This window comes from Peromyscus maniculatus, chromosome 9 (assembly GCF_049852395.1).
Source record: "Peromyscus maniculatus bairdii isolate BWxNUB_F1_BW_parent chromosome 9, HU_Pman_BW_mat_3.1, whole genome shotgun sequence".
Classification (NCBI taxonomy): Eukaryota; Metazoa; Chordata; class Mammalia; order Rodentia; family Cricetidae; genus Peromyscus; species Peromyscus maniculatus.
Window position 1 is genome coordinate 90,607,219 of NC_134860.1, and position 1,064,961 is coordinate 91,672,179.

Sequence of the window (1,064,961 nt, forward strand, 5' to 3'; positions counted from 1 at the left end):
TTCTACCTGTGGATCAAGATGTAGAATTTCTGCTACCTTTCCAGCACCATATCTGCCTATATGCCTCTGTGTGTGTCAAATATACAGCAAACAAAAAAGAAGCAAACAAACATTATTACCTTCATCCTATTCCATTTTTGTCTTAAAGGTTCTGTAGCTAATGTTCTCAAGACTATCTTCATGTCCTATGAATGTGAATTTTCTTTATAGTAAAATTTGTATTTCAAATGTGAGAGTGAATAAGAAAATGTAGAGAAAAAGCAGATTTAAAAATTCTCACTGACATGTTTAGTGACAGAAGGAATGATTCATTGACCAAATCATTAATCAGCATAGAAATGTCAACCATTTGTCAACACAGGAAGAAGTGTTTCTGAAGAAAAATACTCAACTCCAATAATATTTTTTTCGCTATGCTACAAACAAGGTCAGACATTAGAATGTGGAGATGTGGCTATGTACAGTAGATACCTGTGAGTTCAGAGGTGATAAAACTGTAAATAGAAATAAAAAAATAAATAAAAACACAGATGTAGCAATCTTTAATATAAACTATTTTTTTCCTTCTATGACTTTGCAACTCTTTGGAGGAATTCTAATGATGTGTTAAATCACAAGAAGTATATTAGACTTCTCTTAACAATGCTTATTGACTGAGAAGAAGTTATTTGGGTTTGAATATTGAATTTTCTGCCAACAATAGCTATTGATATGAATCACATAATGTGGTAGATAAGAAAAAATGTTAGAATTCAGTAGTCTTTATAATTGGCTGTAAATTAGGTATTGAAGCGCTATATTAGATGATCAAGAAAAAAAAAGGATCATAGCAATCTGAGTGTCCTGTGTTGGCACCTGGGGCCATGGCAACATCTGAGCTGGGCTGCTACCAAGAATCACATCTGTATCTGTGGTCCTACCACAGATGGGGTCAGTGTTGATGTCTGTGGCCCAGTGTTGCCGCCAGAGGTAACACAGATGCCCAGCAACTAAGCTGCAACCTGTGGCCATGTTGGTGTCCAAAGGCTGAGCCACCATTGGGGCCAAGCTGATCTGTGTTAGCTACATTCATGCTGTCATCTCGACCAGGCCTGGGGCAGGGGCCATGTCTGGGTCCAGGGCTCAACTTTAGCCAGGATTGGTTTTTTTTTTTTTTTTTCTGTGGCTCCTGATATCATTGAAGGCCATGCTAACGCCAGGGGTCTATCTGGTCAGCCACCTGAGATCATGCTGCTGTGCAAGGCCATGCTGCTGCCAGGGTCAAAATGATCTGGGTGGCTTGTGTTGCCACCAGGGCCATGTTGACACCCAGGCCCATGCCCCTGTGTCCATGGCCTATGCTACTACAGGGGTTTATAGGAAAAATGCTTGTTGAAATCCCAGGACTGTGCTGAGCTAGCCTGCTCTTCAGTGGCCCTGGGATTGCTGACCCTTCCCCTCACTGGACACTGTAGGAGCAGAGCTAGCTCTACCACTCATGGGAGAGCTAGGCCACATACTCAGGAAGGATGGCCCCATTCCTCACCATGGGAATGGGGGCACTGGCCTTGATGGCATGGGCCACACCTTGACTGAGGATGTTGGTTCCATCAGCCCATTTGAACTCCTCAGCTACCACTCAGACCCACATCCCGAGCCTTGGGTTGGTTCACCCTAACATCCACCGCATCTATAACCTGCTGGAGCATATGATGGGACTGGTCCTGCAGAATGACAGTGGTAGGATCTCCATGACTCAGGGCAACAGTGGGAGAGAGGTGTTTTTTGTTTGTTTCCTCTGTTTTGTTTATAATTAATTTTGGGGATCCTTTTCAGGGAGGGAAGCCATGGTGGTGTGGGGAGGATATGAAGAGATGGGGAGGTGAGCAGGACTGGGCTGCATGATGTGAAATTCCCAGAGAATCAATAAAGAATTAAGTTATTTTTTAAAAAAAGGAGAAAAATGATGGAACAGCTGCGGCTTTAAGAAAGCACACATTAATACAGTAAGCCATAGGAAATGAAACTAGCTTTCGATATGTAATAAGGTTCTAGTGAAAAGGGCATGAATGATACAGAAGTCCCCGAATTCTTCACTGCCTTCAGTTTGTTTTGCTTCTGATAGAGATGATTCCCTTAACTGCAGCATGGCAGGAAGCAAATGAAGCAGTAAGTGTTTAAAGATTCACTGATCATGGGAAGAAAGAAATCAGGAGAAAGAATTGATTTGCTGACATGTGCATTATCTCTAAGGGATATCCTCTTTGTCATCTTAGAAAAAGTGTGGACATCAGTGAATCATTTCAGAATCTGTTATAAATTCCTGTTAAAAATTAAATTCACAAATCCCATACCAAGCCATGTTACAGTGCATTAGGGATATTTGGGTGCTTTCCCTCTAAATTTCTGGGTGGCATTTAAATCTGCCATCAATGTTGTTGGGGAGATTGCTTAGTTGGTAAAGTTCTGGTCATACACTCCTACCAACCTGAGTTCCATCTCCCGTGACCACACGAAAAGCTTGGAATACTGTACCTTCCTCACTCTCTCAGTTCCCTAGGGTAGGCACTCCTTGCCGAAACACTGGCCATGCCTGCCAGAAGAGGTAGGTAGGCCACCAACTCACAGTACTTCTCCACTCTCTAGTTTGTAGCAAACCTAATCCTCAGTAATCCTCCCCCTTTGTTGCTGTGTCACAGCCCTCAACTCCAGTGGACAACCCCTACCTAAACTCAGGCCAAGCCTTCCAGAAAGTCAAGTAGGCTGCCTACCATAAGATCTCCTCTGCCGGGCGGTGGTGGCACACGCCTTTAATCTCAGGACTCGGGAGGCAGAGCCAGGTGGATCTCTGTGAGTTCGAGGCCAGCCTGGACTACCAAGTGAGTTCTAGGAAAGGCACAAAGCTACACAGAGAAACCCTGTCTCGAAAAGAAAAAGAAAAAAAAAAAAAGATCTCCTCTACTCTCATGGTGCCCCAACTCTGACACTGTTCCCCATACCCATCTTCTTCTCCTCTTTGTCACCATATCCTAGCCCAGGGCTAAGGTGCAGACACTCCAATGAACCAGAAGCCACACTGGCCACCAGAATGCCAGCCTGCAATTCAGAAAAAGACTCCCTCCTTGATAAGAGACCACACCAGACACTAGAAGTCCAGTTTCCATCTTTGATTGGGACCCCCTGTTAAACCACAGACATACAGGCCAGTAAACCAGAGAAGAAACAGAAAAGACACATTACTAAAAGTTAAGCCACACATTGACCCTCACACACTGATAGTTGGAGAATTAAATACCCCCTCTCTCCAAATTACAAGTTATGCAGACAAAAACTAAACAGAAAAATAATGGAGCTAACAGACATTTTAAACCAAATGGATCTAGCATATTTACTGAACATTTCAGCCAAATACAAAAGAATATACCTTCTTCTCTGCACATCATTTAACATTCTTCAAAACTGACAAAATACTGAGTCACAAGGCAAGTCCCAACAGATACAATAAAATTGAAATAACACCCTGTATGTTATCAGACCACCATGGATTAAATCTGAATTTTGACAGAAACAACAGAAGGAATAAAAACTAATGGAGACTAAACAACTCTCTACTGAATGACTACTGGGTTAAGACAGAATAAAGGAAAGAATCAAAGATTTCCTAAAATTCAATGGAAATGAGCATACAACATACCCACACTTATGGGATACAATAAAAGCAGTCCTAAGAGGAATGTTCATAGCACTACTTGCCTACATAAAATACTATGTGATCGCATACTAGTGACTTAACAACACACCTATAAGCTCTAGAACAAAAAGAACCAAACACACCCAAGAGGAATGGACAGCAGCAATAATCAAACTGAAATCAGAATTCAATAAAATAGAATCAAAGAGAAAAATACAAAGAATCAATGAAATGAGGAGTTGGATCTTTGAGAAATGAGCAACTCACACAAACCCCTATTCAAAGTAACTAAATGACAAAGAGAGAATATCCAGATTAACAAAACCAGAAATAAAAAGGGTACATAACAAGACACCTAGGAAATCCAAAGAATCTTTAGGTCATACTTTAAAACCTGAACTCCACAAAATGGAAAAGCTAAAATAAATGGATAATTTCCTTGATAGATACCACTACTAATGTTAAATTAGATCAGGTTAATACAATTTAAATAGACATATAACCCTAAGAAAATAGAAGCCATCATTAAAATTCCTAAGCAAACAAACAAACAAACAAAAAAGCACATGGCCAGACAACTTTAGTGCAGAATTCTAAAAACATTCAAAGTAGAATTAATGCCAATTACAGACCAATTTCCTTAATAAACATAGATGCAAAATAATAAAATAATTTCAAACCAAATCTAAGAAAACATCATGCAACATGGTCAAGTAGGCTTCATTCTAGATGCAAGAATGGTTCAAAATATGAAAATTAGTCAATGTAATCTACCATATAAATGAAGTGAAAGAAAAATACATGATTGTATCATTAGATGCCTAAAAAGCCTTTGATGAAATTCAACATACCTTTATGATTAAAGTCGTGGATAGACTAGTGATACAAGGGACATACCAAAACATATTAAAGTCTGTGGTGACATTTTATTTGTATGTTAATAAATAAAGCTTACCTAGACATCAGGGGGAAAAGGCCAGCCATTTTAAGTAAACAAGAAATTAGGCAGCACAGGCCCTTAATCCCTTAGCAGGCAGGATCTCTGTGTGTTCAAGGCCACACTAGGGAACAGAGCCAAGCATGTTGACACACTCCTTTAATCCCAGTACCAACCATAGAGGCCTGAAGGTCTATACAGAGAGACAGAAAGTAACAGAGCTATGTATGAAGAGGAAGTGAGGTAGCTGGGCTAAGATAGCCAATGAGAGGGCAGAACAGCAAGGCAATAAAAGGCATGGGTAGGCAGGAAGTAACTTGTATTTGAAAGCTGCAGAGTGGGTGAAGTAAGGTTGGCTGGTGGCTCTCCCTATTATCCTGATCTAAAGCTTTCACCCCTATACTTGGATCTGTGTTTTTTATTTAATAAGACCATTTGGAAATTCGTCTACAAAAGTCAATTTAGAGCAGCCTATAGCCAACATCAAATTGAATGAAATTAAACTCAAAGCAATTCCAATAAAATCAAGAACAAGACAAGACTGTCTACTCTCTCCATATATATTCAACAAAATACTTGAAGTTTTAGCTAAGGCAGTAAGACAATAGAAGCAGATCAAGGAGATTCAAATTGGAAAGTAAGAAGTAACAGTATCATTATTTGCAGGTGATATGATAGTATTGATAAGTGACCCTAAAAGTTCCAATAGTGAAATCCTACAGCTGGTAAACACCATCAGCAAAATGAATGGACACAAGATTAATTCAACAAAATACGTAGCCTCTTAAATGCAAATGACAAATGGACTGAGAAAGAAATCAGGGAAGTAACATCTTTCACAATAGCTTCATATAATATAAAATACCTCTGGTAACTCTACCCAAGCAAGTAAAACACTTATATGACAAAAATTTTAATTCTTTGAAGAAAGAAACAGAAAAAGTTATAAGGAGATAGCAAAAAACTTCCATGCTCAGAGATTGCTAGGATTAACATAGTAAAAAATTGGCCAACCTACCAAAGGCAATCCACAGATTGAATGCAATTTCCATCAAATTTTCAAAAAAAAAATAATTGCAGAACTTGGAAGTGAAATTCTCAACTTCATATAGAAAAATAAAAAACCCAGAATAGCTTGAACAATCTTGTACAATAAAAGAACTTCCTGAAGTTTCACCATCCCTTATTTCAAGCTATATTACAGAACTATAGTAATAAAAATCACGTGGTATTGGCATAAAAATGGACATATTCATCAGTGGAATTTAACTGAAGACCCAGACATGAATCCACATACCTACGGACACCTGGCTTTTAATAAAGCATCCAGAAATATGTACTGGTATAACTGAATGTTTGCATGTAGGAAAATACAAATAGATCTATATACATCACCCTGAGCAAAACTCAAGTCCAAGTGGATCAAAGACTTCAACATAAAACCAGACACACTGAAACTGACAGAAAACAAAAAAGTGTGGAATAGTCTTGAATGCATTTGCACAGGAAACAACATTTTAAACCGAATACCTTTAATGCAGCCTCTAAGATCAATGATTATTAAACCTGACCTCATGAAATTGAAAATCTATAATACAAAGGAGACCACCAATTGTACAAGGAGGCAACCTACTATATGGGAATTTTTTTTTTTTACCAACTATGCATCCAAAACAGGTCTAATATCCAAAATACACAAGAACTCAAGAAATTAGACATCAATAAACCAAAAATCCAATTAAAAATGGGGTACAGACCAAAACAGAATTCTCAATAAAGGAATCACAAATGGGTGAGAAACATTAAAGAAATGTTAAAAATTCTTAGCCACCAGGAAAATGCAAATCAAAACTTCTTTAAGAGTTCTTCTTACCCCTGTAAGAGTCTTTAGGATGAATAATACAAGTAACAGCTCATTCTGTCAAGGATGTGGAGCAGGGGGAACACTTCTTAATTGCTGAAGTCCAACCTTTTACAGCTAATATGGACATCAATATCTATTCTCATTTCTCAGAAAGTTGGGAATCTATATACCTCAAAACCCAGCTATACCACTCTGGGGTAAATACCCAAATGATGCTCCATCCTATCACAAGGACACTTACTTAACTACATTTACATCCTACCACAAGGACACTTGATTAACTATGTTCATAGCAGCCTTATTCCTAAATAGCCATAAACTGGAAACAACCTAGAGGTTCCTCAAATGAAGACTAGATAAAGAAAACATTGTACATTTACACAATGGAATATTACTCACCTGTAAGAAAACAATGATATCATAAAATTTGCAGACAAATTGATGCAACTAGAATAAAAGTCATCCTGAGCAAGGCAACCCAGACTCCGAACAACAAGCATGATATATACTAAATTTTAAGTGGATATTAGCTGTTAAGAAAAGAATAATCAGACTATCATTCATAGACCCTGAGAGCCTAAGTAGCAATGAGGGCACTTGGGGGACTCATGGATCTCCCTGGGAAGGGGAAATAGAATAAAATCTGAAGGTGGACTCAGGATAGTTGGAAACAGGGGTATCAGTTAGGCAAGGAAGGGACGTTAAGAGAGACCACAAGGAGAACTACGAGACAGTTGGTGATGTGGAAAACTAGTGCAGTGGAAACTTTCGAAACCTATGAGGGTGACCCTAGTGAGGATTTCTAGTATTGGAGGATAAGGAACCTGAATTGGCCCATCCTTTCAAACCATGCAAAGGCTGCCTGTGATTAGACCCAGACACCAACCACGCCACAAAACCTTTCACCCAAACATGTCTTGTCTCCACGATATGTTGGGGCAATGGTGGTTCACAGCTTGTAGGAGTGGGCAAACAATGACTCATCTAACTTAAGGCCCAATTCTTGAAAAGGAGCCCATGGCTCATATTGCCTGGGTGGCCAGGAACCAGAAACTGGCTGGCTCAGAGACCTAGGATAGAAATCAAACACAACTGATTAAGTAAATAAATAAGTAAGTAAATAAACAAGTAAATAAATAAATAAATGACTCCTAATGATACTCTGTCATACTCATATATTGGTGTCCAGCTCAATTACCATCAGAGAGGCCTCTAGATGCAAAGAATCATACCCAAACATTAGGTGGAGCTAAGAGGGAGAGGAAGGATTTAGTACCCAGGGCATGTGAAAGACACCACAAGAGCAAAGCTCATAGGTTCAACTAAGCAGAGTTCATAGGAGCTCACAGACTGAGTCAGCAATCATGGAACCTGCATGGGTCTTTGCTAGGTCTTCTACATAGGTACTATGGTTGTTCAGCTTAGAGTTTTTGGTGAGACTCCTAACAGAGGGAGTAAGGATGTCTCTGACTCTTTTGCCTGCTCCTAGGACTCCCTTTCTTCTACAGGGATACCTAGTCCAGCCTTGATATGGGGTTTGTGCTTAGTTGTTTTGAATCCTGTTTTGCTGTATTCCATTGATGTTACTGGGGGACTTACTCTTTTCTTAAGGGAATGGAGGAGCAGTGGGTCTGGAGGAATGCAGAGATGGTTGGAACTGAGATGAGTGGAAGGGAAGGAGGCTGGGGAGAAGCTAGGAGGAGTGGAGTGAAGGGAGGCTATAGTGGGATGCACTGTATAAGAGAAGAACACATACACAAAGATTGGAATACTGGTGCAATTTCTGTAAATCTAACACTTGAGAGGCAGAAATAAGCAAATCCCTATGGCCCATTGATCAACTGGACTAGCCTAAGTAACAATCCTCTGAGCCACCCTGCCTGAAAAAAATGTAGATGGCATCTGAGGAATGACAGTTGAGATTGACCTCTGACTTCCATGTGCATGAAAACACACTCACTCATTTATTAGTGCTCACAAGCACACACACACACACACACACACACACACACACACACACACACACATGCTAGAACTCAGGTATATAGGGCATTCTCAAATAATACCACTGAATCTTCAAGTTATACCAAGGAATATTTATGAAGGAACCAGTTCAGGCTAAAATAGTAAATTTACAACCAAACAACCCCCACAAATAATACATTTCTATCCCAGTGGTAATAATATAAAGCACTCAGTTTTCTTTATCCACTATAACAGTTAGTCTTCAAACCATTACTGACAGCTACATGTTGTCATTAAGATACTATCCCTGAGAAGACTGAAATATAGACATATAAAGGATCATGCTTTGGGTTATACAGCAAGCAAATGTTAGAGGCTGGACAAGAGAGATATGGTCCAGGTTTTATGTAATGACACCAATGTATTCAACTTTAACTTGTGTTGGCCTTATGAAAGTTTATATTTTAGATTTGTCTCCTGCCATGTTTCAACATCTGCTTTCACCAATCAAATGGAAAATGGAGTGCCTGGTATAAAGAATAAGAAGTCTTACTTTGCTTATGTTTACTCATTTTTCTCTGTGGTCTATCTGTAATTGATCTAGGTAGTGCCTGAAGAACAGTGACTTCAACACAATTGTATTACTTGTGTTGTAGCTTAAGGTTTAAAAAAAAAACAAGAAAGCAAAGCTTCTGTAGGAAGCATGCTGACTCATGTAAACTAGAATAGAAAAGCATTTCATGTTGTTCTTTCACCTTCTATACTTGGCATAAGTCACTAAAGCCAGTTGGTGATCACATTATTGGAGATGAACTCAATCTTTGGGAGTATGTGATAAGATAAACAATCCAATATTTCATTCTGAGGTGAGAAATGTATGGAAATTACCTTATATGGCTTTTAAATAAATGCTGAAGGATTGTGAGATTTTAAGCTCATCTAGTATGATACTTAGGGGCTCATGCAAACCACAAAGGCTTCCAAAGAGAGACCATGAGTTTATCTCAGAGACAAAGCAAAGGGAAGACAAAATAGACACCAGAGCATTGAGACAAGCTAGCCCTGAGAAATTAGAGAAAATAAGTCAACTACTTCTCAAATGAAAGCATTAGTATATTAGACTTCTACATAGATTTTGATCCACTTTGCATTTCTGATCTCTAGACCTGCAAACAGTGCATTTATGTTATTTAAGCCATTAACTTTAGGATAATATGCTACAGCAGCAATAAAATACTAATATAGGAAGGGTCAAGATTCGATGGGCAGGTTTTAATACAATCACCACCATCATTATTTGAGAAATGAGACTTAAATAAGTTCATTATAAACTGTATTATGTTGCTGCCATGTGCTAGCATTGATTACATGCTAATGATATAAACATGAATTAAACATAATTCTTTCCTAAATATACTCACAGATAGTATTCATAGAGGTACGTTGGGAAACTCTAAAGGGCAATATAAATGTAATATATTATGAATCACTCCTCAAGTTTTATATTCAACTCAAGCATTCCTTAGTTTACTAAATCATAAATCAGAATCAATATTTCAACAGATTGGAATTATGCATTCATTATGAGAAAATTGCAAACAAATACAGAAGATAAATTTAAAATTAAATGTCAATAAGATTTGCAATAGACTTTTACCATGTCTGCAAGTATGAAAACCTGTTAGAACAAGTATGCTGTGGTCAATCTCTATGCAAAACATGTGTTAATGAACCTCTAGTACACAGAAGCATGGTCTCCTGGGGTATAAGTCTAGGATGGTTCATTCTCTCACTGAAATCTTAACTGAGGCAGCTAACAAGATGTCCAACTGTGATTTGAACACATATCTACCAGAACTGAATAGAGATTGCTAATTTATTTTGTATAGGTCATTGAACTGATATTATTAGGTAACAATTTGTGGTCAATATTGATAGAATTATGAATTCAAATGAGCCCCAAACTCCCCAAAAATGTAACCTTTGCACTCTTACTAGATAAAGCAATATGAAATAAGCTACAACAAGGAGCTATTCAAATGGGTATCTATTTTTGTTATAGAATTTGGTCTTGGAACACCTTTGTACTGTAGGAAATTGCTAAAAAACAAAACCAAACCAAACCCTGAACAGTGACTAGAATATGTAAACAAGAACATTAAAATAAAGTTGAGATAAAGTAAACATTTTTTGAGAAGTACATTTATTCTAATTTTTGACAAAAGTTGATGTTTCAAATGATAACTGACTTAATGTTGAAATGTTAAGAAATGAATGTTCTCAAGAAAGCTTAAAGGAATGATATTCAGTGGCCCGCTTTGGGTACTAGGGGAGTCCTATTTCCACAGGCACAGCTGTTGGCAGCTGGCCAGCATCTCAGGCAGGCAGCTGGTAAGGGAGGCATGGGCTCTGCCAGCTGGAGCTAAAAAATTAAAATGAAAATTGAGGGGAAAAAAAAACCCTGAGGCACACACGCATAACAATCAGACCTTCTTGGTTTCTGGTGTTCTCCCTTATTTTTCAACCCTTCTGAAGCTTAACATGAAGACAGCTCCTCCTTCTCCATCCTGTCATTTGGGAATGCTCCTCTCTAGTTTTGATTTTCATTTTGGAGCTTTTCTGCTATCATTTACCCAAGATATATTTCTTGAATAATACTGTGAGCCTAGAATGTGCTGAGGGCTGGAAGCAGATGTGTGTGTGTGTGTGTGTGTGTGTGTGTGTGTATCTCATATATATGTATATATGCATGTGTATATTATATCTAATATATAACATTATTTATAAGTTATATGTAACTAAAAGTATGAAAAGTAATGCCAATGCATCTCAAAAGAAGCTGGCCTGACCATTTTGCTTACAAATCCTAGAAGAGAGCCAAATATAGATGGAGCGAGGCAAGAGTTGTGTAGAAAGAGACAATTATCAATTACTCCTCAGCTGGACAAGTAGGAACTTCTTCACAGAGAATGAACATGTGAGAAAGAATGTTGAAAAACATTGAAATTGAATTTCAAAGGTATCCATTTAGCACTAGAATACTGAGCTGGTTTAAAAAAACAGACCAAGAACATCATATGTGTATGACTTATGATCTATTTAGGCATGGCACTGTTATTTGGGTAGTTCCCCGCACTCAAAGGTAAATTCTCACTTCTAGGTCTGAGGAGTCTCACTAGAACATGTACCATTGCTAAATATCAGGATGAAGAGGAAAACATTTCCTTGCAGTGGGCAACACTGCAGATGTACACATTGTTTCCACTTACAGTCTTTCACCATCCCTGGGGTGTATGATAATTTAGTGAGTAACCTTGTCCAAAATTCCAAGCTAAAACTTAGAAGTTTTATTAAGAACAAAAAGCATTATTAACAACAACAACAAAAAAAAAAAACTAAAAAAAAAAAAAAAAAACTAGTCCTGCTTGGGTATAAGCACCAAATGACCACAAACATATATCTAGTGGGTAATAGAAATTTAGTTTTGCAACTCTCCCTATAAAGTTTTTCATTTCAAGATCTATATGTCCCAAGATACATTGAGAATCATTTAATGAGCCATATGTATTTTAAATAAGTTACAAATAAGACATTGTAAGAATAATTGCAGTGTTATATATTGTTTAGATGATAATAAAAACAGTATTTTTAATGAGATTGTATTTTCATTTAAAAGGAGAGAACTGAACACATATTATAGGAGTCAGTAATGTTATAGGTTGATCAGCAGATGCCTTGACTTACTCATGAATGTCACTGTGAAATAGACCAAATATTCATTGTCAGCAGTTTTTTCCTATCCCATCTGCTAGCTCCCGAATAATCACATGGAGATTTCTTATTAATTATGAAATCTTGACCAATAGATAAGGCTTGTTTTTGGCTAGCTCTTATAACTTAAATGAACCTATTTTCTGTTGACTTATGTCCTGGCCCAAGTCTGGTTTACCTCATCTATGTGCTCCCATCCTGCTTGTGCTGCATCTCATGGCTTCTCCTTGCGACTCCACTCTTTTTCACAGCATCCTATGTGCCTGGAAATCCTGCCTAGCTATTGGCTATTCACCCTTAGTTATTGGCTGTTCACCCTTTTATTAAACCAACCAGAGTGACATCTTTACAGTGTACAAAAAATTATTCCACAAAAAATCATAAAACCTTTATTCTGTAAAAATCAAAAACCTCATTTGTTTTTCTCCGAGACAGGGTTTCTCTGTGTAGCTTTGAGCCTTTCCTGGAACTCGCTTGGTAGCCCAGGTTGGCCTCGAACTCACAGAGTGCTGGGATTAAAGGCATGCATGCCACCACCGCCCGGCCATAAAACTATTTTTTTTCCACCCTGAATTTTATCCTATTTCTCAATTTAGCCATTCGATTGTGATCTACGTGAGCCTCAAGATAAGGCATTACTGTTCGCAAAGTCATGGTATATTCCATGTAGTCACATTTCATGTACAATGAAGATGACAGAGAACTACAAAGGTTATTTGATCAACTCAAACAGAAATAGAAAAGCTGTCTAAGAGCAGTTTATTGTGTGTATTTTCAAAAACTAAGAAACTAAGTTTGAGGTCAATTCAGATGTCTTTAGGGAAAATTATGTCACATATAGATATTTTGGAGAATAGAAAATTTTATTTTAAATGATTTTAAGGTTTTCTTCTGCTTTATACATTTGTACTAAATGTACATAGATGTTGAATAGTGCTATTGACTATTCAAACAAAAACTCAAAGAAAAAAGAAATTTTTGGAATTGATATTTTCTCTGGATATGTGATCAACTCTTTTATTTATCTTTTTTATTTTTTAATTCATTTTACATACCAACCACAGATCCCCCTCTCATCCCTCCTCCTGATTCCCCCTTCTCCCCCTGCCCTGTGACCCACCCCTCATCCCCTCCTCCAAAAGGGTAAGTTCTCCCATGGGGATACAGCTAAGCTTGTTACATTCAGTTGAGGCAGGATCAGGCCCCTCCTCGCTGTTTCAAGGGTGAGAAAAGTATCTGACCATAGGTAATGGGACCCAGAAGCCAGCTCATGCACAGGGATAGATCCTGATTACACTGCCAGGGTCCCCTCAAACAGATCCAGCTACACATCTCTGTTCCATATTCGGGTTCCACAGCTGTCAGTTTAATGTTTGTGAGTTCCTATGAGTTTGGTTCAGTTGTTACTATAGATTTCCCCATCATGATCTTGACCCACTTTATTCATATAGTCCCTCATCTCTCTCTTCTACAGGACTCCCAGAGCTTGGTCTGGTGCTTGCTTGTGATCAACTCTTTTGTGCAAGCATCTTTGTTAGAAACTAAGGCACTAAATGTGTCAATCATTAGTATTGCATTCCCATGAAGGAAAAGTCATCACAGACTAAGAGAGGTGTTAAGAAGCAGCCCAAACTAATGGAAGCTCTACATTTTTATAAAAATGGTGCTTATTCAAGACCAAGCTGAGTAATATTTTGAGACTCTAGGAAGTTTTATTTCTAAGCAGCATATGTGAACAGTAACTCATAGAATGTCCTTAAGATCAAGTCAGGGATATAACACATTTATGGTGCATTTATTGGTTGGTTGGTTGGTTGGTTGGTTGGTTGGTTAGTTTTTTTTAAATTTTGTTTTACAGTTGTTTTGTTTGCTTTTTATGTTTTTGTATCAAATGAAAAGTTCCTTCTAATAGCCCTTGTTCAAATTTCCAAGAATAGATATTTGATTTATGAAAATAATTTCCCATTCTCTGCTACAAGTTCCAGGTTCCCGCTATTAGTTAGATAATTAGATGTGTTCATAGAACACTGAATCTCAACATTTAAAGTAGTTAGGTATTGGAATCAAATATGACTAAGTCAAAGTTTTATATTACAAAAGAGGCTTACAGACTGTTTTAAGGTAGAAATGGCCAAAATGCATCCTGAAAGATATTATCATTTTTGTTCATATATATATATATATATTACACATATAATATATACAATATACATATATAATATATATATATATAATGAACACTTTGACATAAACCATCTCTTCATATATTTGCAGTGTATGACATAAGGAGAGTTACTATTGAGAACAATTATTTAACTGATGTAGGGTTCACATGGTTAAATCCAAATGAATGTCCAGAATATTAGAATAAATGTTCAAAGCAACCAGTATAATGATCTAATCCATACTGAGTGAGTTGTAGCCTTGGGTTCTAATATATCATCTGTTTGATACCTCTCTTCTGTATTGAGAGAAAAAAAAACATTTTAAGTGAGATGCTGTGATGTACTCTTGCTAGAAGCTTAGCCTTCTTACTGCAAATTCATAGCATTTGTACACTTTAACACTGTCTTCTGGTTCCTTCTTATTTTGACTTAAAACAGGGTCCAGGCCCAATCTGTAGCTCTCTAACTAGGAACTTTTCTTTATATATATATATATATATATATATATATATATATATATATATATATATATATATATATTATGGTTTCTAAACTGCAATAGAAGATTGCATCCACACTGAATTTTCTGTGAAATTGGCTTTTTACTGCCTTCATTCCTTCTGCTACACAGCATGTTCTTTGAAGGTAACACTGTTTCAGTCTATTCTTCATACTCTATGTCCTATACTTGACATTCAGCAAATATTTTTAATTGATTTTTATAAGGTAATGGAATGATACGGGTATGCACTCAAGGACTTAAAATCAGGACTTGGAATGTAGTGACAGAGATAAACCACCCTGGTTAGGTAGTTTTGTGAATTCTAACACTGCATAATCATATGGTCTTTGAAAGACAAGTTATCTTCCCTGTGTCTGTTCCCTCATATGGAGAATAGGCATGATAAGCGCTGTGAATTTAAAGGCATATAAATGGTTTATCATGATGCAGAACTCATTCACCAGCCCAAGAATTCTCTTGACTATTATCAATCTATAGATTTATCCTTTCTGTTTGTTCTTTTATAATTTTGACACATATGTGCTAAATGGAGGATGAGTTTAAAAATCAACAAATGTAGGAATATTTGTGGAATATTCTAAATTATTTAAAAATTATAATACTAACCTATAAAGTACAATAAAGTTATTCATGTTCATACACTTCTAAATGAATCCAAGGATGCATGAAAGTTCTATATCTTTAATAATATAGACCCACATGAAATGAAAGACTCATGCTTCTCACTACTGAAGATGCTTCAGAAAAAGTTATTAGCTTCCACCCTTGCTGTGTTTGTGGTTTTATATTTGTTTCCCACCATTCTGTAAGACAATGTTTTCCTTGGTCCACAATTAGTTATGCAATAGATTTCTCCAGGATATCCAGGAAACCTAGCACCACAGGTGATACGAGTCTTTCTGAGTGTTCTCAACCCCTACTTGCCTCATGTATGTGCTGTGATTCTACTACCTAATTTACTCTTAAGGTATTTCTAGTATAAGATACACTTGAACATAATATAAATCATATAAAAGTTGGGTGTCATTATTATGCATTTATTCCAAGCACATAAACAGAGTGCTTTTGCAGCTTTCCTGGGATTACGTTCCTATAAGTACTTCAGAAACAGGTTGTATTCCCATGATTCAAGCCTTAAATGCATAAACTTCAAATCAGTGGATTGAGTTGTGCCATGTATATACAAAATTTTGAAAACTGCAATGTGAAACTTGATATTACTACAAACTGGGAAGCGTTACTGGTGTTTATTGTGCTGAGACATGGAATAGGGATCTACTATAATATACAGGATGATCTGTCCAAAAAAAAGTTCCAAACATGATAAGAGATTTATAGACAAAAGAGGATACATTCAAGGTTTTGCAATATTTAGAATGTGATTATCACCTTAAAACAAAAGGCAGAATCCCAAAACTTAACTCCTGAAATAAATGGTGGGAGTTCCTTTCAAATTCTGAGATAAGCCTGCAATGAAACACTGGAGGTCATGAGAATGTTGGTGTCTGATGTGAGTCAGCCCTCTGCACATGCTAACTGACTCTTTAATCTTGATCACTACAGTTTCACAGATGCTGTGGAGAAGCAACACTGTCTTTATATTGCAAAGACGTATATTAGGTACTGGAAGAAATATCCTTGGTGTGTATTTATAGTTGGCTGGAGCCTGAAAGATTTATATTCCAGTCAGGGAAAGCAGTGGCAAATTTTCTAAAGTAAGTACATTAGAAAAGAGGACTTTACAGTCTTGGTCTCAGAAAAAAAGCTTAACTTAAAGTTGAGAATATAAGAGGAACCTTAGGTCATCTTAGGTCACAGGCAAGAAAAAGTTACAGTGTTTTGACTTTATGTGAAACTTTCCTCTTAATAGTATGTACTTTTGACCATTCTGTTACATGGCTTCATACACTCTTGTATGGTATTAATAAAATGAAGTTTTCAGAAATGTAGCATATTTTATAAATTTTTAAATATTTAAAAACTACCAAGATGTGTCCAATCATCTTTATATAAAGTCATGTCAGTTACAGGCACACTGATTTCAAATTACCACAACTAAAAGAAATTCTTATTTTTGCCTGCATTTGGTGGCTATACCATTTGGGACACTCTACATGTAGAAGCAATAATTTCATGTTCCTCATTTGAAACCTAGAAAATTTCAGTCTATATGGAAAGGTATTGATATGTCAGCATTTTTTACTTACCTATTGCTACATGCACTACAACTAAAATGCACTAGAATTTGTAGAATATTATAAAAGTCCATGGTTTCCAAATATATACATCTTACCAACAAGCTGCATAGCGATTTGATATATTTTCAAACTTGGCAGGAGATTTCTTGAGCTCATTAATGTGATTTCTTAAGATTTTTAGATTGTTCTATTAGCCAAAAGATTTCCTATCCCTTTTCATTATTTTTCTCAAATGGCTTGCCAAATTGTATCAAAATGACTTGGTCCCTAGACACATAAACCAGAGCTCTCAATGGTGGCAGCATAGTAGGTTTGTTCTAGACTAAATAGGTCAGAGCAAACCAAGCCATAACAAAGGAGGAAGGAAGTATGAATGTCAATGGTAGTGATTGTTAAACAGACTGTGGAAAATGGAGAAAAGATTAAGGCAAGTTTAGATGACCTCTGTGTGCACTTAAGACATAATGGCCCTTTGCTGCTCATAGCCAAGTTCTTCTTCACAGAGCACTAAGCCAGGCAGCAATTTAACAACATGGCTGGTTTCCTTTCTCAGGATGACAGTTCTTTTAAGATTGGTCTAGTAAAAAGACTGACTTCTAACAGCTAACATCTATGAGGTTTTGTAGTTTTTATTGCCTGGACATTAAAAGATAAATTCTAAAAGCGTCTGAAATGGAAAGTGATGATAAGAATTTATTTACCAATTCATAACTTAATTATAGATTCTAATAACAAAGATAATACATGATCCTTCATGCAATTTTCAAAGCAACCCAACCCAAGATTTCACATGTGATCCATTACTCCGTCAGCATTTAGGACTGGAATTTCTCATATGACTCCATCTCTAAATACTACATGTAGTTGTTGTCCTAAACTCTTATACCAATTCCACAATTGCTTCTATAAAACAATGGCTGCTTTCCAAGGGGGGGGGGAGTGAGAGTATCACACAGCAGAATGGCTACAGCTCATAGAGGACCATTACTGGGCTCACTGTTTGAAAATAAATAAATGAAAGAAACATCATTTTCTAATTAATGAAATGATAACAAAGTCAAACAATGTCATTTTCAAAACTTATTTTAAAAACTAATAAACAGAAAGTATAAGTATTGAGGGTTCTGACTTTTGTAAAGAATATGTGTTTCTTTGTGAGAAATGCAACATGTTTGCTAAATATTGGCTTAAATAATCTGTTTCCAAATTTACAGCTTAGTGTAAATTTTTATCCCCAAAGGCATAGGATTAATTAATATTAGGTAAACTGAAATTAATTTAATAGTTAATTCATTGTTTAATTTAAGCTTTAAAGTCAAAATCTAAGTAATTCTTTTAAAGTAATTTGATTTCTATATATTATTTAATTTAAAGCTGATGTATATTTTTCATGCAGTACTGAGGGAGGAAATTGCAGTGAGATGGACTTCTACCAGAAAGATGTACTAAAAGCTGCTATAGTTTAGGGGAGAAAAGGTGATTCTCCAGCTCTCAGTAAATAGATGATGAGAAAATAATAAAAATGCACCTGAAAAACTCCTTAGAAGAGAGAATCCTGTGTTACTGCTGTAGTCCTTGCCACATGAGCATGAGTCATCCTCTCCAGACTGCAACCCTTGGCTTCAAAGTCATCCTACCCAAGCTCTCAGCCTCTACTGTACTAGCAGCCAATAGGGTATTAACACACCATATTAGGAAACTTGTATTACTTTAACTACACATGGCAATGTCAGAACCTCCCTTATCTACAAATAAACAGCTTCAAAATCTTCCATTCTGGAGGAAACCTTTAGCTCATCAGCACAGGTTAGGAGTATGCAGTGTGCAGTGCTGTGGGATGTTCTGTATATCCTGTGGGATCCCGTTCTTGGGTTCCTCGTGGCATTACCCATCATGTCCGCATAAAGGATGATTAGGACCACAAGCCTGAGTGTAGGTGTCTGAGATGGTCTGCACTTGGCTGTGCTGGGGGATGGTCTGTATGTCAAGTTGCTCTGATTGGTCAATAAATAAAACCTGATTGGCTATGGCTAGGCAGGAAGTATAAGCAGGGCTAACAGAGAGGAGAAATAAAAGAACAGGAAGCCAGAGGGAGTCACTGCCTGCAGCAGCCGCCAGAACAAGAAGATGTAAAGTACCGGTAAGCCACGAGCCACGTGGCAAGGTATAGATTTGTAGAAATGGACTAATTTAAGCTATAAGAACAGTAAGTAAAAAGCCTGCCACGGCCATACAGTTTGTAAGCAATATAAGTCTCTATGTTTACTTGGTTGGGTCTGAGCGGCTGGCTGTGGGACTGACAGGAGACAAAGATTTGTCCTGACTGTGGGCAAGGCAGGAAAACTCTAACTACACCTCCCTTATCTACAAATAAATAAACAGCTTCAAAATCTTCCATTCTGCAGGAAACCTTCAGCTCATCAACACAGGTTAGGAGTACAGGTTGGAGAAAAATATGTTTGAAGTCCAAAATCAATTCATAAAAGTATGTTGATGTAGAATTGTGTTTTGAAAATCAGATAATTTCATATCCATATTTAAGTTTCAACTTGATCTGTAAAAAAAGGATGATTTTAATAGTAACCAGGACTATTTATGATTAAGAGAACACTGCAAATGAGGCATTCTTGTGAATGCCTGTAATACCAGCATTCAGGAGATTGAGGGAAGAGAAATATAAGGTAAAGATTACTCCAGGATACAGAGCAGGACTTTATCTAAAAATACTAAATCAGCAAACAAACAAAATAGTGAGCATTTTACTTGACTGAAAAAGTTCACAATATAGTAATGGGATACATTTCACCTTAAAAGTTTAATATATCTCACAAATATATTGCCTTCATAATATTGGCTTCAGGGCACATGAAATCATCCCAGTATGTTAGAACTCTCCATGCACTAGGCTTTCTTGAGCAGTTCTTATATACTAAAAAAAAAAAAAAAAAAAAAAAAAAAGAACACTCCTTAGTTTCAAAGATAAGTATGAGACCTATACATCATCAATTAGAACCAAAGGCAGTGATTGTTGTGGTGCTTTTCAACAATAGCATGAGCAATATTTTTGTCATGCTCTTCTGGAAACTGTGAGGAGGTTTTCCTGCTACTGTTCATGTTATCACAGCTGGAGACCCTCTACAAGAAGAGTGAATGAAGAATAAATCTTGTTTTGGAATGATAGAAGGGTGAGCATTTCTGATCCTCTGTGAGCCCTTAATTCTAGCTGTAAGAAGCCGACCTACTCCTTATCATATTAGATCCAATAGCCAACAAATCTCTTTACTTTTAAAATTTTAATTTAAATCTCTGTTAAATGAAACCATGAGTCACAGAACATATACATACTTTGCCATCTATGAACTCACCTGTTACTAAATGTTGTATGTTGTCTTAAAAATGTCCCAGCAAACTTCCTTCAATGCATCTTAATTTCTACTATTTTCACTTAGTTGGCCATGTCTATAATCTGTGAAAGAAGTGTTTTTCATGGCAGCCTGACATCCTGAATGACCAAGGGCAGCTGACATAGTCTAAAAGACTGAACTGTTACCTAATAAAAATGTAACTCTCTTGTTTATGAAGCTGTTGAAATTTAAGAGCAAGTTTATTAATTCATTTTATAATCTAAATTTGTCTGGTGGCTACATTATGTATCCAGTTCCCATGGAACATGAAAATTTACATAGAACACTAGTAATTTTAATGTTAAGTACCCACTTATTTAAAATGGATATTATATTTAAAATATCACTATTAAATCCCAGAGGTAGATGATTGGTTTGTTTAGAATGGCCTAAACACATAAAAGCAGAAATACCAGAGTAAAGAGGATAAAAATCATAGTAAGTTAATTTGTATTTCAGTATCATCTAAATCCCTCATAAATGCCTTCTTTTGAAATCAGTACTCAGAATTATGATAAGATAATAAATGAAATTGCTGCTTTTGTGAATCAGAAAAAAATTCAACAAACAAATTGTATAATAAACAATCAGAAGCAAAAGACTTCACATGTTAAATCAAGATCTTCCTATTTTCCCCCAATAATTTAAAATTTCACCCTTTTATCATTGGGTCAGCATTTATAAAAACCCACCCCAGAACTAAAATTATTAGTAAATGGTTGGAAACTGAGGTGAGCAGGCATTTAGAAATTGTTCAGTGGTCTGTAAAATGAATTTCTGATCTCAGTCCAGTCATAAAACCTATCATCACAATTGATGCAAGTCAATGCCTTTTCTATCAGTCTCATCAGGGAAGCTTTGGACTGCTTGAACACAGGCACAGAAATGTCTTCCAGAGAGCCAAAATCTGTAAGTCAAAATTAAGGATCACTCATGAGGGAGTTACTGCTTCTGCTTGGACCATTCTGCACCTAAGTGTAAGACTTTAAAGATGATTCTAGTTCCTTTAGGAAGATTTATATTCTCTCCAGAGGTAGAATTGAATAGATGTCATGAAAATACTATATTGTATAGGATAGAATTTGAAGGTAAGGATCTATCTCCTCTCTTGGAACAAGAAGGTGGAATATTGCCTAGGATCCTACTTGGTACCACATACATTATACCACAGAAATGATGCCAAGGATGCTTATTTCCAAACATACTGGCAGAGTTCAGATGAACTAAGAGGCTGAGAGTCCATATAGACTCAAATTGAATGCTTGTTTACCTTTCTTAAGTCACTTGACAATATGAAATTTATAAATTCTAGGTGTTTTCAGGGCTTTACATTAAGCCTTAAAATGTTTCCTTATCAATTAGAGTCCATCTCTTTATATATATATATATATATATATATGTATATATATATATATACACACACACACACACACACACACACACACACACACACACACACATATATATATATATTCCAACTACTTCTGGCCCATAGAAAGTTACACTGTTTATCCTTTAGGCTTTAGTTCAATAGAATTAGAGGGAACACTCAAAATATTTAAAATGGTATCTACTGACACCCAGTCGAAAATACTGTAGTTCATCCAGAATTAGTCCTTGCCCGATTCCTGAATCTCTAAGAAATTATGCTTCTTTGCCATCCTAAGGTCTCTTATCTTGTTATCCTCTTGTGGGTTCAGATTTAGATAAGGCTAAAATCTTTGGATGCTTATAATCTCTGCAATGGTGTGATCATAGATACTGGAAAGTGGCATTTTGGAACAAAGTTTATCTGCTTACTTCCCTAGGCTAGAAATAAGTTTTATATGAAGCCAGATCTGAAGAACTTAAAATGTCTTATATAAGGACCCAGTGTGTATTACTGTCATATGGCTGTGACCAAATACCCAACACAAATAACTTATGGGAAAAAAAGATTCATTTTGGTTCACTCTGAAGGGTATGATAGGGAATATGACAAAGAGTCCAGGGTAGGAGAGAAGGCCTGGACCAGGAACGGTCCCTACTCCTGACAGCAGGAACAGGCGGGAACTGGTCACATCACAAAGGTGGACAGGAAAAGGAGAACTGAGGTCACAAAGAAGGAAAAGTCGCTATCTTCAAAGCAACACTCTCCCAATCATAACCTGTGACATCGACATAGGCATCTCCCAAGTTCCACAGTCTTGCACAAAAGAGACATGAACCATGAATGGGAAAATAAGAACTCAAACACATGAGCTAATCTGACATTTCATTTTCAAACCTTCCTAGTTGTGAAATACATATAAATATAAAATTAATTTGAATAGAGATGCCTCCAAATTAAATAAATTCTCATTTGGATATTTTTTTCTTCATGAAACCTTTCTGAATTTCATGAATTATAGTGAGTAGGGGTCACGTGAAAAGAAACTTTGTAACATATAAGGGAAATGCAATCCACACCAAATGTTAGTGAGGATGAGAGCCTTTGATTTGGGCAGAATGAGATATTCTGCCCAATGAGAACAGTGATGACTTTCTACATCAGTACTCATGCATCAATCTGTAACTGAGGTTCCTATCTCTTTTCTTTGATTTCTGTTCCTGTCATGCTATGTAGACTGAGGTGGAGAAAAATCTGTGCAGGAGTTTTCCACTCTGAAAACAATCAGGTGCTCTTAGAATTACTAAACTATGCATGAAACATAGTCCTGTTAATTGGATTAAAATTGGATAAAATTTGTCCAGAAATCCAAGATCTAAAAGAACTCAATCTAAAAGAAGAACTGTGAAAGAACTTAGAGGTGATGGGGAAAGAGCCATTCTCTCAGGAGATGGCAACCAGACAAAGCGACTAAAAGAGAGTGCCCAAGGGGTGCCAGTAGCCAAGCTCTCTTTTAGTCTGAGAGTGCCTGTCAGTGGCTACTCTCTTCTCTAGTCTAAGAGTTGGCGAGGTTTGTTGGTGGCCACTCTAGTCTCTAGTTCAAGAGTGCCCATCAACAGTAATGCTTTTCTCTTGTCCAAAAATTCCCAAGGGCTATCAGTGGTCATGGTCTTCTCTAGTCTTCTTAGGGTCTTCTTGGGAAAATCAGCCTCAATGTACACCATGCATGTTATGTTAGCTAAGCAAAGAAGGCAGATTGTCTAGAGCCCCCTGCTCCTGGAAATGCTTGTAGTAGCTCCCCGTTCATAGTCTAACTTTGTCAGATAACAGATAAATTTGCTTGTCAGATTCCCTCAGCAGCAGCAGCATTCCATGAAGACAAGACTTATTTTTTTACTAGTATTTCTATCTTTCTCTATCTCAGGCACTCTTTCTAGGAAACTTGTAATATAGATAAGGAGGGCCAGTCTCTCTTGTTCAATATTACTGATTGGCAGCAATCTAATTATCATACAATCTATAAATAAGGCATCAGCATATTCTCAATTGAGGCAGCTACCATCAGAGTGCAATTTATTTCTCATGGTTAGAGAAACACAACCCTTCACTAAAGAAGGAAGTGACTGAGAGATGAATTATATCAATTGCATTGTTTTTAGTACACACTGAACTTGACTAGGGAAATGTGTTCTCAAAGCAGAACTCTTTGTAATAATCACTAATTTATTTGCATGGAATAATCATTATATTTATAATTTGAAAGACAAATTTCATCAGCATCTTAAACGGATGGTATTTCTGTGCTAAATAACATCAAAAGGGTGTTAGTAAATTAGGCTGCCTGTTAAGTTTGCCTAAAGTATCCACAACAGCTTTACTCATGTTCTTTGGCAGGAATAGTTGAAAGGCTATGCTCAGGGAGAATACTTTCTTACTCCAAGTATTCTCAGCTTCTCTCTATGCACTCCACACCAAAGTACATTGATTTTAGTCCTGCAGCTGAGATCTGAGCACAAATGTTTTATTAGTATAATGTAGGATAATAAAACTTTACCTATTGTTAGTCAACTCAAGTACTCATCGTCTCTGTTCAAGTTCAAGAAGCAAGGGCATATACATGGCATTTACTAATTTATCACCTTTTTTAAGGTCTTTGAGAGTTTTGTACATGTTTTGATACTCAACCTCCCATTTCCCCAAATATCCCCAGATCTACTTACCCTACCTCCACAATTAAAATACCATGACCAATTTGTGCAACCTAAATATTCTTGGATCTATCTTCAACTACAGACTGGTCAACTGAATTAGGGCTACAATCTTAGAGAAAGTTATATCTTTACCAAACAGTTAATAATGGACAATAACTGCTCACCTAGGGCCGAGACTTCAAGCCCAGCTCCTGTCTCCATGCTGGGAGCTGATGTGGTCTAGACTTGCATAGCTTTTGTGCATACTGTCAAAACCACTGTGAATTCACATGTGCAGCTGCTCTGATGGGTCCAGAAGACAGTGTTTGATTGTAATTATCAACCACCTCTGGATCTTACATTCTTGATGAACTATGGTCTGCAATGATCTCTGAGCCTTGGCAGGGGTTGGTGCAACTTACATGCCTCATCAGTTCCTTATTCTCTGCACCTTGTCCAGTTGTGTGTTTCTGTGTTAATAATCATCTGCTGTAAATAGAAGCTTCTCAGATGAGTGTTGAGATACGCACTTATTAATAGGTAAAGGATAAGTCATTGGGGTCAGTTTAATTCTGTATCCATTTAGTACAACCATAGTTCTTCCCTAGGACTTAGGACTTATCTTGCCATAGATGCTTGTACATTATTGGTGCCAGGGATGTGTTTCATCATGTGAAACAAGACTTAAATACAATCAGAAACTGGTTGTTTATTTTCATGAGATTCAGACCACTATTGCACCAGTGTACATGTCTTTCCAGACCTTTTGTTATTGTTGCTTGCAGGGATCACAGTATAGCATTATTGATGATTATTTTCTCCTCCAAACATATGAAGGCTGATGAATGTGAATGAAACTTCCAGGTCAGTACCAGCTTGATCTCTCCATGTTCTATGGCTCAAATATATGGTGTTTTCAGAAATAGAGTGCTACTGTCAAGTTCTAAGTGGTAAGAAACGGATTGGTGCATGTGGTTGTTAGGAATCCCACTATGTTAATGCTGACAGGGGGTTTAGTGGTGAATGATCCTTGAAATGTAAGACTTAGGTGATGTCCTCTTCTCATCCACATTAACCCACCAGTATCATTTAGCACTTTTTGCAAGAAAAAAAAAGTGAAATGGTTAAATGTCGGAAGAAGATAAAGAGAAAGCCTCACTCTTACATATTAGGGAACCCCAGAAAGCAATCAGAACACAATTTAGGATTGTGAAAACAGCTAGGTGAGTGAAGTACTTGCTGTGTAAGCACAATCCCCTAGATTCCAGTCAGCAACCCATCTGTAAAACCCAGGTATATCAGTAACCCTCTTACTTCTGTGCTGGGAGTGGAGAAATAGGTGGATAGTGTGGTTCACTGGTCAGGAAGTCTGGTTAAAAAGATGACGTCCCTGTTCAGAGAGAGATCCTATCTGAAAAATAAGATGGACAGCAATAATGGAAGAAATCAGCTGTTGACTTCTCACCCCCACATGCAGAAGCACACTAAGTACACATGCATGCAGGCACATACAGCACACACACACACACACACAGATACACACAGACATACACACACACACACACACACACACACACACACACAGATGTGCACGTGGACCCACCTGCACACATACAAATAATTTTTTTGAAAAATCACATTTAAGCAGTTTGGGAAAATTAACTTGCAACTTGACTATTTAGTATTTGATACATATGTTCTTTTAATAGCCTCCTACCTACATGTCATGTAGAAACTACTATTAAGTTGTTTAAATTCTATTCATCAACTATCTTATTTTTAAAAGGAGGGATTATTTTTTCAGCAGACAGATGAATAAACTGACACCAACAATGTAAGAGACTGCCAATAAAAACAAAGCATCATTCTGAGAAGATAACTGATAATTCAAAAAATTATACACTGTAAATTTATGTAATCTTTATGTGTCAATAAAAAGAAAATGTTGAATTGGTACAGGCGCTATACACAGATGGGTTCTTTTAGTGTTTTATGTTACCCTTATATAAACAAGGAGAGGAACACCAGCTACCTAATCATTGTGGCACATGTCTAGACACATATTATGTCATTGATGAAGAAATCTCACCTTAAAATCCACTTTAACTATTTTCATGGCATTTTAGGTCTGTGAAACATTTACATTCAAAAGTAAATTTCTAGGGAATGCTATCAATATTTATTAACAGCAAATCAGTAGAACATTTTGTTCAAGGGGTTTGAAGTGAACACAGATGGATTAATAATGCTTCATGAAGAGTGGCCAGTGCAGAGAAAATGTATATTCTGATTTGGAAGGAGTGAAAAATATGGAAGAGAAGAAGAATAAATGAGATTTGTTTAATTGCTTGACTCTTGTTCATATTTTTCATGCCATTTACATCAGTGATGTTTTTTTATCCTTACATCAGTGTCTTATAAAAATCAACAATGTGGTCCCTAATATAGTCAGATCCACTTACTATTCATGAGTATGGAGTTGGGTTCCTAGTGTTTGTAATTACTGTATGGCATTATGGCAACTCAAAAAGAGGTTGAAGGCTTTAGTGTGCAGACTCAAAGCCCTGTAGCTTTGTACTCATGTCTGTAATTAGAGAAGAACAGAAGACAAGGTCATAAGAAGACCTCATTCCTAAGTGGTTAGAGGTAAACCCAGAGTGTTAGTTCATATCACTGATGAAAAACAGAGATGGAAAAGGGGATAGTGAGTCCTCTGCTCCAGCACAGCTCTGTCTTCAGAACTGCTCCAACACAGCTATTATTAGGAGTCGTTAGCTGTACTCAGGGTCAATGGGCCCTCACTGACTGAACAAAGGTATCTACACCTCAGATAGGTTGTTCTAACTATGTTTAGTGCAATAGCCAAGGGCCAAGAGATAAAATGACTATACTCAAAGATGATAAATTCATTAGGATGGCTTTCTTGGTTGTGATAGAGTAAGAACCTTCTAATTAAGTTTTTTTTTATTGCAATAGGTTTATATTATTCTGTAACAATCTTAAATTCACTATTTTAACACCTTTCACCAGTCTGACATATATTTCCCTGGGCTAAAGTCACAATGTCATCAGACCTGGCCTCTGTTTTGGTGAGTGTTGGAAAACAGTACCTCTTTTCTGCTATTCTGCTTTCTGCAAGACATGCACACTCTTATTTTGAATGAATGTCCTATGTCCTCAAAGCCAGAGATCTTACTTTTTCTGGTTATCCTTCTCTGATCACATCTCCTTCTGGCTGAGAAAAATGTCTGTTTTGTGAGGGCCTGTGTGACTAGATTAGGCCCACTGGGAAAATTCAACCTAATTGTTCATGCCTAAGTTCTTAGTTTAATCACATCTACAAAACCTTCACATGTTCTCTGGAATTAGGGCCAAATGATTTTGTGAGCTATTATTATTTTCTCTACCACACCCATTTCACACTTTTCACCTCCCTTTTGAACTTAATAAGAAACACTTAGAGGTTTCCTTGAAATCTCTTCTTAATCAACTCAGAGGCCCTCATTCCTAATGAACAGTTGCATGCCTCAGCGAAACTGCCAGTTCAATTGTTATGGTGGGGATTCATTACAGCCCTGTGATGAACATCTCACACAGTATTTATCTACCCATCTAGAAGGGAGCGTATTAAACCACAGGCTTATGTTACCATTTGTCTTCAGCACGCATCTGAGTTTTATCACACCCCAAAGACATTTTAGAGCAAAAGGACACAATCAATGTTACATAAAAAGACTTCAAGAGTAAAAAAACTAGGACAATTTTGGCTAACTCATGCAAATAAGAGGCTTTTCCAAGCAAGCTGAGTAATATGGAGCCCTAGCATGAAATTCAAACTCCGGTTGCCGATATGATAGCTGCTATATGTGGAGAGATCTGACTGTTGTGTGGAGAAGGGACTGAGAAGAGAAATAGGAAAAAATGGGGGAAATTATACTATAGATGACTGGATAGAGCTGTGGAAATATTAACAAAAGATTAGATGAATATTATGAAGAGGAGATGGTTATTAGATGGTGAGGGCAAGAGTATAATACAGCATGCTTCTTAGGATAAAGATCTAAAGGAGTAGTGGGACAGTAGATCCATTATCTAATGATTGAGAATATGAGTTTTAGTGTCCTTCATGACAGAAAGAGGCTTGATAGGATTCATATTTCAGAACTGTTATCATCAGAATAAAATTTGATATCATGTGATTGGTTTTCATGGATTAAATATTGGATAGAGGATGGATAAGTGTTGGGTTGATTTCATTTACAGTGGCATAAAAGAGGAAGTTGAGCAATTACAGAAGATAAACAAAATGATCAATATGGAAAAAAATTCAAGAACACAAATTCATTCAAGAAGGGGAAAGATGTCCACAGACCTAGGACTTCTTGGAGTTTAAAAGCAAATTGAAAGCTGGTCACTGTGTTTGACCATTTAAGAACTTCAATTTAAAAGACACTTCTTCAGTGATATCATGAAAACCAAATCCCTCTTGGAGCCTTGATGAGGAAGAGGTAATAATAATAATAATAATAATAATAATAATAATAATAATAATGTTTCACACAAAACAACTCTTTAAGATATTTTCCTGAAAACATCCAAACAAAAACAAACAACCAGAGAAACAAACTAGCAAACTAAAACCCCTAAAACCTCTACATTTTTTGTTTCCATTTTTCGTTCAACATTTTTATATAATATTTAATCATTGTTTTTCCCCTTCCCTAGCTCTTCCCAGATCCTCACCACCTCCTTACCCATTTATGTGCTCCTTCTCCTTCTCCCTCTTTCTCTCCCTCCCTCCCTCCGTCTCTGTCTATCTCCTCTCTCTAGGAAATGACCAAAAACTTTACCCAACAAAAGTCAAAACAAGCAATTATAAAAAAAATAAAAAAAACACAAAAATTGCTGAATCAGAACAACACAAAACAAAAAGTCCACAAAATAACCAAGAAGTTAATTTTGTGTTGGCAAAATATTTCTGGATAGGGGCCTGCTCTGAAATGTGGTTGATATACCCAGTGACACTCCGTTGTAGAAAACCAACTGTTCTATCTGCCAGCAGCTATCAATATAAGTGCCTTTTCATTTAAGGGTGGTATACTAGGTCCATTTCCCTCTTCTAGGACTAGTCCCTGTCTGACTGGACCCTGTTCAGGTCTGATGCATACTGCCACATGTAAATTCACATGTGCCTCAGTCCTCTTGTGTCTGGAAGACATGGTTTCCTTTGAGTCATCTATTTCCTCTGGCTCTTAAAAATCTTTCCATCTTCTCTCTGCATAGATCCCTGAGTACTGGCTGGGAGGTGGTTACTGAAGGCATTCTATGTAGGATTGAGTGCTCCAAAATGTCATATGGTCTGTACATTTTTCCAGTTGTGGGTCTCCATATAATTACCATTTAGTATAAGAAGAAGCTTCTCTGATGAGAGTTGAGTGCTGTACTGCTATATAGGTATCTGCCACCAGAGGAATTTTATTGAGATATTCCCTTAGCAGAATATTACTAGTAGATTTTCTCATAGGCCCATGACTTATCTAGCCTCAGTTTCTTGGCCACTTTAGCATGTCATGTATGAGTTCTATCTCATGTAGTGTGCCTTAAATCCAATAAAAAGTTCCTTATTCTCATGATATTTCTGCCAGTGCATCTTGCAGGCAGATCCTTCTTTTAGGTAGCAATATTTGTAGCTGAATGATGTTGATGATTACCTTTCTTTTCTGGCATAATGCAAGGTGCCATCTATCAAGAAGAATGCTAGTCAATAAGGTTATAACTTCTAGCTGGCTGCCAGCTCAACTTTTGTTTCTTTGATCCTTTTGGGTATGCTGTTCTAGCAAACACTGTCTTTCATGCCAAGGTGAGATGACTTCTTTATTTTGAGATAAGAGTCAGACTTAACTTCCCTTTCTTTAAAGTTCTCATCTTTTACCTAATGGAGGGAAAGGAACGTGCTTGTATGAAATTATCAGGAGGATTAATTTGAGTAAAACTTGTAAGATTCCAGAAATAGTTCCACTAATATCATTAAAATCACCATTACTCACTCAGAATATCCTAAACACTTTTTGTCCTGTCTCAAGGTAAGGGAGGTTCCTTTTGAGGAACAAATGGCATATGCCATCTTACTTTACCTAAGTAAAATAAGAAGAAAACTTCTTAAACAGAGAAAGATATGTACCCTAATGCTGCTTTATTTTTACATTCCAATTATATTTCAGTTGTAAACTTTCATGCATCTCCATAATATTTACTGGAACAAAAATGATACTCAAATTTTAATTTTAACTTTGTATTTTATTAATTTGTCAAACGTTCTTTTACTGTCTAAACTAATATATAATTGCATTACTTTCTCTATCTCTTTTCCTCCCCCATCTCTTCTTATTTCCCCTCCCTCCTAGTCCTCCCATGTACCCCCTTTCTCAAATGCAGAGTCTCTTTTTATATGATTATTATTGTTAAACATATACACATATGGACAGATATATAAATACAATCATTGAGTCCATTTTTCTTGTTAGTGTGTGCTTCAGGGCTGAGAGCTTTCTGTTAAATAATCAGTAAGGGGACTTATTCCTGGGAGAAGATAATTCTCCCTCTCTTGGGAAGCATTCTTTAGTTGCTAACCGTTCTTCTAGTACAAAATTTCACCTTCTACAAACAACACATTGGCAGATTTTTTTTAAGAGTTTCCACTAGTAATGTAATAAATAGAATAACTAGCAACTATTGAGAGTTTATTTTGTGTTAAGAAGTGGTTCATTAGTTCACACACATTTTCTTGTTTATTTTGAACATTTTTCTCTGTAAATATGAATGAATAATACTATGCTCATGAATGAGGAGGGTTGTGTTACGTAATTTATTAGTTCTCCTGAGGCCATTGTGTTGATGTACTTCATGCCTTTTTTTCAATTACTCCGAAATAGTTTAGTTGAGGAATTCACACAACTCTACAATACACACAAGGCTCTTATTATGTACAATGATCTTTAATTACATGGCATGTCATTTTAGATATGGGCCATAATTCCTATCAATTAAGACAGAGAGACTCTGATGGATATGGGTCATCTTTCTCAGGATTCATTATTAAGGGGTATCTTCCTAAACAGTATCTAAATAGCAGTGGGAAAATAAAATTTGTTCACTTTTGAAGTGAACTCTGGGTTTTGTTTCTCTGTTTAACATTACACCCTTTGCAGATCTCTGGTGATGTTCATGGCTACAGTGGCCATCACATGTGTGTGTGTGTGTGTGTGTGTGTGTGTGTGTGTGTGTGTGTACATTTTAAACACATACATATATAAGCAGCTCAGTATCCAATACCAAATGGTCATCCCTGAAAATTTACCTACAAGTAATTTCTAGAGGTTTTACTAGGGCTCTTGAAAATGCAATGATTTTGTTACTTCATATTAATCATATACAATTTGCGTGTCATCTTCAAAAAACTTTTTTCTCATGTCTCAAAACCAACTTATAGTTATGTCATCATACCCCCCCCCCAAAAAAAAATACATCTTTTGCCTTCAGCAAAATTATTCAGTACATACAATAAACTGTATCACCCATTCAGTGCCCTTGTCACACATTGTCATTTTCCCAAGAAACATAGTTAAGATATTGGATGGCAATTATGTACCAAATGGTCTTATTTTGTATCTAAATTATGCCATTCACTTCATAAAAGTATTTAGGAGGTGTTGCATTATCTTAATTTTACAGATGAAGAAACTGAGCCACCCAGAAGCTAAAGAATGCTTTAACAGCTCTTAGGCAGATGAGCTTTTGGATAAGAATATCAATCTAATTCAGTGATCAGGAAATTAATATGTTGTTTCTTCATGTGGAAAATGATCAGATCATAAAATACACTGGAATTTTGAAATCTCTGAAATCTATGGGGAAGGAGGTACTTACTCAGATTTTGTTATTACTTCTCTAACAAGAGCTTTGCAGTTCAAATAAAATTCATTTGACAGCACATTTTAGCACTGAACATATTCTGTTAATATCAGTAGAATTCAAAATAATAGATCCTTTCATCACAGTCATTCTTTATATTTTGAAATGTCATTATCAAGCTCAGTATTTTTCTTCTACCTGTTTTTAATCTAAACTGATTTTGCACATTTTGAATGAAAACGCTTGAAGGTATGTACTGTAATTTGAAAACAGAATTAGTTATTTCCTTTTTATTTCCCTCTGAATATCTATATGTTTCTGAAAATGTTGAGTATTGAAATAAAGGATTATTAAAATAGATAAAGAAAAATCAAAGCAACATTAAAAGAAATAAAACAGGTGCATGAAAGGAATATAGTTACAATTATTATACAATAACTTCAGGTGTAAATTCTAAGCATTTCAACAGTCTTAGTTCTATTTCACTTTAGAGAGAAGAAGCATGTTAGTATTTTTAGGGAATAAAAACAATTTCAAAGAAAAAGAAATTCTAAATGGATTTACCATGTGGCATGAAATTATTTTATGAATATTAATTTTCAAAGTAAATATCCCTCATTTTATTATAAAGAGTATTATGAATAGAGGCTTGATGCTCAAAAGCCAAGCTATTATATATGTAGACTATAAAGAAGATACTAATTGAAAGAGAAAACTAAAATAAATTATTTTGTGATCTGTCTTGTCACATGGCTAAATTCGAATTATCAAATGACACTGGATATAACATGTCCATTGTATATATAATTTATCAAACTTTACTCTCTCTAACACAACAAAATTGAGAAAATTATATCCATTTTATGACAATTCAGAACATAGATAGTTATTTGTAGCTGGAGAGTTTCTCTCCAGCTTCCGTCAAGCCGAGCCAGTCCCAAAGCCCACTTATAAAATAAACATGCCCACTCATATTATTTAAACTGCTCGGCCATTAGCTCAGGCCTACCATTGTCTAGCTCTTACTCTTATACTAAGCCAATTTTTGTTAATCTATATGTTGACATGTGTTCCGTGGCTTTACATGTTGCCTCTACATGATGTTCCCTGGACAGCAGCTGGTGTCTCCCTACCCTACCTTCCTGTCCTTTCCTTTCTCCTCTCTGCTAGTCCTGCCTATACTTCCTGCCTGGCTACTGGCCATCAGTGTTTTATTTATCAAATAATCATCCACAGCAGTTATTAACTATCATGCATGTACTAAAGAATTAAATCTAAATAGGAATATTTCTCAAATTATGATCTTCTAAAAAGTTTTTCCAGGTTAAAAAATGACAATTGTTGAAATTCAGGAGATGTGTTCTTAAAATTTCCTTGATAGAAGAAGAGTAAAAGTGAAAACTAGATTCTGAACATATTTGCAAAACTTCAATAGAGTAGACTATGTGTTATTCTGGGACCTACCTATTATATTAAGTAAATAAGACTTGACTTGGATTCTGGAGTCAGAAATTTGTGAATGTTAACCATTCTAATAAATCTGTAAATCATAGACACATTTAGCCAATGATAAATACTCACAAGGTAGTTAGACATATATTAGATGATAGATAATCATTGCTCTTTAAGTATTTTTTTTTTTTTTGGTTTTTTTTTTGGTTTTTTTCGAGACAGGGTTTCTCTGTGTAGCTTTGCGCCTTCCCTGGAGCTCACTTGGTAGCCCAGGCTGGCCTCGAACTCACAGAGATCCGCCTGGCTCTGCCTCCCGAGTGCTGGGATTAAAGGCGTGCGCCACCAACGCCCGGCTGCTCTTTAAGTATTTTTAAATGATATGGTATTAAGACCTTTTGTCTCTGTGTTGCAGACAATGTTTTCATAGACTGAAAATTTCATCTTTGAGGGAAGCTCAAGAAAGCACAAAATATTCCAAGGAGAGGTAAAAACATTCTATTCTCGGGAGTTGATTAAGCTTGTGAAATAAACAGCTAAATAGCCTCCAGAAGTCCCTGAAAGGGACAAGATTCACTGTGGTCAGCTCTCCCAAGGCACATATAAGCAGTAAGAACTGGAGAAGATGGGAATGGGGGGGTGGGCTGGGGGGAGGGTGGGAGGAGGGAGGACAGGGGAATCTGTGGCTGATATGAAAAATTAAACTATAAAATAAAAAAATTAAATTAAATTGAAAAAAAGGGGGACACGCAGAGAAGCCGAGCTACTGCCTGAAAGTTGCAGAGATCAGCTGAACTGCTTGGAAAAGGATTAGACCAACTGAGGTAACCAGTAGATCAGAATAACTGGACTACCTGGAAAAGAAACTAAAACCTTTTGAGATGCTAACAGGTAGTACAGTGTGTTCCAGATGTCAGCTATGATAGGGTGGGCCTTTGATGATGCATCTTTCTTTTAAAAATTTCTGCTCTTGTAAGGAACCCCTCAGTGAAATTCCTGCAACAAACCCCAGTGTCCACGGAGTTGGACTTAGGTGATAGTCTCAGTTTGGTCTATCAGTTCCCTCTCGGGTCTGAGTTAACATTTGCTCATATTTCCCTTAAGAATACTATCTTAACATAATTGGTTCTGGAACAGAGATGAACTGAGCAAAAGATGAGTTAGGGAAGAGGGGTTGTGTGATCCTGCCTTTGGTTAGCAAGGAATGTAAATGAGGTGGAATAGCATTAATTCAACAAATCTATGGGGTGAATCCACATATTTCTATCTTTCCCTGTGTGGTAGTGTATCTTCTTTTATGGCAGGGGTTACATGCATCTAGCTATGAATAGTGAGATTGTAAGTAAGGGTGAACCATGAGAAAATGTATTGTTTCTGAGAGTGATCCCAGGGTGACAGTCTTCATTTATGTAGCATGGAATAACAGGCTTGTTTGATGAACGGGGTCTATTGCTTAAGTATGGAAATGTTATGAAGATAAGTGAGGGTCAAAAAATGTTACAGTATAACATATAAATCGGAGTGTCAGTGGCCTCCTGTGAATATTGCATGGTCAATGCTATGTCTAATAAGTTATAAACTAAGCAGCCTTCTAGGCTGCTTGGTGGGAACTCAATTATGAAAATTGGGATTACAATGAGAAAAGTGAGATATAGTTAGCATCTTCCGTGCTAGCCTTTGAGTTGTTGAGTATGTTAGATAAAAGAGAGGATTCAGTGGAATTACAAGCTTGTTATTTCTTATAGATGGGGATCAAAGATATAGAAAACATAGGTCTGTGCTAAAGACCCATTCCTGAGATTCAGAAATTTGGAACCCATAGAAAAAAAAAAAAAGAAAACAGAATAATAGACTATAACCCCCTGGTAAGACATTTAATAGAGAGGAAATGAGGATTGGTGCTTCACTATGTAGATGGGGACCTTAAGAATGATCTACTAAGCTGGGCATGGTGATGCACACCTTTAATTGTTGCCATTGGGAGGCAGAGTTAGGCAGATCTCTCAGAGTTTGAAGCAAGTCTAGTCTACATACTGAGTTCTATGACAGTCCGGGCCATGTAAAATCTCTGTCTTGAAAACCCTAGCAAATAAACAAAAACAATTATCTGGTAAAAGAATCTATAATAATTGGTACTCAGCATGTGAACTGCTTGGATTTAGTCTCTTAAACAAACAATAAAAAGTCTCCTGTGGAGCCTCCATGGGACTGGACTAGGCCCTCTGCATAACCGAGACAGTTGTATAGCTTGATCTGCTCAAGGGTCCCCCTGACACTAGGATCAGGATCCATCCCTGGTGCATGAGCAGGCTTTTTGGAGCCCACTACCAAAGGTGGGACACCTCGTATAGCCTTGAGGCAAGGGGAGGAGCTTGGACATGCCTCTACTGAATGTACCAGGCTCTGCTGACTTGTCCTTGGAGGCCTTTCCTTCTTGTAGGAGGGAATGGGGGGTGGGTTGAAGAGGGAGGCTGGAGGGGTGGGAGGAGAGAAGAGGGGGTCTGTGATTGGTATGTAAAATAAATTAAAACCCCTTAATTAAAAAAAATATAGCTTTAAAACATTTAAACTTTTAAATAAAAAAGATTCTCTCACAGTCTGGCATGTAAGGCTTTGGGACATGTGGCAGACAGGATTAATCAAAGTGCCACAGAATAAGAAAAGTTAAGAAATATAATGAATTACCCCAGATGAGACAAAAGTTCAATAACCTGAGTCAATGTGTTAAAATTAGTCCCCGACTACTGGTTTATATGATCCATTCAAGGAAATCATGTTATCACTCTCTGAAGTTCTCATGAATACCAAGGACCAAAAGACAACCGAGGTATTACTTAGAGAATTGTGTATTAGAGAGGGATTAGTTGATGCCTGGTTCTATAAGTCCATGTGTATCATATCTGGCATTCACAGTAGTGGTAAGGAAGAAGTTAATTTCACAGTAACCATAGGACTTTGTTGAGTCCAATGTCAGGATATAATCTTTATGTAGCAGGAGAATCTTTGGCAGACTTGAATGATTTAGTGTGACATTGTTTTAACTCAGTAAAAAACAAAAAAAGAAAAGTCAGACCGTGGGTTCCATCTGCCTTACCTGAAAACAAAGGCGGCAAGGTTCATGCCAAGCCAGAATCCCCAGTGAGAAAACTGATAAAAAGCCAAATGATGGTCCTATGAGTCTTTGTAAAGTATTAAAGACTGAACAACAATTGACCAAGGATAAAAGAAGTGGAATACAGGGAGATGAAATTAATTCCCTGTGCACAACTTTCTGTAAAGAAAGGAGGTCAACTGGGGTGGATCAACCTCAGCCAACTCTTTGATGGAATGGGCAAGGGTGTCTGAGCATGAGGGCCAAATGTGGTCATTGGAGACCCCATGTCAAGTTATAGACTTTCTCCTTCTCTACTAATGCTGAAAGCAACTTGATCTTTGGTGTATTCTGGAACTGAGTGTACCTCAATTCACAACAAACTCCAAAAGCATTACTGACAATGAACAACAGTAAATGGATATGTTGATAAAGCAGTACACTTAAAAAGGACTAAACTTTTCCTAAAGGTGGATTACTTTAAGAGTATAGGTTATAGATTTCTCTTTTACAAGAGAATTTTCTGGGGATAGATGTATTATTGGAGTCCAAAAGAATGGGAATTGTAAAGACAGTCCCATGTAGTTGAGCAAAGTGGGAACCTATAAAGTTTCCTGCTCTTAGTAGGGTGATCAACTTCTAACAACATATAATTCCTGGAGATACGATTAAATTAGCAAAACCATCAAGGATCTAAGATATTTGGTGGTTACTCATCTGCCCCAGAACTCTCTCAACAGACTAGTATAGCCTATAAAGATGCCTGTGGCTCATGGAGAATGTCATCAGATTATGGAGAGTTGAATATGTTAGTTCCATCATCCATGATGCTGTTATTCTTTAGACTAACCATTGATCTTAGCAATGGAATTTTCTATGCTGTATTAGAAGAGGTAAATGAATTTTAAAGTATCCCCTGGCATGTTGGCTTGAATAAGAATGGCCCTCATAGGCTCATATGTGTGAAACCTTAATCATCAGGGAATGGCATTATTTTGAGATAGATTAGAAGATGTGACCTTGTTGGATATAGTGTGTCAATGGAGTGGGCTTGGAGGTCTCAAAAGCCCACACCTGGCTTGTAGTCAAAAGTTTTCTCCAGTCACACCTGGCCCTCCAGTCCCGTGTTCCTCCAGTTCCTACCTGGCCCTGCAGTTCCTCAGCTGCTTATAAAGTAATCATTCAGAGACTTAATATTGTTTACAAGCTATGGCAGACTTCTTGATAGCTAGCTCTTGTATCTTAAATTAATCCATCTCTATTAATCTATGCTTTGCCACATGTTCTATGGCTTACCAGTCTGCTGGCATGGTGTTCCTTGGGCACCAGGCTGGCATCTCTCCAAATACTTCAGAGATCGGCAGAATATGGCAATTTAGGTGTTTTAATAACATAGATTTTCTTCCTTTTTTTATTACTCTGAGACATGTCTGATCCTGGGAGCACCAATCTACTTTAGAGAAGATGATGGATATTGAAAAATCTCCACATGAAATTTACTTTCATTGTGACAAAAGTTAGCCCCTGGACAAGAAAGTGCCCTCACATTGACTGCTGACAGTATGCTGTCAAAAAAGTACAAGCAGGACACAAAACAATGGACTGCCAATCCTTGCCAAGACAAAGTAGGAAAGCTCTTTAGAAATCCTGCTTCACAGTTGAGTCTGTCAGATATGCCAAGTCTGTAGGCTGAAGATGATGCCCCAAGGTTGCAGAGAAACCTTGGGTGACTGTCCAGGCAGCTAGCTGTTTCTGTCATTTCTCAAATTTTTTGGAAGTCACTTGTTTGCACTTCCTTCTTACTCAGTTAATATTATTTCCTTCTTGGATCTCTGAGGAGCTGAAGAATATATAGTTATAGTTTTCCTTGTTAACAAATACAGAAAAGAAACTCACTAAGAGGTATAAAGTATATAGTTGGAGAGATATCAAAAGATAGTTTTTGGTTGGTAATACAAGTTAGGATAGAAAGTGAATTAGGTACAACATTTTGGACTTACCGAAATAGCATAGACAATGGAATATTTTCTCTGACTACATCAAATGCAAATGTACTAGACCTTATTGGTGTATTTATTGCCTCCATATATTGTATATAGTTATTAGACTTTTTTTTTTTTTGGTTTTTTCGAGACAGGGTTTCTCTGTGTAGCTTTGCACCTTTCCTGGAGCTCACTTGGTAGCCCGGGCTGGCCTCGAACTCACAGAGATCCGCCTGGCTCTGCCTCCTAAGTGCTGGGATTAAAGACGTGCGTCACCAACACCCGGCTAGACTTATTGTATATAATTTTTCTTATGTTAGTTATAACTAAATATTTTTTATTTTAGGCAAAAAAGGGGAAATGTGATATATTGTGTCCTCCAATATATTATGCACCCTAGTAAAGCTTATTGGAGGATCAGAGGAAAAAGCCAGCCACTATATTAAGCATAGAAGTCAGGCAATGGTAGCATACACCTTTAATCCTAGCATTTGGGAGGTCTGTACAAACAGACAGGAAGTGACAGAGCTGGGCAGAAAGAGGAAGTGATGTAGCTGGGTAGAGAGAGGAAGTGAGTGGCAGGGACAAAAAGGAATATAGGTGTGGGTATACAGGAAATATGTCTCTTTTTGGAAGCTAAGGAGTTGGTGAGGTGAAGTTGGCTGTGGCTTGTCCTATTTCCTGATCTCTCAGATTTCACCCCAATATCTGGCTCCAGGATTTTATTAATAAGACCATTTAGCAATTTGTCTTACACCTGACCCCCCCCCTCTCCACTTCTCTCTCTTTCTCTGCTTGCAGATCAGGATGTAGTTTTCAGCTACCTCTCCAGTGCCACAATGCCCCCCACTGTGATGATGATGTGTTATACCTCTGAATCTGTAAGCAAGCAACAAGGTAAACTCTTCCTTTTATGAGCATTGCGTTGGTCATGGTGTCTGTTCATAGCAATGGAACAGTGACTAATACACCTTGACTGTTAAATCCACTGATTTGCATTCACTTGTAATGATCAACAGTAAACCTTCTGAGTACTCTCTAAGGTAACATTCAGAGTTCTAATGTGTGTCATGTGATGGTGGCCAAGGTCGTTGATTTATTATCCTACCTGCTCTCTATAAAAATATTTCATTACATGGATTACATAATGCTAAACTCTGAGTGTTTTGCAAAATTAGCAAAGCATCTAAATGACATAAAGATGCACTTAAGGGAAGGTGGATAGAAGATTAATACATGTAAGGTTAAAAAACAGGTATAAACTTTTGGATGTACTATGGCTCAGTAAGACTATTTGATACATCACACTTTAAGAAAAGTTCTACAAAACCCTGTGGCTGAAAATGTAAAAGAGCTTCAGATATTTGGGTGACCATGGGATTCTGCATGATTTTCATTTACTACCTCACCCCAGTTGCCCATCGTCTGTATAACTTCAAAAGGAAGAGTGACTAGTGGAGTTGGGACAGAAAGGATCAGAACGATTCTGAGCCAGCTAAGATCCTTGTCGGACAGGGTGAGCAATTGTATACCCTGCCACTAGTGCCTTTTGGAGTTAGAAATCACAAAAAAAGATAAAAAGGTAATAGTTGTGAGCTATGGCAAAAATTAGCCCAAACAAAAGTTCCAATAGAGTTTTAATCCATTAGTGGAAAGGGGCAGAAGCTCCATATCAGACACTAGAATTGTAACTGCGGGACATACGTAAAACATAGCAACTGGTAGACTCCATGACCAATTTCACCCCAATAAATTCAGAAACATCTTATCAAATAAAGAGTAAATTTCAGGCTTTCTGGAAACAACCTATTTCTGGTATGATAAAGAGTAAAACTCTACAACAAGGGGGTGATATTTACAATTATGTGTTTTGTTGTCTCCAAGCCCCATTTACAATACCACGAAGGCTGTGTTAGGGCCCGTGTTATTTCAAACCTTTGAGTATCCTCCAGTAATTGAATCAATATGTAAACTAGACAAGGTACTGAAAGGGTCATTACTCAGCCCTGGGGTTGCAAGGTGCAATGGCAGTATGAGTAGAAGCATCAAATAAGAGTGGGTAGCACTAGAATGCAAATGAACATAGATACCATGTGTCTGGATGAAGGATGAAAAGATAGCCAAGGGGCTGGATTAAGAGCAATATGGCCATAAGATTCATATTCAATACTGAGCCTTTAATAACACATACTAACTGTTGGGCTATGCTCAGATACACCACTTGATGGATGTCTCAGTAAGAGCAGTAGGTCTGACAGGTCCTGGATGTTCACTGTGGGAATAACAGATCTGGAAGAAAATATAGAACAGAATTTGACAAGAATGAGAACACCTGGTAGTTTTCCATGGGGCAGCCTATTAAGAAAATCAAGAAGGAGATCTCCTTACCAAAGTATGGAATAATTTTATCCTAGAAACTCTTGGAAACTCTCCAATGGCTAAATATTAAGTCTGGCCATAGGGGAGCCATCATAGGTTTGAAAATAATTAATGCCACTGGCATTTCCTTGTGAAATATTCTGATATTTTACATGCTGTCCAAAAATATAAGGCTGATTACAGTCTTGACAAATGGATTCTTTGATTGGACAGTTACATAAATTGACCTAATATGCAAAGTTGGCAGATGGACACCATAAAGGCTATGCCTGTCAGTAATGGATGCAAATATGTCCTCATCCATGAGGACACTGTCACAGGTCTCTCATAAACATCACACTCCAGTAAGCCACCATCATTTATCTGGCCCAACTTAGTATTATGTATACAAATAATTGAGAGTGACAAAGGTTGCCATTATACAAATGCTGATGTGTAGTACAGGGTGAAGACAACCAGATATAATAATAGTTCCATCTACTTTATAATCATGCTGTGAATATCTTAAAGGAAAATGATTATTAAAACAACAGATATAGTTAAATCCTAAAGGTAGCCTATGTGGATGGAAAACTAAGACTCTCAGAGGCCATAAGCTTGTTGAATGAAAATTCCATTGCCAGGGATCAGCTACAAATAGCTAAGAGCTGTTGACCAAGGAATCCCCTGAGGCCCCACAAATCATAAAGCTAACAGCTGTAGTTCATTGTTTGTGAAAACTAAAGGGTAATGTTCAATTCCTTAAGACCCCTTAACATTTTGTCTGCAATTTGTGGAGAAATCAAGCTGAAACTCCATTGGAAGCTCCCTCTCTGCTGGAAGGTTTTTATAGTTCCAGAAGTTGCTTGCAGATAGCTGGAGGATAAGTAGCACTAACTTTCCTGCTGTGCTGCATGCTACAGCACAGAAATACTAGACAAGATGTGTTTGCTTGTACAATAATGGAGTGACTATTCTTGTTACCATCAACAGTTTACTGACTGGATTTAAGTCATACTCTATGAGAAAGGGTTAATATCTGGCACTATAAGCCCATTATTTTCCATCTGCATCTTGAGCCAATTGAATTGAGCCAATGACATTCAAGCCATTCAAAGAATTTCTTGGCCCTGATTTAAATCTCTCTGAGAATGCCCTCCAAGACACAGCGAAGGTAGTGTTTTATGCATCTTATAGGGACTTCTCCATTTAATCATATTGGCAGCCAAGATTACCAACAAAATGTCATTAATGTAATGATTCCTTCCTTTTTCTAGGGGACTCTAACAGTATGTTCAATTGGACGATATGTTTATAGGTGTGCACCAAATGTTGCCAAGGCATTGAAGGATTTTAATATAAAAGCATTCCAAGATATAAAAATTGTGGTGCAAAGACACAAGATACAGGAAAGAAAAGTCATGGGGTGGACAACTACAAAGTGTTGTTTAGCTAACTATGAGTATAGGGAGAAATTCTTTACAGTTATAGGCAAATAGCGAGCATATCATTGAGTACAGAACATTGTAAGCATGAAGTGGTATCTAGCAACACTTCCTCAAATTCAGCTCCAGGGAATCATCTATTACCTTACTATCTTGAAGCTCAAATGCAAACAAAACTCTTCTGGAGAGGAGAGGAAGGTTTAAAATACTGTACATTTTTCAAAAGGGAGATATTCTTTATTTTATTGGTGTCTAACTTTCTGTACAAGTAGAGTTGAAGTACAAGAGAAAAAATGTATATCACTTCTCAAAATATTCACAGTTTTAAAATATTTAGGGAAAATATAATTTTAATTGTCTGAGAATAATATTATAACAGAAAAGCTCAAGGAGCCTAAAGGTGGCATCCAGGTATTTATTATTGTTATTTTTATTTCTCTATATGTTATCAATCTTTCTTATGTTATATCGGATAAACAAGGAAGCAAAGATATAAAATGGTGACATAAGTAGTTATTTTCTAGGTTTTAACCTTGAAGATTTTCTGACATGTGGCAAATTTTCTTTTCATAGGACCTGTATATGAGGTCCTTTTATGCTGGAAGATGTTCCTCTTGCACTTGAAATTTTGGATGTTTCTTTTGGTTCTGACTTAACTTCTCTGCCTTTAACATTATAGGTTCAGTGTAAACTTCATAAGACATCATAACTCTGTTGGCATAGAAGTGACTGTCTTTGGCAACAGTAATCACCAAGAATACAAGAACAAATAAATATCTTTAAGGAAGTGTCTCAAGATCCAAAGAATTAGTTTCAAGAACATCTCTGTTCCGTACCTATGAAGACCCTTAGGCATTTGGGGAGGAATTTAATGATAGCCAGGATTTCTGATGAGTTGAGACACAGATCATAAAGCCCTCTATTTATGATTATGAATATATCTTCTTTCCATTGCATATTTAAATAAAAATCACTTTAAATAGCTATGAAGTTGGAAGAGAGCTCACAGTTCTATTTCTTAGGAGTTTGCAATATGGAGTGTTATGATCGGCTGCCAATGAACATAGTTGTCACTGGATTGTGCTAGATTCTAACTGAGGCTCTCATGGGATTGCCTAATATATGGTATAATAAGAAAAGAAAGAATTTGGGTAGGACCTCAGAAGACATCATTTAAATAACTGAAAAGAGCAACAAAAGGAAAGAGCTGAAAATGGTGAAAGGTCAGGCAGAATAGCATAAGAAGACAAGATTAAGCATATACTTGCTTATATGTTTTCTTTAAATATTTTCTTATTGAATGAAAATTAATCCAGATATTTTAAAAAAATACAGGAATTCCTCAAATCATTAAAAACCAGATTGTTCAGTTCATCTGAACATTCATATGTAAAGCCAAAGTAAATTAAATCAATATGCTAAAGAGCACTATAATGCTATGGCACAAGGTGCCCATTAACTGATTAGTCAGTTAAAAATATTGTGCAATTCATGTGTCTAAGAGAACACCATTCAACGTGAAAACATGACAAGATCATGTCACTTGTGGCAACATGTTGGGTGGTAAAGCCAAACATTGAAAGATAAATATCACATCATCTCAGTCATATGTAGAAGCTAAAAGCTCTTTATTAAACCAATCAGAAGGCAATCTTAGGCAGAGAGAGTGAAAATAAATATTTTGCAACTTTTTTTATAAAGAAATAAAAAAAACTGTTGAAGAAATACATAGAGTTCCCAGAATTAAACACAAGGTAATGCATATGTATCAAAGTATCACAGTACATATCAATCATAATTTTTATGTTCAGTATGTTTAATAGTCATAATAGAAGAATTTTTCTCTAGATCACAAGTTCATGAATAGCGTCATATTGTATCTTCTTTGTCCCTAGTTCTTAGAACCAGTTTTACTGTGTAAAACTAAAGTCAATTTTTCACCAAAGATAGTGAAAATATTTAACTTCATTGTCTTAATTTACACAGGTTCCTTTCAAAGTTTTGGAAGACCCCAAAGCAATTTGTAATTTGTGTACAACTTCTTAAGCTTTTTAAGCACTGAATAAGTTATAGATTATTTCATTTTATTATTTTTCTTTGAAAACACACTCATATAACATTATCTCATCTGCCAAATGTGAGAATATATCACTATCTACTTTACAGTAGATATCTAGTTAAGTAATTGAGGAACTAATAAGTGACTAACATAAGGAGGACTTAAAAGAACACTTTTGAACTCCTCTTAAATTTGGAGAATGTGTGATTAGAGAAGAGGGGAAGAGGTTGCTCCATCATATGTTCTTTTTTGAGAATGTTAGAGGTGTATATAGAATTTGCTGTCCTTGATGGGAAGCCCCATGTAAAACTACCCACTCTGTTGTAAGAACCTATGTTTGAAATGCCTCAGCAAAATGATTCTAGTGTTCATTCAACTGGCTGTTTGTCCTCCAGCTTACTGCTTTTCTTAGCCTATGTAAAACATCTTGCTTGCACAAAACCTTCCCCCTACAGCTACCAGTGAGATACCAGAATGTGGGTTTTGCCTTTAAAAACCACTTATTCTGAACTCTCCATGTGGGTTCCTCATAGCGGATTATAGTCCTGGCTGGCAAGACTGAAGACTTTCAATATCCTGAACCCTGTGTCTGAGCAGTCATCTCTGGTGGGCTCCCCCAACACAAAAATCTAAAAACTGTATAACCCTAATACATGCCGCATGAATATTTATATTACATAATTGGTAAAACACACTGTAAATATATGTGACTAAGAAAGTTTGAGGCAGAATGATAAAAACAACAGCGAATATGTATTTTTTAAGTCCTCACCCTTCTCCAACTACACAAGAAGGTCTCTATTTTTAGATAAATGGAAACGAAAAAGTACTGAGTCTTCTTGTTAAGTGATGATAGGCAATGGGGCATACATATTTTATTTTCTCTAATAGCTATCAAGAACAGCCTTAGGCAACTGGGGTTTAATTCCAAACAGATTTTAGAAGAAAGTGGGTGGCCACTGGAGAAATAAAATACTGAAACCTCAGAATTTCAAAATATTTCTACAAAACAAAAAGAGGCAATGATAATTGAGTAAGCTAGTGAAATAATTAGGATGCCTTTGGAGAGGTTTTGGAACAAATTTGTAGGCATTCTATAGATGTTTGTTAATAATCAAATGAAGAAATTGAGATATGGCGTATTTGAAAATTCCCAGTGAACGTTGTCTTTTATTTTTAAATAAAAAGAAAGAATAAGACAAAGTTTGCTTAGTCCTGTTTGTAAGGTCATGTTATGAAAAGCAGCACTAAGCATATTAATGTGTTTCCCTCTACTCTAATTTACAATTCTCTCCCTTCTTTAATGAGATCTGCTCTACAGCCCATAAAATAATTGTTATGGTAAACTGACTTTTCAAAATTAGCTACACACCAGTTGGTCCAGAAACCTATTCCTCTAGACCATTCATGCACAAAATACCTTTGTGTGAAACCCTTTCCAAACATGTAATGACTGGAGCTTGTCCAGAAATTTTCCTGCAGAGACTCTGCATGGCTGTCAGTGGGAGCAGTCTTACAATTTCCTTTCCTCAGAATGCCTCCATGTTCGTGCAGGCATGCCCTGGGCACTAGCAGGTCAACACTGAAAACACATTCAACCCAGGCGGTTTCCAAAGAACTTGTTTTCTTTAACCTGCACAAATGCTACCTGACCTAATGTCTCCCTGTGCACCATGGTATTGGACAGAAGCTGTTCAAAGACCCTTAGTGGGACTAGAAGGGACTTGCCATGGAAGAATGCAGCCTGTTCTTATAGCCGTTGGCTCATTGTTTCAATCCTCTTTTCCCATGTGTAAGATAGCTCTTAGACTGTCCTTGTTATTGCACCAGTGATTGCTTTGGGAATAAGGCAGACTGCGACAGGGTTGGAAAGACTCACCCTTCCCTCAAAGGCTAGAAGCACATCAAAGCTTATGCCATAGAGCACCATTGTCTTCCTAAGAACCAGCTTCAAAGTCACATTGGAGGAAGGTTGAGAAGGTGCGTGTAGGCTCCTTTTCCTTACCAGAACCCCATCAAATGAAAGTGCTAACAGGGATGAGCACACTCCAAAAGATTTTCTGATTAACATAAACATTTTGAAGTGTTCCAATTTGTGTTCCTGGAAGCATGTTGTATATCTGAAAGAAAAATTAAGCTTGGCTTAGAACAATTAATATCTGCATTTTTGTAACACTAGAAAAACTCTATAGGAAAATAAACTGAAACAATCAAGGGAATTTTTACCATCACTTAGCATGTTCCATTATCTGCTGAATTGCATTCTATATTTCATTACTGTCTTATTTTTGTTCTTTTCTTGGGTGCCTTAAAGGCTGTTGTACAGAAGAGGATTATATGTTATTCTGTTAACAATAACAAATAAATCATCTCCAAATCTATTTTATGGTTGGAATTTAAAATGAGAAAATAAGTAACACTTCTTTTAATTTTACAAATGTTTAAAAACCTACATATAGGCTTTGTGTCAAGTGTTAGCATCTTAGCACTGAAAACTCTTGGATTACACACAAGAAATTCACATTCATGCAGCGATCATTTTAAATAAATTTTCTATATAGAAAGAATTACAGTGTTGGCAAATTAGTCACTACCTTGTTGTTCCTTTTGCAATAATCTGACATTAAACACTTAGGAATTTAGAGACTTTTTCAGGGATCAATGAAAATTTGTGTTAGAATGTAACAACTGAAGTCAAGATTAAATATTACATAAAATGTTAAAAAATGCCTGTCTAGGAGGGCAAAATCTGAAGTGTCTTGTAGATCAAGGAATCTGCCTACAAACATGTAGGCAAAATATAAATTCCTCTCCGAAACCTGAAAGAAATTACATTTTCTTTAAGATAAGACGTTTCTACATTGGAACACTAATATTTACAATAAATTTGCTTTAGAAAATTGTAATATCTTTTCTAGAAATTGAGTTTGTAGCCAACAGCCTAAGCGTGGGGTGCATGGTGGATGGTGGACAAGCCATTGGATTTGCAATGCAGTAGAATTTCAGAGTGAAAAGGACATGAAAGAGAATATGAGATGAAATATTACATCATTATTCAGAGATTTTTTTAACTGAAAAGAAACAAATGGGTAAACAATAAATATCAGAAGAAAACAGCCACTTTCAATCAGGTATTTTCCACTGGCTTCTGGCAGTGGCAGAGTAAAAAGAATAAGTACTGTCAACCAGTGTTGAACTCTGATGCCCACATGTAGAATAGAGTCAGGCACGAATATTAAAACTATGAAGGAAATGCAGTACTGTGGAGATGGAGATGGATGGGGGTCTACATAAACCTCAGGTACAAATGAATTAAATACACTATAATTTGTATTAACAACCTGAAATGGAGTGTGTGTGTGTGTGTGTGTGAACTGTGAGACAAGGCACAAAAGTGGAAGTGGATAGTTCATGTAGGTAACACACCAGTGTCAGCCTGCTTCTGGTGGTTATAACAAGTACACATATAGCATAAGTTCTGACAAACTTTCCTCTACCTAGGTTCTAGTTACCTTCAGATAATACATGAAGACTACACTCTGTACTTAGGAACAATGTGATATATATATATATATATATATATATATATATATATATATATATATATCTCACAAATATATATATATATATATATATTTGAAATGAGAAGGAAAGGTAAGAGATAATGAACAGTTTTGTTTTCTTTTTTTAAATTTTATAATTTGATTTAATTTTACATATCAGCCACGGATTCCCCTATCCTCCCTCCTCCCGCTCCCCCTGCCCTCCCCCCAGGCCACCCCCTAGCCTGTCCCCCAGTCCCATCTCCTCCAGGGCAAAGACTCCCCTGGGGATTCAGCTCAGCCTGGTAGATTCAGTCCAGACAGGTCCAGTCCCCTCTTCCCAGGCTGAGCAAAGTGTCCCTGCATAGGCCCCAGGTGGAGCTCCAGGAATCCAATCAGCAAGAAAGAGGAAGGGTTGTGGTTGTATGAGTGAGAATTGTTGAGACCAAGAAAAAAAAAAGCACAGAGACAAATAAACAAACTAGTGGAAACACATGAACTATGAACCAATAGAGGAGGAGCCCCTAACTCGATCAGGCCCTCTGGATAAATAAGACAGTTGAAAATGAACAGTTTAATCTTGATTCTTAATCTATGTCATAAGCAGGGCAAGCCTAGGTAAACTTTTAACATGAATATTTTCAGAAAAATTAAATATGGCTTAGTTTATAAAAAGATTATATATAACAAATGCAGTCTGAAACACATGAAAATCAGTGTTAATGATGAAATAATTCATAAAGCAGTGAATTACAGAATTTAAAAATGTACTTATTTTAGGAACATATGGAAAATATTTAAGAGGGAGAAATGTGGTAAATTCCATTCAAATCAGACCCATGAAAAAAGTTGTGATTTTTAATTATCCAAAAAACTAAATATTTTATAACAGATTATCTGAAAATACTACTTGTAAGTGTCTCATTTCTATAGTCTTTTTTCAGGTTTTATTTTCATTTCTTTTCTTTTTATTGACCATAGAGAATTTTGTCATACAATATATCCTGATTATAGTTTCCCCTCTCTACATTCCTCCCAATCCCCCTGACTGCCTCTTCGCTCCCTTTCTGACTCATTAGAAAAGAGAAGGTTTCTAAAGATAACTATAGTGAGTTTTTCTGTGTTCTACCTGCCAGCTCCCAAATAACCACATGGAGACTTTTTATTAATTATGAAAGGTTGGCCAATAGCTTAGGCTTATTTCTATTTAGCTCTTATAACTTAAATTAACCCATTTTTATTCATATGTATATAATCATGTGACTAATTGCATTTACCTTTCTTCTGCATGTGTTTGTCCTCTGTCACTCTGCATCTCCTTGTGTCTCCGATTCTTCTTCCCAGCATCCTCTGTGCCTGAAAATCCTGACTCGCTATTGGCCATTTGATGTTTTATTAAACCAATCAGAGTGACACTTCTTCACAGTGTACAAAAGATTATTCCACAACTTTTTTTTGTCTAAATAAAAAAGAAAGGTTAATTGTAAGACAGTAAAACTATATACAATAAGAGCAATTATTAGGTAAGAATTACATTTACAATGTCCAGTCTATTTGTATTTTGCAAACTCAGAGAAAATACTCTATTAACTACCCTCTCCTGATGAGTCCAGAGTTTCATACCTAATTTACCTTGTATCATAACTAAGGAAAAGTATAACTATAACTATCTAATTTTCAACTCCATAGAGGACCCCAGAAGGATGTAATATTACCTCAGTAAACAAAAATTGAAGTGTAAGTCACTTTCAACCCTACAGAAACAATAGAGACACCTGGCTATCTAGACAGTCACCCCAACTTCCTCTGCAAACTTTGGGGCATCCATCTTCTACCTAGAAGCCTAGAATATCTGCCAGACTATTCTGTTGAGCAGGAATTTTGAAAGAATATACCTCCTAGTCTTGGCAAAGTTCAGCAATCATGTTCCTAACTGTCCTGCAGAATGTCTGGCAGACTTTTCTATGAAGCAAGAATTTTGAAGGACTGTCTCACTTTGTGTTAGGAAAATTTATCAGTTGATTTCCTCTGTGTTCTGCTTATCAAGTTTGTACAGCATACTGTCATCAGTGAAGTCAAGAACAGCTTTTTGCCCAAATGATTAGTTTTGCCACTCTGAAAGCAAATTCCATATGGAGGTTTTTCAAAGCCTATCATCCTTTTATAAAATGGATTGATGCTGCCAGAAGCAGATGTGTCTCACTTTTATGAAAAGCTCTGTTATTAAAACAATAAAATACAATTTCGTGTAGGTCTCCAAAGTGGTTAAAGTCCAACTATCTAAAATATGTCTCTGATTGACCTTGAAAATATACTTAACATGACCATAACTTTGATTGTTATAGATGACTAAATGCTAGTCTGCATTTCTTTAGGATCCTAAGTAGTTTATAATAGTAACTTTCAAGGACTGGAAATTATATTACATTTCAATGAGCTGCATAAGTACAATACATTAAATAAGAGCAGAAATGTATGTATAGCATGTTTTAACATAAATAACCTAAACTTGTTTCAATATACAAAAATGCCATAAACAAGAGTAGAAATATATATATCATATAACAAAAATAACCTTAGATTTCTGTATATTGATACAATATACAGTAATTCATACCAATGTAAAATATTTGAGACAAGTAGTAGTTTTTTTTATTTTGAAAGTAGATACAGTAATTTATTCTTTTATCCTATCATTTCTATATTACCCTTTTTGTTTTCAAAATGTGATACCTGAATTTAATTTCATTTAGTATCCTTCCTGACCAAGACAATAACAACTTGTGGCCAATGCCCCAAAGCTATGACAAACATCCACCAAATTACCAGAAAACCACCCACTCCACTTCTTGGAAATGTGAATATCCTTTTCTTAAAATTGCTTCCTGTTTTCTGGAGGCAATGGCATCTTTAGGAGACCTTGATGTGGGATAACTCAGCCCTAGAAGGCCTGAGTGCCAGCTGGCCCAAACCGGTATTGAGAGCATGCACATAAGATACTTCCTGAGAGCCAACTTGGATTTGCCTAAGGGCCTTAGCAACAGCAGCTGAGCCATGATCTGAGATGACCTGGACCAATGAGAGGCAGCCACATCACACCAGTAGATATGTATTTATCAGATATTCCTCTGGAGAATGATAGAGGGTATTTAAGGCTTCCCTCTTTCTGAATAAATGGAGCTTGTTGTTTACAACCTGACTCCCAGGGTCTGTATCATTGACTCTGTGCCTATTCACCCTATCTCCCAAGGGAACCTCACAAAATCTACAACACTTGAGAAAATTAAATTAATAGTCAAGCCCTAGGGGAGGTAGCTGTTGTCCAGTCTTTATGTGATAAGATAATGTAAGACTTATCTCAAGTCCTGGTTGGAGTAGTCTATGAAGCTAGACCATCTCAGCTGGTAGCCTTGAAGATGTTCTGGATGTAGAACTCTGAGACAACTACAACAGAGGTACTCTGAGAGGCTGGATAACCTGGGGCTACCAATTCTCATTGGTGTCTCATTCCCTTGTACTAAAAACACATAAACTTTCAAAGGTAGTATATGTATCTGCATTAACACAAATATGGAGCATGCATTATACACAAGCCAGCCAAGGATTATATTTTGTTTTGGTTTGGGTAAGTAAATGTATGCCACCTGCCTTCCTGTCTTATAGTTTTTCTAGGTTTAATATTTCATATCTGTAGCCAGGATTTTCAGGGGGCCTTTAATCTTATATCTATCAACCTTCAATGAATCAACAACCTCTTGATTTCTGGAGAAACAAAAGCATAATCTCTTACCCAATGTAACATATTCTTGGAACTTCTGTTTTGAAGTCAAGATGCTTTTTAAATATAGGGGTTGGTTGAATTTAGTAGATGTTAGTATCCAATATCTCTCAGCAGGTATTGTTTGGTATTGTTTGCTCATCATCAATCAAAAAATTTAAAATCAGTACAACACCATACAGCTTCTAGACTTCTTGTGTATTTCCCATCTCTACATGGCTTAACATATATATATATATATATATATATATATATATATATATATATATATATGATATTTGAACCTGTTTAGGTTTTTTTTTTCCTATCTGGATCAGTCCTTACTGAACATCTGTTGTATTCTCTATCAACCACTGTGCAGCTCAGCATGATATATGGCTCTGACACATGGAGTTGGTGGCTGGCTACAGCACTCAAGCAGCAGCTGATAGCCACATCTATCTCTGTACACTGCCATGCCTACAGCAGAGATCATGGTCACCAGGAAGCCATGTTTGACTTAGTATTTGGAACATTTATTTTTAAAATTGCTACAGATAACAACCAAACATGACAAAATAAAATATAATAAGATAAAGCAAAAACTATTATATTGAAATTGGATATGGCAATCTGACTGGAGGAAAAGTGTCCCAAGAGTAGGCACAAGTGTCAAAGACTTACTAATGCATCTATTGTCATTTTTTTTCTTTTTGTTAACTTTGGCCATTTTGACTATGTAGCAGGAATCTTAAATGGTCTTATTAATAAGACCAAACCTGCAGCCAGATATTGTGGTGAATGCTGAAATATCAGAGAAGCAGAACAAGCCACAGCTACTTCACCTTGCAGTTCCTTAGCTGATCCTGTTTCCTCAGACTGGAAACCTCTGAGTCCTCATCCAGAAGGAATCTCAGCTGAACTGTAGCTCAAAAGCCTAAAAGCTTAACCAGCCAAATGCTTCTAGTTCCCGGTTTTCACGTCTTATATACCTTTCTGCTTTCTGACATCACTTCCTAGGATTAAAGGCTCACTTCCTGGGCTTAAAGGCATGAGTCACCATGCTTGGCTGTTTCCAGTGTGGTCTTAAACTCACAGAGGTCCAGATGGATCTCTGCCTCCCAAGTGACAGGATTAAAGGCATGTGTGCCACTATTTTCTGGCCTCTATGTCTATATAGTGGCTGCTCTGTCCTCTCACCCCAGATAAGATTACTAGGGTGCACAATATGTTGGGGAACATAATACCACCACATGACTGGATAAAATGAAACCTCAAATTACTATTAATTTTTACTTCTTTGTCAAAAATCAAGTGATTGTAGGAGTGGAGACTTATGTTTGGGTCTTCAATTCCATTTCTTTGGTCCACATGTCACTTTTTCATGTCAATACCATGATGTTGTTGCTATTATATTTCTATAGTACAACTTGAAATCTAGGATAGTAATGCTCCCAGCAGTTATTTTGTTATTGAGGATTGTTTTGGCTATCTTGGTGTGTGTGTGTGTGTGTGTGTGTGTGTGTGTGTGTGTGTGTTTCTATATGGAGCTGGAGCTGTCCTTTATTGTCCTTTCAATTTTTGTGAAGAATTGTATCAGAATTTTGATGGTAACTGCACATTGAGTCTATAGATTTTTTTTGATAGGATGAACATTTTTCACTCTGTTAACCCTCCCAATCCAAAAGCATGGAAATTTTTTACCTTCTGTTTCTTCTTTAACAGATTTCTTCCATGTCTTAAAGTTTTTATTATCCAAATCTTTCATTTGTGTAATTAGTTATTTCAAGCTTTTTTTAGTCTATTATGAAAAATTCTAGTTCCATATTTCTTTTGTAGCATGTTTGTCATTTGTATATGGGAAGACTAGTTTTGAGTGTTAATTTTATGTCCTGCTACATTGCTGAACGTGTTTATCAACTGTAGAAATTTCCCAGTGGAATGCCTAGGGTCTTATAGATAAACTATATATAGCATATGCAAATAAATGTACTTTGGCTCCTTTTCCTAATTGTATTCCCCTGATTTCAAGTGTGATGTGAAATAAGTATAGAGTGATTAGACATCTCACTTTGTTCCTGACTTTAGTGGAAATATTTGAGTTTCTCTCCACTGTCGAATGTTGTTGGCTTTGGGGTTGCTGTGAATGGTCTTTGTTGCATTGAGATATGTCACTCCTACTCTTTAGAGGACTTTTATCAGGAAAGCATGTTGGATTTTGTCAAAGGCCTTTTCCACATCTAATGGGATGATCTTATTTTGTTTTGTTGTTGTTGTGGTTGTGGTTTTTATTCTGTTTATGTTATAGATTATTTTATTGATGGGTGATTGTTGAACCATCCCTTTGTTTCAGGAATGCAGTCAATTTTATCATGGGAGATAAATCTTTTATTTATTTATTTATTTATTTATTTATTTATTTATTTATTTATTTATTTATTTATTTTACAACACCATTCAGTTCCACATAACAGCCACAGATTCCCCTGTTCTCCCCCTCTCGCCCCCTCCTCCTTCCCCCAGCCCACCCCCCATTCCCACCTCCTCCAGATCAAGGTCTCCCCCGAGGACCGGAATCAATCTGATAGACTCAGTCCAGGCAGGTCCAGTCCCCCCCTCCCAGACCGAGCCAAGCGTCCCTGCATAAGTCCCAGGATTCAAACAGCTGACTAATGCAACTAGCCCAGGACCCGGCATCACCGCACAGCTGCCTCCCAAACAGATCAAGCCAAATGACTGTCTCACCCATTAGAGGGCCTGATCCAGTTGGGGGCCCCTCAGCCTTTGGTTCATAGTTCATGTGCTTCCATTCATTTGGTTATTTGTCCCTGTGCTTGATCCAACCTTGGCTTCAACAATTCTCGCTCATATAAACCCTCCTCTTTCTCACTAATTAGACCCCCAGTGCTCCACCAGGGGCCCAGCCATGTATGTCTGCATCCAGATTCCTCAGTCCTTGGATGGGGTTTATGGCACAACTATCAGGGTGTTTGGCCATCCCATCACCAGAGTAGGTCAGTTCCTGCCGTCTCTCGACCATTGCCAGCAGTCTTTTGTGGGGGTATCTTTGTGGATCTCCGTGATAAATCTTTTTGATGTATTACTGAGTTATGTTCAAAAGCATTTTATTGAAAAATTGCGTATCTATGGTCACATGAGCTATTTCTTTGCTGTTAAATCTTTGTGTATTTTTGGTGTCAGTGTAATAGTGTCTGTATAAAAAGAATTTGGAAATATTCTCTCATTTTCTATTCTGGGGAAAAGTATTTGAATTAATTATTCTTTGACTACCTGATAGAATTCTGAGCTAAATCCATTTTCTTCTGGTCTTTTAAAATTGGAAATTGTTTAAACACTGCTTCTATTTCACAAGGGGTTGTGGGTCTGTTAAAATTGTTTATTTTATCTAGATTTAACTTTGGTAGGTCTTATATACCAAGAGTTTTGTACATCTCTTTTAGGTTTTCCAGTTTGTTGAAATGGATATTTTTATAGTATGCCCTTATGATTTACTGAATTTATTCAGTGTCTGTTGTATTATCCCCTTTTATCTCTAATTTTATTTATTTGGATGGATCATCTTTCTTTTGGACAACTTGGCTAAAGGTTTGTCGATCTCTTTGATGCTTTGGTATGCAAAAGATAAGAGTTGATACAGATATTCATAATGTTTCAAAGTACCAAGAATACCTGGCTCCATCATTGAGAGAACATTTATCACTCCCCTACAAGGTCCATGAAAGATTGTGGAAGAGGGAGTGGAAAGATTATAATAGCTGAGGATGGGAAGAGTGTCATGAATTGCTGTCTTCTGGATATGATTTAGCTGTTACAATTATTAACAGACACGTTTTGCCCAAGGCACAACCAGACTGACTCTACTGTGATGACTTAGAATCATATCTCCTTGAGTAATGTGACCACACAGACCAAAACAGGAGGCAAAAAGAAGAGACTGTCTTTCAACCTAGAAATCTGCATTTGTGAGAAACTAATGTATGTTCAAAACAGAAATCCATTAAAGTATAAAGAGAAAGTTAAAAATTAGAAAATGGTACTTTGAGAATGAAATGTAGAACATAAATTGTAGAACATGAACAAGAAAGAGAGCTTTCAAACATCACAATGAATACAAAGAGACTTTCAGTAGAAACTCAGTAAATAAGCAACCATGGCTTCCGATTGCCTTATTATGCACAAACATTTACAAATAGTGGTAGCAGAAAAGTTTATGAATAAGTGAAATTTCTCATAGATATTACTAGTATCTATGATAGTAATAAATGCCTGAAGAACTCTTTTCTCCATTCAAGTTCAGTCAATGAGGATGATGGCTTCACTCTACATAATAGTCAATTCTGGAGGAAAAAAAAAACATGCAGACATATAAGAGAAATGTAACCGTGGATATAGAAATAGTATTTTAAGCCACGGGGTGGTGGTGCATGCTTTCAATCCCAGCACTCGGGAGGCAGAGGCAGGTGGATCTCTGTGAGTTTGAGGTGAACCTGGGCTACATAGTGAGTTCCAGGAAAGGTGCAAAGCTATACAGGGAAACCCTGTCTCAAAAAAACAAAACAAACAAACCAAAAAACCAAAAAAAAAAGAAAGAGTATTTTGATATATTTTCTTGGGATAAAATAACTGAATAATGAGGGGACCTCAAGGTTGTCATAAGGTGATATAGTATAGAAGACAATAGGGGAGATTTAAACTAAATTGAAGCATATTTAAAAATTATTTGTTATTTTATATGCTTTCTAAACATATTTTCTTATTAAAAATTTAATCCTTTCAGAAGAAATTGATTACCTGTATCATGAATCTTACAAGGTCTTATTAATAAAATCAAACCTGAGGCCACTTATTGCGGTGAATGCTGGAAGATCAGAGAAGCAGAACAAGCCACAGCTACCTCACCTTGACAGTTCCTCAGCTGGTCCTGTTTCCTCAGACTGGAAGCCTCTGTGTCCTCATCCAGAAGGAATCTCAGCTGAACACCTGCTCAAAAGCCTGAAAGCTTAACCAGCCAAATGCTTCTAGTTTCTGGTCTTCACGCCTTATATATATCTTTCTGCTTTCTGACATCACTCCCTTGGATTAAAGGCTCACTTCTCTTCTCGGGATTAAAGGTGTGTGTCACCATGCCTGTCTGTTTCCAATGTAGCCTTGAATTCACAGAGATCCAGAGGGATTTCTGCCTCTGGAATGCTAGGATTAAAGGTGTGAGTGCCACAATTTTCTAGCCTTTATATCTAGTGGCTTTTCTGTCTTTGACCCCAGAGAAATTTATTAGGGTACACAATATTTTGGGGAACACAATACCACCACAGTTACCAAATCAGTTGTCCCAGTACCAAGTGTGGAATACCTCCTTTGAGGTTTTGGTCAGTAATATCCCAAAGACCCCCCAAATAATACAGGTTATTTCCATTGGTTATGTTGCCTACCAGAATTTTAAGATAAGACACTATTGCTGAAGACTTTATATACTTTGGTCATAGGTAACAGAGAAATCAAGTTGTTATAGACAAGGAAAGGACATTTCCTCCTATGCATTCTAGCTTTCACACTATCAGGTGCTAAGTGAGCTGCTGTAGGGAAGGATAATCTACAGTTTTACCCAGCTGGATCCGTGTGAGCTTCAATAAGAACTGTAGTGCCAAGATATACTAATGGGCACAATAATGGAGCCACTGTTATGAGGGTGACCAATTGTTTCTAATCAGATGAAGATCTATTCAATAGGAAAAAAAGTCATTTAGTATGGTACTATAAATCTGGCAAGGAACCCATGGTTGGAGAGTTCACAGGCCTTAGGAGTTGCATGAATAATGTTCTTAACAACTTATATACCATTAAACTGCACTATAAGTCCATATTTCTATGCCTATAGAATACTGCAACTCTTAGACATCAGATAAACTTTTTTTTGTGTGTGTAGTGGAAAATGGTTTGTTGAAACTTGCAGCTGGTGAAAATGTAGAGAAAAAATGTTATATGTTCAGGCATCAAACCCCACTATCACCAACACCACTATCACCACCATGGAAATTAGGCTCTACCATGGATAAAGTGGACAGAAATATTAGTGAGAGGTCAAGAAGAACAGAGCAAACCAATGTCTTCTAGATATGACAGGAACGTTGTATTTACAAACGCATAACAGCTAAAATTGCTTGCACAAGACCTACACAAGATCAATCCAGTCAACATTCTAGTGTGGAGAAGGGAATGGCTTATTGGCCCCCTTGTTGGACTGATGCCCTGAGGGAAGGAGAGTCAGTTTTCTTTAAGAGTGTGCATCCAAGTAGGTCAACCACACTCCAGTGGATTTCCACACACCGAAGTGTATATGTACAGTGCAAATTGAACTTGGTGGATTAATTAATTAACTTGGTGGAAAGGGAATCTGAGAAGAGTTAGGGGAAGTAGTGGGGTTTCAGTTGATCAAATGCATTGTATGAATTTCTGAAAGTTAATAAAATATATTAAAAATAATGTTATAAGTATAAATAAAAGTACAAGGTCTTTAAAACCCAACAAAGTTCAAGGTTTAAATAGATGCCTTGGAAATTGAAGAATCTGATTTGATCTGACATTCCTGAAAGTCCAAGGGGATGTCAAGTCTGAAAATGTACTGGGAATTTTTAAATGTTCTCTTTCAAAGAAGAAGAAGAAGAAGAAGAAGAAGAAGAAGAAGAAGAAGAAGAAGAAGAAGAAGAAGAAGAAGAAGAAGAAGAAGAAGTTACTTTCATGTAGTTGGAAGTTTTCCTTTGTCCTTTCTGGTCCCACAACCACTCAGATCCAATTAAACACACAGAGGCTTATGTTACTTACAAACTGTATGATCTATGGCAGGCTTCTTGCTAGCTAGCTCTTATATCTTAAGTTACTAATTTCTACTAATCTATGTTTTGCCACATGTTCTGTGGCTTTACTGGTCTGTTGGTATGTTGCTTCTCCTTCAGTGGCAGCTGGCATCTCTCCCTTCTTCCTGTCTCTCTGTTTGGATTTCCTGCCTGCCTCTAAGCTGCCTTGCCATAGGCCAAATGGCTTTATTTATCAACCAATCAGAGCAACACATATTCACAGCATCCAAAAAGAAATCACCCATCACTTTTACCCACTGATGCAGACAAGATACTTAAAAATTCAGATGTGAAATGGTGACTGTTGGCCAAAGTCACTGCTAAATGGAAATGCCAGGGAGATGGACATTTATCTGGACTGTCATATGGGTGAAAATTGATTTTACAATTTGGATGATAAGCCTCATTTCTATTCTATACTTAGTCCTTTACAAAAGTGCACCATTCCCATTTCTGTTTTGGCATGAAAACCTCCTACAATCTTCACAGTATTTGATCATAAAGGTGAACTGTGATGTAACCTCAGTTTTTCCTTACATTCCCAGACAGCAGGTAAAATATCACAAAATCCTAAGTGTTTCTAACAAAATAAAATATTTATCCACAATAAGGAACTAAAAAATTTTTCATTTTAACATTTCTTTTTGTTTTCACATGTTTTCAATAGAATCAAAGCTGTAGGAACAAACATAGACATGGAGATCAAACCATTTCTATATATTTAAGATTAAAGTATAAGAGTATAATTTTACATTTTGTTTAACTATATTTTTGTTCTTTTAACTAAACCAATGGGAAGCTTTCAAATATATAACTACAAGAGTATGAAACCAGGTGGTACACACCTTTAATACTAGCACTCAGGAGGCAGAGCCAGGCAGATCTCTGTGAGTTGGAGGCCAGCCTGGTCTACGGAGCGAGATCCAGGACAGGCTCCAAAACTACACAGAGAAACCCTGTCTCCAAAAACAAAACAAAAAAACAAACAAAATGATTATAAAACCAGATTATGAAATTTTGTTTTCAATGAAATGGTAGCAAATAATGTGTACTTACTATATAATTCAGAAAATGTTTCATTAGGTCTTGGTGTTGTTTCAGTCAAAATCATTGTAGATGGAGGATAAAGTCAGGAGTCATATGCAGTGAGATCAATTTTGCCTTACATTTTTCCTTCCTGCTTATGAGCCTCTAGAGGAAGGTAGCCTAGTGGTCATTCAAGGAGGGGGGGTTATTGTAAAGTTTTATGACTTGTGGTGAATTGGAGATCCAGAAGAGTATTTACAAAAAGAAAAAAGAAACTTTATTTTATTTCATGTGTAGGTTTGGATATGTATTTTTCATCACAGTGTTATAAGTGCTACTTATAGCATCCAGAGATCAAGACATTAATGATTCTATAAGTGCAAGCAGATAAACCATAATCATATTCCTTCCCCTTATTCTCATTCAGGTATCTTCTTAGGATATTTTTATTTATTCAAATGAGTTATGAGTACTGATCTTATCTTATTTTCCTATGTAAAACATTAAGAGAGAAGTATCAAAAGATGTATCAAAATTATCCCTCTAAGGATAATTTTGCATGAATAAACTAACATTCTTTCAACCTTAGTTTCTAAAACTTCAGTTTAAGAACAGTGTTGAAGCAGTTAAAAACCAATGAAAATGTTGCTATTTTAATAGTATTCATGCTTTGGTTTTCAGTTAATCATATTACTACACCTTAAAGGTCCTGACATATGAATACTTCATGATTACAAATTTAAAAGAGCTTTAAAAGTAGAACTTAAATGAGTCAGGCTTTTTTTCTTTATCTGCTTCAGGCAATGAAGAAGTTTGCTGTGTTTCAATGAGACATTTGAAATTTTTCTTATTTAAATTGTCCCAACTTCAAAGCACTCAAAATACAAATCCATCTTCTTTGGCAGTCTCAATGTCAAAAAGTTATCAAGGGAACAAAGCCCACCTTCAGCTTAATAAAATGATACTTTTTATAAAAGACATTTCCATTATCTTTAGCCTAACTCGACTATAAACAATCACCACAATACTGAATTCAAATTACTCTATTTATAAAAAATAGTCAAAAATACTGACTATTAAAAACTCCAAAGAAATAAGAAATCAGAAGACTCAACTCATAGTTAACAGTGGAGCTCTCAGAACTGTAAGAAAAAAAGCATCCACAAAAGCTTTGGGATAATAGCTAAGAAATTGACAATTCTATTTTTTTTCTTTTTTTAGAAAATGAAGCATCGTTCTACCCACTTACTCATTTTGAGGCTTGGGTTCTTCATTAGAAAAAGTAACTGAAAATTCTTTGAGAAAGAATGTTTATTTGCAGTCAGAAAAAAAGGAATCAATTCATTGAAAATGATTGGATTCGGTTTTGTTTGATTTAGATTAAATACATTTGGATAACATTTACCAGATGATTACATTTCCTTGAGCCAGAGTTATTCCTTGACTTCATAAACAGATGGCTCACCAGGCCAGCATGGGGAAATGGCTTAGCACATGGGGACTCTGTTGGTTTGGGCTATGCCCATACCCATCCCTGAACAAACTGGGATGGGATCCTCATCAGCACCAAGCTACACATATACTTGTGAAATACTAAAAAGAATTTACTCCCTCTTCACAATCTCTTATTTTAATTAAAATGTATCCCAGGACACATCCTGAAACAAAGAGATGGACTAATATGACTTTGACCACACGAAAATAAGGAAAAGTGTGTTGTCTAAGTGAAACACTAGGAAGAACACTCTACTTATTGTCTTGTCTCTCTGCATAACTGGGTGTGCCTCCGAATAAACTCAGATGAATTAGTGGGGGGGAGCATGCATAGAGAAACATATTATATAACTAATCCATTCATAAAAATGTAAAATCAATCAGACGATTCACCTAGTAACTAAGTTTTTGGGTTTTTTTTTTTTTTTTTTTTTTTTTTTTTTTTTTTTTTTTTTTTGTCTGAATAAACAAAACCACAAACAACTAGGGCTCTATCTACCCTCACTCATGTGACCTTGTCATGTTGACAGCAGTTTTAGTTCTGATCTTTGAATGCAGTTTCCCTGATAATTGGGAAGGATGTGTGAGTATTTGTTTCTATTCTTTGAATAAGATATCAGGAACCTGAAAATACTTGGCTCACATCATGACCAAAGGCAGGAGATGTCTAATGATGAAAAAAGAAAAAAATACCTAAAATTTACAACTTCCATTTTCTCTTCTGTTAATCATATGATAGTGTCGATTTCCTAAGGTTGCTGTAATGCTTCAACACAAATCTGATAAAAAGCATTTATTATAGTTCTTGGAGGATAGGAAGTGTTCAGGATTGATTGATACTGTTACTATTTCCTTATTTTGCCATCTCTGCATACTGTCTTATAAGAAAGGGTAAAATGATTAATGAGTAAATGCATTTGAGCATTGTAGGCTTAGGATAATGGTTAGGCAATTAGTAGATGCATGGGACCTCTTACTATATATAAGCACATTATCAACTTTTGTAATGATATACTACAACATAGTGCTAGTGATAATAATAACAGGTTCATAACCCTAAAAATCGATCTTGATAATGTGTTTTCTAAAATGTAGGAATTTAAAGACAAAATAAGACCCCTCCTAACAAACAAAACCTGAAATTTTTACTGCATTTGCTTTCTATTTTTTGTGAACTTTAAAGAACAAACACTGTAGTGGGTAGCCATTCCAGCTTGGATCTGGAAGTTCTAACCCCCACTGAGACTCTGGCAACTGTCACACCTACGAGGCGGGGCCAGGGGAGGCACCGGGAGACTGGAGAGCTGGATGGGCCAGTGCTCTCTCTGTGCACTCTCTCTGTGCCAGGTCGCTGAACGGTGGAGGTGGACGGAACAGAGCTCCAGAGAACACTGCTGGACTGCAATACACCTTCCCCAGACCCTGCGACCTACATATTACTTAATTTGTGAGTTACGCCATTAAATAAATATCTTTTTAAGTACGTGGAGTGGCCAAAATAATTTCTCCAATATCTGGCACCCCACGTTGGGTGCCATTTGTAGCTAGAGTTTTCCTGCCTTGCCCACAGTCAGGACAAATCTTTGTCACCCGCCAGTCCCATAGCCGCTCAGACCCGACCAAGTAAACACAGAGACTTATATTGCTTACAAACTGTATGGCTGTGGCAGGCTTCTTGCTAACTGTTCTTATATCTTAAATTAACCCATTTCTATAAATCTATACCTTGCCACGTGGCTGGTGGCTTACCGGCGTCTTTACATGCTGCTTGTCCTGGCGGTGGTTGCAGTGTCTCTCTCTCCTTCTTCCTGTTTCTCCAATTCTCCTCTCTCTTTGTCCCGCCTATACTTCCTGCCTGGTCACTGACCATCAGTGTTTTATTTATATAGAGTGATATCCACAGCAAAACATGATTATATAAACACTATAGACAAAAATCTTCCTTTTCCTTGCATGCAGTAGATAAAGAAAATCAAATTGTAGTATTTGACTATTTGTTATATTTAAAAGGAAGAAATAACTTGACCTTCCCATTCTTTATGTTCTCATCCCTCATCCCCTACTCTCTATTGACCTCCCCCCCCTTGACCCTAGTTTACTCAAGAGATCTTATCTATTTCTTCTTCCCAAAGCGATCCGTGTGTCCTTTTAGGGTCCTCCTTGTTAGCTAGTTTCTCTGAAACTGTGGGTTGTAGTCTGATTGTCCTTTGATTTACATTTAGTATCCACTTCTGAGTGAGTACATACCATGTTTGTCCTTCTGAGTCTATGTTACTTCACTCAGGATGATATTTTCTAGTTCCATCCATTTGCCTGTAAATTCAATGATGTTGTTTTTCACTATTGAGTAGTACTCCATTGTGTATACGTACCACATTTTCTTTATCCATTCTTTGGTTGAGGGACATCTAGGTTGTTTCCTTGTTCTGTCTATTATGAATAATGCTGCTATGAACATAGTTGAGCATGTGTCCTTGTGGTGTGATTGAGAATTCTTAGGGTATATACCTAAGAATATTATCATTGGGTCTTGAGGTAGATTGGTTCTCAATTTTCTTATAAATCACCATACTGATTTCCAAAGTGACTGTATAAGTTTGCACTCCCACCAACAGTGGAGGAGTGTTCCCCTTGCTCCACACCCTCTACAACATAAACTCCCATCAAGCTAGTCTATTCTAACTCATGAACTTTAGACCAAAATCTGTGGAGCCTGCATGGGACTGGACTAGGTCCTCTGCATGAGCAACATAGTTGTATAGCTTGGTCTGTTTAAGAGGCCCCTGGTATTAGGATCAGGATCCATCCCTGGTGCATGAGCTGGCTTTTGGATCCCAATACCTAGAGTGGGACACCTTGCATAGACTTGATGCAGAAGGAGGGGCTTGGACATGCCCCTACTGAATGTACCAGGCTCTGCTGACTCCCCATGGGAGGCCTTACCTTGTCAGAGGAGGGGATGGAGGTGGGTTGGGGAGGGAGGCAGGTGCACAGTGGGAGGAGGGATAAAAGGGGATCTGTACTAGGTATGTAAAATGAATAAAAAAAAACTTAATTAATTAAAAAAGAGTCAAAAAGGGGGGGAATATACTGGTCACAGTCTGTACCAAAATTTCAACCATATACCTCTATCTACTTGTTTATGTTATCTTATTTCATGTTTTTTTTTTTTCTTAATGTAACTACAGGTATCCTACAGAATACAGGCAACACAGTATGGCTTAGATACAATCATCATTTCAGAAAAAGGGGAAGAAAAGACTGTTTCTGAGTGAAAAGAGTAAAAGTCATCTGCCAGAAATTATACTGTATTTTTAATAGATTAAAATTTATGTTATGTTGTTTTCCTTCAAGTTTTTATCATTAATGGAAATAGAAAGCTGCTGGTAAACAGGGAAAGGCTTATGAAGCTCTCAAGTATTGTGCATGTCATATAAGGTAAAAGTTGCTCTTTCAAACAGTGAAAGAGATAAAAGAATAATAGCTATAATAAGCATCACAGGTGAGATAAAAAAGATTCACTTCTTCGGGGCTCAGTTTCATCCATTTTGTCCCTGATATATGATGTTGAATGTTCATAAGTACAACAAAAGGCATTCTGAATCATTATACTATTGTTTCTTTTAAAATAAATATTCTGGTGTAATTATATTAGCTATTTTTCATTCTTTGTCTAGGCTATTAGTTCTACTTTTCCATCTCTCATAGACCAGCAATTAAATTTTTAATTAATGGTCTCAAGCTGAAAGCAAACAATGGCTCTCACTCCGAGTTAAGTGATACTATTATACTATATATAGAATATCTACAGTTAATCTGAATCAGTTATTGTTAATGTGAATATAGGATTGATTTTAATATACTTGTTTTTGCACAAATGGATTAACTGCCTTGTATTTGCAATATTAGTTGAAATCTGTCACTCCTGGAAACAAAGTAAGAATTAATGACATATTTCTGATGTCTCAGCCTTCATTATATGTTAACTCATACCATGTCACTTTCCCAACCTCTCACTTGACTGCCAGTAAAATTGCTGAAGATTTTTCCAATACAAAAGTCAAGCACTGTAATAAATGTGCCCCATAGTCATTGCACTGATGTGACTCGTTTCTTTTCTAATGCAATTTCTTCTTTGAGTTGGAGAATCGCCTGTTTTAAGCCAGCCCATCAGCTTTGCTTGCCTGTCTCTAAGCTCGAGAAACTCATTGTTGAATCTGCATGTATTTGGTTCATTTGCTTCCAATGATTAAAGACCTATGCAGCCTGATGCTCAAGCCATATAAGATCGATCCTTCAGTTTTTTAACAAAGTTAAAAAAAAATACAAAAACATTGAGCTTGGTGACAGTTCAATTGGTTTGATGCATAAGATGGATGTGTTCAGAGCCCTTGTTTAATAGCGCTGGTCCTTTTGTGTCTCATCCTGAAAACAAGGCAGGAACACACGGCCACGACAATGTATCCAGTTTTATGTCAGAGACCAGGTGTATTAGTTGTTTTTTCTGTTGCTGTGCTAAAACACCCTGAGCACAATATCTTATAGAATACAAAGCCTCTTTTGCATTATGGTTCCAGAGGGTTAAGGTCCATAATGAGAGTGACCAGTGGGCATGCTGACAGGGCTCGCTGGCAGGGCCTGGAGTCAAGAGAAGGAAACGGAGAGTTCACATAGTGAATGATAAGCAAGAAACAGAGAAAGCAAAGTGGATGCATACAAGGCTTTAAAAAAAATTTTTTTTCTTTTTGGCGAGTCAGGACAGTTTTTTTTTTTTTAATTAAGAAATTTTTTATTCATTTTACATACCAGTCACAGATCCCTCTCCTCCCTCCTCCCCCCTCCAGCCTTTTCTCCCATAACCTACCCAGGCTTTTTTAATGTACTATTTTTTAGCAAGACTGCACCACCTAAATCTCCCACCAAATGGAGACCAATATTTCAAATGCCCAAAACTATGGAAGATTTTTTTTCTTTTTCAAATCACTACACCAGTCTTACCTTCATTTAAACTAGTGAATTCTTTTCCCATTATGATAAGAAATACATCTACTAAGTGAGTAACTTTTAGATAAAGATTCATGAATATCTGAAAAAAATACTTTAAAAACACATTAAATGTTAAAAATCTACTTTTGAATCACCTTTATACATATTTAGGAAAAAAGAAAAATGCAAATTCTTTCTAATGAAAACAGCATCATAGCAATATAAACTTTTAGTAAAATTATTACAAACATCCAATATTAGGCACAGAATTTAAAACAAATCAATGTTACATATTATTGAGAGACTTGGTAAGTATCCCAATTTACCTTAATTAATATTTTACAGCATCATTGCTCAATTCTGCTCAGCAGCACGGAGTTCAAAATGTAATTACCCTATTCAGGTCTGCAACAAAAAGGTTTATCTGTACAATCAGTTGAACAAAAATATTATAAGAACATATTTCTGTAACAAAAACTGCTTTTGTAAGCTTAGCATTAACAAAATGATATTGAGCTTGTTTGAACTTGAGACAATAAGACTTAAACAGGAAAGGAAGTGCAAAGTTCACCTTTGAGTAATTGAATACATGAGACATATTATTCACAGGAAAAAATAGAGAGTTTTATGCACATTAGAAAAGTATCATTATGAACTCTTCTTGCCTGCACATTGAAGGAAAATAACATAAAAATTTTAAAGAAAAATGTAATTACATTTTTATTTCCCCAATTTTATTGACTTTTAATAAATATTTTCAAGTTATAAGTCATAGGATATTTTCTTTTTATGTGATATATTTCTAATAATTTAATGAATATAGTGAATATCTGAAATCTAAGATAACTGTTGTAATAGAGAATTGCTAATAAATGTGCATATTCCCTTTCATGATTAAGAACACATGATTAAGTACCCTTAACTTTGTGTTATTTAGTATTTTGTCTTAAATAAAGAATTCCCCTCCTATTTGCTCTACTTTACTTTTGGAGATTTTAAAGTCACGTAATGATTAGTAATTATAGATGACCTTTTCAATATTTTATGTGCAGCTACACATGGGATAAGACTATAACAAAACTATGGGCTTGTAGAAAGTTTAACATCAATGATCATTTAAATGATCGATATCATAGTTATAAAATATACTGTTAATTTTTCAAGGAAATTAAAAAATTGAATTCTATGAATTAAAGTCAATGATTATTTTTGTTGCAGTATTAAAGAAAGTTTTTAATACAAAATGTTTAAAGTCAACTTTTACAAAAATTACACTGAATCAATTAAAAAATGTTAGGGAATATGTTATTCACCTTAGTGTGATTAAAGTAAGTGATATTCTAATCATTATTCTTTGCTAACAAATTTTCAAACCCAATTTTTCTATAAAATTGTAGCTGTATCAAAGCATACTTCAAAGAACATATTTTTAGATTTTTCTAGATAACATCAGGACCAGTATTTAGAGTTTACTATCCCCTTCCATTTTTAACAATTATCCTTTACTCATTTATCTCTTTATCTAACTGTGGCTCTGCGATTTTCTCAATGACATCCTTTTCCATATATATATATATATATATATATATATATATATATATATATATAAAATTTGAAATATGTTTTATTTTATTATTGCTTTGCTTTGGAAATTCTTATTTTACACATACACAAAAATATTTAATCAGGCAGGCAGAAGGCAAGGGCTTCCTGTACTGCACAAGTGAAGTCTGAACTATCATAATTTTCATAATGACAATGGTGTAGACTTTGGACCCTTAAGAGATACTCCCTTCTGCGTAACTTCTTTCTGTACTATCAAGAAAAGCCAAGGTTTCTTTTGAATGCCATACCCAGTGTTCAAAGTTCCACTAGAGCCAATTTTTGCTATCATTTTACATTTATCTACATGTTGAGGTGATGAAATCTTAACAGGTAGACAGGATGGAGGTAGGAAAAAAAGTCTATGACAAGATGAAAGTGAGTCACAGGAAAGAACATTTTCCTCTTTGTCAATAAACATTTTAAATACAAAAGAGCCACTGATTTGCAATCAAGATCCTGTCTTAGTCTATGCTGAGTCAATAAGCTTTATATGGAAGCAGCAGATTATGGAAACATAAACGATAATAATGTGATCTAAATGGAAAGACTAAAAATGAGTCAGTATGGAAAAGTAGCTCTTGAATAATCTAATGTGAACTATACGTATATTACACCTCTATTTGAGAAATTTCCCAGTTTTGTAATCTTCAATATCTAAGTAAACACTTTTATTATAATTTATTTTAAAATGCATGGGTATTTGTGAATATAAATTAATTAAACACATAATATGTGTTATATATTCTGTAAAAATCAAGTATCATACATTTATTAACCTGAACAATTTATCTTTTTGTAATTTGAAAATAATATACTTAAAACCTCAAATCCTATTTTTTAATTCATTTTACATACCAAACACAGACCCCCTCTCATCCCTCCTCCCGCTCCCCACCCCACCACCTTTCCCCTCACCTCTTATCCCCTTCTCCAACAGGGTAAGATCTCCCATGGGGGGACAGCTAGGCCTAGTACATTCAGTTGAGGTAGGATCAAGCCCCTCTGCTTTATCAGGGGTGAGCAAAGTGTCTGACCAGAGGTAATGGGAGCCAAAGGCCAGCTCATGCACCAGGGGAGAGATCCTGATCACACTGTCAGGAGCCCCTTCAAACAGACCCAGCTACACAACTGTCTCCGGTATGGAGAGGATATAGTCTGGTCTCATGCAGTCAAAAGTTGGTGAGTTCCTTTGAGCTTGGTTCAGTTTTCTCTGTGGATTTCCCCATCATGATCTTGAACCCCCTTGCTCATATAATCCATCTTTCTTCTCTTTGACTGGACTCCAGGAGCTTGGCCAGGTGCATGGTTGTGGATCTCTGCATCTGCTTCCATCAGTTACTGGATGAAGGCTCTATGATGACAGGGTATCCACTCACCTGATTACCATGGTAGGGCAGTTCATACAACCTCACCACTATTGCTAGTAGTCTAATCTGGGGTCATCCTTGTGGATTCCTGGGAATTTCCCTAGCATCAGGTTTCTTCCTTAACTCATAATGTCTCCCTCAAATCTTATTTATTTTATTTTATTTTACAATACAATTCAGTTCTACATATCAGCCACAGATTCCATTGTTCTCCCCTCTCCTGCTCCCCTCTCCTTTCTCCCAGCCCACCCCCCATTCCACCTCCTCCAGGGCAAAGCCTCCCTGAGGACTGAGATCAACCTGGTAGACTTACTCCAGGCAGGTCCAGTCCCCGCCTCCAAGGCCGAGCCTAGCGACTGTGCATAAGCCCCAGGTTACAAACAGCCAACTCATGCAATGAGCACAGGACCAGATCCCACTGCCTGGATGCCTACCAAACAGATGAAGCCAATCAACTGTCTCACCCATTCAGAAGGCCTGATCCACTTGGGGGCCCCTCAGCCATTGGTTCATAGTTCATGTGTTTCCATTCATTAGGCTATTTGTCCCCGTGCTTTATCCAACCTTGGTTTCAACAATTCTTGCTCATATAAACCCTCCTCTTTCTCACTAATTAGACTCCCGGACCTCCACCCGGGGCCTAGCTGTGGATCTCTGCATCCAGATCCCTCAGTCGTTGGATGGAGTTTCCAGCACGACAATTAGAAAGCATCTTCAACAAATGGTACTGGCATAACTGGATATCAACATGTAGAAGGATGCAAATAGATCCATATCAGTCACTATGCACAAAACTTAAGTCCAAGTGGATCAAGAACCTCAACATAAATCCAGCTACTCTGAACCTGCTAGAAGAGAAAGTAGGAAGTAGTCTTGAACTCATTGGCATAGGAGATCACTTCCTAAATATAACACCAGTAGCACAGACACTGAGAGAAACAATCAATCAATGGGACCTCTTGAAACTGAGAAGCTTTTGTAGAGCAAAGGATACAGTCAACAAGGCAAGCGACAGCCTACAGAATGGGAAAAGGTCTTCACCAACCCCACATCTGACAGAGGACTGATATCCAGAATATATAAGGAACTCAAGAAATTAGACATCAAAACGACCAACAGTCCAATTGAGAAATGGGCTTTAGAACTAAACAGAGAATTCTCAACAGAGGAAACTCAAATGGCTGAAAGACATTTAAGGAATTGCTCAACATCCCTAATCATCAGGGAAATGCAAATCAAAACAACTCTGAGATACCACCTTATGCCTGTCAGAATGGCTAAGATCAAAAACACTGAAGACACCTTATGCTGGAGAGGATGTGGAGCTAGGGGAACTCTCCTCCACAGCTGGTGGGAATGCAAGCTTGTACAGCCACTTTGGAAATCAATATGGAGCTTTCTTAGAAAATTGGGAATCAATCTCCCCCAAGATCCAGCTATACCACTCTTGGGAATCTACCCAAGGAATGCTCAATCATATCACAAGAGCACTTGCTCATCTATGTTCATATCAGCATTGTTTGTAATAGCCAAAACCTGGAAACAACCTAGATGCCCTTCAACTGAAGAATGGATAAATAAAGTGTGGTACATATACACAATGGAATACTAATCAGCAGAGAAAAACAATGACATCATGAGGTTTGCAGGCAAATGGATGAATCTAGAAAAAATCATCTTGAGTGAGGTAACCCAGACTCAGAAAGACAAACATGGTATGTACTCACTCATAGGAGAATACTAGATGTGGAACAAGGATGACTGGACCGCTACTCACATCACCAGGGAGGCTACCTGGAAAACAGGACACCAAGAAAGACACGGGGATCACCCAATGACAAAGAAATGGATGAGATTTACATGAACAGCCTGGACATGAGTGGGGGTAATGAAGGGTGAGGGTGGAGGGAAAGAGAGCTTGAGAGAGTGGGAGATCCCAGCTGGATCAAGAACAGAGAGGGAGAATAAGGAATAGGAGACCATGGTAAATGAAGACCACCTGACAATAGGAAGAAGCAAAGTGCTAGAGAGGCCCACAGAAATCCTCAAATCCTATTTTTAAGAGAAAATTTGTCTTTAAGATGTGTCTTATTATTTTAAAGTTTCAACAAATATATCCATGTCATTGCTCCTGAATCTGTGGCTCAGGGAACATCGTGGGTGAGGTGCAGAAAGATTGCAAGAGTCTTAATACCTGGAGTAAATTGCTCTCCTAGAAAGGGCTGCATAACCATGCCCAGAATGATAGTAATATCATTGGACATGTTAATGGGGAACAGAGGAAATTTCATGGGGTCTCATCCCTAGACAAAGAAATAAAGGTAATTATTGATTGATGGCAGAAGAATAATTATCCTTTCCCTAAGATGAAACTTCATGTGGGTAGTCCAATAGAGAATGGTCAGCCTTGAAAGCATACACAGAAACAATGAAAATGGACTCAGAAGTTTATACTTGCATAGGTTTTTGTGCATATGAGCGCACTCATAATGTATGTAACCAATAAAATAGAGGCTATCAACTTGTGAGTAGGCAGCATGGGAGGGGTTTGAGTGAGGGTAGCTGAGGGGGGATGGAGGGAAGAGAAGGCAGGAGATGAAATATAATTCTATTTCCAAAATACAAATACAGAATCATTTCTTTTAAAAAGTTTCACAAGGAACATTTCTATAGTTCAACAAGCCAATCCTGGTTTTCTCTTGTCACAGCTTGACATGGAGCTCTTCCAGAATGTTCTTTAGTTCTTTACAACTTTCTGTTTGGCAGATACTTCTCCACTATTTACAAGGAAAATAGTTATTCTAAGGAGTGATTCCATATTGATTCCTTAAAGATACAATCAGTAGTTGTAAATGGAGTTTTTTTCTCTGTCCCATCCTGTCTTGCAGCTGCTTCCAAATAATCATTCAGAGGCTTATGTTAATTATAAATTCTTTGCCAATAGCTCAGGGTTATTACTAACTAGCTCTTACATTTATGTTAACCCATATTTCTTACCTATGCTTTGCCACATGGTTAGTGGCTTGTTTCCTCACTTTCTACATATCTTTGCTTCCAAAGGCTGGCTGACATCAGCCCTGACTCTGTCAAAACTTATTCTGTTGGCTATTGGTCCAAACAGCTTTATTTATCAACCAATGAGAGCAATACGTATTCACAGCGTACAGAAAGACCATCCTACAGCAAGTAGTAAATTATAATATTAATAAAACCTTGTTAGGCCGGGTGGTGGTGGTGCATGCCTTTAATCCCAGCACTCGGGAGGCAGAAGCAGGCGGATCTTTATGGGTTCGAGGCCAGCCTGGTCTACAGAGCAAGATCTAGGAAAGGCGCAAAGCTACACAGAGAAATCCTGTCTCGAAAAACCAAAAATAAAATAAAATAAAACAAAATAAAATAAAACCTTGTTAGCATTCAAGTCTTATATCTCTAATACTAGTAAATACAATGACAGAAAAGAAATCTTAATGTTACTGTATGCTCTTAAAAATGTGAAGGTCTCTTTATTTCCAGGACCATACATATTTGTATGTGAAGAGACAACTGGAATTAGGTGGCTTTGAGGGGCAATGTGAAAACCTAATATAGTGGAAACTTTCTGAATCCTATGAGTCTGGCCCTAGAAAGGACTCCTACTAGTGGAGGATATGGAGCTTGAACCACTCAGTACTGTAATCAGGAAATACATCCAGTGGTGAGACTGGGACATCAACCTTTCCTTCAACATGGCTGAGTCGTCCAGCCTTGATATGTGGGTTTGTGCCTCATCTTATTGCATCTTGTTTTGCCTGTTTAGTTGCTATCCCTGGGTGTGGTGATATTTTAATTGTGTTGAAATGTAATTTTATTTGTATGTTAATAAAGTTTGCCTGGAGAACAAAGGTCATTAGCAGCCAGGAATAAACTCCCTTAATCCTACCACATGGCAGGCAGTCTCTGTGACAGCCAAGTGTGGTGACCCTTGAGTCTTTAATCCCAGTACCAATCATAGAGACCAGAAGGTCTGTATAGACAGGCAGTGACGAAGAGGTCATGTGGCCTGGCTTAGAGCCAATGAGAAGGCAGAACAGGAAAGCAATAAAACACAAGACCCACAGGAAGGTCTCACTCTCAGGGGAAAGACAGCAGCAAGTGGTAAGCTAGAGGTGGTCTTTCCTCTTCACTAGTGCTCTGATCTCTTGGGCTTTTAACTCTGTATTTGGCTCTGTGTTTTGTATTTAATTTAACTGTTTAGAATTTCGTCTACACTTGGGAGTCCTGCTCTTTTCTGAAGGGCAACAGAGGAGCAACTCTTCTGGGTCAGAGAGGAGGTAGGGAATACTGGGGTGGAGGGAGGGGGGATTGTGGTCAGGATGTATTGTATGAAGGAAGAATAAATAAAAAGAAAATAAAAGTTTTAAACAGCAACAAGAACAAAAACCCCAAACAAACAAAGAAGAAAATCTGTATTCATTCCAAAAAGTAAATCCCTATTGTCTTCTGTGGAGGTAGCAGGAAGCTAACAAATCACAGAAGGCCACTGACCCCTGAGCCTCCTGGCTTCTAATAAGGATTGCTGGATTGTTTCACATCTACATAAATCAATTTCCTTATGACTCAGAAGAATAAATCCGGAGTATGTCTCAACTAGAAATCCGCTGTTAACCACAAAATATAGAATGTGTTCATAAATTCTGCATTTGCCATCTTTCCAACTTCATAAACTCCAGCTTCCACTTTAAGCATGAGAAACTCTTGGTAACTGTAAAATAGCAGTTTGTCCCCCTGCATAATCATTATGGTTTCTATGTATTGAAGCATTAAGTTAGTTCAAATTACTGTCTCTTATGGAATATGTTTTAGTATTTCAAATAAAATGCACCTTTTAAGAATGACTGATAACTCATAATTCTGTGTTTAATGTGTAAAACTTTAAACAACTGCATTTGAGTACACTTCTTTTTCACGTTCACAGCTCTACCTTTTTATTTTATGGTGGCATTTAGCAATTGCTGCATAATTCTTATGTAGTTCATATTCGAATTGTAAGTTGGAAATGTTTTTGGATGATTTATGCTATAATACAAAGTTGAAGAAGAAAAATAAGAAACACACAGAACTTAGAGTAGAAAGTTTTAAAAAATTAGTTTGAAACAAACTAGCTCAAATGTCTGCTTTATTAACTTGTTTGTTTTGTTTAAAAAATCCTTTTAATGAAATCACACTTACAAGAAACAACTTTGAATATTAGCATACTATTTGGCTTCTAGATCTTTAACTTCATGTCTAATTATATTCTGCATACCAATTTCTACAGATTTCTACTTGTGTTGTAGAGTGTTTTGCAACTTCAAGCTGGAAGACAATACCTAAAGATTATTCAGTCAATCCAGTATCTGATGTCTATACTTTTTTTAAAGAATCCACTTGAACAATTGAATTACATAAAAAATTAGCACTTGTTACTTCTACAAACCGTTTTGCATGTGTTTCACATCATACATTCATTAAATGCTTTCTGCATAATGTCTATACTTCATCAATTGCATTTATATTGCCAGTTACTAGTTACTTATGTTTTGGAAAGATAAAGATAAAAGAGAGAAAAGGAGAGAGGAAGAGGGAGAGAGACTGATTATTTTGAATCCTTTTTCTTTGTAGGAGCTCTAGGTATCAAACACAGTTTCTTGATTAGACAAAGCAGGAACCCCCCCACGTGGATTTACACTTCCAGATTAACAAAGGCTATTCCTTTCTCAAAATAGCTTCCCAGATATTGAAATAAACTGAAAACTTCAACTATTTTTAAAATACTTGATTATCAACCAAATGTGTACATCAGAGATCTATGAACATGAGAAAGCCAGCCAAGTCCTTATATAACCCACCTTCGAAAGATGGGGGCATCTTTGCTTTCAATTTTGTGGGCATTTCCAGCTTGACAGAGGGAGCAAAGTCTATATCACATACAAACAAAAGGTGCATGCTTGTATTTTTTTCTGCAGACAGAGAAAGCAAATGATAAGACAAAATATAAAGTAGTCTAAAAAGCACATATATTAGTGAAGAGAACAGAAAAGCCCCTGTAAATCAGTTTAGTAATACCTTTAGTACCTGTATAATGTTTTTAATATCTTCATAATGCCTAATAGTATCTCTAATAAAAACAGTCGGGCTATTATTTTAATACTCTTCCTAATTCCAGTTGTGTATTTACTGGAATTCAAACACTCCACCATGAATAGGACTCTACAATTAGATTACAATCATGGAATGATTATGCAAGCATTTATTGATTCCACAAATATTTATTGAGCTGCTACTATGTCAAAGCCTCAGTGAATTGAATCGTGAAGTGATACACATAATGCTTGTTTGCAAATAGTTTAGAGTCTCCTAAGGGATATTGGCTGGCAAAAAAACAATTGGGATAAAATATAAGTGTTATAAAAAGGGTCATAACATCTCATTACCCAGAGTAGTAAAAACGTCCTTGCTAATGGAAGTTATATCTTCTCTCTCTTTCTCCCTTTTTCTTTCTATATCTCTTGCCCTCCCTCCCTTCCTCCCTCCTTCTCTCCCTCTCTCTTTCTCCTCTACTCACTCTCCTTCTTTCTATTTCTTCCTCTATGAACTGTTTATTTCTGGAAATTTCCACTTAATAATTGATTGAAAATCATTTTCAGATATTATGTATTCTAATCATGGTTTCAACTCCCCTAATATCCCCCAAGATTCTTCTGACTTTGCCACCTATCCAGTGCTACATCTTCTTTCTCTGTCCTTGAAAAACTAACAGTTAAACAAAAATGCAAATAAAATAGAATTTTTTTAAAAAGTAGTAATATAGAGAAGGCTCAAGAAATACACAAACACCATAGGCAAAAATAAAACGTATAAAAAATAAAGTTAAAAACCATAATATACAAGCAAGAGAGCAGTAAGACAAAAATAAATGCTCACACAAAGCAATATAAGGCAAAAAGTCTTCAATAATACCATTGAGTTCATTTTGTCTTGGCCATCTGCTGTTGAGGAAGGGACCTACATTTACGTGTAGTTAATATCCCCAGTGAAACTTCATTAGAGAAAACTGATTTTTCCTTTGCAAGTAGATGTCAGTTGGAGCTAGCTTCTTCTTTAAGGATGGGAGTTCATGTCTACTTCCCCCTCTCTGTGCTGGAACTCCATTTAGCTTGGACAATTTCATGCCCTATGCCTCCTATCACACTTTCTGTGAGTTTATTTGTGCACCTGTGAGATTGATTGTGTGCCTAACCTGTGGTTTCTGGAAGACATGGTTTCCTTGCTGTTGTTATACACTCCTTCTGACTCTTACTGTCTCCTGCTTCCTCTGCCTCTTCCCTTAGCCCCGAAAGGATTGGTTTCATGAAGGCATCCCATTTAGGACTGACTGTGGAAGCCATATTTTATGCTTTCACCTGAACAACTAGAATGTGTGAGGTCTGAGAAAATTCAAAGAATGTATTAGCTAAGTAGAGAAAACACAAAAAGCCCAGGAAAGAAAACAACAGCAAATTGTTGCAAACCATAGAGAAGTTCATTTATCCTGAGTCATGAGAGACCTATGTTTTCATAGTATAATAGGAACTGGAAGAACAATCAGAAGACTGTGCATGCTAAAGTTTATAAGCTGTTTCAAAATACATTAGACTGAAAGAGTAATGAAGAATCACTGAATCCCTCATCACAGAGCAATGAGATCAGAATACACTTTAGACAAACCATCCCACCTGCGTGCATATAATACATTTTCAGGACTTCAAGCCAAAATGTTGAGAGAGTTGTGCTAGAACTTGTTACCTCACAATGGTATCTTGATGCAATGCAATGTAAGCAATGCTTAGCTTTCAGTGGGTTCCTTTTACCTCCTAGACTGTCATTGGTATTCATGTTTCATACCACATGCTCCACGTTATCACTTGTTCTTTAAAAAAAAAACCAAAAAACAGATCCTAGGTTGTTCTTGTCTCATCCTACTCAGTAAAACGTCTTATACAACAGCTCAATTGATGAAGCACAACTTGACCAGTATACAGTGGGGCCATGACAGTAATTTCATTTCACCTTTGAACTGAATCATCCTTGGAAAGCATATGAAAGCCTCTCCTTATATCAGGGAGCTGGGTGAATTTAGTTGGATGTGTTTCGATGATACTTAACTGGCTAAATTTACATGGACTTGGATGTGTAGGGGAAAAGACTGGACTACATTGTTAATGTTTGAATACTGAGACTGAGCCAAAGGCCTGAGCAGTGTATAGAATGAGAGATGGCCAAATCTTGGGGAAAACTAATATTCAAAACTTGGAAAAAGAGGCTGGTGAGCTGGCTCAGTTGGTTCAGTGGGTAAATGAGCTTGCAGTCAGAACAGACAACCTGGGTTAGATGCTCAGAACCTGAATGGAAGGTTAGAAACAATCAGAAGCTGTCTTCTGACAATCACACATGTACCATGACACATGCATAAATACAATCATAATACATACAAATAAATAAATTAAATCCAAAAATGTAATTGACAAATATAATTCACTAAAAAAAAAATCAGTCAGAAGGACTAATCTGAGAAAAACAGCAGGAGAATAACCAGCAGAGTTGTTTTTGTGTGTTTGTGGGGCTAGGTATGAGTCTATCTAGAACCTGACACAATTAGTCTTTTTATGAAACATGAATTTCAGAAATATAGTCTTAGAATGTGCTAAGATGCCAAATGCTGCTAAGTGGATGAGAATAGACAAGATGATTTTCAGAATTAAAGAAGGAAAATGTGTTCTTGCATAGTTTCACCTCTTCCAATAAGATTATAACACTGATGAAATGGATACCGCAGCTGATAAAATGAGTAGAAGAAAAGTTTATTACTTGTTTAAAGTTATAGAGAGTAGAATAATCTTAATTAGGCATGAAAGGAAGCATGGGGAAGGAAGAAGTCTTTATTTTAATCAGAAGGGAATAGAAATGTTTCAGTCAAATAACAGTCTGGCTTTTTAAGTGGTGATGATTGGCCCATAAATAGAGGAGATAGCCTGATGTGTCTTCCAATGGAAGTGAATAAGTAAGCTGCCTTTCTGATCCGTTTGTTTTTCCAAGGCTAACCTGTATAGATATTTGAATTCATCCAGGTTTAAATTCATGGTAATGATAGAATGCTTATAGAAAATCCTGGTAAAATTCAAAGATATGGATTAGAATGGAAGATTTCCAAAAGAAATGAACAGCAAACAAAGCAGTTCAACTGAGATTTCATCTGTATTGGTGAGAAGTTGGAGGACTCATCCATCAGATGGAAAGTCTGCCCGCCAACTGTAGGAAAAACCCTGATGAATGTTCCTAGTGTGGAATGATGTGCAAATTAGCACCTGTTAATTGTTTTGGAATCGTAAGAGATTTGGGATAAGCGATGATATGGGGATAAACAAACAATGTTCATTAGTTTAAGTTTCAGCTACTAACCACATCCGTAGTGGACTTTGGACATTCCAAGTGATACTAATAAAAATCCTATGAATTTGATATAATTATTTTCATTTTACTTTACAAAAAGGTGATTATGTGAATTATGTAAAATGCCAGAATTTTATATTGAATATAGACTTTCTCAACTTGATGAAATTCAGGATCATGATCCCCTTTATATTTTTCAAAATAGGATTTATAAGGTAAATCTCATTTTCTTCATTTCATTATGAATTTTAATAAATCTTGAAATTTTATTATAAGTATTATAATAAAAATGTATTTTTCTTATAAGGATTATAATAAAAAATTATAAAGAAATCCACTATCATTAACCATGAAAACATCAACCACAAGCTAAATGTTCAAGCATTTCATTTTGTACCATCTCACTTTAAATTAATTCACGAGCTCCTAGAATACATTACCAAAGCAGCCTCTTTTCCAGAGATATTTTGTCTGCATTGGATAGTTTAAATGCTGTTCCAGTGGAAGTAAATATTTGTGTTACATGATCTTCTTTGCTTAGAATTCCTGAAGTATATAACATACCAATCTGACAAAAATGTAATTATGTAAGTGGTTAAGAATGTGTAATATATACATGTAAATGTATAAAAATAACAAGTTTATTCTATATGTATGTATAAATTTTGGCAAGAATCCAAGCTAAGTATTTTAAATGAAATATTATAGGTATTTCTTCATCATAAATGTTGATAATTGATTTTTCTCACATTGATTAACGTGTGTATACAAACATATTTTTTTCTGAATTTGATATGAAATTATTTTAGCCCTCATAAAATGACAAATGATTGAAGGCCAAAATACAAGAATTAAAGTTTACTATTTTGAAGTGTCATAATGAAGTAATATTTAGTATTTATTAAAATAAATAATTGAATATTTACATGTAATATTTTATGCTATTTGTTATTATTCTGTACTACAAATATGTGCTATAGATTATAAGCTACAAAGTAATAACAATTTAAATACATGGAAAGCTTTTCATGGAACAAGATGAAGACTAGTGTTGAAATACATGATATGACCTTGGTCTTATGAATAATCTTTCAATTGTATAATCTCAGATTATTGTTTGTTAAAAAAATTTTCTTCATTTGAAAAGTAAGCCTAACTACAGATGTAAGATCACTAGTTTAGAAGTGATGGTACAGGAAGAGAAGGCATTTCTGTCTGAAGTTGCACATAGAGCTGTCTCTGTGATACCTGGGGAACCCTTTCTCTGCATGTGAGCATGTCACCTGCCTTGATATCAGTCAGAGCTGCGTTTCCACGATGAGAAGAAAATGGGCTTTTAACATTAATTATCAGACTGATTTTAGTTTCTTTTTAATGCCCCGTTTAGTGGCAATAAAAGTCTTATATGTGGCCCACTTTGTTTCTTGTCTGTCCTTTCTAAAGTTAGAAACTGAAGGTAAGTGTATAACAGGGAGACAGGTGCGGGACACACCAAGAACACTTAAGAGAAAGTCACATTTATATTTAGCATTGGGAACTTCAGCAACACTACCAAACATGAGGCTTAGGCTATATTTACTGTAACCTTATGTCATTGTATATTTTTTTCTGCCCTAAGGTTGTATAGTATAATTGTTTTACACATGAACATGCACATACATACATATATACATATGTGTATATATATATATATATATATATATATATATATATATATATATATATATATGAATGATTGGATCAACCTTTAAGTGCAACATCTATTGTGCACACCCATATTCAAGTGGAAATGGAATATTCATTTCAGAACTACTTAATAAATCATTTTCTGTTGTTTTAAACATGGTGATTTATCATTCAGTCCCAGAACGAAATATGCTTGAATTTTTCATAAGGAGGAGTTTTTGTTCAATATGAAAGCTCATTCCCTATAGTCAGCAAAGCAGTCTGATACTGTGACTGTTAACTGTAGGGTCCCTGTTACATTTGTTTAAATGCCCATATCTTAGTGTTCTTGTCTGTGAAGTGGTGATGCCAAAGCCACAATTCTATTTTTTATTAGAGCTTTGTGGTCTTTGAGAATTCCATACATTTTGTTTTGATCAAATCCACTCCCTCTCTGAACTCTTCCCAGATCAACCTTCCTGAAATCTGAATCTTCTTTTTCTTGTTTTTGAAACTTTAAGACCATTTTTGCTGCTCAAATATTCTCAGATGCCCAGTCTTCCACTGGAGAGTAGTTGACTTATTCACTTACCAGGGGCTAAACTCTTAGAAAACACAATCTCTCCCTTTCCCAGCTGCTAACAACTGTCAACAATGCCTCTTCTGAGGGTGGGATTTTATACACAACTCTCCTCCCCATGTTGGAATCTGGTTTATCGTGGGCTTGCACAGATTTTCTTAATGCTTTCACCAAAGTGAGCTCATATGTGCACCAAAAACACATATCTTTAAAAGTATAAGAGAAAATTGTGTAGATTAATATATTAAATACTTTGAACACCTTTGAGCATAGTCTAAAGGTTTATATATTTATTTATATTTATACATTTCTTAAATTTCTTAAAATATCTGTTACTGTTTCAAAGTATTTTTTTCCTTTTATAGAAAATAAATTTTTTTCTTACAAAATAAATCCTGATTATGGTTTTTCCTCCCTCTACTCCTCTTTATCCCTCTACAACTACCTCCCTTCCGGATCCATTCCTTTTCTGACTCATAGTAGAAAACAAATAGTCTTCTAAGATATAATAACAAAATAAAATTGTAATTTAATAAAATAGAATACAATAAAATAAGACAAAAACTAACACATCAGAATTATAGCAAAAAAACAAACAAAGGGGGAAAAAAAGCCCAAGATAATACACTACAACCATAGAGCCATTTTTCACACACACACACACACACACACACACACACACACACACACACACACACACACACACACAGGAATTTCATAAATGCACTAACCTAGAAGCCATAATACAGACACAAATGACCTGGTGAAGACCCAAGCAGGACCTATTTATGCTGTCTCAGTCTGTGAGTTCATTTGAGCTTTGATCATGTTTATTTAGTGGGCATTATTCACTTTGTGTCCTCCATCCTGTCTGGTATTCACACTCCATGAGCTGCTAAGAGGAAGGTATATTCATTTCTATCTGGGTGAAATGTTCTGTAAATATCTTTTAGGTCTATTTGGTTTATAATGTCAGTGAACACCAGTATTTCTTTGTTTAGTTTTTGTCTGGATGACCCGTCAATTGCTGAGACTATTCAAATATCCCACTATAGTGTGTGAGGGTCAGTATATGATCTAATCTATAGTAGCATTTCTTTAATGAACTTGGTGCCCTTATATTTGGTGCACAGATGATAAAAATTGCAATAGCCTCAAGGTAGACTTTTCCTTTGATAAGTATGTAATGTCCTTCCTTATCTCTTCTGATTAGCTTTGTTGTAGTCTGCTTTTTCAGATATTAAAATAACTATACCATGGTGGTTCTTATGTCCATTTGCTTGGACTATCTTTTTCCATTCTTTTACCCTAGGGGATGCTTTGATGCTAAACTGTGTTTCTTGAATTCAACAGAAGGGTAGGTCCTGTTTGTGCATCCATTCCATTATTTTTTGTCATTTAAATGTGGAATCAAGACCATTGATAATGAGCATTACCAGTGAGCAGTGTTTGTTGTTTCCATCATGTTGTTGTTGTGGTGTGTGTGTGTGTGTGTGTGTGTGTGTGTGTGTGTGTGTGTGTGTGTGTGTGTGTGTGTGTTTTCTGGCAAGGGATTATTTGTTCTTTGTGTTTTCTTGGATGTTGTTAAATTCTTTAGGTGGCTGTTTTACTTCCAAGTACATTCTATAAGGCAGAATTTGTGTTAGATATTACTTAACTTTGTTTTTCTTTTCATGTATTATCTTATTTTCCCTATATATTGTGAATGAAAGTTTCTCTGAGTATAGTAGTCTGGATTGACCTCTCTGGTCCCTTAGAGTCTATAGTACACCTGTCCAGGCCCTTCTGGCTTTTGGGGTCTCAGTTGAGAAGTCAGGTGTTATTCTAATAGATCAGCCTTTATATCTTACTTGATATTTTTTCCCTTGAAGCTTTTAATATTTTTTCTTTGTTTAGTACATTTAGTGTTTCTAATATTATGTGCTGAGGGGACTTTACTTTCTAGTCCTGTCTATTTGATGTACTGTGTGCTATTTGTACCTTGATAGGCATCTCCTTCTTCAGGTTAAAGAACTTTTCTTCTATGATTGTGTTGAAAATATTTTCTGTGACTTGACAGGGGTTTCTTTTTCTCCCTCTATTTCTATTATTCTTCGGTTTAGTCTTTTCATAGTGTCACAGATTTCCTGGATGTTTTGTGCCATTTCTTTTTCTTTAACATTTGTCTCCCTTTCTTCTATCTTGTCATGACTGCCTGAAACTCTCTCCATCTCATATATTGTTGTTGAGTCTCGTCTCTGAGGTTCCTCTTTGAGTTCCTAAAGTTTGCATCTGTGTATTTCCCTCAGTTTTTATTTTTATTTTTTAATTCTGTTTGGTTTTCAGGTCTTCAATAGTTTTGTCAATTTCTTCCCACTGTTCATGTTTTCATAAATTTCTTTAAGGTGTTTATTAATTTCCTCTTTATGGGCCTCTACCATATTCATAAAGGCTCTACTAAGGTCTGCTCCTTATGCTTTAGCAGTATTAGGATATTCAGGTCCTGATATGGTAGGACAGCTGGGCTCTAGTGCAGACACGTTGTCCTGGCTGTTATTGATTGGGGTTGTGGTTTTGTGCTGGTATCTTGGTATCTTGGCTTGGGAAGATCAATTTTAGGTGCTGATATCGTGTCTTATCTTTGTTGGATATGTGTTTTGCTCCCTAGATTCTGTTGCTTTCTTTGTTTCTCAGAAGTGTGTGGTGACTGTGTGTGTGATGACTGTATACTGCCTGATGGGAAAATATTAGATCCTAGTAAGTGTGGCTACTGGGGGTTCCAAGGACAATGTTTTTGTGGATATTGAGAGAAAACACTTAAGAATTGAGATGGGCTAGCAGGGAGGAGCTGTTGGCTCATAGGAGGGAGGAGAGCAAGGTGTTCCATCAGGATCTGATTAGTTCCCTGTAAGTGGTGGGTGAAAGTGAGGATATACCACAGCAGATAGTCTGCTACAGAGGCAGGGTTGAGACAGGGGGATTGGACTAGAAGAAATGGAGGAAAAGGTAAAGACTGCAATTAGTCTACCTGCTTTCCTAGCAGGAGTGGCCTCCTCCCAGGGAGTCCTTACTGGAGTTGGTGGCTACAACAAAGCAATGAGTTGGGGGAGAGAAGTTAGGAGGGGAAAATCTGTGTCATCTACTGAAAATGGCAGTAGAGAGAAAGGGCAGGAGAGAAAGGGAGGCCTCAGCATATGGATTTCTGCAGAGCAGAGGATGAAAGAGGGGGACTATACTTGGAGAATGGGGGAGATGTGAAGATCTGTAGTAAGCCTACCTGTTTCCCTGGCTTAAGTAGTCTGAGGGTTCTTAGGGAATCCCTGCTGGGGTTTGAGGGTCACATAAAGCAGTGAAGAGTAGAAAGAAATTCGGAGGGGGAGATCTATGTGATTCACTAAGGATGAGGGCAGAGAGGACAGGGAATCCGCAGCAGGTAGTCTGTTACAGAGTTGGGGATATGACTAAGGAATTAAACTTGGAGGAGAATAGGTAAAGATGGGCAGTTAGTTTCCCTGCTTTCTTGGTCAGAGTGGACGTTGGATTTCCAGAGAGTGATGCTACCTTCCTGATGTCAGTGACTTATATTTTTAAGAGTTGTTTTATATATTCCTTATGCTATAAATGTGGTTTAGTTTTAAAATGGCAGCTGCTTCAGCTTAGCTTTTTCTACAGGGGTGATGGCCATAAATCACTACTCCATGGTACAGGCAGAGGACTGGAAAGGTGATATATATAATGACAGTGTGTAAAGAAAACTCATATGAAGTTTTGTTGTGAAATTTTAAGGAATAATCACTTGTCTACAAAGTAGTAATCAAAGACCATACTATCATATGTGTGTAGAGTTCGAGGGTCAGTGTGTAAAAAATAAATAGGACCATTTGCTATGACCAAAAAAATCACATGATAAAAGTGAAAATAAATAATTTTATCAGTTTTTTAAAGTATCAAGTTTTTAGAAATACAAAAACTGAACATGTGAAAACTGCAGAAAATGTATAATTTTCTAGTGAGTAAAATGACACATTCAGATAATACAAAGTCTCTAACCTTTGGACATTGTGATAAGATACTGTTGTTTGTAAAGCTCATGCTTCAGTAACATTCATCCAGTTCCAGAAAAAGTAATTGCACACATAGACACACATGCACGCACCCCCTCCACACACACGAGTCTTATAGTGATAGAATATTTCATGTAAATTTATGTTTTTTTGTTGTGGGGCACACATTTCCCAATGGCAATGGTGAAGAACACTTGCAGATGAATAGAAGAGTAAAAATATGAATAGAAGAGCATTTCAGTTATTCATAAATGATGAAGTCTATTACAGTTTTCCTTTGACCTTAACTTAAAGAATATTATATTTATTGTTTTTAGGAATATGTTAAACCGAGGAAAATGGACTGTTGCCTGTGTACAGTCAAATTGTTCTTATTCCATATTCACAGGATACACCTACAGAATGACTTGGAAAAGACTGGTGTTTTTTTATTCACTTAATCATTGAGCATATAGTGTATATTGACTTGATGTCTGTCAGAATTAAGGTCTGAACATTCACCAATGAAAATAATTGATACTGGCTACCCTGTGAACTAAAAACAACAGAAAAAATAAAGAAACCTGAAAATAAACTGTTTAATGTTAAAGACTGGAAGTTAGTAGTATTGAGACAACAAAAAAAATTGCTATTTTTTGAATATTTACTAATATATACTTTTAGTGAACTGAATGTGAGTGACAAAGAATTATGACAGGCATATTTCTGTAGTATAAAATTATAGTTTAATATTGAGGAACTAATTATTAATGTTTGAAAAGTTAATTTTTGGTATTACTTATATATAATATATATTATATATACATATATGTATGTATACACACACACATATATATGTATGTAATCAGAAGTTATGTAAGGAGAAAAATATGTAGAGCATTTAATATGTGATCCCTGTGCCTTTAAGAATGTTGGGCAAACTTTAAAGTGGTCTCTCTGGGAACCACGGGAGGAGATTCTTTTAGGGAGAGAGGATGAACTCTACTGAAAACAAAGCAGGACAATGAAGCATTTTTATGCTTACAACCCCATTCTTCCTTTTCATATTTTAGTTTGCTTTCATACAAAGTAGCACACTCCATCCACATTAAAATTGAGATCACAAAGCATCCTTTTCATCCCTCACTGCCAAAACTCCTCACTAATAATAATTAGTCACTCTTGGCTTCTTGCCAGCAATTTAATAAATACTGAAACAGCTTCGGGCCTCAGCTGCATTCCCAGCTACAGCAAGGGAAAGATGGGATCTTGAATGAGATTTGCTGAATAGCATGAGTGCAGCAAAGCCACCCAGTTGGCTATTAATGAATGGCCACTCTGTATGCATATTTTATGTTTTCTGTGTAGACATGATTATGCATTAGGTCCCATTTAGTCTTATGAACTTTAGTCCTACATCTGACTCAGAAAACAGCTAAGATAGCATTGTAACCTTTGTTAATGAAACTCTTAAATGATTATTATTTTCCATGTTGTATAGGTGCACTCTCTTGGTTAATGTAAATAACTTTTATTTCTAGATAAATGATCATTCTTAACATTCAGTGTCTATATAGAATAGCAACATGGATGATCTTGAAAAAAAAAATAGTCATTGTTAATGTAACATTTTACTGAGTGAGTAAATTCTTCAGCTTGGTTTGTGATGTTTACTCAGATGGAATTGGGGGACATTTGGGGGCAGTGTGGTAACTTAGTGCACCGACAGCTTCCTGGAATCCATGTGGGTGACCTTAATCACAACTTCTAGTAATGGAGGATACAGAGTCTAAACTGGCTATCTTTTCTAGCCAGACAAGGCTTTTGGTAGTGAAACTAGATGACATTCAGATGAGCTGTTCCTCAAGGGGTTCCTATGGAGATCACCAAACAATCCAAGTTGATGCTAGGACAGAGGCTCACTCTCAGAAAACTGATAGCTCGGTCTTATTGCCAAGGACAATATCCACATAGTTCATTAAATATAGAAATATCAAGCTGGAGCCTCACCCTATATTCTAATCTCTTTGGAACAGAAAGGGGCTCTACAGGCTATAGAAAGAGAAGTCTGGATAGCAACCCAGCCACAAAACACTCCACTTCCAATCTATCTTTCCTGCAAGATGTGTTGGGGCAATGGTAGTGCATAACTTATGAGAGAGTTAAACCAATGTCTGGTTTAACTTGAGGTCCATGTCAGAAAAGGGAGTCCAACTGCCTGGAAGGCCAAGAACTGGATAACCCAGAGACATAGTATGAAACCAAACACAACTGTCAAAAATAAACAAATAAATAAGGCCGGTGGTGGTGGCGGTGGCGGTGCACGCCTTTAATTCCAGCACTCGGGAGGCAGAGGCAGGCGGATCTCTGTGAGTTCGAGGCCAGCCTGGGCTACCAAGTGAGTCCCAGGAAAGGAGCAAAGCTACACAGAGAAACCTTGTCTCGAAAAAAAAAAAAAAAAAAAAAAAACAAATAAATAAATAGAATTTTTGCTTTCTCATGATATTCTGCTGTACTCATAGATCAGTGCCTTGTCCAGTCATCATCAAAGAGGCTTCCTCCAGCAGCATATGGGAGCCCATGCAGAGACCCACAGACAGACATTATGCCAAGAGAGAGTCTAAATGGAAGTTTCCATTGGGGAGCCCCTTAGAAGATGGGGAGTAAAGACTACAGGAGTCAGAGAGGGACACCAGATCATGGTCCACTGAGTCAACTAAGCAGGGCTCGTGTGGGCTCTCAGAGACTAAAGCAGCAAGCACAGGGCCTACATGGGTCTGCACCAGGTCTTTTGCACATATGTTATGGCTATCAGCTTGATATTTTTGTGGGACCCCTAACAGTGGGAGTGGATGTGTCTCTGACTGTTTTGCCTGCTCTTGGGACTCTGTTCTTCCTAGTGGGTGCCTTGTCCAGCCTTAATATGAGGGCTTTTGCCTTCTCTTGTTATATCTTGTTTGGTTATTGTCTGTTGGAGGCCCCTCTTTCCTGAAGTGGAAAAGAGGGAGAGTGGATCCAGGGAATAGGGAAAGTGTGGGGCTAGATGAGAGAAGTGAAGGATGGGGAAACTGTGGCAAGGATGTATTCCATCACAGAAGAATTTTGTTTGACAGGGTTGCTATGTACAGCTTTGCACCTTTCCTGGAATTGACTCTGTAGCCCAGGCTGGCCTCGAACTCACAGAAATCCGTCTGCCTTTGCCTCCCAAGTGCTGGGACTAAAGATATGCGCTACGACTGCCCAGCAGAAGAAGAAAATATTTTTTAAAAAGTAAAAAGTTCACAGAGCATATAACTGAATGCCTACGTATGTGCTGGTCATATTACACATCTTTGAAGAGTCATTTCAGGACAAAACAACAGAATTTCTTTCTAAAGCCTCCAATTGGTTCAGGGACAGGGCATTTTCTTGCTTTGTATGAAAAGGAAAAAATCTTAATTGTGTTCTATTTTTACTTCTAAAGGCAAGGTAGATGATTTACCTGATTGTCAAAAAGAAAATAAATGGATAAAGAAATGGACTTTGCAGGTTGTAGTATTTTCTTTAAAAAGTTTCCTGTTATTTACATCCATTTACTCTTTTTTCTGGAAAAGGAAAGGAGAAATTATTATTGTGTACATCAAATTAGTGGATTAATCTGGTGTAAGCAGGGGCTGGGTTAGGATGGAACGTCCAACTGATTGTATATTGCAAAGTATTTATGCTGTCCCTGACTCCTGTTTCTTATCCACAGCACCTAAACCAGATCTGAGGAAAGAATCATTCCCTTTATCCAGCCTTCTACTCCAACTGGAGTCAAATATCATCAACTGTTATATGGTAAATATAAAAACATGACATATGTTTGAACGTGTCTCATTGAATACCTTGTGTAGATTCCTGTGCTTACTTTCCTAATGGGAATTAGAGGTAGATGAAGCTTTGTTTATTTTTCTTAGTTTAAGGTGGTAACTTCAGAATGTCCTCTCTTGGAGCAAGGCAGACTTTGTTTCATGCAATTACTACACACACACACACACACACACACACACACACACACACACACACACACACACAAATGAATCATAAAGACCTATCTGTGTAAGTAATGTGTCTGGCCCAATTTTTGACTTATTTCACAACTATGAATTATGGGTTAGGTGAACTAATTTCCTCTATGAATTTCCTTGGAAAATCATTTCATAGACCACCTGAAAAACTTTTTTAAATTTGAAATAATATTTTCACAACATAGGTGAACTGGCTGGTTTTGTGTGTCAACTTGACACAAGCTATGGTCATCAGAGTGGAAGGAGCCTCATTTGAGGAACTGCCTTTGTGCGATCCAGTTGTAAGTCACTTTCTCAATTAGGGATCAATGGGAAAAGGTCCAGCCCATGGTGGTTTGTGTCATTCCTGCACTGGTAGTACTGTTTTGTAAGAATGCAGGCCAGCAAACAGCTCTCCTGCATGGCCTCTGCATCAGCTCCTGCCTCCAGGTTCCAGTCTTGCTTGAGGTTCAGTTCTGAAGTACTCCAACACTGAACTATGATCTGAAAGGCCATCATTGGACTCTTTCCTCCCCAAGTTACTCTCAGTTATGGTGTATTGTCACTGCAATAGAAACACGAACACAATAGGCATAGCACCTCTACAAGTCCTCCTTGATTGATAAGTGAAACTTGAGTTTTATTAAAACATTAGAATATAGATAAATAAATAGTTTGGATGTTGAGCAAGAATCAACACAACACAATCAGTAATTCAGAACATTTATTGCAAGAGCTGAATAATTGTAAATAACGTAGAACTGGCAAAGCAGTAACAAGGATATTTGTTTAGATATTTATTTTGTCAAAGTCATCAAACACCCCTCACAAACCGACAAAAATGTACTTCAATAAGCAATGCACCCCTACCCATTATTTTCCATTATACTGTGGAAAAATGTGAACTGCTATTTACAAAGTAACTTTATTTTTGGTAAGAACAAATTAACTATCAGATTAGCAATTTTTTTAACTTTTTTCTTTTTTTAACTTTTAAATTGATGGTGAACCGTGTCATTAATATAACTTTCACTTCTTTCAATAAAGACATTTTGTTGCATGCTATTTATTTGTTTAAATCATCTGTCATGCCTTAACAAAAACCTCCTAAGAATGTTCAAATTTGGATTTGTTTGCACGTGCAACTGAGATCTTATTAACATTAACTGTCACTCCCTTGGTTTGACCTAAGTGACAAAATGCTGGTACCTGCCAGGCATTGACCAACTATGATAACAAACAGTTAAACAGCAATAATTAGAGATTTATCCCTTTATTTTCCCCAACTACCCTACCTGGAGAATGTTCTGTTACATCATGAAGGCACAACACATTAAATATTTTGTGGCTATGGTCTAATAACACTTGTGTTACAACAACAGTATTGTATATGAGGATCAACACAAACTCTGTCATTTTAACAAAGTTGGAGACACACATTTGCCAAATTGAAACTATTTTTGAGTAGTGATTTTTCTTCAATATATGCTAATTTTAATACATTAGTTTTGCAAGAGTAGCAAGTACAGAATATTATATCACATTCAATGGATAACACTTTCTCATCACTTTCTCACTTAATGGTACTAATTAAGTGATTTTTACTTTTTCCTACTTTGAAAATAAGGATATCAAAAGGAGATTCTGAATTTCCAAGCATTTGCAGAAGTATTGACTGCTGTTATTGTTGTTTGAAGTTTTCATTTTTCTCACATCTTTATATTTTTATAGAGTTCTAAATTCATAAGTTATCATATAAGAAGCAAAATTTCAGAATCTTTTTGAAACACAAATGTTTAAGATCCTTAGAACAATGTGTGCCAAGACAGACTACTAACGCAGAAACACGTCACTGAAAGAAACAACAAAAATAAGAAGAGGGAAATTGAAAAAGGAAAGAAGCAACCATCAACACAGAATTATGCTACAACATTTTTAGGTGAATGCTATAAGTACACAAAAAGTTGTTAATAATAGCTTGCTTCTATTTACAAATACTTTAACACTGATTGACTTACAAGTGTCCACTAAGGGTGTTAACAGCACAATAGGTTTAATGCTTATCTTTAAAGTTCTGTTTGAAGTATAATGTCAAGTATAGAGGTCCCAGCATAAATCAATGACAAAAAGAGCACAAATTTCTAACTGGATATGTTTTGTCAGTCACTCTAATCCATGGAACTTTCTTACTCTCCAAATGCATATTCTATTGTTCATAGCAGCAGTCCAGGGTCAAATAAAATGCAATAACAAAAATAAATTGCACAATGGAGAGATCTCTGGAGAGTTTAATCAATGCTAGTAAAGAACATCATCACATGGCTAGTAGAACTATTTTCTCTCAAGTTGCAAAGCATTGTATCCTCCATGGTGCTAACACAAAGTTATGAGTTCCCTAGTATAAGGGGCATAGTTGTAGAGATCTATTGAATACATAAAGCTCCAACACACAGTATTAGCATGTCTATTTAGACTAAAGGTATTAGGTCCCATACAACTTCATCTTAAAGTTGGTGCTCCTTAGGACTCTCAATCGCGCCACCTGCATGCTTGTAGGACTTCAGATTTGCCAGAGGAATGTCTGCCATGTGGCTGCCATTGTTGAAATGGCCTTCATTGGAGCCATACTGCTTACGGTCATTGAACTGGTTCCTGTTGGTATCTTCTTTCCAAGCTCTGGTCAGGGTGTGCCCATTCACAAGCTTGTCTTTCTTGACCCATTCTTTCTGGGGTGCAAAGGTTGACAGAGGAGACTTTGGGTGTTGGTATGGACCCAAGCCAGGAGGCATCCAGCAATTATCAGAGTGACCCAAAACCAGACACTCTTGAGTGCACATCTCTGTAGCTTCAGCTAATCCTCGGGGACCCAGAGGTCCATCTGTAGAGGACAAGAGACAGAGGAAGAAAGAAGAAATTAGTTAAAATTCTCCTTCAAAATATTTTCAGAGTAAAAATAGAGTGGTGATCTTATCCTTTCGTGAAATAAACCATTCAGAGGTATCAGTCTCCATATTTTTAAGATGAACATAAAGCAAATAAGCTCACTGTTACCAATAGAAAATTTGTCTTTTTTTCTTTCACCTTTTATCTGTATATCCCAAAGCAAAGAATGACAAGAAGACATATGTGGGTAAACAGATAAAACTTATCTTGACTATTCCTATGGCATATGAATCATTACAGATTTATATATTAAAATTTATGGGGATATGTTTAAACTTATGAGAAATTAAAAAAGAATTATGAATTAGAATACATAAATTATACAATGGACATCAACAAAAATCAATTATAGTACTTGAAAAACAGTGTCATTAAAACTAAATGCTATCATTGCATTGATATTGTTGCTTCTACATTATGCCTTGCTATGTTATTTCTATGAAGTCATATGAAAATAAATTTTAAACATTTTTTAATAAAATGAAATATTTGTTTCCATGGCCTTCTTGACTAAATATAAGAAAGCCACATCTAGTCATTTGTAATCACTTCAAAACACAAGTAAGGGGTTGGGGATTTATCTCAGTGGTAGAGCACTTGCCTAGCAAGAGCAAGGCCCTGGGTTCGGTCCTCAGCTCCAGGAAAAAAAAAAAACACAAGTAAACATAAAGCTACTTTAAGTGATGGTCATATTTGTCTTTTATTTCCTTATCTGTATTCTAGTTTTAAAATGCATTAAATTGAAAATAAGTATGGCAACATACTCATAACACACATGCTAATAAATAGGAGAGATAAACAAACATAGAACCAAGGCAAGTATTCAAACAAACACTTTGAAACTAAATTGATAATTAATTACATGAATCATAATATTCAAGGGGAAATTTTCATCATCGGATATCTACTTTTACTTTTTAATCAGAAAACAAAATAAAGCATAAACTTTAACCAGTAATTTAAGAGTAAATCCTTAGTTGTTGAAGATGTGGAGCTCATCCATTAATGAAAAACAATAGTCAAGTAGTTAAGGAACAAGGTGAGTTTTCTGTGCTTTTTTTTTAAAACTGGTATTTTTACATTTTATTAAATGGTGAAGAGATAAATGATCCTTTGAAATGTAGGAATCAATCTTTTTGAACGATGTTAAATGTATAGGCAAGAATGCTTAGGCAGGAAACATTTTAAAACTTAGCCAGTGACAACTCCTATAATCATAGCACATGAAAAATAGAAACAAGAAAATCAGGAACTAAAGCTTAGCCTGGGCTAGAGTAGACCCCGCTTCAAAAGCAAAAGCAAAAACTGAACAAGAGAAAGAAAACTGGGTGTCACCAAAAAGGAAAAAAAATACCAAACATATTTGCCTTATGCCCAGACAACAATTAAAATTAAAAGAGAATAATTGGAATTAAATATTTGCTTAATTTATTTCAGCAGTAACAATTTTGTAAATGCTCAGCATTGTGGACTACCTGTATCCCTTTCTGATTATTCCTTTGCATGTGATAAAATACTTGCTGAAGCGGTAACAGCTGATGGTGAGAACTAAGTCCATAGCACACAGGTCACATCACTGAACAAGTTGGTGGTGGTCGGTAGAAACTCATGGCCAATAACACTATTTCAAATAAACTCACATTCAGTCATATTCTATATTTAAAAACCTGCTCTTGAGAATAACCTTCAAATTTGTTCCCATATGACCTGTATTTTCATCTCCTCAAAAGCAAACAATTTTACTGTGTTCAAACATACATTCATTACTTTAAACTACTTCTCTCTGAAATCTCCAGTGATGACTAACTTCCCTGGATATTTAATTTAAATTTTTTTGTATGAGCCTTTTTTCCCCTCTATAACCCAGCCACACTTTCAAAGTTCAAACTAATTTCTCACTTTTAGGTCTGTGGTGGTGTACTTCGTGGCTCTACAGCCACAGAGCTAACACATTTTACTTAAACCAAAGCCTGCCTCTTGCAAAAGGATCATGAGCTTGCAGCTGCCTTTTGCCTGGCCTGTTTTCATTTAATTACTAGTTCCTTCAAGGGTCATTTCTCTTCCATATTCCCCAACCAAATATCCACGACCTCACTGATCCATCTGTAATAGGCACCTTGAAAGTTCCACACATCTTTGTTTTGGAAAGTAGCAAAATTTCAGAACACTCTCCTTTATTTTTTTCATTTATGTCATTTTTGCCTTGTTTGTGTGGTTGGGGGGTGGGGTGGGGCATATACAAGTTTTAATTTTTGTTTTGTCCCGACTTGCTGAAAAACCCACTGATGTAGATGTAGAGGAACATGGCAAATCAGTTTTCGGCTTCCTTAGCAGTGCTAAGCAATTAGCAGCAGTTCATAGTGATGATCTATGAACAATGCTAATTGTTAATTAAAATTTTATGAGGTTGAAAATGTTCTGAGAATTATTAAAGATATCCTCTGCTTAAAGGCAGACCTTAAGTAATTAGGATAGAAGATGCTGATTTCACCAACCTCACACCGAAAGCTCCTCAACAGCGAAGTCTTTTGCCCAGCAATACTTGGTGACGGCTAATAAATGATTTATTTAACTTCTGTTAAATATATTCACTCCTTTTAGAGATCAATGGAGCTAAACTAGCGAATCCCAATTTTGATGTGTTACATATCCTGAAGCCTGCACAGCAACCTTTACCCTTTACTTTTACAGTTTCCTTAATTGGATACATTTTTCTTTTCTTGAGTGTTGCAAGTTACCTCAGAAATGTCAATAGAATTAAGTTTTCATTGAACCCCTAAAAGGAAACCATACAAGTTTATTTTTAAATTTGCTTCACTCAATATACTGTGTCTATAATTATGTGCGAAACTTAAGTTTGACACATTGATTCACTTTAACAGAGTACAATGTTTTTTTCTCTTAGGATCAATGGTTATTATTCTATAAAAGTCTGCTGAACCCTAACCACACAAGGCACTGTGAAAGGCACCTGCAATAGAGCAGTTAACAAAGAAAATATCTGCACTATCATCACTGAGCTCCCGTCTACCTTGAATCTACCTTGAATTGTCTTTACAGCCTTGAACTTAGAGGGTAGAAAAGGGTGACATTGTGAAGGAAATGGGGGCCACTAGGCCAAATTTTTAATCTCATTATATAATTTCCCTAAGATCCTGAAAGTTCTTCAAGGTAACTGACAGATTAAGGCATTTTTAGAGCTAAAATTTCTATATATTATGCAATCCTTAGCTTTCAAAACAGGTGATTCTTTCCACTAAAGTAATATAATTTTTCTTCAAGAATTTTGTCAGGCATAATGCATTCATATAAAAGAACATGAAGAATCTGATAAAGACTATAAATAAAGCTGTAGAACTTTCATATATTCTTAAACAAGTTTCAAGTTAAGCATCTACCATTGGGATAGACACATAACGACACTTGGGTAGATCTCAGGCAGATTTTTGTTGTTGTTATTGTTGTTATTATTAGAGTTCCCTTAAAGAGGAAGCTAGACAGAGACACACAATGGGTTAACCTGGAAACTAGTGTACCAAGCAGGGAATGCTCTTGGAGTAATGTGTGTGTATAGTTAGATGACATTTACTGAGCATTAATGGTTCTTTCTGAATAGAATAATTGGAGTAATTTCTCAGGTATCAGCATATATACCTATAATCTATAACATATAATCTATAACATAAAGTGACCATTTATGGTAAGAATTTTAAAGAGAAGTAGAAAGATATTGGTTAAGCTACTCAAGAAGAGGAAACCCACATGCTTGGGGTTAAATAAGAAGAAGAAATGGAGGGAGACACGGAGGGTGAGAGGGAGGGAAGAAGGGAGAGGGGCCACAGGAGAAAGATGAAAATGGAAGGTTGGGGAAAGGATGAGCTGGAAAAGGGGACGGGAAGAAAAATGAGGGAGTAAAAAGAAACATTTATATTAGTTTGCTGTGTGATCTGCTTTATTTGGAAAGTAGGGTGAGCTTTATATTTCTAATTTTTTTTCTGGGGGATGATATAAGAAAAATTACTATTTGTTTTAGGTGTATAAATTGAGAGGAAAAGTGAAACCAAACAAAATCCACACAGAATTATATAGTAGAAATTAAAAATATTTTCTCATATGGAATTGTTGCGAATTGGTTGGAAGAAAAATGGTAATTTGAGAATAAGTGTTTATTACAAGGAATATCTCATGTTGCTTATGCCGATCATTGGCTTTGTTTATGCTTATTATCTAATTAAGGTGTCCCAACACATCTTTAAATGACAATGCTGCACTACAGTGTTAGAAGGCTGAAAGTCCCACTAACTAGGTGGTAATTCTTTTTTAAACTGCAGATTTATTTATTTTATTTTATACGCATGAGTGTTTGGTCTGCATGTTTATTTCTGCACCAAGTTCATGCCTGGTGCCTCCAAAGTTCAGAATGGGGTGTTCCATTGGCAGACCTGGAAGTATAGGGGCTGTGAATCACCATGTGTTTGCTGACAACGGAACCCAGGTTATCCGCTGAGCCATCTCTCCAACAATAGATTGTAATTCTTTATCTTTAACAGATGTTTTATTATATTATTGCTTGCCTGCTGGTTAATTGTTTTATATATATATATATATTTCAAATGTTTGTTACAATTTCCTTTACTCATTGTTTGGGTGGGTGAGTAGGTGTATTTCTCAGTCAGAGGACAGCTGCAGGAGTTACTGCTTCCCTTCCCCCATGTGGGTCCATAGGCTGACACTCAGGTTCTCATTCCTGGGGTTAAGCATCTTTACACACTGAGAAGTGTTACTGGACTCTTTTCTTTCAGACTCCATTTAAAAATAGTCATATCAATGTAATATATTTCATGCATGTCACAGTGCTAAATTCCTTGTAAATATCTTGGGATTTTATGTGTGTGTTATGTGTGTGTGTGTGTGTGTGTGTGTGTGTGTGTGTGTGTGTTTAGGTGGCTGTAAGGGCTGCACAACTGGGTAATTTTGTTTTATTATTATTATTATTATTTTAATTTTATTGTGATGACTTATGCAAAGTACGTGACACATCCTGAGAAGAATTCAAAACCGCCCCAAGTACTGGAATCTGGGGGCATCTCTGGAATTAGCTAGAAACCTAGAGCAATGGATACTCACAGGAGTTTATGAGCGTGACCCTAGCTGAGACTCCTGGCAGTGGGGTATACAGAGCTTTAACCAGCCATCTCCTGCAACCAGGTAAGACTTCCGGTGGAGGGATTGGGACACCAACCCAGCCACAAAACCTTCGACTTACAACTTGTCCTGCCTACAAGATGTGCTGGGGTAAAGATGGCACAGAAATTGTGGAAGTGACCAATTAACGACTGGCCCAATTGGGAACCCATGCCCTGAGAGAGAGCACACCCCTGATGGCCAAGACCTAGAGGCGGCATATCCCAGAGACCTAGGATAGAACCAAATAAGAGTGGTAACAAAAGCTAATGAAATGATTCCTAACAATAGTCTGCTATACTCATAGATTGGTACCTAGCCCAGCTGTCATCAGAGAGGCTTCACTCAGCAACTGATGGGAACAGATGCAGAGACCCACAGCCAAACTTTAGGGTCAGGAAATCCATAGAAGAGGAGGGGGAAGGCTAGTAGGAGCCAGGGGGTCAAGGACACCACAATAAAATCTATAGAACCAACTAACCTGGGCTCCTGGGGGCTCATAGAGACTCATCCAACAACCAGGGAGCCTGCATGGGACTGACGGAGGCCCTGTGCATATTTGTTACAGGTGTATGAAATGGTCTTTCTGTGAGATTCCTAACAGTCAGAGCCAGCCCCTGACTCTGATGTCTGCTTTGGGGACCTATCCCTCCTACCAGATTGCCTCATCCAGCCTTAATAGAAGAGGAGTCTAGTCTCACTACAACATGATATACCTTGGCTAGCTCATATCCACAGGAGGGAGGCCAGCCTGTACCTGAAGAGAAACAATGGAGAAGGGGATGGGCAGGGGGTAGAGCGGAGGTGGGGGAAAGGAACTGGGAAGAGGGGAGGGAGGAAAACTTTGGTTGGGATGCATAAACAAGAAAAATAAATAAACAACATCAACAGCAAAATCGTGATGACTTATTCAAGGTACATCACACATCCTGGTAAGGATTCAAAACTGCCACAAATACTTTTAATGGTTTAATCACTACAATAAGTTTTTGTTCCTTTCTCTTAAAATAACTGGAAACTGACCCTTGTGATTTTAAATGTTGAGATGTTTATTGATTTTTTTTCCTTTAAAAACCTGAAATTATTTACTCATTTTCATAATCTTCAATCTGAATTTACCCTCCCTAGGTTTTGGTTTATAAAAAGACAAGTGCAGATAAAATTCAGATTTTAGAAATACATTTAGAAAAAACAACAAACAAAAGTACACAAAACAGAGCACCTTGAAAGTGATCTTATTTAATATTTATATCAAATCTCAAAGTAGTTATGTCTCATACTCTGCACAAGTCACCTTCTCATTAAAAACCAAACAAAATATTTTCCAAGAATGAAAGCATTGATGACAATCTGAATGCCCCCTCCACTCCTGACTTCTGAAGGCTCACTATTTCCATTCCAATTGAACTCTCCTGTCTTTACAGCAATGGTGCTTGTGTGGTGCTTGATGTCCCGTTATTATACATGGAAGCAGGACCATCTTTTCATTCTCTTACTCACTGATGTGATCCACACACTGTGTCTGGCTTAGTGAAATCAGTCTCACATCTTGATTATCTGAATCCTGTTGGCTCTGAACTTGTATGACAACAAAGCAAAACTGATGAGGCCATTTACATTCCTGACTGATTTCATGTTGTTGACATTTGCCTATTGTTTGTTTCTTCTTTCTTTCTTTCTTTCTTTCTTTCTTTCTTTCTTTCTTTCTTTCTTTCTTTCTTTCTTTCTTTCTTTTTTTCTTTCTTTTTTGTGAATGAATTCGTCATGTAGTTGTTATCAGGTAAAATACATCTAAGCACACTGTTGGCTCTCTTCCTCCTATTGATTTGTCTTGTCCAGCCTTGCTATGAGGCCTTTTACTTTGTCTTATTGAATCTTTTTTTTAAATTTTTTTCCGTTCAGCTGTCATCACTTGGAGGCCTGTTCTGAAGAGAAAACAAAATGGGAGGAGATCTAGGGGAGAGAGGAGGTGGGTGGGGCTAAGAGGAATAAAGGGAGAGGAAACTGTGGTTGGGAAGTGTTATATGAGAGAAGAATCTATTTTCAATGAAAAAACAGATAAGTCATTCCATATTACTTTGGATTATTTTTGCCATCCATGAGTATATTGGCAACAGAAGTTGGACTCAGTAGGTTATGTAAAGGAATTGGGGGATAAGTAGAAGGTGGATCTGAGATGAGACAGGTTTGGGAGCAGCGAGGAATATTATCTTAAATGCTTTGCATGTAGGTATGAAATTCCCAAGGTTATAAACATACTATGTAAAACAACACATTATTTTTAACTTGTGGTTTTCTCAAGTTGCCTCAGTTTTTTTCTATTAGCGTGAGCAGATAAACCTTAGCATCATTAAGCATATCAAAATGATAGCTACATCCAATGATTTCGATTTGCTATAGTCATTTACCTAAGATTTAGGAAAAATAATGTTTTATTTATTTATTTATTTTACATAGACTTTCCTTGTTTTTTTCTTTTGCAGATAGAGTTTCATTCTGAAGTTGTGGCTGGTCTTGGACTCACTAAGTAGGCAAGGCTGGCCTCAAAATTCGAGGGATTCTCATCCCTCTACCTAGAAGTGCCACTATTAAAGGTATATACTAAGACAACAATCAAGGAGAACCACAGACTGATTTTAAATCCTGATCTGATCCTGCAGGCTCTTCCACTTTAGCATTTGTGTTCTGGTATGGGCCCCCAGGCTAGCCATAGACTGTGTATTCAATAATTTTGCTTTGGGTTCACTGTTATTAACCAGCGGTAGAAAATCTTAAATTTTTATTCTTGTTCTTTCTTTAATCATTCTTCCTATAATAAAATTTCAGGAAAATGAACATTCTTGGCCACTTATTTTAAGTTCATTTTAGTGTCTGTAGAAGACCAAAACAACAAAATTCAGTGTTTTTACTAGCTTACTTCTACCCTCGGGTTCTTTTTCTTTCCTTTAAGAATTTTCTTTTGTAATCCACACAGAAGAGCAAAATGATTTATCTTTTTATAGATTAATTTGAGTAGAATTTTTGTAGCTGAAAAAAATGTCAGAAATATATTTCCTTGATAGATTTGCTATAGCCACCACTATATATTCATTATTCTCTGTATTTTTGATTTACTGTGAAAAATCAGCATGGCTAATTTACTTACCATCTAAACATGGCAAAAATAAAATTTTCAAAAGGAGAGCAGCCATCAGAAACAGAAAGGACTGCTGACCACTGGGCAAACTGCCACTATACTTCTTACCTCACACTAATTTCCTTGATGCCAAAGCATTACTGATAAAGAATGATATTTGGGGACTAAACATTACTGAGTTACTACTCTGCTCTGGTGTGAAAGTGACCATCAAAGTCCAGGCTTTGATGTCACTGCAACTCAGATTTTATGTGAAATGGAATAACACCTCAGCCAGCTGAACAAGTTCAACCTGGAGGTGAACATACAAAATTTCAGTAGTAGTTTCCCACCATATTCAAGAATCCAATCAACTGCAGGGAAAGATTTTTGAAATTGTGTACTTTTGTGGCTAGAGAGATAGTTCAATTGGTTACATTTTGCTATATGAGTAAGTATGAGCATCCACGTTCAATCTCCAGCCCCCATGTAAAATAGCTGGTTGCAATATTCTATGCTTGCAATCCCAAGGGTGGGCAGGCAGATATACATGGATATTTGGGGATCTGAATGGCCAGCTAGCCTCCCCTCCAGGGCAAGCCATAAGACATAGCAACTCTATCTCAGAAATGGTGGACAGTATCTGTGCAACTTCACGCAAGTTTGTCCATCTTCCACAGCTGCATGTATGTGCACATAAACAAGCACAGACATATACCATTACATACACATACATATATACAAGAGTGTGTCTGTTCTAAATGCCTTCAGTCTCTTTAACATGTCATTCCACAAGCATGCCCAACCTGTGGTGCATGGGTCATACAGCTTAGAATGGCCTTCATGAATTCAGACCAACACATTTTTTTTTGTTTTTACTTTTTTTTCTTTCTTTTTTTATAACTTCATTGTGTGTTCTCAAGCATAAAGTTTGTGTAAAAGATGATATGGCACTCTCTCAAGGTTATAAGATATCACAAATGGAACAGTTGGGTTCTCAAATGCCTTACAAAGGTCCATGTCTTGCTGTGGGACGGTCTGTATGTCAAATTGCTCTGATTGGTCAATAAATAAAACACTGATTGGCCAGTGGCCAGGCAGGAAGTAGGTGGGACAAGGAGAGAGGAGAATTCTGGGAAGCAGAAGGCTGAGGCGAAGAGACACTGCAGCCGCCGCCATGACCAGCAGCATGTGAAGATGCCGGTAAGCCACCAGCCACGTGGCAAGGTATAGATTTATAGAAATGGATTAATTTAAGCTATAAGCACAGTTAGCAAGAAGCCTGCCATGGCCATACAGTTTGTAAGCAATATCAGTCTCTGTGTTTACTTGGTTGGGTCTGAGCGGCTGTGGGACTGGCGGGTGACAAAGATTTGTCCTAACTGTGGGCAAGGCAGGAAAACTCTAGCTACAAATGGCGCCCAACGTGTTGGCAAAAGTTTCTACCTAAAACCTGAGAAAAGATTCTAAAATGGAGCTAAAAACAGTTTCCTAATTGTCTCTCTCAAATGAGCGGCAGCCTGCCGGTTTGAGCTACTGGCGGGTTCCTAGCGTGTGAGCTCGGTCTGCAGTATGGCGGGAATGAGGCCTCTGCAAGTGGCACATTAAGCTGCGTGGTGGATTTAGCCTTTACTAGTACAAAACAAAAAGAGGTTTCTGGGCTACACGCTGCTTTGATAAAAGCATAGACCCAGGATGGCTCCCAAAGCTGGCGGAAAACGTACCACCGCCATATTGGGAAGCTGAAGTGGGAGGAGCCAGCAGCCACAGCACTGTTTCAGGCTTAAAAGGCTGCAGTTTAAAGCAATAGGCTCAAGGTAATATAAAAAAATAAGCCACATAAAGATGGCTATCACACAGAGACTCTGGATTATGCTGTCTTTGATATTCGTAACTGAAGAAAAACATTTGATTGCAAAAGCTGTTGAGTTATGCCAAAATGTGTATTTTAAAGGTACCTTGACTTCAAAATTTGGCTATAAGGATATGTTGCTTTGGAAAAGAGGCTCTGGTTTTGTTTCCACAGAAAGCCAGAGGCTATGGATTTGTTCCAGATTAAGATACATCAGGTTTGACCAGCCAAGACCACCTGAAAGATCTCTGATGACACCATGACCCAGATGATTCAACATCCAGAATCGTTTCAAGGCAACTGGCTCAGACAATACGGTCTCACGGACTACTCCATGATCCTAAAATTTTCTTTGTGTCCCCATAAGATACAGCGCCCCTCTCCAGCAGGAAGTAGTAAGAGAAGCTACGCCCAAATTCCCAAATATACCAAGCTGACTTTGGAGATGTGTAAAAGTTAAAACCTTCCTTTTAAAAAAAAGAAAGGGGAAGTGCTGTGGGACGGTCTGTATGTCAAATTGCTCTGATTGGTCAATAAATAAAACACTGATTGGCCAGTGGCCAGGCAGGAAGTAGGTGGGACAAGGAGAGAGGAGAATTCTGGGAAGCAGAAGGCTGAGGCGAAGAGACACTGCAGCCGCCGCCATGACCAGCAGCATGTGAAGATGCCGGTAAGCCACCAGCCACGTGGCAAGGTATAGATTTATAGAAATGGATTAATTTAAGCTTTAAGCACAGTTAGCAAGAAGCCTGCCATGGCCATACAGTTTGTAAGCAATATCAGTCTCTGTGTTTACTTGGTTGGGTCTGAGCGGCTGTGGGACTGGTGGGTGACAAAGATTTGTCCTAACTGTGGGCAAGGCAGGAAAACTCTAGCTACAATGTCTTCTAAAGGTCTGGTTACCAGCTTATAGTTATGGGCATAATCTTTGGAATAATGGTTTAGTGAAGGGATTTTAGGCCATTTTGCATGTAACTGTGCAAAGGACATAACTTCAGCTACTTCTTCTCTTCCTGGGTCTTTTTTGAATAAAGTGATGTGAATAGCCTTCTCTATCATATACTCTTGCCATTATATACTATGTAGCCATCAGCTCAGAGCAATGTGGCACACCAAAATATGAACTAACAGCTGTGTGAGTGAACTATTCTTCCTCCTGAGTTCTTTTTCTCAGATATATGTCAGACTGGCAAAAAAAAAAAATAACACATCAATGTACAGCTGGCTTCAAATATGTAGGAGGATGCGGACAGCACAACTGAAAGCCACTCAGTTGATACAGGGACTCGAGCAGGCCCAAATTTGGTAAAGGAATGCAGATTCCAGATACCAGCTGAAAAGTTTATTTTTTGAGAAAAAAAGTTCTCATTCATTCAGTCTTTGACTAATAACTTTTTCTGATTTAACTTATGTTAGGTTCAAATTATTGCAGCAGGAAGCATCTGCTGTCAGAACAAATTCTTAAATTTCAAGCCCCATGGTCATCAGAAACTCATCTGAGTTCTAGCAGAAGAATGAATTAGAATGGATTTGGAGAAAGCAATTTTAGATGCCATAGATCACAGTCTCTCACTTATAAACTAAGATGGAAAGGCTGGATACTAATGCATGAGCATTTCATATTTCTTACTCCTTGATGTTGCTATGTTTGCTTTTCATAGAACCTAATAATCAAACATTTCAGTTTTGTTCTCATTTTACATATCAAGAGCACAATATCGGTAAAAAATATCATGATTCTATTGTTCTGGTAGATGATTTTTATCATTTGGGTTACATTTATGTTTTAGAATGTGAAATTGTATTTCCAGTGAACACACTTATTTCTACATGAGAGAGGACACATAATAGTTTACATGTGCTTCATACATAAGTATTCCTCTTAGTCACAGATGAAAGTGAACATTTGCAGAAAACAATCCAAATACAATAACTCAGGCTCACTCCAAGAATCAGATTCTTTTCCAGAAAAGATACTGATAGGAGTTAAACCCTAGAGTTTAAACAGAATAGAGGACAGCTCCTTAGAACTCTTTTTCCTTTTTCTGTATTATAAGAATAGCCGTAGACCTTTTCTCAACCACCAAAATCAAGTTTTCAAAAGAAAATTGTCTCAGATAACTTTATGCATTTCCATTTATTTCCTATTACAATTTTATGTTGTAATCAATTTGATGACAACAGTTTAATGAAACAGACCTTCACTGGTTATATAAACTAAGTTACAAATTTTGATCAAATTTAATTTGAAACACCTTGTTTACATTACTGCAGATCACATTTACTTTAGTCTAGAGTTTACTATTTAGTTTAGTGGTATTTGATGACTTTCATTACAAAAATAATTCATATACTTATCACTGAATTACTCTCCATTTACTGTGAACTGAATTGGTTCACAGAAAATATAGGTACATCATACTGAGAGTGAAATATCATTTAAAGAAAAAATCTTAATTATGAGGCAATGAAGTCACTTTTAAGAGACTGCCCACACGATAGTACAACTTTCCTCTTATGGGAAATGAGAGGTGGTATAATCTGGAGCCAATTAAAAGTAACTGAGCCCAGAAACATCGATTAAGATTACTGCAACATGGTCAGTTTCACAAACTTTTACAGTTATAGAACAAAAGATCTGAATCTAAATATTTCATCTCTCCACATTTACTAAATTTCAAAGGTCCATCAGCCTTGTAGAATCTTTAAAGTGAGTGTAATTATTGTTGTTTTGATTTTTTGTTTGTTTATTTTCTCTTAGAAATCAGTTCACAAGATTGATTTCCAAGTACGATTAAACTTTAAAAGGTAGAAACAATTTACGCAGTTTTGCTTCCTTAAAATGTTGCAGTTGCTTCTTTGAATCCAAGCAGGTATTACACAGTGTTGGGTAGTTATTTTGCTTCTTCTCTTATGCCCTGCGTTCCAGGTCTATCAGTCAGAACAGAGAATGGTGAAGTTCGTATTCATGTTTATGCTCAGAGATCTGTGAAGTTTTTTTTTTAAAGTAAGGTATGTTTTCATTTGGTGCTAATGTCTGAGTTTTGGCATTCTGCTTCTCACAGTCTTAGATAATAAGTAGTCCCATAAGACTATAACCCTCAGACAAATTAGGGAACATACCTCATTAAATAATCAAAGATCCCTGAACCTGGGAAGATGGCTAGATTTGTAAAACACTGTTCTGCTTGAGGGCATGAGTTTGAATCTAAGAACTCATGTAAAAGCAGTGCACATAATGTAACCCTAAGTAATTCCAGCATTTATATGGGGACAAGGGAGAGAGAGAAAGACTGAGGAGTGCCCAGGAGCATTTATGCCAGCTAGGTTTGGCAGTGTGTGCAGCAAGAGAAATAATAGATCCTGTCTCAAACAAGGTAGATGGCACAGACCTACATCTGAATTTGTTCTCCCACCTCCACACACGTGTTAAGGTGTATATACTTACATACATTCACATACAGACAGGCCATACACCCACATAACCAAAGATCTCAAGATATGATGTAATTTATGAATGTTAAATGGTATCTAAAGATCATTATTTTAGAGGTCAAATGGGGGGGGGGAAGCAAGAAAGAAAATCAAACAAAAGTCTAGTGTGATCCATTCAATTTATCAGAGTACATGTATAATATGTTTATACTGGAATTATTTTACCACCACTTTTAATTGAAATGTCATTATCTCTCTGCTTCTCAAATGTTAATACACTTATGAATCACTTGAGGAAACCTTTAAAATGCAGATTATGAGACAGGAAGTGTGGAGTGTGTCCTGAATCTGCACATTTATGCAAATTACTCAGAAAAAAAAGTGCTATCTGATGTTCAGGAACCTCTTGTTGAGATGCAATGGCATATTTTTATTTCTCTTCAGTCTATCATTTCTCAACTAAAGTTAAGTTTTTCAGAGTTTATCAGGTCTCAGAGCTCACTGGAGAGCTTTTACACACATGCATTGCATCTTTCCACAGAGAAATGGTGACTCAGTAGTTTTGATGTGAAATGTAGGGTTTGTCAAATTCAGTGCTGACCCACTCTGTGTCTTTCAGTCCACTAACCTTGCTGCTTCAGTTTCTTTTACCACAGTTCAAGCTTCTCCAGAACACTATTGTATAAAATTGGCTCTGGCAAATTCTCATTATAATGTGGCCTTGCATTTTGATGATTCCACAGTTTGCATGCACAGTCCTTTGTGGTTTTTCTTAGACCAGGACCGCAGACCTGACTACCACTGGCCAATAGCAATAGATTTCAGATTATCATTTACAAATTTCAAAAGTAAATGTTTCCATATCCTGTGTTTAGTTATTATGCATGAAATTTATTTATTGTCCATTCCTTCATTTGTTTGTGTGTTCATTCAAACATTCTATAGCCCTGGAAGTCCTAAAAGTCTCAACACAACCCAGTTTGGCTATTATCTTGCAGCACTCAACTGGTATTACAGACATAATCCACCACACTCAGTTTTAATTCATCATTCCAAAATAAGCAATATTAATCACACAATTTATGTTTTAGAAAGATACGTAATTAGAGATGAAAATGCAGTCATCTTTGGCACCTGTTAGGCAGAAATCTAAACTTTGTCTCTGTATAATAATTTATATTCTGACTGTTCTGTGATACAATATGCAATCAATGATTATATCAAACATATGGCAAAGAGGTTTCAGAGTTGTAATAAATTTACTAATCCATTGAATTTTAGCTAATAAAAGTGGCTAAGGGGATCTGAAACATGGATGGATTTGAATACCAGATACCAATTGGCAAGTTTCCGAGTTCATTTTCTAAGACCTGAATGAATTCTTCATTCTTCAAGCTGTATGTTAGTCATCTCATCTTCATACCTTTGAGGAACATATACAACCACCAAACTGAATGGACTGGGAGCTCATGGTCCAGTGCTTCCAGAACAGAAGCTAGCCACACAGAATCTTTATTCTGGCCTGTGAGACTTCAATCCTGTCAATCCCGTGTGAACATCTGTGATAACAACAAATTAACAGTAGGATGCACTCTTATGCTTCTATACCTGCTAAACTGTGCAAAGTTGCTTGTGGGCAAATAGAAAGCATATAATCACTTAACTTTTACTCAACTCACACAGTCGGGTACCTGACAATTCTTTTATTCTACTCAATCCCTCATGAGTTCTACACCTCCAAACCACTATTGTCTCTTAATATTGCTTATGTATGTCTTCTAAGTTTTGTAAACTTAGGTCTGCAAATTCTAACCAGAGGCTATAGATATATTTTAGTTTCATTTTGGGTGATAACAAATTACCACAAATTTACTGTCTCAGGAAAACAAACTTTTACTCTCCTACAATCAGTAATTTGAAATCAATTTCTCCAGGATAAAACCACAAAGACCACAGGCAGGTTTCTTCAGGAAATCTCTTCCTGAATTTTCTCAGCATCTTCATGCTTTCTGTGATTTTGTGATGTGCCTCTTTCAACCTATTTTCAAAGCTCACTGTTCTATCTCTATCACTTTTATCCTTTATTTTGACTTCTGATTCTGTCTACTTTTATTGAATTTATCTAGAATATTTTTCACTAGGAGACATCTGATTATCCTCAAAGTCCCCTTGGCCAATGACAACTTATTAATTAATACATTCTGAGGAAAGATGAGAGCACTATTGAGAAGATGGACAATTTAGAATCATATCACTCACTTTATAACAGTATTTGGGCAGAATGTCTCTCTTTCACCATGCTTCCCATGACAGCATGGTGAAAGCCACAAGCCTTTTTTTTTTTTTTTTTTTTTTTTTGGCTGACGTGATCCATCTTGTCTCTATCAAATTTCTCAATTTATAATCTACTTCCCTAAATGTCTACCATGCTCTACCACATTGGCTTGGTTGTGGTGTCCTAAATACAGTGATGATACCGTACTCTCACGGCTTTGGCTTTTCCTTTGTTTATGGCTAGAATATTCTCAATGATTGTAGAGTAACTCACTTCCTCCTTCTATTAAGATGTCTCTGAAAAGGCACTTCCTCATTGAGTCATTTCTAGTACACAATTAAAAATAATATACTCCACTTAGATATTCTCTAGCTCCATACCCATCTTCATGGTATTCTCTCTTTTGTTTGTTTTTGGGTAGCACTCATCACCACCTCTCAGAATATATTTGCTAATGGTCTATCTTTCAAGCTAGAAAATAGATAGTTTTCCTTAAATGAAATATATTTAATATCTGTCATGATAATTTAGTGTATTATCCATAATTATTGGATAAATTTAAAGGGAGGGATGGAAATTTGTAGTGGGTTTCCATATTATCAAATTAACAAGAAGACACCTTTATAAAGAATTATGTGGCTATTTCCTTGAAGAAAATAGTTTATAGTACTATTTCTAACCCACATATAACAAAAATTGATAGTAAGTCCATAGTATAATGTTTCACAGAGATAATAGGGTATACTTAAGTAATGTAACTAGGACAAAAATAGACACATTTAAAAAATGTTGTATTACACCTAACTTTGGAACTGAAATACTTTAACTGCCCACAAATAAAACCTAATTATACTGTTTCCTCTGTCCCTGGTTTCTACTTAATCATGCCAGACAGTTCATTATTCTTTTAGCAACAGAGCTCTTTAAAGAGCCTCAAAAATCCAGAGTCACACAATATGCAATGAAATCATCCTTTAAAGCCTGAAGATACTACAGTAATTATTAGCAATTACTCTGAGGCCAAACTGTACAGAGACGTAGGTCAAGGCAGGACTTAGGGTTTCGTACAGGTGTGTTCAAGTCGAGGAACTCTTTAGAAAAAAAGTTGATTAGCAAAACAACTTTATACTCTATAAGTACATTACGTTACAAGAATAATAGACATAGTTAATTTTTGTAAACATCAAGGAAAATTGGAGTTTTAAAATAAGTTAATGCTTCCTGTAAGAGCACCTATAGAATACCACTGTGACCTTTATTACTTAAACTCAGCTGTACATAAAAATGTGAAAATAAAATATTATATTTTGAAAGAATGTCCTAAGGGAGCTGCTGAAAATGCCATTACTCTATTATTGAAAATGACCTACATAAAGGAGTATTATATAGAGAATATCCCTCAGGGAGATGCAGCAGATTACCTTCACATTCTAAACTGAATGTTTATTTCTTCGAAGACTTTGCAAATACAGAGAAATCAGTTCATTAACACACATCTCTGAAAGATAAATTCATTTATAAAGTGATATATACATTATAACTTGGTAAAATAAATAAAACATGGGAGAGACTTCTGCATTATCTTCTGATCTGCTTACTACCAATCATTGATTTTTTGATGGAAGAACAGATAAACCTCCTAGTAGGTTGATTATTAGTCTCAAATATTTAGTAAACATAATGTTGCAAGATTTCTCAGAGAAAAGTTACTGAACATTTATTTTATAATGCTTATAAAGCACCATTTTTCTGAGATGAGAAAGTTGTTGCAAATTTAGTGTGCTTTAAACTTTAATCAAAACTGGACATAAAGCAGAGATCAATGGGTTATGAGGAGACCCAATCAAGTGGATACAGCTACATCTCGGTTTTGGCATCTGTAGATCACAGAGGATCTCTGAACAGAGTATTGAACATCTGGAAGAGGCAGAATACCAGGAGTCTGTTGTAAAACTGTCTTTCCTAGAAATAGCAGCTTAAAGAAGACTGGAATAATAGCAGTATCATTTGCCACATTAACAGGTGCAATGACTATTATTGGTTGTCAACTTGACTACATCTGTAATTAATTAAAACCTAAATAGATGGTATGCCTGTGAGGGATTTCTCTTAATTCAATTATTTGAAATGGAAATTTCTACTGTTCATATGGATTTTTTTTTTTTTGAGGTTAGAAGACAATCTTTTAATCAGGTCACCTCTTCCAGTGGCAGCCTATATAAAGGACATGGAAGAAGGAATCTCTTTCCTTCCCTGCTCACTTTCACTATGGCTGGCAAGACCATTCCTTCACTGTCACTAGAGCCTGCTTCTTTGAGCATATACTGAGGACCAGCTGGGACATCTAGCCTCATGGACTGATTCTTGCACTTTCGATTGGCAGACAGCTATTGTTGGTCCAGCTGAACCATATCCTACATACACATACACACACACACACACACACACAAAAAAAAAAACATATATTCTAAGCCTTGTAATATTATACACAGAAACAATAAAAATGAACTCAGTTGGTTGGAGATTATATGTATCAAGTACAAAGGAAACTCCATTTCACCAAATTCCAAAAGGCCGTCTAAATATCCAGAAATGGGCTCACCCTGGACTATAGAAGGATTTTTAGCAGTTAAATAAATGCCAGCCTTCCTTATAAACTTGTGACACTGATTTCCTTTTACCATAATAATAATAATAATAATAATAATAATAATAATAAATAATAATAATAATAATTTCCCTCATTACTGGTAGATGGGACAAATGTCTGTCTGTGGTGTCTATTAGCATACCAAAGCACATGGTAGCCTCCAGGATAGTTCAGTATCACAATTACCTGTTACACATTTGAAAATCCATACTAGCATCTCAGCTCTTCTCCCCTCCTTCCCTTCCATAAACTTGGTTTAGATCATGGACATCCCTTCTTCCAGCTACATATTCTCCTTATAACCCTTCTTCTATTTTGGCATGACCTCAATCTCTTGGTCTTCCCTCCCCTCCCTAACCTCCTCTCTACTTCTCTGTTCATTCCCGCTTCTCTGATGGCCAGGTCTAGTCAGCTGTCCATAGTCTATTTTTTTCTCTTTCTGCCTCTGGCTTACCTCTCTCATATCTGTAATAAAATGATCCCCTTAAAAATATGAAGGAGTAGTCATGTCACCAATACACACACACACACACACACACACACACACACACACACACACACACACACACACACCATCATCAATAAAGCAATAAAGAAAAAGAAGTTATGAACTTGAAAATGGAATGATCATGGGAGGGATTGATTGTAGGGTACATAGGGAAGACTGAATGGAGGAAAGTGAAGGAAAATGTTATGTATTTCTACTTCTTCTAAAAACATATTAATTTTTTTTTTTTTTTTTGGTTTTTCGAGACAGGGTTTCTCTGTGTAGCTTTGCGCCTTTCCTGGAACTCACTTGGTAGCCCAGGCTGGCCTCGAACTCACAGAGATCCACCTAGCTCTGCCTCCCGAGTGCTGGGATTAAAGGCGTGCGCCACCACCACCCGGCTAAATTTTTAATGATCCCTCCAGATGACAAAATTTGCATGGGAACATTTGAGGTTAACATATCTTAGTATGTGTAAGAATATTGGAAGGGGACTGATAATAATTTCTATATTTAGGAATAAATTACTTAGTAAGCATTTTTTTATTCTGAGGCATTGCCTTGTTGCTTCTTTTTGGTTATTTCAATAACTTCTGAGAAGTTATAAATAATCACATTTGCTTCCTCTCTAAGTCTGTTCACTCTTTACACTAAATATGTTCTTAGTTTCCAGTATGTATTATTAAAATGACTCATCTCTTGGGCATAATTGCTGGTTGATTACTATGCTAATTTCACTAATGGTACAATTTTATTGACCAATATGTTATGTGTTACTCTTCGGGAGAATATCTGTACTTCAATGGGAGCCTTGTAGAGATGCTTGAACATAAATGCACAAATGCTTGAGGCAGATGGCAGATGAATGCGATTCTGAGCTACAAAAAAATGGAAGTAATTGTCAATTCTCCATGTAAAAATATGGCTCCCCAGTAGTCATACTTCATGCATCTTCCAGTCCCTCCAACCTCCCCTCCCCAGGAAAGATATGAAGAGCAAAAACACTAACTGATAAAAACTTAATAAAGGAAGGGTCAGAAACTGATAAAGGACAAAAGGTCCACAAACCCGAGGCCTGACAGATCAAGGTAGAGTGAGAAGATCTAAGAACCTCCAAAGAATTAAACAATCACTCAAAAACCAGAGAATAAAGAAGCAAGATAATTTACAATGTAAAGGGAACCTCTTAGCTGACCTAGGACAAGTCCTCCCTTATCTTCCTAGTCCCTCATAGTCACTATATTGAGCTCCAGGTTCTAAAGACAAATTAACATTGAAAGGCTAGAAATATTAGTAACTGTGATTTGATCAGTAAAACTGTCAATATGTATTATCTTATATTGATCCCATTAATGATGGCCCCACAAAGGCAAATGATGAATTAAAATCAAGGAAAAAATGTAGGAAATTTTTGTTTCTGTACAAATAATATTACATGAAATTTTTTAATTTTTGTCCCTCTCCAGTTTTTGCTCAGTGACCTGAACCAAGACTTTAGCCCTGGGAAGCATGGTTAGCACATGCTCTACAACTGATCAGAGCCAGCAAACCTCATTCATTTCCTTTAACATAATGTTCCATGTGAAATTCAGACTTTCAAATTCTAAGTGGTATATATATATATATATATATATATATATATATATATATATATATATATATATAACTTTAAAATCCTTTTGATGTTAGACACAAGTGATACCAAATGATATGTATAACTTAAAATCAGACAGGTAATATGTTGATAAAAGTGATAGGCAAACAAATTATTAGTTTAAGAAGCTAAAACAAAATCGATTTAAATTTTTAGAGCAGCCTTGTGATTTTATGTAAAGTATGTTAATAAAAGATGAAGCACTCGGGAGGCAGAGGCAGGTGGATCTTTGTGAGTTCAAGGCTAGCCTGGTCTACAGAGCTAGATTCAGGAAAGGTGCAAAGATACAGAGAGAAACCCTGTCTCAGAAAAACCAAAACCAAAACCAAAACCAAATAAAAAATGAATTCTTTGGGCATGGTGGTACACACATTTCATCCCAGCACTCCAGAGGCAGAGGCAGGCAGATCTATGAGTCTGAGGCTTGCCTGGTCTAAATATTGAGTTCTAAGAGAATAAGGCCTACATAAACAGACCCAGTCTGAAAACACCAATATGAAAAAAATATGGATAAAAGGCTCTATTATGCTTTAAAAATATTTTTTAAATTATAGGTATTATGTGCTTATATAGTCAACAACTGTTATTTGTTTTTTAGATAACGAGAGATTTTTTTCTATAAATGTTTGATCACATAACAAAATGGCATAAAAGCCTGTGATTCTATGTTGAGTTCTTTAATTATTCTCTGTGATTCAGTCTACCACAGGAGTAAAATCACAAAATCGCTTCTCCTGGCCAAATATTACCAATACTGTGTAGGGTACCAATTTGTTTCACTCTAATAGAAACAAACTGTAACATGAACCTTTATTTTTAATCTAGGTGGCTGTCAAAGTTTCTAAGATCTTTAAAATTTGACAGGAATTTTAAACTAAGCCTTTTAGGACAATTGGTTTGATTATAGCTCAAGATTAATGACTCAAAGTACTTTTTAACCTGGTTGAAATGTTCTAAAATGTTCACTCTGTCATCACAGAATATAAAGAGATAGCAGCATATATCACTATGTAGTAACTGATGTCAGTTAGAGATATAGCAGTATATCATTTGTGAAAATATATTTTTTTATGTTTGAAGGCTGATGTGTGAGTGTTTGTGTGTGCATGCACCCATCTCTAAATAAGCTACACACACACACACACACACACACACACACACACACACACACCTATCACATATATACATATGTATGTATATGCAAACACATATATCATAGACATACTATATATAAAGAGTAATTTTACTTTAGTTAATGTATCTGTAAGTCTTAGCTATATTTTCTAAGCATCATATGACTGAAATATGACAGATTTGGAAGTGGATGAAGTAGTATGATTGGATCACTGCATGTAACTTGAGTATACTCCCTTTAAGCATTGACACTAAGCCAAACTCTTTTCCCTTCAGAATTCAGTTTGCTAAACCCAAAGCCTGGCTTCTTGGTGATTGCTGCGGTTATGCAGTAAAATGTATTCTCCCCTATTGAATTGCTATACACAGTTTAGCAATGCATAAGACATATACCTGACATTGCTAGACAATCTCACCTGATTTGAAACCTGAATTAAACTATAAATGCATACTTGTGACTAGAATTTGACTAGGACATGTCAGTTAATATAGCAAAGTTCCCCTCAGACACTCTGACATTAGATTGCTTTTTGTGTTATAAATAATATTAATGATTTTTAAAATCAGCTTATTAGCAAGGGTAAGATAATTTTATCCAATTCCTTTTTAAAAAAAAATGGAAATGATGAAATCAAATGATGTTTTCATTATATTAAGGCCAGCATCCAGTGGATAAACTCAGATAAAGATCAGTGTGATATTGAACAATTTTGTGCTTATGTAAAACACATTTTTCGTCTGATATTCATCAGTGCTCTTTTAATAATTGATGAATGAAGCTGTGCTATCAATCTGAGTCATGTTGAGGTCATATTGTACTTCGATCATTTTCAAGAAATTGAAATTTGTTCTCATGTGTTTGATTCAAGTAGTCACTGTAGATGAAGAGGTTGTGATTTTTATATAAAACAGAACACTTGCTTAAAAACAACCAAGCAAAACTCATTGTTCTCTATAATAGATAATCTCCCAGATGATTAAGCCCTACTTGTGGTTTTTGAACTCCACAAACTTTTAAATGTTGCCCTTTCTGGGCAACTTAAAGTTTCCTCACCATAGCTCATCTGGAATAGATGTGTCTTGTTTCCTTTTGATTCTTTGGTTTTTCACTTGCACAGCTGCCCAGAGCTTGTTGAACTTAGCTTCATAACCAATGGCCTAGAAATATTCTAGGCCAGCATTGTAAAGATCTTACGAACTAACTTTTTCAAACTAAAATTATGAGTGAAAGTGAAAATACGTGAGTGAGAAAGGCACAGCTGTTATTGTCTGAAAGTGAGGGCAGCCTAAGGACACATTATTTTGCTGTTTCCCTAAAAGACACACTAGATTTATGCTTGTGGTTTTTTTATTGTTATTATTATTTTATTTCCTGCTACTAGCAAACATTCTGAGTTCTCAGTATCACAGTCCTTACAAGCTACAAGACATGAATGGAAATGAGCAAAGCCAACATATTTTTTTCCTGGTTATCTCAGTGACAGATGTAAAATCACCTATGATCATTTTGACTGAGCTGATCAGTACAAATTGTGGAAATGACCACAGCTTAGTTTGTCACATAGTTACTGCCTAAGTATGTAAGCACGTTCTTCAAATTCCAACATGGTGAAGTTGAAATTGAGTGACAGTACTAAAGGAAACATTAGGGACAGGATAGCAGGCTGGATTTGAGGTAAGCCAGCACTCTATCCTGGTTAAAGATTTACCACTTTGCACTGACTCTTCTTTTCTCAAGCCATCTGCTCTTTGCATCATTAGAGAACGAGGCACAGACCACATTTGTTTCCTGTGTTTACTTAGCTGCATACTTATTGGCGACTGCCTGATAGAATCCTCATTAATTCAAAAACCTGTATGTTCGGATATGAAAATTGGTTATTTGGAAATTATAGTCTAGGGGGAAAAACATGGCTTTTTCTGAAGTAGAATCAATTATTTCTAAGTGTAGGCATTGTAATTTCATTGATACGTGCCTATCTGTTTACTCCAAGATTTCCTAACCAAACCAGGAATATGAAAAAGCCCTATGTATTTTCTGTTTAGACTGATTACAAAAAGCTCTGTGTAAATATGCTCTCTGGCATTTACTTGTGATGATTCCAATCAAACTCAACAGGAAAAAAAATATTTTCTTTGAATTGTGTTACATTCCAACTTTCCAGTTTTAAAGGAAAAACACAGTTTTAACAGAACTATTAAGTAGGATCAGGAGAAGAAAAATGAGTCCATCTCCTAGTGTTAAGCTATTCAGTGTTTCCCTCTCTTAACAGGAATAGCAGTACAGATATTATTATAATACACAGAAGTACTCCGCAAGACATGTAAAGTCCATGGCCTCTGTACCCTCTGTCCTCTGTTGGGTTTGATGACTACTTCATGTGGGAGAACACGGAAATTGATCTTAATTAATTCAAATAAGAATATTCCCACCTTCCACACACAGTCCCAGCACAATTGGTTTTACTTCAAAAAGTGACTTCAGGAAAGGAACCATTTCAGCATTTTTGTTAAAACAAAAATTGTAGATGCACTTAAGCCAGACACTTTCATTTTCACTTGGTGAGCTGAATTGTTTGGAAATAATTCCAGAACAGTGGTTGATTTAAAAGCAACCAGGACCTGAAGTAGTCGGGTGGACCACCATTCCACCCAGAGTATCACAGCAGTGAGATAAAGAACTAAACATTATCACTGAAGAAGTCAGGAGTTGCTTGGTTTCCATCTAAGAAGATCAAGAGATGAACACATTTTGGCTTCTCATTTGTATTTGGAAGTACGGTTTTTAAAAATCAAGTTTTATGGGTAGCATGGAGGATTCTCCTACAATAAACTAGTCTTTAAAAACTGTTGTTCTTTTATTGATTTTGTTTTGCTTTGGAACTTACTATCTTAAACCCATGGTGACACCACATCTTGAGTAGGTTTTTCAAGTGAATGCTTATGGTAAGTCTCAGTTACAGTTGAATCTACCCTTCAAACTCATCCAACATGTCAAGATGCTTGCATTTTAAGAAGTGGGAGACAAGATACATACTCCAGAAGGTTCACTCCATTAGCCTTATAGGGAAGGATCAGCAAAATCACATGACTCCATGACTCCTTGCTTGCATCTGTGTGTGTGTGTGAGTGTGTGTGTGTGTGTGTGTGTGTGTGTGTGTGTTGTGTATGCATGTGTCTGTCTCTCTGTATGTGTGTGTGTGTGTTATATATGCATGTGTTTGTCTCTTTCTGTGTGTGTGTGTGTGTGTGTGTGTGTGTGTGCGCGCGCGTGCACGCGTGTGCGTGTGTGCCCACACGTGCGCCTGCGCACCCATGCAAGACAGAGGTCATTCTTGCATTATTTCTTAGGTGCTTTCTATTTTGCTTTGGTAGACAGGCTGTCTTACTGACAACCAGGCAAGGCTGGCTGTATAGAGAGACCTAAGCCTCTTCCTGTCTCTGCCTCTTCTGAGCTGGTAAAGAAAGCATGTGATTCTATGCCCAGATTTTTACATAGAATTGAACTCAGTTCCTCATGCTGTGCAATAAGTACTTTCCCCAGTAAACTGTTCTCAGCTCCCCACATTGGCTATTTGAAACGTCCCTCTCCTCCCCCACAATCTTGGTACAGTAAACAAAGTTGAGGTACAAGCACTAAAACACAGGTTCCTACCCATGCATAACATGACTCTTTGAAACACTGGGTACTCTGTGTATATTATTCTTAATTAGTTTTGTGCTACTGTCCTTTTAAATTTTCTAAAGAAGGAAGAACAGAGGAGTGAGCAAAGAGCCATAAAAAGGAAGGCAAACTCTTAAGACTCTCAAAATCCTATCAGGCTTGGTTGTGCTTTAGGATCTGAAAGGACAAAACCCTGGAGCTGAGGCTGCACAGGCCACTCCACAGGTCTGTCATGTTCTTCTCTCAGAAGAGGAAAATAGGTCAGCACACTGGCGATTATTGTGGATAAGACTAGATGTTTTAGAAGTAGCCAAGACAAGAGAACATCTCCTTTAACCCCATTCTTTTCACTAGAGATGGTGCGTTCAGATAGATAAAAGTATTTGACAAAGGTCACACACCTGTTTAGATCTAGAGCAAGGTTTAGATATCTTATTCAAAAACAGCTTCAGGCTGCTACATCACTGTATTTGACACATGAAATGAATTTTAGCTTAATAATGGAAGTTAAAATAAGCATTCCCAGAATAAAATACACCCCTAAGTAAGGGACAGAGGGAGACACTGATCTTTCTATGTAGCAAAAATGCTTGTGAAGGTAGATAAACAAGAATGTTAGGGAGACAAGGGAAAAGATTAATGAAATGCAAATTATCACAGAAATACAGTTTTCCTAAGCAAACAGAATAATTAAGCAACTTTATAAAAAAAAACACACAGTATATAAACTGGAATTACCCATACAATTTGTTAATATGAATCGGTAGGTAGATGAAAGGGCAAGCATGCCAAAGAGCAAAAACACAAAAATGTACCTCAAAACAGATGATGAGAGAGAAACAGAGACAGAGAGAGACAGAGACACAGAGAATGTGAAGTTGAATAGTTGGATGCATAAGAAGTTAGGGAGGAATTGGGAGGAGTTGAGGGAGATAAAAGAATATTATCAAAACATATTTCAAGAAACAAATTTTAAGAAACAAATTAAATTGGAAGAAAACTACTAAGAAGGAGAGAGAATATTAGAAATGTGTGTGTGTGTGTGTGTGTGTGTGTGTGTGTGTGTGTGTGTAGGTGAGTGTAGCAGTTTACAAATACTCAACTGGATTTTGAAGCTTTGACTATAAAATTACCTACTTAGGAAAACCCAGGAAGCCTCAACCCTACACAAAGAACTATAGGAAACTAAAAACTGCTGAGACTAGGAGAAACAGTCTCATCCAGACAAGAGCAAACCAATTGATTATCCAAAACCAAATCATCAGCCCTGAAAACATACATACAAGCAATATCATATAGACTGTACAGGTTACAATTAGGAATACCGATGTATATCTATCCATATAAACAAGTAACAACAATTAATTTTAAATAAAGAGACCATGAATTTGAAAAAGAGCAAGGAGGGATAGATGTGAAGACTGAGAGGGAGAAAGGATAGAGAGAAATGATTATAATTATATTATGCTGTCAGTAATAAAAGAAAAAAATCTGAAAACACATCTGAGGAGTGAACACTATAAAATTAAGAAAATAAAAACATCTGTGCAGTTATAAAAAAAACAAGGAAGAAGAATTGAATGCATAAACAGGCCCAGAAAATCTATGATCATCCATTCCCGTCTAGGATCTTGACAACAATAGCATCAATTTGGTTAATTGACAGACCACATTCTTCTGTAAATCTTAAGATTGTGATTTTTAATTATGTTATAAACAACTGTTCATAGAAGCATGACACAATGCTGAAACACTGGGTAACAGAACATATAGGTATATGCAATAAAGGTCTCTACATTAAAAAAAAAATGTGGGCAAGTCTAAAAGGCTCCCAGGACAAGCCTGAGAATCTGAATTCATGCCTGATAACCTGTGTAAAGATCTCAGCTCTGTAATATGAACTGCAGTACTGATATAGGCAGAGCGCTGGGTATATTCCTCTAACTCACGGCCATCAGTCTAGCCTACTTACATGACAAGTTCCAGGCTGAGAAACCATCTCAAAGATAAAAACAAAAACAAAACAATAACAGCAACCCACCAGAAATTGTGTAAGACTACAATAAATTCAAGATGACCAGCTACTGAGGAATGTTACCCTAGTTTTGTCCTTCGATCTTCCATGCATACACGTCTGCACCTGCACACACACGCGCTCGCGCACACACACACATAGAAATAAACAAATATTTGTCATTGCATTCCTACATTGGATAGCACTGTTTTTTTCCAAGAGAAAGCAGTTATTCTGCCTGTAGATGAAGAAGACAAGCCGTGAATTTCATATTTGTGACACACTTCTTCCCTTTCCATGAGGTGAGGTTCAAATACAGGAATGATACCTCTGGGACTTGTGATGAATTGTCTTTAGTAATGAGGTAGAGACATGTTCAGAAGCCACAAATATCTTAGTGATAAAGCTAGTATTTGGGTTAACTTAAATTCTATCTATCAGTCTATCATCACACTGTTAAGAGTGGACAAGATCAAATTTCTGATTTTATTTTTCTGTGTATGAGTAATACAGCTTTAAAAATCTTTATTTACGCCGGGCGGTGGTGGCACATGCCTTTAATCCCAGCACTCGGGAGGCAGAGGCAGGCGGATCTCTGTGAGTTCGAGGCTAGCCTGGGCTACCAAGTGAGTTCCAGGAAAGGCGCAAAGCTACACAGAGAAACCCTGTCTCGAAAAAAAAAAAAAAATCTTTATTTACATTATTCATTAGTTTACACAAAAATGTAATTATGAACAATCACCAGGCATCTGCATTTATACATAGTATGCATTTTTGCCCCTGTTGTTTATTAGGGTATCAGGGGTAGTCAACCCTATTCACAGTTACTAAATCTAATGTTTCAGGACATTACTGACAAATATGGGTAGTTAAAAAAATATGTGGAGAGAAAATGTCACAGAATTAGCTTAGCTTCATGATTCTGTGTCCACGGATTTTTACTAAAACAGAATGTGACATTATTAAACTGATGTTCGTTATAGTCACAATGAAGTAAAATCAGCCGATCTTCCCCACCTTCTATTCATAAAACTGACAAGATACCATGGCATACTTTTTCTTTGTAATACATCTCAAGGCCATTGATCCTCTTAACATTCTTTCAAACCTTTGTCCACTTTCTGGTAGTTTCACATCTTGAAAACTAATAGCCTTGTTTAATTGGCTAGCACATCCCATATTTTCAGCCACTCTACTCTAAATAGCATGATAATACAATTAAGTTCTTTCTGACTTTGATTAAGTCTTCATGTAGTTTCAATGGGAGCAAATGCAAACAAAACTACAACTACTGATTCTTTACATGCATATGTAATCGCACAAATATACTCTTCACGTATATTCCCTCATCTTCCAATTTTTTCAATTGTTAATCCTTCAGATTAACAGTATTACTTCCCTCATTAGGTTATAATGGCAGACATACATTCATTTGTATTTCACAGATGCAAAATGCTCTTAACTCATAATTGCCCTCCTACAAGTGACGTTAACGGCAAACATCTTGAAACTGTATTCAATTCTAAAACTTTACGGATTAAAAATCAATATATTAAATTTGTGTAAAAGTAAGCTTAAAATAATAAAATAAAGTGTCTCTTATCTACTCAGCCTAAGGACAGGGCCTTACATTCAGATCTGCCATTTCTTTCTCAGGCATTTGCAGAAACTTCAATAGGATTCCTTTTCTTTGTAATTCTTCCTTAATATAATTACCTTTCTAAGTCTTAGGACTGCTCTCTTTATATAAGTCTTATATATTGCCAACTCCTATGAGACCCTCTTTAAATAAAACTTGAAGTAATCACACCAACTCACAGCTCTGAGATGAAATGAGAATGTGATTGTTTTAGATGCTAAGGAGAATACTCCCTGACCCTGTGGCCAGACTGCTATGGATAAATTTTAGGTGTTAGGATGCTCTTGATATTTTTGTTAATGTAAATATCTTACAGCACACCTTGAAGGTATAGTACCACATTTTGTACTTGGTAGAAATGGGGCAACAGATTACCATTTCTTAAGTTGTCTCATTTTATTTGGCTTTGAATGAGCCCACTTCCCTAAAGACACATCATGGGACTTTGAAAAGGTGAGAGCACACAGTTTGTTCTGGTGTATATACTAAGCATCTCTCCCTCTTTTTTCCATATGTGCCAAATTATGTCACATTTCTCAAAGTAGGACTCGGAGTAACACAAAATTGTATATTATAAAAATATAAAATAGAGTCTTATAAGAGCATGGTTTTGACCACCCAGGTCAAGTACCTGTGCAGTAATAAGCAGTAGACATTGAGGTTTTGGATAACTCTTCTTAAATTCTTCCTCTCCATACTTTGAAATGTGATACCTAAATCATTATAAGTCTATTGGAAGCATCACAAAAAGTAGGTATGAGTGTGTGATTACTATAAAAATCAAATAAAATACATTAGCTAGCACATCCAGATTTTAATAGTTCATCTTTCTTAACCATGAAACCTAAAATAGTTTAATATTATTTATTTCAATGTCATTAATCTCACCAAAACCACTTGTATTTCTCAGAAATTGTAGAAACTGGTTTGTATCATCTGACATCTAATTAATAAGACTTTAGTTACTTATTAAAGATCAATGCTGAGAACATAAATAAAATATCATTGACCCTTCAAAGATCCCATTAGGCATTAAAAATAGATGTAGGGTACTTTATAATTAGTTGTTGAATAAAGTCCATCAGTCATTTTTTAATCTGCTTAGTTTTGTTCTCATCAAAGACAAATATTTCATCCCTCTAAAACAATTTTTCAGGCATTGAATAAAATGTTTTACCAAATTATTATAATTTATTACTTTATTCGCTGCTTTGTAAAATTATAAAAATTGATCAAGGCTATTTTTCATACATATACTCTGCGTTCTATGATCTAAATGGTGCATGCGTGTCATTTAAGCTCAAGCATACCTTGTTAATCAGAAGACAAATATTATGAATATAGGAAGTCACTTAGAGCTATGGCAATACCTTATATGTTAAATGAGCTAACAGTTACAGTAGCAAGCTAATATATCATTTTCTGACTATTTTATTTAACTTTTCATATAGAAGTTACAGTGACTTGACTCTATTGTGTTTCAGAGCTATGCTGACCTGTCCTCTTTTTCTGCTGAGTTCTCAATTGTCTCATGTGAGAGTTGATGCTTGTATGTCTTGAAGGCTCTGAAATGGTATAAATTAATTTGCTTTGATCCTCAAGCTTTAGAGAACATTTTCCTAGAGACTTTCTCTAAACATATGATTATAGACATTTAAACCCAAGATGACCTAAAAGAAGTATCATGTCTCTTTCTCTGAATTATAAAATGAGAATAAACATTGTGGCCTGTGAGATTTCAGTCAAGGATTTCAATATACCATGTTTCTTTTCAAACTGTATCTTTGAGTTTATTTATTGTTTATGTTATTGTAGAACATGTCACTTTCTAATGTCCTTCCTATATTATTTAGTATTAAGAGTAATATGTTTGGAAATAAGTGTATATTTTTGGGATTTTGGAGCTATCTCAGTGGGTAAAGTACTTGCTACACACTCCTGAGAATGGAGTTAGTATTGCTAGAACTTATATAAATGCTAGATGTCAGTAGTGTAGGCCCTTCTGTAATCTCAAAACTCAAGAAGTAGAGACAGCTATTCCCAGAAAGAGCCGGAAAGCTAGACTAGCCAAATGTTTGATGTCTGGATTCAGGTCAGATGTCTTGACTCTCTCTCTCTCTCTCTCTCTCTCTCTCTCTCTCTCTCTATATATATATATATATATATATATATATATATATATGTATATATATATATAGCATCAATCAAAGAAGACACCCAACATCTTCTTGACTCTGCATGAATACATGTGCATCTACACACATGGCTTCACTCACATGCAGGCATTCATACACACATGCATCCATACATATGCATGCAAAAAAGGGGAAGAAGTCTATATTTTAACTTTACATTATCTATTGGACTTTAGGATTTGCTAAGTTATAAGAGGAGAGAAGCCGGGCAGTGGTGGTGACCGCCTTTAATCCCAGCACTCGGGAGGCAGAGGTGGGCGGATCTTTGTGAGTTTGAAGCCAGCCTGGTCTACAGAGCAAGATCTAGGAAAGGGGCAAAGCTACACAGAGAAACTATGTGTCGAAAAACAAAACAAAACAAAACAAAAAACGAGAGAAAATAGTGAGTCACATCACAAGGCATTGTTAAATAACAACAGCAGGTTCTTCTACAAATGAAAAATGTTTAGTTTCTGTAAATTTGTATTTATAATTTTCAGTCAAAGATTTTAGTCACAGTTGTCTGTGTGATAAGTGACAGGCAAATCTAAATACTTAACAGTTATTATGTGTTCAGCTGTTCAGCGAAGATGCAGGAATACTGGATTGAACAGTTTAGAAATCAATTTCTATCTAACAATATAGTGCTGCTCAATCATTGAAAGCTCTGATTTAATTTGAATGAGTGACGCCACCTTCCTTCACCATCCCTTTTAATAGCATGTTACCTAAGGGAGTTACGTTGAGTGGCACTCAGACTCCTTATTTCTTGAGACAATGTCCCCTGTTGATGAAGTGCACTGTGACTCATTAACTCATTATACCCTCTAACATCTTTCCCTGTGCAAAGGATGTTATTCTATATTTATTATTGTCTCTGTATGAATGTATGTGTGTGTGTGAGTGTGCATGCTTGCATTTGTTGGTGTGTGTGTGTGTGTGTGTGTGTATGTGTGTGCATGTGTGTGTGGGGGTATGGGGGAGAGAGAGAGAGAGAGAGAGAGAGAGAGAGAGAGAGAGAGAGAGAGAGAGAGAGAGAGAGAGAGAGAGAGAGAGAACTCACAGGATTGTATTCTCTTCTTCACTACATAAGTACCTAGGTGTCAAAAATCAGTACCTAAGCTTGGCAGTGATTACCTATACCCATTGAGTTATCTCACTAGCCTTGGGCTTCTAATGCAATGTCTAGGGATCATTTTTTTTACCCTTGTCATTCAAAACAACTCTTGCTCTTCTTCAGCTCAAAATAGTGTCTGCTTGTGTGTGGAGGTTGTATAGGGATGCAAGTGTAAGAAAGCAGGCTGAATGGAGAATATCAAAGGAGAGATCTTACTGAAATCATTATCATTAAAGAAAATCCTGTGGGATTTTTTTTGTGTGTGTGTATGTGTGTGTGTGTTTATCTGTCTCTGTGTGTGTGTGTGTGTGTGTGTGTGTGTGTGTTTAGCCAAAATTTGTGGAAGCAAACCAGGTATTTCTTATTATGTGAAATTATATTTCTAAGAAGAAAAAACATGCATAACTTTACAAACATCTATAGTGAAAACATCTGGTAGCTGTTCTGAATATAAACATTTTATTAAACACTTAAACTGCATCTTTTCAGTGCTAATTAAATGAATTTAACCCAATTAGAGGATTAGAACACTTTGTAAGTGCTCAACAGGGCTGCATAAGAAATAATGCACTCCATCTCTCATTTCCCTCCCAAGATCCTTGCACAGGGAATGAACCATATACAAGTCTGCTCCCTGCCTATTTTGATAGCTTCTCTCTGCTGTGCTTTGTTATTTAAAATAGCCTCCAGTTCGAGAGCTTGGATCTGGATGTTTATCCAGGATGCTTGCTAATTCACCAAGTAATTGTTCACAGGGTCCCGTTTTCCAAAATGAAAACTAGCAAAACTTCAAGTGAGGAGATCTTCTGTTTCCTGCTGATCCAGTGGCATATTTAGAAGCACTTGTCTTTACAAATGTCTGCCTCAGCATGTCCTGCAGAAAGCAAGATTCAGTGCCCACCAGAAGCTGTTGCCCCTGCTGTGTATTCTCCCTGCTTCAGACGCTTACTCTTCCTGCTAATACCTACTCCCGCTTCAGCAATGTGATTCAGCTATGGCCCACGGAACAGATTTTGCACAAGATATTGGGTTAGTTTTCTGTCCCACTCCTCCACTCTGATAAAAGGAAAAAAATATGATTTTAAAAAATAAAATACAGCAAAAAATTGAGAACAAAACAGACAGCAACAACAAAAATACAAGACTTCATTCCTTAAAAGGAAATAAGAAGGGCAAAATAACTTCCAGGACAATAATACAAACTTTCATGATTCTTCTGGGACAGTAAAGAATAAATCCAAAAGGCATTCGAGGGTTATTGTTTTATTAAGGAAGAGAAACCTGCGTGTCACAAAAGAGTTCTGTTTGAAACAAATGTCTGCACAGTCTTGTGGGTTCAAGTACAATGGCCTATATTCATCACACTCTGGCTTAGTGTAAGATCATTCCGGAAAGGCTACTCTATTTTAAGCAAAGAGACTACTATTTAGAAAACAAAACAAAACAGTCAGGCACATAGCTAAAGGCTGTGAAGTTTCTGGGGAACAAATCATAACAATGGGATCCTTTAAGCCAGAGATTGTCTCACAAATTGACAACTCCTTTAAGATCGAACTGTAGGTGGAAGGATTCTGACTAAGTTAATCCATCTCCGGGAAATAAATGTGTTAAATTGTGCATATAGATAGAGGTGTGTGTGTGTGTGTGTGTGTGTGTGTGTGTGTGTGTGTGTGTGTGTGTGCGTGCGCGCGCGCACACATGAATCCATGCATTTAGGTATGAATATGAGGTGTGTGTATTTCCTGAAATGTTTTTAGTTATTATATGCAAAACTTGGTACAATGTGTAAAATACAGAGTAAACATAAACTTGCAATTTTCAGACAATCTGAGAGGATTTTCAAATCTGAAGCTCATTAGATTGTCATTGGAAATGTACAACATAGGCAAATGGATTAATGAAATGACAGAAGACATCCCGAAATGCTGCTTACTGGGTGATCACTTTGGCTATAAATGCCAAAGGAAAAGTAAATGCTTACAACAAATCCCTTAGGTGCTAGTATTTCTCACTAAATGTGGATAGGAATCTATCCTAACTCTGATGAAGGATCAGTGAAATTTTGCTGAAATAAAATTTAAAAGTGGGATGAATTGCTTTAACATGTTCTGTGGCTTATTGAAAATCTCCTTTAAGAGAGTGACTGTCCCCAATGATTTGGTGGAAACTTTATGGTTTAGAAAATCCTATTGATCCCCTAAACATTTCAAGAAGTCTGGGAGACAGAGGGGACAGTGGGGAACATGGCAGTGTCCCCATGGGTAATGTCTTTAGTTGAAATAAATGAAAAAATGACTCTGATTCTTTCCATAGGCGAATTTAGCAATAACAGATTACTTGACAAAATGTCAACACTACATGTAATACTACTCTGTTTTATGCTAGAGGTTGATTTTTCGTGGTTTATTGAAAAATGCAGGGGGTGGCCAGGTGGGAGGATTCTATATTGCCTCCTTAGCACTGCAGTAAAATAACCAAACACTTAAAAGTATTTGAAGATCCTGGTAAAAGCTGTAAAGCAAAGTAAGAGGGTGACTGTGGGAGAATAGGAGAGAATCAAAGTTGCCAGCAGGTGTTTTCTCAAAAGCAAAGAGAAGACTGCACTCCGTGGTTCTACTCAGAAGATTCAAAAGCTCTCCATGCTCCTTGGATCACCCAGGAAAGGAGTACCTTCCAACTTTCAGATGCATTTAGAAGTGCTAAGTAACTTACCATTGCGAAGTGCTGCTGCTGTACTCATTCAAGGGAGGCAGGGGCCAGAAATAAAAAGAAGCAAAGTGTATAAAAGGGAGAGAACACCGTGGGAAAAGGAGACCTTTAGATAATAGTCCCCCTAAGTGGCTTGTGCAGGATGGTCTTGATTTTGTTGAGAGAATTTTTCAAGGCTTTTCAATTAATTTTATCAGTGGAGTGCTGTCATAGTTCTTGAATTTGCTAGTACAGACCATACTTGTTTAGTGACTTATATTAATTCTCTCTTTGAATAAACATGTATTGCACAAACCACAGAGCTGGGTTCTTGTGAAACTATTTCAAGAGACTCAAGTCTCAAAAGTGAGGCATATAAGTCACTTGCCAGTGTGACAGAGTCTGTGGCAGGGTTTACTGGTATGTCATAAAGCAGGGAGGTTTGTTGTCTGAGGGGGGAATCACTACCAAGAGAAGGGGACCTTGAACCAAAGGTAAGGGGGCTAAGGGACATGGAACACAAAAGTCACATGCTCTCTAGCCAACCCTAATACAAACTTAAACTTACTCACATATGTCTGTCTGTCTGTCTGAGTGTGTGTGTGTGTGTATGTGTGTGTGTGTGTGTGTATAAAATGTGTGTGCTTATTAGCTTTCTCATTTACATACTAAGCCAGGATGTGTTTGTCACTGTTCACTGAGATGACAAGCTCATTTCAATGCAGCTCAAGTTTACTCCCAGCATTCATGGCATTATTTTGCTCTCTTACATTGATGGTGGCAGATGCTTGGTTTATATTTAACCTAAAGGTGGCATTTACAACTGCAAAGACTCTTAATTATGATGGAATTGAGAACATATAGGATTCCATAATAAGGAAGGCTGTCTGACTTACAAGTGCTTCTGTATAGAATACAAAATACAAGGTAAAATAAAGAAGAGACGAGAATAGGGAACAGTTATGTTTGGTTGGAAAAATGAATACATGTAGATTTTCAGGAAAAAGAACCATGTAATTGATTCAGCACAGTTTTCTGATTTTATGGTGCAGATTTTATTTTTAATGTATTCCTAAACCATAGGAGTCATTAACCATGGAAGACATTAACCATAGGAGACATTGATAGAGCTACAGTTACTGTTACTAGAAGAATAGCAAGCACTGAGCTAGAAGTGATGAACTAGTAAACCTGTCAAGTTCTGGCAAGTAGGGCTCCTATGTTTTTGTTAGCAAAGCCAGAAGAAGCTTGTCCCTTCACAAGGCTCTTTCTCCTCTTTCTTGAAGTCAACAGTGGTTCCCCCTTAGAATCAACTAGTTCTGATTGCCAGAAGACTTTCCACCACTCAGACACAGAACACATCAGTCAGAACTACAACTCCAGCTGGATTTAACCCCCTAGACTGCTCCCTAAGCCCACATTTTCCCAGCTAACCCCCAGCCCCATGGCTGGGCCCTCCTTACTACCCCAAAAGACTTCTGACAATCAGGCCCAGGGCACACCAGTCAGAAATGGCCAGTGACCCACCTAGGGAAGAACTGTACCCTCCCCTCTTCTGTCCACCACGACCCTTCCCCAGCCTAATGCCAGCTCATCCCTAGTCCTACGACCACAGGGACTCCACCCCCAATATCAGTGGACTTCTGCCAAAGAGGCACAGACCACACAAGCCAGAATGGTACTCCAGCAGATACATAGGCCCAGACGTAGTCCACACCAGCTGGAGGAACAGATGTCATAGGCCAACATACAGTTAACATCATTCAAAATAATAGCCCTAGCAGCTGTAAGGGAGGCCAGGCTGCTCCTAGGTACCCCAGAAGAAGACACAGGCTTTACTGGACTCCCGGACAAATCTAGAGACCCAAGAAGACTTCAGCTTTATGAGAAGCCAGACAGGAAAGGGGCCATAAGGGCCTCAAAACTCCAGCAGAGACACTTTAATGGACCTAAAGATTCATCAGTCACCAGAACCTTTGGCCACTTATGTCAGAAGACCAGAAAGAAAACAGAAACCAAACAATAAAACATCCATCTAATGAAGACAAACACAGGAATCAACATCTAGACCCATGATCATCCCAAATCCAGATGCCTAAATGCCAGTGTAAGTATACAATCAATAACAGACAGGACAATATGACTCCACCAGAACCCATCTATCCCACAACAGCAAGATGTGAACATCCAACACAGATGAAACATAAGAAAACAACCTTAAAAATAAATTTATGAAGATGATAGACATACTTAAAGAGGAAATTTAAAAGTTCCTTAAAGAAACGAAAGAAAACACAACCAAAAAGTTGGAGGAAATCAACAACTCTCTTAAAAAATTCCAAGCAAACTAAGAAAAAACAAACAGCTGATGGAAACAAATAAAAATACTGTTCAAGACCTGAAAAAGGAAATGGAAGCAATAAACACACACACACACACACACACACACACACACACACACACACACACACACACACAAAGTGAGGGAATTGTGGAAACAGAAATCCTGGTAAGTGAACAAGAACTACAGATGAAGTCATCTCCAGTAGAATACAAGAGATGGAAGAAAGAATCTCAGGCACTGAAGATACATCAGAGGAAATAGATTCATTGGTCAAAGAAAACATTAAATCTAAAAAATTCCTAACAAAGAACATCCAGGAAATCTGGGAAGCTGTGAAAAGACTAGACTTAAGAATAATAAAAATTGCCAGGTGGTGGTGGTGGTGGTGGTAGTAGTAGTGGTGCACGCCTTTAATCCCAGCACTCAGGAGGCAGAGCCAGGTGGATCTCTGTGAGTTTGAGGCCAGCCTGGTCTATAGAGCAAGATCCAGGACAGGCACCAAAACTACACAGAGAATCCCTGTCTCAAAAAAAAAAAAAAAAAAAAAAAGAATTGAAGAAGTGGCTGGATACAAGATTAACTCAAAAAGTCAGTAGCCCTCTTATATACAAATGATAAAATGATTGAGAAAGAAATCAAGGAAACAACACGCTTCACAATAGTCACAAACAATATAAAATATCTTGGGGAGCCCTATCCAAACAAGTGAAAGACCTGAAAGGAAAGAACTTCAATTCTTTGAAGAAAGAAATTGTAAAAGATATCAGAAGATGGAACGATCTCCCTTGTTCATGGATCGATGGGATTATCACAGTAAAAATGGAAATCTTACCAAACGCAATCTACAGATTCAACACAATCCTCATCAAAATTCTAACAAAATTCTATACAGACCTTGAAAGAACAGTACTCAACTTCATATGGAAAAACAAAAAACGCAGAATAGCTAAAACAATCCTGTGCAATAAAAGAACTGCCAGAGGTATCACTATCCCTGATCTCATGTTCTACTACGGAGCTATCATAATAAAAACCATATTGTATTAGCATAAAATTAGAGAGGTAGAAACTAATCAAAGACCCAGACATAGAGTCACATTCATATGGACTCTTGATTTTCAACAAAGAAGCCAAACTATACAAAGGAGAAAAGAAAGCATCTTCAACAAATGGTGCTGGCATAACTGGATGGCGGGATGGAAAAGAGTGCAAATAGGTCATTATCTATCACCCGACACAAAACTCGAGTCTAAGTAGATCAAAAAACTCATATAAACCCAGTTACACTGAACCTTATAGATGAGAAAGTGGGCAAAAGTCTTTGATACACTGGCACAGGAGACAAGTTCCTGAATAAAACAACAGCACAGACAGCAAGATTGACAATTAATAAATGGGATTTCATGAAACTGAAAGCTTGTGTAAGGCAAAGGACATTATCAATAGGTCCAAATAGCAGCCTACAGAATGGGAAAAGATCTTCACCAAGCCCGAATCTGACAGAGGGCTGATCTCTAAAATATTTGAAAAATCCAAAAAACTAGACATTAAAAAACCCAACTAATCCAGTTAAAAAATAGTGTACTCACCTAACCAGAAAGTTCTCAACAGAAGAATATCAAATTGCAGATAAACACTTAAAGAAATATCTATCATTCTTAGCCATCAGGGAACTGCAAATCAAAACAACTCTGAGATTTTATCTTACATCTGTCAGAATAACTAAGATCAAAAACACAAATGACAGCTTATGCTAAAGAGGATGTGGAGCAAGGGAAACACTCCTCTATTGCTGGTGGGAGTGCAAATTTGTAGAGCTCCTTTGGAAATGAATATGGCAGGTTCTCCAAAAATTGGGAATCAATGTACCTCAAGATGCAGCTATACCACTCAATTACACCACAAGGACACTTGCTCAACTATGTTCATAGCAGCTTTATCTGTAATAAAACTGGAAATAGCCTAGCTGCCCCTCAACAGGAGAATGGACAAAGAAAATATGGTAAATTTTCACAATGGAGGATTACTCAGCCGTTAAAACCGATGACATCAGGGAGTTTGGAGACAAATAGATGAAACTAGAGAAAAATCATCCTGAGTGAAAGAACCCAGACCCAGAAAGACAAACATGACATGTACTCACTCATAAGTGGATGGATTTTAACTGTAAAGGATAGCCACGCTACAATCTACAGACCCAGAGAGGCTAGGTAACAAGGAAGGCACAAGGGTGGACCAATGGATCTCCCTGAGACGGGGAGATAGAGAAGATATCTTCATTGAACTCAGGACAGATAGGCATGGAAACTTGAGGGATCACATTGGGGTATAGGTGAGGGGGGCAGTACTGAAAGAGATGACTAGAAAGGAGCAGGGGCTTTACAGAGTTGGGTAGAAGACTGATACAAGGGAAACTTGCAAGCATCTACAAACAATGCCCAAGCTAAGACTCCTGGGGGCAGTGGATGCTTAATGTGAAGTGGCCATCCCCTGTGATCAGAGGGAAGAGGGATTGTAGGAAACAAGGGGGTCTGGAACATCACAAGAAAACCCACAGAAACCTTTAGCCTGGCTCATGGGAACTCACAAAGTGTTAACCAATAAACAGGGAGCCTGTATGGGACCAACCTAGGCCCTATGCATATATATGCCACAGTTGAGTAGCTTGGTCTATGTGTGGGACTCCCAGCAATGGGAACAGGGGCTGTCTCCAGTGCTTTGACTGGCTCTTGGGAACCTATTCCTCACACTGGACTGACTTGTCCAGCCTGAATACAGGAGGAGGTGCTTCATCTTACAGCAGCTTGATATGTTGTGCTTTGCTGAAACCCATGGGAGGCCTGCCCCTTTCTTAGTGATTACAGAGTGGATTGAGATGGGTTGGAGGGAATAAGTGGGAAGGGAGTCAGAGGAGAAGAAGGAGGGCAGGATGTGGCTGTGGTTTAAAATAAATAATACATAAATAAATGATAAAAAAAAGATCAGCTAGTTCTGTGGAGAAGTAAAAATCCTTTAGAAAGAAAAGAAATATGTGGAATGCCAAGAAAACAAAGATCTTTGTTTCTGATCTCTCTCTCTCTCTCTCTCTCTCTCTCTCTCTCTCTCTCTCTCTCTCTCTCTCTCTCTCTCTCTCTCCTCTTTCTCTCGCCCCCCATCAAATTTAAAGGCATTTTTTTCTTGAACATTGAGGAGTAAACCCTATGCTAGGGAAGGACTCTATGGGGAACAGCCATTTAGAAAGATAGTGAGGGATATTTTCTGGATTAACATAATCATCAAGGCAAAATTTCCTCTTTGGAAGGGTGCTTGAATAATTAAGTAATAATGGGATAGTTTAAGTGTAGTTTGAAAAGTAAAGTAAAACTACAATCTACTTTCTTTTGGAATATTTTATGTGCTAACTTGGCTTTTCCATAGTAAGCAGGCAATTGGTCACACATCAACATAATGCTATTTCATTGGTATTCATTATGTATGATTGACATTCAAACCCATGAATTATAAGTAAAATAGATTTCTCCTATTACATGTCTGAGTTTATTTTGATCAATTGAAATCCACAAAAGGAATAAAAGGTGGCAGTCCTAAACAAGGCTAGGAATTCTATCTTCATAGTAAAGGGCCAAAAGTCCTTGCAGTCTGTTCTTCTTTGTGGCATTTATTCTTGGAAGCCTTCACAATTCTTTGATCCAATTCCCTGAAAGATGTATCTTTCTCCATAATTTCATGTATATCCTTCTCAATTTTTCCTCAAGTACCACGCATGAAGCTTCATAATCTATGTCTTCGCTATTAAAATATCCCAGATACAATTATACTATTCAATTATTTTTTCTTTATAACTTAATTTCCATGTTCACTCCATGATACAATTGTGACACAGAACACAAGCTTTTATTACTCTTATATGTTTCCCCTTTTGATTCATATTTTACAAAGAAAAGATGATGGCATAGCCATTCATACTGGAATGTGTAATTTTGAGGGTGATCTTAGTTTTCCAGAATCTGTCTGAACATCAATTTACTACTTCTCAGAAGATTTGTTTCTCATTCAGTTTTCACTACTGACTTATATACACCCCAAGAAGTATTGGAGAAATTATTTTGGCCACTCCACGTAGTTAAAAGGATATTTATTAAATGGCGTAACTCACAAATTAAGTATTGGGTAGGTCGCAGGGTCTGGGGAAGGTGTAATGCAGTCTAGCGGTGTTCTCCGGAGCTCTGCACAGTCAATCTGCACCGGTCAGCGTTCCGGCACCGAGAGAGCGCCCAGAGCGAGCGCTGGCCCATCCAGCTCTCCGGTCCCCAGGCGCCTCCCCTCGCCCCGCCTCGTAGGCGTGACAGTTGCCAGAGTCTCAATGGGGGTTGGAACTTCCAGAACCAAGCTGGGATGGCTACCCACTACATCTCCCCCTTTTTGTCTAAATAAGAAGGTTCTAAACTAATACAAGACTATATACAAAGGAATGGTTATCAAATATTGTCCAGAAATAATGAGAGATAATGACCTTGATAAGATGTAACTACAACCAATGCAAACAATATCAAGCAAGAAACACATACTAAAATCTAGAGAAGTATAGAGCATAGGTAAACAGCATGTTATAAAGATCATTCAAAGGTGTCCTATCCTAAAGAACCTGAACCTAATACTTAATATGTTCTATCTAAGATATTATATATACTAAGTTGTAACTATAACTGCTAGTTAGAATTCTGTTGACGTGAGACACAATTGCTCCTGGCTGCACCAATTTGATCCCGAGAGAATGTTGGGCTTCTAAGACATTTCCATTGGGAAGTTTGTCTTCTTGGCACAAAATGGCCTACTGGGCAAAGAACTGCCCTTGCCTTGATGGCTGACAGTACAAATGCAATGCTCTCCTTTCTGGACAAGCGGGACACAAGGAAAGCGACCACTGTACTCTGCCAAGACAGGGTAAGATGGTCTTTCAGAAATCCTGCTTCTGAAAATGGTCTGTCAGATACTCTAGGCCTGTAGCCAATTTGAATGCACCAACAATGCTGAGAAACATTAGGTGACTGTCCAGGCTGCCAGCTGTCTTGGTCTACTCTTGCAAGATTCCCGAAAGTTGCTTGCATCCATCTACCATTTCTCAGGGACCATTATGTTCCTTCTCAGGTCTTTGATGTGGTTGAAAACTAGATAGTTGTAATTTCCTCAGTTATGATAAAAGATAAGTTAGATATAAAACCTTAAACTCACAAATATAAGATAGATAGGACATCTTCTTTAATATTGTAACTATAATTCTTGCTCGGTAATTGTCTTGTTATATGTAATTTTACCATGTTAAAGTTAAAACCTTCCTTTTTAAAAAAAGAAGAAAAGGGGAAGTGCTGTGGATATTGCTCTATATATAAATAAAACACTGGTTGGCAAGTGGCCAGGCAGGAAGTAGGTGGGACAAGGAGAGAGGAGAATTCTGGGAAGCGGAAGGCTGAGGGGAGAGACACTGCAGCCACCGCCAGGAGAAGAGCTTGTGAAGACGCTGGGAAGCCACCAGCCACGTGGCAAGGTATAGATTTATAAAAATGGGTTAATTTAAGATAAAAGAACAGTTAGCTAGAAGCCTGCCACGGCCATACAGTTTATAAGTGATATAAGCGTCTGAGTGATTATTTTATATGTGGATTGTGGGACTGCGGGGCTTGGGGAACCTGGAGAGAAGCCCTCCGGCAACAAGAAGGACTTCTGATTTAAGAGGATAATAGAATCTTGGCCAAAGATTTATAAAAATATGTTGGTAGTGAGGACAAATTCATCCAGGTGGACTTCAAACCCCTATTTTGCTTAATTGATTTTCTGTTGTTTTTTTTTTTTTTTATTTGATCCCATCACAGTAGATTAAGTAAATAATCATGAACTGACTAAATGGAAAGGGTTACTATTTTCTTGTGGTTGCTAGCACACATTAGCTCTGCAAAGTATATTAAAGAGAGCACTGCTATACCATGAGCAAACTCATTTTAATTTATTTTCACATATAGAGTGTTAGGGCTTGAGGAATGACTCATTCTGTAAAGTGCCTATTGTATAATTATAAAGACATGCATTCAGATTTCTGGTACCCATGTGAAAGTTGACTTCCTTGGCTTAAACACCCTTGTAAAGCTGCAAATGTTTGCCACATTTTGTCATCCTAGCTCTGACTTTTTGTATATAACTGATCAATAAAACACTTGTACATTATCTAGGATAATCAGTTTGGTTGGATAAAACATGAATCACAATAATAATAAATAAGAATATAAAATGATGTATAAAAATGTGACCACGTTTGAGTATTTCAGATTAAATACTATTCCAAGTAAATGATGGGCATCTTTAAAATTTAATTCCTAATAAAATTTGAGCTGGATATTTTACCAAGAAAGAAGCAGAAAATCAAATAAACTAATTTTCAGAAAATATCCAAGCATATAAGTAGCTAGGTTATGATTCAAACCCAGGGATATCTGATGACAAAACTTTTTTACTTTACCATTACTCTTTAGCCACAGGTGTAGGTAGAAGAAATACTGTCTGACTGTGAAATGTGGTTTGACCCTATAGCCTTTCTTTCTATTAGCTTTTAAAAAATGACTCTTAACAATAAATAAGAACTTTACCCTTCATAAAGCAGGGAAAATAGTATAAATTGCAAAAAAAACCTTCTTGTATTTGAAAGCATCATTTAGGAAGAAGACAAATACTACAATTTTTGCAGCAAAAGAGTAATGCATAAAGATCTAAATTTCAGCAGAGCACATGCTGGAAAGTTCTACAAGAATAGACTCCCTAACAACATCCTCTGGATTGCAGCCTCTTCTACAGATAAGCAGTCATATGTGGTAATGAATACATCATAAAATGAACTCTTCCTAACAAACCAAGATGTCAGAGGCACCAGCGAAGGCTGCTATAGGTATCTGTTTACTTTCTTCTCTCAGGAATTAGAGTATACTTTGAAATCCCTTTAACTTGTAAAATTAAAGCACCATTTAAAAATGCATGCATGCAATAATTTGTGGTAGCTTCCAGGATCCTATAAAAAAGCTTCAAGTTGTAGAACATATGATGCTGTGGCACAGTGCTAAAGGAGGATACATGTTTGGACTACTGGAATTGGAGTGAGATTTGGTGGTGCTAAGAGCAAAACCTCAATGTAGACAGGGTATGATGTGTTAGTTACTGTTCTATTTCTTTGACAAGACTCATGAGCAAGGCAGCTTTTAAGGGTAAGTGTTTAATTTTGGCTTACAGTTTCAGCGGGTGAGAGTCCATAAAGGCAGAACAAAGGCATGGTGGCAGGAACAGCTGAGAGCTTATATTCATCCAAGATCTTGAGGAAGAGTGACACTGGCAATACTGTAGAATCCTCAGATCATATCCTCAGTGGCATTGCTCTTCCAGCAAGGTTCCACCACTTAACCCTTCCCACCTCCCCCAGCTGGAAACCAAAAATTCAAGCACATGAGCCACAGGGCCATTCTCATTCCATCCTCTACATTTATCTTGTTTCAATTACTTTACAGCAGTTCAGACTGAATGTGAGAAAGGATATAACACTCTGGAAATGTAACGCTCTCAATACACAATAAGTGTTAAATATTAAGTGTTAAAAAACACATATAAGTGTTTTTAATATGTGACTTTAAAATGGCAAATAACCTTCTAGGGTGCACAATCCCCAACAGATAGTTAAATGGTGTCTTAACTTTGCAGATAGAGAAACAACTAAGCTAGGTTATTTGAAGACAATTAAGCTAAAATTCAACTTAAAGCTTTATATGTTCTCTAAATTTTGAAGGATAAAAGCTGTACTAGTGACACATGATACTTTTTCTTCATTTTTCCTTTCATATCCCAATGGGGAACTGCCTTCGTTCCTGTTTCTATAACTGAGAAGAGATACCATGGCCATGGCAACTCTTATAAAGGTAAAATATTTAATTGGCTAGCTAACATTTTCAGAGGTTTAGTCCATTATCATCATGGTGTGACATTGTGGCATGCAGGCAGACATGGTACTGGAGAAGTAGCCAAGTGCCCTAGATCTTTATCTCATAGGCCTCAAGAATGAACTGAGTCACTGGGTGTGGCTGGACCATATATGAGGCCTCAAAGCCCACTTCCATAGTGAAACACTTCCTCCAACAAGGTCATACCTACTCCAAAAAAGCCACACCTACTTACAGTGTCACTCTCTATGAGGTTATGGGGGCTAATTACATTTAAATTATCACAGGAACTCAGTTAAAAATTCTATATTTTAATTGCTTTGTCAAACTAAGACCAGATTAGTGTCTCTTGTGTCATATAAGGATTATTTTCATCATAATTCCAAGTCCACAGATCTCTTCACAGATAAACATACAGTTTCATTTTAAAAAATATAAATTATAGCCGGGCTGTGGTGGCACATGCCTTTAATCCCAGCACTTGGGAGGCAGAGGCAGGCAGATCTTTGTGAGTTCGAGGCTAGCCTGGTCTACAGAACGAGATCCAGGAAAGGCACAAAGCTACACAGAGAAACCCCTTGAAAAACCAACATATATATACATATACATACATATATATATATATATATATATATATATGTGTGTGTGTGTGTGTGTGTATGTATATATGTATATATATATATATTATTTTAAACAATTGAAATGAATAAATAAATAATCTTTTTTTGGTTGGCCATGGCCTACCCTATTCTACTTAGGGAATTTTCCATTCCTGAAAGAAGAACTTAGAAATAGTGTGAATATGTAAAATACAAAATAATAAGTATAATGATTATGGTGATGAAACCATATTAAAATGTAAGCGCAGCAAAGCAATATTTGGAATATGTAAAATGAATAGAAAATCACTTCATTATAAACACAAAAAGTATTATGATTTAAAAATATTAAATATTTACATATCTTATATTTTTTCTAGTTTATTTTTCTGTCATTGTGCTCTGACAACACCTCTAGATAAAGGGTTTATTTAGCTTAAAATTCCAAGTTATAGCCAGTGAGGGACGTTCAAGGCAGGTCCATGAAGCTGGTCACATCCCACTCAACTTAGAAGCATAAAGAAACGAGTGCCGCCATCCTTGTTTGCCTGGGTGTTTTCTCTTAGCTGACCTCCTCCTCTCATACTGTTTCAGATTTCCTGATTAGAAAATTGTGCAGCCTACAATGGGCTCTGTCTTCCTACACCAATTAACAATAAAAAAAAAAAATCTCACGTAGGCAATAGGCATTCCCACAGGAAAAATCTAGATAATTACTCTTCCCTGGTGATTCTTGGTAGCATCAATTTGATGGTCAAGCCAGTGTAAGGCTCAAACACAATTATGACTTTGCATTCAATTTACATATTTTTAGAAATTTAATTTTCCTGAAATTTGACTCTAAAATTGTTTCCTGAAAGTTAATTTGGCATAATGCTTTGTTGTTGTTGTTGTTTTGTAGGGAAAAATTAATTATTTCATTGCCCATTCAGTATTGATATACCCCTAGATCTCAGCTCTTATCATGGGGATCCATGAGTAACTGAGATTTTTATGGACTATTTCAGGTGTATAGCATGACTTCAACCTTCATTATTGCCTTAGATTTTTTTTTTTTTTTTTTTTTTTTTTTTTTTTTTTTTTTTTTTTTTTTGGTTTTTCGAGACAGGGTTTCTCTGTGTAGCTTTGGAACTCACTTGGTAGTCCAGGCCAGCCTTGAACTCACAGAGATCTGCCTGCCTCTGCCTCCCGAGTGCTGGGATTAAAGGTGTGCGCCACCACCGCCCGGCATTTGCCTTAGATCTTTTAAAGGCTTAAAATATTCGATTGTAATCCTATGATTCCATATATTGAACTATTCCCATTGAGTGAAACTCATCCTGATTTGAATGTTAGAAAAACCCTCTCAACACACAGAAAGAAAAATAAATTTTAGCTTCAGAATAATTTCTAGTAATGGTTTTCAATTCTGAGTCCTTGCTATTAGAGAACTCTCAAATTACTTCAAATTTTACAAGGCATTTTTGAGATTAAAGTCATCAACAAACCTTATATTATATTATATATTTTATATATTATATTATATGCATATATAAAACAAAACAAATAAAAGACACTGTGGTCTCGATTTGAGAAAATTGATTCCAAAAGTAAATTTAATTAACTACATCTTTGGCATTATCTATTGAGAGAAATTCTGCCTTTCAAAGGTCAATGTTCTTATAAGAACATGACAAAAGAGTTGAAAAACATAAATAATGAAAGTGTAAGAATGGCTGAAATTAGTGATGAATTTTACCTTACACTGGGTTCAAAGGAGCCTAACACTGACAAACAATATGTTTTCCATGTGAACCTTCTATGATCTAGTGCATTAATTAGACAGCCAATACTTGATGTTTCCATTCTTTTTTCCCCCTGCTGGCTTATCTTTCTTTCTTATTTCCCTTAGGCAAGGGACAAAATTATTATACTTCTTATGTCACATGCATCTGTACACTAACATGCTATATAAAGACATTACTTGTTGTGATATCACTAATTTAAACAGTTTTGAAAAATGAATAGTTAAGATGAGTATTTGTAGACAAATTTCTAAATGGTCTTATTAAATAAAAAACACAGAGCCAAATATTGGGGTGAAAGCCTTAGAGATCAGGGAAACAGGAAAAGCCACCAGCCAACCTTACCTCACCAACTCTGCAGCTTCCAAATGCGAGCTAGTTCCTGTCTACCCATGCCTTTATTGCCTTGCTTTTCTGCCCTCTCATTGGCTCTTAGCCCATCTACCTCACTTCCTTGTCAGTTTCTGTCTGTACAGACCTCCAGGTCTCTATGGTTGTTACTGGAATTAAAGGCATGTGTCACCATGCTTGGCTCTGTTCCCTAGTATGACCTTGAACACACAGATACCCTGCCTGCTAAGTGATTGGATTAAGGTCGTGTGCTGCCTGACTTTGTTTACTGAAAATGGCTGGTCTTTTCCCCCTGATTTCCAGACAAGCTTTATTTATCAAAGCACAAATAAAATATCGCCACATTTCAGCACAAATAAAATGTCACAAGTATTTTAACTAATTTTATTGTAGTGAAGATTCAATGCCACAACACAAAAATCATATGTGAGAAAAAAAAATTCAGTGTATTCTGATGTATTTTAATATTTTGTTTTCTACCTATTTAGGTTAATTTGGAAACTCAACAGCACTCTCAAGGCGAAGAGTACTTTTTTCAAGCTATTATAAATGGCATCGAATGCTTTGTCTTCTCAGAATAATTCATTGTGAAAGGTATGTGTAGGGGTTTCTCTGTGTTAGAAATTCTATCTGCCCTGGAGCTAAGTTGCTTCTGTGGAAATGAGATCCTGACCACTGTACTGATGGATGCACACATAACTGACTTGTTCAATTCTAATTTAATTCTGGAAATCTATCTCCTTTATGACTTTAATTTTTCTGACATGAAAACATTCTATCTTTTTAGGCTTCCATTGTTTCTGTAGAACAGAAGTGTTCCTTGGTGGAGGGTGTGGGGAAGACTGTAAGATGCAGCAATAAAACATATCACAAAAACAATTTTCATATTGGCAGAAAAGCAACTCCAAATAACCGTAACTTGAAACACTGTCAGAATCTTGGCAGCTGATGATATATGATTATTAATGAGAACTTTTACTGCAAACATGAGTATTGTTTACTTTCAGGAGACTTGAGTTCTTCACACACACCGTAGTGTAGAAGTATAAAAGAGAAGCAGAAAAGTAGAAGCAGAAATGAGAAAAAACACAAGTTTCATTCCTAACAAAGACAGACTTACCAATTTTAAGATTGTGTAAGTGAGTTGAAACAGACTCAGGGAAATATTCATCACAATTTCTCATAGTAATAAGAAGAAGGGCACAAGGGCAACACTAAAGTGAACTTTCTAGATCTGCATTCCTTCACTGAACTCTTGTCTCCTAGATAATCACAGTTCTCTGGATCGTGGGCTATGTAACTCATTAGATTTTTTTTTTCTTTTTATAAAAGTTGTATTTCACTTGCTTTTCACATCACAGACATTCTGCTGCAGTTCATTAGTATAATTTATCTAAAGTGTAATGAGACACTCAGAATAAATTTGGTAAGCAAATCCACCATATTGCAGTTATAGTATTTTTGCTAAGTTGTATGCATTGCTTTATTCTACATTAAGAAACAAACAAAATAGAACCATTCATTTTGCTGTAATTTTAATCTTATTGAATGTACAATTATAGTTGAGTCAAATAGCAGGATGGCAAATAGAGGGTTCTATCCACATTTGGAGATGTTTCAAGAAGAATTTTACAGCAACATGGGCTTTCTCAAGTTAATTTCTTTGGTTTCCTTCATCCCTTCTATCATATAAAAGTGCTTTTCTTTATTCATTTTCATCAGCCGTTGGGTGTATAATTTTAATTCTCTTTGAAGTGAGTTCTCTCAATGCCTATTAAAACCTATTGTTCCCTAAGCTTAACCATGCATTGTCACCAGGGTCCTCCTTTACCACCCTATTCAGGGAATTGGAGGCAAGAGGAAAGGAAAGATATGCCTTCTCAAGGCAAAGCTTCTCCACTATCTTCTTCAAATAGAGACTTAGGAAATAAATTGTGCGATGATGTCATGCTATTTTCAAATCCTTGGAATTAATTTGTGCAGACATTAAATTAAATCTATGTTGTGAAGAGCAACTCATATTTTGCAAATCCAGAGGATCAATTATTTTTTCTTATCATCAGCTTGTCTGAGCAACTAGCAAATTTTCTTAGTTTTTAGAAATATAATTGGGGAACAGGAGAGATATGGTGGGTTGTTTGTTTGTTTGTTTGTTCATTTGTTTGTTTTCTTGAAGAGATTGTTTTCATGATGACATTTTTTTTTCTGTTTTGCAACTTGCTTTTATGGCCCTAAACAAATGAGATTAGAATAAATCTAAAAGATGTGAGACACTGACAGACCTTGTCTAGATTTTTAATAACAAATTAAACTTAGTTCTTTTTATGTTTACCTATTGTTTGCAGTGTGATAAATCAATTATAACAGCTAAGAATGTTCTTGAAGATATATTTCAAAATCCGCCAAATATATGCTATTTCACTGTTGGTGGCGATTCTCGAAATGAGTGTATTTCATTTTAATAAAAGTGTTCTTCCTAATGTACAGCCATATACTACCATTTAGCAGCATTTTGACCAAGCTGGACCCCACGCATCACTGGTACCATAAAATTATGCTAGCTATGTATGTTATAGACATCATAGTTTTCATTATATTTTATAATTCACATGTGATTCACATGATGAGTCTATAACAAACAAGGAACTCTCACAGGTATCTTTATAGATGAGCAGTTCATGGAAACACTTTCATGGAAATTCTTACATTAAAACTCTAGTCATGGTCACCTCTACATCCCTCATTATACAAATCATTTAGTTAACCTTTTCAAGACCATCTGAACAAGTAACTAGTTACTATGAATAATCATTGGCAAGCAGATAATGATTATTTTCACAAAATCTAAATTGCTGGATATTGTTTGATTACTAAATTTTCTGCTTGTAGTAATTATAAAGTCCATATACTGGAAAAGACTGCAGTTTAATTAATAATGACTTCATTCATTCAAAGAAAAGCAGGGCATCGTCTTTAAAAAGGAAATAAATTTTACTAAAAGATGTTAAATTCATAACTGACTGGAACGAAGCTTAATCTAAATCTTTGGAGTGGTGTTTCTTTTCATTCCAAGAGAATTTATTTAACACAGTTTTGTTCTGACTATAGTTTTCCTTGCATAAAAACAGATGTCAGTTCTACATTCCTATTATAATATTCAAGTATTTTGAAAAATCAGAAATTAGAGTGCATACTCAGGCAACCTAAGAGGCCATTGTAGATGAGATAGAGTATTTCACATGAAGGTAACTAAACTTCAGATCATGTTTTTCTTTTGTGAAGCACTATGTGGTACAGAATCTGGAGCAATGGCTTATTTTTCCTGGCAGATTTTTAAAAACTCTGAGCCTAGGTCTTACCTTAGATCCCCTAAACTTGATGTTGCATTTAACAAACTAGTAAGTGACTCCATTCACACTAGAGTTCAAGAACTACCAACCAAGCCAGGTGGTGGTGGTGCACACCTGTATTCTCAGCACTCAGGAGGCAGAGGCAGGTGCATCTCTGAGATTGAGGCCAGCATGGACCACAAAGTGAGATCCAGGCCAGCTAGCACTACAGAAAAATCCTGTCTCTAAATAAATAAATGAGTGAGTGAATGAATGAATGAATGAATGAATGAATAAATAAATAAATAAATAATAAATAAATAAATAAATAACTAGATAGATAGTAAATAAAACAATTATGGGTCTGGAGAAATAGCTCAGCACTTAAGTGCTCATATTACTATTTCAGAGGACCTGAGTTCAATTCTTATCATTCATGCCAGGTGGCTTCTTGTAAATCCAGCTCCAAGGAATCCAGCGGCTCTTATTAAAAGAAAAAAAGAAGAATGAGGAGAAGGAAGAAGAAGGGAAGGAAGAGATGGAAGGGAGGAAGAGAGGGAGGGAGGAGGGAGGTAAAGAGAAAGAAAGAAATGAAGGAAGGAAGGAAGAAAGAGAGAAAGCAAAAGAAAGGAAAGGAAAGATCTACCAGCCTAACTAAAGACCCCTGATTTTTTTAAATTGTCACTGCATAAGCAACACAGAGAAAAACAAACATCTTATGTATCTGCAGCTGTGGAATACAACATGTATACTTGCACTGAGCTGGCTTTCCTGAACTGCTCCTGTACAAAGAGGCACAGGATTATTGTACAATGATGGCCATAAATCTCCAGAATGAGGCCATAGTCAGGGCAGAACAGAGGCACAATGCAGGAGAGCTTGCAACTCCAGTGTGCTCAGGGGAGACATAAATATGCACACTGGAAGTGTATGTTTACATACACTTTGCTAGCTGCTGTATTGGCTGCAAGCTGTAACAGGACAAGTGCCTACCTCAGTTAGATTGAAGTTTCAATAAAGCTGCAAAATGGAAAAGAAAAAAGAAAGAATCTTTCCCCTTTTGTCCTGCACTGGGAAAGACTGCGCTTTAATTAGTAGTGACCTCATTCATTCAAAGAGAAGCAGGACATTGTTTTTATTTATTTATTTTATTTGTTTGCTTGTTTGTTTGTTTTGTTTTTTCGAGACAAGGTTTCTCTGAGTAGCTTTGCGCCTTTCCTGGAACTTACTCGGTAGTCCAGGCTGGCCTCGAACTCTGCCTGGCTCTGCCTCCCGAGGGCTGGGACTAAAGGCGTGCGCTACTACGCCATGCACAGGGCATTGTTTTTAGAAAGGAAATATATTTTATTAAAAGCTGTTAAATGCATAACTGACTGGAATGAAGCTTAATCTCAACGCAGAGATTCTTAAGGATCCACACTGTGTTGTGGCCTCTATCTGTGGGAAACACTCAAATGTCAGGTCTGAGTGAATTGCTTTGATCTTACCGTGGCCAGCTTTCTATAGATTCGAGAGCAAGGTGCTGATAGAAGAGAAGGGTTAATCCTTAGAAAATGTTGGAGCCAATAAAGATGATAAGGTCTGAGAGACAAGCAGAGCCAGTCTTTTATAATTTAATATACATATTTCCTTGCAATAATAACTAATTATAAAAGCAACCATGAATTTGAAGGAAAGCAGGGAGGGTGTGGTGGTTTGAAAGAAAAAGGTCCCCATGGGGAGTGGCATTAATAGGAGGTGTGACCTTGTCTCAGTATATGTGGCCTTGATGGAGGAAGTGTGTCACTATGAGGACACAGGTCTGCTATGTTCAAGCTACGTCCGGTGTGGCACACAGTTGCTTCTGCTGCCTGTGGATCAAGCTGCAGAACTCTCAGCTCCTTCTGCAGCACCATGTCTGCCTGCACACCCGTGTGCTGCCATGATGTAAGGGACTGAAGTTCTGAAATTGTAAGCCAGCCCCAGTTAAGTGTTTTCCTTTATAAGCATTGCCATGATCACGGTGTATCTTCACAGAAATAGAAACCTTAACTAACACAGAGAGGTATATTGGAGGTTGTGGAAAAAAGAAAGGGAAGGGAGAAATGTAATGAAATCATAATCTCAACAAAATACAGCTTTGAGCAGAGAATACCCTGTTTCTCTTTGTTCTGTATATGTATAAACATTGCTGATGCTTTTAGGTACGAGATGACCTTTGTTTACTGGCCAGCCTCTGCAGGGTACTACTTAGAAATTAAAGACATCCAAACTCAGAATGTTCCAGATCCTTTAGAAGCTTGAAAGAGTACTCTGAGGATTTTAAGCCTTGGCTATTTGAATAACACTACTTCAAAGATAGCGCAATATCATTTAAGTGCATGCTTCAACATTAAAAGAAACTGCACTTCTGATTCTGAATTTGCTTTGTTATTTGAAAATGTCACCCATGTACATAACACACTTTGTTCAAATCTATCTTCCCTTTAATCCCCCACCCCCACTTTTTCCTACCAGCTTTGTGTGCTACAGGGATGGCTGGCTTCCAGACTACTGTCCTCCATTGGAAAGCGAAGAGTGTGAGAGAGAATGGCACATAAGCCAGAAGTAACAGGTTAGAAGATTAAAAATGAGCATGGAAATAATTTTTTTTAGTTCAGGATTGCTCATCTCTCAAATATCATCTTTGTTTTAAGCCAGATAATGTCTAACATTGTCTACTAAAAAATAAATGATACGATATATTGGTAACCACATAAATTTTGTGCAAAGATTATTACTGGACAGAAAAAATTTGACTGAATCTAGGAGCAGCTCAAACGTGTACCTAAATATTAATACAACCAAGTGAGTGCCAATTTAATCAATGATGCCATAGTATACTCAAAGAAAGTCCATGCTTTCACAACACAATGAAACAAGCATGCAATTCATGTCACGAGCTAATCTATGAGTTTGGAATACAATTTTCAAAGTGAAAAATACATTAAAAGAGGCAAAATTTAATTTTAGAATGCTGCCCTTTAACACTAGGATGGCAATGTTTGTATGATGTCTTTATTTTTTGACATACTAAATATTTAGCTTGGTAAAAACCGTAAGCCTGCTGCTACTGTCATTAGAATTTCATAAGGGTCCCATCTGTAAATGCAGTGCAGCTTAAACCCAAACACGCATACACATCTCCTGAGAAGAAGATAGACACAGGCCTGCTGACACATGAATGGGATGCTTTGTCTAACTAACACAAAAAAATGTAAATGAATTACAGAGGACGAAAACTAAGGGATTCAAAGGCTTTCTTGATTGCCTTCTTTAAAATGCCAAGAACTTAAGCTGGCCTTTCTTATCTTCCACTACAAGTGTGTGACACTTTAGGAGGTCTTTCTTATTGTACTATAATTCAGGGATTGTTCCAGCTCTGTGCTCCATGCCTTTTTCCAAAGGGCAGCCGGCGATGTATAATTCGGGTAATGAACAGCTGCATAATTTAAGGGTCGAGCTAGTAGGGCACTGTTCCTTATTTGTGTTGCTTTAGCAGTTGCCAAGATGTTCCAGGCCTCTTTAGGAATACGATTTTTTGACTGCTTTATTTCTCTCAGATGATATATGCTGGAGTTTGGTTGTATTCCAGAAAGAGAATTTTATCAGCAGAAGTACCAGAGCAAGCTTTTCTCTCATTTTACTCCAAAGGGCAACAGCACTGAGCTATAATGAGGTAATTTTTTTTCCATCCATGCACACACTGTGTTCTATCAGGCAAGGTTGTTTAAACCAAGTCCCGTCCCTATCCAAAGCATGATGGACTCAATCACGGAGCTATCAAAGATATTTCCACAGTACAACCCTCTTATACAAGGCCAATCTCCTGAACATTCAAAAGGACCAGGCAAGGAGGCCCTTCAAGATGAAGACTGCATGCTGATTAATCAGTTACTTTATTTATCCTGTCTTGGCAAGTATTCCTTGTTTGTAAATAAAAGGTTTACCCTGGATTTCCTGTAAACTAAAGAGCATAAGGCTGGCTTGGACTGCATTCAGAGAGGAAGAAAGCTGCCTGCTGTCAAAGCAACAGAGATCGCAATGTCCACTGTCATAAATACCCCTTCATGTGTCTTGAAGCATAGACCGAGTCTGAGCTAATCTAAACACAATTGTCATTTCATCAGAATGAAGCGGAATAGGCAAACTTAAAAGGAAAAGTTCTTTCCTCTTTTTAACTGTAACACTGTTTGAGAGAAATTCCTCAAATGCAATAGAGTGTGCATTCTGCAAGACAAAACATGGAGGAAGGAAAAAAAAAACTACTGATTAGACAGGGCATCATTTTGCAAGAAATAAATGAGTGTGCTCTTCCACTTATCAGATACTAAGCAGCTAATGGGAAAAAGATGTGACAAACCACAAAGACTAGGAATTGTCTGCAAACTGGCAGGAACAGTGATTTGCTGATGACCCAAATTATTTTCAAGCAGTTTGGCACATCTCTATTTGTCACACTTACACAACCAAGCCAAATGCATTTAATTAATACGACACAATTTCCTTTCTTTGAAATAGGAACAAAACAGCAAGCATTTCTTGTTTGCTGGAAAAGACCCCAAAAAGCAAGAATTATAATCCCCTTGCCATCATTTGTCTTCTGTTATCTTCTATGATTAGCACCCAACCATGGCAAACATTCCTTCTTGATGAGAAATTCTGTGGCTGCAGAAACATCTCTGCTGCAGGTTTTGTGTGTACACAGGGAGACATTAGAAACACGGCTACAGAAATAAACTGGAATGTACAAGCAATTCACATTTTCAGGTTTTTTTTCCTCTTCATTCTGAAAGCAAAGTGAAGATAGTTGTCTTCATTCTGGGCTTGGGAGATGTTTCAATGAGTAAAGCTTTTTACTTGTAATCTTGAGGGCCTAAGTTCAAATGCACCCAATTCACATAAAGACAGTAGCACATGTCTGTAATCCTAGGGTTCCTATCTCAGGACATGAGAATCGGAGATAGGAGACTCCCTGAGAGCTAATAGCTCTGAAGAGCTTGACTGGCATACTCAACAGTTAACAAACAAGAAAGAGAACTGGAACTAACCAGGTTGCCTTCTGGTCTCCAGTTTTACCATGCCGTGAATGCACCAATATACACATATATCATGTAGTTGGAAGTTTCCCTGTATCCTAGCTGGCCAGTGGTCAGGACAAAACTCTCTCACTCATGTCCCTCAAGTAAAGACACAGAGGCTTATATTAATTATAACTGCTCAACCATTAGCTCAGGCTTATTACTGACTAGCACTTACACATAAATTAACCCATAATTCTTATCTATATTTAGCCACGTTGCTTGGTACCTTTTCTCAGTTTTGCTTTGACATCTTGCTTCCTCTGTGTCTGTCTAGTGACTCCTGACTCATCCTTCCTCTCCCCAGAATTCTCTTTGTCTGTTTGCCCCACCTATTCTTCCTGTCTGGCTACTGGTCAATCAATGTTTTATTTACCAACCAATCAGAGCAACACATATTCACAGCATACAGGACAATATCCCACAGCAACATCATACACAAACACATCCATAAGATTCACACAGACACCCTTAATTAGTCAATAATGAAGTTTCTCACTAGTGTATAAGTCTACAAATCATAGTAGTTTAATGAAATCATCAGTACTTCAGTGGCCCATCTATTGACAAAGTGAGGGTTTTCTGGAAAATACCCATGGAAATTCAGGAAAGAGAAGTGTCATTCTACAATCCTTCCCTTGATAAGGTAGACAGCAAAGTTTCGGTGTTCAGAAAGCACTGGTTGGAATCCCTTGTCTTTGATTCTAGTCTCAGTCCTATCCCCAGCTGGCTGTGACAGGGAATCCAGCTGGCATTTCACACCTCTGTAAAATGAATCCCCATGGATTCCAGTTGTTCCCCTAGGTGTAGAAAGGCACAGATCACAAAAGCTGCAATTTTTTTTTTATTAATTTTAGAGAAAGGGAATGCAGTCAACAAGCCTTTGTGAAAAAGGCAACAAGAGTGAAAACAAACATGTTAATCTCACCACAATAAACTCATTTTATTTTATCAAATTTAGAATTACAAGCATGTTTTAATTCTCTCAAACCCCGAGGGACTTTGCCACAAAAGTATACATTTTTATAACTAAACATGCACCTTGTATTACAATTATAAGTTATAGCCTGCTATATAATTTTTATACACTGGCATAAAATTTACCTAGCAAGGAAAATTTAAGAATGTCTCTGAAGAAAAATATATTAAATCTCACTTTCAATTGCATACCAAGTGCATGTTAATGTGTTCTTGTTTCTGAACATATGTAATGCGCAAACAGAATGCAAGAGTGAGCTGCATTTACTTCTTGAATTTTAATCATTTCATTGAGTTGCTCTGTTTAGGTTAAAAACATATCCATAGCAGCACAATTCCCTTATCATTTAGTGTACTTAAGATGGAGAAACGGTTCAGGCCTTCAGCTATTGAACAGACTACAAATTAGAAATCAAAACAAGTGTCAGAATAAGAAAGAAAGGAATCAATCACTCAGAATTGAACCACTCCCCAAAAACTTGCTTCTGAAATCACCTGGAAAGTAAATTCATTGTTTCTTTCTGCCTGTGCTCACTGAGAATATTCTTCAACAAAAGCTAAACATGTAGTATCTCAGCCCTTCCTACTTCCTCTGTACTAATCCTTCTCTGGCTCCATTTTCTTCCTGGCCAATCTTTCCCCTCTGGTCAGACGTTTCAGTGGCTTCTTGCTAGGCCACAGAGCTGATAGTAGGCTTTAAGCCATGCCCACCCTGCTAATTCTCCACTGTGCAAAACACTGTCCCTCTCCTCTTTCTTTTTCTCTCTTCTGAGCTGCCAGTTCTTTTCTAGCATCTCAGAAAGCATTGCTGACAGGTTCTTCTACTAGTCTGTGCTGTTCAACCTCAACTTGACCCAGGCCATTGTTTAACAATTCCTTTAATCATTGCTTATTGACTCTTGGGACACTTCAACCTGGTAGCTTACCTTAGGCCTCAGTCCAGGTCTAACCACTGTTTTGTTGGCAAATGCCACTTGATAGTTAACAGAAAATCTTGAAGGCCTGCCCCACGCCCTTGCAGAAACTCCTTTCTTATTCCTTCAGAAAAACACAATATCTACTCTTCTCTTTCTAATTGTTACCCTGTTTTCTTTTACTGTGAGTTTTCACATCCTGATATTTTTTTCTTGCTCACCATACTACTGTTGTTTGTTTGTCAGCAAAAATCTCCACAGAACTCAGAACTTTACAATAAATTCTGTCTCCTTCTGTAGACTCCCTCCAGTGTGGAAGTGTTCAATAGCTATCCCATGTTAGCACAAAAAAACTCAAGAAATAAACTTCAACAGCAAAAATAATGTTTGCCTTAATCTAGTGTTTTATCTTTATAGTGCTTACACACTGACAAATTCCCTTGCTTTTTGATACTAAACTCCACTGATTTAAACAAATGCATAATAGGCCCTACTTCCATGTCATCCTGTGAATCAACAACTTCCCATTGGATTAGAATATTTTCTCAAGGCCATGTTCTCTACCCTGTGAACAACTGCATTCCTTTCCTCTCATCTGTGTTCCCCCTTCTGTGGCTCTCACATTTCCTAACACACAGTCCCCTTTCTTCCTCTTCAGCAGAAGTTTCAGGCTGGGATTTAAGTTATCCACATACACACACGTCTCAGATATAAATGAAATCCGAAAAGTAGATGACAAATACATCTGCACTTAAGAACTATCTACAATATTAGCTCCTGGGATTACAAGTTCCTTTATTCCTCAGAATGCTCAAATGGCAGAATTGTGGAAAACATAAAGTCTTAGCAAGATAGGAACTGGATACCTATACAAGCAAGGTCAAATAGATGGGCAAAAATTTATCCTATAGCAGCCAGCAAGTAAAGCATGAGTCTTAGCCCACTTCCAGGTTTGAAAACCAACAAAAACTCAGCAATCATTGAGCCTCAAAACTCACCAATCCCTGTGTAGAGTAAAAAAGCCAAGGAAAGAATGTTTTGGCCTTGACTTGCCTCCAAGCAGGGCAAAAAAACAAAAAACAAATAAACAAACAAACAAACAAAAAACACCTATCTCTGAGCTTGCCCTCAAATTAAGCCACAAAAATCTCACCAATCCCATGCCAATTTGGAAAGCTCGACCACCACCCCACAAGAAACTCTATAAAGCCTACCTTCTGCTCAGTTCTCTGCTGCTTCTTGCCTTAGCAGAGGCAGCCACCTTCCTCTTGTGTCTCTCCCAATAAATCCCTTGTGTGAGGTTTGTTGTGCAGGTACCTTTCCTGCTCACAGCTGTAACACTTCCATCAGGGGAACCTCTTCCCTCAGATCTGCAATAATGTCCATCAGGAAAGATTTTTCCTTCACAGCTGCAACATCTCCACTGGGGAAGCTTTCCCTTCAGAACCTTCAAAAGGAAAGCCTTGACCCTCAGAGCTTCAGCAAGTACATAAACAAGTTTATGAAGACAAGCCTTGGTTGCTTTAGGGCAAGAATGATTTTAACATAAACCTACATTTTCTACTTTGTTCTCCTCTGTTTCATATTTCATCATCTTGTTGATGGCACATTACTGCTGCGGCATATTTGCTATGCTAAGCACAAATGGCTATGCACAATGCATGGGGCGGGGGAGAGGAGATTGCCTCCTACTTTAGCATCTGACAATAGTGCTTTGCTTTAGGAGATTCAGAAAATATACCATAGCTTTGGTAAATCATGGGGCAATTGGAGAGCTCTTTGCACAACAGGAGTTCCTACAGTCCTGGCATGTGCTAGCATCATCAAAATAGCTGATGAGAATACAATGGCTTCTGCAGCTATTGGGCATAGTGTTGCTGATGGTAATCTCCAATACCTGTATTACAACTTAGGGAATGGTATAAGGGCCATCCGTTATATAGATCAAAGAAGGAAGGGGAAGAGAGAGACTAGGGACAAGCTAGGGGAGAGGAGCTTCCGGAAGCTGAATATTTTATGTGGTTGCAAGGGGTTCAACAAGAGGATCTTTTCACCTAATTTAACTAACTTCATTGTATTTTATCTCCTGAAGTGTATATTCAGAAGAAATTTCTAATTAAAAAAAAATATTATATGTCCTGGTTCTTCCTACATGTTCACTTCACTTCATTTCCTGTCTAAATTAAAGGAAGAACCTCTGAAGTAGTCTATTCCAGTCATGTTTTCTAACCCACATTTCTAGCTGCATCAAAATGAATCTTCGGGTGCTTTTCAGATTATGTCATTCTTCTCTGCATACCTCTCTTCTCACTGGACTTTAATCGTGGCTCCTTTAAGAATGGTTACACTCTTCAGGAGAGTCAGCAAATTATCAAAGGAAAAACAAAATGTTTTTCTTCATGCCAAGCAGCATTGCTAACCTTGCCTCTTGTGCATTGTTACAAAGATAATGAGGCAGCTGTATATATCCAAGATGGTGGACTGTGTAACCCACAGGGCAGCCATTCTGATATTAATAGTGATGGAAATTAACAACGGTGTTGTCAGCACTGATGCTCTGTAAGGAACTTGATCAGAGCTGACCCTATGCTAATCTCTCTCATCTATGCGTCCACCACATCCTGTCTACAACCTCATCATTTAGGTGTCAGAGTTATTGTCTTTGACAACTTAAGTCAAAGTTGATATATATGCCCAGCAGGCTCCGTGTGTCTTGAGTAAATTCATTTAAAGAGATTTAGAAGATAATAGGCTTGCTATGGAAGCTATCCTGCAAAGGAACTTGGCTGCGCCTAGTTAGAGCTTTCATGGAAGAATTCTCCCACTGCAAACAATGCCAAACGTCACCAGCCATGAAGCTATTTTTGTATTTAGTGACTCATGATCCCTTTAATTCAGGTAATCAGTGAAGGAAGAAGCAGGAATAGTTCATTTATCTTTAAAGAAAAATATAGTGTTTTCTTTAATCTGGTGAATTTTTATGAAATAATGACAATGATAACAGAATTTCAGATCTCCAAACTCTTGGGAGTGACAATTCTGTTCTAGCACTGAGCTCAGGTGGTTCAGATGGCCTCGTTTAATTCCTATGTCAAAACCTTTAAATATTATTTCCTAGATATTTCACTTGAGAAATTGAATTTTGAAGCTATTAATGTATATGAATAATATTATAAAGGCCAAAACAGCTACCGCATAGCACTCTAAGCTACATCTTCTCAATATGAGTGCTCTACAGGTTACTACTCCTCAAAATCAAAATATAAGTTGAGTTTGCATCACACATTCCTATATTATATTGCATTTATATCTTTCCTCTTAAATTATACTTAGTTTTATACAATGTAACATTCTCCAGAAAATTCCTTCGCTTTAATACCAGATAAACAGCTAATCTTTGTTACTGTGTAAACCATCTTGATGTTTGTTTGGAATGCTTTTGACTTTTTATAAACTCTATATAACTGTATTTTCTGAATCTTATAGTCCTAACATATCAGCACAGCTAATGTGGCGCTTAAACCATGCATGCTCATGTCTCATATTCCTGGAAGCTGAGAGTTCTAAGACGAAGGTGAAGACAGGTAAGTTTCATCCTGACACTGTTCTAATACCTTACAGACAACCACTATCCATCTGCGTGCTCACAGAAATGTCTTTCTCTTCACAGGCAGAGACAGAGGGCAAGTGAGTTTCTGCTGTCTCTTCTTGGCTGGTGCCCCTCCTTTAGGACATGATTTAATTTTAATTCTTTCTTTAGAGTGAGTCTTTCCAATTATAACCACACAGAGAGTTAAGGCTTCACATACTATTTCTAAGGAGATATAAATATTTAGTTGAGAAAACAAGCTATTTAGTTACTGGTCCTCTATAATATATGGTACAAATAGTTGCAGAAAGTATTCAGGGGAGCTCACAATTCTAAAATAAGACATTCATTGTCACAAACATCTGGCAACTTCCAGATGGATCACAGCTCTGAGGAAAAATAAGTGAATAATTCTTCCATTCTGACCTATCTGTGAAATGATAACTATGACCTAATACAGCTTTGATCAATACAAGTGTACATACAGGCTGTAAAACCGCCTCTATAACCAGGAGTGTAATCCTCCATTTTACAGATTTGAAGAGCCAATCAATTAAATGCTGGATAAGGTCAAATATTATCGATCTAAGATTCAATGAAATACCTTCCTTTTACCTTCCCTTCTTTTGATTTTTTTTATGTGATCTAAGAATGGTTTTCTTAAAATATATATATTTATTTTTTCAGCAATGGCACTTACATACTGGTAGAAAGAGAGAGGTCCTTAAAAAACATAATGATTTGCTGGCACTGTAATCGATAGTGTTATAAAACCTTGGAGGCAGGAACAGTTGAAAATAAAAATATTAATGCCTGAACTTCAAGAGCATACTTAAAAAGCAGAGTTTAAGAGAGGTTCTTTGCTGCGGGGAGGTAGACAGTACATACATCAACTTTGACAACTTCCCACAGTGTATGGATGAGTGTTGAAAATAAAACAACATACGGTGCTATTGATGCGCTCTTTCTTTACCACTTTTTACTCAAGTCTGATTTTTAACATAATCTAAGGTTATTTCCTAAAATAAGGTATTTGTGTCCATAAAATTGATTGTTTATGTACATACATACTCATTCTTTTCCACTTTTTTGTTTTAATTGATACTTTCTTGTTACATCTAGTAAAATTTTCAATTTTTATTTGACAATCTAAATTAAATTATAATTTTCATACTTATTTAATGCAAAGGCATATTTTAATTTTTGCACAAACACAGTGCAATGTTTTCTGTGTGTGAACCTGGTATCAGTTTGAGGTTGTCTGAAATTTTGTCTCTGATATATACATGCTTTTTTTTTTAATGTGGAAGATAGAAGCTTTTGCCACTGTGCTTTTATCTGACTGTGTCCAGGAACTAGTAAATAGAGAATTGTAAATATTGCATGTTTGGAAAAATTCCACCTGGCACAATTCAATCTCTGGGTGGCTAAACAGTCTGGTAAGACAGAAAACTCTTTTGTCAGCACTTCTTGTTAATCTAGAAACAAACAAAAAATGCTTTCAGTACACTTGGGTGATATTTTAAGAACACAAAATATCATTTCTCTTTTCACTTATTCTCATTTACTTCATTCATAAACATGCACTTCACTGGTCTCAGAGGATTTTATTGTCTTTACTCTTATTTTAACTAATCTCTCTCCTCAAAATTCCTGTAAAAGATAAGTTTAAATATCAGTTTCTTTCCTATTTTTGTAAGATTTCTTTTCAGCACTATGAAAGACTTTTTGTCATGCTTAAGGAAACTGTTTTTAAAAGGCAAAGTGAAATCTAAAGGCATTGAGCTGAGGACGTGGCTTGGCACATAGAAAGCTGACTGGGCATGCGTTAGGACCTGAGGTCAAATCCCAGCACCAACATAAAAATACCTACTTGCAGTGGCATGAGCAAGGGAGACAGAGGCCTGCTGGCCATCCAGACTAGCTTCATTGACAAGCTCTAGGTTCACTGAGAGATCATGTCTCAAAAACTAACGGGGCTATCAAAATGGCTCAGTGTGGTGAGGCCTGAGAATCCCTCTTTCCAACAAGACCTGCAGCTCCCTAGGGCTCTCTCCACAAGATATACAACAGTGACAAGACTATGGGACAGGGTGAAGCATATTTTACCAGTCAGTCTAGCAGCATGTGTTCAGATAGGACTATTTTTTTTTTTTTTTTTTTTTTGGTTTTTCCGAGACAGGGTTTCTCTGTGTAGCTTTGCGCCTTTCCTGGAACTCACTTGGTAGCCCAGGCTGGCCTCGAACTCACAGAGATCCGCCTGCCTCTGCCTCCCGAGTGCTGGGATTAAAGGCGTGCGCCACCACCGCCCGGCCCAGATAGGACTATTTTTAAACTGCTCACTGGAGTAACACTTTAAGTTAAGCAGACCCTGTCTTCATGTCTAATCTCTATGGTTAACTGAAAAACAAGTGTGGTTGATTCCCTTACACACAACTCTATATTTGAAAATTCATCTATGTGGTAAAAATTTTCACCCAAATAATAATAACAATAACAATCATAATAGCAACTATTCTTACTTTGTACACATTAAGGGACAGGATCATTCACAAAAGAACAATGTATGTTGTTTACATCTGAAGTTAACATTTTCTGCATTTGTGAAACTGCTTTTTTACATTCTAAAAAGCACATTTCTCAGATTTTAAACAGTCTTTTTATTTATTTACTTATTTATTCATTAATTTGTCCATTTGTTTATTTGCATACCTGTGCTTTTTTGTTGGGACAGTTATTTTTATTTGGTTACTGTGGGTTGGGCTGGAATACTGTGGAATTTTCTCCCTTGAAAGAATGCTGTGGAGTGTGTTACAGAAAAGACAATGGTGTTAAGGCAGCTTTGTTCCGACTTGAGTTATAAGGCTTTTGGCCTCTGAGTTCAATGCTAATGAATCAACAGTATATATTAAATAAGGTGCCTTTAACCACCAAACACATAAAACAAGCTTATATATTGATTCTTTGATAAAAATATTGTGAGCAGAGGCTCAAAGGATCCTAACCTTGTATTTCCTGAAAGAGTAATGATTTAGCATTTGCTAAGTTGGTGTTCTTTGTGAGTTTATAGAATCTAACTACCGAAAGTAATGAGAATTGACTATATACCTCCTGTACTATTCCCATGAGAAAAATGTCAATAGATACATAGACTCCAAATCCATGTTGCCTCCAACTAAAAACAAGCCCATTGGTGTGTGAACCCAACCATACTCAAGTTAGGCATTTACAAATATTTTACGTAGTAAAAATTGTTTAGTAAATGAAAAAAGGGGGTAAATCAGCATATACTATAGATAAAGTGGACTTAATAGAATAAATGTTTTCTATGTATTAAAAATTAAAATATTTTATAAAACCAGAACAAAACTTAAGGTTTTTAGAGCTTTTCAGTGTATTGATTACTTGAAATTCTGATGTCTGACTACATTTAAAGTTAAAGCCTTAAAACCATATGAAACATTTAAAACTCAAATACCAATTAAGTCTTACAGTATCCCTGAAGCACCTGCATAGAATCCTTGTATTTTAAAGGTTAGTGTAAAAACTGTGCTTTTAAGAGCCCACATTTTTCAGCCTTTGATAAAGCCATCAGTTCCTACAGAATATTTCCTTTTCCAAATCCTGCATTTGATTTCCGGAGCTTATTGTCTTCATCATTATTCTATATCATTACCTAGACTCACATTACTTTTTCTATATTATATTGTTATATGGCTTTGACTTATTTATCCTACTAATTTACTACTTCCAGTCTGTTTTACTTTTATGAAATACACACACACACACACACACACACACACACACACACACACACACATGTCTGTGCACAACAGAAAGACAGAGACAGAGAGATAGAGAGACAGAAAGTCAGACAGAGAGAGATACAGAGACACACAGAGAGATCTACAATGTGAATATCATTTTTAAGGTAAGACAGGGACAGAACAGACTCAGAATCAATAGGACCGTACCAAAATGTGGACCATTTCCCAAAAGGACAATTTCCTAAAAACCACACTGTGGTTATTACTTTTCTAGTGTCCACTTCTTCTCCACTGAACAAATATATGCCAAGCATCTACTATATGACAGAAAGCTTTTTTGGGCAAGAACTATGTATCCTACAAAATTTCCCTGGCACTTATCTGGTGGCAGTATTATTATTATTATTATTATTATTATTTATCATTTATTTGAAGATGGACAGTTACATGTAATCCTTGAAGCTCTCTGGGCTAGTGCTGGTAGGGATGGAGTACAGAATGGTGATGCACTTGAAGTGTACCTTACTACCCCTTCCTCTCAGTGTACAGGAGAAAAAAATATTCAAAAGCATGTTTAGGAGACACGTTTGATATTACAGTCTTTTTGACCTCTCAGAAGAAAAAAGAATAACAATTTAAAAATGCAAGATATGACCAGCATTCTACACAAAGAATGACCAGAATTTCAAAGGGAATGAAAAGACTCATCATTTCATTAAAATGGTAGTTCACAATTGTCTTGGTGAATGACTAATACTGTGAAAGAGAAATAAAAGTATGGACAGTGTTTCTGTTAGGCAAGTGGAATTAGAAAAGTTAGAGGAATAATTGAGATAGTGGGTGAAAAAAGTTTCTGAACCAGAAAATTCCAACAGGATAAAATAGAGAAAATTTTTGGCAGACAAAAAGGAAAAGAAAATTCTCCTCTATCCTAGGTATAGACAGGAAGTTCATTGTCCATTGCAACAAATAACAGTAAAATGAATGATATAATGTATCAAATAATTATTTAGGTTGTTCTTTTTTAGCCGATGATAACACCAAGATCTCATATCTCTTCTAGCACCCTTACACCTTTTCTAGACAAAGGAAGAATTACACATTGCTGTATAGACATCTGACTATGTGTTAAATTTCATTCGCGACAAATTGCACATAGATTCAGCCTCACAGGATTAATCTTCTTGCATAGCTGCTTTAACTCTCTCCCATGAAGAATAACAATTATCACATGATGGATGTTCATTACATCACTGAGGATATGCTTTGATTAAGACCTATTTGTATATCTTCATAACAATATTGTACAACTGAAAACAGAAAACTTACACTTAGATATCTATAAACAACCTCAGTATAGGACACACAATCTATTTGGATACTACAGCTTGTATTTCATATGTATTCAATATCATATGTTCTGTATGACATTTCTCAATATTCTTTAATAAGTTTATTGATACAGAAAGCTCACAAGTTTTGAAATTTTAATTGCTGTAGTAAATGGAATAACCATGATGCTTCTGAATCTATCATAAAAAATGTTAATCAGTAATATACTCTGAGCAATACAACAAGAATTATAATTCTAATTAAAATTAAAATTTTATACAATGAAAGCAACACAATTAAATTGCTTACCAGGATTCAGTTTAGGTTTATGATCATAGAATAATACTTTCATGTAACTTTATCATTTCTCTAATCCAATAAGCAGTAAATTATTCATAATTTTAATTTAAACAAAACTAATTACAAGAAAATATCAGTTATAGTAAATGTTGAAAACATGATCACTTTTGTTTCAATATAGCACCTTGGAGAGAATGCAATTATTTTCTGCATTTTTATGTTCCTTTCTCTAGAAATAAACTACTTAAAATTGTTAGCCCTAGGTTACTTGCCAATATGTAGCTATCGTTACAGAGAAGTAACAACAACAAATAAACACCTCATGATTGAGGAATAGAAGCCAACTATTAACAGCTTTTGTGTGAGGAAGGGTCTTTTTCAAATTTAAAAGCTATTTTAAAACAGGTACGTTTCTGCACTATACTATTATAAAAACTAATTTTAAAAACAGCAATAAACACATATGAAAAACCGCTTTTTAAGAATATGCAACATGTTTGCTGCTTTAGACTGAATTTGCAATTACACACAAGTGCAATGCAGCTCTCTGGAAGCTTTGTTTTTGACATTGACATAATCTGCTATGTTCATGTAACCCTGGGCTTCTCCCAATGGCGGCCATTGTCCCTCCTGTTACAGGATGTGTTTTTTGGGTTGTCTATGCTGTCTTTCATATGAGATAAGTGACCTTTCACAAGATGATTTATAAATAGAAGTTCTTATGTTGATGAAACCCACATTCACCTTCATATTTCTTTTTGGGCCTCTCTTTTCCATATGCTCAATTATAATCAGGTTTAAGGAATTTTAAAGGAGTAAAATAAAGCATTGAAAGGAAGAGGGGCTCTTTTGAGTAGAATGATATATTTCATAGTTATGTTTTAAAATTGACTTGATTTCATTTGCTTAAGGTAATAATTTAATATCCACAAGTACAGAAAAATGGCTCCTTATTTTGTCCTTCTTTATTTCCTTGAAAGACATTTGAGACACACTGAACATCTTTTAGTTTGAAGGAATGTCAGTATTCCACCAGGGCTGTTGATATTCTTCATTAACTATAACATAGTTAAAATGTAGCACCTGCAATCAATCAAAGAACTGGAAGATTGCATTAACACTTATGACAGTCACGGAGTTTGGTGGGTGTTGGTTATTTTTTCCCTCCCTAGAATTCCAGGGTCATCACTCATAATAGTGAAAAGTATAGCATAAAGGGGAAAAAAATTCAGAATGTTCCTAAAAATAAAATAGAAAGCCCTCAGGAGCCCTTTCAGAACAACAATAAAAAGTATTGCTAGCTGTAAAATTTGTAAGCAGGTTCCATCCTGTCAGCACGGAAACAATGAAGATGAATTACGTTCCAGCAAAAACATTGAGCCCGTCTAGTCACAGTGGCAAATGGACTACAGGAGGACAAAGCCAAACTATGTCTCCTGTGTCATGAGTTGAAGCTGTCAGAACAGGATAAAATAAATTAAATAAAAACCAAAGAATATTTTAGAAACTATCTCTAAGTTGATCTATTCAGTTTCTTTATTTGAGCATTGTTCTTTCCTTCGCAGTTTTCTGATTATTTGAATCAATTCTGAGCCAATAATGACTAGCATGAAATTGCATGTGCTAAACCTGTTAGTATGTATTTATTTAAAATAGATGAATGTTGAGTTCAAACGATAGCAACTATTTATATATCTTCCTATATTCTCATGTAGGATGAACAAAACAAGCTTAATCTGCATTTGGCTAGCTCTATGGAAAGGTGTTTTTGTTTCAAGTGAAGACATTTGGTCTATGTGGGAGATGTTGGCAGCTGGTATGAATTGTTGGAGAGGACAGCTCACAATCCACTACCCAACAAAGCAAATCCATTCCATAGAATCTCCTTAGAACAAGAAATGAGAGACCTGTTTTGCATATGTCCTTCTTTGATGTCCTAGATATTAGTATGGCCACTGAAAACACATGCTGCTTGAATGAGAAATATATCGATAGGGATTATTTTGCAAGTGTTGATGTGCACCTTGATAGCAAGCTGTAAGTTTAACAACCAACTCTCATATCCTAAACCAAGGTCATTCTATGCAAAATGAAACTCACAGCAGCACAATGAGAAGGGTGTTTATTAAAACTTAAGTGTGATTCTCAGAGGATGTTTAGGAGTAAAATATGCCCATCCTTTGCTAAAACAGCTTGGCTTTTAAATTAAATTTTAAACTCAAAGGTTTTCTTACCTATGTGATTATGAATGTTAATTAAAAAATACATCAAAAAGTTTGAGCAATTATTTACAGTCTTGACAACATTTCAAAGTTGCTTTCCTTTTTATGCTTGTATTCAAATTTTCGACCTTTAAGAAATGACTATGGCTTGAATCAATTGTACATTAAAAAATTGAAGGTAATTCTGGGTTATCTGAAAAATCACTTAGAATTGGCATAATTCATTCCTGAGTCTCAATGATTGATTGCATTAAAACAGAGTAGAATTCAGGGTGAGTGGAAATAAATGTTGAATGAAGGTTCCCTTTAACCTTATCAATAGCTTTCTATTACATCAAATTTCTGAGTTGGAGGAGCACGTAACAGGAACTAAATCACCAGCAATTACCTCTCACTAAATATGGTGTTTGTGTGAGTACCCAATGATCTCTAAACCCATGCTTCTCCCAGCTGAGCTAATTTTTGATGGAGAACCATTGAAAACAACGGGTCACAGAGAGTAAATGAGGTGGGACCACCAATGGGTTTCCTCCAGTGCTCTCATGCACCCCAGTGTTGGATATCTGATGAGGTAATCTGCATAATAACATGACCCTTGTGTGTTTCAGTTAAGTCAATGGGGCATTGACTATATACAAAAGCATCTATTAAGAGGATTGGATCTACAGATTCACAATGACTATTCTCATCCGACAGGAATAGTAGTGTGCTAATCTCATAATTATACCTCTTTCATCCTTCACGGGGAAATTTTTATCTCTTGGCAGTAAAATAAGCATCATTCCAAGTGGAATTCTAATTGAATGAGTTTAAATGTAATTCTCTAATTATTTGTATATGCATGTTATATGGATTAAATATGTATAAATAATTATTAATTCAGTTATTGAATTTAATATAAATGTGTTCTGAACAATATGAATTCAGTGTACACATGGATATGGGAATATGCAAAGGTGATTTAATTAGGTAGTAATAAAAACATTGAACATCTATGTCTTTAGTTTCCTTTACCTCTCTCTCTCTTTCTCTCTCTCATTTAGTATTTCCATTATCAATATTCATAGGAACTTTCAAAACTGGATTATTAGAACAATTTTAGTCATGCATTTTAGGATACTTGTTATATTTTAGAAAAGAATTTTAAAAGCATCTAACACACAGTGCAAGTTATAAATATATTGGTTGACAAGTTCTACATTTTTTTTCTTTTGGTTTTTCAAGACAGGGTTTCTCTGTGTAGCTTTGCACCTTTCCTGGAACTTGCTTTGGAGACCAGGCTGGCCCCAAACTCACAGAGATCTGCCTGCCTCTGCCTCCCAAGTGTTGGAATTAAAGTTGTGTGCCACCACCACCCAGCATTTTTAAAGTAAAAGTTTAATCCTTTAAAAGACTCCAAGTATTCAATTATTTTTTAAAAATACATACTGTAGGAGCAATGTGTTGAAACAACATAGACATGTGCTCTTATAGCTTCTTTGTAGCTCAGTGTCTATGCAGATATCCATATCTAAAATTCCTTATATACTAGCTAAAGAGACAGCATTTCTTAAAGATTAAAGGTTTTTAAATTTGGAAGAAATTTGTGGAAAATAGTCATTGGCAAATATGTGTTCTTCTTGAAATCTTTATCCAGTTTGGAAGGCCCTGTGCATTGCATGGACATGTCTTTGGGACATTCTATCTATAAAAATCTATCACCCTATTAAAACTCCCCAGAGTTGAAGGCACATGCATGGTTCTCTCCTCTGGTTAACGTGTGCCTCTTCTCTTTATGACCCCTGTATCTGGGTTTGGTGCTATGCTTGCCTTCCAAGTTTTTGTCTGTGTTTGGGCAGGAGGAAGCTATGTGTGTTTATGAGTGTGTGTGTGTGTGTGTGTTTGTGTGTGCAAGCGCCTATGCGCGCAAGAGAGAGACACACAGAGAGACAGACAGAGACAGAGAGACACAAAGAGAGACAGACAGATATAGAATCTTGAAAGTTGGCCAACACTGAAGTTAGGCCTCATGAGTAACAAAAGACTCCCACATCATTTTCTAATCATCACCTTTTGTGGATAGCTATGACTCACATTATAAAAAGCATGTATGTCACCTAACATATATATATATATATATATATTCTCAGGGTTCCTTTTTGCTAGGAAAATCCTTTTAAAATTTTGTTTATCATTTTACTAGATGTAAAAACAACATTTTCAGTTTTGGATAAATTAAAAATGCAAATTTAATGGTTTTAATTCCAGCAATCTGGAGACAGTCACAAGCAGAACTTGACCTCTCTGAGTTCAAGCACAGCCTGGTCAATAAAGTGAGTTCCAGGTAACCAGATACACAGTGAGACACAGTCACAGCAACAACAAAAAGTAGGAAGTATATATCAAATATTTTTGTATTTCATAAGTAGGTCCCTTCAATAAGAAAGACAGGGGAGATATTGAAGATCAAGGTTGTCCACTAGAAAATTTTGCTTAATCATTTTCTTAGTAATTTTTAGAGAAATGTATGCTTTAAGTTTAAGGTTAATAAAAAGAGGGAGAACTGTAAAGTATAATAAGAAAATATGTAAACTAAAAGTTAACTATTATAAAAGAAAACTTTGGAAGATTTATCATAAATGGTACACAATAAAAATATGAGGAGATTTTAGAGAAAACGTTTTTCAAATCTTTTTGCTCAGTTTATAGATTCAGAAAAATCTCTACAGAAAATTCTAGAGCCAAATTATATAAAACCCAGATGGCAGAGATCAACTTGTATTGAATTTCATATGAGAAAATGTACTTAAATATGAATGACTATATTTGTACATGTGAACATATTCCTTTCATGCATAATGCATTCATTCTTCCATGTCAGTGTACATATCTCCATGCACACACATCGAGACTTGGCATAATGATGTTGGGCCTACTACTTTTGCAGTTTCTAAAGAAACAAAGTTTGCTTTCTCACTTTTTATATAACTTTTGTGATTATTTTACTTAAACACATATTCATACAATGGACAGAGTTTGATAAATTATCCTTGAATTGAATGTCTACAAATACTGAGACACATTTAGCCATGGGCCAGGAGAGGATGGGTGCCTTAACTCTAGAACTATAAATGACATCATGACCAATTTAAAGTCCCAGTAACTTGTTCATCATTCCAACTTTAGAAATGACTGCAACTGGTAAAGTTGTATTATTTCATTTATAAAGAAATGTAGTTAGAGACATATGAGCAAGAATCTGAAGCAGGCTCTTTTTGTCAAAGCATTATGTCAGTAAGTTCATTTCAAATCCTCTTGCAGAATTAATATAAGATATATGTGAAAATTTTTAGGAATATCTCCTTTCTACTCATTACAGTAAATTACTAAATTTTCTGATACCTAGAAATATATTACCAATGTGTATAGAAAATTGAATGAGTTAAAGAATCAACTGTCATTTCAGATTAGAGAAGAAAAAACTTTCTGTGTAAGAGGAAACCTTGGAGGGAAGAAATGCTTCCTTCTCTTTCCTTCAAAACAGTGAAATGAAGAATAATTTTCTTGAATTTTTCTTCAGAGTAGTTCGAAAGATTATACTGAAAACAAGAATGAACAGAACTGTACAGCAAGAGTCAGTGTGACTGGAGGATTAGATCAAATATAGGCTCTGTTATTAATGCTGTCAAAAGTAGAGAGACTCAGAAAGTGTTTCTCACAATCCCTTCTATTATCTTATTTCTGTGGCTCTGCATTCCAGATACGGTGATGCATTTTATGGGCCGGTTTTCATTAGGATTACTTTCTGTAGGCATCTCCCCTTCCATTATCATTAAAGGAAAGGAAAGCCAGTAAACTGAATTCATCTCCTTTGGTACATACAGAGTTGGGGCCGAGATAAAGCTTGGTTTTTAGCACTTTCCCATATGCTGTATTCTGGTTTTTCATAAGGCAAAAGTGAGGTCCCAATAGCCGGAAGACGGCAGAATGACAAGATTCTTCTTTGGAGAAATGTCATTTAATGGCTCTTGTAGTCCTACTGATGTGCCACCTCTGGAGAACATGGTTGTCTGACAGCTATTTCTGAGTCATGTTGGCGTATTTGAAACAGTTGGTACTCTCCCTTAGACACTTGTCAACTTGTACAGATGATGTTTTAACTGGCACATTGTCACCAACTACCTCACACTGGGAAAAGCTGAGTAGCTGTGAAAAAGAAGACTTTCAATTTCAGAGAATTGGAGGGTTAGTTCAGAAACATACCCTTTCACATTTACTTCATTGTTTTAAAATTTTTAAATGTGTGAACATTGTGTGAATTAACAATCAGTTGTTTTTTTTCCCTTGCTGTACCATAGTAGTCTAAAAAAAATAGACTTGTTAGGCAAAAAAGAACAGGCACAGTTTTTGCTCAGTATGAGGATAGTAAGCAGAGTTAATTGAAAATAGATTCCATTTACAATACTACCCACAATTTTTGTCTTTGCCACATTTCCTTTTGTCTTTTCATCCTCTGTGGCTTATGTTTTATTGATAAGTGATAAGGTTCTAATGAATGATATTGAATAAATTTATAATTTCATTAATTTTGGGACTAGTCAATATGATTAAACCTCTACCTCACATACAAAGACATATGTTGCTATGTTTGTAACTGAAACATCCCCCAAAGATTTATGTGCTAAAAATGTGATCTCACTGCAGTAATATTCATAGATAAGACATTGTGAGTGATTGGATCATGAGGGCTCTGATTTCATCAATCCATTGATAGGTTCATGGTTGTACAGGCTTCTTGGAGGTGATAAAAGTTTAAGACTTGAAGTTATAGGTGTCTTCTGGACAATGCTTGGGGAAACATATTGTGCATCTGATCCTTTGCTCTCAGTCTCCGCTTACTTGCTGCCCCAAGATTAGCTTGTGGCTTTTCTCTACCCTGCCTTCCCTACCATGATGCTCTGCCTCACTGAGGTCCAGAAATAATGAAGCAAAGTGATCATGGATGGAAACCAGGGACAAAATAGGTCTTTGTTCATTTGCATTGAGCTTTTGTTGCATTTTATCACACCACGGAAAATTAATGCAGGTATAAAGATGGCAGATTATCAGAAAAACTTCAACATGTATGTGAAATTCCAGACACTACAAAGGCTCTATCCATTCAATACGGAGTTATAGATTATGAACAATTATGTAGGTGCTGTGAATGGGTCCTCTGGAAGGACAGCAAATATTTTTAACATCTGAATCATCTCTCTGGTCCTAAATTTGTAGTCTTCTAGAAGAGCTTAGATGATTAATTTTAAACATATGCATGAACTTCTGTCTTAGGGCTTCTACTGCTATGAAAAGATGTCATGTTCATAGCAACTTTTTATAAAGGAAAATATTTAATTAGGGCTGGCTTATAATTTCAGAGGTTTAGTCCATTATCATCATAGCAGGAAACTTAGCAGCCTGAGGGTACTTGAGAAAGAGTTCAGACTTCTACACCTTGATCCACAGACAGAAGACTGTCTACCACATTGAGCATAACTTGAGCAGGTGAGACCTCAAAGCCCACCTCCACAGTGATAAACTTCATCCAACAAGGCCACATCTTCTTCCAACAAGGCCAGATCTACACCAACAAGGCCAATCCTCCTAATAGCACCACTCACTATGGGCCAAGAATTCAAACATATGATTCTGTGGGGGCCATACTTATTCAAATCACCATAATTATTAGGGACAATGTGATATTATGTGAGATTCATCATTTTAATTCCATGTTAAAATGCATCCATAATTAAACAAAAGGAGCCCAATAGCTGAAATACAATGTAATAATAACAGCATGGAAGTGTGAATTACCTAGAACTCATTCATAAGCATGGCCTGCACATATTGAAATATTATGCTATACTAGATAAATCTATATACATAAAATATATAAATAAAACTATAAAAATAAGTTTAAAGCAAATACACTTAGCTGTCCCGATTTCAGGCATTGCATAAGTCCAATTAAATGTTTTTTTTATATATATTGCCTAAGTCATGGTGTTTTACCATAGTAATATAAAAAAAAAAACAATACAACTCTTATTCATATGTGTTCCCCAACCAAACCAGCATTATACACATTAATCTTTAATTGAAAACATTTTATTTTATAGATATATCGATTCAGATTCTGTTCAAAATACTTAACAGACTGAATTATTAAATTTATACTATGTTGATGTTGAGAACAACATATTAATTTATACTGATAAATGAAAAAAACTTGTGTCTACATCAATCTAGAGTTGAGGGCATATGTGTAAAATAAGAAAATAAGGAAGAAGAATTTCAAATACATAACAACTCCTTTCTAACCAAAGAATAGCTGCAGTTTTAAATATCTTTTTTAAATGGTAGCTATAGTTTTCTCCCCAGGGAAGCCTATCCTAAAGCACATTCTTAACAGATTAGTTGCCTTATTACAACAACATTGAAAATTCAGAGTTCAAATTTGGCCATTTAAAGAGAAGTTTTAGTTCAGTGATGTATAATGGAATAAACTGCCTGCCACTTAAAAACTGAAAGGTATGGCAGAGCCCTCATGCATGAAGTAAGGTAACTGTAGACAAGCTGCAGAATTATGACTGACCATAAACCAGAATTTTCCTTGTCACCTTTGCAGTGTGTAATGGGAAGACATCACATAAGTATCCTGTGGAAAAAAAAATGTTAGTAAGATTTCCTTTAAAGGGGGACTCCATTTGTGCAAAACTTTTCTATGAATTTCCTACAATCTGTTTTAAAATTCTACATTTCTTGAAGTGTAACCAAGATACCCAGTAAATATATTTATGAAACACAACATTAACATTTAAAGTTGGACACGCAGAGGAATTTAAATGCAAAACAAAGGCAACATTACTAGTGAAAACAGTCTTCCTTAAGTGTCTTCAATGCTACCACACATGTTTTTAAAGAAAAACCATTTTCATTATTTTATATGTACTACATATTTGTATATATTTATATATTATATTTTCATATTATATATACATTCATATATATGTTCATTCTTTCATGGATATATTTGAAAACAATTTTCAATGTATACAGATGAAATTTTATAATACAATACGTATCCAAATTATTGAAGACTTTAACTGAAAGTTTCGGGATAGTCTTTCTTTTTCAAGAAGTGTTTGTCAATTTAATTTTGGTTCAAATGCTGACTCACCATGGTTTTTACCAAAGTAAGTACAATGTCTAATTTTTTTGTCACATTGGTGTGACATAAGTATTCTTGCGAAGTTTTTATAAAGTATGTCTGAAAGCAATGGCATGTTGTAAATTTAAAGTCAACACAACCTATAAAATAGACTTGGCTGACTAGCAAATAACATATAGATTAAATAACCAGAAATCTGCAAGATTGGAGTGTGTGTGTGTGTGTGTGTGTGTGTGTGTGTGTGTGTGTGTGTGTGTATTAAAACAAAACTAAGAAAGTTCAGAGATTTTTCTGTGACTTGGGTGTGTTTACAAGTTCACTTGGTAGTTTTAAAAATGGCTGCATCTGCAGAGCATAAATGTGTCTTAATTACAGGTTTTTTTAAGGGTGAACATCTGTACCCTTTCCTGCAACTATGTAGATACTTGGCTGATTATTTGAGAAGGCTGTGTGGTTAAATTTGTACACTGTACTTGCTAATTCACTTTACTTAGTATAAATCAGAAATATTTAAAGGTTTATCTGTATCACTTTGACATAGCATTTCATACTGACATAATTTTGTTTTCTGTAATTACTTTACAACATAAAATTAGAATCAGATTAGTTATTTCAAGCAAAGTTTTCCTTAAAAATTAAAGTTACACTTATTTTTTTCAATGGGTCCCATACATGCCTGCACACCTGTTACTTTCTCTGTTGTTCAAGTATAATGCTACTTAATGTTTGGAAGGTATTTTGGGTTTAACAAAGGAGCATTGTGTGGTAAAACTGGGCTGGAAGGGTTCCAACAAATAATACCTGTGGTTGCAAGTACTGAAATTCTTCACTGTCTGAGTTAGGTTTCTATTGCCGCAAGGGAACAGCGTGACCAAAAAGCACTTTGGGAAGAAAAGGCTTTCTTCAGCTTCCACTTCCACATTGCTGTTCATCACTGAAGGAAATCAGGATAGGAACTTGAACAGGGCAGGAATCTGGAGGCAGAAGCTAACGCAGAGGCCTCGGGGGTTGCCACTTAACCAGCTTGCTTCACATGTCTACCTTAGCCTGCTTTCTTATAGAGTCCAGGACCACCAGCCCAGAGATGAAACTACCCACCATGGGCTGAACTCTCCCCAGTTGATTACTAAATGAGAAAATGACTTACAGTCAGACCTTATGGAGGCATTTCATCAACTGAGGCTACTTCCTCTCTGATGACTCTAGCTCCTGTTAAGTTGATACACAGAACCAGCCAGTACATTGACAGAATGGTCTAAAGTTTTTTAATCTACTAGGTCTGATGTTTATTTGTTCAAATCTTAGAAATGAACACTCTCTAGAAAGCGAAGGACACACATTTTTTAGTTAGCTCAGTCACATGCTGGGCCAGATTTACTCCAGAAAAAGTACAAGTAAACAATACAAAAACAAACAAACAAACAAACAAAACAACAAAAAACTTGAAAAAAAATCAATTCGGGATGATTTGTTCAGTAACAGGTATCAAATATCTAGGTTACTTATGAAGATGGGGTGACTTTCAGTGGTGAGACACATGCCTAGCATCCATGAGTCACAGGGCTATCTCCATTACTAGAGGAATGCCTTTACCAACTTGACCACACCTTAAACAGTTTTAGGCCTAACCTTAGACCTTTGGCCTTCCAACTCTCAACACAGTGGCTTTTGAAAACTTGCAACTGGAAAATCTTTCCCTGGCTCTTTGAGATTTCAGTTTTCTACTAACAGTTGTGGTTTTCTAAAGGACTAAGAAGCCATCTGTTTGAAATACAAAACACATGAAAAACTTGGGCTGGTTGCAATGGAAGAGTCTTGGCCTAACCTCTGCTCATGACAATTAGCCAACACAGGTGTCTTAATTATATAGACCAACCTCCCACTGGAATTCTCCGGGCTTTTCCTTTAATTTAGACTCTTTAACTCAATGAGTATGCTCTTGACATTCTCCCATATTACAACATTTTTTTTTAAAACAAATCTCTTTCTTAATTTTTAGCAGGCATATATTATAATTCTAAGAAGTTTTACTATTTCTTGTCATTTAAGAATTCAATTCAAATATGCAACTACAAATTTAATCTTCCTCCCGGGTAAATCATGAAATCATATTTTGGTATACATCTTAAAAAGAGTGGTGAATATAGCTTAGTGGTATATTATTGGTCTTTCTTACCACAAAAGTTTCTATCTGTCTCAATTTCAGTATATTCATAGAACTGAAAATATTTTTATTATTGGACTCTTATTTCTGATTATAATAATATATCTCTTATATAGCTTGAAATTAAAAATAGTACAAATGTGAGAAAATTGTGCTCCGTGTTGGAGACAATCTTTCTTTAGTTGTATTTTTCAAAATTATTTTCAAATCATTGATTGTAGCAAATTTCACTCTTAGTGGAGTCAAGCAATGGGGGACAGTCCCATCCTCCCTTCAGTCACTTCCCAGTCACCTTGTGTTTACAACATGTTATTAAGATTGTATCCGATGCTTGGCTAGTGCTTCTTCTTATGTGAAGCATATAATTTAGCTAAATATTTGTGTAGCATTCCCTAGTCTTTGAATTATATATATATATATATATATATATATATATATATATATATGGGTTTTTGTTCAATTAATTAAAGTTATTAAAGTTTTGCTTTTCAATGGTGAATTAATATTCAGACATGTTTCATAAACCATTTAGCAAGCAGCACATCTTCTTAAAACTATTGACAACAAAACTCAACACATCTTCACTTTAATGGAGCCATAACTTGGACAATCAGCTTAAAATACCTTTCTAAATAACTAAAAACTCTGCTGATTACTTTTTAAGTTTGAAGATAATGATATTTTACAACAACCAACTGCTCACTTCCCAATAAACCACTAGCTCTGAATAAGAACAGTTCGCTGGACAGTGGTGGCGCATGCTTTAATCCCAGCACTTGGGAGGCAGAGCCAGGCAGATCTCTGTGAGTTTGAGGCCAGGCTGGGCTACCAAGTGAGTTCCATGAAAGGCACAAAGCTACACAGAGAAACCCTGTCTCGAAAAACCAAAAAAAGAGAACAGTTCTATGGTGATTACTAATCGTTATTCCTCAGAGAACTATTTCAGAAATCATCATCTCTCATTCTCTGACTAAGACCAAGTGTTGAAACAAATGTTGTGATTCGTTTGTATGACTCCTGTTGATAGACCCCAAAATGTAGTGTCTCAAGTGGGTGCCCCAAGAACCCAGACTCCAGTCAAGTTGATGCAATAGCACGAGGTATATTGAAGCTACTGTACAGGTGGACTACTCTTGTCCTGAGAGCAAGAGTTGCATCTTACTGCAGCCACATGGGTGCTTTTAAAGGAAAAATCCACAAAACCCACAAGATTTCAATTCCCATACAATTTTATTTCGATTGATTTATGTCTAGAGGCTAATTTCTCAATATCATGGTCTGATCACAGAGGGGGTACACTCACGTCTGCATGCACATTTTTCCCAAAACCTCAAGGGGGTTATCAGGGCAAGAGTGGAGGTTGCACAAAGGTCACAGTGGTCCTTCCTGGAACATTTGCAATTATCCCAGTTACAGCTGAGCACACCTCTTAACAGAGATCTCTTTACATTGTTACATTGTGGCAGGGGTGGTTGAATAATGGCTGAGTCAGGTTGCCCTTGGAAATAGTTTTCTTTTTAGTTCCTTATTTTCCTGGGGCTTGGGGAGGGGTGTAAGCCTGAAGGGTTAGAGTCTTTCACTGTGATGCTCAGAAAAATTGCAGGTCCATTGCCTAAAAGACATATAGATTTCAGGCTCAAATGTAAGTCCCATAATTAACACCTTTTCTACTTGATTTCATTCTGTTTCTCAAATACACATATATCACCATGTGTAAGAAATCATAAGGCACTCTCCCAACCACAATGCTCATGTTAGCTTACTTGCTGATTTATTTATTCCCTGCAAGCATACACATTGATTGCTAAGTGTGTGGATGGTACTCTGCAATAGACTAGAGAACGTGAAATGAGAAGAACACAGGCACATTCTGCCCTCAAGTAGCAGTTTGGAAGCTATTTCTTGTATAACATTTAGGTTACATAAATAACTATTGTGCAAGATAGAAAGCACAAAATGCCATAGAATAAAAAAATCTATAAAGTACCCTTAGAATTCTGGGGAGAGGTAGAGTAAAACTATTTCATCATAGACTGCTGCAGGATTTTCACAGGAGTCTGAAGGGGCCACAAAGGATTTGGGCTGAGAGACAAAGATAGTTATAAAAAATAAAGACATTCCACACAGTAAAACAACACAAAGAAAGAAGAAAGCAAATATGGTAGTGAAGGAAATATGCAACTAATTCAACCTGTACAGAAACTAGTTCCAGTACAGGGATATGGCAGAAGCAAAATAAAGTAGTTAAAATTATCACAGAACTTAATCCTCAAACTAAACAGTTTTGATTGTTTATAGTTTCTAATGAACAGGGATACATGTGCTATCAAGCAAAGAAAGACAACATCAGTTATTGTTTAAAATGTTATCTGACAAGAAACAAAATCAGAAAGCAAGGAGGAAGTATCCATGAGCAAGAAAAGCTCCTAAAGATGTAGCTCTGATAATATGGATACAGAGCATCTTGGTCTGTATATTGCAATCATGGGGACATGTTATAGAGAGAAAATTCACAAATGACTAACAACTAATGTAATAGTAAAAGCAAAGCAGAAAGAAGTTGCAATATTATTTTAAATTACTCTGGTATCTATGATGTCCTGTATAATCGATGGCTAATACACTGGTTCTAAGGCAAATAGTCAAAGTGAGGATGTAAATAAAATATAGGTTTCAATAAATCTGACACAGTGGCTTCAGTCTTCAGTCTTTCCACAAGATAGATAGATAGATAGATAGATAGATAGATAGATAGATAGACAGACAGACAGACAGATAGATAGATAAATCAGAATAGAAACTTCTGCAGACCTCATAGTTATGCACAGACATCCATAGCCGCATTGTGTGCAATAGACAAGGGTGAAGAATGCAAGGTCTAGGAAAGGTTAAACTGATAAAAAGTGGTGTTGCTATTACAAAGGAGTATTAACCTACCATAATTGTAAAGAAATTCTGTGTATTTTGTAATATTGTCATCTTGATGGAATCACTCTGGGTACGTCTGTGGAAGATTAGCATTATCAATTCTGCAGGTTATGCCATTCCCTGGAAGTAATCTTGGGCCATGTAACTGGAGAATATCGACAGAGATGCAGAGTTTATTATTCTTTGTTTCTTGGTTGTAGATAAGATGTGACTAGATGCTTCAATATCCAATGACCTTGTCTTCTCCACCCTAGAGAATTCGACTCATGAAAAGTGAGCCAAAAATAAACCTTTGTCTTTTAAGTTGCTTTTATCAGTTATCTTATGCTAGCAGCAGGTAAAAATACTGTGATAAACCAGATTGAATTTTGTGGACATTGTGTCAAACCAAGTAAGTCAGCTCAAGGAAAGCCAAATACTTGTTGCATTTCCTTATGTGAAATATTAAGAACACTCAAACCTAGTCACTGAAAGAAGAATGATGGAGCCATGTAGCTTTGGAGAGTTACAAAGGACAAATAAAAATTGTTGTGCAAGAAGTATAGAGTTTTATAAGGTGAAAGCATTTTAGACTTTGGCTTTGTAACAATGAATATATAATCAACATTTTGGAAGTATATACATCACATGATGGAAATGATGAATCTTATGCCCTATTTTATCACAAATATTTTTAAATAAATAAAAGGCGTGAATAATGAATGCAATACTAGTATTCACTTGATGTTAATATAAAAGTAACGGAAAATCATACTGTAGGTATGAGTAGGTTGTTGTATTTAAATTTGGTGAAATTAATTATTTTATCCTTCAGAATAAAGGCTTCCAAGAGTCCTTTCTGCATGAGTGTGAGTCCAATATACCAGGTTTCTCTTCCAGTTTTGACTTCTCATGCTTTCTATTTATAAGATCTTGAAAAATTCCTCTATGCCTCAATTTAAACCAACAGTTCATCTGTAAGGCTATTTGTCTCCTGGGATTGTTCAGAGTCCCACACTCATTTATTAAGGCTCTGTGTTCACCAAAGCTGGAAGTCAGCATCATCTGCTGACCTCCTTGGTGGGATCTGTGTAAACAATGACATCACCAAAAGCAAGTGGCGCCCATTAGAAACAACCATCACAGGGGCTCTTGTGGCTCTGCTGAAAAGAAACTCAGTAAAGGAGAATCCAAAGTCCCTGCTTCTTTACCAGCTCTGAATTGTAGATTAATAGGATGTAGTTTAAGCATTTGGATATTTGTTTCCTTCTTGATACATATTTTTTAGCAAGTGCTGTTTTTTATTTTATTTATTTATTTATTTATTTATTTATTTATTTATTTATTTATTTATTTATTTATTTATTTATTTATTTAGTGGATTCCTTTGTGGGTCTTATACAAGAAAAACCAACCAACCAAGCAACCAACAAACAAACAAACAACTCGCCAAGAATGAGTGTTTTCTGTGAATGCAACGGGATACAAAAGAATCTGGGGAGAATGAGCCTCAGGGAGGAGCTAAAATGGTGGAATAATACTCCTTTTGGAGATGTGATTAGGGAGTTCTTGTTCATTTTGGATTAGAGCTGCAGGAAGCTGGGGACACAGAGAGATGCATTTTCTCTCCCTGAGCTTTGCACTCTACACATGTTATTTTATTCAATTTTCACAACAGTTCAAGAAGATAGACTTTTATTCTCTTTTTTAGGTTGAGGGCTCTGTAAGTAATTTGTCCCAGACCATGGAAGTAGTAAATGGAGAGTGGCTGTCTAGCCAGCTCACTTTAGCTCCTGTATCTATGCATTTTCCATAATACCATTTGATCAAGCTTCCACCTTTCAAAATGCACCCAGGTGTGTTATCAGAACGATTGCACACCTAGGCAGCGTTTCATCTTCCAAATCTAAACTGTCTCTAACTGGAGGGTATATGTCTATAAAACATTCTATTCTGCTGCTGAGCATCACGTTGTATGTCTTTGATGAGGACAGACTGGTCGGAATAGTTTAAAGGCAAAAGAATACTCAGAGAGCCTCACAGGTAATCTTTTCATTGAGGAAAACTAGACTCAGAGAAATGAAGAATTGCATCTAAAAAAACTCAGGTAGTCAATATTCTTTTCATAAAACTAGACTGGCAACTGACTTGCTGCATACTACTTATGAGTTATTCAAAACAGAATGCTATCCATTTATGATTAACTATTAAAAACATTTTTGTTTTTAGCAAAAGGGAACAGGTCTTTCATTGCCTATGGTATATTTAGTTATTTAACTGAATGTTGTCAGCACTGTCTAGGTTAGAGAATTAGAGTAATTATTTTGTTGCTTTCATTTCATAGTGTGATACATGCTTACTGATAGGAGTTCTTAAACATGTCATCCAATTTCTTGAGAAAGACCCACACTATTAATTTAATCAGAAAATTCACATTTGTCCCCTAGTCCTCATCAATTCAGTACTGATGTGTATTAGTTACTTTACTCAAAAAAAAAAAAAAAAAAAAAACTAAAAATCCGAGAAGCAGCAACGTAAGGAAGGGATTATTCTGGTTTACAGTTAGGTGGGACTATATGCCAACATAGCAGAGAATATATGCTCAGTGGATCAGGAGACTGATTGTTCATATTACATCTCTACCCAGGAAGCAGTGAGTGCAAAGGAAGCGGCTCCTGGCTATTTAGCCCATTAAAAAACTCCAGATCCTAATGTTTCCCTAACCTTCCCTAACAGCACTACCAGTTCAAGACTAACTGTTCAAACAGGAGAGTCTAAGGGTGACATTCACAATCAAACTACAGCACCTTCTTTCCAATGAATTCGATGCTTCTCTCACTGCTTCCAACCAATCTCATGGTTGGCTTAGTAATATTTAAAGATAAGACAGGACTTTTTTTTGTTATTATAACAAAGAGAAAAATGTTGTTTATTTGCCCTCAATTTTGCAAGAAATATCAACCAATACTTTAATAAGTTTATAATAAGGAACACCAGGGTAAGTAGCCAGAACGTGGTTCTCTACTCTTTAGTGACTGGGACTAACAGATTTTTTAATGTTTATTTTTGCAATACTCTCTAACTCATAAAGCCAGTAGAGCCATGCTTGAAGACATGTACGAAATTACTGTCAGAGTTAAAGTACAAATACCAAATTGACACTCACTTATGACAATAGGATTTAATATTGCTTATGGATCAATAAACATGCTTTAGAATTCAAAATCATTGTATCAGAGCCAAAACTATATCCCTTTTAAGTTGTCAATCATTTCATGAGATAATTTAAGCTTCTATTTGGGTCAAAGTGCTGCATGAGTTACTTACTAATAAAATCATGTTTTAGTTCTCTGTGAATATGCTGCAGCTAATGACTAACAGATGTTCAATTGACAAACAAAAACAAACACAAATAAATACAGTTCATCCTCATAATTGACTTCTCATGAACTTAGACAATGCAAGTTTTCTAAGATTTAGAATCACTGAAACAAAAATGTGCAAAAACAGTATGTATTCCAAAACTGGATACCACCAAACATTGAAGGAATATAGGAAGGTTGAGTTAGAAAACCTTGTGTATGAGACAGTAACAACATAGAAAAATCATCTTTCATTTAATTAGTTCAGCAGGTAAAATGCTTGTCTCTTTGGTCACCTAAGTTCTAGCCTGAGGACATCTACCTTCTAGATGATGAAGCCCAGGAAACTATTCTCCATGTATCTCATGCTGGCTGTCAGCTCTGGCCAGTTCGCTGCCTATTTAATCTGAGTTATACTCCTCCTCAAACTAAAACTTAAAATTGCAAAATTTCTTCATCACTTTCCAACTAAGCTCATTTCTCACTTTAGCTATACAACATACATATTACTAACATTGGTATGCTAAATAGAGAGATACTTTTTTCATGGGAATTACATTAGTTTCTTTGGGAAAGCAAATTACCTGAATAAAGTCAAAGCTAAAAGTATTTCTTTTAATTATGTGTAAATAAAATGTGAGAAAAATTGAATGGAAACAGCATAAAACCATAATGAAAAATAAATAACTGTAACATTGGTCAACAAGAAAGAGGTACAATATTAAGGAGACAGCAACCAAAAAAATGGCCTTAGCATTACACAAAAATGATTGACAAATGACTATATATTTACTTGTTTTAAATTAAAATGCCTTTGATACTCCTTCTTTATGGAGCATTTAAATAATCAACCATCTGTTCAGGGTAATGGCATCCATTCTGAGGCCTTCTGTTTTACTTAATTATAAGCAGCAAAATAAAAGGAAATGGCTGTGTTGACAAACCCAACACTGGTTAAGCCAGCTTAACTAAGATAACCTACATGCAATAAAAGGGCTACAAAAAAGAGACTATGCTGTCCTCTCATCAAATTGTTTAGGAGATCATGAATGCCTGTTTCCTTTGCACATGGATGGAAGTAAGGCATTCTATCCTTTCACATTTACAACTGCCTCTAAGTATATGACATTGTGTAATAAGCACAATCTAGGTTAGTTGTTCCCTAGTGTCAATGGATCAGCAACAGCAAACCTCATTCTTGAAGTTCAACATGCTATCTTTTCCATGAGTTCCAGGAGACATTCTTTTTGATGGTCTAGTGAGCACAGTAGGAATAGATGTTTCACAATTTGAAAAACAAATAATCAAAATGGTTTTACTCTATAAAATATTTCAATATAAAAAATGTCAACTATGCTGAGATCACATGAAAAAGCAAAGCATATCCATAATTCAACATGGAAGTTCAGCAGCTGCTTGCGTCTCCAGTGATGCTTCCCAGAGACTTCTGGAGTCAACCACATGAAAGGATTTGGAAGGGATTAGCAAGGAAATCTTCTACTTTCTCAACAAGAAAAGGGAGCGATTGAGCGTTTATGGGAACAATCACATGCAGCAGCATGTGCTAAGAAATATTTGGAAAGCACACAGATAAAATTCCATCTGCTTCTGCTCTTCAGTTTTGACTCTGCAGTTCAGAGTGAATGGATGAGCTGTTTGTTATCAACCTTCTCTTACCTGTGAGTTCAACCTTCATTCACATTAAGTTTTTGCCTCCCTGTCATTCTTTTTCCTCCTCTCGAAGTTCTGACTCCATGTGTTTTTATGTGGGTTACTATCATGGATGCAATTGTTCAAACTCAATATTTTATAACTCAAATTTTGTCAAAACTGAATCTAAATGAAAAAGTCTGTTCATTAGTAGAACTGATGAAATTCTATTTGGAAAACATGTTTCAAAGCTATTTGAATTTTGGAGAGAAAAGATAATTCATTCAAACAGAAACTCTAGGTTACTTTTTCTATTCCTTTTCTTTAAAGGATTGATTACAGAAATAACTTTGCCAAAAAGCCCGAGGATGAAGAGAAGTGCAAACTGTGTGCTCAAATGAAAATAGATCTAATCACAAGAACTGTACCGGAATTGCTTTCATTCAACATTTCAAAGATGTAATAATATTTTACATCATCTTGCCCAAGCCCTGGATTTTGTGAGAAGTAATCCATCCTGAGTTCATTTTACAGCTGTTAGCTTCTTAACTGAAGATGGGTAAGTGCTTGTCTGTATCCAAAGACACGCTCTGTGTCGAAAAGCACTTTTGAGATAGGACAACGGATAATCTTTATGTATCTGTGTCTTTTTAACTATAAATGTTCACATTGACTCCATCAGAAAATTCCATTAAGCTATTGAATGTAGTTTGTCATAGTTAAATAAGAAATCTGGGAACAACACACAGCTCTGACTTAGACACTGCAATAAAGACCTACAGTTGCCCAATGAGTGAAATTTCTGCTACTAGAACTGAAACTTCTTGAGGTCTGGAAGTGCTATTTTATAACAAGATTGCTGGTTTTATATATTTATCACAGGCTATTATAGAGTACTATATAGAGGAACTAAAACTATTGTGTTAGATCTTGGCAGTTGCTGTAACTCTCTCTATTTTTACCAATTGAAAGTTAATACTGATGAATATTAGGCCTGGAAGTTTTGCCTCATCTATTACTAAGGGTCCATAAGGTTATGATTTTTAGAAATAGAGAAAAGAGTGTAGATTTCTCAGTTAAGTGAACCTATGAGTTGCTACTGAATTAAGAAGACAACAAGAGTTCACCAGGCAAGTCACCTTCAAGCTGTCAATATATGCCCCTTGTCTTTTAAGGGGAACCATGCAGAAACAGAGACTTAAAATTTTCCACTGCACAGGCAGTCCTTACATGATTGTTTAGCAAAGACTGTCTCAACAATCTGCAGAGCAGATGTGACTGCATCACGTAACACTAGCAGATGAAAAATAAAAGGGCAGAAGAGTCATATGCTAATAGAGAAACAGAGAAAGTGCTGCCTGAGCATCGATAATACACCTCTCTCTGGCCATCTGTCCCGCCATGTGTGCTATACGTCACAAGAGGATGTGAGAAGGAGCAGACAGCTGAGTGCAACTTATGAGGGTTTTACTGCAGAAAATACGATGGCTTCCAATAACAGTGTGACCCCAGAGAATAAGAGTGCTTATTAATATAACAAAAAGGTTATTGATGCAAGTTAGAAACTAAATACTTGAGGTGTTATGTACTCTAAGAAATTACTAATTACCGTTGATGATTCCTTGTGCACTATATTCTGATGTCCAATAGCAATAGGAAAGGACATTTAGGTAAACTTAGAGGAAATGACTGCATAGGACAACTTCTGTGTGTGGCACACGATATGGAAAAATGGATGCAATAAAGGTATGCAAAAGGCTTTGGATGATAACATAGAGCAAGGAAACAAAAAGTTATGAGATACAGAGTTTTGATAACTAGTATTCGCCATTCCCTTGGGTTTCATAAGAAAAGGAGGTGAGCAGCACCGTGGTTTATCATGGTCTGATTCCACTAATGTTTTTCCCATAAACTTGAAATGATGCAGAATGAAAATTCTGCTCCCGTGAGATATAAATTGATAGTTAAATGCTTGTGAGACGATAGAAGGATATCATCACTTCGTTGATTAATAAGGATGCAGGACAAGGTGGCAGGGTTAGGTGATAGAGGCCGCCAGGAAGTGATGACAGATCATGTTGATACTGAGGATTGTGGGGATGAGGGGGCCAGAGGAGTGACATCAAGCTTGCTCTAGAAGTAGAAACCAAAGAGGAGGATGGGCAGCAGCAAGGGGAGGAATGTGTTTTAAAGAAATAGAATGTAGCTAATGAAAGTTTAAATCATCATCTCTAAATTTTGTGTGTACAGGTAAATGTGAACAAGTCCAATGCAGAAAATCAGGTTTCCAAAGTGAATATCTTTAAAAGTAGAATATATATACACTTGCTATTTGGTGGGAAAGTATTCTGAATAACTAGCTGGGGAAAGTGGTCAGTGCATTGAAGCAGATAAGCATACAAAACCAGAAACCACTAGGAATCATAACACACGCCTCTGATCCTTGTACTCAAAGAGCAGCAGTTGGGGGTAACTAGAGGTTCTAGGGGAGGTAGATCTGCACAGTGAGAGTGAGACTGGCCAGAGCCACAGAGAGAAACCATTTATTTTATTTATTTTATTTTATTTTACAATTCCATTCAGTTCTACATATCAGCCACGGGTTCCCCTATTCTCCCCCTCCCACACCCTCCCCTTACCCCAGCCCACCCCCATTCCCACCTCCTCCAGGGCAAATCCTCCCCCCGAGGACTGCGATCAACCTGGTAGACTCAGTCCAGGCAGGTCTAGTCCCTTCCTCCAAAACTGAGCCAAGTGTCCCTACATAAACTCCAGGTTTCAAACAGCCAAGAGAGAAATCATTTTTGCAAAGACATAATGGACAAGAATGTTAAAATGATAGTAAACTAAAAATCATTTAAAGCAAAAAGCCAGTGAAACAAGCCATCAAATTTGCAACTTGAATTAGGGATTAATACATAACATATAAGAAAATACTCATGTGGTCTCTCAGGTTAAAAAAAAAAAACCTAACATTTTGATTAGAAACAGTTTGTTAATTGTCACTTAGATTTTATTCCTACTTCCCCATTCTCTGTCAAAATCTTCCACATATAATAATATAATAAGCTCATAGTTAAAAAGTCATTTAGAAAGATGTGAAATAACCCTTTTCTTATGTGACACAGAAATTTTAATATGATTCAAGCTTTAAAAGAAACATTCACATCAAATAGAGTAAGAGACATATCTATTGTACTCTAGCGGTTTGAACAAAGTTTGTGAAACTAATTACTCCTTCCACCGATACAAAAAGAGGAGGAGGAGGAGTTGAGGGGGAGAAAGAGGGATGTGCAAAATGAGGATGAAGTCTTATTTATTTGAAGAGTTTGAAATTGTATTTTAATAAGCAAAGGAGAATATTTTTCCTTTTAAACATCACATTTTCATAAACCAGATCTTTAAATTTTTGCTATACTGGAGATGGACCCGCATCTTATAGTTTATAGATAATTTGAAGTCATTATGAAGAAAACAGAGCTTTGGCACTGAAAAGTAGAAGAATACCTTTAGAGAGAAGTTTGGTGACATCTACATTTTTAGTTCATGACATTCTTAGCTGAGTTTCATACATGATAGCTCAAATAACAAGAGAACACCTGAGGCACAAAACCTATATATAATAAGTCCATGATATTTCCATATATGGCATAAAACTACTGAAGATGATGCTTTACATATTAGATTTTGTAAGATTGAGTTTTAGGACTGAAATTCAATAACATTTGCTTTTATGATCTAAAAGTTTCTTCTGAAAACAATAAAAGAAAAACAAAGACAGCATGATAAAAAGAGGTCCTAAATAATAAATGGCTGTGAGGTGGCCATCTTAGAACACATCAGCACAATATAAATCAACTAAGCCATTGAATACAAAAATCACAAAAAAGGAACAAATTTTAAGCTAGATGTGCTCATGTGGTTAACATTATGAAAATGCAGCTTCATTTTGTCATTTCTCCTTGGAAAGAAAAATCTTCCTGTGAGCATCTTATATATTAGTAGTTTTAAAACTCTCACACAGAATCTACTTTAGCACTGCCATAAATTAGGCAGGAGTTTTAAGTTGTCTTTAAATGGCTATAATTAAACTCTCACTTCGAACTTTGCCATCTATTCCAAGGGCAAACTCACTGTGACGAGGGGGATCTAAGAGCAGAATTATTCAAAGAAAGGAAAATGTGGGACTTGGCACAGATTCTTGCATAAAGGGTGCAGGCTAGGCATGGTGATAATTTCTGCTGAAAGAAAGTCTTTATACCAAGAACAAAAATAGAGAAAAATAGTACAACCTTTCTTTTCACAGCTAGAATTAAAAGTGAAATCTTCTCGAAATATCTATTAATTGTTAAACTTTTCATTTTCCAGATTCACAGTACAATGAATATACTTCTTCAAAATGACCCTAATTCAAATCCAATGTGTGCCAATAGGTCAAATTCTTTGAAACAAATCCAATTAGCAAGAATAGGCCACATAGCCCATGGGTAAAGAAAGAGAACATGTAAGATCTAGAAACAGGGATGATATTAATGTCAAAAGTAGCAGAGTTCCTGGATATGTAGGGAAGGAACTTATTGAGTTTAGGGAAGAAGGTCATAGCAGGTATCAAGGAATCACCTGTTTCATTCCAAGATGTTAAAAATAAAATTAAATTAAATGGATATGGAAACATATGACTTTCCTGTTGTACAAATTGTGATGATGTTCTAAAATTTTATTAGCTTACATTTTAAAAAAGGAAGCAAATTATTTTTTAAAGAAAACACTAAAAGTTTTCTGATAGCTATGGTTAAATACTGAGGATTTCTCATTTTTCTACCACTAAAGGTGAAATTTTAAATATGGTCTGAAGATTTTACCTGTACCTAATTTTTTATGTGAAAATTATGTTCTTTTTGGTGAGTGGAGAGATGGGTCAGAAGTTAAGATCACCTCATATCCAGGGTCTCATCTGCCATGTCCTGGCCACCACAGGTACATGCATGTGCATTTTTGTACACACACACACAAAAAAAAAAAAAAAAAAAAAAACCCTCATGGTTAAGTATAACATCAATTTTGCTAGAATTTAAATAGTTCAGGGAAGTTCATATTAAGAAGGGATTTCTCACAAATGCCTCTGATCATCAATACTGTCAGTAGAAAAAGAATTTATCTTCATTATCATGTGCATAGGAAGTTTTGAGGCTTCCTTTATTCATTAATAAAGTTAAAGATTTGGACCCCAAAGAAATTTTTTCCCAAGGAAATTTGAATCTTTGTTGCTCATTTATTTATTTGTGTGTGTGTGTGTGTGTGTGTGTGTGTGTGTGTGTGTGTGTGTGTGTGAAATGTTCAGGAAGGAAGCATCCTAACTCCTCGGGGGAAGTGCAATGTCATTTGCAAGGACAGCACACATCAAAGTTAACTTGCTAATTGGTTTTAGTTGTTTCTGAAGAACTTCAGATGCTGCAAAGTTACCTCTGCAGCAGTTACATTGGAAGCAGGTGTGGCAATTGACCTCCGAATACCAGCACTAATAACAAAACCAATGTCAAGTTACATTCGTTGTTGTTGTTGTTATTCTTTTGTGCTTGTTTTGTTTTCTTCTTCTCAATATTAGGACAGTAACATAGTCACCTTGTTTGAAACTGTGCTTTATTTATCAGCTAAAAGTAAGTCTTTTTAAACAATGACTGCTTTCCCAAATTCTCACATTTCTCCTATGCAACATACTGCTTTAAGGTCACACCAAGCAGTATAAAAGAATGCTAAAGAAAAAGTAATAGCACCTTGTAAGCCAATCTTCTAGAAAGACAAAACAATGATCTTCCAAAAGGTGTAACATTCATGGTGAAATATGATCATTGATTGTTTTTTATGTGACTAGGTGATTAAGTGAGTGTACTTAATTTTTAATGAAGCTTATTTTTAATTCCCTTCATATATTGGTTTGAAGAACAAATTTCTCTGTACATCATCTTAATAAAATTACTGAATTCAAGTACAAATATTTCTAGGTAAAACATAAATAATAATTTTGAAATATGGAATATATAGCAGCAAACATAAATAATCACACAATTAAAACATTTCCTGTTTGTGCATCACAACAATAGGCAATGTCAGTATTTGATTTTGCTTTCAGTATTTTTATGTGTATTATTTATATTTTCATCTTGGAAATATTGTTGATGATTGGGCACACTTAATTTTATAGGAGAATTGTATTAGAAATTGTATATAGTTTCTAGAGCATCGACCTATTTTTTAAAAAAAACCTGTATTGCCAACAAACATGTAAAGAATTAAATCTGTTGTTTTCAAGAGATAATCATTGTAAATTTAAATGTTGCTGGTAATAATGTGACTATTATTGTGTATTTGTTGGTGATAAAAATTTGTTATGGTGTGCTTATGTTATAGAATATGATTATATGATATATGTTTGTATCATAAAAATTATCTCTAAGCAAGTATATATCTGTGGTGGTATTTTAATTGTACTGAAATGTGATTTTAATTGTATGTTAATAAATAAAGTTGCCCAGGGGTCAGAGCTATTAGAGCCATAGACAGAGTGTTGCAGTGGTGGTGCATTGTCAGTTTTGATTTGTGCAGGTATACCCATGATGGCCATAACTTTTAGCAAATGAGTGATTACAGAATCAGCTTTTTCAGAACTCAAAGCAGTTGCCCATTGAAATCCTGAATAAGTATCAATGGTGTGGTGTACATATTTCACTTTTCAAAATTCTGCAAAGTGAAACATGTCCATCTGCCAGATTTCATTCCTCTGAGTACCCTTTGGGTTACATCCTGCTGGTAATGGCATTTGATTGTAGAAGGAAAAAGTAGGACATTTCTTTACTATTTCTTTGGCTTGTTGTCAAGGGTTAGGTAAAAGGCTAAGCAAAGGAGATTAGATTTAAGGTTCTTGTTTAAAAAAAGAAAGGAAGAAAGAAAAGAAAAAGACAATTACTAGTTTTAAATACTTTACATTGGATCGGATTGTTTTATATTGTATACAAATTTGAAACTGATATTGTTAGAAAATGCTATATGTATATTTCTAATTGTATTCATACCATCATTTAACAATGTAATGCAATTTTCTGATCCTTGAATGTTATTATTACCAACTATTAGGATATAAAGAAATGAAAGCTAGTAGTTAGACATTACAATAGAACTTGTAGTCATATTAAATATGTTTTAAAAATTGAGCAGAGATATTTTAGATAGGTAATCTTCAAACCCTTCAGAGATCTACAGAATATGGCATTTAAAATGTTTTAATAACTTAGAAAATTTTTCTTTTTTGTGACATGTCGGCTCCTGGCAGTACCAATCTACTTCAGATAAAATATGGGCAGTGAAGAAACTGCATATGGAGTCAACTTTCACTGTGGCAAAAGTTAGCCACTGGACAACAAAGTATCCTCAAATCAACAGGACAAAATGGACAGACAGAACACGAAACAAAGGACTACTGATTCTTGTCAAAACAAGTGTGGTTATGGCTTTATCAAAAGGCATCTTCTGAGACCAGGACAATATGGCCCCATCCCTGAAGTGGCTTTCGCATTCCGGAAAAGGTACAGTGCCCTTTTCTTCAAAGGCAGCTGAACAGGCAGTGGGCCGATGGCTTCTGTTGTGCAATGAAATAGCAGCTGAAAGCTCACACCTCTCGATAGTAGACTGGCATTTAATAGAGGGATGTGGAGAAGAAGGGGATGCTGAGATGAAGCCATATATACACAGCCAAGAAGAATGGACAGCTGAATTAAAAAACTGTCAACATTTTCCAGAATTTAAAATCCTGAATCATGACATGACACTAGTGGAATTCAGGTGTTTCTGGTACATGGACTGCTCTCACCCAATGTGAGGTTGAACTGTTGACCTTGTGTACATCCTACTTCACAAATGAGTCTGTCAGATACACTAAGCCTATAGGCTGAAGATGATGCCCCAACACTGTGGAAACCTCAGGTGACTGTCCAGGCAGCTGGCTGTTTCTGTCAACTCACAAATTTTTTGGAAGTTGCTTGCATGTACTTCCTGTTTTTATTTTTGTTAGCTAATATTATTTTCTTCTTGGGACTCTGAGGGAGTTGAAGATTAGTTAGTTATGGTTGAAGATTAGTTAGTTATAGTTGAAAATTAATTAGGATAGAAAGTACATTAGATACATCTTGGATTTACCAAAGTAGGATAGATAATGGAATTATTTTCTCTGATTTGTCAAATACCTGTTTAGGTATTTATTACTTGTATATATTGTATATCGTTATTGTTCTTTTGTACATAGTTTTTCTTTTGTTAGTTATAACCTTTTGCTTTTTTTTCTTTTTATTAAAATAGAAAAGGGGAAATGTGGTGGTATTATAATTGTACTGAAATGTGATTTTAATTGTATGTTAATAAATAAAGTGCCCAGGGGTCAGAGCTATTAGAGCCATAGACAGAGTGTGGCGGTGGTGGCGCACACCTTTAATCCCATAGATCTCTGTGTGTTCAGGGATACAGCCAGCATTGGAGACATATGCCTTTAAGACCTGGGGGGCTGTACATACAGACAGTGATGAGGCAGTCACGTGTTTGGGTTTACAACCAATGAGAAGGCAGAACAAAAGACTATGAAAAGACGGACAGACAGGAAATAGGTCTCTTTCGGGAAGCTAGGAGCTTGCAGGAGGAAGGGTAAGATATTAGCTCTTAGCTCTGACCTCTCTCTTGGCTTTCTCTTTTACATTGGTTCTGTGTTTCTTATTTAATAAGATGGTTGGTTACATCTACATCTATCATCCTTCCATACATTTACTTTTTTGTGTAGGCTTAGTATGATTACCTAAAACTTAATCATTTCAAAAATTGCTATTTGTGTAACTATACTTATGCTCTGCCTTAGTTTTTTTTTTTTTTGACTTAGCCATTTATACACATCTTCCCTTCCCTGCTCCATTTTCTTGCTCCCAGTAATCACCATTTTATTCTCAGTGTGATCCTCATTTTGTTCTTAAGCTACACATATGGTATAGAACATATATAATTATTCATTCCACTACTGGTTTATTGTATTAGTATATCAATCTTCATCTTTACTCATGATGATGGATCAAAAAGTAGCATTCCCTTGTTTCTGAAGACAAAATAATATTCCACTTCTATACTTAATTTAGCACCTTATTATAATTTTTAACAAAATCAAATGTTAATTGTGTACTTGTATAAATTCTGTCATTGTCTCTCATTTCTACTTTTATCCTCTTCAGCTCTCTGAAAAAATAATGCTTCAATACTAATAATTTATTTGTTACCTTCATATGAGAGAATTCATTTTCTTCATATTAGCACAGGAAAGAATGGAAAAATGCTCATGTCATTCAAATAAATATTGACTGATAAAATGGAAATAATTGAGCTAAGATATTTTCAACAGAATCTCAATGTTTTTCTACTCATCTCATGTTCTTGCTTACAACTTTATCCTGTCTTTTGTGGCAGCAGAATTAGGAGTGTGTGTGTGTGTGTGTGTGTGTGTGTGTGTGTGTGTGTGTTTCTAAGTGCATGGCTGTAGGAGTGTGTATACAGTGGCATGCTTATGCAAGTTAAAGGGCAACTTTAGGTTTGTGTCCTTTCTCTCCGTCAACCTTGTTTGAGATAGGACATCTCCTTTAGTTGCATACCATTGTGCACACAATTCTAGCTGTCCCATAAGTTTCTGAGGATTCATCTTTCTCTGCTTTTGTGAAAAAGCACTTTGATCATTTATACATGCTACTTTGCCAAGCAGTATATGAATCCTGGAGATCTGAATTCAGGTCCCAGGCATACACTGAAGGAAGTATATCCACTGAGCCATCATACTCAATCTCAGATTATGAATTTTTAATGGATTTTTATTATTAAGATTAAATAAAGTAGTCAACTTCCATGGCAATAAGAGTAAAATTGGTTTATGTACATTTAATGATAACAGTGGTTTCAAAGATTGCTGTTTGATAAGGCTCAGTGAAACTAAATCTAGTAGTAAAACTTTGTTGAAAACCATCAATCCTGGGAGGTTTACAAAATATTGAAACTCGTTGATAGACAGACACTAATGTGTTTAATGTAGCAAATAAAAGCTGTTACAAATTTATGTTATATTTTGTTCTGAAAACTGTCAGTTTAATGATCCCTAAGATTCTTCCTTTATACATATACAAATTAAATATATTGCAATGATCTTCTGTACTATACACCAGCCTGAAACAACACCCAGGTTCCACTAATTAAGGAGTAATACTATTCTTTAATTTTGATTTTTTTTTAATATTATAAATTAATATATTGGGAAAATGCCATTGAATCAAACTTAATGGAAGTCAGTGTAGAAAAATTTTCTTTGTTACCTAAGGTTGGTTTTTCTTTTATTTTTTTAAATTTATGTATTTTTTGAGGTTTTTTTTTATTCTTAATCACTATTCCACCCTACCACATACACAATCTTACTGATTTATATGACTAAGTTTTTTCTGATGAAATGATTAATCAAAGCGAATCAACTTTTAAATAATTCAAAATAAAAATAAATACTTACTGATAACTAAAACATAGTGACTCCTTTGTAGTCACATAGCATAGCCTGACTAATAGAAGCACATTATTGTAATTAATTATTAATCACACTAATCTATCATAGATCATTTACACCTTAATATATCTTTCAACATGAGTTAAAATAGATTTTCACAAAATTACTTCAGCAATGATTGGCAGAAATGAATGATGATTAAAATCTGAACTAATGATAAACTAGGATAGATTCTGATAACAGTATACATATGTTACAGTGTGTCATTAAAAATATTGTTGATGGTAATTTATAGATTAAAAACTCCAGTGTAGAGAAAAATATTTCTAAGTCTTATTATTGCCAAAAACCAGCTTTGTTACATGTTATTACAATTTATACCTTTCTTAAGTACACATAACAGTGTCAAGGTGGTAATAATTTCAATTATTCTTACATAACTTATACCACATAAAGCCATGGTATCAGTTGTCAGAAACCCAACATCAGCCATGGAAAAGTACTAGCTAGGCCAGAGAACAAGCCACAGGCCCTAAACCAGATGCCCCCAAAGATAGAGAATAGGTCAGGTAGGTCAGATAGGTCAGGTAGCAAAGCAACAGAACAATGGGCCCTGACCAGTGGCCTTATCACCTAGCAGTCTCACAACCTGCATGTCTCCCTTCACCTGCGTATGGCATGTTGTGCACCCCTTCCCTCCTTCCTGCCCCCTCTCATGCTATATAAGCCTTTTGAGGAGAATAAAATTTGCAACTTGATCAGAACCCTGTCTTGCTGTCTTCCTTCATGTCTCCCCATCCCTTTCATTCTCTCCCGCAGGTGGGTCGCCCCCTTTGACACCCTGCTGGCCGGGGCAATCAGACAATTATGTCTGAGATACAGTGAGGTCCACAATTAAAACTCAGTACTGCCATGAACACTTTTAGAATAACATGTTATTTTTGAGACGTGGTCTCCATTTGTATAGACTCTCATAAGAAAAAAAATGTATAAAACAAAACAAAACAAAAAAGCCAAGCAAAAAGCAAGCCATAAAGCATGATCTGACCCCCATAATTATCTTCTCTGTGTTGTATTAGCAATACATAATTTTCTTGTCTACTCAAAAAAATACAGTAGCAAGTGTCCATGTTTTTATTGATTTCTTCACATATTTCACTTGTACCCCATAATTACATCAAGTGTAAATATGCTGAAGAATTACAACAAAAGCTCATTCCTTCTTTCCCTGAAATCTATGAATATGTTTACTTTAAAAAAAGATACTAATTTTGCGATTTGGACCCAACGTTTCTTAAAGGCTATAGTCTCCGTCTTTTGTGTCTCCATGTTCAGAGACTACTATATGTCTGATATATAGCTAGATCAGTTAATTTGTTAATAAATAATTGATTGAACTAAATTTAAATAGATCTTTCTCCCCAGGCAGTATGCACAGTTTAAAAAACTCATGGAAAGATGGTAAGAGCCAGAGGATAAGAGAGTTTGCTCTGAGATCGAGTCTCCCAGGAATTTCAGAAGCCACACCCATAAAGTCTCCCTAACACAATTGCCTAAATGTGAACTAAATAAGGTGTTACCACTGGACATACCAAAGTCTTTGGGGAGAATCTCATGAGGCCTCGACCCTATACAAAAACCCTGACAAAAGCTGGGAGTGGGAGAGGTGTTCTTCCCCAGAGACCGGCAGACTGATTGGTTGGTCAGCTCTGAAAACATACATACATGTAACATTGTACAGACTAAACAGTATGTATACAAATATTCATGCAATGATAATTAGTGAAGAAAAGGCCATGGATGTGAGGAGAGTGAGAAGGGGGATATAGTAGAATTGGGAGGGAGAAAAGGGAAGAAAGAAATGCTGCATTTTTTATAGTCTCAAAAATATTCTTTGAAGACTTCTAGGACTAATTTGAATTCAGTTGAACAAACTTCTGTACATATCTCTAGAGAAGTGATTGTTGAAGCAGATTTTGACTGAGTGCACTAACAAATGATTACATTAATATGTAGTTGTCTCAAGTATTTCCTTGACTCTTCAACATAAGATATAGTTCCCTTCAATAATTGTGCTTGCCAGTAACTGATCTATTCTGGACTAGAAGGAAGGATATATCTATCATTTATATTTGTGGAACTTGAAATGTATGACTCTGCTTATACTAGTAAGAATTGTATTTTCTACTCATTAGAAATAAAATTGGTCTATAGTGAATATTGATTTTTTTTACTGCTGGTGAACTGTTTTATTTTTAATTATGTCTGTGTTGATTTCACAGTGACTCTAATGTATGTTTGAAGACTAACAGTGAAGGACTTTTGATATTACTTTTTTTTCTATTCCTCTTACCCAGCCATATCAGAATATTTTCAGGAATGTCTCACTGCAGGTTATATAACACCCTCCAGGTTTCCTACGTTGTGAGCCGTCACCTATGTTGGCGTGAGCTTTGGTGATGGTACTGTCTTTGAGTTGCTCCTATAAGTAACCTTTTGTCCATACTCCTGTTAGTATCCCCAATAAACTCATTGGTTCAACAACTGGACTTTAGTGGTACCCAGGCTTTGGTATGCCATTGGTTCCCTATTTGGACTAGGAAGATACATGTTCATGTCTTCCCAGGAATACTGTCACAAAAGTATACTTTACTTTATCAAATAAAGTAATTATTTTTCCAAAATAAAAGAAAATCCTTTCAGGTTTTAGATTCACATGATGCAATTTATTTTCACCAAACTGTAAAGTTTACTCAATTATGTTAGCTGAATATTTATATCTTATGTGACAGTATTATGTTTGCTGATGGCTTTGAGTAATTGCAATTTACACAAGCACCATAAATACTTGTTCCAAAACTCTGACAATCATTGTACATTTTCATAAACAGATTATTGTGAAAGCAATTTGAAAAAAAATGGCCAAATATGTAAAGATGTGCCGGGCGGTGGTGGCGCACGCCTTTAATCCCTCTGCCTCTCGGGAGGCAGAGGCAGGCAGGCAAATCTGTATGAGTTCAAGGCCAGCCTGGTCTCCAAAGCAAGTTCCAGGAAAGGTGCAAAGCTACACAGAGAAACCCTGTCTCGAAAAACAAACAAACAAACAAAAATATGTAAAGATGTGCCCTCTCAGATATTAGAGCTATGTTTCTATTCACATTACAATTCTAAGATATGAGATGGATAACAACTTAAGTTATCCATCCATTAAGTTAAATTTATTTTGCCTTAATGAGAATTCATTATTCCCTAAAATAATCAAGAGATTTTATATTATTAATTTTTATTACTCAATGTAGGTATGGGTGGTATGTGTGCACATGTGTATGTTTATTTTCACATGTGGGGTTAAATGTATGTACATGTGTATGAAAGTATGGAGTTGATGCTGGGAATCTTCCTCAATTCTCTCTGCTTTAGTGGGGTAAGAGCTCTCAATTAACTCAGTGGTAGTATCTACAAGTTTTCCTGGCTAACTGGCTACCTTGTTCTAGGGAAACTCATCTCTCCCTTCTGAGCACTGAGATTACAGGCAGAGCAAAACACATAGCAAACAGTCGACTCTGGTGATCCACATTCAGTCTCTCACACTTTCAGGACAAGTACTTTAAATATTAAGCCATTTTCCCAACCCCCAAATAAATTTGAATGAAAAGATTTGTTTACAAGCCATTTTATTTTTCGATGCATGTTGTATTTTAATTCATTTTTTGTATGTTATGTCCATGAGTGCTTCCCTTCATGTATATATGTGAGCCATAGAGTTCATGCCTGGAACCCATGGAAACCAAACTAGGAAGTTGGGTCCCCTGGAACCAAACAGGAGCTCTCTAGAAGAGCAGAAAGTTCAGCCATCACCTTCAAGTGTTCAGCCATCTCCAAGTCTATCTATGGCATATTTTTAAATCAAATTTTATAAATAGTCTGAAATTATGATTTTGGAAATCATCATCATCACCAAAATTCATGAATAAAATATGCTTTTATGAATAAAATAATTTACTAAAAATGTTCATCTTATCATGACATTTTTAATCTTTGTTACATCTCTAGTTACATTTTTGTTCTTTTAAAAGTTAGAAATCAAATTCAGAACCTTGAGCATGCTGGCCAAGTATTATGCTAACAAACAAGAAGCACAAATGGAAAGTCCTATCAATGGCCTACTTATCACCTTGCATTCCCCAGTGTTCAGTTTCATTCACTTTCTAAACTATTTCAAGATGTGAAAGATCCTTGAAGAAATGGTGCTTGTTTCCTTTCCTGGGTGCAGACGCTCATTGCTAAATGAAAAGGGATCTCTAAGAATTTATGTTCTTAGTCAAGCATCAGTATTAAAATTTGAAACTATACAAATTTTTGAAGCTACTCAATTTTCCAGAATCTTTAGAAATAGAAATGAATATATATTCATTTCAATGACAATTCCCTTGGAGATTAAAATAGAATCTTAAAAGGGACAAAACTGCTATTTATGTGTATTCTCATATGGCTTGACTTTAGTTAGTAAGGAGATTTCAGTTCCCTTGACTACTTCGATGGATCTACATGTAATATAAGATAAACAGCTATCCTGATCTTTTGCTTCTAGGAAGATAATCTTATGGTTTCATGCAGACTCGCAAAAGACATTCATTGATGGCTTTAGTTGAATGTTCTGATATTGTAAAAAGTGATATTTTTATCCTCTGAAAATGTATGTCTTAAAGCCATCATTAGAGTTTTATAGAGATATACTCATCCATTTAAACATAAATATTTCTTCATCAATGCTGTTTCTGGAAGAAATTGTGCCTCCTCTATACTTTTTTTCTTATTCTTACATTTTTCACAATCAGAGAAGTGAGCAAATTGAGTAAAGATGCAGAGATGGACATGAGGATACCTTCACACATCATGGCAAGCATGTATATTGCTTGCATAAACAAATAAGTAATTTTCCAATAGCCATTCACTCTTTAAAATTTAAATAGCTATTTTTTTAAATGCTGAGCCAAAAATGTATACTCAGATGATTGTTTTTGCCTCTCAAATGCTGTACATGAAGTACAAGCATGGCAGAAAAGGACTGATTAAGATTTACTCTGGATGATCAGTTTATGCTGTTGGTTATAGTCCTGTAAGTCCAGCCTCTTTCACTTTTGCTCATTACAATTTATCTCATAAATTCCAGGCTTGAGAAGATCCACAGACCAAGAATTTCTGAGGGATCACCTCCACCAAGATTGAGAATATCTAACCAATAATGTATTGTAGTATGAACAAGATTATCCCAACATCATTGTTTCAGAGACCACGACTACACTATACTCAAGCATGCGTAGAATGGAAATTGCACATGATAAGTGCACTCACATTTAAATCTGCCCCATTATTTGGACTGTAGATTCTTGGAGTTTTTCTTGGAGTTTCCCCATATTATTAAATATAGTAATATTCTTCCCTATTAGATTGCTATGCACAAAGATGGTGTCTCTCTGTCTGTAGTCTCTGGCCCAACCCAATACCTTACAATAATCCAGGACCAAAGGCAAAATCAGTAAGATTTCCTTTTTCTTTGTGCTGTCCCAATTGACAATGCTATGATTTAGTAACATACTCACTATAAGAAGTATGTAATATAACATCACTATCCTCCCTTTTTTTATCTTATTTCAGTCTAATGCTATGATATGAAACAAATCATCACTTCTGAATTGGCAAAAAAGAAAATAACAGCTACTAACAACCAACAATTTTATGAGAGAGCATCATGCTACAGTAAATGATCAGAACCTATTTAAAATTTTAAGTCCTGCAGATGCACTCTCGGCTGACAAGCTATGCAATTACAAATATATTCTTCATGTCAATGTCTTGAAAGTTCCTAATGAGAGTTGCATAATGTAACTAGCAGGCTCCAAATACTGTTAGCTACAAATGCACTGTCTGTTTTATCATTTTCTTCAGTGAACAGGTACATTTTTAAGGCACCCAAGTGTCAACAAGTGTATCTAATAGAGCCTTGAGCTTCAGTGATTTTGTAAAAGAGGAACTTGCCAACGAATTTAGGAGGCTCACATTATATATTCAGGTTAGATTCACAAATTCAATGTTGCATGACAAGAAGTCTATGCTCATTTCTTGGTATCATGAATTGCAATTTTTCCCCCAGTTCAGAGAACCAAACCTAAACCTTCATAAATGAATGAACAACCTGAAGGTAGCTTATACTGTAGAAGGCTTACAGGGAGAACTTATCATGTATTCAGTTTAAAGGGCTTAGCTTATGACTGTTATGAAAGTGATCCATGTCCAATATGCATTGATATAGAATCTACTTGCTCAAAATAAATCCTATACACTAGTTACAGTAAAACTGTGCTTCTCTCCTCTGCTCCCTCTGCTCCCAATACAAACTTGCACATGTGTGTGTGTGCAAATGCCCATGCACAAACAAACACACACCCATCCACACATACATATACAGGGAGAGAGAGAGAGAGAGAGAGAGAGAGAGAGAGAGAGAGAGAGAGAGAGAGAGAGAGAGGATAGTTACACATATATAAAAAATGGTCTTTAAAACACATATAAGTTACCTTCTTGGTTGTGTTAAAACACAACAATAGAAAGTTGTGGTGATATTTTAATTGTGCTGAAATGTGATTTTATTTGTATGTTAATAAATAAAGTTTGCCTGGAGATCAGAGGTCATTAGCGAGCCAGGAATAGAAGTTAGGTGGTGGTAGCCCATGCCCTTAATCTGATCACATGGCAGGCAGAGTCTCTGTGTGGTTAAGGACACAGCCAAGCTTGGTGACCCTTGAGTCTTTAATCCCAGTATCAAACATAGAGACCAGGCGGTCTGTATAGACAGGCAGTGACGAGGAAGTCATGTGGCTGGGCTTTGAGCCAATGAGAAGGCAGAGCAGGAAAACAGAAGACACAAAGAAAGAAAGTCTCTCTCTCAGGGGAAGGACTCAGCAAGTGTTAAAATAAGGTGATCTTGGCTCTTCGATAGTGCTCTGATCTCTTGGGCTTTTAACTCTGTATTTGACTCTGTGTTTCTTATTTAATAAGACCACTTAGAAATTCATCTAAAGAAAGTTAAGATAGAAAGGGCATATTTTGGTTCATAGTTTGTGGTACAGAACACCAGAGTGAAGAAGTCATGAAAACAGGAACTGGAGGAAGTGTACCCGCAGACATGAGGTAGAGAAATGGATACTAACTAATTCAGGCCAACTCTCGTTTTAATTCAGTCACTGATGCTAGTACATGGAATGGTGCCACTTTCATGAATCCAGGAGAATCTTCCCATCTCAGTTAATTTAGTTAATCCTTCTCACACACGTCCAGAAGTGAACATCATCTAGATAATCCCTCACAGACAAGGCCGTGGGCTTGACTCCTAGGTCACTTTCAATCCTGTCAAGCTGACTATCGATATTCACCTTTATGTATAGTAAATTCAACTACAGAAGACATTATATTTGCAGACACAACTGCATCCTTTTAAACACTTAATGCTTAAAGCCCCTGTTAAAAAGAGAAATAGAGATAAAATAGGGAGACAAAATATGTATTTGTGTCTGTTTAATGTGTATGTTATTTTGTGTATGCTGAGTACTATATGATAGAAATAAGAAATAAAATTTAAATTTGTCAAAAAAATAATTTAAATGCTGCATTTAGGAATTTGCTGGCATTTGTAGGACCTCGAGCTTGATCCCAACAATTACAAATAAATTACTGGAAAGAAACACAGTAGGTGTTCCTTGAAAAACTCTAATTGTAGTTAACAATTTACTGAAGTTATGTGTTAAGCCAGTAACAGCATTTTAGAAGATATTATTAAATAGTCACAAGAACTTTTTAATTAATGAGTGAAAAGCACTGTAATAAAAATTGTTAACTATCTTATATATTTCTTCTTGTATTTCTCAAAATTCTGGAAAATTTAAGCTTGGATGTGTACTATAATGTATCTTAAACACATTTTATTTAATGAACTAAAATTAACTATATTACTATGTGTTATTTTCTCCCTAGCACTGCTGTGGCAGGATCTTCCTGTATGCTGTGAATGTGTGTTGCTTTCATTAGTTGATACTAAAGCTGTTTGGCCAATGGCAAGACAGGATAAGGTTAGGTGGAAAAACTAAACAAAGAAGGGGCAGAATAAGGGTGAGGGCGAGAGATGAGAGCCAGCCTCAGAAGGAACAAGATGCCAGAAAACCAGTAAGCCAAGGACCACTTGGCAATGCATAGATTAGCAGAAATGGGTCAATTTAAATGTAAGAGCTAGATAGTAATAAACCTGAGCCATCGGCCAAGCATTTATAATTAATATAAACCTCTGTGTGGTAATTTGGGAAGTGGCTGCCAAGTATTTGGGAGTTGATGGCAGGATAGAAAACTACATTTACATAGCACTCATTCCTTTAGATGTCATTTTCAACCTCTTCCTCTTACAGGTCTTAATGATTCTTTACGTTTTAAGCAGCATTTCCATTAGAAAGTTTAACATCTGCACAGCAAAGCCTAAGGCAGAGTGGTTACTACTACAGTCAACGTCTTTTTCTGGGCAAACTACATTTAGAGCTTTGCATTGCACACTTTAATTTGTTATATAGATAAAATTATCCAGCATCACTTCATGTTAAACTGCATTAATATGTAGTGAAGATAATAACTTCATATTTTTGGAAGGCTTCACTATGACTGAACTAAAGCAGATTATGCAACAAGAAGCATAGTTTTAAAGGAGCAGGGGAAGGTAAACATACTGATATCACTTTTTTTTTTTTTTTGGTTTTTTCGAGACAGGGTTTCTCTGTGTAGCTTTGCGCCTTTCCTGGGACTAACTTGGTAGCCCAGGCTGGCCTCGAACTCACAGAGATCCGCCTGGCTCTGCCTCCCAAGTGCTGGGATTAAAGGCATGCGCCACCACCGCCCGGCTCTGATATCACTTTTTTAAAGGTAAGTGTTTAAATGTCACTTGAAGAAAAATAGGATTTTTATTTTTTAAATGCTACAATTATATCAGTACCTCCAATATCTTGCATTTTGTTCCAGGTAAGAATGAAACACTATCTCATACCTTTACCATTACAATATTCTGAAAATTTCACTTTAGTTGTTGTGTGGCTTCAAGTAGAACCATGGACCGGCTCTAAATGGACCTTTCCACCAGTTCTTAAATGGCGTCATTCTATCTGCTGATGTCAAAATCCTAGGTCTAAAACAGTACATCCTTTAAAAAATATGTTTGTACACTGACAATAGAAAGGACAGGAGACAGAGGACACATATTTCCAGAAGTGACTTATGAATTATTATTTAAATGAAAAGTATTTTCTTAGTTATTGATGGCAAGATGCTGATATATATCTTTGACGTATTTCTCATGCTAAGTAACTACTGATGTACTGATGATGGGAAATAGTCAGTAAATAGATGAGGATAGAGAAGATGAAGCAAGGAATGTATGGATCAAGTATGTAGAGACTACTACGAAATAAACTGCAGTGATAAGGTGTTTGATATTGTAACAGTCTGAAAAAGAAATTGAAGTCCATTAAGTTAAAGAAATAAAATGTTTTTTTTTCTTTATCATTTTTTAATTGGTATTAATACATGAGATGGCTCAGTAAGGTGGGCGCTGGCAGTGGATTCAGATAGAAAGTAACTATGATTTTGATGACAGATATGATTAGACTATGTAAATGACATAGACTTCTCAGATTGAGGAATGATTTTCCTGAATGATGGACTGTCAAGTTTCCTTTCAATAGTATTTGGATAAGATCCTAAGCAAGATATAAAGGTAGTTCTTTTATAATTAACCATAATAAATAGCATGGAAGTATACATTATGAGCATGTATCCACAGAATAAATCACAATGCTTATTTGAGGTAGTCTGGATATTTACACTCCTAGTTTTTCCAAGCTATACAAGTATAATTGTGGTGATATATTGTGTACCCTAATAAAATTCACCTGAAGATCAGAGAACAGAACAAGCCACTAGACTAAACATAGATGCCAGAAAGTGGTGGCACACACCTTTAATCCTGATACTTTGGAGTCACATGCCTTTAATCCCAGCACTTGGAATTTGGGGTTTCATGCCTTTGTTCCCAGTACTTGAGAGGCACACATACCTTTAATCCCAGCATTAAGAAGGAAGTAATATGGCTGGTCAGAGAAAGGTATGCAAGGTGTGAGGAGAAGACAGAAACTAGAAGCTATTTGGCTAATGATTTTACAGCTAAAGCCTTTTCAAGCTGAGGAGTCTTAGAGGTAAGAGGTGGCTGTGGCTTGTTCCTTTGTCTTTTTGATCTTTCAGTTTTTACCCCAATAGCTGGCTCCAGGTTTTTATTAAAAGACCATTTTAGCAATTTGTGTTACATACAATGGAGAATAACTAAACTTGAATATAATTTAAAGTAAATTGCACAACATTATTTCTGTTTCAGTGTATATCTTTTTCTGCTTTATGTACATTATGTTTCTTTCTCCTTTCTACTCAGCCCAAGGCCAAATGTCTAACACTGAATTACCCATAAAAATACCTACATATTGATCTAATGTTATAAGTGTAAGCTGTAATTAATAAGTGTAATGTAATTAATGTATCAATGTCCAACTTTGATAAATTGGCCAGAAAAATATTAGGAAATTAAAAGATGTTTATGCAATGAATTTAAAATGTAGAGTTATTTACAGTAGAAGACATCTCATACTTAATACATGCAAATGTTTGACAAGCAGAAAATGAAGAGACTGTTCTACAACCAATGAAAACAAATGGCTGCTAGCTACATCAGTAGTAAGATGACAACCACATGTAGGAATTTTGCTGATATGTTGATAAGTTTGCAGCTCCCAAAGTAGAAAGTCTCAGGGGACCATTTTCACAAAGCAATATTGGTCATGTACAGTTTTTTCTGTTTTATAGTTATGCATTGCAGAGAAGAGACATGATACTATTCTTAACTTACAATAACACCTCCAAACAACAACTAAACTTTCAATAAAACCTGAATGCATGATGAATCTCAAGGGATAGTAAAAGGTGAAGGATACTTCTTTAATCCTGTCATTCAGTACACAACTGAAGAATGTTCCTTAGGACAATTGATCTGTTTAAGAATGTCATGTTTCTTTAAAAAGTAGTCCACTGAATACAAAAATATTTAAATGAGACTTAAAATTAACATTGTGCTCATTTAATCCCTCCTCCCTATCTTTGACTGGGTTCCAGGAGTTCAACCCATTGCTAAGCTGTGAATCTCTGCATCTGCTTCCAGTATTTATTGGATGAAGGTTCTATGATGACAATTAGGGTAGTCATCTATTGGTGAAATTATTATGGCCACTCCACGTAGTTAAAAGGGAGGTTTATTTAGTGGCATAAGTTACAAATGAAGGGATAAGTAGGTTGCAGGGTCTGGGGAAGACATAGTTCAGTCTGGCAGTATTCTCTGGAGAACTCTGTTCCTTCTAACTCTAGTGTCCAGGGTCCAGGAACCAAGAGAAGGCCGCGCATCCGGATCTCGGGTCTTCAGGGCCCTCTCTTGTAGGCGTGTAGGCGTGACAGTTACTGAAGCCTCAATGGGGGTTGCAACTTCCAGATCCAAGCTGGAATGGCTACCCACTATAGTCATCAATGTGATTTCAGGAGAAGGCCAGTTCAGGAACCCCTCCACTATTTCTTGGTGTCTTATCTGTGATGGAGAAACCCACAGAGACTGCTGACCCAGGCTAATGGGAGTTTATGGACTCTGGACTGACAGTTGGGGAACCTGCATGGGACCATGGGACCGAGATGGGCCCTCTGAATGTGGATGACAGCTGTGTGGCTTGGGCAGTTTGTGGGGCTCTTGGCAGTGGGACCAGGATTTTCCCTAGTGCATGAACTTGCTTTTTGGAGCCTATTCCCTATGGAGGGATACACTTGCTCAGCCTTGGTGGAGGAAGGAGAGGTTTGGTCCTGCCTCAACTTGATGTACCAGAATTTGTTGACTACTCATGGGAGGCCTTACCATCTCTTAGGAGTGTAGGGAGGTGAGAGTTGGGGAGAGCAAGAAGAGGGGAGGGAGGGGAGGGAGTGGGAGGAGGGGAAAGAGGGGAAGGAGGGGAAAGAGGGAAAGGAGGGAAAGAAGGGGGAACTGTATTTGGTATATAAAATTTAAAAAAAAGCTTTTAAATAAGAAAAGGGAAATTAACATTGTGGGGACTTGAACATGACCTATTACCAATGTCACTCATTTTCATGGAGGATCACAATATTAGAAGGACATATAGGAGAGATGGAGAAAATCATGATGGTCACAAAATTCCCAATCCTGTTGTCCTTAATGACTGTTTATTAATTGTGAATTCTTAGAAGAAGAAAACTGTATCTATTCCCATTTTTACTCCTAAAGTACCTAACATTTCCAGGAGATACAGTAACTTATTTAAAATGAGGGATGGACTAAACTTGATAAATGCCTAATTCATCCTGGAATTCTGGACCTTATCTTTCAGAAGCTACCAAATGACATTTGCTATAGTTCTAACACTGTTAACATGGCAAATACACACCAGTACTGGCTTTTATATCCTAGCTGCTTAGTTATTTCAGTTCATCAATATAAATAAGTAAGTAGCATGCATAGATACAGAGAAATAAGTGTGCACACACAGACATATATGCACAAAGGCATACATATGTAGAAATAAATCAGGTAAGTGTGTCAGTAGTGGGATAGTGGAATTGCATGGAGGATTTCACTTTAATTCTTTATCTTGATACAAATTAAATTCATAAATTCAGATATACATGGGATTATTTCAATTAATAGATGATGTATTTAAAAGAAACTATAGTTTGGCCTATTATATTCACCTTTCAGCAGAGTAAAGAATTGTTGAATTTCAGTTTAGAAGTCAGAAAAAGGAAGTGGCAGAAAGCTCGTTCACTATAAAGAAAAATACAGGAAGTACAAATAAAAAATGAGATGAATATAAAAGAGAGAATCATGAGGATTGGGTTTGGCTTTCAATCTATAGCAAGCTTTTTCATTTTCACTTTAAATATAAAAGTCATTGGGGCTTTGGCCTTGTCTGATTGTGTATTATGTTTCCCTCTTCCACTCTCATCTCTTGGAGAGAGTAGATCTGGGGAAGACAGAGGTAAGGAGGCTGGAGGAGTTGAGGGAAAAAACTGTGGTCGGTAAGTGTTGTATGAGAGAAGAATTTATTTTCAATTAAAAAAAAAGAATAAAGTGAAAAAAAAGTAATTCAAAGTTGAGGCATATGTAAATCTGGACATTTTATTTCTATTATATTAATATAAAAATATTTGAGCCAGTAATTTCAATTTTGGCTTAATATATGACTGCACCTCTTATCTTGAATCATGAATATAATCTAATTTCAGGCTGGAGATCTACTCCAAAGAATTTCTAGTGGATATAGGATGTAGCCACCAATTATAATGTATTTAGTTTTATTTATTACTTTTACTTATTGTGTGTGTGTGTGTGTGTGTGTGTGTGTGTGCCTGTCTGTGTGTTTATATGCATATATAAAGTATATGTACACAAGTCATAGAGTGCATGTGGCGTCAGAAGACAACTTAAGGTAATAAGTTCTTTTATTTTCACCATGTGTGGATTCTGAACACAGAACTTCAAAGCCAGATCCACAATCTTCATGACAAGCAAATATGCACCCCCACCCACTCAACTATCTTGTTTCCCCTAATATTTTATTTTTAAATGTCTTTCCTAAATTTTGTTCCCTATACTTCCTTTTTGATCATAAACTGGTCAAACCATTTTTAAATGAGTTATAAACAATTTTTCCTTTTCTTTTAAGCAACTTACTGTCTTCTCCATATGAGAGACAGGTGCCAAAAAAAAAAAAACAGTTTCATATATAAGCGCATTATAACAATAATTATTAATGTGAAATAGCGAGAATATTTTGCTTGAAGAAAAATAAGGTATATTTAAATTATACACTTAATAAGGACCGTGAACTTTACTTTATATTGTCCTAAATATGTCTAGCTGAGAAAAAAATTTGAGTTTAAGCACTTTGTTTTATAGAAGTCCACTTGTGTTTCTGCAATGTTATGCCATTTGTCCAACGTTTTACAGTGCAGGACAGGCTGTGTTAGAATTGGGCAATATGAGGCCACTCAAAGAATGAGGAAACGTGATTCTTTAAGGAAAATCTGCCATGAAGAGCATAGATCTAAAGAAATTCCTTGGAGGGTTTCGGGTATGTCTCAATGTTGAGCAAGATCTTAGAATGCACGAAAGTTTAGTTTGAAAAACAAACAAACAAACAAAAAACACCTAAACTAAAAATGTATCTGTAAAATGGCTGCTATCTAGAAATGAAGAATATTATTTTCAGTTAATTTCACAAAATATCTTTGGTCATGTGTTTTGGAATATAAATGTGTTTGTTGAATATATTTAGCAATTTTGCTGTCAGAATGCTTATGACTAAATTTTCTAAATAATATGCTCTTGAGATTAGGTTTGCATCAGTGAGAAGACTAAAAGACCTTTGAGATTTGGAGAGATTTTAATTAATTTAGAAGCTGATTTGTCTGTTTAAAAATTCTATATCCCCATTAGAATTTTATTGCTCTTGTGTTTTTTTCTTATTTTGGGGTAAAATGCTAAATTTAAGGTTTCTCATTAAATGTGCAAAAAAGAAAACTTATTAAGATACAGTTTAAATGAATTTCAAACTTAGTATTTAAATTAACACATATAATTTTATACTCAAAAGTAATGTTGTAGGACTTACTTAGAAAATTTCCCAAAATAGCCGGGCGGTGGTGGCGCACGCCTTTAATCCCAGCACTAGGGAGGCAGAGCCAGGCGGATCTCTGTGAGTTCGAGGCCAGCCTGGTCTACCAAGTGAGTTCCAGGAAAGGCGCAAAGCTACACAGAGAAACCCTGTCTCGAAAAACCAAAAAAAAAAAAAAAAAAAGAAAATTTCCCAAAATATAAACAATCAAATTTAATAATCAAATATAAACAATATAAATTTTTATTTATAATGTCACATTGTGGCTAATACTTATTGAAATGATGAGGGTAATTTTAATCCCAACTGAAAGCTTAATTTTCATTCATTAAATTCAACAAAAACTAGATGAAAAGGTGAATACAAATGTTGATAAACAGTATGTATATAGCATGCATCTGATCAAAACAAATTTAATTGTATGCTTTGAGATTTGTTGATTATGCTGCCAACTGTAAGGAATAGAGAATCCTGCTATTCATTAAGCTGTATCTTTCACCTGGACTGTGCAGGGGGTGAAAGCTTTGTACTTGAGACTAGACATATCTATAATTGAATTCTGATATCATTACATTTAAATAGTGAAAAATGGATGAGTTATTGCTTTAGGAACCCACTTAATTATTTTCCCTTTATAAATATTGGAATAATGATAGTTATATTACAGGGGCATTATGGAGTATAAATTAGAATGCCTTTGAGTGTTTCTGGGAGAGATTCTGGTCTCCTGAGTGTTCTATTGGTTCTCTTTCCTGCTTAATCAGCCTCAGTCTTTTCTAGAGTCTTTCACTGATCAAAACTGGACATATCATCAAACTCACTAAAGGTGGAACTGTGAAATTCCCTCTGCCAGGAAAAAAACCTTTTAAAATGTGGATATTAAGCTGAGTGTCATCCTGCATTCATTCTTCTGTATCTTCCAGCAGTGTGATTTTGATGCACAAGTGGTTGAGACATGATGAACATCCTCCCCTCCCCTGTTTCTGATGGAGCTTAAAATAGGCAGCTGAGAAGAGATCTGGCATGTTACTGTTACTTGTTTGGAATTCAAATGGGACTTGGAGAGTAAATAGGAAAACACATTTGATTGCTCTCTTAAAGCAAGGGATGGATATAAGTCTACAGGACACTTGCCCATTTTCTTCTGAATCAGACTAATAAAACTATCTAAATTTAAAACAGTCAAAATAGAATTGCAGCTCTCCTTACACATTCTCTCTAGAAAATAACTTTTTTTTTGTTTAAAAATGGTAAAGTCAGGAAAGACTAAAAAATAAAAGTGAGTTGGATTTCTCTGTGAAATATCACTGATTTTGAGTTAAAACTACATAGATATTCACATACAAATTTTTAATTTTCTGATAGGTGTGGGGGGAGTGTGATTATTAAACTTAGAGCTACAGTTTAGCATCTCAAAAAAAAAATCTAACTGGTCAATTTAGCTTAAGGTCTCCAATGTAGTATTGATGGAGCAAAGTTGTCTATCTCCAGGGCAGTTTAAATGTGATGATAAATCCAAGAGATGGTACACTTGCCTTTGTTGGCTTTTCACCAATGAAACTGTCATTTCTCAAACTTACAAGTCCTACTCTCATTGGTCATATAGACAAAAGTTGTGTTAGAGGAAGTATACAGCATTTTAGTATCTGAAATGAACATTTTTGGTAGATATGCTACTTTCTTAAAGTACAGCTCTGGTACTAAATTCACAGATGAAAATTACACATATAAATGACTAGCATTCCTAAAATAATTAGCTTCTATGATCTAGAGATTAGAATGTACTTGTTATTCCATTAAATATAAATATTAATAGCAGGTAATATGTAAGTAATAAGTCACATCTTTAGAATATATCTAAAGAGGCTAAACCATGTGATTATCATTTATCCACATTTAGTTGGTGCTCTCTGATTTTGGCTTTCCCTCTCAAAATGAAAATATGCTATTCAGACAACACTATTTGTAGTATCTGCTATAGCAGGAGCAGTCCAGTCACTACTAAAGCATTCCCAGTCCAAGTAGAGGCAAACTCATGAATATCTCTTCGGTAATACTAGAAGTGGGACTTAGTAGCTAAAGAAGGATGCAGCCCCAGTCATGGCATTGACTCTCACAGGAATATCACTACAAGAAATGTGTTAGATTTTAATTACTCACTTTGACAAGGTTATATCGAAGGATGAGCATGATCCAGTGGGTCCCTGGACTCCTCCCTTACAGATAGGAATTCTTTTGGGCACAGAAGCTAAGAGTCTACCCAGTGTAACAAGATAACAGTGGAGAAGTAGAAAGGACAAGAAACAAGATAAAAAAAAAGAAACAAAACTGATATTTCTTCCTACATTGCTTTTACAAAGGTAGGAAATTCAAACTTATTAATGCATTTTGTCAAGTTGGCATCATCAAACTGCATAAATATCATGGAAAGAGTAAACAGCAATGGTTAAGAACTGCCTTTGACTCTTTCTTAGAAAATTGGGAATCAATCTCCCCCAAGATCCAGCTATACCACTCTTGGGCATATACCCAAGAAATGCTCAATCATACCACAAGAGCACTTACTCAGCTATGTTTATATCAGCATTGTTTGTAATAGCCAAAACCTGGAAACAACCTAGATGCCCTTCAACTGAAGAATGGATAAATTGTGGCACATATACACAATGGAATACTACTCAGCAGAGAAAAACAATGACATCATGAGGTTTTCAGGCAAACGGATGGATCTAGAAAAAATCATCCTGAGTGAGGTAACCTAGACTCAGAAAGACATATATGGTATGTACTCACTCATAGGAGGATACTAGATGTGGAACAAGGATGACTGGACTGCTACTCACATCACCAGTGAGGCTACCTGAAAAACAGGACCCCAAGAAAGACACAGGGATCACCCATTTACGGAGAAATGGATGAGATCTACATGAACAGCCTGGACAATGGTGGGAGCAATGAAGGGCGAGGGTCGAGGGAAAGAGAGTTTGGGGGAGCAGGAGATCCCACCTGGATCAAGAATAGAGAGGGAGAACAAGGAATAGGAGACCATGGTAAATGAAGACCACATGAGAAAAGGAAGAAACAAAGTGCTAAAGAGGCCCACAGAAATCCACAAAGATACCCCCATAAAAGACTGCTGTCAATGGCCAAGAGACAGCCGGGACTGACCTACTCTGGTGATGGGATGGCCAAACACCCTAATAGTTGTGCCATAAACCCCATCCAAGGAGTGAGGAATCTGGATGCAGACATCCACGGCTAGGCCCCGGGTGGAGCGCTGGGAGTCTAATTAGCGAGAATGAGGAGGGTTTATATGAGCGCGAATTGTTGAAACCAAGGTTGGATTTTATTTAATAAAATTAATAAAATAAAACAAACACACAACAACAACAAAAAGAACTGCCTTTGAGGTTTCCAGCAGCCTCATCCTTAATGGATGCCAGAGATGTTGGAAGTATTGAAGCAAAAGTTTCTCAGTTTTAGGTTTAAACTGTGGCAGGAAGCTGGAGATGCCAGAAAGTGTTTGTTATATATATATTTTTTTTCTATTTTCTTCTAATGGAGCACTCCTTTTTCGGAAACCACACTAAGGAAGTGACTGAAACCATGAGGCATCCAGACACTGCAATGGAAGCAGGTCAGACCAGTTCATCATCCCTTCCTTCCGCCATCCCAGGAAAATCTCTTTCATGTCAAGGAAGTTCAACAGTGCCCCATCCAGAGATCATTTCTACTGTTCAGAAGCTTTGCTTCCCTGCCCTTTCCCTATAATGAAAGATTTATTTCTAAATTTCCCTTCTATACACTGTAGAGTTCATTCTTGATTTGGGAAAATAAGACTTAGAAAGCCTCTAGGTTGATATGGTTGTAGAGGCTGTTGAATTTTAAGTATACTCTCCTATCAAGCAATGCTTAACAAATCCAAGAAAGGTAACATGGATCCCAAATACACACTGATATTACCATATAATTCATTGGTGTTTGACAAACAAGACATAAATCTTGATGGACATTCATTCAAAAGTGGGTATTGATGCCTTGTACTTGTCTTTTTAAATATAGAATTTGCATAATAAAATAATTCAACTCTGGTTTCTCTTCTGTGTGCTTATCTTGTTCATCTTTCACTCTGGCCTTTTGAATTTGGATTTAGTGAACATTCTTCCTTTCAGGGTGTCTATGTCTTCCCCAGTGCTTATGTTGGCATGATGGGATTCAAGTCTTTCTCAGTTTCTGGGCATCTACTGCGATTAGTTTCCTTCCCTAATATTAAGATACTTTTCTGAATTTGAAGTTGTTCAATATAGAAAGGCATCTGAACACAAGAAACTAATTATCCCATTTGTAATTTTTCTAACATAAAACCGTTTCCTCTCATTGTTTGTGTTAGTCATGTGATCTTTTGGACCTTTTTGACAGGTAGACTTATATAAAAGAAAGGTCATCTAATAATTTTCAGAGAAAGTTATAACTCCTGATTTAGAAGTAGAGATGTATGAATATTCTCTCCTTCTCAAGGGCACAATTTGCCTTTTACAAGAATTAACAAGCAATAATTAACATTGCCTGCAACCAAGTGGCATTGATAAAAACAAACAAAATGGAGAATGGATCATGAAATACTTTGGTCTTAACCACATCATTAAATGGTGTTAAACTGCCTGAATCTAGATATGGGCAGTTACTGCAAATCAAACAGGAAATGTCTTTATGATTTAGAGTTATCTTGTTCAGTCACTAGCATGTGTTTATTTAAGAGAAACACCAACTTGAAAACATTGTATGTTGTATTGTTATCAATACATATGATAATCACAATTATCATTATACAGTTTTACTGTTTATATGAAATAGATGTCAACATAATTTAGATCGAAGCTATATATCCGATTCTCCTAACTTAATATTTCAGAACTGTAATGATCAGAGTCTGATGGTTGATTGACCTAGGTTTGAGTTATTAGTCTTAATGTATATAGCAGAGATGTCAGTATTAATTTTATCGTAAATTCAAATTCTTATTAATGATGATATGCCACTTATATGTGATATTTGCTACAGTTGGAAACTTCTGTTTCTCAGTATTTCAAGTGAAAATAATGTTCATTCTCAACTGTGTAAAATATATTTTAATAACAGAAAATGAATTAAATGAAACATAACACTTCTTTTCACAAGGCTATAACAGTGGCAAAGACATTAACAAAATTCAATCTATATTGTATCTTAATATATATTAAGCCAAAGTCGACATATCAGAAATTTATTATTAAATTCATGCTCTACTTAATGTCTTTTAATGAAATATACATAGATTTCCTTTTCCTAAAATAATGTTTTTAAAGTGCCATGTGTCAAACATATGTTTTCTACATGTTTAACAAAAATATTAAAAGAAAAAAATGTTTGGAAAATACTGGCAACCTAAAAGAAAATGTAGGTATAACTGGCAAGATAAGGTACAACATTAACATTTCATGAGAATGAATGCTATGGCCACGACTTTAAGCAAATTATTTTATAACTGATATTGATCCTTACAAGAATGTAAGGCACACATCTCACTGTTGGTCAGAGTAATGAAGCATCTCCACATAAATACCCCTTGGAAACATCTACATAGGTAATAAACATGATGGGAACAAAGACACAGACTTTCTTAGTCTTACAGTCCCAGAGGATTGATCTTCCTTCCCCAGGCCTCCCTGTCCCCACTGGGAGAACTGGTGGAATATCATAAGAAGAAGAAACGCTTGGAAAAAAACTCATAGTCCAAGGCTGCTTGGATGTCCTTTTTATTTCCAGACAACTAGACAGACATAACAGGTTACAGAAATAAGACAGAACCAAATATACGAATATACTACCGAAATGCCTGAAACATGAACTCCTTTCTCAATTCAATTTGAAGCCAGCAATGCTGAGTGTTCCATTGCCATGAAACCTTGACTACTCTGTAATCTACAAGGAGAATGCTTGATGCAATCGAAGTCTCTCCTTAGTGTCAATTTTATCTCTTAGAAAGCAGACCATAAAAGGCGACTGCACTTTCTCTTAGAAAGTAATTCCAATAAATAAGGGAAATGAAAAAAATCAAGTATTTTATTTTAAGTGTCATGATAGGAGTTCAAAGAAGACAGCATACTCTCTCTATTTAATAATAAAGAAAGGCAATTGCAGTCAAGGAGAAAAATTGTATTAACTTAGACCTAGATTCCAAAGACTATTAATGCAAATTTGCTTCCAGAATTTCTGTGGTAGAAATAAGAATAGATGTAGGGAAATTTCTAAAATTATAAATATAATTCAATAAAAAGCTAATAACAGAGTAGAAGTCAATTCCTGCAAAGGCATTGAGAATCATAAGGGCATAGATCAGAGATCCAGAATTGTAAGTACAACTAAATAAAAAAAATGAATAATGAAAAAGAATGAAACCAGCCAGAAAGGAGAGGAAAAGAGGATAGAATAAGAAAGCAAATTCAGTTATAGGACAACTTAAAAGATTTAGCATGAACAGTTAATTAAAAAATGACCAAAAGTCAGAATGCAATAACCTCTATAGTTTGACTATGCAAATTTTTGCTGTTGTTTTGTTTTTGTTTGTTTGTTTGTTTTGGATAGGTAAAAGGAGAAAAATTGTTTAATCTTTTTATTTGTATTTCTAGTTTCAATAGTCTTTTTTTCCTTTCTTCTCTGAACTTTGTTTTCAAATACATTGTCAAAACGCTCATAAAATAGTAGACTATTAAGTTTTTAGTGTATTATCTATTCACTGTTTTGTGTTGTATCCACATAATTAAATTGTTACTGAAGATATTAACTAGAGTTGAAATACACTCGAAATATAATCTAATTCCACAAACTCCTAAAGATAAATAGATCCTATCTTAGTTGGAGTTTCTACTGCTCTGAAGAGACACTATGACCATGGCAACTCTTATGAAGGAAAGCATTTAATAGTGCCACTCCCTATGAAATTATGGGATCCAATTATATTTGAACTACCACAGATCCTAAAACTCAAAGAACTGTGAGGTGAGTCTAAACAGCAACTTTTGTCTGTTTCTGCCTGTTTTGTTTTCTGCTTCCATCATTTACCTCGATGTGTTCAGTTATCTTACTGAATTCTATGCATAAACTCTTTTCCTTTCTCTTTGCTATTTCGATATGAAATATTTCACAAAGCAGTCACTTTCCAGGAATGTTGAATACAATAAGAAAGTGCTACAAAGCCTGTTGTTTCTCATGAAAGTGAAATTTGCATTATGGCTTATAAATATGTCTTCTTTTGCAGTTGGTACTTGGCTATGATTGAACAAACCATTTGAAAGAGCACATTTCCTGCCAAACACCTAGGTTTCTAATGTGGGCATTGACCAGAGGATTTGAAACAGAATATAAAATGTTCTTGATCACAGATGCTCTGAACACAAAATAGATTACTTAAATGTTATAAGAGGAAGGTTCTAGTCATTCATTTCTCCTTGGTCTGAAGGAGGAGTGTAAGGTGTTATTATTCAGAGGTGACTGAGCTTGGACTGAAAGATGCATTAATAAAGAGGTGACTTTTCTTAGGCTTTAGGAGGAAAGTATCTATGTGTCCATATATAGGGAAAAATGTTTCTCCTTTTTTATGGTAAATACTTTCTAATATAATACTATCTAAGCTTTGACTCCTATAAATAGCTTGTTTATATATCTTATACTTTCTGGGATAGAAATGGTAACAACTCTAAGTCCAGAGACATAATTATGACCCAACTTGCTCCCCTGAAATGCCCCAATTTAGGGACTTCATGTGTAAGAGGACAGTTTTTGGAATGAAATGAGTTAGGGTGGAGATGATGATGTGGGAGGATTGTTTTAATAGTAAGCAGCTTAAATCTGTTCTGGCTATGTTTTCAGTCAGAGCATCATTTTTAGGAGGATGTTAGCTTCCTGACTGCTTTCAGAATGTAGGCTGTGCATAAGAGAAGGTATGACCCCTCAAAAAGGAAGAAAGGGGAGAAAGTTTTCTTCTAGCACTCCAAGCTTTGGATGGAGTGTAAGATTAACTCAGTGGAAATACATGGGATTGAGCAGTGAATGAACACGGGTCTTCTCTGTTCTGAAAAGGAACAGCTGTTAAACTTGTGAGTTTTAATCGGACTGTTGTGGGACATTTGTGTGAAAGTATAGTGCTTTGATTGGTGTAATAAAAAGCTGAACAGCCAATCGCTAGGCAGGAGGTATAGGTGGGACTTTCAGGCAGAGAGAGAATTGAAGCCATGAGAAGCAGCATGAGTAGTATGGAGTGATGAGGTAATGAGCCATGAGACAGAATGTAGATCAAGATAAATGGGTGGATTAAAGTTATAAGAGCTAGTGGGACAAGCCTATGCTAAGGCCAGGCTTTCATAATTAATAATGTCTCCATGTCACTATTTGGGAGCTGGATGGCTGGACAGAGAAAGACTCTCTACGTTAGACTTTTTCTTTTCCGATGTGAAAGGAACTTTGTGGCCCACTGGGAAATTTGAGGATGTTTGTCATAGAAGTGGTGTCTGTACAAAGTGCTCCTGTTACTGTGAGGTGTTAAGTCTCATCACCGAATAGTAGTAACTGTTATGCATTATATGGTTACTAGATTATTAATGATACTACACATTAACAAAACTGGGTCTTACATGTCATTTGCCCAGAAACTACACAACTCAGAGGCTTTACACATATATCTACTCTCCCTGGTTTAACAGTAGGGCACATTATTATCAGAATTTAGGTCTGTATAATTTCCAAGTTATATTTTAAATCACTGAACTACTGTGACCTTAAATCATGAAAAGAGAGGACAAAATTATTTTGTTCACTGCTGAATCTTCAATACCTGGAAAGTTGGAAATGCAAAATAAAACCAAATAACTAGAGCAACTACTGATGTGAAACTTTAGTGACAGGACGATGCTTAGCTATTATATACATGGTGAGAAGCTGACATTCTCCTATGATGTTTTCCACTAATATATCCATTTTTTTGTTACAAATATATAGAGAAGAGATTTCAAGCTACAGAAAAGTTCCTATTTTCAATGATTCAGCAAAACTTTATACAGTGGTTTAGAAAGGCAGACCCAAGAGGCAACTAAAGAAAGCAATGCCTTACCAAAATAGAGTTTATTTGCTCTTCTGGGAAGCAAGGTGCAGATCTCACTTATAGCCCCAAAGATGCACTTAGAAAGCATTAGAGGGTAAACCCTTTCCACTGGAGCAATGTCCTCTTTCTTAACGACTTCATCATTTCTCCTTCGAGGTGGGAGACTTTTCAAGTACTAGTAATAGAAACAATACAATATAAAAAAGACTGCAATAAATATGCTCAAGCCGAAATATATCTGAAAGAGAAGAATCTGACTCTAAAGGGACTTATATTACCCTCCATTCAATCTGGGATAGTTGTTGCATGCTAAAACATGTGCTCAATAAGAGACTCAGGTTTTGACTCACTAATAGACCATTGTTCTTATTATTCTAGGTTTATCCTGAAGCACTGTGGTTGAGAGGGACAATCTCACAGCCTGAACCTTGGTCAGCATGAATCTCATCCTGTCCATGGGGACAAGTTTGTTCCTAATGTTGTTGTAGCTGTGATTTCCATCTAGGTAAAACTCAGTATGGAACATCTGAATGAATGTCATCTAAACACGTCAGCACACCCACAGCATTCAAAGAGAGAAAATCTGCTTTCAATTCATGGTATTACAAGCTATAAGGAATGCAACTTAAAGTTACAGATCACTTGACATACTGAAGTTTAGTATGTTTATCATTTTTGGAGACCTGCACCCTGTTCTTTTGGCTGTCTCTTGGATCTCAGCCGTTTATACACAATATTATTTATATTTTTCCTGCTGATGAAACAGCAATCAACTCCCGAGGGCTCTCTTAACATTATACATACTTTCAAGTACTCTATCACATTTCAGTACTTACATCACTGTTGAAGAATTTACAGTTGGGTCCAATAGAGCACAGTGAATTAGGAGATTGAGACTGATTACTTAAATTTTCAACAAAGATCTAGTGACAGTAGTCCAAAATTAAAACAGATCCTTTACTAGCAGAAAGTAGTTTTGTAGGTTAGAGAGGCTAACTTCTAGGCTGTTGTGAGTTGAATTCAGAATCTATCACATTGAAAACTTTCTTGTCAGGGACTACAGAACTAAAATCTCTGGTAAATGTTGCATAGAAAAACTACTTATTCTTTGCATAATAAAGTTTACATTGAGTATACCTAAAGAAGTATACCAGGAGCTACTTCATTATTATACAATTTTCTGTAGTGAAAAAAATAAAATCAATTATGTATCATAGAATATAACCTGATCAAGTTTTCACTGTTTTTGACATTAGAATATTCCCCCCGAAATTCATTGGCTCAATACTGTCTCTTTTAATTGGTAGATGTTCCTTTAATTTGTAACTGGAACCACAAGTTCATTTTCAGTATATGCATCCTGAAAATTTAATAGCAAAATTAAAATTAAAATCGATTGAATTATGAAATACAGCCATCACAGCAATATATGAGTCCATATACATGCTCCTTGGTAATACCAGTGCCCAAAATCATCACCTTTCCTATTGCTGAATGATAGATTTGAGGCAGGAAACAGGACCATCTATGGCTCTCAGCAAATCAATATCTAATATGTCAGCACTCTCTTTTGCCTGACTAGAACCTTTCCTCCCCAGATTCCTAGAAGACACATATGGCTATTCTAACTTCTGAAAAGTTAAAGCTGGCAATCCTATTTAAAGGTTCCCAGTAGTCACCTAACAGCAGTGAAGAGGGGTAGCAAGCAAGAATAAGCTTTGCCTGTCTTTCTCCTCTCCTGAGCAGATGGTTGGCTAAAACTCACTTCACATGGGAAATCAGTTTTAGATTGTTAACGTCACTATATAGTAATGCACTATGACTGCCAAGGAGGTGAAAGAAGCTTTGGATTTATTTTGATATGTAATTGTGGTAATGCAAGTGGGAAAATAGAAGTAAAACTTTATATTCATCATTCTTCTTCCTAAAGATTTTTCCAACAGTACCTTAAACATGGCATACTGAGGAGTGCTCCAGTGATACATGTGAACCATGGCAGATACACAACATAGAATGTTCAAACATGACATAATGCTTTGCAATGGGACACACATGCAACTCATGGTTGATTACATGGAATCCCAATGCCAGTGCTTAACACTGCTGAGTGGTCCCTTAGATTATAGAGCAATATTTACCAATATAACTTCCTGGTGTTTTAATTATTTTGACCAGTTTTAGGGTCCATTTTAACCATCCAAAGTGGGTGGGAGATTATGTCCCAGAGATTGGAACATAAAAATTTGCTTAAACACTTTGTCTCATGTTGGTGATGTATGTAGTTTTGTAAAGTTGTGCAATGTTTGAGGCAGGACCTAGGTAGATAGAGTGGATCAAGGGAGATGGGGGAGAGGATATGGGTCATGAGGATTTTTCCCAGCCTACTTCAATCAACAGCTTTCTCTGCTTCTTGATCAAAGGAGAGATATCAAACTATTGATACCACTAGCAGTTTTCCCATAGTCATGCCATCCCACCCACAGCTGCCATCATACATTCTGTGCAACAAATACGAGTTGGAATAAGGATCTTTTCCTAAAATTTGTCCTTACCAGGTATTCTGCCACAGGAGGGACAAAAGTGACACAAGAATTCGCTTTATAAGAAATGTGTTTAGTTTCTGAAATGTTTATAACCTTCACCATATAGGTTAACCTTTGTTGATAGGTTTTACTTCATTGTTGTTCTAGAAGGTGACTTATCAATGTGGCAAACTACGAGTTATTCACCAAATGAAAGAGCTCATCCACATGAAACAGAAGAGCAGAAGAATCATCTTAGGAAATATTTCAAGTGATTACTTATTCCGTAAACCAGAAACTAGGTTGTGAACTCTAGCTTGGTTGGCAAAATGCTCGTCAATCAAGTGAAAGGAACTAAGTTTGATTCCTCGCATGGAAATACAGCAAGTAAAAAGCTGATTGTGAGGACCTGTGCGTATAATCTCAGTACTGTGCAGGCAGATACAGTTGCATCTTTGACGCTCCAAAGACCTCCAACTTCTCCCACTCAGCAACCTCCAGTTCAATGAGAGACCTTGTCTTTAAAATAAAGAGAGTGGGCTCCTAAGAAAGGACATCTGAGGTATTTATACTCTGGTCTTCATATTCTCAAGGACACATGTTCAGAGGCACATGCATACAATTGCACAACTACATGAGTATGCAAGTTTATGTACACATATACAACATACACATACACAACCATGTGCACAAAAAAAGAGTACTGTAATCTTAATTCAAAATCAACACAGGACTTATAAGAGTACACATATATCTGTGTATATTATCTTTTCATTAGTGAATATGCATATAGAGCTATCAAGCCTAGCTAACAGATATTAATAATTATAACCATAAAAGTTAAATTTGAAATTCAGAACTGTAGTATACTAAAAGAAGCTTCAGATTTTCCATTCCAGCCTAGAATCCAAAAAGATTCATATTTAGTTTCAGTTATTCCCCTAGCTATTATCCAATTTTTGTTCTTTTGTTAGCAGAGTAAATATAATATGGGTGAGTTGTAGTAGATTGGAGGCCAGTTACAGTAAGTTGCCCTAGATACCTGAAAGATTTTAGAGGAAAGTTGAAGTCATTCAGTACCTGAGTTAAATACACAAGAATAGGGTTGCAATTGGTTGTGCCTATGTACAGAAGGATATCTTTAGTAAGCTATGCAGAAATTTAGAGTAACAGTCTTGTTATTACTAACAAACATTGTGTTTTTTTATTGCAAGAACATTGTTTTGCTAGTTGACACCTACATATCTGACTGAAACTGTTATAAGGCCAAGGCTTTGCTTTTCTCTCTCTCTCTCTCTCTCTCTCTCTCTCTCTCTCTCTCTCTCTCTCTCTCTCTCTCTCTCTCTCTCTCTCTCTCTTTCTTTCTTTCTTTTCTGAAACCGGGTTTTCTCTGTGTAGCTTTGGAGACTGTTCTGGAACTGGCTCTGTAGACCAAGCTGGTCTTAAACTAACAGAGATCCACCTGCCTATGCCTCCTGAATGCTGGGATTAAATGCATGAGCCACCACTGCCTGGCTAAGACCAAGGATCTTACAAGAGAATTGCAGGTGTTTCTAATTCATCTTTTTTCTATATTTCACTATCATCCAACTATACTCATGATTTCTAGGATGTAGCATCTTTATTTCTATGTAAGTTCAAATTAAATAAATTTACTTATAAGATTAAATCTTTGCAATGTTAGTAGTTTTAGATAAACAAATCACATTTTTACCAATTTTCATATATCTATATGCCATAAATTTAACAAGTAAAATGTTTTCATGATTGATATATAGGCAAAACTTATTTTCTTTTCAAATACCTAAAATCTAAAAGAGAATAACAATATCTTAAACTCTTAAAGAAATATCATAAATTCTACCTTAAAAGCATTTTTTTTATACTATACAGCCAAAGGAAAACAATAGACCAGATATGTGTTTTATGTAGTCCTTTGTGTTCATATCTTTCCTAACATTTTAAATTTCACTCTGCAATTTGGAACAGATTTGATCAACTTGCTTTCATGTGTCAGTGTTTTTTAGCTGCAATGAAAATAAACACATGGGCTTGGTTTTCTACCAAATTGTGGAGATGCTGACTTCAGTAGAAACATTATTTACTATGGCACATGTCACATTGTAGAGACTTAGTGCACAGAGTCCAGTTATTCAAAGCTTGCATGGAACTTTTGTGTCTCTGCATCTCGCAAGCTGCCCTCAGGTTCTTACACAAATAGATACCTTTGGTATGTCCAGAGTAGAAGCTCTCTGGAATGATTTCCGTTCCCTTTAAAGTATATTTGTTATGAGAAAGGCTTTCAGGTAGCTTGGTTTACTTCATGATTGATATGAAGATAGATGTTTTAACTTTATAGAAACATAAACACATTTGCTTTGTGCAGTTGAGCTGACTATGATCTACACAAATACCTATTTAAAAACAATAATTAAGCAATTTTAAAGACTTTGAGATTTTTTTAGTGTGATACAAAATTCTGCTAAATATATAGAATATATTTTTTTCTGAGAGAAACCTTGCACATGTGAACAAATTGCTAAAATAATTTTTCTTCTATAAGTTGTCAGCTTTGTAAATATAATACTTCCATATATATACTATTATGTTTATTTTGCTCCCTTGAATAAACAGACTTAATTTCAATATAATGAAAATTTTATAAATAGATGAATAAAGTGAGATAGAAATTTGTTTTCATTTACAAAGACAGGTCAAAGCAACAAACTTCTAAGAGAATAAAGATTATGATACATTACAAGTACCAGCATCTTCCAGAGAAAGAAATGTTTACTTATTTCAGCCAATGGTAAAGTTTTGGGGGATAAAAAACTCTGAGACTCTAACAATATGTTTAAGAGAAACACATGAGGTTGCTTGGAGGCTTTGATAATTCCTAGGATTAAATATTTGAGTAGCTAAAATGGATAATTTGAAGTAATAAATTAAATAAAACAACTAGCATTCTGAATAAAGTTCATCTTAAATATTAATCCAAACTCAGTTGCCTTCCATTTATTTTTTTGCTTATCTTTTCCCACTTCTTTAATTCCTTTGCTATGCATTTTCATATTCAAATGGAAATAGTTGTGCTATTCACCAAAGGCCCAGGAGACTGATTGTAACAGAAACAGTGTCTGGCAACATGTTTTCTCCAAATCCATCTGTTCCTGATATAGTTCAGATTCATTGACCAACTACTGGACATTGCCTCACTTCCAGTTCCATCTATGTTATGATAAATGGCATCTTTTCATGGCAATCCTAACCACATAGCAATTCCCAATATTGACAAAACTCTATAATAACTGGTGAGAGAGCATCCAAGCAACACCCAGCAACTGCCACAGTGTTTGCAACAGGATGCTCTGTCTTTGCTGAACTGCTATGGTTCATTTCCAATCACTCTCCTCTGTCTACACTGGTAGCTGTATCCCTGTCCTCTCTCATTTTTATTTAGTGTAGTAGAGTGGACTACATATGTCAAAGGCATGTAACTAGCAGTTCTAGGGAAAGAAAGCAGAGCCATAAAAAGTAAGAGAAAATCTTCTGAAAAACAGAAGTGAAAAAACTATCCCTTCTATGGTCTACAATTAGGTATCTAAAAGTCAAAATAAAAAGAATACAAAAAATATTCTTGCCTTTGTGGCCAGCAAGAAGATAAATTGATCCCTATCAAAATACAAAATTCTTTCCATCTTTTAGGAAAATTAGAATTTATAGAATAGAGATATATAGTAAGCTTCATTTTCAGAATATTTTCTGATAGTTGTCATGAGTTTCCATTGGTTTCCTGTAGGACAAAACCACAAGCAGCAGTATCAACAGATATTACTCCAGAGAGAAGCATTGCCTGAAGGCTCTGTGTTACTGCTTTGATGCATTTCAAGATGTTTTAAAAGGCACTGTTGTGTGTATGTGTTGGGCGCAGATGTATTCATTTGCCTTGTCTGTGCACGGGAATAAGAATGACTTGGGTACATTGAAACCACCCTATCCTTCAATGCTAGGAGTGAAAGTGTAAAGGAGTCAATGTGTGAATATTCATATTTCCTGGATTTAGACAGCCAGTGATTATCACTGCCCATAGAAGAACACTATGGAACAAAGAAAAAAATAATTATCTTTAAAAAGTGAAGCAAACAAAGGAAAGCTCTTCTACACTTATAAATGCTGCTTTATATCTTGTCCAGTAACTCAAAAGCTTTCTACTTATTCCAAACACCTAAAAGGTATATGAGTGCCTAAAAATGACAAAAGTCGTTGCCATAGGAGATAACGTATTTTCAATCATCAAACATTTAAGCCCATAGATTTGATTCTTTATTAATTGGTCCAGTTAGATATGCAGGGCTGTTTATCAGAGCACGATCAGGAGTGAACACAGAGTATAGACATAAACATCAAGGATGTCCCACTCCAGAGACCTCCTCGATGGCAGAGGAAGCATGCCTTAGCAGAGTTGTAGAAAGTCATATTTGACATTTCCAGCAAATAAGCTGGCAGCTTGCTTTGGTTTTCTGTAGTCAGAGGCCACGGGCATGCCTTTGTTGAGCTATAAGAGCCAAAATGAAAACACCAAGAAACTATTGGGATACAAATTTTACATGGAATCCTGTGTGATGTAGAAACATACAGAAGCCTCAGTAATAGATTTGTGCCACAAAGGTATGATTCTCATATTAAAATATGGAGTAAGTATCAGATGTTTGCTGTATGATCATGAACAGGAAAAGAGGTTAACAATGATGGTGGTGTTGGCGTTGGTGATGTTTTTGGTTGTTATGATATAATGATGACGATAGTTATAATAAGAAAAAGATTCCATTCAATTAAAAAAAAACAAAATGGCATCCCCTCAAGCCTAGGAGTGGGCAAATCTCTTCATAATGAGTAAATCATATTCTTTATAATATCTAAGCCTGTCATGAAAAGAAATATAGCAAGAACATAAACATCAGAAAAATCTAACTGAACAACATCCTTTAACCTTGAGGTTCCTCATCTATATGAGTGAAGATGTATATAAAAACTTACCTTTAACTAAATGAGAATATGCCTAGCCAATGATAAACTCCTTGCTTTCAATGGATACCATCCTTTCAAAACCACTCTGGTTATTGTTACCATAGAACAATTCTGTGCTGTTTGACTAAAACAACAGAAATGATAAACAAAGAAGATAAAGGTCATTTGAAATTCAGATTTCCTGATTCATCCAATTCTCTAGTGTAGGTAATGGAGAATTTTTGATTCAATCATTCAGAATGTGTCTGAATACATCATAAATCTCTGAAGCACAGGGATCCCTTCATATAATCTTCAGAAAACTGCAAACAATATCTGAAAAAACTGAATACTTCTATTTAAGGGTAAATAAATAGCTACATGTAATCTTTATTGATGAACCTTGCAGCTCTTCCTAAAAAGCAGCATGTGAAAACTAATTTCCTAGTAATAGTAACATATTCATCACAAGTATAGTCAAAACACAACAAATTGAGCAGTGGAATTTGGTTCACATCAATGCTTTTACATAAGTTTAACAAAGATTTAAAAATAAAAAGTTGCATTATGCTTATAATTTTATAGAATTTGCTGTAATCAAAATATGGTTTATTATTCTACTATGTAATTGATTTGAATTCCACTTTCACATTAATATCTTTTGATCTCTTTCTGTGTAAAGATATTTAAGAAGGACATTATTAATAAAGACTATGGGGCTTTTGCAGCTTATTTTCATAGCCAATTTTTTTTATTTCCATCACCTTTTAAAATTTAATGAAACACTAGGTATATAACTTACATTGATTCAATTTCCTCCTAGCAGGATGCATATGTGAATCAGCTTCCCATTGCTTGATAAAAGCAAGCTTACAACCAAAACACAGCCAAAGAAGAGTAGGTTTTTATCTTCACTTTTCAATCACATGAGACACTCATGGCTATCTTTCCAAAGTGGTAAGCATGGTCTGAATCACTTTAAGCGTAACCGTATTTGTTTTTAAAATGGATATAAAAGCACTAAAACAAAACAAACAACAATCAACATCAACAGCAGCAAAAAGTCCACAGCTTTGTCTTTGCCTTATTCTATAAGAATCTTACTGTAATTTCCCCAACAGTATAAAGTACACTTTAGCAACAGAAGAGGCAACTAAATTGTAAAACGTTCAGACTGTAATTATCATAGTATTTGTAGCATATGCCTGGTTATCTCAGGGGTTCTGGCTGCCTACCAGACTCAAAGCCATAAAGAATGGACTTACACAATTATAGTGCCAAATGTCTTCCAGTTTTGGGGGTTCCTTCCCTCTGTTGTCTGTATGTCACAGGTCAAACTTTCAAAAAATTGGACTTTTCATGGAATCTTTCTCATTGGGATGACTTGTTTATATAGGACAAATGATTAATTTTGATTCCTATGAATGGTTTGTCAGAGAAATAAAACAAAATAAAACAACAAACACTTGCCCCAAATAAGTCTAGCATATGTGGAAATTCCTACAGACACATGGGTGACTCCTGACTGAACTTGTTAACAATTCTAATCCATATCAGACCACATAAAGACCAAAGACTTGAAACAGATAACCATAAAAATCCGATTGTTGAAATATTTTACAATAACATATTATAGCTGTGTCTGCCATATCTTATGACATAAATGGAGAACCTGACTGGGTATTGAAAACTCAAAAGAAAAAGAGGAGTAAAGAGTTTTCTAATTTATAGTCACAAGAGAAAGTGATGAGATAGCTCCAAAAATAGTTTAGTCTACTCAGTGTATAATTAGTGGCACTATTACTCTTCCATTGTATTGAGCTGATCTTGTAAGTGAGGAACTAAAGGCATACTGTAAAAGCCAGACAACTAGGACCAAGGAAAGGGGATGCAAAACACAAGATAAGTTTACCCTTCAGCTGTAATCACTTCCTTATAAGAAAGAAAATAGAAAATATACTTTATGATTGGAACCCTCAATAACAGAGAACCTCTATCAAGCATCATTTTCTTTGATACTCTTTTTAAACAAGCGGAAAAGTAAATTATGGAATGTTAGAATCCCGTAGACATGATATATATCATTCAGAGAAAATAAAAATAAATGAATAAACTCATAGAAAGTTAACTGGAAACACAAAATGGCTACTTAATCAAATTCAACAAATTTCAGTTGACTTTTATTTTTCAGGACATTTATGTCAACTTGCCACAAGCTACAGTCATCTAAAAGGAGGGAACTGCTAGTGAAAAAAATGTTTTTATAAGATCCAGATGTAGAAGATTTTCTTAAACAGTGTTGCTGTACTAGAATGGGGGTCCTAGATTCTATAAGAAATCAGCCTGAACCATGAAGAACAAGCCAGTAATTAACACCCATCCATGGCCTTTACATCTGCTCTGTCTTCAGGTTCCTGTCCTTATTCCATTCCTGTCTTGACTTCCTTCAGTGATTGACTATTATGTGGAAGTGTAAGCCAAATAAACCCTTTCCTCTCCAATGGAAATTTCATTTCATCATATCTACACAGATATGTGAGACTGTCTGATTTTACTGGTTGAATTTGAAAGAAGGAATATTATGTGCTGTAATTTTATTGCATAATAACACGGGAAAAACAAATGGGGAAGTACTATTAGCTACAGTGTTAACATAAAATAATTTAATACTTCCCTTTTTGTTTAGTCATATCATTTTATCACAGCAACAGTAACACTAATTAAGACAAACAATATAATATGTATTAAATTGTACAAATTCTCTCTTCTTTCTGAAAATATAAACGTGGAATACTCCACCTATAACATTTTTTTAGGGGGGAGCATGAACTTAGTGCCTCACTACCACAAATTATGCAGGCGAGTTTTCCACATTTGGGGAAATTGCAGGGGTCACCATACCTAGAGCACAATGGAGAAGGAACTGCCCTGGGGAAACCATGTTAGTGATCATGGTATTTCACCTTCCGGGTGAGTATCTAAAATAATTCTGAAGCACAACCTATTAGTAGAGCATTTCATCATATCTACACAGATATGTGAGACTGTCTGATTTTACTGGTTGAATTTGAAAGAAGGAATATTATGTGCTGTAATTTTATTGCATAATAACACAGGAAAAACAAATGGGGAAGTACTATTAGCTACAGTGTTAACATAAAATAATTTAATACTTCCCTTTAGAAATTAATAAAATGTTTCTACACAAGTAAAACACTAAAATGCAGTGAGAAATTTTCAAGACACCATTTTTAAAACTGTGTAAAAATAGAGTGATTTTGTTATAATAATTTAAGTCATGAACTGATGGGAAATAATTGCTTAATATAGCTGATAAACTCTTTTGATTACATAGTTAAATGCTAATTATGCAATTCTCCCATTACCTACACAGTTTCTCAACTGCATATTCATGATATAAGGAGCAGAAACATCTCTATTTGCTTGTCTTGTTGAAATGATGCATTTCTCCATTTCATTTTATTACTTGCATTTATCCTGCTTTATTTATTTAATTCCATCTCATTGCAGGGAACTAAAACTCACTGGTTCACTTAGATGTGTGCTTTTGCTTCACATGGGAAAGTTTGCTGGTCATAGCTGTAGATGATAACCAGGAACACCGAAATAATGACTGCACATGTCTATCCTCATTAACAGATGTTTTATACAGAAAAATAAATGTTTTATGGTTCTTGTCCTTTTTTTTTACACTTATTTGTAACACAAAGCTTAAAAGGTCTTATTAAATAAAAAACACAGAGCCCTAAGAGGTGAAAGCCTTACATCAGGGAAACGGGGAAAGCCAGCAGCCAACCCCACAAACTCTGCAGTTTCCAAATGCGCAACTTCCTGTCTACCCAGGTTTTATAGACCTTGCTTTTCTGCCTTCTCATTGGCTACCTTAATTCAGCTACCTCACGTCCTATTCCTACACAACTCTGTCACTGTCTGTCTGTCTGTCTGTAAAGACCTCCAGGTCTCTATGTTTGGTACCTGGATTAAAGGTGTGTGTCACCATGCTTGGCTCTGTTTCCTAGTGTAGCCTTGAAAACACAGAGAACCTGCCTGTTAAGGGATTAAGGTCATGTGCTGCGTGACTTATTTGTTTACTTAAAATGGCTGGTCTTTTCCCCCCTGATCATACTACTGAATAAACTGTTGAAATTTGGTTGAATAGGGTGTCTAGGGCTAATGGCTTTTGATAATTACAGGTATTATTACTTATTATTCATAAATTCCATTATTAAATTCATATCTTACTTAATTGGTCACTTAAATGAAAAAGATTGAAGAACTAAATCAAACCAAACAGGGAAATACATCTTAAACAATGAAAAACGTTATAATGGAAGATTGAAAAAGTTACATTTGTCATGACTAATAAAAGCCCTTACATATCGAAATGACTAAATATTTAGTGGATTAATGGCCACATATTCATGATATACAAACTATCTTACTTTAAAAATATGAATTTCAGAGATAAAAGAGACTATTCATTTCATTTTAATAAGGATATTATTTTAATAGTTCTAGCAATATCAACTTGATAAAAGAGAATACCTGTTTCCTCTTTGCATTTGGCAAAATTCTTTCATGTAGTAAAAATGATGGTGCTGATGGCTGCAATATCAATATAAAGCTAACTTTGTCTGTAGGTAAATACAGCATGTTAAGCATGACAAATATTTTGATGGAGAAGTAGCTTAATAGTTAAGAGCACTTGAAAGGATTCATGTGCAATTACCAATATCCACATGGTGTATCACCACTCTCTGTAATTTTTATTCATGGGGAGCTGATGCACTCATCTGACCACTGCAGGCCCCATGTATGGTATGGTTCACTTTCATGTGTGCAGGCAAACACACACACACACACACACACACACACACACACACACACACACACATACTCACACACACACACACACACACACACACACACACACACACACATACACACACGCACACAACGTGTTTTAAAACCTTAAGGACAAGAATGACAAAACCTAGGAAAGCTAGCTAGAGACTAATAAATTTGTTCACAGAAGAATACACAGGCAAAATAAATCAGTGCCATACACCAATGAATCAACAGCAATGTAAATACCAGAAGGGCAGACTTGGGCAAATGCCATCCAGGTGAGCAACAAAATCCTCTACCATTCTAAATGTTCCTTTCATTTTTCATTTCTCTTTTGTGTGTGTGTGGATATTCTTCTGTGCAAGCACGTGAATTTGACCCCTTCCTCAATGACTGCCCATCTTATTTTTTTTTAAGATAGTTTTCCTATGTGAACCTCGAGCTTGCTGGTTTAGGTAGGATGACTAATCAAAAAAGGCTGTAGGACTGTTCTGTTTCTATCTCTCCCCAGGGCAGATATAACAGCTATGTGCTACTGTGGGAACTTTCATTTAGGTATTAGATTTGAACTCAAAACCCCACTCTTGCATAGCAAGCCCTGTAAAGAGCTAAGCCATGTCCCCAGTTCTTGTGATTTTCTTTTTAAGAAGTTTTTAAATCCACATAGTTTAAAAACATGTGCAAAAGTACAATTGTGTTTTTTTTATGCTAACCATTTTTTTCCCAAAATAAATGCTAGAAAATAAAGCTTGAAAGTACAAAAAGCTGAGTTTGAAAAGTCTACACTGATGAGCTCCCTCAGAGGGATCAGAACCAGGTCTATAAATATCTTCAAGGTAACCCTGAGATTAAGGGAAGGGCATCATTTATAATGTCATAAGAAAGAAGGACACAGAACAATGCCTGCAGCTAAAGAAAAGGAAAAAAAATGGCTGGTTATTTTAAAAGTTCTTGATACTGAGGTCAACTAGTTTGAGTCAGTAGCAGCAACACAAGCTTTTATGATCAAGTGCAATTTTTTTCAAGGTATGTGGGTTTAGCAAATTAACAACTGGGCCATTCTTAGTACTGCAGAGCCCATTAAGAAAAATGCAAATGCTAGTGAGAACATGCCTCATTCATTCAGCATTTTTGATATAACCCAAAGTGTACAGGGCTATTGAAGTTACCAGGAAGACTGTCTTTTTTTTTTTTTTTTTTTTTTTTTTTGGTTTTTCGAGACAGGGTTTCTCTGTGTAGCTTTGCGCCTTTCCTGGAGCTCACTTGGTAGCCCAGGCTGGCCTCGAACTCACAGAGATCCGCCTGGCTCTGCCTCCCGAGTGCTGGGATTAAAGGCATGCGCCACCACCGCCCGGCCAGGAAGACTGTCTTAAATGTTAATGTCATCTGTGGATAGATTGACTGAGTCAAATATATATACTCCTTGATAATTTTACATATTATTTTTCAGGAAGTTATTTTTTTCTTTTCAGGTTTTCATCTTCAATTTAAATAATGCATCATTAATTGAAATAAAATTGTATCATTTTCCTCTTCCCTTTCCTCACTCAATTCCTCTCACTGACCCTCCTTCCAATCCCTACATTCTCCATTTCTTTAATTATCACTGCTTCATACATGTAAACTTGAGTAGGAGTAAGTAAACTAAATTTTAGTAAATAAACTAAATTTTAATTTATTTTATTTGATAAGCCAAATGGAAATGGTGTAAAATTGAGGGGAGGTAGTGATCCCATCTTTCTCACAGCTGCAGGTCTGGGCATGGGTAAGATGTAAGGGAAAACGGGGGATGCATTTCTTGAAGCATTTCTTAATCCTTTCGGAGAAGCAATATATGTGACGAAGTATAGTATATTCATTTTTTTTGTTGTTTGTTTTTCATTCAGCAAATATCTACTGAGTGCTCATCAGTTGCTGACACTGAGGGGATACGATACCACTGAGGTGACAGGGCCCCAAACTATCCACGGTAGCCAAAATGACCTTTCAATTAATTTTTTATCATTACCATATAGCAGAACTTTGGCGGGTTGCAAACTGAATTGAATTGAATGGAGGCATCCACATACTGTCTCCTGTCGTGCATAGTTGAAAAATACTGAGGACAGTTTAAAGTACACTAAGCTAGGTTGCTTAAAGCATCTTTAGGAATTAGTGACAACATATCTGTGGCTGGAGATCATTTACCTGAAGCACATACAACATGCTACTTTCAAAATAATAATTCACACCTTATTTTATATATATGTATGTATGTATGTATGTATATATATATATAGTTAGTTAGAGCCTTTCATTGCTATGAAAGTTATTAAATAAATAACATAAATTAAATAACATAATTTTCAATATGTAATATTTATTAACTTTTGAAAAGTTAGCATCTCTACTTGAAATGCTAATTTGGCAGAAACTTACTTTTAAAAGTTATTTCTTTTCATTTATAATGCAAATCATCATAGTTCCTTTCCCTTTCCTAACTCTAAGTATTCCTATATATCTCTCCTTGCTCTCTTTCAAATTATCTTTCTTCATTAATAGTTGTTACTCACATACAATTATGCATATGTATATACAGTTTTATAAATACATAAACATAACCTGCTACTTTGTATAATGTTGCTTGTGTGTATGTTTTTAGGTCTGAATATTTTGTATTGGACAAAAAATTGATGTGCTTTTCCCTGGGCAAAATTATTTCTCCCATCCTCAGCATTTCTTGGTCGTCTATAGTTTGTGGTGTATGGTTGAGACCTTAATGGGCTTTCCCTATCCGTGTTAGCATGCTTATTATTGTTGCCCTTATTCAGCTCACGTTTAGTCAGTAATGTTGAGATTATAAAATGTATATTCTGACACTCTTCGGAGACACAATTTCACAAACTCCCTGTTTTTCTGGCCCTTACAATCTTTCCACACAGTCTTCGACATTAATCCCTGAGCCTTGGTGGTTGGAGGTATATTGAAGATGTATCCTTTGGGACTGAGCTCCACAACTCTGTATTTTGATTGGTTCTGGTTTTCTGTTACCTGATGCAAAATGATGATTCCTTGATAAAGGGTAAGGACTACACTTGTTTGTTAGTATGAGGATAAATATTTAGAATGTAGAGATTGTGCTGGTTTAGCAAACTGTTGTAGGTTTTCCTCTCCGTGATCTCACTAGCCCCAGGTAGTAGGCAAGTTTTACAGCATCAGGTATACTTTCCCTCTTGTTGAATGGGTCTGAAGTCTAATTAGAGAGCAGTATGTTACTCCCAAGGTATGTGTGTCACTACAGCACCTTTAGGTTATTGTGTCATGCTGGTCATTGATGCTGTTCATAGACACTATAGCAGAGTTCTTACCATGTTTTGGAAGTTTGCATATGACCTTCTTGTAGAATAAAAGCTAGTCCTTAGGGAGAATGCTTTAAAGTCCATTTTGGAGGCTCAGGAGCTTTTGGAAACTGTGTCTGAAGTGTGTGGTGTTTTCAACAACATAGACTTACCTCCCTCCTCTGATGGCAAGGGGCTACCGAAGTCAAAAGTAATAGTCAAAGTGTCATGTTTTCAGATTCTCTTGGACAACCCTGACAAGCAGCTCAAAAGTGGACCTTGATGGAGACTGTTCTCTATTCTAGGATGCAGTAGTAAAGAAAGCTCAGAATTTAAGAAAAATTATTAAGGACAGTGTGAGGAAGCCTAATATTTCTCAGCTGTCTTTATCAACCTCAAGGAGCAAAAGAGGCCAGTTTGGATAAAGGAATTACAGAGTAGTTGGAGTAAGTGTGATAATATAAAAGTTTTGAGACTAGTTCATTTCTTATTTCAAAATTCTCTGGCTTAAAAACTCAATCCTTGGTTAACATTTTCCTGGAGATGTATTATGATGGTGATGACAAAATTAAGAAGCAAAATAAAGCAAACAACAAAATAAAGCAATTAAAAATATATAGGATAAGCAGGAAATGGTGAATACAATTTAGACTAAAAGGTTATCTTCTAAAGACCATCTCACTATTCTGTATGAGAGAGCCTGGCTCCAAAAATGATGCAATTACCTCTAGGACTGAGATTTGCACACCAGGAAAATATGGCTCAGTGCCCCAAGGAAGGTGATTAATCAACTGCAAGGAGGTACATTCCAAATTTCTAAATCCTATGTAATGTAAATCATAGAAATAATAATCTTGGGATCAGAAGAATGTTCAAACATCTTTTTTCTTATTAATTTGTGAAATGAAAGGATGTTTAAGCAGGTAATTGTCATTTGAAATGGTGAAGAAAACAACATATATTTTAATCAGTGTAATTATTAAATGTCAATTAGAATTTTCATCAGCTAAATTGTCAGACTAACTTGTAACAGCAAGTTTGTCAAATGTTAATTAAAAGAATAAATGTTAATGATTGGTTTAGTTTTGTGCCTTTGCATTTTTTAAATTTTATGTTTATAACTTCTAATTAATTTTTCTTATGCTTTCAGTATTTTTAGAATCCATGTAACCTTAATATACAAAAAGTAAGTTCAAAGTAGAGTATTTTAATTAAAATTTAATTGACAAGTAATGAAATTTTTATTGTTTAAGCTATTTATCTATTTTATAAGCTAATCTAGAAATTTTAGGACAGTACTTTCCTGTAAATTAAGCAAAGCTATGTGCTAGCGAAATGGACCTTTTTCAAACATTCAAGTGAACATTCACATTAAAGTGTGTTCCTTACGTGGTTTGTCTAAGTTAAAAAGCTTGGCTACATTTTATCGTAATCAGTTTCATATTAATTGATGTTAAGTATCTCACTCTGTGCCCTACAATGGCAAGGTATTCCGGATGCAGCTTAAGGATCAATGATGTTCAGGTTTGTCCCTGTTTTACTCACTTTGACTGTATTGTGTTGTTGGAATATATTCTCACATATAAGATTAAACTCAGTGCTAATCAAATAATATAATATTAAAGTCTGTGCTAATCAAATAAGCATTTTCACTTGTAAAAAGTTAATAAAGAGTGCTAATTAGACTTTCACAAGTGGGTCTTCATTTCAATAACATGAAATTGTCTTTTGTTTGGATAACCACACACGAAACTAATAGAGCAGTCACGTATATTAGGGCGAGGATGCAGTAATTAATTTTCCTAAATTACATATTAAAGGCAGAAATTATAAGAAAGTTTGATCAGAAGTTTTTTTTTTAATTTATACTGACCATGAAACACATTTCTTACATTATGAAATAATGGGCTAGATATTACAAATCTACCGAGACATTCAAGACATTACACAACAAATGTTGAAGATTCAAAATTTTTATTATGCTCTGTATAGAAGTCAATATGATCACAGGCCATGCTGACAATTTATCATTATCTTCACTGGGCTTTCACTAAACCTTCAATAACTATCTAAGGCTTCTGAATATCCATAACAATCTGGATTTTACACAGAAAATGTGTGGAATGTTTTAATTCAGTTATAACGTTTATAATCAATTTTATTTTAAATGAAAAAAATTAAAGTGTAGTAGCTCAAGAAATTTTTGTCCTTATCTTAAGCCACATTTCAATCTTTAGGAAGTAAATTTGAATGAATTGTATACTTCAGATTTGATCAAAAGGGATATAGATGTTTAGGGTTAAAATATTCATATGCTTATGATTTGCCTCAAAAATGAGATATTGAATTGCCTCTTTTTCATTAATGTTTCATTATCAGAATGCAGTGTTTAGCACATAATGGCTGATCAAGACATTCTGAGAAAATTGAAAAAAAAGCAATCCAAAAAATTGGAAAGATAAAAGTAGGAATTATCTTTTTTTCTGTGTGTGTGTGTGTGTGTGTGTGTGTAATAGAAGAGACAGACAGATAGAGAGAGAGAGAGAGAGAGAGAGAGAGAGAGAGAGAGAGAGAGAGAAAGAAGAAGAAGAAGAAGAAGAAGAAGAAGAAGAAGAAGAAGAAGAAGAAGAAGAAGAAGAAGAAGAAGTGTGTATGTATATCTTCATTTAATAGGTAAATGCATGGAGAGGTGTGTATGGGGAGATCAGGAAACTATCTTGGCTGCTGGTCCTCTCATCTCTTGAAACAATATTTCTGATTTTTTTTCACTGCACATGTCAGGATCTCTGGCTCATCTGTTTCAGTGATTCTCCTCTGTCTGTTTCCCATTTGTCAAAGTGCTAGTAGAAACTCACTCTGTGCGGATTACGGTCAGTTTGAACTTAGATCACCAAGCTTATACAGCAAATGCTTTCACATACTGAGATGTCTCAAGAAGCTCTCTCTCTCTCTCTCTCTCTCTCTCTCTCTCTCTCTATATATATATATATATATATATATATATATATATATATATATATATATATATCTTAAACAGAGAATATGTGTAGATTTTTAAATGAAATGCAAATATAGTGAAAATTATTTTCAAGCATTTTTAACTTTGTGATTTTTTAAAATACTACACTATAATGAATAAATTTATTTATTCACATAAAAAATTTGAGTTACTCTGATATTCTAACTAGGTATTGGTGAGTCATATTCAGAGCCTATGAACTGGAGAATTATGTATAAATAATAAAATAATATTGGAAAAGTGTCATCATGGAGTGTGAAGAAATGTTTGCCTTAGGAAAATATTTAATGGCTTAGAAATCAGTAAGCCTAAAGTGGAAGTGAGGTTTGACTCAAGGTAGAAGGCTAAATCAGTGTCCAGAAACTATAATCAAGGAAGCTCTTCCATGGAGATCACAATAACTTGGGACACTGTAGTGCAGTATAAAGTGAGGGGGAGGGGCCATAATAGAAACTCTGCAAGGGAAATTGCTGATATTACAGCACTGTATAATACTCAAGAATGAAACAGGGCTAAATATTAGAAACTCTGACAATTGTGTCTGTATCTAGTTTCTTTAAAGTAGAAATCCCTTTTGATAAAAGTAAAATAGGATGTATAATTCTTTGATGTCATGTCCATTGTGAGCATTAGTGCTTTATCTATGGCATGTAAATCAGTTATTAAATTGGAAACTACCAGGGTTTTATCAAAGCTGGTAATTTGGTATTAAAGTCTTATCATAATATTTGCATTGGTGGCATGCTAATTGCCTTATCAAATGAAAGTCACCAATATGCTAAAGCAGTGATATGCTTTATGAAGTATTAATAACTCAAAAAAGAAAGATGAATTCATCTTGTTCCCTCACAGGCTCACTTAAAAATTATATATAGCAAAGCCACTTTCACATTATATTCATTAAAATTCAATTCATTAAGACAAGAAGAAACAAGAGTTGCTATATATTGCAGGAGAATAGCGAAATGTAGGATTTAATGCTGAACTACAAAAGGGTTTTGACTTAATTATCCACAGATCCTCACAAAAAACCTAAGTAGCTAAGAAAAGGAACCTCTGTTAGGACCCCACAATCGAAGATGAACTGATGCTGGAAGATGGCACTAGGAAGCAGGGTCTTGGGGAAGAAGCAGTTTTCTTCAATGCTGTAATGGAACTCTGGATCTCAGTGATTCAATCTCATTTTTTACTTGGAAGGCTCGTGGGTTTTCAGGTTGAGGATGCAGTGTAGTTTTCCAAAGTGTTATTACCCAGTAATCATAAAACACAATTTGCTGTATTTTTTTTCTTCATAGTATTTTAAATTTACTATAAATATGGTCAATTCACTAACATGGTGTGAATGGATGTCCCAGGGAGTACACTCATGTTGAAATGTGATTTCCTTGTGGCAGTCAATATTGGACAAAGAATGTCTATAAGTTGATGGGTCCATAAGAGTGTTATTTTTGGCGGTAAAGCTGAAACCATGCGAAAAGGAAGATCCAGGAGTCTTTTGTCTCACCACCTTTCTAGTGGCAGCCAAACAAAGACACTGAAATATGATTCCTTCCAGGAACCAGAACCTTGATCTTAGCTTGGTAGTCTCCAAAAATGGGAGGAAGTAAATTCCTAAACATTGCAAGTTTCCTAATAATAGGCATTCTGCTATAATAGCTCAAATTAATCTGAGTCATCTTCATCTTTGTTTCCCGGAGAGTGTTATCTTTAGATGTGAAATGGTTCTGCTTTCTCATCTTTGTTTCTGGACTGCTCAGTATCTTGAATTATATTCTTGCATGCACTTAACGCTTAGTTTGTTTTATATTGAGTTGACTTGGAAAACTAGAGTGTGTCTTAACTTCAAGTAAGTTTTCATATAAATAATATAGGGCTAAAGTTCAACCTTTTAAGCTGAGAGTTAAATATAATAGTAAATTGAAATAGTATTTAATTGAAGATATTATTAGTAATAGAGCCTCATGAACATATTTCTTTTTAAGCTTTCCCTTTTTAAATATTTAAGTGTGTGTGTGTGTGTGTGTGTGTGTGTGTGTGTGTGTGTGTGTGTGTGTGCATTTGCAGAAGTGCATGCCTGTGGACTTTGCACTTGAGTACAATTCCTGCAAAGGCCAGAAGAGGCATAGATCTGGAGATATACGAGGTTGTAAGAGGACATACATGGGTGGGGGGAAAATGACTCAAGTGCCCTGCAAGAGCAGAATTCACTCTTAACCACTGAGTTGTTTCTTCAGTTCACTCACAAAGCATGTTTCATTCAACTGCATGATTAAACTTTATTACTGGTTTCTTCATAATCCACAGTAATTAAAAAACTATACATTGTGCCATAGCTGTCCATTGATATCCAAGTTAATGGTTCTATGCCTACTGTGTATACAAAAATCCAAGATGCTTAAGTATTTTATATAAAATGATATAATTATTACATATTACTCATCATCATTTTTCTACATGCTTTAGATCAGCACTAAGTCACTCAAGTACATGTGATGTAAATTAAATATAAATAACTATTGTATACATTGTTTACAGATTAGTAACATAAAAACACTGTTTATGCTTGGTGTTGTTACAATGTTTTTCAAATGTTTTGAGGTACAGTTGGTTGAATCACTGGAGACAGAACTTTCAAACAAGAACCTTAAGGTACACAAGACCAACTGTTCTCAATTTTCTTTTTATGCTAAGTCTGCAATCTGGGATGCAGGTGTCAGAGGTATGGATAACTCACAGCTTCAAGTTGTTGAGAACCAGAAGAGCAAACAAATGCAGATCTTAGAATGTCACTATGCACTTTGAAAAAACAGAGATTCATATTTAAAAAACAAACAAACCTCTCTAGTTAAGGTGTTAAACAGTATGAATTATGTCGGCCAATTTTGAAGTACAATGAAATGGCACTGATATTTAATGATATGGTTTTATTCGCTAACAAATTGTTTAAGAAAGTAAATTTTGAGTAATCTTACTACATTAAAAACCAACAAAAGAAACAAACAAATTAACAAAAACTGGCCAAATGTTGTGAGGCAAGCCATTAATCTGAGAACTCACTGAAGATTCAGAGGCAAGTGGAGTTTCATGAGTTTGAGTCTAGCCTAGGCTTCATAATAAATTCCAGACTAGCCAAGGCTATATAGTAAGACATTGTCTCAAAAACCAAAACCAATCAACTAGCAAACAAAAACTATACAAAATGATAGAAGTGCTAATTTGATTAAAATTAGTAATCATTTAAACATGAATATGTACATAAGTATAATGTGGCTCTTAACTATAAGTAGGCACACAAATGAATAAATAAAAATATCCTTGAAAAGCTCACTACTTGGCATATATTGTAACATTTGATATTTGGTGCCTCACAGTTCTCATTATTTTTAATTTTATTGACAGATGTTAGTTAGATATAAAATCATAGGGTTTGTACTATTGTTTCAACAACTTATTTATGATATTAAGTCTGAAGTATTTTAAAAATTATATATATATATATATATATATATATATGTTTTAGTGTATGCATTCTTTATTTCTCACTGCATGGCTTAGGTTTTCCAGAACTTACACAAGAGCTCTATTGTATTATGCAAACTTAAAACCTGTGAGAAGGAACACTACCATTCAGTTCAACAATTGCCTTTAGTTTCGTGGTTAATGTCAATCCATATATATTCTTAATTTCCTCAATGCACTTTTTTAGCATTTCTAATTTAATTTGAATTAAACATGCATCATGCAAGTGGGCCAACAGCTTACCACTTAGAGAAGGAGAAGCCTTTTAAGTGTGTAGCAAATCAGGGCAGGTTTTATGCAATAAACATTGCAAAAACATTGTCTGTCCATGAAGAGTTCTCTTGTCTGACTAAACCCCATACTTTTATGTACCCCAAACAGCCATTATATGAAGATATTGTACAGTTTAATAATTAAAGAATGTCTCAGAGACTCCTCCTTACACCTTTTTTTTTTCAAATTCTGGAAGTATGTAGATTGATGATGAAGTCATCGCCACTTTTATTTACAGGAGGAAATGTGTAGTCATCATGGGAAGAATTAGGTCACAGCTTAATTTATTATTAACATCTTGTGTTTGAGGCTTAGAAATGCTCTCTGGATGTTTGATTAACTTTAAGTGAATTTCTGTAACAAATAAGATCTTTAGATGCTACTTACGAATAATGAATTTGGGAACTATATTGAATTCATAATTTATTTATTTCTGTCACCTCTGCAGTTTGATTTACATAAAACAGGTATTAGTTGAATTCATGAATGAATTTATGAATTTATAAATCCACAGAAGAGGGAGGGAAGTCAATACGAAAATAACTTTGCAACCAAATGGAAAGAGTGGTGGCTCAGACCTACAGGGTTCTGTAAGCCAGCTGGTAAACCTGGCTGCTTTCCTTTACCCATTAATGACTCATTGACAAATATATCTAACAGGATATTAAGTTAACATTCTCCAATAAGGAAGGGTCCACATTTTTATTCTTGTAGCTTCTTTCTTGTGTTTATCCTTTCTGTATGCCTGCACTTTCATATAGAGCCTTCACAGATCTTATTTCCTCGATGTGGCTGTGTGAAAACAAACATATATATATATATATAAATATATATATATATATGTATATATATATACATATATATATATATATATTATGTGTGTGTGTGTGTGTGTGTGTGTGTGTGTGTGTGTGTTACACAGGCACAGGATCAGCCACAAGCATAATTAACTTTAAAATGACTCAACTTCTTTCAGCCATGATCATTCTGCCTTTATTGAATTTTAATGTCTTTTATTTTAATCAAACAATATCCCTTCATAGGATATACATTAAGAAATGAGTTTTCCTAAATGAAATTGTCTTTTTATAGCCATTCTACCATACACTCCATTTACATCTCTAGAACATTAAAGCCACACTTTGAGTGTTGCTTCACTAGCCAGTGAAGTGTGTAAGCTGGAAACAGTAGGAGCATGAACAGAGGAGAGACATTAAGCAGTTTGAATATTGACAGCATCTTAAAAATTACCTCCCAAAACTCTACACAAATTTTGCACTTGCAATGAGGCAATTAGAGACCAGCATTAAGACTGAATTTGTCTCAGTTTAAGACTTGTTGTCTTATAGGGAAGGAAAAAGGTTATTCGGAAACTGAGATAAACTACAAAAGTTAAACTTACACTCTTCCACTGTTGGTGAATAGTCACTTTGGAAATCAGTATGGTGACTTCTCAGAAAATTGAGAATCTGTCTACCTCAAGACCCAATGATACCACTTTTGGACCTATAATCAAGGGATGCTCAGTCATACCACAAGGATACTTCCTCAACTATATTCATAGAAGCATTATTTGAAATAACCAGAACCTGAAAACAACCTAAATGCCCCTCAATGGAAGAATGCATAAAGAAAATGTGGTCGTTACACACAATGTAGTATTACTCAGCTGTAAAAAAAAAAAAAATGACATAATGAAATTTGCAGGTAAATGTATCGAACTAGAAAATATTATCCTGAGTGAGGTATCCTACACTCAAAAGAAAAACAGAGTATGTACTCACTCATAAGTGGATGCTAGAGGTAAAGCAAAGGATAACCAGACTACAACACATAGCACCAGAGCAGCTAGGAAATAAGGAGGACCCCAAGAGGAATAGATGGATTGCCTTGGGAAGGGGAAGTAGATGAGATCTCCATGAGTAATCTGGGGAAGAGTGTGGGAAATAGAGGAAAGGGGATGGGGGGTGAGAACATGAGGGAACAGAATGGTTGAGATTGGGGAGGGATGGAGTGAGAGAGCAATGAAAGAGATATCTTGTGTTGTGGGATAATGCTTATGTAAACTGGTTTAATAAAATGCTGATTGGCCAGTAGCCAGGCAGGAAGTATAGGGGATAAGCAGACAAGGGGAATTCTGGAAAGAGGAAGGCTGAGTCAGAAGTCCCTAGTCCACCATCCAGGGAGCAGCATGTAATGGCACACAGGTAAAGCCGTGGAACATGTGGGGACATATAGATTAACAGAAATGGGCTGAGTTTGTATATAAGGGCTAGTCAGTAGTTAGCCTGAGCTAATGGCCAAGCAGTTATAACTAATATAAGCCTCTGTGTGTTTACTTGGGTCTAAGCATCTGCAGACCAGGCAGGACACAGGAAAACTTTCATTTACAATCTTAGTAGAGGGAGACATTTTGGAGTTAGGGAGAAAGCTGGTGCCTGGGAAATTCCCAGGAATCAACAAGAATGACTCCAAATAAGACTACTAGCAATAGTGGACAGGGTGCCTGAACTGGCTTACCCCAGTAATCAGATTGTTAAGTGTCTGCTCTCAAAAGATAAAGTTACAAAGCAAGGTGAGTTCCAAAGACATTATTCTGCCTAGAAAAAAAAAGATTAATCTTACATAAAATGTTTCATAATATATATGTGCACAGCTTTAATTTCAATGAGTTATTTTGAAATATGAAATGCAAAACTAAAACTTCAAAAGCTGGGAACAAATCTTTATCATTTTCCAGAGATGAGGAATCAATCCACAAGCCTTACTCATGCAAAGCAAGCACTTTGCATTGGACACACATTCCTTACAATAGCAACCTTGGGGGAAAAGCCATCATTAGGCTGTTATTTTATATTTATGTTTCATTACTACATATTTTTATTAAGTTCAATATGAATTTTTTTCTGAATGAATTAGGAATTGAAAAGACATGGTTGGTGGATAATGAAAATACTTCAGATATCTATAAAGTATAATAAAATTGGAGATGTTTTATGACTCCTCAGCACTACATTTATCCACTCCTTTATACTTTCTGGTTTGTTCCAATATAAATCTTAAAGCTAGTTTTTTATCTACGACAAGATTATACAGAATTGCCAGGTTATGTATGCAAATAGGAAATTGGAATGCCATTACTCCAGCAGAGTAATTTCTTTGGGTTCTGCATCTAAACTGAAGGAGTTTTCAGCAAATGTATAAGCTTGTATCTATACCACCAATTTACAAGGGATAGTTCTAATACCCTAAAGGAGTAAGGGAGGGTTCTAACTTCCATGAGAATATTTAACTGGCATACATAGAAAGGCAGTAACAAAACTCACTGAGGCATGCCACCTTTGTATTCTTCATAAAGGATGAATGAAAGTTGAGAGAGGAGGTTTTTTTTTTCAAGGATGCAGTAATAGACTGTACTACATTCAGTCATATTAGGTGCTTCCAATGTGTTTAACACAGGAGCACATTTATGTGAGAAGACGTAATGGTGGCATGGGAGATAGAGGAGAAATTCAAGGTGTGTGAAAGAAGAGTGGATTTTCTCAAAACAAATTATGTACAAATATGATTCTCAAACAATAAAAAATTGATATATAGTCATGAAAAAATAAAGTTTATAGGTAACTGCAAAAAAATATCTCAAGGACAATTGTTGTGCACACATGTTCTCTTAAGGAAGGATACAAAGATCAGTTATAAGTTCTCCCTTTTATATAAAACCACAGAGGTATTAGTCTATGTTTATTATTAGTCCAGGCTATTAAGTAGTTGGAAAATATATGCAAGAATGATTGTTCCTGTTAGTTTCTTGCATATGAACAAGCATTCTTTACATGAGGAAAAGTATATAATGAGCTTATAGTCACAGTTTAGAATCCCTGCACTAGGTTGACTATGGCAGAACTGCATGAGACACAAAGGAGTATATGTGAAGGTACACACACACACACACACATACAGAGAGAGAGAGAGAGAGAGAGAGAGAGAGAGAGAGAGAGAGAGAGAGACAGACAGACAGACAGACAGACAGACAGACAGACAGAAACAGTCCACAGACAGAGACAGAGGACAGAGACACAGGGAGAAAAAGAGAGAGAGTGAGACACAGAGAGACAGACAGACAGATACAGTCCACAGACAGAGAGACCTAAAGAGACAGACAGAGATAGACACAGGAGAGAGAGAGAGAGAGAGAGAGAGAGAGAGAGAGAGAGAGAGAGAGAGAGATGCCTAACTGGAATACATCATGAATACTAGTGAGCTTTTAGCCACATAGAGATACCTTGCCTCAAAAACAAACAAACAGCAAAAACATTAAAAGAAATAAGAGATTATACTGGAATAAATCTAAGATAATGAACAAATGTTCTCTACCAAGGGGGAAAAGCCAACTATTTCAATAATCAAAGTTTTGTGGTATGCGTTATGTGATATAAAATCTAATAAGTCTGAGTACTTGAACCTTCTCTGAAATTCTTTGCAATGAGCCTTTGAGATTACATTTTTAGGGGAGAACACTAAATGATTATAAATGAGCAACTCAGTTTTAAAACAATATAGACTCTCAAATCACATAGTAGCATTCATTTGCACCTCCTATTTTTTTCAGATTTTGTTGATATTTAATCAAAACAAAAACAAAAAGAAAGATAATTAAAAAACTGATGATCTTTATTAAGTAAGTATCCTGTGTAAACATAGTTCCTTATCCAGACATGTCTAGATGGGATTTCCATTTTCAGTTTACCCAGCTTGCAAACACTAACATATTTCATATGACAAGCTACAAGAGCCAATTCCAGACCTGCCTGTTTAAAACTTCCAAAACAAGAGCAGAAACAGGAGCTCACTATCCATGAGAAACCAAAGCAATCAGAAATATGTTAAGTATCCTGTAAAGTTAGAGGACCAAGATCTATTCACAAAATATTGGGTTGATTTTTATCATTTCTTTCTTTAAGTAAAGAGATCCAAGGCAATGCAATATCCTCCACAAACACATTGAAGTAAATTTTCATTCATTGGACCACCAAACTGAAAACAATTTTATTTTGCAATGAAAATATGATTTTTAATGGGAAAAAGGATGTGATTATTTTTAGAAATCTTCATATTGTTCAAAGTTTAGATAATTAAATGATGTCCAAAATTAAAATTGTATTGTTCTAAAGAGACTTGTTACTTTTTATGGTAAAACAATTTTATTTTCTGTATTCTCTGAATAACACACACAAAACAGGCAAATCAATGGTATTTTAAATTGTTTATGACTTATTAAAGTTAAATTATAATGTAATTAATATTGATGTTTTATGTTTTATGTTTAAAATCTTGAATCATGTATCAAAAGTGTGGAAGACAACTCTATAAGCTATGGTTGTTCATAATGACATTCATTTTAATATGTCTCTAGACATTAGAGTGCAGTGCAGTTTTAGAAGTCCTCCTTAGTACATGCAAGGACTTGGATTTATCTCCACTATAAGCAGGCATGTATACACACAAATGCATAAACACATGCATGCATGCATGCATGTACACACCTATGGACACACACAGGAATTTGTGTTTAGTTACCTGTAACCTGTAATACTTATTTTAGTGTCTTATTACATGATTTTGTAGTTTAAAATACTGGCATGGGTAAATATACAGATAAAAAGAATTTTGTATAATGCTGTTTATCTGCTACTTACAGACACCCTGTTCTTACTTACGTGATGGAGAAAATAGAAGATTTTATGTTATTGTATGATAGCTTAGATGCTACCAGAGATGTAATCTAGCAAGTTCCAAATTCCATACACATTCCAATTTTTCTTCTCCCAGTTTCTATTTGATGAGGCAATGACTCGGTTAAGTCTGCTCTAGAAATTATTTTCCTCTTCTAAAATTCACCTGTTTATCTCTAGTCCCTGGGCAGTGCAAGGCTGATCCTATAATCTGTTAATATCTGATTTACTGAAAGCCAGTTGTGTCCCACAGAGCCTAAGCCATTCTTGCTCTCCAGCACATTAAGAATTAATATTTACCCTTACTGGACCTTTCAGCTTCCACAAGAAACTTTAACAAAAGCTCTGCAAATCCCTACCCAACATATACTAGGAGGATTAATAATAATTCCTTTTGATCAGAATTACTTGGTTGGCCAGCAATGGTTTCCATGGTAATCAGGTGGTAGACAGGGCTGAGGCTGATTCCATCAGTTGTAAGACATCATTAGAATTATCCTACATGTCTAATTATAACCTACCAGGATTGACTTCTATGTAGTGTAGCTCAGAGGCACGGGAAATCAAGTTATGTATTTAAATGGTTACACAGCTTCACAAGGAAAGAACTTATTTTCCTTTCCCTAATAAGACTTTTTCTCTTGCTGAGAATGATATATGTTAGAAAGAAGATAAGTCCAAAATAGTTTTTATGAGAAATGATACTTAAAGTTGCATATCTCTAATGGAAATTTCAGTGAAAGTTTAATTGTGCTGATAGAAACAAAGTAATTCTTCATCTTGGAGAGCTTAATTTTGATGAGTGGTAATATTCAATGATCATATTTAGTTAGCTAATATTGGAAAATGATAGTTACAGCTATTTAAGCTGCATAGCAGGATGCTGAAAAGGATATGTAATAAACATGAGAAGAATGAGGAACAGTTTAACATAAAAAGAAAAATCATAGGTACAGTGTCTTCTTTTGCTCATTTGACTCTGGAAGTTTGATGTCATTCCATAGATTTACTAGAAAAAATAATGTCAAACCATATATGTGGAACACTAACCCTCACTTATACCAACAAAACATCACACATGAACACACACAATCATAATAATAATACATAGAAAAGCACTATAGTTAGAGTATGGAGAGTCGAAAGGACATCTCAAATGAGTCTCCACAGGAAGACACTAATATTTTTTTAAAAAGTGTCACAGCCAGGGTTTATAAGACCTTTAAAAAGGTCCACCCTATTTGTTCTGTAGACTGCACATTAATAGAAGGTAGGAGAATACAACTGTATAACAACTCTTTTCTGGAATATATAATATGTTTCCTTAAGATCATGAAAACATACATTCTTGCTAGACAAATGGTTATTTCCTTTGTATGGTAAATTCAGAATTCCTAAAATTGTTAAGGCCCTCAAACCCCAGAAGTTTGGTATACTTATCTATTTGTTTGTTTTGTAGAGAAATCTATGAACCACAAACATATACTTTTATAATATTTAATCTAACTTTTGAAAAAAATTTATAATGATATGTATGTCTAAACTTTTGAAAAAAATTTATAATGATATGTATGTCTAAACTAATAATGTTCTGTAAATAAAGTAGGTGAATATGCTTCAGAATGGCATGAAATATAACTAAATGTTAGACATTAAACATAAATGCTAATGTTATCTTAATTGTCTATGAATTTATGATCATGTAACACATTTTTTAAAATTGCTCTCATACGTGCATCTTTTTAATGAAATTCTTACTAGATTTTCATGAACCATATGAGCACTATACAACTCTTGAAAAGGCTATAATACAATTTTTTGAGGTGTGAGTTTCCTCTTATCACTTGGAAGTCATTTTTGTGCAACTTTTCAAGGCAACTCTACTGGGACCCATGGACTCAGAGTTCACAACTAGTAGCCCAGGAGACTTTCACGTAGTGAGATGCTTATAACCACACTGTGTTCATAATAAAGTGCTAATGCTTTAAGGAATATGAGTTGTAATAATTTATCACACATGATGCTAAGTCAGAGGAATCTATCCATACTAATGGCAACTTTTCCAACTCTATTTCTCAAAATAAATTAGACTCTTTGCTTTTTAATATTTCAGTATCCATGCTCTATCATATGGTAGTGTGCTACTTAAGACGGGGTGTTTTTAAAAAAAGCAAACAAATAAACAAAAGCAAAACCATGTTTGCTAATTAATGAATTTATTAAAATAAATGAAGGTTTGGGGCACTGGTGCCCCACAGTGTAATCTAAGTACTTGGGATGTTGAAGAATGAGGATTATGAAGAGTTCTAGGTAAGCTTAAGCTGTAAGCCATGATAAAACAAAACATATGCATTTAAGGTACAAAATTTATCAACAGAAATCATAAAAACAGTTATCCATTTACTATTATAGAATTGAACAAGTGAGAATTCAAGTGAAAATTGTCCCATAGTTTGTGAAAGCCAACTCATTCAACAAGTTGCTGAAGGATGCAGGAACAAGAGGCACAGTTAGATCCTGCTGCATCTTTTAAACAGAGATAATTACATTCGTCATAGTTGGAAGTATGGGCAAATATCACATAGTAACATTTTCTCAATGTTATTAAATATTCTATCAGATTGGGGACTTTTAAGCACAATCTCACTGTTTCTCATGTTATGAACCTCATCTAGACATTTATATCCTAATTGTTGTGTTATCACACTATAATTACTTTTTAATTGGGTAATATTTGCTTGAATAAATTCTTTTCTTTATTCTATTTATCCAATAAAAAACAACATGCTTGTGGCACACTTGGGTATAGTTTCTTTAGAACAGAGTTCTTCAGTTCAAAATATACACAAATTCAAGTGATTGAAAATTGTGTCTTTGAAATATGAAGTCCCATATATTGTAGTCTAATATTTTTGAATGTCTTGATGCTAGAAATTCACATATTTGGGGTAGAAGCCATTATCCTGCATATTGATTCATAAATATCACTGCCCTACAAATACATCCAAGGAAGCTATAAATGGACAGTGCATATATATGACTCTTCTATGTGTGTTCAATGAGATGAATGGAGTGAACTCCATGGTTTAGATCATAGGAATTAGTCACTGATTTGAGCCTTGTGTCAGTTTCTTTTACTCTACTGCAAGAAGATATTGTAACATTTTCCAGAAAAGATCTAAAAAATGATATCAAGGTTAATACTAGGATTAAAGACACTGAGCTATGAGGACAAGTTAAAATTATAGCCACAAGAAAAACATCTTTGAGTTGTATGCTCTGAGCTGTCTTGGTATTGGGTATTATTGATAATGCAACATCATATATAGAGGGACAAAGATACAGTTCTGGACTAATAAAGGCAAATTAATGTATGCGTAATGCAGCACACTAATAAAACTGAAATAATCAGAAATGCATACTGTAAGAAAATACATTGGCCTATATTATAAAGGATTAGACTCTTTTCTGCCCAGTACTTTTAAAATCATGAGACAAAATTAATAAAGATTTTTCAGGAAATTAGATTAAAAATGAAATTAGTTATACAGCAAATATTTTCCTCCGCTCCCCAGTCACAAAATAATTCTAGCTATATGACAGGGGGTCATGGGAACCTAGACATTTTTGGTATGTTTGATTTTCACTACACTTCAATGCTTTCTTAGCTTCAGTTAACATTTCTGTCCCCATTTGCGTGAGAATATCTTGCTAGGGAGAATTCCAATAAAGTTAAAGTCCTTTAGCTCCTCTGGCAGAGACGAGGGGAGTATCATTGACTCCTATTGTTAAGGTTTCAGTTATTGACCAGAGCTGAACGGAAAAGCAGCAACAAAAATTGCATGTTAAGGTATTTTTTATTAAACATACAGTTGCTCTGATGTCTTAGTTGTAATCAGAAGGGTTGTCGAATGATTAAAACAGGAAAATTAAGAGTCAAATTAAACATCATTTCATGATTAAATTTGCCATGCAGTTAAGTAAAATTATCTCATTGTATCTTCCTTTTATGTCTCATTATTTTATATTATGAGCTTGCTTCTTTTCTATTCCTATATATTTAGTTAAGAGGACAGATTCATTTGGAAGGCAAAGAATGAGCTGATTTTATCTCTCTATCTCTCTCTTTATCTTTCACGTTGTTTTGGTTTTTAGTGCAGGGAAACAAACCAGAGCCTAGCCTACACTAGACACATTTTCTACCAGATGTTCTACAATGGGCTAAAAAACTGCAAATGTATACAATCTGTCATGTACAATACACTGAAGGTATTCTAAAATGACAACATCACGTGAATTTTCAGTAAGCCGTTTCTTACAAATGAAATACAAACTTGAATAGAAAATTTATATGTGTATATGCACACACACACACAAACACACACACATAATCTGCTTTTATCTGGAAGTTTCAAAGTTGGTATTGTATTCAGAGTCAAACAGAAATCCCATAGTTCAATTTTTGTCAAAATAACATGCTATATATCAATATATAATTTGTGTAATTCCAAAATTATTCTATTGGCTAATCATATTACTTGTATAAAAGTGACATTTGTGTTTTTACAGCTGCATGTTATATTGAGATTTTTTTTCCAAATTTAACAAATAGTATTCTCTATATTATGAAATTACTATGTCAACATTTCCGGTAGCTCTAGAATGCAGTGGTGGGCAGTGAGATATTTCAGTGTGTAAAAGTCCCTGAAACAATGCATAATGACCTGAGCTTGCTCCATAGTTCCCACTAGGTGAGTGGAAAGAAGCAACTCCTTCAAAGTGTCCTCTGACCTCCATACATGTGCTGTGCCACCACACATACACACGCAACCATGCATGCATATGTACAGACATACCAGCAAACACACACACACACACACACACACACACACACACACACACACACACACACACATAAATTCTCATATATATATTGAAAACTGAAATTTTTATTTAATTGAGGGTATGCAATTAGAATTCTGATTCATTAAGGGACAATATTTTTCATGTAAGGAATTTGCTGTACAAAATTAATTTATGAAATTACTTCTGTAGAATGAAGTTGAGGAAGGATGAATCTAATTTACACAACATTCTACTCTTTGATATTTTACAGACTACCTCTAAAGGTTGTGCTTGACATAATTTACCTCATCTAGCTTTGGCAAAAATAATAAGTACGCTTTATAAGTTCCCATTTTGATTTGCAAAGGAGCTGCTATGGTGATATTCTGAAATGAAACTGAGCATGAGAAAGCTGTTTATTTCAATATCGATACCTCTTCTCAATATTGCATAATATATTCCAATAAAATAGACATTTTCAACCAAGAAACTTTAAAAATTATTTTTATAAAATGGTATCAGCAATTATTAGATGCACGAAGTGTGTTTTTTGGTTCGGCACACTAGGGTACCCAGAAATTTACTTACAAATGAGAGGTCTACAGTGTAGAGCTTTCCCCACAGACACAAAGCTAGCAAGTGAGTGGAGTTCTTGTTTCATCAAGACTGAAAACTATACATATTCACATGGATCTGTTTAGTTACTACCAGAAGAAAAGGAATAAAAAGGTCTAGATTGTAGTGTTGATTTTAGGAAATCATAAGAATTATGAATTTGAGATTATGTGAGATTCTGTGTTCATTAAACCCTTCAATTCTTCAATTACTAAAAGTGAATTTGCATACTATTAATGTTTAAACACAACAACTAAAGATATTTTTCAATACTTGTGAAAAAATGTATAAATATTTCAGTATTTTTTTTGAGCTTGAACAGCTGCCTAGCCTATCCCTATTTAAGGCCCCTATAAATACATATAAGTCATATTGATTTTTTATGCTTTTTTAACAGTTATCTGGAAATTGGGACCATGTCATTGCAATAAATAAGAGATAAATTTGTTAGTTAATACCTAAGATATAATTACTTGAGTAGATGACAGCAAGACTGATGTTGTTGTGAAAGCCGGAAAAACTGAGGGCTATAAAAGCTCTCTTGAGAAGGGATACAAAGCATAGCACTCTAACACAAATCTTAAAAGGTCTAATTAATAAAACCTAACCCAGACCCAGATATTGGAGTGAACACTGAAAGATCAGAGAGAAAAAAACAAGTCACATACATCCTCACCTTGCCAATTCCTTGGCTGATCTTGTTTCCTCAAATTGGAAGCCTCTGTGTCCTCATGTGAATGAATCTCAGCTGACTGCTGCTGAAACCCTAAAAGCTTAACCAGGCTCTAGTTCCTGTTTTGCATGCCTTATATACCTTTCTGCATCCTGACATCACTTCCTGGAATTAAAGGCATGTGTCACCATGTCTGGCTGCTCCCACTCTGGCCTCCAGAATGCTAAGATTAAAGGTGTGTGTACTACAATCTGGCCTCTCTATCTATCTAGCAGCTGTTCTGTTCTCTGACCCCATATAAGTTTATTAAGGTGCACAATATATTAGGGGACACAATATTGCCATATAGCACATCGAATATGTCTAGCCATGCAAACTACTTTTGCTAACTTTTCAATTTTGCTAATATCCTTGCATTTGACAAAATGCAAAATCCTTTGCATTTAAGCCTAGATAAAATTTCTAGATAAATATCTAGTTGTTCCTTTTCCATTTACACCAATGTTTAAAGCACACATAATCCCTGAATTTTTTCTTTTAAGTGTTTTAGAGTGTACTTATATTATCACATTCAGATCGCCACTATGTTGTCTTATATTCTCATATTTCTATGCATAATTTACTCAAATCAACTGGTTAGTACATTTCTTAATGCTTGGCTATGAAATTCATAGCACAATTCCTTATTTTGAGTTCTGAATGCATTTCCCAAAGTTTCCAAAGCCAATTGCATAATCAGTTAGTGGTCTCTGATAAAACTATGAGTAGATATATTTTTCCTATTTGGCCCTAATATATTGCATTACATTAACATGCACTGATTAAGATAAGACACTTTTATCATTATCATTACATCTCATCAGTCTTCTATATATAACTTTGTACAACAATCAAGTTAAAGTGAATGAAAGAAATATGTATTAGAACAAAAACAATCTACAAGAAGAAAAGAGAAGGGATGTATTTTGAGATATTGGTTTAGTATGCAGTTGTCTGGGCATGAGAATAAAAGCACAAGAAAACAAATGTACAATTCACAAATGGCATTATTCATATTTGCAAAAGTCAGCACAGCTGAAGAAACAATTATAATACCAAGACAACTTAGGCTAGATGCTTTACAGAAATTAACCTGACAAGGATCAACACCCAAAATATATAAGCAATTCAAGTAATATAAAAAAAACCCTACATAATCCAATTGAAAATGGGGAAATTATCTGAAACGACATTTAATGAGAGAATAAACATCTATTTCAAAAAATGTATGAAAAACTCTGAAGAATCTACCCATTTGGGAAATATAAATTAAAACTATGGTGGTATTTTATTTCAAACCAGCATTATCCTACTAAGGATGTAAAGAAAAGAAACTATCATCCTTCGTTGGTATTGATAGTGAATTACTACATTCCTTATGGAAAATGGTATAAATGAAATTTCTTGACCATTATCCAACTATTTTACTGTCATATATATATTTCAAAAATATGAAGTCAGTGGACCAAAGAGAGAGTTTTTTCTAAGTTCTCATCATTTCAGGGATAGGTTAGAAATTGCTTTATGTAAGACACAATATTATTTGAAGCAAAATGAATGAAACAGAAATAAATTGCATTAAGTGAAACATGCAAGGGCAGAATATAAGTGCTGTATGTTCTCTCTCTCATATAGGCAAGATAAAAATAAACCTGAATATCAAATAGTGGTTAATATAAGTTGGAAATAGGGAATAAGGAGCATAAATATAGGATGAATGTCATCAATACATGATGTACAAATATATTGAATTATCATTATGCATCCCCTTAACATGTACAATTAATAGTGATTAAACAATAATTTTAAATAGAAAGTAAATCCAATAGCATCCTATACTTCAATTTAAGGACTCTAAAATTCTGTCTTCAAAACTATACAACAGTGCATGCACACATATGCTCACACGTATATACCCACATGTACACATATGCACACATATAAAACTCTACTCATTGAAAGATAATCTCAAATTTAAATGTCAAAGTACAGATATCTTTCAATAAATGAGTTGAGCTAGACAGATATCCTTGCTACTATCGCTCAAACACACTTTAATCTGCATTAGTGGTCTATGTCGTATTACTCTCTAATATTTATTTTTTTGCAAGTGCTCTGCACTGTAATTTATCCCTAGGAAATCACCACCCTCTTCAAAGGCAGAGTCTCATTCTTCCTCTTTGTTCCACCCTATGCCTACTTTAATGATGAATTACTCTTAGCTCTGCTAGCAGAAACACTCTCAAAGTTAATTAAGTCAGCCTCCCTTCCTGGTAATTCTCCAATCACTGTGGACACCCATGGGGACATGTGTGGAAATGTCATTTTGGGAGCTCCTGGCAGCCCTGTTTCTGCAGAGGGGAAGGACCCTGCTGGGATCATCAAAGTCCTTCTGAGAACTTGAAATTAGGACCTCAGTGGAATCTACACTGGGCAAAGCTGGGATTTAGTTGTTGTTGTCTTTCATTAAATTTATTATCCTTGAATAATTACAAGTGAGATATTTATATCTCTATAATTAAATCTCATTAATAGTAATTTAGGAAAATATTTTTTATATAATAATAAACATCTTCCTTTAAATTTACCTTATCACCATATTCAGACGAAAAAACTTGTATGTCTACAAAAGGGAGAAGACATATTTGTCCTTGAAATAGCAATTAGATTTTTACTGCATATTCACTAAGATTTTTATATATGTTTGCAACATATGTATAGATGAAAATAAATCAAATGATGCATATTTCCTAATAAAGGTTTGTTTATTCAAATGAACATTTTATCTCAACCTAAAAAAAAAAAAAACTTTGCAGCAACTTTATGAGGAAATATAAAAGAACAGTAATTTTAGCTGCCAGAATGTTTACATTCAGGCAAATAAAATGCAAGGAGCTGCCAAAGGAAATAAAAGTCAGTCAATAACAACAACAAAACCCAACAGATTTAAATTTTCTACCAGGTTTCTAACTAGAGCCTGTAAAGTTGATGAACATTCTGCAATACAGGGACCATGCAAGTAATGGAATTAGTGACCAGGAAGTCGTGATAGGTTGTTTCCTATCTATTAAAAGCAAGATTGAAATTTGATCTCTGGAAGGATATGAGCTGTGCCAAGGGCAACATGGCTTCTGAGGGAGCCATCCTGTCCTTCCTGAACAATGGGAGTACATTTGAAGCACCCATGAGGGTCTCTTTATCCCTTCGACACTCATCCCTGAAGCACTGGAAGATATGTGAAGTTCACTCTAGCAACTGAGAGAAAATGAAGTATTGGGCAAGTAGTCACTGATAGTTTTCTTTCTTTGTGATACACACACTTTTCCCACTCAATATTATTAATATATCAGAAATGAAAGTTTCAGAACATAGATCACCCTTAAAAGCATATCAATTGATCTTGAACACACAATTTAGAAATTATCAGGTTTCTATGCCAACGTCATAAAATCCATATGAAAAACAATAGGAATAATTTCCTAATCAGGTAAGTATTTTGGAATGAGTTATTAAAATTGATTTTATTTCATTTAAAAATGTTTTGAAACTTTAATTTACATGGAGTAATCATAATTATTTTGCTGATATAATTGCAAATTAATTTCAGTTATGAAATTTTTTATTATATTTTGGTCTTTCTTTTTACTTTGATTCCACTTAATGTCAGCCTAACACTATCATTCTTGATTTGACATTTATCAATGCTCATCACATATATATATATATATATATATATATATATATATATATATATATATATATATATAATTTTTTCATGTCAATGCTGATGCTCTCTGCTTTATAATCAGATTATATATCATTAATATCAAAAGAGTTTACATATCATGAGTGTCAGGCAGATCACTCTAATTTCTGCAGATTCCATATAAAAGCTTTGTTCATAACTCTATCCAAAACATTACTGAGATTTCCAGAAGGATGAACCAGTCAGTGCTGAAATGGTGTTCTTTACCACTGTTTTCCCATGAGAATGCAGTCCTTAATGTTACTGGAATAAGGGACTAAAAGGAAATATCTCAGTAGATAAAGTGTCTGCCTTAGAAGCCTGAGGATTTCCTTTGATCATCATGATCCATGTGACACAAGCTAGGAACCTAATTGATGGGGAAGCAGAGACAGACATAGATCCCTTAGTCTTGCTGGCCAGCCAGCCTGAATAAATCAGCAAGCTAATGACAGACACTGTCTCAAAAACACACAAACAGAAACAACAGAAAGGTGAAAGTCACCTGAGATAAAGCATCTGAAGTTATTCTGTAGCACCCCACATGCACACACACAGATGCATACACCTGAACATAAACATGCACACACAAACACACACACACACACACACACACACACACACACAAATCATAGTAGACTAATGTGGGCTTAATCAATTACTTTTAACAATTAAATAATTCTAATTACAGTCATGCCCAGAATACATTGCTAAACACTCCTTTCTTCAGTCTTTGCATTCTCTAGGCTTTGACAAAATTCCACAGTGACTGAAATACTAACAAACCACAATTATGAGATGAAGTCAAAGCAATATGCCTCATGTGTTGGAGGTTACGATTACAGGCCCAACAGCACCAACAGATTCCACTTTGGGTTTTTGAAAACAATAACTTGCAATTCATTACCATCTGTTTATAATTGAAAATGTAGGTGAAGCTTCCAGAAGCTTGAATTTTTACGTGGAAAACAGAAAGCCACTTTTAAGTTGTTCCTGTGCTTGACCCAGAGGAGAAGACTCTAACCTTCTGAATCTCAGAAGCCTGTTTCTCCATGGGGCTCTGCTTCAGCATCGTTTATAGTGAGAGAGAGAGAGAGAGAGAGAGAGAGAGAGAGAGAGAGAGAGAGAGAGAGAGAGAGAGAGAGAGAGAGAGAGGAGAGAGAGAGAGAGACCTAACAGTTGCTGACACCCAGTGCAGAGCAGCCAAAAATGATGATTGTCAATATTTTCAACATCTGAAATCATTGATCTCTGTGTGGCAAACAATGAATAGGGAGCCATTTCTGCCTGGAAAGTGGAGAGTAATGATTGGTATACGATGACTTAAGCTTTCAAAACCAGCTATTTTTAAATGAGTATCATGAATTTGAATTGATATATTGAAACAATATTCATTGATGTGGATTTCCAGGGAGTTTAAAACTGTAAAATCTTAAAAGGATGATGATTAACAAGAGTGGTATATGAACAAACTTGTGCTTAGAAAGGTGAAGACTGCCGTGGAAACGCCAGCCCAGCTGCCCAATGCTTCAGTTGTGTTTGATAAATATATCCTCTCCACATCAGAGTACAGATTCAGATTCAGTAGAGTTAGCTTGGGCTGGCTTTGAATCCTTTAATGTTTATATGGATTATGTAAATCATACACATCCCAGGAAAAATTGGTGAGGAAGTGTGCAAGTGATTTCTTCTCATGCAGAATATCATTATCTAAACCACATTCAATTTCTAGTTATAGCTTGCTTATTTAAATATCATCTGTGTTCTAGTTAAAATTAATGAGGAGAGTCAAGAAAAATGACCCCCAAATTTTGTTGTATCACTTTCAAAAATAAGTGGTATCATTTTAATGTCTTCATGCCATACAATTTAAATTTTCTAGGCTTTCTGACTAGTAATGACATATAGATAGAGACATAAAACATAAACATCATGGCTTTAGTTTAAAATATATAATGGTAGTTAGGATGACAGGAAATTAATGGGACAATCAAGCAAAAGCATACTGACTGATAGTCTTCAATAGTAAGACAGATATAGAAAGAAAGACCAAAAGATAAAAAAGATGGAAGCGGTTTCATTATGGATAACAGAGATATTGAAATGTTGACCCAGACATTTTCTCATCTGAAGAACTATATCAGCTTCATGAAAGAATGGAATATATATAGAGAGAGAGCTTGGTGTAAGAATTTTCCACATTAGAATATCAGTAATTATGGAGATAAATGACAAACAGAAAGTTCCAAGTAAGGCGAAACTCAAATGTTAAAATTAGAAAGAACCTTTGTAAGCACCTTATAAAAAGTCTGGACTGGATGTTTTATTGCTGCTGCCTTATGATATGATAGATAAATTTAAACTTCTTTTATTTTTTAAAGGTACTAGGTCCAAAACTTAGAGTTGTATGTGACTTATTCCAAAGTCATGTAGGCAAATCAATGGGAGAAACAAGCATATCTGTTGAGCAACAGACACTGGACAAGCTGGAGTCTCAGAATCCTCTCAGTCAACAGCCGCAGAATTTCCCATATAACTCCAGCATGTAGATCCTTCCCCAGTGACACTCTGTCCTAATCATTACAGAATAGCAATACAGTGGACAATAGTGGAAGATTCTACCCACACTCTGGTTGTTTCTTGCCTTTTTTTTTCAGCAATATATTATTATTGACGTTTCTGGAAAGAAAACTCTCTGCAACAAGCATTGGCTAGAAACTTTTTATGCCTGTTTAAACTATCAGAGGTACAGAACAGGAAAGCTAGTTTTGGTCAGCAATTGAGATTGTCCATATACCACTTCCTGCTTTTCCTAAGTATCGCCTCTGGAGACTGTCTTTGAAATACTAAAATAAATTAACTGGGAGATAGTTCTTAAGCTATCACTAACACATTAAACCTTCTTAAAAGATTATGTCTGACTCATATATTTCTTTAGTGATTCATTCATGTGGAATTTGAAACTATAAATCACATTTGTTACATTTTAGAAAATTCCCTTTGCAGGGTTTCAGTTATATTAAAACTAAATAAATCATCTTTAGCTAAAAATAGTTTTAATCTTCAAGTTTCTCTGAGACGTTACACATTTCTACTCTTCACAGACCTCAACAAATTAAAATTATTGTTTTGGGCTGAATGCAGAAAATTGTTTAGTATTAGTATCGATCTTGGAAAAAAACAGCTTAAATAATTATTTTAGTTTAAATACATTTAAAATCCTTCTAGCCCATTAAGAATGGTATCCATATAACCACCTCTACAAATACTGCTAAATCCTTCCAAATTTATGATTTTACTTCATTTATAGATGATATTACAACAAGAAAATGATATACAGAAAATATGAGACCCACAATTGTCTGAGTTTATTATTTTAAGGGTATAATCCTTTAGGTTTTCTAAGGAAAAATTGATATAGTATCTTGAATACTAACAAATGGCTATAGCAGCAACACCCACAATTACATGAACAATATATGATTGTCATGTACATTTTAAACAATCACTATTAAAATGCTTTGTTTCTAAATAAATGAGTGCAATGGATCATCATGTGGACAACTTGCAATACAAGGAAATAGGTACTCATGGGAAAGTACACATGCCATGAGAGGCCTTACTTTACCATCTCTAATCTTATTTAGTCAACAATATGTCCCCATTGAGTGCCTGTTGCTGTGTTGAACTGGAGCCAGCTTATGCCAGTTTGCCAGGGCTGATTGCCAAATAGTCACATATTTTGCAACCAATTGTTAGTGCAACATCTGTCCCAGTGGGGATATTTACACCACGGAAATTGGCAGTGGTACAAAGCTTACCTCCCCTTGCCCCTTTGTTGTTTATGTAGAAACATCTGCCTGTGCACAGTGCTACAGGGGGTTAATGATAATAGCTAAGACCCAAACCCAGTTTCCCACATACTTATTTCAAATTATAGTGTTGGAAAAATAAATAAAGCCCCCAAACAGAAAGATGACTAAAGCTAATTTTGACAGCTTAAACCTTTGTGGTTTGAAGAATGAAATTTTCATTATCAGAAATAAAGAAATCAGGAAGGAAGATTCATTTGGGAGGTATAGATGAAACTTGAGTTGTTTGTCTAGGGATGAAATTAAGAAGAAACATCAGGGGAGATAAAAATTGGAATTTAAATCATCCATGATCACAGCTTTGTCTGTGATAGCAGATCTTTAAATTGCCTTTATATTACAGTCAACTGGTGGGACTGAAGATATGCCAGTGGATGAATCTTAGCCTGGGAGACTGGGACTTAATTGGTGGGGAATGTGGCCTGAGCTTTGGAATTTTTACAAGCACCCTAGTTGATTCTAATACATTGTCTGACTTGGGAAATGTAGCTGTACACTTTAAACATTTTAAAAGAGCTTAAGATCCCAAGTACTTGAAATAGAGAAAGAAATAGTTACATACTAAATATTTAGAGAACTGAAACTAATCAAGTTTTCAGTGTGCTAGAGATTTGACATTACTCATACCATGGGAGATAGTCACTTCCAATTGTACTGTCTACGGGATTTCAGTAAAGTAAGATTAGTTATTTTCACTTTACAAAGCAAATACCATTGGGGGATATGGAGCCTGAACTGCCTATCTTCTATGACAAGAAAGGCATCCTGAAGGGGAACTGGGACACCAACTGAGCCACAAAACCTTAGATCCCCTATTTGTTCTGCCTGCAAGATGTGCTGGGGTTATGATGTCTCAAAATATGCAGGAGTGATCAACAAATGACTGATACAACTTGAGACCCATGCCACTAGAGGGAGACTATCCTGAAACTACCTGGATGGCCTGAAACCAGAGCCTGGACACCCCAGAGACCTAGGATAGAAAAAAAAAACATGGCCAGAAAAATTCAATGAAATGCTTCTTTTTTTTTTTTTTTTTTTTTTTTTTGTTTTGTTTTGTTTTTGTTTTTTCGAGACAGGGTTTCTCTGTGTAGCTTTGCGCCTTTCCTGGAGCTCACTTGGTAGCCCAGGCTGGCCTAGAACTCACAGCGATCCGCCTGGCTCTGCCTCCCGAGTGCTGGGATTAAAGGCGTGCGCCACCACCGCCCGGCTATGAAATGCTTCTTAATGTTATTTTGTTATACTTATAGATCAGTACCTAGCCCAGTTGTCATAAAGGAGGCTTCATCTAGCAATTTATGGGAGTAGATCCAGAGACCCACAGCCAGGCACTAGGCTGAGCCAGGGGAACTCTGCAGAAGATGAGTAGGAAGAATTTTAGGGGTCAGAGAGGTCAAGGACATATTAGAGTGTGGACCACAGAATCAACTAAGTAGGGCTCATAAATGATCACAGAGACAAATGTGGCATTCATGGATCCTGTAAGTGTCTGAGCTAGGTCCTTTGTGTATATGTTATGGTTAGTTAGCTGGGTGTTCTTATGAGATTCTAGCAGTAGGAGTTGGAGTGGTTCTCTGACACTTTTGCCTGCTCTTGGGACCCTTATCTCCTACTGAGTTGCCTTGTCCGGTCTTGATACAAGGGTTTGTGCCAAGTCTTATTATAACTTGTTATGCCTTGTTCAGTTGATATCCCTAGGAGGCCAGCCCTTATTTGAAGGGAGACAGAGGAACAGTGGATTGGGGGGAGAGGGGAGGTGAGAGGTACTGGGAGGAGTGGAGGGAGGAGAAAATGTGAGTACAATGTAATGTATGGGAGAATAATATTTTTAAATGGCTGATATTGACAAAGACTCTAGATATTCACAAAATTGTTGAGAATAGTTTCAAAGCAAAGTCTGTTCTTTAAAAAGAGAGATAAAACTAATTGTTTTTGTAATAAACTAAGATGTGATGTCAATACTTAAACTGGTCTTCCAAATGACATACACACAAATAGCATATCAGCAATATTTATGATTCAGATCTGTTTTAATTGTGGTAGAATTAGTTTGATTACCTCTAAGTGATGATTCCTAAGACAGATAGCTACCTCCTTAAGCATATGCTCTCTTACTGAGAGAAAGTATTAACATTATAATGAATGGACTGGGCCACTTCTTTGCTTTCCACATAAAACAAACTAATTTCAAAATCCTGCATTTCTATCTCTTCTGAATTCTCAAACAGTTTCAGAGTTTTCTAGAAAACAGAATGGCTTAGTGCATTTTGATGGAACTAAACTCATGCTTTTGTCTTCAAGTGTGCACTGTTACATATATTTATGTTGTACACTAAACAGAAGACATAAGGAACAGGAGAGAGATGAGGGAAAAGGAGAGAGAATAGAATCACAGATTCTGAATACTGTGTGTGGTATGCTGCACAGGATTCCACATTTTTTTCAAGCATTCAAGTGAATCTGATATTCGTAATTCATCCACTTATGGACCACATTTGAGTAGCAAGACAATAAAAATTTGGAGGGTGAAAAGTATGTTGTGTGTATTATTTATTTGGTTCATTTCCAACATGGACTCTGGAAATAGAGTTCATTCGGTACAGCAAATCCACAAATCCACAAACCTCACTACAGAAGAGAAAACCTTCTTCATGCAGAAACCACCATGCTTTCAATGCATAGGTACAATTAGTCATTAGCAAGGAATGGTTGTTCAGGTTTAGGAGAAAAACAAGCCACAGATATGCATATGACTGGATATTATTGATTCACATAGAATTAACTGTTTAGGGAAAATATTTTAAAACATCCCATCAGTACTAAGAATTTAAATTGAACAGATGCCAAAAAATAGAATATTTCTGTTTTATACAGTGTACAACAGAGTATTCAAAATCACACTTTCTGATAAAATATTGAATATGTAAACATCAACATTTTCGAACTTCTTTTTACTAAGAGATTTTGCACAAACTAGGGATGTGTTTTAATTGGTTAAAGTCTGGGTGGACCATGGTATATAATGCAAATCAACCCATTAAAGACACAAGCATTGCTGTCTTCTGAAGCAAACTAAATGATAAAAAGTGCCCCTGCTGCAACCTCAAGTTGTGCTCAGTGGCATGCACCTTCCTCTCTCAACATAACTGGAATGTCTCTCCAAACCTGAAAACGGAAGGCTTCAGAAGCATTATGTAGCTAAAAACGGAGACTATTTTACCCATTAGTAATAAATGTACCTGCTGAGCAGAACTCCGCTGTACCTGAAAAGCTTGCACAATTCCCTTTTGCTTAGCTCTGCCTGCTACGAGAGAAGCAGTGTGCTAAAGAGAATTTTGTTAAAAGCAAAAGAGTTTATATAATTGACTTTACTGGAATTAGAAGACAGAGTACAGTGTTCTCAATCTGAAGCAGCCAAGTCTATGATGAAGGAAAATTGCACAATTTAATAGCCAGATATAGACACTGTGCAGTAATAGAAGTAATCAAAGGCTTGGACGTACTTCAAGGAAGAAACTGTTAGTTTCCCCTTTGCTCCAGAGAGAAGCCTGCAAGTGAGTGTTTCAGTAAAGTACTTGTCCAAGGCTTTCTCACCCTGGGTAGTACTCCTCAGAAAAGGACAATCTAGAAAGGAGCAAATATAAGTATGTTAACAGGGAGGTATCTTCTGAAATTTTGATTATGGTTTTCAACATTCTAACGTCTACCACTTTTGAAATAGGCCCAAAGGACTGCCTATTCTATGACAGCTAATTTTTTAATCCTGTCCTCATCTATCGCACACTTGACTTTCATAAGGCTGTTACTTTCTATTTCTAGATGTCCAAGTTTCAGCCATAGCATTTTACTCATCTGTACCATCTTTGGTGGGAGGGGTATGTGATGGGAGTGATTAAAACAAGAAGGAACAATCAACAAGACTTGACCAAACAAGCTTCTAAAAATCAGAAACGCTAGGATTGCAACTTCGGATGAGATAAAGAACAAAGTGTCGATAGCATTAGAATTTACCCGATGAAACACTTTTTATTTATTTTCACTAAATCCAAAGCCTTACATATAGAAATTTGTAAAGCTCACAAAACATACTGGAAATAATTTAAATCTTGTCATAAACTGATTTTAGGAGTATTCATAATGATTGAGATTAAGCACTTGAGTTTCAGATTAGACAAAATTGCCAGTTATACATAAAATTAATTTTAGTAAAATGAAAGTATATGTGACAGCTCAATTAGTATGATTTATAAACCTCAAAATAACCTTAGTATTAAGGTAGGCAGCATCCTGTCCAGTTTTATTCACATCAGGAATTTTTTCATACTTTTAACTCCCTAAAGCAGCTTTGAAACAAAGCACATAACACCAGGTTCTCCCACAAACTTTCTTCTGCCTATTGCTTACTTGCAAAATTATAACACTAAAAGTTTTAGTATTAAATATCAACTTACTTTAATTATATAAGCAACCCTTAGGAATGTTTATTTAAAAGAGAGTAAAGTATTAAGAAAAATGCTCCATATGGGCCAATAAAAATTTGAGTGAAATATATTACTGGTTTCAATTCACTTGAATCTCACACTAAAGGAAATAACAATATTTGACACATAACACCCTTAAAATTTGGTGGAAAAAGAAAGTTTGTCTATAAATCTAATGTTAATGTTCTCCAAATGTTCTTCCAGAAGCACCCAGTTACTAAAAGAAAAAGATCATCCCAAAAAATTATATAATCTAGTTTCATGAAATCCTGTTTGCTCAAAAAAGTAGTAGATGATTCTTTTCTACACACACAAACACACACACACACACACACACACACACAAACACACACGCATGCACACACAATTTTAATTGATTATTTGAATTAATTTTTTCTCTCCTCTTCCCTGAGGTCATACTTTCAATAACACATCTTGTTACAGTCTATTTAAAAATAGCAGCAATTAGCCCTTTACCAAAGAAGATTTATGTTTCTTTTTAAAGGGATCCTATCAATTAGTGAAAAATAAAAAAAAAAAATGTAAATTATTGAAACAAACCAAATCTCTAATCTGACTATAAATTTGACAACAAATATTAAATTTACCTAACTTTCTTTTAAATATGATTTTTAGTAGCTGCATGCACATCTTTTTCTAGTCTAAATGCTTCTAATTCGGATGAACCCATTTCAGTACGAGTCCATTTAACGATTCACTGACCCTCTCCTCTATGTTCACAAGGATAAGCTCGTTGCTCCATCTGTTAGTCAAGCCAATGTGCCATCATCCATTCTCACCTGATTTCCAATCACATGTCCCCATCTGCTGTTTGTGAAGTGTCCCTTTGCTTTGCTCTTCAGTCCTTTGCATATTTGTTTATTCAACTCCTCGTCTGCCCTGCACTGACTGTCTTTCCATTGCTCAAGTCCACCATGACTGAATCTGGACCACTGCTTTCTTCCCCAAATTAAAATCTGTCAACTTTGTAAACTTGTTCATTCTGTGTGTTCTGATCACCATTCTGTTTCACAAGGGAAAGTAGAGAACACTTCATGAATCTTTTGCTTGGTTTGTTGCTTTCACATATTCCTGATATCAATGAGCATATTAGCTACTTTAATAAAATCAATGCAAACATACTCGTTTTCTCACCACTTTCTCACTTTCAACAGATTTGACTAGTCCTGTATTTGACTAGTCCTAGGTCTTTCTTCAGTAACATAGTCTTTTCCCAAGAGGAACTCAGTATAAGACCTTTAAAATGTAAGGTATATGATTTTCATGTTGCAAAGACATCAAGTACTGAAACAATTAGCATTGGACAGATATTTGCATATGTCTAATGCTAATCCTTGACAATGGGATACATTATGCCTTAGTCAAAATGAAGAAACTCTTCTTGCACTATAATGATAATGGTTATTCTGTACATTGAATACCTCTCAAATGCCAAGCACATTACCAGTCACATACATGTTTCAACATTTATAAATGGGTAAAGCGCGGGCTGTAAGCTATTTCTATGTTCAATTGTCATGAATTTAAATGTAGGAAATTGAGCTGTGAGGACAGGCATGTGGTGCTAACATCTGACAGAATCTCATCTTGGTAAAAAAAAGAGATCAAAGGGCTGTGCATCACTATTCTACAGACACATTTCTGTCTTCTCTATGTACCTCCTGTAGACACTGAAACATCTGCAGCTATATGAGAGGTCTAATAAGATCTAGACACTATTTACCTGCCAAAATGAGATGAAAATATAAAACCTAATGAACATATGCATATGTATCATTATGGGAACATAATTTAAGGAGATAAGTCTTCTAATAGATTCTTTTATGTACTTGTACATGAGAGTCATTCTGTGTATGTGTGCTCAGAGTCTAAAAATTCCTTGGTTTGGGATAATCCTGTTGCCAGGCTAATAATGTCTTTCTCTTCCCCATTATTTATATGACTTCTTTATTTCTCTTTTTTTCCTTTTATTTTATTTTACAATACCATTCAGTTCTACATATCAGCCAGGGATTCCCTTGTTCTCTCCCCTCCTGCTCCCCTCCCCTTCATCCCAGCCCACTCCCCATTCCCACCTCCTCCAGGGCAAAACCTCCCCCGAGGACCGAGATCGACCTGGTAGACTCAGTCCAGGGAGGTCCAGTCCCCTCCTCCCAGATTGAGCCAAGTGTCCCTGCATAAGTCCCAGGTTTCAAACAGCCAACTCATGCAATGAGCACAGGACCTGGTACCACTGCCTATTTAAACTTATTTATGACCTTTTTCATATTTCTTTAGGTAATTTATGTGTCATTAGATCTCACAGTTTAATTTGTTTTAATGAGGGATATAACGTACCTGTTTGCAGAAAAAGTTAACATTTTGCTTTGACAAATCTCCATTATGCCACCTTATTCTACACCACAAATATGTAGAGTGTATCAATATTGATTTACAGGCAAAAATAATTGAATGAAGGAAGGAGGAAAGGAGGGATGGGTGTGTACTTAGATTATAACAAAATATTTAAAAATAGACTAACTTTCTTTTTTTACCGTTTCAGATATATGGCCACATGGATATTGATACTGCTCCTGCTCTGTCACTGAATATTTCACTATGCTTTCAATTTTAAATTATAAATATTCTGTTGATACAGTAGCATGCCCTGGTAATCACAGCACTTGTCTTGCCAGCTCACAAACTGCATTACAGTTCCTCGGGTTTCTCACATTCCAATGGTTTCTTTCTTTCCCTCTTTTCACCTTGTCTTTCTGTTGTCCTTCCATCCTGGACATTTTGTCTGTTCTGTCTGTATCTGATAAAGGAAGCCCCAGCATTTCCTGGATAAGGCCACTTTCATTGTCCTTCACAGGTACTGGCAGTGTGGCAATACTGTTAGTTACACTGTCTGCAGTCTCTCTAGACTTAACTCACATTCTTCAGTGGTCTCTGGTAAATCTCTGAAACACAATGCCAGCTCTCCCTCTCTCTTTCAGAGTATCTTTGTTGGTTTGTGTGTTTCAAAGGTATGCTTGTGCTTTTAATAATCAATTAAGTGGTAACCAATTGTCTTTCCTAGGAAAGTACAAACACTTCAGCAATTATAAGAATCTCATATGTTCATCTGTGGTTGGTTGAACTGAGTCACCTGTGAGTGTGAATTTATAGTCACAAAATAGAAAGAGGAAATGATGTGAATTTATAGTCATAAGTTAGAGAGAGGAAATAACCAGAAAATAGGATCCCTTTGCTACAGTATGATTTAATATTTGGAACTATATACACTTGTTTGAAGAATTTTAGAATGTACTCATTCCTAGTACTTTGTCTTAATTACATAGTACTATCTCTCTGAAATATGCATGAGATGAATAACTCAGTCCCTTAAGTGTATTAGCCCTGATCACTATGCTATTCTGGTCATCTTTAGGAGCTCATGCAGGTTTGAAAAGTGTAGTATTGCTTAAAGTGATGCGGACAAGAATCTGTGTCAATTTGCCTATAAAGGAAACCTTGCTTAAACAGGACCTCATTGAAATATACATAAACAATGATGTGGTACAAAAATATCTTGAAAATTGAAAGTTTTTAAATAACCAGAGAAAAGCAACAGGGATATATATGTAGCATAGTAAGTCACCATCCTCAAAAAAAAAAAAATCCTTTCAGTATCACATAGGAATTTGTATTAAATACTTTCAGTCACATGATTCCATGCTAATTTTACCTATTTTACTACTTGCAGAGTGAACTTGTGTAACTATTCCATCTCACTTACTCTACAATTTTAAAACTACAAACTATCGACAGTATATATCTGAATTAAGATAGCTAGAAAAGATTATTTTCTAAAAATTTTATGAATAAAGTCTCATAAAACTTAATAGGTGGCAGATAGTAAAAATTGAATAAAAGACATCCTTTATTATGATTGGTTGACTGTTAATATCTAATATGTAGAAGATAGTTCTGTTGAGAGCCTGGGGGAAATGATTTCTTATCTTGTAAACCAGAACCAGAGAAATCTTGCTTATAGCTTAAGAAAGATACAACTTGCACATAAAATCAATCTGTTTTCTAGTTCATATTTTTCAGCTACGGATTTTTAAAGGGCTGATCAGTTTATACATGCCTTTTTTCTCGGGGAGGGTATAGGCAGTTAGAAAGGTGATTGTTAAATCGTTACCTTGACAACAAAGAGAACCAATTGTGAAATAAGCAAAAAGAACAGTTTTAGCAGGTTCTCAACTCCTCCATATTTAGCTACAAACAATCAATTCCCTTTAAGTGACCTTAGAGCTACACTTTGAAAGATATTACAATAAAACTTTCTAAAGAATTGGCAAAAATTTAAGTTGGGTATATATTTAATTCGATCTGAATGCATTTTATTTTCACCAGCTTATGGGTTTGTATTTCTGTAATAGGATTGAGATAGTGACAGATGATATTTTTTTTTACTTAAATGCAATAACTAATATATAGCAAACTATTTCCTTGACACTATTCAAAGTATTTTACTAGCTATTAATACCTCCAGTCATAGCAACATTACTAAGAAATTTATATTAGTAACCCATTTTACTTTGGAGAATAATCAATGTAACAGAAATTAAATGAATTATTCATATTTGAAAAGCAACAAAGCAAAAGAGCTAGGATTTGAACCCCGCTGTTGGAACTACCAAGGTAGCCTCACAGGCCACTTACACTTCCAGGGAAATATGTGACTCTGAATGAAAATGTGCTGGAATAAGATTTGAGTTATATTGCAGATCCTCTTAGCTATATGTCTTCATGTGACATTTTTATTCAATTACAATAGAAATATAGTTCATTTATATCAGAAAATTAATCTATATCATAACAATTTAATTTTGTGATTGTCCTATATAAACAACTGTTTGTGAACTTTGAAGGCCTCTATATTAATTTTAAATTTTTTGACTGACACAAAATATTTGTAGATATTTATGAGACATGTTGTAATATTTTTATGTAGACATTGACAGTGATCAACTCAAGGCAATCGTCATATATATATATATATATATATATATATATATATATATATAGCCTTACATTGTATCATGATGTATGTTCAAATTCTTCTGTCCTAACTCTTTGTGATAATAGCTTCAAATTTTCACCTTGTATGCTTTACCTGGAGTAACTTGGAAGCCAAGAAACTAAAAAAGACATCATTTTAGGGGGCAGATACATTAAGGAGGAGATAATAAAATATAGATGAAATGAAAGTAGACATAGGGAATTCTGGGTACAGAAAAGTTTAAGCACAGAATGGGGAGTGGATGGGGAGATGGAGGAGAGGCAGGAAGCTTAACCAAAATGATGCAAATGGTGCATGCAAAGCTATATGTAAATCTATAATCTTCTAAACAAGGAAAGACATGATGAAATGTGAGAAAAATTATAATTTAGATGTTTAAATGGGAATGGGGATTAGGAAAAGAAATGCCTAAAGGAAGCCTTAGCCTTAGCCCGAAGGAGGGCTACATATAGAAGCCATATGGAAATCCACTAGTTGGCATGCTAAAACTCTCTCCCTCCTCCCTCCCTCCCTCCCTCTCTTCCTCTGCCCAGACACACGCGCGCACACACACACACACACACACACACACACACACACACACACACACACACACACACAGTTTGAACAGAAGCCTATACAGAAGATATGAGTTATTAAAAGGAAATCTCATTCACAGGATATCTAACTAAGAATTACTGGTTGGGGGGGGGGAACGTAAGTTTTCTGTTTGGATATGAGGATTTTATGACTGGTACTATAAATTTTGTAAAAGATTCTCAACTGGGAGATTATATGTTCTAACAAAACACCTACTTCTTTTGATATGCTAAATGATCAGTGCTGTCAGACTACATTCTAAATATTTATTTTTATACCCATAGGTTTGTCCTGCTCACAACTTTGGTTGAAGAAGCTTTACTTTGAGGTAGGTAGTGGTTAATACAAAGACTCATAACTGGACAAAATACCAAGTATCAGTAACTGTGAGTGCTGAGCTTTGAAAGGGTCAATGCCCATATCCAAGGCTCAAGAAACTTTAAGGAAGCACTGCTGTAAGACTGAGGAAACTGATGGATGGGAAGGAGAGTTGTGATAGACTGACTGCCAAAGGTCACATGGCTGTTGTACACAAAAACTATGACTATGGCTCCCTAGCCCCGCTGCTACTGCAGGAGCTTTTGGCAATTGGTCATCATTTGTAGGTAACTTATGTAGGTCCTCCAATGGACGGCTCCATACACATGAGTATATTGACAACACTATTTCACTATAGCGATTATTAAGAAGTTTAAAAAAATGAAAAGAGGAGGTGAAGTTGGGGGTGAGACCGTGTGTGGGGTAGAAGGGGGCGATAGAGAAAGGTAGTGGTAGCTGGGCATGAGCAGAACACGTTACAGTGTATGAACGTTTTAAAGGTTTGTGAATGAAGAAAAAATAATTAGTTAAACAAGAAGCATGTACATATTTTTCACACTTTCAACACTCCTGTTTGTCTAGTTGTAAAATCTGTGCAAACTTAAGAATCAACACAGGTGTAAAAACTCCCATGAGTGACAACTGTTGATTCAGTGCAGGGTTTTAACTCATCTCAGGTGTCATTAAATCGGGAATGTACTGACTCATTTCCCAAACAATGAAATATTAGCATATTATTTTCTTGTAACTGATGCCTTATTTATGGTTATTATAATTTCTCTATTTTTGTGTAAATATATGATAAAAACAATTAAACTTTCACCGTATGTTTAATATATTTGAAGTATTTTACTTTTTTATGTTCAAAAATAGAAACTTCAACAAAAAATTATATGTTTAGGTATAAATTGAGGACTCAGATTATTGTAATGTATCTATACTATCTTTATCCCTCACAAAGATGTTCTTTTTTAAAAAAGAAAAGATTTTTTTTTTTTGAGACAGGGTTTCTCTTTGTAGTTTTCGTGTTTCCTGGATCTCGCGCTTTGGACTAGGCTGGCCTTGAACTCACAGAGTTCTACCTGGCTCTACCTCCCAAGTGCTGGGATTCAAGTGGTGCACCACCACTGCCTGCCTAAAAAGATATTTTTAACCTGTTTTTTCCTTTCTTTAGACATACTGAGGACTGAACCTAAGGTTGCACACAAGCTAGGCATTCAAGATAGCACTTAACTGTATATACTTTCTAGTTGATATTTTGAAATAGTTTCACTTGCTTAGGCTGATATTGAACTCATCTCTAGCTCAGGACAATTTCAAAAGTCCCACTCTCATGCTTTAGTTCTCAAGTAGCTGAGATAATAGGCAGGTACAAACAAACCCTACTAAAAATACTTTTTAACTATTGATATAGTGATTTTTAGAAGGTAACTTTGATCATGATTTTAACAACAAAAAAACAAGCCAGGTATGCATTAAAATTTAAATGTAGAAAGTAAAAACCAGGCAATGAGCCCTCAAGAATTACCAACTGTCAATTTACTATCATTAGCATGTTTATGATTATGACTGATAAATTAATTATAATGAATTACATGCTCATTTCCTTTTCATTTATTATATATATTTCATTTAGTAACATACATTAGAATTATCATAGTGAATAGCACTAATAGAAGCTCAGTGAAAGTATACTTGCATATTGCTATCGAAATTCTATGAACAACTCCTGAATAATGCATTTATTAGGATTTATGATTCAATATAACTAGTAATTTACTACACACAATGTGATAAGTGACAAGAGATGAGCTTTCAAAATCATTCCGGATGTGTCATTAGCAATTCAATTCACATTCTTACCTACACAAAATATCTAAAACCATCTAACAGCTTTCTGAAAAGAGCCCCAGCTCAAGTTATTAATATTTTTATTTAAATGCACACCATGACTTTTCCTTCAGGACTAGTAAAGCTTATTTTATAATACTGTGAAAGGAAAAGCAAATTTTGATTCTGGCTCTATTCACAAAAGGAATATATCTGGCTTTGTTCCCATTATGGGCATGTAGGTCTCATATGATATACACATTTACCACAATCAAACAATCCCATTAACAGCTGTCTTGATAAATGGCATAATACCCTTAGTTTCTTAATCAGAATACACACATATCAATCATAAAAATGTATCAGCCATCAGAAAATTCAATGATCAAGATAAATTTCCAACTCATTAAATGTTTTTAAATATATCTATTTGAAGAATTGAGTGTGACAATAATTTCATTCAACCATGATTATAGAACTTGACATAAAACCTATGCCTTTTCAACTAAAAAAATGTAATGAACTCACATGTTTATATATTCAGGCTTAGCTATCTCCATGGGGAAACCACAATGTACAGCTGAAAGCTCAGTTCCACAAAATCACATGGTTTAGAAAGACAGATCCAGTGAGCAAAATGACTCTGATGTCTTTGACCTCATACAGATGGTGGAAGCTTTGAGGGAATATGATTATTGAAAGGGAAAGTGGAAAAAAAAACACAGAAAAAACATTCTTCTCTTCCACTTAATATTCTGATCCAAAGCAGTATTCAAGTATCTGAACTGCTGTTAATAATGTGAGTTATGATAGGTGTTCAATACATATTTGCTTGGTTAAAACATTGAACATTATTTGTAATCCTCATACTAACAGTCCTTTGCCAGTCATAAGAACAAAAAATGAAGCTGGGCTGCGGTGGTGCACAACATTAATCCCTGCACTTAGGAGACAGAGCCAGGCGGATCTCTGTGAGTCCCAGGTCAGCCTAGTCTACAGAGCAAGATCCAGGACAGGCACCAAAACTATACAGAGAAATCTTGTCTCGGAAAAAAAATGAGAAAAAACGAATGAGAAAAATTTGCATAATATACCCAAATATAAATACATCCATTGCAGTTATTGAATACTATTCTTATGTGGATATATGTTATACCTTTAAAACCCAAAATAATATATTATATGAATGCAATTTATTTCATCAAACTCATTTAGATTCTTGTAATTGAAAAGGAAATGTGGTTAATATATGTAGATAATTGTGAATCTTTCCAGTGTTTATCATCTAAATGTCATAAACATGTGAGACTAGGAGACACTGTAACCATTCTTTTAATTCAAGTTTTAAATTTTCTTAGGTTTTCGACCATAAATTTGTGTTATTAGTACTAGTGAATACTTACTTCAAACATAAGACATATATAGAAATCTTCCTGAAGTGTTTGTCATCTCAGGCAAGCAGGGAGACTCTATTTCTACAAGCCTTTATCACAATTAATGACATCTTAGGATACTATGTCACAACAATGACAAAAGGATACACCAAATCAGCATAGAAGACTCACAAAGATTCCTGAACTGATAGACATGGTGAGTGCAAAACAGTATCTTAGAAAAGGAATGTTTGAATATAGCATGATGCTTCATTTTACTGCACAAGTAGTCAGTGCCCAGAGCATAGAGAAACACATTTGTTGTTAGTTGTACAGACTGTCTGGATACAAGATTAGCAAATATCTGGCAGTTTTGCTAAAAGAGACCATATGTGTGACACACAGTTGCTGGCACATAGTAGAGGCACAAACTATGTTAATTATTTCCTTACACTCCTGCTGTCTCTGTGACTTGAAAATAACTTCTCAGAAAAATATATGTTTCCTTAAAAGGGATTTTTATCACAATAGTTTACTATATAATATTCAATTCATGAAAAAAAAGAAACCTTTACAACATGCATACTCACTTAAGGTGCTATATTCACATGTTGAAGAATGTATCCATTTCTGGGTCAATTATTTGGAAGTATAAATGTATATGCAACTTTACAATGCTCATGCATGAGCATATCCCTTTGGCCAGTTGTCTGTTCCCTCTGTTATATTCACCATATTTCCTTATCTTTAGTTTCATTTGGCTATACAAAGTAAAGGAAAGAGAATGCAGTAAAGACACATTTATCCTCAGTTCTACTTAGCGATGTGTCCTCAAAATGGCCTTAACAGGAGAGAATAAAGCTCAGATCATCTTAGACACTGCATAATCATATGCCTAGCCAGGAGGGTATGGGGCTTGCTTTTCACTAATAAGCTGTAAGCATTTGTTCAACTTGAGCATTGTGAATTTGCATTAGCAGCCATGTTTTCTTTCTTTCCTCTGAGTGTGAATGCCAGCTTCTGAGGTCACCTCCAGTTCTCTCCCCAGATTGAGCAAATGTCTTCTGTCTCTTCCATTTATCTTACATTGTTCCTCGAGGTAACTAGGATTTTCTACCATTTTAGGTTTAATTTCATTTCTTCCACTTTCTACTTTCCATCACCATCATTACACCTCCTTCTTGGCAAAGAACTGTATTCCAAGGTTTTAATTCTTTTTTTGAAATTAGAATATAGTTATATGATTTCTACTTCAATTTCCTCTTTCCAACCCTTTCCATGTACCCTGCTGTGTTTCTCGAGTTCAAAATCATGGACTTGGAATCCTCCTCCTCTGCCTCACCACATGGCCAGAGGCGAAGGGCTGGGGAGATAGTTCAGTCAGTAAAGTACTTGCCATGCAAGCACGATGGCCTGAGTTCGAGCCCCAGAACACACGTTTTAAAAGGCAGGTGTGATGACGTCCTTGTTATACCAACACTGGGAAGGCAGAGACAGGAGGATCCCTGGAGCTCACTGGCCAACCAGCATAGCTTATTTGGCAGGCTTCAGGCCAGTGAGAGACCTTGTCTCAAAAACCAACAAAACAAAATGTGGATAATGACTGAAGAACACCACCTAAGGTTGTCCTCTACCATATCCCCCTGCCACACAGGCACACACATACAAACACACAGGTATTCAGTGCCTGAGGAACAGCACCTAAGTCACCTAAGGCAGTACTCTTGCCTACACACACACACACACACACACACACACACACAAATGCCCAAATAAATAAATTTAAGATACTCAGTGTTTACAATGTTATTGAATGTATATGCTTTTTGCATGTGTATGCTTTCAGGGCTAAGCATTTGGCTTTTGCATTGATATGTCTGACTATTTCAATATTTTTTAAAATTTTTAAATGAACTCTATCATCTATCTATCTATCTATCTATCTATCTATCTATCTATCTATCTATCTATCTATCTATCTTCTTCTATCTAGTAATCCATACATCCATCTATTAACCCTTTGATAAGTAATTGGGATACCAGCTTTTTTTCCAACATGGATTCAGAAGTCAAATATCTTCTTAACATTGTTTTGTGATTACCGAGGATGTCTTCATGAGAATAATCCTCAAAACATTATGAAGAAAGGAAAACAATATTTACTTAGCAGATGTTGATTTAACCCTCAGCTTGTCATATTAATAGTCCTATAAAATATAACATCTTTTAGAGTATGGGCCTAAAGACATAACTAGCTAAATAAGTAGGTGTCATGTTATTAAGATAACTAGTTTTTGCTACCTTCTGTATGATTTATTATTCCATGGTAAACATCACATTGGAAGACAACAGTCATTTTACTTTAACAATTACCTGGTCCTGTTTCATTTATTTTAGCCTTCAGGTTGATGGTACAAAATGGATTTTAACATAAAAGGAGTTGTGAAGCAGGTTTTGTGTGTGTGTGTGTGTGTGTGTGTGTGTGTGTGTGTGTGTGTAGGCATATGTATGTGCATGGATACACATATGTGTCTGTGTGAATAAGAGTACAACTAGACCATGTATTTGATCTGGGAAGGTTTACTCAAGATCATGTATTCTGTCATCAGTACCCATAAAAGCTTGGGTGTTAAATACTCACAAAATATATGTCTCAGACAATTAATACAAGAAATGTCATCTATACAGCTGAGTAGTCATGACACCTAATTAAAAGGATTACAGTGAATATTGAATGAGATCATTTATATTTAAACACTCAATATCAAATATTCATTTTTTGAAATTTATTTTATTTAATTTTTATGTTTGGGTGTTTGCCTGCACTTATGTCTGTGTATGACAAGTGTTCAGTGTTCAGGTGGGTCCAAAAAAATGAAGAATCCACTGGAACTGTAGTTAAAGATGGTTGTAAGAAAAAATGGGTGATGGGAGTTGAACTCTGATCTCCTAGAAAGAAGAGCCAGTGCTCTTAACCCCTGAGCCATCTCTACAGTCTCATAGCAAATATTCATTAAACATAAAATCTCACTATCACTTTTGATGTTGTGCTGACTTATGCTTACATAAAGTCTGTGATTTGAGATGATATATGAGCCAACTGCAGTTATAACAGGAAATAAATGCAATCAATACCATAGATTGGAATTGTTTCATATGATTAACATTTGTGAAATGGCTTTACTTACATATTGTTTGGTATCTCATTGGAAAATCAGTGATAAATTAATAATAATCTATTTAAAGGATGTTAATGGAAAATAAAAATATTAATATATAAAACATCCATTGCCTGGGATGAAATGCTTTCAATGAAATATTATCTTCAGTAAAAATCATATGCAAGTCATATATCCATCTATATTCTACAGGTTTGATTATATTATATATATATATATATATATATATATATATATATATATATATGTCTGAAAAAAGTTCAATGGAATATATGATGATAAAAAAATCAACTTGCTTACTTATTCTCATAAATAGTAAAAAAAACTTAGCTTATCTTGCATAAATTCATAACTGATTCTATGATGACCTTGTATGATTATGAGACTTTATAGGAGGATATTATGAGTAACTATATATTATCATTTAAAACATCTGTGTTGTTAAATCCATTTCAACTGCACAGTTCAGTGTTCAATTATTCAAAGTTAATTGCAGATCTAATTACAAATGTTCTGTCTCTGAAAAGTAATTGACAATCATAATCTACCTCCTCCTACTCATTCTCTTAAATTAAGTAAAATCTAAACTCTCTTCTTCTGTATAAGGTTTGAAAGACATCCAACACAAAAGCCATTAGTAAAGACACTTCACAAAATATTGTATCAAAATCACAAGTCATTCTGAGGAACATGTACATATGAACAAGTAAAACAAAATAGAAATAGAAAGCTATTGTAATCAATAACCTATTTTGAGAGCTAGAAATTCTATGATTTGACTACTTTTATCTACTTGCAGATAAACAGTGAATTTATTAGATTGGAATGTACTTGGTCACACCTGTAAAGAAAGGTCTAACTATGTCCAAAACAACAATGACATTAATACTTCTCTTGGTTAGAGATTTATTTTTAAATGTAGAACATTCATTCAACAGTGTGCCAGATTATTTAGGAATTTTAAATCTCTCTCTCTCTCCCTTCCTTACTCCCTCCCTCTCCCTCCCTCCTCCTTCTCTCTCTCTCTCTCTCTCTCTCTCTCTTTCTTTCTTTCTTTCTTTTATTTCTTTCTCTTTTTGATAGTTGGCACTAAAATCTAAGAGTCCGTATACCAGTCTCCTTCTGTGGCTCTTCTAGTTCCAGATATAAAATTTGAAAACCTTCAGTGTCCATCATGTAGGGAAAGTATTGATACACATGGACCTCAGTGGTATTCCACTCACTTTTAACACTCAGAAGTGAGTTGCTCTAGCATAATTAGTTCTAGTAAAGTTTAAATAAAGTGAATGACAACATATATTCCAATATTAAAGATGGTCTCAGAATAAAACCATAATTTATCACATGGTGATTAACATGTTATATCCTACAGTCTAAGAATATAAAGAATGCAGGACTACTTTAAAAGAGTTATGGGCTAGAAACACCAGTGATATACAAAATACAGCACTTTGACAGTATCAGCGTAATTGATATGGCTATGATATGATTTATGTTTATGTTCTTTTACTTTTAATCAATATATTAGATTACTTGTGATACTTGGCATATATTGCATTAATTCAGAAATTTTAGACTAAATATCTTTCTGACTACTTAGCAAAGTTAATTTCAAAATAAAGCCAATACATATGTATATACAAATATTTGCAGTAACAATTGATGAAAAAAGAAGACATGACCTTCAAGGAGTACAGCAGGAGTTTATGGAAGAGATTGAAGGGTGGACAAGAAGGGAGAAATATTGTAATTAAAATACAATCTCAAAAACTAACAATAGCAAAAATAGCCAATAACATTGAGACCAAAAATAAAATGAAGCTAAAAGTCTATTAAAAAAAAAAGAATGATTCTGTGATCTAAGTGTGCTCTCTGTGCTTCTGACTTGTCTGGACTTCGATGCCCTGCTGAAATGCTATGGATATGTTGCTCTGATTGATTGATAAATAAATGCTGATTGGCCAGTAGCATTTTAATTAATATAAGCTTGTGAGTGATTATTTTATAAGTGAGCTGTGGAACTGCAGGGGTCAGAGCAGGACTGGAGAAAACTCCAGCTACAGTGCTCATTATCTACTACTTCTTGAATTCATGGATCTTAATTCTGGAATTTCTGGGTAGTCTAGAGGTTTTGTTTGTTTCTAGGAGTAATGTCATCAATATGATGGGTGATGGAAATTTATTATTCTTTTAAGTCATGTGATAAATCGAAGGAATCAACAATTTATTTAAACCCATTAAGTCATTTGAAATACACAGAAATATACAGTTGTGTCTAGATATCTACTTTGAAAATGTTCATTGGCTTCTCTTTTGGAGAAACTATACAGAGCAATGGCTTCTGGCCTTATATGAAATTTCATCTTACAAAAATAAATAGATACCAGCATAGGATGTGAATTTGTATATACTATAGTCAATGGAGGGACTATTCACGCCTTCAGTTTTATAAGCAGGAAAAAAATGGAATGGAAAATCCATAAAGTAAAATTTATTGCTCTTAAAGCCTCACAAACAAAATAAAAGTTTGAAATGTGTGTGTGGAGGGATTTTGTACTGTTTTGAGCAGCTTAGTAGGTTCAAAGTATGGATGTCAGAACAAAGATTCTTATACTGGTGTCTACTAATGTTCTTGTAGAGAAAGCAGTCATTTACTTATAAACACTCCCTTCATGTGAAAGTATTTGTTTTTGGTATATGTATTATCAGGGAAGAATTAAAAGTATCAGATACTATTTTATCTTCAGGATCTACCCTATTTTGGATGGAAAACTCAATTCATATTTTTCCACGGTTTTGTCATGTGGACGTTAAGCAGGATTTGTGATATAATTCAATTATTTCTTAGCTTTCTTGACACTGATATTGAAATACTCTAGTGTAGACATCAGTTAATAGTTATCTAGTGGCAGAAAAGTATTTTATTAGTGAAAAATAGTTATAGACAATGAGAGATTCTAGCTTCATGTCATCAAGGGTGAAGGATCTGCATTAAAATGTGGCTTTGGATACCAATTCTGTTCCTTGTGATTTTCACTTGAGTCCTCTGATTACGTTTCATTTTATTTGAACATTTCTTTTACATGTAGTAATTATATGAGGTAATTATTTGAACATTTCTTTTACATGTAGTTGGTAAAATCAAACAGAAAAAAAAATTCTCCAATGCTTTGTGGAATGAACTCCATAGTATTTGTTACGTGTTGACTAAAGGATTCCTAGATATGCACATGTAACCTTTACATATCTATTGTAACATTGTGTATAAAGTATGCCTTCAATTGTGTTATTTATGTGTTCACAAGATCAGTTTTGAAACACTGATATCTGTCACTTTAAAAAAAAATCCATTCTGCAGAAAAAGTGCAATGGAAAGGCCGATGATGGATTTGAAGCTGTTCAGTACTGACAGTTAAATAGTTTTCTTGAAAAGTTGAAGTATGGCTTTGGGAAAATTTGAAGCTACTTTTGTTTTCTGGTTGTACACCCTCCCTGCCTCCCAATTTTTACTCTTGTTGACTTTTAAACAGAATATGCTGCCATGAAAGTATGTCTAAAGCTAAATAACAATCCAGGGTACTAATTTTTAGCATAATTTTTATCATTTACTATTGTCTGTGAAATTTACCCCTAAAGGTTGACCAATTATTTCTCAAAATTTACAATTGTTCTTAGGCAATAATTACAATTTTTCAAATTATGAACTATAATGTTTATAAATTAGTGCGTTGGGCTGCTAAACGTAGATTATTATTTTTTTCCAAAAGGTTTTCCTGTGTCTCTACCATGTACATATATCAATCTGTGACGTGTGAATTCATATTTATCAATATTAAGATTTTGGAATTCACATATTGGAGGAAAATTTACTGGGATATTTAGTCAATGATTGTAGGCTGTCAAAATGTATGAATTAAGTACATAATCAGTACACCACAGTTACCACATATGTTGGCACATATGTACATACATGACATTCGATCAGTATTCAGAATTTTGCCTAGGTGTATATTCCTTTAAGCTTGTAAAATTCCAAAAAGAGGAATTCTACTTAAACACAGAGTTAAGTGTATAACTATTGAGTTGTATATATCTTTATCATTTTTTTCCTTATGGACATTTTGTCTTACATATTAATTTGGCCTAAGAAATGAAGTGCTGCACCATTATCAATTAATGTGATAATATGATTCCCTGTCATTTACCAAACCTGGTTTGTCAGTGTCCATTTCACAAAATGTGAGGGCATACGCAAAAGAAGTGATACGGCTTCTTTTGTGAATGACAAAAATAATTCTATTCCTGTGAATAGTGAGTTAGGATCTGAAGATAATCTCCACAAAAGGTTCAGTGAATTCCAGAAAACACCACTTACCTCTATCACTAACTTCAAGTCTTGCTTCTCTGAGTTCAACTGAGCAGTTATTCAGTTTGATTTATAGGAAAAGAAGGATCAGTGGACATTTTGTGACGAACAACGTGGTACACCAAGATCAGGGAGCCCCTTATGAAAAGCAAGGTGTCCCATCCAGGAAAGAAGCTGGCTGCATGTATTTGTGCTGCAGAGAGCTGGAGAGCTGACTCTGGGAGCATGAGAACAGAAGAGATGGCCCTGCCCCTCATGTAGGACAGCAATCCTGAGAGTGGTTCTGCACCTCACCTGGGCAAAACAACAGAGCTGGCGCTGCTGGGGTGAGTGCAGGTAAGGTTTCCCCGAGGCTGGGGGAGCAAGAGAACTGGCCCCACTCTGCTGTGGGCTACATTGAGCAAACTAGGCTGGGCCATGCTGGAGTTCTGGCCTGGGTGGTGCAAATGAGGGGAAGCTGACAGGCTGAACACCTCAGTTACCATCCACACCCAGAACCAGGACTACCAGGTAGCCCATCCAAACACTCCACTTATCTATCAACTTCTGGAGCAGGTGAAGGGGACTGACCTGAGGATCAAAAGCAAGAGGATCTCCGTGACAAGGCAACAAAAAAAGGATAAAAAAAAGAGGCCTCCCAGCAAGGACCCAGTATCAAGGATGTAGCAGAAGCCAGAGGCTTCGATCCAGACCAATGACTCACTGCAATTAACATCTGCAAGAAGAGATATATGGACTAAAGGGTATATATGCTCTGTGACTCACTGGGTCACACTACAGCTTCCATGCCAACGTTTGTTTGTTTGTTTTTGTTTTGTTTGTTATGTTGTAATTGTGTTTGTTTGTTTGTTTGGTTTTACTTTTTAAATTTGTTTTGCAGGGTTGGGGGGTGGGGGTGGATTTGCCAGGGCAGAGAGCAGAAGCCAGGGTATAGGGAGATGAGTAGGATCAGGATGCACGATGTGAAATCCACAGAGAATCAATAAAAAATTTTTAAAAATTCAGTCCATTAATTGATAAAGAGATACTATAACTGAGGATTAAATGAATTATCTAGGAAAGCAAATGCAAGATACTGTAAAGCATGCACAAAACATGATTTTAAAACAGTGGTAAATCAGGAGGAGTGATTTTGTGACACAGTTATAAATACCTAGCAGTCTATATGGAAAAAATAAATCCTCAAAAATTTTCTAGTAGTAGCCATAGGAAAGTAATCACATATCAGATAACTGTATAAAACTATTAAAATAAAATTAACACAATAAGAAAAGTAACTTACAGAAACACAATAGAGTGTAAACATAGCCATATAGTTATAAATGTATGTATATGCTTATATGGTAAAATGTAATGTGTGAGGTTTATGATAGTTCAATCTGTGAGCAGAATCAATTATTTAATAAAAGCTGTTAACATAAAAGTGTGAGTAATCCATTACTAAAGAAAATAAAATTGAGTCCTAGAATTGCATTCACAAAATTATATTTCAGATAGATTAAGCATTTAAAGAAAACAAAGCAGCAGCCAAAGTCAGTTCTATTAATCAATTACCACATGCAAGAATATCAGAATATATAAAGTATATTAAATATGAGATACATAGACTAAATTATGTGTGGACACAAACACAAGAATGTACATATTAGTTGCAGTCTAAATTCTTATTTTAAGTCATAAATTATTATTTATTAAGTGGTATCATATTTCAACATCTGGATTTTTTTAATTTTGAAGATTTAAATCTTTAATATCCTTTGGTTGAAAAATATCCTAGAACTAAATTTAAATCTTATAACTTGATTTTATTTATCTCCAATAGCCTTCATATTAAAGTACAACTGATGAATTATCCTCTATACCATAAAGCATTTTATTATTTCATTGTCAAATTGTTACCTGTCTACTCAGGAAGATAGCCCTTTTGAAAGATATCCCCAAAGGCTTGCAGCATATTTTTGTAAAGTTCATTTTATTTTTGATTACATGTATTTCGATGTGTTTGTGTGTCCTTATGGACCAGTGATTGCAGAAGTCTGCAGGGGACAGAAATTGTAAATACTCCTGGAACTATAGTTACAGGCAATTGTGAACCTCGCAACATGGTTGAGGGGAACTGAACTCAGTTCTTCTGCCACAGCTGTACATGTTATTAATTACTTACCCACACATATCTCTTGAAGCAGCATATTTAAATAATATGCAGTTGTGCATGCATGCATCTCTCTCTCTCTCTCTCTCTCTCTCTCTCTCTCTCTCTCTCTCTCTCTGTGTGTGTGTGTGTGTGTGTGTGTGTGTGTGTGTGTGTGTGTATTCATTCCAAATCATGCAGAAATTTCTGAGATCAGTTTCTTACATAATTTTGTTGGATCTGCTGACCAAATCACTCACGGTTCTTTATCAGTTACACACACTTTCAATAGGTTAAAATATGGCCAGTGTCTATACAAAAAGCCAGATTTAAAAAATTTCAAACTATTATAGAAATGACTTAAGATCCCTCTGTCTGAACACAAAGGCTCAACAATGACTAGAGGTATTCTTCCTTTTGCATCCTTCCACTGTACTTCTCAAGAGAAGGTGTGTTTCTGATGGAGAAGGCAAATTGAAATTAGAGTCTCATTATCTGCAAAAAGAACATCTATTAAGGCTCCTGAGATGGTTAGTCTTGTTATTTTATCAATGAACCCGAAAGGGCAGTTTTCCTCTTCCTCCTGTGAATGTTTTCTCTGTGGGTCAAGATGTTGAATGTTGTTTTGTTCAATGGCTTTATTTAGTAAAATTTTCAGTATTTGAACCTGTAGCTCTATTTGTCATCAAGTGAATATCAGACAGCTACCTAACCAAGGCATCAGGAATCTGAAATAATCTTTGAGATGTTGTACATGAGATTCAGCAGAATATTTTTTAATGTTTACACGTATACCACATATACTTCTGTGATGTATGGTTTAGTTATTAGTTCTGTTTGTTTAGTCAACTTTCGAGTGGATTTTAACACTAGGTAGTCATAAATAGTGTCTTAAATATATTTATCACTCTATAAATCTCAACTACAGCTTAACAAATAAATCGACATACATAAAGCTTAGAAAAACTTTACAAACACACACACACTTGAGTACATACACACACACTCATAGACTCATGCACAGATACACTCACATTTGCGTGTTCACAGAAAGAAACTTATGAATAAACCTAGAAAATCTGACTTAACTAAGCTTTTCTTTTGTAGGTAAAAGTGAAATCTGAATAAAATTATTTCTTTGGTCAGAACCTTCTTTGACATTTCTTTGCCCAGCACGTAGGTTCCTGCTTCAAACTGGCCTGTAGAGAACCACAGCTTGTCTTTAAGCTAGCCTACAAATTCTTTTAGTTAATTATCCTCAGTTAATAGGAAAAAGATATTCTCTCATTTTGTGGTATTAATTTTACACGTTTCTTCTTAGCTTCTTTTCAACATCTATTTAAACCTGAGACTAAACCTCATTAAATATTTACTGAGTTCTACAAAATAGACATTTTTTTTTTGCCTTTTGTTCCTGTTCTGTTTAAGGAAAACAAACTTAAATGAGACTCAAATATATGGATTGTCTTTGATGACTCCATACATTTTTCTCCTCGGACAGTTTGTAAGGGTCATTTGGCTGAAAACACTCTAGGAAAACTTAATGAGAATCTGGCCTTATGAAGAACTTAAATTAATCCTCCTTAGAAATAAACAGCTTTGGCAAAAGAAATGAATAACCTATGTGTGTGTGTGTGTGTGTGTGTGTGTGTGTGTGTGTGTGTGTGTGTGTATCATTGGTAGAGAGATGATAGATGTATAGAAAGATAGATAAATATATAGATAGATAGATAGATAGATAGATAGATAGATAGATAGATAGATAGATGATAGGCATAAAACTCAAGAGAAAGATAACATGTGTGCTTAGTTGGTGAATATTTCACAAGAAAGTAAATTTGATAGAAAACATACACAAAGAGTTGAAAATGGGGGGAATTCCTCATAGGTTTCAAGGTTCAGTGTTTGCAAACAGGTCTTTGATTGCTATATCCCAAATGAAGTACAGTACCGCAGGGAGTTTGGTTTGCCATTGAGAAGTTGCATTTGTTTTTAATTATTTTCTTTTATGGAAGGAGCGTAAATATATTCAATCTGATTTAAAAGCCAGTAATGCATACATACATACATACATACATACACACATATATAGACACAGACACACAAACACATATGTATAAAAGCTACACAACATTCAATTAAAAGATACCGTTTGTATTTTCTTTCCAAGCATAATATTTTCATTATTATTTTGGAATTTAATACAATGCACACCTGATCACACGATCACACTTGCTTCTCATTCCTCCAAGGTCCACCCTTCTACCTTTGTGCCCACACCCAAAAAAGAAAAGAGTGCCAAGTCAAATTTGTGTTGTCCCAAATATTTGAGATTTTCACTTAAGTGACATCATGTGAACACTATTTCTTTTGATGCATTATTAATTTCTTCTTTACTTCTATCAAAAGAATTTTGTGAAATGATTTTACCATTGTATTTCCAGTGCAGTTGTTGATCATTTCTCATTATCTCCCCTTTAAATATATTTATGCTTTCCCTACATATGTTCCCTTGGCCTATCAATTTCTGTGAATTAAAGTGATTTTACATACCAATAGAACATACCAGCAGATCTCAGCCTTTATTATACACACTTGAGTCATGATGAATTGGTAATGTATTCAACCCTTATGGGCATGGACTTTTGCTGGCTACAACTGAAGTTCTGTAATGTACATTTATGATTTAATATAGATTAATGAAATAAGATAGTATTATGAATAAAAGGCTATGAAGAATTATCTCCTTTCAAAATCATATTGTAGGGCAAAACATTTCATCCTCAGTCATCTAGTTTGATGTCACTTTTTCTTAATATTCAGTATTAGTTGTCTTCTTGTGGAATTATATACATTTATGCCCACAGTCTCTAAATATTTAATAAAGTCTCTAAAGAATCCATGTGTCTTCTATAACAGCATACATTTGTTTTGTTTTGTTTGTTGTTTTTCAAAATTAACAGTGGTGATGTACTGTTTACAATGTTCCTGAAGGTAGGAAGAAATGTTTTCATCATTATATAGTAAGCATCTTCAATAATTATCTATGTAGTATTTGTTTCGAAATAGAGAAAATAAAATAATGATGAATAGATGGGTAGATGTTTCACAAGTAGTGTTAGGAGGAAACATGACACTGAGCTAGTAACACAGCAAGCTGTCAAGAAAGATAGATGGCTTTGCTGGTCATGCTATAAATAACCAGCAAGTGCCACTCAGAGCTGGCGAAAGCCTCATTCTGAATGACAATCATTGATCGGTTGCAAGACTAAGATGCAACCTTTTCTGACACCACAGAGGAGAAAAGGTCATGCTTCACATTTAAGCTTTGAATAATAAGGTCATGATCAAATTAAATGAATTTCTCTGGTGAAAACATGAAATATACACAAATTAATACAACAAATTAGATAGATGGTTACAAAGGAAAGGTGAGCATGCCAAGCTAAGGGTGATCCTGGAACTCTGTTCTTTTCAATGTTTTATTAATGAAGTGAAAATTCTGTCTCATTGAAAATAGTATGAGAATTTGTTCTCACTAACTCCAGAATGACCCTAATGCAACCCGGACTAGAATACTAATTATATATATATATATATATATATATATATATATATATATATATGTGTGTGTATCAGTTTTCCCTACCTCAACTCCTCCCAGTTCCCACCCACACAGACACACCTCCCACTTTCCACCTTGTACTTATACTTTAGAGGACAAGGCCAGTTATATTTTATGTTAATGTGACAAATACATTACTTTTGATTTTATCTACTAGCCATACCACCCTGAATGTACCAGATCTCATCTCAATTTCATTTTTAAGACTTCTAAATTAATAGAATTGTATGTTAACTAATCAACAAATTTTAAAAATAATAATAATAATAAATGAAAACAAATTGAATGACATATTCTGTCTGCAAGAATACATGCTTACTTTCCCATGGATCTAATTCATTAAAGAACAAGGTCAGCAAAGCTAACTACCCAGTGAATTTTCTATGTAATGATTTACTTATTTTAAAGTCGGCAGAACTTGACAAACAAATAAACACCAAGCTTTAAGGGCATGAACTAATACATTAACTGGTAGTAACTTATAAGATACTCAGAGATTTCATAACAGCACAGCATGTTAGAAGTAGACAATATTTACATTGATAGCAAACTACTAAGCTTAACAAATAATGAATGCAGATGTAATGGAGATTGGTTTATTTTTTTGGAAATACATCATTAGGTGATTGAAATATCTGTCTGTAATTTACTATCAGTCACAAGAAATTAAAATATTTGTAATTTCACAGTAAGCATCTTAAAATCATGTCTCTGTGGCAATATGCCTGTTGACACATATTTGTGTATCTTTCTATCTATCATCAGTATATAATATGTTCATCTATCTATCTATCTATCTATCTATCTATCTATCTATCTATTATCTATTTACCATTTATCTACTGTCTGTCTATCTATCTACCTATCTATCTTCTGTGTACCTATATTTTTCCATTCTTACCCTTTTATGTCTATCAACAACTATAGCATTGGTCAGAAACTATAGGGTTTGTAGTTTTTAAGAGGCTCACATTAAAAATGCATAATAAGTAATGTTTTAATTTTTAAGGATGCCCAGAGAGGGGAACTGAGTTTTTTCTTCCAAATACCCATCATCAGAAAAATAATTAATGAGTAGAGCAGCATAAATTATTATACATCTAGAGAGACTTATAGTTAATAAAAAGTATGTATGTTCATGGTCTATATGCAGAGTATCCATGCCAGGGCAAATATGTGGAGCTCAAAAATCATATTTCTGGTGGAGTTTTACTCCTTCCATAATAACCTGGGTTTTATCAATTGAACTCAAGTTACCAGGCTTGCACAGTAAGTGCCTGACTCACTGAGTCCTCCCACTGGTCTTTAAAAGCAATATATTTCTCTATTGTATTATGCGAGGATTAAGAAACAGCACAGACCAAAGAGTTGAAATATTGTAAGAGTCAGATGAAGGGGGTGAGCTGTGGAATGCTACCTTGAAGAAAGGACATACTTCCTAAATTCTTGAACACTCAGTAGCTGTGAATACCTGCAAGGAGTGTGGTCATCAACATACTGTTATAGAGCAGGGGGAAGCAGGTGAGGTCACATCCATATTTGGGATTTAGAAGTAGGCCGTGGTTAGTTGTATATACTGGAATATTTTCTACAGAGGCATGGCTATTGGTAAGGTGTCCCCAGTCTATGCTCTTATACGTATTCCCTGAATCATGCTCTGGCAGGCAGCTCCAGGGAAAGTTACTGAGACACAAAACATGGTAGAAAAAAAATATCAAGACAGTGGAAGGATGACTGGCTGAGATGAGAGAAGAAATCAGTGGTACCATGAAGACAAGGGGGATCCAAGAGGGTGAAAGCTATAAAAATGTTATATAATGTGTATACATCACTATGTGAGGTTTCATAAGTACAGTTAATAAGAGTTTAACCAATCATTACATATACTTAATACATGTTGTCAAATGTCTTTTCACAAAAGTTTTATTTCATTTTAAATTGTGTATATATGTATCTGTGTGTGAGTACGTGTGTGTGAGTGCAAATAACTGCTTAGTCCAGAGGTGTCAGAATCAACTGGAGCAGAGAACAGTGTCTAACCCTGTCAAAACATGCTCAAGATAACGGTGAAATTTGAATACAAGGCTGAGGGAGGGTGTATATAAAGAAGGAGGAGACCAGAAATAAAGGAAGACTTAAAATATAGCAAAATGTATTTTTATAGGTATCAAATTTAGGTGATAATATTTTGAGTTATATCATTCTCTTTATACATTTGAACAACAACAATCATAATTACAAAGTAAGATAAAGTTACAAAGTGTGTTGGGGAAAAAGGATAGTTAGGTTTTTGCTGATAGTATGCTGATTTCCAAGTCTAGTTTGTGCCTAGGAAATGACATTTAAAAAATATCCCAGCTACATTGCAAGGCTTTGAGAATGACACTTGGAGAAATACTGTGCAGAAACTTGGCTGCTTGGATGTCAATACTCTATGACAAAGCACTGAGGCCTGCTAAATACCTTCCTCTATCACTGTGTTCAATAGTGTCTCTCCCTTCACACCAGATAGTAAGTGGGAGAGTAGAGTCTTGCTCAGTTGGTTATTGGAGTGATGTGCTTTGAGTACAAACATATTTCATCAATGCTCTCTGAAAACACCCCTGCCTCCTTGTTGATTAATGAGAAAACTTTCTCTTGAAATAGTTCATTTTGAAAAGGTAGAGCTGTTAAATTTGTGGTTGGGTGGAGAACATTCTGGTCACTCTTCCCCACGTAAGGTCTGTATTCTATTTTTCAGCACCAAGCCCTGTTTCACACACAATCCTATCTCTCAGTTGGTGCCACAACAGAAGTATTTTGGCTTGTAATTAAGGGAACAGACTGTAAAATAAAATTTATGAAGTCCAAACCTGCCTCTGACACATGTTGAATGTTCCTAGGGGAAGTAACTCTGTTGGGTGACTCAACTTCCTCTTCTATAAAACAAGGATGATGCTCAGCTTCTTGGTTCCACTGAAGAGTTTACATGGTTTAATTTTTAAATGGTTTAAAATTGCTCCTATCCCACAGAATGTTAAATGTACTTCTTCCTTTGGTTGGCAACACTCAAATACCAATTTGAAATGCGTTTTCATTTATTTCTCAAACTAAAGTTGTTGTTGAATTAGTTACTCATGCTGAACAAATACTCAAAAGATTAGTCTCCATTTACCACTCAAATGAGATCATGTTTGAAAATGTAGAAAGTATCACCTAGAACTAAGTTTGTGTCATTGAAATTATTTCAAATTTTGTAAACTCTCTATAAAATATTCTTATTTCCTTGTTAATATTCTCTTTTACTTTTCTAATTCTTCAGAGGCCCAAACACGTTTCTTTTAAATAATTATTATTTGAAATGATTTTTGTAATACTGTATTTATTTTCACTTTCTATTTCATGCATCAAGTCACCAGTATAAGTAATTACTTCAAGCATGGCATGCGTTTGTAAGCTTCTCAGTGCTATACATTTAAAAACAATAATGGTTGAATAAATAAATAGTCTCTCGATCAGTTGCCTAGTGTAAATATCTTTCTTGTGAGTGTTCAGGATTATGCACATTAGTTATGAAGCCAGAAGCTTGGAGCATAATGTCAATGATTCCTCAGTGAGCTACAATTACATCCTTGTACCAACAATTAACTATTTGTCCTGTATTTAATAGTGAACATGGCCTCATATCACAAGCAATTAAGTTCTTAATAGTACAATTAGTAGCAAGACCAAATGCAAGCCAAAAAAAGATGTTTTTAAATTCCCAAGGCTGTGTGAGATTATTTACGGAGAATTTTCTTGAAGTTGCTTATATCCAGTGGATTGCTGGCTGATAATACATGTCACTTTCATACTGTGCTATAATTCATGCATTACCTTTGATTTTTTCCTTCTCTTGACATATGACAACCACAAATTGGCCTTTATTTCCACAATTACAAGTTTACAATAGACTATTTTCTCTTTATTGTCAATAAATAAATTAGAACCAGGAAAAGTCTGAGAATAGTAATACACATAAATCATCCATATTCTACACAGTTTGCTTCACATTATAATGATCCCACTTAATTTCTTCATTGGACCTAATTTCCATAAAATGTCTCACTTGACCAAAATTCATACAGTCAAAAAATCAAAAATTTTGCTTAAATATTAACTATCATCTTCTTCATTCCCAAACTAATGTCAATTTGAACCATGTGTTAGCAATTAAATCACAAATGTCTCAATGTGATAGTGAAAACAATGAGGACAAAAGAAATTAGGAAACATGACTACTAGCCTTAGTGATGATAAGAGGCATAACAACCCAGGCCCTCTGACTTTTAAGCAGATGTTCCTTATATTGCAGCCACTTTATCCCATGAGTTTACAGTAACTAAGAAATGTACAGAATGGTAATGTCTACTCAAATTAATACTCTGATCACTATGACTATGTACCCCCCAGAACTATGTGTGCATGTGTGTGTCTACACATGTGTGCACTTGTATACATGTAATGTAGAGGTTGATGTCCAGTTTCCCCAATCTCTCTATAACTTACTTTTGAAATAGTGTCCCTAACTATACCTCAAGATCACCAATTCTGCTAGGTTGGTTGGACAGCAAGATCCAGGTACCCTACTGTCTCCCCTTTTCCTGCCTTAGTATAATAGATTATGTGACAATGTGCCTAAATTTTCATATAGGCACTGAATTCTGGTCTCTGATTGCATGAAGAACACTGTACCAACAAAGCCATATTCCCATCCCTACTCCCCACAAAAACTAGTGACATCTAGTGACTACTAGTGACTTACAATATAACAAAAGGATGCGGTTGCTTATAATCATATTTTTTTAATTTTCATGCAGTTCATGCTATAATTTACTTGAAGCCTCATCTCCACAGTATTAAATGGGTGATGCAACCATGATATATATGAAAAGATATAAGACTGAATGTTAGTGTTTCATTTCATTTAATGTAGACAAATACAACAGCCCAAACAGCAAAGTACTGGTTGTCATTTCACCTTGGAAAAAACTACCCCTTTCAGTTGAGCCCTGTGTTTGACTCTTAAGTTCCCAAAAGTTGCTTTCAATCAACAAATCAAAATATGAGAACAAAGCGATTTTTAGATTTAGGCATCAAGGATACCACTCTCAAATGTCACATGGCAAGAGTTCACTTAAAGAACAACAAACAGAATTATGTGTTGAAGGAACATTTTTCTTTTCATTGCTGTTTGCTTTTATTCTGAAGGATATGTCAGACTCAATGCCTAAAAGCAAATATAAAGGAGAAAGACAAAATAGAAGCTTATACATTTGAGAAGTCCAAAGAAATCTTATACCATTCAAATTTTGACAACTTCTTTTCCTTACTAACTTTTAAAATAGCATTACTACAAATAAAAGTTCAAAAGGGTAATTTTAGTTAAGAGCCAAGAAAAATCATGTCTAAATGATTTACTTTTACTTATTCTTTCCTTTGTTTACCCAATCCTTAAATCAGATCTCACTCTTTTAATTAAAAATAGCCTACATTTGAAACAATTAATATATATCTTAAATCACATGCATTATATATGTACTATAAATACATATTTATAAAGTTAATATATTTGAATTGTGTTTGACCAAGATTATTCTTATATAATATACACAACATTATATATATATGTGTGTGTATACATATACATATATATACAACACACACACACATATATATATACCATATATATACCATGTTGTTGAACAAATGCAATGCATATACATTTGTAAACTAATAAGGAATATTTATGTATGTGTATACATATAAATAATATTGTTGACAAATGCAATACACATACATTTGTAAACTAATTAGATTACAAAATGCAAAAAATCAATATGTCAAGGATGAAGAAAAGAGAGCATTATGTTTTTAGTTAACTACCTTGTGAACTAACTGTCCTTGAGCTAGGTAGAAATTCTGTTACTCAAATTGATGCTGATGATGCTGTTGGAAGCATTGCAGTTGAAGGTATATGCATACAAAATTTCAGAAGGCAGTTGTAAATTACATGGCCCTTGAGACTGGTTGGTAAATTGATTATAAATTCTCCTGAGATTTACTGGGTACTAGAGTAACATGGAATATGTTATTAAAGTGAATAATAGAGTGACAAATAAAGAACTGTGGATTTGGGCTGAAGGTATTGCTCTGCAGTTATAAGAACTGTTTGCTCATCCACAGGACCCATGTCTGAATTCTAGTATTCATGTAACAGCTCACAACCATCAGTAAATCTAGACCCAGGGAATAAGAATCCTTTTGGTAACCCTTAGGGCGCTAGACACACATGTGTTATCTAGACACACCTACAAGCAAAATACCTATCTGTAAAATATAAATAGATAATTATTTTAATAAAAGAACTCGACTCATAAACACTGATTCCTCTTCCAATTCTATTAGTGTGGGGAAGATTAATATATTACTAAATTTGTGATATAAAGATTAATTATATTATTAAAACTATTGTCATTTCTAATTTTAATTTCTGGAAATTCCTCAGTGATATATAACATGTGAGCTAGCAATGTCACTATAAGGTATCTATGCAAAGAAAACAAAATCAATATGTCAAAGGGATTTCCACACACTTTTTTATTGCATTAACAGTCATAGTAACCAAGGTATGGAACTAACATAGATATGTATGCTGGGATGAAGGTATTAAAAAAATACATTTTCTACTTACAATGTGGTACTGTTCAGTCACAAAGAAGAATCCAATCTTATCATTTGAAATAAAATTAAGTGAATTAAATGAGCACAGGACCTGGTACCACTGCCTAGATGCCTCCCAAAAACATCAAGCCAATCAATTGTTTCACCTATTCAGAGGGCCTGATCCAGCTGGGGGCCCCTCAGCCTCTGGGGCTTATGCAGTGACACTTGGCTCAGTCTGGGAGGAGGGGACCGGACATGCCTGGACTGAGTCTACCAGGTTGATCTCAGTCCTCGGGGGAGGCTTTGCCCTGGAGGAGGTGGGAATGGGGGGTGGGCTGGGGCGAAGGGGAGGGGGCAGGAGGGGGGAGAACAAGAGAATCCATGGCTGATATGTAGAACTGAATGGTATTGTAAAATAAAATAAAAGGGAAAAAAGTGAATTAAATGAACTTAAGGGTACTTCTTTATCTTTTTGTCAATAAGACACAAATAAGTGTTCTAAAATAGTATTTTTAATGGAATAATGCTTAACATATTATATTTGCAGTGTCACTTGCTTGTAAAAAGACCTTTAAAACACTGATTTATTGTTTGCTTTTTTTATTGTGGATTTTTAGTTAGCAAATATAGCCCAGGTTGGTATTTTTATCAGTATTGACAAAATCTAATATAACAAAATTTTGACATTATTAAGCATCCTATTATTAGTTTTTAAATTGTTATTCGCATACAATATATATTACAATACAATTCTAAGTGTTCTTGTTTCATGCCTTTTACTTTAACAATCGCTCTGACTGAAAGCAAGTCTAGAGAGGAAGACTTTATTACAGCTTTGAGGTTCCAGTCTCCCATGGAGAGAAAGTCAGACAGGAAATAGAACAGGACATTGGAGCCGAATCCGTGGAGAAATGCTGTTTGCTGGCACAATACCCAGCTCATGCTTAGCTCCCTTTCTTAAATAGCACAGTATTACCTGCCCAGTGGACAGTGTTGCTCATATAGAGATGAGATCTCCTATATCAATTAACAATCAACCCAAGTCCAAGGGGCCAATCTAATCAAGACAATTTGTCAAGCTGAGAGTGTTCTCAATTGAATTTAGGCTATGTCATTTGAAACACAAAGTGAGCTAAGACATTAGGAATCTAGATTTTCTTAAATATTTCTCATTCTTTCCCTGTGTGTCTATAACCTACCTTTCAGTTTTTATTATTATTCTAGTATCACCCCACTACAAGCAGGATACATTTTATAGGACTGGATACATTTTGCTGTTTCCATTGTTTGCCCACTCAGATTGTATTAGAAAATTTAAGAAATTTTTACCAAAGATCACATCTGGAATTGAGGAATTTAGGTTTCTAAGACCTTTTTCTAGATATTACTGTTTCTATCAACAGAATTAACTGAAATGTGGTAGTTTTTCTACAGAAGAATTGTGATGGCCGTTCATATTTAAAACACAGTAGATGAAGAAATTCCACAATATGGGAGCCACACTTAAACGGTGAAAGTGAAACAAACTATTTTTTTTAATTGATGGCCCACTTTAATGGCCATTCCACTGAGAATTGATGGGCATTTGGAAACAATATCCGTGCCATTTATTTGTCAATTTTCCTCTGCTTTCCTAAGAGGCATTTCCTCCATAACTCAGAGATTCATGAGTACTAATATTTAACACCATGTCTTCATCAACGATGAAGCCATCTTAAATTCTGTTTCATCATTCTGTGAATCATCATTAGACCTTTTGCTGACTCTCAAATGTCAAATATTCTCTTGTGTCATAAGGAATTCATTAAATGGCATTAGGGAAAAGTACAGAGTGATTTTGAGCTAATTTTTCCTCTCTATTACAAGCTTTATAGTTTGTCTCCTATCCCATGTTCTTGAAGCAGCAATGAACGATGTCATCCTTTTCTAAATGGTTCCATGATGATGGCAGGTGATAGACTTAAGCAAAATTTATATACTATTAGAACATCCTTTTTCTCAACAGTGATTCAGACATCACTAAAACAAATTACCCATCCACTTTAATAAACTAAAATAAATGAAAATATCAATCACACCTAAAAGGAATAGTATGTGTCCAAAAGAACTAAAACATACTGATCAAATAATAAATACATTGAATCCTCCTTCCATGGGAACATGTATTTCTGAATAACTATTTAAGCAGGATATTTTCCTTATTTATACTATGGCATCAAGTCACCTGGAAAGGATTGCTGTCCTACCAGGTAGTGGTACCTCTCCAGAAAAATTGAAGTAATCTGACAGTCAAAATGACATCGATTGGCAAAACTTTAAAAGAATCAGAGAAGCTTCTGTTGTTCTTCTGTCCTTGGGTTGATGTGGAGGCATCACCCAGTGATGTAATGCAAACCTGTGATTCTTTGCAATGTTACTCTTTTCTCTCCTGTTACTCATTATAGTAGCTGATAGTCACAAGTGACTCTGAGAGCATTGCAAGTAAGCAATTTGACTAAATTTTCTTAAATAAATATCTTAAAAAAGGGTAACAGAGTAAGGTACTTGTTAAATACAGACAGCATTTATTGTTTTAATACCACTTCATTTCACATTAATTTCCATTTTGAATTTGACATAATTTTTACAGTGGCATATGTTTTCTATAATAGTTACAGGATATTTTAAATTGTCAACTTGGTTCACATACTTTTATTCTATGTGGCTGTTCCATAAAATTGTATGCTTATAAAGATTAAGACCCTTCTTTTATGTTCAAAATATTTTAAGTAAAAGTATTTATGAGATTTTGTTAAACATAAATTGTATATAGCTTATTATTCTTATAACCAATAAACTATATAAACACATGTTGAGAAATTAATGTCGTCAAATAAATTTTCATAGTTACCAAATCATTAAAACAATTTTCTTCAACATTGTAAAGCAGGTGAGTAATACAAAATCATACACATATTCAGAAAAATCTAGAGAGCTAAATAAGGGTCCATGGACAACAAAATTTGTTGAAATATTATAAGGTAAAAATTCTTTTATGAAGGAATTTTTAATAATCAGCCATTTTTCACATATATGCAAATTATCTATGTAAGAAATTACATAGAATCTACTAATTTATTTTCACATAAATGTGTATACTATGCTGTCTTACATAATTTAAAATGTGATATAATATTCACTAAGTTTTTAGGATAAATTTCCTCACCTGAACAAGAAATATTGTGACTATTAATTTTTTAAGTCATAAACCAATCTGAGAATTTGAAGAGTCATTGGGAACAATTTTATCATTGTCCTAAGAGACTAGTTGATTTGATGTGTCTTTATTTTGTGCTACAATTTGCATTTTACCAAACATATTGATAAATCTCTCCTATGGTATTACTGAATGATATTTTGAATATTTAATCCTGATATAATCATTTAGGAATTTTTTCCCCATTTCTTAAGTTGTTTTCTTCACTTCTAATAACTTTTGATATGTTCAATAATCTTATTTCTTTATACCTATGATATAATGCATTAAATTTTATCATATTCTCCCTCCAAAGAATGGTATCTATCTCTCTGACTCTTGAGTTTAGTTTGCTTATTCAGGTGAAGTCATGATAATCAACAAGTCTAGCCAAATGCTCAGAATAAACTCAAGAGATTCTGAGATACCACGTTACACCTTACAGAATGGCTAAGATAAAAAACACTGAAGACAGCTTATGCTGGAGAGGATGTGGAGCAAGGGGAACTCTCCTCCACTGCTGGTGGGAATGCAAGCTTGTACAGCCACTTTGGAAACCAATATGGAACTTTCTTAGAAAATTGGGAATCAATCTCCCCCAAGACCCAGCTATACTACTCTTGGGCATATACCCAAGGAATGCTCAATCATACCACAAGAACACGTGCTCAGCTATGTTCATATCAGCATTGTTTGTGGGCTGGGGTAGAAAGGCGGGGGGTGGGGAAGGGGGAAGACAGGGGAATCAGTGGCTGATATGTAAAATTAAATTAAATTATAAAATAATAAAAAAAGTGATTCTATAGTCTGCCCAGAGAAAAAGAAAATTGCTGTGCAACAATCTTTTTGTACATTCTGAATATGTTACTAATTGATTAATAAAGATCTCACTGGCCAATAACTAGGTAGGGAAATGCTAGGCAGGACTTGCAGACAAAAAGATAGCACAGAGAAAAAGAAGGGTGTGTCATGGCATCAGGAACCAGATGCAGAGAGAAGCAAGATTAACATGCCATGCTGAAAAAATGTACCGCCACATGATAAAGTATAGATAAGAAATGTGGGTTAATTTAAAATGTCAGAGCTATTTACTAACAATCCTAAGCTGTCAGCCAATCATTTATAATTAATACGAAGTCTCTATGTGGTTATTTGGGAACAAGCTAGTAAGACAGAGCTGGCAGATGGTCCCAACAAAAACCCCACCTACAAATAGGGTTGACTGTCAGACAATGTATATCCACATAAAACCTGAAAAAGCTTAAGAAAAGATTCCAAACACCCAAAACAAAGCCAAACAAGGGTTCCTTGTCTCACAGTCTCATGACAGCCAAGGTACAGAGATAGTTTTCCTGACAGCTACCTGAGGGATAAAGCCAGCCACCAGTCACCCTGCACTAGTGCCAGACACTAAGATGAGCCACACAGGTGGCTGGCATAGCAGTTTAAGATTCATTTTATGTGATCAGAGGGCCATATTATGCTCAGTAAAGATAGATCCAGAAGTTTAAAAGTATATATATATATATTTGAGAAGGAAAGGAGAAAGAGTATATAAAGTCATAGAATTAAAAATAGTTTAAAAGCAATACAGTTCTTTAAAAAGGAGTACAGTAATATAAAAGAAAAAAGCCATGTAAGAATGGAAAATATACAGGGAGTCTGAATTCTGTATGTTATTTGTGTTGTCTTTAATTTTTTGATTACAGATGAATGAGCAATAGCTGCTAAAAGACATTGGATTATGGAGGCTGCTGGATTAAACCAACCTCTATATTTCTAAAATGCCATATCTTCAAAATGAAAGTCAAAAGATATGTTGCTTTGGGGAAGAGGTTTTGCCTTTGTTCCCACAGAAAAAAAAGGCTGTGGATTTTCTTTTCAAGGATGAAGATGATTGGGTTTGATTGAAGATAAAACCCTGAAAATCCTGGCTACAGGCATTAAAAATAAATAAACCTAGAAAAACTACTAAACATGTGATATATATTTTACCTGCTCAAACATAAAACAAAAAAAAAATCTTTTGCTAACATGTGTACAACACACAGTCTATACTTGTATTAAAGCACATATGTATGTTAACTTTCAAAATTATTTAATTTTAGAGCAAGGGAATGAGACCCCAATAAAAATGAATGGCCCTGGTGATACAGTATCTCAGAATGCCTCTGTTGCACCTTCCTCAGAGTTCTGTATCCAGAACAACTTCAAGGCTGTTGGTTGAGATTGTCCAGCCACACAGACTACTCAAGATCAGTCTTAATCATTATAATGATTTTCTCACATTTCCTCTAAAGATGCCAGCTACCCCAGACAACAGGAAGAAATCTAGAGAAAATACTGGCCACATCCTCCAAAGATGGGTTATGGATATTTGTCATCATTTGTGGGGGTGAAGCTATAAATTGTTATTGGTAATATTCAGGAAACGGGCTAACCTAAAGAGTTAAATTCAAAGATCTCTTTCTAAAGGAAAAAAAAGGCAGACATTACATAGATATGATAGGAAAAGGGGGTAGATTATTGAAACTAATATAATCCAAAAAATAATGATTAATCTCAAAATTCTTGACATTAGTATGGGTTTTGGATTATTGATACAAATTTAAAGTTGCTTTTGTTATACTGTATATATGTTTCTACTTTTTTTTTTTTTTTTTTTTGTAGGTTCCATTAGACTTTTTTTTTTTTTTGGTTTTTTTATTATTATTATTATTATTATTATTATTATTTTACATATTATTTTACAACACCATTCAGTTCAACATAATAGCCACAGAATCCCCTGTTCTCCCCCTCTCGCCCACCCCTCCCCCCAGCCCACCCCCCATTCCCACCTCCTCCAGATCAAGGTCTCCCCCGAGGACCGGGGTTGACCTGGTAGACTCAGTCCAGGCAGGTCCATTCCCCCCTCCCAGACCGAGCCAAGTGTCCCTGCATAAGTCCCAGGATTCAAACAGCCAACTCATGCAACGAGCTCAGGACCTGGCACCAATGCACAGCTGCCTCCCAAACAGATCAAGCCAACTGACTGTCTCACCCGTTCAGGTGGCCTGATCCAGTTGGGGGCCCCTCAGCCTTTGGTTCATAGATCCTGTGCTTCCATTCATTTGGTTATTTATCCCGGTGCTTTATCCAACCTTGGCTTCAACAATTCTCGCTCATATAAATCCTCTTCATACTCACTAATTAGACTCCCAGTGCTCCACCAGGGGCCCAGCCGTGGATGTCTGCCTTCAGATTCCTCAGTCCTTGGATGGGGTTTATGGCATCACTATTTGGGTGTCTGGCCATTCCATCATCAGAGTAGGTCAGTTCCTGCCGTCTCGCGACCATTGCCAGCAGTCTTTTGAGGGGGTATCTTTGTGGATCTCCGTGGGCCTCCCTAGCTCTCTGCTTCCTCCCCTTCTCACCTTCCCATGTGGTCTTCATTTACCATGGTCTCCTATTCCTTGTTCTCCCTCTCTTTTCTTGATCCAGCTAGGATCTCCCACTCTTTCCCTCGACTGTCGCCCTTCATTGTTCCCACTCATGACCAGGCTATTCATGTAGATCTTGTCCATTTCTCCGTGTCTTTTTTGGGGTCCCGTTTTCCAGGTTTTGATTTGGGTATTTTGCTTATACTGTTCTTTTAAAAATATAATATGTAATTAAGAAACATGTTAGTAGTTAGTCATCTATAATAATTAAACTTGCAGTTATATTAGGATATTAGGTACATTTTCAAAGTTCAACAGATATATTTAGCTATATATGTAATCTTCAAACACTTAAAAGACCTACAGAATATAGCATTTAAAATGTTTTAATAGCATAAGGCTTTTCTTGAGAGTGAGACACATCTGCTCCTGGGAGCACCTATTTTCTTCAAAAAAGATGATGGGCATTGAACACACTCCATATGGGTTTGCTTCCTTCATGGAAAAAGCTATACACTGGGCAAAGAAACTGTCCTCGCCTCAATTGCTGACAGTATACTTTCCAAACTAAAATAGTAGGATACAAAAGAAAGTGACTACCAAACTTTGTCAAGATGATGTAGGACAGTCCTTCAAAATTCCCTGATTTTCAGAGATGTCTGTCAGATATACTAGGTCTATACACAAAAGATGGATGTCCCAATGTTACATTGGAAGTTTGGATGAATGTCCAGGCATCCAGATGTCCCTGTTGTTAGGTAGTATTGTAACCTTCTGGGTCTATGATGGAGTTAAAGACTAAATAATTAGACTTTAAGTTTTCCTTAGTTACGATAAAAGCAAGTTAGCGTAAAACTTTAGACTCACAAGATAAGGTAGATAATAGAGTACTTTCTCTAAATTTGCCAAATACAAACAGACTAGATTTTATTGTATCTGTAATTCTTACTTGCAGTTTTTGTGGTATATAATCTTACTATGTTAAAATTAAAACCTTCCTTTTGAATTAGACAAAAAGAGTGAGATGTTGTTGAACAATTTCTTGTACACTGTGAGTATGGATTACTATCACTGGTTAATAGAGCTGATTGACCTTTAGCTGATCAGGAAAAGGTAAGTCGGGACTTGCAGAAAAAAAGAGAATACCCTGAAGAAGGACACCAGTTATTGGTGTCATGAGCCATACACCAGAAGAAGCAAGATAAACATACCATGCTGAAAAATGTATCACAACATGGTAGAGAATAGATAAGAAATATAGGTGTAGCAGGAATTTTAGAGAGTCATATTAATAAAATCAAACCTGAGGCCAGTTATTGTGGTCAATGCTGGTAGATCAGAGAGACAGAACAAGCCACAGCTACCTCACCTAGCTGGATCCTCAGCTGGTCTTGTCTCCTCAGACTGGAGGCTTCTGAGTCCTCATCGAGAATGGGTCCCAGCTGAATTGCTGCTCAAAAGCCTGAATGCTTAACCAGCCAAATGCTTCTAGTTTCTATTTCTCATGCCTTATATACCTTTCTGCTTTCTACCACCACTCCATGGGATTAAAGGCTTACTTTCTGGGATTAAAGGCATGATGAGTCACCATGCCTGTCTGTATCCTTGAACACATGGATTTCTGCCTCTGGAATGCTAAGATTAAAAGCGTGTGCTACCACTGCCTATCCTTTATGTTTAATATTCTGGCTTCTCTGTCTCTGACCCAAGAAAAGTTTATTAGCATGCACAATATTTGGGGGAATACAATACCACGTATAGATTAATTTAAGTTACAAGTACTAGGTAGTAACAAGCCTAAGCTACTAACTGAGCATTTATAATTAATAATACATTTCTGTGTGGTTATTTGGGAGCCAAGCTGGTGGGACAGAGCTGGCCAGCAGTCACTATGAAAAACTCCACAACAAAAATGGTTGAGGTCTTGAGCCTATAAGGTTCTAATTGCTTTATTATGTAGCAGTAACTTTACATTAGTGGCACCTTCCATACACAGAAGCTTTTTGAGGAAAGAATGTCAACATTTGTAATTTCACCTGCACTGTCATTAACTATTACATAGCAAATTGAGTATTCAACAAAAGTACTGGAAAGATATACCTGAAAAAAATAGAGGGTAGAATTTGTCTTCCAAAAAATATAACAGGAGATATGAACATCATATCTAAGTCAGGAGAATTCTGAGGCAAAACACTGCATGAATATCTACATGCTTTATATACTCTCAAATAATTTTCTTTCCAATGATGACTTTCAATAGCTGCCTAAATTGAAACACCTTATTAGAACAATCATGAGACCTTAAAACTCTCTTATGGTAAGCTTGCAGGATCTGAATTATAAATCCTGCAAGCTTACCATATTTTAGCATGCATAATTTCCATGCATTCTATGTTTTGAGATAGACACACAGTGGCTAACACTGTCCAAACTCTCTAGTGCACCTCCTTCACCTTTCTTAACCTGACAAAATTCTCCTCCCATTTTAAATCTTATTTCTATTTTTTCCTATCATGACAGACATTCCCTAAAGCAACAGTGTAATCTGTAATTTCATATAGCTCTTGGACATGTGTAGAGTCTCTTGCTTCACAGTGATCTTATAGTTAGCTTTTGTAACTTTTTACTATTCTCTTTCTATATGATGCGTTCCTTGAGGGTAGACACCATGCTTCATTGTGTTCCCTACCCTTAGCAGGTGGATACCCACTGAAAACCTTTGTAAAGTGAACAAATAATAGCTAGAGGTTATTTGCAAGGGTGTGGTGATTCCAATTTTGACATTGTCTTTGGTGAGTCTGTAAGTTTGTTTATATTGAACATTAAATGATGTTACAAAACAGTCCTAGAAAATCTTTAATGATCATACTCCCCTAACTCTGGAAAGCTGCAGGTTACTGTTATTTCTCACTCTTTTCTCCAACCATGTAAGATGGACATAACAACAGTTCATTTTCAGGTTCCTGCAAACAGTAAGGCCTGCCAGAAATGAGAAACTGCTTATAGATCATAAGGAAGATCAATTCATAAACATCATTAACAGCAAAGATTAGACCTTTATAGTCATTACACTGTAACTCAGTAAGTAAAATCAGTGTACAAGCCAGAGTCCAATTTGTGGTCACTGATCAGGTTATAGGCCAAGCTGTTCTAATGGACAGAGTCCATGTCTGCTTAAATTCTGACTCTAACCCGATGGCGCCACACAATGAAAAGGCTTAATAAATGCTTAATGATGATGAGATACCTTCTGTGGCATTTGAAGCTATTTGACTTTAAAATAAAAATACAAAATAGTTCTAGAACCTAACATTAAAACATGTTCGGGAAAACCATCTTTACTTTAATAAATAAGAGCCAAGAGGAAGAAATAGTTTTTTCAATATCTTTAAATGTCTATGCCTTGCTTTCTAATGCCATATTAAATGCACTGAAAACACTTTGTTGTGTATGAAAACCTGGAAGGCTGTAGCAAATGATGGACACGTCCTCATTCTTAGGCATTGCCTATAGCTAGAGACTTGCATAGTTTTATTGTTATGATGGTATTGATTGTTAAGTCAACAGAAAGCTATCACAAGGGATTGCAAATCTCTATACCAATACTCTGTTCTGTAACATTAAAATGTCATTACTGAATCACCAACTTTTTCCCCTGCTGTAATATTATTCTCTGTTGATTGCCTGCCTGAGCTGAAATTTGAAACTGTCACCCTCAGACTTGCAAAAGTGATTCAACTTCACTTATAAGAAAAGTAAAATTAAATATTCATTCACGGGCTGCATTTCAAGTTCAAACTGTCTGAAACTCCTTAAGGCAAAATGTATTTAAGTTGAAACACATTTTTTTCTCCATTTTTATGCAGCAAAAATTCAGAGTGAGTATCTTGGGTGGAAAAAATCACAAAGTAATATTTTATTTTGAACATTACATTGGGTGGGGTACTGGCTTCCTTGTGTTATCTCTGTTTGACCATTCCTAGATGCCTCCATTACTCTCTCATGTCAAGAAACAGGTTTACATATGTATGCAATGAATATTTATTGTTTTATTGTTCTGTGTGAACATCATGTTATAGCATTAATTAACTTGCAAAAGCACACAAATTCTCAAAAAAAATTATGATTGCGCTTACATCTGTTGTGGTGATAGAAATTGCCCTGCTGACAATGTGATGGATAAATGAGATAAATCTTCCCCTGCACTGCACATGCATGTGCTTGTGTACAAGTCATTGAACCTCTCTGCTTCTGCCTTTTCCCAAGATAATTCTAAGCATGAAAACAAGTATTGTATATAAAATTTTACCTGGAACAAGTGTTGTTTCAACTTGGTGCTTCCTATTATTTGTACTTCATAAAAGTAATTTTACTTAAAGATTATGATATGCTAGAAATTGGAAGCAGGCTGGTAGTTCCAAGGGCTATGTCATGGAAAGATGGTGAAATATTTTGTGTGTGTGTGTGTATTTTATTTAACACTTTTTCCCCTTTATTTAACATACCATCCACTCCTCCTGTTCCCTCCCCCCACCTCCCATCTAACCCCCCTCATCCACTCCTCCTCAGTCTCCATTCAGAAAGGGGCATGGTTTCCATGGGCTTGAAAAAAGCATGGCACATCCAGCTTAGGCAGGACTGCGTTCCTCCACCCACCCACCCCCGCCCATGCAGCAATGCTGAGCTTCATAATGAACATGAAATTCTTGTTCTAAATTCCAGTATTTGAGGGATAGAAAAAGGTGATGGCTGTACCACATTGCTAAAGGATTGTATGTCACTAAATTCTGCATGTCTAAACTATTAATTTTATATTATATAGGGATCACTTCGAGATATGTGACTTTGAATGGGAAATGGCTCGATGGAGAAAATCATTGGCTGTCAAGTCTGATGACAAGAGTTCAAGTACCAGGACCCTCATGGTAGAAGGAGAGAACTGACTCCCACAAGTTTTCCGTTGGCATGCACACACACACACACACACACACACACACATACACACACACACACACATACACTCATGTTCATATAATAAAAAAATACATAATCTAATGAAACTATTAATGTATGATAGTCATGTAACAGGTATCAATCTCTTCCTTCTGTGCTGCTGAATACCTTTCATGAGATATAAAAAAAAAAAAAAAAAGAAAAGAAAAATGGCCAAGCACTTGGAAATAGTAGAAGAGCAAAGCACACAGATCCTTATAATCAACTTTTCTCAACCACTGTGACTGTCTTTAGTTGAGGCTTTTCTGTATCCCAGGGAGCTTCACAAAAATGCCCAAAATAAATAAATTGACTCCAAACCATCCATCATGTTAGGCTAATGCGTGTCACTGTATTCATTACTGCTCTCTTAAGCAGTATGGTAAGACAGTAACAGATGTATCAACATTCAATTTACTTTATAAAAATACATTTCTCTTTGTAATACAGAGTCTGGAAGCTACTTTTCCCCTGAGAAACTGGTGAGGGAGTTAAGAGAATACCTCTGCTATCAAGATTGAAACAGTGTCTCATCACCTTCATTGGTAGCCTTAAAACTTCTTTCTCATCTTTCTGTGCAAACTCATGATCATGACGAAAATGTGTTGGAATGTGATGTGGATTCAATAGGATAGAGAATAGAATGTGTTTTAAATTATGTTTGTTATATAATAAATACTTTTAAATGTACCCAAGTAAATGATATTTATAACATAGTGGGTACAAAATATCCTGTACTTTGCAACAAACAATGCTGTGATTATTAAATATCTGCCATCCAGCCTTCAGTGTGACTAAAGTTTATGACATTTTCTTACATCTTTTCACTTAGAAGATTTATTTTGGGAAGCCCGAAATTATGAATTAATTATCTGCCTTTTGGGAAATGTGCACACATATTTATTTTACCCCTGCAATAACCTAGAAACCATCTCTGAAATGTAAACATTAAAGTAGATAGCACTCCTACCTACCATCAGCTCTCTTACAGGAGTGCTAGTTAGCAAAAATAGATGACCCAATTAAAGAAAATATTTGCAAATATTGGAATAACTGAATAGCAGTGAGTTCCAATGACACCATTGGCCTACCTCCTTCTGTCTACATGCTGCCATCCTTTCAATGGCTTATGGTAATCCCTAAAAAGCCTCTCACCTTTTGTTTCTTCAATAAATCCTCCACACTATTGCAATTATATCCAACCATCATCTTCACTGTCTCATTCTTGCCAGAGAAATCTCTTCTTTGGCTAAACACAGATTAATTTGAAATCATCTCTAAGATTTCATTTCACATGAAGATTTAGACAAGAAACTGAAATATACTAGTTAGGAATCATTTTTATAAGTACAGAACATGAGTAGATTGTGGATTAAAATTCAATTTTATAACTGTACATTTATGTTAGCAAGGAACAGTTAAATGCATTTCCAAACATGTGGACACATTTTGTCTGAATTTAAACATCCAAATTTTTTGATGTTCCTTCTATTCTTCATGAGAATAGTTTACCACACAGTTATTGAAAAGTGCCCTCAAGGCATCTGTGGAGTTTATACTGTGTGCAGCCAGAACTCAGTGCTAAATCATGAGCTACAAATAAGTGCTATCATTGTTGTATTTGAAAAAATTATTCAATCATGCTTAATTTGTTGAAAGTTTAGCATTTTAGACCATCTCATTTTTTAAAAAATCAACCTACCTAAAAGTGGTAATTTTTAATTTGACAACTGAGTTGACTTAAATTGCATATTTTGACCTGAAATATATTTTTATAGTGTTTTTGGTGTATTGAGTATTTTCTATGTATTTCATTTCTTGAAGCAATAAAATAGGCAAGGCTGGACCTCTTAGATGACCCTAACTTTTTTTACATGTTCCATTCCTAAAGTTGAGTCACTGTGAACAGCTGAGTAAAATTGAAAATCATGACATTTCTTGTGGCTATGTTTCCTTTGCTCATTTTGAATACTGTCCAATTCAAAAGGGCAGTAGAGGGGAGGGGGTGGGGGATGAGAACAGGATGGTTGAGCTGGGGGAGGGAAGAGTGAGAGAGGAATGAAAGAGATATCTTGATAGAGGGAGACATTACAGGTATAGGGAGAAACCTGGTGCTAGAGAAACTCCCAAGACTCCACAAGGATGACCCCAAATTAGACAACTGGAAAGGGTGCCTGAACTGGCCTACGCTGGTAATCAGATTGGTGAATACCCTGTCATCATAGAGCCTTCATCCAGTAACTGATGGAAGCAGATGAAGAGATCCAGAGCCAAGCACCAGGTTTAGCTCCAGGAGTTCAGTTGAAGAGAGGAAAGAGGGATTCTATGAGTAAGGGGTTTCAAGATCATGATGGGGAATCTAGAGACAACTAAACCAAGCTCATAGGAACTCAGGAACTTTAGACCAACAGCTGTGGAACCTGCATGGGATTAGACTAGGCCCTCTGTATACCAGAGATAGTTGTGTGCCAGGGGCCCCTGGCAGTGTGATCAGGATCTAACCCTGGTTCATGAGCTGGCTTTCTGATCCCATTAACTATGTTCTGACACCTTATTCACACCTAATGTAGAAGGGAGGGCCTTGGTCCTGCCTCAACTGAGTGTACCAGGCTTAGCTTCCCCCGCTCATGGGAGAACTTACCCTTTTGGAGCAGGAAATTAAGGATGGGTCAGCAGGAGGGGAATAGGCAAAGGGGGATAAGGAGGAGGGATGAGAGGGGGATCTGTGGTTGGTGTGTAAAATGAATAAAAAAAAGAAGAAAAAGAAAACTGCCCTGTTCATAAATATCCAGGATAAATGGGGTCATGAAGCTTGAAAGTATGGTGGAGTTTGATTTTCTCCACCACGTCAGCATTAATAGCCAGAAATAATCTAGTATTGCATTCCTCATGTTACAATTCTGAAGTACTTATGAAGCACAAAATAATATATTCCTTTGTACAGAAATAGGAATTTTTGCATCTGACTTTCATCATAGCTCTTGTTATTCTCCCCCCCTTTTTTCTGTAACATCATATTAATTACATTAAAGCTAAATTCTTATACACTAAATTTTCATTTCTGGACTTACCAGCCTGCCTGCCATAAGGCATGTTAATTAACCTCCTTGAGTATTAATTGCTTCATTTTTGAAATGTTGAAAAAGATCACACATGTTCTCTAATGGTGATGTGAGAAATCGTTTGTGAGGTAATTAACATGAAGAATTTACAGTGTTTAGCATGTCATAAGTTCTCAGATGATGATGATGATGATGATGATGGTGATGATGGTGATGATGGTGATGACATGGTAGAGGTTCTAGTAAGTCATCAGATCATCCTAACTATGAGCTTTTCTGAAAGAAAATGCATTGGTGTGGCTTTTGTGACGATAATAGATTTTAACTTTGAATAATTGTCATATGTGTTTGTTTTAACTTAATATATGCTTCTTTAAGTAAAGTGTGTATTGCTAATTTTATGTTCTTGTTTTGTTGTTGAAGGTCTTAGAGCATATGTAATATTTAGGTATTGATTTCCTTCTGCCTTCTTTCATAATGAACCATTACAGAAACATGCAAAACAAGTAATTAATTCAACCATTCAAAAAGGTGTATGGATATGTTAAAATAGAATATATACAGTAAGAATTCACAATTACATATATATTAATTAATAATGCATATGAATTATTATTTATAAATTTATAATCTGATCTATGATTTTAATGCATTTTATATAAATTTTCTCTTATTTGAGGAGTTAGAAGGAATGAAATAATAAAAATAAATAAACTTGTATTCTGATAAATACAGGAAAGTATTTTAAAGCAAGGCAGTGAAGAACTTGTGATCAGGAGATTACTATTGAAGGCTGTCCCCACAAACTTTGTAAGCTGTTTTAATTGACTTTTAAGACTGTTAGAGACTTACACCTATACAGTCATTAGACATTAGAACAAAAGAAAAAGTTTGGATACTTTAACAGTAATAGAGATGTATTATCATGTAGATTCTAAGCAAGACAGACTGTTTTCTAATTTATATAAGAGATAGATGCTCCTGTATGAACAATAGTGTCTTAATTACTGTTATAGTGTTGAAAGAGACACTATGCCCAGTACATTTCTTATAAAAGTAAGCATTTAACTTGTGCCTTGCTTACAGTTTCAGAGGTTTAGTTCATTCTCATCTTAGTGGAAAACATGGCAGCAGGGAGACATGAGGCTGGAAAGAAGCTGAGAGCTACATTTTGATCCACAGGCAGAGAGAGAAAGAGAAAACATGGAACTGGTCTGGCCCTTTGAAACCTCATAGCCCACCCCCAGTGCAGTATTTCCTCCCAAAAGGCCACACCTATCCCAGTAAGGCCTTACCCCCTAGTCCTTCCAATCCATCTTAAATAGTGCCATTCTCTGGTGATCAAGGATTCACATAATATGAGCCCATGGGGACATTCTTATTCCAACCACCAAAATGCAAAATAAATCCCTTTTTTAAAAATCCTACTATTATATACTTCAGTACCAAATGAAAACCCTTGCAGAAATTATGTCATATGATATATAATCTTCTCTAAAATTCATCATCTACTTTAAAGCATGTGAACAGCCTCCTGTTATATGGTGTCAAAGCTATTTTAATGTTTTTCTTTATTTTTCTTTCAAACAACCTGCTCCTAACTATTGTCAGGTTTTACATAATTTCCTCTGCCGGCAGTGTGTTATGCCCTTGTTCTCTACGGAAGACAAAAGTAGACGAAAACTACAGGCCCATCAATCAAAAACAACACAGTCAGCACCAAGTCCAATAATGAAAACCATGATTTCATAAATCATCTTCTACAGGTTAGGGTCATCTTTAAAGGGGGAAAAAATCTTATCAGGTGCAGCTGAATATTCTCATGGTCTTTCATTCCTCAGTCTTTAATGAAAACAATATAACAGCTGTCAGAATATAAACGTGTAACCTTTCTTAGCTTCAAAAAAATGCCCAGATTGTGCCCTGACGATGCCCTTGAAATACAATGAAGTCAGGATATTTTTTCTCACAAAGGTACACCCATGCCTCTCTTTTAACAGTTGGGCAATGAAATAACTCTTTTTCTCTTTTACTCTCTTTCAGATATGTATGTTTAATTCAGTCTAGTAGAGATTAAATTTAAAACTCAGATTCAGAAAGCTGCTCTCTGGCAGTAACTAGCACTAAATGCAAACAGAGCTTAGATGTGGCATTTTTTTGTTTTAGCTGAATCAACAGCTCTTCTGCTCTGTGACCCTGAATGCTACTACACATATTAGGAAGTAAAATGGGTGGTCTCAGAGCAAATGGAGTTCTACCTCTTTAAAAATACTGGCTTCACATTTGCAAAGCTGATTAAATTAGTCTGAGTAGAATAAAGTTTGATTAAAGTGTGCACTGTAGTTCATACTCAACTTTCCCAAACAGAATACACTAAGACTTTGCCCTTGGGCATATCTAAGAACTTGATATAATCCAATAAAATCTGTTATTTCTTAATTTGAATTAACTATGTATTTTGGAACAGTGTCCTTCTTCCAAATGCTAAGTCTTTTCCCAAGACTTAGTTTGTATAATACAAAATTAATTTAGGTATGGGAATGAGACATTGTATAATGCTGTGATTAAGCATGGTGTTGTTCCTGAAGAATAAGTCAAGAGAAATGACTGAACATTGATGAATAAAAAGATGGAATGAATTTAGAAAGAAAGATGACATGCAAAATGGATTTCTGAGTGTACATTGTGGTACCTTAGGCAACACTTCATTTATTAAAATAATTGAATTATTGCTTATAATCTTAAAATCCAATGCCAAAGGAATCTCTCCTTTGGTTTTACATCTGGGGCAGACATAAGGATGCCTTTGGCTTAGTGAAGCTTACATTATCTTATTTAGTACAAATTCTACATATTTCTATTCAGAAGAGGTTGCTGTTTACAAGCATTTTGAATTCTTAACAATTTTCTGCCTGTTACATAATGTAAAAGCAATGAATAGCTATACAACATCGTTCCACATTCAACTATATGTGATTATCTGGTCCACTGGTCTACTGTGGTGCATTTCTAAAATGAATTGAAGATAAACCCATAATAGTCTAGTTCACACAGGCCCATTTGTCTCAGCTTAAATTTAGGGCCCAAATATCTACTTCTTTCCATTCTCCTTTGTGCGTGGTGTTTTCATCATCGTAAAAGCATATTAGTTCCTTGATTACTCCTGGAATTCTGCAAATGCCGTGAGAGCAATACCAATCCCGTGCCTGGCTCTTCATTTGAAAATAAGAGCACAGTTCCTGAATTCCAAAAGGAACTGTTGAGAGTTCTTTCTCTGTCCTATGTTCTGTCTTGTTTGGGTGAATAAAGCCATATCCGTATGCAACTTAGCAACTCATATGAACCTTCTTTAGTATAGACAAATGTAAACATGATATTTGAATAAGATTGTAAGACAAATTGCTAAAGGGTCTTATTAATAAAAACTTGGAGCCAGATATTGGGGTGAAAGCTGAGAGTTCAGGGAATAGGACAAGCCACAGCCACCTTCTCCTCACCAATTTCTTAGCTTACAAAGAGAGCTATTTCCTGTATACCCATGCCTATATGTCTTTCTGTCCCTGCAATCTCACTTCCTCTCTCTCTGTACAGCTATATCACTTCCTCTTTCTGTCCAGCTCTGTCACTTCCTGTCTATTTATACAGACCTCCAGACTAGTGTTGGAAATAAAGGAGTGTGCCACCTTGTAGATTTCTGTGGACCTCTATATCATTTTTTGAACAAACTCAGAGTATATTATAATCAAATGAGGAACAAAAAATGTAATGTAGTAAAAATATAAAGAAGTAAATGTTTGGGAAGAATATATTGTGTAAAAGCATTCTACATCCATATATAGAGGTATAAACTTATTTTATTATTTACATTATTCATAATAAAATTAATTTAGAAATATTCTTCTAATGAAAATCATCTACAAGGAAGTTGAAGGGTTTTTTGTTGTTGTTGTTGTTGTTTAATTATTTTTGGGTTTTCGAGACAGGGTTTCTCTGTATAGCTTTGGTGCCTGTATTGGATCTTGCTCTGTAGGTCAGGATGGCCTTGAACTCACAGAGATCTGCCTGGCTCTGCCTCCCAAGTGCTGGGATTAAAGGTGTGTGCCATGGCTGCCTGGCGGAACTTGAAGTTTGATGAAATTTCATCAGGGTAAAAGAGACTATTGGTATCATATTACATAGGAATATATATTTCGTAGCATATAGGAAGCAATTCACATAGGGTAAAACTGAAGAGTGCATTGTGTCCTCTTTGTTTAAACATTAAAAATCAATCCTATTTTCAAAACCTGAGCAGCTTTCATTGAATGAGTTCAAGGAAGATGGACTTACTACATTTTTACATTTTATCTGCTCCTTGGCACTTGACCACTCTATATATGAGTCACTTATTTTACCAATTAAACAGGATAAAATTTATCTTTTCATCAAATTTTTCAATACTGCTATCTTAAGAAAACCTATTTTACTAAAATCATAATACATTTGAGTTAGGTATCATTTGATTTTCGGAGCCTGGGGAGCCAGCCTGGACCAGATCTAGCCACTACATTTTATTTATCATTGTTTGTATCTGCTTTTGCAGTCACCACAGAAATATATGGCCATAAAGATCCAGAAAATGAACCATACACATGTCTAAATATAGAATTTTCAACCTATTTATATGGATGATTATGGCATTAATTATAACAATTGGATATTTTTATGAGCCTTTAACTTAGAAAAGCCCATTTTGACTCGAAATAAGTGTTGAAGAGTAATACTAATTTTTAAAATTATATTTTGAGTTCAACATCAAAGTCCTTCTCACTGCTCAAGGGATGTATTTGACACTTGATACTAAGATTTGAAATCACTGCAAATCAGGAAATCTCATGATGATATTAAACACTCCTCTCAGAATGGATTTAGAAGTCGCTTATTCTTCCCCATGTATTGCAAATGACTGAGTTTAAATGGAATTTACATAATATATAAAACCATTTTTTCACTTTTTTTGTTTTTTTTTTTTTATTTGAAGACATGGATTCACGATATGTCACATCTGGCAAGAACTTAGTATATAGCTCAGGCTTTTTTAAAACTTTTGATCCTTCAATGTAATAGTGTTGAGATTACTAGTATGTGATACTCTTCCTGCAATTCACATTTTTATGTGCAGACATAAGCAAATATTAATAACTACAATATAAAAATTCATATGTCATGTCGGGCTTATATGCTCAACTAATTGTCAACATTGTCCCCTCAGCCTTTACTCTGTGAAGAAACATCTGTGTTTTTTATGGCATATGCATTTAGGGAAGTGATGATTTTGAGATACATTGTGAGTAGTTATGATAAATTTCTCGATGTATTAAACACCCAATTCTTTGAACATTTGTAGAGCTGTTGGTTAAAAGGATAAGGATAAAAATATTCTATGGTGGGCAAATATTTTAGAAGATATTCATAACTTTTACAACAAAAAAGACCAAAATACTAACCTGTTTATTATAAACAGGCCACACAGATTTATGGAATACTGTGATCCTTATAATGGTACAAAGACAATTAAGGAAACACAGTTGCTAAGTAAAACAGAATCAATAATGGAATCCTGCTTTATTATCCAGATTTAAACTACTCTCAGAGTTCAGGAGAAAAGATCAATTTAAGGTTATATTATGTCTGATGTTGGTCCCAGGCACAGGGCATGTATCATGTGCATGGTAATGCTGTTGATATATACAAATTCTTTAATATACATTGCTTACCTCTGTTCTTAGTACTTTGGTGTGCTATCATAAAAAGTAAAAAGTACGAAGCTACACAGAGAAACCCTGTCTCAAAAAACCAAAAAAACAAAACAAACAAAAAAACAAGTAAAAAGTATGCCAATGTATTTTCCTATCTATGTGCAAGGAATAAACCAGTTAGTGACTATATCATTCTGCAATGTGTAAAGCCCTAAGACTACTTACACTGTAATGTCCAGGATTACAAACAAGCAATAATTTGAGCCATTTATACAAAGGCATAGTTACCAATAATTTGCTGTTCTAAATGACCTGTAAGAATGGGTAAATCTTTGTGAAAATCAAACTGGCCATCAAGAGAGAAGGATCCAGAAGATGGCTATTAATAATTGCACAACCTAATTAGAAGAGTGTCCTTGGGTGAACCACTTAGAGCTCTGATTCTCAATTTCCATACTTGAAAAATGAATGAGTCAATCCATAGAATACCTAAGGCCTTTTAGAACCTACCTTTTTTTTAAGTCTGAGTCCTCCTAATGTGTGAATATCATATATCCTGACTTTTACAAGGCACCAGAGGAGAGAGAGAGCACAATCCAGTTCACTTCTTTGTTATAAACCCAAATGACTAAGGAGGCTTACAATCCACATTTACATGACCTACTGATATTGCCAATCATATAATTTCCTTTAAGTATTGTTTTCTGCTTGTGCATACTGAAGCAGTTTTAGGTTATCGAGAATTACTATGCTAAGGCATGATAACGGGATCTATCAACTCCGAGCCCTTCTTGATAATTGTACCACTGATATGGCAGTTGTGTCAAAATGATCTACATTTCTAAATTTCACTTCTATGGGATTATATTAAATAAAACTTTCTTTTTAAATTGTATTTATTTTTCTTTTATTTGTATGAGTATTTTGCCTGCATATATGTCTGTATATGACAAGTTTGCCTGATACCCATCGAGGCTAAAAGATGGCATTAGATATGCTGGAACTGGTGTTACAGGTGGTTGTGAGCCACCATGTCAGTGATGGGAATTAAATATTGGTTCTCTGAAAGAGCAGCCAGAGCTCTTGAACACTGAGCCACTTCTCTAACCCTCAATGAATCATCTTGGAAGGATATGCATTTTCTATTCTCCAATACATTGATGCCAAAATAGCCGTGAAAGCAGGTTTACGACAAAAAAGAAAAACGAAAGACAAGACAAAGCAGGGCAGCTGTTTGCACAGCTGAAGGGTCATGAACACATTGTGTGCTTCAAGGATCTTAGTATCTGCTATCTCAATGTGTTCTTTTGTACACTAGATAATATTGTTTAATTTTAGCATCTTTTACTTTAACTTCGTATATCAATATTAACCATATGGTAAAAATGTCATTGACAATAGACTTGCATAAACTTGCTTTCACTGCTCATACAGTCACCTTTTTACACTGACATTCACTGTGGACCTTGTAGTTGTGCTGAGTACCATAGGACCTTTCTTGTGCTAATAGACTCAGTCACTGGTCTCAACATGAATAAAATGGATGTTTTCATAGTAACATTTGGGAAACATGAGTGAGTAGGAATTCCAGACACTGTGCTTTACTGCATTTTTTTTCTGCAGTGGTTGACACATAAACATGTATGTTCAAGGGCACCTGACAATCTGTGATGCAAAGTGAGCTCATTGGAAATAAATACAAGTATTGCAGTGCTGTATAATTTCAGGTACATATTTGTTTAGCTGATCTTTCCCAACAGAAACACTTCAACCTTTGTGTGTGTGTGTGTGTGTGTGTGTGTGTGTGTGTGTGTGTGTGTGTGTGTGTGTGTAGGATGTATTCATAACTCTGAACTTTATTTACTGTCCAGGTTAATAGAGTCTAGAGCAAAAGCACTGTGAACCATAAGGGAACACTTCCTTCACAGTAATTGAACTATGATGGCTTGTACTTTGGTGCCCTATGTCTTAATTCATTACCAATTTTAACAGGGCATGATTCCATGACACCAGGAAACCCTGTCTTCCAGGGCAGAAGTGAATGAAACGTTTCATGATTGATGACACTATCTAAATACTGGCACAAGCTGGCGAGCTCTTGCAAAGGAGGCGTGTTTGACTGCTTTCTGCCCAACACAACAGCTCATTAAGCAATATTTCCCCATTAATGTTTAGTATTAAACAGTGAATGAAGGACTAAATATCATACGGAAAAACAAATTGAAAACAGCACAGTAGGGTTTGGGGTAAGCAGCCAACTGCCTCCCCTTCATTTGGAAGACAGCTTGCATACCTATTCCAAAGATTAATGAGCAATCAGTTCTAAATTAAACCAAGACCTGTATTTAAGTCTTTTTTCCCTCTGTTGAAAGCACTGCTCTGAGTTATACTAACTGAGATAAAATACAGTATTAGCCTTTCCATGTGTTGTGTAATGTGGTTAGAAACATGAAAGATTGTTTCTGAAACATTTCCTTCACATTTTTTTATCATTTATTTTCTTGCACAATTTGAAAGGAAATGGGCCATGATGAGGTCGGCAGTTTCTGCCACATGATGCAGAATCATGGTCTCTGTCAGTCACTCAAAAAACAGTCACCCCTTTGAAGAGGGAATAAGAAAACTACTTTTATGAACATCACAGATTCTATCAGAGGTGGCTAAAGCAGAATTTCAATTTTATAAAAACTGTCAAAAGAAGCACCTTTCTGTGAGGGCATGGATACTGTTATAGTAAGTGAAAATGTGGTCGAGACCATTGTTGTGCTGAGTCTTCAGGACACTGACAACACCACTGATCTGTACCACATTGAGAAACATTTTATATTTAGGCAGACATGGTTTTACACTCCACATGATCAAATCTTCACAATGTGAAGTTGTTCCTAGAGGAAGTTAGCTGTTGGTGGGAACTGGCTTAAGAAAAATAAGACAAAAGACATCAACTGTTTCAACCATAAAAATTATAATCCTATGAGGCAATCCATGTGTTACTCAGCAATATTTTCTCATCCCACTATAGACTTATGGGTGCTAGCGTGTAGATAAATTTAAATATCTATCTGTGTAACAGATAAAAAAAAAGTTGAAGCACATTATTGAGGTATCTTTAGTGTGCAAATTTAATCTTACTGTATTTGTGCAAATGCCTCCATATACAGATACATTTTCTCATGTTATTTTGGGCAAGAATAGCCACATTTTTTCTAGAATTAATTCCATACTTTTTATTAAACTTTGAGAGGAAAATATAGCATTATAAAGTTTTGTTTATCAAAGAGGAAATCTATTCCAATTGTTTAAGAAAAAATATATAATCTAAATATATTTTTAAAAGATTGAGTAGTGTTCCAATAAGAATCCCCCATTCCCGGCATGCAAATTTCCTGGACTTATGAAGTAATCTCATTGGGCTGGGAAGTTCTTGCATATATAATTAAATTAGGGATGTGGAGATGAAGTCCTTGTGCTTTATATGAGTAAATGCAAATCCAGTTACAAATTTATTTCAAAAGGATGCATACCATAGACATGTAAAGGGCACAAAGGCCTTGCACACAGAGATAAGAACTGGAGATGCCAGGAGGGTTAAACACAGCTTATTTCTTCAAGGGTATAGCTGCTCTTCCTGGAATGCTAGGAATGTTGTAGTTGTACTACCTGACGATCCTTTGTGCCTGATGAGACAGGCTATGCCATAACTCCCAGAATTTATGTTTTTACTGATCCAAGACCTTCCCCCTCAAATCTTGAGTGCTGATTTTAGACCACAAACACCATTCTTACAAATGATGTCACTTATGCTTTTCAACAGCCTGAGTGACTTCTATGTCACCTTAGGACCGAGCCAATGTTAACACCCACAGGCATTATGTTTACCTCAGTCAAGTTTCCTAGACCCTTAATCTTGGACACTATCACTGAGTCAACACTAACTCATTCTTGTGAAAGATCCAGATGTTCTTTGTAAGGAATCTCAATGTAAACATGCCTTAAATTGTTGTAAACTTGGGAATGAGTTAATTGATATCTGAATACTTTTTCCAAAAATTGTTCCATGCTTAATTATGGGTAAAATCAAAGGATCTAGACCAGACTCTAGAAGTACTGGCCTATCACCAGTTACAATAAAATTGGGGTGAGTCAAGTTTCCTTTTTGTCTCTTCGTGAGTCGTGTTTTCCCTGTCAGCTCTGAAGCCTACAGGGAAATCAGCACATGGGCACACAAAAGGAAGAGGAAAAAAAACTGTGATCATGGAGGCAGGCGCTAGAGTGACTGTTGCAAATTCGAGAGCATGTGCTGTCCCCAGACATTTCACACAAAAAGATAAAATTTCCCCTAAAAGCCCAGGAGGGATTGAAACACTGCGAGCATCTTGTTCTCAATTTCCAAGGTTTGGATACATAGTCATAGAGTTGCAAACTAGAGATCCTGGTACTTCAGAAGATGAGGAGGGGGAGTAAGTACAAGATCAGCTTTGAAATAGTAAATTATTATTAATAATAATAAATAATAATAATAATTATTATTATTATATTACTATTGTTGTTGTTGATTTTATACCAAGCTCATGGCTATTCCTATTTGATCACTGATAGACAGCATAGTGGAGAATGGTCATAGTCCCTGCTCTTGGCATGAGCATCCTGAAAGAGAAGGCAGTGTGATCATAGAGACTGTCTTCAAATTGACATTCCATCAAAGCAAAAGTGGACTCTAAGCAATTTGTTGGAAAAATTTCCTTATAATTTACCCCATTCTTTCATTTGCTTTTTCTGTACTATCACCTTTTTGTGAAAATGGTCCATCATTATTCCCCTTCTCCGGCCTCATCATCAGCATTGTAAGAATTTACAATCATTTGGCACTTACATTTTGCTACCATACTGTATAAAACATACTCATTTTGTACTCAGGGTAATCCTGCAAAATAGGCACTATTGTTCTGATTTGATACAGATGAGCAACTGAGAAACTTGCCCAAAGAGAGGAACATGATATGAGAAAACTGAACTGATGATAGAGTTGCAGAAAACGACAGTGACTCATTTGGTGTGGCAGCACTCTGGCACCCCTCAAAGAGGATGGTTGTTTCTCTGAACTCAGATGCAGATGATCTTATCATATACATACAAGCTATGTGATACGCTGAGTGATTCATCAGAATAATGCACACGCTGACTGCTGGATAGGGATGAGGGGCAGAGCCAGTCAGGAGGCCCAAAGATTGGTGAGAAAACAATAAGTAGCAGTGTTTCCAGAATATAATACTTGTTCCCCTATCATTTGGAAAATATTTGATACAGTGGAGGAATCTGTAAAATCAGTCTCTAAAACTCAGTTTCTTTGTAGAAACATAGATGAACATAATCGTACACAAAATATATTTTTCATTATTTTAATTACATATTTTATTTATGTATACGTGCATGTTCTTGTCGGTTTTTATGTGCACCATGTGTATTCTGATGCTTGAAGTTGTGATAAGAGGGCATAGGGAATCCTGGAACTGAAGTTTTAGGCACTTGGAGGCCACTGCATGGGTGATGGGAAAGCAAATTGCAGAGGCAAATACAATAAGCACTCTTACCGGTTGAACGATCTCTCCAGGCCCAGTGTACCATGTTTTTATAAGATAAAATACCTGAAGGATATTTAAGCTTAAAATAATGTACTTAACAGAATGTTTTGACAGTTTGGGATACATATCCTGATACAAGTCCAGTCTTCATTAACACTGACTTCAATGTTGCTCACAATCACGTGAATAATAAGGTCAGCATAACTCAATAGAGAGTCATAGTAAATGATGATTAATGTGTTTTGATATTCAGATCCCAAATGGAAAGTAGAAAGAAATGAGTAAATAAAAAGTAGGTATGTACTTTAATAATTTCATAATGTTTGATACTAAGGTGAACTCACAAACCACTTTATCATGATGTTCATAAGAATTGTTATTAAATAAAAAGCAAATAACTAAAATTAATCGACATGTTTGAAAGTATTCTGTGTGTGTAAATCTTTAATGTTTAGTGATCACATAAAATAGTTAGTTATTGTTGATAAGAATTCCAGGTGTACCAAACCTTTCAGACTGTTTTTCATTACATTCATGTAATGTCTGTCTTTACTCTGTCACAGGAGATGACACTTCCTTTTGAAAACAGTGCTTCAGAACATTTGTAGTTAATTCCAGAACAACAAGCAAGATCATTGCATTCAAAAAATTTGAGAAACAAAAGCCAAACTGTGCAAATGATATTCTCTAACAAGTTAAAACTCTACACCTATGGAAAAGTTAATAGGAGAGAGACATAAAGTATAGAATGGGAGATGTTTTGTAAATATTCATCTGAAAAATTAATATCCAGAATACACAAAGATTTCAAAATTTTCATATAAGCTAAATCTCTAACTTAAAATGGGTGAATCTTATGAGTAGATGTCACTTTTGAAACAGAACTGTAAATGAAGACAAATATGTGAAATTGCTTGATATCATTAGCCCTTGGGAAAATATTGTCTCACTCAAGTTAGAATTACAAACATTAAGAGAGGTTAAATAAATAAAAATAACTCGAATGATGTGCAATAAAAGGAATTCACACAGATTCATAGATTATGAGGGGTGGTGCGGGGTGTCCCTCTAAATTACCTATCTATGTATGGGGAAATCTCCAGGGTGAATGCAATCAGAACAAGAAAGAGATTGTATATGTATTTACAATAAAAGAAAGAGAAAGTAATATGTATTACTGCATTATTCATAGTGCTTAAGATTAAAATAAATCAACATGTCTGTGAAGGCCAAGAATAGATAAAGAAGTTATAATGTATTTGTGTATGCATGTGTGTGCTATACAAACAGTGGAACATTACTTTCCCTTCAGAAAAATAAAATTCTGTTTTTCAAAGCCAAGATGAACCCGAAGGACAGTGTACATCTGATTTCTTACCTGTAAACTTAAAGATATTAAAACAGTAATTACTGGAGTTTTGGAATACGTTATGAAAAGTGTGTCACTAAAGGGAGCTTTGATCTGGTGTCTTGTATACCGGTGTGGAAATAACACACAGAAACCCATTAATGGATAATGCCTTTAACACAAGTTCAGGAAAAGCAAAATAAGCCAAAAAATTTAAACGATATCTGAAAGAATGAACAAGAAAATGTGAGAAATTTCAAGATCTATTTCACTCTTCGGCTAACACAGAATATTAATAGTGGTATTATTTAGATCTGTAAAATGGTGTAGAGAAATTGCAGAGCTATTAAATAAAGAGCCCGAAGAGGGACAAAGAAAACCAAATGTGAGAGACACAACACCCCCAGTTAACTCGGTCCTCCTGTGGGAAATGAAAATCCCAAAGTGCTTAGACTGAGTGTCTAACAAAGAAAACAGAACCTAATATGTTTTACACTGATATATTTTAGGTAATAAAATCTAGAGACTTAAACTTTATAAAATAAATATATATATGTGGAATTTTAATCCAAAGCATGCAGACACCTCTAATTTCTTGAACATTCTATCTTTTCCTACTCTTCTAGTTCACTTTCCATCATTAGAATAATTTTTTATTTAAAAAATTATTCATGTTACCTATCAACCACATATCCCCCTCTAATCCTTACTCGTTCTCCCCCCTCCACCAAACTGCCCCCCTTCGTGTGCCTCACCTCTCATCCCCTCCTCCAAAAGGGTGAGTTCTCCCAAGGGAGGCCTTACCCTATAATGAGGAGGGGATGGTGGGTGGGTTGGGGACAAGTGCGGGGAGTGAGCAGGAGAAAAGGAGGGAGTGGGAGCATGGATTGGTATGTAAAAAGAAATAATTTTTTTAAATAAAAAAAATTATAAAAATGAAATATTCCTTTCTTGGTTCTCCCACTCCACCTCTCCCCCAGCTTGATCATCCCATTCCCTCATGTTCTTACCCCCCATCCCTTCCCCTCTAGTATCCCCTCCCATCCCCAGTTTACTCTTGGAAATCTCCTCTGTTTCCTCTTCCCAAGGTGATCCATATGTCCTTCTTAGGATCCTCCCGGTTTCCTAGTCAATCTCCAAGACAGACACTACATCAGAATAAAGGGCTGGGAAAAGTCTTTCCAGTCAAATGGACTTAAGAAGCAAGCTGGTGTAAATTCTTAGTAACCAGAACCTGGAAGCAACCGAAGAATGGAAAAAGAAAATATAGTATGTATACACAATGGAGTACTACTCCACAGTAAAAGAAAAAAAAATGACATCAAGGAATTTGCAGGCAAATGTATGGATCTAGAAAATAGGATGCTAAGTGAGGTAACCCAGACTCAAAAGGACAAACATTGTATGTACTCACTCATAAGTGAATACTAGATGTAAAGAAAGGGCTAATGAGACAATTTCTATTTGAAACCTCAAGAGTGTGTGTGTGTGTGTGTGTGTGTGTGTGTGTGTGTGTGTGTATGCATGTTTACACTAGCACATGTAATGAGAAAGTTGTCAGGATCTTGGACTACTGTTACTGTAAATTTGAGCATAGTTTTGCTACTTTCTCAGCACCCTTTCTCTTCAGCATTGACTAAACTGCCTGCTTTCTTTAAATAATCGGCTTTTCTCCTCCTTCCCAAAGGGTGCAGAGATTCTTGCAAATAGATATCATCAATAAGTTATTCCTGGATTTGTTGTAACTTTAAAGTTCCTTTGAATTCTTCTCTAATCAATTCAGGTTTTATGGGTTCAAAATAACACATTTTCCATATTCTCATGCGTCTTATGCCCTCCACCTGTGTTTCTCTCTCTCTCTCTCTCTCTCTCTCTCTCTCTCTCTCTCTCTCTCTCTCTCTCTCTCTCTCTCTCTAGTTTTCACCATATCCACTTCTTTAAACCTTGCTGGGTTTTATTTTATTTTACTTTGTGTGTGTGTGTGTGTGTGTGTGTGTGTGTGTGTGTGTGTGTGTGTGTGTTTCTGCTTTGTTTTCAAACAAAACAAAAGCAAATAGAGCAGGCCAGACACTTTTTCAGCCCACTCACTCATTTCTTACTAAGCCAGTTTCCCTTAAAACATCCAATGATTCTGTTTACCTCTCTTTTAAGATTCAAGCTGTTCCAATTTGGCTTCTGCACACAACACACAATTCTTCAAACCTCAGACATTTTATCTTTGTTCTCTAAAGACACTTCAAAACCAGCATGCCAAAAATAAAGATTGCTGTCTTCTCTTACAGTCGCCAGTGTTCACCTTCTGGTCTAAGCTAACGCTGTTATTCTTGACTTAGTCCTCATCCGCAACCCACACAAGATATTATTTAAGCACCAGCTCCAAGCAACACCTGAATCTTTCTGTCCACATACGTCTCAACTGTAGAGTTTTTCTCCTTACAGTGCTTTCTGTACCAGTTAATTGGACATTGTTCTGACATTTCCCCTGGAAGAGGTTGTCACCACAGTATTCCTTGTTGTTTTGTCAGGGTTGAGGAACAAGTTTTGAAGTGACTGTTGCTTAGGAATGTTATATGAAGTCAGTTCTCTATTTCTATCAAAAAGAAGGAGAAGTCTTCAATAACTAGAGTCTTTCTACTTTGAGCCCTTTAGAGGAGTAATATTATTTATTTTCATTATAAACTGTGCAAGCACAATGGAAGAACACCTGGGGTTTGAATTAAAAATGCTGTGTAAAGGCACTGTGACCCTGTGCTGCTATTAAAAGATGGAATAGAGTAATGTGCCTGCAAATACACACACACACACACACACACACACACACACACACACACACACACACACACCAAGTTATAATGATTTTACCAGAACAAAGATTCTTCAGAAGTAGAAAGCTTAAGGTTCAGAAATATTTTAAATTGAAATACCTAAAATCAGCACATATTTTAATTGTGTGCATTAGTTTACCTGTGAAAGGCTAAAATCTCTCTCTCTCTCTCTCTCTCTCTCTCTCTCTCTCTCTCTCTCTCTCACACACACACAAACAAATGGTAAAAATACTTAATTCACTATAATATAATCTTTCATTCAGTGGATACTTAGAGATTTAAATTAGTATCACATTTTTATTCTCAACAAAAGCATCTATTTGTATTCTAAACTTAAAAGAGAGGTCTTTTGAATAAAAAAATCTTTTATTTTAAGTGACTCTTAAAACATAAATCTTCAGCATTATATTTGCCACAAGAAAAAAAAAAAAACACCTGGGATGTCCATAGTGCATCAATGCATTCATACAGCTACCACTGTCATTTACTTCCCTATTTTATAAGCATGCACAGTTTACTCTATGTAAATACCATGTTAAAATGCAGATAGACAATATTTTGTTTAAAAAGATTAAACAAAGACACAAATGAAATGAAGGAAAAACTCAGTTCACAAATATTTTATTTTTGTATCATTTTTCTTTAAATTAAAAAAAGTGGCACTGCCATTTCTCTTTGAATTCAACATTTTGTGTATGTGGTATAAATTGTTCATACTACTCTTAAATTTAAGCAGTTATTTTCTTCTTCCTTGCATTTATTCATTCCATCCCTTTTATTTTATATACATCAAGGAATGCTAGTGGAACCCAATTTGAGCATATTCCTAATATCTGGCATAAAAGTTGTGAGTCTTATTGGCCTTTGAATTTTAAGATTAAGTAATAGGTATGATGGTGAGATTAATAAGTTCAATAGTTTACAAGGATCATTCAGGCTCTTCTATTTTTAATAATATTTAGAAACAGTGACCTAAACATATAAACAATTCAATGTGAATCAATTAATTCAAACAGAAACTAGTAAATGTGGGAAATAAAATTGTAAGGGGAAAAGGAGGTCATAGCAGAGGCAGGAAAGAAACAAGTTGGCCTGGAGGAAATAACTAAATATTTTTCATGCATGTATGAAGTTGTCGAGCAACAAAATTTATTAACACAAAATGAAGGATTTTGAGTGTTCTCATGACAATGAAAAGATATACCTTTGAAATAAGTGAGTAACTGAAATATGCTCAGTTGATGAACAAATAATGTAAAAACCGTATCAAACGTCCCATTGCCTTCCACAATGATGTGCATCCACTGTGTGCTAAAGAAAAGATTTTTCTAAGTGTGAAACACAAGGTTACGTTCTAAAGAAAAATTATTAGGTATGAAAACTTTACTTCTGTATAAAATAAACAATGTGTATCTGAATACATATTAAATGAATAAAATTAAAATGTCTGGTTTGGGTTATTAAATATGTGGTGATTCCTAAAGAGAGAAGAAACAAGACAAAAAAAGACAGAAGAAAATAAAGTCACATGAATAACACTGAGTATAATGTTATAAGAAAATGAGGGGAAGGGATGAATTTAATTTCACAACTATTTACAACATTTCTCAGATGACCAGCATTAGAAGTACAGAAACAACATGGTTGATGAAGTAAAACTGTAGTCCCCGTGAGCTAGCTAGATAATTTCTGAAAGACCTACTTCTGTGTTGTGCTATTGGGCAATGAAAACTCGCAGCAGGCCCCTTCACAGGGGAGGCTTCTATTACTGACTTGGCATTCCTCCTCAGCAGCTAAGGTCACTCAATTATCCTCTCCTCAGTTGCCAGTCCCACAGAAGAAACTTCTCTTTGAGGAAGCTCCCAATGATAGTGTAATTGTACAAACTGAGTCAAAGTGCTAGCATCTTGCTAATGTGCTTTCCCAGGCATCTGGAGTGTAATTTTCAGAAAAAAATATCAACTACTAGACTGCATATAAAATATGAGTACTTGGTCAAAAAGAAATATTGTTTTGGAGATGAAACAATGTTATTTCACAATTGTCTTTAAAACTGCAAAGAAACTATTCTCTTCATATAAAAACATTGGTGTAGATACCTATACTTTCTAGAAAATGATTATGTAGACCCTTTCAAAGAAAATGCACCCATTGTATGGTTTCGGTGAAGTTGTGTGGAGAAAACTCACATCTGGACTGATTCCTATTTTTTTTCAATCCCAGGCTGTATATACTGTAGGCATTAGTGCATAAAATACCAGTTACTTTACATCAGAGCAACCTACCTATAAAAAAGTCCACTTAGAAAGATATTACTTTATCAACACAATTGCTGACAATATTCTCTTACAGGGAGAAGTAGGGGTATTATGACAAAGATCTCATTTTTGAATACTCTACTGATATTCAATTTGTAAGAATACCAAAAACCATACTGACAAATAAAACTTACTTTTTCTTGAATTGTTCACTCTACTTTACCCAAGTTTGTAAGAAGAAATTAAAAAAAAAAATTATGCCCTCTAATTACTGTTATTTTTCAAAGCAATGTCAACTTCATTTGGAAATCCTCTGTTCTAGTTTGAGTGACACCCTTCGCACTCCTCTCTAGTAGTCTTAAGGGGATTGATTGCTTCCACAGTTAAACAGAAGATCTCCTTTAATCTCCTCTAACTGCTGTTGACCTATCTCTGCCATTTCTTCCTAGGCATATAATAAATCAAGTGCATTTTACATGAAAAATGAAGTAATTACCCAGTGAATCTGATGGCTAATTGCATACAAAGGCCTCTGGGAAATATAGGACAAATCAGTGTCAAATTTCAAAAGAGGGGAGAAGGTTGAAGTTAATAACACTCAGACGGTGACAGGTTGCAAAGGACTTGAATGCCCTCTTTCTTCGGTCTCAAACTGATTCCCCACTGAAGGGAATTGGAAAATCCTAGCCATATACCATATCTTTCTGTTAATAACAGTGTTGACAGACAAGAAAAGAAAACCCACTGCATGGAAGTTAACTATTTGGGAGGAAAACGTGAGAGTATTTTTATCACAATACTTATGAAGGTGTGTAAGCAAAGAGGTTGGGTCTCTATATCACTAAACTGATATTTGTGTCTAAAACTGTTGATACTGTTTCTTTATATTTAAGTCAATTTTATTCTTTTTTTGTTAAGAAATGAGATTAAAGTCTCATCATACTTTATTAACACTGTCATTAACTTTATAGTCTCCTGAAATTTTTTAAAAAGTGAGTTTCTTTCACACCTTAAAAATCAAGCAGGCATTCATCAAACATCACTTGGAAATCCTGTGATGCATTTATTTTCTTATTTTATTTTATTTTTTAAATTTCAATATTAAGAAATTTTCTATTTATTTTACATACCAACCACAGATCCCCCTCTGCTCCTTCCTTCCGCATCACCCAGCCTTCCCCTAGACAGGAGGGATTCTATGAGCAAGGGACATCGAGATCATGATGGAAAAACGTATAGAGATGGTCAACCATACTAGTGAAAACTCATGAACTGTGGACCAATAGCTGTGGAGCCCCCATGGGACTGGATAGGTGAAACAGTTGTTTATCTTGAAATGTTTAGGGGGGCCCCAGCCAGTGGGATCGGGATCCATTCCTGGTGCAGGAGTGGGCTTTTTGAAACCTCGAGCCTATGCTAGGACACCTTGCATAGCCTTGGTACAGGGGGAGGAGCTTGAATCTGCCTCAACAGAATGTACCACATTCTGCTGACTCCACATTGGGGAGACCTTGCCAATTTTTCTTAGACTACTAAATAAGACCATAATGGAACTGATAGCATGCTCCATATATTTCATTATTTGAAGTTGTTAATATAAAGATGTTAATTTTTTCTATTACTAAAACTACCTGATAGAGCAAACAGGTTCAGCATTTCCTTTCTCTTTTATAAAGAAAGTAGAATGTAAACTTGACAAAACAAAAGCAAAAACAAACTCACAATAAACAGCAAAGTTGCAGGACAAAGGTGTGAAAGTATAAGGTTCCTCACACAGATCAATACAACATAAAGACAAAAGAGTACTGAACACTGGAGTGTTTTAACACCACTCTCTGAAGAAAAGAACAGTTTAATTTACTTCCACTTTTTTTTAAAGTTTCATTTCCCGGAATTTAGTGATCCATCATTTTGATGATAAATAGCAGTTATTAATACCCACTTATTACATAGTACATGAGGAACATAAATACATCGCGCCTCTTCCTTCATATTAGCTGTTATAGCAAGATAATAGGAGCCATTCTTGGTAGGTTTATCAATCAACAACTCCCTAGTATATATTTTTAAAACCAAGCAGCACATTTTCATTTTTTTAAAGTGTACCTTACTTAATTTTTCTGTAACCTTGGTTTTGACAATCTTTATGTCTGAGATAGAATTATTAACATTGTCCGGACAGAAGAAGACATGATTGTGGCATGGATTCCCATTGGCCAGCTTTTTAAGATCTCTTAGTTATAGATCGCTTGTGTTTTATCTTCCAAACACTTCAAAATAGAGGAAAACTTCATAAGCTTATTGAGTAATACCTTATTTTCTCCTTAAGGCTAATCTTTGTGTAATATATACATATTACACAAAGATATTATATATATATATACACACATATATATATATATAATTATATCTGTGTGTCGAATAAATTACTTCCATAGTTGTAGCTCTACTTTTTAGATTCTATTTTCAAGCTCTCTGAAAGATACATACATGTGTGCATGTGTCTGTGATGTGTGTGAGCCTGTATCTGTGGGTATGCTTTATTCTATATTCAGTTGAAAATAACGGGTCTAGAGAGATGACAGAGTGTCTAAAAGCACACACTACTCTTTTATAGGTCCCAAGTTCAGTTCTCAGGATCACATCAGGAAGACAACAACTTGCAGCCCCTGTTCCTGAGGATCCTCTGGTCTCTGTGGCACCAACAATCACATGCACATACCTATATATAGATACACATACACAGACACACAAATAATAAATTAAATATAAATAAGTCCATAGTAGGAGAAAAAAAAAACTCTTGTCTTTTGATCATGTAAAAGGAATTGCTACTTAAGAAAACTTCCATGTATATCACAATTGCCCATTCCCATGCCCTTGCTGAGCCAGTGACACAGAAATACACAGCTGATGTCAATCACACAGCTTTTGGTCTCTTTTCACTAGTAGAAGTCAACTTGGAAGAGTAAGATGTTTTATACAGTAAATAGAATGCAATGCATGCATTACAAATACAGGACATTCCTTTGTGGGAAATACTACCTAAAAAGCCACCTAAAATATGTTACTCAGCTCTTCTTAAAATATTTTCCATTTTTACCTGAAACTCACTGATTTTTATACTGACATTCATGGTAGTTTCTCAGGCCAATCCATGGTTTTCTGTATTAGTAAAGGACTAGCTTTGTCTTGCTGTTTGTTTAAAATTCCTCTGCTGTGTTTCCTTACATGCTTATTTCTTCCTATACAAGAGTGACTTAAACAAAAGGATTTGTAAAATCATACCTTAAGTTGAAAAGTTGTTTAACAAATGTGGCCGGAAATAAGAAAGTTCTGTTTTATTTTCTTTTTTCATGTCTTTGAAATCCTTTTGTCTTTTGCTCTTTTGAACAGTGGCTCTGTCTGACTGAGACTGTGGTAACACCATTAGTTTAAAAAGAAAAGACACATGGGACACTTCACATAATAAGTAGCTCTGCTTTTTAATTTCTTGTCAGGCCATGCTGATACATCACTTTATTGCTATCAAGTACAAGAAAACAATAGTTTTTAATCCCTACTTAATCTCAGTGGATTGCCACGGTATGCTCATTAAAGGTTATATATGGAAAGCTGATTACAATCATTGTTCTCAATCTGGCAGTTGAGAAAACTATTACCCACACCAAGGCATAATGTTAAGATATGAGGCCATAACATTAGGAAAGTATCAGAAAGCAATCTTCTCATAGTGGTCGACATGCCATTCATTCACTTGGGATTCTTTACTATTACAGCCTTATAAAGTATTCTATAAGCTAAAGAATTAAAAGGAGCACACACGTCTTGATTACACTTATAAATAAAACACCACAGATGCTTTAAATTTGCTTTAAGTTGTGTTAGTGTTCCGGTCTCTAAGTACATGAGTGTCAGAAACATCCAAACCTGGTTACAGGTTTTAAAGAAACTATTTCTTTATTTACTTGCTCTAACTTTTATTCATTCTTGGTCTCTCTGTGTGGGTGAGTACACCAAGGTAAGTGTCAACAGATCACTTGAGAATATGGGTTCTGTCTATTCATCGTATGAGTTCTGGGGATTTAACCTAGGTCATCAAGCTTGGCAGCAAGCGTTATCTGCTGAGCCATCTTATGAGCCCAACTTTATTCACATTATGTCATATACTTGTCACTCATTTGTCTGCCAATTCTCTTCTAATATGTATTATGTGAGTTTATATTATATTTTGAAAATATTTAAACCAAATCTACTATCTCTAATAATTTCTAAGAATTCAGTCAGGTGGCTGGAGAGATGACTCAGCAGTTAAGAGCACTAGCTCTTCTTGCAGTGAACCTGGAGTCACATGGTGGTTCACTGCTGACTATAACCAAGGTTTCTATATATCTGAAGCCATCTTCTGGTTTCTATCAGTAACAGGTAAGCCCTTCTGAAAGATATATACAGGCAAAACACCCACAAATATGTAAAATTAAAATTATATTAATATTAAAAATTTAAGGAGATTTTTCAGTCGGTGCTGTGGGATGGTCTGTATGTCAAATTGTTCTGATTGGTCAATAAATAAAACATTGATTGGCCGGTGGCCAGGCAGGAAGTAGGTGGGACAAGGAGAGAGGAGAATTCTGGGAAGCAGAAGGCTGAGGCAGAGAGACACTGCCAGCCACCGCCATGACCAGCAGCATGTGAAGACGCCGGTAAGCCACCAGCCATGTGGCAAGGTATAGATTTATGAAAATGGATTAATTTAAGCTATAAGAACAGTTAGCAAGAAGCCTGCCGCGGCCATACAGTTTGTATGCAATATAAGTCTCTGTGTTTACTTGGTTGGGTCTGAGCGGCTGTGGGACTGGCGGGTGACAGAGATTTGTCCTGACTGTGGGCAAGGCAGGAAAACTCTAGCTACAAGTCGGTATATAATTTATCAAAGAAAAAATTTAAATTATTCACAAGAAGATCACTGTAGTTTAATACTTAAGTAATTTTGAATGAGCTGTACATAATATTTAAAATAATAGGATATAAAAAGTATTTTTGTGCCATGAACATGGAAAAGAATCAACTATTATAATTACAATAATGGCAATTTTTTCTTACATTTAAGGAAAATGTTAAATTAAATTCTCCATTTTTACTCTGTTCCAAAAAAATTATCAAAATCTTGATTAAAGAGAAGAGTCTAAGGATAATTTTAATAATTATTTTTTTCTATTAAAATCTTTTTATTTATGAAGGTAGTAGCTTCAGTTTGTTAAAAACAAATGAAGCAGTTACATATGCATATGCAAATATTCCAATGTTAGAACTCTTGTCTTTGTAATAATATCCAGTCTTTAAAGTTAAACAAAAAAAGGATAATGGATTAGGCAAAATTTTGAATTTAATTTGCTTTGTTCAAATTTAATAAACACATTTAAGATTTATTTGTCTTCAAGACTACTAAACAATATTCCAATTTTACCACTTTACACTCATTGATTACAACAAAATCTACTTTAAGCATTTATTCATGTCCTTGAATTTTCATGAAGTAAATGCTATTACTAATTCATTGCAAGCTGTACTTATTTGGACACAGTATTATGTTAAATTGCATATGCTTTTACTTTTAAGAAACATAAGCTTTGGAAGAGATATGTTTCTCCAAATACTTTATTAATTATGTAACCAAATATCATGTTTAATTAAAAAGCAATCAAAACTAAAATAACAGAAAAATCAAACACTATAATTAAATTCATTTTTTCCTGAAATCTAATTTTAATGTGATTGTTTGACTTTGGTAGTTCTTTGTAGACCAGATAATCATGGAGGATGAGAGTCTTGATGATGTTCTGTTTGAAAATAGAACAGAGAACAGCTTTGGAATGATCACCACACATAGTATATATCCTTTTACTTTAAGGCTACTGTTTACCTTATTGTTGCTTTTAGAAGTGCAATTTTCATCAATGCACATTGTGATCGACCGTAACTTTATTTCATCACTTTGATACAACTATGCGACTCAGAAGAAAATAGATGTTCTAAAGGATTAAAAGTCAGAGCCATTTTTGAGTAAAAATCTGAAGAATGGAAAGAAATTACTTTCTAAAGATGGATACTAGTGCTTGTTTTGGAGACACTGGCTGAGGCCCAGGCTGATATAACAATAGACCATGGCTTACACTGGTCATGAGCAACAGAATTGCTGTGCTTTCCTCCCAAAGCCTAGGTGTCTGATAAAAGGTTTAGCATGGTCCAGATTCACTAAGATCCCCCTTTTTAGACAGAGAATTGTGGATTTTTCTTCAGAGTCTTACATTAAAAAGAAAGCAACAAGGTTCTCTGTACACCTGTCAATGGGTATTGATCTCATTCATGAAGGTTCTTGAATCATAAGGTAATTACATTCAAATCCTCCAATTGCTACAACACATTGAGAATCAGTGTTTTAAGATATTATCTTGGAAGCCGGGCGGTGGTGGCGCACGCCTTTAATCCCAGCACTCGGGAGGCAGAGCCAGGTGGATCTTTGTGAGTTCGAGGCCAGCCTGGTCTACAGAGCAAGATCCAGGAAAGGCGCAAAGCTACACAGAGAAACCCTGTCTCGAAAAACCAAAAAAAAAAAAAAAAATATTATCTTGGAGGGAATATTTGCATTCCACAATAGATGTCATTTAAAACATACGCCATTTTCCTTCTGTTTCAGGCACTCATTCTAATATGGGCTTAGTGACAAATGTCCTTTTAAGCAACAGAGTTACCAACAATTCAGGTTTGCTGTCTAATATATAAGACATACATCAAGCCTAATATACATTTGGACCATTATGAATATAGGCAGCACTATCCATTATTAGAGATTCTAAAATTCATTACAAATTCAGAAATATCTCTTGCCAAATAAAACAAATGTTATAGATATCATTACCTACTAGGTATTTTGTTATAAAATCCTGGCTTAATTTTATTTCATTTTATTGTAAAATATTTTATTACATGGGCCCTAAAGTATTAAATGTGTAAACATGGAAATAATGAATCACTAAGAATTACGATCCAAATGTCTTTGACTATTTACTTATGAGGTGTATAAATGGAAAATCAGAGCACTGAGACACTAAGTTTCTGTGTCTTTACAATAAAGGTAACAAGCAATATTTAAATTATATTCTTCAGATAATTCTTGCTTTGAAAATGGAAAGTAAAGTAAACACTAAATTACATTAAATGCTTCATTCATAATATTTTATGTATTTACTGATACACCTGTTTTACCTCCATCAATTCAGCACTATATACTATTATACATTAACTGATATGCCCTCTTTTATGTAATATGAGACTTAAAAGCAACTGAATATCAACATTACCTTTTTAATTCAACATATTTTAATATGAACACAGGATTTCTTGTTCTTCTAGGTATATAACAAGTTCAAAAATTATCTGTGCTAACAGTACACTGGCTTGGTTTCCTATTAAACATTTTGACCTGAGAATAACAATAGTAGAAACAGTCTCATATAAACAACAGAAAATATTTTATTTATGAAGTATCAAGCTAGTATTAAATGTTAGAGTTTCATATCAAAATTTAATTGTTTTAGAGTATCACAAATGAAAAGATTCGCCTCATTATCCATAAAACATATTATAGTCACCAATAGATCCTAGACTAAATTTTGCCAAATCTTCTTCTCTCATATTTATTTAGTTAAAATATTCAGAAAACTCTGACACTGAGCAACATGCTCAACAGTAACCTTTCAGCCACATGGTATCATCCCTGGAAGCCTAGGCTATGACCCTAGAGTTGAAATAATTGTGTACCCTCAAAAACAGGATCCTGCTCACCCGAGAGCAGACTGTTGCAAGAAACAAACAAAATATTCACTGTTAAATTCTTTTGAAACAGTATTTAGTTTAAAATACTATTTAATTTATAACGAATATCACTGACAAAAAGAAATTAGTGGACAATTGGTACATTAAGAACCATTTTTATGGGCATACAACCAGACAAATTTCTTAAGATTAGAAATGAATTTTACAAGTAGAAATCTCTTGATTCTATTCACCATCTCATATGGTTTTAGGAAACAGACTAGTTATATTTGATAGATTACAGTTTACTGGGTAACTTTGATAAAGTCATGCCCCCAAAGTAGCAGGAAGATACTTGAAAGTCAAACATAGGTCTGCTGATGACCAAATCTGAGGTGATTCCTTTTGTACAATATAGTTCATTATGTAATTGAAACATGTAAGATAACCAGGAACTCATTTAAATATCTGGTATAATTTCACTTAACATAAAAATAAAATTGTGCCTGAATGTTAGGATTTTATTTCTTGTATTTCAGCCTTGGCTTTACAAAGCATAAGGTGAGTGTAATCTTAGCAGCTGTGGCTGGCCTTGAGCTACAAATTCTCCCACTTCTACCTCCTAAATGCTTTCATAAGCATGTGCCACCACACTATTCTGAAAATTTTTTATTTTGTCTATACTATCTTTTCAATGTGATTCATACAGTATTATAATATTCAATCCTTGTATGCCTTACAGCATCTTAAAAGTTAGTTGTTGAGGCTTTTGCAAATTACAACATTTCCATTTTTGTTAACTTTTCCATAATTTAAGAAAAAAATAAATAAGTAGGGGGAATTATAAAGACTGTTATTGAACTTAGGAAATGTTCCAAGTGAATAGATAAAACTCATGGAAAGAATAATATATTAAAACGACATCTGCTAAACAAATACTGGTTCACATTATTTGCTCATGCTTCTCTAGCATCATCTAATGTACCATGCCAAATTTTTATAAGTTAAAATTCAAATAACTGGGCACTTAAAGTCAAATATAAAGAAAACTGCTAATGGATGAAGGACAAAATGAAATTTGAACAATGGTATTAAAGCTCAGAGTTTCATATTGCTAAGATAATTTTAGAGGTGAAAACTCTTAGGAGAATACATCATAAAATTATTACAGTTGTAAGTACATCTGGACTGGTATATCTAGACTGTGACACTATTTTGTGGAACACAAGACCTCCCCTGTGTTTACAAACATGCATCCACATGTCTAAATGTATGACAACATGAAATCCACTATCCACATGGCACATGCCAATCACCACCAGTTCCTTCCTCTCCTTTCCTGATTATCCAGGGCTTATTACGCAGCCAATAATGTCTGTTATGCACAGTGAAACAAAGAATGCCTCATACTGTGGTATTATGGTACTTTTGGTAAATGAGAGGTCTGTATTGCAATAAACATTATATCTGTCTGGAGTACTCCCACGTATTTAAGGAGTGGTTATTTCATATAATAAGTAGGTAGTGGGTATATTATATAATAACTATATATTGTGATGAGAAATAAGTAATCAAGATAATGTTAATTCTGCATTACATAAAAAAATGGAGGAGATGACATTAATGCAGAAAACCTAAAAGAATGAGTGGAATTTGTATGCAAATGCCCGCAAGAAGAACATTCAAGTCAGAATTCAGTTGGTACCTGTGAAGAATTTTAAAAGCTGGTGACACATGAGCAGAGGAAATAACAGAGGTGTGGAAGAAGATGAGGTCAAAGAGAGACCTAGGGGCCAAATTAAGTAAAGTCTTACCGTCTTCAGAGAAGTCTTTATGTTTATTCTGTAAATATTAACATAGGAGTCATTCAAACAGTTTTTTAATTAAAATAAGTCCTTTATCCTGGGTACATTTGGTCATTATATAACCTAGCCACTGAATAGGAAGACTTCTAGCTTTGGATATCTCAGGGACCAAATTCAGGAAACATGTCTTGTGCAGGTTCATCTTACTTCATTCAGTAGAATAATGAGTAAGCACTTAAAGGCCTCCAGGTAACTCACTGTGAGCTGCTCCCGAACAAGGGCTGCCTTGCTCTTTGTCATGTCTCCAAATACTATTTGATAGGGATGTAAGAAAACCAAAAAAAAAAAATAGACTACACAAATACATGAACATCATTTTTTTCTTTACAGTTTTCATTATAGTTACCTGAGTTGTCTACTTCACAGACAAAAACACTCTTGAAAGTCTTTCATGCTAATGATGTTCATTCAATGAAAATATTTCACTTACGTTTTCACTAATTAGTGCTTTGTGCTGTTGATTTCTGCATATTATTCATAATGACAGATAGAAGGGTGATAGATTAACAATTAAAATATGTATATGGGAAGCAATTAGACCTGATGAAACTGCAAAAGGAATGTGTCATCTGGAGGTAATGATTTAATGCCTTCAATGCTTTTTTAAATACAAATATTCAAGAAATGTTACCAACAGCTGAAATGTTTGAGAAAACTTTTTTTTAAGTTTACCCAAACAGAGTGAATTATATTTTCTAAGCCTTCACTAGTCCCATCCCATTGTGTATTTAATAAGGTTCTCCATAGAAATGGAGATGATAGGCGATACACTATATGGAAGCTGGTAGGACCGAAGTCTGCAAAGTAGGCAATAGGTAGTCACTGTTTGAGGGTTTGCAATGCCCTCCACTCATTTGTTCTATACTGGATTAAGGATTAAATCAAGGCCTTCATTTCTTAATTCTCTACCCACTGGGGTAATCAAAGTCTTTTTAAATATATAGTTTTATTTGTATTTCTAAGTAAGAAATTTAACATTTTTTAAAATAGTCTTCTCTCATACATGACATCTTGACCACACATCTCCTCAATCCACTCTCCCATATCTCCTGTTCCCCAGATCTACTCCTCCTCCATTTCCCTTCTGAAAAAAGAGCAGGACTCCCAGGGATCTCAACCAAACACGGCATAACAAGATGCAGAAGACAAGGCACAAAACCTCATATCAAGGCTGGATAAGACAACCCAGTAGGAGGAAAAGGATTTCAAGCACAGACAAAATAGTCAGAGATACTCCCTCACACTCCCACTGTTGGGAGTACCACAAGAACACCAAGCTACATAACCATGACTTAGATGCAGAGGACCTATGTCAGTCCATGTTTGTTGCTTCAGTCCTGCTTAGTTGATACTGTGGACCATGTTCTAGTGGTGACCTGAACCCCTCTGGCTCCTACAATCCTTCCTCCTCTTCTGCAGTTTCGTGGCTCTGCCTAGTGTATGGCTGTGGGTCCCTGATTATGTTTCCATTAGTTGCTGGATGGCCCTTCTGATGACTACTGGGCTAAGCACCTATCTATAAGTATAGTAGAATATTATTAGGAATCATTTCATTGGCTTTTTTTTCCTGCCAGTCATTTTTTTTTTTTTTTTGGTTTTATCCTGGTTCTCTGGGCTATCATGTCTCTGATACATGTTCATCCAGGTAGTGTCTGGCATGAGATTAATTCACCTATCTTGGAATTGTGCAAGCTCCTAAGTTTCCAGTAAGACCATTAACTAATTCAAAATCTACTTGTTTTCATAGCAATTTCAACCCAAATAAGGGGCGGGGGTCACTTCACAGATATCTATAAATATTTGGTTAAATATCTTTAAATTGCAGCTTAATAAAATTGGCACACATTAACTGCAGAGCTTTGAAGAAAGCTGAATAGGTTTGAGTGAAATTACATACTTTTAAGGAGTATTAGAGATTCAACAACATCTGGGAAAATAAAATTATTTTCCAGTAATGCATGGTTTTTAGTGTAGTGTCTTATAAATCTAGAACTATTGCATAAAATAGAAAAATATTTCAAATAAACTGGTTTTACACATTAATATCTATCTGATAATACCTATCTGAATAGGATATCCATAATAATGATTAATATAATAATAAATATATTTATAATGTCCAGTGTACTTATTGTAAAGTTTTAAAATTAAAGACATTTTCTGTCTTCATCTAGATTCCTCTGAGTTGACATCACAAGCTAAAATTTCTTTTGATACTTTCTTTTAAGGGCATACTACAGTCTCCTAGAACTACTTACTTCATTAAATGAAATCCAGATCTACCTTTTGCTGTTAATGGACACCTTATGTTTCTGACACTGTAAATTTCAGCTTTTCTTCTTCTCAGGATTTTCTTCTCTCAATTTATCATCTGCCAATCTTGACTATGAATTCTTTATTTAACAAATAATTCCAGAATAATCTATATTTCTCCTTCTACAAAACACTGACTACAGTATGCCTTCCACTTGGACTTTTTTCCTAAGAAATTGGAGAAAAATATTTATCACTTCCTAAATATTTTCAACTATATCTGAGTGGTATTCATGGTTTCAGTAGTTTTCATATGCAGAAACTTGCCTTCTCTTTTCTGCTTTGATTAAAGATGGACCACCACAACCTGTCTATTTTGTTTATCTCATTACTTGTTCACACTCCCTAATCATTGACTTAACACCCTATACCACTAATAGAGCTAAGTTCAAATGGTACCTTCTCGAATACTCTTCCTAGGAGCCATAAAAACCAAACAGGGAAAGTTGTTTTGAGACATATAAGCCACAAAGTTGTCTTCCTATTTTTATAAAACACAGAGACCTAAGTTAACCTTGTAATATTTTTTATTTAAAGCTCAGATTTTCATAGATAGTTAGATAGATAGATAGATAGATAGATAGATAGATAGATAGATAGATAGATAGATGGAATTTAGGGACTGCAAACACTGTCAAATATGAAAATATATTTCTCGAAATTTTTATTTAAGAATATCATTTTTCTAAATTTGACCCATTGTGATATGAGTAAAGAACCTGACAGTAGTAAAGATAATAATGAATATAAATTACTCAATTAAATGAAATGAATTTGTAATAAGTAGTGCTGTGCGTAATTATATTGGATAGATTGTGAATGGTTTCAAGAAGATAAAGATAGATGATCAGAATCGATTTGGGATTTAGAATTATCAACTCTAATCATCCAAGGCTTTAACCCTGACTTTATGAGACCTTAAGTACTTTGAGTGTCACAGGGGGCCAGTCTTCCTTAGTGAACACTTCAGAAATGGCATACATACAGAAAACTCTACCAGAATATTTGTGCAGACATTGAACCATTCATTTTTAAAGCATCCTTTCTCAAAATGGCTCAGTTCTTCATTCAACTCCATAAGGCAATTATTTCTTTGCATTGCAACTTCATAGAATTTATAGGTCTATGTCTTTGTGTTTTCTATGCAAAGCTACAAAATAGTGTTAATTCTGAGCCTAATTCCAAGAGAGCTTTCCACAGTCTCTCTTACTGCTAGAACCAGGTAGATATAAAAACAAATTTCCATCAGTCAATGGGAGGAGAGAGATAAGTGGCCTAATAGTCATATTATCACAGTCAATAATGAAATAACAAGGGTTGTGGGTGGTGCCATCTGAGATCGTGATGGTCAACCATGAACTCAAACCATGAGTATGAAAGTAAACCATAGATTTTAGCTCTAATTTTGAAATTATATTTTTGTTTTGATTAAAAGAGTACCATGTAAGCACCATTAAATAATGTAATTTCTGTACCGACTAATTATTCCTTCAAAATACATTCCTCAGATATGCTTAAAATGGAATTCAAAGTTTAGAAACTTAATACCAGATTTCAGAATAGCCTTACACACAAAACAGTGCAATTGAAAGAGGCTATTTATATTCATGCAAGTATTCATGACAGAACTATTATAAAACCAATTGTATGTTCATATAAACACATAACATTGTACCGCTGGTTTTTAAACTTAGTAATTTTAGTAAGAAATTAAATTTGAAGTGAACTACGTATCAAACTGTCAGTTCTATTCAGGCAAATTAAGTGTAATTTGTGCTGCCTGAACAATATAATCAGAAAATTAGTTATTAAAGCATTCCTTACATGGCATGTAAAGTTTGAAGTTTTCCTAAAAGCTCTCAAGGATAATTTTATATTAGATGCCACCCAGGACACAATTAAAGTCTTACATATACATAGGCTGACAAGCATCAGAGAATGGCTTGAGAACTTGTACTCTTTTTTTTCTGTATGTAAGCAATTAATGCTAATTACCATGGGAGTAACTAATATAAAGAAGTAACGGTAGATTCCCTTTGGACAGAATCCAGTTGCATCATACCTGAGATATATAATAAATTATTAGTGGTAATGAAAATTCATTTTGTATGAGCAATAAGCTAAGGAATCATTGAAGGTCATTGACTTTGTGCTCAATAGCTTGGCTTATTGTTTTTATTTAATTAGGCTCAATGAATCTTTGTAGCTTTGCTGCAAAGTGAACAACAAAGACTTTAAAGTTTGTCTTTGAGAGAGTGGACTGTTTATTTGAGTTCTAGTGGAAGTAACTTTTTATATTCCACAGGCCAGGTCAGTGAATTCTCTTTGGAAAACTAATTGGATTTGGATAAGCGTATTCAGTGACATTCAGGAGAATTCAATTTCATTTGACTAATGCAATATTGAAACATACTCTTCTGAAACAATTTTCCTTCCCTTAAGACAGAATGGCAACGAGTTCACCCCATTGCATTTTCTACAGTAAAATCCTGAAAGAAATCTTGGAATAAAGAATTTCTTTATCCAGAGAATAAGTGTTCCAATTGCCTTGTGGATTTAAAACCAGACACTTTAGAGTTTTCTGTGGGAACATTATCACTCTTTTCTAAAGCGAAACACCAGCGTTCAAAATACCAGGAATATGTTCATTGTCTAGAGCTACTGTGAAATTACTGTACCAAGTACCTTAAAATGGCAGAAATTGATGTTTACAGTAGCAGCGGAGAAACGAACAAAATAGATGTAGCAGCATGGACACATTCCCACTGAAGTCTCCAGATAATTTCTCCTTGCCTCTTAACTTTGCAGGTACAGGGAGTTGCTCAGCTACTGCTAGAGTAACAATGATGCCCACTCCTGCCATTGTATGTCTAGACCCCTCTGTAGTCCTGAGTTTTCACATGATGTTCTCTCTTTCTCTCTCTCTCTCTCTCTCTCTCTCTCTCTCTCTCTCTCTCTCTCTCTCTCTCTCTCTCTCTCTCTCTCTCTCTCTCTCTCTCTCTTTCTCCAGGCCCCCTCTTGCATGCACACACATGTTACAGTGTATATTAGAATCTTAAAGAATAAGATTCTAAGCCGGGCGTTGGTGGCACACGCCTTTAATCCCAGCACTTGGGAGGCAGAGCCAGGCGGATCTCTGTGAGTTCGAGGCCAGCCTGGGCTACCAAGTGAGCTCCAGGAAAGGCGCAAAGCTACACAGAGAAACCCTGTCTCGAAAAAAACAAAAAAACAAAAAAAAAAAAAAGAATAAGATTCTAAAAGAAAGTGACTTAAGGACAAAGCATGAGAAATTTTAGAAATAATGAAAAAAATCATTAAAGAACGGTATGAGTGCGTTCTGTGGGTCAATATAGAAGAAGCTTTATGCATAATGTTTTCATGCCATGTTTTCAATATAAATTCCTGTGGCTGTAGTATCATTTCTTTATCACAGGTAATTCTGTTCTCAACTTCCATCAAAATTATTGGATCTAGAATCTATCACCAAGAAAATATTTTTAATTAACATAAATTGATTTTATAAAATCCTTGATCTCCTGCAATTTTGATGATGACTATGGAACTGAACAATTTTTACATATGCCACATTTTAACAGATTTCAATTATCTTAAGTAAATGTAGACTTGCTCAAACACACCTTTAAACCACATATGTAAGAAGTAATTCATGTTCATTAAGGCAAATCCAATGTCTCTGGTTAATGAATATTAGATAATGCATTTGAATGCATATTAGATTAAAAAAAAGATTTTAAAGCAAGTTTAAATAACACACTTGCTACCTTAATATGAGTACATTGGATTATAAGAGAAAACTTAAGCAGTGTTCTATTTATTAGGTTTATATGGTGCTTCCTATTGTTTAGGTGCATGACAGCATCTTAGACCGAGGACGAAAGGAAAATGGTCCATTGCCAAGAGGAGACTTTAAGTTTACTTTAACTAAGCATGTCAGAATGCTTTTGTGGTATTTATTAAGTTGTTACCACATTTCATTCTCTGGAATGAATGCAAGTACTGGAAAAAATTAGCTAGTATAATGAGTAAAAACCAGGGAAACTCAAACTTGTCAAAGCCTCAAATTTCTTATCGACCCTGGTTATTCCTGTCCTTCACACTCAGCCACACGAATTCCATGCTTGGAGGTGTGCTTATTTTAATGGGACAACTTTGTTTTTGCATAGGATAACATTTGCCTTTTATACTTTTACAAATTATATGTTTATAATCCTATAATTATTTTGAATTATATTCTAGTTACTTGTATTGCCATCTTCTTAGAAAATGAATTTCAATTGATAAGTTTTAAACAAACCATTTACTGGCTATTCCAGAAGGAACTAGGGAAGCACAAGCACACATACCACACACACACACACACACACACACACACACACACACACACACGCTACACACATGTACTTTTTTTTTTTTTTTTTTTTTTTTTTTTGGATTTTCGAGACAGGGTTTCTCTGCGTAGCTTTGCGCCTTTCCTGGAGCTCACTTGGTAGCCCAGGCTGGCCTCGAACTCACAGAGATCCTCCTGGCTCTGCCTCCCGAGTGCTGGGATTAAAGGCGTGCGCCACCACCGCCCGGCTAGGCTCACAACCAAAAATACACACATGTACTTTATCTGTGCTTCAGAGTTTGATGATACATTCATATATATGTAAAATAAAAGTGTCTCAGGAGTATTTACTCTTAACTTCAGGGTATTAAAAGCCAGAGTATGAAACAATTCAACACACAACAATACTATTTTCTACTTCATACTGATTTTTGTCTCACTTTCTTCAAATCAGAGTAAATTGAAGGCAATTTAGGGAGATTAAGGTTAATTAAATTCATGTTTTAATAGCTATTGTCCAAATAAACCACAAAGCACATCTTCTTATGGGCACAAAGGTGCCCAGTTTCTCCACCAAATCAGTATTGGCAAGAATGTCCCTGTGTCCTGTGCTTGTGATACATTTAGAGTATAATGGCCGCATTAAGGTTGATAAAATTTAAAAAAAGGAAAAACAAAAAACAAAAACACAATTTCAGCTATGGGCAGCCACTCTTCCAGTTATAAGTGTAGTTGAAGAAATTTTAGGCTCCCAGAGGTAGCATTATCATTTAAGTAATAAATAAATAAATAAATAAATAAATAAATAAATATAATAATAAATAAATGTATTAAAGCAAAACACTATGTTTCCCTCCAGCCTTTTCGAACATCATTAATGTTGTTTTTCCTTCTCCCTCATCTTTCCTCGTTTAAGCCTTCCTCCCTCAGTCCCAAGTTAAAATACTTCCCCGTGCTTCCATTTCCTGTTTCTTGACATGTGATTCCCATCCTTCCCTTCTCTTGAGATCCTTACTCCCCCCCCCATCCATGTTTTCTTTAACTCTCCTGTTTTTGTGGTTATGCTTGGTTATTTATTCATAGCTGTGCATCGGGAGCTAATATCTAAATCAGAGAGGAACTGGTATACTTGTCTTACCAAGTCTAGATTGCTTCAATCATTTAATATTTTCTAGACCTATAAATTTCCCTGCCAATTCCATGATTTCATTTTTCTTTAAAGTTGATTATAATTTCATTGTGTATATGTAGCATATTTTGAAAACTCATTCCTCAGTTGAATGGCATTCAGAGTGTTTCCATTTCCTAGCTATTGTTGTTAGAGTAGCAATTAACATGGCTGTGTAAGAATTTGTGGAGCAGACTGTTGAATCATTAGGATATTTGCTAACAAGTAGGAAGGATGACTGGTCATCTGGTCAGTGTACTTTTAGCTTCATGAAGAACCTCTGCACTGATTGCCATACTGGCTTCACCAGTGTGCAAAAACACCAACAATAAATGGGCGTTTGCTTTTCCCTTGGTTCTCACTAGCATTGTTACCAGGTGATTTCTTGATCTTCTTCATTCTAACTGGGGTAAGATTAAAAGTCACAGTAATTTACATTTCCCTAATTGATAATTAAGGATATCAACAACTTTTAAGCATATTTCTTACCATTTTTATTTCTTTTGCCTTGGATTCACTTTAGACCCACAGCCCAAATTAGGCCATTTGTTTTAGGAATCTTTGATTTTTTGAACTCTGAGTATAGAAGGCAGCAGCGTATTCTATAAGTCAAAATACTAGAAAAAAATGACATTTTTATTTTTGAAAAAAAGATTTATTCATAAGATTATTTTGCATGAATGCCTTCATGTTTGTATGCATATCATATGCATGCAGTGTCCACTTAGAAGAAGATATTGAATCCTTTGGATATGGAGTTGCAAATTGTTGTGAGCTTCCATGTAAGTGCTGGGTAATAAATTGGTGTCCTCTGCAAGAGCATCAAGTACTCTAAATCATTCACCCTTCTCTCATACCAACAAATATGTTTTCACTATGCTTTAAGTTTCTTTTGCTCTACAGATAAATGACAAATCTTTGTGAAGATATCACTGCCATGATTTGAATACTATGCAAATTATATGTCTAGATACAATTTTGAAGAAATTTCACTTTTGAGGGCAATTACAACACAACAGAAAGTTAAATAAATAGAAATAATATAGGCATTATTAATATAACATCCTTATTTATAATATAATATGATAGCTAGAAATTTTATTGACTCTACAAAATCTGAAAATGTTTCCATGAAGATATGTTCCATTTTGTGTCCCTAGTGATCCTTAAATTACAAACCTGGAAAGTAGCCCCCTCCTTATTCTTAACCTGGTTATTTAATCTCAAAGAAAGGGATTAATAGATAAATACGTTGGGTGGTGGTGGCACATGCCTTCAATCCCAGCACTCAGGAGTCAGAGCCAGGCAGATCTCTCTGAGTTCAAGGCCAGCCTGGTCTACAGAGCGAGATCCAGGACAGGCACCAAAACCACACCAAGAAATCCTGTCTGAACCCTCCCCCTCAAAAAATAGATAAATATCTCTATGAATACTGTTTTTCAACATTATATTTTTATTAATTATTTGTGAATTTTGTACAAAAGAAAACTATCCAAAACTCGTTTGTTCCATATTTAGAAATAAAGGAAACATATTTCTAACAAACCTAATACAATGGGTTAATTGATTTAGCTAGTAATTTGAGGAATACAAAACTTCAGAATTTGGTATCTATCAATCCAAACTCCAAATGCCTTTGTTGCTTTCTATTTGCAGTTGTTGGACAAACCACATGAACTTTAGGAGCAGATACTTGCTCATTTCTAACCACAGTATATACATCGAAGACATAAATAACAGAGGATGGGCTAAAAACTTCTGTCAGTGGAAAAAAATTAATAATTTTGTCTTCACTCAATTTTTTATTAAATGGCAAGAACTTGAATGGAAAAATGCACTGAGGAAAATATGCATTCAGAATCATTAATTGAAGGGCTCCACAATGTGCTCACTAGGAGAAATTTAAATTTTTTTGATTTATTGATATTTAAGTTTATATTCTTATCAGCATATTATTGGCTGAGTGTTTACATGTTTTGACTTTATAGTAATAGTTGAATATGTGAAACTTTAATAATTAAGTTCACATGGATGTATATTAAACAAAGGTCATTAAATGATTGACAAGGCAGATATATTTAAATATATTTGGTATTTGCATTTCTAAAGTTGTAGTGCAAGGTTACTACTCACAAGGCTTCAGAAAAACAAATCTAGTCTTGACTTCTGATTTCCCTACCAATATCTTCCTTTATTATTCCCTCAAATTATATAGTTTGGCTAAGATAGTGGCCACCAGGTATGTTTGTCCTGCCTTATATTAGATACAAGATAATGAGTTGTGTGAAGAAGTGTGTATGGGTTTGTTATTTATATTGTTTTGGCCTCTGATTTACCAGCTCTACTATTACTTTCTTGGTTTTTTGGCAACCTGTCTTGAGTTCTGTGTAAAAATCACAGTGGAGGAGTGAGTAAGGAGAACTTATGTCTCCCATAACATGCACCTGCATCCCAGCACCCAACATTACAAGAGAGAAAAACAAGCTTTGGTCTTGTTTATGTCTCCTGGTATTTTGTATTTTCCCTTTCAGTTAAATCTCCTCTAAATTCATGCAAAATAGTTGCAGGGAAGAGGGATGATACTTCCTAAATAGCGTGGCATTTTTATCAGATAATAGTTGTTCTTGACACTGCATATGTGATTACAAAGTTACCAATGATGTTCCATGTTTTACTACTATAACTTGTTAGATTAGCCCCCAACATTACTCTTAACTGAGGAAAAGCAAATAAATGTCATAATTTTCAGAAACGTGCGTAATTTACTTTCATGAGCTTTTTACTATGCTTTCAAGTTCAGGGACACTGCATTTAGTTTTGTTTCCTCAATTTCTCATTTTCTAGGGGAATCATAGCTTTACTACTAGCAAATACTTAATTTCTTTACCCTGACTTGATATATAACCTATGTAAATTGACCTTGGGCTTTAGCTTCCAAAGAACTGTGTCCAGTTTAAGCTGTCTACCACATAGGGAGGCTAAACTGCTTTTTATAAGGAGAGACATGAAGCATACTGTCTCTCCCTGTGGAAGATATGATTCTCTGCACTGGTTAATGGTGAGGAATGGACACATGAAATTGCATGTCTCCTACCTTCTTGGGTTTTCTCACTTCTTTTAGAAAAGAATACAAAGAAGGGCCAACATGATGTACCACTTGGAGGAAAGAAATGAAAATAAATAAAAGACATTAAGCCATACTCATAGTGACAGTTAATAAATATGTTTTCAATGTCTGTCTACTACATATCTAACTGAAAAGTATAAAATATTGCACACACAAAAACATGGATGTTTTTTAGTAGAGCTTGAAAATAACGTTTCATTTGTTCAACTGTGATCAACTATCAGTAGAAATTTATATACTGTAAACATTTCTACATTCAGCACAATTCTATACAAAAATGAAATCAAGTAACATATGGTAAAGTACAAGGTAGCAATTGAAGAGACCAAATCACTCAAACTTGTTCAACCAATATTTTTAAATGAGGAGCATTATGCATACACTGTGACAATTTTCCTGAAAATAGAAGTATGAATTTATAGGCTATCTATCATCAAATATAAATTTAAAGTCATATTTATGAGCCAAAATGATCACAGAGAATGTTAGTGCAGGCTGGATTACATATTAGCCTCTGATGAAATTTTTCCCTCTAACTCTCCATCATAAGTCTACTAGTACCTTGCTTACAGTTTGGTCTTACTGGTTTCTTTCTCCAATCGGGATTGAAGGAAACACTCATCTGATTCGTGGCTTTACACAGTCTATGGTTGTACTGTGAGATATAATGTTATTCCATACCAGCTCAAGCTTCTCAGATTGACTCAAATGTACTGATATTGATCACAGGTTCCAAAGTATTGCTTGCTTGTCTAGTTCTATGAAGAGTTTCTCAGTCACTTGTCCTCTGAGTCACTTTCCTGTGGTCTGGTCTATTCAGTCTTTACCTGTCAGAAGGCCGACCTCCTGTGGCCACTCTACAGCACCAGATTACATCTTCATTTGATCATTTGCAGTTTCACAGTGATTGTCATTGTGGCTGTGTCTAACAGGAATGAAAGTTTTTAAACTGTCATTCTCGGCAATACATCAGTTCTTAATAATCCCAATAACTCTGAGTTATTTGCCGGACCCAGTGCCAGTGTGTGATGTCTCACCCAGCTACCCTTGTATAGTTGAGGGAAGCAAACTTGCCTGCAATTTGGCCCAGTAAAAGTGGCAGAAAATCTACTACATATCGGGAATGGATATACTGAAATTGGTCAGATGTTGATTATGTCCCTTGGGGACAACTATTACTATGAAAATCGGTATAATGTGTTAGATTCATTTCATGTTTGGTACCCTTGGCAAAATAAAAATAATCAGAAGTTGACAAAAGTAGTGTAGATAACTTCACAGTGAAGGTAGGATAGTATATTTCAAAATACATTACTGGGATAATTTAAAAGAGCTTGAAAAATGGACCAATATAACAGATGGATATTCATTCTTAATCATTGTAATCACCAATAATGAGTTGTAACCTAGTAAGGAACTGAAATTTATTTTGTTTGTTGAAAAAAAGATTTACTGACTGATGAAACTGGTTATTGTTCTTTGAGAAAATTAAACATTTAAAAGAATTGAAAACATAAATGTAAAATTCTTATGCAGAACTATGATATAATCACATATGCTGTCAGAAGTAAATTATCAAATATAAAATGGTGAATTAGTTTCCTCAGCTCAAACTGGGCAATCTCCAATTAAAACATTTGTGGATGCAAAATACTAATCCTTTCATTGCAATGGTTTTCAGAAGGAGAAAATCTCATGTTCAGAGAGATGTGATTTGAGAGAATACCTTCACAGCTCTGTGCTAAAACTTCTGGAAATGTATGGAAGTATCAGGAGGCATCTCTTAGCAATTCCGGATTCCCTGGTACTTATAATTCTTTCATTTTCTTTACATTTTTCAACGTTCTATATGTTTTGAAATCTTTGGTATTTTGTAAGAAGCATATAAATCTGGAATGATTGAGCCATTTGATAAAGCATAAATAAATGAACAAATCCATAGATGCTATAATTATTCAGCTCCATTCACTTAGAATCTCTGTGGCTTTTGTCAGGTTCCTGAACCTTATCTTTTTTAAATGCTGAAATTGTCTTTAGTTCTAAATTGTTCCTTATATGAAAGCTCCCAAGATTCATAAGCTATCTCAAAGGGCATTTTGAACAAAGAAATGGCTAGAGCGGCACAGATTCAGGAGAATACAATATTGTTTATAACACTCTGTTCTATATTTTAAGACCTTAATAATCCTTCTAGAGAAGCTGAGCCAATTTCTAATCAATAGTAATTATTTTCTTCTAACAACCTAAAAAGTACCCTTTAACCCCTAAAAGTAAGTTTTTAAAAAGCCACACACTTATTTTCAGGACATGCTGTCTAGCTGCAGCTGGAATGCTGATGTTTCACTTGTTTTCTCCTTTGAGAATTTAAGTAGCTTTGCTTTCAGCAATCCCATACGAACCAAGGTCTCTTCTAAATGTGATTTTAAACAGGCCTATGTTGTTCCATTTTTTTTTTTCAAATGTGAAAGAGATATTTCTAACTTACTTCAAATTTTATTCAAAGTGAATATACAATTATGAGGTGCCTATCTAGATTAAAATTATAAATTATGTAACTTTTATTCAGAATTTAATTGATAGTTATACTGTGTGTACTATGTATTGAAATTTGAGATATGACATTGTGTTAGTTTGTGGAGATCTTTTAAGAAGGAAGATAGCATTGACTTTTGGAAATATATAGCATTAAGAATATCTAGAGCTAATGGAGGACTATGCTTTAGACCGGCAGTTTTCAACCTCTGGCTCCCAGAGGACTAATCTTTTATATTCTACATGTCATACATTTACATTATGGTTGATAACAGTAGCAAAATTACAGAGATGAAGTAGCAACAAAACAATTTTATGTTTGGGTTTTACCATCACATGAGGAAGGCTGAGAACCACTACTTTAGCCAAAAAAAAAAAAAAACAGGTTAATGAAGGCTTTAGAGATAAACATGAATATGGTCTCCCACATGAGATAATTCTATGTGCCCATTGAACAATAATAAATGTTTTTGACGTGATTTAATAATTTGACAAGCGATATGTCTAGAGTTGAAGAGAAAAGAGAAATTCCATATAGAGACAATCTTATTACCAAGTATTTTTGTTTGCTTTAATGGATTCTCTAATTATTGTAGCTACTCTGCACTTTATTAGAAATCTAAGCAGCAGTTTTATGTTACCTACTCCTTTCATCACCTGAATATTTTTCATAATCAGAAAAGCTTTCAAATCTCCTAACACTTTCTCTTTACCAATGTCATGTACCTTCTCCAAGTTACTCCTTTTAAATCTCAACTAAATCCTGAAATTTGTATGCATCTTACTCTTCTCAGTTTGTGCCTTTTTTTTGTATTTTAGTGATCAACTAATACTGAAATTTGTCACCATTAATATTCATGTGGGTAGTACTTTAATTGGTGGGTCATTTAAATTAGGATTAAATTTAAAAATTAAACCTATATTCACTTCTCTGTTTTTATATATTTCAAGAGTTAAATGATTTTTTTTTTCAGATTGTCTCCAAGATAGTCTGTGATTGTGATATGCGGATGCACTGAGAAGAGCTAGTCAATATTTATACATGACTGTGGTGTTTGGAAGAAAATTAGGAGGTGTGGCCTTGCTGGAGAAAGTGTGTTGCTGTCAGGGTGGGCTTTGCTCAAGCTTCCCTCAGCATGGCTTTCACTTGACTTCCTGTAGGACTCTCATCTCCAGCACCATGTGTCGCTGCACGCTGCCATGCTTCCCTTCATCATGACAATGGACTGAACCCCTGAAACTGTAACTTGACATCCTCAATGAAATGTTTTCCTTATAAGAGTTGCTATGGTCATAGTGTTTTTTTTTTTGTTTTGTTTTTTTGTTTTGTTTTGTTTTGTTTTTATAGCAAGAAAAACCTAACTAAGAAAATGACATATTACAAACATAAGTTTAACCAGATACACTTCCCAAATATGTCATAACACTTTGATAAATTACACATAATTTTGACAAAAGGTATACATGCCATTTGGTAATACTAAGAAAACTGGCTAAAATAAATGAAACAACTAGCAAATCAAGTAATATTCCATGCCTTGCTGACTCCCATAGGAAGCCTGCCCCTTTCTGAATGGAGACAGAGAAGGAGTGGATTGGGGATGGGAAGTGATAGGAGGTGAGAGAAAGGAATGGGAGGAGAGTAGGGAGGTAAGACTGTGGTTGATAAATAAATGAAAAACTTTATAACAAAAAGATATAAAAATTCTTTCTCTATAAACATCAGGAATATATAATCAGGAATATAGATAGTCATCAGTCAGAGATACATAGTTCAGGAGGAGATGGATTGGAGAAGGGAGGGCAAAAAGAGAGATTGGTTGATTCTGGGTTTGATTAATCTAGAAATTATATATTATATTCTACTAGTCAAAAGTAGTCAGTTACATGGCCTCCAGGCACTAAAGTTTGGAAATATAAGAAAGCAAATATAAAGTAAATAGAAATAAGCTCCATATTGAAAAAGTCAACAGCTTTTATAACTAGCATTGCAACATAAAGCCCAGTTGTACAAGTATAATATTTCTGTGACACTTGTTGGAATTCCACAATGTTGTGATGAAAATTTTAAACAAAAAGTGAAAATAAAATTCTAAATTTATATTTCACATAGTTTCATTTAAAAATAGTGTGGCAACTGTTCCATCTACAGTATGAGCGAGAAACATAAGGGGTTTTATCGTGGTCCCTTAAAAGAAAGTACAAGGAAAACAGCCATGTCAGGAATAAAGGTACTGAAGCACACACTTATACCTGTATTTTGTTTATTAGACTATTAAAGCAAAGGACTCCAGCGAACTTGAACTTCCTTGGGAATTTCATGCTGGGCAAATAAAAGACTGTTAGACAGGTGCCAGCTCGATAGGGATCTTGTCAAATGGAAAAGATTTATAACTTCACAAAGCCCAGTCAATGATGACGATGACGGGAAGTGTCATATCTTGGTCAGGAATCCTTATCTGTATAACTCTCCCAAACACTTTATGTCAGCATCCTAAAGATGGACTAGGGGATGAGTCCTTTTACATTACTCTTCCTCTTCTATATGTGGTCAAATTGAATAAGTCTTCTTGATTAGCTTTACATTATTGTTGGTTTAATTGTTATTGAGGACAGGTGGCCAAATAGGATGTGGTTGCACTGTGGAGCCAAGATCTTGAAGAACAACTTTAAAAACAAAAGAAGGCATTATTCCATTTATAACAAAAAGGGCAACCATGAGATTGGTAGAACAAAGCCCAAGGAGCTAAGCATGTGGCAAGTAGACCCAGATTGGCAGCTACATTTCTTTATTTAAAATCAATGCTTAAGAGCTTTTTCTCTTCACAAAGATAAAGGAGTTATCAGAGCTAATGGCTGATGTGAGTGCTTAGCACTGTTTTAACAGATTACAGGTCGATTTTAATTTTGCTTTACAAATTACAAAGAGCCCATCAATAAGATTATGGATGAGAGACCCCAAATACTGCTGAGGAAGTAGCCCATCCTTTCAAGTTCAAATGGATTAGTGACAAATATTCCAGAAGGGATATGTGTCAGAAAACATAGAAGTAATGTGTTTTTGTTTGTGCATATACATGCAAGAAACCTTCTGACATTATGATATTATAATAGTAACTCATCTCAACATATCATAATGGCTTATTTAGAAATTAAGAATTTATTTCGTTAATCGAAAGAAATCATATTGAACTTGAAAAAGTCAGATGCATTATTAAATTGTTAATATGTACCTGAAATATTTAAAATAATATTGTCTCACAAAGTTACAACTTAGAATTTTTAATTGAGGCTATTTTTGTCAGAAAATAGAAAACATTGACGAAATTCATCCACTCACAAATATTGAAATTATGTATTAGAATTTTTGTGTGGTTAAAACAATATGTTACCTTCTTTTAATTTTATAGGCTACACCATTGTTCTCCTCACTAATGGTAATTGAGTTTTCCTGTTTTAACAAGCATTTTTAAAAGGAACATCTAGGCAAGAAATAACCAGCCTATTTTAACCTAAGATGTGTTTATGCCAGAGTGATGTTAAAATTAAAATTAAGGCTAGAACTGTTTGAAGCAGAAGATATGCTAAGAAAGCAGTTTCCTCTAATAAAGGAAGATGGGGAATACACATATGCACTTTGACTAAATTACTTACAAGGGTCAGTGTCAGAAGCGTGATCAAAGAATGGAGAAAGTCACATGTGAGCAATAATAAGACAGATATAGCATCATTGTCCTGCATAGAAGTAAGTTTAATGAAAGAAAATTTGTTTTAGTGTGTAATTTTATGTGCCATTACACACATTTGAAATTTGCAAATCCTTGTGTGACCTGAAAAGGTTAGGAAAACCAATGGTTATGTCCTGTAGCTGTTTGTAAGTGGTTCAGGGTACAGTATGGCACTTGACTACAGTCTAGGCTTTTCTGAAGTCATTTCAGAAGGCCTCTGCTGAGACCCCATTCTCGGCAAAGCACACAGAAAGACATTTCACAAGGGGAGAATTCCAGAGCCGCTGAAGAAGAAAGGGCTCCCAAAGCCCTCTTTGCCACACACAGAAACTTGAAAAAACAAAACCCGCCATTCTCTCCGGCGTGAAACTTTCAGAAATTGCCCTAGTCCACAGTCAGATTCTCTGGAGCAGTTGCCGAGTCAGCGCCTCAAGCAGAGAGGGCAGGCACTAACAGCAGAAGAACTCAGTGATGCAAAGGATGGCCTGCGTTGGCAAATCGCAGGATTCCCCTCAGACCACTCAGGGTGCAGTCAGCCAGAAGTGAAAATTTGGTTCTCAAGACTCCTCGGGGCAAAGGTTCAATGGTTTCTTTCATAAGTACCCCCTTTGATTGTGTTTGGTCGTAATTAACAGATCTAAAATTCTCTACGCCAAATGGAAGACTTTATCAATGAAGTGAGACATAATTACCTGGCGCTATAGAGAGCTCTTCTTTCACTCTTCAATGCATAGCTGACAAGCACCGGGTTTTGAAGATTTGATCAGTGAGGTCAGCAAGAACCAATGAAGGCTGGATGTAAACTTGCCCCTGACTTTTTCTTATTCAATGAATTTGAAACCTGTGACTTCTTACAGAACAATAACATGTGATCTGATCCTATCCAAATATGAATTATGAGAAAATAATAAATACAGTCTCACTTTTCTATTGACTAATTTGTACCTTACCATTACCATTAAGGTTCACTTCTCTGCAGCTTGGTAACGGTGGTTAAAACGATAATCCTTGAAACAGGGGATTGGGAAAATTAGCCTTTTATATCTTGTTCCTTGGTACTCCATGCTTGATTTATGATCAGCATTTGATTATAGGTTAATCCTGCATCTCTTTTTTGATTGTTTGTTTGTTGTTGCTTTTTTGTTTTGTTTTGTTTTTTGAGACAGGGTTTTTCTGTGTAGTTTTGCTCCTTTCCTAGAACTCCCTCTGTAGTCCAGGCTGGCCTTGAACTCACAGAGATCCGCCTGCCTCAGCCTCCTGAGTGCTGGGACTAAAGGCATGTACCACCACTGCCAGGCTATCCTACATATCTCTTAAGGAAGAGTCTCTGTGCTTTACACTATTGAATTGATCCTCATTAAGGCTAAGTAACTCTTTGGAAACAATTGAAATGCATGGGTAAGGATTCACATGTGGATTAATATTAAGCAAGGAGATTCTTTTATCACCTCCCCATATTTCCCTTCCACTTGCTTTAACATTCAGAGCAAAACACCATCATATATTCACACTGGGGAGCATCAGAGATTTAAAAACTAGTGCACCAAGTTCATTTGGTGTAAATAAGACTGGTTTATTCAGCATCTTTTTGGGCTCCACTGGAACATATAAGAATTGGCAGATATTTCCTTTCTGTAAGATAATTTATCTTGGGCTTAATCACCTTGTATGGTAGTGTACTTCTCTATTTTAGACTCTGCACTCTCCATTGTTTTGTTTAATGTCATGTGTCAGGGGTATTAGGGTCCCATAGCTTCCTGTACTTTGAATGAGCAATAGTTTCAATGGCACACAAAGTGGGATACAGATACCTAGAGTCTCTGGAAGGAATAGCCTGGCCATAGAGGACCAAGAATTCTGTTCAGAATGAGGTTTTAGGGATTCCTTTCCCTGTCTTGTTAAAAGTAAACACTGTATTACTTCAACCTAGTATATACATTTTACCTTATAAAATATACGGTTTTCACTAAGCCCAGATTCACACAACATGGCCTCCAGCAAATGAGGAAACATTCAGGTTTATTTGCATACTAAGAAATCCCATGAACTCAAATGAACAACTAATAAAACTGGTTTTAGATTGGGTAGTTCCAAAGTGGGGTGAAATAACTAAAGGTAGGCATTTTCATTCCTGGCCCATAACTTAAAATACATTACTTACCAAAGGCCCCCTATATAACATTTGTTTTGTATAAATATTGGTAAGTAAACCACTTCACAATCTGCAGCTCATTCTGTCTGAGAATGATTCAGGAGAAGTGAGGAATTACCAAGGTTTACAAGGCACTAGTTAATCCTAAAAACAATTTATAAACTTTGGTCCTTATAGCCACCGTTAAGTGTTCTCCTCACCACTCATCTAGAAAAATTCTCTTCACAACAGACAAAAGCCACTACAGGAAATCATGACCTCTCAAAATGCAGAGTTATGGTGACCAATCCCAATGGATACATCTATAAAACACTCCGACACCTAAAGCTCAGTGAACCGAACAGAAGAGGAGGCAGAAATATTGTAAGAGCTAGAGGATCATGGAGTTTGAGTTGTATCCTAGTAACATCAGGAGTGATAGTTGTCAAGTCTCACTAACATGACCTCCCAGATGTGAGCTGAACAAGAAAGACACAAATGAACACGTTGAGCTGGACAGAGAAAAGCCCAAGAGGCCACAATCCTACACAAAGAACTACAGGCAACTGAATATAGCCGGCAGTGGAGAGGCGGTCCTCCCCAGAGGCGATTCTACCACTGTTTGCCCAGTACTAAATGATAAGCCCTGAAAACGCACATATAAGTAACATTATATGATTCAAACAGTTATATTTAGGGCAAATATATATATGAAAATACACATGCTCATGAAACAATAATTATCTTATAGTTTCATTTTCAGAAAACAAATTTGTTAAGAAAAATAATGGGGCCTAAGAGATGACTGAGTAGCTAAGAGTATTTGTTGATCAATAATGAGCACTAGAGTTCAGACCCTAGCTAACAAGGACCAAACCATCCTCCCTAAAAAGCCTGTAAGTACACCTTGAAGGACTATGTTATTTCTAGCCTGTGCTAACCTTAGAACACAAGCTCATAAATGTACATATAAAAGAAATATATTAATAAGTAAAATAAGTAAACCAAGTCATATATTCTTTTCTAATGAGTTTTTATACTGCTTATATTGAATCTGGATGTAAATTATGTTCTTTGAGCAATGTAACTTCACAAGTCTAGTAGGCCCAAGTCTCTGTGGAGCAGCTCCAACCTATGGCTTGGTTGCATACTCATGGAGCTTTGTTAAAGGTGTATTAAAAAGTTAAAGTTAAAACCTTCCTTTTGTTTAGACAGAAAAAGGAAAGTGATGGGGGAATGTCTTTCTGTATGCTGCAAATATGTGTTGTTCTGTTTGGTTGATAAATAAAGCTGTTTGGCCTATGGTAAGGCAGCTTAGAGGCAGCCAGGAAATTCAAAGAGAGATAGGAAGAATGGGGGTGGGAGGGAAGCTGCCAGGGAACTGCCCAAGGAGCAACATGTAACGGGACACAGGTAAAGCCAAAGAACATGTGGCGATACATACATTAATCGTTACGGGCTAATTTAAGATATTAGAGCTAGCTAGCAAAAGTCTTGAGCCATGTCCATGCAGTTTCAATTAATATAAGCCTCTGTGTGTTTACTTGGGGGACACGAGTGGGAGAGATTTATCCAGACTGCCAGCAGGCTGGAACACAGGAAATCTCACTACAGTATTTCCTTCTCTCTGATCATCCCTGCCTTAAAACCTCACCAAATTTACTTCCCTCTGCCTCCTGAAAAATCTTTCCTATGGCTCAGTTAAGACCCAACGTATCATGCATGAGTGGTAGTCCTTAAGTGAGAAGTTCTTTACTCATAGGACACAGTGCTAGGCTGTATGTCTCAAATGCTGCCTACTGTCAGAACACAGCCATTTTTAGCATCCTCATCTCTCAGGAAGCTCATGCTCTTCTGTGATGTCCACCCTCAGCAGTCTTGCTCCATTTCTTTATGAGCCAGGCCTACTCGGTCTTCATGATCATTAGGTAGTACTTTGTTATGTACTTCGTCAAAACAATTCTCCTATCCTTAAACACCTTTTATGTTTGGGCTTGCTTGTCACAGAGAACTACTTTGTCATTCAAAATAATCAGCCTACATTCCCTTCCACCATCCTTCCTTTGTGAAGTCACATTAACCAATTACATTTTTGTAAAGCATTTTTTCACAGGTGAGTTGTTGTTACTACTATTATTGATATTAATGTGAGTTTTTGATGTTGTTAGGTCTACCCTTTCTTCCATAGCATCTTATAAGAGTCACTGCCTATTATAACTCCCTGGTGACAGTTGATAAATGTCACATAGTCAATCCTGAAAGAGAACGTCTAAGCCATGAAAGAAAGGGCTTTGCTGCTCCCCATTAACCATGAGGATGTAATCTTAAAGGAACAACAATAGTAAGAATTTATTTCTATATGTTTATGAGAAATTTCAGTATCTTCTTCCTGGCAACATGACAAAATGTTTAATCTCTGTCTGATATGGCAGAAAGACTGGCAATAAAATTAATGGAAGAGCAACTACAGATGATGCAATTGACTAAGAATTTTTAACCTCAGAGTATTAACTACACATTTCTTTCTTTTCTAGTTATGTGAGGTTCCTAGCTTAAAATTCGTAAGATGTCTTAGAATATTGTTTTGTTGCTGAATTTCTAACACATTTCACTGTTAGGTGCATGATGCACAGTCAACAGGGAATTATCTCCCACAAGTGATTCTTGAACATCTTTCATCTATCTCAGAATCAAATAGAAAATTAAGCTCTTATAGGCACACCATGCTCATAATGAGAGTCTTTCTGTTTTCAAATCTTTAATAATACCCAGGAACTGTTTTGGCTCATAAAGAACTGGAAACATTACATCCATGTATGAAGATGCAACTCCTTTTTATCTGATGCAGAACCATGTGCAAATATTCTTCTTGTAGGGATAGATTTAATATAACATTATAAAATGTATAGACCCTCTTTTAACTATTTTAGTTAAACAAATGTGTATTATGAATACTGTGTATGCATGTGTGTGTGACAGGTACTGAAATGTTCCATAAATTGTTACCAGTGTTAAAATTCTACGTCTTGAAATTGTAGCTTACACCTCTCCTCAATTCTCATGTGCATTATTATTGACCTTGGATTGAGAACAAAACCGCCTGCAAATAAATCAACAGTGGCAATGCCTTGCGTGGAGAAGGAAACCTGATTTTGTGGCAAGCAGCATTCCTTTGTTTCCCTAAACAGAAATGCCCTCAGGGTTCACAGGGCGTGATGAAGACAGCTGTGGGAAAGGCCTAGAAATTCAGAGAAACGAACCCTACAATGCACTCTCAGCCTGGGTTCACAAAGCTGGAGTGCGTGGCAGCAGAGGAAAAGCAGCTGTGTGGGGAGCAGAGGGAGAAGCTGAGAGCCGTCCCCACATCGTGCTTCACAGTGTTATTTTTTTTTATGTACTTACTGATCTTGTCTGTAGGCAATGCCACAATTCTATATATTCACAGTTGATCACAGATTTTTGAGGGGCATGAAAACATTACTTCACAAAAGAACAAACATTTGTGAAAAGCCTATGGCAAGAATCCAGTTGTTTAATAAAGTTTACAGATGCTCACATGCAATCCTTTGTATTTTATCCAGCTCCTCATAAACAATAGTTTGTCAAATATAAACGAAAAGTGTCAATTTATTCAGTTTTTATAATTTGGTTCCATTTTTCCTTGTTAAAGAAAAATCTGCTCAGAGGACAAGAAATAAGACTTTAAAGAATTATAGAAAAAAGCCTTTAAAAATAAAAAATAATAATAATAATTTTTGTAATTAGGTACAGGGAAACTTGGACCTGAGAGAAGATCATGGTGGAAGATTTCCTTAAATAACTTTTAATAATAAGATTTTTTTGTTATTTTTCTTTTGATGATGATGTAGGTAACAGTGGAGGTATATATTTATGTTTGATGGCATGTGAAGGAAGGGAATTCACATGTGAGCATGCGTGGGGAAGCTGAGGTTCATGGCAACCATCTTCCTTCATTACTCTCCACCTTTATTGTTTTTGAGACCAGCTCTCTCAGTCAAACACTAAGTTCTGACCATTGTGACAAGTCTCTGGACAACTTTGGGTATTCCTGTGTCTGGCATCTAAAGCTAGAAATCTAGGAAAGCTACCATACTTCTTGACATTTACATGGGGTTGGGAATCCAAACTACAGCTGCCTTGCTTGTTTGATAAACACATAAACTGCTCAACATTCTCTCCAGCGAAAACGATGAGAAATTATAATATTCAAATGGAGATTTTATATGATTTTTTATCTTCAATTCAGATTATCCACCTCCCTAGAAAATATCTTTAAATATCTCTTACATTGAAAAACACTGGAGAGAGTAATGTGTGTTTTGCTGTGAGACGATATGTTTCTCTTCTGGCAAATAGTGGAAGAAACGCACTAAGAAGATGGACCTTAAGATTGTAACAGTTCTCAATTACTATAGGAGAACTCCAGATTCCTACAGGCTGACTATGATATTGCTATGATTTACCCTCACATCAGGAAGCAAGATGCCCTAGAATCCTTTGTTTAACAGCATTCTTATTCCCTTAAAGAAAAACTATCAGTAGGATATGAATGGGTGGCTTCAGTTCACATACAAAAAGAACTCAGATGATGATACCAAAATTGATGTATCTTTTACAAATAGTAACATTTCCTGTCAGAGCTAAAATCATTGATATGTCACAGTGATTTAACATGTTATTATTTATTCTGTAGGGCAACTGTATTTTAAATCTGGGAAAACTAATTACAACCCACTCTTAATGGTCAATTAGGCCATAATTTTAGCATCTGGTTATGCATTTTTCAGACAGCATTGTATCAAAATCATGCTCCCTTTTTGTACATTCATTTAAGAGTACAACCTGGGTAAAACCTTGGGTTTTCAGTGTTAATACATAATGTTGTGAAACATTACAGTTAGATAAGTATAATGCTGTTAGGAAACTTCAGACAGGCATAAGGGCATGTCAAATTAAAAATAAACCTTAGTAAAGACATGATCATACTCAAACTTGTGCTGTTATACTTATGCCAATAAAACTCAGAAAAGACATTGCATGATTTTCCTTAAAGCATTCATGTTGGATGCTGTGGAATATACCTTCTGTACATTGTGAATATGTGTTACTCTCATTAGTTAATAAAGAACTTACTGGTCTATATCTGGGCAGAAGAGATTGGACAGGAGAGCCAGACTAGGAGAATGCTTGGAAGAAGAAGGGTGGAGTCTGAGGAATCACCAGGAGACACAGAGGAAGCAGGACATGAACATGTCATACTAAGATAAGGTACTTGAGCCATGTGGTGGAACATAGATATAATATGGATTAATTTAAAATGTAAGAGTTAGCTAGTAATAAGCTTGAGCTTTTGGGCAAGCATTTATAATTAATATTAAGCCTCTTTGTGGCCATTTGTGAGCAGCTGCCAAAACAAAGGGAAACTTCGCCTACAGTTGGGTGTTACAAGCAGAAGAATTGGTCTATATTTCTGTTCCTTTCTCAAAAATCCATGTTAGACTCAGAAGAGCTTAACATATATGACAGAAGGAGATTGAACTTCAAAAAATGTGCCATAAATACAGTGCTTTACTTTAAAGAAAACTAGTTTATTTATTTATTTATTTAGTCATTTTTGTTTACCTATAGTCTAGTTTGATTGTGTTTCCCCTAACTCAGTCCCTCATGGATCCAAGAAAGAGAGGAAATAGTGACTTTACTAAGAGGCCACCCTTGTAATATCATGTATACCTATTCTGCCCTAACTGATTGAGCTGCTGAGTCTCCTACAGTGTTAGTGGGTTTGTTATCCAACGAATTTACCTGCCCCTCCTTTACTAGTTTATATGAATAGGTCCTCAATGTGACTATTCTTGAGGTATTTCTTACTAGGACGAAATACAGTTTCAATGAGTTTACGTGTTTGTGACTATAATTTTATATAACTCTTCTTTAACCAACAGAGAAAATATCAGAGCTGTTTTTAGAATACCTCCACCATATGAGGACACAGCAAGTCAGAGGGCATCCCTGTTTATGAAGAATAAACTGTATATGAAATGGGATGATGAAAATGCCATTAAATCTAAAGGGCAATATGCATAAAGAAGTAAAGATATACACTTCCTTATATATTATACTCGAAAGACAAATTTAGCCTATCTAGAAACTGACTTCCCAGTATCACAAAACTAAAATTTTATTTACCTTATACATCCTCTCTCATGACTATATACTACATGGAATTTGAATTTATCTGGAGACATAATTTTGTACATATTCAAAATCCCATTTATTTTTTAGCAAGAAAACATTAGAAATTCCACATATCCTGCTATGTGTGAGTAAATGAACAAAAGACTTTATAAATTGCTATTTCAAGGACTATCACACAGCACTGAAAAGGAGCGGACTGATGATACAGACAAATAATTGAGCAGTTCACTAATGAATTATTTGGAATGAAAAAATCCATTATGAAAGACTGCTATAGGATTTGACTGATGTAAAGTTTTTAAATGACAAAATCCAACACAGGGGAAATAGATTAATAGTAATGAAAGTTTCAGGATGGGGGGGGGAAGTGGAGAGGAGAGTTGACAGTAGTAGGCGTGTGTATTTATGCGTGGACTACAAGAGTCATAGGAAATGTTCACTGTCTTGACATCTTCATAGATGTGAGAATCTGTACAGGATATAAGATTATGTACAATCACATTCATAAAACACAAGAGTAACGATGTACCAATAACTCTTGGGAAATCTGTGTAACTGAATTATAGCTATCAATATGCCATTTAAAGACAATCTCAAGGGCTGAGCTGCTCAAAGTGAACTTTATTTTACTTTTCCTTAAACTTTCATTTTACTTGTCAGTTATGTTGATTTAAATTTTACTTAAAACACAGAGGAAATATATGGCAAGCAGAAACTAAGAACAAATACAAATAGAAAAAAAGTGAAGTACTGATAGCATGGTAGAATTAACCTTAGATGTGTGCATGATGCTATTTTCAAGCATAAAAAATAGAAAAGCATAAACACTGGCTCTAAGGAAAAAGGGCTTTGCTTTGTCAAAATGTATTGTAATTTGTTAATAAAGAACTGTTCAGTATAATTCAGTAGATTATCTTTATACAAACAACAAATTCCCAATGCTAAAACTAATTCTAATGTAATTCTGCTCAATCTATGCATTTACATAAATTGTTATTTGAAAAAAATGTTATAATAGTGTATGTTAATTTTCATTCTTCTGTAACAAAACACCTGACAGAAAATACCTTAAGGGGATAAGGATGCATTCTGAATCAATGTTTCCAGGTAGAGCACTTCATGGCAAGGACTATGAGGCAAATGGCCACATTTTGTCCATAGTTAGGAACTGTGGACAAGGTAAATTTTTATGTGCAATATGCTTTCTGCTTTTTATGCACTCTGGGACTTCAGCTGATAGACTGGTGTCACCAACATTCAGGTTGGTCTTCTGACACCAATTAATGTTTCTCTGGAAATAGCCTTACAGACACACCCTGAGGTGTGTTTCCTGGGTGATTGTAATCGAGTCAAGTTGATAATGAAGGTCATTCAACACATCCTCACTATTTGGAAGCCTCTTTATGACTAAGAAACAGATATAACTTAAAATCCCTCAGTCTTCCATCTAAAGCTCTGGCAAAATGGTTAGTGCAATGAAACTATGTTTAAAAGAGGAGTCAGCCCAGATTGAGTTACAGCTAAATATAAGAGCATTATCAAAGACATAGCAAGCTATATTTAGACTAAAATGAGATCTAAATAGCATTGATGTTCTTTTCTTTCTTTTTTTTACCATATCACCATAATAAATAATTGTCCTTCTCTGCCCTGTGCATCAGGAATTCGCCAGGCACCATCTTGTTAGCATTTAACAGTTCTGCTGCTCAAATATCACTGTTTTCATATAATTATCAATTTTAGTCAGTTTGCATTAAAAACCTTTGCAATTATAAATGAGAAAACCAATAATTAATGGGAAATAATTCTTCTGAGGTAATAAAACAGTCATAGGCATAAAAATAAAAGTAACAATTTCCTAGTTTCTCAACCCAACATTGTAATTCTGATTGTCTTGGTTGGGTACTAGACAAAAATGTGCCTGAATTAATGTAATACTTGATTACATAAACATTTATATTTTTCATTGTTCTGGAATAGTTTGATAATAAGATTAGTTGAAATTGTGTGTGTTTGGGCAGCTCATATATTAAATCTGGAAATAAATAAAGATTGAAGTTGATAATCAAAAAAACTTCATTTCAACTTCTGAATCTAGCGAGATAAGTTTGGGCAAAGAATTTGACTTCTGGGTGCAGGTCCAGAACCAGGGCCATGAGTTCCACCAAATCTATGAACTGTTGGAGCATGTGAAGGGGACAAAGGTACAGATCCAAAACAGCAGGATCTCCATGGATGCAGGACAACACCAGGATACCCAAGAGGACCTCCAGTGAGAGCCCAGTGTTGGTGGCATAGCAGAAACCAGAGGCATCAAGCCTCTGTTATATGGCTATACAATTTCTCTTGCTAACATTATTTAATGATTTTTGTCATTATAAGCAAAGCCAACCTTGAGTTTTATGTGCCCTATTCTCCTATATTCTAGCTGCTAACTACTACTGAAGAACAAGTGGCTAGGATGGCTCAACTTTGTATACGTGAAACACAGACCCAAGAGGAGATTCTCAATGATTCTTGACCAACAAACAAACAAACAAACAAACTTATTTTGTTTCCTCTATAGTCTATAATTTCCAACTAGTTTATTTTTAGATCTCAGTTTAGCTTCCTTTTCCCTATTATCTTACCCTTTTTTTAACTGAGTCAAACTTTCCCCTTCATACAAATGATCTAGTCCCCTAATGCCTAAAGAAAATAGAAGTCTTCAAGTAAAAACCACCCTAAGCTGATGATACACAGACTTTCAATACATCTTATTTTCTTATGCTTCTTTTAAATGGAGTGCCTGTACTTTAATTCCTATGGTTTACTTTTCCCAAACTCTTCAGACTTCTAGATACCTTCTTGTTAAGTAAATCTCATTTCTATTTTTGCATTCCCTGTCCCTTGCTTATCTTTCAAATAGATTAAATCATAGTTATCTTTAGAAATAAATTCTTAAAGCCAATGTGTAAAGAGGCATTACTCCCAGTTCTATCCTGTCATCTTAACTTATCTCCAAACTTCAGGGTGGCTCTGCCTGCCACCACTTCCTGGAAACTTCCCTAGCTACATCTTCTGCACAGTTTATTCTGCAAAGACTAATTTCATTAATAGAGTGAATCAAGAATGTCCCAGAAATAACAGGCATGCTTTTGTCTGCAAAATACTTAGACTTAGGTGTTTAGCATCAGTGTTCTGATACTTTAGAAAAAAGATAAATTATTTCGTATTTCTCACAATCATGTTTCACACCTTTATTGATCCTTACATTAGTAAATGATACTAAAATCCACATCCACACAATTTTTGAGACAGAAATCTCAATGTTGGTTTTAAAATATATCTCAGAGGTACAGTGTGTATGCTGTTATTACAGAGAAACTAGGTTCAGTTCCTATCACCCACATGGCTGCCCACAACTGTCTGTAACTCCAGTTTCAGAATATCTCACCCACTGTCCTAACCTCAGAGAATAACCACACACACACACACACACACACACACACACACACACAAATACATAATGTAAAATGAGGGATGATTTTTTAAAAAATTAAAAAAAAACCCTCATTGTCTTTTTTGGTCTCCCATATCTAGTATCATCACACCTTAAATTAAATTCATTAAAATAATCTGGTGAATAATTTTATGAATAATTTTGAAAAGTCAGAGAAGGCTTGAATGAATCTATAATATTTCTCTTGCCCCCTGCTCTTTCTTCGATATGTATGTTCTAAATATATTGCTTCTCTTAGCTGTAAACTCCACCTTACCTTAACTTCTCTCTGGGCTTGCTTTCAAGCTTTTTTTCCACAGTGTAAGAGAGACTTACACTCATCCATCAACCTCTATTCAACATTGGATCTTAGTTAAGATAACCTTTCTTCCCAAGCAGTGACTGATCTGCACTGGGCTGGTATTTACATTTGTTCTGTCATAGTAGCAATCACATATCTGACACTGATCGCAGTAAGAAAATGTTGTAAGACTGCACAATGCCGGGAGGTGGTGGCACACGCCTTTAATCCCAGCACTCGGGAGGAAGAGCCAGGCGGATCTCTGTGAGTTCAAGGCCAGCCTAGGCTACCAAGTGAGTCCTAGGAAAGGCGCAAAGCTACACAGAGAAACCCTGTCTCGAAAAACCAAAAAAAAGAAAAAGAAAAAAAAAAAGACTGCACAACATAGCCAATTTTTGTAGTTATCTGAGGTTTGGTCTTATTGATGTAAACTCAGCCTGGTCTTGATATTCTTATGTTAGCCAGTCTGGTCTCTAACTCTCAAACTCTTGATTCACCCCCCTTAATGATGAGATGGTGAGTGTTGATCAACACCTTTGGCTGATGTCATTAGTATCCATTTTCAAAAAAAATTAATTTTTATGAATTCAATTTGCTGAGGAAGCATTAGCTTTCAACAGGGAGGAGCCCTCCAGTAGACTATCTAATTCTGGATAGTCATCTCTAAATATAGGTACATACAAGTACCTATAATGGAATCCTAAATGGATTCAGAAATTTATATCTGTGTGTGTGTGTGTGTGTGTGTGTGTGTATGTATGTGACAAGAATAATTGAAGATTTACAATTACACAATTTTTAGTGTGAGTGCAAGTGACACTGAAGGAGTCAAAGTAGATTAAGGAGGTCTAAAAGGCCGGGCAGTGGTGATGCACACCTTTAATCTCATTTCTCGAAAGGCAGAGCCAAGCTGATCTCTATGAATTCAAGGCAAGCCTGGTTTACAGAGCAAGATCCAAGACAGGCACCAAAACTATAGAGAGAAACCCTGTCTTGAAAAAACAGAGAGAGACAGAGAGAGAGAGAGAGAGAGAGAGAGAGAGAGAGAGAGAGAGAGAGAGAGAGAGAGAGAGATAAAAATATTAGTGTATTAATGAAGTACTCATGTACTAAATTCTAAAAAAAAAACATTCAAAGTTTTCATCATAACAAAAAAAGTTACTGAAGGTTTCATGAGTTATAGAGTATGGCATGTAGGGACTGGGGACCTAGGTTAGTGAGTAAAGGGCTTGCTGTTCAAATTTCTATCACATCGAACAGGGAAAATGAATCAGAAATGGAGAGAAAAGTCTTTTTGTAGAGGTCAGAATGAGCTTAACTGTGTGCATACAACTGCAGTGCTGACTGCAATAATTGACTGACTGGCATTCCATTGTCGATATTGGTTTAGTTGTTTAGAAACAAGAGACTACATGGTTGAGAAACCGCTCCTCCTTGTTTTAAAAATACAAACAAGCACATAAATTAATAGTAAATTATGTATTCAGGTAAAAAGGTTTTTCAATCTTTTTATGAGATGTTTTTTAATTCTTTTTCCAATGTTATTTACTCCAAAACATCACTAGCAAACTAGATAGATGAAATATCAATAAATAAACAGATATAGATCGATAGATAGAGATATGTCAAATTATGTATAAATATATTAATATTATAAGTGTCAAAATTAAGTTAGAACATAACAAAGTAGTTGGGAAATTGTCTCACACACTGTAATCTACTCTTATATAAATTAAAACTATCCAAAAATCTTTGTTGTTATTGCAAAATATCAGAATCATTGTTACTGATTTTGTCAGAGCAACAGGGTTCTAACAAATGTATAGTTAATTAAGTGTAAAACATATTATTATTTACAGCATTTATCAATAATGCATCAATTCAAACAAAGCATAGAATATCCACATTGTGCAAAACTAGTCTGACCTGTCACTTTTATAGATATTTGTCATATCCCTAGTTTGTATCCCTGAAATATAGTACATAGGATGTATAGTTCTATCTATTTTCCTATTACTTTTGAGTCACCAAATAAATTGAAAGAGACGCTACCAGTCCCACTGATAGGGGATTGCTTTCATATTTCTTAAGTTTTGCAGTTCCACTTGACTTGAAGAGCATTAGCTGCTGGTTAAAAAAAGGGTTTTCAAAGTTACGGATTTTAGCACTTTGTTGACTGAGGATTCTGATGCTCAGCAAACTTGGCTGAAGCCTAGAAAGTGACAGATGCATGAAAAGCTGAAAAATAGGGCACATGACTGTAGGCTCAGCCGATAAACTTCTGCCAGAGACTGACTACTGCAAAGTGCTGACACCAAGAGAGATGGCAGAGTTCACAACTTATTATTACTAGAGTCTTCCTCTCACCACAAACAGTGATTAGATTGATAGCAAATTAGTGTTTGTCTCTGAGTTGGGTGCTCTATCGGTGTATCAAGGGAAAATCCAAAATTACCGAAGGTTTGATATAATAAATGCTTTTCTTCCCCTTACTTCACATGACGAAGATAATTGAGACAATTAATAAAACATATAATACTATCATCTACGTAAACTGGGACAATTACATTTTTGACAACTTGTTATAATGTTCTCTGGCATCAAAGCAAACAGCATGTCATCCTGCATTATCTGTCTCTGTCTAAGTTGGATAGTTGTGTACTAAGGGAAGTCATAACTATAGGGGGACTTCCACATTCAAGACTGACTTTCATCAGATTTTAATTAGAAAACTGTTTATGTTTAAAGAGCTACAATTTTCTCATCCTTAAAACTGGGATATAAACTACTTAATCCCCAGGGTTTTTGACAGGACAAAGTCCTTGTAGAAGCTAAGCAGTCATGTGTCTGGAAAGGCTGTGCTCCATGAGAGCAAACCAGCTCAGAAGCGAGTTTATGCTCATAGCTCCTGAAAGTTGTCTGAAATGCTTTAATCTGTCTTGAACATGTCTTATAAGACGATCTCCATAAATTAAGTAGAATAAATGTAAATTTGGTCTTTGAATGGTTACTGGCATTTTCTGCATTGTCTCTTGTTTGTAAACAACTAAACCAATATCGACAATGGAATGCAGGTCAGTCAATTATTGCAGTCAGCCCTGCAGTTGTGTGCACACAGTTGAGCTCATTCTGTCCTCTACAAAAAGACTTTTCTCTCCATTTCTCATTCATTTTCCCTGTTCGATGTGATATTTTAGTCTGTGTAAATTCAAATGTTTTTTTTTCTAAATTTATAAGCAAGGTACATTTTAATGCTGCTATTAATCATCACTTGATATGTTAAATGTTAGCCTTTGTTTCCCTAAGGACATCTAATTAGATGTCAGCCAGTAGGGGTTGGGACCTCTAAAACACATTCTCTCCCATTTTTAATAACCATTGAAATGACATATTTAATGGAAGCCCCTCCATTCTACAGGTACATGGCTTCTTAATTGCTTTGTCTGTAGTTTTGGCATGCATAATAAACAGGCAACTCTTTCTTCTGAAATTGATGTTCCTATTAGCTTCCTTCTGCAGTAGCTATTAACCACAACTAAAATGTAAATATATAAATCAAAATAAGTGTTCCATAATGGAGATCATAAAATCTACTACATAAAATGACTTCATATAAATATGCTGAACTATATCAGCAGCCAAATATTAAACTTTAAACTGAAAAATATTACAAAAGAGACAAGGCATGTCAAGTCACTACGAAACAAAATATTACACAATTATTTTTTCAAGGGCAAAGTCATGAATGGGGAAATGATGATTTTGAAAATATGTTACAGTGGAGGAAATGATATCTCTTATGTTGAAATTTTTCTGTGAATAATGAACGATATGTGGCATGATAGTTGGTGAGGATGGAGGTGAAATAAAACTATGAAAATCATTGCAACCGTAAAAATACTAAAAGTGGCAATATTTTTACACTTTCTTTGTACTAATTCCTTATACAAATTATTTGAAGTGACTTGAATATGTACATAAACTGGCATCATCTTCACAATTAGTAGATATTCAAATAATTGAGGGACAATAATAATAATAATAATAATAAAAAACCAACAAGCAAAGAAACTACAGAGGTAGATCTCATTTTAGGTCTGTCTACAGAGATAGATATTTTAGGTCTGTCTAACAAACTTGTGTATTTTAGTTTTATGTCAAAAAATGAAATGTTCAAAGAGCTTCTCACTGGACCACATTAACTGATTTTATACTAGTGATACTTTCAGAAGTTGAGGAAATAATTTCACAGTCAAAATACATATAAACCAAAACATGACTTCTAAGGATGTTCAGATAACTTTTTTTTAAAATGTGTATTTGATCTTTTAGGCTTCCAGAACAATAAGATTTCTGTCTCCCAAGTCTATAGATTCAAGCCCAATAAAATCTGTTGTGGTCAGTATTGAATTAAACATATCTTTTAATTAAAAGATAATAAATAGTTTCTTATAGTATCTCCATGTAAAATTGATCCTTTCCTTAATCAATTTTCCAATTTTATATCAATTTAACACCTTGTTCATAAATTATTTTTCTCATTGTTCTAAAACTTATTGTAATATATATTCCCTAGCTGTTAACTTTCTTACTAATTTGCTTGACTCCAAGGATAGTGTCTTTTTCATTGTGTTCTCTTTTGGATCATTATCTGGCACCTGGAAGATGTTCAATAAATCCTTGTGAAACAAGTATATGTCTGTTATTGCCGTGATGCATGTGTGGAAAAGGTCATTAAACCTTACAGAAAGTGCTAAATAGTATCAAATGCTAAAGCAGACAGTGGGGTGTGAGAGGTGGGAATTGTTTGCTAATGGATATGGATTTCTTTCCAAGATGATAAAAGTGTGCTAAACTGGAAATTGGTGATGATTACACAACTTCATGAACATATTACTGTCACAAACTGTGCAGGGTAAATGTGTCCTTCTAATGTTATACCTATCATAGCTCAATCTGTTCAAGTACAGTTATTAGCATTACTATTGTGTGGGCTTTAACAGTTTTTTTTTTCTCCCAGATACTTAAATTCATACTGACAATAAGTGAGAATGTTCAGAACAGAACATGTAAGTGAAAATGGCAAAGGACTATGAAAACTTTCTTCCCACTGTCAAGACTTCCGCCCACCTTTTGATCCATGCCTCTATCAGCTGCATATCTACACACTTTATAGCCACAGATGTTTCTACATCTATACAGCTCTATTTCAGTGTGTGAAAATGCATTCCTGAGTTACGAATAAATGAGTCACACTTAAAATTTGTGAACAAAATAACTATGAAACTGAAATATGGTGGTATTTTATTTGTACTGAAATGTGATTTTAATTGTATGTTAATAAATAAAATTGCACTGGGGTCAGAGCTATTAGAGCCATAGCAAGAGTGTGGTGGTGGTGGCACACGCCTTTAATCCCAGCACTTGGTAGAAGAGCTTGGTAGATTTCTGTGTTTTCAGGGATAAAGCCAGCATTGGAGACATATGCCTTTAAGACCTGGAGGACGGTACTTACAGGCAGTGACGAGGCAGTCATGTGTTTGGGTTTACAACCAATGAGAAGGCAGAACAGAAAGACTATTTAAAGACAGACAAACAGGAAGTAGCTCTCTTTCGGGGAAGCTAGGAGCACTGCAGGAGGTAAGATTTTAGCTCTGAGCTCTGACCTCTCAGCTTTCTCTTCTACATTGTTTCTGTGTTTCTCATTTTAATAAGACGGTTGGTTACATCTACACTGAAACCTTCGAATTCAAGGGAGCAAGGCTTTGTAAATATGCTATGTCTGGAATTGGTTAATAATTCAAGAACTAATTTTAAAATCCATATTATAGTTTTACCGCTTTATGATCACTGGAGGTCAATATAATTTCATAAATGAGCTTGAATAAACATTAAGGCACCATGCTGAATAAACCAGGCCAGACTTTGTGGTACAAAGGTTTGCTGTAACACTGGGTGGAGAATAATAAGGAAATTAGCATTAACCAAACCATCTGTTGTGAGTTGTCTATCTCAAAAAAAGATACATCACAAAAGAGGGCCCTCTGAAGTATGATACTCTTTATAGTTCCTTTTAACAACAGCATTTAGCACTATGCTACACAGGAACAAGCTTATACTGGAAGAGGTTTGCACACATGAGATGGGTAAAATGAAGTGCATTACTTCAAACTCAAAAAAAGAGAGAGAGAGAGAGAGAAGTAAGTTTTCATCAAGAAGCCAAAGCATCCTTTAATTGCTCTAAGATTTCCTACAAAGATTTCAATCTCTCTTCACAGAAATTGAATTACGGTCCATATACACCCGAGAAGTGAAGCATGCCAGGTGCTGCTATGAAAACCACCTCAATGTGCATCCCAATTTGTCCTCAGTCTCTGAGTTTTAAATGTCTACCATTGGAAGCTGTGCTTCAGAGATCTAGATAATGACATAAATCTTAGACTATCCACCAGTCTTGCAGCATAGATGCTGAAAAATGTACCTCACCCAGGCAGCCCAATCAATATTCAGATGGATCTGAATTGCAAAATGAGCTGATGCATTTTATTTCACATGTTCTTTCAGTCAATCTTGAACTTAAATCATCACCTGGAAAGCCAGCGTGAACCTTGCCCCTATGTAGTCATCCTTTGTGATGCCTTGCAAACAAAGACTATGCTTTATAGACTTGTCATAATAAGATAAAAAAGTGCGTATTGTTTAAAAGCTCAAAAATTCCATTCTTCCCCCCATTTTTCTAAGTCTTAAAAAATAATTTTTGGTTCGGTATTTGAAATTTACAATGTGATTTTAGGAGATAAATTGTGAAATGATTATCATAGTAAAGTAATTAAAATAATTATAAATTATACTTATTTAATAGGCATTAATAATAAAACACAATTTCAAAGTCCAACTTAAACAAAATAACTCATACTCACATAAGAACCAACAGATAAAAGGAAAGGGTAGAAAATCCAGAAATTAATTTATACATTTTCAACAACCTGTTAACTGGTTTTCAAAAAAAAACTCTGACAACATAGATGAGAAAATATATAGTCTCATTAGGAAGTGAAGTTGTACAGACCATAGAACAATGGCATGAAGAAAAAGCATTCTAATTCATTAGAAATAAAAACTTAAATGTATATTAGTGACCTAAATGTTCACCTCAAAATGTGACAGTGCTAGAGCCAAGCATGGAGACCACTTGAAGATATGAGGTATATATTGTTAAATAAGATTCCAGGAATGGCAGAAACAAAATTAAACAGAAAGAATCATTTCAAAAAACATTTACACAGCACAATAATTTAACAGAGTCAAGAGATTACTAACAATATGGGAAATATGTAAAGATTATTCATATCACAAGGAGTCCTTATCCAGACTATATGATAAAATCAAACAATTCAATACTCAGTTAAGTAAAATGGAAGCTAAATTTAAAATTTACAAAATGGTCTGAATCGACATTTCCTAAAGAAGATATATAAGAGGCCAACAAATAGTAGACCAGTTTAGCCTCGAAGTGAAGCACAATGAGGCCAACAGGTATATGGCAAAATGCTAAGATCATATAATCACCAGGTAAGAAAATGAATGTTAGTCAGGATACAGAGACGGAGGAAAGTATACACTGTTAGTGGTAGCATAAAGAAATGAGATTATGTAAAAGAGAGACCTCCACATCGTTGTTTATTGCTCCTCTCTTCACAATAATAGCCAATGTAACAAATCAACCATGATGTCATTTTAGTGATGAATTTTTTTAAAGTGATATTTGTGCACTATAGAATGTTACTCAAAACAATGAAAATGCTCTCCTATTTATTGCAACAAAGGTGAGACAGGAAGAAGTTCTGCTACCTAACGTAAGGCAGAAGCAGAAAGAAAAATACTAGATATTTTCACTAAGTATGGAAGATAAAAATAGAAGATCACAAAGCAACTGAGAAAGAAAACGTTGGAGACCACAGAAGGCCAGAAAGATTAGAGAGGAGAATAGTAAAAGGGTAGGTAGGGAATATCTCAGTAGAAGTGGTGAAGAAGAAAGTGCATTCAGATGTTTTTGTCACAGTAGCGTATTTTCTTTGAAACATTAAAAGATTGTAAATAAAAAGTTTATCTCTCTAAATTCCAACTTCATGTTCTTTATCTCCCTTACACACACACACACACACACACACACACACACACACACACACACACACATCCCTTTGATGTGTCTGAAAAAGGCTGCCAAATAAAACTCCCAGTATCAGAAATGTGTTACTTTGTTTTGAATCATTGGCCAAATGAGTCCCAAAGGCCTCCATACACTACATGCCCTTGTCAATGCTATTGATTTCCACGCAAAACTTGACAGTAAGACTTTTTGCTGAGGATATCACATATTTATGGCATAGAACATGGGCAAATCTAGCTGGCACACTTTTGAAGGCTTTATTCCTACTGGCTACCATCCCATTTTGCTAGAAGATGCTGTACTATGCATGCACCAGAGAAGAAAGGTAATCATCAGTCTCACCTAGATACAAACCCTGAGATCTATAACCAAGATCTGCTTGCCAGGTATGTCTTCTGGACCCATATGGTGTCAATGTCAGGGTCGAAATCTGTTACTGTTTGAATGACTTTAAGGCCCACTCCATGAGATCAAACACGAACCTAAAATGTTTAATTACCCCCAAGAACTGAGAGTAGATGTGTCATAGGCTCTAGAAACAAACCTACTTCTATACTATTCTATTGTTATCTGATGAATGAACATACTGATAAAATTACTTCTAATGAGATACTATTATGCACATAGTTGGGTGCATTACTCAGCCATTATCAGATAAGCTTCTTCTTGCAGTAGATGATAAAAAACACAGAAACAAACAACTGAACAATACTCAGAAAGTGAGAAACTTTGGAATGCTCTGCCCTAGAAATATCTATCACACACCTCTCCTCATGAACTATTGTGGAAGAGAAGGTGGTGGAAAATTTGTATGAGCAAAGAGAGTGAAAAGTTTTAAGTAGAGGTGTTTCGAAAAACAAACACTAACTGCCCTCCTTCTCTCCTCTGCAACATTTTAATTTTAAAAAATTAATTAAAGTATAATTATATAAGTATTCATTTTTTCCCTTTCCTCCTAAATCTGCCATGCACTGCTATGTTCTACTCTTTTACAAAGTCATGTCCCATGTCTCTATCTCTGCAATCCATATTTTGTTAAATATATATATATATATATATATATATATATATATATATACACACACACACATATATATATCATATATATATGATTTATATATACATACACATATGATTTCAGGGATGACCACTTAGTACAGGATATTTAAAAATCTAATCATGAAGATTTTAAAGGCCGCAGTAGATGTGAAAATATTTGAAGAGATAAAACTCTCAATTACCTCATACAGTGATTACACATTTTATGAATGTGCTTAATTTTAATACTGTCGCTTTTTAATAGAAAAAATATTAGCTTGAGAAAAAGATTTATCATTTCTTCATTTAAAAGCAAATGAGAAATACAAACGAAAACTCTCAGCTAACTAGATCATCAAACGATGGTCAAACAAAGTAGTGTTCTTTCATTTTACACAACTGAAATTCATTATATACAGTTTATGTAGACAGTGTACGTTAATGACACAACCTAGAGATGATTAATATTTTGGCACTCCCTGTACCAAAAATATGTATGTTTTGCTTTGTGTAAGACACCATAACCTACATAGAGAACAAGCCTTTAAAACAATTATCCATGATCTAATTATTTGTGATATTATTACATGCCTGAGAAGTACCTAGTTATGGAGTATGTTCTGTTTGACTTCATTCAGTTGTCTGATAGAAACTCAAGCTCTAATTTAAAGTTTATGCATTGGTTATCTATCCTATTACTCATAATATTTTATCACTAGTAACCTGGGGTCTATGAAAAGGAACTTCATAAAATTTTAACTTTGTAAATCTACATTGGAGTATATTGTCTCAGAGTAAAATACATTACAAGGAATGACATGAAATATCTGCTCAACATAGCCATTTTTAGGGGGAAACCTATTATAATTTCTTGATTTTCATAACATCCCACAGATCTAAGATTATGCCAAAGATAACTAGTACAAATAATCTACATGTATCCTTTTGCCTCCTAGTGACTTGAAGTTATCAAAATTCTTACCAAAGTAAAGAGCCACAAGCTGTTATACAATCTTTTACCAAGAAGCTCAAATTGCTTTCAGTTACTAAAGGTTCAAATGGTGCATTGTGCTGTCGTAATACATAATTCAAACCCCATTCGTCATGCTTGTTCAAATCATTTCTATGTTCAGGAGGAAACCATTGAATTTTTTTCAGAGTAATTTTCATCATTTCAGAAGCTGCCTCTAGTTATCAATTGAACTTTATACTATCTACATCACTCCAAGTATACAAAGACATGATAGCTGATTATGGAAGAAAAGAAACGTGATAATTAATCTACAGGGGTTCACAAATAATACAGAGTTGGTTTGATAAGTGGTAAAAGTTTTAGGACCTATCTTAAAATCTGTGTTTAAGTACCATTATAAATAAGTATTTGGTATTTCAATTAAGGACAAATTTCGCCTATTTAAAAGAATTGCTAAGGACCCCTACTTAAAGAAAAAAAATTTATAAGGGCATATGATTAAAAATCACTTGATCTTGGCAGTAGTATGATATAGGGGTAGAATCACTAATTTTAAAGACTGAGCTATGGGGTTGCTAGTTGAGAGTTCACCAACCACATTAAATTTATGAAACTGAGAAATCAACATTGTCATAAATTGGGAAAATGAAAATAAGATGTGTTAGGCAGGTTACTTCCATATTTTTTTACTTTATTAAATGTCTGTTTGCTATAACTTTTAGCACTAAATATCACTCTTCCTTTGAAGATACATAAGAGAAAAAAATGTACTGGTAAACAATACTTTTGATTATCAGTAAGAAAGGATATGCGTTAGTGTTACAACATCTGTACTTCTGTTACTATCCTGACTATGAATATCAAATAAATCAATTAAAATTAATTTAGCTACATATAGTGGTTTTCACATTGTATTTACATGTGCTAGACATTCTCACTATTATTTTCATTCTTCCCTCACTGAACTTTATGAATTCATCAAGGTTCCTTCTTGCCTTATCAATCTATTCCTTGATGTAAAATAAGGTACACAAAAGAGTATTTTATGTATTCACTTAAGAACTTATGAAATGATAGGCTTTGTGTTTCATGTCTTAAATAGAAGACTTGAGAGTCTACAGTAGGAGAATTCCTCTGAGCTTGAGGACAATCTGAGCTAAATAGTTCCACGAATGGAATATGGAATGAGAAATGTCTGAAAACCAAACAAATAAGTCACCTTAAGATGATATTTTGGAAATGAGATTCCTTTATAATGCCTCTTATTCATTACTGTATGTTATAAAATAGTTGCACTTCCTCAAAAGAGGTGTTAATATTGACACCAGGAAGAGGCCCTGATGGTGACCTTACATACACTGTCAGAGAGACTCAGAAGTGGTTTATAATGCCGGTGGCCTTTTTTTTCTTTTTTCTTTAAATGACTAACAATCACAGTGAACTCTTTGTGGTCTCAGAGGTGAACAAACGATCTTGGAACATGAATATGTGACCAACAAATTCAGTTTCGGTTTTGACCTAAGACAAGAGGACTAAAAGCGATCTTCTGATTCTTTTGTGGTCAACCTTTGCATTTCAAGCTGAGCCCATTAAGTGAGTGATTTATCTTAGGTCAGCTCGGCTAGGTTAACACACTGTACCTCTGTGATGGAAGCTTGCTCTGTTATAAATTACATCAAACACAGACCTCTTATTTAAAAACACTATTGATGAGTAAGAAGCAAAAGAAAGCATTTACAATTGTCAGCACATACATTAAGCACATGGTAGATCATGCCCTGATGCCTTTATTCAGCTATTGCAATAGAGACAGGAGGAAATAAACATCAATGAACTAAAAATAAAAAGGACTAGGTCAATGACAGACTAGAGGTTAGGAAGATCTATGACAACATGTTTAAACAATGTTAACTATTAGTGGGCCTTGATAATAATAAGTAATATATAAACATGCACACACATACACATGAAAACATACCTACAATAATATTATCCAGACTGAGCAGGTTATATTTAGGAATATATGTGTATACATATATATTTTGCATGCTAGAACAATTTGCTGATAAACAGACCATAAAATTGAAGGAGAGTGCAGGGAGTGATGAGAGGTTTTAGAGAGAGTAAAGATAAGGGGAAATATAATTACTTTATAATCTCAAAATTAAAATTAAAAACATCAGTTTATATTTCTAGATTAAATTATAGAGTGTTTTAACTGACTCAAATTTCTCATCCCTCAATGCCACTTGGAAAGAAGTAATCACTGTGGAACCAAATTCATATGAATGCATATCTATAAAGCAGATCTAAGTATACATCAGAGGAACTATGGTTCATCTCCTACAATGGGAAGATGTAGACTATATTTCTCATGATAGCTCAACCTTCTTGTAGTGGGAGTCTTGGGAGTCTGAGTTACAGAGTACGTCCTTGTTTACACATATTTTATAAATGTGCTCTTGCAGCACATTTGCATGTACTACCTTGGCTGTAGAAGTGATATTGACATTATTTTGTTCTTTATGAGATTAATAATGTGCTACCATTATATGACTGCTAAACATTGTTGCATTAGAAAGGCAGTTACAAGAAACCCATTTTATAATATGCGGACAGCTAGGGATTTAAGTGTATAAAACTTTAACATAGATAAAACTCCCTGGGTAATGTACTGAATAACTTTTAAAAATACTTTGAAAGAAAACCTCATCTTAAGGTATGAGTATGTGTTTTTGTCTTGAAAGTAAATAAAATTGGTCTTTATATATTGATCAATGGTAAGATGTCACATGATCATGAGGACCTGATCCCTAGAGCCCAATGGGCAAGTGAGGATGGAAATGTGAGGGATCAGTTTGATGGGTAGATGGACTGGGAGAATACTGAAATAGTTGACTAGAAATGGAGGGGGCACATTTGAGGGTCAGGTAGAAACTTGATGCAAGAGAAACTCCAAAGAATCTGTAAAAATGACTGCAGACAAAACTCCTAACAATAGTGGATAATTAGCCCCAATTAGCTATCTCCTATGACTAAGTAAGACTTCCAGTGCAGGGATTGGAACACCAACCCAGGCACAGAACCTTTTACCTACAGTCTATCCTACCAATGGAATGTGCTGGGGTAAGGGTGGCACAAAGATTGTGGGAGTGGACAACCAATAACTTGTCCAGCCTCAGTCCTATGCCACAAAAGTGAGCCCACCCTGAAATTGCCTGGAATGCCACGACCCAGAATCTGGATGGCCCAGAGACTTAGTATAGAATCCAATATGACTGGAGCAAAAAATGTCAACATAATGATGCCTAATGATATTCAGTTATACTTGTGCTTGGTGACACCACCAATTGTCATCAAAGAGCCTTCATTCAGTAACTGATGGAAAGAGATGCAGAGACCCACACTCAAACATTAGGCCAAACTTGGGGAATTCCCTCTGAAGAGAGAGAAGAAGAATGTGTGAGCCAGACAAGTCTAGGACATGACAAGAAAATCAACAGAAATTACTAACCTGGTCTCATAGAAGCTCACAGAGTCTGAACTAAAAACCAGGGAGCGTGCATGGGACTGATCTAGGCCTCTACATATATGTGACAGTGTATAGCTTTGTTTGCTTGGGGAACTCCTAACAATGGGAGAAGAGACTGTCCTTAATTCTTTGTCTGGCATTGGGGATTCTATTCCTCATACTGAGTTGTCTTGCTTAGTCTTAATACAAGGGTAGAAGCTTAGTCCTACTGCAACTTGATATGCCATACTGTAGCAGGAATCTTAAAAGTTCTTATTAATAAAATCAAGCCTGAGGCCAGTTATTGGGGTCCATGCTGGTAGATCAGAGAGACAGAACAAGCCACAGCTATCTCACCTCGCCGGATCCTCAGCTGGTCTTGTCTCCTCAGACTGGAGGCCTCTGAGTCCTCATCCGGAATGGGTCTCAGCTGAATTACTGCTCAAAAGCCTGAATGCTTAACCAGCCAAAATGCTTAACCAGCCAAAAGCCTCTAGTTTCTGGTCCTCACGCCTTATATATCTTTCTGTTTTCTACCACCACTCAATGGGATTAAAAGCTGGCTTTCAGGGATTAAAGGCGTGTGTCACCATGCTTGGCTATTTCCAATGTGGCCTTGAACTCACAGAGATCCAGAGGGATTTCTATCTCTGGAATGCTAGGATTAAAGGTGTGAGTGCCACCATTTTCTAGCCTTTGTATTTAGTGGCTGTCTGTTCTCTGACCCCAGATAAATTTATTAGAGTACACAATATTTTGGGAAACACAATACCACCACACCATACTTTATTGATACCCATAGGTGGCCTGCCACTTTCTGAACATAAACAGAGGAGGAATGGATTGTGATGGAGTAGGAGGTGGATGTAGGTATAGTGGGGGAAGAGATTAGGAGAAGAGGAAAGAGGGAAAACTGCATTCAGGACATAAAATAAATGAATAGATTTAATATTTAAAACCAAAAAAAAAGGCAACGGACAGAAAATTATGATGACAATCTTTTAGATACTGGCAAGGAATAATGTCTGTCCTGATAAACGATTTATGAAATGGGTATTATAGAAATAATTTGCATATATGTTCTGAACTCCTGTGCTGTATTAAGCTATTAAAATGTAGACTCAGAATGTATGAATAAATGTTCATCTTAAATCATAAAAAAATGTCAAATTGTTGAGTTCTTTTGTAATCATAGTGTTCAAGTTGGAGACATGAAGATTCTGGGGCATTACTTGCTACCCAGATGTGTCAAAATGCAGAGCTACATGTTCAGTAATAGAACTCATCTCAAAAAATAAGTAGAGAAGAGATTTAGGAAGACATTTGAAGTCCCTGAGAGCAACCATGGGTCTCTGTTTGTGAACAAAGGCTGTATGAATATGCCTTAACTCATATGTGTCCAGAGATCTGTACTCTACTCACAGACACACACAAATTAAAGACTTATCCTTAGCCTCACCCCACCCCTGTGTGTGTGTGTGTGTGTGTGTGTGTGTGTGTGTGTGTGTGTGTGTTGTGTGTACTGAGATATACATATTGTAGAGATGTGCATCCAATAGTTCTCTCATTCCACCATGAATGATCAAACTCAGGCCCTTAAGCTTGTTGGTAAGTGATTTCACCCATGAAGCCATCTATGTGGTCCCATCCAATAAATTTTATTTATGGACTTATAAAAGTCAACAGTTTGGGATAGTGAATATTATGACACACACTTATAATAATAGTAATTAGGAGAAGGATTAAGGAAAATAATGAATCATCCATCCTTGGCCTCAAAATAAGTTTGAGGCTAGTCTGTGCTACATAGTACCTTGTGTTTAAAAAGAAGGAAATTAAACATAAATTTTAAAAAAGTATGTTTCTAGTCAGACTAGTATAGTTTATTAAAACAAAATGTTGAAAGTAACATATAGTAGCAATCAAAAACAATTAGAATATAATCACAGGCACAAAGACACCACTACAGAGGAGCATCTTGTTAAAATAAAAAAAATGCTTACATATCACTATGCTGCCTAGCATCCTTTAATCATTTAAGCAACACCTTAGGAAAGATCTGAAGTCCATGCTGTGTGAGCACTGGAAATGGAAGTCCACCTAAGTGCCCAGGAAATTTTATGTCAGTGCTGTTGTAACTACATGCTTCCAGCTGGGAGAACATAAATGCCTTCTTTAGGAGCTCTGAATCCCTGTGTATTTCTCAGAATTGGCAGAAGGGTGATTTAGTGCCCTGTACGAAAGTGGCTGCCTGGAAAGACAGTGGTGTGTGTGTGTGTGTGTGTGTGTGTGTGTGTGTGTGTGTGTGTGTGTGCGCGTGCGCGCACGCGCACATGTGTGTGTTTCAGTCTTCTAATAATGTAAAAAATAAAGTTCCAAGTCAGTCCCTAACTTAACCTTTCTTCTGGGAGAGAAAGCTACAGCAAGATAAAGATTTTTTTTTTTTGGAAAGTAAAATAAAATACCTTTGATACTGTAACATCAGCATCCTGCCTAAAGCTAAAATTCAAACCTCCCCTTCTGCATTTGCAGCAAAATGGAGAAAGCTAAACAGCCAGAGTACAGAATTTCTTGAATTTTGACTCTTCTACCATCCCTTTATTTCTGCTTTCTTACACCCATTTTGGTATTTGATTTTCTGAAACATTGGCCTAAGAAGGGTAGTCTAACCACACCCTCTTCAATTTTCCTTTACGATAACTTTATAAAAAAAAATCATTTCTTGCTTGACAGAATTTCCCTATGGCATTGGACCACCTTCACATTGCCATCTATAATTTTTCTTCTGTTTGAAACAATCTCCCACATGCCACTCTTGTTAATGACTGAGGTACCCCCTGATGGTGCTTAACATTTAATAGTGCTGGAGCTTCGCATTTGCCCAAGCAACCTTTTCCATTTACCTTACCTCAAAGGCCTTCTAATTTTTCTTCAGAGACAGAAATCCTTTAAGCCCATTGTATCCTTAGGCTACAAATTTACTGAGATTTAGGTTTCCAATAAGAGCGTTGAGATGAATGCCACCATCTCATTTATGAATCAATTTTTGCCCATCGGCTTTTCACTGTTATTACTTTTATTTTATTTTGCACTCAAAGGAGAAAAAAATCATACATATATACATATACATGCTTTTATATGTATATGTGTGTATATTTGCATATATTGTCCACATTCACAACACATTCACTGCTTATATATATTAACCTGAGGAAATTTTGAATGAAAATTTTGGGCATGTAACAGGTACACGCTTCTTTCCCAAAGTCTGTCATACTTTGCACTCATTTCCCTGGGGAAAGACATCCAGAATAGAAGTTCTACAGGTTGCAATATGACTAACTAATTAAAGAAGCTTTCTTCCTAACCATAGTCCATAGACCTCAATAGAGCAGCTGGTATGATAGACTTTATGCAACTATGTACTTTAGGGTTCTAATGAAGGCAATACATTGAACTGTAGAAATGACAGAAAAATAATAGTTATGCCAAGCAAATTACAGCTGTGTGAAATTATTTTTGAAAAGATTTCAAAGAAAAAGATCAAATGTTGACTTGTAATTTCTGTGATCATTAATCCTTAAGATAGGTTGCCAATGTTTCTTTTTGTTTTCATGCTTATTAGATGTTCGCTTTTGCCTAAACCAGGAAATGAAGATTTAATGATAGGGTATCACTTTCCTGTTAAAAAAAAAGTTAAATGTGCTCTATGCTGTGCCATGAAGCAATTAGTGGAAGAGTTACATGTATACACCTTAAACAAAATGTCTATGTTCATCTAATATATATATATATATATATATATATATATATATATATATATATATATACAATTCCTTACACCATTGGTACAAATGATGTACTTGATGTAAAGCACATATACCTAATAGGTTCTGTCAATTATAATCCAATTTTAGGATGATATACAAGAGTACTTAAATGTTAAATTTCCAATAGATATATACTATAGTTATCTAGGACCATGTGATTTGACAGTTGTTCCCTGGATCAGGACAGCTCAATGATGCTTGGGGATCCTTGTAAAGATGAATGTCATAGTCATATAAAAGATGAAGTGGTTTCTGTGAGGCCAGATAACAGGCTTAATTGTGAGCTCTGTTTCTTTTCTTCTATTTATTTTAACAGTTGATTTTTTGTTTGTTTGTTTTTGAAATAAAAAAAAAAGTCGTTCATTCCCTGTGTATCATAAATGAATTTATTTTGGATTGTTTCACTTTTCCTATTTCTATTAATGTCTATTAATTTGGATTATTTAAACCTGCCAACCAATTCAAAGTGATTATGTTTGTATTCCATGGCATTTATTTAATTACTATATGATAAAGTTCATCATTTAAGTCTTGCTTGAGAAGGGTTTGAGTTTATAAATATTTCTGTCTCCAACTAAAATTCTAGAGGTCATAACCATTTTAAATTTTCTAAATTCACCTTAAGCCATAAATTGGCTGCCTATTCAATCAAGTGAAAACTGCATTCAATGTATAAAAGTATAATTTTACTTATAACAAATCACTCTGTTTAGCAGTTTATAGGGACCCTTGAAGAAAATTTAAATCTAATTTGCGTCTATTTTTTTTTTATTAATTTGGATGTTGAGTAAATTGACAGCCACAAGGATTCAGTGAAAACTTGTGCCACTGTTTGCTTGTGTCTGTTGTACAGTCAGTTGAATACAGTCGTTTTTCTTTTTTAATTAACATTTTTACTGTGACAATGTTATGCCTGTACACCGTCTGTTGTGATAATCATCCCCATTACCCTCTCTTACCCCCAATTCCACTCCTGCTGAGCTCCTCATCCTTCCCAGCTAGCACTCTTTTTTTAATTAAGGGTTTTTTTTAATTTATTTTACATACCAAACACAGATCCCCTTCTCATCCCTCCTCCTGCCCCTCCAGCCTTCTCCTTAACTCACCCCCATTCCCTCCTTCAAGAAGGTAAGGCCTCCCACTGGCAGTCAGTGGAGCCTGGAACATTCAGTAGAGAGGTACAAGCACTTCCCCCTGCCTCAAGGCTGTGCGAGGTGTCCCACCATATGCAGTGGGCTTCAAAAAGCCAACTCATGCGCCAGGGATGGATCCTGGTCCTATTGTCAGGGGCCCCTTAAGCAGATCAAGCTACACAACTGCCTTGCCAGCTAGCACTTTTCAGACCTTTGTGTCTTTTCAAATACTGTGCAGGCAACCTTAGCTGCTGTGTTCATAACTGCTTTGGCATGTCATATCTCAAAAAGAGTTTTCCATATCACTCCTCTCTACCTGTACATTCTTCCATCTTCCATCTCTTTCATGGTGTTTCCTTTTATTTTATTTTATTTTAGACATTGACTTTGCTAGCTCGCATCTATAAGAGCAAGTGTGCTTTAATTTTTTAAAGTGCATATCTTTACACTTAAGTCCATTTCTCAAGTGACAAAATAAGACACATAATTTAACATAAGCGATTTCTTTTCCTTTTTTTTTTTTTTTAAAGACAAGGTTTCTCTGTGTAGCTTTGCACCTTTCCTAAAACTCGCTTTGGAGACCAGGCTGGCCTTGAACTCACAGAGATCTACTTGCTTCTGCCTCTGAATGCTCGTATTAAAGGTGTGCACTACCACCGCCTGGCCAGGGATTTCTATAAGAAGGTTTGTTGTCATTGTTGCTATTTTATCATAGGATCTACTATGCCTGATTGGTTTAGAACTTGCTATCTCACACAGGTTGCCTTTCAACATAAGATTTTTTTTTCCTGATTTAAACTCCAGAGTTCTGGTGTAAGGGTGTACATTTAATGCAGGGTTGCAAATTAATTCCCAAATAGATTCTGTTAAACTGTCATATGAGAATACACAAACTCACATAAAGATTATGCAAATAATTATTTGTTAAAAGTAATAACTATTTCAGTTGTCCCTTATTATAGAATATTACAAGTTAGACGAAGTGTGATAACCAGTTAAAAGTTGTTTATATTCATTTCTGTTTAAAATTTTTTAGACTTGTTTATAATTTGTGAAGACTTATTGTTATAAAACTATGATCTATCAATCCATCTAATTTAACAGATGCATTTTTATTAGTTTATTTGTGTTTCTATGTGCATGGCATGAATACAAGTGTGCCACCATGACCAGAAAAAAATGTACTGGAGTCCCTGCAGCTAGAGTTACAAAGAGTTGTGAGCCACATGATGTTAGTATTAGGAACCAAACTTGGTTCCTCTAGAAGAGCATCATTCTGCCTACTTTTACAACAACTTGAAAAGACTAGAGCCATTTGGAAAAAGAGACTGTCTCTTGAGAAACTGCTTCCATAAGACTGGCTCATTGGCAAGTCTGTAGGGTATTTTGTTATTTAGTGATTGGTGTAGAAGTCTCCAGTCCACTGTGATTGCCACCACGAGGGAAATAGTCCTGGTGACTATATATATATATGTAATGAGCAAGAAATAATGAGCAGGCCAGGAAATAGCACTCCTTCATGGCTTCTGCTTCAGTTCCTGATTCAGACTTCTGCCATGAGTTCCTGCCCTGGCTTCCTTTGATGATGGACTGTGATGTAAAACTGTGAGATGAAATAAAGCTCTTCTTCCCCAAAATGCTTTGGGACATAGTGTTTAATTACAACAATAGAAATCCCAAGCATCAGTTTCTATTAACCCATTAGCCATATGTCTAGCTCTTCTTCTCTTTATGTAAGTGCAAATAATTTCAATCTTAAACTCACATTTTTCCAACAAAATTAAACAATTCTAAGTTCCTTTTCTACCAAGAAACCCAGTAAACTTCATATGGATCATTGTTTACCAGCAGTTTGTGAATATTTAGCACATCTATTTCTAATTTTTATAAATATTTAATCTAGATAGTAGTACAGAAAATTAAGCTGAGAAAAGCCAACATTTACCACAGATATTCACTTTTATAGAGATAGATAAGTAAATACATAGATAGGTAGGTAGGTAGACAGATAGATAGATAAGATAGATAGATGATAGATAGATAGATAGATAGATAGATAGATAGATAGATAGATAGATAGATAGATAGATAAAAAAGATAGACATGAGCAAAGTGACCTTTAGAATCCTATCAAGTAGTTTGATCTACTGAAATACAGAAAGAAACCAATTTAAACAGAAATAAATTAGAATGTAACAAATAATGGTCAGCTTTTATTTAATTTCAAGGGGAGAAGAATTGACTCAGACTGAATAACAATTGTTCTAGAACATATTTTAATTTGTAATTATTTAACAACAATGAATTTTATATAACCAAGGAAAAGTTCTACAGTAGTTATCAGATATAAAATATTGAAATTGGGAAAAATTCTGTTAATTTAATGCAGTGGAAAACAGAGGAGGCACTCCTTCAAAAGAATAAGACCATGAAATAATTGAGAGTACTGAAGAAATAATATCTATACAATGATAAATATTAAATACTTGCACTACAAATAAATGGGTATTCTCTTGAAAATTCTGTTAGAAAATTATCTTCTCAAAATCTGGCAATAAAAATGAGGAAAATGAAAACATCTGTTGCTTATGTGAGGGTCAACTATTATATGAACTGTACATCACTCAGAGAGACTTCCAGAGATAAAAAATCTGATGAAAGCCACTTGGTAGTAATTCCTATGAACATGAAGTACAAATGGGAACAATATGTCAAAAGTTTTATTTATACCATAGAGGTTATTGGATTGAACTCACAAGTATGGAGATGAAATGTCGAACAAATCATACAATATTTTATGTTTAATAAGGTTTGAAATATTACAACATAATTCTAGTTAAGTAGAATGCTGGGCATAAAACAAGATTAATCAAATGTGCTTATTTGTTACATGCTGGTATTTACATTTGGCACAGAGAAAGTTTGGGGAGGTAGAAAGGATATACAGTATTGTATTTACTGCTTTCTTATCTCAATATACAATAGTTAATTCATGGAACTAAACTTAACAGAAAGCATTGATGAAGGAATTTGAAATACATGGTTTCAAGATACTCAAAGCAAAAGAAATTACTTGAATTCACTTCATCTTAGTTTTATGGTTCTTGTTATTCCTGAAAATACGATGTATTAAAGAAATATTCAGAGCTGAGAATTTCAGATAACTATTTTTATTTTTTATTTTGTATTTATTTTGTCTCTTGCATTAAAAAGCAGATGAATTTCTATACCATTAGTTAAACAGAATGATGAAAAAAATTTGTGAGAAATGAAACATGGTGCTAATACCATGAATAAATAGATGATAACAATATTTATATATTCAAGGGCTTGTGCTATTTTATATAAAATTTCAGCATAGAAATTAGAATGAATACACTTGATAATTAGATTGCAGAGAAATAATGTGTGAATGAGCATAAAATCAACTTTTTGTGGGGGAGGGGACTGCTTCCAGGGACTCTGATACATGGTTTGTATGTGTTTCTGAGTTCCAACTTAGAAAAGAACAGCTTTCCAATTTTCTTCCTTTTATCTTTTTGTTTTGTATACTGGAAAAACCAATGCATGCTTTCTCTGTCGTTCTAGGTTTCCTAGTTCTCTGAAGCCCTCCTGCCCTCCATTTGTGTAGCTGTTTACTGACCTCCATTTCTAAATATGGAGCCTTTTTTAGACTGTACTTCAAATGCCACTGTCTTGTCTACTCTTTCCCACTTCCCTCCCACCTTCAGATGCCCAGATTTCTGCTTGCCTGTACCATGCTTTCTTCCCACCTCTGATAACAGGTGTTATTAGGTGTAAAGGTGTTAAGAAAGAGAACAGAGATAGGGTAAAGCAGAGATGGAGAGAGGGAGCAATGGAGACATATATTACAAAGCATTTTGGAGTAACTGATTTTCTCTAAAACAGCATACAACAGAGGCATTATATTGTCATCTATCTTTTCAATGGACCTTAGGGTTAAGGGGGGCGATAGAAACAAAAGCTCTTGGAAAGACAATATTTTAGGAATGAAGTAGACTGTGAATCTTTGAAATTTTATTACTTGTCTGAGAACCTTTAGTTGCAGAAATACATGTCAGGAGCTGGTGGTATTCCACAGTTCACACTTGCTATTCTTTTGGATCCAGTGCTGAGAGATATTACATATTTGCATAGAGACCTGTGATTGATACTCATCTACCTAAACTTTTTTCTTTTTGTCATTATAATGTATAAGTTTTATAGTTTTCTATTACATTTTCTCGAACATATGAGAATCATAGGCCTGGAAACATTAAAAACTGAAACATCAATTTATAAAACTAAGATTAGAATGAGAGAATCTACCATATATATTCACATATATATACATACATTTAACATATATATGTACACAGACAGACACACACACATATGTATATATATATATATATGTATATGTATATGTATATATATATTATACCCCTTTGAAATTAGATTCCTTCTAGATCCTGTAGGCTAAGCCTTAATAAAGACATTACATGAAATGGAGTGGTATTGCTTTATTATTCTTACTGAATCTAAAGTAACATAAAGCATTGAGAATGTCAGTTTTCTTGGAATAAATAAATTGGTAAAAACTTACCAAAGATAATTGTCTAATATCTCAAAATCATCTAGTACTTAATTAATAACATCCATGGCTAACATTTTCTGAAGTACAGAGAAGAAAATTTTTATGTTGTTTTTAGCTATGAATTTAACGTGAAAATCAAAAAAGAAATATTTTAAATTAACATAGATTTATAATCTGTTATACTTAGTAAATATCTTTCTTCCCAATGATATAAATTATTCTTTGGGATACTTATATCACTCTTGAGAAATTGAGGTGTTATTAATAACAATTAGTATTCACGTGTTAATTTATTTATATCAATTCAAGATTAATGAATAATTACGTTATCATATGTGAATAATTTATATAGTTCTCAATTATGCAATTTTTTCAAAGATGTTGTTCATTGGAACAGACAATAAAAAACTACAGTGGTAGCATTTTATGTAGAAACCGTATCAGAATTACATAAAAGGTGCTGAGAGGATGACTCAAAATTCATGGCCCTTATCTCAAAAATCTGGAAACACTGAGCCTCACCCTGGAACTCACAAGAATGTGGAAGAGAGAATTATTGCCACAGTGTTGTCCTCTGATCTCCACACATACATGAAGGGACAAAGCTTCTCCCTCCTCGACACACACCATGCACATTCTGAATGACAACAATTACAAAATAATTACAGAGACTATCTTTTAGCAAGACACTGTGATCTAGATGTTTGGAATTAAAGCAAGTATTTTCTGAATTCACAAATGTCAGAATATATAACCAAGTGTAACGAGTGAGAGAACAGTAAGGCAATGAACTAACGTTCTCAACAGAAGTACTTTCTAGATCATAACTGATAACTTTTAAGGAAAATCTCCTGAGGTATACATACCAAGAAGGCCAAAGGATCTAAATACAGTCCTCTGAAGAATTGTGTAGATGGAAAAGCTGTGTGGAAGTGATGTGTGAACATAACACAAATATTTTATTTTAAGTATAATTAGAATTTCTTTTGGGAAAATTAATCTGTACAAATTATATTTGATTAAGAGTGGAATTATAGAATCAGGACCCTGACACCCTCCTCTCTCTTCCACATATGAGTACACTATCATAGACACAAGTGCTTGCAAAAATATACAACACACACAAATAAATAAATAAATAATTAAACAAGTCCACCAAATAAAATTAGGTAGTTTTTTTTGTGTTCATGTATGCATTGATGTATATGTATCAATGAAATGCACATGTGCATACAGGCATATCCACCAACATATGTGAATTTGGAGTCTACGCACCATATATTTCTTTTGAAACACATTGCTAGATATGTGCTATTTGGCATTTTTTCTATATATAATTTCAGATGTAACATATTAATTTTCTGAATGAATCAAATATTTTAATGATGTGACAAAAATATTTCCATGAGGGGATTTTTGCCTCTAACAGAAAAAAAATATGTCAAATAACTGAATATAAGAGAAAAAGTTAAAATTTTCTTGGTAGAATACTCAAATATACTTCTTCATAATCCATTCCTTACCATGAAGAGGGAAATTTTTCTTCTGCTCTTTTTTTCCCTGAATATCTCTTGTAAATCACTGATATCAGAAGTATACATAGTTTTAATTTTTAATTTTGTTGCTAATCATGCCTATTCAGAAGTTGATAGGTAAATATATGCTAAGTCTAAAATGTAGACAATATGAAGAAACAAAATGCAAAGCTGAGAGAAAAATTGCTCAAATATGATGGCTTATATTCAAGCTTATGCTTAGTAAATTAATACATATTTATCCTTTTAAAAGTAAGTGAAGTGTTTGAGCCAGAAAGGTTAAAAATGGCTCAGGGAACAACCACATTAAGTAATGTTTTAGGGCCTTGATTTATGCAACAAGTTCAGCTTAATAATGAGCAAAACTGCTAATCAGTGCCCACAGATATTAGATAATAAATTCAACCAGGCCAAATGGGTATTTGCAACACAGCAACTCCTGACTTAATGATTTAATTAATCTAAACATGCAAAATTTTGTGCTTGCTTAAATTTGTTTAGCACATGGCACTTTAATGAAGATTAAACAACTAGGGGTCCATTCCTAAATTTAAAATTCGTGTTAGGGAAAAAGGGAAATTACCAGATCTTATATAAATGCTTCATAAGAACCTCATCTGGGCCATGGGAGAATGAGCTCATATATTTGGACTTGTATTTGTCTACCTTACATTGGTAACTGAAATAGCTTTGATTTGTGCATTCAATCTACAGAATTGCTCTAAAGGAGAGGCATTGCTAATCATAGTAGCATAGAAATAGGCAAAAGCTAGCTTCCCTCAAGCTCTCCATATTTTAATGACTACTTTGGATGAACAACACAAGGCAAATAATTTATTTTTCTCATTACATGTACCTCAAAACTTAGATTCTTTTAAAAAATCAATTTTCAACATTTACAAACATTTAATTTATAGGTAATTATAACACACTAAAAATATCCATATCTTGTTTTCAATTAGTTAACTTTTTAGTAGCTTTCCACGTATATGTTATATTGAAACACATAAACCATCCGAAAGAATGATCATATATAGCATCCCTCTGGAAGAAAGGATACATTATTTTCCTTTGTTATAGAAATAATGTATTTGTATTAAATAGAACTTTGCTAACTTAAGAAAGTAAAATACTTGAAATACAACTCCTGAGAATATTTAGCACCCTGAAGATTGAGGATATCACTTAGTGGTTAATTGTAGAGATGATTTTAGATATGAAAAGCTAATGATTGGGATATCAGTGATTTGTATTTATATTTAGGTTTCCTTCCTGAAACTAATTAAATGTATTGCATCAATTTACTGGAGTTGTTTCTCTCCTTCACCATGTAGAACTCAGATACCCAGTTCAGGTTGGCTACATTCATTAGATTGCTGATCCATTCTGAAGCTCTAATTAATGGTTTTTATGCTTTGCATTATCATTTTAATTTTGTGAAAACTCTAAAATTAGATGGTATCTACCAGTGAAGAGAATTTCTCAAAACAGAATAGCATATTTCAATTTTGTGTGTTTGGTTTTGCCTTTTATATACTTTTTTTCTGAAATGTAGTTAATGAATAATTTCTGATGGATCCCATGTGTAACAATAAACCTCTTGACCTAACAGATTATGTTTCAATGCTTAAAGTTACCTCAAATATATTATCCATCCACTTGAGACCCTATATTGTTGGCATTTCCTTTTCTGTCATACACAAGATTTCAGTAACCATAAAAACAAACACAAAGTGTTGTCTGAAGAGACTACTCAGTGTTTAAAAGTACCAGCTGCTGTTCTGCACCACCCAGGTTTGTTTCTTAGCACTGAAAAGGTGGCCCCTAATCATCTATAATCAGAGGCCCAAGGGATCCATTGCCCTCTTCTGGCCCCTGCAAGGAATGCATGCATATGTTACAGAGACATCCACCTGGGCAAAGCACCCATGCGCGTATAATAAAATTAACACAGAGGGGGGAGGCTGAAAGGAACAAGCATTCTCAAAATGAAACTAAACAGTTTCCGCATCCTACGTTGGCTGAATTTACTAGACTGGAAGAACAAGAGCAACCTATTAAAAACACCTTGCAAAGTTTCCAAAGTTATTTCACTTTCATAATCTTAGCATAAGTTTAAAACTCATGATCAGAGCCTGGAATTCAGAATACATGATGAGGCAATTAAGTGCACATAATTTTGTGCCTTTGGATCTACTGGATAATTGTTGAGCAGTAGATGTTATCTGGTATTTAATCATGCGTTCTAGAAAGAGGAAAATATATTTTATCCTACTGTTATTATTTCTAATGACTATTTTTCTTACTTCTTAAAAGAAGACAGAAAAATATAAACTAACATGGTTTTCAAACAAGTGTATAATTATATACTTTTTTAACATTTTGAGTAAATTTTAACTACTATATTTTAACTACTATGTGAGAATTTAGGTATTGAGACTATTAAATATTCCCAACAAATTGCGTTTTAACAATCTGCATGAGGTATTTTATAGTGCACAATAAAGATAAAGACTTTATATGAGATGAAGTTGTCTACCTGCAGAATAATGAAAGTAGTGACTGAGCATCTTCAGTGAGGGCCAGGTTCTGCATTTGTGTTCAGTATACAGGGTATGTGTACTGAATGGCTTTTTGGCAGCATTTGAATTTAATATAACCAGTTATTCCACTGTCAGTGGACAAGCATCCGAGTTACAGTTCCATACCTTTTATTCACTTTGTATTTTGTTAACTATGGTCAGGAATATTAGTTTAATCAGTCTCATAAAATTTTATATGTAACTTTCTGTGATTTCAAGACAATAATAATCTACAGAAACAAATTATAAAAGAAACAAAGCTGGCATTTGATAGATACTTTTCTAGTTTATTGTAAACATGACTTTTTTATTGTTTTTCACCTCTGTTTCGGTATTAAATTGAAATTTTAAACAAGTCCAGGGAATGCTACAGTTTGTATGGAGTTTATTATTCTACTGGTAAAAATCTCCTTAGTAGTCATAGCTGTCATGTTTTCTCCCCATTATTATCAGAGGTTTTGATTTCTGCTTATGAATTTAATCTTTTGTCATCCATATTTTACAAGGTAAAGGTGCCTTCTAATATCTAGCATCTCAAAGTGAACCCTCAAGCCGGCCAGCTCCTCACTTGCAGAATCCTTGCCTCTGTCCCTTCCTCCTGGGCTCCTTAACCTGTCTGTGTCTCTCTTTGCAGCTTAGCGGTTCTTCAAGAAGCTTCAGAGAGGAAGATTCTGTTTCAGGTTGAAATACATTCTTTTTAGTCGACCCAGACTGAGAATATGATATTCCATACTTCTCACATTATTTATATGATGGCAATTCTAAAAAAATGTGAGTGAAATGTGTATATTGTGGGATAAATCATTACTAGTGTATATATTTTTCTATTACCTCTCTATGATAATTGAACAAAGAATTTTTATTAAAACTAAATTAACTCTCCACTATGTATATATAAAAGTTAATATCTATCTTCTTCATTGAAAGTAAGATTGCATATTATTAATTGTACATTTATTTTCACATAACTTACTGTATAACTCCTATTTATTACAAAGTTTAAAAAGTGCTAAAGATCAGATGCATGACTCATAAGTTTGTCAGGGGTCACCAGAACTGTATAGGCAGTGCATTAATGTATCTTAAATGTCATTAGGGGTCATTTCATTTAATGGGATACTAATATAAACTTAAAATATAAAGAAAATAATGTAAGTGTTAAACAGTTTTCAATCGAAAGCTATCCACTATGAGTTTTTCAAATATTTTTCTACACTAATTTTTATAAAAATTGTCTATTGATGGGATCAACAACTGTATCACTTTCTGTGGTACATTTTCCCATAGATGTACCAGTTCCCTTTAAAGAAGGTCACAAAAGTTACAGCTATAGGACATGATGACATATTCAATGAATAGTGATGTCCAGTATCTAGGTCTGGAAAAGAGTTTAATATTTGAATCACAGAAGATTGTTAAAGAATACTTTGGCATTCTTCCATCTCTAAAATTTTCTATTTTAAATTAAGAACAAATGTGACCCATAAATTGCTATTCTGTGATAAATCATGGGATCTGTGAGAAAAATCCATACTAGTGTTAATGGCAAAATCCTAAGCTAATATTTGTGATCTCTTGGTGTACCAGAAGGCCTGCTCAATTGCATTTCTTATTGTACCATAATAGCATCAAATATAATCCATGAAGAATATGAGCTCTGAAAAGAAAGTCACAGACAACCAGAGAAAAAATAGCAAAGGAACAATGTATAAATTTACAAGTTTCTCTTAAAATTATTGAACGGCATGCTTACTAATAAGTCCTCCTCTATATTTAAAAGTTAGTGTCTACTTGGCCACTGCTTTTTATTCTACATAGCCTTCAGCTAAATAGTAAATGAAGTGTCCACCTGACACGCTATTCAGCAAAACTGGCACTCTAATTATTTATTTAAAGATTTTGTTCATCAGTTTTGTCAGATGAATAAACATGTTTAGCATACATTCCCTTAATAGAGTTGATGGTGCCAAAGCAATGCGTGTTACATGGCTTGGAAGATTGCTGACTTACTTCTGTAGTTCGTAGTTAGGTTGTGAAGATTTGTATCCACAGTATAGGGGACCTTTCTTTTCTGACTCAAAGCATCATTGGTTGAGCTTGCTTTTATAAATCACATTCTTTTTCTGCATAACAAGGGAATTCACTTGCTCAAAAGTATGCCAGTATGTGATGGATCTAACATGCAGCTTGAGGCAATGAAGTTGAAATCAAAAGGGCTTCTTTGGTCTCTTTACCTGCATGCGGATCTTGCATCTGTCAAGGGTCTTTCAGATGCAAGGTTGCAGAGGACCAAGTTTCTTACCTTGACTAAAGTTCTACATAATTTGAAAGGTGGACCATGAGAAGCAGTAAGAGCTCCTTACCACAGATACAGAGTTACCACAACACGTTTAAGTTTTGTGTAAGTTATAAAAAGCATGTGTACACTTCCTTCCATGGTACACGTAGACATCCTAATACAGCAGCAGTGCTGTTCTTGTATTCATTATTTTTTTCATTAATTAACATTTCAACTAGGTATGAGATTGTACAATAAAGAAAGATGTTCTGTTAAGTTACAGTTTCAGATGAACAGTAAATAATAATTTAGAACAAATATGTCTTAGGTCATTCATGGTCCATGTAAAAATTAAGCATTGTTTATCTGAGATTATATTTAACTGAGTAATTTGCTTTTCAATTTCTTAAAGGAATCATGGTTAGGAATTGACATTAGAGCTTAGGTGAAACATTCTGAATTATAATATCTTACTCTCTTCATTAAATAACATATAATCATTTAAAGGATCCAGATGTGGTGGTGTACCCCTGTAATCCCTGATTGGAAAACTGAAGCAGGAGGATTATTTTCAACAATGTTACAAATTATGTATTGCCCTCTGCTTTTCTTTTATTACAGGCATATTGGTGGTGAGAGTCCTTGACATTAAACTACTATAGGGACGTTCCAATGAAAACTGCTGGTAGCAAAGATAAATTTATGGTAACTCTCAAAGCCCTTGTTAATTTCTGTGCTACTCTAATTAATTATATCCCATATAAGCACTGTATAAAATATGTATCTATATTTATCTATTCTTGAACCAATTAATTAGTCTCCAAATTTCATTGATTGATTGGCTAACAGAAGTTAAGCCTGAGATCTAAGCGCATGCCCAATAGACTATTAACAGTTGTAGAACAGTAAATTTTTAATGTATGAACACCTAGATTGCAATAAAATCAGAGAGACAGCTTTGAGTCATAGAGTTGATCATTGACTATTTCACAACCGATCTCATTATTATCCTGTCAGCACTCATTTCATATACAATCATCTTTTCCACAGATAGATGAGAAAAGGCATAATAAAATTCTATGAATTACAAAATGCTTTTAAAAACAAACTGAAATTGATGTATTCATATTCAGTGCATTTTAAGTGAACATAAATAGTAGACATATTTTATTGGAATGTTAATATATTTCTGAAAGTTTGTTATTATCTATATTTTGTGACATAGATTTTTAATTCAATACAGTTATATATACACAAGAAAAAACAAAGTTTGAAAATAAAATATTTCTGTGTAACTAAAGGTTAAATATCTGTGATAACTGATTTTTTTTAAAGTTAATTATTTGGGTATTGTGTTAGCATTTAAATTCATTGTATCTTTCTCTAATCTGGTACTACTTATCTAGAGTAAATAAAGACTTCTATAGTTATCATGACTCATTTAAACATTTGACGTATTTATATGAATGTTTCTCAGATCAATGGAGAAAGAGACCAAGTTAATACCAAGAAAACAGCTTTGCTTTCCCAGTACAGAGAAGCAGGAGGATGGTTAACATTGTGTGCCAGACTCTGGGAATGAGAGGGCAAGTCACATCACTTACTCAAACCTCCAATTCCCCAAACTAATAGTGCTAGGAAAGAGGCAAAAGGAATGTACAGAGTTTGAACCTCACCCTAAAGGCTAATAGAAGATAGTTCTGTCAAACTTCTCAAAAGCAGGAGACACTCCAGGCAGCATTCAAGCCCAGAATCAAACCCAGGGACTCCTTAGGCTGCTGTTCATTTGACCTCTACTCCACTATAGGACACAAAAAGGAAATAATAGCTTCTATAACAGATGGGGAACAGATTTAAAAGGTTTTATACATCAAAATCAACATCTTGAATTATGGAAGGAAGAAAAATATACCTGTCAGTGCTAAACACAGAAAGAAACATTATACCATCTTGAACTATAACAATATTGTTTCGGATATCCCTCCGGCTCTCCTTTATTCTTTATGCATTTTCCTTCCGTGGCAACCCTATTTTGGGGTGTGTTAAGCAACTCAGAGTTATGTTACTTACTGTAGAGCATGAGTGTACCATGTGATCCCCACCTGAAAAACAGGAAGCACTATACTCCCATGTAATTCAAGAAAATGCAGGAGTTTAGCTGCTAAGCTTTCTGCCAAAGAAGCAGGGATTGAATGCTTTCAGGTAATTGGGAGAAAGTAAACAAGCAATTTAGAGATATTTGGAAAACGTGTTCCAAATTACCTTTGACATCAATAATATTTTGAATATAACATAAACTTATTATGAATACAGTATTTCTTCTTTTGCTAACTAAAATTGTTTGTAATATAAAGGGAATATTTTATGTTGTAGTTATTTCTGTGTAGTTTTATTTTACCCCTGGTGGTAATTATTATTACTCAAGTATCTATTACTGTAAAATAAGTAAATAACTTATGAATTGTGTTATGTGAAGATAAACATAAAAGACAACAGTGAGACATCTATTTGTGAAAATTGACCCTTCCCTTATACATTTTCATTTTAATAGCTACCTAATTGAAATTTTTAATGCTTTATTCAATTTCAGCTAAATTATCATTTAATCATGGATAGTTTGTAGGTTTCCAACCCTTATAGTTTGTTCTTTTTTAGAAGACATAAATAAGAATGTGTGAACAAGCTAAATTATTCTTAATTTCTAAATTTAGCAGACTGTTGATTTCTCTTTCATTCGAATATCCCACAAGTCTGTCCTCCATCATTTGTTTAAATTATCTCTGTCTATCAAGTCAATTCTGATTAGAATCACCATATTAGAAGAGCAGACACTGAACCCGTAAGGAGAGCTAGCAGTTATTTGCTTAACGGCAGTATTACTAACATCCAAGGCTTTCTGCATCAGCCAGACCTCACCTGCAGCCTCCTTATACTATTACTGATATGCCTCACACCATCTCTCTAGGATACACATATTATTCTTCACTTAGAGAGCCAGAGAGGCAAAGGGAGGAGTGGAAAACTTCACAGCACATCTGGAAATTGCAGCACCTCTGTCAACTTCAATTCACCTGTTTCTGAAGCATGTGTTCATAGGGTCTCATTGGGTAAAATTCATTCATACTCCATGCCCTTCCTGAAGAATAAATGAAGTAAAATAGCAAAAAGCTTTCTGATTGTGCTAGCAAGACATAAAATTGATAGAATATAGATCAAATTCTCTTCCTTTTTTTTTTATTATGCTACTTACTGCTATGTCAAGATTTTACTGCCTGTGGAGTATTGGTATTTCTGGCTCAAAATACCTGAACTTCTTACTTTAAATCATAATCTTTCAGCACACAATAGTTATGACTTAGGAGAGATTACTGAAGAGTTACTGTTGGATATTCTATAGCTAATGCCTAAGCAGCTTAAATCAGAACTCAACATCCTCTTTTGAATAAGGACCTACTTTGACTTAATTTAAAAATATATTTCCCATAAAATGAGGCCTTTGAGAAAGCATTCCAATGAAGTACCACTCCTGTGATAAAATAGCACCTTTGCTAACCTGTAACTTGTTGCTTTGTAGAATCTTAACATCTATTTTTGGTCCCTGGAACGATTTCACAATTGGGATACTGTGCTTAGCCAAAGATTGTATCTTATAATGCACAGAAGATAATGTACTGTCTTCCTTGACTGAAGCAATTTTCTTTTTCATTCATGGAAAAAATTAAGAGCTTTTTGAGGTTTCTTGAGGTTTCTTGTGGTATTCTTAGTGGAAAATGTTTTGCATTGTTTTGTTTTATTTTTACAATTGAATGGTCAGCCATGTTCATGTTAAACTAGAAAAAAATTAAAAACCAAATCAATAAAACCAATAGCTGCACTTCAGAAATCTCATGGTTTAATCTCATGTTACTTCCAATGAACACTTTATAAGAAATTGTTATTGGTGTATTTTAACCATGCTGTTAATTTGCTGATATCAAATGACAAATTCACACACAGTACAGCATATTTCATTCTGCAAAAATGTCTTTTAAGACAATTTAGTGTGATTTACAAAAAATTAAGAAGTTTAGGATAATTTGTAGGAAGAAATCATAAAATATCCAAATTCAAAGATAGTTTTGTCTATTATAGGTTGTCACTCATATTCCTGATATTTAATCCAAATATACTTCTAAATCTATTTGTAGATGCTTTGGTCAATTCTGCAGAAATACTAAATCATTTCTATGTTACATTTCCAAAACATGTTTAAACTAAAAATATGTAAGTCTTAGACAACTTGTGTTAAATTATACTTTTAAATCCAGTTTGTCTGAGGAAGATGCAATCAAAGACTCATAATTCTATTTCTATGGCCATTTGGCAAGAAATTGGAATGTAATGACCAGAACACCATGACATGCCCCTTCTTTTTCTCTTCTAAACTTTTGATAGATTGACACATGGTTCTTTGTGCATGATTAGATCTTATCAGTTTTAGATTTAATCTGGAAAGGAAAACATAGTATATAAATTCAATGAATTCATAAAAATTCTAAAACATAATGTATAAAAGACTTTTAAACAATTAAATTACGTTTTCAATACGAAAACACCAGAGTCACATTTCTGGGGTAGATCAAATAATTTAGTATGTTGAATATATCTACAAACTGGACTTCTAGAATGGAAAGGTAATTGTTTTCTCTACATACAAACAACTGTGTATAAATTGTGAATTTCCTAATTAAAATACAGATGCCCAATTAAATGAGAACTTCAGATAAACAATAGATAATTTTACTTATGTATATCTCATATATTATAAGGAACATCACAAATATTCCACTGGCAATCTAAATTGAAATTTAATTGATGGTCTTGTGTGTGTTATATTTTTTAATTGTAAGATTGATTAGAAATGCAAAGTGATGTAAATTGATAGGATATTCCACAGCAAGAACAGAACATGCTGACCTGAAGGTAGGTTGTAGACAGTTCTTAAAGTAGTTTCTTGGGATCTCTTGTGATGTAATTGTTCTCCTTCTCTTGAGAAATGCCTCCATTCATCTCAACTTACTGAAATGGTTCAAGGACCAATTTCCCTCAGCAGTTTTTCCTTCTCTGTTCAGTAAATTCATGGGTGGACATATATGGTTCCTGGGTCCTTGAGTCCTATGGTGCCTTATGATTTTTATCTGACAATATATTGTAATACGGACATCTGTGTTTACCAGTGACTCAGTATGTATCTACTACAGTCTACTAGCAGAAATTCATGTCAAAGTAGCAGAGAATGGGTGAAATGTTTCATAAAAGTAGTGCAGTTTCTTCCCATATTTATAGTTGTTTTAAAGCTTTGCATAATCTAATTCATTAATCCTTGTTATAAATGCATGCACATACAGATGAAATCAAATGTATTAGTTTTATTTTATAAAAATTTTAGTGATTCCTTTCCCTTTACTCTTGTGATATATGGTTATGTTATGGTTAAGAAATATTAAATTTACCTTCGTATTAGCTGCTTGGAACCATATCCTGTTTATTTTTTAATAGATACTGAATTATAACTATCTTTCCCTTTAAGCAGACTCAAGTTATTTTAAACAAAAAATATGAAGAACATTTTTCTTCCCTAGAATATTACACAAAATGATCTTGAATGCTCTTACTTTTTTAGACCTTTTATGGAAATGATACTCTACACAACCTAGCTACATAAGTTGAAATTACCCCATCTTTACACTAGGAGGCATATTCCCTCTTCAGATCTCTCCACGAGACTAATACCTGATACACTGACCTAAAAAGAATCTCAAATGCAAAATATTAATGACTTTTTCATTTAAAATTATGGATATTCAACCAAATTTATTCTGTTGTAATAAAATCAATTCCAAAATTAATAAATTTAAAATTTTGTAGAAAAGTTTTCATTCCTGTTAATCAGAAATATTTTAACTATATTAACTCATAGATTATATTATTGTGCCTCTTTTAAAAAGAAATATTAATCAAATAGAATATGCAGTGGAGAATTATTATTATGGTAAATTCTTTAAACTAATAAAGGTATAATAATTGTTTACTTTTTAGAATGCCAAATAAGTATTTTAATTTATATTTTTATTAGTCTTTAATAAACTATAATTCTTTTAGAACCTCCTCTCTGAAAAAGTGAAATAAGAAAGGATTTAAAGACAAAATTCAAAATTGTCTCAGAATTTTGTTTCATTGTAAATATTTAATATACATTACATTTCAAAATCACCTTTATAATTTCAACATAATTTTTGTCCAATAGTTAATTTTTACATTTTCATTTCCTAAACTGTTGTTATTTATTGAAATTGACTAAAAAAGGCAATACCTACAAGCTCACCCTAGATGAGGCCCATGAGTAGGATGTAGACTAGTCTGCTTCCACAGTCTCTTCTGAGTTGTAGTAGTATACCATTTAAGTAAACATATCTAACTTATCTTTTATCATAACTGAGGAAATTACAACTATCTAGTTTTCAACCACATCAAAGACCTGAGAAGGAACATAATGGTACCTGAAAAATGGTAGATGGATGCAAGCAACTTTCAGGAATCTTGCAAAAGTAGACTAAGACAGCTGGCAGCCTGGACAGTCACCTAATGTTTCTCAGAATTGTTGGTGCATTTAAATTGGCTACAGACCTAAAACCTTAAACTCACAAATATAAGATAGATAGGACATCTTCTTTAATATTGTAACTGTAATTCTTGCTTGATAATTGTTTTGTTATATGTAATTTTACTATGTTAAAGTTAAAACCTTCCTTTTTAAAAAAAGAAGAAAAGGGGAAGTGCTGTGGATATTGTTCTATATAAATAAAACACTGATGGCCAGTGACCAGGCAGGAAGTAGGTGGGACAAGGAGAGAGGAGAATTCTGGGAAGCGGAAGGCTGGGGGGGAGACACTGCAGCCACCGCCATGAGAAGCAGCATGTGAAGACTCTGGTAAGCCACCAGCCACGTGGCAAGGTATAGATTTATAAAAATGGGTTAATTTAAGATGAAAGAACAGTTAGCAAGAAGCCTGCCACGGCCATACAGTTTATAAGTGAAAAAAAAAAAAAAAAGTAAACATATCTTACTGTGTAATTAACAAGGAATTAACTTAAATATCTCAAAGATATCCAATAATTTATTGACAATACTTTTTTTGTTTGTTGCTTTTTTGGGTTTTGCTTTAGTTTTTTTTTCTTTTTTGAACTTTTAAAATTTTGTTTACTAATTTATTTACTTAGTATTTTTATGAGACAAAGTCTGACTGCATATTCTTGGCTGACATGGAACTCTCTAAGTATATGAGGTTGGCCTACAAATCACAGAGTTCTACCTGCAGCTGTCTCTCAAGTGTTGGAATTAAAACTGTACTTTTTTTTTACACCATTAGTTCTTCCTTTGTTGACTTTGTAATATGATTACATAATTTGTGCATTCTCTTTCCCTCCTAAAAACCATCCCATATGCCCCTCTTCTCTTTCAAAGTCATAACCTCTTTTTTATTGACTGTTGTTACATGAACTTAGATGATAGATAGATAGATAGATAGATAGATAGATAGATAGATAGATAGATAGATACAGACAGACAGACAGACAGACAGACAGATAGATAGATAGATAGATAGATAGATATTTCTGAATACACATCTCAGTCTTTCTAATGTTATTGGTTTGAGTATTTACAGGGCTGGCCACTTGGTATTGGATAAGCAATTACTGTGTTGTTCTCTGGGTTAGACAATTTCTTCCTCTTTCATCATTCTTCAGCTCTCAATCACTGCTCCGGCCCTGTGACGTGACCATCTGTCTGAATTAGTTCCCATCCCTCGAAATTGTTACAATAACTTTCACACAACTCAATCACATTTTACATTTTCAGTTTTTAATTAATAATTCAGAATCATATTATTTGTCCTCAGATACTTTTGTTCAATATCTCAAACTTTAAAAATTAAAGAAAAATGATAAATTATGTGTTTTCCTCTCACAGTCTATAATTTATATACTTTTGATAAGCCACAGAGCCTATTGTCTGGAAATACTTTTATTTCTTTCTTCTCCTTCATTTCACTTCAAGTAGACATTATTAGGGCATCCCCAACATTCAAATTCTGGTATCAATTCGTCTTTCAACACATTTTTTTTTTTGTGTGTGTGTGTGTGTGTGTGTGTGTGTGAATTCTCATTTTTATTTTATTTTTTTTTTATTTTTGGAAGATTACTAAAAGTGTAAAATACAAATATTCTTCCCATGTATTTTTACAGTATATTATTACAAATAAGAACTTGTCTTAATAAAACTATAATTAAAATATCACTTTAACAATTGCACAATGAATCTCAAATTCCACTCAAAATCCAGTAGAGGGGGCCTTCATGGGTAAAGAACTTGCTAGACCTGAAGCCAGATGATGCTGCACACATCTGTAAACCCAATACTCCTGTAAAACTCAGGGGCCGGGTAGCCTGGCCTAGGCACATCAAACAACACACAGGCTTTCCCTCACATAAAGTAAAAGATGAAAAAAACACCCCAGGTTGTCTTCTGACTTCCACATGCTGATAGTAACATCTGCATGCTCACACAGATAAGGGTCCCCAAGTTAAGGGCTCGCAAGTGCACAGCACATGTATACACACACACACACACACACACACACACACACACACATCAGTTAATTAACTTAAAAATCCAACACATTTCCAATTATAACTATTGTTTCTTTTATTTTTTACATTACTGAAAAAAGAAAATAAATTGCCGATCAGTGTAAGATGTTTTAGGGTCATAATTACTTCTATGAACTGTATTAAAATCAAACTTGTGTGTCTTGCTTTTCTTGGAAGAATTGCTTCATGACAATCAACAAAAATGTGAATTTATTTAAGAGCATTCTAAAATATATTTGAAATAATAAATTCATATTTTATTATCATACATGGAATAACTTCCAAGCATGCTACAAAATTATATTAGTAATAAACACAAATGCAAATTTACAAGTCTTGTGGAAACAATGTTTTTTTTTATTTGTATAAACATTTTATTTAAAGATTTACTTATGTACTCTGCTCTTCCCAAACATCTATACTGATGTACATTCAAAACCTGGAGCTGTCATATGTGGTATTGTATTCCCCCAAATATTGTGCATGCTAATAAACTTATCTGGGGTCAGAGACAGAGCAGCCACAATATTAAACATAAAGGATAGGCAGTGGTAGCACACACCTTTAATCCTAGCATTCCAGAGGCAGAAATCCATGTGTTCAAGGATACAGACAAGCATGGTGACTCATCATGCCTTTAATCCCAGAAAGCAAGCCTTTAATCCCAGGGAGTGGTGGTAGAAAGCAGAAAGGTATATAAGGCATGAGGATGAGAAACTAGAAGCATTTGGCTGGTTAAGCATTTTGGCTGGATAAGCTTTCAGGCTTTGGAGCAACACAGTTCAGCTGCGATTCATTCTGGATGAGCACTCAGAGGCTTGCAGCCTGAGGAAACAGGACCAGCTGGGGAATTGGCAAGGTGAGATAGCTGTGGCTTGTTCTGGTTCTCTGATCTTCCAGTTCACCCCAATAACTGGCCTCGGGTTTGATTTTATTAATAAGACATTCTAAGATCCCTGCTACAATCATAAGCATATGTAACTTTTCAAAACATCAACAGATCGCATTGCTTCTGTATGCTGCTGATGTGAAAGAATTAAAAGAGAATAAAAGAAAAAAGAGAAGGAAAATTAAGAAAAGAAGGAATTATGGTTAGAAGTAGGGAAAAGAAGGGAGGAATGAGAAAGAAATGGAGAGGAAGAGAGGGAGAAAAAAACAGCAGTGGGAATCCCTGATGCTAGATATTAAAAATAGTCAATTGAAGTGGTTGAGAAGAAAATTTGCCTGCTAGTATTAACTGTGGCATTGGTAGGAATATTATCAGAACATACAACCACTTCATGATTAGATTTATAAACCCTCTGCACAAGATGAAACCCAACTTCTACCTAAGCCAAAAATCTATAACCAGAAGAAAGATAGGCGCTAGGCATCAAGTTGATGCTATCTTTTGGCTAAATAATCCCAGTAATAAAAGTTCCCTAAGCTATTATCTTTGTATGCATGGATGAGTATATCTCTACACCACTATAAGACATTATTTTGGTAGATGATGATTAATACAGAAAACACAGCATGCAGAGAACAAAAGACTGAGAAAGCTCAACTGAAAGTGGAACATTTGTATTTCATCTCTTTTTCATCCAGTGCTCAGGGGTCTTGTGAATGAGAAGGATTGATTCTAAAAGCATAAGGTATTTAGATATGCACAATGAAACAGTTTGCAGGATACAGAAGGGTCACTGCACACAAAATCTCACATCATCAGTGACTACATACAGAAGACCTGGTAAAGATCAATTCACTCAAAGCATTAATGTGTGTGGGGTAAGGGCCCTTGAAGTCCAACCCGGAGCTGAGGGACTACTATTAACTGATAGTAGCTGGGAGATGGAGAATTTGTATTCTTCAAGGATTAGAGCTCCCAAGAGACCATTCAAACTTCAGGAGATGGTCCTACACCCACCATTGTACAAGTAGCACTAAATAGACTGAGTGGGGAAAAATAAAATAGAAGAGTACGTAAAGTTGAGAGGGAACAGTGGAGCAGGATGGGGAGAAATTAGAAGGAACAGAGTGTGTAGCAAATTTGATTAAAGGACACAATATATAACAATAAAAAGACAAAAAAAACAAAGAGGGAATGACTAATTGAAGGGAGGGAGAAAAGATTCTGTATGATGTCAGCTAGGCAAGACTCAAAGAATCTGGAAGTTTCCTTCATATTTGATTCCTTGGATGGCTCATGGAGGCACTAAATTCCTGAGTGGTGGGCCTTCCTGACATCTGGATATAGAATTCAAAGACAAACTCTTAAAAGTGCCTTTCCCTTCCATGAAATGTACCAATAGCAAAGCTCATGTAATCCCAGGATCATCAAGAAACAGCAGTATCACTTAAGGAACACCTGAATAAAATGAATCAATAGACCCCCCAACCAGACAGATTACATCAGTCTTCCAGTTCCTTTAGGCGTGGTTTGAAGACTTGTAACTGAGGAGAAAGAAGTGATGTTTCAGCCATACCAATGAAGCCAAGGTTATTTACACAATGAAGGATTATTTACTCAGTGTTTAAAAAAAAAAAAGTGACATCATGAAATTTGCAGCCAAATGGGTGCAGCAAGAAAAAGGAATGATCCTAAGTGTGGTAACCCAGACCCAGGAAGAAAAATATCATGTGTTTATTTACAAATGGGTATTAACTGTTAAGTAAGTGATAATCAAGCTGCAAAATACAGATCCAAAGAGGTTATGCAAAGAGGAGGGCTCTCGCGGGAACATAGGGACCTACGAAGGAAGTGGAATAAATTTTGTGGGAGGACGGGGCAGAGGTGAGTAGAGCAGGAGGTATCTGGTTATGGGGGAGGGATGGACCAATTGAGTGCAGGGAGAGACAACTGGAATTGAGGAGTTCTTGGCCGGTGATGTGAAAACCTAGAGCAGTGGAAACTTTCTGTAATCTATGAAGGTGTTGCTAGTGTGCATTCCTAGTAATGGAGGATATGGAGTCTGAACAGGCCATCTTTTGTAGCTGGGCATGACTTTCAATGGTGGGAGTGCATTGCATCTGGTTGAGTTGTTGGCCGAGGGGGTCGTTTGGAGATCACTAAGCAAGCTAGGCTGATTCTAGGGCAGAGGATCACTCTCTGAAAACTAACAGTGGGATCCTATTGCTGAAGAGAGCATCCACACAGCTCATTACACATAGAGACGCTGAACTGGTGCACATGTGGAGCCTTCACCCCTACATTCTAGACTCTTTGTCTTGGGAAGGTACTCAGCAGGCTATAGAAAGAGAAACCCGGATACCAACCCAGCCACAAAGGTCCTGACTTAGAATCTGTCCTGCCTGCAGGATGGTACTGCAGCAATGGTGCTCAGTACTAGTGGAAGTGGTCAACCCATTGGTTGGTGAGCACATCTTGTCTAACTTGAGGTCCATACCAGGAGAGGGAGAGGATGCTTTACAGTGTTTAAATGACTAGGAACCTTAGACTGGATTAACCCACAGAAGAAACACAACTGGCTATATATATGCAATGATTCCTACTGACCTTCTGCTATACTCATAGAACAGTGCCTATTCCAGTTGTCATCAGAGAGACATTTTCTGCAGCAGGTAGGAGTGGATACAGATCCCCACAGCCAGACATTATGAGGAAAGAGAGTCTAAATTGAAGGTCTTTGTTGAGGCACTCCCCTTGGAGCTCGATAAACCCCATAGAAGAGGGGGAGAAAAGATTGTAGGAGTTAGAGGGGATAGAAAACACCTGGACAATATGCCCCACAGAATCAACTAATTAGGGCTCATGTGGGCTCACAGAAACAAGTAGCAAGCATGAGGGCTGCAAGAGTCTCCACTAGGTTCTCTGTGTAAACTTAAAAGCCATTGGCTTGCAGTTTTTGTGGGACCTCTAACAATGGGAGTGGGAGTATCTCTGACTCCTTTGCCTGCTTCCAAATATTGGGTTGCCTTGCTCAGCCTAGATATGAAAGCTTTTGCCTTGTCTTATTGCATCTTGTTTTGTAGTGTTTAGTTGATGTTTCCTGGAGGTCTGCTTTTTTTCAGAAGGGAAACAGGGGAAGGGGGAGTTTTGGATAAAGGAAGATAGTTAGTTGGGAGAAGGGGAGAAAAGGGAAATTGGTCAAGATGTATTGTATTGCCAAAGACTCTATTTTCAATTTAAAAAAAGATTATAATTTTAAATACTCAAAGGAGGCTGAAGGGTTTATTTTGAGCACATATTTATTAGTGTCCTAGGATCCATACTTCATGCAATGAAGACTATCCTGCATATCTTTTAAATAGTCACTAATTTTCAAACTTTATTTTTTGCATTGTAAGTTGTGAATGCCAACTTTGTGATATTGGGACAAAATTCCTGAAATAATTAATTAACAAGGCAAAAAAGCAATTGTTAATTTTGATTAATAATTTCAGTGGTTTTAGCTGGTAGCCAGTTTCATTGATCTTGGACTGTGGTGTTTTGAGTGGGAATGACCCACACAAGCTCATATTTTTGAAAGCTCAGTCCCAATTTAATGGAACTGTCTGGAAAGGAGTAGGAAGGATTACCTCACTGGAATATGTGTGGCTATGCTGGAAGAGGTGTGGTCTCTTTCAGGATTTTTAGGGTTTCAAAATTCTGTGCCAGGCCCAGTCTTTCTTTCTCTTTCACTGCCTGCAACTTGTGGATTATATATGTGCTTTCATCTTCTACTCCAGAGCCATGTCTGCTTGACTTCCATCCATGTTACAAGCCATGATGTTTTGGGGACTAACCCCTGAAATTGTAAGCTAGCTCCCAATTAAATGTGCTCTTCCTAAAGTTACTTTGGCCATGGTGGTTAGTCACAGAAATAGAAAATAGCTAAGATTTGTGTAGTCTAGAGTGATGTTGAACTCAAAAGATAATTTTCGGTTGGTAATACTACTTAGGATAGAAAGTGAATTAGGTACAACACTTTGGATTCACCAAAAAAGGATTGATAATAGAGTATTTTTTCCGAATTTGCCAAATATTTATGGATAGGACATTGTTATTATAATTCTTGACTGTATACATTGTATAGTTATTGTATATAGTTTTTTATTATATTAGTTATAACCTTTTTGATTATTTTAGACAAAAAAGGGGAAATATGGTGATATATTCTGTACCCTAATAAAATTTGCATGAAGATCAGAGGACAGAACAAGCCACTAGATTAAACATAGAAGCCAGGCAGTGGTGGCACACACCTTTAATCTCAGTACTTAAGCTCTCACACCTTTCATTTCAGTATTTGGGAAGCACATATGCCATTAATCCCAGCCCTAGGAAGGAAGTGATGGTTGGGTAGAGAAATGTATATAAGGCATGAGGAGACAAGAACTGAAGCTTTTTCAGGCTGAGAAGTCCTATAAGTAAAAGGTGACTGTGGCTTGTTCCTTTGTCTCATTGATCTTTCAGCATTTACCCCAATATCTGTCACTGGGAATTTTTTCCTTCTTTTTTCTTTATGTTATTTTTTATTAAGAGATTTTCTATTTATTCTACTTGTCCACCACAGATTCCCCTGTCCTCCCTCCTCCCACCCCCAGTCCTCCCCCACAACCCACCCCCCAAGATTTTGTGTAACATAAGATACCCATCTGTGACATAGAGGCGTATCACACTGAAAGATATGTGATAGATGAGAGTTACTTACCACAAAGCTCCAGGAAAGCAAACCACAAAGAGGTCAGATCCAAGCTCTCAATAGTCTCTTCAAGCATATGCCTTTAGTCATCCCAAATTTTCTCCCTGAACTCAGCTTCTAATAGTCTACAGTCTCATTGTAATGCTAACAAGCCTTTGACACAATGGCTTTTGAGCTATGGTTTAAATCTTTATTATAGCACATATAAGTTCTTAGTCAAGAAATCAAGAATCAGACAGAATTTAGAATATAGTGGGTCAACAAATCAACAAATCAAAACTATACATTGAGAAGTAAAGAAGAATATTGGACATCCTTGCAATCCTTAAGTTGTCGATGTGTTTTTAGGAGTACTAAGAACATATATTAAAATCCAGTTTCCCCAAATAAACTACAGCCTATAGCTATTCATTACAATTTATTAGAAAATGCACAATGAAAATTATTACTATGTAAATATCATAGTTTTAAATGTCTTTAACATTAGAGAGCTTTCTAGGCATAAGTACTAATAGGTCATAATATTATGAAGCTCATGTTCAATACTTCACTTGTTAGAATATCATACCTTTTCAGAAAGTATAAAATTTCAGAAAGAAGATCCTACAGAAGACACTGAAAACCACTGAGATATAAGGGGAGTTGACAGACATTGACTAGTATGTCCATTTCTCTCTACCATACTTCACTAATTCCTCAAAGTTAATTACAAAACAGTGACTGGACAATGTAAGGAGAATGTAGCATGATAATATTCTACTTCAATTTAGATTTAGTTTGATCCTTTTAATATTTTCAGTGCATTGTAATGAGTTCTGCTCTAGGCACTAATAAGGAGTCTGTAGTTTTAGTCTTAGTAGGGGGTCGAATGAACCACTGACTCCCAGGGCTACTCACTGCTGACCTGAATTGTCTAATACCCTAGCAGTGATGAATCAATACTGATTCTACCATGAAACCCCGTTTCATCTTGTTTAAGGACATCTTACCGACCATCATTGTCCTGGGCAAAATCCCTATCTCAAAGAGAATGCTGAAGGTTTCTAACCCTTTGATTTCCTTTATTGCTGTCACTAGATTTTTTTTAAAAAAGTAATAAAAAATAAAACCTTCTGATGACCCCTTTAAGTAGGATTGAAGTGTTCATTTTCCCCAACTTCAGTACCTCTTCCATCCATTCATATTGGTCAGCTAGCCCAGTTCATTTGTATAGTACTAAGATGTCATTGTGTGAGTAGCATGACATACCTGTAGAAAGACCTAGCCAAGGGCAATTTAGCTATCTCCTGCTTTAAAATCTTGATAAAATGCACCCTTTCATTTTTTCACTCCCTCCTTTCTCTCTTATTGGAAACCTCACATATGGGTTCTATTATGGGTAGACTTAGGAGATATAGAAAAAGTGACAAAAATGACCAGCACAATAAAAATACAACCTATTCATTTCTTTGGCTAAGTCAATTCACCAACTATCAATAACATGCAAATTTCTTAATATCACTTTTCTTCTCTTAACTTACATACTTAGTGATGCCAGAAGAAATTACAGTAAGTATTCCAGACTCCCTTGACAAATATTTAGATGTAAATAAAAAGAAAATAAATTTACTAAAGATTATTCATATCAAAAACTCCCCTACAAAGCATCCCACTGTATAGTATAAAACATATTATGTGTGAAATTTATATTTAAGTCAACATTTAAAATTAAACTTAAGTTTGCTACAAATGAATTTGTAGTTATGTTTCATTGCATGGAGAAGGGAAAAGACAGGTAACATATATACTCATACATATATATCCCTGTATAGTGGTGATGAAATGTGTTCTATATTTTAGCTATATCTTTTCTGTACTAATTGACTTCTCAGTTCACTCTGACTGACCAAAGACACATAATTCTATGACAAAGAAAATATAAAATAACTATTATCCTGTTTAGTATTGAATGTGTCCTAAAAGCTGCCTTTCCCTTCTAGATGAATATTTTTATATTTCTAATTCAGTTAAGTAGAAAATTACCCACATGTTCATCACTTTCTAAAACCTAGTGATTAAACTCACTGCCCTCTGTCATCCTGGGTGTGATTCTAAATGATTCTATTATTATAGCTAAAAAGAATTTGATGAAAACTCTTAGGCATGTCTAAGTCCTTCACCTGGAATTTCATAAATTACTCCTGCTTTAAAGATATTTGTACAGAGTGCACTGGCTAAACTACCAAAAACTGCTACAGCTGTGTGTGCCAATACATTTAAGGTGTGTTTTTCTGTGTTGATTTTGACTTGGACTCAAAGACAAGAACATCCAAACACTTTCAGACAAGGTGATCAAAAATTACTGCAGAAAGTTTTAATTAGTACTAATTAAAGAAGAAATTGTAGATTACAAGAATTGTTTACAAGGAGTTATTATAAGCTCTATCAACCCTCCTCACCCCCACACAATTCCTGGAAAATGTGGCTCAATGGAACAACCTAGAATCATTAGATCATAGAATGAGGGTGCCAAGAAATCTCCAGAGAATAAATGATTAAGCTCTCTCAAACTTAATTTGATGAAGGCTTTTGAGTTTTTCAGCTCTAGATAATTTAATTTAAAAAAAATTCACTTACAAACCAAACATACAACTTGAAAATGATGGCATACATTTTACTTAGATTCAACAAGATTTCCTGGAGGGAAACCTCTGTAGAAAGATGTGTTATAACTGCACACAATTAACATTTGCTCGTGAAGAAAGAGCTTCAGCAGAGGCCTGCATAGGCAGTGGCATGGTTGAGGTGAGATAGAGGGAGAGAAGGAAGAACTTAACACAGATCTTCCTGCCTAGATAGAGAGGTGACTCAAAATTGTGGAAGTAAGTGAACATGAAAGCTGGGTTACCAGAAGGGAACTTGTTAAGAAAGCCTGTGTGAGCTTGTGACCTCCTCTAGATAGTGCTACATCACACAAATGCCAGAGGCACAGTAATGTCTATAACAGAAGGTGCTAAATAGCTGGAGATTTATGGAAAAGTCGCGTCAACACCATTTCCTTCTCTAGCTAACCAACGTGCAGCCGTTTCAAGAGCAGGCGAGATTTTCTGTCTTGAATGTGTGTACTGTTTGTTTGGTGGTTGTTGTTCCTTTTTCAGTTTGGATGTCCTCTTGTTATGATTACTCAGTCTTTCCTTTTATTTAAAAGAAGAATTGGAGAAACACACAAAGACTTCTCTAATATTCTTGCTCAGGAACCTGCATGAGCTCACCTGAGCATTCACATTATAATGAAAAAAAATTAAACAAAATAAAGATCATTTTCATTGCTCTGAAAGGTGCATTATATTTGATTTATTTTTTGTTACCTAGGCACTGAAGGTGTTTTGTTTGTTTATATATAAGGATTCCCAAGGTGAGGTGAAGTTCTTTGGATGATATGGGGTTTAGACCAGATACCTTTTATCAACATTCTCATACAAAACCCAATTATCCAAAACAATGCATAAATAAAAATTATGAAAGATCATCTCCTTTCTTCAGATGGATCTTAATCATATTCAATCCTTCTTTATTTGCATACTTTGTAAAGAGTTCTTTGGAAGATAGCATTCTGCAGGAATGAATGTTTTGATAATTTCTCATTAACAATATTCCAATAAACTCTAGTTCATCAATTTTAACTACTGATACTGTAATCTCTTTGACACTAGAGTATATTCCAACAGAAATTTTCTTTCAATTATATTTGCAAATTTTAAAATCTTTTTGATGACTCAAAACAAACAGAATATTATACCATTTAACGGTCAACATACCAAGCAAACTACACTTCATCTATTTCAATGCATCTACCCAAAAAACAGCAAGTACAACCAACTGTCCCTGGCTTGCAGAGCAGGGTGACAATTAAACAAGTTCCAGCACACTAACTACTCAACCAGAACAACCTCATGCAATGAAGACCGGAAGAGGACTCACCAGAGTTGGGGTCCGAGTTGCCGTCTGCTTCAGTCCTCTTGTCCGGAGAGGCCTGGTCGTAGAATTCGTCCTGTGGCTGAACCAGAGGAAGAGGGTGTGAGATCAGGGTTCCACTACCCACCGGCTCGTGGTCTCCCAGACCACTGTCACTGCAGCTTTCCTGGGAACCATCCGGGAGGTGAAAGGTAACACGGCGCTGAGACTACAAAGAAGATCACAGGACATGCAGTTAACACTAGCTTCTCCCCAGCAGAATGTTCATGCTTTGCAGAACGCAAATTCAAACAGCATAGCGAACGACACAGTATCAAATCAAAGTATGCAAGGCTAGGAACAAAGTAAAGAGCCATTCTTCATCACGTGCCTTTACTAGGTAATATCTAACTGGCAAATTACCAAAATGAATATCTATCTTTAACAATTTAAGGACATAAATCTACATAAAATGTTGGGGGAAATGTAAGAAAAACAAATGAGCAGAATTATGAGAAAAATTATAGAAAATTCCCAAGAAATATACAGATTCATTTGCTCTATGCCACTGAATAAATAACTCATTAATTCATCTTTTCAAGTCTCCTGATTAGACACTTTGCTTCTGGAAACTTTCAGGGAAGTGTCCAGTCAGTGCCATTCCTGCACCATTGCTATTTTACAGGGTGACACTTGAATTTGCCCTTAAAATTATTCAACATAATAATTCATTTAATAATGTAGAATAAAAATAAAATAGTTGACATTTTATTAAAGCTAGTCTATGAGCAATTAATTAAAATTGTTAATACAAAATTGATGTACATTGAAAGAAATGATGTTATTCAAAACTTGAAAAAGAGAGAGGGAGAAATTAATGTCTCATTTTTCTCACTGTCTCAGGATTTACTACTATCCTATTTTTAATCTATTTCTGTAGAAATGTATTTAGAAAAATGCTTCGGAATCTATTGCACTGTATCAACTCAAGAAATGAGCTAACATTCGCTTACAGTTACTTCAGTGAAAGTCAGTGTTTTTGTACAACGAAAGTATATATTCTAGCACAGACAAGAGTTCAATTTTAATGTTCATTGTGTTTTTGTCTGATGTAACCCATGAGTTATAAAATATGTGCAGCTTTGTGGGGGTGAAAATTTAAGCTGTAGGGAATTACATATGTTAGTAAATGAGTACTATTGTGCTAACGAAATTTCCATTCTTTCACAGCCAAAAGATTCTCCAATATTATACTACACATGACTACTTTTATTGAGATTAAATGACATTAATAACACATAAAAATAAACAAAATTTAAATATATAGTGTATAATATAACCATCCCCTAGCATCTAATATTTGTTTATTCAAGAGATAACTTATGGAATATATTGCAAGAAACAGGAATGCTGCTAGAAGCAAAATGCAGGAGGCAGGTGCATTGCAACTCTATAAAATGCTTTTATAGACTGACAATAGAACACAGCCAATTTTCTATGAGTCACTGGTTCAAATCCAGCTAAAAGTCATCTTGGAGAAGAGCTGATACCACTTTATTGCTGTTCAATGGCCTGTGTGAAATGAGTTGATAGTTCAGTACATTTTTAATGAACTGACACCAACATCCCATATACTATAATCATAAAAAGTACTAATTGTGTCTGATGTAGCACATTTCCCCTTTACACACTACTACTGGGTGAGCATCATTCTTCTTCCAAAGGTTCTGGTATATGCCTAGGTGAGTGCTTATAAAAGCAAGCCAGACACAGATAGAAACATCTGACATGCATCCTAAATTCTAAAACAAAGGTTATGCTACTGTATTTATTGTTGTGTTTCCTCTCACTTGAAATTTAACTGTCAAAGAAAGATTGCTCATTGGTTCATATTTCAATATGTTCTAAATTTACTATGATCTTTTCATGATGAAGTGAATACTAATGGCATCGAGCCCATAGACCATTAGACATGATTGTTCACAATAGTTCTTAAGGTGATTGCTGAAAAGGAAAGACCACTGGTGTCAACTCTGATTGACTCTCTCTTACTTATTTGTAAACTGAATAAAAGGGGAACAAAGCACAAGACAAACTAAGGGAACAAATCCCTCTTTTATCTGGTAACCTCCAAATGTTCCCTGCACATTAGGGAGTCTGTATTTCATAGATGATAAAGTTATATATGTGACATTTGAAAGAAAATCATTGTTGCTTTAATTATACCATTTTCCCCCAATGAAATATTCCTCAAAATACATTTCCAACACTTATCTCTTATTTTAATAGTTCCCACAATATGGATATTTGTATATTTATTGATTGAGCATCTATTAAATGTTGGAAATATAATTACACAGAATAACAAATAAACTTGATAGACTCGACATTTTACACATTATACTTATATTTGTTGCATGAATCCTCATTGGTCTAATAATAAATGGAGCCAGATATAGGGGTAAAAGTTGATAGATCAAAGGAAACAAGACACAGCCACTTCTCACCTCGCCAGCTCCTCAGCAAAAAGGGAAAGATGTTGTCACCACAAACCCTCAGACTGATTGACCTTGAGCTCTCAGCTGCAAAAGCTGAGTTCCTGTTTCCTCCTGCCTTATATGCCTTACTCTGCCCAGCCATATCATTTCCTGTCTCAACTTTCCTAGTGCTGGGATTAATGGCCTGTGTGCTTTCTAATTGCTGGGAGTAAAGGCATGAGATCCCAAGTCCTGGAATTAAAGGTGTGTGCCCGGCCTCTATGTTTAATCTAGTAGCTGGCTCTGTCCTCTGACCTTCAAGCTAATTTTATGTGTTAGAGTACAAACAAAATGTCACCACAGATATTTTAATTTTTTTTTATTTTTGACATAATTATCATATTTTAAACTTCAGAAATAATAAGAAAAATACAAATTTATTTTTCTATTTTCAGTGAAATATTGTCAATTAGAATGATAAAATAATTAATATTTCTTAACTAATTCAAGCCAAAAGTGTTTAAAACTTATAGGTAGAATTATGCAATGCTTTTCAATCTATGGAGGGGTAGGATATAGATGCACATCCACTAAGAATTGGTAAGTAGATACAATGGGTTGAAGAAAAATGACCAAACATATCCATTGTTAATCTGCTGCCAGGATTATCATTGTAACAATGAACTATCAAGACAGATGCAAGGAGAGGATCTGAATACATTTCAGTACAAGGAAAAGCAGAATAATGGAGTGTTGTGAAAAGAAGCTGAATTTGTTTTTAAAGATGCAGCAGTAAGTGTTGACCTTGCTGAAGTAGAACAGGTGACCATAGATTCCCTAACTCTGAGTTAGACCTTATGTTCTGGCTCAGTTAGAAAGACTTTATCTCTGGTGAGAAAACATGAGAAAATATTGCCTGTCCAATAGGAGCATTTTAAGGTCAGAATTAATCAAACAAAAAAACTTTCCTGATATATAATACAAGTTGTATATACACACCTTTAATCCCAGCACTTGAGATCTCAAGTCTTTGTTTGGGAAGGACACATGGCTTTAATTCGAGGAAGTGATGGTAAGAGGCATATAAGGCATAAGAATCAGTAACTAGAGGCTTTTGAGCTGTTCAACTAAGACCCTTTTGGTTGAGAACTCACAGGCTTTCAGTCTGAGGAAACAGGATCAGCTGAGGAATTGTCCTGTCTCTCTGGTCTTTCAGAGTTTACCCCAATATCTGGTTCTGGGTTTTTGTTTTTGTTTTAATTAATAATACCACTTAGAAATTCATGTTACAACATTTGTTTCCATACATAAATTTAAATCTATTGTGAATCAATGGGGACAATGATAAATATGGGACAGAAGAGTAACACAGAGTGTTAAAGTAGGCTAGTGTTGTTACAAGTCTCAAAAAATTCTTTACCTGTCATTGAATCACTTTTGAAGCTAGGAGTTAGGGAGATGGTAAGAATATCCAAGAACTGTCAACAATTTCAGAACTGGCTAGTTTTTTGAGGAATGTAGACACTTGATATATTATGAAATTCTAATAAAAATTTACTGAGTTCATTAATGGGAACTTGACTTGATTCAGGCAATGTAAATGGGAGAGACCATTGGGGCATTCCTTAGTCCAGTAGTGCACTTCCCCATGGATCACTGCATCGTGCTGGCCACTGGGAGACACAGCAATGAGAAGGGTGGCCACACCACCCTGATGTCACCATTGCTTTTCTTCCTTCAACATTCAGATGTTTCAGTATTTGATAAAATGGAAAATACATAGTTTGTATTTGATGAAAATGTGTAACGACTTCAGCAATCAAAGATAATTGTCGATAATTCAGTAAATTAAAAATAACATGCTGATAACAAAATCTACCTAGCTTGAAGAGAGAGAAAATAAGGATGCATATGATTGCTGGTCACCTAAAGTCATACTGATAGAGAAAATGAGGTAGTTACTTACATTGTATGTGCTGTTCTTTTAATCAATTTGCTAGATGGACTGTTTCATTTAGAGATAAAACTGTCACCTTTGATTTCTAACTTACTCTACAATTAGCTGTTTTATTTTATACTTTTAAGATGCTTGTGAGATGCACTTGCTAACTTAAAGGTCATCTATTTAATATGTAAATGCATTACTGTAAAATGAGTTACTGAAAGGAAGGATGTGTATTTAATGGACTTTGTAACATATTTTGGATACCTTTTAATATTTTTGCTGATAGAAGCCCTAACATAAATAGCCTATAGCCACATTTTTACTATACTTTAAATTTTATTTCCATTTGATTTTATTCTAATGAGAGAAAATTAGATAATATTTCTCCTCAAAAATATTTTATATATTTGAGAAACCCAAAAAAATTACATTCCTTGAATTCCTTGGGTGTATAGGCTTGGTGCTTGAATTTAAATATTTGAAACAAATACAAAACAAAAAAATATTTCTTTTACATAGTTTTCCCATGTAGAATGCTATAGAAAAAGTTTTAAACTGACTTCACCTCTGGATTGGGGAACATGCTCCCTCAGGATCAAGGCAAAGAAAAAGGATTAAACATGTCTCATTGTGGGTTATGCTGTTTCTTACATTCTTTGGTTCTTGCTATCTGAAATGCCCTTAACCTATTTCTCACAGTTAAATGCTGCCCAGTAGGAATATAGTATTTTATCAGAGCATTCAAAATATAAAACGACTACATTAAACCAGAGCAGCTGTTCCTGAATCTACAAGCAGAATTTTTGCATCTATAAATTATATGTACAGAAATGTGGAAAAACAGCTCAGCAAGAGTCCTTTCCAATTTCATTTTCTAGTATAAACAAACCCATGTGACAAAGTACGCTACCCTCATCATATTTACAAAATCAGCATACAAGATAATTACACCAATTTAATTAGAAATTATACTAAATTAGGACTGTTATTAAAGTAAACGTATATAAGTCACTAGCAGAAGTGTGGAGTTAGGGACTGGGGAGAGATTCTTTTCTGGGTAATCATAGATTTCTAAAATACATATGTCTAACTTGTTAATACTGAAAACAGAATTGGAGTCTGATTGCTGGCTAGTATTTAAGAACTTCTTAATGGATCAAACCTTCCAGTTAAGATGTCCCCAATGATGTCACAGTATCCTTACTATTACAAGGGTAAACCACAGGTTTCTGGCTGGGTTTCAGGCCTGCTTCAGAGAAGAAGGCCTCGTACTGTAGAAGCCCATAGCTATTTGCTAACTAAATGAATCTGAGGTCAAAGTACCTTCTTAGTATTTTGTTTATACCTACACATGAGTGCTGCCCTATACCTTGGTTCTTGGTCAGAGAAGCTTCTTTTTGCACTATACAGTGGTTATTGCAGAGTCACATTAATCACAACTGTTCAAGGTGCTGAAAATAAGTGACGGTTGAGTGTTCACTGACAAATGGGATAATTATATCTTACACCTGTCAGAATGGCTAAGATCAAAAACACTCATGACAGCTAATGTTGGAGATGATGTGGAGTAAGGAGAACACTTCTCCTCTGCTAGTGGGAATGCAAAAGTGTACAGTCACTTTGGAAATGAATATGAAGGTTTCTCAGAAAAAAAGGGGGAATCAATCTCCCTCAGGACCAAGCAACACCAATATTGGGCATATACCCAAAGGATGCTCAATCATCCCACAAGGATACTTGTTCAGCTATATTGGTAGCAGCATTATTCATAATAACCAGAAACTGGAAACAACCTATTATAGAAAGAAACAGAGAGATAGAAGATACAATCCTTGTTCAAAATCCCCAAGAAATGCCATTAGCTCACATTAATGTTGTCCAGTAGATGTCACAAATGATTATTTACATAATAAATGTGGAATCCAGTAAAATGTGTTATCCAGTTGAAAAATCTTTTTCTCACATTTTTAAATTCAATTTTATTAAGTCTTTCATATTTTTGTAATAGAAACAGCTTCAAGGCTCTTTTAGAATCACTGAAGATGTAGAGAAGTTTCTTTGTACTATATCTACCTACTGTGATGTTTATTGGTCACTGTCAGACTCTGAGTGACCAGGAACCCAAAGCTATTGCCCATGTTCTCTTTGGGAAAAAAAAATGAAAATTACAATGGGAAAGTATTGCCGCAGCATACTTGACTAGCTTAGCCTACGGCTAAGGAAAATACTGATTTAGTTGAATAAGTAATGATTTAGGGTAGTATCAAAGAGAAGAATCAATGACCTTAATCCTGCTCATTAAACTAGTGTGCACGACGGTATTAATTCTCATAGAAATAAAAGATAGTCAGGCACAATGCAGAAAATGTAAGTAAGATCCAAATATAAAAAACATACACAGATAGAATCATGAGAGTAACACTATCTAGTAAATATTGAATTGCCTTTTCCAGGCACTCCTAGGGGGTTCTACTAAAAGTTCCTAGAATTGAGCAGGGAAAAAAAAATGAAGCAGATATTGGAGTGCTTTCATTGTACATGAAGACCATAGCAAAAAAAATTCATTTGATCTTTTAATCATTAGAATGTCATGTTATTAAAAAAATGATGAATGAACAGTGGTAGATTAATGATGATAGGATAGATAAATTTAGGTAAGTAATTAGATGGTAGGTAGTCTGGGAGAGAGATAGAGAGAGAATTATAGACAGATAATGAAAAAACACTACACGCTACATGCTAGCATTAATAAGAGACTACTATACACTTCATATAATCTTTATAATAATACTATGCAAAAATAATATCTCTGGAAAGACAAGCATTTCTGAATTTTTGAAATTTTTGATGATATCAATGACAATATTACTTAAATCTTAACAATTTTATGAACAAGTAATTTTCATGTCATATTTATCTATTTTAATTTAAGTCAAGAATATAACATTTTCTCAAAATACACATGGTGCATACATTTGTGATTCTAAATAAATATATGATACACTACAAAAGTTACATTCAAGCACCAATAAAGAAAGACATACTACATGCCTTACAGTGTATAGGACCATATTTTCTCATTCTTAGAGTGTAAAAGTTTAAAAATGTGTCTGACTTAATTAATAAGATAATTATTTTATTATTGGTGAAATAAAGTCTAAAACCCACTATTGAGTAGGTGAACATTTAAATTAATATAGGTGCATTCTGATGCTACAGGTCACATTAACATTGTTTTTGAGCAGAAACATTTAGGGTTACATGAGACAGAGTTGGCTCTATCTCCACTTGCATGCAGTCTTTTTTTTCCCTTTACTTTCTACTTTTACTTAAGACAGTCTTCAATAGGGTAGTCAAAGCAAAAGAAAATAACAGTCAATATTTAGGGAATAGTATTTCATAGAGCTTAGACTATATCTTATTCAATCAATACTCCAAAACTGTGAAAGTCTTTACTTAAAGAAATTTAAGAGAACACTGATTTTATATCATCATTCTAAGTTTTGAGCACTTAATATCAGTTTAATCATAATCTCCCCCACCAAAAAGAAAAGTTCAAAAGTTTCTGAATTTTTTGAAATTATGATGTTATGAGAATGTGTATAATATTATTTGCATCATCTTCAGGGTTTCATATTTTTCTCTTAACCAATTTATTATATTTTGTCATTTAAGTTTTGATGTGGGTGTTGTGTTGTGTGTGTTATTTTTATGAGTTAGTGTAGTTGTGTGAACATAGGTATTTGCATATATGTGTGCATGCATGGGAGACCCAAGGCAGATCTCATTTTTTCCTCCATCAGCATCACTTTCCATATATTTTTTTGCAAAGTCTTTCACTGGAGTTGAAGATCATTGTTGTTGAAATGGTGCCTGACATATAATTTTCAGGATTCCTCAACTTCACATACCATTTCTGGAGTTACACAGAACCACCACATGCATGTCACTGGCTTTTGATTTGGTTTCTGGGACTCTGAACTGATATCCATGTGCTTGTTCAGTAGGCACCTAGTTTAATTTTCTGAAATAGTTAAAATAGATGTTGCTGTTTTTGTTGTTTTGACCATTAGTAATTTATAGAGCATAGGTTAAATAATAATATTGGGCATTAAAATTATATTTGGGATCATTATAAAAGTGATGTCCCCAAATACTTTAAAAACAGACAGCATTAAGTGTAGTTATGGACAAAGGAGAATTTGAAGGGTAGTCCTCTTCTAAATTCATAGCTTTTCATACTTAAATCAACCTCAATTTTTTTCTCAGTTTATGTAGAGGAATGTTCTTTTTGGATCATAAATTTTGGAGTAATACTGAAGGTTGAATAGGATGAGATGAATGTTTACAGACTTAACAAGAGGATTAGAATTATAGAAATTTGAGAAAACCTCTACAAGAAATTCTCAGCATATATATTGAACAATAACTTTCAGATATAGAAACATTATATAAAAATTTCTGAAAGTGTTATTAAATACTAGAAAGTGCAATATAAAACATAGATGTCTTATAAGCTGGAGGAAATATGTTTTAAGCTGTGTGTGTTCTGTAAAATATATCCTATCACCAACTCTGCTAGAATCAGAGTCCTTATAATGATCATAAGAAAACAGGGACACTGTGCTAGTTGAAATAAACATGAGTTGCCGGGCGGTGGTGGCGCACGCCTTTAATCCCAGCACTCGGGAGGCAGAGGCAGGCGGATCTCTGTGAGTTCGAGGCCAGCCTGGGCTACCAAGTGAGATCCAGGAAAGGCGCAAAGCTACACAAGAGAAACCCTGTCTGGGAAAACCAAAAAAAAAAAAAAAAAAAAAAAGAAATAAACATGAGTAAGATTTTATATCTCTTTCCTCTTGGGTTCAATAGCCTTTGTTCTGAACAGTCTGAGTAGCTGCACTTTATTTCAAATAATAATAAAAAAAATCTCACACTTATTGCACACAGTCCCAGTGACTTTGAGCCTGATATTCGAAACAGAAATCACTCCTACATCTCAGTGATAATCACTTCTTGCCCTGTGGCTTTTTAATCTTCCCTTTGAAAGCATTACTGAGTCGCCAATCTCAGTTATTTGTGGGCTGGGGATAATTTGTTTCCCTGAATATAAATACAGGATTCAAACATGTGTTGAGATCTTCTGCATGTAAAACTGTCCTTAAATTGTAGTTGAGCCTGTAAAATAATGAGCAATACTCATAAAAATGAATGGAGTTCCTATTTTCTACAACTATCCTCCTAACCAAGTAACTGTAGCTCTCAGTCCTCATCAAAGAAGACTCATTGCACGGTGTATGAACACCATTCCATAAAGGACAACTGGGCACAGTGCAGAGATCAAGAGATACTGGGAAGCCTGGCTCCAGCAGATGTAGCTACAGTACTACTTATGCACTTAAGGATCAGGGACCCTCATGAAAGAGGGGACTGAACGAGTAGGCTGCCTAAACAAGACCCAAACAAGGGCCATGTCAATAAACATACAAAGGGGAAAAGGGGAAAACACCACATGTATACTTCCACTATATAACAGCAACAAAAAAGGCAGCTAACAACTAGTTAAAGGGAGAATGAATATATATCTCTCAGGGGTAACTCTGCAACTTGGTTGTGACATGCAAAGTGGTAAGCCCTGAAACTGTATAATGTACATAGAGTAAAACTGTACATACAATAAAAATAGAATCTGCAGGTGGTAGTTATATATTTTGTGTAATATATATATTATATATATTGTGTAATATATCATATATATATATATATATATATATATATATATATATATATATATATATATATATATATATGATAATGATTATGAAAAGAGGCCACCAATGTGAAAGTGGACATGGGAGGGCTTGAGAAAAAAAAGCAAAGGAAGAATTTATATAATTTTATTTTAATTAAAATATTTTAAAAATGTAGTTGTTAAAAGAGAATGCTCATAAAGATTGGACTAAAAAGTGGACATGACAACACAGAATGTAAAGATACAAACACTTCACCAACGCTTTTGAAGACAATAATGTACAAATGTATTTGTGTCTGAGATCCGACAACTATGTGCAGAAATGCAGTCTGTATTATTCTAGGGTTGATTGTAAACTATATTCAGGACCAGTATTGTAAGGAAGTGTTTCAACAACAAAGTAGAACTTACATGATACTATAATTTAGCCTATGCATCAGAATTTATGAAAAAATAAGGCTGTCATTTAAAATTAACATCTTCAGAATTTTATATTTGGGGGTCTTCATATATGTATTGTCAAAAGTGATATATAAGTTCTATTACATCATCATTTTCAGACAAATTATTGTAGTCAACAATTGTAAATATATGTTACTTAAATAATAGGAGAAACATAATAAGATGTGTTCACTGGAGCAATAAAAGCAGTATTGCTATGTTGATAAACAAGTACTTTCCAATCTGGACTGGGGAAAATACTCATACTTGGTACTACAATCCTATAGCTATTATATATATACACTGTTTTAAAAAACATAGCTTGTGAAGCCACATAGATCCTGATAGGAAAATCCACCCTTTTTTTTTTTTTTTTTAACTAAATGATCATGAGGATGTCCATGGTATTTCCTGTTCCTTTTAAGTAATTTTACTTACTCCCATACATTAGTACTATTGACAGCTCTGGACATAGAGAACTTTATTTTTCAATGGGCCATGTTAACTACAACTTATAATTACTCAGAGTGCTTAGAACAATTGACCATTGAATTGTCATCTGCAATGGAACAAGCAAATTACTCTAGCAGTACTCAGGAAACATCACATAACAAAAGACAATAAATAAATAAATAAATAAATAAATAAATAAATAAATAAATAAATAAATAGCCAGAGAATGGGTAGCATACTTAGGAGATCCCACTCCACCCTGAGAATTTCTAGGAGGTTAAATTAGTGAGGAGGTTGAGGGATTTTCTCTCATAGTATAGAATTAATAAGCTACCCGTGTTCCTTTAATAACCTCTCTCCCATGGTTACTTATATTCTGTAAGCAGCAGTAAGTAAACATATTGGATAATATTGCTGTGTGTGTGTGTGTGTGTGTGTGTGTGTGTGTGTGTGTGTGTGTCTGTGTGTGTGTGTGTCTGTGTGTGTGTCTGTGTGTGTGTCTGTGTGTGTCTGTGTGTCTGTGTGTCTGCGTGCTGGCTAGATTTATGTCAACTTGACACAAATTATAATCAACTGAGAGGAGGAAGCCTCTCACAAGATCAGGTGGTGGGCCAGCTTGTAGAGCCTTTTCTTAATTTGGGATTTATGGTGGAGGCCCCAGCTGATTGTGGGTGGTGCCAAAACTGGGCCGGTGTCCTGGGTTCTATAGGAAAGGGGAATGACCAAGACATGTGGAGCAAGCCAGTAAGAAGCATCTGTCACAGCCTCATCAGCTCCTGCCTACAGGTTCCTACCTTGGTTTTCTTCAGTGATAAACTACATATGGAATTGTAAGCCTAATAAACCCTTCCTCCCCTGCTTGATTTTCTGTCTTGGTATTTTGTCACAGCATTTGAAACCTTAAGAAAAAATATATACATATTCAATATTGAATTATTTTAGTTTAAGCTTTTATATTTACAAAACTGCAACAATATTGGTTCATGGGCTTCTGAATTAGTTATTCTGTCCAGGAAACTAACATATGAGGAAATTTTCCAGAGTATATACATATTTTCTGTAATCAAAGTCTTTTCTATAATAAAGTAAATTGAAAAAAATACCAAGGAAGGGAATTATACAGATTTGTACTAAAAAGGAAGGGTACTTCAATCCAGTTTCAAATAATTTAGAATATGATAGTCCTGTTATGAGTTTGTTCAATCTAATTTCTATTGAACATAATTTATGTGTCTGTTTATATATTGATAATAAACTAATTCAGTGTTATTTTGTGTATATGTATCTGATTATTCTGTTTTAAATCAAGCAAGACTCTACACATAACCATTTGTATTTCCAAAAAAACCTATTCCTTCATTCACAAATATGTTGTAATATTTCATCATGTTTTCTTCTTATTTTCATAATTAAAATGTTATAAATCCTAAAAGTCCTCCTTAAGGAAACATTTTGCCTTCTGTTTAGGTTTAAATCAATCGTTTTACAGACATATTTCAATGAGTTAGCTGCATGAAGATGGAATGCCGTGCTCTACATAACAGAAAATAATTCTGATCTAGTCCATGTCCTAATCTGACAGATGGAAGAAGATAGATGATGGCACTTTTGAAATTAAATAATTACCTTTCCTGGAATAGATCATAGAGTTTAATGTCTGTAGAAAGCATCTTATCTCAGCCTTCATAGACTGATAAAGCGCACAGAGAATACAGCACAGACATCTTGTTTTATCTCTAACTTTCATAGATATGGAAATCTATGAGAGTTGCATCAGACCTGCCTTTTAGTCGATAATCAAACAAACAAACATGTCAGTGAATCAGTAATAGTTCCTAAGAGACTGTGATAGAAAAATAGTACTTTTAGTGCAAGGATATGATCTTTTTTTTTTTTTTTTTTTTTTGGTTTTTCGAGACAGGGTTTCTCTGTGTAGCTTTGCACCTTTCCTAGAACTCACTTGGTAGCCCAGGCTGGCCTCGAACTCACAGAGATCCACCTGGCTCTGCCTCCCAAGTGCTGGGATTAAAGGCATGTGCCACCACTACCCGGCTAAGGATATGATCTTATAACCCCATTCCTGCCTACATCTATACATACAATTCCTCCTAAAGTTTGCAGACAGTAGGTACTTTTGATGAGAAAAGGATATTTACAATGGAATATTTAAATGTATTTTAATAATATGTACTTATTAATCAATTTCTATATAAAATTCTAATTTAATATGTATTTTAATTGCATTATTAAGTTCCCCATTATATCCAGGAGATTTACATATTGGGAAAATAGATAGAAGAAAATGACTTAACTTTCATTCTTCTGTAAATAGATACTTCTGAAATTATAGTATCTAAATATCTGTAAATCTGAATTAGGACTGATTATGATATAAAGTATGTGTCACACAATAATATGAGTATATAGTGAGAATCTGTTGTTAGGCAATTTCAGCCTTATTCAAACATATAACATGTTCTTTATAAATCAAGGTTGTGGAACCTATAACACTCATAAATTCTGTGGTACAGCCTCCTGCTCTCATGTTACAAACTTAAACAGCACGTTTCTCTACTGAATACTGTAGGCATCTGTAGCACAATGGTAAGTATTAGTACATCTAAACATAAAAAACATATTAAAATTATATGGATAAAACACCATGGTTATAGGACACTTTCTATGAATAGAGATTGGAGTTGGCTTTGAATGAGTCAGAACTAAGTGAATAGGACAGCATAGGTATGACTGTATACAGCTATCAACTGTACAAACACTGAATTTTTAACTACATCAAGTCTATGAATACCTCTTTCTTTAATAATAAATGTGCCTAAGCCCTATTCATGATGAGGGTCAATAATATCACTATCTTCTACCTCTACATCTGATCACCTTGCAAGTTGTTTAGGGACAGCAGCATCCATGAAGCTAACATCCATTGAGGCAAAAAAGCCATCTTCTGAGATCCCAGCTGTAGGACCTGTCTAAGCCTTTCCATTCATAGACACAGATAACAGACCTCAAAGGATTGCCCAGGACTCTAACCCCATGCACTCAATAACATTTTATAGCCTGGCGGTGGTGGCACACGCCTCTAATCCCAGCACTCGGGAGGCAGAGCCAGGTGGATCTCTGTGAGTTTGAGGCCAGCCTGGGCTACCAAGTGAGTTCCAGGAAAGGCACAAAACTACATAGAGAAACCCTGTCTCAATAAATAAATAAATACATACATAAATAAATAAATAAATAAACAAACAATCAAATAAATAAATAACATCTTATAGAGGACACTACTTTTAAGTTTGCAAGAATATCTACTTAAATTGTTTCTTTCCTTTTATATTGATATTTTAAAGAGTCCTAATGCCCATTAATATCACTCTTAAGGAACAGTGAAACATCTTTCAAACTTGGGGATCGTTGTCTGCAAACTTTTATGGAGCTTCTAAACAAGCAAAAAGTTTGCTTTCACATCCCCTTGTAAATCCTCTATGATATATAGGTATTCTTCATTGTCTATTGCCTGCTCCAATCACCTTTACACTTGTTTTTGTGGCAGGAAATTTGGAGTTTCATTATACTCATGGAGCTAAGTGATGACCGAAACTTCATCTTGTGGTGTACATATTTCTTACATGGCCAAGAATAGAAGCTTGACAATAAATAAGTCAAAAGATTTCTAGAGCGCTTTATTTAGTTACTCAACAAAAGCATAAACCTTCTTTCTTTCAGGGACTCTGTTTAATACTGGAGACCTTGTTTGTCACATTTAACAGTCATTCCACTCATAGAGCTTTATTCTGGGAAGTTAAATGGAATGGAACAAGCAATTACACATGTAGTTGGAGCTATGAAGGAGAAACTCAAGGTATAGTAGAAGTTAACATTTAATATAGAAATATCCAAGCTGTACAGGAAAATCTTTAAATAAAAAACATGGACAACAGTGTATGACCCCTGTAGTCATCCATTGAGGTGTTACAATTACTAGTGCCAATGGCTTATAATTCTTTGCAAAAATACATTAATAACTTAATATCAGAATTAGAAATGCTTTTGATGCACTCCTTCATAGAACATAACCTCTTTAACTCCAATAAAGGTAGAATTCAAGATTGTGTATGTTAATGAGAAACAAGTCCAACCCTCTGAACATCTCTTTATTTTTTACTGTATCAACTCAAACAAATAGAAATAAAAAATATATAGTCATCATTACCTTTAATGATTAATAATTCTGGATGCTTAACAATGGTATTCGGATACACTCACTGCTGTTTCATCTGGGACCGTGGTGCTCATCCTTTCTAATGAAGCAACCCTTTATTACAATTCCTCATGTTGTAGTGACTACAACAATAAAATTATCCCCTTGCTACTTCATAACTGCAATCTTACTACTTTTCTGTATCATAATGTAAATATCTGATATGCAGGATATCTTGTATGTGACCCTTGTGAATGTATTGTTCAACTCCAAAGGGTTTGCAACCCACAGAACTGCTGGTCTTAGGAAAGAAGACAATTTGAGTTTATTGTATCTGAGTTATTACCAAATCATATATGAAGAAAAATGTGACCAATTTTTAGCTGGGAATAAAAATTTAATTACTCAAAGACAGAATTGATTATAACCCCTACTGTGTGATGATACTCAAAATATGGGTTATAAATAAAAACGTACTTGCATATTCACAACAAATCACATGAAAATAACAAAATGAGATTATTGACTATTTTATTTTTTTAAATCACAGAAAGCAACTATTGTATGTCAAGTAAAACTGCTTAAAATGGCTTTGATTTAACATATAAGAAAATAAATGAAGCAGATATTGTTGATTTTAGAATTTTAAGTTCACATTTAAAAAAAATAATTGGACTCTGCCTACATACTAATCATCTCAAATGTTTTAATTACTTTCATTGTAAAGGCCATCCAGAATGTTCCATTCCTTTCTACAATGTGTCTTCTCTGAGGGCTATTAGGGATCTGCAACTCATGACAGTTTTATAGACAAAGAAAATTCAGAATTTTAGTCCGAAATCCAACAGTTATACAGTTACAGAATATGGGTTTTATTTCTTGATCATGGATGAAATAAAGTAGGCTAAAAATATGCAGAGTCTGAACCAGAAAAGTTCCTTTATTCTCCTATGGAAAAAGTCTTTTATTTATTATTTAAATATTATTGAGTTTTTTGAGGCTTTCACACAGTGTGCTTTTATCATCAGTCCCTTATTTAACTCCTCCTTATCTGCCTTCCTTCTTTATCCAACCACTATGTATAATTTAATTTAATTTTATTTATTTCTCAACATCCATCAAGTCTGGTTGGCTTCCTATACATTCTTGCATGTGTGGTCTTCTACTGGAGCATGGTTTATCTACCAGGGTGTGTGTGTGTGTGTGTGTGTGTGTGTGTGTAAAATGACTCGTCCTCTTCCAGCAGCTATCAGTTGTTATCTGCTCCTCAGGTAGGGATGGAACATCTTGTCCTCCTCTCTCCATGTTGGGATACAATTTTTCTATTTAAGGATCATTTTGAGCAATGAGATGTTTTTAAAATGTTTTGTGTCATGCCTGCTTCTTAATGTATTTTTTCTTTATGGAATATTAATTTCTTAAAATATTTAGCTAAAGAGATTATAAAATTTAGTGTATAGAAGAAGTTTAAGACACAAAACATATATTATGAACATATATTTATGACAAGCCTTAGAGAAAATAGAATTCAGGAATAATATAAAAATTCTAAAATTCATTATTATAATGGTTATCACTTACATAATCCTTTTACATAGATGCACAATTTGCTGCAATAATAATTTATAGCTATATTTTGACAGAGCAGGGATGATGGCTTCTGTTAGTATCAAAAAAACATTCTCAAATGTATTTACTTCTAATTGCATTTAATTTCATATTACAATGATTAATCAAAATGAATGTCTTCATTTTCTGCTGCTTTAACTGCAAGAAATGATCTCTTCTGTTTTTATCCTATTATAAGGATCGTTACAAAAATGGGAAACAATTAACACCGGGTTTAATGCCTGAGTGCTATAGAGCTGAAGTAATTGCACTCAAGGTCTGCTAACTTTTTAATCAGGCATTTGGTTGCAAGCTGCTCGCAATTGATTCTGAGAGAACTAACACTGTCTGAGGAAGGAAGCAGGTGTGCCAAAAAAGCAAGCATGTTGGCAAAACAAATGAAAATTTTTTAAAGGGCAAAGAAAAGAGGAAAACAGTAAAATCGACGTGAAACGCTTATCAGCAGACTATTTCCTTGGCTGGGCCTGTTATTGAACAAAGGCAACTGTGCACAAAAGTACAATGGTGGCAGCCCCACTGACCCTACTCCTTTCACATAACACTACGAAGGCTTCCCAGTGAGGAGCCTGTCCATCCCAATGTTAGTGAATTGAGTTAATTAACGGAGAAGTCTTCAGATTTCCATATTCAGTAGAGTTAAAAGACAATCAGAGGAGTCTGAAATTACATTCTAATTAGAAATGCTCCCTGTTCCTTGCATTTGGGCTGCTCTTTGAAAAACAAATTTGGTTAGGTACTTTGTTCTCTCTTAAAGAAAAATATGAACTCTATGGATTTCCTCTGAAAGCTAATGAATTTACTTCCCCTTTAATAACTGTCCTAATGTCATCCTTCTAGAACAGAAGTCACTCTTAGGCATGCTTTGTTTTAATTGTTTTTCACATGTGTAAAGCTGTATGTACTGTTTAAGAACATTGGTGGGGGAATTTTAATACCACCCCTGTTTTCTCTTTAGTTAGATCTTCTAAAAATTAATAATTTGAGAAAAATTTTTTGCATTCATAGCATATTAGGGCAAAAAGTAGAGTAATAGTTACAAAACTGCAAGTCTAATTTTTTAATGATCATAGGTACACTGCTGAATCTCTTGGATCAGAAAGAGCCCAGTAATGACAGATTTGACCATTTGCTGAGAGATTTCCAAAATAGTTGCTGCTGCTTTCTCAGACCCCAACTCAGAGAAACAAGAACATTTCAATATTTAAAGAAAAGTACAAAGCAGAACTAGATTTGCCAGCTGCAGAGCAAGTCAGAGCAAGAACAAGAATAAGAGTGCATCAGCTCCGAGCTTCCTCAAGCAAAGCCCTGTGTGCAATTGAATTATACTGTTTGCCTGGACTACCAAGGCAATCCATATTAGAATTCATTAAGATGCCTCAGGGTTCAGAAGAAGGTAGATAGAGATCAATAAATCTAAAAATGGTACAGACAAGTTACTGAAGCTTCTATGCTACTTCAGTTCCAAACAAGTTCTGGAAGTCTGAGTTCCCCTGTGTGCATCACTTCAGCCTTCAATGAACTCTCAGTTAGTTTCTCCTTGTGTAAACAGTCTCCCTGTGCCACCACAGCATCTGGTGTTTCCTAGTGAAGGGCTAATACAAATGAAAGGAAGGCACCTTGGCATCTGGCCACCTGCACGCAAAGTCGCTCAGTCTTAAGGGATTTTCTCAGTGTTGGGATCTCCAGCATTTCAGGAAAGGATGCCAAATGGAGAACAAAGAGACTGGCAGGCACATGGGAACCCTTTGTGACCCAAATTACATCACAGGGAGGATTGTGCCAGAATAACATCTATGCTATTTCTGACCCCAAATGTGACTTTATGCGCAAGTGTAGTACAGCAGTTAAGTAAAATTTGAAATCCAGTACTTCAACACTCTTTTGTAATCCAGTACATCTATAAGGTATATGTACAAATGAAGGTAGTTTGTGTGAGTCACATTGCAAGAACCCTTGAAAATGTGTGTTGCAAAAGCTGGTCATGTTGGTGGAGGAAGGAAAGGCATACTATTCGTAGAGACTTTTTTTGAGCACTGAGAATCATTTCCTGCATGAAATACTTGTATATTGTAGTGTTTATAAACCTGATAATCACTCTTCCAACTACTATACATTTTGGCTACCTTTCCGTTGACTTGACACAAGATAAAGTTGTTTGTGGAAGATGGAACATCCATTGAGAAAATCCTCCTACCAAATTGGCCTGTGGGCAATTCTATATTGTGTTTTATTAATTATTGATTGGTTTGGGAGGGCCCAGATTGTGGTTCGTGGTCCTAGATGGTATAAGAAAGCAGCCTAAGTAAGTCTTGATAAGCAAGCCAATGAATAGCACTCCTCCACGGCTTCCTCATGAATCCTGCATCAAGGATTCTGTGTTGAACTCCAACACAAATTTCTCTGAATGATGGACTGTAAACTATAACCCAAATTGCTTTTCATCATGATGTTTTACTGAAGTAATAAAATCCCAAACAAAGACATTCTGCAAAAAAAGAAATCTATCAAAGAATCATCTTACATTGTGATAGATTTCACTACTTTCCTTTCAATAGTTTGAGTTTGTTCTTGTTACAAGTAGCCACCATATTTGAATTAGAAAAACAGCACACATTCTGTAAATTGTTTGAATGATATTGATAGCATATAATACAATTAGAAACATTTTTTTTGTTTTATCACTTAAAATAATGAGTAACACAAAAAAACACTATTGCTTTGAGATATATGTAATGTCTATGCATTTCTTATATTTATTCCAATTTCCATGGTTGAAATAAAAATCCATTTAGAAAGTTTATGATGTACACTTAGTATTTAAAGATTACTTGTGCATTGGTAACAGACCGTAGCTTAGACTACTCAGTAAAAGCTATCTTAAGGTGATGTTTAGTCATTATCATTTATTGGTTAATTTAATTTTATTTTCTTGCTCTTCCTCGATGCATACATGAATGTATATATGTAGAGTAATCATTCTTATTTTTCTATACCATTAATATGAATTATTTTCATACTTAAAATGCCTAAATTATTATGTATCAAGAAATTGATCTAAATAACTGTTTATTCTTAGTATTTTCTTGAAAATGTATACATGTATTCGTTACATGGGATATGTCATATAATCAGCTTAGCCAGAAAGCATTATATTGTAATTTGTTTGCATACTTTTAAATGTTTTTTTTAGTAATGATGCTATTTACTTTAAAATTTGTGACATTATTGTTCTGTCAAAATACTAGTATGCTGATATCCCAGCAGAGATAAAAGTTTGCACTAACATCTTAAAGAATTTATTTGTTTCTGTCTATTTCATTAGAAATATTATCTTTAATGTTATATTCATAAAAGTCCACCTTAATTTGGACTAACAAAGGAGGCAATACACTTAGACTTCATGAACCAACCAGGAACCATTATTCACTGTTATGTATTAGTAATTTTCTGGATCTTATTCACTGTTTGTTTTCATAAGCATGCACACTTTGCATGTACAAACAGCAAAATCCAAATTATCAATAGTTGAAAATGTATAAAAAGTGTAAAGCATAAAACAGTAGATAATGAATAGTCAGTGCCATGATAATTTGCATCCTTTTCTACTAGTTTGTTAAGCATCATCTTGACAGGCTCATGTTTGTTTTACTGTTAACTGTATTCCTAGCATTAGAACAGTGTTCAGTATCTATTGATTAAGTCATAGAATGTAAGCCCCAATGGCTTATAATGTGCATACACTGACCAGCTAACACGAGGTACAACACCATCAGACTGTCAGAGTCAATGATTAGTCTCTGCATTTGGCACTTTGGGATGATCATAGCTCCAAGTCAGACTGAGTCATAGAGTAATTACTTAGAGAATCGTCTTTTAACGCCAATCACAGGCAGTTGAACTCAAGGTCTCCCAGATTGTTCAGCATATACTTCTGTGTTTGTCAGGAAAGGAAAAAGTTGGATAACAGTTGGGCTGTCTGGCAGCAGGTCTTAATTTCCCTCTTTAGTTTTAAAGTACATACATACTACTACATTCTCCTAAAAGACTTTTTTGTTTGTCTGTTTCCCAAAAAGTTTGTTTCATTATCTGTTTAGCATTTACTTCGGTTGTTGTTTCTGCCTACCCTGCCTGTGCTTCCTTAGCTCCTCTTTGTCCTTATTTTCTGTTTTCAGCTTAATTCCAACCATTCAAAGACATAAGTGTAATGTGTTCACAAAGGTGGGTGAGCTGATGTGGAATGTATATGTGAGTGTCTACATTTTTACGTAGAAATAGTAAATAGGCAAGTCCCTAAACAGACTGGACTGTTGTGACCCAGTTCATAATGACACAATTCAACATGTCACAATGTCACATGATGGTGCATCCTAAATATACTATGTGTTGATATTGTGTCTCCCAATATATTATACATCTAAATAAACTCATCTGGGGTCAGAGAACAGAACAGCCACTGGATAGACATAGAGGCCAGAAAATGGTGGCACGCACGCATGCACACACAGACACACACACACACACACACACACACACACACACACACACACACACACCTTTAATCCTAGTTCTTGGAGGCAGAGAGCCATCCAGACCTCTGTGAGTTCAAAGCCACACTGGAAGCAGCCAGGCATGGTGACACATGCCTTTAATCCCAGGAAGTGATGGCAGAAAGATATATAAGGTGTGAGAACCAGGAACTAGAGCCTGGTTAAGCTTTTAGCTTTTGTTGTAGCAGTTCAGCTGAGATCCATTCTGATGAGGACTCAGAGGCTTCCAGTCTGAAGAAACAGGATCAGCTGAGGAATTGGCAATGTGAGGTGGCTGTGGCCTGTTCTGTTTCTCTGATTTTTCAGTGTTCACCCCAATATCTGGCTCCAGTTTTGTTTTTTATTAATAAGACCTTTTAAGATTCGTGCTACAACACTGTCTGAAAACAATGATTTAACTGCCTCTGACACTTTTCCAGGTGAATTCCAGCACCATCCCTGTCACTTCTATTTGTGAGTAGGAAAAGTTGTAACTCACGACCATAAGGCAGCATTGTTGTAAAATATTACTTTGACTATGTAAAGATGTGTTACACTTGTTTATGTTGTGAAATATTACCTTAACTATGTAAAAGTGTGCTGCATTTGCTTCACCATGGCTGCCTAAGTCACCTGATTGGTCTAATAAAAACCTGAATGGCCAATAGCTAGGCAGTAGAGGGATAGGCAGGGTGGGTGGGCAGAGAGAACCAGTAGGAAGTGAAATCTACACTCAAGAAAGAATGAGTGAGAAAGAGAGGGAGATGATTAGGGTCAGCCACACAGAGAGCTGCCAGCCAGATAAAGCGGAAGTAGAAGAGTAGAACGAAGGGAAGAAAGGTCAAAAGCCCCGAGACAAAATGCAGATGGAGAGAAACAGGTTAATATAAGGTATAAGAGCTATTGGGACAAGCCTAACCAAGAACAGGCATTTATAAGTTATAAGTCTCTGTGTCATGATTTGGGGGCTGGTGGTCCAAGAAAGCCTGCTGCAGAGCAGACAATTAAATGAATATCCACTCATTGGAACTTAGGCATATAAGAAGACTGAGAAAAGAGAACACTTAGAGAGCAATGGGTTTTCCATGGGAAAGAGAGGATATTTATTATATATGAATGCTTACCATATACTGTTCTATACATGCAGAGCAAGAGCTGTTTTGCCTACTTATTTACATGAGCTGAGACCCTTATATTCTGATACTTCCTCTTCTGAGGTTCCTTCTGAGTCATCGTTTACATAAGATGATCTAAGAACATGGACTAAGATGGATGTTAAGATATGTATAATGGACTTACCTATTTGATTATACTGACTAATCTATTCATACATTAAATTCAAATATCCAATGCATTCATGTGTAAAACCTCTTCGAAAGAAAAAAGTTTTTTTCTAATAGCTGAGCTGTCTTGACTGTGAACACACACACATACACACACACACACACACACACTACAAATGTGTTAAAACTTGAACTTCAACTGAGCTATGATGATAATTGAGGACTAAGAAGGAGTTTGGAGCACGTGGGCTCCACCATCAGGAATAAATTAATGATAAGGAATTACTGGAGCTAAAACTCATATGCTCTTTTGAAATTTACTATCCTTTTTCATTGCACCATGGGATGGTACAGCAAGAAATCACTTGTCATAAGCCTTTTGATCTTTCATTTCCCAGCCTCCAGATATGTTAAGATATAAATCTCTCTCTCTCTCCCTCTCTTTCTCTCTGTAAGAAAGTTATCCTGCCTTGGTTGTTCTGTTACATGAGGACAGGACAAACTGCAATATTTTCCTTTCATTTCCTTGTTGAATTGAAGTTGCTCTTACAACGTTTTCAGAGCAAACATTTCAGTGATGTTTCCTAAATACACCTAGCTATTCATTATTTGCAATGTGTTATTAGCAATGTATTATAGGTAACTAAAGAAATGCAGAAGTGAAATTAATTCTTTAAAATACTGGCAAGGATACAAGTATCAGTAAATCAAAATTTAACTACAAGAAACTTACAACAAAAATAAATTCCACGAATCATGCTTTTTAAGCATATGATCTGATTTTAGCTAGAATCATAATTATCCCACTATTTTCTCTGCCTTTCAATGACGAAGTATTTACAGATGAAGAATCTTATTTCTTACAGAAATAATTCACTCTAAGTGAACATTTTTCTTGTCCTCTTGGAAACTGTGGAATTGAGATAACTCTGGAGCTTGACACTTTGATTTGAGTGCCTGTGCCAGGAGGATGAGTGTCCTTCACTTTGATCTGAGATCCGGGAACTAACTTTAAGTGACACTTCTCATTACCCCTCACCAGCTCTTCCCTAAAGCTTCCTGCACTTGCTCAAGCTGTGAACACAACCTTTTCTGGCGGCACCAACATTGTTTGCTGAGTAATATTTTGTTTTGAATGTGCAGCTTCAGGATCATTTGCTAATTAAAATTGCTCACCACTGAGAGCTCCCCTGAGGTTTGCCCTTGTTTATTTGGGTTAGACCATGAAAGCATGGTTGAGCCAAGCCATAGACCATAATTTGCTGCCAACTGAAATGGAAACATTAGAAATAGAGTGATAAAACTTGCTCACAGTTTTCTTCACATGCAGATACAGTTAGGTTCAACATAATCCGAATAAACACATGCATTGATGCATAAATGGACACTGAGAGACAAAGCTTGCCTGCAGAGTGGGACTCTATGATACACTTCAAAGCATTGTATGGTGAAAAGTGTATATCATCTTTTAGGAAAATGCATTTTTTATTGTTTTATGCATTGAATTACATAATTCTGAAGTTCCAATACTTTTGGCCATAATTAACATGTGCTGTCTTTGGAATGTAATAACCCAAGTCAATCTTAAAATAATTCAGTCTCATTGTCTTTCATGAAATAAGTGTGGTAATCTATTCAGGTTTACATTCCTGCATTTATTTAATGAGACATGGTAAAACGTGTCTGTGTGTGTGTGTGTGTGTGTGTGTGTGTGTGTGTGTGTGTGTGTGTGTATGCTAGAGAATAGGAATAGGAACTTTTAATAACTGATTGCTTCAATGTAGCTGATAATTCTGAGAGAAAACTTTAGGTATATAGAGGATAAGAATCAAATAACAAACAAACTAATAAACAAACAAAAACAAACTAGTGAAATACTTGATCCAACAGCAATATAGAAAATGAGATAAAAATATCAAACTACCAAACACTCCCCTGTGCATCTTTATCGTCTGGTATACTGACTGCATAGTGGGTACATATCCACCAGAGGGAAGATTTACACCTGGCAGACTGAGGAGGTATTCAAAGAAAGAAGAGAGAAACAAGGAAAAGACCAATATGCTGAGGAAGAGTTTGATATGTGGACTGGTCTCCTCTTTGTATTAAAGCTACTCTGTGTAAAATAGAAGAATGCAAGGAAGTCAGGTATAGATGATTTACTTGTAAAATATTTGGGCATGTTATATGTAAAATAACAGTGAGAAAAAGGATTAGTAGTGCATTCAATTTTGAATTGAAGCAGTTCCATCTTGTCTGCAGTTGAAATCTAGAGTACAGGTATTTTACTTATAGGTTAAGATGAAAAAGCATCCCAAGTTGGACATGTAGTGATACATGGAAAAAAAATCAACATAACATTTTGTCATTGTTTTTATAACAATGAAAACTAGTTTTCTGATAGGAGGATATTAGCCTAAAGATTTCACAAAAGCTAAACAAACATACAAGAAAAACGTCTTATCTCTCGGTAGATTATAGTACCAAATCCCATTTTCTTGTTATATTTTGTAATTTCTAAAATATTTCAGTTATGTCTCTGAGAAGTTGGTATCTCAGGAAATTAAAAAGGTGTAGTTGAAAAGGTATATATTTATCCAAAAGAATAAATAAATATAAGAAACTTCTTCAGATATTGCTCTGCAGCTCTGAAGACAGCAGGATTCTTTCCAAATGTCAGAGGAAAAAATATCTGGTCAGAACCTGACAGCATAAAAAAAATGCCACTGAATTAACATTGCCTTAGAAGGCCTTTGGGAAATAGAGAATATATTATCATTTTGGTAGTGAGTAACAACAAAACACTTTAGGAATGAGCATAGAAATTTCTACAAACATGGAAGCATCTTTGCTAACATAAGAAAGTGAACTGTGTTTTTAAATGATGCTAATTCCATTTTTTTTAAAAGAATTGGTCCGTGACTATTTAATTTATCTGTAAGTAATCTGACACGAAGGATCTATAACCTGTAGACCATATTCAAAGAGAATTTCCAGTACTGGAAACTGGTAACTTGTCTCTTTATATATAAAGTTCACTCTAATTTATGTCCTATTGGAAATTAGAGATGTGTACATGCCTTAAGATTTCGGAGACTCTGTTTAGACAGGATCTGATCTAAGAGGAGGCATATGTTAAATCTTCTTACTTGAGCCAGACTCTCATCTAACTCTGCACCCCACAGTGCTCACTCGAGTGACGAGTCATCTTTGAAGGCAATTGGAGCTTCTTGGTTGGCTGAGCACCATGGAGCTTGGAGCAAGATAAAAAAAGAAGCACAGACTTTCAACTATAATTCTGCTAGCGGGACACACTGAAGCCATCCAGGCTGACAACTGTAGGATGGGGTTCACTGGCCCGTTAACCACACAAAAATGCATAGCATACCTGTAGAGTCATAAGCCAACCATAATTTCCATTAACAAACAAGTAAAAGTGGTTACAAATAATGCTGAATATTTATTTTATTAAAATTTCCTTCTAAAAATCAACTTGCATAAATCATTGTGTTGTTTAGAATTCATCATTATATTTGTGTTGGGATATGGGCAAATAAGGCATTGATGTTATTTGTTTTGCATTTGTGCAGAATAAAAATATCATAGATCAAGACAGTATTAGTAGTAGCTTATTTTAACCTTGGGGGAAGGTTCAGTATATGTAGTTGTCCCACACTCAACAACTTTCAGATCCAACCAACAGCTCATGATGTTGTCAAAAAAAAAACAAACAAACAAAACAAAATCATATACTCTATATGCTATGACTAAGTATTAGCAAGAATTGTAAATCTGTTCAAGGTACTATGATTCATCATCAAGTTTGGGAACATTGTACTTGATGATAGTCTGTGGTCAAAAACCCTCTATGGAATTCAAGAGACAGTTCCTTTTAGCTACAATGTTTAACCAGGAAAAATAACATGCTTACAGAGGTAGGCTTCACTTAACATTTTAGCTTTAGAATTGTCCACTTCACTCTGTGCATTCTTTTCTAACCCCCATTTCTCCTACATTATCTCTTTACTACTTTTATCAGTCAATTTTATCCTTTTAAAAGTTTCTCCTATACTTTTAACATGTACTATTAGGCTTTTTCCTATACCTTCAAAATATAACCCTTTATAAATGATAGGTAATCTGTCTTGTTCATGCCTACATAATGTAGTTGTTTGTGCTTTCATAATATAGCCTATTCACACAATCTTTGTATCTCTCAATGTCTAACTCCTCCAAACAGTAAATGCACTTTTTATTTTTTACTTTTCTTTTTAAATGAATCAGCTGGTAAAAATGGAAAGCTAATCATTTTCTGGATGACTTTTGATAGTTTGCCAATTCCACACCTTTCTCCTTTGTTTCTCACCTTGTTAGTTACACTTAAAAATCTCAGTTTTCTACCTAAAGTCTGCTGGTTCATCAAGGGCCATGTCAATGACAAAGGGCCTCCTATGAGAAAGGGCTTCCTAGGAATACCTACTGTGCATCAGTTTTGTCACACCTCGACTCTGACCCTCTGTGTCTGTAGTCCTTATGGTGGAAAATGCAGCTAAACTACAGTAAATAATATCTGTCTAGGCACGGAGAACCCAACACTGTCCTATACAAAAGATTTCCCATTATATATGTTGGATGTGATTTTCATTTGAATCCTATTTATTTGTGTCATTCATAGTAGAATAAATCAATGAAAAAATGGAACTCTGATGAACTTATGTGTGTCTTTGTGAGATACTAGATGAGTGTCTCCTTCAGACATGTTTCTGAGACTTAAACTTCAGATACCAAAGGGTGAAACTAAGGAGGTTAGAGGCCTGCAGTCAGTGGCAAATACTGATACGTGAAGCCAAAACTAGAAACTGAGCGCCCGGCTGTGTGTGTTCAGAAACTGCAAGCAGACGCCAGGCTGAGTCAAAACCCAGGACTGGTAGTCATGGCAACAAGGCCACATCCAGAAGTCAGAGCCAGAAATCTGAGCAGGTCAAATGTGGAACAGGCTGTTGGTCAGAGTAGAGAGGTGACAGCCAGAGAACCAGACTAAGAAGAAACCAGGGAACGCTCAATGGTGCCCAGACTGCAAAGAAGTTCCTGTGCCCAGGCCAGATGGAATTCTGCTGGATGTCTGGTCACGACTCCAGCTGGCTAGCAGTCCCATTCTCTCCTCATGTGCAGATTCCTCCAACTGCCTTCTGATGTTCTATGGTTTCCTATCTTTTGGATGCTCTCAATGCAGCCTCATAAAGCTATTTTGCCAGAAGCTCTGTAAGGTGACCCCATTTATAGGAAATGGCAGAGACAAGTTAAAAGAGGGTTTTTCTTCTTAAACTACCTAGGAGGATACACAATATCTTTCACTGCCTCAATAAAATAATTCAAGAGCATTGACCATCCAACCTGGCTGCTTCCAGAATAAGCTATCAGAAGATTCATCTTGTGTTTATCATGTGTTAGACATCAGAGAAAACACAGATATCATTATCAGTAAAAATAGTGATCACTGTTTATGTTAGACTATCTTGTGAGATGAATTTGTTATATTATACTACTTTATTCCTAGTAATGCCTGATTTATCTGTACTGTTTGTATAACTGAGCAAAACATATCTGAAGAAGCAAAATAGGTTATCAGCACTATTTTCACAAAAACTTTATTAGGTAGGTATTTATTGCTACATAGATCTTCTTTAATAAAGAATGAAACAGATGCTTGTGATCATTGTGAGCCAAATTCAAGAGGAACAAAAACAGAAAGAATAAACCATTATGTAAGCATTTGATGCAAAATAATCACACTTTTTGAGCACATGTCTATAAATTTAGCATGTTACATGAGAGAATTCAATTCTGTATCCAGTTAGTCTATACACTTTCCAGGAAAAAAAAATCCGAGTGATCTCTACCAACACTATGCTCTACAGGTAATGTGATAGTTGAAGCTTCCTCTTGGAAGCAGTTTGAAAGGCTTGCCCAGATAAAACATGGGAAGGAACTCAGGACACTTAACATTTTTCCATCTATGAAACTTCTCTCTGATTCCCAGAGTTTACATGGGGGAAGGGTAGACACTCATCAAATGTGCAGTAATCTGAGAAGCTGTCCTAAGCACATTGATTACAAAGTTTCCCATTATCTTTTCTCATAATTTAAAAAATTAGAATTTTTTTCTCTGAACTTTGAAAAATCTCCTCATTTCCCCTGGCAATGTTGCTAGCAGCCTTACTCTTTGGAAATGGTGTGTCTAACCTCTTTGGGACTTCCTAACTGTAGTTTCAATGACTAGCAAGAAAAGATAGGGTCCCTCTCATGTCAGCTACAATTTTTTTCTAGTTTTTGATCACTGTTTGGTTCTGGAGCAGAAAGAATAAAGATTTGAGTGGAATAGTCTGCACAAGAGAGCATTTTAAACCATATGTCTTCGAGTCATAATAAGTGCAAAAGATGTGCTGCTCGCTAAGTATTGAGTTCTTCCTCTCAAGTGTGTTATTAACACTAACCAATCATGTAAGAATGTGAGGCTGAGCTGTGATCCTTTAGAATGAGACAGAGGATCCCCATGCATTAAGAATAAAATTCCAATGGAACACCCACTAGATGTGTTTGCCTGCTTGATTTGCATGGCTACAAACACTTCTGCCAAAGTAATACATTAAGCTACCTGAAGAAAATTGTGTGTGTGTGTGTGTGGGTGTGTGTGTGTGTGTGTGTGTAGCACATTTTATCTACATCTATCATTTGTAAAATTTTAAATCAGTGTGTATATGAATATAATATATATAGTATTAATTTCTGAGTTATAAACACACACACACACACACACACACACACACACACACACACGATGTAGCTGTAAGACTATCCAAATCCACTGTTGCTGATTTAACTAAAAAGGAAAAGAATTACCTAAGCAAAGACAGGTAGAGAATAAAATTTAAAAACAGACCCCCCAAAACTGTGGTGTAATGGATCTAACTGTAGACAAACATGCCTCTGCCTTATTTACTAGCTGGCTTGATCACTGTAAAAGGTGGAAAAGAAGGCCTAGAAAGAATTTTCCATTAGATATAAGCAATGATATTTGCAGGGGCCTTGTCCACTTCAGCAGAGCTCTTCCCAAAGTATGCAGTACTCACAAATGTGGTGCTGTAGAATTTGAGTGTTCTTTTATTTTTAGAAACCTCGATGTTACATGAAATGCTCCAAAATGAAATTGTAAATATACTGGCATAATGTTTTGCAACAAAGATATATACAATGAGCTTAAATTTTGTTTTGTTTTCATCTGGATGCCTTTTGTGAATCTAGTGAAATCCTTTGTGAAGGAGCAAAGAGTACATACATAATTAAGCTACACAGACATCCTGAGAGACTGTAGACTTCAGTAGAGCTCATGGGTCACAGACCCTCAACTTCTAAGTTAAAGTATGTTATTATTTAATAGATTTTACACGTTTTCTCTCAATTATAAAGTCATAGAGTTTGTATAAACATACACGTGATTATGTTTGATATTGTTCTTTTTGTCATAGAGACCACCATTACCTTTGCCCAACTTTGTAATTTAACTGTGACAAATAGAATAGATATCCAGCACTATGCATGTGAAAGGATTATATATTATCAAATCTCCTGAATATAACAGAGAATAATCTGTATTCAGCCTTGTAAGTAAATGAATCATAAGAAGCAACTGCCTATGCAGTATTAACTAAGTATTTGGAATAAAATGCAAATATGGTTGTGAAGCATAGTTTTAAATAAATGTAGTGTAAGCTTGTTCTAAAGATTTATAAACAAGAGTAACACAAAGAGTTACATATTTCTTTGTACATCTAATTTTACAGTGCAATAAGCACAATGAATAAATTCTAGTGAATGATTTGAACAGATATGAGCTTCAGGAGTTTGGGAATTAAATAGCACACTTTTCTGTGTCTCGGTGAGATTCTATAGCTTTAATTACTAACAGCCTTATTGAATAAAATAAACTTGGGGATATTTCTTTTTTGCCTCTCCTTTTGTGGGAATTTGAATGAGTTACAAATACATAACCAAAACATCAGCAAATGTCTTGTAATAAATGGTTATAATTCATTTGTATGACTCTTATATGTTTTTGTTGCCTTTTAAATAAATTGATAGGCAATAACATAGTTTTGTTTTGTTTTGTTTTGTTTTGTTTTTCAAGATGGAACTTTGTTATGTAGGCTAGCTATCATAGAACTCATTCTATAGACCAGGCCAACCTTGAACTCTCAGTGATCTGCCTGCCTCTGTCTCCCAAGTACTGGGATTAAAGTCATGTGCCACCAATACCTGGAGGCTATAATATTTCAACTTCTTTTTCTTGCTCACCACACTTATCCTTAAAGGGCTCAAGTGTCACAAGATCCTACCTCAATTATCAGTCAATAAAATGTTGCTCACTAAAGGCCAGGGAACTCTGCAATACTGTTAACAATACTATTAATGCTGCTCATTTTGTATTCCTAAGTGAATCGCTCTATTTACTAACTCACTTTAATGCACCAAGGTTTCCAGTTTTCTTGGTTAAGGAATTAATTTCTAATAAGATGAAATTTCTGGATGAAATATAATGATAGTAATAATGTAGAATGGTTGGAGGAACCAGCCAGGGACTACTTCTGCTGACAAACCAAACTTTTGAGGTAGATTTAGTAGATTTAATGAAAATACTTCCTTCTCTAGGGAACCTCTTTTTTTCTCCTGTCTTCTCTCCTCTCCTCACCACTACTTACCAGTAGTTGACTAGTTGACTTCAGTTGGCCTGGACTAGCTTGTTAAGGATCCCAGGGCCCATGCTTTGACTTTAGAAGCTCTGACAACAGTGATTCTACATCTATCAGAGAAATGCAATACTTTCTTCATCCTTAGACATTAAAGTTATATTGTGATCTTTGTTTCTTATGTTTAATCCATGGAGATAAATTTTAAATGGTAAATCAGTTAAAATTTAAAAAGCAATCATTGTGTAGATATTCATTTCTTTTTATCCACATCTATTTGGTCTTTAAAAATATATGTGGCAGTGAGCTTTCAACCACTGAAAACAAGAATGAAAACTCAAGTTGTTTTCTCTGAAAGGAACTAGTATCACAGCCATTGTGTTTTATGTCTGAATTTTCTGTCTTAAATTGCATGTCCTTGGAGCAGAGTGTGGCCTTCTATCATCTATCTTTTTTTTCTTTTCTTTATAACACAGGCAACTATCCTGTCAGTGTTCTACAAAACAATAAATAATGAAGAGAATTGAAGATGTTTGAATGGTGCAGGTTGACAAAAATGGAGTCAATGTTCTCAGAATTACTACAGCAGTGTTTTCTAACATGCAGCCTGAGCATCCCGCCACCATCTCAGAATGCCATGTAGTGATGGAGGATGAGGGGATATAAACAATGACAAGAGCAACAGCATGGGGCGGGTGTATGAAATGCTCAATACTAATTGGAGCTATATAAACTAACACACTTGTATGGGATGGAAGAAAGCAAAGACTGATCTTAACCGTGAGTCATCCACATGTTTTCATCATTAGCCATGCTCATAAATTATCTGCTTTGGCTCAATATTGAGAAAGAGCTAACTTACCAGGTTATGTTTTGTTTGTTTTATCTTCAAATGATGAAACTAAACACAGGGTGAGTTCATGAGCTTTTTCATGTAGCAATAATGTGAGGTTATCAGCTTATGATGAGGAATACCTGTTTTGTTTTGTTTTGTTTTGTTTCTTTTTTTGGCTTACATTTTAAGACGTTTCATCCATGCTCAGTTGGCTTATTGCTTTGGTCACAGGGATGAGGTAGCACTTTGCAGGGTGTAACATGAATTGCTAAATGGTCTCATATTAAAAAAAAATAGAGGCAGATATTTTGGTGAAAGCTGAAAGATTGGAGAAACAGAACAAGCCACAGCCAACCTCACCTCACCAACTCCTCAGCCGATCCTGTTTCCATGAATCCTCAGACTGAAAGCCTCTAAGTCCTCACCGCCGTGAATCTCAGTTGAACTGCTGCTTAATTCCTGTCTCCTCATGCCTAATATACTGTTCTCCACCCAGCCATGTCACGTCCGGAGATTAAAGGTGTGTGTACTTCCCAGTACTGGGATTAAAGATGTGTACCACCACTGCCTGATTCTGTTTCCAGTGTGACCTAGAACTCACAGAGATCTAGACAGATCTCTGCCTTCCAATAGGATTAAGGGTGTGTGTCACCACTGTCTGGCCTCTATGTCTAATCTAGTGGCTCGCTCTGTCCTCTGATCCCTAGATAAGTTTATCAGTGCACACAATATATTGGGGTACACAATATATCACCACATCAGGGAGTATGAGATGGAGCATAGCAGATTATGTCATATTGCATAATAGAATAAAGTGGGTGGATTAGAGATAGTCTGCTTTTCAATATCCCATCAACAAAGTGTACTCTCTGACCAAATTTCCCTATGCTAGATAGTTCCTGTGGATGATTCAACCATCTCCATATAATCTCATAGGTTATAAACCAAACTTCAAAATCTTCAAAGTCTTTGGCGAACACATATCTAGACCAGAGTGTAGAAAAATACAATATTTTAAAGTTTATTTTATTTTATATTTTCTACTTGGCTTCTATTATAAATGGACATCACTATCTTAGTTATTACCTGGGAACAACAATATTGGGCACTGTCTTTGAAAATACATACCTATGGTTGTATTTTCAGTAAGAGCATTTATTGCTCAATGTAATTTCTGAGTTTAGCTCCCCAATATTACTGCAAAAGCTTATGTGATCTTCTATGACTGTAGCCTCAATATTGTAGGAGTGAGGAAAGAAAGCATTTGGCATTCCAGTAGGATTGCTGCCGATGTCTCTAGCCACCTTAGTAGAAAACAGTTAGCTCTAGTTTCAGTGAGAGACTGTCCCGAGAGCATAAGCAGGTAAATGATAGAGCAGGACATGTGACATCATACAACCTCCTCTACCTCCATACACATGCAGCTTGACATGCACATGGACACAAACCTGAATATACTATACACGATCACTACCTACAGACATATCCACATATCTGAAATTACCTACACTTTTTCTAAACATCATGACATAAATTACATATCCTATAACAGATGGTAGGAACTAAATTAAGGGAGAGTCAAGGAGGACAGAATTTGGAGAAAACTTCTTGAAGTTGAAGCATAATTTACCTAATATCTTACCAGATCACAGATAATAAATTCTAAATGAGGTCATAAGGTAGGCTCTTCACTTATAAGATAGTGCAGATAAAAAGTGGGAAATTTGGATTTATGGACAGACATCCATGGAGAAATACAGAGAGGGGAAATGATTTGAACCCACAGGGATAATACCACCTATAAGCAAACAATGCCCTGGGCTATCAGCAGCTGGGAAAGAAAGATGAAACTTACTGTTCTACATAGCTTTGAGAAAGAGGCAAGCCTGCAGACACTTTCATTTCTGATGCCTCTATGGGGAAGCATGGAAACATCAAATTCTGCTGCTTAAGATGCTCATAGTTCATGCATTGTTAGAGCAAATAAAGGAAGCCAGCACATTCTTGATTACCAACTTGAATCACTAAAGTCGATACTTAGGTCAAGTATCTCAATATTGCCAATAATTAATAGCATTCAGTATTTAGTATTTAATTATTTAATTATCCAACAACTACAAAATAGCATCTAAATTGTTGTCTGGATATTATTTAACTATAAAATTTAAGGAATAATTCTATTACATCAATGTAATTTAAGACATAACAGGCCGAAAATTTTGAGATGCTATGTTCATTTTTATATGTAAGTGTATAAAATTAAACATGTAAATAAAAAGTTTATTTATGATTATCAGATAAATTATAACAAGATAGATTTCATCACCCTCTATCCTGATGTATAATATAAGGAATATCCATGATATAACATTTTCAAAATTTATATAGCAATTTTTAGGTTAGTTATAAATCTTAAATTGTATCTATAATATATGAATTCTCTAAAATAAAGTAGTCCAATAACTTATCCAGTGTCACTGTATTCTGATTCAGCTTTAAAAATACATTCTGTTGAACTACTGTCCTAACTCAAAATAACTAATTACCAACAACGCTGACAGAATATGAGTGCAGAAGTAATTTCCACTGTACACGTTGAGAAAGAAAATGACTGTATCAAGAAACCAGTCGTAAAATTTCAAAGTATAAGAAATGAACACAGAAACTATGACATTAACTCTGCTATTTAATATAATTCAACAGCTAAGAAAAAGCCTTTAAGTGAAATATATATATATATATATATATATATATATATATATGAAAATTGAATGTAAGAACTTGTCATTAAATATTGGTGTATCAAAGGAATATAATTATCTTCAAGGATTAGGACAGAGAGATCAGTATTTACCTTATCTACTTCACCACAAATGTTGGTATTTGAGTTCAATTTAATTAGCCAGTAGAACAAATATTTGTCTCTAATATAATTCAGTTTTATTTCATTAGTATTCATTTGATTTCTCTAAGATACTCTAAACATTACATTAAAAACTCAAACAAATATCCTATTATGAAGACATAAAAACCTAGATTGATTTTAGATATAAAATATAAATTTATGCTTTCAAAGGAGTAAGCCTAAGTAACATTAAACATTATCAAACTTTCTGACAACTTCTCAAAGTATATTTAGTTTTCAATCAGACTTGATAATCCTAAATTTAACTCTTTCTTGGTTTAAATATATCATTAATATTCCATTCTTCTTTTGCAGGCTTGTGTAGCATTATCCTAGAAAACTACATAGGGATCAATGAGAATAAAAAAAGTCAAACTATTTCTTAAGCAATTTTATCAGTAAAAACAGGAAAATATTTTAAGAAAGCAAATGGTGCTTTTGCTTTTTGTAGATTGTGTCTTTCCACAAACTAAAGAGTGAAATTCAATAACCACAGATGATAATGAACTGTGGTTTTTTATTAAAAAAATTTTTCATTCATTTTACATATCAATCAAAGATACCCCTCTTCCCTCCTCCTGCCCCCCCAAGCCTCCCCTCTCAACCCACCACTCCCACAAGAATGCAAGGCCTCCCATGGGGAGGCACATCCAGTAGAGGCAAGTCCAAGCCCTTCCCCCCAGCCTCAAGGCTGAAACGGGTGTCCCATCATAGGTAGTGGGCTCCACAAAGCGGGCTCATGCACCAGAGATGGATTCTGACCCTACCACCAGGGAGCTTCCCAAGCAGATTAAGCTACATAACTGTCTCACCATGCAAAGTGCCCAGTCTAGTCCCATGCAGGCTCCACAGCCACTGATCCAACTTTCATGAGTTCCCACTAGTTTGGTTTGGTCATCCCTGCATGTTTTCCCATCATGATCCTGATGCACTTGCTCATAGAATCCCTCTTCTCTCTCTTTGACTGGACCCCTGGAGCTCTGACTAGTGATTGGGTATGGATCTGTGCATCTGCTTCCATCAGTCACTGGAGAAAAGCTCTGTAGTGACAGTTAGGTTATTCACCGATTTCTCTAGCCCCATGATGTCTCTATCATGGTATCTCTCTCATTGCTTTCCCACTCCATCCTTGTTCCAGCTTGACCATTCTACTCTCTCATGTTCTCATCCCCCATCCCCTACCCTCCATTGCCCACCCCTCATCCCCAGTTTACTCATGGAGATCTCATCTGTTTCCCCTTCCCAGTGTGATCCATGCATCCCTCTTTGGGTCTTCCCTGTTAGTTTCTTTGGAGTTGTGGGTTGTTGCCTGATTACCCTTTGTTTTATATCTAGTATCCACTTATGAGTGGGTACATACCATGTTTGTCCTTCTGAATCTGGGTTACCTCACTGAGGATGATATTTTCTAGTTCCATCCATTTGCCTGAAAATTTCATGATGTCATTTTTTCTCTACTGTGTTGTACTCCATTGTGTATATATGCCACATTTTTTTTTTATCCATTCTTCAGTTGAGGGACATCTAGGTAATTTCCAGGTTCTGGCTATTTATGAATAATGTTGCTATGAACATAGTTGAGCATGTGTCCTTGTGGTATGATTGAGTATTCCTTGGGTATATGCCCAAGAATAGTATAGCTGGGTTTTGAGGTAGATTGATGCCCATTTTTCTGAGAAACTGGCATACTGATTTGAGCTGTGTTTTTTAGATTAGGGATTATGTCTTTATTCCTGGTTTGATTTTTGTTCATGAAACTGATTGTTCTGAAACTGTACAAATCACTACCATGTGACTTTGAATACTATTTTAAATATAAATAATAAATGTAAATCTATCTCTCAGACTGGCAAATTAAAAGACTTTGCAAAGAATTGTACTGAGAAATCTTTTGTGATTTTTTTTGTTGTTGTTTTTTCAAGACAGAGTTTCTCTGTGTAGCTTTGCGCCTTTTCTGGAACTTACTTTGGAAACCAGGCTGGCCTCAAACTCACAGAGATCCGCCTGCCTCTGCCTCCCAAGTGCTGGGATTAAAGCTGTGTGCCACCACCGCCCAGCTATCTTTTGTGATTTATGTATTCCTTTAATTCTATTTTTTCTTTTATGTGTATGGGTGTTTTATCTGGAAGTATGTCTGAGTATCACATACTTGTATCACAGACACTGTTCAACTCTTGCAAAGTAGAGTGGTAAACAGGCTCAATTTCGATGTTGGTCTCTATTCATGACCAAGGTAGTCCTATGATGAAACTTTCATTCCTCAATTAAGATAGCTAACACGTTGTAGGAAACAGCAACTTAACTGAAATTTGCCTTGGGTACCTTTCCACTAACATAGTGATTATGACATCTACTATGTCTAGTGAGTGGGGAGAATTAAATTATCTAGCCCAGAGTTTAGAAGTGACTTAATAGACAAAGTACCTTAATTTCTCATCTTTCTTCCAAATCGTAAGACCTGGACATTTCTTTATAGCTTTAGCAACAAAATATTCACATTCTTCTGCAAAGTACCTTATGTATACTTTCATAATTTTGAACATAAATACTTAATTTCTTGTATTTATTTTTCATAATATGTTCCCCAAGTAAAACATTGGTCTTAATCTTGGCACTATATTAAGAAATTTAAACATAGCAGAGTCATCCCAATTATTTCCTGCCACTCTCCACACACATGTCTCAGGAAAACTTAGAAGTGCATCTACACAATTTAAAGCTTTAGAAATAAGTGCTATGTTTCAGTTCCAAATTTTCAAGGAGCAGCTATCTCTGTCAGTCTGTATGCTATTTATTTTGGTTTAATATTTACATTATGAAAATTCCCTGTTTTAATATCTCTCCCCCATGATGGATTGCTTGACATCCCTGGTGACTTTTACCCTAGCACAATATTTTTGACGAATAATGGAAATCAGTTTACTCTGTATTTCAGCATGATTCACTGGATACTATATCTTCTGAAGAAGAATTAAAATGACTACTGTTCACTGGTAACACATTATATAATTTCAATATGAAATGTCTTTAAAATGTCTATACTACATGCATGTATGTATGCATACATGTGTATGTGTATGTATTTCCTTTGGCTTGTTTAATGACAGTGAGGCAATCCCAGCATGCGTGTAAATATCAGAGGGCAACTTGCAGCAGTCAGATCACTCCATCTGTACAGTAGGACCCAGGGATCAAACTCAGCTAGATAGTAAGATTTGTCAGCAAGCACTTTATCCACTGAGCCATCCCATAGACTGAAATTCTGTTCAATATGATGAATCATAGGTTTTGTTTTTAATCAATACCAATGAATTGCTTAAAGCACTACAAATACTTCAAAAGCGAGTTTGTCATGCTTGGTCAACAACCATGTTCATAATTCTTAAGTAACAAAATCTATCCTTAAAACACTGAAGCTTTTACAAAAGTTATACATGTGTCTAAGAACACATGAGTCATAATTGGTTAAGGGAGAATCTGCAGAGAATTCTGTCGTTTCACATGCCATTTTTGTGCTTGAATATAAGTAGCTGGCTCTCATTTGGTAACTGTTAAGCATACTTGTTTAGTCCTTATAATACGTTTTTCTAAGTGCTAGAGGCATAAAACTACAGATCTTCAATTTTCAGAAATGTTATTTTCTATAAAATTGTCAATGCAGCTAGCAAACCTAAAATAATTTAGATGGTTATTCTCCTTACTTGTATAAGGACTTTAACATCTACTTATGCGTCAATATTCATTCATTTTCAAACTCCTCAAAGTCTGTATGTGGATTAAAAGTTCTAATAGATCAAACTGAAGAAGCTATACATAGTGATAGAGAAATGCCTTGAAGGTTAATGGATTGCCTATGGTCAAAAAAATCATTAAAGGGTGGCAGCCATCAGGGTACCTGTCATCTTAACTTCTTTATAAAGCAATTTTAAAACAGAAACATAAACACAATGCCCAGACTGCAATTTTAAGGTAATAGAATTCTTATAAATGTTATCTAATCAATGGGAAATTCATTTGAAGTATCTTGAAATGAGAAGAAATGCTTGTCTATGTCAACTTATAAAAAGCTACCTGTCAATAGTGGTTTCTTTTTTTTTTTAATACAGTATATAAAAAAGAACTCTACGATTTTCAGTATACAATAATCAGTTACATGAAAAGGTATCTAAACATGTTAAGAATGTCTAAAACTTGGTAGTCATCATGTGTAAAAGTGGAGGCATTTATATTGTTTATTTAATATTTCACTTTACTGATAATTCTGTTTCCTAATAGTATATATATTTGTGTGTGTGTGTGTGTGTGTGAGTGTGTGTGTGTGTGTGTGTGTGTGTGTGTGTGTGTATTGCAATTGCAGTATTTGGAGGTCATATAGCAAGTTTTAGAAATCATTTCACTCTTTAATTACATAGATTCTGGGGCAATTTAAGGTCCCACAGGCTTAGAGGCAAGTATCTTTTCCTGGTGACAGCTTTCGCCAGGTCTTTGGTTTCCTTAAAATGCTGCTTTACTTTTCAATATTTGTTTAAAATAATTTCAATATTATGAATAATTAGAGACAGTAATTTCCATTTTATTGTGAATCAATAGTCAGGAGAGTATAAGAATGTTTGTAATGCAATTAGTGAAATGGATTTTAGAAACACATAGATCTACAGCATGTAAGTCTTATATTCAATATTCTACTAATATAGCACTCTTCAAAATTGGGTGCTAATTTAAATTCATGAACCAAAATTGAGTCAAAATACCTATGACTTATACAGAAATCATTTATTCATTATCATACATAAATATATAAATATAAATATATGTGTATATATGATCTCTTTTATAGAGGTAGAAGACACATATCAGAATGAGAAACTATGATTTTATAGAATAATTAACATTTTTAAACATTTATTTTGGTGACAATTTCAAATATGTCCTATATATGTAATAATAAATTTAAGTGTGAAACCAAAGGGCTATTAATCAGCAAAGTCAAACTGGAGAACACATATGAAAGAGTATCTGTTTCATATCACCAATCATGATAAGATTCCCTTTAATTAGAATAGATATATCATAAAGGAAATACTATTTGTTTATGAAGAACGTAGTATAAGTTACTGTGTTAGAAATCTGAAAGTGGGAAATATTTTACTACAATTCGCACTCTGCTGTTTATAGGGATTTGGTATAGTTACTAGCCTGATACACAGTCATGTAATTTAAACATGACAATAATTATGAATATATTCACATGTACAAAGAGATAAGTTCTCTAGGGTCTACATATTACAGGCTTTTTGTGAGTTTTATATTAAAGTCATGGTCTCAATAAAAATTGCATCATGGATACTAGAGAGATGATCAGCAGTTAAAATCATTATTAATCTTGCAGGGATCAAAGATTCACTTCCAATAAACCACATAGTGGCTGATAATCACCCAGTACTCCAGTTCTTGGGATTCTATTCTGATCTCTATGGGTTCCTTCTTACATATGGTGCACATACGTAATCTCATGTATACACATACACATAAAGTGATTAAATATGTGTGTATTTTAAAAGCATCAGCTAAGAACAATTGAACAGTCACCCTGTCTGGCTCAAAACTAATGAATAACATTCTAGAACACTTAACATAGAGTTTGTAAACTATTCTTTGTGCCAGGCAGTACATGATCCAAGAGGACATTGCACTCTGCTTGTATGTGTTCATGTGCTTTTATGTTTACACAGGGTATCTTATGCCAAACAACATGAAGTGGGTCTTATTCCCAGCTTTTTTCACTAATGACTCCATTCCAATTGATTACTTTACTTACTTATTATAAATTAATCTGAAAATGTAGTCACAAAAAATTTGAAGTTTTTCTATCAAGAATGAGGAGGCACCTCTCCAGTTTAAAAAGACAGAAAAACTTTGTCCTAGCATCAAACTGTGGGTAACTGGATGAACATTCAAATTGAACTTTAAACAGTTGGCAAGGTCGGGATTCCATTTAGCCCACCCACCATTAACACTGTGATATGGGATTACGGAGCTGATCAAGTTCACCTTGTAGCTCATTGCTATTTCCTAGTATTTTCTCAGTTGTAAATTGTAATAGCTATTCATAATTTGAAAAAAAAATCCTTTATATTAACAATTTTTATATATAATCAATCCACATTTCCAGTAATTGTGCTAATGTATGATATTGCTTGTTATATCATGACACAATTACCTAAATTACTATGGCCACCAGGTGAAATTGGATACTTGAAAAATTTGGCCCCAGTTGAATTTAGAACAATGTAATGATATGTGCATTCATAGGCACATACATATGCAAACAGAAGCAAAGGATTCAATAATGGGCTTCAGAAAGCTTTTAGGCTAAAGACTACCATATTCTATGAACTCAATATAACCTCATGTGTGTTTAATTCTTTTGTTCAAAATTATTATTGCATTTCCCTGAAAGACGAATAGGAGAAAAGATTTGGAATAGAATTAAAGTATCTGATACTCTCACTTTTGTATGAACACAGCAATGTTAATGTTACAGTAATTTAATTTGAAAACTAAATCCCTAACAGATTATTTAAATGTGTTATCTTGAAATATAAAGATGTAATTACTTTCAGTGTTATAATACTCATAGATTTCTTTCCAATGCTGAAAAGAACAATTTCTATAATTTTTATATGCAAATGCTTTTGGAAATTAGCTCACCTGATACATAGCAATGTCTTGAATGCATCTAATTAAATGATCTTCTGAAAATTCTACTTAACTAAAGGCAGATGATTCATGGAATAAAACATCAAATTAAATTGCCTTTTCTTTTTTACATCTTCATACTACAACAGAATCCTATTAACCTAGCTCTGGTTTACACTTTTCCTCTTGTTATTTCTCTATGTAAGATAGAGTCTATGCATTTCTGAAAGCCAAATGTTATTGGGTAAATATTTGGGAGGACCAACTCTGTCCAGAGCACCTTTCAGCATTTGCTATCATCAATGACCACTTCAGTTTAATCTCCATCAATTTGACAGAAAGCAACAAAAACCATCACAGATATACAGATGCTGATTCGGTGTTTTCTAGCTTTGTAATTAATGACCATTCTGTTTATTGGTAATTTAGAAAGTTTCTTTTCACTGAGGAGAGACAGGGATTAATGAGATCTTGCCAGCTGAGAAGGAAATCAATCCATCAACTAATTTTACTGCCTGTTATACGAACAGCACAGTTAATATCTAGAGGGTCCTGAATGTTTTTATGTGCGTTAGCATGCACATTTCTTTTTTCAATTTATTTTTAGGGTTATTTATGTATTATTATGTTTATGTACATGTAAGAGTTTATTTGTACTTCATGAGTTCTAGTACCCTCAAAGGCTAGAAAAGTGTGTCAATTCGCTGGAAATGGAGTTATGGTCAGGTGGGAGCTTCCAACATGGGTGCTGGAAACCAAACCTGGGTCCTGTAGAAGAGCAGCATGCACGCTGAGCTGCTGACTCATCTCTCCGCCCTGCCTTTTTATCAAAATTATTATTAAGTGCACCACACATGTTCCTTTTTTAAAACATGGTCTCTGTAAAAGTTGTATGTTTCACAATAGATTTTTGGACAAGATGGAATAAATTATATACCCTTGCCTTCATTCATGGGTTACTTTATAAAATAAAATGAAACTCTTTATAAAATAAAATGAAACTCTTTTTTTTTTTTTTTTGGTTTTTCGAGACAGGGTTTTTCTGTGTAGCTTTGTGCCTTTCCTGGAACTCATTTGGTAGTCCAGGCTGGCCTCGAACTCACAGAGATTCGCCTGCCTCTGCCTCCCGAGTGCTGGGATTAAAGGCGTGTGCCACCACCGCCCGCCTGAAACTCTTAATGATAATTTCTTGTGTTGATAAGTGGAATTCTATAATTTCTGCAATTTTCTAAATGAACTAAAGGACTACAATCAAATAGGAATAATGCAGAATACATATGAACAAAATTAACTTCCCAAAGTACAAAATCAAAAGAAAATTAAGTCATACAATCCAAGAAAATATGATGAGATTAAATACATCTGTTTAAATACTCTATCATTCAATATGATTCACTGGGAAGGAGAAATAAAACAAAATTAGCAAACCAAATTTGCATTTACAGTAAATATTCTTTCATACAATAAAAAATTGATGATAAGGAATTTCTTTGGATTATGGTCCCTAGCTATAAAATGTTTTTATATTTTATATGTGAAATACTTACTTATCAGTGAAGCACTTATTATTACTTCTTGTCATTTAAGTAACTGTGTGGGGCAGTATGGATGCTCTGAGTGAATGTTTAAGTAGTGAATGAAACCTGAGAAATTATTTATCTTTGACCTAGGCACTGTCATGCAGAGAACTGCAAAGACTCAGCCCCATTGGAAACAGCAGTCTTCCTCTGGTCTCGTGCAAATATTTATAATGTGTGCAGCTATGAGTTCTTATGATCAGGTAGCACCAAAAACGGCAACCACAGCATTCTTCTTCAGGTGACTGTAACATGAGACTGAGAAGCTCCCTATAGGCACCTTATACCTAGAGTAATGCCCCCCCCTCCACACACTTTGTGATGTAAGAAATAAGCCCTGATGTCCAGGTTGTTGCTCATAATTGGTCCTGCTTCCTTGGAGCAAGCCTAGACCGCCACATTCTGGCTTTTCTGTAAGTGTCTGCCCTTTCTTCATTCCCCTTCAGGTACAGCTAGTGTTTCCAGCAGCAAGCCATGCAGGATGCAATAGAATGACTTCTAATTTTTAATAAATGTTTAGTTTTTATTTACTACACTTGCTTTAATAAAGTATTGATAGTTCAGTAGAAACATTTTGTGAATTGTGTGTCCTCTTTGTTTTTTTTTAGTAAAATGGTTGACAATGTTTAAGTCCTTTGAAATATTTCTCTAGAAAAATATGTATTTCAAATTCCAAAGACACTTTGAATATAGCTCATGATGTGCCTTCAGTTCCTCATTACAACCAGAAACAAAGGTATTCATAGCCTGTTACAAACACAAATCTACAGGCTTAGAAAACACAGAGGGTTATATTCAGTTCTAACTGCATTCTGTTTCATTCTTCCATCATCAACGGCTGGATTTGCATCAGAAATGTAAAGCAGATATCTCAAGCTTCTGAATCCAAACTGTCCCCCATACCCTGCATAAACATATAACAAATGTCATCTATCAAAGTATGCTGTGTGTGTATTTGATTAAATAATCCAATGCGTTATTTCAAGCTGTCTTATTTCTAGATAGCATATGCCAAGCATGAATTCCAAGCTTTGATTTTCATTTTAAACAAGCATTATGTTTTGGGGAAATTATTTGTTTAGAACAATATAAAAGCTTCTTTTAAGAACTGGAAATTAACTTGGTCTAATCCAGTTTTTTAAATGACCCTGATGACTGAAGGAGCCTTTGTTTACCTACTTCTGAGCTGCTTTCGAGCATTATATAATTTTTGTCATATGGAACCCAGAGCGTCCTTGGATTCTGTTTGTTTTGTAAACAGGTTACACTGGCACCGAGTAAGGATTTTTGCCTGGCTATGCTTTGGAGAACCCTCATTTCCCTCAGCTCTGCCTGTCTGCCTTCTGTTTCTCTTCAAGCCTTCTTACATATAACCTTCCATTGGTACACCTGCTAAGAAGGTACTGTCTTCACAGAATGCTGACTTTTCTTCTAACATCAACTCTGCTATTGACTGGTAAGCATTCATCCATCTTTATTTCACAATAAACACACTTCACTGTACATTAGAAGAACCCTGAAAATCATGTAAGAGTTGCTTTATGAATATCTGTGAAGTTACACTCAAGATAAGTCTAAGTATCAATATATTTAGTATGTGTATCATACATATATTTAGAAATATATATGTACCTATAAAAATTTGTATGCATATTCACAAAATTCTTTTGTTTCATTTTTCAATTGCTATGATCCTTCTGTCTCATGATCATTAATCTCTTTATAGTTACAGGGTCCGAATATAAGCTTTCTATGATTCATAGAACAAAAACCTTTATTAATGTTCCTAGGTTGACTTTTTTCCTTATTGTTTCGCTGTTGAATCTTACTAGAGACTTTTTTTAATCATTTAATCATTCCTACCAAATTAAATTTTACTTGGATGCAAATATGGTGTAGTCACGTATGTATCCATGCCTTTTGGGGAAGCATCACTATACAACATTGAGGATTTTTGTGTTCTCAAGAATGAATTTTGATCCCTTAGGATGATACAGACTTTTGAGGATGCTTGATGTCTATATGTCGACATCTTTATCTACATTTTATCTGAATCCTCTCCATTTACCCATATTTATCATCTCTAACCTAGAGATAGATAGATGAGAGACAGAGAAAGACAGAAAGAGGTAGACAGAGAGAGAAACATAGAATGCCATGTTGAGCTATCTCTAATGTATTATTTCAGCCTCTCTTTGTATATTTCCCTCTTTCTACCTCGGTCTCAGAGTTTGAATCTGCCCAAAGGCTATGTACAAAAAGAGCATGTTCCATTCTCATTGTTGTGTTGTCTCCTGGCAATTTCATACATTACAGAGAGTTAACAAAACATTAATTTGTATGGAAATATTAAAGTCAGAATGTATTGTAATTTTAGATTTTCATATTGTATATTTACCATAGTAATAATTTTATTCATGTTGGTTTCCAAATGAAATGTTTTATGTGTTCCCAACTGGAATTAATTTTCTTTATCTAATTACTTTCAAAGCTGAATCAGAGTTGAAGCTTTGAAAGCAATTGGTGGCACTGGGATCTATTCCGTTTCCACGGCAGTTTGAAAAATAACTCTGTATGGTCACACATCTCAGGTGCAGAGGAAATCATGGTTTTCCATGAACAGCTGCAGAGAGAATGGCATTGCCACCCTATTTCTTGCCTTTGCTGGCTTTTATCAGTCCACAGAGTGGTTAGCAACAAATGGTAAAGGTTTGCCAGGAACATTTTATAGTGCCTCTAGGGAGTACTGCCTTGTTAAATCTACTTGTAGTGGTGGTTGTCATTTAAATACACTGTTACAGCCTGTAATGACACAGAAGGTGGGTGGCTTATAAAGCCACAATCAAGGAGGCTTCAATGGTGATGACTAGCCTAAAAGATATTTCCCTTTGGTGGTTCCTCTTTTATATTTTACTCCCTTTTACCTAGCGGCACTTACAAACTATCTGCCTAACACCAGTTTAGCCTAGCTGCACTGTCAATTTACATGGCTTAGCTGACAAGTCATGCTTGTCAACATTCATTAGTTGTTGCCCTCAATGGAGCTATCTAATACCACATTGGCTTCAAAAACAAGCAGGCATTAGTTACAGAAAAAACTGAGAGAAATTTCCAAATGTTCCCAGTGCCCGTCCTCCACACCAAGCACACACTACAGGGATCATCGCACTACCTCATTTTGCTCCTGTGTCAACTGTCTGCTCCAGCCCATGGGATGCTCTCAGCCTTATCTGGAGAATAACACCTGCCACACATGATGTTGGCAGACACAGTGTTTCACATCCACTTCATTTATCCTCACACCAACCATGTCATATAGGTGTCCCTGTTTGACTTTTACCAATAGGAAAACAGGCTCAGAAGAGAAAGATTCTTAAGTAAGAATAAAAAGTAGGAACTGCTTTTGATTTTAAAACCTGAGAGTAAATACAGAGCTAGTAAAATGAGTCTTTAAGCTAAACTACATCTCCTTTCTCAATATGGTAATGCTAAACCACATATATTTGTCTTGTGTTGCTACCTACACAAATTTTGGCCATCTATCAAATTCAAATACAACCTTTTATATACCTGAATATATATATATATATATATATATATATATATATATATATCCTGAATCATTCATAAAGGGGTTTATTTTCTAGTTATAATTTAAGTATAAAAAGTCATTTTATATATTTCAAAAATCATGTATGTAACAAAATCACCATGTGTATTGCTATTTATCTTTTAATGTTTTTGTGCCTTGTTAATTCTAAATGCATTAAAGAGCTATGGAAGGAAATACTTTTACCAAAGTTTTCATTGATTCTTTTTAGAAAATGTAGTATCATGTATTCCTCACAGTTTAAAATAATAAAACAATATAAAGTCATTTTATTTAATAACAACCAGTAAAATGAATAAAGTTATCAAAAACTCTGTATAATAGAGTTTATTGTAGTGCATTTCTAGGTTTTCACACATTAGACATTTATGAGTATAATATTTAATATAATAATATGTTTAATATGAACAAATTAAGTTTTGAATCATTATGGTATAAATTCACAACTTATTTTATAAACAAATTGAGTTACAAACTTTGTTTACAAAATTATTCTTTACTTTATACAAAATATAAGAATATAATTCTTTTAATTTATAAAATTACATATTATATTTCAAATTTAGAGTTGACCCAGACACAGTAATCTCAGTGGTTAATATATTACCATATTGACATGTTATTATTTCAGTATTGTATTTTGTATATAATGAGGCAAATGATATACTCAACAAAATGTGTGCAATAATCACACATTCATTGGCTACAATAGATGATACTTAACCTCTGGAAATATACATTGGCTTTTAAAAGAGTAGATAAGGGTACACAGAGTTCATATAACCATTTCTTTATTCTTACTTCTTTAATATATTTCTTGTTAAATGAACAATTTGCTAGGTATATGATTTGTCAATAAACACTAGGCTTGTGCAAGGGTTCATTGTAGAAGAGGTGGCTAAAAGATTGGACGAACTGGGAATCAGGGAATATACATTGAGACTGTTTATCCTAGGAATGTAAAACACTACACCTATAAAACCTCATGAATGTACCTGCTTAAATATAAACAGAGAAATAATAACACCAATAGACATGGTAATGCAGAATGGGCCTCAACCCTAGACAAAGAACTACAGTCAATTAAGGAACACTGAGAACAGGGAAAATAGTCTTCCCCAGGGAAGAACACATCATTGGTAATCCAAAAATAAAACGGTCAATCCTGAAAGTATATTCATACAAGTATCATTATACAGACAGGACAGGTTGTATTAGTGTACTTAGGAATATATTCATATAGTATATATTCTTTATTTATATAAAGAATATATACTATGTGTGTGTATATATAATTAAGAAAATAAAATCTGAATTGAAAACAGGAAGAGGAAGTACATGGTAAGATTTGGATGGAGGTAGGAGAAGGTGGAAATTAATTATTTTGTAATGATTTTGCAAAACAAACAAAAAACCACTTAAAGTTTTTAAAAGATTTTATTCCTATAAAGCCCCCATTCTTTTCCTTAAAGGCAATACTGGCAGGCAGAACACAGAACCAGCAAAATGAACATCACATGGTTTAGAGAGAATTCTCAGCAATACAGATTGTGGAAGATTTAATTGTGGCTTCCATACTTAAATGTGAGAAGGAGGCAGAACACAGAGAAATGGAAATTTTATAAATGACTGCTCAGAAGAAAATGCCTGGGTCCTCATTTTGCACAGAATGAAGAGGTCAATGTCTCACATACAGAAGTATCAGTTACCGTGGGCAAAAGTGCAAAGTAAATGACAGATGACTCATGACACACTGGTTGACTATGAGTGCAGCACAGTCAGGCTTTTCTGAGGAACAGAAGCTCCAGAAAACAATGTGGACGAATATGAAGGATTTACAAGATCTATGTTTAGCAACCCTAGGAGAGGGATGCCCAATAGTCAAGGTTAGAGTGTTTAGATTATATCCTATTATTCAAACTCTAGTATTTGAAAATACAGTACTTACCATTTTATTCAAAATAATTGATATTCGTAGTTTCAAAAGTTTTCTGGCTTATTTTCTTTTGTAAGTTTTGCTACAGCAGTATTCTATTTTTTATCAAAGTATTTCTTTCCAGTTCCTGAAAAAAAACATTCCTGTAGCTATCTCTATCACCAGATGCTTGCACATTGTCAGCTTTGTACATTCTACATACTGCACCATCCTTCCTTGTAGACAGAGCTCAACATATGTACCTCGTTGGCTCTTTTTTCCACTGGACATCACAACTTCATACTTAACATACGAAAATTTAGTTTCTAGTACTTACAGAATGTGTAGGAGGCATGTGTGTGTTTGAAGTGAAGTCACATTATGTAGCACAGGCTTGCCTGGAGCTCACTACTTAGTTCAGGCTGGCCTCGGGTTTGTGGCAATCTTTCTCCCTCAGCTTTCCATGTACAGATATTACCGACATGACCCACCTTGTGTAGCAATGAATGTCATATTTTAGAAGAAAATAGTTACACAATTGAACCAAATAAGGTGATACACACTTTAACACTCCTTAATGTTGATATTATGTTGCATCAGTGTCAACTGAGTCTCCATTTTTACATACATAAGTGGTTATTGTCATGGCAAAGGACAATAGACTTTACTTCTGTATGCTTCACTTTGTACTGAAACATTTACTCTTTTAAAAGTCTTGTTTGGAAGCCTGGCGGTGGTGGCAACACGGCTTTAATCCCTGCACTCGGGAGGCAGAGCCAGGCGGATCTCTGTGAGTTCGAGGCCAGCCTGGGCTACCAAGTGAGCTCCAGGAAAGGCGCAAAACTATGCAGAGAAACCCTGTCTCGAAAAACAAAACAAAACAAAAAACAACAACAACAACAAAAAAAGGGGGAGCAAGTGCAGTGACCTATTACAAGAATTATGTGGATAGAAAAATCTAAATTGGAGGTCTCCATCAGGTCCCACTCCTCAGGGCTTGGGTAACCCCATGGAAGAGGGGAAGCAGTAAGATTGTATGAGTCAGAAGGGATGGCGGACTCCTACAAGCACTGAATCAACTAAAGCAGGGTTCATGTTGGCTCACAATGTGCATGAGTCTGCACCATATCCTCTGTGTATGTTATGGCTGTTAGCTGGGTGTCTTTGTGGGACTCCTACCAGTGGGAGCAGTCGTGCAGTGGGAGCAGTCGTGTCTGATTCTTTTCCCTGCTCTTGGAAATCTTTTCCTCCTATTGTGTTGACTCATACAGCCTCCATAGGAGGGCCTTTGCCTTGTTTTACTGTTTCTTGTTTTGTCCTGTTTAGTTGTCCTGTCTTGGAAGCCTGCTCTTTTTCGAAGGGAAACAGAGCAGGAGTAGATCTGGGGAGGAGGGGAGGTGCAGGAGGGAGCTGAAAGCAGTGGATTGAGCAGAAACTGTGGTCAGGGTGTATTATATATAAAAAAGAATCTATTTTGAATTAAAAAAAGAGGTAAAAATAGCTAAATAAATAAATAATCTTAATCTTCTTTCCATTTTCTACTTGGATAGTTCTAAGAGTATAAAATTTTCCCCGAAACCTTTATTTAGAAACAATTTTTTAATTAGGAATTCAGTGTAGCTCTTTTCTACCTGCAACTGACATATTCTTTCTTTTTCCCTAAGAAGCTTTTCATTATTTTAATATCTCAACATGTTATCAAAATCCAAACCCTTTTTTTTATCAATAGCCACGTTCATTAGGAAGCCTTTTTAATGCTGCATTGATGATTTCATTCATGTTTTCTTGTGTTAAAACATCCTTAATCACCAGAATTCTTTTACAACCCATTGGAATCTTGCTTTATATTCCTGACTGAATGGACTTAGTTCTATCATCATATTTTTATTAGAAATGACTAAAAGTTAATGCTTCTATCCCCCATATCATCAATGATTTAAACCTTATTCCACATCATGCTTGAAATCTTAACATCATGATAATTAAACTATTTATATCATTTGCAATTTGCTCATGCAGTCTGATCTTTTTCACTTTGGTTGAATAGTGGTCATTTTAAGGACATGTGTACAATGACTTGCATAAACATGCTTTTCTACATTTTTAAATAGAATTTAAATATTAGTATATATATATAATCTTACATAAAAAGCAGAAGGCTCTAATTCTTTTATAATGAAATGCTCATGTATGGTATCACTGAAGCAAACAAGAATTGGTAAAGGTTACACTTTATTGCATTCAGTTTTAGCATCCATGTTTTAGCAAGTGTGCAGAGTTTGGCAATCTAACACAGTTCCCTACTATTAGCAAAACAATTCTCTGAAAATCATTACACCGTGGAAGCATGATAATAGCAATAATATAGACAACTTACAGTTTTATAGCACTTGCATGTTTTTAAAGTATTTTTGTTCACTTTTACCTATTTTAGGTTTCCAATAACAGCAACTTCACTATAACTTTGGTTTTGTGTCATGCTGTCATTATGCTATTGTGTCAATATATTATTTACATGTAAAATATATTACATGTTGGAGAATATATGATTCTTTCTATTTGAAGTGCATTTCCATTGAAGACCATCAGATTTGTTAAATAAGGATTTTCAATTATAGTAATTATTCTGCAAAATGAACTTTTGTGAGAGTATATATATATATGTATATATATATACATATATATATATATATATGCATTTATTGTGTAAGTGTGTGCATATTTCTAGTTAGAGAGGTGTTATGCTGATTAATTCTGTCTGCTTTTCCAATGCTCAAACTTCATCTTAAATCAAATTATATCCCAGCTCTATCTTCTCAAGAAACTTAGTACTCTTTAAAGTTCTTAAAATAAATAAAATAAATAAATAAAATAGAAGACTTATACAGCCCTCTAGTGTTCCAAACATACAGACCTCCAAGAAAAACTACTTTCAAGTGTGGCTGAGCTGAACTCACCTTCCCACACTGAATTTTTCCTTCAGTGTGGAGTCACTGCAGATAGTACTGCTGTTAGGAGAACATATTATTTAAACAGCTAAGACTGAAGCATTGGCAGTGGGAACTGAACTGTTCTTACATCATCAGAGAAAGAGTGCTGAACCATGACAGCTTAGAAATGGCCTTCACGGGGGAAAATGCCCAGATAAACCAAAACTTTCCAGGAAAAGAAGAGAAGATGAATTTTCTGTGTGCTTATCTAAACACCTGATGGGTGGTTTATCCTGCTCCATTGCTGGCCTTTCTTTCCTGCTCCCTTTCTCTAGGAATTTCCATTGCCAGAGCCTAAAGCTGTTTTTCAGAAGTCATATAAAACCTGACATGGCTAAAAAAAATTAACTTCAAAAAGATAACTTCAGGTGTTGCCTTTCAAATCAAATTTTAATAGAAAACTGCAGGCTGAGAGCCCAGGCCTAGTGACCTCATCACTGAGCAAGATTCATGGCCATCCCTGGTCTGCAGATGGAGCTGTTGACAAAACAGTGTCATCCACTTGAGAAAAACCAGGGCACACACTTGAATTTTATTGAATTTCTCCTTTTTGTTTGTTTACCCCCATCTTTTCTTCTCTTTTTATCTACTTAGGTAAAGATCGTGACTTAGGATATATCCTAAGTATTATCTTTTCAACTGAAAGAAATCTATCCTTTCAAAATTAAAGACATCTAAAGAATTTGATTAGGCTTATCTGGCTACAGAATTTTAGCACATAAGACCCACTTAAGTGAAAATGAAGACACCTGCCAGTGAGAGAATCATGTACAACGGTACAGCATGAACTTATAGACTAGCCTGATTTTAAAAGTTAGCAGAAAAGTATGTGCCAATGTGAATAAGCTTTGAGATATTCAGAGCTGAAGAGCAGAGAGTGGTCAGTCATTCTTTCAAGAAAAATAATTGACAATTGTGTAAAAGGTTGCTTTTGCTTCTTATTGGGAGAACGAGGCATCACGGTCACTTGCAGCTTGCAAGTCGCTGACAGGGAAGGTCCAGAATGGACACACCACAGCTTGGAAGCAGAGAAGGACATGGAAACAAAGGGAGAGACACCAGGTCTAAGTGCTGATGGCATGCCAGGAAAGGCAATTTTAAAAGTCACTTTAGCTGAAGTTTTAAGGTCAGCTAAGGGAAACTTCATTTTTTTTCCCCAAGAGTGGAAACTGAGTTGTCAAAATATTGTTACTGATACATGTCGAGACAAGCGTCAGAAATGAGCTTTTCTGGTACTATTCTTCAAATTCTTTTGAAAAAAAAATGCATTTCTAGGTGAAGTATGTCTTGGTACTTGTTTAGAATGAACTTGAAGAGTCTTACTGGACAGTCTTTCTTGATCTGAGGATACCAGCCTGAACACAGGCCTCTACTATGTTACACAAGGCTTTCTTTCAAAGTTTCAGGGTGTTGGTTTTCAGGTATATAGTATATTTATTTTATTAAATTTCAAGTAACATATTCTACCTATACGTCAATCATTTTCAAGGAGTATATATTTTTATTGAGACAGGTAGAACAAGAGAATAGTGGATCACTGTTACTCCAGACTACTTGATCTTCACTAGTCAAAAATGCAGAGTCAAGATAATTGTGAAAATATTACCCCTCTTCTAGTTTTCTAGTCTAGGGTTAACATATGAATTAAAATTTAAAAAAAATATTACTTTGCTTTTCCTGATTATTGCAGCCTGTTATGTGATCAGCAATGACATAAGATTTAGCAGATATTTCTGCATCTGAAAATTACTATAATATCTCTCTTGATGTCTCAGAAGAAAAATAAACTTAATCACTATAATCATCATTGGGAAAATAAACCCAAGTATTTTACACTCACAGAAATTGGGATTCTTTCAAAGGGAAGAGGAACAAGGCAAATAAAACATGTATTATATACAAAACTATGTCGAATGTCTTAAAACACTAAATATGAAATAATGACACTACTTCAAATTTCATACTATAACCATATTATTTGAAATCATGATACGCACCTTTCCTTTTACCCCAAAATGGTACTTGTTTACTTTCACTTCATTGAAAACATAGCACCTTTCAAAAAATAAAACTATGCTCTTGCATTGCATTGGAAAGGATGCTGTGCCACTTACATAACCTCTGATAATATTTGGTTCACATGGAAAATAAAGTGTTGTAGAATATTATTTTAACATGTAATACTTTTGTTTATGCCATGGAACATTTGTTTTAATGATGCAAAAATCTGTTGCTTTCTTTTACGTTGCGTTTGTTTAACTCTGTGAAGCTGTGTTACTGTGCCTGTGTAAAACACCTGGTGGTCTAATAAAGAGCTGAGTGGTCAGTAGCAGTCAGGAGAAAGGATAGGCAGGTCTGGCTGGCAAAGGGAATAAATAGAAGGAGAACTCTGGGAGAAAAGGAAGAAAGAGCTAGAGACATCGAGGACTGAGAAAAATAGGGGCCAGCCACTCAGCCACAGAGTCAGAGTGAAAGTAAGATTTACAGAAGTTAGAGAAAGGGAAAATTCCACAGGCAAACGGTAGATGGGATAATTTAAAGTTAAGAAAATCTGGCAAGAAACAAGGCAAGCTAAGGCCTAACATTTATAAATAATAATAAGCCTCAATGTGTGGTTATTTGAGAGCTGAGTGGCGGGCTCCCCCAAAAGAGAAAACAAAACAAACAAACAAACAAACAAAAAACCAGCCAACAACAATAAAGCTTAAAATAATCATAAACCTTCAACTAAAGCTTTAGCTAAGGTAATTTTGAAACATGAAGTACTACAGAAATCTACTACAATTTTACTCATTAGCCTCAAAATTAGTAGTAAGTAGAGAGTGCTTGGTTTTGAAAAAAATGTTCTGTGTTTATAAATACTCAAAACATATTCAAAAATGAAATAATACAGTCATATCTACCTTATAGCTACCAAAGAATGTGTAAGTAAATTAATATTTTTAAATCTTAGTTCTTTATTGAAATACATTTGTTAATATTTCAAAAACCATGAATGTGTTTGTGAGAAGACATTAACAAAAACTTGTGCTAAGAAATTTCTACTCACTTAGTTGATTCTCTTCAGTCTGTCCCAACTTCACACATAAAATATTTTACACAAATACCCTTAACTACTTTGGAAGGATACTTAAATATTGCAGATATTTTAATTATATTCATAATTTCCTCTATTGCATAAAATATGGCAAACATGATAATAATGTTTATGGATATACCAAAGGAAACTATAAAGTATATTTCATAATGACTGGAAGTAACAGACGCTGGCCTAACAACAGCCATGAGCACCAAACCCTCATGTACTGAGAATATTTTGGATATTAGTAAGTATATCACTGCTTAAAGACAAACATATAAACAAGCCTAGGAATTCAATTTTAACAATGTCTGCTACCAACAATGCCTAATATGAAATTTAAAAGAAAGTCATATCACTAAGAGACTTAAGGCTTAGTAGAGATTGGGGCAGCATATTAGTTAAAGCTTATTTGTCTAGATATTTGGAGGAATAAGTCCTAATTCCGGTTTTATTATGGATCATGTTGTATTGTCGGGATATTATTCATACTTTAATGTGTGGATTTCCTCCTCTGGAATCAGGATAGGAATATTTTCTGTTTGTATTTTACAACTCTACTATGATGTAAATTTCATAATCTTTGAATGGCTTGAGAATGTCAATTTCATTCACATATTTACTGATATTAAATCATTTCTTAGATTTTATCTTCTTTGATAAAATTTTTATATTATTAAATAAGGAGAAAATATTTTCACTTAAAATTCTTACAGGAATAACCAACAAATCTACAAGGTCAAAGGGTTTGGGAAGGGCAATAACTCATTTTGACTTGAGTGTAATAATCAGCAATAAATATTTGGTGAAGAAATTATTTGTTAAATAATCATAAATAAGGGTTTCATTAAATAAAAAAATGCTATGAAGTTAACCAAATTTTCTCTGTGTGTAGAATTTGCTGGTTATTTATCCAAACATCGCAGAATTTGGTCAGCAGTTTTATCATCAGAAAATACAATTTTAACAGGTTTTATATTGTCTTCACTGTGTATGCAACTGAGCCATTCTAAATAGACATCTATGCAATGAAAGACAAATATGTCATAACATGGGTCTGGTTAATTAATCTTCATATCAGTAACATGAAGCAGAAATGGTGTTTAGGAAGTGGAGCTTCCATCTGTAAGACACATTTGCATGCCAAATGGCATTGCTCCAGGTAACAGCTTTAGAAGAGAGTGGAGAACATATTGACATGGCTCCAATCACACATTACCTCACCACGATGAGGTAAAATGCACAGGGATTTAAAAAGAAAGAAAGGTTTATTTTGCAGGTGACATATGATGCTCTTGTCGCAGCATATAGGATATTCCCACAGGGAGACACCAGCTGAGAAACAAAGTTAATGTCCTGTTGTTTCCTAAAGGCTTTCATGCCATCACTTGACACTTTCTGTAAATGCATAAAATTCATCTATGGATGACATTGCAACTCAAAGCAAAAGGGTTCTCATCAGATTTTGTAAAATGAATGTCTATAATAAAATCTTAAGTATATAATTTCAAGAAATACATTACCCAAAAAGCATAAACATTTTGTTAATAGTGGCTGTACATAGGTTTGTCCTAAGGGCTGTTTAGATAATCAAACTAAAGTAAAATTTAAAAAAAATGAACTTCAGCGGGTCACAGGAAAGTTGATTTATAAGGTGAATTAAGGTAAAAACATTATTATGCAACTAAAGTTGCATTTACTCCACAAGAGAGTATTTAGGCTTATATTGATTTCACCAGGGAGACCCTCAGGTAATAATCATGAATTAATTTGTAGCCACATTCACACAGTGTACCACTAGATTAAAATATTGTTGCTCACAGAGGGGGGAAAAAGTAAAATTTTATTATAGATACATACTATGTAATTATTTTAAACAAATTTTAAAGAGATATGTCAGTGATATATATATATATATATATATATATATATATATATATATATATATATATGGTCAAAAGGCTCCCTATTTTGAAGGGTGTTTAGGATTTTAATAGTATTACATTTTTGGCAATATCATGGTTATTGTAGGTTCTTAATATTTGAATTATTACATATGTGAGGCATATTTTAAATATTGCATGGACAATATTTATTTAAACACTTTAGTCACTAACTGAAAACTTTTTAAATTTAGGAAACTAAGTATGTTGGTCTCAATTTATGGTAAAAATATGATATAAAAATATGGTAACAATTATGATACTTAAGTCCTGTTGTAATTTTAGTTTACATTTAACTATCAATAGAATCAATAAAATGCTGTGGGATGTTCTGTATGTCAAATTGCTCTGATTAGTTAATAAATAAAACACTGATTGGCAGGTAACCAGGCAGGAAGTATAGGCAGGGCAAGGAGAGAGGAGAATTCTGGGTAGTGGAAGGCTGAGGAGAGAGAGACGCTGCCAGCCAGCCATGAGAAGATGTTAAGATACGGGTAAACCATGAGCCACGTGCAACTTATAGATTAATAGAAATGGGTTAATTTAAGATATAAGAACTAGGTAACAAGAAGCCTGCCATGGCCATACAGTTTATATGTAATATAAGTATCTGTATATTTACAAACTAATCTTTGGGGTAAGCTTCATGCCCGGCAGGAGATTGCCAACAGAAGCTGACTCAAGGTTACCTTTGCAGGTTCCATGACTCATAATGTCATGCCAGGGCTTTTCCTTTTTAATTTAATTAATTAATTATTTTTTCTTCTCTCTTTTTATCCTGCAGGTCCCTTTTTTTTGTATATTATATCTTCAAGTTTCATAGTTTTCTGAGATTCCTGAGTGTGAGAAAACAGTGGTTCTCTGTTCTCATGCCTTCTCTTGGGTTTGTTTCTTTCTGTTGGAATGTTTTGTGCAGTTCAGATATGTTAGTTTTTGTTTTATCTTACCATATTTTATTTTCTGACATAGATTCTATTATATTAATTGTAGTATATTAATAGCCCATAGAAGCCAGTTTGTTTTTCTAACGAGAGACAGCAAAGGTTGGATTCAGATGGGTCAAGAGATGGGGAGGGACAAGAAAGAGCACAAGAAGGGGAAGCCATATCCAGGATATATTATTTTAGAAAAAAGGTCTACTTTTAAAAACAGAAACAATCTGGTTTATATTCTGTAGGCAAATATCTACAAATAATTAACAGAAGAATTTCTTTGCATTATCATGAATTATAATTGTATTTATCATAAATCAAAAAATATCAACATGAGTAAGTATCACATACGAGTTATCTATTTTGGGAATTGAAAGTTACATGAACTCATAAATTATCTTTGGTGATTTGAAAGTAGAACATTAAGTGCTGATTAAAATTCATTGGTAATTAGAATTATGATACAGGTAATATGTGAATCTGGCAGTTTTTATAAAAAATCATTTTCTATCCTGAGACTATAACACTGAAGGAAAGGAGAAATGATTTCCAATTCCCTTAAATTAATGATCACTGAGAGTTCATTAAGTTACATCTCAATTGTTCAATAATAATCAATGTTCATCTTCTGATAAATATTCCATTTTTGTTTTAAGAAAATTAGATAAAATACTAATCCACATGTTTTGTGAGTAAACACCTCTATTGTAGAAACAACATAATGCAGAGATCATAAAATAAGTTATATGGATGACAAGTGAGATATACATCTCCAATTTTTTATATTTATTTTTATTTCATATGTTTGATTGTTTTGCCTACATGTACACGTGTGTATCACATGCATGCCTCGTACTTAAGGAAACCAGAATAGGACATCAAGAGTTTCAGAGCATGGTGAATTGCAATATATTTACTTGGAACAGAAATAATGAGCCCTCCAGCCCCTCCCCTAAACTTCTTTAGAGAAAACACCTTATGCTTTGTTCATTTACTGTTTTTTCTATAATACTCTTAGTCTAGAAAGTCATAGATCTTATTGGGAAACATAATTAACTCTCTAATTGTGTACCTGGATTGTTAAATAATCTGCTATGAAATTTTGTTGTTGCGCAGTTAAATATTTGTAGTCATACTTCTTAACCTCCACTTAGTAAACACGTCTACCTCTCCCTTTGTCTACCAGCCTATTTAAATAATGAGTTACAGGAACTAGGAACTTACTTAGGAATCTTATATGAGAAGAAGGTAAAGGCAAAAGACTGGTGCCAGCCAGATGCAGCAAAAGTGTTGAAAATTTATCAGACTCCCTTATGGAAGAAAATAGAGTTGAGACAATGATGCTATGTAGGATCACACATATTTGACCAGGACTACATATTTATGCATATAAACCATTCTCTATTTAAACCTAAACCACATATTAGGACCACAAAGATGAACTTTGTTGGGGCTGGGGGTCTCCTTTTCTTTTTTCAATTACAATAAGAATAGATAAACATATATAACGAATCTTGGATTGTTGGGGAATTCTAGGATATAGAATCAGATACAAACAACTCTGGTAATGTAACAGAAGCTTCCATATTTTGCATTTGATAATTTTTACTGTTTATCCAGACAGGTAGAAAACAAATGTCTAAGAGCTGTGGTTAAGCCTGATCCAGGCAGTGGATGCTATGAATCCAGTAAATCAAATTTGTGGTAATATATTGTGTACCCTAATAAACATGCCTAGGATCAGAAGACAGAACCAGCCACTAGATTAGACAAATAGGTCAGGCAGTGGCGACACACACCTTTAATCTCAACACTTGAGATCTCATGCCTTTGCTTGAGAAGTTCACACACCTTTAATCCCAGAAGTAACATGGTAGGGCAGAGAAAGGTATATAAGGTACGAGGAAACGGGAACTAACTCTCCTTAGGATGAATATTTCATAGGGGTAAGAACTAGTGGTTGGCTGTTCTGCTTCTCTGACCTTTCAGCTTTCACCCTGATATCTGACTCTGAGTTTTTTATTAAAAGACCATCTAAGATTCAAACAATATCTGGCACCCAATGTGGGGCATGTGTTCATGAAAAAGCCACTTGCCTGTGGCCTTGTAAGCCCTGGCTCAGGCAAGAGCTTCACTTGGCTGGAGTCCCTAACCCATTGGCTAATACTTTGTTGTAGTCTCTTTGCAGGAAACTCCATAGGTTTTGGGGAGCTCCAAAAACCACAGAAGTTAGCCAATTTCTTGTGTTCCCTTGTGCAAAAGGCTGGCTCTTTGGCTTCTTCTCTCCTGGTGGTTGTGGGCTCTCCTTGGATCCCCACCTTGGGCTGCTCCCACACTAGTTAGCTGCCTTGAAACCCTCTGGGTCTTCTACTGTTCTACGAAGGAGCAGTCAGCCTCACATCTGAATCATCTTTGTTAGCAGATTTGGTGAGACATTTGGAATTTTATAAAGGGAAAAATTAGTTAAAAGAGAGTTTTTTCCCCACATTAAAAAATGGGAAGCAGTTTTACAATGGATGGAATTTGGTCTCTGTTTTATAATACAATAGATGGCCTGAAAATGGAACGATTAAATGAGAGGATAATTAATATAGATGGGATTTATGTAATGTCAATTATAAATATTGTTTTATCATTAAAAAATAGTTGGTTAATATGAGTACCAAGATAAAAATTATTGAAAAACTTGTTAAAACAGATAATAGAGAAATTCAGACCCAGATAGAGGAATTTAAAGTTGAACAAATCTCAGCATTGCATTATAGGGTTACAGAGAAACAGTCTAAGGCTTTCAAACAGCCAACTTTATTTTTCTATCCAGTAACCTTAAAGGAACTGCTAAGTGCTAAAGGCTGTGTAAGAGCTGACTGGACTCCTGTGCAAATGTTATATTTGAGGAGATTCAAAGAAGCTACAGTGCCATATGGTATGCATTCCCTATTTGTGAAGCAGATGTTAAACTCATGGTCAACTTGTAATAGAATTATCCCTCAAGACTGGAGAGGTTGGTTACAGCTCTCTTAGAAACTTGTCGCCAATTACAATGGAGGACCTGGTGGAAGGCTGAAGCTAATACCATTGAAGAAAGTAGGGCTAGAGGTATGGAAATCTTTCAATATTGACTTCTTGCAGAGGGAAATTATGCTAATGTAGAAAGGCAATCTCTATGTGATGATCAGACCCTGGCTTTATGCTGAATGGCAGCCTTGAATGCTTGGGACAGAATTGAAGAAATAGGAAAGAAAATTGAGTCATTTACAAAACTTATACAGGGCCCAAATGAAACCTTCACAGATTTCTTATAAAGGCTGTCATCAGCAGTAAGTAGAATGATACCAAATTCAGAAGCGAGACTGATAATAATTGAATCTCTGGCTTTTGAAAATGCTAATGCGCAATGAAAAAGGGAAATTAGGCCATTATAATTAAGATCAGCACCCTTGGAGAAATGGATCCTAGATACAATGAATATTGGATCTCATGATCATGTTGATGCCTAGATAGGAGAGGTGATTTCCAGAGGTTTGAAGAAAAATAGGAATGTCAAATGTTTCAATTGTGGTAAATAAGGTCAACTGAAAAGGGATTGTAACCCGGGCATTCCTAGAAACAATGTTTTTTTCAAGTCACAATAACAACAGAACATCCCTGAGTATAAGACATGCAAGACTGTGAATATAGAACACAAACTGAATATAGAAGATGCAAAACTGGAACATAGTGTTGGTGATGGAATCTCTGGCAAGTTCACCCATGCCAATCCTTTTGAATTTCAAGTATTTCTTTGTAAAAGGAAAAGTGAAAAAGGGATTCTGATGTCATAGAAAATTAGAATGGACTTTTATAGATATTAGACCAGATTTTCTCTCTTAGCTCTGACATACATTAGCAGAGTGCATATGGATAATCTATTTAATTGCCCTGAGAATCAGTTTCTTCTTAATGAAGCACATATGGTAGATTTGATATCACAATATATTCTTAAGCACATGCAGAACATCTACAATTTTAAGTTTCTTTTGGCTCTAAATTGGAATATATATTATATATTTGTATTATATATATATGAAGACCCACAATAGTTTTATCTTCAATAAAATGTTTACTAAAAATAAATATAAAGGGACAGGAGATAATTCTGTGTTACGTGCTTGTCACACATTCATGTTGAGCTGAGTTTATAACTCCAGAATACTATGAAAGCTGAGCAAGGTAGCCTATACTATAACCTCAATGCTTCTGTGTGAGATGGAGGATATAGAGTAAAACCCCTGAATCTTATGGGCCAGCTAGTTGCATAGAACAAATAGTTTTACATAGCACTGAAAAACAAGACACTCTGTTTCAAACAAGGAAGAATGTGGGAACTGGAGGTTGACCTTTGATCTCCATTCATCAATGACACACACATCAGTACTCATGCAAAAATACCACACATGCATGTTCAAATGAATATACATGCATATACATAACACACACATTTAAATACATGTTTAAAAAATAAAATTTAGATATTTTAGTCTTTGTTCTCAAAATAATTAATAATCCAATATTTTGTTTGAGAAAATAAGTCATTATATGGGCCAGGATGGTCTGGAATCTATTGTGTAGACCAAGGTGTCCTTAACTTCCCATGAGCTTCCTGTCTCAACCTCCCAACAGCTTTGATTACAGGTGTATACTACCACACTTGGCTTAGCTTAATGATAATTATATGACATTAAAATGAGCAGTCCTCATACATAATTTCACAAATCATTTCTGAAATTTAGCCATACCCTAACTGATAAAATACAAGTTTTTCTTTTTTCACAATTCACTTTTCAAGATTAAATTTTAATTACTAGAAAAAATAATTACCAATACATATGTGACAAACCATTAACTATTGATAACCAGCAAGTCAGATACTAATGGATTGAATTATGAGTCTGAAAATTTTGGAGGGATAAAAGGAGGGAGGAGAGGGGAATCTGTCATTGGTGTGTAAAATGAATAAAAAAAAATCCCTCTTTGTAGATGTAATCAAGTAGGATGACACCATATGGATACCCAGGTGAATTGAAAACAAGAAGTAAGGGGCAAGGGAAGAAGAGAGTGAATGAGAGAGGTTGAGAAAGGGAGAGAGAGGACAAACAGACACACGGTGAATGAGAATATGAAGATATACGTTTTCCCATCATGATTTCGATGTCCCTTGTTTATAGAATCCCTCCTCTCTCTCATCAGCTGGATTCCTGGAGCTTGGCCTGGCACCAGGCTGTGGGTCTCTGCATCTGCTTCCATCAGGCACTGGATGAAGGCTGTAGATCATGATGGGAAAAGTACAGAGACGACCAGCCACACTAATGGAAACCCATGAACTGTGAACCAATAGCTGAGGAGGCCCCCATAGGACTTCACTAGGCCCTCTGGATAGGCAAGACATTTGTTTAGCTTGAACTGTTTAGGGGGCCCCAGGCAGGGGGATTGGGATCCATCCCTGGTGCATGAGCCCTCTTTTTGGAGCCCAATGCCTAAGGTTTGATACCTTCTGCAGCCTAGGTGCAGCGGGGAGGGGTTTGGACCACCTCAGCTGAGTGTGCCAGGTTCTGCTGACTCCCCATGGGAGATCTTGACTTGGAGGAGGTGGGAATGGAGGGTGTGTTACAGGGAGAGGCTCAGGGGAGGGAAGATGGAAGTGGGGGGGATCAGTAGTTGGCATGTAAAATGAATTAAAAAATTTTAATAATAATAAAAAATAACAAATAAAAAAAGAATATGAAGTTGTCAACAGAGATTAAAGTGATCTCATCACAATGCAATGAGTTCTAAGTGCTACTACAACCATCAGATTCTGATAGAGCCATGACAAGGATTCTTACACACACATAAACACACAATCTTAAGCATACTAGGGTAGTTAGTGAGGTGTACACACCTTTGTTTAGATATATAGCCTTGGAACTGTTAGAGGATGGTTTCTGTTCTTTTGATATTCATGGATAGTGAAAAAAGCAGGTCAGTCAAAGAAAGCAAGGGCAATAACAATATCAATGACAATATCAATGTTTTACTTAGCCAAAATCAAAACTAAGATAAAATATTTAACCGTATATCAGATGTAATTTTGACAATGAGAGGTTACTTTAAGGACATCATTTTCTCTGAAGGAATCTTGCTTTATAGTGTGTTTATTAGTATCTTACCATAAAAATGTCATATAGTGTTTTCTCTAACTATTCCAGAAATGCTCTTGAATGATTCATAAAGTGGGTCAGGCTTGTATACCAGACTCTGTGCAATAAAGGCCGTGGGACTGTGATGCAAAGACCTGGTTAGCATGCATCTACTAGAGCAGACCCCAGCACCTGTATTGCAGACACTAATCAAAGTGCTCCTTCATGGCGTGAAAGAATTGCTATTTGTAATGCAATAATTAGGTTGGGTAGAAAGGCCTGTAAAGTAAATCAATCTCCTCTGCTCTTGCGATTCTGACTGCATTCTCTCATCAGATTGTTAACGTAATGAGACAAGAGCCAACAAGGGGTCCCACAGAAGAGACTTGTGTCAGTCTGCGCCCTTCTTTCTCTAATTTCACAAGACTTCCTAGGAAATAATTGCAATTAAAACTAATATAAGCCATTGATAAAAACATGGCTTCCAAGCTTTTCAAAGGTTATGGGGAAGCATGAGGTGAGGTGGGAGAGCAGACCGCACCCTCGGCACACAGTATCTGTGTTTCGTCACCAAAAGCCCTCACAATAACAGTACAAGAATCCCAGAAAAGTAATTACTGTGGAGGGAGAACAGGAAGCAGCCTGGAAGACCAGCTTGAAATCACTGGGTGGATTAATCTGAAGTTCAACAAAAGGAAACAAATGAAGTGTTCTGTATAAATCAGGATGAAACTCCCGAAAACAAACTCACTTGTATCAAATGTTGAATTGGCAAAAATGTGCTCTCTTAGCCCAACAAAAGGGCTGTTTTCCTGAATACAGTGAGACTCTCAGGCAGGTGTATTTACAAAAATGCATTTAAGGTGGAAATAGTTTTCATATATTGATAAATAATTTTCTTTCCTTCCACATGCTTTCAAGTTCTCTTTATATAAAGTTTAGCAATGTTTCATTCCAAACAATTAGCATAGCAAATTAAATTAGACTTCTTTTCTTCTATGAACATATATTTAGAATTTTCATAGTGTTTTTGTTTTGTAAGTTATCTTTGTTCTAGGAAAACAAATGCAAATACTAATAGAGAGCAAAAAACATGGATATAGCTACATTGTATAACCTGCATGAAAATGACATATTTGTTGGAAATTGTTAGTTATTTTGCAAGAAGGAAAATTGTGAGACTCAAAATCAGGTTGCCTTTGAATAGATTGTGAGGCATGCTCTGTTCACATAAATGTTGGCAACATGTCTCCTGTGAACAACAATAGTGTATATATATATGGAAGTTGAATATGTGTACATATGTAAAAATATACACACATTAGGTAAACATTTTCCTGCATTCTTTAAATATTCAGCCTACTTAGTATTTGGCTTTCTTATCAGAATACAAATAGCTATGAGATATCTAACTACTATGATTGCTTTTATATTTGACCTAGTTACAAGTTTATTCTCTTTAGACTTGTCTCATAAGGCTTGAACAACAACTGAATTGGCTATTGCTTATTGTCATTACTATTATTCAGCTTTGTGTATTCTTGAAAGATATATTTCCTCAGAATTATGTAAGCAAATATGTATTTATTAAACATGCTGTATTATAATAGTAAACAATATAGTATATGAAACTGTAAAAGGTTGATACATGTTAGTACATTATGTGCTCAGAATCATGTACATTTTTAATTTAATACTGATAATTCCTTTTCTAGAGATCATGACGTAGCCCTTTCTCTTTTTTGAGAAGAGAATGAAGTCTATCAAAATGACTTACCTTCATAAAACAGGATGCTTTCTAAGAGTTGTGTCACTTAGGAAAACATTTCCTTTCTGCTTTCTCATCAGTTTAATCTATTGCATTTTCAAATGGCTACATAGGCCACACGGACTTAGTAAAGTGTTATTATAGATTAGTTTTCATGATTATCTTGAGCAAGTATTTCACTTAAAAACTGAGTTCATTATTAAACCTAAACACTTTATAAAAGAAAATGTAGAGATTATGATGACCTAAAGATATTTAAGTTAAATTGTAGCACTTAATTTGTATAATTAAATATACTTAAAAGAAAACTTTTAAGTTGTTCAGAGCATGTACTTTTAAATTGGGAAATAAATTAATACACATAAAATTTAAAATACAATACATAAAAACAGTGGTAAAAGGGGTTTGGTAGTGGGGGCGCTGTTGCAGAATGGAGTTTAAAGAATCAGTTATGCAAAATGAATTACTATGCATGATCATATAAGCAACTTATTAACCATTGTAAATGGCACTGTACTCCACATTTAAAATTTGAAAGTGACAATCCTGCTCTTTTGAGCTATAGGCACATGTGCACATTAACACCAGGTCCTGTGTAAAGCAATGGAATTGTGAACTAGCGTGACTTCTTTTGTAATCATTTTATAATACACAGTACACATAATTTCAATGTCATATGTCAAGTACATTTCAATAAATACAGAAAAAATAGATTTACAAGTATATTGTGACTCCAGGCTGGAGACGTATGCAACGAGTTGAAAGTGGGAATGACTATTGTTGTTGCTGGGCTTTGTTGTTTTACATTTGTGGATGCTTTGAATTCTTGGATTCGTGTTTAGTTTGTGCTGACTGATGTCCAAGGAGGCCAGAAGAATTTAGAGGAGCCACTGGAATTGGAGTTCCAGGCAGTTCTTGGCTGACATTTGTAGGTTGGGAACTGAACCCAGATCCTGAACAAAAGTAGCATTTACTCTTAATCACAGAGCTATATCATCAGCCAAAGCAATGATGATTCTATCAATGAAAGTAACAATCAGTTTGGAAAAAGAAAAAGAAAAAAAAAACATAAATGTTCATCAATATAGATACATACATGTGATTTTAGTTTTCAGGAAATATTTGTAATAATCAGTGATATTACACTTTAGGTATATATTAAAATGACAAGTGTTTTCTTTCTTTCTTTTTTTTAAATCTTAGCCATTCTAACACTTGTAAGATGGTATCTCTGAGTCATTTTGATTTGTATTTCTCTGTTAACTAAGGATATTGAAAAATTCTTTAAGTGTATGTCAGCCATTTGAGATTCTTCTGTTGAGAAATATCTGTTTAAATCTGTATTCCATTTGTAATTGGATTATTTGGTATTTTGATGTCTAGTTACCTTTCTGTTGAGGTAACCCAGATCAAGGAAGATAAGCATGGTATGTACTCATTCATAAGTGGATATAAGCTGTAAAGGATAACCAGGTACAACCCACAGACCCAGAGAAGCTAGGTAACAAGGAGGACCCAAAGAGGAACACATAGATTTCTCTAGGAAAAAGAAAAAGATGAGATCTCTTAGGTAAATGGGGGTGAAGAATGACGGGGTGGGAGAATGGGAATATGAAGAATGGATTGGTTTGGTTGGATGCCTGACAGAGGAGTGTAATGAAAGAAATATCTTGATGCGGGGAGCATTTGGGAGTTAGGGAGAAAGCTGGTGCCAGGGAAACTCTAGGAATCCGCAAGGATGATGCCAGCTGAGACTCTTAACAATTGTGCAGAGGGTGCCTGAACTGGCCTTCTCCAATAATCAGATTGGTGACTACCCTAATTGTCATCAGAGAGCCTTCATGGAAGAAGATGCAGCTATCCACAGCTAAGCACTGGGCTGAGCTCCAGGAGTCCAGTTGAAGAGAGGGAAGAGGGACTGGACAAGCCAGGGGTTTAAGATCATGACTAGGGATCGCCCAGATAGAGCTGACCTGAGCTCCTGGGAACTCATTGATTTTGAACCAACAGCTAGGGAGCCTCCATGGGACCAACCTAGACCCTCTGCATGTGGACAATTGTGCAGCTTAGTCTGTTTGAGGGGCCCTTAGCATTGGGACCAGGATCCGTCCCTGGAACATGAGCTGGCTTTTGGGAAACTATTCCCCATGCTGGGACACTTTACTCAGCCTTGAAGCCAGGGGAGGAGCTTGGTCCGGCCTCAACTTCATATGCCATGCTTTGATGACTTTCATGGGAAACCTGGCCCTTTCTGAACTGAGGAGGAGTGGATTGCGAGGGGGAGAGGGAGGGAGTGTATATGGGAGGTGGGAGGAGGGAATTGAAAGGGAGAAGGGAAGGGAAACTGTGGTTGCTGTATAAAATAAATGAAAAAAATAAAATAAAATGGCAAGTGTTTATTGATACATATTAGTCTTTGTTATTCTCTTCTCTATTGGTCCCCAAACTCTATTGATGTGTAACCTGGCAATAGTCGCCTTTTATATTCCTTGTTTCTGTGGTTACTCTATGACATGTACTCATGTCTGAAGATTTTAGGCTACATGCCTCATATGAGAGAGAATGTGTGACAGGGAAAAGAGGGCCCTAAATAAGTGATATAGAATGTTTGGGATTTTAATTTACTAATTTAATGTAATGCATAATCAGTGAAATATTTTCATAAATACACATAATCCTGTTAAGTACCTGCATTTGAACCAAATACATCTATTCAGTCCCACTAACCAGGTCACACAGCAAAAGCACAATTATCTCCTTGGCATAGTCTCTTTGTTATTGTAGCAAATTATGATCTTTTCATTTTTATGATTAACTGTGTAGAATGACAAGATTTTAAATGATTCGCCTAATGAACAAAATGGTCAGATAGACCAAGTTTAATGATAAAGTCTTTACACAATGAAATCTGCCTCTTGTTATTGCTCACCTCTAGGCACAGATCACAGTTGGGATTAAGTGATCATTTACTGCCCAGGATTGTCCCTCCAGATATGGGGGACAGAGATATATTTATCAAAATTAAGAAAAACATTATACTTAATAACATTTTGGTAGCCACACATTCTCATTTATTCATATCAATTCAGTCTATAAGGAATGGGAAGAGATTAAATAACCATGTCTGTGCTGTTATTCATCTCCTCACAAAACTATGCTTCGTTACTTATAAAGTGTCACGGTGAAAACTAGGCACAAAACTTATTATTCATATTCTATAGCGAGGATGCCTTTACATTTATGAGAAAGAATGTTTTGAGAATACACAGTGGTTAAAGCAAAATGCTCTTCAGGAAATAAAATCTAATCTGTTTAATTGTTAATTAAATAAATGTATCATTATGTTTCAGAAAAACTAAGGCTTCATTTTTGTAACATTATTTCCTTTCCGTTAAAGAAATCAATGGCTTATATGTGACAGACAGTTTGGCTGCCCAAGGCTAAATTGATACAAGCCATAAGACAAAATATTTCTTAGGGCTGTAAAATATTTGCCTTACAGATATCATTCATATTTTATTAAGTATCTAAATAAAAGCTGGTTTAGTTTATTTTACCCATTCCTAAATGTACAAGGAAAATATAACAATAATTTAAGCCTGAGGAAATATATGTATGCAAAAAATTTAGTAGGGAAAAGAGATAAGGATGATTTTATTTAATATAATAAAACCAAATGATAACAATGGAAATGATGTCATGTAAAAATAGTGATTAGTAAGCATAACTTTTAGGAAACAAAAATAAACTCAGACTTCCATTATATAGGGACTAGGCAGTGGAAATGCATTCTAGGGAAACAGACCTAGATTCTGGTAAGAAAATACAAATAGCATAATGCACCAAATTTCCTCATCTATGTTATGTAGAGATATGTTTTGAATGTTCCTTTCTTTTTACTGGATATTGCACTGCTATGGAAATGCTTATACACTAAAGAATATTCTAATGATAACCATGTCATAATTTTATAGTTTAGACCAATTTTGTTTTAATGAAGGCTTTAATATAAAATATCTGTTAGAGTTCTATTATTTTAGTTTTAGTCTCCCATAAGACTTGGAGCTATAAGAAAGGTCTTTTCTGTAATCTGGAATTAGTTACAAAAGTCTAAGTTTACAATGACAATGTACACCACAGCACTTTTATAAAAGAGATAACTCAGTTCCTTTTATTCCTAAAAAAAGAAAATGTTACTTTGGATAAGTTTTCATCACAGGAAATTTGTGTATAGCCTCTGTGCGTGGCAGGAAATTATTTCCTGAAATAAAAAAACAAAGACAAAGTGTGAAGTGCATAAACTGCCGCTATTGTACTAATACCAATAGGTGGTGAGGGAAACAGTGTTCCCTATGCCATCATTAATCAAATGTTTGCTAGCGTGTTTCTCTAAGCCTAACTGCATGTTGATTCAACATACTTGCTGCCTGTGTTGAATTCCTCCTAAATTATATAGTTAGTTAGAGGGAAATGACAAAGAACGCAGTCCCCTATCACACCTAAATAACATTTACCCCATCTATTTTAGCAAGAAAACTGTTGGGGAATGAATATAATGTATGATATTTTCCATAAGCAAATTTATGGTTTTTATATGCTATAAAGTGTTGCAAACAAACCTCTTGGTATTTGGGGAAGTATAGTGCACATAGACTATCTAGCAGACAGTTTTAATGCTTTCTCCCCTCATGCACTAATATAGGATTATGAATAAACTAGACTGTGCTAATGATAAACAATCATGTAGCAGAAAAGGAGATGGCAAATTAATACTTAGCTGGGAATTTAATTCAACAAAACATACAAGACCAAAAACCAAAAGTAATGTCTGAAATTTAACTTTGAATGTTATAAATATAGTCAGTTGTTCATAATTGAAAGGAAGAGTCCTTTTCCTGGCTACTTTTCCTTTGCCCCTTAGGCATGTGATTCCAGACAATTTCCTTTGAAGTTATTCATCAGCTATTGATCACAGATCAAGTGGCTTTAATGAAATACTCTGATTGGAGAAGAATATAAAGCACACTTGGGGCCAGAAGACAGCTACCATTATGTAAATGAAGAGTCATTAATTATAGCCAAGGTAAAATGTGAAAATTAGCCTATGTATTTGGTGGGAGAGATACTCCTTAGAAAAGTGATTTAATTTAGAATCCTATGAAATCCAGATGTTAAAGCAAGGCTCTGAACCTTTTGCTCACCATAAGCACTAACTTTAAGAAATCTTCAAATTTCTGATGCATGAGTCTGACTTAGGCCCAGGTTCACGTTTTTTTTTTTTTTTTTTTTTTTTTTTTTTTTTTTTTTTGAGTTACTAATAGTAAATTTAGACAAGATCTTTAACCTCCAGGAACCCATTTCCTTATGCATAACACTAAACACCCAGACCCTAGGGATTTCTTACTACAGCATCACTTCAGGTCTGTGTCTTGTATATGAGGAATTTGTAAAGCATTTGATGCCTAATAGATGTTTAAAATTTCAATTGATGGGGGGAGTTTATTGGGGGGGTAGGCTTGGGGGGGAGTGGGAGTAGGGATGAAAGAGGGATCTGTGGTTGGTATGTAAAATTAATAAAAAATTCTTAAATAAAAATGTCAATAGCTAATAACTGCAGTGATGGCAGTACTATTGTCATTAAGCAAATTTTTTACTTGCCTTTTGCTAAGACAGTTTCATATGGCCACATTTGGCCTTGAACTCCGTGTGGTAGAGGCCACTTTTGAACTCAGGGTCCTCCTACCCCACATTTCTCACATTCTGGTATTATAGATGTGCACTACGAGACCCAGCTAGCAATTACCTTTTGTGTAAAAGCATACTTAAGAGTTCAAGAGGTAGAGCCAGTGTTGAGAGTTAAACAATGCTTGAATCCCCACAATCAGATGGGAAGTTGTGATTGGGAATTTTTAAGAGGAGAGATATGAAAGAAAAAGGTCTCAATCTTTGAATTGTATTTATATTTCAAGAGCAGAAACAAACTGAAAACCAGAATTAAAAAAGAAAAAAGTGTTAGACAAGAAATTTACCCATCAAAGCAAAGGCCAAGTGGGTCAGTTATGATAAGAACTACTCAGGACTGCTTCCATTAATAACAGAAAAAGCTACAGGACATCAAGAACAGTCCTGGTCTTCAACATACATTAGTGTTGTGTGTTTGGTTTACTGTACAAAACCAAAGAGGAAGCCTGCAGAACAAGGAATCTCAGGTTAAGGCTTTAAGGCAAAGGGAAGGATAACTCATAGGAAGTAAGATTGCAAATTAATGTGAGATGATGATCCTTTAAGAAACTCTCCAGAAACTTTTTTTTAAATTTTAAAACCATTTGGAATGCGCATTTGAACCTATTGGGACCTCAATGCAGCTTAAAGCAATAATATCAGGGCTAAGGATGTTCAGCAGTTGTCGTCTTAAAGAGACCAAAACTAATGTCCTAAAACTATGGACTTGACCTGCTTGCTCTGCTTCACTCAGACATTTGTGCTCTTGACTTACTTCATTGGGTGGAAAAAGGAAATGCAGCAATGAAGAAATTTGGAGGGAAAAAGTGAATGAAATCGCAGCATAAAAAGAAACTATTAAGCTACAGCAAGCCTTGAGTGCCGGCAATTTAAAATGAACTTGTCTTAGCTTAGGCACCACTTAATTCACCCCACATTTAGAGAGAAATGCTCATCACTTTTATCCGTTCACACTGATCAACATAGGGATAAATGAGATTACATAGGCTCTTTAACTAAACTCAGATAATAAACATTAATTAATTAACTCATCAGTGGAAAGAACCCATAGAGATTATCAAGATTGTAAGGATGACAAATTAGTGGCCATGGAAAAGAAACATGCTCCTCTCTGAGCTTGGGTCACTCATTTATCTTTTGTGTACAAAGGGGTGTTTGGCAGGATTTTATCTAATCACTATTAATTAACACTTATTGAATCCTTCCTGAATATAACAGTCTGCATCCTATATCAGATACCAACCAATGTAATACATATTCATAAAATTTAATATGTTCTCTTTGATAAGCCATAGCAGTTTTTGTTCACTTGGGAATTTTTAAACTTATTCAAGAAGGCATTCATTTTAGGAAATAGATAAATCAACGAGATATTTCCGTTGCACTAATTTCTCTCTCTCACCATGTGTTTGTGTGTGTGTGTGTGTGTGTGTGTGTGTGTGTGTGTGTGTGTGTGCGCACCCGAATATGTTTTAATAGTTGTTAAACCCACTGTGTTTTCTATGCAAGCATTCTACCACTGAGCTATATAACCTCTTTCAACTCAATTTCTTGATACGATTTTTCATTCTCAATCATTCCAGAATTTTATTCTTTTCAATCTGAATTTTATTAGTATAATTTTCAAGAAAATATTAAAATTTAACACAAAGAGTCCTTTTTGTTTTTGTTTTGATTTTTTAACTTTGAAATACAACTAGTGAAATTTGTTTTGTTCCTTTTTTGTTGTTTTTTAAATCTACCTGTTCTAATATGAATGATACCTGTAGTTCCCAGATACACAGTGAACCTGCTCACATGAAACTGTATTTCATTAGAGACATTCTAAAAGTTTTGCAGAGACTGCACGCTGATATGACAGTGTAAGTAAGGTGGGATGGAGATAGTACAGGAGTCAAGGATGGAGGAGAACAGGAGTAAAACCCTTGACAGGAAAGGGTGTGGAATGGAGTTCAGATCCACAACAAACATACAAAAGTCAGTCTGAAATAGAAAATTCCTATTATGCCATCCCTTAGAGAGCAGAAACCAGAATTCCCAGGACAAGGTCTGGGTTTTATGAATCCTCATTTCAGTAAATAAAGTAGGGAGAGATTGAGGAAGATAGCTATAATCAACATCTGGTGAAGACACACATGCATCCATTGAACACATGAATAATAGTAACGAGGCTGAATCAGTAAAACATTGGAAAATAAAAAGGGCAGTGGTGAGATGATATGATATGAAGAAGTCATTTTCCACATGAGTAATACAGGACTCCTGAAATCCAAAGCTTCCTTGGTGTAAATATGCCATTCAAATACTGCATCCTCTTTTCAGTGACTGGAGAATCAGATTTGCAATTAAATATCAGGCCTTGCAGCTTAAAAGAGGAACGTGTGACAAACAATTCCTAAAAGAAAAAGTAATACCCGAAAGAAAAGTCCATGCCACTCAGCTGATGTTTTGATAGAGACTGTTCATTCTGCCCCAAACCAAGTTTCAAACATTTGGTAAGGGGAGATGATTACACCACCCATAAACTGCCATAGCAGTTATGCTATTCTTTGATATATCTTTGGAAAACATCATTTCTAAGTAAGCCCTTGGTTCAGGGACAAGATCAGAATAGAGATTGAAAGCTTTAGCCATCAGCCAGTCTTCAGGCCTTTTCATTTATAGTATACAGCGAGATGTGCTGGTAGAAAACACGACTTGACAATTGATTTACCGCACAACTTCCTGGAAGGAGGTTTATTCAATGCACTGCAAAATAACATAGGCTTTTCTATACTGCCACTGTCTACATCTCATTTCTACATGTAGGGAACCGTGGCTCTATAGACAGAAAAGGGCTAGACATTCAGACTGATTATGATTATTTCCCTCTAAAAATAAATTGTGTCTCTGAACACATTTTATACTATAATTTTAAAGTGCATTTCTTAGGCTCAATAATAAGTAACAGGATTTTATCAAAGAAAATTAACTGTAATGATACATGAATTTGCTTCAGTTCCCTGTTTGGGGTATCAAAAGGAAGTGATGTGGCATACAACAGCTATCTACAATGACTTAGTCTTATTATCTAAGACAAATTAAATTTAAAGCTCCATTATCTAGGTGAACATGTAAATTAGCAGATATTAAATCATAAGAATATGAGTTGAACATTGCCCTTCAACAGGATGCTTTACCAATAAAACAACAACAAGAAAATAAACATAAATTTCCTCTTCTGCTGCCTCTGGATTTCAGTGTAAAATGCATTGTTTTGAGGTAAGACCATGACTTGTATATCAATATTAATAAATATGGTTATAATATGGGGAATAATGTATTAAAATAAGTCAGTTATTAATTTAATTTGTTATGAAAGAGGCTTCTAAGATGTCGAGCACAATTGGAAAGTTTTAGTAGAATAGTGGTGAATGCCGAAGAAAGAATATAAATAGATCCATTTCACGAGGATTAAAGGGTCAAGACAATTGTGCTATTTAACACGTAATAGTAACTAGAATGTTCTACTTTTCTTCCTGGAAATAGTAGATGACCTTCTTTGTACATTTGACTATGATATTTATGTCTTTTGTTATTTATTGCTGTGGCAGCACAATAGGCTTGATACTTGTTTGAGCTCCTTGCAGAAAATGTAATGCAATATATTATCTCAGCCCTATAAACAATAATATTTAACCTTTTAAAGAGAAAAACATACAAAAAGCCAAGAACAGGATACATTTTGCCTTGTACAATATCAGTTTTTCAAAAAAAAAAGTTTTCTGACTAGACCACCTCAAAACTGTTCCTGAAACATGTAAAAGGTTGTTTGTTGTTTTGTTTTGTTTTTTCATTTTTTGTTTATTTTTTTTCTGTTTCAGGAACCATACCATTATAAATGAAGACTCATAGCAGTAACAGTGAAAGCATAACACACTAAATTTGTATTGCTGCTATGTGAAAAGTCACTACAAATTTGTCCATAAGCCCAAGGATTCATATATTACATGACTGTATGTCACCAATTGGACAAAAGTCTGGCTGGATTTCTGTCCCAATTGTGACTAGGTTATACATATCCTCATATTTCATGATAAATCTGGTTAGTTATCACATAGTCCAAGCCTGCTTAATTTCTACAACCTTGCATCCAAAGTCTTTACTTCCATATTCAAAATCTGAAAGATTATTTCTAATTTACCAATTATTCTTATCTACACCTCCCAACTCATTTTTTGTACTTGTGCTTTATATGGACCCACAGATCACACTTCAAATCTCCAATTTCTAAATGTGATACATTCCTCAGAGCACTTTGTTCCTGTAAAACATGAGACTCTTGGGAGCAGTAACATTATATACGTATCATGCAAATAAGATTATACAGTTATTTTTATTCACAGTAAATTAGAAAAAAACAATAATTGCCTGTCAATTTTGACATATACATAAAATGTTGTGTTATAATTCTTCTACAAAGAAACCAGTGACATGAAAATATAGAAATATGATTATAAAATAAATTAAATGCAAAAGCAACATGCTCTCAAGTAAATTGTTGAGGTGATAGTTTCTATGGATTCAGAAGCATCTTTTCTCCAGAGGTCTGTAGACTGACTTTGAGAGAAATATCTATGTGCACTGAAGAAGAAAATTGGGTAATGGATTAGCCTAATGAATAGTAGCCTGAACGATGTAGCTTGTTCTTATTTGTCTCAGAGACAGTCCTTTCTTTTAAGTGTGTATTTTTCAGCATTACTTAGAACATTATCAAATGTCAAATGTATAAAAGATTTTAAGCAACTTTTGCATGAATAGAAGTTAACCTTTAATATTTAAACCATCATATAGAGAGTTACAATGGTCCGCACTAGTAAATCCTGGACTCTAAATAAATTCAGAAATAGTCAAATTGGAAGGAATAATGATTGAAAATGTGATTTTTGCTATAATTACTTATCCTTAACTTATGACCACATTCTCTGGAGTCATCATGCTCTAAGGCTGGGCCTCTCCGAAGTCTGCAGGGTCCTTCACCATTCAAGGACCATCTGGTGCAGTAGCTTGACTTGAATTTTTCAGCCCTTGTTGGCTGCTGCTTGACACAGCAGAATCCTGCTGAGATTTGTTTCAGACATACAAACAGCAACTACACTCCAGTCTGGTTTCCAGCTCCCATGTTTTGACATTGTGTGAACCCTTTTTCCACCCCATGAAGTGTCCTTTCTGTGTTTCAGCATGGTCCCCTTCATGGGCTATAGATCAAGAGCATTGTGAAAATCTGTACTTCTGAACTGAAATTTTTAAAAGATTTATAAATAGCTGTTGGTAAAATTAAACACTAGAGAAATGCTTTTAATATAATTACATACGTTTTCCTTGGATATGTACCAAATTTAATATAAGTCAAGGAGTTATTGTACAAACATCAAATATGGGTTTCATTATTGGGCACATCCATGTAGTTAAAATTATGTGTTATAATGTATTTGCCTGCTTACATCAAATTAAAAAGTATTCTAATTACCACAAACTTATACTCAAGGAATAGAAACAAACAAAGGCACATTATTTATTTACTATTTAGCTTAAATTCAATAAGGTAGTTTGCAGAATGTTTGCTAAAATTCCATTCAGGTCTTACACATTAATTTACATATAAAATATCTATTTTCTTCTGGCACACAAGAATGAAAATGTAATACATTTGAGCAAAGATTTTTCAATGAGGCCTTTGGTAATGGAAACTAGTGCTGTCAAACATTAAAGAGACACTGTTAGGAAACCCTTCTCACTTCTTCTGTGTTGGTTATCTTCTACCTAGATGACTTTTACTATTGATGTTAATTCTGAATGTGGTATTATTGGACCACTGATGCCGCACACATATATCCCACATGACTCCTCTGCGGTGGGATGGTCTGCATGTCAAATGCTCTTATTGGTCAATAAATAAAACACTGATTGGCCAGTGGCCAGGCAGGACATATAGGCGGGACTAACAGAGAGGAGAATAGAGAGAACAGGAAGGCAGAAGGAGACACTGCCAGCCTTCGCCATGACAAGCAGCGTGTGAAGATGCCAGTAAGCCATGAGCCACATGGCAAGGTATAGATTTATGGAAATGGATTAATTTAAGCTATAAGAACTGGTTAGCAAGAAGCCTGCCATGGCCATACAGTTTGTAAGCAATATAAGTCTCTGTGTTTACTTGGTTAGGTCTGAGTGGCTGTGGGACTGGAGGGTGACAGAGATTTGTCCTGATGTGGGCAAGGCAGGAACACTCTAGCTACACTCCTCATATTGTTTTTGTGCATAAACTGAATTGTAGATTATAATAAACATATGTATACAGTAACATGACCAACTTAACCCTCAATTACAAAGAATTATATTCAATTTACTTTCGAGGATGTTCTTGCAAAGGTAAGAAGGCAACTTAATACCCTTTCAGGCTTTGAAGTTTGAACTTGGATTTTATTTGGCAAAATATATCTAACATATGAGATTTCCCTGCTCTTGCTCTTTTATGAGCTTGCTTCCAGTGAAGAAGTTAGCTGCCCAGTAATCTTGTTTGTAACTGGTAGATTAACTTTCAGCTGTTAGGAACAGAATGATCACTGTAGAATAATTTTGACTGTGGAAGGAGTTTCTATGGTTTCACCAGAGAGGGTACAGACGATAACCCCAGGGACCTTACAGCAATGTATCCAAACCAAAACAAAACATCTCTTTCCTATTTTAAGAGATAGCTTTTATACAAAATGTTCTGTGTTGTAAAAAGTATGTCCCATGGCTTTGCCCTATTTTTATGATAAAAAATTATTACTTTCTTGAGAAAAATAGAATTAAAAAAGTACAGTACAAGACAAACTAACCCTTTAATACTTTTCCTTATTTCTCTCCTTTTACATATGCTTCCATGAAACATCTCTCAATACCAAATATTTACCTCATTATCAGTAATCCATATTCCAAAATAAAATTAAATATCATAACATATTTCATTTAATTTTATATTTAGATTGTATCATCAGTGGTTCATTCTTTTTAACTCTTTCTGATGCACAGCACATATACTTTTCTCTGTAATTAGAAGTGAGTAAATCACAACTCATATTTTCTAAGACCTTCACTACTCTTCTCAGTCACAGAGGAAGTGTGGGAGAATGGGGAAAGGAAGTACTTATGTGTCAATAAGTCTGTGTTCAGTGTTCTCCTTCCATGGATGCTTTCCTCTTCCCCAGTGTTGTTCTAGACTATTTACTAATTCTCCTGAAAAATTATTTTATCCTAATATGTAAGATGAAAATCACCACATACTCATATAAACAAATGAACAGGAAGTGTTACAAATTAAAAAGAAAAACAACAAAGAATATGCATTCCTAGGACTTTTACGTGTGAATCCAGTGATTGAAATTTTATAAATATATATATTGTACATTTCTTAGATCCTGAGAATCAAATTGAAGGTTACCTGCCTTATTCCATGTGAATTCAAAACAAAATAGATTTTACATATTTATCAGTTATTTCACCTTTGCCAGTTTGAATAGTTTCAGTATGATTATCATATACAATATGTCAATCAAGTTTCAATGTATGAAATTAATTGTGTTTGACAGCCAGTCCACCCTGCTTGATAAAGTATGAATTTCTGTGTATTATTCAATGACAACATGAATTCTGCTGAATATAATATTGTACCAAGCTATTTCAGACAGATTTCTTTGTGAGTTATTGGTCACTGCATCTAGTTATAACTAGTTATCCTCATAATTACTCAAAATGTGATAAATTATTATATTCCTAAAGGTTAATATCTTAATTCATATTTAACCAAGTGTGCTAGTGATGAATACTATAAACCTCAACTTTATATTAGGACATAATTTTTGGCTTATAAAGAAAAATCAAATTCTTTTCAATCTTATTTTTACTTTACATTCTATTTTTAGGAATAGAAAATAATTTTACAGTTCAATAAGACAGTAATAGCTTCAAAAACACTGACATTAATGATCTATAAATGATACCCACTTCTCTATTTGGATTACATAATAATTAAGGCATTATATTTCTATTTTTTCTCACACTACCAGTTAAATTCATATTTATAATAGGTACAAGTAATTGTATTACTTAATCTGGCTTGAGTTGGGTTATTAAGAAAAGGAGTTTCTACTAACATAAATAACTTATTCTACTTCTTAGGGGATTTTTTTAATTTAAATTGAATTATTTCTTTAAAGCCAAGAGAACAGCCACTATTAAAATTTTTAAGAGATTTGAATTCTATTATGATATTATTGTTATCCTTTCCTCAGAATCACGTAATAATTTAAGTATTATGGCTGATGAGAACTAACAAGATGGAAATTCACCATGAGAAGCCTTATTTCCTCTACTGAAAAGAGGCAGAGTAAGAAAATATGTATATTCATAAAATATTACTAAGCTAAAAAATACTGTAAAGTAGATTCTTTGATCGTAGATGTCAGTTTTAACAGGTACATCTTCTTTGGGTCCAAGCAACTGCACTTCTAATTTTTGCAGCCTTCTTCGACCACTTGTCATCCTGTTTCACTAGACTGATAGAAACTCTTGATTTCTGTCCTTTATACTATCATCCATAATGTCATGAGTCTAGGTTATCATATATTGTAGAACCTAATGTCTTAAACTGTGGGTGTGACCCCATATGAGTTTCTGCATCTGGAGATATGTAGTTATTGGAAGATGTGGCATTAATTAAATATTTCTCATACTGTACTCACCAAAAACTGATTCAAATAAACTACATAATGAATGTGAAACATATCTGACATCATTATTCTTTGCTGCATTCCTGTTTCTGAACACATATGAACACTGTGCAGGCTGCTATACCACACAGACACTGATGGAATAGGTCAGTTCAAATTTCATACTATTTTAATTTAGGAAATATTTTAGTGTTTCACATACACACAAAGTTTTATGCTCTATAGAAATGCAATGTATTCCACAGCAATCTTTATTTCCTATTATCTGGCCATCATCACTTAACATTGATCAAATTAGTTTATCTTTGAATGGATTGTGAAGCAGCATTTGCTCCTTAAATAGCTTACTTGAGTTTCTAATAAAATCATTAAATTCATTTTGTATTCTAAATTAAAACAAACTTTCCAACAATTTCTAAAATGCCTCTAAATATGTTTTCCATGTTATACTTCACATTTATACACAATGGCTTCAGCATTGATATTCATTATATCATAATATCATTCAAATCTGAAAATAAGTGCATCCATCCTATTAGTTTAGAAATTTGCTTCTGGGTACATAAATTATATATATATATATATATATATATATATATATATATATATATATATATATACTGTTATAAAGCAAATTATATATACTCTATTACCAATAAATTTTTACTTATATATCTATTCTTACATCTGTAAACTAGGGTTTAGTAAACATCTCTCAGGCCAAAGAAAAGAACGTTAAAGAATCTTGTTATATGGCATCTACTATGGGTATTTCTTCCCATTGTAATTTTTTTTCTCTTTTAAATCACAACTCTAACACTACCGCAAGAGCGTAATCAGTATCTCTTTGAAGTCATCAGTTTTGTGAATTTCTACTAACATTAATTATGGATGTACTTGGGTCTCATATACACATGACAAAATTGAGATGATTAATAGTAACTATGTATAATGAGATTTTTGTGTTTTTGATAAGAAGAAACTGAATAATCTAGTCATCAGCATGTTGTATTTATAATATTCTGGATCAATATGTAGTTCATAATTGGGTTTCAATTCTATATATTAATCCATAATTTATACTGAACTGTTGGATGTTTTAGTACAGATGACATAAATATATAATCCATCATTTTGTACAACACTAAGTATAATCTTCTACAGTCTGCTTTCCCATAATAGAAAGTCTAGTTTTTACCCAATTCATCTGTGTACATAGGTGTCAATAAATAACACAAAGGCAAATAAATGTTACAATAAGCAGACAATAAAAACCAATAGATCAATGTGTGTGTGTATTAGTGTCTGCATTTCAGAGGTGATTTAACTTAAAGAAAAATCCCATTTCAGTGCATACTTTGTCTCCATCCTTCAACATCTCTTTTCAAAGATTATATTAGCATGAAAAAACACTTGGAATCTTTAAAACATTTCATAAACAAAATAAGTATAGGGGATATTCTTATCTGAAGTATTTATGGAACCGACTTCAAGAATTGAAGCTACTATTAATTGTGTAAAATGGGATTAATAGATGATATGCTTGATGGTATCAGAGAAGTCCAAGACACTGGCTAGATTTCCCAAGGAAAGCTATACCTCTGGTTTCTAAGTGCTTTCTACATTTCTACATTTACACCAGGAGATCTTAATTTGGAAAAAGCATTTTGTTTTTCCTGGAAGAGTAGAGTAATATAATCTCCAGTGATATAAAAAGTACTGGGGGATATCATTATCTATTCCCAGGGAAAGCTGAAGTTCTGGGTTCCCTAATCAATATATCTGCTGTCCTCCAAGCATCTTCAGAGAGATAATAAAGTAATGCTCAGGATAAAGGGTGTTATTTATGCTATAATTAGGCTTGCTCATTAATTTAAAACAAGAAGTACAAGGGGACTAGAGTGGTTGATTCACTTTACCTCTTCACTTGTTCCTTTGTGAGCAGAGTGTGACAGTGAGCAGGATTTGGGCAAATGTGGGAGAAACAGAGATAGGGTGAAGAACACTCCAATGTTGGCTTTAGAAATAAAGAATTGATTACTTTTAAGTTTGTAGAATAGCCAGATAAATAGATTTAGTTAAACAAAAAATAATTTTTGTCAATAAATTTAAAAATTTTAAGCTGTGATTCTTCTCTTTAGGCAACAAATGTCAATAACAGGAACACTTACTATAAAATTTCTTGGCTGGCCTCTTCTTTTCTCATTAACCTCCTCCTTATATGGCCACATATTGAGTCTATTATTCTCATGTGTAGAATGGTTCAGAAATTTATAAATTTAAACTGTCTTGTGAACAGGTCCCTTAAAGGTGTTGGGGGCTTACAAATTTTCACAAGTAGCATATGTATTTCTGCGTGAAGGTCTTCTAAATTAGATTTCAGAGTACTGATGTCATGAGTTTGCTCTTTTTAATAGTTAATGTGGTACTTCAAACCAAGAAACATGCCATAGCACGTATGTTCTCTGAATATATTCGTATATGAGTGCTCACATTCTTTAAAATTATGTTTCATACTTTGGTTCTTAAATATATTTTATTTCCCATTTTATTTTTTTGTTTATGTTTTTTGGGGGATACTTGATACCTAAACCAAATCAAAAGCTTTAAAATAAAAACAAACTATGAAACCATAAAATATTGCATCTATATAACATAAATAAATGTATGTTTCTCAAACATTGCACATATATTTTTGTTGAAATTATTCTAATATTTGAAGTTCACTTTTGATTATTTTATAGAAAATAAAAGCTTTTTTAAAAAAACTGATTAATTATCAGCCTTCCACAAAACGCCTTGTAACTATTCTCCTTTTTTAAATGCCTATGTATATCATGTTCCTGCTTATGTACATGAACATATGTGTGTGGGTGCAATTGCACATGTGTGTACATGTGTGATGGTTAGAGGACAGCCATTGGTACCTTCCACAGGAACACCAACCATCTCTTAAAACAGAGTCTCTCACTGGCCTGGAACTCACTGAGTATGCTCAACTCTCTAGCCATCAGTCATCAAGGATCCTTCGCTCTCTACCTCCCCAGGACTGGGGATTACATATTTCTATAGTGCCACATGTCGCATTTTATGTAGATTCTATCATCCAACTCAGGAACTCATGTTTAGAAGACTTACTTAAACACTCCCACAGTCCTTAAACATGTAAACTTTTAGTGTCTGATTCATAGAATGGAGATTCCTAAACTCAGTGTCTATGCATATCAATATGTCTGACATAGTTTATAAGTAAGTAGTCACTTATTCACAAGAACTCATACTTATCAATGCTAAGTTGAAATAGTTTTTGGTATCCCCAAGAGAAATTAATCAGGATTTAGTAGGTGACCTGAGTCAGTGGGTAAAAGGTGCATTCCATGGGAACTTTGTGACTCTAGTTCAATGTCTAAAACTCAATAATTAATTTTAAAATAAAAAAAAATGATAATCAAGATCATTTTCATACACATGGTTGACTTTTAGTAAGGTGGCCTTTCAATAACAATTTTAACATCAGGATATCTTCCATGCTGAAAAAAATACAGAATGACACAAACTGATTATGATGGGATAACAGTGGTATGATGGTTTGAGAGGAAAATTAATGGTTCTCTCCTCATGATGCTTATTTAACCTATGTTCATATGAAAACAAGAGAAAAATACTTGAATGTAAGCTAAATGAGTAAATCAATACTCCTACACTGTGACAGGCAGCTGCCTGTCTCCATAGTGTGAAGTTTGTGCTGAATAATGTTCAAAAGGAAGAATTTAACTAGCTCACAATTCCGAAGCTTGATACATGATGGGGCAGACCTTCCATTTGTCCTAGGTTAAGATTCCAAGTTGCAAAGGCAGCTTTTCAGCTTGCATCCAGGAAATAGAGATAAAAGGTGTCAAGATCCCATGACTTCCTCAAGAACGAGCATCCAAGGTCCCAAGAATGTCCAAGTGGGACTCACTTATTAACTATCCCCCTACCACTTAGTAAAGGAACCCTGGGTAACAAGCCTTAACAGATGAAGTTCTTATGGATCTTATAAAAATCATGAAATATACTTAGCAAATTTGAAAGGTAAACATCAGGACTATGATTCATATTCACCTTACTTATATTCAGACACATTAAAACTAAGAGGCAAATTATGATGTATGGCACTTTATCATATCTAACATGTTTTCATATATGTTTTATAATTTATACTGCAAAAAATCCAATTCTGTCAATAATTTGCATTTGTATAAATTCAGGAAAGTTACATCATTTAAAAACACTTTTGTTTTACCAGTCTGCTGAAGAGTGATTTAAACCTCAACCTCCTGATGCAAATGAATTTGATTCCACAACTGCTGAAAAGATAAAACCAGCTTTAGTCTTCAAACTACAAAAATACATTACAATGTAATAGTAGTTGTCCATTATCCCCTGTCTCCAAATTGCTAAGTACTCAAGGCAAAAAGGAAGCACAAAATCATCAATGAATCCCATTTGAATGTTCCCTGTGAATTATAAGCAGTTATAAGGGTGAGCAACTACAAATGGTTTTGAGGGAGCAAACTTCACCAAGCTTGAGACAAAATCCCCAGAGGTAAGTTGGTGCACAAAGTCAATTCTAGATATGGAATCATGACCTGTAGTCCCAAAAGGAAAAAACTGAGGTATGGCTTCTGATATGAGAGTTTCTATTATGAAGATGCTTCCAAGGATATCTATCTTTACCTTTCCACATCCTTAACAGTATTAATCTGTGGCAAGCACAGGCAGATGCACCAGAGCTGTAGACTCAAGACTGTTTCAAACGCCAGCATAGACACAGGTCAGACAACCCTAGACTTCTGAGTTGGAGATAAATAGTTATTGACCCGTTTCTTATTTGTATCTTTTGCATCTACACAATATATAAAATGTAGTTGAACTTTTTAGCATTTCTTATCTTCAAACAGAATCTCATTTTATAGTGTATATTTAAGCCTCAATCTTGAAGTCAGAATCGAAAGAAAGGCAGTTTGATAGATGGTACGTTAATCTTGGAAATAGCCATGCCTGGGCTTTAGTCCCAACTCTGCTTGTCTGTAGCAGGGCAGTCTTAGACAGGAATCACTGCCTCTTTTAATATGCCTCCTCAGGTGCTTTAAATACTAATATAATCTATTAAATATCATTATGATCTCTCCGAAACTCACCTAAGCCTCTTTGTCCTTATGATGATATTAAGTTTGTTAAATAGGACGATGGGGTTCTGTCCCTGTGAATTAGATTACTGCTCCCAAAGTACCCTTGAAAACTTGGCCATGTGAAGAGAAAAAAAAAGTATCATTGTAGAGCACCCTGAAAGCTTTTACCAGACACTAAATCTGCTGAGACCTTCATTGAATAATTCACAGCCTTCAGTACATGAAGACATTAATTTATGTTGTTTTTTTAGATGTTCAGTTTGAAGTATTTTATTATATTCTGAATAGACCAAGGCAAATATGAAAAAGAAGCACAGTGAACAATCAGTGAATTGTGGTGGTATTAAGAAGGCAGATGGATCATTTTTGTTTGAATTAATAATCTAATGAGATTGCAGAACTTTTTCTAAGAAACATAGAGAATTCATTCATCTTCAAAATATATGAACCTGAAAATTATTCCATAGCTTCCCCTGGAAAATTAGTAAGCCAGGAATATAATTCACGACAGAAGATAGGATACAGATTGAAGAATATATATATATATATATATATATATATATATATAATCAAAAGTATAGTTTCTGCACAAGAAAGAGACATGCTTTCCTTCAGGTGACAGTTGTCACTGATTGCTCACTCTTCACAGTGGTGTTCAAGTACATTGCTGACCATCCACTCATTAGCTAGGTGTGAGCATGTAGGAGAAGTGAGGCAGTGTACTAAGAAGAACAGCAAATGTTAAATACTTTCATTTGGAGCCACTGACATTTTAAATCAAGAGCATATACTAAACTGCATAATAAAGAAAACATTAAATTGGAGAAACAACATATTTTTTATTCAAGTTGAGAATATATTTCCTATTAAGAATTACAAGGAAGCCGGGCGTTGGTGGCGCACGCCTTTAATCCCAGCACTCGGGAGGCAGAGACAGGCGGATCTCTGTGAGTTTGAGGCCAGTCTGGGCTACCAAGTGAGCTCCAGGAAAGGCGCAAAGCTACACAGAGAAACCCTGTCTCGAAAAACCAAAAAAAAAAAAAAAAAAAAAAAAAAGAATTACAAGGATTATATTTAAATGTCCTATATATTAAAGAAAATTCAATTGTAGACTGAGAACTGAAAGTTTTCAGGTAGATGATAGGGAGATGGCTCAGTGGGTCTGCAAGTTGGATGATCTAACTACAAACACATAGCATCCATGTAAAAACCCAAGTAAGGCTGCGGATGCTTTTAATCCTAATGTTGGAGAAGAGACTCAAGAGCAGATTCTATTTGGCCAGGCACCCTAACAGAAAATACAAATTGTGTTTAACTGAAGACCATGTATCAAGGCAGTAAGACAAAAAGCAACAGAGGATGACACCAGATATCCTGTTCTAGTCTCTCGACATGTGTACATGTGCACACTCATAGACACACACAAACACACACACACACACACACACACACACACACACACACACACACACACCACAAATGTGTATATGCATGAGAAAGTAAGAAAACAAGTCTTAGAAGACAGATCTGGCAGAAAATCAAAATGTCTAACATGTTTTCTATAATGATTGTTAAATTTTTGGTGACAATCAAATGCTAACACTAAGCAGCCCCAAAGCACTGAATCAAATGAGGTTATAAATGTATCCATGTATAAAATTTCATGGGAGAGGTATAATTGTTATCAGAAGAGTAACTACAGAAAAACATGGGACCATGATCATTGCTAGTTCTGGATCTCAAATAACAAATTATATATATACATATATATGCTTTATATATATGTATGTATGTGTGTGTGTGTGTGTGTAAATTGTATATGATGTATAGCAACATGTTAGCCCAAAATGCATGAATATCTATGCAGAGTGCAACTTTATCACATTGTAACACTCACTAACATGTAGGTAACAATAATCCAATTATACACAGGGTCCCTGATGCTATTTGTTTATGACCATTAGCATTAATTTAATACAAAAAATATTGGTCCACTGGTGTTTCAAGTGCTTTTAATGAAGTATGTATGAAACTATCCTGCTGGTACTGACTGTGCTGATTTTATTTTGCTAATTTGGGACTAGTTAATGTAATATAAAAAAACATGATGAAATTATGCTGCTGGTAGTGAAGTCTGTAATCCAAGTCTCATGAGGGGGACTTTGGAAAGGGCTGTATTATTAAATGCATCTTGGAATTCCAGTGTATTACTTATTTTCCGATGTTGTATCATCTTTTTAAAACTATTACCCTTACTCAAATGTGTATTGTGTGCACATATGCATGTTCATGTAAGTGTGTACATGTCATTCTGAAATGCACGAGTCAGAGGACAACTTTTGCAAACTGTGTTTTTTTTTTCTGTCCACCATGTAGAACCTAGGGATTGAGTTCATATATCAGTTTAGCGGCAGGCTTCTTTACCCACTGAGCAATCTCTTATTGTTCTGCCTCTCAACATTTATGGACTGTGCATATGTTTGGGGAGATACTAATCTAATCATAAAGACATGAGTATATTTTATTAGGTTTTGGATATTTTGCTGACTTATTACAGGTTACAGAATTTATATTTCCTCAGAATCATATCCTGCTTCTGATAGAAACATGAAATTGGATAGCAATTTATACATTTGAAGCTTTGTCTTTGCATTTGGCCTAGTGATGTACTCCTTCAGGATTAAGAATCGTTTCTGCTCTTAAATCAGAAATACTCACTGCATTGCTGTATGGCTTACAGACAAGATCATAGCCATATCATCCATAGATAAATCCAATATTTTTTCTGAATATACTAAGCTTCTATCTGCCCTGTGCACTTTCAAGTCTTTTGTTTTACCATGATGAATACTCCCAAGTACTAGAAAGACTTCTTATCTCCCTGAACCTCCAAAGACATGAACTTCTGATTTATGACATTACTGTGGTTTCTGATCATTCTCAGCAGGAATAAATTTAGGAATTCAGACCCCAAAGGTGCATTGTAATCGGTTTCATCCTATTGGCTGTAATTTATCTTCAGCCATTATACAAATGCATTTGCTCTAAGTAAGTCTTAATGCCCTCCCCCACTTTCTGGAGCACTTAGGGTGACCTAGATAATCATGGATATTTGCCAATGCTCTCATCCCTGTTTGAATGGCCTGATGATATTAAGGGCCAAGTGCAGCTTGCCTTCTTTAGCATGTATGTTCCTAAATCTCATATGCATGTCAGGCATGTGAGGGCACCAAATTATAACTCCTTCAACAATCATCGCAAAATTAGAATGATGCAGTTTTATTCTAGCAATAAAGTAGTACTTACTCATCACTTAATATGGTAGATATGATTATCCCCATTTTTATAGCAGAAAGAACTAAACTTCAAAGAGATTTTGTTTATGGAATTAAATAATTAAAAAGTATTAGAGAATGACAGCTGTGGAAGTCATGCTAAACCATCCACACTTTCCATTCCATTCTTAAGTAGTAAAAGTATGTCCTACCATTCCCCCCCCCAAACACAAAATACTTTGTTGTAAAGGGGGTTACTTTCCTAAAATCCTTTAAACAAATTTGTCTTCAGTGTTGGGAGCCATTTCCTTTTAGTGATACAGACAAGTGGGAAAGAAACAAAATACATATAATGTTAAACATTTGTACCTATGAGTTCTGATAAATAAATAACTGTTCTGCATTGTGTTCTTACACATTCTCCCAATAAGTTACCCCAACATGTTAAGGGAGTCTTGGTTTAGTAGGGATTGCTTTCTTTTTAGTGATATTTGGCAAGATTCTAAGGATCCCTGGTTCTTATTGTTTGCCTTACATTACATAGGCTTTTCTACTCCAAGTCTAAATATTCAGGAACTTATTATTTTTTAAAAGAGAGAAAAATAAGCAAAAAGTAAGAGTCCTTTTAGATCTCTTAAAGGAGTATCCATTAATTAAAAAAAAGGAAAAACCTTCATAGTTAAAGAAATACACATATATAAATATGTATTGACAATAAAGTGTTTAAAAATAGGCATAACACCAAGTTTTGTAAATTAACTAAAATAGCCTAAGCAAGTTGCACTTAAAGGTTTTGCATGTGTTCAAATTTGCTGTAATTGAGAGCTATTTTGGACTCTTTAAACATTCACTTGCAAAGAGAGTCAAATAGTCAATGCACTGGCTCTGGTTTGAGGTAAGGAGTTCACTTGGAAGCAGATGGCATGAAGAAGGAAGGGGAAGGCAAAATCATAAATCATAAGAGAAGAAGACAAAGAGGACATAGAAGCAAGTCAAAGTGGGTAAAAGAAGCTGGGTAACAAAAGATGCAGGCAGAAGCCAAGGAGAAGGAGGTAAAAGGAAGGGCACAAGAATAAAGGAGAGAGAGGTTTGCCAAAGGAAGCCACATGCTCAGCATCCTAATGAAAAGCTGCAGCAGGGACAGCACAGAAGAAAGAGCCTCAGGAAAGGCCAGAAAAGAACCGGGCAGCTTTATAAGTAGCACTGTGTCAGAAGGCTGGGGATCGTCACTCAGAGGAGGGGACTTTAAGATGTGAAGTTCATGGTTTTCCTTAATAGCAAGTTATTCTCTAAAAGAGGTCATGTGATTTAGACTAAAGTACATGACAACACAATGGGGTGAATGAAGCAAAGACAAATGGGGAGACATAATAGTACAGGCAAGCCAATTATAACGATGTTTAAGATCTTTCAAAATGACCTTGTGTATTGTTTAAGCATTATATTGATCCATATCATTTGAATACTTGAGTTCTTAAACAGCCCAACAATATTTAAATGATTTCTGCCCATCTACAGACAAGTTTAGATCAGATCAGAAAATCTTTGAAAACTATATAAATCATTCATGGCAATCATGGGAAAGAACTCATTCCCTTTCTTGCCCAAATATAGTTATGAGTGGTTCTGTGCTGAATTTCATATAAATATATTTTAAAAACCACAAGTGAATCTTCATAGTTTTTAAACATTTGTATGTCTCTCTGTATGTGGATGTAGTACATAGTGTGTGCTCTCGTGCATGTGGATATGTGTGTCCATGAAATTAGAGACCAAGGGCTGTATTCAGATGTCTTGCTGACTGTTCTTCACATTATTCTTTAAGATAGGTCATTTCACTTAGTCCAGAGCTCATTGATAAACTACTCTGGCAGCCAGGAACCCACCTCCTGCATTCTGGTTAGAGAAATGCACCAGCATACACAGTCTTTTATGTGGTTGCTGAGGATTGAAACTTAGGACCTCATATTTGTGTGATGGGTATTTTTACTGATCCATTTTCATAGCACCCACCTTTATCATTTTATTAACATTTACAACCAAGATTATCTTATATAGTCAACAGAAATTAACGATGAAAGACACACAAGGGAGACAAATGTGTTATCCTTGGAGTCTGAGCCACATAACACAATTAGGATGAAACTCTCTCCAGCCATTGTTAAGCAGGACCAGATACTGGTCTGAAGATGCTTCTTTAGCCATGTTCCTCCAGATCCCTTCAACCTTGCAGATCCACACCAAACACCCCCAAAAGATTGGAAACTCAAATGTCCCAGGAATTATCTAATGGTCAACATGCTTGCAAATTGGGAAAAATTTAAAATATTACTCTTCTTTTGGTCAGTGAAGCAAAATAATCTCCTATCTTTTCCAGCCATGTAAACTAGAACTTTACTAAACATTTTTGATCCCTAACTTTCTTTGGGCTCAAAACTCATCCATGGAGTGACACTCTCGTTACTTCACAACTGTGTCACTACAGTGTGAACCAGTAAGTCTATTCCCTGGTCATGTACACATAGGTCAATATACACTTCATTTATTAAATTACCTATTCCTTTTGCCACCAAGCACATTAACATAAATATAAATTCTACTTATTCACTACTAGATTAACAAATTTCAAACTCTCCCCTTTTCTCCAGTAGCATCATAGAGTCATTGTCATTACTTCAAGCCCTCTAACCATATCCGAAATACGACATTTCGACTCTTTGCCATGCTTAGCAATTGCCTGTATGGTGTATTTTTTACCTACAACACTATTGTTATCAACCTACAACACTATTGCTGCTCTTCCAGCTGTACCCACTATTCCCACCATATAAGCTAATTTAGCCTTCTTAGCCCTCTTTTAACAAAGGAACTCAGAAATGTTTAGAAATGTGTAGAACCTTTCCTGAAATTCTTTACTTCTTAATAATTAGTGATATGCTACTTAATAAAGTCTTTATAATATATTGATGTATTTTAGTATGTCACTTTGTTACCTGATTTGCCTGTTAGACTTTGGAATACTTAGGAATGGAAAACAGGATTGCTATTCTGTCATTGTCCTTATAGTCACAAAACTTACAGAACATAAAAATCAGGTTACGTTTTGAGAAAGTTGTTTGAATGTTTGTTGTGACATTATTTTACATTCACCTCATTTTCTAAGGCATCTCCCATCTATAATGGACTATTTATTGCTCATAGACGTATTTTTGTGCATACTCATAATAATCAAAGCACCTCAATTTTAAATCTACTAAAATGTCCATATAGATGTATATATTTGAAATGCATATATATGTTTTTCATACATATGTGCATCTATCCTTTACATGTTCTCAAATCTTTATATTAAAACCATTTAATGTAAAACTATCTTGAAATTTATTTGATACCTATATCTTTTACAAGCACATTCACAAATATTTCAATAAAAGCTAAGTGTTATTTCAAACCTCTTCTTGCAAAATTGCTGCCTGTAACTATCCCTGTTATCAGTTATGGAACTATCATGCCCTCCTTTTAATCTGTTGAGCTGCACAATTCACTGTCTCCACTCAGTCTCCAAAATGACCAGGGTCATGGTTCAGTGCATTAACCTCCTTACTGTGCAAGTGTGAGGACCTGAGATTGGATCCCTCAAACCCACCTAAAAGCCACTGAAGCAAGGTGGCCACATTTAACCCAGTCTTTCAACAGCCAGAGTCTGGTGATCCCCAGAGCAAAGAAGCTAGATAAACTAGTGGAAGTTGGAGAGTTCCAGGCTTAGAGACAGTCTGCCTCAGTAAATAGAGAACAGTCAAGGAAAAATCTTGACACCAATTTTGTACACACACACACACACACACACACACACACACACACACACACACACACACACATTTATCTCAGTCAATATTTTATAGCGTTATGGTCACTATACTTAGCTCTCATGAGGTCATGGGAGACTGTCTATGGTATGTGACCACTTTATGTCCTGCAGTTCACACAGTGACCCAACATGACAGAAAATATATATTCTTTTGTTTGAAGAATAAATAAATACAGGTCCACAGGAGAATGTCTCAGTGATACTTTTTGAAAAAGCTTTAGGTTTAGAAAATAATCACTACAAATAATGACAGTTTTTTCTCAAGACTGTAGAAAATCTAATGGTCACAATCAGAGGAATAAACCCTAATGAGAAGTTGAATTTATTTTCAGACAATAGATAGGTTAAAATATTGAGACAGTCTGCTGAAGAGGCCTGTGTCATTTCCTCATTACAGATGTCATGGTTAAATATCTGATTTCTATTGTAGTCAAACAGCTTATATCCATTTTATGTCTGAATAGGCCTCTAGTGAAAATAGACAGGGGGTTTTAAGGGATATTTTTAGCCTTCAGATTTAGAATTCCTTTTATTTTACTCATGATTATAGAGTTTTGAATCACAGGTTCAGTTGATACTCTATGCCATGTCATTAGCCAAATAAAATAAAAATGTGTTTTCTATGCAACAGAATTGAAGTTTGTCTATACAATACTGTATTTGTAAATGTGTCTCCCAAGCCACAGCATGATGGATTATTATCCCGCTGAAAACACATATGAGTCCTGCATAGAAAGGAAAAGGAAATTCACTTTGAACTGAACTGAGATAAACATATGTCATAAGTGAATCAAGTTTCAATTATTCACAAGCAGTAATTCCCAAAGTCAAAGGAGATATATTATAACTTCACATCAAAAATAGCATTATCATAATATTAAATTCAATGTCCAATTTATCAACAGATTTCTTTTTCATATCTGTGTTTAAAAAATAACGTAAAATATTCCATATCAGTGTTGAACACAATTACATATATTACATCCATGTAAATAGAGGCAGCTATATTTTTTAAAATATTTGATTCCATTTTAATATTTCTGTGGACCATAAGAATATTACTATATGTGAAACACTATAGAAAATCATCCATTTATATTGAAAGATAAAAATTTCAATTAAGTTTTTTCATCCTCTTTATGCATATATGTCACAGTTCTAATATTGTAATTATATTCAAAATATAACACTGGTCTATTATAGCATTTATAATCTGATACACTAATTTCATCTGTGATATAACAAGAATAAAATCTATATTTACCTAGCTTATGTTTTTTCTATTCATTTTCATTTGAGGCTTTGTCTACTTTGGCAGAAGATTTTAAATTATTAAATTATTGGCCTCTAGTTAATATGAAACATACACCCCCCACTTTGTAGAGAAAAAATCATATTTTAAAATTGTGTTCCATAGTTCTCTAATCTAGACCATTATTCCTTAAGTATCTCCTTGGGATGGGTTTTGTCAACTTGGCACAACTTATAATAACCTAGGAAGAGCATGTCAATGAGGGATTTCCTATAGTATATTTGCTATGGGATTGCTTGCAAGGAAGTTATCATTGCTGTAATTTATGCAGGAAGACCTAACCTAAATGTGAACACTATGATTCCATGGTTTGGGAGCTCTGTACTGTTTAGCATAAGAGAAAAGTAGGTAAGTCCAATACACAAATATATGTATTCTCTCTCTGCTCCCACAGATGTGCTGTTACTAGTTGTCTTAATGACTGCTACTGTGACTTTTACACAGTGATGTACTGTACTATGGAATTGTGAGCTAAAAGATTTTTACAACTCCAGGTTGCTTTTTTCAGGGTATGTTATATGAAGAACAAGCATGGAAGCAGATCATGCTCAAACACTATTGCTACATTTGTTTTTCTTATTCAAGTTGGATCTTCAGATCTGTCCATATCTGTAAGTGTTTAAAAACTTGATGATTGAATCATTGAGTCAACTACAGCCTCACTTGAAAATTGCCATTTTTACTAGATGGAAAACATGAGAATTACACCCTTTGCCTTTTCAATAATTGCTTAGAACCTCCAAGTCTTGCACAAATTGTGGCCTCTAAGAGAAGCTCACTGGTCTGGTAACAACTATTGTTGGAATACTGCCTGCTCAAAATTCATGGCTCCCTTCACTTAAACTTGGAAAGGATGCAAACTTGGACAAAAACACACATATGCACAAGTGTGATACTATTAACTCTGACAAATAATTTTAACATATATTCTTATATTTTATTAAATGGAATACTTTAGCAGCCACAGATGTTGTCTGAGAAATCAATGTCAGTGGCCACAGTATAGACACTGATGGCTCTGTTGGTTGTAATCTGGCCCAGTGGCTTTGAATCTAACCTTGAAAATCCTCTGCATACAATTTTATAAACTTAGTCACCAGGGAGTGCTTTCATTTGCATAATTATCCTCTTCAAGATAGTTCCATCTCTCCCAATGTCCCTTTAATTATGACATCAATACCATAGAAAATTAGACCTTCTCCTTGCAGTTCTATTAAACATATCCACAAATTATTCCTTTCACATTTTTAAATTTAAATGTGTTACTCTGTCCTCAATATTAATCATTTTGATATGCAGCTTTCTTAATTGTATAGACAAAAATTAAAGAAAGTATAAACCTGCTGACATGAATTAATGTCCTCAATTGGCAGGTATATGCTATTGAGTTTATTCTCATGTCATAAAGTAAATATCAAGGTAGATGGAATTTTTATGGAAAAAATGAGTATAGGTATAAGTTATTTTAACTTTTATAAGTCAATGGCAGTTCTGAGATTAATATATATTTTATATTGAAAAATGGTACTAAAGAACCTATTTAAAAATAAGATGACTCAAAAAAGGACTCTGAAGTACATATATTGAAATTCAAACTGTTCCTTGTCTTTAATTTTAACACTATTAAGTCTATTATTATATTTTCATCAAAAAGTAATATTTAATGTATATATTCTCACTTTCTATTACTTTGTTAATTGCCAAATTTCTGATTATTAAGCATCATTTCCATAAATACAAAGATATGGCCTTTTATTAATTAATGCCATTTAAGAGAGATACTGTAGGCTATATGACAACAGTTGATTATTTATCTAAATAAGCATTCCAATAATCATTCACTCATCACTATCTAATAAAGCCTCAATACATTTCTTTGGTTTTTTTGAGACAGGATTCTCTGTGTAGTTTTGGTGCCTGTCCTGGATCTTGCTCTGTAGAACAGGCTGGCCTCAAACTCACAGAGATTGGCCTGGCTCTGCCTCCTGAGTGCTGGGATTAAAGGCTTGCACCACTGATGTCCCTCAATACATTTCTTAAAACAAAGCTTCAGTGAGTTTCCTTGCTTGGAAAGAGCCAGCACTTCATTAAACACATGCTGTTGAAGTAATCCATCTTGACATTGAAGGCTTTCAACTAGGAACCTTCTCAGATTGTGCCTTATCCAATTATTTATTTGGCTGTTCGCTGCACATGTATGGTGAACTATAATTAACTATGTTTATTTACATTGATTTCTCTAAGTCCACCTAGTATATTATTGCACCAGAAAGTAGTTTTCTGGATGCCTCCAACTTGCAATTGATTTGAGAAACAAAGATAATGTGGAGTCCATGACTCCAGATTTGAAGTTTGACTAACCCTTACAAGTCCACAGCTGTCAATCACCTGGCCTGTTGCTATTCTGTTCTAGAAATTATAGTAACCCAAACTATTTCTGCTTAGGTATATATTTGACTGAATAATTAAAATGTGTATCTAATAAGTGGAAATGCAAGAGCTCTATATATTAATGTCTAACCCTGTGCTAAGCTGTCCTATCAGCTCACAAAAAAGTAAAAGCATGCTAATTTCAAAACTATTTTAAGATTTATTATTTATGATGAATCAAAGTAACACTTCAAAATCAGCACCATTACAAACCAAATGACCACATATGGCCTCTCCTTGTTAGCACAGTTCTTAATTCTATTTTAAGGTTGATCTGATTAATGCTGAAAGATCCTAAAGGCTAAAGTGGTATGTAAATTTTGATTAACACAATTTTCTAAAATACAAGAAATATCTTGTTTAGCCATGTGAATATAGCATAGGGTATTTTTGTGGTCCAAAAATTTCAGATAATTGTACACTGCACAATTTTATCTATGACAGATTTACTATTGACTTCTTGAAGTTTCAAGTGAGTATAAGCTAATTAGGCAAGCTGAGACATCCTAGGCATATTCCACTACTTTATTTCACACAATATGCTACCAGATGCCCCAAAGTTAAATATGACTTTTAACTAGCAAACACTTGCAAAGTCTTGTGCAAATGAATCTCAGTGTATTAAAAGAAGAATCTTCAAATTAATTGAGCAAGAAAAGATGTTAGGAAATAAAGTATCTCACAAACTCAAGATGACTTACACTGTGCACAAACAAAGTATATTCCATATAAGACATATATTGATATATATGTTCCTATTTGTGTATATAAAATATGGAGCTTGGGCAAAGAAAATTCAAGATAATAATACTTTTAAAATTATAATTTTAATTTTATATATAGAAAATATGTTGTATATTAAAGAAACCATGGTAGTTAAAGCAATTAATTTAGAGTCAAAATGTGATGAGATGAAAACTGGTATATTTTCTCTGGAAATTTTGTCTTACTTTCTCATGCTGTCAATTTTTAAAAGTCAAATTTAGAAGTAATACATAAAAAATACATAGTACCTATACCATGACATTATGCTTATTGAATAATTATTTAAGAAAACTTAAACCTTAGATAATATATTTTACATCACCCATATATAAATATACCCTATCATGTTGGTTTAATATGTTTCAAATAAGAGTTGTCTCATACTTTAACTTTGGGCTCTGTTATAAGCTGAAATATATACCTTCAGGAATTGGTTATTGAAGCCTCAAGTCCAATTAACTCAGAATATAACTATTCTTGGGTACATGACTTTTAAAGAGTTAAGCTTTAAAAAAATGCTCTAAATATGGGCCCTGTGGTGGTTTGAAAGAGAAGTTCCCCACTGTCTCAGGTGTTAACCACTTCCTCACCACTTGGTGCTTTATTGGGGAGGTTTAAGCAATGCAGCTTTCTAGGATGAGCACTGAGGACTTAAGGACTCCCTCAACTCCTATTTCTCTCAATCTGCTTGGACCTTTCAATCAGCTTCCTACTCCACCTACCATGTTGTCTCTTCCCTGCCATGATGGACTTCTATTGTTTAAACTATAAGCCCCAACAAACACTTTGTTCTATAAGTTGTCTTGGCCATGGTGTTTATCACAGCAAGAGAAGCTAATACTGGCTCAAATAAAATCATGAGTCTTTTTAAGGGGTATAATTTGATTACACGGAGTAACATTAGAGCTGTGTTTAAGCACAAAACATACAGATCATTTGACGACACAGGGAGTATACCCAATTAAAAACCTCATGAGAAACCAAACATATTCAATCATATATCTTAATTTGAATTTCCAGCCACTGATACTGGAGTAAGTAAATTTCTGATGTTTTATAATGTCTAGTTTTATAGATAAATTTGTATTAATGGTATTTTGTTACAATATAGCCTTCTAATAAATATAAATTATAAATAGATTTCAAGATCATCCTTAATGTGTAGTAATAATACTTGTTCATAAATTGAGCATGGTGTTTTTCAATGCCACTAAATGAAATGCATATTACAAATGGAAAATTGTGTTCCTTTTATCTAAGATATAGTTATGACAGTCTCAATTCTATGTATGCTATATACAGAATTTCAATTTGGAAACACATTTCCTTTCCAATTCTCTGAATCCTACCTATCAAGAAGAAACCAAGTATCTACATAAAACATTAAATATTCTTGGTTTGCATATACTCATATTTCCCTGTATTCCAATATAAAATATGTAATTGCCCATACTTGATTTTATCAACTTTCTTGTCATGCTGTAGCACAGTGAAGAAAATGATAAATATATCTTACCCACAGTTGTCCATTACTTACCTCTACAAACTTGTGATTCCTGAAACATCTGCCTATTCCAGAAACTAATTAAAAGGCACAGACATGCTTCCCCACCATAGAGCTACATACACCTCTAAAATCAATTTCAGATTTAACAGATTCTCAGACACATCAATAAGCATAACCACTACTATACTTGTCCTGGAGTACCAGAGAGAAAGTTGCCTGCACAAACCTTCATGCATGGTGTTTCAGAGATAATTTGAAATAAAATCCAAAAATTTACAGTAGTCATATATTGGTTCTGTGTTTCTTATTTAATAAGACGGTTGGTTACATCTACAAATTACAAATATTGTTTCACTGTTTCCTTTCATTTTATTCAGCATATTTTCATTTTATTTTACTTAAATTAAACTTAAAAGTAGAGAATTCATCAGAGGTAATAAAATTTTAGTAATAAAGTAGGTGTAAATTCAAATATTTTATGTTATAATATGACATATATGTTGTGTATATTTGAAAATTGCTGAAAACAAAATTTAAGCTCATGCAGTATAAAAGATAAATACGTGAAATAATGAATATGTTATCTTGACTTAACCATTTCACAACTAAAGCATGTTTCAAAGCATGACATTGTAACCTACAATGTAATGTTTGTCACAAAATGAACAAATTTAAAAGTTAATGATTTAAAGTAAATTTTAAATATCTTTGAAGAAACAACCTAGAAGGTCACGAGGCATTACACAATGATGCATAAAATACAATCCCTGCTCCTACTTAGAAAAATATATGTCGACACACACAAATTCTCCACACATACCACATATACAAAAAACGGTACCAAAAGGAAAAGACATATAATGAATCTCATACATGCATAAGTACTCAGCCAGTGCAAAAAGATTATTGGCATTATTCGTGTGTCATTTGAAATCATCTCCTCATACTAGAGCTGAAAGCAGAGTCCTGAACATTTGGATAAAAAAAATACTGAACTTTATCTCCTCTCTTCCTAAGCTGTAAACCTTCGTACAGATACCAAGTTCTTGATTTATTAGTTTCATTTTTTTAATTCAAATGTCATAAAATAAAGATGTCCTGTGCCTACATGAAAAGCCTGACATAGTAGACATTGTAATTCTGTTCCTGGATTAAACTGCGCATGTGTGTGGATCAGCACCCTAATACAATGCCAATGGATAGAGACTTTGAAAACATGGTCATTGGGCCTGCGAATAAATTGTTGGGAGGGCTTCTGAAAATTTTTAAACAAGAGGCGTTGTAGTGGGTAGCCATTCCAGCTTGGTTCTGGAAGTTCCAACCCCCATTGAGACTCTGGCAACTGTCACGCCTACGAGGCGGGGCGAGGGGAGGCGCCTGGGACCGAGAGCTGGATGGGCCAGCGCTGGCTCTGGGCGCTATCTCGGTGCCGGAACGCTGACCGGTGCAGATTGACTGTGCAGAGCTCTGGAGAACACCGCTGGACGGCATTACACCTTCCCCAGACCCTGCGACCTACCCATTACTTAATTTGTGAGTTACGCCATTAAATAAATATCCTTTTAACTACGTGGAGTGGCCAAAATAATTTCTCCAATAAGGCGTACCTTTAAAATTAAATACTTTGGTTTGTGTTCACGTGCATATTTGTGTGCAGACTGGGGTGGGGAAGCCAATGGACAACCTTGGGAGTTGTTTCTAGTGATCACTAATAGTATTTTTGAGATAGGTTCTTTCTCTGGCATAGAGGTAACAAGTGGGTTAGGGTGGTTAGTCAGCAAGCCTCAGGATTGTGCTGTTTCTACTTCCCTACTACCAGGATTATAATAATCCTCTCCCATATCCTGTTTTTTTTTTTTTTTCCATGTTGGCTCTTTTGGTTAAACTTTGGTTCTCTGAGACACTTTGTAATAGTGATTATTATGTACATATTACATTTCAAATATCCAGCACACCAAAGCATATATACCCCAAAATATGTTTACTTAAATATAAAGACAAAGAGTTAAATGCTATTATGTATTAAGGAAATGTAATGTGATATAGAGATCATATATATTCTCCATCCCCCTTATTATATCTAACACACAAAGAAATATAGATGCTTAAAAAATTGTACTGTGCTCAATATGTTTTTCTCCGAAGGTAAATGCAGACAGCATTTTGACTGAAAGAAAATATGGCTTCTGGTCTCTGCTGGATCCACTGGCAAATTGACTTTCATAAATCTGACACCTCAAATTTATATTACTTCTGGCATTTACCGACTATTTCCTCACCTCCAGGAATAAAATCAGATTGCTGGTAAATATCTCAGAGCAAAAAGTTTTGGATTCTTTTCTCCTTATTTTTTTCCCCCGAGTAAATTTGCACATTCACCTGAATAAAATGATCACACATTCCAGTGTCAGATGTCCTGGATCAAACTTTGTCTACATCACTAATTAGCTATATGATTTCAGAAAAAAAAATTCTTTTAATGATTCAACTTCCTTGTCTAAGAGAAGAGACCTAGTGTCAAACACTAAAGGAATATGGGATGGTTAATTGGGTAAATTTAAATTTTGAGAAGAGAACAATACTAGTATTTGATAAGGACTAAATGCTAACATTGATGATGATGATGATTTCTTATTCTTCTAAAACATTTTATTAATTTATTGTAAGTAACATATATGAAGTGATTCATAAGCATCAGAAAATCTCTATCTTGCAAACCACAATGTATAATTTCATTCTTGAGTTTGATTCCACGATGATTCAAAAACAAACAAGAGAGAATGTTATCCCCAGTGTGACCAGAACACTATGTTTTATTCAACAAATGGTAAATTACTCTGAAGCAGGAAATTTCCTAATTTTACTTGAGCAAGCAACCAAGCAGGAATACACTGGAACCAAAACCCTCAGTACAATGTTAATGATTTCTTCATGGTGAATTAATAAGATTAAAATGTTTGTGATTTTTAGCAGCTGTGGGAAACAGTGGGAGAGCTTCCACCAAGACATTGCCAGCCTGGTGCCCCTCTGTTCCTGTGTACAGATAGAACAGGAATGCTAATGGACTGTCCAGAGTCTGCTAAACTTAATTTTATCACAATTATTTCCACCAAAAGCAGGCCTTAAACACCTCCCCTCCTAAAGGGAATTTATATATATATTTTAATATGAGTATGGAAGAACAATTTGTTGTGCACATAAAGTAAAATTTAGGTTTTTTAGTAGGTGAGTGGCTAGTGTTTAGCTGTCTGATTAATTATCACAGTAAGAAACAATTAGTTTTGACAACATGATGAACATTTTTACTTCAATCAAATGCATTACTACCCCCTTACATCCTGTCAATGATCCCCACGGCCTCCTGTGTAATGTTGAAATAGCTCTCTAATGATGCTCCCCTCTCTCTCCTCACAGAAATGAAACCAGCCAATTGATTTCTGATTATTTTTCCTGAACATGTTGATTATGCATATTAATTCAAAGTTTTTTTTTTCTAAATTCTCCCTCTACTAGTTAGCACTGCCTGTCTGTGGTCACATACCAATTTATTTATCCTTTTTCTTTTCATAATTTTAGATTGTATACAACATCACTGGAATTCGGGTTTTTAAAAGTTATTACTTTTATTTGTTGAGATTATGACATAGTTACATCATTTATATGGCCTAAGATTAAAAATAATGATGTGCTAATAAAAATAATGACAAGACATATTAAACAAGAAAATATGTTTTAACTAAGATATATTTTAAGAACACTGAAGACAGCTTATGTTGGAAAGGGTGTGGAGCAAGGGGAACACTCCTACACTATTGGTGGGAATGCAAACTTATACAACCACTATGGAAATCAGTATGGCGGTTTCTCAGAAGATTGGGAATCAATCTTGCTCAAGACACAACTATACCACTCTTGGGCATATACCCAAGGAATGCTCAATCATACCACAAGGACACATTCGCAACTATGTTCATAGCAGCATTATTTGTAATAGCCAGAACCTGAAAACAACCTAGATGCCCTCAACTGAAGAATGGATAAAGAAAATGTGGTACATGCACGCAATGGAGTACAACTCAACAGAAAAAAAGCAATGACATCATGAGGTTTGCAGGCAAATGGATGGAACTAGAAAATATCATCCTGAGTGAGGTAACCCAAACTCAGAAGGACAAACCTGGTATGTGCTCACTCATAAGTGAATACTAGATGTGGAGCAAGGGATAACTAGCCTGCAAGCCATAGCTCCAAGGAGGCTGGCTGGTAAGGAGGACCCTGGGAGGGACACAGGGATTGCCTAGCAATGGAGAAATGGATGAGAGCTGTAGGAGTAGACTGGGGGTGATGGGGGTAAATGGAGGGCAAGGGTCAGGGGAAAGAGAGCTTAGGGGAGTGGGAGGTTGAAGCTGGATCAGGGGCAGAGTGGGAGAGCAAGGAAAGAGATGGCAAGATTAGTGAAGACAGCATGGGAATAGGGAGAAGCAGAGTGCTGGGGAAGTCCCCAGAAATCCACAAAGATGACTCTACCATAGACTACTGACAATGATTGAGAGGGTAGCTGAGCTGACCTTCTCTGGTGATCCTATGGCTGAATACCCTGACTGTCATGATAGAACCCTTATCCAGTGACTGATGGAAGCAGATGCAGAGATCCATGGCAGGGTCCCAGGAAGAGCTCAGGGAGTCCAATCGATGGGAGAGAGGAGGGATTCTATGAGCGGGAGATATTGAGATCATGATTGAAAAAAAGTGCAGAGAAAACTAGCCAAACTAGTGGAAACACATGAACTGTGGACCAGTAGCTGAGGAGCCCCTATGGTCCTGGGTTAGGCCTTCTGGATAAGTGAGACAGTTGTTTAGCTTGAACTGCTTGGTGGGCTCCCAGGCAGTGGAACCAGGACCTAGTGCATGAGCTGGCTTTTTGGAACCTGGTACCTATGTTGAGACACTTTGCACAGCCTTGGTACAGGGAGGAGGGGCTTGGGCCTGCCTGGACAGAGTGTGCCAGACTCTGCTAACTCTCCATAGGAGAGCTTGCCTTGGAGGAGGTGGGAATGGGGAGGTGGGTTGGGGAGGGATGGGCCTGGTGGTAGGAGGAGGGAGGAGGTGAATCTGTGGTTGATATGTAGAATGAATAGAAAAACTCTTAATTTAAAAAAAGGAGAGAAAAAGAACCATAGCAATTTTGAAAATTATATAAAAACATTTAAAAAAAGGAAAAAAAGAGTAATTGTCTTTGATTATAAATTGAAAATTTTTGATGAATGAGTATATACAAAACATGCATAGAAAAAATATTAGAAACAAATAATATTTTTCAGGAAATTGCATGCATACCCTTTACATTATATCATCCAGATAGATAACATGATAGAAACTGTCTTAGAGAAAGCAGCACGGAAATCAGGGATGCAAGGGGAGGAAGTAATGACATTCGAATTAAAACAGCTCCAAAAGTTAAACAGAAAAGAAGTTGAATTTCCTTCATGAACTTTCAGTAAATGCATTATATGATCTGGTCAAAAGAGGACTTCAGATGTTCACAAGGACCATGTGGAATTTCTCTAAAATTGTGGTCAGAAAAAGAATCTGTGTTCAGATAAGTTCTTAAAATAAGTAAAACTTCCTGTCTTAGTTCTCCAAATTTCATCATTCAGAATTTATTATCTGTCTGTTACATATCATATCACAAGATGAAAACTTATTTATACTGTTAATACATATTAACACGTGTTTTTAATACATGATATGCCTGTAAGTTGTAAACACAGAATTTTAATTTTGGCTTGTTGGAGTATTTTGCCCAATAGACAATATGTTATAGGAAGATATATGTGTTATATTTGTGAAAGAATATATTAAATTGGAGATGTAACACTTGCCAAATAAAATGAGAATTTAATTAATATGCAATGTTTTCTCCAATGTGTGTATATGTATACATGAATCCACATAAATATATAACCTAAAATAAAACATCTTTTGTCCATTTATGTAAAATTGAAATACATTCAAATACATATACATAAAAATCACACATGTTTATATAAATTATACAATACAATTGAGGCCTTAAGATTTCTGTTCCATAAAAAGATGAAGATAATTACTAATTGTAGTATCTAACCTCTAAAACTGCACTGTCAGACCTTGTTCATTATGTAGTAATTAGAAGAGACCATTAGCACCAATGTTGTGAACTTTTCTCTGTAGTTCGGGGTACAGCATGGTGTAACCAATTAAAACAAAGACATTTAAGGAGGTGAAAAAAAATTAAAATCAGTTCATTAGACCTTCATATTTGGGGTTTAATAATACCAAAGTGCACATTCCAGCAGAAAAACTTGAATTGCAGATCTATCCTAAAACATAGTACAGATGTGAGAGATTTGGGTAATATAGAAATTACCCAAATAGCTGTTAAGAGGTATAGAAACCCAAACCAACCATTATACATTGTTAAAAGTACATGCTTTTAAGATATATGTTTTGGTATTACTGGGGCAATTTTAATGAGATTTTTTTTCTTTTAACCAATAGCAGACTTATGAAATTGTGAATACTAGAACTTATGTAGGAAGTGGATGATTGCAGAGCACTTTAAACATTATTAAACATTAAACATTAAAAAAGAAATGGTCAGAATTATTTCCACTCTGAATTTCTATATCAGAGCTTGTGGGAGTGGCCAACCAATGCCTGATCTAACTTGAGGCTCATACCAAGAGTATGAGCCTATGCCCTGCACTGCCTAGATGGCCAGGATCTGGAGGCTGGGTGGCTCCCAAACCTAGGGTAGAACCAAACATTATTGATTAAAAAAATAGTCAATGAAATGATTCTTAATGTTATTCTTCTGTACTCATAGATCGGTAACTAGCCCAATCACTATCAGAGAGACTTCATTTCAGCAGCTGATGGGAGCAGATGTAGAGACCCAGAGCCAAATTTTAGGCAGAGCTCTATGAAACCCACAGAAGAGGTGTGGGGAGGATTGTAGGCACCAGAGAGACGAGGACACCAGAATATGTACTACAGAACCAACTAAGCAGGGCTCATAAGGGCTCACAGAGACTGAAGCAGCAAGCACTGAGCATACATGGATCTGCACTAGACCCTTGGTGTACATGCTGTCGTTCCTTAGCTTAGGGTTTTGCTGGACTCCTAACAATGGGAGTGAGGTTGTCTCTGACTCTTTTTCCTCCTCATAGGACCTTTTTCCTCCACTTGGCTTCCCTCTACCAGCCTTGACATGAAGGTTTATGCCTAGTCTTATTGAGTCTTTTTATGCCATGTTTGTTTGCCGTTTTCTGAAAGGAAACAGAGGAAAAAATGGATCTGGGGGAAAGGGGAAGTGGGGAAGAGACTGGGAGGAGAGGAGAGAGGGGAGGTTGTAGTTCAGCAAAGGTTTCATAAGAGAAGAATACAAAAAATCATTGAGAATCTTCTAGAAGTAGCCAAGTAGTATCACACACATAAGTGCATTTTATTCAATCTTATTTACCTACAAAGCTCTTGTTACCTCCAGAGCTATCTTGCATATTTCTATATCCATTTTTATTTGCGCACACAGTCATGGGGTGTGCCATATTGCAGCTCACTGGGAGTTGTTCATGGTGCTCAGTAAAGGGAATCAACTGTAAATGTGTACAATTATTCGTGAGAGTTTGTATCTACTTATAGTACTCGCTATGAAAGCCTGAATCTTTGAAAAATACCAACTCACATGTGAAGCACTCAGACAGGTTGCTTACTCGTTGACAGCATGAAGTCCATCTTTGTCCAACTGCCTTCAACAGTCAAGCTGTGTGGATGCAGACACTACACTATGTCTGAAATGTACACAGTGACTTCACCAAGCACAAATTGCACCAGTGTTCTGGAAAAAAATCCTATGAGAGCTAGAGGACAGTCAAATTAATTTGCCCCCTACAAAGAGCTACTGTGGTGCACTAAAATAAGCATGCTATTATCATGGCCAACCATTATTTAAATTGATTGAAGGAAGAAAAAAAAAAGAAAATGGCAGAAGAAAAAATTGCATTATAAACTCAAAAAGATAATTTTTAAATATGTTTACCATGTGCCACACAATTTATTTTTTATCCAGAGAGTAACTTACACCCAAAGTATCACAATCTGATGCAAGGTAAGAGAAATCTTGTTAGCACCTAAAGAAGATAATTGAATGAAGTAGGATGTGTTTGATCAGAACTCAATTAAATTCCCAAAGCATTCATTTTATTGCTGTAGAAAGTTTTGTTGTTTTTTGGGGGGATTTTTTTTAACTCAGAAATAGAATTTAGAACTTGTCCATAACATATATTAAAGCAAAAATGCATACCACAAAACAGAGAATGTCTATGTTAGAAGATGTGCCCTGTGTCAGTTATTGTTCTGTTGCTGTAAAACAGCTTGACCATGACAACTTATAAAAGAAAGTGTTCAAATCGGTACTAAGAGTTTAGATGGTTAGAGTACAAGATGGAAGAACTGCTGAGAGCTTACATCTTCATCTACAATTAGGAGGCATGGGCATGGGTTGCGAGAGTTTTGTGATACCTCTAAGGCCCCACAGTGACACACTTCCTCTAACAAGACCACACCTACAAATTCCTCTCAAAGAGTTCCACATACTGGGAACCAATGATTCAAATATATGTGCCTATGGGATTTTTCTTATTCAAACCATCTCAGGTCCTTACCTTTCCTGGCTCTCTCCTGGATATGGATCTTAGTTTCCCAACACATCCTGTTTGCTCATGCTCAAGAAGAAGCTGAACTAGACTCTCAAGTGAATCAAAAGCACAGAAACTTGACATTGGCCAATTCTTGTGTTCTACCAATCTCAGATATGAATCCTAACCAATATGTAGAACAATAAAGTCTAAAATATTGTCACTGAAAGAAGTTTCAAGAACAAATTCCCTTTCTGTATAAGGAAGTGATGTACTGTCAATCTCTATATTATTGTCTATGTCTTTGTCACTCACATAAAAACACACAAATGAAATCACTTTGGTGCTAGCATGAGTTTATTCTGAAGCATGGTTATCAGCAAACCTTAGATAAAGTGATATAATATTGTTATTTGCTGTGGGATGGTCTGTATGTCAAATTCCTCTGATTGGTCAATAAATAAAACACTGATTGGCCAGTGGCCAGGCAGGAAGTAGGTGGGACAAGGAGAGAGGAGAATTCTGGGAAGCGGAAGGCTGAGGCAGAGAGACACTGCCAGCCACTGCCATGACCAGCAGCATGTAAAGACGCCGGTAAGCAACCAGCCACGTGGCAAGGTATAGATTTATGGAAATGGATTAATTTAAGCTATAAGAACAGTTAGCAAGAAGCCTGCCACGGCCATACAGTTTGTATGCAATATAAGTCTCTGTGTTTAGTTGGTTGGGTCTGAGCGGCTGTGGGACTGGCGGGTGACAGAGATTTGTCCTGACTGTGAGCAAAGCAGGAAAATTCTAGCTACAGTTATTGAAAAAGAATGATTGATATCCTTTAATAGAATAGACTCATTTTTAAATGAGTTAATTAGCTAACAATAAGGCAGCATATTATACATGCAAAACAAAGCACACAGGTAAGAAATGTGGAATGGTGATTTTACAGAAGTGGTTTGCCATGAGTAATAACCACTTAAACAGCTGGTAAAGTTGGTTCTCTCTTTATTTTGAAATGATGACTCTTAGCCGTGTGAAAGCTTAATTACAGAGAAGAACAAAAGGAGCCCTGAGAGGACTGCAGAGGTGTGAGTGAGAGATAATGTTTTCCTGAAATGAAGAAAGGGTGATAGAAATGAGGGAAAGAGTCTTTATGAAGTACTTAGGAATCAAATAGGCAAATCTTGATCCCTGCTAGAATGCAGAAGTTATGCAAAAGGAGGAATGTAGAGCTACTTTGAAGACAAATCTGGTAAATCTCACTCTAGATGAAATTAATCAGCATGGCCATGTGATTTGTGTGAAAAAGCAAAAAGACTGGGTCCTTTGATGCAATTACTAAGATGTTTTGTGTGGCAATTGCGGGGCATTAAAACCAACATATAAAGCCGGGCGGTGGTGGCGCACGCCTTTAATCCCAGCACTCGGGAGGCAGAGCCAGGCGGATCTCTGTGAGTTCGAGGCCAGCCTGGTCTCCAAAGTGAGTTCCAGGAAAGGCGCAAAGCTACACAGAGAAACCCTGTCTCGAAAAACCAAAAAAAAAAAAAAACCAACATATAGGTCTACTGCATATAGAACCCTAAGGTATTATTTGGTCTACATGTGTGAGGAAACAGTTCCTCAGAGTAGTTCATTCTTTTACTAGGAGAAACAGAGATGCAATAAAAACTGATGTTGATAACTCTGAATCAACTAAAATTTTAAACAAATTTGCTATTAGATAAAGCGAGATAACTAAGAGACAAACCTCTTCTGGAATCATCTGTGATTCTTCCATTCATGGCTGTTTCACCTTTGATAGCAAGTTTGGCCTCTACCCAGTAACAATCACATTTCCCTCCTAAGTTCTCAACTCTGTAGAAGATCAGCAAAGCCCAGTCAGTTCTTTGAGTCCACCAGATCTGTGTTCAGATCTAAACCAGAGTAAACCCCAGGGTTGTTGTAGAAAGGAATGAGAGAACAGTGTAGGAGAGTAGGTGAGTGTTCCATTCTTGTATTCATTGACCACAAATTCCCTAAGAAATGCTGTCTTCTAGTGGAGCTCATCTCGTGCTCCCCAAGCCACACAGCCTAGGGTGGAGATTCCTTACAAAACAGGGCCAGGGTGGAGGAAGCTCATCATTCATTCTATTCTGCATCTTGTCATTGGGGATGATGGGTCTTGCAGAGGTTACACAAACTGGGTGGGAAACTTATTCCACCTTTGCAGAGAAGTTTGACATGTGTCAGCCCACCTGAGACATAACCCTGTAAATTTGTTTTTCTGAGGCCAGAGGGAAAGTGAAACTACATTTCCTCTTCAATCAAAGGGGGTCACCCTGCCATCTAGGGCAATGAGACAGCCTCTGTAATACAGAATCTAGTTGTTCATGTATGCGGGGGCAGGCAGCTGGAGCAGAGCAGGGGGAGCGTAGGAGACTTGGGATTTTTTAATCCAGGGTTGTACCTCCAGTAACAGAGGTTGGCTACAGAAAGTGTTACCCTCCATTCCTGATGAAAGGAGCTGTGGAGAGTGCTTAAGATCTCTCTTCATTGTATAAAAACAAACAAAAAAAAATCCAAAATTAAAAGCAAAATTTCTGCTTGGCTTAAACTGTGTTCCTCTTATGACAATTCAAAGCAAATGCCCTAGGCCCTCAAAGTACTTCTTTAAAAAGAATAATAAAAGATAAATTATAAAGGGATGAATTAAAATGTCAAGTGAAAAACAAATTTAACTCCTACAAAAGTGTGGCAATTGTAACTACTTAATTTAACCCCTTAAATTAACATATAAATGTATTGTGCTGCATTTCTCAATCTAAAAATATTTTTCCTAAAATAAACACAAAGAGGTTTAATAACAAATGTTCGGGAATGCATATGAAAAGAAAAATGAGCATAGCTGTAATCATGAAACCCTGGAAAAGCAAACCTAGAGGAATTCCATTCACATTAAACTCGTACTGAAATCTCCTGAGGTAAGACGCTGTTTCATTTGAACACAGATGTATAATGTGTAGCATTTGTTTAAAATTTAGTGAATACACATTCCAAGACATGAAGTATAGAAAATACAGGGGCATTTTAATTCTGTGAAATACTGACTTCCATCAAACAACTGACGATGGACGTAGACATCTTCATCTTTCACGTGATCTCTTTGCTGCCATTCCCCCTCTGCCTGCTGACACACTCAGCCCCACTTATGGGACTCTAGCCTTGCTCAGCATCTATATTTCATAGGAACATAGATATCTTGCAAGTTCTGAAGCAGAGCAAATAGGCTGCAACTCATCAAATATATTTTATTTTTTTTTTACTTTATAGATACATGAAAAGGAAGACTATTTTGCCCCCTGGCTCAATTCTTCTAACTTTCTTTTCTTTATGGACCTCCCAATGACTTCAAAGAGAAATTTTCTCTGGGAGAATTGAACAAGGTTTGTAATGTATAAATCTATGTTCTTTAATGTCAGGAGATAAAACAACAAAACATCATTGCAGAAAAAAAAAAAAACCTATAAACAAAAGCCAGCAAAACTAATAGCAATTTTGGACATCTCCTACTGCTAATATCTGTTTGCCTCTGTCTAAGAGGAAGAAATTCATGATCCTCCTGGACTGATAGCATATAATTTGTATGGATCTTTCTTATGTTAATTTTCTCATGTCTCTATAGAATGATACAGTAATCTTTCAAATGCACAGCAGTGGCATCTTAATCATTCCAAAGTTCTTCTTTGTCACCTTGGTGTGGTCATGGTGTATGAATTTTTTCAATGTGGCCCAGAGTCCCATATTTCTATTTGGCATGTGAAATATGGCCAGTGTAACTATCAGTATTTACTTCTAACTTCATTTAGTTAAAATTTAAACAGCATATCCACATTCATGTGTTGGCTATCCCAGTAGCCAGCTCAGTTCCAGTTGTTTTCTGACATCAGTTAGTCTGATAGATGTGTAACTATAGGTGAAGAGAGCACTGGATTCAGGGAACTTATTAGACAGTAAAAGAATAAAAGTAAGAACTGAGAAGAAAATAGCATTTACAAAAACCAGTGAACGATTTAATAGGATCAGAGGAAGAAGACAACCAAGGGCAAAGGAACTTTAGAAAGTTCCAAGTAGAAACAGGTCAAGGAAGGGTTTTGTAGCTATGGAGTAGCAGATGCAAGTCTTAATTATGCTGGTTTTTGTACAAACTGTCAGAAATGCATAGCTGGAGAGGAGAGACAGAGAAAGACTCAGTTAAAGGGTGTAAGCATAGCAATGCCTAAACATGCCAAACATGAGTAATGCAAGTCTTGAGTATTTTTAACTTTATAATGAAAATGTTCTGATATGATGTATTAAAGTAGTGTATTTTAATTAAAGTCTAACTTCTATTGCTTTGTGTTCAATTTGAGTTTGGTTCCCTGCATCCATGTAAAGAGGCTCCTACTCCCATTGCTGGCCTTGGTAGACACACTCAGACACATATGCGAACACATACACACACAACAAAGTGAAGTAAGTCTTTAAAACAAGATATACAACTTGCTGGTGGATGGGAAACTTCTGACTGCTGTGGGATGGTCTATTTGTCAAATTGCTCTGATTGGTCAATAAATAAAACACTGATTGGCCAGTGGCCAGGCAGGAAGTAGGTGGGACAAGGAGAGAGGAGAATTCTGGGAAGCAGAAGGCTGAGGCAGAGAGACACTGCCAGCTGCCGCCATGACCAGCAGCATGTGCAGACACTGGTAAGCCACCAGCCATGTGACAAGGTATAGATTTATGGAAATGGATTAATTTAAGAACAGTTAGCAAGGAGCCTACCACGGCCATACAGTTTGTAAGCAATATAAGTCTCTGTGTTTACTTGGTTGGATCTGAGCGGCTGTGGAACTGGCAGGTGACAAAGATTTGTCCTGACTGTGGGCAAGGCAGGAAAACTCTAGCTACATCTGACTTTTTAAAAATTCTACTCATCTATTGAAGTAAACGATATCCTATGATCATTTCCCATTTTTATACAATTTCTATTTCACTTTACATTTGCATTCTCTCAAAACTCTAGTAGCTAGTCAATATAAATGTATTAAATCATTTTGCTATTAAATCCACTTAAAAATCCCCAGTCAAGGAAGGACATTGACAGGATCTGTAAGATGAGCAGAGGACCCCATTGAGTTCCACATTTCTCCCTAATACCTAACGTGTATCATTTGTCTCCTCACCCTGATATAATCTCTGTGTTTAAATAAACACATAAAAAAAAAAGAAAATCCTGTGTGTGGTATCTGCAAACACAACACTACTGAATTCTCAGATAAATGAGATTATCATTTGTTTAATAATGTGGAAAAGGACAAACATTAATTTGCTTAAGTATAAGCTATTCCACTGAAACAGTGATAAAGAAGAATATGAAACAAGTGAACGTTTTGAACACAAATTTGGTTGCAATTAATACTAATGACTGCACATCTTCTGTGAGAATCGCACAAAGTATCAAGGACATCAACTTAATCATGTTTTCTCTATCTTTTGTAAGACAATGTTGTCCATTATTTTCTGAGCATATTATACTTTTTTTTAAAAAATGGATCGTGACTTTTCCTTCACTTTTTCTGTTGTAGAAATTGTGTGTATACATATGACACTTTGCAGCCAGGAAGAAGTAAACTCTTTTTTGTAATGAGCCTTACATTCCAACGGTTTTAACAAACATTTTTATGATGAGGTTAAAAAGTCTGTATCAGTATAGAATAAAGATTAATTTTTATCAGTGTTTAAAAATTAACAAAATAATAGCAATTGAATTACATTAAACACCTTATTGTCTAAGATGAAAATCTGGTACATGTATAAAAAATATGGAATAAAATAATATCCTCTCTCTGGAAACAGGGAAACCTGACTACTGAAGATAGAAAATACCTAAAAGTAATTATTCAGCAGTTTGCAGGGGCACATAACAGAATATGTGTAAGCCATTTCATTTTAAAAAGTGAGAAAAGTTGCAAGGGAGGGGTGATATCACCAACACTGGCTACGGTGGACATCAAATAAAACAGTCTAGAGACTCATTCTCAGTTTCCAAAAATTCTTAATCAAATATTGCCCAGGTCATGAGTTTTGTAAGTGTATTTCAGTAATTTAAAACATTTAAAAATTGAAATTGGGTAATTGTACATTGGATTTTCAATATTATATGTTTCATAAAGTGAAAAATAGAAAAGATTTTTATTCTAAACTTCTATAGTGATTAATTACAACCAACTAGCACACTTTTATATCTGTGTCTAAAAAGGGAGACCTTTGAATCATATTCTGATGTAATTTCAGGGAAAAGTTATGTATTAAATAAGTTGAAGCCAATTAAAAAAATGGCCCAGACAACAAGGAGGTTTTGATTCAGTAAAATGAATTATGTGACTTTAGTCTATTTAGGTCAGAGCCATTAACATTTACATGTAAAACTTTCTATATAGGTTATGGCAAATGTTCCAGTGTTAGACCTTGAAACAATCATAGATCATTACTTTATATCTCTATAAAGTTGAAGGTCACAAAGTTAGACAAAGTGACAGAAATTTGTTTAATCACATGTAATGTTTTAAAGTTTTACTTTTCTTTTATTTTATGTGTATATGTGTTTTCATGCATGAATGTGTGTGTACGTTTATTTGTCTGCTGCCCCCAGACATCTGAAGAGGAATTTAGATTTACCTATACTGGAGTTAAAGGCAGTTGTAGTCCACAATGTGAGAGTTGGAAGTCAAACCCAGGTCCTCTGTAAGAGCAGTGAGAACTCTTAAAATTTGTAGTTAGTTTAAAATGTCTGGTTTTCAAAAGGAAAGAAAAGGATATTACAGAAAGAATAATTGCTGCTATTCTACACCCAAACAGTTGGACAAATGAAATGGAGTGAGACGTCCTACTCAGGCATATCTATTCCCAGGATAGAACAAAACCAATGCCATGATATGAATAAGCAGAATCCCAGACTCATAATTAGAAGGTTGTTCTTTTTTGAGCGGATGATATTATATTTGGACAGGCATTGGATTGTGAGGTTTATAACTTCACTTGTGGATTGATAGATATAGAATCGTAAGGCATGTGATATATTAAGGTAAGATGTAGTTAGAAGATATAAGTTGCAGAGTACATACGTTTGGAGGTGTTATTATGTCCCTAAGATCGATCACTGGCTGGCATTCTGTCTCCTGTCTACCATGAAATGAGCCACTTTGCCCTTCCACCTGCTGCCTGCTCTGATGGAATGCCTCACCTCACATAGCAGCCATGTGACCATGGATTTAAAGTCCTGAAACCATGAGCCACATTTTCCCCCTCTTAAATTGTTTATATATGAAATTTTACCACATCAGTGAGAAGACAACACAAATCGGGTGGTTTTGGCGGAAAAAAAAAAAGTAACCAAAACTGCCAAAAATACTTCTATAGTTTTGCAGTATTCTTAGTAGATATTCACAATGATTTTTTGCAAGACTTAGAGGCTGGGATAGTAGAATTTCCATAAGATTGATTTAATCCTGGTCCATATAACAACTGTCAGAGGTTCATAGTCAAGCCCTGTCTCCAATATTCAAACAACAACAAACAAAAATAAATAAACAAATATAAAAAACAACCCGAAGCCCTGATTAACTGATAATATGTGTGTTTTTGTGTTTGTGTTGTGCAAGTATGTGTGTATGTTTAGAACTTGTCCTCAGAAATATGAAATATTATAAATTACAGGATCAGAGGACAAACATTTTCCCAACAGCTACATAGACTATATGCATTCACCAAGAATTTCTGGTAGAAAGCAGAGCATTAAAGTAAAAATAATATTTTTTTTTATTTAAGGAATCATTTACTGCAAATATGTATTTAATGTTTTCTACTAATTGTTATGTATACATATATATAAGGCCAGTGCCAGGAGTAATCCTAATATGTGACTTTGAATTCATTCTTACTAATTTTAAGGATGGCTAGCAATCCACCACTTTACTTCAAAAATTCTTGTGTGTACCAGTGTGCACTGTGTTAATGGCAAACATGATTGATGTTCTTATTTCATATAAGGTATTCTTTGTAAATATTTATAATAATAATCTCTAACCCTATATTTCACATTGTCTGTAATACAAAGTAATATAAATAATGTAAAACAAGTTATCATTGGTATGAGAAAGTAGTAGCATAACTTGATAAAAATATTTTTAAAAACATGTTTCAAAGCTGTTTTGAAGACAATTTGCATGTGCTCACTTTGACTCAGTTACATTTTCCTATAGTAGATAGAATGATAGCTGTTCTACAGAAGATTGTAGAGAAGTTAAGTGCAATCACTTGTACGATCACAGTGGGGAGGTTAGACTAAATTGAAGAATCTAACTGGTAAATATGGTTAAAAAAATAGACACAAAGTGGGATAAACATGAAAAAAGAAGGAAAGGGGATAAGAGATTGCAATAGGAGAGGAGAGGAATGAAAAATGAGTTGATGAAAGCACCGGGTGTTTATGAGTGGCACAAAACTCTGAGTCTGTACTGACAGTTGTGACAAATGGACATCAAGGGCCTCAGCTCTGGAGGGACTCAGTAATGAAGATCCATTTACCAGACACAGCCTGGCCAAGGTAGAAGAGGCCATTGCCCAGAAAAGGAAGGTAGCAAGGAATCCCCTGGGGTGATTGATTCATGAATAACACATCTAATTAATCATTTCCAAACATGATTAAGTGTTGCAGGGGACATTCCAAAAACCTGAGATCCAACTCTGGACATATTAATCAGCAATTCTCACAGGTATTTTAATTTGAATGGTATAGCTAGAGCTTTTCTGGTCCTGCCTGGCCCACAGTCAGGACAAATCTCTGTCACCCGCCAGTCCCACAGCTGCTCAGACCCAACCAAGTAAACACAGAGACTTACATTGCTTACAAACTGTATTGCCATGGCAGGCTTCTTGCTAACTGTTCTTATATCTTAAATTAATCCTTTTCTATAAATCTACACCACGCCACGTGGCTCGTGGCTTACCGGCATCTTCACATGCTGCTTGCCATGGATGTTGCTGGCAGTGTCTCCCCCACTCAGCCTTCCACTTCCCAGAATTCTTCTCTCTCCTTGTCCTGCCTATACTTCCTGCCTGGCCACTGGCCATCAGTGTTTTATTTATACCGAACGATATCCAAAGCAGAAGGGGGTGTAAACAATGCTGGTGTGATTTGAACTGTGACAGTATACAAATCTGTGTCTGGAAAGCACCAGATGTTTGAGAGAGAAGAAAAATAAGAGTAGGAAGGAAGCTAGGGGTAATGATAGAGAGGAAAAACGAAACAGAGAAAAAGGAAAGAGGGAAAGAGGATACTAAACACACATGGCTGTTCATTAATAATGCCATTAAACCCAGCAACAACTAACTCCCATGTGGATAATTCAGTTGGAGGACTGAAGCAGCCATCCACAGTTCATAATGGATTGGGGCTTCCTGTATAAACAATCCCACATATTAGTTGTTATCTTGATCTCCCGGTAATATATATAACAACTGAGATCAACTAATGTAGTGTGGTATTATAGTACCACACAGTGATTTGATTCACTAAGGTTTTGGGCTTCTATTAATGTCATTTAAAGCTGTAAGAGGGTTCCCCTGAAAAAAAGAAGTGGAGTAACATTACAATCAACCAAGTCAATATGGCTGTTGCTTAATAATTTGCATAGAGACATTTAAAGTCCCTACACATACACAGTCTCAAGTCTGTTCTAGAGTGCAGCGGTTATTCATAGTGGAAGGATATCTGTGTGAAATCTCTGGGTAGCTGAGTAGAAGAGGGATTGTCCAGTGTGTATGAGGACATGGGTTTGAGCTCAGCAACTCCAAGTGAAAAACCAGGGAAGGAAGGGAGTGAGAAGGAGATGGGAAGGTGAGGAAAGAAAACGATAAAGAAATATACCTGTGTGAAAAGAAGAACTGTTATCAAGCTGCTGAAGGATAAATGGCAAAGCACAGAGGTAACGGAGCACCCAAGCCATAAGAACAGTGAAGTCCAGGACCTTTCAGGGATATGTTCTCTTGTAAGAGCCAAGGGAAACTCATTTGTGAAAAAGGAAGGTGCTCTATGTTGAGATTATTGCAGCCTAATTTCTTTAAGCAGTTACCACTTTTTGAATTCCTTACTCACTAAAGAACATCCTGATAATTTACTTTTCATTCAATTCTTCATGTAAAAAATTTAGAAGGAAGGACATTCTGAATAACCCCGGATTTGCCCTTTATTCGGGTATCTGGTTTCATTAAGTATTTGTATATAGGGTCTAGCATTTATACGCGCAGTATGAGTTAAGGCCATCTAAAGAATCAAACTGGCTCAAACTAATCACTTCATATCACTGTTTCTGTGAGGCTTCCACCCAAACTACCTAACGGGAATCTTCAGAAAGCTGTGCATGACAATTTGACAGCGAAAGGCCAGATTCTCTGCAATTTTTTTTCCGCTAATCCTCACCAAGATTTGAGATTGAGGACATATTGAATTATGTGGAACTCAGTTCAATATACCTTCATTTTATTTTTCCTTAGGTACTAAAAGCATGTCATAATATTCCATCACGTCTGCAGTGATATGGAGCAATCTCACCAAATAAATATTAAGAATAATCCTTTTAGTTTATTTCCTCCTCACTTTCCTTCCATAAACATTTGCTGAAAGCCTTGTAAATATCCCAAGCAGTTTGCAAACAGCTGGAACCACAGCAGAAATTCCAGAGGCCGAGTCCAATATTCTCAAGACTAGTACAAGGAACATATTTGGAAAGTCATAATGGTACCATGTGATTTCTGATTTGAGAAAGGAAGATTAAATAATTTCCAGTTGATTATTGTTTCTAATTTGGAAAGAAAATCTGTATTTGGATTGTTTATATCCATAGGATGTTCAAATTATAGTTCTGTGACATTTTACTACTTATTGACATCCTGTCAATATATGGCTCCACTAAATATGTAAATAAATAGTCACTTGTGGCAACAGTACAATGGTATATATTATCAAAAGTGTATATCTCATATGGTTGGCCACATTTTCCATACAGAAAATTAGATGTATACTCATTTATATAAAATTAAACACAAAACACTTTCTGAGGTAATTTAACTTCTATGAGGCCCAACTTCCCAAGCAACTGCAATAGGAATAAATTTAAAGCAGAAATAGTTTAGTTCTTTCCACTTCAGAGAAATGCACTCCTTGACCATGGAACAACCAAGATGCCAACTGTGAGGAAGGGTATCTTTCAGCAAGACTGTGTAAATTCTGAAGCAAATAAGAATGCTGCATTCACATATAAGACAACAATTTTTCATAGTTTCGAAGGTTGGCAGCGGAGAGTGAGATGGGTTGGGAACTGAACCTATAGTTTCAGAGTTTTCTTAAGGAATTCTAAAAATTAACTCATGATGTGAGCAACTATCCAAATGCAAGTATGCTGGAGAGACCTTGCTAACAAAGTAATCTTTTAACCTTGGGGTTTGCCTGTGATCTACAGGAAGCTGAACAGGCAACTTTACACTAGGACCAAATGTCTTCTACCTATAGCTCATTTTATTACATCTTAATTTAAGGCACATATTAATGTCCTGAAAGGTAATAAAGCTAATAGATAAACTGCATAAACAAGAACAGGCCAATTCTGTGCAGATTTTTCATACTCAGACGAGTGATGGAAAGATCAATTGGTTTTAATGAGAAACATGTTTAACATAAAAATACAAGGTATGTCTCTTCTCATTTTGTACGTATTCGCATTTCATTTTCATGGAAAGGGGCTAACAGTTTTATCTCTACTCAGAAGCAGTTGCCAGTTAAAAATATCATCTTTATTAATCTCAACCAGCCATCAAACAGACAAGTACATTTCAAAGTACTATTCCTTCCCTGCAGGGTTCCAGTAAAGGAAATAATAAAGTGAAATATGAAAAAAAAGAAAGATTGTTCTTTCAGAGGCAGAGATCTAATTAAAAGGAGGCCCTAACAACTCTATGGATTAATTGGAAGCCAACAGAGATAATTGGACCTATGGGAGTATGATTACACCCATCATAAACTGCTTTTTTCACAAGTATAGGTTAAGTGCTTGATGCTTTAATTGGGTGTAGCACTACAATGAAAGCAGAAATAATATAGAAAATTAATATTTGGTAAGGCGAGCTCCTGAAGTTCTCTGGCATCATTAATAGCAATATGCTTCTTTCTTTGCAAATATGATCTTTCTTAGGGTTTCTTGGAGCCACTTTGATAACAGTGTGGTTGTAATTCTACCAACTAAAATAGACTTATGCTATTAAAATTGACCTGCAGAACACATGAGCTGCTTTTCAATTAGAAATTCAACAAGATCCTATCACCCTCTGATTGGAGTTGAAGTGCACTGCTGTTTTTTGAGGATAATGTCTTCAAGTTCCTCGATACAAACATTGGCTTTCAATTAGAAGATTTTCCAAGAAATAAAACCACAGGATTTTAGAACTTCAGGGAACTTCATTGATTGTTCGTGTGGTCAAACTCCTCATCATTACAGTTGAAGGGTGACAAATACATAAAAGGTCTAAAGAAAGATTGTGGTTTTTTTTTTATTTTTTATTTTTCAGGCTTATGAAATGTGTGACCTGACTTGATTTCACAGGTAAATGAAATTTCCCCTTGAAAAATAAGTGAAAAACCATTGATATGAATATATATCTCAACAACATTTGATAGTTTTTTTTTAAACAAATATCTATTGAAAGAAGTGTCCAGGTGACAAATTAAGAATCATTGCACTTACACTGAAAATAAGATGAAGGTTTGCCTTTTATCTTTCTATGTAACAAAAAGAGAAACAACATGCAGTTATTACCATATGCAGGGTTGGTATTATTTATTTATTCTCATTTGGAAATAACCAGTTTAAACACTAGGTTTGATAGCATATAAAATCTTTTTTTTTCAGTAATATGCCACAAAGACTTAGAATAAATTTTTTATCATCTCAATCATTAAATGCATTAATCCATAAATATGTGCTGAAAATTAATCATGTTACTCCTAATGTGTGTCAAGTATGCTATCCCTCGTGGACAGATACATAAGCAGTCAACTGAACACCATCCTCGAGTAGGATGATGAACAGAATTACAGGTGTAGGTAATGACATCCAGGGCTCAAATGTCATTAGGCTGACCTTTTCTCAAAAAATATATACTTGCTGATCCCACCAAATAGATTCCCTCATTTGTATTTGTGTGCTTACGTGAATGTGTATGTAAACACACACACACACACACACACACACACACACACACACACACACACACAAACACACACACTGATACATACCTGATCGTACTCTTACTACATTAGCCTGAACTATAAAACACAATAGTCTTGGGTGATTCCCAACACTTAGGTTTCAGTTTAATTTACCCCTGTTTGTCATTCAGAACTCAGATCAAAATATATGTTCAATTTTTTGCACCGCATGTAGATATCTATACATTTTCATAGGAATTACTTTGATTTTAATAGCCTGTGTGATTATATTTAAACTCTTCTAACTTCTTTTCTTCTGTCTTTAGTTTGTGACCATTCAATATTTTTCTTTTCTGTCTATTTTTCAGTATATTTAGCCATTTTTAACATAATTTCTCCATTCCTAGGTATTAAATTGTGAAATGGAAGGCAATATTAAACTACTCATTTCAATGTTTAAAAGGTAATTATTTTTAATTTGAGTAATACAAAGATTCAGTGTCCTGAGCCATCTTCCCTGAATTAACATGAGAAGTCCTATAAGAAACTGGCAGGCACTGGGACTGCCTTAGGTCATGAAGGAAGTTTACAGGTTTCAGAATGAATAGGGGTGGTATCGTCAGCATGAATTTGATTTAGTTTTGAATTCTGACTTCTGCTACCTGTAGCCACTGAGCAATTTGGTTAACTTCTTAGTATCCAGTTTCTCATTTTACAAATGGGACTTGCCTAAATCGCTACATGGGCTTACTATAAATCTACATGAGAAAACATTACATGAATCTCTAAAGTAAGTACTAGTAACATGTTGATGTAACATGAGAGTGTTCCTAGAAGGGAAGCTTTATAACTATGTATAGGTTTGCAAGAAAGGGAAGAGAAAAGAAATCAAATAAAACAATTTCTTCCTATTTTAAGAAGGCAGAATTTAAATAGATGATATTTAGATTTTTCACATAGCCATGAGATAACAGAATTCTATGTGTAAAACATAAGGTATCTGATATTCCACCATGAGGAATTTAAGGAAAAAATATATCAGCTTCAAAAATATAGCTTTAGTATAAGAAGCCACCTGGAAAAAGCAATAAAACAGCTTTATTAATACAGTGTGTTTCATGCATAAATCTGATCAGATCTGCTTTAGGCATCACTGTTTGTCACAAGACATCTGGAATAGGAAAAGAAATCATGCCTCCATAGACTCTTCTAGCTCCCTCCTGTGTAGCGTTATTTGACATTAATGCACAAAACAGAGTTAGGTCAGATACTCTTGGCAGGCACACAACTTATTTACAGGCAAGTTTTCCACTTCCTGGATTATTTTTTCATTTACTAAAAACATATTTGTTTGTATTGTATGCTTGGTAATAAGTAGTCTAATGAGGACTGCATACTGTAATGTTATAAACGTTATTATTCAAGCACTTGAGTTGCCCTTCAGAAAATGCCATCCTTAAGATATTATTTTATTTTGGATTTTATTATTCCATGTGAATGTAAATAAAAATTATGCATAACATCGTGTTAATCTTCTTTGTATACTGTTATTCTAAATGTGCCATATAATAATCAACATTGATTTAAGAGAACATTTGAAGGAAATAGAATTCCAAAAAATCATCCATAAAATTCACAATAAATCTCATCTGTTTATAAGTGCTATGTTTTGATTGCTCACTATGAAACTACAAATGTGTAAATTCTTAACACAAGATTGCAAATCAGACAGATGTCATTGGGCTATGTCCTATCTAGCATAGTAGAGTAAATTTTATCTTTAAGTCACATAAATCAATGAATAGATGGATGAATAGGCAAATATAGATTATAGACAGATAGATGATAGATAGATAGATAGATAGATAGATACATAGATAGATACATAGATAGATACATAGATAGATACATAGATACATAGATAGATACATAGATAGATAGATAGATGAGAGTGGAGAAATAGATGACAGCTAGACAGACAAACTGACAGACAGATATGTAGGTAGGCATATCTTCATTGGAAAGCCAGGACAAGTCTAACAAAAATACTTTCAGTTATTTAAATCTAGCCTGATTACAAAGAACGTGAACAAACCTCTTAAGTTTAGCTTGATTAGACATGAACCTGAATAAAATTATTGAAATGTATAAAACTTCACTTTTTATGGTAATGTCAAATACCAGTTAGGCCACATGACAATTCAGCTGCTGCTTTTCCACTTATGAGTCTATCACATATCAGACAACAAAGAAAAGAAATGGCCTGCTGGATTAGCAGTGTCTAATAGGTATTTCTCGGGTGACTGGGATATTCTGTGACTGAGCACTCTCCATTACAATGGTTCTAGCCACACATGGCCACTAAACACTTATAAACTGTTTACCATCATGCAGAATGGATTTGTAAGCCTGATACCAATTTGTTTAAGTAAAAACAGAAACATGTCGCTCCTGCTTCCTGTACTTCGTACACTGGACAGAAGAATACATATAAACAACGGTACCTGCACCCATTCTAATGGTGTTTTTTTTTTCCATTAACATTTGCATTGAGGAACAAGATAATTGTGTCCAAACATATACTAATCTGCTTCAAGAAGCAGAATAAGACTCTTCCCGAGTCGCTTTAGTGCTATTCATAAGGGACTGAAGGTCACAGGAGACTGACTTGCTATTATGAGAGCTAGTGTCTGACTCACCTGCTCTTTGCCTGCTGGAATAAAAAGCCACCTTGCAAACCTAACGTGCTTGCACTGTCCCTAAGCAAATCACCGTCTGCTTCTGAGGTAAATGGAAGAAAACAGCTCCCAAACAGATGGCTTATCACAGGGCTGAAGAAGAAGAGGGAAATGATGGCATCATTCTTTTTGTGTTCTCTTTTCCTAGTTTTTACTCTAGGGAGAAGCTTGTCAGTCAAATTTACAAGATATTTAACATATTTTCTGAACATGTAAAATGGACACAATGAGCTAACTTTGCCTTACACGGTGCTCAGAAGTTATATTTTCATCCTGTTTGTTCTATAAAAGAACACCCATGTATTTATTGCACTTCATCAAAGTGTGAACACCTGGGTATTGTTCAGCCCCAGAGTTTTCATATAAAACCCTTGAGGTTATTTACAATACCCTGAATGACGTATTGTTATTATCACCTAAGCAGTAAGGTGGACTACATTCAAGTAAAATCAAGACTCAGTGGGCACTAATTCTATTGTGTATAATTACAACCACCACGTACCTCAAACTTTACCCTGTGTTCATATTTACTCACCTTCAATCACATAAGCTTGTTTTATCTGTTCAAGTTTGGATATGTGGTACCCTGGGAATTTTTGTTTCCATATTACTTAGCACCCACTGGCTTGTTACTTTTTCTTAGTTGATTTAATTTGGATATTATTTTTCTAAGTGGATGACATTGAAATTCTTTATAATTATCATCTATCTGCATGATGATTAAGTTTCTATTTTTTATGCTGATTACTGTTAATGCTTTACAAAAGCAAGAGCCTTTTACCTGAGTAGCTTTGATTTATGAATCATGATCCAGCACATTGTTTCTTTTAAGAAATGACATAACATTTATTTGGTATTTTAAAAAAAAATCAGTTTTGAAGAACAAGAAGTGAGATGCTTTATCAGCATCTCAAGAGGCAAAGCATATATGTAGGAAAATGAAAATTCATCTTTATGTTTTTATTAATTTCTGATGTTGCTTTCAGACTAGGGAAAGGTGCCCCATAGTTTATTGTTCAAAAGAACCCTTGCTATTCAATTTTCTATCTTTTTTTTGAAGATAGATTCTTTTCTAATACAATGTATCTTGATTTCAGTTTCCTCTCCTTCTATTCCTCTTAGTTCCTCCCTACCTCCCCTTCTCTCTGAGTCCACTCCCTGTCTGTCTCTCATTAGAGAAGAACAGGCCTCCAAGAGAGTAGCAAAACATGTCAAAATAAAATACAGTAAAAAAAAGCAAAACCAACACATCGAAGTTGGACAAGGCAACTCAGCAGTGGGAAATGAGTCCGAGAGGAGGCATAAGAACCAAAGACCCATTCGTTCACACATGTGGGAGTCCCATAAAAATACTACACTGAAAACTGTAATATTTATGAAGGAGCCTGGAACAGAATGGTGTTGGCACCATATTTGCTGCTTAGTTTTCTGTGAGGAGGAGCTTTGCTCAACTGATTCAAAAGACCTTTTCCTCCTGGTGTGCTTCATCACCTCTGGCTTTTATATTCTTTCCATCTCCTCTTAGGCAGGCTTCCCTGAGTTCGGAGGGGAGAGATTTGTGGATGGAAATCTCAAATTTAGAGCTTTGTGTTCTGAGGTCTTTCTTTATGTATAATGTCTGGGGTCTCTGTAGTTATATACAAGGAACTCTTTCAAAAGTGGAAGAATCAGGATAAGTCAATGGAGGCTATCTCTACTTAAACAAAGGCATAGTGACCTTCAAATTCATGATGCTTAGATATATTCTGGGATGCTTCCTTGGGTGGTAAATAATCCTTGGTATACCATCACATCCCTTGTCTGTTCTGTACTGAGAACTGAGCAGCCCTGTTATAAGGAAACTTGACATTTCTACTTCTATCTAAAACTTTGCTGTTCTTTTTACATAATGCCTCACATGTTGGACCCAGCTGAGTTGTAACTCACTGTAGAACCCAGTCTAGCTTTAAATCCAGTCCACTTCTCATCCTTCAGCCTCTTACGGGGTTTAAATATGAGCATGAGGGACCACAGCCAATTTATGTAGTCTATTGGAATAATTCCATCATTCAGAAAGTCATAGCTCTCACACTGCTCTCTTTTCATCCTACTTTTTTGTAACGTTTTGCCAAATTCCATTTCAGACCCATCTTCATGCTTTGGGCTTCTGTTTACATGTAGTTGTCTTCCCAATATAATCTCCAATACTTCAGTAACACTGGTGAAAATACTTCCTTCATTTCCAAGGTGTGTATTGTACTTTTTAACTATCATGTTAGACAATAAATGCCTGTTCAAATTGAGAGTAATTTGGTCAATATCAGTACTCTATGACTGAGGAGCATGCTTTTCCCCATGTTTGAACTCATTGAGCTAAAGTGACCTCAACTGAGTTGAAAGAAAACTCGCCAAGAGCTAATTGCAGAAGTAGGAAATTGTACAGGATCACTCTGTTACAAACTTTACTCCAAATACTGTCTCCCAAGAGCCTGCACTTAAAAATACCCCCAAAATAATTCATCCTCACATATATGCTAACATGATGTTTCTAACACTAGGATATTACATATATTCACACATGCATGCATGCACACAACACACATACACACATATTACTATTCAAGTATAGTGACACACTCTTGTGATTCTAGCACTAAGAAAATTAAGGTAGAAAAACCATGACCTGAGTCAATTCTGGGCTATATAATAAAAATTTAGACATTGACTTAAAGAAACAAATAAAACCAGAAACATCAAAAACCCTAAACTCTGTTCTGTGGCTCAACAAGTATTTGCATGAAGTATTGAGCTTGTATTAAAACTTTGGTCTGACTCATAATTTACTCATTTTTATTTCCTCTTTGTGACCAGCAATTCTGTCAGTTATCTGCATTCTCTCTTCTGTTAACATTAAATAGCTTCCCATGGAAAGGCCTTAAACTGTCTATCTTTACCTTCCTAATCACAGACTTGAGCAAATAAACCATCTTATTTTCATGGTTTTACCTTATACCAGCACAGTCAGGATTTGAAGTTTAAGGGCATTGCTGTTAAAAATTAAATGTCTTCAATTTATGTTGACCTCTTTTATTCTCTTAAATTTTATATCTAAGAACTATGGCTTCATCATAGGGTCCTCCTTTAAGGATTCTTGATTTTAGTCATTATTCTCTGGTCTTTTCCTCATTGAGACCATTCATAATTTTGTAGTAAAATGACGTGTGTGTGTGTGTGTGTGTGTGTGTGTGTGTGTGTGTGTGTTTCTTTTTTCTTCTCCTTAAGTAGTATTTAATTTTGAAAGTTTGGCCCTAACATCAAATCTTTCTAACTTTATATTTGGGTTCCTATTTTGTAACACAGAATTCATGAAGAATGGGACCCGATTCCTACTGTTGTGACAATGAACTCAAGGGGTCCTACAATGAACTAAAGAGTGAAGACAATGGAAAGGCCCTGGGCACAAATTATGAACAGAGGATCCTGCATTTGCCATTGCTCAAATATGCTGCTGTGGTCCCCTAACTTGTAAGAGGGTTCTGTTTTCACAGTGCCCTATATTCTGACAACAAAGTTACAAGCTTACTTATAGCCTATCATTTTCCAAACCACTATTTCTACAGTGGCAGGACCACTCTGCTTTAAACCAAGCCCCTTGGAGTTCTAGTTAAATGACTGCATTACAATTCTTGTTAGCACATATCTAATTTTTCTGTGGTTTTCTCCCCTTATATTCTCCAAATATAAATCCTAAGTGACCATAGCATAAAAGTGGGTGGAGTTTGGTAATGATACGCCTTTTTATATAAAGCAGTCATAAAATGTATCTCCTATTTCTTGAGGCTGGAGAAATGGCAAAGCAATAATGTGTGCTTACTGCTTTTGCAAAAGACTAATGTTCTGTGTCCAACATCCACATGGTGATTCACAAATACATGTAACATCCAGTGCCAGTGAATCCAATGTTCTTTTCTGACTTCAGCTGGTTCCTGTACCAAGGTGATATGCACACATGCACATAGGCACATATTCATGCACATACTAAATAAACAGATAGATAAAAATAAAATTTAATATTTGTTCTGTTTCTAACTCAGCTAATTGATTACATCTAATTTAAATAATGTGTGATTATATTTAAAGTAAGTTTGAATTAAAATTGACCCCCAAACTTTCAAAGAAAAAAATGTTTAGTCTGTTACCTCCCTGATTGTAAGTCAATCGAGAATCTTCCCTGAAAGGCAACAACTGTACTACGATTCACCTCTTGCAGGGAGAAGTCAAAACATGGATTCCATCCCATTTTTAATCAGCTGTACAGATGGGCTTAGTTCACGAATACACCATACCGCACAGATGGAGGTTCCTGAACGCCTGACAAGGTGTTAAAACTGTTACTGATATTACAAAGAAATTAGAAAGCAGCATAGGAAATTATAATTAGTAGGGGCCTGGTCTCCAAAGAGTTTATTAGCTAACCACATGTATTTTGTCCTTGGCACCAAAAGAAAACATTTGGAAGAAGCAAATTTTTAAGCACATATTAGTTTACTGTATCTTGGGTTTTCTGTGAAATATTGTTTTGGCCAAGGCCAGACTTAATAGCTTTGATAATATGGTAAACTGTTAGAATGTGTGAATTCACATGTTTAAAAAAGTGATTGGGGTATGGGGATTTTTTATATATGTATATATTAACATTTCTGCAAATCTTTATGCCCGCGTTCTATTCTCTTTGGCACAAGATGGTACTCTACAGGGTACAGATAGAGAAACCTGTACACCAACCCCACCACAAAACTGTTGACCTACAATCTGTTCCACCTGCAAGATGTGCTGAGGCCAGCCTGGCACAGAACTGTGGGAATGCCCATCTAGTGACTGGTTTAACTTGAGGCCCGCACCATGAGAGCGAGCCCATATCATATGCTTCCTGGATGGCCAGGAATTAGAGCCTGGATAGCTCAAGAGACCTAGAGTAGAAGTGAACAAATCTGGAAAAAAAATCAATGAAATGATTCCTAAAGATATTCTACTACACTCTTATATAACTCTCTTGTCTACTGGTCATCAGAGAGGCTTCTTCCAGGAGCAGATGGAAGCAGTTACAAAGACCCACAGCCAGAATTGTAGAGTCTAAAGTACAGATCTCCATTGGGTCACTGCCCTCAGAGATCAGGAAATTTTGAAGAGAAGGGGGAAAGACTGTAGGAGTCACAGGAGATGGAGGACACCAGGAAAATATGACCTACCCGAATCAACTATGTGTCTGCACCAGGTGCTCTGGGTTGGTGTTTTTGTAGTACTCCTAACAGCAGGATCAGCGTATCTCTGATTCTTTTGCCTGCTTTTGAGACTCTTTTCCATTCATTGGGTTGCCATGTTCAGCCTAGATACGACAGCTTTTACCTTGTCTTATTATGTCTTGTTTCATCCTATTTGGATGTCGTCTCTTGGAGTCCTGATCTTTTCGAATAGGAATGGAAAGAGGAGTGGTGCTTGGAGGAGTTGGGGGAGGGAAAACTGCGGTCAGGATGTATTGTATGACAGAAGACTCTATTTTCAATAAAAAAAAAATCAGTAAGTTCTAGATGAAATGACTAAAAGTATAGCATGAATAATAAAGGGCAATGAGACATTATTTTTAAAGTAAAGGTTTGACCAAGAGTAGGTAATTATTATATAAACTTACCATTATGCAAAAAAAAATTAATAAGTGAAAATATTTTCATTCTTTTGCTTAAGTAAATATCAACATAGCAAAGTACTAGTATTTTCATTTTACCATTTTCATAGGTTTGTGTCATTGTTTCTTTCCTTAGTACTAAGTCTCTCTTTCCTACCATCATTATTGTGATAAGTGACCTTAACTATAGCCGGGATTTTACATTAATTGTATTTATTAAATTATTTTTTTAACCTCCTGTAAGTTATTATTTAGAAGATGTTTTATTACAAAGGCAATGCTTAGTAGGATATACATTTTGTTCAATAACTATTCAACATCAATTTCTCTCTATTCTAATAAAGGAACTGGAGGGGCAAGGGAAAATTTAGGAGAAATGACTCTCAGCTGGCAGTCATATTTATAAATGGGATACTAATTATAGCAATTTGCAAAACTTCCAGATACGGTAAGCAGTGATCACATGTGCTTTTGCGCAATTGAAATGTGGAAAGTCTAAGATGTATTTTAAATGTAAAACATTTCTATATATTTATTTCATTTCTAAGAAAGCTAATATATCTCACCAAGAATTTCGTAGTTATCGCACAATGAAGCACTATTTTAGACAAATAGAATTGCATGTCTTATGCAATTTCATTGGAGAGAAATGATTTGCAATGTATTCAGAAAGAGTATCTCAAACAGTGATGTGTTGCATAAGTAGTAATTACATATAACTTCACTCAAGTAAATAAGCTCTCTTTTTTGTCATGCAGTGATGAGTATTATTAACATTTCTTAATTAATGACTCTCTATATAGTTATGACTCGTTTAACATAGATTAAACCATTGCACATGCATGTGGTTTATTCTTCCCAGTAAAGAAATTCAGGCATGTACTTTAATACCAAAGTTGTTCTGGGACAATATCTGAGTACTTCCCAGGTCATTTAGCTGGCTAAACGGACAAGCCATGTCATCTTGGTTGCACCCAGATTTTGATTCTCTTTGTGTTAGGTTTATCCTTCTCTTAAATGTCCTCAGTTTCCTGTACAACTGCTTTCCTTAATTCTCTCATCTTTTTTGCCATTACGTGTCCTCTGAAAATGGACTCCAACAGTTTTACATGTGGTGTTTTAATTTGGTAGCTTTCCTTCCAGGGTTTCCAGTTGATTCCTGACTATCTTTTGTCAAGCACTCTGAAGTGGGGATCAGCTTTTCTTTGCACATGCTGTCATGCCTTGCCATAGCTCATCTATGACTGGCTGATGCTGCATGATGAATCAGTGTGGGACACGGTTATCAACTAGGTCAGACAGTGAACAACTGGGTTGTAGATATCTGAGCACAGGCTGTGGAGAGAGTATCCGTCCACTGCAGCTGCTATGTGCAGTCTGGTATATAATGAACGATTTCCATAACAGTAGAGCAAATGCAGGAAAACTGAGATAAATACACATTATCTCATAAAATCATAACCTTTCATGTTTTCTAATGATGTACATAGTTTTAAATTGTTATTATTTTAGTGTTTAAGTTTATATACATAAAATCATAAATATTATGGAGTGAGAGAGGAAGTATTCCTTTTTCTCCCTCAGCAATTGTAATACTTGAATTTGACACATTTTATACTTTTCTCTAAACAGCATTTCTCTTTTTCTAATTATGTATTTTCTAATCTGATTTTAGTACATCACAGAAGTATAAAAATATCCTTAGTATTATCTGACCTTATGCAGGATCACATATCTGTTCCATTAAAATGAGTTTTAAGGGTTATCGTGGCACTGAGTATGATTTAATTTTCTCTAAGTGTTGAAATATTAACAGAATAAATCTCAAACGTCCAAAGAACAAAATTAGATTACATGATTGAAAAGAATTTCAAAAACAGGTTAGATTAAACATAAATTTTCTCAAGGAAAGGATAGCTAGATCACAGTCTTCTACATTTGAAATTGAATTGTATTTGTGGTATCTGCTCATCGCCTAGCCACACAAACATTCTTTTCTTTTCCCATTCTTTCCTAGGCTCATTCTTTCCTAGGCTGAACATACAGACTAGGACTTGCCACAGACATAAAAGATGAGACATCAAGTTATTACAAAATACCTAAAATCTGACCAATGTGCTCTCAAGGGAAATGTGAAACATATCTCACAATTCTGTTTACATGAGGTTTGCTTCCCTTCTATTCCCTATTTAATGAGTCTAGCTATCTGGAAGAAATTATTATAGTTTAGAGTTCTAAAAGCATTCTCGGGTTTGCGGTAAGATTGCAAATAGGAGCTACATTCCAAGACATTAATGCGAGTCTCTAGGCATAGTGGGAAGAAATCCAGAAACCCTCACCAACATCTTCAAGTAAAACCCATGGTTTGATAAATCAGTATCGAAACATTCATGTGGCTTTTATTTATTTATTTTGGCTGATTTATTTTAATTGTGCTCCGGATTGAACTGAATGTAAGAACTTCTGCATGTTGTACAAGTCCCTCTGTTATTAAACTGTGTCCCCAGGCTAATGTTGAGGTGTTTTAAGTGACTAATAATTTGCATTTATTATATGAAACTAAATTTAATCCTCCTTGATAGACTTTTCTAATGTTGCATCTAAGTTATTACTTTTATTCATGGGAACATTTCTTCCAAAGGACTGTTGATATGAAATATTTCTGTAGGTTTCTTTGTGAACATAGCAATCTTTTACACTCACTTGAGCACATAATTTAAACTTACAAAGAATAGTATGCAAATACTATTCTCATATAAGTACAATGTTAAAACATATTGCTGGAGGTAATGCATCTTGCTATTTCTAAGCAGAAATTGGACATAGTTGTATGTCCCATATTTTCCTAAAAAATAGCTATTCTAAATAAGTATCTGTTAATAGTTCTCTCTAAATTTTGAAAGACTCTTTTGTTTATAGTATCTCTCCTTTTTCACTTTTTGAAACTCATTATCATTTAGTTATAAATGTAACACACAGAAATATAAATTATATTTTATTTTAAAAAGTGAGTTATTGCCGGGCGTTGGTGGCGCACGCCTTTAATCCCAGCACTCGGGAGGCAGAGCCAGGCGGATCTCTGTGAGTTCGAGGCCAGCCTGGGCTACCAAGTGAGCTCCAGGAAATGCGCAAAGCTACACAGAGAAACCCTGTCTCGAAAAACCAAAAAAAAAAAAAAAAAAAAAAGTGAGTTATTATCAACCACATATTTATGTTTTATTTATCTATTTTATCTGACAGTAGTTCCATTAGCTACTACATGTTCTCAAAAATAACACAATGTGTAGAATTAAACAAATCTTTGAACTTCCTTGTGGTTGTAGGATTTTTCTAATTCTTAAGTATATGAGATGTTAACCAAAAACTATATCCATGCATGAATAACTTATTATGCATTTATTAAGTTGGTGAATATATTTTAAGTCAGACATGAGTTTTTATAGATGATGCAAAACTTAAAATAGATATCTTCTAATATACCATCTTATCATTGCCTTCCTCTTCATCTAAACATAGAACATAATGTTTAACTTGCATTTGTGTGATTAAAAATTCCTTTGTCTTTATATAAAAAATGCATATATTTTAAAAACATTTACCTGAGTGAAAATATATCTATTAAGGGATGAAGAGTGTCATTATTTTAAATTACTTCTTCTGTAAATTGAATTCTACTGATAAATCACAGGATACCAAGAACACTAAAGAGGAATTTCTGCATGTCTATCATTCTGATCTACTACCTCTTATTCTGTAATTCAATAGAAAGCTATTGACAAAATGAGAGACTTAACTCACTGACTGTTTCGTCATTTTCCTTAATAGAGAAACATTACTCAATAGGCCATGCATGGGTCATACTGCATCTTGATGTTCACTCACTGATCATTATTGAGGTTTGTGGTTCCTAATCTCCCCCAAAAGTTCCCTACTTAAAATTGTCCATCTATCTATGCAGAGAGCTACTGTACTTGAAATTTGGGAAGAATTAAGGTAATACTGTTATAAGAACAATCAGATAACAATGTTGACTATGTTTTATAGCCTAGGTATTAAAGAGTTGCTTTATGCCACATCATTTAATTTTTAAGTTCTCTTAAGAAAAAATACATTCTGTATCTGTTTTAATGGAAGGACTTCATCAAGGTCCTTTTGCTCTACAGCTCATTGGCCCCAGTGTTAATTGCTGTAAATGTCCAAAATACATATTCTTCCTTTCTTGTATACACCAATATTATTTGGTGTGTCTCTGCTATATAAAGCTGTCAACTTCAGTAAGAGGTGATATCCTTGTATGTTGCTTTGTCCAGTAATTACCTATATTATGAAAACTAGCCCTACAGAATTAAAGGAGAATCTTAGAATGAAAGGAGTGCTTTATGAATATCATGTGCATTTCAAGAGAAGTGCTTATAATGTCACCTGCATCCATATAATCACAAGAATAAAATATGGAATGAAAGAGGTACAGAATGAAACAATACAAATGAATAAAGTTTAAAATTTTAAATTTTCTATGACATCAATGAGATTTTGTTCTGGTTGTTAACCACTGAATGGGTTTTGAGGACCAAATGTGTGTCCTCTGCATGAAGAGCAATTGTTATTTGGTGCTGAGACATCTGCCCATACACTTGGGTAAGTTTTATGACTTACTTCATGACCTCCACTAGTATCTGGTGTATGGAATGCATATGGATATGAATATGTATATGTAATACATATATATTATATATCATAGCAACTGAATTCTTAAATATTTGGTATTGCAAAACCACTTGCCATGTTGCTTGTTATGTCCACCATGTCCCTGTTATTTGTCCATGCCTTCTTGGACTGACTTCTCTAAATTTTGAGTTGTTTTTGCTCTAGACTATCTCTAGAAACAAAGAAAAATCGTCTTGTGTTTTTTACTGGCCTCCAAGACAGCATCTTAAAAGCTCCAGGGAAAAAGTCAAACATAACAAACCAATCTCCGTGAAGTAAATATGCTCTGTGCATTCTCCTGAAAGAACCATCACATGAAAACTGGTCCACTGCTTGTCCCTTTCCTATTTGGTGTCCTTACGTCCTGTCAATTCAAGACTGAGGCTCAATTTCCCATACATATGACTACAGTCTGATTGAAATTTCTAGAATTCCTTTTCTTCTCAAAAACTCCACTTTAAAAAAAAAAAAAAAGGTAATGTTTCTCTCCTTCATTCTCATCCTGCTTCCTTCAAGACTCACTTTTACTAATCCCCTAGGAAATAATTTCAGTGGTGAGCTTCCTCCATTTATGGTAGATTATATGTGTCACTGTTTGGCTTAAGATGTTTATAGAAGCCTTTCCCTTCAATCTTTAGAAAATTCCTGTGGATAATGGCTAATTCAGTCCCCAAGGATCTGGCTCAAGTTCTGCTTGGTAAAATCTGGCAACACTGACACCCCTGTAAATGTCTTTTTGCCTTCATAGCCAAGTACTCTTCTACCTCAAGGCAATCTCCTTGGAGGTTTGAGTCAGTCAGACTATTAATACTGGAAGAATTTCTGCTTGAAATTTTGCTATCCTGGGGCATATTGAAATGTTTCTTTTCTTCATGGTTGGGCCAAATTAAAATTGCATCTCCAGAGCATCTCTAATCAGTATAAGACTAATCCACTCACTGTGACTTCTTCTTTGCTTTTCTTATTGTTGTTGTTTGTTCAAGTTAGAAAGATGTTGGCTTGGAACATAGCCTGTACTTAGCCACTGAAACTATGCTTACAATCCCAAATGAGCTCCGTATGTTTTCTCTCTCCACAAGCAAAGCCAAATTTAAGATTGCAACTTCCTTTCAGCATTCTGTGCTAGTCTTGTATGTTCTATTGATCCCACTATCAATGTTATCTGCCATGTAAGGTATAAAGGATATAAAGGACTCCTTTGTTCTTCAGCTCAGCTCTCTCACAAAAAGCAAGATCTATGAGGGCAGAATATTGTTGGTGATCTCTGAGGCTTAATTCTCAACATCTAATTATAAATGATGTCTAGAGTCTGTATTCTGCACTAAATATTAACAAATCTGTCCATCTGGATGATACTAATATTACCCATGCTGCTACCAGCCAAGATGTCTAGACACTCATCTGGTAGTGGAAATGGTGAGTGGCAAGGTAAGGCTGAATTGAGAATGTTTTAAACTGTTCTTTCTTAAGTAATCTAGATTGCAATTAATCTACAAACATTCTTTGGTACGGTCAAATCTCTATGTATTCAGTCACTCCAATATGTGTGAGATACTATTTCATGGCAGCTTTACTCAGATTTTTCATGATAACAAGATAGGATAATATTTCATAAAGTTACAAGCTTTTTCTTACTTTTCTTATGTAATCCTGTTTTATTTTTCCCCTGTTGAAAATAAGGCTTTGAGCATGCTAAGCAAAAAGTTCTTCTGCTGAGCTACATCTTCAGAAGTGGCTATCCCAGAAAATATTTGCCATTATTTTTTCAAATGATTCCTGTGTTTTATCATATTTTTGCATAAGAGAACATGAAATATTTTGAATAGTAATCCTCCACAAATCAAACAATGGCAAATGTTCTACTTTTAATTTTTATTCATTGTTTTGCGATGTCTCATAATATATGACTATCTTTCTTTCCTGTTGATAGGGTATTTTTATGCCTGTTGTTGAATAAGGTTGAGTAAGTGGCTCATTTTGTAGCCCATCATGACCTTCAACCCCTTTCCTCCTATTATGACTTCCAGCATGCTAGGATCATAGGAACATGCCAACGTGCATGTCCCTGTTAGCTTTTATAGTAAGATATATTAACTCTGTCTAAATAGTTTGCAATTTTGTCTTCACTGTAGAATTCTATTACATAGAGATGTATTCCTATGTAATATTCTCAAAAAGTTTTAGTTTTACCTGTTTCGCATTTTAATCTATTTTAAGAGATACTTATACACAGCATGAAGCAGCAGCCTATGTATTGATTTTATTTAAATAAAAATTGTCTTTTTATCAATATATAGAGAAAATTCTATATTTATGCAATGATTATAAATATGACTTCTCTCATGTGTATCTAGCATCCCTATTTCTGTGTCAAGTGCTCAGTCTCATATATAATATTTGTGTTTTGGAACAGAGATTTTAAAACAAAACTTAATCTATAAAACCATATGCAGGATTAAAAAAAACAAAGCTCTGCCCGGGCTGTGGTGGTGCACGCCTTTAATCCCAGCACTCGGGAGGCAGAGCCAGGTGGATCTCTGTGAGTTCGAGGCCAGCCTGGGCCACCAAGTGAGCTCCAGGAAAGGCGCAAAGCTACGCAGAGAAACCCTGTCTGGAAAAACCAAAAAAAAAAAAAAAAAAAAAAACAACAACAACAACAACAAAAACAAACAACAACAACAACAAAAAAAAAAACAAAGCTCCTGTCACATAGGAGGCTAATCACCTGAATTGTTTGCAAAGTTGTTTGGTATGTTAGCCAGTCACTGTAGACTCTGTGGGAGTTAAATTTCAATAATCAATCAAACAGAGTAGACAACTTAATACTCACATGCAAGACCATTTCTAAATAGGCTGTTTGCATGCCGATGTGCATCCTACTAGGCTTTAGCAAGGTGAAAGCTATTGTGTGAGGTTAGCAATCATCTGACTCCATGCACTGGCATTATTGCAGGAGTAAGTGGAGCCATTTTTCTTTCTATTATTTCACTACTTATCTGATAATATAAGAGTGATCTATTGCAATTAAATACATAGAGAAATTAACACAGGTTGCAGGACTACAACAAAATCATGGTTCATGAGTTGTAAGAAACACAGAGAATTGAATCTTTGACAATTGCTCTGTTTTGAGTTAGTGATGAAATATGCAGCATGGTATAATTGTGCAGCATTACACAAAATATTTAAGTATGAATGAAAACATCAATTCATTACTGTGTTCTACTGACAAATCATTCAACAAAATCAATTTAGTTTTGTGGAATTGTTAGAATGACAAGAATGTAAAGGTTTTTGGGTTCCTGTGAATATATACAATAATATTCTGTTGTAATTTATAGATATATAAACTGAACTCTCAAGATTCTGGCCTATCATGTGGACTTTTTTTTACAATAAAAATATTATAGAGTATCAGTTACCACCCAAACATATTAAATTATGCACCAAAAAAATCTTTGTTCCACTGACCCAAAGTCAATAGATACTTATTTCAAGACTTTTAAAGACCTGAGTTATGAATTTTACAATGGAAATCAATAATATCCTATTTAGAATGCTTACTTTGCTCCACCAGTGTGGTTTGCAAATTTTACTTCACAAAACTCTGAAGGTCTATTAAAGTATGTGCATGTGGTTTTACATAATGCATTCATTGAAAGTAAGTTCTTGTTTATCCATTTGTCTCCTTTAGGATTTATTCCAGGGACACATAAAGAATTCCACAACAATAGTGAGCACTCAGGATTAATGCATGCCTCTAGATAAAACATTTTAAGGAAAAAGTAATTGAAAGTAATGCAAATATAAGTTTTTACTAAACATAGAATTTAGGTATAACTTTTGGTTTTATTCACAGATTTACGATAATTAATGGTACTGGTATAAGTTAACACTGAAAAATTAGATAATTCAAAACATCATATAAGCACACACAGACACATGCATTCTTATCTAAAGGTATGAAGATTTTGTGTTGGATGATATTATGGCAAAATAAGTACAATTTTAAAACCAAGCAATTTGTATGGCACCTAAAATGTTAAATAAAACCACTAAAATAATTTAGATGTCAGTTGCTTTCAGTAGTGAAATCCAGTGATAAAAGATAATTCCTCTTTGTTTGATTGGATTTTATTTTGTAAGAATCATTTGTAGGCCGGGCGGTAGTGACACACGCCTTTAATCCCAGCACTGGGGAGGCAGAGGCAGGCGGATCTTTGTGAGTACAAGGCCAGCCTGGTCTACAGAGCGAGGAAAGGCACAAAGCTGCACAGAGAAAACCTGTCTCAAAAAAAAAAAGAATTGTTTGTAAAATAAATCAAATTAACAAGATTAAAATGGCCATATGTTACTGATTTCCTTTTTTTAAATACTGTATATATACTATCTATAACAAAGGTAAGATAGTTGTGTGTATCTGTGTGTGTGTGTGTGTGTGTGTGTCTGTGTGTGTGTGTATCATGTTCATCACGTTGTAGTGTTTTGAATGAGAATGTTCCTCCTAACTCTTTCATTCAATAGTGGGTCCCCAGCTGGTAGAGATGTTAGGAGAGGTGTGGACTTCCTGGAGAAAGTATGTCATTGGGGGTTGGCTTTGTAACTTCAAAGCCAGAAATGATCTCCAGTTTACTCTTAGTTTCTAGCTAGTGGTTTAAGATGTGCCCTCTTCCCTGGTGTCTGATGACCATGGCTGCCATGCTTCCCTGAGAGTGATGAGCTGCTTACATGCAGGAACAATAAGGCAAAATAAAATCCATGCTATATAGGTTGCCTAGATCACAGAAATAGAAGATAAATTATATATATGTATACATATATATGGCAATCTAAAATCAACATTGAGTAGTTATATTAGGTGTCTTCCTTGATCATTCTTATCTGAAATTTCTGATAGGGTCTATTGCTGAGTATGGAATGCTTTTTGGATGAGCTAGGGTGGCTTGCCAATACCCTCCAGGCAGCTGATTTTGTCTATACCTTCCATTTTGGGGTTATAGACTTACACTATGTACTTGGCTTTTAACAAGGTGCTCATGATTCCCAAGCAGACATTTGGTGACTGAGCAATCTCTCCAGGCCTAGGAGAGTGTAATGTATTGCTATATGACAGTCATAATGCTAGGAACACGAACTCACATTTAGTCTATGAACATCATCCAGGCATCACAGATTTGTCTGCAGAGAGCTTGGGGCTCCCAATGTTATTTAATCCTGATTGTACACATGCCACATACCATCTGCAATGATTAGTCAAATGTTAGATTTATTGTAGCTGTGAAAAACTTCCTTTTGCTGTATATGAACTAGAAGGAGATAGAATTTCGAACAATAAAGCTAGATAAGAACTTAGAATTAATTTGGATATGTCACTGATTTTATAGATTCAATGAAGCAGGCTCAAAGCTTAATTAGCTCTAAATATCTTCACTGCCTTGTCTACAGTGGTGCCACTCGCTCATATTACCACTGTGACAAACTATGCTGAACATCCTTCCTGTTCTACTTCAAGATCTCTAAGAGATTTTTTTTATTTATTACTAGTACCAGAAGATTTAATTGGGATAATATAAAATAGTTTATTCTTTCAGCACATTCATCATTCTTTCTAGAAAGATATTGGACTACATCAATTAAAAAGTGGTATACAGGGAGTCAGCTATGAGACCATATTTTCTTGAAACAATTAGACCCAAAACTTGAACAGTTGTTGTACTTTATTATTGAACCTTATTTTCATTAGCTTCCAAGAAATTCTGTTACATTCAAGCTAGTAGATTAAATGTTATTAGCTTTAATACCTTTTAAAAGGAGTAATCTGTGGACGTGGTAATGGAACTTAAAGTAAGTACATTTGTTAAATTGGTTTTTCCACTGTTGTCTTTTCCCTGTTGGCCAAATGAATCTCTCTACTTTACTTGCTAATTACAATGTTAATAAATCACTAACACAGATACACAGGCATTCACATACATACATACACAAACACAAGCTCACGCTCTCCACCGATATATATGCACATTATTGTTATACATGGTCCACTGAGTCATCTCACTAGCTCTAGAGGTACTAAAATCCATCACATTTATACATATGTGTATGCATATAGATAAACACACATGCGTACGCACGCATGCACATGCACACACACACACACACACACACACACACACACACATCTATGCAGATTGGGAAATGACTGAGTTCATACTATACCAAATGCACACATAAATGTAATTGAAATTTTCACTATCACATTTAATTCTCTCAAAGAAAAACTATAGAGGATTTTCACATAACTTCATGAGCCTTGTGACAGGAGAAACTTGCATTAAAGTGATCTCTTGTTAATGTACTACTAGTAGAGACAGAAAAACTACACAAATTAGGAGGAAGGAAGGAAGGAAGGAAGGAAAACTCATGAAGAAGAAAAAGGAGGAAGTTTGGGAGGGAGGGATGGGTAGAATGAGGGAAAGAGGGAATAACAAATCTAGGAAAAGATCCACAAGTAAATACCATCCATATCATTTCACACCAATTTAGATTTTCAGTCACTTCAGTTGAGGAATTTGCTCCACTGTTAGCCGTGGTTAGAGACAGAGTTGTGATACTTCTTTTTGTGTCAAGACACCTGTCTTTTTTACTTCAGTGCCAGAAGGGTTTAGCATCTTGTCACTGAAGCAACACAGCCTGCACATTTATAGGTGTCACTCACTCTACCATCTGTTCCTTAGGATAACAGGCACCATTATCACCCAACCTCCACCTGAGGCTTTAACAATCTCTGTGGATTAAAGTTCGGATCTACAAGAAAGAATGGCTGGCAATAATGTTGCTGCTCAACTTGGCTTGACCTTAACACTCATGCTGTCAATACTGTATTGCAGCTTGCTAACTGGCTTTCATGCTATGTATCTACCTCACTCTAAAGTTTTCCATTAAAAAATGGAACCATTTATGAACCTATACACTGTTCCTAGCATGCTTGCTACCTTTCCCACTAATGTGTAACTTACTAAAACACACAGGTTCATATTTTCATTTTTTAGTGAAAAATAATTTCTTTGTACCATATATTCTAATCATGGTTTCCCCTCCCCCACCTCTTCCCTGACTTTAAATCAACAAAAATCTTAATTTATAGGGTAACAATTAAATCTAATTATATCGAATTTGCAGGTTCACTGATAAACTTTGCAAATGGAACTAAATTATGTGTGCACACACACATACATATGAACTTGAAATTAGAAGTGAAAAGAAAGTTTAATTTGGTGGTGCATGCCTGCAATCTGAGCATTTAGTGGCTAGAGACAGAAGGATCAAGATAAACTCAGTTACAGAGTGAGTCAAGGCTAGCCTGAGTTAAGGAGAAAATGTCTAAGATAAAACAGGTACAAAAACAAAAAGAGAAAGTTAAAATTCAAAAGGGGCATAATCAGTTAAATCCTTATCAATATTGTATAATAGAGCTTATTTAGAATGTATTTGACAGTGTGTCATTTAGAGTTTTTTTTTTATAATATCAAACTACTGATGTTATGCATGCACAATTATATTATAAGTTGATCAGTGAAACTATTGCGAACAACTGTATACAGATAAACTTAGAAAAGCTTTAATCCTAGCACTCAGGAGGCAGAGTCAGGCGGATCTCTGTGAGTTCAAGGACAGCCTGGGTTACCAAATGAGTTCCAAGAAAGTCACAAAGCTACACAAAGAAACCGTGTCTAAAAAAACAAGAAAAAAAAAAAGCTTTAATCAGATATCTCCAGTCATTACATGAGTAGAGAAAACATCAAAATGTAACATATTTTCATCTTACATTAAGCTATTCTTTATGTATGATGTAAAGATTTTCATTAAGAGTGGTATAACCATGTATCCTTTATTTTTGAAGTTTCATTCTACCTATGAATATAAAAACCTTTTTCTAAGTCGGCCCAATAGAGACAAGGAAGTGGGCTCTACTAACATATTGAGAATCAAGCAAATAAAACGTTTTGTGTTTTTGTTATTGCTTCTTTGTTTGTTTACAGAGATGTTGAAAGATGGTGATGCTGTCAATTTAAATAGTGCAGCTCATTTGAGAAGGAACATTTGCACTCCTCTGGTTCTACCGCTGAACTTTCACTGCTGCTGTAAAACAGCATCCCTTTGTTACTACAAATACTGCTGTTTCCTTTTGCTTTCCCCACTGATTTGTTTATGTGCCTGCTTGCTGCTTTTGGAAGGATTTAGCTCCTCTCTCTGGGAAGCAGTAACTGCTGCCCAGCAATATACTAGCATAGGTGTCTCCATACACACTCCTCCACCTATTAAAGCATATTAACAGGCTAACTGTGGTTTATTCAACAAAGCAAGCAGTTCAAGCTTTTCCATGAAATTAGTGTGGCTTGGAGGGAGGGCTTTCCTCGCAGTTATCTCTAGCCCTTGGTTTGTAGAGGCACTTCTGGCTTTCGTTTGCAGACGGCTAGCACTTATATGCCATGCCCACTCCTGTTCCATTTGAAGATGCATGAAGGAAGCTTATTTCTTCAGCCAGCTCCATTTATATATAGTTCTATGGCATTTTTGCAGGGTTTACAGAGGCAGGGGAAGAAAAATACTGTAGCTCCTTATTTGCCAAATTCATGAGCCTGCCATGGAACATCATGTTAACAGAATATGATCATTAATGTGGTAGTTATGCTCATAAGAAAAATATATCCTCTCTTCGATTATTAAAAATCACACAAGTAGGACCGAATCTTGTAGGTAATGATAACTTTCCAAAACCCGATAACTTCTGTACTTTTGAAAACTTAAATAAGAATGACTACATTTTAGTCTCATATGCCATGGAGGAAAGGTAAACCTAATTCAAAGCTTTTCATAAGAAATGAGCATAGATATTAAATATTTTCAGTGTTATACAGAATAAAATTTAGTTCTAAGAAATTAAATCACCCAAGAAACATTTATTGAGCTTCTATCATTCATAGTAAATATTATGTGGTTTGTTTTTTGTCTGCCAGGCACACAAAGTCTAGGAGACACAGACATGGGAACCCTGACTCCTACCATGAATTATTATTTGACAAGAATTATTGGGGTTGGGAATTTAGCTCAGTGTTAGAGCGCTGGCCTAGCAAGCCCAAGGCCCTGGGTTCGAGCCTCAGCTCCAAAAATTAAAAAAAAAAAAGAATTATTAACAAGTAGCACAGTAGAAGCAATGGAAAGCAGTTTAAGAGTTTAAAGAGGAATTCAATTTTAACTTTTGATAAAGGAAGATTTTAACGAATGAATGAGAGTAGAAAGGAGTACAATTCTGTGGAAAGAATACAAGCAAAATAAATATAAAGCAGTGAAATGATATAAAACACTAGGAGAATTTTTAAAATGCTGGAAGAACAAGTACATAGGCTGCACAGGTTTGTTCACTTTTTTAAAATATGTATTTTATTATCAGTGTTTTAGCTGCATGTATATTTACCTGCCAGAAGAGGGCATGAGACCCCATTATAGATGGTTGTGTGCTGCCATGTGGTTATTGAGAATTGAACTCAGGACCTCTAGAAGAGCAGGCAGTGCTCTTTACCACTGAGCCACCTCTTCAACCATGTTTGATCAAGTTTGAAAGAGTTAAGAAGTAGATGTGAAATTGTACGCCAAACAAAATAAGATTCCCTCTCTATATTTACATAAGACCTTTGTTTGGGTGTTACTTACTGAGGTAAGTATCATTTAACGTTTCCAAGTGTTCTAGTATGCTATTTCTTCATTGTTTAAAAAAAATCTGTATCAATGTAACTACATTTAAGTGTAGGGTAATATGTGGAAAGTGATACTCCAAAAAGCTGATCAACATAGGTCACTGGGGCCAGCCTTGATTTCTAATGAGCTTTCTGTCCCAGCTTTCTGTTTCCTGGACATTCACCACAATGGGATTGGGCACTTCTTGTCCCCACGGGTGTGTGCCGAGCCATTGCTGCCACAGTGCCTTGCTCACCATCATGAACTCTGTAAACTGAGAGAACAGAGAATCCCCCCGCATCCAGGAGCAGATTCTGGCATGGATTTGTGACATTGAGACAAGTTAAATAACCAGGCGACTTGTTCAACGCCAAGCACATTCCCAATGTTGTCTAATTTCAGTAAAATGACTGCAATATTTGAACTGCCTCGTCTTTCATGCTATTCCCCCCCTTTAAGAGACAATTCTATCAAAATCTCTTGCACATTTCACAACCTTGTGTTATTATTTTAAAGCCTTTTCCAAAGCTTTGTAATTTAGGGTAATGAATTATTTTTTTCCAAAATTGGCAAAGAATAAAGAAAAAAGACTAATGATGAAGAAGAAGGTAAATGCACTGATGAAACATAAAGAGACAATCAAGTTGCCAGAAAAATTTCCTCATCATACATGTTAATCCTAATGATCAGTGCTGGATGAATGCAGATTTTGATGTCACTATTAAAAGTCATGGTACAGCCCCTTGCTTTGCTGAGGCAAGAAAGTTGGATAAGGGCAAGACCAGCCTGGGCTGCAGAAGAATATTAGCCTTAGTTAATTTTGTAAGAACAAAAATGCCATAATATTTTAGAGTAACCTCCCAAGTAACATGCTACTTAAATGATTAACAGGCATATTTATCTAACTCATAACCAAAATCTGTGTGTAAATTTCTAATATAGGAAAAATCTTACTCTCTCCTAATGCCTAGCAGCATATTATATTACCAACTACATATAAGGTTCACATACTCTTTCATTCATAATACTAAGGGAACCGGTGCTACCAAATTATGGTGAGGAATCTTCAGCAATTTTAAGTAATATCTCCTCAAAGATTTTTGCCAAACCCTAAAGGAAGCAAGTAAACATGTTTTACGTATCTATTTTAAATGTGAACTTTCAAGAATCTGGCTGATAATTTAAAATTTTATGTAACCAGGTCTTTTGTTGGTTACTCAAATGTGTATGAGAAGTATCCATATCTAACTTCCTGTAACACGTGGAGTGCTTCCCACCCAGATAGGAGCAGAAACTTGCTCATTTTCCTTCTGCTTCTCTCTCAGATTCTTTACTCTGTTTCTTTTGTTGAAACTTAGTAGTATTCTAGGAACACAATTTTCTCTTGGTTTTATAACAACACTTAGAAATCCCATTTGTTGAATGCAGGCCTTCAATCCCAGCACTCAAGAGACAGAGGTCAGTAGATCTCTGTGAGTTTGAGGTCAGCTTGTCCCTTACTTCTATCATTTTCCAAAACCTGGGGGCTCCTTTGATTCCAGGAATAATAAGACTGACTGATAAATAATTCTATGATAAGTGACCAAGGCTAAGAACTTGGGAACCCGCACAAACAAACCACCTTACAAATAACAACAGTTTCTGATGATGGAAGGCTGACCTCATGACAATCACTTAGAGCAAAATAAATTTCACCTCTTGCTATTATTATATTATCCAACATGTTTTGGGAACTGGAGTTCTCCTCTCATGTGATGACTATAACTTTTTCCTCTGGCCACCCTGGACAGCCAGAAATGAAACAATGATGATGTTTCAATGAACCAATGTACCGTGTCAAAGACTGCTTTCTTGTAGATCCCTTCCAGGACCTCCACTATTCTACCCATATTAAACTCTTGAAGAACATGGTGTTGCCTGTTCGGTTTGGTATCACAAGCCTTGTTATCCTTCTTGTTCCCAGTGTGCCACAGTAACGATATCTTCTTTTGTTCTCTGCTTTTCACCATCTCCTGAGGATTTTATGAATAAACTGACGGCAAGTGACTTATTACAGCTGTTGCAGGTCCTAGGGATTAAACTAAAGCTCTCTAGCAAGTAGAGAGCAAACTTTGCTTTAAATCGCAATGTATGTAAAATTGTGCTTTTCAATGTATTTTATAACTTAGCTATTTCTCATTGATTTTTTTTTAAATCAGGATCATATGGCTACCTACCTCTTTTTTATGGCTGTATAATGCCGTAATTCATGCCAATCACTTAGAACAAAAATAAATGTCACCTCTTGTTATTATTATATTATCTACCTATTCTAAACCTGAGTATATTTCAAATATTTACTTTCTCATTTTAAAAGAATTGCATTATCCTTAATTCTAAATTCATATTAAGAAATTTCTTAAAGGTTTAATATGTCTGTATATGTCCTAAGAAACTCACAAATTATTTGGAAATAAACAACACTTAAGCAAATGCTTGTTGACAGAATTAATGAGAACAACTGAAAATAAACTTGATATTTAGAAAATGTTAAAGAACAAAATTGGCTTTCTGTTGAATAATAAGGTGTCTTTGCACTATAATGTATTTGAATACACAGAAGTGGGAATAAAATATTAGTGAACAAGAAAAAAATTCAATGACAATAGTTTTCTATTTCTTTTGTGTCCTAGGACAAAAGTAGAGACACCCTCAAGGTCACAGAATCAAATGCTCTTCTAGACTGAGTAATAAAATTATACTTACTGATATTTGCACTGTAACAAATTTCCATCTTAAAGCAAAATGAAGTTTACTTATTGCTGCAGGCATTGTGCAAATTAGAACTTCATTGAATATTAATGAATTACTCTTCGTGGCCAATTGTTATGCAAATCAGCTGAGTGTCAGAATTTATCATTTTATTTAGTTGAGGATTAGGGGGAAAATGCTTTTAAAATCAAGCTGAGCTCTCTACAGACTAACATGAATACAAGAAAGGAAATGTTACATAATTCCAAAATTTCAGAAGCTAATGTAGTTCTGGGTTATTTATTTCAAATATTAATGTGTATGCTGTTCAAAATATGCTGTCTTCAAAATAATACATCTTAACATTAAGATAGCATGTAGATCTCAGAAATACAAACATGCCTGCAAATGAAGGCTGAGATGCATTATTAAATGAACAAAGGAGAGCTAAGGGTTTCCAAAAGATTTGAGAATATATTTATTTTCTTTCCAGAAGTCCATTTTGCTCTTATCCCTATACATTATGCAATAACACTGAAATCCTTTTAGGAATTTCATTTAAATAGCGTGTTTCTAGTGAATTTACCAGATCACAAATCAAGATAATAAGGGTATACTTACTAATATGAAATCCAAAATTTTATGGCATGAAAAGTTGGTAACTTTCAACTTTTTATTAGAAACTGCTTTCTTTAAGTCTGAAAAGGCATATAACATGACACAGATTCAACTTCCACACAATAAAGTATAGACAGAATACACTACTTAGTGTTTTTTCCTTTAGAACTAGCTATTGATTATTTTAATCTATGAGAAATTTATTCCTATTAATGTTAATCAAATTTTCAAAACTAAATTTATAATAAGAGACTTAAATATTAAAAATTCAGAGTTACTGAATTTTCTTTGGGTAACTATTCAGAAAAAATGAGTTAATTTTCAATGTCCTATGACTAAAATATAATAGGTACTGTGAACTAGGATAACGTGTGAGGCTGCTGACTCAGAAAGGATAGTTTTAAATTTTACTTATTTATAATTTTATTAATTCAAAATTTTCATTATTTCCCATCCCAAGAGCAGTTTCCCCTCCCTCCTCTCCTCACATTCCCTCCCCCTGCCTCCCCTCTACCTCCCATCCACTCAGGAGACTAAATAGTGACACAACTGTGTAAACGCTTACTAAATATAATTTAATATATTATAAATACTTATAAATCAAGGACTTGTTCTTACTTAATTTCCGTTTCTGTGATAAACATCATGGCCAAAAGCAGCCCATGAAAAAGTTTGTTTGACATATATATCCACGTCACAGTACATCATGAAGGGCAGTGAAGGCAGAAATCTGGAGGCAGGAATTGAAGCAAAGGCCATGGAGAAATGCTGGCTCCTGATGAGCTTTCCGGGGCTTGCTTAGCTTGCTTTCTCATACAGCCTGAGACCACCTGCTTAAGGGTGTTTTGTTATGCACAGTTCACTGGGCACTCCCACATCCATCATTGAACAAGAAAATGACTCCTGGAAGCCATTCGATGAGAGGAAAAGAGGGATTCTATGAGCAAGGGACATCAAGATATCATGATGGGGAAACCTACAGAGAAAATCAAACCAAGATAGTGTGAACTCATGAACTTTAGATTAACAGCTGAAGAGACTGCATGATTCTGGACTAGGCCCCCTGTATAAGTGAGACAGTTGTGTAGCTTGAACTGTTAAAAGAGCCCCTCCCTGGCGGTGAGATCAGGATCTGTGCCTGGTGCATAATCAGGCTTTTTGGAGCCCAGTGCCTATGGTGGGATGGCACCTTACATAGATAAGATGCCTATGGCACCTTACATAGCCTTGGTGCAAGGGGAGGGGCTTGGACCTGCCTCAACTGAATGGACCAGGTTCTGTTGATTCCCCATGGGATGCCTTGCCTTGGAGGAGGTGGGAAAAGGAGGTGGTTTTGGAGAGGGGAAGGCTGGGGGATGAGAAGAGGGAGGAGACAGGGATCTGTCATTAGTATGTAAAAGGAATAGAAAATTTCTTAATAATAAAAAAGAAGAAAAGAAAATGGCTCAGAGATATGCCCATGGGCCTACCTGATAGAGGCAATTCTCAGTTGGGGTTTTCTCTTCCCAAGTGACTCTAGCTCATGACAAGATGACAAAAATTAGCCACCATAGACATAAATGTGTGCTGTCATCCATAATTTCATGTTTTATATTGCCTACTCAATACATACAATGAAGAACTATATTCATATGAAAATAATTCCTGTGTTATTTTCTTTGGTTACTTAATCTAAAATAAAGGATGTCCATTTTTTTTTAAATTATAAAGATTAAAGGTATTTATTTTTATTTTACAGGGGTTATGGGAACTTCAAATTCCATCTAAAGAACAACTATATTCTGTTATATAATTAAAAATTCCTTCTATAACCATTGGAAACATATTTAGGAATCAGAACATGTGGCCATTACTTATGATTCCTTTTGTGTTTCATGGTTTCTAAATTATTCCAAGGTTTGAGGTGATTACGTAGAGCAAGAGTGTGAAAAGCATCCCTGGAACAACACTAATAGGTGATACAAAGTGATTGTCTTTTCCTTTCAAATCCAACCAGATTCTGCTAGATCCTAACAGAGTCTTAGCTCAGTGAACAAATTCTAAACAAAAGAAGTCACTAATTTAACTCCCAACATTTAGAACTGGAGTTATTAGTGTGGAATGTATAGATTGACAAATGGTATTGACTCCATGCACACAAGAGGTAAGACTGAATTTCCTTTCTATGTAACAAATAAGTGTAATTAATTATGATGTCAGCCTCTCTAGGGGACATTGTCCTATCCCTAAAGATCCACGACTAATGTATGCAGTTTCTATCCTATGCTATAAACAAGAATTCATTTTCTATTCTCTTAAAAAAATGCACTTCCTGATACAAAAAAAGTAAAAAAAAATCGTGATTAAAAAACTATGAAATGTAATGTTAGTGACTACAGTGACTACATGCTACTGAGGCTGTCAAGGAAGTAATCTCTAGGTTAATGTAACATGAATGAGCTAAAGAAAACAAGGACTTACTTTCAGTCACAATAGAATTCCGAGTACTCAAGAGAACAAAAAAACTCCAGGTTCTTCAATGAATATTTAATACCTACAGTGAGAATCATGTAGAGATCACCAGCTCCCTGCTAGCCACGTCACCAGGGCTCTTAGAGCAATTGTATGAAGTGACAAAACATTTTGCTCACTGAAGGATTCCTTTTCCTCTGCCTATCTTGAAAACCTAGGAAGCATGGGGTTTATCCTTTTTTCCTTACTTCTCTATAATTCTAGGGTGTTTTGAATTAATTACCATAATGATTCATCTCATGTGCATATTGTAAACAGGTTTAAAGATTACTGTGCACACAAATGTGTGGGTAGTGTTACAGATAATTTGACCCATGAGAAGGAACTGCCATTTATATTCCTTTGCTTGGTTAAGGATTTTAAATAGTATCAGGAAGCCCGTGTGGCCCAACAGTGCTGGCTTGCAGTATAATCCACAAAATACCAAGGTGATTTCCAACTGACTGAGGCAGACATGCTGTTAAGTGATCTGTGTGATTTGCTTGGTGTAATAACCAGTTGTCTCTGGCTCACTGGGTGCCAAGGGCTGCTTCAACAACTCAGCCTTGAGCTTGACAGAGACTGCTGAGTGACCACAACATGATTTTGCTATAAGCAGCCATTTGCCTGGTAAAAAAAAAATCAATGAGAGCCTGCTGTAATAGTAGCATTTGGGTGCGTGAGTCCATTGCTATCAATGAGGAGCCTTGCCATCTAATTTACTTGCTTGCGTTTAATTTGCCCCTTTTCTCCCCGTAGCAGAATGTCACGGTTTGCTACACTGTGCTCTAAGCAAACACCAAAATAATTCAGCTGTAAAACTGTTCTCTGGGTTAAGGGACTTTTTTTTTTTGTATTTTATTTTACTCGACATTACCAATAATTAAATGATGAGGATGCTTTTCCAGAACCATCATACACATAAAGAGTTGAGGAAAACAGTCATTTTAAATAAACAAAAGAAACATATAATCAGTAAATATTCATGGTGAGTAAATCATTTACCTTTTAAGAATAAAATAAAATAATTATTTAAGGCAAATTTCCATACAAGGTAGAATCTAAAGGGCAGGTTGTTGAACAGGCAATCCGTAAAAGTTGCCAAGTGTCTTATGTCTCTTTCTACATGACTTATAAAATTATATCACAAAATAAGTATGAAGTAAATATATATGAAGCCTCCTATGCTTAATTATGGCTTAAAAGATACAGTGTTACCAAATTGAAATTACCCTTCTAAAAGTCAAGTTCTTATCATCAGTCATAGAAATTTCTTATATGAAAATTATTGCCTGCTTTTTAGGAACTTTAGTGATGTAATGAAGACATCCCAAGCTTTTATGTGTATATGAAGAGTTATGAAGACTCAAAATTCAACAGATTTTCAATAGACATTTTTATAGTTGATATTTGTAGGATGACAAAATATTCCAGACACACTGAGAGTATGGAAAGTTGTATTTATCATGATACAAAGCTTGTCAGCATGTTCCTGGGTAAACTGGTACCTTACCTACTGACCTGGGTAAACTGGGATCTTACCTACTGACCCTGGTTTTCAAATTTACATGGCATTGCCTCTGCTTAGCAACCCCAAGGAATTCAGAGGCATACTTTGGGAGGAATACAAGAATGCATCCTGTTCTACCCCCCATCTTATCATAGCAGATAGCCACGTACTCTTCAGTACATGTATGTTCCTCAGGATCTTTGAATGATTTATGGATTGTGCTAGGCAGCACAAACTTTATACAATTCCAAATAAATTGTTCTGACTTTGTAAAACTTGATTTTGCTGTGTTTCCTAAAGAATACATATTATAGAAATCCTCCAGGATATGCAGCAAATCTCTAGAGAATATTCTTCTGCTCTAATTGCCAAACAAGGGAATTAATTCTGCATTCAGACTTATTCATGATGCACAGCAGTGAGGTCCAGAGACAACACTCAGGGGTTTAATATATTCTTGGGAATCCAGAGGCAGAAAGCCTGTTGCCTACAAAGATAGAACTTTTAAAGTAGGTAAAACTAAAATTCTGTGATGGTTTGTAAAATCAGAAATACGGATTTACTCCTGGGTAGAGGAGAGTGGTCATGGACTATAATCTCCTTATGTTGCACAGGATGGACACCTGGTTCATTGAAGTTAAATGATAGACATAAAGCTACCCAACCAGCTAGTTCCTGCTGGGATTAGAACCTGACTATCCCTATTTTGTGTTTTATAATAGAAAAATAACTCAACAGATTTTTCAATACAAGTACAAATGTTCTGACTAATCCATATTTTCTTCACATTGGGATGATACTGCTCCCTTATTTCCTGCTTGTTTGCTGGAGTATTTTTATCCAATCTGGATACAATGCAATTGCATTTGAGGTTTGGCAGGCTGCCCTTTTGGCTTAGCAGAGTTGATAAAAGGTTGCCAAATACCACAGTAGTTCATATTTATTTTCTGTTTTATGACATTTTCCCCCCAAACCCACTGTTCTTTTCCTCAGCAAACCATCAATCAATTTTAGAAAAAACACGACTTCTTCAATGGGTTGCCAAATTTGTCTCTTGCTGCAGACAGTATGTCTTTTGTGCACAGAAACATATTTTAATAGGTCAAATCTAGGAAGGAAATATCAAAATTTAAAATTTGTGAACAAAATATATATGTGTGTATCTACATATATAAATATATATGGACATATAGAGATACACACACATACACACACATATATATATATATATATTCATCAATAATCAAGCTATCAACAAACTGCTATGTTTATGTCAAAATTCATTATAAACCTCAGATCTAGTTTGCTTTTTTTTTTTATATATCCTCCTTTCTAAGGTTTGTTGCTGTTGGCAGTTCAGTTTTTCCAGCAATTTAGAACTCTAGTTATAAATAAAACATAACTCTGGTGGTATAATCTAATGTTGACAAACTTGTGTCTCAGAAGGTATTTGAAGTTTATATAACCACTGCTTTCTAAAAGCATGTTTCTAAGTCACTCTCCAACACAAATGAGACAATTAGTTACTATTTTAGATCAGGATATCTGCTCAACAATTTTACCCAGTGAAATCTTGGCTGTGAGTGGTTACCTCTGCCAGAGTTGTTATGGAAGCAAAGAGCTATTCTTCCACTGTACACACAGTTCCTGTAGCCTGCATGAACTCATTACCATAATTAAATAACTACTTTAACAATTAGGAGCTCTGTGTCTTGGTTTATACTACGCCCTGCTGTGTATGAGTTCTTGCCATGCAATTAATCTTTATTTATTTATTTGTATCTTTGTTACCCTCTAAACTACAGTGTTTTGTGTTGTTTCTTTTATAATTCTTCTCCTAAACATTGCATGTCCTTTCCATCCACTCTACTCAGTCTGCCCCACAAACCTCCTCTTTTTACTCTCAGATCCACTCTCCTCCATTTGATCTTAAGTAAAGAACTTCAGTTTCAGGAATTCTAAATATAAGATTAAGATAATGTGTGTTATTGTGCTACTGAGGAAAAAATAATCTTCAGTGCTTTTGCACAATTTTTAAGTACAGCACATATTTATCTATTGATTCTTTTGATTTCCAAATGTTGGCCACAAATATGCATGAGTGGGAGAAAAAGTTATCTATTTTACAAGAAGGAATGGAGCAACAGTCTCTGCTTACAATGAAAACAATGCATAATTCTGTTTCCTCCTCTCATCAAATACATAAATAACTAATTCAGAAAATTATTATAACACTTTACTTTTATCTTACTAATATCATGATAAACTCCACCTAATTCCCTATACGTCAAACGTATTTCATCACTGAAGCTCAGAATTATAGAGTAATTTCAGCAGATTGAAACTAGGCAATCCTCTGGCTCAGATTTATGGCTCAATTTTGAATCTACTTGCTGTGTAGCATGAGGATCAAAGAGTTTATACTATCCACCACCCCTCAAACAGTGGAAGTGGTAGCCCACTTATATTTCCAGCATTTGGATGATAGATACCAAGGATTCCTGGAGTAAGCTTATTAATAATAATAGGAATATTGGTGAGCTCTGGGTTCTGTTGAGAGTTTCTGCCTTATAGTCTTGATGTCAACCTTGGACCTCCACACTCATATGGGGGTGTATACATACATACATACATACATACATACATATACACACACACACACACACACATACACACACACACACACACACAGTATATGTTGTTTAGAATATAGCCGGGCGTTGGTGGCACACGCCTTTAATCCCAGCATTCGGGGGGCAGAGCCAGGTGGATCTCTGTGAGTTCAAGGCCAGCCTGGGCTACCAAGTGAGTTCCAGGAAAGGCGCAAAGCTACACAGAGAAACCCTGTCTTGAAAAATAAAAAAATAAAAATTAGAATATAAATGTGTGTTCACATGTGTGAATGTGGGCAACCATGTGCTCAAGGTCAGATGAGTTCTTTGAGTGTTGGTGCTCTTTGCACCTTGTTTGAGACCGGCTCTCTCACTATGGTATATATCAAACTAATTGAATTGAGAGTGTCTGGGGGTTATCTTGCAGCTACCCATCTCATCATAGTAGCTCTGAGATTACACACGCACACTACAACTGACTTGATGTTCAGGGAAACCAAACTCCATTCTTCACAATCAATCAGCAAGTACTTTATCCCCTGAGCCATCTCCTATTCATCAAATCTTGCAACAAAGAAAAGTTTCTTTACTCTAGTAGAGAAGCAAAATTTTACTAAAACAGTGCACATATGGATATTATGAACACTGATTTCAATTATTCTCTCATAGCCACTGGGGTCCTACATCCACTAGAGGAATCTAAATAGAAAGAGGTGTTCCTGCTATTTTATAGAGAAATACTAATTGACACAATGCCCAAAATCCTTGACTAAAAAAAAAAAAAATCCTGCTAATGAGGCCCCCATAGCCCTATATTAAACAGCTTCCTAAGTGTCAAGTGTATTATTGTCAAGATTTTGTAACCACGAGGGAAATAAATAATAAAGATACTTTACAGAATGCTGTCATTTAGCTCTCATAATAATGCTATTTTTCTTAAGCTCAACTATTAAATCATATTTTAATAGCTACCACCTTGAATGTGCTTTTGCTCACTGGCATTCAACTCCCAGGCTGATTTCTCCTGCCTCTTCCACTCTGCTCTTTCTTACATGAAGTTTATAGCACAAAATAGCTTCACAAACTTAGAGACATGTCATAAAGCATAATAAACTTTAATAAATATGCTTCTGGAACAAGCTTTTTCTTAGAAGAAAACTATTAATATAAGCATTAGGGTTAAATTTCAAAAAATAATTTATGCTTTTTATTTTCTATGCAAATGTTTTGTCTCTATACATGCTTGGTCTGGGGGGACAGATAAACATGTTGGAGCTACTGAAACTAAAGGTACAGTTATGAATCACCATGTGGGTGCTAGGAACCAAATATGGGGCCTCTGCAACATCAAGAAGTACTTTTAACTACTGAGTCATCTACCAAGCCCTTAAATATTTTTAAGGATAAAAAAGAATATATCAAAATATATCCAAGATGACAAAATATGAAATGTGGGGTGAGGGCAACTGTTTCTAAGAAATGTGTCATGGGGTTTCATCCCTAGTACTGTGCCATGTAAATCATGAATGAAGGGGCGTCATATTTAAAATTCTAGTGCTTGAGAAGTATACTCAAAAGAACAAGTGAGTGACCACATAGTAATACTGAGGGCCACCTGGGTAACAGAAGAGTGCTAAAAATCAAACAAATTCATAACATTATAATTATAAATGAAAACAATTATCAGCATATAATAATTATAAACTTAAGGAGAAACAGAACCAAACCAAAAACCCGTTAAGTTGCCCTCACTCCTACCAAACCCTATCATGTCAGAAAAAAATCTTGTATTTATGAGATGTTATAGACACTGATAAGTCACTATGTCAAACACTGGATTAAAATCCTCTGAAGATACTCAGTAAGAAATAATTTGCATATAAAATATGTCTGACTTGTCCAGGAGCAACTAATTTTCTATTCGGACTGCATAGCCTAAGGCACTTATGGAGCCTGGGGGTATTTAAAATAGTACAGGAAAGAAAATGAGCAAGCTAGTGTCATAAAACATGGTCCAGATCACAACACAGAAGTATGAAAGACAACCAGGTTAATACACATAAAAAGACTGAGTTCGTGAGTTAAATGATTACAGTCCGTTTAGTTACAGAGTCAAGAATAGTATTTCAGGAAAATAATAAGGTTTAACAGTTGATTCGTTTTCTTTTTATTAAATCCTATTTCATTCTGTAAAAGTGGTGGCACCACTCCCTCTTATTTAAAATTTCAATGACAATCTTCGGAGATAAATAACATTTTCTCTTTGGAAAGACAAACTTTTCCCTCTATAGCACTCAATATAATTCTTCATACCCTTAAATGGAGATTTTTCATCCATCATTGCATTTGGCTTTACTGACAGTCAATGATGAATGTAGACAGTGATGGTAGTAGGGATGGGTCTTCAAAAACACCTGCTGCTTCTACTTTTCCTTGAGTGAGAACTCACAATCATGGCCTGATGCGTGTGAGGGAATTGGTAGAAATGGTCACTTGAAGGCATTCTGATGCACAGAATCCCCAAAGCCTTGCCCATTGAAAGGCAAGCTAGCATTAGATATAGCCATGTGCAAAACAGGTATGAATTAAAGCCTTATCAGGTATAAATAAAGTCTTATCTTGTCATTTAACGAAATACTAAAACAGGTTAAGACCACATCATTTGTAGTGGAAAGGATCTGTGTAAAGGTTAACATTTAATTGTCATACAGAAGTGAACTCTGAAAACTGATACTTTAGAATGATGAATGTGTCGATTGTGTGTGCTGAAAAGCTTCCCTTTGTTTCCATTATTTGAAAAGAAGAGATGTTTGTTGTTACCTAGGATCTCCCACATAACAAATTACCCATCAATTGTTCTTAGAAAGAAGACAAGGATAAGTACTTCATCACATACAATATAAAATTTTGTTGCAAAAATAGCCTACATTCCAGGAAATGATGTAAATAAAATCAAGTTGCCTCATCTAATATATCTATACCCATACTCTTGGGTATGTTTAATTTTCTTTCCAATAACTTTTTTTTTAAACCCTTGTACTTAAAGCCTACAAAAATTTATCCTTAATAAAGCCTCAGCTTTGTTTAAAAAAAAATTCTTCAGCCAAGTTCTAAAACAATAAATGCTACTACGAGAACACAATGCTTCAAAATATCAGCAGACAGTGGAGGAAGGGACAAGGAAGCTCGCAATAGCTCAGTGCTATTTAGCAAGGTAGTCATACTGAGGTATCCAAAGCAACACACAGATAAAATGACATCAAAGATTGACATGCCAATGTGGATGAGAGAATTCTCATAGGATTACAGCCCTCAAAAAAGAACTATGAGCAATTGATGGCTTCTTGAGGGTAGTGAAATTGTCTTCTCCAAAGAGGAGCCATGGAACAGGTTAGTGAATCCCACCAGGTCAGTTCTTAACATATATGAGCAATGCTCAGTGATGTCAGCTTGGTTGATTGATTGACTGATTGACTGAATGATTGTGTATGTGTGTAGTGTGTAGTATATGTATTATATATGATAATATGATATGTGCTATAATTAAAGAATAAGAGCCGGGCGGTGGTGGCACATGCCTTTAATCCCAGCACTCGGGAGGCAGAGGCAGGCGGATCTTTGTGAGTTCGAGGCCAGCCTGGGCTACCAAGTGAGTTCCAGGAAAAGGCGCAAAGCTACACAGAGAAACCCTGTCTCGAAAAACAAAAAACAAAAAACAAAAAAACAAAAAAAAAAAACAAAAAAAAAGAATAAGAAGCAATGAATTTGAGAATGAGTAAGAGGGACATAATAATAATTCTAGAAGGAGGAAGGGAAGAAAATACAGAACACACATATATAAAAATCAAAAATAAACTTAGCACAAAGGTACAAATGCCACTGATTTGTACTTACCCACCAACACATGTTATAGCAGATAATGTGGGCATACATCAGTTTCTGTTAATCAACACAAAAACTTTTTAAGAAGGAAAATTTGTAAAAGATTTAATATTTAGAAAGGAGTGTTGTGTAAGTAGATGAGCTTTCTTTGAGAGTAGCTAACTTTTCTGTGAGCAATGTCAAAGAGTATCCATGGATATTTAAGGCATTTTGTATTCTTAAGAAGATAATAACTTTTCAGAAGGGAGTATATCTATCAGGGACTTAATATGCACCCTCTCCAGAACACAGCATTCTGACACTAAGATAATGAGGATATCCTTAAACACCAAGTAAAACTAAATCCACTCAACTTCAATAGGATTTGGATTAAATAAGAGTATAATAACTTCTAACAAACACTCACTTCTTATAGCATTAATGTTCTTTCCATTTCAACATCTGCCATTTTCAGAGAAAAAAATAAAATTAGCATTTTTTTTTAACCAGAAGAGTATTTTAAAACATCATAGGATTTCAAGTTTCAAGCCAGCTCCCAACATTTAGTTAACCACTGCAAAACCAGGAAACATAAGAAAGTTTATGAAAAGCTCAGACAGACTGGAAGAAAATATTCCTTTGCATGTGTCTCAGAACTGTTAAAGTACTTTCACAAATGAATTTCTGAAAAACATTAATTTTCATAGTTTGTTAAGCATAATTTCTGTTGCACGATAATAAACACTATCTCCATTGCTTGTTAAAAGAATCACAATATTTTAGATTTGGAGATGAATGTAAATTGCACCTCCTTCCTTCTAAATTGTGGGTGGAAATTAGCAATTCGAAAAAGAAGAATAATCCCGAGAATGGGAATGGAATATTCTCTGCCCCCTCTCTCCCCTCTTTCCCGGCCCCCTGTCTCTGTCTTGTTGCCTTTGGTGTTTGTAGCAATACATAAAGTTTAAGACCTCAATTAACACACTAAAAGTGAATTCAATAATTTAGATCTAATTTTAAAATTGTTTTTCATTAATAGAATTTTAATGTGATATTAAAATATTTTATTCTATTTTAGTAAATATACATTGGAAATTTTATAATCACTTCATTAATTCGGTAAATTGATTTTATTTTGTATTAGTACATAACTGATTGCAAAGATCATGTTTAAGTTGTCCACACAACAATTTTATTTGAAAATGACATAAGCATATTTAAATATATACTTGATGCTTAGTAAATAAATACATAGAACTTTCTCTACTCTGCAGGACAGAGTCTTCATTTATTAGCATACATATTAAGGAATACACTCTTAAAATTTTCCTTCACTTCAGCATACTGTTCTGGTGAACTGGAGACTTTATAGCATAGAGTATCATTATGTCTTTCTGTACTGTCTGTGATTCATTTTCTTGGTCAAAAGATAAAACATGTAGAGAAGTGAAAATCTGTCAAAACTACATATAACTTTGTATTTCCTTATTTATTTATAATACAACATTTTATGTTTAGCTTTTTTTCTTGGGGGAGGTATAGTTGTGTTTGATTTTATTATTTATTTGTTTATTTGACTTGTTTTTAATAGGAAATTTCAATATACACATTTGGCCCCTACTGGCCTGAAGTTGAATTTTTCTGTCACAGTTGTCCAAATACTGGAATTAGGGTTGTGCCACTGTCCCAGCTCATGTTGCTAATACAAAGATTGCTTATTTCAATTAATTTTTACTGACTTACTTACTTGTTTGTTTTTTAAAAATAATGTTTCATTATGGCTGGGCAGAAAATTGCTGTACTGACAATGCTGGCCTTGAACTGATAAAATATTGCTTGTCTCTGCCTCCTGGGTGCTGGATTTAAAGATACATATTTATCTGATTTAATTGAAATTTTATAAAATAAAGCTTTGCACTGAAGAGCCATTAAAATTGGCCAGCTCAAAACTTTTTTATTTAGGTACAGTATCAGTGGAAAATGTCTTTAAAAAGTGAGACCGTCTGAAATAGAATACTTATCATCTCACAGTTCCTCACTTGCTTGCTGTAAATGCCACCAAAGCTGAAAACATAAGTGTGAGGATCTCTTGGTCTCTGTCAGAGCAGTGATGGTTTGATTCTGAAGGAAACTCTCTAGAATGAAATGGTCCCAATATGTACAGTTACATGAAAATAACCTACAAAAAAAAAAAAATCTTGGTAGGGTAGCTGAGGGCAACACATGATTGAGCTCAGTTGCTCAAACTGAGCACAAGGAATGCAGAGAGCCCAAGTGGCTGTTCCATACTTTAAATAAATGGAAGTGAAACCTGTGTGAACCAAAGGTTTGTGAAATTCTCATGGGTATTCAAATCACAGGGCAGATGCCTGTAAAACTGTGTTTAGTTTATTTCACGGCCTCAAAGAGCGTCTCAGTTGCTTCCACCCAAAATAATGGATATGGGAAAAAAAGACAAAAACAACTTTTCATGTACATTTTGCTAGATTATTCCTTACAAAATGGATAGATAATCTTGAAAAGATCTTCAAAGTTGTGGTAGATTTTACTACTTAGCACCCTCTACAATTCAGGTAAGTTACACATGATATATAACTCTTATTATAAGGAAGATGGAAATGTCTTTTACTGCAAGGTTTTTAACTTCCTAAAATAATTCTTCTTAGACTTCTCAGTAGTCCTACAAACGAGTTAATTGAGGACATCAGCTACCATTTCCTTTATACCATGTTGATTTTCTCTCATTTTAACTCATCAGGAAAGGCAAACACAAGGTCCATCAACAAAGAGGCTCTTAGTACTAAAATAGAGAGGTCACCTAATTTTTTATTCTAAAGGAAGTCAAGGTAAGTCATTTCTACATAACTATGAAATTTATAAATGATTAAAAAAAATTGTTTTCTTGAGATAAGATATCTCTGTGTAGTCCTGCCTGTCTTGAAACTTGCCTTGTAGACCAGACCAGTCTTGAACTCACAGTGATGCACCTGCCTATGCCTCCCAAGTTCTGGGATTGAAGATATGAGCAACTGTAGCTGGAGAATTTCTCTCCAGCTCCCACCAGGTCCCACCAGTCCTGGAGCCCACTTATAAAATAAACACACAGACACTTATATTATTTACAAACTGTATGGCCATGGCAGGCTTCCTGCTAACTGTTCTTATATTTTAAATTAACCCATTTCCATAAATCTACACCTTGCCACATGGCTTGTGGCTTACGGCATCTTCACATGCTGCTTGTCATGGTACAGCTGGCAGCCTGTTCTCTCTATTCTCCTCTCTGTTAGTCTCGCCTATACTTCCTTCCTGGCCACTGGCCAATCAGTGTTTTATTTATTGACCAATCAAAGCAATAGATTTGACATGTAGACCATCCCACAGCAAGCAACCACCACCCAGGGAAAAATTTTTTTTAATATTTGATTTAATTCCAACAAGCTGTTTTGTAAATATTTAAGTTAAAATATTCCTCTAGTCTTTCAAGGATAATATATTCTGTCATACACACACATTCACCAAAAAAGACAAGCCATCCTGAGTCCTCTAATACTTTTAGATACAATTACAAGAGAAAAACAAAAGGCCAGTTAATTATCTGCTCCAATCTCTGCAGGTTTATTTTTGTCCTATTCATTGGGTATTAGAAGGATTTCCCCTCTGATAATGTTATTATGTTGATCCAAGAAAATTCTGATTATAGTCTGAATTACAATTGAAGTATGGTTTTAGTTATTTATACTTTGCAAACTTCTTACATCTTTAGTGACCTTGAATTCTCTGCTATACAGTGTTAAGTTACAAGGAGAAGTGTTCATATTTTATACTCTGCAAACCTTATGAATCTCTAGTGAGCTGGACGTCTCTGTTACACGGTTTTCAGCCACACGTAGACATGTTCATCTCCATTTTTATGTACAGCCAAAAGCTGTACTTTACACTAGATAAATAAGTGCAATCATGTTTTCCTACTGAAATCTTTCTTAGACCACTGGATTAGGGGGGAAAATGAAGATACTTCAGGGGATCAGAAAGTAATAGGCAACGAGAGGAAAATTGAATCACAGAAAAAGAGGAGCTATTCCTTTTGAACCTTACAGAGTAATAGGGTTTATATAAACATAAGCTAAACGGACCATTTTATATCCCTCCGAGACTTTCTCAGAAGCTAGGCTCCTAAGAGTCATACTTCACTAGCAATGGTACAACATATCTTCTACCAGCTACTTAGTCAGTTCTCATAGGAAAATGACAGCGTTTTAAATGACATCCTTAAGAGAGTAGGTCAGACCATTTATACTCTGGAAGAAATAAGTCTGGAATGGTAAATGATGCAGAAAAACCTTTTTTTTCAGTGACTCAGTCTAATTTTATGCCAGTTCTACAGCATAGATGCTCAGTTTCCCAAACTTAAAGAGGGAAACTTTGCTAGTTGTTCCTATGTGGAAGTGATCTCATTCTTGAGACGACTGTGTCTCATTCATTTTCCCATGTGCTTGAATACCATTATGAATATAGTAAACACTGTGCATAAATTTTAACTATGAAATTAGGTATTTTGCCTAGAGATATCTTATCTACTACTCATTTACTTTCACAAATTTCTTACCATTTCTTCATGTGATTTTATGCCAACAGACTATTCTCTGAAAATGTATCAATGAGATGTTAATATTTTGTTTCTTTCATTACTGAATTCACACCTCAATCTGTATGGCAATTTTCAGCATGCAAGCACAATTCAGCATGCTTCAGCTCAATGGTTCATTGAACTATCTAAGTGGTTTCCCAGGCAAAATCACAGTGTGCATATAAGTAATTTTTAATATTTATATGTACATAGAGATAGGATATGTTCTTTCTTTCCAAGATTCCAGTTGTCAAGGATACTTCTATTTTTTCCTGTGCAAAATGATCAATGGAAATCATGTTTCTGCATTTACCAGTTCTGATTAAGTTCATGTAAAATTAAATTTACATGTTTACTAAATTAAAAATATTGAAAGATTTAAAATATACCACACAATATTTTTATTTTTCATGTGTTTCAGAATTCATAACAATAAATAAATGTTTTCAACTCAATTTAAAATATCCTAGCCACTTAAAATCATTAATTTAGAGTAATCTTCATTATTAACTTTAAAAGCTATCTATTAAACAAAAACGAATGGAATTCCTATATTAAATATGAACAACCTCATAAGTATACTTGAGCAATGATTAGCATACTACAGTAGAAAACCGCCCAATGAAATTATAATAGATACTTCAGGTAGCTTACAAAATTTTGGATACTTACTTTCTATGGATTTAGGCAAATTAAAAATTTCAAAGACACTAAAGTTTTGCTACATCCACTCCATTTATGATCTGCAGGAGCATGAGAATGTGAAAGGGCAGCTTCTACAGACCTAAAGCTGCAGGATCTCCAAGACTCAGAGCACCAACAAGATATCTCAGAGTCCCAGTGAGGGCCCTGCAATGCTGGTACAGCAGAGACCAGAGGCCTTGAGCCAGACCAATGTCTCTTTGCAATGAACACTTCCAAATAAAGGTGTGTGGACAAAAGGGTTTACTGCGTGACTCACTGGGTCATACTACAGCTTCCACGACAAGATTTTTTTCTTTGATTTCTTTTTTCTTTTTCTTCTTAAATTTTATTTTATTTTGGTGGTGCAATTTGAAAGGGCAAAGGAAAGATACAAAGGGACTGGGAAATGAATGGGATTGAGATACATGATGTGAAAGACGCAAAGAACAAATAAAAAGAAAGTTTAAAAAGTTTAAATTGCAACAACAGAAAAAAAGGAAATGAAAAATAGTATCTCATTCTCCACTAAATTAGAACTATGATATAATATCAAAGACTTCACTTGAAGTTACTAATATATACCACTAGAAACAGTAAAAATGTATTTATGTTAGATTTCCATTAATCTGAAGGCAAAACCAGTTTTTTGAAAACCAGTGGGGTTTTTTTTTTTGTTGTTGTTGTTTGTTTGTTTGTTTGTTTTTGGTTTTTCTAGACAGGGTTTCTCTGTGTTGCTTTGCGTCTTTCCTGGATCTCACTCTGTAGACCAGGCTTGCCTTGAACTCACAAAGAGCCTCCTGCCTCTGCCTCCCGAGTGCTGGGATTAAAGAAAGGCATGAGCCACCACTGCCCGACTCAAAACCAGTGTTTTAATGTGCCAACTAAAACCAGCAAATTGAGTACACTCCATTTATATACATATTCAATAAAGAAATATATTTCAAATTTACAAACAAAATAAAATACAATTTATAAAGACAACAACTAATTAGATATAAGCACACAAATATACCTACTGAAAGCAAATCTTGGAAATATAAAAATAACATCTTAAAGTAAAGCAGTAAAATGAGTTTTTTTTCAGACTAGCTCATTATATATAAGTATTATAAATGAAGTAACAGGAATAATTGAGTCCCTTAGCACATCTTAATATGATTCTAATTATAAATGATAAGGTTTTAATCTTTCAGAAAACTGTATTTGTTATTGAGGGTTATCTAAAACCTGATACTGACTTGTATCAGCCCTGGCTAAATATTGTCAAATCTTCTAAATAATTTATACCAAGCTCACTCAATTACCCAAAATATTTGTATATTTTAGTTTTAGTTCATGAAAAGGCTTATTTTTATCAGCACAATAATTGTCTAGCTTATTTTATACCAGTCAACTTTTTTTTTTTTTTCTGGACTCAATCAAATGAGTTAACCATCACATTCTAATTTATAAAATACATAATACTTATTTATTTTTCTACTTAGGATAGCGTGTTGTAGACTAAAATAATGAAGAGACCTAATCAACTTGATTTTACTACACTCTACTTGCTTGGTATCAAAATTTCTTTATTAACTTATTACAGAGTCTCTTAGCAAAACACCATGACTTGAATAGCAGAAGGTTTATTCAACTTGCAGCCTGCAGTCCATCATCCAGGGAAGTTAGGGCAGGAACGCAGAGCAAGAACATGGAGATACTTTGCTAGGTCTTGATGCAAGGGGGAGGGGCCAGGCCCTACCTTAACTTGATATGCCAGACCTTGTTGACTACCTAACTGAGGCTTTAACCCCTCTCAGGAGTGGAAGAGGGGATTGGATGGAGGTTTAGGTGGGGAGAGCGCGAGAGAAGGGGAGGGAGGGGGAACTGGGGTTGGTATGTAAAGTGAAAAAATAACAAAAAAAATTCTACAGTTTAACTGAATTTTGCTCATTAATATTAATAATGGAAGTGTATGCTTGCTGTTGTTGTTTTGATAGACATATTTTTGTCTATTATAGTCCAAGCTGGCTGCCAATTCACCAAGCTTTTGCCTTAGCTCATGGGTGCTGAGATTGTAGATGTGTATCATATGCTTGACTAAATGTAATTCAAAACCATTTGCTTTAGCTAAGATCTTTTCAACAAACTTTAAATTCATTTGTACGCACTTAACAAATGTAGTCATTAGAAATCATTTGTTTGTTTGTTTTTGTTCTTTTCGAGACAGGGTTTCTCTGTGTAGCTTTGGTGCTTGTCCTGGATCTCCCTCTGTAGACCAGGCTGGCCTCGAACTCACTCTGATCCACCTGCCTCTGCCTCCAGAGTGCTGGGATTAAAGGCATGTGCCACCACCACCTAGCCTAGAAATCACTTTTAAAGAAAGTCTATCTTCACCTTTTAATTTCAAATAATTTTATTTCCTCTTTGGCTCCAGAATTTTCTTGTTCAGTTAGGTCTGCTACCCGATACCAGATGGAACAAACGAAATACCTTTGCTTCCATTGTAAATATAGACATTAGGTGAACATTTAGGACTGGCTATAAATTCTGTTTTATGGATATTAAGTGGCGCCTAAATAAAATAACACACACAAACACATTATGTTTAAAGTACATAATGCATATTTTTTGGGGGGGGGGTATCTGTTTAGCTTGTTCATAGTGGTAAAGGCAGCACAACAATAGATGTGTTTCAAAACAAAATAAACATGAAGAAAGTCTAGTCCTTTCACACATTCAAGCTACTGCTCCACGTGAATTTAGTGATTCAAGAATTTGGCTGACTGTCAAGCAGCTTGATACAATTGGTGCCAAAAGAAATCATAAACTATATGTCACTGTAGAAGAAAATCATTCCCATTTAAAAAAAAAACTCTTAGCTTTTATATATTGATCTCAGGAAATCACTTAGCAAAATATGATTGTTAATAAATTAAAGAAATACAAAAAATGAAGGAAATGGATTTTAAGGATAATGCAGCTTTTATACCAAATGGAAACAGGTTTCACACTGAATTCAGTAAAACCTACCTGAAAGACCATGATATCTAACATTCCATAAATATTTTATTGTAGTATGAAGGTATTAAGAATCATTATAAGTTATATTTTTCAAGGACTTAGAACTCTGAGCTCAGATTCAATGTATTTACAGAATCATTTGCAAAATAGGATAATGTCAGCCAAAGAGGCAGAGGAAGCCAGCATCCCACATACACTTGACTATAAGATCCTTGAACACAGGAGATGATGTCTGTTTGGTATTTGTTCTTGTGGCTTGTGTAGATGCATAACAATAAAGACCTTGCTGGAAACAGAATTTCATTTTTTGTTTGGGGGAAAGATTATAAGAAGAGGTATGAGCTTTGCGGTCAGACAAATCTAAGACAAGTTCACAGTTCTATAATTATCTATCTGCAGACTTTCCCAATTGGCTTAGTAACTCTAGATCCTTCAGATGTAGCTAAAATAATATATTAAATTGATATTAAAATATATTTAGAATATTACAGTTAGGAAAAAGCAACACAAAATTAAAGACTGGATTGGAATATGGGAAACTTTTTAAAATGCAATATCTGAGAATTCTTTGAAGAGATTAATTACAAGCATGAAGAATGATGAGAGTAGACATATTGTAGAATAAACAAACAACATTTTAGAAATCCTGAAAAACTTAGATTTATTTAATATATTTACTTTTGTTTCAGCAGAGCAATTCAGATTTGTTATATTGAAAAATAATGCCCAAAGACATCCAAATCTTTATGCCTATGACACAGGAATGCTATTTTATATGAACTTTTCAGGTGAGGCTTAGAATATGGAGAAGAGCATGTTCTCCTGCATTATCTCCATGGGACACTTGTAATCATGTGACTCTTTGTGACATCGAGACAGAGGCAGATTCTTTCCACAGAGGATCTGCAAGACGTGGGAGTGCTAGAAATGCACATGGCATTGCTAAGGATACATGAAGCAAGAAAATGCAAATAAACAAGACTCATTCCAAAAAGGTGTGAAATAAGCCCTGTAGGACCTTGATCTCAGCTCATGGGAAGCTAATTAGAACTTCCGGCCACCTAAGTTTTTGTCCACTTATTACAGATTTAACTCTGCATTAACTCACAAGGAAATTTTAAAAAATGAGTTCAGAGAGGTCATAGAAACTGAATCTTTTGAGGCACTGTAGAAGAAAATTACCAAAAAAAAAAAAAATACTGTCAGACCATTTACCAACATTCTAAGCCTCGGAGGATGGTAGGTGAGATTTGGATAATGCTGGTGTTGAAGCAAGAGTGAACTTGAAGTCTGAGCTATAGTTCCAACATAGAGTTCACAGGACTTGCTAATGGTTAGGACTCAGAGTTGAAAAAGACAACTATCTTTAAATCTGACTCAAATGGGTGACTGTGCCATCCATGAGAGTCAGATTACTTAATTTCAGAATATGAAGGCCGGGAAAAGTAGAAAAGAAACAAAGAGTTCATATGTATTCTGTGTTCAGGTGGAAACAGAGATATTGTTTCAACTATGAATTGCTGAATGACAGACATATAAATTTCAGGGCAGTAACAGTGACAGTCTTGTACATGCTCAATCCTTGTGGGATAATTAGAGCATATCATGAAGGGAGAAAAATAAAAAGACTCCAAGAGACTGCAAATAACATAAATAAATAAATAAATAATCATGAATTGCAAACACCATAAATTACAAAAAACATAGAAACCATAAAATAGTTCTAATCTTTTCCATTTAGTTATTTTATAGATAAAAAAAATTAACTGAAAATTTAAGTTCAAATGGCCATTTGAAAACACCTGAGGAAAACATAGTTGACAAAAATTAAATCATGAAGAGGTTAGAAAATTTGATCCTATCAGTATCTTGCTTGATAATTGTGCATAAGGACAAAAGTTTTATCCCTAGTCCCCAAGTGAAAATGACAAAATCTATAATTGTAGCTCTGTTGAAGCAGAGCCTAACAGTTTCTAAGATTCACTTGCCAGTCTACCCAGCTTAATTGATGAGATCCAAGTTCACTAAGAGGCCTTGTCTCAAAATATAAATTGGAGATGAACTGAGAAAGACATCTAACTTTGATCTCTGGCTTCAGACACATGTATACACGGCTACATCTTCTGTACACCTTCTTACATTTATGAACATATACACACATGCTTGCATAAAAATTAAATATACATATACGTATATATTATACTTATATACCTGTATTTAAATATACATCATATATATTATATGTATATATATATATATATCACAGAGATAGCAAAGAAAGCATAAAATATTAGAATTAACCACAAAAATATTAATAGCAGTTAGCAGAGATAATGTAATGATAAACAAGAATGTGTCTTATAAAAACCAGGAACTTCACCAAACATGGTAGTGAATTAAAACAAAGCACAAGATTTACATTAAAAATTCAATGTGATAACTAATTTTATCCTAAAAGCAAAATAATATATGAATTCGCTGATGCAAAGACACCAGAAAAGTGACAAAACATCACATTTCATTCAAAAGGAAATGCCCAGAAACAACAGTGTTTCTCACAATAAAATCCTACCTTACATTTACTTCAGATTTTCCAAAACACACAGGCTGTGTGTGTGTGTGTGTGTGTGTGTGTGTGTGTGTGTGTGTGTGTGTGTGTGTGTGTATCTTAATTGTGTTTACTCAATTGACTTTCACGGTAAAACCATGAGCATCTATAAACAATATTGCATATCATAAATCATCCAAGAAAAGCATAGTTTCTTAAAAATCTATCAGCTAGTACACTGTTTTAGAAGAGTAGAACAAAGCTAAAGTAATTTAAATGCCCATAAATCACTGACATGTCTTAGGAAAAATTAATATGATATATTAAGAGAAAGTGATGAAGAGTAGGGAGTCAGGTTGAAGATAAAAAATAACAAAAGCATTTTAAAAAGAAAATTGAGTATCATATTCAGCATAACATGGAGATCTACAGTGATTGTTGTTTGTATATTCAGGTTGCACCTCCATTAGTAATAAGAATAATGATTTGAGAATTGAAAATAAAGCTATATGTTTATATATATATGTATATATTCATACATAGATGCTATATATTTATATACATCATGAAATGCGAGTCTGTCACATCCACATTCAATACAGATGCTTATCTCAGGTTTCATATGCAGTGATGTAAAAAAACTGTTGTTAACATTATTGAAAGTAAGAAGAAAAGCCGGGCGTGGTGGCGCACGCCTTTAATCCCAGCACTCGGGAGGCAGAGCCAGGCGGATCTCTGTGAGTTCGAGGCCAGCCTGGGCTACCAAGTGAGCTCCAGGAAAGGCGCAAAGCTATACAGAGAAACCCTGTCTCGAAAAAAACCAAAAAAAAAAAAAAAAAAAAAAAAAGAAAGTAAGAAGAAAATCCAAAACTAAAAGTTTGCATGTCATCGCACTATATCTGTTATATGTAGAAAAGAGACACTTGGAAACATCTAAATGATCAGTCATTATAAGCTCACTATGACAGGGAAAAATTTAACTATAAAAGAAAAAAGGAAAAAATTAAGGATGATAGATACTCTCTATAGTTTTAGTGATGTTTTTATTACTGTTTCTTTTGTATAACTGAAAGACTCAATTTTACTATATCAAAATTATACTTAATTAACATAGTTATTTAAATAAAATGAAAATAACCAATGGAGGAACAGTGAAATGTATACTCATTTTATAACTCTGAGATTCTCCAATTTATTTTAAAATTACAAGTGTTTGGCCTATTTTTAACTTACCAAATCTTTATTGAGAAATCCAAATTTTGGGTTCAAAATAACTCATTTGTATTCAACCCAAAGGCAACCTACAAAATCATATAAAATATAGGAAAATTGTTCTCAATTTTTATTATCTATATAGTTTTGAGATTTTTGAGAGGAAAGCAGAACAGAGAACAATTTGCACTAGCCACTTTGTAACTATTGCAGAAACTCCAAAAACACCTTAATGCAAATAAAACCAGACCATGTACTTCCTTCGGACTTAAGGGGAAAAGATGCAACAAGAACTTGTTTCTTAGTGAGAAACAACATGTAGCTAAGATTTAAGTAACAACACAGGTAGTACATTCTCCATGCAAAGAGATGAAGCCTGAGTTAGTAAATGAGAATCTAAGAGCATCATGGTTCTTATAGTCTAATTTGACATGAACAGGCTAGAGCTACAGCCTCTGAGGCAAGTGTGTGTGTTTTTCAATAGTTATTAACCTAATTTTATTCTTGAATAATCAAAATGTGAGAAGACTATACAAAGTGTGTTATTAGAAACCCTAAGAATATCTTGAGGCTAAGTGTTAAATATATATAAATGTGTAGGTATATGGCACAGGAACAAAACCATAATAATAACATATATACATGCATAAGTCATTATCATATATATGATTGAATGCATTTGTACTTTTACTATGACAAAAAATGGAGATCCTAAGTAATGAGTTAGGATCCATAGGTACTTAAATTCGACCTGGTGTCCTAATTATCTATGTCCATTTAGTAAAGTGGTTGGGCTGCTTCTTTAAATCTCAAATATACACATTTTAGATATGACAAACTACTCATTTAGAAGAAATATATAAATCAACTCAGATGTATTTAACAGTCAGTTAAATAATTGGTTATTTGTTACAATTGGACACATTATTTACATTTAGGAGAGGAAATCTCTCATGAGAAGAGGACTGTGGATAAAAGGTATTTTGATATATTTGAGCTAGGAACTGTAACACAAATTACTAAATGGTCTTTTAATTAAAAAATCCCAGTGCCAGATATTGGGATAAATGCTGAAAGATGAGAGAGACAAAGGAATAAGCCACAGCCACCATTTCTTACTTTACCAACTTCTGAGCCTGAAAAAGCTTTCTAGCTGAAAAGGATGCTTCTGCCAAAAATCTTTAGTTCCTGTCTCCTTGGAGCTTATATACCTTTCTCTGCTCAGTCATCACTTCCAAGGATTAAAGGTGTGTGTGCTTCCCAGTACTGGGACTAAAGGTGTGTGCCACCACAACCTGGCTCTGTTTTCTCTCCTTGACTGAGTCAATCTCGTGTAGTCCAGGGTGACTTTGAATTCACAGAGATCCAGATGGATCTCTTCCTCCAGAGTGCTAGGATTAAAGGTGTGTGCCACCACTGTCTGGCCTCTATGTGTAATCTAGTGGCTTGTCCTGTTCTTTGATCCTCAGGTAAATTTTATTAGGGTACACCATATATCACCACAAGGGACTCTTTAGTTTTTATTAAATTTCAACTTTTGAAATTATAATTTCTATACATTTTGTCTCTGATGCCCACGTTCCATTGAAAAATCTTTAACAGAAAGCAAATGAAACAGGAACAGCTGTAGCTATTCACTACAGAAGGCTGCTTATAACAGGTCAGTACACAGTACACCACGGTTCCTTACAAAGAGACTCAAGATAGTTAAAGAAGAACATGAATTGTACAAACTCAGGACTTCCAACAGAACAACATGCTGTATAATAGTATTAATTAATTAATTAATAGTAATTAATTCAGGAGATACAGGTTTTTTTGTTTGTTTGCTTTTCTTTTTGCAGATCTTTAAGATGTGAGGTTGTTGAAAGAAATGTGTAATGTTATTATTATTGGATTATATACAGCATGTTGCATAAAAAATTCAGCTATGACCTCTCTCTCTTTCAAGCTAAAAAATATTCTTGCAATGGCACAAAACACGAGTTGTGGGTTCTGGACATCAGTGTTTCCTCAAAATGAAGCTGCTCTGGGAACATATGGTTTTTCTTGTATTTGATATAATGAATTTTTACCAATAAACTCCAAAATAATACCAAGCTGTGAATATCATCCTAATTCCTTCTCCATGCTATTGTTTGTTAGCTGGCATGAGGAAATGATCTCTGAGACAGGAAGATAGAACAAACAGAAACATCGAAATGAAATGGGGTTGTCGCAGTGGTGTTCTGACAAAGCTGAGGACATCTGAACAGCTCCACAGCCTAATCTCCAGTTAACCTCTGATTTTCATAAATGGAATTTCATCTGAGGCACCAAATTGAACCTGAGACTAAGCTGTAAGCCTGTTTATTAAGATATGTTCACATCAACTGTCATATTACTGCCTTTCAATCTTGGATTTACAATGAGAGTCACTGGGATTGAAATTATGAAATTTAAGGATGGATTCTACAGTATTAAAAATATGACCCTCACCATCTGGGACAACAAGACTGAGAAAATGGATCCTTGGCAAGTGAATCATATAATAAAATCATCACTGTGAAAAGAAAAGAAAAATAGCAAGGTGAGTCCTTATAAGCCACCCTATATCTTAGGCATTGTGGGGAAAATTTCAGAAACTCCATATCTTTGTACACAGATCTGCGTGTGCACTGAGTTCAGATCAAAGCACAGAGATTCACTATAATGTTCAGAATGAAAGGATGACAGCAACTGTTCAATTATTTTTAAAATGTCTTTTTGAAAGAATAACAGTACACATAGAGTAAAAATGGCTTAGGAACAATTTCAACTAAAGATGTAAAAATATCCTGTAAATATTCTAAGTAAATTTCATAACATTATTTTCAAGAAACTAGAACTATATTAATGTCAAACTGTGGCATAACATGTTCATACAGTTAAGTCTCATGTACTCAAAATTAATTAATAATTGAAAAAAATCATGGGGCCAATGAAATATCTAAACCATGTTGAAGAAATTTAAATATTATAATTGTCTAACTTTACGTTTTCCCTAATCATTGATTTTAATGTTGTTAAATTACAGTGGCTAATATCTTTCAGAAATGAATGTAGAAATCATAAGTATTTTCATGTATGCCTATGTCTGTGTATAATGATGGAGGTAAACATGGTGAAATTGTTTGTATGTATATATGAATGCAAATTCCCATGCACAGGTCAGAGGACCACCTTCAGTGTCCATCTTCAGACTTCCTTCCACTTTGCTTGAGACAAAATGTTCTGGTCACCACTGTGTATGATGGGATATCTGGCCTGAAAGATTCTAAGAATTCCCCTGCTGCTTCCCATCTTGCATGGAGGCATGCTAAGATTACAGATGTGCACTACTACATCTCGCTTCTTATGGGCTCTGGGGATCTATATTACAGATCTTATACTTGAAGGTAATTGCCTCATTCACTGGACCATCTTGATATTTGAATTGTGAGTGTATATTGCACTTAATCAACCTGCTGACAAAAATATATTTTTCTCTTGGATAGAAAAACAAACAAACAAACAGAAAATAAGAAGTTCAAATCTTATAAATCTATTCTTTGAAAAAATAATATGATATATTTCTTCAGATTTTTCCTTTTATTAAAAATATAATATTTTCTCATATAATATATCTTGATTATAATTTCCCTTCCCTCTACTCCTCCCAGTTCCTCTCTACCTCCCCACCCCTCTGGATCCACTCCTTTTCTGTCTCTCCTTAGAAAAGAACAGGCGTCTAAGAGATAGCAAGCAAACATGACAAAATAAAATATAATAAGATAAAGCAAAACTTTCCTTTAAAGTCGGACATGGCAGCCCAACTGGATAAAGTCCCAAGAGCAGGCACAAGAATCAGAGACCGACTTGTTCTCACATTCAGAAATCACAAAAAACTACTAAACTGATATCTATAATATATATGTGGAGCTCTTGGTGCAGACCCATATAGGCCATGTGCCGGCCACTTCAGGCTCTGTGGACTCATAGGAGCCTTGGTTAGATGATCAGAGGGCATTGTTTTCCTATAGTCATCCATACACTCTGGCTCTTGCATCCTTCTACCTCCCCTTTGGCAGGGGTTGCCTGAGCTCCCAGTGGAGGAATTTGATTTAGGTTTTCTCTCTCTCTGTAGTCTGTAAACTTGGATGTTTCTCCAACATTTATTTGATAACTTGTGTAGAACTTTCATATGATTAATGGTAATTCTGTCATTGCAAATATGATGTGAAAATCTACCTAAATTTGACAATTTGCAAAAGATACATAATTTTTTGATGAAGTCTGCAAGAACACTGGCATCCTCTCAAATCCTTGGCTGCAAATGGTCATATGGTCAATTCATTGCACATTGGAGAAACTAAGAGTTAACCTTCGGCTACTCTTGAGCTATGATACTTTGTGAAAAGAAATACAGCAAAGGGCGAGTCAAAATGTATCACCCTTTTTTAAATGCCACTGAAATTTAAATACATCTGTAAGTGAGGCTTCCTACTGTTTCATTTAACACTTTAGCAAAAAGGCTAATGAGCTGCAGAGAGCCGTATGCCTCTCTCCTTAACTCGGGTGCTATATTTAATAGAATACCCTTTTAAATTATGGCCGCAACCTTCTGTAAGTTGAGGTCAAAACTACATGTTAGTTACTAACTTTTAAACTTAAAAATGATCACTTAAATAGTGATATTTAATCCTGAAGCATTAGAGAGGAGCCCTGGTAAGTGCGGGGCTAACACAGCTTGGCTCTATGGAGACTTGGAACATAAGGGCTAGCTATATTATGTCCCAAGATCTAACTAACTGACACAGTTACAGAAGACGAGTGCCAGCGATGCTTATTTCCAATGGGAAACAATTTCCTCTGGCAGCTTCTGAAGTCTGTTTTTGTAAGAAATTGCCTCTCGGAGCATATAAAGCTAATTCATGGCGGTTCCCAGAACTCTACATCCCCGGCTGGAGCTCCCCTGTGGATGAGGCAGCCTTGTTGACATCATCAGGCTGGGCTCTTGGCAAAGCTCCAGCTGTTTGTGTGGAGCCAGTCAGATTAGGCTGAAAGCCTCTAAATCTTCCAAAGTGTCCCTGGGAAGGGAAAATAAAATGGGGATGGTGATATGGCAAGACCCGGAGAACACAGTAAAGTCACGACATTTGTATCTGGCTCTGTCGTTGTGATTCAATAACACAGAATTTGCTAGTCGATTCTGCAGAGGTCACAACACAGAAGTGATGGATGATCTGCAGATCTATTTTATTTTTGCCACTGAATCTGTGTTACATGCTGACTTAACTTTTCTTTGGGGTTTCCTATGGTGCTACAAAACATGTCCTTTCCCTAACAACACAGCCCTCCCCATAACTTTATTTTTACACTGAAATGCCTATAAATTTGAGTTAAAACATTTAAAAATGAGGGTAGTTTATTTCTTTTGCACTGGAAATATTAGAAGATGGTCATATTATAGAGTTAAGGAGAGGGGCTGTTCCTGGTTTGACAACACCTGATCCGTTTAGTACATATTTATTAAAGAAGATTTTTTGAAGGGTAATACTTATTCTAGTCATAAAAATGCAAGGAAGGAGAAAAAAAGGTTAAATGCAACCTTAGGCATGCAAGTTGATAAGTGTTCAATATCAAAAGTGTATTAATCTAAAATACAAAAGAAGTAGCATTCATTTGCCAGGTGTGAGAAATACTGAGATTTGAGCATGAAAGCAATGTTAAATGAATTGAAACATCAGAAAGGAAACATCAGCTGTGCACAGGCTAGATAGGAATAAAAGTGAGAAAACATTTAGTCACACGGGGAAACGAAGTCAAAAGAACTTTGTGTTTGTTTGAATTTGATATTGTCCACAGTGGTGAACATTGAAATTCAAAACGAAAAACTGTTTCTCTTCTAACCTTACGCTTTCTTACTTGGCTCATAAGAGAAAATGACAATCTGACAGGACACCATATCTTCCAGTGGTTTGGGATGATTTTGTGTCCCTAAAATATTAAAATGTATATGCTGCTATGCAAGTCTTACAAATCGTCCTATCTTTACTATATCTTTTCATATTTGAATTACATGTTCATGCCCACCCCCTAAATAGTAAAGAAACACATTTAAGGTCCTTTCATTATGGTATGTCTTCTTGATATCACATCCTATCTGCATATCAACTTTCCTAACCTTTATATAATCCCATTCCCGAGATTTTTTTCCTATACAATGTCCTCCGTGGACCACACCATTAAGAGTATAAATGGTTTGTCCATTCTCTGTACAGTCTAACAATGTCTCCCTACATCATACTTTTTGCTTATTTAACGCTGTTCAGAAAAACAAAACAAAACAACAAAAAACTGAACTGTTTGAGATAGGAAACACCAATATATCATTTTTTTATTGGTATCTAGAAAGGTTTTTGGCTTATGTGGACTACAAATGACCCTACCCTTAAAATGTCATGCATCTGATTTCTTATTTGCTAGGTCTGGACTGAAAAGTGAAAAGATCTGCCTATTCTTGTCTTTGCTTGAATTATAGATCTCTGGCAATTGAGAAGAGTCACTTTGTTGAAATTGATTCTTTACTTTTCTAAATCATGTATATCTTTTCTTTGACATTTTCATCCATGTATACAATGCATTTGATTACTTTCACAAACAGCCTCTCTTCTCTCCCTATCAGTCCTCTCAAATGTCCCTCCCCACTGCAGATCCCTTTCCAACATTCATGTCTGTTGTCTTGTTTCAGACCCATTGTTTAACTCCAGCCATTTACTTGCTTGTAAAAGGCCCCCTCACACAGCAAAGCTGAGTTTTAAAGTGCCGTAGCAGGAAAACTGCATACAAAGGACCGAGCATAGCCTAAGTCCCTGTCACTACTAATTATCAGCATCCTCCTCGTCCACTGTCCTCTTCAGATCATAGGACCATCTGTGTGGCAACTGTGAAGATTTCCAAGGCAAATGCGCTAATGTTTGGTATTGTTAGATCATGGACTATGCAAAAGCTGTGGAACACAAAATATCTTTTATAAAACTCGTCTTATGTTTTTGAGTATCTATTAGGCCCTTTCTAGCTACACCACATTTGTGTGTGTGTGTGTGTGTGTGTGTGTGTGTGTGTGTGTGAACAATGTGCATGTGTATGCATGTTTATAATGTCTGTGAGTATTTGGTATGTGAGTATATTTTTTTAATAAGTACAACTAAAATTTATTTCAGAATTAATTGTTAAATATTCTAATAAAGAAAACCAAAACAGTCAGTCAGTCATAATAATGATTGATAATGGAACATAGTGAAAAATGAATAGCATGTTTACTTTATTGGAGAATTATGAAACTAGAAGAATTAGTAGCATTTATTTTTATATAAATAAAATTATGAATAAACATTTGTCTTGAGTGACAGCAAAAATAAGATTGAATGGGGACATTGACCTGCTGCCATGTTCTCTAGTGTGACAGTCATGGATTCATCCTCTCAAACTGGGAGTCAAATTCCAAGTAAATACTTTATTTTATAAGTGGCCTTGATCATGATGTCTCTTCACAGAAATAGAAAAGTAACTAAGACAATGCCAGTAAGTAACTATTTTCATTATAAGTACTTTCCTCATGTCATGTGAGTACATTTTTGGGGGGGGGGTAAGTACAAGAGTGGAAATGGAGGTTAGAAAACAACTGCAAGTATCTGCCATTGCCTTTTACTTTGTGTGAGACAGAATCTCTTTATTATTTACAACTGTGCATTGCAGGTTGCTGGTCTGTGAGCTTCCAAGATTTCTCTTGTCTATACATATAATATTTCATAATAACCCTTGAATTGCAGAAATGTGCAGTAGCATGTCAGGCTTTGGATGGTTGGGGTTCTCATGATTCTGTGGCTGATATTTTACTCATTGAACAATTTTCCCAGTCCAACATTTTCTATCTTTAAATGTTCTATCCTAGTTCCCAAAATTCTGTAATGATTTCTATAGTTTAAATGTTCTTTTAATTTGTACTCAATAAAAAAATACCCAACTAGCATGTAGGCTTTGTATGGCTTAAAAGGGAATTACTGAACAGGAATGCTTGTATTGTGATGGAAAAGGGAGGGAGGAGAGAGGAGTGGATACTAGGAGGAATTAATAACACTAAAGACATTTGAAAAAGTCATATAAAACTCTATTATTGTATAAAATACCTAAAATATATCTATACATATATAAAAAGTTTTAAAATGCGTTTTTCTATCATAGGGCAATAATGTTCCTACTAGATATCACAAGCTAACACATAAAAACTCAGTATTAAGAATGAGATACTTCCTTTGAGGTTGTTGGGCAGTGAGTTCCCAAAGACCCCAAATGTTAACTGTTCTTACTAATGCTCTTGGTTAACCTTAGAACTTGACGACAAAACCCTGTTGCTAAAGGTACCACATACTTGAGTTATAGAACATGGAGAAACCAAGCTGGTATTCACCTAGACCCTTCATCCATACTGGCTAATTTTCATAGTGTTAGAAGGTTCTATGCATGCTACCAAAGGATAAAAGCAATCATTAGTATTAGCTAGTTGTGAATTCTTCCAGCTACAATAATGACTGGCAGGGCAAGACATAACCACTTGTATAATGGAAGCATTAATGTTCTGAGAGTACCAATCACTTTCTGAGGGTTTTACGGTCCACTCCACAAGAAGAAATGCCTATCCACAGATGGTACATCTCTTAACCATCATCAGAGATGCTTCTATTAGGGGTAGATGTTGATTAACTTAGAGACCTTAAACTGGCCAAGATGCAGATAATAACAGAACACAGAACACTTAGCACTAGTTGCTAACAAGATGTCTAAAGGCATTTGTCTCCAAGCCTGACCCCCTATGTCAATCTCCAGAAAAGTACATGGAAGGATAAAAGTGACTACCATAAGTTGTCCTTAGATTTTCCACACAAGTGCTGTGGTGCCGGGTACACATATACATAAAATAAAGAGTTATGAAAAGAGCTGAAGGATCAATTCAGGAAAGGTGTCAGAAAAACTGTCAGAGCCAGAGGCAGCTTATGACATTGTGTCCTGGTCACAGCAGGGAATTTGAACATACGAACTTACAGTAGTTGTGACAACATATACAAGACTTGTGGAAGCCCAAGCTAGATCAAATCCCAGCATGGATTGCAAGGTTAGATATGAAATTCCTTCTCTCACACCAGAGCTATTGACAGTCTCAGCTAAACGGAGATGGAAGCTCAAATTTTTCTGAGAGCATAGCCCCTCACAGGTTGACAAGTACAATAATAAGGTAAGGCCCAAAATACAAGAATCCTTGAGAAGCAAAAAACTGCACTTGATGGAATGAAAAAAAAAAGTGAGGGAGCACCCAAACATTAGTAAAGAGAAGAGACAAGATGAGATGAGAAGAGAAGAGTTAAATCTGGAAAAAACTGGGATGAATAAGATGAATATGAACAGTATGTGCTGTACAAGTGCTCAAATATTTAATAAACACACACACATACACTGGGTATTTTTGTAAATATTTTTTCAAGTATTAATGTAATGAAGATACTAACTTTATTAAATTTTCTTAGTAGACATATAGGCATTTAGGTATATTTAGTGGATTCTTTATACAAAAGATTAAACAGAGAGAGAGGGAGACAGAGAGAGAGAGAGAGAGAGAGAGAGAGAGAGAGAGAGAGAGAGAGAGAGAGAGAGAGATTGTCCTGCACAAATGAGACAAGAGTGTGACAGAGGAGATCCAGAGCAGTCTGGATCAAAGGATCACGCTCAGATAACTGAATTGCTGCGCTGTCTTTACATCGTGCTTCATAAGACTTTCTTCTCTTCCAATATGTTCTGTGTCTGCTCCTTCCCTTCCAGCATCAAACTCTTCTCTCTCTAGATATTTTTCTAGATGTCTTTCTCTCTGTCACTCTCTAACCTCTCTCTCTTTCTCATTTATCCTATTATATTTCTGTTTTCTTCTTCAAATAAAAGAATAATGAAGAGAAAGAGCAAAACTGAGCAATGATAGGTAGTGGAAAGAAGCCCTTCCTCAGCATCAGCCTCTGAAGGTTGGGAGAAAACATGACTTGTTTCAATTCCTTATGTTCAAATGGCCCCTCCTGGTCACCTTTTGTTTCTGTGAGCTTGGGCAATATTTTTGGTAAATAGGCTTCAGGAGATAAACAGCAACCCCCAAGCTGTTGATTTAGCGATACAACATGACTACCAGGCAGTCCTCTGGAATCAACACCAAGAGTTTCTTCCTCTACCATTTTTTTAAATGAAAAGGGACTAGAAAAAGTTAAAGTATTAGACAGAGGTGTACATGACATTGAATATTGAATTTACAGCAAAATAAAGAAAAAATGTAAATCAAAACAAGAAATTATTTTAAGGGAAGTTAATCCTCTTTGCCAGTTTTTCAAAATTTATATACCTTTGTGACCTCTAGTTTTCTAAATATACATTCATGTACAATACCTACTTTATTCCATATTACCTTTTCTTTTTTTATCTTTCAGCCTTTCACAAACTTGGAAACTCACTAGACATCAACTAGAAATCATAGTCCCTGAAAGTCTTTTCTGGGTACATATCAGTCATTTTAGAAATGTACATAAAAATAATAACACATCAGTCATTCATGTCAAATTTTACATTACCAGAATTAATCTTATTTTATTTGATCTTTAAAATTATTTTTATTTTAAAATTTTCAAGTTTTCCGCATATATATCCAAAAATAAGTTCCTAATTTATCACAGGAAAAGTACTTTATGTAGGTCTGTACAATTTTCAAAGAACAGGAAGGGCGGGGCGGGGGGTGGGGAGGGGGCAACTCAGTGAGTAAGAACACTTTCTGTGTGAGTGTGAGACCTTCCACTGCCAGCACTCGCATGTAGTGATGAGGATGACTGAGCTCACCTGTATCCTCTATGCTGCATGAGACACAACAACAGCATTACCTGGCCTTGCTGGAAGCCAGATAGCTCCAGGTTCATTGAAGGAGCCTGTCTCAAGGCGGGAAGTGACATTGCAGGACACCCAAATTCCTGCTGTGGCCTTTGTATAAACAAACTCACCCACACACTCACATACACCTTAATTCACAGATACACACAATAAAATTTAAAAAAAAAAAGTTTAATTTTGCCATGTTTGCAGCAATGGGAACTTACTTTTATATTAATAGTTAAAATGTGCTTGATGTATATTACAATCTTTTGTTCTATCTCATTAAAATTAAACCAATATTAACACGATTTTTCATGCTAGTATGAAAAACTACAGTACATAAAAACTCATGTGAATGTTTGCACTTTATTATCACAATTGAAACAAAATGTGTGTTCGTAGACACATATTATTACAAACATAGCTAAATATAAATGTCATGTTTATGCTCTTTTTTTTTACTTAAAGGGAAAATATGATGTAATAGAATTATTTAGAGAAACCCATTATTTTTCCTGTTCTTTTTATAATGCATGATGCACCAATCTCTAGAAACAGACTTTTATTCCAAAGGGAGAAATGATCCCTTTAAAAATAATGTCACTTACTTGAATAATTCAGAACACAAAAGCACTACAAATACATTTGGAACTAGAACAGGCAAACTTTCTCAAGTAATTATGCAATAAGTACTTTTGTGAAGTGGAAAATATGCTGAAATCTTAATTATTTCCAAAACATATTTTGTAAAATATCATTCCTCCATAGGATACAGTTTTTAAATTGTATGTAATATTCTATTACAGGATTCTTAAAATATCTAACTTCAAGTTCTGCCTTATAGAGAACTCTAAAATATAAATTTTGTTTGTTTGTTTTTTGAGACAGGGTTTCTCTGTAGTTTTGGTGCCTGTCCTGGATCTCCCTCTGTAGACCAGGCTGGCCTTGAACTCTCAGAGATCCACATGCCTCTGCCTCCTGAGTGCTGGGATTAAAAGCATGTGCCACCACCGCCCAGCTCATTAAATTTTGTATAATTTATTAATATACAGCAGTCACTTTTTGTTGTGTATGCTAATTGGAATTCTATTTTCCTTGGGTTCCAAATTCATATTTCTAAATAACTACTTTACCTATACATATGAACTATGTACCCACTATACTATATTTCTTTTACTATATTGCCTTAATCTGACTTTATTTTTCCTCCTTCGATATCATTATTTTATGAATGCTAAAATTGTTTCTAGCTGGGTATGATGGTACTCACCTGTAATTCCTAGTATATAGGAGGCTGAAATAGAAGAATCATTCAGAATTTGAGGCCAGTCTGAACTAAAAAGTAAGATTCTGTTCTAAAATAATTAAAACAAGAAAAACATAAAGAAGAGTAGTGGTGGTGGTGGTGGAGTTGTTGTTGTTGGTGATGGAGGTGGTGGTGGTTCTGTTTGTAGTGGTGGTGTTGGTGTTGGTGGTGGTGATAGATGTGGTGGTGGTAGTTGTGTTGGCCAATGTTGTTGTTGTTGTTGGTGGTGGTGGTGGTGGTGGAGCAGGAGGGGAAAGAAGACGAGGAACAAAAACAGAACACAACACAAACCAACTGGAGATACCCGGGCCCTTCTTTTCCTTTAGTCCTCATTCCACAGAGCTCAGGGGCAAGTGAAAACACCAGACCTTTGCAGTCAGTGTCTCTCATGCAGTGGGTTCTGCTGGGCCCTCTGGGTCTTCGCTCAATGACATCTGTATTCTGATCTAATGCCTGGATGATTTAGTAGGACCTAACTCATTGTTCTACCAATATTCCTGATTTCTCATATTTATGTAATATCATATTTTACACATTTTCAAAATTATTTTCTTATACAACCATTCACTCAGTCCTAGGCTTCTGTTAGCTAATTGGCCTCCATAGCTTCACTGAGTCTCAGAGCTCTAACTTAATTCCTCAAACCTTACTCTTGACTTATCACAACTCCATTCACTAATTTTGTATGGATATAGTTAAAGATGATATATAGACAGATATCAGATAGATAGAATAATTGGTAGGTAGATAGCTATTGTGCTCATAAAAATAACTGTTTAATAAAACCTTACAAATATCTGACAAAATAAGTATACAGGGAACACTTTTATTTCTTGACTAATTTATATGCTGCATAGTCCTAACTGCAGAGACCAAATCACATAAGGTTATATGTTCTAGATATGTAAAATATGATATGTCATATGAATCAAGTGATTTGTGCCTGTGAAGCAACAAAACTGTGAAAGAAGGAGAAAGTGATAAATTGGTAAGTGAATGTGGGTTTGGTGGAGGATCCCACTAGTAAGGCATTTTCCCCGCATAAGCAGCATTTGAGCGTTGCTATTGAACATCTGTTGCATGACAAACATAAAATGGTTGGGTTCACTATCAATTACAGGCTGGAACAAGTGAGATTTCAATTACAACAGGAGAGCCAAACAGCTGGGAAATCCCCAAGGGGTGGTGCAAGAACCAAGAGGGTGAAGCAGGCATCACAATGGTACATTGCACACTACTAATTAGGGAGAAATGGAGTCAAGTTAAAGAAAATATACCTCTAGATGCTCTGCTTCATAGAGACCACTTGGGTAATGAAAGCAGCACCTGTGTGGCTTGCCTCGGTCTCACTTTTCATGTAACTGTTGCCTCATTAGGGAATTAAATCTCAAGGACAGAAGTGTCTTCTTTTTAAAGATTTTTTTTTTTTACAAAATCACATCTGAACATAATTAAATATAGGCATTTCAATCGTATTCAAATATTTTTAAAAAGAAGAGTAGCTTTAAGACATTGCAAAATGAAAAAAAGAGGAAATTATGATAATGAGTTTTACAATAGCCTGCAGCTCCCTAAATAACGAATGCATAAATATAGGCACATATAAAAGTCTTCTTACAAATGTCTTATAGTTAGGGAAAAAATCAAGATATCTTATGCTATGTACTTTGCATCACAATTATGTGATTTCCCCTTTATATGCCTGTTTTTCATATGTTTAATTAAATGAACTACAAGCAGTACAAATTAAAACAGCATAATATGCTATTGAAAATAACAAGAAATCTAGCAATATAGTTAAGAATTAGCCACAGGTTATACAATGTTAGAACTATTTAAATAGCAAATTTTCTCTGAGGATTTTATATTCAGCATAATTTGTAATCATAAAAATAATAATGTTAGAAACGTGCAGTTTGTGTATTGTCTAATTTATAACCTACTTTATCCACTTTCTTTGAAAGTAGCTTGTTTGTGTTTAAGAAAATTATAATAAAATTTATCACATCATTATTTTAATAAACCTTGGTGGAATCAAAATTATTTATCCTCTATAACCTACATAATATGAAAAGTTAAATAACAATTTGAAATATTAACTCAGGCCCCCTCAAAAACAGTCATTTAGTGTTTTATTTTTCTCATGGAAAATATTTGAAAGAATATGAAATTTTGCATTAGTGTTGATAGAAGGTAGTTAGGAATTAAACCATTATGGGAAATTCAAAATTTTTATAAGGTGAACAGCTATAGATACTGGAAAAAATAGGGATGGATACAAAGCACAGCAATGTTTAAAAATGTTCTGAAATTCCAAACTTGGGAACAAAAAGAAGAAAAATTATAGAGTAATATTAGTAGCACACAGTATGATAATTAACTGATGACAACTATAACTTAACATTTTGGCCTGAAGTTATGTTTAACCTTTATTTTTAACACCTATTACCACCTGAAAACCAATAAAATTTCATATATTCACCATCATAGCTGAGGACAGTATGTTTGGCTTCTATATAAAATAATATATCTGTGACTTATGTCATATTTTAAATATTACAACAGAAAACTGTATATTTAGTTACTATATTTGTTCTACTGTTGTATATATAGTCAATTAGTATTAATGTAATTCACAGCTTAGCTCTCTGATTCAAATCAAAGCCAATTGAATTGGACAGTAAAGGGAAATTTCTGTCCTCTCTTATTCTATCCATTCTATTCTTCAGGAACTTTCAGGTTTAATAAGATCCTACCAAAATTATTATCATAAGTTTAACTGAGCATTTGCCATCTTGTACATCCCAAGGTTGTGCATTGCTTTCTTCAAGTTTATTACAAGAAGAAAATTGTCTTCTCTTTTCTGAGCTGAAGATACTGAAAACTACACTCTACATGAATTAAAAGCATCAACACTCTAAATTTTCCTTTTCAAGGGCAAAGATAAGGTATGGGTATTATTGAATTATTGGTCATTGTGTTAGAAATAAAATATTACATCTTAATGATTAAGTATTTGGAATGAAAATATCATAAGCAATGGGGGAAAAGAATGCTCATGTTCATGATAACAGAACAGCTTTTCTTTTCTGTTTGTGTGGTACAGGATGTCTAACTACTTCGAATATAAAGAGAAGTCAATCAGCATCTCAAAATTAAATTCAGAGATAATGCAACCAATTTAGAAAACATAGAAGGACTCTGTATGACAGGTGGCAGTAAAATTGCAGCTGTGAGATTGTGTGTGGAACCAAGTGCCACTGCACTCTTGATCTATGTTAAGTTGACTGAAGAAGGAAAGAAATCAATTACTATCAGCAGTGAAGTTTAGGTAGATGCGGGTTTGAGATGCCAGCTACACACAGATGTCTGCCCTTGGCACAGATAATTCTGACTAAATCTTCATTAAGTAGGAGTGATGCTACACTCATTGCTTTGAGTTTTAAGAGATTGTTTTCTATCTTTTTTTTATGTAGACAGAGACAAATGGAGAAATCCAAATAATATAAGCCCCCAAACATCTCCAGCAAAAAAAAAAAATATCTGCTTGGAGCTGTTGAACCTTTTAAGAAGATCAAATCTAACAGCACACAGCCCCCACACACACCACACGCACTGCAATATTCATTAGTGAACACACTCCAGGCTGGACATACATAACTCTCAATAGAACACAAACTAAAGTCATCTTGGCTTCAACCTGGAATTCATTTGCATTTAATTTAGCCACAGTGTCACCAATATGCATTGGTTGAGTGTTTGCACTTTCAGTTATAGGATGTGAGGGAAGAGTTAAGGCATACTTCACATAGAATCTACTGTCATTCCCGACACTAGCAGAGGTGTAGGGAAAGACATGGGGCTCAGTTGCACAGAGAAATTGGATGGCTGTCAGGTGTTATGAGCAAACCCTTAGTGAAAAACCTGTGCTGATACCATGTGGGTTCAAGCCTTTCCAGGCCATAAAGTAGGGTGTCCATGGAACAACACAGGAACAAGATGGAGGCCTGGGACTTGAAACTGCTGTGTGGATCTCAAATCAGCATACTTCAGAAGAGTAAACAAAGGCCGGTTTGGGACTGTCCCAATACACAGGTGCAGTTGGTGCTTACATCACATAATCCCTCAGTAATTTCAGTCTATGGCAGAAGCCCAGACTCTACCCTAAAATTTAACAATCATCTGCTTTCGAGTATTTGTTTGCAAGATATCCTGAGAGTCAACTGACCATTCTATAATCATTAAAAAGTGCTCCTGCATGGAGATTATTAAGTGACCATAAGATTTATGTAAATATCAATAATTTATTTAAAAAATCCAAAATACTCAATACTATTTAAATTTTTATTCATGCTTTTTGAATTCCTAAAATTCCATGTGATACTCTAGTGTCCAATCTGAGACTGTGGGTGATATTGTGTACATTTCAGATATAGCTGAATACTGTAAGAGGAATGGAAGTTTTTATAAGATTACCAAACCTAAACTGCATATTAGTCACGAACAGGACTTATCTAGGAAGTTTTTTGTAGAATGGAATATTCTAAAATTCCTCTCTTGCACCTGTGGTTGTTATCTAAGGAAAGCAGGTAACTTGTCTGGTCATATAGTGCTATACTTCTAAGGAACAAATAGAGTTTAAAAGAGAAAATGGCTATCTAGAAAGCAGTTCTCATTTTTGGGTCATAGGTAGTAGATTCATAACTTCTTAGATCTACAACTCCTATGAAATAAAATGTTAGCAGAAAGTCTATGCTATCTGTGGTAACACCCACCTTTGAAGACCAGCAGTCAGACATCTATGAGAAGAGGAAAGATGCAAGACCAAACTGGATGGCAGTGTACATCCCTGTCTCAATAAATAAATAACCCCAAATTCATTGCCATGGATACAGAGTAATTTTTCCAAAAGGAAACTTTTGTCTTCTGAAACTCAGTATGCACATTAAATGTACCTTAAAGTTTTCTATTTGTTTTATTAAGTTGTAGATATGGTAAAATGTCACTGTTAGATTCTACTAGAGTCCCTTAATATCAGATAAGTTCCTCACACAGAGAAACATGAGCTACAGGTTTCTGTATGCAGGAAATGTTTCAAGCATTGAACATTACCCCAGAAAATTAATACCATCCTGTCCTCTCTTAGATTTTAACACTGCAAACAATTAAAGCAAAAGTATCTGTGCTCAAGAAGAATGATTTTCTCCAGCCATCCCATCAATCTGTATCAGTCTCTATCTCTGCCTTTATCACACACACACACACACACACACACACACACACACACACACAGAGAGAGAGAGAGAGAGAGAGAGAGAGAGAGAGAGAGAGAGAGAGAGAGAGAGAGAGAGAACGAGCTCCATTTGTTTCTTCACAAGTAGGTAATTTCTAAAAAATGGCTTTCAAAATTCAAATGAATAATCTATCACTTTAAGAACAGGTAAATCAATATTAGAAGCTGTAAATATAAAAATAAAAATATGTTAAAATGACACATTTTCTCAGTTGTAGTCCTTATAGTTCTTCAAGTAGTTCTCATCCTTGAGAATGCTTTGCAATGTAGTGAGAAAAGTTTATAAGATTACTATCATGCACCAGTGGTGGTGGCAAGTGCCTTTAATCCCAGCACTGGAGAGGCAGAGCCAAGTGGATCCTGTGAGTTCTAAGTCAGCCTGGACTACAGAGTGAGATACAGCACAGGAACCAAAACTAGATAGAAAAATCCTGTATCAAAAAACAAACAAAAAAATTACTACCATGTTCCCAAATATTTATTTAAAGCACTCAAATCTTTTGAGTAATAAACTGATTCTATAATAGGTTGCTTTTCCTTTAAAGTATGAGTATAAAAAAATTTAAGTAAGAAAGGTATTTTTTATGCTATATATTTTATAAAACTATACTTTTATATATGTATTAATTATTTTATATTATTTGTGTGTGTACTTGTGCCTCATGAGGTATTGGTTACACTGTTACAACAATTCTAATATCTCTCTCATAGCTTGTAAGAAACCACAATTTTCTGTAAATAACTAAAATGTCAATACCTAGAAAGCAAATAGTTTTTGAATAAAAAGATGCCTTCTTTTATTACAGTACTTTCTCTTGCTATTTTTCTTGTTGTATAAATTGGTATTTACAATACTACATTTAATAAAAAAATAAGCTGTAGAATTACATAACATCTATAGTTTAAAAATAGCTAATAGACTTTTAAAATTTTGTATAATATTTATATGCTTTGCCAGGCTACATGGCATCAGGTGGCTTATCACATTTTATTGTTCTCTTATATTACCAAAGGGGGAAAATTCAATTTTTATTTTTTAAAGCATCATTAATCAAATGCTTGCCCTTGAAAAGCAATAACAGCAGATCTTGGGAAGCATAATTTAATTATTTTAATGTGAAAGTGTTAATAAATATTCATGCTATGTCACTACCCTTTAACTATAAAGTGTACTTTCATAACCGGTCTTTTTACAAGAATGAAACTTAGATAACTCCACATATTTTGAGTCATTATTTCTATAAAACAAATAAAGCATATTAATATTTTTATCTGTTATTAATAATATTCAATAACTTCACTATTGAGCATCTTTATCCACAGATTAACATTCTCAATCACTAGAATTTTCATATATATTTCTACCTACTTTCAAAATCTGCTCAAGCTATAACATTTGGATATGCAAATGCTTATATTACTTCATTTATCCATAATAGTATTATGTAAACATATTTTAATCTGACCAATATAATTCTTGGCTTAATACTAAGGCTGACCATACAGTGACATTCACCTGTTCAGAAAAATCCAACAGAGTACAAATTAAAACAGGGTATGGCAGTGAATATAATCTATCGAGACATAACTTTTAATACACAATACTTAAGTGTGTTTTAGGCATGATAAATATTATTGCAATTGTTTTGTTTATATGGAAGTATTCCAGAAGGTCCATGTGATAAGAACTTTAATAATGGTATCAAGAATTTATAGATTGTGATGTGAACTAGATGATAGATAGATGTAAAATCAGATAGAAGATTCAAAGATAGACAGACAGACAGACAGATAGATAGAGGACACTGAGATTCTAACTGGGCAATGGTTTTCAGGCAAGATTAGTAAGTGACATATTTGTCATTAAATTTAATAGATTCTAAGGGAGTATGTCTATAGAAACAGGGATGAGCATGTGACTGAATCTTTCGGAGAGAGAAAGAAGCAGACATTGGAGGGCTGTAATAATGACCAGGCTTTATTGATAATGAGAAATGTGGTTTAAAAGTTTGGGATACTCTAAGGATTCACTAGATGTTTCTGATTTTAATATCACCAGGGCTTCTTGAGCCAACCTAATAGAAACTGTTGAGACCTGCTAACAACCATGTGCTGCCCCTATTAGCATAAAAGGAAGCCAGGGCAGGCTTCTAGATTCTCAGTAGTGACTGAGAAAACCCCAGGGAGATACAGGATCAGTTCCTAAAGGTCACATGGTCTCACCACTGAAGAAGACATTGTTGCTGTTTCAATTTACCACCTAGCAAATAAACACAATAAACATGTTATTCTATTAAGTACCATAAGTAGAGAGAGGGCTAGGGAAAATACTGCCGTTGCTAAAGTGCGTGTTTTGTAAGCAAGAGGACTTGAGTTGGATCTTTGAACCATGTAAAGAAAGAGAGTGATATCTGCTGTGGAATATTCCTTTACACTGTGTGTTTATCTGTCACTCTGATTGTTTTAATAAACAAGCTGATTGGCCAATAGCTGAACAGGATAAAATTAGGCAGGAAAACCAAACTGAGCATGATGGGAAGAAGAAGGGCAGCATGAGGGGAGAGGTCAGTGAGTCACCCAGGAAGCAAGGCATGCTAGAAGACAGGTAAAGGCATGAGCCAAGTGACAATACATAGATTAATAGAAATGGGTTAATGTAAATGCAAGCGTTAGCTAGTAACAAGCCTGAGCTATTGGCCGAACACTTATAATTTATATTCAGCCCAGTCCTGACTAGGCAGTCGGGACAGGAAATGTCTGTTTATAGATACCTGTGCTCACAATTCCAGCATTGAAGATGCAGAGATAATCAAATCCCTTGAGCTACCTGGCCCAGTATGACCCAAATTAATGCTGAATGGTTTCTGAGTACCAACTTATCAGATAGTTCTCGGGTTTCCAAACATATAAACATGTACACATGCATACATCTGAACTTTTATGCACACATACCTTCACAGACATATAAATATATGATAGTAAATCTTTGCATATGGAAATCCTGGCTGTTTGAAAACACCAGAGTGACTTCATTAGAAAGTCTTGAATTTTTTTTAAAAGGTAAGGTATAAACACTAGGAAATAATTTAAAAAAAAAAACAACCAAATATAAAGAAGACACCAGTATCAACCTATTGTTATTAATTCATTTGTTTTGAAATATATCTAAAATAAATTAAAATAAACTAATTTAAAATCTGATAAAGGTTCATTTAAAAAGTAATAAACATACTTCTTCCTCTTTGTAAAATTGAAAGACAGCCATAACCTCTCAAGATTTAAATTATTTTTTCATCTGCAATTATTGCAAATTCTACATGTGTACACATTTGATGAAATACCAGAAACTTTTAGTTCAAACAACAGGGTCAAGGTTTAAAGGAAATACTGTTTGAAAATATGCTCAGCTGATCTTTCTTATGTCTTATGTGGGGCCCCGTGTTCTTCTCAAGTTACATCAGAGTACAAAATGCTTTGATATAGTATGTCTATAGGCAAACCAGTCTTTTCTGAACTGAAGTTTTGGACCTCCTTGAGGAAACTCTGTCTCTGCCAACTTGCACGTTTTCAAAGAAATGTCAAATTAAACCAGTGAAAATCGAGTTAGGGTTCGTTGAACATCTTTTGAATGTGAGGAACTGCACCTGCTTTCAAAGAACTTAAAAATACAAAGTGCAACAAAGGACAGGAAAGCATCTGAGAAACTTCTAAAATACATTCTGCCCTGAGACAGTTTTCCTTTTAAATTTGCCACAAAAGCATCCATATCTGGAAAATTTTCAGCCTTTTTTTTTAATCTCCTCTGAATGAGTCGCCAAATGTCTTGCAGTAGCATAAAAATCTGTAAGACCTTGGAAATAAAAATAGGGACAAATGTTTTGACAGAGACATGTTCAAAATATAGCTACCAGTTTGTACAGTGATGAATTGTAAAGCCACTTAACAAATGAAGTGTTATGGACTTTGATTTTAAAGAGAAGGCAAAAATATTTAATTTACATATCTGAAACGATTGTTGTTAAAGTCAGATTGCAGGTGTGGGGTAGGTGGGGTTTCTACATTAGCATTTTATGACATAGAGCTAGCTTGTCTCATTTGAATTCTGCTGCTGATTCCTAACTCCTTCATATTGTCTTTGGGCAGAATATTGTGCTCACAGGTGAGCTTTTAGGTAACAACATCACACTAATTAGTCTTATTATAGCTAGAATGCCAAAGCAGGACAACAGTATAGTCACTGTTTTGTGTTGTTTGTTTATTTGTTATAGTTTGTTTAAACTGCCATAGTAGCACAGATTTCAACCCCCTAAGGCCTGACTTCCAGGACTCCCATAAATATTCAAACCCTTAGTTGCTGAATTCCAGTCTATAAAATATTCTAAAATAGGATATATACATCCAGTGTATTAGTATTTGCTTTAGATCATGTCCTGGTTGATCTAAAATGTCAGTAAACAGTTGTAATATTATTTAGAATACAATGAATCTGAGTAGGAAACCTTTTTAAAAACTGATTTTCGTAATTTTGCACTGAATATCACTAAGTATACATCAAATGTGTGTAGGTTTTCCATGTCAGGTTTGAAAAAAGTGCATTAAATAAACATGTAAAGTGATCTTTTTCAGGACAGTGGGGTAGTAGTTAGGGACAAAAAATGGTGGGTGTCTAAAAGTTATGCTATCAGGGAGTATGTGAAATCAGTGAACATAGATAATAATCAAATGGGAAGATGTCCTGCCCAACTATAAGTTCCTATACAAACACTATACAAAGCAGTAATCAGTCAGTATTTCTTTTATTCCTAACTAATTTCCTCTTCTCTACACTCCAGTCTCAATCTACTTCATTCCTCTCACCATCCAGCCCCAAAGTTGTGGGAGCTTCCCATATCCTTTCTTGCATTGTTAGCCATGCCTTCAGTTTGAATAAGTTTCTATATTTGCTACCAGTCAGCACCAATTTGATGCAAGCCTCTAATAAACTGATTAACTATATATATGACATCCTTTGCCATTCCACACACTATCCTTTCCCACTTTCCAGAAGATGGTCCTACAAATCATGACATTGTTTCTTTAATCTATGTTTACTACAGAATAAACAGGTTCAAGGGGATGCTCAAGACATCCTTCACTATAAGATATTTGCAGATGACCCATGTACAATTAACCCTTGGGAACACAACTGTTCCACAAGTCATTCATATTGATGGAAATATAAATGGAGAAGTACAAAACATATTTTGACTGCCAAAAACCAAGAAAAATGTGTTTTTCAAAGTTTTGGCAAGAAGAAAATTATATTTTACATTTCAATAGAGTTATTTAAAAGTTAGTTGCAAAGTTTTGAAGAGGAGAATCAAAGGTCAAAGGACTAGAAATAGGGAACAAAAGCTACAAAAGCCTCCCTCCTATGAATACCTGGATATTGCATTGCTTAAATAAAAAGTTAAACATTGTGGGTAAGAGTGTGTATTCTTTAGATTCAAACAGCACTTGATACGAAACTTAAAAAATCTGCTTCCACCTGTGGACCTCAGCCTATTTAATTAAAGCATTTATTTCTTAATATATGATGTATTTATGGTAGTTAAATGAGTACAGTGTACTTAGTCAAATGTGTGATATGGTAAGTATTTTATTCAGTTAATGTTTACTATTTCTGCTATCACATGATTATTGTTACTATTATAAGTCATCTTTGCACCAATTTTATCAAGGTGCAGGAATACAAACAATTAAAATGCAGATTATTCTACAGAGAAAGTTGATCTTTACTATTCTCCAATTACATATTTTTTAAATGACCTTCCTTAATAAAATTTATTTTAAGCCCAACATCAATGCTCATAACTGTTGCAGTCATTTATGGATGTGATTAGAGCACTGAAAGATTTGTTATGTGTTGTGTGTATCTAGATGACCTTCCACTATAGAAGGCTCCGCATGTCCTCTTCCACTGCCAGACTATGAATGAGAGTCCTGATGCAAGCTACTGAGTTAATAGTTTTGTAATTGTATGTATTGTTGTTGATGGCTTTAATGTCTATTCCGTAATCCAGCAAACATCGTGCTGGAATGCTAGTTAATATTTTTGAGTACAAAATATCTATAATGTACATTACAGAAAAAAGAATCTGTGTCAGATCACCTTTTTTGGTTTCTTTAGTTTTGACACTTAACAACAAGTTAGGTTTTTTTTTTTTTTTTTTTTTTTTTTTTTTTTTTTTTTTTTTTTTTTTTTTGTGACAGGGTTTCTGTGTGTGAGATCCTTTCCTGGATCTCACTCTGTAGACCAGGCTGGCCTGGAACTCACAGAGTTCTGCCTGCCTCTGCCTCCTGAGTACTAGAATTAAAGGCATGTGCCACCACTGCCCGGCCTCAACAAGGTAAGTATTAAGCAAAATTATATGTGAAAAAAATTTTCTTTCAGCAAAAACACAGGTAAGATGGATAATATATTAATTAGTATATAGATATGCCATGCCCAGGCGCTCATAAGAACCTGTTTATATATCCTTTAGGAACAAAGTTTCACTTTACATTGAATTCAGTATTTAAAGTGACTTAGAAGATTCTTGAATGTAGAGAAAAAAGATTTATTTTCAAAGTGAAAATCAAGTGCTTGAAAACTGGATAATGCTAAGTGAATCCAGTGATGCTATTTTATCAAAAAAAAATGTGTGGACTGGGTCCATGAGATTAAAGGAAAAAAGTCACTGCATCACAAATAATAACATGACAAAATTGGAAGTCAACTCCAAAATATAGACCTTTGTCTTACAAATATTATTTCTAAAATGAATAATGGATTAGGAGTTGTTAGGTTATCAAGATGTCTTGATTGGTTGCCTTCTTAAGTTGCACAATGTGCTGACAAAGTGCAAATCTCACAATCTGCTCTGATAGGACCATTGCTATTAAAGAATACAATTATGTAGTTTTAGCCTTCACTAATTGCCAAATTGCTATATGGACATTTTTGTCAAAGAAATATAAACAGATTTTTAATTAAAAAGGGATAAAAACAAAGATAGCATTTATTAGTCATTAATCCAGACATTTTAAATAATCTCTCTCCCTTTCTCCATTTCTTGCTCTCTCATTTGTTCTTTCTCTGTATATGTATGTGTGTATAATATATACTTATGAATCCTAATTTTCAAGCAATTGTATCGAACATGTATTACAGTCTTATTATCTGAAGTTACTGTGAAAGGAAAAAGGAGAAACACAGGAAGGAAGGAAGGAAGGAAGGAAGGAAGGAAGGAAGGAAGGAAGGAAGGAAGGAAGGAAGGAAGGACAAAGAAAGAAAGAAAGAAAGAAAGAAAGAAAGAAAGAAAGAAAGAAAGAAAGGAAGGAAGGAAGGAAGGAAGGAAGGAAGGAAGGAAGGAAGGAAGGAAGGAAGAAAGAAAGAAAGAAAGAAAGAAAGAAAGAAAGAAAGAAAGAAAGAAAGAAAGAAAGAAAAATGAAGGAAGGAAGAGAAGGAAGGCAGGAAGAAAGGAAAGAAAGGAAGGAAGGAAGGAAAAGAAATGGAAAGTTACATAATTCAAATAAAATTAAAGCTTGACAGTACTGGGAACTCAAAACAATGGATATTGTATTCATTTATTAATATCTCTGTCAACTTGTAGGAACATCATACTTTACAGACCTTTGAGTATCGGCATAAATCACACCTGTGTCTCTATCTATGTAAGGTATCGGTCATCGTGCATGAGACCTATCAAAATAATGAAACAGAAATTCCATAAATTCTTTCAAATTAAAAGACACAAAACCATCAATCTAAAAGTGTGATGATAATTCTTCAAATTCCTCCAAAAACAGGTGAATATGGGAATGGTGGAGCATTTTAAGTACACAATAGATATGGATTTTATCTTACTAAACATTGTGCTGCTTTCAGATCAAATTGTGGAGGATTTTATTTTTAGGTCTTTCACAATACTAAATAATGTATGAACTTTTAAATTGGGTCTAAATGGAAACATGAAGATTGATATAATTTTTTTTATAATTCCTAGCAGTGGATTCACACTTAAGATATGGCAGATGAAATTAAAGGATTTTATCACCACTCTAGAGATTGTAAAAGAAAAAAAAAGTAAAATGCACTTTACATCAGTGAGAATGTGAGAATGTTGAAGATAATCTCTTCTTTTTACAAGAGGATCTTAAATGTGTATAATCCATGTATCTTCTCAGAATAAACATGAAAGAGAGCAATTCATTTCTCTGATAACCTGAAAATAAATTAACAACCACAAAATACAGAGACTTTCAAAATTAAGAATTTTGTGCTTGTGAATAATTTCTGCAATCCATATCAGCAATGATCAAAAGGCCATTTTTTTCTCATTTTTTTTTTTAGAGCAAAGATGTCTCTTTTCTCCTTATATTTCCTATGGAACACCAGGAAATTTCTTTACAATTTTTGCATTAGTTCTATCCAACCCCTCTTTTTGTTTTGGGGTTCCTTCTGTTTGCCCACAAATGACTAAATATTGTAAAATAATAATTACTGATGAAAAAATGGTTCCTGTTAAGTATAAGATTCCCATACTATTAAGCACAGGTTCTTTGGCATGCTGGAGATCTGCTGTTAGTCCCTTACCAAAATTGTAAGTCTGTGATGAATATTTACAGGCACCCATAAGCTTATCTTGATGGAGAATATCCTTACCTCATGGAAGGAGTATGTGATGTTGAACTTTATTTTTTACAGAAAAATTTCATAAAGCCCCTTACTTCTAAAAACTGCATACTTTGGCTGGAGTGACAGCCTAGCTGTCAAAGAACATGCCAGGCCACGATGAGGACATGAGTTTATGCCCTAGAAAACAGCGGTGCTCCAGGACTATCATTGCAATCACGGGGTAGGAGAGAAAGGAGGTTTCCAGGAGCTCCTTATAAGAAGTCTAGAGGAATGATGAACTCCAGGTTCAGTGAGAGGCCCTACCTGAAATAAACGTAGTCGAGAGCAACTGTGGCAGACACCTGATAGAGACCTCTGGCTTCTATATCCCCACTCTGATAGAGACCTCTGGCTTCTATATCCCCATTCCCACACACAGCTGCACACAGAGGCATGAAACACATGCAGAAAGTTATAAATAAAAATTAATTAGTTAATTAAAATTTTAAACTTCATAATTATGTATAAATAAACAAGTAGTTACATATAAATATTTAAACTTTTAAATCTCTAAGTATTTCTATAACATTATAAGAATTTAAATATTTAGACTAGTATTTGCCAACAGTTTACTAAAACTGTCGTAGTTGCAAACTCCATATTTGATTTCTATTTTGATGTCTCCAAATATCAACAGTGTGTTTCAGCATCATTTGTAGAGGTCAGGTGGTTTTGAGACATTTGTAATTTGCCATAAACTTATTTATTACATATGTTACCTTTTGATATTCAATGGTCTGCTTTGCCATGAAGCAAGTGAGACTTGTATTGACAGTATAGAGACTTAGCTGAGTTTCTGAGACAATACATGATCAGAGGAGATTTTCCTGATTTGTAATATGTGTGTGAGGGAGGAGGGCGGAGGAAGGGGAAGACGTCTCATGACTCTACAGAGCAACGGATGGAAAGGCAGCTGGTTTTCTGCACACTCTAGAAAACAAGGCAGCTGAAATCAGCAACTTCTAGGTATGAGTGGAGAACACATAAACACTTTTTGTTATATTGCTCTATTATTACACTAATGCAAAACCATATCGCTATAAGAAATTTAAGCCAGTTTTCTTTTTCCTTTTGGGCTGTTCTTACCTCTTTTTTCTCTTCAAATTTTCTTTTTTTTCTTTTACTACTTGTAATGCTTCAGTTTCAACTAGAAAAAGTGTTTTTTAGATTAGATAGAATTATGTGATGGGGGAAGAAATCTATGCACTGGGAAAGCCCGATAGATCATTTTGTCTTGTAGTTATCTCTTTGGGGGTATATATAAGCCACACATTGAAAGCAATGTGGACTTCTTTAGCCACACTTATTCAGATGTTTTCTGGCCTGTCTTCAATGCTGGCCTCACAGCATTAAAGCTGAAACAAAACTATGCTCTTCAGTCACTGGTCTGCCCATCCAGTCACAAAACAGCCTCATTGCGCATTTACTACATCCTGACAAACACACAATATGGACACATTTACTGCTTACTATAATAAACCATAGTTCTTTGAGACAGTAATTTTCCTAGTGTGAATGGTTTGATTAAATTGTTAAATTAATTCCTGGTATTTTCCAAAAGCCAAGCATGGCAAATTTGTTGTTGGTGTGTACATTTGAGTGCACATGTCATAAATCAACCAGCCGTATAAATCTGAACATATAATTGGAGAGTTATTTTCAAACACTTGCTAAGGTATTTTCATTTTTGTTTGTTTCCTTTCATTTTAAATATGATTCTTATAAACTTGATCTAAAACATTTTTTTCTTCCTAAGACATAGATGAAACATCCAAATTCTTTAACATGGTGGGCAAATTTACATTTTGGTTCTTCCAAGTCTTTCTGTGCCAAGCTCATGCAGAGTCCCATTGGGCCCAACCACCTTGACTAACTTACATTAAGCCAACAAACCCTGGCACCTACTTGTCCTCTTTACGGAAATGGCTCCTCATTCTCTTCTCACCCCTGTGTCTTCTTCTCTTTCTCTTTTTATTACTTCTTTTATTTTATTTTTTTTAAATCTTTTTTTTAAGAATCAAATTTCAACCTAACTTGGAAGTTTTATGTGCCCTGATATCTTAGTTCATCAAGCTCCATGAGACAGACACTATCATGTCCTCTGGACATTCTCGTAGCCCTCTATTGATTCTGTTTTAATAATTCCGTGTGCTATAATTACTTGTTTACATGTCTGCTTTCCTGATTAGGTAAGAGCTCTTCATGCCTCTATTGGTTTTTGTTTGCTAGTGCTTAGGAGAATGTCTGGCTGAGAATACACACTTAATGCTTCATCAAAGCCCGATCTTCTCCCCTACTTCCTCTGTTGTCAAAGTTATTATGTCTAGATAATCACTGCAAAGCCTTATTTCATATTTTATGCTAATTATTGGTAAAACTGGGCTTTGGGGAGTTTACTATTCAGTGTTCTGAATATCAGGTAACTTGCAAAAACCCTTTCCAAACAAACATCATTCATTGGTGGCCCAATCAGTGTCACTCTTATGAATCTGTGGCTTTATAAAACACCATTTTCATAAAAATTTGAAAAGGACTGTCATGCAAATTTATGAATTTAAATATATACATTAGGCATAAAATCCTTTGCTAGCCAAATTGCTCATTAAATTTCAAAATTCTAGCAACCAGAATTTCACAACCTTCTATTGTCAGGGTACTTAGAACTGAGTTCTCCCAATGCTGATATGTCCCTTTTGTTATAGTGAAGGATCCACTTACTCATTGCATCCTTAGTTGGCATTTCTTGAGCATCATTTCTTCTAATGTTTACATTTGAACTAGAAGGTATTGAAATGCTAATGCTTAGCACTTAACAAAGCTTAAATATACAATTTCAGTTAGATAGGACAGCAAGGCTTATGTAATATCTCATAAAACTTGGTTCCAGTTTTACAATCAGGACGTAATTGTTCTAAGGAATAAATAGTTCTTTCGTATTTTTAGTCACAAACACAAATCATTTAGGAACAAATTTAATGAAGAAATTTGATTAACTGTGCCATTATATAATTCTGTCTGTCTCTGGTGGAAACAAAATAAAGCAAAAAAAAATGTGCACAAAGAGGTAATTTCTTTTGGTAATATTAATATTATCAAACTGATATAATATTTTGAAAATTGTAATTTCAAAATTACCTCTAGAAAATTAATTAGAAGAATAACTATCAGGGTAGGTATACTAGACCATCCAGTGACCTAGTATTTCCTTAGCATTGTGGGAGCCCTGGGTCTGATCCCCAGCACCAAAGGCAGCAGCATAAAATCAACACTGAGATATATTTTGGAATCTAAAAGATACAGTCATATAAGCACTGATGTTGTTGCAATCTTTTATCTTTAGAGAAATACACTTCTATAACAATAATGTTGACTGCTATGATCTATAAGCACAAAATCATTTGAATGCAATGTATTGCAAAATGATATTCTTATAGCTTAAAACAATGCCCTCTGCATTTTAGAATTTCTGTTTTACTACTAGACTCACTTGATTACCAAGAAAAATATGGAAATTGAGCAGCATGTCAATCACTTAATGCTATGCAAATACAAGGAAAGAGATTTAAAATTCTGGGGGTAAATAATATAGATTCTCAACAATGCCAAATGTAAACCAATCTATGACTATCTGTGTTAAATGGTTTGTGATTTGACAAGAGATTGAATGTTTACCCTCTTTCTTTCAGGAACTCACTTTTCATAAGAACTCACTATCATAAGATAAAGCGTATAGTCCAAAGCACTCCTTTGCCTTTGGGGCTGGGAATGACTGTCTTTGTCCCAGGGTCTGACTAGGTGGTGAGGGTAGCTGACTCCGGGCTCTAAGCCCAAGTTTTATAGAAAACTAACACAAGGCAGTGTGGGAAGCTCCTGTCAATGCCACCGTGCTTGATCTGAAAAGACACGGAAAAATTCAAATTCCAAAGCTGTCAGCCTGCAAACTTTCAGCAGGAAGAAAAGCCTCACTTTCAGAATGTAAACAAGGACAGTGAAGGTCTCCCTATCTGGAGATATCAGCATGCAAGAAGCGCTCTGGCAGCTTGCACGCACTGGAGAAGTGGCAAACCCCAGTGCCCCTTGTGAGCTCAGGCCTACCTTGGAGACTACTATCCCTGTCTTCTTCCTCCTAAGCAGTTTACCTGTGATAGCAATGGCAGATTTTTTTTTTTTCAAATGCCTCAAAGAGAGGCCTGACTCTTTAGAAGCAACAGGACTCTATCTGAAAGAAACTGTTTGGCATTTGCAGGGGAAAGGTCATTTCTTTACACCTCTGAAGAGGATAGATAACAATAATAGGGAAAATATCCAGCAAGAAGAGTTACATTTTCCTAGACCCCCAGGGGAAACCGTGACACAGCTGTGAGACCGGTTCTATGAGCCAGTGCGCTAATTTATCCCACTTCAGTGCATCCATCCCTTTCCCCTTGCCTGAACTGGCCGCCCAGCTGGGGAAAAAAATGTTTACGAAGACTTGCTGAATTTTATTTACTGAACAGTGGGCTCCTTCTCTGTTGCAAAGAAGAGATTCCTCTAGTACTGGTTAGGTACTGAGTGGCGTGAAATTCAACCCACACTTCTGAAAGATGGAGGTACTGTGACCAGAGGAAGGGTAGTATTGCTCTCTGAGTAAATCTAGAGCGAGCGACTGTGCACAGCAATCAGCATGGAGGACCCTTGGGATGTGAGGATGGTAAATCACAACTTGGAAAGATGCCTCCAAAATTACTGAGATCACATTGCCCAAAGAACTGATTGAGCCCTCTATTAGATACTTTCCCCATCAGAAAATAGAAATATTGTGTCACACTTTATCCAAAAGAGCTGCATTGTTACAGACATGCCTACTCAATTATTTATATATCCTCTTTCTGGTAAATCTCATCTGATTCTCTCTAAATGTCACGGGTTTTACTCCAGCACTGGCACTGATGTCAACATTTGAAGGGTGGAAAGGTTGTACTTAAGTTTAATAGATTTCATATTTAATAATGTAGTCAATAAAGTCTGCCCACTTAATCAGTCAAAGGCTATTCTACTGTGGACATTAAATGTTTCTAAAGGGCCGTGTTGTTTCCATTACCTACAATTCACCCATTATTTTCAATTCTCAGAAAAGTAGCTTAATATATCATCTTACATATCTATAAGTAAATAAAATAGCCTTTCTTTTAAATGAGTGAATTAGTGCTATTGACATCAGGGACAAAAGACCTGGACCAGAATTAGAAATAATTCTAAACTGTATGGAATCTGAGGAATTGAAGCTCATGGGGGTGGGGAGGTGGTCAATGCCCACTTTTCTGTCTTCTCTTTTCTTTCTTCTATTCTTATGTCATACAAGAAGTTCCAAGAAAATGAAGAAAAGAGAATTCTATCGACAGTCATGGAATCTAGCCTTATCATCCCTGATATACAGCAAGATCCCATCTTTAGTGGAGGCAACGTCATTCTAGATGCTATGAACAGTGTGACCCTCATGCTTTTAAATGTATTTTTTAACTTCAATTATAATACTAAAAACCTTTAGTGAAACAGATTGGATGGGTATAAGTATTTCTTTTTCATATATTCTGGTTGTTCTCTCAAAATAAACACTGTTGAATTACATACTTATGGCAGAAAATCATGGCTTCAAAAGCATGTGTTGTGGGCAAGTAGGTGGACCCTTCCTGCTCACTTTTATACATCTTTTTCTGTTCATTTCTGTGTAACAGAAAAAGATGTATAAAAGTGAGCAGGAAGGGTGTAGTTTTTGATTTTAAAATTGCTAGACAATGTATGCTTTATAATGGTCTACCTCATTTAAGGAAGGGACTCTTACTCAACTTGTACCTCATCTACTGATAAGTGTAGCTAACCTATCAGGATCCTCATGACTCTGTTCAGGGGTTGCAGACTAATAATACCATGCAGTATATTATTTGCTTGGTTGGTTTTTGTGGGTCCTGATGACCCATACTTAGGTCCTCATGCTTGCACAACAATATTTTTTCCCACTGAGCTAATCCCCTAGCTAACAGTAGAATCTTAAAGGTTATGTTTGCAAAGATACTACATATCATCTCTGTGCAAGAAGTTGGTGTCACTTAAATATGCATTCAAATATATATATATATATATAATTTTGAATATATATATATATATATATATATATATATATATATATATATATACATTGTCACCCTCATTGGATAATTAATTTGTCCCCTGAGACCAATGGAAGATTTGAAATCCATAGTAAATGAACTAGAGATTTTGATTGTATATCTGCTTCTGTCCTACAAGGCTAGGAAACTTTAGGTAGTTGATTAGCTTCTCTGGACTTTAAACTTTTCATCTACAAAACAGCAATAACAACAGTGTCTGTCCCAGAGATTGATTTGGAGGATTATTTGAGGTAATGCCTGGAAAAAGCACATATATACTTGTATGCTGCCTAAAATTAATAAATTATCATTAGGACAAATCCCAGGAAACCTATTTAATAGGTCTCAGTTGTCAAAATGAGATGCATAATGAAACACATTTTGAAATCAATATAGTAAAAAACACTAAGTTACCATATGAACTATAGAGCACAGATTTATGAGGAAATTTGGTTCTGTAGATACTGTAGGAAATTATAAGAAAAATATTTTGAAGGTTATAAAAATTATAGTGTAAGCTTTTTGAATTAACAAAACGTCAATGCAAACACCATCCATTCTTTCTCCCTTCCTCTCTTTTTTCTTTTTACTATAATGGAGATAGTTTCTTTATTTTACAAGCCATTCATTTTATTAACTATCTCCATCTCTTCAAAAGGAAGAATAGAAAGAAAAGCAGATATGAGGTGTCTTAAAACAAGACCAACTTTATAGCAAAATCTCTATGTGTTCTGATATGCTTTCAGTGACTGTAGTTATTTTGTAAAAGATGGAATAAACAATAACATCCTCTTAATGTCTCTACCATGCAATTATGTGACATCACCACAAAAAGCAGGTTTTATTAAAAATATTCATGGTCATTTTGTGTTTTTTCCCCCTACATTTACATTTTGTTGTTGTTGTTGTTTTCAAGACAAGGTGTCTCTGTGTAGCTTTGGAGCTTATTCTGGAACTTGCTCTATACACCAGGCTGGCCTCAAACTCACAGAAATCCACCTGCCTCTGCATCCGGAGTGCTGGGATTTAAGGCGTGTGTCAGCAGCGACAGGGGCATTTACATGCTTTCAATGTAAAAGATACCAATAAACGGGTTTTGTCCAGCATTACCGCGACCACCCTTTTCTAAGCCCCTCACCCAAATTCCCATACATTCCTATGAACCAGGAAATATGTACCTTAAATAAGCTATGTATCTGTTTGAAAAATGTCTGGCCTCCATCACTGGTCTGTTTATTCCAGAAGTTAAAAAAAAAAAAAATGTAGCATTTATCAGATCTAAGTTTATTTATTTGTGTAGCATTTTTTTTTTGTTTTGTTTTTTTTTGGTTTTTTCGAGACAGGGTTTCTCTGTGTAGCTTTGCGCCTTTCCTGGGACTCACTTGGTAGTCCAGGCTGGCCTCGAACTCACAGAGATCCACCTGGCTCTGCCTCCCGAGTGCTGGGATTAAAGGCGTGCGCCACCACCGCCCGGCTATTTGTGTAGCATTTTAAAAATAAAAATAAACTGAAAAGCTGACCAATTACCTATAAAGTGCCAACAAATAATGGTACTGAAAAAGTTCTAAGGAAACTAGACCAACATTTTCTTAATCACCTTGCCATGGAAAATTGGGAAGGCGAGACTCACAAGATGTGGGATATAGGAAAAATAAATCAAAACTAGTAGAGAAAGTACCAATAGAGAGTCTTCTTCACTAAATTTTGCAATGTTGTAAATATTAAATGTTGTGCTCCTAAAACAGAATACTTTTATGACTTAGTTTTCACTCCTTTTTAAGGAAAATATTACCCAAATATTTCATATATCTGACAAAGTGCTATACAATGAATTTTCTAAATAATCAAAATAATGTGCCTTTAAGATCATTACAGACACGTGACAGTTACAATGTGTTCATTGGTAGATACTTTAAACATTGAGATTCACTAGACCCCCATTAATAATATATTGATAGATATTCATTCCAAAAATGCTAAACTTCCAATGAGCATTGTTAGCCTTTATGTTATGCCCTGTTTTCCAAGTTAGAATCATTAGACAGTATGGAAATGGATGAGTCCATTTCTTTCTCAATATGCTGTTGAAGAACTCATCCAAGAGGAACAGAAACTGTGTTCAGTTTGTACTTACTTTAAATCACAGCTAAGAAAACATTTAAATCATGAAAGATTAATTCAGAATGTACATGTAGTTATATTAATTGGTCAATTTAGTTTAAAGTTTTTTTCTTCTATTTTTGAGATTATAATATAATAACATAATTTATCTCTTCCCTTTCCTCTCCCCAGATCTCCAACATAACCCTCCTTGGTCTCCTTCAAATTCATGGTCTCATATTTCATTAATTGTTGTTACATATATATGCTTATACATATGTATTTCTAAATGCAAATGCCCAGTATGCTGTCAATACACTTTTAAATACTATAACAAGTGAAGTATGTGACTCCATGTTTCAAAAATAAATTGAAAGAGAAATGAATATGGCTAAGAACAATGAAAGGCTACCTCTAAATTTTATCATTAGTTTAGTACAAATCCTTACTTAAAAACACACCCCTTGTTCTGCTTTTTGTACCTTAATAAAAATTGTTGTGCATGATAGAATATGTAAAAATATCAGGAAAGCATAAATGCAGAAACAAACATGTGCATACATTTTGTTTTTCTACTGAGAATTACCTTAAACCTTTCCTACAGGTATCAGTCTTTGGAAAAATATAGACCCTGGGGTGGGCGGGGAGAAAGCCCTAGCAACACACATGTGTATACTCTACTTTATAATTGAAAAAAAAAGTCTAAAATTTTCAAAATCTAACTAAAATTAATAAACTCTAAAGCAAAACTTTGCTTTAAATTTCAAAAAATTATTCTTTTCTTTGACTGTAGATTATAACAGTGAAAACAATCAAACAAAACACACTAGAACTGGGTATATTGTGAATGGTTGATCCTAATGCCAGTTTTGATGTCTTGGCCTGCTTTCCTATATTCAACATTCAACAGTGTTGAATTGGTTGCCTCTTGGATATGTTTTCTTGAACTCACGCAGAAGAAAAAGAATAACCAAGGGATAAGTGATTTTTTTTTTATTTTTAATTTTTTTTGTCATTGGTGATCTCTCAGTCCATGAGGATCCATCACAGAGTAAGTGTTAATCATGGCTGGTCTTCATTTAAATCAAAAATCTCATTAAATTATTTCCTAGTTTCTGTGGAAGTGCATACCTAATGATTATTAATGTTTTCTCTGGTGATGTTTATGAATGCAGAACCAGAGAACAATTTGTCTCAATAAGATAGGCTAAGACTGCTGAATGTTATTTAGGTACCCAAATATTTAAAATAACTAATTGTTTGTCTACAAGTGGATTCACTCTGTTTTTTTATTATTAAGAAATTTTTATTAGATTCCCTGTATTTTTTAAGGAGACTTCAAAAAACAATGCTGATTTATTAAAAGTATATGGCTTAAAATTTTTACATAAATTTTAAAATGAAAAGATAAGGTAGAAGCATGTATAGTTAATTAATATAACTACAAATCATAGAGTAAAAATGTAGTAAATACTTGAAAACTGAGCTAATTGAAATTTTATCAAACTATGTTACTGAATAATAGATATCTCAAGAGATATAATAACAGGATATGCATGAAATTATTGTCTTTTGATGGTTTGGTGTTTACTATTTTTAAGAAGTAATTCATTAAATAGTAGTCCATAACAATTCTATGGGAGTCAATTATAGAAGAATGAGATTAAAATTTTCTAATTTTGCCTATTATTGATAACTTTTGGTTTATTTTGTGGTGCTGATGACCAGACTCAGATCCTCGTGTATTCTTGGCAAACAATATACTATGGACCTGAGTCTCTAGCAATCGAACAATTTTAATAATATTTTTATTTAATATTTGAAATTTTTACATATGTATACAATGTATCATGATTATATCCATCCCCAACTCACTTCACCCTACTCTTACTACTAAATCCTAACACATCTCCATCCTACCCAGTGTCCTGTTCTTTTTCATAAATTACTCACTGAGTCTAGAAAGTACTGCCCCATATGATCTTGGCAGTCATCATCAACGGGGGCATGGGCAGTCTACCAGTGGCCACACCCACCTCAAAAAAAAAGAAAGAAAGGCTCAAAAGCCATCAGCTGCTAGCAGTTTTTCTGAAGGGGTGGAACCTCAGTCAACCTTTCTAAATCCGGGCTGGAATTTTTACTAGCTTGACTTTTGCATTGTTGAGCAAGTAACTAGAGCTCCTGTGAGTTCATCTGTTCAACACTTTTTGAAGAAAATTCAGAAATCAGGGTGTCAAGAGAAATTTATAATCTCAGGAGACTGAGGTAGGAAGTTTGAGAGTCCAAATCAGTCTGGATATAAAGTGAGCCCCACCTAAAAAAATTAAAAATTTGAAGTTCAATATGTAGCCTCTTAACAGATAAACTGATATTCTTTTAGTAATTTCATAAAAAATATAGATTTTGTTTGATTTTATTCTAATGTGTTAGAACTTTATGATATTCATATAAATATAATTGATAGATTGATACTCTGTATTTTAAACAATAAATTAACAATCATCAAGTCACCTTCTAAATAGGTTTTAGAGACTAAATTACTGTCATAATATAAATGACAAAACACAAGAGATTCAAATTTCATTGACAGAATATGACATCTGACAGAATTAGGTTCCTGAAACTTTTTCTAAAACATAATATGCAGAAAAAATGTATCATGGCTATATTCAGTGGTAGACTATGAAGATAATTGTCAACTACGCAGATCAGTTAATTTAATCATAACAAGATACTATAATTATTTTTATAGTAATATTATTTACATGGAAATTTTGAAAATTCTGATTCATCTTTGTGTCATCAATTTTATTAATGATAATATACAACCAAGTAGAAAAACAGATTCTTTTTTAATAGTCTGTGTTTATCATGTGTTCTTATAAATTTATCAATATACCAAGAATTTTCTTTATGAGTTTCAGTAAGTATTTAAAGAATTCTAGACATGAACCTGAAAAAAAGATCAAGAACTATTTGAACAAGTGTATGTTGTATGGTAGCATTTTTATTCCTTAATTTGTGGAAGCAACATGAAGACGTGAGCCCCAAGTAAATATGAACCAATAATCAGTTGGTTCTAAGAAATCTTCTCATGAAATAGACATATTGTTAAGCACAGTGACTAAGAGGTCCATGGCAGGAAAGAATAAAAGAATTTGGATGAATTCTTGCAGGCAGTTTCTGTCACATCAAGGGAAAGTTGTGAAAACTATGTTGTACATCTAATTTAGGGAAAACACATTTGCTAGATATCTCACTAGGAGTTGTAGGGATTATAAGCTTTAGAAAAATATGGTTCTCCTTCAGGAACCTGTGATCTTGAATAATAAGAACCCATTCAAAAACAATATTAAGAAGCTATGCATAACAAAATAATATTAAAATAAATATTGAGGGAGAATAAAATGTGTGCCTAAATATTTCTGATTCAACTGACTATGTGTTTGACTTTGAATTGATTACACCACACAAAGTTTTTATTCATGGGTTAGCTCTGTAAAAATAACCCTAATTTCTGTGCTTTAGAAGTCTAAATGACAATTGTCAGTCATGGTTCAAGGTTGCTTTGAGTCCACAGCCTTTATTTGACTTCCTGGTCTTTTATTGGAGGCAGAATCTTTGAAGAGGACATTTTAAGATCACAGATTTCATGCTGAGTTCCATAATTGATAGAGGCAACATAATGAAAAGTGTCCAAAGTGTCCCAGGACTAAAGCACTGCACACATCATCAGAAAACTAACCCTGATTAAAAGTGTACAATGGACCAAATGCTGCCTTGTTTATTTACACTATTTTGACAGCCCTTTTCAGGAAAGAAAATACACATCTTTGTCTTGTTGCTTTGAATAGAGGTCAAATCAATTACCTTAGCTTTTGCTGTTAGGAATCAAGAAAGACTGGACTTGAATGCAGTTCTTGAACTGGAAACACTGGAACCATCAATTCCTTTCCTGATTGCTTTCCAATCTATTCTTGATCATATTCTGTGCTCTGACTAGAATATTTTGAATGATATTATTGATGCAGTAATTGATTATTCTCCATATATATATATATATATATATATATATATATATATATATTATATAAAACCCAACAAAATGCCTCTCAAATTTACATTTCTTATTTGTTTACATTAATTAAATAGAATCTTGTCAGAACTTCCATATTCCTCTATACAATGACACATACAGATTATATATCACTGTTCTTTCTTACATTAGTGTTTTCTTAATATGTTAAAGACCATTAACAAAAATGAGGGATATAAACCTACTTTGGACAGAAAGAAGTAAAAGAAAGAAAGATAAGACTGAATCTGCAGAATGTAACTATTGTATTCTTGACTAAATCATCCTTCATTCTTTCTTACATATAAGAGACAATGAGCCCAGGAACAATATCAAAACAACCATGTTGGGTCTTGTGCTGAGACTTATTGTTACACAACTATCATTTGTGATAATTTTTAGCTCATTCCGCTAAGACAGAAGGGCTTGTTCTACAACCCCTGTGCCTACATATCTATCTATCAGTATGGTCTTTTACCATACACAGAATCCCAGGTAGTCATCAGTTGAACTATATCATTCATATTGATGAAATATGACATACTTTGACTTGCCATTGTGCAACTTTGAAGATATCTTTTCCGGTACTCATACTCAATCAAACCTGTCAGTTATGTTTTATTCATTTTTTCCTTATAGATTTCTCAAACCTTTTATATTAAATATCCTTTCTCCCTTCACCACATAGGAAATATCTTCCCATCTTACAAATACAAATTAGACTTAATTTTTACTTTGTTTCTTCTGTATTTTAAGTATAAAATCTTAAGCTTCAAATATAAAGAGTAGTAAGTGTTAAATAGGACAATTTATTTTTTAATTTGAAAAATACTTTTCTCAGATAAAGCAGCTCACATCTTACCAACCCACACTGTTTCATTCAAGGACTGTTTCCTTGCTCTAAAGATTTTTCTATTAATGTGTCAGGCTTTCTCATATTGTTTCAGCAGTGATATTGAATGATAGCTTTGTTCATTCTACTTCCTCTAGATAATCTTTATAGTATCTGGAGATAGAAAAAATAATTAGCTAGACCAAAACTTTCTCTCCAATCTTCTCAGAACCTCTGGTTTTCTACATGATGGACCTTACTGTGAGAAATACTATCAGTGGTAATCTGTTCAAATTCCCCTTCCTGGTGTGTGGCCCACACTACCAATGCATCTTTTAAGACTTCCTTCCAATAATTGAAAACAATTGCTTATCTCGAAAGCTCAATATTTATATAAATAGCCATTAAATTAAGTTCCTCATAATTGAACCTGAAAATTCCTTACCTTGCTAAGGAGAATATTATTTTTGTGTCAGTATAAATCTCTTTAATTACATTATACTATATTTAACTCTCTAAATGTTATTATCCTTTTTATCTAAAATGCTGAGTCAATGAATTTTCTCAATATAACTCTCTTTGGAGTTAAACTATATGTTGAATTACACATATAAGTTACACATATGAGCCTGTTTTTATTCATTTATTTTTAGCAATCCTATTCATTCAGATATACTTTTTATCCTGATTCTGTTATGTATCTTACAGAAATTATTTCATGATCCATGCAGGTGCCATAGACGAGCTTTGTGGGTCTTTACTAAAGTCATTAATACAAATAGAAGGAAATAAAAACCAAGGATGTTCTCCATTCATCTACCTATCTAACACAAGCTCACACACACACACACACACACACACACACACACACACACACACACACTTTAACTTAAAAATGCTATTACATCATAATTATATAAGGCTCTGAGAAGTAAACAAATCATTGAGACAATATTTGAAACTCTGGCTTATAATAGATGCTAGAAAATGCATACTTGTTATAGCTGGCCTGTGGCAGTTACTGAGAAAGATAATCAGATTATATTTCTTTCAGTATCTATTTGCAAATTTCTAAATCTTCCCTATATAAAAACGTTATTTTAATATAGGTAATGTAGTCCAACCTTTTAAAGACAGTGAATGAAAACAGCTTTAGGAATAACACCCTATACTGAACTTCATGTAAGAATGATTAAACTAGAAATTCAATGATGGTTAGAGAAGTTGGAATACTATAGGCCCAGATTCTCCTGACAATTTATATTGGGCTATCTTTAGTCTTCAAAAGATAATTACTCATCTTTGTATGTAACCCAACGTCTTTGTCACCTCTGAATATCTTTTGGAATATACAAACAGACAGTTAGTTTCCTGAAGCTAAAAGGCCATGAATGGCATTAAATAGCATCTGAGTCTATAGATGAGCTTTCCTTCCTTTTCTGCAGTCTGCTTACTTAATGTGTCCACCAACTGACTTTAAAAGAGCACCATTCACGACTCTCTTTGTTCTGCCATTATAAAAACTTCATGGAACTTCTAGCACCTTGGAAACGAGGATTTTGGGGTATTGGATCTGTGTTCTTGGTCAATGATATGCACGTATCCTCACTTTGTGTTGATAAGTCCATTGAGGTTTTTTTTTTTTTTTCTAATTTTTTTTTTCTAAAGAGAAAGGTAGTGGATTGTATATATATAAACATTCAACTGTGTATGTGTGGGTTTTGAGGGTGAGTTGTACACAGAGCAAGGGAGTGAGGATTCATCGGAATCGATGGGTCTTTTGATTACTTGATGCTTCATAGATAAAATACAAAAACAATAGCTTCAAGTCACTAAATAACATCTATTGTACCACCTACAGGGATAATATCAACATGTTTCCTGAAAGAAGCAAATTTGATTATAACTTTTTTTCCCCAAATACAATGCCAGTGGCATTCAAACAGCAAGATGACTTTGATAATTCAACTACCATAATTCAAACACATGGCTCATGAATGAGGGATTACAATATTGCAACCCACTGGGAAAAAATCTGGTTACAGAACGCGTTGTGTGTGACTGTGAAAAATTAGTTTTATATTAGCTATAGATCCACATGCATCCTGTAACAAATTACTTGGAATATTCCAGCATATGCTAGGCTTGTGCCCCTGTGCACTCTAGTAGGACACTGGGCACCCCATTGCTTAGTAAACATCAACACGTGTGGGATCTCACAGAGTGCACAACATGCCAGATATGCAAAGCTGGCAAGGCACAGGGAAAGATACTGCTTTCAGCATTTGCCTCCTTTTCTACAAGAGTGAGTTTGGGCATTTTCCATTCCAGTGTCTATTTCAGTGAAGAGAACAGCACTATGTATTTTTAAATGTCAACCAGGGAAAAGTTCCCACTTACCATAAGAATCACGTTTTACCCTGCCTTTTCTATATAATCCCATATGTTTGTTATCTAGATTCTAAAATGTAATCTGTCCTGAACTTATTTATAGTTTACTGCTTTCAATTTGTAGCTGTTCCTAGATCCTAAGGGGCTCATGATCCCTTCAAGTGTTTTGTACTGAATTTATAGGTTGAGACAGTGGGATAATGTGGATGGCAGAGACTATATACTTCCAATCTACCTAATATTGTACTGTAAACTTGTTCTATGCTGGGCACTGTGCCATCCCCTAAAGTTCTACTTTTCTTTTGAAAGGCATCCAATTCTAACATGGATATTTGTTATAGAAGATTGAACTTGGCTTTTAAATTTAGACAGTCCTAACCACCGAAACCATTCAAGGCATTAAAAATTTTCATTGTGAACGCCTTTCCTGTTTCGCCATCTTCTGAATGATAAAGAATCAATAAATGCTTAGTGAGAGTTATCACAGTATTTGTCAGTCGAGAAAGTTATTCATGAATATGTTACCAGAATTTACAAAAGTCAAGGACCATAACTGATTAGATTTTATACTGAGAATGAGAGTAAATACTATGCATTGTGAATCAGAGAAGGAGGAAGGAAAAAAAAGTACTCAATTATTTAAATATTGGGCACAATTATTCAATTACGGTGAATCTGATTTCCTTGGTATAAAAATACAAGTATAACTACAGATATTTTTGTCAGTTATTAATCATTAGGAATGGAATCATGGCACAGAAGATAGGTGGAAATAAAGTACAAATATCCATTTAAATATAATGAATTTTAATCTTATTTCTTTACTTGAAACTCAGATACATTTCTCTGTTCTATAGCATGTCAAAAACACAAATTAATTTTAAAGGCAATGAGTTTGGGAGAATGTCCATTTCTCTAGTGTTTACCACTACTTGGTTTTTGTTTCTATAAAATCATAATCATTATGGATGTTTTAAGCTAACTGTAGTGTCCATTGCTTTGTTAAGAGCCAAATGTGAAGAGTATTTAGATGTGAATGTTTAATAACTATATCAGCATATCATTTAAATTATTTTAAAATTAATAATTAAAACCTTCTAAATATTAAATTGTCTTAAACACCATCAAAGAAAACAAAATCTTTGGGAAAATTTAATTCCTTCAAGTTTTCTCTATTAACATCTTGATATTCTCCACCTTCTTAGGTTATGAATTAAGAAAACCCTTCTAATTCAGAAACGCCTCATCATTTGGTGGTAGGTCTCTCCTCCACACTGTACTAGATTTGAAACCTAAATACAAAACCAATAATATCTGCCTCACAGATTCAAAGGCATAGCTTAGGTGAGACAATGAAAATGAAATTTCTTCACAGTACTTGATGTTCAATTCATCTTAGCCAAATTTAAAGCTGAAAGTGCATCAATTGAAAAGCAGGAAAGTCAGATATATGACCTTTGGTGCATTAAAAATTCATGTCTATTTAAAACGACAAAAGGCCACTTTTGCTATTAAGTAGATAATAATAGAGTTGATAGGAAGAGAACAAATAGAGTGGTGAATCTGAGTGCCTTGGATGACTTTTTCTCAGACTCTTCTGTGGAGTACCTAAACTGCTTAGATTACTTGAAGGGATTCTAAGTTCAAAGAGAACCCCAAGTTTGAAGTGACCAAAGAACTAGAGAATCTTGAGGTCCCTGTGCTCCAGAGCCACAGTTTTCAGTTAACTGACTTTTAGGATTGTGCCTATGGGAAATGTGCCTCCATGCAGCCCTCCAGAGTTTCAGAAGCAATCAAATCATTTTTCATTCTGCCTTAGCCCTCGAGGCATCTCAGTTAGTTTAATGTTTAAACACGTAATTTAGTCAAGAAACATTTTCACTGGACTCAATGTTACAAGTATACAATGACTGCTGTTCATAGAGCGAGTGTGGTAGTTCTCCAACTCCTTATGATCTGCTTTTTTTTTTTTTAAGTGGGTGGCTGCCATGAATTAAAATACCTTATCTGGCATTATGTTCCCCTGAACTCAGTAAAGAGCAGGGCGCACTCCCATATTTCTGTGACTCCCACCACCCCTTTCACCTTAACAGGCACTTAAATTAACTTTTAACTTGCTAAACACACATCAAAAATTAAAGAAGAAAAACTTTTCATAAAATAGTCTTTTTTCTTTGATGAGCATTTGACAGTAGTCTTCAATCTAAAAGATTCTTCAAAATGTCAGTAATATTTCCAGAGATATAGAATAGGAACTGAAGAGTAAGGGGAGTCTTGAGAGAGTGAATGAGGTGAGGACACATTCAGTTATGCTAAATAGAAGAGCTATGACACTACTTTTAAAAATAACCTTTCATATTTGGGCTTTGAGACTCTAATTTTATCTTTATTGAGTGTGATGTTAGGTATAATGCTGGAGATAAAAAATAACAGCTGACTAAATTAACAACCGACTCTCTGGGTCTGAGACTTGAGCAACACTAAGAAATAATTGCTACATTTAAAAGAAAGATTTCAAAGGACAAGCCCAGAAAATACCTAGAAAATAGATAGGAACAAACCAAAACATAAAAAGATCAGCTTCAGTATCTTTTTGTTGTTATTTTTCAATTATACAGGGCATTAAATGCACAGAGAACAATTAAGACAAGGAATGCATCTAAGACTGTGGGATGCTGTCATTGGGGCTTGCCATGGAGCAGGCATTGCTATAGAAACTAGAAAGCTGTTGTTTTTTGTAAGCCATGTCTCTGCCACAGAGAAGAAGACAATTGTTTTGGAAGACAGACACTTACAAGACTTATTGTGATGTAGTTTTAAAAGTGTAGTTCTGATTCATTTTAAATTGAAAGAAGAAATTCAGAAAATACACAATTATTAATTTTCTGCTATTTTTAAATTTGTCACATTGAATCATGGGTACTTGTGCTTTTCAAACCACACAGAGGCATTCTCTAGTGTGGAAGAAAAACAAGCACAAATCTCAAGCTAATTTCTCAGCTGGCTACCTAATTGCCTTGGCAACAGTTATAGACCAACTTCCACTCTGAAATGTATATCGGCAGTATACAGTAGAAATAAATGTGTAGAGAAATGAAGAAGTTCATAGAGTGAACATGAATGATTTCCTTGAATTCTCCAGTGGTTGACTATCAATTATCTTTACCTCTTTATTAGATATCCATATCACTACAGATTGTATAATAATTTTGGGGAAGGGTAGATTAATGCACATCCAAATGTTATGTTAAAACTAAAGATAATTTATATAAAAGTAGCCTGAATAGGAAAGGAAACACTGGCTGATTTCACATTACCTAGTACATGTCTTATAGTTTGCTAGAAAGTTACAAGGGCACTACTGTTACTGTCCATTGTGGTACCAATACAGCTGCCTAAATATCCCCGGGTACCATCATCCTTTCAAGTTCAACATCAGACATCATTCATTACTTTTATCAGAATTGGATCTAAAATACAGGAGAATTGGTGAAAGGGGAAACAAACTCCTTTCAGATTCAATGCCCTCCATTCAGTAATTAAAAACTGACAAACATAAACAAAAGATTTTGAAAATATATTGGACTAGAGAAAAATAGTAAGAATGTAAATAATCATATTACTGAAGTGAAAATGTGTGTATGTGTGTGTGTAAGAAAGAGAGAGAGAGTGTGTATAAAACAAAGCAAATAAACTTAGTGAGGTGTCCCTGGTTAATATTTTTATATTGTGGTTTATGATTTCATAGCCCTGAGGATATGAAATAATAAGTTATAATTTTTATTGCCTCAAAAATATTCACCATTTTTAGAAGTACATGCACACAATTCTTATCTGAAGTGTAAAATGGATTAGCACACAAGGAATTTGGTTGATATATGTATATATGTACATATATATACATATATATCAAATTTTTGAAAGTTTTATTGTTTATAAATTCCTAATAATGTGGATTCTAGGTTTGTAGAGACAACTGTTGTTTCTGGGGTCTTATTTTAAAACACACATTTATTTATTCTCTTGTATTACTTTAAACACAGAACTATACTTTACTGATGTCGGTATTTTCCTCTGTAAAGAAAATAAATATTTCTGAATTCTTTGTGTTTTATTTTTTGGTTTTTTATAGACAAGGTTTCTCTGTGTTGTTTTGGTGCCTGTCCTGGATCAAGCTCTGTAGACCAGGCTGGCCTCGAACTCACAGGGATCGGCCTGGCTCTGCCTTCTGAGTGCTGGAACTAAAGGCGTGTGCCACCTCATCCTGCATTCTTTGTGTTTTAAGTGATACAATGTGTATACATTATGAAGATACTCTACAATAACTGGCTGTGCACTAGTGCCCATTAAATAATTATATATGTAATATTAATTAAATGCACCTAGCTTAAATTGTACAGATCATTGTGAAGTATGATTCTGGATTGAGACTTACTGAAGTTTTTTAATTGATAGTAATAAGCCACATGTGATTTTAAAGCATAATGAGATAATTTTATAAAATACAATGATCGTAGCTGTAACTGGTTCCCTATACAAGGCATGAAAAAAATCACCTGTTTTCTGGTATTTGAGTTAAGTGTTAGGTTTAATTCACAATGTGTTCTGCAATAAATTCTATATACTCTTGAGCTAAAGAAATAGATATTCATCAAAAGGAAATAAATGCTTCTGTAGACTATGGTGAAGAAAAAAGCTTTAAAAGTAGGTAAAAAGCAAGGTGATTTCTAGGGCTACCTAAGACAGCTGAATATAATGCTTTAAAAAAACATGTGCCCTGTTCTTAATTTTGTGGCTATTGTGTTTAATTTATGAAATATTAAATCAGCATCTGATGTAATCCACTCTGAAAAAAAAAAACTTGTAAATGTCTAAAACATGACTAAGTTTACATCACCTATTGGTGCCAGAAAGTCAAGTCACCAAAATGCAACACAAGTGATTTTCTCTCTGCATGGGACACTGATTCCTCAGAAATTCTCTTGGTGGCAATAGACTCATTTCTGAAACTAACATTTACCTCATGTGACACTGAGAAACTCTGGTTAACATTTTCACAAATCTAAAAATATTTTACTCTTTTCTAAATTGAAACTGCTGGTTGTCATATTGTGCCTTGTATTTCCTTAATGTGCTTCTCCTCCAAAAACAGTATTTGAGAATCCTGCCTTTTCCTCTCAAATGCCAAACAAATAACGCAATAACCCTTATGCCATCCTTTCTGTGTCTCTCCCAATTTTTCTCATTCATCAAGATCTGGCTTTATTTCCATTCTATTTTTAAACATGAGCTATTTCCATTTTTCTGCCTATACTGTAAACTGATGCATTTATACTTTAATTGCACACCAACCAGCATACATAATTGCCCTCAGAATGTCATGTTTGCATGCATGACCTCCCCCAGTAAGACTAACACTTCATAAATATCTGCTTAATTTTTCATGTCATCGAAGCATCTTCAAAAGTACATATTCATAGGTGATTTGCTCATTCATTGAACTACAAGATGTTGGCAGCTAGTCTTTGGTCATGACACAAATTAATAGGAAAGAAGTCCTTTTAAAGCAGGACACACACACACACACACACACACACACACACACACACACACACACACAGAAAATACCTCAGTACAATCTACTCACATTATCTTAACTGATGGTAAATAACATAGACCTCCTAAAGATTTTCTAGTTTCTTCCTTCCTGTGATGATGATTCACAGTGCACAAACTTAACAACTTCACACTAGAAAATGACTTTCAAATGTCTTATGATGACATTCAATGTCCTTCAGTGTCTAGATAAGATTAAACTATGTCTCATAGTTTTTTCATCTTTAATTTTTCTTGCATACTACATACATTCAGTGAGACAGATCTTGCTATTTCTTGAATCTCTCAACAGATTTTGATCCAGTCTGCTCTCCCTTCCTGGAAAGTATTTTATATATGTCTTTGTCCCATTCTGAGGCTCTGATCAAATAATACCTACTTCAGTAATTGAAATCTCTCTTTAACATCATTGTAAAACTTGAGCAAAACTGTATCTGATACAATGAATTAAACTGTTTTTGCTCATCTTTTTATTATTCTTACTGTACAGAATATGATGAGATATAGGATTGGAATGTGGTGTGTGTTTGTATTTGCGTGTGCTTGTGCCTGTGAATGTGAGTGTGTGTGCGGGCTCACGTTTTGTGTGTGTGTGTGTGTGTGTGTGTGTGTGTGTGTGTGTGTGTGTGTGTTTGATCTATTTGTTTGTTTGATGGAGAGACTCTGTCTCAGTTTCAGGCTCCCATTGTATTTTGAATACTTCTATCTTCCATTCTCTAACAAACACTAGTATTATATTTGTTGCCCAAGGGTTATCACACTCTGTTTCTCAAATTGTGTACATGCAACAGTAGCTACATTACTTGTCTCTTAGAATTATGGTTCTATGTACAGCTAATATTTTTCTAATGATTCTCCATATGTGAGAGTAAGGAAACACATTAGCTTATAAAAAGAGGGAAACAACCCTCCTGGAAAGGAACCTGATAGCTGAATTTGTTGACTTTGCTAGAGCTTTTTTTGGCTGGGTTTGCTTCCTTCAGAACATATTATCAGTGGGCATTGTTCAGGAGCACTTATTCCAGCCCTTGCAGATGCCCTGCACCTCCAATCCACAATAGCATGCTTACAGCTTAACTCTTTCCTTTCCAACCTGCTCATCTACCTTGTCAGAGTTTTTGTTACCATTGGTCCATATACTCTATTCCTACTCATCTCTCAACAGAGTTAATGATACTTATTCTGAGTTCTTCAACTTTACATCTCACAGAATCTAATTGATTTCTCTAAGTCCCCACAAACTCTAGCTTGAGTTTTCCTGCCTTGCCCACAGTCAGGACAAATCTTTGTCACCTGCCAGTCCCACAGCCGCTCAGACCCAACCAAGTAAACACAGAGACTTATTTTGTTTTCAAACTGTATGACCCTGGCAGGCTTCTTGCTAACTTTTCTTATATCTTAAATTAGTTCATTCCCACAAATCTATACTTTGCCACGTGCCACGTGGCTTACCGGTACTTTACATCTTCCTTGTCCTGGCGGCAGCTCCAGACAGTGACTCCTTTTGCCTTCCTGTTCTGCTTTGTTAGTCCCGCCTATACTTCCTGCCTAGCAACGGGCCAATCAGGTTTTATTTATTGATCAAATCAGAGCAATTTGACATACAGACCATCCCCCAGCACAGCCAAGTGCAGACCATCTCAGACACCTGCACTCAGGCCCGTGGTCCTAGTCATCCTCTATGCAGACCTACTGGGTAAAGCCACAAGGAACCCGAGAATGGGCTCCCACAGGGCATACAGAACATCCCACAGCAACAAACTCTTTGATAAACTAGACATCCTGTCATGCTCCTGTGTCGCACTTTTGTCCATGATTCTCAATATGTGTACCGGTAATATTCTTCATTCATGAGATCCTAAGTGCTTGAAATACTGAAAAAATCCTGTGACTCCTGCTGATTGTTGTAGATTTGTGCCTGGTCTGTGGGTTATTGGTTAGTATGTTAATTTGTGAAGAGAATGAAATCATCCCTAAGCAAGGGATGTCAAAGTGAAACTGATGTTCTCCCATAGTTTTTCTATTAGAAAACATTATATCACGAGCAAAACAAGACTGTCTTTAAAACAGTGCTGTGGCATTTCAATCACATTTTAATGTCTTTCAGTTTTCAAATGGATGGCATCTATAGTCAAAGAGAGTGGATTCAACATGCCGAGGAGATACCTGTACACATAGTCTTGTTGTAACACTATGGGGAAAGAAGACAAGTGCAGTCAACCCAGATGGTTAACAGTTCCATGTTAAAAAAAAAAAAAAAAAAAAAAAAAAAAAAAAAAAAAAAAAAAAAAAAAAACAGTTCTAATATTTTAAAAGCTGTGAGGAGTAATTTTGATATAAGGACAGTGAAATTCTGTCTTCGATACAAAAATGCAGGGTGTTATAAACCAAGTGAAATAAACCAATACAGAATGACAAATGTCATATGCTTGCTCACAGGAAGACATTAATAAATGAGAAGTTGAGAACCTCAAAAGGGATGCCCAGTAGAGATTGGATTGAATGTTTGTATTGAGATATCACATCTAATGTCATCAAAATGTACAACTAATAACCATTAGATAAAATATGTTGGTAAAATGGAGAATAGAAGGGAAGCCTTTAATAGAGAAATAAAACGAGGATACATGTTACATCAGCACAACCAATAAATGTTTGTCTTTTCTCTTTCCTCCCCTTCCTGTCTCTAAACAGCATTTCTTCAGAAGCTAAAAAAGAGCTTCTAGGAAAACATTGTGAATTACAAACATAACTGGCAGAGAGAACATCCCAATTCACACACCACTTCTCTGAAAAAATTTAAGACGTGCATTGTTTGTTTGGAATATTAAAAAGGACTTTAACGTGATATAATTCAAAAGCCATGCAAGTCACTCATTTAAAATGTATGCTTAATCGTTCTCATGTTCTCTTAGAATTGTACAATTACTCTCATAATCAATTCTATAAATTTTCCATCACTTACATTCATGTCACTAAAAAAATATTATAAAATATCTTCAAAATACTAAGTTATTTTTTTTTCTTTTTCTTTGGGTATCCTTTTAAAAAAACAGAACTTCCTTGAGCCTATCATTGAATAAGCATGAAACTGGTCAGCAAAGACAAGGTCAATAACATGCCATCCCAAGTTGTGGTACTAAATTCTAAGGAGCTTTTATTTTTGTAAGGAATTTTTACTCTCTTAGTAGGTACAAATTTTTAACTTCTTCTGAACATTGATTTTAAGTATACATGCATAAAATTGAAATAACTTGGACAAATTATATAACTCGAAGTAAACGGAGTTTTCTGACGGGCTGCGAAAACCTTGGACCCAGGAAAAGCTTCTAATTCCCTCTAATAAAACTCTGCTTTATATAAAACCATTTCTATTTTAGGACATCTCTGCCAATTTTTTTTTCCAGTTTTCTTTTATGTTTTATACCCTGCTCACATAAGCGTCATCCTGGTATAGCTGAAAAATACTATGTTATATTCTCCTTAGTAAAGTCCCTCAGCAGGAAAAGCTCCCATCGTGGACTAATTCTGACACTAAGCCTAAACGTCCAGTGCAAATTCAAATACAATGATCAGAACTGGCCTCCTTTCTGTTTCTGTTCTGTTGATTCATTTTGCTTTGGCTGGACCATTAAATGTATGCAATGAACTTCTGCATTTAGTTCAGTGTTTTTTAAAGGGTAAAGATGTTGCTGAGCTCAATATGCACTATGCTTTAAAAACTATGACTGAGTGTTTTCCCTAAAGGCTTTTTCTTACTCTATGGTAGTCAAGAAAGAGTGGGGGAAAGGGGTGACGGGAACATCCCCTCTCTGTAGACCCCCAATCTTCTGTGCAAAACGTCAACAGAATTAAAATCAGAAAAGGGGCAGTGAGTATGCATGCAGGGCCACATAGGTGTCCTTCAGTATCTGCAGCTGCAGTTTCCACTCACAGACTTTTGGAACTTGATTCTAAGTGGCTCTGAAAAGCCACTGAGGAGTTTGTGTTAGCCAGAGGCCACGAAAGCTGCCGGCCCCAGCTGAGAGATTCTCTGTTCAGTCTGGGCATTAGCCCAATGTGAACAGAGAATCTGTTTTTTTCCCTCCACTTCCAAAGAGCACATTTCTGTTTGTTCCCGCATGTGCAAGAGTGAATAGGGGACAATAACACTCATTTATACAAAAAATAATAATGCCAATTATTATAACAGTGCTAGTGAATTCCTAAATATCATGGCAAGCTCTGGGGGATCTGGAGAATCAACAGCCTAGTCCCTTCTTAAGAAACTGCAAATTTGTCAGAAGTTACTTAACATTCAAGACCTGAATTCTTTAAAGCCAATTGTAACATAGCACTCTCTAGCTATTAACCTAATTTATTCATTCAGAAATATTTACCTTCCTGGGTCCCCTACTCAGTACTGAGTGCTGAGATCAGTACTCTCTACTTCCCCTCTTTCTTTGATTTCATTTACATCCTTCCATGCTCTCGACCTCTGTCTCTCTAACTCATCCACCAGCAAATAGAGGACCCCCCACCTTCATTTCTGGATAATTGCTTAAATTATTTCAGTCATTCTTCTGCAATGCTTTCGTGTTAGATTTGTGAGTTTGGCATCCCATGCCAAGTTCACATCCTGGACGATGGTTGCTATTAGTAGATGTCTGGGCAGCATCCCAGTAAAGCTGAGCAGTCCCAGTGTCATCGGTGGGATGATGGGATTTCAGTGTGCCCCCTCCCCTGCTTTCATTCCGCTGCAGTTTCCTATCAGTGCCACCGAGCTTAAAGAACCAGAGTACCTGCTTGTGTGCGGAAATGTGAGAGGAACATGCTGACATGTAAAATAAATAAATTAAACACTACTTTTCTTCTCTAAAACAGACCCCCCTTTTCCCCTTGCAATCGTGAAATAGAAAAGGAAAAACCACCTTTACCCTTTAAATTAAGAATGTGCAGATTTGCCAGTGTAGCGCACTCTATAAATAACATGCACTCGTAATCATAAGAAATCACCAAAACATCTATTTGTAGCGGTTGTTGCTACACACAGAAGTTACCTATAGTCTCGCTAATGCATCAATTATTAATATTCTATCTGAAGTGCTTATTACGAAAGATTTATATTGTAAAGATCACCTTGGTCTAGGGTTCATTTCTTTACTTCGTAACATTTCTTGTATTATGAATAAACTAGGTACTGGTTTAGAGATAAAAGCATGCTCATAGTTCTAAGACTACTAAAATAACTTAATTGCAAAATGTGAGTGTCATTTTCTGTATCAAAATAATATCTGAAAATCTATTTTAGCAGACCTAAACATTGTAATATCACTTTCTAGTTAAGGGATAATCCCCTGTTATCTGTTAATTATACCAATTCATTAAAAAAACAAGCCATGCCCTAATAGATTGTCCCCATATTTTGTGATTTTTTTTGAGCAACCAATTTAATATATCAAAACACTGTGGAATGGTTTTACTGTATCCAGCTTGCAGACACTGCTAGCTGTTATGCTGAATCATTTTACTCACTTGCATTTCAGTGAAAGGGATGTGGGAGAGAAGACAGTCAAAATTAACAGGCTTATCCACCACATATTCACCTAACTTAGCTTAGCTGTGCACTCTGGAAATGGAATGAAAGACAGAAGAGAATTCTGAAGAGAAGGACCAGCCTGAGAAGAGAGGGCATTTTGTTTTTAAGCAGCCAAAGAATAAAGAACAGGAGGTTCAGAGAGGCAAGGAGAGGGGACGCTAAAGTGAAACTCTCCTACAAGTTTGCTTGATTCTTTCCATAAACAAATATTTATCTGCCTGCTCCTTTTCATGGAGAAAGGCATTACGTAGTGTTTGTGAATTTTCCCAACATTTAAATTCTCCTGAAAGCAGTCAAGGCTCCTCCTTATGGAAGCTGTGATTTTCCTACAATAATTTTCTATAGTTGTGCCAAAGAACTAAAAATAAAGATGACATGGGAAGTTGTTGCACAGTGTGAATCACAAGCTCCATTGTAAAACTGAGTCGTCATGTTCAAGTTTCAGGAAGACATATCCAGGTTTGGAAACTCACGGCTCTGACTGCATTCCCCCTGCTTAGGCTGCCTGAGATAGGGAGCCTGTGGTATGGTTATCAATAACTGCTAGGAACTCTGGCCATAATCGAGTAGATAACTGTAAGGTAGCCTCGTGTGGAGAAAGTAAATGTGGTAAGAACTGTAACAGGCTGAGGTTTATGAGACAGCCATGATTACTTTGCAGACTGAGTACTTCTGTGCCCAGCTAAGGCTGCAAGAAGCAGTTATAGAAGTTATCAGGTTTATTTAAAGTAAACATATATCTAGCCGTTCATTTTATTTCTTTGCATCATGCAGTAGAATATAACTTGAGGGCTTATCACAGAATGTCTTCCCGTTCCATCATTAAGTCATCACTTCCATTTCTCAAGGTCACGGAGAGCCTCCAAGAGGAGTTGTGTTGATTGATTGGGTCTGTGGTGCTACAGGTGCTGCTGGTAAGGGAGTGTTTTGTGTTTTCAATGAAGTGCCAGAAGAAGAAGAGACTTGAGTCTGTTAATAAGGCATTTAAAGCCAGATGTTCCCTGGAGATCTTGGTCATTGTATCTCAAGCCCCTTGTCCTTTGCTTCATGTTGAAGCTGAGGACTTTGCCCTCTGAGCCACTATCATGAGGAGAATGAACACTCCCTGGTTGTGGAATTAAATAGAGCATTCAGCAGTGTAGAAGTCAACATACAGAACAGCTCTTTTCTCTTTGTGCTGTTGTATTGGTGCATCCTGAGAAAAAGGCTAACTCTGTAAAGCAAAGATCACTCCTGCTGGGATGCCTTTCACATAAGTATGTATATCACTTGTCACTGAAAAGAAACCTTACAATGGACCAGTCCACAAAGCAACAGGGACAGTGAGTTTGCAAATGTCTGCTTATTGATTTTAATCATCAAAATCTTTTGGGCCACGGTTTCTTTCTTTTCTGAAGATTTCATTAAGCAGAGATATATAAGGAAATATATTTTATAAATATAAAAATGTGCTCTCTATTTTCTAATTCTTGCACTATTTTGGGATAATTAGGCTTGCAAACTATCAAGTCACTAATGAAACAAGTTGGTTGTTCCATACTTGGAAGAAAAACAGTTGCATTTATAATGGGGTTATATTCCTTTTTTATTTTTTCTCTATGGCATCATGATTTCATTGCTGTAATTCTAACGTCAATGAGTCAATGATGACATTTTTCCTGACTACATTTTTTAAATGTCAGGATTCTTGAATTGTGATTTGCATACAGTAAGATTCACCCTTTTAGGAATGGAATTTTGAGCACTGACACACGCAGAGTCACAGATCCTGACTAAGACATCAGCATTATTCTGTTCTGATTAACTAAAGTTCTTCCTTCCTGAAATGTTGTCTTGACTCTAGACTTAACTCATGACTCTAGACTCATGACTCATTACCACCACTACCACTGGACATACTTTTAGAAGGGAAACTACACTTACAAAATGTGATTGTGGAGTACTGTTCTCCTTATTAAGATGGGTAATGGATATGGGTGTGTTTGTTTGGGTTTGTTTCTGTTGCTATTGTTTGTGTCGTTTTTACAACACAGTGCTATCTTTCTAAAGAATACAGAAGGCTTCTCTTTGAGAAGCCCTTTAGCAGATGAGTTTCTCTGTGTCCAGGTTTTAGTGACAGTCCAAGGAACTAACTTTATAGAGAATCAATTACCAAAATTGCCTGCTGAAATCTCATTGGCCAATCTCCTCCTTAACTTTACCGGATGTTTCCAACAGTGGGTCAGAACTGAACTAGTCTTGCCATATTTTGTTTATCTAGGGAAATGAGAACCATTACAAACAAAGTACAGAATACACTCTCACCCCAAAGCTCCCAGCCATTCTCCTTTGTAGTTAATGTTTGCCTTGTATTCTGATTCCAACCTATCACTGATATTACTGTTTTTTTTTATCCCCTAGCTTTGGAAGGATTGTCAAGGAAATGTATCCCGCAGTAAAGCCTGTGTGTGTGTGTGTGTGTGTGTGTGTGTGTGTGTGTGTGTGTGTGTGTGTGTCGCAATGTCACAGTACTATGTTGTGTCCTATCACAATTTACTTCAAATCTATAGACTTTCATCTGGATCTCCATATTGGATATTAGTCCTATAAAAGTCTTCATCGTATTTCACTTTTTGGCCACATTTTGAACCAAGATACAATATACATGAATGCACATGCACACATGGGCACACATGAAGTTAAACATGGAAGCACACACTCACACGTGCACATAAAAGATTTTGCTTTCTTTTTCCCAGTGTGAGCTAAAATTTCTGTTGTATCAACTAGAAAACTTATATGATGTGATCTGTAAATGGATAAACAAAATAGCCTCATGATTGAAAGCAATGCTAAAGCTCCTGTGAAATTCGACGGATGCCGGGCGGTGGTGGCGCACGCCTTTAATCCCAGCACTCGGGAGGCAGAGGCAGGCGGATCTCTGTGAGTTTGAGGCCAGCCTGGTCTACAGAGCAAGATCGAGGAAAGGCGCAAAGCTACACAGAGAAATCCTGTCTCGAAAAACCAAAAAAAAAAAAAAAGAAAGAAATTCAATGGAAAAATGCATGTTTATAAAATGCACAGAATTCAACAGCAATATGGGATTTGCTGAATTTTTTTACTAGCCATTTATTTTCCATGGATGCAATATTCTAAATACACATTAGTTCAAAGTTGAGATGACTCAGCCAGAAAGAGCATTTAATTCCTGGTATGATAGATTTCTGGTGAAACATATAGAAAACTACTTACCAAAGGAATGTGAATATTAAGAAAGGAATTTGGAAAAGTATAAATCTTTTCTATCAAGTTTGTTGAGATATATATAAACTATTGTTGAGATAAGATAAATATAAAACTAATTGTATGTTAAATAAATGATATGTAACATATATTAGTTGTATTATATTTGAATTATTGTCTGTGTTGTTTTATTTATTTATTTTATTTATTAATGGTGTACTCATGATTTCACAGTCATTTTGTAGAAACATCTTCCTTTTTTCAGTTTGAAAATGGAGGCCTTACCCTTTTGGAGGAGGTGGGGGTAGGTAGTCTGAGGGGAGAATCGGGAGTAGGGATGAGAGGGAGATCTGTGGTTGATATGTAAAATGAAAAAAAATTCCTAAATAATAAAAAAAAAGAAAACGTTTCACTTCAGTTTGCAGCAAGCAGACCTGCGGCAAGTTTTAGGGGCAAGGAAAAATAGAAGAAGTGGAATGAACTCACCAGGGCAAAACTCATTGCTCTGCTGACATCTTATGTAAGGGGAATAGGGTTCTTAATGTTTGTGTTGTGGAATTTCCTCTAACCTTTGCCAGTGTTAAGATTCCAGCTGAAGGTTTTAAACATGTGAGATAGTAATACTATGCACGAGGAGTCTAGTGATACTGCCACTCACTATTACCAACAAGGCTAAGCATCTCCTTCTTACCATCATGGCCAGTATACATCTGCTTTGTCACACAAAGTGCTTGACTTTCACCTATATATTTTAACAGATACAATTTTCCAATTATATAGTTCCAATTACAAAATAATTAGATACCCATTGTATGCAGAATTTTAGCTTTTGGGCAATACCTGACCAAGATGCTGAAATGTATTTCATTAAAATTTATCATTGTGCCTATAATATTTTATGGTATAAAAGGATTTGTGTAATTGTTTCATTATGTTATTGTGATTTAAATTTAATATGGTGTAAATTTGAAAATACTAGGAAAACATTTACTCCCATTTTAATCTTTCAAAAATATTGGCAAATAAAAAATTTAACATTTCATGTGCAATGGTGTATATTATCTTCAAACAAAATAAATAAAAACAAAACAAAAGACAAAAATAACAAAATGCTGCCAAAACACGTAAGCCTTTAGTCTCAGGAAGTCTCCGGAGTTCTGCTTTCTTATATATTGTTTGAGACAGAAAGTCATCCAATTAGCTCAGGTTTTCCTTGAAGTCACAATCTTTTGACTTTTGCTGGGATTGCAAGTATGAGCCAGCATGCTTCTTAAAAATCAGGCCTCTGCTTTGTGAAGGAATATTATCATCTGAAAATATATAAATTAATAAATATGTTTTTTTAAGATTATTCTTTCAAAGCATGGTATAATCAAATATTTTGAAAAACTAGTTTATTTTTTCAGAAGTAGGTGGGTATTTCACAAGAACACACACACATATACATATCAATTTTTAGTATATTTTAAGAAAGAATTTTTAAATAAAGGATTCTATTTAAATTTCTAGATTCTTGATTATAATACTATAAAATCCTGTGACATGTGAAATCATTCATGATTTAGGTCAGTGGCTGGCAAAATAAATTGTACGTAATCAGTGTTCTTTAAGTGTTCCTATTGTCAAATAATTTTATATCAAATTAATTTCAACTTATGTAAATAGATTAATTTTGTTAAACTTGTTAAATGTATGCTGTCTTCATATTTATTTATAAACCATCAACAGAAATTATTCAAAAGAGAATTTATTTTTTAAATACCAGTGTTGGGGATTGAACCCAGTGCCACAGAGTGGGTTGGAGTGTTCCCTAACATCGAGTTACAGACTTACACATCCAACTGATGAGAAAAGAAATACTTGACCTCATTCAGACTAGAAAAATGATCCGTAAAACATAAGTCAGCAAATTCTGACCCAAGATTTTAATTTGGCCTAATAGAAGAGAGAAGCTTATGAAGTAGAACAATATGGCATCGTACTGAAAGTCAAGCAGCCAATGTCTAGCCTGGACCCTCTGTCCTCTTTGTCAAAATCCTTAGATTACTATCTTAGCACACAGCCTTTCTGTGTTCAAATCCTTTCCAGCCATGTATTTGCTGAGTGAAGGTTTCTTCCTTTTTCAGCTGTAAACAGGAGCAATAGGAGCTTTTATCCCAAGGAACTGTTAGTTCAGTTAATATAATCAAAGTGTTTTTGAAGAGTGCCTGATACATGAGAAGTGGTAAGTAAGTGTGAATTATTTGTTTTTACCAGTGGCTCTCAAACCTTAGAAATTGACCCATAATGCCATACTGAGACACTGCAAATACACCTGAACAGAAAAATAAATACACCGAAGATAAAAATTGAAGTAAAATGGCACTTAGCCACGTGCAATAAAGTTCATTATATTTACTTGCATACTCTGTCTTCCCATTTTTAATCCATTCTAATTAATTCTGTTTTATATGATGTGCAAATTTTTTGCAACTTTATATTAAGCACCAACAATGAAAAAAAACCTATTAATCAGTTTCTGATCTTCAGATTGCTATGTTCCCTACTCATCACCTTGAAAACTCCATTTTTCAGCTTCTTTATCAAGTCAACAATGTTAACCCATGTGGGTCTGAGAAATTTCAAAATCGTAAGTTCAAACATTGACTAAATATGGCTCTCCTTGTGTTTTAAGACAAAAATTTGTTTCTTTGTGGTGTATCATCCTCCATAGATAACAAATTGTCTTTTAGGCTCCTTGTAATTCCATGGCCAAAGAGTGGAATGATCATAAGAGAAAGTCTGCTTAATTTATTCTAAAATCCAGTCTGTTTCCTGCAAATGAGATACAAGCATACATTAGGTCATAATTTCAGGGTCTTTCTGAACAACACTTAAAAATAATTAAGTCAATGTTGATTCAGTGTAAATTTATCTACTTGTGAGCTTTGAGCTTTAATTTTATTTTATTCTATTTTATTTTTGGTTTTTCCCAAGACAGGTTTTCTATTTGGAACAGCCCTGGTTGTCCTGCAATTCTCTTTGTAGACCAGCCTGGCCTTGAACTCAGAGATCCATCTTACTCTGTCTCCCTAGTGCTGGGATTAAAGGCATGTACCACTGCCACTCTGCTTAAACTCAGTTTCTCAGCTTTAGGCTAACATACAGATTAAAATGATTTCATAATTGAATTTTTTACCCGTGTAATCTGCATTATATAGTTTTTAAATAATTATTTTTAATTTATATGTGTGGTTGACTGTGTATTGTGTATAGGCATATTTGTATATGAATGCAGATGCCCTAAAAGGCAAGAAGAGGGTGTCAGATCCTCTAGATTGTGAGTTACAGGCGATTGCCAGCTGCCTAATGTGGGACTGGAACTCAGTGAACACAAGTCCACTGCAAGAGCTGTATCTACTTAGAATCAATACCTTAGACATTTCTTCAGCACAAAATTATTTTATTTATTGGCATAATGTGTATCTAAAATGTGAAAATAAGTAGACTTCTACTATAGCTAGACTTTTAAAACTGTGATTTATTATTATTATTATTATTATTATTTTATAATTAGATTTAATTTTACATATCAGTCACGGATCCTCCCCTCCGCACTCCCCCCAGCCCAACCCCATTCCCATCTCCTCCAGGGCAAGGACTCCCCTGGGGATTCAGATCAACCTGGTAGATTCAGTCCAGGCAGGTCCAGTCCCCTCCTCCCAGGCTAAGCAAAGTGTTCCTGCATAGGCTCCAAACGGATCAGGCCCTCTGGATAAGTGAGAGAGTTGATTAGCTTGAACTGTTTAGGAGGCACCCAGGCAGTGGGACCGGGATCTGTCCTTAGTGCATGAGATGGCTGTTTAAAACTGTGATTTTTTTAGTTGCATGAAACATGAAACCATGGGATATATTATGACATGCCATTTATTGTATGTAAGGTACTTTGGTCTCACCTTTCCCCTCCCTCTGCTGTTCAATCTACACCCCCAAACCCCATTTTCAAGTCTCCAGTTCTACTTCAACTTTTACACGTCCATGTATGTCAGAAAACTCTATGCAGTCTCAGAATATGTCTTCAATCCAGACTTTTAGGTCTGACTGAAAGATAAGAATTATTTATAACGGTACCTTCATTCTACCTAGACTCTTTGACACTTAAACTATATGCCAGATCACCTTGAACCATTATTACACGTGACTGCAAAATAGGATACTTACATTTTATAAGCATCTGAATGCCATTTCAAACAAAATTTAGTTCAAGTTTAAAGTATCTTTCACAGTTATAGTTTCCAAAGTTTACAGGAAAATTAACAAATCTCATAATGTCTACATGATTATATTTGTTTTGTAAAGTATTTGTGATATCATTAAGGCATTTTGGTGGATATTTGAAATTATTAATACTATAATGCTGCTAAAATACATGGTACATATCTGAAAATAAGCTTGTTTAACTAGTTTAGGAATATGCACTTCTAGCCACAATTACCTTTAGCTTTTAGCACATCATTTAAATAGTGGTCAAAGAGAGAACCTCATGCTTCACATGAATAGAAAAGAATGACATTCATTATTAATTCAGTGAACATATACGTCTTTAAATATATGTTACCACTAACTTTTTCTCATTTCTATACAGTCCTAATATACATGTTGATGGTTTTTACTCCTGTCTGAGATATTCTCCAAAACATTGTTTATGCCTGTGTACTCTCCAGGTGTTCAAATACAAGCACTTCTGGCAAGCTTTGCAGTCTTTGTAAATGGACATGCACAGAATTTTTTGAGTACGCTATACATATTAATTAATTCCAAAAGCATTAGCTTAGGCCGCATTAATCATAGCAGCATGCAACTTCATTTGCTTTATATGTATTCATGAAGTGTCTAGATCTATATTTCTTTCTCACAGAGTGGTAGTATTTATTTTCATTTTATGTGTGGTTTGTATATTCACCCAAAGATATAGATTTAGACCTTTTTTTTTATTTTCAAAATTTCAGTTTTGGTTGCTTTAGTTCTTCTTCAGAAGGCTTCAGCTAAGAGCACCGTGGTTGTCACCTGCTTGAAAGGCTCGTCCCTGTCTCTCTGTGTACTACAAACTTCCCAAGAGCAGCTGTATCACAGCTGTCATTTTGACTGGTAAAGATGTCTTTGGCTGATAAGTCTCTGCCTGTGGCACACAGAGTGACTTCAAACAACTAATTAGCAGGAACTAGGCCACCTCAAGGTTTGGTGCTGTCCATCAAGGCTGTGACCACTGCTGACACCATCAGCAGATCTGTCAAATGTGGCTCTTCCTGAGAATACAACCAAGCCCACTCTGTGGAGAAGCAAGAACTGCCACAATGTATTGAATAGGAAGTAAGAGCAGGTGATGGCCATTCTGTACAGACTCAAATAACTGGAAAAATACTGAACTGTTGGAAAATTTGAATGCTTATTGCTTACTTATTTACATGTGTTTGTGGAATACAAGGGAATCATCTGAAAAAAATATGAATTTCTAGTGAACAAATTCATGAAGTTAAAAATGTTTCAAGAACTCTCATTTATTAATGAAAAATCTACTGTTGTGTGCCCTTTCGAAGGCACTATTATCATATATACCATCTATCCACTTACACAAAGATGCAACAGTATACCAAATGCATAGTGAATTCAAAGTTATTCAACATTAATTCATTCAAAAAGTCAATTCTGTCTGTGGAAATGGATGTATACATATGAACACTTATATTTCCAGTTACATGTTTAGACATTGTTATGACAAGTATAGTAAATTCTCATTGGAAAACATTAAGTCATTGTTTAATCCCAACACTTGAAATCTCATGCCTTTACTTGGGAAACACACATGCCTTTAATCCCAGGAAGAAATATGGCAAGGCACAAAAAGGTATATAAGACGTGAGTAAACAGGAAGTCTAGCTGTTTCTGATCTTTCAGTTTTCACCAAAATATCTGCCTGTTTTTTTTTTGTTTTTGTTTTTTTTTTTTTTTTTTTTTTTTTTTTTTGTGTGTGTGTGTGTGTGTGTGTTTTAAATAAGACCATTACCAGTTCGTCTTACAGATCCAAGTTAAAGAACTAGCATATTTTCTAAAAAAGCAAAACAAAACAAAAAACAAGACATCATAAAGCTCTTTACTCAAGTAAACTTCTCACATTTTTATTATCAGAAACTATACCACTCACAAATATTCACTGAAGTCTTGTATCAACATATTCCCTATCTACTGTGTTAAATTTCTCTGTTGATTTTATCATTCATCATAAGCATCTAACCTTTCAATGCTACTTACACTGTATCTAGTATCCTTTCCAAAATAATCAAAAGTGAAGAAGGAAGAAGGGACAAGAAGAACAAAAGAGAATACTTTATGAATCATCGTTTGTTATAATCATAAAGGAAAGAAAAGAAAGGAGATAATGGATAATTCGTTCTGATTCTCCTAAAGAAACAATTCTACTTCATCTCTGTGGATAAGAAATACAAGCAGGAAAATTTATACCGAATAAATATATCTACATATAAATACCAGAAATAAGAGTAAGCATGTTGAGCCCTACATAGTATATGTATATTTTCATAAAACAATCAGCAAGTCCAAACAAAGCCAGAGAGTATATGTGAATAGTATTCTGGTGTTTAACTTTCCTTTTTTTAACTTTTGAAAGCAGCCTATGACTAACATTTTCTTTTATTGCAGTTGATCTCTTACAGAGTTCTGAGCTGTGTTGTAAGCATTGAATTCTATTGCATACCTTTGGTTGGTGACCTAGGCACAAGGTGCACCTATGGTTATTTTAAATAAGGAAAAGCTATACTTAATTTGCACACTACTTCTAAAAAGTTATTAATTTAAAATATATGATATATCATATTAGTAGTAGTTTAATGTATTTTACTTTTTCTTCCCACATACTCCTATTACTCACCATATGACACATTTTTACTCTATTAAATGTTTCAATCACAATGTTTTATAAAATCGGTAACTTTCTCAAAACTGTTGATAATTCTTTTTGATTTATGAATCCACCAAAACCTGTGTTATAAATTTACATAAAAGGTCAAAAATATTTCTCCTATCAAAATGTTTTCTCCATTTGCTGTGATGATTTGCTGCAGTTGCCCACCCTGGGATATCTTAATCAACCATCTGCACCTATGAATTTCACACTTGTAATAAATGCCACATTTCCAAGGTCTGTCAGCTAAAACTCACACTTATTTATAAGCCCTTCCACAAGTCTCCCAAACTTTTAATGCTAAAATTTCTGTCTGACAATGATTTTTGAATTTTATCCCTACAAGGAAAATCTTATCTGAAAATATCTTATAGTGAACACTAGACCATTTTGTAAGAAACCTGGGCTCAAGCATAAAAAAACAGTGATAGGAAACCGCTATTCATATTGATATGAATTTGTGTGTATATGTATGAGTGTGGGGGGTGTGTTTTTGTGTGTGTATGAATACCTGTAACTATTAGCCCTTCTCCACCAAATAGAAAGCTCTATCCATCTGTATTTTATGCTCAAGGGAATGATGTAAAGAAGGGAAATGGCAGGTAAATTTATAGATCAAAGATGTTTAGTCAGGTGATAGGCATAAATGGTATAAAAATGATGCATACTTTTCCATTTCTGTGCTTCTATTTTAACCATTACTGTGTTTTGTCTGTGCCGTGACAGAAGGTATGGTGGAAAGGGAAAAAAGGTTTAACATGACAGTTTCAATTCCGCACCTTATTTGAACTCTAATTTAAGAAAGAATTTCAAGTATGAAGTATTTTCTTTGACATTTACTTGGAAAACCACTTTTATGCACTTTTTTTTTTTTTTTTTTTTTTTTTTTTTTTTTTTTTTTTTTTTTGCTGAAAATTTTCTGTTTATTTAAATTCATCCTACATATATCCTGGGCTGTTTTTGTCTATATCACAATGTTTTGGGAGACTGAGGAAGAATTCTTTAGATTACTACTGTCTGATCATTTATCACAAAGATACATTAGGAAACATACAAATCCTATCAGTTAAGGGAAATGTAATAAAAAAGGAAATTGAACCAAAAATCCCGATTCTCTGAGTTCTATTACAAAATTCAATTTTTTTTTCTGGAATCCAATTTCTTTAAGCCTCAGTGTTTTCTTTTATTTAAAATAAAGGAACAATAATATTGAGTTCACAAGATGAAATTTGTTTAGCTAACATATGTATTTTTTTTTTTTTTTTTTTTTTTTTTTTTTTTTTATTTTATAACACCATTCAGTTCAACATAATAGCCACAGAAACCCCTGTTCTCCCCCTCTCGCCCACCCCTCCCCCCAGCCCACCCCCCATTCCCACCTCCTCCAGATCAAGGTCTCCCCCGAGGACCGGGGTTGACCTGGTAGACTCGGTCCAGGCAGGTCCATTCCCCCCTCCCAGACCGAGCCAAGTGTCCCTGCATAAGTCCCAGGATTCAAACAGCCAACTCATGCAACGAGCCCAGGACCTGGCACCAATGCACAGCTGCCTCCCAAACAGATCAAGCCAACTGACTGTCTCACCCGTTCAGGTGGCCTGATCCAGTTGGGGGCCCCTCAGCCTTTGGTTCATAGATCCTGTGCTTCCATTCATTTGGTTATTTGTCCCGGTGCTTTATCCAACCTTGGCTTCAACAATTCTCGCTCATATAAATCTTCTTCTTACTCACTAATTAGACTCCCAGTGCTCCACCAGGGGACCAGCCGTGGATGTCTGCCTTCAGATTCCTCAGTCCTTGGATGGGGTTTATGGCACCACTATTTGGGTGTCTGGCCATCCCATCACCAGAGTAGGTCAGTTCCTGCCGTCTCGCGACCATTGCCAGCAGTCTTTTGAGGGGGTATCTTTGTGGATCTTCGTGGGCCTCCCTAGCTCTCTGCTTCCTCCCCTTCTCACCTTCTCATGTGGTCTTCTTTTACCATGGTCTCCTATTCCTTGTTCTCCCTCTCTTTTCTTGATCCAGCTAGGATCTCCCACTCTTTCCCTCGACTGTCGCCCTTCATTGTTCCCACTCATGACCAGGCTATTCATGTAGATCTTGTCCATTTCTCCGTGTCTTTTTTTGGGGTCCCATTTTCCAGGTAGCCTCACTGGTGATGTGAGTAGCAGTCTAGTCATCCTTGTTCCACATCTAGCATCTTCCTATGAGTGAGTACATACCATATTTGTCTTTCTGAGTCTGGGTTACCTCACTCAGGATGATTTTTTCTAGATCCATCCATTTGCCTGCAAACCGTGTGATGTCGTTGTTTTTCTCTGCTGAGTAGTATTCCATTGTGTATATGTGCCACAATTTATTTATCCATTCTTCAGTTGAAGGGCATCTAGGTTGTTTCCAGGTTTTGGCTATTACAAACAATGCTGATATGAACATAGCTGAGCAAGTGCTCTTGTGGTATGATTGAGCATTTCTTGGGTATATGCCCAGGAGTGGTATAGCTGGATCTTGGGGGAGATTGATTCCCAATTTTCTAAGAAAGCGCCATATTGATTTCCAAAGTGGTTGTACAAGCTTGCATTCCCACCAGCAGTGGAGGAGAGTTCCCCTAGTTCCACATCCTCTCCAGCATAAAGTGTCTTCAGTGTTTTTGATCTTAGCCACTCTGACAGGTGTAAGGTGGTATCTCAGAGTTGTCTTGATTTGCATTTCCCTGATGATTAGGGAAGTCGAGCAATTCCTTAAATGTCTTTCAGCCATTTGGAATTCCTCTGTTGAGAATTCTCTGTTTAGTTCTAAAGCCCATTTCTCAATTGGACTGTTGGTCCTTTTGATGTCTAATTTCTTGAGTTCCTTATATATTCTGGATATCAGTCCTCTGTCAGATGTGGGGTTGGTGAAGATCTTTTCCCATTCTGTAAGCTGTCGCTTTGCCTTGTTGACCGTATCCTTTGCTCTACAAAAGCTTCTCAGTTTCAAGAGGTCCCATTGATTGATTGTTTGTCTCAGTGTCTGCGCTACTGGTGTTATATTTAGGAAGTGATCTCCTATGCCAAGGCGTTCAAGACTATTTCCTACTTTTTCTTCTAGCAGGTTCAGAGTAGCTGGATTTATGTTGAGGTCTTTGATCCACTTGGACTTAAGTTTTGTGCACGGTGACAGATATGGATCTATTTGCAGCCTTCTACACGCTGATATCCAGTTATGCCAGCACCATTTGTTGAAGATGCTTTCTTTTTTCCATTGTACACTTTTGGCTTCTTTGTCAAAAATTATATGTCCATAGGTGTGTGGGTTAATGTCAGGGTCTTCAATTCGATTCCATTGGTCCACATGTCGGTTTTTATGCCAATACCAGGCTGTTTTTATTACTGTAGCTCTATAGTAGAGCTTGAAGTCGGGGATTGTGATGCCTCCAGAAGTTGTTTTATTGTACAGGTTTCTTTTAGCTATCCTGGGTTTTTTGTTTTTCCATATGAAGTTGAGTATTGTTCTTTCCAGATCTGTGAAGAAATGTGTTGGTATTTTGATGGGGATTGCATTGAATCTGTAAATTGCTTTTGGTAAGATTGCCATTTTTACTATGTTAACCCTGCCTATCCATGAGCATGGAAGATCTTTCCATTTTCTGAGATCTTCTTCAATTTCTTTTTTCAGGGACTTAAAGTTCTTGTCATATAGGTCCTTCACTTGCTTGGTTAGTGTTACCCCAAGGTATTTTATGTCATTTTTGGCTATTGTAAAGGGTGATGTATCTCTAATTGCCTTCTCAGCTTCTTTGTCCATTGTATATAGGAGGGCTACTGATTTTTTTGAGTTGATCTTGTATCCTGCTATGTTGCTGAAGGTGTTTATAAGCTTTATCAATTCCTGGGTGGAATCTTTGGGGTCACTCAAGTATACTATCATGTCGTCTGCAAATAGGGAAAGCTTGACTTCTTCCTTTCCAATTTGAATCCCCTTAATCTCCTTATGTTGTCTTATTGCTCTGGCTAGAACTTCAAGTACTATATTGAATAAGTATGGGGAGAGTGGACAGCCTTGTCTCGTTCCTGATTTTAGTGGAATTGCTTTGAGTTTCTCTCCATTTAATTTGATGTTGGCTGTTGGTTTGCTATATATTGCCTTTATTATGTTTAGGTATGTTCCCTGTATTCCTGATCGCTCCAAGACTTTTATCATGAAGGGGTGTTGGATTTTGTCAAATGCCTTTTCTGCATCTAGTGAGACGATCATGTGGTTTTTTTCTTTGAGTTTGTTTATATGGTGTATTACATTGATGGACTTTCGTATGTTGAACCACCCTTGCATCCCTGGGATGAAGCCTACTTGATCATGGTGGATAATTGTTCTGATGTGTTCTTGGAGTCTGTTTGCCAGTATTTTATTGAGTATTTTTGCATCAATGTTCATGAGGGAGATCGGTCTGTAGTTCTCTTTCTTTGTTGCATCCTTGTTTGGTTTAGGAATCAGGGTAATTGTAGCCTCATAGAAGGAGTTGGGTAATGTTCCTTCTGTTTCTATTATGTGGAACAATTTAGAGAGTATTGGTATTAACTCTTCTTTGAAGATCTGGTAGAATTCTGCGCTGAAACCATCTGGTCCTGGGCTTTTTTTGGTTGGGAGACCTTTAATGACTGTTTCTATTTCCTTAGGGGTTATTGGACTATTTAAATAGTTTATCTGGTCTTGATTAAACTTAGGTATGTGGTATCTATCCAGAAAAATGTCCATTTCTTTTAGGTTTTCCAGTTTTGTGGAGTAGAGGTTTTTGAAATATGACCTTATAATTCTCTGGATTTCCTCAATGTCTGTTGTTATGTCCCCCTTTTCATTTCTGATTTTGTTGATTTGGATTCTCTCTCTCTGTCTTTTGGTTAGTTTGGATAAGGGCTTGTCTATCTTGTTGATTTTCTCAAAGAACCAACTCTTTGTTTCATTAATTTTTTGTATTATTCTCTTAGTTTCTAATTTATTAATTTCACCTCTCACTTTGATAATTTCCTGGCGTCTATTCTTCCTGGGAGACTTTGCTTCTTCTTGTTCTAGAGCTTTCAGATGTGCTGTTAATTCACTAGTGTGCGATTTCTCCAACTTCTTTATGTGGGCATTTAGTGCTATGAATTTCCCTCTTAGCACTGCTTTCATAGTGTCCCATAAGTTTGGGTATGTGGTGTCTTCATTTTCATTGATCTCTAGGAAGTCTTTAATTTCTTTCTTTATTTCTTCCTTAACCCATTGGTGATTCAGTTGAGCATTATTCAGTTTCCATGAGGCTGTAGGTTTTCTGTAGTTTTTGTTGTTGTTGAAATCTAGCTTTAAACCATGGTGATCTGATAGAACACAGGAGGTTATTCTGATTGTTTTGTATCTGTTGAGATTTGCTTTGTGGCCAAGTATGTGGTCGATTTTAGAGAAAGTTCCATGGGGTGCTGAGAAGAAAGTATATTCTTTCTTGTTAGGATGGAATGTTCTGTAGATATCTATTAGGTCCAATTGGGTCATGACATCGGTTAAGTCCTTTATTTCTCTGTTAAGTTTCGATTTGGGAGATCTGTCCAGTGGTGAAAGTGGGGTGTTGAGGTCTCCCACTATTAATGTGTGGGGTTTTATATGTGGTTTAAGCTTTAGTAATGTTTCTTTTACATATGTGGGTGCCCTTATGTTTGGGGCATATATGTTCAGAATTGAAACTTCATCTTGGTCGATCTTTCCTGTGACGAGGATGTAATGTCCTTCTTGATCTCTTTTGATTGATTTTAGTTTGAAGTCTATTTTGTTGGATATCAGGATGGCTACCCCTGCTTGTTTCTTAAGACCATTTGATTGAAAAGACTTTTCCCAGCCTTTTATTCTTAGGTAGTGTCTATCTTTGAATTTGAGATGTGTTTCTTGTATGCAGCAGAAGGATGGGTCCTGCTTTCGTATCCATTCTGTAAGTCTATGTCTTTTTATAGGTGAATTAAGTCCGTTGATATTAAGGGATATTAATGACCAGTGATTCTTCATTTCTGTTATTTTTGGTGGTAGTGTGTGTGTACTTCTCTTCTTTGGGGTTTACTGTTGTGGCTTTATCTATTGCCTGTGTTTTCAAGTGTGTATCTGACTTCCCTCGGTTGGAATTTTCCTTCTAGTGCTTTCTGTAGGGCTGGGTTTGTGGATAGGTATTGTTTAAATCTGGCTTTGTCTTCGAATGTCTTGTTCCTTCCGTCTATGATGATTGAAAGTTTTGCTGGGTATATTAGTCTGGGCTGACATCCATGGTCTCTTAGTATCTGCATTACATCTGTCCAGGTCCTTCTGGCTTTCAAAGTCTCCATTGAGAAATCGGGTGTTATTCTGATGGGTTTACCTTTATAGGTCACTTGGCCTTTTTCCTTGGCTGCTCTTAATATTCTTTCTTTATTCTGTACATTTAGTTGTTTAATTATTATGTGTCGAGGGGACTTTTTTTGGGGGTCTAGTCTGTTTGGTGTTCTATAGGCTTCTTGTATCTTCATAGGCATTTCCTTCTTTAAGTTGGGAAAGTTTTCTTCTATAATTTTGTTGAATATATTTTCTGTGCCTTTGAGTTGGTATTCTTCACCTTCTTCTATCCCTATAATTCGTAAGTTTGGTCTTTTTATGGTGTCCCAGATTTCTTGGACATTTTGGTTCATGACTTTGTTGGCTTTAGTGTTTCCTTCGACTGATGGAACTATTTCTTCTACTGTATCTTCAATGCCAGAAATCCTCTCTTCCATCTCTTGCATTCTGTTGGTTATACTTGCATCCGAAGTTCCTGATCTTTTACTCAGGTTTTCTATTTCCAGCATTCCCTCTGTTTGTGTCTTTTTCATTTTTTCAAATTCCCTTTTCAGATCTTGGACTGTTTCCTTTGTTTGTTTCATTGCTTTTTCATGATTTTCTTTCAGTGCTTTATTGTTTTCTTCCAGGATTTTAATGTTTTCTTCCAGGACTTTATTGTTTTCTTGGAGGGCTTTATTGTTTTCTTCTAATTTGTTTGCCCTTTCCTCTAGTTGTTTACAGCGTTCTTCCAATTTTCTTGTCTTTTCCTCTACACAAGCCTCTACCTTCTTCATGAAGTTACTCATAAGGCTACTTTCTTCTGCTTCTTCCAATTTTTGGTGTTCAGGTCTAGATGTTGGAGGCGAGCTAGGTTCTGGTGATGCTGTATTGCTCTTCATTTTGCTGTATGTACTTCTGCTTTGACGTCTGCCCATCTCCTTGTGATTCCTTCTTGGTCTTATCAGTGGACTTGTTTCACAAAGAGCTGACAGACTCAGGAAGACTCTCTCTCTTGTCCAAAAGGGAGTTCTCTTGTCCAACTCTTTGGTCCAGAAGGGAAGTCAGGGGCAAGCTCTGGTCCAGAATGGCAGTCGGGGACAGGCTGGGAGCTGGGGGCCGGTCTCTAAGTCTCAGGAAGTGGGTGGGGTCTTGGGCAGATGGGCGTGGGGGCAGGGCGCGGAGACTGCAGGGGCTGCCGGGGGCTTGGAAATGGGGATCCCTCCCGGTGGGGCTAGAAGGGGAGCTGCCCGGTGGCCAGAACCTGGTGCCAAGTTGGGCAGGCCTCTCAGGAGTGGCTGGTGGCCAGGGATGGGGTCCTGGCTGGACCCAGGCACTCACCTCTGGTCCAGAAGGGAAGTCGTCAGGGGCAGGCTGGGAGCTGGGGGCCGGTCTCTAAGTCTCAGGAAGTGGGTGGGGTCTTGGGCAGATGGGCGTGGGGGCAGGGCGCGGAGGCTGCAGGGGCTGCCAGGGGCTTGGAAATGGGGATCCCTCCCGGTGGGGCTAGAAGGGGAGCTGCCCGGTGGCCAGAACCCGGCGCCGAGCTGGGCAGGCCTCTCAGGAGTGGCTGGTGGCCAGGAATGGGGTCCGGGTTGGACCCGGGTACTCACCTCTGGTCAAGAAGGGAAGTCGTCGGGGACTTTTATGCACTTTTAAGGTGGAATCATTACATTATTCTGAGTTCAAAAATCCTAGGACATAAGCAATTTTTATGCTATCAGTTTCTAGTACCCTGACCTGGCCTAGGCTAACTCATCTCTTCTGTCCTTAGGTTATGACTATGTAATCACTGAGCTGTGTGAGTTTGTAATATATTTGCCCCAAATATCAAAGGTGGTGATATAAAGGCAATAACTTAATTCAGATTAATTAATTTTAATTACCCAGAATATGATATTAACAAGTAGGCCTATAGAATCTAATATCTACATATAAAAAGAGAATATATATTCCCTTGAGCATAAAATACAGATGGATACAAAAAAAAAAAAAAAAAAAAAAAAACGGTCTACAAAGGTTTTGATTTGATTGTTTGTAAGTAAGCAATGCCTTAACAGAGTTAACTGTTTTGGTTTTGAGCATACATAAGGCCATGGTTGTGTTTTACTCAATTTGGCTACTTAACCTCATTGTCTCAGATTCCCCTTCTATACAGGGAAAGTAATTATTATACCAAACGAATGGAGTTGTAATCAGAAGAAAAAAAATCAATATCACAACAATAATGGAAAAAAGTCCTTTTCTAATGTTTCTGAAAGATCCATATTCAAAAAAATTGCAAATAAGCATTTATCACAGTTTAATTGACAACATTTTTAAGCCAGCAGTGCGCACAATTATAACATGTTTTATATTCAGTGATAGATTAGAAGAACTAATGTAATGAATACAAAATACTTAGAGTAGTGTCTGGGATCAAAATATCTCCCTAGCTGGTATTAGCATTTTTCTATAAGTAAGCAATAATTATCTCTAGGTAAAAAGAAATAGGCTAAGGATGATAATTTCATGATGCTTAAATTCCCGCTAGTCTCAACAGTCTTGCTTTCACTTTGTATTAAAGGTGGTGATATAGGGTATAATCAGCTTTATTTAGTGAATCTTAGAAAATTGATAAATACATGATAAATTACTTTTCAGGTATTGATTATTGAAACTAAACACTTTCTTAATTGACACATGAGTAATGAGTATTTATACTGAACATCTATCACTCAGAAATATTCCTAGATTCTCAGTATAACATATTTTTTGCTCTGTGTCTAATTATTTAAGAAATATCAGACTTAAAGCTTTTATCATTCATAGAATATACATTTAAGGAATTAGATGTACTATCTTTGTATATATCATTATTAATCCTTTGAGAATTCTGTACAACATATTTTCATGACAATCATATCTTCCCCTTCAACTGAGACCACATACACACACCTTTTCACAAACACAAAAATCTATGACTTCTATTTTTTTTAAGTCCATGGAGTCTAATTTATGTAACCCAAATAAAGAAATCTAATCTTAGGATGGACATGTAGAAATGATTAAAGAATTTAAATAGACAGTGATAGAAACAGCATATGACACAATAAGCTATGAAAACATACATTGTTGATTTCATCCATGTTATGGAACATAGGAGGAATTGAAAGGACCTTAAGCTGACAGCATTCAAAATTATTCATGTTCTAATAAGTCATGAATATAATAGTCAAAGGAATATGTGTGAGATAAAGGGTTTCTTAAAATTATTTACATCTGTCTCCTAATATAGCAAAGTAAAATTTCTTTCCCAGTTCTTTATTTATTGAACTAATAATACAAGTCGATATCTTAACTGTATATATATTTTTATTTGCCTGGAAGACCAATGCAGTTCTTATGCATTGAGTGTCTAGAACATATCTGAAGGTAAAATTATTTTTATCTCAAAAGGTTTCTATACCCAATATCCATCAAAAACATCTAATGAGATTTATTGGTTTATCATTTAAAAACAGAGTCATTAGATATTTTAAAATGCAATTATGCAACATTTGAAATACTCTTTCATTTCATTTAGTTTTAGACTGTTTTGAATATGCCAGTTTTTACTTATTTAAATCTTTACTATTGAAAAATATCCTCACCATAATAAATATTGTGCTTTTATTTTTAGTAAATACAGTGTATCATATTTTCTTGGTTATTAAAAAACATATATAATGATTATGAAAACAAAAGAGATAATCAGACATGATTGCCCTTGAAAGTTTCAAGTGAATTGGGCTTAGAGAAATTCACACACACACACACACACACACACACACACACACACAAAAAAAAAAAAAAAGAAAAGAAAAGAAAATAGTTTTGTTGAGATATATGGAAAATGTATAATGAGAGAATGATAAGCTAATATATCCTAAAAGGTTTCTTTATTACTTTGTGACCTCAAGTATTTTTTTTTCAAAGAACTTTTATTCTAGCCATTGCATTCCTGTTATCAAACTCTGTGGCAATCAGAGCTTTCAGAATGATACAATCCTTTACAGGGCAATGACAAAATTGTTGCCAGAGAGAGAGAGAAACTGTTAATGTCCTTTTCATAATTTAAGGAATTGGTTAAAAGAATCTATTCATGACAAGTTGGACAACAATTACTCACAATTAGAGACATATTTTTAATGACCTCTATGACTTCATTAATTAAAATGAAAAACATGTCTCAAAATAAGATTTAACAACTAAAACATAATTTCTTTAAAATATGGATTTTTTTCTGTTTCACAATAATGCAAGAACACATAACAGTATTGAAATTTATATACTTATTCATTTATGTATGCAACTATAATAATCAAAGAAATAAGACCCTGTACTTGGGGAGGTACATGACATGGTATGGGAACAGCTGGGGCAAGGAAATGTACAAATTATGTAATAATACTGTAGTTAAATTTTAAAAATATTAAGGAAAATGCTTTAAAAGGTTAATATGATGAATGACGTGTGTTTCTTAGGAACACAAGTACACACACACACACACACAAAAAAAAAAAAAAACCACAGAGAGACAAACACATTTCTAACCTCAGCCACCATGATAGCATAAGGCATAATGAGATAGATCTCTTAACATTACATCAAAAGAAAGTAAACCGTATTTCCACATTTTACTGAGGATAAAATTATCATTTAAAAAGCAACAGTATTTTTTAATACTGTGTTTAACCATATAGGTTAATTAATCAAATTTGGGGAAATATACCTTTAAAAGTTAAGCAGTTAATAAATTTTCTCCCAGATTAACTATTATTATTTTAAAAAAGATTGTTTTTATATCTTTTTATGAAAAATATAACTTTTCATGAATTGTTATGCATATTCTGTAGCTAAATGAATAAAAATGTGTCAACTAATATTATATACCTGGAAAAGAAGTTGACTTACTGTTTTTTCTAAACATGTTGAATTTACAGTGATACCATTATACAGGGGAAATAGGATCCATGGACATAATTTTCTAATCTGATTTACTTTCACTTATATTGAAGCAGTAGTAGAAAATTCTGATGATAAAAATAAAATAGGCATACAAAGACATCTGTAATAGTCAACATGGCATATTTAAAATCTAGAGAAAATGACAATGTCTCAGTACTAACACTGGCTCTACAGACATATTCATACCTCGGAATGACTTGCTTCATTCTCTCGAATGTGGAAACCAGTAGAGCTGGGGCATTTCTGATGTGTGACAGGAATATTGTCACTTTTGTTGTGTGAGTTACACTGAAAGAGATTACCAAATAATTGTGACAAACTACTCTATGTGAAGAATGTCCCTTGAGAGACAAGGCTACTTGCTGTGAGCCTAAGGATAAAATGAACTTTGAACTATCCAGGCTCCACATTCACAGATAACATGCATTGGTATCTACCATGGCAAAGCAATAAAATGTGTCAAAATATTTTGTACAGAAAATGGAAGGCATACTATTACTTATTAGCATGTTAAAAATATTAGTTCACTTCTTATATTCAAAGAAGAAACTATTCAACCTATAATAACACTTTTAGAAGTTGTAAAGTTTATACTTCAAATGTTAACTTATGGGTGAGCCTTTCTCTAGAACTATATTAATATGGCTGCTTCTGTATTTCTCACAGGAATCTTCACTTAAAATCAAGACATAGTTCATTTTCTGTTCTTTCCTTTGTTCCTCTCTAGTCCCTTCTTGGGACAGGGACACCAGTAAATATTGCTGTTTTAGTTGTGTGTTTGTTTGTTTGTTAAGTACAGCATTATAATTTCCAAAGTTTTTAATTTAATAAAAGGTGACATTGTACCACCAGGAAAGAGCCATCACTGACTCATTATTGAGGGTATTACAGTTTCATTCGCAGATCAAAAATTTGTTGTCTTTAAAAATATTTTTATGATGGGTATTGCATTTTGCAGATAATAATCATCTCATTTGCTTTTGTTTCCATATGACATCTAGGAAGACTTAAACACAATTATTCAGAAGCCTTTAGTATGGATAAACTTATTTTATGGTATATATATATATATATATGTGTGTGTGTGTGTGTGTGTATGTATATGTATATATAGAGATATATATCATATACACACATATATACACACACATTAACAGTTTGATTTCAGCTTTATTTAAGCCCCATCTCCTATGCGATATCTACATGGGTAATTCAAGCAAATAGTAATTGACATTTTTAGCATCTGTTGAGAACTCAGTAACTTTTAGGTGTAGTACCTAATATGCTACCTTGCAAGTATCAATTCATTGAATGCAGTTAAAATTGTTGGAACAACTTCATCCATGTTTCTTTGGTATTTCATGAAAGTGTTCTTTGTTTTCTAAAACAATAAAACTAAAATACATCTTAAAACAGTTATTTTCAACTATGATGATCATAGACATTTTAATCATTTGCTGTACCTAACCTTTCTGCATATCTATTCATACTGATTAATCTAATTTAAACATCTCATGTACTATTCAGTTTCCCCCCAAAAGAAACATGTCTTAAATCCCTGTGGTTCACTAGTTGGTCTTATATTGGCAAAGTATCAGATTCATTTGGAGAACTTTTACAAACCACTAATGATAGAGTTCTGGTTCATATCAGTTAATTAAGAACTCATGTATAATTGTTTTTAAGTGCTTTGGTGATTTTAAATTGCAGACAGAGATTGGAGCTCCTGAGTTAAGATGAACTACACTGAATTATGTCATTCACCAATTTGGTTCTGCTTGTTTGTTAATTTAGTGAGTAGAAAGTCATTTTCTATGTGCATATGTGCATATTATCTCAAGACTTAGAGGTCCATAAAGATATGACTTGCAATAACTAACAATTTTATTCAGGCACTTAAACAATACAAGGTTGCCATTAACCATCATGACTTGTAAAGATACCTAACAAAGTGTACACATAAATTGCTGAAGAAAGATGAGAACTTTTCTACTTTGGTTTTCTATAGCTATGGTAAAACACTGACCCAAAGCATCTTGAAAAGGACGGGGTTTGTTTTACTTACAGGTTATATATTGCATCAGTGAGAGAAGCCAAAACAGAAGTTCAAGTCAGAAATTTAATGGCAGAAACTGATGTAGAAAACACAAAGTTATGCTGCTTATATCTTGCTCCTCAGGTCTTTCTCAGGTTATTTTCTTTACAGGCTAGTATGGTCTACCTATAGGTGCCTCTGCTTACACTTGGCTGGCCCTTCTCAAATTAATCATTAATCAAGAAAATATCTGGTTGAGGAAATTCCTCAATTGAAGGTCCCTTTTCCCACATGACACTAGTTTGTATCAAGTTGATGAGTACTAAGCAGCACAGGAGCAAATCTAGACATTTGGGTTGGCTCCATCTGAAGAGACTTGAGAGATGGACTGTTGAGAATGCCCTGGGTAGTGTACATTCAAGATACAAGAAACTACATGAAACTCATTGAAGAGCTGTATTTTGTCAATTCATGAGAAGTTGTAGCAGTTCAAATATAAAGAATGTGAAGATTAATTTGAAGATGGGCAGAAATATATTGAACTCAGCAGAGGAATCAATAATGACAAGTAACACAACTGAATTCAGTATAAGAAATGATTGGCTAGGATAGGATTTTACTAAGAACCGAATGAAGTCATTGTTTTTCTCTTCTGAGAGTACTCCATTGTGAATATGTGCCACATTTTTCTAATTCATTCTTCAGCTGAGGGGTTTCTAGGTTGTTTCCAGGTTGTGGCTATTATGAATAATGCTGCTATGAACATAGTTGAGCATGTGCACCTATGGGATGATTGAACATTCCTTGGGTATATGCCCAAGAGTGGTATGGCTAGGTCTTAAGGAAGATTGACTCCCAAAAGTGACTGTACCAGTTTGCACTCCCACCAACAGTGGAGAAGTGTTCCCCTTGCCCACATCCTCTCCAACGTAAGCTGTCTTCAGTGCTTTTTATTTTAGCCATTCTGACAGGTGTAAGATGGTATCTCAGAGTCATTTTGATTTGCATCTCCCTGATGACCAAGGATGCTGAGTAATTCCTTAAATGTCTTTTGGCAATTTGAAATTCTTCCTTTGAGAATTCTCTGCTTAGCACTATAGCCCCTTTTTTAAATTGGATTCTTCATTATTTTGATGTCTAGTTTCTTGAGTTCTTTATATATTTTGGAGATTAACCCTCTGTCAGATGAAATTTGCAGGCAAATGGATGAACTAGAATATATCATCCTGAGTGAGGTAACCCAGATTCTGAAGGAAAAACAAGGCATGTACCCACTCATAAGTGGATACTGGAAATAAAGCAGGGGATAACCAGACTATAATCCACAACTCCAGAGAAGCTAACTAACAAGGAAGATCCAAAGAAGGACACATGGATCACCCTGGGAAGGGGAAATAGATGAGAACTCCATGAGTGAACTGGGGGTGAGGGGTGGGCAATGGAGGTTAGGGGATGGGGGATGAGAACATAAAGGAATGGTATGGTTGAACTGGAACAGGGATGGAGTGGGAAATCAATGAGAGAGATACCATGATAGAGGGAGATATCATGAGGATAGAAAGAAATCCAGTGCTAGGGAAGTTGTGAGGAATCCTCAAGGATGTTCCCAGCTTGGACTACTAGAAATAGTGGAGAGTGTGCCAGAACTGAACTGGCTTATCCCAGTGATCAGATCAGATCAGTTAGATGCCTGACTGTCATCACAGAACTTTTGTCTGAGTGATAGAGACAGATGCAGAGATCCACAACCTTACACCAGGCAGAGCTCCAGGAGTCCAATAGGAGAGAGAAAGAAAAGACTGTATGAGTAAGTGCATCAGGATCCTGATTGGGAAACCTGCAGAGACAACCAAACAAAACTAGTGTGAACTCACAAAAGTTGGATCAATGGCTGTGGAGCCTACATGGGACTGGACTAGGCCCTCTGCATGGGAGACAATTGTTTAGCTTGATCTCCTTGGAGGGCCCTGTGACAGTGGGATCAGGATCTATCCCTGGTGCATGAGGGGGTTTTTTGAAGCCCATTACCTATGATAAGATACCTGGTGCAGCCTTGAGGCAGGGGGAAGGGCTTGAACTTGCTTCTACTGGATGTGCCTCCCTATGGGAGGCCTTGCCTTCTTGAGGAGGGGAGTGGGGAGTAGGTTAGGAGGGGGAGGCTGGGGGGGCAGGAGGAGGGAAGAGGAGGATCTTTGATTGGTGTGTAAAATGAATGAAAATTTTTTCTTAATTAAAAAAAAAACTAAATGAAGAATTGGGGATGAACTTTTATATTTTACTACATACCTTAAAGAAATATAAACCCCAAACAAAAGGAATTCTGTTGCAGCATACTAATTACACTAGGATAATTTCTCCTGTTGCAGTAAGGCTTGACCTATAAGCTTCTCTAGTATCTCATTATGGAAGAGCCTCCTTTTGTAAAATAGGGAAAACATCAAAGGAAAATTTCAACCCATAGTTAATTCCTCACTATTTTTATTTTATCACTGTCAGGGCATAAATTTTCCCTGGAAATTTAAATATAGGAATCATAGCTATGAAGAAAAACAGTAATAATGTAAAAGTGTTTAGAGATGAAATATTCTAAATGCCCAAATGTAAGACAAAAAAGTCTTGGTGATGAAATAATTTAATCAATATGTGTCTATCCTAATTTTATCTCAAAAATTATAAAGGGAAACAAAATTATTTTAAGTATTTAAAGTTTCTTCTACCCAAATATTCTACTCTTCATAAAATTTAGTATTAATTAATTTATTAAAAACTATGGTTAATGTGCATTTGTTAGATCAGATTTATTCTTATAAAGTATGTATGGAAACCAAACTTGAGATGTTGTAATCTCAATAACAATTTTATTACATGTAAATCACTGTACTGTAACTACATTTGTTTTATACTTTAAAGCCTTCAATATTTTTTTTTACTACCTGTGATTGATAGACTGTATTTAATATGTGGATAAAACTTGCTTTCCCAAAACACCCATTGTGCTTCCTGAGAAAATGACTATTCACTACCTATAGAAAAGCCTACTCAAACTTGCTACACAAGCAGCTACTTTAGCTCTTTCAATTTTGATACAAATCCTAAGAAAGCACTTCATAGTCATGATATCAAGAGAAAGAAAATCAATAGTTGAAAAGCAACAAAAGGTTCATGAAAAGTCACATAACCATAAGTAAGAACTAGGCACTTGGTTTGCTAAAAGGGAGTTCATTACTTTTCCTACTTCACTCTAGGGTAGCAGGTGTGTGAACTCTATTATTTTGTCCCTCCTCCTACCTTCTTACAAAATCAAGATTGTTTGATAAAAATCAATGGCACTTTTATAAATCCCTTATAATCACTATAGAGGCAAGAGCTTGGCTCTATTTTCTGTGCTATATTTTTCATCAAATAACAAGTCTATTTGTTAAAACCTCCCACTGAATATTCCATTTGTACCCATTTTAACAAACCAAGGATCGCTGTCAGAGAAAACCATAACACATTCTTGAAAGTTATGAAATAAAATTTCTAAAAGTTAATAAAAAGTTATGTTCACATACACACACAAATAAAGATCAACATTAAATTTTATCTATAATTGGTGCCACCAACTCCTCTTCATCTATACATAGCACAACATAATTGTACAAGACTTAATACCTCAGTTTCAATAAACTGCTCTATCACTATCACCATAACTTTTTGCATTCGTAATTCAGGGGTCCACTTTCAGTCCACACTAAACTACATAAAGGACACCATCACTGATGATACCTTCACTCTTCTATTGCCCTCTTTCGAGAACCATTATTTGTTTTGGTTTCAAATTGGAAAGCACCTGAGGAGACGGGGTCCTGGAAATTCTTCAGAGAGTATTTTCTTAGCGCACTATTCACAATAGCCAAGTTATGGAATCAACCAAAGTATGTGTCTTCAGAAGCAATGTCATACAAACAGTAAATCTGTTTTTATGTGGCTTGGAGTTACACACACATGCACATTCTCTCTCTCTCTCTCTCTCTCTCTCTCTCTCTCTCTCTCTCTCTCTCTCTCTCTCTCTCTCTTCTCTCTCTCTCTCTCTCTCTCTTTAATCTTTTTCTAAGCAAATAGAAAACATTTTCATTTTAAACAAAACCACACTGGTTATTTTTACATGCTCATTCATTGATATGTTTAAAACAAAACAAAACAAAATTTCCTCCCTCCAAAACTCTTCTTATTCCCTTTTTAATTTATGTCCTTGTGTTTACTATGTTTCTTTTCTTTTTTTTTTTTTTAAGACAGTATTTCTCTATATATCTCGGCCTGTCCTGGAACTCTCACTATAGACCAGGTGTATACATACATACATACATATAAATAAAGTCTGTTCAGTATGTAGACTGTTACTTTTATTTATGTTTTCAAAGCTCATCATGTGATATTGGATAATTAATTGGTGTGCTCCTCCCTTGGTAAAACTATTTCTCCAACTCCCTGGACTCCTTAGGTGCTTGTGGTTCCTCTGTAGGGTTGAAGCCTTGTGTTCTTTTACCCCCCCCCCCACTTTGGTTTATCCACTGGTGTCATCCATGTTTAGCTTATGTTTGGGTAGCCATGTTGGTGAGACTTTATGGCTGTCACTTCTAATGTTGTTAGAAGACAAGTTTTCACAGCAAACTCCTAAGTCTTTTGGATCTTAAAAATTTTCTGCCCCAAATTTCACAGTGTTCCTTGAGCTTTAGGTGTGGGAATATGTTGAGGATGCATCCATTGGGACTGGGCTTTACAATTCTGGGTTTTGATTGGTTGTGATATTTCTGTGGTGGTCTTCATCTATTTGAAAGAAAATTCCTAAATGATATCCCTTTTGATAATTATTTTTTGAAGCCTGACAAAGAACACACTTCGAGAGACGAGGGAGTGTCTTTCTGTGCGCTATGAATGTGTATTGCTCTGATTTGTTGATAAATAATGCCATTTGACCTATGGCAAGGCAGCTTAGAGTCACATGGGAAATTCAAAGAGAGAGACAGGAAGAAGGTTGGGTGGGGTGAGGCTAGGGGTGAATGCTGGCAAGCCAACCAAAGAACAACATATAATGTGACACAGGTAAAACCATTGAACATGTGGTGATATATCAATTAATAGTTATGGGCTAATTTAAGATATAAGAGCTAGCTAACAAAAGGCTTGAACCATGGCCACACAGTTATAATTAATATAAGCCTATGTGTGTTTACTTGGGGTACACGAGTGGGAAAGATTTGCCCTGACTGTCAGCAGGAGGGGACACAGGAAATCATCAGACTACAATGGTCTCCTTTTTGATAAGTATTTTTTGAAGCCAGGCAAAGAACACTGTGTTTCTTCACCTTAAACTTCTTTCCATATTCTTCTAAATGTAGCTTCCCCTTATTTTAATTAAAACAAAGACAGATTTCTCCCACTGATGTCCAAGTTAGTGCCTGAAGCATTATTCCATTTTTTTGAAATATAAATATATTTATATAAAATTGTTGAAAGAATAAATGAATAGCCTCATAATTTTTTACAAATAATTTACATTGCATAATGTGTTTCAGTTTTAACTCTCTAGTCACATGACTGTAGTCCTTTCTTTTTGTCCCTATTAACTGAATTCACTGGGAAGTCATGACTGTAAGACTTAGAATCTGCAGGACAGGTGTTAGAACAAAAGCAAGAAGCAAGGCCTTTGCAGATTGAGAGTAGGCAAATCAGGAGCAGTAAACATAGAAGTGGATTGGGGCCTTCCTTTTCCCTGGACCCCTAGAAACTTCCTGCAGGAAGCAGTTTCATGAGTCCATCTGTTACCCAAATGGAGAGATCTGAATTGATTAGCTGAATATACAAACAGATTAAATCCTGTCCAATTCACAGAACTGCAACATTTTCCCCCTACAGTGTTCTTTGCAGTATCCATACTGCTTTTTTCTAGGACTAGATTCCCTTTTCCTCTGTATAAAAATAATGGAATGTCCTTTAAATCTCTCAAGAGCTCATCATAACACTCTGCATTTGTCTATGCAAATTCTCTCCAACATTCCATTACATCCTTTCAATTTTCATTCTTATTTTTTTTTTTAATTTGGGCTATCCTTTTTGCCCCTTTTCAGTTTTTTCAAAGGTTGCTCTTCACTTTTCCAATCTGAAGTACTTCATTTATGCTTTGTTTTGTAAGCTATTTTTAACTCAGGTTTGAAGAGAACACACTGATGGAGGTGTTGTCCTGTTAACATTTAGAAGCTTTATGTCACGTGCTTTGTTTTTCAGAAAACAAGAATACAAGGGCTAACTCTGTGTGGTTTTGCCACACAGGCCATTAAACAGGGTAATGGTTTTCCCTTAAATATAGTTCCTTGCAATCAAGTGAGATCAATGCTTAAAGTACATATTTCTGATTGTGCACTTTGCTTTTACAAGCAGGTCACTTTTAAAACATTTGTATAAGCTTTTCTTCAATTTACAGCATTATAGTACAACTGGTGGAGTGATGTATTTCAAAAGAATTAGGGCAAAAGGAAGACAATATATACATGAAAAATACCTTAATGCATCTATTGACAAAAATATAAAAATGTGAAATTAAAGTCTTAAGAAATTCAGTAAGTGGTTTAAATTGGAGAGCACGATGAAACGTGTTCTTTCATTGGTTAAAAAGTCTCTTTTTATAGCTGTTCTGAATGTAATGGTGTCTATCAGAAACTGTCTGAAGTTTTCTATGTAATTCTAACAATTTGATAAAATGCAAAGGCACCAAATACCACAGCCTCAAATAGCTTTCTTTCAGTATGTTATTACTTGCATGGCATTTCAAAGCAACCTTTTGTCATTAATATTATGGTTACTATAAAGATTAAGCAACTCCAACTTCTGTCCAGTTCCTGAGAATGTAAGTTTTGTTGAATTCCGTACAGAACTTGAAAACTTTTCTTAAAGAACAATTGACATATACAAAAATAGATGTGTAAGACACAGACATAGAACTACCAATAGATGTAGCCCCAAATAAGCAATTACTCAGGCTTTTGAGAGGATTATATTAGGCTGAATTCTCCCTCCTTTTGTAAGCATAATACTTAATGAATGCACATGGGAGAAAGCCAATATTTTTCTTATTGTAGCAATTATTGCTAATCCAATTAAGAAACAGCCCTGTATTCCAAACTGCTTACTGGAGTCCTTCTCAGTGTACAGTAAGGGCTCACTATGTATGTACACCATGATCTTGAGCTGTAAGTATGAAAAAGATTGATGAAGCCATGGCTTATACAGTACACAGTGTTGGAAGGTGAATACAGCTTTGCTAAATAAATAAAGTCCGTACATTTTCCCTCACAAAGCTGTAAATTCATTCATTGGAAATTACCTATAGTCTTTATCAGTTAATAGAGATAAAGTCAGATGTAATTTCAGGCTATTGCTCATCATAGAAGAATGCGAAACCAACTGCATGAGTACCACAAATCATAGCCATTTCTGTAATAGTTATGACATATTTCTCTAAAAGGTTCATAGACCCCATGTTACAGCTTTATACAATTCTTTTGACACAGTTGCTATAAATGTACATTGAAATATAATTTCCTCAGAAAATATATTTATATTCAAACACTACTGTTATTCACTTTACAGTTTACTCATCTTTTCTCTTAAACCTTGCATTATTCCCTTACCTTACAGAATACTCTGAATGGTTTTGAATGACATAAGGATTACATCTTAATTGCTTCAACAAAGCTCTGTTAATGCCATTTGTTTTTTATATTGCAACTTAATTATGCATTTTAAATAATTGGCTGTAACAATGCATACTTCCTAGGCACATCAAAAGAAATAATTCTGGCCAAACGTATTCAAAAGAAGGAATAATATATATTTTTAGTACTAAAATCAATCTCTCTCATAATTAGGATAAATGTTTTCAGATGACTTACACTCATTTTGTGATTTATTGTTATAAAATCCTTGAGATTTGTCCATATATTCATTGTTGAATTATCTTTATATTCTTTAACACATCTAAAACTGGAATTTCCCCAACACAGGAATGATAGATGAAATTAAAAGTTCTAAATAGCCCCAACATATTATAAAAGTCCTATAAGAAAAGCAAACACTTAGAATTTAAGACTGCAAATTTTCTTTTATGTGTTTGAATTGAGATGAAAAAGTTTAGGGGATAAAAAAACCTAATCAGTGGTCATTGCCTACTTTCACTAGCATATTTAATTGTTACTGCAGTTAACTGATTTATAAGAATAAGTGATACAGGTTTTTATAGGTAAAAATGTCCAAACAGTTCTGAAATGGTGTCAAATACATGAGACTAAAATGAACATATTAGACCACAGTACTAGTTTGTGAATGTTCTGTCTTAGCTAATGTACGTATAAGATGAACAGAAACTTCAGAAAGTATGTAATGACAGAATTTTCTTATAGTAAATATACTTCTGTAGAGGGATCATATATGATATCATAGATGTACAAATATATACACACAAAAAAACATGATCAAATTTATGAAAAACTGTTTAATGTAAGTGATTATGTTTATTTTTATTAAGGTGATTTTAGTATATAAAATGGGCTTATCTAATACTAGATTAAGTATATTTTATGAAATATTACATTCATATATTAAAATGATGTGTCATGTAAATAAAAAATTATGAAATATAAATATTTTGGAAATAAATCATTTGCTATACCCTTAGTATATGTAATATCTATTGTAAATTCTAAAGTTAAATATTTCTGAAAATATACTCACAGATTAATAACTGGATTTAGAAATGTCCATGGTAAAGAGAAAAGTTTTGAAACCTGAACTGAGTATGTCATTATATTACAAAAATATTCCCAAAATAAACATTTTCAAAATATTTTTAGTTTTGTCTATCTGCATGCCAGGCATCAAAAACCACAGTCTGCAAGTAAACCATCATCCAAAGAAATCAAATAATATTTTCAGAGGCTCGATTCCTGAGTGCTATACAGTGATTTAAAAATTCTAGACGATGCCAGTTATTTGAATATTGTCTTTCAAGGCTCACATGCTGTTTTATCCAAGGCTACGTTTCAGAAACAAAAGTTTTTGAAAGTGACCCTGAGACATGAAACTAAGCTTGCAATCATATATGCCAAGAGGAGGCAAGGGGGAGCACTTTATTTTATTCTTGCACAATGAAGTCTACTGTTATTATGTAATTTCAAAATATCTGTTCTAAGATTAATAGTTTATATTCTGATCTCCATTGCATTGATCAAAGTCGTGTACTATCTAAATTTGAATAAAAATGCATACATTTTTCTATAATGCTTTAAAATAAAATTGATGTACTAGAATGTTCTGGCATGTGACATTCGTTACTTGCCGGTACCTCTGCCTCCATACCCAGCTCCAATTATATTTTATTCACACACATACAATATATATGCCACAAACTCTGATATCTATCAACTCTATTTCCTCTTTCTTTACAGAAAATGAATTGGTACTTGACTGCTACTTGAAATATCATTTGAAATGGGTAAAACTAAATAGCCCCAAACAAAGTAAACAACAGTGTTGCTAGATGGGAAATCTCCTGTAAGTCTAGTTTGCATAAGAATGAATGTCTCACAAGCTGCAGGATTTTTTTTCAGACCAAGTTTTAAAATTAAAGTTCATCTACTTTAAGGCACATGAGAAACTTGCTCACTTTCAAGATCTTAAAAATATTTTTTTCTAATAAAATCAGGCAAAAATTATAATCCTTGAAGGAATATACTTTAACAAACAAGAAATGCCTTCTGGTATAGTCACTGCTAATATACTTTATCTTTGGAATTGCTTTTTTTTTTTCTTTTTTGTCTCCCAGCTCCAAACTAATATTATTTCAGTAAAACTATTTCACTGTTTATCTTTTAATCCCAAGGCCATAGAATTGCAAACATCTGATGACTTAAACATTAATGCTTCTCTGATCTGCTGTCACGAATTGTCCCTAGGTGAAGGATTGAAGGACACTTTGGCAATGAGTTCAGACGTATATTAAATCAAAATATGAAATGTATGTATGCATATATATATGCAGAGAGAAATCATACTAGTGAAAAAGAGAATATAATAGTGCATTTGATAGTCTTTGAAAGCATCACATAACCTCTGAAATTTGTATAATTCCTACCAATTATGAAAACATTCATAGATCCATCAATTCTGTTATCTATACCAACGTTTTTAAATAACTAACAAAAAATAAAGACAAGTAAGTAATTCATATTATTTAGGAGTCATATTAGTATATTAGACCATTGAAATAAACTCCCAGTATCTCTCAAGTGTATTCAGCAGCATAATTAAATGTTATTTAGAAGAGTTTAAAATATAGTGAATATTAAAATCTGTATTCATTAAAAGTATACACTAGCTTTGTTACATTTTATGTTTTCTAACATGAAATTATTTAGAAGAATACAGAATATTGTATTTTGTCTTACAAGAGAACTAAAATAAATACATTTATTTCAACTAAAAGAGAAGAATATTTAATTTCAAGATCATTTTTACAACACAAAGGTTGGTTACTATTTCAAATATTTTGAAATTATTATATTATATATTGAGAGAATATTGTGCAAAAATTTTCTTTTAAAAATACCAATAGTAAATCACTTCAATATGATAACAGAATTTAATTCAAGAAAAATACTAGCATACACTTTCAGACACACAGACACAAGCACATAATTGTTGTCTTAATAAACAATGCCTTTGAAGCAATGATCTTTGTAACCATGTAATAGCACTCTATTACAATTCCAAACTCTTTATCAAAGCTGTTTGTCAACTTTAAATGATTAGGATGTGACCAAATTGAATGGATTTTTTGACTCCTCACCAATGAAAGCAATGATTCTACTAGACCCTTTAGACAATATCTTTCTTTTATCATTTGATTAGCAAGAGATTTGATGTGAACAGAGAATGAGATTATCAACACTAATTTGTGATGGTTTCTTATCTCTGTGATTAGCTATTTAACTCTAATACTCTGTACAGATGCAAAAGTCTCCAGGGCCCTGTGGAACACATTATCTCAAAAACCTTCAACCCATACCTTTTGCCTCCTAATCATGTTACATAACATGTGACTTTCCAGCATGCCCTTTTTTTAGAAAGACTTACCTGGGCATTAAAAGTGATAGCGTGTGAGTTCTGATGTGTTTGTTCTTCTTTTGTGTCCAAAGGTTGTTGGTAAGATTTAAGGTTGAGCCTGTCTTCTCTTTTACATGGGGACTGCCTACAAGTAAATTGTCAGATGTATAGCGGGAAATAATACTTGTGGGGATGTCTCTATCTGTGCGTGAATGAACATATACGCCCTATTTCCAGGTATGAGAAAGGAAGAAGTAGGATGTTCTTGTGAGCATACTTTTGGGGAAAGAAGGGAAGGAAGCAACTTGGTAATGGCTGGTTTCCTTCGAGACTTAGCATAAAAGAGCAAAGAGTCATCACAGTAAACTGACCATGTACTTGATACTGCACTCAGTAGCTCTGAGTTCCTCTGTGCCTTTCTTTCAGGTCTACATTGTTTGAAGATCTTGGTCATTCACGGCACTGACACTCAGTTAATACATGGAATATGGACTTGAAATCTATACTTGCAAATAAGGATATAGCAAGTTCTTCTTTTTTCCAAATGGCTTCAACATTTGGTAGACTACTGTATCTCATGCTAAAAATCTTCAAGTTTCTCAATCTCATGTCATAAATTAGAGGTTTATAGTATAAATAGTCTAATTATAATGTAAGGGGCTAATAACAAAGGATTGTCGACATATTGAACTTTGTCCCCTAGCTAATTTGATACAGATGGCCATTAAATATAAGAGAAGACAAATTTCACTATTGTGAATTTTCATAAAATCTTAATAAAGTTGATGCTTAAGTTGATATTCAAATGTTTGAAATTCAATAAAAATGTCCTATGCTCAGAATCTATGGCATGCAAAAGACCAATCATATCCTATAACCTCAGCTTTAAAGGGGGATATTATGAATATAAAAGTTTATGTATATATGGCATATGTATATATGGCATATGTATATATGGCATACATATGTATATATGTATATATATATATGCCAGATATACATATTTATACAAAATAGCTATACATGTAAATTACTTATAATTTGCACTCTTTTGCATTAGGAGTTGATCATAAGCAAGATGTGAATAAAGTCTCCTAATTTGTATATTGTGCTTTTTAAGCTTATTGACATTGTGCATATCTTCTTTCAATAGAGAGAATATTTGCCATTCTTACTCCCTGGTGAGGTCTCCAAAGCATGGCAAAGTGTACAAATTTGTTCGCTGCCTTATTAAAATAAGCAGCTAAACACAACAAGAGAAATTTGCTCAAGGAAGAAAAATCCTAGTATGCACAAACACCTAATAAAGGGCTCATTCAGCAAATATTTACAAACTTGTAAACAAGATGTAAAAAGAACACATGAAAGATAGAAAAACCTTATTTTCTACTACTCATTAAACTGAAACTACCAGCGAATGAAAATTTGCTTAAGAATAAACTCAGCACCTACATTCTCTTTGTTCGCTTGCCAGCTTCCTATATTGCCTATTGACTAATAAAACATCCTTTACAGTTTTTGAAAGCTTTTTACCCTCACTTGAAGGTTTATGTTGATGTCAAGTTAGGCAAGGCAACAACATTTGCTCCATTTATGTACCATATATAAATAAGCGTACTCTTTACATGAACTGCCATGAAGCAAAGACTTTGAGAGCATGTGCCTATAAAAGTGGGGCACAGTTGTGTTGTATATATTTTTATCAATGCATAATTTTAAGATCCAAAATTGTTCATTCAATTTTCCCAGTCTTGAAGAGCATAAGACAAATGACTCACCATATTCTAGAAACATTTTATATTTTAAATCATCTCTGAAATGCAATCACTAATGAGTTATTTGATTACCATAATCAGAAACACTAATCACTACAGTCTTGATGAAAATTCAGACATTATCTCAAGAGGGCTTTGGTGAAATAAATGTGTTGGCATGCTATTTGTATTTTCCCATAGTTACTCATTGTGAATCAGGGTAAAATAAGTTTATGAACAGACATTACAAATAGTGTAAAATACAATACAGATAATGGGAATAAAAGAATCTACCCACTAAATGTGAAAAATATAACACATATTCTCTTGATAACATAGCCAGAGAAGCAATTCATTTGACTATATAAACAACTTTATAATTACACACATTGTATGTAGTTAAATCCCGTTATAAATCGTTGACATCCTTGGCACCTTTTTCCTGGTTAACCGGTATAGAACCCAGATCTGATGGTTATGCACAACCACCAAGTGGTGCTCCTCCTGTCAGGACACTCTGCTCTGTTTTGAACAGTAAAACAAGAAGGTAAAGGGGACCAGATCTTCAGGCATACTATTTCATGGTTTTTATTATCACATTTTATTTTTTTACTAATTTTCTCACTTCAAAAAAATACAAGTAGATGGAAAATTTCCATTTATGTCTCAATGATCCAAAGTCTTAAATTATCTGTGGAATGTCTGTGTGTATATTTTTCCCATCTGCTGCATGAGGAAGCTTCTTGATAAAGGACAGACAAGGTACTGAGATCTGAGTACCGCAGAATACCATTAGGAGTCATTTTGAGGCGTCACAAAGAGTGCAAGGGCCAGAAGAGATGGAGGACCCCAAGAACTCAAGGTTCTCTAAGTCACCATGAGCAAAGTTCAGATGAACTTACAGAGACTGAGACAGCACACACGTGGTCTGTAAAGAACTGCACCAGACTCTGTGTAAATATTATGTCTCCAGGTTAGTATTTGTATGGGATTCTGAGTGTGCAAATGAGTAGGTCTCTGATTCTCATGCCTTCTGCTGAAGCTATTTTCCTTCTGTTAGTTTGTCTTGTCAAGCTTCAATGAGATAGATTTTATTTTATCTCATATTTTATTTTGTTATGCATATTTTAAAATGAGTGAATTGATAAATGAATGTAAACTTAGCTACTAGGTTAAATGTTAACAATTGAACTGTCACTTATATCTTCTGAGAGAGGGAAAATCAGTTTTCTCCAATAGAATGACACTGGGCGTATCATCCACTCCAGGACAAGTTCAGGAGTAGTAGATCAACATTTTATAAACTACATATTAATAATAGTTATTATTATTATTATTTGCTTTTATTTCATTATATTTTGGTGGCTTTTGTTTTCCCTTTTTGGGTATGATTGTGATTTATTTTGTTTTCTTTGTTTGGGGGATATTGGTGTTGCACTGGGGTTTTGTTTGTATTTTTAGAAAGAACTTAAAGTTGGGTGGGTAGGAGTGGAAAATGTTTAGGAAGTACTCGGGGAAGGGGAAGAATATGACTGAAATACATTTAAATTAAAAATTTATTTAAATAATTAAAATTTAAAAATGAATTAAGGCAAAACAAAATAAAGAATATAAGTAGGAAAGTTAGATAATACTTCAAGAGTACAAGTGGATGTTCCAAAGTTTCTTTGAAAAATAACATTGGAAAATATTCACTCTATTTTTTTCTTCTGTAGGACTAATCTTTCCTTATCCATCTCTGACAACCCTAGAGTCCATGCCTCAGATACTCTTTATCTTGGGATTTCTTAGTCTGCATCCTTGGTCACTTTATTTTGTGGCTGTTTACTTCTTGGCTGAAGAACTTCCTATAATTGCCTGCCTTCAGTAGGCTCCTAAACACCAGTGAGTTATGACAGCAGTTTCTTCCTTCTGAACCAGTTCTTCTGCCTGTTCAGTCTTGCTCCCACCTCAGGAAAAAAACATGTTTTGTTTACTAACTATCTCTTGTAGTCTTCCTTCTAGCATCTAAGGCACTTGTCAAAAGCTCAAGTCATCAGCTTGTCCCTTAGTCACTAAATCTTCCTTGCCTTTTGGACTCACAGCAAACCCAAGTCTTGTAGGACTAATTTCTTTAAATAACGGTCATACATATTGTTGCACCCATTTCCCTCCTCATATCCCCACTGTGCACAGTATCGCATAAGTAACAGATTCTTTTAAAAGTTTACAAATACATTCAGTAATTTTAGTTTTAGTCTATAATAGAACCACAAAGTCCATAACCTCTCATAACACTGCATAGATCTATTGTGGAGGTATCTTTGTGGATTTCTGTGGGCCTCTCTAGCACTTTGCTTCTCCCTATTCTCATGTGGTCTTAATTTACCATGGTCTCCTATTCCTTTTTCTCCCTCTCTGTTTTTGATCCAGCTGGGATCTTCCGCTCCCCCAAGCTCTCTTTCCCTCAACTTTTGCCCTTCATTACCCCCACTCATGTCTAGGCTGTTCATGTAGATCTCATCCATTTCTCCATCATTGGGCGATCCCCATGTCTTTCGTTAGGTCCTGTTTTCTAGGTAGCTTCCCTGGAGTTGTGAGTAGCAGTCTAATCATCTTTGTTTTACATCTAGTACCCTCCTATGAATGAGTACATCAGAATGCCCAACAGTCCAATTAAGAAATGGGCTATAGAACTTAACACAGAATTTTCAGCAGATGAAACTCAAATCCTGAAAGACCTTTAAGGAATTGCTCAACATCCCTAATCATCAGGGAAATGCAAATCAAAATGACTCTGAGATACCACCTTACACCTGTCAGAATGGTTAAGATCAAAAACACTGAAAACATCTTATGCTGGAGAGGATGTGGAGCTAGGGGAACTCTCCTCCACTGCTGATGGGAATGCAAGCTTGTACAACCACTTTGGAAATCAATATGGTGCTTTCTTAGAAAGTTGGAATCAATCTCCCCCAAGATCCAGCTATACCACTCTTGGGTATACCCAAGGAATGATCAATCATTCCACAAGGACACTTGTTCAGCTATGTTCATATCAGCATTATTTGTAATAGCCAGAACCTGGAAACAACCTAGATGCCCTTCAACTGAAGAATGGATAAATAAAACGTGGTACATATACACAATGGAATACTACTCAGCAGAGAAAAACAATGACATCATGAGGTTTGCAGGCAAATGGATGGATCTAGAAAAAATCACCCCGAGTGAGGTAACCCAGACTCAGAAAGACAAACATGGTATATACTCACTCATAGGAGGATACTAGATGTGGAATAAGGATGACTGGACTGCTACACACAACACCAGGGAGGCTACCTGGAAAACAGGACCCCACGAAAGACACGGGTATCGCCCAATGACAGAGAAATGGATGAGATCTACATGAAAAGCCTGGACATGAGTGGAGGTAATGAAGGGTGAGAGTCGAGGGAAAGAAAGCTTGGGGAAGCAGGAGATCCCAGCCGGATCAAGAACAGAGAGGGAGAACAAGGAATAGGAGACCTTGGTAAATGAAGACCACATGAGAATAGGAAGAAGCAAAGTGCTAGAGAGGCCCACAGACATCCACAAAGATACCCCCACAGTAGACTGCTGGCAATGGTCGAGAGACAGCCGGAACTGACCTGCTCTGGTGATGGGATGACCAAACACCCTAATTGTCATGCTAGAAACCTCATCCAATGACTGAGGGAACCGGATTCAGAGATCCACATCTAGGCCCCGGGTGGAGCTCCGGGAGTCCAATTGGCGAGAAAGGAGGGTTTATATGAGTGATAATTGTTGAGACCAAGGTTGGATAAAGCACAGGGACAAATAGCCAAACGAATGGAAACACATGAACTATAAACCAATGGCTGAGGGGCCCCCAACTGGATCAGGCCCTCTGAATGAGTGAGACAGTTGATTAGCTTGATCTGTTTGGGAGGCATCCAGGCAGTGGGACCGGGTCCTGTGCTCAGTGCATGAGTTGGCTGTTTGAAACCTGGGCCTTATGCAGGGTCGCTTGGCTCGGCCTGGGAGGAGGGGACTGGACCTGCCTGGTCTGAATCTACCAGGTTGATCTCAGTCCTCAGGGGAGGCTTTGCTCTGGAGGAGATGGAAATGGGGGGTGGGCTGGAGGGTTGGGGAGGGAGGTGGGGGGGGGAGAACAAGGAAATCCGTGGCTGATATGTAGAACTAAATTATATTGTAAAATAAAATAAAATAATTTTTTTTTAAAAAGTTCCAAATAAAAGAGTAAAAAAAAGTCAATTATGTGCTGTCTTTGGTAATAGCAGGTGCAGATAGCAGTGGGTGCAAAGACCCAAAGCCAGAAAGTATGCAAAGACAGTTTAAATTAGAGGGCTTCATTGGGTTCCTCCCCTCAGAGATCAGGGAACCCACTGAAAGTGGGGGATGAAAGTGTATAGGAGTCAGAGGGGATGGATGGAGAGTTTATAGAAGTCAGAAGGGATGGATGAAGAACATCGGAGGAACAAAGTCCACTGAATTAATGAAGCAGAGCTCTCAAATGGACTCACAGAGACTGAAGTGGCGAATATAGAGCCTGCATTGGTCTGTGGGTATGACCGGGTTCTCTGCTTACATGTTATAGCTGTTAGTATGGTGTTTTTGTGGGACTCCTAACTGTGGGATCTGTTATGTCTCTGACTCTTTGGTCCTCTCTTAGGACTCTTTTCATTCTGTTGGGTTGCCTTGTCCAGACTTGATATAAGGGCTTTTTCCTTGTCTTATTATATCGTCTTTTGTCTTGTTTAGCTGTTATATCCTGGAGGCCTGCTCTTTTCTGAAGAGGAAACAGAGGGGAGTGGATCTAGGCCAGGGGTGGGGGGTAGGGGTGAGATGGGAGGATTGGAGGGAATTGAAACTGTGATAGCGATGTATTATAAGAACAAAGAATCTAACAAAAAAAGTTCTGGAGGTTACACTTGCATGACAATAGCCTAAAAATTATTAATCTGGGAGTGTGTATGGGCAAGTTCTATGGGACTACATTGGCCAACAGTTCAAGAACAGGTAACTCATATCTGGTCCTGGGCTTTTTTTTTTTTTTTTTAAATAGCCTTTGGTGCATTTTCTCCCCACTTCCAAACTCCATTATAGGGCAACTGTATTTTTAAATGTTAGATGTCTTTATATATTTTCTATCCATATGGAAGCTTCTATAGTAGTAGATTTTCAGATGGAATTTTCAAAGTTCTTTACTGTTGCCTCTCCCCATATCACCTCCTATACCTCAAACTACCACTCTCCAACACATTTAGCCATACAAGCTACATTATCCAGTGTATTGCTTCATACTACCCGATTTCTCTTCAGTTTCCCTGAGTGCTCCTCATGGCCAGGAACTGGTTTCCTGACTTCTATGGGTACTCAGATTCAAATATACAGATCTAAAGTTTGACTGTGGCAGCCACCCTTGAAAGAGGACATGTGGTGTTTGTCTTACTGGGTCTGGGTTATGATACTCAAAATGAGTACTTCTAGCTCTATCCATTTGCCTGCTAATTTCATACATTCATTTTAACAGCGCAATAATACTCCCTTGTGTAAATGTATCATATTTTCATTATCCGTTCATCAGTTGATAGACAACTAAGCTATTTCCATTTTTCTAACTCTTGTGAATAAAGAAACATTGAATATGAATGAGAAGTATCTCTGCAGTAGGATATAAAGCCCTTTGGGATTCTGTCCAGGAGTGTTACAGCTGGATCATATTAGAGATCTTTCTAGTCTTCCTTCTTTCCTTCCTTCCTTCCTTCCTTTTTTCTTTTCTTTCCTTTTTGCTTTATTTCTTGTTCTTGTTCTTGTTCTTCTCCTCCTTCTCCTCCTCCTCCTCCTCCTCTTCCTCCTCTTCCTCCTCCTCCTCCTCCTCCTCCTTATTTTTTTGTTTTTAAAACATCCACAGTGATTTCCATACTGGCTGCACCAATTTCCATTCCTACCAACATGGTAGAATGATTTCTGTGAATTTGAGGAGTATCCACACTGGTTTCCATAGTGGCTGTACCAGTTTGAACTATGACCAACTGTAAGAACACATGCCTATTTCCCCACAATCACAGAATCACAAGTTCTCATTTTTTTCTTCTCACTTTCACTGGGTTGAAATAAAAATCTCATAATAGTTTTAACATATACTTCCCCAATTAACAAAATATTAAACTAACATGTATGTTCTTATATTTATGCCCACAGATTAGCATGTCTGCCAGCACTCTTAGGAGAGGTTTATTTTGGCAGTACATTTAAAACAGAAATCTGTAACTGGTTAACGTAGAGAGAATAAGACCCTTGTATGCTCAGCTCTACATGACACATCTGTATCACACTGCCTACCACCAAGACTCAAAGATTATCTTGGAAGAGGGAAAGAGGAAACCTTCTATATGTTAGAAATAGTAGATACCTGTAGTAAGTCAGTATTTTCCAGGCAGGGCAGGACCATTACATACTCTGACTCATAGGATTTATGACTGCTACCACACTACCTATACAATATCAAGCCAGCAGAAATCACAGCATGGATTGGTGAAGATATCATGAATTCCCACTATAGCTAAGAAACTGTTAGCAATTTATAAATTATAGGTACTATTAGCAATTTTTCTTCAAGATGTGGCCCCTGAAAGGCTACACAGCCCCAGTAGTTGGTCTTACACCAATGCACATATGGGCTTAACTGAGTGGACTCTATGGTTTTGTTTGTTTGCTTTTCAAAGAAGAGTAGATGAACTGGGGGTAGAAAAGTAAAGGAAAAATAGGGGAGAAGTGGGAAGGGAAAGAATGGCTGTTGGTTTGCATAACCCACATGGTGTGTGTGTGTGTGTGTGTGTGTGTGTGCATTTGTGTATGTATATATGAAAAACAAAGATTTTTTTTACTTACACTCTTATAATCATTAAACATTTACATACAACTGATGTTATTTATCTAGCCCTAGAATAGCTTATTTCAGTGTCCATGACCCTTAAAGTCAGCACCAAGAACTAGCATTATTCAGGAGGCTGTATGCTTCCCATCTAAGTATCAATTGCATTTGTTTAGAGAAACTTTGAATTAATGAGCCCAGATACATTTAAAGGATAAGTTTAGCTTTTACTTACAAATAATAGTAGTAGATAGGAAGTTCTTCCAGTGCATCCTCAAACAAGAAACGAGAAAAAAATGGAGTTGTATTCATATGGCTTTGTTTTCTAGATAAATTAGGGGGAAATTGAGTTTATTATGACCATTACTAAATCTCAGGACTTTCTGAAAATTCCCAGCCATAGCACAATTCCCTTGGAAAGGAGACACTCAATTTACAGTGCATTTTGCAAGTCCCTAAACAAGTCTTGAATGATGAATTTCACTGTCTAACTGAGGTAGTTTACCTCAGCACATAATTTCTTATATTAATAACTTCCCCCACAGGAGTGAATGACCTTCTGTAAACACAATCCCTCCACTCAATCAAAAAATTAAAGCCTGTAACCATCTCATTATTCATCATCTTCTCTCCAGACAATTGCAGAAGCGAAGCCTAACACAAATCCCCCATCCTCAGCCTATGTAATATAAAATTATGCTCTATTCTGCACTTATATAACATGGATGTATTGAAAATTACGTAGCATTTTGTGTTCAAAATCATTTCCATTGAACAAATTCATTTCTACAGTGAGCTGTAATTTTAAGAGCCCGAAGAAAACTCTCCAAAAATCTAAGGCGTCCTAAAACAATAACCTGCTGAATGTTTGTATATATTCAATCATCTTTCAAAAATGTCTCTTCATACAAATTTCTCTGAAATTATGGTGCCACCAGATTATGGGGTTATTCTTGGAATCTGCAATGCTGCTATTTACATAAAACTGTCTTAGAGTGGGTCTCAGAATTAATAATGAAGGCTTCCTTTTTGAGTAAGGATAATAAATGCTTGTAGTGAATTTTTCTTTGCTTAAAGAATCAAAAAACACATACTTCATAAACTGACATGAATTCTTAGTTCAATTCTGCAAACATATCCATAGATAAAATATACTGCTAGAGCAGAGAATTGTTATGTCATAGAATTTTCTGCAATACCATAAAACATCAGAAGCAACTATTTATTTTTTGTTTTTCCAAATTTAACAAATAAGGAATATTGAATAGAATTTATCAAATCAATGTTCTTAACAACTGTTAATTATGGTTGCTATTGAATCAGAGGATATACTCATAAGTGAAACAGACAGAAATACAAAATTAGGTCTACAATAGTCATTGTATAAGGTAGGTTACTATTCAGAAGACTTTATAGAATTACATAGCTTCCAAAAACAAGTACAGAGCTAAATACCCTGCATATAGAGCTCTCACTTTGAGAAGTAAAAATTATTTTAGTAAGAATATGTAAAACCAGGACCCATAAAAAAGGCTTGATGGATCTGAATCTGATACATAAATACTCAAACTTCAGGAACACATTTTGTAAACGAAAACATATCCAAACCTTACATAGAGAACTCAAATGGCATAAAACAGTATTTCTCATTCAAAGTATAGAAAACAAGGGATGTATCTCTAGTCATGCTTCCTCTCCTTCCTTTCATGGATATGAGATGCTTATTATTCTCTGTGGTGGATGGTGAGCAAGACTTCTGGGCAAGTGCACAACCATTCTAAACATTATAGTACAGGATGGTATCAAAATAGTTCTGAAACAGCAGAGTCCACAAAGCTAATTGTTTTGTAGAACAGCTGAAGTCAAAAGGGTGTCAATGAATATTATGGCTTCTTCCATAGCCAATTACAGACAACAAATATTTGCTCAAGATATTAAGTAGAATAAGAAAAAACAGCATACCTTTTAGTAGCATACATAATTATTGTAGCTCTGTTAAACTATACATATATTTCTATAAGTGTTGCTCTTAAATATGTTTTATTTATAAATTGTTTCATAAAGAAACTGTATTAAACACCACATTAGCCACATCTGTTTCTATATAACAGACTATCTTAACAGCCATGTTAAAAAAACAGTAAGCATAGATAAGATGGATTAGTGCATGCTGGCCTCTTTAGAATTAACTTAAACATATTCTTTACTTTCGTCTCCACCAGCAGAATAAATACAACAAACATTGTCCTTTTAGTAGCGAAGGAAACTGGGGCATAGGAAATTGAACAACTGGCTCAGTATCAAACTCTAAGTTGCCTGAAACACCTAGCTGTGTTTTCTGTGGCAAGGCTACAGGTTTGAGTGTTGGCAGTTGTACTGTTTTTGTTACTGTTTAATGAATGAGGTTCAAAATGACTTGTAGGAACTGACAAAAATTATTGTGTGTTTATAATTCTTTCCATCTCACCATTTCCATGCCATTTTCATTGGAAGTTCAAATACAGTTCATACGTGGTCAAGAAGAATCATAATACAGTCACAGTGGAATAGTTGGATAAAGAATCGGCCCTTTGAAGCTGTGGAAAAATTTCAAAGTATTCTCCAGATTGTGTCATTTTAATCGACTATATTACATTGTTAAGCATGTGTTTTTTAATGAAAAGAAAATTGTTTTTTAGTGAAAAATAAATTTCCCATATTTAATATCCTGAAAGCCTTTATTTATATTTGTGTGTCTCCTGACTCTGTAGTATATATAATCTAAAATGTGCTCCCTAATGTACATTATACCTATTTTGTTAATATTTTGCCCTTATGCCTATGTTGTTTTTAGAGTACTATAAGGGAGAGACATAGTGCACAGGTATTATTAAAATGGGTACCACTGGCATCCAAACTCTTTTGTCTTTGTGCAAAAGGTCTTAGCTTCTTTTCTGTTATTTCTTGTGCTTTTCAATACTATTTTTATATTTGGTTAGGAGCCTAGCCTTTAAAGGCTTAGCCATCTCTCCAATACTATTTTTGATCCTCTACCTTTTCAAGTTGATTTTGGACATTCTGTCTTCATTTTTGTCACACTTTCTATGCCCCCTTTGTTAGTTACTGGTTGCTTTTAAAGTTATTTATACACCCTTTATCAAAAATTTCTAACATGCAGATGTTTCATAATCAAATATACAATCAATAAGTAGATGATAGCTTAGAAATACTTTCCTTAGAATTCTTAATGGTGATTCCTAAAGTGAGTATTGCCCCCTGATAATATACTTTAAACCTGATTTAGTAATTGTGGGCTTCATTTGTTTATTATCTACATATAATCCCCTGTAGAAAACAGCAGTTACTATAACAATAGCTTCATTATTACATTTCAAAGATTATATTGTATGAACGTATTTTTTTTCAGAGAAGTGTTACTAAGTAAACGATTTTGCAAAGGAAAAAGATCTGATGTGGATCACCCTTGTGTTTATTATCTGTGTTTTATCTGTGTCATAATGTTCCTCAATACAATCTCCTGAAGACAATCCTTCCCATTCTCTTACTGTTATACTATACAGTGTCTGTAAAAATTAGAAAGAAAGATAGAAAAAGGCTCTTATTATGTAATGTTGTTCTTTAGATGAATTAAGAGATGTTTAAAATAGTGGTAAAAGGCTAGAAGTAAAGCAAAGGATAACCAGACAACAATCCACAACTCTAGAGAAGCTAGCTAACAAGGAATACCCAAAGAGGGATGCATGGATTGCCCTGGGAAGAGAAAATAAAAGAGATCTCCATGGGTAAACTGGGGATGAGGGGTGGGCAATGGAGATTAGGGGATGGGGATGAGGGAACATAAGGGAATGTGATGGTCTTGCTGGAACAGGGGTGGAGTGGGAATGCAATGAAAGAGATACCTTGATGTACAGAGATATCATGGGGATAGAGAGACCTGGTGCTAGGGAAGTTGCCAGGAATCCCCAAGGATGACCCCAGCTTGGACTACTAGAAATAGTGGAAAGAGTGCCTGAACTAAACTGGCTTGCCCCAGTGATCAGATTGGTGAATGCGCTGTCATCACAGACCTTTTCTCCAATGACTAATATAGGAAGATGCAGAGATCCACAACCAAACACCAGTAGAGTTCCAGGAGTTCAGTAGGAGAGAGAGATAGAGATAGAGATAGAGATAGAGATATATATAGAGAGAGATAGAGAGAGGGGGAGGGGAGGAGAGATTCTATGAGCAAATGCATCAGGATCCTGATTGGGAAAACTGCAGAAACAACCTAACCAAACTTGTGGGAACTCATCAAAGTTGGATCAATGGCTGTGTAGCCTGCATGGGACTGACTGGTCTAGGCCCTTTGTGTGTGAGACAATTGTGTAGCTTGATCTGCTTGGGGGTCCCCCTGCCGGTAGAATCAGAATCCATCCCTGTTACATGAGGGGGCTTTTTGGAGCCCACTACCCATGATGGGACATCTGGTGCAGCCTTGAGGCAGGGGGAAGGGCTTGGACTTGCTTCTACTGGATGTGCTTTCCCATGGGAGGCCTTGCCTTCTTGTGGGGGGAGTGGGGGATGGGTAAGGGAGAAGCTTGGGGGTGGGAGAGGGAAGAGGGGGATCTTTGATGTGTAAAATTAATTAAAATTTTTTCATAATGAAATAAAATAGTGGTAAAACATCCCTCACAGTGTCTCTTGAGTAAATTTTGGAAGCAGGGAAGCTATGGGCAGATATTACCCCCACTGATCACTCTTTCACTCACACATACAACCATACTGATGCTCAGACTGTGTCATTGGGCTCTCAATCCAACCTTCCTATTGTCTTGTAATTAATGTCACATCACTTTAATTGGATTTTCTACTTGTAAGCTTCCTGGATTAAGATTTGTATTGCTATGTTAATTAGTTTTAGTTACCAAGGATGATCTGTGCTACCAAGAACCAGAATTGCCATTCTAGACGCTCACTGTAATAACACTGGCATGAGCTAGTCTCTCTTGGAGACTATCCAAGGAATTTTAATTATCGAAGTGTTTAAAAGATCATGTTAGAAGACTGTTTTAGCAGCAAAGAAGACAGTTACACAGCATAGATATTCAGATAGGCATTGTGATGAGGTTTTAGTGGATCCCTTCACCATTTGTCATGTCCTTAAATGTGCCATAAAGTTTGTTGTGCTAAGTGCTTGGGGCAGCATCTTATTGTACATGAGCTGGAATTCTTTAAAAAATGATAAAGAAAGAATCACTGAAGAATAACTTAAAGAGTTCCCAGGGGGACTTCACATGAAGGTTCAAAAGAGATTTAGAGAAACATACCAAGGAAATGTGTTTGAACAACATTATGGCTTGCAAATGACATCTTTCCAGGTGTCAACATTTTAACTCTCAAAGGCCAATTTTTCCATGAAATATAATAAAGTCTTTATTTGGGGCAATTATCTCAATGTTTCTACATAAAGTGGAACTATAAAATGAAAATTAAATTTCAAAACATTGTCTAGTCCCTGGTGATTTCATTTGCTGGGACTGCTGTAAGAAAGTTTGTAAAGTGAATGACTTAAACAATAAAGAAATTGATTGTCTCACTTCTTTGGAGACGACAAATAAGATATCAAGGTGCTACCAAGGGTGGTTTCTTGGGAGCTTTTTCTAATTCCTTATAAATGGTCATCTTCTTTCTTATCCTCTCACAGTCTTTCATCCATCAAATTTCTGTCTCAATTTCTTCTTGGTATAAGAAAACAGCCAGTGTGAATTAAAATCTACCTATTGGCCTCACCTTTAACGTTCCTTCTTTGCTAAAGAACCCTATGTCCAAAATAAGTCTCAGTCTGAGTCTGAATTTAAGTATTTTGGATTTTAATATGTAAATTTTACTGGAGCACCATTCAGCCCATAAGACCTGCTGAATTTATGTTTGTTAAGGATAAAATAAAATTTAATAGGTAGAGTAATCATCATTAATCTAATAAATTGTTGTGCTGTCTCCAAGGATGGGATAATGTGAAGACATGTTTATAGTGCTTATTCTCTCAAATTCAAATCATGTGGAAGGACAGTAGGCAGGAAGCATGAGCCAGAGATTTCATTTCATCTTGCTATGCACACTTGCTATGTGCATGGGAAGGTAAACTTAGGAGTTTCTTTCTCTTGTCTTGAAATTATATCTTGGTACATGAGGATCTGTGAATACTTCAAGTTAAGGAAAATCAATTGACAGCCTGTCTTAATATTGATGTAGAACCCTGAAAGTGAGGAGAATGATAATACTTGCTTTAAAATACTCTCATCTCTTAATACAGAGTTTTGGCTAATATTATTTCCATTTTTTCTGACATGAAAAGGTAAGCTCAAATAAGGAAGAAATATTCTGAATTTACATTGCATTAGTGTGATTTTTTTCTCAAATGGAATAATATGAATAGATGCTACTATGAGAGTAGAAGAGGTAATAGTATCAGAGTAGTAATAAAAATGGATGAGGGCCCTTATTAAAATGGCTTGAGGATTCATTTTTACATCTCATCATGGGAGGAGTCAGCAAAAAACTTCTATCCATAAACCCAAGACAACGGTTGCCTGGCACTGTTGATGTTCAGCTATGGGCATCAAGTTACTACACTGAGACATAAATACCTATTGTTTATAATTTTACATTCTGAAATTTCATACTTCTCTTTTGTCAAAGAAGTGTGAATACAATAAGTCACATAAACCAGTACTGTTTTAGCTTCTGCTTTCATTCTTTAAGACATTTCCAGATCATGCTGAATTATGACCGTGAAGTGACAGTTAGGACTTGACCAGCTAATAATAACAAGACCCCTATACGCCATCTTTCATATTCAAAGTAGGTTAGACAGAAGAGTTTCATACAGAATACAGATGTTATTGTAAAATAGACAAATTGGTAAAAAAAATTTTTTCCTCTTTTTAAAATTACACAACAATTTGAAACTCATATCAAATGTGTAGTTCTAAAATTTTTAATCTCCACTTATGTTTTCTCTTATTTTAAATCTATTGTTATGAGGTAGGATACAATGTCTTATACCATGTATTACCAACATTCAGGAAGCTGATGCAGGAGGATGACTTGAGTACACAAGATACAGTCTGTACTGAGTTCCTATTTTAAATAAAACAATCAGAACATTACAGTTATTTGATTTCTTATTTCATTGCTACAATGTTTCAAATACAGTTCCCTTATAAAGTATGACCTATAAAAAAGAACTCATATCACTATATTGAATAACTCATATTAATTAGCCTATGACAGTTATTTTAGGACAATTGAAAACTTTTGCGATTTTCATAAGTTTTGGATAGTGTCATTTATTTCTTATACCATAACAACTGTCACATATCCTTACACATGTTCATTTCTCTAATAAAATATAACAATGTAACCTTTGGACTGTGTATCCATTTTTACCATTCATAATAATAAACTATGTGGAAGCCAGGCAGTGGTGGCACACTCCTTTAACCCCCTCACTTGGGAGGCAGAGCCAGGTGGATCTCTGTGAGTTTGAGGCCAAGCTGGTCTACAGAGCGAGATCCAGGAAAGGCACCAAAACTACACAGAGAAACCCTGTCTTGAAAAATGAGAGAGAGAGAGAGAGAGAGAGAGAGAGAGAGAGAGAGAGAGAGAGAGAGAGAGAGAGAGAGAGAGAGAGAGCACGCTGAGAGACCATGTGGAAGTGAATCATGAGTTCTATTTCATGTTCAGTGTACCAAGCAATATACTTTGGAATTCTTGGCAATCAGATCATTAAAAAGATGAGGAGGTTTTGTGCTCTCTCAAGGGACTAAGCCATATAAATTTCAGTTCTACTGAGAAAGTTAAGTGCATACTCCCAGACTTCTCGCTAGAGCTATCTGGTCAAAATGAAAATTTTGCTTGTTTCTTCTGTTAATAAGAAATCAGTAATCCCATCATCAGTTTTATGGGATGTTATACTATTTTCCCCTCTCAATTCTAATGCTCTGGCATAATCAAGCTCACTCTCTCTCTCTCTCTCTCTCTCTCTCTCACTATATATATATATATATATATATATATATATATATATATATATACACACACACACAATTGTTTAGTCTTTTGCCCACTGTCTGAATCAAGAGTGTAGGTATCCTTATTTTACCTGACAGTAATGTTATATTTTACAAAATACTCAAGTTATTTTCTCCATTTGTTCCTGTTGTAAACTCTTCTCTAGGAGAGTAAATTTAAGCATGTCTTTTCCTAGGTTCTGTCAGCAAAAATTATTCACATGGGGAAATGGGGAGTAAGGAAGACCCTGCTTAAGTGTGTCGGTATTTGGTATGTACTCCTCATAGCTTCGTAAACTTTAAATAACAGGAAATCTAGTGAAAAAGAGCTGTTGAAAAGCACGAAGATTTTACAAAAACTTTTACGTGGATACTTCTTCTGATTATATCTGCAATAAGGTATTATGGAAAATTCTCTGTTCTCTCTGTATCTATTAATGACACTGAGCATTAGTTCCCATGTAAAGCATGTAAGAAGATTGAGCTACGTCTAGAAACATGCAAGTGTATGCTTTACAAATATAAATGATAGTTTTTATTCAGAAGAAAAAAATCAGTATCATAATGGTGTAAGTGCTATGGGTTTTGTTATATTTTTCAGTGCTTCAAATCTCCTGCGCTTCCTCCCAAAAATGAAAATGAAAAGGCAGACTGAAAAGCAAGCAACTTTCCTTTTTATGACAATGACCTCCATAGGAGAGGCACACATACAAGTGGTAAGAGGAAATGTGATTAAACTGTCTACTAGAAGCCTTTTAAGGTTCTCATAAAAATTGGATGTGCAGGAAAGACTTGAACAATACATTAAGTGCCGTGCGCATTGAATGTGCTCAGGGTTTTAAAATTTTCAAAAGGAAAACCTATCTTCTCTCCACATCAACGAATGTTTTTCCACCTTTGTTTTGTTCACTACAGCTCAGTGGACTGCCACCCTCATCTCACTTATTAAAAAAAAGAAAAGAAAAAAAAGAAAGAAAAGAAAAGGAATTGGCTTAGAGCTTTGTAACAACTGCATTATTTATGAATGGAACGCTATGTATATTTATTTATAAACTCAAATACATTAATAGATGTCATTTTGTCTTTTTCTTCCTTGTTAATATACAGAGATGGGAAATATAATGTTAAAAATTGGAAAAGAGAATGTAAAAGCAGCCTTAGAATATAAAGGACTTACACTATAAAATAAAATGTTTGGGAAACAAATTAAATAAAGACCTCAATCAATTATTCCTTATCAATTCACCTTATTCAGTGGCCTGATAATGTATTGCTGTGAAATGTCAAAAAAATTAAATGATCATGATGTACCTACATGGAAATAAAATAAAATATGGTTGACTTATAATAAAAAGTAACTACTTAATTTTATGTTAAAGTTAAAGATGCATTAAGCATGTGGAACACAAACAAGTACACAAAACACAAACAAATACACACACACACACACACACACACACACACACACACACCCTGAGTTAGAGAGATACAGAGATAGAATATATCACTCATTCTGTTTTGAATACAATAAATTTTCAGTCGTCTTAAGGACAAGCAGCTTGCCTGTCTTATATGGAGACAGTTCTTCTGTCAAGATCTTAATACCTGGTGCCAGCACCAGGGTATTGATTCCATCTAACTAATCTTGCTAGGATTTGCTGCTATCAGTCATTTCAATTTTTATAAAGACCTTCCAGAACTGACTGAATATGCCTCCCAATGCACCCGTTTTCATAGCCTAAGTCAATGGACTGGTTGGAAAAACTTTTATTTGTACTGGCTATAAATAATGTAGTAATCCAGTGCCTACATGCATGTGTATGCATGGGTGTGGATATCTGCTTGATTTTATTTAAATAAAGCTGTTACATTATCAGATACGTAGAGAATAGAAGATTAGTAAGGGAAGATCAGTAGTCTAATGAACACAAATATTTGTACCTCCTATCAGGACAGGAAGGAAATGAGAGAATCTGTCTCTCTGGATAGCTTACAGAATAATTCATGGTCTATCTTGAAAGAGTACTAAAGCACTTTTGGTTCGTGGGATGCAGGAGACCTGAGTAAAAATCTTGGCTCTGTCACATACTAAGTGCTTAATATTAAAGGAAATTCACTTAGCAGTTCTTTGTCTCAGTTTCTTCCTCCTGATACTATGAGAGTCAGCTAAAACATCCTTGAGGCTGTGATTTAGCTCAAAAAAATACAAGATGAACTTTTGAAGCCCTTCATGCCCAATTCAAAAATTATTTCCAAAATACTGCTACTATAACTATAAAACTAAATATATATTCAAAATCCATACTATCAAACCTAGCCCCCATCCTTCCACCCAAATAAAATAATCTTCTCCAGTGACAGTTTTTAAATTACATATTCTTATTAAACACCCATTAAATTTTTCTCACAAAAATGTCACAATTTATGTCAGCAAAATCATAACAAAAAACTTTCTTTTTAAAGTTTAATATTTAAATTGGAATATATATATATATATATATATATATATATATATATATTTTTTTTTCATGTATACAACTGTACATATATTATACTCTATATAGTTCTTTTAAGTCTCATTCTGCAAATACAGAATATAAATCATAGGAGTATAACTGAAAGGAAAACATACCCACAAGTGTTTCTTTTTCTTTTTAAAAATTCATTTATTATGTATAGTGCTCTGCCTGCAGGCATACCTACAGACCAGAAGAGGGCACCAGATCTCATTATAGATGGTTGTGAGCCACCATGTGGTTACTGGGAATTGAACTCAGGACCTCTGAAAGAGCAGCCATTGCTTTCAACCTCTGAGCCATTTCTCCAGCCCCCAGGGGAAAGTATTTCTTAAACGTTTAGTAAAGCAAACAATATTTAGGAAACTTTTGGAAATCCTTAGAAAGACCTTATCTTACTGTGGAAGTTCCATATATATTGATAATATATTGATATACAGTTAAAATAAATGTCTTATACTCTTTTCATTAATTATTATTGCATGCCTGTTTGCATATTTGCATATATATTCCTAAATGTGACCTATTCAGTCTGAACAATATTAATAAATGGCTTGTTACCAACAGTCTCATCATTTGAGCAGTGTAAGAAACCAACTATAAGCAAAGGGGTATTTCAGAAACCGAGTGAACATTTTTCTGTGTGTATTTTTACTTTTTAGACATTAGCCATGTTACTCAACTTTCAGTAAAATAACCAATATTTTGCCTTTTAAAGTCTTATGCCTTGTATTTGAGTTATCTCTAGTTTCTTATTTCATGTATATTTGTCAAAGAGAAAATGTCATCTTTTTGTGGACTTTTTATGTTAACAGCCTATGATCCAAGGGCCTTTTATCTGTAGCAACGGTATATTTCCAGCATTATCACTGAAGAAACCGTTAAAGAATTATTTAAAGAAAATAATTCTTCAACTTTCCAGGTGAAGACGGTAAGAAACTGTTTTGTGAAACTCACCAGGAAAGAATAACATGGCATACATATCAGTAGTATATATTATGAGATTGCAGTTTGTTTTATTTAATAATCTAAATAAGAAAGTCAAATTTGACACCCACTGAGAAAAACACTTAAGACCTGGTATTGCTAAGAAAGTAAAGTAGATTTATTAGACCTCCGTGTCTAAATTGGAAATGAGAATGCCCTAGCTGATTCATAGATTAGATTTATAAAAGTACTTAACTCTGCCTAAGACAGGGAGAGTTTCAGTTGTTTTTCTGTCAAGACAAAATGTTCATTTTTCCCATTTACACCAAAAACAATTGAAATATCATAAAAACAGCAGAAAAGAAGTGTCGCCAATCAATTCTTAGAGTCATATGAAGTGTTTTGGATTTTGTAAATATTTTTTTTAATCTCGTATTGATTTGCCTGAGTTCTAATTAAACAGCTCAAAACGGCATTTGTTTTTTATGAAACATTTAGAATCCGATACTTTTATTTTAAAAAAGCTTTGGATACATAATTAGGATAAAACACATATTGGTTTTCCAACTGAGCTAAAAATAAAAGGATTCACATAAGTGTATATTCTATTGAGCCAGAGTGCCTTACGTTCAAATCTTTGTGATAATATACAAATACAAGCAAAGAACACACATCTTCCTGTCCACATCTGCCATGTTACTTGACCAGGAAACATACTCAGCTAAATATTGCCCAATAATTCTACTTGGCATTGACTCCATAGAATGACTCTAAAAATGCAGTTCTGCAGCTGTTTACCAAGAATCTCATTCTAAAAAGATGTTCCATTTTCATAGCTTAGGTTAAATTTAATAAACTTCGGTGTGTGCCACATATTTCTGTTTTCAACTACCAAAACCATGAAGTTAATGCTCAAAATGATAGCTAGTACATTTCTGCATCCTCAGTACCACAGGAGCATGATAAATTACTATTTAAAAAAGAAGTATCAGTAGGACCTCGTCAGCTAAATTTATGATTATTGTGAAGTCGAAATTAAAACAAAATCATTTCTATGCATTGAAAATTAGAATAAATCATTGACATTGAAATGAGGAAATTAGGAGGAAGTGATGTATGCAAAATGCAACAATCCACTTTTTTAGATTCATTTGCCCTCTGGATTTTAATGATGATTGCCTATGAGCACAACAGTAGCAGCAGCATCTACAACCACTGCTGTTTTTCCTCCTTGCTCTCCACCCCCTTCCTCTTCCTCCATTTCATTCTCTTTTTCTTCCACCAGTGCCTAATCTCTCCTATCACCCCTCCCTTCTCACTTCTCCTTTAATTTCTGAATGGAAGATCTTGACCCAAATCACAAAATAAATTATTATATCAACCGTATAAGAAACTGTGTCATCAACCAATCAGAAAGTGACCATTACTGGGTTTTGATTTGGCCTGGCTATTGGAAGTTGCCATAATCTCTTCAGTAGTTCCAAATTTCATAGAGAAATGCTATTATTGACTATGTCTTTTTAAGGAAAATAATGAGAAATTGTGTTTATTAAATTTTTACATTCTTTTGTCCTCTTTCACCCAAAACCTATCCCTATAACATAAGCAAGAGTAGAGACACAATTGGGAAAACTTTTGTCCAACTCTGAGAAACATTTATACTTTTACTTAGAGTTTAGGAGTGTATATAGGTTTGTACATATACATATAAAATATATATATCCACATATATGGAGTTTCTACTTATACAGATTGTATGTAAATCACTGTAATTTGGATTCATGTATGCACTTACCACACATAATTAATTCCAATAAAAATATGTAAATTTCATGAATTTTAATCATTTTGATCAACAAGTATCTATGAATTTATTTCTTTATATTTGAGCATAATTAAATATATACAGATAAAATAAAGACTGATTAATAGGATGCAAACACAAAGCAAACATGATGTGACAAATTATTAAAGAATAATATATTTTACATACATTGGAAAAATATATTTTAACTCTCAATCATTAAACTTTTCTCACAGCTATATTTTTTTTCAAAAATTAAAGAAACTATAATAGTCAGCTAAAATACATGGCTTGAATATTATAGTTTGTTATTAGATCTCATCCTTAGGTGAACAATACACAATTACCAAATCAGAATTCATCACATAAATGAAAATTCATGCTTATTAAAAATAAAGTAGAAATCTATCAGTTTAACTTGGCAATTAATAAAATATTCCACAAAAATGAATATATACCCATATATTATTTATAGTACACAAATATCATAGGTATAAATAAGAGTCCAAACAACTCGTGTGTATGGGCAGCAAGAAAAGGGAGGACAATATGGATATACACTGCTTTGAAGACAAAGAACATGCGCTAAGGAATATAGAAACAGATTTTATTTTGAATCTTTACTTCCTGATTATAAACTATATGAGGTTATTTGTCTCCAGAAAATGCAGAAATTAATTGTTCAGAGGGTCAGATTAAAGTAATAATGATTCTATGTTTATATTTTGGACAATTGTGAGAATTAAGTGGATAGTAACTAATCTGCCATATTTATTATCTTATCAATTTATTTATCATTATTTTAGAAAGAATATAGAAATAAAGATAGCAAGCTTCTATGAATAACTGAAAAACAGCTCAAATCTGAAATTACTTCCAACAATGAGACAATATATTTCAAATTGAATATGTCTATTCTTATCAAAGATATTTTTCCATTAATGTAGCTATTACCAGATTAAAATATATGAAATATTTGATTTTAATTTTATTAAAAAATATATACTCTATTAAAGAATTAAAAACAATCAAAATGAAGAGCTATGTGATACATGGATATAATGATTTCTTGGTATTTATTATTGGTCTTATCCCAATGCCAAAATATGTAAATACATAAGTTTATTTTATAACATGGTGGAGCACTTTTGAAATTGTGTATATCTTTCCATCTCTTGATTACATATAATTCTTATTATAAATTAGTATTATGTAAATCATTGAACTATACTGCTAAGAATTTTGTACATGTTCATTATAACTAATTCTTTTAAATCTTTCCAAATTACTTATAGATATGGAGAAATAACTACACTATAAGTAAATGACATTTAAAACATAGGAATATTTTTAAGATCTGTCTCTTATAGTTAATAAGTACAAAAGCATTCATGCTCATACTTGTAATCCCAGCACTCAGAAGGGGAATGGAGGAGGATTGTCACAAATTTAAGACCATCTTGAATTACTTAGAGAGCAGGCAAGCCTGGGCTATGAAGTTTTTCTCTGTTTCAGGGAAACAAACTGTAACAACAAATCTCAAACAAACAAAACAACAACAACAAAAAACCCACAATGACTGACATATAATTTCCATATAATGAGTATAGACTATGATCTGAGCATTTAATAGCAATAAGGTCAGAAAAAAGGAGCCTAACATGTTCCACAAATATTTCCTCCTTGCTTTTCAGAACTTGAAAAAACCATAGGAGCCAAGAGACCTTGAATATTTCAAATCCTTAAAGTCTTCATAAATTTCTTAACTTTATTATTTAAAAACGTTCAAATAAAAGTCACACAGCAAAAGTTTTATAATAAAAAGTTATTATATATTTTGTCTTCCCACAATTCTCTGCATATTAAAATGAAATACCTAGTGGAATTTAGTAGTCTATATAAGTAATATGTAACTATAAGAATGTTACAAGGATAACTCCAGCAATATATTTTTATACAAAATAAAGCCAACACTTACCTTAACCAAATATATGTTCAATAAACATACCATTTTGCCTCTAATCTTTCATCCTTAATGCAGACCATCCTCCTTAATGTTGAAACAATGAAAAAATGCAACTCGGTACTCAAATTTTTGCATAAGAAACATGATGTTTATTAAGAAATCTTCAACTAGATTTATATTAGTGAGTATGATGAAATGTGTTTGTTCACAAGCTTGTCCTGACATGGTGCACCTTCTTGGGTGTCAGCATGATAGTACAGCTGCAAGACGGGGTACAGTGGCTGGAATGCTGCCAGTCAGGAGAGCTCTGTGTTTGGTTTTGTTTTGTTTTCGGTACTAAAGATTCCTTATACTCTACAATGAGAGGTGGAGGAAGCTTTTCTCTGCTGTAGCACTTCCACATACTCTGAACACAAGCCCCAAATCAAAACGTTGTGCTCCTTTCAGTGATGACCAAATCATGAGTCAGGTGTAGTAAGCTTGTAGGGTTCATTGTTGTGTACGATAATATGAGTACTATAAAAATGAACTGATAATCATGTTCTCCCTCTTGGTATGAGTTCTCTGACACTCTGACCATGCACTATAGGCAAAAATAATTACTATGGGAAGAATTAAAACCAGAGTCCTATGAAAAATTTTAAAATTACACATTGGTATTATGTATGTTTTTCTTTTAGTGGGGAGCAATGATAGGAGTAGGGATAGGAAAATAATTCAAAAAATATATCTTTGAAGGAGAATTAGATGATTGAACCAAAAGAGTTGAAGTAGTAAAAGTTTCTTCCCAAAGTCAGAAATGAGGGGAATTTTTTTTAAAAAAAGAAATAATAAATCATTTATTTTTGAAGTAATTTGGTTCTGTTTAAAGGAAACAGTTGGGACATGATAAGAAATGTAGCTTGGGGGAGAAATTGTACAAGGTCATGCACACCCAGGCTAATGAGCCCTAATCAACCCCTGCTATATTTGGGAAAAAGTAAAGTTAAAAAGGGCTGACATAATTAGAGGTTCTCCTTAGCAAGGTGAGCCCGACTCTCTTTGGCGAGGTAGAGAGATTGGACAAGAAGCCCCGGATAAAGAGAGGGGAAGTAAGTGGGCATTAGAGCAGTGTAATCTAGAGGGAAATGGAATATGCTAGAGAGCTGAAGACTCTAGGAGGAGGGGAGAGCTGTTATGGAGGCAGAATTGACAACATGTAGTAACAGATGTGGGTTTGAGGGAGTGTGGGCAGTTTTCAAGGATACTTCATAAATTGAAGTTCTATGAGACTGGAAGTTTGATATTGATGTGAATTAGTTCACCATATGTATTTGGAATACTAGCAGGCTATCCTGAGAACTCAGACTGCACAAATGTTGCAATTTATTAGAACTTCAGAAATATATACATTTCACAGATGAAAAGTTGCTAGTGCAGTATGAATTTGGTTGCTAGAGATAAATGATTGCCCACTATCCAAAAGTAATGTTTAATAGTCTTTCATAAAACTTGAGTGCTGTGAAGTTTTCTATTTGTCTTGCACTTTTGCATCGCAAAACTGTGCATGGTTTCACTCTGTTGGAATGCAGAGTTTGTGTCCATAAAGATTTTACATTAGGGGAAGTATTTGCATGCCTATTTCTTTTTACTACCTTCTGTATTTTTGACTATGTATAGTGAATGCTGCATGACTTTTTAAAAATAGTAAATAAAAATTATAACACTAAAAAGCTTATCTTTCAATGTAATTTCCATTATATGAAACATTTTTACTCTTAGAAATAGTGAATGATATAAAACAGGTAGTAGGAAAAGGCCTGGAACCTTATGCACATATTAAAATGAGTAGCAATCTCTAACATTCTGTGGAAAAACAGTTTTCCCAAGCAATGGAATACTAAACTATCTCCCTATATCATGGTATCTCTTTCAGTACTCTCCCACTCCGTCCCTGTTCCCTTATGTTCTCATTCGCTATCCTCTAGCCTCCATTGCCCTGCCTCATCCCCAGGTTACTTGGGGAGATATCTATTTCCCCTTTCCAGAGAAATCCATGTGTCCCTCTTAGGGTCTTCTTTGCTAGACAGCTTCTCTGGAGCTGTGGGTTGTAGTCTGGTTATCTTTTGCTTTACATCTAGTATTCAAATATGAGTGAATACGTACCATGTTTGTCCTTTTGAGTCTGAGTTACCTCACTCAGGATAATATTTTCTAGCTCATCCATTTGCTTGCAAATTTCATGATGCCATTATTTTTACTGCTGAGTAGTACTCCATTGTGTATATGTGCAATATTTTCTTTTTCCATTCTTCTGTTGAGGCACATCTAGGTTGTTTCCAGGTTCTGACTATTATGAATAATGCTGCTATAAACATACTTGAGCATATGTCCTTGTGGTATGATTGAAGCATTCCTTGGGTGTATTCCCAAAAGTTGCATAGCTGGTTCTGGAGGAGGATTGATTCCCTATTTTCTGAGAAACCACCATATTGATTTCCAAAGTGACTGTACAAGTTTGCACTCCCACCAACAGTGGAGGAATGTTCCCCTTGCTGAGCATCATGCCTCTCCAACATAAGCTGTTATCAGTGTCATGGGGATAGGGAGAAACTGGGTGTTATGGAAGTTCCCAAGAATCTACATTGATGACCCCATCTTAGACTACTAGCAGTAGTGGAGAGGGTGCCTGAACTGGATTATCCAAGTAATCAGATTGGTGAATACCCTGTCATCACAGAGCCTTCATCCAGTAACTGATGGAAGCAGATGCAGAGATCCACAGCCAAGCACTAGGCTGAGCTCCAGGCATCCAGTTAAAGAGAGAGAAGAGGGTTTCTATGAGTAAGGGACATCAAGATCATGATGGGGAAACCTACAGAGACAACCAAACTAAACTATTAGGAACTCATGAACTTTAAACCAAGCTGTTGAGCCTCCTTGGGACTGGACTAGGGCCTCTGCATAAGCAAGACAGTTGTGTAACTTCATCTGCTTAAGGGGTCCCCTGGCAGTGGGATCAGGATCCATCCCTGGTATATGAGCAGGCTTTTTGAAGCCCACTACCTATGGTAGGACACCTTGCACAGCCTTAATGTAGGGGGAGGTGTTTGGACTTGCATCTACTGAATGTATCAGGCACTGCTGACTCTCCATGGGAGGCTATACCTTGTTGGAGGAGGCAATGGGAAGTGGGTTGGGGGAGGAATGCCAGAGGGGTGGGAGGAGGGAAGAGAGAGGGATCTTTGATTGGTATGTAAAATGCATAAAAAATCCCTAATTAAAAAAGACATAGAAAATAACTTTAAAAAAATACTGGGATATTAAGTGGCAAAATGAACACAGAGTGTATTAGGAATTTTCTTGAACTATCTTTGCAATATAAATATATTTAAAATCCTTGTGTAATTGTTCTTCATTTTGTAATACATTTTCATCATCATAGTAATCATAATTACTAAGCATTTTGGAAAGTTATTCAGCATTTTCAGTTTGAAAATTCTCAGTCGGGTGTCTATTTTTTCATAGAAAATTGCAATGTGAGAGCACCCAATTTACTCTAGCATATATGCTAAATCAATGCTAGAAAGGAAAAAAATAGCTTTCTCTTAATCTTTTCAGCTCTTTTGGGTGATAAAACAAGAAGGCACGCCAGCCTTCTCTAAAAGGCTTTGTAAAGAGGGCTCTGCAGGTGAAAGGGCAAATGTTTTTTAGATTCTTTATTACGCATGCATATACATATGTATATGTATACCCAAGCATCCATCCAAAATGGAATTTCTCTTAGGTGTGCATGCTAATAGAGTGAATGAGAAATGGCATTTCCAGACAAGTTATTCTTCCTATGATAGCTGAATTATGCTTTTCCAAATATGTTAAAACAACAGATTTTCATTTTGTTCAAGGACTTACATCATCGTTTTAAAGCATTTGAGAATTTGTTCCAGTCATGAGAAACACAGAACTGGGAGAGAAAATAAACACAGAGGTACCAATGTCACACAGGATTTAAACCTTTGAAAAAGCATGTGCAATTACAGAGAGCCTTCTCACCATAAACAGCAGAGGCAAGGTCTTACAAATAAATGGAGTAGGCAGCTTATGGGATGTGATTAGAGGGGCAAGCCAGATGCTCCTATCTAAAAATATCTCTCCCGCCTGTTACCTTTAGAATTCATTCCTTTGCATCTTGGAGGCTTTTTTGATCGGCAAGAAACCCCCATTAAAATGTAAATACTCCTGGGAGATGCAGAGCCTTAATCTTTCATCAACTCTCATCTTAGCAGACTAGTTGGAATGAAACAAGAAATAGAACAGAGAATTGGAAAAATGAGTAGAGAAACAAGATAAAGGGATCCTAGCAGAAGAGAGGAGATCCTAAAATTGTAATTTCTGTATTTGACAAATTTACCCTTCATCAGTTCTGAGTCAGTGATATACATGAAAGAAATGAAAACTAAAACCACAGAAAGTTCTTCAAAGACAGAATTAAAATACTATGCAAATAATTAAAAAAGAGTTTAATTTTCAGAATTATCCAACATTTGGCAGACATGTCTGGATATCAGGGTTTAGTTTAGTATCCATCATATTTGCTTTTAGGTGTCTTTAAGAACATTTGTTACATCAAGAGGCAAAAATCACATCAGTAAATGGAAACTAAATCTGTCTATAAAAGATAGGGGAACGATTAATCCAGATAATGTAATTATTAAAGCAGAATATGTACAAGTTACATCTCTTATATAGCTGTGTATGCTTTGCATTCACAGAAATATGCCAAATGAAATTGGTGGCTCTGTTTTCTCCTGTGACTTCGTACAGTTCTAGGTAATAGTAAGGCAGGAGAATTGAATCCAGATTGCCACGTAGGAGTTTGGAGATTTACTCAAACTTTAACTATATTAGTGTCATCTGTGAAGTAGTTATTAAGTTATATCATACAGAAATCTTCAGAATGAGATAGCTCATTTAAATGTCAAAGATTGTGAAACATCACAAATTTTTCATAGAAGGCTGTTTGTAGATCATATATATTTATTAGTAATATTATGGCTTAAGTGAAAACATTAGGCTTATTTCGATAGAATATTGTTTTCTCTGGAGTATGGTACCTGTCCATATATGATTGAATGGAAGATTCCTTATAAATGTTTAATAATCATAAGTGACAGACTTAAAAAGTAAAATATAATGAGTGACCAAGGGTATCTACACACAGGAAATAGCTAGCTAGAAATATCTATAATACCCTGAAGGACCTTGATACTGCAAATAAGCATCTAGGAAAGGTGATATGTGGACTTTAAAAAAATGATTAAAACTATGTGAACAATTTTCCATTGTCTACTTAACAACAAACATCTCTGTCTCCACACGCTATCTATCCATCCATCTGTCATGTGGCATAGAACAGGTTTTCCTTTTGTATATTTATTTTTTTCTGGTTACCAAGGACAGCTGGTTGACTGTGAATGTTCTGTCAGGTACCATTAACCCTTAGCTTAGAGGGAAGGAAAATATTGAATGATATTGAGTAAATTATTTTTCTCAATGCTCCCTAGGTAAAACATCTCCTATGGTGTCCTTAGAAGCTACACTTACCCTCTGAGAACATGTGCACTGAAGATATTCTGTAAACCTCCCAGTTCAGTACCACAGACAAGTAGATTGTTAAAGAATGTCTCATAAATATGGAAGATTTATAACTAAGTATTAATTTATTTCTCTCTTTTATTCTACTTTTCAATATCCTAGCAACATACACCAATTGTTCATGATGATCCAGACACATTAAAGTATTCAGAGAGGGAAGTTTTCAAGAAGACCCTGGATTAAAAGATAACTCTGAAAAATGAAGAAAATGGAATGCCTTTCTCTGAGTCACAGGGAGCGTTCTTCCACACCAGAAATCGAGCATAATTGAACTCAAGTTTGAATAAAATTGTCTTCAAAGATTTTATTCAAAATATCAGCAGTTTGAATCACCAATTTAAATTCTGGGGGAATGATATGGAAAGAAGAAAGCAAAAAAGACGATGTTACATGTTCTTTCTTTGCCATCACTCCCTAATAGAGTCCCTATCTGTACCACACAGATGTCACAGCGCCATAGGTAGATCCTCCAACAGTAAAAAACACAATTGATGGCGCTATCTAACTTTTCCTTATGGAAGTTTCTAGAACATTTATTTAAACAGAGGGCAATTTGGAGCTTACAGGGTCCTGATAATGACCTTGATTTCCTAATTCCTTTTTATATGTAGATACAACCTCTACTTCTAAGTGCCTGAGAGGAATCTAGCTGTTTAAAAGAAATTTCAAAGAAGAAGGTAAATTTGTATGTTAATCTCGTCTGTATAAAATAAACTTGGGGTGTATTGTAATTATTTCTTTCATCTGTTAAGGTACATAGGAGCATCTGTGCAATTGTAAGCAAGCTGGCTTTATCAAAGACCTTAGAATTCAATGTGGCAGTTGTTTTTCCATGCATTTTGTTGTATCTTCGCTTACATGGTTGTAAATGAATGCCTATCCTGGTTATGCACGGGCTACTTTCTTCTTCATGAACTAGCAGGGTGCTGACAGTGCACTGTAGGGTATAAATGCTTCTCCAGCAAAAGCACAATACATAGTGGGAAGCACCTTAGGCAGTAATTGATACAAAGACAGTCTCCCTTCATTTATTGAGTGATGTCCAACCTCCTGCATCCACAACAACTAAGTCTAATGATTTAAACTGACATTCCCCAACAACATTATTTGATAGCCTTTAATGTGCATGTTTTAAAAATTGGTGTTACTTAACATTTTGTTCCACATGAATAAAAATACCTTACATGTCATATTGGTGCTAAGAGTGAGTGTTTCTTGTTTATCTATCCTACCTTTTTCTGATTCATTTAATAAAGAAAAAAATGTATTTTTAAAGAAAAATAGTACTGTGAAGCCCAAGAAATGTAAAGTCATTAAAATAAGGTCACCAACTTAAAGGGTGTCATTAACATTCTACTCCACTTCTCTACGTATGCAAAGTCAGTAACAACATTGATAGGTCACCGGTTTATTTATATATGCTTTCGTAAATATAGCCACACACATGTACATATGATGCAAAGACCAATCTGCACAAAATTCTAAAGAAGTTTCATCCATATGGGAGAATGTATTTTTTATATTTACCTAAAAGTCCTAACATCAAAACAATGTTCCAGCATAGTGTATTTATTTACAGTGTACCCACAACATAGTACTTAGTAGAAACAGACCTTGTATCTACAGTTCCTTAAATATATGAATGACATACACACTCAAAAATTACTCGGTGAATGGTTAATTAATAACAACATATTTTGTCACAAAATTAATTATTATAATATGCTTTTTATGTTCTATGCATATTCTAATGTATGTACCTCAATTCTTGTATGGAATTATTAAAAAATATCATAGAAATGATTTCTAGTTATGTCATTATTTCCCTTCCTGTTTTTTTTCCTACCCTTTCATCAGAGTATGCTTCCTCTATACCCTGTGTCTATTAATAAAGAACGATGAAGTCCTGGTGACTCTTTATTGATCGTTGCCACTTCCTTCAACCACAGCCCAATGCACACTCTGTGTTTGAGATCTTCACAGTAATTGTTTCTAGTATACCTAGTATATATATTTTCTTCTTGCGTTCCGAATTCTGCTGGGTGAACTTACATTAAACAGAGGATAAGGGAATTGAATCATATAAGGCTAAGAAAAACACTCTGTCTTCTTCAGAGATATTAGAAAATAATAATCATTTTTACTTCACCTTTCTTCTTTGCTTTCTACCTGGAATGTAGTGTACTGGCATTAAAAAAAAAAAAAAAAAAAACAGTGAACATCTGAGACTCATGATAACCATGATGCCTCACATCGGTGCATAAAACTTGTCCAGGACACAACATAAAGCACATTTTAATTACCAGGGTCAATAGACTACAATAAGTTTTTTATACAATTATGTCTATTATGAATTAGAAGCTATGGGACAAGTACCTACTTTTTCAATGTTCAACAACTGCAGCTGCACCATGCCTCCTCATGATGTCATAGAAATTATGCTTCTCGTCCTCTCTCTATTATTACACCTACACACTTCTGTGTATGTGTGTTATATGTGTGTGCGTGTGTTTGTGTGTGTGTGAATGGTCACCAGCTTAATGGGCATATATATATATATATATATATATATATATATATATATATGTGTGTGTGTGTGTTTATGAATAACTATATATACATATATATACATCAAATTATATATGTAATTGTATGTTCATAATTTATATGTACTAATCATCATAGATAACCTCATGAGGTAGAAGTTGATTGCCCCAGATTATCTACAAAAACTGTTATTAAGTTTATTGCATAAAGCCTAGCCTTTGTGAAATTTCAGTAGTGATTCAAATCAAAGGCCACTACTCTTCACATACTCATTGTAGTCTACAAACTTTTACACTAAGTATTTAATAGGCTGAAACTGGCAAAGATTTGAGATGTTTCAGGACAACATAAGCTTGAATGATCATTGGAAAAATCAAGGATCTTGGAGTATATAAGCCAAGATAACTTTGGCCTATCTTAGAATCTCTGTGCCCAAGATGGAAACTTTTCTGGGTCTCAACTCATAGAGCCCACTCATGCTCTGGCACAAAATAGTAGTAAACATACCCTTTACTCTCTTAGAACAAGGACATTTCACAATCTAGAAGCTGTTTTTCCTTGGATTAAACACATTAATTTACGACTCCCTTTACCATCTATCTTAGTTCAATAGCATGCAAGTGACTGTCAATGATGCTTGTCTCCTACCAAACTAATGCATACAACAAATTAGAATTCAATGGTAAGCAAAGATTCTCCAGTAGGACATTTGAATGAACTATTCAATCATTTAATCAAATACTGACCATCAAATTCACGATTTTCAGTAATGGTGACAAACTTGCTCTGCTAATAAGACAATTCATTTCCTAAAACAGTAACATTCTTAAAACATTAATGAATGATTTTCTTTATGAATAAATTCCTTGGTGCCAGCCCCTTAAACTCATATTTTGGAGCTAGACAATTCTTCATGACACTTTTGAAAGCTCCACTGTGTACCATACTGTATTAAAAGTCGAGCAATATTTAATTTTTTTCTTACAACAATCAGTTATGATAAGGGAAGTAATAGTATATAAAGCTCTTATTTTTTTTTCTTTTTACAAGTCCCATTTAATACAGTTATAAGAATATCAAGCAATTTCTATTTTGGGTGTTTAAAAGGGTAAGTCAATAAAAAAAAAGTTGAAGAAAGTACTTTAACATAGTTTAGAAACTTGTCTAAGAGTATATTAGCTTAGCCAAGAACTCCTTTGGTAATTAGTCAGCTTACTGCAGCAGTGAATCACTAGTTCCTCACTGCATGTTTTCTCTTACTTGCAATAGTACCTTATTTTGAGGACATGGTCAAATGACCAAGTAACAGCAGGTTCTGATATGAGATAAATTGTTACATAATATTAAATCAGGGAGGCAATAATTTAAAATTAATACTATTTCTCAAATGAAGGGATAACAAATGATTTTGTTTTGATACACTGGGGCTTTTTTTAATAATTGGGGATGAGGTTTAAATTAAGCATAATATTATTTTTAATTTATTTTATTTTTCTAATGTGTGTGAGTAATTTGCATTGTCTGCTGAGACCAGCAGAGGACATCGGATACTTTGGAACTGGAGTTGCAGATGATATGAACCAACTTTGGGGTTGTGGGAATCAAACTTGGTTCCTCTGGAAGATCAGCCACAGCATTTAACCACTGAGCCTTCTATCCAGTCACTGTCATAAGTCTTCAAAGACAGTTGATATCATATAGTAAGAATAAAGATTATGAAAAACTAAGAAAATAGCGTGTGTAATTTCAATATTATAAATGAAAATTTTGATGATTTTTTGAGTGTTTTCTCTATATGCATGCATAATTAAATAGAACATTATTGTGCCTCAATAAACAAAACATGAATTGTTTTCAATTAGAATATTGTTTTATTCCAATGAAGAATTTCAAGCCTTAACTTTCTAATTTGTGTATCTTTAAAATAAATTTCCTGTTTACGCAAAGGCCACTCACACAATTTGGGATACACACACACACACACACACAGAGCATATATGAAATTCTGCTCATAGGATTTTATGTAACTTTTCCTGGTGGTTAGAGACAGCTTACAGCATTTTTTTTTAACTCCTTCATTATGGAAGTTATGTGCTGGCTAAAGTAGCTTAAAATTCCATTTGTAACTTGGCAGTCACATCATATTATTGACTAATATTGAGACTTCCCGCAAGTAAAATCCCCACGTCTTTCTGACATGTGCTGATAAGCCTCATAATCCTCTAGCCTTACTTGGGCTGATAGCTGGTCTAAACTCTATTTTTAGCTTACCTTTGTCCAGCTTATAAGATAACCTTCTATATTCTAAAAGAATATTATGTATCCAAGTTTAATATCTGCAATGGTGATGCCCATTAGGATTGCTGACCTTACCGGAATTTTCAATACATAATGTAAATGAAGAATTATTAATAGAGTGTTACAAAGTATATAAAATCCCCACTTTTAGATGGAAAATGTTCCCCTCTTAGAAAGAAAATGTGCCCAATGCTAAAAACCTCAGAAGAAATACTGGCTACTGAATGACTAGTTCTACACTGAACATAGAACAATAAATGTGTTTTGTTAAAGTAAAAACTTTAAGATATGATCTTGGACATTTGCCTTAGGAGGGATAACACAAGTTTGTTTGCTCATCTCTATCTACCATGTGAAGATACAAGGAGATGATCTCTGTCTGCAACTACAAAGAGCTAATAACACAACTCAGTCCCTTGATCTTGTACAATTAAGTTCTCAAACTATGATGAAATAACTTACTTTGTGAAAATCATTTAAATATTTATTTTGGCACAATATCTGTGATGATAGGAATTAGCCACATTCATCATAAGCTCATGTATATAATCATGTGATGCCAAGTTCCTGGAGCTGTTTAGGGAAGATTATGTGACATTTGGAAGGTAGAGCTTTCCTGGAGGATGTATAGCACTGAGACTGGGCTTTGGGTGTTTATAGAGTTACCTAACTCCCATTCTTTTTCTACTTCCTGTGTGAGGAAAAATGTGATCACTCTGCTTTCACTCTTGCTGTTATACCATACAATGCCTTCCCAGCCATTATGGCCCCTAGCCTCTAGAACTGAACACAAAAATAAATAATTTCTTACATCTGATCATGACATTTTAACACAGTAAAAGAAAAGTATCTAATATGCCACTCTTCACTAATAACATAAAGTAAATACAGGAGGAGTTACTAGTAATCTTGAAAATCACATTTAGTAGAAGATTAAGACAATAATATTCATAAATTAGAATAAATTTTGATGAATACATTTCTGTACCTAGAAAAGTCTGACTGCAGCATCAGAAAGAAATATGCCTTACATATTAAAGAGAAAGAATTTGACATGGTATCACATTTTTAATTAAGAGACTTCTTTCTCCTTAAAATAGATGAAATGAAAAACATTGAACCTGAAATTGATAGTGTAATGATCTAGTCGATCTTTTCCTCAGAAAAAGTTACTGAATGCACAGCACTTTGTCATACCATTTGGAAATCCACCACCCAACTTACTGTCTTTCTCTCTTCTACAAAAGGCTACAACAATACTAAAATAAAATCAAAACAAATATAGAACAAAAATTTCTCTCAAATCCAAGGAGTTTGTTTTGTGTTGACTAACTAATCCTGGGCATGGGGCTACTCTAGAGTGTAGTTGATAAATCAGGTGATAATCCATGAGAGAAAACTGACTGACTTTTCTTTAGAAAAAGTATAACAATTGCAAATAGCAAAGGTATCCTTAAAAACAGGAATATATTATTATTTCCTTGCCCCTTTTCTTTTGTGTTGATCTATCCTTGTCCAAAAGCTACAAGACTATCATTCCAGAGGGGTCTTAATCCATAACCAAGAGAAAAATGGCATCAGCTGAAGGTCCAGCAGGCATCTGAATGTGCTTTGCTGAGTGGCCTCTTCAGTCTAAAGTCAGACAAATTATGATTCAATTGCATTCTAAATGATGACCTCTGTCTTATCCCACTAAAATCCAAAAACCACATTTTCTTTTGTGCCTTTGGCTCTTCTCCAGAAAGATTCCAAACCACATAAATTTTTATTTAATAATTTGTTGTGGTTTTTTTTTTCTTTTTTGTGTGTTTTTTCTTTCTACTTCCACTTTTGCTACAGCTATGAAAGAAGGATAGGTTGAACTCAAACCTTTAGAAATGTAGACTTACAAAGCAGACAAGATAAATAATAGATGTCTATATGTAATTCCAAAATAGAAAGATTAATGAAATAATTGTTCCAAATGACAAAATACAATCAAGACTGCTAATGTAAAATTAACTATTCATTTTTTTCATGACATGCGTTAAAATTTTTTGAAGCTAGAGATAAACTATGAAAAAACATGAAGAACCAGTAAATGGATTTTGATCACTTAAATTTTATAAACAAATACTGTACAGGAAACTGTTAAAGTTTAAGGACTCATTTGTTTTCTTATATACTACATCATTACAAAAATAAATCTCATTCATTTTTCTCACCTTACAATTACAAATCAGGACAGGCCATTCATTGATGTATCTTTTATTTTTTAAAGTTTTGTTCTTTTATTTTTTTAAATGATCCAGATTTTCTGAGAGCATTTCTATATTAGGCACAGAGCTTCCCTGCTGGTTTTAAGTGAAGTTAAACACAAATAGGATCTCTCCCCGTTCCCATTGAAGTGTCACTCAGCTATGTACCCACGCCAGCGAGGAGGCGGCTCTCTTTGCAGAGATTCGTCATGCTGTGTTTTATACTTAGACTGTTTTCTTCAGAAATGAACCTATTCAAATTTCTCAACCTATTTATCTAACTATGATTTTTCTGTAAAAACTAGTCTTCGGATTCACATATGTGTCTGCACACATGATGAAATCCTTACAATTACATGCTTGCTATATAATGTGTGAACACCCAATGGATACATACAATACAATACAATGAACCTAAAATACAGAGAAAACTATGTTACCCGCAAAATATGCTTTTAAAATCATGATTAAATACATATATTCAAATATAGAACATGTTATAATCATTGACTATCAGTGAGAAACACCATCTCATAAAATAAGGTGAAGAAGAGACACTAGATATCAACCTCTTGCATCTGCACACACCTGGACACACAGACACATGAACATAATATACACACCACATGTAAATAAAAACATAGATGGATAATTTAAAAAAGGATATTGTTTTGTTACCAATCTTGTTTACTGTAATAATTCTGAGTAATTTAAACTACATGATGTAAGCAACTATAACGTGTTAGGTATTTCATTGGAGAAGATTGTGTTCATCTTGTTTATTCAGATACACATTGAAATTGTAACACTGTTCATGTTAGAACTGCTCGTAAAATGCCAAAATAGTTTCCAGATTTAACGAACACAATATAGTATCAGTTGTGTTGATAATCTGTGAGTTTTGTAGCTGTACAAAGTAAACAAACCCTTTAAATTCAGCTTCTTCATATACTTGGAAACCCAGTGACAACCTCAGTGTGTATGTATTTATGAGTCAAAGCAGTAACTGACATAGCCAATATTCTATTCTTCTGTGTTTTCCAGGGAGCAGAACACAATCTGATGCATATCAAGATTAGCTTCATATGGAGTATTTATCTCAACGTTATACAAACTGCTTCATGTTAGAACAGCTAACCACACCAGACAAGGACAGACATAAAGAATCAATTGTAGTAATAAATGAAAACAACAAAATATAATGGTATGAATTGTGATAACAGCATACTTCAGCACTGAAATGTTCTTTAGTGGAATAATCATCTGTTTTTAGTAGGTTCCCTGGTTCTGCCCTAGTTTGCTCCTAGCAAATTTTGTATTTCAGTAATTTTACAGATGTTGTACCTCTAAGGCAATGTGTACCTGTATGTGCTTCTTACAGCTTGGTCTATTCTTGCTTTATGTATGAGCATAAATCAACTAAGAGAAACTTCAGGAGCATGAAAAAATACCCTTTGGAAACCTAAAATGTGTTTTTCCCATTACTATATGGAATTTTTTTGCAAAATTTCTGGTCAGTTTCAGAATTATAGACAAGATGCCTTTGAAATAATATTCCTTTGATTATTGAGAATGAGCCTCCACACATAAATACTTTTTTTGAAATAAAATAAATGTTCCAGGTTATTTAATTATTTTTAATGAGAGAGCTTGGACACATGAAAATTCAATGGCACTGTAATACTACATGGCTGTCTGTTTTGGCCTAATGCAACATCTAAACTTAGCAAACATTTCTCAGTTACTAGACATAATATATTAAATAGAATAAGCAAATTTCAGTGCATTTGGTGGGCAAAAAATGTCTTATGCTCCTGTTACAATATTGAGAGAAAATTAAGCACTTGGAACTTTTCAGATCATTATATAGTGTCCTTACATTAAGAAAGGGGAATAATATACATTATGAAATAAAATCATTTGGAATCTAGGCAGTGCTTAAAATGAAAAACTCTTCATGCCCATTATTGGACATATTTAATTCTAAAATCTACTTCAGTCCATATGCTAAAACTGGAAAGCACTATCATTTAAAACCTTCTTTAACCATCCAAACCAGTTCAGTCCTTTATTGAACTATTACAGGAGCTTATTCTTTTTAAAAAGCACACTCAGAATAATCTCGTGATGTCAAAAGCAAGCCTACAATGGCCATCTCGACATCTGGTCTAGCTTTCTTACACCGGGAGCTTCCCTTCCCCCAGGCTTTTCCCTTGATTTATCCAATTTTCTCTTTTCCTCACTCACATTACTGTGCCATTTTTTCTAACCACTCCATATGCTTAGGAAGCCTTCCAGATTACACGTTTCAAGCGATTGCAGCCTCCTCCATACACCCCAAAAAGCAACCTGTTCCAGCATTGCAAGCACGACCTTATAGAACTTCTTTCTCCCCTATTTCGATTAAAATGTGTTATTTATTTTCCCTCCTAAGGATATCACACCTCAGATAAGAAATTTATTATTAATTGATTTCAGAAAGTTTCATAATTTATTTATTGTAGTCCTAGTGAGTGAATATTTTATAATAACTCATTATGATCTTTAAGATAGTGATGACAGCAAAAGTATTGTCATAACAAGAGGATGTTTGGCTATTGCTAATGTCTAGTTATATTAGAAATTATGAAAAGATATGAAATTTTTATCTAAAACATATTTTAGATATGTCTATATTTTAATCTGCAAAGCAATGCCATACAATTTAAAAATTATAAGCTCAAGCCAGAAACTCAAGGTAAAGTCACACTTTCTACATTTAATCACTGAATTAAGTCATCCAAATCCCTTTAAAAGTGTTGTTGTTACTAAATTATATCACAAATGAGAAAAGGCTGCATAGTATTCAGCAACTGAAGAAATGTACGTCATACATTTACATACTAGTTCTTGTTTCTTGATGTCTGGGCTAGGGGATTTATGAAAGACATGACCTCATATATAACTAATGTTCACTTGATATACATAAGCTTGTGAACAAGTCCTATGGGTTTCAGAACTTGAGATTTTTAAATTAGCGAATGGATCAGAATGATCATGCCTCTCCCACTGGCTGTTTTATTCACTTCAAGTATCAAATGGCATATATATATATATATATATATATATATATATATATATATATATATTTCAATCAGGAGTCACTGTGTAGTCCAGATTATCCTCATATTACTGGCAATCATTGTGTCTCAGTCTTCCAAGTGCTAGGATTACAAGCATAACCTACCACATGTAGTCATAGAAATATTTTTGATAACAAGTGCAAGTAATAATCTATAAAGAAGTGAGTTATGTAGCAGAGAATGAGTTAATAAAAACCATTTCAAACCTTAAGACTCAGCTAATCCAAATCAAAGAAAGCCTATTAGTTCTTCCATAGGCTGTTCTCTATAAAGGCTCCCTAATACATGAGCATGGGGACTATCCACAATGAGGGTTGTCTTAGGAAAATAGAATATTTTGTTCAGACACATTAAGATGTATTTCTTTTTTTTTTTTCAAGACAGGGTTTCTCTGTGTTGCTTTGCACCTTTCCTGGAACTCACTTGGTAGCCCAGGCTGGCCTCGAACTCACAGAGATCCGCCCGTCTCTGCCTCCCAAGTGCTGGGATTAAAGGTGTGCGCCACCACCACCCAGCTAAGATGTATTTCTTAGGAGAAGAATAAAGACACTGCGATTATAACCAAGTTGAGATTTTAAACATTTGTAAAATTTGTGTTTCCTTCTTTTAGTTTTTGTTTGTTCATTTTCTGTCTTTGTTACATTTTTGAAGCAAGGTCTCACTCTGTAACTTTGATGAGCCTGGAACTCAGTAGTACCCCAGGCTGGTCTGAAGCTAATGATGATCCTACTGCTTCTGTTCCTGCATGGTGCAATTATAAAGGGAGTCAATGCATGTCTGGTGAATTTGTCTGCCTACAGTACTAAGATGGTGGTTTACTTAAATTTACATCACAAAATGATCTATTGATGATAACTTCTGTTTCTATTTCTGCTACCGACTTGTAAGGGCTTCACAATGTTCATGCTCGTTCTGTAGAAAGTTCATAAACAGAATTCTACAGTGAAAAGCAGAGAGAATGAGGCAGTGTGAAGGCAAAGAAGGAAGCTAGAAAGTCTTCAGATATGCTAGGTACTTAGAATAGGTAAACATGAACAGATTAAATGGAATAACATAACATCTCTTCTGATGCCCAAATATAAGAATAAATAAGTATATCAAATGCCATCTCTGATGCTTAAATCAGAAAAATTAGATGCATAAGAAAGAAAAAGGAACAGAAGTATCTACCCAGAAGGTCCCTGACTTGACAGTAGGGAAGAGGTTTACAATTCTGGAGAACATACGAATTCACAAAGAGTAGAGATCGTAAGTTATATAGGAGGAACACGTCATACAAAAGTGCAAGCTGCATCCAAACCCTTATCATAACGAAAACAGCATGAACTGGCTTTTGGATCCCATTACCTATGGAGTGACACCTTGCTCACCCCTGATAAAATGGGGAGGGGCTTGGTCCTGCCTCATCCAAATATACCAGGCTTAGTTGTCCCCCCATGGAAGAACTTACCCTGTTGGAAGATGGGATAAGGGGTGGTGGAGGGAAGGCGGGGTGGAGGGAGCTGGAGGGCGGATAAGAGGGGGATCTGTGGTTGGTATGTAAAATGAATAATTAAAAAGACCACAAAAAAAGAAAAGAACAATTTCTCCTGTCATAAGCACATATATATTCATTTGTAGCAGGAATCAAATAATCTGTTTAAACTGCTACTGGGTACTATTATTGCTATCATCACATAAGACTCTAAAATTTAAATCAATAAAGAAGTAAATAAAATTCACACGAGATCCTTACTTATACTAGCTATGTTAAAAGGCTTAAAAGTACACAGGGCTCTGGTATTGGTTCCCATAGCTATGGAACACTTTCATCATTGGAGAGACTTCTTTAGAGGAGTGCTGATTTAATGTAATTCAGTTTTTCAATATTGAGACATATGCTTTTCTTACTTAAGAGACAAAAATATTAGAGAAGCCTAATACATAATCATAAATGTAGGATAAAGCAAATAATAATAACAAAAGAAAATTCCATGTTTCCCGAACACATCCTCTCCAAGTTAAAACATTAAATCAATTGAAATTGTTGCGATCAAGGGCTTAATTTCTTCATTTTATTTTAAGATATTAAAACACTTAATATAATTTTACATTTTCAGAGTAATTAGCAAACTTGGAAGAAAGCTGGAGTCCTTTCCTTGCATTAGGGGCATATTGCTACTTTTAGACTTAAGCCATTTCATGGTCTGTTCTTATCATGTTGTGGCACTGATACCTAGCATGCACTCAGTAACTATAGATAAAGGAGTTTCCCTTCCCGTTCTAACAGAAGATCATTCAGCATCTGCTTCAACACTTACATTGGCAAGAGATTTGCCACCTCGGAAAGGAAAGCATTCCGTTTTTAACAGTTCAGTTTAGAAAGAAGTTGTTTCATTACAGAAAATCCAAATTTACCTGCTTATATAACTCTCATTAATCTTATGTTTCGTTAACGATGACATTTAAGAGAAATTTCATTGTTTTCCCATGCATGAGAAGCCTTTGAAATACTGACATGTGGTTATAACTCTTAACCTCCCCATTTTCCTTACATAGGATCATTTCCAAAAACTCCTTTATCATTCTCTAACTTTACAGTGTCTCACAAAATGTACCGTCCAAAACATGACATTATCTTGCAGCTGTTCTTCACAGTGCATAGAACTGTGGGAACTACTCTCATAGTTCTATAGAGCATACTGCTATTAACGATGCCCAAGATTCCATTAGCTTTTCTTGGCATTCCCATCACAAGATGACTCATCGTCTACTTAGAATCAACGAAGAGTACCCAACTTTAAAGATGAGATCTTGTCAAATCATGACTCCTTTGTCCTTGGTTTGTTTGAGTTGCTTTCTTTTTTTTTTAAAAAAAAATATTTTTATTAAGAGATTTTCTATCCATTTTACATATCAACCACAGATTCCCTTGTCCTCCCTCCCCCCAACCTCCAGCCTTCTCCCACAAACCACCCTCCCATTCCCACCTCCTCCAAGGCAAGGTCTCCCCTGGGGAGTCAGCAGAGTCTGGTATATTCAGCTGAGGCAGGTCCAAGCTCCTCCTCCCTTCACCAAGGCTGTGCAAAGTGTCTCACCATAAGCACTAGGGTCCAAATAGCCAGCTCATGCGCTAGGCACAGGTCCTGGTCCTACTGCCTGGGGGCCCCCTAAACCGTTCAAGCTAAACAACTGTCTCACTCATCTAGAGGGCCTAGTCCAGTACCATGGGGGTTCCTCAGCTATTGGTCCACAGTTCATGTGTATTCACTAGTTTGGCTAGTTGTCTCTGTACTTTTTCCAATCATGGTCTCGATAGCTCTTGCTCATGGAATCCCTCCTCTCTGTCAGTTCTGCTCATAAGTGGATACTAGATGTAAAGAAAAGGATAATGAGACTGCAAACCACAGTTCTACGGATGCTAGCTAGTAAGGAAGATCCTAGGAAAGACATAGGCGTCGCCCAGCGATGGAGAAATGGATGAGATCTACAGGAGCAAACTGGGGGTGGGAGGGTAATGGGGGGCAAGCATAGGGGGAAAGAGAGCTTAGGGGAGTGAGAGGTTTGAGCTGTATCAGGAACAGAGTGGGAGAACACAGAAAGAGATACCATGATAATTGAGTTGCTTTCTTATATTTCACTGGGAGATTGTATTTTATGTCAATAGCTTTGGTGAATTGTTTTCCTCAGTTAAGATTTCTGAAACTTTGCTTCTGTCAATCATCTAGTATATTAGCTATCAAGTAAACTTCGTGCTTCGTGTGAAATATGATACATATATTTACAACTAGTCCATTGCTTTAAAAACCGATAAAGGGTAAATTTCAATGAACATTATTAAAAACTTTCTAAATCTGACCCCTTCACATCACCAGTCTTTCAAGTTATTACATGTAGGAGCAATACATGCATGACTGTTACTGTCTACAACAACACACCTAGCATAGTATGTTTGATGCCTAGGAGTGAAAATGCCTAAAATATGAGTCACTCAATGCTATTTGAAGAATGGTAGCAAGAGAGAGCATTCCAAGTGGGTGCTGCTTACTCCAGAGTCTATGTTTTACCAATACACAATGACTCTCTTCAAGTAAAGCTAAAGTCCCTTAGTTTAGCACCTCAAACATATTTATCTATCCTATTCCCAGAAATATAAAAATTGCTGTCAAAAGCCATACTGATGATGTTAATTTATTCCTATAGCATTCCAGTAATCTGTCAATCATTTTTAATTAAAAATAAAATTTGTTGTAGCTACTCTCCTGTTTGTGAATACTTCTCAGTGATTCCACGCATCCCTAGATGTTTGCAGCATATTTAGTTTTCCACATCCCCCTTTTTCCTGAAGCACTATCAAGTCCCTTCTTTTAAAATATTGCTTTCTTCTTTTTTGAGACTGTAAAGAAACTATATCACTTTCCTTTTCCCTTTCATTACCTTACACCCTCACATGTATACCCACTTGCTCTTTTCAAATCATAGCCTTGTTTCTTTAATAGTTGTTATGTACATAACCACTTTTATAATTCAGATAACCTCTGAACAGGGAATATAATATTGTTGATAATTTTCATATTAATACTTTATCATTCATATATTACAGTTGGTAGCCTGGAGAGTGAACATCATTTAAACCACTACATACTAGGGGTTACATAGAACAACCTTAACTGATAAATTAATATTGTACCCTTGGATTTTGATAGCATGACATATGTGTGTCCTAAGTAGATTTTTTAGTTGGTGTCATTCTCCTAGTCTTCCTTTCTGTAATTATAAGTGCATACAAGAATAGGAAACAAACCATGCAATCCTGCTTTGGGTACTCTGGTAAAGAATACTAGATTATCTCACATCTAGGGAAGTTCTTCAAAGTTGATGCTTCTTTAAGTTGATATGAATTTCAAAACTCTAGATGCACAGCACGAGGGATAGTGTGATGATTATTGCTCTCACATAATTTTCACTGCAGAAGAATCTAAGAAATAATTTATTGAAATGTGTAGTATTGTGTGAGTTTTTATACATTCTGAGAATAGCAAGCACCTGAGTCATTTCTCTGGCAGCCCCTAAGGGAGGGGGGAAATAATTTAAGGAGTTAAAAAAAAGACAGCAGAGTTTCTCATGCACAACTAGTTTTCTTCCCATGAGTTCTCACCCTGTGTCACTTCCAGCTTTTGAGATGGATCTTCACATTTCCAGGGGGTAATGGGAGTGTTCCTGGCAGTGAGGTTTACATTCTTCTCCACCTGCTGCCATACACTTTGATTACAAGAATCTAAAGGTATCTTTTGAGGGTAAGAAAAAAAAAAGGGTGGGTTGGACAAACAAAGGAAAGTTATTGTATATCAAATCCCTATGTCCAGTCAATAATGGCCAGTATCAGAATCCCTATCATGTCAGTCAAATTGTATGACCACCTTAACTATGCAGATCACTGTGCATTCATGCCCATCATCGGAATTAAACAAAGAGGGCTAGGCTATCAGATTCATTCCATCCATGAGCTGAAGCATCTACTCACAGTGATGCATATTGAAAATGTATTTGGACAGATTTTGTTTGGTGTGTATTCAGTCTTTTGCCTTTCAAATATGAATACAATAGTGTGGAGTTGTCATCTAAACCTTGGTAGCATGATTCACTGTTACCCACTGCTGAGAATTGTCAGGATACTTTCAAAAATTACAACAATGTATACCACAAACGATACAGGGCTGTGTTATTCATATGTGTAATCACCCATTGCCTGACTAGAAATAACAGAGGTCTTATTATGCAAACAGCAGTTCATAATATGCAAATGAATATAAAGAAACCACAATCCTCCAGAATAATGTTTACTGATGTGTCCTTAGAATCCCTTTAAAAGAAAACTACATTGTTTTGTGTTCTGAAAAACATTAAATAAAATCAAGGATGAATGCAGGAAAACATTTATGCTTTTTGTCTTGCAGTTTTGAAAAGGAACCACTACCTAATCCTATTCTGATTATTTGATTTATTTTCTCTCAAGGCCATTAATTCCTCCTGGCTTCATTATAGGCTTGTGTAAGGTTTATATGGTGTCTCTTTTAATTGCTTAAACTAATCTATTCAATGACTGCAAATCTAATGCACACTCGAGCAGGCGGCCCATAAATTCTACCCTTCAGATGTGTCCTTGAACATGTGTCAGCCCTGATGAAGAGCAGAGGCAAAACAAGAATGTTAAAATGGGATGAAGTGTTTTCAAAGAATCCATGTAAGAGATCAATCTCAAAAGACACTTTTAGTTAAAAAGAATATAATTAAAAACCTCTTTCTCTTTCATGTTTTCATAAAGAATCATTCAATATATTAGAATTAGTACTTGAAGCTATTGTTAAACAGCAGTGTGCTGTACCAAAAGGTAAAATTGGGCCAATACTTATGATCTGACTTAAATGAATATTTTATTAAGTTTTACTTATCTACACTACATATATCTACCTGTCTATCTGTCTATCTATCTGTCTTTCTGTCTACCATCTATCTATGTATTGTGATTGTGCACACATTTACCAGATTGCATGACTAAGGGTCTGAAGACACTTTGTAGAAGTTCTTTCTCTGTCCACTCTGTGATTTTGGTTGATTATACTCAGGTTGTCAAGCCTGGAGGAAAGCACATTTACCCACTAAGCCATCTCTCTAGTCTTAACTACATCAATTGAATGCAAGCTTTCTTCACGCTGTAGGGGAAATGAAGTTGGGCTCCTACATTTATTTAGGTCCTGGTCTTTTGCTAATCCACAGCAACTATGGATGGTTTCACATGAATGTATCGATAGTATGAATACACATGTACAAGCACAAATTCAAGCATACATAGAATCACATCACAGTGAAAGAAATCCAATTATTTTCATAATGAGCTTGCTGAAGGTTTTAGAAGTCAATAAAAGATACAGAATAGATGACTGTCCTCTGCGTTAAAGAGAATGATCATATTCTCTACAAAATATGTAAATATAATTATGGACACACAAAGTGATAGAGCTGGATGAGAGGTCATTTTCATAAAACCCAAAGCTCAGTAACTTTCTTTTGAAAGCCTTTTTATCAGTATCATGCCTCTTGTTGTTAGGGCTCCCTGGTTATCTGAATTGTACCTATGGCTGGAAAACAAAAGGGAATATAAACTAAGTCATGTAAATCATATTTTTCATTTTTTCCCTAATGAAGCAAGTCTTTAATGCTTCTGTACTTCTCTTTTCTGGAACCACTGGGGTATCATTTATATTAACTCCTTAAATAACTAATCTGTGCCCTCCCTGAAATCTATGGCAATTTCCAAAAATATCCATCTGAAATCCTGGTTCATCGTTTCATTTATTTTTCACAGGGATGTTGTGACACTGTTTTAATCTTTATTAGGTTGATGGAGAAACTTTGAAACTGGTTTTGGCAACCAGACAGTCTCAAGATCAACTTGAGTCATTGCTAATTCTAATTGAAACTCGAGCTCTGTGACTCATTCCTGCACTGGTCCTTCTATCCTTCTTCCAAAGCAGTAAAATAAGACAAAAGAGCAAAGCTAAGCTGAATGAGTCACCCTTTTCTTGCCTATGCAATATATGTATGTATAAATTCGTCTGATGATGTAAAAGCCAAGTATCACCAGACTTTCATTTGTTCTTTTATTTTTCCATTTTAGATATTCATCCCCTTTACAATGGCATTTGGATACAATCTAATGGAGCCATACTTTACAACTGCTGCCTGTTTTCCGTTTAACTCAGGTTCTGATTCATTTTAGTATCATTAATGAATTAGGCCTATAAGTAACTTCAGATTTTATTCTTTTCTCTGCTATCCTTGTATGTGACTCCTCAAAACTAGTATCGTTTACTAATCACCAACACTCTTGTACTTAGAGCTCAAGGCTTTTTGCCCTGTTACTTCAGTCCTTCAGAAATCTAAAGGCTTACTGTTCCTTTTTGCCGTTTCTCATAATGTGTGGCACATGGCTGAAGAAAAATAAGATACCAATTTACAATACAAGATGGTTATTTAATTAATAAAGATCATGAGACTGAGTTGTAGCCCAACTTGATACAAATAGAGTTCATGTGGATGTATCATAGATTACACTTATGGAAACACAAGACAAATATTGACAATCCACAGAGTCTATGAAATACATGGCAGCAAAGCAGGCCACATGAGCAGTCTCAAAACTTTTTCATACACTTTGACCATTTAAAAAGATAAAATATGATGATGGCCATGATGTATGTACCAAAGCTGATTCTAGAATTTTCACTTTTGGCCAATCCATCAAGGCAAAATACAAATTCTTGGTCAGATATAACAATGCTAATAAAGGGATAATGTGATATCTGATTAGAAATAACTTAATATTTTTAATGTTTTGTATTGCTTCTTATGTGTCTAGATAGATTTTTTTTCAGAAAATTATAATGCATCTGATATAACTGCCATAAACTATGTGTCCATTTTCATACATACAGCATTTACCTAATTGTTGGTTTTATGGTATTCAACTTTGCAGACTCTTCATTTGGAAATGGTCAGGTCTACTTGCTGAAGATTGCTCTAGTTATAATGGAATAATAAAACAGTTATTCCACTAAACACACCAATTGAAAGTGGACCCTGGCCTCTTCCAACAAAAGCAGATTTGTGATTAAAGACAGCAGGGTCTCCCTCTCCTATGCTATGCTTCTTCTTCCCTTTCCATTCAGACAGCTTTCTGTTAGTTTGTGGAGCCTACCTCTGGATACCCTATAAATCTTCATCAACTCCCATGGCCTTTACAATTGGAGTACTACTGTATCTCTTCATCACCAGAAAGTTAAGATACTTCTTTTAAAAAGAAACTTAAATACTTAAACATTTTCTTTCACTGAAACATACAATCTGAAATTACTCCCAGGGAGTCTACTGCCTTCTTTGGAGATGACTAATATAAACTACACCTCTAGGGACATCTTCTCAGAGATATTCTCCAATGTAGACCTTATTCAGTTCAGTTTTAAGGTATGGATTTAAAATGAATGAGGCTTAATTCTATCTGAACAGAAATTTGATTGTATGGGTACTTGATAAAACCAGAAATAACTACATATACCTGTAACCTGAGAATTCTGAAACTAAGACAGGAAAGTCAAAATTCAAGGCCGTCCTGTGATAGAGTGAGAAAAAATATCGAATTAAAGGGAAAAATAAAATTATAGTCAAGAGTTAAGTAGAACTTGGGGGTGAAATAATCTCATTTTTTAAGATTCTGAAAATATTTAATTTCATACAATATTACTAATACTTTATCAAGATATTTTTAAAGTAGTTCCTAGGAAAACTATTTGTGTGTTAGCTTATGTTCTAAATTCTTCTAAAACATACTATTTCCATAAGAAAACGTATGGGGTTCTCCCAGAACAGAGAATGGAAAGTAGACAAAAGGCCTACCCCTCACTAAGAAGCTGTTTGCAAGTTGGAGAAATGGCTCATGGGTTAACTCTACAGGCTGCTCTTCCAGAGGACCCAGGATCAATTCCTAGCACACACATTACCTCTTACAACTATCTGTAACTCCAGTTTCAAGGGATCTGGAACATTCACACAGACACACGTGCAAGACAAAACACCCAATGTATATAAAAAGTAGAAGATGGGGGAGAAGAAGAAGAGAGAGAAGAAGAGGAAGAAAAGGAAGGAGAGGAAGAAGTGGAAGAAGAAGAAGAAGAAGAAGAAGAAGAAGAAGAAGAAGAAGAAGAAGAAGAAGAAGAAGAAGAAGAAGAAGAAGAAGAAGAAGAAGAAGTTGTTTGCAACAAATATTAACTAGATTTGGGAGATACTACTTTTTGTTTTGTTTTATTTTGTCATTTCTTCTTCTATTGTTTTGTATATTTATTTTCTTTGTTGTTGAGAGAAACAGGGAGAGAAGGAGGGAGGGAGAGAACATGAAGTGGGGTGGCAAGGGAGATAGATCTGGGAAGTTTGAGGGCAGGGAAAAAGACCTGATTAATATGTTTTATAAAAAAAATACAAAATCTTTGGGTTTCAGACAATTAAACTTAACCATGCATTTTATAGACAAAAATCTGTGGAATGAAACAATGTGCAGGTTTTATGCCAATTATGATTCTAAGGCAGCTCCTCAGTGAAATTTTATTTTGTGAAGTTTAATTATGAGCAACTGAACATGCAGTACAATGTGAACTCCTCACCTTCTCGGCAGCGGTGTTATGACATAACTTTGTTTCAATAAGACAGCTTTAACCACATAGTAGTTAAGTGACTTTTGATATGACACTAATAAAAGCCTGTCTGATATTAGAGATGCTTAAGATTTTGCTCCTTTGTTTATTTTGAGGATATTAATCATGGCACTAAGCTAATGAAAGAAAATTGCGGGTTTAAAGTTTCCATTAAAGAGTCCGTATCTTCACCATGAACTAGCATGATGAATGCTTACAAAGCATCTCTGTCTATCTTCATGGAGGCTATAGTCAATGGAAGAGATAAAATAGAGCATTTTATAAAGCTTGCAAGTGTAAATTACCTTGAATTAGTCAATTATAACAATCAGAATCATTTTTAGTACCATAAAGTTTTCTCCATTATGGAGAGATGTCATTAGAATATAAATTAATTTGTGAAACTACCGATTGTAATGGTAAATTATCTCAAAGGGTATTTTTCTTATGCTAAATATAAGTAACAATGACAAACATTAGTTCAGTATTGTTTTATGTTAGACTGTCTGACTTAAGTGATTCATATGTATGGAGTGATTTCATCACACAGCAGGCATAGAGGTGTTATTTTCATTTTATTTTAGAGAAACAAAAGAACAGATGTGTTTAGTAAATTGCCCAAACTCACCCAGCTAATAAAATGAGGCACTGTTAACACAGGATGTTCTGAAACAATGTGCTGATAAGTGCTAAATACTACTTGGGTAGTTGAAAATCATTTCTGGGAAACTCAAATTTCATGTCAATGTGATTTTTACTTAGAGCAAAGAAAAATAGATGTAGGTGGATGACGGAACAAAGAAATAGGAGAATGGCTCAACTGTCATTTTGTATGCTTTAAAAATCTCATTGACAAAACCTCTATCAAGTGTAAGCTGCATGCCAGGAATAGAAGATCAATTAGGTGCCAAGAACACAGAAAGAATGTACTTGACCTTGTAGGAGTCTTAATATAGCAAACAAAAATAATTGCTGATATCATCTTCCCATAGCAACTTTACAATAAGTGAAAAGTAATATATTCCTAAGTAGAACCGTGTAGAAGATCAATTCAGTAATCTGCAAGATATTGTTAATTAAGTGAAGTATTCTTTAAAAGGTGGACTCTTGCTACATCAGAAAAAGAAAGCTGAAGAGCTGAGACTTGTAGAAAGAAAGACATGATATTGATTAATTAGTTGTATTATTAAATATATATATATATATATTTATATATTCTCATATATATGAGAGAGAGAGAAATGTGTAAATTTAAGTCAGATTCCTCTTCCATGGGGAGCTATGATGAGAGCTATATAAGCCCTCTTTAATCTAGTGCACATTTCCTATATGGACTCTTCTAATGTGTGGTTCCTTTTTTTCTGAAAACACAGTTGTTTGAATTTCAAATGCTTTTTCTCAAGGACAACTTTTTTGTCTATATTTACAAGACACAAAATAGATTCCTACCCATACTACTTTTTTTTAGAAGAAGCAGTTCACTCAACTTAGCAAAGTTCAGAGCCAAATATTATAAATGAGGATCAGTTAAGCAAAGGGATGGTGTCTCCTGCCATGGAAGTCAAAGAAAGGAAGACCCAAGCAGAAGTTATCATTTGCATGACCAGTATAGAGGATAATCCATCTGATCTCTAACTATCAGGAGAAACACAAATCTAAAGACTGAAGGGGTGAAGAGTTTATATTTCTATTGTGTTGTCTTCTTCAGGATAAACACAAAAACCACGGAATTACTTCTTTCATGTATTTGAACCTGATTTTCTTTTTGGTTTCCATTTAACATTTTCCAAAATCCTAAAAGCAGCTATTTCTTTACCTTCAATGGCCCAGATATCCAGTCTGCTATGTTTAAAAGATTTTTTTCTGCTCATTGAAAATGTACAAAAGCTATATATAAGTTGTACCAGGTTGTTTCTCTTTCTAGCAATGCATTTCAAGATCATTACATTTTTATAACAATAAGTAGAATTTTGGCTTCCTTGGATCATGCAACTTAATAATTTAGAATGTATATTTTCTATAGGCTAGACACTTGAGGACTCTAATATTCCTCTGAAGGAAAAAAATCTCTGGCTTTCAGATGATTTGGAATGAAGTGCTGAAGGCCTTTACTCCAACTTCACGAACACTGTAGCCTAACTGGTAGGCTGTAATATAAATGCCAGCATATGGCTGGAGAGTCAGAGCAGCAGGATAATGTGGCAATGCCCAGATCCCAGCTGTAGGCATCTGAAAAACCCTTTTGAAGTTGGTACCTGTATCACTCCTCAACAGCAAAACAAAAAGGATGACTGTTTAAGAGTCTGTTGTCTTAAAGGCTTTATTACGTTGTTGTCCAAGGTAGGGAAAGAATACAATGTCTACATATGTTTGCCAGCATCGTACAGCTCCTTTATTCTGGCTTTCCTGGCAGGTGTCTCTTTAAGTACTTATTCTAAATGGAACACAACTGGGAGACATCATAAAGGGCACGGTTGACAACTGTCAAAGCAGGCTCCAGCTTGAATGGTAACTGAGCAGAAGGTCTCCCTCCAGAGCACTTCAGATCATCCTAATAGTAGCAACATTTCCACCAGGAACCCAGCTTCTACCAAAAAGGAGTGCTGGGAAATACTGCTTCTGGTGCAAACTCATCTCCTTCTTGGAAATGTGCCATGACACCAGATTCCCATACAACATACATGCCATGCTACTAGCAGCCCCTTGATTTGAATGTCAAAATTGCAGTATTTCAGGGGAATATATAACCCACACAGCTGTATAACAGTCAGTGAAAAACTTCACCAATTATTATTTTATTCATATCTGGTCTATCCTTTAAAATACTTTAGAGCCCTGTCATGATGTAAATAGAAAGAAAACCTTAAAACTGTCATTTTTCCAACATATGAAAGACTAGTCCCCTGAGTACAGAAATAGGATTTCCGATGTATAGGCTGTTTGCCAATATTTACATTCCTTCATGGAATTTAATTCTTGTTGGTTCGTGGGCTCTGTCCTTGCTTTTACTATCTCACAACTTGGAAGAGGAGAATTGTCAGATGCTGAAACAGAAGAATCCATTTAAGTGATTATTTTTAGATCAATTTGCTCCTTTGTCAGGATCACCCATCTGTAAAATAAAAACTACTAAAAGTTCTGCACATTTAGAAAAGAAAATCAATAGTATTTCAGAGTATGTTATATTACATGTTGCTGGTAGTTGCCATTATGTGTGTATGTCTGTTTACAAGTAAAATATAAAACACCAAGATACAAACTTATTTTTGTTATTCTGTATCATCCTAATTTTTTTGAAGTCTCCTTTAATAGATGTTTGTGAATCATAGTTTAGACACTTATATATTGGTCACTTTTATGTCATTTTAAACAAATAAATATTCTCTATAAAAATATACATCAAATGACAAAAAATAAAAAATATTGAATAATCATGTTTGGTATCACTGTTGTCATATTAATGAACCAAAGAAATATATAGTGAGTCTTTTGGAAAAATGCATAAATATGAATTGGATATAATATATTCTAATAAAACAGATAAGGTATTTCAAAAGTAAAGATATAAAACTTGGAGTTTCTACTGTGATTGGGTTTTAGATTTGCAGTGAATGCAAATTCAGACTCTAAGCTAACTTTCATGCAGTAATGCACCACAGAACATTCTGTTCAGTGGCCGAGTGGATACATGACAGCAGTCTGAAAAGATTATACTGCTTAGTAATATCACCGCTATCTAAGTTTGTGTAAGTACACTCTGATATTTGTATGACAAATTGCCTGCCACATTTCACAGAACATATCCTTGTCATTTAGTGACACACAACCATAATTAGATTCCCCCCCCCTTTACTTTTGTAGCTCAGTGTCATTGAACTCATTTTGGTAAACAACAAGCCCTCTCAGCACTAAGAAAACAGGCTTCTACCATTCCCTCATGGCTTATCCAGTGTCTTTAACTATGTTGTGTAGAATTTCTCTTTTTCACTTTACCTTGCTCTTTAACTATGATGGAAATATCATACAATTGATAACATCAACCATCTGTGCTGCGGAGCCTATTCTATCCCTCATCCAGGATATCCTCAAAGACATTTTTCTCCTGGGCCTTCAACTTTGTTTTCTAGTAGAACACGCCTCGGTTTTCACTGCTGCAATCTTCACTCAGATACAAGCAGCTTCCATTATCTTCGTAATGCCAGCTGCCTATTCTTCTGCTAGCCACCTTCAAAATTCTTGAAAGAACCATTTACTAATCACATATTTCATGACTAATTCTACCACTGTAGTTTTAAGACCACCACGCTCATCGACACTATGAAACCAGGAAGACATATTTCAGTACCCATTTCGCACAACAAAACTGAAGATGCTTGAATCTTTCACCCATGTCTATGTCTCCCCAACTCTTGTCTGTTGAACGTCAGTCACTCCACTGCACGCTAGTTATTTTTCATCACCCCTCTACCTCTCTCTTCATTCTGGTGACATTCTTCACCATTTAATTCCTGAGTGCTGCAACACCTCATGACTTAATTTTGAGAAATTCTTTTGTATTCTCAGTGCAGTTACGTTGATTTCCATTGCTTCTAATAACAATTAGTGTGTGATCTGTCATATCTATCATCATTATGTCAGCATCACCTTGACTTCTGACCTTTCCATCGTTTGTTCTGTATCTCATTTCTCTATCTCAATAGAAAGAAAAACTTATTGCAAAATTACTCATATTTCCAAACTAGAAATATGTTAATACCACACCCTCTTTCTCAGTCCTCTCTAAACTACCAAGAGTATTCATTGTCTTGGGTTACAGTTAAACATAAATATAATACAGTCCTGAACACACACACACACACACACACACACACACACACACACACACACACACACACACACTTTCATCTCTCCAAGTCAATTTTTCTTCACAGAGGCAGACAAAATTTTATGACATCAAAATGGAATTATAAAATCATTTTATCCACCTAAAATGTTTTTATTTAAATTAGGATAAGTATGTATTATATGGGAGTGATAAATTTCTAAGGTTGTAACCACTTAAACCTATATACCCATCCTAATGATACTATTTTTTTCCATTACTTCCTATGTGATATTTCCTGAAACAAAAAAAGGTCTCCTTTTCTTCACAAACACCAAATTAGAATCCTTGTCTTCATTTATAACCTTATGCTTCTCTATGACAACTTACTTAAAAACATACCAGACGCTGAATCTAGTGTCTAGTGAATGTTTATGTACTTTTTTCCTTCCTACTTTCTGCCCAGTCCTTCACATTAATACTTGGCACTAAGTAGGTATTTACTAAATATTTGCCAATTGAATGGTATTTCCAAAGCATGCAAGTATTAAGGAGTATGAAGGTGAATTTCAGTATAAATCTACAACAAAACAAGCAAAAATACACAAGCACACACATGCTGGTTCCAAGCTGTTTTAAAAGCTATATTTGTTTCCTCCTCGTTAGTCTTTGCACAATGCTTATTGTGGGACCTCGCTGTGTTTTGCACTGAGTAGTCTATTTTAAGTGTGTGCTGCATTCTATGTGCTTCACACATTGACATTCAGAGAATATGGTAAAATTAGAAAAAAAGATATAAAAAGGAAACCCTTAGTATAAGTTATACAGAAATATTTCACATAAGATTTAATTTTATTACTACTATATAACTTATTTAAAGCTAGATACAATTTAATGTTATAGAATTCGTACATCTCATGAAATATCACATTAATTATATATTTTACATCAAATGCTCTTTGTTAGATAAATTTATCAATATAATCATTGCTATTCCATAATCTGGAGCTATTTATATAATTAATGAAATATAACTATCCTCTTTCCTTATTTCTTACTACTAATTGCAAACTTCATGAGATATTTTCCAACAAGCTGTTACAATGGTTTAAAATGAACACAGCATCTTGTGAGTCTAGAAAATCACACTATTATTTTTCAACATTGTTTACAAATAATTCTGTTGAAAATACATATTGGTATAGAAATTGAAAAATCAAATATTATTTCTACAACTTCTATTATTTTGTCTGGACATAGACTCTTTGTCCTTGAGAAGATAGTAGCAATAATAGTGATGTGTAGAAAAGGTCAGTTCTACCAGAGATGAGGGGGAGTCATCTAAAGTTTGTCCAAGGAAGATGACTTGGTAGACAGGTTGAGGAGGTTGTGTGAACTTCACTGAGTCAAACTTGAGTTAGACTAGTCTTGTAAATAGTTTTCATACACTCAACAAATGTCATCAAAGTATAGAAGACATCCTTGGATTATAAAGTACATTTTTATTCAAACATCAGCATGTCTACTTTTTTATGTGTTAAGCAATTACATTTTATTGTATTTGGGGAGCAGATTCTACAGGAAAAATAATATATGTGCATATATTATATGAACTGATATGAGGAATTCATTTTATTATGTATTTTACTTAGTAAATAATTTAATGTTAGATAAATTTTATTCTATGAGTGTTACATATTATAAATCATCCAAAAAAATTATCAAAAAAATAATTGAGTGGTCTTAATTAGTACCCTATATTTTAAAATGATTACAGTCCCTGTTAGAATAGCTGATAGGTTAGTATGAGACCATAAAAGCATAAGACAATAATAACACTTTGTGTTTGCAGGGTGTACTATGAACTATTTATTCTGTTTCTCTCTTTGATTTCAGTTTTACAAGGATGAATTATCTAACTGCCTAAATGGAGGATTGCAAGTGCATGAGCAGGATATAGTTCATTTGAATTTCTCTATTATAATATATGTGTTATAAATGCTATTTCCAATATAGAATGCTTCCAGTCTCATATATGTCTGATGTGTAAAGGAAATTTAACAAGTTAGAATGTAACAGTTACTATATAGTTATCTAAACTAAAACTAGGTTGTGTGATGTGTACATTGAGAAAGAGAAGGGAGGATTTTCTGGGATAGGGAGAATAAAAATAACCCATTCTCTAGACATGGAGTATTATCCCTTCAAGTAAAGTTTAACATGAGGAAATGATGGTTTAACGAAATTATTCAGAAAGGTAAACATAATTTGCTCTCACTGGTTTTTCAGTCAAAAACAATCCCTAGCATGTCTTAACACATTTAGAGGTAACATATATATCTCAAATCAAGAACAGTCTTTTTCAATTGGAATTTAAAACATTTATGTAAATATTTTCCTGAATTCAATGGCTTGGTGATTAAGAGCACTGACTGCTCTTCTGGAGGACTCAATTCCCAGCACCCACTTGGCAGCTAACTTGGAGTCTCGGATTCCAAGATCTGGTACCCTTATACATACATACATGCAGGCAAAACATCAATGCAAATAAACTAAAAGTAAATAAATTATTAAAAATACTCATTATTATAATCAATTAGAAATATTTGGGGAGATGATAATTCAATCTATTTCATCATTATACTATAATTACATGGTGATATTATACTACAATATACTATATATGTACAGACACATACAAATGCTACATACACTCATACATGCATATATAATTTTCACACAAATATATGTGTAGCAAAACTGTGGAAGAGATTATATATATGCCCATGTATGAGTATGTATATTCCTAACTCTTTCAACATGATCCACACCAGTAACTGCAGTTCTGAAGTGAGACAAAACATGCTTTTCTTACTTCACTAGCAGGGACTGGGTGGTCATGAGCATCACAGTGTTTCTAACCTTGGACAATGGACAAAAGGAGTAAATCATTCAATCTAAGTTAACTCATAGACTATGGTAGCTAGCTTAACAAAGTCTTATACTTTCTTTTATATTCGGATAATGCAGAGAGAAATGAATATATTTCTCTAAAAATATCAATGAATTTCACTCCAGATCTAGACATAACGACATGTTGTTTCTATTTGTTATAATCACCATTGTATTCAAATGTATGTGATGTCATCTGATTATATATAAACATAAATGGTTTTTCAATTTAAAGGCTTCCAGTTTTCCATTTTTGGTATGTTTTTGAAGGGTAACCACATGCATACAAATATGCAATATCATAATTGGTAAGACAACACTCTCCTTAAAGAGATTTTTTTATTTGCTTTATATATAAACAAAATTACATTAACCCTTATTTAAAATTTCACTGCCCTTGCCCAATCTTTTCTTACCAAGATTTGAATGATCTCTTAAGTAGAGACTGATGAGATATGATAAGAAGCAATATCTTGGCTGAAATTCCAGGCTTTGTGGTCAAGTAACTAAACCTGTCCTATAAGCTTGCCCACTGCCTCTTTGCCACCAGATTTATCTAACTTTCATTCCAGTTTACTGGCTCAAGTTGTAATGTGGGGAATAAAAGCAGTATCTACTACAATGGTGTTGTAGAATGATGTAAGCAAGCCAATCCAGAGACTTTCCAAAACAGTAAAAGAGCTCAGAGAGTAAACAATACTTGCATATGAAGCATAAAATACTTGCTCTCTACCTGAAGCCTGTCCTCAACCCAGCTGGGCAGATTATCTTTCTGAAATATATCCCAAGGTGACATCTTTCTGCACAAGTTCTCCAATACTCCTTCAGTGAAACCGCATGCCAGATGTACACCTCTGTACACAGCTTCACAGTCCGTTTCTCACAGGCTTTGACCCCCAGCTCTTATTTATCTTTTGTTTTGCTTTGTAATTCCATATCATAGTTTGAGCTAAATCACACTTGATTTGGGTCACTGTGCTCGCATGCTCCCTTAAAGTTTAAATTCCACCTGTGTATCTAAAGGTTCTTCCCTAGTGCGATGGGTTTTCTTCTCTATGGCATCCTGATTTTTACTATCAATTCAAATTTCATTTTATCAGGATGCCATTTGTAAGCCCTTTACTACCGCTTGCCATCCAGCTTTGATCTACATCTCTTGCTTGGTTGCTCACATTATGGTAGGGACTTGCAGGAAAAAAAATATGATCTGAGGTCAGAGCCAGTGGGAACCAGACTGTGGAGGAGTGTACAAGAGTGCACTTCTAGAATGGAGAGTTCACTGAAAGACTATGGTAGAATTTTGTCATGATACTTAGTTGACATACAACACATTTACTTTTTTATTTGGTTTCTGTTTTTCTCTGTCATTATAATGTGAGTAAGGGAGGGAGGGATTTTTATTATCTGTGTGATTGCAATTATTTGGGTATTCTATGTTGCAAATCCTGAGGTTCAATGCTTTTTCCTTGATGAATTGATAAACCTGGTGATATTAAGGTGTAGAAATTCTAGAGCTAATAATCACACAAGTTCTAAACTATAATTTATAGATTAATTCAACAAAACATTATGGTTATCTTGAATTCACCTGTAGAATGTCCATGAGAAAGTAGAACAATAATAGTGGAAATTGTTATGTGATATATTTTATAATAATATTGCATCAAAATAATCACTATTGATATCACATAGAATATCAATGTTAAATATAATCTCGTAAATCTTTGTTTAAAATGTGAAGATTTGCAAATATTAAAATTTCACTTAGTGTAATATAGTCAAGAATAGGATGTAATCAACATAAACATTTTTTGTATATATTTGCATGTGTATATATATGTGTGTGTGTGTGTGTGTGTGTGTGTGTGTGTGTGTGTGTGTGTGTGTGTGTCCCATGGATATGTTTTTCTGTTTAGTACATGTGGACATTTGTACATAGGTCTGGAGTTTGGAGGTATAGGTTAATCTTGTATGACATTCCTCAAGCAATGTTTGTCTTGCATTTTGAAACAGACTTTCCAATTTTGCCTAGAGCTCACCACCAATGAGAATAGGAAGGCCAGTCAAACAGACTCAGAATTTTGTTTGTCTCTACTTCAACATTTCTGGGATTACAACCATACACAAGTTCTGGCTATTTTATGTGGGCTCTGGGTATGGAACTGAGATCTTAATGCATGTGGAAAAAACACTTTACTGATTATATATTTCCTGAGAAAAAGCATTATCAAGTTTATATCATGATAAATTGGAATAATATATAAGACTAGCAATTGTCATTCTTTAGAAAACAATACAACTTGTGTAATAGTGAAAAATGTGTTTTAAAAAACTCAGAAAAATGAATTCATTTTAATTTTAAGTGATTTTCTGGGTTTTAATTTTTCTTTATTTTCTTGTTCATTTAAAGAGATAAACTGTAAGATTCAGTACTGCTCACATTGTCACAGTTTAGAAAACTTGATTCCATTTCCTCCTTCAAAGATGAACACTGGCGATTCTGACAATCTGTCTCATCATACTTCTTATCTGGAGATGAGGGGCTATGCATCATAACTCAATCTAAGACCATTCTCACAGTTTATTCTCTCGATGACAAGGCACAGTTCAAAGATTTGCTGAGAAGTACAGTGGCCCAGTGAGATGAATACTCATGCTGGGAGGTTCCAGGGAACACTCACTTTCTGTTCACAAGACATTTTGTGACAGACTGTACTGCATTGACAGAAGCCAATCACATGATACATCTTACAACAAATTATAGTTACATACCAGAATCAGGAGAAAAAGGAAGCATAATATCAAAAGGATTGACATATGCCCATCTTAGCCTGCCCAATTGGAGAACCAACATATTTTTGTTTTGTTTTGGTTTTGCTCATTTGTTTAAAATATCAGCTGAGATTTTGTTGCAGGTAGACAAGAATATTTAAAATGTCACTTTAAATTCTGATGGATTTCTAATATGCATGTTAACTTACTTGGGAAAATAGGTCTGAAGAAATGGCTCAGTGGTTAAGAGCATGCAAAGCTCTTATGGATAATCAAAATTTGAATCCTAATACCCATACGTGAAGGCTCACAACTATCTGTGACTCCAGTTGCTTGGATCTGACATTGGTCTCTCCACAGGCACCTACACTAATAAATAGATACCCATACCACAGATGCACATGCATACACATAATTGAAAATGAAAATTCATCTTTAAAGGGATGCTTCAGACATTCAAACTGACATGATGGGAAGTCTGGAAAATTAAGAATACAAATATGTTGCATTCAGTTATGTCTAAGGCACTGAGGCAGTACATGTGTTTATTGAATATGGACTTTAAAGTCACATGTTAAGCAATATAACAAGAACAACAAAAAATTGTTTTAATGGATTGAGTTTTACTTGACCTGAAATCACTGTTTCCTGAAAAGCGAAAGGATTTGAAAATAGTTGTTTCAAACTTTAAGGGAAAATTTATCAGATTTTAAAACGTCATATTATAAAATTAAATTTGTAGATTACTTAAAATTTCAGAATTATGCCAGGCAGTTGTGGTACATGCCTTTAATCCCAGCATTTAGGAGGCAGAGCCAGGTGGATCTCTCTGAGTTCGAGGCCAGCCTGGTCTATACAGGACAGGCACCAAAACTACACAGAGTAACCCTGTCTCAAAAAAATTCATAATTATTTTTTCTTCATGGTTCAAAGAACTGGGGTAACAAAAATAAAATAAGATTTATATCCAATTCTCAAATAAAACGGATAGTGATGAGAATTAATGTTTTGTGAGAAAATGAATTAATGGTGAAAATGCAATAGTAAAAGTTAATGTGATTAGGAAGATATGAATAGTCCTTAGCTTAGTCATTGCCTTTTTTTTTTTTTGAAAAGAAAAGTGATAACTGAATGACTTCCCAGCAATTGCTAGTGGTATCCCAGGCACTTATTAAAATGTGTTTAGTGTTCTCTCAGAACAGAAATCATATAGTTTACTTCATATACTCACTTCTGTTTTACTGATATTATCCAATGAAAATGGATATGATATTATATTTAAATGTTCCATTTTGTAAAAATGCCATCCTGATATTCAAATAAAAATTAACTCAGCTAAGAAACAATAGATCATAAATGTTGCATCCCTGCTTTAATTTACATTCTTTTTTATATATTGATGCTATGAACTTTTCAGGATCAGTTAAAAGAAATCAAAACAAGAAGACAGCTGTCAATACAATATCACTTACCCAATATGTTTTTCCAATATTGGAAGAGAGTTGAGGAAAATTTCTTCTCAACTAAGACTCCACTTATATATAGATGGTCCAAAACAAGACAATCACTCATTATATATCATTTGATTTCTTGGAGTAATATTTGCTATCTACTAAAATTATTTTAGGAATTATTTAAATCAAACATTAAATATTCATGATTATTGTCCTGTGCTATTAAGATATCTATACTCACAAATTACAAGTATCAATTTTTCACCTCTTGAGTGTTTCAATAACAGATATGCTGTGCAGTAGGGACATCCTGCTTAAGAACTCCAAACTGTTAGGTCTAGGAAGAATCCTGGATACGATGCAAACATTGGTTTCCTCATTTGTGGAAGGGAGTACTTGGATTATTTGCATTTCATGATTGCTAAGGTATTTCAAAATTAATTCTGAAGTTGAATCCCATACTGGATGGATTCAAGAAAGTAAACACTTAAAATGAAATCTAGCTTCATAAATGAGATACAAACGGAATACTTTACAATAAAATGCTACTACCAAATTATTTACAAATAAATGATTCTATAGGTTTTTTTTGTTTGTTTTTTTGTTTTGTTTTGTTTTTTGGTTTTTTGAGACAGGGTTTCTCTGTGTAGCTTTGCTCCTTTCCTGGAACTCACTTTGTAGACCAGGCTCGCCTTGAACTCACAGAGATCCACCTCTCTGCCTCCTAAGTGCTGGGATTAAAGGCGTGTGCCACCACTGCCCGGCAATTATTCTATGTGTTTTTAAGAATGTTGTAAAATACCACACATTTCTCTTTTTTTAAAATTGAGATTCTAAGCCGGGCGGTGGTGGCGCACGCCTTTAATCCCAGCACTCGGGAGGCAGAGCCAGGTGGATCTCTGTGAGTTCGAGGCCAGCCTGGGCTACCAAGTGAGTTCCAGGAAAGGCGCAAAGCTACACAGAGAAACCCTGTCTCGAAAAACCAAAAAAAAAAAAAAAAAAAAAAAAAAAAAAAAAATTGAGATTCTAATGACTTGAAATACTGCTTCCATATCATGATTTTAGAAGGTAGAATCACTATCTTCTTGACCCAATTTTATTTTTTCACTATTTGACTATTTTTGTAAACTACAGTGAGAATTCTTTCCTTAGTTCATTTATCCTAGGTATTTCTTCCTAATACCTTCTAGTCATTGTTTGTCTAGAGGATTTAGATTAAAATTCAATGATATAAATCTGATAAAACTATAAATGTTTAAGAATCAGGGTCTGCTATAGAAACATGTGTATTTCTATCATTTATGTTATCTATATATGTCTACTAAACCAATTTATATGGTTTGTAATGAAATCTACCCAAAGCAATGGGCCTTATGTTTATTAAATATGTAATAAGTGCACTTGTACATTTAAAGCATACAAAATGTTAAACAATATATAAATATTACTCTAAAACTCCTCTAGTCACAGATAAATAGCATGACTATCTTATTATTTTTCTAATTTGACCTCTGAGCAAGTAGTTGTCTGGTATAGTTGACTGAATATAGCATAATTAGATGAATTTATTTCTCTTGGGTAATGTTTGAAATTTCATGTGTTAATAAACCTACAATAGCATTAGTCTTCAACCATAGATTGTATTAAAGTTCATAGGATTTATTTCTCTCTGGATGTCAGCATAGCTTATCTGCATGACTGTATCCCTGCTCAACTGGTATGCAAGCCAAGCTTGTAGTCAAAACCGCAATGCAACTGAAATCAATGGCTTAGCATCTCTCAAATTCATAGTCAGTGAAATTAGCCGAATGTGTGGTTGATATTGTATCCGAATGCATTTGAACAATAGAGTGGAATGTACCACACTCTCAAATTTGGGTTCAATGTTATATACATTTTACTAAATCTGAAAAGAAAACAATATGCAGAAAAATGGTCTTTACAAGCCATAAATCTTCGTGTGCACAATAACCACTGTATTCAATGTTTGGTTGTGTGTACGACTTAACACTTCAGAAATCCACACAATGCCTTCTTTTAGTCTAAAGCAACTTCACTGAATTAGGCAAAATAGGAACACAAGCATTTTAAGAATTTTTAAGATACTTATGAATAAATTACCACAGTAGATGAGTGCAATCAAAAATGTATCTTTCATTTGTGGCATGGAATTCGTTGTAATCTGGCACCACTTTAAAAATGTGAGTTTGGAATGAAATCCTTATAGCAGGTCACTAATTCATAGAATCAAATGGGAAGAGAAGACACTTGCCATCGTTTTTAATTCTGGGATTCTTCATTATCCTCGCATTAAACCCTTGATAGTAGACTTTTAGTAAAGATTTTCCTTTAAAAAAAAAAAGTATCATATGCCTATGGCTGTTTTGCTACATGTGTGTCTTTGCCTGTGAAAGCTGGAAGAGAGTATCGGATCCCCTGGAACTGGAGTTATAGATGGTGGTTGTGAGCTATCATGTAGCTGCTTGGAATTGAAACTGTGTCTTCCAGAAGTTAATCCAGTACTCTTAACTTAATTAACCATAGATTTTATCTCTCCTGATTTTGATTTTCTTTAATATTTTTAAGGACAGTCTCACTATGTAGCCCTGGCTGGCCTGAAACTCAAAATGTAGACCACACTGGCCTTAAACTAATAGGTATCAGCCAGCTTGCTTCTACTTCCTGAGTGCTGGAGTTAAAGGCATATATCATCATGCTTGGCTTTTCAAATTTATAGCACTACTGAGATCATGATATGTTTGGATGCCTAAAAATGTAGAGCAACATATTTCCAAGTGCACTGAGTAACGTACCAATTATTTCCTAAGATGGTTTCTTCATTCTCGATACTACTTTGGGTGCTAAAAATGAACATGAAAACATACAAATGCTAGAGTAAGAGAAGAAAAGGGATTTTGTTATTATACTGCCTATGAATACACAGTAAAGAAGCAAGCATCTGTATTGAGTTAGAGAAGCCCCGAATGACTGTGTGCCATTGACATGAGCACAGCCATGCCAAAGATCTCGATGCTTCATCCCCACAGGAGTGGCAAAGCCTTCCCTCCCTGAGGTTCAGCGAGGAGCAAAGTCTTCCTTGGTCTGAATGTTCATTGATAGTTTGTGCAGAAAATGTCTGTAGTAGCTTTTTATCCCCAGACATTTACTCCTTGAAGACTGCTCCTCTACAGAGAGAGCTTTTGCCCAGATGTGCAAGACCTGCCTGCTGTTATTATGATACCTGCATTCTTGTTCAGCTGTATAGATTAGCCATACTTTCCTTTACAATTGTATATAATAAACATACCAAGCTTTTGGGATTTGGCAGTTTCTCATTCTGAGAGCCCAGTCTCTCCAACCCCAGAATTTTTGTTTATGTGTTCCTCATTTATTTATTCCCTTTCCACCACAGTTAAGTCAAGGGTTTGGCATATATTACTGTCATTAAATAGACATAGATGTTGGTATGTTTGTATCACAATATCACACACATGGCCCATAGCACAGGTAGAAAAACTGAGAGGATGTTTCTGAACTCTTCACAGGGGACACCTCGACAAATGGTATTATAAAGGGAAGCAACTTTGAACTTTAATTCCACTTCAGGTTTGTAATACCAATATATTACACTTCACTAAATGTAATACAATAAAAGTCGTTCCAATTTCTATTTTATATTTTCCCATCACATCAGTTATATCAATTCAAAATATATTATATAACATCACTACTCTGAGTCTCTTGAAAACATTATGTTTTCATAAAAAAAAAAAAAAACCCTCTAATGATTCCAAGGCCAGCCAGTGTTTTTCCCCCTGCAGCAGCCATGTGAAATGTCTGCAATGCCCAGCTCTGTCCTTGTTTATAAAGACACAGAGGACCCTGATGTGATCAGTGCTATCATTATATTACTACTTAATAGCACAGGCTGTTGATACATTAATTGCTTTATTGACTATTTTAAAAGTTTACAACCTCATCTGCATTGGAATCTGACCTTGTTTTGCACTTTTCCAGTGAATCACCACATTCTATAACCTACATAATGTGTATTGTACTAATAAATTTACATAATGAAAAAACAGTCAGATGATATGCACCTCATTATTTTTTTAATCAACTAAATCCTGTTAGGCACAGTTTATATTGCAGAGAAATGCATAATCACAAAACACTGATGCTATAGCTTCATGATGAGCAAAGATGCTCTACATTTTTCTCATTTTTATTTTAAAAAATAAGTTCCAATTGACAAGGCTACATAATATACTCAAGGCTTTAAGTAAGAGAAATAACTCTAAAACTTAAACAGGAAAAATATTTTTAAAGAAATACCAAATAGATTAAGAATGTTCTCTGTGATGTCTTGATTAAGTATTTTAAAATTTGGAATATTACTAAAATTTGGGTGAGGTTCTGAGCATTCCCATAAATGAAAACCAACTATGCATTGCATTCAAGTTCATTGGAGATGTGAGGACTTGTTTATTTGCAAGATGGAAAAAATCAGAATCTTTAGAATAACCATTAGATAGATCTTCTGATGTCATACTCATAGAAAGACTGCTAGTTTCCAATGTTCAATATGCCCTCAGATTCTCAAGAAAAAAATATTTTCGAGAGCCCCTCACAAATATTCCTTTACTAGTGCCATTTTGAAATTTTGTGAAATTTGTGTTCAAAAGGACATTTGACATTTCATTAGAGAGATGATAGAAGACATACAAGACATTTATTATATTTGCTTTGCTGTAGAATGTGAGTCTATGTGGTGGCCTGTGTGCTTAAAAGTAATTTAGAACAGCCAACTCATGCAACGAGCCCAGGACCCGGCACCAACACACAGCTGCCTCCCAAACAGATCAAGCCAAATGACTGTCTCACCCGTTCAGGGGGCCTGATCCAGTTGGGGGCCCCTCAGCCCTTGGTTCATAGATCCTGTGCTTCCATTCATTTGGTTATTTGTCCCTGTGCTTTATCCAACCTATGCAGGGACGCTTGGCTCGGTCTGGGAGGGGGGGACTGGACCTGGCTGGACTGAGTCTACCAGGTCTATCCCGGTCCTCGGGGGAGAGCTTGATCTGGAGGAGGTGGGAATGGGGGGTGGGGTGGGGGGAGGGGGAAGGGGGCGAGAGTGGGAGAACAGGGGACTCTGTGGCTATTATGTTGAACTAAATGATGTTGTAAAATAAATTTACAAAAAAAAAAGTAATTTAGAAAGTAGAATGTTTACAGCATTTTCCACCTGAAATGGAAGAGAATGAACAATAATAAAAACTGAAATAGGAAGAAACATTGGGGATTAGAGGCTCACAGACAGCAGCAATAGTAACAATCACCTATGTCCTTTCATAGATGAAGAAATAAATGTCCAGCAACATTCAGGGATGAGATCATTGTATGGTATTGGTAAGCAGAGCATCTAAAGATTAACCTAAACTTTTCACAGAGCTTTGCTACTCATTATCATGGCAGAGTAGAGTATGGAGGTATTCAAGTAAGAATTATGCAGTTTTGCTAATATGTACCACAATGATCTTGTGCTGCAAACTTAAACACAACATATTTGTTAAGAAGTAATGGGACTGCTGTAAGGATAGATGAGTTTTCTAGAAACAAGTATTAAAAGCACGGATTAAAGATCTATATTTTTCTCAATTGTGTTGAATAAATAGTATAGGTGTAAATACTCAGGATATTGCAAATCATTCGCCAATTCTGATTTAAGCTGAAATACCACAGAACAACAGCACAGATATGGAACACAAGTACCTGTGACTATCACTTTGTAAGCTAGCTAGACATTGTTTCTGTATCCCTTCCTTTAAAATCACAGATAATCATGAAATCAGACGGTCCATTACTATTAGGGCCAGATGTTTGCACCCACTAAATACACTACAGCTTAATTTCATTTTTCCAGTGTTTTGCTTTCTAAGACTTTACAAATACAATTGTGTAAGAAAAAATAGAATGTTTTCCTCAGCTAATTTTATCAATTAATGAATGCCATTTTCTGATTGGAGAAATAGCACTTTATAAAATTACTTTATGCGCCTAAGTCTTTTTTGCTTTCTTTCTTCCTTCCTTCCTTCCTTCCTTCCTTCCTTCCTTCCTTCCTTCCTTCCTTATTTCCTTCTTTCTTTCTTTCTTTCTTTCTTTCTTTCTTTCTTTCTTTCTTTTTCTTTCTTTTTTTTACTCAGCCTCTTTACCAGAAAGATTTTCATCCTGGATTCAACTTTAAATCACTTTTCAAATGAATAATGAACTAACAATCCTGTGTACTTGTGAATTACTTTAGATATCTAAATTATTGTTAAATTTTACATTCTCACTTCATGTGACAACGTGTCTAATTGACTATGCACTGGGTACAGCAGCCACTTCCTCAGACTCTCGTGGAATACTAACAGCAGAGTGAGGCGTTAGCACAATGGGGCTGTAGCGGATTGAGAGAAAGGAGGGCTGTTTCCTCAGAGTGTCATCATTTTTACCTGCATTGTAGAACAACTTCAAATTACTGCTTGGCTGAAAAACCTAAGCCATTTTCTCAGAAGAAACAAATAAAGCACTCAGAAACAGCTCGTTTCAAAATCTAATGAAGATGCATATTGCAAGGCACAGCAAAATAATAAATGCATCCAAAATGTTCATACTCAAATACATTGATTTCTTTAGATGTGGAAAATACACTTCTAGGTTTCTATTCTCTTAATTCTTATTCTTTCTCACTTTATTTTTCTGTAATCGATTTTTCTGAAGTTTTTAAGTTCTTAGTAAATTCAGACAATAGTTCTTTGAATGGATCCATTAACTTGTAGGGTAAACTGCCTGCCTAATGTCTGTGATAATAATTTTGCATGCCCCTATGACTCGACAGGTAAATAAGATAAATTTCTACAATTCAAACTATTTCCAGCTATTACATGGACAAAGACCCATGCATTGACTATGTCTGAACTGGTAAAACTGGAGGAATAGTTCTGATATGCCCCATCATTTCAGTCTCTATTTCTCTCAAAGGAACACCATTTCTGTAAAAGTTAAGCAAATGTAAGAGGCAAAAAAGTGACATGTGGTGGCAAATAAAATTAATAACATTTTAATTACATTCAATTCAGATGTACATTTTGGAGAATGATAGGTATTTCCAATAAAATACTAAGATTTACACACACACACACACACACACACACACACACACACACATATATATATATATAATTTTCATTTCCATGTCATAGTCATTCTAATTTTAAGAAATCCTTCCCTCTTTTCATAACAGAGAGACAATTTTCATTACAAGTAATTATTTTACTGAAGATGGGTTCTCAGAAGGGCATCTGTTCTGTGTCATGTCTGATTTTCTTGTTATTGCTTAAATTTCTTCTCCTGAAGACTTATATAAATATGTATTCAATATTAGTGTTCTTTCTCAGTGTGTCTCAGCCTCTAATTTCCATTTATATATCTCATCTGGACAAGAGTTCATAACATATTTTTTTATCTTTTTCTGTGAGACAGTGTTTTGCTTCTATCAGTGGTCCATAACTTCTTAGAATCTATTGAAGACAGTGAAGACCGAGTTCCCAAGCTTCTTTAAGAACACACTCGATTTTATAAGACCAGTCTTATCATACCTAAACAAACTATAAGCAGAAGTGCGAGGCACATCTTTCCCTTGCTGAGAACAAGTGCCAGGATAGGATTTCATGAGAAATACTTGATTATATGGGTGCAAGCCAGTAGTGCACAGTTACTAGTGTCTTACAGGCCTTCCTAAGTCTTCACTAAAGGATCCATACTTTAGAGGAAAATATATTTTGAAATTATCATTCAAGTCACCAAGGCACATGTGCTTTCTCTAGTCTCATATTATTTGCAAACCATTGTTTTTACTTACTTCTCCTTAATAAGCTTAGCATGTCCTTACTGCAGTTTTCTTCAAATGAATTTAGTCATTAAAATTTCAACTGCTTTTAGATTCCATTAACATTTCATATGAACTTGTCTAGGAAGTAATATTAATTGAACAATGAGAATGAGGTAGGGATGAAAACAAATGAAAATTAAATAAAACATAAAGGAATAAAATTCGTCCCTAAAAAATGTGTTCACATGAAGGACATTACATTTTATTATAATAAATATAAATAGAAAAAAAGAAAAGATGAAATATAAACCTCTTTGATGAGTATGAGAATTATCATGCTTTAATACTTCAGAAGGTAGAAAAGACACAATTATCTTAAAGGATTTTTTTAATTTATTAGAATGACTTTCCAATTGATGAGAGATTCATACTATATTTAGTAGAATAAACATAACTTCCTAATATTATGATACAATTTGTAATAAACTCTAGACATTTATAGAAATATATTATGGTCAGAATTCTCTATCTGAACGATTTATACCGGTTGACAGAGCAGGAATCAGATTATAACCTGAGAATTCAGGAGACCTGAAGATGAAGAATCCCCCCATGCAATTAGACACTGTTGTCAATCCAACTGAGACTCCCTTTAGCATATTCTGAGTGCTTTGACTTTCTTTCCTAACATTCCAGCAGTAGTAGGACAAAGGAAGAAAGTGACTGTCACTATCTTATGACAGACAGGAGACATAACTTGACATTGGGATACTGTGCTTCCTCAAATAGAGAGGCTTTAGAATTGCATTTTTCCCATTATAGTGCACCAGTTTGACGCCATAGAAGCAACGGTCTTAGCTTTGACTTGTACACCTTTTTGTGATATTAATTTATTTATTCTTTAATGTATGTTATCAACTGCTGTTGAAAGATGAGGTCTTCTAATTGCAAAGCACTTCTTAATTTCTGCTTCCACTTCACATCCCCCTGACATTCTTAGATGATTGTAGTGGGTGGTTCACAAACACTGTCTAATTAATGACTAATTCCAGATATGAAGCCCTGAAGGAGTCTGGACTAGTCATACCAACAGACTGAGCTGATAAAAATGCCTGCCTCAGAAGAAAAAAGCAGCACAGCTTAGAAAATAGGCCACTGAATTTCATCACTAAAAATTTCTAGGACCAAAGTATATCATTATCATTGCCAATCAGTTGTCTTTATCAGCATATAAACCAGGGCCTGCAGGTCTCTACTTAAAATTTAAACTCCTTATTGCGATCCTAAGTGGACTACAACTAATATATACTAAGGTAAAGTCGTAACAAATAAGGAATCTTGTCCAGAAATATCAAAAAAAGCAGAATGTTTTAAACAAAAGTGAGACATCAAAATTTACATTTTAGAATAGATGTGTTCTACAAAGAAAAAAGTGTTTAAAGTCTACATGAAATAATATTCTCATGCAATAGAGATAACACTGGTTTTGCTCATCAAAAGGTGTCTCGACAAATAATTTCTCAGTAAAATATTATATTAGTTCATAGCTGAACTGTGAATCTAGTGATCATTTGTGAAATAAAATTAAAAAAGATAAATACAGTGCATAGAAAAAACAATTAACTAAGAAATTGATTTAGTTTATATTCTTGAATTTACACTGGCTACTAAGTATGAAAAAATATGACAAAACCATTGGCAGGTGAGTAGCTTTATTGCGTTTTATCTGAATGTTCTCATATCTTTGAAGGGATAGGAGAGAGGAGATTGAGTTAGTAGACATCAAAAAATGTACAATACCTAGTAAGGCAAGAAATTCCCACAATTATAGCTACTATCCTAGTCTCTTTTTTTCTCTTTTTTGATCTAATGCAAGAGAAAAATAAGATGGCTAAGAAGTAAAGGGTAGGGAATAATAAGCTAAAATGCTGGAATGTGACTTGCTAAGAATGTGACACAGAAAGTAATGTTTTAAATTATATATAGTGAAATCTATTGCACTATGTTTTCAGTAACCAAGAGAAGGAGATCAGAACTCTCTACTTACTTAATTATATTATTTCCCTTAAGAGACTGAAGAGAGATTTACCAACTGATTGAGTGATTGATGATCTATTGTTCTTGAACCAGCCGAGGTCCAGTTGGCAAAATAAGAGCTGTACTATTTGTTAACACAGAGAAAATAACCATGCCAAAAATAAGACTAAAAATCTATGTAAGGGTAAAAATCCAAAGCACACTGAGGTAGCACATCTGTGAAAAAAAATCACAAGAAAGATGAAACACCTGTTCAGGTATGATACTCATGATTCCAGGAGTGCAAAAAGAGCTCAGTACTGCAGCCAGAGCATGTGTGTGCCAGGTACAGTGACCATGCTTGTGTGAGGGTAAGTGAAAAAGCCAGCAAAAGATGAAGCAACATTTCCCTGTTCCCCACAGTTGATTTTCCCCTTGCAGGCTCTATTGGCAGAATAGACAGGAAGCCAGATGGGAAAGGGGAAGTGAAATGTGCAGAGATCCAGCCTGGGAATCACAAAGCTGGTGGATCTGGAGTTGACAAATAATAGCTTACTAAAAAGCACTGACATTTAATTATGGACATTAAGATGTGGTGACTGATAGATTCCTTTTGAACTAAATCATATTATTTCGGGAGGTGGAGATAGAGCTTAGCTTCTGATTGCAGAAATAGCTCTGAGCCTGGTCAGAGGCTGTATGCAGGGACTTCTGAGAACAGGAGCAAAGAGTAAAATGTTCAAAGCATAACTTTGTCATCTGATCTCCCCCTTTTAGCTTTCTTTGAAAATAATCGCGTCCTCTGTCATTCAGTGACATTGTGTACGAGACTGTCCTGACTTTCTAACCTACTCCATTCGGTGTGTAAATATAGGCTAGCACCACAGAGGACCTGGCTATATTTGGTATGACTCATCTATCATGGAATGGTTAACTTGTGCATTCATCTTTTAAAACTAATAATGAATTTCTAAAACCTCTTAAACGGGTTTAAGTTTTGTAATCCATTTATCGAACATGCCTGCAATGAAAAATTAATTATTAAACAAGAGCCTTGGGAAGATATCAGCAGCCTTGTCACCCAAGCCTGAGATTGATAACATGTCAGTTTCCAGACCAGGGAGGCCCGCGACAACTCTCAGATTTAAACCTGGAAGGGTAATGTTAAGCATGTCTTGGCATAAGTCACATTTTTAATTTATTTTTTATTAAATGTTAGATAGAATAAATTCATCCATGCCTCTCAAACGCAGCCTGATTAAATGAGCTGGCACTCTTTCAAATGTAAAGGCTGGTTATGGCTTCTCAAGGACATCGGAAACGCTGAAGCCTAAGACAACGGTAAATGCGAACTGCAGAAGAGGTGGACAGTGATATATTCACAAGCACCACAGGCGAAGGGAGGTTTTGCAAAATTGCTGAGGCTAACAAAACAAGGGCAGCACCACGTCTCCCAAATGGTAAATGCACCTGAAGCCAGAGGCTGTGCTTGATAGCTGGTGCAGAAAACCGGCGGCCTCCAAGAGCAAAAGACACAATGAGAACAACATATCTAAAGAGCAGAAGGGGAGAGAGACCCACTTAGCAACTAGTAGCCAATTTTCAAATCCTAAATTGTGGTTTTGGGTTAAGAACTTCAGAGAATTTTTCAATACTTATGGTAGTTTTCAGTGATGATAATGGAAAGAACATTGCTTTATGGTGTGGTCCTGTGTCAACACCAAAGCTCCTTGATTAAGTCTCGTAAAGGCAGAACTCCATCTTATTCTGTAGGGTGATGAGAAAATAGTTCATATCAAATACTTTCAATTGGGTCACAGAGACTCAATTGTTCAGAATACTGCAATGAAAAAGAAAGAAAAAAAAAAAACCTCTCTGGTCTCCTAAATTTGACTCTAAAACCTCAGTGAAGAAAATGACAACTCACTTAGACCTAACTGGGTCACAATATTTGAAAACTGACAAGTGAGTCCTTTGTAGTGTATCACATCCCTGTATGCTTCTTTACAGTGCCTCTCATCCCTGTATACTGCTCTTTTTCAGCTGCTCAAAAAAAAATCATTCCCTATGTTGAGCTAATGAGCTAAATGTGAACAACATAACTTTCTGTTAACAGTAAAATATAGCAAAGGACCATATTCTGCCTTATCTGAGATTCAGGCAATATGCTATCAAGTGTAGCAAGCTCACAGATCCTTGAGCCTTGTGGATGTGGTATGAGATGAGGGCATCCTACTTAGGCAAGAGTGTTCCAAAATCTCTCATTCCTTACACATTATCCAATGGGTCTCTGTGTTAATTCCTATCTACTGAAAAAAGAAGCTTCTTTGATGAGAGTTGAACAATGCACTTATCCACAGAAACAGAAATATAACTTTAGGAGTCGAGTTACTGTTGTATTCATTTAGCAGAATAATAGTAGTAGGTTTTCCCCCTGGGCCTAGGACCTATTTAGTCTCAGGTTCTTGGCTTCATTGACAGTGTCAAATATGGGTTTCAGTTCATGGAATGGGCCTTGAAACCAATGAAATTGTGGTTTGATGCTCCAAAATCATTGGTGATACTATTATGTCAGTGAATATATAATGCAGGAAGGTCACCATTGTTGTGCACAAAGATCATTGTTGGGTGAGATTGATGGTGACTTTAAATGACCAGTGTAGCTGGAGAATTTCTCTCCAGCTCCCGCTGCCAAGTCCCGAGACTTGGCCTCATCATTGGCCAATCAGTGCTTTATTTATATAGAGCGATATCCACAGCAGACCAGGCAATGGCTTTTCATTGAATACTACTTAGTTTTTTTCCAGCCAAAGATTGTGAATAAGGATCACAGTTCCCTGCCTTTGGACAGATTATATTTTACTAACAATGCAAATACTGTCTATTTCATAGGGAAAATATAAAGTTGTAAAACATAGAAATATTGAAAAATTTAAAAAGCAGATGATCTTATAAAATATGGGGCTCCCTATACTAGGAAAAGTGATTACTATTTAACTAAAGTTGATATAGCCTCAGTGAGAAAGTGACATTTGAATAGACTTGAAGGATTAAATAAATGATGCTTATGAACGAATGTATTGAGAAAGGAATTACATGAAAATTATAATTTGAGTTTGTTTATATTTAACCTAGTACAAAAATAGACACAGAACATGCACATAATATTTAGTGAAATTATGGACAGATTGATTAAATCATGAAGTTAATGTTCAAATATAAATAGTGGTTGTTTTTGTTGTGTTGTTTTATTTATTGACTTTAAAATGCCCTATTGACTGCAGCATATTTCCATAAGTTGCTAAATCCATTGGTTAGATTCATAGAGGAAGGATTTTATATGAAGTCATTTAAGTTTTCAACTCTTGTACGAATAACAATGTCAGGGAATAGTTGATATCAAGCTATGTGTTCATTAAGAGATGACAGAGAGTTGTGTGTAAAGATGGCGACAGAATTTAAGTAGGTATAAAAGAGGCTAAATCTTCGGGAGATGAATTAGACAAACTTAGTTGTTCCTTTTAAAAGGATTTAGACTGGGATATAGCTCAGCAAACTGAATGTCTTCCCAGGGTGCATGGCTCCCCGAGTGGATACCCATCACCAACATTGGGCACAGTAGCAACTGCCTGTAACACTATCATCTAGGAGGCTGTTACATAAATTCAAGGTCATCCTTAGCTATATAGTAAGCTCAAGACTAACTTGGAACACATGAGACCCTATCCTTGGGGGGAGGGTATGCTGTGGATATGGAACTTGAAAATTGAGCCACCTCTAAATGAAACATCCATTCATTCATTGAATTCTCATTATTTCATGAAGAACAAGGATGAAAAGGATAGAAGAGAGGTAGTAGGGAAATAGGGAGAAGGGAGGTATGGGAAGAAGGGGTGTTTGGAAGGAAACCCTGGTCCAGTTGACTAGCTAAGCTAGAATATGATAAGGATAAGAATGGGCAATTTTAGTTACTCATAGCTTTCACAAAGGAATCACAGAGATTCAGTGTTTTTGAACTGTGACTACCAGTAAATACCACCCATCAAGAGAACAACATGATGTAAGAATTTTACTTTAAAGCGTAATAATTACTGGACACCAAGGGAAGATCTTAGGAATAAGTAAGAGAACCCAGTTTCCAGAATAGAAATAGGGTCCACAGGCGAGAATATAAGAATTGAGAACCTGAAGGAAGAACCAAGGTGTTCAGACAACCACAGCTCCAGAAGGTACTTAAGTATTGCCTATAAGGAATTGATACAACTAAGGAAAACTTAGCCCTAACATCCTAGCTACATATTTGTTTCATTATGAACATGTTTGAGTAGGTGTGAACTTCAAACCACATACCTCATTTTTAATAATTATAAATGGTTTACTCTTAACTCTGTTTATCTGAATTCCAAACTCCCCCTCAAGTAGCTCATGCCATATGTGATGCTAATTTACATGGATACCATGTTAATAAATAAGGGCTAAATTAGACCTGTGCTGTCCCAGAGCTCAAATATCTCTTCTCTTTCAATTGGATAAAAGAAATCAACAGTTTTGGACTAACAATTGACAAAATAAATATATACACATCCACAACACACACACACACACACACACACACACACACACACACACACACACACACACTTACACATGCACACACTCACACTTTCTACTTTTTCCAAATAGCTAATTGGACCCACTCTCAGTCACAAGTGGTCTCTTAGAACTAACTCCATATACTTCTCAATTTAGCTTCCTGCCATTCTTTCACTTAGAACATTGGAAGTCAAGCTTAGCTGCCTTTCTTCCTTGCCAGGTCACATAGTCCTACAATCCACTTTCCTCTGGCAGACTTCTATACAATGAAAAAGCCAAAATTAAAAAGTCCAAAGGCTGAGGGGCCCCCAACTGGATCAGGCCCTCTGAATAAGTGAGACAGTCGATTGGCTTGATCTGTTTGGGAGGCATCTAGGCAGTGGTACCAGGTCCTGGGCACGTTGTATGAGTTGGCTGTTTGAAACCTGGGACTTATGCAGTGACGCTTGGCTCAATCTGGGAGGAAGGGACTGGACCTGCCTGGACTGAGTCTATCAGGTCGATCCCAGTCCTCGGGGGAGACCTTGATCTGGAGGAAGTGGGAATGGGGGGTGGGCTGGGGGGGAAGGGGAGGGGGGCAGGAATGGAGAGAACAAGTGAATCTGTGGCTATTATGTAGAACTGAATAGTATTGTAAAAGAAAAAAGAAAAAAAAAGTCATGCTGTGCGATGGTCTGTATGTCAAATTGCTCTGATTGGTTAATAAAGAAAACACTGATTGGCCAGTGGCCAGGCAGGAAGTATAGGAGGGACTAACAGAGTGGAGAACAGAGAAAACAGGAAGGTGGGCAGAGTCATTGCCAGCCGCCGCCATGACAAACAGCATGTGAAGATGCTGGTAAGCCAGGAGCCACATGGCAAGGTATAGATTTATGGAAATGGATTAATTTAAGCTATAAGAACAGTTACCAAGAGCCTGTCATGGCCATACAGTTTGTAAACCATATAACTCTCTGTGTTTACTTGGTTGGGTCTGAGCGGCTGTGGGACTGGCGGGTGACAGAGATTTGTCCTGATTGTGAGCAAGGCAGGAAAACACTAGCTACAAAGTCATATGCTTAAACACAGTATATCAAGCAAACAAAGTATTTAGCCAATTATCAACTATAATATAAGCCAAAATAATGAATAAGAAGCCACTTTCACAATGGAAACCAGCTTTCCTTCCCTCCATCAAGGCTGGTCCTTCCCAGTCAACTACTCTCAGCTCACACTGCTCCCATTCAGAAGGGACACTTTCCCTTCTCTCTGCTGGCACAGACTAAGGCATTATTTATTTGCACTCAGCCTGACAAACTCTTACTTATACTATAAGGCCCACTCCATACATCATTTGAACTCTATACTCAATCAATTCAGGCAGAGAGTTCAGGCAAAGTTGAAATACAGGCTTAAGTCTCAGCAGCAAATGTAAGAAATAGTAATAATAGATGAGTGAAGAAAAGGAAAATCAGACAGAAAGGAACTAAAGTGAGATAAGAGCAAACTGACTTAGACTTCTCAGGCCTAATCTTCAAATTCTTCTTATATACTTTGTGATTTTTAAATGAAATCAATTTAATGGCTAAAGAAGCAAGTAAATTGACATCATTTCCATTCTGCAGTAGTATTTCTCAGAAAATAAATTTCACACAGAGTAGAATTAATACCACTTTGTATAAAAGGGGACTAAAACATTCTTACTTTTAAACCCATGCTTTTAAAAATGGGTTTCAGTTTTAGTTTAAGAACAAGTGAATTAATACACTGTATTTTCCAATAAATCTAAGATAAGAAATAAATATCAAAATGTTTCTTAAAGTTGAATATATTAATTTCCTGGTATTTTTAAGGTTGCAAAGTCATTTCTGTAAAATCTTTCTTAGTGCTATTGACTTTCACTGAGTACTGAGAATAAGCCTGTCAGCTTTCTACATACTTAACATCTCCTGCTCATTTACAAAGTGACAAATGTCATTACAAAATGGCAGTTGTGACAGCCATTACAACTGCTCACATTTTACCCAAGATTAAACTAAGACTTACAAAGTCAAACTATCTTGCTGAAGTCACACAGCTAATAATTTCAACACACAATTATATCAGTCTGATTCGAGTACTTACTTCCTATGAAGTTGATTGGCTAGTTTTTTTTTTTTTTTAAAAAAAAAAAATCACCGTAAAGACAGAAAGAGGGGGATATGGTGCCTGAACAAAGATTCTAAAACTTTTACTCACTGCAATTATTTGTGCCAAACAAGAAAATAATTCGAAAACTATGTATGATATTTAAATGTAATGCTGTGATGGCTTAAGAATTACATCCCTGAAAGGCATTCACCCATCACAAGAAAAGAGCTATGTTCTACTTCAGGGAATCTAGGTTTGATTTTGTGTCATTCTTATTGCTAACAAAACAAAGGTAGAGAGAAGTCCCAGAAAAGGGAAGTGGAGGCTTGCTCTCTGGCTGACAGAGTCTAAGGATGCTCTTGGTACAGCATCCTAAGTACCTAGGAGAGAATGTCAGTCCCCTTGGTTTAATTAGGACCAGTGTGGTTTTGGCTCTGACTGGAAGTCAGAGAGAGGGAGAGCAACAGGGGATCCAAGAGTAGACAGAACAGGCACAGACAGGCTGTGTACTCCTAGTGGACAAAGCAAGGGAGTTCCCTGTGGTACCAGCTTGTCTCAGGGACGCAATTCGAGACTAAACCTTCCTGGGCCTGTATAACTTCCCCCAAACTTGGATATATTTGGTGTGTTAAGTCTTGATTTATTTTTGACTTTTGTTTTGTTCTAATTTTTATTTTATCCATGCAGGTGAGTACACTACTGTACTAGACAAGGACTTCTAAAAATTTAGTCATTCTTGAAAAAATGTTTAGATATTTTTGATATTTAGGTTAAAAAATATTTATAAAGACAATGAATAAAGTCAATTATTTTTAACCTAAAATGGAAATTTAAGTTTAGTCATATTTAAAAAAAATAGAATGTGACTTGTTTCTTATTTATGAAGCTTCAATATTCGTATACAAAAGTAAAGATTCCCACTGTATTTTATCATCTACAAAATAAAAATTATTTGAAATAATGCTAAGAAACTATGCCTTTGAGGCTGGTGAGATACCTTAGTTGGTAAAACTGGCATCCTAGGACATACATGGTGGGAGAAAACTCAAATCATCATGCTGTCCTCCAATAACATGTGAGTGTAGGGCCCATGTTTTTTACTACAAAATAAACACAGTAAAATAACCACAAAAAATTGTGTGTTTGTTCTCAGTAATAATTGCAACCAAATATATTAATATAATAAGTAAGAGAATTCTCACTTCTTTACCTTAAGAATTTCTTGGAATTAAAACTTGAAAAACCCCAAAGTGTTTGGTGTTAAGTGAAACCACATTGTCAGTTGTCATTGTCAGTTCTGAAATACAAGTCACCATAAAGGATAAAATTATTAAATTTGTAGTTTTCTGTGTTAATAAACTCACCATGGAACACATCCTATGGTGACTCTAAATCTGCTTAAAATAAATTTAAAAAGTGTTCAGTGTCTTCCTAATACATAAAGGATATAAAGTATTTCTTAACTAGATACATGTACAAAATTACATGTTTGCTGAAAGCAATAATCAAGTATGGCCAAGGTAAATATTTTTAAAAAATTAAGACAATACCAAAGATTGCTGTGTTGTTCTAATATTAATTGTACTATTGATCAGGTATTTAAGAAACCAGCTCTGCATTTTTTTCTGTATTTTGAAGTAGCAACTTTTATACTGCACTGATTATCACTGCTTTCCTTCTACATAAGAATGAGTGATATGTCTGATCCCCTTCCTGATTTCCTAGCAAGTTACCTTCCTGAGAAATCATCTAATCTTCTGTGAACATTTTTTTTTGTCTTATTCACCCTCTGACCCCACTTTTAATTACTGGGTTTATTAATCTCTTTTTGGTTCCACTTGAATATATTCTGAATTGTGTTGGAAAGTGACAAACTGATCTGAACATTGATTATTAGACTACCTGGCCTTTTTCTTTGTGGCCATCTATATTTGGGTTGTTGTATAGTACCTATGTACACATGAGGACTATCTTGTGATTGTCCATTTTTTAATATCAAATACAGAAATCTTATTTAGTCAGAAATTATTTCAGTGCAGCCTCCCTCAGTTTGACACTACATCAACTGCATATTGGCACATGCCAAGGGTTCTCCATAGGGGGTTGGCCTGCTTCATTTATGAAACATAGATTTATGCCAACTATGTCCATCCATACATATACATACGGAAAGTATATTTTTAAATTTCATACTGCATTTTAAAAGAGTATTTCCAAGTAAATTCCTCATTACAGAGATATTAGATGAACACTAAAGAGTTCTTTAATCAAAAATAAATCAATCAATAAATAAGTAAAAATCACATTCTAATCTTTACCCCATGATGGAAATAACAATTCTGATTTTAAATTTTAAAAAATAAAAATAAGGATCAGGGATATAACTCAGATGTCAGAAAGCTTAACTGAGGCCATGAATTCAATCCCTACATCACATAACCTGGAAGTGGTGAGACAAGATTTAGTACTCAGAGGTGGGGAGATGAAGGCAGGAAGACCAGAAGATCAAGGACATCCTCTGCCCTCTGCTACACAGAGAATTTGAAGCCAGCCTGAGATAGAGACCTTATCAGAAAACAAACAAGCAAACTAAACCCACCTGCTGAAAGCCAGGACAAGAGATCTGAGGCAAACAGATCACGGTCTTAATATTAAGGCCAATCTGAGATATAGAGCTTGAGCCAAGTCTTAAAGAAAAGGAGAAAATAATAAATAAAGAGAGTAGACAGGAAAAAAAATAATAAAAAGAAGAAAGAGGAAAGGTGGAAGAAAAGCTTCATTTACAGCACAGTTATTAATGTATAGGCCTCTATCATAATTTGCTGTCTGTCACTATGATAAACACCATAACGGAAAGCAACTTGAGGGGGAAAGAGTTCATTTCATCTTTCTGGTAATTGTGCATCATCCAGGAAAGTCAAGGCAGGAGCTCAAAGCAGGAACTGAATTAGAGACCATTGAGGTACAGGAGTTACTGGCTTGTTTTTCAGGCTTAAGCTCAGCTGTCTTTCTTACAGTTCCCAGCCCCACCTGCCTATGGACAGTACCACCCTCAGTGGGCAGGGCCCTCCTTCCTCAATTAGCAGTAGAGAACTTTCTTCACAGATATGCTCAAGGGACACTCTCATGGAAGCAATGCTTCAGTTCAGTCTCCTCTTCCTTCCTGCGTGTCCAGGTGACAACTGATGCTAACTTTGACAACCTCCTCATTTGAAGCAATTATAAGACAGAAGTTCATGTTTTCATTTCAATCCTCTCTTCTGTCTGGAGAAATCTACATGAGCTGTGTTTTCTTAATTGTAACCAGAGCTGATGGATGCACAAATTATTAGGTGAACCTAACATTTCTGGATTTCGAATGTACAAAGAAGTATCATCACATCCAGTTATTGAAATGACGATGGAAGGAGAACCAATATTGAAGCAGGAACTTCATCTATGGCCAAAAAGCCAGTCTCAATTGCAAAAGTAGTCATGATATACTCAAGATATTTCCCTCTCTAGTCCATCCATTATAATGACAAAGTTAAAGAACACTTTACAGGAACTATTTTAATGATCACTACTCATTATTAGAGAATGGCATAGGAAGAAAGAGCTTTCATTTAACAAAATATTCTTTTAGAAAGGTGTAATGTCTGTCATGAGTTCCCAGTACTGCTGGTCTCTAGGGAAGGCAGATGGATGTGCATTTTCCCACATGCAGAGGACAGACAAGACAGACACAGTCTGTGATAAATCTCCTCCATAGTCCCATTAGCTTTGATGAAGTTCTTTGAGAAACTGAAAAGAGAAAAATGCAATGAAACATGTTCCCACTTTGTAATGTGGTGTTCTCTAGCCCTGGTATATTCCCTACCAGGTAGTAGGTCAGAGAAAAAAGGAAAATGATTATTTTCTTTCATATATGTGAGCACACAGACACACAGACACACACACACACACACACACACACACACACACACACACACACACACACCATTGCTTAGTGCAAACACATTTTTGGATCCATATTATATATTGGAAAAGAAAATGCCATGGTACTATAAAGAAAATGTTAATCCCACTGATCAAGATTAAGACCACTACCACAGTTTAAAGCCAAGTATGAAGGAAGCTTTAATTAAATACTGGCCAGATGGATGATCTCTGTCTAGGTCCATACCCAGGGTCCTGGGAAATGGCCCAAAATCACAGTTTGCAGCAGCTCAAGAAGAAAAGCCCACAATTCATTGCATTTCCCATCAGATCCAATCATGGTAAAGCATATATTCTATTACCTGACTACATACCTCCTGCCCACACATAAGCAAGCACATCCAGTGGAGATGGGTCAAACAAACTTATTTAGGGGAGTGAAATACATGTGGTTTGTTATCTCCCATAAACAGTAGCCTCCAGCATCAGAAACTCTCTGTCCTTGGGCAAGGAGCTTATAATACATGTATAAAATGTGTCATAATATTATGTATTTCTATATGTGTATTAAATTCATCATAACACTATTTATTAATTTATTTTTACATATTCATACTAACGGTTGTTTAAAGTTTTAGTAAATAATTTTTTTTATTTAAAGTTAAATCTAATACCTTGAAAAATTGAAGAGGTAAGTACTCAGGGATTGGCTTCCATAGGTTTACTGTCTGGGTAATTTATGGCTCTGAAGATGTTTATTTTATCATTTACATGTCAGTGAGAGAACAATAACAAATTCTCAGAAGCAAGGAGATGATTACATTTGGTATTTTATTTAAGAAACTAACAAATAATAGCATATAAAGGAATAATTTAGTGATCATTATTAGGCCTTCCCATTTATCCTTCATATAGATGTCTTCCATTAATGACTATTATTCTTTCTAGTCTGTGGTATAATGTCCCATTGAAATGATGTCAACAACTGCATGAGAGAACTTAGAATCTGCAGGAAGTGTTTCTTGTGTTTAAAAATTACTGGCAAATGCAGAGAATATTGCCCTCAAACAAACAGGGTGACAGAAATGTCTCCATGTTAAACCATCCCTGTGCCTTGTGCAGTGAGGATAAGACTTACATCTCTAAAACTTAGGAGTCTTTGAACAGGTAGTAGTAGTGGAGGTGAGAAGAGGGCTTGGTGGCTTCTGGTTGGAACATTCACTTCCTAGACTGTAGGGGAGCAATAAGACCAGGGGTGCTTGGGTGGTAGAAGACTCACAGGCAAAAGTAAGTGTCCCAGTCCAGCTCTTTGAACACTTATCCACGTTTATTGGCAAAAAATAGGTACCTGATGTGAGGGGTTTCTCATACCTTCCCAGCGCCATGAATTCCTCCATGCCTTTCCTCAGCCAACTATGATGTACTAAATTCCCTCTGAAATCATTATCTAAAGTAAACCAGTTCTCTCTTAGTGAGACTTTGTCTCCGCATAAAATGTAAACATTTCTAGGGCTATAGTTCAGTAGTAAAGCCCTAAAATCAACCCCAAGTATTAAATCCAATCAAAGCAACCACCAAAAGAAATTTCATGGACAGTTTTCTCTTCTTCAGATATTATATACCTGTTAACATTGGTGATATCCCATCCAATGTTTTCTTTCATTGCCACCAATCTCCTCTACAGGAATGTCTTTTAGCTATTCTGTTATTAAGAGATACTATGCCCATGATCAAGACAACTCTTACAAATGAAGTATTTATGTGGGGTCTTGCTTACAGTTTCAAAGGCTTAGTTCATAATCGTGGCAGGGAGCTTGACATCGCACATGGCTCTGAACATTAGCTAACAACTATCACCTGGTCCACAGGCAGAGGGAGACAGAGAGAGAGCCAGAGAGGGAGACACAGAGAGAAAGACAGAGAGACAGAGAAATAGAGAGACAGGGAGACAGAGAGAGATGGAGACACAGAAAGAGAGAGACAGACAGACAGAGACAGGCAGTTACAAATAGAGAAAGAATGAAAGAGATGTAGCTGAAGTTTTCTCTGGTCCTGCCCAATCCCACGGACCCCACAGCTGCTTATAAAACAATCAATCAGAAGCTTATATTAATTAAAACCGCTTGGCCATTATCTCAGGCCTACCACTGACTAGCTCTTACATTTAAACTCAGCCCATTTCTGTTAATCTCTATGTTGCCACATGTTCCGTGGCTTTACATGTGTGCCATTACATGCTGCTCCATTGAGGGCAGGCTGGGTCTACTGACTCAGCCTTCTAGCCTTCTTCCAATTCTCCTTGTTTGTTTATCCCACCTATACTTCCTGCCTGGTACTGGCCAAACAGCATTTTATTTATCAACCAATCAGAGCAACACTTTCACAGCATACAGAGTGACATCCACAGCAAAGAGAGACTGGGCATTTAAAAGCTCAAAGCCCATCCTCAGTGACATACTTCCTCTAACAAGGCCATACTTCCTAATCCTTCTTAAGCTTTCAAACAGCTCTACTCCCTAGAGAACATATATATATATATATATATATATATATATATATATATATATATATATATATATATAATCAATCAGTGGGAGCCATGCACATTCAAATCAGCACAGAGACTGTGTTCTTTCAGTAGTGTATAGCATCCAGATTAAATTAAACCATGATAATATCGTACAGCATAGTTATATGGAGCTTTCACAAATAATCTGCACATTTCTTTACATCATCATATAGGAATGCTTTTAATTAAGGAATGATCACATTCCCTTCATGAAAGCCAAGGATGTCAAAAGAATTCAGCATCTTGTAGGCAGCTTGCTTCTCAGGTATTTTGTCCTATCCTGTATCCACGTCTTTAGACAAAGTGCAAAGTGAACCCGTCTGTAAAAAGCTGCAGTATTCAATGTTAAATTGCAGGATTAAAATTGGATCCCATGAGGCAGAATGTAAGAATGGCTTTAGTTCAAACCCTAATGCAATGGATTTTATTTGGATATGGAGGATGGAAGAGGAACGGATGTAAAACATACAAAGCAGAAGAGACACGGACTGAATGTCTCAGGTAATCCAGGTCATTGGTTCTGAATGCTGTTTAAAATGATCACAATTACCTGGGGAACTTATTAAAAATACCGATTCCCAAATTTCAACCACTAAAGATTTTATCGATGAGATGTAGAAATAAGTATTTTTAGCTGTCCCTTGTGACTTTTTGTAGAACTTTCTGCACCGGTGCTTGGACCATCACCTCAAAATCAATAAACTAAAATAAAAGATAGATTTAATGGAAAGAGATATTTTTTAAAAAGTATTATAATAATCTCATTTTTTTAAGTTGAATTAACATAGTTCATTCTAAAAATACATCTTATTTGAAGTACCCCGTTTTTATAATTTATACCTATATTATATGTACAGAAACTATTTTATTACATATAGCAAGCTACATAAAGTTTTTTAATGAGAAAAATGTTTACATCATTAATTTAATAAATTATAACTTATAATATTAAAGGTAATATAACTATGTACTTTTTCAAATATGTATCAATTTAATAGGACAATTATGTAATTTCCAATAGAAAATATATTTAAAAAATAAATACCTAAACCTAATTCGTCAAAATGTTAAGACCAAGAATAAATACAAGTATTCATGCCTCAACATTAAGACCACTGTGTGAATATAATGTGTTGTCATCTTTCAGAGGTAATAAAAGTTTATTCTGAAATAAATTATCTGATTTTTTTCATATGTATCCTATATTATACTTACCTTTTTCAGTAAAAAGTTAAATCCCACATTATTTCTTATAGAAACACTAAGAATTGAAATAGGTTAATAGTTTACAATGTGAATTCAATATTCTAACAGTGACTAATGTACATTCATCAAATTTCAAGATAGGAAATATTTAATTGTATATATACATAAATATAAAGACTAAAAGTACAAAATTGAACCATAATTTAAATATTGTGAGATTACTATGAGTTTGCAATACTTACTTTTCAAAATATGTGTTTAAAAAATAAAGATACTTTAATAAAAATATCTTAAAATGCTCTATTCAGAGAAAAATATTAATTTATGTGTTATAGCTGAATAAAATGAAAAGGTCAATGTGCATATAAGTGTTGTTTAATTGTGTTCCCATGTTTCTTTTCTTGACAAGTGTTTATCAATAATTTCCATTGTCATCCCTGAACTTCTGCATATATGCGTCATCTTGACTATGGCCTACAAAAATATACATCTTTATTCTAATGTCTTTCCTAATATGCACAGATAGTTATGATTATATTTCCTAAACATTTTAATGATACAATGACTTACATCATTGCTTTTTTATACATAGAATATGAAAATGCTTCCAAATTCTGTGATTTCACACCAAGTAATTCTTAATTTATGTCTGCATCTCTCATGAAATTCAGATGTTTATTATGTATGTGATTAAAAAAGATAAATAAAATATATGTATTTTAATAAATTTAGCATGGTTTTAAATTAGTATTAAATATAAATTTTGAAATAAATACATAAAACAAACTCAAAATAGTACAGAACAAAGCAATGGAAAGCTCCCAACAAATTCTGTTTCAGTTTATATTTTCCTAGCAGTTGAAAAAGTTGCTGAAAAGTAAGCATGATCACCAGTGGTGGAATTTCTTTTAAGTACCAGCTACTCACTGGTGAAAGAGCTATATCACATTTCTTTTCTAAAACAATTTGAAAAGGGAGAAATCAACTTGTACCCAATCTTTTATGTTATTGGTGTATGTTTTGCCAAGAGAGAATGGGGTGTAATTACATACTGTTTTCTAATATATATTTCTAATATATATATATATAATATATATATTCTAATATAATACATATATATATACTAACTCTGTGACCAACACCTCACCAAAATGCCATCATCTTTATCCTTTTAGCATTGGATCATTTAACTTAGATATCTCATTAATTTATCAGTGTGTGTGTTCAAAATTTCTAGGAATCTCCCAGCTACCAATTCCATCTTCTCAGTCCACCAAACTATATTTTGTTACTTTCAGTGATGAAAAAGGATGCCTGGCATACATGGCATTCTTTATTTATCCTTAAACTCTCTCTATCCAATAGGTGTAGATTATAATCAAATCATTTCTCCTTTCTTTTTTGCATTTTCATACATGTATTATACCAACTGTCTTAGTTTATTTTTCTGTTGATAAAATGAGGAACTCTGGCAAAGGCCGCTGAAAGAGTAAAGGGGTTATTATTGCTCATAGTTCAAGTGTACCGGCCGCCAATATATGGAAGTCAAAGCAGCAACAGCTGATCACACATTGCATCCCAAATCTGGAATGTTTGTACTCTGCTCGCTCTGCTTCATACTGTTGAGGATCTCAGCTACACAACAGTGCCACCTGAGGTGAGTAGGGGTCTTCCCACCTCAATTAACTTAATAAGATAACTGCATTCCCAGTGGCCTTCCTCTGGTTTGGTTCTAGATCTCATAAACTTGATACTGCCATTAACAGGATCCATGTAAAACATCATCATTTATTTAACGTCTTGTTTAGGTAAGAAATCTAATTATTTTTAATTATGTGTGCTCTCACATAACTGATATCTATTGTGGCAGTTTAGAACCCACCTTCTAAGTGTAGTTAGAAATTTGCCATTGAGCTCTCTCTTTACCCTGATACAGGCGTTACTTAGTTGTCTAGGCTAACCTTGAACTGCCCTTATAACCAAGGAAAGTTCTATAAATTGCAATTTGCCCCGCTCGGTCCCTTAAATAGCTGGAAATACAGGCATGTAGCTCCAGGTTCAGCTTTATTAGAATTTTGATGTTCCAGAAGGCTTGTGAAATAGAAGACTACAGACATCAGAGTTTCTAGGTCAGAGTTATGCTCAACAGTTTTTGACAGCTTCCAATATGAGTTTGAAGAGTATTGTCTAGACGCAAGGTTCTAAGCTCTTCTTCAAGCATCTCAGAACCACTAGTAACTTGTGCCAAGTTGGCTCATTTGATCACGGTGCATGCTGTACATTTCTCTTGTTAGACAGGTGAGTGAACTTTAAGGCATCAATTTTTTCAAGCCTCCTAGAACATTGGGTTACTCTTGAAAAGTTTTGGTATTTTGTTTTGCTTGTTAAACAACTCTAAAAGCATGTATGCTTTAAGTCATACAGGCCTGGTTTTCTCCTAGATGTTGGTAAGCATGTGAGTTTCCTAGGTGATTTAGGAACATATTAAACATTTTTTTTATTTGTGTGCATTTTTAGACCTGCTCCCTCTATTTAGGATCTTTATCTCTCACCCACATTTCTCTTCCATGGCAGTTTTTTCCCATCCTTGAATGTCAAGACCATTTCTTTACTTATTAGATTAATGTGCCTCTGTTTTGTTGATTGTCACATGTCTTGCATAAATACTAGTTTGTTTTGTCTTTCTATTCTGGGTACTGGAGATGCAAATGGTGACTTTGAGTGTACTTCACAAATAGTCTTCTACTGGGATACCTCCCAGCATAATAATACAGTTTTATATTTTCCCATAAAGAAATTAAATGAAAAATACTTTCAGATGTTACTTTGTACATATCTACCAAAGAAATAATTGATGTTATGGAAATGCAAAGACCAAGTTATTCAAGAAAATTAATATAATTTTAACAATAGCATTGATGTTTTTATAAAGACTCACTACCTGATAGGCATTGTGCCGGGAGCTTTATATATAATATTACATTTTAAACTAGCCTTTTCTATAACAAAACAGACTAACTAACTAGTGTTATTGTGATGTCTGTTGTTTTAAGATAAAACTGAAGAAGCCTGGAAAGGTTAATAAATTCCTCAAAGCTCCATAGTTAATAAAGAATACAGAGTCAACCCCCAAAAGCAGTACTCCAAAGCCTCTATTCATAACCAGCTAAATTAGACACTGTAAACATTATTTTCAAACACAGTGGGTGTAGGAAATTCTGTGGAATCTTCAATCATTTTTATTCTCCCTACTGCCTACAGAAACATGTGAGGCAGGAGGCTGGCTTCTCTCAGAAACAACAGAGTTCATAGAAAATATCCAAAACATGCCAGGTTCATAAAGAATGGATACATTTTGAAATCAAGAAATTGATCTTAGATGGTGCAAGAAGTAGGTATTTAAAAATTATGCACTGATATTTTATAGCTGAAAGACTGAGGTTATAGCTATTATATAGACGAGTATCCAACTAGTCCTCCATTTGAATCCTCCATTTATAGATTAACTTGGACTCTGCAATATTCTTCCCCTGAAATGTATGACTACTTCCCAATATGTAATGACTTATGACTCAGACAACTATTTTTCTCCAGTGACACAAACACATCTCAGGGCATATTAACCCGTCTGCAAGACTTTGTCATTTTAAAGTAAAGTAATTCAAGTTCAAGTGAATCACTGTTGGTAAGTGGTTAACCTAGTGGATAAAGTCAAACATAGGATTATTTGACTTCCATTTTCAAGAATATGAAAAATATAGGTATTTAGCTCTCTTTCATTGCTACTTACTTGTCTATGGATTTGAAATAATTTCATAGATTTTGAGCCTTTATTAAAGTATCCTAAGATTTAGAAGCCGAATGACACAACTGTCTATGGCACTATAAATCTGAAGAAAAAGGAAATTAAGACATAGGTACGTAAGACTAAAACCTTAACAATACCTGACTGTAATATAATGCCATACTTCCCTTCTCAAGTCACCTTCAACTGCTCCTTTTAATCATGATATGTTTGGCTTAAATTTTATAACTATAAGTGCTTATTTGTGGAGTCTCATTCAAAAACTTACCAGAAACTATATTCAGTGAACATACTATACTCAAGGTAATGATGAAGTAAAAGAAAACTTTGCATTGATACTCTACATTTTCATTTTAAATTCTGATAGAAGAGCATTTAAAACATTTAATTGCAAGTGTATAATTTTTCAGATGTTTTTCAGTTACTCCATGTATTAGGAATATACTAAAATAATTACTAGTTTTCTAAAATCTAGGATTTGCTTTTTATCTTAGAAGATTGAAGGTTTTCTCTAATGCTTTCATTAGATATCTGCTAAATTAATAGCTTGCAGGTAACGCTACTACTGAGCTATATTGTGGAGGTGCCAGATCCTCTTTATACTGCACCAACCCCTCAGAGTCATGAAAGTGAGAATTCCCACACAGCATGTCAGTGGAACACTGCAATCAGACCTGAGCCGTTTAATTTTTAATTAGAGTGTCTCTAAAAGACCAATCAAATTACATATAACATTGTCAACAAATTAAATGACTTATTAAAAACCCTGTGTAATGGAGAGAGAGAGAGAGCTAAATGTGTATCTGCTTTGCAGTGAACAGTCCTGCAAAGATGTTTGGTTCCTCATTTAAGTGTTTCTAGTTAGGTTTCCTATGCTTAAAAATACCATGTGGCCTCTGACATCAGAATTCCATAATCCAAAGCATTGAGTGCTTTTGTTCTCATTCATGTTACTTTTACCCAGCAAAACCAGGACTCTGTCTTACATGTTACTTATTAGTAGAATGTGTTTTTGGTTCATCGTCAAACAAAACTAAAAGGAAAACCCCGGGCTGAGCAGCATCCTCTGTGGAGCAGTGGGATTTGTTCCCTCTGTTCTTTCGCTTTTGCTTTCTTTAGCCCATCTTTTCCCATTTTTCTTTCTTTGAAAAAGCTGAAACTTTGTGGAATTTCTTGCTTATATTTGAAGCATCACTTTTAAAATGAGGTCTTCAAACTAATTTTGAGTACTGACTGAATACTTATCTTTAGTGCAATATAATGCTGTGCCTTGGTAAACGAATGTAACAATTTTAGAAAGTTAAAAGTGCCATTATTCCTCAGTAGAAATACTAGCAAATGTATAAGGAAGATGTCAGCAAAGTTTACTTCATCTATACTGTGTTTTACAGCACCTAACTCATATCGAGGATTCAATCATCTCACCTCTATCCAAAGCATGCTTTTAACCTAGTTACCTTATTGCAGACTACAAGATAGATTTAGCTGCAATTCCTCCTACTGGTAAAATGATCTAAGTCGATGTTCATCTTCATGTGCCTATATCAGTACCAAAGAGGAAGAATGAAAGTAAGCATGGCCATCAAGCTTATTTTCTATAATGAGTTACATTATTCTTTCAAGGTACAACAAGCAAGTTATTGCCAACAGTATTTAATTACTTTTTTTCAATTTATCATTGATGCAAGGAAAAAAAATAAACAATGGGACTTCAAGATTTTTTTGCTGAATGAACACTGATAAGAAAATTTTGAATCATTGTTTTAACCAGTTAATACTATTCATAGGCTAATGAACAGGAAGACTACAAATAAATTGAATGGTTAGTGAATCACATTGTTTCCACCTCATGCCCTAGAGAGACAGCTGGTGAATCATCCAACTCCTACCATCATCATTCTCATCCCCCCTGCAGCCTCCTCCAACAAGTTAAATCATTAACATGTAAATACTCAAAGAAACAAGTATTTCTTTTCAACATAAAACAGTTAAAATATTAAAACATAATGCATTACAAAATATTCTGAAATGTTATGTGTGTGTGTGTGTGTGTGTGTGTGTGTGTGTGTGTCTGTGTACATAAAAACCCAGAAGATTAAATTGGAGAGGACCTATGTACAAATCAGCTGACATTAAATATGGTGTCAACCAACACCACCAAAAAACACAACCAGCCAACCCACAGGTCCTAGTCATAGTCTAATTAATCCCCATTACCATGTGACATTACTACTTTCACTTAAAACAACGTGTGACATTAACTTTGTGCCATAACAGGTACTAGTTGTGACCACCCCCTAAGTATTCTTTCTATTAATGAAATTTCTGTTATTACAAAACAGATACTTTCTAACTATGAATCCAGAAGAATATCAAAGTAAATGTGAATTCATAATTTTTCTTTCCAAATATCAGTTAATTCCCCTACCTTCAAAATGAGTTGTGGTTCTGATTAAATTTCTTAGACTTCACAGGAGAATTTAATAACACTTTTGGTTCTTATTTATCTTCTCTTCTTTTATCTACATGGGCTGATTTGTTGGTACTCTTTAAATTTTACTAATCTGATCCTCACTCTCTTTATTACTCAGGATGGTCACAATTAAATGGTCTTCATGACTTTGCTATTATCTAAGAGACTGCCACTATTAAATCTATATGGAAGCTAAAAATGAAGCCTCAACTTTAAATGAAACCTGGAATGTAGGATACAGATAAACTTAAAACCCCTCATACTTTGTGAGTTACTTCTTTTGTGCATCCAGTTTTGGTAAATGTTCCATGGCTGCAACAAATGCTCAGGTCTTTCTTTTCTTTTTCTTTTTCTTTTTTCCCCCAAAGTCACAATTCTCTTCACAGACCAAGAGCACAGTTCATGTGTCGTTTCGGTTCACAAGGCTTAAAATCTTTGGCTCTGTTAGTAAAGTTCCCCCTAAGCTACTAAAGGGATCCTTTAGAATTTTGCAACAAACTCCTCTTCCACCATGATTAGTTTCATTTCACAGAAGTAAAATCTATTCTCTTTTCATCTATAATTCTTAAGTTCTTTCTTCACAGTAGTGGCCAGAAATGTCAAGATGTCCTGTTGTAGAATATTCTTTTCATGACTTTTCCTCTGGTTAGATTAGAACTCCCTTACATATCATAACCATATTATTCTCTTCAGTAACTCCCACCACAGATCAATTCCTGATAAATGTTCAAAATCTGATAAATATTTCAATAATAATTTTTTGTAACTGAAATTACAATGATAAACAAGAATACCTAGCTGTGTAAAGCAATTGGTTCAAAAACAAATCACCATTTCATGTAGCTTTAAGTTTATTAAAATTTAGAAGAAGCCTTTTACTTTCAATCATTTCAAGAATTGTCTTGAGAGTCTGCATGACTTCTTATAATCCTCCCCATGATATTAAGTGAAATGTCTGAATATTTCTCCTTGGTTTAGATAAAGAAAATAAGACTAGTAGAGTTTAACTTATCATTGTCAGGAACCCAGTGGGTAATACAGTAGGGATTAAAAACACTCACTCTAAATTTACATTCATTAACATATTCTCTCCATGAAGTATTCACTCAATAGTAACTTCCCATCTCTTTATGAGGACAAATGAGATAATGTCTGTAAAACAATTTGAGCTACTCAGGAAAAGCAGGCTATATAATTTAAGAGATGAATTTGATAAATTGGATTCACAAATAAGTGCATTGGCTCTAAGCCTCTACCAGAGGAAACGATTGTGTCACTTTCCCCAGCTTATGCCAATTTACCTCAAGTCTTCTACTCACAACAGTCTCCTATATAACTTCTGGAGAACGAGTTTTGGTCTCCATCCAGTAAACTTTGCTTCTAGGTTCTCCATATTCTATCCAATATTTCATTGACCCATTACCTCACTAAAGTCACAAATGATCAAAAATCAGAATCTAAGTGTATTTGACTTGTCTTACAGCTAATATTTTAGTAATAGACTCCTGGAACAATATTAATTTCATGTAACAATAGCTGATCTCTCATGGTATTATGATTGTGTAGGGTATACATGGAATTTACGTATAAACCTCCAAATTGTACTTACTGCATTGCAGTCTTTCTCAATAATAGTACCTACTACATAGGACCCAAGGGCACCCATTAAGTGTTCAATGATATTTCTACAAGGCATTTTTTCCCCGCAGAGAGCATTTCTAGCACTCTCTGATGGGCGATACAATCAATGTGCAGCCTCTAACAGTTCTAACTTAACACTGTGGCTGCTATTGAAATAGCCTTCCTGTATGAAGAAGCTGCTGATACCTGAGTGAATGTGAATCGAACACTAGTCAGACAAAGCTGGCCATATCAAGCCTTTCTCTGTGTAGAAAAAAATAGAATGATTTCATTTGGGCATAAGCGTGATCTGTTGAGCAGAAATAGAGTAGAATGCAATCTGATTTCAGAAGTAAACTCTGTTCCAAGAAAAGTAGCTCTGTATAAACCAAAAATGCAATTTAAAGAACACAATGCATTTTAGATATCAGAATGTACAGTTTCACTTTAAATGAAGTTTCACTTCGAGTAAATTATACCATCACCTTGGGGAATCTCAACCTTGCTTTCTAAGCAATTTACAGACATTGATATTCCTTTACACTTTAACATACTCCTCTTTACAAAGGCAGATGGGTACCAGCAGATGGGCACCATGAGGGGAGAAGGAGGGATTCCCACCTGGTATTGTGTAAGTGCCCATGAACCCAGGTTTACTGGCTAGATCTATTTTTAAATTTTCATTTCAATTACAAAGGAAAAATAGGATAGATCAGATTTAACATTTTCGCTAATGTAGTATTTTTAGAAACTAAATACAATCCAAATATAAAATAATTACCATTTGTAGAAATTCTCCTTTAAAATAGGGATTATCAAATTTAAAATTTAAGAAAATAATACATATGCTATGAGTAAAGTAGTCTCATCTCATCTAAAATTTTGCTTTCCATGGTTTCTGTTACACACATTCAACTGCAGTCTGAAAATAGAGAACAACACAATAGAATCTTTTCAGAGAGAAAAAAGAGAGACTACATCCACATAACATGTGTTACAGTATATTGTTGTGTTTATTTCGTTGCCAGTTGGTGTTGATTGCTTATGGCTTCAGCTTATACAGTAATCTTTATCATAGTTATATGAACAAAAAATAAAATATAATATTTTAAGAATTTGGTCCTAACTGAATTTTCAAGGACACACTGTTTCTTAAATATTCTACAAGAATAATAGTTAGTTACTATAATTAAAACTGTATTGCACATTAATTTATCAAAGATATAAATAGGGACATAATCTACAAACCTTTAGTTATGTAGAGATAAAACTTATGCCCTCTCACATATTCAGACAAACGGTATCTTAATAGAACCAAAGATGTAGATAATGGAAGATATGACCATTGCCCAGGAATATACTCAGCTGCAGTGAAGACGGATTCAGACATTGCTGACCCTGCTTTGATGAGTACTCATGCTGTACTTTGCTGTTGTTCTGTTTCATTACTGTTATTACTCTGATTTTACATAGTTCTATTATATGAAACAATTGAGTTATCAATGACTTGCATATATTTTCTTACACCATCTTGTGATAGCTGATAGCTCACAAATGCACTAAGCAAATGTTGACTAATTGCTAATTATATGCAAATTATTTTTGAAGTGAGGAAACTTATATTGGTAAATAGCAACATTGGGATTCTAAATGAGTTTACACCATAGTCAGCTAAGAGTCACAAATATATAAACATGGTTAAATACAAAAGATTCAAAGGAAATAAATAAGAAATGGCAATAGAAAGACAATTACATAATCAGTCAATAAATTGAATAGATTTTCCTAGGAGACTAACAAGAAAGAACAAAAATATCTAAGATAGTTATTTACATTATAATTATAAATATGTTACTTCTCTTGGCTCCTTTGTCTGGTACAGGATAGGTTTCCAAAGTATCAGTAATGATAAGTAACTTTAGAACTCTGCCAAAGGGTAAATATTGGGTATCATAGCCCTCAGCCTGTATTTCAAGTCCTTTCTTCTTTCTCACTTTTCCTAAGTAACTAGGCACTTCAATCCTTATTCTCTTTCACTTCACTCAGAGGTTTGTTGGAATCTTGAATAAAAACAACTTGCTATCTCAGCACTCCAGGTAGTCAGCCTTGTAACTCTCTTTAGCAGCAGGGCTACCATTTCTCACTCTTCCCCTAGACTACTACCATGATAGTTGTACCTCCTTGAATAGTCCCTTTGTTTTCATTGTTTCCATATGTTTATTCCCTCCTCTTAAAAATGTCACAGTTGCTCAGTGATTTCCCGTGTCTTTTATAAAATGCCTTTTTCAAGCAGAAGCTGGGAAAGTTTACCTTAATCCAATTCAACAGTTGTCTTTGGTTTTAACCATTTCCTATTTACACTGGGTTGTTTGAGTGGGTTTTCTATAAGTCTCATTATGGAAAGCATTTAACTTTGTTCATGTGTGCCCAAGGGCTTCAACACTGCCTTGACTTCAGTAAGTACTAGTGGGAACTCATGAAAATTGGATCAATGGCTGTGGAGCCTGCCGGGCACTGGACTAGGAGCTCTGCCTGGCGAGACCATTGTGTAGTTTGACCTGTTTTGGGGGCCCCCTGGCGGTAGGATCATAATCCATCCCTGGTGCATGAGTGGGCTTTTTGGAGCCCACTACCTATAATGGGACACCTAGTGCAGCCTTGAGGCAGGGGGAAGGGCTGGGACTTGCCTCTACTGGATGTGCCTCCCCATGGGAGGCCTTGCCTTCTTGTGGCAGGGAGTGAGGAGTAGATTGGAAGGGAAGGCTGGCTGGGGTGGGGGGTGGGAGGGCACGGAGGGGAGGGAAGGGAAGAGGGGGATCTTTGATTGGTGTATAAAATGCATGAAAATGTTTTCTTAATAAAATAATGCTTAAGAGAAAAAATAATTTCAAGGAAGGCTAAAAGGGACAAACATAGACAGAAATTGTCAGGTAGACATAAAGACGCACTGTATTAGACTCCCAGACAAAATAAAGTAAAACTACAGGGACAGAGGAACAGAGTACCAAAGTTACAACGACAATGAGCCAAATATTTTGCCTACATGTTGCTAACTGAGAGACAGGTTTTTATTCATATAAAACCACATATCTACTTACCCTATATATTTTAAACTTAAGTGATTATATTTCTGTTATAAAATTCAAGAACAACAATTATAAGCAGACACATCTGTGGAAAATGGTACAGAGAAACAGAGTAGATAAATTAATTCAATAAAAACTCTTATCCTAGTTTGACTCTGTTATATCATATATGATTAATAAAAGCACATCCAACCACCTGCATAATGAAATGAGAAAAACATATTTGCTGAATCCTGAGCCGACCTCTGTTTAAAACAGAGGTCAGCTTGACCCTCAGGTATGCGTATTACTTTAGGAGAACCATAACTCCCCTGTCACTGTTCTGCTTCTGTTACCACAAGGCTTTCTGCTCCCCTCTTTGTTCAAACAGTGACGCCATCTTGACACTGTGCCCTGTTCTTATTAAAAGTTCATATTCTGTCATGCTTGCACAGCAAACTTGTGGTTTTTATCTAGAGAACTCTCCTGCTCACTCAGGTCAGGGCTGGTTCTTTTCACTGGTAGTCACAGGAGTGCATGCCCGCTTCCTACTGGGTCTGTATGGCTCAATAAAAACTTTAAATTCATAAAGAGTTCAACCTGGTCTCCTTCTATCAGGTGAGAACAACCCAACTACAGCAATACTTGCTCCAACCATTGATAAATTCAAGTTTCAGAGAGTCAATATTATTATTTTTTATTCCACTTTCTCAGCTATGTTTGTTGGTACTTTATTCATGATATTCACAAATTAGAAACAACTTAGATGTTCCTCAATCAAAGAATGGATAAAGAAAGTGTGATACATTTACACAATCGATTATTTCTCACTTATTAAAAAATAGTCATGAAATTAACAGGTAAATGGAAGGAGTTAGAAAAAAAAATCATCCTGAGTTAAGTAGCCTAGTCCCACAAAGACAAATCCAGTATGTATTCACTTCTATGTGGCTGTTAGCAGTTAAGTCTTCAAAAAGCAGGCTATAATCCTTATAACCACAGAGGCTGATATAGAGTAAGTGACTGAGGGAGGATCAGTTTCCAAAGAAATGGAAACTATAATACATAGTTATGGCTGGACTGGGAGGAGAAGGGTGGGATAGAAATGCAGTATCATAAAGGGAAGATGAGGGAAGATGGGTTTAAGGGATGGAATAGGGAAGGAACAGCTAGAGTAAGGGCCATTTGAGGGTTGTATGGAAACCTAATACTGTAGACTCTTCTTCAAATCTATACATATATGAAAGACATCTATAGGGAGTCGCCAAATAGAGGGGGAGATAAAGCCCCAACTAGACATCGATAATTATCAATTGAAACTTCCAGTTCTGTGAATGCGTTACATTCCCGAAGGGGCCCAAGGACTCTTCCAGTAAACCAAGGCTATTGCCAATAATATTGGTTGCTCATCTCAAACTGATTGTAAGGCCTTATTGATGACAACACCTATACAAATCACTCAACATGGAGAAGTGAAACATGTGCCAACCTAGAGACTTCACTCCTATAGTCCTCATTGGACCAGAAGGTACTCTGCATGCTGCTAGAGAAGAAAGGTAAACACCAAGCCAGTTACAACCCTTTTGATACACAGTGATGACGTGCCTGCAAGATATACTGGTTCTGGGTCAACAGTGGCACAAAGCTTGTGGGAGTAACCAACCAAGATCTGATTTGACTTAAGGCCATCGCCATGAGATGGAATCCTTACCAGACCTCAGCCAAGAACCTGAGACTAGATAGGAAGTGGCATAGAGGAAACCCAGATACCACTGTTCTGTTAAAGGAACGTAGCACTAAAATGACTTATAACAGCAGTTGGCTATACTCACAGATCAATGCCTTACTAAGCCATCATCAGAGAAGCTTCCTCCTTCAGCAGAGCAGAACCAATATAGAGATCCGCAACTGGAAATAATGCACTGAGTGAGAGACCTTAGAACACTAATGGGAGGTCTCCATCAAATCCCTGTCCTTAGAGTTCAGGGAACTCTACTGAAGAGGGGGCTAAAAGACTGTAAGAGAGAGTGGGGAACTTGGCGATATGGAAGATATGAACTCCAAGGAAATAAGATCTTCCAAACACAGCAGGACTGGTCCACATAGGAATTCATGGAAGCTGTGGAAGGAAGCACACATAGTCGTTGTATGGTGGAAGCCAGATGGTCTCCCAGCACTGAGGAGGGAAGTGGTCTCAAGCCCCAGCCATAATGCAGAAGCTATCTCCAACTGATAACTGCTTGCAAAGGAAAATTGAATTTTCTGCAGTGTAGTCACACTGTCTATACAAACCCCTCTTAAGGACAGGCCCCATGCCCAGCATTAGATAGCCAAGAGAAAATGAACTCAATGGTGTCTTTGGAGGTTGCGTGTCCCACAATGCTTTCTCTGCACATTATTTTTCACTTTTATGTTTGGTTCTCTTTCTTTACTCTTTTATTTTCTTCTAGGTCTTTTGGTGTATCTTATGGCTTCAGGTGCCATGTTTTTATGGGCTTTCTGTGTGTGTGTGTGTGTGTGTGTGTGTGTGTGTGTGTGTGTGTGTGTGTACATATGCCTCTACTTCTGCATGTGTATCTTGTGAGTTTTCTTTCCCTCTTTATCTCTTGGCAGTTTATATGCTTCACCCTACCCTCGTTTGTTTTCTTTATTGTATCTTATTTTAATATTTTTAGATGTCTGTTTGTAGTCTCAGGAGAGAGAGAAAGAAAGGGTGATGATTTGAGTGGGTGGAGAGTCTGGGAGAATCTGGAAGGGGTTGGGGGAGGAGAAATCATAATCAGAAAATATTGCATGAAAAGAATCTAATTTCAACTATAAATTAAACTTTCAGTTAAAAATTAAAAGTAAGAAATAAGAATCAAAATAACAACAAACAGAACAACCAAAGCAAACCAACCAAACAAAAAGATACATGCATTGTATATTCCTTTAAAGCTGTTTGTAAAGTGGCAGCCAAAACTGAACAGTAGATTGTCCATTAAGAAGGCAGTCAGAAAAGCCAAAAACAGTGAATTGTGAAGTTGGTGTTTTGTTTTTATGTTCTAGTCTAATTCCCGAAGGAGTAAAATGCCACCTAGGCTTCAGTGAATAAACAAATATCTCACAATGAGTCAAATAAATCAGTGCAGGGTGATGTTAGACATCTTATGATATAGGAACAAAATCTTCACAGCACCAATGATGAAGTGTTTGGTTGTAACTGGAGTGTGTTAATTGTCATCTGATACCTTTACTCTTATAAGACTTTGATAGACACTTTTGTAGTGATTTTTAAACTAAAATCTCAGTATATGAATCCCTACCAGTAATTAAAATACCAGTGAAGATATGGATGAGAAAAGTAAGCTAAAACCAAGACTGTTCAAAGCAAGTGTGTGATCACAGGCAACATCCTTCATCACCTTAGCATCTTCATATTTTAACTTCAAATTTTTTCTCTGTGTGTGAAATAAAAGGAAAACACTCCTCTTTCACAGCTGCAGAGTGTCGCTACATTTCTTATCATCTGGTATACAGCTCACTCTAAGTTATTCAATACAGACCTGGTCCAGCTTAAAACTCAAGATGCAAAATGACAGCTGCTCTTGTTATATTGTTCTACTGAACAACTGAGAGCCAGGAAAGCAGCCCATTTTCTCTACCTGGAAGCCTTCTTTAGATGATTAAGTGGAATTCTGCATGATCCACTTGTATCTGCACATCCCTCACCTACCAAAGTGCCTGATCAGGCACTCCAAAAATATTTAATAGTGGGTGTAATAGGAAAAAAGAAATCGTTAAATACTCGAATACGTACTTCCATCCTAAGTGTTATAGCTTTATTTTATTCAAGTACCCATAGAACTTTTTGATACTAGAAAAGTATCATTGAAATAAATTACATATTTTGCCTGTATACCTCCTGGTTTAAAAGTTTAGTGTGGATCTGTGAATGTACTAAAGATTACAAGTAGTACTTTATACACCAAGAACAGCATGTTTTTAAAATGTAGATTATTTTTGTTCTCTCCGTATACACATACATACCATGTTAAGCACATATTTTATGTTATACTATATGTTTATATATATATATATAATACTTTTATGTATGCTTTGCATATATAGTAGATGTGTTACATGTATATATTACATATATATGAATATAATATATTTGGATAGCATATATCTTTGGATTTTAAAAATATGTAATGTATTATAAAATAGCCAATGCAATCAATTTACCTGAATTAGAAACTTAGAATTTTATTCCTGTTATTTTATAGAAAATGTTTCATGAAGGCCAACATTGATAATCTCTATTTTAGTGGGAGTCACTTGGACTGTCCTTACTAACCATTTGAAAGGAAGGCTTCTTGTGATTAGCACTGAAGATTTTGTTAGTCTATGGTTCTTTTGGGAGCATAGCCAAGCCAAGTGTCTTAACTTACATATATATATGTATACATATTAATACATATATTTTTAGGTTAATATATCAATATGATTGCTTGCGGCTTCATCAAACGAGCTTGGTGTTACTTGTCTCTCATCCTCCTTTCTCCTTCTCTAAATTGTCCTTCCTTGCTCTTTCCAGGTTTGAGCTCCCTTCCAATCATTCTGTTCCCCGCTTCATAGCACATGTATCATCCTCCCATCCCAAGATCCCTTCCCCACACTCACACTTATAGTCCCTTTATAGTTTCCTGGTTTCTGTGGTTACTCCATGCTCTATGCTCACATCTGAGAATTGGAGATAGACACTATAGATGAAAAAGAACACATGTCCTTTGACTTTCAGGGTCTGAACTACCTCACTCAATTAAAATCTTTTCTCAGTTCATCTATTTAGCTGTACACTTCATGATTTCATGTTTCTCTTTAGCTCAGTAGTATTTCATGGTGTATATGTTCCACATTTTTATTTTGCATTCATATGTTGAAGGAAATTTAGGTTAGTAAATGCTGGGAGAGGTATAGTTAGCCTCATGCAAGCATAAACCATCTTTACTAGTGGTCCCATGCAGAGTGGTCAGCCTGACATCATCTACACATATACACACAAATGATAAAAACACATGAGGCAAATTGTATGCACCTGTATGCATTTGCATATCCAAATACATAATACCTATAATTATAAATAAAATCAAAGAAAAAGAGGTCACCAACTTGATAGTAAGGGGGACAAGGGTGGGTTTTGAGGGAGGATATGTAGGAGCAGCAGGAGGAGAAAAGGGAGGCAATACAGTAATGTGATTATATTACTGTAGCATATTTTAAATAGGCACTATAAAAGAATAAAATACCATAAAGTTTCACTAAATGCAGTTCTTGGAAAAATACATTTATTTAGGGTCTTAAATATTGAAAGTAACTTCAGATTATTTTTTAAAGCTATTATGTTTATATGGGCAAGATAGTATAGATTACCGGCTCCATTGGGAACAGAAAACAAGCAGTTATGAGTTACCTGATATGGGTGATCTGAGTACTGAGAATAAATTTCAGGTTTTCTGTAAGAGCAGTATCCCACCTTAGCTGCTGAACCTCTCAACAAGCCCTGTAACCAAATTTTAGAGTACAAATTTGTTGCATCCCAATTCTCACTTTTCAAAGTGTAAGCAGTTGTATAATTGCTTCACTAATTTTCCCAGGTAAGAATTGTAGTGGTTAATTTTCACTTTCATATTAATTGGGTGGATAATCACCTCAGGGATTAACGAGGTACACCGATGGTTTGTGTGTGAAGGCGTTTGTCCTGAAGTGTAGTTGACAAATATCCACCCTGAACGTGGTTAGTTCTATATCATGGTTGAGGTCCCACACATAATGAAAAAGAATAGACAAAACAAACTGAGCCTAGGCATTCATCTCCTTTCTCTTCCTGAATGTCGACATAATGAGACTAGGCGCTTCATGTTCTCACCACCACGCCTTCCCTGTCACACTGTTAGTCCAACAAACCATTCCATCTGTTAGCTTGCTTCTTGTCAGGTATTTGGTTACAACAGTATGAACAGTAACTAATGCAACAGCTACTCATGCCTGTTAGGGAATAACTATTTATCTCAGCCTGCTACACTGGAAACTAAGGAACCCACAGCTAATCTCCTGGCTTTCTTTAGGAAACATTGCTTTGCACTTCTAGTGTGCGGTCATGTTTAATAAAGACGAATTGTTCTAGAAAGTCTAATCCCTTAGGTATTTTTCAAACCCAAAGGCAGAATTTTCTGATACTCTCTAAATCCACAAGTTGTGTTTTGTTTGCTTCCTTTAGACACAGTCGATCACTTGGTGCTCAGACATCAAAAAAGCTCCTCCTGTCTTATGTTCAGGAGTCAGGAATCAGGGTGTAATTATGATGAAAAGGCAAACCTTTTGTTTAAGATTGGCTGCCCAGTTTCTTGGATACTCAGTGTGACAAGCTCTGCAGGTGTACAGACTTCTGCCTATTGATACAAATTGAATCTGAAAATAGCAATTTATTCAGCAAATCAAACCAATCACTGCAATGCAGTTTTCTGTCTTAGCTCTTATTTCCCACCATCCACTTTCCACCACTCTGAAGGGTTAGTTTTATAGTAACATTTCTTTTTCAGCAAGGGGTAGAGAGACTGTCATGACAAGCCTCTTTTAACCTTCTTAGCATTGAGCTTTTCTTTTAGACGACCATTTGTTTACAGATACTACTTATTCCAGGCCAAAAATAAAATAAAATAAGTGATCAATACATGTTTCAAATAGAGTTTAAGTCCCCAAATCTATTTTCTCTTCTCCACTGACTGTTGTTTGTCTTTCTTTACCCATAACAATAATAATAAAAAAAACAGCAATCACATTACGTGCTTTGTAATACAATTTCATTACTCCAAAGCCATACCTGAAATTCTACAGTGAAGCTGTCTCTTATGTATGCTAACATAATCTACTGACAGGAAATAGGAAAACAGAGAACCAAGAAAGATTTTTGAAGTGAATCTTTTTTTCTTTAACACTTATTTGAAGTGGCACCTAATAGTCAAGGATCTGAAAGAAGTAAATAAAAGATAGCTTGCCTGGGGGCAGCAAACAGAGCAGAGAATGCTCAATCTGTATCAAAGCCTGGATAAATAAGTGGTCACTCTCCAACTTTTGAATTAGCACATATTCTTGGCACTTGACCAATTTGACCAAACTTTCCAGTCTCCTGCTTTAAAGGATCACAATGGCTAACCTCTGGTGGTTGCCATGGCAGCAGGAAGCTAACAGAGGGTAGGAAGGACTATAATGAAAGTTGGAAAACACTTAAAAGCAAACAAGTTGGACTTCTCATGGTACATACATAAATGTATTTAAGCAAAGATGAAAACTATCAGATTTTTTATCTTTATTTTTGAGTACTGATTACAATGAACTATTATTCCAACTGTACTTTAACAGGTCTGTTTTTAAGGAATATGTTTGGAAAAGAGAAAAGGATGCATGGAAATGATCTAGGGGAATATGCATAGTATTAGAAACTGTAGTTGCCTGGGTGGCTATAATTGATTTTATGCCTCATCGCTTTAGAAAAGTGAAGCCTGAATAATGTCAGGTCCATGTAGTAGTCTAAATACCTTCTCAAGAAGCCAGCAGAAGGTGGCTTGGATATTTTACCTTAAGTAGGTGCAATCTAATTTAAAGGGAGAATGTGGAAATCCTTGACCAATCAGACAAGTTTCTTTCCAGAAAAAAAGAGCAGTCCTTACCAGAAATAACACTATTGGAGATATGATAATATTAGGCCAGTTTATATGACAGAACATGAAAACACACATGCATATAAATGTAGAAGATTAGAAAACCCATAAATCAACAGTTTTGGCAACTGAGTAATTAAGAAAGATGTCAAACTCATACACTGGATGAGAGACATTCTATTTAGCAAACAGTGCTAGCAAAACCAGATATTCTATCTATAGAAGACTAGAAATAGATTCATTGTTTGTTCCATAAACAATAGTAAATTCAAAATGGATGGAAGATCTTGATTTTAAACTGCAATTGATGAAACTTCTAGAGGAAACCATAGGGATAGTCTTAATGTTGTAGGTAGAGACAGGCATTTCTGAATAGGACACCAATAGCACAGACATGGTCATAAGAACTAGCAAACTGGATTATATAAAATTAAAAAGCATCTGTCAAATTCATTAAGAGCTGTCCTGCTTTCATATCTTTTCATTTCAGACAAAGCATCCTAACAAAAATCAGTACAGGGGACAAAGGGTTTATTTTAGCTTGCAATTCCAGGTTATAGTCCATCACTGTGGAAAGGGTCCCAGCAGCAGGAACTCAAAATGTGGAGTCACAACCCATACATCCACAGTCAAGAGTGGAGAGACAATACATGGTTGTGGGCTTTGTACTCAGCTAGCTCTACTCTCGTATTGCCCAGAATCCAAATGATACAAAGGTGTTGCCCACTTTCGGGCTTAATTTCCCCACATTTGAGGCAATCAGAACAAAGTCCGTCAGACATGTCCACCAGAAAATTCTGATCTAGACAATCTCTCAGATGGCTCAGAGGTTAAGAACACTGACTGTTCTTCTAGAGGTCCTGAGTTCAATTCCCAGCAGCCATATGGTGGTTCAATGATGTTTTTTATTAGATGACTCCTGATTCTGTCAAGATGACAGTTAAATTACCTAACTGTACTTCAGATGTGAGGTTAATATCTAAAAAACAACATAAAGCACTAGAAAAATCAAACACCAGGGTTGGTGAAGTGATTCGTTGATTAAAAGCACTTACCACAAAAGTCAGTTTGATTTCAATCCCAGGAATCCACAGTGGATGAAGAGAAATCACTCCCAAAAGTTTCCCATTATTATTTATACACATACAATGACGTGTGTGCATGATTACACACTCATTATTAAAACACACACACACACACACACACACACACACACACACACACACACACACTGAAACTGAGAATCAACAAATGAAATGGCAGGTAGTTTGCAAGTAAATATCTAAAAATAAGTGTTAAACATTCTTAACCATCAAGGAAATGCTAATGGAAGTTATTCTGAGTTTCCATCTCACCCAGCCAGAAAGGAATCACACAGACAATAGAAAACTATGTATGTTTGCAAGAATGTAGGGAAGAAGCAATTGTTATGGATTACAGGTGGGATTCTAAACTAGTACAGCCATTTTGAAATCAGTAAGGATGAACAAGAGAACTTCTACACAACTTAAAAATACCACTCCTGGGTCTACTCTCAAAGGACTCTACTTTCTACCCCAGAGACACTTGACATCCATTTTAATTGCTCCATTATTCATTATAACTTGACAAAAGGAGTAAGCTATATGCCTATCAAGAAATGAATGCATAATTTGAATTTGGTAAACATAAACAATGAAATTTTGTCTATAAAGAAGACAATAAAATAATAAAAAATATTTTTTGTCTTTCTGAGTTTGAGTACTTCTCTTAAAATAAATACATTTCCAGACACATATTTTCCTGAAATTTTTATTATTTAATTCTTTCTTCTGCATGAATAATTTATATTTGGCATGTTTTCATTGAACTCTCCTATTGAAGGTCAGGTCAATTTCTCAAGGTCCTTGTTAAACATTCACTAAATATAATAAAAAATCAAATAAATAATTTCTAATATACTTTGTAGGGTGTCCAAACAAATTAACGTGAATGTATTTTTTCATTTTATTGACAGGTCAATAGTTTCTATTACTCTTGAAGTAGGATTTTTAATCTCATCTCTCTTTTTCTCTTCAAACTACATAGCAAATTTTAAGGTATGTTATTATGAAATACTACTGGGATAAAAATTTAAGTAAATTGACATTTATGAAGTGTATACCTTTGGAGCAAAAAACTCAAGAGCAAGCTATTCAGTTTCCATTTGTTGAATACACACTATGTGGGATATACTAAAGGGAGTCACTAAGAAGACTGGATTGAAAAATTTCTGGTATTCAATATTATAGTGAGGGCCACCTGTAAACTCACATGTCACAACTCACTAAGTTGCATTTAAAACATGTTCTCATTTAGTTTCAATTATACTTCTAAAGATATGTCTAAAGATAAAGAAAAACATATATGCACACATCTGTCTGTAATTTTATTGATTTTTTATTGTGTAATGATTTGTGTTCATGCTTTTTCTTTTTGCTTATGTTGTTTTAAGAAATAATAAATATAGCCAGGCAGTGGTGGCGCATGCCTTTAATCCCAGCACTCAGGAGGCTGAGCCAGGTGAATCTTTGTGAGTTCGAGGCCAGCCTGGTCTACAGAGCGAGATCCACGAAAGGCACAAAGCTACACAGAGAAACCCTGTCTCAAAAAACCGCAAAACAAAAAGAAAAGAAAAAAATAAATATATTTTATAAGAAGCATAAGATTAAAATTATAAGGCAATGAATTTGTTTTAAACTACGTACAGTCATCTCTGCATGTCCTCCCATCATGATCTCAACGTCTCTCGCTTGCAGTATCTCTCCTCTCTCTCATCAATTGGATTCCCAGAGCTCAGCCTGGTGCCTGGCCATGGATCTCTGTATCTGCCTCCATCAGTTACTGGAGCCCCCATGGGACTGGACTAGGCCCTCTGGATTAGGAAGATGGTTGTTTGGCTCGAACTGTTTGGAGGGCACCCAGGCAGGGGGATCGGGATATGTCCCTGGTCTATGTGCAAGCTTCTGGAACCCAGTGCCTGTGGTGTGACTCCTTGTACAGCCTTGGTGCAGTGAGAAGCTGCTTGGACCTGCCTAGTCTCAGTGTGCTGTGCTCTGTTGACTCCCCATGGGAGACCTCGATTTGGGGGATGTGAGGATGCGGGGTGGCTTGGGAAAGAGGGCTGGTGTTGGGAGGAGGGAGGAAGAGGGGATCTGTGGATAGTATGTGGAGTGAGTAGAAAATTTCTTAATAAAGAAAAATGAAAGAAAAAATAAAGTAAAAAAGACATAAAGGTATTTAACTATTATTAGTCAGTCTAAGGCTAATAAGATTGAAATTTTAAAAGATCCTACAGTTGTACTATTATTCTTTATACCCTTTCCCCATTTTACTAATATATATTTCTGTTATTTATTGGCAAGTGATGCCTAACGATTTCAATTTGTAATACTTACATGACATTTAAACAAAGCTCTGTTTCTGGATGTGTTGATACATACCCTACAAGTCTAGCAGTTGAAACAAAGAGATAGAATGGTTGTCATTGGTTCAAAATCAGCCTGTACTATAGAGTGACATCTAGGTGAGCCGGAACTACAGTGTGAAAACATATATACATCTGTTACATACATGTAAATACATCTATTATCTAGAGCTGGACATTTTGGCATCCTGAAAGAGATCCATTCTTTATCAATTTGAATATAATGAATAGAATCGATTTCTTTTTTTTTAAAGACCATTGCACCGGTTCTCTTTTTTTTAAAAAGATTTATTTATTAATTATATATACACTGTTCTACTTGCAATGTATGCCTGCAAACCAGAAGAGGGCATCAGATCTTATTACAGATAGTTGTGAGCCACAGTGTGGGAATTGAACTCAGGACCTCTGGAAGAACAGCCAATGTTCTTAACCCCTGAGCCATCTCTCTAACCAAATAGAGTTGAATTCTAATGAAAATATAATTCTAGTAATCACATCCAGTTCTGTATCAAATGAGTATCTTAAAGTAATCATGTGAACTTATATATGTATCTAATTTTTTCTTAAAGCTGCTTAACATACTACAGTAAATATTTAAACTCCAACATTGGTCTTGCAAAAAAAATAAAATAAAAAACAAAAAAAGTTGCCTGACATTAAGGAATTTGTAGTCAGATGTTAAAACAAAATTTCACTTTGATAAAATACTCTAAAATCGCTTCAAATTTATTCTTACTAAGAAATAAATAACACAAACAAAACAATAAAAAAAAGAAAAGTGATAGCCTCTTGCAATACATACTTGCAGGAGTTTCTCACTGTAGTGTGAGAAACTATTCAAACCAAGACAGATAAGGAAAAAATAAAAGGATAATAAAACAATTCATAAGTATTCATTTTATTATTGTTGTCGAGCTTTGTAGTATGCCATGTGTAGATGCTCATTCAAGTCCTGTCCTAAATCATGGGGAATTGTTTACTTTATTTTATGTTTTCTTTTATTTTCAATGTCTTAAAAGGAGCTTCTCAGTAGTTAGCCTCCTTTCAAAAGCTAACATACACACCAGTTCCTTAGAAAGCAGCTTCCTTTACTGGCAAAATTCCCTGGACATATTTTAAGAGCCTTGACTGAGTTGTTTTGCCTTTTAGCTCACAATGTGCTTTTGAATGATCAATATGCATTATGGAACTATGCTTACTCACCATTTTATCCAGTCAGGAAAATGTATCAAATATCTGATGCATATATTTAAATGCAAACAGTATTCTTACTATTCTTACTTAATAAAAACACCCATGGATTTCCCTTTTTCTACTCCCTAACCCAAGGATTTTACATTTCTCTGGGCTAAAGATAAGATTTAGCAAGTAAAGTGTTTGGGGCACAAGTATAATGCCCTGAGTTTGATCACTATAAGTGGAAGGAGAAAACCAACTCCCACAAGTTATCCTCTGACTTCTACATGACTATCATGACACAAGTGTGTCCACTCAGCTACATAATAAGAATTAAAATTAAAGATTAATGAAAATAGTTAGGTCTCACTTTGATTATGATATCATTGTTTTTGCAGTGGAATTTTTTGATATAATAAAAATATATTGAAATATTAAAATGATTTATTATCCCATAAAAAAATAGAAGAAACCTTATAAAATACAAGAGTAATATTTTCTTGCTATGTTTGATCCCATTTTTAGAACAAGGTTCTTACTGTAAATTAGTCCAAAGTCACAGATAGGTGGAGTGGAAGACCATAAATGTTCTAGAAAGTCAGCAGATTCATGAATCTCTAAGAAGTACCCATTTTTAGAGCAATACACATCAAGTAAGACAAAGGAAACATTGAGTCCTACAGAAGAAGTTTACTCTTGGTATATCCAACATTTTCCTATAGTTTGAACCTTGAGTGTTCTCCAAAGCATGGCTTATAAAGGAGTGCTACTGAGCAGTGTTAGTGGAAGTTTTTGCATCTATGATTGTATACCTTTGTAAAGGATAAGAGGGCCATTCTTCCAAAATACTATTTTGTGGATTCCTGGTCAGAGTGTGAAAACTGTGCTCTGTTGCACATCCCCAAACTAATGGGTCACCTTATTCTTGGACAAATGTGATCGATCCAAGAATCTTTAATATAAAACTTTCAAAGCCTGGGGCCAAAATAATCATTTCTCTTGATAAATTATCTTTGGTACTTGTCTGGTGATGGAAATCTGACTAATTTATCTCTATCTTGAATGTTGCTAGAGTCTCATCACATGTAAATGAAGTTTCCTTTCATTTCTCTGACAACATTGACTAAAGGTCTTCCTATAGAACTTAGGAAGCTAAATTTCTACTCTTTAATGACATAATAAAAACCAGTGAGTATTTAGGAAGATATAAGACATGTAATTCCTAAAGTCTGTTTGTTTATTTAGAATTTTAAGTCACTCAGAGTAATATATTCACATTCCACATCACACTGATACAGGAAACTTAGAATATGTAGCTGTATAATTATGTACTATGGTTTAAATGTGACATTTTTGAAAGTAAAATAAAGGAAAAAAGAATTTCTTCTTCAGAATAACTTTGTATTCAAAGCATAAATGAGTGAAAATTTTGAACAATTTATAAAAAGCTTTGAGATAGCTGTAATGTTGCCTTCTGTTTTTCCAGGCTTCATAAATAACTTTGAAAGCAGGTAACAAGGAAAGAAATAACAATGAAGGCACAGTATAATCTACATTTGGAAGAAGCCATAATTTTTGTAGTGAACAAATAGACAAAAGTGATTTTTGAAAATTAAAATATATGTGCATATAATGAAGTTTAAAATTTTCTATATTTTTATAACTTACAGTAATAATTTCACAAGAAAATATTTACTGTTTTTTTACTAGCAATCCAAATAGCACTTACACAACTCCAAAATGTCCAATTGTCTATATTTATAATACAATTCTAGACTGTATTGGATTTTTTATTGTTTTGGTATTGTGATTTATTTTTCCATTATTTATGCCTGAAATATTTGCCTGGCTAATGCATTTTTTGAGCACTAAAAGTGTTTATTTTGTGTTTGATTCATTATTACAGTGTTAATCTTTGGAATCTATGCTTGTTAAAGAAATATAACCTTCTGGTCATTTGTTTATATTTACTTTGAGGTAGTAGAAAATATCAATGACAAATAAAGAAAAAAATTAATTTCCTTCCAAAAGTATACAAAAATATTAATAAGTGGTGTTTGTATCTGTGGAAAGTATCTTTAACCAAGAGGTCTTCAAGGACAGGGTAAATGTATAGTTTAAGGACTTGGGTTCAATGTCCAGAACCTAGTAAGAAGAACAGAATGGTGATGCACGTCTAGAATCCCAACCTTGGGGAGATAGTGATCTATGGCAGCTTAGGCTTCCTGGCCAGCCAGTCTAGCTGAACCAATGTGCTCCAGGTTCAGTGAGAAAATATATCTCAAAAAATCAAGTGGAGGGCTGGAGAGATGTCAGTGGTTAGGGGAACATATTGAACTCTCAGAGGTTCTGAGTTTGGTTCCCAGTATCCATGTCAGATGGCTCCCAACTACCTGTAGCTTTAGCTCTAGGCTAGGTGATACAATCTTACGGTTTCTGAAAATGCCCACAGTGACGTGCAAACACAGACACACTTCAAAAAAAATAAAGTCATTAAAAAATAATTGAGAACCATACAAGCCTATGGTCTCCATACGCATGTGCCCAATTATGCATGCCTCCCTTATTCACCCATGTGCATACATATACAAAAATGCATACATACACACACACACACACACACACACCATATACCACACACATACACACAAAAGAGGGCTGGGAGATAGTATAATTAGCATCTGGATCTTTCAGTGAAAGTTGTTTGAAAAGTCTGAAGTTATAAATTATATATATGAATGCAAACGCTTAATTGCTTTTATAATTAGAACTTCAGTTTTAATAAAAATAGTGTAGCAGCCAAAATTATGGATATTAAAATTATTTGTAATGTAAAAGTTCTGATGAATAATAGAAAAAAATCTCCTGTAACATAGACTTTATAGAAAAAATAGGTCATTAATGATCTGATTTTATCAGCCTAGTATCATAATTTTTGAACAAATATCTACTATATCCATTTTGAGTTAAAATTATGAAGCATGTGTACTGTGGTTTATGCTCTATAAAGGTATAATAGTTAATGAAGAACAACTGGATGCTACTGGATGCAAATGATGAATAAAAATTTGTGCATAGAACTGGCTTACTAAGCATAGCAACCACTATGATGTGGAAGAATCATATATGGTTACTTGAAATTTCCCCAGATGAATTTCTATGTTTTGCAAAATCTCAGCCACTGACTTCTAATATCAGCCTACAAATAATTCAGTGTGTTAAATTTTCTATCCTAATTAGTGAAAAACATAGTTCTGAATAAATCCTTAAAATAAAAGCTAGACTCACTTTCCTGTCTCAATGTCTACTTTCTCTTCTATCCCTTCTATGTAGATGCACAACCAAAAACAAAATAGGCATCAATTGAACACAATGAAACGTAGTACCTCTCTCTTTACTTTGGTCAAGTACCTTGAAGTAGCAAATCATTTTATTGAATGATGACAATTTTTTTTCCTAAGTTAAGACTGTGTCTCACAGCAGAGAACTCAGTGTTTAACATAAAGTAGCTGATAACACCATACAAAACAGGAAAAACTGTAGAAAGGTGTAAGGATGATGTCATCTAAGAAGTGATTTTCTCTTTAGAGAGGCTGATTTCACCCTCAAAATGAAGCACAGAAAAGACAAAGCAGGGAAGCAATCCCTAGATCACTGATGAGGAAATCCCCGTGTTCTTTTCAGACCAGAAAGTAGTGGTGTTATATGTCTAGCTGGATGGTAAGGTATGTTTCTACAGGAGTACCTTTTTGCCTAGAACAATGGTTTAAGGAAGCAAAGGTCAATGCTGAGTATAGTCTCTCGAGCTTAAGGGAAGGCTAGGGAAATCTTCAAAATACCAATCTATCTAATTCCTACATGCATATGACTGAGGCAGCAAACTCAATAACTGCCACACTCTCTTTTCCGTGACATGAGAGTGTGAAATCACTTTATTGCTTATGGAGAGTTGCTAGAATATTTAGCACACCATAAAGTATCCTGAGGCAATCTCAAGAACAAGATATTCAATATCATTTGAACACTTGAGAGCACCTCATATATAGAAATAGCAAATAAACAAATATTTATTCCCAGAAGACAGCAGAGATCATGAAAAAAAACTAAGACTGAAATAATTAAGAAAAACATTACAACTTTTAACTTTTGTAAAGATTGCTTTTTTTATAAAGAGAAAATGATATAATTTTAAAGATACACTCTGATGTTTGAAATGTAGGCAGCAATTGATATATGTGTGTGTGCCCATGTGTACATACAAAACAACATAAACTAAAGAGTGATGTCAATTTAAACAGTATGCAATAGAGATAATAATACAGATATATGATCTAAGGCCAGTAATTTAAGTTTTCAAGCATTGAACATTTTTTGTGATCCATATCAAAGATATTTCATATTTAAAGTGGGATGTTTGCAAAAATCTTCTAGTACATTCAGCTAAAGAAAAAAATTAGAAAACCACACTAACTTATGCTGTCTAATACAGATCTACATTACAATACATAAAAGGACTAACTGTGAAGGAAATAGATTATTAATTTTGTAAAATAAGCCAAGGCATTCTTTAGATCCATATTTTTCATTTTGAATATTCCTTTACTTTGTAATATTTAATTTATTCAAAACATTACTACCTATTTTAAAAGCATTTAATACTCATGTAAAAATATTCCACTATTGAAAGTTTTATCTATTTTTACTACACAAATTAATCCTAGTAAATACTAGTAGATTCCTTCAAAAAAGAATCATGACTTCACATATACAGTGATTCTGAAAGCAGTAGTTTCATACTAATAAATGTCTTTATGTTAATATGCATATATATATATATTTATATAAGCATGTATATATTCACAGCTGACTTATATAATGTTTAAAGGGAGTGTGGGTTCAATTATTCCCAGTAATTATTAATTTCTTCATGGCATTTATTAAACTCTAAGCTGAAAGAACTTTTAGTTGCTCCACAAGAAAATTGTTTCAACTAGTCATATAATATAGGATATATTATAAAGCAAGTAAATATTTTCCAAAATTGGCAAGTCAGGCACTGAGAGAGTATATGTTGCCTTATTTTTATAAAAAATGTTATTTTTGTATGACCTATAAAAATATCAATATTATAAGTATCTTACCTACTGTTATACTGAGCATGTATATGTAATTTATTAGAATATTGTTGCCATATGCCCATATGATAATGTTTATAAAACTAAGATTTAGTTTTCAATTTCTAATTTCAGAGATTCATCACTACCTAATGGATCTCATAGCTTATGAAAATTTTGAGATTAAACTCAGAAAAGAGACTTGGCTAAAAAACTTCTTGAAGAAATATATAGACAATAAAATGTGTAATTGTATTCAATATACAACTTATATCAAGTTCATATTATTAAAATGTGTGTTACATTTGGCTACTTGTCAGAGAAACATAATTGGTGTTAATATTAATGCTTTTCAGGTATATTAGTCTAGGATGGCATCCATGGTCTCTTAGTGTCTGCATTACATCTGTCCAGGTCCTTCTGGCTTTCAAAGTCTCCATTGAGGAATTGGGTGTTATTCTGATGGGTTTGCCTTTATAAGTCACTTGGCCATTTCCTTAGCTGCCCTTAATATTCTTTCTTTATTCTGTACGTTTAGTTGTTTAATTATTATGTGGCAAGGGGACTTTTTTTTGAGGGGGGGGTCTAGTATGTTTGTTATTCTGTAGGCTTCTTGTATCTTCATAGGCATTTTCTTCCTTAAGTTGCGAAAGTTTTCTTCTATGATCTTTTTGTTTGTTTGTTTGTTTTTTTTTGTTTTGTTTTTCGAGACAGGGTTTCTCTGTGTAGCTTTGCGCCTTTTCCTGGAACTCACTTGGTAGTCCAGGCTGGCCTCGAACTCACAGAGATCTGCCTGGCTCTGCCTCCCGAGTGCTGGGATTAAAGGCGTGCGCCACCACCGCCCGGCCCTTCTATGATCTTGTTGAATATAATTTCTGTGCCTTTGAGTTGGTATTCTTCTCCTTCTTCTATCCCTATTATTCATAGGTTTGGTCTTTTCATGGTGTCCCAAATTTCTTGGACATTTTGGTTCATGACTTTGTTGGCTTTAGTGTTTCCTTCGACTGATGAAACTATTTCTTCTACTGTATCTTCAATGCCAGAAATCCTCTCTTCCATCTCTTGCATTCTGTTGGTTATACTTGCATCTGAAGTTCCCAATCATTTACTCAGATTTTCTATTTCCAGCATTCCCTCTGTTTGTGTCTTCTTCATTTTTTTCTATTTCCCTTTTCAGGTCTTGGACTGTTTCCTTCATTTGTTTCATTGCTTTTTCATGATTTTCTTTCAGTACTTTATTGTTTTCTTACAGGATTTTATTGTTTTCTTCTACTTTATTTGTCCTTTTCTCTAGTTTTTTATAGCGTTCTTCCCAATTTTTGTCTTTTCCTCTATATAAGCCTCTACCTTCTTCATGATGTTATTCATAAGGCTGTTTTCTTCTGCTTCTTCCAATTTTTGGTGTTTAGGTCTAGATGTTGGAGGAGAGCTAGGTTCTGGTGATGCTGTATTGCTCTTCATTTTGTTGTATGTACTTCTGCCTTGACGTCTGCCCATCTCCTTGTGGTTCGTGCTTGGTCTTATCAGTGCACTTGGTCCAGACAGAGCTGACAGATTTAGGAAGTCTCTCTTATCCAGATGGGAGCTCTCTTGTCCAGAAGGGAGGTCCAGGGCAGGATGGGAGCTGGGGGCCAGTCTCTAAGTCTCAGGAAGTGGCTGGGGTCTCAGGCAGATGGGCATGGGGGCAGGGCATGGAGATTGCAGGGTCTGCCGGGGGTCTTGGAGAAGGGGAGCCTTCCTGGTAGGGCTAGAAGGGAATCTGCCCGGTGGCCAGAACCTGGGGCCAAGTTGGGCAGGTCTTCCCCGGAGTGGCTGGTGCCCAGGGATGGGGTCTAGCCTGAGCCCCGGGCACTCACCTCTGGTCCAGAAGGGAAGTCCAGGGCCAATGCTTTTCAGGTAAACTTGAACATAAATGTACTAAGTTTCTTTGAACACAAATAGTTTCCCCATCCAACCACACTACAGTCCAAAAGGAAATAATAGTAAAATCCCAAGACAAATGACAACTCTCCTGTTAAATTTTATTATCTCCCACAAAGATATCTGGCCATACTCGGATTATAACCCTGAAAATTTGCAGATATAACCATTTAAACTGTTCCAAGAAACAAACTATTACAATATGACAAGAAACACCAATTCCTATAGATTTCCTAAGCTCAGATTGTTTTTTTCAAAAATGATTACTCATGCAATTGACAGAAATTGGAACAGCATGTGAGCATTCATGTAGAGTCACAATTTTTATTAAATCAAAAATGAAAAAGAAGAAAGTACAATACTCAACGAAATGAAGTATTATGGCTGTTAGGTTGGTGTTTTTGTGGGATGCCTAACAGTGGGAGATGTTTTGTCTTTGACTCATGTCTGCTCTTGGAATGCTTTCCTCCTGTTGGATGGCGTCATTCAAACTCAATATGAGGATTTTTGTCTTATTTCATCTTGTCTTGTTATATTCGGTTCTTTTCTCTTGGAGGCCTGCTTTTTTTCTGGAAGGCAATGGAGGGGAAGTGAATCTGGGGGGCTGAGAAAGTGGGGGAGAACTAGGAGCAGTGGAGGGAGGGGAAGCTGGTTAGGATGTATTATGTATGAGAATCATATATTTTCTATAAAAAGGAGAAAGAAATATAGTGAGACACAACTGCAGGGAGGTATATTTTGTTTGGGGAGTGCATGGGTATTTGGAGAGAATGCTAGGTATGGTGAAGTTTTTCTCCCCATCCACACTGTTTTATATTTTCATCTGCTTTTATAAGCTAGAATATACTTATCAAATCAGGTTCCAGTCATTCAGATCTTTATTCCTTCCTACATAAGGCTCTGAGCACACTAATCTCTCTGGTCTTTGATAAGTCAACACTGCAATCAATAGCATGCTGCCTTTTCCTCCGGGTCTTACCGGCTTTGTTGATTAATATCAGCTTTCCAGGAGAAACATGAAAATCAGATCATATGCAACAGTGTCAAGCTGCCATATGACTTCGGGAAACTGAGACATTCAAGGGAACTGGGAAAGTGAACTGCAGTAGATAAATGTCAATTTCAGGGTTTTTTGACATTTTGTTATATTTAAATTACAGGCAATGTTATTTTGGTTGCTTCCTGCTCTAAACATGTTGGTTTTCCCTCTCAGAAGATTCTGATAAAATGTGTGATTATCCCTTGCCAACATTTTCAATTCCTCTTCTATGCAGACAGCAGGGTTTATATGATAAAATTTTAATGACCATGGACCTGCATAACAATGCGAGGCACCAGAACATTTTCAATAAGCCTATGCATTTGTTAAGACTGGCATGGGTGTTATTCTCTAAGCGGAAGGCTTCCTGGTCTGAGAAGCAGGCTTAGCAGGGATAGAGCTGCTCCCAAGAAAGCACCATTATCATGCAGCAGTGGTCCAGATGAAATGGAGATTTATGAACCACAGCCAAGGAAGCTATATTACTGGCTGTAAATTAAAACGGGGCCTAACATATACCCAACGTGAGACTGGAAAATCTAGTTTTCAAATTACCCCACAGACTTACTTGAAAGCAGCTTTCAAGTGCCCTTCTATTGCTGATTGCATCCCTTCAACTTCCCACAAAACCCTACAGTATTTTCATGTTGCCTTTTCAGAGGATGTGGGAGTATCAGAATGTATTCAGGAGAGACTTTGGTTTAACTCCTTTTCAATTCCAGGTTAAGTCGATGTTGGAGCTGGACTCTGTCAATGTTAAATCAGGCAGTGACTTGTCTGCTCAGAGAGCTCTGTCTGAAAGAGTGTGTGGAACTGGCCTCATGTCTTACATATGCATGTGCAGCCTCAAGCCTGGCAATTTTTAAACACATCACAAAACAACATAAAATTTCAATCAAAATTTTTAAAAGTTTTGTTTGTTTTCTTTCTTTGTAAATTATTTGAGACAAATAGCAAAGCATAAATAGAAAGTTATGAGGTATTGCTTCTTGGTCTCCTTGAACTGTCTTAGTAAGATGCCATAATGTTTTGAGCATGCTTTCCTCTTCTTGATAAGTTATTTAAATTTGTCTGCTACGTGGTGAGTTTTTCCTGCAGGAGCTATACTATGACTATCATAAAAAAAAAAAAAAAATTATTTTGAAAGTTTTCTTCACACACCACAAGTACTGCCCGGAGCATAAGAACTCAAGGTGGAGATGCTGATGGGTGTTGGCCCAGGACATCCTGTTTCATAAATTAAAATCTATTGCTATTGTACATCAACGTCTCACAACATGACACTGATTGGACCTTCTGGTTAAGAAGAACAATTGAGAGTATGGGGAAACAGAATGTTCACCCCACAGGAATCTAGATTAATAAGAGAAATGCTTTCCTGGGCAATTAGAGCACCATGATGCTGTTCTATAAAACAACATTTGGTAATAAAAGTAAGAAAAAGATAATAAAAATGGAAAGATGATACAGACATGCTGGGAGAAACACTATAAATGTTATGATAAGTGTACGATGATCCATTAAAGAAAATAATTCCCAGAAGTTTAACATAAAGCTATAAATAATGGTTCATATGTAAAGGAAGAAAGTGTCTGGTAGACCAGAAGCAGAAACCACAATTTCTTTAAAATAAGTGGTTAAAATATTTTGTGCCAAGATTTTACATATAATCAAAGAAACTAGGTTTTGATATTGGGAGTCAGTATAAGATTCCTCTGAGACTTTAAATTATAAGATGAATTAAGTTCAATAAAAGTACTTTAGAATGCAAAATACTGTGGCTGATGACACAAAATTCAGTATCTTCAAGTTTCAATTAAAAATCATTCTTTAAAATCACAATAAACTTGAAGGAATAATAGTTATAAATATCATTACTGCAAATATGTATTACTAGTCAAATACAGATATAGTGCTAATCCCTACAAGGGTATGTGTGTTTACTGATCTAGAAAATTTCATTCTGGTAAGATGTTTAAATATCAGTTGTTTAATTGATTATTCATAATGGAATAGTATATTAGGTTGCCCAAGAAAGTACCTATATATCTAAATTTGACATATATTTAAAATAAAAATACATTGTAAAGAATGTAACAACACATTCTTAGAAAAATGTAATTTTATCCGGGTGGTGATAGCCCATGCCTTTAATCCCAGCACTCAGGTGGCAGAGCTAGGCAGATCTCTGTGAGTTCGAGGCCAGCCTGGTCTACAGAGCGAGATCCAGGACAGGCATCAAAATTACACAGAGAAACCTGTCTCAAAACATAAAAAAAAAATGTAATTTTATAAAAAAAATTGCAAACATAAAACTATCTAACCAAATAATCCATTCTTCATTGTATTATTTGTGAAATTGCACTGTAGTAGGAGGACTTTGTACCTGATCTCTCTGACTTCAAAGCCTCATCGTTTCCCCAGTGTGGTGGTGTTGTGTTCCCCAAATATTGTGCACTCTAATAAACTTATCTGGGGTCAGAGACGAGAACAACCACAATATTAAACATAGTGGTTAGGCAGTGGTAGCACACGCCTTTAATCCTAGCATTCCAGAGGCAGAGATCTCCCTGGATCTCTGTGTGTTCAAGGCCACAAGGATCAGCCAAGCAGGGTGACTCATGCCTTCAATCCCAGAAAGTGAGCCTTTAATCCCAAGGAGTGATGGCAGAAAGCAGAAAGATATATAAGGTGTGAAGACCAGAAACTAGAAGCATTTGGCTGGTTAAGCTTTTAGGTTTTGAGCAGCAGTTCAGCTGAGATTCATTCTGGATGAGGACTCAGAAGCTTCCAGTCTGAGGGAACAGGATCAGCTGAGGAACTACTGAGGTGAGGAAGCTGTGGCTTGTTCTGCTTCTTTGATCTTCCATCATTTCACCCTGTTACCTCTCCCAGGTTTGATTTTATTAATAAGACCTTCCAAGATTCCTGCTACACCCCAGTGATAGGGTAAAAGGAAAATCTCTAAATATGTAGCAGTTGCCCTGGTTTCTGACACAGAGCTTCTACATTCTTTGGGAATTTGTTGAAAGGGTCTTTTGTTCTAACAAGGCATGTTTGAGCACTCCTGCTCTGGATGGCTTCAAGATACAAATGCTTTTCCAGGAAGAATAATGCCTGATCAAAAGTGTGTAACTCTCATCCCACTCACAACATCCAGCAACAGGAGTGGAATAAACAGTGTTAACAACCAATTATGCTTATATGATGAAGCCTTCATAAGAATCCATGGTCAAAACTCAGACAACTTTCAGGATGCTGAGAAGGGTTCTGTGAGAATTACTCTGCTCCAGAACATTTTGCAGTTTTCCCTTTCTACCTCTTCATCTAACATTTTGACTTTTGTCCTTCATGATATCCTTTACAATAAGCCACTAATAAGTAGAATTTCCCTGAGTTTTATAAGCTATAGTAGCAAACTACTTTAATTCATTAGGGAGTCATGGGAACTGCTAACTATGAATCTTGATCCATTAGTTACTTTACTCATTGCTGTGTTTTAAAATGCCCAACAAGAATATGTTCAAGGAAGCCTTTCTTCTGGTTCACAGTTTGAGAAAATGCCTTTGGTTGTAGTGGGAATGGCCTAAAGGTAGGAGCAGGAGACTGGATAGTTACATTGCAGCCACAGGAAACGGAGTAAACAAGAAATGGAGCACTACTATAAAACCTCATAATCTGCTGCAGTACCCACTACCTCCAGAGAGGCTCTAACTCCTATGTGTTCCCTAAGCTTCCAAACATCACTCTAATCTGAGATGCAAGTATTCAAAACATACACTTAAGATCGTAGCACACTCACCCTACAGCCTGGCTCTGATTCTGATATGCTTATGATCACCTCATGATCCAAATCCACATATTCCAGATCCCAAAGTCCCCATGATCATTAACTGTCCGAAAGTCAAGATCTGTTCTAAGAATCATGGGAAACTAATAGTGAGTCCTTAAAATACCCAAATCAAATTAAAAATCATTTTCACTCTTATAGCCTCTCTCAGCAATGCGGTCTTTATTATACACAGCCTGGCTCTTTTGTTCCACTCTGTGCATATAGCTTTTCTCATGACATGCCTCATGGTTCTGATAGCTCCAATATCTATGTGTCTCCATTGTAACATCAAAAGCTTCATCATAATGGTTTCATGCAGGACCTCTGTGCTGGGACTCTGCCTCTACTTCACATACCTGGGATCAGCTATTCACTGAAACCATAATACAAGACACTAGGACCATTGGAATGCACATTTTTCATGCCTGCAAGCCAATATAGTGTGGATGACTCTGATAAATTCTACCTCTACCTTGACATGTAATTGACCCCTTGAACCATGGTTGTAATGAACTCTGCATGCCTGGTTGGGTGCCAAAAACCAAGATTTACTTTGATTCAGTATTTGTGAAAGTCCAGATATCCTTCATGTTAGTAGGGAATACATATAGGATTGTGTGTCATCCCAAAACAGCTGCAAGACCTCAATGTATCACATTATCATAGATGATACCTAGTGGAAGCTGAGTGACAGAGTTCTGTACTCAGTTTCTCTACCACCTCATATATATTAAAGCATCTCCCAAGATCAATTACAGCCAGAGAAGGGGAGATCGAAGTAATAGCAAGGATCTCAGTTACAGATGTAACTTTCAGATCAAAGCTGGAATGAATACACACTACATCGATCCCTACTAAAGAGGATGTAGGCAAAAGGTGTTATCCTTGGCCCAAGATACTTGTGACTAATGATTGACATGGGGAGTCTATGTGACTAACTCTCCTCATCTGTGAAGTCTTTTCATGTCAACAAACAAAGTACAAGTGATCACTATGAGCAAAAAAAAAAATCAAATAAAAATGGACTAAAAGTTATGAAATAATTTCATAACAGGGGCAACCTTACTACCCTTACTACCACAACTGTGTAAGATGGGTCTCAAGTCCATTTCCACAAAGGATGAGCATATTGGTATTATGTCCCTTTGCATGGTTGAAAGCAACAGTTGGGCATCATACTTGAAGATGAAAAATTCTTGATGAGCAAGTAGATCAATGCAGTATTTTTTTATATTTCAGTTAAAGTTTTCCATATAATTAAAAATAAAATGCATATATTAAAATATATTTTATATGAAATAACATTGACATATAAGTGAAATATATTTGTATATACATATATCTATGTATAAAATGAATTTATATAAGTGGAGAATGAAGAGTAACTCAGTATTGATTACTAGAAAGAAATACATCAACCATCGACTTTATTCCTTCTTTGTACTTCAAAAATATTAGTCAGTTTTTGAGTTGAACTGCTACAGCTGCATCTATGAAACATGTTCTGCTAAAGCAGAAAGACACAATTACCATCCCATTTACTCCCTTGTTTTCAGCCCTCTGGCAGTCAGGCAAGGCCACTAATGTGCAACACTGAACTGTCATCAAAACTAAGTTTGTCACTTCTGAGTTGTGGCAGCAAAATTCATGTCCAAGATGAACAAGGTCTTGTTCTCTTTCTCTCTGTCTTTGCTGTTGCTCTTGCTGGAATCCCCTGCTCAGCGCATTTCATCTCTTTTGTGGGTATTTGTTAGCGTAACTGTGGCTGTGAAAGACCTGGATGCTGTAAGCATGGAACTTCTACTCCAGCAAAGAGGAGGGCATTTTATAATTTTGAGTTTCTAAGATTTTAGGTGTTGGTTGTGTCTTTTGTCTCTCTCTGTCCTGATAGTCATAACACATTTACTGTCATTAATAAGTTACAGAAAAATCACCTCCTGATATTATTCTACCTCTATGGTCTACAGTCTTTTTCTTAAATAGCAAAACAGAATACACATCCATTCAATTGCATGTAAATTTATTTTAAAAATTGATTCCAATTATATTTTCTAAATCCTCACTTGAGACAGATACCACCCAGCTCCTATTTATGAGTGCATTCCAGGGAAAATAAAAGACTTTACAAACTACAAATTATGGTTTTAAGTCATACAAGTTTAAAGCAAAACAGCAGAGACAAACATGAAGATGGCCATGCATTATCACTGGGACAATTGTAAACCAAAAACAATTACAATAGAGGATTTTTCTTCTTAGCACGTTAGGCTGATGCAATTTACAGATAGCTTTTACTCTTTACATTACCAATTCTGTTTCTATTCATCTGAAAACAAACATTGTTTGTCTACCATGTGCCAGGCACAATAAGAGTACTGAAATACAGTGGCAAATGGTGCTTAGCTCCTAGAGCTCACAGTTTAGTAGAGAAACAGGAGAAAAAAAACAAGCTATTAGAATTTTTCTTGCTAAAAGTGTTCAATGTAGGTATGGAATAACACCATAAGAATCCTGCACATAATTCAATTGCTCAATTATAAAACAACAATGTCATGAGCAATCTTTGAAGACAAGGGACTCTATAGGTAAAGTATTATAAATTAGAAAAAAATTATATGGCTTGATAAGAACAACCATGAAGTATGAGAAAATATATTTAGAGAACTTAAAATACAATAAGTAGAATATGGACATGGATTTCATATGCTATCAAACTAGGTATCATATAAAACAGAAAAGAAAAAAAACACTGTTTCAAATGTTATGCAAAAAACTTGAAACTTTATTCTCAAATAAGAGGAAAATGCTTACAAATTTTAAGCAGGAAGATGACATGCCAAATTTTATTTTAGAAAGCTTCTTCGGGAAGCAATTTGGAATTTGAATTGTCAGGGAAAGAGATGGGAGGTTAAAAGAGTGACTGGCATCTATTGCAGCAATCTATGTGAAGAATGATTGAAAATGAAGCAAGCCAATTGAAGTAGATGTAGAAAGAGTCAATAAATTTGAGATATATGTGGAAGTTTGAATAATGAGATCCATAGAATGTAGGGAGGGAAAAAGGAAGATATATCTAATGTTACTCAATGAAGGTGATGCAAAATATAATGTTTTAATTAAAAATTTTGTAAGACCATTGTAATAGTGTGAAAAAATTATAAAACTAATATCTGGAAAATAGTTAATTGATAAAACGCATGCTTAGAATGCATTGGTATGTACATACTATTGCCAGAACCATGAGGGAACATCAATCTAACCTACAGGACATGATAGTAACGTGGTTGAAAATAGCCATCTAAAACCAGATCTTTCATTCTATTGATATCTGTTTTTGCATCATCAAAAAAATAAAAAAGAGGTATAGCCTGATAACTGCATTCTATCAATGTATTTAAGAGAAATAGAACAAAATTCACATCACAATTTGTTCAGCTATCTAGATGATATCCCAAATGTCAAAACTACTGGGAATTTTTGGTGCTTCTCAGAAGTATTCATCAGATTTCCCAGATGTATGGAAGTGAGTGTTTTTGCACAATGCATTCATGTACAAAGTGGAATAACTAACTCATTTCTTTAGTCCCCAGAGAATTATGCCCTTAGCTTGCTCCAGGCCATCCCTTTTTAAAACAAAATCTAATTTTTTCTATATTGTATCATAAATTGAATAGCAGATGTTAAAGTCTATCCTGGGATCTTCCAAAGGCTGCTGACTTTACACAACTTTCAGAGATAGGAAAGTCTGTGACTTAGTCTTACTGAACATTAATAATTCAAGAATATGAGCAAATTTATGAAGGTGGTGGGGAGTCCCTCGGGGCATTGATGTCAGCTTGCATCAGAACTTCAGAAAAGAAAAGAGAACACTCTGAATGAAATGTGAGGGAAACAGTAAGGAGAAGAAATGTAGGGGCAAGGCCTCCCAAATCTTCAGCACAGTTACTAAAAATATAAAATACTGTTAGTGATTTTTTTATTAGAAATGGGTAGAGAAATTCAATATTCCTTCATACAAAGAGAGAAATCAAGACTGTTAACACAGACAGGACAGAAGTGGAATCGGGGAATGGAAATGTCAGCCTTTGGGAATTCACAGATTACAGCTAAGTCTGAGACATGAATAGAATATAGAATATATAGAGTTGAGGAATGGGAGTTACCAGATCTCCAGGAGGCAGTGGGAGTCTCCGTAAAAATTACAGTAACACATTAAGAAACTTGTTTGCTGGTCACTTTATTATTGAATTTTCTGATGATGGACTATAATGCTTGTTGTGATAAATGTTTTCACATGAATGTTTGAGTTGGTCCAGAGTTTTATTCAAGACTTCTATTCTGCTTTTATTCTTTACTACTCCTTACATAAATTCTATGTTCAGACTAAGCCAGACAGTATATTGTCCAATTTCCTCTCCGGTTGTTTCTCTTCCTGCAGAGTCCATACTTTGAATACTGTTACCCAGATCAATGTGTCTGGCTAACATCACTGGGCCCTTCACATCACTCACCAACTTCCTCTCCCCATCACTTCTATCTACTTTATCTAGTTTCTGACCTCATAATGTCGTTGTATTGTCCACAATAAAAATGAACAGAAAAGGACAAGCCTTTAATTAAAGCAGAAGAAAAAGAAAAGAATCAAAAAAGAGCAGAAGCAAAACATAGTGTATTATATTGTTTTCAAGGTCATTAAGTCTCATATTTTTAAATATACTCCTAGCCATGAAATTTAAAAACTCATCACATTTTTGGTTCAGTTATTACATGTGTTAAGTATCCTGATAATACATACTACTAAAATATAATCGAGTATGATGAGTGCTCTGGTTTGCTTACCAAGAGTATTCAAACTTTGTCCTTATTTTCTTTGTGTATACAGCTTCTTTTAAAAAAATATTATGTTTTGCTGTTTGGTTAAATTTTGTATTTATTTTGTGGGTTTTTTTTATTATGTTCTCTTTAGTCAATTTTTATATGCCTGGCCATTCCTTTCTTTTCTCTTCTTCCTGAATGATAAGGGGAGGGTTCTAACAGTGAGAGGAAGAATGGTCAATGACGTTCAATGCATCTCACCTACCATAAATATAACCTCAAGACAATTCATAGTCAATATTAGTAGGAGATCTTCATCCCAGTTGATTATAATTTTATCATTGGCTAGTAGCCCATGCTGATATCCATCCTATTATATTATGTTAAGAGCAAAATTCTCTGAGAATAAAATTGCTATAAGATAATGTATCTTAGCTATGCAGACTTCATACTAACTATAAAAATCTTGCCAAGGTTATATTCTAGCAATTAGCCTTCAGTTTGGGCTGCTAATGGATATTATACTCAACATTAGGAGAGATACACTAAAAACACTTTAGAAAATACATCTTAGATGTTCTTAGATTAAGGGATAAGAACAGACTAACAAATCTTATTTAATTAAATAGAACTTCTGTTTTGATAAACGGATAAACCAGTTAGATCTTAATACTGGTATCACAGAAGTAATGATAAACAACCCATCAGATAGATGGCTCAAATCAAGTTCAGAAGGATCGATGTAAGGATAACATGTTAGCAAGCACCGTGGCTTTGCTATGCTGTGCTTTAATTTGCCATTGAACTGAAATTTTGTGATTTTTTTTCCTTCTTATTTCTTTCACTAGGAGCAATCTATTGAGAACTGTATTTAGTTCACTGTGTCTGGGTGAATCATTTGAGCTATGAGTACTAAATTGAAATAGCAGAAATAATAACACTGGGAGTGTATACATAAGTATAACAACAACAAATAAAACCTTACAAGAATTGTCCAAACTGTGATGGGGAGAAACCATGATTGTATTATATGACAGAATATACCAACCATCAAAGGTATCAATAAAGCCTATCTAATAACAGATCATTTCCGTACATTCTAGTAATTATATAGATAGGATCTATTACTTAGAAATACATAGGTGTATCATCCTGCTTCCTTCGGAACCTAAAGGAAGGCATGAGTAACAGTGTATCTCTAATAGAAAGTGGTAATGAGGAAAAGCTGAGGAGGGTCTGCCCTAGGTTATTGATACCCTCTCTATGACACTACTGGGAAAAATAATCTTTCCTGCACACTCAACCTTTTGACAGTCTGACATGACATTATCATTCACAAAGGTCACAATCAAGAATAACACAGTCATGTTCCAAAATAACTACACACACACACACACACACACACACACACACACACATACACACACACACACACACACACACACACACACACACACACACACACACACACACTTTTTATAAAGTTTTAAATAAGTTTATGATTTAGACCGCATTTCTAACTATTCTCTGATGCATGTAGCTCATGGACCACAGGTTAGGGAAACCTAACAGTATTCAGGTTTCATGGCACCCATTCTACTGCCTCCTTAGTGTGCTCCCAACATCCACAGAGACTAAGCCTGGAAACCACATAGTAAACAACACCTGCTGAAGGGCATGTGCAATTCTTTCCCTCCAGGAGCACCACCCAAGTAAGAAGCAAACGGTTTCCAAATACTCGCGCTGTATATTTCTAATTATAGCCTTAACCAGAATGACATCTGCAATAAAAAAGAGTGGCATTTTCTCTTTGATTTCTCATATATAAATAAATCGCACAACACTTTAAAGGTTAAGTTATGCAAAATATATGGTTATGTACAAAGGACTCTCCCTCCTTCTGTTCACTGGAAATTGACATCCAGAAGATCTCGATGAGTGTTCTATTTCTACACGAACCCTGCTGCCTATTAATTTCCATTCAAAATTTCACCGTGAACATTCATGATGCATTTTCAGGGATAAATTCAGGGGAGGTGGAGGGCCCATGTACTGTCTTTTAATAAAACTAATCATATTAGTGAAAATGTACATTGCCACTCCAAGGAAAACAGGGCCAAACGGCACGGCCCCAAGCTCTCTAGCTTTAATATATGCCTCCTTACACCAAAAGCCAACTCTCTTGACTTTAAAACATCTTGCATAGGGGAATGGGAATGCTAATGCCAAGCTGGAAGGTTAATTTAAGGACCAACTTGGATTAATATTTTACGATTACTTCCCCACAAGTCCTGTAAACCCTGTAACTAGTTTCCCCTTTACCTACAGTACGTGCTGACTTGTGAAGTGGATTTTCATTTTTTTTTAAGTAAAGCAATGTAGGGGAATTAATTCCCCCCAACAAAAGGAGTTTTGAGGTTTTGGAATAAAAGCATTCTTATATTTTTGGTTGCGAGCCTAGCCTTTAACGGCTGAACCATCTCTCCAGCAGCCCAATAAAAGCCTTCTTGGTCTGCAATGCCTGCCATGGTGAGTGCCTTACACCTGGGTCTCAATCTAAAAGGAACAAAACAAAGCAAACAAAAAGAGATGGTGATGTCTAATACCCAAATAGTGAAACTGAACGGCCCTTAAAAGAGATCTTCGTAAGTCATCTATTTCCAAACATTTGTTCATCTTGTGCAGTCTAACGCCAGAACTCCTCATTCAAAACGTAGCAGCAGAAGGTGGCATGGAAACCAGTGCTTCATAGCTGGCCTGGGTGTATTTTTCTCCATGTGTAAATCCATCGATCTCTCATGTGGTTCACAAACACCGCATTTTTCCAGGAAGGTACAGTAAATTTTATATATAGGCCATAAGCGGCTATGAAGAAAGTCCTTGCCCATATGCTCAGAGCCTAAAGTGACACTGTCAGGAGCGAAGGGGAGCAAGGCTTTGCTGCTGAGAAGGATTAGCAGACAGCCTGGCCCTTCTGTTTGTTTTTCATGTAGATGTGCAGTGAATCAGGGCATCAACTCCCACACAGACGTGTATTCTCAGCCTTGGAGGAAAGAGGCCAAGAAAAAGAAATCAGACTGCACGGGAAAACAAAAATAACCATAAATGGGATACAAGGAGGGGTTTAGCAGCCATGAGCTGAATGGAGTTTTGCTGGATACTGGGCCCGCTGACTCCAAAGCTATTTGGCTTGAACAGCAAGATCACTAACGCCTGCCTTTTCTCTGCTGGGTTTGTGAGTACTTTATGAGTAGGACCTCTGCTTATTCATAGATATTTCCTGCTCAATGACTCACATAGTTTCTGCACACTGTAGGTATTCACATTCCCATCTCTAGAGCTGAATTTTCTGCAGGAACTATTCTGTTGTACTGACAGGCAAACAGGGGGACCCCTCATGGCTTGAGTTGTAAATAAAACTGCTGGAAGACATTGCCATTTGGAAACACTTCAATATTTATTGTGTTGACTTGTTCTTTGAGCCATAGGAGATCAAAATTTTAACCACCAGGGAATGGTAAATTAGTTGTTAAATGTACATATTTTGTAATCAGATATTTCTGAGATTTTAAAATTGAAAATTGTCTATATTGAACTTCTGCATTACTTAATAAGAATTTCTTGTTTTAATAGAATTTGCCTTCTATAAATACACTATTCTTAAACCCTAAGACATGGAGATGAATGGAAATAAAAGAGAACACCACAGAACTGATATTTTCATGGCACTCACACATTGCTATCGAAAGAATATTAAACCTATCATTAATACAATTGTAAACATTGTTTTATGGGTATAGATTAAGAAACAATGTGGCTAATAATACTAATGGTTAAATTAGACAAAATGAACAAATCAACTTCTATAATGTCTTACTTGCTTTCTATTACTTTGCCAAAATACCATGAGCAAAAACAACTTGTGGAGGAAGGATTTATTTTATCTTGCAGTTGATAGTTCCTCACTGAAGGAAACCAAGGCAAGGACTCAAGTCAGGAACTGAAGCAAGGCCACAGAAGAACACAGCTTACTGGCTAGCTCCCCATGACTTGCAGGATGGCACTGCCCGCACGCAGCATTTACACATATTCAGGTCAATCCTCAATGAAGAAGATATTCTAAGACTTTCTTGCAGCTCAATCTGACCAGGACATATTCTCAATTGTGGTTCCCACTCCCCAGAAGGCCCTAGCTTATGTCAAGTTAAAAAAACAAACAACAACAACAACAAAAAGAAACCTAACCAACACATGCACTGTGCCTCATATGGAAAAGCAATCTGGTTCTTCTGTTTAGAAATGAACAAAGCTGTCTCAGGAAGCAGAGATAGTAGTCTCTTCACTGTTGGTAAAAGATGAGGCCAGGAGCACAGGTTCCCCCTTTGGAAGATGGTGCCCAAGGAGTGAAGGCACCTGTCTTCAGTCCTAATACTGAAGAGGCAGAGGTAGGTGGGTTCCTGGCCACTGTAGTCTACGTCGCAATTCCCAGGCCAATCAGGGCTTCATATTAAAACCTTGTCCTCAAAAAACAACCAAAAAACAACGAAACCAAATCATGCTTTAAACAAGGAGGCTGGTGCTCACTGATAGCTTATGGGATGTCCTTGTCTGTTCTTCAGGGTTAACTTTTCAAGCTAAGATATTTCTTATGCCAGTCTAAGCAATCACTGCCAATTTGGAAAATTCTTGTACACTGGCAATTTAAGAAATTTAAATTGAGCCTGTCCACAAATGATATGTTCAGGAAGTGAGAGGATATGTAAACATAAATATGCTTTCTACTATCTTCAGAAGAACTGTGTGTAGCCAAAAAATCCACAGACAGACAAGGCAAGCACACCAATGGTTAGTGTTTGTTTGTCTTCTTGCCTTCAGAGAATAATGACTTCAGAAGGAACAATAGTGAATTCAGAGGGAGTCATAGAGAAGGAAAAGGTTATCTAGTTGACCTTAAATGTTTGTCACGAGATTTCCTGTAGTTTCTCTTGAATCCCAGGCTGCAACGATGTGGAGTGCACATTATGGTGTAAAATAATGAAAAACCTTGCAGGTAAAAAAGAAAACATATTATTTTCTTCACTAGAGAATTGCTCTTTGTAGATGTATTTCACAGCCTAATTTTTGTTACAAGAGATGCCCCATAATCTGACTGTGTTTATCCTACAGCAATCCTTACATGCATCTAAGCAATTTGTTGTTTTTCTTTTTTAATTTTCCACAGTCTTGAGCAGACAGGGAAAACAAAACAACAACAACAACAACAAACCGCCAAACAAACTATTTTAACAGAATAAAAGTTAGTGCCCCATCCACACAATTTCTGTCATATTGGTACTTTAAACTTTCTTCTAAGAATGAATCCCTTTCAGAGTGATCTTACACAAAGCATTGATAATTATCCTCCTGACAGGCTAATGAAAATTAAGGAACAAAAGAGAGCAAAAACAAAACAGTTTATAGTAGAGTTATCACAAGCCTAGTCATCTATAAGCAGCAGGAAGCTGCACATCGGATTGCACAAAGCACTTCTAAAACATGCTGTCATTTGGCTCAAACTTAATGGAAGCTTAGGATAGAACTTTAATGATCGGAACAGTGACTCTGTCTAGCATCAGATACAAAACTAATGAAACTGGCAACTTGTCTACTTTAAGCCAGCAAATTCTCTGCTCTAAAAATCATGTCTGTCTGACAAGCAGGAGGCTATGTCTCACAGCAGAGCCTAGGGCATTTACATACCTCAGATTTCCATATTTCATATTGCTTCTTTCCCCCCAGACACAAAACAACAAGTATTGATTCAATATCACCCCGCTGTCTCTTTTAATTGAAATCTTGAGCATATACAAACATGTCAAGAGTTAGTAATAAAAAGTACAACTAACAGCTCAGAAGCCATAGATACTGATCGTTGGGGGATTAGAAATCCTATTCTTTTGCTTGAGGTTTGAATCATATTAATGGTTATAAATGAAGATGCAGTATCAGTAGGAGTCAGGTTCTGTCAAAGGAATATTGAGAGACTCCTTAAATATAACCTACTCCCAAAATAAACTCATCGTGAGAATACCTTCTATTGCAGAGTTTGGGTTAGGCCAATTATCTTCAGAAAATGTTGGTAAAAGATAGACTTGGAGAGGAAAGGCATACCTTAAGATAGCCCGGTGGTTTGAGTATTTTGTCTCCTTAAGAGTCAATGTAGCGCCGGGCGGTGGTGGCACACGCCTTTAATCCCAGCACTCGGGAGGCAGAGGCAGGCGGATCTCTGTGAGTTCGAGGCCAGCCTGGACTACCAAGTGAGTTCCAGGAAAGGCGCAAAGCTACACAGAGAAACCCTGTCTCGAAAAACCAAAAAAAAAAAAAAAAAAAAAGAGTCAATGTAGCGCCGGGCGGTGGTGGCACACGCCTTTAATCCCAGCACTCGGGAGGCAGAGGCAGGCGGATCTCTGTGAGTTCGAGGCCAGCCTGGGCTACCAAGTGAGTTCCAGGAAAGGCGCAAAGCTACACAGAGAAACCCTGTCTCGAAAAAACCAAAAAAAAAAAAAAAAAAAAAAAAAAAAAAAGAGTCAATGTAGCAATGTGAATAGCTGTGACTTAACCAGGTGAGTCCTCTGAGAAAGTCAGCAGACTTTGGGAGTGCTTTCTTTGGAACAGGTTGATGATGGAATAATGAGACTGACCTATTCATGTTTCCTGTCTTCCTGTGGTCATTATCTCTCACCTCATGTTTGCTAGCCATCTGATACCACTGGCAATGTCATGGAACAGCCACACCCTAACCATTGGCAAAATCAGCCGTTCTTCCTCCAAACTGTTATTGTTTTTAATGCTAATCATTGACCCTTTTGATAAAGCAATGAATAATGGGATAAGAAAGTGCTACCATGGCATAGGACATTTCCTGTAACTATAACAATAAATGTAGAAGTCTCTGTAACTGAGACTTGAGATTAGAAGGGTTGGGAAGAAAAGACTAGAACAGGCCAAGAATCTTGAGTGAGTAAAAGAGATGATTCCCTTAAGGGCTCAGAACATATGAAGACAAGGCTGATCTCTGTTGAAAATGAGAGCACTCTGCCAAATGGATTGAAGGCCATCCCTCATCACATGATTACAAAGAGCTCAGCTTTGTAGAAGGATACATTTAGCAATGAGGGGCTAGGGTCTGGAGACAAGGCTCAGTAGTTGAGATCATTTGCTCCTCCTGCAGAGGACACTGATTCAGTTCACAGCACCCCCATCAGAACATTAACCAACTGCCTGTAGCCCTTCAGGCCTCTGCAAGCACATGCACATGTGGAGTTCATGCATGTGGTAAGGCACAGACACACAGACACACACATACACACTCACACACATAGACACATACACACACACACATGCGTGTGCATGAGAAATAAAAAAAAAATCTTTTAAGGAAATAATTATGACCTAGCTTATATTTCTTTGTGAAGTCCCCAGCCTCTGATATTTTGTTATTACAAAAAAATGTGAAGCAGTAACACCAGTTTGAAATCAGTGTTGATTCCCCATTCCTGTGTAAAAATCTTTTGGGAAGTTGAGTCTATGTGTTCTGTAATAAGGACTTGTGGTTCTTTCTATAAAGTTGTTTGGGGGGAAAATAACAGAAAAGGTAAAAACAATCTAAAAATCCTTTAGCAAAACATGAAATGTCAAAAGAAGAAAAAAAGGAAAAGAAAGAAAAAGAAGCTCAAGGGAATCTTGTTAGCTCTTCTGAAATGATAACCAACCTTCTGACTTTTACTTTTAGCTTCTCCACCCTCTCTCTCTCTTCTTACACATATATGCAGGTATGTATATGCATAGTCTATTATATATTTATAATATATTATGGATATTTAATAGATTTATACACAATCTATTACATTGTCATTCATTTCAAATTCATTTATTTCAAAGATTAGTGAAGAGATTTTTCAGGTGAATTAATTGGAATATTAAAGCTTTTTACATTGAGAAATATTCAGATTGAAAGAGCTCTCTTTTATGTTGTGTTTTAAGTATTCCAGAGTTGTTTGATACTATATTTCTTAATACAACCTAACATAGCCATGCTACTGTCCACTGACATTTTTGAACACCTTCTATTATTGTTTGCATCTTACAGATGACATTAATAAACCTTGAAGAATTTGTGTGATGTGCAAAGAAAGCTATGAAGTAAGGCGACATACAACTCAGCAACCAACTCTTCTATTTTGGACTCAGAGTTCCATTTCTAAAATCGTTATCTGGTTCTTTTATATGCTAACGCGTGTCTAACATGCACACTGAAATTAAAGAAAAAGAAAACGCATATTCTAGAAAGCCTGGTGGCCCAGTCCGAAGGGTCAATGGTGACGTCTGAGTAAATGACGTGGAGGTGAAAGTACAACTTAACCTTTTAAAGCAGGGTTAAAGAAAGGCAAAGGAAGGTGGTGTCAGGAAGGGGAGACCCGCGCCCTGAGGCTAGGAGAGAAATGGGAGGTTAATGGGCTGGAAGAGCTCTGAGAGGAAGGTCTATGGCAGCTGGGGTCAACTCTTAAATCACCTGCTAAGCTCAGTTAAGCTTTGGGGAGGTTATTTGAAGGATAACCAAAAAGCTATGGAAAGTCTTTTTTTTTCCTTGAAGGATCATATTTGCATTATAAAAGATCATTGTAGCAGCAACTTAAAAGAAGCAGAGGTTCAAAGGTCACACAAGGTCAGGTAGAATGAAACTGCTGTGATTTAGATAGGAAAGCTTGAGGAAAAATCTGTGTGTGTGTGTGTGTGTGTGTGTAAGGGACGTTTGTGTGTAGGAGTATGTGTGTGTGTGTGTGTGTGTGTAAAGGATGTTTGTGTGTAGGAGTGTGTGTATATGTGTGTGTGTGTGTAAGGGATGTTTGTTTGTAGGAGTGTGTGTATGTGTATGAGTGTGTGTGTGTGTGGCAGTGATGGTAGTTAGAATGGGAGGATATATTTATAGAATTGTATTTTTATTGATACAAACCTCTTTTATGTAGGTAGAGCAAGGGGATAACGAAGAAATTCAAGGGCTTTGGTTGCAAGAGGTACCTCTGCTTTCTTCTAAGACAAGCTCAGCATGCAGACAGTAGATGGTCCCATTTTAAACAGGATGAATTGGATGTGCTGCAGATGTCCATATGGTGCCACCCATATGGATACAACAATAAGCAGTTTTATAAGAGCTTGGAAAGGCACAGAAAATGAGTTCCACAATCCAAAAAAGGGCAAAGATCCTATGTGCTATTTACTTCCCCACATCAGAGAAGTTCCTGGCAGCAGGAATGCACTCAAGGAAGAAAAAATAAAGATTATCCCAGGCACAGTTTACAAGTGAAAGAAAATGGGAATTTCAATTTTCATGTTGGTTGCCCAATCCATCTTAAAAAAAAATGGGAAGAGAATTTGTGGCGGTGTTTCTTCCATAAATATGTGCCAAACAAGTGCCTTGCAAATGTCTAGAACTTCTCTTTTGCTGCATCTTCTGGGAACCCCAGAAGGAAAAGCAATATGAGGATAAGGAAGCCATAAACAACACAGAGAAACAGGGCAGAGAGAAGGCAAAGAACGTTAGAATAAAGGGAATAAAGTGTGACATTCTAGGATGCAGAGATTCAGTTGACAGCATCACACACACACACACACACACACACACACACACACACACGGGGAGGGGAGAGGGAGAATACAGAATATCTACCATTACCTATTTCAAAAGAATGACTTCTTACTGAAGTCATTTTCATTTTGCATGACCCAAAATGAAAAACAGAGTAATATAAAACATATTTTGTGCCACTGGTGGAATGAAGTGGATAATTTTGATTTGCCTTTTCAGTGAACTTGTCGTTTCATTAGATAACTTGATGACATGGATGACATAATTTAAGTTTATTATTTCAATATTTATCAGAATCCACATTCAAAACAAGTTTCCTGATTACTGGGATAGTAACTACAACAACACAGAACTCTTAATCAGTACTCACTCTGTGTCATGTATTATTCTAAACAATGTGTAATTATTAATTATTCAGTCCTCATAAAAACTCTGAGCTAGTTATTGTTAGTACACCTTTCTCACTGGAAAAAAGAACCCTCTATTCTGAGAGGTGTAAAATTATATAGTACTCTAAAACATTCATAAATGGAAGATATCATATCACTGCTGAATTTTACTCTACAAATTCTCATGCCACAAACCAAGGATGAAAAACATAAAAAAATAATTTTACTGGACATATTAATAAAAGAAAGGTTAAGGAGAAAGCAGGAAAATGAACAATATATTTAATAAAAATTCTCACAAGTAAATATGTATGTGACTCACTGTGCCACACTACAGCTTCTATGCCAAGACTACTTCTCTCTCTCTCTCTCTCTCTTCTCTCTCTCTCTCTCTCTCTCTCTCTCTCTCTCTCTCTCTCTCTCTCTCTCTCTCTCTCTCCTTTTGTATGTTAGTTTTTAGTTTTTGTTTGTTTGTGTTTTCCTTTAAATTTCATATTATTTTGTGGGGCGGGGGATTGCAAGGACAGAGAGCAGATATGAAGGGGCAGGGAGATGAATGAGATCAGGTTGCATGATGTGAAATACACGAAGAATCAATAAAAAAAAAATCCAAAAAATGATCTAAAACAATTCTAATCAACCATGATCATTAATCTTGGCTTCCAACTATAGGGTTTGGAATCACTTGGGGGGGAAAAGGGAATGTATTTGTGAGTATGAGTTCAATTTCCAAAAATGTGAAGACCAAAGCTGAATGTGGGCAGCACCATTTTATGTGCTGGCATCAGGGACTGACTAGAAAGAAAGTGAGTATAACACTTGTGTTCATTACTTTGTACTTGCTGACAGTGTACATAGTCTGAGCAGCTATAGTGCATGCCTGCTGTTATGTCTTCTCCATCATGATGGACGGTGACATCAAACTGTGGGCCCAAATTAGCCCTTCCTCCCTTAGTTCCTTATGTGAGGTATTTCATCACTGTAATAAGGAAAATAAATGATGTGCCATCCACTTGAAAAAGATGCTAAAACCACCTCAAAATATCAGTAATAGTTTAACTGCAAATATTAGCTGGCTATCTTTAGGATTGTAATTCAATGTATTTAAGGAGGCTAAGGCAGAATTATCACAGATTTAAGAGCTAACAATTATCTGAATAGGATCAAGCCTCAGGAAATTTGTTTGACCCTAAGACAAAATAAAATAGAAAAAGAGAGAGAAAAAGAAAGGGAGGGAGAAAGAGAGACAGAAGAAAGAATGAAGAAAGGGGGAAGGAAGAAAAAGAGAGAAAGATAGAAAGAAAGAAGGAAAGACAGAGGGGGAGAATGGATGGATTGAGGGAGAGATGGAGGGAAGGAGAGGAGGAGGGAGGAACCGAGAAAGAGGTGTGTGTGTGTGTGTGTGTGTGTGTGTGTGTGTGTGTGTGTGTGTGTGTAAGCATAGAAACAAATAAAAAGGAACAAAGGTATTTGCTTACTTTTCCTTTGTGTTCCACTTTTGTCTGGAAATAAATCATTTAAAAGCCCTGAAATTATAGCTAGCCTCCACAGAAGATGGGTAAATTGGTGTTGGTAAAGTTTCAGAGTTGTTCTAGCTTTCCTTCTCTAATGCACGCATTATGGATATGTATTTTTGACAGAATTATTTTGCCACCATTCTTTATTTAGGAAGAGAAAACAGATAAAGCATGGAAATGTTTTGTTAAGAAACCGGTTATCATCAAAGGTCAAAAGTCGTCATGAGAGGACCAAATGCATCCTAAGGAAAGCCATATTCCTTATCAGGATCACTGATGTCTCTGCATCTGTCATACCATTCAGTGCTCTGCCATATATTCAGCTGATGCTCAGGTATGCACAGTGCCGGAAGGATAATTGTGTCACACATTTGCTTAGGATTCCTTAGATCACCACATTTCTGCTCCCTGAGACCAAGTGGGGGACTATAATATCTAACAAGTATTTGTGGGACAAAATTCTTACCAAAAGTATTATTAAGGTCTACTTAGGAAATTACCTGTCTTTTCATGAATTCTATTTCATAGTCAGAACCCTAAAAGTCCCTGCTTGACAATGAACTATCCATGGAAAGGCCATCTCAGTGGTACAGGGAGGTGGTGAAATTGTAAAGGAAAGATTTTTGAGATCCTTACAAGTGTGCTTTCAAACAGCATCACAGGATTCTGGTCTGCTTCTGCAAAGCTGGTCTCTTTCACATCAAGGTATGGTGTAATGTGATTCATATTGCTGCCAGTATTCGCTGCCTCACACAGGCCACAAGACAACCCCACCAACCAGCTATGGACAGAAACTTCCCACACTGAGTCAAATAAAGCTTTTTTCACTTTAAGTTGGTTAGCTTAGGTATTTTGTTACAGTAACAGAAAACTGACATAAGTCACAGAACTCTTTTGATCATACCTATTTTTCAACATTTCAGGGTAAACATATACTTGCATTTATTATTTTATTCAAGTTTTCTGATAGTGTTAGAGTATATTTGTAAATGCATTATATATATATAATGAGAGCTGCTGTAGCTCACATTGGTCAGAGTATTTTTATATGATTTTTAAAATAACAGGTAGTGTGCTTACAGCTATAATCTTACAATCCACATTCAGCAGATGTTTCTAAAATCCCAGTGCTCTCACTCCTAGGATTTAATGTTAGACTCAAAATGAATTATGCATCCTACACCTTCTTGGTGTGGGAGGTCATATTCTAGGAAATCAATTTCTTAATAAAAACAGTACAATAATTAATGGATTATTTTAACATGCAGTGTGAAAACAATACATGTTTGTTAATGTAGAATATTCAAAACTCAGTAATACTTAAAAAGAAGTTATGCACTTAAATATATTTTTAATACATTTATTAAAATATATTTTAACAGTTTCATGTTAGTTAATCCACAAATTAAGTCATTATGGCGATTAACTTACTTTGAAGATAAGGACTTACTGTTTAGAAGAATAGATGGCACATAAAGACAAGCATTGAAGAGTTAATTGATAAGACTGATTATTTCTGAATCCATTTACTACATTTATTTAATTGTTTCATCAGAGAAGATAGTATCTATATCTGTCCATTTATGGGCTATTTTTGTATCTCTATATAGATTTCCTGATTTCATTAAAATGCATGTAAACTATCATTATATCAAATGGAACAGACAAATTCTCCACATTGTAGATTTTAAAGACTTTTAAGAAACAGAAGTATGTCCTCAGTGTAAAATCCAAGCAAAAAGTCAAGTCTCCAAAGAGTTCCTTGTTCTTTCTAAGAGGAAAGATTTTCTGGAGTCATGATGAGTAGCTCTGTGTAACATTGGCTAATTAATCTCTACCCCTGTTCATCACCTCCTTTGTTAGATAATATAAAATCAGTACCTTCTTTTTAGGGTATCACGTCAACTATGACAGCACTCACCATACCGAGGCTGATACGGCCTGGACACTTTATACTTCCCCTCCTCTCCTCTTATTCTTCTTCCCTCCTCTGCTTCCTTTCATCCTCCTTTTCTTCCACAACTCTCTGCTGTGGGATGCTCTGTATGCTGTAAGTGTGTTGCTATGATTGGTTAGTAAATAAAATGCTGATTGGCCAGTAGCCTGGCAGGAAGTATAGGTGGGACAAAGAGAGTGGAGAATTCTGGAAAGTACAAGGCTGAGTGAGGAGAGGCTGCCAGCCACCACCATGAGAAGCGAGATGTAAAGTACTGGTAAGCTATGAGCCACGTGGCAACTTATAGATTAATTGAAATTGGCTAATTTAAGATATAAGAACCAGATTGCAAGAAGCCTGCCATGGCCATACAGTTTATAAACAATATAAGCTTCTGAATGATTATTTTATAAGTGGCCTGCAGGACTGCGGGAGCTTGGAAACTTCTACTACAAATCTCTTCATGCTCCAACTCCTCAACATTAACTTCCTCCCCACCATAATCTACCACGATATGTCAATGAAGACACCAGATTAAATCATTTAATGCATGACTGAAAATGCATACATAATTGTGCCAATATTACATAAGGAATTTGGCACACAGAGGAAAAATTCCCTATTTTGTATTTTACAATGTTGTTTATCAAATATCACCAGACTTTTTACAAAATAAATGTTTAACTAAAACTATATAAAATAATTAAAAAATTGATTTCCTTGACTTAAAAAACAATTCTGATTAAAGGTTAATATGTTTGAAGAACAATGGTTTTCCAATGAGAACTTAGTTATTCTGATGCACTTCCTAGCATCACTACCTTATAACTTCTTATTTGTGTTATCCATATCAGCATTCACATGAAATCACACTATTCATAGACAATGGCTCCTTTGTTGCTAAAAAAAAAAAAAAAAAAAAAAAAAAAAAAAAAAAAAAAAAAAATTGATGAGGAATCTTGGAATTTACTGACAATCAGCTCAGGAGGGAGCTTGAGTATGCTCATACAGCAGAGTGTGAACCCTAATCCATATTGCCCATCTCATTAAAAAAGTTACCTATAACCAAAAGTATGAATGGATAACATATGACTGTGTCTGATCTCCTGGCATTCGAGCATTCGAGTATTATCAGTATTCGATAAGACAATCATTTTCTGTGTGTAGTTGCAGAACATATAGTTGAGGAGTTAGTGAAACTATAGCCACCATTTCCTGAAGCAATTAGATGTCACACATGTCTCAGAACACAAATAATTATAAGTAAACTATAAATAATGCAAAGTCATGTTTTGATTTCTATGTTCCCGAAAAACATAAGAAATTTGAGGATCCTCAAGATTAAATATGTTGTACAGTGCATTGGAAGAATTTAATCTGAAGCAACTGTGATTCCAAGATTGCGTTTGTTTTGAACTTGTAAGTACTGGATAATACAACTACATGGGACTTGTTTAATTGTGTCTTTCGCCATTTATAAAACTGGCCATTTTAACAATATTCATTTCTAGCATTAAATCACACTTTCACACAAAGTGTCCCTGGTAACTAAACACATAGGAAATTCTCCTTTGAACATTGGTCATGGATAGGAACTCAAAAGTCATAGCCACTGTTTGCCAAATATATGTTCCTTAACTTATGAAATGAGAATTATTATTAATATATGTTGCTTCCTAAATCCTGAATCTGTGAAGAAGTCTATGATTGTGTAGCACTCAATCTTTAGTACAGGCAGATATATTAAACAAAACCTTCAATGATGATACATTTGAAAATATTAGTCTTTGCCCTGAATCTGTTATTCTTCAGAAAAATGGCAAGACAACGAAATGTGTCATTACTTTAAACAGAATATTTTAAATAAAATATAGAATTTTGATATACTTTGTTTCAAGACCGGGTTTCTCTCGCTAGCCCTACTTGCTCTGTAGACCAGGCTGGCCTGAAACTCAGAGATTCACCTGCTTCTGCCCACAAGCGCTGGGCTATTTGGTATTTGCCTGGCTTAGAAGTTTTACCTGCTCTTATTTTGTTCAGGCAACTATATTATCAATGCATGTTAAAAATTGGACAGAATTTAGTAGCAGATGTTCATGTTGACATTCGATAGGCATCTTTTGAGAGATTATAGAGGAATTTTTCTATATAAACTTTTTCATATTATTATCAATCTGAAGATCTGTGTTTTTAACATGTATAGAAGGCTTTCTGTTCTGGAAGGACCATGGAAATTTCTGGCAGAGTGCCTATCCAAATAGTAAGAACTCACCATGCGTTTACTGAATGAATGAAAAAGTATATGACAGAAACCCGTGGGGAAGCAAAGTTGTTTTTCTAATTAACCTCTTTTGGTCAGACTTTAAATCTATGGTTCTATTTGCATATCCACTGGCAACAGATCTAGGAAGATGACTGAGAAATGAAATTCTCAGCATGACAATTGTGGTATGAAAATATTCATATTGTTCATGTTACAGGTCATAGATCCATGGCTGGCCATCCAAAGCTGAAGTGTACTTACACTCAACTTGCTAAATATGTATTTCTGTATTTAATGAATTTTAATGCATTATCAGAATGAAAGTAGGCTTACTCTTTGAAATTTGTCTTTTTTTGGGGGTGGGGGGGGAAGAGCCCCAGCAACCCCAGGCTGGCTATAATCTCCCAATTAGTGGAGCATCTTAAACTCCTAATCCTTCTGCCTCAAGTCCTCAGATTCTGGAAGTATAGTCATCTTCTACCCTAGCTGGAAAACTCTTTTAATATTATTATTTTAAGTGTATACTGAGAAAAATTAAACAAAAATACCAAGATAACATTACTTTATGTAAAGAAGTAGACAACAAAATGGGAGTTCAGATTTGTCCATATGCATTGAATTTCAAATTATATAAGTATGAATTCCACAATTTTGCAAAGTACCAAAATTGTAAATATAAGTAAATATTAAATTCCATTAAAATGTGCTTCTATTTTTTCTAAAGATAATACATTATAACTAGTTAGGTAATATTCTATATTAGCTATTAGAGTAAAAAATTGCAATGCCCAGAATAAAGTCTGTCAACACACTTGGCACAATATAAATCCACCAATACAGTACTCTACATTCCTTTCCATTAATGTGCCTTGCATACAAAACCAGGCTAATGTTGTTTTCTGACTGCTCATGTTTTCTTTGAAACACTGCTAATATCAACATGCAAGCAAAAATACAAATATTAAATTTTCTCATATATTATTATTTGAGTTAAATTAAAATATAACAAAATACATTTTAAATTGATGATCAACTATTATGTCAAAATGTTGTACTTTATATTACCTGGTATGTGTTTTTATTTAAAAAAAAACACTGTAAAAGCATTACTATGTTATTTGTTAATTTCAAGAATTTACTTCTCTGTAGAAATCAAGATTGTTAGGTTGGTATAGGTGACTCTGTATCTACTTACATATACTTGCATAGCCACATTACGGGCTGTAAATCATCCAACAATAAGTTCCAGCTATTTAAACACCAGCCACAAAAACAGTATCCTAGCTCCTCTGCAGGATATGATTGAACACTCTTTATCTTGCAAACCTGACCTCATGTTCCCTTGTGCCAAGTGTACAACTCCCAGCTGTGAATTTAAGCCCAATCTCATTTTCAGTTTCTATTGTACTCAGGAAGATCCTCATTTTTCACCGTGCTGCCCTCATCAGGGCCGTGGTCCAGTGTAGGACGAAGCCACTGATAAACCAGGGACTGTAATTGAACTTATAACTACAGATATTTTCCTTCCACCGCAGAAGCAATGCTGTAAATGAGAGCATGGAAGCTTCCATGCTTTGAAGAACCCGAGTAATATAAAATAGCAAAGCAGCATGCCTGTGACGAATGTCAAATAGAAATGCTGTGCAGCGAGCTCACCTCTGACCTTCAAACAGTAACACATAATTGTATTAATGGTTTTCTATACATTAGCTCACCTTTGGAAAGAGCTTTTCGCTGTAAGTGAGGGCATTAGGGGGCACAGGGAAGCCCCTATCGGGAAACTTACAAGATATAGTGAACCTGTAAATGGATCTCAGAGTTTTGATGATGGTAAAAAATATGTAATGCAATAGTTTTCTGGTTAGTTTTTAAGAGGGTCTCACACCTTTACTTCAATGAAACGTGTTCAAGGAGGGTTTTTTGTTGTTGTTTTTGTTTGTTTTCATTGTTTGTCTCTTAAGACTTTCTCATCGTGGCATTAATGAGGAGATTCAAACAGTACCTAACTCCACTGTTCATTGATCTCCAGATGGTCTCAGCCCTCAGAGGATCTCTGAAGCATCCCATACCAAAAGCCCCACCAAAACTCTATTGTTTTCTTTTTGTTCTTCCCTGGCTTTCTCTGAAACAGTAGGTATGGCTGCACTAGAGTCTACCTGTTCTGCTTTCCAGACCCTCATGCAATCAATATCACCTGACTTGTGTGTCGGTACTGCTCTTGGTCAGCTACTCAAATAAGGTGAGGGGAAACTTTTTTTTTTTTTTTTTTAAGAAAATTTGCTCTCAGATCATTCTGTAATTAGGAATAGTTCTGTGGGATGTGAAGAGTTATGGAGAATGATTGGTGCTGAAGGGTCTAGCAACTACATCGAACAGTAAGAATAATATTCTTGACGATATCTTGGGCAATACGTCTATGAACATTAAGGTGTAAATGTCCTATCTAGGCACTATTGAAGGTACCTAAGCAAGCCATACGTGAAAACATTTTGAATGAGGGGATACATTTGATTCTCTTGCTGCATTGATGTTCTAAGAAATTTCTTCTCCATTTATAAGAATAACCACTAAGCTATTTGCTTCTCAGAAATTGCTGCCCAAAGAGCATTTTAAAAACTAACAACTTGTGCCTGTCTATGGATATCGTTGCTTTTTGTTATGCTGTGTTCCCGGCATGATGACCTACACTTTTTACTCCATGTTCAACAAGCTCTACAATCAGTGTAGATAAAGAAGGCAAATGTCATTTATTGTGAACTGAGGAGGAGAGAGTGTGCCCCTGAGGTCAGAAACCTGGATATGAATTGAAGTTATGCTATTCATTATCTGTCTGACCCTAGACAGTTTGCATACTGTCCTTGGCTTTCTCTATTATAAGTCACAAAGGGAGCAAACCTCTCAGCTTACATTGGGAAGTATTCCAAGAGTTCAGTATGCCTAAGCCCCATGTGGACTCCACAGGAAAAAGGCCACCATCCATTGTTGACTATTTCCTCATTTTACTCTATATAATTTCTATGGAGTGATTTTATCAAGGAGGGAATAGGAATCCTGCAAAGTTAATTTCCTCTAGTCTTACACCTTACAAGTAGAGAGCTAAGTGCAAACCTAGAACATTTCAGCCATATCCGTAAGAGTATTGTGCATTATTTCTTTTCTCTCTCTCTCTCTCTCTCTCTCTCTCTCTCTCTCTCTCTCTCTCTCTCTCTCCTGTCTTTCTTTCTTTCTTTCTTTCTTTCTTTCTTTCTTTCTTTCTTTCTTTCTTTCTTTCTTTCTTTCTGCCATAACATTTCACAAATAAATTTCTCTGGGTCTTTCACGCTGCATGTCTGCTGCATTTTCTCAGTTCTATTTCACTTGTGTGTTTTTTTTTCTTTCTTTTCTTTCCCCTGTGGTGACATTTGTCCGTTCCCTTATTTTTATTCTCAGTACTGGTACTATGATTCTGACAATTATCCCCATCTCACAGAGACATGATGGCATTCATATCAGCCTTTTGGCTTCCTTCTCCTCCTCTCTCTCCTAGCTAGTATCCATAAATCACTTCAAGAGTAATCTTTACAGTTTCAATGCCAGAGAATAAGTCCTGACATAGTACAGCCTCATTCCATCCACCCTTGACACATTGTCCAGGCAATGTCTCTAAGATTTTACTCCCACAACCCTTCATGGATGTTCTACTCATACACCACACTTTCCATCATCTTGGTCAAAGAGCCACTGCTTATATGATGACTCCAGTCCCCTGAGAGTGTACAGCTACAAAATACCTGTCCTCCAGTCACAGCCTACTGTCATGGGGCAACATATTAATCTTGTGTTTGTGGTAAATGTTTGGAAAACAAATCTACTATGCTATAAGTTGTATAAGCATTTATTATATACACTGAGGTACAGTATATAAGACATGATGACACCTGACTGTATTATTTTTTTTTAATATCTATCAGAGTATACATTGAAATTTTTGGAAGTTTCTCGCTTTTACTTATAGAAAAATGAGATACATTGTAAGCACTTCAGAAAGGTGCTGAAAGGCATTCCCAGATGAAGGTGTTGCTATCAGTTGAATGTCTGCTCTTGGATTGCTATTGCCCCTGAAGAAATTTCAACAGAATAGGATGTAAGGGAAGAAGACTGTAAAGCGACAGCTCTGACCTGTGTAGTCCCAGCAAAATACGATGTACTTGCACCTTAGTTTATGGCAGAAGTAGTAATGAGCAAAGACAGTTTTAACTGAAAAAAAATGAGTAAAAGCTTATGGAATAGGGATATAAAGGAGGGCGATATTTTGTAAGCAGTTCTGTGTTTCAGGCTTTAGGATACAATCTATTCCCTGAAGGGTAGGCACATGCCCATAGTATATGCTGACAGGTTCCTTGTCTCACAATGTCATGCCATGGATTTTTTTTTATCTTATTTATATTTTATTTTAGTTATAAGCGTTTTCTCTCTTTTCACTCTATACTTCCGTTAAGTATGTATTGTGGCTTCCAGTTTTGTAGCTGTTTTTTGTTGTTGATTTTTTTTTTTGAGACAGGGTTTCTCTGTGTAGATTTGGTGCCTGTCCTGGAGCTTGCTCTGTAGAACAGGCTGGCCTCGAACTCACAGAGATCAGCCTGGCTCTGCCTCCTAAGTGCTGGGATTAAAGGCGTGTGCCACCACCGCCTGGCAGTTTTGTGCTTTCAATATTACATTTTTTAAACTATACCATCTTATATTCAAATACCTATAGTTCTGATTGTGTCACGTTTGTTTGAAGTATTTAATACAATATTATATTTTACAGAATTGCAGCCTAGGAGTCTTCAGCTAACCCACATAACCCAGATTACATTACAGCATACATCTTGGTTTGTGAAAACAATATGATGTTCCCACAAAAAGAGTCCTAGCAATGTATTTTCTAAACCTTGTCCTTGTCATTCATGGCTCATTGTAACCTTTTGTGATGCATACACTTTAAAGTAATTTAATCTTTTGTACTGTATATTCTTCAATGGTTTCTCTAAAGATCAATAAAACAAAACCCTTACATAGTATAAGGAAGTCACCGTGTCTTATTTGGTTAGTCTTTTCTTGTCTTGTTCTTATCAGTCCTTATAAAAGTACCAAATAAAGCTATCTTTGCCACAGCTGACAAGTGACACTCAATTTTTAAAATGTTACATTATTTATTATTTTGTGAATGTATGTAGAGTTCTAAGGACATCTTTCAGGAGTTTGTGCTCCCCCTCTACTCTGGGTTCCTGGAATTGATCTTAGGTTATCAGGATTGGACAGCAAGTGCTTCTTTGTATTTATGTAGAGTCACATTGTGTCATATGACATGTAAAAAAAGGTATTATGCGTTGTCAAGTAGCAGTAAAACAAACACAAAAGCCAATGCTTCCTCTTTAGTGCTTCAAGTGCCTCTTATACACCAGCCTTTCTGGTGTTTCTCTTAGAAGCTGTGAGAGGTACTTTCCCATCATGCCCTGGGCTGCTTTCAACTAAAGCAGTTATCAGCAGGTATTACCTTTGTGTTCACTTGACTGCTGCACTGAAGTACACCGTCTTTGAAAGCAGGAACAATGTTTTAATCATATCTCTGTGTGTATATCTAACATTCTTATGAAACAATGGCTACATTCAACTGTAATGAAGCCGTGCATTAAAGGCTGGCAACCGCCTGTTCGAAATGGCATCATGACTGATGAAAAAGGGCTGGTTTTAAAAATGCATGCTATGTATATTTACACATGCAAAGGCATAGAAATAGATCGTATTTGCTTTTTATTATACAATGTCAGGACTTTCTGTCTTTTATAATATTTCTGGGAAAATAATGTGAAAGGCAAATCAATTAACTTTACTTTCTCATCCCTGTCATGTCTTACCTCTCAACAAACTACGGAAAAGAAAGGTTCCCCTCCTTCCTTTTTCAGTGCATCATAGACATTTTCTGAGTGGGTTTACAGATAAAGAAAGACAACCTCGCTACTGCCTTACACCCTCCAACGTTTTCAGGTTATTATCTGAAACAGACCTTGTAAGGGCAGAATTCACTTCCTTGAATTTGTCTTTTGGGCAGAATCCAAAAGCAAAGGGACTAAAATAAGGAAATCAATTCCTGCAAAGGAGTGCCTGCAAAGCCAGACTAAATGAACTGATGTAATCTCAGTCCCAGGCTCGCAGGCAGTAACCGGGAGGGAATTCTCATTACTCTCAATCTGGAGGAGGGAAGAGTAGATGGAGTGAAACACTCCAGCGGTTCCAGCTGGCGGAAGTCAAAGATTACTGATAAGGCTTGGGCCGCAGGACTGCTCCCTTGATTCAGTCTGGGTGATGTGTCTTACACTGTTTCGCCTGGCCTCAAGTGACAGGAAACCAAGGTAGCACTTTCAATCTTTTTTGCCCCGAATAGATAGAGAAACACAGACAAGAAATTGGAGAGATTCAATAGACAGATTAAAATATGGAAAAACACAACACATTTAAGCTTCTGCCCGGGGCCCCGAATCCCTCAACATATTGCAGGAAAAATTTCAGTGTTTATCTGAATGAGCACAAGCATGCTACCGAGTCATCTGACAAAAGAAAAGCCTTCCTTGCAGTTCCTAAGAATGGTATGGCAGGAATTTGCAGAGGATGCGAGATTTCTTTCACAAAGTTAACCATCTTAGATAATATAAAAAGCTAGCACATCTTTTGCCATTTCCCTGTATGGCTGCCTATTGCGCATTGTATATTGTTAGCTCACATTTGCAGCCGCAGATATATGTTAAAAAGGAAAGAAAAGATAATGATCGGGAAGTGGGAACAATTGTGTGTTCTGTACCACATCTGGAGCTCTGGTCTTAAAGAATTGTTCCTTTTTCTTTAGTTTGCAAAACTGTACACAGATATAGTTCATAGAGAAATCTACTGCATTGAAATTTTTCTCAAAGAAAATACATTGGAAATGAATCTGCATCCTTAGACACACGAGGGAAAGCTAGAAAGGCATGTGAGTGGCTAATTAAATTGATGCATAGATTAGCTTTCCTAAGACGTTCCAGGACAAAAGGACATAATCACGTCCATTTATTTTTAAAAAGAAGGAGAAAAGATGCAGGAAACATGTACCAAAATTTCCTAAATAAAGGGAGCATAAAAAGTAGTAAGTGAGCCAGGCATAGAGTCATATGCTTTTAAAACCAGCACTAGGGAGACAGAGGCAGGCATATCTCTATGAGTTACAGGCTAACCTAATCTACATCATGAGTTACAGGCTAACTAGAGTTACATAATGAGTTCCTTTTTTAAAAAAGAACAGGAGTGAGTATTATAACCCCTAAGGTATTCAGATATTCAGATCAAGACTGACTAAATTATCATACAAGTAACAGCCCAGTCTCATAATGATTTTGACAAAAAAGGGTGTTTCCTTTTCAAGTACCAAGGTTATCATAGTTATTTTGTGCTCTACTCACTTTGAGATCTTAGCTTCTATAGATCAAGTTATTATGTGTAACATTGGGATTGCCATGACACAGACAAGTATAAACACATGATAATCTACCACAAGCAGATAAATGCTCCTTCTCAGCAGGGTAGAACTTCACTTCTACACATAATGCAAGGGAGGAATACCATTAGTGAAGCTCCAACTATCCATACCAGATCCAAGAAACAGAGAATTAGGAACAGCAGCTATTGTTTGCTAAGAGACAGAGACAGCCATGTCCTAAATTTGGAGATGCTGGACAGGCTTTGTACAATCTTCATTTACACAATGTATCTTGCAGAAAGATAAGATTCAGTTAATGTACAAGTGTAAGTGAGACTTTGAATTTAAGACTTCCAAAGCCAAAGAACAGAAAAGAAAGAAAGAAGAAAGGAAGGAAGAAAGAAGGAGAAAAAGAAAGAGAGAGAGAGAGAGAGAGAGAGAGAGAGGAGGAAAGAAAAAAAGAAGGTAAGGAAAGAAAAGGTAGTATGTCCTGACTTGGGTTACCCATCCCATATATTTGACATCGTATTAATTAACTTGTCTACTAAGTCTCTTGGGGTATTAATTCTTCATTCTAAAAGCAATGATAAAAATGAATATTGCATATGCAGACCCATTTGAATTTAGGCTTCCAAACCTTTTTTTTTTTTTTTTTTTTTTTTGAGACAGGGTTTCTCTGTGTAGCTCTGGCTGTCCTGGAACTCATTCTGTAGATGAGGCTGGCCTCGAACTCACACAGAGAACTGCCTCCCAAGTGCTGAGATTAAAGGTGTGTGCCACCATGCCCAGCTAAACTTCTAATCCTATGTTGAAGAATGTCTAAAAAAAAAAATAACTAATGGTACAAGTCTGATAATTTTAATTACGTATTTAGAAAAAAGGAACTCTAGTCATACGTACATACACAAACTGTTGGTATTCTCAGAATTAGTTACAACACAAACAACGAAACAGGTTAGAGAACTACAAAAAATATGCTGGTAGATGGGATACATGTATGTTGTGTGTGCGTTCATGAGCGTGTGTGTGTGTGTGTGTGTGTGTGTGTGTGTGTGTGTGTAAAACTAGACTATTAAAAATTATTGTGATGAGGAAATTTGTCTGCATTATTCAACACAAAAGGAAGTGTTATTTTATACCCTCTGAATTTCTCCCTTGCTTCTTTCCTTTGCCTGAATAGTTTTCCTAACCTTGATCTTAGCCCAAGAAAATAATTCCATCTGGTCCCAACTGTTAAAGTGCTGGAGACCTCTGTTGATCAGCAACTTCAAAATTGCCAAGTGTCCTATCTTCTTGATATTGGAAAACAGTAGACTGGAAAATTGCTGGAGATTGGTTTCCATAGACCCTTGTTTACAATTGTAGCTTGTGACTAGACAGCTCCAGCTCACTCTTAAACAAGTAGTTTCTCTAAAAATCTTAGAATCAGGAAAAGAAAAAAAAAACTGTGCAGAAAATTTAAGCCATGTATATACTTCACCAAATGGCTTGTTTTATAGAGATAATCAGCTTCAGGAGCAACAGAAGAGTCTCAAGATTTTCTAGATTTCATGTCAATATTGTGAGCATAAGAAATTATTTAAATGGTAGTAGGATAACAAGGAATAACTGGTTTTACAAACCTAATAATCAGTTAGTGTTTTTATCATATCAAATGCATTAAACTTCTCTGAACTGAAGTCTTTTCATCATAATATACTAAATTAAATATCTGTTCCTTGTAGAATATGACTCTGCTAAACTAGATTAAAATCAAATCATGAGCAAAATCAATTTTACTTACAATAAGCCTAGCCTACTGAGACTCCAGTGTGGTAATCACAATAAATGTCTCCTCCTTATATATTTTTCTAGTTTTATACTTTCCTAAAAGGTATAATTTGTTGACCTAGCATGCTGTTTTATATTTCCTTAAAAATATGGGAAGAGAAACAAATCGCACACCCTCCAACAACCCCTTAGAGTACCTGAAGGGAGCATATGTGTACATTTGTCTGTGTATGCTGATGAAAGGGGGTGAGTGATACATAGATAAGGCAATAAGGAGGTAGATAGATAAATATTTATATTTTTATCTGTAGAATAGGAATCAGAATGCCCCTAAGGGATTGTTTGATTTAAGAGAGAATGATAACTGTGTAAGCTGTCTTGAGGGAAATCTGCTTACATTGGATCTTGGGATTATTTTTTACATAAAACTCAGAGGATTTGATAGCTTGTCAGTGAAGCATGCATACATGATATTAGTGATGTATTGGACGGTTCTTTATTATAAGCCCATTGCATGATGACACATCAAATGAAAAGGAAAACAAGCAAGAATTCTCTCCCCCTCACCTGCCTCTGCTGGATCAATTCTAAGATCTACACTAATTTCATGTGCCAAGCAAAGAGGTTTTAGGTTGATTTTTAAAATAACATATGAAAATACGCAGTCCCATTTCAATTAAAAGTATATGGGGTCTTCCACAGTTATTTTAATCATTTGAAATTATGCTCTAGTTTTAAATATTAATTGAACTGATGTTGTGATAAAAATGAATGAGGTATAATATATTTGGAATCTAACAATACACACATTCTAGTTTTCAATAAATAACCTATAATGCTTTGGTTTAGGAAATAATTGTACAACTTACTGCCCAATTATTATCATATTTGTCCTTCAAAATTTTATGACTGTATACAATGTATCTTGATTATATCCATCCTTCATTATCCACCTCCAACTCCTCTCCAGCATGTCGTCTTATCTCCTGATCAATTTCATGTTGTCTTTTAAAAAATATTATTTATTTATTTTGTCTATTTTCATTTTTATTGTTAGCTCACTGAGTCTAAATAGTGCTGACCATACATGCTCATGGGCTTCTACTGGAGTGTGGAGAACATAGCAGTGGACACATTCCTAGTGAAAATAACTCTCTCTTCTAGTGGATCTGAATTGCCATTACATCCCAGTTAGGGGTGTGCAACTGTGGCCAAGGAAGTTTCTTCTTATTGTGGATAGTGGCTTATGAGGATTCACATGACAGTTCAAAGTGCTGAGAACAAGTGAGGATTGTGATTGTAAGTGCTCAACCTCCCTCCCCACAAAGCTAGAGAACACCTCTGAAGATGGGGCAGAAAGAACTGAGAGGCAGAGTACAGGGAAGAGAGCTGTGAGATGTGTCCCCTAGAAATGAGATGGCTTTTATGCATGTCAACTCACAGCTGCTGTGGTTGCCAAATTAACTTTCAATCTCAAGTATTTCACTGGTGCATATTGTCTCCCTCCAACAAGGCTTTAGAGATGAGGTAATCATGCCTCAGATAACTGATATGAGAATTGAAGACAGAATTCTTTCCCTTCACATTGAAATGGGAGGTTTTTAGTCCTTTGCTTGTAGTTGAACTTTGCTTTTCAACTTTAACATAAGATATATCTTCAAGGTTTAGCATGTAAGATATATGTTAACTAGAATACTTAGCCAAGAAGTTGAGAAATAGTACACATTTTAAAAAGAAAAAAATTTAAAGCTATGCTTTGAAAAAGTAATCCATCTTCTACCTATCTACTAAAAGTAAAATACTGAAAAGCTTCCTGAAGAACTTGCCAGCAGTGGAAATTACAGTTCCTACAATGTGTTTCTTACCATGAAGCATCTGTGCCTTGAGAATGTTTTTTATATAATATAATAAACATGCTTAATGATGTATGTGAGGGGTTGTTTCTCATGGCCTTTATGAAATGAGAATGATAAATATGTTCATGTTTAACTTATCTACTCATGGAAACCTGACAGCCAATAAAAAACATGTTACAAATTTTGGTCAGAGAGTTTTAAAAGCAAAGCAAATGTATATTTCAATTTAAAGCACAATGCAAAAGTTTTATTTATAGTTTTGACTATCAAATTATTACTTATAAACGTTAAAGGGAAATTTCACACTGACCAACTATTTTTATTGTTATATTATTTTAATATTCCTCACATTTTAGCAATTTTGCCTATTTAAAAAAAGATATTATTGGTGTGAAATAAAATGAACAACCTCTCAATATTGCACATTTGTACAAATCTATTTTTTCTATATGACCCACTCATGTATGTCCAATTTGTTTCCAATTTGTTGACATTTGTGTAATAAACACTCAATTAGATTATAAATATGTGACTTATGTCCCTCCAGCATCATATTCAAAGTCAAAACGTTTTCACTTCAGGTACATGAGTATATATATTTTGATTAGAGATATTAAAGTCAATTACTGAGACTGTCAGTTCTGCTTAGGTATTTGCTTCCTGTTTTCTTCTTTCTTAACCTGAAATCTCAGATGAAAATGTTATATTCCCAGGATTAGCTATTCTACTTCACATATTTCAAGTTCATTGTGAGAATAGATGCTTTCGTTCATATACCAAAAATGAAAAACAAATTACAAAATTAGTGCTAGAGATGTAGCTCAGGTGCATCATGTTTTTCTGGTCTGTTCAAAGCCTGTAGGTTCAACAACCATCATCAACACACACACACACACACACACACACACACACACACACACACACACACACACACACACCAAAATCAAACCACCATTTTTTCATGTTATGTTTTGTTTATATGATCCAGGACTATATAAAAGAAGTGTGAAGCTATGTAGTCTTGTATGCCATTTCCAATATCTAAATAATCATAAATGAAAAGAAAATTATAGCTAATAACAATTGTATGATTGAAGAAGAAAGAGAATTGCGTGTTTAATGTGCTTTGAAAATTAGGAGTCTACATATTAATTACATTCACTTATAATGTTTCCAGTTAGATATTGTTAATTGTATTTTACTTAGGGGTAAACCTATTCTTGTTTCAGGTAGTGACTTGTGCAGAGACAACATTAGAGCAGGCATGTTTCATCACAGACCTGGGAATTAATTTCTCAGTAGAACATGATTTGGAGTTTAAAATTGAACATCAAAATAAGAACTGAAAAAGAAATGAAAATTTCCCAAGGTAACACATTTGATTTATCAACTATTCCTGGATAAACAAAAAAGGTAATAAATCTAAGTATGATTACCTTTATGTAAAATGTTATAGTAAGTTCTTACCCTACTAGAATGTTATTTTGGGATTTTTCCTTTTCATCTTGCCTAATCTATTATATTCAAAATTTAGATCTGCAAGTTAAAACATATAATCCCATTTCATTACAATATTCTGTAAACCTAGCTGAGTTTCACACATTCCTATTTCTAGATTATCTGAAAGTTAAAAAATTGGGACTTTCACTCCAGTAACAATTTGAATAATCAATACTAACCAAAGTCACCTGTTTTAAATGATGTTTGATAGCATAAACAAAATATATTTATGTTATATATGCAGTTTCCTTCTATAGTTGAGCATCTCTAATCTAAAATATGATGAAACGTGAAGCTTTTTGAGTGTGAACCAGCTCTTCTGAACCCTAAAACTTCATGGTTCACATTTGCAGATTAGAGCCCTTCAATTTGTTGTCTAATCAAATCTGTCACAAACGTATCTGACATTAAATATATTTAATTTCTAATAAATTACTAATAGATTTTTAGATACTTTCTAAAGAGGACAACCTATGCAATATTAGCTTTGCCTTCTAAGTATATTTGTAGCTGCAACAAAATAAAAAACAGAATGGATGGTTATCCTTATCTGGTGACCCAACAACAACAAACGTATATTTCAAATGTCACTCAGTTGGTCAATATCCTGAAATATTTTCATATTATTTCCTATTAATGATCTAATAAATGCATTAAAAATTAAATGAAATCCTAAAGTGATGGGATCATATTTTCTTTGCAAAGGATCAGACACATTTTTTGCCTAGTTAATTCATCTGCTTATGAGTCGGCCTGAAAATGGTTGCTCCACCTGGAGGGCTCTTAACACCCTAAAATGCACCAAGTCTGGCAATTGTTTTATTGTTTACACAGGCCTCAAATTTCCTTTATGGTAAATAAATTATTGCATTTATTTACTGTGAGGAAATTTTCTCCAATTAAATGGTTATTTTTACCTTTGTGGATGCTAATAATATACCACACTAATGAGAACAGATTAAAGTAACTAATTCATAAAGAAATTGTGGTGTTTCTAAACTTCACAGAAAATACTTGGAATTGTCAAAAATGGGGATTATACACATGTTGGGGTGGTGGTTATACTTCTTCCTTGGTGCCCAGTCATCAAAAAAGCTCATAACTTTGTTTTACATAGCTCATGATTTTTTTTACCTCCATGCTGGACAATTTCAAATTAAAAATCCTTCAGGAATATTAACCAAGGTGAAGATTTATATCAGAATTCTCAGTTGGAAATTACTATTAAATGATTGTACTTCAAAAGAAAAAATATGTACTTTACATAAAATAGGATTGTTTTTATTTTTAATGCTATATAAACTACTCATTTCATCAGAGATCAAATAAATATTAACCTTTAGTCGTATGTGCCTCTGACCTGTGTAAAGACACAGTCTTTAGCTTTCATGTGATGTGAGATGTTACTGTGAATGAACACTAGGAAGCACAAGAGAATCACTTCATCTTCACAGGTTCAAAACACGAAAGATTCTCTTTCAATCAGTCAACACATTGTAGGATGTTGACAAAGTTGGAAAGACAGGATTCTTAAGTAAGAAAAGCACAACACTTGGGAATTTTCAGGAAAAAAGTTCTCTTTGTTATTTGAATCTTTTTCTTTTTGGCTTCTCAATTGTTTCAGCAAATCTACCTGCTGTGCTTTCTCATAATGATTACATAGAATAAAGAAAACAACTGTTTCATGTTGAACTTTTCTATTATTTCTAAGTATTTCAATTGCTGTTTTAGAGATTAAATTATAAAGGGGACACACAAAATCATCATTTCCATCCTTAATGTATATTTCTCCTATAAATTATGCATCTCAATAGCTTCTTTTTTAATAAACAACATTGCAATCTCTAGTGTGTATTTCTAATTATTTGTTCATTTGAGCTCAAGAATATAAAATCTAATAATCACATTCAAATTAGTTCTTTGTACATTTTCTCCCAACTACGTGTACCTCAAATTATAGTTTGTGTAAGTGATGTTTAAATGTAGATTTCCTGCTCTCTCTCATCTACTGAAGATTTTAATTCTGTGCTTCAGGAAATGTCTATATTTTTATCAATCTCTTAAACTCCTAGTTAGTGCAGCATATTTTTTTCTAATTTTCAAATTCAAGAAATAACCTGAACACTTGGATTTACATATTCCTCCCTGCTAATGTCCTAAACGTTCTTCTTTCATAGATTCACTTTCTTCTCATAGATTTTATTTCATTTAAGAAAAAATTCTAACTTCTTTGCTTATGCCTTTAATTGTTAGCCACAGCAGAATAATCTAGAAGATCCCCATTATATAAGGATAGTATAATGATCAGACTTAATGGTTTAATAGTTTTGGTTTTATACTCAGCCATTGGGAGTGATATATTTTTATGTTATGAAATTAAATAATTATGTCACTTCCTCTTTCCTTTCCTCACACTAACACCTCCCATGTATACCCCTATGAGCAGAAACTAAATTAAAAATAAATTTCAGCATTTGTTTTGCATTTCAAATATCTATTATTTCTGTAAAAATTCAAACTACAATTACATGATTAACCTCAATGGCCAATAATCTGACTGTATTGTTGTTCACTGAACAACAACACACAAATTAGAATTTATTTTTGTTTCTAGGCAAGATTATTTGGAAATATTCAACTGATTTATTTAAATCCATGAGGTGGAGGTTAACCCTTGATACTAAATAACTATGCAAGAAGCCTGTTAAAGTTCCCAGTGCTGAGTGAAGCTGCCCAAATAAACTGAGGCAAAGCCCAAAAATCAATAGGCACATATAATTCCCGAATCACCATTTGAACAATTTTATTCCAAAGCCAAGTTAAGGTGCATAGGTCTGGAAACTCTAAAATTTTTCACTGACATTGCCAAAGTAATAACCCTTCAATGATATTTTGATAAAACTTTGTGGATCAAATAACAGATTTTCAAAACTCAGCAGTAAATGGTAGTCACTGTAGCAGTTTGAATGAACCCCCTTCTCCCATAGGCTCATAGAAAGTGGCATTATTTAAGAGGATTTGGATGTGTGGAACTGTTGGAGAAGGTGTGGCCTTATTGGAGGAAGTGTATCATTTTGGGTGGGCTTTGAGGTTTCAGAAACTCCAGACAGGCCCAGTTGCTTACTCACTCTTCCTGCTGCCTGTATTTCCAGATGTAGAACTCTGAGCTACCTCTCCAGAATTAGAACCCTTGGGTGTGGTGGTATTGTGTTCACCAAAATATTGTGTACCTTAATAAACTTACCTGGGGTCAGAGAACAGACAAGCCACTAGTTAGTCAGTGATAGCACACGCCTTTAATCCTAGTATTCCAGAGACAGAAATCCCTCTGGATCTCTGTGAGTTCAAGGCCACATTGGAAACAGCCAAGCATGGTGACACGCCTTTAATCCCAGAAAGCCAGCCTTTAATCCCAGGGAGTGGTGGTAGAAAGTAGAAAGATATATAAGGCGTGAGGACCAGAAACTAGAGGCTTTTGGCTGGTTAAGGATTTGGCTGGTTAAGCATTTGGCCTGGTTAAGCATTCAGGCTATGGAGCAACATAGTTCAGCTGAGATTCATTCTGGATGAGGACACAGAAGCTTCCAGTCTGAGGAAACAGGACCAGCTGAGGAAGTGGCGAGGTGAGATAGCTGTGGCTTGCTCTGTCTCTCTGATCTACCAGCATGGACCCCAATTACTGGCCTCAGGTTTGATTTTATCAATAAGAACTTTTAAGATTCCTGCTACATCTGGCGCCCAACGTTCGTGTTACGAATTCATGGAAAAGCTGTTTGCCTGTGGCCTTGTGAGCCCTAGCTCAGGCCCAAGCTACACTCAGCCGGTTTTGGTGGTGATGCACGCCGGTAGGATTTGCTGAAGGAGGCAGAGGCAGGAAGATCCCGAGTTTGAGCGGGCCTAGGGGGCTTGGGAGAAGCTTTGGCCCAGACTGAGTCACAAACAGTGGTGGGACCATGGAAGCAGTGGCTACTGCTCCACGTTGCCAGCTCCTTCTCATCATGTTGGTGACTGCGGTGATGCTGCTACCTGGGACGAAGGGTTTACTGCTGCTGGTTCAGAGAAGAATTGCCAGGACCATCGTGTTACAAGAAAGCATCGGCAAAGGTCAGTTTGGAAAAGCTTGGCAAGACAAATGGTGGGGAGAAATTGTTGTGAAGATTTTCTGTTCTAGGGAAGAATGTTCATGGTTCCGAGAGACAGACATTTATCAGACTATGATTGCTCCAAACCACAGAGGAGGCACAAAAAAAAAAAAAAAAAAAAAAAAGTCTGCATGGAACCATGACCACACCTAACAGCAACTTTGAAATCTTCAAAAGGACTATGGTAAAGCCATTAAGCTGATTAACACCACGGAAAGATCTGCTTTGGACTACAAACTGCTTAGGACAATTTTGAGATGGCTAGCTGAGATTATCCAGCCTGACAGACTACTTGAACAAGGACTTGAAACAAGCCCTGAACTTTCCTATTATGCAGAGACTGGACAAATGATACAGGACTTGATGATTAACCCAAAAATTTTCTTTTCAAGATTCCCTAAAGATATCTTCACCCCTAGAAAGCAAAAAGAAAAAGAGAATATAGATATGAGATAGATCATCGAATCTACTCTGAGAAAAAACATAAAGAAATAATAGGATAAATAGGTGGATCATTGAATCTACACTGAAGAAAAAGGGGAAGATATAAAAATGACAAAAGGTAGACTACTGAATCTATTATGAAAAGAAAAAAGAGAAAATATGGATATGATAAGTAAGATAAAAAGGGAGATTATGGAATCTACTTTTAAAAAGGAACTACTTCTTTTAAATAAGTAATGAATATTTTTTGGTCTGAGTTTATCAGATGTTACTGGACTTTACATTGGTAATATATATAATGGAATTTTTTTGTCTGGATCTGTCAAATGTTAATGGACTAGACGTTGTTAATGTAATCTTGACTGTATATTGCATATACTTATTGAAAATAGTTTTTCTTGTATTAGTTATAAGCTTTTTTAATTTTAGACAAAAAGAGAGGAGATGTGGTGGTATTGTGTTCACCAAAATATTGTGTACCTTAATAAACTTACCTGGGGTCAGAGAACAGACAAGCCACTAGTTAGTCAGTGATAGCACACGCCTTTAATCCTAGTATTCCAGAGACAGAAATCCCTCTGGATCTCTGTGAGTTCAAGGCCACATTGGAAACAGCCAAGCATGGTGACACGCCTTTAATCCCAGAAAGCCAGCCTTTAATCCCAGGGAGTGGTGGTAGAAAGTAGAAAGATATATAAGGCGTGAGGACCAGAAACTAGAGGCTTTTGGCTGGTTAAGGATTTGGCTGGTTAAGCATTTGGCCTGGTTAAGCATTCAGGCTATGGAGCAACATAGTTCAGCTGAGATTCATTCTGGATGAGGACACAGAAGCTTCCAGTCTGAGGAAACAGGACCAGCTGAGGAAGTGGCGAGGTGAGATAGCTGTGGCTTGCTCTGTCTCTCTGATCTACCAGCATGGACCCCAATTACTGGCCTCAGGTTTGATTTTATCAATAAGAACTTTTAAGATTCCTGCTACACTTGGGTCCTTCTCCAGTACCACATCTGCCTGCACCCTGCCATAGTTCTTTTCATGGTAATAATGAACTGATCCTCTGAACCTATAAGCCAGTACCAATGAACTCTTTTCTTTTATTAGAGTTGCTGTAGTCATGGTGTCTCTTCACAGCAATAGAAACCCTAATCATGGAAATGTATCTGAAAGTAATGAGAAATATATTGTCTTAAATGTGAGACTGTTGAGAACTGACAAGGAATGTATACCACATAGAATGCTCTCAATTTGATTTTATTATACCTATTCCTTGTTCTACTACCTAATCATATTCACCATTTCTGTTTTGAAGTGATTGGAAGAGATGTTATAATACTTTGCTTTGAATACTTAACATGTTTTTTTTAATTCTTTTTTTTCTTTTTGCTATTATGTGTGTGTGTGTGTGTGTGTATGTGTGTGTGTGTGTGTGTGTGTTTGTGTGTGTGTGAGAGAGAGAGGGGGGGTGGAGATTTGCGATGAATATTAAGTTTAAGTGTACATAGTAAGACTTGGTGGCAAAGCAACTGCTGAACATGCTTAAGGTTACAACACTCATCAAATTAATAACATTTGTATCACTGCTTTATCAAGTGTTAACAAAATTTCTATTTTTCCAATTTCTAAATTATACAATGACAAAATGGGGCTATTGTTCTACAAGGTATTTTCTACTTTAAAAAATATTACATTACAACCTTACAGTCTTATTATTATGTCTTGTCATTCAGTTATTTGCTGTGGATATCACTCTATATAAATAAAACACTGATGGCCAGTGACCAGACAGGAAGTATAGGCGGAACAAGGAGAGAGGAGAATTGGGGAAACAGGAAAAAGTGGGGAGAGACACTGCAGCCGCCGCCAGGACAAGCAACATGTAAAGACGACGGTAATCCACCAGCCACATGGCAAGGAATAGATTTATAGAAATGCATTAATTTAAGATATAAGAATAGTTAGCAAGAAGCCTGCCACAGCCATACAGTTTATAAGTAATATAAGCGTCTAAGTGATTATTTCATACGTGGATTGTGGGACTGTGGGGCTTGGTAGAACCTGTAGAGAAGCCCTCCAGCAATAAATGGCGCCCAACGGCTCGAGTTTCCACCTTAAACTGGAGAATATTTAATAATCAATTCTAAACAGAGCCAAAAACAGGTTCCTGCTTCATGTCTCATAAGGGCAGCTAGAAACCTAAAACACGGGTTTGAACTACTGGCGGGTTCCTGGTGTTTGCCTTTGACCAGCAGTATGGCGGTAATGAGGGGTCTGCAAGAGGAGGGGAGAGAGGTGGAACTGTGGTTGGTATATAAAACAGAAAAAAAGAAAGCTTTTAATAAAAAAAAAAAAAAAAACTACATCTTTCTGCATCTTTATGTTTATCTCAAACCAGAATGTTCCCAGTTCCTTTTTTCGCTTCTTTATTTTCCTCTTTCATAAGTGACCTAAATAACTTCTTTGCACATATGCAAGAAGATCAGCAATCTTTCCCAGAGGAGGGGAAAAAAACCGTAATTGTACTAGATTTAGGATAACAAAGAAGTTTGTAGGAAAACAAAGTGTTACAAAAGAAAAAGAAAAGAAATGCTCAACATGATAGATGAGATGGAATGCATCCCTGGGTGTCCTGAAACAGTTTGGTCATTTGTCTGCCTGCTTCTGAAAACCTCATTTTAAACAAGAGCTTGCATTGTTTCTTTGTTTTGTTTTTTTCTTGTCTATATAACACTAATATATATATATATATATATATATATATATATATATATATATATAACACTAAGGGATTGCAAAGAGCAAAACTGATGACAGTATATTCATTCCTTGTAGGAACAATGCATGGAACATTAAAAAAAAGTCAACCATTAGGAGACCAAGCACAGAGTGGCCTATAGGGGAGCAATGGATTCACTGGTTCTCAATGATAAAGCAAGGACTTGAGTATACCTCCCTGGTAGGAAAGTTGATGAGCATGCATGAAGCCTTAGGTTTGGTTTTCTGCACTGCAAACAATTTAATTGTCAACCTGTTTCCTAGAAATTTCATTTTATGGGTTTTTAGTTGCATTAATATTAAGAATAAGCAGTGGATTTGTGTGGTCAACCTTCTTTTAAAACCTGCCATATCTAAGTAAATTTAAATGTAGTCTAAGCATTCATTCTTTATAAATAATTTTTTTCTCATAAAAGCCTAAAAAATATCAATGTCTGTCTCCATCAGAAAATATATATATTGTCAATTAAACAATTTAAGGTCACACATATTGTTGTCTTAGGTCCTTCCTTGTTATATTCTATATGCCCTAGCTAAACACAATGATTTGGCATTTTTGCAGTTATATGAGCTGTCACGAACATTGGCCACTCGAGTCTTCGAACATTGTAGGAGTTATTTATGGACACAGACATTGATGGTCATTCAAGATCCTGCACTCAAGCCGTCCCAGGCTGCTTCTCAGCACATGGTGGACATGGCATGGCTAAAGAGCTCATGACAGTGCATTGGCTCTCAGCTGCACTGTCATTTGACTAGATCCTTCTCAAGTCTGCTCGGAGTCTTGAGACATTCTCTACAATACTTGCTTACTCACTTATACTTCCACACATATGATTAACGTTATGCACGGAGCACCCTCTGTGTTCTGGCCTCTTCCTACTTATCTTTCAATGAATATCTTGAAAGTCTTCCCCCACACCCTGAGCTGGCTTCTATGGGAGGATTAAAACTGAAAACTTATCGGGGACAGCTCTTCCATTCTCACAGAATCAGGGCTGGCTCACCCACATCTCTGCCAATGGGGACAGCTCTATCGTGCTGTCCAGGCGCGGTGCAGGGCATGCTCTCCTGAGTGTTGCAGCTAATGGCGGCCATGGCAGGCTGGCCTGAGCGGCTGACCTCAGAGCCAGCTCCTCCCACTTGCCTCAGGTGTTGATCAGTGGGTGAGTGGGTGGGAGAAAGCATCTCTCCCTTGCCCCTGCCGCCCCATGAGGGATGAGATGGCGACATCCCTCATGCTCACAACTTTGGGACTGGCTCACCCACATCTCCTCCACAGAATTGTTTCTCTTTTGCTCCCCAGGCAAGATACAGGGCCAGCTCTCCTGAGTATTGCAACTGGTGGCAGGCTGGAGCTTGTGAAGAGAACAATCAATCATTCGAAACCAAAGCTGCAGGATTTCCACAACACAGGGCAACAGCAGAATAATAAAGGGGAGTTCCAGTGAGGTCCCAACATTGATAGTGTAGCAGAAACCAGAGGACTCGAACTAGACCAATGACTGCATTGAACACTTAGAACTAAAGATATATGGACAAAAGGATTTTACAGCATGACTCACTATATCACACTACAGCTTCCATGATGAGATCCCCCCGCTTTATTCCTTTTTTTTCTTTTTTTCTCTTAGATTTTATTTGATTGGGTGGGGGACAACGACAGAGGGCAGATAGGCAGGGATGTGAAATAAATGGGATCGAGATGCTCGATGGATGTGAAAACCACAAAAAATAAATAAGAAGAAAGTTTAAAAAATGAGATCTTATTTCTCAAATACAGGTCTCATGTGTTCCAAATCTGGCCCTTTTCTTCATTATATTCACTGTTCCTCACACCATTTTTTGAAACATTGTTCAAGTATAAAGTGACAACCTTGAATCTCAAGCACAGCTCTGTGTGTGTGTGTGTGTGTGTGTGTGTGTGTGTGTGTGTGTGTGTGTTGATGCAGGTGGTGTGTGTGACTTTTCTAATCGATACACTTCATATTTTTTTTCTTAGACATGATTTTGTCGTAATTCTTTTTGCATAATACTTTGTCCACTTCCTATTCTTGGACTTTAAAGTCAAGTGTTACATCTTTTTTTATCAAAATATGTAAACACAGAATTCTTGACACTCTAGGAAATCAATATATATTAATAAATTTGGTTGCTGAGGCTAATTTATTAGAAGAGAATGAGACAGAGATATCAAGCTAATGTATTATTTATAAATGAAAGCCTTTCTTCAAGTTTATACACAAATCTTTCATACCTTTTCAATAAATCAGAAAGCAATTCTCTATTACAGTCATGCATTGTCCAGTCAAAAACTTGTCAAAAAACAAGAACCGAAAAGATTTCTGATTTAATAGTTATAGGAAAAAGTCAGGACTTATGGGCAACTAAAGACATAACTGAGTAAGTAGTAGAGTTTAGCATGTCCCCAAAATATGTTAAAAACCATAAATCTAGAAGGGAGACTTGGAGTGGTAACTTGATTGAGAATTATTTTTGAAGGATATATTTCATCACATGAAACAGGTATATGAAAAGTGCATTATACTGATAAGAACAGATACTACACTTGATCTTAGCCAAAAGTCTAATTAGCAAGAAAGAGGAGAGTTTATATGAGCGAGAATTGTTGAAACCAAGGTTGAATAAAGCACAGGGACAAATAGCCAAACTAATGGAAACACATGAACTATGAACCAAAGGCTGAGGGGCCCCCAACTGGATCAGGCCCTCTGAATACGTGAGACAGTTGACTGGCTTGATCTGTTTGAGAGGCATCTAGGCAGTGGTACCGGGTCCTGTGCTCATGGCATGAGTTGGCTGTTTGAAACCTGGGGATTATGCAGGGACTCTTGGCTCAGTCTGGGAGGAGGGGCCTGGACTTGCCTGGACTGAGTCTACCAGGTTGATCTCAGTCCTCAGGGGAGGATTTGCCCTGGAGGAGGTGGGAATGGGGGGGGTGGGCTGGGCTGTGGGGAAGGGGAGGGGAACAGGAGAGGGGAGAACAAGGGAATCCATGGCTGATATGTAGAACTGTATGGTATTGTAAAATAAAATAAAAGGAAAAAAAACAACTTATGGATAAAATTAAAAAAAAATATCAAGGGCAAAAAAAAAAAGAAAAGAAAAAACAATAAAAACCCCGTGTGTGTAAAACAAAAAACAACAACAACAAAAATAGTGCATTATAATAAACCAATTACTTTTAACATCACAAACATAAAACACAAAAATAGAGTAATAACTGCTAGCTGTACTTTTTCGGAGAGGAAAAGAAAGTATTTTGGGTAAAAATAATAAATTCTAAAATGGAATTCCTTCATTCTCAGAAAGTTGTTATAGCTTTCCAGACTTCAATAAATTACTCACTAGACTGTTATAAAAATTGTGTTCTTATATGTGAAACATATAAGAAACAGCAGCTTTAGAATTTAAGTAGGGAAGACCCAAAAAAGCACTTTTAATTTTTTTTCTAATATTTCTAATCTGGTAGCTTCATACTAATGTAGCAATACTCTTGGCAGAGCAAACTTAAGAGCACTTGCAGTTTTTGCAAGATACCCAGGTTGCATTCTGACTCCCCACTAGGAAGCTCATCAATGTTACAACTGCAGGTCCAAGGTATCAGACAACACCTACTAGTCACTGTGGACAAAATTAAATAAATGTTAACTCTGTTGTACTTTAATTCTGTGGCCGTACATTTGGTATCCTAATGAATTATTTTCTACCTTTCTTAAAAGAGCTTGGTTTTGGATAAGGAGCGAATTTGTCCAAATAACCAGTAGAGGATTGATAAATCTCTCGATTTCAGTTAGTATTTTCTTATTAGAGCTATTAAAAAGAATGAATTTTCCAGAATGTAATACATTTTCAGCTGAGTTAGTCCTATGGGGCTTTAGAATTTATAAGGAAAAAAAAAAAAGCATTGAAAGAGAAGGATGTTGTAAATAATCCTGTGAAACTAGGTTGATATAGCCTCACATTTTTCATTGTATTTATGAAAAAGTAAAATATTAACTTATATGTTAATATTTTCCACAAACATAACTTACTTGATAAGACATATGCAATTAATGTCTCAGTGTTTGCCTTTTCATCAATGAAACAAAGGATTTTATTCTTTAAATACAAAGGATTTAAGTCATAGGACTTAATAGCACCTCATCTACAAAGACAGAACTAATCTGCATGTATCTGACACATCTGAATCTTAGTAAGCATGAAGTAAGTCATATAACAGCAGTCTCCCAACAACATGGGCTAGATCTCAGTGAACATGGTGAATTAGCCAAATATGGAGAGTTACACAGCCCAGATTTGGCTACTATCTTCTCAGGTTACAAGTCACCACATAAATACATATATCACTGGCCAATGCTGGGGCTTCATTCAGTCTTCCTAGGAAAGTATATAATTCCACAATCTTCTGTCTCCTAGTGAGGAACCCATGTAATACTTTACAAAAATGATAATTCGAAAAAAATCAGTTTGGGAAATAAAACCAAAAGTTCAACCAAGAAATAAAGAAACAAACGAACAAAACTGATACCAGCAGAAGTGAAATGTGGCTGAAATAGAAAAGCGTTAAATGAGAAATGGCTGAGGACGGTGCCACTGACACCAGCAGCTATTCAAGAGGCTCTGTCTGCAGCCCGCTAGCTTACTGAAGGCAAAGTTTTCACTATAAATGCCCAAAGTGACTGTGATAAAAAAAAGATGATGATGTCCCAGAGGCAGTGACACCAGTGAAAACCTGCACTATAAAGGAACTCTCACGGACACTTTGAAACACTGCAACTTCAAATGATGAAATATGGCAAACTGATTCAACGGAAGAGCGTGACATGTCGCTAGAGCAGAGAGGATGGATGGGCCACACTGGAGCTTGCAGTAGGCTGAAGCACAAGGCTTGTTTAAACTCCTTTAGCTGTTTGTTTCATAAAGAAATGAAAGTTTATTCTGAATGTTTCTAAGCTTTTAAATTACAGTGTAGCTAAAAAAAAAAAAATGACCAATTGCACAATTTGTTCAGTTCTTGTACATGTATAAGCAACAGGAAAATCATTGTAATGTGTGTGGGAGGTAGAAGAGCATGGACCAATTTGTTAATTGTTCTAATTGACCATTTTCCTACCATTACACAGGTTTAGCTTCAACAATCATCATAGAAGTTACAAGTGTGTAATGTTTGGGAATTGAGTTATCTCAAGAAAGATTGGGTGTGAAAAGCCTCTACAAATCTGCTGATTTTGGGACTTAGAAAAGTGTATTCTATGCACCATGAGAAACATAGATTAAAGGACACTAGATTAAATCTTCTTACTACCAGTTTTACAAATATGTTATAGACCCCAATTTATTCTAATCTACAGAGAAAAAGGTTTATGCTTTCTAATCTTCCACAAGAAATAAATTTTAATGTAGCAAATAATTCAACCTCTGCTAACAGATAAATAGTAAAAGGAAGCCCTGAGTTAAAAAAAAAAGAAAAAGAACTATTTAAATTCTCATCTCTTAGTAATCATAAGCTGAAGCATGCATTGGAGCTGTGAAACATTCTCCCTCAAGCTTTTTTTCCTTCTCATTTGGCAAACACTGGATGTCCATGTCCTTTTCTCCTCTTACATGCACTTTATTTATACAACACAGGCAGTATGCCTTTCTTCTGATTTCCTTTGGATCATCATCCTAAGAATCATAGACATTTTCATCAGTGATGCCAAGAGTATTGGGAATACATTGGTTTACTTTTGCTTCCTCTGTTGCCTAGTTGGCTGCTTCTGTAGCAACAGAACAAAAAGAGGATCATGCATGAAATACAGCTATTATTTATGAGAGAATGGCTGGTTTTAAAACAAGATAGATGTTTAGTATTCCATGGATATTCCCCAACCAGATTGTAAGAGTTCTGAAGGAGGTTAAATTGTGAGCCAAGACTGTCAAATTTTTCTCTTGATATAGCACCAAAATAGCCTGATCAGCCCAAAAAGCTGCTGAGTTTGACTATTAGGATTTGTTACTGCTCTGCAATGTGAAAGAGAGGGGATTTGGTCTATTTCATGAGGGCATTTTTTTAAGGCTCTAAGAGTTATTGCTTAAAGAACAAGAATTTCTGCATGAATGGCTTGATGTGACATTTATCTCTAGTTTTTTGAATGAGGTCACAGTGTTGTTTAATGCATTGCATTAACCTGTGTCTCTGACATCTCACATCATTTTAGATTGCAGTTTAGCTTTGTCCAGCTTCAATGAACAGATATGCAAGCAAGTTCAAATGATATTCTGAATCAAGTCTAGTCTGCAGGTCACAAAGCTTTATCAAATTTCTACTGTATGACAAGCATGTATTCTTGCATGGAAAATTCATTAATGACAAAGTGTATTCCACCACCTCAAAATACACACACACACACAGACACAGACACACACAGACACACACACACACACACAAACTTTTGGCCCAAATCATAAAAGATTTCTAATGATGAGCAAACGATCTCTAAGAAAGAAGATTAATGTTCTGGCATATCATTCAATTTGTTTTAATCTGAAAATAATCATTAACATTCCTTATGAAATCTTAGGAAGACAAAAAACATACTACGATTGTTACTCATTTGTTTAAAAATGTTTAATTAGTTAAAGTATCAAAGAATTAAGAAGTAGGTGTTCTATTTCTGTGTTACCTGTCATATTATCAGACAAAAGGTTTCCATTAATTTCTAAGATATTTAACTATACAATTCCACTTTAATTTTAAAGAAGTATTCAGTTAGAAGATATAATTAGAAAGATGGTAGATCTTCATCCTATAGGAATTTAAACAAACACTATCTTATTTTATATTCACTACTTTCATTCAAAATGTTTTTAAGAAATGAAAATTTTAAGGTTGTTTCAGATGACCTATTAAAATTATTAATGTATTAGTAATGTCTTGATTATTTTTTAACATTTTTCTTTCTTAACATTCAATTTACAGGAACAGGGAGAGAGTTTAACAAGCAAATATATTGTGGGATGATAAATAATCAGAATAAAATATTACTTTGATCACCTTCATTGGATGCTAAGCACAGAGATATAATAGCCATTTTATATAAAAATATATTTTTGTCTCATTAATGTTTGCTGCTTTAGTAGAAATCCTCAAGATGTGACTCCAGTGTTCCTTGCTCTCTTGCTGAGATACTAGTGATTCATCTAATTATATGCCTGATATGAATAAGTTCAAAGACTTTGAGTTCCATCCATTCATTTCTACTGAATGTATTTGGTGATATATATTTTAATAACTCCAGTTCATAGATGTTTGATTAGGCCATTGATATATAAATGACTAAAGTGATTAAAAATTTGGATCTTGCCTACAAGAAAAGCACAAGTCTATTAAAATTTGTATGGTGTTTTGAAGTTTTTAATGAAAAGTTTGGCTAGAATAAAATAACAGACTAAAATATTATTATTGATACACATGTTTTAAATGAAAATACTATGGTGAGATCAGGAAAGACCTTTTTTCCCTATAAGAACATGTTTCATCAAATAATAAATTCTCTGGAAATATAAGCAACTAACATGCTTGCATTTCAACAGTAGATTCCATCCCCTTTTCAGATGTTCATGGTGATATTCCTATAAACAAACACCAAAAGTTTTGAAATTGTGGTTATTTATTCAAAACACTATTGTAAGTTAACATACCATGAATCCCAACTGTAATCCACCATATAACACCCTAAATATATGGAATGTCCTTCTTTTTTTCCTTTTTTTCTCTTTCTTAACTTAGATCAAGGAACTCATCTATTGAGACCTTAACAGTCTCATTCAGAAACATTCTCTGCTCCTTTGTACTGACCACATCCTCAAACCACTTAGTGGAAGTATTTCTAGAAACAAAAATAGGTATGTGATAAATAGCTGTTGAGTAATGGAATGAAATATAGTTAATGAAGAAGTCATTTGGATGAAAATAGCCTACGCAGTCATCTTCCAGATTAAAAATGGATGCAAACCATGTGGTGAAAATGCAAACTGAATTCTTAGGTGTGGGAAGGGAACCGCTAGTCTCTGTCCCTAAGGAGCTTCCAGGTGATAATAGTGATTTTTGCCTCTAGAAGTCTTTACCTTGCAAGGTTTCAGAACACTGGTTTAAAAGGTTCATTACTGAACACAGGTTTTCAGACCACAAACACTTGAAATAAAAAGCTGTTAGAAGGAATGATGCTATGCTGCATTTTAAAACACTGATGGTACTTATTTCTTTGTGCAGTGCTTATTATCTGATCATCATACGATAAACACTGTGTTATTCATTTATAATTCCCATAAAGAATATACTATTTTGCTTCTTTATTTTTGTGATACTGACCAAAACCAGCTTGGGGGAAGAAAAGACATAATTGGTTTCCAGGTTACAATTCATCACTGAGTGATACCAAGGCAGGAAGATAACTAGAGATCATTGAGGAATTTTCCTTTTCTATTGCCATGCTTCCTCTGGCTTGCTCATCTAACTTTCTTTTACAGTCAAAGGACACTTGTCTAAAGATGAAACTGCTAACAGTAGGCTGAGCCCTTCTATAACACTTAACAACTAAGAAAATGTGTCATAGACGTGGCTGCTGGCTAATTTAAGAGAGAGTGTTCCTCAGTAGAGATTCTCTCCTTCCGGGTACATTGTTTGTGTCACTTGAAAACCAATCAACACAGAGTGTGAGTAAAGAGTGAGACATAACTTTAAAAAGAAGAAAGATAACAAAGACTCACCATTGCTAGATCCATGTGCAATGGTTGCCCAGAACTGCGATGAAATTCTGAATTTTCAAAGGTTAAAATGCAGAAATTGTTAATCTTTTTCAGAAAGTAAGAGAGAAGAAGTAGTAGACCCTTACGGGTAAATCCCAACCCCAGAAAAATTTCAATCAACCACATTTAAGATACCCATGTGGCGCTAGCTCCTATCAAGTGTTGGATACTACCTGACAGAGCAAGATGTGTGGCCATAGGTACTTAGACTTCCTCTAGCTCATGATGCTGGGGGCTGGCAGCTCTCATTCTAAACTGCTTCCCATTTTTTTTTTTTTTTTTGCCAAAAAAAGTTATTCTATGTTAGAGAGATTGCAGATTTGAAAGTATATCCTTGTGTTTGGAAATTCATTGTAGGTTTCCTCCAACATCCATATTGTATTTGGCAACCGGGATGAAATGAATCAGTTTCAATTCCTTTCTCCTTTCTACAGTCTTAAAATATTTCTCATTCTTTCTCGTCAAATGAATTTTCAAATTCATAACACGTTTGAACTCAAGTATTAATTTAAATGAATGCCATATCCCTTTGGAGCAAAGGAATTTAAGCTCCCATATGCTCTTTATTCAAATGACTTAAATATTATAAATGTACGTAACACTGAAATGCAAAATAATATCTGTGTTTTATCTACACAAAAATCCACATGAAAAATGCAGGAGATAAAGTTAATGCAATATAGAATTTGCAAACTTAAATCTGCAGTCATAAATTACAAAAGTTTATAAAATTCCGGCTACAAATATTATCATGTTTTGTTGAATATGTGGATTTCCACAATTTGTAGGATTCACTGCCAATGTTGTTCTCTTACTGTTATATGCAAATTTTAGCTTACATGCTTAAGAATCTGAGGCAGCAGCCATAACTTTTAAATTTGTTTAGAATCTACTCCAAGACTATCCAGTACTGTTTTTTTTTTTTTTTTCTGTGAGATCTTCGGCTTCAAGGCTTTACATAGCTTTACATACCCTCTTCTATAGTTTATTTATTGCCTTATTTATGTAACAAAAAATAACAGTCATATAAGCATTAAACTTAAAAAAATAGTTTCATAAGTCAATTGATTAACATTTCACCTTGATTCAAATTATGCCAGCCCATCAAAGTTAATATTTCCTCAAGTACATCATTGGTAGTATGTTTTTATCTGACGTTATATAGTGTTTATTCACAAGTCATTCCTTTGGCATAAACAAATATTGTATTTTCAACGCCAAAAAGATGAATTTAAAGTTCACATATTATTTTTCACTGTCATACTTTTTTCAAATTGAGTTTATAATATTTGGAGTCGTAGTTTAAGGTAATTATAAGGTGCTACTATTATTTCAAAAACACCTCCTTCAAAATAAAGTCATACAAAAAATAGAAGTGAGATTTTATACATTTATTAAAAACAATTTTGGGTTTCTACAGTGCTTTAGTTAATCTCTGTTGAAATCATTCAATTAAGTCAAATTTGTTTTCATTCTAGTCTCAATTTTCAGAAATTTTCTTTTCATAGGTATATTCTAAAATTGTTCAGTAAATGTAAATTTTTTATTGTCTATATAAATGCAAAGCTATTGCAGCCAAACAAAACTCTAAGAGGTGACAGCAAAAGTCTACTTTATCCTGTCTGGTGTTGGGGATTGAAACCAGTGCCACCGTTTATGCCTACTGTTATTTCTCTCTGAAGAGCAGAGGCAGAGATTTACAGTGCTGCCTGGGCCCTTCTGGAATGCAACCTACCTTTTTATATAAAAGTTGTCATATTAACAATACTAAACCACATGATTTCTCTCCTATTGTTGATTTTATTCCACACCCTCTCCAAAAGAAGACTTTAAAGAGGAATGTAGTTGGAGCTGGGGCTTTTACTCTCCAGTTTTAATGTTGAGCTTCATGATAATGTTATATTTCTTACATAAAAACAAGTATACACATAAATGAGTCTGTATTATAATTCTGTGTTATCAATAGTCATCAGAGTAACACTTGATTCAAACTGAGGCTAACCAATGATGTGGATTGGTAGCTACTTTATGTTGAGGGAAACGACTATACAAAATGACAGACTAAGCAGTTATGCACTGTCAGGTATCACAATGATTGGATAGGCACAAAAATATTGAGAAAGAAATGTCAGTTGCTACCATTTAAACTCATAGTTACAAGAAATGGTTAGTTGCATTAATTAAATGAAAAAATATTATTTTGTTTTTTGCATTGCTCTGAAGAACAAAATTCAGATTGTCAATAATCATCTCAGAGCTCTTAACCAAGGAGAAACATTTAGGAGTAATATTCATCATCATATAAAATATTCTTATTATTTCTCTGGTAATTAGCATATCCCTCACTGATGACTCATCAGGAGACTATTCAACTGTCTAAATACAGTAGAATTTAAAGGACTCCAGTCTCTGCAAACAGTATGTCTGCAAGCTGGCCCCACTGTTCAGAAAGAAATGATCTGGGCTGCTGGCCATTTGAATTGTTGAGAGTTAACATGACAAAGTAGGATGTTTTCTTAATAATGAACAACCAAGGATATACAAGTTCATCAAAGAGGACCACATTGTCTATTTCCCCAATGTATTCTGTAATCTATCGTGTTGAATTTAATTCTGATTTTATGAAATTTTAAAAATGAGATGCTAGAAAAGTGTCAAATAGGGAATGCAGAGGTTTCATGTGAAAAAAGGAAGTAAAGCATGAGTTTTCCATTTTTCCTCTCCATGTACCTCTGTTCACTATAAACAATGTGTTATTTGACATAATTTAACATATATATTCTTCTTTACTTCTCAGCAAGGAAATGAAATCATAGATATATGCTCACAACTCCAAACAAGTGGATAGAACTTTGCTTGAGTCCCCAGTTTGGACGAGGCAGAACCAACTAAAAGGAGAAATAATGATGGACAGGACTCAGTGAGAAAATTTAATGAATAAAAGGGAGTTTTATTCACTCTTTCATCTAATTCTCATCTATTGTTGTTCCATTCCTTAAAGCAGACACCTTTTCAGCAAAATATTTCTCAATACTATGATATCATATCCTCCTAAATCACAGTTTAGCAAGGAGAGGAACCTGACATTTAGGGGATATATACAATGTATTGGAGTGGAAGGGTATTTTATCATGATCTGTATACTTAGACACTTTTTCATAGTCTGTTCTTAACACATAATAAATATGCAGTTAAATACCGTGTCCTAGGTGACAGGTGTCAAGCACGAATATCAAGAAATTCATTAATGCCAGGATGTGGTAGCACACGCCTTGAATCCCAGCACTTAGGAGGCAGAAGCAGGTGGATCTATGTGAGTTTGAAGCCAGCCTGATCTACAGAGTGAGTTCCAAGACAGGCTCCAAAGCTACACAGAGAAACCCTGTCTTGAAAGAAAGAAAGAAAGAAAGAAAGAAAGAAAGAAAGAAAGAAAGAAAGAAAGAAAGAAAGAAAGAAAGAAAGAAAGAAAGAGGGAGGGAGGGAGGGAGGGAGGGAGGGAGGGAGAAAGAAAGACAGAAAGAAAGAAAGAAAGAAAGAAAGAAAGAAAGAAAGAAAGAAAGAAAGAAAGAAAGAAAGAAAGAAAGAAAGAAATTTATCCATGTCCAGCATTCTTGTGGCACTTACCAAAGGAGGAAATAAAACTCAGAACTAGTTCTGTCTCTGTCTATTTTTCTTTTCATTTATCTAGAAAGTCACTCTGACTGAGACTGTTTCTTATGTTTTACCGTTGTTTTTGTTTATTAGATTGGAGTAATATCAAGCTAAGTCTGAAATTCTTTCACCTAATTTGCAAATTTCATTACTCTTAGGAATTACTAACTTTGGACAATTCAACTAAATTACCACTCTAACTCTAAAACTTATATAGCTCATCAAGTTAGTGGACTTACCAGAATTTATGTAATGTGCCAGACTAAAATCAAGAAGTCATAGTATTTTAAGAACTGTGTAGCAGCCCATAGTTGAAAATCAAGTTGTCTCCCCAGCTGATGGGAAAATTGTGAAGCATTTGGCTCTCTTTATGACATATATATATTTTGATTTAAAATCTTGGGAGGTTTTTTTTTCTTCAGAATGACAAATATTCCTTCAAATTGTTTTGTTCATTTTTACCACCTTCACTGAAGCATGAATGGTGCAGGAGTAGGCATTAGTTGTTGGCTTGTGTGTGATTCAGTCGAGTGTTACTGCATTCCAATTACTCAGACGCCAAGGAACACGGCTGTATCTGAGAAGGATTTCAGAGTTTCTTAACAATCTCTGTACACTTCAACGGAGTTCAATTCACTTTTATGGGAACTGGTACAGTCAAACTTGAACTCAGGGAATCTCTGGGTTAATAATTTTAAAACCATGAGTCTTTCACAGTGTATTATCATATTCATAAAATATTTTAAGTTATGTTTTTGATAAGATGTAATATAATTAAGATCTTTAGAATTTATCTGTGTGTTCATCTGTTATAAAGTGGAGAACTAAAAAATGATGCCCATACAACTGTCCAGAGTGAAAAGTTCCTTATTAATGCAGAAGAGATGACACATGTTTGGAAGAGATGAGTGAATTAAGATAACCATTAGGGTGATAGGACTTTACTAACATTTATCTTTGCCACACTGAGTATTGTGACTCTAGATTTATTAAGGTTTTTTGTTCTATCTTTCATGCTAGTAGTCTACTTCTTGCAAAGAATATGTAATAATATATATGCAAAATGCATATCACCTAGATAGTCTGCCTTCAACAACTGACTAACCATCCCCAATCTAGTTAGATGAATTCAAACCAAGTCTTCACATCATCACTTTTTTTTCACATCCTGCCCAGCTGTTATATAACAACAGGAGAGTAAATGATTGAAGTTTGAAAATTTATAATCTGTGGAAAATCATGATTAAGTAGAAAGTAAATGCAAATACAGTACATCCATGCCAAAGCTGAAACTACAGTCATTGGAGATGACCAAGAGAGTAAATGCTCACTTTGATCATTATATACATTATATCAGTAAAGACAAAGATGCATGTAATAGCCACATCTTTCTTTTGGAGAAAAGTTGTTAATATATTATAGAACATAAAATTAAAGAAATCAAAGTAGTAAAGACTAACCTCAAAAATATCCAGTATTTGATATGACATCAACTAGCTAATAATGAAGAAACAGTATAAAATACTATGTGTACTCATGTATATAAGCATGCACACACATACACAGGCAGGCACTGGGAAAGTTTCTTAGATTACACTTTTTTTTAATCAGTATAGAACATTGCTGTCATTGTTTTGAACAAATTATCATATAGCAAATGTGTGACAAACAAAGCTACAGCCCATAGAAATCATACCATGTCATTTGCAAAACATTCTGTTTTCTAGATTCAGAATAGTTATTCCACTTAAATCTTCTGTCATAGAATGCATCCTCATTGCACCAAGAGATGGGGAAACTGAATTTTCTACTAGACTGATAGATTTCTTAGCGACACAGAATGCTCAGTAAAACCAGGAAAATGATTTTGATTCACTTTATCATGGTGATAGAAAGACAACTTTTAGGTGCTGTTCACAATTCATTAACTGTTCTTATCAGTGATTCTTTCCCCACCAACAACAGACTCGGGATAACCCCAGTACCCAGAGGAAAAGCTCTATTTGAGATTACAGTGCTATAGATTTTGTATTACTGAATTAGTTCTCTCTCTGTTCCCTATACAATAAATGTGAAGTATATCGAGAACTCCCGTGCAGGACAATGCCGGTAGAGGAGAATGTGTGTGTCTATGGGAAACCTCATTATATGTGAAACCTCACCATAACTCAAGAATTTTGTGGTGAATGTGAAATTGTTGTGAAAACATAGTTTCCATATCATGTAAAGCAAAGATGGTGGGATGTCACTTCCTGTCCTTCACATTCCTTTTCAAATGCTTCATTGGTGCAACTAAAAAGAAAAAGAAAAAGAAAAAACCCTAAACTACGAATTTTTAAAATACACATAATTTCAAATTTAGTGGAAAGGCTAGTCAAAAGTGGTCTGTCAGTTTCTCCTCGTTTACCTTGATGAAAGTTAAGGCCAATTTGAAGATTTTGCTTGTACTGTAAAATGAAGAACTATGTGCACAGGTAAAAACCAATTTGAAAACAACTATCGCATAACAGGAAAATTATAGCAATGAGATAAAATGGAAAATGTACTTTGCTTGTTAAGATGTTTACCATGAGACAAAGGGGACTAATTATGGCTATACAGGCTCTGGGCTTCATAGGAGTTGAAGGAAATTTCCTACAACTTCCCTTTACATGAACTTTCTGCTCCCATTACTGTTTGATCTATGGTTATGCTTTTCAGTAACGGAGAAAAAGGAAACCTGATTTTAATTTTAACATTCCAGTACCCACACTAAAGCAATTATATGGCAGGAAAAGCAGTTATAGACTATTGATATAAAAGAAAAATAAATACACAGAACTGCAAGAAACAAGAAAAACCAGTACATAACTGAAATGCTTGCTGTTGTGGGCACACTACCGGATCAAGCCTCCAGGGTTTTATATAAGCTGGCTAAGTATCCTTTAATTAGCTACCCTTAAATAATGTCCTTGTGATTTTTGTAAATACTATCCATATTTGTGAATAAATGCTTAATGCTTAAAATTGATATCGCAGAAGTGACAGGAGCTCTTCAAAAAGGCATTTTGCACATTGTTCAAAGAGTCCCATACATCCCCAAATGCTCATACAATAGCTGTTTACTCTAAAATCTACCACCTAAACACCCCCAAATAGTTTCATTACAAGATTTGAAATAAACAAAGATTGTTAACAAATGACTTTAACATATTAAATTATGATATAATACAGTATACAAGAAAAGAATATTAAGTGGAGAACATAAAAGATCATCTCTATTTTGAAATTCGATGAGCATCTTTTAAAGAGATCTTGGAAGCAGTTCCCAGTTCTAATGATCTGTCTGTATAGAACTCAATAGCAATCCTGTTTGTGATCAAAATTGTTTAAACATAACATTTGTTTAAGCTTCATAGACTCCATCATTACCACCTAACAAAAATTCCTGATTATAAGAATTTAACGGAAATAATACAAGTAACAGAGAGAATGATGTTGAAAAACCTTGCATTCCCAACTTTTTACAGATGAATTATGGAGACATAGAAGTATCATTAAAACATCTTTTTCAGGAAATAAAAAGAGGACCAATATTCTCTAAAAAGGAAAATAAACTGACACAAATGATACAATGAATAATCTCAAAGTAAATAATACAAGAGTATATGGTATATGGTAAAGATAGATTAATTCTCTTGTTTTTAAAGAGGGCGTGGTGGTTTGAATAGGAAATTCCCCCATATACTTATGTGTTTGAATACTTGGTCCATTGAGAGTGGTACTTTAGGAGGTGTGGCCTTGTTGGAGACAGTGTAGCTTTGTTGGAGGAAGTGCATCACTAGGAGGTGGGCTTTGAGGTATCAGAAACGCAAGCCAGTTTTCTTCCTGCTGTCTGTAGATCACAATGTAGGACTCTTAGTGCCATGTCTGCCTGCACACCATATCCTGCCACACTGATAAAGGACTAAAACTCTGTTGTGGAGTATTACTTTAACTATGTAAGGATGTGCTACATGTGTTAATGCTACAGAATATTACGTTAACTGAGTATGTTTAACAATGTAATACATTAAATGGCAATCGATAATTCACACTGTTTAATTATGTAAAGATGTGTTGCATTTGTTTTACCATTCCTGCCTAAGGCACCTGATTGGCCTAATAAAGAGCTGAATGGCTGATAGCTACTCAGGAGAAAGGATGGGACCAGCAGACAGAGAGAATAAACACAGGAGAAATCTAGGCTCGAGGGAAGAGGGATGAGAAAAGAAGGGAAGGAGAGGAGAACAGGGGAAAAGAGGGGAACACACCTGGGACAAGAAGCCAGGCAGCTAACAGCCAGCTAGACATGAGAAACAATGAAAGTAAGATATACAAAAGGAAAGAAAATGTGAAAAGTCCTGAGGTAAAAGGTAGATAAAGAGAAACAGGTTAATTTAAGTTAAAAGAGCTAGCCAGAAATAAGCCTAAACTAGGCCTACCATTTGTAACTAATAAGTCTTCATGTCGAGATTTGGGAGCTAGCTGATGCCCCCCCAAAAAAAAACCTGGTACAAAACTCTGAAACTGTAAGCCAGCCCCAATTAAATGTTTTTCTTTATGAGAATGGCTGTGATCATGGTGTGTTTTCACAGTAACAGAACCCTTAACTAAGACAGAAGAGGGAGTGTAGATAAAAGTTAAGTATAGAGGATTTTTACTATGTCCTCTTTGAGTGCTTTGAGTTCCTCTTCCCAATCTTTCGAGTCAGGTAAATTCACCAAAATCATCAAAGAGTAGAATCAGATTATTTCAATGTTCTTGGTGTTAGAGCCCTCCTTAGTCAGATCTCATTAGTGTGATCTTCCTGTTTTGCATTATTATCATATAAGAAATGATGGAGACCTGGATGAATAGTTGTATATACTATATATGAATAGATGTATATACTATACACTTTAATCTTTTCCCACTTTTTGTTTATTTAATGTATGACAATGATATTTACATAATTTCTTTCTTTTATTTCTCCAGCTCCTTCTATGTCCCTCTCCTCCTCCTCCTCAAATTCATGGCCTCTTCTTCTGAGTTGTAACTATTTTATGTATCTAAAAATACAAAAATGTAATTTGCTGAGATAATTTAGTATTGCTCATATGTATTTAGGTGAAGACCTACAAAAGGACAACACCAACTGATATGAGAGAATATCAAAAGGCATGATCCCTAAAAGAGGAACTATGTACAACTGATTGCTGATGGAAGAAGAATTAGTCAACTCCAAGGATGAGGCCTCCGATAACTTAGCCAATCTCAAGAGATTGTACCTCATTCTGTATGTAAATGACTGATCTTTTGTGAATCCAAAGAGTAGAATCAAAGTTTATGTAGGAATTTTTTTTAAAAGTTAATCTGCCTTGAAGTTATTTAAAAACATGAACCAAATGAGGTATAATTAAATGTCTTCTAATGTTGTTTACTTTTGTTATCTGAACTTTGTAGTTTAAATTACAGGACAAAATAAAATTAGTACATCAGACAATTGATAGAACAAATAGGAATATATAACAATAATAGCAAGCAACAACTCTGTCAATATTCAGTAGTAGAGATTATTTTGTTTGCGAGCAAAGTTCCTCTTAGTAGACTACACAGTGGGAACTGCTGTCTCATCTACAATGCATTCCAGAGAGCAGAGTCACTCCGGTGAAAGGCCCTATGGTGAACACAACAGGACAAAGCAGAATGTGATACTAGGGTCTGACACCACTCCCTGGATGACATGCAAGCTTGGCGGTTGCAAAGGAACAGCAAGTGAGGCGTCTCTGAGGATAATAACTTCGAAATACCTTTCAACCCTTCATCTAGCTTTTTCCTCTAGCAAAGGTTAAAGTCAGTTTGACACCTTGTTCTATTGCCTGCACTTACCCTCAGGTAATAAAAGAGACAATGAAATATAATAATGGGTCCTGGTGCTCCATGGCACTGTATAACATCTATTACACATCTCTAGAAGTTCAAACATCCTCTTCCCAGTGATTTTAAATCACTGAACTATATTTAAAAGGAAATAAAAGAAAACATTAGAGTAGACAAGTCACTAAGCCTATGATTTTTTGTCCTGGCCTACGAATTCAGATTTGAAGACATCTTCTTTAAGTCTCTTCTCTCCAGTGTCTGATGAAACCTTACACTACTTCAAGTTTTAAGGTACCTTAGGTAAGCTGATCTGAAATATATTAATTTATTAGATAATTCTAGTTGTATTCCTAAGTCTTCATTATTCTGATAATTAAGAAATACAGTGAACGTAGTATTAATAAAAAATAATAATGCCATGTTTGGAAAATATCTACTTGGTATTCAGAAATGTGTACTGTTATTGCAAGGATACTGTAGCATTTGTTTTTCTGAAAATACAAAATCATTTAAAGACTTAAATATTTTTAAGAAATATAGCTTATTGACACACAGGAAATGTTTATTTCACAAATGATCCTTACTTTACTTTTTAAAGCCTACTGAAACATGGAATTATTCTCCCATAAACCATGTGTACACAATAACTGTCATAAATCAAAGAATAATACAAAATTTGTAAATAAGTACAATGAAGTAAGCATTGCTATTTCTCCTTTCTCCTAACCCATCTTTATCAAAATAATTTCCAGAAAGATCTTTAATTTATTCCTTTATACTTAAAAAATAACTCTTAGGAAGTAGCAGACAAAAAATACAGAGAAAAAGATAAGAGATAAATTTGATGGGAAAATATAATTATTTAAAAATGGACACTTGTTCCAAAGAGGACAGGGACACATGAATTGAATCCCAAGCAACTCCTGAAAAGTTTCACAGCTAATGAGCCTGTGCCTTCCATCAACAGAGAACTGAAGTTCATCACAAGGTGGGGCCAGCCATATCAAATGGTATGCAAGCTCCCAGAGCAATGGAGTTCTTCCTTTTATCCCCTGCCACTTCCACCTATCACTGGAGGTGATATTGCTATCACAATAGGAAACACTGATGTCTATATTTACATTCATGCTTTCAGAGAAAAAGCCTTTAGATAAACAGATTACAAACAAAAACATTCATTCCTAAACCTGAAATTTTGTTGTGTGCAGCCACGTATCTATCATCCAGTGAACCAATTTTTGCATTGCCAGGGAAAATGAGGTAATGTATTTCATAAGAAAATAACAAATTTGCTTGAATTATATATTTCAATACTTATTCTAATATTCAATATAATAGAGTGATTATCAGGATTTCTTGTATTTTTTTTATAATTCAATGCAAAAAGTGATAGTAGAATTTCATTGCTTCTTTAAAACTTCAAAAATATGTGGCTTAGCTGCCAATGTATTCCAAATTAAGTGTTATTTTATTGTTGTGTGTGTATGTGCATGTTTTGTATGCATAGAATTGAGATTTAGATCAATAAAGAGTTATGTAATTCCAAAGCATCATGAATCATTTTAAGGGATTGGTTTACACCAATATCTCAATACTTCTGTTACTCATAAGCATTTACCCTAGCCTAAGTTACCTACTAACTTAACTCTGGGCTTATGTTAAAACATCTTTATGATACTTTTGCAGAAATCTAAATGAATGACAGAGTAATAAAACTATACAAGGAATAATTATAAACAATAAGTCTGTGAAATGGAACACCAGCAGCAGAATGGAATGAAAATAAATGTCTTAAGGGGACGAGAGCTACTTTTAACTATTTGAAGATCTGTAAGAAATTTACCATTAAAAGGCAATGAGCAAAGAGCTCTCTTCTCAAAAACAAGTCCTTCGCAGTTTCAGTTCATGTGCTTCAGACATGAAGAAATCAAGAGAGATTGCACAATGCAGTGTTGAACTGCTACATGTGGATCTTCAAACCTCTGATTCTTTGAAATTAGTGGATAAAAATAAATCTAGACCTTATATTCTCCTAGCACAAGCACATCTTATTAGAGCCTTAAGTGTTCTTGCAATCTCGAGTTCTTCTGAATCTCATTGATTTAATCTTCAAAATAGAAAACTACACTTACAAAGACCATTGTTTTTAAATTTGTAAAGGTGCGTGCATCTAAAACTCTGACATTGAAAATATCAGTTTGTACCACACACTCTTTGAACACCTCTGTTTTCACTTGTAAATCAAAAATCAAAAGGGGTGCTAAGTGATGTAAACATCTTTGTTGAGAAAAAAAAATCAAGTCGAATATACAAATTTTCTTATCCTTCACACCCACTAAAGCAACAAAAAGGACAACTATAATTTTCTTCCTGAAGGTGCCAGGAAACAAAACAAAGAGACTCTAATAGAACAATCAAATAGCATAGGATGGTTAAGACACTCTGCAACAATGAGATATTGACTAGACTAGGACTATTGTATACAAAGGGTTGTACAAATCCCCTTCACTAGTGAAATTTTATTTGACACACAGAATAAGAAAATAATATTCAGTGAGACTGCAAGTTGCTGTTGTTGTGTTGAATTGACATCTTAATTTACAAATGAAAATATTATTTGGAAGATAAGAGTTATTTCTTTTCATATAAAAATTCACATTTGCTAAAATGTCATGAGGCTGCAATGACTATTAAGGTGTACATGATAAAATAGAGGTACCTTGTTTTCTTAAAATATTTTTGCCCCTGTCACGAATGAAGCAACAATAAGAAAAACAGAAAACTTCACTATACAAATATTTTAAGCATTTATACTGTACTATTGGATAACACAACAGGGGGAAAGATCTCAAAGTTCAACCAGGTATTGCAAAAATGATACATTGGGTTCTTGATAAAATGCAAAAGTACTACCAGAAAAAACAATAAGGGACAATGAACTAGAAACTCGTGGATTTAAAATATCCAAGGTAAATATGAGGAGGGTGGAGAAATTGACACACCACTTGTGTGTTACTGGAGGGCTTCTCTCCAGGTTCCCCAAGCCCCGCAGTCCCACAATCCACTTATAAAATAATCACTCAGACGCTTATATCACTTATAAACTGTATGGCTGTGGCAGGCTTCTTGCTAACTGTTCTTATATCTTAAATTAACCCATTTTTATAAATCTATACCTTGCCACGTGGCTGGTGGCTTACCCGCGTCTTTACATGCTGCTTCTCCTGGCGGTGGCTGCAATGTCTCTCCCCCCTTCTTCCTGTTTCCCCAATTCTCCTCTCTCTTTGTCCCACCTATACTTCCTGCCTGGTCACTGGCCATCAGTGTTTTATTTATATAGAGTGATATCCACAGCACTTGTATCTTTGGATTCAGCAAATTGGTGGAACAGAAATGAGTGTACTGACATAAATGGGAAAGCTTTAGAATATTTCTATCTTATGATTCAAATAACTCTGCTTTTGAAGAAATTACAAGTTGTTATCATGAAATTCCATAAAAAATGTATTCATTGTACAAACTACTAAGAGACAGCAGCTTAAGTATTCAGTGTAATGGGAATACTGGAAACTTCTAAATACATATTTTCTCATACTTGGTAATATTAGGAATTGATAAAGATTTTCCCTAAGTTGCAGAAAAGCAAGGGCTCCACATTTCTTCGTGTACACTCTTTTTCTAATGTTCTGTGATAAACCTATGTTGCTTTTGAGCAAGGGAAGTATTTAAATTAGGTTAAGACAGCGGTGAGTGATGGACAGGAGGCAATGTAATTCAGCTTGTACTCTTAGCATGCATAGGAGGGTGGTGGATTGCCTACAGTCTTAAATGCCTGACTAAGGGGTTTCTATACCATTGAGTAGGCAGTGGGGAGTCATTGAAGTTCTCTGAGTTGGGAATTCACACAGTCAATTTGATAGTTACATGCATGGCTAAGTGAATGACTTCACATCTAGTTTTAAAGAAAGCAATTGCAATCAAATTATGGTCGCTGTGGTGTGGTGAGATTTTAGTGGTCTTAACAAAGTACCTTCAGAAATTTCAAGTTATTCAATACGTTTACCTAATAAATATATTTCACAGTAAATATGCAAAGTGAGCCCTTGCTGCTAATTGTCATAAGATATAATAACATGCTAAACTGATTTTTCTTCTGTTTTTTTCTTGGAAAGATAGGGAAGTGATGTTCAACTGAATTGTAAAAGAATGAACCTGTAGCCCTATATGCAAAATATTTAGTGTTATACTTAGTTGCATTGTTTTTAGGCTGCTTTTAACTATGACAATAAATGAGAAGCGTAGTTTTATCTGTCACTTCTAACTAGCAACCTTCAACATTAAACTGCCAGAATCTGAAATGCTTTAGAATTTTACAACAAAATAGCAGTTTATATATCTAGAATGGTGTCAGATCAGCTGCATCGTTGATACTGAGTGATTCAGTGTTTCTCACTTCTCACTCTCTCCACAACTCTACTTCAGAGTCATATTTCTTCTCATTAATATACACCTTAATTTCTGGTGTATGGTTGTAAGAAAATTTCAAATTTGCTTAACACAGTACCAATAATTCAACTTGATGACAATTTAAAATTAATATCTGGCTACATTAAAAAAAGGGATGGTTGTAACTTTGAAGAATCACCTCTTTCTATATAAGAATTTATAATTTCTCTTTTAAAATTTCTATTTTTCTACTCCAAACTTTATACTCTCTTCCCTAAAATGCTTATTTCATTTTTTTTTCCTTTCAATATCCTACTTTTGAAACAAGCTTCATTCACTTCCTCCTACAACAACTTCCTATCCACAGTCACATACATTGCATGGGTTCATGTTCCAAACTTAAATCTCTTTGCTTTTGCGTATTGGCTACATTCATTCATGATTCAAGATCAGTTTCTTCTAGCTGGATCACAGTGCATTTGGAAAGCAGGTGATGTAAAATTGCCACTCTTTTAGCTCAAGTCAAAAGTACATGGAGCTATTATTTTATTGTGCTAAGAATAAAATATAAATGGGAAATTTTTCTTGGCCGTAATTTGGAAAATTAATTGGATACCTTAGGCAAAGTTTTCTTAAACTTTGCAAATAAAAACATAAGAAACAGAACATCAATTTCAGCCTCATAAAACACCATGATCTTTGGCTACAGGCTTGAGAACCACACTCCAGATTACTGGAAAAGAATTGGTCATTGACAGGAAAGTGCTGAAATAAATAATTCTGTGTACCGGGAGATGAAGTGAGCACAGAAATTAGCTCATAAAACTCGCCTACTTTCGACAAAAAAGGACTTTTAAAATTGAGTTTTAAAAGATGCTATGATGATTTTTATGTTGTCCATTCAGAAATGGTCCAGTCTTATATATTTAATGTACTTTCCTTAAAGGAGGTCTAGAAATCCTGCAGCTTTGCTGAAGATGACTGATAAAATACCATGTTTTATATTTCTATTTGTGTCTTTTCTTTGTATATTCTAATAAGGAGATTTCTAGCTTTTTTGAGCATTAAGCTTACACATATCTGAAAAATTATATTTATTAAGTAATAAAACATATTTTCGCAATTATTTAAGTATATTAATATGATATAGCAAGTATATTTTCCATATTATGTGCATAATGTTCAGTGATCTACATCATAAAAATTATAAGAAAACATTGCTTATATTTTTGTATTGGTTTGAATTTATGGAATATATCTAAAGTTTGTTTATATTTATGATTATATCTTTATATCAGAACCCATATCTACATATTACTTTTTGGAATAAGGAAAGCAACTTTTTATGAAATTTGAGTGAGCTACATATTTGGTCGCTACTCTCCTTGCCCTGAAATAGATGCCCATAACTAAGTCTTCCAAATTCTGTCTCTTTATTAGCAAAATTAAAACAGCTCTATTCAAATTAAGGGAGATTAATTATATGAAGTGCCTGTACTATGAAAGACATCCAGCAACAAAAATAATGAGGATCCTTATTTCAAATTTCTTGAGCCTATTAAATTGGATAGCTTATAAAAAAAAAATCCTCTGGACTTCATTTCATGTTTTTGATACTTATCCATTCTTTTATTCACCTATTTCATTACATTAAAATCCCAACTGTTCTCTAGAAAATACAAAGTAAATATAAGATATTCAAGTTTATTTTTAAAATGACTATATTTTTGAGAGTTGTTTTGCATTTCAATAACAAAGAATTATTTCATCTTTAAGTGAAAAACAGCGGGTTAATAGCAGAGATTTCATTTTTAAAGTGAAAGTTAATTTGTCCATACTAAAATTCTCATTTCCATGTGGCATTAAAAGGTAATGGAGTTCTGATTCAGGATGCAAAATCATTAAGTATAATTAAAATAGCAAACATGGTACACACCGATCACTAACCAGTAAGTTGATAGCAAAGCTATACAGAATGGATGATTTATACATAACAAGCAATGAGTAATGTGTGGATTCATGGCTACTAGTGAGCATAAGGCAGATGCACACAAAATGCCACCCATGCCAACATGATAAATAACTTTTTTCATCATTTTTGAGGCTGAAAAAATGCCACATAAAGTTTAATTTAAAATCCTTTTTTTTATCAAAGAAAGTAACCTTCACTTGTACCACTAATAAAGCATAGCATATAACTTAATTCACACCATCATATAAGCATAGAAAATGCACCCTTTGTGATAGACACTGATGAGCTACACACATGAAACAAGGAAATTAGCAGTGGCATATATTAAATAACTAGGCAATGACAATTTGATGATAACAGTAAATTTGAATAAGCATCTAACACTTTGCAAATTCATACAAACCCAAAGCTCCAGAAGATATAGTAAGATTGAGTATTCCTTGTAAAGGAAGGTGATCTTAACCTAGTGAGTGTGGATCCTCTAATATCATTTTTACACTCCCTCTAGCTGTCTTTCCGATGCTAAGTTCATAAGGAGACATGATTTCATTCACTACCATCTTGATTTCTTTTGAAGTTCTAATTCACCAGTAAGACTTGGGTAATTTTTTGTTATGAAAATTGTTAAGTCTGTTTTCCTAAGTAAGCTAGTAATTTGCCAAATCCCCTAGTTTTGCTTCTCTCCCCCTTATTTTTAGATGCATATGTCTTTATTTGGTATGCTTATTGTCTCAGTCCAAGTCCAAACATCCTCTCTAATTTATAAACACACATAAACCTTCTCTACTGATTTTTTTAAGTTTCTGTAAAAAATTATTTTAAATGCTTTCTAATCCATAATTAATGCTTTTGCTAACAATTTAAATGAATGTCTTTTGAAAATTCTAATATTTAACATTCTAATAATAAAAGAATTATTTTAAAATGTTTTCCCATTAAATCTAAATTGACTTACCAAGCTAACTTTAGAATTAGTAAATATTTGGCTCAAATGGCTGTAGTATTTATCTATTTGATTTTGAAACAAGCTATTTTACAATTTGAAACTCTGAAATTTTAAATTTATGAAGTATAAAAGAATGAAAGCATTTGAGATGACTCCCTAGCAAGTGAGAATTTGCCTCTTGGAGAATACTTGGCAATGCCATTACATTTGACCATAACAGATGAGCACTTACTATGTGTAAAATACTACGTTCTGTAGTATTTTGAAGCAGATGGGCTCTTAATTTCAAGTGTCTGATAATTCAGTGGGGGATGCTTTACACACAAGAAAGAAATTAATAGTAACTCAATGGATAAAGTGACATTTGAGTTAGTGACTTCCTAAGTAGTCTCAATACAGTTTTACAATCACTATATGTAAAATTTTCCTTTCTTGAAAATTAAATGGGTGCATGATAGTTTTAAAATCACACATCATGTTAGTGTGTAGATGATAAGCCAGATAACGCTTTGAAAGGTAAATCAATAATGATAGATTTCAAAGCAGTTAAACAGATTAATAATAAGTTCAGAGAAGCCTCCTTTTAACAATGCAAATGAGAAAAGATGAACACAGGATAATCAGTTCAGTTCAATTTTCAAAACTAAAAGCTACATTTAGAAACATGACTGTATGTTTAGCTTATACAGTCTTTCAAAAAGCATTCCTAAGAAAACCTTACAGAGAACCAACATATTTCATGAGAGTTCTGTGTGGTTTCATCACATGGTCTAGATGATTGTCAACTGCTGAGGTCATACTATGTACACATGCCTGTGGCATGGCCACATGTGGCAAGGAGGTGTGATCACAATTTTAGAAGTAAAGAAACTGAAATTCCTTGAGTCTCCATGGTCATCCTGTCTTTAGTATTCTAATCAAGGCTGTATTTTCTTTATAGGAATCATTGCCTTCTAGAATCACATAATTTATTTGTTCACACACTTATATGTTGTTTACCAGAATGCAATTTGAACTAAGTCTCCCATTCCCTAATATTGAAAACATAGTGATGACTTACTTCATGCATACTGATGAAACGCCTCTTCCATTTATGGAATGTAGTTCTTAAAAATGTCTTCTTGGAAAACTTTTTTCTTTGGCCAAAGTGACATAAAATTCTAATTTGCAGTGTGCTTGAACATATGTGTTCACATTCATATTTTATGGTTGCAAGCTGTTTTTTTTTTTTGTAAAGTAAGCATCATAGGTAAAATTAAATGTGTGAAGACAAAAACATTGATAAAAATAAAAGAAGTATGTGTCTAGTAACATGAGAATCAAGGTGCAGGTGTTATCATTCAGAGTAGTACTATAAAAAAATTTATATGTCATTCCTTAGATTAGTGATCCCTAAACTCTTATAATCTCCCAACAAACAAATATCAGACACACGTATTGTGAAGTAAGCATGAATCATATCACTCATTCTTATAAAGTCACTTTTAACTTACACAGAGCTAGTGAAGTCATGAAACTAGAAGAACAACCTGCAAACACCACTAATGTAAAAATCATGTTAATAAAAGTGAGGAAACTCGCCAGGCGGTGGTGGCACACGCCTTTAATCCCAGCACTGGGAGGCAGAGGCAGGCGGATCTCTGTGAGTTTGAGGCCAGCATGGTCTAGAGAGTGAGTTCCAGGAAAGGCACAAAGCTACACAGAGAAACCCTGTCTCGAAAAACCAAAAAAAAAAAAAAAAAAAAAAAAAAAAAAAAAGTGAGGAAACTCATGGTATATTAAAATGCTAATATTAATTTTTGCTTCCTTCAATAAGGCCATTAAACATGAAGCCACATGTAATGTCTTCAAAAATGTGGAATTCTGCATAGTTTCCACATTTTCATGCTAGTTATACCTTGATGATTCCATTGTCACTTATTAATAATAAAATCATCAATTTTATACACATAATAGAATTATCACCATATCCTGGGAATATATTTCATGAAATTAAACACACACACACACACACACACATACACACACACACACACATACACACACATATACACTTATCTAAACATTAGATAATATTTGTCACTTCTCACCTAATCAGGAATTATATGAGTTGTTTACATTTTCAACAGAGAAATTTTTTCAGAATAATCCAATTATATTTTACCTAAATCATTGTCTGGACTTAAGTTATAACAGACTTAGACTAACTAAGCCCATCTTACAGATATCCCTTGGCTCAGTAATCTTCACAACATTTTCTCTATAATTACTAGGAAAACCATTGCTATCATCATAAATTTCTTCACATATACTATTACAGTTATCTTTACACCTGCTTTATTCTAGTTAGGTTGTTTGATATTAATTTACCTTCAAAACAGCTGCATAAAGTAGTTATTATGACTATTAATTAACTGATAAGATACATCAGCCATGGCTATAGAGACAATGTATGGAAGTCCGATAGCTCTGTTTATGTGTTGTATTTAAAGCCATGTGGTACAGATTTCAACAGTAGAGAGGTTAACCAGAGCAAGGACATTCTAGTATAATACCCTGTGTACCTTAGTCTCTTTTTTCTTAACATCACATATTTTTCAGGAAAGGGTTCTTTATTGTCCTGGATAGTCTGTGCTCAATAGACTATATAAACACATTTCAGTACTATCAAATAAGTAGTAGAATAAGTGAACTTACAAATTTCCCAAACTAGAAAATTAAAAAAAAAAACTGAAAATTAAAAAAGAAAACCCTTAAAAACACATATTTAGCATTTGATTGACATGCAAATCATATGTTAGGCATTTTCAAGATTGCTCACATTTCTATTTGGGCTTTATTTTTCTGTGACTTGAGCCCCAGTCTTTCCACAGTTTCTAAGGTGTTAGTTAAACTTGCTCTGTTTTCAGGTATCTGCTTAAACAACTATGACAGTAATAGGCATGCTAAAGTGGACAGAGTAGTTTCTCAGGAAGCTTAAACACTAGACAAAAAATTATAGGCACCAAAGGAATGCTCAGAGTGGGATAATTACTTTTCTCCAGGAAAGAGCATGGCAACTAGTTATCCAATACTAACTAGTCAGACCTAAACACATAATACATATGAGTAACATTATATGGATTGAGTACATAGTATGTATGGATATTTGGGGATACACATTAACACACACACACACACACACACACACACCACAACAAAGGAAAGGAAGAAATGAATTTGAAAGAGAGTACGGTAGGATGACACATGATAGAGTTTGGAGGTAAGATACAGTTATGAAATTATGCAATTATAATTTCAAAAAAGTCATAAAAGATTACATCATTAGTCTTGATGCAATTTTATTTCCTATTATTGGGATTAAGTTCCTTATTAATATTTTGTCTTCAGGTACTGTCACTAAAATTAATTTTGAATTACAACATATACTGAGGCCAAGTGTAGATCCTCAATGTATTGTGATAGACCAAGGCGGCCTGCAATGTTAACTAGATGATTAAAACATTTAAAGAAAGGAACTTCTTCTCTAAAAGGAATTCAAGTTAAGTTTCAGCTTAACACTTAAAAGGAGAGAAAGTGCTTACTAGACAAGGTAATGACCTGTGCTTGGATCCCAAGTACCCACATAATAAAGCAGGAGCTGCTGAAGCCTGCCATTACATGCTGCCATGGTTGTAGTAGTACTGGAACAAGAGGTTCTCTGGGCATCAATGTTTTGAAAGAAAATGGCCCGCATAGGCCCATAGGGAGTGGCATGAGTTGGAGACGGGCCTTGATGGAGTAGGTGTGTGTAGCACAAATCCTAATTGGTCTCAATAAAAACCCAGAGTCAGATATTAGGGCAAGTGCTGAAAGATCAGAGAAGCAGAGCAAGCCACAGCCACCACCTCTTCCCTTGCCAACTCCTCAGCCTGAAGAGGCCTTCTCCTGTCCCCTCCCACCTCATATTCCTTTCTCCACCCAGCTATATCACTTCCTGTCTCAATCTCCCTAGTGCTGGGATTAAAGGCATGTGTGCCTCCTAAGTACTGGGAGCAAAGGCATGAGATCCCAGGTGCTGGGATCAAAGGTGTGTGCCACCACTGCCTGGACCTGTGGCTAACTAAAGGCTTAGCTCTTCACCCTGATCTTCAGGCAAGCTTTGTTTGTTAGATCACAAATAAAAGATCACCACAGGTGTGGCTGTGTTGGAGGAAGTGGTCACTGGGGGCAGGCTTTTGAAGTCTCAGATGATCAAACTGTGCCCAGTGTGGCAGATCACTTCCTACAAATACAGATGTAGAACTATCAGCTTCTTCTCCAGCACCCATGTCTGCCTGCATACAGCTATACTTCCTTCCATAAAGATAATGGACTAAACCTCTGAAGCTGTAAGCCAGCCTGGGTTAAATGTTTTCCTTTATATGAGTTGCCACAGTCGTGGTATCTTCACAGCAACAAAACCCTAACTAAGACAAATAAATAGTCACCAGTTTAGCCTCAAACAACATGCTTCAGATTCAGTGAGAAACTAGTTCTTAAGGGAATGCATCAGGGAACAATAGAATAGGACATTCTCTCTGCCTTTGGCAGGAGCTTATCCATCCATATATACTTATTCACACACACAAACAAGCACTACCCACATTAAAAATCTTTGCATAAAATATTTGTTTGTCTAGGGAAATGTAAAATAAGTTTGTTTTATTTATTCCTATTGCAGCAGACTTTTCACGTTGAATGTCTTATAACTCTCAACTATAATACTGGCAGCCATAGCATCCCTCAACAAAGCCACACTATATAATTGCTGCCCTTTCTATCATAAATATTTCCCCAATATAATATCAAAGAAAACACTTTCTGCAATCTCATCCTTTATTCTAGCATCCTTTGTCCGTATATAGTAACTGCTGAAACCTCACCCACTGAACACATGAAACACACTGAGAACCACAGTTACCAAAGTAGGCAATAAAATGAAATTTGTTTTCCTGGATAGAACTAATTGAAAGTCAAGATGTTCAGTTTGGTATACCACAAAGAATAATTCTGTGCTTTTCTTCATCAAAGTAAAGGGCATAGCACAGCTTCCTTAGAACTAAGCAGAAAATTCCACCCTGCTTGAAGTCACTGTAAAAAAGAAAAGATAATGTTGGCTGAGTCTATTATCATTCAGCATTTGTTGGTTTATAGTAAAGTTTTGTTTGTCAATCAGTGTTCATTCTCTCCTAAATAGTCCTTTAAAACATTTAACTTCATTGTCATGCCAAAACTCTTAATTTCAACAATGATGTATACAGGTGTGTTTATGGAATATATTTATATCTGCATTTTGTGCTTATAAAATGTATTTTTTCATTTCTCCCAAAACCAATTTAGAAACCATGAAGACTCTCTCTTCCCTGGCATTATATAAAATGAACAAAACTCAAAGATAAATGAAAATAATTAATGTTTAAAAATAATTTCAAAACAGTCAAAAAGACTCTTTGTAAGTTTTCTATGTTTGCAATGAAAAGACTGTAAAAGCTAAGGGAAGCAAAGGAAGAGAAAACCCAGAATAAATGTGGCATGGATTAGAGAATTTTGTTAGCTAGAATCAATAGGAGAAAAATACCATCTTTCTTAGTTTTACAAATAGCAAGACTTCTATGATGTAGAAACCGTCTGACTTTTAAATACAGATTTTAATTACAAATGTGTAATACTTTGAAATTAATTTGGTGCCCTAACTCTAGCCTATTATTCATTGTCTTTGGGATCTTGTTTTGTTCTATGTTATTATTATTATTATTATTATTATTATTATTCATTACATTTCTGTTCAGGGGCAATTTAGATTTCAGGGGATAAGAAACAACACAAAACCTAGGATAACCCATGCTGGTTTGCATTCAGTACTTCTTATTCTTTATAACTGTTGAACTAGCACTACAAGATATTTCAGCCATATACAAATAATGTAGCCATAGTTTCTGTAGGTTGTTTTGGAGTGGAATATATCAAAAAGTTAGCATTGCTTACTACTAATAAATGGATTTATGATTTGTGTTTAATTTTGATAAAATCTTGAATGAGGTTTCAATTTTAATTCTGGTGCTATTGATAGTATGTTCCTATATAAATAGAATATATCACACTTAGTGGAACCGTGGTTTTACCTATATCAACTTAGTGGCTGGGGTTTTTGAAACACTGTATGTCTGCTGAACGCCACCCAGGAGTGAAAGAATGAGGGGCCCTATGCTTGATGTTTCTGAATACATTCCAGGGTAAATCCTTCCTCTGGTGCTATTCTATACTTCTATCCTTAAAAGGATGGGGGGGCATAGGGAGTCTCAAGAGAACTGAGTAATTCAACAGTTAAACACTTAAGATGATTAAATCATATTTGGTACCGTTAGTAATGCTAATGATGCCTATTTCTTCAAATACAAATTGTGCCCAGTAGAATGCAGTTGGCCATCTCCCTGTGGATATTGATTTCTGAACAATTTGCATCCATGGTACATTTATTTCAATGTCCCTTAGCTGATTTGAATGTGTGGCAATTGGGGATGTGCTTTGGATCAGAAGTAGTAACTTAAATGATTCTCTCATTAATTAATCAATTAAGTCTTTGAGATTTGATATCTAGAGATGAATGAAATTATATTATTTGTCAAGTTATGTCAGTTATAAATTCAAATGCATATTGACAGAGTAGCTCAGTAATTAGGACCAAAGCCATTGGTAGACAGATTTTGAATCCAAATTTGCCCAGCACTAAGTGATTTTGGTTCAGTTAATTAAATGCTTCAAACATTCATCTCATCAGGTAAAAGAGTGGATGCAAAATGCATATTTCTCAGTGTGTGACTTTTGTTTAAATTTCTATTTGTTCTCAGTAAGCAAAATGGGAATTCTATTACAGTCTTATTCCTTTGAATTTTAGAAGGGTAGTGATAAAAGGCCTGTAATACAATTAGACTGGTTATAGTTGGAGCTAAGTGTCAGGAAATGTGGTGGCATGTGAGTTGCTATCATTTTTATTTTTAAGAAATGTTTTTATCTTTATTATTTGATTTTTCCTTTGCATTCACCATGTAATTATACCATTTCTCCCTTGCTTTGTCTCCATCCAAACCTTCATATATGTCTGTCCTTGTTCTCTTTCCAATTCATATTCCTTATCTCCACTATTTATTACTACAAGCATATATGCATATGTAGATATATCCCCAAATACACCCTGCTCAGGCTGAATGTGCTACTGGTTTGTCTATTTCCAAGGCTGACCATTTAGTATTGGATAACCAATTGGTGTGCTCTTCCTAGGAAAGGCTATTTCTTCTACTCAATAGAATTCCTTAATTGCCTGTATCTCTTTGTAGGATTGAGCCCTGTCCTTGCCACTGCCTCTTCTCCACCTTAGTGTATCTATTGCTATTGTCCATGTTCTGCTCATGTTTAGATAAGTCATGTTGGCAATGCTTTATAGATGTAGTTTCTGACATTCATAGGAGACTTAGTTTTACAACCAACTCCCTGATCCTTTAGCTTTTACAGCCTTCCCTAACTCTCTTACAAAATGTTCCCTGAGCAGAGGTGCAGGAATTGTTCTGTAGACATACCCTTTTATAAATTTTCATTCTTCTTCTTCTTTTTATATGCACATTGCTGCTTTTCTTCTTTCTATCTCATTATAGTGTCTTGTAAGCAGCTGACCTCTTTGGAGTGGTGATACATTCTAGCAAACCCTGTAGAACTTTTAGTCACTGCTTTCTCTTACATAATCTTTCCCTGATATAGAAGATTAGCTATTTGGCCATGTTAAGAAAAAAACAATGAGATTTTGAATCCCAAATATTATAAATATGGATAACATATAAACCAACAATTTTTCAAAGCATAGCCACACATGATTATATGAAATATTATAAGATAAATTATTATAATATCTTGATGACTGGAAAACTGGCTGCTCTGGGAAGAATGCTTGATGAAGAAGTATGAAGACCGTAATTCAAACCCACTGAATGTAGTAAAAATGATAACTGTGGTTTTATGCATGTCTGTTACCTCAGCCTTATGGGGGTAAAGAAGGGTAAATTATGATCTTGCTGGCCAGGAAATTAGTTCCAGATTCAGTGAGAAACCCAGTTTCCATGTAATAAGGCAAAGAATGATAAATCAGGATACCCAATGTCCTCCTGTGACTTCTGTTCATATGCAAAGAATTCACTCCATTGTATATCCATGCACATACACCACACACACACACACACACACACACACACACACACACACCACACACGATATGCCTAAAATTCTTTCTTCAATGTCTTAAAATTTTCATTGTAGAGGTATTTTGCTTTGTTGGATAAACTTAGTATCAAATATTTGATTTTTTTGATGGATATTGTGAATTAGATTACTTCACTCAATTATATTCAATGAGTTTGTCATAGATATGAAAGCTACCATTGTAAGTGTATTAACTTTGTACATTGTCACTTTGTTGGAAGTGTTTATAAGATCTAAAAATTTGAGGGTAGTCTGTAAGGTCTCTTCATAGATTGATATTATCTGAAAACAGAAAATATGTTGTCTTCTTATACAAGACTTCTAGGACTATAGTGAATGGAGATGTAGATGATCCACACCCAGTCTTGTTCCTGATATCAGTGGGTATACTGTTAGTTTTTCTATTTAGAATGATGTTGCCTACAGATTTGTTATACGTGGCCCACTTATGATGAGGCATGCTCCCTCCAGTCCTTGCCTCATGATGGTTTTAATGATGAAGAGATGTAGGGTTTTGGGAAAAAAACAAAAAATAAAAACAAAAACAAAAAACCCAAAAAAAACCTTTCCCTCCATCTCATGATTACCCTGTGATTTTTCTTTGTTTTTCCCAGCCAGCTTCTTGCCTTATAACCTGCAACACTGACTTTCCAGGCAAAACATAATTAGTAGTGCAATAGAGGTATGACTATAATGAAGTTAATTGACTAGTTTCTAATTGCCCTTTCCATAAAAGTGAGTCCATTCCTGATACTGTAGAGTTGGTCAACACTCATAGTTAGGACGTTCATTGTTCTGGATCTATGACTTTCATTATATAAGCATGTTGTTAAACAGACCCTTAAATATCCATGCTAATTCCTATAGAATTTTTCAGTTCTTAGTCTGAATCAAAGAAGCTTCTATGTGCAGGGAAGGATGATTAATGCAGACTCATGGAGGTTTAAGGGGCTGAAGACATGTGAATGTTGAGTGCTCTTCCTTAAACAGGACACCCATATTACCTACTTCTAGAGTCAGAGAAGAGAAGGAAAGAAGGCCTAAAGAATGTTTGAGCTTGCAAAATCAGTAGAAGGACGACTAAATGTTATCTTATGGGCATGGCATAGCTGTAGCAAGCATGAACTCACAGCAGCTAAGGCTGCACAATCTCGAGGCTATGAGCACTTATTTATGTCTTGGCAAAGGTGCATGGAGGACCAACTAGGGTAGTTAATTGATGGGTGCTAGGCAGAAATCATAATTTTTAGTGGTAGAACCACTGGTGAGTTACTTGTGCTTCTCAACAATGTCCACTTGAGTGGCTCTGATTAATCCCAGTGTATAACAAAGCAAAACAAAACCAAAAACAAAAGACATGAAAGTGTTGTGGAAATATGGTAGCATGAAGGTGGGAAGGGGTGGGTGAGCATGGGAGGAGAGTAAGGGAGGATAGAGAGGTGAGAGTGACCAGAATGCCTGGTATATGTGTATGGCATGGCCAAACAAGACAGAAGTAGAAGGAGTGGAGGTTGGATTGATCAAAACACAGTGCCTTCAGGAATGAAATTTTCAAGCAAAACATCAAAACAATTATAAATAATGTTAAATGTGTATTTATATACATAATGTTCTCTTCATTCATATAGATTGCATTCAATGAAAGGTAAATTCATTTCTTGAATGAAATTGTTTTCATTTTTAAAAACTACCTAGAAATGATAACATTTTTTCATATTTAAGTATATTTTCATGACTTCTGATTAGGACATAAGTTATGACAGTCTAGTGTAACTACTGAAAATCAGCTAATGAATTTTCCAGTTTTTTTATTTCTTTAGATGTTTATCTGGTTGAGAAAAAAAGAGGAAGAATATGATTAGGAGAACCTATTGAAATATCGTTTAAAAAAATTCTTAATACTGGAAAAGGATAAATTATCACTGCATACTGATGCTTCTAACTTCAGCTCAGCTGATTGAAATAAGGTTAGCAATGTACAAAAATCAAACTTATTAATCTTTTGTTATAGCCACTATAAATCATAAGAATGTGCTAGCTATCTAAAAATTTCTATGCCTCATTGAATTCAATACACATGCATACAAACAGATACAGACAGACAGACAGACACACACACACACAAATACACCCATCAAAGCCAAAACAAATGTACCTCAGGAAAGCAAACTAAGACATTAAACATACACTGATGATAAAATTTATTCTCCCCAACCATTATTAATGCTGCTTCTTAAGAGAATTTGATTTTCTCATGACTAGGCCACATTTTATTCAGGGTACTTGATATTTTCAGATACGCACATTGCAAAAAAGAAAAAGAAAAGCCATAACATGGAGGAAGATGAGCATGTTAAACATGCTCATGGAATAGAATCAATAAAAACGTATAAAATGTGTTATAAAATATTTGCAAAGAGATTACAATACTGACACTAATTGGTGTCAAATCTGACAGGTTATGGATAAGTGAGTTGCCTCGGTGGAGTAGCAAATCTGTATATCCATTTGCTGTCTTCTTTTTTCCATGCCAATCACTGAAAATGTTGATGAGCAGGCCCGGCTGAATTGAGCCATTGAAGGCAAGAGTAGGGAATTAATTGTGTTCTCTTGCATCTTTTCCTGCTGCCAAAGAAAAGCACTATTGTCCTGCTTCTCATTCAGTCTAAGGATCTCTGCCAACTCCATTGAGAAAGTCAAACTGCATATCCAAGGGGAAGTAAGAATGGGGTTCACATCAAGTTTTGTTCTTGGTGGGGGTTGTAATGAGTTCTAAGCATAAGTGCTTCTGGGCATCACATTTTCAGTTTATGTTTAATGGTACAATGAAAATCACCAAATGTGGAGGAAGTCAGGGTGAAGAAAGGGAAGCACACTTTACAGCCTGAATAAAAGTTACATTTGAACCTATTTACAGTGTTGTCTGTGTACACATAGTAAGAAATTGCACGGTTGTTAAATGCATCAGGGCTTCTGAACCACAGTGAACAATTTTATCTGAAGTAATAATATAAATGTCCACTTTCACAGTTGAATGGGTACATTTGATTTTTTAAAGCATTTTCCTTAATATGACCCAATTAAGGGTATAAATTAAAAAGAAGTCTGAGTCATGAAAATGTCAGATCTCAAATACAATGTGCTTAAAGATTTAAAAATAATCCACATAAAATGCAAGAACTATATAATCATTGTTTGAACAATGTATGTGTTATCATGATTTTTCAAGAGGAACACAGGAAATTTAACTGGATGGAGAGTGTTAGGATAAATGATTTTAAAAAAAAATATAGTATCAATTGATTAATAAGGAATGATGGTACATTTTCAACATTGTGAATTCTACATTAGCAAAAGCTATGGGTACTTGAGAGTTCACAAAGGCAAAGAATGTCTACTTTCCCCTTAAAAACAAAAGATTCTATCTGTCAAAAAATTATGCTGTAGATATTGGCTATGAGGCTATACCTACCCAAACTAAGTAGACTCTAGTACTTATTGAGTTAAATCTCTTCTTATCTCTTGACATTTGAACAAACACTTACATAAAAGTAGCCTGTCCCTTTTGTTTATTGTTCTGGTTTGATTTGATTTTCTCATATTTCTTGCATCAAAGGCAAATGATAGAGTTTCTTTCATTAATTTATTTGTACTCTGTTTTATAAAAGTCTGGATAAGTAGCCCTCCAGAAAGTCTCCCAAACACAAGGATATGTATAGTAAAAACTGTGAAATGTGTGAGCCAACAGTTTTATTTGCTAATAAATTGAATCACATGGCATAATTGCCACGTGGCTCAGTGTGTGCTTGTCTTCATTTCATTGAAGTGTGCCTCCAGCACTTCTCTTTCATTGTGTAGGATCTACTTCTAATGTGACTTTTTGCAAGCTAACCCAGGTGAAAGCTACACATAGCCCCTAATTGACTCCCTAAATGACCACCGTTTGTTATAAAGCCAGGTAATGTTTATACTATTTAAATGAAATTGGCCTGAAATAAGTATCAAAATATAAGTAAGCTCCTCAATATTTATATCTACGATTCGGCAGCACTTTCACAGTGCAACCTATTTATCCTAAATATCTTCTCCTAATAAGTAATTTTCAGCATGTCACCACAATTTACACAGGTCACCATCCAAATGTAAAGCAAGTAACCTTTTTTTTTAAAAAAAAAAAAATTAGTTTATTTGCCCAGAAAAAAAGCTGTATGACCTGACACGTATCCTATCATTATTAATTTATTTGTGCTTTGGTTTTAAAACATCTTCTTTGCAGCAGCATGTGGTTTATCACAGTGAATTCAAGCCCAAGCTTCTCAGGTAGAATCAGGTTTAGAATAAATCAAATAAACTGCTGAATGTCATTTTGGTGTGACTGTAGTTAATTAAAAAAAAAAGGATTCCATCCTTAGAGCTATTTTAAGTCTACAGCACTGTAGGATGGAGCTGTTTTGGTTTTACCTCTTCAGTTTGTTGGCTGTTTTCTGATTGCTAGTCCCAAGTGATACTAATGTCGCCCCCTTTAACCAGTGCACTTTGGGTAGTCTCCATAAACTAAATAATACATCTATGAAGCAATCAGCGATAGTTCAGAGTTAGTATCAATACATTCTGTTCCTAGCCCTTAGGAACACAATCACCATTTCATTGTAAATAAGACTAACTCATTTCTGCAGCATTTTAAAGGGAACATTTGTTCCCTTTAAAAATTAAATATGATTACAGAATATCTTACATTCTGTAGATTATAGGATTAGTACATACTGCCTCATAAGGCAGTTGAATGTAAAAGTTTCTATTATGTAGTAAAGTGACATAAATATTCACAGTGGATATGCATATATGCTCATTGTACCCAAGATAATATCTTAGTAGGACACCACTTGAATAACCTCATACTATCCCTAAGAAGAGCTAATATATTGAAATACCTAAACAATTTGAGATTTGCTTTTGCTTCTCTAAAAAGTACATTTTAACTCAAGTTTTAACTCAAGTCTTTTGAATTCTACATTACTTCTAGAAAAAGCAAAGGCAGGCTGACCCAGTAGCACACACCTATAATCCCAGCACTTGAGAGCCTGGGAAAGGAGGAGTCAGAGCAAAAGGCCATCCGGTTCTACCTTGCGATTTGAAGCAAGCATTGAACTACACTGTGATACTCTTACTCTATTCCCTCTTCTCCCCAAATAACACTATTATTATTTTACTACTATTATTATTGTTACTGGGCTCCACGTGCATTCCATAATCATATGTGCAGAAAAGATGTTCCTCTGTACACTGGCTGCCTCTAAGGAAGCAGGCACAGTTGCATTATGTACGTGTATCTGCAGTAGCCTTCTCAGGTAACCTCTGGAATTACGGAAATGCATGCCTCATTTGTTTTTCCCTGATAAACTGCTCTACATTATCCATTCATTCTTTCTCCCTGGTTTGTTTCTTCAGGAGCCTCGCTTCAGCTTGGGCATCACTTGATCTTGAAGATACAATTTACAGTATTACTTTTTCTGTGATTAGCTGAAATTGTTCCACATCACATGAAACTTAATTGCTTTCTTGTTATTGCTAACAATATATATTACACATGGTTGAATCATTTTGAAATATGACAAATAACACTTGTCAGCATTTATATTTTAAAGGTCACATGTTAGTTTTTAAAAACTACTTGTAGAACACCTTTTCCCACTTACATAATGCTACAGTTTTCAAATTACTCTTTAATTTAGTAATGATTCAAAATTTATAGATTTTTCAAATAGGGAACCAGCTGAAAAATGCCTAATTTTTAATAAAATGCTTTGTACTCTGTTGCATAGGAAATTTAAGTAAATATGTATTCCACTGATAGATTACTTCATTATTAACAATATCTATTAATCTACATATCATATTAACTTCCTACCATATAGTGAGCAAAATCCTGAATATATAAATTAATGAAAAACTTAGTGTTTCAGACAACTCAGAATATAGTAGTTGGATACATACATATATTTATATATATAATTAAAAATTTAAGCTAGGCCATGCTGGCACATGCCTTTAATCCCAGCACTCAGGAGACAGAGGCAGGTGCAGATGAATCTTTGTGAGTTTAAGGCCAGTTTGGTCTACAAAGTAAGTTCCAGGATAGCTAAGACTGTTACACAGAGAAACTCTGTCTCAAAAAAAAAAAAAAAAAAAAAAAAAAAAGAGAGAGAGAGAAGAGGAAGAGAAAGAGAAAGAAGAAAAGTAAGAAGGAGAATAAAGAAAACATGTTAGTAAAGTAATCTGCTCTTTCATGTCTTTACTTCATATAAAATGAATAAATGAATTTGGAAAATTAGGAGACTGATGTGAGCTGTAGTAATTGGGCATAAGACACACTGCTCAAGTAGTATGTGGGCTGTAAACGTATTCTGAGACATGCATTCTCCTGCACTTGATTTCCCTCTAAACTCCAAATATTTGTCCCATAAGCAGGCAGTGAACACGAGCTGTCAGTTTTAAGTGTGTGGAACCTGAGGCCCCATGAGTTACTGTATTGGGTTTGGGGAAATCTGTTCTGTGTTATGTCAGAGAATTACAACATATTGCTGCCTCGAGCAATGTTAACTTTTAATGTCTTTGTTGCAGTATCTTAAACTTTCCCCTCACATCACACACAATCATTATTTTCTTGCCTTTTCCCATATTTCTTTGTATCACACTTTATCTCCTCATCTACCATCAGCAATATCAAGCAATGTTACTTGAAAATATCTTAAAAGTATCATGATTTTAGAATATTTGGTTACAAAGATACTTTACAATAGCAACAAATATTCTTGTAAATTCACAGAATTCTTGCTCTACAGGTAAGAAAAATCTGCTGCTAAAATAAGGAAAGTTGTTTTCCTTTGATAGTGCAAGAAATTTGATACTACCTGGGTTTGGCCACTAAATAACATTAAATAATATCGCATAAACTTAATGGATGTCATGCAGCTGCCTTCTTTTGTCTATTTCCTTGGTTTTAAATTTTCATTTATTATTTGTATGTTTTTTTAAAAATGATATGATTTAAGATGAACACCATAAAGTTGTGATTTTTAAGTAAAAGATGTACCTACCTTAATATGAATAAGATTAATTTATTGGTCAGGATATTGCCCAACATTTAATATTTGGTCTGTATTTCTGATTCTCTCTCTCTCTCTCTTTCTCTCTCTCTCCTTCCTTCATTCTTTTATTCCTCCTTCCTTCCTTGCTTCCTAAACACTTTACTGTATGGCAGACGTGCTTATGAAAAGGAAGAAAAGGAATGATATCTGTGGAATACTTTAACTCTTTTGGCATCTTATATGTATTTTCTGGTATACCCTAACAATAACCTTATAAAAGATACATTTTCTCCTATTTACAAAGGAGAAAGGTAAGGCTTGATGTAATTAATAGAACTTAGGAACCTTAATTTAATAGACTGCTGGTGTAAATAATATTATTCTTCAGATGTGCAAGTTACCCTTGAAATGAAATTTAGGCTTTTGAAAATTGTCACTATATTCTTAGTAACAAAAACTGTAAAAAACTTATAGTATTGCGACAAACAATACTAATGTGAACTTTTTCTATGCATCTGAGTCTCTCTCTTTCATTATGCCATTTGTTTATTGCTGTTTTACATTGCTTTTCAGCTTTTTTGATATCTCCCTTTCTTCCTTTCTTCTTTCCTTCCTCCCTCCCTCCCTTTCTTCCTTTCTTCCTTCCTTTTGTTCTTTTTTTCTTTTTAAATACATGGAAGAAGAAAGTGCATTTACCTTTCTGGGCATGTTGTAATAAACAACCTTTTTCTGTAAATACTCATATCCTTCCTTGATTCATGAAAGGCACATTAGGAGCAGAAAGGAAATGTAACTATACCGTAGTAGATTCCTTATTTCCAACACATGACAGTGGCATTTCTGTAAGAAATGCTGAGAGACAGTATCGCCCAGAACTATTGGCATTCCTACACTGGTCTCCTATTAATCAGGGAAAATGAAAACTCCTCTGTGTGTTAGTACCAATATTCCATTCATTCATGTGTTTAAAGCAGAGAAAAATGTTTCCTATCCTTTACAAACATAGATATGCTCAATAGCAAAGTTTCCATCATCTTTAATTATTTTTTTGTCTTTTATTTTGAAGCCCTAGCTTAAGTCTTATAAAAATGTTCAAATATGTGTTTCATTAAGAAGTTTCATGACAATCAACATTGGTTTGCTATATTATTAAATTATGAAAGCATGATAGAAGAACATTTGTGTTCATAATAAAAGTTAATATGTATAATTTTTATTTAATGTAAATATAAAGCATAAAAACTAGTTTCCAATATGAAAAAAAAGAAATTAACTTTCTAAGAAGCAATTGAAAAAAATGTATCAAACTAGGAAGGTACTTTTTTTTTTATAAAATACATTTTTAAAACATATAATAAAAATGTCCATTATTTGTATACCCATTAAAATTACTGCTCAAAATAATTTAAAATTTGGTATTAAATCCTAAAAAAAAATCTTTCCAAAGGGAATCTTCAATTTCAAAAGAGTTGTCACCTAACCGTGCTTCGCCATGCTTACTGCGATGGAATCTGAACTTTCCATTGTAATTTATGGAATTATTCTCAATTCACTCTTTATTTTATAAGGATGTTAAATGTTATAGAGTTCATGGTTTCCTGGTAGACAATGCCTGCAGTCTTCGCTGCGTACTGCCAATCCCATGTCATGTATAGCATTCTCACTGCCATTTGTTGAGAAAATAAAATCAATCTGAAATTTAAGTAGACTCTGTGATTTGCTACTCATGATCAAAAAACAACAAAACCAATGCAAAGTTTGACCATGACTGGATAACTAGTAGGGGTAATATCTTAGATGTTGTACACATACACGTCATTTGGATAATTTAATATATAGTTGATGAGTACTCATTACGTGTGTAATGTAAACTAAGAGTAAAAATGTATCCTGTTCTCCTTTCTCAAACAGCTTATAATTGTTGGAGTAGAAAATTAGTTGAAAATTAATTCCATAACCAGGTAAAATGTCCCATGGGGCTTCTTCATCAGATTTTTGCTATAAAACAATAAACACATGGTTGGCTTCCCAGTATTAATTTATGGCAGATCCAAAGCACTCCTCAAGGCACATTATTTTTTTTTTATTAAACTCAATAACAACACCTACCAGCAAGTTGTTATGCCTTTTTTGTGGCATTATTTGGGAATGTTAGACATTAACCTAACAGGGTGATAATTCTCATCTTTCTTGACTAAGTCCCTGGGTGATGAGGAAAACAAAAGAGGACAAAGCAGAAGAATGCACACCACACTTGTCCATGGAGCTAAAGGTTTGTTACTGATGGACTATACCAGTTGTGTATGTGGTAAGTCAGGCCGTGGTGGCACAAGCCTGTAATCCCAGCACTCAGAGGCAGAGAAAGGCTGATCACTGAGATCAAGGGCAGCCTGGTGTATGAAATGAATTCCAGGACAGCCAGAGATGCATATAAATACCATGTCTTGGGGGGGGGGGGGAAAGAAAAGACAAAACAAGAAAAAGTTACTGTGTATCTTGTGTGATTCACTCTTGATGCTGTGATAGAAGGAATGAATTTTTTTTCACTTTCATGGGTTCTTACTAATACAACTGTTCTGAGGATTTACATGAATCTTGGTACAATTCATACATTAGGAATCTTATTGTATTAGTTTAATAAAACCTTGATTATGACTTGATGTAGAGCTCAGCTCCTGTGCAAAGTATATGTAGATCCTGAGCATGGAGTCAGTGCCAGTACATATCCTAGATCATCATCTCTGAAAAATTCTAAATTTCAGCAAAACTCTGAACCTCATTTTTCATACTGAGGCAATCTGTGTATGAGAATTTAGTGTATTAATATATGGAAAATAGACATGCCTGGTACGGAGGTAGCACCTATAAAATATTTGCCCATTTTTCCTTCCTAGATTTTATATTAATGTTCTCAACAATGTAACACTGGGCATCATACACACATAGGATTATGCCTCCAATTCAGTAGAACTGTGGAGAATGGCTACTCTTGACAAGGGAAAGATAATAGTAGATCTTAGAAACAGTTGATTATTTGCCCCATCTTTTGTCTTGACCTTAATACCCCATGTTTGCCACTTGGCTGCCTGTGCATCTCTTTGTTTAATATCTCTGATATTTAAATTGCTTTTAGCAAATATCTGTATTGCCTGGGATAGGGAGGAATAAAATTGTGGCAAGAGAAGAATCCTCATTTTCCACTTTGTTGCAGAAACTATGTACTTGGCATACAGAAGACAGTAGCGTAAGTAAGAACAAAGGGTTCATTTTTAACTTAAATGACCAATTCCTTATGCTTCCTGACATCTGATGACTGAGCTTGGGCTGTGAGTGTCTATGCTGCAACAATAACCTGAAACTATACTAAAATTGTTTCAGGTTACACCATGCTCTCTTAATCCATAGACTTGCTATTTAGTAATATCAAATATACTCACAAATAGATTGATATTTTACCAATATTTAAGTAAAGTACTGACAGATAAGTTTACTCAAAATATCAGCCTACAAGTGTGTTTTATAAGATTTAATTTGTACATGAGTTTGTTAAATATGGAAACAATATGGTACACATGTTTTGATGCCTCAAATAGTTTACAAAGTCTGTTTTAATTAGTTAATCAATTAAGGCATGAATATTAGTGTATTCTGGCAGAGAATAGACAGACTGGATGTGAAGAAAATAAACAAGTCTGTTTTTTTTACTTTTAACAAGAAATAGAGCAAAAAATTTTAATATATAAAGTCTGATATTAACACTCTCAAATATCTCTTGTATCTTCAAGATCTTTTAGCCCATAATATTTCATTTTTGTTGCAATAATTCATAACTTATGGTTGCTGTATGTTAGGTAGGAAACAATAGAATTAGGTGGAATAATATTATATAAATGGCAACTATTCCATAATACAATGAGAGATATCTGTGTTGTAAGAAGATACTCCTTAGCTAATTAAATTTAGAGACCAAATTAATTGAATTTGGTCTCTAAATAAAGAGAGAGAAATCCAGATGGCTCTTGGATTTGGATTGGGATTTTCTCCAAGCTTTTGGTAGCTTCCCAAGAGGCTGGCTCTGTTGCTCTGTGAGCTCAGTGGAAAAGCAGCAGACAGTGTTCTCTGAAGGCATCCAAGACTAAAGCCAAGTAGGGATATAACATCTGTGTACAGTTATCCAGGTCTTTTTGTCCTCATGGCAGGGGTTATGACTTGCACTCATGAGGTATGTTTCCTATGTGACGGGTCTACCTTTGTTTAGACTAAGTGTAGTAATTTAAGAGACCTTGCAAATGGTTATTTCCTCAATAACCTCAATAACCTGTTCATATTGCCCTCCCCCCGTAGGAAATTCAGGGCATATATCATCACTCTTGTCATTACTGGAATCATCTTCTCTATGCTTATCAAGCCCCTCATATTATAATTGCACCAATGTTCCTACAAAGAGCTTATGTCATCTGTTACAAGGGAATGGGTTCTTGAGAAAGGAGGATCTTTTTGTTCACAGAAGTGACTTCTAAAGAAATGATATATCTGTCATTTGTTAATGAAGGAGATGTTTTCCCCCCAAAAAAACTGTGTTTGGAAATCCTTTTAACATTATCTGTACTGTTTTTACAATACAGGAAGTTATTACATGGATACTTTCATCAAAATAATGAGGCTATATAATTGGCTCTGCAGGTAGCAGTTACTGTGATCATTAGTTAAGTTATATCCCCAAAGGTTTTTGGGATTCAGAGTTCCCAAATCTCATGAACCTCTCCCATTTTAGGATGTACTTGTACTTGATCTATACTGTGAGGAAATATTGCAATAAGAGTGCTTCATCACATGATTCAGAATGAGCCAACTCTCCTGGAGGAAACACTGGTGTAAAAATATTCAGTGTTTGGAGAATTTTTGGATATGCTGAAATTTTTCCACAACCACCAGACATGCCAATCAATGATAACACAATGCAAGTATCTCTGAGTGACACTTAAAGCTGCATTTATAAACAACCTGCCTCATTCAAAGTCAGTGAAGAGACAGGACTTACAAGTCCAAGCTGAAAAGTTATTGAAATGTGACTGACATCTCCAAGAAATGGTATCAAAGGTTTTGCATGACCTAGTGCTGAAGCACAGCAGGGTTAATCAAAGTTATGGCAGTTGGGTATCATAAAGGGCAGCCTTGGGTTACTTATTTACTTATTTTACTTTATTTGTGTCACTCAGTGGGATCATTATCACCCTTCTTCTCTTCTCCCTGTCATTTTATCCTTAGTGTGCATTGTGTCTTGTAAACTTTTGCTTCCGTTATTGTTAGAAGGGAGGACATTGAGTCTGGTACTAGGAAGGCTTCTGTGGATAAACCACTGTGTTACATCTGCTTTCACTGTTTGAATTCCCTTACATTCCCCTAGGACATCTTGAGCTTTCACTGTTATGTTACACTGCTAGACGTATCCTGGAAAAAGAGCATAGAGCTGTGTCTCCCATCCACTCCAAAGAATTTCCAGTAGAAAATAACTTCAATGAATTACTGAAATGCTAAATGCTACCTGCTGGAAACGGGTCAGAGACAGGACAAAGGAAGTGAGGTGGATCTTGGTTCACCTAATCATTCTGTCTCTTCCTAATAGCAGACATATTTCTTCCCTTTTACTAACCACCTGACTAATGGAAACCTTTTCTTTAAGTTTACATTGTTGCTCCCACTGGAACAACAATGGTATTCTGACAGTATTTTTGATTTAGCGTTACAGTTAATAACAGTTAATAAACAATTCAGTTTTACTTCTATGTAATACTGAAGATTCTGTGGGCATTCATTCATATCTTTTTAAAGTACCAAAAAGAAAAAAAAATAAGACACTGTAAATGAAAACTGTCTTATGATGGACAGAATCTAGCAAATAAGCTCTAATTATGTTCACAATAACTGTGCATACATTTTTAAAAATACAGTCAATGATGTGTTATATTTATATACATTAAAGAAAGCAATGCACAATAGAAGATATGTGTGTCAAATCAATATCCTGCTGTCCTTTCATTTCTATAATTGGGATCCAATATTACATGGCTTTTATTTATCTTGTGAATTTATCAGACTCTATGTCTGAGTTTTAATACTATAATCTTGAACATTACTACTATTGGTTTCTAAATGAGAATCCTCAACTTTCCTCAGAATTTTATCTGTGACTCTGTAGCTAAGAACCTAAAAATATTTTCCTATGTGGCCAGACAGTTTGTCTACAATATAAATGAGTAAATGCTATGTCTGAGTGAATCAAATATATTAGTTATTCTGGATTCAATCCACAGCTCATATTAAAGTCACAATGACTCCAGAAGAAAGCACAAAAGGGAAAAATCACTATATTCTATACTATTAATTATTTTGAAAATTTTAAAAAGAGATGAGAGTCATACTTGGGAAAGATCACCTTGGAATGAAAGCATATCAAACATGATAGGAATGGACTTTTCTTTTATGAAGAATAATGGTTTAATGTTTAATTAATCTTATCCATTTCTGCATTTATGGGAAGGCAGAAAAGAGTCTGCTTTATAATGTAGAAAATTAAATATTAAAACCTTGGTGCCTAGCGGACTTACATTTTCTTATTATGAATGAGCATTTTCACTTTCTGCACACACAAAGAATGAAATAGACGACGGATGCAGTCACTTATCTTTTCAGAAAAGGAGAATTCAGTGCATCTAAGGAACATCATATGCTAGAAACAAAATACATTTGAAGACAAAACAAAAAAGCACACCATAAGCCAATTATCTCATAAAATCAACATTCTTCATTCTAAACATAAGTAGTTCTTCCTTCTTCTTATTTCGGTATGTGAATACCTAAAATTAATAGATCCAGTACTCTAAAATGGCATGTGGCTTAAAAGAGTTACAATAAATTTCATATTCATGGTGCCTTTGCTAGTTAGAAAAAGTATGTTATGTGTTAATTAAAGCTAATAAATAGCACTAGCCTAATAAATGAAGAGGTGAACAAAGATCTAGAAAAACAAAGCCAGATATTTAGATATTTGATATATTTGATTGCATCCATGATTACTTACAATGTGAGCCATATATTGCAACTTCTATTTCAACACAAAACTTAGCCTTGCACATTAAGTAATAATTGGATCATTGTTTTCTAATGTGCTATTATTTGCAATAAAGCAGCTGGAGGGGATAAAGACCTCTCCACAGATGATGTAAAGCCTTTCACCTCTTCTAGGCTAGTTTATCACTCCAGAAAATTAAAAATGAATTAATGGAGATAAGAAAGGCTACAGAAATCTCCTAAAGTTAACAGTATTATCAGTATGGACAGATAGCACAAGCCACTAATCCCATTTATTTGGGTTGCTAAGAAGAGAGGATTCCAAATGAAAGGCCTGCCTGGGATGCAGAACGAGTTGAAATACGGCTGTGTAATTTAGTGACACTTTACCTTAATGTACAAAGTTAAAAGAGCCTCGTGGCTCTATCCCAGTGGTAGAATGTTAGCCTAGCACATGCTAGCCATTAGCTTCAAGCCTCAGAACTGAATATCATGGCTGCCATTAACATTTGTAGATGGCTTCCTGAGCTATTGCCATCTAGATTTAAGTATACAGTTTACTGATTTAATGATTTAACATGCAAGAAAATGTTCATATTTACAGTACATTTCAGTATCATAAATTCAAAAAGATTAATACAATTATGGATGAATGAAGTAAAAAAACTGAGGACATTAGGAAAACAAAATAACCCAAATATACTAAGTCTGCTTTTACTTTGTCTTTGTTACAACTTTCAATTTCTGTCTGAATGACTGCCCTCACTTACATAGACAATACAATGTGTTTCCTAGAGATTTTTCAGAGAAAACTGATTCTGTGATGGAATTTTATGGCCACATCCCATCTCCAATAGTCTGTAATAGACAACCATTTAATATGAATTCAATCCCTATCCACCATCTTATGATCACTTAAGTCTACAGGACCTATTCCAAGTGGACAAACTGCAACACAAAACTGCTACTACACTAAGAAATGAGTTGTTTCTTCCCAGAGATAACATGACCAATTATCTAGTCCAACTCATTTATCAACCTCAACAATTTCCCTTCAAAATAGTTATGTGCTAAGAAAGTTTGGGCAATCAGAGACTTAGAAAACTTAAATTGATTTCGTTCAATAACAGAAAGAGATGATATTATTTCACGTGCCACTGCAGTTCAACAGGTTATATCAATTACTTCAATTAAGATGCAGGAGTCATAAATGTGGAACTGCTAGTGCCTATATTTTCTAATCATGAGAGCTATTCAAAATCAATCCCACAGACAGTAGTAGTAAGTCAAAACCAGGAAGAAAAAAATTAGTAGTAATTATTGCCAGGTACATAACATTAAATATATATGAATTTTAACTAAAGAAAACATATGTGGCTGACAAAAATATTGATTGATATTGTATTCTAGCGTTTTCAATAAAATTTAAAGCTGAAATGCAAAGCATTGTGTAAGACAGCATGACATATTTCAGAGCCCTTCTTTGGTTAAAACTCTATGCATTCCTTGATATTCAGATCCAACCGTGTCTATAAAACCTATCTTTGCACTTCCATGTGTTATATCAGGCAATACTCTTTTCATGTGCTAGAGTTTAAAATGTCATCTCGTTAGATGCTTTACTAATGTACCTTCACAGAGAAATCACAATCATGATAAATAAGGCTTCAAAAGTGTTCTGCTGCAGTCAGGCCATATGGGTCTCTTACCTGTATAAAGCCTTCAGTTCTGTTTCCAAAGGTGAAATAGAAGAACTTTAAAAACTAAAAGGCAAAATTAATTTAGTATGTAGCATCTTAGGTCTGGGCACAATAAAAAGAGCATAATAAGTGCTTAAGATTTTGGTGTTTCTAAACTGGAAAAAAATGTTTGATTTATTTTTGTTTCAGAAGATGGAAATAAGGACAAAAAATAAAAATAACAGAGAAGTAGAGTTTTCTTTTATTTATAACTGTAGCCACAATAAAATAGGCTTCCTTTAAAAATTCAAAGTTTGCATAGACAATGAATGAGACTACAAAGAATTCTGAATTGAATTCTTATATTTCTACACACTTGACTATTGGTCTCCTTCATTGCTACAGTTCCGTAATTTCAAATCAAAATCCTGTGTCCTGACATTACTGAAAAGACAGCTCCTTCACCCAGCTCTGGTAATCTCTGGAATCCTATTCTGAATAAAGGGAGATAAGAGATTTGGCTAGGAAATCTGAAAGAGACCCAACTTCGCCAGCAGAGAGTTGATAATTTATCAAAGTGAAGGCATTGCTTTTTTTGTGTTGCTCATCTACAAATGAAAGGTTAAAAAGCAACCTTTTGAAGGGAATACCTTAACCTTCAAGTGTTCACTCTTAGCACGATGTGTTAATCAAAAACAATGCTTGAGAGAGTGACTGCTAGAATCGCTTACAATATGTGGGCATATATGGAATATTCTTCTAATGAACCCATAGTGAGTGAAGAATGCCAAACAATTTCCACTAAAATTATTACTTATTTATCTGTTATTTATTTGGAATTTTGATAGATTTTACTTGATTGCCTTGAACTTCTTTTAATGTTCTTTGCTCAGCCTGTAGACTGTTAGAATTATGGGTATGAGATACCATTTCAGACTCAAAGCAATTATTGTATGCAAGCATTAAAAATCTCATTTTAATTTTACATTATTGCTATTTTTATATGTTTAAATTATTGTATGTAATGGTGAACTATTTAATCTGTCACAATAGTGACTATTTTCAAATGCTATTGATGTAACCATGAAAACAATGAACAAAATTATTCAATTTTTAAGCCGCCCCCCAAGAGCCCAGATCACTATATACTAGTCCTCCCATTTTTAATATAGCAAAAATTAGAATTTAGAAGTCTTAAAAAATTTAAATATTCCCTGAGCATTTTAGATTTAGAACATTTATTTAAATGAAAATACCAACTGGTAGTATTATAGAAAACTCTTTGTTACAAAAATATCTATTTAATAATAGAAAATAAGTGATGGTTCATATGGAGTGTCACCTCAAGATGACCAAGAATTGCTTGCCCTGCTTTTCACCCAACAATAAGATGACTCTGGAGAACCATCTGCTGGAATTTGGTTCTCTCAGACAATTCACTTAATTCATTTCTGTCTAAATATATGCATTTCTCTTTATTGATAGTCATTCTCTTTCTTATAATTCAATAAAAGCCAATGCTGTGATATCGCTGTCATCAAACATCAGAAAAACACCGACAAAGGTCTCCCAAAGCAACCGCATGGGAGGAAAGAGGGCACCCATAGATACATTCTAGGTAACTTGAAACACTGGGAAGGTAGGATCTCACCTGAGTAGATTGGCAGTTTAAATGCCTTGACTATCATTCACATATTATTTTAAAACTCTTTCAAATAACTAATTACTGAGAGATGTGTGTGTGTGTGTGTGTGTGTGTGTGTGTGTGTGTGTGTGTGAAGTAAGGCTATGCTGACATAGTTTTCAGGTCTAGAAACAGGAAGGGAGCTGCAGTTAGGAGGCAACAATGAGAAGTGATACATGAAAATTTTCAGCCACATACATAATATGCATAGATTCATACAAATTATTTGTGTGGGAGGTATTATCATTTACTATTATTTGCCATAATAATACATGTCAATGATTCCATCCACGCCACTAATTTAATACTTCTCTAGACTTTTCAATGCCATAGAACAATCTATCTATTAATATTATGATGTTGTTGATGGAAAGATGCAGCATAATTTAATAAATATCAAAGGTTCTATTTTAATTTTAAAATACACATTTAATAATATATTTTTGCTTTAAATTCCTTTTCCTATCTAATAATGCTTAAGCTTTGTAGATGACAGTGCAAACTGGGGAATATATTGTAATTTAAAGTTGTGCATTGGCTTTAAGGTTCAGCTTGATAAAAATTTAAATTGAGTCTCCAGTTGTGAGAAGAAGAGGAAGCCAGTGTCTTATTCTACATTTCCATTTTGTCTTAGATCTTAGTTTATGGAAAGAATTCCACTTTTACTCACCTCACTATCTCTCACATTAACCACAGTTTTGCAAAATTTTGAGGTATGATTAAATATTAGTAATTTGCAAAGCAGGTTAATTTCACATATAGAAAGTTGATGTTTATAAAATCTTTTTCTAAGACATAGACATCTTCATTCTGAAGAGAAGTATGCAAATAAAACAACCAAAAAGAACTTTGAAATGTATGCCATATATCTGTCAGGAGTCAGTTACAAACAAAAACGCTTTGAGATAAATAGAAGCTAGAAAAATTGAGGTACATTTGCAAAGTAGAGAAAGTGTTTTCCTAGTAGGTTTGTTTTTCAGATTCCTATTTCAAAAGATGAAAAAAAATTTGCAGTCAACATCAAGGAATTTTGGTTGAGCATAACATCTCCTGCTGCTAGCAAGCAAGAAAGGGTCTGTCTGGGTTATATGTTGACCACAGTACTTCTTTGTCTCAACTGCTATTCTGTACTCTTCAGGGTTTGAACATACGCAGTATGGTGAGTGAATAACTGGTTTCTTCACAAGAATGCCTTTAAATTATTATTATTATAATTATTATTATTATCCAATTACCTATACATCTTAATTTTTCACTCACATATTTTCCACCTGTTTTATAAATGGAGAGTTGCATAACATTAAAACTAGTTATTGTAAGTATCTTTTTCTTTTACTATACATCAATTTGAAAAGTTAGGACATCTCATTAAACACTATTTGGGTGTGTGTTTGTGTGTGTGTGTTCAGAAGAGTACGCCTGTGTGAATGTTTATGTGTAAGGTGTTTGTACCTGTTAACAGGTATATTACACAATTGCATGTCAGTGTAGAGGCTAGAGGACAGCCTTAGCTGTCACACCTCAAGTTCTATCCAATCTAGGCCGGTTGATCATGGAGTCCTAGGGATTCTCTCTGATCCCCACTTCCCCAGCACCATAATTGCAAGTTTGTGCAGTCAAATTCATGTTTTAGGTAGATTCTGTCAGTTACATTTGCCATGTCCACATACTTCCAAGATGAGTGATTTGTTGAGCTACCCACATGGTAGCTGTTTATACATTGGAAAATGCACTATAAACACCCAGTATGTGTGTCCATTATACATGGAAATCATGAAAGTTGCATTATATATTTGGAAAATAGTGAGGATGGTTTTGTGCTCATGTTTTCTGTATTGTCTATGTAAATTTTTGACCTAAATTTACAACTGAATTTACTTCTACTATGTTGATACATAATTCAAAACTTTATTAAGTTAATGCTTCAACATCACCTATGAAGGTGAAATAAGCTAATTTATATTCAGGTACTAATGTAAGAATGACAGGTGGTTAGAAACATATTTTAATCATATCTTGTCTACTGAAATCTCAAACCATAAGCTCAATGAAAGCATCAGAGTACATGGCAGTGTTTCTTCAGCTAGCTTTATCAAACAAAATTTTGTAGGTCAGAACTTTGGAGGAGATCCTCTTCATTCCACAGTAAGGGTAAAAACATGGCATAAATTGTCTTTGGTGAAAAAGAATGGTTACCAAAATAGAGATGACTCAACTTTTGCACAGTGGAGCTGTGCTGTAATGGAAATTGGCTCTCAGCTGCAGTGACATGTAATTTTATAATACATTTTAGAACATTTAACCTATCCACATTTTTTCCAGCACTGTGCAATAGTGAGAGGCCCTACTATTGTTACACAGTCTGCTGCAGCTACTTATGTGCTATTTATATACTGAAATGAAAGCGAATTCTTGCTTTACTGGTGGTCTCTTCTAGCTACTAAAAAGCTGCATGGCCTAAAAATGTCATCAACCACTGGGACTACTTGATTTGCTTTGTCCATAATCGATTAGTTGGCTTTTTACTAAAAAAGCACAATTCAAAAATGTCTAAAAGGGAGAGGAAATATGTTCAGCTCCATGTCAAAAATTTCTACAAATTTTTGAAGCTGAAAGGAATGCCCACAAACATTCTGACTCCAGTCATATTTTGAGGAGTCATGCATAAATCATGTGGTAAAGAAAAAGAAATGTTTCGTGACACAGAGAAAGAGACATATTTCTTACCTCAACTAGCATTTATAAGAACATTCACAGACTGGGGATAAGTCCGCTATAGCAAAGTGAAAATGCATGAACTGCCTTTCCACAGGAAAGAACTTGATATCCCATCTGTATATTGACTCAAAATTCTTAGTAAAATACTTGGACTCATGGAATCCAAGTATCTTCTCTCACTTAAAGACCAAAATAATACATGCCTACTTCATTTAGTTGTGAGGAGCTGAAAATGTTGTGCTGTTTATACATTGGAAAATGCACTATAAACACCCAGTATACATGTCCATTATGCATGGAAATCATGCAAGTTGCATTATATATTTGGAAAATAGTGACGATGGTTTTGTGCTCATGTTTTCTTTATTGTCTGTGTAAATTGTTGATCTAAATTTACAACTGAATTTATTTCTACTATGTTGATACATAATTCAAAATGCCCCTTGCATACTAGAGTAACTAAGTATCTTTATCGATTCATAGACACAGAATTCTCCTAGGAAACAATGTGGAACATTTATGTTGTGAAGGAAAATAATTGGACACTTTATCAACAGTCTACATGTCTTTGTGATTGTGTAAAGGAATCTTCCATAGTAGCAATCAACAAAACCAAGAGGGCAGTCTACCAGGACAATGACACTCTGCAATTCTCAAGGGCAGAAATCTAGTCAATGCAATTGCATATGCTTCTTTTTCTGCCCTTACATCTGCCATGTCCTATTTTGCATGTGGCATGGTGAATTTTGTCAGATCATCAAGTAATAACATAACCATCTGAAGCATTAGTAGAAGACTTTCTTATGACATCAGCTGTCACACTGTATGTGAATCAAATTTACTTCATTTAAATAATTTGAGTTTTGTTGTGAGTGCTCCACGTTGCTCCTAGAATCTGTGAGCAGCCTTATTGACTCTTCAGTGCTATTAACAAATCTTATTCGCTAAGAAATTCTGCACAGTTGGAGTCTGTAATCAGAGCAAATTCCCCATTTGACTTTAGCACAGAAGTTACCACTGAAACTAACAGAGGGATAACACAAGCACAGTGACTCCATCTCATGTCCTCTTGTTCTCTGTGAATAAAAGCATGGAGTAACTCCTTTGTAAGCTAAGTATTCCCTGAATTTGCATCATCAACAAGAATATGAACACATACCAAATATATTACTGTTAGTTTAAAATTAGAAACATCCCAACAATTATCAGTTTTGCTTCTCAGAGTAGATGATTGTACATCTGGATATCCAATCCAGTCGAGAGGCAATCCTTGTAATAGGTTCAGGTTGCACCATAGCCTGACATCTGCTCTGCTGTACCAATCTGACTTTGCATATGAACCCTTGAAATGAAGCAATTAAGCTTCCATTAACTCCAAGCAGTTGTCATCAGCTTGTATTTTTGTCACAAATGATAAGCACTCACAAACGAAGCCAGCTCAATTATATACGAGAAGTCTCGTTTTTTGGTGTTTTGGAATTATTTTTTCCTTACAAGACTGGATGTTGTTCATCATTTGAAATTTACCCACCCTAAGGTAATTCCATCGTTCTTTTCCCTTATGTGGCTAGAAATCCAATTTTCTAATCACTCCCTACGGTTTCATATTTTAAAAAAATAATGCACTTAAGGCTTAAGGAAGGGTTAAATCGTAAAAGAGCATGCTTTTTAACATCAATGGCACTGATTTATGACAAGAGCACTTTTAGTCAATTATTGTCTAAAAGACTAAATGTACCTCCTGGGGTCCAGAATTCAGTCATAGAAAGTGTCTGGCTTGCATTGCCAGAATTGGTCATTAATTATGATGACCACAGGTAGCAATCCATATATATCTTAGCTTTTGTGGAAAGTGTGCAATATGAACACTATTTCAGCTAAGGTAAAAGTCAGTCTGCTGGGAAAGCATAAGGTGGAAAACTCATGGTAAAATTAAGACCCTTTAATTGACTAATGCCTAGTGATTAATTTAGAAATCAGAAAATTTTGGAGATGTATGAAGGCATACACACACTTTTATTTCTTATTTGCTTAGTTCTGGAGAAGGAGAACTTCACTTTCAAGGTTGTAGAGCACAGGTTAGACATTCTCAAACATGGGACACTTTGTAATCACATCAATTGCTTTATACAAGCCTTAAATCTTGGTTTCAAGCAGTGAATTCTTAATGTAATTGGTTCCTAATAACCCCCAGTTAATCCTAGTGTATCTTCACCTCTGGTGCTTTCTAAGGAAGAGAATGTTCCCCCTGGTTGGATAAGGAAGTGTTCCTTCCTCTTTTTAGAAAGTGATGCTTTAACCACAATGGCCCCTATGTAGCATGTTTCTCATCATTTCAGATAGGCAAGCATGAAATACACAGTGAGCCTACACGATGCCTTGAGACATCCATTATTTTCTGCTAAGTTTTATCATCCTAATTTTGTTTTTTTAAAAAACATCTTCATATAATTATAACATTTATTCTTTTTGTTATATGTATTTTATAAAATATTATTTTAGAACAACTTGGAACATCAAAACAAATAAAGAGATAAAAAGTAAATTTATATGATTAATTATAATTTTAGTCCTAAAACTTCTACATAAAACTTCTACATATCTGTAATCCTAGCAGTTAGGAGGGGCCAGCCTCAAGTGCATAGTGAGTTCAAGGCAACTTGGTTTCCATGAGATCTGTCTCAAACAAGCAAAGTGAAAAAGCACATGTTTGTAAAATAAAGCTAACAAAGATGGCTGTTGGCATGTGGAGTACAGGACCACATTCTACAGGAACTCTGCTGTGTGCATCTGTAAACAGAATCTCTAGATAATGGATTTCCAGAAACTGATGCAGAAAAGTTGGCCTGAACAAGGAAGATGCAGACAGTAAATAACATCACACATCACAGCCTGAGATTCTCTCCTGGTAATATGGCCACAGGAGAAATGGAGCAGAATCTCATTTTTAATGACTACACATTCTCCAAGAAGTAAAATTAAGAACAAAATTTAAATTAAAAAATAGGGAACCATTTCTAAAATGCTTTGAAAAACTCCATTTGTTTAGTATTGTTAAGATGGACAAATATATAGAAGGGGGAACGTATAGGTAATAAGATTAGTTATCTGAGGGTTAATAATGGGTGCAAGAGATATGAGAAAGGGCAAGTAGAAGGCATGAATAATTAGGAATGAGAAGAAAAAGCACGTGAAAACAAATTGGCCTGTCAACCTTGAATTGTGACTAGTAACAGAATACTACTAGAATATATTAACAGAATAACCAGGGATATTAACAGTTTCCAGGTCCACACCTTCTGGCAACATTATAAAGAGTTTATTCCATGTCAGTAGTTCTCTACTTATCAAACATAGGTACTTTCAAGGGCTTCTGCAACATTTATAAATATGATATTTATGTAAATATGATATAAATTTACATAAAAAATACCTTGAGATGACTGCCAACACACACTATGGTTAGAGAACATTGTAGTCATTTGGGTGACTGTTACTTTGCTACTATTTGCATAATCATTGTCCTAAGATGAATTATGAGAAAAGAGATACATGCAAGTATCAAAACAGGTACATTTGGATCCAGAATTTGAACACTTAACCCCATGGCATATTAATGCATTGTAATGTAATCAAAATCTTTCATGCTATAAGAAATTGATGTTTTAGTAAATGCTTCCTGGTTCCATGTATCATCTTTCATTTTTTCATATATATACTGCTGATACATAATGGAAAGGAAGTCACTCTGTATGAATGATCCAGTTCCAAGTGCTCAAATTCAATGCTACAACATGTATTTTGAAAGTAAGAGCTCAGAGTCCGTGTTGATCAGTGGTTCTATGCTTTATTTTAGATTTGTGTTTTACATCAAAATTGAAATGAAAGCTTAGTTCATTGTTCTTCTCCCAGCCATTATATAGAGCATAGGATGTAATCATCTGAACAGTAAAGAATGAATAAAAATTACTTGTGAATGTATGTAATGAAACTGAGTGAAGATAGGATGAAAATTACAAAAATAGGCTAACACAAAAATGCTAGGAATTTCATTGTCTTCCCAGTTAGAGAAAGACTTAGGGAAACTTGTCTGTCCTAACATCCCATTTGTGGTAGGAATAAATGTTATAGGGCTCTTTCTTATTTGTGTTAGATGAAGAAACACCAGTAGGTTTATGTACTCAAAAAGGTGGAGACATAAAGAGTGATGTCTCTTAAAAATCTAAAAGGAAAGTCAACGATACACTTTTGGCCAGATACACAACACACCATTCTTGGGGGGAGGGGGGCGGGAAGATGAGAAGTAACCTACACAAACACATATAGCCTGCTCCGTGACAGAGGGATCCATCTGAGTTCCTATATGACATTCCATCAACTTTACAGTTTATTGGCTGTGACATGCATTCGGTAAGAAATGAAAGGCACACTAAAAGAGAAATGCCTACTTATAGTTTAGGTGTATGTTGAGCAGTGGGTTATACTCTCAACTCTACACTTCTTAGTTAGACTGAACACTGCTAGAGAACACAGTTGTTCTTACTTCCCTGGAAGAACCAGTTGCAGTGGCTACCTGCTGGACAACAATAACCCTTACAGAGGACTTCTTTTAGTCTAAAAAGCTTGAGAAGTGCTTATGGGAATCTCTAATATGAAAATGTACAAAAGGTAATGCAAATTATGCTCTTTTAAACAATTCCCATGTGTAATGTTGCTTCTTAATTTCCAAAAGTTAGTTTTAATTTGCCTTAGTGACAGTGAGCTTATTGGCCAGAAAATGATTAAGGAAGAAAACCTTTTGAAATGAAAATGAAAAAGAAGGTGCCACAATTTTGTAAAATGTGTGCATTCTCCTCTCCTAAGAACAATAACTGTATTTTCTGACCTAATGAGCTTTTGCTCAGGTAAGAGGAAAGGCCTTGCTCTACAAAATGTGCCATAATGGAGGTTGTATCACTAAACTAATAAAAAAAACACAGTCCAAATTAAAATTATGTCTATTAATCCTAACCCACTTCAGTCAGTTAGCAAAAGCTCATATATATTATTAAATATTCATAGTAAGAAATATCTATAGTTGTGGGATCAAGAACATGCATTAAAAATGTAAATGGTTGGACACTGGCTGTATAGCCGGCTGGCACAAAGACTAAAAATATGGAAGACCCTAACTCCCTGTGGGAATGATTGTTAGCCTTCAAAGCCAAAGAATGCACATCAAGTGTCCAGATTAATATCAGACCTACTGCTTCTTATTAAGCTGTGGGTAGAAGGTGAGTAAGGAACGCATTAGTCTCAAAGTACACAGACAGGATACAATGTTCTCTACTCCCTGTGCACTTAGTGTAGAAAATAAAACAGGACATCTCTGTGGTCACACTTCTTTACTAAGAACTATTAAAAGAATAATTAACAATAGATCTTTAATTTTTATGCACCTCATTGAAAAGCATATTATAAATATAGTATAAGGTAATGTAATAAACTATATAGTGTATAATAAATAATGTTCAGAAATAATACATATTGAAGTAAAATTTTCTTATGTTTGCCAGTGATTCAAATCTCATTTAGAATTTAGATCTCCTAATATATATATATATATATATATATATATATATATATATATATATATAATCACATTTTTAAATGTTCAATTTTATAAATGCCTTTAGGATTTTATAATTTCCCTATCAATCTTTTATTTTTGAGAAAAAAATATTTAAGAGAGAAAAGATAGTTCACACAACCTGCCATTTATTATCTTCCTAACTGGCTTTACAAAGGACGTTGTTATGACGTAACTCAGTGGTACAGTGCTTGTCTGGTATGAGTGAGGACCTGCATTCAAACAATTATATCACCAAAAACACGTAAAGAAACAACAATAAAAAGAAAATGTATTACATACCACAATGCAAAACAGAGATGATAGTTTCAGAATACCTATTTTAACATTTATTGTATGTTATACAAAGCCACCTTTGAATTGCTGTCTAAATATTTGTATCAAGTGTCTGAGAAAGAGAATTCTTCAACACTTCATGATTTATTCTGAATGAAATGCTTGTAAATGAAGCTTTTCTTTTTTAAGATTCTTAGGCTTCTTCCAAGTGTTCAAAATTCATTATTTTTACCTTGTCAACTTTTTGTTCTTCTTTTCTTAAACATGATGAGAATGTTGAGGGATTTTCTAAACCTAATTTAGTACCATGAAGCTCAAGAGTGTTAATTAAGACAAAGTATGATTTCTTAACAATGAGAAGAGACTATTCCTTACTACAAGGAAAACATATCTTACCACATTAAATTATCATCTTGGATGTTATTTTTTATACTGTAGTTTCAATGCTATGCAATGGTAAATTCCACAAAGGACGCTTCTTGAAGCTACAGCCACTTACAAAGATGGACATGTTATCACTTTTCTAGTACAGAACTATATCATGGATAAAGATTAAGTGAGGCATTAATTCATACTAGTCCACCTTAAGGGCAAATTACTTTTGGAAGGTTACTGTACTATTTTTATTGGATATAAAATATACTAGCATAATGAATGAAAAATATTCATAAAGTGTTTAGAAGTCACTTCAATGACATTTCTTAAACTTCAAAAGAGAGAATATATCTATCAATAAAATGACACCAAAATCATATTTTAAAAGAATTTAATATTAACACTTGCTTTTAAAAGATGACATTATAGGGTTTTAATATCTATAATCAGAAAGTCTTCTGCTCTTAACTTGCAAGGCAATAAGTTTAAGAATTAATTTTGTCTGCTATAAAGCTAGCTTGCCTTTAATCTTCATATTTTAATAGGTCTCCTTTTGCTGAATGTTTTAGGAAGGTAATTGAGGAAATAGTTCACGTTTCATTTCAGTCAACATGAAATGACATTGAAATGTCTTCAAATATTTCTAGGAAACTCATACTAAATACTCTGCTGCATCTAAATCTCAGAGAAGAGCTAAAATCTGTGTGTAGCACAACTTTTACTAAGACACTGTTTACTAAAGCTACATACATCTATTTTGCAATTTATATGGTATTAAACATGTTTAAAAAATAAAACTTAATGTCCAAGTATATGATGAATGTACACTAGAAGATGTCACAGAAATTTTGTATTTTATCATACAATTTCAATGTATTTATATCGTTTTAGAGCCAAAATGAAACCAAACAAACAAAAAATAATAGCCATCCCTTGTTTTGATTGAAGCTTGCTACTACTTATGTCAATGATAATCTTGAAAATTTTGCTGAGTAAATTTTGTAATGTTCACAAGATATGCACAAAGCAACAACAACAACAAAAATGACTCTATCCAAAATAGATGCTTCCAGGAAACCTTGAGCCCCTTTACATTTAGTAGCAGCAGTGGCTATATTTAGGACTCAGGAAGGGGTTCCAAATCCAAAGTGCTTTTCAGGGCTTGTGTGTCACTGGCAACTCCTTTCTCTTACTGTTCTCCCAGAAAAGCCCCCTTCAGTCAAAACAAACTTTCACTTTAGGGCAGTTAATTTTTTCTTAACATTTAAATAAAGAACATACTACAGCTCTCCCTACATCTCCTCTCCCTTTTGGAAGTGGGTTTTCAGTCAGCACAGAAGGCACAATGATTCCAGCTCTTTTTTCCAGGTTAGCTATCCATCCATGGTTCTGAATTTTGCTATCTCTGTGCCCAGAGGCAAGTGAAAGCATTTTTATACATACCAAGTAGATGAACAATGTTGGAGAGATGCTCTAATGGACTGTTTCTCTCCTCCCCTCCTCTAGCCTGCAGCTCTTTATCTATTCTGAATGTATTACAGTTCATCTGAAAAGGCTCCTGAAACCATTGTCTTTATACTTAACAACCTTTTTTCATTCAATTTCTTATTTTAAACAATTGAAATTAGGTTGCTAGGATATTTGAACTTTCTTTTGGAAATTAATTTATAAGAGATAAGCAGGTTTCACAAAATAAATCATCCTTTTTAATTATACGGCTCTACTTGAAATGCTATTTATTTGTTTGTTTACTTGTTTTTATTTGCTTACTTACTTGCTTATTTACTTATTTATTTACTTACTCACTCACTCACTCACTCACTCACTCACTTATTTACTTATTGGAGTCAGGCTCTCTCTGTAGCCCTGGCTGACCTGGAATTCACAAGGTAGACCAGGCTGGTCTCAAACTCACAAGAGATCCCTCTACCTCTGCCTCTTGAGAGTTAGGTTTAAAGGCACGTGCCACTACTCCCAGCTGCAGTGTTATTTTAAATATGAGCGGTTGGACTGAGGCAGGGGGAAAGGAAGAGCAGATGTTCACATAACAACTACACAGCTGTGAGTGGACATGTGCTAGGGTGACCACAGCGTGGTGTTCTATCACATCCAGTCTCACAGTCAGAGTCCAGCTTCCGGCTCCCTATTCAGGCGGCTTGCTCCGTCCCACAGGAGGTGCCAAGTTTGCCTTCCTTTAAAGTGGTCTCTCTTTGGCTCATGTTCACAGTAGTTCTAATGGGCTTGAAGAGGCTGCCATGTCTGTCCTTTAATCAAAAGGAAAAATTACTGAATTGAAGTGATATGCTAAGAAGGACAAAAAACAAAAATTGGGACTATCCTCCAATAAACTCCCACATTTTTCCCCAGCTGAAGCTATTCTTTCTTTCCGAGAGGTGAATACATTTATATGTGGCGCATCATTTCGTTCACTTTCCCATTGTCTGCAAATATCAGAAAAGTGTCATTGCAAATGAGCTCCTAGGAAGTAGCTGATGTCTGGACGAGATTGTTCTCTTTTTGTTTGGGGTCTGTGATCTCACTGCCAAAGGGCTCTCTTGCTCTCTCTCCTCTTCTCCCGCCCTCGACACCAGTAGATGAGTATGCATTACATGCAGGATGAAACTATCATATCCTTAAACAAATGTCCTTTCAGAAGTATAATATAAAACAGACCTAGAAAGTCTGCTGCTGTAATGATTTCGTGTTTTGCTGATCTTGGTGTTTTCTTCTGAAAGGCTTTTTAGTGGTCCCCAGTGAAACGTTGAGATCAGCATTTAAATGCCGGTCTATCTTTTTAACATACTTTCAGTCCTCAGAAGTCACTACATCTCTGTAGCTTTGAGATTTTATAAAAATGTCTCAGTTGTTAAAGACAGTTCCCATGTCCCCTCCCCTGTAAAGTTACATTAATTGGAACTTGCATCTTTCTTTTCCTTTGTGATTTGGGGAAATCACGCTACTGAGATTTGTTCAAGATCATTTCTTGTGTGAAGCAGCTCTCCCCAGACTGTTAAGGACCAATTATGGGAATTCTTATATTCTTTGGATTTTTTTCATAGATGATATACATGTACCGATCCTTCTCCTAGGTAACAGAAGCATGAACATGTGCAGGGAGCCATAGGAAAGAAAAACAGAAGTGAAAAGAGTAATTATGTTGTTCCTTGTTTTCTGCAATAACCAGCATTTGGTTAGCACACCCGTGCGGGTTTTAATTTTAAATGAAAAGATTAAGCAAAAGAAGTCAACATTCTCTTTAAAATTATCCCTTTCTGAATCAATCAACTTATTCACTTAAATTGCAAACAGCTTTCTTTTCAACTCAGTTCCTTTTTCCCTCTGTGTCCTTTGATGTCCTTCTCTGTAGTCTTTCCACATGTCATAAAGACATTTTTATTTACCTCTCAATGCCACAGAAAAAGCTTATTAAGGCCTGAACATTTTACACTCTTGAAGATTCAGGTATACTGGTTGAACTGCAAAAACTGTCCTGAGAAGAATATGTTTGGGTAGAGAAGTAGCTTTAATCAGTAAAGGCAACATGTCTTAGGATTATTTTACTCCACACTGAGGCAGGAAGATTGCTTGAGCCCATCATCAGAGCAAGAAACTGCTCCAAGGGTGGAATATTCACACACTTTTAAATCATACACACACACACACACACACACACACACACACACACACACACACACACACACACACACACAGCTATTTATTCCAGTGATATATAAGCATTGTGTGACCTCATAGGTAGTAGTTAAAAAACATTCAGTGAAACATTCAATAATCTCTACAGTAAGAGAATTAAGACACTGACAAAAGAAATAAGAATGTTTTCTCTCTTGAGTTTGTGCTCAGACCTTGACTCCCAAGTTGCTGCTTTGATGTGCTTTATGGTAACAATAGCCAATAGCTGTGTGGAACAAAAGATGAAGGACAGAGACAAGTCATCCTGGAACTTCTGGTGTTCGACAAGCTTGTAGGAAATATGACAAAGTTAATAAAATGTAGAAACAACATGGATTCCTATTGTTGACTGCCTCAGCTGGAATCTTCTTCCTCTCTATTATGTCATACTGGGCATAGTGTTTCAAGCACATGTAAGTCTCATTATCTTTATTTATGAAATGTTTATCATAATAATACCTACATTGGATGTGTGAGGGATGCTTAATACATTATATTATGTTTAGTATACTAAGTCTAGCCAACTGCTAACAAATATTCATTACTTAATTATCTTTATCTTGTGTTGTAGGAAAGAAAATAAACAAACCGCAGATACAACATGTACATTCATACGGAAAATAGTATTGTCAAATAAGAAACTAAGCTATGAATTCTAATCACTGCTTTCTTCTTCTACTTCTTCTAAATACTTGTAACACCGAGGAACAGTAGCTTCTACATCTATTTAGAGTAATGGTATAAAAAGTTTCCCCTTCTAATTATTAAATTTGAAGTCAGGTGATAGCAGTAGAATGCTGCATAGTCTTCTATCATGTCTGAGTTTTGAAAGCTGAATTTTCACTTGAACAATGTGAAGAACGTTAGTATAGTTTAATTTTTAACCATGTATGGTGTTTTCAGTCTCTGTCTTGAAGATGACGAATAAGAATTAAGTTTAACAAAAATAATAGTGGAAGTATCTAATCCCTTTTGGAGCCAAAGTCCACAAAAATAAGACTTTCCTGAGGGCTTAGGAAGGCAGCAGGAATGTTTTTGATCCACATTTTTAAATCCAATTTGAATTTTAAGGTAAATGAAAAAGTTACTCAAACCATAGGTTTCCATAACAAGTTTTCAATGTCACTAAGTATGATTGCAATTAGACATAGTTTGTATATGTTACCAAGAAATAAGATGCAGAAGAGAGGGACATCTTGAATGGATATTAGTCACTAACCAATCACTGACTTTTATGCTCATTTCAGTGATCCCTTTCAAGGTCTTGATCAATTTATATGTATAAATTCCATCTGATATTTTCTTAAACACAATACATATAAAAGACTGCTAATAATATCAAAGAATGAGAACCATGATTTAACAATAGAGAACAATGAACAACTAATTCATAATAATGAGATGACTCCATGCATGTTCTTAATTTGCTAGCAAACTACTTATAAACAGAGTAACTAGTATATACCCTTTATAAGCACAGCTATTCAGTGGTCTTTCCTTAAGTAACTGAACCCTATACTACACATTTGCTTAAATGCAGAGTTAGTTAAGCAAGCTCTATTTTCAAATTTTATGCTGCAACAAGATTACTATTAACTTTAACTGTATATCTTCCTTTCCCAAGATGATTTCTTGCATGTTTTTTTCTCCCCTAACCACTGATAAATAGAATATTGTCTATGTATTATCTCAATATATATTACAGGTGAGTTTTCTTTACACTCGTGTTTCCTCTCCAGGTACCTATTTTAATACAGAATTTTTTTTCCCAAATCCAGTCAAAATATCAGCCTTTTCTTGAATATGTCATTTTTGTTCATTCTAATGAAAACAAAAAAAAAAAAAAAACAAAACAAAACAAACGAACAAACAAAAAAACCCAACAACCTTTCCTTGTATTCAGTGGTCAAGCTGCTGCTGAGCTATCCATCGTTGGATGGGTCCACATGCCCAAGGGATGGCTCTAGTTACATGTAGTGGTCACAAAACAAAGACAACAAAACAAAAATCACATGGTTGTTGGAGGGGAACTTTTTAGAGGAGTTTTGCTAGGTGTAGATAAGAGATGGTGAGATGATGAGTGAGAACAGAATGTATTATATTCGTGCGCCAAATTGTCAAAGAATAAATTAACTTAAATAGTTTTGTGGATACTTAGATACTTGGTTTAGATGTTTTTTTCTTTAGTATAATTTTTCCTCTTTTCAGACTGAAACACTTACTGCATTTTTTTTCTGCTAAAATTTCAAACTTCTGGGAGAGAGAATCCTAACTGGCCCTCCTTGGCGTTACTCATTTCCTCTTGGAGACATTCATATTTAATCTTGGGAGTATCATGACCTTCTGCACTACTGCTCTTCATGAGGTTTTCATGAAAGTGCCTATGTCTGAAGATTTTATTGAAAGAAAAACTGCAGTCTACTAGTTAACTCATGATGGCAACTTTTTTTCCTTACTTGAGTTAAATGGTGATAAATTTAACCATAGTAAGGGACACAGAAGGGACTACTACATTCTATAATCCTGTACTGTAAGAGACAGGCAATTCCATCAGAACAAAGAATCTCATTTTACAAAGCAACTAACCATTAGAACCATTTCTGTGAGCTGGCAAAGTTGTGCTCAACAGTTAGGGGAGCAGAGGAAAGAAGAAGAATATCTTTTCCATTGATCAAAATGGAGGCTTAGAGTAACCAAAAGGAAAAAGGTATCATTATTCTCAGAGACTGTGCTTTGATGGCCATGTGTAGTCTTCGGAAATGAGAACCAGAGTAGACCTTCAGGGACATCCTCACTGAATTCTTGGCACATTCACTTTTCAAATATTTTATGATAGATTGAAATTGTAATATAACTGCATCATTCACCCCTCTTTTTCCTCCCTCTGAGCCTTCCCATGTACCTCTCTGACTCTTTTTAAAATTCATGGCATCTTGTTGTTTAACTGTTGTTATAAGTGTGTGTGTGTATGTGTGTGTGTGTGTGTGTTCCTAAATACATAAACACAACTTCCTCTGTCTGTATAATATTACTTGTTGGTACATTTTTTCCATTGCTTATTTTTAAGGCATGTAGCTTAGATGCTCTCAGGTTTGTGTATCATTTTTAATTGTTTTAATTTTGAAATTAAAATATAATTGTGTAATTTCTACCCTTCCCTACCCTTTCTCCAACCCATCCTATCTCTCTCCATTCTCCCTCTTAAATTCATGGCCTATTCTTGTTTGTTTTTTTTATATGCACACATAAATACACAAGTATATGAACACAATCTGCTCAGTCTATTTAGTGTTACTTATATGTATATGATTTCAATGCCGAGCACTTGGTGCCTAATAACTGATTGGGTGGGAGATCTTTCCTTGGGTAATGATATCTCCTGCACTAAGCATTCTTTAGTTGTCTGTAGTTCTTTGTTTAGGGGCAGGGCCCTGTGAGGTTTCCCTTTCCATCTCAGCATGTCTATTGGTGTTGCCCTTGTTCATTTCTTGTTTAGGTAGTCATGTTGTTGAGGTATCCTTGGTGAAGTTTCCCTGTCATTTCTCAGCGACACAGACACACTCACCTAGACTTCTGGACCTCAAGATGTAGGTCTTTGGTTGCAGGGTTGGAGCTAAGGGTTCTTAAAGCCTACTTTTCCATCTCTGAAGACACATATCACAATTTACAAGAGTGAAACTAGAGTGGTATTTCACAAATCCCTCCAAATTTTATCTTCTTAGAAAGAATTTACAAGACCTTTCTGTGTTGTATTTGTTCTAGGAATTGTAAATTTTACATTAAATAAAAGCATGAGCTGCCTTTGGAAGAAAGAACATCCCATGCCCCTGGAATAAACCTGTGTGTTTTACTGTTGATAGGAATTGGAACCCTGCCAAGCAAGGAACTAATGAATTATGACTTGGCAGCACTCCCCGGCTGACACAATTTCCTTCAAATTTATGAAATCTCATGCTTCCAGAAACCCACTCATGCCGAAGGCCTCTCTGCACCTTTCAGAGTAAAAAGGCAAGACATTGCTACACTTCAGATTTCACCTTATTAATGAACCTATACCTATGAACAACATATTTTCCCCCCGGACTGAGTTTCAGAGAATTTCTTAAATTTTGCAATAATAGCAAATCTATTCAAATCATCATCTCTTTGATAACTCACAGGCTATCTCTAAATCTTTTATCACATCAAATGTGCTAACTAAGACAGGAATGGTGTCATTGAGAAAATGTCTGCCACCCAAAGATGCCTGGTGATATTCGGAAAGGGCAGAGCCATCAGTATTTTCTCAATTGTAGTTTATATCCTTGCCACACACAATCCCTATTTCAGGTGATAAGCAATCTCTGCAATATTAATTAACTACAACAGTTTTAATTTTAAATTACTGCTTTAGTAAGCTTAACGTGTATGTATATGTATATATGTATATGTCATTGAAAATAATAAGATTTCCTTTTATCCTAGTTAAAATTTACAAAATATTTTAGTGCTCTATTTTTCTTAAAGTCAGATACAGAAATATTTTTTTAAATAGTAAGGCTTTTAGATGGTCTATCAGTTTTTAACTACTTAATAATTTAAATAATGTCATATTTTGTGTTCTATAATCAGTTCTCTGATTACATTTGCCAATGCTAAATATGAATTGATCTTCAAATAAAATAGGATTTAAAAAAAAAAACCAAAAAAGGGTCTTTCTTGATTGATTTGAAGAAAGGATTTATCATTGATGTTACTCAGAAATTTACCATTTTAGGGACTAAAGAGATCCATAAACATGGGAAGACCTGTGTTTCTGTCATTAGCACCTAGAAGAGCTGCCAGAACTTTGTGGCAGCTCTCCTGTGATCTTAGTGCTTGGATATTGAGACAGGGGATTGCTGGGGAGATTGTCTAACTAGAATAGCAGAACCTGTGAAGTCCACATTCAAGTGAGAGCCTGCCTCACTATGTACATGAGAGAACAATGGAGAAGACATCTGACATTGACTTCTGGCCCACACAAGCACATCAGTACGCACACATCACACACTAAAACGAAAAAAAAAAAAAAACCAAACTAGCTTTTTGTGGTGCTGGGTATAGTCTTTTAAGATTATGCTCGGTCAATGGGAGTGCAGAGATAAGACAATTTTATATTTTTAATATGTAGAAATAATCAGGTGATAATTCAAGGCATAAATCACAGTTCTGAACAGAATGATTGTTTTTAAAATACACATAGTGTGATGTGTCTTCCAATTCAACTGAATATCATCTGATGATGAGGCCCAGCAATTCATATAGTTTACCTGGACCTGCATTCTTCTGCACCTCGGGGTTTATGGGCATATCTTTCTTTCTCCTTTGCCCTTGGCCTAAAATACATTTATGGCCTGTGAGGCAGACTGCTGTTCTCCATTGTAAATTCTTTTCTAAATATTTTAAAAAATAGTTTCGTTATTTCCCACAATATCCTTAACAGTTTATTTGTCCATATTTTCTGCTTGTTAAATTATAGGAGACTCATCTACAAAAATGGTATGATTTTTATTTTGTATCCTGTAAAGCATCTTACACATTAAGAATTTTCCACATAGATTGATAGAAATCACAATAAAGCAAGTTTTGTTTTGTTGTTTTGTTTTTACAAAGTATGCACATTAAAAACTTTGCCTACACCGAGTTTTTTTTATGTGCTTTTATCTGTAGCTACTGGAGGTTTATAATTTGGAGAAGTAATATATTTACAGTCTAATAGGAACTGATGAAAAATTTAATTCACCCTGAAATAACAGAATTGCCAAAGGAAGTCATTTTGTATGAACAACAAAAGAAAGAACTGTCTTATCTGGCCTTGTGACCTTAGAATTAAGAAGACACACAATGAATTTTCACACATAGTTCTCCACCTTGCTCAAGGCATATATTATTTTATGCAACTAATTTAAAGAGAGTTTGTTTGTTGAACTGGAAATAAATGTAAGAGTGGAAAGAATATAAATAAATGGAAATTTAGGATGTCCAACTCTGATATTAGACACAGCAGGACTTAATACAAGACAACTAACTAGTTGTTCAGAACAATCCACAAAGAAGTCCTGTGCAATCTTGGTAAATTATTCAGCATTCATCTGTATAGTCATTTATTTTAAACTAACTTTCCTAACCTCCCTTTTCTGTATGTCTTTTGCTCTGTGCCTTTTGTTAAAGGCATTTCTCATCTATATAGACAGCTGCCAATTTTGTATTTTCTCGTTGCATACCTGATCAGATGCCTCACAATTTCTCCCCCATGTTCCTCTACAGGTTACTTTCAGAAGCTCATAGAATGAAATAGGCAGGCATGCTCAAATGGTTCTATGTCATTCCTAAATCTTGCAGGGTTTTAGAGAGAGCTCGATGGTTCTGGCTTTTCTAATATGTTTAAATGCATTACAAGGCTCTGGTTCAGTGATTACTTGGCATTTTTGGATCAGAAGTTAGAGAACTACATAATCTTGGGAAAATTTCCAAATGAGAATGGAAGGTATTGAAAACAAAATTTGCTCATATTTATATAGGATCACTACCTTGTGGAAAGCAAATATTCTTGTATTTTTGTACAACAGTGGAAGGCATGCAGAAATATCGTGTGTCCCTTTAGGAGGGATTGTCTAAGCTATCTTTACCTTAAATCCCAGGCACAGTTCTCTTTCTTCCTTTGCATTTGCTGAGGTATTACTTACTGTTGACAGAAGCCAGTCCTAAAGGAAATATCCAGAACACTAAAAACTGTACAAAGAAGAAGACATTGAAAATACTCTATAAAAACCAACAAAAGTAACATGTTTGTGGAAATAAGAACTTCAATAAAAGCACTATTGGTTTAATTTGTCTTTTGCTAATGTGACCAAATTCCATTTATATATTACAGCCAAAACATTAATGTGAGTGACGAATCTGGGCCTACTTGAGCTTCTAGCATGACTTTTTTCCTGACTTTAAGATTCACTTCGCTGCCTCACCCATGGCTAGACAACTGGTCTCAGCTTAAATATATATCATTAGGGGGTAGCCTGCATCACACACCCCTTTGCTTGTCACTTTCTAAACAAATTCTCTGAGAGAAATTCCCATTTCTGTTAAATAAGGGTCATTTCAGGTTTTTCACCTGTGCTTTCTAAAATAAAAATTCCTCAATATGTGATATGCACTGAATAAATATACACTGAAAGTGAATAAAAGCTTCCCTTCCTAGCATATGACTTAACAGCATACCTCTTGTCTTTGTCTACCTCACCAAATATTTTGTCTATATTTTACATAGAATACTTATAATTTCCAGGACTTCTGCAATTTGAACATTGCCTCTATTAAACTTCAAGCATCCCAATAGCTTGATTTTTTTTCCAGTTGGAAACATTCATGCTTTCAAGATATACATTCATTAACTGCTCTAGGAAATTATTTAAATGAAGGTATATAAATTATATTAATGGCAAAATTGATAATGCCAACTTGCCTTTTAAAATAACTTATAAGCATTCCATTTTCTTTTTTCCTATTTATTTATTTTTATTGAAAATGGATTCTTCTTTCACATGATACATCCTGAACACAGTTTCCACTCTCCCACACCCCTCATCTCCCTCAGATCCACTTCCCCTTTATATCTTCAGACAAAAGCAAGCCTCCAAGAAGCAACAGACAAACTGGATAAACCAAGATACAGCAAGACAAGGCTAAAGTGCTCATACCAAGGCTGGACAAGACAACCCAACATATGCATGTTCTAGGACTGGCAAATTCTTTGGATAAATGTTTTTAAATCTCAAATGCCTAAGAAATTATGTAAAGGTAAATGTATATAGCTCCAAACAATTCCTTTAAGTAAATAGGAAATTAGATATAAAACTTACCATGAAGCTAATTTGTGTAAATGATTCACTAATACATTTGAGTTAATGAAGTAAATTCAATATTACTAATATGGTTAAATGTCAGCCGTAGTATTTATGAAGCATTTCTTTGATGATCAAAGGAAGCTTTAGCAGAAGGGAGTCTAAAATCTAACACATAAGCAGGCACAGATTTCAGCGAAGTTTGAAACTTAACTTTGACATCTTAATGGATATTATCATTTCTTCATTGCTAGCATAACTCCCCCAGTCTGGGCTCTGGCAGGGAAATAAGACAACTCTCCTTGCAACCTGGGGGTTGACATTAATTAAAACCAGAAAATCAAAACGCATCTGTGGTGCGTTTGGATGCCAAATGAGATGGAGCGATTTTAAAAGTAAACTTCTTGCAAAGGTAACTGAATGTCAGAACCTAACATTATTCCCTAAAATAATGATAATTAAAATACCTTTAGCAGCATATCCTATGCAAGCTGTTATCATTTACAAAATGGGGACCAATAGACTGTCTTGTATTTCTGAAGGCTAAGATATGAGACTATAAATAGTAATGCTTATTTTAGCCTCAAAAACAAGTAAACCATTGTTCTTCATACCACATGAGTTAATATGGAAAAAACAAACAAAATACATACTTAATTCTATATATCTTGTGATTGAATACAAATTAGTAGCAAACTCAGGGCAAAGTTTTTAAAAGTTGACTTTCAACTTTAGCTTCTTTTCCCAGTCTTGTTTCTATTTCTGTGATGAATGCCATGGCCGGAAGCAAGCATAGGGGCAAAGGGGTTTAGTTCATCTTACTATAAGCTTCACTGAGGGAAGACAAGTCAAGAACATAAGATGAGATTCTAGAAACAGTAGCTGAAATAAAATGCATGGAGGAACATTGTTTAATGATTGCTTTTCATAATTTGCACAGCTTGCTTTCTTAACACAACCCAGGACCACCATTCCAGGCACGATATGGTCCACAGTGACCTGGATTTTTCCATATCAAACATTAATCAGGAAAAAAGTCCCACATACTTTACAAAAGGCCAATCTGATGGAGACATTTCCTCAACTGGAGTTCTCACTGATCAGATGAGTGTAGATTGTATAAAATTGAAAAACCAACCAACGAATTCACTAGCTTCCCTCACATGGATGCTGCTTCATCCACATAGTAAAGGCTAAGTGAATGTTTTGCTTCCCAAAACTTCAGTTAACTCTCAACTCTCCAACATAATGGTTTTTGGAAGTTGAGCCTTACAAGAAACTTGGTGATGAGAGCAAAATATTCATGAGTAGAACTGGTGTCCTTAAAAGAATGAGAAAGGGCGTCAATCTTTCCCCAGTCCATCCCCCCCTTCCTTTTTCCTTCTTTTCCTACTTTCCCATTACTGAAGCTCCTGTGCCTTTCTTCCCACATTGTCTACCAATGATTATCTGACAAAAATGGGAGTGAGTGCTTACAGTCAGAAAAAGCACAACCATAAACATCTTCTAGCTCTCAGTGATGTAGTCATTTTTTTTCTCTTATTTAAACCAGCCTATGATATTATGATCCAGTGCTCCCAAATGACTGACAGCTATTAATTGTTCTGTAGTAATTTTGTTCTTTATGAAATATCTTTATGAATAACTTATCTTCTGTGATTACTTTCCCTCCATAAAATAAGCTATGTTATAATCACTATATCTCTTAGGCAAAGGACACTTTAGCTATTATCATTAAATTGGGTTGACATAGTTTACTACTATCAATCCCCAAGTAAGGATGTATATCTCTGTTTACAGTCAATATTACTAATATGTTGTAGTGATCAATTTCGACTATATTATGAATTGGAGGAACATTATTAGAAGAAAGAGAATGATCTGAATGTGAAGAATGTCAGTCATGCGGACATTCCTACACAGTCTTAAGATTTGACTAGAAGATATCTTAAAACACAAGAATTCCTCTATTAAAAGGCAAGCATGAAAACCTAAAGGTACAGAAGATAGAACCTAAAGGTGCAAAAGTCAATAAGAGGGAGAAATTGAAACTGGCATTGAACAAATTATAGCAATTAGTGTAATGTAAACCAAAAATACAGAATTCCATAAACAACTAGGCAACTTTTTAATGAACAGGCTTTCCTTAAAAAAAATACTTTTCTAATTTTATTGCTTTTTCATATTTTATGTAGTCACCTAGATATTCAGGGATTCTGACAATATAAAAATAATCTTAAAAAATGATGAGAGCTTGTTTCTTTCATCCATAATGTTCTCCAGCTCAGAGCCCCCACAGATATGTACCACTGCCCTCTGGGAAAATCTAACTCCTGAGTTCCTGTGATTTATTTCTCTCTAGCCTTGAGGATCTCAGACTAGAAACTCATCATCCACAATGAAATGTAACAATAATAAATACTCTAAACATTGTTCAGCTTCCTTTCCTGCAGTTGGAAATTGCTTTCCTACTGAAGTTTTGATTAAAAATTCAATCTTACGTTGTTATCCAAATAGCATGACTCAAAATTTTGTTCAGGCTTTGGCACCTTTCAGGTCCTTGTGGATTTTACCCTTTTATTCCTTATTTGTTTATTGTTTGGTTTACAGACATTATTCCTCAGTAAATCAGGATGACCTGGAAGGTATTCCTAGCCAAGGTAAGCCTTGATTTCATAGCTGTCCTCCTTCCTTGTTCCCCAGAGTATGAGGATAGCAGCTTTGTGCCATCCCACTGGGATACCACTGTGTTTTATCAGAGATAAGCCATCGTTTCATTTGAACTTGTTAGCTTCACAAATATCACATGGGATCAACCTAAGAAGAGACCAATTCCACTGAGAGAGCTTGAGACAGGAAGTTGTCAGACTAAATATCCAACTCTGGTTTCTCCTCGCCGTGTTAGTGAGGCACTAAACAATTCACTTCCGATACCCTCTTGCTTAATGTAGTTATAGGCTACCTGCAGAAAAGCTAAACTGTTTACCTGCCACTTTGATATTTTAAGCATTTCTGAAATGCAAGTACTGTGGGAAAATTTATTGAAATTTCAGATAATCTATTTAGAACCACATGTGACAAATAGGCTAGCCAGAGAGATTCACAGAGTGAATGCCTTTCTAGGGTGCCTTTGAGAAAAATCTTACTTCTAGATTACACTTCAATTAATTCAATAAAGTTATTGAATAGTCTGAATATCTAGAAGAGACTATTTTCAACTCACTGCCTGATCACAGAACAAGTCAAACTTGTCGGACAATTTTCTTTAATTTTACTTCGCCTCGAAATTTCTGTTCAAATACAAGGAAACACTCCGGGACACAAAGCATATGCAAACGGACAATCCTTTTAGTTAATGAAATGCCTCTGCAAGGACAGCAATCCATAACAGTATAATGTGTGTTTATAAATACGAGCATGGCCTCAGTCGAGTGAAGGCTAGAGATGAATTATTCAGGAGGTCTGCTGTGAGGCTGGACAGCTCCTTCCATGCTAACAGCTCTTGAGTGACAAAAACACCTGGCTTAGTGCCCTCTGACTGCAGCCACCTCCAAATAGCCGAATCCCATTTTACTCTTGTTCTGGATGTGGCTTATCCAGACAGCCCATTGTTCTCCCAGCAGATCTGAAGGTAAGCTCTATAGAGAGACCCAGGCTCCAAGGGGAGTAAGCCACTTCTCTGCGGGTCACAACCCCAACATGCTGAACTGCTGACTGCTGAATGCATCTTCGGCAGTGCAAGCAAGAGCAAGACCTAACAGACACTTTAATTCTTATGGCCTGTCAGGCGGGGTTAATGTGAGTAGAGAGAGGGAAATTAGTAGCTAATAAGGGAGAATAATAGAAATGAAGACTATTTCCCCTTGCTAAATGTCTGTAATTTGTGCCTCTTCTTATTAGTTTCACAACCAGAGTTGTTATAATAATAGCAACAATACAATCCCTCAGAGGATTTGAAAGAGTTTTGCCCTTCTCTGGACTCATGGACTTGGTAACGGTGACATTTGATGTGCAGTCAATAGTGCTTGGGAATTGGAGAGTGCCACCACTTATTAGCTAGTTTAATCCAGAGGCTAAGGAATTCCTTCAAGTCAGCCTTCTTAAATGACACTAAGAATACTGCTTCATTTATTTTCCTTAGCCACATCTTCTGGGAAGCAATTATAAAGCCAATAATTTTTAGTATTATTAATTTTTTATATTCAGGCTAAATTTTCCTTGGCTTTATTCCTTCCATTTGTTAGGACTTATTGGCCTAGATAATGATCCTAAATAATGTACATGTGTATAAAACCAACATTTGTAGATAAGAAACATTTGATATGATTTTGAGTATTGAACTACAGTTGCAATTTCTTCAAAAATAAAAGTATTTTAAATCACATCTTAGCTCCCAAGAAATTGGCCTGAATGAATACTCGTATCTAAAACTTTGGTTTCAACATTTTGATGGATTGAGGTGGATTATATATGTTCTTCTGGGACTTTAAATACAAAATAAAATTTTGTAAGTTCATCTTTCATGCCACATATTGAAAACTACAAGCATAAGCAGTGTTGACTTGTACTTTTTGGATGCTGACCCCAGAGAAAAAGCAAGCATCAAAAGTCTTCCCTATCTGATCACCAAAAGAAATTCTTCACAGGAGGTCAGCAGATTTTGACCTAATTCCTAGCCCACAGGAGTCTGCATCAGAAAATAAAGCTGGCCTCACTACAATGCTCTCCACTAAGCCTGCCGAGCGAGTGGAAAAGGTTAGGTCCTTCTGTGTTTTTAACATATTTCTGCACATTAGAGGCAAAGAGAAGTTGATCCAGAATCTCCAGACCTTACTGTTTCCATCATGTGTGGAGGTGAAAACACTGTCAGAGAAACAACTGTGTGTTGAAAATGCAACTGTCTTACTCAAGGTGGAGGAGTTGGAGTTTTTTATTTGAATCTGCTAAAAGAGAAAATCTTTTCTAAGCCTGCTATTAAATCTACTACCAAGTTACAGGAGAGTTAATGAGAAAAATATGGGCAACATATTGTGTGCATTTTCACAGTCCTTTATTTGTTATTCAGTTGTCCCAAACTTAGATCATGATACTGAATAGTCAGGACAACTAATTAACTCCCAAATATAGATATTAACATTGGCTTATAAACTCTGAGAAGTAGCCTACCTCTGGCTTTCACATGTTTGGTTACTGTAGCAACTCCATGTGTGTGAATTAGAATCAAAAGGAGTTGAGCACAAAGCACAGCAGATCCTGCTCAGCTCCGATAAATACAAATGCAAAAAGAAAGGATTGTAGTTTCCAACGGAAATGTACCAATTGTTCATAATGTATCAGTGCTCAGTGAGGAGGAACCATATTATGTTTCGTACATGTTAGTGTCTATGAATCCACCGCATTCAGAAAAAAACAAAACAGGATTTTTAACCGTGTTTTCAGATGATGCACCTGGTCTTTTAATGTAGGCAAGCTTTTTACTTATCTTAAATTTCCTTTGAGGTTATAAGGTTCTAAGCATTTAAAATCTCAGAATTTGAACAACATGTTACTAAACACCATCTATATAGCAAAGGAAAGATTTAAAAAAATGCTGATACAGCCCTACAGAATGAAAGATGCTTGGAGAATGTACGCCTAATGACTAGTTCATACCCAGAACATTTAAAGAACTCAAATCAATAGGAAAAACACACAAATAATCTGATTTTTTAAAAGGAAGGTAGAACTAGGTAGACATTTCTCAAAAGAGAATGTATAAATGGCCACAGATATAATTTAAAAATGTTCAACATCACTAATCTTCAAGGCAATACAAATAAAAACCACAATGAATTATCACCTCTCTGCAGTTAGAAGGGCTATTATCTAAAACACAAAAGATTGGTTCTGGCAAAGACAGAATACAACCCTTACACATTATTGGTGGGAATGTAAATTAGTATGTGTAAAGCAGTGTGGCACTTCCTCAAAAAATTATATTCAGAATTACATTTTGATCCAATAACCTCACACTTGGATGTATATCCATAGAAAATGAAATGGGCAAGTACAAGAAACCTTTATGTTCTCACATTTATTGTACCATTACTCATAATAGCCAAGAAATAGAAATAATCTAAGCATCTACCCACTGGTCAATGAGTATAGAAGGTATGATATATTGATATATTGCACTAATGAATACTATAATGCCATAGAGAAAACAAAATGCTATTGTTTGCAACCTGAATGGGACCTGCATTCTTATGCTAAATGATTAAGCATTGCACAGAAAGACAAACATCACATTGTTTTGCTCACATGTAGGATATAAAAATATTGACACTATAGATGTATATAGAAGAAAAGAGGTTAACATGCTCTATTAGAGAAAGTACATGGAAAATAAATGTAGGGCATATTTCAGGTGGAATATGGAATATGGAAAAATCTACGTGGAATGATTTTTTTACCTTAATGAATTCATTTTTTAAAAATCATTTTTATTGTATTTGCAAGTATGTGGATGTACACATGCCACAACAAACATATGGAAGTCAATTTTCTCTTTCCATCTTTAAGTGGGTTCTGGGGATCAAACTCGGGTCATCAGGCTTGTTTGATGTAAAAAAAATCAGTGGCACTAGAGAGATGGCACATCAATAAAGAACACTCTTTATTCATCCAGAGGAACTGATTTTGTTTGTCAGTACCAAACACACATGATCACAGGGATCCTAACTGCTTGCTACCAGAGTTCTAACAATATCCCTCTGACCTCTGCCATCACCAGTAAGTGTTTGCAAACTACACACTTGAGGTTGACTTTTCTTTCTTCAATTTTCAATTTTCATATGTGCCTACACTGGTAGCACTGTATAAGTGTTTCACAACTTCAATGTATTTCTTCAGGTTCTCTAAAGTGAAATTTTTTAAGGTGTAACGAGGCACAAATCTAACATAGCAGTGAACATTTAAAAGCTTCCTCTCTAATTCCAATTTTCTGGTGTAAAATTTCTCTAAAGTGAAATTTTTTAAGGTGTAACGAGGCACAAATCTAACATAGCAGTGAACATTTAAAAGCTTCCTCTCTAATTCCAATTTTCTGGTGTAAAACAAGTTTGGAAGAACAATTAATGGTGTCAGCATATGTTGTATGATAGAACTTTCCTGGGAAGATGCATCTACTTACCCAACATGGGAACTGACAGCAGACCTAAGTAGGATGCCCCTGAAGTCAATCTTCTTGAACCAAGGAATTTTATTTGGATTACTACCAGGAATGTGGGGAAAGAGTTGCTTACAAATCATGAAGCTCACCAGCATGGGATACAGCTTATGGACCCTGGACGTCCACCACGTACATGCAGACATTATTTAGAGGTTGGAGGGTGCCTTTTCTTGGTGGTTCATTTCATTAGAGCCTCTTTTAAGCAGCATGTTTGGTCTGAATTTCTTCATGGGAGTTATATATGGCTAATCCTGTCAGTTTCAGGGAATTCTGAAAGTTATATAGAGGTACTACTTCCGGTTTAGTCAGAGTCTCTTCAGTACAAAATGTTTCAGTCTCCAAAGAACTACTGCACTATAGCAGGTTTTTTTTTTTTTTCAGGCTTCTCCATTTTGACCGTGTATGTAGTATTTGAGGTTGAAAAGAAAAAAAAAATTAATGAAAATTTTTCTACATTGTCACATTATCAGAATTTTCCCTCAGCACAATCTTTTGATGATTTCTATGAGTTGAACATTGCTTAAGAAACATCAGAGAAGACATACAGGAAAGAACCCTTTCAAATGCAGTGAACATTGCAAAGTCTTCACTCACTTCTCAGGTCTAAGGAAACATCAGAAAATTTGTACTGGGGAGAAGAGTTTCCATAAAAATAATGTAAAAAATGTGGCATATACCTTTCCAAAGCTATCATTAGAGACCTCTGCATTCTCCACACTAGATGATTATTATGAACCTGAGAAACTTGGAAAAGTCATTAGGTGGAACCATTTTTTTTGTTTTTTCACAAGAATGAAATGAGCAATATTTTTACCACAAAAAAATGTTAAATATTTAAATAAATAGAGATGCTTACCCTGAGTAGAATATTCCACAATGTTTATGTGTATCAAAACATCACATAATGGTTTAAAAATGTGCTATGCTTTTATCTCAATTAAACAAATAAACCTTAAAATAAATACAATTACAGAGTAGGTTCTTCTCTACCAATGTCATATTAGAAAAAGTAAACAAACTCCTTAACTTCAAGTAGTTTTAACAGTTTTTTTTTTATGTAGTTCTAGGACTTTCAGACAGTTAAGTACCACCTCATTTTTGTTATTCATATTCCAAAACACATGCAATGAGAAGTGTTTAATCCTAGAACTTGAATGATGCTTTATGCTTTATCAAGACATATACTTAACAAAAACCTTATGGAAAAGAATATATTCTTTAAGCAATAGGTACTGATAAGTCCTTTTCTTTGTAGGTTACCAGGAAAATTATCTGTAAACATCTTTCCATTTTTGTGTATGTGTGTATCTGCTCATATGTGTGCAGGTACTCATGCCATATGTCCTTGTCTTTTAGGATTACAAGTGCATATCACCTTATCCTGTTTTGTTTTGTTTGTCATGGTTGTTGGGAATTGAATTCAGGTCCTTACAAGGCAAGCAATTTATTGAATGAACCATTTCTTCAGTATCCAATAACTCACATTTGTATTAGTGATCAGAAACTATGCAACCATGGCAGAAAAAAGCAAATTATCAGTCTATAGAAGTTTTGAACTAAAATTTCAAAGATATTTCTGCCATGTATGAAAGAATAAATGAATTGACTGGTACTTATATGTCTGTCTTAGTCTCAACATTCTGTTCTTTCTGCAGACATCCTGTGAACACGATTATACAGGAACTTCTGTTCCTTCTTACATTATTCTGTTGTGTGTCCCTATAACACTAACCCTATGGTAATGATCCAAGAAATAAATCATTTGCTTGTCAACTATTTTGCTCCATAAAGTCATATTTGGGGAAATGACTGTGAGCACTTTTATGTCCATGCCTAATCCTTGAAAACAGCCCTAGAAGAGATAAGGCATTTGAGGATATGTGTTGGAATTAGCATGTTAAAAAAAAAGGAGAGAGGATGGAAAGACGGCTTGACAGTTAAGAGCACTTACTGATCTTCCCGAGGACCCGAACTCAATTCCTAGTTCCTGTACGGAGGCTCACAATTGTCTGGAACTCCAATTCCAGGGGATCCAATATCTCTTGCTGGCATTTGTGGCCACAAAGCATGTGCATGCTGCACATGATAAATAAATAAGTCTTCCCATCGCTTAAAAAATCATATTCGATTGGGGAATTTTATCTTATCACTCCATTTTATTTTTAACAAATTTCAAAATGACAGAAATAGTGTGAATGAATTAAATCTTAAATTATAGCATACATTTCTCAAAAAATTATGTATTTTGTAATGTATTTATAATGTAAGATCATCACATAAATGCTGTTTTGACCATGAATTTTAAATGTACCTTATATTATTAAAAAATTCTCTATAATTATAAAGCAGAATTTGATGGTTCTATCATAAACAGAACCTACAATATAACTGTATTAGTGACTTTGTTCTCTGTTAACCTTACTTCACTTGGAACCATAGAAATGTTGATAGTGCCTCATCTTACAAGTGGTCATGATTTCCATGATTTTAAGAAGAGAAATAATACTGAGCCCAGCAGAACCTCTCTTTATGAACTTTTTATCATGTATTTTCCCATTTCTTTCAAGAAGGAAAGAAATGCACTATTCTCACCTATTTCTAACTGCTTTTTATGAAGATATGTATTTTTTGGAATCTAAGTCAAGTTTGGATAGGTTATCTTTTAAGGATGGTTAATTGATTCATAATAGTTCTTCTGATTTTTTTTAAAAAGTATTATGGTTCACAGAAATATTTTCATATTTGCACTAGTGTAGTAATGTCTATTTAACATTCTGTTGCTTTATGGTAACACCTCATATTTTTGGTTGTGAGCCTAGCCTTTAACAGCTGAGCAACCTCTCCAGCTCTTATGGTAATGTCTTAATAGCTTATCATATTCTTTGAATTGAAACTGAAATTTCTCTGTCCATTTTTGCAGACTTTGTACAATAACTATAAGTACTTAACATCATTTATGATTAACTAGACCTATAATTCCATGCTATTATTCCTGTCTCCTTTCACTTCAGTTGCTATGATGAATATCCTAACAAAATGACATTTTGAAATGGAAAGGTTTACAATTCTAAGTTGTGTCCATTACTCCAGAGAAGTCAAGGCAGGACTTAAGTAGCCAGACACATCACATCCTCAGTCAAGAACCAAGAGAAATGAATGTACTCATACTGCCTGCTTGTTTGTTTGCTATCTTCTGTCAATCTTATACAGTTTGAGTTTCAGCTTAGGGAATGTCACCACCCACCATGGGCTGAGTCTTATACATCAATTAACAGTAAAAGACAATGGCTCCACAGTCATGCCCACAGGCTAATATTATTTAGATAATTGCCACTTAAGACACTTTTCCTGTTACTGGGTTGCCTTATTCAACCTCTAAATGAAGGCTTTCACCTTATCGTATTGTATCTTGTTTTCTCCTGTTTGACTGTCATCTCTTGGAGCCCTGCTCTTTTCTGAACAGGAAATGGAGGGGAATGGATCTGGGGGAGAGGGAAGGCAGATGGGGGGAGCTAGGATGAGTGTAGAGAGGAAACTGTGGTTTGGATGTATTGTATGAGAGATGAATCTGTTTTCAATAATAAAAAGATTTTTAAAAGACTGTTTTCTCAAGTGATTCTATGTTGTTTCAATCTAACAGTGAAAACTAACCCACACAGCAGAGTTAGGAAATCTGTGGGAATCTGTTAGCTCATACGGCTACAACTATGGGCTTTGTAGTGGATTCTTATCTGTGTTGTTTGTGTTGGTAACTTCATATAAAACAACTCACATATCAACCACAACTTTCTTGGCCCTTATCTATCTTTATGCTTCTTTATTCCCTTCATGAGCATCTTATATATGCCATATTGTTTGGTGATTTTCATTTCTATTAGCGATGGATGAGTGCATGAAAGTAGTTCTTTTCAAGCTTTGAGTTGTATCCAACACCTACAAGTAACCTGGGATAGATGTCTAAAAGGCAACTGTCAGTGGACTAAATTCGTGAAATCAGTTTGATTGGAGGCGTTATTTCACTACATGGCATAACCTTTTAAATGACATTTAATACAACTGTAAGCCTAGTTTCAAATTATAAAAACATGTGAATCCACGTGTGGTATTGTACCTCTATAACCCCATTATTCATCAGGTAGAAGCAGAACCATTGCTATAATTCTGAACTTAGCCTGGAGTACGTGCATATCCTATTTTAAAGTTAAAAAAATGATGTAGCTAAATGTTTTATTCTAGGATTGGGCTTAGATAATGATTTTCAGGAAAACACAAGCTATAGGGAAGAGTTTCTATCTCAACAAAACAAAACAGACAGCAGGTGAATATCTCAATATATATCTAAATATGACAACTTCATGAGATGACATGGTTATTACATGTCTTAATTTGGTAACACAATAAAAATGATTTTCTATACAAAAAAGAGATGACTAGTTTTCTTGCTGGAATCATATATACATTGTGATCAATAATAATGTTAAGATTTCTAATTGATTGTTGTAATTGTTTGAATGACTTTTTATTCTTTATTGTAGCATTATAATGATAATGAGAAAAATAAAATTGTTTCTCTACTAAATTTATAATTGTAGAATAATATGGCATGTAGTTGATGATGTCTATGAATGTGGCCTCTGAATTTACCTTCCAGAAAGATAACAACTATATCATTATCTAAATTATGTAGAAATTATCTTTCCTTGGATGATCTAATACAGGAATAGAATTTTACCTGACATGTAAAGTTATGACTAAACATTGAAAATCAAAATTGTTAACACTGTGTTGTCAATAATTTCAAAATGTAGTGGGTTGTTTTTGTCTTAATCACATCCCATATTCATGTAAGAGTTCAATAGGCATCATTAGCTCAGTAGTCAAATTTAAGAATAAAGTACTTAGGCTACATTATTTGGTTCTAAAACATGCTGTTTGTGTCATTAATGCAGTAGTTGGGAGAGTCTCACCCCGAATACACAGCTTTGAAACTGATTCCCATTACTGTCCTTCATTGTATGTGATGTATACCCTCACAAGTTCACAAACGGAAAGGTGGTTCCCCTCTTTCTTAGCTATCTGTGGAGTAATTTTAGAACTTCAGGAGCTGAAGACCAGCTGAAAGGAGTAGGTCACAGTGAGCTTAGGTCAATCTATCACTCTACTGTCTGTCTGCCTCTGACAGATGATCCCATCAGCATGATGCTCTCACTCACCACAGGCCTTGGCTCAATAGAGCCATGGGAACATGAAGTAAACTTCTGAAGTGATAAGCCAGAAATAAATTGTTCCTTCCTTTAAGTGTTTGTGTCAATATTTTGTAGAAGAAAGCAAAAGCAACTGGTATCATGAATGTCAGAAAATTACTTAAGTTTCTAGAGGTTTGGTGTCCCCTTCTTAAAAAAGAAAAAAAAATAACATTCAAAATATAATTATGAAGACTCAGATTGTTAATATAAAAAAACAGCATCAGCACCTGCTTTGATAAGGACTAGCTGTGGTTCTAGTGTGCCAATCAATTTTGGTGTTTTATAAGAAAGGCCATTCTTCAGTAAGCTTTCACTTAACTTAGAAAGGTTTCTGGTGTAGCTTTCTGGCTGGATTGCTTCAAGTCAATATCTTTTCCCTTACAAGTGTTGACATTCCCTTGTGGCAGAAAAGAAATCAACATTTTGAGTCACTTGTTTTAAGTAATGAACCAAGGCCCAGCTTTGACACCTATTCATTTAGAGTCTATTTTCGATAGTGTTCTAAAAATGCTGAAGGTCCAAGCTCCATTGGATCTAAAAAGTCTGGAGTTTTTCTTCTTGGTAACAAGTTGACATAGTACTTATTACTGTGTTGTGATGAAACTGAGACAGATTAACTATCTGGAGTTACATCTATAATTCATCTTAGCAAAAGTATTAGAACTAATGTGAAAAGGGATTTTGAGGCACCTTACACAATCAGAACCCAAACTCTCCTCATACATCCAAGGAACAAGGAAAAAGCAAACACTTGTAATCAGGAGCCTGAGGTCAAATCCCTACAATTTCACGAAAAAAGAAATTGTTTACCTCACAGCAGAGATATCAATAGTACATATTAAAAATGACACAATTGTGGAAGAAAATACATAGTATTGCAAGCAAATGTGTTATAGAATTCTCTAGAAAAGCATGTTATCCAAGAACCGATGGAAATTCATATTCACATTTATAACAATGGTGACAAACCCCTATTCTGGCATCTTTCTCCTAATGACAGATATCTGATATAGAAATGATTTCAACACATAATCCTTCTACTAAGCCTCTGCATCAAATTGGCATTTTATATTGCTATATTTCAGGAGAATTGATGCCAAATATTGATATAAATGCCCATAACCATGTGGAAATAAATAAGGAAGAAGAAATGCCTGGAGTGGAATAATTTTTAAAAATCATGCCAAAATTGACTTTGATGGTCATGAGCATATGTGAGAAAAATACTACACAAAACTTGAATTCCCACAAATGCTCACTGGATGACTTTGCAAGTCTTATGATGTGTACATCTAGACTCCTTTTAGCATGCTTAAGGATGGCAGCTCTTTCTTTGGATGCTGAATAAAGGTTTGTGGGACAAGTAGTTATAACAGATGTTTCATATATTCTTCTGTACATTTATACACTCACAATATTTTTCAATTCTTTACTTTGAAAGACATTATCGTCCTTACATGGGTGCCAGTGGCAGTACTCAATACCACTGTAGAAAATCAATGTTTATTAATGGAGATCAAAATCATATCCCTAACACCCCTGACTAGCTGCTTCAGACATTCAAATAAAAATGCAAATATGAGACAAGAGCTGGGCAGTTATTTAAAAGGCACCTTTTAAGAAAATCAAAGAAGTAATTTTCTAAATTAAGTTCAAAATGTGTGTGTGTGTGTGTGTGTGTGTGTGTGTGTGTGTGTATCAATATTACTACTCATTGTGTAACTTGCAATTGAATTTGGTGTCTCACTGAAAACTTAAGCCAGATGTTGTGGCACATACTTGTAATCCTGACACCTGGAATAGAAAAGTGGGAATCTCAGAGTTCCAGGACAGTCTGTATATAGTGGTAAGTTTCAATACTTTGCCATAGAAAGTCCTTCCCATTTCTATTGTAAAAGCAAGCTCTGGCATAGGCTTTATTCAGAAAATTATTGCTGATTGTACCTCTTTTAGCTAGACTTATGTAACAGATTCTGAAGTTTTCTTAAGCTCAATTATTGTCATTGAAATGCTCCACAATGAATTCAGGAGCTTATTGCCTAAACTAAACAATGTTTTAACTCATTCTGTAGCTATTGAAACTGCCGTGTCAATGTTAACTTATATATAATCTTAACAACCTTGGGCTACCAAAGAAAGAAATCCAAAAAAAAATGTTTCTGTATTTGCCTAATAAGAAATTTTAGAAAACTACCCTTTTTATTTTTAAATTAATAAAGCTGCTCCTTCAAACCCATATCTTTTGTAAGTAAATTAAGGATCTGAGATCTTATTTCTCCACTTCTACATCTCTTTGTCCAAAGAGTTCATTGCTGAAGAATTCACATAACTCTTTTTTTTTCTTTTCCTGATGTATATCACTTTATGAAACTATAACACTGACACTTTATCCAACTCTCCAAATTGTGGGGATGGCTTCGATGAGCCCCACACTCATTAGAACATCCTGTTAGTCCCTTTCTTCTTTTGTATAACTCAAAATGAAATTGATATCTACCTATTTCTAGGTTAGTGCCTCATTCTAGGTCACTGTGGAGGCTTGAGTAAAAGTGTCCCCAATAGACCCAAGGAGTTGAACATATGGACCCAAGCTGGGAGCACTGTTTGGGGAACAGGTACAGTCCTGCTGGAGGAAGTACATCACTGGGAACCAGCTTTGAGACTTCATAGCTTTGTCTCTAGCTTGTTCTTTATCCAACTCTCTCCATTTTGTGTTTGCAGTTGAGATGGGGTCTATTAGTGTGCTACGGTTGCTTCCTTCTGCCATGCCAGTTCCAACAATGATTCTCACTCTGAGACAAAGTAATTTTTCCTTTAAGTTGTTTTGGTCACGGTGTTTTATCACAGCAATAGAAAAATGAAGGCTATAACATCTTGCCTTAGTTTGGGTTGCTATTGCTTTGGTAAAACATAATGACCAGAAGTAACTTGGAGAAGAAAAGTGATTTCATTTTACACTTCTACATCATAGTTCATCACTAAATGAAGCCATTGAAGGAAGTCAGGACTGAAACTAGAGGCCAGAACCTGCAGGCAGGGACTGAGACAGGAGCCATGGAGGGATGCTGCTTACTGGCTTGCTCCTCATGCCTTACTCCTCAGCCTTCTTTCCTATTCCATCTAGGAATGCCCTGGCTAGAGGTGGCACCATTCCCAGTAAGCTGGGACCAGCCATGTCAATAATTAATCAAGAAAATGTCCTATAGACTTGTCAGTGGGACATTCTTTTTTTTTTTTTTTTTGATAATTTTCTTTTTTTTTTCTGTTGTATAGATATCTTTTTTATTTTATAACACCATTCAGTTCAACATAATAGCCACAGATTTCCCTCTTCTCCTCCTCTCGCCCCCCTCCACCTCTCCCCAGCCCACCCCCCATTCCCACCTCCTCCAGATCAAGGTCTCCCTCGAGGGCCGGGATCGACCTGGTAGACTCAGTCCAGGCAGGTCCAGTCCCCCCCTCCCAGACCGAGCCAAGCGTCCCTGCATAAGTCCCAGGATTCAAACAGGCAACTCATGCAACGAGCCCAGGACCCAGCACCAACGCACAGCTGCCTCCCAAACAGATCAAGCCAAATGACTGTCTCACCCATTCCGAGGGCCTGATCCAGTTGGGGGCCCCTCAGCCTTTGGACATTCTTAGAGAGGCATTTTATCATTTCAACGGGAAACTCTTTCTTTCTTTCCTTCCTTCTTTCTTTCCTTCCTTCCTTCCTTCCCTCCCTCCCTCCCTCCCTCCCTCCCTCCCTCCCTCCTTCCTTCCTTCCTTCCTTCCTTCCTTCCTTCCTTCCTTCCTTCCTTCTTTCTTTCTTTCTTTCTTTCGGTTTTTCGAGACAGAGTTGTTCTGTGTAGTTTTGGTTCCTGTCCTGGATCTTGTTCTGTAGACCAAGCTGGCCTCAAACTCATAGAGATCCGCCTGGCTCTGTCTCCCGAGTGCTGGTATTAAAGGCGTGCACCACCACTGCCTGACCCTCAACAGGCAACTCATAAGAGGCATTTTATAATTTAGGATTCTCTGTTTATAGTTATGTCTAGGTTTATATGTAATTGGCAATAAACAAGCATCATACATTCTTTGCATTCAATGTTTTTTTCTAGTTTGTTTATAGATATCAGATCTATATAACATTGTAAATTATTCATTTCATTAATATGTATGTTTTTCAGTTCCACATAGCCTTAGGATTCATTAAGACGATTTAAAACTGCCTGGCAGGGGTGGCACATGCCTTTAGTCCTAGCACTCAGGAGGCAGAGACAGGCAGATCTCTGTGAGTCAGAGGCCAGGCTGGTCTACAGAGTGAGATCCAGGACAGGCACCAAAACTACATAGAGAAACCCTGTCTTGAAAAACCAAAAAAAAAAAAAAAAAAAATTAAAACTTTCATTATATCATCATCTATCCCCATATGACACATTACTTAATCGTAACAGATATAATATAGTCCTAGACAATATTTATCTGCTTCAGAAGAGAACAACTGTTTTCCTTACATAGATGGATGCATTTCACATGTTTTTTGGTTTTATTTTTTGTGATAAGGTTTCTCTGTGTATCTTTGGAGCCTGTCTTGGATCTCACAAAGATCCCTCTGTCTCCACTCCCTGAGTGCTGGAAATAAAGGTGTGTGTCACAATTGCCTGGTATTTCAAATAAATTTTTAACAAACATGTCCTAATATTTTCTGAAAGGCTGGGTAAACTATTAGTTGGAATCTGTATCAATTGTGGAGAGTAGCTTCTAAGAAAAAGATGTATAGGAAGTAAGAAATCTCAACCAATGATTGAGAGTGATAGTTTCTTATGAAATATTGTCCCTTAATAATCTTTTTGTTTCTGAAACATACCATTATAACAGAATTCTAAAGTAATGAAACATGTAATCAATGTAAGAAGTGAAAATCATGGGAATACCATGTAAAAAAGACTTGGAGAGAAACATAATCATGATAGGACTGAAAGATGATTTTAAATACTTTGATAACTTCAGGCCATATAAATTTATATCTATTATTGCAAACGTTATGTATCAAAATACTTTTTTGAGATTATAACACAATTATTACATTTCTTCCTTCCCTTTCCTTTCTACAAACACTCCTATAATGCTCCTCACTTTGTTCAAATTCATGGCCTCTTTTTTCACTAATTGTTATTGCCTGCATATATGTACATGTATTCATGTATATATTCCTAAAATCAACCTGTTCAGGTTCATGTTATAATGTTACTTGAATGTATTTTTTCATACATAATGCTACTTACATAATGTTATTTGTAAGCATTTTTTTCACAGATGATGGATTGGCACTGGAAAAACCAGGTGTGCTCTTTCCTAGGGAAAACCACCTCTCCTATGGCCAGCTTTCCTCGGTTACCTACAGCTCTTTGTGTAGGGTTTAAGCCACTTGGGCTTTGCCCCTTCCATTTTGGCATGGTCATGGCTGTTGACCTTATTCAGCTCAGATATGGGCATTCATGACGGTGAGACTTTCTGGGTGCAGCTTTTGATGTTAGTAGGAGACAAAAATCTTACAACAGACTCCTGGATACTCTGGCTCTTATAATCTTACTGCCCCCTCTTCAGCAGTGTTCCCTGAGTCCTAGGTGCAGGACTCAGGTGTCCTTACACCCACAGATAAGTGTAGCTTTCACCCTCATCAGGGAGACTTCATGCCATAGACAAGAGAAACTAAGGAAAACCACAACCAACCGAAGTGCAGAGTTATGAAGGCCAGTCCCAACGGCATTCGAAAGACTTAAATATTAAATATGTTGTCCAGGGAAACTGTCTGGATATATGTGAAATATCTGTTAAAAGGTAAATCCTATCTCAGTAATTTATGAGTGCCATGATAGTTGGTACTATTTTAGAAGCTACTAAACCTTACCTTTTCCTTTCTCACTCTTGGAAAGATATATTTCTACAAACTGGTAAATTGCACAGATAAATGATGTCATCAATATAAATTGCCTAAAAGCATGGCAGCCATAGTGTAAGCCCTCAACAAATATTACCAGTGGAATTCATTTCCTTATGTAACTTCTAGATGTACCTACATTTCATTGACTGTTCTCAAGGATGGGCATATTTCCAAAAGCCTAAGGAAGCAGAATATAACAGAGACCTATAGCCAAGATATAAGATCTGGCCTTACTCATTTTGCCATACCAGATGAGATTTGAAAGTTCAGCAGTTAAACTTATCTGTTAATTGGGTTTAACACTGTTCTTATGTGGCCTAAATCCATGCATTCGTCTTAAAATGACAAAACTAAATAAATAAATAAATAAACAAACAAACAAACAAAAAAGCAACTACAACTACAAAGAAATAAACAAAGAAAGGAACTGTCTACTAGCAACAGCTTGTCTATTTCAAGCATGGTTATTGCCCTTCACATTCCAGTGGTATGTTAGCTCCCACCTAACAAACTTGTTTTTGTAGCCTGCCTAGGCATGGAAAATTGCTGAAAGTTGACCTGGTAAAACTAGACAAAGCTCCAGCATAATTCCAAGCATTCTCTACTGGTATCACATACTAATTTATAAGAAATGGAAGGAAACTTGGAACCTACCATCTCTTCCGGAAAAAGGTTCAGCAAATCAAGGTTGCTTTAGTGAATCGGCAATAAAACAAAATAAAGTGAAGATAAATGGGAAGTAAGTTGAAGAGTGACAACAACAGAATCTTGCCTTCCGGTGATGGTGATATGGGGCAGTGGTAGGGTCTCAGTTTGGGAAAGGGACTAGCCACTCAATGGTGCAGTGGTGTTGCCATTTCATCTAAAATTTTCCATGGATGCTGGAACATTTTTTATCTTGACAGTTAATTCAAAAGATGAAAAGAGCAGGAAATAAGTAAAATAAGGTAGACACTGAGAACTTCGCGGATAAACACATCAAGTTTAAAAAGCAGAGAATACATGAGTGTCTGTGACTGGGTTTCTTACCTCTTTGTCAATTCATGATAACAACCTTTTTCATTCAAGGATAAATCACAGGAATGAAAAGTTAAGGCTTGTAGTACAGACAGGGCACACATAGAAGGGCAGGAAGAAAGAAAACTGAAAGTGATCTGCATTAAGACTGTATTTTTTCCCTTTAGTGATCTTGAATGAAAAGGACATGTGATTTGTTGAATACAAATAAACTAGAAGTAGGGATGGCTGGTGACGAATTCTATCATCTGTGAAGTATTGGTTTGAATATACCCTCCAGAGCTAGGCAGAAAATGTAGGGGTGAATAGCTTATGCCCTTGAAAGGTATATCCTTTAAGATCAGCAAATTATATATATTTTTCCAACTCTATCCCTGATTCACAATTCACAGACTTGTGGCTCATCTGTCAGTACTTAGCTCCATTTTCTACTCTGCGGTCTCACTGCAGGAGTTTCACAAGATGGAAAATTCACTTAGGCTACCTGCTCTAGATAAAAGTCAGGACTGGTGAACTAAATCCCCAGAGCCTCTGGTACATACTTCAGTTAGACAGAGAAAAAAATCTAACTGCACTTGAAAGAAAATGACCCTGGAAAATAGGTTAGCAAGGCAGCAGGAAGTGTGAGCCTGGGTATGTTTTGAATTTTGAATTCTAAGTACTCTGTACAGGCAGAAAAAAAAAAAAAAAGACGTTTTATGCCTCTAGCTAAGAGACCAAAATAAAACAGAATCCTACCACCCTGTTATCAAACCATAAACTTCCTCAAGAGGCTTGATCCATAAAGTTTCATGCATGAATTATTTGCAATTAAAAACATAACTTTGTACAAATTTAAAAGCTCACTCATTTTAACAACTTAGATAGCAGATTTTTTTTTCTTTCTGAAATGGAACTGCTCAATAGAAGAGGGCAAAGACATTTATCAAGCCATACATTATCACCAATAAGTTTCCAAAGCAATATATGAGTATTACTTGAAATTTTGGTACTCAAAAATATTAAAAATATCTTTACTTTTTCATGAAGCATATGGTCTGCATAACAAAACATTGATTAAAGGGACAAGAATATTTGTTTGGGGCAGAATAAATTTGCAAGAAAATAATTTAGGAGGAGATTGTTATTTCTCACAACTCCAATGCACATATAACAAGTCCTTGTGTTTGTAGACAAAACTCTGCTCTTGAAACTTATTATAAGGTGCAGATAGTTAGAAAGACAGACACACAAACAGGTAGACAGATGACAGTGATATGTGGAGGAAGAGAGAATGAAAGGATTGTTTATGTTTACATTTAAAAGCTTAACACAAAAATCACTGTGCTATTTGTAGGGTCGAACTTAAATCATGTTAATAGTGAACTCATATGTTAATTGATATGTTAACCAAAAATACATTCTTGGGGTAAACATGCGTGAACTGGTGTGAAATCTCCCAAAAATTTAATGGAAGACCAAGGTTTCCATTCTGAATTTTAACCCTTTAAACAGACTTTTAATGTATTTATTCTGCTTTAATTTTTAGTTGATAATGAGTTACTGTAAGATTTAATAATAATTTGCATCAAAAATATTTATTCATTAGATTGGTGTAAACAAACTTAAGGCTAATTGATACAGAGACACCTCCACTAACTGAGAAGATAAAGGAATTTGCATTTGAAAAAACTTTGAAACACACACACAGACACACACACACACAGAATATAATCAAATACCTCTTGTTAAAATTGTCTCAATCTGTCTTTTGTTTGGACGATAAGATACTCATGCTTGAGATTTGTACATTTTCTCAGATGAACTGGAATTTTAATATCTAGAAGTAATTCTTTGTATTGTAATAAGGCAATTGTCATGATTCCAGAAATAAGGAGCCCTAAGTTTGTTTTTAGCTTCTGTATGTCTAGGCTTCCAATGGTGGGGCTGAGATACCCATCCAGCCTCCAAACCAATGACCCACAACCTGTCCTGCATACAAAATGCTCTAGGGCAGCGTTGGCTCAGAGCTTGTGGGAGTGGTAAAGCAGTGACTGGTTTAACTCAGGCCCAAGGCTCTAGAAGGAGCCCATGCATCCACTGCCTGGATGGCCGGCTTCAGGAAGCAGGCTGGCACAGAGACCTAGTGTAGAACCAAACAGGACTGACAAAAAAAAAAAAAAAAATCAACGAAATTATTTCTAATGGTAGATCGATGCCTAACCCAACTTTTCTCAAAGAGGCTTCTTCCAGCAGCTGATGGGACCAGATGCAGAGACTCACAACCAAACATTAGGCTCACCTTGGGGAAGGAAGAGGGGAAGGAAGCCTTGTAGGAGCTAGTGGGGACGGTGACACTTGGAGAGGGCTGCCCCGACAATCAACTAATATTGATTCTCTCACACATACACCACATTCTCTAGCCACGGGAACATCATGTGCTGGGCTTTACACAGATCCTATTTGTTTGCTTTTTTGCCACCTAGGCCATTACTTCACACCAGCTTAAGTACACTCATTCCAGTGATTTTTCCATTCAGTATTCAAAGGGCATCTTAGCTGGGGGAAAAGTCATAGAGATACATTTTCCCTGCGGAGAAGGAAAAAAAATGGAAACTTAATCTTTGCTCATGTTGGGTATAAATTGAAAATGAAATACATATTTCTCTAAGTCAGAATTCACTTAAAAACTCATTATTCTGATTGTGTGCCTTCAATAATTCTAAGCAGAATTGTGATAATATGTCTATAAAACATTCTAACACTCCCAAGTCTGTAGAAATCCTTATATGTTGACTACAAAAACGAATCAAATGCTTAGAGAATCCAGACAATTCAGGATATTTTATTTTAGCAATCCAAGGAGACCTTCTTTCCTTTGTCATCTTATTGTTGTTTTTCTTTCTTACTTTTTCTCTTACCTTCTTCCTTCCTCCCTTCCTTCCCTCCTCCCTCCCTCCCTCCCTCCCTCCCTCCCTCCCTCCCTCCCTCCCTCCCTCCCTCCCTTCCTCCCTTCCTTCCTTCCTTCCTTCCTTCCTTCCTTTCTTTCTATCAAGTCTGCGTCTTTACAGCAAGAAGTGTTTCCAGCTGATTGAGCTAGCTGGTAAGTTTTATTGCTTTCAAATAGACAATGAAACAAATGCCCAGTGGAGGAAATTGCATGGAGCTTAACTGGAAGGCAAGTTAGCCTCTGGCTAGTGAACATGCCCAGCTGTGACCACTAGCTTCTATCCACTCTAAAGTCTAAAATGTAAAACAGGAAGGGGAGACAGAGATGGATATTTCATTAAGACAGATGAACTCAGAAAGAGCGGTGATGCAGAGAGAGTTAATAAGGGGAGTAGGAATAAGTGGTGGTGCCCTTATTACCAACGTAAAGCAAATTGCTCAGGGTCCCATAAATCTTTTCAAGTTCAGTCCTCTGTGCTCAACCAGATGAGCAGCCTGGGGGTTTTTTCCATGTAACTTGCTCCAGACCCTTCAATTGTTTCATCATCAAGTGAAAGGTATTTTCACTTCTAGTAAGGTTTACAATGCAAATTCTACTATTAAAACAGTATCATTGTACCACCCATTTGAATGCTTCAATATTCTGAGGACTTTTCATGGAGTTACTGAGGATTCTATGATACATAAATTCCCTCTCTTAAGTCAAGTAAGAATACTTTTAACATCACCTTACAAAACAAAAACTTAACTAATTTACTTCAATCTGTTTGCTACAGTAAATGTTCTATTGTTGTTGATGTTGTTATTATTATTTGTTTTTCAAGACAGGGTTTCATGGTGTATTTTGAAGCTTGTCATGGAACTCACTCTGTAGAGAAGGCTGGCCTTGAGTTCACAGAGATCCACCTGCTGCTGCCTCCCAAGTGCTGGGATTAAAGTCCTGCACCATCACCACCTGGCAAATGTATTATTCTTATGGTCTTATTACCATTATTAAAAATAACTTCACAGATTTTTTTTCTGTAGATAAAAATGAGTTTAGTCACTGACTTACTTTGGTTACTATGTGATCTATTGTGCATTTCTTTGGTTCAAAAATGGAAGCAACAATCATATTGTCCTCCTAAGTTGTACTAAAAATGAAAGTGTCTTTTATGAAGAAAATAAATATCTTAAGTTCATTGTAATCACTAAATTACTTTTTTTGAGCATATACCCACACATAGGCATACATGCATACACATAATTTAAAATAATAAAAGTAAATAAGTTAAAGAAAAATACCTGTAATTTATCATTAAATAATTAACTTTTTCTCTTTTTAAATAAAAAATTTCCCTACTATGTGCCACTCCTTGAGCTTCTATATCTTGTCCTTTCTTTCAAAATCTACATTCCTGGAAAAAAAATTGCCTACATTAACTGTCCATTTCTTCACATACCCTTTCTGGTCAATCACATTGGCCATGTTGATTCTTCTTTGGGGCTGGAATTGTCTTTTGCATCTGCTCTGTTATCATGTTGCACTTTAGCCGTTTTTCATGTGGTTCTATATCTGTGTTTGCTTCATCTTTCCATTTTAGCCTACCTTGTAGCTGAAAGTTTTACTGTGTCCTGCCTGGTCCATAGCCGCTCAGACCCAAGTAAACACACAGAGGATTATATTAATTAAAACTGCTCAGCCATTGGCTCAGGCTCACTACTGACTAGCTCTTACACTTAAAATCAGCCCATTTCTGTTAATATATATGTTGCCATGTTTTCCGTGGCTTTACTTATGTGCCATTACATGCTGCTCCCTGGACAGTGGGCTGGTATCTCCTGACCCAGCCTTCCTCTTCCCAGAATTCTCCTTGTCTGTTTATCCTACATACACTTCCCGCCTGGCTACTGGCCAATCAGTATTTTATTTATTAACCAATCACATTCACAGCATACAGAGTGACATCACCCATCACTGCCTCTTATGTCATCCCATTTTGTTGTCCATCTCTGAATATGCAGAACTGTAATATTGTTTCTGTAGATGATGTGTTTTATATGAGTTTCTATTGCCTTTGTTATTCTTCTATCCTTAATTACCTTCATTTTTTCCTTATTTTCCCTTGCAGGCAAAGCTGACATTGCCTTTGGTACCTGTTCTCTTGATGGTTATTAGATAGTTACCTTCAGACAGTAACACTCACTTAATTACACTGGACCTGTTAGCTTGGGTGCATCCCAAGTGCTCCTTTCTCAACATGTGCAAAAGTAAGCCCAAGATTTCTCATCTCCTACATTAAAACCAATCACCTGCCTAAGTTCATCAGGTCATTAACACAAAGTAATGTTAATTCAATTATTTGAGTGATGCTTGGAAGACACCTCTAAATTATGTTTCTCCTGCTAATGCAATACAAAATCTGCTACCAACAGTGGTATCTTTATCAGGTTTCCCTTTTTATTTGTATATATGTGCCATTACCTCAGTCCAAGTAATATTACTTCCTGAAACTTTCCAGTGTGCTCATCTCTCATAGTATTTTCTTACACATGGAGATATCTTGCAAAGAACCTTAAAATGGGGGTAAGTGATGCCAGAAATGTTAAGGTCAGCTGTTAGCACTGTGCTTCTAGGATGGGGGAGGGGGGGAATGACTAAATTTTAAAATTCCCAATTTATTCAGCTTTACAGAATAAAAAGCATAAAGGGAGGAATAAGGAAAGTATTTCTTTCGAAATACTTCATACACATTTTGAAAACACTTTTCTTATTTTGAAATTCAGCAACTATGCCTTATTATTAGGTCTGAATGTCTTGCAATTTTCATATTAAATCACTATTTGTTCCCGGGACAGCTTAGAATGAGGTTTCATTGCCTTAATTTACAGGTGGCTTATTTATAGCTTATGACATAAATATTCTACTAATTTTAGTTTATTTGTTCAATAGCCATGTCCAGTTTCACTCAACTATTCTTGGGTGTCACTGTCATCCACCCTAGAGTTTTATATACACTGTTGCATTTCCTTAATTACTCTCTTACACATTTTTGCAAATTCCATTTTGCTAGATTAAGTTTTAGATATGATCTTAAACAAGACAGCTAATACTGTATAAACTTTTGTTTTATATTGAGTTTATTCTAGACAATGAAAAATGTTTTAGACAAAATTTTTGAGTTATACATTTCTTAAAATAATTCCTAAGGAAGAAAGACTGCCCTAGGTTCCAGAAGAATGATAAATATGGTCTTTGACTAAAAAGCCTCTTAGATACTACATATAACAGAAGTATAAGTATGATACAATAAGTTATTTAACTCTCTCCTCAGTTCTATAGTATTTCTCTCTCTCTCTCTCTCTCTCTCTGGTGTGTGTGTGTGTGTGTGTGTGTGTGTGTGTGTGTGTGTGTGTGTGTATGCACGTGTGTGCCAGTAATCATGGCGAGAAACACTAAAGTCAAAGTTCAAGGTAAACATTTTGTTTTCTTTTTTTGTGGATTTGTATGACTAATATTACTAATTGCATCATTTAAGGTTAGGTATATAGAGGTAGTTTACAATAACGTCTGGTGTCTGGGATTAGTTTACAATCTATTCACAGGCCAGTGGCCAAATCTTACTATGTATATCACTGTTAAATAGCTATGAAGTGAGTCTTACCAGAAGTGGATTATATATAGGTCAGAACATGACTACAGAGAGTATATCCTAACAAACCCGGTTAAGCAAAAGCAGATTTCTAATGTTAATCACTGTTTATTTAATTTAAAATAATCACTGATGTCAAATCTAGTTTCCATGCCTGTCACACTCTGTTAGGTTTAAAGCTAAAAACACCAGAAGATTCTGTGCACTAGACAGTTCAGTAGCTCAACTCTAACTAAATGCTGTTATCTTGGAGAAAAATGATAAAAATCAAGTAAGGATGATTCATTTACCCCCAGTTTCTTGAATGTGTCCTCATTTTTCCTCTTGTGAATCTATTACTATCTTCTTTAAGCCTATTTCTAATTCAAGGTTAAGGGAAAATGATAAGAAAAATAAAACAGAAGAGACAAATATCAATTTTAATACAAAATGAAGGCTGTGGCTTTTCAGAAATGTATGCTAGGTTTTTCAGTCACCCACTCCAATAAACATCCTTCAAACTAAAATGGTTGTATTATTGCGTTTATTTGTATTCAGTTAGTCACACAGAGTAGAAAATTTTTAATTACCATAATATAGTAGATACTATTTCTTAGAATTGCTTTTTTTTTACATAAGTTGATTACCAAGGAAGGTTAGAATGAAAGAGAAAAGGAATGAATACTGCATTCAATTATGGTATATCAAGATATGGCTAGCACAGCCATTTAACCTGTCCCTATAATATCTAATTATGGTATATCAAGATATGACTAGCACAGCATTTTAACCAGTCTATACAATTTCACTTTCATCTTCTTAATCATAGATATTTTCTGCTTCATTATTCTGATGGGGAATAAAAGTAACAGACTAGCTACAGATGTGGATTCTACACAAGTAGTCAATGTGATGTATATATAGCACTATCTGTCAGAAACTTTATTTACAGTGTGTTCTAGAAATGTTGTTATTCAAAGCTTTTATTAATCCTAAATCTGCTAATGAAGCTGACTGCTAGATTTCTAGGTCACTTACAGAAATACTATTATAGGATGTCTACAATTCCGAGAGTCACTTGCATTAAGTGAAGGCATCACGTTACTTGTGTCTTCAAGTGCACTAATTCACTTTTTGCTATTGATTTCCGGGTGTTGCTGTTGACCTATGAGACTCAGTGTGACCTATTCCCATTTACAAGAACTCTTTGGAATCCCCTGGCTTGTCTTCATGAGGCCAGCTGACTTTGTGAGCTGCCGTTAAATCTTGTGTCATTGTGATTACCCCCGGGCTTTTCTCTCTATTGCTCCTTCTACCTTCAGAATTAATAGATTGGAGAGATTAGGTCAATTGGCATTTCTGAGGCAAGTCTGAATTAATTTTCTTTGGCTTGTCTTGTTGAATTTCACACTCCCTGAACATTTCTCACTGATAAGCAGATTATGATGCTGGCTCATGTGCAGGGATAGCAACTCCAAATGCTGTATTGTTACCTTTTAGCACCATCAACCACAATGAGCATGATCGTTTATAAAGTTAAAGCTCTTCATTTTAAATCTGTGTCAAGAGGCTAATATAACTGTGATTTTAATTACTAAAAATCAATCTGAAATTAATGTGAAATTTAACAGTGGGAGATGTGTACGAAACCCAGAGACAATCAGCGTGGCCCTCACCTTGGGTGTTGTCCTCTGTAAAAGGCATTAGCACAATGCCGCCTTTCTAGTTCACTGACTTTCTAAGCTTAAGTCAAAAGAAGAGTTCCTAGGGATCTATTATTGAAATTTAAGTCATGGCAAATCAAACTTGCAAACAGTACCAATATTTTTCCCCATTTGCTACTTAAGGCAGCTTCTTGGTGAGAACAGTAATAAGGATTCACAGTTTTCAGTGTTTAGGAAATCATCAGTGTCATTAAGCTGAGCAATTTTATATGAAATTCATATCATGGAAATTGTGAGAGACTGAAGAGAAAACTTGGTAGAATCATCACACTGACAGTCCATTTGTAAATATTTGCAAAAGTAATACAAAGTGTACCAAAAATCACAGAATGATAAGGTGGATTTTAACTTGTTATGATGCTGTGTTATTTACAACATTGTAGGCAAGAGAGAGTATTGGAAGCAATCTAAAGTGAAAATCTGTATGAGTATTCTAAAAACATAAAACTTATAATGGTTACCATCTCTGATTATGGGGATACAATCAGAGTAAAGTGCCTTAGTTTGAAGAAGGTGGGCACAATGTAATTGAGTCATCTCCTTTAAAGTCACCAAAGCACCCATTATTAACAGCTAATACAGACAGGCCATGAAAAATCTACCACAAAATGGATTTAGATCCATTCTTCTCAAGATACAGTATCTATCTTCCTGTGGTCGATTCCCTGACACACCCTTATGCACCCTCAGGAGTAATTCAGCAGAGAGTCCTCCTCAGAAACACTCAGTTGCTAGGACACCACTGGCCTCAGGTTGTCCTTTCTATTAAAGAGCATTCCTTTGTGACTGGGCCACTCATTTCTGCCCTGGATATGGGCATGTCTTGTGCTCTGTCCTTCGGTCTCTTTTCTCTCCCACTACTAACACTGATTATCTACTTTCAGACCTTTGAACAGCTCAGTGAAGTTCTCTAAAATAAACCATGTCCCAACCTCTAGGGAGTGCTAAAATAAAGTAATTCCATTCATATATATGTAGGAGATGGGTGCTATAAAATTCTCTCCCCTAAAACAGACATTTGGTTTTCCCCTAAATCAACTGCCTATCTAGGTTCTTTATTTCCCTATTATTTCAGGTAAAAATCAAAATAACAAATAAACAAACAAACAGTAACAACAACAAAAAAACACAACTCAAGCAGCCTTTGCTTTCTATCATATTCTTCATCAAATCTTTCAACATGGCCAAGGAGCACCCACATATCAGCCCATATGCTCAATCTCACCATGTTCTATTATTCTCTTATACCGTTGTCCAAACTATTATTACATTTACCCTTTTGCTCCTTTCTTTCCTCGCTAAGCTGACTTCTCTATAGAAATTGAAATGATATTTACAAATCAATAGGCAAGCCAAGTTACTCTTTACTGAAAATTTTGAATCATTTTATTCCCACTTAGAATGAATTCTCAAACTTTACTAGTCGTAATGTCAGTGAACTGATTTTTTGCCAACATTTCAGCAGAGTAACATTCATAAAAACCCACAGCAGAGATTTACCAACTAATTAAGAAGGCATTGCTTAAAAGAAGTACAGTCAAGTATTCCTTAAACCTTCTTGGTAAATTTAGGGGCTAGAAAGCAATTCTAAAACATTGACGATCAGTACCCTGAAAAAGAAAGATGACCAAGAATGTCTGCATTTCCTCAATGTAAATTTGAACCTAGCTGCTGAGATGGAAAATCAAATTGATATGTAGATTGAATGATTCCTGAAGTGACTATTTCTACTATTATAGTGACCACTGCAGTCAAATAAACTATTGATCCTGATAAACACCATTGTTCCACACCCAGCCGACCCTTAGTTACATTTGAGTCTGAAAAAAAAAAAAAAAACTTGTGAAGGATAAAGATTATAGACTAATTTTTTCTCAGAACAAGAAAATAAACAAATGTCAAATATGATTACAATTCCTACCTTCTTCAACTTTGGCTTTCTAACCCTTAAGAAAAAAAATACATTTTTCATTGATTAGCCATGTCTATTCATATATAATTGAAAATCATTCTTTGTCATATTAGTAATATTTCTTGTTAAAGAAAAGAAGTACCAGAAATTATAAATTTGCTTCATTTTTGATAACTTGTGTGTATAACCAGTTTTCTGTTTCATGCAGCAGTAAGGGAAGGTGGACATTATTTCACAATCACGTGAGCATTGAAAAGCTCCTTTGGGTGTTTGGTGTCTGAATCATCCCATCCGACACCACAGAGAACAACATTTGTAACAAAAGTAATATTGCTTCTTTAAGCTTCTGGGAGATTTCTTTTCTCTACTTCATGATACTTGCTGAGATAAGGCCATACTGCACAGGGGTCTAAATTCTTTCTTTCCATAAGTTCTTTTCTGTCCGAACATTGTATTGCTCGCACTGACAACTCTGTATTTGTAGGCTTTTATTTGTATTTGTATTTTAAAGGTTAAATGTGATCACGGTGAAGGGTTGTAATAAATTGTAAATAATTATGCCTTGATAAATGGACATCTATTGTATTATTTGAGAAATTAGTCTTATGATTTGGGAAACAAAAACTGTGAATCTTAAAAATACTAATAAAGTTTTCACTATCTTCTGTTCAGTTAGTGTGACATTTTCTGATCTGTCAGAAGTTCATTCGCCCTTAAAAAATCTTAATGCATTCCTTTAGGCTTTCCAATTGGCTGCAATGACTCTTCCCACCAAATGTGCATACTCCATGCCAAGACATATGACATGTGTGTCTTGCTGCTTTCACAGAGCAACAATCACCCTCCTAGCCTATAAACTCTGCTCTATTATTGTCCTTGAAATACTGTAACACTTCTTTCTTGACGTCCTAAAATAAATTCAAGCAATTAAAATTGTTTCTAGTCTGTCTATTAGAAAAAAATTAAAGATGTGAACTGAGGATTTATTTAAATGATGGAATGCTTGCCTAGAATACTCCACTCATTCTCCTCTACCACAAGGGAAAAGAGAACATCGCCACTTTGGTAGTTTACTTTAAATTTTATATCTTGATGCTACACATTCTTTAATGATGTTTCTGCCATATAGAGTTTATTCTGATTACTTGGTCTAGGGGTGTGCTTAACTTATTTGTGTAGCAGAAAATGATGTAAACTTATCAGTGACTGTATGTTAATACACTTGTATTAAATGAATACATTTCACTTTTCAAATATATCACATAGCTCCTTGTAATCAGTCTTTGAAAGCATGGGGCTTTATGTGTGGTTTTTGAGCTATCTCCCATAAAGCAACATTATATTAACATACTTAATTTCAGATGTCAATATGTGTCCTAGTCACCTGCAAAACTTGTCATAATGAAGATTCTGATTCAAGGGTATATGTTAAGATATAGTTATGCATTAACAGGATTCTAATGAAGAATTCATTGACATTCTGAAAACCCACACCTAATTCTGTGTTTCGAATTTAATCCCCCTCTGCTATGTGTCTAAAGATTGTGGGCCTGGAAGAAGATAATTTTTTGAGCTAAAGTCAATGATTATTAGATGTGTTAAGCTTTATAATTAATAGCTATTGATGTGAAAGTGATATTCTTCCACTAATTATTTTCTAGTATTACAAATATTTGAGTGTATGGAAGACAGCCAAATAGAATTTAGCAGAAACTACACGAGCAAATGCTTCCACAGTCAATTACAGTACATAAGAAAATTGTAATTGATAGAAGAGGAGTTTAAGCTAAAGATAGTATATTTGTATGTGGAGTAAATGTAATGCTACAAAGAAGGATCATATCCATGTGGAATTATATTCATACTTGCATATGGAACATATTATTCAATTAATTATAAAAGTATGTATTTGTTACCATATGATAAAATTATATTTTTGTCTGATTGTGTGTGTGTGTGTGTGTGTGTGTGAGTGTGTGTGTGAGTGATTCATGTGCTTGATATAGGCAGGCATGGGTCATGGTTTAGTGGACAACCTGAATGTCAATTCTTACCTACTATCTTATATGAAAAAAATATCTCTGTTATTCTGTTGATGCATTATTGCTGGTCCATGAGCTTCTGGGAGATTTCTTTTCTCTATTTCATGTTTTCCTGAAGGACTTACCACTCAAATCACAGACTAAGGCTACAACACCTAGCTTTATGTGAATTCTGAAATTTGAACTGAATTACTCATGTTTGTGTGACATACACTTTATCTACTGAGTCGTCTCACCTACTCAAGGCCAATAAATATTTACATGCAAAATTAACATAATCATGATTTAGTAAAAACATCAATAATTTGAAATATTAAATATTTTCATGGATTCGACTTGTTTTTAAACCTTCTGGTAGAAATCAACTGGGACCATGTAGCAAAAAATCTACCAGAAAAAACAAGTCTTTCTCAGTGACAGAGCAACCTTATACTATTGGCATTCTTCAAATATTAGAAGCATCTTAACTACGGCAGAATTTTTCACACATTGCATCTTTCAATAAAATGATGGAACTATGTATGCATCTGGAAGAATCTGCTCAAAAGAATCTTTTCCTGTCTTGAATGTGAAGAGGGTAGCATTGAATTAGCAATATGAATATTGATGGATGAGGACATGCTAAAAATAATTTATGTTGATTTACCTTTGAATATGTTTTGTAATCATGAAGTAGAGAACTCATTATTGTTTTCATATAATAGGAAAACAATTTTATTATAGGAAGAAAGATTTATGTGGAGGTAGGAAATATTTAATATAATAGAATGTATACCTTAACAAGCTTTCACCTCAGACTCTAATATGCATTCTAATCATTTGGGAACCTCTCTGAAATGTGATTACTGACTCAGTAAGCTTGGAGAGTTTGTACACAAACTAGTAGGCCCCTCACCTTTACAGACACACTGCATTTTGAGAGTCAAGACCTTAAAAAATAGAAGAAATTAATGTCAAATGATTTGTCACAAGAGGAAAAGATTAGAATAAATGAGAGGTAAAGGAAAAGTTATTTTAGCTAGTGACAAACAATGGGACTGTAATTCCACTGTGTTAAATACAGTTTTTATTTTGAAATATTTGTGAAGTATGTATGAATATTATCTTCCCATCAACTTTCAGAAATAGAAAATTCAAGAGTTTCATAGACTGTTTTGTCAGAGTTTGTAAAAGACACTACTGAAAAACAGAAAAATAATCAGTGATAGCATAATTTTAATAGGGCTTGCTGTAATAACAGAGATGGAAGCATAAGGCCTTTGGTCAATAAGTTAGAAATATTTTTGTTTGTTCCTCTCTTTGCCTCAATGTGTGTGTACCCAAACATTTCTAACATTTTTCTTCTAAACTTTTCAATGCTGTGAGCATCTGTCTTTCTCTGTATTATGTTTTCTATCTAACCTATCTCCCATAGGCATCAAAGCTGAACACGATGGTCATGCTGTTCCAGGCAGCCCTGAAAGACAAACAAAAGAACAAACACATCCCAACGACTTAAAACCGGCAGCCAAGGGAGCTCTCCGGGTAACAGGATGCTTCTCTGATCCTCCCAGAACATATAAAAGACTCTTTCTTCAGTTACTGAAAACAATCATAACCGCCTTTCCCTGAGTCTGCTTGAACCTCTGGGGACAGAGGAAAGACACAGTATAGAAATGTACACCAGAGTGACCAAGGCAGGATTTGATTTACACGGGTTTGCTAGCTGTAAGTTGTGAGGATCAGGTAATGGATTGCCTTAGATACAGTTTCTATTTCCAGCAGAGGACCCTCAAATACATCTCAAAGGGTCTGGTATACAATCCAGTTTTCTAAAATACAACAGGCCAAAACCTCGTCTTGTTAAACTCCATAGGAGATCTGTATATATATCCATGACCACCAGATTGTGGTACATGCCTCTAGACTGTACTGAAATCCTGAAACTGTACCTAACTATTTGAGTTGTAGATTGAAAATTTATTGATATTAATTAACATGGATTTTAAAGTTGATACTCAAGAAATGATTGGTTTTAACCTGTAAAATGTATCTTTGAAAGCATATTAAAGTGTTCTACTTACTTCACATGATATACTAATTAATTTGGATCTTAAATGGAATTTTTAAAAGTTTCTTAGGTTTAACACAGTGACTTCTGTACTTCTGAGTTTTCTGGTTTTGCTAAAGTCACTTTCCTGTACTGGCCATGTAAATAATATACTACCTTAAATATATATAACATTTTCTGTCATTAAGGTCTCTCGATTCTCAATTAAGAAATAAGTTCTCCTGTTAAGAAGAACCAGGGTTCAGTTCCCAGCATCTATGTCAGGTAGCTCACAAATGCCTTTGCCTCCAACTCCAGATCATCCAAAACTTTCCTTCCCTCTGTGGGCAGAAGAAAAAAGTAGGTATGGTGATGAAACACCACGATGGATTACTTAAATCAGATAAACAAGAGTAGAGAATGTAGTTTTGTTTTTTTTTTAAGAATTAGTTATTTATTATGTATACAGTGTTCTGCCTGCTCTTAACCTCTGAGCCATCTCTCCAGCCAAGAATGTAGGTTTTAAACAAAATGAAATAAATATTCTGAAAACAGCTTTGTTAAATGTTATTATTAAATAACTGTAGATATTCTCACAAAGGAACATCAAATAGTGATGTCATTCTGACACTAAAATTGATAAAATCTGAAGTTTGGTTGCCATTAAATTTTATAAACTTTACAACATTGACATAATTTTTCCCTAAATCCTCATGTAATATTGAATAATTATTTTTCTTTTGGATGTATGGATGAGAGCTCTGAACTTTGGAGAAATTTCTTGGTGCATCAACAGCCTTTTGACTATTCATTTTATGAAACTCAAATAGAAGGATGCAACATTACTTCAATGAATTAGAGAATATTGAGTGAATTTGACAAAATTATCTTTATAAATCATCTTCTTTTAAGCCTCCTTCTGTCCACAAGCTTCAATTTTTTCCCTACTGAGCTACTTCAATATTTTTAAAGAAAAAAAAACATAATTTCACATGCAAAAAATTAGAACATGTTGTCACATTTTGGTTTGAAAACAACAAAACACCAGGAACGTGGCTCTGTGCTCCCTGTAATTTAATACCAACTGCTGCTTCGTGTGTAACTCTAAAACTCTCTCCTACACAGACTGAAGCCCAGCTGTGAATACTCTCATCGGCTTCTGTTACACACTAGCTTCTCTCCATGCCCTCCCTCAGACCACTTTAAAGCTTTCTTTCACTCTTCTTTCTATGGAACCTGATTAATCCTTCAAGCAACTGCAAGAACAAAGAAAAGGTCCAAAAATTGGGGGATATTTAACAGAATACAACTATTTAATGCTCCTAAATAATTACCATTGCTAATAATCTGCATGTTAGGTATAAAATTTGGGGCAGACCAACACATTAATTAATTTAACTTAGCCATCCTAGAAGGGGTGAGTGAGTGCGCGTGTGTGTGTGTGTGTTTCAAATAATGCTATACATAAAAAAATTTAAACTTTAAATTTTAAATGAAAACACATATTATAAAAACTAGACCATGTCCTTCCATAACAAAAAGACTCAGTGAAACATAAAAAGGAAATTAATATTTTTTTGTGTATTTTAAAATTAAATATATCTTCTAACCTATTCCAGACTTCAACCTTGAGTCTGTCAATCTAAAAATTGAAATTAGTGTACATCTTTAGAATGGGAGTTTCGAAATCCGTAGTATTTTGGTGTATATTTCCCATCTATATAACTATTTCATTAAGTTTTGTGAATAAGAGTACAAACATACTACAATAACAGAAAAAATAAATGTGAACAAAAAATACGATCATTGACTCAAGGTTTATTTGCTGCTCAATTTACTGTTTCATCCCCTCTGAAGCAGTTCATGAGCACCCCAGTGAGGAAGCACATTTCAAATTTTACAGCACTGTGTGTGCGTTTATTCTTATAAACAGATACAGTCAGTGGGTTATTTTTGTCGTTGTGTTTTCATTTTTAGTTTGGTTTTGTGAGATAAGGTCACACTCTATAGCCCAGGCTGAATTAGAACTCATTATGTAGCGAAGATTGACTTCAAGTTCACCATCATCTCGTGAATTCTGGGATTATAGGTGTCAGCCTCACCAGATGGCTATCAGTGCTTTGATAAGATAAGAACATACTTACCCAAAATTAACAAAAATTCAATTCTGAAGTAGTGTTACATATTGTGTGAGATGTTAGGTTAGAAGATAGAAGGAGAGATAGTAAGCAATGTTGAATAAACCCCAAAAAATCAGAATCCATAGTATTGAGCTGAATATTCAAGAGATGGCACAAATATGTAGACAATCTACAAAGCTAGTTCTTTCTTTTCTTTTTATGTGCCATCTATACCTTTAAAAATCACTCTACTGAAATACTTCGTTCACTGGTTCATTCTAAGAAGCACACGTGAGTTCCCCGTTTGTAAGGAGAGTGTACTATAACTCTGTTATCTTTAACATGTAGTAGGGAGAGTGTTTAACACCACATGCCTCGCATTTGCCTCTCTATATACATTTTAATGTCTAACTGATTTTAAAAAATCAGAAGAAATGAATTGAAATGTGCACATACACCACTACTCCTACCACAGAAAATTGTTTCTCCCCCTCATAACTCTGATAAACATCACCTTTGTTTGTCAATACCTAAATGAAAAAAAAATGGCATGTCAAATTTTACTTGTATTGTGGATAAGTTTCTCCAGCCTAGTGGAATTAAAAAAAAAATACCTCACAAGTCAAGTAACTGCCCTCGTGAAGAGTTTAGGATCATATATATTATCTTCCCTTTATTTGGAGGTTAAATTCTTGATCAAATGTATATTAGGAGTTATGCTGTGTTCTACATGAGATGAACACACACATACACAAATGAATGAATGGCATGTTTTGTGAATTGTTCCTTAAAACTCCATCCCTCTAGTCATGATAACATATGTTACCATGATAAACATATTTGTACATTCATTTTGCTTATTTGATTATCATTTTTCTTTTCTTTTTCTTTTTCTTTTTTCTTTTCTTTTTTTTTTTTTCTTTTTTTGAGACAGGGTTTCTCTGTGTAGATTTTATGCCTGTCCTGGATCTCACTATGTGAACCAGGCTGGCCTTGAACTCACAGAGATCTGCCTGGCTCTGCCTCCAGAGTGCTGGAATTAAAGGTATGTGCCACCACCGCGCAGTTCTTATCATTTTTTCATGGTACTTAAGACAAGAAAAATAAATATAGAAAAGTAAACAGTGTGTCTAAAATTTTGCTCAATCTTGAACATAGCTCAAAAATAAACATGAATCCCACCTAAGTTATCTGTTATTCAATTTCTATTAGATTTTCCCAAAGAAATAAATTGTGAATGTAAATAACCCCATGCCAAAGTTTCAATTAAAGAGAAACACACATTACTAAGTTTGTGGACACATCACAGAAAGATTCTTTTAATTTCTCAATTGTAAACTCTTCTGAAATCCTCATGGAAACGACCTTTTACTAATTCTGTGCATATTTTTATGGATGTGAAGCCATTTTAAAATATTTCTGTTAAATCAGATTTTATTATACAAACAAAGCTAACATTTAACTTAAGTGTTACTAATATTTAAGTTACATACTCACTGAACACAAAAATGTTAACTTCAAAAATTTATATGTGTAGATTATTGTAGTTTCTGTCTACACTAAGAGTTAAAATAAAATAAAAATAAAGCTAACTAGAGACTTTCAAAGCAGAAGTATCTTAAATTTCACACTGGGAAGCCAAAGTTTTTGAGGGAGTATTACCAAAGTCACTTATTGAACACAATGATGCTTGCTTGTTACTAAGCACTATTCTAACCCACTCAAGAAGATTCAGTTGGTTATCACAGCAATGGAAACTCTGTACACATGTCAATGTTTTGAATATTTCTCTGTTTGATGAATGTTGAGATTCTCAAGGTATCATTACCTCCAAACTAAAACGGATGACAAAGGCAAACATTCAGTCTTGATCTTGGAATAACATGAGTTCTGCCCTCCCCCTCTCCTCTCTGTTCCCATGGTAGGTCAGTGTATGATCACCTTCAGAAAAGAAGACATCGTAACTGACTCTCCCCTGCCATCTTACAAGGTCTGCTTACATTGTCCTCAAAAATGAAATCATTTCATATTTGCTTAAAATTTACTTCTGAGGAATTGTGATTACTTCTAAGAAGTTAGGAATTTCATCACAAGTTAAAAAGTACCATTTCCTCACTGGCTATTATTTTATATGCTAAATATCCTCACCTCTTATTCAGAGAAATATTCACACTCATTGTTTTATGGAAATTTTTAAAATGTAATGTTTTCAGCCAAGGACTGGGATGGTTTTTTAAAGTTTTGGGAGGATTTGACTACCACTTGCTTCTTTTCATCTAAATTTCTGTGTAAGGGCTGGGAAATGTGTGATGTAGTAACTTCTAAACTAAGGGGAGCAGCTGAAGGGTATGCCAAAATGTAGAATGAAAAAAGGGACAATAGCTCAAAATAACTAAGGCAAAGTTCATGCCATGTAAAGAGTGTTTGTTAAAGTATTATAGATATAACAAGAAGGTGTTTTGCAACAAAATGTTGTGTTTTTCCAGAGACTGTTGTCAGTCTGATAAGAAGCAGAAACTTGAATCAAATTTATCAACTGATAAATCTTTATGGGAGGACACCATCCCAGGCACATCAAAGGCACTGTCAATGCAGTCTCACTGGGTGACAATATTTTGCTATGATTTGTGTTCATGCATTTTGAATTATGTAAAAATGATGAACCTATTACTTCCTGGATATCAAAAGACAGAAACCATAGTTTGTGAGCTAGGATGAGCATTTGTGACACTTATCACTATTTATTTATTTTTAGCAGAGCTTGCTGAGTAGAACTAGGATCTCTGCAGATTAGAAAGTTTGTAGAGGAGCTGGGTGGTGGTGGCCCACGCCTTTAATCCCAGCACTCAGGAGGCAGAGCCAGGCGGATCTCTGAGTTTGAGGCAAGCCTGGTCACAGAGAGAGATCCAAGACTGGCACCAAAACTACACGGAGAAACCCTGTCTCAAAAAACAAAAAACAAAAAACAAAACAAAAGAAAAAAGATTGTAGAGGAATGATTAACATTTTCAGTTGCTCCCCTATACAGAACACGATAGCATTGCTATGCTTTTATAATAATAATAACCCTGTAATGATAAGGAAGAGTTCGTTTATAAATGATTCCTAAGAAGCAAGAATGAGATATTATATGGGGTGTAACCCCATATGCTCAAGTATCCTGAAATATCAGTTCTAGACATTAATAATAAAAGAGCGATTTTCTGATGTCATAGATGCGAACAGATATTAACGCTAAATGGGCACGTGGTATTACTCGGGTTATGGAAATGGTTAAAAGCTGATTATTGTGATGACTACTTGACCATCTCTGACAAAACTGTCAAGGAAATGCACACTGGAAGCATTCATTCAATAATAAAAAATTATGTTTGAATTGAGTCATAGAAAATGAATCATTATTGGTTTTTTCATACTGAAAAAGTAACTGGCATAGATGTCTAATCAGCCTGTGATAGTTTATTATGAAATTGAAGCAAATTCTGGGTACATTTCCTAGTGCCTCTAAACTCAAGTCTTCATCATGGCAGTAAGTTCAGAAGAATAACTATGCTCAATAAGATGGTTCATGATCCAAAAACAACAACAACAAAATATGTGGACTATGTATAGTCTGTAGAGATCCACAGAGGTTTCCAAGTGAGAACATACTCAGTGTCCAAGAATCTGAGCTTGCTTTATCCAGCAGGGCTGCATAAGGGGATGATTTGCCCATGGTCGTGGTTATCAGGTGTTTGGAAGTATCTAAATTTGGCTGTGCGGTGTGCTTGATCTAGCAAGGGGGAGGTCTTTTGCCATGCTGTTTGTATTGTGATAAAAAGCCCTTTGGAAGTGGAAAAAGGCACGTTTGTTTTTGATCCAGGCCCTCCCTTAGCTATCCTGTGTTTCTGTCATTCTCCTCTTGGCTATCTTTCTATCTAAAAAATTCCTTATCAGTCTCTTCTCCTCATAGGAACATTTTAAAAGGTGGGAGTTTGGCTACCCACAATAGTCTTAAATAACCAGTAGACCTAGTAGCTCTCATGTTGATATGAACTGGCCAAAAACCTAAGAAAGAACCATTGGAAAGAAAACAAGAAATCCATCCCCAAAAAAGAGTTGGCATACTACCTGGTATAGAAAAATTAGTTTGTGTTGATTTGAAATCTCATCCACAATATTTTTCACACCAAAATCAAGAGAGCAATTTCTCTCTTTGTTCAGTTATGCCAAAAAATTCACATACACACACACACACACACACACACACACACACGAAAATCAAGCAAAAAATTTCACTCAGTATGTATGACCTTGCCAAAGTTTGAATACTGAACTTTAACTTCTGTAGGCAGTGTGAGAACCCAAGCGTTGACTTTCTGAGGTATTCAAGCACTGTTTACATGGAATTATTTTATTACCTCATATGGCTTTAAGTAAGTAAATAAAACGCTTTTGCTCTTTGTAAAGTAGATGGCAATCAATTTCTGGGCTGCATAATCGAATGAACAAATATTTTACTTTTGTCCTGTCATTTCATACTCCTGGAGGAATAATCTTCCTGACCTCAGACAAGTGAAAGGACGAAAAACAAAACAGAGGAACTCAGCTTAACAAGTAGTGAGATATGTATTCAGCAAAAGGAGCTCAGATGTCAGTCACACCATTTGACTGTCCTAGCTCTGCCTGGCTGCTTATTTGAATGGCTCTAACAACACCAATTACACATGTGATAGAAAGTAATTGACTCAATGTTATTTTTGTATATAGCTTTCCCGAAAAACTATGTCTTAAATGCACAAATCTATTTTTCTATTCTACAAGGTAAGAAGGCAAAAATGATCAAGTTATTAGTCACTAATATGCAAGAAACTAGCTTTGAAGAAACTTCATTTTCAAAAAAAAATAGCCATTTCTGAGAAAGGAATACTGAATATTTACTTGAAATTCTGTGATTTCTTTTTAAATAATATTTATTAAGTATTGAGAGCCAAATAACTTATTATTTGGCTATTATGAAGGGCCATGTGCCCCTAGAACATTTGAATAAATTGGCTGTAAGTAGTCTATGGAAACATGTATTTCCAATTTTTAAAAATATATTTTAAAAAAGGATTTTTGTGGGGTGTGTTCCTATAGCTTTTCTTGATTACTCAAAAAAATTTGTAATGCAAACTGAACTTTCTGAGTATTGAGGATATTTAAAACAAAAACTATATTCATATTATATTGACAACTTGCAAACTTAAGGCTGTTAAACTTTTATAAAATGATTAAAATAAGTAATTGCCACACATACATTTAATATGTCAACTTAATGACTGCTTTATATAACCAATTTATATTTATGACTTATAAATGGTTGAATAAATAAATAAATAAATGGATACATTTTAGTGTTCTTAAACTTTTAGGTAAAATAGAAATTAATAATGCAAATAAACCATAGTTAAAACTAGAGCAATTAAGTGTTTACGGGTGCTTTTAAAAACATATTAGAAATAAAGTAAATAAATGAAATAATATTTTAGTTTGTAGAATATTATGATCTTAAACACATATCTACATTAAAAATGGTAAATATATAATAGCTAGCTGGTGATATGGGGATCTATAAAGTATGTAGATTTCCTCGATTATCACATGTGGAATTTGTATACCAAAACCAAAATAATTTATATTTATACAATTTTGCTAGTAATCAAAAAGGAAAATTAAATTAAATATTAAAATTGATCATTTTATGCAACTTAACTTTATTATATTTATTATACATAACTGTATTAAAAAACTGTCAATTGTAATTCCTGCTATATAGTTAAAAATAAGTGTATCTTAAAGATTTCCCTATCAGTAGTTCAAAAGAATTTACTGAAAGTCTATTATGCTCTAAGAGTCTTCAGGGTTCTCTTAAATTTTCAATATGTCCTTAGCCAGTCTCATTAGGCAAACCCAGCTTCCACTGTAGTGGGTGACAACATTCCACCTTTACTGTCTACCTCCAGTAATGTTACCTTACAACTATGCTCTCAGGGCTGAAAGTTCAGCAGGTGTAAAGCCTTAAAGTGCATACAAAGGCCATGTATAAAAAATCCACTATATTACAGGTGACCGATAAATACTTAACAAATAAGGGAGGTGTTAAATCACTCCATACAACATCATACTGTGATCAAAAGTTAAAATACATTTAAAATAATGAGAAATTAACACATATACGAATAAATAACTTATTGAACACCCTCAAAATTATGTTTGTGTTCAACCAAATGAAATACATTTAAGTATTAGCAATAAATATTTAAAAAGACCTCAACCTATGATAAAATAGTTCATAAATATTAACTGATAATGGCAACTTCAAAAGAATTTGGCTGAAAATATTAAATAGTGATGCCATAAACCCCATCCAAGGACTGAGGAATCTGAAGGCAGACATCCACGGCTGGGCCCCTGGTAGAGCACTGGGAGTCTAATTAGTGAGTATGAAGAGGATTTATATGAGCGAGAATTGTTGAAGCCAAGGTTGGATAAAGCACCGGGATAAATAACCAAATGAATGGAAGCACAGGATCTATGAACCAAAGGCTGAGGGGCCCCCAACTGGATCAGGCCACCTGAACGGGTGAGACAGTCAGTTGGCTTGATCTGTTTGGGAGGCAGCTGTGCATTGGTGCCAGGTCCTGGGCTCGTTGCATGAGTTGGCTGTTTGAATCCTGGGACTTATGCAGGGACACTTGGCTCGGTCTGGGAGGGGGGAATGGACCTGCCTGGACTGAGTCTACCAGGTCAACCCCGGTCCTCGGGGGAGACCTTGATCTGGAGGAAGTGGGAATGGGGGGTGGGCTGGGGGGAGGGGTGGGCGAGAGGGGGAGAACAGGGGATTCTGTGGCTATTATGTTGAACTGAATGGTGTTGTAAAATAATAATAATAATAATAATAAAAAAAACAAAAAAAAAAAAGAAAAAAAAATAGTTCATAAATATTAACTGATAATGGCAACTTCAAAAGAATTTGGCTGAAAATATTAAAATTAAAAATTAATATTTAAATAAATTATTTTTACATTAATATGTTATTCAAATGATTTTATAATAGGTGTATAATTGTTCACATATAATAAATAACAAATATTTCAGGTTTATAAACAAAAATTAGAGTTTCAAATATCTTCAATCTCTAATAATTTATATATATAAGTTTATTTTATGCCTTCATAGATACATGACTATTGATATCAGAGATTTTAAGTGTATGAACCTGTACCCAGTATTCACCTCCTTAAGATAGAGTATTTTATTTATAATGATAGTATTCAATTAATATTATGGAGTAGATTTATTGGTATTACTTATAAAAATGTGTTATAGATATGAAACTACTTATCCTTCCACGTTTTCTCATTTCAAAATCATCTGCATCTTGTAACATGTGACTGATAGAATACATTTTAATACTTAGAGTGTTAAACATATCAGAATATGTTTAATATATCCTTGAATATTTCCTTGATGCAAAGTTAAATGGTAAAAAAAAGACTCAGGTCATGCATTGGAGGACATCTTGAGAAAGTATGTACTATTTATGAATAAAATATTTGTAAACCATTCCAATTCATGAAGAAAATGAGCAAAAGAACTATTAAAATAGAAAACAATTTCAATAGTTACATAGCTATCTTTGAACTACTTCTTCTGACTAGAAAGTCAAATTGATTTTCCTGCTTTTGGTCATTTTATTAATTAATCAACAAACCACTTGCATGGTGTTCTTTGTTCTTCACATGTGACTTTGATATGCTAATTGATTTTGGTAATGACTGGAACTTGAATACATATTATGTTTGGGTGTGACATCAGCAACTCCAAGAAGGTTAACAACATTTGTATGACTAGACAGACTGACAATACTTGAACATTTTTGCTTTTTTATTTGGAACAAAACTCAGCAGAAAAGAAATGTACAAAATGGACAAGAAAGGCTAAATATTTCTGTCCTGAATAAACATAACTTTAAAACTAGCAGTTCATTCATAACTTAACTTAGTCCCTGTTTATGATGTGTAAGTTTGCATATGTATATCTTCTTTCACAATAAATATTTTACAATAAACATGACAGAAAATGAAGTCCTTTCATGAGAAAGTGCCTTTGATGATTAATGACTGTTTTGTATGTTTCTTTAGAAAAATGTAAGTAAAATAGTAAATAGGCAGAGGAGAAATAGTAATTTTTGAGGGAAACTTAGTTCAATATTTTTCTTCCTTTGTAGGGAAGAAAAACATAAAACACATAGCAAACACAAGTGCTCTTTACAAAGCTATATGTACATATATACCACTGTGGTTATAGCACAGTAGGACCATTCCTGCAGCCATCATAGGTTGACATTAAATGCTGTGGTGATTCCTTGTGGAACAGGGCTCATTCTCAGACTAGAATTCTGAATTTTTCTTATAAGAGTAAGTCTTTCTATTAGTGAGTTAAACACATTTAGAGGTGTAAATTTGTGTTTACTGTAGTTCAGAGTTTAGTCTCATCAGGCTCAATGGCATGTCAACGTTTTAAATTTGCCTTTTCAGTAGTATCTGTTCAGCTTCTGTACTTTGGGCAGAAAAGGGTTAAACAGATCTGCACATATGTTTGTCGCTTCACCTCCTCTCTTCATGATTGCTTCTCTGCAGTCTAGAACATTCAAAGTCTATGTAGCTGGACATTCCCATCCTGAAAAGTGCACATACTGAGTAACTAGGCACTTAGGAGGCAGGAGTCCACTGGTGTCACCTAGCCAACTTCTGACATGTGTGAGCAATGCATCATTTAGGGAAACTTCATTTCAGCTAAACAAGAGCTAGTTAATTACCAACCCATGTGTTTTTGCTCAACATTTTATCAATAAGATTAAGTTCTGGAATTCGTTGTTAGATGACCAAAGGACAATAAAATGTTCACAAAGAAATTCAACACAAAGTCTCAACATTGTACAAAACAATTTCTGAAACTTTATTGTGAATTTTAAAGTACACTTAGTAAAGGATGTTATCCTTAATATAATTAATTAAAAATAAATTGGAAAGCAATGCACACACTACTTTTAAAGCAAGAATAAGTACAGACTTTTAAAGCCACAATATATACAATTATATGAGTGCAATTAGCTTCTAAATACATTAGGCATATATCTGCTTAAATAAATAGTAGAATATTTGATTTGACATATGTGAGCGTCATACTGATTACATCAAAAAAAAAGTTTTACAAAATATAGCCAAAATGGAACGTTTACATTTTGATATACAACTTTTAAAATAATTTATATATATTCATTACTTAATTCAATTATGGTGTACAGAAGTCCATTTCAATAAGGACAAACTTTAACTGTGTATTTAACACTGTTCAGCAAGTATAGATGTTAGGATTCATCCTTATAAGTTACTAAATTCCTATTGAACTGTAATCACTACCACGGGAAGAAAATTCTACCAGTTATTAACAGTAATAATTTTTAAATTATAAATTATCCATATAACATTTCATATCCACATTTCATAGGCAAACTGTAGATTGCCCATTTTAAATTTTCTAATCTATGTCATTCAATTATTGAACCCAATTGTTTTTGTATAATAAAACTTATTTGAAACTAAACGCAAATAATTTTTAACGCTGTTTCTTTTCTTCTCTGCTATCCACTTTTTGACGTAATGCCTCTAGTTTACAGTATTTAATTTATAAATTTCTCCTAAGTTCTTTGATTATAATGTGTGTTGCTCATCACTTAGAATTTTAAGAATTCAGTTTAAAAAAAAAAAAAAGATGTGCTGTATACTGTGTTGTAAATGTGACTATAGGCCACTATTAGTGTTGGAAAATTTATTGTCAAGTGTTTTGTGCCTCTTCTTTATATAGTATAGTTCAGTGGGAGAAATTTGTAAGCCAAATTTATTTTAAGCATATACACATAGCAATTTACTTGGGGTATACAAAAAGGTGACTACTTTTTCAGAAGAAAAATTAAAATGAATTACCATCTTTTTCATTTAGTTCAAACAATTGTTTGATTTTATATGTGATTCCTTAAAATGAAAAAAGGTACATATAAAGAAGTAAACCCACTTAATCAAGGAGTGGAAAACAGGCAGAGGACCCACTCCTTCATTACTCTTTCAAAGTTTCCTAAGCAATAATGATTAAACAGATGTACTTTGCATTTATTCAATGGCAATATATTCAGATAATAGTGTTTACAAAATGGCATGTAATTTTGGCCACAATTACAGAGTGACCAATTACATATTACTGTTTCAATTATTAAGTTTCAGTGTTTACATCTGCAACACAGAAACAATATATTAATACTTATTCTGTTGCATTTTTTTTTAATTTTTAGGATATTAGGGTATTACTGTATCTAAAAACCAAGCAAGACAAATTCACGTCTCCTACAACCCCAAGTATCAACTGACCATTGTGAAAGGAGCAGTTTCTCAGAGCAGACAGCCAAAGAATACCTGTAACTTGCCTCTTACTGGCCAGCATGAAGCACGTGGATATGTTTGTTCTGCATGGAACCAAGAGTCGCAGGGAGACTACACGAGGGACATACACATCTACTTTTAGCAAAGACCAAAGTCTGTAACACAGAAGCTTCACCTTTCCATCCAAGCTTTTATTTTGGTCATGAGGAAAGATCATCATAACCATTGTCATCAGTTTATGAGAAGAAATACAATACTTCCTCTTGGTGACATTGCTTTTATCCATAACTGCATTGTGTGTATTTCTTTGTCTATGGATGAGGTCATGTTGGTGTATATCAGTGGTAATCAAAACACTAAATGGAATTCAAGTAACATATGATTCTTAGAGTATGTTATTTTATGAACCGTAAAATAAGGGTTAGTTAGCAAGTTGCTATGTTGTCTCAGCACTCAAAAGTAGCCTGAAAGTCCTCAAAAGTAGCAAAGCAATGGCTTAATTAACCATGAAGTATGTACATATTCCTACCAAAGTAAGACATGTCAATCTCTTATCCTGTGATGTTAAAAATTAGATAAAAACAATTTCAAACACATTTTGTTCTTCAGTTTATTGATATTAAATAAATATAAGCAAGGTTCAATACAAATCATTTTAAAGTTGGGAACAATTCTCTTAAAAAGGTTAAAATAATTATTTCGCTGTGCCTGCAACTATAAGTGCAAAACTGTGGTTGGCTTAGAGTATAATTTTGTCTTAGAAACTGTCTGTATATCAAACGGCTTATTTATAATCACCACAAATACAGCATAAATAACAATCTATAATTCTCTCTTTTCCAAGGGATCATCTTCATTTCGGCACAATCCTGGTATGTTTAGCTTATAGTCACTGTCTCATTCCCACGTTTTAAAAGTTTTCAAAAGGATCCTGTGACTTATTAGATTGCCTAGAACATCTGTGTCTGTAAAAGTGGAATAACGTTACCATTGCCATAGTTTAGGTTGCTACTCTTTATACAATACTCAAATACCGTTTGTATGTAAAAATACAATGCATGCATCAAGCAAAAGGAGTTTACATCACATACTAAAAATACATCTCAAAATCACTGCAGTGTCCAAAGGATCACCACTATTATCAAAAACCTATATAAAAGTATGTGCCACCTCCTGCCAAAGTAATGTTCACAAATAGAGAATTTTCTTAATGTATAGGTGTAGAAACACTTTAAAACAAAAAAATGCATACTTTTCGCCATAGGCAATATCATCATAATATGATTTATGATTAGTTGAACATTATGGTAAAGGGATAAAAATTCAACACTTGGAATCAAGGGAAACTTCAATGTACTGAAATTAAAATTTTCTTATTAAAATTTTAGAATCTAATGGCAAAATATATTCTTCTTGTGATTTCAATAATCCATGATTCTATATGAGTTGTTTTGTGTTTATTATCTTTGTATTTAATAATTTTTTCTTTGGGCCAATTAATTTCTTCCCTGTAAGTAAGTACTTTAAAAAAATTAAAGTATTTATAATTATGTAATATGTAGAAAAAGTAATACTATATCCAGTTCTGCATCATTTAAAATTTTTTGATAGCTATGAAAAAGTACTGAGTAATTGAGAAGACTCACATCACCTTTGTTACCTAGTAGTTTCCCAGTTGTCCTGGTTTATTGAAATTCAGAGAGTGAAAGGGTAGTTAGTGGCTCACAGCATTTATTTTGTCTCTCAGATCTTTGAAAATATTACAGAAATTTCACTCCAGTTCTATGAATCCCTTCATGGCATTCCCCAACTGCCTAAAATTGGCATGCACTGGTCTGTAATTATTAAGGTAGAAACACCAAAAAGCACACACTGCAGAGCTTCTGCTCTACTCAGATTACAAAAGGCCTAAGCTGGACTATTTGATTTGGTTCTTATGTTCATTTTAGTCATGTCTACCTTCCTGTTTGGTGTCCATTTGGAATGAGTCTACATGCCTGCCACAATCATACAAAACAGGCTTAAAGTCAGGACTAATTATCACCAATGTTCAGGTGACAATATAAAAGTAATTTTGATTCTTTCACAATTCTACATGAATTTAGTTTTCAGATATAGGAGAAATGTAGCTATATTTTAATCTACTGAGAAACCTTCATCAACACATTATTTTAGGTGGCTGTATTGATGTCTGGACAAAAAAAATCTCACAGCCAGGCGGTGGTGGCACACGCCTTTAATCCCAGCACTCGGGAGGCAGAGGCAGGCGGATCTCTGTGAGTTGAAGGCCAGCCTGGTCTCCAAAGCAAGTTCCAGGAAAGGTGCAAAGCTACACAGAGAAATCCTGTCTTGAAAAAACCAAATTATATATATATATATATATATATATATATATATATATATATATGTATATATGTGTATTTCCACACTCCACCTAAGAATTTTATCAGACCAATTTAATCTACAATGCAACCAAACCTATTTTGCTAAGGTTCTGTTGCAGTGAGATTATTTAAAATGCCAACTTTTTCTATCATCTGATTAAAACTGAGCTTCATAAAAAGAATAATTTTAAATAAATACTTCTCTAATCATGATTCCTGAAGCAAAAAAATCTAAAATTCTTCCTCATACCTCCAACACAGATTGCATTCTACTATTGTGGTGCCACTGAGTTCAAAAGCAAAAATATCTATATGTATTTGAGCTCCTATCTTGTAAATCTGAGTTTCCAAAAGAAAACCCTGAACTCCAGTTTATTAGCAATGGTCAATTTAATAATATGTTCTCACTTAAAACTAATGTCTAATTAACAACATAAAATTTACCATCAATCAAAGCAGAAAAAAAATGTACCTTTAGTCAACAGGCTCAATGCTGCCCCTAGTAAGAGTGATTGTAGTTTTGTGGTTAAAACATTTCTAACTCATATTACCTTTCAAGTCAATTTTTATAACATAAAAAATACAAAACGACTGAGTCATGACAACTAATATGTAATCGACATAATGTTTAAAATTATAGGTGTTTTGAATTATAAACTAGTCTTTTTGAATTGTGTTGCAGCACATATTATTGAATGGTTAGATCTTTTTCTCTTGTAAGAGTATGACAAAATTATGATCTTACATAGGAATGGTGTTGATCAGTTGATCCTATGACACATATTCACAACACATGATAGACAGAAGGTAAGGATGCTATTCTAAGGGTCAACCTCCTCTACCAAATGGACTAAAAGTTGTTTAAATGTTCCCCAGTATGTCATTTGAACCTTCAAATTTACCATCAATTAAAACTGTAGCATTCTCACTCAGATGTTATATCAAAATTCTTCTATTATAACACTGAACAGTAAACAAATCTAATTTTAGTAGATATTTAGATAGCATTTTCTAGATCTCAGTGGTATCATGCAAATTCAATATGGGACTGAGAAGTTTTAACATACAGTCTCAAAATTTTAGCAAGGAAAGAATTAAACAGCCTGCAATTGTATTTATAGGAATGTATAAAAGAATACATTTTATGGTATTCAATGATAAAACTGGAAAACCTTCTCTATGGAAAGGCTAAAAATATAATAAAAAGTAGTAAAATAACATAGAGTATTGTGTCTAAGTGAACATGAAGCCATTTCTTCACAGTATAAGACAATTCAGGTGGGGTGGATGATGGCTGGTGTTTTTTAAATACTTAGGAATGAGGCTGGAATAAAAATTTAAAGACAGAAATATAACAAAACCAGGAAAGGAGAAAAAGAAAAAAGAAAGGATAAAGAAATAAAGGAAAGGATAATTGTAGTCTAGCAGTGAAGAGACTTATTTTTTATCATTAAAATTTCACCTTCCATCTCCTTTAGAACATTTCCCTGATATGAAGAGTTGTTTAAAATAAGAACAATTCCAAATGCTGTTCTATATTGAGGTGAGCAAATTGCTTTAAATTCATGGCTAAAATCCACTGTTTGAATGGGGAGGGGGCTAAAAAAGCACACTAGAACCCAACTACTTAAAAGATACACATGCTAATTACTTCTTTTACTATGCACTGTCTGTGAATTTTCATTGTAAACTGGAGTCCCTCATGCCTAAGGTAGAGTTATATCACTATGTCATTTGTACAAAGCAGGGATAGAAAACTGTAAATCAGACTTCAGCTATACTTAGATTTTTTTAACTTTTCTCCAAGAAATTATTTTGGGTGTAATGAATTCTGTGAGTATTACACCATTTTTTAAAATGAAAGTTCTATTACACATTGTTGCTTAATAGGTGACAAAGTTTCTGGTTTTGGGCACCTAGACAAGCAAGCTTAGATGCATCCCACTTCCTACCCCCGTGTCTTGCAGCAAATCATTTGTTCTGACACAGTTGTAAATTAGAGTAAAATTAAGTACTATCTGTATGGAAGCAGTTGGTTGTAGCTTACAACTTAATACATGTAAAATGCTAAGAATAATGGCATGGACATCCAGTAAGTATTAGCTATTGCCATGCTCTGGCGCTGGAAATACAGAAAATCATTGTGCAATGACTTTCTCAAAACCCAAAGATAATGCTGCTAAAGTGAAAATTGTGATGTTTCTGTGAGAGATCCAAACACATTCTACTTCCCTGTAAAATTAGATCTTACTTAGCTGAAATTATTGTACATTATTGTAGCAAATTAGTTTTATATGTCCAAAAGAATGTCCCAATTTTAACAACTAATCATGTTAAAATAATCAATAATCAGTATTAATAACAAAGTATTGATATCATTTTATTTGTTTTAAGGTTAGCCTTTTCCACTTGAAAGCTTCTGTAACTCTATTATGGATTTACAATATTGCTTTTGTTTCAATTTCTAATGAATTTATTTCTTTTCCAGCCAAAATATTGGAAGGGATAGTCCACACAAGTTCACTAGACTACAAGCATCCAATTCCAAATGAGATCACATGGTTTCATCTCTTTGTACTTCGACAATGGAGAACTGATTTGATTAATCACAGAGCTGTGATTTGCTCTATTGTTCCCAGAATGGCTCACTCTGACAAAGGCTCCATGAACTCACAGGATTTTATAACTTGACCTGTCCATCTTCTTATCTTGCTGGAATCTATTTAAATTTCATTTAATCAATTATAGTGCCCCAGAGCTAATGTATATTAACCTCCCCCCAACCTGGTTTTTCTCTTAATCTAATTTTGTGTTCCTTTTTATCATTCATAATTTTTCATCATATTCATTAGTAACTTCAAGTAATTGGAGGTTTTATTAGTAGCAGCGAGATGATCATATATTTATGGGATGAATATTTTAGATAACATAATATGTCCATTCAGCCTGGTGGGTTATTGGGTTTTTTTTGTTTTGTTTTTTTGCCATTGCCTAACAAAAAACATGTATGTTGTTTAGTACTAATTTAGTATTAATAGTAGTAATGTCATGTTTTATTGATGGGACAAAATACACTTCATAAATTAGTAAGTTGGCCTTAAAGTCTTAGATTTTCTCAAGTGTTTGGTAAGGAAATGATTGAGCTGACACAGGTGTTGACTAAATCTCTCAAGACTACAGTGAACTTTCCCATACTGTATTTGATATGAAGAAATTTACTACAATCAAATGAAAACTGAAAAAAGCAAATACTAGGTAGGTTAAATGTAGCACCCCCCAAATGAATAACCTCAAACCAGGGATTTGTGTAGTTAGAAAAGGTTTGCTCACGATAAAGAACTTGGGTATCAGTGGTATGAAGAACCGCAGAGAGAGAGGCAAAGGCACCAAGATGCAAAGCCAATGAATTGTCACAACCACATGTTGCCACTGGGTGTATATAATCAGAACAAATCCACTCATATGCAGTATTTCCCATTGGCATTGATCATTGGAGACAGGAAAGTACTCATGGGATTTTTAGGCCAGGTTTATTTAAATATCACTTGAAATGAATATTTAGATTATATTGGTTTCCTGAGAAACACTGACATCCACTGTTTTGTCCTGAAATCTAATACAAATGTAATGTATTAAAAGAGCTAATTGATTCCCATGTACTGAAGCTTGCAGCAAAGCTTTATTTAAAGTGTGTATTTTGGTCACGTTTCCTTGACATTGTGGAAGAACTACACCATTATAAGATATACTGAATCCACTGAAAAGTCCTTGAATTAAGGTTTTCTGTATGAGGTGGTTGCCACATTTGTATGTCATTCCTAGTTCAGAATGGAAATTTTAGGAAGGCTCATTCAGTGTCTATCTGAAAATATAAAAGGGTGGGTTATAATATAATATGTTCCTTTAAATTATCTTCAGCCAACATGAGGAATTTCTAGAACTATAACTTTTATCTTAATCAACATTTCACAAAGAAACTCCTAAGCCACATAACCACCAGAGAAATGTCCTTTTTACATTATTTCTATGAGTAGCAACTCAAAAACCTAAAGGGTTCATATTTCCTAAAATTTTCATATGGCAAAGCACACAATACAGAAGTAAGACATGCAATCGAGTTAAGATTCCCAAATCACTGTGATAGAAGAGTAGTGACGGATTCCTAGGATGATGCCCAGGCTTCAGCATCCACCCATGAGTCTTTTTAGCTGCTGCATTTACAGTATAATGTGTTGTGCTTTCTTATGCAAAACACAAATTTAATCCATGTTCATGTGACCAGCTTTCATGTTTGGCTCGATGTGGTGTACCATGGAAGCCATTCTAACTGATTTCTCATTCTTTTTTTTTTTTAACTTTAAACATGATTTTCCTTCAGCAATCAATTGACAATTCTAAATATTCTGAATATATTGCAATTTCATTCCATATTTTTTCATGAATATTCTCTCTAAAATGAAAATAAACACTAATTGATTTAGTTCTCTTGATATTTGTACTAGTAACTAATTAGTCAAATTAGTACCAATTTATATATTTTATTATACTAATACATTATGCCAAATCTATTTTTTAAAATATTAAATTCAACTTCATGCCTTACTACAGAAAGAAGGATCACAATAACAGTAATATATTTAAAAAACTATTACAGCTTCATTTTGATTTTATGTTGATAATATTTTACTTATTACTGTGTTTTTCAATTATCTACTAAAGACTCTACAGGATTGTTCCTTTTTTTAAATTTTATTTGGCACCATAAGGACAGAACACAAGGCCTTGTATGTGCTCAATAAGTCCCTTACCACTAAAGAACACACTTAGCCCTGAATTTTCATTTTGTGATTTATAATTTGTGTGGAACAATAATTTTCTAGTTTAGAAAGAAAAAGTTTAAGAATATAACTTAAAGAAGATAAATCCAACGGTATTCTCTACTGTTGTAGACTATTAATTAAGATGAATTACAATTGTTTATGCTGTGGAACATTTGTTTAATAATGAAAAGATGTGTTGCATTCATTTATTTAACTGTGAAGCTGTGTTACTTTGCCTGTCTAAAACACCTGATTGGTCTAATAAAGAGTTGATAAGCCAATAATAGCAAGGCAGGAGAAAGGATAGGCAGGGCTAGCAGGCAGGGAGAATAAACTGAAGGAGAAAAAGAGAGAAAGGGATTAAGGAATGAGAAGAGAAGGGGCCAGCCACATAGCCCCACAACCAGAGACAGAATAAGAAGGAATGAAAAAATATACATGAATAGAGAAATGTAAAAGCCCAGAGGCAAAGGGCAGATGGATTAATTTAAGAACAATACATGGTGATAGCAACAGTGTCAATACCACAGCTCCTTCATTGTCAATACAGATAGAGCCCTCAGAGTCATTTGGGATTGAGCTTTTGAGTCCATGTTAACATGAATTTGAATTATTATCATCATTACCACTGATGATAGGAAGAAGTAGGCCAGATGGTATTGTGTGGCATGAGGATGCAAGAAGAGATGTCTCCTTAACAGATTCATAAAAGCTATAATTTAATGTTCAATGACACAATAGAAAATTGTGGGCCCAATTTGCTAATTTTCAGAAAAGAAAACAAATACTTATAATGCTTAGTGGAATTTTAGTAAGCATGTTATTTAGTACATATTATTGCAATCCAGATGAGGAAATAATGTAAAGTAAAAATTTGAAGGCATAAAAATACAAATATTAAATTTAATAACCATTATTGGCTCATTTTATTTGTCAATGGAATACAGTCACTGAGAGGAAGCATAGAATGCAATTGAAACTATATAGAAACACAAAGTAAGTGGTCAATGTGATCGCTTGTACAATTGGTCGTGTCTAATTATTTGTAGAAATGGGTTATGACAGAAAGGGCCACACATGTTATTTGCATGCCAACCTTTGTTTAGATGTACCCTTTTATTAAGCTTACACTATCCTGTTCCTTGGCTCTAAATTAGCTTACCCTACTGTCAATATTTTCATATTAATACAAAGTGAAGTACATGTTTTTATATGACTGCTCATACTAATTCATTTATGATATCCAAAAACTTATTTATATTTCAATTAATGTATTTAATTAACAAGTGTGTTTTACATTTTATTCCTGAGTTCTGCATATTTTAACAGGTTTCAATTTTGTAGTTCATTTAATTATAGTAATTACTTGGTGATAGTTGCCTAAGCAGCCACAGAACAGTTGGAAAGATCCTTTTAGAGTTAGGCACCAGCTTGGTGGTTATCAGAGAAGTCTAATTGCAATCAAAATAGAACATTTGCTGGCAGTGAAGGTTTTTGTTTTTTCAGATACATTTGCACAAGAATGTGCAGGTGGGGACCTGTATGCATAACTTTTCATAAGCCAAAGATGTTCACTCAAATGATAGTATAATTTTGGAAAGGCTTGCTTACATAAGGGCATGCATCCTTATGTAAGTTAGTGTCTTAGAAATGAATGAGTTAAAAATAACAGTCAGCCTTGCCCAAATGTAGAACCCAGTTGTGACATTTCCTTGTGTGATGACAGAAAAACAAATTTTAAGGGTAAGGATGTTTTCAACTTTAGAATAAAACATATAAAATGAAGGCCTCCTTCGTTCTAACATTTATGGTATTGCATTGATTCCCTGAAATATTACAATAAATATTCATAAGAAAATGGACTTGCCCAAATGACAACCATCTGGAGGAAAAACCAATTAGACCAAACATATATACGAGCCAGAGTTTTACGTCTGTATTCCATGTCTATGTTTAATGTATGTTCTTTCAAGGGTGAAGGCTGAAACCTTCTGTAGAATGTTGTGAAGTAGAATAGTCCCTTCAAAGACATTGCTACAGTGTGAATCATCATTTTTAGAACCATTGACTATTTAGACTTGGGTCACTACTCAAAATTTCCATGTATATTCCATGTAATTTTTAACACAGCACATGGGTTAATCTTATACAGTTAGAAAAACTGAGGTCTTAGCTGGGCGGTGGTGGTACATGCTTTTAATCCCAGGACTTGGGAGGTAGAACTAGGCAAATCTCTGTAAGTCCGAGGCCAGCCTAGTCTACAGAGCAAGATCCAGGACAAGCACCAAAACTACACGGAGAAACCCTGTCTCAACAACAAACAAACAAACAAACAAACAATCTGAGGTCTTACAACCATATTTTATAAAACCCTGGCCTATAGAAGGAATGTGGGCTTTAGGGAAAAAGTAGCCCATTTCTTTCTAAATTACCCGAAGAATAAATTTAAACCTTGAATTCCTATAATTAGAGCAATATATTTTAGAATTTTATTGTCCCCTTGAAGGATCAGCTCTCCTAGAGCAGTTTTTTTTTTAATGAAAGACTTGGAAAATATAATTTAGAAAAATGACATCATTTTAAAACTGAGATAGTACTCATTTTAATGTAAGGAAATTTTGTGATCAAAATCCACAGAAATACTTTAAGCAAAGACAATGCCATTAGCTAACAACAACAAAAAATCTTATTGTCTAACATCACTTCTGAAGCATAGCTGAGACTCACTAAATGTGTGTCTGATTACAGAATGAATAAAAACTAGAAATGATGAGTGTGTGTGTATTTGTTCATATGTGTGTATCATTGGATCACACAGCAGGTCATTGGCACCAGAAAGCCTCATAATCCTGTATCAAACAATGTAAAATATCTACAGGACTAGTACACATAAATATGAAATAAGTTTGTGTGTGTGTGTGTGTGTGTGTGTGTGAGAGAGAGAGAGAGAGAGAGAGAGAGAGAGAGAGAGAGAGAGAGAGAGAGAGAGAGAGTGTAAATATAGTACAGTTGACAAATCTGGTGAAAAGGTTAAATGTTGTTTACTGTCATATTTACATCTAATAAACATTTCAGAGACATAAAAATAGTGTGGGATGGTCTGTATGTCAAATTGCTCTGATTGGTCAATAAATAAAACACTGACTGGCCAGTGGATAGGCAGGAAGTATAGGCGGGACTAACAGAGAGGAGAAAAGAAAGAACAGGAAGGCAGAAGGAGACACTGCTGGACACCGCCATGACAAGCAGCATGTGAAGCCGCCAGTAAGCCACGAGCCACGTGGCAAGGTACAGATTGAAGGAAATGGATTAATTTAAGATGTAAGAACTAGATAGCTAGAAGCCTGAGCCACTAGGCAGAGACAGGTGGATCTCTGTGAGTTTGAGGCCAGCCTGGGCAACCAAGTGAGTACCAGGAAAGGCGCAAAGCTACACAGAGAAACCCTGTCTTGAAAAAACCAAAAAAAAAAAAAAAAACAGTTTAAATAATACAAATGTCTGTGTGTTTATTTTATAAGTGGGCTATCAGCGTGTTGGGGCTTGGTGGGACCTGGAGAGAAGCTCTCCAGCTACATAAAAATATATAAATATTGCTTGTGGGGAAAGCCCAGTGAGCCTGTTCCTACACCAAACTTGTGATCATTATGTGGCATAGAATTTAAACAAGATTTCAAGAACCCTCTCTGAGTAGTAAAGAAAGGATGTCATTAACAGGGACAACTGAATCTGACTGACTTAATTGTCAATTTAGCTATGCTTGGCAAGCACAGAGTTATATATAGTGCTATATGTAGCATGTATATAGTGCATGGTAGCTATGTACTGAATATACCTACATTGAGATGCCATCATGCTATATATTTCAAATAAAACAATGATTTGAATGACCTGAAGCCCACTTACCATTTAGAGTATATCTGAAATTATGCTTTGTCTGAATGTTTGAGTTCTTCTATGTGGCAAGATTGAGTAGAATTTATTGAACAACTATTATAGGACATACTGCAGACATTTCACAATTCTATCAGGTGTGGGTCCTGAAATAAAGCCCATAGGACCTGGAATTCACGCATTAAGGTAAAACTTGATGTCCAAATGAACTCATGATAATTTTCCATAGCTTATGTGTTTTATTGAGCCTTTACAAAAATGGTTAATAATTGTTCTTTTTCTTTGTCTTTTTTTAAAGTATTTTTTAGTGGCTGATGTGATTGGATACCAGACAGCCTAGGAATTGAACAGAGTTCCTCTAGGAACATCAAGCAGTGCTCTTAACCACTGAGTCATCTCTCTCCTCTCTTTTAAAGTATTATGTGTAGCACTGGCTTATATGAAAATAGGAATAAACCAAAGTCAAATCCAAAACTGAATGAATTTTCCTAAAGGTCTTGAAAGACAATAAAACAATTTTTTTAAATCAAAGTTACAGAGAAAGCATTTGAAATTTGGCTATATTAACTTCTTATTTGGTTGATAAAGCTAATTAGTTATAAAACTCCATTGTACTTGGCTTCAACTTCAAATCAGCAATTTCATTATGATGCTTTTAGCTACTCTAGAAAAAGGAAATTACTTTAGCCCTAGGATATTAAGAAATGGTATCTTTAGGTAAAATCCTATTGTGTTACATTTTTACATTTTGTCTTTATTAATGTTTATGTCATCCACACACTCACAGACTGTAAATTTATCTATTCAGACATTGATATTTTGTCCTTAAGTAAGAGTATATTATCTTTAAAATAAGAAACAATAGAAAGAATCTGTTGGATTTTGGCAAATTCTAGAAATATGATCCATATATTCTCAGGCATTTAAACTAGTTTGATTACACAGTGGATGCTGTTACTTCAGCAGTGATGCTTTCTAGTCTATGGAATAATTGGAAGCATGAACCAGCAGGTTTCAAATGATTCCAGCTGGGTTAAGTACTGACTGTGCAACAGATTTGCTTTGCTATGTTGTTTTGTAATAGGAGTGATGTATAAGGTGAAAATCCCCAGATGGGTGCCGCTTCTATGGGTAACAGACAAAGAACTGCATTAATAACAAATACTAAAAAGAACAGAATAATTGAAAATGTGGCAGACAACTAAAAGAAGTAAAATACTAAAAAATGAAAGGTGAAGTAATTTCACAGACAAAATAATGAGAACTAAGATCAAAGCAAAGCATATTATGTATTGTATTCTGATGTTGTTATAAGATTAACTTCTTACAATTTCTAATAGTAAAAATGATGGTAAACTCAAAGTAGATTAATATGAATTCAAACCTACAGAAAAAATTTAAAAGGTGGATCAAAACAAAACAATTATAAGCAAAATTAAAAGAGCATCCATCTATTAAGAGAAATGAGTACTTCTATCATGACAGAGCTGATCTGCTTAGACAAAAGAGGAGGAAGAAAGTTTTGGCATGTCTGAAGAATGTACTCCAGACCTGGAGGCTATTTGCACACTTAAGTTCATGACCACTTATATATTAAATATGGGACATAACATGGCACGGACAAGGAAATCAAATACCTACATCTACTGCCTAGGTGATGCAATGTGTTATTAATTATCACAACGTTTTCATGTAGTAGTTAATCCAGTCATTTCTGCTACTTCAAATATCAAATTATTTCTATGGTTTCTAATTTCTTAGCTGGAAAGTGAATTAAATAGGTCAAATCATCTCAAAGGCACATTTGAAGCTTGAGCATGTGAGAATCCTCTGAGTTCTATTAGACACTAAATTTATCTTTCTAAAATTAATATAGTAACCAGACAGTGCATTAATCACTATTCAATTATTATTTTGCTTCTTTTTCCAGAGGCTTTGCTACATTCCAATTTACTTTCCACTTTACTAAAGAGTACATTAAGAAAACTTGCGTGATACCTTTGCCTTTTTTTGTTTTCAAAGCAAGTATGTCTTTCAACCATATAACAACAAACATGCATTGGTCATTATGTTTTGGAGAAACTTCTCACTAAATATTCATTTTAGATACTGTTATGGTTAATACTGATTGTCAAACTGTTAGAGCTAGACTTGCCAAGGAGACATACCATGAATGTGCTTCTAAATTAGGGAAAGTGACTTATTCTAAATTTGAGTGGAACCATCCTACAGATTGGAATCCCAGATTGAATAAAGAGGAGGAAGCACGTTGACCCCCAGAAATCATTTCTCTATCTATGTACCCTGACGGAAGATGTAATTTTACCAGCTGCTGCATGTTCCTGCTGTCCTGCCTCCCCTATTATAATGGACAATGCCCTCAAACGCCCTCAAACTCTTAACTGATACAGCCTTTTTCTTTCTGCCTTAATTTGATTTTTGTCTATGTTTTGTTACATCCATGAGAACATGAGAAAAAAAAGAAACTACTACAGATGCTGAGACATGAAGAAAAGAATACTGATGCTGCTTAATGTTTCTCACCCTTCCCATCCTGATTGGAGAGCCATGATTGAATGGACAGATCTATTGGTAAATAATTAAGGAAGCAATAGGAAACATAAATATGTTTAAGTGGGGGATGCAAACAGTGAGTAAGAATGTTGAAGTCTTGAAATGACTTTTGTGGACAAAAAAAAGGGGAAAGTACAACACAAACATAAAGTTTAATTAAACAAGATTAGAGAAATCTCTTAGATCATCATTTACGGAATGGCTACTTAGTTCTTTCCTCTCACCACTACTGAAAGTTCGTGTAGCGAAATGGAAATGTAAGTAAGACATGTCACTTTGAGGAAATCACTACAACTCTCCTTACCTATTATACTGCAAATGATAATGCCTCATTAAGTAGACTGTCTGCATTGACATTTGAGACTGAAAGCAGGTCTATGTTTTGCACCATACTGATTATTCACCTGGGTCGGACCTCCATCAGCTGGAGAGGATGCGCAGTCCTGCCAGTAATAGATGGTCTTGAGGATCACTGCTCCTAGCCCTACCTAGAAGTCAATAACCCTTACCTAAATCAGAATTTCAATGTCTAAAATAGAGACTTTAGGTGTCAAAATTAATACATTTTGCTGCCACTGGTTTCGCAGATTTTCCCATGGAGACAGAGTAAAATGAATGCCTCATATCACTCCAAAATACCATGAAGATTGTCATTGACTTTATAGTACTGTAAAGTGATTTTCATACTTGTTTTAATTTGGGGGCAACAATATGGACAGTTTTCACAGAAATTCTATTACATTTTATTCAAGAAGTTTAATTGATACTTCCTAGATATTGTCGAGATATTTCCCTCTCACCTCAACTCTCTCTCTCTCTCTCTCTCTCTCTCTCTCTCTCTCTCTCTCTCTCTCTCTCACACACACACACACACACACACACACACACACACACGTGTGAGACTGAAAGCAGATCTATGTTTTACGTGTGTGTGTGTGTGTGTGTGTGTGTGTGTGTGTGTGTGTGTGTGAACTTGTACTAACCATGTTTATGGTAAAAAGATCTCTGGAAAAAATATTCCCTATTTAAAATCTACTGAGAAACTGAGAAGCTGGATGTACACTAAATAACACATATGAATATCTTCCATCTAGTGAATAACAAGGCACAGAGCAAAGAGGAGTTGCTGGCACAGGTGCATTCACAGCTGATATAGAGGAAAGGCCATTGTGACTCAGGACTTCCAATGTGAAAATTGGTTCAATGACATGAATATATGACCCAGGAGGGCATCAACTCACATCTCAGAGCTCACTCCATTTTGTCTCCATTTGTCACTTGCACCATCTACAAAGTTTCCTGCAGAATCCTGTGTAGCTGAGTGTTTGAAAGTCCTCAGCATGCAGCTGTTATCACACAGAGGCACAGATTGGTCGTATCCTCGGATTCCAAAAAAGCACCAGTATCTTTTTTTTTCTCTCAGCAAAGATCTACTACAGAACTACTGTCAGCAGAAGATATTTTCTTCCTTTGAAAGATACAGCTTCATTTCATAATGCCTTCTGTTTCCATTTCCTCCTTATTGATGTTTGTTTAATGAGGAAATGGGAGAAAAAAACTAAAAATTTCATTCTCTGAATTGGGATTGCTAGTCTTTTGTTTTCCAAACCCATCATTTATGATGAACAGAGACAGAACTTTGCCCTGTTCCTATTATGGGCCACACATGATTTAAATTTTTTATGGAAGCAAAAAAATAAAGTAGAAGCATATTTGTAATCATTTTTAAATATGCATGGCTATTTCTACCAATGTACATGTAACCAAGCTAGTCTGCAACATTAAGAATTAAAGAACTGCCAGCCATTTGCTCAACACTATCATGAAGGTAAATAAAATGACAGCTATCCATGCCTGGACTTAAAAAAAATGCTACAAATATACACTATTTACAAATGAGGCAGAAAGAAATATTACAATTGCTTGAGAAATAATTCAAGATACCTTGGGCTGTCATATGTTTTATAATCAGAAGAGATTCTATTAAAAAAAAATTGAGAGTGCTTTCTCAGGAGAGGTGAAGCCCCAAATCACGGGCCTCAGAGATACCTCCAAGAAAACATCAGCACGCCTGCATCATCTGTTCTTCAAAATCAGAAACATCAAATTGCAAAAATGTCCATTCTAATGCAAGTGTCTGATATTTTCATTCTTTTAAATGTATCCAATGTGTCTGCATTTGGAAAAATTAGGCAAATCTAATTCCCTAGGCTATAAATCACTCTAATGTAGAGGGAAACGTGTTAGCTGGTGTATTACAAAGCCTTTACTTCATATTTAATAGGCACCTGCAATTCCAGCATTATACAAAGCTCTCTACTTTGCAAATCTTTAAAACCCCACTTAATTTTCAGCACTGATTTCCTGCAATCTAAAAGCTTATGAAGGGTTCACTGTGTTCATACAGATCTATGCAAAGTGTGCCGGAGCTTCCTTGTCTGTGATGGCATTCATCTAGAGGTGAATCCCAAACTTCTATCACTGGAGTGCTTATTTCCGACTAAAATAAATATTCTCAGGATGGAAGCTGAAGATTAGGGAAAGAGGAAAATGAGACAAAGTAACTAGCAGGAGGAGAGATATGTGCAAAGAGCAGCTCAGTAACAATTCTTCATACCATGCAGTGGAAGCTTAAAGATCCAAAGCCCCGGCCACCCATTACTTCTTCAATATTCTAAAAGGGATTAGAGAGTTTCTTAATCAACTGCTGAGAGATTGAAAAAGGCTTGGAACTGGATATTAGCAAAGCTGCGTATTACTAAAACGTAAAGATGGTTCGATAGCGAAAACTGTGAAGGAATGTTACATGAAAGGTATTATACAAGCAAGAAAAAGTTGACAAAATTACCCCTCTTTCCTATAGCCCTAGCTGATCTAATTAAAAGCCTACACATGTCAAATTGTATGTAATGATGTCCAGTCATGAACAGACATGTTTCTTTCATTCCATCTGGAATAATTTGTATAGAATGAATAAGAAGAAACAGTCAGATTCGCTTTATCATCCTACCTAGGTTCACATCATCACTGCTCTCATAATTTGCTCCAGGTACAACATTTTCAATCCAATACATGCTTATGTACTTGAAGCAACTAATGGTGAAGATGATCAGAAAATATTTTCACAGGTCTTACTGGATATACATGAAAAAATAGATCTCTAATGAATGTTTAGGAGTTCTGGCTTCTTTAGCATTATATGTTATAGCTGAGAAAACTCAACTAATTCTGCCATTATATTCTTATCTATAGGAGAAATACTGAATATAAGACAAAATATAAGTGAAAAAATTAGAAATTGTATTTTTTCATCCTCTTTATTTCAGTCATAATACTTTACTATTAAAAAAAGATAGTTGTTTAACTCATATAGGAATTTTAAACTTTAATGAATCTTGGCTTATGGGGGGGAAAGGAATATAAATCTAAAGCAAAATGTCAATCATGGTAATGTATCTTTCAAGTTCTATGTTTCTGATGACTGACAGCCCAATAGGTTTGTATAAAACAAAGGCAAAAAGGCAAGTGTTCCTTTCCAGATGAAATGTTTGACAGATTTAGCAGTTATCTGAACTACCACCTGATGAAATCTTAAACACTGGAGTGTATAGACCCCTTTATGGACATGTGAGACCATATTTCTACACTTTATCTACATTTGCTTCTGTAGTGTTATATATGCTCCAGGGATGCTCTCTCTTAAAAGTGCTCAATTTCCTAGAATTGCTACTTAGATACTCTGACTTCCGTGCTTCCATGAATCTCATGTTCCTTTTGTGGCTTGCAGTCCCAAATTTTCACTAACAAACCTATGATAAATTTAAGGGCCACGATATGTACAAATTCGGAAAGAATATTATATAGAAAATGAATGTTAAGAAATAAAACATCCACAGCCTGTAGTTCTTTTTTTTCCAAATAAGCTAATGTGTAAGATACTACCTGCATGACTAATATTATTAAGAAGGCAATTTATAATTTTATTACACCACATGGAAAAACCACATTTCATGCAGACAGGCTTACACGTTGAGGATTTTAAGTAGAAGCAGTAAACAGTTCACTAGATTTGGCCTTGTTTTATTCTGTTTTGTTCATAAATACACAAACACTAAGCCTTTATCTCTAGCTAAGCCAAACCAGAAACATCAAGTCGGGATATGCAGACCAATCTGCACAAACACTTAGCCTCAGACAGATGGAACAATACAAGGTTAAGCTTTTGGCACCTGATAGAATACCAGTGTCCTCAAACCAGGGAACTTACAAAATGAAGAATGTGGAGAATAAAAGTAATTGCAGAAACTGCACTTGTACAGAAATATGATCTAAACACATCATTCTCATACCTTAGTCTGTAAAATAATGTAACTGAGGAATAATGCGTTAAAATGCCATTTGCAGTATTTACAGTATAATTTACAGATTTGTCCTAAATCACAATGGATTGTGAAGAAACCTCATTCTAAATTTGAGTTCTTTCATTCAATCTCGGCTTTCTATTTTATGACTTTTAATTTATGCAATGCTAACAAGTAAATTATAGTTTGCAATTAAATAGAGAGGGTGTTCATATATCAAAATAAAATGGAATATTGTCACAATTAAAAAATTTCCAAGGTTTTTGTTTTCATTTTGCAATGCTACAATATGAGCATTGCACACTTTAGGACAGTGATCTCTCACTGAACTATATCCCCAGAGAGGCAAGGTAATTTTAATAAGCCAATAACTGTTCTGTCACAATTTGGGCATGACTAGTCAGAACCATGGAAAAAAAAAGCATGGTTTTGGTAGTCATGATTGCATTAAATCTGGAAAATGGGACAGTAGACTATTTTAACTATAGAAATTTCCTGCATGCTAATAAATATTCTGTAAGTAATCACACCCTAAAAATCCTGTTTAATACAATGAAGTTTTTTGTTTGTTTCTATTTTCCTTAAGGTTATTAGGAATGAATGAAACAAAGTATACTGACTATCAAGTGGGTAAAAAATCCAAAACACAAACAAAACATCAAATGTCCCTGTTAAAAATCCAAGAGGAAGAGTAGCCACTATGAATGATCAACCCATCTTTACCTTAGAAGTCTGAATCAGTCTCCAAGGGGCTATCTTTTATTTCCTAAATATGAAAACTGACATTACAACCAAAATAAGTTATAAGTGGAGAAGGTATAGCCATACAAATCACAGTTTTATTAGATTTTGAGGTTGGGACATTTTTTGCGATGTGCCTACTGCATAGTCATGACTACTTCTGTACTCTCAAATTCAGTAGTTGGAAATGTGCTGAAGTTTCTGCAGGCCTCACGTTAGATTCCATTTGCTCCTTTCACTCTCAATTGCATTTGTGTCTTTCTGAATGTTGTAAAGATCAGCACTGTGACTGCCTTATGTGTTCCACATGTCATAATAACACTGCAGTACTGATTGTGGTGGATTACTCAAAAGTGAAAAGTATTCACAAATGTAATATAGTATCCTAAATGATTGGGAATTGAAGCAATTCCCTTTGCAACTGTAAAAGCACACACACTTGCTTGAGTATAGCCTGTCTGCACATTTTCAATGTATAGATTCTTTAATCTATACAATATAAATGTGCATCTGAGCAAATACTGTAAAGCATAAACAGTTAAAGTCAAGATACTTAAGCTCTAAAATGAGCATTTCACTTAGAAAATTAAGTATCACTGTTTACCCAGAACCAAACTCTGGTGCAGCTCGTACAGATTGTTTGAGCACTTGAAGAATTTGTCAAATGTAAATAGATCACTGTTCTTTATGTTAACATTTTCATTTATTCCCGCCCTCCTGCTAGAGAAAACAAAGCACATGGGACCAAGAAAATTAATTCCCCAAATGCTGTCAACCAAGTTGGGAAACAGCACTAAACAGCTTACTATAAAGCCTCCAGCTACAATAAAACAGCTGTCAGTAAATGGGCAGAGTTGAGATGTACAAAAACAGGACTGTTGGATATGATAATATGAAAGGGAAAGGAGATCATTTCTTGTCCTAATCTGCTAAGTCTGAATCTCAAAGGATGGAACTCAGAGGAGCAGAATGCAATGTCACATAGGAAACTGCTAGCTGGGTACCTTTCCAAGTCTGACCCAGATGCAATGCATCAGAATTGGTCTAGATGAATCTCATACCCAAAACCTCTTTCAAGAGAGTCTGTATTGATTCTGAGACATAGGACTATTTTAAAACAGAAGGAACGTTTTTTTTGAAGTGACCAGTTACAATTTAGTCTGCTGACACCTTTGCAATGGACAGCAGTGAATTTTGCTTTGTTCCTTAACTGATAAGTAATGGAGACACAATCCTTTGCTTAAAACTGTAAATTCTCAATCTGGGAACACAGAGGACACTTTTTAAATTATTAAATGTTAGAGTTGTTATACTGAAATTTAAATGATAGGGTTGTTATACTGAAATTTAAAAAGGCTTAGTAAGATAGAGACAATAGAGGGATGGAAATTACAATGACCTCATGCATTACCTGTAAACACACAGGAAAATAGCAAGTGAGAGTGTGTCAGACAAAATAGGGTCACTGCACCACAGACCAGCTCAGGATGTAAAACCAGACATTGCACTTTCATATGAACAATACAAACTCGTGATACTTAAATTTGGTAACTTTTTATTCAAGATCTTTGCATTTTCCACACCTCAACTAGCACCATGAAGTAAAAAAGAAGTCCTCTTAAAGGCAATCATATCCACTTTACCAAAAAAAATCTTTACATATTATGTATTAGTCTATAAATTTACTTGAAAGAAATTGTAGTAATAAAATTTACATTTTTAAAGTCATAAACTATGGAATTCTAGTTTGTATAAAGGCTACTAGTTGAAACAGAGGTTAAACAAGAAATAAAAACCCCTATTTGTTCTAGTTTTAAAAAACTATCTTAGAGAATTATCACAGCATTCAGTGAACACAGTTTTAAGAAGCTATATATAATTTATGTCTTTCATTCACAGGAAATAGCCTTTCCCCCTAACTTTGTATCTATGCCTTGGTGTACTCCTATTGCCTCTCTACTTACTTCCAAGATTTATTTTCTCAAGTATGTTTATTACATTTTTATTTTTTATTGTGAAAGCTTTTAAAAGATATAAGCATTGTTATTTCAATAGCTCTTTATCATGGGACTGAATTTACAGCTACTTTTCAACATCAAAATGTACACCAGAAAGCTACAAAATGCCTCATGTTTGAAAGGTGTGTCTGGAATATAATGTAGTTTCCTTTAGGGAGTTACTCAGCATCCTGAGAGCAAGATTATGTCATATAAACAAATGTCTTTAAGACAAACGAAGCTTCATCAGAAAATCTTTTTAAAGCTTTGTTGAAATACATCTGACTAGCATGTATGTTTTGTATCATATTTAAGTTCAATAACTGTGGGGAAAATCAGAAGGTGTTGGCCTGTACCTCACTAGCAACACCCATGACACTGACATCAAAGAAGTGAGAGTATTAGAAAGGAGACAGGTAACTCTCTATGGGAAACCAATTTCTGATCTCACGTGAAAAGTTTCAGTTTACACTAGTTTTTTTTTCAAGGAATGATAAAAATTCTGTCATACCACAAATACATAGTATAGAGTTTAATAAAGTGAAAACCAAAACTTTTCTTCCTTTTTCATTGATATAGCAACTTCTTAATTAAGATCATTTAGTTTCATCAATTATTTTTCTTACCATAATGAACTATTTAACAACTTTTAAAAAACTTTGCTATGGTTGGATGATTTTAAAATTTTAAAACATTGCTCTCTTCTCAAATGCTGATAAGGTTGGTATGAAACTAAGCTGTACTGTTGACTTCCACTTATAGCTAATAACCTAACCGATTCCTCTGGTACTTCAAAACTGATGTTATTTTAGGTCTTTTTATCTTGTGCATTTCAGCTTTAGGCATATGTGTGTCTACAATGCTTTATTATTTAATATTTCAAATGAAGATTTTACTTTCATAACCATAGGCATTATACTTAATATTCATGGAGGACCTGTGTGATTCACTGACAAAATCATTTTTATAATACCTTATTGTCATGAAGCCTCAAAGTCATTACAGAGCAGTTACTGAATCTAAAAGGGGAAACAGTTTCTGTAAGATACACTACTCTACCACAACTTTCGGAATAAACAAAACAACAACAACAACAGTAACAAAAAAACCCCTCTTGCTTTTCCAAAGACTCGCCAATGACTGTCAAGACAACTCTGCAAGTGAATTGTGTTTCTCTTGATTTTCTGAGACCTGTGTTCCTAAGAGTTAGCCATGTGGGTGGATGGGCCACCAGCAGAGGTGGACTCCTAACAAGAGAAGGAGCTTGGCTTCCAAAATCCTAGAAAGTTGATGTGCTGAGAGCAACTCACTGAAGAGCAAGCAAATGAACTTAAATGCTGGTTGCTACAGAGGGACTATCATTAAATAAAAGGTATCTTTGGCTGTACTACCAGCTTGAGCCTTCCCTCCCCCTCCTCCCAGCTCCTGCAGGACTGGCACCTGGCCAGCACAAGGGACATGATACCGTAGTGCCATCTACAGGCTATTATCGACATTCAAACTTAGTGGCAACAGACAAGCACCAAAGAAATAAATTAGACAGCGCTGCATTTAAATCTTTATTAACAAGGAATTATTAGACCTAAGAAAAACTAATTCTGGATTTGGTTGAAATATGAGTTTCTCAGCCTCTTAATCCCTCTTCATATGGCATATTTCACAGTTTAAAATGAGTTATGACAGATCACTTATGCATTACTAAGATGAAGAAGTATTTACAATGGATTCCTTCTTTTCTCTATGAATTAGTAATATTAGAGACAAAGCATTCCTTTTTTTTTCATTTTCATATTTGGCCGTTATGGACACTGAAAATCTTTCTGAGAAAGACCCAATTTTCTATATTACAATAAAATAACTTGAAAGCAAGGTTTATACTTCCTATATGGCTTAGATGCAATCAATCAACAATCATGTGCTTCACAGCTGATGTACATTTAATATCCTACTCTCTTTTTTTAAAGAGTCTAAAAAAACATTAACCCCTTTAGCAACCACAGCTCCAGCATAATTGGTATCAGACCTTCAAATATCACTTAAACTTGAGATTTGAAGGTGATTTTTTAGATCAAAAGGTAATGGGAAAATCTTGAAGCAGGCAATTTGGAAACCCCAGGAGCAGAATTGGGCAAATCAGGATGGGTTTTCTTCTTGAGCAAACATTATCTTGGGACGTTTTGGAATAATTTCCCCTTTTCATCTTTTGCCATTTGAAGGAAACTGGGAGGTTAAATAATTCTCAGAAATTTCAAAGCTGTTCTAAAAATTCTTGACTAAGCCCCAGAGGAATAGAAAAGGGGTCAAGTTTTTTTTCCTCCTTATAACTTGGCTAAAGTTAGACCAAAACAATAGACACACTGGCACATTAATACTGGTTGACTGGGCACTTGTATGCAGTACTTATAGACCAGTAAAGGTGCTCGTTTACCTGTCTGGTGTGTAAGGGGCCCTTTGTCTTGAAGCCTCCTTGGGAGCTGCACTCTGAGGCACTGAAGTGGTCTGAACTAGTGGAGGAGCGTTTGGAAAGCGTGTCACAGCCCCCAACGAAGGTGTTGTCCAAAGGGAGCTCCTGAATGACATGGTGCTTTTTCACGGAAACTGGAGTGTCTGGTTTGAGATGAAAAGCAGGCTGCGGAGAGGCAGATTTGTAGTGCTTGGCCAGGTCAGGACTGTTAGGCTTGAAGGTTGTTGGGGGTGCAGGTCCCCAGTCAAATCTTCCTATACTCTGTTCCTCAAGCTCAGCAGGCAGGCTTATGGTCCCATTGATAGGTTCGTGGACTGCATCATCGGGTTTGGACTCTTCAATAGTTACAAAGTTCAAGAGAGAACTCTTGGGTGACTTTCTTTTCTTCCGTTTCTTCTTCTTGTTTTGCTTATTCTCCTGGTTTGGGGACATCCACTCAGCACCTTGCTTGCTCCTCTGAGCTGCTTTGAACCTTGACGCATGGCGACAGCGCACCAGAACAGTGACAAAGATCACAACTATGACCACCATGGCCCCCGCGACGATGGCAATCATGATGGTGAGATAGTCCTCGTTTTGATAGGGTTGGCTGCTATCTCCTATGTTCCTGTCCAGTGGGGTCTCCATAGTCCTGCGGATCAAGTCATATATGTACGAGGCATTGCCAGCCGTATCGTTGACATAAAGAAATACTAGCACAAGGGTGTGCAAAGCCTTAGGGTACCCCAGGTCACTTATGTTGACCACCAGACGGTGCAGGCCCACGTCAGTCGGTGCTGGCTTTTCTTCTAGAGTGATATTGCCTGTTACTGGGTCAATCCGAAATAATCCTTTGTTGTTCCCACTCACTATGGTATACTTAAGTTCAGCGTTCATTCCGGTGTCAATGTCCACTGCAAAAACTTCCGCAACCACAGAACCAGGAATGGCTGAGAGTGGCACCAACTTAAATGAGGTGTTGGATGGTGGTGAAATCACAACCGGACTATTGTCATTGACATCCATCACATTGATAGTTACTTTTGCAGTAGAGGACCGAGGCGGCTGTCCTCCATCGGTGGCTTTGACATCAAAAGTGTAGGAACTCTGCTGCTCTCGGTCGAAGGAGACATTTGACTTTATGACCCCTGAGTAGGGATCCAAGACAAAATTTTCATTGTCATTTAGAATGGAGAGAGTCACAGCTTTATTCTCTCCAGCGTCTTCATCTGTCACTGTGATGACTCCCACAGTACTATACTTTGGCAGATTCTCAGACACAAAAAACTGAAAATGATTATGAGTAAACTTGGGGCTATTGTCGTTCTCATCCAGAACAGTAACTATCACGGCGGCTTGGCTTTGGAGGGGAGGGGTCCCATTGTCCCTGGCAGTTACTGTAAAAATGAACCGCTCTTGTTCCTCCCTGTTAAAGACTCTGGAGGCTGTCAAAACTCCTGTCTTTCTGTCCAGATCAAAGAAGGAGGCATTCGGTCCAAGCTGATAAACAATGTCTGCATTTTTCCCACTGTCTTCGTCTGTAGCACTAATAGTTGTTAAGTATAACCCACGTCGGTTGTTTTCAGAAACTGACAGCTCAATTACAGGCTGGTTGAAAATTGGTGGGTTGTCATTTTCATCCTCAAGCTTAACCCTTACCAGGGCAGTCTGGTTCAAACTGGGCTTCCCAGAATCAGAGGCAACGATTTTAAAGCTGAATTCTTTGGTGCCCTCATAGTCCAGCAGAGAAGAGGTCTCTAGCAGATACTGGTTGTCATACACTGCCTTCAGATGAAATGGGACCTCTCTTTCAATAAAACAGATCACTTTGCCGTTCACGTCTGTGTCCTTATCTGAAACTGTAATTAGGGCAATCTTTGTATTGACTGGATCTTTCTCAGATAGATACACTGTGCCGTTGATGGGACTTATAATGTACCTGAGGTCTATGTTTGGAGGGTTATCATTCACATCTGTGACATTGATGGTCACTGTGGCTCTGGCAGGAGTGGAGCTGCCATCACTAGCCAGCACGGTCACTTTGTGAATGGCTGTCTCTTCCCTATCCAAAGACCTCTGGACTGTAATCAGCCCAGTTGTGTTATTTAAAGCAAAGAGTCTTTTGGTTGCAGGGGCGACCTGGGCACCAAAAATGTAGCGGATTTCAGCATTGCTGCCTATGTCTGCATCAGTAGCGTGGAGCTGAATTACAGAGGTCCCCACAGGAGCGTTCTCTGGAATATGCACCTCGACTTGACCCTCTTTAAACACGGGTCTGTTGTCATTCACATCACTAACTGTGACCTGCAGTATGGCTGTGCTGGATTTCTGTGGAGTGCCTCCGTCCTCCACTTTGATTTTCATTACATAGGTATCTTTTTGTTCTCGATCCAAGTTCTGCTGAACAATCAATTGCGGCCACTTTTCTCCCTCTGGAGTTTCCACGATATCCAGTCCAAAAACACTCTGCCCGTTTAGCAATTCATAATGCTGCACCCCATTGAAGCCTGTGTCAGGGTCTGTGGCTGATGGGATTGGAAAGCGGCTGTTGATCAAAGTGTTTTCTGGAATGGAAATATTGATGACAGGAGACGGAAACATTGGGGCATTATCATTGGTATCCTTGACAATGATCTTGATTTTGATCAGCCTGAAAAAGTCATTGGGGAGGATCACCACCTCAAGTTCAAAGAAACACTCATTCTCCTCAGCATAAGAGGCTCCGGCACAGAGTTTCTCTCTGTCTATTCTGTTGGAGGTGGTGAAAATCTCCCCGGTGCTGCTGGACACTTTTACCAGAGGGGCATCCCCAGCTTTAGAAACCAGTCTGTAGACAAGGCTGGCACTGGTCCCTGTGGCAGCATTGATGTGAGAAATGTTCAGGTCCTTTGGTATATTTCCTATGGGCACATTTTCAGGCAATTCCTCTCTAATAGTGTAAATAAGTTCTTGAGCTATTGCCGAATCCAGCCTTAAACAGGCAATGAGAGCAGCCAACAGGTAAAAATCCCTCAGGTCCATGATAATGTATTTATTTTCTTTCCTTGGATTTTAGAGTTTAAAGGTTCCCACTGAGGAATGATGCACGAATTGCAAGAGGAAGTGTGCATGGACTGGAGGAGGCATTACATCTCATCTCTTATTTGGAGACAGCCACTGTCAACACAATTGCACAGACAATATTATTCTCCAGTAAATGAAAACACAGTCACAAAACACTGAACCACATTATCACTGCATATTAGTAAACATGGCAGTTTGCTCTGCCACAGTTTACAACTTAACTCTGTGGCCAAAAACACTGACTATCCCTTGCTTGTTGCCTTTGCCCGGAGAAAATGAAATTCATCTACTTTTGAATTAAGGACAGCAGCTATTTTTACCTGGATTTCCCCCGCACTGTTTTTTTTTTTTTTCTTTGAGAAGGCTGTTTAATTCAAAGCATGAATTCTTCTTCTGCTCCTCCCCTCCCCCCTTTACCCACCTCCTGGTCTCTAGCCCACCTCCCCCAGTTGTTTGAGGTGGAAGTGAAAAACCTCAAGTATTTAGCTATGATTGCTGCCAACTGCTTTGTCACATGTTAGATATGATGTGTTTTCTTCTCTGTCACACTGAGTCATCCCTTCCTCTCAAAAGACTGCTTTTCCTTCCTCCCAGTTCTTCCACTGTCTTCTAATCCATCCTTACTGGGAAATGAGCATCCGGACATGCTGCTGCAGCAGCAGAAGCGATAGTCACTGGCCACTACGTATTCTCATTGCCTCAGCACACAACCAAGACTTCACATTTCTTACTCAGAGCCTGTTCTCTTTTCTCCATGCTTCCACATTGCCCCCATCGAGATAAATAAACACACTAAAACTTTTAAAAAAACGTATGATCCTAGACAATTGCTTGTCACAGAGGTGAACCCGTGTGCTGGGATGGAAGTGAAACACAGACAACATTCCTATGTAACATCACAATATTTTTCTACCGCGCATACAAGAGGGGGAAAAAATGCAGTTTCTTAATCCGGTGTCTCATTATAATATTAGTAACATTTGCTACACATAAATACCGCAACCCGGTAACACACGTAAGAGAACTTCCGCTCAGATGCCCCTCTAACTGCAGTTTAAATGGGTGCAAGGCTTCAGGCAGCTCCCCACTGGAGTAGGACTGGTCAGTTCCCAGGCTCTAATCTTATCTGCATTAGGCTGCACAGTAGCTGATGCCCGCGATTAGTTCCAGCAGAGTGGTGCAGGTGGGGTTGCAGATACAGACCAGTAGGTGAGCTCTGCCCCAGCCGGCTACCCAATTACAAACACCCCTCCGTCTACACCGAGGACATAACTAAACAAGGCATTTCCCATTGTGCATGCGAAACTTTACACTTACGTTAGTTGCCTCAACCTTTCCCCTTTCCCGGTAGGCTGCAGTTAAGAAGGATTTGTTCCAACACATAGAAAGCCATGCATCTGGTAGCACCAGTTTGGGGAGAATTCAGAAGCAGCAAAACGTTTCCTCCTTGTAAAATGTGTGGCTTCGGGCTGGCAAATTAGCAACTCCCGAGAACAAATTCACAGATTTGTCGTTAGTCATTCTCTCCACATTTCCTCGCTACTGCTATTACCCACAGGGTCTGGGCTCTTCTGGTATTTAGCACACACCACATCCAGTTGCACTTCTTCAGCTCGGGAGTATATCCCACAGCAACCAGCCTACCATTTGCATCCGATGGCAATACTGCTCAAGTCTCTAACTTCTGGTAGGAAACGTCAGAGTTGGGTGATGCTGATTTTTCTGGCTGTTGTCCCGGGGTGCCAATTGCCCGACAAATTCTTAATCCGTGAGCTCTTTCTCGCTTCGGAGACTGAGGCTCTCCTTCCTACCTCGCGTACTCTCCGCTTTCCCTTCTCTTCTGCCCCCCTCTCCTTCTCCCTCTCCTCTCCTCTCTCTGAACTGAATTTCTTGATATAACTCTCAATAAGCCCAGAGGGAGGGCGTGACGGCCAAAGCCCCGCCCCGGGGTCCTGATTGGCCAGCATCTTGCAGTGCGGGAGGCTGCAGAGGCTGCGGGAGGGGCCGCTGAACAAGGCGCTGACTGTCTCCAGCCTCCCCTCCCCAGCGTCCCTCGGCAGCCTAGAAAACCTGGAAAACCGATCCCGGCCCCGGGAGAGCTGGCTTCCAGGACGCTCACTGAGCATGCCCGGCAGGGGCCAGCACCCGAGGAGACTCTGGAGCTCTCAGGCTCTTACCGAGCTTGCAGCAGCAGCGGAGCCAGGGGGATGCGGTTGCAACCGCGCGGAACCAGGGAACCTAGAATCTCGCCTCGGGGTGATGAGGGTCGTCGAGGTCGCTCTTTCCTTGATGCATTTCTGTCTGCAAAGTGGAGGGGCTGAAATGCAGAGATGGCTGAGACTTCGAGCCATCCCTCAGCGAGGAATTCTGACCAGCGAATTCTGGAGCATATTAAACCATTAAACCGACTCTGTGCCCCGTGCTGCAAATTGAGGCATTTGCTGGCAGGGGCATCTGAAGGAAGGGCGAAGAGGGCGGAGAGCTAAAGATAGGGCAGTAGATATTTAAGTCTCGGTGGAGGATCGAAAGAAAATTAATCTGGGCATTTACTGCGCGCCAGGTCACTGAAACAGTCTGGGGAAAAGGAACGTTGCATCTGGGGTCCTGGGGCACAGCTATGGCCAGTACACGGTGCGAGAAGTCTCCATTCCCAGGAGCTGACAGAGCTGCGGCGCCCGATGCTGGCCGCCTCTGCCTTTCTGCTTTTGCCTCACAGGGAACCCTGAGAACCTAGCTCACCAGAATGGAGGCTACAGCCGAGCCCGCTCCCAGCTCACCTAACTGCGAACTTTGCTTCCGACGGGCTGGAAGGAATCCCCAGCAGCTGTTAGAGAAGCTGCAAAAGCTCCTTGTCCCCTCGGCACTTTCTGCTGGATTCATTTCCCCCGCCAGGCACGTCTCTGACTCCAGCCTTGTAGCACAGCCTCACAAGTTTGTTTCTCATTTTCTTACCAAGGGATACTTGGTAAGATGGGATATTTCAGAAAGGGTTAACCTAATTCCTGTAATATCCCCCCCACCCCACCCCCAAGGCCCTTGTCTGTATTTGCCTCGCTCATCTTTACAAACCAGTAAGTTAGGAAGGTTTGTGTAATTGGCTGCACCTGTGCCAGACAGGTGCCTGCCTCAAGTTTGAAATAAAACCCTATTAGTTCAACAACAACCTTTTTTTTTTTCTCTGAATGATCTATAAAGGTTATCTGAGGAAGTCTTAATGCATGGTTAACTTTTGCTAACGTAAAGGGAGAATAAAGGGCGTTTATTTTAAACCTTGTGTTTCTTACACTGTAGTAGAATGTGATGGTATTAAAGGCTTTTTTTTTAATTCGGGAGTTTCTTTTGCTTGTGACTGAAAATAACATTTATTTTTACATAACTAAGTCAAAAGTAAAACAAATCACTCATCATGCCTTCCAAATGGAATAGTGTATAAATAATCTGACTTTTAGCTGCCTTTTTTGACATCGCGATTTCCTCATATAAAAATTTAGTTCCCGTTTTTTTACTTAAACTTTTCCTCAGGTGCATACTCAGAATGAAAGTGCAGTGTCAAAAAGTTCACCATGAAACAGTTCAACCCCTTGGGTGGTAAAACATTTTTTTTCTTAGAAGTAATAGGTTGATGGTGTTTGTGTACAGTCAAAAAAGTATTGAATTATTATTTTATATGATCAGAATGAACAAATTTAAGGAAAGAAGGACCCCTAAGTATCCAGATGTCAACAGAAAACAACCCTTATACACTAATGCTAGGGAATTAAAGGTTGTCTTTTAATCGTACCTCAGTGAATGATCATTTGTCATTCACAAAATTAAAGCTAATTCATCGTTCTCATGCTCACGTATTGTCTGTGCTGAACTATTCTGATACAGTCACAATAAACAACAGCACAGGCACTTTCCGGTTGATTTCATGAGCAATGCAATTATATTTTAATCATACCACAGTCATTTCAAAGTCAGGTAATGGCAGCCCACAGCTTAAAAATAATTATTTAACCTCATTGTTAAGCGGGGATATTATTCTCTGTGAAGAGATAGCTTTACTAGCTGGCCAAGGCCATTATGTACCCCATGCTTGAAAATGAAATCTTAATCTGAATCAGGATGAAGGCTGGGAAAGAGGAAACAAATCATAGCTTGAGAAGCATGACCACAAGACTTCAATTAATAAAAACCTCAGGTCAAAGCCCCAGAATGAGGCATGGGTACCTGCTCTTCAAAGGAGAAATGGAGCTCTTGTTTCAGACACTGTCTTCTGTTGGAGATATCTGTATTTAGGCATCCCTTAACCATGCAATTCTTTAACCTCTTAATGTTAAGAGTGTGCAGGCTTACTTGATCCTATTTCAGCCGATAAACTCTACAATGAGAAATATTATTTTGTTAATAGTCCTAAAAGAAAATTATACATGAAATAGTCCTTTGCTATTTAACTTGAAGTTTCTTACCAAAGTACAACATAATTTGTTGTACAATTTCAAATACACTATACTGTTTAAAAATATAACTATATAAATAAAGAATTGGGAGAATATTGTTAATTTTAGTGTGAAAATATCTGTTCTTTTATGCTGTTTTTATTGTATATTCTGGTGTATTTAAAAATATTACATTGCCATTTAGTTAATTTGCTGTGTGTAAATAGTCATGTGTGTGTGTGTGTGTGTGTGTGTGTGTGTGTGTGTGTGTGTGGTGTATTTCTAACTAGACCGATTTATCTAATTATCACTCATCGTTGACAATGCATATTTTTACAACCAGGAAGCATAATGTTCTTACCCTGACTACCTGATTAGTACTTCCAGAATTATAACATCTGGGCAACAGTAAAGAGCCACACTGTTCTGTCCTGGCTATCTAGGTCATGGGACACTTATAAATCGAAGTCACCTCTGGACAGTTAACTGGAGACTAAAATGCCTTCACATCTGCAGAGAAACAGATGTGGAGTGAATACAATTGTTTCACATCCCACGAGTTTAGCATCATTCTATTTATATATTAAACAATAATTTTCATGCAATGACATATAATAATCTGAATTATTAAGCAGTTCACTTTAATTGGATTCTCGTATATGACTTTCTAGTTATCACACAGCATTTTTAAAATTGCATTTCACACAAAGATTATAAAGGATTTTCCTGAAAGTTACATTTTATATAAGAGACACAGGCTCTGATGTTAAGAATTACCAAATGCCCTCCTCAGGGATTTCAAGGCCTTAGTAAAAAGGCTTCTATGTTCCACTCAGTGCTAAAAATAATATAAAAAATATTTGTGTGCTCTATACTTGTAATTTTAATCCAAATGTGGCACTGTATCTAACAGACAGTGAATCCATCACGGGGCTCTGATGTGGCAGCAGTATCACTGTACCCATTCCACAAAAGGACTAGGCTGTTGAGCTGTACTTCTTGGGGAGGGATGTGTTAAAAGTGTTAAGGGTTCTGTGTATTACCACTCTCAGGAAAACAAATGCAGAATTTTAACACCACAAGAAGGAATTAGCACCTTCCAAAGGCTGTGCAAACTGAGTACTTGCAGTGCACTCCTGGAGGATGCCTTGCCTCTCTGAGTCATGATCAGCTCTTCCTTTCCAGTCTCTTTCTTCTCCTTTTCTTTTTACATTTTTTCCTCCCTTTTAAAGGCAACCTAATGTAGGTGATCAAATCATCACGGAACCCTGGTGACATCTTTCATTCTCTTTGAATGAGTGATCTAAATTTAAACCAGTTTGCTGTTTTCATGAGTGACATGGATTGCAGGAATCACATCAGTGCCTTTAACATTATTACAATGTAAACCTACACTTTCCAGAACCACTATTCTGTCACCATCACTACATACATTTAAAAATATATTGAACTCTCAGATTTTCTCATGGCTTATAGGAGATTTTAATTATATATAGGCAATCATTTCAAAGTACATGTTTTCATCAGTGTGGCTGAAGTAGCTAGTGGTTATGTAGGTAGGTATGTATTTTTAAAATGATAATATAGTTATGTAATGTTTCAAATTAAATAATTTCATTAAAGCTGTGTAACTGGAAACAAAATATAGAAAGCTTTTCTTTATTCTTTATGGAAAAGGTAGATTAAAATTTGTTAGGTTAAAATATTGAGTATTATCTATTCAATCCACATGTTGATAAATGATTAATGTACAATGACATGAATAAATATGCTTATTGCTTAGAAGAAACTTTATTGATACATTAAAACTAGTTGTTAGTGCACAATTTAAGTACAACTGCATTTGCCAATATCTAACTAGGAGAAAATAATCTATAAAGTTCTTTTAAAAATGATACTATGATTTTAAATTTCTTTATGTTTTCATTAATAAGCATACATTGTTGAAAATAAAACTTCATGTTATCTGGGGCACAAATCTTGGGTGACTTCACTGTCCATCCCCCTCCCTTCTTTTAATGTTTTCAGACTTTATTTAAAAACTATACTCACATGATTTCCCTTTGGAGGCCCAGTTTGTTACATAAGGTGCACATAAATAGACTACTCATGTAGAGCAAGGCGGAGAAGCCTAGTTTTCCTCTTATAGTTTCTCAGAACCAAATTCAAACAGGGTCTTCTTCTGATTTCATCAAGGTGAGTCAGGAAAACCTTGCATTTTGTTGACTGTTGCAGTCTTGGCTTATCTCCACAGGACAATGTAACAGCGTAATGGAGATGAATCTGCCCTGCCTTCAGCAGACACCCTTACATTTTGTCTGGGATTTGAGTCAGTATCACTCTGCTTATGTAAAACTATATTTCTTCAAGGAGTTATATGTCCTTAAATATTTTAAGATGAAAATCTTATTCTGTTCAGACATTGCCAATCCTGCCTATGATTCCAGCATCTGGAGTCTGAGGCCAGAGGATTACTGCAAACCCAAGGACATTATGACTGTATAATGAGTTCCAGGTCAGATAGGGATACAATTGATATGACATCATGTCAAGACAGACAGACAGACAGACAGACAGACAGACAGACAGACAGAAACAAGGAAGGAAGGAAGGAAGGAAGGAAGGAAGGGAGGGAGGGAGGGAGGGAGGGAGGGAGGGAGGGAGGGAGGGAGGGAGGGAGGGAGGGAGGGAAGGAGGAAGGAAAGAAGGCAGAAGAGAAGGAGGGAGGGAGGGAGGAAGGAGAATAGTGAACTTTCATTCTGTAGAATCTATAGTTAATAGCCTCTCAAAGGTATTAAACTGCACAATATCATGTCATTCATCACTGTATGAACTTCTTGTGTCCAGGACACTGATGGGTGAAATACTGTGAAGAATTAGGAAGGGCTTCGTGAAATTAATTGGCTTTCAGGGATATAGGTTGTCTTTAAAGCAGGTAAGTAATTGAAGACCTGGCTATGAATGGAGGGCTGCCTATGACATTCTCAGGGCCTAAGTTTGAAAACAAGAGTTACCAAAATAAATTAAAAAATTTCACAGCAAAACGTAATATATAATATATTCATTTAAAATACTATAGGAAATACACTTCATAAGGAAGCCCAATTAAGAAAATTTTCTTGGGAATTATTCCTTGTAAATATAAAATAATCATGTACTCCAAGGAATTTTTTGAAAGAATGTAAATGTTTATGTTTCAGAACCATTCAAACACCATCATGCAGTCCTTTAGCACCTGTGTTTGATACCTATGGCCTCAGGACAAATCACATCTCTTTGTTTAATTTACATAGCTTGTAGTTGCATAAAGGGAAGTGATTTTAATGGCTATGGTAAAAGGATGATAGGGTTAATTTCAAATAATATTTGTCCTTTATCATCGAAAGAGATGACATTTTAAAATGTCACAACAACCAGTAATAATAATAACAAATAATAGTAATATTGTTCCTATAAATAAAGTAATATTTGGGTAATACCAAAATTACTAGAAAAAATGAATTGGAGAGTAATGTGATATGATTATAAAATATACCAGAGATGAATTTTGTGTCATACAATGTAATTACTTGACTTAAAATCCATTTTAGGAAGCCTACTAGATATAAAGTACATAATAAACAGTTAAGACCTTATGTATAATCAGATATCTGTGAGTTCAAGGCAACCTAATCTATATAGTGAGTTGTTCCAGGACAACTAGCACTATACAGATAGACTGTCAAACATGCAACACACACACACACACACACACACACACACACACGCATACATATATAAAACCAATAACCTTGATATATGTATAAAAGCTTGATATTGTGTTGATATTTTATTTGTGCTTTAGTAAATAAAACTTGCCTGGAGATCAGAGGAAATAGCAAGCCATTTTAAGAAACAAAGAAGTCAGGCAGCAGTAGCACATGCCCTTAATCTTATCAATTAGTAGACAGGATCTCTGTGTATTCAAGGCCATACTAGGGAACAGAGCCAAGAGTGGTGACACATGCTTTTAATCCCAGTACCAAGCATAGAGGTCTGGAAGTCTATACAGACAGACAGAAAGTGTCAGAGCTGTGTAGGAAGAGGAAGTGATGTAGCTGGGCTAAGAGAGCCAATGAGATAACAGAACAGAAAAGGCTTATAAACATGAATATTTAAGAAGAAGTTCTCTTTGAAAGCTGCGGAGTTGGTGAGGTGAGGTTAGCTTGTGGTTTGTCCTATTTCTCTGATCTTTTTCTAAGGCTTTCATGCCTACATTTGGCTCCATGTATTTATTTATTAAGACTGTTCAGAAATTCATCAACATGATATAGATATAAACACATAAATATATTATATATACATATATAATTGTATTAGCAACTTAGTGTGTTTTAAAACTTAATATTAGCAAAATTGTTTATTGAGTTTACTATTTCAAACATACTCTTAGATTGAATTTTTTTTGTCCAAAAGGTTGACACACACTTTATTAGAAAATTATGAAACATTTTGTTTCTCTATGAGGTAAAGAACATTTTGAATAACTTAAGTATCTTTTTATTTTTATTGACATTGTAATCAAACATCTGACAAAGAGCCACTTAAGAGAGGAAAGACGTACTTTGGATGATAGGCAGGGCATACTTTCTCTTCTAGTAGGGGAGACTTAGCGGTGGGACCACGGCCTGACAATGGCAGTGGGAAGCGGCTTGTACCTATCTTGCATCAGGAAGCAGAGAATGGGGATTTCTGTTCCTCTGACTCTCCATTTACGCTCTTTGTGTCCCATGTCACTGCTCAACCAGTCTAGAGGTGCATGCAATTGCTTACATATTAATTTGATACATCTCGTGTCTTCCTTAATGAGATTAGATCTCTGGAGTTAACTTCTAGTCTTACCTTGGACTAAGAATGAGGACCAGGTTTATGCAGGGTCAGGTACCCTTGTGAAGAAGGAAGAATCCATAGAACAGAACAAGGACCATCACACCTGCTGTGCACATCAAGGGAGCTATCTGGCAAATACTATGGAGTATGTGGTAAATTCAACTAGAGGTAGCATAAGACACAAGTAGAAAGCTTTAGGCAAAGTTTGATGATAGTGAAAGTACCTATACGATTGAAAATGTCTTGATCCTGATTTTACCTACATGGTTATGAATAAAGCAGGTATTTTCAAATAATACAGATCTACCTATTTACCACACCACATCAAGAATCAGGGAAGTCCTCCCATGATTCCATGTGTATTTGTACAAACACTAAACTAAAGATAGACAAATGATCATATTCTTTAAGGGAACTTGGTCTCTAAATAATATTCCAGGTTCAAACTAATACATTGTGATCAATAAGTGTTGTATATGCAGTAAAGTTTTCATTATGTTGAATTAGGTTGTCAACGGGAAGTAGGTAGAGAAAATATAAGAAAAACGAATATGATTAAATGTAGGGACTACAATTACCATGGGTAAGTACCTGGCTCCCATTCACCACTGTCCAGTAACACTCTGCCACAATTTCTCAAAAGCTTGGCCTGAACCTTTTGGTCATAACTACTGCTTTTTATAGTCCTAACCACCTGAAGACATAGTAGCAGAAACAGGAAAAATTAACTTGACTCTATCCTGATTTATTGACAAAAGACTAAAGAATGTAAAGTGTTCTAACTTAATTGCTACTTTTATAGTTCTAAAGGGAGATAAATCAAAAGTTGAAATGCCTATTTTCATGCTTTTCAACTAAAAGTCCTGTTTTATCTTTACGAGCACTTTGAGCAATGGGAGAGATTCTGGTAGACTTGTCTAGTTATTATTGACAGGGATGATTTTAAGTAAAATATGTCCCAAGAGAAAATCTTTTTTACTCAGCATACACAAACTTACCCACTGACACAAAAAATAAAACCGAAGAATTATCTTACTTGAACTAGGTCTTCAGATTTAGAGGAGTTCACTTATATTTTATTATCATATGTTTGAGTGAATTTATATATGAGTTTCTAAATTGTCACACCAAAGGTTATAATATCAGTAAAATTCTTATCTTTAGGGATTTGTTAGGAATATTACCAATGATGGTTCTGTATAGTTAGTTAACATTGCAAGAAGTAAATCTCTTTCTAACCATTAATGACAAATGTTCTATATTTTGCTGGGGATGTCTCTCTGTATGCTGTGAATGTGTTGCTCTGATTGATTGATAAATAAAATGCTGATTGGCCAGTAGCCAGGCCTGTAGAGCAGACAGGATAAGCAGAGAGGAGAATTCTAGGAAGTAGAAGGCTGAGTCAGGAGACGCTGCCATCTGTGCCGCCATAAGAAGCAAGATGCAAAAGTACTGGTAAGACACGTGCCACATGGTAAGGTATAGATTTATAGAGTAAGATGTAAGAACTAGATAGCAAGAAGCCTGTCATGGCCATACAGTTTATAAGTAATATAAGTCTCTGTGTGTTTACTTGGTGAGGGACTGTGGGAGTTGGGTGGGACCGGGAAAACTTCAGCTACAATATTTATACAAGGTAAACAAAATGTACAAGTCAACCACAAGTTCCTATCTACCAAATTTCCATCTGTCTTTGTTCTCAAATATGAAAAACAATTTCAGTGAATATGGTAAATAATTGTTATTTTTATAAAAGTGTTCAATATATACAATACAATAGTTAAAACTGATATTGTAGTTTAATAGTTAAAATTATTGAACTTAGTTAGAAGTGTTCTGACAAAATATTGACTGCCCTAATTTCTGTAATTAATTTGTGATTTTCTAGGTTGTTTCTATTTCCTAGCTCTTGTGAATGCAGCCACAATTTCAGAATGCTGACAAGGGTGATAACATTAAAACTATGATTACTCAGAATATAAATTTAAAAACTGGTCTTGATTCTAAAACTATAAATTCTAACAAATTATCTCTAATGCCATTTAAATGTAATGATAAGCAAGTTTTTAAAAACAGATATTAATCATGTGATTAAGATCTCTTTAATATTTATTTATACAGCAATGTAACTTACTTTAGTTTCTCCTAAAGATTCACATAATATCTATTTATTTTAGTAATTGGGGTTGGCATAATTGTTTTTAAAAATGTGTAAAATTTAATTGTATTAACAGATAAATAAATGAGCCAACATGTACTCATGAAGGTCATTGATTCATCCATGGCACTGCAGAAATACTGAAGACACATAATGTACAAGGAATAATTTCAACTTTATCAATTATTGTGTCAGTTTTAGAGTTAAATTAGTTCCAAAATAATTTCTAACTGTGGTAAATGCTGCCATCTAGAGGACTTTTTCTGTAACACACATAAAAAGAAAAACTAAAAGGGGGAACAAGTATATGATGTAATCTTCTACTTCATAAAGTTCAGAAGCTAACAAAATTCCTAGATTTGGATTTCTTTTTACAAAATAAATATTATCTGTGGGATAATTCATCAGTGAAGTAAAAAATTAGGTGAAAGTAAATGGTAAAAATGCCAAAATATAATGATGCCAATGTATTATGAATAAACTTTGTAATGAACATTGTTACAGAAAGGCAACAAATCTACCTGAATTATTTCTGCTTTCTTCCTCCGTGTTCCATAATATGTTAGTTTTAATTTGTTTTTCTCAATGTGCATTTTTTTGCCTTGTTTCATTAGCTTGCACAACGTGCTGATCTCTTATCGGCCTCTTGGAGAGAAAGATATTCATCATCGATAGTCGAGACCCTGCATGTATTCAGGACGTGAAAGAGTACAAATGGAGGTGTGCTTGTCTATACAGCACTTTTTATTAGATATATAATGCTGTAGAAGTATTGGTGAATAATAAACATGTTTTTAATGGGAATTTTAGAGGTACTGGCAATGTCCACATTCGATTCAAATGAGTATAAATGCACAAGCAGAATAGAATGTTAGAAATAGATGCCTCATTTTAAAGTGTGCCTATATGTTCCACTCTTTGCAGATTGATTACTTGTGAAGTTTGTGGTAAACAACTCACAATAATTGCATCCAATGTTACAATTTGTCACTGATAATTTTTTTCTTTTAAGACTGATCTGAACTTAAAACATAGAAGAGTATAAGCTTCTTTATATGTTTAGAAAATGAATCATACATTTCAAATATAGTCAAATAGGTAACATTTAAGTAGAATTCTGCCAAGTTAACATAAAGCTGTGCTAAAGCCTTTGGAAAGGGGGAACCAACAGCAGAATAGTAAGAAAGTAAGATTTATCTTTGTCATTTGATGTTCTAATTAAAGTAAACATTTATAGGCATTGGATGCAGTCTTATTTAATTTTAGTTTTTATTCAAATTTAGTTTTAGTAAAAATTTAGTTTTAGTAAAAATGATGTGGCTTGTAGTCATATCATAATGCAAAAGTACATTCAATTCAAATTCAATAGTCCCCATAGTCCATAACAATCTCAAGCTTATTTAAAAGTCTAAAGTTCAATGTCTCTTCCGAGACTCATGCAATCTATTAACTATGGTCCCCTATAAAATCAAAATAAAAAAAGATCATATGTGATCTTCCAATATATAATGACAGAGGATTGTAACCAGAAGTTTTCCTGTGTCCCACCTGGTCAGCAGCCGCTCAGACCCAGGTAAACACAAAGAGGTTAATATTATTTTTAAATTATGGCCATGTCTGGCTTCCTGCTAGCTAGCTCTTTTATCTTAAATTAACCCATTTCTATTAATGTATGTTTTGCCATGTTTTCTGTGGCTTTACCTGTGTCCCATTACATGTTGCTCCTTGGGGGGCTTGCTGGCAATTCTCTCGCCTTCTTCCTGTCTCTTTGAATTTCCCACCTGCTTCTAAGCTGCCTTGCCATAGGTCAAATGTCTTTATTTATCAACCAATCAGAGTAACACATATTCTCAGCATACAGAAAGACATTCTCCCATCATAGGATGGATGTACATTATCATTCTAAAATGTAGGGAAGGGAGCATAGTGATGAAATACTGGTCCAAAGCTAGCCTGAAAACCATCTGGGCAAACTCCATACTCTGTGTCTCATGTTGATATCAAAGCACTCTTTAGATCTCCAACTCTTGGTATCTCCACTGTCTTGGAGTCTCCAAGGAAATCCAGGCTCCAACTTACAGCATCACACAATGGCCTTTCTAGGCATCCATTCAGGGACACCTCTGACACATGCCTGGCCTCAGTTGAGGAGGAAGGTTTCATAATGCCTTTCTTCTATCTAGACTCTAAAGCCAGAACTATGTAGCCAAAGCTGCCAAATTCTACACTTGTTAGGGATGGAACATGGCCCCCTAGTTCAATGACATCTTTACCAGCTTTCTGTCCTTTACTGCCTAAGTTTGTCTGTCCTGAAACTGGATCTGTAGACTAGGCTTGCCTCAAACTCAGAAATCTGCCAGCCTCTGCCTTCTGAGTGTTGGGATTAAAGGCATGCACCACCACACCCAATTCTAAGCTTTTCTTTAATTCCCTTTCACAAGCTGGAAACTTAGCTGGGTGGGATCTTGCTCAGAGGTCACCACTCCCCTTATTCATCATATCTTAATCTGTTTATCTCCTTGAATGTAAGATTTAGTTTCATTCCATTTTCTGGTGCTCCTTTTCTCCTAAATATTTTTACTGGCTCAGCTTGCTCCTTTACATTATATATCTTCATTAGAGGCAACACTAGTAACCTTACAACAGAATCTATACTAGGCTGTTTTGAGATTTCCTTTGCCAGGGGGATATTTAATCCAAAAATCTTCACTCTGGCCACAGGCAAACTTTTCATGCAAGGACAAAAACAGCCACATTCCTAACCAAAAATAGCACAAGAATAATTTTGAGGTAGCATATTAGAATTCTTCTTCTCTGAAACATCTTCAGCTCTGCCCCCACAGTTCAAATCACACTCAGTAGTGCTGACTTCCATGCTCCTACTAGGATCCACATTAAATACCACAAAGTGTTAACCTGCTTTTATAAGCCACAGCCCCAAGGTCCATATTCCTTCAAACCATAATGTGGTCAGGTCTATCACAGCCATACCCTATTCCTTGGTATCAGCTTCTGTCTTATTCTCTATTGCTGCAAAGAGACACTATGGCAAGCTCTTATAAAGGAAAACATTTCATTGTGGTGGCGGCGGCTTACAATTCAGAGGTTCAGTTCATTATCATCATGGCAAGACATGGTGGCAGGTTTTCAGGCAGTTTGCAGGAGAAGGAGCTGAGAGTTCAACATCGTGCAGGCAACAGGGAGTGAACTGTCTTACTGACATGGCTTTAGCACAGATGAGACTCTAAAGCATTCCTCCACAGCAACACACTTCCTCCAACAAGACCACACCTGTTCCACATCTCCCATTAGTGCCACTTTCTTTGGGGGGAATGTTCTTTCAAAGCACCACACCATGTGACTGCCAAATAACACAGGACTAGACAACTATGACCTTATGTGAAACTACAGTATTCCTTTAAAAGTAACAACCATTTTGTAATGTCATCTAGTGTGTGTGTGTATATATATATATATATATATATATATATATATATATATATATATGTATGTATATATATATGTACATATATACAATTCACAGCTATTCTAATCACCCTTCCACAACATGTCTGATATGGTTCCATTGCCTCTATTGTTCTGTCTCTTAGTCTCTGAGTTTAAACATCTGCACACTTCCATGACGTTGACTTTCTGAAGAGGTAAGGGCAGTTGTAGGGTGCATCATCCCACAATTTGAAATTGCTTAATTACTTTCTCCTAGGATCATTAATTTAATGCTCTAGCACCTACAGTTTTGTAAAAGGGAAGGCAGAATTAAAGCACTAATGTTCATTAAAGATGTAATTGGTGTTCTATGCATAACTTAAAATATCCTTATGGCCATTTTTAAAACTAAGAAAAAATTTAATAACTTAAAATTTAACTCATCCCAATATATCCAAACACATCATTTCATCATGAAACCAATATAAAAGTACATTAAAACTCTACCTCTCTAAAATCTGTCAAGTATTTTCATAGGACATCTTAATTTGAACTAGTCATAGTTCTACATTAATTGTATAGCAGAGAGCTAGGTCTTAGTGATACACCACTCTGGGCAGTAATAGTTCATAGGTGAGGTTGTATTCCTGACGTTCAGTTTCCCAGGAGATCTGTAATGTCAGGTTGTTTCACCGTGCATAATGTCAAGCATGATCATTTTACTGAGGAAATTGCTGCAGTGCATCTCAGTGTAGACATTATTTCTCCTTCCAAATAGCCAGTGACCTGTGGGATGATTCAATGTCACTATATGAATATTCTGTTACTTGACAAATTGGCATTGTAAGATTCTGGCATACATTAATGACCTTCAAGTGAACATATGAATCAAAAGTCACAGTATTTGTCATGTAAGAATATGATTGCTTTTATTAGATGACACTTTTTAGCAGTAAGGAGATCCCAACCCACCCTAAGTCTCCTGTACTATTCTTTAAAAAAAAAAACAAAAAAACAAAACGAAGACAATTGAATTTACATCTGAATTTTCCTTCATGTTTAGGAAGAGTTCCTTTTTCATGGTAGCCTGTTCTTTTAACTTTAATATACATTATTTTCCAAATATTGAATTAACTAGATATTTCTTGGTTTGAAGAGACTTTGAATCTGCTCTGTAAAGATAAGAAAGGAAATGGTCAAGGTTTAAGACAAGCTATACGTTATCTTGCAGACACAACAGGACTGATGCATAGATGAACTCATAGAGATGTGAAAACATGTCCACAGTTTGCTGAGGGCCATGCCATAGGAGGTCCCAGCACTAAGAAATGGAAGTTGACATATGCTCCTGTCCCTAACCAAGAAAAACTATCTTCAACTGTCAATTGAAGGAAAAAAATTTAGGTTTTTTTTATTTTTTTTATTTTTTATTTTTTATTTTTATTTTTTTTTTATTTTCCCAATGGAGTCTCAGTGGATACATAAACTTAAGGACAATCCCCATGCCATCAGAAGATGGCCAAAATAAAACAAATTCAGCGTTATTTCTGTAGATTTTTATCTTATACAGCTTTGTTTGGGGCTTTTTAAAAAAACATTATTGGTCTTTTGCTTGAATATTATGGTTTCTGATTTTGTGTTTGTATTGTATGTGTGTGTATGAGCTTCTGCTTTTTGCTGTGTTTTAAAATTTATTCTAGTTTATTTTGTCTCTTTGTTTTATTGGCCTGTTTATTTTCTAAAGTGGGAAAGAAAGAAGGCATGGATTTGGATAGGTGGGGTTGATCTTGGAGGAGCTAAGGAAGATCAGAATATATTGTATGAAAAGTAATTATTTTCAGTTAAAAACAAGTCATGTCTTGGAGAGAGAGAACCGTTCTTTGAACTTCGAAATTTCTGAAACAAGATTTCAAGATTCTTCCCCTTCATCCTGCATAAGCTATTTACATAGAGTCTTTCTCATACCTAAACTTGATGTGGTTTCTAGATTGTTCTAGAATTATTTCAAAATTTCCTGGGTAACTGCATGTCTCCACTTTCCCCCTGATTTTTCATAAGTAACAATATAGATTTGCTTATTAAGAGTTAGGCTATGCTTTTCATTCACATAATGTGGGAACTTTCTGCATTGCTGTTTTTTAAAAATATTTTGAGAACTGGAGCAAACATGAAATCATTATTTCCAGAAAAAAAAAGCAATCTTACATGGATAAACACATACACATACACATATACATTTATGTAGTCAACCCTGCAAATACATGTTTTAACTCCCCAGATTCAAGCAGTTAATGGAAACTACTAAGAAATAAAATTGCTTCTCTTCTGACTGTACAGGAACATTTTTCCTTGTCATTATTCTCTAAACAACACAAACAACAATTCACATAGCATTTGTGTTATATTGGGTATTATGAATAATCTCAAAATGACAAAGTATACAGGAGTGTGTGTATAGGTTATATGCAAATTCTGTCATTTTATTTAAAGGGCTTGAACATTTGCAGATTTTACTATCCACAGGGGAACCCCCAAAAACCATTCCCTCTTGGAGACCAGGGAAGGCTGTATGTACAAATGGAATATATGAGATTTAGAAATACTTCTCTAAATTGAGTTTTAGCTAATGTTATGGTGAATACCGTATTATCTGTGCTGTTTGCCCTTAGAACAGCCTCCAGTCATCTGATTATTTTTGCCTTAAGAGAATAAACTTAGCAAACACCTTTTTCTTTCTTCTTTTCCTTCTTTTTTTCCTGTCTTTGTGCATCAGGAATGGACAGTTCTACAAAAATGCATTAAGCTTTACCTCTGCAATGGCTTATTTCTCACTCTCTTCGACTACTAGGTATCCTTTCTCCCCAAGACAAAGAGAGTTATCCATTTTGGAGGGCTGAAAATAAATAGGAATGATACACATATGAACTCACAAAACTGTGACAGCACCCAAAAGATATTCAGAGGTTCAAACCAGACAAAACTCCCAGCACTGACAGGGGAAGTGAAGAGTCCCATCCCTAACCAAGAAACCATTTGAAATTAATATCTGCTGGGAAAGGCAAAATCAGTTGTTTCCAATGGAGTGTCCGTGAGTGCATCAGTCTCATTCAAGGGCAGGCCCCGGGCCCAGGAATAGCTGTCCAGCACAAAACAGACTCTGTATTTTATTGTTTATATGTTGTTTTAGGGGGGTAGGGAAGCTTTTGTGTGGTTTTGCTCTATTTTTGCATTTTTGTCTTACTGGGTTTTTGTTTGTTTTTAGTTTTAGTTTTTGGAAGGAGAAAAGAGAGAAGGAATACCAATTAGTGGATGGGGTGGTAGGGAAGATCTGGGAGGAGTTGAAGAAGTGGAAAAGATGATCAAAATATATCATATAAGAATATACATATTGTGAATAAAAAATATTGACCTTAGTCACAATCCCTCAGTACGGACAATTTATTTTCTTTGCCTTAGTCTACAGCAGAAATTAAATGCTGAAAGATCCTTACATTATAACTGAGCTAGTGAATTTATTTCTGGATACTTCTCTATATTGACAAGAGTGAGGATCTGTGTTTCACCGACTTAGTGGCTATATCTTTTTTAGAGTGTTCTAATATATAGAGGTGGGCACAAGAAGGAGGGAGCAAGAGCAAACCCTAGCTAAACACACAGAAAGATTCCCCCAGTCTCTAAACTACTAATGAACACGCTTTGTTTCCCACCAGGGGCTCTTAGTTCAGGTCTGAAGGACCATGAGTTGCCCACGTAGTCCTAAATCAGAAACAATAATTTTATCTAAAACAGAAACAGCAGTTTATATTAACTGTGTAAAATTGGAAGTTTCAACATGAGATTGGCATATATGCCCTTAAGGGATTTTGATATCTATATTACTGTTATCCACACTTATGCCCCCCCCCCCACAAAGGAGGGTGCCCTTCCAATTTCATAATAGTCCTCTTTCTACTTTTGTGTCTTTAAAAAGTGAAGTTGGGAGATATTGTGTTTCTGTACGATTTCACGATTTGACCTATTTTAGCACCCGCCCCTCCTTTAACAAAGGGCAGCTTTGATTTCCTGTGTTTGATAGGAACTCAGCTACCAGCAGAAAGACCGGAAACAACAGGAAGAAAATTAGACGTTCTTCCTGACAGTCTGAGGACAGTGCCTCCATGCTTCTGGAGCCTCAATGTCCCGTTCTCAGATCTTTCTTCCCAGTCCTACGCCTGCCACGGTTTCCTTCCAGTTGCACACATGTCAAAGCCTCTGGAATTCCAGTCAGTGGCACGGGCACCTGCATCCCCTCTTTTGATGAATCGAGGTCTCCCTCTTATTTCTACCTATCCATGTTTGGAGCCAGTTTTGATTCTCGGCACAACCGAGTGTCAAATAGTCTCATTGTCTTGATCCTAAAAACAAAACAAAACAAAACAAAAACCATGAGAGGAAACAAGCCATTATTTTCTGCTGCACTGTGGTGTATGTTCTTACTTGAACTTCGTTCATTTGCCTCGGGATATTAGCCTTTAAAACATTCACCTGCTTCTCCACCTTCCGTGTGCTCTTTTGGCCTTGCATCACCACAACCAGGTGAAACCTTGGATAGTGAAAAACTCTGGCTTCTATTTTCAATGCCTGGGTTCCAGTTTCTTGCTGTGTACATCCTTCACTCTTTGATTTTTGTTCCCTTTTCCCCTCTCCATAAATATTAAAAAACCTTCTTTCAGGTACTGCAGTGTATTGAGGTCTATGCCTCACACCACTTGGGTGTAGAAATCCAAAGAGGCAAGTGGTAGCACCTTTTAGGGGGTAGGGCATTTGAAAGATAAATGCTTGAAGCACAGGCATAGCCCTCAGACAGGGGATTCATGAAGTCAGAGGCCCTACAGAACTCCTTTACCTTCTGCAATGAGGTTACAGACAAACAAAACAAAATTTCACAAGGAAACTATGATTTACCAGACACTAAACAGAAACTGTATATAACTGTGAGAAATTAATGTTTGCTTTTTGTTTGCTTTGTGTTGCCTAATTGCTATGTGTTCCTTTGTTCCTGTCCTCTGGACAGGACAGTAGGGTTTGTAGTGGCTTCCAAATTTATTGGAGACTACTATCATATGGTTTTAAAATTTGCTGCATTGATATATGTTGTACATGTCACACATATAACACGTGTGTGTGTGTGTGTGTATACACCTATAATGTTTTTTCAGTGATTGTCTATTGTTCCTTTAAATTCATTACCTTATAAAGAAAAATGCCTGCATTTTAAGCAAGCAAGCACAATTTAAAAGGTCACAAAGAATTGCAGACAGCTGACTCACAACTAAAATAATTAGTCCACTATAATGTTTGTTGGTGACATTTTCTGAAGTTTCAGGTTTGTTTTCCAATCTAAGGTAAATGTGACAGTAATAGAGGTTGGTAAGCCAGGATACTCCACTTAATATGTTGTTCCATTTACTGTCATGAAGCTAGTGCACTATAATAAAATAACTATATGTATTAATCACACTTCAACCATTTTATTAACCTTTGGGTGAGCTTTAGCTCACCCAGAATGAAAATGGTTTATTTTTTAAGTGTTTTTTTTTTGCCATTTTTTCCTTTTATTGAATTTTTTTCAGATTGTGCATCTGGATTATTGACTCCTTGTAGCTCTGCTTCTTCCTTAGGATCCTTGGCTTCATTGGTTCATGAGGATGGAGGGAACAGAAACTGGGAACAGGGTCCAGATGGCTGTGGGTTCAATGGAGACAGCCCTCTGGAGACTTCGGTGAATCAGCTCAGCAGTATTCCAGAGTACAGGAAATATATAGGCTTGGGGGACCTGGGAACAAACCTTAATTTGCATTAAGTGGCATGCTCCTATCACAAGACTTTGTATGTGGCAGCAGGGTCCTATAGTAGAGCTCCTAGTGCAAGTCTTCTAGGAGGAATCTGTGGCAAGGGCCAATCTAAAGATAAATCAGCCATCTTGTTTAGAGACAGCTTTTAGATAAAGTCAGTCCTCAGGGCCCAGGGATATTCTCCAGATAAGGGCAGGTATCAAGCAGGAAATTTCACTGGGGAAAGAGAGAGTCTTCATGTGTTGAGCTTTTGGAAAAAGCTGCCAGGCCATGATAGAATGCAACCTCCCACCAGCCAGCCAGGCCTTCCAACAATTCCTCTCCCTCAGCTCCTCCCAGTCCCTCTCCATGCCCCCTCCCATCCAGGTGTACTCCCTTTCTATCTTGCAGAAAACAAACAGGATTCTAAGGGATAATGATATGACATGATATGATAAAACGAAACTAACACATTGGACTTCTATAATATGAATAGAGTGAAAAGAGCCCAAGAGAAGGCACAAGAATTAGAGACTCACTTATTACACACTCAAAAGTCCTAGAAAAAACACTGAACCAGAAACCATAGTGTAATCTAGTGTAGGCATGTATAGGCCTTGTGCATGCAGCCTCAGTGTCTGTGAGTTTACACGAGCTTTGGTCATACTGACTTAGAAGACCTCAGTTTTTTGGTGCCCTCCATCTGCTCTGGCACTTTCATTCTTTCTGCCTCCTCTTCTTCCTCTTCTTTGGGGTACTTGTGCCCTGAGGGGAGTGATTTGAGTGATTAGATGGAGGCATCATATTTAGGGTTGAATATTTCAAGGTGTCTTACTCTCAGTGAAATGACTGGCTATGGGTCTCTGGATTTGTTCCCACTTGCAGAAAGAGGAAGCTTCTCTAATGATGGCTGAGCAGAGCACTGATCTGTGAGTATAGCAGAATATCATTAGGAGTCATTTTATTGCTCCTTTTTTCCTTTTTAAAAAAGTAATGTTTAGTTTTACTCTAGGTCTCTGGGCTATCTAATCTCAGGTTCCTGGTCACCCAAGCATTGTTGGGTATAGGTTCCATCTCATAGAGTGGGCCTTAAGTCAAATTAGATAGCAGATGTTGGTTGGGTACTCCTACAAATTTTATGCCACCATTTCCCTAGCATAGTGGTTTTCAACACATGAGTTGCAACTCCTTTGCGTATGTCAAATAACACTTTCATGGGAGTGTCGGAAATACAGATATTTACATTATGATTCTTAACAGTACCAAAAATTACAGTTATGAAGTAACAGTGAAAATAATTTTATGGTTGTAGGTCTCTATAACATGAGGAACTGTGTTAAAAGGTCTCAACTGTATTAAAGGGAAGTAAAGGGAAGTTTGTGATTCACTGTCCTAGCATATCTTGCAGATAGGACACTATTGTTTAGCAAAAGATTTGTGGCTGGCTCGATTACTTCTTTTTTCCTGTATCAAAAAGGCTAGGCCATAGATATGCTGGCTCTGTGTAGGTATCAGCTTGACTTTTCAATGTGCACTGGATTGTGTAGGTGTTGTCTTCAGCAATGGGCCTTCCTGTCAGTTTGTGGAGAACAACCTATACTTTGGCAACATCTGGGTTGTTTGGGGATTGCCATGGACACCTTGGCCAACAATTCAATTAGATATAACCTACTCCCTGTGCTGGAAGCATCATTTGGTGACAAGAAATGGCCAGTTGGGACTCTGTCTCTCCCATTATTTATAGATTGCATTTGAATTGTCTTCACATATGTTTATATTTTAGGAAGCTTCTCCTGTATTCGGTTTCCATACCACCCCAAAGATATTTCTGCTCCCTAATCCCTGAAACCTATGGACATGACCTCATTTGGACAAAGGGTCTCTGCAGGTGTAACTATGGATCTTGAGATGAGGACATCATCATGTGCAGTCCACGTGGATCCTAAACATAATGCTGAGTGTCTCCTCTATCAGAATGCAGATGGACACAATTGTGTATTTCCACAATGTCAGAATATCAATAAACTTACAATCTATGTAAAAAAAAAAAAAGCTTTGCTAACGCTTCCCATATTCCCTCCCTTGACCCTACTCTCTTAGCTCTCTCAACTTAATCCCTCCATAACAGCCCCCCATCTATCTGTAACTATAAATTCTATTTCCCTTTCCTAAGGAGATCTTTCTTTACTCCCTAGTCCCTTACTATATACCTAACCTCTTCAGTTCTATGAAAAATATGGGGTTATCATTAACTTAAGAGCTAACACACACACACACACACACACACACACACACACACACACACATATATATATATATATATATATATATATATATACCATATTTTTCTTTATAGTTTTGCTATACCTCACTCAGGATGTTTTGTTTTGATTTGTCTTCTAGTTCCATCCAGTTACCTGTGCACATCTTATTTTTTTTTAAATGGCAGGGTAATTCTCCATTGTGTGAATGTACCACATTTTCAATATTCATTCCTTTCTTGAGGGATCTGGTTTCTTTCCAATTTCTGGCTATTATGAGTAGATAAGCAATGAAATTGGTTGAATAAATGTTTCTGTGATAGTATGAAACTGTCTTATGTGTATTTACCCAAGAGTAGTATAGCTGTACCTTGGGATATATCAATTCCTGTCTTCCCGATGAAATGCCACACTGATTTCCATGATGGCTGCACAAGTTTGCACTCTCATTGGCAATGAATGAGTGTTCCCCTTACTCTACAACCTTGCCAGCATAAGTTATCATTAGTTTTATTGATCATACCCATTCTGAGGGGGTTCTAAGATGAAATGTCAAAGAATTTTGATTTGTGTTTCCTTAAGGACTAAGGATGTTGAACATTTCTTTAAGTGTTCTTCAACCATTTCAGTTTTACATTTTGAGAATTCTCTTTTTAGATTTTTACCCCAAGTTTAAATTGTTTTTTTTTTGATACATACTGTTTTGAGTTATTTATGCATTTTAGGTATTAGCCCTCTATCAGATGTGTAGTTGTTTAAAAAAAAAGTTTCCTGTTCTGTAGGCTCCCACTTTGTCCTAATGATGACACCCTTTGCTATACCAAAGCTTTTCAGTTCCATGAGGTCCTGTTTATTAAATGTTGATATTAGTGCTTTGCAAAAGGTATTCTGTTCAGAAAGTTTACTCCTGTGCCAATAAGTTGAAGATTATTCCCTACTTTCTCTTCTGTCAGGTTCAGTTTATCTGACTTTATGCTGAGGAATTTGATTCATTTGGTGGTGAGTTTTTTGCAGGGTGATAAGTGTGGATCTATTTGTATTTTTCTGCAAGAAGCCATCCAGGTTGACTAGCACCATTTGGTAAAGATGCTGTCCTTTTTCTCCAGTGTGTTTTTCTTTATTCTTTATTCAAAAATCAGGTGTCTGTAGATGTGTGGATTTACGTTTGGGTCTTCAATTTGATTCCATTTTTTTTGATGTGTTTGTTTTTGTGCCAATATGCTGTTTTTATTTCCATAGCTCTTTAGTACAATTTGAGGTTGATAATAGTGACACTTCTAGCAGTTCTTTTATTATTCATGATTGTTTTAGTTTTTCTGGTCTGTTTGTGTTCCCATATGAAGCTGAAAGTTGTCCTTTCAAGATCTGTGGAGAATTGTGTTGGAATTTTGATGGGGATTGCATTGCATCTGTAGATTGCTTTTGGTGGGATAGCCATTTTTACTGTTACTCCTACAGATTTGAAAGTGTGGGAGATCTTTCCTCCATTCTCTGATATCTTCTTCAATTTCTTTCTTCAATGTCTTGAACTTCTTATCATACAAGTCCTTCACTTGGATATTTTATATTAATTGAGCCTATCATGAAAGGTGTTGTTTTTCTGATTTCCTTCTCAATCCGATAGTCATTTATATATAGGAGGGCTACTGAGTTTTGTGTGTTAATTTTGTATAAAGCTATTTTGCTGAAAATGTTTATCATCTGTCAGGTTTTTCACATGTAATTTTTAGGTTCATTTATGCCGTATCATCTGCAAATAGAGATACTTTGATTTCTGCCTTTCCAATTTGCATTCCCCTACTCTCCTCTACTTGGTTTATTGCTCTAAGACTTTAAGCACTTCATTGCATAGGTATGGGAAGTGTGGACAGGCTTGTCTTGTTCCTTATTTTTAGAGAATTTCTATGAATTTCTCTCCATTTATGTTGATGCTGGCTATGAGCATGCTATAATTGCCTTTATTATATTGATGTGTGTCCCTTGTAGCCCTAATCTCTCCAGGTATTTTCTCATGAATGCTGCTAGATTAAAAATAGCTTATTCTATTTCAAAATAAAAATTCTTAATGTTTAAAAATATGAACTCTGGACTAAAGTACAATGAACAATATTTAGTTTTCTTTAAATTTTGTGTATTATGACATTTGTAATTTTATTAGTTCTTTAAGATTTTCATACAATATATCTTGATCATATATTTCCTCCTCTCCAACTCCTCCAAGACCCAAGGCTCACTACATACTCAGTTTCCAGTTCTCTCATTTGTTTTCTTATCCACAATCACATCCAATTTGTGTTTGCCACAACTTTTGGGTTTGGAACCCTAGGCAAGAGCCTGAGCCAAATATCATCATGGCTCTGGGTGATAGCGCAGGCCATGCAAATCAGTAAGGCCCCAGTGCCCGGGTCTGTGGTCCTAATGTCTGGGTCTTTGGGCCTACCGCAGGTGGGGCCTGTGTTGATGTCCATAGCCCATGTTACCACCAAAGGTCACAAGTTTGCCTGTGGTCTAGGCTACAATATGTGGCCATGCTGGTATCTGAGGGCTGTGCCACTGGCAGGACCATTCTGATCTGAGTGTCCTTTGGTCTCAGGTTGCTGTAGAAGACCATGCCTGGGTATGTGGCCCTACAGCAACAAGTGTCTGCGTTGATATACTATGGTTCCTGTTACCACTGAGTCTGTGTGAATACCCAGGGTCTGGTCAGCCACCTGAGGTCAAAGTAAGAAGTTTAACTGGAAATATTTTAAAGTCCTTAGATTTGTAACTAATATTTTATAATGACCTTGAGATAAGGTTCTTAGAGCTATAGGGTGAAACTCAATGTTATATTGAAATACATAGCATATTTGATTATATCCAAATTAAGCTATAACCACATAGTTAAAATGAAAAGGCAAACATGATGATGTTTCTTCCTCGGAAGCCTACATTGCATTTTCAGGCTCTCTGTAAGCTAGGCAGCAGGAGTTTCCAATTAGTTTGTGGTCCATTATTCTCCTTTGAATGTAAAGGGAGTGGTGTACTTAGCCATAGAGTTTTATCATTCAATTGTGGTGAGCCACAAAGAGCAATGGCAATAGAGTGTATTGTTCTCAGGACCTCTGGACTCTCCCTGATCCGACATTTTCATGTCATAAAACATACCATCTGACGACTTAATTGAATTATCTGATGGTGTTACTATGATAATTTGTTAACTGTTTTCAATGTACCAGCCTGATTTTAATGTAAAAATATATGTATGTATATACCAATGTTTCTACCAATACTGATGAAGGTGAATATGATGCATCCACAAATTCTGAAAAGGAATTATTTTCCTACAAAGATCTGTCTTAAGAAACTAGTATCTACATACAAAATTGAATATAACCTAGTTCAAAATAGGGAAGCTTCCCCGAGTCTAAGGGCTGTGCAGATACCTGGGATCAGGTCAGCCACCTGTAACCATATTGTTGTCTGAGAGCTATGCTGCTGCTGCAGCCATAATGATCAAGGTAACCTGCACTGCCACCAGAGCCATGATGATGTCTAGGACCAAGTTGGTGCCTAGGGCTATATCTGAATCCATGATCTAGCTGCAGCTTGCTTCTATATTGATATTCATGGCCTGTGTAAACACAGAAGGCTATAGGAACCATGTGTATTGAAATCTAGGGGCTGTGCTTAACTGGATCAACTCTTTACTAGCCCTGAGATAGCTGGTCCTGCCCCTCACTGGACACTGTATCAGGAGAAATGACCCCACCCCTCACCACGGGGGTGCTGGGAGAGCTGGCCCTGAAGGCATAGGCCTAGCAGAACTGGCTCTGCCCCTTGCCTTAGGACAGTGGTCCCAGTGGCCCAGACTGATTGTTTAGCTACCACCTAGACCACCTGAAGGCATATCCTGGACTTTGAGTTGATCCACTCTAACATCTATCCTATTATTGACCAGATGGAGCATGTGAAGGGACTATCATCCTGTGGACAGCCATAGTATCCCCATGACTTGGGCCAAAACAGGATATCTGAGAGGAATTTCAGTGAGGGTCCAGTGATGATGGTGTACCAGAGGCCAAAGGCCTTGAACCAAACCAATGACTCATTAAATTGAACATTTGCTGGTGGGTCTGATTGGACCAGAGGGTATACTGCATGACAAATCACAGCTATCAATGCAAGGTGCTAGACAGAGGGGAAAGAAGAAGGAGCAAGTTTCATTCTGTTTGGTTTGGTTGTTTTGAATTAATTTTTGGAGGGGTTTATTTTGGGGGGCATGCTTCATGTATGAGGGGCAGATATGGAGAGACTGGGAGGTGAGTGGGAAAAGGGGTACATAATGTGAAATTTATAAAGAATCAATAAAGAATTATGTTACATAAAAAACTACTTAATTTGCTATTGTCACATACATTAATATGGCAATACTACAGGGAAATTTTTAATTATACAATGACATAACACAAATGAATAAATTGATCACAATTTTACCAGAAAAAAATATACATTATAATTAAAATCTGAAAAAAATGATATTGAGGCTTATTGTAATTTATATTATATACCACATATTAATAATAAAATATGGCTCCTATTTGTTAAATGCAGATATGAAATGAAGGGAGTGGGCTCATTTTAAAAGGTAATATTTTGCTACACATGTATATTTCTCTACCTGTCTACATATATGTATCTATCTATTATCTATCTATCTATCTATATATCTATATATATATATATATCTATATATATATATATATGTGTGTGTGTGTGTGTGTATTTATTTCTTTCCTTTGATCTGTCTCTCTATATTCTATCATCTATCTATTTAATCTATCTATCATCTATCTTTCCATCTGTGTGTTCAAATGTTTATGTCAGTATATTAACTTCATTATATTCTAGCATCCAGAATATCATAATTTTAGATAATGTGAAAAATGATACATTCATATCTCAAGGGCATTGATTTGAGATAAAAGAAAAATGAGTTGCAAAATTTACTTTTGACAGATAAGCCTTAAATATCCATTGATACTTTGATACAAGATTGACCGAAATAATTTAGTGTATTTATCAGCTTCCTATGATCAACCATCAATCAGCACTTAGCATGAAGCTGCTGTATCAAATACAGAATATCAACCACTTTTTTACCATGTAAATAAATATCATGTGTAACTACAAGGTCAATGAACCAATTAGTCTCATTTTTGTCCTGCATCATGACCCCTCTGTGACAGTAGTCTTCTGTCTTAGGTGTTAACAGGGTTGATGACTTGCTCAATCATTCCAAACTAGCTATTGTGGAAATTCACCTTTTCTTTCAACAATATAGAGTCCTCATCATCTATCATTCTAGAACGCAGTATTTGTAGAAAGTGTAGACTAGCAGTCACACTCTGCTTGTAGAGTAGATTTACCCAAGCCTTCTGTTAAGCAAGAATTAACTTTCCCTTTTATGTTTCATCCAAAATTAGTCTCTTAACATGTATTGTATTTGTCAGTGTGGTGCTATGGACAGTAAGGTGCACATAGGGCAGAAAAGACCAGCAGTTTCTAATTGTAAACAGTTGGTTTCTGTATTTTCTTCTTTAGACATATTTAGGTCTTTGCTTAATTGCTTCAAATATCAATGCTATCACTGTAGTCCCTCTCCTCAAGAGACCATTCACTCACCAACGTGCTATTTTCCCTTGATCTTTTTGACTCCTTCATGCAAGAACTCTTTAAAACTTTATTTTATCCAGAAAGTCGCAGCCTTCTCAGCATGCCATCCTTTTTCTCCTTTGTACTGCAAATCACCACCTGCGTCTTCTGTCATGTCTTCTATGCCTTTTGTTTTCTATCTTACTGAAATCCCTTTATACATATTCGCTCTACATATATGATGTGGATTGTATTTTTCCCAATAATTCCAACAGTGGAGAAGAGTATTCTTCTCCACCTTGGGGTTAGTCAGACTTTCTGTCTTCTGATAAAAATCTGAGAGAACAAGAGCAGACAGATTAGATTTATTCTGACAATCACTTGCACAGATTTCAGTTGAAGGTCTATGAACTTCAGCGTTGCAGGCCTGGAGTGAGACTGAAATATGACAGCAAACAGAGTACCAGAGAATAATTGCTCATGTTGTGCCATCCAGAAAGCTGAAAGTCTGTAATGGGCAGATGACCAGGACAATCCTTCCAGGGCATGTCCTCAGGTACTTATTTCTTCAAAGAAAGTCCTATCTCACCGGGCAGAGGTGGCACATGCCTTTAATCCCAGCACTCAGGAGGCAGAGCCAGGTGGATCTCTGTGAGGTCGAGGCCAGCCAGGCCAGGCTGGTCTCCAAAGTGAGTTCCAGGCGCAAAGCTACACAGAGAAACCCTGTCTCGAAAAAACAAACAAACAAACAAACAAACAAACAAACAAAGTCCTGTCTCCTACTTTGAACCACATGACATCATTTCATGAGTCAACCAAAGGAAAAGCCACTGATGAAATCACAGCTTTCAGGAACCAATCATTTCACCAAAGCCCATCATCTGGGAGGCAAGCTTTTATCAAGCCTTTAGTGGACATGTCTGATCTAAGCCATAAGAATTACCTTCTTTCTTTCATGCACGCTTTACTGTTCTAGTCATAATCGTGCTCATTTCACTTAGAGGTGGTACTTATTTGTTAGAAATTTTATTATTTTGTAAACATTGAAAAACTCCCCACATTTCCCATTGCATGCATGAACACTGATAGAAACAGCAGAAGTGAGGATTAAGATCTAACTTACTAATATTACCTTTGGAATGACCTCTTGCTCGATGCCTGTTGGCTTGTCACAGCTACAAATAACCTATGATATTAATTCCATGCTTTTCTCCTATGAATCTGAGGAAAATTAGGCAAAATTTACAAGAATACAAGATATCCAAATAATATAAGAATCTGTAAGACTGGCAATCTTCAAAGGGGCAGGACCATACTCATTCAATTTTATAATAAATCTTAAAATTGACTAAACCTCCCCATTATCATCACAAGTCACTTCCGAGCAATTCTTTGGAAATATCAAGGGACTCTGTCAGGAATTCATGACAATAAGTGAAATTATCTTGGTTCCTTGCAAAAATTTATTGAATAAAGAATGACTTACTTGAGATTGAAAGATGACAGGCCTTAGATATGTTGAAATGAGTTAATTTGATGTCACACTGTATTTTGAATAAGCTATTCTTAGTCATCTTATGTTGATCTCTGTGATCCAAGCTAACTCTTTAAATAATCCTAATTATAGGCTGTTGCTTTCTTTACACCATGTTCTTTGTTATAAGAATTCAAAGGCTTGAGACAAACAACTTTTGAGCAAACAAATGATGCTCTTAATTGGCAAATCACTTATAAATACCATCCTCTGAGGTCAAATTTCAAAACTATCTTGTCATTGTAACTTTTTTTCTGATATCTTTTCCTCTCTCTTTGCTTGAGAAAAAAATTTACCAGTAAGCTGAGCAGCAATCACTTTTTTGAAGGCTTGCTTTAAGCCATACAGCTTGATAATACACTGACATTTCTCAGGGAAATTTCTTGAAACTTCTAGCATTTTTATTTGGCCATTGATTAATTGTTCTTCGAGAAACTAAGTGACAAGACAGATTCATGAAACTTGTTGTTAAACAAGTATAAATTCAAAAACTTTTTTTTTTTGCTTTCACTTCAAAACAGGCCTCTAAAATCTGTGACAATCAATTCAATTCATATTACTTAGCATACATTTAGTTTTCCAATAAGTTTTTAATTTGTAGGAGTTATTCTATATTTTGAAAAGATGTTTAATTACTAGACAGTAGAAATCCAAAATACTTCATAAGAAAAGCAGTTCTAACTACCAATATTTAAGTGATTTTTATAGCTTTTTTCATATATTTTAATGATTCCTTTGTTTCTTCTCAGTTCATTTTTATTGAATATGTTATTAATATAGTGTCCTTTGCTAAAATCATGTTTAAGGTGATTAAAATTGCTAATGTTCATTAAAAGTTATCTGTATTATTTTATCTAAAGACATGAATTATCCAATATTTCATCTTTTCATAGTGATAGTCTGTCTCAGTTCTGTATTTCTCACACTGTTACATCATTTAATTTCACTAATATCATTTTTTGTGAAAGTCATCTAAGTCTGTGAGTCCTAATTCGTGACTGCCAATGTAAACCAAATGTTCCCAAATGTCAAAAGGTGAAATCTTTAAAAATAACCTTCAGATAGTTACAGTTTATCATATCATATGCCTCAGTTAATAATATAAGTTAGCTTTAAAAACTTAGGAATTTCAAGGTTCTAAACTTTCTTGCCTTTAGGCTTTCTTCAAGGCAAGACATTTCAATTCAAAAGCACATTATTTTTAGAAGAATTCATCATCATCCTAAAAAATATAGCTGATACTTTGTATATTTAAAGGAAAAATTTTCTAACTATTCTTGCCTTGAATAAAATTTGTGAAAATAAATGATTTTTAGTGTTTTTGGCAAGTTGAGACAGGCAAAACCCTACTTCTCTCCTTAAAAAGTTTCTCCAAGCTTACTCATTTTAGAATTTCAGTTTTAGGGCTGTCCATTACCATAAGGGCTATTGTATTTACATCAGCAAGACCACAATTGCTCAAGTCACAGCCAACCTCTATTTAATTATGTAGTCTTTAATCTAGTTTTTAGATAAGGCATATTTCAGATTCATTATAAAATGATAATACTAGAATCAGGCAAATAATATGTATTCAATTTTTAATGAATATAACTTTTTTCAAAATACAAAAATAGAAGGATTTTGAAGTTTCTCGATTAAAAAAGATTTATTTTTATTTTATATGTATAAATGAGTGTTTTGCCTACATGTATGTGTGTGTACCACACGCATTGTTGGTGCTTATGAAAGCCAGAAGAGGACATTGGGCTTCATGGATATGGAGTTATAGATAGTTATAAGCAATTGAATGGATGCAGAGAACCAAACCCAGATACTCTGGAAAAGCAGCAACTGTTTTATCAATTAAGCATTTCTTCATCCCAAATTTTTTCACTTTTTTCAAAACAACTCAAATTAGGTTCTGGATGTCCAGCAGGAAGTTTATGGATAAGCCATAAAGCCATGGATATTTATTCAGTTATAGAACAATCTGGGGCTACAAAATTCTAAGAACATTGGTAGGAAACTTGTAGGTTGGCCTGGAAAATACATTGTGTAAACATTTGTGATGATATTTTATTTGTACATTAGTAAATAAATTTTGCCTGGAGATCAGAGGACATAGCCAGCCATAAACAAAAGGCAGGTGGTGGTAGCACATGTCCTTAATCCGTTCACATGGCAGGCAGAGTCTCTGTGTGTTCAAGGACAGAGCCAAGTGTGGTGACACACGCCTTTAATCCCAGTACTTACCATAAAGACTTGGAGGTCTGTACACATAGGCAGTGAAGAGTAAGTGAGGTGGCTGGGCTAAGAGCCAATGAGAAGGCAGAACAGCAAGGCAATAAAAGCCCAGGTTAGACAGGAAAATCTTGTTCTCTTGGGAAGCTACAGCGGCATGGTGAGCTATGGTTAGCTGGTGGCTATTCCTATTTCTCTGATCTCTACGGCTTTCACCCCTATATTTGGCTCTGTGTTTCTTATTTAGTAAGACTGTTCAGAAATTCCTCTAAAACATTCACTGTTTGGGCTTTCTTCTGGTCACCATATAAAATTATCGTATTGATATAGTATTAAGATCTTAAATGTCAGCTTAATTGATTGACTGCTGCCAGTACTGGGGATTGAACCTCAGATCTTGAGAATCCTATGCAAATCATTCTACCCTTGAACTATATGCCAACCTCCCAATAAGATATCTCAAGGAAATATTTTAGGTGAATAACTAGATAAATACTAAAAATTTAGAGGTAAAATGTTGGTGTAATACAAATATGTGATACCTACAATTAGCAAGTAGCTTTAACAAAATGTAATTGACTTTCTTCTTCTGAAAGGCACATGAATTCTTCTTGTTGCCTATTTAGGTTTGAACTGTAGAATGGGATGGTAAGCCATTGAAACATTTTAAGAACAAAAGATTAAGGGAACATTCCCTAAGTTTCTGTTTCCTTTTCTCTTTGTTATTTCTTGTAACTTCATTTGTTTTTTTTTTTTATTTCATAAAAGGAGAATAATTATACTAAAATATTAAAATGTTCTGAAGGAAAATACATGGTTAAATAGAAGATACAAAGTACTAAGGGAAGCAAACTATTTGTTACTAATAAAGTTTGAATGAATGTCAATGAACATTCAATATGAATGTAAATGGATAGAAAGATGTGAATAAAATGATTCCTGGAATAACTTCTGAGGCTAGAACTATTCTTATTTATCTAATGTAAAATTTTTAAATCAATCATCAGAAGTAAACATTCTGAAATACTGAAGAAACTTCTGATATGTGTAATGTGGCTAACCTATCTGGAGAATGAGAAGACTCATGGGAAACAAATTTTAAAGACTATTAGGAAAGTATAATTGAATGGGACAAGGGAACCATATGAACTACACAGTTGAAAAAATGTATACAGTTGTACTACCTATATGAAAATTATTTCGTGGTTTATTTTAGTCTTCACATTTGTTACAGTATCATTGAATACTTTATCTGCAACACATCATCATGGTACTTCTAAACAGCAAAAAACCTAGGATAATTAAACACAAAATAGAATGAAAAGCATTCTTTACTTCTATAAAATAATGATAATTTCAGTCTTAATTACCATATATGTGATTAAAAACTGCTCTTAAGGTGAGAAATTTTACACTGAGTAAAGTTTGTAAAAATGCAACAAAATTATTCAAGAAGTAATGGCCACTGAGTCACAAGTGAGATGATATCCTCCACAGCCAAATCTTTTTCCAGATAAGCAGGGCCGCCACTGAATTTGGATTATGCATTAGACTTACTGTGACCCTCTTAAACATTTAGGTGGAATTTTAAACTAGAAATTCAGTCTTTCAGAATATTGTTTGGTGTGGACGAAACATACTATTCACTAAAGTCTCCACATGTGATGATCACAGTACAAAACTGCTATGTTATTGCTTAATAGTAGCCACTGTAAAGTTTGAACAAGCAGAGTGAACACATCAGAATCAGTAACTTGCCTACCTTTCTGTCATCGTCATAGGAACCTGAAACTCACAACACCAAAGAGGATCAAGGACCTGCACTGGGGTGTGTGTGTGTGTGTGTGTGTGTGTGTGTGTGTGTGTGTGTGTGTGTGTGTGTTACAGTGTAGGAAACCCAGAGCCATGTACAGGTACATGCTCAACAAATACTCGGTCTGTGAGGTAGAGTCCTTCACAATTTGTTTCTTCAATGCATTGTTTTATAAGAAACTGATATAAGCTAATATATTAAGGCCTTTGTACACTTGTTAGAAATCATTTTTTTTTACTAGTTGTAATGGTGTATGACATAATTGCTATGTTAGAATAAGGACAATAAGAAACCACTTATGCAGTCAAAGTGAGCATAGCTAGTTTGTGGGTGCAAGCTTAGTGTCTCCCCCATCTCTTTTTTCCAACCGAGTTCAAGTTTTCAAAAACAGCAAATTCTCCTCTCATCACAAATGCTTGAGGCTGCATGAATTATGGAGGCAAATGCTTCATATAAGTATAGATTAAAAAAATTACAACTCTTCAACCTGGAGAAATAAAAGTCAAGAAGGGATGTTACAAAATCCATAAATTCAAAAATATTATGAGAGAATGGAGATGAATATTTTCAGCAATGTGAGAACGTTTGAAGAGGCTGTCCCTAGAAAGTCACAAAAGACACTTTTTAGAACTAATAAAAGACACTTCCATTTTACAGAGTGAGTTGTAAAACTCTGGAACTTAAAACTCCAAAAATGATCCGTGTTGAGGATATAAATAAACCCAAAAGATGAGAGAGAAAATTCATGGCTTATAAATCTGCAACAAATTGAAGAAAAACTAGGATACAAGGCTGATATGCCTCTAAGATAGGAACTTTATTAATATTTTAAATAAAGTCCAGTTTCTTTGAAGTTCTCTCAAACCTTGAACTCTGCATCTTATCTGCTTAACTTTTCTAAACAGTGGATTATTGCAGTTACGATTAAACAAGAAAGGCTAATCCTATACTATCATTCCATATGAATAAATATTGGTATTTTATTGACCTTGAAATATTCTTAATAATCAGTACATGTTATTAATAAACTAGTTAAATATGTATTTGGCCAGGATGTTTTAAAAACATAAGGCTATGTACATTTTCACTTTTATTTTGTGCTAAATTTTAAAGAAACAAAAAAAGAATTTTAATGATTTCCATGTCTATTGTTCTAGTTCACCTCATTTTTAGACAGGCATGCTTTAAAACTTTCTAGGTATAACTTCTGGATCCTTTAGGAAATACAATCTCTTAGCAAACTCCCTGAGTCTCTGAGTTTTATCATCTAGCTGGCCCTTCTTTTTCCATGTTCTCTGAATCTTAGGATGGGAGTTGTTTTTGTTGTTGATGTTGTTGTTTTTATTTTTACATGTATCTGTTGGGACTTGACCCCACAAGAGAATGGCTTTAAAAACAGGTAATATAGAGAATAACAATAAAGTAGAGCATATGAGATTCATTGATTACAAAACATTTCAATTTTTTGCACTATTGCCTGGTGATTAATCATCTTAACATCTGATAGAGCTTGACACAGAGACACTAAATTTCCCCAATAGAAATGAAGGTCATTGCTTTCTCTCTGGCATGAAAGGACTTCCGTAACATTGACTCCCCTGGATTTTATTATTTGATCAACTATTAAGAAGACATAGGGGCTGGGGATTTAGCTCAGTGGTAGAGTGCTTGCCTAGCAAGCACAAGCCCTGGGTTCAATCCTCGGCTAAAAAAAAAAAAAAGACATAAAGGGAGCTATTTTAGGCACAAGTATATATATGCTTTTGTTCAGAATATTTTCAATTAAAGATTATTACAGTAAGAGATGCAACTCTAATCTATTTAACAGAACCCAAGTAAATTTCTTGTTGATGTTTCATGATGCATACAGTTCAACACAGAGACAATAGTGAGACTTGCAGAGCACTGTTAACACTTGACTTCACAGTCCCTAGAATACAGATTAATAGTAAAGTTTTAATTTCTTTCAGCAATAATATGAAAATAAGGGTATCTTCTTTTGAATCTGTCATGGTAATTAAGTATAGTAAGTAGTTTTCTGTGATAGAGAATATTGTCTCTCCAATTCTCTCCTTCTTACCTTCCACAAACAGCTAAATGAAACATATTCAACCTCACATTTTGACTGGCACCATGATCACATTATTTCCAGAGTATTTGTTTTATTCATGAATGCATGTAGGTGGACTCTGGTGATAAATGCATAAATCATCATGTTCTCATTCTGATGCTACCTTAAGCAGCCATGTATTTGCAGTAGACACTGCTGAATGAAGACAATTTTCCCACATTCAATTCTCCTTGCTTGGTCACAAGTGTTCTTATGACACCCAAGTGTTTGAGTACAGAAAAGATGAATTTTATGAATGGCTTTAGAATGAAAATGATTTTCAATAAACATGAGTCCTTACATGTATCAACTGCTAATACATATGCATGAATGCAGCCTGATGCAATTGAGTAGAAACTGCAAGCTCAAACACATTAAGTAAACTCATGAAAATGTAAATTAGTATTGGCTGTTTTCAGTAGATTTTTTTCTCAGAATTTTACAATTGAATTATTTCAGAATCTTGTAATTAAAATTCTTAATTCACATCAGCCTAGGAGAAAGCAAGTTTTGGACTTTTATACGTTATTTTTAAAAATGTAATAGGCACTTTTATAAGTGAGAAAAGAAAAATGTTGGAAAGTTGTATGCCTACAAATGTTATTTTCTATATTTGTGTGACTTACTGAAGTAGGTCTCAGGGAACATTTTAGCTTAAATTTGCAATTCTTTGGTAAATACATAATGCACATATAAAAGTCATCTATTCCTTATAATGTATTAATAGCTGCTTCATTTGTATCATATGAGGGAAAAGTAAAAATATATAAATTACTAGAGTAGAAAGTATAAGTCATTTTTGTTATCCTATGAATTAGTTTTCTTCAGCAATTGTCATGCATAAAATTTTAATAATATTAGGCTTTTTCTTGAGAAGAAACAACTTTCAATTTCAAAGAAATTGTTTTATTGTGAAAAATAATAAAACTACATGTAAGTATAAATTTGTACTTATACACACACTGTCATTAAAATAATATAGTGTATGTATACATACATACCTATAGTGTATGTATGTAATACAACTCAGCAATATAATGGATTAAGTCCTACTGTTTTCAGGCATCGGATATATTAAGTGAGATAAGCTACACACAGAAAGACAAATATCTCATGGTTTTATTTACATGTGGAATTGAAAGAAGCCGAATTCTTAGAGGCAGAAGATGGGAGATTATTGCCAGAGACTGATGAGAGAAACTGAAAAAAAAAAAAGGCAAGGAGAGATTGATCAATAGAAAAAAGACACATTTAGGAGAAATAATTTTTGTGCTCCATTGTATAGTGGGGAAATATAGTTAACAATAATGTGTTATTTGTAAAAATCCAGAAGTATAGACTCTGAACATACACAAAAAGAAGTAGTAAGCACATGGCTTTATGGATATGTTAAATAACTTGATTTCATTATTAAACAATCTATATATGAATAGGAACATTTCATTCTGGGGAAAATATTATTCAAACTAAATATATTCAGACACATCTTAAATAGATACATGTTTTGAAAAATATTCATAACTGAAATATAGTTTTCTTATAAATGCCTTCCTTCTTCATAGTCCAGATATCAACCAAATTTCTCCTAGATTCTCAACCCATAAAAGGCTATAAATTCAAGAGATAATGAAAGTGATTCTGAGATAAATACATCACAAAAGTATGAATACGAAAGAAAATTCATTGTTTCACTATAGGCAGGTATTTCTATTAATTTATGGAAGTGTTTGTCTTGCTTGTAAAATTCTATTTTTATGGAATAGAGAGTTATTGCTGCTATAAGATGTAAAAAATGGCTAGACACCAGAGGAAAATATAATAAGGACATTTGGGTTAAGAATACAATAATATCCAATGCTTTCACTAGGAAGCTAGAAAAGTTATTGTAGCTGGTTTTCTTTTGTATAACAAATTGGAGAATTCTTACTATTAATAAACCTAATGATCTGAAAACTGTCATAGATACTTGTGATCCCTTTAAATTAAATTAAAACCATTGCTGAAATTCCTTGATTTTTTTTCCTATCTAGAAAATCATATCCATTTGAATTGAGTTTTAAATATACCTATGGCTTTGTCCTGGTATAGGAAACCGAACAAAGAACTGTTGAGAAAAGAAAGGCACACTATACAAAACTATCCATCAACTCAGTATTCATTCCACCTGCATTTAGAACAGAACCCCGATTCTGACACCTTAGGAAAGTTCCCAGTTGAACGCTTGGTTTCTCATTCTGTTTGCCATTGAGGGTGGCCTCAGTGGCACATTTTGGACCAATAAAACGCAGAAGAACAATATCAGTCAATGCCCCCCAGGAGAGCAACTCATTCTCAGATAAAGAATACAGGGACAGATTTAGCTGTCGGTACCCTTTACTCTATCCCCTTCCTTTATCTTCTGTGATGCTTTTCTGACGCTTAGCAATGCAGGAGCCATGTTGCAACTGAGGATAAAAGTCACATTTCAAAGGCTAGAGGCCCCATAGGTAGATGGTCGCTGAACCACTGGGATATCTTAGGGCCACTGCTCCAATCCTGAACTCTTTATATATATAAAAAAAATAATAAATCACTTTTTGAATCTCTCTTGTTTCTTTCATCTTATATAGTGTCAAATAAGGAAAAGAAATAAAAATGGAAGGAGGAAAAAAGTGGAATGAAGACCATAAATCCATACAGTTTAGAGGAAATGAAAGTTTTTAAAGTAGGCAAATAATTAGGAGCCTAATCTTCATACTCCAAAAATGACTCCAACAGTTTAGGCGGTGACATCTGCAGTCTAGACAAGAAGTGGAAGGGTGACGCTGAATCAGCTCCTTCATAAGACATCAACGTGGAATTCAAAGAAATGTACATAAGCAAAATAGTAATGTGTCCATTACTTTCCGCAAGGGTGCATGCAGAATGTCTCTTCACCTGGCCACACCAACACCCTAACAAATATAGGCATCCCATCTGTTAGAGAAGAAAAAGGGATATGGAATATACACCTGGTACATTCTTGTACTATCTTTATCTCATAACAGTGTAAAGTTTAAAACATTTAAATACTATTCTCTCTGCATTATTTGGGACATTTCCAAGTTTCAAATTTTAATCTCAAGTTCACCAGATTCAAATTCTAAGCTTCACTGGAATTGCAACAGCAATTATGGACACGGGAAGAAGAAAAAGATGACCTGCTTGTTCTTTCTAGCATTCTGTACAATGCAGATGCATTTGTGTGGCTAAAAGTACTGTGCCTGTTCTTTAGTTTAGGAGCACAGTCTTTAGATGGGCACTGCTCCAAGCCTCCTTCCTACAAACTTTCATTCATCACTTCTTTTAAAAATACAGCTCTTTCGTTCATCTAATGCCTTTAAAACATGCTCACAGATTCTCTGACATTTCTGTCAGGGAGAAAACACTGAAGGAAAATCAGTGACGCTGTGTTCGGTCACTGAGTGTACAGCAAATTTGTTTGTAGCTGTTGGAACAGACAGTCAGGAAGACAGCTTTCCCCTTATATGTCTCTCACCTTTCTAATTTCCTGTTTCTTCTTCCTTTGTGAACAGCAGGGATTTTATCTCCTCAAAGCATTTACATTGAAATAAGACTGTATTTGGGGAAAATACATAGTCTTAAATTTTTCTTTCAAGAAATCTTGCTTAAAACATTGAAAGTCAATAATATTTTATGAAAGGAAACGAACTCTCTGGGATCAGTGTGCTTTGTGTGTCTAAGGCAAACATTCTCTACTACTGGTTCACTTTAATAATGATTATAGTCGATTCAATTCCTCTTTCACCTCTTCAGTCAGTGAGAGATTGCTTAACATTATAGAAGAAGCACCATATTCATTTATCTAAGATTTTTATTTGCCATGTCCTATGACATTTAAATACTACGTTAAATCTCTTTTCTGTTAATTTTGCTTTTAAATTTTACTTTCTATGTTTACCATAACTAATTTCAATAGTGGTACTTCTCCTTCAATTTCACTAAGTTATTAGATCTGTAAAATCTTGCTCTTCTCTATTTAATAGATTAAAAATCAATTGTTTCTGCATTGTGTGTGTGTGTGTGTGTGTGAGTGTGCATGTGCCAGGCATGTATATTAGTAGGGATGTATATATGTAAATGATCACACATGTAGAGGTCAGTGATATACTTTGGGTGTTCTTCAGGAACTGTCTACATTTTTTCAGAGTTTTAATTGTTTTTTATCTTTTTTGTATTTTAATATAATTACAACATTTCTCCATTCTCTTTCCTTCCTTTAAACTCTTATCTATACACCTCCCTACTCTCCTCCAAATTCATGGGCTTTTTGTCATTAATTGTCATTGTGTGCATACATGTATTTGTATATGCATATGGATTCTTAAATATAACCTGTATAATGTTACTTGTATGTCTGTCAACCTTTTGTATTGAGACAGAATGTCTCTTTGTAACTTGGGGCTTCTTTATAATGTTAGGCTGTCTAGCAAGTGAGCCCCAGGGATTTTGTCAGCTTTGCCTCTCCAGCGCTGGAATTCTGAGTATAATCATAATCACCTGGCTTTGTACATGAGTGCTACAATCAAATTCAGATCATTCACATGTGGCAAGTATTTTTCCATTTAAACCAAATCCAGCCCCAATGATGTTTTCTTTGTACAACCTGAAGAAATTTACTCTGTCACCTGTATTATCTTTGAAGCTTTAGGTACATTACTTGTTTTAATTTTAAGGCAAAGTAAAATGCTTTTAAATTATTCACTATCTATCTGTAATGGTTTAAAAAATGTAGCTGTAAAGGTTAGAACGTTGAGGTGAGAAATTAAGGAGTGACTGGCTCTGAGTATTCACAAGTGAAGCTGTGTTCTTAAGAATGAAATGAAGAAAATAAGTGGCAATAAAGGTTATGGAATGAAGGCTTTTAAAATTGGACTTGGTAGACTAATAGCTATCCAAATAGATATGCATTTTTTTCTGGGGCATAGCTTGGAGTAATGAGAGAGGTGTTAACTCAGTTTAATTTCTGAGTGAATGCAAGAAAGCAAATAAAACAAATAAATGCATGGGCATAGTGACACGTACCTATGATCAAAGCACCGAGAAATTGACATGGGAGACTTGTCATGATTTTCATGTCAGCCTGGGCTACCTAGTCAGTTCTTGGATACCCTGAGCTATTAAATGAAACATTCTCTCTGAAACAACAAAAAAGCAAGTAGGCAAAACAAAATATATCAGTTAGAAAGGAGGTAGAACACCGAATTTGAAGGAAGTATAACTTTAATATTGAAGAATACTAACAGAATTTGCAGAGTACACTAACAAGAATGTCTCATGCCTCTGCCTCGGGAGTTCATGGTCAAAAATGTGAAGTTAGAGAAGAATCTTTCTTCTGATAGAGGCTGCAGAAAATGGTGAAATTTCTAAGAGAAATTTCTGTTTGAGTTGAGGGATAAAATAAATAGAAATTCATATTAATAGACTATAAAAACAGCGAACTTTAATATGCAGTACTCTGAGATTATATAAGGCATAAGACATAGGAGACTTTTAAAAGAGATGTGTAGATAGAATAAATAGTTGCAAGGAACTATAGTCACAAAAGCTATGGATGAAGTCAACCTTTATATAACAAACTACTGGTAACATGACTGATTGAAAAGGTGAATGTCTCTGAGTGGAGCAAGATGAAAAGAGGATGCCAGTGAAACATTCTGGGATTATGTTGAATTGGCAAGCAGAATAAGGTCAGTAAGCTCTGTACCATTTGAGTTTAAGTGAAACAGAGCAGCCAATACCGTTTCCTGTTTCATGCATTCAGGAGCAGTGTGTTGTTACTTGTATCATTATTTGAACCCATAATCCTATCAGTTGTTGAGACAAGATTCAGGAATACTTTAAAGTGGCTGTATCAAAAAGGTAGGCATTGATCGAGCTAGACTACATGATTCTCTGTGTTTTATCAAGACTGAGGGTGAAAGCTACCCTAATTGTCTGATAAAAATGTTATGAGGTCAAGAATGAACTGAAGTACTGTAAATTTCCCTGCCCACTACGGAGGGGACAGTTCAAGCCACTGAAAACTAACATAAGCACTTAAAGGGGTAGATTGTTTGGTATCCTTTGATAGGCTTTGGGAGGCAGGCCCTCCCTTTCTGAAAAGGGCAATGCAAGAGTAGAAATCTCACATGAAATTGTTCAACAAGGGTATCTCTTTCCCTGATGTCCTTTGCTGCCTGATATCCTCTTCAGCAGGCTTTGTGGCTATTACACTGTACTTTTTCAACATTAATATTCCCATTTTATTCTTTAAATTACCCACTAAGAATGATATAAAAGTTATTTCCAGTACATTTTCATTTAAGGATAATGATCACTAATGACTATAAAGCTGAGATTTCCTCAGCTCAAAAAGCCTGAATATAGCTAAAGAAGATTTTCAGGGTTGGATATTAATGATAAGTATTGAAGATTAGCTTCAATAGGGTATAAGATATTTAGGTGTCTAAATTGTAATGAAAATTAAAATAAAACCTATACTTCTTAATAGTTCTAGGCCAAGTAGTACTTATAAACATACCATTTTTGTATTTATGGATGTGTCCATATAAACAATTTTAGCAGCATATTTTTTTGAAATAGCAATTTAAATGCTGCAGACTATCCTAAGGTCATAGCCCTATCAGTCAGTGTCTCCATTTGTAAAGCATATGCCCCAATCTCTAATTTATAATTAAGCTATCTCTTCCAGTCTCTAATAACTGAAATGTTTACCATGATTTCATTCATTAACTCTAACATTTTAATTATTAATTCTTACCTTATATTTGTCACGTTCTATAACATTACTTTGAAATCATTTTTCAAAAGAGGTGCTCGGCCTGGTTCCCTTTGCCATTTTGGTAAAGCTTGAAATTGTCTTCCTTTCTCTTCTTTTCAATAATTTTGCTACAAGCCCTCACAATTTCTTGCAAAAGTGCATGTAACATGAATCTTGCTGGATCCTCAGCTGGTCTTGTTTCCTCAAACTGGAGGCCTCTGAGTTCTCATCCAGAATGGGTCTCAGCTGAACTGCTGCTCGAAAGCCTGAAGCTTAACCAGCTAAAAGCTTAACCAGCCAAATGCTTAGCAAGGCCAAATGCTTCTGGTCCTCACACCTTATATACCTTTCTGCTTTCTACCACCACTCCCTGGGATTAAAGGCATGATGAGTCACCATGCCTGTCTGTATCCTTGAACACATGGATTTCTGCCTCTGGAATGCTAGGATTAAAGGCATGTACTACTACTGCCTATCCTTTATGTTTAATATTGTGGCTTCTCTGTCTCTGACCCTAGATAAGTTTATTAGCATGCACAATATTTGGGGGAATACAATACCACAAGTGCATGATGAACATTCACTATAGCCTCCCACTTTTCAGTTTTTTAGCTCTTCTGGTTATGCTCTTCTGTGTAGTTAATGCCTTATCTGGACTAGATTTTGATGGACATATATCTTGTGATCCACCAATAACATCCGTGTGTGTGTAAGAGTATATTTGACTTATGCTTCCAAGGAGAGATTCTGTAGTGGTAAGGGAGTCATGGCAGCAGTCAGATATGGAAGCTGATACCTGACCTCCTCAGCCATAAACATGGAACAGAGAAAGTGAAATGGAATCATGGCAAGCCTGCACACTCTCAAATCCAACCCGAGTGCCTTGCTTACTTAGGTAAAGAAACACATTCTAAAGATTCCATAGCATCCCCCAAACAGTGTCACCAACTATTGGCTAAATGTTCAAATACATGAGTCTATAAGGGGAATTTCTTATAAACTACCACATTACTAAGCTGGGTTTCAGAGGTATTGTAATGATCAGTTCTGTATGAAACAAGAAAGAATTTATTTAATCCAACGATTAATTGTTAATTCAATTTTTGACACATCAACTATTTGGCAGGAATCCTTTATCCTCAGTAGAGAAGAGACCTATTCCTAACTCTTCTTCTTGGCAAGGTGAATGTAAGCTATATGGCAAATTTCCAATCTTCATAAAGCAGTAATGTGCAGGATTAGTGGAGATTCATCAATAGATTAGTAGGTCTAAGACAATATTCTCAGCTCACACTTAGACCTAGATTAATGTATAGCTCTGCAGGAATTTATGTACTTCCCATCACCGCTTTCTACTTTTCTAACAGAGATAGTTTTGTAAGTAGAACTGAATGGTGTCTTAGAACTCTAGTTTCACCCCTAAATATATCAGCTTTGAAGATGTAGCATGGGTAAAGATTTGCTCAGTCCCTCAGTCCTAAAATATTATAATCTGTTGAGCATGACTGAATTTTGGATACAGAACCTATTATTCCACTTGCAGAAAATATATTGTTTGACATTCTCTGAAAGCAGATGAGTTTCAAATTATTTGGCCCATATTTCTAATCTAGCTTGGTATCTTCTTGACACTAATCTTTAATGGTATCTAATTTTCTCAAGGTGTGTCAGAAACTAGATAAGTTCAATATAAATTCTAGATTTGAAGTACAATTATGCCTGAAACTCTGGTACAATGCCAAGTGGGCTTTATCATGTACTTTCTCTTTACCGCACAACCAATGATTGTATTTTACCAGTCATCACACCTCTGTACTTATATGTATTGTGACATGCCTAGAGAAGGCTCGAAAGCTAACATCCACATATAAGAGAATATATACTATATTTTTGCGGTGTCTAGATTAGCTCTCTTGAGATGATTTTTTTCCTAGATCCATCCATTTACCTGTGAATTTCATGACTTTTGTTAAACAGCTGAGTAATATTCCATCGTGAAAATGTACCACATTTTCTTTATCCATTCATGGGGTGATGGATATCTAAGTGGTTTTCAATTTCTGGCTATTCTGAAGAAAGCAGCAATGAATATGTATAAACAAGTGTCTCTATAGTAGAGTGCAGATTCCTTTGGGTTTGTGCCCAAGAGTGGTATAGATGAATCTTCAGTTATATTTCTTTATCATCAGTATATAGAGTAATTGCTACACTGATTTATATGGAAACCTTATAGATAAGAAGCTTCTTTAAATATATCCATAAATGAAAATATCAGGGAGACAAATACCTACATAGACATCTCTTTCCACCAAATTAAACCTCTAATATCAGGAATGAGTTACATCTAATTGAATTGTTGGTCAATGGGGCTCCATAGAATCTCTGCTCCATCAAAAACTCAGGACATCCCCAAGACTCTTGGTTCCTCTCCACATACCAATGGTAAACCCCATTGCTGAAGACAATACCTAAATAGCTCAATCCGCAGATGCCTAACTGTAGATTTCACACCTACTAAATAGTATTGAAGGCAAGTGGCTTTCTACCAGAGGAGAAATTTAAATACTAATTTAGCCATAAACCCTTCAATCTACAATGGGGACCTGCCTACATGATAAGCTGGTACAATAGTGATGCAAAAGTTGTTTGAATAAGTAATAATTACCTGTGAGATAGAACTAATGCCTAATACTTCCTGGGTTGTCAAGAACCTAGAAACAGATAGCTCATGGGTCAAGTAATATTAGTCAAACCAATAATATTGTTCTTATAGTTGTAATATAGTGACTCCTAAAGAAATTCTGCCTTGAACACACAGAGACCTACCTGCTAAGGGATTAAGGGTGTGTGCTGCCTGATTTTGTGTTTACTATAGTGGCTGGCTTTCCTCTGCATTTGTGCATTTTTTCATTAATGCACAAATAGAATATTACCACATTTCAGCACAAATAAAATATTACCACATTTCCCCTTTTTGTCTAATTAAAAATAAAAAGGTTATAACTAATATAAGAAAGACTGAATACAGTAAGTACAATAACTATATCCAATATAGTCAAGCAATAAATACATCAACAATGTCTAGACCATTTGCATTCGACAAATTCAGAGAAAATATTCCATTTTCTATCCTATTTTGGTGAGTCCAAAATGTACCTAATTCACTTTCTATCCTGACTTATATTACAAAACATAAAACTATCTTATGATGTCTTTCAAATTTATACACTTAACACCTCTTAGTGATTTTCTTTTCTGAATTTTCTTAACAAAGAAAACTTTAACTATAACTATCTATTCTTCAACTCCTTCAGAGACCCAAGAAGGAAGCAATACTACCTAGTAAAACAGGAAGTGTAAACAAGCAGCTTTCAAAGGAAAAAAGTGAGTTGACAGAAATAGCCAGCTGCCTGGACAGTCACCCAAAGTTTCTCTGCACTTTGGGGCATCATCTTTGGCCTACAGGCTTAGTGTGTCTGACAGACTCATTTGTGAAGTAGGATGACATAAGGCCTACAGCTCAACCTCACATTTGGTGTGAGTATTCCATGTACCAGATAAGCTTGAATCCTGCCAGTGTCCTGTCATGATTCAGGATTTTAAATTCTGGAAATTGCTGGTGTTTTGGGAATTAAGCTGCCCATTCTTCTTGGCTTGTGGATGGCTTCATCTCCTTTATTAAATGCCAGTCTACCATTGAGAGACTACTGTTCCAATGCACACCAGGAGCCTTCATTCCACTCCCTGTTCAGCTACCTTTAAAGAAAGGGGCACTGTACCTTTTCTGGATTGCAAAGCCATTTCAACAATGGTGTCATATTGTCCCTGCCTCAGAGGACACCTGTTGCCACTGCTGTAACCACACTTGGCAAAGTTCGGTAGTCCTTTGTTTTGTGTCATGTTGTCCATTTGGACAGCATACTGTCAGCAGTTGATTTGAGGGCACTTTGTTGCCTAGTGGCTAACCTTTGCCACAATAAAAGTTAACTCCATATGCAGTTTCTTCAATGCACATATCTTTCCTGAAGTAGATTGGTGCTGCCAGGAGCAGACATGTCTCATAGTCATAAAAAAAGAAAAAAGATCTATGTTATTAAAACATTTTAAATGCCATATTTTATAGAACTCTAAAGGGTTTGAAGATGACCTGTCTATCTAAAATACGTCTTTGTTCGACCTTGAAAACATACCTAATATGACTACAAGTTTGATTGTAATGTCTAATTACTAACTTTCATTTCTTTATATCCTAATTGTTGGTAATAATAACATTCAGGGATTAGCAAATTGCATTACATTAAATAAACTGTATAGGTACAATAGCCTGAACAAATTAGAAATATATGTACAGCATTTTTAACAATATGAATATATATATATTTATATATATACATATAGATAGATAAATATAGATATGTATATAATATATAAAAATCTAATCCAATGTAAAGTATTTAAAACTAGTAGTTGTCTTCTTTTTTAATTTAATTTTATTTTATTTTACAATATAATTTAGTTCTACATATCAGCCACAAATTCCCTTGTTCTCCCCCCTCGTGCCCCCTCCCCTTCCCCCCAGCCCACGCCCCATTCCCACCTCCTCCAGGGCAAAGCCTCCCCTGAGGATTAAGATCAACCTGGTAGACTCAGTACAGGCAGGTCCAGTCCCCTCCTCCCAGGCTGAGCCAAGCGTCCCTGCATAAGCCCCAGATTTCAAACAGCCAACTCATGCAATGAGCCCAGGACCCGGTCCCCTGCCTGGATGCCTCCCAAAAAGATCAAGCCAATCAACTGTCTCACCCATTCAGAGGGCCTGATCCAGTTGAGAGCCCCTCAGCCATTGCATTGGTTCATGGTTCATGTGTTTCCATTCATTTGGCTATTTGTCCCTGTGCTTTATCAACCTTGGTCTCAACAATTCTCACTCATATAAACCCTCCTCTTTCTTGCTAATTAGACTCCCAGAGCTCCACCCGGAGCCTGCATCCAGTTCCCTCAGTCATTGGATGAGGTTTCTAGCATGACAATTAGGGTGTTTGGCCATCCTATCACCAGAGTATGTCAGTTCGGGCTGTCTCTTGACCATTACCAGCAATCTATTGTGGGGGTATTTTTGTGAATTTCTGTGGGCCTTTCTAGCACTTTGCTTTTCCTATTCTCATGTGGAACAAAAAGGTAGATTATTGAATCTACTTTTAAAAGACAACTACTTCTTATTCTCAGGAGACCATGGTAAATGAAGACCACATGAGAATAGGAAGTAGTTGTCTTTTAAAAGTAGATTCAATAATCTACCTTTTTATCTATAGCATATCTATATCTTCTCTTTTTACTTTTCAGAGTAGATTCAATAATCTACCCTTTATTCTATCATTTCTATATCTCTTTTTTTCAGAGTAGATTCAATAATCTACCTCTTATTTATATCCACTTTTTTCTTTTCTTTTTTTTTTATCAAACAAGAACCTTAAATCTAATCTCCTTTGTTCACCCTCTTTCCTGAATATTAACAATAACAACTTGTAACTAACCATCCTAAACAATGACAGCTATCCCAAACCTGAAACCATTGAGAGATCAAAAACCACCTGCCCCACCTCTTGGGAATATGGATGTCATGTTCTTAAAATTGCTTCCTGCTGTTTGTGGGCAAAGGTATCTTCAGGGGATCCTGAAAAGAAAAAATTTTGGGGTTAATTGTCAAGTTCTGGAGTGGTAGCTATATCATTTGTTGTCCAGTCTCTGCATAATGCAAAAGTGTGGGGCTTATCTCAAGTCCTTGCTTGACTAGTCTGTGAGGCTGGATCATCTCAGCTAGCCTTCTGGAAAATGTTCTGAGCAGTTTGTAGTCCAAAGCTGATTTTTGGGTGTTATTTGTCAGCTTAGTGGTACTACTATTGTCCACATGGAATCGTCATTGTGGGGCCCCATGATCTTTCTGAAAACTTCAAATTTACTTTATCAGGGGTGAGCAAGATGTCTGACCATAGGTAATGGGATCCAGAGAGTTGGCTCATGCACCAGGGATAGATCCTGATCCCACTGCCAGGGGCCCATCAAACAGACCCAGCGACACAACTGTTTTCCATATGCAGAGGGTCTAGACACAGCATTTGTATTATTTGTCCTTCTTCCTCCCATTCCTTTTTATCAACCTTCCTTCTACATCCCCAGCTAAAATCCCAGTACCAGGCTTGAAAGAGATTTGTTCAGTCTGTTACTCAGGGTAATCAAAATGACTCATGAAACAATATAATTAATGTATTGCTTTTGCCAGTGATTGCCATGCATGAGATCCCTTAGAGCTAAAGATAGTATGCACTTTGAAAACAGGATTCCTGAAAACCTAGCTCCTGCCAAATAGCCTTCATAGTACTAGAAGAAAACATACAACCTGACAAGGAAGGGCAGCTGTTGATAATCCTACCCAGATGCAATAACTATGAACTACAATAATGGCCAGCATGACAATATATCTCTAAAGGTGCAAGAGTGGTACTCATATCTGCATGGTAAGTAACAGCTGTTAAATTGTACCTAACATCTGTCCAACACAAGGAAAACCATGCATAGAATAAGAAACCTAGCCAAATACCTAAAGCTAGTGAGGTCATAGATCTTATAGGAGAAAATACTACTGCCGCTTTACTAGACCAGCATCATTCCTAGCTGTATTCTGAAACTCGTAGCATGAGTCTTAAATGGTTTTATTAATAAAAACACATCCAGAGCCTGGTATTGAGGTGAATGCTGAATGATCAGAGAGACAGAGCCAGCCACAGCCACCTCACCTTGCCAATTCCTCAGCTGATCCTGTTTCCTCAGACTGGAAGCCTCTGAGTCCTCATCCAGAATGAATCTCAGCTGAACTGTTGCTCAAAGCCTAAAAGCTTAACCAGCCTATAGTTCCTCATCCTCATGCCTTAAATACCTTTCTGCCTCCTGCCATTACTTCCTGGGATTAAAGGCGTGAGTCACCATGCTTGGCTATTTCTAGTGTGGCCTTGAACTCACAGAGATCCAGGCGGATCTCTGCCTCTGGAATGCTAGGATTAAAGGCGTGTGCTACCACTGCCTAACCTCTATGTTTAATATTGTGGCTGTTCTGTTCTCTGACCCCAGGTAAGTTTATTAGAGTGCACATTATTTTGGGGAACACAATACCACCAGAAAAACTTATCCTTATAGTCAAAAGTTAGAGTAGCTTTCTCCACACATTAAAGAAACTTCTCTTTGTAGCAACTAGAGTCCATTACAGAAAATCACAACCGGTCCTACAGTGATCATCTGATACTGGGGAACACTTTCTCAAATGATATATTTACAACAGAACACCTGTACACAAGGTTCAGGGAACCTTATGAAGATGGGTAGAATGATCAGAAGAACCAGAGGAGCAAAACATATTCTGTGAGAGTGTAACTCCTGGAAATGACAGGGAAGCTTCACATACATGCCTAACTAAATAATACAATGATAACAATGGACATTTTGCTGATGAAGGGAAAATTTCATGTGGTTTTAGCCACAGACAAATAACTATAAGCATCTATTTACTGCTAAAGAGGGAGATATATTTTCTTGTAGGGAGGATCCTTCTAATTGGATATCTAATACAAAGCAATTAGCCATGAAATCAACATATTCAAGCAAAAAAATTGGTTGAAGATGGTAGTATTTGTATATTTAAGAGTATACATATATATATATACATATATATACTTGTGTGTGTGTGTGTGTGTGTGTGTGTGTGTGTGTGTGTGTGTAACAATAACAAAGAAAAATAGCCCATTAATTTGAAGGGAGTGAGGGAGTGCATGGGAAGGCTTAGAAGGAGGAAAAGAAAGGCAAAAGTGATACAATTATATTTTAATTAAAAATATACACATTTAAATATTTTGAGTACCTTAATAAAACTTATTTTATAGAGTATATATATCCCTGTATAGTATCAAAGGCCATAGAGATCAAGGATGGCACCTAAGCTAAATATGTCCATCTGATAACTGTCATAGTTTACAATGTGGATACTGTGCACATACAATGGTGAAAAGGATTCATATCAAAGGAAAATGAAAATTTAGGTTAGAATAACAAGAAAAATAATTTGAAAATAAATCATTTGACTTATATTACTTTGTAAATGAATTAATATTCAATATTCTCTGAACTATTTTACAGAATTAGCCTTCACCTTGCTGAATAATTCATTTAGGTAATATATCTAAATTTCTGATCTTCTCAAAGATTCTCTTTACATATGTATCATTAAAAAGAGGCTTTTTTATGTCGTACTTCGCTAAGCTTTGTGCCAAAAAGCCTCAAGTGAATCATAATATAGAATCAACTAAATCTTATTTTTTTGTATGTATGTACATTCATTACTGTGGTGTGTTTAATTTGGTGAACATACCAGAAACTCTATTATTCTGAAAAGGTACAGTTTATTGAATCATACTTGTCTTAAGCAAGGTGTACCTACCAGGAATATTATTTAGACGTTTCTTTGGATATTAAGATTCAGGATCACTTTTTCAAAGCATAGTATTTTTTTTAATGAATGCATGCATTTGAAATTTATTTACATTAAAGTAAATATGGCTAACAAGGGCAATTTTGAAGTATTTATACATCAACTAATTGCTGGCAGCTATCGAAACAATTTAATGAAAGTATTGTTTTCTTTCCTGTTCTAACACCTTGCAAGTTTAGAATTCTTTGCATAATATTGAATTGATATTTGATACATGTAGATACTTTAAATGGACCATTATTTTGTCCATTCATTTTCATGATGGTCTACCTGATCCTATCTAACTTTCAAATATTTCTGGATAATAAAATTAAACAAAAGTAATCCATTCAAATTATCTTACCCTTATTTGGTCCTTTATTCTTCCTCAATTTCCTTTCTTCTCAACCTTGTATTTACTTTGTTTCATCTACAAATATTGATTCTTTATATTTGTAAAGCTATATAGATTTAAATTAATTTGATTTAATTAAATTACATGAATCATCATTCAAAAGCACACTTCTATACACTCACACCAAATTTTCCAAAAAACAAGTTAAGTAAACATTCCTCTTTATAATATTTCCAAAAAGAATAAACTCTTAGAAATAGCTTTACTTAGGGTATTAAAGGTGTATACACTGAAACTAAAAATCACTGAAGAAAGCAATCAGATATACATAAATGCTAGACCATTTTGTTTTCATACACTGAAGAAATTGAATATTGTTAAAGTATCTATAATATAAAAGTGACCTTCAGATTCAATGATATTCTCACCAAAGTCCCCAAAGCATGTTTATTTTACACAAATGAAAAAAAAAATAATGCAAAGTTTCAGGAATGAGATCAGATAGTCAAAGAAATTGTGAATAGAAGTCAGAATTACACATCATTTTAAAAATATTACAGAGCTATAGTAATCAAGTTGGTGTTGTCATAAAAAATGCATATACAAAAAATATGGAATTTCAGTGAACTAAAATATGAACGTGTCTATATCATATATAAATAATTGATCATCAGCAAAAGAACCACAATAAAGTCAAGGAATGGGTAGACAGTGTCTGAAAACTAAATATTCACATGAAAAAATGATGAAATTGAAACTTTGTCATGTACTTAATAAGTGTATTTGATATACTTTCACTTTAATAAGTATTTTTACTTGTACTTATATTTTAATAAGTAAATCTCAAAATAGATCAAAGACAAACAACAAAATTAAAGACAAAAAGCAAAACAATGTTTTTGGTACCAGGTTTTACCAAAAAAGCATGAGTTCCAGGCCAGTCTGGGCTACAGAAGAGACCCTGTTCTGTACAGAAAGCAAAAGCACAGAAACACATCCTTATGATGTAAATATGACTAATAATTACACCAAACAGTTCCCAGCCTCATTAATCACCACAAATCTGCAAATCAAAACTACAGCAATGACCATTCTTATTTCTGATCAAAATAAATTCCAAACAATAACAAATGTGTTTGAAGTTGTGGAAAAAAGGGAAGACATTTACTTTTCTTTTTTTTAATTAATGTTATTCATGTAACTATCATGGAAGATGACATTGCAGTTTTACAAAATTGAAAATAGTATCGTCAGAAGATGAAGGAATACAACTCTTGAGTAGATAATCAATTGAAATGAAGATGCATGAGCGACATCACTATTCCTCAATACATTTCTAAATTTCTCATAGTTGTATAATTATTGAAACAAACCACAAGTGAACAAAAAGGTGAATACAGACAATTTGTAGACAAATATATACAGTTTTTTACTAGCCAAATTCAATAAAGAAAGAAATTATGTCATTTGTATAAATAGGAATGAAATCAGATGATCAAATACTAGGTGAAATAAACAAGATGCAGAAAGAGAAATAATACGTGTGGATTTTTATCACAAATGTGAATGCAGCCAATATATAAGCAGAGGGCAGAGTAGAATTTTTGAGGCCCTAAGATAAGGGAAATTTTATTCAAAAGGTACTCTCAGCTGTACATGGTGACTATGTTATAGATGTTGTCTATAGCAACCAGTGGCTCTACTTATCATCATTCATAGCAACTGTAGATAACTTCTAAGGCCTGCACTATATGAAAGCTGTCAAAATTCTAGCATGGACAGGGCAGGACCTCTGAGTCCTCATCCCCAACTTGGTGGAGGAATTTTGGGCAGTTGATGACTGCTGAGGAAGGTTTTTAGGCTTGGGTAGTACAAAGTTGTCCATACCTTGGTGGATGGGTAAACATACATGTATATATTCAGAAGCATCACAACATCAATAACAACCTAAAAAGAAATGGATTTTGGAAGGAGATGCTTTGAGGGGTGGCACAGGAGGTAGAGTTTGTGGAAAGTGATGATAGATAGATATGAACAAAATGCATTGTATAAATGTACACAATTTTCTATGTGTGTAACTGGGAGTTTCTCTGGTCCTGTCCAGCCCAATGGGAGTAACACATATTCACAGCATATGGAAAGACATCTCACAGCATTGGTGAAAGCCATTATTTTAAAAACTGTTTCCCAGGGGGTATTATGACAAAGAATAGTAATGAAACAGGCAGGTGAAGGCTTCTCAGTCAATGGCAAATTTTGGCATAGATTGTGATTGTAGTTACACAAGTATGTCTTTATTCCAAACTCTGCAAAGCAAATACCTAAGAATGCATACCTTTTGTATGTCAATCATATCTTAGTAACTCACACATGTATATACTTTGTTATAGAGATAGATATTTATTACTGCCCTTACAGATAGAATTAAAATAAGGGATTATATATCTATATGTATATAGAGATATGTAATAACACATATGTTTATTACATGCATGCATCTTTCCTTAAATTGATGTATGAGAGGACATCTCACATGGCCAAAAGACTTGTACGTGCTTCCAGTAGGCATGATAAAACAAGTAAGGCTGACCAGACAGTACAGTATGATCAGTGCACTCCTCACCCATACATAGACCGAAACAGCAAACGAAAAAGAAAACCTAATGAAAAATGGAGGTGGCACTGGTGTCGATCCTATCAATCAAAGGTAAAAAGTACTTCTAGCCAGTTTGAAAACTTTTCCATACAAAGAAGCAGTATTAAATTTGTGAGTGTTTCCCCATCCCCACCCCCTTCTCTCTTAGTGGGTGTGTGTCTCTGTCTGTCTGTCTGTCTTATTATGCATTGTGTAACAGTAGAGGCCTGAGTTTTAACCTGGAGTTCTATGCACAGGTAAAGATGGAAGGTGTTACTTCTGCAATGAGTAAAGAAATAGTGAAGTTTGGTCCATTGTTACATAGAATTGTAACAATAATAAATTGATGTGTACAATCACAGTTAGGTATTCTTAAGGAAAGATACACATTTCTTCCTTTTTCCTTATTTCTGGTGCCTGTTAAACTAGTTGCTTATGAAGTTACTTTTTGGAGTCACAAAATTCAGTTTGAGTACAAAATAAAATAAAATAAAAGCATACTCAAGTTAAAAGTAGTATGTGTGTTAGTTAGGATCCTAAAGTCCTAATAGAACTCTATTTTAGCCCAGGATTCAGTGGTAAACAATGTAAACTTCTCTCATTTTAGGTTCACTGTTTTGAAAAAGGAACTATGTTGAGATAGTCATTCTCTCGATGCAGCAGGGCATCCAATAGTGAAACTCCCCTTTTTTATTGATTTATCACATTTACCTTTAACTCAACTAAGTGCTCCAGTCTAGCTAGACCTCAAATAAATATTTTGTTTTTCTTTTATCCAGGGCCAGAAGCAGTGGCTTTGTTATGTAGACTCAAAGTTATTCTTGAAGCAGCATGGACAACACCATATAAAAGCCAAGCTAGACATACATGGTAGCACATGCTTTTAATCCCAGCATTTGTGGGGTAAGAGGCAGGTGGGTCTCCATGAGTTAGAGGCCAGCCTGGTCTACAGAGTGAATTTCAGGACAACTAAGCTACATAGTGAAACTCTGTCTCAAAAACAAAGAGCCAAGTTATGTTCACCCTGAGCTGCTCTCTGTAAAATACTTGCTAGTGACAGCATTACTCTCTTTGAGCACCACAGTGCTACATCTTTGAATTGATTTAGAAGCTAAGGAGAGGAAGATAACTTATGACTCATCTCAATACCTAGCAGAAGATTAAATGGAGAAAGAAAAAAAAATCTACATCAGAATGCATAGGGAAGGGAATCTTCTGTGTGGGTAAAAGTTCAGAAGCTGCTAGGCTTACCACTGTGGTTTAGGAGCTGTCTACACCACCACAAAATGTAAGATGAAATCACTGAGATATTTTCCAGCTATAATGAAGGCATAAGAGACTTCACTGTATATCATTATTAGAATCATGCCCATATGATACTGTTCTGGCCACAAAACAAAGCAAGAAGAAGATGAAGAAGATGAAGAAGAAGAAGAAGAAGAAGAAGAAGAAGAAGAAGAAGAAGAAGAAGAAGAAGAAGAAGAAGAAGAAGAAGAAGAAGAAATGACATCTAGATCCTCTCACTGGGGAAATGTGAAAAGCAAAAAGCCAGTAAGAAAGTATGGAAAATGCAGTCTCTGGGTATGAATTCGAATGTGAGCCTTTTCACATATATAATGAAATTTGTCCTCAGCTTTCCTAGTGGAATTGATGATCAATGAAATAGATTGAAAAGATGAAATAAGTACTGTACAGTTCTCTAACATGCCAGACAAGTTACAATATTTTTAAGCACTTTTGTCATTATCTCTATTGATTTGGGAAAATGTCTAATTATGTGAATATTCTTTTTTAATTGCATGTCTATAAAAGTTTAATCCTTTTCTATGTATCATTTTAGGTCATAAACCTTGAACAGTGAAATTGGGTAGTTATTTTGACTGTCTTGTAATACAAAAGTGACCTTTTAGAAGCAACATAACCTCAAACTGTCACCATTCCTTTGTTTATATCTGATTGCTTTTTCAGTATCAAAATGTCTAATTACAAAAATCAACTTCTCATTAAAATGGCTTGCTCACTGTAAGGTCTTATTCACTCTATATCTTATTATCTCTAGTAGATCTTTCATGAACTTATTTATTTTTCCATTAGCAGATTACTATCTACATATCTCATCAGTTTTGTTTATTTCCTTTCTGCAGTTTTACTGCTTGTACTTAACTGTACTCAACCACAGTAATCTTTTCAGGTCATTTCAAAGTCTCCTTTTGTTTGTCCTGGGCCATGTGATTCCCTTAATGCTAATATCCTTGGAGGTATTTTGTGTTGGATTTCACTAAAAGAAAAGAAAAGAAAAGAAAAGAAAAGAAAAGAAAAGAAAAGAAAAGAAAAGAAAAGAAAAGAAAAGAAAAGAAAAAAAGAATGTGAAGGAAAAATAAGTTTGACACATAGTGTGGATTACAGATCTGCGAAAGATAATTCTAGTAGCAATGACATAAATCAAACCCGATTTTCCAGGAGAAGTAATGGTAAACTCATTCTGACAGAGAAGCATAGCATTGAAATTTTAAAAGAAATTTCCATATATTTTGTGATTTATAAACTATGAATACTTTTTAAAATCTGAATACTAAGTCTTTTCAAATATAGTACTGGATCCACTTTACCAATACATGTAATTTTACTCATTACCAATTTTTAATTCATTTTGAATTTTGTCAGAGTAATATCTTATTTTAATAATTCCAGATATGTCTATTTTGAAAAATAATGAAGAAAATGTGATTTTACTAGGCCAAAATATTCTTAACTATTTTTTTCTTTTGGTAAGTAATTATACTTGGCATGTTAAAAGAGATTATTTTTTTCCTAGAAAGTCTATAAAGTCCGATGGAGAAGAAAAACAATATTAGGGCTTTTAAAGCAAGGCAGACCCTTTGATAAGTGGATCCTTTGATAAGCATGTAGACTAAAATATAATTATTCTGTTCTAGAATGTAATTATTTGAGTGATTCCAAATGCTGATGAATTGATAATCTTTGTTTAACTGGATAATGTCTAAAACTACAAACTGAAGTGCTGGTCAACTCACCTGCTGTTTCTGATGACAGAAATGTAGAACAAAGGACTTTAAGATGTTTTCAGATGAAAATGATAATACTGAATTTGATCTTCTAATAAAAATATCATTTTCTACTTAGTGAGAAAGTTGAGGTGTACACTTTCAATAAAAGCCTTTGTGTGAACATAGCATAAATTAACTTTTGCCACATGGTAGATCTTCAGCTTCTTTTTATTAAATAAATATATTCAATAATGTTTTTGGATATCAAAAGAACCCATTGAAGGTTGAAGTAAATGACTTTGCTCTCATTGATTCAGATAAGAAACCAATGTAGTGATTTGACTACAATCCAATCTTTCCTCCTCGAATCAGTGTGATCTCTTACTGTGTATGGAACTGTCACTTATCAAATACCATAAATGAAGCCCCCCTGACGCCTGACAATTTACATCTGGGAAGTTGAGTGCAGCATCTGCACCTAAGCTCTCTCTTAAGTCTGCCTACAACTAACTTATGGGAATTATGGTAATTTAAAATGTTCTACCTTCCTCATATTTATAGTAATGAGTGCTTTAATTGACTCCCCTACAGCAGAACTCTCTTCTCTTTGAATTGAAGTAAGAGTAAAATGGAGACATTAAACTCTATTAATAGTTTAAGATGTAATAAATGGCTTAACCAGAAATAGCTGACTCAGAGACAGATATATTTTAATTTCTCAAATTCATATGTAAGGACTGAATCCAAGTACAGACCTGGGAGGCTGGGTGAATGAATGAAATACTCCAAGGACCAAAACTGCACTTGGGATATGTATTCTTTAACAAAATTTCCTAGTAGCCTTTGTGTACACTAAATGTTCAAACACTGCCTCCAATTGTCTCTTATATTCATATATATTTTTTAAAATAATTGACTATTATTGTGCACCATCTTAAGCATATTGTCCCCAAAGTGGTTCCATGTCAATAATCTAATAAAAAGGGTTCTAAGTATAACAAAGAAACAAAAGCTGTGGCAATCAAATTCATAATAGAATGTTTAAATAATGGAGGGAAAGGCAACCTGATTAATAAAGTATTGGTAAAGAAATCATTAAAAAGGCTTTATTATTTGTCAGTGTTACAGATTCAAAAGTTTTTGTTTCTGTTTTTCTTTTTAGTGCATTTCCTATATTCACACAATTACATCGACACAATATAAGGTATCACTCAAACTGCAATCTTAGTAAATATTTGCAGTAGCATTGTGTGAAAGGCACTCCCGCTTCCATTTCAAATAAAAGGTCAGTGCTTAGAATGGCAAGGCAAATGATCTAGGACCACATCAATCAAACCTTTTCTTTTGGAGAGTTTTCATTTCAAATTTAAAGAAACTAACACCTCAAGAGAACAAAAGGAGGGCAGAAACAAGTGTACCTATTTATTACACCGAGAAGTCAGTGCTGCTGGTCCAGGGGATTTCTTTCTTCTGGGACCAATTTCATTTTCTCCTCCAGTTGCAGGTTTGGGGTGTGAGCTTCTGTACACTCACTCAATTTTTCTTCCTTCTAACACTGACCAGATCCTAAGTTTTTTCTTAGTTTATTTGTTTTGTCCCCTTGAGTTCTGATTCAACAAATATCCATGGTGGCCAGTTGAGCATTATAAGACACTATGAACAATCATTAGAAATGGAACACTCAGAATCTGTCATAAAATTCTTGACTTGGGTATAATTCCTTAGCATTTAAAAATGTTGTTTCAGATCACCCTAACTACTCTTTGGGGTGCACAAATTCTCATCTAATATTTTTCCATTTCTTTTCATTTATTCTGTGTCTTTCACATTGTGCATCTCGATCCCATTCACTTCCCATCCCTTCACATCCATCCTCCTTCTCCTGCAATCTCCCCCTCAAAAAAAATTAAATAAGAATTAAGAAAAAAACAGGAAAAAAATAAAAGCTTCATCATGGAAGCTGCAGTGTGACACAGTGAGTCACACAGTAAACCCCCTTTTTCATATATCTTTGCTCACAAGTTTCATTGGAAAGAGACGTTAGTCTGGTTTGAAGTCTAGTTTCTAGTACACTATCCATGCAGCTTCTGGAGCATGTGAAGGGACCTGACCTGCAGATCCAAAGCTTTATGATCTCCATAACACAGAGCAAACACAGGATATCCAAGAAGAGTCCTAGTGAGAGCTCATCTAGTATTTTGATTTTTATAATTTGTCTATTAACAAGTGTTTTACAAACATGTTTTAATTTCTCAAAGATCATAACAACTTAGCATTTTAAGAATGTCCAGTCTGTTCCTATGGGTGCATGAGCTGGCTTTATGGAGCCTGATACCTATGGTGGGACACCTTGCACAGCCTTGATGCAGGGGGAGGGGCTTGGACCAGCCTCTATTGAATGTACCAGGCTCTGCTGACTCCCCATGGGTGGCCTTACCTTAGCAGAAGGGAACTGGGTTGAGAGAGGAAAGTGGGGATCTGTAAGGAAATAGCAAATGAGAGAAACAACAAATGTCTCATTGTAAAATGCACAGAATCCATATTTTCATATTGTTTTTTAAGAAGTATTTAGTTACATATATTATGTATACTGGTACTTTATCTGCATGTCTGAACACCAGAAGAGGACATCAGATCCAATCACAGGCAGTTGCAAGTCACCATGTAAGTGCTGGACATTGAACTTAGGACCCCTGGAAGAGCAGCCAGATCCCTTAAGAGCTGGGCCATTTCTCCAGCCACTGTAGTCTCAAATTCTTCATTTGTCTTCTGACTCTGCTCCAAAATATCTACTGTTGGAGCTTTGTATTAAAGTTATAACTCTTTTTTACCAATTTCTCTGTGAGGTTTTTTGTTGTTTGGTTTGTTTTTGTTTTCTCAACTTAACATGGCTAGCGTCATCAGTGAGCCCTCCCTAATGCATGATGAAATGCTGAGAGACTCAATCTTGTTCAGATCTTGAGTATGTAACCACAAGCTCAGTGAATTGATGACTGTAGTGGCCATATCATGTCTAAAAGACAGTTTCATAACACAGCTCTCCAATCTCTGATTATTTTTTCCACCTTTCTTTTTCCATATGCTCCCACCAAGCCGTGGAGAAATGACACAGATGTATTATTTAGGGAAGAATACCTCAAGTTACTTGTTCTGTTTATTTTGCCCAGTTCTAAGGCTCTGCACTAAATACCACCTACTGTAGAAATTTTTGATGACAGCTGAGAGCAGAACTAATTCGAGGTTACAAATACAAATGTTTTAAAGGTAGCTTGACACATGATGAGCATTCACAAAAGAGAAGCAGTTCTATTCTAGGTCCTATGTCTTCCATTTGACCAGGTTTACTTTGCCATGAGTAAGATGCCTCCTATACATTGGGCCTCATATCAATCCAAATGGAGATTAGTATCCACATAATACTCATGCCACCAGTCCCACTAGAGGCAAATCTTGCTAAGATCATTATTGTAGCTCATGGTGTCCACACTGCTTGGGAAAATGGAGGACTTTCTCTCTCAGTAGCTTACTTACACAGCACCTTTCTGCACTATGAATGCTGCCTGGGTGGGATAAAACCTCAAGCTCAGATCCAGTTTGATTTCTCAAAGTCCTGCAACCTTATGCCTCTCCAGACTTCACATACAAATTAGCTCTCATTTATGCGATTGCCTCCTTATAGTGTATTTCTATAGTTAAATTTTGAGTTGCAATTTAATTTATTCAATAAGAAGTATTGAAGTGATTTCTAAGTGGTTGGTTGTTCTGTGTTGCTTGGCTTTGGTTGTTAATTTCTACATTTAGTGTAATGCGTTCAGCTAATGGTACATTTGTGAACTTGGAGTATAGTACTATATCAATGTTTCACATCTGATTTTGATTAGGAAACAAGGACCTGAACAACACATGAACTTTTTGGCTGTTTGCCATTTAATTCTCTCCATCGTCCAAGAGAATGCTCCAAATACATCTGTGGTTGTGATGGTAACCTCTGATGATAGATGCTTGAGGGCAAAACTCACTTCTAAATGCAGACTCCAGCTATTCTCAGGGAAGTCTGCTAAGGGCTTGCTTAAGTCTTTGATCTCATCTTTGCGTACTGTTCAACAGCCTCCATATACTTTCATCTCCTGCCTGTGAGGCATTGAGAATGTTTTTACTCGAAAGGTAGTTATGAGACATTGTCAAAGCTATTCTGATTTATAGATTTTATTGATTACTAAAGATTTACCCTTTGTAGTTTTTAGGGAAATCAACAACCCAGAACTTAACTGTCAGTTTGAATCAGGTGGGTGCACTACCTGGATTGTCAGCTCAACAAGTCACCTAAAAAAATACCTCACCACACAACAGGCTGCTACACACACACACACACACACACACACACGTACAAATACACACGCACGTACAAATACACACATACACACACAAATTCACATACACAGGAGAAGTCAAATTTTTACATGAACCAGGAATGAATCTGAAGATCAAACTGGTGATGTTATGGGCAAGGGGCCTACTTCCCTTGTTTGCCTTATGTTGATAGAGCATTTTAATACTGTTTGACAGTAATTTGCTTTTGTCTTATTCCAATTCTCTGAAATTATTACCTTAAAGTATTAGTCCACATTTCCTACTAATAATACTGAAGTTTTTGTTCATTATAAAAATGTATCACCTTAATTTATTACTTTATTGAAGTTAAAAGAAAGAAATATAAAAACAAGATCAGTTCTGTATCATTTTCTAAGCTTTGTTTTTATTTATTTTTTGTGTCTTTGAAACCATACCTCCCTATCCTTCCCATCTCCCCCTCTCAGAATAAAACAAAATAACATTTAAGAGAAAAAGGGGGAAAACCGGGGGAGAAAGGGAAAATCTCATCACGGAAGCTGCGATGTGACACAGTGAGTTATGCAGTAGACCCCTTTATCCATCCATTTTTACATGCAGGCGTTCATTGCAAAGAACCATTGGCCAAGTTCAGGGAGACACAGGGCTCTCACTGGGACTCTCCTGAGACATCCTGTTGCTGCCCTGTGTCCTGGAGATCCTTTGGCCCTGGGTCCACAGGACTGACCCAAACCCCACCCCCATTCCTGTATGCCAGGAGATCACAGATGGGGTGGATTTGGGGATGGGCCAAGACATAAATAACCCTGGTTCTGGGCTTGGGTAGTTGCAGGGTTGGTCAGCCTGCCAGCTCTGCCCTGTCTTCAGCACTAGCATGAGCTCTCCAGCATTGCCCTGGCTGGTTCACCCTTTGCAGCAGCAATGAGCTGCGGGCAGGGCAAGTATTCAGGGTTGGCTCTCCCACACATACCCCTTCAGGGCTGGCTCTACTGTGTTGTCCAGGTGAGGTGTTGGGGCCACTCTTCTAGTGCTTCAGCTGGTGTGGGGAAGGGACAGCTCTCCTGTGCTTAGGACCTCAGGGCCAGGTTTCCACCCACCTCAGGCTTTGATGGGGGGGGGGGGGGATGAGGGATCTCTCCTCTGCCCATGCAGCCACATGACAGGAATGGCAACAGCTCTCCCACTCTCAAAACTTCTGAACTTGCTCGCCCACACCTTGACCAGCAGGGTCATCTCTACTGTGCTGCCCAGGTGAGGTAGAAGGTCCAATATCCCGAGTGCTGAGCCTGGGAAGGGGGAGGGTTAGCTTGCTATTCTGCCGCGGGCAGTAAAGGGTAAGGGGTAGGAGGGGGCATCTTTCCCCCACTCACACTGCCACATGACAGTTCTTCCATGCTCACAACTTTGGAGCTGGCTCACCCAGACCTCCACCAATAGGGTCAGGCTCAGGTGAATTGCAGGGCCTACAAGTGTTGCAGCTGGTAAAGGGTTCAGCTTCCTTGCCAGCTGGAGGAAGTAAATAGAGAAGTGCCTATTTCACTCATCCTCACTACCATACCACAGACAAGGGAGGCGGTACCAGCTTTGGCCCTCTCATGCCCTCTGGGCTGCCTTATCTGGGTCCCTGTCTACAGGATCAGCTCTACTGTGCTGTCAGGTGAGCAGAAGGGCCCATTCTCCCAAGTGCTGCAGCTGGTGAGGGGTTGGGTTAGGTCCCCCCACCTGCTGCAGGTGTTGAAGAGAGAGAGGAAGAAGGCCTCTTTCCCTCACCCACACTACTACATGGCAGACAAGAGGGAGTACAACCGTTCTCTCCTTCTCATGCTCTCAGGGGCAACTTGCCCATGTCCCTGTGAACAGTCAGCTCTATTGTACTGCCAAGGTGAAGTGTAGGGCCCTCTTTCCCGAGTGCTTCAGCCAGTGAGGGACGGAGCCAACTCTGTCCAGCCCTATCCTCTCTGCCTTCCTCAGGGTCATGGACCAAGTCATGGCCATTGCAACAGCCCAGACCCAGACATCTGACCCTGGATGGTAGTAGTGCACCTGTAGCCACCCATTCCTCACCTTCCTCGTGTCCTCAAATCTGCCTCTCTCCCATGCACATGACTCATTCTGCACACACCTGTACCCCCCTACCCCCTGCCCTCTGTCTCTCTCCCATATTGCCATCCTGTACCTTCTCACTCCTGGTTGAGTCCTGACCCTACCAGCCACATGGCATGGCGTGGTGTAGATGCTATGTCTCAGTCAAGGACTAGAGTCCCCAGGCAGCTCCTGGTTGAGTCTTGTCCCCACCAGCTTGGAGGATGGGGGTGCCGTTGCTGTTGCTGAGTGCTGGCCTGGAGGTAGAGTCCCCAGAAGGCTTCTAGTTGAGTCCAGCTTCTACCAGCTGCATGGCATGGCATGGTGGGGAGCTGTCACTGTATACTAGTCTGGGGCTAGAGTCCCTGGATGGCTCGTGGTTGAGACCTGTCCCTGCCAGTCACAGGACATGGCGGGGAATTCTTGCTTCTTCTGTGTGGTGGCCTGGAGTGAGCCAGTTCTGTATCTTTTTAAAATTTTAAAGCTATTTTGTTTGTTTGTTTGTTTGTTTCTGGTAATTTCATACCTGAGTACTGTATTTGAGTCATTTCTACCACCTCCCTGCTCAGTTGCCCCTTCACTCCTTCTCAAATTCATATCTTTCATACATTCACATGTATGAATGTAAATATGTATATGTGAGTAAGCACGTGTGTATGTATATATGCATATATGTATGTTTAGAGCTGACTACTTGGGACTGAATAATCTATCAGGGTGCTTTTCCGTAAAGAAATCATATTCTACTTTTCTCAGTGGCCATTAATTTTCTGGTGCTGTTCATTTGGGGCAAGGCCTTATGTACAATTAAATGACTCTTGATTTCCCTAAAAATATAATCACCACCAAGGCACCCCTGGTGCTATCTTGCCATGCTGTTCATTGGTGTGACTTCCAGCCTTTATGGTTGGGTAGATTATTGCTTGTTTTTCTCCCCTAGCAGTTTGCATAGCATCTTTTGATACACTGAGAACTAGTAATCAGGGAGGAATCTTCTTGGTCAGTTGCAGCTTGATCCCTCCAAGTCCTCTGTTCCAAAGCATATGCTATCTTTAACAATAGCACCTTGCAAGTTCGGTGGGGGGTGGGGGATGGGAGATGGGGGATGGGGAGGTGCCAACTAAGAACAATGGCAATAGAATATGCTGTTTTGGGAGTTTTTTTGTTTGTTTGTTTTTGTTTTTTGTTTGTTTGGGTTTTTTTTTGTATTTTTTACTTGAAGGAAGGATTTTCATTGCTGCCATTGAATTTTTTTGTTAAATAGTCTATGGCTTGTGAGCAAAATATTTATTTTTTTAATTATTTTTTTTTTATTTTTACAAACAACCACAGTTCCTCTTCTCCTCCTGCTCCCCCTCCTGCCTTATCCACTACCCAGAAAAGGTAAGGCCTCCCATTGGGAGTGAGTAAACCTGGGCACATCAAGTTGAGGTAGTACAAAGCCCTTCACCCACTGCATCAAGGCTGAGCAAGGCATCCCACCATAGGGAATGGGCTCCAAAAAGCCAGCTCAGGCACCAGGGTAGATCCTAGTCTCATTGCCAGGGGCCCCACAAGCAGACCAAGCACCACCACTGTCACCCACATGCAGAGAGGGTCTAGTCCATTTCCATGCAGACTCCCCAGCTGTCGCTCCAGAGTCCTTGAGGTCCTACTAGTTCGAGCCAGCTGTCTCTGTGGGTTTTCCATCATGATCTTGACCTCCCTGAGCAAAATATTTGTATGCATATGCACATATACTTAAATATTATACATGAAGATGCTAAATGATTTTTGCTTCTTTTAAAAAAATAAAGCATTCTGGCTGGGAGGTAGTAAAGTTGATAGAGTTCTTTTCTGTCATACATAAAGCACCAAGTTATATGCTTACTACTAAGTAAGCCAGGCATGGACTTTCAACATTGGGTAGGTGGAGGCAGGGAACTCAAGAGTTGGATGTTATCTCCTGCTACTTTAGGAGGTTCAAGGCTGTCCTTGGATCTTTAAAAACTTATGTTAAAAAATAAATAAATAGTACTAATAAACAAATCACAGTGTTTCTACTAGTGTGAAATTTTGGACTTATTTTAAATATTCTCTATCTCATGAGAGCACATATAATATTTTATAAGGTCTATAGTACAAAGTTCTACTAGGATTTTTTATTAATATTTTACATACCAGCTGCAGTTTTTCATACCTTCTCTCCCCCAACCCATACCCCATACCCTGTCTGTCCCTAACCTCTAACACACTCCTCCTCCTGTTCAAGAAAGGGCAAGTCTCCCACCCATGGATATCAAAAAAACATGGCATATCAAGTCACAGTAAGACTAAACACCTCCCCATGTATTAAAGCTGGGCAAGATTACCCAGTATGAGGAGTAGGGTCCCAAAATCCAGCAAACGAGTCAGAGACAGCCCCTACTCCTATTGTTAGGAGTCACAAAGAGAACCAAGTTCACAACCATAACATATATACCAGAGTGCCTTGCAATTGGAAGGTTTCTCCGGTCCTGCCCAGTCACCACAGTCTTATGTTTCTCTGGTCCTGCCTGGCCCTGGCAGTCCACCGCCACTTATAAAATAATCATTCAGAGGGTTAATATTAATTACCAATTGCATGGCCTAAGGCAGACTTCTTGCTAGCTAGCTCTTATAACTTAATACATAAGTTTACTTAATATATAAGTTGCCATGTGGCTATGGCTTATGGGTACTTTCACATCTTGCTTCTCCTGGCAGCGGCTGGCTTCTCCTTTCTCTCTGCTTTTCTTCAACCTGTCTATCTGCTTGTATTCCCTGCCTGCCTCTAAACTGTCTTGCCATAGGCCAATACAGCTTCATTTATTAACCAATCAGAGCAACACATATTCACAGCATACAGAAAGATATCCCACAGCAGTGCCTAGGTCAGTCCCATGCAGGCTACTTAGTTGTCAATTCAGTCTCTGTGAGTACCTATGAGCCCAGGTTAGTTGATTCTGTGAGTTTTCTTGTGATGTCCTTGACTCCTGTGGTTCTTACAATCTTTTCTCCCCCATTTCTGCAGGGCTTTCCAAGTTCTGCTTAAAGTATGGCTGTGGGTCTACATCTGTTTCCATCAGTTGCCAGATGCAATCTCTCAAATAACAGTTGGACTAGACACTAATCTATGAATATAGCAGAATATCCTTAGATATCATTACATTGACTTTTTTTTTTCTCCAATCATGCTTGGTTCTATCCTAGGTCTCTGGATCATCCAGCCTGTGGGTCCTGTCTTGGGCTAGAAAGATGACTCAGCCATTAACGAAGAGGCTCATATCCAAATTTATAGGAAATTTTGTTAAACAACAATACAACAATAAATCATAGGACCAAAGAAATGAGGGATAGATGTCTTATTCATACTTAGACTCTTGATAAATTTACCCATTGGATGAATTTCCTAATCAACTTACTTCTTACAATGTCTGTCTCATCTGACATCACTGATACATGAGTTTTTCTATTAAACTTATCAGGAAAAATTATAGTCATCTGTATTGTCCCCACTTAGACCTTGCTTTTAGCATCTCTTGAGCTATAAATTTAGAAACAAACACCTCCATAATTTTGCTTGGAAACATTATTATTATTATTATTATTATTATTATTATTATACACATGGTTAAACTTGATACACAAATCCTGTACCATGTTTAAAACATGAAATACAATAACAAATTTTTTATTTTCAAACTTAAAGCATTATCCTCCATTTTTAGAGATCTGTATTCATTTTATTTTACTTGTTGTTTGGGAGGAATACATTAAATAACAATTTCTAAGCTCTTAGAATATTCAAGCAAATTTCAAACTCCTGAGTAGCTAGCAAGCATTTCTGGCAAAAGCAATTTATTGATTTCTACTTGTATTGTTTTTATTTCTTGTTATAAAAATTAAGACCTAAAAAGCTGAAGTCAGAGAAAGAAAAGGGTGATGCATAGAATGCTTTATTAAAAGAAATAATACTTATTCCTCTTTCTGAATAGAAAAGTTTGCCAATAGAAAAGACTTCTCCAGTTACTTTATGGATATCAGCCAACTTTGCAAGGAGGTAGACAGAATGTCAGTATAATTTTCACCAGAAGCCAAAGGGATGAACCTGGGGCCAAATAAGAAAGAATTCCTTACTACCCAAGAGAAATTAAGGAGGGCCCCAGACAGTAACTTGGGGCAGAAGTTGGCACTAGGAAAGACTAACTTGACTACTACAACCTTTGAGGTTGAGAGGTCTGTAGACTAACAGAACATAATGACAGTAGAGCTCTCAGGCTCTATTTTGGAAATTGTACTGCTTATTATTTTGGAGAGAAGTATATTAAACATTCAACTGTTTGAATTAAAGTCTAAACAATAGGCTTTTTCATCTCTGAGACATTTGAAAAATTGCAGAGTGAAGAATCCTGCTTGGACAACTATAAAAACAGCCAATTCAGTCCATCCTTTTCAGCCTCAGAAACAAGAGGTGTTCCATTAATAGGTGAGGCCAACTCTTCCTTTGTAGTGAGTTCATCTCTACTTATTCAAAAGTATCTCATTTAAATTTTACAGTGTTATATAAAACATTTTAACAATATGTAATAAGCAAATCAGACTATTAAATGTTTATATATCTTTAGCCATTAATCATTTTTATATGGAGGGAATTTTCTACAGTTTTCATAGTCACTTTGACATACAAAATGGTTTATTTTAACTGATGGTTACTCTACTATTTAAAGATGTTTCAGTGGTCATTACCAATTCTTTTTCACTCCTTTCTTACCTGCTTTCTCAAGTCTCTGGTGACATCTCTTCTATTCTGTTCTTCAACAAGACTGACTTATTTGTTTTCACAAATGAATGAGAACATGTGGTATTTGCCTTTCTGTGTCTGGCTTATTTAACTTGACAAAACGGGCTTAAGCTTTATTCATGGTGCTCCAAATGATAAGATTTATTTATTTATTTTGTATTTCTGAATTGTTTTCTAATGTGCAAGTGTATCACATTTTAAATCCATTTATTCGCTGAAGGACATCTGGTTTGTGTTCATATTTTAGCTATTATGAAAAGATGGTCTAACAAACATAATAAAATTATTTCCTCTTTTTATTTATAGCCAGTAGTGGAATTCCTTAATCATTTGTGAGTTCTGTTTTTAATGTCTTGTTTATTACAAATTTTTACAGTTTTTGTAATGACTGTTCCACATTGCAGCCCACCTGAGTTGTCTAACTGTTCACTTCCCCCTGAATCTTTGCCAGGTTTTACTCTTCTTCCTATACATGATGCTATCCTTCCTATCTTGGGTGAAATGACAATTTTGAGTGAATTTCTCAGAGGGCTGGAGAGGCTGAACCTATTTCAGATATTTATTGAGTATATTTACTTTGAGAAGATGATGAGTGCTTTCATCCATTTTTATATGACTCTTTTCATAGTAAGCTTTTCTAGTTCTTTACACATTATGGGATAGACCTCTTGCTGCATGAAGAGTTTGAAAATGTTTTCTCCCATTCCATGAGTTATCTTTTGATTCTGTTGTCCATTTTGGTGGTAAAAAACATTTTGAGTGGTATAATCCCATTTGTCTATTTTACTTTCATTGTCTTTCTTTGGAATTTTGTTTGCACATGACCATATCTTGAAATAATTTCACTTGTTCATAGTATTGCTTTCAAGATTTATATCTTTGGTCGATTTCATATTAATATTTTTTATCCTATGAGAGAAAAGATCCTGTTTCTGTGTTATGCATATATAGTTGTAATTTCACCAACATCATTTATTAAAGAATACCTTGTGTATTATGCATACATGTTATTATGTATTTTCTAAAGCCTGGTGTCTGTATGTAAATGTGCTATGAGAGTCCTAATTATGTTTTGAAGCCTTCAGGATATTTTTCCTCTCAGGATACTTTTCACTGTCCAAGGCCTTTTTGTAGACTGACATGAATTTCAGAATATTTTCACAAATAGCACAAAAATGTTATTGATTACTTTTGGTTACTTTTATGGCAAGTATGCCAAATTCATAGTCTGCTAAGAGTAATACAGGCACATTATTTCTGAGGAATCTTTCAGTGCAGTTTTCCATTCTTTATTACTCTTTCCTACCTCCTATAGTGACTTTAACCAGGTTTAAATTAAGTAAATATACCTTGTCTATAAAATAGTTTGTATTTCTGTATTTTCATTATGTTTTCCCTCTTTTCATTGCAAAGATATAGGTAAATAATCCTTTTGTTTTAGTTTCTTTGTTTTTAAATTTAACTCATCTCACAATTTTGTTCATTACAGTCACAGTTATTGCCCAATACTATAGAAATAATCTTTTAAAGGTCACAAAGAAGCAATGCATTTGAAATAAAGCAAGGGGGGAATCTGATATGAAGATTTAGAGGTAGGATAGGTAAGGGGGAAATGATGTAGTTATATTCTCAAAATATTAAAAAAAAACACTCCATATTTAAATGCCATTGGTCTTCTTTTTCTTAGTTAAGCTGCTATGCACTTGCCTTCTTTACTTCCATGTGTACTTAGGTTCATTATTCCATAGATAGAATATGAGCAAACATCTCGTCTTCATCAAAGAGTGCTAGTTAGTCAGTTGATCCATGAGTGACAGAGAAGAGAATGAAGAAAATAGATGTGTGAGAAAATGCTGGAAAAAGAAAAGAAAGCAAAGCAAAAAAGCAGAAGAATTAAACAGGGCCAGTGAAGCCCCAGAGATGGGGTAGCAGTCTCCTCCTCTTTCCCCTCTCCAACCATTCCTCTAGGCACCAGAGTCCACTAGAGCCATATGCCCCACCGGCACCAATTGGAAGAAGAGCAACCCAGAGCTCCAATTAAATTAATTGAATTAAATTAATTGAATTAAAGAAAGAAATGGGTAGAGGGTAGTGTAAGAACACATTCAAGAACATAAAGAGCAATATGGCACCACCAGAACATGGTGATCCTACAATAGCAAGACCTGAACATACCAACATAGATGGTTGTTCTTCATACGAGAAGAAAATGACCTTAAAAACAACTTTGTGAAGAAGATGTGAAAAATTCCCTTAAAGAAATGGATAAAGACAATAAAAAATAGAGGAAATCAATAAATCCCTTAAAGAAAGTCAAGAAATCCAAGGGGGTGGAAACAAGCAAACAGGCGAAGGAAACACTTCAAGACTTGGAAATTTAAATAGAGGCAATGAAACACAAATGGAAAGAATTCAAGAAAAGGAACATCTGAGTGATGAACAGGAGCAACAAAGGCAAGTATAACCAACAGAATACAAGAGATAGAAGAGAGAATCTCAGGCATTGAGGATACAAGAGAGGAAATAGATTCATAGATGAAAGAAAAATGTTAAATCCAGCAAATTTTTAACACAAAGCATCCAGGAAATCTTGGGCACTATAAAAAGACCAAACCTAAGAATAATAGAGATAGAAGATGGAGAAGAATTCCAGTTCAAAGCCACAGAGAATATGTTCAACAAAATCATAGAAGAAAACTTTCTCAACCTACAGAAAGACATGCCTATGAAGGTACAAGAATCATACAGAACACCAAACAGACTGGGCCACAAAAACGTCCCTTTACCACATAATAGTCAAAACACTATATATACAGAATAAAGAAAAAATGTTAAGAGCAACAAAGAAAAAAAGGTAAGTAACATATAAAGGCAGACCTATCAGAATTACAACCATCTTCTCAATGGAAACTCTGAAAGCCAGAAGGTTCTGGACAGACATTCTGCAGGTACTAAGATACCACAGATACCAGTCTAGACAACTATACCCAGCAAAGTTTCCAATCACCATAACAGAGAAAACAAGATATTCTATAACAAAACCAGATTTAAACATTACATATCTTCAAATCCAACCCTACAGAAAGCACTTGAAGGAAAACTCCAACCCAAGGATGTTAGCTGCAACCACCAACGCACAGGCAATAGATAACCTCACACCAGCAAATCCCAAAGAAGGGAAACACACACATACACTACCACCATATACATCAAAACCCAAAATAACAAGAATTAATAATCACTGCTCATTAATATATCAATTCACTTATAAAAAACACAGGCTAACAGCATGGATATGAAAACAGGATCCATCTTTCTGCTACATACAAGAAACACACTTCAATCTCAAAAACAGATGTTATCTCAAAGTAAATGGTTGGGAGAAGATTCCCAATCAAATGGACATAAGAAACAAACTGGTGTAGCTTTCTAATGTCTAAAAAAAAAATAGACCTCAATCTAAAATTAATCAAAAGAGGTGGAGAAGAACATTTCATATTCATCACAGGTCAAGTCCATCAGAATGAAGTCTCAATTCTGAACATTTATTTCCCAAATACAAGGACACCTACATTAAAAAAACTACTAAAGCTTAAATTACACATCAAACCCACACTAATAGTGGAAGACTTCAATACTCCTCTCTTACCACTGGACAGGTCTGCCAGACAGAAACTAAACATAGAAATAAGAGAACTAAGACATGTTATGACTCAAATGGACCTAACAGACATCTATGTAACATTTCACACAAACACAAAAGAATAACAATACTTCTCAGCATCTCATGGAACCTTCTCCGAAACTGACCACATACTCCATAACAAAACAAATCTCCACAAATACAAAAAAAAAAAATGGAATAATTCCATGTATCTTATTGGGCCACCATAGCTTAAAGTTAGAATTCAACAACAACATAAATTGAAGAAAGCCTAGAAACTCATGAAAACTAAACAAAGCTCAACTGAATCATCACTCAGTAAAGAAAGAAATAAAGAAAGAAATTAAAGACTACCTTAGAATTCAACAAAAATGAATGCACAACATTCCAAAACTTATGGGACACAATGAATGCAGTGCTAAGAGGAAAGTTCACAGAACTAAGTGCCTACATTTAAAAAAAATGGAGAAATTTCATACTAGTGACTTAACAGCACACCTGAAAACCTTAGAACAAAAAGAAGCAACTCATCCAGGAGGAGTAGAAGCCAGGAAATTATCAAATTGAGGGCTGAAATCTACAAAATAGAAACAAAGAGCACAATACAAGAATCAATGAAACAAAGAGTTGTTTTTTCAAGAAAATCAACAAGATAGATAAGCCCCTATCCAAACTAACCAAAAGGCAGAGAGAGAATGTCCAAATTAATAAAATCAGAAATTTAAAGTGAGACATAACAACAGACACTGAGGAAATCCAGAGAATCATTAGGTTATAATGAAAATCTGTACTCCACAAAATTGGCAAATGTAAAAGAAATAGACAATTTTCTGGATAAGTATCAAACCAATATTAAGTCAAGATCAGATAAACAATTTAAATTGACTTATAACTTTTAAGAAAATAGAAGTAGTAATCAAAAGTCTCCCAATCAAAAAAGGCCAAGGGCCAGATGATTTCAGCACAGACTTCTACCAGAATTTCAAAGAAGAGCTAATACCAATACTCCTCAAGTTGTTCTGAACAATAGAAACAGAAGGAACATTGCTAAAATATTTTTATGAGGTACAGATACCTAAACCACACAAAGATACAACAAAGAAAGAGAATTACAGATCAGTTTCCCTCATGAACATTGATGCAAAAATACTCAATAAAATACTAGCAAACTAAATCCAATAACACATTTAAAAAAATCACCCACCATGAACAATTAGGCTTCATCTCAGAGATGCAGGGATGGACCAGCATATGAAAATCTGTCAATGTAATCCACCACATAAACAAACTGAAAGGAAAAAACCACATGGCAATCTCACTAGATTATAAAAAAGCCTTCAACAAAATCTGACACCCCTTCATGATAAACATCTTGTAGAAACCAGGGATAACAGGAACATACCTAAACAAAATAAAGGCAATGTACAGCAAGCCAACAGCCAACATCAAACCAAATCAAAGTGATTCCACTAAAATTAGGAACAAGACAAGGCTGTCCACTCTCTCCATATCTAGTCACATAGTGCTCAAAGATCTAGACAGAGCAATAAGACAACAAAAGGAGATACAAATTGGAAAGGAAGAAGTCAAACTTTCACTATTTACAGAAAATAAGATAGTACACATAAGCGACCCCAAAAATTCTGCCAGAGAACTCTTACGGCTAATAAACACCTTCAGTAATATGGCAGGATATAATATTAACTCAAAAAAATAAGTAGCACTCCTATATACACATGATAAACAGGCTGAGAGAGAAATTAGAGAACCATCACCGTTTACAATAGCCACAAATAATATAAAATATCTTGGGGGTAACTCTAGCCAACAAGTGAAAGACCTGTATGACAAGAACTTTGAGTCTTTGAAGAAAGAAATTGAAGAATATATCAGAAAATGGAAAGATCTCCCAAACTTTTGGAAAGGTAGAATCAACATAATAAAAATGGCAATCTTACCAAAAACAATCAACAGATGCAATGCAATCCCATCAAAATCCTATACAGTTCTTCACAGTCCATGAAAGAACAATATTCAATTTCATCTGGAAAAATAGAAAACCCAGGTTGGCCAAAACTATCCTTTACAATATAGGAAATTTTGGAGACATCACCATCCCTGACTTCAAGCTCTACTATAGAGCTATATTAATAAAAACTGGTTGTTATTGGCCTAAAAACAGACACATTGATCAATGGAATTGAATCAAAGACCCTGATATTAATACAAACAGCTTTGAACACCTGATTTTTGACAAAGAAGCCAAAATTATACAATTTTAAAAAAAAGAAAGCATCTTCAACAAATGGTGCAGGCATAACTGAATGTCTACACTTAGAAGAATGCAAATAGATCCATATCTCTTGCAATGCACAAAATTCAAGTCCAAATGGATCAAAGACCTCAACATAAATCCAGTTACACTGAACCTGATAGAAGAGAGAGAAGTAGTCTTGAACAAATTGGCACAGAGATAACTTCAAAATACAACACTAGTAGCACAGACAATTAATAAATGGGACTTCCTGAAAGTGAGAAGCTTCTGTAAGATGAAGGACACTGTCAATAAGACAAAATGGCAGCCAACACAATGGGAAAAGATTTTTACTAACCTCACATCTGAAAGAGGGCTGATCTCCAAAATATGTAAAGAACTCAAGAAACAAGAAATCAAATTACCAAGTAATTTAATAAAAAATGGGGTGCAGATCTAAATAGAGAATTCTCATCAGAAGAATCTCAAATGGTTGAAAGACATTTAAGGAAGTGTTCAACATCCTTATTTATTAGGGAAATGCAAATCAAAACAATTCTGAGATACCATTTTAGGCCTGTCAGAATGGCTAAGATAAAAAACATTAAAGACCATCCCATCACTAGAGTAGGTGAGTTCGGGCTATCTCTCGACCATTGCCAGCAGTCTATTGTGGGGGTATCTTTGTGGATTTCTGTGGGTCTCTCTAGCACTTTGCTTCTTCCTATTCTCATGTAGTCTTCATTTACCATGGTCTCCTATTCCTTGTTCTCCCTCTCTGTTCTTGATCCGGCTGGGATCTCCCCCTCCCACAGCTCTCTTTCCCTCCACCCTCGCCCTTCATTACCCCTACTCATGTCCAGGCTGTTCATATAGATGTCATCCATTTCTCCATCATTGGGTGATCCCCATGTCTTTCTTGGGGTCCTGTTTTCCAGGTAGCCTCCCTGGTGATGTGAGTAGCAGTCCAGTCATCCTTGTTCCACCTTTAGTATCCTCCTATGAGTGAGTACATACCATATTTGTCTTTCTGAGTCTGGGTTACCTCACTCAGGATTTTTTCTAGGTCCACCCATTTGCCTGAAAACCCTAATTGTCATGCTAGAAACCCCATCCAACGACTGAGGGATCTGGATGCAGAGATCCACAGCTAGGCCCTGGGTGGAGCTCTGGGAGTCTAATTAGAGTGAAAGAGGAGGGTTTATATGAGCAAGAATTGTTGAAACCAAGGTTGGATAAAGCATAGGGACAAATAGCCAAACGAATGGAAACACACGAACTATGAACTGAGGGGCCCCCAACTGGATCAGGCCCTCTGAATGGGTGAGAAAGTTGATTGGTTTGATCTGTTTGGGAGGCATTCAGGCAGTGGGACTGAGTCCTGTGCTCATTGCATGAGTTGGCTGTTTGAAACGTGGGGCTTATGCAGGGTCACTTGGCTCAATCTGGGAGAAGGGGACTGGTCCTGCCTGGACTGAGTCTATCAGGTTGATCTCAGTCCTGGGCGGGGGGGTGAGGCTTTGCCCTGGAGGAGGTGGGAATATGGGGTGGGCTGGGGGAAGGGGAGAGGGGCAGGAGTGGGGAGAACAAGGGAATCCGTGGCTGATATGTAGAACTGAATTGTAAAATAAAATAATAATAATAATAATAATAATAATAATAATAATAATAATAATAAAAACATTGAAGACAGCTTATGCTGGAGAGGATGAGGAGAAAGGGGAACACTTCTCCACTGCTGGTGGGAATGCAATCTTGTACAGCCACCCTGGAAATAAGTATGTGGGTATCTTAGAAAATTAGAAATAAACCTATCTCAAGACCCAGCAATTCCACTCTTGAGCATATATACAAAAGGTTCTCAACCACCCCACAAGGACATTTGCTCAACTATGTTCGTAGCAGCATTATTTGTAATAGCCAGAACTTGAAACAATCTAGATGCCCCCGAACCAAAGAATGGATAAAGAAAATGTAGTACATTTACACAATGGAGTATTACTCAGCAGTAAAAAAAAAAAAAAAAAAAGAAAAAAAAAAAGATAACCAGGCTACAATCCACAAACTGTAAATAGGAGGACCCTACGAGAGACAACTATGGAAGAGGAAAGTATTAAGATCTCCTGAGTAAACTGGGAGGGGGGAGTAGAGAGGAGGGGAAGGGGGTGGAAACATGAGGATTCTAGATGGCCAAGTTGGAGAAGGGATGGAGAGAAAGAGAGCACAATGAAAGACATATCTTGACAGAGTAAACTATTATGGGGTTAGGGAGAAATCTGGAGCTAGGGAAATCCCCAGGAACTCACAAGGATGTCCCCAGCTAAGACTCATAGCAATGGTGGAGATGGTATTTGAACTGGCCTTCCCCTGTACTCAGATTGGTGTCTATTCTAATTATCATCATAGAACCTACATCCAGTGACTGACAGAAACAGAGGCTGAGACTCACAGCCAAGCGCTTGGCCAAGCTTCTGGAGTTCAGTTGAAGAGGAAGGAGAGATTATAGAAGAAAGGGTGGGGGATGGTGGTGGGGATCATAATCGGGAAAAACCACAGAGACAGCTGACCCAAGCTAGTAGGGGCTCAAGGACTCTGGACTGACAGTTGGGGAGCCTGCATGGGACCACACTAGGATCTCTGAATGTTGGTGACAGTTGTGTGGTTTGATGTGTTTATGGGTCCCTCAGCAATGGGACCAGGACTTATCCCGGGTACAAGAACTGGCTTTTTAGAGCCTATTCCCTATGGTTTTATTACTTACTCATCTGTGATGTGGGGTGGGAGGGGGGAGGTTGGGCCTGCCCCAACTTGTTGTGTCAGTCTGTGTTGACTACCCAAGGGAGGCCTTACCCCCTATGAGGAGGGGATGGGCATAGGATGGAGGGTGAGGGGAAGCAGGAAAAGGAGAGGGAGAGGGAGCAAGGGTTGGTATATAAAGTGAAAAAACAAAGAATTGAACAGAATTTGAGGAATAAAGCTTGAATTGTGATATTTTCTTGTTTTATTGATATGTTTAGTTAATTAATTCGATGTATAGCATACTTTTATCTCATTTGGGCCTGAGAAATAATTTAATAACTTAAAAAAACAGTTACATTCTAACATATGAAATCAATCTTTAGGGTTATGCTCATAGTTGTAAAACAGGTCATCATAGGATCAATTTAAGTGAACACGGATGATTTCTGTTTTATATTTTAGCATCCAACATTGGATTGATGCTAGTGCTCAGCTAAAAAAGAATAAACAGTGACACTATAAAAAATAAATATGTGTATAAATAATGAATAATTGAGGAGCTACATTTTAACACTTATGGGTGAATTTTAAAGAGGACAACATCAAATAATACTGGGATACTGTAAACTATTTATTACTTATGAAATATTTTAATCAAAGATGGGACTAAATATTTAGAACCCATAAAAATTATTAAAATTTTAAATAACACATTGTGGATACTTGTTTATTTTTTTAAGCCAGGGTATACCTATAATTAAAAGAATAGTTATAAAAGGATATTAAAATGCCACTCATCTCTCATCTCAATCTCTACTTTCCATTGCTTCCTCCTTTTGAATTTACATAGATATACACAAGTATGAAATTTTGAATGTGCGTGGATAATTATATTGGCCTTCCATAGTGGCAGAAAAGAGGGAAAGAGAAAACCTTCTGTTATGAGATGCAAATCAGAAAAATATTTGCAATTTAATGGCAGATTAGCATCATTTATTTTGATATTTGCTGCATTTTATTATTTTTGATAGATTTCCATCTGCCAGAGTTTGTTACCAAATTTTAAGTTATTTAACAGATATCATTAGGTTGCTAAGCATTAACATTTAATTATCATATTAATAAACAGTTATTACTCTCTTCAAAACTGAGCCTTGCCTCTGACACATTAGTATGCATGCTCTGCTCTTAGGCAACTTAATTGTCCTTAAAGGAAATCATTACAATTTAAATGAAATTGGGAGCTACTGGTTAGGGAAGGCTGTAGGGCATGCACAATACATACTAAACAAGGAACTGTAATTTCCCCAAATCACTTTTTTTTCCCCAGTAATTTCACATCACAGCACTATATCTATTTGGTTTAGGGGGAAACCGTTTATTTTTTGCCTCTCAATTTTACAAGGGCACCATTTAACCAAGGACATGCAAGACTCTGAAATGTGTTAGTAAACGAACTTGAGTAAATCAAATGATTTCTTTTGTGGCCTGGTAAATTGTTGTCAGCATTTGCAACACAGTCAATGAAGCAATAAACTATAGCATGGTGGGCAGCCATCAAGCAACCCTTCTGCCTCTAGGATGCAGGACTGCAGGAGGCCAAAGTCTTTATAGAGACAGCTGTTGCCTCTCCCCATATGTGATTTTGTTTGTTCACTTCACAGCACTACACTTCACATGCTGCTGCAGAAATGGGGAATGGGGTCATTCTCCTGTGTCCTCTTGCCTCTTTGGCGTAGTCAAGAGCTTCCCTTTATGTTTGTCCCATCCGTAATCATAAAATGACTTGGTGATTTGAGTTAATTTCTCTGATGCTGAAATGCAAGGAGTTTAAATATCTCTGGATTCTCGGTTTTGAAAGATAATTAATCAATGTTTTACACAACCTTAAACAGCCCTTCATTTTTAGTGAGTGACTCATCGTGAAAACAAGGATTTTATTCTTGGGAGTGTTTAGCAATTTCAAATTAATTAGTTAGCAACTGAGAGTTAACCTTATTAGTGCTGAACGTTGCGGGACTCTGTGAGGACTATAAAATGATTGAAATCTCTGCCTTTTTGGAAATATCATAAAGAATATCATAGAATTTTAAATCAGTGAAAATCCACTGCAGAGCTGCCAGGTGTTGAGAAAATCTAGATCCAGATTTATTGTCTCTGTTTCTCAAACTAGAAAATTGTCATGGGAAAAGCTCATTAGATTCCCCAAGGTCTCATAATTATCAAGTAGCTACAAAATTTAGATCCCAAGTCTATAAGCTACTAGTATACACAGTCATACTTGGGATATATCACTGCAACCACCCCCAGAAATAATTTTATAGCTACTACAACCTACTCTGAGACATCTTGCTTTTAGACATGATTTGCTGTTTTGTTTTGTTTTCCTATAATTTTCTATTAGTAGGAATGTTTTCTGAGTAATGTATGTATTATGGCATCTCTTGATAGAAGATTGTCTTTTCCTTTTTCTTCAGATACCTTACTCTTTTCTACACTGTGACTTGATTCTTTATATTCAATTTTTTCTTTATTTTTTGTCAGTTTCATTCATACATATTATATTGTATATTTACTCCTATCACCCCTAAGCATTCCCCCTTTCTCTTCCATTTTAATTCAGTCTTCTTTTAACTTAGTCTTCCAGTGGCTAAATTTTTAGAAAATTCGCAACCATTTTGTCAGTAGCAGTTGGCAGTCATGTTCACTAGCTCCTGAAGAAGGAATGGATCCTCCTAGGCACCACTTCTATCCATAGTGGGAAGTTGGAAATGCTAGTTTCATGTAGGAATTCATAACTTCCCTGTGTTCATGATGATAATGACAATGTCATACCTGTATGACAGTGTTTCATGGTGCTCTTGTACATTCCCTAGCTCTTAAATTCTTTCAACCCTTTCTTCTGCTGAATGTTCCTTAGAGGATGGGAGTATGGGTATGATATCAATGCCCTGCTTAAGACTGAGTGCTCATAGGTTATTTATTCTTTGAACCTTGTCCAGATACAAGTCTCTGCAATAACCATTACCCTATGTAGTAAAGAAGCTTCTCTGACCAAGGTTGGGAGACACTAGTGTATGATTGATTGTAAGCATAAACATTTGATGAGTCAGTTTAGCAAGTTCATTTAGGGAGACATGGTAGTGTGTTCACCTTCTTGGCCCCATGCTTTCCTCAGCCATAAGCTTTGAGGATGTTTGTAGGATCAAGAGTGTGCTTCCTCCTGTCTGAGAACATCAAATCCAATCACGGTGTAATTGGTTATCCCCCAAAGAGTGATATCCCTAGTGTACCATTAGACACTAGTTACCTAATGAGTCACTGTTGTAGCAGACATCATCTACAGCTGAGTAAGATCACTGATGAGTTTTCTCTCTCAGCAGCTCACATAGTACCTTCCAGCGATATAAAGGAGCCCCAGCAAGGAGGGAGTTTCCAGTTCACGTCTAGTAAATTTTCTTGATGTCCTACAACCCAAATGTGTGGTGTCAGTAGGAGAGTCTTATCACTTAATTCTATCAAGGGCAATGGCAATATCTTGTTTCTCTCTGGGGGCCACTGAGAGCTTGATCCAAAATCTCCTAGGGAGCGTTATCCAAGATATACTAATGGGGTTCTTGTATAAAGTTCTGAGATTTCTAAGAGTAACATTTACTCATGAATGATACTTCCATTCCAAGCTCATTTTTATTTTTTCAAATTAAAATTTTAGTTTATTGCATAGTAAATTTCTGTATAAATGCATTCTTATTTGTTGTTAGGTGATCCTCTACCTAAACCCTCAGTTTTTCTCATCTTCCCAGGCCAACCCTCTTTAAGAACTTTTATGTCTATTATTTGCAATTACTTCAAAATGTCCTAAAGGTTATAGCCTAGATTTGCCTTCAACTGGAAGTCCTCCTGCCTCTGCCTCTTTATCATATCCTACCAGTGTTTGTCAATATAATCAGCTGCTATATTTTAATAGAAAATTTTATCACATTAGCAAGATGAAAGAAAGAATCAAGATAAGTAAAATATAACAGATAAAATTAAGTTGACCCATAGTTTAATGATTTTCACATTTTCTGGAGTTATTATGGTGGCTTAAAAATTTAAGACGGGCACTGGAGGTATTTTGTTATGTTCCTGCAATCTGGGAATTGTGAACAGGGGTTGGATGTTTAGCTTCTCAATGCTACAGATTTCTTACATATTAAATAAGAGTGTTAAATTAGTCCATGTGAATAAGATTACAAATTTTATAAATTTTAAAGGGATAAAGTAGATCTTCATGACTTATAGTACTGTAAAATGATTAAAAAACAGTGATTTTTGTCTTACCAAGTTGTTATGATGCAATAGAAAAAGAGGACGCATGGAATTTCCCAGTGTAGTCTATATCCCCCCAAAATGATAGTAACTACTATACTTTATAAATTTATGATTTTAATAATAAATCAAAACATACAAAATGAAAATTTAACTTATATAATATTTAGAATTTATATTTACATCTTGATTTATTGTTATCCGATCCCACTTATGTAACACATAGTTTCACCAACTCCCACATTCCTGCTTTGTCTTCTATTTCATCCACAGCCAATTCTTCATCTCATAATTAACCATCTAGGCACTGAGGTATTTGTAAGTAACCTTAATAACATAGCCATTTTCACAATAGGTATTTTGCTTATTGACAGTGAGCATCTTTCCAGTTTCTAATGCCTTTTTTCAGTAATTTCCTTAATGATTAATATTTCCCTTATAGAGATCAGTTGCGTCTTGAATGTGAAATATTCCCTATAGGTTCATGTGTTTGAACAATTGGTCCCCACATTGTGGTGTTCTTTGGAAGGTAGAAGAAGTGGGTCACTTTGTATGTACATATGGCAGAAAAGTATAAAGGGGGCTGCTTAGAGTAGAAAGAACCAGCTCGAGTATGAGAAATCAGGGCAGCTGATGGCGGCAGAGTATGTATTGACAAAGTACATGGCACATAGGTATACAAATAACAAAGGAAAACCCATAGAGTCAAATTGCATCATATAACTTTTAAAAAAGAGTCAACATGCTTGATAAGTTTCTGTGGCTCATGTTACAAAATAACTCCAAGTGATTTACCAGGAGATTATGAACACTGTTATTTCTGAATGATGTTCAGAGTTCCAGTTTATATCTCAGGCTTTTTATAATATTATATTTACTTCATATAGAGATTCAATTATGCTGCAGAAATCCTGTGTTTTCTGTGTTGAACCTCTGGATATATGATGTTTATATAGAGTTCTGAAACAAAGCTCTGGCTACTAGGGTAGATAATCACCTTCTATATGGAAAGTATAGACTAATTAAGTAATAATTAATTAATTGCACTAATGGAGATTAAATCCAAAGCCTTGACTATGCTATTTAAATGTGTACTGCTTAGTTACACCCCTAGCTATAAATTATTTTTTTATCTTCACCTGCCAAAAATTAGTCTTGTGTTAGCATCTGAGTCTGTCTGAACACTAAGAAGCACCAAGAAAATATCCAGCCCAAACTGTCTCCAATGAGCTAAGTTATTTTGAATTTAGTCATAAGGTTAGGCAGGTGGTATAGCAATTGAGTGTTTGATGCAAGTGACACATTAAGGAGCAGGCTGAAGCAGATCCAGAAAGCAGAAATAAATTAAACGAACAGATGGCCCAGGCTCCCTCGTCACTTACTTCTGTTTATTCAATGTTTATCTTTCAACTCACAACTATGTCCTTATGGAGGCTAACTTTTGACCAATTGGTAGAAGAAAGAAACACCTGAGGCTTGCAGATGGGATGCCACAATATGTTGGCATTATCAGTAAAAGACTGCTACTACAATACAACCTATGCTTAGGTTGCCTTGAAAAGACATTGAGAAGATCAAATCTTGTGAGAGGGCTATCATATGGTCAACATATTCATCCATCCATCTTTGATGGAATGAGGCATTCTCTAATCTACAGGTGAGCCTGAAACATTTTAATAAGTAATGCCAGAGAAAAAAGAATTGAACACTGGCCTAAGAAGGGCAAGAGAACAGGAATATGGATAAACTTATGGTAAAAGGCCCTTATTTATATTGTGTTATCTGTGTATGAAATGCATGAGTGTGTGTGTGTGTGTGTGTGTGTGTGTGTGTGTGTGTGTGTGTGTGTGTACATGTGTGCACAGACATACACATGAATGCATGCCATGGTTTATGGGGTATAGAGGATAACCTTACATGGTAATCTTCACCTTCTACCTAGTTTCCTACTGTATATACCAAGCTAGCTGGTCTGTAAGCTTCTAATCCTTCTGGCTCTGCCTCCCTCCTTGCCATATGAGCATTGGGATGGCAGATGAATACTAACATGGACAGCCTAATGAGGGTTCTGATATTTGAACTCAGATATTCGCATTTGTACAACATATGCTTTATTCACTCAGAAATTAATATTTACTAGTATCCTTCTATACAGCAAGCTCTAACCAAGTGGGCAAGATAACCATCACTGTGCATGCCAGCAATCCTCCTTCCTTAGCCACCCAATTACCAGGGAAATGGGACTATGAACGTTATTGCTATGGTTGTGGGGACATATGTAATTGTTCAAAGTTAAGTGATGTCTGTTGTGTGACCCTTTCCTATAAACTGAAGCATTCACTCTTTGCAAAAGAAGATGGGTTCATAAGACTTAGAACACCAAAGAAACCTACAAGGCTCAGGGAGCCCAGGTAAGATTCATAGGCTACTCTATAAGGTTCTAAAATCTGGAAGTACTTGCTGTTGAAGAAACCTCCATTCTCTATCTAGCTGAACTGTGTGGAAGTTAGGCAGGATGCTCTAGGGTTGCAGTTTTGTTGGCTGTCAACCATTCTCTTGCGGATTTTATTGCTGTGGGATAATGCTTTTGTACACTGGTTTAACAAAATGCTGATTGGCCAGTAGCCAGACAGGAAGTATAGGTGGGATAAGCAGGCAAGGAGAATTCTGGGAAGAGAAGGCTGAGTCGAGAGACACCAGTCCACTGTCCAGGGAGCAGCATGTAATAGCATACAGGTAAAGCCACAGAACACAACGTGCCATATACATTAACAGAAATGGGCTGTGTTTAAGTGTAAAAGCTAGTCAGTAGTTAGTCTGAGTTAATGGCTGAACAGTTTTAATTCATATAAGCCTCTGTGTGTTTACTTGGGTCTGAGTGGCTGCAGGACTGGTGGTTGAGAGAGAATTTTCCTAACTGTGGTTGAGAGAGAATTTTCCTAACCGTGTGTGCCAGGCGGGACACAGAAAACTCAGCTGCATTTTATGGTCGTTTAGCTGCATTTGAGTCAGCTTTGCTCCTCTAAGGACTTCCTTACCATAACGCAGCAGGTACCACATACATTTTCTACAGTAGAATGAACAAAGGATGGATTCACTAAAACTAGTACACATACTGGACATGTGTTTGCCTTCACATTTCTGCCATATCTACCATTTAACAGTGAAAACTACAAGATCAAAGTCTTTGTCCTCTCATAAGCTGTATGTATGAAGACCAAGTGGCTGGTATTTGGTACCTGGAAACAATAGGAAAAAATAGGTTAGAGTCCCTCATCACTCCTCTGAGTAGTCACCCTTTCAAAATTTTGCCTCCTTTCCTCACAACCCATATCTCTGCTGGAATAATGAAAATTTACAACAGAGGAAAATATAGTGATTATACTGAAATAAAAATTACAAATATCATGAGGTAATATTCAGGTCCTCAGTCCAGGGATTTAGAAAACAAAGAATTATCAGACTATTTATATTGTAAAATGAATTAATCAAGAAAAGATGAAGTTGGGCTGACAGTTCAAATTTGTCACTAAATGATATAAATTATAAAGCATGAAATTATTGACTGCACAAACTCTGATGAGAGAATACTTTAATCATATGGATGGTAATTTAACTTAAAGAACAAAACAATGAATTGGAGTAACTATCCAAAATTTCCATTATTGGAAAATAAAACTCATATAATTACTGATGCTCATATTTAATTACTGTGGCCACAGAAAAGAGAAGCACCATAATTCATATGAAAGTCTATTTTGTATGTCTTAGCACCCTAGGCTTCAGATAACACATTGTTTTGATAAACAAGTATACAAAAGCATTATCCCACAGCAATAAAACCCACAAGAGAATGGTTGACAGCTGACAAAACTACAACTCTAGAGTGTTTGGGAAAAAAGACACTGAAATATTCATGTTACTTTATTTAAATATTTGTTTTAATAATGAGTTTTCCAAAATAATTTGATACTGTTTTTTTTTTTATTGTTGTTAAAATGAATAGATGGAAGAGAATGATAATTGATGGTAAATCACTTTGGTTTCAATGAAACTACTACCAGAACACTTTAATGGAGAAAAGGAAAAATTTTAACATTTTTTCTGGTATTTATAATTTAATTAATATATTAAAATAAATACTGATTTTCCTTTGTAACATTCCTAACAATTCAAATCTAATGATATATAAATACAATTCATAATACAAAATACAAAGAAGTTCATAGTAAAAAAACAAAAAACAAAAAAACAAGAGAATATCTTTGTAATTATTTTTAAACTGTCTGTGCATTCCAGACCTGAAGTTATGTTACAGAGCCATAGAAATTAAAACAGATCTGTCACACAAAGAAAATGTAAACCAATGAAATAAAATCGAAGACCCAAACATGAGTACATGTAATACAATAATTTTTATTTTCAACAGAATATTAAAAACATACACTGGCAGAAAGACAAATGTTGCCGGGAAAAGTAGATGCCCATATGAAGAATGAAAATAGACCCATATCTATCCCCTTTGCATAAAAACTAACTCCAAATGAATCAAAGACCTCATCTGGAAACCTGAAACACTGAAACTGCTAGAAGAAATCCTAGGCTTTACATGACATAGTTGTAGGAAAGGATTTTCTGAATATGACTCTACATGCCCAGGAATTGAGGTCAGCCTGTAACATTGCTCAGCCTTGGTGTAGGAAGGAGGGGACTGGACCTACCTCAACTGAATCTACCAGGCTGGGCTGACTCCCCAGGGGAGACCTTGCCTTGGAGGAGGTGAGAATGAGGGGTGGATTGGGGGGTAGGAGGAGGGAGGACAGGGGAATCCTTGGCTGATATGTAAAATTAAATTAATTATAAAATAAAAATTTTTAAAAAGTTCTCATTAATAAAAAATCCAGAGCCTGATATTGGGGTGAAAGCTCAAAGCTCAAAGATCAAAGAAACAGAACAAGCCAGCCACATTCTTACCTCTATGAAATCGTCAGCCTCAAGAGAGAGATTTCCTGTTTACTCACTCCTTATATACCTTTCTGTGCCCTGCCATCTTACCTCCTTCCTAGTGCTAGGATTAAAGGCATGTGCCAGCATATTTGGCACTGTTCCCAGTGTGTCCTTGAACTTGCAGAGATCCCGATGTATCTCTGCCTTCCAAATGCTAGGATTAAAGGCATGTGCACCACTGCCTGACCTCTATGTCTAATATAGTGGCTGGCTTTGTCTTCTGACCCCCAGGCAAGCTTTATTGGGGTACACAATATATCACCACACATGACCAATATGCAGAATACATAAAGAATTTAAAAAACAAAGATTTAACTATAAAACAAAACAAAACACAAAAGACTCATTAAAAAAAAATCACAGGTGGATGTGGGGAGGGGTCTGGATTGAGTAGGTGAGCATGAGAACAGAAGAGATCAGATAGGGAGAGGACGGAGGGAGAGAATACTAGGAAAGACAACTGGAATCAGGGACATCTCTGGAATGGCTAGAACAGTACAATGGAAACTCCCTAGCTAAGTCTCCTAAGAAGCCTGAACTGGCTATCTCTGTAACCAGGCATCTAGTAGAGTTTTTGGGACCCCCAACCCAGCCACACAACCTTTGACTTATAATTTTTTTCTTCCTACAAGATATGTTGACATAAAGATGACACAGAAATTATGGGAGTGACCAACAAATTACTGTTCTAGCTTGAGACCCATACCATGAAACGGAGCTTACCCCGATACTGCCTGAACAGCCAAGACACAGAGGCTAGAAAGACCAGAGACCTAGGATAGAGCCAAATGTGACGGCAAAGAAAACAAAAGTCAATGAAATGATTCCTAATGATATTTTGCAATATTCAATGGATTTGTTACCTGGCCTAATTTTCATTAGAGAGGCTTCATCCAGCAACTGATTGAAATAGACACAAAGAACCAAAGCCAAACAAGAGGCAGACCTGGATAAATCTTATGGAAGAGAGGAAAACCCACAAAATGAAATAACTTGGGCTCATATGGGCTCACAGAGACTGAGCTGCCAACTAGAGAGCTTTTGTGGGACTGACCTAGCTCCTCCTAGTTCTTCTATACATATGTTATAGTTGTATACCTTTGTCTTCTTGTGTGGCCCCTAACCATGGAAGAAGGGGCTGTCTCTAACTCTTTTGCCTTCATTTGGGACCCTTTTCACCCTATTGGGTTGTGTTCTCTAGTCTTAATAGGAGAGGAGGTGCCTAATCTTATGTCAGCTTGATATGTCATGTTTTGCTGTTATCGATGGGAGGCCTGTCCTTTCTGAAGAGAAAGGAGGAGGAGTGGATGTGAAGGAGATGGGAAGTCATGGGGAAAGACTGGATGGAGAGGAGGGAGGGGGAAGTATGGTTGGGCTTGAAAAAAATTGATTGATTAATTAATTAATAAAAAACTTAAAAAGGAAAACTGATATTTGTCTTATACAGAAAATTTCATTTTCAATTTCTTATTTTAAATACAAGCCTATGTTAAATTGTTTTTTTAATTTTAATAAAATAGATTAAGGAATTTTAATGTAGATAACATTTAATATGCATATTTAAATTAATAATATATACATTTATGTACACATATTAAATATAATGCTTAGTATCATTGGTATTTCTTTTTATGGGTAATGGAACTTAATATATTTTAGGTGTTTGTGTGTATATATTTTAACTATCTTGTTTCCCTAGAATGAAAGTCAAATATTCAATAAATAACATTTTTTAAATATGAAAAAAGGGGTTTGGGATTCAAACAAAAATTCTTAAAATAACAAATAAAAATAACCATGAAGTATCTAAAGAAACCTTCATTATCCTTAACAATTCAGGGAACTAAAATAAAAATAAATTCAGGATTTTAGCTTAGTTTAGTCAGAATAGCAAAGATCAACAGAATAACAGACATTGAATGCTGGAGAAGATGTAGGGGCAAAGGAACACTCATCCACTGTAGGTGTGATTGACAACTGTTCTGCTCTGGAAAATAGTGTAGAGAACTCTTGAAAGACTAAAAATAAATCTACTGTATGAGGCAGGTCTGCTATTCCTAGGCATATGCCCAATTGAAGAGGACTTGGCATCTTCTTTCACAGATATTTATACAGCCATATTCATTACTTGTCTCCCCACAATTCCTAGGAAATGGAAACAACCTAAATATCTTTAAGCTGATTAATGGAAAATGAAAATGTACATAGACACGTTGGAATAGTATTTAACTAAAAAGCTAAATGAAATAATAAAATTTGTAGCTAAATGGATGGAACTAGAAAAACATTATGCCGAGAAAGTTAAACTCAGACTCACAAGGACTAATGTTGCATGTTCTCTCTCATCTGTGGTCCCTAGTCCCAAATCTGCAGATTGTATATAGCCTTGAGTAACTGAAGATACCAGGAAAGTAAGATACAACCATTGAGGTAGGATGAATGGAACAAGAGAGAGAAGAATAACAGGGTACTAGTAATCTGAACTGAGAAATGAAAAATATGGGACAGGAACTTTAAACCAAGAGGGTATACAAAAAATATATCTAAGGTAAAAGGGGGATAAAAATAAGAGTAAGAATGCTTGAAAAAGTCATAAATAACTACCTCTTTATAGATAACACATATTTGTATACTTATATTTATGTAGCTTTAAATTTTTCTATCTGATCTGACAGTGCTTTCTCCAACAGCCATGGACTAACAAAAACCTAGTACCACATATGAAGAGGCTCATGTTAATGACTGTGGGGACCTGCCCCACTGGGAACTTAGGTCACCTGTGATGGGGTGACCTGGAACCAAGGAAAGGTAAGTGCATGCTGCTTGCCCATTCTCCAGCTTCCCTCTTACCCCGTGATAATCAGACTCTGGGAGAAGTCAAGTCAAACAGGAACTCATTTATTGATAGGCAGTAAGCCTCTTTGATAGCAAAAACCTCAGAACTCTAGGAGTGGGTGAAGGAACCAACCAATCATTTTAAAGGTCACCTTATTTACAAATTGTTGATGCCCTGACATCAACTCCTGATCTTAGTATCTTATTTAAGCTAACTTCCTTCCTCACCATTTGTATCTAATCTCCATACAAACAACCCAAACTAACTTCCTCTCAGCCATCCTTTGTATCTACTCTCAGCATAAACAGCTTATGCTAACTTCCTCCAGCACCATTTGTATCTAAAGCTTAAGCTCTATTTGTCTAACTTTCTCTCCGCACCCTCTTTGCAGCCCATGTATGCCCCACAAATGACTGTTCAGAGTTGTCCATGAGATTACATGATATAGGCTATTGCTACTGCCCTCGATTGCCACCCATATTTTGAAGGTAAGTTCTTGTTGCTGATAATACCATGTAATTCAGACACAGAACTGAAGGAGGATCTGAGTTGTTTCTGACCATGAAGACTAGCTTTCATTATACTACAGGGCACAATTTAAGCTTCTAAGGCATAGAAATAGCAATAATTCTATACAGTTGTGGTGCCTACAAAATAAAACAGTGACCAAGATCTTACAATATGAGTAAAAGTGCATTAATATCAAGCATAACTTGGTGGTAAGGAAGAGTTTTCTAGTTGTACTTAAGGACCACTTAACAAGAGTGGAATCTTGACTGGTAATGGAAAGCAAGCCAACTCTTTATAGCTAGTGAGATCATGGGTCTTGGAGAAGAATCTATTATCACCACTTAATTAAACCAGCTTATTTCCTAGCTTTCTTGTAAATATTTATCCTTATGCCTACAGATAAGTATAAGTCTCACCCTTCATCAAGCGAACATCTCCGTGTGTGTGTGTGTGTGTGTGTGTGTGTGTGTGTGTGTGTGTGTGTGTGTGTGTTTTGGTGGGGGTGAACAGCTCCCCTTTATTTACCTCAGGAACTCTGGAGGAATGAGGGATAAGAGACTTAGATAGAAATAAAGAGGGGGAAAGAAACAAAAAGAACAGCAGGATAGCCTCAGGTGGGTCTGGATCCTTATCCACTGGACGAGAACTTTATTCCAAAGGGCTATTTATAACAATGCCAAGAGGGGGGCCAAAGGACCTCCCCTTTGCTAGATATAACCAAATGTAGATCCTTACAAATACCCGGCACCCATGTCCGTGGTCCAATCATCTTCCTATACAGTCCTTCAGGGTACAGCCACTAGGAAATCTAGATGGGCTCCAATACCTGTGATAGATGAAGACCATTCGAAAGAGTCATAACTGGTCAAAACACACAGAAGAAATAACTGTGGGGCCACCAGTCCCAAATGATACATCTACAACATAACCCCTGCATGTAAGGCTTCAGGTTCATAGTGGAAGAAAGAATGGACCTAAAAACAGAGGCCATGAATTTGACAGAGAGTGAATTATGGGTGTGTATGAAGGACTGGAGGAGGAAAGGGAAAGGGAAAATGATAAAATTGTACTTTAACATCAAAACTAGGAAAAAAACTAAATGAAAAAATGTGTGTGTGTGTGTGTATGTGTGTTTGTGTGTGTATGTGTGTGGGGGAGGATATTTGCATATACATATACATGTGGGTTTGCATGCCTATGTAAGTAAATGTAGACTCTAGAGGTTAATATTTACTATATCTTTCCTAAATTTCCTCTCCACATTACTTTTGAGATTAGGATCTATGAATGAATCTAGAGCTTGTTATTTTAGGTAGAACAGATGTCCAGTGAGTCCAAAAAATCCATGTTTTTGCCAGTGTATTGGGGTTCCTGGCACAATCTATCCTGATCTGAATGGGTACAGGGGATCCAAACTGAGTTAAGTAGGTGGAAGTTTCTGTAACACCAGTAACTCCCAAATACCTGGGCAGTCACTTCCCATATTACCACACAGTGGCTTATATAAATTATAAATGCTCAGCTGTTATCTCGGGCTTATTACTAACTAGCTCCTACACTTAAATTAACCCATAGTTCTTATCTATGTTTAGCCACATGGTTTGGTACCTCTTCTCAGTACGACATTCTCATCTTGCTTTTTTTGCATGTGGCTGGTGACTCCCAACTCTGCCCTTCCTCTTCCTGGAATCCCCCTACTCTGGCTGCCATGCTCAATCTCTTCCTGCCTAGCTATCAACCAATCAGCTTTTTATTAGCAAACAAGAGTGATATATATTCATAGTGTCCAAAAGATTCTTCCTCAGCATTTCCCCTTTTTTGTCTCATTAAAAGGAAATATTTTAACCTTAAGATAATGAAACTATATACAACAAAAGCAACTATTAAATAAGAATTACAATAACAATTTCTGATCTATTTGCATTTAGCAAAACTAGAGAAAATGCTCAATTATAAGTCTAATTAGGATCAAGTTTCGGAGTTACTTGAGCTTGTGTATCATTTTACTCACTGAGCCACAGTCTCAAAGATGAGAACATATTTCTGAGCTTGGAGGAGGTATGATTTCTTACCCAATACCTGCGAGGCAAAACCTAATAAAAGTAAATTGTAAAACTAAATTCCATGAAATTATTTCTACTTGCTAAATGTAAATATGGAAATTAAAATTATTTGGTACATACTTATATCATGGCATATTTGAGATTTAAAAATTAAAATAAGAGTAAATTATCAACCCAGAACGGCTTACAACAAAGTTAATAGCAGGTCCTAATCTATGGGTTCCTTTGCAGATATTTATTTATGTGTGGTTCATTCAGATTTTTAATTCATACATTTTCCCTTGCATTGAAAATATATTTATTTCTCATACAATCTATCCTGGTTACAGTTTTCCCTCACTCATCTCCTCCCAGCTCTTTCCTACCTCCCCTCCCATCTGGACCCAATCTCTTTCTGCCTCTCAACAGAAAAGAAGCAGGCTTCTAAGGAATAGAAATTAAACAAGATAAGATAAAACAGAAACTAACACATTAACATAGGAGAAAACAATAACAAAAACAGAACATTATAGGTTGCTATAAGTGTTTTGTGGGAATGAGTGGGTCTCTGTCTATATCTATTTCATGTGTCTTTTCTTGGGCT

The 1,064,961-nt window shown here is 35.4% G+C and overlaps 1 protein-coding gene, 2 long non-coding RNA genes and 1 other non-coding gene across 7 annotated transcripts; 2 read left to right on the forward strand and 2 right to left on the reverse strand.

The window, feature by feature from the left end:
- Positions 1–91,514: 91,514 nt before the first annotated feature.
- Pcdh9 (protocadherin 9) lies at positions 91,515–974,907 on the reverse strand. Of its 4 annotated transcripts, none has more exons than XM_015987549.3 (5): positions 973,484–974,907; positions 969,089–972,259; positions 652,695–652,796; positions 408,718–408,793; positions 91,515–92,120 (listed from the first exon to the last, which is right to left on the reverse strand). In XM_015987549.3, exons 2-5 carry the CDS (start codon positions 972,122–972,124, stop codon positions 91,747–91,749), a joined length of 3,588 nt encoding a protein of 1,195 aa, XP_015843035.1. In that variant the 5' UTR covers positions 972,125–972,259; positions 973,484–974,907; the 3' UTR covers positions 91,515–91,746. The 4 variants fall into 4 exon arrangements, with proteins under 4 accessions (XP_015843035.1, XP_006994094.1, XP_015843036.1 ...); XM_006994032.4 differs by having other exon boundaries at positions 408,718–408,919; XM_015987550.3 differs by lacking the exon at positions 652,695–652,796.
- On the forward strand, positions 137,441–144,545 carry LOC121832392 (uncharacterized). The gene is made up of 3 exons (XR_006076048.2): positions 137,441–137,560; positions 140,804–140,909; positions 144,088–144,545. It is a non-coding gene; the product is annotated as an uncharacterized LOC121832392 (long non-coding RNA).
- On the reverse strand, positions 223,966–224,128 carry LOC121832480 (U1 spliceosomal RNA). Its single transcript, XR_006076134.2, has one exon. It is a non-coding gene; the product is annotated as a U1 spliceosomal RNA (small nuclear RNA).
- LOC143267446 (uncharacterized) lies at positions 844,719–848,001 on the forward strand. Its single transcript, XR_013042568.1, has 4 exons — positions 844,719–844,818; positions 845,214–845,382; positions 846,186–846,266; positions 847,653–848,001. It is a non-coding gene; the product is annotated as an uncharacterized LOC143267446 (long non-coding RNA).
- Positions 974,908–1,064,961: the final 90,054 nt, after the last annotated feature.

Coding starts and splice junctions, on each gene's coding strand:
- Pcdh9 (XM_006994032.4), bottom strand. CDS start 972,124: ATGGACCTGAGGGATTTTTACCTGTTGGCTGCTCTCATTGCCTGTTTA. Junction 652,797..969,088: donor GCCCCTTACACACCAGACAG/GTAAACGAGCAC, acceptor AATCTCTTTCAG/TGTAACTCACACAACAAAAG. Junction 92,121..408,717: donor CAACTCGGACCCCAACTCTG/GTGAGTCCTCTT, acceptor TGTCCTCTACAG/ATGGACCTCTGGGTCCCCGA.